This window comes from Pelobates fuscus, chromosome 10, assembly GCF_036172605.1.
Source record: "Pelobates fuscus isolate aPelFus1 chromosome 10, aPelFus1.pri, whole genome shotgun sequence".
Lineage (NCBI taxonomy): Eukaryota > Metazoa > Chordata > Amphibia > Anura > Pelobatidae > Pelobates > Pelobates fuscus.
Window position 1 is genome coordinate 40,965,962 of NC_086326.1, and position 1,153,433 is coordinate 42,119,394.

At 41.9% G+C, this 1,153,433-nt stretch overlaps 19 protein-coding genes across 23 annotated transcripts; 11 read left to right on the plus strand and 8 right to left on the minus strand.

Moving 5' to 3' along the window:
* Positions 1-1,541: 1,541 nt before the first annotated feature.
* On the minus strand, positions 1,542-12,864 carry ACRBP (acrosin binding protein). 2 transcript variants are annotated; one of them, XM_063434110.1, is made up of 8 exons: positions 12,803-12,864; positions 10,260-10,400; positions 8,793-9,020; positions 8,412-8,506; positions 6,385-6,442; positions 3,801-3,948; positions 3,639-3,679; positions 1,542-1,608 (listed from the first exon to the last, which is right to left on the minus strand). In XM_063434110.1, the coding sequence occupies exons 2-8, from the start codon at positions 10,294-10,296 to the stop codon at positions 1,586-1,588; spliced, it is 630 nt and encodes a 209-aa protein (XP_063290180.1). In that variant the 5' UTR covers positions 10,297-10,400; positions 12,803-12,864; the 3' UTR covers positions 1,542-1,585. The 2 variants fall into 2 exon arrangements, with proteins under 2 accessions (XP_063290180.1, XP_063290179.1); XM_063434109.1 differs by having other exon boundaries at positions 1,567-1,608; positions 3,639-3,948.
* Positions 12,865-15,620: 2,756 nt separating this feature from the next.
* MRPL51 (mitochondrial ribosomal protein L51) lies at positions 15,621-21,989 on the plus strand. Its single transcript, XM_063433995.1, has 4 exons — positions 15,621-15,731; positions 18,710-18,791; positions 19,680-19,787; positions 21,711-21,989. The coding sequence occupies exons 2-4, from the start codon at positions 18,710-18,712 to the stop codon at positions 21,905-21,907; spliced, it is 387 nt and encodes a 128-aa protein (XP_063290065.1). The 5' UTR covers positions 15,621-15,731; the 3' UTR covers positions 21,908-21,989.
* A 5,369-nt stretch (positions 21,990-27,358) lies between these two features.
* On the minus strand, positions 27,359-43,499 carry TAPBPL (TAP binding protein like). Its single transcript, XM_063433631.1, has 6 exons — positions 42,984-43,499; positions 41,144-41,383; positions 40,392-40,607; positions 35,500-35,811; positions 31,142-31,441; positions 27,359-28,967 (listed from the first exon to the last, which is right to left on the minus strand). Exons 1-6 carry the CDS (start codon positions 43,036-43,038, stop codon positions 28,822-28,824), a joined length of 1,269 nt encoding a protein of 422 aa, XP_063289701.1. The 5' UTR covers positions 43,039-43,499; the 3' UTR covers positions 27,359-28,821.
* Positions 43,500-54,884: 11,385 nt separating this feature from the next.
* On the minus strand, positions 54,885-90,525 carry LOC134575735 (uncharacterized). Its single transcript, XM_063435120.1, has 9 exons — positions 89,895-90,525; positions 84,473-84,548; positions 77,155-77,274; positions 73,279-73,434; positions 72,859-72,909; positions 70,232-70,327; positions 67,417-67,436; positions 60,001-60,238; positions 54,885-56,667 (listed from the first exon to the last, which is right to left on the minus strand). Exons 1-9 carry the CDS (start codon positions 89,985-89,987, stop codon positions 56,366-56,368), a joined length of 1,152 nt encoding a protein of 383 aa, XP_063291190.1. The 5' UTR covers positions 89,988-90,525; the 3' UTR covers positions 54,885-56,365.
* Positions 90,526-112,480: 21,955 nt separating this feature from the next.
* Positions 112,481-162,885, plus strand: SCNN1A (sodium channel epithelial 1 subunit alpha). Its single transcript, XM_063435336.1, has 13 exons — positions 112,481-112,799; positions 126,846-127,154; positions 132,148-132,412; positions 144,274-144,461; positions 145,237-145,346; positions 147,986-148,149; positions 149,069-149,167; positions 149,313-149,430; positions 150,150-150,228; positions 151,004-151,061; positions 152,717-152,766; positions 153,042-153,117; positions 161,368-162,885. Exons 2-13 carry the CDS (start codon positions 126,847-126,849, stop codon positions 161,809-161,811), a joined length of 1,959 nt encoding a protein of 652 aa, XP_063291406.1. The 5' UTR covers positions 112,481-112,799; position 126,846; the 3' UTR covers positions 161,812-162,885.
* Positions 162,886-201,193: 38,308 nt separating this feature from the next.
* On the plus strand, positions 201,194-687,609 carry LOC134575555 (tumor necrosis factor receptor superfamily member 1A-like). Of its 3 annotated transcripts, XR_010085691.1 has the most exons (12): positions 201,194-201,456; positions 205,035-205,230; positions 239,650-239,778; positions 240,505-240,651; positions 244,091-244,175; positions 245,828-245,895; positions 246,858-246,971; positions 247,346-247,375; positions 249,663-249,688; positions 250,169-250,337; positions 254,855-255,230; positions 687,595-687,609. XR_010085691.1 is itself a non-coding variant. In XM_063434852.1 (11 exons), the coding sequence occupies exons 1-11, from the start codon at positions 201,436-201,438 to the stop codon at positions 255,109-255,111; spliced, it is 1,242 nt and encodes a 413-aa protein (XP_063290922.1). In that variant the 5' UTR covers positions 201,194-201,435; the 3' UTR covers positions 255,112-256,017. The 3 variants fall into 3 exon arrangements, 2 of the variants coding, with proteins under 2 accessions (XP_063290922.1, XP_063290923.1); XM_063434852.1 differs by lacking the exon at positions 687,595-687,609 and having other exon boundaries at positions 254,855-256,017; XM_063434853.1 differs by lacking the exons at positions 247,346-247,375; positions 687,595-687,609 and having other exon boundaries at positions 254,855-256,017.
* PGAM1 (phosphoglycerate mutase 1) lies at positions 271,855-281,841 on the minus strand. Its single transcript, XM_063433605.1, has 4 exons — positions 281,634-281,841; positions 274,990-275,264; positions 274,046-274,226; positions 271,855-273,052 (listed from the first exon to the last, which is right to left on the minus strand). The coding sequence occupies exons 1-4, from the start codon at positions 281,770-281,772 to the stop codon at positions 272,883-272,885; spliced, it is 765 nt and encodes a 254-aa protein (XP_063289675.1). The 5' UTR covers positions 281,773-281,841; the 3' UTR covers positions 271,855-272,882.
* Positions 286,141-321,182, minus strand: LOC134574719 (M-phase inducer phosphatase 1-A-like). Its single transcript, XM_063433820.1, has 12 exons — positions 320,998-321,182; positions 318,358-318,467; positions 316,590-316,641; positions 314,682-314,715; positions 308,808-308,873; positions 307,154-307,300; positions 306,196-306,267; positions 299,896-299,958; positions 299,265-299,363; positions 298,401-298,525; positions 294,934-295,045; positions 286,141-286,513 (listed from the first exon to the last, which is right to left on the minus strand). Exons 1-12 carry the CDS (start codon positions 321,180-321,182, stop codon positions 286,340-286,342), a joined length of 1,239 nt encoding a protein of 412 aa, XP_063289890.1. The 3' UTR covers positions 286,141-286,339.
* Positions 329,005-378,220, plus strand: RRP12 (ribosomal RNA processing 12 homolog). Of its 2 annotated transcripts, XM_063434973.1 has the most exons (34): positions 329,005-329,203; positions 330,200-330,432; positions 333,023-333,106; positions 333,920-333,996; positions 335,107-335,212; positions 335,429-335,545; positions 340,500-340,638; positions 341,064-341,191; positions 341,324-341,422; positions 341,792-341,883; positions 342,369-342,480; positions 343,627-343,727; positions 346,142-346,256; positions 346,387-346,529; positions 347,241-347,362; positions 347,684-347,748; positions 348,473-348,635; positions 349,505-349,659; positions 358,497-358,564; positions 359,895-359,988; positions 360,076-360,234; positions 360,884-360,964; positions 363,354-363,459; positions 364,469-364,576; positions 365,075-365,232; positions 365,494-365,585; positions 366,375-366,530; positions 367,353-367,519; positions 368,097-368,204; positions 371,976-372,028; positions 372,396-372,477; positions 374,728-374,795; positions 376,451-376,533; positions 377,662-378,220. In XM_063434973.1, exons 1-34 carry the CDS (start codon positions 329,065-329,067, stop codon positions 377,759-377,761), a joined length of 3,873 nt encoding a protein of 1,290 aa, XP_063291043.1. In that variant the 5' UTR covers positions 329,005-329,064; the 3' UTR covers positions 377,762-378,220. The 2 variants fall into 2 exon arrangements, with proteins under 2 accessions (XP_063291043.1, XP_063291044.1); XM_063434974.1 differs by lacking the exons at positions 374,728-374,795; positions 376,451-376,533; positions 377,662-378,220 and having other exon boundaries at positions 371,976-372,039; positions 372,406-372,477.
* Positions 460,905-497,430, plus strand: LOC134575488 (neurotensin receptor type 1-like). The gene is made up of 3 exons (XM_063434800.1): positions 460,905-461,069; positions 483,485-484,411; positions 496,964-497,430. Exons 2-3 carry the CDS (start codon positions 483,508-483,510, stop codon positions 497,428-497,430), a joined length of 1,371 nt encoding a protein of 456 aa, XP_063290870.1. The 5' UTR covers positions 460,905-461,069; positions 483,485-483,507.
* A 76,758-nt stretch (positions 687,610-764,367) lies between the features above and the next one.
* Positions 764,368-765,174, plus strand: LOC134574720 (taste receptor type 2 member 7-like). Its single transcript, XM_063433821.1, has one exon. The coding sequence runs from the start codon at positions 764,368-764,370 to the stop codon at positions 765,172-765,174; it is 807 nt and encodes a 268-aa protein (XP_063289891.1).
* A 65,701-nt stretch (positions 765,175-830,875) lies between these two features.
* GSTK1 (glutathione S-transferase kappa 1) lies at positions 830,876-844,421 on the plus strand. Its single transcript, XM_063435139.1, has 8 exons — positions 830,876-830,980; positions 833,137-833,218; positions 837,378-837,506; positions 839,104-839,204; positions 840,507-840,542; positions 840,634-840,750; positions 842,109-842,202; positions 844,271-844,421. The coding sequence occupies exons 1-8, from the start codon at positions 830,912-830,914 to the stop codon at positions 844,312-844,314; spliced, it is 672 nt and encodes a 223-aa protein (XP_063291209.1). The 5' UTR covers positions 830,876-830,911; the 3' UTR covers positions 844,315-844,421.
* A 1,818-nt stretch (positions 844,422-846,239) lies between these two features.
* On the minus strand, positions 846,240-910,589 carry SYCE3 (synaptonemal complex central element protein 3). The gene is made up of 4 exons (XM_063434188.1): positions 910,550-910,589; positions 896,862-896,976; positions 894,967-895,125; positions 846,240-846,267 (listed from the first exon to the last, which is right to left on the minus strand). Exons 2-3 carry the CDS (start codon positions 896,965-896,967, stop codon positions 894,968-894,970), a joined length of 264 nt encoding a protein of 87 aa, XP_063290258.1. The 5' UTR covers positions 896,968-896,976; positions 910,550-910,589; the 3' UTR covers positions 846,240-846,267; position 894,967.
* Positions 854,399-877,483, plus strand: LOC134575049 (Y-box-binding protein 3-like). Its single transcript, XM_063434186.1, has 9 exons — positions 854,399-854,663; positions 858,528-858,591; positions 859,314-859,347; positions 861,262-861,351; positions 862,270-862,392; positions 871,954-872,045; positions 872,934-873,114; positions 873,729-873,813; positions 875,865-877,483. Exons 1-8 carry the CDS (start codon positions 854,564-854,566, stop codon positions 873,786-873,788), a joined length of 744 nt encoding a protein of 247 aa, XP_063290256.1. The 5' UTR covers positions 854,399-854,563; the 3' UTR covers positions 873,789-873,813; positions 875,865-877,483.
* LOC134575928 (uncharacterized) lies at positions 884,004-887,579 on the plus strand. Its single transcript, XM_063435385.1, has one exon. It carries the CDS (start codon positions 884,039-884,041, stop codon positions 886,937-886,939), a length of 2,901 nt encoding a protein of 966 aa, XP_063291455.1. The 5' UTR covers positions 884,004-884,038; the 3' UTR covers positions 886,940-887,579.
* A 23,829-nt stretch (positions 910,590-934,418) lies between the features above and the next one.
* Positions 934,419-977,571, plus strand: STYK1 (serine/threonine/tyrosine kinase 1). Its single transcript, XM_063434185.1, has 10 exons — positions 934,419-934,761; positions 952,956-953,056; positions 954,423-954,551; positions 965,209-965,448; positions 966,654-966,835; positions 969,198-969,281; positions 970,513-970,721; positions 973,561-973,601; positions 975,754-975,850; positions 976,516-977,571. The coding sequence occupies exons 2-10, from the start codon at positions 952,987-952,989 to the stop codon at positions 976,718-976,720; spliced, it is 1,257 nt and encodes a 418-aa protein (XP_063290255.1). The 5' UTR covers positions 934,419-934,761; positions 952,956-952,986; the 3' UTR covers positions 976,721-977,571.
* A 28,197-nt stretch (positions 977,572-1,005,768) lies between these two features.
* On the plus strand, positions 1,005,769-1,011,994 carry LOC134574618 (claudin-10-like). The gene is made up of 5 exons (XM_063433753.1): positions 1,005,769-1,006,139; positions 1,009,552-1,009,713; positions 1,010,245-1,010,326; positions 1,010,404-1,010,511; positions 1,011,556-1,011,994. The coding sequence occupies exons 1-5, from the start codon at positions 1,005,920-1,005,922 to the stop codon at positions 1,011,680-1,011,682; spliced, it is 699 nt and encodes a 232-aa protein (XP_063289823.1). The 5' UTR covers positions 1,005,769-1,005,919; the 3' UTR covers positions 1,011,683-1,011,994.
* Positions 1,011,995-1,015,113: 3,119 nt separating this feature from the next.
* GABARAPL1 (GABA type A receptor associated protein like 1) lies at positions 1,015,114-1,041,318 on the minus strand. The gene is made up of 4 exons (XM_063434187.1): positions 1,041,134-1,041,318; positions 1,023,678-1,023,756; positions 1,020,872-1,020,990; positions 1,015,114-1,016,286 (listed from the first exon to the last, which is right to left on the minus strand). The coding sequence occupies exons 1-4, from the start codon at positions 1,041,221-1,041,223 to the stop codon at positions 1,016,221-1,016,223; spliced, it is 354 nt and encodes a 117-aa protein (XP_063290257.1). The 5' UTR covers positions 1,041,224-1,041,318; the 3' UTR covers positions 1,015,114-1,016,220.
* Positions 1,041,319-1,074,961: 33,643 nt separating this feature from the next.
* TMEM52B (transmembrane protein 52B) lies at positions 1,074,962-1,098,344 on the minus strand. Its single transcript, XM_063435366.1, has 6 exons — positions 1,098,239-1,098,344; positions 1,085,308-1,085,372; positions 1,079,091-1,079,134; positions 1,078,261-1,078,299; positions 1,076,568-1,076,737; positions 1,074,962-1,075,280 (listed from the first exon to the last, which is right to left on the minus strand). The coding sequence occupies exons 2-6, from the start codon at positions 1,085,350-1,085,352 to the stop codon at positions 1,075,054-1,075,056; spliced, it is 525 nt and encodes a 174-aa protein (XP_063291436.1). The 5' UTR covers positions 1,085,353-1,085,372; positions 1,098,239-1,098,344; the 3' UTR covers positions 1,074,962-1,075,053.
* Between the last annotated feature and the right edge of the window lie 55,089 nt (positions 1,098,345-1,153,433).

The following is a 1,153,433-nucleotide window of genomic DNA, read 5'->3' on the forward strand; positions in this document are numbered from 1 at the left end:
GGTGTGCAGGAGGGTTGAACACCACCAACGTTAATCTCTTTAACACCATGAGCACCGTGAACCATAAGCACTGTGAAATTACATACAATACATTTGTTTACAGAGATAATCAAAAGGGGGTTACAACAGAATTACAAATGTGGAGTTACAAGGTGGAGTTCAGTTGTCTGCACACATATCTAAATTACATTAAACATCTAAGGAAACATGACTATATGTAGAAGGATTTGGATTACAATACTTAAAATACAAACATTTGGATTATCTACAGCATATCTTTTAACTGACAGCATGGACACAATTTATGCCTAAGAACATATATACTTTTAACCCCGTAAGGACCAAACTTCTGGAATAAAAGGGAATCATGACATGTCACACATGTCATGTGTCCTTAAGGGGTTAAAGACAACGCACTTTTACTGTGTACCTCGCTCCGCTTGCCAAGGGGTGCAACTTTAAACTTTAGAAAAAACCTTGATAACAATGGCCTTCCCACGAGGTGCTGCTGCCTTGCTTTGCATCTGAATGCTGACTCACAGAGAGCTTTTTGCCTCCAAAACTAGAGGAAGTAGGGGGGTCTGATGATTAAACATTTCCCAGGGAAACAAGAGGAAGGCAGAAAGGTGCTGAACAAGGATTTAAAAGGACACTATAGTCACCCAGACCACTTCAGCTCAATGAAGTGGTCTGGGTGCAATGTCTCTCAGGTTTTAACCCTTCACATGTAAACATAACAGTTTCAGAGAAACTGCTATTTTTACATTTGGGGTTAATCCAGCCTCTAGTGGCTGTCTTCCGGACAGCCACTAGAGACGCATCTGCGACGCTGGGGGCGAATTTCACCTCCATCGTGCAGAACGTCCATAGGAAAGCATTGAGCTCCAGTGACGTTGGACTGGGGAGCTGACGTTGGACGGGAAGGAGAGGTCACCAGCGCCGAGGGAGCCCTGCGCTGTATTAAGGTAAGTGGCTGAAGGGGTTTTAACCCCTTCAATGCCACGGGAGGGGGACCCTGACACTATAGTGACCCTTTCCTGACACTATAGTGATCCTTTCCTGACACTATAGTGACCCTTTAAAGTAATAGGTGGACAGTTACAAAGGTCCAGCAAGCTATTAACAGAGCAGGAGATAAATTCTAAATTAAACAGAATTTGCAATAAGGTAAGTTTAAATATTAGATGACTCTTTACAGGAAATGTATAGGGAGGCTGCGTAAGTCACATGCAGGGAGGTGTGACTAGGGCTGTATAAATAAAGTGACAACTACTAAATGGCAGAGAATTGAGCAGTGGTACTTCTGAGGAATTCTCTATACACCAAAACTGCTGCATTAATAAAGTTGTTTTGGTGACTATAGGGTCTCTTTAAATAGATATATTCAATATAGTCAACGGTATAGCGAGTTAACAGAAGCAAAAAACAATAAAAGTAAGATCTACCTATAAGAGGAAAAATAAGTAATCATCAGGCATTTACTAAGTTATTATTTATTTTATTTATTTATGCAGATAAAAGATCAAAACAGAAAATGTTAATGGAAATCTGTTCTTAACCTCCGCTGATATTATTTAGTAGGATCTTAGATGTTTGTTCGATTGTAATCTGGAAACAAACAAAAATAAAAAAAGTGAATTAATTTCATAACACATAGCCTGTTGAAGAAAAATATATTTATACATATCTCTATAAAACAAATTCTATATATCTTTCAAAAGTCACCACTAGGCAAAATTTCAATGCACAGGGAGGAATGTGCACACTTGTTAGGTGGTTATGCCTATCCCAAGGACACAGAAAATTTGTAGGTCATAGATTCCTACAAGCTCTGCTTTGTCCCTCTGTGATGCATACCCACCTAGCACATAGCACACACCTGGTGGTAGACCTGAGATACTGATCTACTTCAGAATGCCTCCAACAGAACTTAATAAAGGTTTTACAAGAAGACCACCGAGCAGCCTTTAAAATTATAGGAAGAGAAAGACCCCTCGTCGCTGCTTTGGAGGTAGCAGCGTCTAATAGAATAACCCCCAAAAATAGATGTTTCAATTTCTGCAGAACTCATGGCACAGAAAATTCATCCTCGAACAGAGTTAATTTAACCTTCACATGCTGATGAGGATTCCTGGAAGTGATAAAGGGCTTGGAAATAATCTACCTACACAAAGCTGATAACTCGAGATATGACTGAAGGGAGTGAACCCGGCATAAGCCTAGATCAGAACAGTAATGGACCAAATCAAGTTCTAATGGAGCATGATCAAGGTGTTACGTTTTTTTGCCTGCCTTTAAGAGTAACATGGAACATAATAGTATATAATATTATGCATTTCCTTTAGTATGCATTATATCTAGTATGTATGATAACGTTTTAAGGTTCCTTTTCTTTCCATAGAGTTTAGGCATACATTGTGACATTTTGATGTGCTTTATATCCTTTTTATGCAATTTATTTTATTTTTTATAATATTTTACTTCTTGTTTGTACTCTCTATTAGTGGTAAATTGTTTATGGAGGTATGTGGTATAATTTCTGACTATATATTGGTCCTTAGGAGTTTATTTTTATGTAGCCCGATTTAGTTAAAATACGAATTCCTCATACACATACACACTCACTGACAAACACCCACACACTTTGACAGACACACACACATTGAAAACTGTCAGGTCTGCTAATTCTATTTTTCCACGAGCTAAGGCTAGGTAAAGAGAATAATTTAAAACTCGGTTCACCTGGCCGATGACCCAGCGCGACTGGGATGGAAGCAGAGGCCTTGATCAGTAACCTTATTGGCTAAGAACTGAAGGTTTTTTTCACAACCTGCCTTACAAATCTGGTTGCAGCCATTGATAGCTTCCTGTTTTGCCATGTCCAGGTAATGTAAGCACTGTTCCTTCAACTTGCGAACTATGCTTTCAAAGGTGTATCTAGGAACATTCAGTGCCTTCACTATCTTTTTGTATCCTATTCCATGTTTGCGAAGGGTGACGATCTCTTCTCTTAACTTTGTGGACCATTCTTTTGACTTAGCCATATTTCCAACATTCAGTCAAACGTATCACTCAACAAAGCCAGTTCAGGTATTTCAAGTGTTCCAGCTCAAGCACAACTAGTGCACCTAATGAAGTCCTGTTTTGCATATATGTGCTTCTGTGAGTGATTCTGTTCAGGGGGTTGAATAATTTTGAGACTGGAGAAGTCATTATAGAAGTTGCATTTTTCTTTGAATTTGGGGAAACCACTTGAAGTATGTTGATCTATTTCAATTGCTTTTGTTTGATTTTAATTGCAGACAGCTAAAAGTCTGTAAATTGTGACAATAAACCTGATTTTCAGTGGGGTTTGAATAATTTTGATTACAGCTGTAGTGTCATTTTGTTAGAGAACAGCCCCGGATAGTGTCATTCTGTAAGAGTACAGTCTCGGTAAGTGTCATTCTGTTAGAGTACATCCTAAGACAGACTTTTTCCAATAAAGCGCAGCCATGGAGAGACTCAGATATTCACATAGCGTGCAGTCATGCAAGACATTCTGCTGTCTCATTAAACATCATTCTGATAGAGTGCAGCCTCAGATATCTCATTGTGATATAGAACAATGTTGAATGAATTTATCTACTATTACTTACCCACAAGATAAGGGCTCTTGACAGTAGTGATGTGCCCTCCGCTGAAGTTAGGATTTTGGTTTCTTTATAAGGTTGACAACTTTTAATGATGCCAGGGGACTCTTTCGCTGCTGGTCCTTGTAAAAGGTACTTTGAGGGACACTTGGCCAACTGGAAGGATACTTTGATACTGATCTCTTTGCCAAAGACCTATCTGCCTTGTTGGCGTCCTTCAAATATGTATCTTCGCCACTCAATTTAATACTGAGCTGGATCAGTTTGACAATATGAGCATGAATGAGACCTTCTTCATCGATAACATATGACTTTGCTGATGGAGACAGAAGCTGGAGTTACAAACAGATGGAAAGATTAGGCAAACAAATCTCTACATCTACAGTGCTAAGCTATTCTGTGTCATGGTCAACACAAACTCTGGAATTCCACCATAAATACATTAACGAACAGAATAATTCTGGCCAAAGCATTACTGTTTCTCGTGTGGTGCATTCAGGAAGGGGATCCCAAATTTGACTTATGTTAATACTAAGAGGGAAATTACTGTATTATCTGATATAATGCAGGCTTCACCAACTCCAGTGAATGCTGCCTCTTACTAACTGACCAAAATATATTAATATAGGTTGTATCTACCCCCAGTGCAGGCTGTCTGTTACTAACTGACCATGAGTATATTAATACAGGCAACATCTACCCCAGTGTATGCTGTCTGTTTCTAACTAACTGTAATTTTATTACTAGAGGCTGTATCTACCTTCATGTATGCTGTCTGTTCCTAACCTACCATGATTATATTAACATGGGCTGTACCTACCCACAGGGTATGTAGCATGTGCTGTGCTTTCACTTCACAGTCCTGGTTTATGAAACCCATGGTCCCCTCAAGTGATCTACATGGTCTAAGAATGTTGTTTTGATATAATCATAACTCCCAATAAAAGTAAAAATTACTGATAGTAGCAAAGGTAGAAATCAGGGCATGCTTAAAGCAAATCTGAGAGTTAGGGCAGTCTTTTAGCAGCATGGGGGTCAGGGGAGAGTTAGAGCAAGTGTGAGATCAGGGGACGGTCAGAGTGAGGGTGAGATCAGGGAAGGGTTAGAGCGAAAGTGAGATCAGGGAAGGGTTACGGCGAGATCAGGGAGGGTTATAGTGATAGTGAGATCATTGGAGGTTCAAAGTGAGGGTGAGATCAAGAAGGGTTAGAGCAAGATCAGGGGAGGGTCAGGGCAAGGGTTAGATCAGGAAGGGTAAGAGCGAGGGTGGGATCAGGGAGATTTAGATTGAGCGTGAGATCAGGGGAGGGTCAGAGCAAGGGTGAGATCAGGGAGGGTTAGAGCGAGGGTGAGATCATGGAGGATTAGAGTGAGGGTGAGATCAGGGGAGGGTAAGAGCGAGGGTGAGATCAGGGAGAATTAGAGTGAGGGTGAGATCAGGGGAGAGTAAGAGCTAAGGTGAGATCAGGGGAGGGTCAGAGTGAGGGTGAGATCAGGGAAGGGTTAGAGCGAAAGTGAGATCAGGGAAGGGTTACGGCGAGATCAGGGAGGGTTACAGTGATAGTGAGATCATTGGAGGTTCAAAGTGAGGGTAAAATCAAGAAGGGTTAGAGCAAGATCAGGGGAGGGTCAGGGCAAGGGTTAGATCAGGAAGGGTAAGAGCGAGGGTGGGATCAGGGAGATTTAGATTGAGCGTGAGATCAGGGGAGGGTCAGAGCAAGGGTGAGATCAGGGAGGGTTAGAGCGAGGGTAAGAGCGAGGGTGAGATCAGGGAGAATTAGAGTGAGGGTGAGATCAGGGGAGAGTAAGAGCTAAGGTGAGATCAGGGAGGGTTAGAGCGAGGGTGAGATCATGGAGGATATGAGTGAGGGTGAGATCAGGGGAGGGTAAGAGCGAGGGTGAGATCAGGGGAGGGTCAGAGCGGGGTGAGATCAGGGGAGGGTCAGAGTGAGGGTGAGATCAGGGAAGGGTTAGAGCGAAAGTGAGATCAGGGAAGGGTTACGGCGAGATCAGGGAGGGTTATAGTGATAGTGAGATCATTGGAGGTTCAAAGTGAAGGTGAGATCAAGAAGGGTTAGAGCAAGATCAGGGGAGGGTCAGAGCAAGGGTGAGATCAGGGAGGGTAAGAGCGAGGGTGGGATCAGGGAGATTTAGATTGAGCGTGAGATCAGGGGAGGGTCAGAGCAAGGGTGAGATCAGGGAGGGTTAGAGTGAGGGTGAGATCAGGGGAGGGTAAGAGCAAGGGTGAGATCAGGGAGAATTAGAGTGAGGGTGAGATCAGGGGAGAGTAAGAGCTAAGGTGAGATCAGGGGAGGGTCAGAGCGGGGTGAGATCAGGGGAGGGTCAGAGCGAGGATGAGATCAGGGGAGGGTTAGAGCGAGGGTGAGATCGGGGAGGATTAGAGCGAGGGTGAGATCGGGGAGGATTAGAGCGAGGGTGAGATCGGGGAGGATTAGAGTGAGGGTGAGATCAGGGGAGCGAGGGTGAGATCAATGGAGGGATAGGGTAAAGGTGAGATCAGGGAAGGATTAGAGTGAATGTAAGATAAGGGGAGGGTCAGAGCGGGGTGAGATCGCGGGAGAATCCAAGCGAATGTGGGATCAGGGGAGAGTTATAACGATGGGCTAAAGTCAGGACAGACAGTTTACAAGGACAAAAGTCAGGGCATGCTGATAGCAAATAACTTTTAATATTATTGTGGTAAACTGCAAGTCACTGGCTAAAACCTCACAGAGTTTTACAAAATATTTACCTCCAGGGGTCAAAGCATGAAAATCTTTTAAGGTCTGAGAATCTTGGCATGGGATCCTCTGCAAAATAAAAGGGATGGGGCAACAAGAGGGATATTATGATATAAGAGGGGAATTAAAAGGGTATTTAGCCCATGTATGACATCTGATCCTATATGAATCATAGCTGGTATAAGGGGATCTGACATTAGGTGCATTATCTTCTAAAACAAAAATAACAAATTTCAGCCCCCACCAATTATTGCTCTATCCTCTCACCCTTTCATCTTGTCATCCATGTTTTACACAATGACTCTCACAACCACCATTCTCCTAAATGCTCAACTATGTTATCATACAGATCCTTTATTATGTGTCTCTGTTCTTTAAACAGTTATAACTCTGTAACTAAGGTCTACAATACCCTATACCTTACAATATCTTTGCACGTCTCTCTTATAGCCTCCAATTATCTGGAGTTTTTATTTTCCATTTACACCACATCGGCCATTACCCTGCATTTCCATTATTTCAGCCACCATTTAAATTATTTACCCCATTTCTCTGTTCTCTCAGCTATCATGTACTCCATTTCTCTCAAACATAGTTTACACACAATTTATTACCCTTTATTAGACCTACAGTATACTCCTGTATTGTATCATATGTATTAATTTCTCCATTCTGTCACTTGCCGTTTTCTATGTATCTAAATTCTCTCACCTGCTTACCCCACTTCTCGGTATCTATCCACTAACTCGCCATTGTGTCTATGTCCCCTCCGCTACAATTTACGCTAGATCTCCTTTCTCTGAGATGCCATTTGCGATTTGTCCTCAGTTATATCCGCCACCATTAACTTTTGCGCCTTCTTTCACTTACTGAGTTATTCACTACTGTGAGAATTGTCAAGAATTCAAAGCAGGGTTAATTTCGGCTGCAAATTTCAATATAGTTTTAGTCATAGTCTTTTGACTAAAAAGCCATTTTAGTTTTAGTCGTATTTTAATCGTCTGAATTGTTTTAATTTTAGTCTAATAAATCTCCAGTAGATTTTAGCCGATATGACCAAGGTCTAACGGCTTTAGTTAAAGCCTCTATCTGTCTCTTTCGCCTCTTCCCCAGCCCCTCTGTGTCTCTTTGTGTCCTCTCAGCCCCTCTTGGTGTCTCTCTCCCAAGCCCTGGTCTGTCTCTTGTGCCCCTTCCACAGCCCCTCTGTGTCTCTTTGTGTCCTCTCAGCCCCTCTAGTTGTCTCTCTACCAAGTCCTGGTCTGTCTCTTGTGCCCCTTCAACAGCCACTCTGTGTCTCTTTGTGTCCTCTCAGCCCCTCTAGCTGTCTCTCTCCCAGCCCTGGTCTGTCTCTTGTGCCCCTTCCACAGCCCCTCTGTGTCTCTTTGATTCCTCTCAGTCCCTCTAGGTGTCTCTCTCCCAAGCCCGGTCTGTCTCTTTTGCCCCTTCCCCAGCCTCTCTGTGTCTCTTTGTGTCCTATCAGCCCCTCTAGGTGTCTCTCTCCCAAGCCCTGGTCTGTCTCTTTTGCCCCTTCCAAAGACCCCTCTGTGCAGTTTTAATTTTGGCGGCAAATTTCAATTCAGCTTTAGTCAAAGTCTTTTGACTAAAAAAACATTTTAGTTTTAGTTGTATTTTAGTAATTTGAATTGTTTTTGTTTAAGTCTAGTTTTAGTCGACTAAATCAAAAAAATTAGAGATAACTAAAATTTGACCAAAATTGTAAGTCGACAAAATGAACACTGAGTCAAAGTGATTTTCAAATTTAAGGCCAAAATTATAAAAAAATCTCCAGGTTAATTATGCTTCCAGTTATGCTACATTAGCTTTACATTTGAAATTCACCTTGAACTCAACTATTTTTACTATAGTGAATAGCCCTGAGGATCTCGATTTGCGTTTGGCAACATTCTCTAACCTGCCAGTTACACTATCACAAAACCTTTTCCAGTGACTTTTCCAGTGACTCCAGTGACTCCCATTCCACGTGTTTGACTTTTATCAATAAAAGTAACTTCTCTATCATGTCGTTAGATGCTTTTACCTTCAGAAAGAATTGTCTGTGAGCACATCGAAACTTGGCAAAACTGCAGAACGAATCAAAGGGTGGGATTGTGTCCAACTCTGTGCAAATCATTCCTAAAACGTATACACAGTGTATATTGTCAGAACAATATACCCATGTTATATAAAGCAGATATCTATTATACAGATGATATTGATGAATGCCAATGGTATATGCTGCAGCCAGATAACTGATATAGAGCAGAGCACACCGATATACCCACAGTATTGACAGCCATAAATCAAATCTACTAAGCACACCTGTATTCCTGAACATTAAAAGTTCAAGAATATAGATAATTTATAATGGTTCATATCATTCTCTTTCTCTCTTTCTATGTAATAGCATTTGAAAGCTTACCATCTGGGATTTGACCATGGTTCTCAAAAAGGTCGATGCGAAGGACCCGGGGTTCATTGCAACCAAAGTTCTCTCGAAATTCACACAGTTCCTCAGCTTTCCAGTCGGGGTTGAAAAGCTCCCAGAATTCCTTGTACTCGTTGTCGGAAAGAGGAGAGCCCAGTTTAGGATGCTGGTTTAAATCCACAGATTGCATACTCACCTCTGCTCTATGGAAGATCACACAAACTGTGGAAAATGAGAAAAAGTTAATATTTTCTAGAATATCTGAATTGAAAAAGGTTTCACATTCATCTATCTCCATATACTCATTGTTCTGATTTATCCTTATAAACCTCAATGTAATGTTTAGGTTGCATATAGTCCCTTGCTATGTCCAACAGCCGAAAGGGACACTCTAAACACCAGAACCACTACATCTTAATCTAGTTGTTCTAGAGCAAACAACCTATACTTGCAGTCTGCGAGTGGAGCATATGCACATAATCCCTTATAATGCTGCCCTATGGGTGAACATTGGATAAAGTCCTTATAGCAGCCAAAACGCGTTTTGCTCTTTTCCAGCGCTTCTTCAGTCAGTGAAGAAGCTCTGGAAAAGAGCAAAACGTGTTTTGGCTTCTATAAGGACCCTTTTTAATACATTTTATATATAGATTTACATGTTTTTAGATTGTTTTTATTATTTTTGTTACTAAATATAATAGTATTTTTAAGAGTCCTTTTGGAGCCTCTTCATTGGGAAAGTGCCATCCCCTATATATTGGCATCACACCTGTATACCCTAGAGCTGGGATTGTAAGGCTCTTTAAAAGGTGAGCCATATACCTTACAAATATCTTACAGTTTTTATATTGGACTTACTACACATTGGATGCTTTTTTTTTTTTTTCCACTGGAGGGAATATCCTTAAGAAAGTGGTGTGGTGCCGCTCTAAAAGCACAGCCGCCCTATATACGGAGCCCATTTATATAGGCTCCATTACATGTGAGTGACCCAATCTCAAAGCACTTTAGATTATTGTGATCCAATACCATCTGCACTATATCTAGTTCCTCCTGTTTTTTTCTGTTCTGTATGCAGTAGATATTACCTTCTGTATAACTTATATGTAGACGGGGTAAGTAATTTTTAATTTTTAAAATTCTTTATTTTTGCAATGTTAGGAATGCGGTAGTACGACAGTATAGACTTATGCAAAAGTCAATTCACAACACTCGTGCCATGTGATTTACAGAAAGACAGGATATGTTTTTTAGAGCATGTAACATTGCACACATTGGTATCTGACTTGTTCAGACTTTTACCTCTTTTTAAAATCAGTTTTATATTTAAACTATGAGATGACGCCATTGGACTCAAAGCAACATAACATCACATTTAGCTTTTAGTGTTCCTTTAAAAACCACTCCCCTAGACTGTGTGCTAAATGATTCCTTTTTATAAAATATTATTCTTAGTTTAATTACCATACAGAAAACATAGCCTTGTTTCTAAGCTTCTCATCTCGCTTCCAGGTCAGAAGTCTTTTCCACTGCTCATTCTGTGATGAAATCAATAACATTGCATCAGATCTTGCATGAAGTTCCGATAACATCAAATTAGAAGATCTAGAAGGACATGATATAAAATAGTTGTAAAATGTATAACAATAAAAACCGATAGCCTGTGTCTTTCCTAGGGGGCTACAAAAGGGTGATGATTATACACCATTGAGGAATGTTGGACCCGTATTTTAGGATCCTGAAGAAATATGACTGTAAGGAACCTTAAAAATACTTATGGATTCTGCATTCTGTGGTTGAGGGCTTCAAAGTGCTGCCTGGCTGTAAGTGCAATTCATATTGTACCAGTGTGATATCACACATATTTTAATTATAGTGAAAAAAAAATTGACATTAAATAGTGTAATTAAAACTGTGTTGTTTATTTACCTAACAGTGATATGTATCTGTAATACTTATTGGTTACATAAATAGCTATCTGTTCAAGTCACCTAAAATGTTCTAGTATAGTTCATTCCTGCAAGTGTCCCTTTTGGTCAGTGGAAATATTGGAGAGGTTAAAGAGAATAAACGTTTGTTTTTTTCATTGAACATATATTCTGCTAAATCCTCATCATGCTGAAAATCACTGTGATATATGTCATGTTTGCCTTTGGCTATGTTTAATGATTATTCAAAAAAAGCATTTGCATGGGCATAACAGTCAATGTAAATATTCTATAGTGCACTGTAGTGGTTATGTTGCTGGCAGACCTCTGGCACTGTCCTGTGATTTTCAAACAGTTTGACTCTTATCTGGGTCCACTGGTGCCCACAATCCAGACTTTCTTCCCAATGTTACCTTTCTGATTTAGTATATCAATTTTGTCCAACTTTGTACATAATTAATTGGCTGAGTAGGATCAGCTTACACACATGACCATTGAATTCAGTCTAAAGAAGGCTGGAATTGTTAAACTAGCGTAGAAATAGTAACTTACAATTTAGTGATATCTGTGAAGATGGGCTAACTGCTGGTGCCCAGGGGACCCAGGTAAGTATCAAACAATTAAAAAATGATTTGACACATAACTGTGTGACTGTACCAGGGACCTCTTGTCAACATAACCACTGTAGTGAGTTGTGGTTTTTGAGCTTAAAGTGTCCTTTTTAGGCAAAAAAAGAATTGCAATCAATGCGAGAACTATGAAATATATACTGCATAATTAAAAAAACAGGTTTTGAAGAAATGACAACAGTCACCTAAGCATGGATTACACTGGAAAGCAAACATTGTTAAAATTGAAGATAATTAACATAACCGAAATCACATTATGGATTTCCTGTGGAATAATTCAATAGCAGGCACTTACAAGCCAAATGATCGGATAAAAAACAAAAGAGCAAAAAACAAAACAAAACTAAAACAGAATGAAAAATGAAAATCCGTTGTTTATTACAAGATTACATCTATACTAAACAAACAATGGAATTTTTTAAAACGTGACCCTTATTTATTGAATTTTAGACAAAAGACCAAATGTATTTTTTTCAGGAACCAGAAACTTATAAAACGTCCTTGATCCTAGACACAGATTACAATTTCAGAAACTATTTTTGACGTCTCAGGATAAAGTACACAGAGGTTAATGGGAAGATCCTTACAAATGTTTACATAGAGGATGTTTATAAGAAACTAAATCCCAACAGCGTCCACTCAAGATGACTCAAAATTCAACAGCAAAATGTTTCCTAATGTTGCCATGTAGGTTTATGCTCTATGTTATTTTAGTACTCGTGTTGTCTATAATGTACTGTACAAACATCACGAAATCTTAGAGACAGGATTTAGTCATTTTAAAGAATTCCATTACAGTGGTAAAAGTCTAAAAGGTTTACAATTTATATCCACATAACAATTCTCAAACACAGATATTCTTTAACCCCTTAAGGACACATGACATGTGTGACATGTCATGATTCCCTTTTATTCCAGAAGTTTGGTCCTTAAGGGGTTAAACAATACATACAATGTTTTGTAGCTAAGGAAATGCGTTGGAATTATACAATTATTACCTAGAACTTTGGGGTATTTAATAAGGAATTGGCTTTATTCAGGGACAGATTAACATAGGGGATGGTGGAGCTGCCCCATGATAGTTCCATGGCTCCAGGCCATTAAACAAATAAAAAAAAAAAAAAAAAAAAAAACACTAGTAGGGACATGCTTGCCGGGTGGTGGCTTGGGAAGGAAGTGCTGATTATATTCTGAAGTGGGTTGGATGTCAGAGTTAATTTCCCAGTCACCACAATACTGCATAAGCACAGCTGGGAAAATCATTAGCACCCCTCAAGACGCCAGTGCAAGGAACATTACTGTTCTGTCAAAAATGCAGCTATCCTCAACCTTGTATATTCCACAGCCCCCCTCGTTCTTGTATCGAATCTTTTTCGCCTCCTCCCACTGTGATTATTTCTCTTTCTTATTTCTCTCAGTCTATTTTTAAGTGTCTTTCGGGTCTGACCACGCTGGACATGTCTCTCTTGTCTTGTTTTCTCTTTCCTGCTATTTCGCTTTTGGTTTCTGTTTGTGTTGCGCGTGTGGGTGTGCTGTGTGTGAGAGGCTGTGTATGCTTTGTGTATGGAGAGGATGTGTTTGTAGACTGGGTGTTGTGTGCTGGGTGGCTGTGTGTTATGTTTGGACTGTGATGCTTGTGTGAGTGTGAAGAGACTTTGTGTGTTGTGCGTGGGCTGTAAGTTGTGTATGGAGACTCAGTGTGTGAGCTATGAGTTGTGTGTATCTTGAAGCTGTGTGTGTTGTGCGCTGGTGATGTGTTCAGATTTTAGACAATAGACCAAACAAAAGAGTTGAGTTATGTGTGTTGAGTGAATATGGAGGCTGTGTGTTGAATGTATGGGGAGGCTGTATGGTGAGTGCATAGAGGGGATGTGTGGTGAGTGTATGGGGAGGCTGTATGGTGAGTGTATAGAGGGGATGTGTGGTGAGTGTATGGGGAGGCTCTGTGTAAGTTGTAAGTTGTGTGTGGGAAACCTGCTAATTTTAATGTGTATATATATATATATATATATATATATAAAATAAATGTTGCTTATTTATTTTTTGGTGAGGGGTGGAGGGTGCAGTAAGAATGCTACCTGTCAGTTGGAGGTGCTGTGATCTATGTGATCTAACCCTCGCCCTTTTGGCCCTGGTGGTCCAGTGGATGGAGCTTGTACTATCACTGCCGAGCCATTTATATAATTGCATGTATGCGTGTAAATGTGTATTTAAAGAAACATAAAATTATTCTCCAATTATAATGCATTGCTTAAGTGCAACTAGAAAAAGGGGACATTAAATACAGCCACATCTCTCCATTTACAATATCTGCAATCTCTAGCATCCCGGCTACTGAACACAATCTACTGTCAACCCCCCCTCAACCTCCCACATCTGTGTTTCTAACCTCAGGGTTACAGGCCGCAGTCACATTGCTCCTGGTCGACAGAGGCAGTTATTCTCCGGAACAGTGGCAGTTAGTCTGGCTGATAGTGGCAGTTACTCTGGCTGATAGTGCTGGCTAGTTTGGCTGATATCGGGGCTAGTTTGGCTGATAGTGCTGGCTAGTTTGGCTGATATCGTGGCTAGTTTGGCTGATAGTGCTGGCTAGTCTGGCTGATAGTGCTGGCTAGTTTGGCTGATATCGGGGCTAATCTGGCTGATAGTGCTGGCTAGTTTGGCTGATATCGTGGCTAGTCTGGCTGATAGTGCTGGCTAGTTTGGCTGATATCGTGGCTAGTTTGGCTGATAGTGCTGGCTAGTCTGGCTGATAGTGCTGGCTAGTTTGGCTGATATCATGGCTAGTTTGGCTGATAGTGGCTGTTAGCTGATTCTGGCTGTTAGCCTGATTGTGGCTGTTAGTCTGGTTGTGGCTGTTAGTCTGGTTGACAGTAAAGAAAAAAAGGCAATTGTGTGTGGAAGGGGGCACACCCAGAACATGCATTTCTCAGCAATGGTGCTGCCATAGAGACCAAAATCTATACAGAATACAGATTAAGGAACAGCACGTGTTGTCTCCCACATTGGAATTAGCATAGGACCCACCGATATTGGGGTACTGTGAAGCTATGGTGGGCTTAACACAATATGGCCATAGGGTGCAACTGAATCCCCATATTTGTTTGCTGAGATAGGCGATTTTAAGTTGCTGAATACAATTTAAAACTGTATTTTATAATGTGTCCTCTGTTCCTTAACCTGTAGTCATGCTGATAGTGGCTGTTATTCTGGTTGATAGTGCCAGTTGGTCTGGTTAATAGTGGCGGTTAGTTTGCCAGATAGTGTCTGTTAATTTGGTGGGTAGGGCTGTTAGTCTGATAGTGGCTGTTAGCCTTGCTGCTAGTGGCTGACTGACGGTTAGTCTGGATCAGCTGAGAGCTGGTCATACAGTAACGCGGAGCATGTTCTGCCAGCACTTTGAATTCAAAGAGCAATATCATCTTATTAGCACACACTGGAATTACATTTAACTGCAAGGTGTACGTGACTGTGGCAGAAGCGGATTAACCAGACTATTACAATAATGAGGATAGGACACACCAAAATTAGGGACTTCAAAGCAATGGCAGGCTTATGCGCTGTATGACCATATTTTGTGGCTAAATCAACATTTAAAAAAAAAAAAAAAAAAGATATGTGATTTAAAAAATGTATAAACTTTAATGCAAGTTTAGAATGGAATGTGCTGTATTTATATAGTGTATAAATTATTGTCCCAACACGCACCCTTTGATGTATACATGTTCACCTCGAGTGGTTCCTTTCTGCTTTCAACTCACCCACCCACCCACCCTGAGATGGTGCAGATGATGTTATTAAATAATGATTTTTTAATTTGTTAAACATATTATGTGGTGTTGGCAATGTATCAGTAATGACCACTGTATAATAACATTTTCCTATAATTAAAAGTTGTTTATTATTGTTATGTTGCTGGTGGCTATGTACATAGGACACTAAGGTACTGTATGAAAACCACACTGAATCCAGGGCAGACACATCCTTCCATAGGAACCAAAATGAGAATATTGTAATAAAAAAAACAAGGATGAGGAAAAGACAAGAACCCCTGTCCTCATAAAACTACAACTCCCATGACACTTTACAAGGTTTAACTTAGCAAAGCATGAAGGGAGCTGTAGTTTTACAGCACAGTGACCGATCCTGTTCTAGACCAATCACTGCGCCACTTTCAAGGCTGTCCAATAAGAGAGGGACTCTCAGAGTACGCTGCGCGTATTGGTCCGTAGTAGCGGCTCTGTGATTGGCTGAGACTCGAGCTTGTATTTACAGGAGGAACTGGCTGTCAGACGCGGTGCATTCTGGGAGGAAAGCATGGCAGCTTCAAGGGGATTCAGGGACTTGTGAGATTGTAGAGGAAACCTGCTTCTTCCAATGTAACTATAACATTATAATCTAACTATTTTATAATACATTATAACATTATAATCTAACTATTTTATAATACAATATAACATTATAATCTAACTATTTTATAATACATTATAACATTATAATCTAACTATCTCATAATACAATATAACATTATAATCTATCTCATAATAAAATATAGCATTATAATCTTATTATTTTATAACACGTGTCATCTATTAAACTTATAATATAACATGTATAATTATCCTCTAATTATATCATAATCTATGTGATTTATAATATAACATTTATTATCTAATTATATCATAATGTAACATGTATCATCTATTCATCTTATAATATAACATCTAATCATATCATAACATGTATCATCTATTTATCTTATAATATAATATTTATCATTCAATTATATCATAATATAGCATATATAATCTATTTATCGTAACAGTTATAATCTAATTACATCATAACATGTATCATCTAATTATATCATAATATAACATGTATTATCTATTTATCTTATAAAAGAAAACTCTGATAACATATACCATGTATAATCTATGTTTCTTATAATATACTATAAGCCTGACATAATATAACATGTATCATCTATTTCTGTTATACTATAAGACTCTGGTATAATACAACATTATAATCAATTTATTTTATATATGCACACTCTGATATAATATAACATTATAATCGGGGGGGCGGAGCCTGACCGCCAAGCCGTGCAGACACGCAAAGCACGAGCTCCTGCCTGGCGGGCCGAAACCGGGTTCAAAGCGACGGCAATTCTGCTAGAGGACCACTGAGGGTACACCACCCACGTCGGGGGTGTCCCACGGACCCGAACGAGACCACCCCGGAGCCTGTCAGAGCTACGGGAGCGGGAATCCAAGTGCGGCCTACTGGGACTAGGGTCGGGGAGAGGCGGCCGCTCTCCCCGACACCGGAACCCTCACGAGACCTCGCATCTCCCAACCTACTGGCACAGAGGGCAACTGAACAGTCCACACAACGGGCAAGGGCACCAAACTGCCAAGACGCATCCAAAATGGCCGCCCAGCGCCGACCTAACGAGCAGAGTACCTGCGTCCAGCCACCCACATACCTCCTGGGGGCCTTGGACCAGATCTGCACAAGCTTCTGGGCCATACTACACAGCCGCGGAATGACTCTCCGACGGGCAGTGAAAACTGTGGCATCATGGGTCCGACCCGCAACGAGACGCCGCTGCTACAGATACCTGCCTCAAGCTCCCAGAACAACCATCCGGCGACGCAGATACCTGCGATCCCCACGGCGGGGAAAAGTACCACGCTGTTCCCACTCCCAAATACACATAAGCGGAACAGCCCACCCTGCCGACCACACAAGCACTCCACCTCATCTTTGCATCAAGCGCAGCACGACCCAGCCCACTCTAACCAGCGCTGCACATCCTACAGGCTACTACAAGGGCAGACTCCCAACACAGAAACGCCGAAGACATGAGGAGCTGCCTAACAGAGCACCAGCGTTTCCCGGTGTCAGGGGTCGGCTGAACTTGCACTGGACTTACCCGTTCATGCCAGAGTCCTGCAAACGGCTATGTACTTTTACCTATGATTTATCCTGATCTTTTACTTGCCCGGAAGCCCTAGCTAGTAACCTTTATTTTAAATTCTCTATCCCTCTGCAAAATGTTTATCTACGTTTGTTCATGCATTACAAGTCAGACAATCAACAATACCGCAGATGTATTTCGCTAGCTACACATTTTATACCAGCATAAGTACTAATCGACGGGAGCTAGATTCGACTGGATAGCCAGTATAGGGGGCTAATTAACTACTCACTGTAATCTCACTGAAGTCTAACGGCTTCTTAACCTCAAGTCCTAGCATACTTAATACTTAATGCTTACTGTGAATGTCCTATAGCGTGTTAACACTATGTGCTAGCTACATTCATTCTTACTTTACAGTCCTAACGGCATGGTCTAGCTTGAACAATATATATAAAGTAGGGCCTCACAGTGAGAGTTTAAACTTGGTCCACCATACCAGAAAAGAAGGCGAATATGTCGTAGAGATTTTTTCCTTAATTGTCTAATTCACTTACTAGTAGCATTTACTCTGCTAAAATCACGCTTGATGAACGGCCAGCAAATGCTTAGACGATATGTTAATTATATCATATTACTGCATCCGTATGTCGACTAAATGGTTAACCTTTATACGCATCTAGACTAACGCATTGACAACATGCATGTTTCTATTACCTCGCTATGTTCAAGCTTTCTGCGAAAAGCTAGTTTTCTGTTATAAAAAAAAAAAATGTGCAGTACATCGTGACAAAGCTTGTATTCAACTCTGCACGTCAAAAATAAAGAATTAAAAAAAACAAAAACATTCTAATCTATTTATTTTATAATATACTATAAGTCTGATAAAATGTATCTGTAATCTATTTATCTTATTATATATGTGGACTCTGATATAATATGCAATCTACTTATCCTGGCGTACATAGACTTTATATAGCATCCTGTGATATATTGAGACTGTGTTGATATAAAATAACAGATTAATCTATACAAGGAGCATAGGTAAACTTTTAAACCCCTTTAAAACATGTTTCCAGAATATTTTAACATTCCATTGAATTCTTAAGTGAACAGTACAATTTCTGAAACACATACCTCCGGCATCCATTCGGTTAAAGGCTATGGTACACACACGTTTATTTTAAAGATTGGATGTATGTATTTTAAAATCGCTCAGCTTACCTCCTGTTCATCAAAGCCTCATGGATGTGGCGTGGAGCTCAATACTGACAACTGATTTACGGGGAAGAACCTTCCTACAGGTGGTTCTTCTACTCCGCTACTGTACATTCACTGTGGTTGTTACATGTGTGCCATGAACTAGTATTTTTGCACTTTAATATATGCATGTTTAAATTGTTTATGTATCTCCATTTGGTCTCTCTGCAGATGTGGGGAGTAAATAAGCTGTTTAGTGTGGGGCGTTCGTTATGTTCCCAGTTATTACCAGCTGCCCGCTCGTTTTCTCTTGGTAAGTTAAGATCTGGTGATGATTACATGCATGGTATCCTACCTAATGAAGACTGTTAGATTATGGACAGCATATTGCACAATTTCTAATGACAGAGTGTGAGGGGAGATTTGGAGTTTTACACTAGTGCTCTCTGGGATTAGTTTTAGAATGTGAGAACTGCAGTAGGCTGACCTCCTTTGTCAGATGTCATGATAGAGCAGGTCTGTAGTGTTGGGATCTCGTGTGTGTATAGGAGTAGTGAAGGTATGAGTACTGTGACAGAGATTAAGCTGCTTGATAGGATGTGGAAGTTTGTTGTACTTGTCGTGGTGTAAGAGGAGTGCTACAGGGTGATCATTTGATAGGAAATCACTGCCCAAGAGGGATACATGAAAATGATAGCTCTAGACTGCTGTAGTAGGGTGTATGAGTAGACTATTGGTGCGATGTGAGTATCGTGCCAGCGTGTGAATGGCTTTGTACAGTATGGAGTGTGACTAGGTCATCGACAGAGTGTGCACATCCTTATAGCATATGGGGGAACTCACTAGAGTGTGAGAGTAGTGTCAGTGGCGTAGTTTGTGTAGTGTGGGAGTGTTAAGTAGTACTGTTCATGGAGGCAGATGGGCTTGGTCAAGTAGTTTAATTATCTTTGACTGTGGTCTTGGCTTTTTAGGGGCTTGGAATGGGGAGAATAGTGGTGGTGGGTGGTGTGATGGATTTATTAGGAAATTAGAGCAGCGGTATGTGCGGTGAGGCACTCTAAGTGGTGTCATATGTAGTCCAGAGGTTGGAGTGGTGTGCGTGTAGTGCTGTTTTAGAGGGCAGGGTAGTTGGCAGATTGAAAGAGCTATATTGATATCTTAGTTCAGACCTGATGAATAGTAACTGTGCTTTGTTTTTCAGGACACCGGGATTTTCTGAAAAATCATTTTCGTCCACAGCTCAAACTAACAGACCGCTGGAACAATAAGCGGGTTATGTTTGGAGTTTATGACAATATAGGCATACTAGGTAAGCTCACTGTTAGTGTTTATGGTTGAGTTAGGATAGGGTATTCTGCCATGTAATGTTGTCTAAGTGGGTTTTGAAGGCATGCAGATACTACTAGGAGTAGAAACCAAATTCTGAGGGTTTTAAAAATACAATAAACATAACAAGGTAAATCATTTTTATTTTGACATGCATTCTTTTGATAGCTTTTGTTTTAATGTGATTTTCATTTTTAATTTTTTTTAAGTTGAAATGTTGAAGAAATGAGGGTTGTAGATTGTACAAAGTATCAAGTGCAGCAGATGAGAGAGGCTTTAGTCTAGACCATGGGTGTCCAGCCTTTTAACTTCCCTGGGCCGTATTGAGTGCAGAGGAATTGTCTTGGACTACACATCAAATATATAATATAGATTATAGATAATGTGTATATAAGTATTATATCTTTAAAAGCCCTATTCTTAATTTTGATATTCCAATTGTTTAGTAGATAACTCCCTTATTTGTTATGTTTGTGTGGGATTGGCATATTTAGGGATATCAAATTAGGGAGCTATCTACTAAACACATACACATGTGAATACGTATGTACACACAGTCTCAAATCTATACACTCATAATCACCGACACACATACAATCACAGACCTATACGAACAATCACAAATACACACACACACACAATATCACAGACCAATGCACACATACAATCACATACCTATACATACAGTCACATACATACACAATCAATCACAGACCCCCACACACACATACACAGATATACACACACACACAATCATATCTACAACACAATCAAATCTACACACAATCACATACATACACAAACATAATCACAGATCCACACACAATCACATATATACACACACAATCACAAACGTACACACACAATCACAGACATGTCCACAGATCCCCCCCCCCACACACACAGCCAATTACTTTGCTGCTGGGCTGGAGCCTGAGACCTCTGTGCTCTTCATGCACAGGTCCCTCACGGTGCTGAGCAGTGATGCCGGGATGACATCATATTCTGGCAGACAGCTCACTGCTGGGCGGTGAGGAAGCTGTGCAGGAGGAGCACAGAATGTAATGGGTGCAGGGGCATACCTAGTGCTTTTGGCACCCCTCTCCCCCAATTCAAATGTAAAAAAAAACACCCTTTTTTTTTTTCATTTCCTACTACACCCTGCCTGGTCCCCCTCTACAACCCCCCCCCCCCATCTTCTACAAATCCCCTGCCACATCCCCCCTTCTATAAATCCCTTGCCCCCCTCCCTCTACAAAATCCCCTGCCCAAAAAACCCTGCCCATCCCTTCTACAATAAACCCTGTCCACCCCCTCTGCAATAAACCCCTGCTCACCCCCTCTACAATACTTTTACCCACCCCTGCACCCCCATTCACAAAACCTCCTGCCCTCCCTCTACAAAGACCCCTGTCCCCCTACAAACCCATTCACAAAAATCCTTACTCCCTCTCAAGATCCTTGCACAAAAAAAAACAGCATTGGTAACCAATTGATATTTTTGGACTTTTAGCTGGTATCCCGAGATAGCTATAAAATCAATCACAATCTGAATTTCACAAATATTTCTTTCTATCGTAATGCCACTGACATCAGAAAATGTTATCATGAAAATAATCCTTAATTGGGATTTTATTTTTATTGGCGCTTTACTGGATATAAAAAGCTGTTTTTGTTCACAGTAATACGAGGAATAGGATTGACTGAGATATCTTCGTAATCTTTTTTTCTCTGTAGGTATTACAGGGAATCTGCAAATGTTAGTAATACTCTGGGGAATATTGATTTAATTTTGGTAGATATAATGCAAAGTGTGTTTGTACTTCATTATATAAAGTAGATTGAGCTTGATAGTGAGTCTTCATGCATTACCCTCTAATTTTCTGCACCATATGTATCTGTCTAGGTGAATTTCAGGCACACCCTCGGGACCTGATTGTGGGCCCTTCCTGGTTGAAAGGATGGAAAGGGAATGAGCTACAGAGGTGTATCAGAAAGCGTCAGATGGTTGGTACGAGAATGTTTTATCGTGATAGAGAAGATCTTAATAAGCGAATACGTTTCCTGTACAGAAGATTTAACCGTTATGGTAAACATCGCTGACATGTACAAATCCAGATACAGAGACTCTTAAATTCCATTTGTTCATTTCTCTATGTGTCCCCAATAAATGATTTCATATTAATTCTGTCCTGCTTATCATTTCCAGACATATCCTGTTCTGATTGATATCAACCTTCCGACCAAGTAGACCATGACAATCTTTGACACCCAGCAGTAGGACAGGCAGAAACTATTTGTTGTAATACATGAGTATTTGAACAGTTTATGGGCAAATATTAACAGTTCTCATGTGTGGCAGCAGCTATAACACCTTATACCTTCCGTAAATTGTTAGCTATGTTCTACATTCTGTTTTGTGTGTTTCTTAAATGAGTTCACTGTCCCTCAGACACTGTTGGGGGCCGGACTATAGTTTGAAAAAATATATGAATTCCTATACATACTGAAACAGACACAGACACATAAATACAGACACACACATGCATAAGGACATACAAACTGACAGACATATACATACACATACTGACATACATACAGATACGTATATACATACTGAAATACATATATTGACATACATACATGTACAAACAAATATACATACATACACACATACTGCAATGCATATAGATACATACTGACACACACACACACACAGCTAATTTTTCGTACTTTTTTTTTTTTTTTTGCAGGAGGGTGCGTGTGGCTGATGGGAGTTGGCGTGGCTCTCGCGACCTGTCTGCTGGGAGGAAGTGACCGGCCGTCACTTCCTCCTAGGACGACTTTGCAGCTGCAATTTTTTAGAAGGGCCCGGTCGTGCTATTGCACGGCCGCAGCACTAAACGGGCTCCTGAAGATATAGGATCCATCGGGTAGCCCTAAATGCTTGGACCACCCGATGGACCCTATAAGCATGCAGACCCTGGTGGCGGCCCTGGGCCCTGCTATTGTGGCTACACAGCGGCGGGTTCTGCAATTGCCGAGCGGGCCGGGCCCTGTAGTTTTAGGACTCATTGAGTACACTATCAGGAGAGCTTAATATGTCAAGTCCTATGCTGCAAGCCAGGCCTTGAAAACTACTGCAAACTTGGAAGTTGAATGCCACATTTGCTTGATGTGAATTTTTACTTGCCAGGGTACAATTTTCACTCGCCAATGGATAGTGGTAAGTGGAAATTTTGAATCCTGCTGTCAGATTAGAGTTTTCTTATCTCCCAGAATGGAAGTGTCTTATACTACAATATAATCTATTCAATTTAGTACCTGAAAGTCACCAGAACAACCACGGCTTATTGTATTTGTTCTAGTGAGTAGAATCATTCAGACTTTTTGCAGTAAACACTGTCTTTTCATTGAAAAGGCAGTGTTTACATTACAGGGATACCTCCACTGGCCAATCCTCAGATGGCTACTAGAGGTGCTTCCTGGGGCAGTGCTGCACTGTGTGACTCCCATTCAGTGTCTCCACCCTCTGCATGGAAACACTCCTTATAGAGATGCATTGATTCAATGCATCTCTATGAGAAGATGCTGATTGGCCAGGGATGTGTTTGGCTTCTGTTGGTTCTGCCCCTGATTTGCCTCCTTGACAAGCTCGGCCAATCCAATTCTTTCCTTTTTAAAAGCATTGTGATTGTCCCAGATCAACACACTTCTGATGATGTCAGCCAAGCAGGCAGATCAGGGGGCAGAGCCAGCAGCAGTGGACTGGAATAAAGGTAAGATTTTACTATATTAAGGGGGGGCTAGATGGTGTTTTTAACAGTATAGGGTATGGAAAACATGTTTGTGTTTTTGACCCTACAGTGTTTTTTTTTTTTTTAAAGTGAAATAATATGACATTGAGCTCCAGAACTATTTAGGGGTTATAGCTGGATATAGCTAGGATTTGCAAAAGGGGGACACAGACCAAGCAAATAAAGAAAATGAGCGGGAAAAGAGGAAATTTTCTGAAAACGTAACAATTGTTATCATCTGTGATAAAGGGAGGGAGAACTGAAATTGGGTTCAGTAAATAATGGACAGAAAAGAAAACACAAAAAGAGTATCAAACAGTCTCCACGATTAGGCAATATATAATGTGAGTTGTGGGGTCAATAGGAGGGCAGACAAAAATCAAGATACAACATCTTAGGTAAGAGTATCAGATCATGCAGGGGGTGGACCAAATCCTTGTCATAAGCCTACCACAGATGACAGAACTGAGGAACAGGGCAAGCAGGGAGAACAGTAAAGACGTTGAATGGGATGCTCCAACTCTATGTGTTGCCTGTCTGAGGGGGAGCTTGATTAGAGCTTTCCAGTTCTTCCTCTGTTGTAGGATGGAAGGACAAATGTCTTGTAAAAGCTGAGGACGATGGGTGCACTGTTAGTCCTGTTATGAGATCTGCAACCTTTTGAATGTGTGTAGGCTTACACGACTTTTCTTCTCCTGTTGTCTTTTTATCTTGTTTGTATTTTCCCCAGACTTCTTACGACCACCATCAAACTTCAAGTTCCCCGCAAATCACAATAAAAATTCAAGATCCAAATCATGTTGACTAACATTTTTTTTATTGCAAAGCACGCACAAAATTAGAAAACACAATAGAAAACGAAACAATTCTAAGCAAAGAATAAAAAAAATCGAAAAAGCTGCAGTATGGCGCACACTTCCCTGCAAAAGTGCAAATTGCAATATAATATAAATTAAACAATTTTCCAACACTAAACCTGTTAACTACCCGTTACAATATTCATAGGGGTACCAAATATCAAATATAAGTGGCCTATCTGTGTTCAGTATGAAATATAATGCAAATTAGGATCAGTCATTGAGAATATCCAGTTGAAATTTCTAAAAGATTCAGAAGAGTTAACCAGGAAAATTGAAGCATATGAGCACTGCATCAATATCCATATTTTCAGAAAATAAAAAATTAGGCCATTGAATACAACTGAACATTTATTGATAACTTGTGTTGATTTATCCTTTTTTACTCAATGCCCTGTTTTCTTTTTAATGTATATTAAAGGAAAAAGTTAGTGTTCAGGTGCCGTCCTGCCGTGAGTATCTAAAAAGTATGTTTTACTTGCCTTACTTTACTTTTCCCTAACGCAGCACTGGTCCGTCATCAGACGTTTTTCCTCGGTGATTGGTGATTTCATCCAGTCCAGTGCTTCCCCTTAAGGAAGCATTGGGATGCTAGTGCGCATGCACGTCAAATCGCCACACTGCACCAATCAAATGCTCTCTTGGAGCACCGTTTGATTGACAACCGAGTCTGACTTGGATCTTACAGGGGAAGCGTCTCTAGCGGATGTCAGGAAGACAGCCTTAGAGTTGTGTTTAAAACCCTGCAGTGTTTTACATTGCAGGTTTAAAACCTAATGGCTGCTGCACCCAGACCCTTTCATTGAAATGAAGTGGTTGGAATGCCTTCAGTGGTTCGTAAAAGAAAATAGCAAATTATGTCACAATGCAGTTAGGTTCAGGCACAGTCAGGGCACACTATGCATTAATTCTGTCTCTCCTCGTTCTCAGATGATGGACAGGTACCAAGGGCAGAGCTTCTAGCAATGATTGACAGGGAGCTAAGATCGAGACACTCCCTGCCAGGAATACCTCTCTGTGGACTACTACAATTCATTTTCAGATTTCCCAAGCCCATATTTGTTAGATAAGTAAACATAATATTGCAAATCCCGGGAGGTAATCTGTCAAATGGCAAAAAAGGGATTTCGTGTTTAATGGCGCCGATGTACTGAAACTAAAAACGTGTTAAAACTGTTAATATATTTTGAGTCTTATCTTAAAGGCCGAAAAGATTAGCGTCACATGAAACCGCTCTGATGGTAGGAAACACTTTATCTATATACTGCAGGCCAGATGAAAAGATTGGATTCTGTGACCAGTCACTGCTAAACTGTCTGAATAAATGCACAGATGTAGTCAAATCTGATAGCACGTTCAATCACTATTCATAGTGTAATATATTAAAAGGGCACTATAGGCACCCATACCACTTCATTCCATTGAAGTGGTCTTGGTGCAGTGTCCCTGTCACCTTAGCCCTGCAATGTAAAACATTGGAATTTTCATAGAAATTGCAATGTTTACATTGCAGGGCTAAAACTGCTTCTACTGACCATACAGAGGGCCACTAGAGGTGCTTCCAGCAGTTTCAGAGTTTAAAGTCGTTGATTCAATGCTTTTCACGAGAAAGGCCTTATACATGTGTGGCGCTCACCGCACGTGCTTACTAGAGTCTCTCCATTGCCAATGTCGGAGGAGACGGAGGTAAGTGTTAAAAGGTTTGGGGGCCAGACAATAAACTTAGGGCAGAGGGACGTTATTGCATAATGAATAATTTTTTGGGTGTATTTCTAACGCTATAGTATTTGCTTTACATCTTATTCGGAATACAGACAGGCCATTTTTATTTGATTTGATTTCTGTTGCGTCTAGATTTTTTATAACGGAGAGTTAACTCACTTACTGCTGACACATTGTTTCATTCATTATATGTTTGCTAACACAGAACAAAATCAATTTTCTTTCCCCATGCCACTAAGAGATTTACAGAGTTATTTACTGAAGTGAGATTTCAAAGTGAATTTCAAAATTTAAAGAGCATCTGACATGTCCAAAACTATGTTCGCTATTTTTTAAGAGCATCAAATTCGATCTATACATTGTGCTAGTACTTTTTCTATTAAGCTAATGTTACAGAGGTTTTTCTCCTACCTGTCTATTAATTCTTTGGTGTACACTCTATGCCAGGGAATTGATTGATAAAGGAGAGAAGAAGAGATCACCCACAGGCATTCCTTCGGCACACCACCCATTGCAACAACAGTGCATGCGCTGCTAGAGCTGGCTATGGAGTATAGGAACGGAGTGATGTCAGTGTGTAGACGTCATGGAAGAGGTATTCAAATTAGTGAAGAGACCGTGCAGACTAGAGGTGGGTGTTACAGAAGCGTAACACCCACCTCTGCAATGGGATCGCAGCAAGGGAGGGGGAAGGGTCAGGTAAGTGGTGAATGGTTCTCTTTAAGGCCAGAGTAGCTGACTTGGAGAATCCTTTTTAGTTTGGCTATTTTTCCCTTAAATTTGAAGTTCACTTTGAATTCCCATTTGAGTAAATAACTATTAAATTACCATTCCTTAATATTTATCAACACATTACAATCCTTTTTTTTTTTTTTATTTCCTCTTCACAATGTTTTATTTTACAAACTGGTTCCTGCAAAGAATGGTACAGTGCACCCGGTTCTGTTTACTAATGAACAATTATTTATTGTATTTAATTTTTATGATATCACAGGGCAAGGGGAGATATTGTTTATAATCTGTTTGTGAAAGAAGCCAGGGATCAACCACCTGATTGAGTTCTAAAAAAAACAAAAAACTCCACTGACTGTTTTGCATCAATCTGTATATACACAAACATTTTTTTAACTTTTTAAAAAATGATTATTTTAAAAAGTAAATGTTTTGCCCATAAAACATTTTTATTAAGAATAAAATCACGAATAATTCATTTACTGAATTGAGAACTTTCGGCAATTGAAATTGAGTTTTAAATTGTAGACCAAAATAGCCAGACTTAAAGTATAGCTGATTATTTTTTTTATCTTAAACTTTTTATCTTAAATTTGAAATTCACTATGAATTCCCAGTAATTCTCCAATTCTTGCTTTAGTAAATATTGTGCATTATGGGTTATTGGCTGTGCTTACAGTGCCCTCTACTGTTATAATTTATGTTTACAGTTACGTCTTCCTGAGCTGTAATAACTCCCAAGAACTATTTACAATTGACAAGGAAGTTGCTCATTTTGTACAAATCGAAAAAACCTTCTCCAAGTACGTTCCAACTTGGCTACTTTGCCTTAAAAATTCCAGTTTTCTTTTCAATACTCCTAATTCATTTTTGTGAATTACTCCAAGGCTGTTAACGGTAAAAGCCCAGTTCTTGCAAATTAGTAATGAAACCATTAATTATTTCATTGCACCATTAATTTATAAGGAGTTAAAAGGGAATTGTCAGGAGGTTTTCCAAGGAATTGCAAATTATGGGACACAATAGAGTGGTAGACTTTATCAATTTGCACTATATTGGCCTGAAATGTGAAATCTCTTTGTGAATTTCTGACAAGTCACAGTTTGGTAAATAACCCAGCTAAGTTATTGTTATTATTTAACAAGGTTATTGATCATTTGGTTCAAGTGTTGAAATCGGTGCGATTTTATTAATTTTTTCACTTTAATTTACCCAAATTGTAGACTTTCAAGTTACAACCCAGTGTATCATAGTCATATTAAAGGCAACCTATAGTGCTATAGCTCCCTATAGTGCCCTCCTACCTCGCGCCTCCCCCCCTTGTGGTGCAGAAGTGGTTAAACACCCCTTCTGTCATATGATTACACCGCTGATGTCACTCAGCGCTGGTTCCGTCTTCACTCCTCTGACGTTGGGGGAGACCTAATGCAATGGGCACGCTCGCATTAGTACTACACCGATAGGAAATCATTATACAATGCTTTCCTATGGGGTTTTCGGTGATGCAGGATGTCCTCATGGATAGCGACCAGAAGTCGCTTAATGACCTGTCCCTAAAGTGGCTGTCTGGTATACAGCCACTAGAGGTGGAGTGAACCCTCAAAGGTAATTATTGCAGTTTATTAAAAAACTGCAATAATTACTACTGCAGGGTTAAGGGACCTAGGATACTGCACCCAGACCACTTTGATGAGCTGAAGTGGTCTGGGTGCCTATAGTGTCCCTTTAATGAGCTATCTGGATTGAATCTGTTCACCCAGACAAAATCTAAAAATAAACCTATAGTGAAATATACACAGACTATAATAAATATGTTATATTGGAGGAAACTGTTCAAACCGAATATCTGCCCATTGGAATAAAGTAGGATTCAAGTCTGTATGTCTGTCTGTCTGTCTGTCTGTCGTTCTCACTCTGTCTGTGTCAGTCTCACTCTGTCTCTGCCATCACTGTGATCGCTGCCGTGAGCCCATCTTTTTTTCCACATAATGATTCCAAGGACGAATATCACAGACGAAATTAAGAAGCCAGAAATTCCCATCGATCTTTCCAAGTCTGTTCAAAGATGAGAACAAACAATATTAACTTCTAGAAGAGCAGGTGTCTGGAAAGTGGTCAATCATGGACTTAACTCTAGCATGCAAAGCTTAGAACCAGTAATATTGCATAAAGCAGAACTATAAACTAGAACCAATTCATTCATCCCACCCCCAAACTCACCTGTGCTACATAAACAAAATATACACAGTATACCTACTGCACGTACTGTACCTCCCTCTACTGTAAAGTACCAAGTACACCTGTTAGTGCTGTATAAATAAAATATACATACACTGTGTACCTACTTTCAGGGCCCTTGCGCCCTTGGCAAGACCAGCAACTTGCGCCACCCCCCCATAAGCCCCTGTGTCTCTCTTTGTCCCACTCAGTCCGTCTGTGTGTCTCTTTCTATCCTCAGCCCCTGTGTCTCTCTTTGTCCCACTCAGTCCGTCTGTGTGTCTCTTTGTATCCTCAGCCTCTGTGTCTCTCTTTGTCCCACTCAGTCCGTCTGTGTGTCTCTTTCTATCCTCAGCCCCTGTGTCTCTCTTTGTCCCACTCAGTCCGTCTGTGTGTCTCTTTGTATCCTCAGCCTCTGTGTCTCTCTTTGTCCCACTCAGTCCGTCTGTGTGTCTCTTTGTATCCTCAGCCCCTGTGTCTCTCTTTGTCCCACTCAGTCCATCTGTGTGTCTCTTTGTCCCATTCAGACTCTCTGTGTGCTTCTCCCAACCCCTCAGCCTTCTGGGGTGGAGAGAGACACACAGAGAGCTGAGGGGACGCTACATTTAGTGACTGGCAGGAGGGGTGCACTGTGCTGTGTGCCCCCCTTCTGCCAGTCACCCGGAGACTGCGCCGCCAAGGCTTGTGCGCCCTAGATGGTTGCCTAGTCAGCCTAGCGGTGGTGCCTGCCCTGCCTACTGTACTTACTGTACCTCCCTCTACTGTAATATAAACTGTAAAGTGCTCAGTACACCTGTTAGCACTATATAAAATATACATAGACTGTATACCTACTGCACTTACTGTACCTCCCTGTACCTCCCTCTACTGTAATGTAACCTGTAAAGTGCTGAGTACACCTGTTAGCGCTGTATAAATAAAATATACATACACTGTATACCTACTGCACTCACTGTACCTCCCTCTACTGTAATGTAACCTGTAAAGTGCTGAGTACACCTGTTAGCACAATATAAATAAAATATACATACACTGTATACCTACTGCACTTACTGTACCTGCCTCTATTGTAATGTACACCTGTTAGCGCTATATAAATAAAATATACATACACTGTATACCTACTGCACTCACTGTACCTCCCTCTACTGTAATGTAACCTGTAAAGTGCTGAGTACACCTGTTAGCACAATATAAATAAAATATACATACACTGTATACCTACTGCACTTACTGTACCTGCCTCTATTGTAATGTACACCTGTTAGCGCTATATAAATAAAATATACATACACTGTATACCTACTGCACTCACTGTACCTCCCTCTATTGTAATGTAACCTGTAAAGTGCTGAGTACACCTGTTAGCACAATATAAATAAAATATACATACACTGTATACCTACTGCACTTACTGTACCTGCCTCTATTGTAATGTACACCTGTTAGCGCTATATAAATAAAATATACATACACTGTATACCTACTGCACTCACTGTACCTCCCTCTACTGTAATGTAACCTGTAAAGTGCTGAGTACACCTGTTAGCACAATATAAATAAAATATACATACACTGTATACGTACTGCACTCACTGTACCTCCCTCTACTGTAACGTAACCTGTAAAGTGCTGAGTACACCTGTTAGCACAATATAAATAAAATATACATACACTGTATACCTACTGCACTTACTGTATCTCCCTCTACTGTAATGTAACCTGTAAAGTGCTGAGTACACCTGTTAGTGCTATATCAACAAAATATACATACACTGTACATCTACTGCAATTACTGAACCTCCCGCTGCTGTAATGTAACCTGTAAAGTGCTGAGTACACCTGTTAGCACAATATAAATAAAATATACATACACTGTATACTTATTGTATCCCCTTTAAAGTAATGTAACCTATCGTTAAGTGCTAAGTACACTTATATAATTTATATGCCTAATAAATATAAGGTCTTAATGAGCACACAATGTTCTTGTAACTTATCAGTAAATATACCTTTTGGGGGGACACTGGTATAGACCTCAATTGGATCACTGATAGAGATGTGTGACACAGAGCAGGTGTAGATGTCAGGTGGAGCGCCGGTGGGGGGAATGGGAACACTCAAGTAACTGGTCAGGTTGAACGTTCCATCAATGTTCATTCGATGGCTGGAGGTTACATGGGAGTCATGAGTAAACTGCTCCCCACCCCGCAGCCAGGAGATCTCAACGTCAAGGGGATAGTACCGGTCTGTGCGGCAGACCAGTCTAGGCTGGGGAGATCCAGTAAGAGATAATGTCACCAAAGGGGGATCTGGGAACAAACGGATATGTATCATTTAACAAAGTCTTAGACATATTGATCAACACTCCTAATCTGAAAAGGTTACAATGTGTCTAATATTAATTATTAGTATAATTTATTAGCATTGATAGATTATGTAAGCTTACATTGCTGACCTGTCACTTTCTGTATTTTTCTGTAATTCCTTCATTAAGCTTGTGACACAATGCTTTCTCTGACTGTCTCTGTACCTGTATGTCTAGCTGTCTTCCTGTCTGTTTGTATGTCTTTCTATCTTGTTGTAAAGACAAAAGAGAATTGGGGGTACACCCAGAACATGCATTTTGCAGCAATGGTACTGCCAGAGAGACCAAAATGTATACATAATACAGATTAAGGAACAGCGGACACATAATAATACATTTCTAAATTCTATAAGGCTACTTAACATCACCTATCGCAGCAAACAAATAAGGGGATTAAGTTCCATCATATTATTATTATCGCCATTTATATAGCGCCAACAGATTCCGTAGCGCTTTACAATATTATGAGAGGGGGATTTAACTATAAATAGGACAATTACAAGAAAACTTACAGGAACGATAGGTTGACGAGGACCCTGCTCAAACGAGCTTACAGTCTATAGGAGGTGGGGTGTAAAACACATTAGGACAGGGAATAGCAATCAAATAAGGTGGGAGCAGGGCCGGACTGGGAAAAAAATTCAGCCCGGGCAATTAAAGGCAGAGCAGCCCACTATTAGGGGCGGGGCCAGAAAGGGGGCATGTCATGTCACCACCATTGACACGCACACCCCCTTCCCCCCCACCAAATGAGTATGTTAATGTGACTGCTCCAGAGCATCCAGTGCTCCTGGCTAAAATAAATGCCAGGATTTTTTTGGGGGGGGAAGGGGGGGGTTGAGTTTGTGCTGCGTTTGCTGGCGATTTGTCTCTGGTGTCCTCAATAGTGGGATACCAGAGATCAAAACAGGAACCGGACTGTTAAAGAGTGTTGTGCATGTGTGGGGATGTTCCTTGTGTTGTTGTAAATGTTTGGACGTTGCATGTGTGTAGAGCAATTGTGTGTGTGAAGAGGTCTGTTTGTGGCGTACTACATGTGGCTAGTGGCTGTAGTGTGTGTGTCTCTGGGTTGTAAAGTATGTGTGTTTGTGTGTGTGTATTTATATAGGGCCTGTGGAGTGTGTGCATGTAAGGAGCTGTACTGTGTGTTTGTGAGTGTATCTAGGGGCTCTAGTGTGTGTATGCATATAGGAGCTGTAGAGCACATGTGTATAGGGGGGATAATGTATGCATAGGTGGTGTAGTGTGTACAAGGGGTGCACAATATGTATTTATAGGGGATATAAATTAGTGTGGGTGCATGCAGGGGGTGTGTGTGTGTTTATAGGGGTATAACGTATGAGAGGAGTGCAGGGAGTGTAGTGTAGGTTTATGGGGTATAGAGTGTGTTTAGTGTGTGTATGTGAGTGTCAGGGGAATAGTGTGTATATAAGGGGTATAGAGTGTGTGTAGTGTGTAAGTGCAGGAGGTGCAGTGTGGATATAGGGGTATAGAGTGTGTATTGTGTGTTAATGCAGGGGCTGTAGTGTGTATGTAGGGGTATAGAGTGTATGCAGTGTGTTAATGCAGGGGGTGTAGTGTGTGTAGTGTGTTAGTGCAGGGGAGCAGTATGTTTGTGTGTTAGTGCAGTGTGTGTTTGTGTGTTAGTGCAGTGTGTGTTAGTGCAGGGGAGCAGTATGTTTGTGAGTTAGTGCAGTGTGTGTTAGTGCAGTGTGTTTTAGTGCAGTGTGTGTTAGTGCAGGGGAGCAGTATGTTTGTGAGTTAGTGCAGTGTGTGTTAGTGCAGTGTGTTTTAGTGCAGTGTGTGTTTGTGTGTTACTGCAGTGCGTGTTAGTGCAGTGCGTGTTAGTGCAGTGTGTGTTACTGCAGTGTGTATTAGTGCAGTGTGTGTTTGTGTGTTACTGCAGTGTGTGTTAGTGCAGTGTGTGTTAGTGCAGGGGAGCAGAATGTGTGTGTGCTAGTGGTGCAGTGAGTGTTACTGCAGTGTGTGTTTGTGTGTTACTGCAGTGTGTGCGTTAGTGCAGTGTGTATTAATGCAGTGTGTGTTTGTGTGTTACTGCAGTGTGTGTGTTAGTGCAGTGTGTGTTAGTGCAGTGTGTGTTAGTGCAGTGTGTGTGTTAGTGCAGTGTGTGTTAGTGCAGTGTGTGTTAGTGCAGTGTGTGTTAGTGCAGTGCGTGTTTGTGCAGTGTGTATTAGTGCAGTGTGTGTTTGTGTGTTACTGCAGTGTGTGTTAGTGCAGGGGAGCAGAATGTGTCTGTGTTAGTGGTGCAGTGAGTGTTAGTGCAGGGTGTGTTTGTGTGTTAGTGCAGGGGAGCAGAATGTGTGTGTGTTAGTGGTGCAGTGAGTGTTAGTGCAGTGTGTGTTTGTGTGTTAATGCAGGGGAGCAGAATGTGTGTGTGTTAGTGGTGCAGTGAGTGTTAGTGCAGTGTGTGTGTGTGTGTTAATGCAGGGGAGCAGAATGTGTGTGTGTTAGTGGTGCAGTGAGTGTTAGTGCAGTGTGTGTTTGTGTGTTAGTGCAGTGTGTGTTTGTGTGTTAATGCAGGGGAGCAGAATGTGTGTGTGTTAGTGGTGCAGTGAGTGTTAGTGCAGGGGTGCAGTGTGTGTAGTGTGTTTGTATGTGTGTAATGTGTTTGTGTGTGTATATGGCCTTAAATTATTATTATTATTATTAAAAAGTAAAAAAAAAAAAATCAATTTATTCCCCCTTTTAACTTTTATGGGGGGGGGGAGGGAACATTCACATACCTGGTGGTCCAGTGAGGGGGGCTACGCCACACACACATCCCTGGCGGTCCAGCGGCAGGTAATTCCGTCTGTACCCCGCAGGGTACAGACCATCTCTCTCTCCCTCTCGCGAGCGCCGTTTTTTCAGAGCGTTGCCGCGGGTTACCATGGCAACGCTCTGATAATCTCGGAGCTCGCGAGACGAAGAGAACGGAAGCTGCTCGGCGTGCGTGGAGGGAGACCGGCTCACTTCCCGATCTCCCCTCCGGCCCATGATGGGATAGAACTCCATCTTGGGGCCGGTGCTGCTGTGCATGGGCCGGCAGGGGAGATCTCTTGATCTTTCCTGCCGGCCTCGGCCCATGGCCATCGCGGCCCACCGAGCATTTGCCCGGTTTGCCCGATGGCCAGTCCGGGCCTGGGTGGGGGTGAAGCAGAGCTGTAGGAGAAAGTAAAGTGCTGCCCTTTAGGAAAGAGCAAGGGACAGGTATGTGAGGTAGAGGTTACTCTGGGAGGCCATAAGCTTTCCTAAAGAGATGGGTTTTAAGGCATTTCTTAAATGATTGAAGACTAGGGGAGAGTCTGATGTTGGTAGGCAGGTAATTCTAAAGGAAGGGAGCCGCCCGCGAGAAGTCCTGCAAGCACGAGTTGGCCGGACAGGTGCGAGCTGCGGACAGGAGAAGGTCACGGGCAGAGCAGAGAGACTGAGAAGGGACATATTGTGGCCATATTGTGTTAAGCCCACCACTACTTCACAGTACCCCAATATCGGTGGGTCCTACACTAATTCCACCATGGGAGACAAATTAAATAGTGCTAGTGCTAAATAAACTGTAGTGTATTTAAATAATCTGTTGTAAGAGCATTGTATATTTATATATATATATATATATATATTGCAAAATGAATGTGGCTAATGCAAGACAAAAAAATGCAGTGCCAAAATCAAACAATTAAAGTGATAGTGCTTTGATGTATATGCTCACAATGCAAATTATGTACGGTGGAATTAGTATAGGACACACAGATTTGGATTACTGTGAAGTAGTGGTGGGCTTAAAACAATAGGACCATACGGTGGAACTGAATCCCCATATTTGTTTGCTGAGATAGGTGATTTTAAGTAGCCTTTTAGAGTATAGAAATATATATTAATATGTGCATTGTTCCCTAATTGGTATTTCTGTTTGGTTGCGCCTGTCTGTCTGCTTTTCTATCGGTCTGTCTGCTTATCTGTCTATCTATCTATTCATGTTTCCCCTCATTTCATTATCCTTACCTCTGACCTGTAGTTTAATTATCTGTTGCATCTGATGTCGCTTTGTGTTCACTGTACAGATATATGTCCCCTCGTCCTGTACACGAACTCCTTTTATGTTGAGAGACATTTCTTGGCTGTTTTGCGATGTTCCTGGCTCTATACTTATCCGAGTACCTTCTTCTGGTACAATCATTTGTCCTTTTCCTCCAGACTGCAGGTGCCACTCCACCTTTATCTCCTCAGAGCTTCCCCACAATTCACAGTTTAAGGATATGTCTTTTGAAGTTGAGGTTAAATGTGATGGAGGGAAGGAAGATAACAAGAGGTCCACTGGGAAAAGAAACACAGAACAAAATGAGTGAGAAGTTAGGATAGATGGCTGGTTGTTTTAAAAAATGGTAATTGGATGACACAGTGGTGGAGGGAATGGAGGCCGATACATGGGTGTGGAGGAAGGATGGTGACTAAGAGGTGAGATCAATGCAAGTCACAAAGTTGATGAATGGATGTCTGGGCCAAAGGTGGGAAGTAGAGATGTCCCGAACAGTTCGCCGGCGGACATAGCTTGTTCGCGGTCGCCGCGGTGGGCGAACATATGCAATGTTCGGTCCGCCCCCTATTCGTCATGGAGGTGGGAGGGTCTGGGAGGGAGGGTGTGCTGCTGATTGGCTGAAATGTGTCTGCTGACTGTGAGGTACAGGGTCAAAGTTTACTCAATGATGACGAATAGGGGGCGGACCGAACATCACATATGTTCGCCTGCCGCGGCGACCGCGAACAAGCTATGTTCGCCAGCGAACAGTTCCCGGCGAACTGTTCGGGACATCTCTAGTGGGAAGTATACATGGAGCTGAATAGATAAAATGTAGCGGTGTTTCTTAAACATTTAGTGGGTCTTTCTTTGTTACTAGAAGTTTTGGAGATGCCTGTACACAGGGGCGGACTGACAGGTCGGGCAGATCGGTCATGGACCGAGGGCCCGAGGCAGTCAGGGGCCCGGCATCACAGTCATGCTCTGGCTGAGGAGATCTCCTCAGCCAGAACAACATGATTTCTCATTTATTCCAGTGATATGCTGCAGGACCCCTGCAGCATATCACTCTGTAGTTAACCCCCCCATCACCCATTTCCCCTTTCTCAGGGAGACCTGGCAGTGAGTATTCAGTTCTTGCTGCCAGGTCTCCAGCCGTGCGGTGCTGTGTGAGGAGGAAGAGGCGGGGCCAGGAAGTGACATCACGTCCTGCCCTGCCTGAAGAGCAGCCGGAAGATATGGAGCTGCAGCAGCCTGGCAGACAGCACAGGTAAGCTAATTTTCATTCAGCTTAGCACCACCTGTCTCCCTGTACCCACCTCAGCCCCCCAGTACCCACCTCAGCCCCCAGTACCCACCTCAGCCCCCCAGTACCCACCTCAGCCCCCAGTACCCACCTCAGCCCCCCTGTACCCACCTCAGCCCCAGTACCCACCTCAGCCCCCCTGTACCCACCTCAGCCCCCCAGTACCCACCTCAGCCCCCCAGTGTCCACCTCAGCCCCCCACCTCAGCCCCCCAAGTACCCACCTCAGCCCCCCAAGTACCCACCTCAGCCCCCCAGTACCCACCTCAGCCCCCCTGTACCCACCTCAGCCCCCCTGTACCCACCTCAGCCCCCCTGTACCCACCTCAGCCCCCAGTACCCACCTCAGCCCCCAGTACCCACCTCAGCCCCCCAGTGTCCACCTCAGCCCCCCAGTGCCCACATCAGCGCCCTGTACCCACATCAGCCCCCCAGTGTCCACCTCAGCCCCCTGTACCCACCTCAGCCCCCTGTACCCACCTCTGCTCCCACCTCAGCCCCCCCAGTGCCCACCTCAGCCCCCAGTGCCCACCTCAGCCCCCCCAGTACCCCTATCAGCTCCCAGTGCCCACCTCGGCCTCCCTGTACCCACCTCAGCCCCCCTGTACCCACCTCAGCCCCAGTGTACACACCAGAGCCCCCAGTACCCACCTCTGTTCCCACCTCAGCCCCCCTGTACCCACCTCAGCCCCACTGTACCCACCTCTGCTCCCACCTCTACCCCCCTGTATCCACCTCTGCTCCCACCTCAGCCCCCTGTACCCACCTCTGCTTCCACCTTAGCTCCCCTGTACCCATCTCAGCCCCCAATATCCACCTCTGCTCCCACCTCAGCCCCCCAGTACCCACCTCAGCCCCCCAGTACCCACCTCGGCCCCTAGTACCCACCTCAGCCCCCCTATACCCACATCTGCTCCCACCTCAGTGCCCACATCAGCCCCCAGTACCCACCTCTGCTCCCACCTCAGCCCCCCTGTACCCACATCAACCCCCCTGTAACCACCTCAGTGCCCACATCAGCCCCCTGTACCCACCTCAGCCCCCAGTACCCACCTCTGCTCCCACCTCAGCCCCCCTGTACCCACATCAACCCCCCTGTACCCACATCAACCCCCCTGTACCCACCTCAGCCCCCTACCCACCTCAGCCCCCAGTACCCATCTCTGCTCCCATCTCAGCCACCATTTACCCACCTCAGCCCCCAGTACCCACTTCTGCTCCCACCTCAGCCCCCAGTACCCACCTCTGCTTCCACCTCAGCCCCCAAGTACCAACCTCAGCCCCCCAGTACCCACCTCAGCCCCCCAGTACCCACCTCGGCCCCCAGTACCCACCTCAGCCCCCCTATACCCACATCTGCTCCCACCTCAGTGCCCACATCAGCCCCCAGTACCCACCTCTGCTCCCACCTCAGCCCCCCTGTACCCACATCAACCCCCCTGTACCCACCTCAGTGCCCACATCAGCCCCCTGTACCCACCTCAGCCCCCAGTACCCACCTCTGCTCCCACCTCAGCCCCCCTGTACCCACATCAACCCCCCTGTACCCACATCAACCCCCCTGTACCCACCTCAGCCCCCTACCCACCTCAGCCCCCCTGCTCCTAGCTCAGCCCCCAGTACCCATCTCTGCTCCCACCTCAGCCACCATTTACCCACCTCAGCCCCCAGTACCCACTTCTGCTCCCACCTCAGCCCCCAGTACCCACCTCTGCTCCCACCTCAGCCCCCCTGTACCCACCTCAGCCCCCAAGTACCAACCTCAGCCCCCAATACCCACCTAAGCTCCTCCTCCACACACCACATCTCCCCTTGCACCCACCTCAGCCCCCTGTCTACCTGTACCCACCTCAGCCCTCCTGTACTAACCACAGCTCCACCTGCACCCACCTCAGCCCCCCTGTACTAACCACAGCTCCCCCTGCATCTGCCTCAGTTCCCCTGCACCTACCTCAGCCGCCATTCCTCCTTACACTCACCCCAGGATCTACCTATCCCTGTCCCCTCCTAATCCCCTATGCACCAACCACAGCCCCTATGCCACCTCCACCTACCATAGCTCCTATGCCTTCCAGTACCCACCACAGCCACTATGTCCCCTCCTGCGCTCACCACAACATCTATGTCCCACCTCATACTCTGTCCAGTCCCACCCCCACTTCAGTCCCTGTGCCTCCCCGTGCCCACCTCAGTCCCCGCGCCTCACAGTGCCCACCACAGCCCCTGTGCCTCCCTGCACCTATTTCAGCATTTATCCCCCTACACACACACTACAGTCACTATCCAACCTATACACAGTAGAGCCTCTATTATCCAAACACACACACACTACAGCCCCAATAACCACCAGATGCCTACTACAGATTCTATCCCACACACACTGCAACACAGCCAGCCCTCTCTACTCACATAATTCACTGCAAATAGCCCCATTCACACATACAAAAACTCACAAGGAGCCTCACTGTATAGACACACCACAAGCAGCATCCCCACACATACAAAATTACATGCAGCCTCCTTTCACATACACATCACAAACAGCATACTCACCATTGCAATACTGCACACAGCCTCCACACACACAACTTTTACAATCACTTATATAGCGCCAACATATTCTGCAGCGCTGTACACTCATACAGGGACATCACTAGCAACATCCCCACACACGCAACCCCACAAGTAGACTCTAAACACATGTGGCTACTTGTAAGGTTGTACATGTGGGGGATGCTGCTTGAGATGTCCTAAGCAAAATCAGTGGAAGTGTGTAATTAAATTTGCTTTATTTTAATTGCTGGGAGGCACGCCAGCAAGGTTACTCCATCTAAAAACAATGTTTATTAAAACACTGGTTTTGGTTGGATTAACCCCTTAAAAGTAAATCTGGCCATTTTGGGGGGCACTCAGGGATGTGGGAGTCAGGGATGTGTGGCTCTCACACATCCATTCTGTGTGCTGGGCAGCCTACACATAATATATGTGTAAAAGCAGCAGAAAGAAGGGGGAGAAGAATAGCAGGGGACCAGAAAACCTTGTACCAGGACCAGGAGGGCGGGCCCTTGATCACCCACTGCCCGAGGGCCCTGTGAGGTGTCAGTCCGCCCCTGCCTGTACAAACTATCTTGGATGGGTGGGGGTAGGATACAGCATTGGGTTCTGCACAATTACTGCTCAAAGCACCATATGCCACATGGCATGCAACTTATCACTGGGCAGAGAGCGATTCCATCAGCAGGCACCATATAATGTTAACTAACCTAGATAATCACAAAATGACCTGTTATTGCTCATTATGGCCTCGCTATAATATTTTTGGATAAGTTTTTTACAAATTATTTAGTATTTTGAAAATTATTGTAAGATTTTTCAATATTGATATGTTTTTGATATTTTAATACTTTGAAAAATGAAAAAAACATTTGAAAAGCTTATCCAAAAATATTAAATTAAGGCCTATGTTGGAGCTTGGATATATCCTGTGCTAGGTAAAGCTGTCCAGGGCCATATTTTTTTATCCAATGGAAATTTGTAAATCCTGTAAGAATGAAAAACGCAAAAGGAGTCTCACCTGTCACAGGAACGATGATCTTCTCCTCCTCTGAGATCTCTGTTAGGTCTCTGTCCTGTTGCTCTACTCTCAGCAATATGGACAGGCTGAGGTCAGGGAGGCGAAGGTGGACAACATAGAACTCAGTATAGAGATGGGACAGTTCACATGTCAACTCCTCCCCTTCGCATTCCGCATGTAACAAGCGCTTTGCAAACGGCAGTGGGGGGAAATTCACTGCAGGCCAAGGCAAATAAAAGAATGAAAGATAAACAGGGCAGGCTGAGACCATGCTGGAATAATATATCTAATGTAGGGGATCTTATTGCACATTATCTTTACAGGCTGAGATCTGGCTTTATTATCAGAGTCCCTCCTCTAAGCATTGCATATAAGACTGCTGCCAATGAGCCAGACAGTTATACGGATTGACTGATGTCTATGGAATACTGAGGGAACACAGCAGCTCACACTGGAGAGACCACAGCAGCTCACACTTGATGGAGAACACCTAGCCAGGACTAAGGAGCTTCCACTTTATATATCCCCATGTTAGATAGGAAATGAGAAAACAATATTGACTAGTTTAATTTCTCCAATTATTACAACTTCTATGTTTTTATATATTTTGCAAACTCTGTGGACAGTCGTAATCGGTGATATAAATAGATGTCCTGTGGATGTCACGTAAAGCAGAGTGAAGATACAAATATGCTGGAATCATGGATGGTGGGGTGGCTAGCATGATGGCATGATGGTGGCTAGCATGTTACCTGTAGCTTGGAAAGTGGTGGTTTCCACATCCTCTGGTGGCACATAGTCTGTTATTGGATCCTTCTCTTCGTCTCCTATAATCGTAACGTTCCGCAGCACCAGAGTGATGTCTCTTCGTTGAAACGATAGCCCACCCATACCTCTGCCCATACCTTCCTCCACCAGAACGTGTGAGCATGGCAGCACGACATCCACAGCATGTGGCTGTCCTGCCAAAAATGCACCCTGCAGCTCAGAGCCTAAAATAAAGAGCCATCACATTACATGATATGAATCCGGACTTCTCTTTCCCAACATCTCCATGACATCCCTAACTTGTCTCCTCTCACGTGTTAAGCACTCTGTCTGACCAAGTCTCCTCTGGTGTGTGTTCTGTGCTGTAATATGAATGTATGTCAACAGGCTGTTAATCCAATGAAGCATATGATTGCCATTATGGAATCAAGAAGAATTTTTTTTAATTCAACCTATTGCATCCCTGAAGCCATTATGTTTGTGGCACACTTTCACGTGGATTAAGGTACACCAATGAGCCACGTCACACTGCCCAAAAACCACTGATCTAGACGCTCTTGGGGATTCAAGTTACTGAAATATCCTTACCAGTGTATTATTTAACTGTTTTTTTTTTTTTAAACTCATCCCTGGTTTCGGCCTTCACTAACTCTGTTTTTATTAAATTTTTCCTCCTTTTCCATTGAATGTCTGCATTTCTCTGTAAAGCGGGTTGCGGCTGCTTATTGCCTAATTGTTTCTCAGCAAACTGAGTCAATCGGCCAGAAATTGTGGGCATTGCTGTCCCCAGTCTTACATGTTTAGAAAACTGCTAGATGTGGTTTTAATTGGCATGGTTCTATAACATCATGTGTAGGCATTCGGCTCTTTATTGACCACCTGTTATTAAAGCTGATTAATTACAGCTGCCATTAATCCGATCACGCAGTCTACTCAGCTCATCACTGTTTTTCATTACACTATATATTTTTTTCTTTTCCTCTTTTTTGGGGGGCATTAATGTATCACAGCTTGCTTCGTCTTTCTCTATAATTGTTTTATAGTGTGGCATGATAATTAATAAAGGTTTAATTTTAAACATATTCCTTATTGAGATAATTAGACTTTAGGCCCGAGATCTCAATTTATTTCGGTTTGCGTGAGCTAAGAGACAGGGTTAATTCCCTTCTACTAGGTGTAAGTAGATGCCCGCCTTTACAGGGACACTGTACCTTGTTATACCTGTCTTTCTGTTTTGTCGTTTAGATATGTTCCTGTCTCCCAAGCAGTGCTTGTTAATCAGGGGAACAAGGCCCAAACTGGGTCTACAGACCATTTACTTGAACACCCATTTTAAAAAAAAATTTAATTCAGATTTATCTCACCCCAGACTATTACTGTAGCAACAATCCCAGTGACAAACAAGCTTCATATTCCCTGAAAGAGTCTAATGAAGATAGGGTGTTCTGCAGAATTTATTTTTATATTTGTATATACGACAGTTAAAGAATTGGTCACCAAGGTAATTTTAGATTTGAAGTATTGGTTATTCAGCTAATTTTACAATTAAAGTATTTGTCATCCAGCTTTCATCACGTTTGGAATATTTGTCCCTGTCATCACAGTTCTACAGCTTTCTTCCGTCTCTGTGTCCTCCAAGTGTGTTTGTCCCTCGCCTTGGTTCTTGTAGTCCCATTCCCCCCTGACCTTTTCCCCATTTCACGACTGTCTGTCTGTATCTTCCTAGTGATTTTTGTTATTTCTCCCATTAACTCCCAGGCTGTTTCTTCCCCCGTCCTCCCCGTCTCTGTTCATATTTCCTGCCCCCTCTCTTGTGACTCTTACTGTGCAGAATCAGCATCAGACTCAGCAGACAGGAACTGATCCTCGTGGGGTCCATATCCACTTCACGAAAGTGATCTGGGCCTCTTTGTAATCATGCACCACACATTGTACAACGCAACAAAGTAACACAGACAGTGCACAGACAGGAGTCACACAAACAGCGCACTGTAACACAGTAACACACACTGTGCAGAATAACACAGTAACACAGACTCTGTACGGAATAACACAGTAACACAGACTCTGTACAGAATAACACAGTAGCACACCCACAACTTAAAATAACAAAATAACAAACACACACAGTACACAGTGACACACTTACACTCACAATATGACACACTGATACAAGTGTAGGACTCACAGACAATAACTGACAAACAACACAAAATAACTAACACAGACACGCAATGTAGCTTACAACACACACACTAACACACAATATATAACTAACACAAGTCACACTCACCCAAGCACTCCACACAGTTACCAACAATGCACAAAAACTGGCCAGTAATTCTCAGATCTGTGGCTGTAAAATTTACTTTCTCTTTCACTTTAGCTAGACATGTGATTTGTGGGAAGCATTGAAGGTACAGAGTGAATACATTCAGCATTACCAGATTCCCCCATTTGTTAATTAATTTACGGCCAAGAGAAATACATTAACTGATCCAACACGATCACCCCCAAAATGTATTCATTGTTTTCACTCTAATGTAATACGAATCTTGTTAATAGTCTTTAATAGCAGGTACTCTCCTATAAAACTGATCAAAATGATAGAATTAGCATATATCTCTTTATTCTGTATGTTTATTTTCCATTTATTTATTTACAACATTTGAAAATAAAGACTGTGGGGAAAACCATACATACCGTGGAAGCATGTTTCAATATCTGGCCAACATGTCATAGTAATGGTAGCTCTATAAATAAAATGGTGGACACCTAAAAAAAAAAAAAACACAAGTAATTACTTGTTTGCTGCTTTTATTTTATTGTTTCTAGGCTCCAGTGGTTATGGTAGATAGACATTTAGTCAATGTGCCCTCCCCCCCTTTTTTCTCTTTCTCTTTTCCATACCTAGGCTTTGGTTCTAACATATGCATATATGAGGGAAGCATGGACTTTTTGATTCCCATTCTCCTTACCTGCATTTAGATTATTTCTATAGGGAATTGTTCTCTCTCGATAATCCAGCTCTGTCCTATACCTAATGGTTTGGTGGATACCATCTATCTCTGAGTCTTTTCCTGTACCTTTACCTCTACTCTCGCCTTTTTCGGCCAGACCCCAGAGACGTTACACGTGTAGTGGATTTCTGTATTTCTTTTTGGTCTCAGTAATTATGATCTATGTATTAATAAGCATTAATTTTTTCTCTTTTAGATTGTATAGTCTGAACTCTCTATGCCACTACCCGCCCTCTGATCTCGGCAGATGAGTAGTTGGGATTATGTTGTTCTTTTGTTTTGTTATTGTAGGGTTATCCCATAGTTGAGAGCACAGCTTAGGTGACGTTCCCAGATCTAAGATGTTTGGATGAGTGGATTCTCCTACATGTGTCTAGGGCTCGGGGGGCCATCTTGCCTTCTCTCCTGTGATCTCATATAGTTTATGTATTCCAGACACTATAGTACTTGTGTATTTAGGTGGCTGGCCCCCTGTCAGAGCAGTGAAAAGGGGATTTTATTAAAGACACGGAGGCTCATATTATGCATAACTCTTTCTTTATTTCCTCAGCAGCAAAGATAGAGGAATATAAATATTGTCAAAAATGAAAGAAAAACTGTATAGGCATAACGGGTAGCCAATCACATGGTAGAGGAAGTGGCTATATAAGTCCTGTGTCTCCCACAATCCTCCTCTTTCTTTGCTGCTTCCTCAGACAGACAAGTGTTTTTTGCTTCTCTCTGACTCAAATTTGATGATCGTTTATTTGTATGATATTTCATTGTATACTATTTATGGTTGTACAGTTTTACCTGTTACCACTAGCGTTCCCCCTGGAATCCCTTAGCGCTTTTCCCCCTACCCGGGGATTTCTATAGCCTGCCTTTCTCTCCTCCTCGTGCTCCCGCACGACTCCCGGCTCTGTGCTTTTGCCGCAACCGCTGTTGTCGGCCGCGGCTGCGCACGCATCCCTCCCCGCTCGCGGACGGGCTCGGCGGATCGGGTGCACAAGCCCCTTCCCCCGCCGGGTGCCCGGTCGCGTGCGCCTTCCCTCACGTGCGGCGGCCATCTTGGGCGGACCTCGATCCTTCCCCTGTGCTGCCGTGCGGTCACCTTTGCTTTGCCGGGTCCCCTGGGAACGCTAGACGGTCTGTGTGTTTTGCTTTCTGTGGGTTACTCAACCCTTTGCTCTCCTTCATCCACCTTAGTGTCATTTAGCAGTTTATTTTCTTTAATTGCCCACTGCAGCTTTACATCATGCAGGATAGGGAGGATGGGCCTGCAGGTCCCCCTGGGGACTTCCACTCAGACAGTGCTGAGGGTGCTATGGCCTCCCAGGAGTTTCAGGCCATGCTGGAAGCCACTATGGCCTCCTCCATTCAGAAGGCTATTGCCTCGGCCATGGGAGCTGTTACTACTTCTTTTTCACAATCAATGCACTCCCTGGTTTTGCCTGCTCTGGCCTCCCCCGCCCCTACGGGCGTGGGGTCCCCCTCCCCTGCTCAGACTGTGCCTGGAGCCCGTAAGGCAAAGGCCAAGTCCAAACACATCGGCTCCCACTCCTCGATTCAGGTTCTACCTGCCATGACTGACACGCTTGAGGCGGTCACAGATGGCGCGCACCCCACGCGCAAAAGAGCCCCTGGCCGGGCTAAAAAGGCTAGATTATGGAAACGGGCTAGAGCCCTTGATGATGGGTCGGATACCGACCGGAGTGTGGAGGAGGAATCCGACTATATGGAGTATGACTCCTTTGGTGATGATGATGTATCTGGCGAGGATTTGCCCCTTACGGGCGTTAACCCATCAGAGTCCTCCGCCAAGGCCCGGGGTCCAGTTTTAGGCCCCTCCGGGGATGACAACACTATTCTTGATCCTCAGGATAACCCCCTGTTCGACCCAGACGACCTACGTCACCCCCGGTCCGCTGAATGGGTCCCCCCGGATCATATTGCCCAGTATGTGGCCAAACGTATCCGCACACCCCTTTCCAAAGAAGGCCGCAATAAGCTGCGGGCCGAATGCCCTCGCCCTTCTCTCCCGGGCGCTGCGGGTAAAACACCAGATATTGACCCACAGATTGCCCAGTTCCTGGGTAAGTCGGGCTGGAAGCCCAAAAAGGGTCTTGACAATTCCCTGAAGGGATGCCAGGACAAGATCCTGGACACACTGGGGCCCCTCTCGAAGCTCTATGAGCTCCTGGATACTGCTAAAACTGGGGATTCAGTTTTGGACGTGGACGTGGCCATTGGTTGGGTCCAACGGGCCATATGCTTGCTGGGGAACGCCAATACGGCGATATCTACGGAAAGACGTAAGGCGATATTATTAAAAATCGACCCTAAACTGGCCACTATGACTGTGGCGGAGCCTGACCCGACAGAAGAGGGTTTACTGTTTGGTACCTCCTTCGTTAAAGACATGGGGTCGTATGTCAAGACCTTCACGGCGATTGACAAGGCGCAAGCTAGCATGAAACGTGTGTTCGCGCCTAAGGTTTTTGGAGGGGCCGGGCGTAGCAGGAACCGTCCACCCGGCCGGGGTTTCCGAGGCGCATTTCGCGCTACCAGAGGTTCCTTTTTTCCCTCCCGGGGATTTCAAGACCAAAGAACCCCTCCCTTCTTCCCAGCCAGAGGTCGAGCTTGGGGCTCCAGATACCCCCGCAGCGGTGCCACCAGCAGACGTCCTTACGGTGAGTACCCTTTCTTTCCCTCCCGTTCAGGTAGCAGGGAGGCTGGCCTTATTCTACCGAGAGTGGGCGAAGCTCACCTCGGATGCTTGGGTTCTGCAGTGTGTAAGGGGGTATCGCCTAGATTTTGTTTCAGTGCCTGTCCAGCTTTATTCCCCCAGAGAACTGTCCCTTCCACGGGAACAAGACGAGATGATCTCCGCGGAGGTCGGAGAGATGCTCTCCAAGGGCGCTATAGAGGAACTGCCGTTCGCCGCCAAGGGCTTTACGAGCAATCTGTTCCTAGTGCCCAAGAAAGGAGGCGGAGTTCGCCCTGTAATAAATCTTCGTCCCCTCAACGCCTTCCTGCGTTACCAGCACTTCCAGATGGAAGGTATACACTGCCTCAGGGACCTTCTGCGCCAGTCGGACTGGCTCGCCAAACTAGACCTGAAGGACGCTTACTTCACGGTCCCCATTGCTCTAGAATTCAGAGATTATCTCCATTTCACATGGCACGGGCGGCGTTGGCGTTTCACCTGCCTGCCTTTCGGTCTCTCTTCGGCCCCCTGGTGCTTCACCAAGCTTCTGAAGCCGGTGGTGGCGTTCCTCCGTACCCGAGGGGTTCGCCTCATTGTTTACCTGGACGACATTCTGATTTTGTCCCAATCGAAGGAGGATCTCCTTCTACACCTGGAATGGACTACCGCCCTGCTACAGGAGTTGGGTTTTCTGATCAACTGGGACAAATCGGTCCTGGATCCCGCCCAGTCCATAGAGTTCCTGGGGTTCAGAGTGGACTCCGTCCAACAGTTCCTGTTTCTACCAAGTTCCAAAGTGAAAGCCATTCAGAAGGAGATTCGAAGAGCTCTGCGTGTCGCAGACTTGTCCATCAGACAGCTGGCGAGAGTAATTGGCCTTCTCGCGGCCTCTATTCAGGCGATCTTCCCGGGCCCACTACACTACCGGGCCCTCCAGCGACTCAAGGGGTCACACCTTCGGTCAGGTCACTCCTACGAGTCTCGGATACGCTTGGACGCAGAGTCCAGAGACGAGCTGGTGTGGTGGTTAGCACACATGGAGGCGTGGAATGGGAGAGCCATCTTCGGCTCCATCCCGGACGTGGTGATCGAATCAGATGCCAGCTTGCACGGCTGGGGTGCTCGTTGTGGCGACGTTTCCACAGGAGGCAGATGGTCCGACGTGGAGAAATCGTTGCACATCAACTGTCTGGAACTCCTGGCTGGGGCTTTCGCGATCCGCAGCCTTACCCCAGGTCGGGCGAATTGCTGCGTTCTCCTCAAGATGGACAACGTATCAGCGGTCCGCTACATAAACCACCTGGGGGGTACGAAGTCCAAGATGTTGGCAATTCTGGCGAAAGATTTCTGGCAATACTGCCTCTTCAACAACGTTTCGGTAACAGCGGAACACATCCCGGGACTAGACAATTCAGGAGCGGATTGGAATTCCAGACACTTAAGAGACTCTGGAGATTGGCGTCTACACACTTCGGTGTTCCAGAGCCTGGACATGTTGTGGGGAAAGTTCCAGATGGATCTGTTCGCATCTCGACTGAACACTCAGCTACCGAAGTTCTTCAGCTGGAGGCCGGATCCGGCAGCGGTGGCGACCGATGCCTTCCTTCAAGAATGGCCACGGGGTCTGCTATACGCTTTCCCTCCATTCAACATGATAGCGCGCACGATCTCGAAACTGGTTCGCCACGACTGTCGTGTAGCGCTAATCACCCCGCTTTGGAGATCTCGACCATGGTTTCCCCGCTTGATGGAGTTGTCGATCGATTATCCTCGGTTGATTCCAATCTTCCAGGACCTCCTTCTAGACCCGGATGGGAGCCCACACGAGCTAATATTACAACACCAGCTACCCCTGATAGCGTGGTTCCTTTCAGGGGACCTTGGATTGTCCCAGACGTTCCGCAGACAACTCTCCTACTCCTCGATAACGCTTGGGCCCCAGGCACACGAACTGCCTATCGAACTTCATGGAGATCTTGGTCTGGTTGGTGCTTGGAACGGGCAGTGGATCCCGTATCTGCCCCTTTGCCTTTGATCCTAGAATTCCTCACGTCCCTGTTTGACTCAGGCAAGGCATACCGCACGATTAACCTCTCCCGCTCGGCTATCTCGGCCGGACACAAGGGTTTGGATGGTTCCCCTGTCGGCAGGCATCCTTTTGTATGTCGTCTTCTCAAGGGTATCCGCCTTGCTCGTCCTCCTCGGCCTCGCTTCTCTGCCTTTTGGGACGTTAACATGATGTTGCAGTTCCTCTCCTCATGGTACCCTAATCAGGAGCTGACTTTGAAACGTCTGTCATCCAAGTTGGTGATGTTACTCTGTTTGATCTCTTGCAAGAGGGTCTCTGACGTCAGGGCCATGGATTGGGACGCCATTGCATTCACCCCAGAAGGTGTTACTTTTGATATATCCAGGAGGACTAAATCTGCATCCAAGTCTTTTTCGTATCCCAGGTTTCCTGGCTGTCCGGCGCTCTGTCCGGTGGATTGCCTCAGAGTTTATCTGGATGTCACGAGTTCCCTTCGCTCTGCCGATCTACACGATTTGTTCATATCTTTCAAGTCGCCTCATCGACCGGTTTCTACACCTACCCTGGCACGCTGGATACGTGAACTATTATCCTCTGCGGGTATAGACACCTCTGTGTTTACGCCCCATTCTGTACGAGGAGCGATGGCTTCTAAAGCCTCCTCAGTCGGGTGTCGTCTGGAGGATATCATGCGGGCGGCAGATTGGTCCAGAGAATCGACTTTTAGAGACTTCTATTTCAGACCTATTGAACACATCGCATCTCGAGTAGTTGCACAGCTTTGAACTTGCATAATATGAGCCTCCGTGTCTTTAATAAAATTCCCAGATTTTACTAGTAACATGACGTAAAGTCATGATTTTATTAAAGACACGGAGGCGAGTATTATTCCCTCCCGCCCTCCCGGTGTGGAATGGGGATACGAGATGCTTGAGACTCTACGGGTTTTTTACTGTTCAATTAGGTATGTATTGATTATATATGTTTATTTATATGATTGGATGGTTTGGTACGTCTTATTATGTTTACTAATTATTTATCTTTTGTATTTCAGAATCCAGTTTATTGTTTGTGACTCCTTACAATGCTGTTTGGTAAGTCTACAGTTTTGAGTCTGGAAATTACCATATTTCTCTGTCTTTTTTAGCTTGATGTTGTCGCATTGTTCCTGTTTCCTGTGCTGATCAAGTAGGACATCGTTCTTCTTACCTGGTCTTCGGTTTTCGCAAGAAAGAGGGGGATTGTGGGAGACACAGGACTTATATAGCCACTTCCTCTACCATGTGATTGGCTACCCGTTATGCCTATACAGTTTTTCTTTCATTTTTGACAATATTTATATTCCTCTATCTTTGCTGCTGAGGAAATAAAGAAAGAGTTATGCAAAATACTCGCCTCCGTGTCTTTAATAAAATCATGACTTTACGTCATGTTACTAGTAAAATCTGGGAATTTTGCTGCGTCTGGCCTTGCCTTGCTCCACCTCCATGGCTGAGATGATCAATCTTGATGATTTCAGCCAGCTATTCTGCATGCGCGGCAAAATGCTGGGCTGTGCCTATCAGTATCTCCTCATAGGCATGCATTGAATTAATGCATCTCTAAGGGGAACATTCAGCGCCTCCATGCAGAGTGTGGAGGCACTGAATGCCAGTGCTGCACACTGTGCAGCACTGACACAGGAAACCCCTCTATTGGTTGACTGCCACTAGAGGTGTTGTTAGGCAGCAATGTAAACACTGCCTTATTTCAGAAAAAGCAGCGTTTACATTGAAAAACCTGCAGGCACAGGCTGTAGACACCAGTCCAGAACAATTAAATTAAGCTGCAGTAGTTCTGACTATGGTGTCCGTTTAAGGAATATAATACAGGTCTGTACAAGGTTGTAGTGCATTCTCAAGCTCACTGAAACAGTGTATAGTCTCACTCACTGAGGGTATCCTTAGGCAAGTCTCTTTCCTGTGGGAATCCCCAATGATGTAATTTAAATGGGTTTAAATTTTGTGTAGCTCTTCATGAGTATTTAACTGAGCTATTTACCTTCCCATAGAATACTATCTGGAAATCCCCTGAATAATCACAGGACATACTTGACATTCCATATATATTTTTTTTATAATCTACAGAAATTTATTATAAGCTTTTTTTCCACAGTGAGCTTGTTGACTCTCGCGCAATTGCGAAAGTCAATGCGGAGGTCAATGTAAGCTGCCGGATACCCTGGGCATGCGCGTCATTTCACACACATGCACAGGAAAGGGCAAAATATATATTTGTCTTGTTTTATTTTTAAAATCTTGTTGTCTTGTTATATACTCACTTTCCATACATTTAATACCATGCAAGTAAATTGTCTTAATTCCTCTGCTGATATTATCCTTGACAAATGTATTGCATTTTGCATACACAATAGTCTATTTAAAAAATACAAAATAACAAAAAGACCCACATAAGATGCTTACATTGTCACAGATAAAGGTAAATAAAGGGTTAAGTCCTCCCGCGTCTGACAGGGTTAAAAGTTAAATTCTTCACTCCTGCTTCTGTCAGCAGTTTTTGCAGTACATTCTTCATGAAATTTTCCTTTTTGTTAAACTTGGTATTCCAACATAGCTTAGATAAGATGTTCCCAAGTAAGCCATTGTCCCTTGTTTTCACGCAGACATGCTCAGTAAAAAGTAACTGTTGCTTCTTTTTATGTACACATGCGCAGTAGACTAATGCTAAAATAAATATGCAATGCTCTTCCAATTAAAGATGAGATGATATTTGAACTACAACTGAGTAAGTCTGTGGTATTTATTGGTTCTGTCGAGCCCCCGAACACCTAATTAGGAGCCTCTGGTTTTCTCTTAGATGATTTATCCAACGTAAATTTCTATATCAACATTTGAAGTCACTGCACTAGTGACTAATCCACAGACTGTGCAGGGTCTGCCGGGAGCCCTCAGCAAACCAGGAAATGGCATGGTCTGTCTAATGCTCACTAATTTTCTGTCGCATTGCTGAGTCTATTTCATAAAGCATACAATATGGATGCAGCTATGATTTCTGGGAGTTGTAGTTACTATTGTCAGTGTTCAACCGTAGAAAACTAGCAGCTGGACCACAATATTTTTGGCTACACAAATAAAGATGCATTTTGAGCCCCCCGCCTCGCCAACCAAAAATATGTTTTCACCTGTGTGTCTTGTAACCCCACTTTTGAATATCTTACCTCCTTTAGTGTATTTTATTCACCCTTTAGTGTGTCTTACACCCCCTTGTGTGTCTCTTACAGCCCACCTTAGGTATCTTGATTTCTCCAGCCCTTTGTGTGTTTCTCTTCCCCCCAGCCCTTTTCTGTGGATCCACACCATCAGCCCTTGTTGTGTCCTCTCACTGGGCCCGAAGGCCCTTTTTATTTCCTCCCAAGACATATAGACATAGATATATGGCAACACACACAATCATATAGGCACAGTCACAGACATAATTATTCAGGCACACATTTACAGAGCTATGCAGACACACAATCAAACATGCACAGTCATATAGGCACACAGTTATACAATCTACACATACAGGTACACTGTCTTACATACACAGGAATATTAGTATACAGTCATGACACGCACAGACATACAGACACAGTCATACAGGGAAATACAGACATACAGTCAGAGAGATAGACGCAGGCATACAGTGACATACAGGCATGCAGAGACTTAAATACACAGACATATAGTTACACAGAGACATACAGAACAAGGCATACAGAGACATACAGACACAGGCATACAAAGACATACATACACATTTATACCCAGACATATATGTAGCCATACAGACACAGGCATGCAAAGCAGGGGTGGATCCAGAACCTAATCTCAGGAGGTGCACTGGTAGTGGGTTGTAGTGGGGTGATAGGGGCTGTAATTGAGGAGTTATGAGCAGAAGTAGAGGCTACAGGCTGTAGTGGGGAGGATATTGATCTGTAGTGGGGTTAAGGACTGTAGTAAAGGAATAGGCGCTGTAGAGGGGGGGACACTGTAGAGGGGTTAAGGGCTGTAGTAGGGGATAAAAGCTGCACATGGGGATAGAGAGAGGCTGTAGAGAAAGGCAAAGGGACTGTAGACAGGGACTTCTGTAAAAAGGGCACAAGGGCAGTAGAGGGAGGACAGAGGCACTATTAGGGACAGGAGCTGTAGAGGGGGGCACAGGGGCTCTGCAGGGGGGACAGAGGCTGTAATAAGGGGGGGCTATTATCCTCCCACATGACCCCCACCCCTGAGTGGCGGGTGGGGGCCCTAAAGTAAAATAATGGGGGGGACCTTTTGTCTTCCCCCCCGGCCCCCACCCCTGAATTGGGGTGGGGGCCATGGGGAGGACAATAGTTCCACCCCCTTATTCTAATTTAGGGCCCCCACCCTCTGCTCAGGAGTGGGGGCCAGAGGGGAGGACAATAGGTCCCCCCTTATTCTAATTTAGGGCCCCCACCCACCGCTCAGGAGTGGGGGCCAGGGGGGAGGACAATAGGTCCCCCCCTTATTGGTATTTAGGGCCCCCACCCGCCACTCAGGGGTAGGGACTGGGGGGAGGACTATAGGTCCCCCCCCTAATTCTAACTTAGGGCCTCCACCCACCACTCAGGGGTGGGGGCCAGGGGGGAGGACAATAGGTCCCCCCCCCTTATTCTAATTTAGGGCCCGCACCCAACGCTCAGGGGTTAGGGCCAGAGGGGAGGACAATAGGTTCCCCCCCCTTATTTTACTTAAGGGCCCTCACCCGACGTTCAGGGGTTGGGTCCGGATAGAGGACAATGGGGCCCCCACCCACCGCTCAGGGGTGGGGGCCATGGGGGAGGACAATAGGTCCCCCCTCCTTATTTTACTTTAGGGCCCACACCCACAGTTCAGGGGTGGCGGCCGGAGGGGAGGACAATAGGTCCCCCCCCCCACTTATTTTACTTTAGGGCCCTTACCCACCGTTCAGGGGTGGGGGCCGGGGGCAAGAGGTCCCCCCTTCAGGTTAGAAGCCCCCACTCGGGTGGCACGGGTGGGGGCTCAGGAGGGGGGACATGTGTTTTTTATTTTTTAACTAGACATGCCCCTACTCGCGGTATAGTAAGTAGGGGCATAATTTACTAATACTAAGTAATCTTTACTTAGTATTAGTAAATTTGGCTGAAAGACCAATTTAGGTCTTTCAGATTTTTAGTAGATAACTCCCTAATACCATGGGAATTAGGGAGTTATCTACTTATTCATTCCTGTCATTCCATTGACTGGCCAAGTAACTTACATTTTATATGAATGTATGTTACTTGATTGTTGTAAGTGTTGCAAATGCTTACAGCTGAATCCTGGCTATGTTTGTATACTTTTTATTTAAACTTGTATACAGTGTAACATTCTTCATTCTTCCACTGGGTAGGTATATTAGTACTTCGGCAATACTGTGCTTCGGAACTTCGGCACTTTGACACTTCGGAACTTCGACACTTCGGAAATTCTGCAATTCCAGAACTTCAGGACTTCGGCAATTCAGCACTTCGGCAATTCAGCTATTCGGACATTCTGAAGTATCCCTATGTCCGAATTGCCCGAAATTCGTCTGAATTGACATTCGGAACGAAACGAATTGCACATATCTAATAAAAACAAATAACAGTGGTACAATAAAATCTTACAGCCTAATTGACCCTTTCCCACAGTCCCCTTCATATAGGGCTAACCCCCAACAAGCCATTGGTAGAGTGGTGGTCGTCTTCTCCTTATATCTCCCAATAGGTTGGTGTCTATCTTCTCTCAGCTGTCTTTGTTTCCTATTACCGGTAATTCGATTCTTCTGGGTGTTTTAGAAAGTCCGTCTGTATTGCGTGACACACTTTCGTGAGTTGCACACCTAAACTTCCACAAAAATGGGCGTAATGTTGCATTTATTTTAAAACACCAAGACATTTTAATACATAAAACTGGGCATAAAAAATAATTGCATTTCTAGACTTTAAAACACATTGATAAACTTTATTAACACAAGGAGAAGTCAGGTAAAGCACACAATTTATAGCTTTTATTGAAAAACGTGACAGCTCTTAGAAAAGATTGTAGATCTTTCTTGGCAACACACAATGCATACACCAGGTTATTTACTAACGTGTGTATTACTGGGAATTCAATGTGTGCTCAAAATGAAATTAAACTTTAACATGACTTTTTCTATTCTTAACTATAATTTGAAATTCACGTGGCATTCCTGACAATGCACACATACTCAGTTACCCTGTAAGATTTGCATGACTGATAAAAGTGGTGCATAATTCCTGATTTACAGGGCTATTTACTAAACTGATAATTGCGTGGATCTGCAATGTGAATTTAAAGTGAATTTCAAAGTTTAGACTACAAAAAGCCAAACTGGAAGTATAGCCGGTATTTCAAATTCACCTACTTGACCATAACTTTAAAAATAACTTTGAATTCACTTGCAGGGTTTAATAAAGTGAGAATTTCTGGGAATTCAAAGTAAATTTCAAAATTCAGACCAGACTAGCCAAATTAGACAAAAAAAACCTCAAATTTTCGGTTGTGGCTATTTTGGCCTTAAATTTAAAATTTCACTCTGAATTCTCGATTTAGGGAATGACCCTGTTTGGATTCCCAAATTCTCAAACCCTGCCAGGGATTAACCATTTTCCTGACTTGTGTTTCCTTCAGTGCGGTAAAAAAAAAATTGATCTCTATTGTCAAATCTAAAACGGTTTTATTCTCCTTTGCTTTAAACATGTTGCTTCCTCTCTTTGTGTAGAAAATAGATACCAGTAATTTCTCATGAGAAGGTAAATACATTTTATGTCATGTTCTAAACGGTTACTAACTTACACAGGAAACCACCTGCATTCCTTTTCACGAAGCTCCGGAACTGTCGTATTTAATATTTTATTCTGTAGATATACCCAGCCCTTACTGATACAATAATACTTCCTTCAGTGCTGAGGATTCTGGGATGTTTCTTGGATCCACAATTAATACCCATAACACATTCATTGCCCTTTTTACGTGTTTACCATTGGACTGCATTACATATATTGTTTTAAAATATAACACACATGAGAATTACTGTGATGTAAAATTTCAACAATATAAACCATTGTCAGCTGACAGTTATAGAGGTAACACTGTGACAAGAAGCGCTTGGATGTTGTCATTGACTTTGACCATAGGTCCTGCTAGTAACTCAGACCGTTATCCCTATATCAGTTCTCCTGCAGACGGAGGGGTCAGATTATAACCCCGTGAAGGGAAGAGAGTGGCAAGCACCAAATCTGTGTAAGTGCGTGTCACACTTTTGGTGAGCTGTTGTGGCACTTCACATCATCTTTTCACTATGGACTTTGGATAGGCCCAGCCAGAGAGTTGCTCAGCATATAAACCCCTAAGTGTGGGTTTTGATTTTATGTGGGGAGAGCAATGTAAATACCACTCTGTCACTCCACAGGGGCAAGAGGACAGATACAGTTGTGTGTCTTCGCAAGAGCAGTATAATCAATAAATCCATGTACGTCACTAGGGGTAGGAGAGTAGACATGGCTTGGGGCTTCCAATGCCATGTGCACATCTTCTTCACCCTTCGGTTGTTGCGTTTCCTGGATTGGGAAGCTTAGATGAGTATCAACAACTTGCTTAGGGGTGCGGACACAAACTTTCGCAGCCTGGGGTAACACCAGCTCAGCTTTAGGGCTGGAATATATGTTGATAATGCTGTGTTCATCTGGGTTGTTTCTGATGCCTGCAGAGGAAGAACATGTTGAGAATAACATACACATTAATATATAAATTAGGATAACACCCTGTGTAGGTAGATATGTATTGTCCCTAACTATTCACTCACAATATATACATTAACCCAATACTCAGTGACATGAAAACACTACTCAATTCTCCTAAACATCTTCTCTTGTATACAGCCTTATATCTCTGCAGCCTAGATATTGGTAGCTCCACCTAGTGTTTAGAAGTGTCAGGCATAGGAAAAAATATCAAGACAAAGTAGTTCCTATGTTGTGTCTGTCAGAGGCATTATTAGAAACCACAGGGCCCCGGTGTGACAAATGCCCTGGGGACACCCAATATGTCTCACCCCCCCATGTGTAACGTTCAGGTCCCCCAGCCCCTCCATGTCTCTAATTCACGCCCCATAGGGTGAGTGTGGCATGGTTGGGGGGATGAATATGATGGAATTGGAGGGGCTAATGGAAAGGGGGCGAGTGTGACAGAGTGATAGAGAATGAGTGCACATTGTCACACAGGCGAGTGTGACAATGCTATAGAAGGTGAGTGTAATAGGGTGAATATGGCAGAGCGATGGGAGGTGAGTATGGCATGGGTGAGTGACAGGGTTGGGGGAATTATTGTATGTGGGGCAGGGTAAAGAGGGGTGACAATGTGTGTGGTGAGGTTACACAGACATACAGATGCATACACTGACACACATGCAGATAAAGAGACACACACTGACACACATGCTGATACACACCATATAACACATCCAGGTACATACTTGGACACTCATACAGATACAGACGCATAGATACACACACTGACATACATGCTGATACACACCATGTACCACATACAGGTCCATACTTGGACACACATGCTGATACACAGACACACATACAGAAACAGACGCACAGATACACACACTGACACACATGCTGGTACACACCATATACCACATACAGATACATACTTGGACACACAAACTAACACACAGATACACAAACACATATATACACACAGAAACACATGCAGATACACAGACACACAGAATGACATACATTGAGATACACAGAATGACACTCCTACAGGTACAAACACTGACACACGTGCAGATACACAGACACACACTGACACACAGATACACATACAGACAGATACACAGACATTTAAGGACAAACATTCATATACAGAAAATGACACTCATACAGATACAGTGACACACATACAGATACACATACAGACACACATGCAGACAAACAGATACACATACAGACACACACACACATACATACAGACACACATACATACAGACAGACACACATACATACAGAGACACAAACACACACATGCAAAATGTTTTTGTCCCCCTACTGTTTCCTACCTTTTAGGTGCAGAAGGTAGACTTCCCTGGGGTCCAGTGGCTAGCTCAGGCTGATGGGAGTCAGAGTTCCTACTTTGACTCCCTCCTCTCCTTCTTCTTCCTTGCGGCTCTGTGTAAGCTGGGAGGAAGTGACCGGGGCAGTCACTTCCTGCCAGCTCTTACTTCATCACAGGGGGGGTCCAGTCACGCTGTTAAAGCGCCGCAGCACTGACCGGTTTGGCTATTTTTGTATTACACTTTCAATTCACTTTGAATTCCCGACAATTCTCACTTTACTAAATAATTCTGTTTATTGATTTATCCTTATTTTTTATGATCTCTCCCTGGGGTGGTTTTATGTTGAGAAATCAGAATAAAGAACAATGAGACTAGACTGTCCAGGAAACAGCAGATTAATTAGCGATTCCGTGAAAGGAAGCTGCTGCCCATCTGAAACTGTATATTATTGCTAATTATAGTAACAGTGATGAAAAATCACTGTGTATGGAGGGAATAACCTGCTTATGCACTGAGTTACAGTTATATAGTCATTCCTGGTACGTATTTACCAATTTTTACCAAAGTTTTGGTGTATAGATCATCCCTTTTACGTTTCACTGCTCTATTCTCTGCAGCCCCAGCCACACCTCCCCTGACTGTGACTGACACAGACTGCATGAAAACAAAATGGTTTGATTTTCAATCCGATGTTAACTTACTTTAACAGTTTTTATCTCCTGCTCTGTAAATTGAACATTGTGATTACATACAGAAGGCTCCTGCAGGATTTTGCAAGCTATTAACATAGCAGGAGATAAGTAATTCTCAATTAAACAAGATTTGCAATAAAGGAAGAGTAAACATTAGATGGCTCTTTACAGGAAGTGTTTAGGAAAGCTGTGTCAGTCACATGCAGGGAGGTGTGACTAGGGCTGCATAAACAAAGTGATTTAACTCCTAAATGGCAAAGAACTGAGCAGAGAGACGGCAGGGGCATGATCTATACACCATTACTACTTCATTAAGCTAAAGTTGTTTTGTTGACTATAATGTCCTGTTAACTGGTCAGTGCTCTAATTGCAATCTCTACAAAAGAATGGCACTAAGAATGCAAAAGGTTGTTTTTACTATATAATTCTCTGACAGTTCAAATGTAACACGTGGCTCTGTTCTGGATCCACTTCTCTTTGATCCTACTTGAATCAAGTTTACTTGGCTTTCAACCTTGTTACAACCCCCTGGCTGTCAATCAGACAACCTGTCCTGTTACTTCCTGGTTGTTTAATTTCAGTGGAGTTAAATGCAAGAGGCAGCAATTACTCGGAACTTGCCTTGCAAATACTTCTCATTGCACTGGGAAGTCTGTGATTGGACAGCCACAGCCTGGGCTGGGAAAGAAAGTGTTTGCAAAGACTGCAGATAAGAGATCTGCCGACATTGACAGCTGTTTTCAGAAATAACCCCAATAAAAAAATGTACAATTAAAGGCATGCATGTTTTCATTGGTTGTATATCTAGTTAACAGTGATTTTTAATTTTATTTATTTAAATGTTTTAATTTGGGCAGTGGAAAGTCCCTTTAATCTATGTTACTAGAGAGTAGGTCCAGGCACACAAGATTTCTTCAAAAGGGCAGTTTTATTGAAAATTGAATGTGCAACGTTTCGATCTACACAAAGGCCTCTGTGTAGGTCGAAACGTTGCACATTCAGGTTTCCATAAATCTGCATTTTTGAAGAATCCTTGAGTGCCTGGACCTATTTTCTACTAATATCTACTAAATTGGGTTTTGCCAATCAGGTCTTTGATTTTGACTTGGTTTTCACTGTGAGATTATGGTACCCTAATCTTTGAATCAACACTGTCCTTAATCTATGTGACTGAAGTGATTTACCAAGGCCATTGTTATTGCTTAATATATAGACCTCCTTACGCGTTCTCCCGTTCCCTCTAACAAGTTTTTATTTTCTGTAAACTGACCTGTACACTGCAAGGGGTTTCGTAATTCTTCTTCTTGAGAGACAGTCTCTGGAATTCTGTCGATACACTGGCCTGTTTCTCTTTCAGGTGCACTGATAGTTATAGTCTGTGCTGCATCCATGTACTTCCCATCTGCTGTCTCATTCACTATTAGTTGCAGGAGGGGATTTGCATGGTGTCCATTTCTAATATCTCCCCCTGTATTAGTTCCTTTCTCATTTTGATAACCTGTTCCATTCTGTGCACAAAACAAGGATTACATCAGATAGGGAGATTTCCAGTAGTGTAAGAAGTCAAGCAGCTGTCTCATCGCCAAACACCCCCAATCACCCCATATCTACCATACAAACCTACAGAAGCATTAGGTTCGCCACCCCTAGTTGCCACCATGTACCTAACACTTAGCATACCATCTGCGGCCATAATAACTCATAACTAAAAAATAAACAACTTGACATCATGTAAATGAAGACCTATCCTACCAAACCGCATTGTATGCTCAGTCTGCTGTGTTAATTCCGTAATTGCATTGTCTTATGTGACTCAGTAGTATCGCAATATTGATATTTCTTGTAATGTTTTTCACGGCTTGCGCTCAAGCCCTGTCAACATCTCCTGTTATTACTTATTGTCAATCAAAAATAAAGAACTTTAAAAAAAAAAAAAAAAGGATTACATTAAATATTGCAAGAGAGGGAATTTGGTTATGGAATTCAACACTGTAGCGGAGAGCTGATATCCCACAGCTATTCTCCACTGACGATCCCAGGAAGGCTCAGGAACAAGGCAATAGTAGATCCATAGGCAGAGTTTCCAGCAGGCAAAGTAACACAGCGATATCCCCACAGCAATCCCAATAACTGGACGACACACAGTTTCAGGAACAGAACTCCTGGCTGGTACATCCAGCCTGCCTTTTATTACAACTGTACACAGACAAGCCACACCCAGGGGGAGGCATAAAACAACCAATGGTATCTTGGGTACAACCCACACATCCCCTCCCCTTAGTGTGACACATAATCCCATTATTGTACAGTTTCAAACATAACTTTTACACCATATTCATAACTTCTATAATATTCATCACATTCGCATAAAAATACATATTCACAATCAATCCATTCAGGGGAATAACATATAAAAAAATGGCATGAATCAGACCAGGGGTTTAAAAGTTAGTAAAAGTATCTTTTGTTCCCCCTGGCTGATTGTATTTTAATCTGGCTCAAACAGTAAAAGTAAAACCATCCCCACAATGCATCCTGGCTTCCTCCCTTCTGCCCTGGAGATAATTGGAGAAGGAATCCAATTATCTCCAAAGACAGAGCCAAACTCCATTACCCACATGGCAGACAAAAAGACAGTAAAAGACATAAAATTACATACTGATACATTTAGTACATAAAACACACATTTCTACATATCCCCAGATAGCTTTGATCTGACTGCACATTATTAGATGAATGGCACTCAGATCACACGAATAAGCCTTTCTGCAGGGAAAATAAACAGTTTAACCTGCAGGGCCATAGTCCAAAGGCAAGAGGCGGGCAAGCAGCCCCCTCCAAGGACACGTGGCGAGGTCGGTTTCGCCACACTTCTCCCCTTTGCCCCCAGACTAACAGGGTAGATGAGGGCAATCCATAATACAGGGAGGACAGCCACAATAGGGTTCCGCTACACTGCTCCCCCTTGCCCACAAGCCGGCATACACAGTCTGATCCAACACGGATCGGCTTGGGGATGTCCGGGGCTCACGGATCATTTTTCTAGGTCAGTTTGTCTGGACAACCCGTCAGCATTTCCATTCTGCTTACCCGGTCGGTACTGGATATTAAAGTCAAAGGGCTGCAGCGCCAAACTCCAGCGCAGCAGCCTGGCATTGTCCCCAGCCACCCGGTTCAGCCATACTAACGGGTTGTGATCCGTGAGCAAGGAAAAGGGCTGTCCGTACAGATAGGGCTGCAGTTTCTTTAGGGCCCACACCACAGCCAGGCATTCTTTTTCGATGGCGGCGTAGCTTACTTCTCTAGGTAACAGCTTACGACTGATGTAAGCCACGGGATGTTCTCCGCCATCGGCCCCGACTTGGCTCAGTACTGCTCCCAATCCAAACATAGAAGCGTCTGTGTGAACAAGAAATTGTTTAGTTGGATTGGGAGCTGCCAAGACAGGGGCATTTATCAGTGCATGTTTCAGTTGTTGGAATGCCTGCTCACACTCCGGGGTCCAGTTTACTTGGCGGGGAAGGTTCTTACGGGTCAGGTCTGTGAGGGGTTTGGCCAGGGCGCTATAATTGGGGACAAACTTCCTGTAATACCCCGCGGTCCCTAGAAATGCTAACACCTGGGTCTTAGTCCTAGGGGTGGGCCACTGAGCTACGGCCTCTACTTTGGCAGGTTCGGGCTTCTGTTTACCGCACCCTACTCTATGTCCCAGGTACTGCACCTCAGCCATTCCGATACTACACTTAGCCGGCTTCAGGGTCAAACCAGCTTCCCTTATCCTGTCTAGTACAGCTCCTATATGAGCCAAGTGTTCTTGCCACGTATTGCTAAAAATAGCAATATCGTCCAGGTAGGCACAGGTATAGTCCTGGAATCCATCCAGAAGTCGATCTACCATCCTCTGGAAGGTAGCTGGGGCGTTTTTCATCCCAAATGGCATGACCTTAAACTGATACAAGCCAAATGGGGTGACAAAGGCCGACTTCGGGATGGCGTCTGGGGCCAGGGGGATTTGCCAATATCCTTTACACAAGTCAATAGTGGTGAGGTATTGGCCCCTGGCCATTCTGTCTAGTAACTCGTCTATCCGGGGCATAGGATAGGCGTCTGACACGGTTTTCTCATTTAATCTCCTATAGTCCACGCAGAAGCGAGTCGTACCGTCTCGCTTCGGCACGAGGACTACCGGAGAGGCCCATGGGCTATCTGAGGGCTCTATCACCCCCAGTTGGAGCATCTCATCGATCTCCTTGCGCATGTTTTCTCTCACCGCTTCTGGGATGCGGTAGGGGGTCTGGCGCATGGGTAGTTGCCCTGGGGTCTCGACCCGGTGAGTTGCCAGAGGAGTGTACCCAGGTACATTAGAGAAAGTTTCTTGCTTCTCTCGCAACAGCTGCTGTACCTCGATACGCTCCTGTGGACTCAGCCGGTCTCCCAGTACAACTTCTCCTAAATCTCCAGACAGCTTCCCATCTTCCAGCAGATCTGGAAGGGGAAGGCTGTCACACTCGTCGGAGGTGGGTGCACAAATCGCTGTCACCTCCTCTGAACGTTCCCGGTAGGGCTTTAGCATGTTCACATGGAGCATGCGTCGCCCTCCAGTTCCTGTGCAGGGGCCAATTATGTAAGTGGTGTCACATCTCTGTTCCACGACTCTATAAGGGCCTTGCCATGCGGCCTGCAGCTTATCATGTCGGACAGGTTTTAAAATTAAAACTTTCTGTCCCACCTGGAAGCTACGGTCCCTGGCGCCCCGATCATACCATGTACGCTGACGCGTCTGGGCCGCCTGGAGGTTCTCTCCTACTGTCTTAGTTAGGGCCTCCAGTCGGTCCCGAAGTGCCAACACATAGGGTATGATGGGGGTACCGTCTGCACTCCGGTCTCCCTCCCAATGTTCTCGGATGAGATCTAGGGGTCCTCTTACCCTCCTCCCAAATAATAACTCAAATGGGGAAAATCCCGTTGATTCCTGAGGCACTTCCCTGTAAGCAAAGAGGAGGTGCGGCAGGAATCGCTCCCAGTCCTTATGGGTCTCAGCAAAGGTTCGGAGCATTTGCTTTAAGGTGCCATTGAACCTTTCACAGAGCCCGTTGGTCTGGGGGTGGTATGGGGCACTAATAATGGACTTAACATTGCACAGCCTCCAGAGTTGTTGGGTGATCTCGGCAGTAAACTGAGTACCCTGATCCGAGATGATCTCCCTAGGTAACCCTACCCGGGAGAAGATCTGCATCAGGGCCTCGGCCACTGTCTCAGCGTGGATATTTGTCAGGGCCACTGCCTCGGGGTATCGGGTAGCGTAGTCTACCACCGTGAGGATGTACCTCTTGCCGGAAGGGCTAGGTTTCTGGAGGGGGCCTATGATATCCACCGCTATTCGGTGGAAGGGTTCCTCAATTATCGGTAGCGGATGCAGTTTTGCTTTCCGCCGGTCTCCCCTCTTCCCCACCCTCTGGCACGTGTCACAGGTATTACAATACTTCCGTACTTCCTGGCTAACTCCCGGCCAAAAGAAATTTTGCGTCAGTCGGTATCTGGTCCGACTAACCCCTAAATGCCCGGATAGCGGAATGTCGTGTGCTATCCGCAGCAATTCGGCTCGGTACCTCTGTGGTACCACTAATTGCCTTAACACAATCGGGTCTGACCCCTCTACTTTCTTGTCGGACTCCCGGTATAACAGCTGTCCCTCCCATACAAATCTTTCCCCCTCTGCCCCAGGGTGATCAGAGGTGACTTTATCTCTATATACTTGCAAGGTAGGGTCAGTTATCACCTCTGCTGCAAATTCGTTAGGGGGGGACCAGGGGACCCAGTCTAGGGAAGGGGAAGGTTCTCTTACCTGGACCTCCGGCAGTGTGTTGTAGTCCTGGGTGCGGGCCTGTTGTCGGGTGACCACTGGGTGTGCTTCCTCAGTGATGGTGGGTTGTGGCTCAAAAGCAGATGTGAGCTTTCCCAAATCATTTCCCAGTACCACCTCTGTGGGTAACTGGGGCATCAACCCCACCTCCACCCTCCCTACCCCCGCTCCCCAATGCAAATGGACGTTGGCAGTGTCCAGCCGGTAGACGGCTCCCCCAGCAACTCTGACGGCTATAGTCCGGTTAGTCTTGGCCTTGTCAGCGACCAAGTGGCTTTTGACCAGGGTTATAGTGGCACCAGAGTCTCGGAGCCCCTGTACTGCTTTTCCCTCCAGGTATACCGTCTGTCTGTGGTGCTGGCAGTTATCGGCATGGGCTTGTAGTGGGTTAGCTTCGTGTAGTACCTCCCACTGTTCTATGGTGGTGACAGGAACCGCGGAGCCATAAGCAACTGGTGGCTCCTCCTGGTAGTGATGGGCAGTGGCTCTCGGGGGTGGTGGGGGCCCTGGTCGGATCCATGAGGATCGGTCTCGGAGTTGTGGGCACTCTCTTTTGTAATGCCCCCACTTCTGGCAGTGATGACAGGGCCCAGAGCTAGGTTGGCGGAAACGTGGTTGCACAGCCGGTGGTGGTGGTGGTAGCTGTCGGGGTGGTACAGGGGGGTAGTTTGTTCCCCCAAAGGTTTTCATTGTGACTTTTGGGGCTATCGGTTTCTGTGACCTGCGTGCATCTAGGTACTCATCCGCCTTCCTAGCCGCCTCTGTGAGGGATACAGGGTTGCGGTCTCTTACCCACTCCTGTACATCCGTTGTTACCCCATTATAGAATTGTTCCATGAGCAACATTTGTATCACATCTTCCATGGATCGTGCCTTGCTGGCTTGCACCCAGCCAAGGGCCGCCCGCTGCAACCTACAAGCCCACTCGGCATGTGAGTCTTTATCTGCCTTTTTCAACTCTCGAAACCGCCTTCGGTATGCCTCTGGTGTTATGGCATACCGGGCCAATATAATCTCTTTTACTCGGCTGTAGTTCCGGATCTCCTCATCTGGTACAGTTCTATAAGCTTCTGCTGCCCTCCCAGACAACCGCCCAGCCAAAATAGGTACCCAATCCTCAGTATTGATTTTATGCAAGGCACACAGTCTTTCAAAATCTTGGAGGAAAGCATCTATGTCTTCCTCCGCCTCCACATAGTTTTTAAACGCTTGGTAAGGAATTTTTATCTTACCCTCTGTATTGTTGGTATTTGCAGTGTCCCGTACTGTGGATGGTTGTGGCCTTTGGCGCCACATAAATTCTTGCACCTCGGTCATAGTCCTGGAAATAATGTCAAGCGTTTCTTTTCCTCCATAAAAGGCCAGTCTACATTTCACTTGTCTTTGAAATTCTTCTTGTTCTGACCCATCCGATGTGTTTTGCTGTTCAGGGATTGCCCTGTCCTCGGTTTGGTATTCTGCCATGACTTCTGCAATGAGAGTTGCTTTCTTTTTGTTGCTTGCTGCAATCCCTCTTGCTTCCAGTAAGTCCTTTAGCGTGGATCTTTTAAGCTTAGCATAGTTACTCTCCATCCGTATTCCATTAATCCTTGTTCCCTTGTGAGTCTGGATCCCAGCGCTGCCAACCAATGTAGCGGAGAGCTGATATCCCACAGCTATTCTCCACTGACGATCCCAGGAAGGCTCAGGAACAAGGCAATAGTAGATCCATAGGCAGAGTTTCCAGCAGGCAAAGTAACACAGCGATATCCCCACAGCAATCCCAATAACTGGACGACACACAGTTTCAGGAACAGAACTCCTGGCTGGTACATCCAGCCTGCCTTTTATTACAACTGTACACAGACAAGCCACACCCAGGGGGAGGCATAAAACAACCAATGGTATCTTGGGTACAACCCACACATCCCCTCCCCTTAGTGTGACACATAATCCCATTATTGTACAGTTTCAAACATAACTTTTACACCATATTCATAACTTCTATAATATTCATCACATTCACATAAAAATACATATTCACAATCAATCCATTCAGGGGAATAACATATAAAAAAATGGCATGAATCAGACCAGGGGTTTAAAAGTTAGTAAAAGTATCTTTTGTTCCCCCTGGCTGATTGTATTTTAATCTGGCTCAAACAGTAAAAGTAAAACCATCCCCACAATGCATCCTGGCTTCCTCCCTTCTGCCCTGGAGATAATTGGAGAAGGAATCCAATTATCTCCAAAGACAGAGCCAAACTCCATTACCCACATGGCAGACAAAAAGACAGTAAAAGACATAAAATTACATACTGATACATTTAGTACATAAAACACACATTTCTACATATCCCCAGATAGCTTTGATCTGACTGCACATTATTAGATGAATGGCACTCAGATCACACGAATAAGCCTTTCTGCAGGGAAAATAAACAGTTTAACCTGCAGGGCCATAGTCCAAAGGCAAGAGGCGGGCAAGCAGCCCCCTCCAAGGACACGTGGCGAGGTCGGTTTCGCCACACTTCTCCCCTTTGCCCCCAGACTAACAGGGTAGATGAGGGCAATCCATAATACAGGGAGGACAGCCACAATAGGGTTCCGCTACAAACACCTCTTGTACGTTCAATCAGCAGTTGAAACTTATAACAATAATAATAATAATAATAATAACAACAACCATACTAAGGAAAGTTCAAGTTAGTAAAGACCAGTCTCATGTTGTCAGGAACACCTCTTGTATTGTACTCTAGGTACAGTAAAACATACGTGTTAAGAATATATGCACAGTATAAGTGTATCTGTGTACAACGAAAGAAAAAAAAATCATAAACTCACCTTCTTTATGAGTATTTTTGCTGCAATAAAGAGAGAAGATTTTGTAAAACTTTGAATTGTCTCTTAAATGTCGTACATATTATATTCATATTTCAAAAGAATTGGAGCCGGTTCTATTTTTTTTACTTTTCACTACTTACTGAGAGAAATAAAATATAAGTACGGATAGATTATAATAATTTGCCAGAAGCTGGTGTAAAAAAGTACAAAATTATAGATGCTGAATTTAATTAGTGACTCAACTGGAAGATTTTTCTTCTGGGGTAATAAAGGACCACCCACAGTAGCCTAAATAACCTTTGTAAGAGAATGGTATTGAAAAATATTACATAATTTAAAATATTTTAAATGGGATATTGAGAAATTGGGCAACTGATCTGCACAGTTGAGACAAGCTAAGACTGTGGATGACTGGATTACTGATGGAATTTTAAGGATTATTCACACAAGCAATTGTTTAAATAAAGACTTCCTGTTTTTATATATATTCTATTTTATGAAGACTTTTAGTCCTCTCTTTCATTAATTTAGTATTGGAATACTATTGCACAGACCTTGTAAAGACCGTGATAACCATTGGTTTATGGCAAATAGGGTGAATTTATTGTTGTTTTAATATGTCAGGATAATATTTAGTAATATTTAATACTAGGTTAGGATAATATTTAATACAATATCAGGATAATATTTAATGATATTTAATACTAGATCAGGATAATATTTAGTGATAGGTCAGGATAATATTTAATAATATTTAATACTCAGTCAGGATAATATTTAATGATAGGTCAGGATAATATTTAGTAATATTTAATACTCAGTCAGGATAATATTTAATAATATCTAATAATTAATACTAGGTCAGGATAATATTTAGTCATATTTAATACTCAGTCAGGATAATATTTAATAATATCTAATATTTAATACTAGGTCAGGATAATATTTAATAATATCTAATACGGTATTTAATACTAGGTCAGGATAATATTTAGTAATATTTAATAGTACATCAGGATAATATTTAATACTAGGTCAGGATAATATTTAATAATATTTAATAGTACGTCAGGATAATATTTAATAATAGGTTAGGATAATATTTAGTAATATTTAATACTAGGTCAGGATAATATTTAGTAATATTTAATACTAGGTCAGGATAATATTTAATAATAGGTTAGGATAATATTTAATAATATTTAATACTAGGTCAGGATAATATTTAATAATGTTTAATACTAGGTCAGGATAATATTTAATAATATCTAATATTTAATACTAGGTCAGGATAATATTTAGTAATATTTAATACTAGGTCAGGATAATATTTAATAATAGGTTAGGATAATATTTAATAATATTTAATACTAGGTCAGGATAATATTTAATAATATCTAATATTTAATACTAGGTCAGGATAATATTTAGTAATATTTAATACTAGGTCAGGATAATATTTAATAATAGGTCAGGATAATATTTAATAATATTTAATACTAGGTCAGGATAATATTTAATAATATCTAATATTTAATACTAGGTCAGGATAATATTTAGTAATATTTAATAGTACGTCAGGATAATATTTAATACTAGGTCAGGATAATATTTAATAATATTTAATACTAGGTCAGGATAATATTTAATAATATCTAATATTTAATACTAGGTCAGGATAATATTTAGTAATATTTAATAGTACGTCAGGATAATATTTAATACTAGGTCAGGATAATATTTAATAATATTTAATACTAGGTCAGGATAATATTTAATAATATTTAATACTAGGTCAGGATAATATTTAATAATATTTAATACTAGGTCAGGATAATATTTAATACTAGGTCAGGATAATATTTAATAATATTTAATACTAGGTCAGGATAATATTTAGTAATATTTAATACTAGGTCAGGTAATATTTAATACTAGGTCAGGATAATATTTAATAATAGGTTAGGATAATATTTAATAATATTTAATACTAGGTTAGGATAATATTTAATAATATTTAATACTAGGTCAGGATAATATTTATTTTTAATACTAGGTCAGGATAATATTTAATAATAGGTTAGGATAATATTTAATAATATTTAATACTAGGTCAGGATAATATTTAATAATATTTAATACTAGGTCAGGATAATATTTAATAATAGGTTAGGATAATATTTAATAATATTTAATACTAGGTCAGGATAATATTTAGTAATATTTAATACTAGGTCAGGATAATATTTAATAATATTTAATACTAGGTCAGGATAATATTTAGTAATATTTAATACTAGGTCAGGATAATATTTAGTAATATTTAATACTAGGTTAGGATAATATTTAATAATAGGTCAGGATAATATTTAATAATATTTAATACTAGGCCAGGATAATATTTAGTAATATTTAATAGTACGTCAGGATAATATTTAATAATAGGTCAGGATAATATTTAATAATAGGTTAGGATAATATTTAATAATATTTAATACTAGGTCAGGATAATATTTAATAATATTTAATAATAGGTTAGGATAATATTTAATAATATTTAATAATAGGTCAGGATAATATTTAATAATAGGTTACGATAATATTTAATAATATTTAATAATAGGTCAGGATAATATTTAATAATATTTAATAATAGGTTAGGATAATATTTAATAATATTTAATACTAGGTCAGGATAATATTTAATATTATGTCAGGAAATTATTTAGTAATATTTAATATTACGTAGGTCAGGATAATATTTAATACTTGGTAAAGATAATATTTAATAGCATGCCCGGGTAATATTTCCTACCTATTTTTTTCAATAGGAAACATTTTTTGCACATGTAGAAAACCATTAGACCAAGAATGACCACCAGAATTAAAGTCACAATCAAGATAAAGGAACCTGAAAAAAGAGGGAGAGTATGATCAGATAAAATGTGGAAATGAGATGTGTTTATGTGAGGCGCGTAGATACAGCAGGCTACTATAAATATTCACATTTATTTGTACTTCTAGAAACTCCTCAGGCAGCCAGTATAGGAATGGTAAATGATAACATTCTTAAACTCTATTGAGTAAACCTGAGAGGATCGTCGACCAACATCGTCTGCAAGCTTCCACATCTCAGCATTGGCATAGTTATCGTGGTCAACAACGATTTCACTTGAAAGATCTTCCTTAATGTGCATTGCAGTTTAACATTGTGTTCTATCTGATCGGTTTGAAATGTTCATAGAGCTGTTACAAAAATGAATGTGAAACTGAAAATTGTTGGGACCAGGGACCTCCACTGTCAGCAGTTGATTGGCCAGCCTGTAATGTTGTTTGACACTTTGTTAAAGTTGATATCGTTATGGGCCTGAATCAGTAGTGCTCTTAAAGCAAATTAACAGCAGTTGTAAAAAAAAAATTAAAAAAAAAAATGTTTACAGGTCCACTAATACATCTACTACTACGCTGAGGGTAGATTTAAGGAAGTTAAGTATTGCAATATCCCAGAATGCATTTGGAACCAAGAACTTGCAGCTGGCACAGGACAATTCTGCAATTGCTATTCTCAGAACTGAGAACAAGGAACTGAGGAAAGATAATAGCTGCTGAATTTCACTCAACTATTCCAGCTTTGCATGCTTAGGCTGCGTAAAATGAGAGGGAGTCTGCTTAGCATAGTTAAAAAAAATTAACAGTTTTACCACATGTACAACTACAGCTTATTGTATTTGTTCTGGTGAATATAATCATTCCCTTCAGGCTTTTTGTTACAAACACTTTCTTTTCAGAGAAAATGCAGTGTTTACATTACAGCCTAGTGATAACTTCACTGGCCACTCCTCAGTGGTGCTTCCTGGGGCAGTGCTGCACAGTGTGACTGATTCAATATCTCCGCCCTCTGCATGGAGACACTGAACTTTCCTCAAAGAGATGCATTGATTCAATTCATCTCTATGAGGAGATATTGATTGGCCAGGGCTGTGTTTGGCATGTGCTGGCTCTGCCCCTGACCTGCGTCCTTGACAGTGTCAGCCAATCCAATTATTTCCTATGGGAAAGCATTGTGATCGGCTTTGATCAAGACTTCTGATGATGTCAGCCAAGCAGGCATATCAGGGTCAGACCCACTAGCAGCAGACTGGAGTTAAGGTAAGAATGTACTACATGTTCCAGAACCTATAGTGTTCCTTTAAGGATAAACTGCACTAATATTACATAATAGTCATGAATACACTGGAAAATGGATTTCCTCCCCAAAAACTTAAATTTCAAACTAAAATATTTAATAAAACTACAGATGGTTATTACCATCATAGTGTTCTGAATCCACTATAACTAGAGATGCACATGACACAACTCAGCATTGCCATTACTGCAGCTAATATTAACTAGAACATTTACAAAGTTCCTATTCCTATTGCTTTCTAAGTGGCTGGACCTGTCTGCCCAGTGTTCCCTGCTCTGATGTTTCTTATAAAGATCTGCCCTGGTCGCTCCCATTCCCAGAAGTGAATTAATGTATCACACATTTGTTACATTTATTTATAGCTAATATTTTGTGATGATGGCAACCCAGTTCTCAAAAGAATTCCAACAGGAGACATTTTATTTTATATTGCTGCTTTTTCCCTAACTGTATATCCTGGAGTCATTATAGATATTTCCAAGGTTGATCGGATATCCAACACTCGTTACAGAATTAAAAGAATGGCTTATAGGCCAGGCGGCTGGTTATTGTCAACAGTCATAATAGAAGGAAGTGAGAGGCTGAATTAGTGCAAAACAATATACCGTACTACATTAAACCTTCTTTATAAAAGACAGAATAGGAGATGTAGGCTTGGACACAGTATAACATGCACTATGATTATAGTGGGAACTGAGCGATCTATGGCTTTGGACACAGTAAGAACCAAACATTCACAATTAGTCTTACAGACAGTAAAGGGCCTATGGGTCAGGAGGCAGAAAAATACCTATGAATTCAGAGTCAGTATATTGCTTACTTTCAATAGATAAGAGATGGTTTATAGGCCACTGTGGTGCGTGCCCTTGTTATAACATGCAGTAAAGGTCCTATGGATATGGGGGAAGTATATTGGGTATCCTTGCTCTAACAGACAATAAAAAGGCCTATACGCTCCAATGCAGACTAGTTGTCTACCACTGTTATAGGAGGCAATAAAGAACCCTTAGAGGTACAATGCTATACTAGGCAGTAAAGAGTTAGTAAACCACAATGAAGTTTATTGTGCTTCTTGTTGTAGCAGGCAGTACAGTGCCTGTGAGCCAAATTGAGTATTTAACAAGCACACTTGTTTTGAGATACTGTGTGCAGGCAGTACTCGGCCTGTGGAATGGGAAGCAGGTTATTATGTATCCTCGTTATAGAGAACATGTAAACAAGAAACATATAGATATCTACATATCAAGGAAGTCTACCTGAAATGTAAACCGATTTATCCGGTGGTAATCCTGAAATCTGGTGAACACCTGGGAGAGAGAAGACACACAGATTTAATGGTGAGAGTCATCTGAATGAGAGAGCAGATATACAAGGTGTGGATATATGTTCAAGGGAGAGAAGACAGACAGGGTGTTGGAGATGGATATCTAAGAGAGCAGAAATACTGGGTTATTGGTGGTGGACAGATGGGTTGTTGGTAATGGGTGTCCAAGGTAGCAGACATGCAGGGTTGTTGGGTGAATTTCTGAGAGGGGACGGACAGGTTTACTTTACAACAAAAAAAAGTATACAATAATAACACCACTAACTATAGCCAGTGGCCTAAAGAGTTGCAGAGTGAAAGGTTGAGTTTAACGTTCTTAAACACAAGCAAGACAAGTGGAACCCTCATTTACCTGTGGTTTTTTCTGTCAGTGGCAGAGGTGTGATGGGAGAAGGGAGACAAGCCAAGCACCTCTGCTTGTTCCTTTCGTAACACTCAAACCCTTCTTGACATTCACAGATTGTTTCCTGGGTGGTCGAGCAGTTCAACTTTACTACAAAATCTAATCCTGTAGGATGATATAGAGGAGGAGACACGTCAATGAGAAGAAGCTGAGAAAGGATAAAATGTAGGCTGAAAAGTGGGGAGAACAGGGAGAAGGAGGATAACATGGGCAGGGAGTGTGGGTTAAACACATGCAAGAGAAGTGGGGATAACTGGAAGACCACTGATAACATGGACCAGAAACTGGAGGGAACTGGAGGAAGGATTATAACGGGACTAAAAACTGGGGAGTATTGGAAAAAGGATACTAACATGGACTAAAATCTGGGGAGTATTGAAGGAAGGATGATAACATGGACTAAAAACTGGGGGAGTATTAAAACAAGGATAATAGGCAGAAAACTGGAAGAATTGAAGGAAGGGTGATAGCATGAGCTAAAAACTGGAGGTAACTAGGTTATAGCTGGTAATAAGGGCTGGAAACATTCAGCTCAATTTACTGGAGCCAGGTGCACCTTTTTGTGGTTTCAAATAAAGTTACACCATAATTGCTATTTAATACCTGGAGTAACTTTGCTGAAACATCAGTTAGTATATGGCTCTGTCTGGGTATGGGAGTTCAGTAGGAAATCACAGAAACCAGAGTGTTCACTAAAGGGCATCATTGTTTCAAAGGCTTCTAAAAAAGGTTATTTTAATGATATCAATGATATGCCTAGTGAGGCCAGGTGTAAGGTCTTAATAGACAACCTACTCCAGTACAATTGAGACTTTCAGTGTCATTGCAGAGAGCAGAACACTGACATTGGAATAAATAATATTTGTGCTTTAAGAGATACAGTGGACTGGGGGCGGGGCCGGGCCGCCGAGCTGGTCGGTCGCAGGCCAGCAGAGCTCCTGCTACACCACTTAATTAATCGATTTAAAAACATGCCTATATACCGAAAAGCCGACCGACGGCTACGAAGCCTGAAGCAGGGGGACCGCTGGATCCAGGGAGAGGCTGGCTCTCCGAGCTACAGTCCCCTGGAGGGGAAATCCTCACGGACTTGCCTGAGGCCTACTCCGGTGGTGAGTGGGGCGGACGGCCGCTGCCCCACTAGCCTGCCACACAGCACCCAACCTGGAGCACAACGCTGGGCAGACTCGGCCTCGTTCCCCCCCCTATGGACCGGGGGGGTGATCCCGGTCCTCACCCCAAGGCCTTGATCGGGAAACCACGGCCGAAGCTGAGAGGTCTAACCGCTAGGCCCAAGATGGCGGGCGCCATGTGCGCAAGCGACGAAGTACAGACTAACACCTAACACTGGCGCCCAAGACTGACAAGGTGGCCCCAGCTCTCAGATGGGGCTGAGCCGAGAAGCGAGTTCACTTACCCCCGCAGTCACTTCACTCAACGAATGCAATGGCGGCATAGGAGGTAACTCGCAAACAGACGGAAAGTGCCTCTGACACGGAGACAAGCCGACCATCCGCCCCACTCCAAGCCTGTAACAGACTCACCCAGGGACCGAAAACCGGGCTCCCCTTCACGGCAGACGCCGACAATTTGATTATCGGAGAGACGAGCACACTCCCGCACAGCTACAGCCCTATGGGAACCAACGAACACTCGACAATGCAGCATGGGGGGACTGCGTCCTGATACCTGCCATGATGGACACTCACTTCTCGGCATGATCACAAGGCAGAGCGGATTTTTCAAGCTCATGGGACTCTCGCTGAGCGTGGGGTCTCTGGACCGCCAGGAAGACTGCCACCCGCAGAGGCAACAATGGTGGTCCCGGTCGGCGGGGGTGATATAAGCAATGAAGCGACTCACTTACTCATAATTATAATTTAGATGTTTATGCTGTACCAGCATTAGCTAACTTACTTATAGCTACTTATATATGTCTAAAGCTAAGTGTATGCTAACTTACTTATAACTACTTACATATGACTAAAGCTAAGTGTATGCTAACTTACTTATAACTACTTACATATGACTAAAGCTAAGTGTATGCTAACTTACTTATAACTACTCATATATGTCTAAAGCTAAGTGTATGCTAACTTACTTATAACTACTTATATATGTCTAGAGCTAAGTGTATGTTAACTTACTTATAACTACTTATATGTGTCTAAAGCTAAGTGTTTAAGTCTGTTAAAAAAAAAAAAATTGTGCCTGTCATTCTTGTGCCCCACATGTCAAGCGTGGGAAAGGCCAAAGGACTGCTTTTGGGGCACCTCTCGCCACTCTGTACAATTTGCGTGCACAGCAAAAATAAAGAATTTAAAAAAAAAAAAAAAAAAAAAAAAAGAGATACAGTGGACTAAGTGCAAGAGGTCAGTCTTTGGACCAAGATCATTGTGACGGACCGCCTGCACCCCGACTGGGTACCTCCGTCAATCTCTGCTTCCTAGTACTGACGAGTACCATAAGCACTTCCCTGGAACACCATAACTATCAGAGACCCCACGAACTGCCACAGCTTGGTTGGGGTCTCGCTGTCCTCCACCCACTCTGGACCTACGACTAGGCTCCAGCTTCCAGTGGGTGAACCTCTCCTTAGTCCAGAGAGCGTAGCAGGAACAGCTTTTAGAAGATCTAGTGATTATACTCAGGGGAGTATTGTGATATAGCAATGCCCTGAATGTGAAGGTAGTTCTCCAATCCCCCAAGCATGAGCCAAAACTTCATGAAGTGGTAAGACGTTCTCAGCTTTAATGGTTCACACTGGCTTTCATACACAATCCTCATACATAGGAACACCCCCTGGACCTGGTGGGGCACAGGATTACAGAATGCACAGACCAATAAAAACAGTGTAACAATGCCTGAAACTCCCATACACAAACAATACAATCCCTCCTCTGTGCTTGGGAGATAATTGAATCAGGAACTGTACTTACAAAATCCAATTATCTCCAAGCACAGAAAAAACATAAGTTTTTAAGAAATCCCAAAAAGTACCTTAAAACCATGTAAAACCCCATAATTACATCCCTCAATAGCCCTGATCTGGGGGAACAACATATCCAAAACATCACCCAGATCGGTTTAGGGGTTCAGGAATTTCCTGGAAGTCATTGTTTTGACCGACCGTGCACATGGTCCTTATGCCCAAAACAGTTCCAGGGAATTAGGGCCAACAGTCGGTCTCTATTTATGGAGTACAAAAGTACATATATCACATAAATGAAGCCTTTTAAAGACCATTGGGCAAGTTATATTGCAGGGCCCATAGTCACAGGGTAGCAAGCAGGCCTCTCCAAAAAACCCAGTGGCGAAAGTGCTTTTGTCACAATCATTATAAGTGATGACCCTTAAAAGACAAAGTCGGTTTTCTTCTATCTTGATACAGCCACGTGAGACGGAGGTGGGGGGAGGGACAATAATCAAATAGTAAAAAAGGAACAATCTAATGTTACTAATAAATATATTTAAAGAGAACAATGAAGCACACATTTTTCTGATTGTTATGCAACTTGTCTGGTGTGGTTTTAAGATGTTGCATAATACTATACAGTGACTACATTCAATGTGCACGAACAAATTTACTTTTCAGACACAAGTCAACAATTAAATCAAACCCTCCCAATCTGAAATGAAATGCTTGATTAAACGATAAGAATAACTCATACTGCCATACTGTTAATAAGGCAATACATCTTCAACCCAGGTGGAAATCTTTATGGAACCAAATAAATGCTCATAATGTTCTCTAAGGCTGGAGCCATAATATTTTATTGTGTGGTCAAGTGATACAATCGACTAAGTGTCAGAGGTCTGTCTTACCACATGGCCTGCACAGACTACATTTTTCAACATAGTTCCACTTTTTGGTGTATGATCCAGAAGTGCAGTTTTCACATTGTGTTGGTGTAGTAGAGTCACATTCTCGCTTTACATATTTGCCTGTGGGTTTAAAAAAAAAAAAAATAGTTAAACCAGCCATTTTATTTATCAATGATGTTAAGTGCTAACGGTATAGAGGTTCCTGTTGTTTGTTCTTGATTTTGTTTAACTTTCCTGTAGTAAAACGGACAAAAACTGTAAGTGTTATGGTATCCTGAGATAATTTAGCTTTCTCTGATCTGTTTTCCATAGGCAGAAATTGAGGGTCTTTTTTTAACATTGCTAGGGCATCTCGACTCCTTAACATGGAACTATCTCTCACTTCTCTGGAAATTACAAAAAAAAGATTTAAAATCACATATGTATCTTAAAGATTTAGCAATTGACACATCACAAACTAGATCAGTCGAAGCACACATTGCATTGAAGGAGCACAAACACAAACAATTATGGGTTTTTAACAAAGTGTTGCCAACACATTTATATCTAATTTTCAGAGAATGATAGACACAATTTATTAAATCTGAAGTCTTTGTTTTATTCCCTTCTTCTGTGCCCTGAACATATATTTTTTTTAATTTGCACAATTTCTTCAGTGAAGCAACAGATTTATCAATATTTATGTCACTTTTCCTGACACAAAAATTTTCTGTTTCACTTTTGTTTTGTCTTAGTCACTCTAAATTTGGTGGTGTGTCCTGCAATGGAAACTTTCTGTTAAAACTGGTGAATCTGTCACTTTTAGGACACTTTAATAAATACTTTCAAATTATGACAGAATTGAACTGTCATTTCTCACTTTGATAAATGTATCCCATTGTATCTGTTTCTCCTTGTCTTTCTATGCTCTCTCTAAGCTGACAATGATGCACATGAGCCAAAAGGGAGACACTCCAGGATAGAGATAACTATTTCTCACAAACACATATTTCTTAAATATTGGTGATGAATCAACATAATACTAAAAATCAGGGAAAGAGACAATTCCTCTATATTTACTTTGGGCCAGGTCACCTCGAAAACCTTAGCATAAACCAGGCAACTGGTGTTTGACGCAGGGCAACCCAAACCTACTGGTTTAAATATCGTCACTCTGATTACACAACCCATGGAATGTTCAAAGGAGTGAAAATGTTGAGAAACCTTTACCCAGCCATAATCATTTTTCTGGATCTAAGATGATTCTCTTGTTTCCTCATTGTCTAGGTAGTCACTTGTTTTTAATCTTCAAATACTCATCACCCTGTACATTGAGTAAGGCGAAGTAGGAGGATGAAATCCATGGTTTTACATCATCTTAATTTGTTGTAATAGAATAACATTCGTTTGCTATAACTGTGGTTTAAAGATAATTTGAAGTATTGCTTGGAATTGACTTGGAGTGTTACTTAAGGAAACCTGAGAAATTTTGTCCAACATGTTTTACTTTTAACAGATCCAATTTGGGATTTTTTTTCTTTGTTTTACTAATGAGGTGTAAGTAAATATACTACTTGGCCAACAAAAAGTGGACATCTACTGTTCAAACACCCCATACAAAAACCATGCATTAACATGGAGTAGGTCCACTTTTGCTTCTAAAAGAGCCACAGACTATTCTTCCACCACAGATCTTTACAGTTGTCACCATGCATTCAGGTAGACAACATATTCCTGGAGCAATTTGTCTGACTGGCAGATGGTTATGTATGATTCCTATCTTTAGGAAACAAATTTCCACTGCTTCATAGTCCAAGAGCAATACATTTTACTTGTAGTAATATTAGGTTTATGTTAGATCGCTTTGTTGTGAAACTCTTGACAAACAGTTCTAAGACTTGTGTTGTGTTCACAGCCTGTTTGAAGAATCAAGACGTACAAACTATGCACTTCAGTCCTTGGCGACACCAGTCTGTGAACTTGGGTGGTCCATTACTTCGCAGGTTATCTGTCGCTAGTTGAAAATATTTGCTTAGCTGAATTATTTTGAGTTTTGAAACATATCAAAGTTTGGTGGGAAAAAAAATAAATAAATTGCCAACCTGTGCAATTTAATTTAATCTCTACCTATTAGTTGTTGAAGAGTGCAGCACCTCCTAATATCTCTTTACACTAATAAAAATAATAGGCCAGTTTGTTTCAGCCAGTGGTAAGCAAATTGAAAGTAGTTTAGATAATACACAAAGGCCAAGCATGTAGACATCTCAGTGAAGACTTACCGACTGAAGAACACTCTATGACATAGTTCAGAAGATTCTAAGCTTCCTGCCCTCCCTTACTCACCACATAGCATTCTATACTGACTTCCCTACTCTACACAGAACAAAACATCCACTTATTCTATCACAGCTTGAGGCAACAGGACATTCTGGGATTCCTTCCAAAATCCACCCAACACAACAATGTTTTAAGCTTTCTGTCTGGCTAAACAAGCCCGACATGCACTAAATATAGCACATTCAAAAAATTCTAGATTTCCTGTACATTCAGTAAAAAGCATTCTAAATAACTCTCCATATCCAACAATTAATTCACATTTAGACTTCTTCATACCTTCACTCAACACACAGTGTGGCGAAAGTAACCTCGTCACTGTTTTGGAGGGGCCTGTTTGCCAGCCTCCTACCCTGTGACTATGGCCCATGTGATAAAACTTGGTTTAAATCACAGTCCGTGCCTTTTTGGATTTTTATGGCCACAGTTCGAACTTTCGAAGTGGCCCTTCAAGCTCCCGAACAGTCGAAGTGGCCGCCATCCAACATTTGAACACGTGGTAGAGCCATCTTGTTCGCATGGACCAAAACCACAAATAGACTTCAGATGGACTTAGCCGCGAATGCCCTGGAACTATTTTCTGCCTGAAAACCTCGCTGTTCCTGGTCGTTCCTCCAGCGGCACTTAGCCGCGATTCTATGGAACTGTTTTGGGCATGGGACCATGCCTGCACCTGGGCAAAAGTATGACTTCCATAACATTTCTGAACCCCTGATCTGATCTGGGTGATTTTTGGATATGTTGGTCACCCAGATCAGGGCTATCAGGGGATGTAAGATGTATGGGAATATGTTGTGTTTTGGGGTACTTTTGGGGTTTTGTAAAATATGTGTTTTTTTGTGCCTGGAGATAATTGGGTTAATACAGTATCTGATCCAATTATCTCACAGGCAGAGGGGAGGGATTGTATGTTTGTTGTGGGAGTGTCGTACATTTAATTATTGTTCTGATTGGTTTGTAAGCTTTGTGTCCCTGTCAGCAAGGTCCATGTGGGTGTACACCTTGCTTGGGGACTTGCATAAAAGGCCACTGTGGCACCATTAAAATTGAGTTCCTCTTCACCCTCAACTTGAGTCTTGTCTTTTGTGTGGAGGGGACAGCTGTATCACTACAAGGGATTTATATAATCATTATACTCTCTTGGATTCTCTGAGCTCTTGTAAGAGCTGTTCCTGCTTGACTCTCGGGACGAAGAGAGTTTCACCCACTGGAACCTGGAGCCTTGTCGTAGGTCTAAGGTGGGTAGGAGATGGCAAGACCCCAACCAAGCTGCAGCAGTTGTGGGGTCTGCAGTGCTTATGGTGTCAGGAGGAGTGCTCGGATTCCTCGGTGAGCACTAGGAGCATCCGTCGGCGGAGGTACCCAACCAGGGTACAGGAAGCTCTGTTACACACAGTGTTTTAATTTTCCTTCTCATGTGCATTCAAAGGAACACGCAAGTATTTCTGACCCTATAGTGTTAAAAAAAACAAAAACTATCTGATCTCCCTTGCCCCCTAAATATAGTAAAATCTTACCTTTAGTCCAGTCTGGTAGTGCTGATCCTGCCCCTAATCTGTCTCTTTGGCTGGCCGGGTGTGGAGTCAAATGCCACCCTGGCCAATCATCATCTTCTCATAGGGATGCATTGAATCAATGCATCTCTATGAAGAAAAGTTCAGTGTCTCCATGCAGAGCGTTCAGACACTGAATGTCAGTCACACTGTGCAGAACTGCCACAGGAAGCACCTCTAGTAGCCATCTGTGGTTACATTAAATTCCTGCAGGGACTGATTATACTCACCAGAACAACTACATTAAGCTGTAGTTGTTCTGGTGACTATAGTGTCTCTTTAACATAAAGCATTTTAGGCTGTATTTGTATTGTCAGTCATTACATTTGTTTCCATGTCTCTTTCTTATGTCTGCTTAAATAACAACATTCTAGATGTTCTTCTTAGCATCTAGCAGAACCATTGTATGGAAAAATGCTCAACAATTAATAGTAGATTTTACCATGGATCTGTGCTCACACCGACTGCTAATTAACCTGCTGGTAAGTCAGTAAAATCCTGTGTGTAAAAAAGAGAAGAGGTACAAAAGTAATAAATATCAGTTTCAATGAGTCATATTGAATTCTCTTAGGACAAGGCCTCTCTTTCCAGTCAAAAAATATAAACCTCAGCTAACCACACTGCTCTCAATAACTGCATGGGTTTTCGATTACATATTCCTCCCGCAACTACTAAACAGCTTCACAATCACTGCACAGTTTCCGTACCTTCTTCCATCCCTACAAAGATTTCTTTACTTTATTTATTCCAATACCCACACAACATTCTTTGCCTTTGACTACAATCACTACATAACTTTCCCTGTTTTCTCCTCTCCTCCAATCTCCAGTGCTTTATCTGAATTCTCTCCTCCAGTCTCTAATGCTATCTATGTGTTCTCTCCTCCATCTCCAGTTCTGTCTCTGTGTCCTCCTCTCTTCCAATCTCCAGTCTTGTCTCTGCGTTCTCCTCTCTTCCAATCTCCAGTGCTGTCTCTGCGTTCTCCTCTCTTCCAATCTCCAGTGCTGTCTCTTCGTTCTCCTCTCTTTCAGGCCCCAGTGCTGTCTCTTCGTTCTCCTCTCTTTTCAGGCCCCAGTGCTGTCTCTGCGTTCTCTCCTCCAATCTCCAGTGCTGTCTCTATGTTTTCTCCTTCATTCTCCAGTGCGATCTCTGCTTTTTTCCTCTCTTCCAATTCTCAGTGCTGTCTCTGCGTTCTCTCCTCCAATCCCAGTGCTGTCTCTGCGTTCTCTCCTCCAATCCCCAGTGCTGTCTCTGTGTTCTCTCCTCCAATCCCCAGTGCTGTCTCTGCATTCTCTCCTCCATCTCCAGTGCTGTCTCTATTTTCTCTCTTTCATATCCAGTGCTGTCTCTATGTTCTCTCTTTCATATCCAGTGCGGTCTCTGCGTTCTCCTCTCCTCCAACTCCCAATGCTGTCTTTGTGTTCTCTCTTCCAGTCTTTGGAGTTATTTCTGCTTTCTCTTCCCCTCCATTCTTCACTGCTTTTTCTGCTTAGTTTTCTTCTCCAATCTCTAGCTAGGTCTCAACTTGCTCCAAACCTTCAACCACAGCACAGGTTCCTTCCTCAGATTTGTGACCGTAACTGTAAATGATTCTCTAAGGCGTGATTTTCTCTAATCACTGCACAGATTTTCTTATTTTCTTCTCTCCTCCAATCATTGTAAAGCTGGTGCTTAGAATTAACGAGGGCAGCCACACACGAATGGTGTATGGTCGCCATATGTGCAGATGGTGATTACCCCAAAACTCCCATACCCACCACTGTTACCAGTCAAACGCAGACACTCTGAGGTATGGGTCAATACGTCCACAGGTTTATTGAATCCATCATATATGTATAATAACCTTTTACAAAATATGAACAGAAAACTTGTAAAGTCATTGCCCCACCCCTCCACCCCTTACATCACAAGACATATCTCATATGTCATAAATAGAGGCAATGACCCATATAGTAAACATTTACATAACGGTGTAACAACACATAAATAAAGTGCAACCTAATGATTAACTGCCTCCTGGACAGGGTATACCTGGATACCCCTACACCTCCAAGGTTTCGAGCCACCGACAGGCTCGAAACCCACCAACATTACACCTACATTGTAACCAACCAATTTTAACCAATCAACCAACTTTGTTAACTCTTCTTCATTTTTTGACCATAGACCATGTTTCTCCCTTTCCTTCCCCTCACCAACCTTGCTGTGACCAAGTAAGGCTGAAATCCTGGAACCAAAACAAGGGAGGGAGTGATCAACCCAGACTGGTGAGTAGATTGGTTGTAGCAAAATGAAGATGGGCGCCCTATATATACTAGGCCTGCCCCCATCCTAACCAACCAATCAATGCCATCCCCACCTAAGCCCACCTTGTAGCCCTGTCAAGGCCCCCATTCCACTTAAGCTATGCTTGCTCCATGGGGATACATATTGCCTTTATTCAGGCAATGATCTGTATTGTGTTAACCTTGCATTGCAGTGTACCTGAGGTTTCCACACATATTTGGCAGAATGTGTAGGCTAGGTTACAGTTAGTTATACTCGGTGTGTTCTTTTTTTTTTTTTTTTTAACTGTAATGTTATTTTAAAATAATTAAGTTCTCCCTTTCAGAAGATTATATTGGAGCTATACAGCAATGATAATATTACCATATACCGTGTTGTGCCCCAAAAGCACAGTTTATGAAATATGATTAGCACAGCTAGATAGATTAAAATGAGGACTATACTTGATCTACTCTTTTTATTATTTTTATTATTGATATATTTGTTTATTTGGCAATTAAAGGAATATTTTTGTATACTTCAACCATTCGGCTGAGAGTGAGTTCATCAAGCACACTGCACTTGGATCCTACGTTCTCCAGTGTCTGATCCTCCCAGAGCCTGATAGTTTGGAGTGGTACTTTAACAACTCCACAATTGTGAGTTTAATACATATACCCTGCAAAAGACTGTTTTACAATATTGCACTAGGTTCTTGATTTTATGTATTCTAGATTAAGCTGTTCCTGTGTACTAGTACAAGTGCAAGTATAAATTTGCTGAATACATTATATTGTATATATTTTGCCTGACCACTTGGTGTTTTATGCATGATTCCGCTGCTCACTGATCTTGTTTTTATTTCTGCATATACTTGTGTGTGTATATATTGGTATACCTCACATATTATCTGTTCAAGTATATTTCTCTGGTTTCTATTTTCTAAACAACTTTGCACACCTGCACCTTTTGGATTTTTATTGAGGATTGTGATTGGCTGAGTCAATTCTTTTTCTGTGCAAATTTTACTGTGGAAGCAGCACAGCTTGGGGATTTGCTGCCAATGCAAGGTTGTCAGTATTTTTTTTTTAAATTAATATACATTTTTGTTTTTGTATTTTTTTTTTAATGCATTAACTATAAAGATCTACGGTGTGTATTGTGTTAAGTATATAATATCATGTTACCTGGGGCACATCTGTCACAACACTTCTTAGCTTTTGGATTGTAATACTGATTGTCCCCATTGCAGTTTCGATTTGCCTGTGACAACAGAATATAAAAAAAACAGATATAATTATGTTAAACGGTGAGATTGTTCTATATCATATTTCCTTATCTCCCATCTAAGTAATAATACAGCATCTTCCAGTAAGAGTTTTGAATCCACCAAATACAGTAAAATATCGCCAAATCATAATACAGAAACAGAGTAGTATTGCGTTTTCTAGTTACAGCATAGAATCAAACAATAGAGAATCTTATGTAGCCGTACCTTAAAGGGGAACTATATTCCTAGCACTATAAAAGCTTTAGTGCCCCCATTCCGCAGTGTTGAAACGGTTAAAAACACTCTTGTCACTCACCTGATTCCAGCGCAAATATTCCTCGGCGATGGGTCAGGTACCACCTTCGCTCATCCTTTGCCAATGTAAGCTGGCTGGGGTTCCTAACACGTATGCACGGAGATCGCCGCAATCACGTTAGATCTACCCCATAGGAAGCAGAGTTAACCCTGCAAGTTAATTATTGCAGTTTCTCAATAACTGTAATAATTGCAATCCCAGGGTTAAGGGGACAGGGGCACTGCACCCAGACCACTTCAATGAGCTGAAGTGGTCTGGGTGCCTATAGTGTCCCTTTAACCTCTCATAATTTACTTTGCAAAACATTGTTCTTTTCTGTTACTGTGAGCAGAATGTTTCAAAGAGATGGAATGTGCTAAGTGCTGTGGTCATTACAAACATAGCAGAGCCGTTACAATGTTAAAGGGACTCTCCAGACACCACAAACACTAAAACTTATTGAAATGGTTAAAGCGCCTGGATCTTTCCCCTGAAATTTGACCTTTTAAATCCTGTCCATTTTCTTGAATTTCATTACATTTCCTGTGTCCGACTCAACACCCCTCTCTTTCTTAATCTCTCTCTTAGCTTACCTACACCACTGCAGTTGGATGGAGTGAGCACACTGAGAGGGTGGTTCACTGAACTAGTGTTTGTGGAACTGATTAAAATTTAAAGTGAACTTTAAATTTTAGGCCAGAACAGTTGAGCTGGGGAAATTACTAACATTTCAGAGTGAATGATACATCCAACTACTTGCGCAATAAAGAAGCTAGATTTCTCAATATGGCATCACCAGGAAGGGGTCGGGACTTAGGGTGCAGGAGATGAAGATGAATATCAAAATGGCGAGAGTTTAGCTGGTATATTTCCTGGGATAGCTTCTAAGCACCATAACCACAGAAATAAGGCATTGCACGCTGCGTGATGTGACACAGGTTTAGGGAGTTCTATCAGTAAACAGTATGAATACAAAAAATAATCAAAAATTTAAATTAAAAGAAAAAAGGATTAAAGGATTAAAGAATTTATCAGAATTTTTTCCACTTCGTTCTACTCTCTGACATCAGAGCTCGTAAAATCCCCTGCCATACGCTAGATTTTTCACCTACAAAAATTGTGTTGCTCTAAAGTCTCCAAAATAAATTCCCCCTGTGAAGTTATTGCTTGCTCCGGGCTGCTGAAAACACATTAAAGAGGCCCTAAGACAATTACTACGCATGCACAAACGTTCTACTACTGACTAAACTAACCCTTACAGTGCTGTTGCATCATGCAGCACAGCATAGCAATGCAGTACTTAAACAAACAACAATAAATAAATCAAGAAAGAACATGATGGGAGGGAAGGTTGTGCAGTGGCCCCTCATTGGTTGCTAAGTTATTCCAGGGACCCCTGATGAATTTTTTGGGTCTTGGGAGTTATGGCAATATTGATATGCTGCTCTCACTAGTTGCTAGGCATAATTCTGTAATAGACAAGTACAAACTCAGGATTCACTTTACAAATGTTGACTTTGAAATGTGATATCATCTTGCATTATAGTGCTGGGTGCACTGCTGTGCTCTGGACTGTACCTCTTATCATTCTTAGCCAGACTGTGTCTGGTAGAGAATCATGTGTGTTGCAGGCCACGACATCTTGTGATTCTTTTTATTTATTGCGCTTAGCATTTATTCAATATAAACAACTTTGGGCGTTGCTATTAATAGCAGATGGTAGTTGTAACGGTCACCAATTGCAACCAGGTTTACATCCTTTTGGCTACTTTTATATAGCCTATCCATATTAACGGCAAAAGTTACAGACACCAACTACTTGCATATCAGTGACAGAAACACACAGCTGAACTTGCGCACCTTCCATTGTGTGGCAAGTAGCGAAAGTCAGGTGGTAGTGGACCAGTAAAATGTAGTGACAGAAATGGAACAATACTTTTTTTTGTTTCAATAGGTTGTATAGGGATTTAGGTGTCAATAGAATCTATACACCAGGCCCGAGACCGGCCTGTTACATTTTGGTTAGCGGAATCCATTAATGAGTAGTGTGAGATTAGAAACCAGTTGCAAACCAGTCACTAAGCAGAGTGTAGTGGCACCCATTGATATAATGGGAGCTTTTAGCCTCTACCTAGCCACTGGCTTTTAGCACCAGCAGCCAGTAATTCCACATCACTACGGTCAAAATGTTGCATTCTGAGGCAGAAGAAGCAGGCACGGTAATATGTTGCACCTTGTCACAAAAAGCAGCAATAAGATTGTAAGTAAGCCCTTTGTAGTTACAATGCTGCAGAATATCATGGCTCTTTGTAAACTTAATCATCAAAGCAATAACAATAAAACAGTGACGCCATGCTGTGATTTACTAATGGGAAGTAGGTCAAAAATGAGAAAATGGCCTCCTCAGTGGAGTACGGATTGGACAAACACTGCAAAATAATACAGCTGCCATTTAAACTGTCCGTGTACATAGAAAAGCACACTAACAAACAAAATAAATATTTGAAATGGTTCAGTTGCTATGCCTGACAGATTGTATACACGTTGATATTTATGATGAATGCTTTGTTACATTGTACATTTACGAACAAATAAAGGATAATTAGAGATATTATATGTGTGTCTTATTAGCACACTAAACTTCAAACTGGATTTATGGGCACTAACGCTAGAATGGAGTGTAGTGCGCTGATTTTTATATGTTAGATTTTTGATAACAGAGCGATTCTTATGAAGTGTGCGTGTTCCAGTGAGAGCGGGACCCCTGTGAGATTTTCGCCTGCTCTTTTCCTATATTATATATTATATTAATTTACCACGTCTTGTACTTGCTATGGGACAGTAGGTATGGAGTGACTTATGACACTGCACTGACAATGAATCTAGAGTGTCAATGCCATGAAGAGAGGGACAATTGGGTATTATTATGAGCACTATTTATATGGCATCAACATATTCTGCTGTGCTTTAAACCATAGAATGGGGATGATTGACAACAAGTAGTTGATATACAAAATATTATCAGAGAGAAGAGGTAAAGAAGACCCTGCCCAAAGGAGCTCACAATCGATGTAACACCCGTGATGGTACTGTGATGAACGTTCCTAGAGCATTTGGAATATTTAATTTATAAAGAACAAAATAGTGGGGGTTGGAAGCTTTAAACTAAGAAACAAAAACCCTACCTCACTAAGGTTACCTCGAAAAGTAAAAATCAATATAAGATAATAAACTTTATTAAGCCAAAAAGAGCTCTTGAAAAAGGCTGAGTTACCACCGAAACGCGCGGGGGGCTTCCAATGCGTTAATTTTTTAACTTCACTTGTTTCTGGCTGCTGTACCTTCTATTAGTTAGCTATAAATAAGGGGGGACATTTTTCTTAGTAGTTTTATAGTAAGGGAGGGCTCCTCTAGCTTGCACGCAGAATTAGGAGTTTACTTCGGCACACTTTGACTACCCTCGGTTGATTTCAGCTACCTACTGCAGTGGATGACTCCCGGTTAGGGGTACTCCGTGCTAGTAGCTTGCCTGTGGTAATTCCATACCCTGCCTAATTTTGGGGCCTAGTTAAATTCATTATGTCCTATAGAATGTAAGTTCGATTGAGCAGGGTGCTCTTCAACCTATTGTTCCCGTAAGTTTTTTGTAATTGTCCTATTTATAGTTAAATCCCCCTCTCATAATATTGTAAAGCGCTACAGAATCTGTTGGCACTATATAAATGGCAATAATAATAATAATAATGTTTCTCTCCTTTTTTGCTACTTTATCGTTGGGAGGACTCCCTATTTAGGGTACTCCCCCACAGTAGCAGAGGAGGGATTGAGGCCAACACATCGTGTTTGTGTAATATTGGCCCTTCCTTTTGGTATATCTTCTCTAATGATTCTTAATTTAATTACCCGTTAATACTGCTATCTGTCTACTCGGAGTACTCTCTGTGTAAGTGTACCCCACGTTATTAGCAGGGGTTTGACTAAGCGAGCACTGGTGCCATATGTTCTGAACCCTTACTAACTATACATACTTATCCTCCTTAACCATTTTTATTACGGTTCTGATCTGAGGTTAGTGGGGGGTTATATTTAATATTAATCCTTATGTGCACCCGTCATTTGAGACTGATTCCCTTCTATATTATTCGTGTGTCCCCCGCAACTGGACCATTGTCCCGGTGTCATAGGTCTCTGCAAATCACACGATCTATACATGCTATCTTATCCTGTGCAGTCGAACTGACTGAGTGATTACTCCTATACACCACGATCTCAGGCTTTCTCTGTCCTGCACTTTAGACTACCATTTATTTAACCCCCTTAATGCTCATTTCTTTATGTTTCACACATTACATTTGAGCTATCTGGCATAATAACAAGCAACATGTTACTCTTACTATTTATGCAGAACTGCTACTTTTGTAGCCGGGGGAGCTCTTTAACCCCTTAAGGACCAAACTTCTGGAATAAAAGGGAATCATGACATGTCACACATGTCGTATGTCCTTAAGGGGTTAAAGCTACCAACCCCCACTATTTTTCTTTCTTTATTGTTTAATGTATAGGGTTATGCCCTTTCCTACCCCTGTAACCCTCATCTAACCCCTTGGTTGGGTATTCCTATCCTGGGGTTATTCTTTCATATCTTTGTGATAAATTATATATTTGGATTAGAAGCATTAATAGGTTAAGATACCATGGCAGGTCCCCATTAAGCCACTATAGCTGATTTGGAAAAATTCTCTAGGTCTGCTTTGTTTTCTGTTCGGTTATTTTAGCCGTAAATGTTAAAATCACTTTGATTTCCTGACAGTACACTTTATTGAATAGCCCTGAGCTGTGATTATACATACACATTCGCAATACACACACATTTGGTCACAGGCATTCTCTCTTCCAAATGCTTGCTTTCTTTTTTAAATCTGTCACACCCCATTCCCATATTATACGCTCTTCTTCTCTCCTTTTTTTTGAATTTCTTTGATCTGTCATTCCCTCTTTTCTTTCTGTCTGTTCCATGCCTTCTTTGCTCCCACAGACACCTTACCTGATTCGTTTCTCCCAAATCACTCAACAGAAATAGGAAGAAGAGGTGGAAGAGGGTCCGAGACCTCATAAGTCCATAAGTGCAGAGTTTCATATTGCGTAAGAGTTTCTCTTCTCAAAAGAATGTCAAGTGTAGTGTAATCTTTTATACACTATTGTCATTGTCACAACATAAATAGGACCTTCTTGCTTTTCCTGGACTGTCACTTATAGCTTCCCAAGTCCCTCTAGCTTGGAACTGTCAACCACAGCCCAAAAATACTACAGTCAGATTCATTCTACAGCCAAACTGCCTAGCAAACTCCCAGCCAGCTGTCAGACCGTTGCCACATAAAGTCACAAACTTCCAGTATCTTTGTTAATCCTTAATCTTTGACGGTTTCCGTTCCCTGACAGTCCCAAAGTCTCCCTTCTCTCAACGAACTTCTGTAAGTTCCTGGCAGATGGCGATACCGTCTCCCGGTCAGGATTTCACAGTTTAGCTGTCACATTCAGACTTCCCTGGCTCTTTAACAAGTGTGTTGAGCAAAGATCTTATGATTGCGCTGTGAATATGCTCACTGGCTCAGATATTAAACCTTCCTGTTTATCCAGTAGAGCACTTAAACTGCTGGGGAAGGAAGCAGCGCTGGTCGAGGAGGGAAGGGGGGGAGGCGATACTACAGTGTAATTTCAAGGAACAGGGAGAGGCCTCAGAGGGGAAGTGCTCCACTAGAAAAAAAAAAAAGGTTTAATGGCAAATCTAAAACTCAAATAACCATAATACAGTGATACAATGTTGACTGAGCTTTAGAATATAACATAGATCGGTTACACGGTTTATTTTTATTTCATTTATAAGACGTTTTACCAGGAAGAATACATTAATAAGTCACTCGTTACTTATAACAAATAAAAGTGTGCTGCTACAGAATAAACATTTATTGAGAAAAAGAACAATTAGTGAGAACAGAGAAAACGAGTGAACTAAGGTTTAAAAAAACAAACAAATATGTCCTAACTAATTATGTCATGACTTGGCAAACAGTAATGTAAGGAGCGGTGACAAGGTAATAGTAAAGTAAAGGTAAAGTAAACAATACTAAATACAGTAAATAAAGGCGGAGAGTGTTCAGATTATAATAATTTATGGGCGTCATTTTATTAGTTGCAATATTCTGTAATGTAATGGAGCTGATAACATTTTGGTTGTAGTACTATTTTCTTGAATTTTAAAAATGATTCATCGCATGCATTAACTAATTACAATCACGAAACAAATCAGTATTTAAAGCATCATCACCCACTTTAGTGTAGATTACTGTTATACTGTGCTGAAGTGGTTATTGTGCTACGAGTGACCTGGTGCCCCTCAATAGTCAAACCATTTACTAATGGATTGAATTCTTGTATAGGGTCCGCCCAGGGGTGGATTGAGAACCCTCAGGGCCCCGGGCAAAATAAATCAAGGGCCCCCTTACAGGCCCCACCCATACTCCACAGCAAACGCCAGCCTTGTCCCGCCTCCATGCACCGCCTCCAGCCACACCCTACACAATCTTTAGACACAAGGAACAAAAGTGCAATAATCCCTTCGAGGCCCCAGTAGAGACTACAATTGAGTGCTAATGGGCCATGGAGGGGGGTCTTTCTAGCAGAGGCTGTCTCAGTGTCCTTTAGAGAGTGTGTTAGAAAGAATCCCCTCCAGGCCCCATTAGAGACTACAATGGAGTCTAATAGGCTTGGAAGGGGGTCTTTCTAAAAGAGGCCATCTCAGTGTCCCTGCTGGAAACAGTCGCCTCCACGCCCCAGTAGAGACTACAATTGAGGGCTAATGGGCCATGGAGGGGGGATCATTCTAGCAGAAGCTATCTCAGTGTCCTTTAGAGAGTGTGTTAGAAAGAATTTCCTCCAGGTCCCATTAGAGACTACAATGGAGTCTAATGGGGCCTGGAGGGGGGTCTCTCCAACACTCTGGTTCCTATTCACAATATAGCAACACAACAAAGCTCGCTGATACCTAGGCCAAGTTGGCTCCTCTTACCTTAATTACTGTTGCTGGCTGGCAGTCTGTGGGCTTGCTGGAAGGCTGTGGGCTTACTGGCTGTGGCTGGCAGGCTGTGGGCTTGCTGGCAGGCTGTGGGCTTGCTGGCTACTGCCAGCATGCTGTGGGCTTGCTGGCTGTGGCAGGCAGGCTGTGGGCTTGCTGGCTGCGGCTGGCAGGCTGTGGGCTTGCTGGCTGGCAGGCTGTGGCTTGCTGGCTGGCAGGCTGTGGCTTGCTGGCTGCGGCTGGCAGGCTGTTGGCTTGCTGGCTTTAAGCCTGTGGCTTGCTGTAGGCCTGTTGGCTGGCTACTGGCCTGTGGGCTAACTGGTGGCCTGTGGGCTGGCTGGCTACTGGCCAGCCTGTGGGCTGGCTGGCCACTGGCCGGCCTGCGGGCTGGCAAGCTGGCCGGCCTGTGGGCTGGCTGGCTGGCCTGTGGGCTGGCTGGCTTGCTGGCTACTGGGGCACTTGTAGATTATTTAAATAAATAATCCATGCACAATAACCACTACTGCTCTGTGTAGTGGTTATGGTGCCAGGAGGGCCGGGCCCCCCACCCAGAGTAAGTAGTCAAACCATTTAAGAACAGTTTGACAACTTACCTGGGGTCTGCTGGGATATGAGGCTGTAGTAGGGTATAGGAGCAGTGGTGCAATGTGTGAGGGGTGCAGTGTGTGTGAAAGGTTCAGTGTGTGTGAGGGGGTGTAGTGTGTGAATGTGTAGGGTGTGTGGGGCAATGTGTGTATGAGGGGGCTGTGTATGTTTGTGGCAATGTTAGTATGGGGTGCTGTGTGTGTATGGGTGGGCAGTGTATGGGTGGGCAGTGTATGTTTGTGTGTGTGAGGCAACGTGTGTAAATGTGTATGGTGTGTGTGGGGGCAGTGTGTGTGTATGGGGGGCAGTGTGTGAATGTGTATGGTGTGTGGGGGCAGTGTGTGAATGTGTATGGTGTGTGTGTGTGTGTGGGGGCAGTGTGTATATGGGGCTAGAGTTCACTCTCACTACTGCGACCACCAGGAATCCCTGGTGGTCACAGTGTTGAGAGTGAACTCTAGCTGTAGCTCCAGGGCTAGAGTTTACTCTTGCAAGAGCCGTAACGTTACCGTGGTAACCGCGGCAACGCTCTGTGCTCGCGCAAGAAGGACCCAGAGGAGCTGCAGGCTGAGCTCCCAGGTCCTCTCTCCCCCCCTTACTCCCCCTCCCCCTCTTCTTACTCCCCCCTTCCCCTCTTCTTACCCCCCTCCCCCTCTTCTTACTCCCTTCTTACTCCCCCCTCTTCTTACTCCCCCCTCCCTCTCTTCTTACCCCCCTTCTTACTCCCCCCTCCCCCTCTTCTTACTCCCCCCTCCCTCTCTTCTTACTCCCCCCCTCTTCTTACTCCCCCTTCCTCTTTTTACTCCCCCTCCCCCTCTTCTTACTCCCCCTCTTCTTAACCCCCTCTTCTTACTCCCCCCTCCCTCTCTTCTTACTCCCCTTCCTCTTTTTACTCCCCCCTCTCCCTCTTCTTACTCCCCCCTCTTCTTACTCCCCCTTCCTCTTTTTACTCCACCCCTCCCCCTCTTCTTACCCCCTTCTTACTCCTCCCTCCCCCTCTTCTTACTCCCCCCTCTTCTTACTCCCCCTTCCTCTTTTTACTCCACCCCTCCCCCTCTTCTTACCCCCCTCTTCTTACTCCCCCCTCCCTCTCTTCTTAACCCCCTCCCCCTCTTCTTACTTCCCCCTCCCTCTCTTCTTACTCCCCCCTCCCCCTCTTCTTACCCCCTTCTTACTCCCCCCTCCCTCTCTTCTTATCCCCCTCCCCCTCTTCTTACTCCCCCCTCCCCTTACCCCCTTCTTACTCCCCCTCCCCCTCTTCTTACCCCCCTCCCCCTCTTCTTACTCCCCCTTCCCCTCCTTACTCCCCCCCTCCCCCTCTTCTTAACCCCCTCCTCCCTCTTTTTACTCCCCCCTCCCTCCTTCTTCTTACCCCCTCCCCTCCTTCTTACCCCCTCCCTTGTAGGAAGGAGTACACTCAGTGTGCACTTCCTGTCAGTCCGGCCAGGTACAGGAAACAGAAACTCTGCGCGGAACAGGAGTTTCTGTTTCCTGTACCTGGCCGGACTGACAGGAAGTGCACACTGAGTGTACTCCTTCCTATCACTCCGGCCGGGCACCGCGGACCGGAGAGCAGCTCGGCCACGCTACAGGGGAGGGGGTAAGAAGAAGCTGCAGCCGCCTGAGGCTCCTAACAGAGCGCTCAGGCGTCTGCAACATTTAAAGGGCCGGCCCCCTCAGAGTGTGCCACCCGGCCCCCTGATGGCGGCCCCCCCCTCCCAGCCGGGCCCTCGGACCATGTCCGAAGTGCCTGACCGGTCAGTCCGCCCCTGGGTCCGCCTGGCGCTGCTCCATGCCTCTTCCCATCCAATGCTAGGAGCCAGAAGCTGCTATTTGGTGCTTCAATTAGCTTTCCTGAGCTAAGCCCAGCAATGGAGGGCCAGCTCATTGGCTGAGATGCTCAGCTGATCGCTCTCCACCAATAATCTAAGGACTGCTCCTCTAGGCATAGCTCAGAACTCTCAGTGACATCGGGAATGACGCGGCACCCAGAGGACCAAGTTAAGAAGTCAAACTGTTACCGAACAGCTTATCTACTTACTTACATTAGGGGGCTACTGATGGACTGTAGTTGTCATGGTGTTTGGGGTATTCCTTTAAAGCAGATTCATTTGTGAGTTAATGGCTTTTCTGAAAAGCAGAGAAAATTATTTATCTGACACACTTTAACTGAGAATTTTGAAGACTGAATTCTGTTTCAAAAGATAATTTAAATGCCAATAAATGAGTAGCAGTCCTCTCATTTATATAAAATATTATATATATGGAAAAAATTGCTTTTCATGTAAGAGGTATGTGTTTCTGTCTCTTATAAAAAAAAACAACAACCCTTTATATTATTAATGTGCTTCCATAATATCTAAATACATGCGATGGTGAGGCTCCTAGCACTTGTTAGATCTGGATATGGCAGCTGATACTTCCCAAACCAGAGTCCGTAACTAGGTATAAGTCAGGAACGGGTACAGTGAAGCAGTGCCTTCTGGGTGTTCTCAAACTTGTATGGTGGTGAGTCAATATGGAAAATATGAGGACAGAAAACAGACTATAGTGTAATATATTCTATAGGTGGTGAGGTAAAATAAGAAAAATGACACTTACAATTTTCTGGAGGTTATGTTCAGCTCCAGATATATGCGCCCGGGGCGGTATAATTCCTGCCTGTGGATATGTCACTCAGCTTGGTTCCTTGAAGATGGTAGGTCAGGGTCAAAGGCCAGTTGAGGTGTCAAGCATTCACAGGTATTTCCCTCCAAATTGCAGTATTACCGATATTCACCAATGACATAAAATGAGAATAAAAATGGAAATTAGTGCTCTCTGTTTTGTTAATGGAAAAGCAAAATAATACTCACATAAAGAGAGCAAAAAATTGCTCAATCCTGTGTAGTGTAGGTGGTTTACTACCCACCAAGGTGGTTAAAAGTGTGGCTCTTCTGGATAAAATCTTGAGGGATAAAATCAGGTCCAGATAAGTTAAAATTTGTTCTATTTAAAACAAAGCTAATAAAACCAATTGCATAAAAACACTAACACGTTTCACCCAAAGGGGCTTTTACCCAAAGAGGTAACACTTTGTTTGAAAAATCTCCCAGGTAAAGTCTCACTCCTGCATGTGTATGGTCAGAAGTTATGAAGCTGAGATAGTAAATACTAAACACGGTATAAAGGTATTTCTAATTACTTCCAAAACGTAACTAATTTTTTTTTCAGGTACATGGGTTTTCACATTGACCTGTAAATGTTTACCCTGTGATTAAGATTTATTTGCTCAGCCACCATTATTGGTAGTTAATTATTAAGAATTACTATTGATTAAGACTTAGTTAATTAATTAAGAATGAAGAATTACTGTTACAGTGTCAGAATACATAATTTCCCTGCATGACTTGCACTTTCAACCTGTAGTTAACATAGATTCCACTGAGTAAAATGCCTGTCATATGCCTCTGATGAAGTAGGGATCTCCTACGATACACGTTAGGCTGATAGCTCCAGGATCTCCTGTGGAATGCATCATTGCGCTCCTGGCTGGAACGCATGCTGGAATCTGGTCCAGAGTTTATCGACTACAGGTTTCGATTGAAGCTGACATTCAATCTGTGAAGCACTGGAGGACCATATGTTCTGCTGCCATGAAGACTATTGGTTAAGGAATTTTATTCCTGATGTGTCGGTCGATATGTGGATTTTCTGTTCACTTTTACATACAATAAAGTATCTGTTTTTACGATAAGCACTATGTTTTGCTGTGCTTTTTTTCAGATCTCATACATTGTGCATACTCAAGTGGAACACTGTTGGAATATCCAATTTAGATTTATTTATGGACATTCATTCTAATAATCGTTTATAGCTCTGGTTTTATAGCTGTCTGCAAGGTGTGTCACTTTTAGTGAGCTTTTAGTAATATGTGTACCTTTGTCATATATTTGTGTTGATACACTTTTTTTTACCTTTTTGTTAGTGTTCATCTGCAGGAAATGATTGTAAGCTAACGGAATCTTAAAGGATAGATTTCCTATGGTCCCAATATGTAGCTAAACAACAAACAGCCAACCCAAACTCCACCCACCAAAAACTCCCTCCCCAACACACTCCCAGGAAGAATCAATGAGACAGGATGGAAAGGAAAGAACATCACTTGTTACAAAATTATCCAAAAATTGTAACCAAGAATAACAATGAATAATAAATAACTCTTAAATTAGGTAATGACAGTGAGGGCCTAACTACAAGCCCCTGAGGATATTGCTCCATCTAGACCTGCAGAGGAGCACCCATTGCTTCTGTTTAAGCGAAGGTATATTGGACAGTACTGAAGATCTTCATCGAGATGCTCTGGAAGAGCACACCAATAGGCAACTTTTTGAAGGCGGGAAGCAACCCAACTGCACAGCTGCCAACACTCTGTACTCAATCTCTGCATTACTCCCAGTAACCATACCCTATTGCTGGAGGAGGCATACAGATAAGCTCCTGCCTAGAAGAGCTGTGGTGCTCCCAGGTGAAACAGACCCACAGCAACCACAGGGGCCGCTAAATTACAAGGACAGGACTCAAAGGGCTCAACTGACAACATAGCCCGGCATGGGCAGCTAAGACAACTCACACTAAGGAGAAGCTAGAAACTTAGTGACATTCCTATTACCTAATCCCCAATACCACAACAATGGGAAGGGAAAGGCTGGAAACATGTAAACGGAAATAGTAGACAGAGAAACTAGCAAGCTACATGGTGTCACGGCTAGTAATGTGGTCCAGCACGCAGAAACTGTGTAAACATATACATAAGAAAGAAAAGGAAAATAACAGGATAGAGCGTAAACCGGACCTTAGAATGGCCGGACTAATACGCTAGAGACAGAGAATGGTCAAAGGGAAAGCCGAGGTCAAGGAAGCCAGAAAATACTCAATACCGATTAAACAAGCCAAGTCAGGGAAACCAGAGATCAGAATAACCAGGGAAACGCCAAGGATCAGGATACCAGGAAATCAGAAACACGAAAATAGCACTCTCAGGAAACCAGGAAACTGAAACCACGACAGGGCAAAGTACTGGGAAAAGCTAGGGGTTTAAATACCCCTCTCTAGGCTATGATTGGTCAGAGGGCGACCTCTGACCCCAAAACGTGCGTGTGCGTTGACGTCGTGACGTCACGCACACGCTGGTATAATTCTCGGGGGCGGAGCTACTCTTAGGCGCGACCACGTGGTCGGCGCCATGTTTGATTCGGGTGTGATGCCCGGAAGAACGGAAGGAGCGGTTCCCGGCTCGCCGACGAGCAGGTAAGCTCGTGTTGTCGGCGCGCCCGTGCCGGCCAGGCACGGCCGTGAGGCTCGGCGGGCCGGTGACCGCAACAGTACCCCCCACTCGAAGACCGCGCACCGGGCGGGAAGGACCCGGCTTAAGAGGAAAGCGGTTGTGAAATGACCGGATAAGACGGGGCGCATGGACCCGGTCAGCAGGAACCCAACAACGTTCCTCGGGACCATAACCCTTCCAGTCAACGAGATATGACAAGACACCTCTGGATAATTTGGAGTCCATGATAGAACGGACTTCATATTCTTCTTGATCACACACTACCAAGGGCGGAGGAGGAGTGGATAACCTGGTGTAGCGATTGCAAGTAAGGGGCTTGAGCAGAGACACATGGAAAGTATTCGCAATTCTCATATGAGCCGGAAGTGCCAAAGAATAGGTCACTGCATGAATACGTTGGGTAACTCGAAAGGGACCTATGTATCGAGGGGCAAATTTCATGGACGGGACCTTAAGCTTGATATGTTTTGTGGAGAGCCACACCCTGTCACCTGGAAGATAGACAGGATTAGCGCCCCGTTTTTTGTCAGCTTGGACCTTTGCTCGTAATGAGGCTTTTTGCAGAGCTGAATGGACGGAATCCCAGGTATCATGAATTGATTCTAAACGGGTGTTCAAAGCAGGAATTTCCGTGTCTGAGAATTCAGAAGGAAAAACAGCGGGGTGATAACCCTGATTTACAAAGAATGGACTATGATTAGAAGATTCATGAGTGGCGTTGTTCCTGGCGAACTCAGCCATGGGTAAGAGCTCATACCAGTTAGACTGATTGGCATTTATAAAGCAACGTAAATAGGCTTCTAAAGACTGATTCGCCCTCTCTGCTGCTCCATTTGTTTGAGGGTGATATGCTGACGAAAAGGAGAGTTCGATGCCCAATTGTTTACAAAAGGAACGCCAATACCTAGAAACAAACTGGGTACCTCTGTCAGATACTATGCTTTTGGGTACACCGTGCAACCGAAAGATCTCTCTCAAGAATATTTGAACTAGATCTTGAGCAGATGGTAATTTTTTAAGTGGGACAAAATGTGCCATCTTTGTGAATCTATCGATAACCATAAGGACTGTATTAAACCCGTTTGAACTGGGTAGATCCACAATGAAATCCATGGCTAAGTGGGTCCATGGAGCACTAGTGGTTGTAACAGTCCAGGAGGCGATCTAGGAGGAACTTTAGAAACGGCACATATTTGACATGCCCCAACATAATCTTTGATATCGTTTCTAAGAGCAGGCCACCAAAACCTCCTGGAGATGGCAGAGAGTTTTATGGACTCCAGGATGGCCCGCTGTGAGGTTGTCATGGAGCATATCTAGTACCTTTTTTCGGAACTGAGGTGACACATACAGTTTGTCCGGAGGTTTTCCCACAGGTGCCTGAGTTTGGTCTGCTATTATGGCACAGAAGAGTGGAGAAGACACTTCGGAAACTGTAGTGGCAATGAGGCATTCAGGAGGTATAATAGGATATATCTCCTGTTCCGGAACTTCCTCTGTCTCAAACTGCCTAGAAAGTGCATCTGCCTTGGTGTTTTTAGTACCAGGCCTATACGTAATTATGAAATTGAATCGGGAGAGGAACAATGACCATCTAGCCTGACGAGAGGACAGTCTCTTAGCGTCCCCAATATAAGCCAAATTCTTATGATCAGTAAAGATCAGAAGTGGCTCTTTGGAACCTTCCAAGAGATGCCTCCATTCTTTAAGGGCAAGTACAATGGCCAAAAGTTCCCTATTCCCTATGTCATAATTCTTCTCTGCAGGTGTGAGTTTGCGAGAGTAAAATCCACAGGGATGTAAAGGCGTATCAGGACTTTCTCTCTGAGACAGAATGGCTCCAACTCCTGTCTCTGACGCATCCACCTCTAGGATAAATGGTTTGGTTGGATCAGGATGGGTCAGGACAGGTGCTGAGGAAAATAAAGATTTTAACCGTTCAAATGCCTCTCTTGCTTCTTTGGGCCAAGATATACAATTTGCTCCTTTTTTTGTTAAATTGGTTATAGGGGAAATCACGGAGGAAAATCCCTTTATGAATTTGCGGTAGTAATTCGCAAAACCTATAAAGCGTTGAGTAGCTTTAACCCCTTAAGGACACATGACATGTGTGACATGTCATGATTCCCTTTTATTCCAGAAGTTTGGTGCTTAAGGGGTTAAGGCCCTTGGGCAATGGCCACTGTAAGACTGCCTCCAGTTTGCGGGGATCCATCTGGAAACCAGACGGAGATATAACGTATCCAAGGAATTGTATCTCCGTTTGGTCAAACTGGCATTTCTCCAGTTTACAGTAAAGACCGTTCTGTAACAGGGTTTTCAGTACAATTCTCACATGTTCGTGATGTGTCTCTAGGTCTGGGGAATAGATGAGAATGTCGTCCAGGTACACTAGAACGAACATGTGAAGGTACTCTCTTAGGACATCGTTAATAAAATCCTGGAATACCGCTGGAGCGTTACATAATCCAAACGGCATAACCAGGTATTCGTAATGTCCCATTCTGGTGTTAAATGTGGTCATCCATTCGTGACCGTCCTTAATCCTGACTAGATTGTATGCACTTCGGAGATCGAGCTTAGTAAAGACTCGAGCTCCCTTCAATCTGTCAAACAGCTCTGATATAAGGGGAATAGGGTAGGCATTTTTTATGGTAATCCTATTCAAACCCCTATAATCGATACAGGGGCGGAGGTCTCCTTCTTTTTTAGAGACAAAGAAGAACCCAGCCCCGGCTGGTGAGGAGGATCTACGGATATGACCCTTTCTGAGAGCATCCTTTATATATTCTTCCAAACAAAGATTTTCCTGGGGGGACAAGGCATAAACTCCTCCCTTGGGAGGCATAGTCCCTGGTAATATATTTATAGTACAGTCATAAGGTCTATGAGGAGGTAACCCTTCTGACTGGACCTTGTTAAATACCTCTTTTAAATCCATATACTGCGGCGGAATTTGTGTGGTCAAGGGAGGTGCAATAGGAACATTAATGGTACCAATAGGTTGTGGGATTTGCTTAAAGCAAACACCTTTGCATCTCTCACCCCAACTCACAATCTCTCCTTCAATCCAATCCAAACGTGGATTGTGTTTCAGGAGCCAAGGGAAACCGAGTATTATCGGACATGTAGGTGAAGATATGATTTGAAAGGTAATTTCTTCAGAGTGGAGAATACCCACTGAGACAGTGATTGGCAGAGTTTCGTGTGTGATGAAAGGCTGGGTAAGAGGCCTTCCATCAATGGCCTCGACCGCTATAGGTTTCTCTTTTTGTCTTAAGGGCAGGAGATGTTTTGCAGAGAACTCTTTGTCTTGGAAATTCTCCGCTGCCCCAGAGTCAATCATAGCCTCACACTGAACAGTAGTCTTCTTAAAAGACAAGGTAATTTTGACAAGGAAACGGTTCTTAGTCAATTTAGGGGACATATACATCACACCTAAGGTCGGTCCCCGTACGTGCCTTAGGTGTGCAAGTTTTCCGGCCGAACCGGGCATGACGATCTTAGATGTCCCTTCTTGCCACAATACATACATAACCCCTCGTTACGTCTGTGTTGTCTCTCTGCCTCAGTGAGTTTAGCGCTACCCAATTGCATGGGTTCAGGTTCTGGAAGAGGCGCTTGGCTACTCACCACTGGGTTAGAGAAACGAGGAGCTATGGACAAATTAGAACGTCTGTTACGTTGTTTGTTTTTCTCTCTCTCTCTGAGCCGGTTATCAATGTCTATCATGTAGGCAATAAACTCATTAAGATTAACCGGAAGGTCTCTAGCTGCGGTTTCATCTTGTATACTCTCAGCTAGACCTTCAGAGAAAGCAGCCACCAGACCACTATTGGTCCAATCAACCTCAGACGCCAATGTCCTGAACTCTATGGCATAATCGGCTACAGAACGACTGCCTTGCTTTATTCTCATAAGGGCTTTGGCAGCGTTCTTCTCCCTGCCTTTAGGTTCAAACGTAGCCTTAAAAGCTGTGAGAAAGGCACTGTAATCACGGGCTACTGCGTCACCACTTTCCCATAAGGGGTTAGCCCAGGTTAAGGCTTTTCCAGTTAATTGGTTCATCAGCCTATTTTTGATCTATCTGTTGGGAATGAACCTGGAGAAGCCTCAAAGTTGTATTCAATTTGGTTTAAAAAACCTCTGAATTCTTTAGAATCACCTCCATAACGAGGGGGAGGTGACAGGGTTATGGACGGTGGTTTGTGTGGTACGGGAACCACTACAGGTGGCGGAACCACAGGTGGTACAGGAGGGACCTCTAAATAGGCAGTCCTCTGGAGCAAGGTCTGAAATGCCTGGGCAAATTGGTCTAACCTGTGGTCCATATCCTCCACCCTATTTTCACAGGCGATCATATGTTTGCATAGTTCTGCAGGATCTATGGCCCTGTCGTAATGTCACGGCTAGTAATGTTGTCCAGCACGCAGAAACTATGTAAACATATACATAAGAAAGAAAAGGAAAATAACAGGATAGAGCGTAAACCGGACCTTAGAATGGCCGGACTAATACGCTAGAGACAGAGAATGGTCAAAGGGAAAGCCGAGGTCAAGGAAGCCAGAAAATACTCAATACCGATTAAACAAGCCAAGTCAGGGAAACCAGAGATCAGAATAACCAGGGAAACGCCAAGGATCAGGATACCAGGAAATCAGAAACACGAAAATAGCACTCTCAGGAAACCAGGAAACTGAAACCATGACAGGGCAAAGTACTGGGAAAAGCTAGGGGTTTAAATACCCCTCTCTAGGTTATAATTGGTCAGAGGGCGACCTCTGACCCCAAAACGTGCGTGTGCGTTGACGTCGTGACGTCACGCACACGTTGGTATAATTCTCGCGGGCGGAGCTACTCTTAGGCGCGACCACATGGTCGGCGCCATGTTTGATTCGGGCGTGATGCCCGGAAGAACGGAAGGAGCGGTTCCCGGCTCGCCGACGAGCAGGTAAGCTCGTGTTGTCGGCGCGGCTGTGCCGGTCGGGCACGGCCGTGAGGCTCGGCGGGCCGGTGACCGCAACACATGGCCCTCGTAAGGAAGGAGGAGACCCCTGCCACTGGCCAACAAATTAACAATTTAGCAACACTTCCCTTAAAGAAGACAACCCCTTAGTACATTAAGCACTCGGCTTGAGTCACAATATCCAGGTTTCATATTCCTTTAGTATCAGTTTGTCTGAATATATATTCCACTGTCTGTAAACAATACTTGCATTTATTTTCAAAATTGTAAAGCACTCTGGATGCATGTGCTATATAAGAAATGTAAAAAAAAACAATCATCTTTGGAACCTTGGTCTAGCATGTGGAGGTAATTTGTCATCTGTAAACAATAAACATTAGTATGGATAAGGTAACACGATTTATTTTGAATAGCTACATGTTGGGTTGCTGCATAGCCTGCAGGTTGACAAAGCGTGGAGCTATAGTCTAACTCCATGTCTTTTGTCAACTTTGTCATTGGCCGTCAACTTAATACTCACTTACCTACAGCAAAGTGTCCCTTAGAACATCATTGCATCATCACTTTATACAGCTCCAAGCAAACCGTCAGAGGTTCTCCACAGGAAGGGCAGAGGCAGAGATTTTTAGTACCCACCATCTTGGAAACACTAAAATGGTGGCGCCATAAATTTAGACTGGCACAACCTCAAACAAGGTAAACAGCACTAGCTCTTGGATCACTGTTTGTTTTTGGATATATTGAGGCAGACTTAGATAATATGCTGTGGCAAAGGGGGGGGGGGGGGGAGAGAGGAACTAAGTGACAATATCATACTGTTAATACATTATTGACTGTTAAAACATTGACAAAAATGTATACCTGTTATATTTATTATTATTTCTTAAAAAACAATAAAAAATCATTTGAGAAAAAAAAAACTATATACAAATCATCTGTACAGAACAGTGTTACCTCAAACAGTAGTAGGACTGGAGTTAAAATACCAAACCACCCAATGTTTCGGCCTTGTGGGCCTTTGTCAATGGTGAATGGTTCTTCACCTAAACGCTGTATATATATAGGATGTGTGGATGTATATAAGCGGTAAGCTGGCCTTAAACTAATAACAAGTGCAACAATCCTCTATAGAAACCATCTGTTTCATCCAGGGCCGGTGCAAGGATTTCTGCCGCCCTAGGCAAAGATACAATCTCACAGAGGTTTATTCACTAAACTCTGAATTGCAGTGAGTTGAAAAATAAATTGCATATTTTAAGCAAAAACAGGAGAAGTTTGACTGTAACCAAATAGGAGAATTCTTCTAGATCAGCTATTTTGGCCTAAATATAACCATATGGTTTCCATTTAAGTCTGCCCAATACACACACACTGCTTAATGCCTACATCCATAAACACACACTGCCTAATACATGCATCCATACACACATACTGCCTAATGCCGTCATCCATAAACACACACACACACCCTAATACATCCATCCATACACACATACTGCCTAATACCTACATCCATAAACACACACACACACACACCCTAATACATCCATCCATACACACATACTGCCTAATACCTACATCCATAAACACACACACACACACACACCCTAATACATACATCCATACCCACACACTACTTAATACATACATCCATAAACACACACACACACACACCCTAATACATCCATCCATACACACATACTGCCTAATACCTACATCCATAAACACACACACACACACACACCCTAATACATACATCCATACCCACACACTGCTTAATACATACATCCATACACACATACTGCTTAATGCGTACATCCATAAACACATACTGCTTAATGCATACATACTGCCAATACCTACATCCGTACATACATATTGCCTAATACCTACATCCATGTACACACACTGCCTAATACCTACATCCACACACACACACTGCCTATTGCATGCATCCATAAACACACACTGCCTAATACCTACATCCACACACACACTACCTAGTACATACATCCATACACACATACTGCCTAATATATGCATCCATAAACACACACTGTCTAATACCTAAATCCATACACACATACTGCCCAGTACATACATCCATATTCACACAATGCCTAATACCTGCATCCATACACACATACTGCCTTATACATGCATTCATATACACATACAGCTATAGATACGCATCCATACACACATACTGCCTTATACATGCATTCATATACACATACAGCTATAGATATGCATTCATACACACATACATCCATAAACACACATACTGTCTAATACCTACATCTAAAAACAGACACTGCCTAATATATGCATCCATACACACATCCTGCCTAATATATACATCCATACACCGATATGCCTAAGACATGCATCAATACACACACACATACTGTCATGGTACCTGCCACTCACACCTCCTTCATCTCCAGCAATTTCGGCACTTTGGACGCCGGACGCGATAGCCCCGCCCTCTTTTATGAAAGCGGTGCAACTCCGCCGACGTCATGACGTCAATGACGTCACGACCCGCGGGAAATGTCAAACCAGGACGTTCTGGGGGTGTGGATATCAATTAAAGAGACAGGGTATAAAAGGTACTCACTTACTGTGAGTCATTGCCCTGTCATGGTTTCAGCTTGCCTGTCCCTTCAGTTCGTTTATATTCTCTTAGTGTTCTACGGTTTTGACTTGGCTTGTTTCTTGACTTTGCTTCCCTCTCCTATCCTTATACTTGGCCCAGCTTACGCTTACCTGTCTTCTCGTTCCCTCGACCTAGGCTTGTCCCTGACCATTCCTTGTTTGCTTGACGTTAGTCCGGTCCGGTATACGTCTTTATAGTTTTAGTACACTGCGTGTTGGATCCCTGTCTTGATCCTGACACATACTGTCTAATAAATACATTGTACATTGAATACATAAATTATCAATGTATTCAATGCATTTGGTGAATTTAATTTATAATAAGACTAGCAAAGATGAGCACACACACTGACAGACACTCACTGACAGGCACACTCACAGACAGACAGATACACACACACACACACACACTCACTGTCAGACACATACTCAGTCACTGACAGACACACATATACTCACTGACACACACACAGACATACACTCACTCACTGACAGACATATGCTAACTCACAGACATTCACTCACTGACAGACATACGCTAACTCACTGACAGACATACACTCACTGACTGACAGACAGACACACACACACACTCACTGACACACATACTCACTCACTGACAGTCAAACACACACTCACTGATGCACAGACTCACACAATTATTTTTTTTTAGGCAAATTCAGCCTCCTTACCTCACTGGGGTCCAGTGTGTGGCAGCTTCTCACTATCAGCGTGCTGTTTAGTATGCCTGGGCTGGAATGATGTCATATTCCAGCTCCCGGCATCACAGAGGGCGTGCGAGGGAGGAGTGAGAAGCTGCAAGAACAGCCTCCCTCACCGCCCACAATACAGTAACCTGCCTCCTGTCCCCCTGTCCTCCAGCATTTCTCGGTTGAGCAGGCACCTGCCATCAAAGTAAGCAGGTAACTGCTCTGCCATATTGAAGAAGGACAGCATTGGGGGCTCCCTGTGACAGGACTCCTCTGGGCGCCCCTATTTTCGGGCGCCTTTGAGGATTGGCTCGGCGCTGGGGGTGCCTCAAGAGCCACTTGCCCAGCTCTGCGTCCCAAGACAGGGGCAGCCCACTAGGTAACATTCTGGTGGGCACCCCCAGCAGGCCGGCGCCCTAGGCGAATGCCTAGTTCGCCTAACGGTGGTGCCGGCCCTGATTTCATAGTAATGTTAGCCCATAAAATGGCTGATAGTAGCAAAATAGCTGACAGCAAAGCAATGGAAGGTTCCTCATGCTATCAACATGAAAAGCTGAAAATGCCATCACCATGGTAACAAGATGTTCGGTCGACAAGCGCATATCAAAGAGTGTGCCAGTTATATAAAAGAGTACCAGACCCAATTCCTTCAAAACAACGATAAATCAAAAGGGATTTAAAAAATACTTCTACATGTAGTGTATTTAGAAACGAGTTTACACACTCATCAATTCTTTACTAGGTGGTAAAGTGAAATGAGGCAACAGTCATTGAACTTAGGCATGCCGTGCCAAATTTGTTAATCCTGTTGCAAAAGCTTTGCAAACATTGCACCCCTATCAGCCAAAGTTAGAATTGCCGGAACATTTAGACAGAAAGTACATGGGACCAAACAGAGTCTTATTACCAGGCTATGGATATCTAAAAGTAGGACATATATTAGTGATAGGTTAATGTTACACTTAAAAAATGCTACATGGGGGCGGAGCCAAGCATCCGAGCTGAACAGCCGCATGACAAAAGAGCTGCGGCCCAAATCCTCTCTTGCACACAATTAACCCCGCTTTGGGCTCCCCTCAGGGTCCAAGGGTGATAACACAACAGTATGGAGCTCAAGACCAAGAAAATAAAACCCGAAAAACCGAGGCAGGGACCTAATATTGCGGATCTCCTGCAACAGACACGCGAGACCGCTAGGCCCAAGATGGCCGCCTACCCAGAAACCTATTCCAACTTATCAGACGATTTCTCTTCAGGGGACAAGCAGCGGACTTAACATCCATGCAAAGACCTACACTAGCCGCCCAAAAGACGGATGCCTCACCGGTAACTACAGAGGTACTGAAGGCACTCCTCGCGGACCTCCAAGAGAACATCCACGCAGACGTAGCCTCACTCCGCAACGACATACACGGCCTGACAGGCCGAATGGGAGCACTGGAGACTGCCTCCAACGTCTGCTCAGACCAACTTGCCTCACTACAACAAGAAGTCCAAGGATTGCAGAAACAGAACGAAGAACATGAACGCCGTTTCACGGCATTGGAGGATGCACGGCGGGCTAATAACATCAAGGTACGGGGCATCCCGGAGAATACTCCACAGGCCGAAATACCGCACCTCCTGAGGCGCCTACTAGTGGCCCTACTATCACCACGACAGGCAAAAGCACTCACCGTGGACGGTTTCTTCCGGGCACCAAAGCCGGCCTCGGCACCAGCGGCAGCGCCACAGGATCTGATCGTGCGGTTCCAGCAATATTCAGCCAAAACCGCTGTCCTGGCAGCGACCAGAAACTGCCCCCCCTACAAATTCGAAACAATGGAACTATCTTTTTACACAGACCTCACAGGGGGCACTTTGGCATGGAAAAGGTCGCTCAGACCACTCACTACACTTCTGCAGAAACGTGGACTAAAATATAAATGGCACCAGACCCGCAAATTGATGATCCTACACGAAGATACCACACACGAAGTACGAGACCTCCGGGAAGCCAAAGCACTACTGTCCACACTGGGATTCCCTCAGGACTCTCTGAATGGAGCTGAGACTCAGGGAACAACCAAGCCGGCACACAGGTGGAACCCCGAAAGAGTGACATCCTTCGTCCCTCGCGGACCCACGGCTGACCTGATCGGGACTGTGACTACCTGAAACATGTCGGACACTGAACCGTGATATGCTGGACTCAATTGTTCAATCGTAAATATACTTACCTGTTACACAGCCACGGTTAAGTTATTAGGCTGCTAAAGTTAATTGCCTGTTGGCCACAGGCCAAAAAAAAAAACAAAATACATGAAAAAAAAATATGCTACATATACTCTTAGAGTGATAATATATTATATATCCCGAGCCTATATAGTACATACTTTATATCAAAAGATACAAAAAGATACAGATTCAAAATTTAATCTAGATCTTGTACAAACATAACGAATGCATAGAAAATAAATTGAAAATAATAATAATAAAATAATAACAAATAGCTTTACCCAATAAAAAAAAAACACAATCTGACCAAAGGTCAAATCAAAATAACCATAGACAAGCCTTCATACAAAGCATTGATATTACTTTCATAAAGGAACAATCCTTCCCACATGATCATATGAGCTCATATTATAGAGTGGACATGTGCAATTGGTTTCATTCCAAATGGAATTTTTTTTCATATTCGGCCAAATTCAACAATTCGGAAGTGTGTGTCCATGTTTTCAAATTGTTTGATATTAAAATTAAACTAAACTGAAAGAATTTGAAATGAATCGTGACAAATTCTTTCTGATCCATTCGCTTTCCTAAGCATACCAAATTTGGTTCCCTTAATAATGGTAACCCTATGTAAGGATATCAAATTAGGGAGTTATCTAGCCTAGTAAAAAACTAAGAAAGCAAAATTGAGAAAAGGGCTTTTCTTAATTTAGATTTTTCTTTTTTTTTTTTTTTGTCAATCTTTCTTTTATTGAAGCATTTGTAGTGGGGTACAGAAGAGAAGAGGGAAACGTATAGTTTGGTTACATTCGAGGGTGTAGACAGTATCAGCGTTAAACTAGTACATTTCTGAATAACGATGCTTCGTTTTTTGTTTTTAAATTATGAACTTGTAACAACATGGTGTAGTTAAGAGCACTGCATGACGTGTTAGAAAGTCAAAGGAATAGCAAAATACATTAAAATCTCCTATACATGCAGTCAGTAAGTATAGCACGATTCAGGCTAGTTGTACTCCGAATTACAATAGCATAGGGGACATAAACACATGTGGATTATCGGTAGATTAAGCTAGGAGTAGGTAAAGACATCAGTCTAGCGTAACAAACGATAATATGAAGTTTTCAGGAGGGTCGCCATCTAAGTGTAGCATACAGTACATATTAAAACAAAAATGATTAGCAATGTAAGAGCATCCTTATTGTGGTAGCCTGTGATCATGAACTTGTGCTGCACAGTTTAAAACTGCAGTGTGTCACATAGATTTACGTTCCTACCCAGGTAGGCAATGATAGTTCAGGCTGTATGCTGTTCAAAGTTAAATCTTACACATTATAATACTAAGCAACTTTGTACTAGCTATCCTAAAGATTATAAGACACCTGTGTCCAGGTATTGAGGCATATGCAGAAATGAAAGACAAGTAACAAAAGAAAAGGGCATTTTAACTTGGAGGTGAAGTTGCAAAGAAAAGTCCAGCAAAGAGAGGTCGTGTGGCCGAGCAGGTAATGTCCCCACAGTTCATAGCCAAGTGTGGTGGTAGTGAGACTGTCTGCTGGGGAGGTTAGTTCAACCTATTCCTCTGCTGGGTAGTGCAGCCGCACACTTCTGAGGAGTGGGAGAGATGGCCCCTTCGGCTTGTAAGATCCATGGGGGTGCGGCTCGGTGTAGGCCGTTGGTAACCGACTGCCGGCCCCAGGCCTCTGTGAAGGCCCTCACCTGTGATCCACTGACGCGGGTACTCAAGGAGGCCGTGTCATCCCTTCTGCGGGCGTCTTGTGGGGCTCCGGTGTTCTGCCGCCGCCAGCGGCGGGTGAGCCTCCGACGGTGTGGTCGGTGATTTGGAGTGTAACTCCATGTGGTCTTCAGCCTGGGAAGGCGTCGTGGGCGGCCTACAGGGCTGCGTTTCTGTCGTTGGTCGAGCTTTGGGCCCTGAGGTACATCTTTGGGCCTGGTAGAAACTCCACCACCGTGGTGAGGTGGTTTAGAGTGCGTGGTTGGCTTCACCTGTCTTCTCTGCCACTTGTCAATGTGTGACTCGGGAGCTGTCCGGCAGAACAGGCTTGGTGCGTGGTGGGGAGAGTGCGAGTGCGGTGGGTCTGGTGATGGTTGCACTTTTCGTGTTTTATTCTCAAGCTTCGCCCAGAAGGCTGTGAACAGCTTGTCGATGCGAACCTCCAGCGGCTCCATTAGGTCCCATGTGGTGAGGATCCCTGTGGAGTCCGCCATCTTGGCAGCAGTTGCATAGCGTGGCTGTCGTTTTCGGGTTGCCCCGTCGTCGTTTGGCAGCAAGTAGTGGTGAGCTGGGACCGGGATAACCCCCACCGGTCCATAGGGGGGGGAACGTGTGTTCAGGCTCTGTCTGGAAGCCGTCGCCGACGACGGAGGAGCGGCCGCCTCCTCCCCGCCGGCCATGCTTGAAGGCCTCGAGTCGCTTCGCCGGGTATTCTGCAGTCGGTACCTGTTGTGTGGTACCAATGCGTAGCCCTCTTCAGCAGCCGTCTGTATGTGGCCCATTTGTCGGGTTTTGAGAGTGATTTTCGGCTTTTTACCGGACAGATTCGTAGTTGAGAGCCGGAGCAGCTTTGTCCTGCGCCCGCTCGGCTCTGCGTCCAGGCCACGCCCCCCTAATTTAGATTTTTCAGCTGTCTACTATATGGCTCCCTAATTTAGTATCCTTATTACTTGGGGTTAACATAATGAATTGTACCAAATTAAGTAGTTACCTACTAAACAACTGAAACAGCAAAATTAAGAAGAGATTTTTTTTTAAGTTTTCTATTCCAGCAGTTTAGCAGATAACTCCAAATTGGTCCTTACATGAAATTGACATATTTAAGGATATAATTAGGGCACTGTCTAGCAGATATCTGCCTTACTCTGTAAGTGGCGGTACCCCAGAGTTTGTATGATCTCCCCTGTCGACCTTGGCCAATGGCCATTGCAACCCACTGGGTAATTGCCTGATGACCAGTCAGCGTCTGGCCCCCCGTGAACAGAACCAGAGCGACAGGCTCAAACAGAGGCCCACCAGGCACTTTATAACTTCCTCCCAACAATGGGTTGACAGAGACATTCGGACAGATGTTCGGAAGTAATGTGCACAGGTGTTTGTCATATGGTTTGTAGACTTAACATCAACTATTTGGTTGAAAATATATAAGTGAATTGCAGTTATAAGTGATATGCTGATATACCTGTGTGTAGATAAACAGTGTACCTATCGTGTCTGCGTGTATACTGATATAGGTGAATGTGTATGTGCATACTCATATAGGTGAGTGTCTGTATGTACACGAACATAGGTGTCTGTGTGTATATTGACATATGTGTCTGTGTGTAAACTGATATGTGTGAGTGTGTGTATACTGATCTAGGTGGTTGACTGTTTGTGTGTAATCTTATATCTATGAGTGATATATATACAGGTAAAGGTGAGTGTCTGTGTGTATACAGATAAAGGTGAGTGTCTGTGTTTAGACAGATAAAGGTGAGTGTCTGAGTGTATACAGATAAAGGTGAGTGTCTGAGTGTATACAGATAAAGGTGAGTGTCTGTGTTTAGACAGATAAAGGTGGGTGGCTGTGTATAAAGATAAAGGTGAGTGTCTGTGTATACAGATAAAGGTGAGTGTCTGTGTATACAGATAAAGGTGAGTGTCTGTGTGTATACAGATAAAGGTGAGTGTCTGTGTGTATACAGATAAAGGTGAGTGTCTGTGTGTATACAGATAAAGGTGAGTGTCTGTGTATAACGATAAAGGTGAGTGTCTGTGTTTAGACAGATAAAGGTGGGTGGCTGTGTATAAAGATAAAGGTGAGTGTCTGTGTATACAGATAAAGGTGAGTGTCTGTGTATATAGCTAAAGGTGAGTGTCTGTGTATATAGCTAAAGGTGAGTGCCTGTGTGCATACAGATAAAGGTGAGTGTCTGTGTATCTAAGTGTGAGTGTGAATCCATTTGATAAGCAGGTTTTACTCCCAGATTTTGAGTGTTACCATAAGCAGTTTGCTCAGGTGTATTTTTGTGATGTAAATGAGGATGTAATTTCCAGGTGAGGGGGCGGAGCAGTGGAGCACAGCCATGGGAGGTATATGGACACCGATATGCCAGGCATAACTGGAAAAAAACCAGTTCAAACATTCCTAGGTCCAGTTCCACAATACCTGAGAATGAGATCAGAGAGGCAGATAGAGAGGTAGGAGGAGATCAAAGAGACTGCGAGAGCAACTGTGAGAGAGACTGTGAGAGAGGAGAGACACCTGGAATTAGTACTTCATGCAGATATTTGAGAGTTTTGTCCAGCTTGGATGGTGACTATAATCTATTACAGAGGGCACCTGGGAACAGGCTGCTGCTGAGAAGGCAGGACAAGAAAACAAGGTCCAGTAGGAGCAAAAGAACAAGCATCAAAGGTTTGTGTGAACATTAGGGTAACCTGTGTGATAGTCTCAATCCCTGCATGTGTACTGAGAACACCTCTGTAACATCCCCAACACCTGTGTACTGGGAATACCTGAGTAAAATCCCAAACACTTGTATACTGGGAATACCTTTGTAATGTTCCCATCACCTGTATACTGAGAATACCTGTCTAATATCCCCAACACATGTATACTGGGAATATGTGCAACGTTCACAACATCTGTATACTGGTAGCACAGATGCAAAGGTTTCAATACCTGTACAATAAAAATAAGTTTGTGACAGTCCCAACACCTATACGCTGGGAATATATATATGACGGTCCCTATACATGTACACACATTATACTATATTGACTCTCCAAGTACATGTACACTTGGAATAAGTGTGTCAAAGTTCCAACAACTGTACACTGAGAATGCCTGCGTGACAGTCTCAACACAAGTACATAGAGAATACCTGTTTGAGAGTTCCAGCACCTGTACCCTAAAAATACTTCTGTGAAGGCCCCCACACTGGTATATATTTGGAAAAGCTTTCTGATTGTCCCAATACCTATATACGGTTAATACTGATGGCCCCAGAAACTGTATATTGGAAATACATTTTTATTTTCTGGTATATGTACATTTGGTTTACCTGTGTGTTTGCCCTGTTAGCAGTATATTGTATTTACCTGTGTACCTGTGTGAGGGTACACTCACTCATATTCATATATACACAGACAGACACGCGCCTGAATAAATATATACACAGATGCTCACCTTATTACCACAGACACTCACCTATACCAGTAAACACACATACTAGCTCATTTATCATTATATAGTCATACGTTTGCCTGTACACCAGTATACACACAGAAACACAGGTATCTATCTAGACACTCACAGATATTAGTAAACACAGACACAGTACATAGTATGGTTGTACACACTGAAATGGGCCTAGTAAAGTAGGAGATATTAAAGGGTTAATCTAAATACCATAACAATGCTCTATGCGTGGGAAACTGATGGCGCAGAGAATAACCCACTCTCGCAAGTGAGAATGGCTCACAAATAAACTTGTTCATCGGAGGGTATTCAGTTTGTCTGAATCAGTTCATGTGAAATTTAAAAAAACTGGTTCATATTAACTTAATTTTCTGTTCTTGAAGGGATACTGTAGGCACTCAGACCACTTCAGCTTATTGAATTGGTCTGGGTGCAGTGTCCCTATTGTCCTTAATACTGCAATGTAAACATTGCCGATCCAGAGAAACTGCAGCACTATCTCAGCCTCTAGTGGCTGTCTACCAGACAGCCACTAGAGGGCTTCGTAGTTTAAAACAGACCTCTGGTCCAGTATCTGACGCTGGACGTCCTCACACTCTGCATGAGGACCTCCAGCATCATATTTTTCCCCATATGATTGCATTCATTCAATGCTTTCCTATGGGAAGGTCTAATGTGTGTGCAGAATTTGCAGTGCATGCGCATTAGAGCCCGCTCGTCACGGGATGGAGGAGGAGCTTTGACCCAGAGCTGAGGGATCTTGGCGCTGGCATAAGTAAGTAAATAAAGGGTTTTTAACCCTCTATTTACTTGGTAGAAGGGGTGTGTGCAAAGGAGGTGGGAGGCAGGGGGAGCAATAGTGTCAGGGATACAACTTTGTATTCTTGGCACTATAGTATCCCTTTAAACTGAGTTTGAGTCTATCCACATTTTGTAAAATAATTTCATCCACTAACAAACTTCCGATACACTGAAGGGTTAACAATGGAAGTGTCATGGAACACAGCTACCTGCTGCTTCTTACTCCCATTCCACAACACAGGGATGAGAGTATAGTTGGGGGTAAGTAACCAGGCCAATTGTCCCCCCACCCAATTGTCGTCCTCCCCCCCCCCCCCCCCCCCCCAAGGCAGCATATGCTCCCACTCATGTCCCATCAACAAACTACACCGAGATGGGGAATTCAAATTTTAGGAAAAAAATCTCGGGGAGGCATTGCGACACTTTACTGAAAACAAATGTTCACCTTCGTGTTAGTTGGCCTACTTTCTTCACTCCCAAATCATTTTCCCTAAGAAACATTTGTCAACAATTCCCTTCATCTTGCTGTAATTTCAACTTGACTCACTCCATGTCACGAACGCCAATTTCTCTCCCTTATATTATTTACTGTAGCAAGAATTGCTGGTAATTTAAAAGTGAAATAAAAGTGAATTGCAAATTTAAGGTAAAAAATAAAAAGCTGATTTGGAAAAATTAAGATATGATTCAGGTTTGACTATTTCGTTCTAAAATGTGAAATTTACTTCGGGAAATTTGACTTCATTCCTTACAATCTCCATTTCATTTGACATTCATTCTCCCTCCTCCTATCCTTGCAATGTTTTATGCCTTCAGTGAATTATTCTTTCTCTTGTAAAACCTATAATGCCAACGTCAAAGTACATTTAATCCTGATAACAGGAAATAGGACAGGTTGTACCTACGACAGTGGTAGACTCATATTTCAAGGAAGTGGAGAGATGGGCCCCTCATCATTCTGGTGTTCATACTGAACGGTTGTGGCTAGTTAACATAGTGCGTACCTAGTCAGGTTAATTCAATAAGTCGCTGCTTGTAAGTAGGCCAAAAATAGTTTTGAGTTGGAAAATATTAGCAGGAGTCATATGTTAAGTGTATACAACAGAACATCAATTGTATCTATTGTTTCTATTGTCAGTGATAGCAAGCGTGTGTGGCCAAATCAGACTATTGTAAAAAAAAAAAAAAGGGAGTGTGACTGAAAAACCTGTTGATTTCTTTATCTTATTTAAAAGACTACTAAGTTTGTTATTTAACCTTTGCCCCACTACATACAGAAACAAAACATTTTATGGATGATCTTACGGTTGTGTTCATCGCTCGGAGCCTGCATGTGTCTGTCTGAAGGAAATCTGTGAATTCTTTACTTTAAAAGAGGTTCATACACTAATTCAGTGGTTTCGGCAGGAACACATGCACCGGTTGTGAGTTATATATATATATATATATATATATCAAAATGTAGAAAGTTCTTGCACTCACGCTTTGATAGAATATTTGCCGGGTGCTTGAAATCCAGGAAAAATTTAAATATACGTAGATAGTGATCAGCACTCTCGGCCTTTGAAGATTAAAACATAAAGTTTTTTGATTATCCATTAAAAATATATAAGATCAACGTTTCAGTCCCAGCAGGGACTTTCATCAGGATCAGGCATCGCCTGATACCTTTTTTATTGAACTAACATAATATTTCAAAAATAATTCTGTATACATTCCACCCTCTTTAGACTTTTCATAATGTCTAGGGGTCTAGGGGGAAGGCAGGGCTGCTACACCAATTTTGTGCCTCAATTCAGGTGTTAAAGATCCGTTGTACTAAAATGCAAGCTGTAGTGGATTGAAAGTCAAAGATCAACTTCCTATTTTATTGGTTAATAATAAATGATTTGATTTATAAGTTAATAAATACGTCAATAAATAAATACTTACCTCTTCTCCAGTGCCAACAGCACCCTCATCGTGCAGGCTTTGTGGGTGTTATACAAATATGATATCTGTGCTAATGGTTCCATCTGCCTTGCTTGAAATATCTGCCTATATATTCGAAACACTTCCCTAGATAGAGTGCTCTTTCCCCGAAAAATCTTCATGCAGCTTTCTTTAAAATCTACACATTTGCTAGCAATTCTGCTGGTACAATGTATAGATGAAATTCCATGAACCTTAATCTAATTTTAAATCTCACTGTTGAACCAGAAAACTACGAGGTCCCATTAAACAGGAGTTTATGTTGACATTTTCATCTTATATAATAAACGACTTTATTGGAATAACCTGACAAACTTGTTACAAACATAGTTGAATGTTTAAGGGAGAAAATGATGCTTTTGAAACCTGCTGCAGTGTTTTGTAAGAGGCCTTTTAAAACATTGGGAGGAGGTACAAGTGGTTTGGGGTGAACGTGTGGCCAGGGAATAGGGCTGTGTCGGACAAATTTTAGATAACTTCTTGACATACTGATGACAATTTTTTTTTTCATTCAAAGTTTATTAAGTTGATAAGTACATACAATGAAAGGAATGCAATAAAACTGAGAATGCATAGTCATCAGAAAGCAATATAACCAAAGGGTGATACATGAAAAGAAAGATTACATAATCATCGAAGAGAGACATCCATATGGAGTATACTACACTTTTTGGATAACAGCATTGTCTAACAGAATAACACTAGGCTTGACAGTTAGGTAAAATAGTCGGCTTAGTATGTTAAGGTGAGGTGTGGATACCCAAGGGGCAAACAGGGTGGATGTGGTATTGCGCAGCTTAAGGCCGGCGTTTATGCCAGTAGTGTGTTGCACCCATGGGACAGTGCAAGGCTGCGTTATAAGACCTAGTTGGTTACCGTGTCCCTAAGCCTGTGATTTAGTAATTGAGAGGTACAGCAAGTATCCAGCTGGACAATTATGTAGCTATTGGAGACCCTTAGGTTAGTTGGTTATACATTTTGCTTGTAGGCAATCCCAGGTGCGAGTTTATGTGTAGTGGTGTTTAGTGGTCCACTCTCACTCGGGAGAGGGATAGTGTATGTGGATGCCTCAGAGAGTGTGTGGCGCCTTCGAGATATGTAGGTGTTGTATAAGGTAGAAAGAGGGACACACAGGTCCTCCAAGAAAGAGAGAGTGGTAAGAGGAGGAGTACAAGGTCAGAAAAAGGGGGTAGTTACGGAGGTGGGAAAAGAGGTATGGAAGGTATAGGTCAAGACGGAGAAGATGTAGGGCGAGGGGAGAAGAGGGGAAGCCACACTCCTTGGCCACCGGTCGGGCTATGTCCTTTCTGTCTGGTGAGAATCTCAATTTAAGGAATTTAAATCAGGACTAAACTATCTTGCTTACACGCATGCCTCCTAAACATTCTGCCTTTGTGACTTTTACTGTTCCAGGTTTGTTCCATGGTGTTCCGCTTTTGGTGGACATCACGGAAATGTCCCCAGGAAGTGTAGTGTAAGCGCATCCTTAGACACACTCAGGCTACACTCAGGACTAGGACCCTGCATAGGGCATTGAAACATTGATGCCTGCATGGTGTGCCCTCATTGGCCAACCTGCATTTACACCAGCCTGACTGGCCAGTGATTTGGGTGTATCTGCCCTCTTCCCGGGCTTGTCTGCCCCTTTGTGGTTGGCCAGTGACACAATTTGTGTTACATGCCCACCTCCTCTAACCCCTTCCAATGACGTCTTGAGTCAAAGGACACCAATTTTGGGACCTATGCTTAAATGTACTAATGTAAGGCACACTTGTAGTTTAAAGACCCATTACTATGAGGTTTATTTTTCCTGCAAAAATGTGTTATACACAGCATCAGAATATCAGCGGAACCCATTTCCTCATTTAGGCATTTCAATAAACACTGTTAAAACATTGGGGTAAGTATAAAACACACTTACCTCTTTAAATATGTTGCATTTATGCTCAGGTTTTTCTTCCAAAGAGCTGTATGTGCACACTCACATCATCCACGCACATGACCCATTACATTGATAAAGACATTTCTCCCTTTATGAACTCCTACCTTTATGAACTTTTTCCTGGATGCGCCGTCATTTTGTGTCCGTGGTTCATGGATCAGGTCCGTGGTTCATGGATCATGGATCAGTGCTTTGGAGCACAAACAATAAGAGAAGAAGAAGAATTTGTGGTTAGGAGTAGACAAGAAGAGAGATGAGGATCATGACAGGTGTATAGTCGCCATTTGGGCAGTCGGAATCCAGGACAAACCACCCCCATATCCTAACCCAATAACACACAGACACTAAGTAATATGGGGAAATTTGTCCACAGCTTTATTAACCAATAATTAATAATAATAATAATAATAATAACAATAATAAATTAACAGATAAACATGGGTCATTGCCCCCCATACTCCGCCCCCTCGCGTCCTGTTCCTTCGGCTACCATACAAAAGGCAATGACCCCCATATAATAACACATATACATATTTATAACATATTTATAACATACACCAACATTCCAAAGTGCCAACCATCCATTAACCACGGCAGGGGTATACCCGGATACCCCTGCCCCACCAGGTTCTGAGCCACCTCCAGGACTCGAAACCTCTCAACCACCGATGACCACAATCTGTTTATTCCACCTCACGTTCATCCAGGGGAGCCTATTTCCTCTCCTTCAGCTCCCCGTCCCGCCACAAGCTCAGACCTTGACCCCTTAAGCTGTCTGAGCTCCGCCACCCCGAAGAAACAGAGCCATCCGTATACCATCCTGCCAACCCAAGTTGAGCAGGTCCAAACCCACCTCCGAGAGGTGAACACCATCCGAGCGGTAGTATCCTGGCAACCCTTCCTCCAGCTCAAGGTGCCGTACCACCACACCCCCTACCTTCCGCACAAAGCTTGCCATCAAGCTATTCACTTTCTTTCTGCACCTATCCATAGCCACCGGATCCCGAGCGTGCCGCCACCGGCGCCTCGGGACAATCTCCGACCAAAACAACATGACCCCCGGAAGCAGGCCCCTCAACTTAATGATGTCCTGCTTCATCCACTTCACCAGCCGGCGTTGCGGCGTAAGGCCCAGGTCATTACCCCCAATATGTAGGACCAGTAAGTCTGGCGTGCATCCCGCCGCCAGCATCCCAAACAGTTTACCACAAACATCCCCCCAGCAAAAAACCCTGATACCCAAACCAGCGAACTGCCAACTGGCCTCTCGGAAAACCCAGCTGCTGGCCTTGCGCTCGAGCTGCGGCCCTCCTCTCGGCCCAGAAGACAAACGAATGGCCCACGATCCATGCCTCACGCCCTGGGGGGGAAAAAACAAATGATGAGGGAAGTCCGACAGAGACCCCCACCCCAGCCCAAACAACACAGTGAACCATTTCAGTACAGCCAGTTACAAGTCTATTATTCCCATTTTTTTATTTTTTTTTTGCATAAAACGGTCCCCAGTTCCATTACTCCAACAGACCCAACCGGACATAGGAACGGAATCTTACCGATTCCCACCTCCCGATCCGCTTCACCACCTCGTCCCCCAATCCCAACCGAGCCGCCTCCGTGGCCGCCCCAATACGGAACGAGTGCGTTCCAAATCGTTCAGCACGAAGCCCTAACTTGCCCAAGCCCAACCGAAAAACTTTCGTGAACTGGAACCGAGAGAGGGACGATCCGTCGGCATGCACCAACAAGGAACCCCCCATCGCTGGCCTCCGCGCCAGGTACTCTGCCGTAGCAGCCAACGGGCACAAAGCCGAGCCCGGCAAGGCCCCCAGTGCCACGTCCCGGCCCACGCCGCGGACGTCCGTTTTGGATCTGCCAAGGTGCACCACCACCTTCCCATCCAAGACACGAACCCCCGAAAATTGCAGGCCCCCCTGCACCATCTTATTAGCGCTCACCAATTCCCCAATTCGGAATGCCCCAAAAAACGCCAAAATAAACGCCACCCTGAACAGCGAAGCCTCGAACCCATCGAAACAGATAAAAGGCAATAAACCCACCAAATCCCCCAGTAGCCGAACCGACACCGGGCGCCTGGTATCCGGCGACCTGCGTCCCTTGCGATAACCCTTCAGGGCCTGCCTGATAACGAAGGTCTTGGTATAGTCCTCCTTCCCATGCCACCTAAACCAAAATGCCATCGCCGCCATGGACCTGTCTACCATGGTAGGCGACGCCCCTTTTGCCAGCAACTGACAGGTGTACCACAGGAAAGCATCCCGCAGGGCATCCCCGTTGTCCATGGCCAACCCGTCCAGCGACCGCTCCCACAAGCCCCAAACCTTACTGTATGAGGCCCAAGTGGCCGGTGCCAGGGAAGCCTTCACAAGTCCTCCAAGCAGGATGCTCCCAGCTGCCAAATCTCATCCGGGCAAGCCTGCCCTTCCTTCGATGCCCCCGGCGCCACCAGCCAGAATCGGGACCACTGAAAACGAGACAGAGCATCAGCCACCTCATTCAAATAACCGGGAACATGCCGCGCGCGAAAAACAACATTCCGAGACATACACAGCAATACCAGTCGCCTAAGCAGCCTAACCACCGGCCTTGAGGCCGCAGACTGACGATTCACCGCGTGAACCACTGCCATGTTATCCGAGAAAAAGACCACTTTCCGATCGCGCAGCCTGTCGCCCCACAGTGCCATCGCAACGACCAACGGGAACAACTCAAGGAAAGCCAAGTTGCGCATAAGAGGGCTCGAACCCCAAGAGTCCGGCCACCTCTCCGCACACCAGCAGCCACCAAAATATGCCCCAAAGCCCACGCTGCCCGATGCATCCGTGAAAAGCTCAAGCTCGGCCGACAACTGGCCCTCCTGCCGGAACAACACCGTCCCATTAAAGTCCCGCAAGAAGGCATCCCAAATGCCCAAGTCCACTTTCATGGCCGCCGACACCCGGATGAAATGGTGCGGGGACCGAACCCCCGCAGTAGCGTCCGACAAGCTGCGACTGAAGACCCTTCCCATCGGAATGACCCGACACGCAAAATTGAGCAGCCCAATCAAAGACTGGAGCTGCCGCAGAGTAACCTTGCGCGCCCCGGCCACAGCAGCCACCGCCCCTCGAAGCCTGTCCAGCTTATCCCGGGGCAGCCGACATTCGCCCAACCCAGAGTCAATCTCCAGACCCAGGAAACTCAGACACGTGGTCGGGCCATCAGTTTTATAAGCCGCCAGCGGAACCCCGAAGTGGCCCGCCACCCATTCAACCGTCCGCAGCGGGCGCAGGCAATCCAAGGAATCAGCCGGCCCCACACACAGAAAATCATCCAGATAATGCACAATAAAACGATTCCCCGCTTCCACCCGTACCACCCATTCGAGAAAAGTGCTAAATTTCCCCGGCTCCTTCTTGGGAACCACCCCAAGTGGGGAAATCCGCAGGCCTTCCAGCGGAGGCACTGCGAACGGGCCCGCCATGCGGCCCAGCCCGACTTCTTTGCCCAGCTTCTCCCTAACCACGTCCGGGAAGTCGGCCACAGACTTCAGGTTGCGCAGCCTCCCCGATCCCCCTTCCCGCTCCTGAAACGGAATAAAAAACCCCGTCGCAAAACCCGCCAGGAGCACAGCGGCATCCGCCCTGTTAACGTAGCAGCTTAGCCACGGCTCCATCGCGCTTAGCCTCACTGGGGTGAAGCCCAGGGGAAGCGGATGCACCCCCTCCCCCGGCCGCGACAGCCGCACCGGCGCCACCGGACTTACCCTTCGTGAAGCAGCGGTTGAGCCCATGAGCGCCTCCGCAGCCGGAGCACTCGTGCTTGAAACGACAGGTGGCCCCCCATTTGCATTGGCCCTCATTATAGAGCCAACATAAGCCCTTTGGTAAGGTGGCCGACGAGGCGGACTGCCCCCTAGCGCCGGCCGAGTTCTGAAAGGGCTGCGCCTTTTGCGCCATCATCAGCTTCATCCAGAGCGGCAGGTCCATTTGGTCCCACCGCATACCCGGGTTAGCCGCCAGCCGCTGCCTAAACTGCTCGTCATACCGCCACCACGCCAACCCCCCGTAAGTCCGGTACGCTTCCCAAATGCCATCCAAATAGCAAAACAGAGAGGAGCATAACCCCGGCGATTTCTCGCCGAGCACGCTAGCCAGCACACAAAAGGCCCTCAACCAATTCCCAAAGGATTTCGGAATCTTGCGATACCGCTTCCTCTTCTCCTCCTCCTCCTTCTTCTCGTCCTTCTTATCCTCCTCCTTGAGGTCTATAAAGTCCTCCAATGGGAGGAGGGAGAAGATCTCACAGAACTCACCCTTCCATATCTTATCCTTTACGTCCTGTTTCAAATGAACCCCCAGCGGGCCCGCAAAAGATACATACGCGTGCTGTCTAGCCGCGTCGGGGATACCCCCAGTCAACTCAGCCCGCTCACTCCCCGTCTCCCCTACTTCCTGCGGCACCACCATGTCCCCGCCCGAACTAGGCCCTGTGGAGTTCCCAACCCGAGAGCCCGTAGCCACAGCACCCGGAGCCCACACCTGACCAATGCCGCTAGTGTCACCCCCCGCCCCCAACGAGTGGAGTAGTGCCTGACGTGTGGTAACTAAAGCGCTAGAGTGTAGTGACCCACTGGACTCACCGGCCAAGCCCCCCGACACCGGAACGGTGGGGGCTGCAGTGCAGATCGCCCGACGTCCAGGAAGAGGAACTTCCGCTGCTGTCTCGCCGACCGGGGAGCCCACCCGGTGAACAGCCTGCGAGGAGGCAGAACGGCTCCGAGATCTAGGACAAGGAGAAGAAGTCCTGGGTAGGGTGTAACGGACATCAATACCCCTCCCGTCACGACCCCGGGAGCGCCTGCTCTGCACCGAAGCCTCCCGCTGACCTCTACCACCACGTGGCACCCGGGAACCCCTGGGGCTACGACTCCTCCCGTCTCTACCAGCAGGCCGCCCCTGCCGACCATACCTAGGGGCTGCCACACCTTCCCCTGCCGAGCTGTCCGAGGGGGAGCAGTGCCGACCCGACCTCCCCCGCGCATCCCGGGACCCCAGAGATCTAACGGGTGAGGGACTGCCGCTACTACTCCCAGAACCCGGGCCCCCCCGCCGCCCAACCACTACGGAGGATCCCAGTCCCCGGCCTCCCTTATTCCTCTGCCTAACTGCCTCCGGAACCCTCTTTCCCGCACCTACCGCCACTGCCCCCTTACCTTCTCCCCCATGCTTACCAGACCCCCTTGGCCCAGACCTACCCACCACCCCTTCGGGGGACCCGCTCTCTGACCTGGCCGCATCCCGAGAACCCCCCCGCCCTTGGAACGCACTCCCTTCGAACCGCATTTGCGCTTAGGGGCCCCAGGACCCTCCCCCCTTACGACTGTAGCCTGGGCGCCCCCCACCGGCCTACTCCCGCCCCCCTCCGTGGCAGAGCTCCCCCTAGCGACCTTCCCGCCAAGAGGGCCCCGGCCGGAGCCCTCTGCACTTGCCTGTTGCCTCCTAGGCCGGCCATGCGGTCTCCCGGATCCAGCCTCATCATCATCGTCACTCTCCGATGGGGGGGAAGCCCTCCCAGACCTCCCCTCCGTGGGTCCCGCACCACCAGGGGGCCGCCCGGCCACCTCCGACCCGAAAGCAGCAGCGCCCTCGTCCGCGACATCCTTCTGCCGCCGAGTGCTCATCCGAGGCTCCGTCCGCACGCGGGGAGGCAAGGCCTCGACCACGCGGCTCCCGGGCCTGCTGCCGGTCGCAACCGAAACTCCACTGCTTCCGGGGACAACTTCACCGGGCCCCGTGCCCGGGCTTAGCCTCCTCGGGGGCCTCCGGGCCCTGACCGGTCTCCCGCCATCACCGTCCCGATCCGCCGCCTCCGCCAGGGCAGGGCCTAGCTGTGCCCGTAGCCAGTCCACACCCTGATGCCGTGCTGCCGACCTGAACCCCTCCAGCAAACGCTCCACGTCGTCCATTGGCCCTGCAGAGGAGACAAAAGAAATCCGACCAAGCAAGTCCGCGCACACCGAGGTGAACACAAACTCAACCAGGTAGAAAGTTAGAATGACTCACCTAAAATGGCTGCTCATTTAAATAGCCAATCCTACTTACCCATAATTCCAACCCTTGCTTACTTCCTCCTAAGCCCGCCTCCTAACCCCTGTCAAGGCCTTTTTCCGCTTAGCTGCGCTCTAGCTACATGGGGCTACAGGAACACAGTTCCTGAAGATAAAGAGAAGCCTATAAACACTTTTAGATTGTACTGTATTCTTTTTGTGCTCTTATGGGCATACGTTACAGATCCTGTAATATTTTTGCACTGTGTGCTATTGAGTAGATATTTGACTTGATTTGTCTGTGTGTGTCTGACATAGCTGTCTGTGTGTATGTGTGTTTTCCATTGTGCCATGTTTTAGCAGGCAGCAATAGTAAGGAGCAGGAGGAGGGCTGAAAAGCCTGAAAAAGGGGAGAAGGAAGAAAGTTTGAGAGCTGTAAAAATAAAAGGAGTAACAGAAAAGTGATAAAGGACAGGGGGAAGCTGATAATGAAGAAAATTAAAGGACCACTCTAGGCACCCAGACCACTTCAGCTTTATGAAGTGGTCTGGGTGCCAGGTCCTTCTAGGGTTAACCCAATTTTTCATAAACATAGCAGTTTCAGAGAAACTGCTATGTTTGTGAATGGGTTAAGCCTTCCCCTATTTCCTCTAGTGGCTGTCTCACTGACAGCCGCTAGAGGCGCTTGCGTGATTCTCACTGTGAAAATCACAGTGAGAGCACGCAAGCGTCCATAGGAAAGCATTATGAATGCTTTCCTATGTGACCGGCTGAATGCGCGCGCAGCTCTTGCCGCGCGTGCGCATTCAGCCGACGGGGAGGAGAAGAGGAGGATCGGAGGAGGAGAGCTCTCCGCCCACCGCTGGAAAAAGGTAAGTTTTAAAGACTTTACCCTTTCCAGAGCCCGGCGGGAGGGGGTCCCTGAGGGTGGGGGCACCCTCAGGGCACTCTAGTGCCAGGAAAACGAGTATGTTTTCCTGGCACTAGAGTGGTCCTTTAATAAGTTGGAGGGCTTAAGAGAGGTTCCCCATTCAACAAGTGCAGCATGTCTCTTCATTGAATAGTATGAGGATTGATGATAATTTGATGAAGATTTCAATATGGTATGCATGCCTTTAATATTCCTACAACATACATGTATTTGCTATGCTTTCATGTTGTATTTGTACTTAATAATTTAGGTTTTCAATGGTAAAATGTGTTGGTCAGGAACGGAACCCGTGTTTATTACATTGTGATCTATGGGAAATTAGTTCTCACTTTATGAACTCTGCACTTTATGAACTACGCTTCGGAACCAATTAGTTCGTAAAGTCGGGAACTACCTGTACAGGAATACTTTAACGAAACCTCAACCTTGTGTGTAGCCCTTGACATTTCATTGATTACGATTCTTAGTAGAAAGTTTATGTTACCAAATGCTGTTACACACTTACTAGTGTCATTAGTGCAAGCAGGTAAGCATAAAATGCACCTAATCTAGTAGCACTTCTGAGTTGAGGATGACATCATTATTATTATTTTATTATTTATATAGCGCCATCAGATTCCGTGTTTCAACAGTGCTTCTTGGAATGCCTAAATGAGGAAAGAGGTTCCATTGATCATTGCCCCATGATATACATATGTATGGCACAGTTGGGGTTGAATTTATTTATACAACGTGCTCTGGCTGTGCAAAAACAGTCTGCATTCAAAATAAAAATAAAAAGGTTTGGAATAATAAAAAAAAAAGAAGTATATGTAAAAAAAAGATAAAAAGAAGAAATCCTCCCTACATTTAGAATATGACAGGTACCTTCAGCCATTTACGTGCACTTTGAATCCAACAGTTAATTGCTGTGGGTTTTCCTGCTTCACTGGCTGCACAGAAACAAAGAAGACTATATAAATAATAGGTGACAGTTGTTCTTTAATTATCAGGTTGTCCATAACTATCACATGTGACATTTCTCCTTTAACTTTATGAAATAACTTGGCGCTGTCATTATCATTGTAAGGCTTAGATTTAATATTTTACAATAAGGCTTTTTTGAATGACTACATTTTTTGGGATAAACTTTCAAGATATTTTTCAATAAAATATGGTATTAAAAATATATCAGACCAAAAAAAAATAATATATTAGCATATTAAAATAATTTTCAAAATGTTAAATCATTTAAAATGCTTATCCAAAAATATGAAATTGCGTCCAATATTTATGTTCTTTCTTCATGCTTGAAATGACACATTACATTCTATTCTTATGTACTGCTATAAAAATTTAAAGCATGATGGATCTTGAGTGCAACTTATGGAACCCTGGAGATGCCACGGTGGATTTGTTTAAAAATCGTGATCTGTTAAATGCATGTGATGGGTACTGATAGAAGGATGTGTAAATACGATTAATACTATGTTTATTCCGTTTGTCTATGGATTTTATTATGTTTATTGTAATGAAATATGTTTATACAATGCTTTAGATTTAGATGTTTATTCTGGTTGCACTTTGCAGGATGTCTGAAGAGGAGAAGCCCCCGAAGGAGGGGCTGATAGAGTTTTATTCCTCGTACAGAGAACTTTTTGAGTTCTTCTGTAATAACACCACCATCCATGGGGCCATCCGCCTTGTCTGCTCCAGGAACAACCGTATGAAGACTGCATTCTGGCTTGTTCTTTTTCTGGTCACTTTCGGGCTCATGTATTGGCAGTTTGGGCTACTCTTCGGACAGTACTTTAGCTATCCTGTTAATATTAACATCAACATCAACACAGACAAACTCAACTTCCCGGCTGTAACCGTGTGCACCTTAAATCCATACCGGTGGGTATAAAGGGGTGTCTTGTTAATTCTTTTGTCTGAGGTTCTCTCTGATTGCCTGGGTTTAAGCAAGTTAAGACTACTTCTTGAGTATTTTTTTAATTGTAAATGGTATGAACTAACACTGAATTGCTAAACTGAGACTAAAATAGCTAAGATGGGAAAAGAGCACTTGGAGAATTCAGTTGATTCACTGCAATGTGAATTCATTCTCAATATGTAATTAAAAAGAATAAATTAATTTTATTATTTGATAATATTCAAGTCCCAAATGTTCCAGCCCTTCAGAATTTGTTACAGTTATCATATAGCTAGATCTAACACAGTAATCAAATGCTGATGCTGTCATTGGATACTGCAATATCCAAAAGCAACCAAGTACCATAATAGAGAGGACGCTGTAGGCACACCTCCCTACATCTGACTTGCACAGCATTCCTAAACACTTCCTGTAAAGAAACATAGATATTCTAGGTTCCTTTGTTGCACAGTCTGTTTAGATTAGAATGTCTTAAATCCTGCTCTGTTAATAGCCTACTAGAACCTGCAATAGGCTCCTGTGTGTGATTACAGTTCAATTTCCAGGAAATAAAAACGTCTTTGACAGGGGTGACCCCAATGTTGGAGCTTGATCTTATGGGAGCCAAATATGCAATTATGGGTGCACAGGGCTCAGTAAAGCATCAGGTTAAGCCTCAGGTAAAGGCTCAGACTAAAACTTAGGTACAGACTCAGAGTAGGACTCAGGCACAGGCTCAGAGTAGCACTCAGATACAGGCTCAGAGTAGGACTCATGAACAAGGTTAGGTTAAGTCTCAGGTACAGGTTCAGGTACAGACTCAGGGTAGGCCTCAGATACAGGCTCAGAGTAGGACTCATGAACAAGGTTAGGTTAAGTCTCAGGTACAGGTTCAGGTACAGACTCAGGGTAGGCCTCAGGTACAGGCTTAGGGTAGGACTCATGAACAAGGTTAGGTTAAGTCTCAGGTACAGGTTCAGGTACAGACTCAGGGTAGGCCTCAGGTACAGGCTTAGGGTAGGACTCATGAACAAGGTTAGGTTAAGTCTCAGCTACAGGTTCAGGTACAGACTCAGGGTAGGCCTCAGGTACAGGCTTAGGGTAGGACTCATGAACAAGGTTAGGTTAAGTCTCAGGTACAGGTTCAGGTACAGACTCAGGGTAGGCCTCAGGTACAGGCTTAGGGTAGGACTCATGAACAAGGTTAGGTTAAGTCTCAGGTACAGGTTCAGGTACAGACTCAGGGAAGGCCTCAGGTACAGGCTTAGGGTCGGACTCTGGTACAGGCTCAGGGTAGGACTGTGGTACTGGCTGAGGGTAGGATTTGGGTACAGGCTCAGGGTAGGACTGTGGTACTGGCTGAGGGTAGGATTTGGGTACAGGCTCAGGGTACAGACTCAGGGTAGGCCTCAGGTACAGGCTTAGGGTAGGACTCATGAACAAGGTTAGGTTAAGTCTCAGGTACAGGTTCAGGTACAGACTCAGGGTAGGCCTCAGGTACAGGCTTAGGGTAGGACTCATGAACAAGGTTAGGTTAAGTCTCAGCTACAGGTTCAGGTACAGACTCAGGGTAGGCCTCAGGTACAGGCTTAGGGTAGGACTCATGAACAAGGTTAGGTTAAGTCTCAGGTACAGGTTCAGGTACAGACTCAGGGTAGGCCTCAGGTACAGGCTTAGGGTAGGACTCATGAACAAGGTTAGGTTAAGTCTCAGGTACAGGTTCAGGTACAGACTCAGGGAAGGCCTCAGGTACAGGCTTAGGGTAGGACTCTGGTACAGGCTCAGGGTAGGACTGTGGTACTGGCTGAGGGTAGGATTTGGGTACAGGCTCAGGGTAGGACTGTGGTACTGGCTGAGGGTAGGATTTGGGTACAGGCTCAGGGTAGGAACCAGAGACAAGCTCAGGGTGGGCCTCAGATACAGGGTCGGGTTAGAACTCGGTTATAGAGACTCTTTCTGAACTCATCAAACAGATCGCTATATTATAATACCTGTATAGCACAGGAATGGTTAATTTACTATATCCCTAAAATAGTTAAACTGGAGTCACCCTGTGGGTTGATCCAATGCCTGCTATTCCTGTAATTAATGAAATGGATATGTAATCATTTAGAATTATGGCTTATATGTTTGCGCAGCTTGTTAATATGTTTACATTAAAGAAACTAGTGATTCCAGTTTGACAATGAACTGCTTGTAGACATGTCCAGCACATTATAAATACTCGTTATGATGATGAATAGCTGTGGTTTAATAGGTGTGGCAAAGGCTGGCACATTAGTGTGGTGGAGTACACAAAGATTGGCAATGAGACCAGTTCCTGATATCCAAGTGAATTTCAAATTTAAGGTCAAAATATCCCAACTGGTAAGGTCAGCTATGCTTTCAGTTTGGCTGCTCTGGCCTTAAATTTGAAATTCACTTGGAATTCTCACTTTTATTTCTCGATTTAGTAAATCACTCTGACACTGTGAGTCATTACAAACACAAACATTCATACGCTGCCCTACTCCCAGTTATGTTTCTGCAACACGTCAGACAGCACAAGCTAGACAAAACAAACTTATTTAGTGGCCTTTAATTGTCGGAGTACTCAAAAACCCAAACTCTCCCATTTACGCACAACACAAACCTGTATTGGTGATCTGTTGGACCTCCTGATCAGCAGACGTAACCTATGATTAGTCTACTTTTGACAAAAGAAAAAAGTATTTGGGGTCCCAAGGCACCATAGTAAATAGGAAGAAACTATGCAATAATTCTTCCCTAAAATGAAAACAAATGAATAGGGCTCTCCTTGAACTGTCTCTTGGATGAGATTATAGTGAAATTTTGTTTTGCAGAAGATCCCAAAAGATCTCCCAGGCTCATTTAGTAAAGTAGTAGAGGTATTTATACACACAAAAAAATGGTATCCGGCTGAAAAAAGATCGACAAAAAAGAAAAACAATATATAGTGCAATATTGTGTATAACAATCATTTTTACGGTTTAAATGGTTGCACTCATAAGAAAGCAGAATGTAAATCATATAATGGGTGCCTCCCCTGATGCAGCTGGGGGGCAAAAAGCCTCTTTGTCGCTTTGGAATCGCCCAATGCAGGGGTGGACTCGGGAATTCAGATGAATAACATGAAAATGCTTTAATTATAGCAGCATACAACAAACATAGATAAAAAGTAAATATTTATGTTAAGTTCCAAGGTTCTACGCATGTGTTTGTGCATTAGGGTGCACACCCTAATGCAATAGGCTGCGCACGCCAATGGTTGGAAGCAATGAAGGCAAGTCACAGGTTGCTTCTCAGGAGCCAGGATCTGAAGTCTTTCAGTAAGAACATCAACTTCAATGTATAGGCCACTTGGTTTGTCGGGTGTAGCCTTTTATAGCATACTTGATTCATGTTATACAGGTATGAGACTGAGGTGGCTAGTGGCTAGGGGGGCCACTAGTGGTGGAGAACTGGAACTTCTTTTAAAGGAACAGAAATAAATGAAGATAAAACATAGTTGTCAGGATAGGATCCTGACAAAAATAAGCACACTCTGGAATACACAACATGTTTGTAACGGACCGTTTCACTTACAAGAGGATAAAACCCAGTTTAGGCGATAATCCCCTTTCCAGATGCACAGGCAGCTACTGCAAACACCATTCTCCCGACTGGAACCACACGAACACTGGAACAGCTGAACAACAAAAGCAGACATCGGCTTACACTCTTGGCAGTCAGCATACAATCCCATTCCCCCAAAGACCGAGACGACACATCGCTTTGAGGGTTAAGCAAGAACTCAGGACTTGGACACCCAGTCTGGCTTTTATTACAAACAAGTACATACAGGACACTCCCAGGGGGAGGATGAAATTAACCAATCACAGGGATGTACCTCCCACACATTTCCTCCCCTTAGATTAACACTTAACATAATTATACCGTACACCTTTTTCCCCAATTCCTGGATGTACCCCAAATACATATGCTACACCTCCAAAACAGGTATCCCCTGATAGCCCTTATTCAGGGGGACAACATATTCAAGAATCAGGTCATTCGGATGAATGGTTCGGGAGATATGAGGTTCCAAAGATTTGACCGACCGCATGGGTAAAGTATCCGAAAACAGTTCCATGCATTTTGGCCCTGCGGTCGGTCACAAACAAGTGAATGAAACAGACGAATTACTGGTGTTATAGAGACTAAGGGGGATTCGCATGAATCCCCTAGTTCGTACGTTTCTTTCTACAGAACGGCGGGCCGTTCGGTAGTTTCCCCACGAAATCCTGGAAGTCTGGAGGTCTCAGCGGTGTTTGCCTAGTCGAGTGTTCGATTTCAGTTCCAGACACTCGACGGCAAAACACAGCTGTTCGGTAGTTTAAGATGGCCGCCGCCACGTGTTTGTTTCCCGAATGGCGGCCACCCAGAGGACAAAGAATACAGTACATGGATTGCCAATTACCTGTTTGCAACATTGTTGCAAACGGTAATTGGAGGCACACTTATTCCTGGGTGGTCTGGTTGTTCGGTAGTTTCACTCAATATAATGAATGGAGTGATTCTACCGAACAATCAGATGAATGCTGCATACATATCACCCAGGTTAAACTTAACACATGAATACATATACAATATACAGGCAATACACTAGAATATGCTTCACAGTCTTAAAGGGACAGTAGTCCCAAAATGTCCATCGCTGATTTTAAAGGGCCAGTAGCAGCAATATAAATTATTACATGCCCAAATATAGTTTTTAAAGTGCAATATGTCCAGGGCCATAGTCAGCGGGCAGGAGGCTAGCAACCAGGCCTCTCCAGTTCACAGTGGCGAAGCTGGTTTCGCCACAATGTTGAACACAATTTAGTTCCAAAATATCAAGATGGGGTGGAGGACTGGAATAATACACGTAAGCCATGTTCTACATCTCCATATCAGAGGAGGAAACCAGTGTTTATCTTGTTTTGCTTTGTCCTTCAGATATCAAGCAATCCTCAAAGACCTGGAGGAACTAGATCAAGACACCCAACAAATATTATTTGATCTTTATCAATACAATGGGACTGGAATTCAGGGTCGAATTCCCGGTAGTAGGCGACGTCGTTCTACCTCACCGCTGCCGTACCCTCTAGAAAAGGTAGCTGTCGGTGATAGAAAATACAGGCAAGTTCGGAGCTTAAACAATGGGTCAACGGAAGACGAGATGCAAGTGAAACGCAGAGAGTGGAACATTGGGTTCAAGTTGGTGAGTGACAGCTGGTTAAATAAAAGAAGCTCAATGGATACAGCGTCCACCTTAAAGATTTCTTTGCTAATCTCCAAATCCTTTCTACATTCATTGTGTATACGTACTTCATTTAAGGTGAATGTAATAGGTTTGTTACGTTTGCATCTCAATGGAGATACATCATGACAATTCCAGGGTTCTCAATCTACAATACAGATTTGGATTGAAAACCCCAGAGGTGTGTGTGATGTCACGTAAAGTAAATTTTTTGTAGGCGTGTCTTACATAACTAAAGATATGCATTTTTGAATGATTTTTTTAAAGATATATTTTGACATACTTTCTCATTTTGCTCTGTGGTAATTGCATTTTGTTTACTTTGTGGAGGGAGATGTGTATTTTCCGACTTTACAACAACCCACACAGAGAACTGGATTTTGGAGGGAGGTAGGTGCACCTAAGAATTCTACATCCAGGGCCTGACTGGGAATGAAAAGCAGCCCTGGAAAATAATTCTATACCAGCCCCATAATGCCTTGCGCCAGCATAGTGTGCAGATATGGAAAACTATCACTTAAATGTGAAAGAAAGCACTCATAGGGCTTCAAAATAAACAAGAGCGGATTTATTGTAAGCAGACGTGCATTTGCATATAATCAATGTTTCAGTCCATCTTGATATATTAAGAAAAGTTTGGTCATTTGGACTGAATGGTGAATGTATGCTATTGCACAGCAGTAAGCAAAATGACGTTATCATTTAAAAAAAATTTTTTTTTTAACCCCTTAAGGACCGCTGACGGTTCAGGACCGTCAGCGGTAAAACGTGCGTTTGGACCGCTGTAAACTTGGATCCTGAACCGTCATAACGGTTTTGGGCTACTTACCTGATCGCCGTCGGTCCCACGGCGGCGATCAGCTCTCCTCCCGGTCCAGGGGGACTGCCTGTCTGCCCGGGCAGTCCCCCCTCGGCAGATCAGGACCCCACGGCCATGTGATCACTCGATCACATGACCGCAATAGGGGTCTGTGTATCTGCCTGCAGGAGGACTGTCTGTGCTGACAGGCAGTCTCCCTGCATCTGTAAAATCAAAAATAAAGTGTAAAAAAAAAATCTGTGTAAAAAAATTATAATATGTGTATATATATATGCTATATATACATGTATTATATCTATATATACCTATATATAATATATGTATATATATCATATATATAATGTCACACTAAGTGTATTTTTATATTTATATATACGTATATAATTATAAAAATACACTTATATTTAAATTACACACGAATATATACAATATATATAATAACTATATATATGGTATATATATATTGTTATAAAATACAAATAATATGTTAATAAAAATAAATAACAAAAAATAAAAATAATTTTTAATAATTAAAAAAAAATTATATATATATATTCAGTTTTATTCTAACAGTATTTTGATATTGATATATATATATATTTATATCAAAATACACTTAGAATGTAATGATATATATATCTATGTATAAATAAATAAATAAAAATAATACGAAATATACATATCTCCACATACATAATTACATAAATAATTTCATAAATATACACGTAGACGTCAAATATATAAATATGTATATATATTAAAATTCTACGTGCATATTTATGTAATATTTTTACCTAATTAAGTAATTTTAATGATTGCAATTTGAGGGACCTGCCTGCCAACCCAGGCCAAAAGTCCAGATAATTTAATTTGCTAGCACTGTGTTTAACCCTGTAACTTTCTATGACACCCTAAATCCTGTACATGGGGGTACTGTTTTACTCGGGAGACTTCGCTGAACACAAATATTAGTGTTTCAAAACAGTAAAAAATATCACAGCGATGATATTGTTAGTGAAAGTGAAGTTTTTTGAATTTTTCACACACAAACAGCTCTTTCACTGAGGATATTATTGCTGTGATATATTTTACTGTTCTGATACACTAATATTTGTGTTCAGCGAAGTCTCCTGAGTATAACAGTACCCCACATGTAGAGGTTTTATAGTGTTTGTGAAAGTTACAGGGTCAAATATAAGGCTTGATTTTACTTTTTTTTTTTTTATTGAAGTTTGTCAGATTGGTTAGGTTGCCTTTGAGAGCGTATGGTAACCAAGGAATGAGAATTAGCCCCATGATGGCATACCATTTGCAAAAGAAGACAACCCAAGGTATTGCAAATGGGGTATGTTCAGCTTTTTTTAGTAGCCACTTAGTCACAAACACCGGCCAAAGTTAGCGTTTTTTGCATTTTTAACACACAAACAAATATAAATGCTAACTTTGGCCAGTGTTTGTGACTAGGTGGCTACTAAAAAAGACTGGACATACCCCATTTTGAATACCCTGGGTTGTCTACTTTAAAAAATATGTACATGTTAGGTGTGTTTCGGGGATTTATGACAGATAACGGTGTAACAATGTCACTATTGATACATTTAAAATATATATATATTGAAACAGCAATTTCCTACTTGTATTTATAGGCCTATAACTTGCAAAAAAAAGCAATAAAGCATGTAAACACTGGGTGTTTTTAAACTCGGGACAAAATTTTGAATCTATTTAGCAGTTTTTTTCATTAGCTTTTGTAGATAAGTAAAAGATTTTTCAAGTAAAAGTCCAAAAACATGTTTTTTTTTTTATTTTTCACCATATTTTATTATTTTTTTTAAATACAATATATGACATAATATATATACTGGTATGTAAAGAAAGCCCTTCTTGTCGTGAAAAAAACAGTATATAACTTGTATGGGAACCGTAAATGAGAGAGCGGAAAATTACAGCTAAACACAAACACCACAAAAGTGTTAAAACTGCTCTGGTCCTTAACGTACAAACATCGCAAAAACAGGCCGGTCCTGAAGGGGTTAAGTAATAAGAGTGTGCTCCTCACTTTAGCTGACAACGGGATACATTTCAGCCAATGCCAATTCAATTCCCATAGGAAAGCAATGGAGGGCTATTGCACAAGTGTGGCAAAATGCTGCGCTTCACAGCACCAATCAGCATCTCCTCATAGAGATGCATTCCATCAATGCATCATTATGGGGAGCGTTCAGCAACACTGAACTAGGAAACATCTCTAGTGGCCGTCTGAGTGACTTGACATGCGCACAGTCGATTATTCGGCAGGTGCGCTGTGTACCCCAACCCCCCAATAACTTACAGACACCGTATTTCTGTTGGAATAAAAAAGTCCACAGCTTTATTTATTATTATAAACAAGGTAACAAATTGGGGTCATTGCCACAAATATAAATTTACCTCCACCCCCCACCGTACATAAATTACCCCCGGCAATGACCCCGCCCAATAACAATAAATAACATTATAAATAACAAATAACACATAACACATGGCCTACCAAAGAGGCCCCATATCCATAACTTTTTTAACTGTAGGGGTGTACCGAGACCCCCCTACACCACCTGGTTCGGAGCCACCGACGAGCTCGAACCCACAAACCATTTCACATTCCAGTCTAATCCAGCCTAACCAATTTATACTCCTCCTACCTTCCAATTACCCAAGCCCTATCCCGCCGCTGTGACCAAACGGGAACTACAAAACAACAGGGAGGGTGGGAGGGACAATTACCAGGTAAGTGTCAGTTTAGTTAAAATGTCCCTTACTCATAAAATGGCCGCTTAATATACTCCTATTATCCAGCCCCCATTTTCCAATGACCACGCCCCTTTAACTGGTTACTCCCTTGCCTACTCCTGGCTCTGTCAAGGCCCACTCCCCTGACTGCGCTGTTCCATGGGCTTCATGACATGCGCACAGTCGATTATTCGGCAGGTGCGCTGTGTACCCCAACCCCCCAATAACTTACAGACACCGTATTTCTGTTGGAATAAAAAAGTCCACAGCTTTATTTATTATTATAAACAAGGTAACAAATTGGGGTCATTGCCACAAATATAAATTTACCTCCACCCCCCACCGTACATAAATTACCCCCGGCAATGACCCCGCCCAATAACAATAAATAACATTATAAATAACAAATAACACATAACACATGGCCTACCAAAGAGGCCCCATATCCATAACTTTTTTAACTGTAGGGGTGTACCGAGACCCCCCTACACCACCTGGTTCGGAGCCACCGACGAGCTCGAACCCACAAACCATTTCACATTCCAGTCTAATCCAGCCTAACCAATTTATACTCCTCCTACCTTCCAATTACCCAAGCCCTATCCCGCCATAGCAAGAGACTTGAACCCTTAATGTCTCGAGCGACCCCCACCACACATAAATAGGGCTTTGGAAATGCCATCCTGGAAGCCTAAATTTAATAGGTCACACCCCACCTCAGACAGGTGCACACCATCCCGCCTATAATAACCGGGCAACCCGCCCTCCAACTCAAAGTGCCTCACTGGGACCCCCCCTATCCTCCTAATAAAGACAGACATGGCCTTGTTTACTTTACCCCGGCAACGTGCCACAGCCGCTGGATCCCTGGCATGCCTCCAGTTCAACCGCGGCACCATCTCAGACCACACTATTGTAACTCCAGGGACCAGTGCCCTCACCCTATCCATGTCCCTCTTCATTCTCCTGACCAACACCTTCTGGGGGACCAAACCTAAATCGTTGCCCCCACCGTGAATCAAAAGTATATCTGGGGCAAACCCCCTAGACAACATTCCAAAAATCTCCCCACTTATGCTCTGCCAGCTGAAACCCCGAAAACCAAACCACCGAAGGTCCACTGTGTCCAGAAGAAAACCCAGTTGTGTGCCTTGTCTCCGAACTGCGGCCCTCTTCTCCGCCCAGTAGACAAACGAGTGACCCACCAGCCAAGCGACCAAGCCTGAAAGGAAACAAATTCAGTTAACCGGCAGAGTACCCTTTTCCCACATCCACAACATTCCATTCACACCAACCTTTCCGGCCTTACATATGCACGGAACCTGATGGATTCCCATTTCCCAATCTGCTTTATCCGCTCCTCCCCTAGCCCGAGACGCGCCGCCTCAGTCGCAGCCCCGATACGGAAGGAGTGCGTACCAAATTGTCCGGGCTGTAAGCCCAATCTCGTCAACCCCATGCGGAAGACTCGCAAGAACTGAAAGCGCGACAGCGCTTTCCCATCCTCGTGAATCAGGAAGCAACCACCAACCTTCGGGCGAATCTGTAAAAACACGTCCCCACACGCTACCGGGCACACCGGGGACCCTGGTAGCGAGGACAGAACAATTTTCTTACCCTTTCCGAAGACGTCCGTCTTCGAGCGCCGGAGCCAAATCACGACCTTGTCCTGTTCGATAACCACATCCTCATACCGGAGGCCCGATGTCCCCGACCTATTGGCGCTTACCAATTCGCCAATACGAAAGGCCCCAAAGAAAGCCCATACGAAAGCCACAGAGAACAAATTTACCTCAAATGCCGAGCTGCACACTTCGCTCAACAACCCCACCAACCCTTGAAGGGTGGCAAAGGACACCGGCCTCCTCGTATCCACGGACCTCCTGCCCTTCTTGAAACCCTTCAAAGTTTGCTTCACCAAAAAATGTTTTGTCAAGTCTTCCCACCCGTGAAACTTGAACAGGAAAGCTAACGCAGACATGTAGCGCTCCACCCTAGAAGGGGACGACCCACCTGCCACCAACCTGCAAAGAAGCCACAACAGCGTATCCAACCTACCGGCTGCTGAACCGCCTGCTCCCGTCTGGGACATCATTTCCTCCCATTCACTCCAAACCTTTGTATAAGCGGCCCAAGTCCCCGGTGCCAGCGAGCTCCTTATGTATCGCCCAAGCACGACGTCCCGAGCCGCCACATCTCCTCCGGGCACGCCTGCCCCGTCGCTTGCGCGTCCGGTGCTGCTTCCCGGAACCGCTCCCACTGCGAACGAGACAGAGCGTCAGCGACCACATTCAGCAGACCCGGCACGTGCCGTGCCCTGAAAACAATGTTCCACGACATACACAAGAGCACTAGCTGACGCAACAACCTAACCACTGGAAGGGACGAAGCCGACAGACTATTAATTACCTGTACCACTGCCATATTATCAGAGTGGAAGATAACTTTCTTGTCCTTGAGCTCCCTGCCCCATAGTGATACCGCCACCACAACTGGAAAAAGCTCCAAAAAGGCGAGGTTCCGAATCAAGGGGCTCTCGGACCAAGCCGTAGGCCACACCTCGGCACACCACTTGCCCCCAAGGTAAGCCCCAAAGCCAACGCTCCCCGAGGCGTCCGTAAACAGCCCGGCGTCGCCAGATGCCTTCATCGCATCCCTGAAAAACACCCGCCCATTAAACTTAATGAGGAAGCGGTCCCATATGTCCAAGTCCTCTCTCATGCCTACAGACACCCTGATGTAATGACTCGGCAGTCGAACACCACAGGTAGCCCTAGCCAGTAACCTACAAAAAACCCTACCCATATGGATCACCTTACAGGCGAAGTTAAGGCTGCCGAGCAAGGACTGCAGACCCCGAAGCGTAACCTTTCTAGCGCCCTTTATCGCGTTCACCTGCTGGCGGAGCACCCTCAACTTCTCCTCCGGCAGCCTACATTCCCCCACGACCGAGTCGATTTCCAGCCCCAGAAAACTCAGGCACTCGGTCGGGCCCACTGTCTTGTCCTCAGCCAGAGGAATCCCAAACTGTTGCGCTATCCTCTGAAAAACCCGTAGTATTTGGGCACATCTGTCGGACCCAGCCGGGCCCACACACAGAAAGTCATCCAGGTAATGGACCACCGTACCCCTGCCCGTTTCCTTACGCACTACCCACTCCAAGAACGTGCTAAACTTTTCGAAATACGCACATGAGATGGAGCAACCCATGGGTAGGCACAGGTCCACGAAAAACTTACCCTCAAACAAGCACCCCAACAAATGGTGACAGTCTGGGTGGATAGGAAGGAGCCGAAATGCTGCCTCCACATCCACCTTCGCCATCAAGGCCCCTCGCCCTGCTCTCCGAACCAACTCGACAGCATGGTCGAATGATGCATACGATACGGAGCACAGGGCCTCATCGATATCATCATTTACCGACGCTCCTTTCGGGAATGATAAATGATGAATCAACCTAAACTTACCCGCCTCCTTCTTGGGGACTACCCCTAGCGGGGACACCCTCAAGTCAGGCAATGGCGGAGCCTCGAACGGCCCTGCCATCCTACCCAGTTGCACCTCCTTCAGCAACTTGTCCCGCACAACTCCCGGGTGTTCCCCCACCGACTTGAGGTTACCGCATAACCTCCCCACATCCCTACCCTGAAACGGTATTGAAAAACCTTCCGTAAAGCCTTGCCATAAGAATTCGGCGTCCTGATGGTTACCGTACTGTTTTAGCCACGGCAGCATCTCGCCTACTTTCACTGGGGTTGCCCCCCGCGGCAGCGGAGGGGGCCGCCGCTCCATTGGCTCCCCCTCCTGGTGCAGACTTACCTCGCTTAAAACACCTACTGGCTCCATGGGCCCCCCCACAACCGGAGCACTCGTGCTTAAACCGGCACGCCGTTCCCCACTTGCATTGGCCCTCGTTAAAGAGCCAACAGAAGCCTTTCTTTTGCCCGGCCGATGCAGGTCCCCCAGGGGCCGCACCGGCCGTCCCTTGAAAGGGCGCAGCCTTCTGCGCCATCATGAGCCGCATCCAGAGGGGGAGGTCCATTTGATCCCACCGCATGCTCGGATTCGCCGCTAACCTCTGGCGAAACTGTTCGTCGTACCGCCACCAGGCGACCCCGCCATAAGTACGGTACGCTTCCCCAATCCCGTCTAAGTAGCAGAACAGTTGGGAGCATTTATCCGGCGACTTTTCCCCTATCACACTGGCCAGGATACAAAAGGCCCGTAGCCAGTTCCCAAATGTTTTAGGAATCTTCCGATACCTACGCTTTTTCTCCTCCTCCTCCTTCTTCGCGTCTTTCTTGTCCTCCTCCTTCATGTCCAAAAACTCCTCCAGCGGGAGTAAGGAAAAAACCTCCACAAACTCACCTTTCCAAATTTTCTCCTTGATGTCCATCTTTAGATGACAACCTAATGGGCCTGAGAAAGACACGTGCACGTTCTGCCGCGCAGCGTCGGTAATTTCTCCCCCACTACCAACCGTCTCCCCCGACTCCTTAACAGATTCGGACACAGATAACCCCACCTCGCTATCCTGTGTGGGACCCACGGCCCTACCCGGCAACCCTTGGCCCTTCTCACACGTCCACACTCTCCCAAACTGAGGTGAAGCCATTTCCCCACCCGCCCATGAATCTAAGAAAGATTTTAAACAAGTCAATAGTGTTCCTGCGTGTGGTGCAACAGTTGACTCACCGCCTGAGCCCGAAGCCGCAGAAGGCCGTGGGTTCGTTCCCCTTCCGTCCGCCATGCTTGGCTCTGGAGCATCCGATTGGCGCCGACTCCTGTCAGCCTGGCCCTGCCTCAGGACCGCGGGTGTAGTGCTGCGAGACCTGCAAGGAGATCGACACCTGGGTAGTGTGTCCACATGATCACATACCCGCCCAACCTCCTTATGCTCCTGCCTGTAGTTCCGCACCATGTCCCGCTTCCCTGCCTGGCCCTCCCGGCCGTAAGCGCTGCGCCGCTGACCTGGCGAGCTCCTGCCTGATGACCCGGACGCACTGCGCCGCTGCCTCCACCTCCGTTCCCTTGAAACCGATCTCCTCCTGCTAAGCCTGCTTGATGACCTGCTCCTCTCTCTACCCCTCCACCCGTCAGCCCGCCTCCTGTCATGCCTGGCACTGACGCCGCGCTGCTCCCTGCTGCGATGCGGCCTAGGGCTCCGCGAGAGACCCCGCCGTCCCTGGGAGCCGTCCCTGTGGCCCTCCCGCTCTCTCCCAGCCCGTCCTGTCACCATGCCCTGGGCTGATTCCTGGGAGCTATCCCGACCCGCTGAACCTGGCCCCTGCTGGGCCGCCTTGCGAACTGGGGATGCCACCTGTCTGTCCTGGCGCCTCCGGTCCACCAAAGCCGCGGGCCCTGCCGGCCCCAAGGTACCTGGCTGAGCGGACCCGCCGTCTGCGTCCCTCGTGCTGCACCTGGCCCCACTAGAGGCCGCCCCCCTTGTGTCCCCTTGCACAGGGGCTCCCCCTGCCATCAGGGGGACCGCCTGTCCTCTAGAGGCCACCGTTCTGCCCCCCGCCCGCTGCCCGGCCCCAGCGCCATTTCCTGACTCACCGGGCCGCTCACTGCTTCCTCCATCCGATCCGCTCTGCTCCCTGGCTCCAGCCGCAACCGTCCCGCCTGCCGCCTCCCGGCGGGGCGCACACCGCGTGGTAGGCCGCGGCCTAGCTGCTGCCCGCGCCCGGCCAGCACCGCGTCGAACAGACGGTGCCGGCCGCGGTCTATCCACTCCGCTGGGGCCCGCTACCTCATCCAGGGCCCTAACAGACTCCGCCGACGGGCTCCTCCGTCTGCCGACTTCAGGCTCCATGCCTGGGCTCAGCCGCTGGGGCGGTCTCGCCCTCCTCATGGAACGCCGTGCAGCCGCCGCAGGGGCTGCAGGGGGGGGACCCTGAGCCCCCAGTTGCTCATGAAGCCAGGCCAGTCCTCTATCCCGCACAGCAGCTCTCACTCCCTCCAGGATTTCTTCCATTGATGCCATAATCTGAAAGACAAAGAAAAAACCAACCCAGACCTGCCAAAACAATTACCAGGTAAGTGTCAGTTTAGTTAAAATGTCCCTTACTCATAAAATGGCCGCTTAATATACTCCTATTATCCAGCCCCCATTTTCCAATGACCACGCCCCTTTAACTGGTTACTCCCCTGCCTACTCCTGGCTCTGTCAAGGCCCACTCCCCTGACTGCGCTGTTCCATGGGCTTCAATCTCTAGAGATGTGCCTAGGCAGCAATGTAAACACTGCCTTTTCTCTGAAAAGGTATCATTTATAGTGCTCAGCCTACAGGGACAGGCTATAGACACCAGAACCACTACATTAAACTGTAGTAATTCTGGTTACTATAGTGTCCCTTTAATACGGCGTCTTTCTCTTACCAGCCGAATCTGAGTTACAGGTAGGAGTAGGAGACACAAGTGAAGATGCATTTTATTTGTGTCTTTCTCCCCCAAGCCTCTTTCATGTGTCTCTTAGCCCCAGTCCCTTTGTCTCTTTCTCCCCTTCCCCAGCCCTTCTGTTAGTCTCTTTCCCCGGCCCCAGCACCTCTATGTGTATCTTTCCACACAGCTACTCTGTGTATCTCATTCTCTCCTTCCCCAGTCCCCACATGTGTCCTATTAGCCCTCCCTCCGTCCCTATAGCCCCCCAGCCCTCCATGTGTCCCACTAGCCCTCCCTCCCAGCCCTCTGTGTTCCTATAGCCCCCTCCCAACCCTCTATGAGTCCCTATGCCCCCTCCCAGGTCTTCATGTGTCTCATTAGCCCTCCCATGTGTCTCAGTAGCACCCCCATGTGTCCCATGAGCCCCTCCATGTGTCCCATGAGCCCCCAGCCCTCCATGTGTCCTATTAGCCCTCCCTCCCAGCCCTCCATGTGTCCCTATACCCCCTCCCAGCCCTCCATGTGTCCTTATACCCCCCTCCCAGCCCTCCATGTGTCCGATTAGCCCTCCCAGTGTCCCTATACCCCCTCCCAGCCCTCCATGTGTCCTTATACCCCCCTCCCAGCCCTCCATGTGTCCAATTAGTTCCCCCCAGTCCTCCATCTGTCTCTATACCCCCTCCCAGCCCTCCATGTGTCCTTATACCCCCTTCCCAGCCCCCCATGTGTCCAATTAGTTCCCCTACTAGCCCTCCCAGTTTCCCTATACCCCCTCCCAGCCCTCCATGTATCCTTATACATCCCTCCATGTGTCCCTATACGCCCCACCAACCCTCCATGTGTCCCATTAGTCCCCCCAGTCCTCCATGTGTCCTTATACATCCCTCCCAGCCCTCCATGTGTCCCTATACACCCCACCAAACCCTCTGTGTCCCATTAGTCCCCCCAGCCCTCCATGTTTCTCTATACACCCCTTTCCAGTCCTCCATGTTTCCCTATACACCCTCCCAGCCCTCCATGTGTCTTTATACCCCCTCCAAGTGTCCTTATACCCCCCCAGCTCTCAGACTCCAGGTGTCCTTATACTCCCCTTCCCAGTCCTCCATGTGTCTTTATACCCCCACCCAGCCCTCCATATGTCCTTATAACCCCCTCCCAGCCCTCCATTTGTCCCATTAGTCGTCGTCCCCCAGCTCTCCCTGTACCTTGCTGTAGCGTGTCTGAGCAGGCAGACCGTGGTGGAGGAGCTCCTGCTCACTGTACCCGGTCTGACAGGAAGTAGTTCTGTGCTCTCTGTGAGCACTACTTGTCAGACCGGGTAGGGGAACAGAAGCTTCTCTACCGCGGTCTTCCTGCTCGGCCATGCTAAATTCTGTGACCGGCAGGAGGGGAGCACATCCTCTCCTGCCGGTTACCCTGTAATTGCGCCGTGCGGCCCACCAAGAAATTTCCCGGTATCCCGGTGGTCCAGCCCTGCCATGTCTACGTCTAGGGCAGGGGTGCCCACAAGGTAAATCCCAAGATGTTTTAAAACTACAGCTTCCGTGATGCTATGTCATTCTAAAGGTATACAAAGCATCATGGGAGTTATTGTTCATCAACATCCAGGGCTCCACCTATTGGGCCCTCCTGATCCAGAGGATATAAAAACATGGTCCTGGACACCGTATATTGTTTCCTACTTCTATTGGGACAATGCCCCATTATACGTATTCCCAAAATGTGAGCAACCTATTATTATTATATAATTTCTAATGTTAGTTATAATGCACCAACACGTTCTGTAGTGCAGTACATTGGAATGCTATACAACCTCTCTAAACTGTTAACCCATTGTCCTCTCTCCGCAGTGTAATGAAACAGGAGGGGACTGTTTCTATCAGACGTACAGCTCTGGGGTGGATGCCATCATGGAATGGTATCGTTTCCACTATATCAACATCTTGTCCAGAGTACCCATAGAAAGTGAAATCGATGGAGAACAGTTAGAGAACTTTATCTTAGCGTGTAGATTCAATGAAGGCTCGTGTTCTGAAGGGTAAGCCGGTGACGGGAAAGGAAAAGTCATATCAGCCATGAGTCCTTAGTCTGAAAAGCGAAGGCGTGATACAGATTTTTACACATTTATATTAGTAGGGCCAAGTTAGGGCTGCAATCAGAAAAACAAAGAGAGAATTACCCTATACAGACCTGGGCTTGCTCTAGCAGGGCTACTGAGTAAATATTGATATATTTGTGCCAATCAGAAAACCTTAAATCTAGAGAGTCTTTGTCATTGTCTTTGGACAAGTGAAATATTGTTTCCCTCAGTATCTGCTACCAACGAGCAATAAGCTTTTTTGTCCTACAAATGCACACTTACAACTTCTGCTAGTTACAACACCACTTTAAACATAAAGTGAAAAATGGGTCTAATGCAAAATCATACCCTCCCCCAAAAATGGCAATTGTGGAAAGGGGGGTGAGGGGGTGGAAATCCACCCCCCAAAAAAGGCAGGTTGGCCTGGTAGGAATTAATAATTCTGACAACACAGAGTGAACTGGATGTTTTGCCTCTGCTGTCTTCACAGTGGCCAATTCATATACAGTTTCTTCACATTAGGTCTACTCACATCACCATGGACCCTTGTGGATTAGATCGGTTCGTTATGTTTCCAAAATCTCTACCCATAGAAGTACACTTTTTTTTTCATTTTATGCTCCTATAACTGCATTACTAAAGGTCTTTGTCATGCCAATGTTTTGAAACAAAAGTTTAATTAAAAAAAAAAAATCACGGGGAAAGCAAAATCAGTGTTATATTGTCTCTGCAGAGTTTATGCACATTTTCACCACGCAGTCTATGGAAACTGCTACACATTCAAGGAAAACAGCAGTTCTTCTAATAACAAGTGGAGTTCCTCGTTACCAGGAGTCAAAAATGGTATGTTATGTGAGCTGACTGTGTGAAGAATGGCTATTTTTGAAGGAATCACTAAACTGACAAGCTGTGTGTGAATGTTAAAACAAAATATGTGCACAATATGGAAGCAAGTGGATAAAAAAGCTCTAACACCTAAAAAGTGGTATCCCCTACACTACTTAAGAACACATAGTTATACATACATATAAAAGGTGGAGCTTCTGGGTAAAATTCAACAGATATTCTGAAAAATAGAATTGTACAAGAAATAGGGCAATACAGTATTACAAGATTTAAATAATAAAATGTAAGAGCGATGTCACTCACAAGCCTGGAGTCATACCCTCATATGACTCTGATAGTATGCGCCCTTGGACCATTTGAGGATGTCCAAATCCTTCTTTACCAATATCAATATCGCATCAATATCTGGGTAGGCTGTGTAGCCTATAACAGTAGTCCAAAACGACTTGAAAAAAGGCTTCCTCAGTTGGCTGTCGTGTCCTTTGCTTGTTCCTTCATCCTTTTAAATAGCCCGCTTGTAAGGTTCGGTCCTGATATCTTATACTTCCGGGTTGCGCCTGGGAGTAGTCCTGCTGTTCTTGCCAGCTCTCATGCACCAGCTGGACTACTCCCAGACGCAACCCGGAATAGAAGATATCAGGACCGAACCTTACGAGCGGGCTATTTAAAAGGAGGAAGAAACAAGCAAAGGACACGACAGCCAACTGAGGAAGCCTTTTTTCAAGGCAAAACGCGTTTTGGACTGCTGTTATAGACTACACAGCCTACCCAGATATTGATCTGGTATGATCTTATTGATTTTATGTTTTGATTTTATTTGGATGAATAAAGCAGTTTTTTTAAAAAAAGAAACTTCTTCAACCTGGCATCTTAATACTTTGGAACAAACTAAGAGAGCGAAGGAAAGCACTCAGCACTTTGGTAAAGAAGGATTTGGACATCCTCAAATGGTCCAAGGGCACATACTATCCGAGTCATATGAGGGTTTGACTCCAGGCTTGTGAGTGACATCGCTCTTACATTTTATTATTTAAATCCTGTAATACTGTATTGCACTATTTCTTGTACAATTCTATTTTTCAGAATATCTGTTGAATTTTACCCAGAAGCTCCACCTTTTATATGTGTGTGTGAATGTTAAACTGGCAAACTTTGTGGGTGTGTAAACTGTGAATGGTAAACTCTGTGTGAATGGTAAACTGGCAAGCTGTATGTGAATAGTAAACAGGTGTGAGAATGTTAAACTGAGAAGTTGTGTGTGAATGGTAAACTGGCAAGCTGTATGTGAATGGTAAGCTGGCAAATTGTGTGAATGTTAAACTGGCAAGCTGTTTGTGAATGGTAAATTGGACTGTTGTATGTGAATGATAAAATTGCGCACTGTGTGTGTGAATGCTAAACTGGCAAACTGCGTGTATGGTAAACTGGACTGCTGTATGTGAATGATAAAACTGCAAACTGTGTGTGAATGGTAAACTGGCAAACTGCGTGTATGGTAAACTGGACTGCTGTATGTGAATGATAAAACTGCAAACTGTGTGTGAATGGTAAACTGGCAAACTGTGTATATGGTAAACTGGACTGCTGTATGTGAATGATAAAACTGCAAACTGTGTGTGAATGGTAAACTGGCAAACTGCGTGTATGGTAAACTGGACTGCTGTATGTGAATGATAAAACTGCAAACTGTGTGTGAATGGTAAACTGGCAAACTGCGTGTATGGTAAACTGGACTGCTGTATGTGAATGATAAAACTGCAAACTGTGTGTGAATGGTAAACTGGCAAACTGTATATGGTAAACTGGACTGCTGTATGTGAATGATAAACTGGCAAACTGTGTGTATGGTAAAATTTGCAAGATGTGTTTAGGTAAATTATATATTGGCAAACATTGTTTGGGTGGATGGTGTACTGTCAGAATGTGTGTGAATGTTATACTGGCATACTGTGTGTGGTATTATGTTATATTTTGTGTAGGGGAATTTTATTATGGTATACTGTGTATAGGTGAATAATATGCTGGTAAACTAGTGCGAATGAATAATTAGTATACCTGCAAACTAAAGAATGATATACTGAATGAATGATATATAAATGAAATAATTATATACTGTCAAAATATATATGGGGAAATGAATGGCATTTTTGAAAACCTTGTAATCTAGGAATGCAATATTGACACAATATGTATGCTTGTGAATAAAGGTAATACATGCATGTTTGAGTGTATCATACCAGAATAAATCTTGTGACGTCCATAGAATATAAATATGCTATACCCAATGTATATTTGATGCCTACGATATAGAGGTTGAGCTGAGTCTCAAAGAAGTTGCTAAGTTAAGGGTGAGTTTGAGGACTAAGATGTTTTGTTGGTTTTATGTTCAGGAGGAAAATGTTAAACTGGGTGTATGTTCAAGGAGTATATGCTAAGTTTGATAGATATGTTTAAGGGCCCAATATGCTGAGCTGGGTGTATGTTCGAGGAGACGATATTAAAACGTGTGTAAGTTCATGAACAAGTTTTTGAGTTGTGCCCATGTTTATAGTTCCAACTGCTGAGTTGAATGTATATTAATTAGAAAATCTTGAGTTGGGTGTAAAAACCAGAACTGGATGTCTTTGATGTTTCAGGTTTAACTCTTATCCTTCGTACCGATCAACATGATTACATACCACTTTTTTCATCTGTGGCCGGAGCACGTATTCTTGTCCACGGACAAAATGACACAGCTTTCATGGATGACCGTGGCTTTAACATTCAGCCTGGTGTTGAGACCTCAATTGCCATGAAAAAGGTACGTAGTGTGTCATCTAAAAAGGGTTATTCACTAATGTGAGAATTCAAAGTGAATTCATAGTGAATTTCAAATTTAGAGTCAAATAGCCAAACTGGAAAAAATTATCTAAACCAACTAAGCTTTCAGTTTGGAAACTCGGGCCTTAAATTCGAAATTCACATTGAACTCTCTTTGGATTCTCACTTTATTGAATAACACCGCTTGATTATTAACCCCTTAAGGACCAAACTTCTGGAATAAAAGGGAATCATGACATGTAACACATGTCATGTGTCCTTAAGGTGTTAAAGAAAGAAAAAAACATGACGGAGACAAGTAGAAGGAGATATATTGATGATGTTCCTGATCAGATAATGACAACAAGCGATAATGGATTATTAGACTGGGACAGGCCTAACAATAGTCCAGGACACAAACCTCTTATTTCCATTATACCTGATACTCTCATACTTTAATTTTCACATTGAAATATCAGATAATTTTAATTGCAAACCTACAAATGGACAATAGGTACTGTAAAAAAAATATGTTACTATTGTCTTTAATTTCCTTTTCTGAAAAATGTTATGGCAATGATTTTGCCTGTGCTAAGATATTCCGGGAATCTTCACAGAAATAGAAAAAGGAGCTCCGGTGTGCTTGGCCATTCCTTCCATAGTGCTAGAGGTGTGTATGGCACTGTACATATTAAATCTGTTTGCATGGTATGCTCTTGACAGTCACAGGTCATCCAAGCACAACAATACAAAAATAAAGACATAACAGAATTCAGAAACAGCACAACTTTTGGTTAGCAATACTGTTGTGCAGAAACCTCAGATGTGACATATCCCCCTTAATGCTATACTTTAACATGGATTTTGGATGATACTTACATGGGGCTGCGATGATTTGTGATCTTTTTTTCTGTCTACAGGAGACAATCAGCCGCTTAGGAGACACATACAGTGACTGTACCGAGGATGGCAGCGATGTGGATGTGAAGAATATATATAAAAGTTCATACACGCAGCAAGTAAACCCCTTAAAATATCAATCCCCTCAGACTTTAATCCCTCCAGAATTTTGACTGCTATGATCAATTGGAATAACTTCTTATATATATAAAAAAACAAAGACCCTGTGTATCTCACTCTTGTACACCCTGTGTCCTCTTGTAGACATGCGTTCGCTCCTGTTTCCAAGCACACATGGTTAATCGTTGTGGCTGTGCCTACGCATTTTATCCACTTCCAGAAGGACAGGAATATTGTGATTACAAGAAATACAAAAGTTGGGGTAAGAAGTAAAAACAAATGGTAATGAATAATACATCAGTAGTTCGAGCATACAAACTGATCATCACGATAAAGCATAATATATACTAATAGAATTACTATATTACATAATTATAATGGAAACTGATTATCCAGTGGTAGTCTCTAGCAAAACTATCATTGGTTACAGCTGGTGGTTAGTCTTCATCATTCTTCCATTGCTTACAGCGAGTGGCCAAACCTCTATCAATCTTCTATTGGTTACAGCGAGTGACTGAACCTCTTTCATTCTTCCATTGGTTACAGCCAGTGGCCGAACCGTTATCAATTTTCTATTGGTTACGGCGAGTGGACAAACCTTTATCAATCGTCTATTGGTTACAGCAAGGGGCCGAACCCTTTATCAATCTTCTATTGGTTACAGTGAGTGGCCGAACCTCTATTAATCTTCCATTGGTTACAGCGAGTGGCCGAACCTCTATCAATCTTCCATTGGTTACAGCCAGCCTATAGTCCACTAGAAACAAACATTGTTGCAAGATAATTTAATACAATGAAACAGATGCTTGTAAAATGACATGCTAAAAAAAAAAAAAAAGGAAAGAAATACCAACAGTAAATTAAGTAATACGTGATGCGGGGTGATTGCACCAGTATTATTTTATAATATCTTTTGAATGACATAATAAGTGTATAAATAGAGTTGTCCACTCTCATATTAATACTGATCACCTCCCACAGGACATTGTTACTACAAACTCAGCAATGAGTTTGCTTCTGATGATTTGAAATGCTTCACGAAATGTCGTCAGCCATGTCTGTAAGTAAGGGGGCTTTGCATTCAATGTGTGCTTTTGGAGTAGGATGGTGTGTGAATGTACATTATATTCAAATGTTGTGAGATATGGTTTGAATGCATAGTATATTCTGATGTTGTGAGACAGTATGTGAATATATATTATATTCCAATGTTGTGAGATGGTGTGTGAATGTACATAATCAGCTGTTGTGAGATGGTATGTGAATGCATATTATATTCTGATGTTGTGAGATAGTGTGAGAATTAACATTATATTCTGATGTTGTGAGATGGTGTGTGACTGCATATTACATTCTGATGTTGTGAGATGGTGTGTGAATGTACATTATATTCTGATGTTTTGAGATGGTGTGTGAATACATATTATTATCAGATGTTGCAAGATGGTATGCGAATGCATATCATGTTCTGATGTTGTGGGATGGTGTGTGAATGCGTATAATATTCTGATGTTGTGGGATAATATGTGAATGTACATTACTTTCTGATGTGCTGGATGGTTTGTTAATGTACATTACCTTCTGATGTGCTTAAATTGTGTGTGATTGTACATTAACATCTGATGAGCTGGGATGGTGTGTGATTGTACTTAATATCGAGGCTGCTGAAGGATGATGTGAAAAAAAGTGCTAAGATTGTTGGGTGTTGTGGGATTGTGTGTAAATTCATTGCTTTTTCTGAGTTTCTGTATTCAAACTCAAACGCAAAAGAATCCCGTATTTTTCTCCCACTGGATGTGGCAAATGGCATAAATACGTTTTATTACATACAACAGATTTTCCGATTACAAACTGACTGCAGGATATTCCCGATGGCCAACAGCAGTGAGTGAGGTAAGTTGCTAAACGCGTAGGTACAGACAAAGGTATGGTCATACAACAGACGCGCAAAGATGGTAGAGGTTACATTTCAACATTGTGGGGCTTTTTGGTTGAGAAGAGGAGGTAAGAGGTAAGGAACGAAGAGTAATGATGGATAGCTCATTGAAGCAGAGGTGTAGGACGTTGAGATGTGATGGAGAGATGTAAACGGCATTTGAGTCATGAGGTTTTGAGGAACATATGTAAATGTATACTAGGTGAGGGAAGTAGGAAAGCACACGTGACTTTAACAGGAAAGAGAAAAGTAGGAGAAATGCTGGGAATTTGTAAACAAGGGTTTGGTTTGCTGCCCTCCAGTGTCTACACGAAATACCGCTGGAGTTTTGTAATGTATAAGTAGAGAGAGTTTTTAATGGTGTGCTTTATGGCAGAATTGTTTTTTGAGCATCATAATAAAGTAGATACTCTGAGCATTGACGTTGTTTCCATTAAGTGAAATAGAGGAATGGATCCAATAAACTTTGTATTCATGATTAGCCCTATATATAGCTGGGTGGTCCGACTCTGTGAAGCAGTTGTGACAAAGTTCAGAAGGACCAATCATGTTGACTGATACGCTTTAGACACTTGTATTCTTGCAAGGACCTACAGGAACAATTTAAGAGAATTATTGGCATGGATCTGCTATGTTAATACTCGATTACTGCACTCAGTACTTTATAGTGTTAGTAATAAACATAGTTGCTGAGACGTGCAAGTGATTTGAATGCCCGGGATTTGCATTTATCATCGCGGGTTTCAGCAGGAGTTTTAATAATATACCTAAAAGCACAGTCTGACATATAGCGTACCAAAGCGAATCTACTACTGGCTCCGGTAATAGGATTTGGTGCACTGCTGGTGGATGGACTCTTAAACTGGTACAGGGTTTGAGGCTTGCTGCTTATTATAAAGCGCTTTCTACGTTTTTACTGGTTTAGTCAATCTTACTTTGTCTGTGTTTTATGGCAATCCCCTCTCTCATTTTCTGTGTGTTTTTGTTTTTTTATGTATTTGTTGTGATATAATCAATAAACTGCATTGATTGTTAGTGCTACCATGATTTGTTTAAGTTTTTAACAGTGTAGTCAGTCACCCCCTCTTTAATGTTTAGTCGTTTTTCTAACAACGACATAGCCGCTTCTACAACATGGCCCCAGTTAACAAAACAGTGAGCTAAACAGTGATAGAGGCAGTATTGCTGATTTTAGTTTAAAGAACAGTTTGACATAATTTTCTACTCTAATTTGAACAGCTATTTGGGAATAAACTACCTCAAAGAAACCCCAAATCCAATAATCCACTGCTTGACAGGGAATTACGACACACGATATGCCACCGTATACCAACATGAAATGCTCATAACATTTATATGAATTTATCTGCCATCCAATTCATATAATGACAGAGAGAGAGGGAGAATGAGAGAGAAGAAAAATTTAAATCACATAAACAATTATTAGTCATTATTCCGAGGCTGTGTCAGAATGCTTTACTATTAATTTACAGTATTTATCGCTCTGGATATTTTTTATGTTAACCCATTGTCCTCTGTCAACCTTTTTTTTTTTTTTTTAAATTGTTACAGTACGGCTGAATATTTAATATTTTCTTATTTTAATTTATAGGGTTGGGTACTACATATGTTGGCCAAACAACAGACCAATGTTACAGAAAGGTAAAGTGCTATCTGTGCATCTCTGTGGATGTATCTGCGTGCATGCGGGTGTCTGTTTTAGGATTTCGGGGATACAAACTGACAATATCACCGTTAGTCTTACGTTATTCACTAAGTGGAGATTGTGGAAAAGTGGAAAGGGAACTGAACATTTTAGATGTTTGTATGCCTACAATTTCCCGAATTATTCAGTATTCCAAGCACGGCGAATATCCTTGTTTGTGTTTGGACATTTGCGTATTTCTCATACTGAAATCATGTTATTTGTGTTCCAGGAATGGGGTCGCCAAAGTCAATATTTACTATGAAAATCTTAATTATAAAACAATCCAGGAATCTCCAAATATCAATGTAAGTGACACATTTCTAGGGAATCATTTAATACAGGACATTTATGTCAAATATGTTGTTACAAGAATAAAATAAAAGATGTATCTCTTTACCTGTCAGATATTCTCACAAAGAACTAGCGTAATTAGCACATTTAAGTGAGATCTCATTACTAGTGCAACTAACTGTTATAATCAGTAATAGTTCCACGAGTACAACTATAAACTCTAACATATCCATAGATTAAAGATCGGGAAAAAAAAAATGTGTTTAAGTCTTTAAAGGGACACTTTAGTCACCGAGACCATTTAATTTCAATGAAATGGCCTTGGCGCAGAGACCCTGTTCTTTTAACTGTGCAATTTAAAATATTGCAGTTTTGTTTAGAAACTGCAATAATTACATTACAGGCTTGAATCCACCACTAGTGACTGTCATACTAACAACGACTAGATACGCTTCTGTTGCACAAATCAATTAAAACTCAGTCTTGTGATGCAGAAGCCAAAAGGAAATCGTATTGTATACAATGATTCTTAAGGGAAAGCTTGAATGCATGTGCGGCACTAACTAACTCACCAGTCCTCCGCTATGAGAGGCTTTGGATTGGACCACGCCGGAGGAGGCCATGTCTCCTTTGTGAGGTTTGCAAGAGGCGAAGAGGTGTGCAGCGCTGAGGGAGCCTCGGCACAGTCAAAAGCACATTAAAGAAGGTGACATACAAAAAACAGCAATGAAGAGTACAAAACCAAGAAAAAAAAAGGCTTTATACAAACCTGTTTTCCTAATGCTTTATAGACTTTGTCCCTTGATCGGGATGGAATGTCTGACTACTTGCATCTCCACAGGGCAACTGGAATCTACTAGTTATCTGGTGATATTTATTATTTATATGCTGATCATCCACAACATTGAAACCACCTGCCTAATATCCTGTAGGTCCCCCCTATAGCTGCCAAAACAGCTCCGATGTGTCAACGCATGGACTCCACAAGACCGCTGAATGTGTCCTGTGGTATCTGGCTCCAAGACATTAGCAGATTAGCAGAAGATTCTTTAAGTCCTGCTAGTTGCGAAATAGGGCATCCAGATTCTCAATCGGATTTAATTCTTGGGAATTTGTAGGCCAGTGCAACACTTTAAACTCTTTGTCATGTTCCTCAAACTATTTCTGAAATGTTTTTGGCAAAGTGTAGAATGGTGCATTATCCTGCTGAAGGAGGCCACTGCTATCAGGGAGCACTATAGCCATAAAGGTGGGTACGTGGCCTCCAATAATATCTCTGCAGGTAGTACATGTCAAAGTAACATCCTCGTGAATGCCAAGGCCCAAGTTTTTTCAGCAGAACATTGCCTAGAACATATGCACATCCCATAGTGCATCCTGCTGCCATCTCTTCTCCAGGTAAACGACACACACACACCTGGCCATCTGCATGATCTAAAAGATAATGCATTTCATTAGACAAGGTGACCTTCTTCCATTATTCCATAGTCCAGTTCTGACAATCAAGTCCCCATTGAAGGTGCTTTAAACAGTGGACAAGGGTCATCATGGGAACTCTGACAGGTCTGCAGCTATATAGCCCCATATACAGGAAACTGCAATGTACTATGGGTTCTGACACCTTTCTATCATGGCCAGCATTAGGTTTTTCAGCAATCTGAGCTACAGTAGCTCGTCTGTGTGATCTGACCAGATGGGCTAGCCTTTGCTCCCACATGCATCATGAGCCTCGGGCACCCATGACTCTGATACCGGTTCACTGGTTGTCCTTCCTTGCACCACAATTGGTAGGTACTAACCACTGCGTATCGAGACTATCCCACGAGACTACCCCACGAGACTTGCCAATTTGGAGATACTCTGACCCAGTCGTCTAGCCATAACTATTTGACCCTTGTCAAAGTCACTCAGACAATTTCGCTTGCCCATTTTTCCTGCTTCCAACACATGAAATTCAAGAACTGACTGTTCACTTGACATTTGCACAGACGTTATTCGGCATGTGCTCAACTTTTATATAAACCTTTGTACAGACGATATTCGTATGTACTATAACCTTAAACTGAATAAGACACGGACACAGTTAATTCTGTTGGAGTATAAAGTCCACAGCTTTTATTAATTAAATTATTAATTAAATTATCATAAATTAACATAATTTGGGGTCATTGTCCAACTATACATTAACTTACTATACCCCCCACACAGTACCCCTGACAATGACCCCACCAATTGAACAATATATAACAAATAACAATTCACTTGAAACACGGCCTACCAAAGAGGCCCCACATCATATTGTTAACTGTAGGGGTGTACCTCAGACACCCCTACACCCACAGGTTCGTCGCCACCGAAGAGCTAGAACCAACCAGTCCTTAATTCCATCAGGCCTACACCTCGGCCTGTCCAGTCCAAACTCTACGCCAAATTCCAATTTCTACTATGCCCTGTTCCGCCACAGCACATGGCTTGACCTCCTTAAGCGCATGTGCGACCCCCACCACACCTAAACAGGGCCTGCTCAATACCTTCGTGGAACCCAAGGTTCAACAAATCGTTCCCCACATCTGACAGGTGTACACCGTCCCTCCTGAAATACCCAGGTAACATGCCCTCCAACTCTCTGTGACGCACCACTACGCCCCCAGAACGTCTAATGAAAACTGACATCATCTTATTCACCTTACCCCTCGATCGAGCTATTGCAGCCGGGTCCCTGGCGTGCCGCCACGCAAAACGTGGCACCATTTCAGACCACACCACCACCACGCCAGGAACCAGCTCCCTCAGCCGATCTACATCCCTTTTCATCCTTCTCACCAATTCCCTTTGTGGAATCCCACCTAGGTCGTTCCCTCCTCCATGAATCAATACCACATCCGGGACCGACCCTCCAACCACTTTCTGAAACAAAAAATTACACAAACTCTGCCAACTTGCCCCCCTGAAACCAAACCAACATAGAGTCACTCGTTCCAAAGGAAAGCCCAGCTGTGATCCGCTTCTGCGAACTGCGGCCCTCTTCTCCGCCCAGTACACATACGAGTGGCCCAGCAACCAAACTTTCAAACCTGAAAAGAGACAAAGTTAGTGGCAGAAAAGGCAACGTCCCCATCCCCAGATACTTGCACCCTAGCAATTACACCAACATATCAGGCCTTACATACGAGCGGAATCGCACGGACTCCCACCTCCCAATTTGCTTGATCTTCTCGTCCCCCAGACCTAAACGCGCAGCTTCCGTCGCTGCCCCAATGCGAAAGGAGTGCGTCCCAAATTGCCTCGGCTCTAAACCCATTCTCTGCAGACCCATTCGAAAAATCCGCAGAAACTGAAATCTCGACAACGCTGAACCATCGGCGTGTAAAAAGAAACAACTCTTACCTTCTGGCCGCACCTCACAGTACCTTTTGCCACAAGCCACCGGGCAAGCCTCTGATCCTGGCAACTCATACAGTACCACCGCACGGCCCTTGCCGTACACGTCCGTTTTAGACCGGCGCAGCCATATCTGCACCTGATCAATACCCACGACCACGTCCTTGAACATTAAACCGCCGTTCCCCAACTTGTTGGCACTCACCAGCTCACTAATGCGAAAAGCCCCAAAAAACGCCCAGACAAACGCCCCGGAAAATAGTGTCACTTCGAAAGGGGAATTACACAAATCAATCAACACACTTAACAGGTTTTGCAAAACCGAAAACGACACCGGTCGCCTCGGGTCCGCGAGCTTCTTACCCTTCTTAAAGCCCTTCAAAGCCTGGCGTATTAGAAAATTCTTCGTAATGTCCTCCCACCCGTTGAACTTGAACAAAAACGCCATGGCGGACATGCACCTATCTATCACGGCCGGCGACGCTTGTTTAGCAAACAAGCGACACAGTACCCACAACAGCACGTCCACCCTCTGCCCTTGCGAACTGTCACCCCCTACCTGCTGTACCGCCTCGTCCCATTCTTTCCACACCTTGACATAGCCAGACCACGTGCTCGGCGCAAGAGAATTCTTTATACACTCCCCAAGCATGCGGTCCCGAGCTGCCACATCTCGCCAGGGCAAGCCTGCCCCTGTGCCAAAGCTTCCGGCGCCGCTTCCCGAAATCGTTCCCACTGAAAACGAGAAAGCGCATCAGCTACCACATTCAACATACCAGGGATGTGCCTAGCCCTAAACACCAAATTAGAAGACATACAAAGAAGGACAAAACGCCGCAGCAAACACAAAACAGGGGGGGACGACGCCGACAAACTATTGATCGCCTGTACGACCGCCATGTTATCTGAGTGAAATATAATATGCTTGTTGGATAACACCCGTCCCCACAAACTCACCGCTACCACTACCGGGAATAGCTCCAGAAACGCCAGATTTTTAATCAGCGAGCTTTGCCTCCAGGCCTCCGGCCATGGCTCAGCGCACCAGTGACCCCCCAGGTAAGCCCCAAAGCCTACGCTGCCAGAAGCGTCGGTGTATAAACCAACAACCTCCCCCGATGCCGCCGGCTCTCGAAAAATCACTGTTCCGTTAAAATCCTGCAAGAACCGGTCCCACACCATTAAATCTGCCTTCATATCCGCCGAAACCCTAATGTAGTGCGACGGCAGCCGCACCTTACTCGTAGCTCGCGCGAGGCGCCTACAGAAAACCCTCCCCATGGGTATGACCCGGCACGCGAAATTAAGGCTCCCCACCAGCGATTGGAGCCCTCGCAGTGTCACTTTCTTGGCCCTCCCTACCGTGGCCACTAGCTCCCGCAGCCGTGACAATTTGTCCCCCGGTAACCTGCATTCCCATTTACAGGAGTCAATTTCTAAGCCCAAAAAACTAAGGCACGTCGTAGGCCCCACCGTCTTGTCCTCCGCCAAGGGGACCCCTACTTTATGCGCCACCCACTGAAACACGTCCAATATCTGTTTACAGCGGTCCGAATCCCTCGGGCCCACGCAAAGAAAATCATCTAGGTAATGCACCACCGCACCCTCTGCCGATTCCGTCCGCACAACCCACTCCAAGAAGGTACTAAACTTCTCGAAATAGGCGCACGAGATCGAACACCCCATAGGCAGGCACAGATCAACAAAATATTCCCCTTCAAAACAACACCCGAGCAGATGATGGCAGTCCGGGTGTATCGGGAGCAGTCGAAATGCCGCTTCCACATCCACCTTTGCCATCAGTGCACCACGCCCCAGCCTCCGAACCAACTCGACTGCCTTGTCAAATGACGTATAAGAGACGGAGCTAAGAGCCGTGTCGATGTCATCATTCACCGAAGCCCCTTTTGGGTACGATAAATGGTGAATCAACCTGAATTTGCCTGCCTCCTTCTTGGGGACCACGCCCAACGGGGATATTCGCAAATCGGGCAATGGCGGTGCCGAGAACGGCCCCGCCATCCTCCCCAGTTGCACTTCCTTACTTAGCTTGTCCCTCACCACCTCAGGGTGTTCCCGCACTGACTTAAGATTCCCACATAACGTACCAGGTCCCCTAACTACGTAGGGAATAAAGAACCCTTCCCGAAAACCCCGCCACAAGAAAATAGCATCTTCCTTGTTAACGTATCGCCTTAGCCAAGGCAACATCGCGTCTATTTTCACCGGAGACGCTCCCAACGGGAGCTGCGGTGGCTGCCGCCCCTGCGGGCCCGCTTCCCCCGCCAGACTTACCCTTTTTGAAACAACGGTTGACACCGTGGGACCCCCCGCAGCCTGAGCATTCGTGCCGGAACCTGCAATTATTTCCCCATTTGCAATGTCCTTCGTTGAACATCCAACAGAAACCTTTCTTTTGCCCAGCCGACCCGGCCCCTGAGGCCGTGCCGGCTGCCCCAGGAAAGGGCGCCGCCTTCTGGGCCATCATAAGGCGCATCCATAACGGCAGGTCCATTTGGTCCCACCGCATGCTCGCATTCGCTGCCAGCCGCTGACGAAATTGTTCGTCGTACCTCCACCAAGCCAAACCTCCGTAGGTTCGGTACGCGTCACCTATCCCGTCCAAATAACAAAATAGTTCTGAGCAACGCCCCGGCGCCTTCTCCCCGATTACGCTAGCTAGAATGCAGAAGGCCCTCAACCAATTCCCAAAGGTCTTAGGTATCTTGCGATACCTCCGCCTTTTCTCCTCTTCCTCCTTTTTAGCATCCTTCTTATCCTCCTCCTTCAAGTCTAAAAACTCCTCTAGGGGAAGGAGGGAAAATATCTCCACAAACTCACCTTTCCATATCTTCTCCTTCACTTCTATTTTTAAATGACATCCGAGGGGGCCCGCGAAGGACACGTGCACATTCTGCCGCGCCGCATCCGGGACATCACCTACCTCCCGCTCTTCGCCCCCTCCTTCCAACCCAGACAAATCAGCCCCGGCTCCGGACTCACCTCCGCCATGCACGGACAGCTGTGTAACCCCGAGCCCTGTAGCTATGTCCCGGCTACTCTCACGTGCCCACACCTTCCCGAACTGCGCAGGCGACCCCTCTTTCCCAGACCAAGAATCTAAGAATGTTCTTAAATCATTTAACAACTGTCCTGGGTGTCGTGTGTGTGCGAACTCACCACTCGAACCTCTGGCCGTAACTGGCTGCAGAGGCGCTGTCCTTCCGTCCACCTTTTCAGGCACCGGAGAATCCCGTTGTCGCCGACTCCCATCTGCCTGGACTCGCCTCGAGACCGTAGGGGTATTGCTCCGAGACCTGTAGGGAGAAGGAAATCTGGGTAGTCTGTCCTGAACCTTCATTTTTTATATTTCAATATTTTTCCAAGGGGCCCCAAGTTAAAACAAATTTCCATGTAGTATATATGTACAGCGCTGCGGCATATACAGGGCCCTTGTTCAGCAGAAATGTTTCCCAGTCAGGGGAGGATCCAGAACCTAATCTTGGGAGCGGCACTGGTAGATTATTTAAGGAAAGTTTGGGGGGCTGAGTGTGTGGAGGGGGCATTGTGTGTGAGGGGTACAGTATGTTTGTGTATGGTGGTGCAGTGTGTGTGTGTATGGAGGAGCAGTGTGTGTGTGTGTGGAGGGGCAGTGTGTCTATCGGGGGCAGTGTGTATGTGTGTGTGTGTATGTGTGGGGGTGGAGGGGTAGTGTGTGTGGGGGCAGTATGTGTGTGGGGGATTTATGTGTGGGTGGGAGGACAGTTTAGTAAATATATATTTGTATTTTTTTTTTTATTAAAAAAAAACTAAACAATAATTTTCATTTCCCCACTACCTTTGCCTGGAAGGGGGGACAGTACTAATCCCTGGTGGTCCGGTGGAGAAGCCCTGGCGGTCCTAGTGGTGAGAGTGAACTCTAGTCTGCAGCTCAGGCTAGAGTTCACTCTTGCAAGATTCGGAGTGTTGCTGTGGTAACCGTGCCAACACTCTGAGCTTGCGAGAGGAGAACCCGGCGGAACTGCAGGTTAGAGCTCCCCCGGGTCCTCTTTCCCTCCCTCCCCTGCCGGCTGCCAGCATTACACTGCTAGTGGGCCGAAGAAGGAGATCTCTGATCTCCCCTCTAGTCCTGCAGAGCCAGCAGGGGAGAGGAAGGCACAGTTCCCTGGTGTTATGATCATATGTCATTTAGTTATCGAAAAGCCTGTGTAGACATTCTGCAACTGTGTACAAAATCTAGGGCAACCACCAGTAATGTTGCTTCGACTTTCTTTTGCTTCATACGCAACCAACATTCACGATGTTTTACCATGGCTTAATTTTGGAGATTTTGTAATTATTTAAATTTTTTTAAAATATTGTAACATTGTAATGTTTTTCAATATATATTTTTTTTTTATATCACATCGTTTTTGACAGTTTAATATTTTGAGAATATCATTTTAGAAGTTTATCCAAAAATATAAAATCATTTGAGAAGCTTTTTCAAAAATATTAAATCGCGTCCAAAGTGAATCATGTTCTCCTGTTCTTTCTCTTTATTTACAAATGATATCAGTGATTTTCCTGCATTCGTTTTTTTGTTTTCAGGAAATATCAGTGATTTTCATATTTTTTTTTCTTATTATGGCTTTCCAAATTATTTAACATTTTTTTATATGCATGTAAAATTGTTTAATATTATGAAAAGTATTTTATTTTGTAATATTTAGCTATTTTTGATCTATTGATTTGTTGTAATATATGATATATTTTGTGATATTTTAATATTTCAAAAAATATATATATTTTAAAAGCTTATCCAACAATATTAAATTGATTCAAATGTCAGGGCTTGTTGGTGTTCTTTCGAAAGATGTTTCATTCTCATTTTGCATTTACAGATGGTGATGCTTCTGTCTCTACTAGGAAGTCAATGGAGTCTCTGGTTTGGCTCTTCAGTTCTTTCGGTGGTAGAAATGGGGGAGTTGGTTTTTGATGTTGTAGCTATTGGGATAGTGTTTCTTCTTCACCGTTACCGCACTCGTAGAAATCAGGAAGTGGAAGAAACAAGCAGTGTTGCAGATTCTGTTCCATCATTTGAAAACATCTCAGAAAGAGGTTCGGAGATACCTCACAATGACCCTATACACACCCAATTGAGGGTGGTAGCTGATATCACCCCTCCACCAGCTTATGAAACCTTAGATCTCAGCTCTTTGGGTGGGGGATCTTCTCGCTCATCCAGCTTACGAAGCAATGTATCTCATCTATCCCGTCATGGAAACACTAGAAGGAGATCACAAGGAGCAATAAGGGCAATGAACGACGCTGAAAATGTGGAATAAAGTGTTTTGGAGAAGGGGTAAAATAGAAGGTCAAATAGCCAATTCTGGAATTGGTGAAGAATTGATGGGTAGTTTAAGCTATTGGTAAAGGGTAATGTAGAAGGATGAAATATATGAATACCATAGCAATATGCCTTAAAGTATAAAATCAGATGTTGCAAAGATTACTATGTAATGTATGCTACCATGCATTATGTATAAACTACTTTTACTTTATATTATGATCATTGTATGATTCTCTATGCAGTTCACTGCTTTGTAATCTACCATAACATTGACTACTTCTGCAAGTTGCTGCCAGTCAGTAACAGTGACTGGTCGATACTCAGTGATTTTGGGCACAGCTAGTTGCCAGTGGGTGGTGCTAGATACACCAAGTAACAGAAGAATAATGGGCACAGCAAGTTAAATGATCGAAGTGGGTACTTGTACGTACTGTTTGACACTGGATGGCAGTGAACATGATAGTTACAAAGTGGCAGTGGGCATTATCATATGCAAATTACCTAATGTTGGGGGTGTAACAATGGGGTGATGCTAATTCAAAATGTGGAAGTGGGCATAAGAGGCCATGTATTCTTACAGGGCTACTAGCTATAAGGAGATATTAATTTCCAGCGTGGTTGTGGGCTCAGCCAGTCATAGATTGGTAGAAGGCTCTATTAGTTATGGGGTTGAATGGGTGATTCTGATTTGCAGTGTGCTTGTGGGAATTTCGTAGAGGTCTCTATAGGGCATGAGGTGAAAGAGGTACTGCTTTTAACTGCAATGTAATTGAGTGCGGCTTGGGATAGTCGTTCTGTGGCTAGCCACATTTATACAATTTATAACAATTAGCAATTGTTCCAAACTTGTAGTGGCTTCTACAGGATAGTCACATAACGATAGGCAGTCCATCGAGCCTCTCTGATTAATATCACAAGTGAAATGTTTTCATGGTGTATAGATAACTTTGCACAGACATATATACAAATCCACAATTTATTGTTCTACATGCACTATAAATGATTAACACTGTCTTATACTGAAATAATAAGTTGGAACTGAGCTAAAATAAAGATGATTCTGACCCTGCTGATTCTTGTATGTTTCATGAATTAGATTGCCAGCTCTTTAGGGTACACCAGGTCGACATGGGTTGAAACTGACCTTTTGCTTTTCTGTTTTCTGTGACTCATTCTTATTTTTTTTCATTTATTTTTCCTTTGACCTATTTACCTCTTTGTTAAATATTAATTACGGTAAGTTGGGTTTGTGCATTTTGCTAGTGTTCCACAATCTCATGTTCTCCAGGTCCACTGTCGAAAAAACACTTTTTTTTCTTTTTCTTTCTTTTTTGTTTTTGTTTGGTGGCTCGCTGTGATGTTAATATTCATATAGAAAATAATTCTTCTGTGTGCCAGATATATCAACTCATTAGACTTACATTTTCTGTAGGTTTATTCTGCTTAGAATTACAAATTATATAATAAAATAACAAAGGATGTTACAAGATGGTGCATATTCAGCAGCAGATGCTAATTGCTGGATCCAGGAAGGGAGAGATAGGGTCTTCAAAGTCAGAGAGACAACAACCTTCGTGGTCCTTTGTCCACTATGTTATAATTTATGACAATAATAATTTTACAACTTTTAGCTAAAACTCTAAGGTCACATAAGATACTTTAACGTTTTGATATATTTGCACATTCCAGAAATCCCAGACAAAGAAAGCCATGTCACTTATTGATACCACCTGTCCCATCCTCACCCAGGTGACCATGTAATGCAGGCATAGCATATATATTATTCTACACCCAGTAGGATATTAATCTGTGCACTAGGGTATCTCATGTTAAGCAGGCTGACAGACTATGAAGAATATTCGTTATGTCACTAAAGCTGTTTACAAGTGACTGCAGCTTGAGGGGAGACTGTACTCATGACTTTATTCACAACACACACCACCAGCTCTTATTGGTAACAATTAATTTGAATTCGACCCATATAGCCACGTGATAAAAGCAACTGAGAAAACCACATACGGAACTTCAGAGAAAAAAAAATAGTTGATGTTATGCAATGATTAACATATGTTACTAAAAAAAAAAAAAAAACGTATACAAAATCCAACAGAGATATAAAAAAAACCTTCTTTATAGGCCCTATTCCAATGCTATAGATTTCTCTTTAAGCTATCGCAATCGTTTCAGTGCTGCAGCACAAACAGAAAGCATTATCTTACTGTTGCACCACCAAAGGAAGACCAAAAAAGAAATACAATTACAAATTCTGTTGGTGTCTCCTTCTAACACAAAATACAACCAGGGCGTGAAAGAGATCCATTAGCAAAATTAGCTAAGCTGGGTCTCCAAGATTAACATGTGAGGCGGGCAAGGGGGAGGTTGCATGATAATAATACTTATGCATAGGAAAAGGGTATCGTGTATGGGAATGACCCGTACCCAACCGTTAAACCCCTAACCACTGATTTGCTTGAAATAAACAAACCACAGACCTACTTGGAGAAAATAGGCCACAGCTTTATTAAATATATAAATATGTATAATTTTTTAAACTTCAACTTTATAACATAAAACATCCTCTATACATAATTTACTCAGTACATATATCCGTCACTGAGTACCACCTTGCAAACTAAAAACATTCACTTGGGCAGCTGCCCTCCCCCCTCGTTTCAACCAGCACAAGGCCTTTCCTGGGCCTTCCATTCTCGTGATGCTAACCACTAGCCGATTATTGGCTCAGTGGGCACGTCTGTTATCCATAACTGTACCTGAGGTTAAGGAAGGGACATCCTACCTATCCACTTTCCACGGACCGCTGGTCCAACCTCCAGTTGACAAGGGCCATATACCGCCACAAGACCTGCTGGTTTACCCCCTAAATCAGCGGAACCGTCCCAGCACCAAAGCCATGGCCTCCTCCAACGCATCCTGTAATGCCAAATTAAACAAATCAAGTCCCACCTCCGTAAGGTGGACTCCTTCACCCCTAAAATACATAGCTGAGTTTTGCTCGAAGATGCGGTGATGCACCATGAATGCATCACAAATTTAGATACACGCTTGTTCAGCTTGATACTGCTTCACTCAAGCGCCCTGGGGTCCCTCACACTCCTCCAATAACTCTGTGATAGCACCTCGGACCAGACGATACAAAGTCTCAGGAACTTAAACCATAACTCAGCCAAATCCTTCTGGATTGTTTCACCCATATCCCACACCGGAATAGTGCCAAGATCGTTTCTCCCCAAATGAATCAATAGCACACCAGGAACACTGAGTAAGCGAGCCGACCAGACCATTTCAGGCAACAGGTGCTCACACCGCATACCCTGGGAACCGAACCAACGGACCTTTGCCACCGCCAGTGACAGACCTAGTTGTAGCCCCCCGGGAAGAACTTAGCCCGCTGTTATGCCCAATAAATGTAGGAATGGGCGATGACCCACACTCACCTTCCGACACCTATGGTGGCAAAAGGGGAAATGGAATCAGACCTGCTGGACGAACATAAGAACGGAACCTCCTAGATTCCCACCTCCCAATCCGTTGGGTAACCTCCTCAGACAACTCCAGGCATGAGGCCTCAGTGGCAGCCCCTATCCGAAAGGAGTGCCCCCAAATTCTGCACTAGGTAACCCCAAGGTCTCCAATGCCATGCGGAAAACCCTGATAAATTGGAATTGGGATAAGAAGCTGGTGTCCCTGTGAACCAGCAAGAGACCCGCGCTCTCTGGGTGAACCTCGCAGAAAGCATGAAAACTGGCCACTGGACAAACCACTGAATCATGTGCCGTGATGTGACCCAAGTGCCCTGGTCAAGAACATCCGTCTTGGACTTACACAGAAAAAAACATACCGCCCCAACCTCACTAAAAATATCCGCAAACAACAATCCCCAGGGACTGTCTTGGATGGGTTAACAAGCTCCCCGACCCACATAGCCCTGAAAAAGACGAAAGCGACTGAACGGAGAAGAACAACCTGTGGCAGAACACTAAACAGGCCCACCATCATGCACCTGAAACTGGCCTCCGAGAATACGTAATCTTGGGCCCCTTATGTCAACCCCTCATAACCAATGAGACTAAAACATCCTTCGTGATATCCGTGGCCCTGGTGAGTTTGAACCAAAAATTGAGCCCAGACAACTTACCCAAAACAGCTGAGGAGGAACATCCCGACACCTCCCAGAACCAGATTAACAGTAACAGACCTTGCAAACGCTCTCCATCTGACTGGAAACCTTCGAACTGCCTCTCGAAATCCACCCACTCCCACCATGCCTTACCATAATGCTGCCATGTAGACTCCAAGACTGAACCCTGGATCCAGGACATTATTCGGTCAGCCTAAGGCCCCAGAGATCCATCGGGCATGAAAAGCCTACCCCATCCGCCCCCGGTGCCGCCGTCCTGAACTCCCACCACTGAAAACGAGAAAGAGCATCCGCTGTAATATTTGCAACCCCAGGGACATGCACAGCCCTACAGTATACATTCAAAATCAAGCAGCGCAGAACCAGGCACCTCAGCAGCCGAACCACGGGAGGGGAAGATGCTGACAAATTGTAAATGGTCAACACCACCCCCATATTATCACAGTGAAAGACCACCCTCCGATCCCGTAGGAGATCCCCCTAGAGCTCCACAACAACCACTATAGGGAAAAGTTCCAAGGAGGCCAATTTCCTTGTTAACCCCGCAGACTCTAGCCAGGAGTCCGCACAGCAGTGGGCCCCAAAGATGGCCCCAAAACCCGCATCAGTAAAGAGCTCGGCATTGGACACCTCAGACGCCTGCCAATAGAAACACCCATAAAAACCTTCCAAGAAGACCAAATCCCCAGGTACCCACGCAGGGGGAAGTGATCTGCACATAATGATGAGGGTGCTCCACCCCCAGAGGTCGCTGCTGGCAAGCAAAGTGCAAACACCATTCTCATGGAAATAATTTGGCATGCAGCTGATGCAATTGAATCTTCATGAGCAACCCAGCAGCTGAAACAAGGCCGCACAAATCGAAACCTTGTCCACCAGCAAATGACACTCCCCAGCACCCGAATCGATCTCAATCCCCAGGAAACTCAAACAAGCTGAAGGACCCACTGTCACGGTTCTCACCAGTTAGACAGACAGCCAGACGTGGTCGCTCCTGGAGTTCCCAACAGGGGACTTGAACCGGGGAACTTCTCAGTCCTGGTCCTGCTTGATGCCTCTGAGCCACAGCAGCTTTATACAGTGACTACTGATTCCGGTCCTGTTCATCCTGGCATGGCTACTACACTGGGGGCTGCACCTTGACTTGGCTGTGTTTCACCTGATCCTGATCAGTCATCAGCAGGGTATTTAAACCCAGCCTCGCCCTGTGTTCAGTGTCAAGTCTTTGATCTTGTGATCCTGTTTCGTACCTGTGTTCCAGTTTCATCTGCTTCGTATTATTGACTCCGGCTTCTGACTACGTTTATTCTGACCTCTGGCATCCCTTGACTTCGGCTACTCCTCGTTGTTCCTGACCTCTGGCATCCTTTGACCTCGGCTATCCCTCGACATTCCTGCTGGTTCAGTCCTTGCCTGTCCTGCGTATTTGGTACTGCATCCTGCACAGCCTCCGTGCACAGACCCACAGGCCAGGTGAATTCTTACCTGACCACCTTGGCCTGTGGCTATCTGCAAGGGTGAGCAACATATCTGCGCTACAGACTCCCAACTCAGGTAAGACCCTGACACCCACTGTCTTATCAGGGGCCAGAGGAACCCCGTAAAAACCTTGAGACTGACTCCAGGGTCCAAAGAAGGTGTGAACACACGTGCGAACGTAGTGTAGCAGCGAGTCACAAGCCACTTCCTCCCGCTGCTGTGAGAGGCTGAAGAGGAAGACTGGAAACAAGCACGGGCTGCAGCGGATCGGTAACAGGTAACAGGAGCCCACGGGGAGGTGAAGCAAGCCTCGCGGCCACAGACCAACAGATCCGCGAGGCCAGGCCTGCGCTCCTGAACCCAGGAGAGCCCGCAGCCTCCCCAGGAGGGGTGAAACGTTCAAGTGGCCGAGCTCGCCTCTGGGAGCCCTCACGAACAATAAAGGTAATGTCTTTGAACTTGTTTGGGTACTGCAGAAGTCTTTTCTAAATAGTGTTGTGAGTTTACATGCTCCATCAGCTGTTGGTTCCCCAGCCCTGGAATTAGCTGATCTCAAAGCTAATTAACATCAGAGCATCAGTATGAAGATCTCCTGGAGATGTCGGAAATTATGTCTGCAGTGACATCTTCACCCACACCTTAAATTTATAATCCATTATCCTTCAGTTCAGAGACAGGAGGAGGTCTGGTTATTACTGGAAATGCAGAGGTGTATATGCTTTGAGCCATCTTGTAGGGTGTTTCCTGCACTGCGATTGAGGCTGGAATACCTATTACAATGTAGCACTGACTCGACTGACCTCACTGGAACTCTGATGAATTCCTGAATATAATTGTAAACTCTAACTGGTGGTCGGTACCGGTGGAGACAGACATGCATAGAATACAGACATTAAAAGCAGGTCAAGACCAAGAATACATGTCTAGCCACAACAATTTAATATTGCATTTTATTTTTATCCTCAACCAGCAAAGAATTCCAAATGAATTAGAGTAATAATAATTATTATAATCTAGAAAATAAATATACACAGAGATAGAGAGAATGCCTGAAACTCGCAATCATTATTTTTGGAGAGATCAAATTCAGAAACTGAATACAAGAAACTGACAAACTACCTTGAGGTTAGACAGCAGGTAGTTAAAGTGACACTCTTAGCAGCAAAACCAATACATCATTATGTAGCGGTCTTGGTGTAAACACCCTGTCTATGCATTCTGAAAAAAATGTAAGAATTGTCATTTCTGAGAAACTTTTAATCACACATGTTAATAAATTTTTAACACATGTTAATAAATTCTAACTAATTTTAATACATCAGGTACTTTATACTTTTGCCATCTTTGATATAGATCTATAAAAGTTTATTTGCCTTATTAAAGGGGTTATTGATCCCTATGAATGTAGATATAGGTGATCTATATCCCTACGGTACTTTACTAGTTCCTGTATTTTTAATAATTTTTATGTGAACCTGATATCCGAGGAGAATTCTAAGTTGGCGCTCCACTACTGTATGTATATTTTGCGCTGTGGATAAATATTGAGTAGAGCAGAGTTTTACTTGACTTGCACACATGATGAACAGCTGTCTGTGGAGAGTTTGATCATGCAGAGCTAGCTTGTTTTCATTTTGGCCTTAAGGCTTCTCACACACAGCATTATTGAATAAAGACTGCTGACATCCAAGGCAAATGCCCCCACCTCTTCTCTAACCTATTGCAGAAAAGTGTTAGCTAGCAAACACCTACAAGAACCGAAGTCGAGCAGGAAACAGAAAATAGCAACGTTTTGCTGAGAGAATTAACCCTTTGATGAAAAGTGTTGGCAAATTCCCGATTGTGACAATCTTGTCGCTTGGTTCTGACGGGGTTAATGCCACTGAGAAAGAGAGAGAGAGGAGATGGAAACCTGACTCTGATTAACCCTTTGAGATAACCAGTGTGCCTCATTCGTTACAAAGCTTTGTGTTGGGCACAAATGCATTACACCACGGGTTATAATTATTACAGATTTTCTGACTAGCCTATATCTTTGCTAAGTTGCGAAAACACACTTCCCACTTGTGGAACATTGACTAAACCCTCAGTGAAGGTTTCCGCCACTAAAGTAACAGTAACCCTTTCAGTGCTGTGGCAGAGAATGTAAAAAACACCGCTCTCTGATGCAACCCTCAAACACACACAAACCATGTTCGGGGCTACAAGAAACCTCCTATATTACAAAAGGGGAACCAAGCCTTTTATCCAGTAAATCTAGCACAGTAACAAGGAAATAATTGTTGGGCTGTTATCCTGTATTGATAAGGCTGCATTAAACAGATCCTTATCTTACTGGTATGTCTTGGCTACAAATTGCGGTTTATGTGGTCAACCTCCCACAGTTTTTCAAAGTACAAGATATCAAGTGTTAAGTGTCTCTGCTATATTGTGGAAATCTGATTGTGTTAATTGTGCATTATTGCAGAGAAATAGAAGGTGATATGTGTCCCAGAATGTGTTTACCCAGCAGTGTATGGATGTATATATATTTATCAGTTATACATTCATGGGTGTTGAAAGCGGGGGCAGTTGGGTGACAAAATCCCCCAGAAAATCTAGAGGAGGGATGAGTGGGTATAGACAAAAATGGGATACAGCTGAATAACTAGAAAAAAAAAAGAATACATAGCACATAGTGAAGTACATTAACAATAATTGGATTTAACCCACAAAGATTGCACTCACGAGATGGTGTAGGGTAATGCGCCTTTAAGCCCACAATGGGCTGAAATGGTATTTGCCTTCCACGGATAGGTTGCTCTGTCTTTCACAGGAAATGGAAGAATGCCAATTGAAATGTAAAATTGTTTTTCTTTATTCAAAAGGCAGTGAATAGCCTTGAAGAATTCAATCGGTAAAATTTAAAAATAACTGCAATCTAACGCGTTTCGTCCATACAACTTGGACTTCATCAGAGAAAATTCTGCAGTTTAAACAATCACATAAAATACAAAGCATGCATAATCCCACCCCCAACAGAGTCCCTTAAATACAACCAGTCCGTGTGTTGATTGGAGAATTCTCTCCTGGAACCACTTCTCCCATCAGGGTATATTGCCTCCAGATGGCTCTCATTCTGTAATTTCGCGGCAAAAAACTTAGCCGTTTTTCGTCCGTCTGTGTAATCTAGATTTGCGTTCCAAATGTCCGTTTCCGGTTGCGTTCCATGCGCCTACTTCCGGTTGCGGACGGCAACGTACGTCATGACGCTAACGTTGCGTTCCAAATTGTCAGGATCGGGACAGGGATCCAACACGCAGAGTACAAACAGGTACAGGATACGTATACCGGACCTTAGAATGGCCGGACTAACGTGCGGAGAGTATAGAGAATGGTCAGAGACAAGCCGAGGTCGAGGGAACGAGAGGACAGGTAAGCGAGGAACAAGCCGGGTCAAGGATAACAGAGGTAAACAGAGTAAGTCAAACAAGCCGGGTCGGAACCAAAGGGATAACAGAAAATACCAGAGCACTGTGTGACTAGACAGGCTAGAACCACGACAGGGCAATGAGCAAATGGGAGAAGCAAGTTTAAATACCCCGGCTCGGAGAGAGAGACACGCCTCCGACGAGATCTGATTAGACTCTAAAGGATTGAGTGACAGGTCGTTCCGGGCTGGCGTCATGCCGTCGGTTTCCGGACGTCCTGCTACAAAAGGAAGTGACTCCCTCGCGGCCGGCGTTTACGTGACCGGTAGGACCGCAAGGAACAGAGGAAACAGCCCGTCCGGAGGGATAGACGTCTAAGTCTCTGCCTCTCTCGGAGGTAGAGACTTCAGGTACCCTGACAGTACCCCCCCTCTCAGATACGCCCACCGGGCGGAAGGAACCGGGACGAGATGGGAAGCGGGAGTGAAACGCCCTGCGGAGACGAGGAGCATGAACATCCTCTTGAGGTACCCAACTCCTCTCCTCAGGACCATATCCCTTCCAATCGACCAGATATTGTACTCTCCCCCGGGAGATTCGAGAATCGATAATAGAGTTAACCTCATACTCCTCCTGACCCTCCACCTGAACAGAGCGTGGAGAGGACGTAGTGGAGGAAAATCTGTTGCAGACTAGTGGTTTCAGCAATGAAACATGAAATGAGTTAGGGATGCGTAAGGCAGTTGGAAGAGCTAGACGATACGCAACTGGGTTAATCCGAGTCAGCACCCTGTAAGGTCCAATATAACGAGGGGCGAATTTCATGGAAGGTACTTCTAAACGGATGTTTCTAGTACTCAACCATACTCTATCACCTGGAACAAACACCGGAGCCACCCTTCTACGTTTATCGGCATGTTTCTTAACCAGCATAGAATTGTGCAGAAGAATTTGTCGAGTCTGATCCCACAACTTCCTCAAATTGGCAACATGAACATCAACCGACGGTATCCCTTGGGAAGGGGAGGCCGAGGGAAGAATAGATGGATGAAAGCCATAATTCATGAAGAAGGGGCTTGAATGAGTAGAATCACAAACGAGATTGTTGTGTGCAAACTCCGCCCAAGGAATCAAACCAACCCAATCGTCCTGGTGTTCCGAAACAAAACAACGTAAATATTGTTCAATTTTTTGGTTGGTGCGTTCAGCAGCTCCGTTAGACTGAGGATGATAGGCAGAAGAGAAATTCAATTTGATGCCCAGTTGAGAGCAGAAGGACCTCCAAAAACGGGAAACAAATTGGGAACCCCTGTCAGATACAATTTGGGAGGGTATCCCATGTAAACGAAAAATCTCCCTTGCGAATATCTCTGCCAATTCGGGTGAAGACGGGAGTTTAGGCAGAGGAACGAAGTGAGCCATCTTGGTGAATCTGTCAACCACGGTGAGGATGACAGTCTGTTTTTTAGAGATAGGCAAATCGACAATGAAGTCCATAGCTAAACAGGACCATGGTTTCTCTGGAACCTCTAAGGGATGCAGAAATCCACATGGAAGCGTATGAGGTTGCTTAGTCTTAGTACAGACCTCACAAGTATCGATGAAATCTTTAATATCCTTACGCAAAGCAGGCCACCAGAAATCTTTGGAGATTAAAGCATACGTCTTGCGAATGCCAGGATGCCCAGCTACCTTGCTGTTGTGGAAACACCGCAACACTTCCAGTTGGAGAGCAGGAGGAACGAAGTGTCTATCCCCAGGAGTCTGTTTAGGAGCTAGATGTTGTAACTTTAGGATCTCGGTAAGCAACGGAGAATGAATCCTGAGATTCGTGTTAGCGATGATATTACATTTAGGAACTATCGAGGAAAGAACTGGCTCAACTATAGTGGACGGTTCATATTGGTGAGATAAAGCATCGGCTTTGGAGTTCTTAGAACCAGGTCTATAAGTAAGCACATAATTGAAGTGAGTCAGGAATAGGGACCAACGAGCTTGCCTGGCGGATAGGCGTTTAGCCTCCCCAATATAGGACAAGTTCTTGTGGTCCGTTAAAATAGTAACAGGATGTAAGGTCCCCTCTAATAAATGCCTCCACTCCTTAAGAGCCATAATGACCGCTAACAGTTCCCTGTCACCGATGTCATATCTGCTTTCAGGACCAGATAGTTTCTTAGAGAAAAACCCACAAGGGTGTAGCGGTTTGTCCACACCTAACCTTTGTGACAGAACAGCCCCTACTCCCGTCTCAGAGGCATCGACCTCGAGTAGGAACGGCAGAGTCGTATCAGGATGAACCAAAATTGGAGCAGAAGCAAAAAGTTCCTTGAGCGTCTTGAAAGCGACAAGAGCCTCAGTAGACCAGGTCTTAGTATTAGCCCCTTGTTTGGTCATATTGGTAATAGGCGCAATAATAGAAGAGTATCCCTTAATAAAGCGCCTATAATAATTAGAGAAACCAATAAACCTCTGAATAGCCTTGAGTCCCTTAGGCAATGGCCAGTCTAAAATAGATTGGAGTTTGTCAGGATCCATCTTAAAGCCTTCCCCAGAAATCACGTACCCAAGAAAGTCTATCTGAGACTGGTCAAAACTGCCTTTCTCCAATTTACAGTATAGGCCATGTTGCAGAAGTTTGAGCAATACCTTTCTGACTTGTCTGTGGTGGGTCTCAATCTCCCTAGTGTGTATAAGTATGTCATCCAGGTATACAATGACACAATCATGTTGAAACTCCCTAAGAACTTCATTAATCAAATCCTGAAAGACTGCCGGAGTATTACAAAGACCAAATGGCATAACCGTGTATTCATAGTGACCATAACGGGTATTGAACGCTGTCATCCACTCCTGACCATCCTGGATTCTCACCAAGTTATACGCCCCTCTGAGATCTAACTTGGTGAAAATTTTAGAGCCCTTTAAACGATCAAACAGCTCGGTAATCAAAGGAATGGGATAGGCATTTCTGATGGTTATCTTATTCAACCCTCGGTAATCAATACAAGGTCTCAAAGTGCCATCCTTCTTTTTAACGAAAAAAAAAACAGCCCCGGCGGGGGAAGAGGATCTCCTAATGAATCCTTTTTCTAGATTCTCACGAATATATTCCTCTAGAACGGAGTTCTCTTGAGTGGATAGAGGATATACATTGCCCCTCGGAGGCATAGTACCAGGTAAAAGCTTAATTTTACAATCAAATGACCTGTGTGGAGGTAAGGTATCGGCATTCTTCTTGTCGAATACTGCTTTTAAGTCCTGGTAGATGAACGGTATCTGTCCCTCTGTAGACTGAGTGGAACTACCCGGTGTGTTTATTACAGCCAATGGGGAAACCCTGCGTAAACACTTCTCCTGGCAGCCCTGGCCCCATGAGAGTATCTCCCCTAACTCCCAATCGATAATAGGGTTATGTCTTTTTAACCATGGGTACCCCAGGACTATGGGGACCGAAGGGGACGAAATGAGCATAAGTGATAAGTTCTCCTCGTGTAAGATACCAACAGTTAAGTTAACGGGTATAGTCTCACGGGAAATAACAGGCTCAAGCAAAGGTCTACCATCTATGGCCTCAACGGCCAAGGGTGTATCCCTTAACTGGGATGGGACAGTGTGTTTAGTAGCAAAGGCTTGGTCGATAAAATTTTCAGCAGCTCCGGAATCTATCAAAGCCATAGTCTCGAGGGAACGAAGCCACAAGCCGAGGTCGAGGGAACGAGAGGACAGGTAAGCGAGGAACAAGCCGGGTCAAGGATAACAGAGGTAAACAGAGTAAGTCAAACAAGCCGGGTCGGAACCAAAGGGATAACAGAAAATACCAGAGCACTGTGTGACTAGACAGGCTAGAACCACGACAGGGCAATGAGCAAATGGGAGAAGCAAGTTTAAATACCCCGGCTCGGAGAGAGAGACACGCCTCCGACGAGATCTGATTAGACTCTAAAGGATTGAGTGACAGGTCGTTCCGGGCTGGCGTCATGCCGTCGGTTTCCGGACGTCCTGCTACAAAAGGAAGTGACTCCCTCGCGGCCGGCGTTTACGTGACCGGTAGGACCGCAAGGAACAGAGGAAACAGCCCGTCCGGAGGGATAGACGTCTAAGTCTCTGCCTCTCTCGGAGGTAGAGACTTCAGGTACCCTGACAGTACCCCCCCTCTCAGATACGCCCACCGGGCGGAAGGAACCGGGACGAGATGGGAAGCGGGAGTGAAACGCCCTGCGGAGACGAGGAGCATGAACATCCTCTTGAGGTACCCAACTCCTCTCCTCAGGACCATATCCCTTCCAATCGACCAGATATTGTACTCTCCCCCGGGAGATTCGAGAATCGATAATAGAGTTAACCTCATACTCCTCCTGACCCTCCACCTGAACAGAGCGAGGAGAGGACGTAGTGGAGGAAAATCTGTTGCAGACTAGTGGTTTCAGCAATGAAACATGAAATGAGTTAGGGATGCGTAAGGCAGTTGGAAGAGCTAGACGATACGCAACTGGGTTAATCCGAGTCAGCACCCTGTAAGGTCCAATATAACGAGGGGCGAATTTCATGGAAGGTACTTCTAAACGGATGTTTCTAGTACTCAACCATACTCTATCACCTGGAACAAACACCGGAGCCACCCTTCTACGTTTATCGGCATGTTTCTTAACCAGCATAGAATTGTGCAGAAGAATTTGTCGAGTCTGATCCCACAACTTCCTCAAATTGGCAACATGAACATCAACCGACGGTATCCCTTGGGAAGGGGAGGCCGAGGGAAGAATAGATGGATGAAAGCCATAATTCATGAAGAAGGGGCTTGAATGAGTAGAATCACAAACGAGATTGTTGTGTGCAAACTCCGCCCAAGGAATCAAACCAACCCAATCGTCCTGGTGTTCCGAAACAAAACAACGTAAATATTGTTCAATTTTTTGGTTGGTGCGTTCAGCAGCTCCGTTAGACTGAGGATGATAGGCAGAAGAGAAATTCAATTTGATGCCCAGTTGAGAGCAGAAGGACCTCCAAAAACGGGAAACAAATTGGGAACCCCTGTCAGATACAATTTGGGAGGGTATCCCATGTAAACGAAAAATCTCCCTTGCGAATATCTCTGCCAATTCGGGTGAAGACGGGAGTTTAGGCAGAGGAACGAAGTGAGCCATCTTGGTGAATCTGTCAACCACGGTGAGGATGACAGTCTGTTTTTTAGAGATAGGCAAATCGACAATGAAGTCCATAGCTAAACAGGACCATGGTTTCTCTGGAACCTCTAAGGGATGCAGAAATCCACATGGAAGCGTATGAGGTTGCTTAGTCTTAGTACAGACCTCACAAGTATCGATGAAATCTTTAATATCCTTACGCAAAGCAGGCCACCAGAAATCTTTGGAGATTAAAGCATACGTCTTGCGAATGCCAGGATGCCCAGCTACCTTGCTGTTGTGGAAACACCGCAACACTTCCAGTTGGAGAGCAGGAGGAACGAAGTGTCTATCCCCAGGAGTCTGTTTAGGAGCTAGATGTTGTAACTTTAGGATCTCGGTAAGCAACGGAGAATGAATCCTGAGATTCGTGTTAGCGATGATATTACATTTAGGAACTATCGAGGAAAGAACTGGCTCAACTATAGTGGACGGTTCATATTGGTGAGATAAAGCATCGGCTTTGGAGTTCTTAGAACCAGGTCTATAAGTAAGCACATAATTGAAGTGAGTCAGGAATAGGGACCAACGAGCTTGCCTGGCGGATAGGCGTTTAGCCTCCCCAATATAGGACAAGTTCTTGTGGTCCGTTAAAATAGTAACAGGATGTAAGGTCCCCTCTAATAAATGCCTCCACTCCTTAAGAGCCATAATGACCGCTAACAGTTCCCTGTCACCGATGTCATATCTGCTTTCAGGACCAGATAGTTTCTTAGAGAAAAACCCACAAGGGTGTAGCGGTTTGTCCACACCTAACCTTTGTGACAGAACAGCCCCTACTCCCGTCTCAGAGGCATCGACCTCGAGTAGGAACGGCAGAGTCGTATCAGGATGAACCAAAATTGGAGCAGAAGCAAAAAGTTCCTTGAGCGTCTTGAAAGCGACAAGAGCCTCAGTAGACCAGGTCTTAGTATTAGCCCCTTGTTTGGTCATATTGGTAATAGGCGCAATAATAGAAGAGTATCCCTTAATAAAGCGCCTATAATAATTAGAGAAACCAATAAACCTCTGAATAGCCTTGAGTCCCTTAGGCAATGGCCAGTCTAAAATAGATTGGAGTTTGTCAGGATCCATCTTAAAGCCTTCCCCAGAAATCACGTACCCAAGAAAGTCTATCTGAGACTGGTCAAAACTGCCTTTCTCCAATTTACAGTATAGGCCATGTTGCAGAAGTTTGAGCAATACCTTTCTGACTTGTCTGTGGTGGGTCTCAATCTCCCTAGTGTGTATAAGTATGTCATCCAGGTATACAATGACACAATCATGTTGAAACTCCCTAAGAACTTCATTAATCAAATCCTGAAAGACTGCCGGAGTATTACAAAGACCAAATGGCATAACCGTGTATTCATAGTGACCATAACGGGTATTGAACGCTGTCATCCACTCCTGACCATCCTGGATTCTCACCAAGTTATACGCCCCTCTGAGATCTAACTTGGTGAAAATTTTAGAGCCCTTTAAACGATCAAACAGCTCGGTAATCAAAGGAATGGGATAGGCATTTCTGATGGTTATCTTATTCAACCCTCGGTAATCAATACAAGGTCTCAAAGTGCCATCCTTCTTTTTAACGAAAAAAAAAACAGCCCCGGCGGGGGAAGAGGATCTCCTAATGAATCCTTTTTCTAGATTCTCACGAATATATTCCTCTAGAACGGAGTTCTCTTGAGTGGATAGAGGATATACATTGCCCCTCGGAGGCATAGTACCAGGTAAAAGCTTAATTTTACAATCAAATGACCTGTGTGGAGGTAAGGTATCGGCATTCTTCTTGTCGAATACTGCTTTTAAGTCCTGGTAGATGAACGGTATCTGTCCCTCTGTAGACTGAGTGGAACTACCCGGTGTGTTTATTACAGCCAATGGGGAAACCCTGCGTAAACACTTCTCCTGGCAGCCCTGGCCCCATGAGAGTATCTCCCCTAACTCCCAATCGATAATAGGGTTATGTCTTTTTAACCATGGGTACCCCAGGACTATGGGGACCGAAGGGGACGAAATGAGCATAAGTGATAAGTTCTCCTCGTGTAAGATACCAACAGTTAAGTTAACGGGTATAGTCTCACGGGAAATAACAGGCTCAAGCAAAGGTCTACCATCTATGGCCTCAACGGCCAAGGGTGTATCCCTTAACTGGGATGGGACAGTGTGTTTAGTAGCAAAGGCTTGGTCGATAAAATTTTCAGCAGCTCCGGAATCTATCAAAGCCATAGTCTTTAGTACTCCCTTCTCCCAAGTTAAAGAAACTGGTAGCAGAAGCCTGTGCTCTTTATAATTATGAGTAGAGGACAAAATAGAAACACCCAAGGCCTGTCCTCTAGAGAAACTTAGGTGCGAGCGTTTCCCGAACGATTAGGGCAATTCAGGCGTAAGTGACCTCTGACTCCACAATACATGCATAATCCCTCTCTTCTCCTGTACTGTCGCTCTTCTTCTGAGAGGCGAGTATTGCCTATCTGCATAGGTTCAGGAAACAGTGAGGTAGTGGAATCAGGACCTTGAAATGCGGGAGCTAATTTAAAGGAAGGTCTAAGGTTCCTCTCTCGAGTGTTTTGTCTCTCTCTTAAACGCTCATCAATACGAGAAATGAACGAAATTAAATCCTCCAAATTTTCAGGGAGTTCTCTAGTAGCAACCTCATCAAGGATTACGTCTGATAACCCGTTCAAAAATACATCTATATAAGCCTGCTCATTCCACTTAACTTCTGACGCCAGAGACCTGAACTCTAGTGCATAATCCACGAGAGTTCGGTTCTCCTGTCTCAGGCGCAACAGTAATCTGGCTGCATTGACCTTTCTACCAGGGGGGTCAAAAGTTCTTCTAAAGGCAGCTACAAAGGCATTATAGTTATATACTAACGGGTTATCGTTCTCCCATAGTGGGTTGGCCCATCTCAGAGCTTTCTCAATGAGTAAGGTAATAATAAATCCAACCTTTGCCCTATCAGTAGGATACGAGCGAGGTTGTAATTCAAAGTGGATACTGATCTGGTTAAGGAAACCACAACACTTCTCAGGTGAGCCACCATAACGTACTGGTGGTGTAATACGGGAAGAGGCACCTACAGTGGCTACCTCTAGGCCTGAGCTCACAGGAGAAATAGAAGTAGTACGCGTCTCCTCTGGCGGGTTATTAGCACGAGACAATAACGCCTGTAGTGCTAGCGTCATCTGATCCATTCTGTGCTCCATGGCTTCAAACCTAGGATCAGAAGGACCAAGCTGACTGTTTGTACTTGCAGGATCCATTGGCCCTGTCGTAATGTCAGGATCGGGACAGGGATCCAACACGCAGAGTACAAACAGGTACAGGATACGTATACCGGACCTTAGAATGGCCGGACTAACGTACGGAGAGTATAGAGAATGGTCAGAGACAAGCCGAGGTCGAGGGAACGAGAGGACAGGTAAGCGAGGAACAAGCCGGGTCAAGGATAACAGAGTAAGTCAAACAAGCCGGGTCGGAACCAAAGGGATAACAGAAAATACCAGAGCACTGTGTGACTAGACAGGCTAGAACCACGACAGGGCAATGAGCAAATGGGAGAAGCAAGTTTAAATACCCCGGCTCGGAGAGAGAGACACGCCTCCGACGAGATCTGATTAGACTCTAAAGGATTGAGTGACAGGTCGTTCCGGGCTGGCGTCATGCCGTCGGTTTCCGGACGTCCTGCTACAAAAGGAAGTGACTCCCTCGCGGCCGGCGTTTACGTGACCGGTAGGACCGCAAGGAACAGAGGAAACAGCCCGTCCGGAGGGATAGACGTCTAAGTCTCTGCCTCTCTCGGAGGTAGAGACTTCAGGTACCCTGACACAAATGCGGCATATGCGTTCCAGGCATGAAACAGCCACTCAAGTGGTTAAATGACTGAAAATAATCTCAAAATAATAGCAGTAATCAGTCATCAGACTTTCACATTAAAAGTAAGGACTTATGAACAACAAAGAAATATATCATCATCCAATAGAACTGTAGGACTTTCATCTTCTGCCAATTGCTATAGTATAAATATATACATGAACTACAAAAAATATATAATAGGGAAAAAAAATATATAATAGAATAAAAATGCATATAAAAATGTATATAAGTACTATATGTATAAAGTGGATGTAAAAATAAATAAAAATAAATATAAAATTAAATAAATAAATAAATAAATGAAAGATAAATCTAAATATGAAAATGGAAAAATAAAAAAATGAAAAATTATATTTAATTTAAAAAAAATATATAATAAATATAAAATAAAATTAAATGAAATGAAATGAACTAAAAATAAACTAAAAATAAATAAAATAAAAATAAAATTAAAAAATAAATAAAAATAAAAATAAATAAAAATAAAAATAAGGGGGGCGGGGCCTGACAGTGGAACGGAACGGACGCATGTAACTGCTGCTCCCGCATCTAACTTTGCCTAAAGCCGAATCCTGCTGAACAGAGGCGGTGACCCATTGTATAGAGGCTGTCGAGCGATAGAGCATACCGAGCCCTGCGAGATGATACCACACAAGTGGCCTTCTGCTCCGGTACCAACCTACACGATATTGCGGCCTACAAGCATGACGGCAGCGGGGGAGACGGCCGGTCTCCCGCGGCCTAAACAAACAGCGCTGCAAAGCTCGAGCCACCGTTCCCCCCCCTATGGACCGGCGGGGGTTATCCCGGTCCCCACCAGTCAGACACACATGCCTGCACAACCAGCGACCGCCCACTCAAGCCTGAGAGCCGGCGGCTCCAGGCCTAACCGCATGGAGAGAGAAACGCAACTCACAAGGCCTGCACTCGCACAATATCAATATACAAACCTGGACCTGATATTTGAACAGTTCTGGGTCAAACTGGAACGACTATTCACAAGTCCCTCCTCGGCTCACGGCGACTCAACACGGGGAGCGGGCAAGCAGTTGAATGGGCCTGTCCCGGGCAACACGCGCTCTCCTACCTTCACGGGGCGTGCTGAATGCCCACCCAGGCTGAGGGTCACAAGGAGAGTACCTCCACAGCATCGACCACACCGCCGGAGGCCTGACCGTCGCTGGCGACGGCAGAACACCAAGGCTCTCCGTGACGCCCATATAGGGAAAAACTCGGCCTCCACGAGTACCCGAGTTTGTGGCACCTGGATGCAGACCCCACACAAGGCCTGGGACCAGGGGGAGGCCTTGCCAATTTGGCAGCCCGCCGGAAATCTACACACCTTGCAAGCATCAGCTCCCTCAGAGCCACGAAGAGGAATAGGCTGAAGAAGCGGTCCGTGAACAGCACCCAAGCCAGGGAGTGAACATAACACCCAGACTGGCACCCAAGGGGTAACGCTGCAGGCTCAACCTTCAGAAGTAGACATGAATAGAGACCCTTAATGGACTGATATTGGCAATGCATAAGCCCGACTCAACCCCCCCCAAAACGGAACATGTGTGCCCTACGGTGGCGATAAGCCTGACATTTAACTATACAGTAAATCTATGTCTGTTTTTTTTTTTGTTTTGTTTTGTTTTTTTTCGTGCTTATATTCATGTATATACTATGAGTATAACTTTATATTATTATTTAACTTTAATCTTCTTTTTTTTACTTATTTCATTTTACATAACTTAACCCCTTAACGCCGTTACGGCGTGCTATGCCGTCACGGGTTAAGTGGGCTTTAACGCCGTTATGACGGCATAGCACGCCGTAACGGCTTGCAGCCCCAGGAGGTAAGTTATACTTACCTCCGCCGCGATCCGCTTCGGGAGGACTGCCTCACAGCCCAGGCAGCCCTCCCACGGCAAATGAGGCCCCCGGGGGCCATGTGATCGCTCTCAAAGAGCGATCACATGGCCCCCTATAGCTGGCTGTGGATATGCCAGCAGGGGGACTGTTTGAAATATCAGACAGTCCCCCTGCTGGTGGGAAGAATTAAAAAAAATAATTAGACATGTGTAAAAATAAAATAAATGCATTTTTATATATATATAATATGTATATATATTATATATATAATATATATACATATTATATATATGTAACGTCATACAAAGTGTATTTTAATATTCATTTAAGTATATATATTAATATTAAAATACACTTAGAATGACATTACATATATATAATATGTATATATATTATATATATAATAGATGTACATATATATATTATATATAAATACGTATAATTAAAATAATAAATAAATTAAATAATAAAATAAATAAATAAAATATTGAAACAAAATTTAATATAAATTATATATGCATATGTAATTTCATTCTAACTGTATTTTGTTATTAATATATATATATCGGTAACAAAATACACTTAGAATGACATTCTATATATATCTATCTATATATAAAATGCAAATAACCGCAAATATATATATATATAGATAAATACATATAATTACATAAAAGATTACATCAGTATACACGTAGAATTTAAATACCTATAAATGCATATATATTAAAATTCTACATGTATATTTAAATAATCTTTTAACGTAATTATGTGATTTGATTAATTAAAATTTGATTGACATGCATGACAACACAGGGAGAAAGTGCAGAGAATTTAATTTGCAAGCACTATATTTGACCCTGTAACTCTCCAAGACACCATAAAACCTGTACATAGGGGGTACTGTTTTACCCGGGAGACTTCGCTGAACTCAAATATTCGTGTTTCAAACTGGTAAATTGTATTACAACGATGATATTTTAAGTAAAAGTGACGTTTTTTGCATTTTTTACAAGCGAACTGCACTTTTATGGTCTATATTATTGTTGTAATATGTTTTACTGTTTTAAAACACTAATATTTGTGTTTAGTGAAGTCTCCCGAGAATAACAGTACCCCCCATGTACAGCTTTTATGGTGTTTTGGAACGTTAGAGAGTCACATATAAGGCTTGCATTTCATTTTTTTCACATTGAAATTTGCCAGATTGGTTATGTTGCCTTTGAGAGCGTATGGTAGCCCAGGAATGAGAATTACCCCCATGATGGCATACCATTTGCAAAAGTAGACAACCCGAGGTATTGCAAGTGGGGTATGTCCAGTCTTTCTTAGTAGCCACTTAGTCACAAACACTGGCCAAATATTCGTTTTTTGCTTTTTTCACACAAAAACAAATATGAACGCTAACTTTGGCCAGTGTTTGTGACTAAGTGGCTACTAAAAAAGACTAAACATACCCCACTTTCAATACCTTGGCTTGTCTACTTTTTCAAATGGTATGCCATTATGGGGGTAATTCTCATTCCTGGGCTACCACACCGTCTCAAAGGTAACATTACCAATCTGGCAAATTTCAATTTGAAAATTTAATGTTCTATATTTGACCCTGTAACTTTCCAAAACAACATAAAACCTGTTAATGGGGGGTACTGTTGTACTCGTGAGACATCGCTGATTACAAATATGTGCATTTTTTTTGCAGTAAAACCTAACAGTATTATGACATTCACAGTTAAAATGTCAGACGGAAATGCAAATTTAAAAAAAAATCTTATTTTCTCACATTTTTTTTACTTTTATTCATAATAAATGATGTTCCATATATGAATAGTTAATGATAGATTAAAGCCCTGTTTCTCCTGAACAAAATGATATATAATAAGTGTGGGTGCATATAATTTGAAAGAGGGGAACTACGGGTGAACAGACACATAGCGCAAATTCCAGTTTTTGTTTACGTTTTGTTTTGATCAGAACGTGCACTATTGACTCCGTCCTGAAGGGGTTAAACCGACATTGAGTTTTCCATGCCTGCACCACTATAATAAGGCTGTATCCTAATGTAAGCGTTTGCCGTAGCACCTACTACCACTGCACAGATGCAAGATAAGCTTGTCTATTATAAAATGCTCGGCTCCTTACTCAATCACATATAACTCAACTCATACTTTGTATATACTCTCTCTGGTAGAGCTTTGCCTTGCTTTGTCTTGATTAACACGACTGCTTTTGTTTAGCTCTAACAGATCAGCCTTAGCTCATGACACTCAGCCTATACGTTCCTGTATAACTGCTTATGTTGATAAGATAGCACCTGTCATATAGTACCTACTGTTAACCTGTTAAATTGCGTTCCTGTTTACCGACTCACAAAAATATAAAAATGAGGCAATACCATTATGGAAATGTAATTCATACTGTTTTCGCTGTACTAATCCAATTTGATGATTACCTACACATTTCCCTTTTTCTATTCTGTATCCCTCACAAATGCCTCAATAAAAGAAAGATTTACAAAAAAAATAAATAAAAATAAAAATAAAAATAATAAATATAAAAATAGATATAAAAATAAAAATGAAAATAAAATAAAAATAAAAATAAAATAATAAAAATAAAAATAATAAATATAAAAATAGATATAAAAATAAAAATGAAAGGGGGGCGGGGCCGGACCGCCGACGGGATCAGACGCTTCTGTCTGAGCTCCCGCTTCGGAGCCGAGAAAACGGCGCAAACTGGAGGCAGAACCTCCCCAGCCACCCACAACGGCGCCCACCTTGATCCCCAGATCCCGAGGTACGAGGGGATACTAATTAAGCTGCCATCCGTAACCCGACTAAGGCCCAAGGCATGAGGAGCTTGAGCCGGGATGAGACGGCCGCTCTCCCGGGTCTCCGGCCGGGGTCCGGCATCCCCCCCCCCCTCTGGACCGGGGGGGTTATCCCGGTCTGCACACGCACAAGCAGGGACCCCTATCAAGCCACAACACGCGGGTCGGTAAACGGCTACCCTGCTACAGGAAACTATCCCGCGGCGGTCCTCAAAATGGCCGCCACACGCCAGCCGCATGTGCACCTCACTGCAGGATAATAAAGCTCATCAGTCCAACTGTCGGATTAAGCACCAGCCGTCTAGCCTTACGGTAACTGAACTAAACAGCGTAAACACGACCACACCACAGCAGACTCACAGCTATACCAGTGATGTCGATATGGAGACGGTTTTGCAGCAACCTCATCCACTGGCTTACTAAACGGCAGCTCAAAGAAGGAACATCCTTTGGAAGGTGGCACTGAAATGGAAGTTGGCACGTCCCAAGTCAGACGGCAGCTGTGTGGAGGGAGCCAGGCTGCAGCTGAACAAATGACCTGCATGAACTGAGAGGTTTAACCCTCCATCACCTGTGTGTAGCCCCATGCGGTGCAATATCAGATTAATATTTATCCACTCACATGTGGCACAAATTTGTACTATTCTACTGCCACTGCCTAAAGTGTATCGGTTTTGCTGTTAGGCCCGTTAAGACGCAAGCGCTATGACAAACATCATTTTATTAACATTATAGCATTACTACATGTTTCAATCCTGAGGCACATAGCTTATTTACCTGCACCTCTAAGCGTAGTAACCCCACTCTTAAACTAAGCCTGTATTCGATAGCTATAGCTTAAACTAAGTTTAAATATATGTATTTGTGGCCTGCCTACCGCAGCGTGACACACTAGATTATATGCAATTCAAGCCTGTTAATTCTATGTTATAGCACGGTTACTACTAAGTGCAGTAAATCCACCAAGCAAAGTTAGAACTTAAATGACTTTATATTTAATGCTAACACCTGTTATTGCTGACTAAACTCATGTGAATTGTCTTTAGGCTTATGTTTGCTATACAATGCTCAACTGCTCTTGTTTATCTTCTTAAAATAAATGCATAGGCAACAAGCGAGATTTAACACTAATAACTCAATAGTTAGAATGCTCTTGTATGTACGTTCTCTGCACGAGCCATGTTTTTCCTCTTTTGTCCCTCTCCTACCTATTTCTGCATGGCATGTGCATTATGCTAACATCTTGAAAACTAAACGACTATAATAACTATAAAAATGTGCCTGTATAACGTATGCCATGACTTGTACTACCTATGTCTACCTATTTTACTGGATGTCGCTGTTGTGGCGCATGCCGGCTACCTGTTTATTCTGTGCACACCCAAAATAAAGAATAAAAAAAAAAAAAAAAAAAAAAAAAAAAATGAAAATAAAATAAAAATAAAATAATAAAAATAAAAATAATAAGTAAAAATAATATATCAATCTAAAGAAAAAACTATGTGGCAGAAGGTGGAAATCCCCCCTTGGATCCAAGAACATCTTTAGAAAAAACGAAAAATGATACCATTATACCATGAAACTGGCCAAATCAACATCTATATTTAAACCTTTGGGTATTAAGGTATCCAATTGGTATATCCAATAAGTCTCCCGTTGTGCTAATTTCAATTCCCTATTTCCTCCTCTCCAGTGGGAGGGTACATGTTCTATACCACAACCCTTAAAATCTCTCCAATTAAAGGCCTGGCATGTATTGCAGTGTACTGGCACTGAATGAGTTGTTATGCCTTTCCTTATATTATTAATGTGTTCCATGAGGCGTACTTTCAGAGGTCTTTCAGAGGTCTTTTTGTTTTTCCCACGTACTGTTTGCCACACGGACACTGCAATAAATAAATCACAAAATCCGTGTGGCATCCAATACTGGACTTCACTGGAAAAGAAATTCCAGAGGTATAGCTTGTAAATTGAAGAGTTAGACCTAGGTTCATTCTTGAGCAAGCCCGGCACATTTGGCATCCCTTAGATCCCTTTGTATGTGAGAACTTTCTTTTTAGGGATATCCTTTCTAGGGAAACTGGGAGCAACTAGATCTTTAAGATTTTGACCCTTCTTATAGATAATAGATGGACGGTCTGGAAGGATACCTCCAAGAACTGGATCCTGGAGTAGTATGGGCCAATGTTTTTTAAGGCACCTATTAATTTTCCAATGGTCTGTGTTGTATTTCGTTATAAATGAATGTCTAAAGTGTTCATTTGAATTATTTTTTGGATGTTTAGTCAGTAAATCACTTCTATCTTTATTCCTTAATATTCTAATTTCTTTTTCAATCGTGTTTTTATCATAACCTTTATTCACCAGTTTATTTTTTATATGTTTTGCCTGAGCTTCAAAATCTTGAGCGTTAGAACAATTTCTACGTACCCTTGTAAGTTGACTTTTGGCAATACCTCTCAGCCAAGGTTGGTGGTGACAACTTGACTTATGGACATAACTGTTCCCATCGGTTTTCTTAAAGAAACATCTGGACCTAATTTTATTTCCCTCCCAATATAAACTTAAGTCCAAAAAATGTATAGTGTCTTTGTGCCACTCCGGTGTAAATTTCAAATTAAAGGAATTAGAATTTAAATACTGTACAAACAATAAGAAATCCTCTTGAGTACCCTTCCAGATGACAATCACGTCATCGATAAATCTCCGCCATAGGACCAGGCTCGCCCGCCAGTCATGCCCGCACCAAACAAATAGGTCCTCCCATCTGCGCATATAGATGTTGGCATAACTGGGGGCGAACCTGGTTCCCATGGCGGTCCCAGTCAACTGTAGGTAAAATGTACCCTCATGAAAAAAATAATTATGTTCCAATATAAATTTAATTGCCATCAAAATAAAATTTTGAAGTGCATCATCAACCTCGGGATCATTTTCTATGAAAAAATGAACTGCCTCAATGCCTAGCTGGTGATGGATGACAGTATATAATGATGTCACATCCAATGTTGCCCAACTGTATTCCTCCTTCCAATCTATATCTTCAAACTCATGTAAAATGGCTGTAGTATCTTTGATGTATGAAGGAGCACCCTGGGCATATTTTTGGAGCTTTGAGTCAATAAAGGCTGACAGATTTGCTGTGATGGAATTGATGCCACTGATAATTGGGCGTCCAGGGGGAGAAAACAAATTTTTATGTAACTTTGGCAAAAAGTAGAAAATGGGGATGACGGGAAAATTATTAAACAAAAATTGGAAATTCTTTTGAGATATTACATTATTTTCTAAGGCTCTTAATAGCAGACTTTTTAATAGAGAGTTAAATGTTCCTGTCGGATCTCTACGGAGTTCTACATATGTTTCTGTTTGACCTAAGATGTTTAGGGATTCTTGATGGTAATACTCTGCAGACAGGATGACGATCCCCCCCCCTTTATCAGCCTCCCTTATAACTATATCCTCCCTTTTAGTTAATTTTTTTAAACACATGGTCTCTTCCTTTGTCATATTATAATTCTTTTGTTGGTTGCTATTTATCTTTTTGAAATCCTGGCAGACCATATTCTCAAAGGTTTCGAGATGGGAACCCTTGCTTTGGACAGGATAAAATTTGGATTTTGGCTTAAACTTCAAAAAACTATTATCCGTACTTGAATTAGATTTTAAACTAGTAGATGGATTGGATGTTAATGATGAAACAACATTATGGTTAGTTCTAAGATTAATGGAGGTATTAATCACTAATGATGGAGTGGTACTTTTTTCAAAATGTCGTTTAACTGTTAATGTTCTTATAAATTTCTTTAAATCTATAAATAGAGCGAATTCATCCGCTGTACGTGCAGGGGCAAACTTTAGGCCCCGTTCTAATACACGTATTTCCAATTCGGTTAATGGTATTGATGGAAGATCTCTCCTTTCTGTACTGGTTTAGGGGTTCTTCCTCCATTCTCATCCTTTTTAGGGGAGTTTGTGTTTGAAGGGGGGAGTAACGATTTGGATGTGCCCAAGTGGTTTTGCGTGGTAAAAAATAATCCGTTATCCGCTGATCTTTTTGTATATGGCTTCTCTCTAAAAAATTACTATTGCTAGGAGGAGTATTCTCTCTGTGATCAACTTTTTCCCTTGTTACATCTACATATGGCCTCCTACCTCTATGGTCAATTTTTTCCCTTGTTACATCTGCATATGACCTCCTATCAAAGGACTCCCTCTTTTCCTCATTTCTTTTCGGTGACCTTTTCTCACTATTCATTCTCCTATTAATAGGGGACTTATAGGAATATGAATTTCTTTCATTTGGCCCCACTTTGTTTGTTTGTGATACTCTCTGTGTTCTATATATCTCCCTATCGTCAACCTTTGGTCTCCATTTATATTGATTAGTACTGGTGGAGTTTCTGCTTGCTGTTTTCTGGGTTTCAAATCTATTATACGGAATTGCTTTTGTGGACCGTCTCCTACGGGACAATTTGTTGACTGTAGAAAAAACATTATTGTGTTTATCTTCTTTGTCTCTCCTATATTTTTTACTTTTTGTCTCCGCTATTCTTTCATCCAATGCCTTCAATTTATTATTTAGTTCCTCCTCATGTTTCACAAGTTCAGAACTATCTAAGTCAAATGATTGTTTTTTTATCCAATTCTTGTAGTTGTGTCTCTAGATTACTTTTCATTTCTTTAGAGAATTGGATAATAAGTTCCATGAGCTGGAAAGAACAATTATTTAAAATTTCATCCCATTTGTTCATGAAAGCATCATTTTCCATACCAAAAGCAGGTATTTTTTCCACCCTCAGGCCTCTCGGTATAAGGCCTTCTTTGATGTAATTTTCTAGGAAAGCTATTTCCCACCATTTTTTATTTTCATTAATTAACAATCTTTCTTTAGTTTTGAAATAGTCCTCTAGTTTCCTAATTGGCTCAGGTTTTTCCCATTCGTTAAATAAAGCCTCAAATTTTTGTGATCTAGCTCTCTGTATCCTCGACAGAAAATTCCCAGCAGTCGCCATATAATCACACAGTATCTTATATTAAGAGGCACAAGAATCAATATATAAAAAAGGAGCAGGGACAAAGCGCACAATACTGGGGGGAAACAGTATATGTATGAAAAAGAAAAAATACACAAAAAATATATATATACACAAGTACACCTAACCAACTCAATGGTAGGAATATGCAGAGGTACTTAACTGCGTATAAGATGGATACAGCTTCCCAAGAGGTTTCCCCCAAACGAACCTCAAATACAGATATGGGTATAGACAAAAATGGGATACAGCTGAATAACTAGAAAAAAAAGAATACATAGCACATAGTGAAGTACATTAACAATAATTGGATTTAACCAGGCCCGGACTGGCCATCGGGCACACCGGGCAAATGCCCGGTGGGCCGCGGTGGGCAGGGGCCGAGGCCGGCAGGGGAGGTCCCAGGATCTCCCCTGCCGGTCTATGCAGGGCCGGCACTATGCGAGCGCCGGCCCCGCTATTTGCCACGATGGGCCGGTGGGGAGATCAAAGATCTCCCTCACCGGCCCATTTAAATAGACCTGCGGCACATGCGGCTGGGGAGGGAGGGAGAGGACCCGGCGGAGCTCTATCTTGCAGCTCCGCCGGGTTCCTCTTGCGAGATCCGGTCGTTGCCATGGCAACGACCGGATCTCGCGAGAGTGAACTCTAGCCCGCAGGCTAGAGTTCACTCACCCACTGGACCACCGGGGATGATATCACCGTGCCGGTCCCCCCCTCCCACTCACCACCGTGCCGGACCCCCCCCTCCCCTCCCAGGTTAAAGGTAAGAAGGGAGAGGGGGGGGGGATATAATGCATGCTTCTTAGATTTTTTTCCCAACACAAAATCCCTTTTAACATCCACCCTCAGCACCCTCACACACATCACTCTCAGCACCCTCACACACATCACTCTCAGCACCCTCACACACATCACACACAGCACTCTCACACACATGACACTCTGCACCCTCACACTCAGCACCCTCACACACATCACACTCAGCACCCTCACACACATCACTCTCAGCACCCTCACACACATCACTCTCAGCACCCTCACACACATCACACTCAGCACCCTCACACACATCACACTCAGCACCCTCACACACATCACTCTCAGCACTCTCATCCACATCACACTCAGCACCCTCACACACATCACACTCAGTACTCACACACAGCACTCTCACACACAGCACTCTTACACAAATCACACACAGCACCCACACACACCTCACACACAGCACCCACACACACCTCACACACAGCACACTCTCACACAGCACCCACACACATAAATCACACACAGCACCCCCACAAATCACACAGCACCCTCACACACAAAACACACACACACACAGCACCCTTAAACACAACACCCTCACACACAGCACCCTTAAACACATCACACACAGCACCCCCACACACATAGCACCCTCAAACACAGCATCCATCACAAACACATACTGCACCCTTCACGTACACACCACACCCCTCACAGACACTCACTGCACCTCACACACATACACACAGAACCCCAACACACTGCACCAAACACACACACAATACTTTGAAACATATTTATATATATATATATATATACACACACACACACACTACAGCACCCCTCTCACACACTGAACCCCTAAACACATTACATTCCAGACACACACTAGATCCCTTACCCAACTCTGGATCATATACACACACTAGATCCCTATATACACTCTGATTCCGTTATATACACACACTCACTAGATCTCCTACACATTCTGGGTCCTACAAACACACACTAGACTCCTGTATACACACACACACACACTGCACCACCTACACACACACTACATTCCTAACATACACACTCTGGATCCCTTATACACACACTAGATTCCTTGTAAACAAACACATGCTACACCCCTAAACACACACTCTACAACCACTACATCACCTATATACACACACACACACACTATAGCCTGTATGTGCACACTTACTACATCCCCTATACACACATTCTCTACAGCCCCTAGCCACATATGCATTACATTACACCACAAACACAACACGACTAAAACCGACCTTATTACACAATACCACACCACAATCAACTCACTCTACACACACACAATCCCACAAGCAGGCTCCAAACACATGCACAATACTCTTTCCTGGCCCTTTTATCTCCTGGTATCCATTTATAGAGACACCAGAGACAAGTTGCAAGGAAACACAGTGCAAGCATTTACATTTACATTTGCTTGCACTGTGCAGAACAAATACAGTTTGTTTTTTTCTCGTGCTAGAGCTCTTTAGCAGAGCTCTGCCCTGGAAGATGATTGACCCAACGCTCACTTTGAGAGGGGGCGTGCTGGTCATTGGTGATGACGAAACACACCCTCTCTGCCCCGCCCCCTTCTTTGTGGGCCACTGTGCTAAAAAAATGCCCGGGCCTAATTTTTCTCCCAGTCCGGCCCTGGATTTAACCCACAAAGATTGCACTCACGAGATGGTGTAGGGTAATGCGCCTTTAAGCCCTCAATGAGTGGGGTAAGATCCCCCAATCATGATACTGTAGCTCTAAAATATGTTTTTCTGTTTTAAAAAAAATACAAATGCAAAATGTATTTAAATGGGTTTGTTGTCTTTCCAACAAAGCTTTTAAAACAATTACATCTCAACAAGATCATGAAAAATAAACGGAACAACCTATATTGATTAATTGATACTTTGTGTAAAATTGCATTTTTATATATTATTAAAAGGCCAGGTCAAGTAGGATAAATAGGCCTATATCCTACTGTATTAAAGGGATTCTCCAGTGCCAGGAAAACGAATATGTTTTCCTGGCACTGGAGAATCCCTTTAATACAGGACCCTGTAGTGCCCCTCTCCCTCCCCCATCCCAAGTTGCTGAAGGGGTTAAAACCCCTTCAGTGACTTACCGGAGTCCTGCGCCGATGTCCCTCGACGCCTGGTCAGGCTCCGCCTACTCTCCTCCCCGCCAACGTCAGCCGGCAGGTGAGACCTAATGCGCAACTTGCATTAGACCTCACCATAGGAAAGCATTATTCAATGCTTTCCTATGGGGATTTCAGCGACGCTGGAGGTCCATAATTAGGGTGAGGACGTCCAGTGTTGTATAACACACTTTTCGTTTTCTAAGAACACGGAAGTCCCTCTAGTGGTTGTCTGATAGACAGCCACGAGAGGAGGACTTAACCTTGCAAGGTAATTATTGCAGAATTAAACTTGCAGGGTTAAGGGTAGTGGGAGTTGGCACCCAGACCACTCCAATGGGCAGAAGTGGTCTGGGAGTATCCCTTTAATAACCCTCCCAGTGATGATATGTTGTTTTACCTATAGAAACGGCATGGTTAAGCATATACCCCCCCCCCCCCCCCCCCAAGGGAAATACATTTGCTATGAAAGAGAATCTGCGCTCAGAAGTAAAAAATGTTAAATTTTAAAAAATTTTGTAATATATTTTTAAAATAATGAGTAGGGCTCTATTTGCAAATATATATATTTAGTGATGTCCCGAACGGTTCGCTGGCGAATAGTTCCTGGCGAACATAGCGTGTTCGCGTTTGCCACGGGCAGCGAACATATGCGATGTTCGGTCCGCCCCTATTCGTTATCATTGAGTAAACTTTGACCCTGTACCTCACAGTCAGCAGACACATTCCAGCCAATCAGCAGCAGACCCTCCCTCCCAGACCCTCCCACCTCCTAGACAGCATACAATTTAGATTAATTCAGAAGCTGCATACATTTTTATTTTTTATTTTTTTTTATTATGTTTATTATACATTATCCTCCATAGCCAGTAACCTGTGTTTATTATACATTATCCCCCATAGCCAGTAACCTGTGTTTATTATACATTACCCCTGTGTGGTGGGTGGGGGCCCTAAACAAAAGTAAGGGGGGAGGACCTAATGTCCTCCCCCCTGGCCGCAACCCCTGAGCGGTGGGTGGGGGCCCTAAACACAAATTGGGGGGGGGACCTAATGTCCTCCCCCCTGGCCGCAACCCCTGAGCGGTGGGTGGGGGCCCTAAACACAAATTGGGGGGGACCTAATGTCCTCCCCCCTGGCCGCAACCCCTGAGCGGTGGGTGGGGGCCCTAAACAAAAGTAAGGGGGGGAGGACCTAATGTCCTCCCCCCCGGCCCCCACCCCTGAGCGGTGGGTGGGGGCCCTAAATACAAATTGGGGGGTGGACCTAATGTCCTCCCCCCTGGCCCCCACCCCTGAGCGGTGGGTGGGGGCCCTAAACAAAAGTAAGGGGGGGGAGGATCTAATGTCCACCCCCTGGCCCCCCACCCCTGAGTGGCGGGTGGGGGCCCTAAAACAAATGTCCCCCCAGGTGACTAGGGGTCCCCAAAACCTCTAGTCACCCCCTCCCCACCCCCCCAAAAAAGTATCCCCCTACCTACCCCCCTCACCCTAAAAATAATGAGGGGGGGACCTTTAACTAAGAACCTGTAAAGAAAAAGAAAAAAACTTACCAATGGATGTTTTCTTTCTTCTAAAATCTTCTTTCTTCAGCCCCAAAAAAGGCCAAATAAAAAAACATAATAACCGACGCAATAAAAAAAAAAAAAAATCCATCTTCACCCATAGAGGGCTCCGCGCAGACTGAGCTCTGCAGGGCGGGGGAAGGCTTATAAAGCCTTGCCCCGCCCTGCAATTAGGCTCAGAGCACTCTGATTGGTGGATTTAAGCCATCCAATCAGAGTGCTCTGACAGGTAAATGAAGAGACTGACAGGTAATATAGAGATACTGAGTGTAATACAGGGATACTGTGTGAAATACAGGGATACTGTGTGAAATACAGGGATACTGAGTGTAATACAGGGATACTGTGTGTAATACAGGGATACTGTGTGTAATACAGGGATACTGTGTGTAATACAGGGATACTGCGTGTAATACAGAGATACTGTGTGTAATATAGAGATACTGAGTGTAATACAGGGATACAGTGTGTAATACAGGGATACAGTGTGTAATACATAGATACTGAGTGTAATACAGGGATACTGAGTGTAATATAGAGATACTGAGTGTAATACAGGGATACTGTGTGTAATATAAAGATACTGAGTGTAATACAGGGATACGGTGTGTAATGCAGGGATACTGAGTGTAATACAGGGATACTGAGTGTAATATAGAGATACTGAGTGTAATACAGGGATACAGTGTGTAATACAGGGATACAGTGTGTAATACAGGGATACTGAGTGTAATATAGAGATACAGAGTGTAATACAGGGATACAGTGTGTAATACAGGGATACAGTGTGTAATACATAGATACTGAGTGTAATATAAAGATACTGAGTGTAATACAGGGATACAGTGTGTAATACAGGGATACAGTGTGTAATACATAGATACTGAGTGTAATACAGGGATACTGAGTGTAATATAGAGATACTGAGTGTAATACAGGGATACTGTGTGTAATATAAAGATACTGAGTGTAATACAGGGATACGGTGTGTAATGCAGGGATACTGAGTGTAATACAGGGATACTGAGTGTAATATAGAGATACTGAGTGTAATACAGGGATACAGTGTGTAATACAGGGATACAGTGTGTAATACAGGGATACTGAGTGTAATATAGAGATACAGAGTGTAATACAGGGATACAGTGTGTAATACAGGGATACAGTGTGTAATACATAGATACTGAGTGTAATATAAAGATACTGAGTGTAATACAGGGATACAGTGTGTAATACAGGGATACAGTGTGTAATACAGGGATACAGTGTGTAATACAGACATACTGAGTGTAATACAGGGATACTGTGTGTAATACAGGGATACTGTTTGTAATACAGGGATACTGTGTGTAATACAGGGATACTGTGTGTAATACAGGGATACTGTGTGTAATATAGGGATACTGTGTGTAATACAGGGATACTGCGTGTAATACAGGGATACTGTGTGTAATATAGAGATACTGAGTGTAATACAGGGATACAGTGTGTAATACAGGGATACAGTGTGTAATACATAGATACTGAGTGTAATATAGAGATACTGAGTGTAATACAGGGATACTGTGTGTTATATAAAGATACTGAGTGTAATACAGGGATACAGTGTGTAATACAGGGATACAGTGTGTAATACAGGGATACAGTGTGTAATACAGGGATACAGTGTGTAATACAGGGATACAGTGTGTAATACAGGGATACTGAGTGTAATACAGGGATACTGAGTGTAATACAGGGATACTGTGTGTAATACAGGGATACTGTGTGTAATACAGGGATACTGCGTGTAATACAGGGATACTGCGTGTAATACAGCGATACAGTGTGTAATACAGTGATACAGTGTGTAATACAGTGATACAGTGTGTAATACAGTGATACTGAGTATGATACAGGGATACTGAGTGTAATACAGGGATACGGAGTGTAATACAGGGATACTGAGTGTAATACAGGGATACTGAGTGTAATACAGGGATACTGAGTGTAATACAGAGATACTAAGTGTAATACAGAGATACTGAGTGTAATACAGAGATACATGCCACAGTCCAGGTGTTAGTCCCCTTGAAACAACTTTTCCATCACTATTGTGGCCAGAAAGAGTCCCTGTGGGTTTTAAAAATCGCCTGCCTATTGAAGTCTATGGCGGTTCGCCGGGTTCTCCCGTTCGCGAACATTTGCGGAAATTTGCGCTCGCCATTCGCGAACCAAAAATGTTATGTTTTCGACATCACTAAGTGTAAACCAATCCTCCCTGAAGAAACAAGTAAATCAGTATTATTTATTATAAAAATAAGATGAAGGGTGTCCAGGAGCTAAGTCAAATAAATTAAAATCCTCTAGTAGTATAGTATACCAAAATTGAAGTTCTTATATGCTCACAATGAGATTAAATATCAAGTCTTGAGTGAGTTCATGTGTAAAATCTCAATATAATGAAAACAAAAAGTATGTTGTCTAATAGTCCACAGGAATGTCGTGGAGCCCTATTGCAAAAGCAATATAATTCACTGAGGGTCAGTGAATACATAAAAAACTAAAAATGAAGAACACACTGGTAGTACATAGCAGTACAGTATCCAGGATCACTGCTTACTACAAGGCAAAATGAAAATGAAAAAGAGAGGGAAAAAATGCTTCTTTAAAAATCAATTAGTGGGGGGCAGGGCTTGGACTCTGAGCGGAGCAGCCGCATGCCGAGCGAGCTCCTGCACAAACCGACAATTTTCGGGGTAATACCCCCATCTCCAGCCTGTATCCTGACACCCACACTCATAATCCTGCCAGGGGACGAGTTGCTGCACATAGTGACTCCACTCTTAAGCTCCGGAGACGCAGAGGGCCCACGGAGAAGAATTGCGGCCTTCAAGTGACCAGGTGGGGGGGAAAGGCGGCCGATTTCCCCGCTCTCATGGTTGCTGAAAAGACCTGCTTCAAATCGCTCCCCCCCCCCCCCCTTTGGACCGGTGGGGGTTATCCCGGTCCCCACTGGACTGCTACAGCTAAACCCTGTGGTCCGATAAGAGAACCTACGCGACAGGAACCTCCAAAATGGCGGACACACATTCTCCAGCAGAACTGACTGAACTACCTACCAGCACTGGCCCCAGCTTCTCTGTCAAGCACTCCCTGGAGAGACTGGAGGCAATATTCACCAGCTTCTGGGCAAAATTGGAAGCACGTGCAGCAGCAGCAGCTTCAGCTTCTCAACAAAGGACTTCTATCCATCAAGCTGAACCACGTGGAATGAGCGGGTCCCCTACGAACACCGAGGGTAGGCAAGTGCACTTCCCTCCACCGCTATCCCAACCTGGGCCAAAAAACAACCAGGGCTCAACAAAGCCATTCCAGTGCCCGCCCGCCGTTACTCGGAAGGGGACCCATCATTACAACCCACACGGGAAGGACCTGGGCACTCTGCGCCATCAGGCGAGCGAAACGGAGGCACTAGACACCACATGGGCCCAGTTCCGGGTGGAGACCCCCTCACAACGCCGCCCCAGCGCTCCCTCTAGCAAAATCTCTGCCTACACCGTAGGCCACCCGGCGAGGGGAGTCGGGTGAAGCTATGAGGGATGGAATCGAGTGGGCTGTCCGAGACACGAGTGCCACGAGGACTGAGTAGCCGTTGTTCACACCCTGCACCACGCAACTGACACTTGCGGTACCCACAATATATGATGTCCTCCTGGCATACAAGGACGATCAGAGGAACAACTTATGCTTCATGTCTGATATATATGCTTTGACCACAATGCCATTATAGCAGCGTCCTTCACACTGCATCAGTTGACATCCCTGTCATTAAGCCCAACTCATCCTATAGTCTCATGGAGCTTCGCTCTTTAACCCTTGAGGGCCAAAACAGGTAGCACAGGGGCATAGATACTAGTCTTGCCATATATATTTTCCTTTTAATTTTCTTTTATTGCACCCCTTATCACAAGCCCTACAGGTTTCAAGGACTATGATTGCAGCTCCAGTAGGAATTTAACCCTGTTTGTCTACTGTTTCAGCATGATTAATACTCTTGGTAACGCTATTTAATTAAGCAAAGTAATACATAAGTTATAACGCATGTTTCGCTTAAGCTTTAACAAAAGCGCAAAATATGCATGAAAATATGCAGTAACATTTAATGTCTAGCAAACATAACACTATGTAAGAATGAATGCTCAACCAAGCTGTGTTAGTACCGCAAATCATATTAGCAACGTTTCAATCTCTAGAATTAGCCTCATGTCATTTCATGTTATATAGTTAGACCTAACCAGCGACAATAAGATATATAAAAATTGTGCAGTATCTTCTAATGCCTAACTGTTGTAACACTATGTCGGAATAACTGCTTACCCTAGCTGTTGTGGCATTGTACGCCTGATGTGTTAAAACCTTGCACAAATAAAATAAAGAATAAAAAAAAAAAAATCAATTAGTCTTTTTATAATAAAGTAGAGTAAAGTAGAGTAAAGTAGAGTAAATTCAAACACGTTGAATGGTAAAATCAAATAGAATAAAATTGATAGAATAATACCAACAGTGGCTCAATGTGGTATGTACAGATGCTGCATCAATAATTCTCCTGGTGGATGTAGTTAATGGGAGCTGCAGTCCTCGCTGTGTGGTATCAGCCGATCAGGTCGGCGTGCATTTCAACCAGCGTTCAACCCGAAGCCTCACTCCCAATTGTGATCTCGGAGAGAGCTGATCCTCAGTAGCTGTTAGTGCGAGGACCTCAATCGACTAGTGTACGTATGGCGTTGCTGTGGTAACGTCCAACAACAAAAGTGGTGAATCCAAGTTCTCAATAGAGTTTTGTGTGTCCATAGCCTTACGCGTTTCATGAGGGTAAGTCTCACTTCATCAGAGGATTCAATAATAGGCTATATTGGACCCAGTGATAATAGTTAAAGTGAAGCATTAATAAACGTGGCAAGATACAATAATGTGCAGTGATACATGAAAGTGTTAATTAGCTAAATCACAAGATAAGCAATCTTGTACATTGCAAGGAAGTCATGTACATAGTCTCTTCTTGTCTTGACCATCTTTTCTCAACCCCTCCCCCCCCCCATTCTAAGAAGACCCCACCTAGTAATGTAATCTAGATAAATATAAGAGCTATGGTTTGTTACATGCTTTCACCATGTTGTTTGCATGAGCTTGGCCATGATATTAGTTCATAATAATGTGCAATTACAAAACCTTTGTAAAAATGACTCCCTCGGATGTCTCTCAAGAGCAGGGGTCCTCAAACTCATGCACCCCAGAAGTTACTGAACTACAACTCCCATGATTCTTTGAATTACATAGATAGCCAGAGAATCATGGGAGTTGTAGTTTAGTAACATCTGGGGGGCCGGAGTTTGAGGACCCCTGCTCAAGAATGTCCCCAAGTACTTGAACAGCATGGCACGGTCTGGATAGAACTGTAAGACCAAGGCAGGTAATGTTGGTGATTACCAAGGACAGGACAGATGTTCAAACAATACATGAGCAATATACACTGTTAAAGGTAAACAGACCAACAAGAAGGCCTGTAGTAGACAAAGTAACCCAATGTCCTCCGAGGTTCCACCAATCGTCCAGATGCTTGTCCAAGCTTAGTGTCATGCCTGCAGATCCCGTTTTATAGCAGCAGATTTCAATAAGATTAATTAATTGATCCTGAAGCCACAATAAAGACAGTGGAGACTTTCTATACCGTAAAAAATTTGTATTCAACCTGCTACATTTTTGGGGTTTTACTTTTTTTAATGTGGTTACTTTTCATGCCTTTGTATAGCGCCGTGTTCTCTCTTTGTGTTTTTTTTTCTTTGTATCTCTGTTTTCCCGTCTGGTTTCTATCTCTTTCATCTTATTTCTCTGTCTTTCTCTCTCTTCCAGATTCTCAAACATGTTTCTTCCTCACTCTCTCTCTCTCTCTCTCTCTCTGTTTCTTCCGTTGGGTTCTACATATGTGGTTTCCCAGATCTTTTTATCTGCTTTTCACTCTCTATCTCATTGTCTCTTTTCTTTCTGAGTTTTTGTAGCATGTCAAGAGATCAAGCCCCACTTCTCTCTATCGTTCCAGTTCTCCGTCTGTCCATCTATCTCTCTCTTCCTCATTCTTCTTTATGTCCATCTGCTTCGCTTCCTCAGACTGTCCCATCTTTCTGCTTCTTTCAATATTACCCCTTGCTATCTTCTCTCTGCACCGACTGTTTTATCGCCCCCTCTTCTCTTTCTGCTATTTACATCTGGTTCTCTCCCTGTCTCTTTCCACCTGTATCATTCTCTCTTTCCGCCATCTTCATTTCTTCTTCTCTTTAATGACTCCCCGTATTTTTCACTTGTTCTCAGGGTTACTCGAAGTGAGAACCAGTCAATAAATTTAAGGCCAGAGTAGCTGAACTTGGAACAGAGGTGACTTGTACATATTTTCCAGTCTAGATATTTTGGCCTCAAATTTAAAATGTACTTTGTATTTCAGACAGATCTCACGTTAGTAAATAACCCTGTATGTGTCTCGTCTATTTTTATCACCATTGCTCTCTGCTGATACAAGGAAACAGCAACTAGTTACAGTTATAGAGTGACACTGTGTTTAGGTGCTCTCGGCATTTGCTTGAATGTTTCCAGGTACGGCCCTCCCTCTCCCTTCCCGGATCACACCCTGAGAGAGGCTCCACACGTCACTTCCTTAATCTTACACTTTACAGAGTAACTCCAACAGAGTCAAGGCAGACAGACAGACAGGGATTGATAACAGAGAGAGAGAGAGAGAGTGCTATTGACATAGAGAGCAAGAGAGAGACAGAAAAGAGTGATAGATATATAGGAAGAGAAGACTGAAGGGTAGATATAAAAAGAAAGATTGAGACAGAAAGAGACATAGAGAGGGAGAGGACAGAATTAAAAAACAGAAATACAGAGACAGTCAGAGGTATAAACAGTAAAAAGTTCACACAGTGGCAAAGTGACTGAGGGTGGGGTGGGAGGAGGAGAGTGATTGAGAGGGAGAGAGGGGGAGAGAGATTGAGAGGGAGAGAGGGAGAGAGGGAGAGAGGGAGAGAGGGAGAGAGGGGGAGAGGGGGAGAGAGGGGAAGATACATTAACATAGATGACATAGGAAGAGGAACTGAATAGGGAAAACGAAAGACCCAGGACTGAGAGTGCAGCGCTTGTAGACAGTTTGAGACACACACAGTGAGGCTGTAGGACGAGATCATGTCTTTAAGGTAGAGCGGAGATGCCTTATCCAGTCAATGAGACTGTGAAATACTGCGAAACGACATCATGAGGGCCTTACAGATAATGGTAAGTGAGGGGTTCAACTGACTGAACCCACAAACCCTATCTGCCTTTATCATAAATAATAAGAGCTATGCATTGAATATATATTGCAGGTGGTTTTATCCTTGTAACTGCTGTTCTTTGATATGCGGGAATCTAACATATTCAGTAGCGTTGTATAAAAAGAGAAAGCAGGATTCATTCCAACTAGCTGACAGACCAATACGTCAAGGCTTTCCACGCTACGGAGCTGTAGGTGTCGCTAAATTACTTTATTCGTTAAACACCGAATTGTAGTGAATTGAAATTTAAATGGTAAAATAGAAGCTAAAATGGCTGCTTTGAAAACATTTCCCATTTCAGTTATGGTGACAGCTAGGCTAGTGAAGACTCAGCTTTGACTTTTGGATTTTAATTTGTTACAATTCTGAGTTTATTAATATCCCTGTGGTAACATGTTAAAGCGATTCCCTGGAATGTCCAGCTTCATTTTCAAACTTCAGGCTGCCACAGAGTATCAGTGCTAATACTAGTGAATTGTTCTGTCGATTTATTCCGCTGGCAGACTTCAGCTATGTTGCAATATGAATTTGGAAAGTTCCTGTAACAGGAAATTGCTGGTTGTGTGAGGAATAGTCAGCTTACATTGAAGGCTGGTACGGCTGATCTCGGCGGGCAGGGAATTCAGCTGACTGTGCATTTAGTTCAAAGAAAATACATTCAATGTACATGTGGTGTGCAAAAAAATAGATAAATAAAAGGGATCATAGTGCATAACTTCTTTCGAGTTTTTTTTTTAAATAAAAAAAAGGATTCTGATCCATAATAATGTTTCAAATGATATAGTATATCAGTAGAAAACAGCTTCCAAATGTCTGGGTGTGATGAGATTAGATCCCCTTTTTCAGGTTGGAGAGTCACATTGCTACGGCTTTAAAACCCCTCTTATAATGGGTCATAAATAGTCAAGGAGGTGGATACGTTTTTTTTATGTGTGTATTATGCATTATTTAATAGCTGTTAGGAATGCAAACTTGCAAAGTATAGCCCAGACCCTATCAAAGAAAATAATACAGCAATGGAAACTAAATGACTGATTATTGCGGCTGCCCGACTTAACAAAATCCCCACAAAGAGGAAAAAATAACCTGTGAACTGGTAAAAGTGTGTTTTAAAGTGAGCAAGTAAAAAGATATTCTACATTCTGCTACAATGTATGGAACTGATTAATATATTCTGATATTAAATACGGCATAAGATATTGGCCTGGTGTCTATATACACAGTAATGATATTAAATATATATAAAAAAGCAGAATCACCTGCTAGGGTTCTTCATGATGAATCCAGTGGCTTGCCATGGATGGATGGATGGGTGGATAGATGGTTGAATGGTAGGATGGATGGTTGGATGGTTGAATGCATGGATGGATGGTTGGATGGAATAATGGATGGTTGAATGGATGGAATAATGGATGGTTGGATGGATGGATGGATGGAATAATGGATGGATGGATGGAATAATGGAATAATGGATGGTTGTTTGGTTGGATGGATGGGTGGAAAGCTGAATGGAATAATAGATAGATGGTTGGTTGGATGGATGGATGGATGGTTGGTTGGTTGGTTGGAAGGATGCATGAATGGATCATTGGATGGGTGGATGGTTAAATGGTAGGATGGATGAAATAATGCATTGTTGGATCGATTTATAAATGGATGGCTGGGTGGATTCATGAATGGGTGGATAGTTGGATGGATGAATGGTTAGTAGGATGGATGGACAGTTGATAATGATTAGTATATGTTATGGTTAAAGGGAAACTCCAGTGCCAGGAAAACAATCCATTTTCCTGGCACTGCAGGTCCCCCTCTCCCTCCCACTCCCCAATCCCCGGTTGCTGAAGGGGTGAAAACCCCTTCAGTCACTTACCTGAGGCAGCGACATGTCCCACATCGCTGCTTCTTCCTCCGCCGCCGCTCCTCCCTGTGATTGCGTCGGCCGGTGGGCGAGACTGATCCCACCCACCAGCCGGGGAGACCTAATGCGCATGCGCGGCAATGCCGCACATGCGCATTAGTGCTCCCCATAGGAAAGCATTGAAAAGCATTTTCAATGCTTTCCTATGGGGAAATGAGCGATGCTGGAGGTCCTCACACAGCGTGAAGATGTCCAGCGACGCTCTAGCACAGGTTTTCAGTGCTATAAACCCGGAAGTGCCCTCTAGTGGCTGTCTAGTAGACAGCCACTAGAGGTGGAGTTAACCCTGCAAGGTAATTATTGCAGTTTATAAAAAAAACTGCAATAATTACAGTTGCAGGATTAAGAGTAGGGGGAGTTGGCACCCAGACCACTCCAATGGGCCGAAGTGGTCTGGGTGCCTGGAGTGTCCCTTTAATTTGTAGGCCAATATGTCAATATATCAATAAAGTTGTAATGGTACTTAAAGGCCCTTAATGCTGTCTTAGCTTAAGGGATTAAACTATTTGCAAACATTTTAGCCCCAAAGCTGTGCAGGTATGTATATTTCCCATGTCGTTTGTTTAATGAGAAGCTAGGTATAGACTGAGGGTGTCTGCTGAAGCTCTCAACCTATTACTGGCACCCAGTCCAATGACTCTGCATAGAACCCTAAGACCTGGGAGGATGAAGAGGGACAGAGTGGACAGTTGCTGTCTACACAGCTTTGGGGTTATTACAATAGTTAACGGTTTAACCCTTTAAGGGGACAATGTTGTCATGGTGCCTGGAGTGTTCCTTAAACAGTTTTCGTTAAAGATACAAATTATGTGCATGGCATTAGCTTAATGACATACGGTAATAAGACTTTGATTAGAATGTTAACAAAATTACTAACTTCAACTGCAGTATAACTGATGATAAAAAAAAGCTACAAAAATTAAAGCAGTTTTTTCATCTTTAGAAGTCTTTCAATAGTGCTAATAAAACCCTAAAGGTGATAAACTGACTTGTATTGTGTTAGCTGAGGAGAGAAGTAAAGGTAGATATACTTACCCAAAGTTCTCCCTCGCAGGTGCCACCATCTTTGTTGTCGTAACTCCTAGCTCTGAATCAATGTAGAATTCTCATGCAAGTGCAAGAGTGCAACATATAGCTTATCAAAAATATAAAATTAAGGTCATAGTAACGACTGAACATTCATCCTAGGAACTACCTTTATCTAGAGATCGAGTTCTTGGGGTAATGATGGCCATTGGGGCTTTGATGATGGCCTACATGCTAAGCAAAGTGATAGCTGTTCAGGAACAAGACAGTAACTAGTTTAACCAGGACGGGAAAGGCCAGGACAGAAATAGATCAGAACAACAACTGAAACAATCATATAAAGGCACAGACAAAACAGTCATGAACAGGTGGAGACGTTAGTTTATACATAGACTTGAATGATTCAGCGTTGAAGACAGGTAGAAACTGGGGCAGCAAAATTGTGTCAGAACTTGATTGACATTGCTCTAAGTAAGAAACCGGCTGGCACCTCAACATATACACAGGCCAAGTCATATATGGCCAGGAGAATGCTGGGTTTAAGCAGGAAGGTTCATTGTGTATGCTTCTCATGCTTTATTATCTGTATATTGTAGGTTTTATTATGCTTCTCACTGGTCGTAGCCTCCCAAAGTACGGATATCCCTCTAGAAGCTGCTTTGCTGTTGCGTGGAGAACCAATGGGATTCAGGGCACACATCCGCAGTGAGAGATACGTGGAGGATGTCTTGTGTGCTGGGGATGAGTACAAACACCCCAGATCTCAGCACTGCTGCAAAAAATGTTTAAGTGGTGAGTGACCCAGTATTCCTGAATATTGTGTGATTGTTTGTTTGTTTGTTTTTTTGTTGTTGCTTAGCAAGACAAAAGCATGACATCATAAACAAGTCTCCTAGCAGATAATAATGGTAATTCTAGAACAGGTAATTCTTGAACTGGGGGGATCCCCCCAAGTGTTGGATCCCAGAACCATGGTACCATGTTGGCCACAAGTCAAAATAGCAGAGGAGAGCATTATGTAATTTAATATACAGGGCCAAGCAAACCATATCTCTGTATCGTATTCCAGGAGAGGTGATAGAAACATAGAAATAAATGAATGAAATTCTTCGAGCTGGCCTTCGATTGTGTCCCAATATCCACTGATCTCAGCCTTGAAAACACTTTAAATTTATGTTTGCTTCATACTTATTTCAAAAACATTTTATATTAATAATAGTAAACTTTTTTTAATGGGCTTAGTTTTTTTATTTTGAACACATCTTTTTTATGTTTTGCTTTTTCAATTTCAATAACTGTCATTTCATAACCATTTTCCACATATCTAACTATCTGTCTTGCTTCTTACCGTTAATACAACCAGCAATCTATCATCTCTTCTGGATACTGTCAGTATACCTTCAAATCTATTATAACCCATAGACCTGTATTAATTTAATGGGGAGCATCAGTACACAATTTAAGAACTGTTTGTAGGTTAATTATCGATAGCCTAGCATTTATTATTCTCGCACTATTACCTGGAACACCTGATTATTATTTATTATTTATTTATTATTGCCATTTATATAGCGCCAACAGATTCCGTAGCGCTTTACAATATTATGAGAGGGGGATTTAACTATAAATAGGACAATTACAAATAAACTTACAGGAACAATAGGTTGAAGAGGAGCCTGCTCAAACGAGCTTACATTCTATAGGAGGTGGGGTGTAAAACACATTAGGACAGGAATTTACAATCAAATAAGGTGGGCTGCCCTTTAGGAGAGGGCAAGAGACAGGTATGTGAGGTAAGGGTTAGTCTTGGAGGCCATAAGCTTTCCTAAAGAGATGGGTTTTAAGGCACTTCTTAAAAGATGCAAGACTAGGGGAGAGTCTGATGGCGGTAGGCAGGCTATTCCATAGGAAGGGAGCCGCCCGCGAGAAGTCCTGCAAGCGCGAGTTGGCCGTACGAGTGCGGACAACGGACAGGAGGTGGTCACGGGCAGAACGGAGAGACCGAGAAGGGACATACCTATGGATCTGTGAGGAGATATAAGAGGGGCTAGAGTTGTTCAGTGCTTTATAGGTGTGAGTTAGTACCTTGAATTGACTCCTATAGCATACAGGAAGCCAATGTAAGGACTGGCAGAGGGGTGAGGTGTGAGAGAAACGACTAGAGAGGAAAATCAATCTAGCAGCAGCATTCATTACGGACTGTAAGGGTGCAGTACGGCTATTGGGGAGACCAATCAGGAGAGGGTTACAATAATCCATGCGGGAAATTACTAGAGCATGGACAAGCTCCTTGGTAGTATCTGGTGCGAGAAAGGGGCGGATGCGGGCTATGTTTTTAAGATGGAATCTACAGGATTTGGCAACATGCTGGATGTGAGGCTCAAAGGTGAGACCAGAGTCAAGTATGACGCCAAGACAGCGCGCTTGCAAGGATGGACTTATGTTGGTACCACAAACTTGGAGGGAGAGCGAAAGAGGAGGATCAGTATTAGGAGGAGGAAAGACAAGGAGCTCAGTTTTTGAGAGATTGAGTTTCAGAAAGCGGGAGGACATCCAGTCAGAGATGGAAGAAAGGCAAGCAGTGACACGTTGCAGGACGGCAGGGGAGAGGTCCGGGGAGGAGAGATATAGTTGGGTGTCATCAGCATACAGGTGGTAGTGAAATCCAAAAGAGGTTATAAGTTTGCCAAGAGAGGCAGTATAAAGAGAAAATAGAAGGGGACCAAGGACGGAGCCTTGGGGAACTCCAACTGAGACAGGGCAAGGGGAGGAGGTATCATTAGAAAAGGAGACACTGAATGAGCGTTGGGAGAGATAAGAGGAAAACCATGAGAGGACAGAGTCACAGAGACCAAGCGATTGAAGAGTTTGAAGAAGGAGAGCATGATCAACGGTGTCAAAGGCCGCTGAGAGGTCAAGAAGAATTAGTATGGAGTAGTGGCCTTTGGATTTAGCTGCGATTAGGTCGTTAGTAACTTTGATAAGGGCAGTCTCTGTAGAGTGGAGAGGGCGGAAGCCAGATTGAAGAGGGTCAAGGAGAGAATTGGAATTGAGGAAATGAGACACACGGGTAAAGACAAGTCTTTCCAGAAGCTTTGAGGAAAAAGGGAGCAGGGATATGGGATGGTAGTTAGAGGGGGTGGATGGGTCGAGGGATGGTTTTTTTAGTATAGGTACTACAGTGGCATGTTTAAGGTCAGCAGGGACGATGCCAGAGGAGAGCGAGCAGTTGAAGATGTGTGTTAGAGAATTAATAAATCTCCAGAATTGATTGAGGGTTTTTTCCCCAGTTTTATTTACCCTCCAACCTCCTATTCACGACCAGCTTGTAAAATGTGTGTTGTATTTCCTTGCTCTGAGTGATGTGGAAACATTTGTGCTGTTAATTCTTATATTTTCATATACATCTCTTCCAAATAAACGTATAGTTACTTTTGTTTCTGACGTCTTAGTAGGGATAATTAAAGTTTGTAACCCTGCTTGTTTTACAAACTCCTGCATGTCAAAAATCTAAAAGCTATTAAAAATCAGATATATAGAGTGAAGGAACTTGTACATGAAATTTATATAAAAATATTTATAGATTTGCTGTTGATTCAAAAGAAAGCAAACACCCCAGTTTAAAGTGATTTCTGGGTGTAGTTTCTCAATGGGAATAAAAGTACACCGTGACTCCAAAATGACAATCCATTTTCTCCTCGGACTAACAAGCTGTTCCCACGCATGTTAGTGATAAATTGTTTGAATATTCTGTTATTTCAAAAAACATACAGCTCGTTTTCTAAAATATCTACAAAATATTTTAAAACGGCTTCAGGAGGCAGACAATTCTATTTTTGTTGTTTCTGTAAATAAAGATGGACTTTAGTATTTTTTTTCAGCCTGGACAACTATGTAACTATGTAACCCCAAATCTCCTATCTTCCAGTTTTAAAGTTTTAAAGGTCTATTGTACTTTGGACAGTTATTTAAAAAAATAACAGGTTACAGGAAATCTGTTTGTACTGGCCTCGTATAAATTTATATAAGTATATTTTAAACCAACTAAGATGTATCTTCTAAATTAAACAAACTCAGTGTCAGGGTGGTGGTCTGGTGCCCGGGACCCGGGACCCAGACACTGTCCGGGCGGCGGTGCAGAACCGGGACCCAGTATGCCTGATGTTCAGAGTAGGAGTCACAGCGTGGAGGTGGATTAGCAGGGTCTGGTGCAGGGTAACTGCACGCCCCCTGGTGTTGAGCACCAGCGTTCGTGCAGCCACACACCAAGACTCTGAATCAGCTTCAGCGGATACCAGGAACTAGGAACATGGAAATTAAGCAGACCTCCCAGGAGCTTAATAGGGAGGCTCTGCAGCAAGATTGTATCCAGTACTAGAAGCAAGGCAAGACTAGAGATAGGCACCAAACATGAAAACAAGACAAAACTAGGAGAACCCAGAACCAGAGAAGGATAGTAAGCTAGACCCAGAACATATACACAAGGCATGAGGAAAACATGAACATAACATGGGCATGACTGGACAGGACTGTACATGGGCTGGGTATACAAACTAAAACAAGACAAGATAACATAGGCAAAACAAGAGGAGAAATAACTAAGTACTACATATGGAAATCATGGGGATTTAGTCACACTATATGATCATACATTGCATAAGCCTGCCAACAACGCCAAATGTACCCTATATCTGGCAGGTCCTACACTGCCTAATGTATGCTAAAACAACCAAAAGACACATATAGCACTTACCTGCAAGAAAGGGCAGAAGCCTTGAGGAGCTGCCTGCAGGAACACTGAAACAGAGAGGAATGATGGGAAAACAAACGGGTGTGGCAAATAAAACAAACATTTAAATGAATCCAAGAGACTGGGAAATCCAGGAACGGACTATAGGAATGAACCCAAAAATCCCAGCATAAAGAAAACCAGACAGACTAGAAAACCAAAAAAACAAGAAAAACTAAACAAGAATTGTAACAAGAGTACTGGATACCAGAAGCCAAGGCCAGACATCTCCACAGAACAGAGCAGGACATGACACTCAGGTTTTCAAGCCCTTTCTTACATCTAAGTAGAGCAGTGACATGGGCTAGTGTTGGATGAAGCTCCAGGATCTGTAGAAGGAAGAGGGGGTCATATGTCCCTTCAACTCCATTCTTGGACCACCCTACACCAAGTGGGGCTTTCAACTTCAAAATATGCAAAGAACAAGAAAGATGTCGCAATAATGGGAGATTAAAAAATGTTAATATGTTAACATCTGATTGAAAATGAAACCATTTTGTTTTCACGCAGGCTGCCAGGCTGCCAGTAACAACCAGGGGAGGTGTAGCTAGGGCTGCATGAACAAAAAAACAAGTATGATTTAACTCCTAAATGACATTAAATTGAGCAGTGAAACTTCTGAGGCATGATCTATATACAAAAACTGCTTCATTAAGCTAAAGTTGATTTGGTGACTATAGTGTCTCTTTAAGGTGTATGTTGCTAAGGAATTCCTTATCCCATAATGGATACCTGCATTTATTTACATTTATTTGCATTTTGTATCATATGAATCTTACCCCAGTCTACCCAGTCTCCAAGCTTATCCAAATGCCTCTGTTGAGAAGTAATATTTTAAGTTACTCCATAAAATAACTTTTTCAAGCATAGAAATACTCCATTAACTAAGTTTCATGCACCCTTCTTCTAAGTCGCATTCAGCTCAAGAACAAATGGTTTCTTTTATCGAAAAAAGGTTTGATGTTTAAGATAACCTTTTGTATGGAATTGTAGTCTCTCCACTGCCACACCCTGAACTTTTTTCTACTAACTTCCTCGTAGAATGCAATTAACTTATACAGGCATGATCTCTCTTGCATAACGCAATTGTTCACAGCGATTTCCTTAATACCACAGATGCCAAATTCACAAATCGTTCATTTCTGGGCTGTGATTTAAATTTCTTTTTCAAGGTGACAGAAAAGGGTCCTGGCAGATTAAAACAAGTGATTTTGATATACACTAAGCTCCCTATGTATCCTGGGAGAATACCATCTGGCACTGGGGCCATTGAATTACATTACATTAAATGTATTTAGTTATTGTAGTACTTTATCCTGCATCATCCAATCACATTTTTCTTTGGAGTTTCTGCACAGCATTATGCTTATTTACAACCATATATTCTTAAAAAGCTTTTTTTAACTATCAGCAAACACAACTATTTATTTGAGACTAAAATACTTACTATTTGCTCTTCAATTTGAAATATTTGATATTTTTTCAAGTTCTTTCTTTTGTTTTGTTTATGTCTAGTTTCTTTTTTTTTTTATTATTATTATGCCATCGACCTTGTAATTTACAAACCTATGTTGGCTGCTAACTGATTTTACCAGCCCAAAATAAGTACATGTATTGTAACACTAGTTTAACAAACAACAAAACAGCAGAGATTTTAAAAAACAACAACATAGAAACATAGAATGTGACTGCAGATAACTTTCATTCCCTGGCCTTATCTTATAGTTAGAATGGCCTTATGCCTATCCTACGCATGCTTAAACTCCTTCACTGTGTTAACCTCTACCACTTCAGCTGCAAGGCTATTCCATGCATCCACTACCCTCTGAGCAGTGGCGTACACATGACCCATGGGGCCCCGGTGCGAAAATTGTTCTGTGGGCCCCCCCCCACGCTTACTCTGCACGGGCCGGGGCCGCAACACATGGCGGCGGGCACCTGGTCGCAGGGGTTGCAGGGCTGCGACCCCGGTATGTACGCCAGTGCATGCAGATGCACACACACTTAAAGGACCACTACAGACACCCAGATCACATCAGCTCAATTAAGTGGTCTGGGTGTCAGGTCCCTCTAGTTTTAAACCTGCAGCTGAAAACATAGCAGTTTCAGAGAAACTGCTATGTTTCACTGAGAGTTAATCCAGCCTCTAGTGGCTGTCTCACTGACAGCCGCTAGAGGCGCTTCCACGATTCTAAGACACTGAACGTCCATAGGAAAGCATTGAGTAAAGCTTTCCTATGGGTGGTTTGAATGCGTGCGCGGCTATTGCCGCACATGCGCATTCGGAGCTGAGAGGCGGAGGGATCCCCAGCGCCATGGGAGTCCGGCGCTGGAGAAAGGTAAGTGCTGAAGACACACACACACACTCTCACGAACAGACGCATACACACTAGCTAACAGACACACACATTTACTGACAGAGACACACTCAGCGACAGACATACATACACACTCACTTACAAAACATACACTCTCACTGACAAACACACACACCAACACTCACTCTAACACACACACCAACACTCACTCTAACACACACACTAACACTCACTCTAACACACACACTAACACACAACACACTCACTTTTTTGGGGGGTTTTTTTATCCCCCCAGCCTCCTTACCTTTTGGAGTGCTGAGGGGATTCCCTGGGATCCAGGGGTGCTGCTGGGCTCCTAGGCGGCCAGTCACCGGGCAGGCAGGCTGGCGGGCGCGCGAGGGAGCACTCTCCCCTGAGTGCTTCCTCTTCAGCTCCCTTGCGCGCCGCGTAGGGATGCCGGCGCCGGAAGATGACGTCATCTTCCAGCTCCGGTATCAGTACGCGGCACGCGAGGGAGCTGAAGAGGAAGCACTCAGGGGAGAGTGCTCCCTCGTGCGCCCGCAGGACTGCCCGTGGGGTTACACGAGGGACAGCCTCGGGGGGCCCTGAGGTGGCTGGCTCCTGGGCCCCCCAGGAGAAGAGGCTGGCCCAATGGGTACATACTGGGTGAAAGGGGCGGCCGGGCCCCCTGGTGGGCCGGGCCCGGTCGCAGCCGCGACCCCTGCGACCCTGGTATGTACGCAACTGCCTCTCAGTAAAGTAATACTTCCTGATATTATTTTTAAACCTTTGTCCCTCTAATTTAGTGCTCTTGTTGTGGTAGTTTTTCTTCTTTTAAATATAGTCTCCTCCTTTACTGTGTTGATTCCCTTTATGTATTTAAATGTTTCTATCATATCCCCCCTGTCTCGTCTTTCCTCCAAGCTATACATGTTAAGATCCTTTAACCTTTCCTGGTAAGTTTTATCCTGCAATCCATGAACCAGTTTAGTAGCCCTTATCTGAACTCTCACTAAAGTATCAATATTCTTCTGGAGATACGGTCTCCAGTACTGCGTACAATACTCCAAGTGAGGTCTCACCAGTGTTCTGTACAATGGCACGAGCACTTCCCTCTTTCTACTGCTAATACCACTCCCTATACAACTAGGTATTCTGCTAGCATTTCCTGCTGCTCTATTAGATTGGCTTATCCCTCCTTGAACATCAACCCTGTTACATATCTTAGTATCATCAGCAAACCCTGTTACCATCAAGACCTTCTGCAATATCACTAATAAAAATATTAAAGAGAATGGGTCCAAGTACAGATCCCTGAGGTACCCCACTGGTGACAAGCCCAAGCTTTGAATATACTCCATTGACTACAACCCTCTGTTGCCTGTCACTCGGCCACTGCCTTACCCATTCAACAATATTGGAATCCAAACTTAAAGATTGCAGATTACAAAACAAAGAAGCATAAAAAAAAAAATCCAACAACATTTATTCTTAGCCTTCAACTCAGTTTTTCATTTTCCAGTTTAGTCTGTTTAATTAACCTATTGCTTATTTATCATTTTAGGTATGATACCACTAATATATCTGATATAAATATTTGAAATGCCATCTTGATTTTATTTCTTGATTGACATTTCTACAAAGCCACAATGCTTTGGATTTCTTTGTTTTGATTTTCTTTCTTTGACTGTGTACTGAAAAATTTACTTTTTTATGCTCAATGCTTTTTATTTATTCCGAAAAATAGTTTCCACTGGAATTGTCATTTTTAGAATTAAATATTTCTGAACTGGCAATATATTATGGTCTCTCTTTCTTAAAGGGACACTTCTGGCACCACAACTACTTTATCAGCCGGCTTCCTTTTAGGAGTTAAACCATTGACAAAACAGTTTAAACCTAAAGGCTTCCATCCGGTGTTGGTCAGCTTTGCTCAAAAACTTTGGTTGCAGTTAGTGACACTGTTTGAAGCCTTGGGCTGTAACGGAAGTTGGGGGGCACTGGACTGAAGACTTTAGGGTGAAACCATTCATTAACAGTTTAACCCCTGAAAGTAAGCTCCGATAATGTTGTAATGTTCCAAAATATTTTTTCACTAGATAACTTTCTAGACTGTCTATCTCATAACCATTGTCTGGTTAATTAAAATCATCTATAATTACAGTTTTATCTAGATAGCAGCTTTTTCATTTCATGACCTGCTCTTCCTTCTTAGTTTTCATGTTTATGAGGTTTAATTTCTACAAATACTGTATTTCCCCTTTTATGCAATTTTCTACACACAAAACATTCGCCATTTTCGATGAAAGCATCAAAACTTTTTATTTTTTTTTATTTTTTTTTAAGCCTTTGATTCAGGTTTCACATGTATTAAGGCCTTTTGGCCTGTAATTGTGGGAGGGGCGTATGACTCACCTTCTCCCTACTTAAGGGACACCCCTTACCTGGCTCCATACCGTTCGAGGTCAGCGCTGCATCTGAATCCACTTCCGGTTCACGGACGGCGCCATCTTGCTTTTCAAAAAACCCCGCGGTTTCATTGGTGTAGCTGTGTCCAGGAGCCCTTACAGGTTTTCCGCCCGTCCAGCCACGCACAAACCGGGTCTTCGTCGCAGATTAAGTCCACAGGACTTCAAAATCATAAGTCCGTCGCCCGGATCACTTCCCACGGCGTCGCAATTTTAACAGCCTTACTTACTTACGGCCACACGCTTTACGGCCAAGTCACAGGCACATTAACCCTCTGGCTTCCGGCATAATCACGATATACCCTATGTACTGACCAACGTTTAAGCTCTTGTATTCAGCAATCTTATTCTGGTTTTATTTTCTCCCTCTCTCAATATCAGTACCTGTAGTTTGTTTTCAGGTTCTATTGGTATTATTATAAAAATTACGGAACCTTGCATATGACTGGAGCATATCCTTCCTATTAAATTTTCAAATAAGTTTTATTTAGGTTATGGTTTCAATCTATTATCAGATATTGCACTATTAGTGATATTAGAATGTTTTTCATGTTATACATATATATGGAGTTTTGCTTAAACAACTTTACATTATTCATATATATCTCACGCAGCACTTATGTTATAAATTATGTTTAAAAAATCAGTTAGAAGATTACGCTTCTATCACACCATGTACACACGTTTCTTACATGGCACGCATATATTCTGACTTTTTCTTTATGTACTCAAACTACATACACAAGAAAATAACAAGAAAAAGGAAACTCAAAAGGCTGGAAAGTGGGGGGGGGGGGGGAGGAAAAGACACTCCCGTATCCCATTGCCGAGCCTCCAGAGTATAGAGGTCACCTGGACTGGTTAAAAGGGGGTAACCCTGGAAATTGTAGAAAAAAGGAAGAAAAAAACCCAAAAAGGGATGTCTTATATAAAGACTGCCCAGAGGGTAAATACCCAGTCCAATCTCAACAGTAGTGTAGTTGCCAAAAAATAAAAAAGCCTTTATTGAAATCTATTAAAAACCTGGGTTATCAGTGATGGACAGAATAATATAGGGAGAAATATGTATGATAGGAACAGGGCTAGTCAAGAGCCTAATAGCGAAAAGGAACCCTCACAAAAAACGGAGAGGGGATAGAAGGCAAAATGTACCCCCATACATAACTCAGGTAACAAAGCAGTAGGAGAGAACAGGGAAAGGGAGAAACACACACTCCCAACCAAACAGTAGTGCTATGCTAATACCCTATCTCCTATAAAACACCTTCGTGGGTGTTCTAATCTAAATGCTGTCATGCTCATAGATAGATGTAGGGATGCACGATTAAATAGAAAGCTAACTATTCCAGAATTTGTATTGGCATTTGGCATTTATCGTGATGTGATTTGTACGGTATATCCCCACAGACGTGAGGAGTTTGACTTATATATGCACAGGCTGGTGGACCTGGGCAACAAATATGGTGGGTCAGCTTTCTATGACTACCATAGATCCTTTTCTGCCAAAGTGTCTGGCGCTTTCTCACAGTACGGGACAAGGTCCAACTGGAGCAAGATTGATACGGTCATTTTCTGCAGGCTCTTTGCAGGTCTGAGAGCACCGGCCTGTGCATACTGCTCCTCCATGGCCCATACTGCCAATTTTTGTCCAACCACTGCGAACGAACCTACTACCTCACAGGGCACTGGTTCCGCTGGTTCGGCAGAGAAAACACCCAAAGACAAACTGGGTCGTCCTATCAAGTTTTTGGGGAAATCCCAAATATGTAATAATTTCAATGTTGGTGCATGTAATTACAGTGGATGTCGGTTATTGCATATATGTTCAAAATGTTTTAGGGCACATGCGAAAACTATGTGTCCGAATAAAATGTACCCTAAGCAATACTTAACTGAGATAAATATTTCTGCACTCACGGCATTACTGTCACAACATCCATCTAGACATTTGGTAGACTTCATCATCACTGGTCTATCACAAGGATTCCATACTGGTCTCATACACATGCCTTCAGGAATCCTTGAATGCCCTAATTTACAATCTGCACAACAAAACCCTACAGCGGTTAGCGCACTTATAGCCAAAGAAGTGGCAGAGGGCTTCTTATTAGGACCCTTTCAGTCCCCTCCTTTTACCACATGGCGGACAAATCCCATCGGTATTGTCACGGGGAAATCTTCCCACAAACAAAGACTTATCATCGATCTGTCTGCACCTCACACCTCTGCCACACCGAGTCTGAACTCCCTTATCCCATCCGAGGAATTTTCACTTCAATACTCCACCATAGATCACGCCATTACGGCCATCATGCAGGCAGGGGTCGGAGCATGGCTCAGCAAGACTGACATAACAAATACTTTCAAAATATTGCCTATCCACCCTACACTATGGCACCTGCATGGCATTAAGTGGGCCGGGCACTACTACTTTTTCTCACGCTTAACGTTTGGTTCAAAAAGTAGTCCGGCCATTTTCGACGTATTCGCCGAAACACTATGCTGGTTATTGTTAAATGTAGCCAGATGCCCTACAGTTATACACTACCTGGATGATTTCTTACTGATTGAAGAGAATATTTCCCCTCCCAGTAGCCTCATAGAAACCATCAGTCTTTTTAAACAGGTGGGCGTTCCAGTTTCCCCCACCAAAACTGAAGGACCAGATACAGTCATCACCTTTCTGGGAATCATACTAGACTCAGCCACCATGCAAGCCAGCCTGCCACGCACCAAGATAGAGATCATTCTTACCAACATCAACCTCTACATACACCTCGGTACTTGCAACCGCAAAGAATTGCAATCTCTACTTGGGTCACTGAATTTTGCCATGCGCATTATACCTCAAGGCCGGGCTTTCATCTCACGGCTCCTATACATGTTCCCACTGTTTAGCCATGATGCACACATGTTACCCCTGGATACCCAGGCCACGGCAGACCTACTTTTTAACCACCTGGAATGGGAAAAGCATGTTCCTCCCTAAATTGTCTGACTCCTCACCTACCATCTGGTCAGACGCGGCGTCTACCACAGGTTTTGCAGCAATTTATGGGAATGAATGGCTTTGGGGTAGCTGGCCTCCAGGGGTTCAGGACCTGGAGAGTTTTTCCACTACCTCAGCTCTATTTGAGATATATCCCATTGTGGCAGCTGCCGTGACATGGGGGCATCTATGGGCAGGTTCGTCAGTACGTTGCTACTCAAGACAACCAAGCAACATGCCACATCATAAACAAAGGTCGATCCAAATCACTGACCATTATGAGGTTCTTGAGGAAACTCACCTGGCTGGCTGCGTGTCACAATTTCTTCTTGTTTTGTGTGCATGTCCCAGGTGTATGTAACACGGCGGCTGACCATTTGTCTCGTTTCAATTTACAGGCTTTTCGACAAATACTTTCGTCAGCTGCACGCACAGCCACGACCACTCCACCTTTCCATCAGCTAGTAATGGACTAGACGCTATCATGCAACATAGCAGGACATTGTCACAATTAGCGCTGTCCACCAATACCCGGAGAACCTATGACAGTGCTTTCCTTCTATTTAAAAGATTTATGTCGTTACACAACATCACACAACCTTTCATTATGACATCCTTGTTGGGTTTTGCTTCCTTTTGCCACCTCAAACTCAAGTTATCATACAACACAATCAAGCTATATCTAACAGGCGTACAACATCACATGCTAACATTACAACCAAACAACACAAGTTTTATGTCCTCCTACCAGATCAAGAACATCCTTAGGGGTATTCAGAGATCCGAACCCCCAAGTACTGCACAAAGGCTACCCATAGACTTCAATATTTTCAAAGATCTATCCAAACTACTAGATTTAAAACCCTTTGCCAACAACACAAACCTTGTTATGGATTTTTAAGACCAAGAGAATTTACCGCCATCAACACAACCCAGTCCACTCACATTCTGCTTCATTCACACTTAACAAAACACATGGATTACTATATCTTGGCTCTGCATCACTCCAAAACCAATCAACACGCACCTCCGGTAGAGGTTATATACTATCCTACCCATAACGAGTGGTGCCCCGTCACATTACTGGACACATATACCCAGCTTTTTAAAGCGTCACCATCTCAACCACTTTTCTGTCTACAAGGTTCGGTACTCACTACCACCACCTTCATGACTCACGTCAGGTCTTTACTTACACAACTAGGCCTAAAATCAACTAACTATTCTGGCCACTCCTTCCGCATAGGAGCGGCCTCCACAGCGTCCAGTGCAAACATTCCAGTACATGTTATCAAGTCACTAGGGCGCTGGAAGTCTTCTGCATACTCTAGATACATACCTAACCCGGTACAAGAAGTTAGAAATGCCTTTCAAGACATGTCTGGTTAAAGTATGTATATTGCTCGTTTTGTAATAAATTTGATTTTCTACTTTTGTCCTCTTTATTTACAGGCCTACCTCATCTTCGGTTCCGGCACACCACAACCGACTTGCTCTTTTAATACCATCCCACACCTATCAGTGTTTGTATCTTCTGTACTATCATGAGCCCTTAACACAAGTATTAAGGCCTTTTGGCCTGTAATTGTGGGAGGGGCGTATGACTCACCTTCTCCCTACTTAAGGGACACCCCTTACCTGGCTCCATACCGTTCGAGGTCAGCGCTGCATCACCCTCCCACCCACTCCTCATTATTAACTCATTTTTTCCTTACATTTCTTCTTGGTGGGCCCTCTTTATTTACAGGCCTACCTCATCGTCGGTTCCGGCACACCACAACCGACTTGCTCTTTTAATACCATCCCACACCTATCAGTGTTTGTATCTTCTGTGCTATCATGAGCCCTTAACACAAATATATATATATATATATATATATATATATATATATTTATCGTTCTAAACTCTGTATATCCATTTAAATGAACTGCCCAGTAATGTGATCCATGCCGTTATAGTATACTGCTTATCATATCCCAGTGACTCAAGCTTTCCCAGTTTGTCAATCAGATGGCTTGCATTAGCAAATAAGCATTTAATATTTCAAGAAAGCAGCCTCTGGTACTTTAATATATTTCTATATATATATATATATATATATATATATATCATATTATTCTACGCTCAAATCTTACAAATCCTCCCACCCCATACTCAGCTAACTCCTGTATCCTGCATCCCCCCATTCACAGTTTGCAATTTAGGCAGCAGAATGAACCTCTGACAGTAATAATATCATTGACGTCTCACTCTATTCACATTATTGTGAGAGTATTGGATTGGAATTTCTGAATTCTTAAAGGGACACTCTCAGCACCAAAACAACTTTACCTTAATGAATTAGTTTTAGTGTATATATCATGCAGTCCAACTGCTCAATCCTCTGCCATTTAGAATTAAAACCATTTTGCCATACATTCCCTCGCACAGTCTCCCTACACACCTTCTGAAAAAGAGTCTACATTTTGTAGCTCATTGCACAGGGTGTTTCATTTAGAATATATCTCCTGTTATGTTAATAGCTTGCTGGTGCCTGCAGGAGTTTATTTTGTGTGATTAAAGTTCAATTGACAGATATAAAAACTTCTAATCTAAAGTAAACACACTGTGTTATAAGTTCTGATAGAAAATAAAACCATTTTTTTTTCATGCAGGCTGAGTGAGTCACAGCCAGGGGAGGTGCGGCTAGGGCTGCAAAAAACATGACATTTGCACAGACGTTATTCGGCATGTGCTAAAAACCTTATATAAACCTTTGCACAGACGTTATTCGTCATGTACTATAACCTTATACTAAATAAGACACGGACACAGTTAATTCTGTTGGAGTACAAAGTCCACAGCTTTTATTAATTAAATTATTACTTAAATTATCATAAATTAACATAATTAACATAATTTAGGGTCATTGTCCAACTATACATTAAGTTACTATACCCCCCACACAGTACCCCTGACAATGACCCTACCAATTGAACAATAAATAACCAAATAACAATTCACTTGAAACACGGCCTACCAAAGAGGCCCCACATCATACTGTTAACTGTAGGGGTGTACCTCAGACACCCCTACACCCCCAGGTTCGTCGCCACCGAAGAGCTAGAACCAACCAGTCCTTAATTCCATCAGGCCTACACCTCGGCCTGTCCAGTTCAAACTCCACGCCAAATTCCAATTTTCACTACGCCCTGTTCTGCCGCTGTGACTAAACGGAACTGCTAAAATCAGGGAGGGTGGGTGGGACAATTTACAGGTAAGAGAGGCTCTGGTTAAAATGGCCCCTATTCTAATGGCTGCTCTTTATACTCCCTGTCTCCACCCCCAAGCACCATTACCCTAACCCAACCCCCAAACACTAGCACCTGCCCACTCCCTGGCTCTGTCAAGGCCCACTCCTCCCACTGCGTTGTTCCATGGGCTTCATGACATTTGCACAGACGTTATTCGGCATATGCTAAAAACCTTATATAAACCTTTGCACAGACGTTATTCGTCATGTACTATAACCTTATACTAAATAAGACACGGACACAGTTAATTCTGTTGGAGTACAAAGTCCACAGCTTTTATTAATTAAATTATTACTTAAATTATCATAAATTAACATAATTAACATAATTTAGGGTCATTGTCCAACTATACATTAAGTTACTATACCCCCCACACAGTACCCCTGACAATGACCCTACCAATTGAACAATAAATAACCAAATAACAATTCACTTGAAACACGGCCTACCAAAGAGGCCCCACATCATACTGTTAACTGTAGGGGTGTACCTCAGACACCCCTACACCCCCAGGTTCGTCGCCACCGAAGAGCTAGAACCAACCAGTCCTTAATTCCATCAGGCCTACACCTCGGCCTGTCCAGTTCAAACTCCACGCCAAATTCCAATTTTCACTACGCCCTGTTCCGCCACAGCACCTAGCTTGACCACCTTAAGCACAAGTGCGACCCCCACCACACCTAAACAGGGCCTGTTCTATACCTTCGTGAAAGCCTAGGTTCAACAAATCATTCCCCACGTCTGACAGGTGTACACCGTCCCTCCTAAAATACCCAGGCAACATGCCCTCCAACTCTCTGTGACGCACCACTACGCCCCCAGAACGTCTAATAAAAACTGCCATAATCTTATTAACTTTACCCCTTGATCGAGCTATTGCAGCCGGATCCCTGGCGTGTCTCCACGCAAAGCGCGGAACCATCTCGGACCACACCACCACCACGCCAGGAACCAGCTCCCTCAGCCGATCCACATCCCTTTTCATCCTCCTCACCAACTCCCTTTGGGGAATCCCACCTAAGTCGTTCCCCCCTCCGTGAACCAACACCACATCCGGGACCGACCCACCAACCACTTTTCGAAACAAGAAACTACATAAACTCTCCCAACTAGCGCCCCTAAAACCAAACCAATATAGAGTCACTCGTTCCAATGGAAAGCCCAGCTGTGATCCGCTTCTGCGAACTGCGGCTCTCTTCTCCGCCCAGTACACATACGAGTGGCCCAGCAACCAAACTTCCAAACCTGAAAAGAGACAAAATTAGTGGCAGAAAAAAGGCAACATCCCCTTCCCAAATTCCTGGACCCAGTCATTTACACCAACTTATCCGGCCTTACGTACGAGCGGAATCGCATGGATTCCCACCTCCCTATCCGTTTGATCCTCTCGTCCCCCAAACCTAAACGCGCAGCCTCCGTCGCTGCCCCAATGCGAAAAGAGTGCGTCCCAAATTGGCTTGGTTCCAGGCCCAGCTTCTGCAATCCCATCCGAAAGACCCGCAGAAACTGAAATCGTGACAACGCTGAGCCATCGGCGTGCAAAAAGAAACAACCCTTCCCTTCTGGCCGAACCTCACTATACCTTGCACGGCAAGCCACCGGGCAAGCCCCTGATCCTGGCAACTCATACAGCACCACCGCACATCCCTTGCCGCAAACGTCCGTTTTAGACCGGCGCAGCCATATCTGCACCCTGTCACTACCTATGACCACGTCCTCGAACATTAATCCGCCGTTCCCTAACTTGTTGGCACTCACCAGCTCGCTAATGCGAAAAGCACCAAAGAACGGCCAGACAAACGCCCCAGAAAATAGTGTTACTTCGAAAGGGGAATACACAGCTCTATCAACACCCCTAACAGTTTTAGTAAAACCGAGAACGACACTGGCCGCCTCGGGTCCGCGAGCTTCTTACCCCTCTTAAAACCCTTCAACGCCTGGCGTATTACGAAATTCTTCGTAATGTCCTCCCACCCGTTGAACTTGAACAAAAACTCTAGAGCAGACATGCACCTATCTATCACGGCCGGTGACGCCTGTTTAGCGAACAAGCGACACAGTACCCACAACAGCACGACCACCCTCTGCCCCTGCGAACTGTCGCCCCCTACCTGATGTACCGCCTCTTCCCATTCCTTCCAAACCTTGACGTAACCCGACCAAGTGCTCGGCGCCAGAGAATTCTTTATACACTCCCCAAGCATGCGGTCCCGAGCTGCCACATCTCGCCCGGGCAGGCCTGCCCCTGTTCCATAGCGTCCGGCGCCGCTTCCCGAAATCGTTCCCACTGAAAACGAGAAAGCGCATCAGCCACCACGTTCAACATACCAGGGATGTGTCTAGCCCTAAACACCAAGTTGAAAGACATGCAGAGAAGGACAAAACGCCGCAGCAAACATAAAACAGGGGGGGGACGACGCCGACAAACTATTGACTGCCTGTACCACTGCCATGTTATCTGAGTGAAATATAATTTGCTTGTTTGCCAACACCGGCCCCCACAAACTTACCGCCACCACCACCGGGAATAGCTCCAAAAACGCTAGGTTTTTAATCAGCGAGCTCTGCTTCCAAGCCTCAGGCCATGGCTCGGCGCACCAGTGACCCCACAAGTAAGCCCCAAACCCTATGCTACCAGAAGCGTCGGTATACAGTCCCACAACCTCCCCTGTCGCCGCCGGCTCTCTAAAAATCACCGTCCTATTAAAATCCTGTAAGAACCGGTCCCACACCATTAAGTCCGCCTTCATATCCGCCGAAACCCTGATGTAATGCGACGGCAGTCGCACTTTGCTCGTAGCTTGCGCAAGGCGCCTACAAAAAACCCTCCCCATGGGTATGACCCGGCACGCGAAATTAAGGCTCCCTACCAGCGATTGGAGCCCCCGCAGTGTCACCTTCTTGGCCCTCCCCACCGTGGCAACCAACTCCCGTAGCCGTGACAATTTGTCCCCCGGCAGCCGGCATTCCCATTTTTCAGAATCAACTTCTAAACCCAAAAAACTAAGGCACGTCGTGGGCCCAACCGTCTTGTCTTCTGCCAGGGGAACCCCGAATTTGTGCGCCACCCATTGAAACACGTCCAACACCTGTTTACAACGGTCCGAGTCCCGGGGGCCCACGCAGAGAAAATCGTCAAGGTAGTGCACCACAGCGCCCCCTGCCGATTCCGTCCGCACAACCCACTCCAAGAAAGTACTAAACTTCTCGAAATAGGCGCACGAGATCGAACACCCCATTGGTAGGCACAGGTCAACAAAAATTTCCCCTTCAAAACAGCATCCGAGCAGATGATGGCAATCCGGGTGTATCGGGAGCAGTCGAAACGCTGCTTCCACATCTACCTTCGCCATCAGCGCCCCATGCCCCAGCCTCCTGACCAACTCGACTGCCTTGTCAAATGACGTATAAGAGACGGAGCTAAGGGCCGTGTCGATGTCATCATTCACCAAAGCCCCTTTCGGGTAAGATAAATGATGAATCAACCTGAACTTGCCTACTTCTTTCTTGGGGACCACGCCCAGCGGGGATATTCGCAAATCGGGCAATGGCGGCGACAAGAACGGTCCCGCCATCCTCCCCAGTTGCACTTCTTTACCTAGCTTTTCCCGCACTACCTCCGGGTGCTCCCGAACGGACTTGAGATTCCCACATAACGTACCTGGTCCCCTAACTACATAGGGAATAAAGAACCCCTCCCGGAAACCCCGCCACAAGAAAATTGCATCCTCCCTATTAACGTATCGCCTTAGCCAAGGCAACATCACGTCTATTCTCACCGGAGACACTCCCAGCTGAAGCTGCGGGAGCTGCCGCCCCTGCGGACCCTCCTCCCCCACCAGTCTTGCCCTTTTTGAAACAACGGTTGACACCGTGAGTCCCCCCGCAGCCGGAACATTCGTGCCTGAACCTGCAAGTATTTCCCCATTTGCAATGTCCCTCGTTGTACATCCAGCAGAAACCTTTCTTTTGCCCAGCCGACCCAGCCCCTGTGGCCGCGCCGGCTGCCCCGGGAAAGGGCGCCGCCTTCTGGGCCATCATAAGGCGCATCCATAACGGCAGGTCCATTTGGTCCCACCGCATGCTCGCATTCGCCGCTAGCCGCTGACGAAACTGTTCGTCGTACCTCCACCACGCCAAGCCTCCGTAGGTTCGGTACGCGTCTCCTATCCCATCTAAATAACAAAAGAGTTCTGAGCAACGCCCCGGAGCCTTCTCCCCGATGACACTAGCTAGAATGCAGAAGGCCCTCAACCAATTCCCAAAAGTCTTTGGTATCTTGCGATACCTCCGCCTTTTTTCCTCCTCCTCTTTCTTGGCATCCTTCTTATCCTCCTCCTTCAAGTCCAAGAACTCCTCTAGGGGAAGGAGGGAAAATATCTCCACAAACTCACCTTTCCATATCTTATCCTTCACCTCCGCTTTTAAATGACATCCGAGGGGGCCCGCGAAGGACACGTGCACGTTTTGCCGCGCCGCATCCGGGACATCACCTACTTCACGCTCCTCGCCCCCTCCTTCTAACCCAGCCGCGGCGCCTGACTCACCTCCGCCAGGCGCGGACAATCGCGTCCCCCCGAACCCAGCCACCGAGTCCCGACTACTCTCTTGTGCCCACACCTTCCCGAATTGCGCAGGCGACCCCTCCGTCCCAGACCAAGACTCTAAAAATGGGGTGTCAGGGTGTCGTGTGTGTGGGAACTCACCGCTCAAACCTCTGGCCGCAGTTGGCTGCAGAGGCGCCGTCCTTCCGTCCACCTTTCCAGGCACCGGAGAAACCCGTTGTCGCCGACTCCCATCCGCCTGGACTCGCCTCGAGACCGTAGGTGTATTGCTCCGAGACCTGTAGGGAGAAGGAAACCTGGGTAGTCTGTCCTGAGCCGTCCTCACCCGCCTTTCCTCCCTACGTTCCTCCCAGTCATCCTTAGCAATGCTTCGTCTCGCAGGGCGACTGCCCTCGCGAGGTGGTCCCCTCCTCCGATCACTGGACCTCCCTCCTGGTGAACCTGATCTTCTACGCTGAGTCCTCCTTTCGCCATCCCTGGAATTGCGCCTCCTGCAACAGGAGCCTGCTACGCTGCACCCGCTCCGCGCTGGGGACCTTTCCCTGCTTCCTGAACTCCTTGTTCTGCTCCTCGTGCCGCTGCGCCTGACGCCAGATAAGCGCCGTTCTTCTCCCCACCCGCTCCCTGCGGCCTCCATGTCATGAAGCTGCCCCTGAGAGCGGCCAGATGGGCCCTCTCGCCTACCGCTGCCATCCTTAACTGACTTAAATGGAGGAGCACTCTGCCTCCCATCTGTCGGTGCTGAGCCTGGCCTCTCTTCGGCCGTCTGCCCCATCCCAGATTCAGCATCACTATCCTGGCAGATTGCCGTGAGCCCGGACCCACTTGCTTCCTGCGAAGTCCCCCTGTCCCTGCAGCTGTCTCCCTGTCCTGCCACTGGCTGAGACGTTCCTGCCATGACTCTGCTGTCCCAGCCTCCCCCTAACGCCTGAGGGGCCGTTACATACCCTCCATCAACATTACTCCCCTGCCCTCCAGCACTGTCACTAGTGGCTGACTGGAGCCGCCGCTCACATGACCTCCAGCCAGCCCGGCCTCCGTCCCGGCCGTCTTCCGAGATCCACCCGGACCGTTTCTCCTGCCAGCCGCGGAACCGCGTGGCTTGTATCCCTCCGCCATAGTGCGCTGCACGGCCGTCCTTGCCAGGCCGCCGCCGCGCCCGCCGGAGCGCCTGCCTGGCTCTGCTGACCGGGCCTCACCCGGACCGTCGGTCACTTCACGTCCCGCTGAAGGGCTCCTCCTCCGCCGTGCTGCGGGCCCAGTGCCCGGGCTCAAACGCTGGGGTGTTCTTGTCCTCCTCGTCGGTCGACGGGCCGGTACCGCGGGAGCAGGCCCGGTAGCCCCCAACTGCTGATGAAGCCAATCCAGCCCTCTGTCCTTCACAGCTGCCCGAACACCATCCAGGATCTCTTCTAACGACGCCATAATCCTGCAGAAACGAAAAAGAAAAAGAACCTCGCCGACCTGACACAATTTACAGGTAAGAGAGGCTCTGGTTAAAATGGCCCCTATTCTAATGGCTGCTCTTTATACTCCCTGTCTCCACCCCCAAGCACCATTACCCTAACCCAACCCCCAAACACTAGCACCTGCCCACTCCCTGGCTCTGTCAAGGCCCACTCCTCCCACTGCGTTGTTCCATGGGCTTCAGAAACAAAGTGATTATACTCATAAATGGCAGAGATTTGAACAGAGAGACTGCATGTGCATGAGCTAAAGTTAGTTAAGTAGTATTTTTTTTTTTTTTAATTCTTTATTTTTGATGTGCATGTATAACATTCGCTTGACTGTAATGCCAGTAGTATTTAGATTTTTTTTTTTTTTTGCTTTGTGTTTCTTTAGCCTTCATAATTTACATATTTGCAAATATTTGTATATTATGCTGCAGGCAGAATGCTTTTTATTTTAGTGTCTGTATTCTCTTCATTTCATCACCACTTTAGTGACTCATATTTAATTGTTGTCTTTTCATGTTGGATAAAGTTTAATTGTTTTGTCTGTGTCACTGTAAATTGAACGTGGAGCTGTTAAAGGGCTACTTTATTGCTTAAATACAAAAAAAATAATAAAAAATAAAAATAAAATTAGTAGCTATATTCTGAATTAATATAAAAAAGAGCTTGTATAATCTGCAGGCCTTTTGTCTGCAGCCTTTGCTAACCCTCCACCTCTGACCCCGCCCAGACTTTCTGTGGCTGTCCAATCACAGACTTCCCAATGCAGCTCAATGAGAAGGCTTTGCCAGGCAGGTGTTTTGGGCAATTGTATGGAAATTTTCTGGAAATAAGCTTATTTTTATAGTGTCAACGAATTTCTGCAGTGCTTTACAATCATAGAATGGGGATCACTGACAACGAGTAATTGACGTACAAAATATAAACAGAGACAAGATGGCCTGGCTCAAAAGGGCTTACAATCTATGTTGCACCATCCTTTTCCAAAAAATAGCATTTTCTTCCATTGTGCAAAGTCAGCCCTGTGGTCAAAAATCCCCTAATCCTCCCTCTTAGTTCACAACTTTGGCTACGCATTAATCATTTATTATCCCCCATGTGTTTTGTTAATAACGTTCCCATCTGACGCTGCAGCAAGAAGTAGATGTTCCCACTCTGGAGCACAGTTTCCAGTCTTTGTTTTATGCAATCTCCTTCTCCCCTCGTGACTTCCTTTGTCGCCTGCCTTGGCAGAAATTCGCATTTCTTCTTTTTAAAAAACCAGCCCACAGTTAAGAAATAATGCGGCACGCGCGTTTCCTGAGGGTTCCGGAGTTAACAATAGCATTTCCTGAAGCCATTGATCTTTGCTGGAGATAGTAGTGGGGTCAGCATTATGTCTTAGTACCCGGGCTTGATTTTCTTTACATGCGCTTGGACCTAGTACTAGGGAAGGCATGATATATTCAGCATTGTTTTTTTCTGTCACTGGTTTTAATTTCTTTTTTTTGGAACTACAGTGAGGGAAAAAAGTATTTGATCCCCTGCTGATTTTGAACGTTTGCTCACTGACAAAGAAATGATTAGTCTATAATTTTAATGGTAGATGCATTTTAACATGAGAGACAGAATAACAAAAAAAAATCCAGAAAAACTCATGTCAAAAAGTTATAAATCATAAGTATCAATCAGCAAGATTTCTAGTTCCCAGGTGTATTTCATACAGGTAACGAGCTGAGATTAGCAGCACTCTCTTAAAGGGAGTGCTCCTAAACTCAGCTCGTTACCTGTATATAAGACACCTGCCCACAGAAGCAATCAATCAGATTCCAAACTCTCCACCATGGCCAAGACCAAAGAGCTGTCCACGGATGTCAAGGACAAGATTGTAGACCTTCATAAGGCTGGAATAGGCTACAAGACCATCACTAAGTAGCTTGATGAGAAGGTGACAACACTTGGTGCAATTATTCACAAATGGAAGAAACACAAAATAACTGTCAGTCTCCCTCAGTCTGGTGCTCCATGCAAGATCTCACCTTGTGGGGTTTCAATGATCATGAGTACGGTGAGGAATCAGCCCAGAACTACACGGGAGGCTCTTGTTAATGATCTCAAGGCAGCTGGGACCATAGTCACCAAGAAAACAATTGGTAACACACTTGAAAATGGGTCATGGATGCAGTGGCGTACTAAGGGGGGGGGCGGGGGGGCGGTCCGCCCCGGGTGCCATCAGGCAGGGGGGTGCCACCAGGGCTGGCCAGGCTTGTAGTTCAGTGAGCTGTGTGGCTGCACCGGGTGCCGTAGCAGCAGGGCGCCGGGCAGCCGACACAGCTCACACGCAGGGGCTGGAAGCAGGAAACCTGCACGGAGATTTGGGGGCGGAGCTAAAACGGCCGTGGGGGCGGAGCCAAGCCGGATGCGGGGGCGGAGCTAAATGCAGCCTCATACTGCTGCACACAGAGAGAGGGGAAGCAGGAAGGAGTCCCTGCTTCCCCAACTACAGCACAGGAGGGACTGGATCCACTCCTCCTCCAGCCCAAGCTGACTGTAAGTGAGAGAGTGTGTGCTGTGTGTAACTGTGATTGTGACTGTCTTTGACTGTGTGTGCTGTGTGTAACTGTGATTGTGACTGTCTGACTGTGTGTGAGTGTGTAACTGTGATTGTGACTGTCTGACTGTGTGTGCTGTGTGTAACTGTGATTGTGACTGTCTGACTGTGTGTGAGTGTGTAACTGTGATTGTGACTGTGTAACTGTGATTGTGACTGTCTGACTGTGTGTGAGTGTGTAACTGTGATTGTGACTGTCTGACTGTGTGTGAGTGTGTAATTGTGACTGTCTGACTGTGTGTGCTGTGTGTAACTGTGATTGTGACTGTCTGACTGTGTGTGAGTGTGTAACTGTGATTGTGACTGTCTGACTGTGTGTGAGTGTGTAACTGTGATTGTGACTGTCTGACTGTGTGTGCTGTGTGTAACTGTGATTGTGACTGTCTGACTGTGTGTGCTGTGTGTAACTGTGATTGTGACTGTCTGACTGTGTGTGAGTGTGTAACTGTGATTGTGACTGTCTGACTGTGTGTGAGTGTGTAACTGTGATTGTGACTGTCTTTGACTGTGTGTGCTGTGTGTAACTGCGATTGTGACTGTCTTTGACTGTGTGTGCTGTGTGTAACTGCGATTGTGACTGTCTTTGACTGTGTGTGAGTGTGTAACTGTGATTGTGACTGTCTTTGACTGTGTGTGCTGTGTGTAACTGTGATTGTGACTGTCTTTGACTGTGTGTGCTGTGTGTAACTGTGATTGTGACTGTCTTTGACTGTGTGTGACTGTGATTGTGACTGTCTGACTGTGTGTGAGTGTGTAACTGTGATTGTGACTGTCTTTGACTGTGTGTGATTGTGACTGTCTTTGACTGTGTGTGAGTGTGTAATTGTGATTGTGACTGTCTTTGACTGTGTGTGAGTGTGTAACTGTGATTGTGACTAGGGATCGACCGATTATCGGTTTTACCGATATAATCGGCCGATATTCGTTATTTTCGGCAATATCGGTATCGGCCAATATAGCTACCGATATTGCCGATAATACCTCCTAGGACCGCCAGGCTCATTACAAGCCCGGCGATCCTGGGGGGGGCGGCAGCAAGCGCTGACTTACCCTCCCAGCAGCTCCTGCAGCTCCATGTCTAAATCTCGCGAGACCCGCGGCTGCAGAGCGTTGCCACGGGTTACCATGGCAACGCTCCGCGCGGCACTAAGGGACGCGAGATTTACACTGGGGAGCTGGAGGAGCTGCTGGGAGGGTAAATCAGCGCTTGCTGCCAGCCGCCCCACAGTACTTAACAAGCCACCGGACCACCAGGAAATACTATATCCCCCCCTCCCTGGTAAGAAGGGGGGGGACTAAAAGAAACAAAAACAATACAATTTAAATATTAAAAAAATTATAATAAACATAAAAAAGGGGCGGGGCCTGGACGCGAAGCCGAGCGGGCGCAGGTCAGAGCTGCTCCCGCTCTAAACGCCAATTCTGTCTGATAAAAAGCCTTAAATCGACTCCAAAACTCGTCAAATGGGCCATCGACAAAGAGCTGCTGACAAGGGCTACGAGTTGGTGCCAAATATCAGGCACCGACTACAGAACACCCAGCAACGCAACCTGAGGCCTACAAGCATGGCAGGCGTGGAGGAGGCGGCCGCTCCCCCGCCGCCAACGCCGGCTTACAGGAAGAGACTGGGCCCACGTTCCCCCCCCTATGGACCGGCGGGGGTTATCCCGGTCCCAGCTACCCATCACCTGCTGCCAAACGACAACGGGGCAACCCGAAAACGACTGACACCTTGTGCAGCTGGGGACAAGATGGCGGACCCCACACGGACCCCCATCACACGGGAGCTACTGGAGCCGCTAGAGGTCCGCCTTGACAGGCTACTCACAGCCTTCTGGAAGAGGCTCGAGAGCGGTCCGCGAACCGCGAAACTGCCACCTGACCCACCTCACCCTCCCCGCCAAGCACCAAGCTCGATCAGCCGGCAGGCTCATGAGACACACTCCGACGAGAGGCGGAGGAGACGGGTGAAACCCAGAGCACGCGGACCACACAAGCAAGGGAACAGGGGACTAGACGCAATCTTCGCCCGTTTCTGGGCACAACTGGAGGCTCGAAACAAGGCAGCAACCCGAAGCAGAGTGAAGGGACGGAGGAAGAGCGGCGAGGAGGTTCGTGCGCCACCCTCGGGCACAAACACCCAACAAGCGGCAACACACCCAGTATTGAGCCCACCTGGGCCGAGAGCCGCCGGGGTTAATCCCCCTACGCATCACCCACGGAGGCGGAAGACTCGCCGCAAGCAGCGACCCACCAAGCGTCATTGCCGTATCCCGCCAGAGACGGACCTGGCCTCAACTGTGAGTACCCAGGCCCGTGGGACACTGATGCAGGCCCTCCCCACAGCCCAGGGCTGGAGGGTTGTCACATTTAACCCCCTCCGGGAACTGTCCTCCGGATATGTCAGCGAGCCCCACTTTTGTCCTGCACCTGCCTCCAGCTACTCACCGGCTGGTCCCAGCAGCCTCCCTTTGCGGGGCATCGGATGAGGAGGACTATGGTGGACTCATGCCAGCCACCCAGGGAGACGTGTCCTTGGTGCACAGTGCTGGATACTCCACCAGAGGGTGCTTTTTACGTGTGCTGGGCTGTCTTGCACCCCTCTTTTTGGCCATACTACTTAAAGCGTGTTTGGCTCCCTAGATGATACTCGGTACTGGTGGTTACACTGTATTTGTCCTACCTGTTGCAGTCAGCTAGCCTAACAAAGTTATTTAAATTTGTATATCTTGTATTCTATGAAACACTTGTTTAATTTTCACCCGTCAAAGCCACATAATCAGATACCCTAGCCTGCATCTTATGTTTTCCTCTTTGTCCCTCTTCTGATTATATATCCTACATAAGAATAGGAAAGCATTAGACATACCTTAACAACTATACTTATTGTGCTGTTCCTTGCACGAACTCAGAATAGTTGACCAAGCACGTTATAATTCCTAAAACTCATTCCATGCTGTTTTCTAGACAACAATATTGTTTAATAAGAGAGTCTAGCATGTTTTCACTACCAATTAGCCTCAGGCTTTACTTACTTTCATAGCTTTAACAACATGTCTACGACCATGCAAAGCTTAGCCACTAATGATTCCAGACATATGCTGTTTAAAGCGACTTATGTTAAAGCGACTATTGTTAAAGCGACTATTGTTAAAGCGACTATTGTTAAAGCGACTAATGTTAAAGCGACTAATGTTAACTTGGACATAGGATATGTCATTTTTACTAACCCTTATTTGCTACGGTTTTGCATAAATTCACACTCATACTTTACTTTAAAAAAAAAAAAAGAGGCAATGCTAATTTGGAAATGTGACACAATACTGTTGTATTTATCCGAAGCTGTAACCTACTAGAACATTATCCTTGTTTTCTCTTCTGTAACCTATCCCATATGCCTTCAATAAAAAACAGATTGACAAAAAAAAATAAACATAAAAAATCCCCCCCTCCATTTTACACAAATTACATCACTACACAAACACACACACACACACACTCACTGCATGACATACATACACACTACACAAACACACACACACACTGCATTACATACATACACACTACACAAACACACACACTGCATTACATACATACACACTACACAAACACACAAACACTGCATTACATACATACACACTACACAAACACACACACACTGCATTACATACATACACACTACACAAACACACACACACTGCATTACATACATACACACTACACAAACACACACACACTGCATTACATACATACACACTACACAAACACACACACTGCATTACATACATACACACTACACAAACACACACAAACTGCATTACATACATACACACTACACAAACACACAGAAACTGCATTACATACATACCCACTACACAAACACACAGAAACTGCATTACATACATACCCACTACACAAACACACACACGCTGCATTACATACATACACACTACACAAACACACAAACACTGCATTACATACATACACAGTACAAAAAACATACACTGCATTACATACATACACACACACTGCATTACATACATACACACTACACAAACACACACACACTACATTACATACATACACAGTACAAAAAACATACACTGCATTACATACATACACTACACAAACACACACACTGCATTATATATACACACTACACAAACACACTGCATTACATACACACACACTACACAAACACACTCTATACAAACACACACTCTATACAAACACACACTGTATTACATACACACACTGCATTATATACACACACTGCATTATATACACACACTGCATTCACTTTACCCACACTACACACACTGCATTCACTATACACACACTACACAAACACACACTCTGCATTCACTATACACACACTACACAAACACACACTCTGCATTCACTATACACACACTACACAAACACACACTCTGCATTCACTATACACACACTACACAAACACACGCTCTGCATTCACTATACACACTCTGCATTCACTATATATATATATATATATATATATATATACACACACTACACAAACACTCACTGCATTCACTATACACTCTGCATACACTATATATACACACTACACAAATACACACTGCATCCACTACACACACAGCTCCCCTGTCTAAATACACTTCATCCACTACATGTGGCATGTATATTTTGTGCATTTACCGTTAGAAAGAGTTTATTTTTTCAAAATGGTAAATGTACAGAATATCGGCAAGTTATCGGCTATCGGCATGAAAGTTCACAGCTTATCGGTATCGGTATCGGCTCTAAAAAAAATCAATATCGGTCGATCCCTAATTGTGACCGTCTTTGATTGTGTGTGTGTGACTGTCTGTGATTATGTTGTGTGTATGTGTGACTGTCTGCCTGTGTGATTGTCTGCCTCTGATTGTGTGTGTGACTGTCTGTGACCGTGTGTGTGTGTGTGCCACTGTGTGTGTGACTGTCTGACTGTGATTGTCTGTGTGACTGTGTGTGACTGTCTGCCTGTGATTGTGTGTGTGTGCGTGCGTACGTGAGTGACTGTCTGTGACTGTGTGTGTGTGTGTGTGTGTGAGTGACTGTCTGTGTGTGTGTGTTAGTGACTGCCTGTGACTGTGTTGTGTGTATGTGTGACTGTCTGCCTGTGATTGTGGGTGTGACTGTCTGCCTGTGATTGTGGGTGTGACTGTCTGTGAATCTGTGTGTGTATGTGTGACTGTCTGCCTGTGTGATTGACTGCGTGTTTGACTGTCTGCCTGTAACTGTGTGTGAGTGACTGTGTCTGACGGTCTTCGCCCTGCAGTGAGCCGGCAGCCAGGATATGATGTCATCGCGGCCTCGGCATCATTACAGGGCGTGCGATGGAACTGTGCAGAAAGAGCACAGAGATCCCAGCAGCAACCACTGACCACCAGGGACTGAGGATCAACTCCAGCCCTTCTAGAGCAAGGTAGGGAGGCAGGGTGGACCTCTTAATGATTAAATGTGTGTATGTATGTAATATTTGTGTGTGTGTGTATGTGATTGTGGGTCAGTGATTGTGTTTGTGTAAATCTGTGATTATGTGTGATTGTGTGTATCTCTGCGTATGTGTTTAGTAGATAGCTCCCTTATTTCCTGTCCTTAAATATTGCAATCCCACATAAGGATAACAAATAAGGGATTTATCTGCTAAACTACTGAAAATAAGAAAAGGGCATTTTTTTTATCCTTTAGCTGTTTAGTAGATCATTCCCTGAATTGGTGCCCGTATGTGAGATTTCCATATTTAAAGATACTAAATGAGGGTGCTGTTTAGCAGATAGCACCTTATTTGGTGTCCTTAAATATGGCAATCCCACAAAGGATAGCAAATAGGAGTTATCTGCTAAACAAAGATTGAAATTAAGAGGTGTCAGCCAGCCCACAACAAGAAATCTGGGTGGCTAATGTGAATAATATGCAAATGTGTAGTCAGATGCCAGCATGCAGAACACAGCATGCTGGCATCAGACAGCCAATGGCAGCATATTACCCCATCCCCTAGTGAGAAGTTTTACTGCTCCCCCTCCTGTTTTGACTGTGGTATCTTATGTGCCCCCCCCCCCCCCCCCGCATATATATTGTTCCTAGAGTCGCCACGATGTCTGCATGTGTGTCAATGTGTATCTGTGTGTGACTGTGTTTGTGTGTATATGTATCTGCATGTGTGTATGTCCGTGTATGTGTATATGTGCAGACATCTAAAAATCTACACTCATGCATTTCAACGTCAACACTACATACACACCCCACCATTATATATAACCATACCACTGCATTCAAATACCACACAACACACAAATGCATGCTTGCATTCAAACGCCAACACTACATACAAACACACCGCTACATTCACTCACATATACTCCATACAAAAACATGCATACATTCAAACACACAAACACTGCTTAGTGCTAAATACATAAAAAAAATTGGTTGTTTTTATATTTAAATTTGAGGGGGGGGGGGGGGGGGACAGGGGGGTGCCAAAAATAGGACCCGCCCCGGGTGCCAAATGCTCTAGGTACGCCCCTGCATGGATGGGTATTCCAGCATGGCAATAACCCAAAACATACAGACAAGGCAACAAAGGAGTGGCTCAAAAATAAGCACATTAAGGTCTTGGAGTGGGCTAGCCAGTCTCCAAAGTATAATCAGATAGAAAATCTGTAGAGGGATCTGAAGGTTCGAGTTGCCAAACATCAGCCTTGAAACGTTAATGACTTGGAGAGAATCTGCAAAGAGGAATGGGACAAAATCCCTACTGAGATGTGTGCCAACCTGGTGGCCAATTACAAGAAGCGTCTGGCCTCTGTGATTGCCAACAAGGGTTTTGCCACCAAGTACTAAGTCGAAGGGGTCAAATACTTATTTCACTCATTGACATGCTAATCAATTCAGAACTTTTTTGACATGCGTTTTTATGGATTTTTTTTTTGTTATTCTGTCTCTCACTGATAAAATACTAGGTGTATTAATAGACTGATAATTTCTTTGTCAGTGGGCAAACGTTAAAAATACAGAAGTTAATTTTGTATTGTAATTTAAAGAAATTCAGTATGGTACATAAAGGATTGATGCCAAACGTTTAAATCTGATACTCTCCCAGCCTAGAGATATATTCATCCTCCTCCCCCACACCCAACATAAAGTGTAGTGTCAGGGGGATGCCTATATATATATAAAGAGGTGCTGCCCCAGAATATTACCTGTTTTAGGCTTTTATTAAATCTCCTTTGATATCGATTAACAGATACAAAGTAAAAGCAACATAGTTATAATGCTAATGAGAACTGTATGTAAGGTAACACAGAAAAGACTATTCACTAAAGTGACAATTAAAAGTGAATTTAAATGTTAAGGTTAAAGTAGCTGAAATTGAAGATTAGCTAATTTAGAGAATGTTTATTATGATTATTTTTACCTTGAATTTGACATTCACTTTCAGATCTCACATTAGTAAATAACCTTGTTGGAATGCTTTTAGAACATATCAGCATACAGTATGTTTCACAACATGCATCGCGTGATTTGACATTTTCACTCAAGTTTTGCTAGTGATTGAGTTTCTGGTAAGTGGGTGTTATTACACGAGAACCGGCTTCTCCAGCTGACTAGTGACGCATTGTGTTCTGTACTTTTGGTAAGGTCTCTTGTTCCTAACTCTTGCTTATTCATAAACCAGCTTAATCTCATGAATTCTGTTATTATGCTGTGCTCTGTGTGAAAGCTGGCTTTTTTATTTTATTTGGGATTTTCATTTGCTTGTTTACCATAATGGTGAACGTCATAGACGTGGCCAGTTTATTGCATTCGGATAAGCACCCAAAGAAACTGCTTTTGCACTTGTGAAAAATCCCTTGCATTCAAAGCAGAGTTGATACAATGATATAGGGAAAATATATCTTCTTTATTGCTACAAAAATATACATACAAAATAAATAGAAATATAACTGTTTCTCAACAGCCCTTCACATGTGAAACTCATTCAGCTGGTACAGGCATATGTCCCCGTCCCCGTCCCCATCCCCCCTGCTCCTTGGGTTAGTAACAGCAGCATTATACTTAATTTTCTAATTTTAATTCATGTTGTTATTTTTTTTTTTTTATTAACGCTAAAGAAGATATATATTTTCTATATCTTTGTAATAAGTGCAAGGAATTTTTCTTGTGTGCAATGTCAATTTGAAAATGACCCTCCAAATGCACAGTGCAAGGTTTCTGCAGGAACAGTAAGTACACATTTTTTGCCCACAAAGGAGCCTTGGCTGATGGATTCCTAAGGACCCCACTGTCTGGACCGAGACATACATTATGTTCCTTACTCATTCTCACCATCTGTAATATATATGAAACAATGTCTGCCTCATGTTCATTACCCCACATTGTGACTTTTTTGTTATCTTATTGTTTATGTTCATTCTGAAAAGTTCTAAGTAAAGAATTTTGAAAGAATTAACCAGATTCCAAATTTCAAAATATCTTACCCAATCACTAAAGTAAGCTTATAGAAAACACAGCTTTTAAAGGACACTATAATGTTAGGAACATATATATGCAAATACGTTTTCCTAATGTGTTCTACTCCCTAGGTAGATTCAGAGCCCTGTTAAAAAAAAAAAAAAAGAGTGCCGAGACTCACTTCGTACTGCCACCCACTCCTGGAGGCCTCACTCAGTAGCTTCTAATTCAATTAGGCATTGGGGAGGAGATGCACATGAGCACATCAAGTGAATGTAGCCAGTGCTTCCATATGAACTGCATTTGATGAGTAAAACTAGGTTGTTGCAGAGGAAGAGCCTCTAGTATCAGGAAGACAGTCACTAGAGGTGGATTTAACCAAGCAATTTAAGCATCGCGGTTTCTACAAAACTGCAATGTTACACATAGCAACGCTAAAATTACAGGCCACTGCGCCACAACCACATCACTGAGATGATATTGTCTGAGTGACTTTGTTTTTTTTTGTTTTTTTAAGGCTAGATGCCTCTCAAACATTGCTTATTATGCAAGTAGTACAATTCTGTATAATTCACTTTGCAACTTTCGAGATGGCACTACCCATGGCAGTAACATGGCTCTTTTACAATTCACACAGCAGATTAATTGGGCTCTTTCTCTTAAATATTCTGGGTACACAAAGGGGATTTTGTCACCGAAATAAAGTTACTTTAAGATCCAATCTAGTTTTTAGTCCGTACTATGTTGAATTAATACTTAAAGGGAAACTCCAGTGCCAGAAAAACGATCCGTTATTCTGGCACTGGAGGGTCCCTCTCCCTCCCATCCCCCAATCCCCGGTTACTGAAGGGGTGAAAACCCCTTCAGTGACTTACCTGGGACAGCGGCGATGTCCCTCGCCGCTGTCTCCGCCTCCGCGACGCTCCTCCTTGTGATTACTAATCTCGCCCACCGGCCGAGGAGACCTAAAGCGCATGAGCGGAAATGCCGCGCATGCGCATTACGTCTCCCCATAAGAAAGCATTGAAAAAGCATTTCAATGCTTTCCTATGGGGTTTTGAGCGACGCTGGAGGTCCTCACACAGCGTGAGGACGTCCAGCGACGCTCTAGCACAGGAAACCTGTGCTAAAAACTAGGAAGTGACCTCTAGTGGCTGTCTAATAGACAGCCACTAGAGGTGGAGTTAACCCTGCAATGTAATTATTGCAGTTTATGAAAAACTGCAATAATTACACTTGCAGGGTTAAGAGTAGTGGGAGTTGGCACCCAGACCACTCCAATGAGCAGAAGTGGTCTGGGTGCCTGGAGTGTCCCTTTAATTAAACACTCCAGGCACCATAACTAATAGTCTAAAATGGTTTGACTTCCTTCTTATAATGGGGGGTTCCAGGACACTCCTGACATCATAGCCACTACTGTGCGCTGCAGAGGTCATGGTGCTTGGGGTATTCCCTTAAAAATGTAGATATGACATTTAACAGAAATTGCCCTCAATAAGTTATTCACCCACATTCTTTCATGAGTGTAGTTTGATAAAAAAATATATTTGATAATCTTACATCGCTGCAGTAGAAGCCACAGATTTAGAGATCCTGTTCTTAATGTATTAATTTACTAAACTGTAATAAGAATATAATTCACAAGAGGATTAAAGATTTTATAAAAAGAATAGTTGAGATGGGAAATGTTTCCGATTTGACTGTTTTGGCGTAAACTTTGCAATCTTTTCAAGACGTGTTCACAATTCCCAGGAAATAAATGTTGTTAAATATTTCATTGCTCTTTGTGTCAGTGTTGTGGTTGGTTCTTTGTTATGTACTAATCCTGGTATTACTTATACTCGGTATTAAATTCCAGCCGTCCGCTCTGACTGTTTCTCCTGCTAATTAAAAGTATGGTAGTTTTTCATGTTCTACCTATTTACAGTAAGTTACACCACAAATCCTTTGTGCGGTTTATAGAACGCTACATGGCCAATCTAACAGATGGGTTTCTGGTAAGGAGGATAAAGAAAATCTGTAGTTATAATTCCCTTTCACTGTGCACTTTTTACATTGTAAGCTCGTTTGGGCAGTGCCCACTTTACCTGCTGATCCAGTATATCAATCATTTTTTGCAAGAATTTCCTGTTTGTCTTGTTTACCTATATTCCAACACTGCAGAATATATTGGCACTATATAAATTATTGTAATTATTGGCATTCATACCCAGTCCTTGTAGTGAATCACTGACGTGTTGTTTTAAAACTGTTTTACAGGATTCCGAAAGGTCTCTGATTGTCCTGAAAAGGAGAAAGTCACCGAATGTGCACCGTGCGCCGAAGGGCAATTTACAGACAACCCCAATTATGCCAAGAAGTGCAAACAATGCTCTCAGTGTGTACTATGTAAGTGTCCAATCTGCCAGCCAGGAGGTGCAAACTAGGTTCTTATCGCACTCACACTCATATTCAGTGCCAGTTTATACCAGGCAGTGCAGACAGAGCTCTCAGTGTATAACAATGGATGTGTCCACTCATATTGTGAATGACTGAAGCCAGGCAGTGTAGACAATGTTTTTAGTGTATGCAATGCATGTGTTCACTGATACTCACATTGTAAAATAATGTAAGCAACCTATGTAGGTCCACTCATGCTCACACTGATCATGACTGCAGTAGTTTTATTATATGAGATAGTAATGATTGTGTATTAATGGGGCCTTTAGCCTCCCAAGCGTCCTGATTTTTGGGTTTTGTTCCCTGCTGTCCCGCTTTTGGGTACAGTTATTGGAACTGTCTCCAATAAACATGGCGCAACACATCTCTAGACTCGCTCGCGCTATACTCAGGGCAATAGGACCATGCAGAGAGCATTGGAATAGTGCTCCTTGCAAGTCCTGAACTTCAGTGGACCGGCTTTTATGGTGGATAGGCAGCCAGGTATGCATTCACTCCAGGCTGACCTGCCAAACCTTTGGTGGGAACCGATTTTTTTGGGCAGTGACACAATCGCTTTACTGACTCCTTTCCCCCATCCTCCTGAGTGGAAGATAGGAGGTAAATAATACACCAAATTTACTGAAATTCAACTCGTTTCTTGATATGTGACATTTTTGGACATCTCTCTTTCAGCATACGGGCAAATATTGATATCCAACTGTACTCGGAATAGGAATACGGAGTGCGGTTGCCCACACGGCCAGTATCAGGTCAAAGTCGCAGACAATTTCATATGTCAAAACTGCAGCCAATGTGACAATGGAAAAGAAACTATCCCATGTAAGAAAACTCTGTTTAAATTTCATGTAATTGGGCAACATAGCCTCTTAGTCCCAGATTAAATGAATGCCATGTCTATCAATGGGTGTATTTATCAGGCCGATAGCCGCCAGGTTCCATATGTCTACAGTAGAGTTATTACAATTGTATATTTATAAGCAGACATATGCAGTTTAAACATACCACGGCAACGCTCCAAATCTTGCGAGAGTGAACTCTAGCCCAGGAGCTGCGGGCTAGAGTTCACTCTCCCCACTGGGCCACCAGGGAATCCCCACCGGACCACCAGGGATCAAGAAATGTCCCCCCTCCTCCCAGTAAAGGTAAGAAGGGAGGGGGGACATCAATATTTATTTTAATTAAATAAAAAAAATCTATATATATATTATAATAAAAAAGCCCCCCTATACTTATCACACACACTCTACACACATACACTGCCCCCCCATACACACACATTGCCCCCCATACTGCCCCCATACACACACACTGCCCCCCATACACATACTGTCCCCCATACACACATACTGCCCCCAATACACACACACTGCCCCCCATACTGCCCATCATACACACACACTGCCCCCATACTGCCCCCCATACACACATACTGCCCCTTATACACATACACTGCTCCCCATACACACACACTGCCCCATACACACACACTGCCCCCATACTGCCCCATACACACACACTGCCCCCCATACTGCCCCCATACACACACACACACTGCCCCCCATACACACACACTGCCCCCCATACACACACACTGCCCCATACACATACTGCCCCCACACACACATACTTCCCCCCATACACACACATTGCCCCCCATACACACACACTGCCCCCCATACTGCCCCCCATACACACATACTGCCCCTTATACACATACACTGCTCCCCATACACATACACTGCTCCCCATACACACACACTGCCCCCATACACACACTGCCCCCATACACACACTGCCCCCATACACACACTGCCCCCATACACACACACTGCCCCCCATACACACACTGCCCCCCATACTGCTCCCCATACACACATACTGCTCCCCATACACACACACTGCCCCCCATACACACACTGCCCCCATACACACACTGCCCCCATACACACATACTGCTCCCCCAAACACACACACTCTACACACACACTGCCCCATACACTGCCGCCCCATACACACACATTGCCCACACTGCAATACTCACACACACACACACTGCAACTGTTACACACACATACTGTCCCACATATACAGGGAGTGCAGAATTATTAGGCAAATTAGTATTTTGACCACATCATCCTCTTTATGCATGTTGTCTTACTCCAAGCTGTATAGGCTCGAAAGCCTACTACCAATTAAGCATATTAGGTGATGTGCATCTCTGTAATGAGAAGGGGTGTGGTCTAATGACATCAACACCTTATATCAGGTGTGCATAATTATTAGGCAACTTCCTTTCCTTTGGCAAAATGGGTCAAAAGAAGGACTTGACAGGCTCAGAAAAGTAAAAAATAGTGAGATATCTTGCAGAGGGATGCAGCACTCTTAAAATTGCAAAGCTTCTGAAGCGTGATCATCGAACAATCAAGCGTTTCATTCAAAATAGTCAACAGGGTCGCAAGAAGCGTGTGGAAAAACCAAGGCGCAAAATAACTGCCCATGAACTGAGAAAAGTCAAGCGTGCAGCTGCCAAGATGCCACTTGCCACCAGTTTGGCCATATTTCAGAGCTGCAACATCACTGGAGTGCCCAAAAGCACAAGGTGTGCAATACTCAGAGACAAGGCCAAGGTAAGAAAGGCTGAAAGACGACCACCACTGAACCAGACACACAAGCTGAAACGTCAAGACTGGGCCAAGAAATATCTCAAGACTGATTTTTCTAAGGTTTTATGGACTGATGAAATGAGAGTGAGTCTTGATGGGCCAGATGGATGGGCCCGTGGCTGGATTGATAAAGGGCAGAGAGCTCCAGTCCGACTCAGACGCCAGCAAGGTGGAGGTGGAGTACTGGTTTGGGCTGGTATCATCAAAGATGAGCTTGTGGGGCCTTTTCGGGTTGAGGATGGAGTCAAGCTCAACTCCCAGTCCTTTTGCCAGTTTCTGGAAGACACCTTCTTCAAGCAGTGGTACAGGAAGAAGTCTGCATCCTTCAAGAAAAACATGATTTTCATGCAGGACAATGCTCCATCACACGTGTCCAAGTACTCCACAGCGTGGCTGTCAAGAAAGGGTATAAAAGAAGAAAATCTAATGACATGGCCTCCTTGTTCACCTGATCTGAACCCCATTGAGAACCTGTGGTCCATCATCAAATGTGAGATTTACAAGGAGGGAAAACAGTACACCTCTCTGAACAGTGTCTGGGAGGCTGTGGTTGCTTCTGCATGCAATGTTGATGGTGAACAGATCAAAACACTGACAGAATCCATGGATGGCAGGCTTTTGAGTGTCCTTGCAAAGAAAGGTGGCTATATTGGTCACTGATTTGTTTTTGTTTTGTTTTTGAATGTCAGAAATGTATATTTGTGAATGTTGAGATGTTATATTGGTTTCACTGGTAAAAATAAATAATTGAAATGGGTATATATTTGTTTTTTGTTAAGTTGCCTAATAATTATGCACAGTAATAGTCACCTGCACACACAGATATCCCCCTAAAATAGCTAAAACTAAAAACAAACTAAAAACTACTTCCAAAAATATTCAGCTTTGATATTAATGAGTTTTTTGGGTTCATTGAGAACATGGTTGTTGTTCAATAATAAAATTAATCCTCAAAAATACAACTTGCCTAATAATTCTGCACTCCCTGTACACTGCATCCCTGACATACACTGCCGCCCTCACTCACACACTACAACCTTCACACACACACTGCTCACACACTGTCCCCCTCACACACACACACACACACACTGCACCCCTTACACATTGCACCACTCTCACACACACACACACCACTGCTCCTATACCCTACTACAGCCCCATTTCCCAGCAGACCTTAGGTAAGTTGTCAAACTGTTCCTAAACGGTTTGACTACTTACTCTGGGAGGGGGTCCCGGGAACTATTGACACCATAACCACTGCACTGAGCTGTAGTGGTTATTGTGTCTGGATTATTTCTTTAAATAATCTACAAGTGTCCCTCCCGAGATCAGGCTCTGGATCCGCCACTGCGTCCCGGAGGTAAGGGGTGTCTTGCAGTAGTAATCTCTTTGGACGCGTACCTGGGGTATAAATCCAACATTGATCTTATCCTTCTGATTTTGTCACTGAATGGAGAATTTTCTTTAGACAATTTCTACTGATGACCTCTGGAATGAGAAAAAATCAGCGTGATTATCTGTTGTATTAGGGGACTCTGGTAACCCTCTGTCTCTGACCACCACTGCTAAAAATACATCTTTGTCTGTTGCAGGCCGCGGATATAGCGATACTGTGTGCGCTTGCAAATTTGGCTTCTATATTGATCACTCAGAGAACAAATGCCAGCCGTGCAACATGTGAGTATAGATGTGTCTCGTCCACCATGGGGTGGGGGAGGATAATAAACTCTAATTGTTCTACTGTGTCTAATATCTGAAAATATCTGAGATCACAGCCAGCATCTATTGCCAAAATTATATTGAATTCAAGAAACTGCAACATAAACTGTTACCCGCAGTGGAATGGCGAGGGCAGGAATTGTTACAATATGTTTCTGATGCTGTAAATAAACTCCACAATACCAATAATCAACAGTTCAGCTATTCTGCAGTATAATGTCTGATTATATATTTTTTCCATGTGTGCATGTGTTGGATGTGTGTGTGTTTGTGTTCCTGTTTAAAAAGGAACTATCCCTTTCTGAAGATGGCAGTTCCTCTTTCCCACACCCCAATTAATGTTATGTAGCAATGCAATGAAGTGAAAGTCAGTGTAAAAAAATTAAATAAAAATAACAACCCCATGATCATTTTTAGTTGACTATAGGTTATGCAAAAACCCTATACATGACAGTTCCCCTTTAAAGATTAAATTGTCCTCTGTCTAACTGTCTCTAATCAGTTTGTCTCTAATTGGCGTGTCTCTGATGTACCAGTATGGCCGCCAATAGGTGGTGACGGCCAATACTCCATTATACGGCACGCACAGTGACGCTCCAGGGCCCGCTAGTGCTATGCAGTCAGGTTGGGAAGATAAATGTGTCTCTCCTAGCCGGTCCATTTCACATTTGAGGTGGATTGGGCCCCTTCAAGGTTGTATTGACAACCTCCATTACTCTCTTGCAGGGCAGCGCTGGGAGGAAGTGATGTCAGATCCCTAGTATATATATGTGTATGGCAATGTGTGTGTGTGTGGCATTGTGTATCATGGCATCGTAGCAGTGTTTATATGCCTGTGTATTTGTGTGTAAGTGTGTGTGTGTGTGTGTATGTGTATTTTTCAGTATGTATGTTTATTAGCAGTATGTACATGCTTGTGCAATTGTGTGTGTGTGTGTGTGTGTGTGTATATATATGGCAGTGTGTATATTTTTGTATCTGTGAGTGGCTATGTGCTCCTGTTTATGTATGTTATGGATGTGTGTGTATATCTGTGATGGGTGTGTGCAAGTACATTTGTGTTTGCTAATTGGAGAGGCCCAGCCAATAATTTTGCAAGAACTCGAGACTTGTGTACAGCGATTACACATTTTTTGGCTAAACAACTTCATCCAAAAAACACCTAATTTGAGACAGTTGATTTGTTATTGTGTGTTTGGTTTGGTTTGTGACTCAGCCACAGCTCAGCTTTGGGAATTTGGACAAGCAACTAATCAGCACACATTTGGACAAATTGCAGCTCAGAATAAAACAAATTCCTAAATCTGTTAAAGAGGTGTATTTCAATGCTGTTGTGCAAAATTATTTTATATTTTTTTTTATGAGTTTGTTGGGATAATAATTCTGATAACAAGAATTAATCAGTAATTTTTCTAAAGCATGATTTTTTTTCCCCCCCTTTTTTAATTTTGACTTTTTTTTCAGACACAGTTGTGGTTTCTTCTATCAGATTGTTTGAGATTCATTGACTGGGAAGGGTTTATACTCTGTCACTGGGTTTTTTCTCTCAGTGGTATTCACTTAGCAGAAATGAATATTTCCTTGTTCTCACATGGGGTATTTCATTTTAGGTGTACAACTACAGATTGTCAAGATCACTGCCCTCCAACCGAAACTATCAAGAATCCTGATGAGAACAGTAAGTCCTTACCTGAGTCTTGTTATCTACAAGGTTTGCGGAATGCCATGTTTACATGGGCAGTTTATGAATTCTGCCAGGTTTTACGCCAAGGCATCGAGTGCTCTTAGTGTGGGATTATTTGGTAAATCACATCCGGGATCCATAATTCTCTGTATTTCCAATTTGAGATTAACTGAGAATTCACGTTCAGAATCACAAATGACCCTCTCTCTCTCTCGTCAATACATTCTTCAGAACAAAAACAAAAGTGACAGTTTGATTATTAATGTATCTGTTCTGTCTAATAATCTCGGGAGAAATTAACCTTCAAATCGCCATTACGGCGTGCATTCACTCATATAATTGCTATTAATTAATTAATCTAAATCAATGAAACTGGTGGGACTCTGTTGCATTACACATACACAGGCAGCACGTATCTTTATTGTGGAGGTTATGAAATTCGGTCAGGAGAACACTCTATGGTTAAAACTAAATACAGACAGCTTTAACAGGGTTGTTTACAAAAGTGAGAATTCAAAGTGAATTCCAAATCTAAGACCTAAAGTAGCTCAAATTAAAGCACAGCGGAATGAGAGATTTTTTCCAGTTTGGCTATGTGGACCTTAAATTTGAAATCCACTTCGAATTCTCATTTTTTTGTGAATAGAACTGTTATTTTTACGGATTCAGTCAGCATTTAATATTGACTGAAGCTTTTCAGAGGCCTTTTTTGGGGGTTTGTTGTTGCTTGTGGTCCAAAAATTTTTTTTTATTAATCCAGGCACAAGAAATATGATTTGGTAGAAAGAGATTCTGTATTCAAGGAAGTTATCCAAATACAGTTCCAGTACCTCAAATAATATTTTTTTTCTCTTCCTTGTAACCAATATTTTTGTTAGATAAAATGTAAAACTTATTTTAAAATGTTTCAATTTTTTGATAACACGCAATTGAACCATAAATTAATGTATTTTCAGAGACTATTACACTCTATGTGGTTTCTGGAGCAGCATGCATGCTGCTTATCGCCTTTGTGTTGGGCGCCATTCACATGCACAAGAAACGCACTCAGTCCAGCCCATCACCCTGCGGTAAGGAGAGGCAGGAGGGGAAATATCTGTGTGATGCTGTGTTAGAGCTTTGTGTCTGGGATATGTGATGAAATATCATTGCTTATAGCTATAGTTATGTTAACTTCCCAAAGTGCATTGATGCTATTTTCACGGGTATTCGTATAAGTTGAAATTTTCGCAGATTATTTATTATTACGGTTAATTACTAATAATGAATTTTGAAACCTTTAAAAAAAATCCCTGAAATAAGGATAAATCAAATGGACATTCACTATTCTGTAAAGTTTTTTTATGTATTTTTCTTTGTTGTTTTGTGTTTTTCTGTTTTTTTTTTCGTTTACTGAATACTGGAGTTATATTAGTAATAAACTATTGGCTTGTTTTATTTAAAGGCGGACTTCCACTACTCAGGATCTTTGATGGTATGTTTACTTATCCCTGCTATTTAACAAAAATGTATTTGTGAGGCATGAAAAAATTAAATTAAATATAGAAATCCACACTGCACGTATCTTGGAACTGGGTGCCTCCATCGTAGGTTTCTGCTAATCTATGCCCTGCTGACTGTGCCAGGATTTAACTGAATTGTGATATCTAATGCTGCATCTTAATACACATATAAAAGAAATCAGTGCATCACATGAAAAGGGGTTAACACAAGTTGTCGGTGATGTTCGATGTTTTATTCAATGGTAAAATTTCCAGGGAAGTGACAGTTCTCCTTTAACCCCTTAAGGACCAAACTTCTGGAATAAAAGGGAATCATGACATGTCACACATGTCATGTGTCCTTAAGGGGTTAAAAGTCTAAAATTTCTTTGAAATTTAAATTTTTTATCTGAAAATTATTTTAAAACTTGTTTTTATCACAAGCAAAAAAAATAAAAAAAATGCACACAATCAGCGACACTGATCAACTTGCTTGTATTGATGCACATACTCAGTGCAAAGAAATACAAAATGAAGTAATTTAATTAAACTCGAGGCAAGGAGATTTCACCTACAGTAGCAGAAACACTGTCAGGGCTATTTACTAAAGTGAGAATTCAACGGGAATTTCAAATTAAAGGCCAGAATAGATAAGCTAAAAGCATAGCTAACTTAAAGACCGCTTCCTGTTTGCCTATTTTGACCTTAAAATTGAATATTACTTTGAATTTACCTTAAAATGTCCCCTTAGTGAATAACCCTGTTAATGACACTGAGATTAATAATGAAAGAGATTTTACTGCATTGAGAGATTGTGCTATGTAATTAAACAGATGAATTATGGACACTAGCAGTGGTTTAGTTGTTGACCATTGCTAGTAAACCACAAAAATGTACCACAAGATGGTGGTTTTATCACTATAATCACATAAACACCATAGACTGTTAGATAAAAGTTGCTCTAAACTTCACCTGGAGCCATTTACCATTTAGTTCCCATAGTCTGCTGGTAATTTTTTTTATATACTCTGACCAGCCCCAACATTAAAACCACCAGCCTAACATCGTGTAGGTCCCCTTTGTAATGCCAAAACAGCCCTGATGCTTTGAGGCATGGATACCACAAGATCTCTGAACGTTTCCTGTGGTATCTGGCAACAAGACAGCAGTAGATCCTTTAAGTCCTGCATGTTGCGAGGTGGGGCCTCCAGCACATCCCACAGATGCTCAATCGGATTGAGATCTGGAAAATGTGGTGATCAAGGCAACAACCTTGAACCTTTTGTCATGTTTAATCATGTTGTGGTTGATCATTATATAGCTGCTGTCCACATGGTGTCATCACTGTGTGACATCATTAGAAGCTAGCCACTCCAACATAAAGGGACACTTCACTGCACAAATACAAAACAAAATATATATTAAAAAAAACACTATTGAATTAATATACCCCACATTTTTTTTTAAAATGCACGCATTTAAGAATGCATTTTTTCATTGTGGGTATCTCTACAAATATAAGTTTTCCCCTGCCCAAACTTTATGTGACTGTATAATCAGTCTTCCAATTGCAACTCAGCTCAATGAGAAGTCTTAGCAAGGCAGATACTCTGGACAATTGCTCCTCTTGAGTTTAGCTCCACTAAGCTAAACAAACCAGGAAGTAAGAGGACCGGTTGTCTGATTGATAGCTATGGGGGGTGTAACAAGGTTAATTTCTAAAAGATGAAATTTCTAGTGTGTTAGGTGTTTAGGGTGTTCCTCTAACCCAATCGACCTACCTATCTTCATTGGGTGATATCCCTGATTACAGAAAATTCATGAGTGATTTATACACTTCTGAATAGCTGTTCTGCCTGTATGAAGCAATCAAGTTGCATACAGTGTTTGCATTAAGTAAAACTGAAGGCACAAGTTCCTGTACCTGCTGGCATGTTAATTATTTTAGACCACCTCAAAAATAGACAAAAACAAAAATAATTTTAAAATAAATTTTATGGGGTCCTCGGGACACTTGGGTATCCTAAACAGTACGCAGGTATCCCCTAATATAAAGGAATACCAAAGAATTTAGGTAATTTGAGCAACCATGTCAATTGGAGGGGTGGGTAATCAATTAATAGGATCCCTAACCTCCACATGTATTAATAAACTAAGGATTTAGCAAGAAAAATAAAATATAATACGATTAATGCAAACATACAAATTTAACAAAAATGTAATGGTTTCAAATATGAATATGGACGTAATTAATTTATGCAATAAATTCATATTTTACAGATTTGAAACCCCAGAAAAGCAGCATTGTGAGTAATATCACTCCTCCAACTGTGATGTACCTAACCTACGACTTGCACTTAATTAGAAAAGTCTAATTATTTATATCTACAATGGCAGCACCTTATACCCTAACCTACACATTATCAGACCTCACTTCATCTATGACTGTGTCCTGTACCCTAACTTGTACCTTATCAGACCTTACTTCATCCCTGACAGTGCCTTATACCCTAATCTGTATCATAAGACCTCTGACACTACCCTAACTCATACCCAGTTATCTTATGAAAACAATCCTAACTCATACTCTCTTTCCATATTGTTCTAAACATCCCAAAAAATAATACCCAATTAGTGACTTTCTTATTGATCAGAGATAGATCGACGGACGGATGGACAAAGAGACGGAAAACATAGATACAATGGGTAGATGGATAGATAGATTTTGTTTTATAATGTTAAGGTATCATATCATTTACTTAACCATTAAATTATTTTCTTAATAGACTGGTATGACCACTACACCGGAAACCTCGATTCACTCTATCACACAGGCACATGGAGAATATGGGTTGTCAACTGTACTGAACAGTCAGATTCTGGATACTCAAGTGACAATTCCGTTACTCGAGTTGCCGGACATCACACTATCAGCACGGGCTCAGCAGATCCAAAGTGAGTGCAAATGTTTGGTCTAGCATTGATATTTGAGAAAATGAACAACTAAGGAAACAAAGACAACTCTTAAAGGGATTATCCAAGTACCATAACCACTACAGCTTATTGTATATGGTTAAGGTGTTCAGAAGCTGTCCATCTTTCAAATCCTTATTCCTTTCTTTATTTTACATTAAATGGTGTAGGGAGTTTGTAGGAGGTGTGGGGAGCTGCAGTGAGCATGCTGCTCCGGTAGTGTGAGTTATAGGAGGTGTGTGGAGCTGCAGTAACCATGCTACTCAGTTAGTGTGGGATTTGGAGGTGTCAGGAGCTGGACTGAGCGTGGCCGCTCAGGTAGTGTGGGTTATTGGAGGTGTGGGGAACTGTAGTGAGTGTGTTGCTCAGGAAGTGTGGGTTATAGTAAGCGTGGGGAGCTGCAGTGAGTGTGCTGCTCAGGTAGTGTGGGTTATAGGAGGTGTGGGGAGCTGGAGTGTGCATGTAGCTCAGGTAGTGTGGGTTATAGGTGGTGTGGGGAGCTGCAGTGAGTGTGCTGCACAGGTAGTGTGGGTTATAGGAGGTGTGGGGAGCTGTAGTGAGTGTGCTGCTCAGGAAATGTGGGTTATAGGAGGTGTGGGGAGCTGCAGTGGGCCTGCTGCTCAGATAGTGTGGGTTATAGGAGGTGTGGGGAGCTGTAGTGAGTGTGTTGCTCAGCAATTGTGGGTTATAGTAAGCGTGGGGAGCTGCAGTAAGTGTGCTGCTCAGGTAGTGTGGGTTATAGGAGGTTTGGGGAGCTGGAGTGACTGTGCTGCTCAGGAAGTATGGGTTATAGTAAGCGTGGGGAGCTGCAGTGAGTGTGCTGCTCAGGTAGTGTGGGTTATAGGAGGTCTGGGGAGCTGGAGTGACTGTGCTGCTCAGGAAGTATGGGTTATAGTAAGCGTGGGGAGCTGCAGTAAGTGTGCTGCTCAGGTAGTGTGGGTTATAGGAGGTCTGGGGAGCTGGAGTAACTGTGCTGCTCAGGAAGTGTGTGTTATAGTAAGCGTGGGGAGCTGCAGTAAGTGTGCTGCTCAGGTAGTGTGGGTTATAGGAGGTCTGGGGAGCTGGAGTAACTGTGCTGCTCAGGAAGTGTGGGTTATAGTAAGCGTGGGGAGCTGCAGTAAGTGTGCTGCTCAGGTAGTGTGGGTTATAGGAGGTCTGGGGAGCTGGAGTAACTGTGCTGCTCAGGAAGTGTGGGTTATAGTAAGCGTGGGGAGCTGCAGTGAGTGTGCTGCTCAGGTAGTGTGGGTTATAGGAGGTCTGGGGAGCTGGAGTTAGTGTGCTGATCAGGTAGAGTGAGTTAGAGGACGTGTGTGATGCTCATCGTGCTGCTTAGGTAATGATGGTTGTAGAAGGTGTGAAGAGATGGGAGGAGCATACTGCCCAGATAATGCAGACACTTTCCAGAAAAATCAAAGAAAAGAAAATGTTACTTGCGCTTTCTCCTTAATCCCTATGTATATTTAGACAAATGGAGGTCATTTAGTTGCTCCAATGGCCATTGGAGGGATGCCCGCCTGCCAACGTCAAGGCAGACCCCCCTAAGCGGGTCCTAACACTGACCCTTCAGCCTGCTTCCTTGAGCTTCTGGCAAAGATATCTCTAATGAGACAGAAAGGGGTATTTTTTATATACACCCCTTTACTTATTAACCCTTAATAGGGAACACATGGGATGGGTAGCAGCATTGTAACCAGGCTGTGTGATACAAAGTAAATACAAATACAAAAAGAGAAGTCCTGCGCTTAAGCAGCAAGGACTACAACACACATCAGCCCCAATATATAGTAAAAACCAAAGAAAAGAAAATGTTACTTGCGCTTTCTCCTTAATCCCTATGTATATTTAGACAAATGGCCATTGGAGCAACTAAATGACCTCCATTTGTCTAAATATACATAGGGATTAAGGAGAAAGCGCAAGTAACATTTTCTTTTCTTTGGTTTTTACTATATATTGGGGCTGATGTGTGTTGTAGTCCTTGCTGCTTAAGCGCAGGACTTCTCTTTTTGTATTTGTATTTACTTTGTATCACACAGCCTGGTTACAATGCTGCTACCCATCCCATGTGTTCCCTATTAAGGGTTAATAAGTAAAGGGGTGTATATAAAAAATACCCCTTTCTGTCTCATTAGAGATATCTTTGCCAGAAGCTCAAGGAAGCAGGCTGAAGGGTCAGTGTTAGGACCCGCTTAGGGGGGTCTACCTTGACGTTGGCAGGCGGGCATCCCTCCAATGGCCATTGGAGCAACTAAATGACCTCCATTTGTCTAAATATACATAGGGATTAAGGAGAAAGCGCAAGTAACATTTTCTTTTCTTTGGTTTTTACTATATATTGGGGCTGATGTGTGTTGTAGTCCTTGCTGCTTAAGCGCAGGACTTCTCTTTTTGTATTTGTACTTTCCAGAAAAATACTTGTGAACTGTTTAAATAACGCCTGTTTGGCTATGTATGATAATTTATGGGTTTTGTAGTCACCTAGCAGGATCAAGCATAAAGAGTTACACAAGGTGTTGACTTTGTTAAAATGGATGTACACTGATCAGCCACAACATTAAAACCACCAAAGTAAATAATATTAATACAATTGTTACAATGGCACCTGTCAAGGGGTTGGACATATTAGGTAGCAAGTTAATTGTCAGTTCCTGAATTTTATGTATTGGAAGCAGGAAAAATGGTCTAGAGAAAAGATCCGAGTGATTTTGACAAGGGCCAAATTGTGAGGTTTAGACAACAGGGTCAGAGCATCTCCCAAACGGCAAGTCTTGCAGGGTGTTCCTGGTATGCAGTGATTAGCACCTTCCAAAAATGGTGTAAGAAGAACAACCAGTGAACCGACATCAGGGTCATGGGCGCCCAAGGCTCATTGATGTATGTGGGGAGTGAACGCTAGACCGCCTGATCATACAGAAGAACTACTGTAGCTAAAATTGCTGAAAAACTTAATACTAGCCATGATAGAAAGGTGTCAGAACATGCAGTACATTGCTTTTTGCTGTGTATGGGGCTGTATAGCCGAAGACTAGTCATCACAATGGTGTTTCTTAGTGGCAGGGGCTTCTTTCAGCACGACAATGCACCCTTCCATACTGCAAAAATTGTTCAGGAATGGTTTGAGGAACATAACAGAGTTCAAGGTGTTACCTTGGCCTCCAAATTCCCCAGATCTCAATCTGATTGAGCATCTATTGGGTGTGCAGGAACAGCAAATCTGATGCATGGAGGCCCCACCTCACAGTTTGCAGGACTTAGAGGATCTGCTGCTAGTGTATTGGTGCCAGATACCACAGGACACGTTCCATGGCTTTGTGGAGTCAATGCCTCTACACATTGTTTTGACAGCATGCGGGCGGACCTACATGATATTAGGCAGGTGATTAGGCAGAAATGGTAACTGAATAAACAAATAATAAATTAGGGTATGTGATATTACAGCTGCAGAGGAGATGTACGTGGTACATGTAACAAAGACGAGTTTTCTCCATGCTGCATGTCTTGAGCCATGAATGTTTAAGAAGAAAACAACCTCTCAGTGGGTTTGTTAACAGACTATCAGCCAGGGCTCCTTTCTGTGAAGAGAGCCTTGACCTCAGCTGGGGTCTAACAGAGAGGCTTCAGGTGGAGGTAGTAATGTCATCGATGGTGGTGTGTGGCAATACTGAAAGTAGAGCCACTCCAATGGTTGGACATGTACAACAAGAGCATGTAAATAGGACAAGAGACAGTGTTCTGTTCTAAGATGTGTAAGGGTCATAAAGAGGAAGGAAGCATATCTGTCACATACAGAAGAACAGTTAAACCTTAAGCAGTTAAATAGCTCTATTAAATCTGAATACCAAAAGAGTACTTTGAGCTATCAGAATTTGAAATATTTTCAATTCAAGGTAAAAGAGGGCATTCAATCATATAACTGGTGATAGCAAGTGATTTTTTGTTAGCCAAGGCTCACCATAGAGGGTGGAAAAACAACAAATTGCCACTAAGGCTTGTTACATTAGGCCTTTAGATATGCAGAGAGTGATGATAATCTCTGTCAAGTGGCATGGGAATGACCCAGATGTGGATGGTCCTCGAAATGTGTGGAGTTGTGTAGAAGGCCCATAAAGCATTGCGTGGGTCCTATATAGGCAGGTGATTTGAATTTTGTGGCTGATCAGTGTATATAGTCTAGCATAGGATCAGTTTTAGGATAAATTTGGATGATAGGTTATGAATATCTCAGTGAGAGGTCATAGTGTAGCCATATACCAAGACATTATAGCAGTAAACTAGGACAACTGTTAATTTTATATTGCATATTTATGAGTAGTTTTTGTAATATATAAAGGTCTATTTATAAAATTATCTTCTTTTCATTTCCACCAAATAATACTGTGCCCGAAAATAAATGTTATTTATTTTTCATTTCAGTAGTGAGTTTCTGCATTGATTAATATCAGTTGTATGCATCACTTGTCCATCATTTCATTTCTTTTAATTAATTGTTTTTAACCCAGGCACGGCAGAGTTTTACAGAGTCATTGATAGCGTGCCAGTATTACGCTGGAAGGAATTTGTTAGACGACTGGGCCTCAGCGACAATATCATAGACACTTGCGAACACGAGAACAAGCATCTTCGAGACGCACAGTATGCCATGCTCAGTAAATGGAGCCTACAGGTTGGGCCCTCAGGAGCCACTAAAGATGTTGTCATTGGAGTATTACGAGACATGGACCTCGCAGGGTCCATAGAAAGAATCCTGGAGGGATAATAATTGACTTATTGAAGTTTTTTGGTTTTTTTTAAATGTACATTGTGCTCACAAGTCATGTATTTCATTTTTGTATCTCTCAACTTCCCCATAGTCCAAAGGACAAAATAGAGAAGTATGTTTGTACAGGAACCAAAACCAACTAGGCATATCTCAGACTCTTGCATTGACTCTTATTAGGATTATAAATATTTATACTGTTTATACTGTATTTTCACTAAACACACCACAATGTATTGCCGTGTTGGCTGAAGGTCGCAGATCACCATCCAGTGATTCAATAAGAGGACTTCCTTCTCGTGTAGAATGAACATTTTCTCGGTTGTTAAAACAAAATGGCCAATTGCAAAATGTAAAAGTGCAAGTTTGTTTATATTGCTCAGGATAATCTACAGCACAGGGTTTTTACTGTATAAATTAAAAAGAATTACACAATGATTTATTCCCTGATATTAATCTGCGCTGTGGTGTAACTTGAAGAAATTACACTGTTGAGGATTAAGGATCTGTGAGTCTCGTTTGCGGCCAAATGTATATGTTTATGGATGTAATTTATTTAAAAAAAAAAAAAAGATTTTCAGGGTTGAGTAATGAGATCCATGCATTCCCTATATTTTAGAGAAAGTCATTTACAATACTTTAAGTTACAATGTAATATTTTATGTTTCTGAATCACAGTTGATAAGCTTGCCAATCATGCATCATTACTTTATTAGAAGATTTGTATATATAATGTACATAAAAAAATATAGGGAAAGGCAATTACATGTACGCAAATGCTTGTAAATAAAGAACTATAGTTTTACAGGATATATATATTTTTTTTACAAGATTCTTCTTTTAGGGTAGGCATTTCAGTGTAGCTAGAACAGTACATTTTGTGGGTCATTTGTTTGCCGTCTCAGAGACATAGAAAACAAAAAGGGCACCATTTATATTTAACACTAGGTAAAGATTGTATTTCCTGATATACTAATAAAATCTATTTTACTCATATCTCCATGGCAAGTACAATTCGTTCTAGAGATATCCTGGCAATGTATATAGTGGATAATAACTCAACAAATTCCAGTATTAAATTGTAGTCCAGGCACCATAACCACTTCAGACAGTTTTAGTAATTTGGGTTCCAAGAGTCCTCTAAAACCATCCTTTGGGTAATAGTAAAACCAGTTTGAAACAGTTTCACTGTTTCATGTTTGGTGCTTACCCGTGAAACGGTGCCAGGATACTCCTATAACTATAACCACTAGTGTGTGTATAGTGGTTTAAATGCCTAGACCATGGGCGCCCAAAAGCTAGATCCCCAGATGTTTTAAAACTACAGCTTCCATGATGCTTTGCCATTCTAAAGACATTCTAAAGGTATTCCAATGGTATACAAAGCATCATGGTAGTTGTACAACATCTGGGGATCTATCTTTTGGGCTAGAGTCGTTAGACTAAATCTTTAATTCACACTAATGAAATGTTTGGGGTCACTCAGGACCCACATGTTGTTCGCATGTTGTTATATATTGTTTTAACATTTGCTATAGGAATGGGGATCTGCCGGTGTTAGTGTACATAATAATGGATTTGTGTTTTGCATGTGAATGAGAACTGGAATTATTTATGGTTGATGGCCTTTTTGTCACTGGTGCTAATAAATGTGTGTCTTGCAAGATATCATATTATTATTATTATTATTATTTATTATCAAAGCTTAACCCCTTCAGGACCGCTGACGGTTCAGGACCGTCAGCGGTAAAACGTGCGTTTGGACCGCTGACGGTCCTGAACCGTCATAACGGTTTTGGGCTACTTACCTGATCGCCGTCGGTCCCACGGCGGCGATCAGCTCTCCTCCCGGTCCAGGGGGACTGCCTGTCTGCCCGGGCAGTCCCTCCTCGGCAGATCAGGACCCCACGGCCATGTGATCACTCGATCACATGACCGCAATAGGGGTCTTTGTATCTGCCTGCAGGGGGACTGTCTGTGCTGACAGGCAGTCTCCCTGCAAGTGTAAAATCATAAAATAAAGTAAAAAAAAAAAAACAATCAGTGTAAAAAAAATTATAATATGTGTATATATATATGATATATATACATGTATTATATCTATATATATAATATATGTATATGTATCATATATATAATGTCACACTAAGTGTATTTTTATATTTATATATACGTATATTAATATAAAAATACACTTATATTTAAATTACACACGAATATATACAATATATATAATAACTATATATATGGTATATATATTATTATAAAATACAAATAATATGTTAATAAAAATAAATAACAAAAAATAAAAATAATTTTTAATAATTAAAAAAAAATTATATATATATATTCAATTTTATTCTAACAGTATTTTGATATTGATATATATATATTTATATCAAAATACACTTAGAATGTAATGATATATATATCTATGTATAAATAAATAAATAAAAATAATACGAAATATACATATGTCCACATACAAAATTACATTAATAATTTCATAAATATACACGTAGACGTCAAATATATAAATATGTATATATATTAAAATTCTACGTGCATATTTATGTAATATTTTTACCTAATTAAGTAATTTTAATGATTGCAATTTGAGGGACCTGCCTGCCAACCCAGGCCAAAAGTCCAGATAATTTAATTTGCTAGCACTGTGCTTAACCCTGTAACTTTCTATGACACCCTAAATCCTGTACATGGGGGTACTGTTTTACTCGGGAGACTTCGCTGAACACAAATATTAGTGTTTCAAAACAGTAAAATATATCACAGCGATGATATTGTCAGTGAAAGTGAAGTTTTTTGCATTTTTCACACACAAACAGCTCTTTCACTGAGGATATTATTGCTGTGATATATTTTACTGTTCTGATACACTAATATTTGTGTTCAGCGAAGTCTCCTGAGTATAACAGTACCCCACATGTAGAGGTTTTATAGTGTTTGTGAAAGTTACAGGGTCAAATATAAGGCTTGATTTTACTTTTTTTTTTTTTATTGAAATTTGTCAGATTGGTTAGGTTGCCTTTGACAGCGTATGGTAGCCAAGGAATGAGAATTAGCCCCATGATGGCATACCATTTACAAAAGAAGACAACCCAAGGTATTGCAAATGGGGTATGTTCAGCCTTTTTTAGTAGCCACTTAGTCACAAACACCGGCCAAAGTTAGCGGTTTTTGCATTTTTAACACACAAACAAATATAAATGCTAACTTTGGCCAGTGTTTGTGACTAGGTGGCTACTAAAAAAGACTGGACATACCCCATTTTAAATACCCTGGGTTGTCTACTTTAAAAAATATGTACATGTTAGGTGTGTTTCGGGGATTTATGACAGATAACGGTGTAACAATGTCACTATTGATACATTTAAAATATATATATATGGAAACAGCAATTTCCTACTTGTATTTATAGGCCTATAACTTGCAAAAAAAAGCAATAAAGCATGTAAACACTGGGTGTTTTTAAACTCGGGACAAAATTTTGAATCTATTTAGCAGTTTTTTTCATTAGCTTTTGTAGATAAGTAAAAGATTTTTCAAGTAAAAGTCCAAAAACATGTTTTTTTTTTTATTTTTCACCATATTTCATTATTTTTTTTAAATACAATATATGACATAATATAAATACTGGTATGTAAAGAAAGCCCTTCTTGTCTTGAAAAAAAACAATATATAACTTGTATGGGAACCGTAAATGAGAGAGCGGAAAATTACAGCTAAACACAAACACCACAAAAGTGTTAAAACTGCTCTGGTCCTTAACGTACAAACATCGCAAAAACAGGCCGGTCCTGAAGGGGTTAAACATATTCTGCAGCATTTTATAATGGGTATACAAGGATATCAACAGCTAACAAGATCAAGCAATGTGAGGTGCACAGATACAAGAGGTGAGGGAGGCCTTGTACATGTGAGCTTACAATCTAGAGTAGGTAGAAAATAACTACACAAGAGTCACTGCTTGTGCCAGTGTAACAGAGAAGAGAGAAATTGGTTTGGTCCAGCTAAACAATAGTATACAATTTGTAAGATGTGCAAGGTAGTTGTGGTGTAGCAAGGTGACACAGGATTATAGACTATACAAGTGTAAACTGAGTGAGAAGGGACAGACTCAATAAACATATACTTATTTTGAAATTACCCTGCTAAATCACTGTTCAGTGGGTCTGTCAATACTGGGGGGGAAAAACTCCAATCAGGGCATCACTGACTATGGTGTCCGTTCTCATAAACCACTGTCCAGTAAACTGCTCAAAATCAGTTCTGAGAGTCTTACAGCTCTGAGAGTCTAATGCTCTGACAGCTCTGAGTCTTACGCCTGAAACTATTTGTTTTTTAAAATCATTGTGGTTTAAAACCACACTTAGAGCAATAGTGCAAAGTTGTGATGGTGCTTAGAGAGACACTTTAAAAATGTATCAATTAACGTCATAATCCAGTTTTGTTGTGACATAGACAGGCTACATATTGCATTTGAGTACGAGAAAAAGTTATGTTTTGCAATGAGCCTTATGCCAGAGTGCATTTTACATACCGTGTTTAAGTTTGGTGATTTGCTCGCAGTTGCTGAGGACAATTCCCTTGGGTCCTCAAGAAACAAACCCAAGACCACTGAACCGGAACTGCAGGAGCTATTGTAGGGGATAAATAAACATTATTGAAAATACTGGTAGGTTCCCGCTGTAATTGTGTTTTATTTTTATTTTTGTGTTAAGAAACGTCTTGTTTTCTATATACCACAATTATTAAACTTAATTCTTACACCAAAAATGCTGTCTGAAAGGCATAGACAAAGTATTCCACACACATGGCCAAACCAGTCCTCGTGGCCCACCAACAATCCAGAATTTATGTATTTCCCTTTCTTATTGCAATGGAGATACTGAGAAAACCTGGACTGTTGCTGGGTCGTGAAGACTGGTTCGGGAACCAGTGGCTTAGTAAAAAGGGAAATTATTGAGGGGGGGCAGGTCACACCCGAAATATGTCCAAAATATATACAAAATACAAATTAAGGAACTGCGCACACACAAAAATACAGTTTTAAACTTTATAAGGTGTAACAAAACTATATACTTTTATTCCCCAAGTTACTGTCCCTGCGTTCGGTAGATAAATCTACCGAACACTGACCAGCCCCCTGGCTCATTAAGTTCAAAGAAACCACAGAATTCAGTGCTCTCCCTGTGTGGCCGCCGTTCATATAACCGAACGCCACGTGCTGGAGAAAACGGCCATCTTGTCACACAAACGCAGGCAGCGGAACTTGGTCATCGAGTGTCTGGAACTCTAAGACAGACACTCTACAGGTAAAACCATACAAATGTCTGCTTCTTTCCGCGACAAGCCAGGAGAGCGCTGTTCGGTAGGTTTGTTCGTACGAATGAGGCGAACAAACGCTACCTTTGAGCCAGGTAAACCGTTCGTCTTTAACTCCCAAAATTGACCGACCATTACCACTGAAACTCCGAAACTGATTTGGGCAGAAGCCTCATGAGCAGTCGGTCAAAACTTTACCCCAGTGGCCATTCGGCTGTATTTGTGGGATCTAAGCACTATTTGGACAACTTGGGGCTCAGATCCAAGCTATCCAGGGATTTAATATGTGTGGGGGTTCCTCTATGTCTTATATGTGTTTTTATGTATTTTTAATATCTTATGTTTTATGCCAAGTCATGCTGACTCAGAAAATGTATGGGCGTGTTTAACGGTATCCCTGATGTGTATAAAAGCAGGCCATCTGGCCAGAATAAAACATTCCTGTTGTACCCTTCATCAAGTCTCGACTGATGTTTGGGTATGTGACTGATGAACTGCTGGATTTACTTTTATGCACTTTGGATTTCAGGAACGTACGAATCAGCGCTCCAGGCGAATGGGCTATAATCACTAAGTCTCTAGCCTTTCGGGAGCATACGAACGAATGGGTATACGAAATACCAAGCGTTCGTTACATAAGGTTATTTAAAATCAAACAAATATATGACCATATTGTGTTAAACCAACAACTACTTCACATTGCCACAATATTGGTGGGTCCCAAACTAATTTTAACATGGGAGATTTACATGCTAACAGCAATAGTTACTGCTTAAACTGCTTCAAGAGGCAATCCTCAATTTTATGCTTTTGTGTGGTCAACTCCAAAGGTGCAGGACTACCGCTAGTGCAGCTGGTGTACTGCACCAGGTCCCGCACACTGAGAGGGCCCATCGGGTGTCCCCAGGTGCATGGGCCACCCAATGGGTCTGCAGAACTGCACAGGGGCCCACAAGCTGAGGGGCCCCATGAGATGGCTTGTTGCACTTAGGGCCACCAGATGATAATGTGTCTTCAAGGGCCCGGTCAGGGCTGCAGCCCTTTAATAGCAAAAGCAGGTCCCTTTAATGATGTCAGTTCAGGAAGAACATTACAACCGGTACCTTCCTCCCAGCTAAAATTGAGCCACGGTGGAAAGGCAGACAGGAGGGGGGGGGGGGGGCTCTCTGTGTCTCTGTGTATCTGCGTTTGTATCTGTATGTGTATCTGTTTGTATCTGTGTATCTATCTGTTTGTCTATATGTGTATATGTGTAGAAGATAGCGCCTGTAGTGGTGTTTCCATGCTCAGAATGACATGGAGGAAGAAAGGAAAAGACGCAGATATAGTGTAGTATGTTAGACCTCTGTTGTTTTTGTTGTTAAATAAGCACAAATACATGCACTTACACTTTTCTGGAGCTTGTGCTCATCTCCAGATATATGCACCTGGACGGTACAATCCCCGTTTGTGGATATATTGTAGGTCCTTGTGTGTATTCAGGGGCGTTTTCAAAGGTAGTGGGGCTGTTCTTTTTCAATAGCAGTGGTCCAGCTATCGGATATTCTCAGTGTACAGGAAAAAAAGCACAAAATAGTGCATAGGTGGTATGATCCCCACCAAATCTATCACTTGCCGAGTCCTCCAGTTGTAGATAAAAAATTGTTAAAATATTAAAATGTTAAAAGGATAGGCTTTGAGGCTCCAAATAGCGTAAATTGGCTATTTTTATTGGAGACATATAAAATCAAATTGTAGCATAAAACAGCTTAAAAACACTAACGCGTTTCACCTGCAAAAGAGGCTTGATCAAAGACACTACATATAGACACACCTCTACATTCAAAGGTAAACACTACACACAAGTAAACCACTGTTTTCAAATGGCAACAGTATATAAAAACATACTACACACAAATATAACCCTACATTCACACACACATACTCCATACAAAACATGCTTACGTTCAAACAACAAACACTGCTCAGTGCTAAACACAACCCTGCAAAGATGGGCAAACAAATGATAGATCCCAAGTTGTCAAGGCATTGTGGAAGTTGTATGACAGATGGAGATATACCTTTAGGCCATCCTTGCAAAAGTGCGTGTGTATGTGTGAAGGGGAGAAGGACCAAGGACCCTTTCTACTTTAGTTTTGCCACTGCCCTGCATGTACTTGCAATGCCCATCTACCTGACTCTTAACTGCCCTGTCTGTACTCACAATGCCACCCTACCAAAACCTTAACTGCCCTACCTGTACTCACAATGTCCCTCTACCTCAATCTTAACTGCCCTGCCTGTACTCACAATGCCCCTCTACCAAACTTAACTACACTGCCTGTACTCACAGTGCCACCCTAACAGAACCTTAACAGCCCTGCCTGTACTCACAATGCCATCCTACCTGACCCTTAACTGCCCTGCCTGTACTCACAATGCCATCCTACCTGACCATTAACTGCCTTGCCTGTACTCACAATGCCATCCTACCTGACCATTAACTGCCCTGCCAGTACTCACAATGCCATCCTACCTGACCATTAACTGCCCTGCCTGTACTCACAATGCCATCCTACCTGACCATTAACTGCCCTGCCTGTACTCACAATGCCATCCTACCTGACCATTAACTGCCCTGCCTGTACTCACAATGCCATCCTACCTGACCATTAACCGCCCTGCCTGTACTCACAATGCCATCCTACCTGACCCTTAACTGCCCTGCCTGTACTCAAAATGCCCTCTACTAGAGTTCTAGAGGATACACATACCTCTATATTGTTTTACACTTTATGGAGTGTTTGATGTCTACTAACTATCATTTTGGTACATCAAATACTTTGATTCAATAAACTCTGGCACCACTTAGTAGACCTACACATCATACATTTATACTATATTTCTTTTGTTTTGTTTTTTTATTTTTTGTGTTTATCTTTTTGGTTTATGTAACTGTCTTTGTGGTGATACTTTCCCTCAGAATATTATTAAGGAATTCTCACGTTTTTAGCAACATTAGTATTAAAAGTTATGTTTTATTTTAAATTGATCAACTTACTCAGTCAATAGTTAACCATAGCAGGTATGCTTCCATTCTGACCTTAGTATCGATATTGGGTACCAACCGATCTCTACAATTTTACCTTTAGATACACAGGAATCCTCCTGCCTCTTCTTTGTTTGCCCTCTACCAGACCCTTAACTGCCCTGCCTGTACTCGCAATTCCATCCTACCAGACCCTTAACTGCCCTGCCTGTACTCGCAATTCCATCCTACCAGACCCTTAACTGCCCTGCCTGTACTCGCAATTCCATCCTACCAGACCCTTAACTGCCCTGCCTGTACTCGCAATTCCATCCTACCAGACCTTTAACTGCCCTGCCTGTACTCGCAATGCAGTCTGTTCTTTCTGTTCTGCTGCTTAACTTTCCAGGAGACCACAAACTACGGCCATTAATCAGAGAAGGAGGTGGCGTGTGAAAGGGAGTGGGCCTGGACTGGGGAGAAGCAGGTCGGGAATAAGAACATTACTGTGATAGTTTTGTAATATATACTGCACTTATCTCAGTTACCACAATAGCAAATCATTGCTTGACCAACATTCTGATCCATTCTTTTGTTTATCAGTGGCAAAGTCCTCTACTCAGTCTCAGCCTGCACTGGATTTAATGGTGCTCCCTTTTAAAACGAGTTTAATTAGAGGGTATCTGGCTATTTGTGATACAATGTAATCTGTGAGCAATGCTCTGGGTAATTCACTGTATTTGATCCCAGCAGATACAATTGGTTATACATTCATTGACCGAAATTAATCATCATTCAGTATATATTTATACATATATACATATGCACAATGTGGACTTCATAAAGAGAGAAGATGATTTTCAGTTGGGTACCAGTGATTAATGAGTAGAAGTATCTTTTAATGTCTGTGATGACACAGCCTTAGTCCAGTGATGGCCAAGAGTCATGGGCTATCAAATGACTGTTAAATGGAATTACCATTGGCTAGTTTTGGTACTCCAGTTGTATGTGTGTCAGGATGTGTCAGTGCATGTGCATACATGCTTAAACAACAACAACACTACATGCAAATACAAACACTTCTTGTGATGTTATGTCTGGTGACATCATGCCCAGTGACATCACACATATACAAATAATTATGCAGATTATTATGGCCGGTATTTTTTTACAAGAAAGGTGGCAACCCTACGGATTTCCCGCCCTGAGTCAATGTCGAAATTAACGAGGACGCGTAAGCTTATTTAAGTTACTGCTGGGTAAATGAGGAATTAAATGTTGGGAAAGTTATAAAAACGAGAAACATGCAGTCTGACAAGATCTCATAGTACATGTCACAGATGAAGTTTAATTGATTGCTTAATCATAAAAGAGTGTTCCGTTTTTTTATGAAATAATACACTTTTAAGTGTGATTTTCTTACAGCAGAAAAGGCAGGCATATTTCAGGCCATTTTTAAAATACTTTACTAACTATGAGCAGATTAGTCACCAAAAATAAAGGACAGTTTTTCAAGACACTTTGTTAAATCTCCTTTTATGTTCTCGTTCTCCTCATTTGCATTGCGTGCCTTGGTTGTGCCTGGACTGATGATGAATTGTGATGTAATTTTCTCATTCATGAATAAACATTTAAATGAAAACGAAGCATTACTTTAAAAAAGACTGTCATGTTATAGGAGACTTTTCAATGTTTTATTCAAAAGTGTAAAATCCAGATAAGTGACGGTTTCCCTTTAAATGAGCCCCATAGCTGTAAAGAAACTGTCAGTGCTGGTGGATAGCATGTAAAGCAGGCATCCCTAACACCCCTTCCCCCGCACAGCAAAGGTTCTCTTGCAAGAGCTGCTTACAGGAAGTAACTTACGAAATTCTTATTTATTTATTTGACTTCTTGCCTGAAAAATGACGTTGAAACCGTCCCCTGCAAAATACCAGCTTCTCCTTTAGCAAAGGCCACTATCATCTTTTTTGACCATTTTAAGTTGTTTTTAGTTTTTTATGTAAAAACTGATGACGCTAAAAAAAAAACAAGAAGAGGGGACACATTCAGAGAGAGTAAACATACAACCGGGGAAATATGGGAAAGTCCGTAACGCCTTCTCTTTTAAACCCGTCACGTGACGTCATTAATCATGCACTATTGCCAGGGTATACAGTCATAACCTGCAACTGTGTATACACAATTTTAACAATTGCAAATGAAATGAGTTTATTGCAAACTAATTTCGTTTGCAATGGCTGTGCAGAAAGCAGAGCCGGTGCTATCTACAGTTGTAATTAAAATTATCCAACCCCCATTGAAAATCAGGTTTATTGTCAAAATTTACAGGCTTTCAGCTGTTTGCAATGAACAAATCAAACAAAACCAATTGAAATAGCTCACCACAACAAATGTTTCAAGTGGTTTCCTCAAATTCAATGGAAAATGCAACTTATAATGACTTCTCCAGTCTCAAAATTATTTAACCCCTTCATCTTTAGAACTTAGTAGAGCACCCGTTTGCTGTTATGACCTGCTGTAAACGAGATGCATAGCCAGACACCTGCTGGCAGTGTTCCTGAGGAATCTTAGTCCATTACTCATGAGCAATGGCTTCTAGTTCAGGAATATTCTTGGGTTTGCATGCGGCGACTACCTTCTTGAAATCCTGCCAGAGATTTTCTATGGGGTTCAAGCCCAGATGACTGTGTTGGGCACGGTAGAATTTTCCAAGATTTCTTCTGCAACCAAGCCTTGGCTGAATTTGAAGTTTGCTCGGGATCATTGTCTTGTTGGAAGGTCCAATGACGTCCAAGCTTCAGCATCCTCACAGATGGCACAAGGTTTTCTTCAAGGATTTGCTGCCAGGGGGTGTAAAACAGCCCCAGAGCCTGACCGAACCACCACCATGCTTTAGTGTAGGCAGAGTGTTCTCTTCGGCGTATGCTTCATTCTTCTTCCTCAATACATACTGCTTTTCCATTGGACCAAAAGGTTCCAGTTCTGTTTCATCGCTCCATAGAACAGAATCTCAAAACGGTGGTAGTGTATTTATATGATTTTAAACATATTGGAGCTGACTTTTCAAGACTTTTCTTGCTTTTGGGTCAGTAGAGGTGGACATATTGGAGTTCTGGAATGGAAACATTCTGCGTTTAGTATACAGACACCTTACTGTGCTCACTGAAACCTCAGTGCTTAGTGCCACCAAGTCTTGCTGCAGGTCTTTTGCAGTTAATCAAGGGTTTTTCACAACCTGTCTTCTCAGAAGTCTGGTTGCAGCCATTGATAGCTTCCCTTTTCTGCCCTGTCCAGGTAGTGTAACCACTGTTCCTTCAACTTTGATCTTGCAAATTAAGCTTCCAATTGTGTCTCTAGGAACATTCAGTGCCTTCGCAATCTTTTTGTATCCTGCTCCTTGTTTGTGAAAGGTGATCTCTTCTCTTAACTTTGTGAACCATTTTTTTACAAGGCCAAAAGACCTGAAAAAGGAAGCATAGCTGATCTGGGGATTTTTTCCAGTTTGGCTATTTTGGTTTTAATTCTCACTTTAGTAGATAACGCTGACAGACATAAACGAACATGCATCATCACACACATCAGAGAAACAGAGTCTCATAAATATATATATATGGACGATTGGATCATATATATACAGTATCTCACAAAAGTCAGTACATCCCTCACATTTTTGTAAATATTTTACCATATAGAAATGACACCTTGCTTCAATGTAAAGTAGTAAGTGTACAGCCTGCAAAGGCGTGCGCACCGGGTGTGCCTGGGCACACCCTAATCCCCACGGCACGCCTATGGATTGAGACCGGCAGGGGAGATCTCAGGATCTCCCCTGTTGGCTCATGCAGAGCCGGCGCTATCTGAGTGCCGGCTCTGCTGTAAGCCTGCATGGGCTGATGGGGAGATCAAAGGGAGGCAGGAGAGGACCCGGGGAAACACACACACAGCACCCTCACACACAGCACACTAACAGCACCCTCACAAACACACGACACCCACACACAGCACACAAACAGTACATACATACATACATACAAATACACGCGGCGTGTGTTTGTGCTTTAGGGTGCACACCCTAATGCAATAGGCTGTGCACACCTATGACAGCCTGTATAACAATGTAAATTTACTGTCCCCTCAAAATAACAACACACAGCCATAAATGTCTAAACCGTTGGCAACAAAAGTGAGTACACCCCTAAGACATTCAAAGACTCACAATGTCACATTCATTCAAAGACTCATTAAAAACACCATGTCAGACATGAACTAACATGCATCATCACAGACACAGAGCATCATATATACACATCAAAAAACAGTCACAGATATAGACACAGATTAACGCACAGCCGCATTCATTCAAATACACATAAAATCACATACACAGACTCACAACATGTACAGTCACATACATACATCCACACATATTATCACACAGTCACATGCACAAAATCACACCCACAGTAACAGAGTCACACACATACACTAACTGTTTATGTATAGCAGGTTTACTGTATTGTTTTAAGTAAAATAAAGGAATTAACAGGTAACAAATCTCTGAGCCCCAGTATATTGGAGAGCTTGCCCTATTTGCTCACTGCAAGCAGCACCTATATGTGACAGAGTAGGTGGGTTGCAAGGTGAAAAATGTATGGGACATTACTGGGGGGGTATATGACAGCGTTCATAGGTGGGTTAATTGAATTGAGTTTCAGATGAGGGTATGTGACAAGGTAGGTGTGTGTTAATGAACGGGTGGTCAGGTGGGCGGTCTATGACAAGGTAGTTAAATAGGTGTTAATAAAATGGTTAGGTGGGGACTGCATGACAGGGTAGGGAAGTGGGTGTGAGGTCACTCTGCCAACCAGCACAGGCTGGATGAGTATGTGAGGTCGGGAATTTCTCAAAGCTGCATTTTAAAGCAGCCACTCATTTTGAAGACATTTTGGCCCCCACTCCTCTACTGAGCCTGACTGGGGACTTCACAGGAGAATTAATTATGGTCGGCTCCTCCTGTTGCACTGCATCGTTGGATCACCAGGGAATCACTTCTATTTATTAACTGTTATGGATGATCAGTAATAGCTTGCACTGTCATTATTTAAACCACATAAAACAGTTGTATATTAAATAAAACCTGCATTGCACTTCTCATGGGGTGTTTGCAACTTCGGATACTGCGCCCACTGTGGGCACACCCTAAGGTAGCTAGCTACCTGTGCTTTCCCTGGCTGTGTCCCTGTTAACTGCCTCTTTCTCTTCAGTTGAACATGCAAGCTCTGTTGGCAGCCTGGCGCCCTGGACAAACCAAGTCATTTTATTTTTAGAAATTTGTTAATGTGTGCCGGAGTGGGAAATATAAAGGGATTATTTAATTTCCTTTTCAGCACATTTTACTGGATATATATTTGTTTCAGGAATATCAGCTTCTACCTCATACAGAAAAGAACGTGAGATTTAGAATATCTGTTTTTAGCTATATAACACTGTATCTAATCACATTATGCATAATGCAAAACTATACCTTTATAAAAATGTGGAAATCATTATGGTTTATAGAGCACCAACACGTTCCGCAGCGCTGTACAATAGGGGGACAAACAAATCAGTAGTTTAAGCAAGACTAGGTGAATGTACAGAAACAAAAGGTGGGGAGGGCCCGGCTCAAATGAACGGACAGTCTAAAATGGGAAAAATACCTTTCAGGATTATTATACAAACTGTAGACGCAGATCGGAATTTCACTTACAGTATAATATCACAAATGTATTTCTGTGTCTTCAGTCTTCCTCGCAGTGAAAGGGCACGTCGTGAAACTATTGCTTTTGTGAATGTTGTTGGCCCAAAACGTGTCAAGGCTGCCGACTTGTGGAATGTTTTGTGTACTGCATATCATTGCTTTTGCACAGAGAATAACTTCCATTCCTTGTTGTCGATACCCATCACGTGGATACATTGTGAAACTGCAGTTCAAAATAAATAGGACTTGTATTCATATTCATTGACTGTACAAGCTGACAAAAAGTTACATTTTAAAACAGGATTATCTTTACTATACTCTAAATATCTGTCCTGAGATGTTTCTGTATAAAATTATGAAAATGACACAGAAACTAGTGTATCATTTTGCTTATTTTATTATGATGATGATTACAGGGCATAGTAGCTATCTGTAGTTGACTCAGTGAAGTGGCAGTAATTCTGCTTGTTAATGGGATGTCGGATTTGCGACACCAGGGACCAACATGCATAATGGCAAAAATAACAAAACGAGAAAAATACATTGATCTATATGTGATCTGCTACAGGTGCTTCCTGGGGCAGTGCTGCACACTGTGACTGACATGCAGTGTCTCTTCCTTCTGCATGGAGACACTGAACTATCCTCATAGAGATGCTGATTGTGTTTGGCTTGTGCTGACTGCCACAATCTGCCTCCTTGACAATCGCAGCCAATCTAATGCTTTTCTATGGGAAAGCATTGTAATTGGCTGAGATCACCACTTCTGATGATGTCAGCCAAGGAGGCATGATCAGGGGCAGAGGCAGCAGCAGACTGGTATAAAGGTAAGATTTTACTATATTTAGGGGGGCTAGATGTTGTTTTTAACACTATAAGGTCAGGAATACATGTTTGTTCTACACTTCGCAATCAAGTCCTACATTCAAATTGTTGGGATATAAGTAGAAAGATTTTTTTTGTGTATAAAATGTCTGCATCCCTGCATTAAACCACAGGTTTGTATTCCTAATGCTATACTGTTCCTTTAATGTTGTGGTGAATATTATGTTAAATAGCAATAAAACAAATCATAACATGATTGCCCTCAACTTCTCAACTTTGGCCTATTTAAAAAAAAAAACAAAAACAAAAAAAAAACTGGAATGCAGAAATTCGATTAGACTTGACTAGAAGACAGGAGGATCCGCATGTTGCTGGGGCTAGTAGCTGAAACAAATTCTTCTGTAAGACATTCTCAACAAGCCCTTCCAATGTGAAACATACATATGACACACAGAACATTACAAATCGAAATACGCAAACCAGTAAAATCACTTCCACCTTAACTGAATAAATGGTAACTCACATAATCAGGCACCAGCTCCTATACCATGTTTCTCAAACGCTCGCTGTGGTGAGCACGCCACTAGGTGCCGCAATTTAGTTTCTAACCTGCCCCTCTGTGACATTCTGATGTAGCATTACATTTAAATAGATTTTAGGGAATTCTTGAACACTAAACATGGCACTCAAATAACAAGGTTAATTTATAAAAGTGTCAATTTCTATTAAGATCTGCATTTCACACAAACTCTTTATCAAGTTGTAAGTGCTTTAGATGTCTGGAGTGTCCCTTTGAGAAATGTCAAATGTCTATGCAAAAAAACAAGTGCAGATATATATAGAAATTACTACAACATTTGTCTCGCACCTCAAAATAACTGAAATAGAACTAGTTTTTGCATACGCAGACTATTATGGTACCTGCAGCTTCCAAAATGAAAGAAACACTGTAAGCAGCATGACCATAACTTTCAGTAAAAGTAATATTGTCTACATTCTTAGAGTACTGTCCCCCACTTTCATGTTTGACGGTTTTGGGAAACCAGGAGTCAACACAGCATCCTGAAACAGCCCCACCTCTCATTTGTAAAGTGGAATAATGAATGAATAATAATTCATAATGTGAAATTAAGACAACCACATTGCTAAGGTCATTTAAAGGGAATCTCCAGACCCCTAATGCACTTTTCCTCTTTTTTTCATGTTACGAAAAGTGCAGATTTCAGTTGACACTTTTATAAATTATCTGGTTATACCCCTCCTGGCTTTCAAACAGAAAACTAGCTCCGGTAATTCTTGGTTTGGTGAGCTCAGTGGAAATAAGCTCAAGATGCAGTAATTACCCATATTACCTGCCTTGCAAATACTTCTTATTGAGGTGCTTTGGGAAGTCTGTGATTGGACAGCCACAGAAAGTCTGGGCGGGGTTAGAAGGGAAGAGCTTGCAAAGGCTGAAGACAAGAGATCTACATGTTTTGCAAGCTGTATTTAGATATAACCCCAATGAAAACAATGCTTAATTAAATACATGCAAGTTTTCATTTGAGGGTAGATCTTATTTTTTTAATATTTAATTTAAGCAGTGGGATGTTCCTTTAATGCCAACCTTGACAACAGGGATTTGTTAGCAGTACCAAGGCATGGTTAGTTCTTATATCCTTGGTATTTTGTGTACTCTGCATCAATACACGTAAAACTTTGAAACCCGAGTTCCTGTTTGTTTTCTTGTTTACACAAACAATACACCAATTGATGTTAGTTGGATAATTGAGTCCCACTAATACGACCTCTAGTTCTTAAATAAAGAGTTCAGAACATAACGTTTTGATTGCACATCACTCCTTTATTGAAATTAAATAATGACATCTCCATTGATGAAAGACAACTACAGTAAACATGTGCAAAGACTGGGATACACTTTCAGCAGAGCAGCGCCTTTATCATCTCCATGAGAACAGACTTAGACAGGAGAGGAACAAAACAACACAGCCATTACAATAAAATGCATGTGTTGCTAGCACTAGTGACAGGAAAGAGTTAACCGTGGTTCAGTGCTTCCATAGGATAACTAAAATACAGACCATGTGCACATGTAGCCAGGTAAAAATTCGAACCAGACATAATTTAAACAGATTTCATCATCACCTTTTAAATGTTCTTCCACGGATGCAGATTAGCCATCAGATAAGAAATCAGTCAATTGTCCAACGTGCAATAGTAGAGTCACCATGTGCGCAATGAACAACTTCATGAATCCCGGAACAGAGCGTTGAGTTAGTTTCTCTACATTTTAATAATTCACAATAATCACAAGTTACAGTATCTTGGCAAGAAGTTAAAATAAAAAAATATAGAATTAATAAATACTTGTTGGAATGTACTCATAAAATCTTGTTGACACTAACCAAGTATAAAGATAACCGTTATAAAGGGTTTGGTCTAAAAACTAGAATGCAAAAAAAAAAAAAAAAGAAAAAATTTCACCAAGTACATTTTCATAAATTTGGAATGTACAAGTGTCTTTCAGTCTGCATCAAAAAAAAAAAAAAATGAGTTCCACATGGAGCAATCTAAGCACACTGGTACCAGATTTTGATTCACTGACCTATGAACAAGCATTACAAAAGGACAGACAGCGCATTTTGTATTGCATTCACTTATACGGAGGGTTTACTGTGCATTTCACTGAAACGCATTGTATAGAACCCAGAATGGAAATGGGTCAGAGAGGCAACAATGAGTAATCTGTTATGCTGATCTCACATTAGGCTGTATTTCAGAATCCCTAGCTGCAAAGTGTTTGGGTAAAGTAAACTAAGTGATGACTGTTTCTTCTGTTCCACGGACTGATTACTTCTTTGCTTTTCCCTGGGCAGCGACGGCTTCCATTGCCTTCCGCACGGTTTCTTCATCTCCAAGAAACTGCATTGGCTTGATGGGTTTCAGGTTCTTGTCCAGCTCATAAACAATTGGGATGCCAGTAGGCAAGTTCAGCTCCATGATGGCCTCCTCAGACATCCCTGTACAAAGGAAATTAGGTATTAAAGTAATAATGATATCACATAAAGCTGCATCACTGGAGCAATACAGTTGAAGGCTGGTGGACACATAGGAGGCACTTTCAAAGAAGAAGGAAAAAAACAAAACAAAACACAACTAAGCAATACTGTAACCTAGCCACATGTGAATTTCTGGAGTATCTCTTTAACACGATTTGGTCCTACGTGAGAACTATACGTTTTAGTTTGCATGTGTGCATGGAGCAGATGAAATGTTAAACAAACATGCTTTTTCAGACGGTCTTAACTACATTTATTTCAGAGCGAGGTGCTAGGAAAATCACTTAGCTAAGCGTTTTACGGATTTGTCTAAACCAACTTGTCCACAAGCTCTCAAGGTTTGACCTTGAAGGGACACTGAAGGCAACATAACCGCTTCATTTCACTGAAGTTGTTTTAGTGTCTGAGGTCCCCTGTCACTTTCCTTCCATTTATCATGAAACTGTTTTTAGAAACATAGAATGTGGCGGCCCATCTAGTCTGCCCAATTTTCTAAATACTTTAATTAGTCACTGGCCTGATCTTAAGTCTAATATTGATTAATTAATGTTTTAAGGCTAAATGAGAGTCCCCAGCATCATATTCCTCTTTGTGCTGCCTGGGATAATGAAGAGGCATTAGCCTGAATAGCAATGGGCAGCTGTGATAGGCTGGATGCAGTCAGCTGACACTCTCAGCCAATCACAGGGCCAGTGCAGGTATAAATCGGTATAGATACAAGGAAGTGTGTAAATTCTGCCTTAGCCACACCTTAGGTGGGTGGCCGGGCTGTGGGTATTAAACTGCTTGAAAATGTATTAACACTGAATGGAAGGACATGAGATGAGACGAAGTGTGTCTTATTAATGATAGAATACAAAAGAATGGTCACCCACCACTGCAATATCTACCACAAGCTCAGTTAAGAATAAAGATAGACTATGTCTAAAACATTATGGTTGTCAGTCTACTTACCTTCAAGGTGCTTGACAATTCCTCTAAGGCTGTTGCCATGAGCAGCAATCAACACTCGTTTCCCTTCTTTGACCTGTGGGACAATTTCATCGTTCCAGAAAGGCAGGGCTCTGGCAATGGTGTCCTTTAGGCTCTCACAGCTCGGGAGCTGGTCTTCTGTCAAGTCTGCATAGCGACGGTCCTAGACACGAATAAAAATACGAGCGGACTTAAACAAACTACAAAATCTAACCACCATAGATTCCAAAATAAACCTGCTCATCTCTAAATATCTACATTAGTTTGGTCACAAATGATCACAGTAATCCAACTGCTTCATGGTTGATACCTGTTCAACTCTATCAGGGTTATTTACTAAAATGAGAATTCTAAATTTAAAATCAAAGTAGCCAAACTGGAACCATAGCTGAATTTTGCCAATTCAGTTATTTTCAATCACTCTGAATACTCACTTCAGTGAAAAACCCTATATGTTGTTCTCTAGATTCCTCTAAGATGGATAACTTTTTGCTGTTGAACTATAAGTCGCATGATGCTTAGCTAGTCAAAGGATGTCACGAAACCTGACCCTCTCCCATGATACTTTTGCAGGTACGGATTGTAGGTAAACCAGGAAAATTATTCAAAATATAGATAGCTTAAGGATCATGTATGTAATACTTTAATAATCACAATATGGTCGTAAAGACTAAGTCAGCTTGGAATGTCTGGCTTATTTTGCATCTGCAGCACTAAACAGCCACATACTCAAAATGAGTGGGTGCTCCATGTTGATATAGGATATTTTGCATAGTCCTTAATGTGTTAACATTAGCTACACCTTACTTATATAATGGCTATTTTGGCCTTGTTTTAAAATTCAAAATAAATTCCCTGCAATTCACATTTTAGTGAATATTTAAGTCAGTAAATCAGAGGCTTTGTTAAAATAATTGGTGATTTACCTTAGCGATGATATCATAATAAGGATGATCTGGATCCATGGAGGGAGGAGGAATGTCAAATGATCGCCTCCAAATCTTCACCTGCTCCTCTCCATGTTTGGCGGCTGTCTCTGATTTGTTCAGACCAGTTAGGCCTCCATAATGCCTTTCGTTAAGACGCCATGTTCTTATGACAGGTAGCCACATCTGGTCAATGCTCTCCAGTGCGATCCATAAGGTGCGAATTGCCCTCTTGAGTACAGATGTATAGCAAATATCAAACTCATAGCCAGCATCTACAATACACAAAATAAAATCATGTAAATACATACTGCACAGCGCTGTGAACCTTTCTCACAGTTATCTCAATGTGAAGACGCTGATGCTCTCAGTCTATCACCAGTACCCATTCTGAGGCTTCCTCATTGAATTTGAGGATTTTCCCGGAAGAGAGGCAGAGTCACAGGGCTATACAACTTTGAGGTGAAACTCTTCATAAATGGTTTGACCCTTTAAAGGGACACTATAGTCACAAGAACAACTACAGCTTATTTGTTTTGGTTGGTACAATCATTCTCTTCAGGATTTTTGCTCTAAACAATGTCTTTTCAGAGAAATGCAGTGTTTACATTACAGCCTAGTGATAACTACACTGGTGACTTCTCAGATGTCTGCTAGAGGTGCTTTCTGGGGCAGTGCTGCACAGTGTGCAGCACTGCCATGCAGTGTCTCCACCCTCTGCATGGAGACACTGAACTTTCCTCATAGAGATGCGTTGCTTCAATACATCTCTATGACGAGATGCTGATTGACCAGGGCTGTGTGTGTTTGACTTGTGCTGGCTCTGCCCCTTATCTGCCTTCTTGACAGTCTCAGTCAATCCTATGAGGAAGCATTGTGATTAGCTCAGAGATTCACCTCTAATTATGTCAGCCAAGCAGGCAAGTTTGTTTTCCTGACCCTATAATGTTCTTTTAATATAAGATACATACATGAACCATTACAACCTAACAGACTAAGGTGTTATGGTGCCAAGAGTATTTCATTAATGAAAATAAAAAAGGCACATATAAACTGTTAAAATGGAGTTTCACCACTTCCTGTATTACCAGAAGTTGTGTGGAACTTAAGATAATGAACACATTCTGAAGTGATGAAACTGCAGAAAACGAAAAGGAATCTGCACGTAAAGCTAAACTATAGAGATTATGAAATTATGCATTTTAACGAGCGAGCACTCACTCACTGTTGGCAGGTAAATATCAACTTATTTTTAAACTTCAAATGCCTTACAGAAAGCTTTGAGGTCTTCAGTAGCTCCTGAACGTACCATTGTTGCAATTAGCCAAGTGACGCACATCTATCGCACATCTTTGGAGGGTCCTGCGGTATCCTCTTTAGATAAAGCCAATTCCCTATAGACGTCACTGGTGATGGGTGGAAACATTGACGCTTCTAGATGGCGGCAGCTTCTCCCAATGTCTAGAAGTGTCAGGCGTAGGAGAAATACTGAGACCAAGAATTCCCTACTTTGTCTAAATATATCTATTATCTGGGTTGGAATTTCAGTGGAATGCCAACACAGTCAATATAAGTATTTCATTAAGATTGTATCTTTGAAATACTAATTTTTTCAGGGAAGGGTGACATTGCCTCTTTAAGGCAGATCTTATAGGGTTTCTCTAGAATAGGAGTGATAATGCCCAGGAAACATGGTGTATCAAGCAACCTTAATTGTGGCAGGAAACAGTTAGATGTACAGGTGATTTAAAGGCCACTTTTGTAGTTCGTTTACCTCAATGCAATAGGCATAGGTGTAAAACGTTAATATTAAATATGTGCACCGTATTTTCTTTACTTGCATTCTAACATGCCTGGTACACTGAACTTTAGGTGACTTTGAACTTTGACCCCCAGGACAGCAGACCATAGTTTTCCATGTCATTTATCTCATCTCCCTCAGGGTATGACAGGGATCATTGTACACATGAAATGCAGGTTCTCCTTGTTAGGCAATATGAGAAAATCTCGGATACGGACATACAGAAGACAGAGGGAAGAAATTAAAGGTCATTATTATTTATTATGTAAACAAAATTAAAATTATCATACAAGGAAATGAGAAAATGAGATGACCGTGTCAAAATGTATTTATTTATTTATTTTTAAAGCCTTCTTCTATATTTAAATAAACTGGCACATTTTAAGCCCAGATTCTGTTCCACTTTGATATTTTAAAATGTATGTAAATTACTCTTAAACTATAAAGGCTGCACATGTCTAGAGAGGATTCCCTTAGAACAAAGGTTGTACATGTATTTATATTAAGGTTCCTTTGCAGAGGGCAATTTTTTCACTATACTTCGTTGCGACACACACTGTCGGTGATTCATGTCAGTAAGGGTGGGGATGGCCCCTGAATGAGTAATATGAAGAAGGAAATGAAAGATTTCTCTACTACAAGCCCCTAAAACGTGCAAAATATCAGGCTATAATGCTCTGTACTGCTAATGGAAAATGTGATGTATGCACTTAACCACCATGTAAAATGACTAGCCACATAAAGGTTATCTCAGTGATTCTACATAGGGTCAAACCCAGATTTCTAGAATAATTAGTTACGGTTTCTTGAGAAATGTATGATTTTGAATGAGCATAGGGCCATCAGTTGGTTCTAGAATTATGTATTTCTGACTCACTGACCTCGTGCTGTCTTCTACTGATCAAATAAAAGATGAATCAGGCCTATTTTTCGCTCTCTAATATCTGAATAAATGGTATCCCCCTGGCTGTTCCACTAAGAAGACATGCTTTTACTTGAACAGCCCATAGGAGGATTCTATGTGGAAATAGAATTTTTCAGCCTCATGTTTGCATTTTGTACCCTATATCAATGTTATGGAAAATCACCAATAAACTTACAAGTGGAAAAAATAAATCTGCTGAAATTTGAATAGACTTTCTGTATGCCGCTGGACATAAATTAAAGACCACACATCAAGCACCTGGCAATGATCAATAAATCGATACGACTAAAATATACTGATGAGCAGAGTGAGATAGAGGACATTAAAGGTCAACCTCATCCAGGCAGATATGTCCTTTCTCACAGATTGATGTTTTAATATGGCTGCATTGGGAGTGTTAGAAAACACACAGAACATTCAGTTCTGCGTAGCAACACCTATTATTATATTAGTGTCATTAGACAGAGATCTACAAAATATGCAAAGACCCCTGAAGGGATAGATGGATAGATCTGCTTTAAATATTACACTTTAAAAACTGTAAAGTACTGTGGAAGATGTCTAAATAATAATAGTAATAATGATAATAGATGGGTTGTTTTCACTATGGTAACATAAATGAACATTGCCCTAATTTCTTAATTTTTAGTTTCTCCTACACAAATTGCTCTTTTTGATTATAGCCATGAGGAGGGAGTAATGTATTATGAGCAATTCTGATGGAAAATCTGAACATTCTGAGCAATTTGCACGACATTCCACTGGTTTCCATGGTGACTGCGCCCTATTTGGAGTTCTGTGGCATAATTGCTCTGTATCCACAGTTCACAGTGGGGGCTCTGGTGCCCTTCTACGGCCCACAGGAGGGCACTGCTCCCCCAAACCCCCGCAAGGTAACTTTCAGCGCCTGCCCCTCCAGTCCCTGCTATCTGCCCCTTGAAGGGTACCTTTCCGAGCCGGTCCCCGTCCAGTCCCCTGCTATCTGCCCCTTGCAGGGTACCTTTCCGAGCCGGTCCCCGTCCAGTCCCCTGCTATCTGCCCCTTGCAGGGTACCTTTCCGAGCCGGTCCCCGTCCAGTCCCCTGCTATCTGCCCCTTGCAGGGTACCTTTCCGAGCCGGTCCCCGTCCAGTCCCCTGCTATCTGCCCCTTGCAGGGTACCTTTCCGAGCCGGTCCCCGTCCAGTCCCCTGCTATCTGCCCCTTGCAGGGTACCTTTCCGAGCCGGTCCCCGTCCAGTCCCCTGCTATCTGCCCCTTGCAGGGTACCTTTCCGAGCCGGTCCCCGTCCAGTCCCCTGCTATCTGCCCCTTGCAGGGTACCTTTCCGAGCCGGTCCCCGTCCAGTCCCCTGCTATCTGCCCCTTGCAGGGTACCTTTCCGAGCCGGTCCCCGTCCAGTCCCCTGCTATCTGCCCCTTGCAGGGTACCTTTCCGAGCCGGTCCCCGTCCAGTCCCCTGCTATCTGCCCCTTGCAGGGTACCTTTCCGAGCCTGTCCCCCCCCCAGTCCCCTGCTATCTGCCCCTTGCAGGGTACCTTTCAGAGCCTGTCCCCCCCCCCCCCCAGTCCCCTGCTATCTGCCCCTTGAAGGGTACCTTTCAGAGCCTGTCCCCCCCAGTCCCCTGCTATCTGCCCCTTGCAGGGTACCTTTCAGAGCCTGTCCCCCCAGTCCCTGCTATCTGCCCCTTGCAGGCTACCTTTCCGAGCCGGTCCCCGTCCAGTGCCCTGCTATCTGCCCCTTGCAGGGTACCTTTCCGAGCCGGTCCCCGTCCAGTGCCCTGCTATCTGCCCCTTGCAGGGTACCTTTCCGAGCCGGTCCCCGTCCAGTGCCCTGCTATCTGCCCCTTGCAGGGTACCTTTCCGAGCCGGTCCCCGTCCAGTCCCCTGCTATCTGCCCCTTGCAGGGTACCTTTCCGAGCCGGTCCCCGTCCAGTCCCCTGCTATCTGCCCCTTGCAGGGTACCTTTCCGAGCCGGTCCCCGTCCAGTCCCCTGCTATCTGCCCCTTGCATGGAACCTTTCCGAGCCGGTCCCCGTCCAGTCCCCTGCTATCTGCCCCTTGCAGGGTACCTTTCCGAGCCGGTCCCCGTCCAGTCCCCTGCTATCTGCCCCTTGCAGGGTACCTTTCCGAGCCGGTCCCCGTCCAGTCCCCTGCTATCTGCCCCTTGCAGGGTACCTTTCCGAGCCGGTCCCCGTCCAGTCCCCTGCTATCTGCCACTTGCAGGGTACCTTTCCGAGCCGGTCCCCGTCCAGTCCCCTGCTATCTGCCCCTTGCAGGGTACCTTTCCGAGCCGGTCCCCGTCCAGTCCCCTGCTATCTGCCCCTTGCAGGGTACCTTTCCGAGCCGGTCCCCGTCCAGTCCCCTGCTATCTGCCCCTTGCAGGGTACCTTTCCGAGCCTGTCCCCGTCCAGTCCCCTGCTATCTGCCCCCCCAGTCCCTGCTATCTGCCCCTTGCAGGGTACCTTTCCGAGCCTGTCCCCGTCCAGTCCCCTGCTATCTGCCCCCCCAGTCCCCTGCTATCTGCCCCTTGCAGGGTACCTTTCCGAGCCTGTCCCCGTCCAGTCCCCTGCTATCTGCCCCCCCAGTCCCTGCTATCTGCCCCTTGCAGGGTACCTTTCCGAGGCCTGTCCCCGTCCAGTCCCCTGCTATCTGCCCCCCCAGTCCCTGCTATCTGCCCCTTGCAGGGTACCTTTCCGAGCCTGTCCCCGTCCAGTCCCCTGCTATCTGCCCCCCCAGTCCCTGCTATCTGCCCCTTGCAGGGTACCTTTCCGAGCCTGTCCCCGTCCAGTCCCCTGCTATCTGCCCCCCCAGTCCCTGCTATCTGCCCCTTGCAGGGTACCTTTCCGAGCCTGTCCCCGTCCAGTCCCCTGCTATCTGCCCCCCAGTCCCTGCTATCTGCCCCTTGCAGGGTACCTTTCCGAGCCTGTCCCCTGCTATCTGCCCCTTGCAGGGTACCATTCCGAGCCTGTCCCTGTCCAGTCCCCTGCTATCTGCCCCCCCAGTCCCTGCTATCTGCCCCTTGCAGGGTACCTTTCAGAGCCTGTCCCCCCAGTCCCTGCTATCTGCCCCTTGCAGGGTACCTTTCAGAGCCTGTCCCCCCAGTCCCTGCTATCTGCCCCTTGCAGGGTACCTTTCAGAGCCTGTCCCCCCAGTCCCTGCTATCTGCCCCTTGCAGGGTACCTTTCAGAGCCTGTCCCCCCCCAGTCCCTGCTATCTGCCCCTTGCAGGGTACCTTTCAGAGCCTGTCCTCCCCCCAGTCCCTGCTATCTGCCCCTTGCAGGGTACCTTTCAGAGCCTGTCCTCCCCCCAGTCCCTGCTATCTGCCCCTTGCAGGGTACCTTTCAGAGCCTGTCCTCCCCCCAGTCCCTGCTATCTGCCCCTTGCAGGGTACCTTTCAGAGCCTGTCCTCCCCCCAGTCCCTGCTATCTGCCCCTTGCAGGGTACCTTTCAGAGCCTGTCCTCCCCCCAGTCCCTGCTATCTGCCCTTTGCAGGGTACCTTTCAGAGCCTGTCCTCCCCCCAGTCCCTGCTATCTGCCCTTTGCAGGGTACCTTTCAGAGCCTGTCCTCCCCCCAGTCCCTGCTATCTGCCCCTTGCAGGGTACCTTTCCGAGCCTGTCCCCGTCCAGTCCCCTGCTATCTGCCCCCCAGTCCCTGCTATCTGCCCCTTGCAGGGTACCTTTCCGAGCCTGTCCGCGTCCAGTCCCCTGCTATCTGCCCCTTGCAGGGTACCATTCCGAGCCTGTCCCCGTCCAGTCCCCTGCTATCTGCCCCCCCAGTCCCTGCTATCTGCCCCTTGCAGGGTACCTTTCCGAGCCTGTCCCCGTCCAGTCCCCTGCTATCTGCCCCCCCAGTCCCTGCTATCTGCCCCCCCAGTCCCTGCTATCTGCCCCCCCAGTCCCTGCTATCTGCCCCTTGCAGGGTACCTTTCAGAGCCTGTCCCCCTCTCTTTGCCTCGTGCAGGCCGGTGGCGCTGAGATCCGCGTCGTACCAGCCGCTGAAGCGGTTCTCATTGTTCCAGGTGCTCTCTCCGTGGCGGATCAGGACTAACTTGTAAGCGGCCATGGCTTGCTCTGCTCCCCGGCTGTCACACTGCGGACTACAGTAAAGGCGGAGCCTGTGCGCATGCGCCAAAACGATCACCGAATGGGCGTGACGTGACGTCACGCTCCCTAGCAACCTAGTTACTGCCAAGGAACTGGCGTCTCTTACTGCGCATGCGCACGAGTGTCAGCGGTCGTGTAGGGATAGATCCGTTTCGGCCATGTTTGCTGCTGGCAAAGCAATGTCTTGAATAGTTAACTAATCGAATTTAAGTACCCCTCAAAATCTGCTAAAATAGAGCATAACCCTCACTTTCAAATTTTTCTGTAGAAAAAAAGACACCAGGAGGAAATTTACATCAATAACATTTATTTAGATAAATAAAATGTCTATGCTCAGGAAGAGCAATGGCTATTATTATTTTTATTGGTATTTATATAGCGCCAACTTATTCTGTAGCGTTTTACAATATTATGAAACAGGTAAATTTAACAATAAATGAGACAATTACAACATTTTACGGAAACAATAGGTTGATAAGGACCTTGCTCAAACGAGTTTACAGTCTAGAGCAGGGGTCCTCAAACTCTGGCTCCCCAGATGTTGCTGAACTACAACTCCCATGATTCTCCGGCTATCTATGTAATTCAAAGAATCATGGGAGTTGTAGTTCAACAACATCTGGGGGGCCGGAGTTTGAGGACCCCTGGTCTAGAGGCTATATACAGTTAACGTCTTCGCCAATAATGTTCACCCATTATAAATCTGCTTCAATGAGTTATAAATCTGCCTTAATTACTTAAATAGCTGGCTGCGAGCTGATATATTTGGTTTTTGTTTTTTGAATTTATTTTTGTTTTTTATGAATTGATTTATTTTATTGTAGCTTCTTGTTATACTTGGACTTTATAATACAGTGCATATACACACCTGTGCAGAGGTATATTGTAATTTAGCAATCTAGGTCCCTCGTGGAAATATTGCCCTATTCAAAGATGGCGATAGGAGCTCTTAGCAGAGTCCCTACCTGTGGCAAACTCCCTGGGAAGCTCTGCTTGTGGTCCCTCCCAGGCTCTGTGGACACGTGCTGCACGTAGCAGGATGAGGGCGACGTGACCTTCAGCATCTTTTCATAATATGTTGCAGAAAACTGTCATTATCCACTGTATGGTTAATTATAGTGAACTGAAATCCAAATTACATTATTAAGAAAATAAAACTGTGTTATCTATATATGTTTTTTTTTGCCTGGCCCTTTTGGTCTGTACTTTTTGCAATTCAGTTTTCAATCCACTGCTTAGTAAATAAGACCCTTAGTTTATTTAATTTCTGTAGTTTTTGGCAGGATTACTGCAGGAAAGTACCGCTTCCGTGGCTGTCTCCATGGCGATGTCTTACATTAGAAAGCAGACATTTGCTGGTGAGATAATCAGTGTAATTATTTAAATATACAGCATCCCCTTTCGTGTCACACCCATCAGAGAGCTGAGTTGGAAAGTGTTCCTAGTGAGAACATTGAGATTATAATAGTTATTGTTTTGTAGTCATAGAAACATAGAATGTGACGGCAGATAAGAACCATTCGGCCCATCTAGTCTGCCCAATTTTCTAAATACTTTCATTAGTCTCTTATATCTAAGATAGCCTTATGTCTATCCCACGCATGCTTAAACCCCTTCACTGTATTAACCTCTACCACTTCAGCTGGAAGGCTATTCCATGCATCCACTACCCTCTCAGTAAAGTAATACTTCCTGTTATTTTTTTTAAACCTTTGCCCCTCTAATTCAAGACTATGTCCTCTTATTGTGGTAGTTTTTCTTCTTTTAGTCTGCAGTTAAATCCTGTATTAGTTGCATTTATTGATTTAATATTATTTTTATATTTTTAGGTTGAAGTAGCCACAATAAAAAAAAAATCTCCACATCAGCTTTGTTTCCTGTCTGCAAATTATCAATATCAGGACCATATTGATTCTGTTAATGTAGAAGTGTAAACTCTTGAAGAGAGAGTGGATTCTGTGTGTCAGGGAGAGCCTTGCTCGTCAAACATCCAAAATGTTTGACAATAAAATGTAAAACTGCGTCCATAGAATTATTTCACCATATCCACTACACTGACCTTTATTGGTATTAGTATTGGACCTTTTAAGTTATCTCATTGCTTTTACAGTTATTGATTTAAATTAGAATGAAACAATACATAGACAGGTATATAATCAACCCAATTTAGATTCCAGCCCCTACTGGTCCCTTTAACCCCTTAAGGACACATGACATGTCTGACACGTCATAATTCCCTTTTATTCCAGGAGTTTGGTCCTTAAGGGGTTAAGCAGCTACCCACTTTGTCTATGAAATCAACATGTTCATCTTTACAATACTTTATATCAGAGCAATATTAACAGTAAGAATATTAACTGTAGGCGACCAGCTTAGGCCCAGGGGTTCGACAAGGGCCACAAAATCAGGAATTAGTTTTTTCCCATTCACCATCCCTATGCGGAGAATGAATGGGGGGTCCCAAGAAAGGTATCCTGCCTAGGGCCCTGTGAGATCCATCTTTGCTTAAAATTTGTTTTTTTTTTGTATTTAACCTCTACAGTACCAAAAGGATGAGAAACGTATAACTACCATAGCACTAAAAGGTTAAGTCTCCACATAACAGTACAAATGTACTACGTGTGTTTTGCTTTTGTAGCTATGTGAATTTCTCATGGCTTCTCTGACCTAATGGGAATTATCAAGGTTAATGGCTCATCAAACTTCCCAAAGGAATTCTGCAGGATATTTCCAGATACAATTTACCTTTCTCTATATCTTACAGTCTCTGATAGCATGGCAACATGTTAGAACACTGAATGTTTAATACATTTTATTAGATTAAAATATGTTGCATTTGAGACAATAATATCATAAAGGGACACTGTAGTCACCCAGACCACTTCAGCTAAATGAAGTGGTCTGGGTGCCAGGTCCCCCAGGTTTTAACCCTTCAGATGTAAACATAGCAGTTTCAGAGAAACTGTTATGTTTACATTGCACAGTTAATCCAGCCTCTAGTGGCTGCCTTCCTGACAGCCGCTAGAGGCGCTTCTGCGACGCTGGATGCGAAAATTGCATCAGGATAGGAAAAGTTACTCTGACCAAAAACAGTGTTTTCTTAAAACACATTTTTTTTGGTGGGAGTAACCCTTTAAATTCTTTGCATGCACTCAGATAACATTAGTAAATATCACCAGCTAACTAAGCATTAGTCATTCCATCTCATATTTTATTATACTCTTCCTCTCTTTTCACGTTTGTACGTTTGTGTCACCTTGAGAATATTTCTCGGTATTTGTCACTGAAGATACCACAAAAATTCTGATTCGCTTTTTCAGCCTTAAAAACCATCATTTGACTCAACTCAAATGACACACTGCTGCTACATCACTCTGCGTAAATACTAAATATACTTTGTACACAGACTAATAAATTCCACTTCAGCTCTGCTACGTCTTACATATCTGCATTCATGAATAATTTCTCCTCATACAGTGTTTCAGAAGATCTTTCACAAACTGCCCCACATCGCTCAATCTCACAGCCACAAAAACTTTGACTCTCTCTCTCTGTATTCAGCGTTCTCTCACAACTCTTTTCAAAGAGACTCATAAATCATACTAAAAACCACAACAGTTCTAGGCATATAATGACATTTCTCCTGTTTTCATGATTGATCTTTTCCAGTGCTACAGGTTTAGCTCTTCCTTTAGATTAAAGTTTTATTTCCACAGGCTGCCCTAAACATCTATTACTTTTAAAATAATGCCATCAGAACACCGAGTTTAAAATAGCATACATTATCATTATAGCACAGCAGCACCATCACAGTAACGCACATTTTATAGCATGGAGCCGTATTATAGGCCCGTAGCATACTTCGAATACACGGCTAACGGTCAGTAGCCAATATGGATAGTCCAATAAACTAATAAGGATACTGCAGACATTGTGGACTTGCTGAGAGTGGAGGGAGTTACCTCCCACAACATGCTCAGTGCAGGTGTATCCCATAACCAAGGAGGGTATTACCTTGAAAGTGGACAAAATGGTTAGGGGGACCCAAACTCCATGCACCCTCAAAAAGTAGCCGTTACCTTAAACCAAATCCACACAATGAAATCCCTAACAGCAAAATTAAAAAGGCTTTTAAACTAATAATTGCTGTAATGGTGATGTACTATTCACAGTTAAAATACTAAACAGTTATTTGTCAATCCATCAATTTTTTTTTACACTTTTAATATAATGTTTTTAGAGGTGTAGGACTTGTTGGTTCTATAAATAATAATAATAATAACAGTAATAAATAATAATCACTATCCTTCATATGCTGCCATGATTTCCAAAGTCTATGATGGTGAAGGAATGTATCCCAGCCATATACTGTATAGCAATACTGTGTCATTGTAACAGATCATAGAAGGGTGACATTCTATTCCAGCAAAATATGGCTTGAAGCATCTCTGTTATAAAAGTCTAGTAAAGGTCTTATCACATGACCAGTTTTCTTTTCCTTTTAAATGCAATTTTTTTAATCTTCTTTAAGATTTTAGAGATTTCACTTGGTTCATGATTTTGTTTGTGGACTGAGGTTTGAAAAGTTCTTTTCGGACCCGGTGCGGTGCAAATGAGTTTTTCTTGCGATGGTATTGCTTTAGGTGATCCTGGAAATCCCTGTGCAGCATGTTCACATAACCTTGTGGTTCACAAAGAACCTGTTAACAAAAAATTTACATTAAATTTGAATCAATATCAGATAGGATCAAATGGTTTTCTACTGTCAAATAACCTCTCGTTGATGGAATTCATTACATGTATAGATAATAACTTATACCAGCTGTACGATTGCCTATATAGGACTCAATTGAATACACTTTCCAAATTATTTGATATTGTTAGGACATTTTTACAAATAATTCATCTACAGAAGGCAATTTGTTGTAGGTAAATAATTTGCAGAAATATAATTGCATATCATGATGCCCTTTGCGATGGTAATGCCAGTCAGTTATCTGGGATAAACACTTTTTTTATGTTATTTATCACAAATATCCATTAAATGTTTAAAAATAAAGATAACCTATTTTTATAGCCAGCAGGATGCAGCTGAAATATCTGAAATCTGGAGTATATTTCCCTTGTTCAATTGACCTGCAGATGGCATAGCTCTTTAGAAAAGCATTATATTGTCTAGTTCAGGGATAGGCAACCTTCGGCTCTCCAGATGTTGTGGACTACATCCCCCATAATGCTCTTACACAGATAATGCTGGCAAAGCATCATAGGAGGTGTATTCCAAAACATTTGGAGAGCCGAAGGTTGCCTATCCCTGGTCTAGTTGGTATTCAAGTGACACTGCATCTCTTGTTGGCAGTTCATTTAAAGTACTTAATAATTGGGCTTCTTGCTGTCAGAAAATAGCATTCACATCAAATGGCTCAGTACAGAACCTCGGCTTTGTCTACAAATAGAGTGGTCTGTAGTTGCCATTTGATTGGAATTGTTTAGTGCACAGGTGCCCAAAAGGTAGATCCCCAGATGTTGTAGAACTACAACTCGCTTGATGCTTTGCATGCCTTTGGAATGCTTTTAGAATGACAAAGCATGATGGAAGCTGTAGTTTTAAAACATCTGGGGATCTACGTTCTTGGCACCCCTGGGTAAGTGAGTGTCCTACCCCCTGGCCCCCACCCCTGAGCGGTGGGTGGGGGCCAGGCCCGGACTGGCCATCGGGCACACCGGGCAAATGCCCGGTGTGGCGCGGTTGCCATGGGCCGAGGCCGGCAGGGGAGGTCCCAGGATCTCCCCTGCCGGTCTATGCAGGGCCGGCACTATCTGAGCGCCGGCCCCGCTGTGTGCCATGACGGGCCGGTGGGGAGATCAAAGATCTCCTTCACCGGCCCACTTAAATAGACCTGCGGCTGGGGAGGGAGGGAGAGGATCTATCTTGCAGCTCCGCCGGGTTCCTCTCGCGAGAGTGAACTCTAGCCCGCAGGCTAGAGTTCCCTCACCCACTGGACCACCAGGTATGGTGTGCGACTGCGAGTGCCGGTCCCCCCCGCCTCTCCTTGGTACCACTATGCCGCCCCCCCTCCCCCGCCCAGGCTAAAGGTAAGAAGGGAGGGGGGGACATAATGCCTGCTAATTAGTTTTTTTTTTTTTTACCCCCCCAACACACAATCCGTCACACACAGCACTCTCACACACATCACACACACATCACACACACAGCACTCTCACACACAGCACTCACACCCATCACACACAGAACTCACACCTGTATCACACACAGCACTCTCACACCCATCTCACACAGCGCTCTCACACCCGTCACACACAGCGCTCTCACACCCGTCACACACAGCACTCTCACACCCATCACACACAGCGCTCTCACACCCGTCACACACCCGTCACACACCCGTCACACACAGCGCCAGGGCCGGCGCGTCCATAAGGCGGCACAGGCGGCCGTCTTAGGGCGCACGGGCTCTGGGGGCGCAAGATTTCAGTGACCGGCAGGAGGGAAGCTCTCCCTCCTGCCGGGCCACCATCTCGGCCCCCGGTGCTGTGTGCGGCTGTGCTGAGATCAGACGCGGCGAGGGAGCTCTAACCTCTCTGCTCTGCTCCCTCGCGCGCTGCCTGTCTGCTGATACCGCGGGAGCCGGAATATGACGTCATATTCCGGCTCCCGCGATATCAGCAGACAGGCAGCGCGCGAGGGAGCAGAGCAGAGAGGTTAGAGCTCCCTCGCCGCGTCTGATCTCAGCACAGCCGCACGCCGCCCAGCAGCCCCACTGGACCCCAGGGAAGGATTCATCATCCACACCAGCTCTCCAGGTAGGGAGGCTGGGTGGCAAATATTTATTTATAAAATAATGTGTGTGTGTCTGTGTGTGTGTGTGTGTGAGTGTATGTGTCTGTGTGTGTGTGAGTGTATGTGTCTGTGTGTGTGTGTGTGTGTGTGTGAGTGTATGTGTCTGTGTGTGTGAGTGTATGTGTCTGTGTGTGTGAGTGTATGTGTCTGTGTGTGTGTGTGTGAGTGTCTGTGTGTGTGTGTGTGTGTGTGTGAGTGTATGTGTCTGTGTGAGTGTATGTGTCTGTGTGTGTGTGAGTGTATGTGTCTGTGTGTGAGTGTATGTGTCTGTGAGTGACAGAGTGTGTGTCTGTGAGTGACAGTGTGTGTGTCTGTGAGTGACAGAGTGTGCGTCTGTGAGTGACAGTGTGCGTCTGTGAGTGACAGTGTGCGTCTGTGAGTGACAGTGTGCGTCTGTGAGTGACAGAGTGTGTGCTTCTGTGAGTGACAGCGTGTGCGTCTGTGAGTGACAGTGTGTGCGTCTGTGAGTGACAGTGTGTGCGTCTGTGAGTGACAGTGTGTGTCTGTGAGTGACAGCGTGTGTGTGAGTGCGTCTGTGTGTGTGCATGTGAGTGTATGAGTGTGTCTGTCAGTGTATGATGAGTGTGTTTGTCAGTGTATGAGTGTGTGTCTGTCAAAGCAGTGAGAGTATGTTTGTCATTGAGTCTGTGTGTGACTATCAGTGTGTCTGTCAATGAGTGTCAATCAGTGTGGGTCTGTCAGTGTCAATGAATGAGTGTGTGTCAGATCAATGAGTCTGTGTCTGTCAGTGACGTCTGTGTGTTTGTCATTGAGTGTGTGACTGTCAGTGTGTACAGAGTGTAGCGGAGCGCGGTACAGGAGCTTCTGTTTCCTGTACCTGGCCAGACTGACAGGAGGTGCTCACAGAGAGAGCACTCCCTGTCAGTTCGGCCGGGTACAGAAAACTGAAGCTCCTGTACCGCGCTCCGCTCCGCTACACTCTGTACACACTGACACACCAGGAAGGGGAGTGTGACCACTAAAGGGGTGTGGGGTGCACCAAGGGACAGGGAGGGAATGGGAGAGAAACACCAAGAGACAGGGAAAAGAGGGGGTAGGGGAGAAGAACACTAAGGGACAGGGAAGGGATCATTAATGGGAGGGGAGGGGAGAGGGGCTGGTTAAGAGGCACATAGGTGAAGATGTTTTTTGGGGGGGAGGGGGGAGTGGAAAAATGCATCTTCGCCTATGTACCTAAAAATCCAAGCACCGGCCCTGCACAGCGCTCTCACACCCGTCACACACAGCGCTCTCACACCCTTCACACACATCACACACAGCACTCTCACACACATCACACTCAGCACTCTCACACATCACACTCAGCACTCTCACACACATCACACTCAGCATCCTCACACACAAATCACACACAATGCACCCTTAAACACAGCAGCCTCACACACAAATCACACACCCTTAAACACATCACACACAGCACCCTCACACACATGCACAGCATCCTAACACACATACACAGCACCCTCACACACATCACACACAGCACCCCTCAAACACAGCACCCCTCAAACACAGCATCCATCACACACAGAAACTGCACCCTTCACATACACACTACACCCCTCACAGACATCCACTGCACCCCTCACACATACACACAGAACCCCAACACACTGCACCAAACACACACACACACACACACACAATACTTCCAAACATATATATATATATATATAGATATATATATATACACATATACACACACACACACACACACTACAGCACCCCTCACCATACTGCACCCCTAAACACATTACATTCCAGACACACACTAGATCCCTTACCCAACTCTGGATCATATACACACACTAGATCCCTATATACACTCTGATTCCATTATATACACACACTCACTAGATCTCCTACACATTCTGGGTCCTTCAAACACACACTAGACTCCTGTACACACACACACACACACACACACACTACATTCCTAACATACACACTCTGGATCCCTTATACATACACTAGATTAATTGTACACAAACACATGCTACACCCCTAAACACACACTCTCTACAACCCCTACAAACACTACATCACCTATATACACACACACACACACACTATAGCCTGTATGCACACACTTACTACATCCCCTATACACACATTCTCTACAGCCCCTAGCCACATATGCATTACATCACAAACACAACACAACTAAAACCGACCTTATTACCCAATACCACACCACAATCAGCTCACTCTACACACATGCAATACCACAAGCAGGCTCCAAACACACGCACAATACTCTTTCCTGGCCCTTTTGTCTCCTGGTATCCATTTATTGCAAGGAAACACAGTGCAAGCATGTTATTAAATTTATAAACTACTCCCTTAACATTAAATAGTCACATAAGTATGGTAAAAAACCTTTTGACACTGGCTGGAATGAGGTGAAACATTCCATACAAAAATTCTGGCCTATCCTTTTAAAGGATATCCGTCTCAAAGATGTATTGAGTCCCCAAGCCACCATAACGGCCCGGAGAGGCAGGAACCTTAGGGACATTTTGGTCCCTAGCCATTTTACTTTTAAACAAAATACCAAACACACATGGCTGAGACAAAAGCCTCCGGTAGGCTCATATGCCTGTGGCAGATGTGTGGCATGTAGATTTATTCTCAGAGACTCAAAAAGAATAAGTGACAGTGAAGGCAAACAGACCTTCCAGATATCTCACTTTTTCAATTGCAATTCGACAGGGGTAGTATACCTCCTCACCTGTAGTTGCAAGATGTTGTATGTGGGTAAAACTTTTCGGGCGTTTAATGAACGCATCAAGGAACATGTCAGGTCCCCTAAAAACCGCCTAGACACCCCAATTTCTAGACATCTAAAAGAATGTCATGGTGGGTCCTCTAAGGATATACGGTTTTGTGGTCTGGAATTAGTGAAGCGTGAAAAAAGACGAGGGGACTTCGACAAAATCCTACGTCAAAAAGAATGTAGGTGGATCTATAAACTCAACACTTTGAACCCAAAAGGTCTAAATGAGGGGTTCTCTTTTTCGCCGTTCATCTGATCGACATAGCTTTCTATCCCACAAAAAATCTTTAAAAAATCTTTAATTTGTCCCTTTATTATTTGTTCTTTATTATTATTATTGTTTTTTGCATAAACCAAGCATTCTTTCCTGTTAGTTCTATATTTCCACATTCTCTATATTTACTGGCAATCACTATTTAGTGTCTCTACTATTTGTGATCATTTTTTTGTATACATTTTTTGGTAGCATTAACCTTTTAAATACCAGAATTTCGAATCATCGCTCTATATATCTATAAACTGTTATTAAGGGATCTCCTTTTCTCTTCCCCCCCCCCCCTGTATCAAATTGGGGAGTTACATCTATCCCCGACCTCTCTGTCACATTTTTTCATCGTGATAGAGATTTATACTTTAGTCAGCCTACAAACATGGGTAGGGAGCTTTATGCATATCTCCATATACGGGAGTCTCTACAATTATTTTTAAGTCATATCACGGTTAAGGGGTCTTGCTCCCCATATAAGAGCAACTGTGTATCCACTATAAATATATGACTGGATACACTTTATCTCTCTTGATTATTGTTTTCCCGTACTCAAGTATGGAGTGACATCTATGTAAAATCTAATATGAATAATGTGCAATTATCTACATTTCATCACCTGAAAATGTATTGCCTCTTAATGTGTCTTTTGTGACAGAGACTTATACACTCTACCCACATTTGTGGGTAACCTTTTCAGCTAAATCCTTAAACCTGAGTCACATTACTGACAAGAGACTGTGCTCTCTATATATATACGTGTGATCAAATACGTGCTGTTTCAGGATGATTAGTTAACCCTAAACCCTTTGCCTTTTTCTCTCTACGGCATACCCATATTTAACTAGAGTGATATATTCATCTAATACAGGACACGGCTTATTTATATCCATCCTACTATATCATAGACCCTTTTTCGTTTTATTTTGGGTCCTATGATATAAGTGTACGAGGTCCGTTTGGTTTAGTGAATGATTCCCTTCAAGCCACACCCCCTTGCCCCCCCCGGGGTTGGCTCGGCTTGGGAAGAGGGCGTTGAATTCCGTTCCGACCACCTTCAATCCTTAGAGGGAACGGATTGGAGGTTTACTAGGGGGAGGAGCTTTTAGATCCCTTTTTAAACAGAGTAGCGCCCTTTTGCTGGTTAGCTCTTGAGAAAGGCGTTTGGAAACGCCGAAACGCGTGTCGGGCTCATTTGCAGATGCACTCACTCTGATTTAATTATTTTTTATTTTACTTACCTGGGCTCCCACGATGTCTACTCTGGTTCAGCTATGTACTAAAGCTTGAGGGATATTATTAGGCTGCCTCGAAGCAGCAGTTTAGTTGGCTGTGGTCTAGATAGTTATTTAGGGCGTACACAGGCTTGGTGTTAATTTCTATCCTCCAGTCTGAACTGGGAGGAGTACTGTTTCCTTTGAGTCCTTCCTACTATATGGAGGGGTGATTCACTAGACCCTCAGTAGGTTCTGAAAGACTCCCTGGACGCCTGCATTAAGTGACTATTTATCCAGTTTTTCCACCCTACAGTTTACCTGCTGGTAGGCACCCTCCACCCCTACCCTTTTATTTATTTATTTATTTATACCTTGGTAGCTATTACCACTATTACTATTTTTTGCTAGTACCCGAGTAGACCGTACTTCCCACCTTTTTTAGCAATCTGGGGACACTACTTTGATCTCTCTTGAAGGTCTGTTTATATTTATCCCCCCCTTGTTTTGCTTTTTTCTCTTGATATACATGTGTAGGTGGATATACAGGAGCTTTATCCAGGTTTTTAATTGGTTTGGTTTGGGTTTTTTTCACTTTAAACACTAACACGGTGTATTTATCACCATATTTATAAATTTTTCTTTGCTTTTGGTAACTTTTGTTACCTACCATTACCCTTACTCGTTTCAATAAAGGTTTTTTACCATACTTATGTGACTATTTAATGTTAAGGGAGTAGTTTATAAATGGGAATAGATTCCATCCACTTTTAGTGGGCGGACCTCCTTTTCCCATTTTTCTAGCCTTTTTTGTACTCTACTTACCTGGGGTTAAGCCCCTACTACTCCCTGTAACCTTACGGGAGGTTTGGTAGTGACTTATCTCACTCCCTAAGCCTCTCCTCTCTTTTTTGAATGTTATTAAATTTGCTTGCACTGTGCAGAACAAATACAGGACATTTTTTCTCATGCTAGAGCTCTTTAGCAGAGCTCTGCCCTGGAAGAGCATTGACCCAACGCTCACTTTGAGAGGGGGCGTGTTTGTCATTGGTGATGACGAAACACACCCTCTCTGCCCCGCCCCCTTCTTAGTGGGCCGCTGTGCAAAAAAAATCCCTGGGCCGAATTTTTTTCCCAGTCCGGCCCTGGTGGGGGCCCTAAATACTAATAAGGGGGGACCTAATGTCCTCCCCCCTGGCCCCCACTCCTGAGCAGAGGGTGGGGACCCTAAATTGTAACAATAGGCCCCCCCCCCATTATTTTACATTAGGTCCCCCCCTATTAGTATTTAGGGCCCCCACCCGTCACTCAGGGGTGGGGGCCAGGGGGGAGGACATTAGGTCCCCCCCCTATTAGTATTTAGAGCCCCCACCCACCGCTCAGGGACCATTTTAGGTCTTTCAGCCTTTTAGTAGATAGCTCCCTAATACCGTGGGAATTAGGGAGTTATCTACTTATTCATTCTTGTCATTACATTGACTGGCTAAGTAACTTACATTTTATAAGAATGTATGTTAATTGATTGTTGTAATTGTTGCAAATGCTTACAGCTGAATCCTGGCTATGTTTGCATACTTTTTATTTAAAATTGTATACAATGTAACATTCTTCTTCTTTCACTGGGTAAGTATATTAGTACTTAGGCAATACTGTGCTCCGGCACTTCGGCACTTTGACACTTCAGAACTTCGGCAACTTCTGAACTTCGGCAATTCTGTAATTTCGGAACTTCGGAAGTACCCGAATGTCCGAATTGCCCGAAATTCGTCCAAATTCATATTCGGACCGAAACGAATTGCACATGTCTAATCCTAACATTTGCATAACAATACATTGAAATTGGACACAGAAGATGACCCCCTACACAGCATACAGACATAATCAAGATAATTTTTCATAAAGAAAATCAATGTAAGTTATAATGCCAGTGCTGCATGTTGCTACAGTTGTCATTTTGCACTTGGGAGGGAAAAATGACATACCTTAAATGTTTCATAAAAATCCTTATAGCCACCTTTTAAAACATACAGTTCAGGGTAATACAGCAGTGGATATACATTGGCTTTTCTGTCCATGTTTCTTAATAAGCGACACCTATAATGACAAAGTGTATATTAGTTGAAACTATCATTTGCCAGTCGCTTCGTATTTCTAAGTTTATACACTTCCATCCGATCATTATTTAACAATATAAGATACATCAATAGTATTACCTGAAAGGATTAATACATGACATCAAATTACAAACATGACAATTAAACTTTAATTTAGTATTTTTTAAATCCAGAATTTACCCAAAATACTTGCTTGGGCTAAAGGGTCTATTCATTACCCATCAGACTGTTTTCAATGCATAAAGTAACTAAATATTATTTGATGAACATCACTGCAACATGATTTGAAAATAGTCCTTTGCACATTGACTGTTTTCAGGGTTGTCTCTATTGTCACTGCTCTGGAGCTCAGTTCACATTCTTTGACTATGGATGGTGGTACTTAGTGATGGGTATTTAGTGAACAGGTAGCTCACTCTCTAAAAGAAACACTCTCTTAAAGAAACACTTGAAGCACCATAACTACTATATTGCATAGTAGGTGAGGTGCCCCCATTGTTGGTAGTGAAACCATTTTTGAATGGTTCGACTTCTTACCTGGGTCCCACGGGCACCCCAACTCCATTACTTCAGTCGAAGAGCTGTGAGCTCACTGGCTGAGAGTGATCAGCTGATGCAGGGCTAAGCGCAGAAGAGCTAAAGGAAGTTTCAGGGAGCAGTGCCCGGTGGACCATTCTAATACAGCTTGACTACTTACAATGGGACAAGGGGAAGTACTTGGACACTCTTGGCACCAAAATCACTTTAATGGCTATTAGACATGTGCAATTCGTTTCGGTCCGAATATGTATTCGGACGAATTTCGGACAATTCGGACATTCGGGTACTTCCGAAGTTCCGAAGTGCCGAAGTGCCCGAAGTGGCCGAGGTTCCGAAGTGTCGAAGTTCCGAAGTTCCAAAGTTGCCGAAGTTCCAAAGTTGCCGAAGTTCCGAAGTGCCGAAGTTCCGAAGCACAGTATTGCCCAAGTACTAATAAACTTACCCAGTGAAAGAAGAAGAATGTTTAATAATTGTAAATAAAAAGTATACAAACATAGCCAGGATTCAGCTGTAAGCATTTGCAACACTTACAACAATCAAGTAACACACATTCATATAAAATGTAAGTTACTTGGCCAGTCAATGTAATGACAGGAATGAATAAGTAGATAACTCCCTAATTCCCATGGTATTGGGGAGCTATCTACTAAAAGGCTGAAGGACCTAAATTGGTATTTCAGCCAAATTTACTAATGCTAAGTAAAGATTACTTAGTATTAGTAAATTATGCCCCTACTCGCTATACCGTGAGTAGGGGCATGTCTATTAAACAGTTCCCCCCTCCCGAGCCCCTGGCCCCCACCCCTGAGCGGTGGGTGGGGGCCCTAATGTAAACTAATGGGGGGAAGGACCTATTGTCCTCCCCCCGGGCCCCCACCCCTGAGAGGTGGGTGGGGGCCCTACAGTAACATAAGGGAGGGGGACCTAATGTCCTCCCCCCTGGCCCCCACCCCTGAGCGGTGGGTGGGGGCACTAAATTGAAATAAGGGGGGGGGGACCTAGTGTCCTCCCCCCTGGCCCCCACCCCTGAGCAGCGGGTGGGGGCCCTAAATTGAAATAAGAGGGGGGGGGACCTAGTGTCCTCCTCCATGGCCCCCACCCCTCAGCGGCGGGTGGGGGCCCTAAATACTAATAAGGGGGGGACCTAAGGTATATAAAATAATAAGTTCCCCCCTCCCGAGCCCCTGGCCCCCACCCCTGAGCGGTGGGTGGGGGCCCTAATGTAAAATAATGGGGGGGGACCTATTGTCCTCCCCCTGGGCCCCCACCCCTGAGCGGTGGGTGGGGGCCCTAAATCAGAATAAGGGGGGTAGACCTAAGGTCCTCCCCCCTGGCCCCCACCCCTGAGCGGCGGGTGGGGGCCCTAAAAAAAATCCCCCCCAGGTGACTAGGGGTCCCCAAACCCCTAGTCACCCCCTCCCCCTCCAATAAAAATTATCCCCCTACCTACGCCCCTCACCCTAAAAACTAATGAGGGGGGGACCCTCAACTAAGTACCTGTAAAAAAAAACAAAAAACTTACCATTCAATGTTTTCTTTCTTCTAAAATCTTCTTTTTTCAGCCCCAAAAAAGGCCAAATAATCAGGGCCAACTTGAGAGTTCATGACACTCCACCTACAAAGCCCACTCCTCAACAATACTACCACTGTACATAGTTACACTTTGCTTGCCAATGTAAAAGAAAAACTCTTGACGGCAATACACACAAAGTGCACAGTATGTGAATGATGCCTGTACTAACCATCCTACTCTGCATTCTGTAATATATGACAAAAAATTGTACGCTGTGTAATTTGACTCATAACTCTCTGATTGGTGGATTAAGTAACCAATCAGAGAGTTATGAGTCAAATTACACAGCGTGGGAAAATTCCAAAGAACTTTCCCACGCTGTGTAAAATGGCACAGAGCACTCTGATTGGTGGATTTCAAACCAACCAATCAGAGCCACAGGCTGCTCACTGTTTAATAGACATGCCCCTACTCGCGGTATAGCGAGTAGGGGCAAAATTTACTAATACCATGGGAATTAGGGAGTTATCTACCAAGCGGCTGCAAGAGAAGTCCCGAGGTGCCGAAGTCCCGAAATTCCAAAATGCCGAAGTGTCGAAGTGCTGAAGTTGCCGAATTTCATAAGTTCCGAAGTGCTGAAGTGCCGAAGTTGCAGAATTTCCGAAGTGTCGAAGTGCCGAAGTGCTGAAGTGCTGAAGTTGCCGAAGTGCCGAAGTTGCCGAAGTTCCGAAGTCCCAAATAGCGAAAATCCCGAATTTCGGAATGCAGAACCGAACCGAAAATTTTCCCCATGCACATGCCTAATGGCTATTGTTCTTGGAGTGTTCCTTTAAACTTGACATGTCCCCCATATTCCAATCTAATCTCATGTCCAATTATAAAAAAAATCCTCTCTTTCCTGTATCTTATCTTCCTTTGCGCTATTGCCGAGAACTCCTCCTATTCTAATTCTGCTTTCCATCATTATCTCCAGCCTTGTGCTTCTTCATACTACCTAAAACCAGACACCTTGCAGGAATTTTCTAGCAGATATGCTACCCAAGATTTGAGGACCTTCTTCTTCCATGATACAGGGACCCCAGCCAAAGGTTCTGAGACCCTTATATAAGTGCTGCAGAGCTTTCGTATGTTTAAAACCAGTATTCCTTCACATTTTCATATTAAAACATTAGTAACTTGAGTGCAAAATTTGGACAAGGCAGAATGTCATAATGAGTTGTTTTTAATGAACATTAAAAAAAAAAAAATTAAACACAGAATAATGTCAATTTATTTTACGTACAGTTTGGGAGCCCTCTCTGAGGAAAATTCACAATGAAAGACCAAGACGGTTCTGCTTTCGGGAAGAGATGGATGCTTCAGAAACTCTTCTGCAATGTGCTCTTCTCTGAATAAATTCTTGGCTCCCTGAGACAAAGACGAATTGATTGAAATTCTTTACAAACAATATCCGTTTATTTACTGAGAGGCGAACTATAATCAGTCTCTACATTTAATCAAAGAAGTTTCTTGTGTAGGTAATAAATTGTGTTCCTAAGTAATTGTGCAGAAAATGAAATATAATCGTTCAGATAATTAATGACTTGAATAGTTATTAAACAATGCAATTCATCATCTTACTATGTCAATTGTCCTTGGATAAGTCACTATTGATGAGTAAATGGTCAAATAAGAATTAAGGAGCAGCATCAGGTGTATCTGTAGGACCACACTAATAAAGCAGCTTATGTCAAACGTTGCTACATAGGAGCGGGTGCCTACGTCATTATGACAGTGGCAATCCTCTGGTAGAGATTTTGCCCATTTTGTAAAATTCAGTATAGAAATAAACAAGCACACCTTCGCAGAAGAACAAAATGTTGTACAACAAGACTGCAAAGTACAGGTGTTATCAAGATTATTTTCATAAACGATCATTATTGGTTGACTCTTTCAAAACTAGTTGGTTAGGGGGCACACTTTACGCTATTACTTAAATGGCTTAATGCAGTTATGCTACAACATTTCCTAATATTTCTTAAAGTTTCTTGATACAAATATTAAACATTAAAGTTATGAGGGGGTTAACACACACTGGTATAAATGCAGGAAAATGGAAATAATGATAAAATGATGTAGTATGACAAAGCGCCTGCGTGTTTTATACCTTAATATGTCCTCCAGCAAATTCATAAGGATACCGACAATCCACCACCCAATATTTCTGCACAATGTCCTTATAACTTCCCCGGAGAAGCTGTGCTAACTGGATATTTATCAGCAGAAACCAAGATATAGAATAAGAAATAAAGTTAGTTTAATATATTTTCTACTGAAACATATTACGGATGAAGAGTCAATATTTAATGTCTTTGGGGAGTATTCAATAAACGCCCAAATATAGCATAACTGAGGCTACATATTCAAGTATAGCGGAGCAGGACAGTTTTTCCAGAACAGCTATTTTTGACTGAATTTTGTCATTTGTATTTGAATTTGCTATAATTTGGATTAATTCTGATTGATATAATTTAAAAACACATCACATTACATTATAAACTGAGTTTTTGGTGACGAACCAGGGAGTTAGTCAATGTGGAAAGTGTTACTCCAACCCAAAACCGTGATTTAATAAAATGGAGGCAGGGCTGAGGGAGGACTTAGTGTGGCCTGGAGGGTGTGGAGTTCTGTCAATGATCGCCCACTGCAAGCATTCTCTGTGTTCTAATGATATATGCCTTTTATCACAGATTTAACATTAGCCAGCCCGAAACTTTGTGTGAAATTACCGTACTTACGGTTGTAGAGTTTATATATTTAAGGTCTTGGTGCTTTCCATTTTCAATTGGCAAACAGTAACACTGTAAACAATAAGACAATATGATATATTAGTGATATATTCATCTATACATAAATGAACATAAAATCAGACCGTCGTATATGAAACCATCCTATATTAGCTCTCACTTTATATAACAACAAGGTTTATTCCTTCTGCAGAACCATTTTTGTCCAGACAAACAGACAGCTCAATACTTTGGGGACTGGAGATCCCTAAACAAATTGCACTTGGTATCCCACTTTTTGTGCGTAAATACTATAAAATTAAAGGAACACTATACCTGACCCTGTAGTGTTAAAACCGCCATTTAAGTGGCTTGCCCCCTGGAAGGGGTTAAAACTCACCTTATTTCCTACGGGTCTGTGGGCGCTGGCCCCGCCTCTCAACTACCTCATTGGTGACATCATCAGAATTGCCGATTTTTAGCCAATCCAATGCTTTCCCATAGGATTGGCTTAAAATCAGCAAGGAGGCAGGATGGGGACGGGGATCAGATGCCATTTTTGCCAGTCAGCACTTCTTCATAGAGATGCATTGAATCAATGCATCTCTATGAGGAAAATTCAGCGTCTCCATGCAGAGCGTAGAGATGCTGAACGGCAGTGCTGCCTACTGTGCAGCACTGCCCCAGGAAGCCCCTCCAGTGGCCATCTGAAGAGTGGTCACAGGAGGTATCCCTAAGGCCAATGTAAACACTGCCTTTTCACTGAAAAGGCATCGTTTGCATGAAAATGCCTGAAAACAATAATTATACTCATCAGAACAACTACTTTAAGCTGTAGTTGTTCTAGTGCCTATAGTGTCCCTTTAAGTAAAAATGCACATAATTGTCATTCTGTTGGCTTTCTGACCATATATCTTATTCACAATACTCTTATAACAGTGAATTATGTTACTTCAGTTCCATTTTCACCTGTATTCAGCCAGGTCCCATTACTTTGCTCTGTAGTGCAGGGGTTATTCAACAAACAGAGGAGATTTTTTTTTACCGAATTACCTACTGTGGCTTAAATTGCGCAATTCAATTGCTGAACCTCTCAACCTCCACCAACAGAAACAAACTGTGTGTATTATCTGTAATATTGTTAAGCAAGCAAAGCAGGAAGGGGAATTGGATGTACTTGTCCATTTAGGGACAAATGACTTGGCTTGCAATGAGGTTTCAGAGGTTAAGGAAGTTTTTAGTGTTTTTGCCAATGATATACGGCAGGTTGCTTCCACACTGTCATTCTCTGAAGTTCTGCCTGTGCATAACACTCAGAATGACAGGCGGATGCGTATTAGGGACTTTAACTTGTGGCTTGGTGAATGGTGTCGGGAGCAAGGATTTGGCTTTATTGCTCATGGTAGCTCTGTTTGGAATGGAAATAAACTGTACAAAAAAGATGGTTTGCATCTTTCTCAAAAGGGAACAAATGTTCTCAGTGAGCAGTTCAGAGGTTTTGCTAAGATGTATTTAAACTAGGAGGGGGGGCAAAAGGGTGATAAAACATCAATCCAATTGTCCCCCAAAACAAGGACAGAAGGTGCCTGTAGAAAGTGTGTTAAAAAATGATAAGCTCAGTGGGAGCTTTATACGAATGTTTTCGGTTGCTCTCTCGCATATCGAGAAAGAGTTCATACTTATGTATATATCTTATATTTGTACTTTTGTTGTTTAAGATCAGGTAAACCTCCGGCCACATCCCTGCTGGGGCTGGACTCTTCCCGCACTCCCAATGTGGATCTGCAGTGCTCTTAATCGTTGCAATACTGGGTGATGCAATATACCGAATGGGGCACCTTGAACCTCTCGTCTTGCCCAATGTTGTTTACGGCAGATAGGTAGCTGGGGCGATAGCCCTATCCTTTAATTCAGAACGAATACAACAGTTTCAAGTAACCCCGCCACATCACCTGCCCTATGCAAACTGCATTTAATTATACCTAACTAGTTCTAAATTTTAGACCCTCACACCTACCCTAATGCAATATTTAGGCCGATATGTGGCATCGCGCCAAGCATTAATGACGGAATGTGAATACAATGATATGGTTGTTTGACCGCTCCACTTGGCTATTAGCCATACACCACACGAGAGCACTGCAGTACACTGCTCCATGAGGCGTTTAAAGCACAGCCCGAATACACGTGTATGAATGTCCTGTTAAAGCTCAGAACGTTTCATTTTTAGAAGCTGTCTTTAATATATAACTGTTGACAAATTTTGTTATTTTGCAAGTTTAACAATCCGAGTTACCACTATATATCCGTAGAACCATGACCTTGTTCTGCATCTTTGCTCATTGTACGATGTCTTTCCCAAGAGTCCCTTACAACAAAAAAAAATAAAATGTGCATTGTATTTCTATGTTATGCCACACAGCAATGTTGCTTACTGCTGTATAGCGGGTGCCTGCCGTTGGGGCAAGGCACACGCAAATGTGAATGTTACCCTTCTTTATGCACTCAAAAAAAAAAAAAAAATGATAAGCTTAGAGTCATGTCTACAAATGCTCGCAGTTTAGGGAATAAGATCCATGAACTTGTGGCAATAATGGCAACTGATAGTGTAGATTTAGTCGCTGTTACTGAGACATGGTATAATGAAAAAAATGACTGGGACATAGCAATACCAGGGTACTCTTTATATAGAAAAGACAGGGAAGGCAAGGAAGGGGGAGGGGTGGCCCTGTATGTGAAGGATAGCATAAAATCTAGCCTAATAAAGGTTAGTGAGACGAACATAGAGTCCATTTGGGTTACGTTAGAATTTGGTAATCACACAGTAATTCGTGTAGGTGTGATTTATAGGCCCCCAGGACAAATTGAAGAGTTAGATAATCTACTAGCTGAAGAAATAACTAAAATGACAATGAGGGGGAAAGTTATCACCATGGGTGACTTTAATCTTCCTGATGTGAATTGGAAAACAAAAATAGCTACTTGTGCCAGAAGCACACATATTCTAAACTCCCTACTGGGATTGTCTCTAAAACAAGTCGTTGAGGAGCCAACTCATAAAGAGGCCATACTAGATTTAGTGTTAACAAATGGAGATTTGGTATCAGATATTACTGTAGGTGAAAGTCTAGGATCCAGTGATCATCAGTCAGTGTGGTTTAATATAAGAACAGTGACTGAGTCACACCACACAAAAACAAAAGTTTTAGACTTTAGAAAAACAGACTTTTCTAAAATTAGAATATGTGTAAAGGAGTCATTATCAGACTGGAGCAACTTAAATGGAGTCCAAAAGAAATGGGATTATTTAAAAGCTGCACTACTGAAGGCAACAGAAAATTGCATTAGGCTTGTCAGTAAAAGCAAAAAATTCAAGAAACCACTGTGGTACTCCGCAGATGTGGCCAAAATAGTAAAAAACAAAAAGTTAGCATTTAGTAATTATAAAAAAAAACCCAGAGTGAGGAAGACAGAATGACCTATAAGATTAGGCAGAAAGAGGCTAAGCAAGTTATAAGAGCTTCCAAATCACACACAGAAGAGAAAATAGCACAGTCAGTAAAAAAGGGGGACAAAACTTTTTTTAGATACATAAATGAGAAAAGAAAAGTAAGACAAGGATTAGTTAGATTAAAAACAAAAGAAGGAAGGTATGTAGATGAGGAAAAAGGTCTAGCTGACTGCCTCAATGAATATTTTTGTTCGGTATTTACAGCTGAAAATGAAGGAAAGGGACCTCTGTTAAAAAAAAGGATAAATGAGTAATTTATTACACGTGAGTTTACAGAGGAAGAGGTTCTATTTCAACTGTCAAAAGTAAAGACAAATAAGTCAATGGGACCTGATGGAATACACCCAAAGCTATTAAAAGAGCTTAGTGGTGTACTAGCAAAACCATTAACAGATTTATTTAACCAATCATTGTTAACAGGAGTAGTCCCAGAAGATTGGAAGTTAGCGAATGTTGTGCCCATTCACAAGAAAGGTAATAGGGAGGAGTCGGGCAACTATAGGCCAGTAAGCCTTACTTCAGTAGTGGGGAAAATGATGGAAACCATGTTAAAGGATAGGATTGTTGAACATCTAAAAACACATGGATTTCAAGAACAGAGACAACATGGGTTTACTTCAGGGAGATCATGCCAAACTAATCTTATTGATTTTTTTGATTGGGTAACTAAAATTATAGATCAGGGTGGTGCAGTAGACATTGTTTACCTAGATTTCAGTAAGGCTTTTGACACTGTTGCACATAGAAGGCTTATCAATAAACTGCAATCTTTGAGTTTGGATTCCAATATTGTTGAATGGGTAAGGCAGTGGCTGAGTGACAGGCAACAGAGGGTTGTAGTCAATGGAGTATATTCGAAGCTTGGGCTTGTCACCAGTGGGGTACCTCAGGGATCTGTACTTGGACCCATTCTCTTTAATATTTTTATTAGTGATATTGCAGAAGGTCTTGATGGTAAGGTGTGTCTTTTTGCGGATGATACTAAGATATGTAACAGGGTTGATGTTCCAGGAGGGATAAGCCAAATGGCAAATGATTTAGGTAAACTAGAAAAATGGTCAGAGTTGTGGCAACTGACATTTAATGTGGATAAGTGCAAGACAATGCATCTTGGACGTAAAAACCCAAGGGCAGAGTACAGAATATTTGATAGAGTCCTAACCTCAACATCTGAGGAAAGGTATTTCGGGGTGATTATTTCTGAGGACTTAAAGGTAGGCAGACAATGTAATAGAGCAGCAGGAAATGCTAGCAGAATGCTTGGTTGTATAGGGAGAGGTATTAGCAGTAGAAAGAGGGAAGTGCTCATGCCATTGTACAGAACACTGGTGAGACCTCACTTGGAGTACTGTACACAGTACTGGAGACCATATCTTCAGAAGGATATAGATACCTTAGATAGAGTTCAAAGAAGGGCTGCTAAACTGGTTCATGGATTGCAGGATAAAACTTACCAGGAAAGGTTAAAGGATCTTAACATGTATAGCTTGGTGGAAAGACGAGACAGGGGGGATATGATAGAAACATTTAAATACATAAAGGGAATCAACACAGTAAAGGAGGAGACTATATTTAAAAGAAGAAAAACTACCACAACAAGAGGACATAGTCTAAAATTAGAGGGACAAAGGTTTAAAAATAATATCAGGAAGTATTACTTTACTGAGAGGGTAGTGGATGCATGGAATAGCCTTCCAGCTGAAGTGGTAGAGGTTAACACAGTAAAGGAGTTTAAGCATGCGTGGGATAGGCATAAGGCTATCCTAACTATAAGATAATGCCAGGGACTAATGAAAGTATTTAGAAAACTGGGCAGACTAGATGGGCCGAATGGTTCTTATCTGCCGTCACATTCTATGTTTCTATGTTTCTATAATGAGATATCAGCATCGTGTATGGCGGTGAGGGCCACACAAGAATTGTGATTGTAGCCTCAGTTCATTTGTGTTACCCCTGTAAACAGAGCTTATTTAAAAAGAAAAAAAAAAGTTTAAAGTCTATGTGGGGTAATAAAATCCATTAGGCCATAACGACCCTCTATCTGCCAGGTCACTAAATAATTAACGCTTTAGGCAACTATCTAATTTCACATATGTGAAAAACTTAGTCTGCTCATACAACAGGAATATGATTCATAAAACGATGCAGACTTCGCATAAAACATTCCTGTAATGTGTGTATAGTTGACACAAGTAAATTCTAAATAGTAAGACGGAAATCTAAAATCATTTTTAAAGCCTTACGTCTACAAGAATCCTAGTCTTGTCCTAAAGTTCCCCACTAGTGCAAATATACCATGATATAGTGAATCATTGATACTTTCACGGCAACCAAATTACATTTATAAATAGAGGTTTGCTTCTTCTGTGGTTAAACCCTTTCAAAGGGGATTGTCACTTCCCAGAATTCCAGATTATATTTCCCCCAAATATGTGTTTGTGAGGTCTGGAAAAATGAAATTACAAGTATAAATAAAGGCCTCTGTATTTAGCATTCTCCAGGAAGTGTAACTGAGTGCCTCCATCTTGGAATAGATATATGAAGATACAAACAGTGTTTCTTGTTATCTTCCCCCAACTCACTGTGTGCCATTGCTGTGCCAGGACAGAACTGGAATTGCAATGTGAGGTGCTAAACCTTTACTATACATCTAAAACAAAACAAACTATTGCATAAAGAAGGTTAAAAACATAATATAGGAGATTTGAAATGTCTAATGGTATAATTTCCAAAGAAGAGACAATTCCTTTCTAGGAAAAGCATGTAGATTGGCTTTTTGTTGGGTAACATGTTCGACTTACTTTAGAGAAATCCCCAATTAGTTCATCATCTTCACTGTCGGTAATATTGCATTTCGGACTGCTAATGCACATCTACACATTAAAAGAATAAATTAATTATTTGTCATACATTCTAAAATATTGGTGTTTCTCAGATTGTAAGCGTGGTCCTGCATCAGCCATGCTTTACTCTATGGAAACACCTTTTCTTCTGCTGGAGAAGACTCGAGGCAGAGCGGGCACAGTGGGTATCCAGGTAGGTTGTCAGATCATTCTAAAATGGTTTGACACCTTATCATGGGATGGCACCTGGGCACTCATAGCACCTGGGCACTCATAGCACCATGACGTTACAGCGGGTTGCACTTGTAATGGTGCTTTGAGTGTTCGCTTAACTTGTATAGGGAATGCGTACAGTGCCAGAGCAAGTGATAAAGTTACAAATTGTGAGTGTTTACATGTAGGAGTCATTTAGGGGGAGTAATTTACTTGTACGTTTTGTTTACCCACTGTACAGCAAATCTCCCAAGTGTCCCTATTTAGGAGGGACAGCCCCTGTTTTGGGACAAAATCCCTCGATATCTCGTATTTATCTTAATGCCCCTATTTTCTAGGACCTTCATATTGTTGGTGTGCCTGAGAGTATAACGGAGCTCCACAGCAATAATACTCCCATTACTGTGACTTTAAACAAAAGTAAATTTGTTTAGAATTCAGTCTGTGTAAATAAGATACATTGTTCTGGTTCTAAATTACATTTAGTTGTATTATTGTTATTAGTAAATTAATCAAAATTTCTCAGAACAGCCCTGCCCCTTGCCACACTTTTAAAATGAAAGTGTCCCTCTTAGTCTATATGACATGTTGGGAGGTATAGTACAGTACAAAAATTATAGTTATTAAAATGACTATAAATCCTAGATGTCCCCAGTGGACACATTTTGTACAGCAGCCTACCAAAACGTGCACATTTACTCACTGAGAGGTTGTGATCCCCATCTCCACTGCTGTCTTGTTTCTTGGCATCCTGCTGCTCTGGTGTTCCCTTTTCTAACCAGGCAGGCTGCGGTCTCGCAATACACTCTGGACTTTGGAAGAGTTCTAAAAGCTTCATGCGAGATGATTTCTTGAAAATAATGGAATACATATAATTATGAAAAGAAATCTAAAAAGGTATTTCAATTATGACAATATAGAGATTTTACTGAGCTGACCTGACTCTCAGCACTCTCAGCCAGTCAGTCATCACTGTCAAATTTGAACAATAGTGACCTGGACAATTCAGTAATATATATCGCACATTATCAATACCCCCTGGTTTGTAGGTGCTGGGAAAAGCCCCTATTAAATGCTCTGGCATAAAACCAGAGAACAGAACTCAGACTCGCAGGCGTAGGCAACCTTGGGCACTCCAGATGTTTTGGACTACAGCTACCATGATGCTTTGCAAGCATTATGCGTGTAAAAGCATTGTGGGGGATGTTGTCCAAAACATCTGGAGTGCCAAAGGTTGCCTATCCCTGTGACATTAGGTAACATAACTGCTACTTTGAGCTGTAGTGTTTATATTGCTTAGACTGCCTCTTTAAAGGACCACTATAGTGCCAGAAAAACATAATTGTTTTCCTGGCACTATAGTGCCCTGAGGGTGCCCCCACCCTCAGGGACCCCCTCCCGCCGGGCTGGATGGAGAGTAAAGGGTAAAAACTTACCTTTATTCCAGCGCCGGGCGGGGAGCTCTCCTCCTCCTCTCCCCCTCCTCTCCCCCTCCGATCCTCCCTTTTGGCTGAATGCGCATGCGCGGCAAGAGCTGCGCGCGCATTCAGCCGGTCGCATAGGAAAGCATTTACAATGCTTTCCTCTGGACGCTTGCGTGCTCTCACTGTGATTTTCACAGTGAGAATCACGCAAGCGCCTCTAGCGGCTGTCAGTGAGACAGCCACAAGAGGATTTGGAGGCTGGATTAACCCATTTATAAACATAGCAGTTTCTCTGAAACTGCTATGTTTATAAAAAAAAAAAAAAAAAAGGGTTAATCCTAGATGGCCCAGGCACCCAGACCACTTCATTATGCTGAAGTGGTCTGGGTGCCAAGAGTGGTCCTTTAAACGATTTTTAAACCAATGACTAGACTCTACTTAAACTTGTTACATCCCCCTCATTTTGTGTTCGAAGGGCACATTACCTGCTCATATGAGATAGTATGGACCAGATTGTGAGTATCATTGGCCTATAATGGCTTACACTTTTGGTTCCTTATATCATTGTCATTATATTCACTGAGAGAGATCCCATGCTTTCCCATGACAGTAACATTTCTTATCCCTATGAAAGTGTGTGCAATCTTAAGAAAGACTTTAACTGTGCCTTCTGTTGGTTACATGTCAAAACAAAGGTAAGTTATAATAGTTTGAGTGTGGCTTCGCCAGATTGACCTATCTCTTCCTATTGTAATGTCTGCTCCAGTCCTCCAAACAGTCCCGACTACAGCGAGACAGTCCCTATTTCAGGATCCTGTTCCGCTGTCCCAATTATGTCCTGAACCAGGGATCTGTACATGGGCAGCACATCATCAGACACTCTCGCGCAATTTTCCAGCCAGGTTCACCCGTTACGATGATGATTCCATTTACCTTTCTCGTATTTTGATGAAGGACGTTTTCATTTTCTCTTGCTTTATTTCTTCTTATTATTTTTTTCTTAAAAATAAAATATAGAAAAGCATTTGAAGAATTAGCGTATTTCCCAATCCAATAATTACAGGGTTATTCACTGAAGTGAACATTATCAGGAATTGGAAGTGCATTTCAAATTTAAGGGCAAAGTAGCTGAAATAGATACAATCTCAAAGTTTGCTATGCTTCCATTTCGGCTAATTTGGCTTCAAATTTAAAAATTCTCTTTGAATTACAGACAATTCTCACTTTAGTATATATTCCTGTAAATGTAACATTAGACTTTTTAACTCCAAATTTTAGCCAAAGCATTTCACTAAAAAGCGAGTTCTGTTGAAATAACAACTGAATTACAACATTCATGACAAAATGAGCAAATTGGGAAAATTCCTTGATTTTTGATTCTTGATTTTGCAAATAAACAATTTTGGCAAATTTTCATTTTTTTGTTACCAGTTTGTCCTTTATTTGCACAATTCTCTCTCTTTTTTTTTTTTTTACTCATTTATGGATTGAGATTATTTATGAATATGGGATGAAGTAAAGTCAATATATAAATATATATCTAGCATGTATCTATTAGAAAACAGAAAGGCCATGGGGGGAGATTTCAACGCTACCCCATGCCCAGCTGCTGACAGGAGCTCAAGAGACGGAGGACCACGCTCACAAGGCCGCGGCGGTCAGGATCGCCTCCTTAAAAAATTCATGGATAGTACCGGCTTAATTGACATATGGCGTGCCCATCACCCAGATACTAGGGACTACTCGTTCTATTCCGCTCCTCATGGGACCTATTCCCGGATAGATTTCTTCCTGACCAACGGGACTGGAATGGCACGCGTAGTCAAGTCGGAGGTGGGAGATATCTCGTGGTCTGACCACGTCGATGTGTCTATAAGCTTAGGGATCCTCTGTATAGCCTCACCATGGACGTGGAAACTGAATGCGTCCCTCCTACGGGACCCCCTAATAACAGAACAGATAAGGGAGGAGATAACGGCGTATTTTGCTATGAACGATACTCCGGACGTGAGCCCCAGTACGGTATGGGCAGCCCACAAGGCGGTAATTAGAGGAATACTAATCAAACTAGCCACGAGGAGGAAAAAGATGAAACACCAACGCTTGGAGGCACTCCTGAGCCAACTGCGCACACTGGAACAGAAACATCAATCTGCGCCTGATGGAGACTCACTTGCACAGCTTAATTCGGTGAGAAGGTCTATTCGAACGCTACTGCTCGACGACGCAGCTAAATCTATGACGTGGACCAGGCGCACATACTTTGAAAACGCGAACAAAATGGACACGTTCCTAGCCAGAACATTAAGGCCTCGGAACCGTAGGCCGCATATCACGTTGATTAAGCGCCCTGATGGCTTGACAATGTCCAAACCTAGTGAGATTGCACGAGTTTTCGAAGATTTCTATAAGCGACTATACAACCACACACCAGAGAGTACGCTGTCTGAGCTGGAGGAAGAACGAAACATTCTCACTTATCTCAACGGATTGGGGATGGCCAAACTGACTAGGGAGGCAGCATCTAGCCTGGCCATGGAAGTCACGGAGGTAGAGATAGACAAGGCCATTTTTAATCTGAAAGGCAATAAGGCACCGGGTCCTGATGGCTTCGATGGAGCCTACTACAAGGCCTTTAGGGAGGAACTGACCCCACATATGGTACGTCTCTTTGCGGACTTGCGAGAGGGGGGACAATTACAATCTGATATGACCTTGGCTACCATAATCTTACTGCCCAAACCGAACAAGGACCCCCTATATCCTGAGAATTTTAGACCCATATCTCTGATCAACCATGATCTGAAAATATTAGCTCGGATACAAGCGGATAGGTTAAACCCACTTCTGCCCTCGATTATCCACGCAGACCAGGTAGGCTTTATACGGGGCAGGCAGCTGTTTGAAAACACCAGGAGGAATATCGATTTAATATGGAAACAGACAGCTGTAGCTGCCCCAACGCTCGTGGTGTCTATTGACGCTGAGAAAGCCTTCGACAGGGTCAGATGGCGATTTCTGTTTACGATTATGAAGCACTTGGGCTTCCCTGGTGAATACATAGCGATGACACAAGCGATGTACCACAACGTGAGAGCCCAAATACAGATTACAGGTGCCCCATTGTCTCCTTTTCAACTCTTTAACGGGACAAGGCAGGGGTGCCCCTTATCTCCCCTACTTTTTACCTTGGCACTGGAACCTCTACTGCAGGCTATACGTCGTGACCCTGGGATCAGCGGGGTTGCGGTGGGGGGAGAAGAATTTACCGTTTCAGCATATGCGGATGATATTCTTTTGACGCTAACAAACCCAGAGGAATCGATTTCAACCTTGCGGAACGTAATAACAGAGTACGGGACCTACTCAGGCTATAAGGCCAATATGCAAAAGTCAAGCGCCTTACCGATAGGAATTCCAGAGGAAGCAGTGGGACGGATAAGGGAGGCCTATAAGATCAGGATCGAAACAGGGTCGCTGACCTATTTAGGGATTCATCTGACCGCGGACAGCGGACGCTTATACGCGGCTAATTATACTCCCATGCTCAGATCTTTGATCTCCGACCTGGAAAGATGGAACGACAAACCAATATCATGGATAGGACGGGTAAACGCGGTGAAAATGAACATACTACCGCGCATCCTGTTCCTGTTTCAGGCCCTGCCGATACAGGTCGCTAAATCACAGCTGGCTCCGCTACAAAAGGCAATAGGAGATTTCGTTTGGCACAACAAGAGGCACAGGATAGCCAGACAGGTGCTTTACAGACGCAAAGATAGAGGCGGGCTTGGCCTCCCAAACCTATACTTCTATTACCTGGCTGCTCAACTGACGCAGATTGCGATGTGGCACTCACCGACCGCCGAGAGGAGATGGGTGGACATAGAGTCCATGATGGTTGGATCCGACGTCCCCCAATTTGCCATGTGGGCCTCTAAAGACAGCAGACCTATCATACGGACGACGTGCCCGGCGGTTCTTAACTCTATCCACATTTGGGACCGTAGCAGATCCAGATACTCTCTCGCATCCACACCGTCCCCTCTCACTCCAATACTGCGGAACCGCGAGTTTCCTCCAGGAATGGCACCTCGGGAATTTAAACGAATAGAAAAAACTGGACTACAGAGGATTCACCAGCTATACCGGAACGGAACCATAATTCAATTCACAGACCTCCAACAGGACTCCCACATGACCCCCGCAGATTTCTTTAGGTATCTTCAAATCCGGGACTATGCAAGACAAGCACACATAAAAGCGGCAGCTATGAAACAGATGACATTTTATGAATCAATGTGCCTACAAGGAGTAACTCCCAAGGGATCGATTACGCTCTTATACGCCCACCTAAGCGAGAAGAACAAGGAATGGGGAAACTTACCGTACACAGATAAATGGGAATCTGAATTGGGAGAAGTGCTCGAAGGCATTGAATGGCAAGAAATCTGGGAGGCAAACTCTAAGGCCTCCATATGCACCACTTTTCAGGAACAATCCTGGAAGACCATGCTGCGATGGTATACCACCCCTATACAACTTTACCATATGCACAAAACGGAAACTGACAATTGTTGGAGAGGATGTGGCATGCGCGGCACTTATCTACATATGTGGTGGGAGTGCCCAAAAGTTCAGGCCTTTTGGACAGCAGTCAGAGATATACTGATACAGGTGTTTGGCAGGCCACTGCCCCTGAATCCATGGACCTATCTGCTTAACAGATCTGTTGAGGGCTGGTCCAAACGAGAACAGGCATTAATACACAAAGTGACCCTAAGTGCTCGCAGGGCAATAGCCACAGCGTGGCTGTCGCCGGAAGGCCCTGATACCCAAACCATAGTACCCAAAATAAAGGACTGCAGGCTTATGGATGACCTGACGTCCAGGGTGAAGGGATCTGTGGAGAGATTCCTGAAACTATGGGAACCTTGGGACAATTGCGCTCTGGCTGATCGAAGAGGCTAGTAAATAGGCCCGTGGCTATTTGACTGGGTGCGGACGAAGGTGGGGACCGTGTTTTTTTCATTTCTGATCATTGTTCAGTGGTATCCCCCTTCTCCCTCCTCCTCCTCCCCCCCATTCTTCTTTAAGCATCCTTTAAGGGACACTCTCCGACAGAGGTGGGTTCGCCCTTGTCTCGTACCTCTCAACTTCCTCATCTTTTCTCTGAGGGGGACTCCCCCCCCCCCACCCTCTTCCCCCCTTTTTTCTTCTTATCCTCTATCTGGACTTTTTCCTCTTTTCTCCTTTTTCTCGCATTCTCTTCTTTCTTTTTTTTTTCTCTCTTTTTTTTTTTTTCTCTTCTCGCTAGCCTGTTTGACGGATTGGACGGTACAGTGGAATCGTTTGGCTACCCTGACTGGGTGTCACAGAGCTTTGACAATCCTCATGCAGGGCTTGAATAAAAGTTTAAAAATGTTCTCGACAGGGAGGCAACCCATGAACGATCCGGGACCGGGTCGTGAGGGGGATTGCCATTAGGCCAGGCTTGGGTTGCGTACAAATTTATACAGACTACGCGCAGAAGAGCTGGCTGCTGCGTAAGTTAAATGGTTACAGTACATTCGCAATACCAAACGACTAGGCATAGAGAAATGATAACATGTGTTTTCTTATATTAAAAGTGGAGTAATAAAAGTCGACATAGGATGTGTACTGCCGCATAACGTTGTTACTTATGTATAAGTGATTGCCATGTCCTGAGTCTGGCTTCTGCGCAAGCCCCATTGTTGCTTGATTATTGCTATTGCCTTTCTCTGTCGAATTCAAAAAGAAAGAATTAAAAAAAAGAAAACAGAAATGCCATCCCTGCAGACGCTTATTGGAACATGAGCTGCACACACGCATCTTGTTTTATTATTTTATTATTTATATAGCGCCAGCAAATTCCGTAGCGCTGTACAATGGATACTTATTTAGCATAATAAGCCACAAGCAACAGACAGTACTAAAACAAAGCATTTGGAGTCTTCATAATGTTAGCTAAATACATTCAACAAAGAAAAGACATTTCCCATTTTTAAACACTTGAATTTTTTTTTTTGATTCATAGGAATATTTCCATTTGCTAAATAATAGCAAAGCTTATACTTTAAATAGCATATATACAGCCTGCTGGCCGAATTTACAAGTAAATTGTAAAGTAACATGAAAAGTTAAGTTGTACTTTGTGGAATTTGTCATTTTTTGAGGTTTTACTGCAATGCTACCAGCGTGCTGTCAGCAGGATTGTAAAAATCATGCTTAGCTATTACATGCCTCCCAACTGTCCTGATCCTGGCAGGACAGTCCCTATTTCCGGGTCCAGCTTTTAGGGACACCAGGGAATTGTGCCCAATTATTAGACATGTTTGCACTATGTTCATGACTCTGCAGAGTGCACTAGGCAGGTAACCTAGTGTGTATTCACGCCACACTAATCTGCCTGTAAAGTTCTGACCCACTCTAAACCTCTCCCACTAGACTCCCAATTCTATGGATGCTGGAGTTGGGAGGTATACTATTACAGTGTGAATTGTTACAAGTTCAAAGTAAATCCAAGGTGGATTTCCAATCTTAAGGTAAAGTAGTCAGCTTTGTATTTATTTTGGATATATTGTCCTAAAATTTGAAAGTCATGATGTTTTTTTTCGAACTCTATGAACAATTATGTTGACTTAATTTTTATTTTTCAGGTTTTTTTTAGTACATCCATTCACCGTACATAAAAAATTATTAGTAATAGTATATAATTAATGTATTTAGAATAATACAACCATAACTCTGACTAGTTGCTCCTGTAGGTTACAAAAGAACACTTACCGTTTTCCAGGCTCTTGTTTCAAAAGCGTAGTCACTACAGGTTAAACAAAAATGGAAAATTTGTTGCATTGTGTTACCAACATTTCTTCATATATTGGATTTATGAAAATGAATAAGTATACTGCACACAATATATAACAAAACATTTATTTAAAAAAAAGACTATTTATCAATATTTCAAAATGATTTCTATTTGTACTACATTTCTCCTACAGTGTATTAAATCCTTTAACCCCTTAAGGACACATGACATGTGTGACATGTCATGATTCCCTTTTATTCCAGAGGTTTGGTCCTTAAGGGGTTAAGCATCTGGACTTCCTAAATAATTGTGAAGAACTATGAGGGTAATTTTAAAGGAGCGGTGTTCATTTTGTAGACCAAAGGACATTTGGTAGAGGAGCAGCTAGTGAAAAGAACACATTTTGTCTGGGATACTGTGGTTCAAGTAAATCTGGCAGGATAATTCACTGAAGAAACAAATGCAAGTTTTTGGCCAAAATAGCTGAATTGGGTAACTTTTGTCAATTCAGCTTGTTTGGTCTAAAGTTTTAATTATGCATTAAATTCACTTAGATTTGCAAAAAAGTTGATTTGGTCTGCATGAGGGCTCCACCTCAGGCTCCATGGGAGTTAACTCCCGGCGCCCCTCGGGGCTTTGCAATGACACGTATTGCCAGACATTTTAAAATGTCAAAACAAAAACGAGAGAGAACAAAGCATGGATAAAGAAAATAAAAAATAAGAAATGCATTACACCGGCACTGCTGGCCACCATTTCGCAACACCACATCCCCCACAAGAAATGTAGGCATGTGTCCCTATGGTATTGAACCCCGTCCCCTCCCACCCAAACGGCTTCAAACCCCCCCCCCCCATCCTAAATAACGCAGCACAGTGGGCACTCAAAGGTCCTGCCAGTTCATAAACCCCCCCCCCCCCTTAAAGTACGACATCTGACTCCCTTCTGCACCTCCGCTGTGTCCACCGGTCTCCGGTGGGACAACATGAGTGGCTCCAGATGTCTCTCATCGCTGGCCATTGGGGACGAAAGGCGAGGAACCTCTCAGCTACCGGTCTGCTGGAGGCTCCCACATGTCAGCCCCCCTGGTCTCTCAGCAACAGGGACAATCCACTGTAGGCCACCCTCATCAAAGCCCGGATGCGGAGGCTCCACTCTGGTCGGCAAGCTGCAATCAGGTAGGAGCTGCGGTCACCCAGCACACCCAATGGGACTTTGTAAAGTGGCAAGGTGGGTTCTGCAGTGTGAAGCCAGAGAGTCAGCCGTGGCAGCCTTCAGGTGAATGTGTGAATGGTTGTGAGGTAAAGGTAGGTAGAGCAAGGTTCCACAGACGGAGAGGCCTCCATAACGTATTGGTAACTACTAACGTGCAAAATGCCACAGTGGACCGGGATAACCCCCCGGTCCAAGGGAGGGGGGAGCGGGGCCAGCCCAGCAAACCCGATGCTGATCAGCAGTAATTGCACCCTCATTCTGTGGGGTGATTTCCCCCTCTGTAGCGTAGGCGTATTGCAGACAGCGAACGGCTAGCTCTGGCATGTGGGCCGCCACATGTCAGGCTCTGATGTCAAGGTAGGCCGCAGGAGGTAATTTCACCTCAATCCTGGTGGTATCTACTGGATTTTGAGGTCTATTAGTTGCCGGGGAATTCATCGCCATAGATCTTTGCACCTCTAAGGCATACAAGCATTCGGTGTGCATTATTTCAGCATATTTTCAGACTCAAGGCCGGAGCTGTGTGAGATGGCTGCTAATCAGCTCGATGGCCCCCGGTCCTGCTGCCCCCCGTGATCACTAATTTGGAGCCAGTGAGAATGTACCTTGCTACAATGTATGGCCTGCAATGCATTGTGGTCTGTGCATATATTAATTTTTAGACAATGTACCTTGTGCTGCAGATTTCAGGGCTAACTTTCGGTGTTGACTCATTTGGAAACTCTGCAAAGATGTTAAACAAAATATTTACAATTAAACATATGTAATTATTTCAGACACACACAAGACATAGGGATCGATTGCTGTGAGTTGATAAGTGGCTAGCAGAATTTACATTAAACGTGATAAACTGGACAAATATCCAACTGGGATTTAATGAATAAACTCAAAAGTGAGATCCTTATCCTCATAAAATGGATTTCCTAGGCTTTTTTCCCCCCATTATCACTGGCATAATGACATCATAAGCTTGAAACCTCTGTCACTAAACAGCAAGTAATGAGAAGAAGGGAGATCTGGGACATGGACATTTATTTCCTACCTATTCTGTGTTCAATTTTGTTTATTTTGTGTATTAATATTGGTTTTGTATTTTACTGTACCATAATGTATCAATGCAATGTTTTGTGGACCCAGGACATACTTAAAAATTAGAGAAATCTCAATGTATCTTTCCTGTCAATCTAAACCCTAAGTCGGTAATTGGTTCCCGAATTCCAACTACAAAGGAGAAAATGGAATAGAGGCTTGACTTGAAGACCCAGCTTTCAAAAAATGATCTAAAAAACCCTCAATGGATATAACTAGTAGGTCTATTTCTTCTGCCACAACAGTAAATATATATTTGTTTAAATGTAAGAAAGATTGGTAAATAGGAGAAAAAAAAATTAAAAAAAATGCTAGCCTGCAAGTACCATAATCACAAAAACAAACATTAGTGGTTATGGTGGCCAGACTGCCCTCATCAAGCCATTTGCAAACAGTTTGACAGGTTACCTAGGGTTTGAAGAAGAGGCAGAAACGTTTGCACAGAGCTTCTGTGAGCTCCCCTGAGATAAGACCAGCTGTGCATGGCTAGCAACCTGGCTCAGATCTCCTGGAAGAGATGACTCTCTTTAAAAAGGATCTGTCAGTTCTCAGGGTTTTTAACGTTATGTTTAAGTATCCCTTTATTTAACAAATACGTGCTTGTTAGGTCTGTAAAATATAAACTAATTTAGAAATCCTCGCGTCTGTATTTATATTTATCCTGGAATCAAGCCCCTCCATCTTGCCTCTCTGTCAGTCATTGTTAAAAATCTCTGCCCTTTGTATGTGGGTCAGCATTGAGAGAGCATAACGATTCGAATAAACAAATATTTACAAGAATATACAGCATCACATGAGAAAGGTTAACATAACTTATAGGTAATTTCCAATGTTTTATTTAATGTTGTCATTTCCAGAGAAGTCAATGCCGGTTCCCCTTTTAGGAGTTTACGGTGACCCAGCCTTGTTAAAATAGACTATAAATAAGTTATAGGTCATTTGTTTTCAATATTTTACGCAAAAGTGTAAATTCTGGAGAAGTTACATCTCCCCTTTATAACATTTGCCAGTAACTAAATGACGAGAGGACCAGATCAGATACAAATATCACATTCATTAATAAAAATATATTTAAATCACTAATACAGATTTAATTGTCTCTACTCTGCTTGTGCAGACATTCCGCCAATTCATTTTACAAATGCAGGGAGAGGTGTGCTATATCTGGTACTCAAAAGATTAAACAGGTAAATTAGATCACAAGAAGCTCATAAAAACACTAATCCCGAAATAATATTCTCTGTCTAAAGTCCTCTCATTTTGAGACTATTACCTATCCCCAAACAGTGACTGGTGACATCATACGTCTGTTGTAACATGACCTGCAAGGACAGTGTGCTTTGTTCTCACCTGTGGCTGTTCCCATGGCAGGGTGAAGCTGACAAGTTGTGTCGGTAGGGCTAGGGTTTTGAGAGTCAGGGGACAGCTTTAATCGTCGCCTTGGTGTGATGCCAGATAACCTACAACAAAGGGTGCCCGTTATTGGTTATGTTTGGTTAACCCCTAGTTTGATGATACGTTCAGTGAATGCAAATACAGGTAATCACAGGTTAGAGGCAAGGGGCAGTGATGTCACTGAAAAAGTGGCAGTGGAAAAAGAGAAATTGGGGGCACACTCCGAACATGTATTTCTCAGCAGTTAGTAAAGACCAATATGTATACAAAATATAGATTAAGGAACAGCGCACACACACAAATACAGTTTCAAATGTTACAAAGATACACATGTGATTTTAAGTAGCCTTGTAAAATGTAAAACCCCTTAAGGACCAAACTTCTGGAATAAAAGGGAATCATGACATGTCACACATGTCATGTGTCCTTAAGGAATTAATCTGTATTTTTAAAAGGCGGCAATAACAGCTCAATGGTAAACATGGGGAGCAGCAGGGCACCCTGTTATTTAATCCTACAGCAATAACATCATTTCTGTATTTCTATTGAGATTTGGGTTAGGGTTGGTGTTATGGGGTACCTACTATTAAGATGGTCTGAACTTCTATTATGGCTGGGTGAGGGTGATTGGAATTGCATTGAGATGATCTGACTCTACACAAATTTGCCTGCCTGCCGTTTATAATTTGATTAATGCATACAATATATATATAATATATCCTGTCCATGTCAAACAATAAGATATTTTGAAGAAAAGAAGACATGCAAGCTAACTGAATAGAATAATTGATATACACATTTCATATTCTCATACAATATATTACACATTTACAGTGGAATGTCTTGTCGGTGCTATATGACTAAGGGTATGACTTCTTAGGATTACAGGGGGCTAGTGTTGGGGGTTCATAGTGTCCGGGGGTGTCTAGCGTTAGGAATACTGATGGCTATATTATATTTTTGTTAGGCTTGAGGGGATCTATGGGGCACGGATTGTTGCTCACTTGGTTGACAGTGATAGGAGTTACATTCACAGAATCACAAAGGCAGATACCCTTTAACCCTTGATACCAGTATCCCTAAACACCTCCTAACCCAACCCTATATACTCCCAAATCCTGCTTCAATAATGTAGAATTACTCTACTCTATATTATAACATCACCAGGTACCTCCAGAGCCAGATTATCATTATGCATTAATAGTCACATCATTAAATGCCAGTTATACCAGTGTACCTCACATCATTAAACACCAGTTATATCAGTGTACCCCACATCATTAAACGCCAGTTATACCAGTGTACCCCACATCATTAAATGCCAGTTCTATTAGTGTACCCCACATCATTAAATGCCAGTAATACCAGTGTACCCCACATCATTAAACACCAGTTATATCAGTGTACCCCACATCATTAAACGCCAGTTATACCAGTGTACCCCACATCATTAAATGCCAGTTCTATTAGTGTACCCCACATCATTAAACGCCAGTTATACCAGTGTACCCCACATCATTAAATGCCAGTTCTATTAGTGTACCCCACATCATTAAATGCCAGTAATACCAGTGTACCCCACATCATTAAACACCAGTTATACCAGTGTACCTCACATCATTAAATGCCAGTTATACCAGTGTACCCCACATCATTAAACACCAGTTATATCAGTGTACCCCACATCATTAAACGCCAGTTATACCAGTGTACTCCACATCATTAAACACCAGTTATATCAGTGTACCCCACATCATTAAACGCCAGTTATACCAGTGTACCCCACATCATTAAACGCCAGTTATACCAGTGTACCCCACATCATTAAACGCCAGTTATACCCGTGTACCTCACATCATTAAATGCCAGTTCTATTAGTGTACCCCACATCATTAAACACCAGTTATATCAATGTACCCCACATCATTAAGCGCCAGTTATATCAATGTACCCCACATCATTAAGCGCCAGTTATACCAGTGTACCTCACATCATTAAATGCCAGTTCTATTAGTGTACTCCACATCATTAAAACACCAGTTATACCAGTGTACCCCACATCATTAAAACACCAGTTATATCAGTTTACCCCACAACATTAAAACACCAGTTAAATAAATGTACCCCACATCATTAAAACACCAGTAATATCAGTGTACCCCACATAATTTAATAGCAGATACCAGGCACAGTGATAATTATTCTACATTTACAATAAAGAAAGCGGTCATGTTTTAGATCACTTTAATAAATGTGATCAAGATAAAACAGAATTTTCAGAACACTTTTATAAGGCAAGTCACATTCTAACAACCATATGGTTGCTTCTTCACTCCAAAAACTTTCATGTAGTCACTGCAAACGCTATGACATCACTACATCCAAAAATCAATCTATAGGACTAGCAGATTAGTGTTAGTACTCATTTTATTTTATTATAAAAAATTATCTATGCTTATCCCGAAGCTCAATATAAACAGGTTTCAAATTACTGGTAAAATAACCTGTTTAACATACGCGTTTACTGACATATATCCTTTAACTATAGGTTTTCCTAATAATTTTTCGATTTTCTCTCATTTCTTTTTACTTTACCTGTCTTTACATTTCAGATGTCCCATATTACCAGTCAATCCGGTGACAGGTGACAGTCCCAGATCTGGAGAAAATGTCAGAACTTCATCCAAGCTGCTGTTAGAGATCTCAAGTTCATTTTTGCTTCTAGAAAATATTAAAAAACTTGCATCGCCCAGTTTTTCATCATCTACAACACAAGACATTGCCATGAGAGCTCTCTAATCTGAATATAAATTCATAAATATATATTGGTTCTTAAAAATGCATCACAGCACAAAGTATTCTGTGTGCTTGTGTTTCCCAATCAAGAAAAGCCTTTGATCTCTTTCTTGTTTAAATGTCCCTCTCTGACAGCTCGTAAGCTGTGTGCCTTAGTGATGGTATCTACAACAGGCAGAGCTGGGCCCAGCTGATTGGTTGTCAGGGTAGCCTTTTTAATCCAAAGCTTATTGTTCATTCAGCTTGGCGAGGGATGGGGGGGGTCGTTACCTTGCACAGCAAGCTATAACGGTGAATTTATTGTCTGTGCTACATGTAATCAATACATTAATTCTGCTTCGTTTGCATATACTTGTAAAACAGAGACTGGTTTCTAGAATACCCGAATAAGGGGGAGTTTTGGAAAGGAAATCATTGATGAGTTCATTACAAAATATTGATTGTTATAAGTTATTTAAAATTTGACGTATTTGCGGTATGAGAATTGTTAAATAGATAAATTAATTTAATACGTGTACGATAGTATTCCGCAATCGTGTTGGACTCTGAAGTATTGTTTACGCCTGGGAACCTTAAAAATGTTAAAACTTAAACATGTAGGATATTCGAAAATAATAGCTATGTTTCTGTGCAGCCAAATTCATCAAAAGTGAAATAGGATATTTATTTTAATAGAGGCATGTGGGGTTTATTTAGTAAACTGTAAATTTGACTAAAGAAATTTAGTCTAAAATGGCAACGGTGAAAACAATTGGTATTTTAGATTTTTTTTGTCCAGTTCTGCTATTTTAGTCTAAAATTTGCAATTATTTTGTCAACTCGTCACAATTCTGGGCTTATTCACTAAACACCACATTGAAGTGAGCTGAATACCTAAATAATTATAATAAATAGACCTGTGCACAAATGTGTTTCAGCTGCCATCAATGAATCAGATTCCTTTTAATATACGCCTGAACGAACAAGTCTTATTCATTGATGCTCCACATGCTGATGTGAATTTGTGCACAAGTCTAATAAATACTGTAGTACAAATATTTTCCATTAGTGAGTTTATAATATGCTAAGGGAAAACTACTTTACAAAAAAAAAAACTCATGGAGAAAAAAAGTCTTACATTACATATTTTTTTTCAAGTTTATATATAGGGGATATTTTTTTTAAGCTACATTTAATTTCATGACAGTGCCATGGTATTTAATTATATGCACTTTGATCTGTTAATATATATGGCGACCCATTTTGTTTCCCCATCCCATTTTTGTTTATTTCGCAAATTAATTCATGGATTCCTAACCCTATAGTGCCTCTGTCCTTAGCTCTACACAGCCCAGAGCCCACTCAAAAAATATCCTTTAAAAATAAGGATTTACTCCCTTGGCGCTGCTTACCTCTCCTCCTCTCTGCCCCCTAGTCCAATCCAATCCTTCTAATTGAGGAACATCGGAGGCCGAATGCGCATGCAAAGCGAGCACCATGTGTGCATTCTAATGTTCCTATAGGAAAGCACTGAATCAATGCTTTCTTATGGGGGCTTCCGCATTATGTGAGTTTTACTTGGTTAGTGCAACGGTAGCGTCTCTAGTGGCTATCATACTGACAGCCACTAGAGCTCGATTTAACCTTGCTATGTAAACCAGGAATTTTCTAAATAAAAATAACAATATTTACATATGCAGGGTTAAAAGGATAGGGACACTGCACCAAGATTACTTGTTAACCTGAAGTGGTCTAGGTAACTATAGTGTCCCTTTAATTTTAACTTCCAGTCATAATTTTTGAATTAGTATATAAGAATATCTTAAGATGACAAGCAAATTCAGACATTTTATAAAGAAATGCCTTAACAGAAATGGATTTTATAAAAAATATGTATGCAGGATTTTTCATTTTTTATTTTTAAAGTTAATATTGATTTGGCACTTACTGATACTGACACTTTTTCAAAGAAGTATAGATCGCAGATCAAATGTAAACTTCTATAATTCTAAGATCAATAGAACACTGAGAAAGGGATTCTCAACTGTATCAGTCAATTGATCTGTTAAAGGAAGGCTGATGAAAGACTTCTAGTGGAGAGAGGGAAAGAGTAGTCATGTAGGCTCAAAGACATGAAAAGTAAATTACAAAGCAACAACTGTCAAAAAACCCGGATTACATGGAAACAGAGAGTTACATAACAGGTTCAATGTTGTTCAGTAAACAGCGAAATGTAGTGAAATCAAGCCCAAATACTAAAACAACCATAATTCATAATAAATGTGTCTGAATATCTATCCATTTACTAGCAATTCTGTTAGTACAATTTATATATGATTTTTAATGTTCTAGTGCTTTATCCTAAAGGGACACGCTAGACCCCTAAAGCACTTTAGTTCGCTGAAGAGCATTAGGTGTGAAGAGACTGTCCTCTTTTCTTTTCTTTTTCTTTTTTTAAAGTGTAGCTTTCAGTAGAAATCCCCACTTTTATAAATTAACTATGTTACACCTCCCTAGCTGTGAATCAGGCTATTTGTGCTTTTACTTCCTGGTTTGTTTAGCTCAATGGAGCTAGACTCAAGAGGCAGCAATTGCTCAGAGCACCTACTTTGCAAATACTTCTCATTGAGTTGCTTTGGGAATTCTGTGATTGGACAGCCACATAAAGGCCTGATAGAAAGCAGTTGTTGTTGGGGGATTCTTTCATTAGAGGTGTGGAGCTGTTCAATAGTGAGATGTCTTCCTGGAGCTACTGCTCACAGAGACAGGAGACGTACTAGTAATATTATTAAGCAAGCAAAGCGGGAAGGGGAATTTGATGAACTTGTCCATCTTGGGACAAATGACTTGTCTTGCAATGAGGTTTCAGAGGTAAAGGAAGTTTTTTGTGTTTTTGCCAATGATATATGGCAGGTTGCTTCCACGCTGTTATTCTCTGAAGTTCTGCCTGTGCATAACAGCAAATGCGTATTAGGGACTTTAACCTGTGTCTTAATGAATGGTGCTGCTAGCAAGTATTTGGCTTCATTTCTCATGGTAGCTCTGTTTGGAATGGAAATAAACTGTACAAAAAAGATAGTAGTTTGCATCTTTCTCAAAAGGGAACAAATGTTCTCAGCGAGCAGTTCAGAGGTTTTGCTAGGAAGTATTTAAACTTGGAGGGGGGGCAAAGGGGTGATAAAACATCAATCCAATTGCCCCCCAAAACAAGGACAGAAGGTGCCTTTAGCAAGTGTGTTAAAAAAGGATAAGCTTAGAGTCATGTCTACAAATGCTCGCAGTTTAGGGAATAAGATCCATGAATATGAGGCAATAATGGCATTTGATAATGTAGATTTAGTCGCAGTTACTGAGACATGGTATAATGAGAAAAATGACTGGGACAAAGCAATACCAGGGTATTCTTTATATAGAAAAGACAGGGAAGGCAGGGAAGGGGGAGGGGTGGCCCTGTAGGTGAAGGATAGCATAAAATCTAGCCTAATAAAAGTTAGTGAGGCGAACATAGAGTCCATTTGGGTTACGTTAGAATTTGGTAATCACACAGTAACTCGTGTAGGTGTGATTTATAGTCCCCCAGGACAAATAGAAGAGTTAGATAAGAGTTAGATAATCAACTAGTTGAGGAAATGGTTAAACTCACATGGTCATGAGCCACTTATGTAAGCTGGCTCAGACTAACAGCATATCACATCAGTATCTTGATTTTGATACTCCAAATTGGCTCCCTTCTGTGGTCCTTAGGTCTTTTCTGTTCCAATTACTCAGGATGCAAAAAGTAATGAAAACAAAACTTTCTTGGACACACTTCAGGTGCCTAAATACAAGTAAAATAAAAGTAAACACTTTTATAAAGAAAGTCCTCTGGACATAAATAGATAAAACTCGACGCGTCTCGGCACATAGCCTTTATCAAGAGTTCATCCTTCCTCATCTTTCTCGTTCTTTTAAATGCCGTCCTTTGGCGCCTTCTTCGTGCATCCAACTTCCGTGTTCCGGTTTCCGGTCGCATTTTTAGATGTAAAGTCCATTGAATATGACGTCACGACGTTCTCTCCATAATAGCGTTGTGACGTGTATAACAGGGGCGGACCATCTGCCGTCCGGGTATTGCCCGATTTAAAGATGGACTCTCAGGAGCTCGAAAAGGGCAAAAAGTATAACTTATAAGCTTAAACAGTCTCTTCATTAGTCCTGTATTCTCATACATTACTGTATACTTTTTGCCCTTTTCGATCTCCTGAGAGTCCATCTTTAAACCAGCTTACATAAGTGGCTCATGACCATGTGAGTTTAACCAGTTGCAGACTTCACATTTGTTTATTTGTTACGTTATTACCCTATATATGCTCTATTCTTATTTTCATATTTACAAGAGTGCTGGCTTTTATATGTGCTAAAAAGGGTAAAGTTGTATTGAGTGCTCTCACCATCCACATTTGCTGTTATATTGTACTATTTAATTTGTGTGAATAAGTGACTCACATTTGGTGAATGGAGCACCGTAATCTTTAAACCTTTTAACCTTAATTCCTTTTTATGACAATGAAGGGGGAAGTTATCATCATGGGTGACTTTAATCTTCCTGATGTGAACTGGAAAACCAAAATAGCTGCTTGTGCCAGGAGCACACATATTCTAAACTCCCTACTGGGATTGTCTCTAAAACAAGTGGTTGAGAAGCCAACTCGTAAAGAGGCCATACTAGATTTAGTGTTAACAAATGGAGATTTGGTATCAGATATTACTGTAGATGAATGTTTAAGATCCAGATGACTTAAAGGTAGGCAGACAATATAACTATGTTAGTTATTTATTCCTGATTGGCTACATACATTCAGAGTTGTAGAAATGTTTACATTTTGGCTGTTTTGACCTTCAACTTGCAATTCTCTGTCATTCTCACGTATTCACATTAATGTGTAATGCACGTGTTTAGTAAGTACAGTAGGCCTCTCAGTTATGATTAAGTATAAAACCATTGACACACACAGCATGGAGTCAGAAAATCAATAAGCTATTTCACTGAGAGCACACACTTTCTCCGCTGGTTGAAGTGCTATAAACTCTAAATAGGTCACAGCTCCTGCATTCATTGACAACTGAAGTACTTATAGACTTGTTAAACTAGTCAAGAAAGGAAGGTAGTTGATAAAGAGAACTTTTCTTATTTGGCTACTTGGCTTAAATTTTGCAGTTCTTTTGCCAGTTCTCCATAAAAAAAAAAACAACTGGCAGTATCACAGGAAAGAGAGTTTCTACAGAGGCACATTGGGATATACATGCGCTGTATAAAAAGTGCCTATTTTTCGGGACCAGCTTTCTGTGTAAAATTCATTTGGAACGTATTTTATAACTTTAGAATGATTAAAATATTACTCAATGGTCATTTTTTCCTGTCGCATACCTACCAAAATTTGAAATGGTCAAAGAGGGCCACTTTAATTTTAGGGGTACGAATGGGGGTGTGGCTTACTATTAACAATTTGTACAACTAAAATGTGATTTAGAACAATAACAATGTATCTTATTTACGCAGACAGATTTCTAAACACATTTATTGTAGTTTAAAGTCACATTTCTGTGAGAATTATTGCTGTGGAGCTCTACTATCAATATTCAGGCGCAGAAACAATATGGAGGTCCTACAAAAGAGGGACATTAGTCCAATGAAGAGGGATTTGGGTTACAAATAGGGACTGTCCCTACTAAATAGGGACACTTGGTAGGTATGGATTGTTTAAGATATCCTGATTTACTCTATGCATTATAGAATCATTATTAAGCAGTGCGTACAATAGGAAAATATCTCCAGTTGTGCTCTAAATACCAGCACGACTTTACACTTTGGATTTGGTTCACTAAATAAGGATTTGGGCAAAATTGGGAAGCAATTACACACACCTTATGTGAAAATAGGAAAATAGCTGAATTGGCCAATTTTTCCATTGTGGCTATTTTTGCCTTAAATGTTTTCTATTTAACATCTATGATGTAGTTTTTTTTTTTTTTGTTCTTTTTTAGGAAGCTACAAATTTCTATTGGCCAGACAAAAAAGAAATTACAAAAAAACCACAACACTTCATTATTTTGCATCTACACCTCTGGACAATTACAACAACTCAAATACATAACAACAAAAAACTAAAATCACTCATCTTACCAGCGGGATGATTCTTTGCTGACTTTAAAATCGACAATAACTAGTCTAAAATCCCACCAAACAGCTTATGCTGAATATTCAAAGTCCAGGTCATGTGTACAGAGCGGTAATAATGGCAGTCATCCCATAGATAAACAGAGTCAATATTTTGGCTGAGGATGTGTTACTTTGGATCAGTCAAAGTCTTTATCTGCTTGTGACACTTTACACGATGACAGCTATCAGATTCAGCAAACTGAGATATAAATAGCAGGTGTAAATTAACACTAAACCCCCGATTCTCCAACCTGCCCCCCCCCCCACCACACCCTTCAAAAAAAGCAAATAACAAAAACGCCTCCATCTAGCCAGATTGTCCTTGGCACAAAATGCAATGACTGGTTTAAATGTGTTCGCGGGGCCTGTTTGCAGTTCTTGACAATGGTTTTGTGTGTGCGCGTGGATGTCGGCCATATTGATTTTGAGGGCTTGCACACACAATTGATCCAAGCATTCTTAGAGATTCACAGTGACATCTGGGCAGTTCTGACCGTTTCGCCTAGACGGGGCAACAATTTACAGGGTAATCCCAGCAGGTTCGTTACCAAGCCTGGATATTTTGGTGCCCCTGTACGTAAATACCAGCCCGCCACAGCTGTCCTGTTGGACTATCCTGTAGTCCTTTTCTCATTACTCATACCTCCTGATCTTGTACTATTTACCGTTAATTGACCCCTGTCACATTTTCTGAACTGCAAACCTTCCCTGCCTTCCATAACCTACATATTGACTACGATCATACAAGATTGGTTACAGTACCCATAGCCTCTGATGCTTTGGATATCATTGCTTCCTGACCCCAATTCCAGGACTCTTGTTTTTCTATTCTGTTGTTGCGTTTTCCCAGGCGTTACCTGGGAGCCCATCACTTTAGGCCTGCTCTGATGGCGGATCTGCAAATATGTTTAACACCCTATGCACGAGTCCCAGAATACCGGCAACAGGGCTCCAGGCGGTCAGAACTCTCAATTTGTATTACTTTTGTGTGTTTTCTGGAATGAGTGTTCTCACCCCTAGCGTGAAAGACACCAGTCACAGGTCCTGGGCCACGACCTGTTAATCAGTGCACAAAACCCAACTCACTAAACCGTTTATGGGGCTAATTGTACATTTCTGAGAAAAATAACAGACAACATAAAACATACTCATCCCATAGGAAGAGTTGACCTGATACTAGTGGATACATTTATTAATTTACCCTATAAACTCCTGCAGGAGCAGAACCAGAGGCTCCTGGCTGATCTGTCTATAGCTGCAAACAGACCCACTTAACCAGGGGCCCTCAAACTCCGCCCCCCAGATGTTGCTGAACTACAACTCCCATGATTCTCTGGCTATCTATGTAATTCAAAGAATCATGGGAGTTGTAGTTCAGCAACATCTGGGGGGGGCGGATCTTGAGGACCCCACTAAACAGTGCATCTACAGGGACCTTTGTGGGATATTCCCCTCTCTCATAGCTTCTCCCTCTACAAACTGCAATCTAACATTGACTTACATCCATTTACATCCCTTGTTAAAGTGACTAATCAGTGTATGACAGGCGAACACCAGGTGGCAGTGCGCTCTGCCAGGTTCGACTGCTATACCATAGAGTCGGATTGTCGCCCTGCTGGGGGCGGAAGTTGCGTCAGTGTGTTTGAGGCCACACGTGGGTGCAGCGTGTCTGTCCAGCGGCTCCGGGAATGGGGAAATCAGGGAAGCTTCGCTCCGGTGCGGCCGGTAAAGTGAAACGGTGGAAGAAAGGACACAGCAGCCAGTCCAACCCCGAGGCTCGAAGACACCGAGAGGCCGCCAGGAGCCGCTTCTTCAGCCGCCCCTCAGGTAGGTCCACATCTGGGTGGGTAGGTAGGTGAATGGGGAATGCTGGGAGTTAAAAGTTTCACGTATTAGACCAAAGTAGCCGAACTGGGGATATAATGGGCTTGGGGATTGTTTCAGTATCGGCTATTTTGTTCTAAAAGTTCGACTATATCTTTAAAATCCCAACGTTTCGCACTTTAGTGAATAACAAGTAAATTGTGAGATTGATGTGATAAGCGACTGATAACTACCCTGCGACACTCCAGGTAGTCCTGGCTGCAAAACGCTTAAAGTGAAACTGTGACTGGGGAGGTTTATGCACAAGATGACCTATATAAAATGATACAAATTTACTTAGAATCATTGAAGGAGTCAAGAGATATACAGAGACAAAGTAGGAAATTCTTTGTCACTGTATTTTTCCTCCGCCTGACTTTCTTTGACTCATCTAAGAGTCAATCCCTGCTGCTGTCATTAGTGACGGCTGCAGGGATTAGGCTGTATTTATGGAGGTTCATGCAATCTTGTGGCATCCCCCATAGACCTTAATACTGTACTCTTGTGCATGCGCAGAAGAGGACCCTGCTAGATCAAGATGGCAACACATGCACGGGACAGGTTCAGGTAAATAAACTCACCTTTACCTGCCTCCCCCCAGTCACTGGGCCATGAGGAGCAATGTCACCGCTGTTGATTTTGTAAGATCGTCAAAGTCCCCAAACAGTGACAGTGCTGCTTCAAGTGTAATGGAGCTCATGAAGATGACATTGCCACTGGTGGTCCTGGGGTTGGGGCAGGTAAAAGTAAAATTACTTACCTAAACCTGTACAAGAGTACAGCATTGAGGTCACTAGCTGGAATTTCAGTGAAAAAATTGCCACTAATAAAAAATGATTACTATGCTAAACTTATTGGTATCTAAGTACTAGTCTGCTTACAATTGTTAGCTTTCCTTTACATGTAATACCTACACTGTCTTTACATTTCATTCATTACCTCATTGTGTATCAATTTCAGGAAAAAGTGACTTGACGGTAGATGCTCTGAAACTTCACAATGATCTCCAGTCAGGGTCACTGCCAATGCCCCAAAAACCCGGGGGCACACAAGAATACATGGAAGATGAGAATGAGATGGCGATAACTGAGAAATCTGGAGTTTCTTTCCTAAGTGGATTATCTGACTGCACTAATCTTACATTTGGCAAAGTACAACGATACTGGGAGTCCAACTCAGCGGCTCACAAAGAGGTAAGTTGCCTGATCTCTAGAACAGTGCTTTCCAAACTTTTCATGTTGGTGACACGTTTTAGACTTGCATCATTTTGTGACACAGTAAATCAGTTTTACTAATAAACTGGAGGTTAAACGACTACTAACGCCTTATAAGAAATACAGACACATACATAAATCGTAATGTACCGTATATACTCGAGTATAAGCCGAGTTTTTCAGCACATTTTTTGTGCTGAAAAACCCCAACTCGGCTTATACTTGAGTCAGAGTCTGTATTATGGCAATTTGCATTGCCATAATACAGACAATGGGGGCTGTGGGGGGCTGCAGAGAGATGTTACTTACCTTTCCTGCAGCTCCTGTCAGCTCTCTCCTCCTCCGCCGGTCCGTTCAGCTCTTCTGTCAGCTCACAGTGTAAATCTCGCGAGAGCCGCGGCTCTCGCGAGATTTACACTGGGAGCTGACCGAGGTGCTGAACGGACCGGCGGAGGAGGAGAGAGCTGACAGGAGCTGCAGGAAAGGTAAGTAACATCTCTTTGCAGCCCCCACAGCCCCCTCCTACACAGTGCCCATCCACTGGACCACCAGGGAAGGAGAGCCCCCCTCCCTGGCCAGCTAGCAAGCAGGGAGGGGGGACAAAAAATGTTTATATATATATATTAATAATAATAAAAAAATAATAAAAAAAAAAATAATAAAATAAAAATAATAAAATAAAAAATAATAATAATAAAAAAATGTAATGAAACAAAAAAAAATTAAAATAATAATTAAAAAATAAAAATGCCCACCCCCCACCAAGGCTCTGCATCACACTCTGCATTACACACACATACACACACTGCATTCATATACACACACTGCACTCATACACACACACTGCACTCATACACACACACTGCACTCATACACACACACTGCACTCATACACACACACTGCACTCATACACACACACTGCACTCATACACACACACTGCACTCACACACACACACTGCACTCACACACACACACACTGCACTCACACACACACACTGCACTCACACACACACACTGCACTCACACACACACACTGCACTCACACACACACACTGCACTCACACACACACTGCACTCACACACACACACTGCACTCACACACACACACTGCACTCACACACACACACTGCACTCACACACACACACTGCACTCACACACACACACTGCACTCACACACACACACTGCACTCACACACACACACTGCACTCACACACACACTGCACTCACACACACACACTGCACTCACACACACACACTGCACTCACACACACACACTGCACTCACACACACACACTGCACTCACACACACACACTGCACTCACACACACACACTGCACTCACACACACACACTGCACTCACACACACACACTGCACTCACACACACACACTGCACTCACACACACACTGCACTCACACACACACACTGCACACACACACACACACTGCACACACACACACACACACTGCACACACACACACACACACTGCACACACACACACACACACACACACACACTGCACTCACACACACACACACTGCACTCACACACACACACACTGCACGCACTCACACACACACACACTGCACTCACACACACACACACACACTGCACTCACACACACACACACACACACTGCACTCACACACACACACACACACACTGCACTCACACACACACACACACACTGCACTCACACACACACACACACACTGCACTCACACACACACACACACTGCACTCACACACACACACACACTGCACTCACACACACACACACACTGCACTCACACACACACACTGCACGCACTCACACACACACACTGCACTCACACACACACACTGCACTCACACACACACACTGCACTCACACACACACACTGCACTCACACACACACTGCACTCATACACACACACTGCATTCTCATACACACACACTGCATTCTCATACACACACACTGCATTCTCATACACACACACTGTAAATAAATATTCAATTAATATAATTTTTTTAGGATCTAATTTTATTTAGAAATTTACCAGCAGCTGCTGCATTTCCCACCCTAGTCTTATACTCGAGTCAATAAGTTTTCTCAGTTTTTTGGGGTAAAATTAGGGGCCTCGGCTTATACTCGAGTATATACGGTAATAATCAAAGGATTATGCACTCATTGAGATACTCATGGTTCTGGCTGTGTGTGATATTTGTGATGATTATTAATTCAGATTGAAAATTAAAAATGCATGTATGCCCATGTGTGAATGCAGATGCGTATTTTTGCAGTGTCATATGCACACAGTAATGGACATATACTGTCAAATACAGCCACATGAACAGTCCCAGTGCACTCAGGCAGGCAGAGAGATACACACACGCATGTTTACAGGCAGACACACAAACACACGCACGGTCACGGGCGGACAGCCTGCCCTTGACACTGTGTGTGTGTGTGACTGTCACACTCAAACATGCAGACAGTCACTCTAACACTACCAAACAAATCAATTTGATAGCTGACTGGCATTGAGTTGGTTAAAATATTTAGTTTTCTGATTGTTTTTCAGATCTGTGCCGTGCTGGCTGCTGTTACAGAAGTGATCCGGTCTCAGGGAGGGAAGGAGACAGAAACTGAATATTTTGCTGCTCTGGTAAGTGAATGTCTATGTAACATTTTTTTTTTCTCATACTTATTTAAACTCAATAAAACTTTTTCATGTAGGCGGTTTATTTGAAACCTTTAAATAATGCTGTCAGGACTTAAAATTTCAAAACCTATACTACTAGCCAGTCCTTAGAAGTTATACCTCTGTGCAAGACTGGAGGTTCCATGACACACACAACTAGGGGTGAATTTTGTACTTGAAGAACTAAATTTGCAATCACAATAGGAAATTCTGAGTCCTGATACTATGTGATTCATTGAATACATGGCATTAAAATAAATGGCATTAAATGGGCCGAGCATAGTACATGGAAGCCCTTAAATAAACAAATTCAGGACATCAAAATAATCATAGCATCAACCAATTGCAAATAAGTATTTACAGGCTGTCGCTACTGGCAAACAAACTGTTAAGTACAATCAAGATGTGGACGATAATATATACTGTATGTTTGCGTGATAGCTGGCAGTGTTACTGTATGCTGGACACAGATCTAGGTAAGGGATAAGGATTTTTCTTTAGTTGATGGAAGACCACCAGTATCCATAGTATTGGATCTGTTTTGTTCTCTTCCTGTTGGAGTTGCGTTGCCTATTTTCTGTAGGGTCTTGGTTTAAAAGACATAGCTTCTACACACTAGCAGAAATGATACAACATTTATGGTGCATCTTTCCTTATTAATTTTAGATGGTCCTACTGGGGATTTGGGTGTTATTTACTTGCACTGCATTCTCTGTTGTTAAAACATTCATGTGGCTAGTCAGCGTTTTTGATCTCATGGTGTGTTTTCACATTTAGATGACTACTCTAGAAGCAGTGGACACCCCAGAATCCTTGGCTGCTGTTGCTTATCTGCTTCACCTGGTTCTCAGGAGGTAAGCCATGATATTTTATTTATTTGTATCTGGGCTTCTCAAGAGACCACCAATGGGTCAGGATGGGCTGTGGTTGCTGTGCTGTTGAGAGCTGAAGGACTTCCTTTTGGAGATATTGTTTGCTCTCCCTTGTCAGTCAAAACTTTGACATAGAGTACATGCCAAATAATTAATTAACAGGTGGGGAAAATAACTGTTTTTAAATAAGGTTTTCTCCCTATGTATACATTTGCCAACAAATCTGCTAGCACAATGTATAGCTGGAATTTGATGTATTTTCAAAAGATCACAAGCAGTTCTGGACATGAAGAGGCCTTTTAAATGCCAAATGGGGTATGCTTCACCCACCTTGCTGCAGTGTGGGAGTCACTAACGATCCTCCATGTCTCACATTCCCTCCCATATGGGCACATGCCTTTTTTAATGTGATATAGCTTCTCCAGAATATCATCATAAATTAAGGCTTCCATCAAAACTGGGAACAAACAGGGGATACCTTGGATTCTGCTGATAGTAAAGCTGGTGAATTATATTATAGTCTCAGAAAAGCTAAAACCTCACTTCTTCTACTTAGAAATTAATTATTTTCAGAAAGACCTATTAGACAGAATTCTGGCCCTAGTAGAATTAAGGGAGTATATTCTCGCCTCATCTCTACAGAGAAACCAGGCATATTTTTCATCCTATGCTAAGAGGTTTGTATAAAAACTACCGCCAGTCACTCGCATTCTGCAAAGAGAAACCATAGACCTGAAGGCTACCTACATGTTCCCATGGCTGTCAAATCAAGTATTTCAATTCTTGTTGATTCCATTTGACCTCCAGGATAGCTAGAAATATACCAGCATAACTTGACCTGAAAGAGTAGACCGCAGTATCTACGATGTGAAACTCAGGTCAATTTCTCAAGGCACAATTGAAAGATTTGCAAGGAAGTGAAAACTCCTTTTTTTTTTTTTTTTCTTTTTTTTTCTTCTACAAGGTTTATTAGTATAGAAATGTGTCTTTGTCTGTTATTTTTTGCACCTTTTGCCATTGAATTTCCGAACTTCTTATCCTATCAACCTAGTGGTGCTCACACTGCTGCTGTTTTTATTTCCTGTCTATTAGGGTTCCTGGCCCGGTATTGATCAAGAAGTTTTCAGACACCTCTAAGGCATTAATGGATATCCTGGCCACGCAAGCCAATTCTGGAGGCAGCTCTGTGGGCCGCTGGGTATGTGTCATTGACTGTAATACTGTCTTGTGTTGCGCTGTATGCTGCCCATTTCTTAGACCAGGACCATGATCTGCCCAATGAACCATTAGATACAGTTTTAAGTGTATGGCTTACATGTATTGCTTGACATTTTTCCAATAGAAGAAAATTCCAAACTGATTCAAACTGGTTAAAACAAAATTATTTCAATATTTTCTTTCTTGCTCTCTCCAGATAGTGTCTTGCCTGTCTGTCCTGCTACGCAAGCAGGAGCTTTCTGCATGGAGCTACCCATCAACTCTGCAGGTGTATCACGGAGTACTCAGCTTCACTGTCCACGCAAAACCTAAAGTGAGTTTAACTTATTTCCGAAATTCCCACCGGGCACATTGTCATTTTACTTGGTCAGCAGTTTGTTAAAGTGCTTCTGTGATCCGTAAACAAATTTGTTATGTACAGCACCTATATAATCGTTTATTTGTTTTGAATATGTTTATTAGAGTCGCAAAGAGGCGTAGGCAGACTTTTTTTGAATTGCTAAAAATAACATTTGGTTGCCTGCGCAGAGGCATATAAATCAGATGAGACAAGCAATAAAGTAAATTGGACGTATATAGAGTTTGCAAGATTTGGTTTAACAAGGGCATTTAACAGGCATAATTATGCATTGTGCAGGCTGTTTAGTCATCTGAGCCATCCCTATGTCTAACTCTGCGTGCAATGGCGTTTTCCGCATGGGTAGCCTTTTACATAGTTAAATAAAAGGCTAAAGTATCGATTTAAAGGGGTTAATTCAGATTATCACCTGCGCAGAGGCGACTATGTCAACACAGACTGCACATAATGAACAGGTGTACCATGTTACGCTAGCTGCCTGTGGGCGTTAAGCTTCATGGTGATGTATCCCATAACCGCGTTTTGTGTGCTTAAACATATATATGCCTTAATAAAAAAGAAAATTTAAAGAAAGCTAATAAGGAAACCCCCCCCCCCCCCCAAAAAAAACACTATATGCATGGTATAGAAGCTTATATATCCGCTTAAACATGTGGTACAGTAATCGTATGTGGCAGAAGTATCACATCCGTTAAGTGTCTTAATGCAGTAATAAATCCTATCTATTAGCATTACAGCAGCGGCTAGTTACTCACAGATTAGGCATGCCTGAAATTGGATGTATAATCGACAGGGCTATTAACATATATATGTGTCTCAATGAGCACGGTCAATTCTATGCCTAGGTACAAGCGTATTAATAGTCGTCACCCTATGCAACGGCCTGACTGTATACGTAGGCAGTAATAAATGTTTGCTGGCTGGTAAATGCAGATTGTCGCCTGTGCAGAGGCGGATAAAACAACTTGCAGGATAGATGCAGACATTAAGAAATAGTCAAAAATACAGAAACCTAGAACGCAAACCCATAGGGAAACAGACAAAATAAATTGAGAACTGTCATCGCTGTCAACGATTGCAGGGCTGGTCTGTCCTTGAGATTAGTGCACTGAGGGCCACTCATTGCACAACTGCCTTGTCGTTCCTGGGGTGCCGAGCCTCTGTCTGTCTTCCCCGCAACAACCCCAGTCCGTCTCCAGGGTCCTCGGTAGCCCTGTGGGCACTCGGGAGCAGGGGCTATCCATTCGACTCCCACACCTAGAGTCCACGGGCCCCTCGCTCCCTGCACCTCCCCAACACCACCCAAGATCCCGGACTCAGAGGAGCGTGTTGCCCACTGTCTCACCCGGTGCCGGCCGCTGTCGTAGAGCCGGTGCGCACCCCCCCGGCCACCGGTCCGCCGGAGGGGCCGTGCAGGCCCGCCCCACCGGGCTCACGGCCTCGGGGACATGGCCCTCTGGGGGCCCCACATACCCAGGCGTTAGAGCATCCACTCCTCCAGCGGGCGGGCAGTCATCACGGGGGTTCCATCCAGCGCTCAGCAGTGCCCGAGTCCGCATAGGCCGTCCAGTACGGTCCTCCATAGTGATCGCTCTCCGGTCTTACCCCTCTGATTTTGTGGTGATGCCTTTAGGGAGTGTTCTCGCCGGTAATGGGGTTACCTCTGTGTGAGTCCAAGCCCTTTTGCTCCCAATCCGGGTGCTTCCTCGGGCGGGTGTTTCAGCCCCTCTGCGTGCACCTCCGATGTTGCTGGCTGGCTGAGTTACATGCAGCCGGTGCCAGTGCAGGCGGTCGGCATTCGAACCGCGCGGGTACTCCCGCTGCGATCCGCGCCGCCACCAGGGCGCCGGGATATCCCCCGCCGGTCAGTGGAGGGGGGGGGGGGGGCAGGGCCGTGCCCCGGTATCTCACTCTGTCGCGGGATGTCTCTGCTCCGCATTGCCGTGCTGCCTGTAATGGCCGCTGGTGTTCTGGCGCTCTGCCACGTGTAGGCCGGTCCCGGCCCTCTCAACTTGCCTGGCTTGCGGCGGGCATTAAGCAGGTATCTGGGGTAAGCTGGCACCGTTCTCCCTTCATAGGTGGCGTAGTATTGTATACTTGGGCGATTGGTTTAGTGCCTTTTTAGCAGCATTGTTCAGGAGCCCATGTTAATGGCGACCCGGCGTCCCGGCCCCGCCCCCTATAATCGTTTATTTGTATTTATTTTACTTTTTTTTTTTTTTTTTCCATATCCTGTCTTAATACATTTCCAATGTTTTCTTGGCTCTTGTAAAAATATATATTAACAGCATGCTGGTACAGCCTATCTGGCTTGCTCTGTGATTGGCTGTTCAGTTTCTATGTTTGTAAGTGTTTCAGATATGGTGTTTACGATTCATGCTGAAAAGAGGGTCTAAATCAGGGGTAGGCAACCTTCGGCACTCCAGACGTTGGGATTACATCCCCCATAATACTCTTACACCCATAATGCTGGCAAAGCATCATGGGAGGTGTAGTCCAAAACATCTGAAGTGCTGAAGGTTGCCTATACCTGGTCTAGATCAATGAGTTATTGGCTTGGCACTACACAAGTTTCTGAAGAACATTTCCGATGAGTCTTAAGGACATCATGGGAAATTTAGTGCAAAAACATCTGGTGTGCCAAAGTTGGACATCACTAATGTAGGAGGAGGAATGCATCAGTGACCAATCCAAATCAACCATGTGTTAAAACAACGTTACATATGCTTATATGTATGTACACTCATCAGTCACAACTTTAAAACCACCAAGAGATGAAGTGAATAACATCAATTATATTGTTACAATGGCACCCGTCAAAGGGTACAGTATATTAGGCAGCTAATGAACAGTCAGTTAATGAATTTCATGTGTTGCAAGCAGGAAAAATGGTCAAGCGAAAAGATCTGAGTGACTTTGACATTGGCCAAATCATGATGGCTAGAAGACTGGGTCATAGCTTCTAAAAAAATGACAAGTCTTGTGGGGTGTACTTGGCATTCTGTGGTTATTATCCACCAAAAATCGTACAAGTAACGACAAGGCTCATTGATGCATATAAGGAGCGAAGACTAGCCGTCTGGTACAGTCACACAGAAAAACTAATGTAGCTCAAATTGCTGAAGAACCTAATGCTCCCCATGAAGGAAAGGTGTCAGAAGACCCAGTGCATTGCGGTTATCTTCGTATGAGGCTGCATAGCCCATGGTGCAGTAAGCGTCAGAACTGGACCATGGAACAATAGTAGAAGGTTGCCTGATTTGATTATTCACATTTTCTTTTAGATCATGTGGATGACTGGGTGCATGTGATTCGTTTACCTGGGGGAGTGATGGCAGCATGATGCACTATGGGAAGAAGGCAGGATGGTGGAGACAGTGTTAAGCTCTGGGCAATGTCCTGCTGGAAAACCTTGGGTCCTGGCATTTATGTGGATGTTACTTTGATGCATGCCACCTTCCTAGATATTTTTGCAGAACATGTACACCCCTTCATGGCAATGGTGTTCCCTGATAGCAGTGGCTTCTTTTAGCAGAATAATGCACCCTGGCACACTGCAAAAATTGCTCAGGAATGGTTTGAGGAACATGACCGAGTTCAAAAGCTTCAAAGCTGTTCTGACCGCACAAGTGGGACCTACATGAAATTAGGCAGTTTTTTTTTTTTTTTTTTTTGGCTGTGGCTCATCAGTGTATATTGGGGCTTAACATTTCCATAGTGGAAATTCAACTCTAGTGAGTTTCCCATGGATTCCATACTAACTATGCCGATCTTGGTGCTGTTTGAAAACCACAGCTTATTGTAACAATGGCTGCACAGCTGATAATCTGTAGTCATCGTGAACGACTTTGAACTGTAGAGGAGGGCAATGGCCTTATACAGCTCTGTAGACACCTGCCCATTAGTCAAAAGTTCTCACCAAACTAAGTCACTGTGCAGGACTTAGACATCCTGCAATAAATAGTCTGGTCATCTCCTAGACAAGGGGAGAAAGATCATAAGTAAGCTCCTCTCTCCTCCTCATCATAGATGTGCCCTAGACTTTAACCCCTTAAGGACACATGACATGTCTGACATGTCATGATTCCCTTTTATTCCAGAAGTTTGGTCCTTAAGAGGTCAAAGGGGTAATCATTAATGTCAAAGAAATTGTTTGTTCCCATAACTTCATTGTGAATAACTTGTAAATGGTGTAGGATATGATTAGAATTGTATGTACATATTGATAAACCGATTTCCTTGCAAATGGATACCTGGAAAGTTTGTCTCATTTTTTTTTTTCGATTTCCTTAAAATTTTGCTGGTATGTCATTGCCATACAGGCAGAGAGTGAAAATGTAGAGTCTATTGGCAACTCCTCAAGACTGATATACAAGGAACATTCGTATTTCCAGGAAAATAAATCTCTATTCATACTGTCCTTCCTGGTATTTGTGGTTGGCAATATTGCAGGTGCTGTGATGTTTCACACTATGTATTTTCCCCCCTCCTTCAGCTGATAAATTATCACTCTTTACGATCTATTTCAGATCTGGAAGTCCATGTGTTCAGCTTTGTAAGCTGTTCCACAGCCAGTTGGATTTCCGAAATCACATGCAGGGTTTTTCAATCAATACCATATTCCAGCTAATTAAATCTAATTTGCTAAGTTGATAATAATATAGCTAATCTGAAAAAAAGCTTGGATTTTATTCCTGCAGTTTTGCCATTTACATTTATTTTTCTTATATTCGGTGTTTATTAAATAACGTTGAGGTGGTTTATATAAATAGCCTGCAGTGGGGATTGCTGACTGGCTTTTATCTCCTAAAAAAAAATAAAAAATCTTCACCTTACACCAAGGATAATGTTTTTGGGCAATGTAAAAATAATGAAATCCAACTAGGTATTTGATTTTTTTTATCTTCAGATCAGGAAGGCTGCCCAACTCGGTATCTGCTCTGTCCTAAAAGGCAGTGAGTTCATGTTTTCAGAATCCGCACCAAGCTACCACCCTGCGGCTCCATCCACCGCTAAATTCTGCATCCAAGAAATTGAAAAGTCTGGAGGTAAGTGTACCTGATACATTGTTTGCGTTACCTGAATGTTATGTGAGGTGTTCGGGTTAATCGCAGCAGATGCGCACTGTGGATATGATCTGCTAAATCGCGAAGCTGATCACTTAGAAGAGTAGTAGGGTACTCTTTCATGTGTTGGTTATAGAGTGGATGAAAAGTTTTGGTGACATCGAAGTGTAGCACATTAGTGCGTGTTCTTGTTTTGACATTTGTTTTGTTAATTTGATTCACAGAAGATTGTTAGGAATTCTATGGTCCGGGAGGCCGTTTAATTTCATTCTAAGATCAGCACCAAATTTGTATATAATAATCAGCTCAAATACTATGGCCATCCTTGGGAGGTAGTGTGCCATTTTATTACCCCATGCAGTATAGACATAGTTTGTTTCTAATATTTCCCTCCTCACTCTAATCAGGTAGTAAAGAAGCCACGACCACGTTGCACATGTTGGCCTTACTAAAAGACCTTCTACCCTGTTTCCCTGTCACTGTTACAAAGACTTGTTGCGAGACCCTGCTTAAGGTCATGACCTTAAACAACGTGGTAAGTACTTGTGAACGTTCCGTGTTGTATAGCCTTTACCACTCTCAGTACTGGTGGTTATCTGTTGCAAGTGGCAGGCACTGGATGTCCTCCGTTTTAACTGGTACATGTCTCTTTTTTTTTTTCCCCCAGTTAATCACAGCGTGTGCGATGCAGGCGTTCCATAGCCTTTTCAATTCGAATTCACTCCCATCTTCGTTGACTCCTGAGCTCAATGCTCAAATCATCACAGTGAGTGTGAATCATAAAAAAAAAAAAAAAAGACTCCAGTCCATTGAAACTAGATTCATGACAAATTAAAATATTTAAAATTTTCAACTTCCCCGTGGCAGGAAAACAATCCTTTCTTTTCATGCAAAACATATTTTTGTACACTTTAAACTACAATTATCCAGTCATCTCTTTTCCATGATCCTCATCCATCTTTTGGAAAATCTTGCCATCTGTAATCTACGCACTTTTGAACGGTCATTCTAAAAGTAGTTTGTTAGTAAAGTTTATTTTCTTATTAACATTTCTAGCTGTATGGTTTTGTTGGTTTGTTTTGAGATTGACTTTTCTGCGATATATGTATTTTTTTTTTCTCTTATTCCCATACAGGCTCTTTTTGACTACCTTCCAAACGAGAATGATTTGCAGCCTTTGTTGGCTTGGCTGGCTGTCATGGAGAAAGCTCATATAAATCTCTCTAGGTAAATTGGATCATTTAGTTATTTCTGTACAATTGAAACGCACTTGTGCACACTCTTCTATTTACCTTTCAGAGAAGGAACATTATACTTTAAAAGGACATTCTTAGTACCATAACCACTATAACTCATTGGAGTACCCAAGTGGCATGGGGCTGAGTGTGGCGGTCTAAACCAATCTTTCCATTCCTGCATCAGCATCCAGGATAAAGGTGCTAAGAGAGCCCTATTTTAAAAAATCATATTTGCAAATAATTCGGCATAAGCTAAATGGGGAGTTGTTGTGGTTATGGTGCTTAAAATGTCTATTTAAAAGGAGGTGATATTAAAGCATTAATCACAACAAAATCTTCTACTGGAAAAAATTTGGGGGGTATTTTGTCAAAATTAAAGACGATCTGTATATGAGCTACACTATGTGAGAGACATGTCCTCTTCTTACTTGGTTCTAACCCTTTCATCGCAAAATAAAATGGTTTATATTTAAGGTTGCACAGTGAGCTTTGCCTGGGTCACCTTCCTCGTCTCTTCTCGACGGCTATGAACTGCTTTTTGTCTCCTCACGGACAAGTTGTATCTGCAGCTGCTAAGTCATTAAAGGTATGACTTCAAATCTAAACTCTCACCCTTTGTAATGCAATAATTGACACTGTCGAGGAAGGACAGCGGTAAAAAAACAGAACCAATTAGCCTTTTCTTTCTCAGGGAATTAATGTTGCCTATGAGCCAGGCAGAGAGGGAGCTTTGCGACTTGCTGTGTAATTACCCAACCATGGGAAGCCTGTCCAAGGTGTTTGGGGTAGCATGCTGTTTGCACCCGATGCAAAAGTTACACAAACTGATATTGCCAGACAGGAAAAGCGTATACTAGCCAGTTAGACACATATATAAAATTTATTTATCTCCAGAATTAAGCATTATTATAAAGAAAGGATCTAGGAACATGGTCTTTGCACCCTAAACGTTTAAGTAAGATGATACCCTTTTACAATTCCGAGTAAATGGTACATACATGTTGCTTGAATTTGTATATGGAATACTTGCACTCCTAACAATATTATCTGCCCCAAGAAAGAAATATATAAAACCATTTTTAAAGGGACTCTAATACAACTTTAGCGTAATTAAGCTGTTTAAGTGTAGAGATCACGTCCCTGCAGTTTCATTGCTCAATTCTCCTCCAGTTGCCAGTAAAATCACTTTTGTTTCTGTTTATGCAGCCCTAGCCACACCTCCCCTGGCTGTGACTCACAAAGTATGCATGGAATGGAAAATAATTGGCTTCATTTTTAATCAGCTGTTAACTTGCTTTAGAAGTTTTTGATCACCTGCTCTGTAAATTGAACTTTAATCACACACAGGAGGCTCCTGCAGTATCTAACAGACTAAATAGAGCATGAGACTAGACATTCTAAATTAAATAGACTGTGTAATAAAAGAACTTTAAACATTGGATCTCTCTTTACAGGAAATGTTTAGTAAGGCTGTGTAAGTCACATGCAGGGAGGCGTGACTAGGGCTGCATAAACCAAGTGATTTAACACCTAAATGACAGATAATTAAGCAATTAGACTGCAGGGGCATGATTTATACACCAAAACTGCTTAATTAAGCCAAAGTTGTTTGTGACTATAGTGTCCCTTTTAAGTTATATCTGTGCACCTATGATATTTCTGCTGGAAAGTTTTTACGGTGCAGTTTGTAATTTGAGTACATCTGTAAAGGTTTTTTGTTTTTTTTTCTCAGTCTCTCCTTTCAGAATGCGTTGCTCCTAATTCATCCAGCATAGAGTCTGTCTCTTCCTCTCCAGCAACAGGTTCTGCTATGCACCTCTGTAAAATGTTCAAGTAAGTCATTTTACATTTTGTACTGGTTTTTGTTTTGTTTTGTTTCATTTTCTATAACAGATTTTTCCACATTCTGTGTAGAGATGCTTTTATAATCTGTTCCTCATTGCTGTGCAAAAATGGGCTGAGCTCTGGGCAGCAGTCACGGCCCTATTTTTTTTTTTTTTTAATTCTTTATTTTTGCACACGATAGGCAAGGCAAGAATAATACAGCTTGGAGGCTTGCGCAGAAGCCAAAATACAAAAGAGCGGTCTGATACATACAATAATTGACATCAGCCCCTGTGACAAGCCACTTTACAAATTCCATAAGACTTGCCCCCCATCGAGGGTTTTGTGGTTTTTATATAGCTACAGCTACATTATTTAGATTCCTTATGTTTGCACACAATAGGCATAGCAAGAGCAGTACAACTGTGAGGCTTGCGCAGAAGCCAGAATGCTAGAGATCAGACTTGAAAACACAAAATTCGACATTAGTCCATAAGACAAGCCTCTTAATGAATTCTAATCCACCTGCCGAGGATTTTGTATTTTTTAATCAGGCTATGCATCCTAAAAAGGAGCCCTAACTCTATCCATGTCAGGTTGTACTTTAGGCATCCTCAATTCTCCGTCAGTGTACTCATGCCTGAGTGAGGAAAGTAAATAACGACAATGTAAACTGAGACAATGAAAAATGTAAAGAGGTAAAAAAGAAATGGTACCCTTGTAAACCAAGGGTTTAGTAACAAGATGGAGAACGTAAAGAAGAAAAATAGGAAAGGAGAAGAAAAGATAAAGCGATTAAGAGGGCGAAAAAGATGCACGGCCCTATTCTTATTTGTACATTTACCAAATGTTTGTCTTCCTTTAAAGTGCTTTAAGTCCAAGAGTGAACACACAATGTAGGAAGTCCCAAAAAATGAAGCAGGAGACCAAATTGTAAAGGGCAAACGTATCCTTTAACTATGTTGCTGACTGTTTTAACAAACAGTCTAGGCATCAAAGCATTAAATACCTGTACACATACAAATTAAAATAAAGAGATGCCCTTTAAAGTATAAGGTGGTAGCTGCTTTCGAATATAAAGCCATCTCAATATAGAATCTTGACTTTGTCAATAGCATGCTTAAGAAGATAAGAAACTTTTGAGTTTCAGGGTGCGTTTCCCTCCGTTTTTTCAAAACGTTAAAAATGTAGAGTTGTTTGATTACAAAGATAAAGGTAGTGAAAGAAGAGAATATCCATTCAAAACTTTCTACCAGGAGTCGGGATGAATATAAAAGGTGTATTGACTAAACAGTGAAATGAAAAACATAATCGATAAAAAACACAGTCGAGATATCCAGTGTACCAATATACGCTGGTCTAAATAAGGTACTGAGGATATAATGTAAAATTAATTAGTCTCTAAAACCTTATATAGTCTAACAATGTTTCAGCTTCCGAATATTGTAACTAGGAATACTCCTGCTATGAAAAAGTCATGAGATTCCAAGTGGCTGTAATAATATAGTATATAATTAAATCTTGGATAAAGTATATACACACAAGTGCAGGATCTTATAGATGTTCGTGAGAATGTCTGTGGTGCGATGATCCGGTGGATCTGGAATACAGAGGACAGAGAAATAGTGCTCTCTACAATTTTATTAATATAAAATCAGAATAATAAAAACACTCACAGGACAATGTGCAAAGATGGTTCTCTGCAAGAAAGGCCGGCTAGGGAGAAGGTCAGGTTCTCGTGATGTGCAGCTGCTGTACATTGCTGGCGTGCGTTCCACTGCAGACTTGATTTGCATTCCACTTCGCTTCCTGTCTGTGTAAGCTGATGCTGCCTTACGCGTTACATGAAACAACCGTTCACTTCATGAGATACTTTATCTAGCTAAGATTTAGTTGTATACTATATTATTTCAGCCACTTGGAATCTCCTGAGTTTTTCATAGCGGGAGTATTCCAAGCTATACTATTACAAGCTGAAACATCTTTAGACTATACAAGGACAAAATCTTGCTTTACACCAATGTACTAAGGTTTTAGAGACTCATTGTACATTATATCCTCAGTACCTTATTGCTGTATTTAGACCAGCGTCTATTGGTACACTGGATATCTCGATTGTGTTTATCGATTATTTTTTTACATTTTTTTTTTGTTTCTCTGTTTAGTCGATACACCCTTTTTATATTCATACCGACTCCTGGTAGAAAGTTTTGAGTGGATATTCTCTTCTTTCACTACTTTTATCTTTGCATTTTCTAGCCTAGGGTTGGGTGTTTTATAAGTAGTAGTAGCCAATATTTATTTTAACCATTCTCTGTTTCCTTTCAGTAGCATCTGGAGGGTGGGATATACCGTGTTTAGTATTTGTTTGATTACAAGTCTTTATTGATCATGCACGTTTTTATTTCACTTATTATTTTTAGGGTTGTTGAGGACGGTTTATCATACAAGTTTCACGCGTCCTGGCCCTACGTCCTTCAGCTGTTGCAGACTTTCTTCGAGGCTGCTGGAAGGTCTTGCCATCCTTTCATGAAACAAGTAAGGGCCTTGTTGGAAATGCTGAGCAGAAGGTGGAACTTTTAATCTCTTGTCCCAGCCCTGACCTTGGTGTAGCATGCAGGCACGATATATCACATGTCCTGATTGATGGAATGTCCTTTTATTGTAGAGTTTGCAGACCCTTGCCGACTTGCGTGTTTCTGCGCACTTTCCTTACACGGCGGATCTGGACCGGGCTGTGGGAGCGGCAGTAGAAAGCATGGGGCCGGAAGTGGTCTTGAAAGCCATTCCATTACAGATAGATGGCACAGAGTAAGTATTTTGTTTTATTGCAAGGCTGAAAGTTGTTTCCTCTTTATTCTTCATGTACTTTTCGATTAGATTTATAAAATGCAATCTAAAATATTGCGATAACAGCATTTAGTGATTTCTGCACCTAAAACAAATTACTTAGAATTGATTTCAAGTTGAGCATTTACATTTTAGTGTAAAAGTAATATAAGGTTGGTATGATTTTTGCATTTTTATTTTGTGTGTGTGGGTGTAAAACAATCTTCTTTTGATTAGAAATCCATGATAGTATCAATAAACTAAAAAAAAATTATATATTCACAACACAATGCTTAATAGACAAAAAAGTTGGTTGGTCAAACCTGCAAATTGTATCTTCAACTTCCATTTCTAAAGTAAACGGAGTGAAATTCACAGATATTTAAATGCACAGGGGTGACTGCAATGAAATTGGGAAGTTTTTTTGCACATGCTTGTGATTTCACGTGTACCATGCAAATAAACTCATGCGGTGTCCGTGCTTCTTCCAAACTTTGTGTGAGAGGACACTAAGAAAGACTGTTGGCTCAAAGAAAAGAACCTGCAAAGGGCAAACTGCAAAAAGTTTTTGATGTGATTTAGTTTTCTATTATTTATATTTTTCCAAATTTTTAAATGTATAGTCAACCTGGGGACGACGAGCAACTTTTTTTTTTTACACTTTTATACTTACATTTGCTGTTCTATTATCAGGGACCTGAGTGACTTCCCTCGGAGCTGGCTCATCCCTGTGATTCGGGATCATGTTAAAAATACAGAACTTGGGTACTTCACCCGGTACTTCCTTCCTCTGGCTGTCAACGTTAAGAATCGAGGTAATTCTTGTTGGTTCTTACTTCAGACTCTCAAGGTTTATATTGCTGTCTGGGGTTATTGAGAAAAGATCTGATCTGCTCGCACACTTGTAGGGTTTTTGTTTATTCAATAATTCTTACCACTTCTTAGACTTTTCCTGGCACACAAGAAGTGAAGTGGTTTATCCTTCCTCTGCTGTGATAATAGTCTAATGTAACTTGTAATTCTGATACTGAAGAACAGTTTATTCAGTTATGACCGTATAAACTTGACAAACATTGGAAATTAAATTCTTAAAAAAAAAACATTTTCTTATGTGCTGTTCGGATTTTCTATTTTAGCCATTGAATTAAGCCAGGCTCAGAGAAATCTTGAAGCCAAAATCTGTGAGACTCTTCAGTGGCAGGTGAGCAATTATTACTTAATTCGACTTTTGTAATACATAACAAATAATCAGTCAAACAATTCTGAGACCCAATTTTGATTCTAAATTTGAAAATTGCCAATGAGGTCAGAATGCGCACCAGGCAGAGCACACAGGGTGATGGCTGATGACATCACTGCTCTGTGCAGGGAGTGAAGTGGTACCCTTTGGTCGTATTCTACCTCAGTTCCACCGAAGGTGTATGAATATGGCAGTGGGATCTAGTGTTCTGTAAAAGTAGTGCCTTTTTTTTTTTTTAGGTTTTTTTTACTTACACTTTATTTAAAAAAAATAAAATAAAAGCCAAACCATTGAAAAATAGCTTACTCCTTCTTACACTGCCTTTTAAAGGAAGTCTACAGCGTTCGTAGTATAGTGTCCCCTCTGTGTGCCATAAGAATGAATGAATAAATTCAAAGTTTTCCTGATCTTTAAAAATAATTGCATGGTTAAAAGGACAGGATCACTGCACCCAAACAACTTCATTGAGACTTTAGTGTCCCTTTAAATTAACGACAGCTTAAAATAATTCTCATTTATGGAATTTAACAAATATTATATATGTTGGATTTAATTTTAAACATGAGGAAATAAAGCCTTCATTGGCTGCTGAGGAAAGGGTAATGTGTGTGTCTGTTTTAAGCACTAATTTTTACACTTAATTTTTTTTTCTCCTGTTTTTTATTTTTTTGTTTATATATTTTAGATCTGGACAATGCTGCCTGGGTTCTGCACTAAGCCTACAGACATAACCACATCTTTCAAAGGCATTGCTCGTACTTTAGGGATGGCAATCAATGACAGACCAGACCTCCGTCTCACTGTGTGCCAAGCTGTGCGCACACTCATCAGCAAAGGCTGTGAGGAAGGTAAGGAAACAGGGCTTTTGTTTTACAGTGCCATTTAGAATATGGTGACACCATTTGCATTACTGTACCGCATGGCTTAGAATTTTCCATATAGTAATAATTTTTTATATATATATTTTTTACGCTGGCTGGTATTTTTGGTCTCCGCACCTTCATTACACCGAGTGATATAAAACGAATCTGTCATGGATAAAAATAAATAAATAATAATTTTAAAGAAAATTGTAGTAACACATTCGTACTACAATAACATGTTTTAGGAAAATTAGGTATACATCGAAGGCAGCAGTAGTGATTAACTGTTTACAATAATAAAAAACAGCAATGTACAGATCAAAGTTTGCCAGCAGTTATCCCTCTACCTAGTGATGAATAACCTTGGCTTGTTACATTGTACTTTAACTACTTTTCCCTTAATGCTTGGCTAGCCTTGAGGTGGCAAGGTACCCATGTCCTGATAAGAGCCAGTATGATTCGAAGCATAGTGGGAGTTTTAAGTGTTTATGCAAGTCCGTTCCATTGTGCTTTTCATAGTCTATTTTTTTACTTTTTTTATTTGACAAGGTCATGTGTTTCACATTTAAGTTGGCTTCATGTCCTTGAGACTTATACATGATGTTAAGAAGTGTGGCTGCAAAAGTGCATGTTTTTATTGTTTTCTTAATGATTTTAAAATGTTTTCCTTCTTTCATGCTTCCTTTCTGATAAACATGTTTACCTTTGCAGCGGAACATAATGTATAGAAATCCTCTACCGGCTGGTACAATTCTCAAGAGTTTTGCTTTGTGCAAAATAAGATGATGTGACATGTAGTTTAACTTTATCTCTTTGTCAATCACTTCTCCCTTCCTCCTCTTCCACTCCTGCAGAGGCTGACAAAGCTGAAGTGGGCCGATTCGCCAAGAACTTTCTCCCAATCTTGTTCAACGTGTACAGCCAGCCGCCTGGTGCAGGTGAAGGAGCAGCAACCAAGCTTCCAATATTGGACACGGTTAAAGCCTATCTCACTATTACAGACCAGCAGGTGAATGAGCATCAACTGAAATGTGTCTTCTCCAAGTCTGAAATTATAGCTGGGCACATGGTACTGATGTGTTACACTGGATATGCCATCCACGAAGTGTGTACATGACAAGTTCTGCTTCCGGAATGCAATAAAATCTTAACCAGGGCTGACAATCACCAGTAAATGTGTAGTTTTAAATACCAAACTGAAGGTTATATTCATGTCCCATCACACACAAAGTAGTTGCTTACAGCAATTTGTTAATATTAGGGCACTATGCTTTAAGTGGTTCGATTACGGGATCTTTTGCTATTGTTGTATGAATGGAAGATGGGACTGGTTTTAAGGTGTGTGCCTTAATAATTAATATAAAATCAGAATAAAAAAAACACTCACAGAACAATGTGCAAAGATGGTTCTCTGCAAGAAAGGCCGGCTAGGGAGAAGGTCAGGTTCTCGTGATGTGCAGCTGCTGTGTATTGCTGGCGTGCCTATATTAGTAGTAAAATACACTTAGAATGATGTTACATATATATTATATATATAATAGATATACATATATATTATACGTATAATTAAAATAATAAATAAATAAAATATATTGAAACTAAATTTAATATAAATTATATATTCATATGTAATTTTATTCTAACTGTATTTTGCTATTATATATATACACACATATATACACACACACATATATATATACACACATAATTACATAAAAGATTACATTAGTATACACGTAGAATTTAAATACATATATATGTATAAATATATTAAAATTCTACATGTATATTTAAGTAATCTTTTAACAAAATTATGTGATTTGATTAATTAAAATTTGATTGACATGCCTGACAACACAGGGAGAAAGTGCAGAGAATTTAATTTGCAAGCACTATATTGGACCCTGTAACTCTCCAAGACACCATAAAACCTGTACATAGGGGGTACTGTTTTACTCGGGAGACTTCGCTGACCTCAAATATTAGTGTTTCAGACTGGTAAATTGTATTACAACGATGATGTTTTAAAGGACCACTATAATGTCCTGAGGGTGCCTCCACCCTCAGGGTCCCCCTCCCGCCGGGCTGGATGGAGAGGAAGGGATTAAACTTACCTCTTTCTCTAGCACCGGGCGGGGAGCTCTCCGCCTCCTCTTCGGCTGAATGCGCATGTGCGGCAAGAGCCGCGCGCGCATTCAGCCAGTCTCATAGGAAAGCATTCACAATGCTTTCCTATGGACGCTGGCGTCTTCTCACTGTGATTTTCACAGTGAGAAGCACGCAAGCGCCTCTAGCGGCTGTCAATGAGACAGCCACTAGAGGCTGGATTAACCCAAATATAAACATAGCAGTTTCTCTAAAACTGCTATGTTTATAGAAAAAAGGGTTAACCCTAGATGGACCAGGCACCCAGACCACTTCATTAAAATTGAAGTGGTCTTGGGTGCCTATAGTGGTCCTTTAAGTAAAAGTGAAGTTTTTTGCATTTTTTACAAACGAACGGCACTTTTATGGACTATATTATTGTTGTAATATGTTTTACTGTTTTAAAACACTAATATTTGTGTTTAGTGAAGTCTCCCGAGAATAACAGTACCCCCCATGTACAGGTTTTATGGTGTTTTTGAAAGTTAGAGAGTCACATATAAGGCTTGCATTTCACTTTTTTGACATTGAAATTTGACAGATTGGTTATGTTGCCTTTTGAGAGCATATGTTAGCCCAGGAATGAGAATTACCCCCATGATGGCATACCATTTGCAAAAGTAGACAACCCAAGGTATTGCAGGTGGGGTATGTCCAGTCTTTCTTAGTAGCCACTTAGTCACAAACACTGGCCAAATATTCGTTTTTTGCTTTTTTTCACACAAAAACAAATATGAGCGCTAACTTTGGCCAGTGTTTGTGACTAAGTGGCTACTAAAAAAGACTAAACATACCCCACTTTCAATACCTTGGCTTGTCTACTTTTTCAAATGGTATGCCATTATGGGGGTAATTCTCATTCCTGGGCTACCACACCGTCTCAAAGGTAACATTACCAATCTGGCAAATTTCTATTTGAAAATGGAACGTTCTATATTTGACCCTGTAACTTTCCAAAACACCATAAAACCTGTTAATGGGGGATACTGTTGTACTCGTGAGACATCGCTGATTACAAATATGTGCATTTTTGTGCAGTAAAACCTAACAGTATTATGGCATTCACAACTAAAATGTCAGACGGAAATATAAATTTAAAAAAAAATCTTATTTTCTCACATTGTTTGAAATTTTATTCATAATAAATTATGTTCCATATATGAATAGTTAATGATAAATTAAACCCCTGTTTCTCCTGAACAAAATGATATATAATAAGTGTGGGTGCACTTAATGTGACAGCTGTGAATTACGGTTGAACAGACATATAGCGCAGTTTTTGTTTACGTTTTGTTTTGATCAGAACGTGCACTTTTGACTCCGTCCTGAAGGGGTTAAACTTCCTTTATTGCACAGGGTGTTTAATTTAGATTTTTTTTTTTTTTAACACTTGTCTGTTAATAGCCTGCAGGAGCCTCTCATGTGTGATTGAAATTTTTTTTTTTTTTTTTTTTAAATCAATTGTACTTTATTGAAGTTTTCAAAAATATGAATCCAGTACATAGTCACAACTCAGTAAACATACATTCTGTGTTACAATGAATTCCTAATGTAGTCCATTGATAGCTGAGCTGTATTTACAGCGTAACATTCGGGGATATTCACTATGTTTGAACCATAGTTGTGTAGAATTTATCGAACATAACAAAGGTATATACAAAAACAGGTGTGCAGGCGAGACCAAGAATGCAGTAGTTGACAGTTCCCTATACTCCCTTCCACAGTTGAAGTGGCATACCACCCCTCACATGGTTCTAGGCTTTTTACGAATCTCTCCCCTCTTCTCTGCTGTTTTGCTATCCAAGACAATTCCCCTCTTTGTACCATGCCTCCCATCCCTCCCATGTTTCCCTGAATTTTGCGGTGGCTTTAGTAGTATCTGTGGACAATTTCTCATATATGTAAAACTGCTGTATTTTGTCTTTCAGTTGTTGTGTGGATGGGCAACTATGTTTTTTTCCAGTTTAACGCTATCAGATTGCGTGCGGCCATTAAGATTAGCAGGAGCAGTTGTTTCTGGCTCTCGTGTGTCTCTTTGGGGAACAATAGGAGGAGACAGGTCTTAATGTTTAAGAGGAAGTCTCTGATTCCCAGGGCATCTAGTATATCTTTAACATCTCTCCACAAAGGCTGTATGCCACTACAATGCCACCAGACGTGTGGTAGCGTGCCTATTTCCGCAGCACACCTCCAGCATTCGGCCGGTACCGCAGGGTACATCTTATGCAGCCTATTGGGGGTCATATACCACCTATAGAACAGTTTCCGGTGTGCCTCTATATGGGAGTAGCATTTGGTTCATCTTTTGAGTCCATTTAGAGCTGATAACCAGTCCTCATCAGTTAGCTCAGTCTCCCCCTCTGCCTCCCAGTGATGTCTGCAAGTCGTTGGTTTGTGGGGTGCTAATTCTAACCAGGCTTTATAGCAAAGGGAAAGGGCCTTGGGTTTCAGTGGGGCTGTCCAGCAGCGGCGGGGTATCAGCCTCGCAGCTAGTGTATGTGCTGTTGATGGGGTTGGAGAGGTTTTTACATGTGAGTTGATTGTGTTTTTTAGTTGCAAATATGGGAAGATGTCTCTCTCTGGTACCCCCCATCTGCTTTTCATGTCTGGGAAATCCATTATAGTTTGTTCTTTGCACATCTGTTGAATCTGGGATGTACCCAGACGTGTCCACCTGGAGAAGGGGATTGTGGGGTTTACTATGTGAAATGCTTTTAGGGGGCTTCGGGGTGGAAGTGCTTCTTCCAACCTAGGGATGACATAAATTCGTCCCACACTTTAATCGTCGCTGTTGTAGTGGGATATAGCTGTACGTTGGGACCCATCAATACCCTCGGTGTCCATATGTGGTTGAGCAGTGTGGGGTAGTTAAGTTGGTCTTGTTCCATATCTACCCACTGTGTTGTGCCCCTTGGGGCATGTAGTTGTATACATGTGGCTAATAAAGAGGCTTTGTAGTAGAGACCTATGTTAGGTAAACCGATGCCGCCCGTGTGTGATGTCTTTTGTAAGAGGTGCAGAGGTAGCCTAGGTCTTTTGCCTCCCCAGATATATGTGCTGCATATTGTTTGCAATGACCTGTGGATTGCTGCCGGGACAGTTATAGTAAGCATTCTGAACTTATATAATAGTCTCGGTAGTAGCATCATCTTGTACGCATTTACTCGTCCTAACTATGAAAGGTTCCACGGTCTTCCATTTAAGTGTCTCAGTTTTGCATATTTGTATGAGAGGTTTATAATTAAGTTTCACTATGTTGTCAATGGAAGTGGCGATTTTTACTCCTAGATATGTTAGAGACGTCGTCCGCCAGTCGAGCTCAAATGTGGTCTTTAGGGCCGTCACAGTTAGCCTTGATAGGTTTATGGGTAGGGCCTGTGTTTTTTCTTGATTTAGGCGATAGTATGAGACTTTACCGTAATCTGTCAATAGTGTTAACAATGGGGGCAGGGAGCATTCTAGGTTCGACAACGCCACAAAGATATCATCTGCGAACAAGGCTAAACAATATTCTGTTTCCCTCAAGGTGATGCCGGTTATGTCTTTATGCTCTTGTATTTTCCAGGCTAGGGGTTCTAAGGAAAGGATGTAAAGCATGGGGGACAGCGGGCAACCCTGACGTGTCCCGTTTGTAATGTGAAAGGTTCTAGAAAGAAACCCACCATGTGAGAACCCAGCGCTGGGTTGTGCGTAGAGTGCTAGTATGCCTCTGATAGTTTCTTCGGGGAAGTTATATTTATTTAGTACTCTTGTCATATATTGCCAATTTAGTCTGTCGAAAGCCTTTTCGGCGTCCAGCGCCAGAAAAAGGCCTCAGAGTTTTCCCTTTTCCATCCCTGCCACTATATTCAGTACCTTCCTGGAGTTATCGGAGCCCTGTCGGCCCCTCACGAACCCCGATTGATCATTGTGTACCAGCTTGTACAGGAGCGGAGCTAATCTTTCACTAAATAGCTTTGCGTAGATTTTGGCGTCGCTGTTTAGCAGTGAAATGGTCCTTAGATTTTCCTGGCTTGGGCAGGGTGGAGACATGAGCCAGTAGCATCTCCGCTGGTAAGGAGCCCTCCCTCATGCAATGGTTAAACACTTCTTTAAGGGGTTGTGACAAGAAGTTAGAGTATGTGTGGTAGTATTTATTGGGTAGGCTATCAGGGCCTGGTGATTTATGCGGTGGGAATGATGAGATCACCGAGATCTCTTCTGTAGTGAAGGGGCTGCACAGGTGGTCTATGTCAGTGATTGATAAAGTCGGGAGATTGATTTCTGACAGGAAGGCATCAATATCGGACTTTGTGGGGCATATCGTCTGTGGGTCATTCTTTAGATTATATAGCTTTTCGTAGTATTGAGCAAACCCGTCTACAATCCCTTGTGGGTCTAATATCCTGGTACCCCCATTTCCCTTGAGGGAGGCAATTCTGGAGGTTGTTGTTCTCTCTTTCAATTGTGCGGCTAGTCTTGCCCTTGCTCTGTTGCCGGCGGCGAAGTAATTGTGTTTGAGCCTACGCGTGAGGAATGTAGTTTTGGCTAGTTCCATGTCTCTTAGCTGTGTTTGTAAGAGTAGTAATCTAGCGTGTGTGAACGCCGTTGGTGTGTGCTTGTTGGTATGGGTTAATGAGGCTAGCTCAGAAAGTATAGAGGTGTATTTCTCAAGGCGCTTCTTTTTGGCGTAGCTAGCGTGTTTAATGAAGCAACCCCTTATGAAGGCTTTGTGTGCTAGCCATATTTGGATTAGGGGTGAGTCTGGAGTTTTGTTCTCCCTAAAGTAGTGGTGCAGTTCCTGTTCTATCTGGCCGGCCACCTCCGGGTCGGATAATAGTTGCTCATTGAGTTTCCAGCTACCTCTCCCTTTGTTGGAGAATTGTTCTCTAATTGATATTGTGATAGGTGCGTGGTCTGACCACGAGATCAGACCAATGTCAGTGTGTTCTACTTTTGTGAGAGAGGAGGTGTGGAGTAAAAATCTGTCTATTCTAGAGTAGCTGTTATGTACTGCTGTGTGGTATGTATAGTCTCTCTCTGTGGGGTGTGTAACGCGCCAGGGATCCACAAGGTTGTGTGCCGCTAGTTTGCCGCATATGCGTGAGGTCAATTTGGACCTGTTCTTTATTGTTTGGTTGGCCAATTTTTGACCTCTGGAGGAATCCAGGTCGCTGTCTAATAGGACATTTGTATCGCCTCCAATGATTACTTCCCCCAATGCGTGTGCAGACATCAATCCCAACAACACATCCACGAATTCACATTGATTAGTGATAGGTCCATATACATTGATCAGAGTATACGCATTGTTATTCAAATAGCATTGCAAGATAATGTACCGCCCTTTTTTATCCCCTATTTTGCGTATTAAGGAAAACGCTACGTCCTTACTTATTAGGACGGATACCCCTCTTTTCTTAGTTGAGTAGCAGGAGTAATAGTCTATGGGAAACACTGGTGAGTTAAATTTAGGCCTATTGCCCCATTGAAAGTGTGTCTCTTGAAAAAACATTACGTGGGCACCTAGGGATTTCGCTTCACGTAGGGCTAAACAGCGTTTATTTGGGGAGTTTAGTCCTTTGGTGTTCAATGAGCAAATTTTAAGTACCATCTCGGGATTGGGTGGGGTTGTGGGCTAGTTGAGATATATGGAAATGACCACCGAGGGCCACTGGAGTCATAAAATTGCTCTTACTCCTGATGGGAGATATGTGCATGACTTTCTTAGTAGTGTTGTGAGACAAGAGGAGCACGGGACTTAGGGTCTCTAGGGTCTGCCTGTCAAAAAATGAGGAAATAATAAAATAACTAAACCAATAAGGCACTATGTACAACATTCCGTTCACCGCATCTTCGCGGTGCAGTATTAAGTATAACGGTTTAATTTGTGGCTCAGATGTAGTAGCCACTGTGGGGGTAGGTATTGGTACAAAGAGCAAGTTATAACAATACTACTATTAATTGTAGTGAAAGAGGGTCGTAGTGCCGCCCTTGCACAGTGCAAATAGGCTCTGAGTCCGGTTTGTTAATTTTGAAAAAATGGAAAAAAGAAAACAAAGAAAAATTGGCCACATTTAAGGTATACGACCTGTCCTTTTAGGGAACTGTGCTGTAATCCTTGGATTGTTAGGTTCTTGTTCTGTTTATGTGCGCCCCTGCATGTTGGCGGAGCGTAATTGTTTTTCCCAGTCGTTCTGGAGGTGTCTTGGAGGTTTTGCTGCTAGTATTTTGCGAGGGGTCTTCCTGTATCGGAATGTTCCATTCCATTAAAAGTTTCTTGCCCGTTTCGGGGTCAGAGATCTGGTTGTCCACTCTGTTGCGCTTGACCAAGAGTTTAGTTGGGAAGCCCTACTTGTATTGGACCTCTGCTGCTCTCAGTGCCGCCGTAATGTGTGCAAACGTGCGCCGTTTAAGCATTGTGGTGGAGGATAGGTCTATGAATAGTTTGACCTGTGAGAGTTGTTCTGGGAGCTGACCTTGGCTTCTGGAGGCCTGCATTACGCGAACTTTTATTGTGAAATAGTGTACTCGAGTGATAACATCCCTCGGTACAGATGTTGGTAGATGTTTGGGTTTGGGGAGGCGGTGCGTGCGGTCCAGGAGCAGTTCAGTTTCTGTCAGGGTTGGGATGTATGCCTTGAGGATATCTTGTACATAGTGGGTCAGACCCTGTGGACCAACCGATTCCGGGATCCCCCGGATTCTGATATTGTTGCGTCGGTCTCGATCTTCGTGGTCTGCCACTTTTGCTTCCAGAGTTAGCAGTCTTGTGAGTAGGGTTGAGTGTGCCTCTGTTATACTATTATGTGCTTCTGTAATTTCTTCCGTTCGTTACTCTAGGCGAGATGTTCTTTCTCCCAGGGATTGGATGTCTGTGGCAATCTGTTTTAATTCAGATTTAAATGTGTTTTTAAGGTCTAGGAGCATATTGTGTAAAGTTTCATTAGTGACAGGCGTTTGCATGATGCCTGTGGTGAGGGTAAGCTCACCTGCGTCGGCACATGAGGCTGGGGACTCAGGCCTGTCGGCGCCATCTTGGATTTCTGCTCCGGTTTTCGGCGTCGATGTCTGCATTTGGAGCGTTTTTTGCTTGTATTTCTTAGTGATTTTAGTGGACATCGCTGCTCTGAGGTGTTGCTTCGCTGTAGCCGTGCTTGCCAGTAAAAAAAAAACTCGCTGTTAGCCACGCTGTATGCACTTGCTGGCGGGAGAGCTCTGAGCTCAGGCAACCTCTCTCATTCGTCGCTAGGCCACGCCCCCGTGATTTATTGTGAAAAAAACAGGACAAAATCCTCCAAAATAAACACACTGCGTGTGAGTCCATGTCAGGGGAGATGTGATTAGAGCTACAGAAACAGAAGGGATTTAACTCCTAAATGGCAGATAATTGAGCAGTTAGACTGCAGGTGCATAATCTATACCCCAATAATGGGGAAATGGCACCCAGACTCTGTGGCTCCATAGCCTCCTCAATAATCTTCAGTGTTAATGGTTTTTAGTACCCTTTTAAACAAGCCATCATAGTGATTTTTTCACATCTTTATACTACAGATGAATTAAATATACTTCCTATCCCCCTTCAAATGTAGTGTTTCTTTAAGGACACAGTATCTTGCTAGTGTTGTGTGGGCCTTGCATTAAACAAAATAATTACTTTACAGAATGTCCGCTATATTTGTTTTCTTGTAATTAACTGTTTGTGATGTTAATCTTCTGCAGATGGTCCACAGCTTTCTGGACAAAGCATGTAGCAAACTGACCGAAGCAGAGACTACGGAGGCTATGAGGTATGGGTTACCCTCTTCATTGCCTTTTTGGTACACTATCGCTTCTTGAACACTCATTCACATTCTGTGCATCTGTAGTTCTCATGAACCCAGGAATAGCTTACTGTTTACAGCAGGCTTCCCCAAACGCCGGCCCTCCAGATGTTGCTGAACTATAACTCCCATGATTCTATGAATGAAATAGACTGAGAATCATGGGAGTTGTAGTTCCGCAACATCTGGAGGACTGGAATTTGGGGAAGCCTGGTTTAAAGCATCTAAAATTTCCTCTGCAACTGACTTCTTCAACAGCACATCATCACAGAGCTTGCATTGTCAGCAGACTGCCTTGTTACTCAATGCTTTGCTTAGTGGTTAGACAGATGCATGTTGCTGCACAGGTTCTCCTGTTTCTTTAATTAATGAACTGTTCTGGAAGATGATTGACAGACCTCGCCAGTTCCTTATGTAGCTCCATTACCATTGCTGTAAAGGCTGAAAAATAAGGTGTGTGTATTTTACCCAGAGGAGGTGTGACTAGAGCTGCATAAACAAATTGAGTTAATTCCTAAATTGCAGAGAATTGAGCAGTGACCCTACAGGTAATCTGTACACCACAACTGCTTTATCAAGCTAACATTGTTTTGGTAAATATAGTGTCCATTTTGGTTAGTTTCATCACATTTAAAAGTGTCTATTTTAATATTGCAAATAATCTGCAAGGATATTGCCTTATTGTACAGAGAAAAATATTTTTTGTCATTTTGTCACTGTATGTTACTTGTTAAATTTTTATAGTTTTTAGATTATTCTAATTCTGTCCCTGCATTTATTTGTTATTCATCAAACTTGACCGCAATTAGAGTAACACTTCAGGCACCATAACCACTATAGTACTATGTCAAAGTACTCCAGATGTTGTAGAACTGCAACTCCCATGATGCTTTGCATGCTTTTAGAATACCTTCAGAATGGCAAAGCGTCATGGAAGCTGTAGTTTTAAACCATCTGGGGACCTACTTTTTGGTCACCCTTGCTTTAGAGCAGGAATAGGCAACCTTTGGCACTCCAGATGTTGTGGACTACATCCCCCATAATGCTCTTACACCCAGAAGGCTGGCAAAGCATAAGGGGAGGTGTAGTCCAAAACATCTGGAATACCGAAGGTTGCCTATGCCTGCTTTAGAGTATCTATGTCCAGTACAGTACTTAGAATGTTATAGATTGTGGATGGATATATTTTAGTGTCCATCTTACACATTAAATCCTTTTTAAAATCTCCTAGATGTACACACACCTATCTTATTTTTTTATTGTACACAATCTTTTATAACTGACAAATCTTCTTCAGATTGTATATGTTGGACCTGATTGTTGCCATGGTCCCTTATGCTGAAGAGGCTTCCATGACAAATGTTTACCAAACTATTCTGCCTTATCTGGAGGTGAGTTGCAGTCACGTTGAATATGACATTTAACAGATTTACGATGTTACTAGTGTTAACTGCAAATTACTTTAATTGTGATGTCAGGAGAAAAACCACAGCGTGCAGAAGAAGGCTTACAGAGTCCTGGAGGAGATCTGTGCTGGAGAAAGACCTCCATGCAAAGATTTTGTGGATAAGAACCTGGAAGACCTGAAGAAAACACTGCTGGGTTCTCTTAAAAGTGCTTCATCACCAGCTAAAAGAGTGAGGAACTGTAGATATTATAGAAAATAAGCAATGTGGCATCTTGTCGGCCTTGCCAGACAGCATTTGTAAAAAATATATTGATCATTTTCCCCCGTTTTGTTTCCCCTCTTCATTTCCATATAGACTGTTTTGCCACTGATGGAATTTAGTTTTTATTTAAGCGTGTCCATTTGTATAAATCAGTCATCCTTTATTGGGGTTAGACCGTGCTATCATTGCATTCTGTTTTCCTGCTTAAGAAGTGGATTGGTGTTTCCAGTGGCCGTAATGTGTGACTGAGCATTTCTTCTCCTAGAAAAAGCCATTTTATATAAAAAATAACTATATGTCCATTGGAAATATATGAAGCCTTATATTTAATTAATGTATTTATTTTAATTAACTCTTTTGGTCGTTAAAAATTCTCCTCAAAAGCCAGTAGAAATATGACCTATCCACTTTAATTAACGTGCTTGGCACTTCTTAAATTTACAAAGTTTTTGTCTCAATTTCATATTCTGGAGAACAAACATTTCCAGCGAACTCTAAGAGTTGGGTGGTTTATGTATTTGTGTGTAAGGGTTTGGAATTTGATAAGCGAGCTGCACTCGGCATCTGGAATCATTCTTTTAAACCTGGCTTTTTCTCCCCAACCCCTTCCTGACAGCCGCGTTTGAAGTGCCTGATCCATATAGTGAAGCAGCTTGGGGTTGACCATGAAGAATTTATGACATCCATAATTCCTGAGGTGAGGAACGTTCTTCTTCTTCTTTTTTTAATATTGATTAAGCGAGAAATGTATGAAAGGTCATCCCACTCTCCCAGCTCCCAGGATACTGTCTTTGGTGCCTTTTGTTTTTGATCCTCTATAGTTACCTGTGAAATGGTAATGACCACTTGAGAGTTAAGTAATATCATGTTCATCTTGTTGAGCCCAATACTTAACCCTAGCTCTCCCCAAGTGGAGAACATTAAATGGACCTGTGAACGGCATAATGATCATACATTTTATATTTGTCTCTTTTATTTTTGTGGTTGTATTTAGGATGTAGAACTCTTGGTTCTGGTTAATGCCAAGTTTTGGCTGCAAAATGTAAATTAAGACAAAAGCATTTTATTGCTGGAATCTTTAGATACATGTGGTATAAATAACAGCTTGATTTATGCATGTGTACAGGAATCAAAATTTACGTTTGCCCATTAGCCACTGGTAAATATGAATTTAGTCATGGCAAGTAGAAAATCACACCTGGTAAACGTGCCATTCTCTATCTAGGCTTGCAGTCTCAAATAACTTTTTGATCTGTGTGGTATGTGGCTACAGAAATTTTGAGCTGTGTAAATGTGTGTATGTAAATATACAAAGCTCACAACTCAAAGTCCTACTCTGCTTGACAGGCTTAAATGTCACTCATCATTCCAGCCATAAGAATCCAGTGCACACTCAAGTGGTAATTGTGGGGAAATCACAAATACCGTATATACTCGAGTATAAGCCGACCCACCTAATTTTACCACAAAAAATAGGAACATTATTGACTTGAGTATAAGCAAAGGGTGGGAAATGCAGCAGCTACCGGTAAATTTCTAAATAAAATTAGATCCCAATAAAATTACATTATTTGAATATTTATTTACAGTGTATGTATATAATGAATATTATTTGAATATTTATTTACAGTGTGTATATAATGAATGTAGAGTGTGTGTTTGTGTAGTGTGTATATAATGAATGCAGTGTTTGTGTAGTGTGTGTAAACTGGGTGTGAGGAGGGCATTTTTTTTATTTTATTTTATTTTAATATAAGTATTTGCATTTTTAAAAAAATATTATTTTGATTATTTAATTTTGTGTAACTTTTTTTTTTGTCCCCCCTCCCTGCCTGTTACCTGGCCAGAAAGGGGGACTATATGATTCCCTGGTGGTCCAGTGGCATGGGCTGTGCAGTGGGGGACCGGCAGCAAGCATCTACTTACCTTTTGCAGCAGCTCCGTTCACCTCCGTTCTGTTCAGCTCTCAGTGTAAGTCTCGCAGTGTGCGTGCCGCGCGGAGCGTTGCCACGGTAACCCATGGCAACGTTTTGACGGCCACTGGTCTTGGGAGATATACTCTGGGAGGTGAACGGAACGGAGGTGAACGGAGCTGCTGCAAAGGTAAGTAAACACTTTCTGCCGGCCTCCAACAGGACCGCCAGGCTTGTAATGAGCCCGGCGGTCCTGGTCTGTATTATGGCAATGTAAGTTGCCATAATACAGACAGTGACTCGAGTATAAGCTAAGGGGGGCTTTTTCAGCACAAAAAATGTGCTGAAAAACTCTGCTGATACTCGAGTATATACGGTATATATACACACTAACATATGCAGTGCTAGAATTTTCCTCCTACAGTACAATTTTTAGAAATGCATAATCAACTTAATGCGAGAGATGTTATCAAAATGTTTTGTTTAAAAGTAGAGCAGTAACCATGGAAAACAGTAGAACCTGCAGTCATATTCCATATTCCACTTTTTTGAACAGAACACTTTAATAAATTTCCCCAAATGTTTATATCCTCACTGTGAAAGGTTTGGGTGCTTAGTAGTGTTATATATTAATTTCTATTTTTCCTTCAAATAGTTGATAACTACAGTTAATTTATAAATGAGAATAGATTAGGTCCCCTCTCTCCCCCTCCACTGCAGGCAGGCATTACAATAATTTATTTGGTAACCAGCTTTTTTTTTTTTTTTTTTTAACATCGCTCTGTAAATAGGCACATTAAATAGAGTTCCATTGGAAATATGCAAACAAAAAATAATCTTCTGGTCAGCCAAAAAGTTATTCAGAGTCTTGTCACCTGATGTATTTCAGACGTTTAAGGGTTGATTTTAGCCAACATTCTATGAAAGAGAAATTGTGTTCTTTTGTGATGAAAGTGCTATTCCCTTGTGCGCTTGCGTCATTACAAGTGACTGAAGATTGTGTGGATTGTAGGTCAATGCTGGAGAAGCAGAGAAAGCCCTTTTATTATTTCTCTGGATAAACACCCTCCAGACCTTTCCTTTCTAGCTCCTCCTAGACTCTCATGTGCCAGCCATCATATTGTGATGTTGCAAAGACGCATTACTTAACATAAATCTAATAATATTTTTCAGGTGATGATCTGTACCAGAGAAATGTCGGTGGGGGCACGAAAGAATGCTTACACACTCCTTGCAGAGATTGGTCATGCTTTCCTCCGATTCAGAGATGACCCCAGAGGTATCCCATGAACTATATGTCTGTGCAAAATATGAGCAAAGCCAGCATTGGTTTATTGCTGTTAAAAGTTAGAAGATGTAGGAGATCTTTTAAATGACGATCTAAGCACCATAAATGCTACAGATTTTTGCAAGTAGTCTTTGGATGCAGTTTCTCTGGTGCTCGACAAGAAGTGGGGTTTGCCTGGTACCTAAAGCCTGACCTTTCTGCTGCTGAGAAGTTTTTTTTTCTGCATTATTCATTTAAATCTGACCTAATTACACATGTTGTGCAAGCCATTCCAATCACTTCCAGCCTATCCTTGTCACCCAAGCCTTAGCAGCCTCTGTCACATATTGCAGTGAACATTCAGCGTTCTCCACATGTCTGCCGAGGGTGTAAGGATTAGTGGTGGAGGGAGCTCCCTTAATGTTTTTCTAACTTTTTAAAACCAGACAGAAAACTGTGAGACTGCACCCAATGACTCATTACACCATAACAACAACAGTGAGCTGTACTTGTAATGATGCTTAACTATGAGATCACGGCCAGTACTTATCTTTGAATGAGAGAGAGCTATACATTTTCCATAAACCCTCGTTCTGCTAAATTAACTTAAATTAAAAAAAAAGACACTTGCAGAAGTCATTGGAAGCCTACACTTGCCTCTAATTGCCACAGCAAGCCTTTTCATTCATTCATTCTTCATTAAAGGCAGCCCTGCAAGTCTTTACACATGCTGCAAAATGACTTCCTTTAAGTGGTGCAAATTGGTTCTTTTTTTATTTTATTTTTTTTATATGTAGTTTTAGCTAGGTTACAGAAACCGTTGTTTTATCAAATTAACCATTGGATTTTTAAATGTATGTTTTTTTTTTTTTTTTGCATGATACATACTTTGGTATGTTTATGGTGGTGTGTATGTGAAGATGTATAAATTCTGAAAATTGCTTTGTTGGCCATTCAGTTAGGACTTCAACCTCACATTGAATAGGTAAAGCGTTGTCTCTAATCAATACTTCTTTGACAGATGCTATGGAAAGTTACCTTGCTGTTGTGTACGCTGGATTGGCTGGCTCTGTGACCATGATCAGCTGTGCAGTTTTTACACTTACAAGGCTCCTCTTTGAATTCAAAGGTAACCCATAAATGCGGAGTCGCACTGAATTTCAAATGACTAATCTGCTTGCATTGATTGCCTTTTCTGGTTCTGATGCCGATATGGTGTGCTGTAAACTATTTCCTGTTTATTTATTGCAAAAATCTATCCCTACATTAGCATAATTGTTCAAATTTCCCAGTATGGAAACATACTTAGACTTTACAATATATGGAGATATTTAATACCGGTAATAAAACCACTTTTTTCCTTCTTTTTATTTGAGAAGGACATGTCTCGACCTAATAAAATTTTGGCCAAGCAGTTTCACGCTGTAGATGTAACTAAAGCATTGTCAATTTTACCTGCAGGGCTAATGGAAGTTTTGCAGCCTTATATGTTATCTGGGAATTGTTGCATTTGATGGATGCTTGATTTCATATTTTAGCTTTATCGATTATTCCCAGCACAAGCGATGCTGCGTTAGTTTGTTCCAGATCAGTAGCTAAGTTGTTCCTTCGCATACTTCTGTTACAGAACAGATGGGAGTGGATATCATCGAACATCTTTTACAGAATGTGTGTCTTCTTCTGATCTCCAAAACGCGTGAAATTGTGAAAGCAGCTCTGGGTTTCATTAAAGTAATCATCTTTATCATGGACATAAAAGTTCTCTCTAAACAGCTGCAGATGATGGTAAGAAAGTGTCACTTGTCAAGCTTTACAATTTTTTGTTTGTTCGTTATTTCAGTATGTGTTCTTACAAAAAAATAAGCATATGTTCCTTTTGAAAGTGTGAATACAACACGCAGCTTCCAAAATGACACTGAATGTAAAAAATGTCTGCATTTCGGCATAATGCATCTACCACGTGTGCGTACAGATTTCCACAGGCTGCAACTGTTGTTTGCATGTGATCACAGTTCTGCGCTCATTTTCCTCCCCCATCTTTTGTAGATAGAAGCAATTGGAAATATAAATAAAGACATGAGGCGTCATTTTCGTGTGAAACTTCGAAACATCTTCACCAAATTCATCCGAAAGTTTGGGTAGGTAATTATATACATTTATTTGTAATGTGACCGTTTGCAAGGCTTCATATTTCAAGTCCTGCAGTGCTAGCCAGGCATCAAATGTTACTTGCCACTATAAGCTTGAACAGTCCATGGTACACTCACTCGCTTGTGGGGGGTGGAAATAATGAGCCTGGAAAGTTTGAAATATTCACAGATTATAGGAGTCAGCCACAGTCTTTAAACATATGCCTGGAATTGCAGCAAAATATTCAGATTTTGTTTTAAAGATATTTAAATCTGTTTCTATGTAACCTGAATTTATACGGAAGCATTTCAATTACCAGCTGTAGCCGTCCAATAAATATTAAAATGTTTTCGATTTGATTCCATCTGTGTGGTGGTGTTGCTGTAGTGTCTGCAAGTGTAGTATTATAATGTATTCCTGCATGATATATTATACCGTTGTTACATTGACTGCTGATGATTATGATAAAATCCACCACACGCATGCTTTCACATATGTAACCTAAAATGTAGCCACTCACTGATACTCCCATAACAGCCCCATTCATTGTGGAATGCTGCAATGATTTTTGTTGGTGGATGATGAATGTACATTCACTGTGACTGGCGTTTTAACACTGCATGGAAGGATAGTGCCATGAGACACGAGACACTATAACCACTTCAATGAGATGCAGCAGTTATAGTACCAACAGTGTTGCTTTAGGTCTGTTTATTAGATAAAATGCTGTGTTTAGTATATGGAATATAACGCGGTTTAGTATTAATGACCATTGTTTTGATAATCTGCAAATCTAGGTTTGATGTGGTGAAAAATATGCTTCCTGAGGAGTATCATAAAGTTCTCGTAAACATCCGCAAGGCAGAGGCAAAGAACAAGAAACAGAAAGCCCTGAAACAGGACTCTTCTCAGGGTGAGGAGGATGACAAGGAAGCAAAGATCAAGGGAGACAGGTGAGAGAATTGTCCCAGCCCCTTCCCGAAGTAAGGCGACTAAAATGAAAAACGTTCTAGTTTGATTATTAAACAATGTTTTTATTCCCTGTCCCGATATTTCAGAGCTATCCAATAGTTTATCTGATGAGGTGATTTACTGGGCTGAGATTTCTCAGGAGCAGTTTAATGTAAAACAGAAAATCTAATTTTGGCTTTTCGTGTGTCTTATTTAAAAAAAAAAAATAGTTTTATGTTAAATGTGGTCATTAAGCTGTCGATTCACCCCAATTCCTACTAACAATTGGGGACTGTCTTGCTTTGAACAAACCAGCAAAAAGAAAGAGTAGGAGGATAAAGTATAACGTAAGCATATAAAGGTGGAATACTACCTATGGATAGACCGGTATAAATACAAAAACTTAACTTTTACTAAGTACTGCATAGAAGGTCCACATAATCCTGGACTCCAACAAGTAAACTACAAATAGTTTGACAAGAAAACACACGACAAAGACAACAAACAGTCAAATGGCTAATAGGGAAAGTCTGCTAAACGGTGATAACCTGATAGTCCAGATATCACCTTGTTATGGAATAAAGCAGACTGTCCACTACTGTACAACCAGTAGATTGAGCACCTATATAGGTAACTTACCCACTATCAGATCCACAGCTCTGGTTATAGGTCACAAATTGACTGAAGCCTCTTGTGTTTTATATTCTGTGTTTCCTTCGGACATACCTGCTTGTGGCATTACTTAAGTCAGTGACAACTCTTTATGTATCAAATAAGCCATATTATGCTCGATTTAATTTCCATCTCTCGTTTTCGATTTTTAGCATTGACGATCTGTTGGCAGATACCGACGATGAAGATGACGAGAAAGAGAGGCCCAGAAAGCAGCAGAAGAAGCAGACCAAGCAGAAGAGCCATGCCTGGCTAAAAGAAGGAGAGCAAGATGAACCACTGAACTTCCTCGATCCAAATGCAGCCCAGAGAGTCTTGGGTGAGACATTGCATTTCCTGTGAAGCCTTCATTAGATGCAGTCCGGTCATAATCACAATCGAATCATCTTCTTTCAAGGAGGTTTTAAATCATGTTTCAAGTCTTTAGTAATGTCCATGCCTTTCCTCATGATGGAATGGGCTATAAGAGACCACACAAGTGATGTTTGTCAATATTGAACCCCAAAATGTATTTTACATAATTGGGTCTAAATATGTCCTCCAGTCATGTCTGTCTGTCTGTGTGTATATCTAGTTAATGGGGGTTAGAAACTGGGTGGATCAGCTAGGCTGCAGAACTTGCAGAAAAGGTAGGATTTTAGGGCTTTAGATAATAACTTTTTTAAAAACTAATCACTGCCTATGTTTTATTTTAACTGATTATTTGCAGGTGCACTGAGACAATTAGTATTTTTAACTTAAACTATCCATTAAATAATGACAATAATAATGTGTAGAATAAAATTCTCAGATAGTGTTGATTAATTTATAGATATTTTCATCATCTCTTTAGAATGTTGTTAAATGACCTACATATAATGTTGGTTTAAACCTCCATCTTTATCCTTGTCACCCAGCCACAAGACCTGATGTAAAAGGTGCGAAGCTGAAGCACGACTTTAAAACCACATCGGATGGCCGTCTTATTATCCCGGATGATGAAGCAGAGGAAGAGAAATCAAAAGGTACGCGGTTTATTTTCAGCTTCAATTTCATCTGTTGCTGATTAGTTCTGTCTTCATCCTGTGCAGTTACATTCTGTATTGGAGACTTGATCTTAAGAGAGACCAAAGCACACACAGAACATAGAGCTACTAAACCTGGTTGGAGTCTCCATAATGTCTGTCTGAGCCGTAAACTCACACCGTTTGGAGAGTGGAATGGGAAGGGGGTAACAGGTTTATTGTCTTTTTTTTAATTTTTTTAATTCTTTATTTTTTCTGTGCAGAGCATAACATTACGCTTGTGAAAGCCACGACAGCTGTGACAAGCCAGACAGTGACAGTGTTAAACATCTTTGTGGCATACATTAGACAGCACAATTTTATAATAAAATGAAAATAACATGCTTCAACATTTTAGTGAGATATGCTAGCTTACATGTAACAGGAAATGCATCTCCCTATTGCTCATTACCAGTAGTGTAGCAGGCTATGCATCAAAGGTTATGTGTATAAAAGGAGGATAGGCTAGACATGTCTACAACAGCTGAAATAATATGTAAAACAACGAGATTGACCAACTTTCAGGTTTCAAGTCTGCCCTGGCAGTGCTATCAGTATTAGAGAAATAAATGGTGATACATCACTGTTAGTACATTTAGCCATCTATAGGTTTCGATCACAGGTTTAAACTATAGGGTTGCTTAAAATAAAACAGGCTTAGACGCGTCGGGTATAGGAATTCCAAGGAGGTCTAATTAGCAGGTAAAACAATATATGTTAGGCTTACTGACTACATTGCTATAATTGGCCTTAATAACACTGGATGCCGGTGGATTAAGCTATCCAGGAGACTTACAACAGTAGGGGTACATCAGTCCACTGGTACCTGCTTCACTCTATTGAGGCTGAGGTAAGTTAGGCTGGTATTTGAGGAGTCAGGTGAGGAGTACCTCAGTGAGTGAGTTAGGTTTTCAAAACAAAAAGTAAAGGGGAAAGGAAACTGAGTCCTCGGCAGTCCAGTGGTGCTCATGACCATCTTGCAGGTAGGAGCAGCAGGTATCCCTGCGAAATAACAGGTAGGTATGGGATACTTGCAGTTAGTCCGCCTTAGGCCCTCAGCCTATGCCAGTCCTTGAGGCTCGCCGCCCAGTAGCAGGAATCCGCTCGGCAATATGCTGTGGCCAAGCGGTCTCGATGGGGTGTCGCAGGGAGCATAATAGCCGGACAGATTTGATGGTGTGAGGCTGTGCCGTTCTCCGAGTTACTGTGCGGGTCTGCATATGCTGGGTTGCGCTTTGGTGGTCGGAGGGGTCAGGTTCCTCTGAGTGAGGAGTGCGTCGGGCGGAGTCGATTGTGTCGGTCCGGTAGACGCAGGGCCGTCTGCTATTTGCGGGGGGGGAAGATGTCGTCCGCACTCGCCGTTTCGATCCCCGGTTTCTTTTCTGACCTGAGACCGCTCCAGTGGCTGGGGGTAAGTATCTGCCTAGTCGGCGCCGGGTCACCGGTCGTATCCATACCGCCATTGCGCATATTGCTGCGTGGAGGGACCGGCCTCTGAAATGGAGTTTGGTCCATAAATGATTGCTGAGCCGTTCAAGGAATACCCCAATGCTTTCGGGTGGCTTATTAAGGGAGCGGTTTGGCGCCGTTCGTGCTTTGGCCGCCATCTTGATTGAACCTTTGTAGTTCTGGTTTGTCTCCTGTTTCGTCGCTTTTTGGGGCTGTGTAGGGGGGGTAATCGTCCCCTGCGAGGACCGGGATATCCCCCGCTGGTCCAGAGGGGGGGGCAGCGGGGCAGTCGTTTGGTTGCGCTTGGGAGCAGGTCCTAAGCCGGGGGATCGGCCGCCTCCCCCAGGCCTCGGGCTCCGCTCTAGTTTAGGCCGCATGGTCGGAACTTGTGCTCGCAGTGTGAAGCGGTGCAAGTCGGGTGTCAGTTTGTTCCCGGTAAGGTCCTGGACCTGTTTTTGGGTCCCGTGTGGTGCCGGCATCTTTAATGTAGCCGGGATTGCCAAGTTTCTGCCCGTTTTTGCTGGAGCTCTCATAGAGCACGTCCTGCCATGTTGGCTGTCAGGCCCCGCCCCCCGTTTATTGTCTTTTTAATGGAAAAGCAGAATTTACTGTAAAAGTAGGTAACAAGAGCAAGTGAGGAGTCAGTGGATGGTTTATCTGTAACAATTCCTCCCTTCCCCAGCAAGAGAAAGAGTTGGATACATGAAATGGCTATAGATAGAGGCTGTAATGCTATAGGAGTGTTTGCGCAGACTATTAGCAAACCTATTCCGTCACAAAACAAAATATCATGTGAGATGTAAATGTTCTAACAGCGCGTACATACAAAATAATAGAAACCGTTATTTACGTCCCTCCTTATGCTACATCTATGTAGTTAGTATCCCCATTACATATTCTCATACAGATGCGTAAAGGATGCATGTAAAATCTAATGTACTCTCTTGCTAGTTTTTGCATGTGCATTAAAGGTAGTTGAATTGATAAAGACGATTGACAGATTGGAGTAGCATTAAATATTGATTTTCAATTGTCTTTCAAAGTCTGCCTATTGTGTGTGTGTGTGTGTGTGTGTGTGTGTGTGTGTGTATATATATATGTGTGTATATAATATGTATAAATATATATATTATATATGTGGATATGGTTTAGTCTTTCTGACTAACGGTAGGAGCAGGAGATAAATTTAGGACAAGCGAGAATTTTTCTTCTCTTCTAATCCTTCACGTTGACGCTTCAGCTAATGAAAGTCTCTCGGCAGGAATTCCTGACTCACTGTCCATTTTCTTTCTTTTTTTTGTTTTGTTTCTGGACTCCTGTAGAACTTCTATCAGCTCTCCTGCAGTGCATATTGTATTAAATATAGCGTGACTCCATGGGATGTCCCCTACACACATACTGCAAGCCCAGTGCCTGTCAATTGTTTTTTGACATCACTTATTATAGAAACTCACATTTTTATTTTCTCTTCGTTGAGTTCTTGGGTTTGCATTTGGACAGGCAACCAAGCTGCAACATCCTTTGCAAACATGAAAAGTGAGACTAGGAGCCTTGTACTTGTGCAGTATATTGAATATCTGTGCTTGGCTCTCTTATGGCTCATTCTTCCAGAGCTGTGATTCTCTCCTAGATGGCAAAAGTACATGGTGCAACATAGACTCCCCCCAGAGATTCCGAACAGTCAGTTGTACCTTCATCATATATCCCAAATTTTGATACTAGTGTGCACTATTCTATGGCTTAGATTTGTTAAGCGTTTCCGTGACACGGCATTGAAAGGTCTGACAGCCATTAAACTTGACTGATTCCTGCTTATTCATCTAAATATTTGGAATCCTAATTAAGACATTTCTTTGTAAGACATCCCAGACTTAAGGGGCTGGCCTTTTTTCTTTTTTTTTTTTTTCTTTCTTTCTTTCTTTCAAATTGCTTAGTTTGATTTAAATAAAATAAACACTGTTTCAGAGGTGCGGCTTTTTGTGATTCTATAGGATTTGAGAGATTGCTTTCGTCTCTCTTAAGCTCATTGATCACAGTGGGCAGAGTACATGCCATAACCAGCATTTTCTCATCTCACATTCACTGACAAAAAACATCTTGTGGTTAAATTACACACAATCCACATACTTTTCTTTTGGCTGCTGTGTTCCTGAATGCACACCATACTGCATCATGGAAGCCACTTTCCTTGGGAGCTATGGACCTCATTGTGACTTGGCACCCTTTCAGAGGATATAATGGGAATGTATGCAATGTAATAATTCTCTCCTGTTTTCTTTTTAGTAAATGTGGATGAAGAGATGGCCGATCTAATGCAGGAGGTTGGACTTCGAACGGTAAGCTAAAACTTCAGAGATTCTCATTGCAGTGTGCTTTGCAGTGAAGCAGTCTTTTAAAAAAAAAAAAAAGAAATTACAAAAAATATTATACCCTGATTCACGCCTTCCTGTTTGTATTAGCAGTTTGTAAATGTCAGTGCTTGACCCTGAGAGTGAAACGTACACTGTTCCATTGAAATTGTGTGTACTGTTGTTAAACTGTGAGGACTACACTCACAAACAGGGGTTTGCTATAATATGCAAGTTAACCTTCATTCCATCATTCAAGGAATTTTCAGTTAGAGCTAAATGTGGAGAATACGTTTCTACGTAGTGCATTTCATGACAAACATTTTGAAAAAAACCCCCACTATATTCTTTGCAGAAAAAAGCACAAAAGAAGCGCTTCCGAGAAGTAGACTACGACGATGATGAATATGCAGTGGGCAGCTCGTCACAGTATAAAGGTAATTTTTCTGATGAAAGTTCATATTATGCAATAGCAAAGGAAAAAAGAATAGAATGACAAATGTGATCAGTCCAAAAGGTGTAAAACAAAATAAAAAAAAAAAAGAGCAGAAGGGAAATACGTCCGTGGTGGGGGGGGGAGTGTATTAATTCTGCCAACACAGATCATACGGGGCATAAACATATATTGGATGCAGGGCTAAAGGTTGGATTTGGGAAGGAATTTTAATATTCATTTTTTTTTTTTTACAAGGATTATTGGGTTCCCCACAAAATAAAAAATTTTAGACATGTTGGAATTACAGTCTAAGTTCTGTCAGAGGTTGAATGTGGTCCTTTGAACGTGTTACTTGTTATATAAAAAGTGATGGCCATGTATAGTGTAACAGAGATCTGGAGCAGCTTGTCCATCAGCCCCTATTTAAACCTGCAGAGGAGACAATTCTAAGTACCAGAAGCAATTTCTAGGTCACGGCGAACTTATCAAGCCTTGCTGTACAGAAAATAATTATTTGCTAATAAAAGTGACTGAATTAGAACAAGAATTAAAGGAAATGTATAGGTAACAAAAAATGCATATATTTGTGGTCGCCCCCCCCTTCCCGCCCAACTGTAAACTGTCACTAAATGCCTTTTTCCTTAAATAGTGTAAAAACTAGCTTTAGAATAGTTGGTTTTAATCCTCACTTTGATCAGATATCGTGCTCCTCCTCTGATTGCATGTCATTTGCTTGCCACATTAGGTATCATAAATAAATATAAAGAGACAAACTCACAAATACCTATAGAGCTTTAGAGCTTTGTGCTATCTCTCTCTCTAGCTATATCTCTCCATCTAGCTATATCTCTCCATCTAGCTATCTCTCTCTCTATCGAGATTGATTAACAGGAACAAGAGGGGAAGGGGTTAACAGTGGGTAGGGAGCTTGGCAGCCAAAGAAGGGGTTAACAGTGGGTAGGGAGGTTGGCTGACAGGTGCTGGAAGAGAATTTATTACTTGCATTACAGGGAGGGAAAGGCGCACATATGGGTTCTAGCATTGTCTCTGTAGTGCAGTGCATTCCCTTTAAAGCTAGCTATTGGTTGCGATCATTTATTTATATTTTGTTTAATTTACAAGTCTACATCAAGCTTTATAACAGTTTTGATCTTTATATTAAGAGAGGATTCCCGTCATTGATGCCAGGCTTGCGATCGAGGAGTGTTGCCCTCTTGTATACAAAGGTTCATAGCAAAATAGGCAAAGACAAGGTTGAGGGCAATAAAATAATTGTGCTTATTTTAAAAAATAGTGGTGTGGAAGCAGCACAAAATGTCTCATGAAGATGCTTAGGATTATAACCATAAAAGTCCAGAAAGATCTGTGAGTCTCCTCTGGAACACCAATCCTTCTGTGTCTTTCTTTGGACTTTGCGAATTCGTCCACAGACAGTGGCAAAGTCCCCCGATGGGTGTCCGGTGGCTAGAGTGAGGGAATGGGCGGGCAGGTAGAAGTGTGAGTAATTACCTGAACCTGTACCTCACGGGCGCTGCAATCTTTCTCGCAATACTCCTCTTCAACAGGAGCAGACATCACTGCCTAGAGTACAGCATTGAGGTCTATTTGGTATCACTGGTGATTGCTGGTACATTTGACTCTTAGACTACGCCTTGGGCCTAAGACAGTCAGGCGGAGGAGAAATAAAAAAAAAACAAAGTAGTCCCTACTTTGTGTCTGTATATCTTTTGAGTGGGTTGGAATTTCAGTGAAATTTTAACACCGTCAAAATGAGTGTTTCATAAAGATTCCAGTGCCGTTTTAAACCATTTGTCTCCTGTCCCCTGGACTTGAGTATCTGTGTGTATGCCTCATCCAATACCTTTTCCTTTTGTTCTGGTTATTTGAACCGTCCTTATTACCTTGCTGTCGGTTCAGTTACGGACATCACTGACAAACCTTCTCCCATATATATCACTTAATTCAAGACTCCTAAAAGAAGATACTGAGTGCATGGATAAAGATATCGTGGTATACTTAATATTCCAGCAGTCACTAAACCCATTTCATTTACAGAATAAGGAAGAAACTTTGTAGTGGAACTCACAAATAGCAACATATAGGTCTTATAGTTACACATTTTCAATTGATTAGAATAACCGGCAACTCAATAATAACATAAATATGTATTAGTTACATTTACGCAAGTATTGGATCTTTTCAAATCCTTAGACTCCACAAAAACAGTATTTTTTTTCTTTTATATTACTAGCTGGTGGCTCAGGGATTCACAGACCGTTCTCCAAAAAGCCAGAGATTGGAACGCATTACAAGTCAAAGGTATTGTATAGTTATTGTTTTGTATGAATTCTGAAACTCTGCACAAACTGTTTGTTTTCTATATAGCACATACAAATGGGTTTTGAATACGATTGCCGTGCATTCCTCTTACAATATGGCAGTGGCTTATTGTTATCATTGCGACAAAGACAGACTGTATTCCGTTTTGCACTTGAGGGCGATGCTTTTCTTTAAACATGTAAATCTTGAAAATACATACAATTGCTGTTTAGAATATGCCGGTATCTGGATATACATTGTATTTTATAATCTGTATTTTTCCCTCTTCTTCCTCCATAGTAAAACGAATATTTGGTTAGAATAAATGTTCAACAAAAAAAACGATACAGACATTTAGAATAAACCGATAACAATTCAACAGTATTTAAGACTGTTGGTGGGATCTATAAAGTTAATTTTATTCTTATGACTTTTTTTTTTTTATTATTATAATGGGTAAAAAGGCACAGGTGGTATAGAGGGACACTCAATGCTTTAGTTAATCCATTACTTTCATTATTTATATGGGTAGTCCTGTTACAAATATATACAAAAAGACTAAACGAAGCATGACAACAAATTAACATTATGTACATTTGCTGCAAATTCCCTGAGCCCACACCCTTAATAGTGAGCCCATATCAAACCAGAAAGTAACTCAGCCAGTTTTGATGTTAATTAACTTTTCATAGCAGTGGGGAGTTTCTTATAACCAACGACTTGGGATCACAGCCAAGGCATCATTCACATCTGTGTTATGGAGCAATAAAGTGAAGTATAGCAGGTTGGGTTAAAAAGTTATAAAGAGGGTGGCCTTTTTGCACAAAACTAAAACTAGTTATAGTTTTAAAAATAAAATGTTTTTAAAAAAACAAACAAATTTATGTATGTGTGTGTCTGAAATGCCCCTTTAACCCCTTAAGGACCAAACTTCTGGAATAAAAGGGAATCATGACATGTCACACATGTCATGTGTCCTTAAGGGGTTAAGGAAATTGATCCAATAAAGATATCAATAACTCAGTACATATATATGTGCGTATATATATCTGGTGTGTGCACTGTGCCGTTATTGTAAACATTTGATATATTTCCTTTGCTGTATGATTGTTCGCTCAAACCCAGTGTGAGAGTCGAATAGATTTTACCTTTTGACACAGAACATTTTCTGAGATTGTTAGTGCATTATTTTGTTTAAAATATGTAAATGCATATTGGTGGCAAAATAGCTCCAGCAATACTGCACTGTTTTGTAGCATGCACACTGGGTCTTGAGGAAAAAAAACAAAAACATTGCTTAGTAAATTAATTATGACGTTACAAGTAAATCTGGCAATATTCTGGTACTCCTATATCATAAATAATTCAGCCTCTCCAGAAAAGATGGTATGTTTTATTTTTGAATGATTGAAAATGAAGATCATAGGTGACTACGAGGCAGAATGCGTGTTCTGTGCACTTCGCTATAAAAAGTGAATCAGAATGCAGGTGGTTCTCTGCATTGATGAATGCCTTATAACATGTCGTCTGCGCACTGCACATGATTGTGAACTGCAATACCCATGACGCCCTGTTAGCTGTATTAAAGAATGTTTAAATAAATGTGTAACAGGTTGAAGAATAATTGTCTTTTTTGTGATTTCTTTATTTTTTAGAAAGGAAAAGGTGATGTAAAGCAGAAAGGCAAACATGATCCGTATGCCTACATCCCTCTTAACAAAGCCACATTAAATCGAAGGTACCAATCCTCACTACTCATAGTAATGTTTTCATTGTCTAGAAGACATGCCGCATAAATACCTTGTTAGCCTCTTATTTCCCCTGTACCTAAAAGTGCCCTTTCTAGATGTAAAAAAAATGTATAAGGAGTGGGGCAATATGTAAAAAGTGGGAGGTGGGCTACTGAAAACAGTCCCTCTAAAGTGTGTCGTCTTATCATATTTATCAATTACAAATTAATGTTAGGAAATTGTTTGGCTCATCACAAAAAAAATTAAAAGAAAAGCCAATAAGATGCATGCTGTGTAAGTATATTTTTACAAGAACATTCAATTGACAAAATTAATAAATACATGTAAATATCGCTATTTAGTAGATGTATCGCAAACATGCATGCATTTATTATACTGGTTTTTTTTTTTTTTGCATTTGAGATATATCTAACAGAAGGCTGCAGATCTCTTGTCTGTAGCCTTTTCAAGCCATCCCCTTTCAGTCATTGCTGGAGAAATGACCAATCAGGAGGTTTTCTTTGACGGCCAGGGAGATGTTTCTGCAATTATTTATGAAAGTGCAGATTGCAAATGAAATGTGGCACTTTTTTAAACTATTAAAATGAGTACTTCCTGGATTGTTCCTATGAGTCGAGGATTTAAATAATTGCACCAATTGACAACATGCCGATTTCTCGTGTTCACTGATATTATTGTAGTTAGTTATTGGACTAATTGTTTTCAATAATATCTGTTGTTCAGCAGCAAAATCCTATTCTCAACTTCCATTTCGTCCATCTTAAAATCTTGACATTTTCTAGTCTTTTTCTACAGATCTACTTTTAAGACACCTAAAGAATATTCTTAGAAATTAACTTATTTTCACTATTTAGGCCACTTCAAACCAACATTTTCTTTCACTCCATTATAGCTACTAAGTTACATTGAAAGGAAAGAGCAGAAACTAAAATGCATTAAACATAACCTTTTATTGAAAAGAGATGAAATTACTCCTTGTAATAAATTTGCAGTTGTACGATGAAAATGACAATACAAACGTGTATCGAGTTCGCACAATGCATAAAATCCTCTGCTTTAACGCAAACAATGACTAATGTTCTCATTCTACATTCTCGTTTCTCTCTAATGTGCAGGAAAAAGGCGAAGATTCAAGGCCAGTTTAAGGGTTTTGTAAAGGCTGCACAGAGAGGGGCACAGACCGGAAGAAAGAAAAGGAAAGAGCGAAAGGCTTGAGCGCTCCTTCGTTTTATCTCCCTGTTTGGACTTTGTTTGAATCCGATTTCTTTAATAAACAAACTTGTTTTTTTCTTTTTTTTTTTTCCCCCTTGCGCTGCTATGTGGACTGATGGAGGGCAATGCGCAATCACCAACTCCAGTTTTAATTATGGGAGTGGAGGACTCTGCTGTGTTTACAAATTATAAATCCAGTGTCAACAGAGGCGCATTTTTATTTTGTTTTTGCCCTGCATCTATTTCTAAACCATGTAGTGCCCTAGAATTGCTCATTGGAGCCATCAGGCTGATCCCTGTCCAACATTCTGACACAGATCGATCCTGGCTTATGTTTTAGGATTCATTTAGTCATAATGTGAATTGTGTTCTAAATTACGAAATACCCACAGTGTGTTCCTTATTGTGTGGATCAGCAAATATATATTGGATTACATCACAGCTACACAAGGCATCCTTGCTTCAGTTCTTCTTGTCTGATAATTGCACTTTGTGTCCAATCATTGAGTGTAATCTTCCCCTATTTATTGTATCTCTGCAAGGCTTTTAGCATTAAGCCTGGTTTTGAAAAGTACGGTAAACCACAATAACTAAATAAATAAAAAAAATCCCTTTTACTGCTGTGAAATGCCAGCAATTCCCTGTTCTAAACACAGAACATTTTACTTTGTGGGTGCAAATGAGGCACATCATTCCTCTGGGCTGAAATTCTAATATTTGCTTTTTCTTCCCTTGCCTAATTATCTAGTGGAAATACAACAGGTAAAATGTCAGGCCGTTTTAATAAATGGTTGGAAAGTGAGTTTAGATAAAAAAAAAAAACAACCAATTATTAATTCGAATAAAGTACTCCTTTTTCAGGGGATTGCAGAGAGGAAATAATTTGCTCTCCTGCTGTTTGATCAAATTCCTGCAGTCTTTTTTTTTTTTTTTCCTGCAGTCTTCTTCTTTTTTTCTGACAAGCTGAGCTAGAGTGCAATCCATTGACAGGAATCACTATAATTTAATGAGTTATCAAGCTCTGTCTGTCTGACCCCTGCTGTCAGATGAGGATCCAACCTTGTCTATCAAATCCAATATAAGATAGAAATGGATCCAGAGACAAGGTGCAAATAGATATAATCTATAGGTGAAAAGCTGCCACTCAAAATAGGCTCACCCCAGTGAAGCCTAAGAAACAAAGGATAAGAATAGAAGGGAGGGTGCAAGTCCCCCCTAGTGAGGGCGCTAATCAATACTGACAAGTACGTGAATATATAGAAGTATCAAAATTTATTACCATAAAAAGAATACAATTAAATAAAATACTGGGCAATATAAAACAGAGAGCCAACACCAACCACTGAGCTAGCAAATACAAAGGTGAAACAAACAACCCTGGGTCGCGACTCCTAGGGCTGAATATACTTGCGGCTCCTATTACAATAGTGGTGATGAAGTCTCTGGACTGCAATGTGAAGGCTCAACGCGTTTCGTCCTGTGTTTTTCGGGACTTCCTCAGGAGCTGTGGACGCTGTAATATCTTCTCCGGATCTCTCTCTTCTTATACCTTCTGAATCTTCAATCTTCGCGCTAAAAACCGCCGTAGCGCATGCGCATGCTGACATAGAGTTCCATGTAGCTACGGGTGCCTCTAAGGACCAGTAGCTATCAGGAAGTCGCCAGTGCGCATGCGTGGCCGGTTCAAAGCGCACAAAACTTTATCGGCACTGAGTGTAGACACTACACAGCACGATCTAAGCTGGAAGTGACCAAAACTCATTACATACATGCCCATAACGGTTTAAAAAAACCTTGAATTATACCACAAATGAAAGTCTATATATATTTGTTACATTTGTGGTATAATTCAAGGTTTTTTTAAACCGTTATGGGCATGTATGTAATGAGTTTTGGTCACTTCCAGCTTAGATCGTGCTGTGTAGTGTCTACACTCAGTGCCGATAAAGTTTTGTGCGCTTTGAACCGGCCACGCATGCGCACTGGCGACTTCCTGATAGCTACTGGTCCTTAGAGGCACCCGTAGCTACATGGAACTCTATGTCAGCATGCGCATGCGCTACAGCGGTTTTTAGCGCGAAGATTGAAGATTCAGAAGGTATAAGAAGAGAGAGATCCGGAGAAGATATTACAGCATCCACAGCTCCTGAGGAAGTCCCGAAAAACACAGGACGAAACGCGTTGAGCCTTCACATTGCAGTCCAGAGACTTCATCACCACTATTGTAATAGGAGCCGCAAGTATATTCAGCCCTAGGAGTCGCGACCCAGGGTTGTTTGTTTCACCTTTGTATTTGCTAGCTCAGTGGTTGGTGTTGGCTCTCTGTTTTATATTGCCCAGTATTTTATTTAATTGTATTCTTTTTATGGTAATAAATTTTGATACTTCTATATATTCACGTACTTGTCAGTATTGATTAGCGCCCTCACTAGGGGGGACTTGCACCCTCCCTTCTATTCTTATCCAACCTTGTCTGTCTGTCATGCAGATGGTTAGTGTCTATGGCAGACAATGTATTGTTTTATGATCCCCTCAACATTAAATTCTCAAACTCTATTTCTTTCTGTCACACGTGTGCCTGGCTTTTCTTCACAAGGTGCTGCTGTACAGACTGTTAGTTGGTTTGATCAGTTCTTTACATGACAGTGAAGATTGCTGCGAGAGGCTGACAGACACATTTAGTTGTCACTCCATATGGTACTATAACCTGTAGTAATTGCGTAGTCTGCAGTCAGAGCAAGCTATTTGGAAAGCTACAGAATGAAGAAAGCCCACCCACTGCTAAGTAACATGCCTTATTATTATTTAACACTTCCATGACAAGAAGTTAAGCATATCCAATTTGTTATAAAAAACAAAATCGTTGCTTGTGCACTTAATTTCCTATGCACATTTAAACAACTGGAGGTTTTTAGTATCACTCCAATGGCCATATAAGTGTAAGCTCACCTGCCACTAAAAGACAAATCTCTTAGGGTAGTCCTACACTAACAATTCACCTGGCTTCTTTCAACTTCAGGTAAAACCTCTGAGACAGAGAGGGCTATTTTTCTAAACCCCCTACATACTTCTTAACCCTTATTAGGGAACACATAGGGTGGGCGCCAGCATTGTAACATGGCTGTGTAATACAAAGGCAAATACACAAATCCAATTTACAAAGTAAATAGTTGTTGGGACATCCGCCCTCCCCATTTGATGGATATTTAAATGAAAGTTGTTTTTCTTTTTTCCTACCTTTCGCTCGAAAAAGCTCTGCTTAACAATAAAAACAATGATTTCTTGGCTAATCATGGCAGCATCACTTATGGGTAGCTCCTCCCATAGCAATCACAGGATAGGAATTAGACTGATAGGAATAAAGAGTCCCTCCACCACAGTGTTTTTCCTGTCCTTAGCTGGTTCTATAGGACCTAAAATACTTTTTTGGCTGCCTTCCTGGGTTTGTCGTGGGTTCTTTCCAAATGAAGTTCAGCCTCTCCATTTTATGGATCCAGTAAACAGCCTGCACGAGCAGGACTAACTGGGTTAGGTTCAGTGTAAGTACTGAACTGCTACGTGGGATATGTATGGTGTTCTGAGAGATACACGTTTGCAAGGTAAATGGTGGGGTTGGACCTCCTTAAAAATTCCCCCTATAAATCGGTGCCAAAAATCCCCCTTATAAGGCAGCTCTTTGGGATCTATACATGTATAAGGTGTCCTCCCTTGGAGGGAGCCCTCTGGGGACTCTGTTTCCTATGTTATGTTACCTGAGCAGTTGGTTTAGAGGGGGGTTGGTTTTGTCCGCTGGGGTTCCTTATTTTGAGCGCTGGAACACGTTATGCGTTTCAACGGGCGGAAGTGACATTTGCAGCTGCCTCAGCGTGACTGGAAATTATGTGTGGGTGGGGGGTTGCGTGAGTATGACAAATGGCTTGGAATGCATGGTGTGCGTTCGGCGCATGCGTAGAATCTGGGTTTCCCCGGCTCTATTTAAATTCAGCGTGGGCTGGGGTACGCTGTGTGCCTGCTAGCATCTGATGGTGTCCTTGGTACACTACTTCAATCACCTTATTTGAGAGCATTGATCCACCTTAAAGAATACGTTCACAAGGATATATCCTTACTCTGCCATTGACTGCAAAGTATGGAACTCCGTCCCAAAGAGAGATGCTTCCGTGATTCATATGGCTAAGAAAACTACGCTCCCCATTGACTCCATGGCCTACCTTAGAGAACCCACGTTAGAGGAACCTCCTTTGAACGTTATTACAACAGATGCAAGTTCTTTTGGATGGGGTGCCCACTTCCATGCCACATGGAAACAAGGGAAGTGGACCAGAGAAGAGAGTAGTCTACACTTAAATTTAAGGGAGCTAAGAGCCATTTCGAGAGCCATCTTGACAGGAAGGACTTATGTGGATACCACTAACTTAAAGAGAGCGAAAGATGAGGATCAGTATTAGGAGGAGGAAAGACAAGGAGCTCGGTTTTAGAGAAACTGAGTTTCAGAAAGCGGGAGGACATCCAGTCAGAGATGGAAGAAAGGCAAGCAGTGACACGTTGCAGGATGGCAGAGGAGAGGTCCGGGGAGGAGAGATATAGCTGGGTGTCATCAGCGTACAGGTGGTAGAGGAATCCAAATGAGGTAGGTTTGCCGAGAGAGGCAGTCTTAAGAGAAAATAGAAGGGGACTAAGGACAGAGCCTTGGGGGCCTCCAACCTTCCTAGCTTCTACTCTGTCTGTGGGAATCAAATGGCGAAAGATAAAGAATTCCTTTACAAAACAATTTCATGAAAGAGGGAAAATAAATCCTATAGCAAAAGAGACGAAGGGAAGAAGGCAGATTATTTTGTACAGTCTTGTGCAACTGAACACATTGCAAAAGCCTATATAGATGGTTTACAGGGAAATAATGTATAATACGTTTTAACAGATTGAGAATAATGTATTGAAGGGGCTAAAATATAAGTAACAAAAGCCTAGCAAAACACTAAATGCAAGGATGTTGATTAGCAATAGCTGATGTCCTTATCCTTAAATTATGTAGACATTTATAATTTCTTAAAGAATTTGAATTTCATGAAAGAAATGTTTTCCCCTCCTGAACATTGACTTTGTTTAAGCCCACAATGATATGATTAATGAATTTAAAGAAATACTGTCACAGGTATATTCTGTATACATATTTTGTAAAACCACTTTGAACATTTTTTTTGTTGCTAATTACGGCAGAGTGTATGAATTAAAAAATAACAATAAATAGCCTTTTCTAAATTACTGTACACATGGGTGTACCAAACTGAATATCAACTGCAAATTAGCCTTTGCCCAACAATGAAGGTCATTAGTTACATAGCTGGAAAAAAACAACCCATGTGTCCATCAAGTTCAGCCTTTCTCATATTAGACCATGGCTTTTAATCAGCCATTAGAATGGACACATGCTCTTTTTCAGCGAAGATCTCAATAGGGTGGATTTAGACCTAGGTGCTAAATGTACCCTACTCCAATGGCAATCATCAATCATACATAGTCTTTACCTATGAGAATACAAGGATACTATCGGATATTTATCAAGGCTTGGCGTTGTATATCAGCATTTTTTTGATAGTATAGGTGTTCTAAAATGTGACGGTTTTCCTAAGAGTCGATTTTCATCTCGGGCCGGCCAAATTTACAATAGCGGAAAAAATAAGTGAAACAGAACTCTTGCATCTAAAACAGATTTAAAAAAAAAAAAAAGCAGGATTTAGATAACTGCAGTTAATAATATGCACTTTACTTAATTTTATGTAATTAAGCTGGTGGGGTTGTAATTTTAAGACCCTTTTCACATTTCATTCCGTTGAATTTACCATTTCAATTATAGGTAAAATGCTGTTTTGACAAGTGCACAAAATAATAATCCTAAACAACTGTGTAAAACGTTGTTGACCATTTTCTAGTGCTTTTGATAGAAGCTTTTGACTAGATAATTATAAGTTAAGTACTCCAAAGGAACATTTTGGTAAAAAATCAAAACATCTGACCACCTAAATTTCAGAAGAAAATGTCAACTTCAATCTTATGGATGGCAAGGTGCAATTACTCAATATGCGAATATAGTACCGCTAGTCCATCCTTTCATGAAGACGTTTGTTTATATTCTGACGAGAAATGGCATAGACGGCCCTTAAAATAAAATGAAAAAAATTAAAAACTTAACCAGAAATGCATAGTTTGGATTGTTTTCTTTTTCGGATATATCAGAGATGCCAGACTCCTGATTGTATGTAATAGTGGGCTCTAAATCTGTAAATAGGATCTAGGGTTAAACAATGTGCAGTATATTCATTTCATCTGAATTTTAATGACTAGTTACAAATTCCAAAAAATTGCACTACTTTAAAGTGCTGATTGTGTGACTTTTTTATACATGTCTGTATTCTTTTTGCAATTGGCAACATTAACTGGGTATCTTGCTGATAGACCGAAAAACACCTGAAATATTACAGTTCTTGGCATCAGATTATGATTGGGTGAACCCCTCCCCCCCCCCTCCAAAAAAAAATGGTGTCCTTTCTCCAGTTAATCAACTTTGTAAAATTTGCATCAGTTTTAAGTACAGTAATCCTATATTGTACCGGTGCAGCATAAAAACGGATCCGAGTAACTAATAGACACAATTGCATCTGCTACACGATCAGATAAAAATCGTTTTAGTTTTCTTTCGTAAAAGACAACTGTCATAAAATTTTCACTTTTTATAAAAGTATTCATTTTAATGAAAGAATTTAAATATATATATGTAGTAATTTGTGGGAGGAGTAAGTCCCCTACTTAAACCACTAGCCCCTACTCACCTCTGACGTTCGAGTTCAAGTGTTCCCCACCCACCAGCACCCTTAGAACATACAATTCTCCTTGGTGGGCCCTCTTTTATTTACAGGCCCACTCGGACGTTGGTTTCGGCACACCACAACCAACTTTTCATATCAATCAAATATCCATTTCATATTAAATTCCGAGCACAAATATATATATATATATATATATATATATATATATATATATTTATATATACAATGATGTATTAACATTTAGCAATTTAAGTCTACTGTTTTCTAACTGCTGCTCAACCTAACTTGTCAATCACAGCAGAAGGCATGCAAGGTTGTGCAGCTGTTGGTCAGATAACACGGCAGCTTAACCATATTAAAAAAAAAAAAATCAATATACATCATTTAAATAAATAATATTACGAAAAAAAATGTGCAAGTCAAATGCAGGAAAGTGTGACGAGGGCTGTATAAACAAAGTGATTTAACACCTGAACGGCAGATAATTCAGCAGCGAGACTGCAGCGGCATGATCTCTATACCAAGACTGATTCATTAAGCTAAAGGTGCCTGTAGTGTCCCCTTAAGTAAGTTTTATTAAATGTGAAAGATGTCCTGTAATAATGACAGTCATACATCTTTTGTAATAAATAAAAAAAACCAAGACCTTTCTTTCCATTACTAGCTAGGCAAATTGCATCAATTATGTTCCCAGGTCCCTTTCTCTCCTCTGTTAGTTAATGGAAAATATACAACTCTCCTATAAGTGTTACGTGATCGAACTGTACAACTGTAAAACTGTACAACTGTGCTTGTATCCACTCATTGCTTCTTATGTGTTTAAAATAAATTGAACGAGAAGCAGGCTTCAATCAGGAATATACTCTGACATCAGAGAGTAGGAGGACCCAGCCATTACCCAAAGGCACACTCCAGATAACCAGTAAACATCGTTTTCACCATAGGGTTTTGTGCTTCAGAACATATTGTTCTGACAGAATGTAAAACATGACCTGGGGCTGCATGATGTGATTGTGATATAGTGATACGCTTGCTACTGTATTGATCCCACTGACCATTGCTGCACAGCGGCTGAATGAAGACCTACATCTCACTGAGAACAATGGTAGAGCCGGGATGAGCTGAGAGATCCTAGCCACTTCTCACTGCAGAAGCAGCAGATCCTGTGGATTTGCAGCAAGTGAGGAATATTGTGTGTGCACTTTACAATGTGTTCTAACCCCGCCCAGAATTTCTGTGTCTGTCCAATCAGAGACTTCCTAATGCTGCTCAATGAGAAGTCTTTACAAGGCAGGTGCTCTGGGCTTTTGCTGCCTCTGGAGTTTAACTCCAGTGAACTAAACCAGGAAGTAACAGGAACGTTTGTCTGTTTGATAGCCAGGGTGGGGTCTCCCAGTTAATTAACCCCTTCAGGACCGCTGACGGTTCAGGACCGTCAGCGGTAAAACGTGCGTTTGGACCGCTGATGGTCCTGAACCGTCATAACGGTCTGGGGCTACTTACCTGATCGCCGTCGGTCCCACGGCGGCGATCAGCTCTCCTCCCGGTCCAGGGGGACTGCCTGTCTGCCCGGGCAGTCTCCCCTCGGCAGATCAAGACCCCACGGCCACGTGATCACTCGATCAGATGACCGCGATAGGTGTCCATGTGTCTGCCTGCAGGGGGACTGTCTGTGCTGACAGGCAGTCTCCCTGCAAGTGGAAAATAAAAAATAAAGTTACAAAATAAAGCAATCAGTGTAAAAAAATAATATGTATATATATATATATATGATATATATACACATGTATATCTATATATAATATATGTATATGTATCATATATATAATGTCATACTAAGTGTATTTTTATATTTATATATACGTATACCAATATAAAAATACACTTATATTTAAATTACACACGAATATATACAATATATATAATTACTATATATATATATATTATAAAATACAAATAATATGTTAATAAAATAACAAAAAATACAAATAATTTTTAATAATTGAAAAAAATTATATATATATATGCAATTTTATTCTAACAGTATCAAATATATAAATATGTATATATATTAAAATTCTACGTGCGTATTTATGTAATATTTTTAGCTAGTTAAGTAATTTTAATGATTGCAATTTGAGGGACCTGCCTGCCAACCCAGGCCGAAAGTCCAGATAATTTAATTTGCTAGCACTGTGTTTAACCCTGTAACTTTCTATGACACCCTAAAACCTGTACATGGGGGTACTGTTTTACTCGGGAGACTTCGCTGAACACAAATATTAGTGTTTCAAAACAGTAAAACATATCACAGTGATGATATTGTCAGTGAAAGTGAAGTTTTTTGCATTTTTCACACACAAAAAGCACTTTCACTGAGGATATTATTGCTGTGATACATTTTACTGTTCTGATACACTAATATTTGTGTTCAGCGAAGTCTCCCGAGTATAACAGTACCCCACATGTAGAGGTTTTATAGTGTTTGTGAAAGTTACAGGGTCAAATATAAGGCTTGATTTTACTTTTTTTTTATTGAAATTTGTCAGATTGGTTAGGTTGCCTTTGAGAGCGTATGGTAGCCAGGGAATGAGAATTAGCCCCATGATGGCATACCATTTGCAAAAGAAGACAACCCAAGGTATTGCAAATGGGGTATGTTCCGCCTTTTTTAGTAGCCACTTAGTCACAAACACCGGCCAAAGTTAGCGTTTTTTGCATTTTTAACACACAAACAAATATAAATGCTAACTTTGGCCAGTGTTTGTGACTAGGTGGCTACTAAAAAAGACTGGACATACCCCATTTTGAATACCCTGGGATGTCTACTTTAAAAAATATGTACATGTTAGGTGTGTTTCGGGGATTTATGACAGATAACAGTGTTACAATGCCACTATTGATACATTTAAAATATATATATATTGAAACAGCAATTTCCTACTTGTATTTATAGGCCTATAACTTGCAAAAAAAAAGCAATAAAGCATGTAAACACTGGGTGTTTTCAAACTCGGGACAACATTTTGAATCTATTTAGCAGTTTTTTTCATTAGCTTTTGTAGATAAGTAAAAGATTTTTCAAGTAAAAGTCCAAAAACATGTATTTTTTTTAAATACAATATATGACATAATACAAATAATGGTATGTAAAGAAAGCCCTTCTTGTCCTGAAAAAAACAATATATAACTTGTATGGGAACTGTAAATGAGAAAGCGGAAAATTACAGCTAAACACAAACACCACAAAAGTGTTAAAACTGCTCTGGTCCTTAACGTACAAACATCGCAAAAACAGGCCGGTCCTTAAGGGGTTAAAAAAAAAACAAAAAAAACTGGGGGGCGTGGCCTGACAGCCGATGGAGTAGGACGCAGACGGCGAGAGCTCCTAGGCCCCAACCCGCTTAAACGTTAAACACGCTGCAAAAAAGCCGATTTTATGGGGAGAACAAAACGAGGGAATACCCCTAGACCTCCGCACACACCGGCCATCCAGACTCCGGGCCCGATGGACGACTTTCTGTCCTCCCCGCACCCGTTTGGGGGCCCGCGGGACCAAAGCAAGATGGCGCCCGCATCCCCGGGATCAAGCAGCCGGGTTGACTCCATGAGGAGCTCCCCAAGAGAGGATGCACTATCACAAATGTCCGCTGACCTTGCTGCAATTTCGGCCAACATGCTTACCCGCAGTGACAAAACGGAGCTCATAGCCGAGCTCAGGTCAGTTATCAGAGAGGAAGTGGCCGCAGTGAGGAGGGACCTCGCGGTCCTGGAAACGCGGGTGGATACCCTGGAAGAACACCGCCTGCATACTGAACACCACATGCAGGCGGCCGACCTGGCAGCCTCGAGGCAAGGCAATATTCTTTTAGACCTCAGGCGGCAGATGGAAGACCTCGATAATAGGGGACGCCGGAACAATATTCGCATACGAGGCTTCCCGGAATCAGAAGGGGAATCACCCCGTGAACAGCTAACGGGCCTGTTCACCCACATACTCGGGGCTGATGCACCTACGGATTTCGGCCTGGAAAGAGCACACAGAGCGCTACGGGCCCCGCGCAGGGACGGCCTACCAAGAGACTTGATATGCTGCATACAGTCGTTCCAGCTGAAAGAGTCCATAATGCGAGCAGCCAGAACGCAACGCACCATCAGATATAATGACGCCCAGATTTCCCTGTACCAGGACTTGTCTACACTTACACTGGATGCTCGGAGGGCCTTGAAACCTCTTACCAACCTCATGCGAGAGAAACGGATCCCTTACAAATGGGGGTTCCCGTTTAGCCTGCAAGCCAGAACGGACAACCAGTGGCACGTGCTGAGATGGCCTAACGATCTCCCCCGTTTCCTCCGGGCCGTGGGCCTCCCTCCCATGACAATCTCAAACTGGATCCTGGATTGCCCTCCGGCCAGACCCACTGGCCCCACTGTCCCAGCTGAGAACCTCACAGACAACACCCCGGGCCCGAGCCAGAGGCGCGGCGGACCAGTGGGCCCCGAAGAATAAGCGATTGTACCCCAAGCTACGACCCCGGACAGCGGTTGCATGGACTCCGGGCCCACGCGACATCAGCAGAACTGAGACTGACAAATACCCACCCCGCCTACGGGGGGATCCGGGAGCTCCCAAGTGGTAAGAACGGCCCAATCTGGTATGTACTGCACGCCCCCCCCCCCAGCACACCTTGCTTGAATTTTAGCCCGGGAACTACGCCCGCTTGGGTGGGGGAAGGGACCCGGGGATGGTGGGCCCACTGTGGATGCGAGACTCTGGCTTTCACCCCCGGCTACAACATTTATGGGGGACACATTACAAATTTGGGTTGTGGGGCTTGGGGATGGGGTGGGGAATCCCCTCCGGGGTCGCTGGTCCCCACCATGCCAAACACTTGTCAGGTCACGGGTTCGTCCCGGAACTCCCCGCCATGGGGACTTTGAAACTGCTAGCTAATACAGCCGAGACATGGACGCTTATACCAAGCGGGGCCTGGGATCCCCTGGGCTCCCGTAACTAGGCCGGCCGTTAATCTGTTATTGGGGGTCCTCTGAGCACCTGGGTTGGGCGGGAGGATGGGTATGGCAGGTCGTAGGGGCACGCCCGCCGCACCCCCGGAGCTTCATGGGCCCCCTCCTCGCTGGCCGAGTTGTGAGCGGGAGCAGGGCCCGGAGTCGGGGTCCGGCAGCCGAACACCCCGGGAAATCGGGTTTGGGGAATGTTGAAGGTACCTTACATGTTCACAAGTTACAATGTTTATTATCTTTTGCTTATTGTTATGGGTTACAGTATGTACTCTTTTGTGTATGATGCGACTATACAGTCGGGGCCCACGGGCGTAACTAACTGACCCGGGGATCTGGGTAGACCTGGATAGCACGCTCACGGTCCCACCCCCGTTAGACGACGCCAGGACAAGCGGACACGCTTTCTGTGTATCGACTGACGAGGACCCCGGACATAGACAGACGGACGCTGGATGGGGTGAGGCCCCTCCGGACTTATCTAATGACGCTCCCCATCCACATGGACCTACGGCCCACCCCCACATGATACCACCTTAGGCAGTTACCTAAGACCACTAGTTTCCACCACCAGCGGGTTGGGAGCCCAGAGAGACACTTGCTGACGGACTTAAGACAACCGAACGACTGACGACATCGGTTGCCTCCCTCGCACCTCAAGCAACGAACCTGTACTGTATATACCGGTCGGTGTTCGGAGGGACTACAGGATAGTACCCACCGACGGCTCTCCCCGACCGAGGTTCGAAGTTGCACTTACCCCTCATACCTACCCCCTCTTCTTTCTTTCCCGCCCCCCTGCCCTATCGCACTTGACCTATCCCTTCCTCTTAACCCACTCCGGGTCCCGGGGGGATCCCCGGCTCTCGTGGCCATGTCGGAGGTACGCCCAGCTCAGCTAAAGTTTTGGTCAAACAACACCCGCGGCTTGAATTCCCCTGAAAAACGCGCCCAACTGCTACGCTTACTGTGGGCCGAGAGAGTGTCAGTAGCATTCCTGCAGGAGACGCACTTCGTAAGCCAAACACAACCGAAACTAGGGAACAGCCGTTTTCCTCAGGGGTTCTTTGCGAACCACCCAGATGCTAAGAAAACAGGGGTGGCGATCTTAGTTGCACACTCGATCCCGTATCAACACACAGAAACACTTGCTGATCCCAACGGGAGGTACATTTTTATCAAAGGCACCATAGCTGACCACACATACACATTCGCTTGCATATACAGCCCAAACCGAGCGCAGCACACGTTCCTAGCCAAAACACTGTCCAAACTGGAACGCTTCAGGGACGGCCTCCTGATCCTGGCAGGGGATCTAAACCTACCACTAGACCCACACATAGACACCTCGAAAGGGACCAGCACAATCCCACCACACTGCCTACTCACCGCCAGGAAGGCCCTACACAAGGCGGGACTGGTGGACTGCTGGAGGACGGCCCACCCAGACGACAGGGACTTTACTTGCTACTCGTCGGTACACAAACGATATAGTCGCATCGATTACATCTTCATGCCACAGGAACACCTGACGCTCCTCCGAGACGCACACATAGGGATTGTCCACCAGTCAGATCACGCCCCGACATCAATACAGATAAACTCCCCCCTATATAAACCAGTAGAACGCCAGTGGAAACTCAATGAATCCTTACTGACCGACCATGTAGCCCGCACCGCAGCACAGCGCGCTATCACCCAGTACTTTGAAACAAACGAGACTCCCGACATGCCCCCCTTGACTTTATGGGAAGCCCATAAGTGTGTGATGCGTGGGCACTTTATCTCTGTGTGTACGCAACGCAAGAAAGAGAAGTCCCGACTCATTCGGGACCTAACGAGGAGGATAGCGGACTTGGAGAGTTCCCACAAACAGACACTGGACGATAACACCTATCTTCAACTGACAGAGGCTCGGAGGGAACTCAGGGAACACCTAGCTCAAGGCCACCTGCAAGTGCTGCGCAAATCCACGAGGTTCTTCTACGAACACTCCAACAAGAGTGGTAAACTCCTGGCGACAATGCTTCGTTCAAAGAGACGGTCTCAACATATCCATAAGATCCAGACGCGAACTGGCCACCACACTAATATGCCCAAGGGGATTATGGCAGCATTTGAGGCGTACTACACGGATCTCTATAACCAGAAACAGGCCACACAAGCCACAAGAGACGTGTCCCAACGCCGGAGGATCACGGACTACCTGTCACAACACGTTACACGCAAATTGTCATCGGAACACGCAGAAGACCTGGAGAGCCCCCTAACGCTCGAAGAGCTGGCCTTGGCACTAAAGAACTCTAAGCCACACCGAGCACCGGGACCAGATGGACTACCGCTAGCATACCTCCGCACGTTTCGAGACACGCTTATGCCAAAACTACTGGCGGGACTCAACTCCCTGGGGGACGGAGGACGCTTTCCCGTGGATACACTGGCGGCGACTGTCACGGTCATCCCCAAAGAGGGTAAGGACCCGACCGTCTGTGCGAACTACAGACCCATCTCCTTACTGAACGCAGACTTGAAGCTATACACCAAAGCACTATCCCTCAGACTGACCCATATACTACCAGATCTAGTCCACCCGGACCAAGTGGGATTTATCCCGGGTAGGGAAGCCAGGGATGATACGATACGTGCACTCAACGTTATCCATACAGCCAGATCATCCAACAGTGACACCGTACTTGTGTCGACTGATGCCGAAAAGGCGTTTGATCGGGTAGACTGGACGTTCATGGCCGAAACACTGCGACATATGGGCTTCGGACCACACATGCGCTCATGGATAGCTGCGCTATATACCACGCCGACAGCCAGGATCAGAGTCAACGGAACCCTGACGAACGCCTTCCCAATATGCAACGGCACTCGTCAGGGATGCCCGCTTTCGCCCCTCTTGTTTGCCCTCACCCTGGAACCCTTCTTGGAAGCGGTGAGACGAGATGGGGGCATCAGGGGGGTGAGAGTGGGAGGAGAGGAGCATCGTGTGGCGGCGTACGCCGACGACATGCTCTTCTTCCTAGAACAACCGTTGATTTCGGTCCCTAACCTCTTGCAGGCATTCGAGGTCTACGGACGACTGTCCAATCTGAAATTGAACATAGATAAGTCCGAAGCCATGCCCATAACTCGGAATGAGGACCTCGCCAAACACCTTAGCTCCCAATTCCGTTTCTCTTGGAATACTACCAAACTTCGCTATCTGGGTACCTGGTTGCCGAGCGACTTGACTCAGCTTTACCAATTGAACTTCCTTCCCATCCTCTCGACCATACAGAAAGACCTGACGAAGTGGACGGGACAATACATTACCTGGTTCGGCCGCATAAGTGCTGTCAAAATGAACATCTTGCCCCGCATCCTCTACCTGTTCGCAACCCTACCCACGAGGATCCCACAGGCATTCTTCAAATCGGTGACGACGGCCATCAGACGCTTCGTATGGAACCAGAAACCGACCCGCATCTGCAGGACCACCCTGGAACGCCCCAAAGCTGCCGGGGGTGTGGGACTCCCATCCCTACAGACCTACTACCAGGCCACACACCTACACAGAATAGTGGACTGGCACGCCCACCCCAGCCCCAAGCGGTGGATACAGATGGAGAAAAGACAGTCCCTGGGCACCATCCCATCCAAACTCTGGCTGGGACGGCTCACCTTCAGGGACCTGCAGACGGACAATCCAATCATCGATGCCACGCTCAGAGTGTGGTGCGGCCTCCGCTTCACCCGCCGCCTGACTACCTCCCCGAACCCTCTTACCCCCATTACTTATAACCCGGACCTCGCAGGAGGCCTCCACCCGGCCGCCCTCAAACGCATCCAAGAGGCAGACTGGATCTACCTACATCAATGGATCTCGGGGGGCGAGGTCAGGCGGCTGGCAGACTTGATGGGGGGGCCTCCCACTCAACTTGAAACATTCCACCACCACCAGGTAAAGGCATACCACGCACAAATAGCGGGTAGAGCCCACCTCCATAGACAGCTCACGGACTTCGAGCAGTTGTGCACTGACAGAAGACACATAGAACACGGTGTCTCCCACATGTATGAAATCCTCATGACTTCGATGGGAGGCAGCCCACTAGGCTTCACCGGTAAATGGGAAAAAGAGACGGGGACCCAACTAACAGATCAGGAATGGGGGAAAATCTTCCTCCTCACACACAAATGCTCAATAAGCTCAAAGTTCCAAGAAACCAGCTATAAACTCCTGACACAATGGTATCAGACGCCGGAGACCCTCAAACGCATGCAAGTAACGACCACAGGAGACTGCTGGAGATGCGGGTCCGGACCTGGCACGAACATACACATATGGTGGACGTGCCCACGCATCACACCATTTTGGCATATGATCAATACAAAGATCAGAGAGGTTACAGGTTCGGACATCCCCCTCCTACCCCTGACGATGCTACTTCACCACACGCCAATACCCATGCGAACATACAAAAACTCCCTCACCATACACTTACTCACTGCAGCGAAAGCCCTCATACCACTACACTGGAAACGCACCACAGTGCCCACATTCACACAATGGGTTGACAAGGTAGAAAACATCTATGATATGGAAATCATGACCGCCTCCCTGCAGGAGCGCTCTGACAAATGTGCCCTCAAATGGTATCCCTGGAAATCATACATCTCTAACAGTTCGGCATAGTTGGCTCCCATGGGCTAGATGCTTGATATCGGCCGAGTCGCGACCGTTAGCGACACGTTGGAAGTCCATTCGCGGGAAGTGCTTGTGGCATGGCCCCGGGTGCCGGAGTGGTCCCGTCCGGAACTCCCACCCACCCCCTCCCCCCTCCCCCCCTTACCCAACCCCTCCTGCATACCCCTTCTCCCTGACCCCTAGGGTATCAGGGATGATCGATGACTAACGACTTACCCCGAACAAGACAGGCACTGACCCTTAGGAGGCGATAACGCTGAACACTAGGACAACTAATGGGTCGGAGTCGCAAGACTCGAACTTAGAGGTGAGACTAACCACTGGGATAACCCCACATGACGCACTAGAGGGCACTAAGACTTGATACACAGGTTTACTGACATAGTGCCACACCGCTAACCTAATAGACGGCCCTTAGTTAACGAAATCAACCCAGCACAGCCGAAGCTACTAAGTACCCTATATAACAGGGGAAAGGAACTGATACTGAATACCCCCCAAGACACTGCCGCCCCCCTCTGTTCCCACGCTATATTTAGCCTGCTAATTACCCATAGGTTTATGCACATGGTTGAAAGAATCTTTATAGTTTAATAGTATTACTGTTTATTTGAAGCTTTTATACTAATTGATTGAAATTCATTGCATTACTTTTCTCTGTATCACAAAAAAAAAAAAAAAAAAAAAAAAAGAGGCATCATTATTTTGAAACTGTACTGTTATGACCACACTGATGTAACCACCCTGTGATGTAACTCGCTAGTAAGTTTCCCATGTTTTCTCTTCTGTACCCATTTGCATATGTCTTGAATAAAATAATGATTGACAAAAAAAAAAAAAAAAAAAAAACTGTGTCAGTTTGTATTGAAATCTACACTTTTTGTAAAAAAGAAAAAAAAGGACATCCACCTCCCATCTCATTTGACATGTTCACACTGACTTTGTTTATGGTGTCATTTTCTAAGATCTTTAATATACATTTAAAAAACGGGGTATCACATGTGCTATTCAATGGTGAATATTCCAGAGGAGTGTCAGTTCCCCTTTAATAAATATAGTAATCTCGGTGGAAAAAAAGACCAAAAAGACCAATGTCCATGAAGTTCATACTTTGAAACCCATCATTATTTTTCTTGTTCCAGTAAGTGCATAGATTCACTTAAAAAAACAAAAAAAACAACACTCTCTCTCTCCCCCTCCCCCCCCGAACATTATTGTCCCAGTCAAACACGCAAGCGACTACCCGTTATAACACCATGAATCATTTTTCCTTTCTATATAAAATGATTACAAGTTTGCTTTTATTAATGCCATGGTCAGTACTTACTCCCCACTATTATCCGAGTAATGCTTTTTAAGTAAATGGCAGATGGCAACAGCAATTAGTTCTATTTCTGGTCTTTTTAAAGATTTATTTATCACAAATGTCTCCACAATATATACAATGTATTTTTCTCTAAAGTGTGTTCCTCCGATTGTCTATTTTCAGCTCCCAGCATTCCGATCCAATGAGAATCTAATGATAGTGTTATTGGCCATTATCTAAAAGCAGAATATTCCGCTACCGCTCTGTAATTATCTCACAACCATTATTTCAGTTTTAGCCGTGTTACATAGAATCTGGAGCGTTTAATAGAATGCTAAATGACACAATGAAGGGGTGACCAAATGAATAAAACCATTGAGGATGGGGGTGTGATTGGTGGATAAGGAGCATTGGACAGACACGGCAATATCTATATCTTGCCCAATTGTTTTTAATTAATATATAATAATATTTTTTTTGTATTAGTGTACACCACACTAACTTTTTAATATGTCATACTTTTCCTCTCGGTCATTGCATTGCCGTGCCTGTCCAACGCTCCTGACTAGCGGTTCATGGGTTGCTATGGAAACCCGACTATCTCCAATCGCAATACGAGCAGCTGCCGACTCCGGAGCACAGGGGGGTTCGTTCCAGCGGTTTCCGAGGTAACTGACAAACGCAGACATCAAGCTAGTAGTACTGCCTTACCCCTGCCTGCTGTACATTTCCACTTGGAGCCCGCGTTTTTTGAAGGGCCAGCTGCAGACACGGCAATCAGAGACCAGGGGATGAGTAGTCTGGTTTAACTATTATCATGATTGTTTAGTTATTTAAACACTGCAGTCGCTGTTGTTTCTTCATCCTGAAGAAAGTTTGTGTGAGAACTGAAACGTCAGCATTATAGAGAAGGGGAGGGAGGAGGAGTGAGTGAGGTGTCATAAATAGCAGAAGATGTGCCTGAAAGTGAAAGATGCATGTTGGCTGAGAATAGCTAGAAAATGCAAGTAAACAGAGGAGAGTCAATTAGCTAATTAAAAAGAAAAAAATAACCAACCCCCCCCCCCCAAAAAAAAAAAAAACACACAGCAGAGCAGGGAATGCAAGTATATAGCTGCATATATGTATGTATATAAATTGATCCAATAAAGGTGAAGCCAGAATATTGAAAAAGAACTATATAAGACATTAAAATGTGTGTTTATAAAACGTTTTGGTACTACAGGAAATACTGGAAAACTAGAGAAATGTATATATGTATAGTATATATATATATATATACACACAAAGGCTCATGGCTTTTATATATAAATTTTATTAAAGGACACGGAGGCTCCTATTATGCTTATTCTCTTTCTTTATTCCTCAGCAGCAAAAGAGAGAAATACTGTAAATATTCAAAAAAAATTCAATAATAACATAATTTACCCCAAAGGGTTAACCATATATAACTACCGTAATTAACCAATGAGAGTGTTCCCAGCATAATAGAGTCCCATGTGACCTTAAGCCACTCCTCTTTCTTTTGCTGCTGCCTCCTCAGCTAAGTACAATTTTTTCTTCTCCTGTCATTGTTGAGAAATTGTATGTGTAATTTGCACTGTTTGGGCTAATTACCCTTTATTATCTGTTTACTTGTTACAGTTGTCACAATATCCTACAAGATCTTATATAATTTCTTTCATTTTTATTTTATATTGTTCCCTATTTGTGTTTTGTATTCCCCTCCTCCCTCTGTGGTCGGTTTGTTTATTTTCCGACCGGTTTCTCTCCTTTCTTGCATTATCTGATTGCCTCATACCTGAGGCTCCCCTCACGCCGGGTACCTTCCCTCTCCGTGGTCCCGGCGGGTCGCGGCGCCAGCCGCGGCTAGTGCCGCTCGCGCATGCGCACATCGCGAGTGCGGTCATCTTGCGATTGTCGATTTTGCCGCGCTTTTACTAGGGTGGCCAATAACGCTCGCCTGGGGGGGTGGGAGTAATCTACTGTTGCTAGGCAAGTCACCGGTGCTCCCCAGGACCTTATTCCTGAGGGAACACTCGGTGAGCTTGCTCTATTGATTTATTTGTGCTTAACTTTTTAGTACACTGGTGCCTGTCAAGCTGTTTTGCTTTATTTAGTTAGCTGCTGTTCTGTTCAGCTCCCTACTACAGCCAATAGTGCCCTATTTGAGCTTCTAATTTTCTGCCTGTCATTTAGCAATATTTCTAACCATGCAATCAAATAAAATGTCTGATGTTTCTGCCTCTGCCACCAATGCCACCATAATCCGTGACCCCCTTACTGAGTTCAAAACTCCGGCAGCCATTGCAGTGTCACAGGAGTGTGACAGGAGTGTCAACGGACTCTGAGGAGTTACACTCCCTCCTGGACGTTGCTATGACGAAATCCCTGACACAAGCCCTATTTAATGCTATGGGGGCCATGTCAGACAATATCTCACATTACATTACCATGGCGCTGAAATCCCCTGAGAATAAACCGGTGGCCCCTAGTGGGCGTAAAGCCGCAAAAAAGTCCCGCCACCTGGACGACAATGCCTCCAAAACATTACAGACGGACAGGGTACGTCCTGTCACAGATCATGTGGTTGCACCACAACTAAGAGCCCCCCACCGGGCAAAATCGGTGAGGAACATGGAAAAGGGCTAGAGCCCTCATTGAATCCTCCAAATCTGAGTTGGAGCAAGAGGAGGCACAGAGCGAGTCCGATGAGGAGGACTCTGATAATCCCAGCACTTATTTTCCAGAACACAGTTCCTTGACAGATGCTGGAACAGACCCCAAAGATGGAGGGGACGAGTCTGCCCTGGTTGACCCACAGGGCGAACCACTTTTTGACCCCGACACCTTACAACACCCGAGATCCTCGGAGTGGTATCCCCTGGAACATGTAGCGAAATATATCGCTGTTCGTATTAGAAAACCACTGGACAAGGTGGCACGGAGCAAACTCCGGGCAGAATGCCCACGGCCTACTATTCCCGATATGGCATGTGCCACCCCAGATGTAGACCCCAAGATTGTCGGGTTGGAAAGCCAAAAAAGGCCTGGATTTTGCCTGGTGGAATTGCCAGGATAAGGTCCTGGATGTTCTAGGATCGATTGCAAAAATGTTCGACATGGTCGAACTTGCACTGACAGGTGGTACACCATTGGATCTAGAAGCCCTCAGGGGGTGGATACAGCGAGTCGTATGTCTGCTGGGCAACGCCAATACGGCGGTAGCCACTGAAAGGCGCAAGGCAATTTTGATAAAAATAGAGCCCAAGCAACCTAGCTATTTCAGAGCCTGCACCCCAGGCAAAAGCCCTCCTGTTTGGAGATAGTTTTGTTAAGGAGCTAGGCACATATGTAGGCACCTTTACAGCACTGGATAAAGCTCAAACCAGCATGAAATGAGTGTTCCACCAGAGAGTTTTTGGCGGGGCTGGCAGATATCGGGGCCGTCTGCCCGGCCGATCACCCCGGGGTTCATACCGGGGCTATCGAGGCCCCATACAGTCCAAGCTTACACCACCTGAGCCCAGAACTACCACACTGTTCTTCCCAGTCCTGGGCAGACTATGGCAGTCTCGAGGACCCAGAGGTTCTTCCTATGGCCGACGACCTTATGGTAAGTCCAATGCCTTGGCATCTGGCCTCGTTATCTATGGTGGGGGGCAGACTGTGTCACTTTATCAACGCATGGCGCATTCTCACTGCAGATGCATGGGTCCTTCACACGGTTTAAGGTTACTCGATAGATTTTGTACAATACCCTGTTCAAAGGCAGCCCCCCAACCGCAGTTTTTCCCACCCACAACCAATACCAGATATCTCAAGAAGTCCAGGCCTTAGCCTCCAATGGTGCAATTTCAGAAGTTCACCCTCTGACACCAGGTTTCTTAAGCAACCTCTTCCTGGTCCCCAAAAAAGGCGGAGGCACCCGTCCAGTCATCAACCTACGACCCCTAAACATGTTTGTCACATACCATCACTTCAAGATGGAAGGGATACACTCTCTCAGAGATCTCCTACTTACAAGGGACTGGATGGTCAAACTCGACTTGAAAGACGCGTACCTCACGGTCCCAATGGCCGACGAATGCCAAAACTTACTACAGTTCCAATGGAAAGAGACCTTATGGCGTTTCAAATGCCTACCGTTCGGCCTATCATCTGCACCATGGTGCTTCACAAAGCTCCTGAAACCAGTGGTCGCCCTCTTACGCAGCAGAGGAGTTCGACTCATAATATACCTGGACGATATCCTCATAATGGCACAGAACCCTCATCTACTCCATGAACATTTTTCCTAGACAAAGACTCTACTAGAAAACCTGGGTTTTCTAATCAACTGGGAGAAGTCGGTCACCAAACCCTCTCAATCAATAGAATTCCTGGGATTCACCATAGATGCTGTGAACGGAGCACTCCTACTCCCAACAGCCAAAGTAAAATCCATCAAAAAGGAAATCAGGCGGACCTTAGCACGTCCTGTTCTTACCTTGACACAGCTGGTCAGGATTGTTGGCCTCCTCTCAGCGTCAATCCAAGCAATATTCCCCGGCCCTCTGCATTACAGGGCACTCCAACGATTGAAAGCCAAGTACCTTTGCTTGGGGCACACATACTCAGACTCTGTTCCTCTCGACTGCACCGCCAAAGAGGAACTCAAGTGGTGGCTATAACACATGACAGCATGGAACGGCCGAGCGATCTTCGGCACCACTCCAGACATCATAGTAGAATCTGATGCAAGTATGCTCGGCTGGGGTGCGCGCTGTGGAGCTACCTCCACTGGAGGAAAGTGGTCCCTAGAGGAACAGGGACTACACATGAACTGTCTCGAACTGCTAGCGGGATCATTTGCCCTATGGAGTCTTTTAAATATATCGACCAATTGCTCCATTCTGTTACGCATGGACAACATATCAGCGGTCCGCTATATCAACCACCTCGGGGGCACGAAGTCAACAATACTAGCGGAACTAGCGAAAGATTTCTGGCAATTCTGCCTGGACTGCAACATCTCGGTACAAGCAGAGTACATTCCGGGGATGTCCAACATAGTGGCGGATTGGAATTCCAGACACCTACGAGATGCCAGCGACTGGCAACTGAACTCTGTCGTCTTCAGCCATTTACAATCACTCTGGGGCCCCTTGGACATTGACCTGTTCGCATCACGCTTGAACACACAGTTGCCAACGTTTTTCAGCTGGAGACCGGATCCGGAAGCTCTAGCGACGGATGCTTTCCTCCAACCGTGGCCGAATACCCGCCACTACGCCTTTCCTCCTTTCTCCCTCATTGCACGAACTCTACTGCATCTCAGACGTCACCGAACCTCCTTGATCCTCATAGCCCCCTTTTGGACGTCTCAGTCCTGGTTCCCTACACTCATGGAAATGTCCATAGACCTCCCGAGACTACTGCCAGCGACATCCGACCTTGTACTGTATGCCGACGGGAACTTACACCCCCTTCTACTTCAGGGACACCTCAAGCTCTTGGCATGGCTCCTCTCTGGGGACCCTGCTACATCCCAAATGTTCCACAAGCAACTCTGGAACTCCTGGCAGGCATTGGGCCCCAGGAACGAGGAGGTCATACCTACATGCCTGGAACGCATGGAATAGTTGGTGCATGGAACAACACGTGGATCCCATATCTGCAAATGTGAGTCAGGTTCTCAGTTTCTTTACTTCACTCTTCGACCATGGCCTGGCATATCGTACAATCAACCTATATAGATCAGCTATTTCGGCAGGCCATCAAGGCTGGAATGGACTCCAGGCAGGAAAGCACCCAGTGGTATGTCGACTTCTACGTGGCATCAAGTTTGCACGCCCACCACGACCTAAGTATGCAGCCTTGTTGGATGTTAGCCTTGTTCTTCGATTGTTTGAAAATTGGCCAAAAAATTAGGACCTTTCGATCAAACAGCTCACGGCTAAATTGGTTACACTATTATGTTTAGTCTCAAGTAAGCGTGTCTCGGATGTCCGAGCACTGGATCTAACGGCACGCTCCTTCACACCAGAAGGCGTCTCCTTCGACATATCGAGACTTACAAAGACATCCATTACATCAGTCTTCTACCCAGCTTTTCCACATAACGTTAATCTATGTCCTCAAGGAATATGAAATAAGGACTGCTTCAATTCGTGATTCTTGGTATCCAGATCTGTTTCTGGCACTCCGACAACCGCACCATCCGGTTTCTACAGTTACCATAGCTCGCTGGGTTAAATGGATCATGGAGTCGGCTGGCATTGATACCTCCACGTACGGGGTGCACTCAGTGAGGGGCGCTATGGCATCAAAAGTCTTTTCTTTCGGTTGTAGACTAGAAGACCTCCTGATTGGTCCAACGAATCTACATTCCGGGAATTCTATTTCAAACCAATTACTCATTTTCCTCTTCAGTGATCACACAGCGTTGAACTAGCATAATAGGAGCCTCCGTGTCCTTTAATAAAATTACCAGATTTTACTAATGTCATGACATAAAGTCATGATTTTATAAAGGACACGGAGGCGAGTATTATCCTGCCCGATCCAGGTAAGTGGCGCCCTCCCTGTGAATAGCCTGTCATATAATGGGCACGAGTTGTGTAATAATGTGATTTTGTTTTCACCTGATAACTAGTACTGAACTGACAGATGGGTTTCTGGTAGCTAAGGTCGTAATATGATATGGAAACAATATCCAAGAACGTATTTTACCATTTCATTTCTTGTCTTACCGCCTCCTAATTGGGTTTGTCATTCTGGTCCATGTCTGCCCATGAAAGTTTCAATCAGAAGGTTGCCAGTTATATTTGGAGCTCCGTTGCCTGAATTTCCCTGGGACTCACGGTTCTGCACATCTTTTGGTTACATCGTTTCTGTTTGAGAAGTGTTCATCGACAACATCAAAAGAAAGAGGAGTGGCTTAAGGTCACATGGGACTCTATTATGCTGGGAACACTCTCATTGGTTAATAAGTTATATATGGTTAACCCTTTGGGGTAAATTATGTTATTATTTAAATTTTGTTGAAAATTTACAATATTTCTCTCTTTTGCTGCTGAGGAATAAAGAAAGAGAATAAGCATTATAGGAGCCTAATACTCACCTCCGTGTCCTTTATAAAATCATGACTTTAGGTCATGACATTAGTAAAATCTGGTAATTACATTCCCCAGTCACCTGTGTGCACTTACTAAGACAAGAAACAAGAACTAACTCGGTAGAGATTATCCATGCGAAAGAGTGAGAATTTAGGACAATTTAATTGTCATCAGAATCTTTTTGTGTCACAATTTGTAATTTGTTAACATATTGACATAGCACAGGTACACATCATTCTAACTTGGTAACCTACCTAGGCTTAGACAGAAGGTAAGAACATCATCTTTCTTCCCAAAGCCAGGATTATTCATTTATGACCACATAAGCCAAGCTGGAAAAATAAGAAAAAAAAAATAGTAGCCCACTTTTACCAACGCATGTATTTTCTGGAAGTACTGGGTACTCTCTGTGATGTGAATTCTGGTAGCGAAGACTCCTGTTTTACAAGAGCATAAATCATGGAAGAACGGTATGCTTAACGTATCAATACGGAAAAAACGTAAGAGACCTTTTCACCAAGAAAGTATATGGTAGATGACGACAACATTATATTTCAGAATTCATCCACCCAAATATTTCCGGTTCTTATTTATTTATGGCCTATAATGAGAAATTTGAAGACAGTATGATTTATTTTTTTATGTTTTATTACTGATTTTATAATGGCAAGATCCATTGTATAATGCTATGTATTTTAAGGATTTTTTTTTTTTTTTCAAAACAAATTTCATATTGCCCTTGCTCTGTCTGCTCGGACATGACCACTTACAGCCCCATCACAGAGTCCATCCATGCATATTCCTAAGATACACGGCAGAATTCCAATTGGACAAATAAATCCAGTTAAAAAAATCTTATCCCTTTTTAATATGCGTTTAACCCCTTAAGGACCAAACTTCTGGAATAAAAGGGAATCATGACATGTCACACACGTCATGTGTCCTTAAGGGATTAATAGTGGTCTTACTTGGCTGGTCTGTCAACAATAAGAAATTAATCCACCAAAACCTCTGGGGTTTTTATTCAGTGAAACAGTGACATCAGAGCAACACATAACATTTCAGTTTGCTCCTCCAAGCAGTTAGTCGTTTATATTTAATTTTCCCTAACCTGACAAAATTCTGCTCCTCTCAACATTGCTTCCTCTGCCTGCTACTTTTAATCCCGTGCCAAGCTGATACATGCTAACACTCTTTCCTCAAGGATTAAAGACTAAGCACACCAGCGTGAGCAGTAAAACCTAATTTTGTTACGTTGTAATACATTATATATTCAGAGTTTTGGAAGATTTTCTTGCAAACCCAAGTGGCAATTTGTACAATCCGAGAATGTTTATATTTATTGACATGCTAAGCCTGTCTAAAATCAGCTTGTCTGTGCAATTCAGAGGAGTTTCATTTTCCCTATTAATAAAACATTTGAGATCCGCATGTATGGCGCTCCTATAGAATGTTGTATTTATAAAAAAAAAAAAGTTAAATATATTCGCCAAACAATTCATAAAGCCACTACCTGGAAACTGAATATAATGGTATTTAAATAAAACATGCTCATGGTATTTTGTGTTCAAGAATACAAGTGAGGGGAGAATGTGAAAATCAAATTATCATATAAAATAATGTCTATTGTTATGCTGAAACACATTATTGTGCCGAAAATGCATTTACGTGGAGAGGCCAAGAAAGCACACAATACAATATAAGGATTGACGTACGTCAGAAAAACTTAGAGCTGTACTGTCACTTTAGAGACTTAGAAAACCAGACAGGGTTTATTAACTAAACTCAGAATTGTAGAAAGTTGATATATGAATGTTAGAATTTAGGCTAAAATAGCCAAAGTGTGACTATAACGGAATTGGACAATGGCACCTAAGTTTGAGGAAATTTTGACAGTTGAACTGACAGAAATTCAGAGCGATTCCAAAGTAAATTGAAAATGTAAGGCCTAAATAGACACCTTTCTCAGCTATTTTTGCCTTAAATTTGCAATTAATTTAGAATTTCCTGACAATTCTCACGTTAATCAATAACCCTGTCATGGTGCATTTCAATAAAATTCCTACACCATCAACAAGATAAGACACGTCAGGGACCACTCAGTGTTATATAGTTGCTACCATCTAACAAATTATGACAAATGTTGAAGCCTCAAGCAGCCTCTACCAGTCTCCCTATTTCTCATCTCTCCTAATAGCTGATGGAAGCGACGTTGTCTCTTACGGTATGAAATAGTGTGTTAGCAAGAAGATCTATGGAATACCAGACAAGTGCAGTGGCGTCTCTAGGATTCATTTTTAGGGGGGGCACATGGTGGGCCAGGGACAAAAGTAGGGGGGCACATTTAACCCCGCCCTCGCCGCAGTTTGACCCCGCCCCTGCCGCATGTTAAGCCCCGCCCCCGACACAATGTGTTTTTTTGTTTTTTTTTATAATCCCTGGTGGAGGATTCATTATTTTCCACCAGAGATTATTAAAAAAAAAAAACATTCCCTTGATATAGTGCCATAGTTGCCAACATTTGAGAAATTGGGACATTCAGCGCTCCCTGTACAGTGTTGCTCTCTGTATAATACATGGCTGTGTGTATAATATCCTGGGACAGTCAGTGCTCCCTGTATAGTGTTGCTCTCTGTATAATACATGGCTGTGTGTATAATATCCTGGGACAGTCAGTGCTCCCTGTATAGTGCTGCTCTCTGTAAATACAGATCTGTTTGTGTATAATATCCCAAGATAGAGAGCAGCACTATACAGGGAACAATGATTGTCCCAGGATATTATACAGACACAGACCTGTATTATACAGAGAACAGCACTATAGTATTATACAGATATCTGAGCATATATCCCATGTCACAATCTCTAGACTACAAGTACATGTCAACAGCAGCTCCCAGATGCGTGTAACAGGCTAAAGTGTGCGGCAGCTCACACAGATGATTCAGCGGTAAAGCGCACTGGCTGGCAGAGCCAAACTGGAAAGCAGCCCTGGAAAAAAAATGTATGCCATTCCTACAGGTCTAATATATATATATATATATATATATATATAGTACAGTGAGCACACAAGCTCACTGACATGCGCAAATAGGCTCACTGACAGACAAAAAACTCTCTGACTCGCACACAGGCTTACTACAGACAAACTCACTTGTATAAACACAAGGCTCACTGCAAAGAAGTTCAGGGACACACACATGCTCAATAAATAGAAGCTCACTGACACACACAAGCAGTACCATCTTAACAGCATTAAGGGCCCCCGGGCAAAGCAGTGCACTGGGGCCCTTCCTACACAACAACTCACAGGAATAAAAATTGTAATTATTGATAGACTGCTGAGTACATACACACAGTACACAAATACGAACACCGAGAAACTTCTAAATACACACACACAGATGTTGCTGAATGCACACAGACGTTGCTGAATGCACACAGGCTGATTTTTACACTTACACACAGACTGCTGAATCCAACACACATACAGATTGCTGAGTCCATACACACATACAGACTGCTGAGTCCATACACACACAGACTGATGAGTCCATACACACACACACACACTGCTGAGTCCATACACACACACAGATACACAGACTGCTAAATCCATACACACACACACAGACTGCTTAGTCCATACACACACACAGACTGCTGAGTCCATACACACACATTTACTGCTGAGTCCACACACACACACACACACACACACACAGACTGCTGAGCCCATACACACACACACACACACAGACTGCTGAGTCCATATATAAACACACACACACACACACACACACACACAAACACAGACTGCTGAGTCCATACACACACAGACTGCTAAATCCATACACACACACAGACTGCTTAGTCCATACACACACACAGACTGCTGAGTCCATACACACACATTTACTGCTGAGTCCATACACACACACAAACAAACACACAGACTGCTGAGTCCATACACACACACACACACACACACAGACTGCTGAGTCCATACACACACACATACACACAGACTGCCGAGTCCATACACACACACACACAGTGGGCTGAGTCCATACACACACACACACACACACACAGTGGGCTGAGTCCATACACACACAGACTGCTGAGTCCATATATACACACACACACACACACACACACACACACACACACACACACACACACACACACACAGGGAGTGCTGAGTCCATACACACACACACACAAACACAGACTGCTGAATCCATACACACAGACTGCTGAATCCATACACACAGACTGCTGAGTCCATACACACATACAGACTGCTAAGTCCATACACACAGACACACACACAGACTTCTGAGTCCATACACACACACATACTGCTGAGTCCATACACACACAGACACAAAGACACACAAACAGACTGCTGAATCCATATACACACACACAGACTGCTGAGTCCATACACACATACAGACTGCTAAGTCCATACACACAGACACACACACAGACTGCTGAGTCCATACACACACACACACATACTGCTGAGTCCATACACACACACAGACAGACTGCTGAGTCCATACACACACACAGACTGCTGAGCAGGGCTGCCATCAGAAATTTTAGGGCCCCTGACACAGCTCAAGATCTGGGCCTCCAGGGCCAGCCCCGAGCTGCCCACAAGGATGAAGGGTGTGTGTGTGTATAGTGGATGTAGAATGTGTGTCATGGATGCAGTGTGTATAGTGGATGTAGAATGTGTGTAGTGGATGCGGTATGTGTGTCATGGATGCAGTGTGTATAGTGGATGCAGATTGTACGTTTTGTGTAATGTATGTAATGTTTGTATGCATGCATTAGATGCAGAGTGTGTGTAGTGAATGTAGGTGTGTATAGTGAATGCAGAGTGTGTGTTTTTGTAGTGGATGTAGTGTGCATAGTAAATGTAGTGTGTATAGAGCATGTAGTGTGTTTGTAGTGAATGTAGTGTGTTTGTAGTGAGTGCAACGTGTGTAAAATGAATGCAGTGTGTGTGTGGTGCAAAGTGTGTTTAGTTAATGTAGTGTGTGTGTGTGTGTAGTGCAGAGCGTGTTTAGTAAATGTAGTGTGTAGTGAGTGCAACGTGTGTATAGTGAATGTAGTGTGTGTGTGTGTAGTGCAAAGTGTGTTTAGTACATGTAGTGTGTGTGTAGTGCAGAGTGTGTTTGTTTGTAGTGAGTGTAGAGAGTGTATAGTGAATGTAGTGTGAGTATGTGTAGTGCAGAGTGTGTTTAGTGAATGTAGTGTGTGTGTTTGTGTATGTGTAGTGCAAAGTGTGTATAGTGAATGTAGTGTGTGTGTGTAGAGCAAAGTGTGTTTAGTGAATGTAGTGTGTGTGTAGTGCAGAGTGTGTTTAGTGAATGTAGTGTGTGTGTAGTGCAGAGTGTGTTTAGTGAATGTAGTGTTTGTAGTGAGTGCAGAGTGTGTTTAGTGAATGTAGTGTGAGTATGTGTAGTGCAGAGTGTGTTTAGTGAATGTAGTGTGAGTATGTGTAGTGCAGAGTGTGTTTAGTGAATGTAGTGTGTGTGTAGTGCATAGTGTGTTTAGTGAATGTAGTGTGTGTGTAGTGCAGAGTGTGTTTAGTGAATGTAGTGTGTGTGTGTGTGTAGTGCAGAGTGTGTTTAGTGAATGTAGTGTGTGTAGTGCAGAGTGTGTACTTGTAAGGATGCAGTGTATGTGTAAAATAGGGGGGAGGGGAGTATTTTTTTTTATTTATTTGTGTATATTTCAAATTTCCCCCCCCTCCCTGGTTCTTTCTGTGCCAGGGAGGGGGGAGATCGCATTCCCTGGTGGTCCGGTGGCATGGTGGAGCGAGCCAGCTGCGTTACATTGAAGAGGGGGCCCAGCAGCACACACTGTCTTCCTTTCCAGCTCCTCTCTGACTAACTCTCGCAAGACAGGTCTGCGTGCTGTGCGGAGCGTTGCCATGGTAACCCATGGCAACGCGCTGGCGGCCGCAGGGCGTAGGGAAGTTAGACAGAGAGCAGCTGGAAAGGAGGACAGAGTGTACTGCTGGGCACCCTCTTCAATGTACAGGTAGCAGGGGGCCCTCTGTGTACATATATTTAGAAAAATTATATATAAGTGCACATAAGGAATGTGGGGCTCGGACTGCCAGAGTAGTTCGGGCCCCCCAGGACCGCCGGGCCCATGACAACCGTTATGGTTGTTATGCCCTGATGGCGGGCCTGCTGCTGAGTCCATACACACACACATAGACTGCTGAGTCTATACACACACAGAGTGCTGAGGAGGGTGAGGGGGGGGAGGGATGAGGGGGGTGAGGGATGAGGGGGTGAGGGATGAGGGTAAGGGATGAGGCTGAGGGGGGGATGAGGCTGAGGGGGGTGAGGGATGAGGCTGAGGGGGCTGAGGGATGAGGCTGAGGGGGGTGAGGGATAAGCTGAGGGGGGTGAGGGATGAGGCTGAGGGGGGTGGGGGTGAGGCTGAGGGTAGTGAGGAGTGAGGCTGAGGGGGGTGGGGGGTGATGCTGAGGATGGTGAGGGGGTGATGCTGCGGGTGGTTGGGGTGGGGGGGTGATGCTGAGGATGGTGAGGGGGGTTATGCTGAGGATAGTGAGGTGGTGATGCTGAGGGTGGTGAGGGAGGGTGATGCTGAGGGTGGTAAGGGAGGGTGATGCTGAGGGAGGGTGATGCTGAGGGTGATGCTGAGGGTGGTGAGGGAGGGTGATGCTGAGGGTGGTGAGGGAGGGTGATGCTGAGAGTGGTGAGGGAGGGTGATGCGGAGGGTGGTGGAGTGGTGAGGCTGAGGGTGCTGAGGCTGTGGGTGGTGGGGGGTGCTGAGGCTGAGGGTGGTGGGGGGTGCTGAGGCTGGTGGGGTGGTGAGGCTGAGGGTAGTGAGGGGGTGAGGCTGAGGGTGGTGGGGAGGGTGGTGAGGCTGAGGGTATTGGGGAGGGTGAGGAGGCTGAGGATATTGGGGAGGGTGGGGAGGCTGAGGTTATTGGGGAGGGTGGGGAGGCTGAGGTTATTGGGGAGGGTGGGGAGGCTGAGGGTGGTGTGGGGTGCTGAGGGTTGTGGGGTGCTGAGGGTGGTGGGGGTGGTGGGGAGGGTGGTGAGGCTGAGGGTGGTGGTGAGGGTGGTGAGGCTGAAGTTGGTAGGGAGGCTGAGGGTGGTGAGGCTGAGGGTGGTGGGGAGAGTGGTACATACATACAGACACACAAACTTCTTCCTCACTAGCAGGCAGACAGACAGACACACACACACACAAGCACATTAAGCAAGCCTACCTGTCACTGGAGGCTGTTGCTGGGGGTCAGGCAGCCATCTTTCATCCTTTCCAGCAGCAGCATGGGCTGCTGCTTAACGGCGGGGGCGGGGCTTGTGTGCGGGAGGCGGGCTTCGTTTGGGGGCGGGGCCTGTGCCGGGGAGCCTGTCAGTGCTCCCTCCAGCCACAGACAGCCAGCCCCCTGCACAGTTCCAGCTGCTCTGCCCTGAATTCCCTCGGGCTGTAACAGGCTGTTACAGCCCGAGGGAATATAATTTAAACACCTAGCCAGTAGGTTGCTGGCATTTGGGGGGGCACAAGGGGGGGCACAGCATGATGTAGGGGGGGCCATGGCCCCCTCTGGCCCCCCCCTAGCGACGCCACTGGACAAGTGACAGCACTGCTTTAATAGTTATATATGGACAGTGTATTACATTGCAACTAATGTCTAGATCAACTCAGGCACTTAAAGGGAAACGCCACTGCCCAAATAAATATAAATAAATGTCACAGTTTAGTAGATATACCCCTAATGAAAACATGCATGCCTTTCATTATACACATTTGGATAATATCTAAAAACCGCTTGCAAAAGCTAGCTCTCGTGACTGCACCCTTTGTAAGCCCTCCCCTTCTAACCCCGCCCAGACTTTCTGTGTGTGTCCAATCACAGACTTCCCAATGCAGCTCAATGAGAAGGCTTTGCAAGGCAGGTGTTCTGAGCAATTGCTGCCTCTCAAGTTTAGCTCCACTGAGCTAACCAAAACAGGAAGTAACAGGACCTGATGTCTGCTTGACAGCCAGGGAGGTTCTAATAAGGTTCCTGTACTCTGACTGCGTACCTCCACCAAGTCCGCTTCGTCTACACCTTCATCTCCACCTTCAGGGACCCTGGAAAGCTTCAGACACAGACGCCAAAGCTTGACTGGGGTCTCCCCGGAGCTCTTCAATCCGATCAGGTTGCAGCTCTTTCCTTCCAGGCAGGCATTGTCCCCTCTGCCTATTACTCTGCAGCATTCCTTTTGAGCTTTTTAGGTATTTTTACTCAATTGAAGACCAGTAAAGCTAATAAATAATTCAGCTCTGCTATTCTAATCTAGAATTTGCCAGTCAATAAAACCCTTCAAACAGAAAGAGCAGAATTGTGCAAGCATAATCAGGGTTGTTGGTTACAGAATGCAAACATATGACACTATAATGACTTTTTAATGCATTTCAATACGTACATTAGTGGTTGAGGATAATTTAGCTAAATGTAGCTAACCTCAAGTCCGGTTTATACAGAATACACTATAGTGATCACTATATATAGGGTGAAGTAGAGGCAAAAAAAATGCCTACAAAATTCAAAATCTAAACAAAGAAAAAATTAGACCTGTGCTGCAGATGCACCACACTGAAGTCCCAACAGTGTATATACAACCAAAAAACAAACACGAGTCCTGCGCATCCAGTATAGTTGTGCACACCCAGGTGCTACCACAAGTGATTTGAGGACAAAGTTAATGCAGCAAACGTTTCGAGCAGCAGCCCTTTCTCAATGCTAATAACAGGACAATCACAGCAGCAATTAAATTAGGTTGAGCAGCAGTTAGTCAGATAGAGGTAGTTATCTGTAAGCCCCTTTAGACAACATTTGACCTTCATTGTGACTTAGTTTTATTGTAGGAGAGGGAAGGGATGGATAGCAGTTGTGAATCAATGTCAGCCGACAGCTGCTGGAGGTCAATAGAGTTAAGGTTCCTCCTGAGCTGAGAGGCGTTGGGCTGAGGTTGTTGGGTGAGGGGGTCTGTCCCAATCGATAATAATAAAAACACCTTTATTATAGGGTATAAATTCCCCCAAATGATAAAGGAAACTTATATAAAATACTAACACATCTAATAGAACATATAGGGGAGATAGTAATTTATATATCTGGGATAGGAGTGAACAAATAGATTTAAAGATAGTGCATGGTTCAGTCCTCAGATGTATCCGTATAACATAAGGTTCCTGTTGAGAATCTATATAATATATATAAGGTGGATTGAAGCTCCTAATAATGAGAGAAACCAAGAACCCTATGAACAAAAGGATTATCTCTTCCAAGTAAAGCTACTACTTAATATGATACAAAGTAAAAGATAGATACAATTTAGACACTAAAGCCTTAATGAAGTATCCATTAAAGTATCCAGGAACGAGCAATATGTTGTTGCTTCCTAAAAAGATAGCATAGACTTGCTTTGCAGAGATATCTGAGCTGAAACGAACTATCTATTGTAAACAGATTGCTCAAAGATGCTATTGCATAGACCTCCGTCTATCCCATCTATCTCCCCCCACCCAGTGAGCACACAAACAGTGCTGGTGATCAAGTTTAAAAAAGCATAACCTAACGCACGTTTCGGCGCTATGCAAGCGCCTTTTTCAAAGGTAAATATGATACTGGCACTATTTGTTCACTCCTATCCCAGATATATAAATTACTATATCCCCTGTATGTTCTATTAGATGTGTTAGTATTTTATATAAGTTTCCTTTATTTTGGGGGGGAATTTATACCCTATAATAAAGGTGTTTTTATTATTATCGATTGGGACAGACTCCTAGAACCTTTCCTTGGTGCTCCCAGGCTTATTTAGGCTTGGGACCACCTTCAGTCTAAATATTTGTTATATATCCAAGGGTTAACCCCTATCTAAGGTTCTATGGACACACTATAGATCCCGTTTATCGGGAATCTTACCATTTTGTGTTTACATTACAGCCTAGGTGACAACTCCACTGGCCACTCCCTAGAAAGTTGCTAGAGGTGCTTCCTGGGGCAGTGCTGCACAGTGTGTCTGCATGGAGACACTAAACTGTCCTCATAGAGCTGCATTGATTCAATGCATCTCCATGAGGAGATGCTGATTGGCCAGGGCTGTGTTTGACTTGTGCTGGCTCTGCCCCTGCTCTGCCTCCATGACAGTTTCCGCCAATCCTATGGGAAAGCATTGTAATTGGATCAAATAATCATTTCTGATGATGTCAACAAAACAGGTAGAGGCAGCAGCTGCAGACTTGAATACAAGTAAGATTTTACTATATTTAGAGGGTCAAAGGGGGTTGGGGAGGGAGGGGCTAGATGGTGTTCTTAACACTATTGGGGCAGAAATTCAGGTTTGTGTTCCTGACCATATAAAGTTCATTTAAACTTTATTTAATGTGATTAATCAGCCACATTTTTTAAAATCTGCGTTTATTCAATTATGGAAGCATACCTTACTTCGCTCGAAAAAGCCTTTCCATTAAAGGTATTATTTCCTTAAGTGTACAAATGAGTCTGAAGAAGCCATCTAAGTTCTTATCAGAAGTGACCTTTTAATCAACCCTGAATAAATACAAGGGTAAAACCGGGCGTCCTAGCCTAGTTTCTGTCTTTCATTTGAAAACATGTCATAGGAAGCAGAAGAGTTAATTTTGGTCAATAATTAATTTAATTTGTCATTCTTTCATGCCGATTGCAAAATAAAGCCATTCAGGTTTTTTTTTCTTACTCTTCTCATTTTTACATATGATAGGAAGCAAGGTCAGACACAATAATTATGATTAAGGGCATATATATCGTAACCATAACAACAATCTCTTTCCACATCTTACTTTGCAGTTTTTCTTTGTGCAAGGCTGATTAATTACTAATCGAAATATGTAACCCTTCAAACAAAATTATTTTTTAAAGATCTTTGTAGCACATAACACTGCTTATGTTCCTGGCTGCATTACTTCCTCAGTTTATAGTTATTAGCTTTAAAAGCTTTAAAAAGAGAGATACATTGCTTAGAGATAAGAAGATGTAGATTTTATCAAGAGCAGATGATAAACTTGTGGAATAATTTAGTATATATTATTATTATTTTTTAATTTGTCAAAAGCAATGATAATTAGACTTTTGTACCAATTTGGTTTGCATTTGTTTTTAAATAAACTGAAATACTATATGGATGAATCATTTAATTTATTTTGTGATTCATGCTTCATGGAAAAAAAACATGATTACTGGGGAGTGGAGCCTGGCTTCTGTGCAGAGCAGATGTGCAGAATCAGAGCACTTACATTTTGAGCAGATTTTGGGCTGATAATCCCGGCAAACTATCAATAAAACTCATCAACGAGCGCTATTTGTGTCCAAGGTTCATGGTAGAATGATCAGAGGCTTCACATAAGTCTACAACCTGCCATAGACCCGAGAATCTCTGCAGCGGCCTACGAAGGACAGCACTGGGGAGTAGCGGCTGATCTCTTTGCTCTCAAGTCTCTGGTTTGGTCTCACTGCTATTCCATCTGCCCTCTGGACCGGTGTGGGTTATCCAGGTCCCCAATGGGCTTTCTTGGGCTACTCACTCTGCACTTACTTTGGGTTCCAGGTTGTTTACTAGCTGTTCTCCTATTGTGATGTGCATACAAAATGGTGGCTGCCTTTCCACCTGTAGACCAGGGCCTGAGCCCACATCAAAGGCTTCACTGCAGCTCCCAAAGATATACTCTGCAAAAAGCTTGATGCAGTCTTCCTGAGCTTTTGGGCAAAACTCCATGATTTTGCACAGGCTACCGTGATAGGGCAGCCTGAAGATATCACAGTAAGTATGAAGCCAGAGCAGAACGGGCCTCATTGGTGGATTCCTGTCTTGCCTGCGCCTACTCAACCTGATGTCTGCCCACCTGGGCCGAGAGCCCCTCGAGACACAGCCTCATTACAACTGTGGCAGATCATCTGCCGATAGCGTTTTTCACCATCCAGATCCTCCACTTACCCCAGCAGGAGCGGATCCAGAACCTAATCTCGGGAGGGGCACTGGTAAATTAAGAAACCATTGTGCCATTGTGCCCTCCCAGGGAATAGGAACAGTAGTTGGGAATAGGGGCAGTAGAGTGTGTGTGTGAGGGGTGCAGTGTGTGTGGAATGCGGTGTGTATGTGAGGGGTGCAGTGTGTGTGTATAGGGGAGTATTGTGTGTGTGAGGGGTGCAGTATGGTTATGGGGCAGGAGGGATGTATGGAGGGCAATGTGTGTGTGTGTGTGTGTATGGGGGTGCAGTGTGTGTATTGGGGTGCAGTGTGTGAGGGGGCAGTGTATATGTATTAGGGACAGTGCTGTGTGTGTATTGGGGCAGTGGTGTATGTGTATTGGGAGCAGTGTGTGTGTGAGTATTGGGGCAGTGTGTGTGTGTGTGTATTGGGGGGCAGTATGTGTGTGTATTTAGGGAGGGTGTGCGTGTATTTAGGGAGGGTGTTGTGTGTGTATTGGGGGCAGTGTGCGTGTGTGAGTATTGGGGGCAGTGTTGTGTGTGTATTGGGGAGCAGTGTGTGTGTATTGGGGAGCAGTGTGTGAGGGGTGCTGTGTGTGTGTGTGTATTGAGGGCAGTGTGTGTGTATTGGGGGCAGTGTGTGTGTGTGTTTAGGGAGGGTGTGTGTATATTGGGGGGCAGTGTGTTTGTGTATGTTGCGGAGCAGTGTGTGTGTATTGGGGGGCAGTTTGTGTGTGGGGAGTTATTGGGGGTTGGGGAGCAAATAAATAAATATATACGTTTTTTACATTTTTTTTAAAATAAATAATTGTTATATCTCCCCTCCCTTCTTACCTTTGCTGAGGGAGGGAGGGGGAGGGGAATATTTCCTGCAATTCCTGGTAGTCTGGTGGAAAATCCCTGGCGGTCCTAGTGGTGTGAGTGAACTCTAGCCTGCAACTTCTGAGGCTAGAGTTCATTCTAGCCTACAGCTCCTGAGGCTAGAGTTCACTCTGGCGAGAACTGGAGTGCTGCTGTGGTAACCACAGCAATGCTCTGTGCTCGCGATAGAAGGACCCGGGGGAGCTGCAGGGTGAGCTCCCAGGTCCTCTCTCCCTCCACTGCCGGCTGCCGGCAAAGTGCCTGCGGACCCTGGGAATACCTTAGTCTGTGGAGTTATGATGCTGACCCTCACAAAGGCCTTGGGCTGTAGAAGAGCCCTGCACATGCACAACCCTTCGGTTACTCACCTGGACTTTACTAGTCCCACACCAACTCAGCAGCCTGTTGGAATTGGCTGTAACCGGTACCGGTCTGCAGCATGAGAGGACAAAACCCAAATCGCCCATAACAAAAATATTGTACACACACACACACACACACACACACACAATCTCTGTTAAAGGAGAACTGCTATTTCTAGAATTTACACCATTGAATAACACATAGAAAAATATCTATAGCTTGTGTAAACAGCATTTTCATATGATGCTCCATTTTATTTTAAATGTAGATTATTATTATTTAGAAAATTACATCACATTCTGGTTAAGTCCTGGCACAGTCAAAGCACACATTGCATTGGAGGAGGAGAAATTTGTACACTAATCTGTATGCTTTCTCTGTGTTGACTGCCAGGTGCAAAGTAGCAAAACATCAAATGGGCAACCAGAGATGGTGCTATGTAAGGTATATAGTGCATATGAAATTGTTAGGAGGTAGCCAACCTCATGATATACAATGTAATTCATATTTACATTGTGTATCACAAGGTTTGCTACCTCCCATCCCATTCGACTCCTCACTTCACATACCATCTCGTATGGCCAGCTTGTCACTTTGCCTGTTGAATATTGAAGAGCTTTTAGTTTATGGAGCTCTGGTGGTGCTGAAATGACTCTCAACTTCTTTTTTTTTTTTCACGGTTTTTGGTGGAGGTGTAGACTGCCAGGTGCAAAGGACAGAGTTTACAACAAAGGCTGTTAGGGAGCTAGGGTGGAAGAACCCGGTAACAGGGTAACAAAATTGCAAATTTCTCAGTTTAATTTTTTTGTGCCTCATAAATACATATATTTTAATGTAGGTGTGATGGAGCTCCCGAACTCTGACTGAGTACCTCCGCCAGTTCTGCTTCCTAGCTGCTTTTAGAGACATTGAAACACTTCATCTGAGAAGTTATTTCACCCTGGGTCGCCGAGAACTTCTCCCACCCTGCACCAGGCTGCAGATCTTGCCTTCCAGGCAGTTATCATCCCCTCTGTCTTTGCCTCTTCAGCTTCTATCCAAGACAGGTATCCACACCTCTGCCTGCACTGTGACCAGCTGTTGCCTTTACATAGGCACTTGTGTTTCTCAGTCCTAGTGCTTCTAAACTTGCCCCAGGATCCAGAGACCATGCAGTCAGCCAACAGGTCAGAAGACTCTGTTACTGTGATCCCTGAATAACAAACCAAAACACGCAGTTCCAGATGGAACCAACACACTCAGCTCTATTTTTACTCAGGACTAACCCATATGCTCATTACATCAAACTTACGTGGACAAAATCAATCTAATAAAAATAACCAAATCACATGGAGAAACATTAAAATTAAAACATTAACATATTTATGTTCTGCCTGCAGAATTCAAAATATACAAATCTACCCAAATATGCAAATTAGCAAGCCTTGCTTTTCAGTAGTGCATATAGCTCATATAGCTGCAAAATCATTAAAACCAGGCTCCACAGCTAAATCCACCCGGTTAGTTGAGAACATCAGCAGGAAAGGAGAGCACACAAAACATTTAACAACAAACAATTTACATTATACACACCAGTGGATAGTCCCAAATAATCACCATTGATAAACACATCATTAGACATGCTTGTACTGTGCAAAGTGCTCTCAGGGCTTTGGCACTACGCACAAACAGTTCAATGGCCCTTTTCCCACTTTCGCTCTTTCTAGGGCTGATCCACCCTTGTTGTGTTACGGTACCCCCTATCCCCTCTCCTGAAATCATACCTCACAGTATTGGGAGGTATGTGCATGAATACATACAAGACTATTTGTGGGTAGGCATGCGTGTTTGCACAAGAGTTAGTGTGTGCAGTTGTGCATGTATGAGGATGAGTGTGAGTGTGCGTGAATGTAACTGTCAGAATGTGCATGTGTGTGCCACACTGCTAAAGAGAAGAGAAAGACAGGTGGCAGACAACAAGAGAAGACAAACTAAACAAAGCACTAAATATACATTTTAAAATATTTTATCACTGAGCAGACAAACTAGTTTAGTATAAAATGCTGTTTATGGAGCCCATACGTAAAGGCACTCTAGCGTCACACAGACCATTTCATCTCAATGAAGTGGTATGGGTACAGGGGTCCTGTCATTTTAATGTAAAATGTTGCATTTTTTTTAAACTCTAATGTTTACATTGCATGGTTAACACACCACTAGTGGCTGTGTTCCTGATTGCCACAAGATACGCTACCACGGCATTGACTAAATAGTATGTGGTCACGTGGTCCAGAAGTGAAATTGATGTCATGCCTACTAGATGAGGTAAAGGCACCAGGTGAGTGGTGTAGTGCAAAGCTATGTATACTTACAGTAGGTAAGCATTAAATACAATGTTTTCCTATACTGCTCATGCATATCAAGTCCCTAATGATCCTCAATGAGGAACGTTGAATTGGACCTCGCGGAGGAGGCCATGTCTCCTTAGTGATGTTGCTTGCGGCAGAAAGGTGAGCAGTGCTGAGGTAGTTTCCCCACTGGAAAAAGGTAAGTAAATAATTCTATTAATTGTTATGTCACACGACTGTGGGGTGGGGAGGACCTATATAGATATAGGGACAGGGGAACTATACAGTTAGAAACAAAGGTTTGCATTCCTAACGTTATATTCATTTAACAATAAAAAGCAAAACAAAATGTATTCAGATTTTTTATATTTTCCCACCGTATATAGTTATAGTATATTTACATGGAATTGCTGTCCCTTTAATTTCCAAGAATCGTCTAATTGCATTCCTCGATATGCCTAATGCACTTCCAATTACTTGTACTAGGCTGGCTTGATTCATTATACTGTGTTCATTGCTATTAAATGTAGGAATTTGTTCTTTTCCTTATATTTAATTAGCCAGCTTGTGCATATAAGGGTTTTATAATTAGGTATTGTGTAATATGTTGCTTTGGAATACAATGATCTTTCATGCACTCTTAGTTGGTTTTCAAGCAGTAGTATCTTTCTAAATAAATCCATATACCTTACCCTAGCACTAGGTACTGAATATTGGATGAGCAAGTTAGGTCAATGACAACAAATATACAGATTTTTATAAACAAAGTTGGATCTGGGACACATAACACACTAGACAAGGATGTCTCCAAAACCCATTAAGGCCAAAAAGGAAATAGAATTAACTATGAGAATGAATTGGAGTTGGGACTGAGACATTCAATGGTCTGTCTAGACTTAGCTCTGAAGTAGGATGCTTTAAATAGCAGGAGAATAAGAGATGTGAACCAGGATTGACCAAACAATTGGATGTTTTTCTTCTGAGAACTTAGCAAGGTAAGTATCAACAGAGCCTGTGAGTCAGAGGGCTAAGGAACGGAGTCTTTCTTTATACAGACTCAGAATCTAACTAGACTGTTACAATTAAATCAATCATTGTTATCACTAAATAGCAGATTCCTTTTACCATCTTTGTAGTGACCTACAAAAGGCCATCAATTTAACAGAGCTCTCTGATGGAAGATATAGTCTTTCATCTCTAAGTTCATTTTTCCCATGCTATTTCAAGGCTAATTTGTTGTTGGAATAATAACATAGTGAAGCTCATGCCTACAGTAGACCAAGTGGAAGGTTTTATTAAGACTTCTACACAAACCTTGACCTGTCTGCAAAAGGGATTGGTTCCCCATGTTTCCTGCACCGATTATCACTGAATGGTACAGCACATTCCATTTCTAAATGGAAAATAAAAGAATCTTTGTAACACAGCATAAAATACATATATTGCTCAAACCTGCATGATTAGGAAGAATGCTCAGAACATTTAAAGGCAGTAAATGTATATGTAACTGTGAATCTCATCCTGACCATCGCATACCACCGGTACATGAAACAAGGTTCTATGGGCATTATTGAAACTAGGTTTAAATAGCGCTTGAACCATATAATATAGAATTATTGGTATTACTTCCCGTTTCATTATATTGATTTGAATCCTGATAAACCTGATCTGATTCGTTTTTCTTTGGAAAGCGTTGGTGAGACAGCTCATAGGAACGGTAAGTTTGGTAACAATGTTATCCTCACATTTGATAGGACAGGACATATTTGTTATAAACATTAACATTTGTTGTTGGTTACCTTTTTCCCCCTTTCGTCTTCTACCCTTCACAACTCTCCTCTGTCCTTCATCTCTCGTCCAGTTTTTGGAAATGCTGTTTTTAGCTTGGGTAGCAGTTTCACTTATGATTTTTAAATAAACTGCTATAAGTACTAAAATACCCTGCAATATTTATGTGCCAAGACTACCAATTTCAGATTAAACCTGGAAATAAATGTTTTACTTTGTCTCAGAATTGGTCTGAGCAATACAACCAGTCAACTGCCATTTTGTTACAATACCAGTCCAGCCTGTGGCTTGTGGTGCTTCTTGTTGCTGCTCATTCATGCATGTGGGGAGCAAAAGCTAGAATGTTTGGTCCGATCACACAGGGCTATTGTAGCTCAAATGGCTGAAAAACTTAATGCTGGCCATGCTAGAAAATGTGTCAGAACACACAGTGAATCACAGTTTCCTGCATATGATGCTGCATAGATGCAAACCAGTCAGAGTGCCCATAATGAACCCTGTGCCCCACCGAAAGGGCCTTCAATTGGGACATGAACGTCACAACTGGATGATGGAGCAATGGAAGAACGTTGTCTGGTTTGTTGAATCAAATTTTCTTTTAGATCAGGTGGATAGCCGGGTGGGTGTTTGTCGTTTACTTGGGGAAGAGGTGGCAGCAGGGTGCATTATGGGAAGAAGGCAGGCCAGTGGAAGTAGTGTTATGCTCTGGGAAACCTTGGGGTCTGGCATTCATGTTGATGTTACTTTGACACGTGCCATCTACCTAGAGATTGTTGCAGAACATGTAGATCCCTTCATGGCAGTGGCTTCTTCAAGCAGGATAATGCCCCCTGCCAGATTGCAAAAACTGCCCAGAAAAGCTTTGAGAAACATGATAAAGAGTTCAAGGTATTGCCTTGGACTCCACATTCCCCGGATCTCAATCCGATTGAGCATCTGTGGGTTGTGCTGGAACAACAAATGCAATCCATGGGGGGTCCACCATGCAACATGCAAAATTTAAAGGATCTGCTGGTTCCAGATAAGATACTACAGGACACATTCTGAGGGCTTATGGAGTCCATGCCACAATGCAACAGAACTACTTTACCAGCTCGAGGAGGACATACAATGATATCAGGCAGGCAGTTTTAATGTTGTGGCTGATCAGTGTTAATATGTTTGTGCGCGATGGACAAATTCACTGTTCCATACTTGGCTGAAAATTTAATTGTGTTTGCTGTATGTTTTCATTAGTAAATGATCTTTAATAACTGTTACCTGAACTAAAGCAGTCACTCATTAACCTTAAAACTAATTTTTCTGGGAGTACTTTTATGACTAATGACATTTTTAATTACCTTGAAAAAAAATACATTGGTTGAAACTAGAAAAATAATGTATTGAATCCAGTTGCACTTTTTTTTATCATTTTGTTCCAACCGCTATTGAAAGCAAATGAATTCCTTAATAATGACATTGTTGCCATGAAAACCACTCATTTTGCATAAAAGAACTCAGAATACAGTCTGTCTAAATAACACATACATTAATACACTATTACGCTGGCTGAAATATAAAGTAATGAACGTGTTTGTGTGTGGGCGTGTGTGTGTCATCACACATAAAATCAGCCAACTGAAGTAGGTTGATCAGCCCTACCCAGAGACAGGTGTAGCAATGACAACTAATGACTAAAATGTGCTGATTATCTACTACGAAATGAAGAAATGGCTGTAGAACAAACGTTGATGATGTTAGTAAAGGTAATGAGGAAAATGTGGAAAATTATGATGAAGAAATAGCTTGGATGAAAGAAGGAGATATATTCAGAACTAAATCACATTTGCACAGTTCTGAGTTTTTCATTTTGTTGGCCTGTCATCGGCCAGGGTTTGAAATTGCTGCCCAACAGTGTAGCGCGCGCTATTCCTGACAAGGACTTTTCCTCTGCTGGATCCGTGAAGACAGGTGTAAGGAAACCTAGTATATCCAATACTCATTCGGTAGTTTCCTTCCGAACGGCCAGAGCATCAGTGATTATAACTCTCCGTTCGGCAGATGAAATAAACGAAATCCATACGAATGCAATAGCTTTACAAGATGATTCCCTTAATAAAGCATACAAATACCCAAACATCAGCCGGAGTCTAGAAGAAGGGTAAAACAGAACTGGCTTTTCATTATCACACACTTGCTTTTATGCAAGGGGACATCCCACAGGGAGGGACAAGGTACATCCAATCAGTTACAAGGAAAACATAAAACACTCCCAGCACAAACATACAATTCCCTCCCCTAGTCCTGGAGATAATCAAGTCTGATAAAGTAATAACTTAATTAAAAATTACAGTTTTATCCAATATTTAGAACACCCCTTTATGCATATGGTATCCCCACAAATAATATGTCCCCTGATAGCCCCGATCTGGGTGACCAACATATTCAAATTTCACCCAGATCGGTTCAGGGGTTGAAAAAGTGTGGAAGTCTTTTGTGACCGGCTAACTGGGAGGTTGCTGCCCAAAACTTTTACACGCATTTGGGTAGTTTTGCCGGTCCCTTTCGTAAAGTATCAAAAACCGAATAATTCCACGAACGGTTTCCCCTGGCTCTTAGCAGCGATTGTTCCCCTAAAAGTTCTGAACAGCGCTCTTCTAGCTGTTCGGGAAATAAAGATCCAGCGTTCGTATGTTGGGACCGGTGTTCAGGAAGTCGAGTGTCCGATTTTAGGTAAAGTTCTGAGAAATTAAGGTGGGTGCCAGTTAGCTTTCAGGGGTTCCTGTGTGAACCACGATGAACTATCCCCCCGGCTTTTAGGGAGCGAATGCTCCACCCAGTCGGTAGTTTATATTTCCTGAACGTCGTTCGTCTAGTTGGTCAGGAAGAAGACAGGGTAGCATTACGAACTCCACTTGTGTGGCCGGAACTAGTTCCAGGCGTTCGACTACCATGTACCACTGCCTGTGTTCGGGAGACAAAATGGCCACCATGCACTGGAACACGTGCGTTCGGTTACATGAATGGCGGCCACCTTGAGTTAATCACTTAATTTGTGGTTAACAGCCAAGGGAGGTTGGTGTTCGGGGAGGTATAAAAGGGGGACCACACACCATCCATTCGGGAGACAAATGAGGGGGTACAGACAACCGAACACAAGGGAATGAAGTCTGCTACAAACAGTATATTACAGTAATGTGTTTTCAGTGGTTATTGACTTATTTTACACTGGAAGCACAAATATACATTGTACCGGGTATTACCTTCCGGCTTTCTCTGACAAAAAAGTGGAATTCATAAACGGCAATATGACGACACTCAGGCAACCTTAGTCACAGGTGAACGAAAGTCTAGAAGTGGAGAACTCATTAGTTGAATAGTTGGCAGCTTTGCACCAATCCACTATAATTTCTAAATAATATGAAAAGAATATAATCTATCAGAGGAGCACAAGAAGGAGAAATTAGGAATCTGAAGCATTAAATCATTGGGAAAAAGGCAATTTAAAAAAAAAATCTAAATGAAACAGATGTTACTCTTGAATTATTTTCTAAACACGTGACACATTCTATTCGTTTTTTTCTTTTATTGTGATTCTACTCATTTAAAATGTTTCCCCAAAAATAGCAACAGTGTTGCCCTGATGGGCAACAATTTTACAGTTTATTGCCTTTGGAAATCAATTTCATGCATTAGAAATAAAACCCCTTTATAATGTTCAGTGAGGGTCCCTAAAGACCAAGACCACATACATGCACAAATAATTCATTGCAGCTGTTCTGGCTTTATTTGATGTGCTATAATTGTTCCTAATTTATGTGTTTTGGTAATACTGGACTCTCAAGGGTGCCATTGTCACATTGAATTGCATTGACAATAAGTGTAGAGTACAAATTCCAGATGCATTTTGTTTTTCTCTTTTAAAGGTACATTTATTCATTAACTGCCTAGAGTCCCCATCAGCCTTCACAATGTATTAAGCATTAATATGAAGTGTACAGATTGGTTCATTCAGATAGATTCGCAGGCCCTTGACAGGCTTTTAAATGCCAAAGGAAACTCTACTTCATATGTAATCGAAGACAAGTGTTTACATTTTCTACATTGCTTGCAAAATAATGACTTATTAAGAATCCAACAGGAGCTCATCATTAAAAATCTTTCTCTGTTTCATATTGCACTGTCGTGTCTCCTCAGCTTCCTTGTCTGATGTCCTTATCTGTTGGTACTTAAGCACGAACGATGATGGTTTCTAACATTCAGCCACTAATGACAAGCTAACTTCTTTAGTTTACATCTTTCGATTTGAAAGATGCCTCCTCCCCTTGTTAATACATAGAATTCTAATAAAAGCGGCACTGTCATGCCAAACTTACCTTTTCCAATTTGTACTTCATTTCTTCCTGTCTGCCCTAGTTTTTTTAAAACACAAGACAAATTATCGACTACTTTGTCTTATGTATTTTTCCTACGCCTGACCATCTTTGACTCAGGGGAGGAGCTTAAGTCTGCTCAATTTCCTGTGGTCAAAGAAATTTTCCCACAATACTCACCTCTCCTACATGTTCTCTCATTGCTTTATTCGCCATACGGAAATCCTGTCATGTAGACAAGGCATCAGCGAATCCACCGAATTCCATCCTAACAGAATGAGTACAGTTGGTCCATTCATGTTAGGATTAAATTTGTGCATTTTGTTTGGTTCAAAATTTAATTTGCGTTCTTGACGCGGCTGCATCTTGCAGAAGCTTAGTAGATTATTCCTTAATTCCTAAGGTACTAGGGTGCTATCTACTAAAAGGCTGAAAGAACAAAATTGGTCTTTTAGCCAATTTTACTAATACTAAGTAAAGATTGCTTAGTATTAGTAAATAAGATAGACATTCTGCCCCTACTCGCCATGCCTTACCTGCAAGTCTCCAAATTTACCTGTCTGAGCACTGTGATTGGTTGGCTTAAACCAACCAATCAGAGCGCTCAAAGTAAAATTGCAGGGCGTGGTAAGACTTTATAATCCTCACCCTGCAGAACTCAGTCTGTGCGGTGCCCTCGCTGGGTGAAGATAGATTTTTTTTTTAGCAGCATGATTTTAATTTTTTTGTTGTGTTTTTTTTTTTTTGCGTTCCGTTCTTTTTTATTTTGTAAGTTTGACAGATTTATGTATTTTTATTTAGCCGTTTTTGGGGCTTAAAAAATAAGGTTTTAGAAAAAAGAAGACATTTAATGGCAAGTATATATTTTTTGTCACTATTTTTAGGGTGAGGGGAGTTAGATAGGATTTTATTTTATTGGGGCAGCTGGGGTGAATAGGCACCTCCCTTCTTTTGCTAGTTAGGGCCCCCACCCATCGCTCATGGGTGGGATTTTAATCTCTCTTGTGCCGCTTTAAAGAACATTAAATGGATGTTCAAGGATGGATTTTACCCTCAAATGTAATACATTAAATAAGTAATACATATTAAGTCTGCTAAAAAGAAAAAGAAAGCTAGAAAATATCCTCTGCTTTGTGCAGAGCAGATTCCGTTACCTACACCACAAAGTGTCTCAAAACTCAAAAAACTTTGTTATGGGCAAATGCAAATATTACAAGTTTTAGAATGAAATGTTGTATTTCTTAAACTGTGTACTTTGTCTTTAAGAGATATTGCAAATTGACAAGGTGTTAGAAATGGAACATATTGTTTTTTCATAGATGTTTCTTTAAGCAATAACCTCAGTGCATATTATGTTCACGCCATTTTGTCCCAGACGAATTACAATAACAATAATGCATGAACAAGCTTCAAGGCTATGCTACGACTCTTTCAGTACACAATATACTGTGGTAACCCCAAGTTAATGGAACTTCCCCAAATCCGGGAATCTCCCACGACTGTGCACTTACGTCTTAGTATAAACAACAGATAAGCTATTCAGACTTTGGGAAGCCATCTTGTCCCAAGTTGATGGAAGTTCCCCAGGTCCGGGAGTTTTCCATGACGTGTGCACTTGCTTTTAGTTATGGACTTTTTCATATATGAACTATGGTGACCTTAAAATGAAGACACCTAAGGTATAAATAGGTGTACTTTTAAATGTTAAGACACAGAGGAGAGACTTGGAGACAGACGCTGCTCCATCTTAAAATGACTGAGAGGCTGACATGATGACATGTTCAGAAGGGTATGTTAACCTATTAATGATATTTGCAAGCATTTAATTTCATCTTATAAACTCTGCTATAATGGATTTTATATGTCTATATTTATATTTTTATATAATAAATATCTAAAAGACAAAACTATTGCTTCCAAGACAATCCTTATTTTATATTGTATTCTCAATTATTTACATATGTTAAATAGAGGATCTCTTACTAACTATATAACATTATGGCTAAGATATCTGTATGGTTAGCCCTGCTAAGTTCTATGCTTTAAGACATTATAGAGGTAAATAAGGGAACCGCCAGCGGTTACAATTGGCGACCACGAAGGGACTTGTACTTGGAAGCGTTAAATAAACAATAATAAATACCTAGGTAACCTCTTATACGTAAGAGAAGACACAATACTTTGTCATGGCACAAGTCTTGAAATATCAAGAATCTATTGAGCTATTTGCAGCCCAGACTCAGAGAGAGATCTTCATCATTAGAGATGATTTTAATGTGAACTTGTACAATGTGCTTTAAGTTCTGGTGACAGGTACATTGTAATTAGCATACAATGCTGAAATTGTGGATCTTAATATCATAAGAGAGCAAATATACATATTTGGTAAACTCCCTGATATGCCTAATACACCAGCACAGCATGGCCCATTAGTTCCAGGACAGTGGATTGCAGACAGAGGGATATGTTCTCTTTGTAGCTGCATAGTATGCATGCGCAGGAAAAAGATTAATGCAAAATGTTGTAAACAGAAAAGTGATAAGACAGAGCGATGAAATTTGAAGTCTAATTCCAAGAATGCAAAGAAAATTGCATTATGGCTTAATGAAAACATCCATGCAACAGACACAGTATTTTTTAATTATTGCATTACTGCGTTCTGGATTCTAATGTCCACTATAAAAGAAAAGTTTTAGAAAACAGTGATAATTTCCATATTGTCAGTTACGCTAGCTGTTGATTGAAAATCAGGAATTATAACAGCATAACTATTTTTGGAGTCTGGAGTTTCCAGCCAAGGTTGCGGAGATACAGAGACATGTAAACATTCCAAGGAATTGAGAAGTCGTTGTTTTATATTCCAAATTAGGAACAACATTATTACATACAGCCATAAAGAGCGAGACATGGCTTTTAAATACATTCAGTGCAGTACAATGCAGTACACTGCAGCATATATTTTATATAATATATGCTAACTAGCTCAGATTTTTTCCTTAACAGAGTTGAAATTATACTACCCTCCTAGAAAAAGGGCAACATGTGGTTATACACCACCCTTTGCTTCTCTAAATGCTCTGCAAAAATAAATATTTATAAAATGATTAAAAATAATATATATGTAAGATAAATCAGGGCAAAATAAAATTGTAACTATACAGGATCTCTGATAACTTTTAAACTGAAATTATTAAAGGCTTATTTAAATAAAATGTTATATACATTTACAGCTTTAAATGTGACCAAAAGATACTAAATGATGTGTTAAGCAGCCAGCCCAATTCACTAGAATAGCATAAGTATTCTACTATTTAAAGTGCACAATTCCTGCACATAATGACTTTGCTTACTCAGGTACAGTCTTTAGTCTATTGCAATGGCAGGATTAAAATCCACCAATTTTAAAAGGGAAAGCTTACTTAAATAAGTGGTACTATCACACTGTACCTGTATTGCTAGCAGTAAGGAAATTAGAACAATGATATTGTACTACTGACTGTAATCAGATCAGACACATGTATCTCAGTAAATTTCATAAACTAGGTTTTCATAAAATAAAATAAAATAAATACACCAATTGTGTAAATGTACATAGACCAGGCAATAAGAGCATTCAGCAGCCTGCTCTCTCAGAGCCAGAAACGGATTTATAAATTTATTAAAAAATAAATAGGTAGGTTTTTTAAAAGTCCACAGTCAACCACACATGATGGGTAAAATAATTGCTTCTTTAAAAGCTATATGCTGCCGCAATTATGTATATAAATACAGATTAAGGCACAGCGTAGAAAAAATACAGTTCAAATCTCATATATGGGGATTCAGTTCCACGACATATTGGTGTATCTTACACTAATTCCAGTGGTAGATAGTGCTAATGCTGAAAGAGGCCAATTTTAATAATAATAATAATAATATGTTGTAAGAGCATTGTGAATATATATAATGCAAAATTCATTTGATATTGCAAAGCCTGCAATATTCTAAACAGACATTAAAATCTAAGAAAAAAGAAAAATAATAATGCATAAAGAATAATGCATAAAAAAATGCAGTGTCAATTAAAGTGATAATACTCTGATATATTAAATCACATTGCATATCATATATCTGCTATATGAAAAGTATAATTAAGGTAACTTTACTGTCCAAAGCCCCCTCACATCTATTTTATAGAATCTATACTTTTCTGTGGTCACCTCCAAAGGGGCCTCTGAAACTGGGGGGCTAAGAAGGGTGCTCATCCCAAAAGGAAACAGATTTCACACTTAAAAAAATAAATTAAATTAAATAAAAAAAATATAATAATAGAAGAGGTATTGTGGGAACATCCAGAACATGCATTTTTGTATATAATCTTAATTTGCAGATATTTTATGCCTTAAAGACATATAAAGGATATTTAATGAAATATGCAGGTATCTTTTTAAAAAATTAAGCAATGTTAAAAAATAAAATAAATAATAATAATAAAAAATATATATATTTTTACCACAATATAAGTACAAGTACTTATGTCAAGAAATATACAGAATACGTTTACAACAGGCAGGTTTAGCATAAATGCAAATGCAAAGTTGTTGTTTTTTGGGACTTTATTATTGCCCAAGAAATCTCTGAACATATTCAGAATTTTTGAGAGCAGCAAGTAAGACAGCAGATTGCAATGGACACCATTACAATATTGCTTTGCCGATTGAGGTCAGAGCTTTAAAGAATAAATAAATAAATGTTCTATAGCTCGCTAGACCACTGGCTTTTATTGAACAGTTGGCAAAACATTTATAAAATAGTTTGTAATACTGCACATTATAGCTAAAAGGGTACAGGGTACAAATGCTATTTCACTGTTTAATAGACTTACCCAGTATTTAAAGACGACATGTTTCTTGCAAAGTCATCGGGACTTTGAGGGAGGTTCTAACTATGTTTAATTAATTAATTAATTTACAAAAGAAAAGAAAAAAGAAAAAAAGGTTTTGTTTTCTTTTCCCCTGCTAGTGAATTTTCAGCGCAAGGTCATTTTGTGTTCACAGACTATTCGGATTTAAAAAAAAGCTGTTCTTTATCTCACACTACGAACGGCCTTGTAATTCCTATGCACACTAAAAGTTGGCTTTTAAATGTTATTGTTTTAACTTTAATATTTCATAGTTAATACAGAGGATAAAGTAATTTAAATAAAGTATATTGAAAGTATATTAATTGATAGGATTTCATTTATCTATTTTGGTCCACTGTAAACTGATCTCTAGTCTCAGTCTGGTGTTCAAATAGTTTTTCTTACGATACGTCGTGTGTTTATATCCACAACTGCATGTTGCTTTGTGGAAACAAATTGAAAGCCTGGCATTGTAATACGTGTATGGACATGCTTATAACAAAGCATGGTCCCTCTCCTCATATAGTTGGTCATTACCAGGCACTTTGATGCAATGTGTCTACCAACACTTTTCTGTGGTCACTGGATCACATCGCATACCCTATCTCTCAGTCATGATGCAGAGTTTATGCTTGCAAGGATATCCAGACCTTATCCACCTGGTATCCACGTAAATACTCCTATCGTTTAGAGGGGTTAATTACATAATAACCATTGAAGGTAATATGTTGGTTGTTCTTCCTATAGAGGAAAGATAGACTTGCCCAAAAGCTTTTTCATGGCTAGGACAAGCTCTTATAGAGAGAGGTAATCTACTACTAACTCCTGGAAATGAATATTGATGGTCCAATATGGGATATACTGTAATTTATGTGTTTAGTAATCATAAGCATTTGCTTATTGCCACATTACTGATGTACTGTTTATTGAAATATTAATATCTAACGTACTTTTTGAATTACTATACATTGGAAGTTTGCCAACATCTCATGGTTATAAATATGTTTTTGTATGTGTTGATGCATGTACCAGGTTTACTTGGATATATCCTGTGCGAAGTGCAACCTCTGATACCACGTTTTCTAGTCTCACTTCCTTAGTATGCATTTGATAATCCCAGGACCATCCATTTGGATGGTGGTCCTGCAGTTACTGCAAAGGAAACCTAAAACTGGGCAACCACATTTGGGTTACTTTGGGATTTCAGTGCCCCAACCACCCCCAAAGTAGTGGGGTTGTGGTCTGGGAAAATGCTGAGGTTAAATGATTATTAACCAAGTTACTAGTTGCTTGCCCCACACAGTGGTATCTATTTATTCCTATGGTACATGTGAGCATTCACAACATACCTGATGATACAAATGGCGAGACACCATATGAAATGTTACATGTTTTTCACTGACAATTATATTTCTGCACCAGGGAGACCTTAGCACCATTGGTTCTATTGGAGAAATTTAGGGAATTTTTTTTTTGCACCACCAACTTTTTCTTACTGTTGGCCAGCTTGTCCTGGAGAGGGTGACCCCGAGAACTTTTACTACAGAGAACAATCAGAGCCAACAGAGAACAGTAAGTTTTGATATTTTACTAACAGGACGTTCACAGAACCACTGACTGACACAGTGAATGCTGTTAAAGATGACAAGATAAAACAAACAGAGGATGGAAGAAATGCCACCAGAACACATCCACCAGAATCATAGCCACATAAACTGAATCATGATCTGACATCTGAACCTGCAAATGTGAAGGAGAAAGGATGAACAGACAGGCGTGATACATTCACAGTTAACATGGAATGTATGAAAAATGAATCATCAACATCATTATAAGAAAGACTGAACCTGAATTATCTTATACAGTAAGAAAGAAATCCAAAGATGGAAGCAAAAGGATGCTAGAAAATTGGTTATGGTGTTTCCTTCTTACAATCTGCAGCATTATCATAACATCAACCCTAGCTGTCGTTTTAAAACTGCATTGGGATTATGTTAACAAGCAGGAAGCGCCTGAACTGAATTTGACTGCACACTATACAAGTTCTTTGATCGTGAGGACTACCTCCAAGAACCATCTCAAAAGGAGAGACACAGCTCACAGTGAAATGAATACACTGGTATTTCACAAGGAACCTATTGAGATCATTCCAAAAACCGATTATACATGAGAGAGATGTGATTGGTCTATTTCAAATCCTAATAATGGACTCAACGATGATGGCAAAGCATGCTGAAAACAGAAAAAGACGAGACAGATGCTTGTGAAAGACTTTGGATTCACCTATGGAGGTGATGCAAGAAAATACTTTGCCATATAGTTTATCATTGAATGACTACCGCAAACAGCCTTCTTATGCTGAAAAGAAGTGCTATGTTAATTCTGGACATTGCTATTATCCAGACAGAAAATGACCGGAAAAAGAAATAAAGGCTGATAATTGTCAACACCCAGCTGTTTCTCAAGATGGAACATGGTACTGAGAAAACCTGATTGACTATCAAAGCGCCTCACAGTACAAGACACAGATTGTTGCCTACAACTCTGAAAACGTGGTTAATAGGAAGGAGCAGAAGAAGAGGAATATAGATTTCCTACTGGAGTGAAAAACCATGCTGGAACAATATTCTGTAACAATGAACTTTACAATGACATTTGGTGGCATATGAATTTAAATTCGGCAGAAACATATCAATTAACGAAAGAAACCTTGATGAAATTAATCAATAATAACAACACAGGCCTACTAAGAGCAGAAGCACTGCCAAGAGAATGGAATATAAAAGATCAGCAAAATCTATCAGAAACCTGACATCATGGGACACTTGTACTAAAGCACGACTTGCAGCTTTTCTTAAACTCTACATATTATCTACATACCTGCAAAGCAAGGAACTCCTGTAAACATAAACACAGAGAAACATTGATACAACAAGGAATCTGTAACGGTTCTGTTGCAGATGTGATCTGCCAATGTACTCCTTGCTCTTTTGGTATAACTATACCAATCAAAACGTTAAATGGCTCCATAGAATCAAACGACAAAGGATTCTGCTATATTCTGGACTTTCAGAAATGTGGTGCATGGACAGAAAAATTATAATTACTAAAGCAATAATGCTATTTTTTTTCCCTGTATCAGAAATGTGTCAGTGACGATGTGTAATATAATAGAGATACTATAATTAATAGTATAAAATAAACACATAATGTGTTAATTACAAAGGTGGATAGACTTTGCGAATATCTGAAACGCAATTGAATATGCAGCTGCAGTCTGGCCTACAAACAAATATATTAGACATAAAGTATAAGAGCATAACAACTGATTACCCAGATGAATAATTGAATCATTATAGTTAAAGATCATATGATTGCAATAATGAATAATGTTTCAACTTTAGAAGAAAGTGTAAAATGTTTTTATTAAATCAGAAACTACTCGATATTCGTTTAAGTTTGCAGAGTGGTATAATTAATATAATCTAATTAATGTAAGTTAAGTACTTCAACAGTTAAAATTTAACTGAAAGACAGGCAGAAACTTTACTTCAACTACCATAAAGTTTATTTATAATGATAAACATATTCAGTCTGCCATAGCTAAGGCCAGTCAATGGAAAGTCAAAGAGTATTATGGATTAACCCGTCCAGGTGATATACATGATGATTTTGGAAATTGATCATTTAGGTCACCAATTGCAAACTGGTGAAAAGATGTCAAAGATATAAATTCCACATCCATACCACTCTATGTATATATATTAAAATACACGTACAAATATTTTATCGGTTTTTCAAATACCAGGGAAATGTTAATTGGTTTTGTTGGTTAAAGGTACATAAAGCCACCTATAAAAAGGTAGAGATAAAATATAAATACCTTCAATATTGTATCCGAGTGCTTTCTTAACTCACTTTTAGAAATAATAAAAACATTCAAATCATCTTAAGCCACACCCAACAGCCACTGAAAAATATACTTAAACAATTAAGATTCACATTGTTAAGCATCCAATCTCACAAACGTAACTTTCCACAATGGCTGTCAGATCTTGGTAAAAAAAAAAAAAAGTTTTTTAATTCAATTTTTGGGTGTTTCTGGTATTTTAAGCCACTAATAACTGTAGTTATTATATTATCTAACCGTAACTTAGGGAATAAGTTGTCTTCTCCCTAACAGGACAAAGAAAAATGAATAATGTCATATTTCCAATTATCATCTATTCTAAATATATTGACATTTTGAATAAAAGAGTATTTTTATCATTTAAAGAGAATGTAGTTTTACATACCATTGTGAACAAAGGCGGTAAATACTTTGCTGCCTTGAATTATCCTTATATCTCTAAATCATATACAAGGGTGTTTATCTTTAAAACAAAACACTAGAAAGATTAACTATGTTACTATTTCATCTATCATTATTATACAAAGTATAACAAATGTAAAGATTTTTCCACAGATTTTACCTGTTAACATTTTTAGCACAACAGCACCTGATGTCATTGAGATGTCTATCACTGAGATGTTACAAAGATTCCAATACAGCACAAAGAGGCGTTCTTGAGAATCCACTTCGATTGCTGTATCAACAGAACATTTACTATAATGGGATCCATATCACTTAAGACAATGTCTTGGAAATGCTGTCAATTAATTTATTCCGTAAAAGAATATCGGAGAGTATCCAATCTATACACATCATAAATGGTATAATAATGTTTCATGAAAAAAACTAAATAAAAAACAAAAGACAAAGACAAATACCAACACCATCACCACGGTGATAACAGATGATGCCGATTCAATATCTGCAACCAATTCTAGCCAAATATTTGGAAAGCTGGACTCTTCAACCTATACTCTACAACAAATACCCGGGTATTCTACAAACACAACCTCCAGCAATGTATCTAAGGAATGTAAACTTCTACAGGCCTTTAAAGACTTTGGATTACAAATACAATTACTACTTTTAACTTTGAATTACAATTCGTATCTGGATCCATCCAAGAATATCTTACTCTGGAACTTGGCGTTCTTTTCAATTCTTTCCCAGACAAAAGCTTTGCTCATTTTAACCCCTTAAGGACCAAACTTCTGGAATAAAAGGGAATCATGACATGTCACACATGTCATGTGTCCTTAAGGGGTTAATCAACCACCTTTACAGGAAAAAGATCACACTACGGATATTTTACTGTTACAACAATGATCAAAGATGCTGGGAGCAAAAAAAAAACAAACCTAGACTGTTGGAGAACTTTGGTTCACTAATTTGAGGAAGAAATTGTCTACAATGCCCACAGTTTAATGGAGAGGGTGTTATGGGCAAATGCAAATATTACAAGTTTTAGAATGAAATGTTGTATTTCTTAAACTGTGTACTTTGTCTTTAAGAGATATTGCAAATTGACAAGGTGTTAGAAATGGAACATATTGTTTTTTCATAGATGTTTCTTTAAGCAATAACCTCAGTGCATATTATGTTCACGCCATTTTGTCCCAGACGAATTACAATAACAATAATGCATAAACAAGCTTCAAGGCTATGCTACGACTCTTTCAGTACACAATATACTGTGGTAACCCCAAGTTAATGGAACTTCCCCAAATCCGGGAATCTCCCACGACTGTGCACTTACGTCTTAGTATAAACAACAGATAAGCTATTCAGACTTTGGGAAGCCATCTTGTCCCAAGTTGATGGAAGTTCCCCAGGTCCGGGAGTTTTCCATGACGTGTGCACTTGCTTTTAGTTATGGACTTTTTCATATATGAACTATGGTGACCTTAAAATGAAGACACCTAAGGTATAAATAGGTGTACTTTTAAATGTTAAGACACAGAGGAGAGACTTGGAGACAGACGCTGCTCCATCTTAAAATGACTGAGAGGCTGACATGATGACATGTTCAGAAGGGTATGTTAACCTATTAATGATATTTGCAAGCATTTAATTTCATCTTATAAACTCTGCTATAATGGATTTTATATGTCTATATTTATATTTTTATATAATAAATATCTAAAAGACAAAACTATTGCTTCCAAGACAATCCTTATTTTATATTGTATTCTCAATTATTTACATATGTTAAATAGAGGATCTCTTACTAACTATATAACATTATGGCTAAGATATCTGTATGGTTAGCCCTGCTAAGTTCTATGCTTTAAGACATTATAGAGGTAAATAAGGGAACCGCCAGCGGTTACAACTTCACTATATGATTTTATGGAATATATATAGATTGTTACTAGTCTCACATGAGAAAACCTTCCAGATGAGGTGGGGACCTCATGTGCCATCTTTAAGGAGTTAAAGAGGATTGTCAATTTTATGAAAATTACACCATAAAATAAAACATTGAAATCACCTACAGCATCTATTTGTGACATGTAACTTATTATAAATTTATATTGAAGATTTAGCAAATTACATCACAATCCCGTTCACGTAAGGCAGGGCTAGAGCAAACATTGCAAATCATGCGGAGAAATATTGTTTAATTTCTCCTTTTCTCTATATGCTTCCTCTATGCTGATGACTAGATCCCTTCATCTCCCATTAGAGAGACAAGTAAACCCTGGTCAATGCTCATCGGCACAGGATCCACAGAGCATTTTGAGACTGAGGAGAAAACTCTTCTTAGCTGACTGGCTCTGAAAGTTTGGAGTTGCCTTTATTTAGATTCTAAGACATTTCATTTAAAAAATGACACAACAAAACTGTTGTTCCTTTGTTTGTTTTTTCATTTTATAGGAAAAACCTAAAATAAGTGGTGAACAATTCTGTGTCTCAGCTATGTAGAACTAAAATCAGAAAGAAAAAATAACACAGATGCGTTTCTTATTAAGTGACTTGACCCACTAACAATGATGAAATTACAAAGTAAGGAAAGTGGAGGACAAGTGAGAACTTCCAGGATACATTTGTCACACATAAGCTGACACAGAATCTGGCTCTTAGCTGAGGATCGCCAAGTGCCCTCAACAGAGAGTATTTACTCCATCAGGATCTTAAACTCAGTCACCTACAATGGTCATCAGTCCAAAGGACCTTCATCAGAAGACCTCACTGAATGATCCAGGAAAGTAGAGGACTCCACATGTTACTGATAGGGTACATGCAAGGGTACATGCAAAACCTCCAAGGGATCATTGTCAACCCCATGACTACTTTGTTCAACACCTGAGCCATACAGGTCTAAGCAGGGGAATAGGTGTCCCTTGATAGTGAACAAATCTTCAACTTCAGGCCAGTAAACTTTTTACTTTGACAAATCCACCTACCTAAAGGGAGGAAAAAAGAACTGAGGATCTTAGAGGAAAGGCTAGAGAAAGTGGACCTTGCTATAGTGGTGCATTATTGGTCATATTACCCCATACGATTTGCAGAAACTTTTCCTATTTAAGATGACCATTTATGAGCTCTCACCATCCAGGGAAAAAAAATTAAGATTTTCTTAAATTGTCTGGAAGACCCTGCAAAAACTTTGAGGTCTTTAAACATCTATAGAATCTGTAGCAGAGACTCTCTGGCTGTCCAGTGAGTTCTTGGAGGGGGCTGCTTGCCTGCCTCCTGCCCAGCGATTATGGTCCCGGGAAGATGTAGCCTTTAGGGGAGTTGGTAGAGAGGGAGAAGCATTAGAGATATGAGTGTTTTGAGTGTAAACTATGTCAGAAAGCACTTAGCGTTCAAACCTTAATATACGGATCAGAATGTTTGGTGAGGAGACAGGAGAGGGAATGAGAAAAGGTAGGGGAGAAAGGGAAAGAAAAAAAAAAGGAACCACATACGTCAGCAAAACATATCCTGGAAAGTTATAAATATGTCTGAGTCAAGTACTCTAAGCCCTATTTCTCTCTCTTGAAATGAAGTCCAGCCAGGGTGTCCAGGTCATGGTACATATGTATGAAAAATCCTTGAGGGCAGCTGTCAGTGACTACATGTTATAAATCTCCTCAACCCTAGAAACCCGTTGTTGGATGGATGGCGCTCCTGTTTGCTTCAAATAAGCTGGAATCAGGGACTTTGCAGCAGTGAGCAAATGTTTGGTCAAAGACCGTATTCAGGGGTATCTTGGTATGATGTAGGAGCATAGTGTTATCTCTTTAATATTAGAGTTCACCATCTCCCAGAATGGAGAGATACCAGGACAGGACCACCAGATATGGAGCATATTGCCTGCACCAGAGCATCACCACCAGCATTCCTCATGGATTGTAGCATTCATGTGGTGATTTACATCTGGGATTCTGTACCAGTTGGTCAGTACTTTATAGCTAATCTCTTTGATAACATACAATAAAAAACAGGTTATACCCTTAACCTCTAACTTCAGTCTCTATTACTGCAGTAAAATGAATAAACCTATCTCTCCTGGATAGTCAAACAGTAATATACCACAAATGACAATTAAAAAGAGTCAATATCAGATCTTATATACTGAATGCAACAGACTAAATAATAAAGTCCAGTATTAGTCTGTGCAAGTCTCCTTTATCCCAGGTATTTTCTTGGATAGTAGCACTCCACAATAGAGGTGAATATATGAAAAAGATACAGAGAAAAATGAATTATGCCTCGTTTCCACTGAGCGGATCGGTTCGGGTTGGTACACTTTGGAAGGTTTAGAATGGACCAGCCCATTCTGGTGAGCGTTTCCACTGCAAGTCAGACCTTCAGGGCCATGCGGGGTTTAGAAAAAAATGCTCTTCCTGTCCACCAATCAATGGATTGTATAGTAGCTCCACCCTAACCGAACCGTTCCTTTTCCTATGGCCCTACATCTGAAGCAGGACCCTGAATGGATTGGTACGGTTCGCTTGTATGGACCACTTTCATAATGGAAACACCCAAAATAGCGAACCGTACCGAACTGAACCGAACCGATCCGCTCAGTGGAAACGAGGCATTAGTGACTCTCTGTATTAATACAATACATGAGAAGCAGTCCAGATTAATTAAAAATAAAACTTGCTTTATTAGAGTCTTAGCTCTCAGCTAAAATCAGTATGTAAAAGCTCAGATAATTTTCTTTTCATAAAATAACAATCAGACTTCATTAACATTTATCTATAAGCTGATATGCAAAGTGCATGTTAGGTGCAGACCTTGTATTGCTCACGGCGTCCACTTTCCGAACATTTTGTACAATAATCTCTTTGATACTTAGCACTCTTAGAACACTCATGGGTAAAAGTGAAGATTTTGTCCCATTCCTGATCTGTGAGTGTCACTCCAGCCTCCCTATCCCATCTAGTCGTGAATCAAGGTGGCAATCTGCCTCCCCCCCCACCAGCAGCATGGCATATAGAGACCTCTAGAAATGTCCTCCCTAGAGGAGCAAATCGACCCAAAATGAAGTTTGCTGTAATTCTCAATCCCAGGAAAAAAAAAACTTTAGCAAAAAATATTTAAATGGACCGTAGGTTGGAAACCAAAGTTCAGTACACATCATAAGATCAGATGTGGGGATTGACACTTGGAATTTAGATCTCGTAAATGAGCTAAACAGATCCATGCACAGGGCAGTGGACGGGAAAGCATGAACATTTTGCCTCATAGATGCAGATTATCCAGATATCCTGGGATCGTTCACTTAACACCTTACACAATTAATTAGAAAGCAGAGAGTAAAAAGCTGGGGAAATGTAAACATTAATTGTGTCAATATAATTGTAGATTATGCTAACGTAGTGTACCTATAATCTTAATTTTAATAATGACAGGAGGCGAGTATTTTGCATAACTTTCTTTACTTTATGCCTCCAGCAGCACAAGTCAATCAGAAAACTTTAAACCAATCAGTAACCAGCATCACATCCATATATAAAGCCCTGACAGTCACATGATTTCCTCTTTCTTTGATGCGAAAAACAGTCCATTATAACGTCAGGGAATTCAAATAACAGTCTTGATTAACGTGTAGAACATGACTTGGAACACGACTTGAAAAAACCTTCCAGCTTTATCTTGATCTTTATCTTTATGATGGTTACTCTGAAAAGAACAGAAATACGTGAAAGGTGATGGAACCCAACTGGTGTCCGCATTAAATCTCGTACTATCTGCATCTATATTTATATTACGTTAATATACTGAAACATTAAACAACCGTAGTATCTTTAATAATCGCCACGGCTGTAACACCCGTCAACCAGATAAGCATCCCATAAATATACTGAAATATCCAAAATCTTATAATTAGACTGTGAAAATGGCAACCAGAAAATTAGAATTTCCCAGAGTATAGGGGGGGGAAACAGGGAGGGAAAATACTTTTCAGTCGATGTCTGGCCCGGTAGTGAAGTGGTCCTGGGAAATAATCAAGGTACTATGGAGCCTTTCCGCCATATCCGTCGAATTTCCTTACGAAAGTCGCTATCGCTGATGCGGGAAAGGTGCAATCCGCAATCCGTCTAGGGTGGAATCTATTCCGAAGTAGAGGTACGTAGTTACTCGGAACTGGAACCGAACCGACTCCTCTCTGTTCACTATGAATCCCAACAATTCCAGAAACTGTAACAATAAACCTCGTTTGTATACGTAGTTTGGAATTGGGCTTGCAAAGGGCCAGCAAGTCGTCTAGGTATGCTACAGCGGATACCTTTTGCTCTTCAGTGCGTCCTGACCAGCTTCCAAAACTTCTTGAGGTACTATGTGAACCAATAGGTAAGTGTCCTTTCAAATCTAACTTTCCAAAATCCTTTTGAGGAGTAGGTCTCCTAATAGATGTATACCTTCCTTCTTGAGATGTCGGTACGCCCCAAAACCATTGGGTTGGCCTATGTTGATGATTGGGGGAGAGTCTCCTGTCTTCTTCTTTACTACTATAACGTGGACCTCGGTCTGATCGGGACATAGATATCCCTGCAGTGACACCGAGCTCCCTGTTGAGAACTATCTTGTTCGTTCCTAGATGACCTGGGCATTCCATCCTGAGCTTGTTTCGTACTTCTTTTCCCCTAAGCCGGAGGTTGGCAAGGTGTGCCCGGTGCTCCGGCAAACCCCTTTCGGATGATCCTGGGTGTCTGGTGGTACGCGAGTCGACCAAGGTTGTCCAGTGTGCCAAAGGAAACTTTCTTGCTAGGCGGGTTCTGACGCTTTTCCTCTTCCGATGGAGACTCTCCATTTTCTTATGATCTCCAGAGAAGGGGGGGAATGGAGTCCTCGTCCCCTGATGATGGAGTCTGAGATGTTCAATGCGCAGGACGTTCTGAGAGACGGTTCCGCTAAGTCGGGGTGTTCTCTTTCCCCTTTGGGGAAGCCGCGTTGGGCCCTTCCAATGGTGTTTAGGTGGTAAGGCGCCCGACTTGTTAGCCAGCCTCTTGGAGAGGACTTCTTCCCCCGGAGTTGCCCTGGCGGCTTAATCTTCTCCTGGAAATCGGTCGGTGAATTGAGGGAAATCCGACCTGTTGGTTCATACCCTTTCGGTCTGTGGAGTCAGGATCGTACGACAGTACGCTTATTGTCACTCAGTGTGCCTCTGGTTATAACCGGGGTTACCCAGTACTTCGATTAATCGGTACCGCTTTCGCAGTATCCGGGTAGTGGCCTGAGAATGAGGACACCCTCCGTAGGACCAGGACGTACCCGGGTATGGGAGACGTGAAAGCCTCCCTATGTATAATCTAATGGTTCATCCTTATATGTCCTAGAATTGTGGAGTTTGGCGGTATAGTGAGTTCTCCTTCTCGGTTAAGGGAAGGGCGTACGGATCCTCCAATTGAAACATAGAGGTGTCGGAACACATGCCTGTAGTGTGCCCTGGTCTGTGCATACCATGCCAGAACATACTCTGAAGGTAGAAGCCCTAGACAAGGGCGCGGGGTATCACCCCTTCGTACCTATGCCACTAGCACCGGAGTAAGGCTAGCCTGGGGTCACCCAGCGTAGGGGGTCACCCCTGTATGTATGTCTCTTATGGCCTGTTGGGACTCTCTTCCGGTCTGTGGGGTACCTAAACAGGTGTCAGGTACGGTAAAACATTTATTGCCACTAGTGGGTCTCCACGTACAACTGGGGTTCCCCCAGAATTGTTTTCATCAGTACCACTTAGAGATTTCCTGTGAGTGGTCTGAGGAGGGGGTCGCCCTCAATAAGACCGGGATGAACGGTCAGAAATGTCGGGACGTAAGCCCGTGTATGGGGAGGTATGGTAGTCTCCCAATTATCCAAGGGGTCACCCTTATTGGATATAGTACTGTGGAGCTTTGGCAGCACCGTAAGCTCTCCTTCTTGGTGCTGTCGACATACATGTATCCATTGTGTTCCGGTCTGGCATACCGCAACAGATCGTACTCCGTGGTTATCAGCCCGTCCTAGGGCGTGTGGATTAGACCCCAATATCTATAAGTCCTTAGCCATTCCGGGTCTTGGTTGGGTTCTCCGACTTTTTGAGGTATGTCTTGCTAGTCCTCCTCCTCCGAGGGCGAGTCCTCTGCCCTCCATTCGTCTATGATTTCTAATGACGGTGGGGATAATGGTTCCTCATCCTCTGATGAGGGTCTTGTGGAGGGTAGCGGTCCATGCCTTGGACTGGTGGCTCCGCTTCCGCAGTATATTCCCTTCACCTCTTGGAAGGGTTGTGTTGGAGCCCATCCATTGGTGTTTGGACGCCCCTGTCTCCTGCCTAAGTTGTGTAGGTTCCTTATCCTCTGTTCTTGATGGAGGCATGGTGTCCACCATCTCCGGCGGTGTCTGCGTCATCCTTTTGACTAAAGCCTTTTTCCCGAAGCCGACCCCGCGGCAGTGATCATGGCCTGGAAATCCACCGTTGATAATGGAGGAGTGTCTGACACCATGGTAGCGTGATTTTTTCCCTTCTGTGGGGAGACAGCGTATACGTCAGTGCGTATGTAGCTACACAGTGGCTTCCACATACAACTGGGGGACACCCAGGTACCATGTACTCAGTACCACTAGGAATTTGACTAGTGGTCTGTGGAGGGGTCACCCTCCTATCGACCGGGGTGAACGGTCATAAATGTTGGGACGTAGCCCGGTAATGGTCGGGACAGAGCCCGGTAATGGTCGGGACGGAGCCCGGTAATGGTCGGGACGGAGCCCGGTAATGGTCGGGACGGAGCCCGGTAATGGTCGGGACGGAGCCCGGTAATGGTCGGGACGGAGCCCGGTAATGGTCGGGACGTAAGCCCGGTAATGGGAGGTATCGAAGACCTCAGTACGCTTTTGTAAGGAGTCATCCTTGTGCATGTAATTTTGTGGAATTTTTCGCCACTGTGGATTGTGCGTACTTCGTTATAAGCCCCTGGTTGGGCGTGGTGGTCACCCTTTGTAAACAAATTTGTAATGGTTTCTGGATAGTTCTGTGGTGTTTTCACCCGTGTGGATCAATCATCATTGCCTTCTGGGAGTGATCATCCAATTGGCCAGTGCAGCCTGAGCCTGATGGGAGTTGTTCTTGGTTTGGTGTAGTACAATCCCAATGGTAAGTTACCTGCAATGGCCCCTGAGCATAGAGTTGCAGGGGTTACTGCAGTGAGAAGTGTGCTTAGCCTGATGGGAGTTGTACCTGGTTTGGTGCAATACAATCCCAATGATAAGTTACCCGCAGTGGACCTTTAGCACAGAGTTGCGGGGGTTAACTGCAGTGAGAAGTGTGCTCAGCCTGATGGGAGTTGTTCCTGGTTTGGTGCAATACAATTCTAATGGTAAGTTACCTGCAGTGGCCCTTAGCACAGAGTTGCAGGGGTTAACTGCAGTGACAAGTGTGTTTAGTTTTACACATTTATATTATGTGGCAAAAACTTTATTTCCAACAGTATCCATAATTTAACACTTTACCTTTAAAAAAAAAAAAAAAAAACCTAGTGCCAGTTCGTGGGAATCACGAACTGGCGAAATTAAGGTGGCCGCCGAGGATCTCGCGATATTGCGAGATCCAAGATGGCCGCCATTCGCGCGCAAATTTGCCGCTCGGTCCGCGATCGCGGCCCGCGATCGCGGCTCGACGGTACCGGTCGGCACCCCCTCATGTCCCCCCATCCACCCCCCAGCACCCTGGACCCTAATCAACCCGGTTGGTCCCGCGCGATCGCGGTAAAATGCCGCGAATCGCGAGGGTCCTCAGGCAAGCAGCCTGACAGAACAAAGCCCTGAAGGGAAAAAACACAGGGCAGTGTGGAGGAAAAACGGACCGTCCAGGGAGAAGGGTAGATTGAGTGGAAGCAGGGATAATAGAGGGACAGATTAAAGCCCCAAACAGGGGGTTAAATACACAGTGTACAGTAGAATTTAAATGTATAAATACAAGTTAAGATTTCACTATAAACAGAAAACAGTTGAGAGCATAATACTCTGACCTGTGCCTTGGCTGGAAGCAGCAAAGAAAGAGGAAATCATGTGACTGTCAGGGCTTTATATATGGATGTGATGCTGGTTACTGATTGGTTTAAAGTTTTCTGATTGACTTGTGCTGCTGGAGGCATAAAGTAAAGAAAGTTATGCAAAATACGAAGCCTCCTGTCATGTGATAAAATTAAGTTTTTTTTCTTTTTAAGTATTTAAAATGTAAAATTCCTTATCGTTTAGAAGCCTCATAGAATTATGTTTAATTAAAGAATCATCGTTTAAACCCGTGTTGCTTTTTCTTTTCCATATGACAAACTCATCATTCTGGGATAAGTACACTGTAAGGTACACAGATTAATTAACCAGTTGGATAATCTCATTACACATTAAAAAAAAATATGTATTTCTGTTTTAATTAATTTGCCCAGGAACTAATTAGCTTATAACTATATGAATACACACACACACACCCGTATGACATTAAATCAATCACTCCAACACTCTGTGCCCCTTTAATAGTTTCTTGCAACTTAAAAGTGTATCTGCTGTACTCAAATGCATATCATTTTTATAAACTGCTAGAAAATATATAGTATATATTTTAGGTATATGCTTATTTTACAGGCATCACAGATGCCAAATTGGAAAAAAAATCTTCCAACTTTCAGTTTGGCTTTCTTTTACCTAAAATTTTGATATTAAAAAATAAACAACGATTCAACCTTTACTGAAAAACCCAAAGAGGCTAAGACAGACTTCAGTGGCTGACTTGTCTTGAATCAATTCCTAAATTAGAATATGAAGGGCACTACTCACTGAGCTATCTCACCGAAGGCTTTACGATAACCCAGAGGGCCCCCTTTCATCTTCTAATATAATTAATTTCAACTGTACCAGAGAAAAAGATACAAAGTCACATGCTAGTAAAAAAAAAATAGTATTCTATTTTAATATATCTTACCTAAAAATTGTTACTTTTGTAATATACTTTATATAATAGTATTTCCATTACACAGTACAAATTAAATTATTCGAACTACAACAAATTAACCTAATATAAATACTATATACTTTAAAGAATTTGCAAAGACGTTGAAGAGCCAAATTTATCTGCACTTATTAAAAATCATGATTGAATGCTTTTAAAATACATCTAAAGGCTATAGCTAGTGGAGATATACCCCATGGAGGTGGGGTTCATTCCCTTTTATACGAATCTTATAATTTAATCCTTTGAATATTTGTCTGTGTTAATACATTCTTTTGCATAGTAATGTATTAATTCTTTATGAAAACGTATGGCTATTTTGAAAAGATTCTGTTAGTAAAATGATATAATTTAACGAGGCAATTAGTATTGCAGTTTGCTAACCTCACTTGATTTGTTCTGTGAATTAAAATAGTTAAAAATAGTTATAAAAGCATGACCGACAAAAACGGCAAGTTTATGAAACAAAACAAAACCCTGTTTGAAATGTTTGGGCCACTTATGCAGCTCCAGATCACCTGAGTTCCCCCCACAAGAATGCAGTGTGTGTGTATAGTGGATGCAGTGTGTGTAATGGATGCAGCGTGTGCATGTACAGTGGATGCAGTGTGTGTGTTTGTATATCGTGGATGCAGAGTGTGTGTGTAGTGGATGCAGTGTTTGTAATGGATGCAGAGTGTGTGCGTGTACAGTGGATGCAGTGTGTGTGTTTTTATATAGTGGATGCAGAGTGTGTGTGTAGTGGATGCAGTGTTTGTAGTGGATGCAGAGTGTGTATGTGTATAGTGGAAGAAGTGAAGTGGCTGAAGTGAAGCACTGATTCTAACTGTCAGCATCTAGTTTTTATGACGTGGAGCTGCGTAATTCTTTGTGTACTGATCCTGACTAACTGTAAGCAATTATTTTACAACCCAGAGCTGTGCTCTGTACATTCTGGGTGTAATGGATTACTAAAGCAGAACTCTGAAAAATGAATGTAGCATTGTGATGTATCTATGTGAAAAATAATTGTTGATTCAATTCTAGAGGAATTATTTGTAATTTTTGCATATAACTCCTTTGGAAATTAAGTTAACTTGAAGTTGCTGATAAAGGTTGCTATTGATTATTCATGTATTGAGATCTGTGCTAATATTTGACAAGTTGTCTGACCCTACTGGTGGATAATTTCTATAAGTGATTTAGGAGGTTATCTTTGTTTTGCTTATTGTTGCCTTATTTTATACTAGTATTATAACTAAATATTCACTGACTATTACATATTATCATTGATTACTTGTCACAATAAATGATATATTTATAATTGGTTGTGATTAATGTGTTTAATTTAAATCTCTAATAAACATTATCCAGGGTCTATAAGAGTTAAAATAGTGGGTAACGCTTTGCTTTAAATCAATCAAGGGGAAACAGTGCCAAAATATTGATTTTTGATATTAGTAAAAATAAATAAAATTTGATAATTTTTATAAAATACTATTTTTAATATTTATTACCTCATAAATATCCTCACAATACCGACACATACAAATACATACTGACACACACACATACACTGACAACATACTAACAAACACCACGCACACACATGCACATACATACACTGACACACATACTAACACACGCAGGCATATACATTGACAGACATTCTGACACACACACTGACAGACATACTGACCCACACATGCACATACAGTGACAGATATACTGACACACAAAGGTACATACAGTGACAGTCATACTGACACAAACACTGATGTCTTACTGAAACACACACACACACACATACACTGACAGTTGTACTGACACACACAGGCACACACATTGATAGGCATACTAAAACACACACACAGGCACACTAACCGACATATTGACAAACACAGATACATACATTGAAAGACATAACGACACAAACACACACAGACACATACACTGACAGACATACTGACACACACAGACAGCCATACTGACTGACACACAGATACATACAGTGACCGACATACTTACACACAGACTGACATACTGACACACACAGACATACTGACACACACACAGATACACATACACTGACAGGCAAACTGGCACACACTGACAGACCTACTGACACACATGCAGACACACATGCTAATTTTACATTTTTAAATCTAGTTCCCTACCTTATGCTTTCGATGGGCCTGGCTGCACCTTTGGGCCCACAGGGAAAAATAATAATTGATTAGGGCAGCAGGGCCCACAGGGCAGCTGCTTTGGGCCTCTGAGGAATAACTGAGCCCGACAGCTGCCCGCATTAAAGACTGCCATGGGTGTAGAGTATGCAGAATGTGTGTATAGTGAACGCAGTGTATGTAGTGGATTCAGAGTTTGTGTGTAGTAGATTCAGTGTACGTGTATTGGAGGAATTGTGTAAACTGCACTTTGCCACCAGAACACCAGGGAATGTAATCTCCCCCCATCCAGGCCACAGGCAAGAGGCTGGATGGAGAAATTAAATAAAATTTTCATTTAAAAAAAATAATAAAAAATGATTTTTTGCGCTCAGAACAGCCTCTATTATACCCCACAAAATTACACACACATACTCTGCATCACACTTATTACACAAAAATCCACACTTATCAACTACTTCTACTCCACAAAATTACACACACATACTCTGCATCACACTTATCCACACTTGTAGTGTGATGCAGAGTATGTGTGTGTAATTTTGTAGGGTAGAAGTAGTTGATAAGTGAGGATTTTTGTGTAATAAGTGTGATGCAGAGTATGTGTGTGTAATTTTCTGAGTGCAAAAAATCATTTTTTATTATTTTTTTTAAAATGAAAATTGTATTTAATTTCTCCATCCAGCCTCTTGCCTGTGGCCAGGGAGGGGGAACATTACATTCCCTGGTGTTCTGGTGGCATAGTGCAGTTTACAGCAACGTACACATCTGGCAGGATCTCTCCCTCTCTTGCGAGCCCAGGTATGCGTGCCACATTGAAACATATTCACAATAATTAACGTTGTGCCTAATTTTTCCTTAAAAAAAAATAATTAAAAAATAAATAAATAAATAAAAATATATATAAATAAATATATTTATATTAAAACCAATATAGCAAAACAATAGCACCACTGTTATGAATAACACATACATATGCAAATGGTTAATATCACTTGCACAAATTATTATATTTAAAGAACACAATTGTATTTTTAACATGTGTTCAGTCAACGTTCTAAAATAATTTTAATCTGAGGATATAGTTTGTACAGTTGAGTAAATCCAGTAATTATATTCAACGTATTTTTTTCTTCAGTAGTAGATGTCTCCCAAAGTGTTAAAAAAGTACTCTTTTTTTTAAATTTTGTATCATAATTTTTTTCCAGATTTGTTTGTGTTCTTTTCTTTTAATAAATTATAGAATGAGTTCAAAGGATTTGTTTTCATATGCAAGTCGAAACTTGCATAAAAAAAGTTTATATAAATATTGCTCATTAGACCTTGACATTCTACATTCTTACAACAGTGCAATGTATTGAGACTGAATGGCTTTTCTTATGGAGTGGCAAAAAAAATTAATTGATCAACATAATAAACAGCAAGTAATAAAAATTATGTTCAATAAGTCACAACAATTATATAAAATATAATGCATTGTAAGTTAATTCAGGTCAAACAAAATGTTAGATGGGATAACCTCCTAAAAGTATTGTGTGCATTTATATATTTTAAATTGTCATTAAAGCAGCTCTGTCATCCCCCCTCCAAAAATTAAGTTTTTCATAAATCTTAAATCTTAATATACCTCAACGCACATCAAGTGACAATGTCCTAATCTGGCATCTTTGCAATATATGTAAAGATCCCAGACGGTGACAAAACTACTTTAATCCATGACAAACAATTTTGTTATATTTCCTTTATTGTTCCAGCGTTTATTTAAATGTTATATAACCATGCTGTGTAAATTGTATGCAACCACGCTGCACCCCAAGGATGCTCTAAAGCATATAGCTGTGTGCCACAGCAACTTGAACTTTGCTATTTAAAAAAAAAAAAAAAATAAAGATCGCTCAAATTGCACTATAAAATATAACAGGGTTATGAAAAAGACGACACATACATAATGTGTGCAGTACATTAAATTAGAGTGTGTCCCCAGAATAACATTAAGGGATACTTTCAAAACACACCTTTTTTGCACTTGTGGCCAGGTATATGCAGATAAAGTTATGATTTTTATTTCTTTAAAAACAGAAAAAACTAACATGGACCCAATAAATGCCAAGATGGTAAACAGCTAAAACAAACACACAGCCAGTGCACACCTTACACCCACTTGTAGACACATAAAAGTCATTACATGCTCTTTTACACACACATGGGCACATATTGGCAAAGAACGACTATGGCTTTGCGTATGTGGACTTACAGTCTATCAGAAGGTGGGGTAGTACAAACTGGACATAGTGGGACGGCATGGGAGGAGAATCAGATTGTAAAAACAGATCCAACACAGATACATACTGATAAGGTGGAACTTTGATGAACTAATTGTTTGATGATGCTTAAATATCATCTGTATGGGGGATTGGAAGGGCATAAATGCTAAGTGACCCTGAATAGTTGGGTTAAAAGAGCTATGGACATGGGTGGAAAATGTAAATTAAGGAGTTGTAGAAGAGAGGTGCAATGGGGGGGGGGGGATGGGGTGGCCAGGAGACGAGAGTCTTGAAAGAACATAAAGGGCATACTGAAAAAAATGTTCAAGCAATGATGGATCGACATTCAAGTTTCATTGCATCTAAAGGGCTATATTATTGCCGTCTGCTAAGACTCAAGGGAAAAGCCTTATGAATTTCAAATTTTTTTCCCCTTAATACTTACTTTATTATGATAGAGAGTTATTCGGCTTCTGTTCAAAGCTACAGATTGCATGCTGCAAAAAATAAAAAATAAAAAAAAAAACTTATAAAAACCTTGTAATTGGGTTGCATCTGCTGTATCAGCACTTATATCAGTATTAATGATTTCCTGGTATATCATGACAGCAGTCAAACTATAGTTCACACGCATTGACTGAGGCCAGTATTTGTTAATAAAAAAAATGTCAGAATTATATTCACATTGTCAACTACTGATAATATGAAATCACAGAAAGAATGAGCGTATTTGAAAGAAACAGATTGCAAGATGTGACGCCTTTGAAGAATTTTTTATCTGACAAAGCATTGCATCCTTCTAGGGAAGAGATTAATGGTGGACGTTGGATAGAGCCAATAATACATAATCTGGCCAGATTTGCATGCAATAGATTTTTGGCACAGAAGAGAAGCTTTCAATTAACTCCTTCCCTACCAAGTTGTTTTTGTTGGCATATTCAGTAGTATAACAATTATTGGAAACGTGAGATGCATAGATACCAAATAAACATAGAACGTTTCAGCATTGTTGCGTATAGATAGTAGTTCAAGAATCATCACCTAAAAATAGATATTATGTAAATTACATAATTCTTCCATTTGATTGTTTATCTTATAATAGTTCATCAGGGGTCTTAATTTTTTATTTTTTTTAAAATCACATAAAATGCAGAAATGACAGCGTTAAATTAACGAAAACAGATGCCCACATCAGGCCCATTGTAAGGTTAAAAGCAAGAAGGGCATTAACTGCAGTGAGTGTCCCCCACCCCTTCCTCTCACGCAATTTACTTGGTATTGCAGCTGGAGATGGCGTGAATAGAGAACGAATGTATATAAAAACAGGCACAATTAATGTGCCAAGATGGGTGCCCTTTGAGATTGACACTTGTAGATGTTTACTTTGCTTACTATAAAATATGGGCACTCGTCAGCTGAATTTGAAACCCTTGCTCAAATCATTTTGTGATTGCAAACCTTTTTATATACATATTTAGAAAAGCTTGAGATGACTAAGAGTTAGCAGTATTGTGTGTTTGTTTGCATGTACAGAAGCCTTCCTGAATGATGAACCACTGTAGTGTACCCCAATAGTGGTAGGAGTATCCTGGCACAATTCTTATTTTACAATAGTTTACCCTCTTACCTGGTCCTGCCAGGTGGTGAAGGTCACATGACCCCACCACTCATTCATTGGCTGATTGTGCCAGTTGGGTACTCTTACGTTGATTTGGTCTGTTTAATTTTTTTATTCAGTACATAATATGCATAGAAGGTAATTAAAAAGTTATCGGAATTACTGTCCCATCACCGACCTTACGGTGAACACTTTGTTTTACCTAACCCAGTGGCCTTCATACGTGCACTGTTAAAGGCACAGGTTCCAATCCTGATAGATGTATTTAAGAAATTAAAACAGTAATACAGTGTTGTAACGTACATTCTTAGGCCAAATATACTAATAACAGAAACAAGAAAACATATTACCATTTTTTTTCAAACCAACCTAGCAACTGAGTTCGCAATGGGTTGTGTTTTTTTTTAAATTATCATTCACTTTTCAATTTGCGTTTCACGCTCGTTGTCCTGTACACCCAGAGCATGCTACATAAATTAATGTAACCTCTGCTGTGCCACAGCTGGCTGTGCGATACTTTGGGAGGAATGCCTGAGCTGTCCAGCATTTGTCTGGGGTGAGAAAATGAGGATCTATCACTTCTAGAGAATACAATTTACATTTTAAACAAATCCATAAACTCATTCTAGAAAAAAGAACATAGTTTCTAATTATCATTAAAAGTGGGTTTAAAGTCTTTATATTACATGCACTATTCTTGATAAAAGTTTTTCCATTCATGCCAAAATACCTGGTGACAGTGTCAATTTTCCTGAGTTGCTGGGCATCAAAACCCATCCAAAATCATCATCAGTCAATCAAGTCCCAGGGCATGACAAACACATATCTAGTTAGACGAGTGTAGCTCCTGGCTGTGCTACTGCATGATAGGAGACAGGCAAGTAAAATAAAAGCCTACTGAGACTTGAGTCATCCATAACTTGATGTACGCGTTCTCACAATTGAAATCAACTGGTTTTCCTGTATTGTTTTATCAGGAGCATCGCCTTGTTTGATATATCTTAACTTACCGATAGATATAAAGCTACAATACAAGACTGGTGAATTGATGCTTGGTACAGAATGAAAAGTTAAAAAACATAAACAAAAGAAATTCCATGTTTCTAATAAAGCAAATAAACGTTGAGAAACACACATGCAAAAGTTTCTATGCCCTAAAAAGCTATCAGGAATCTGTCCATTTGGACTCAAATTTAAAGGGCATTCGGCACTTTTACACCAAGAAAACATTGCAAATCCCTTATAAATAGTTTGAACCTTTTTCCGCTTTTAATGCTCTTTCTCCAACCCATAATTATATAAAAGATTTAGCAATTGGTATCACAATCCAGTTCTATCCTGTCACAGCCAGAACTGAAAACACCAAAATGTTTTTTTAAAGATCTGTAATTTAGTATTTATATCAAAAGTACCCAGAACATACAATATTTGGACATGAAGATTAATTCATATCGACTACGGAGAACTGGAAACAATGTTCTAACATCACTTCTGCTCTCCATCATTTTACCATTGAAGGAAGGAAAACATAGACTGTAAGCTCGTTTGAGCAGGATCTTCTTCAACCTATCGTTTCTGTAAGTTTTCTTGTAATTGTCCTATTTATAGTTCAATCCCCGCTCTCATAATATTGTAAAGCGCTACGGAATCTGTTGGCGCTATATAAATGACAATAATAATAATAATATCATAGCAAATCATTACATGTGAGCCGAGCTGGGAGAGCTTGCTGAGAGTTTTCACTATGAGGTATTGATCAAAACAAAACCAAAGAGCTTTTTGTAAGTAGCTTATTGCAAGTAAAGGCAGGAAAACAAAACCAACTTCTTTGTTTTTTTTTATTAGGTGGAAATTCAGACAGTAAAAAAAAAATTACTTTTTATTACCATTTTTTTTCTGAAGAGAATCCTTTGTCTCCTCTTTTTATTCCATTTCTTTTGTGTAATACGGGTAAATAATTCCTTACACTGAGAATGAATGTGGGTGCAGTTTGCATCCTGCCAGCCAAGCTCCATACTTTGATTATTGTTTAAAGGGAGACAGTTACTTTTTGGGGGGTTTTAATATTATTTTTACTTATACCCTATATTTAACAAATCTCTATGTGTGAGGTCTGAGAAATAGCATTAATATTTAGAAATTCATAAAATCCTGGAACTGAGTACCTCCATCTTGGCAGCCATTATTTTAAGCCCCGTCCTTTTCGGTTATTGAATATCGTAAATGTACTTGAAACAAACTTCTATCATAAAGACATTTTATTGACTGAAATACAGGGAGCAACGTTTCAGCCACAGCCGTAAACATACACTATATGGACAAAAGTATCACCATTACACCAACATGGACTTTTAATACAATGCATTCTAAATGCATAGACATTAATATGCAGTTGGTCCCTCCTTTGCATCTATAACAGCTTCCACCTTTCTGGGAAGGCTTTCACAAATATTGTGCAGTGTTTCTGTGGGAATATTTGCCCATTCATCCAGGAGAGCATTTGTGATGTTGGACGAGAAGGCCTGGTTTAGAATCTCCATTTCAGTTCATCCCAAAGTTGTGCCATGCGGTTGAGGTCAGGGCTCTGTGCGGGTCAGTCAAGTTATTCCACACCAGACTCACCAAACCAGGTCTTCATTGACCTTGCTTTGTGTGCTGGGCCACATTCATGCTGGAATAGAAAAGAGCCTTACTGAAACTGTTCCCACAAAGTTGGAAGCATAGCATTGTCCAAAATGTATTGGTATGCTGAAGCATTAAGATTTCCCTTCACGAGGGGTGTGGCCTAGACTCCAAAGCGGATGGCAGCTTGAGTGCAGAGCTCCGCTCAGAACTGGGTTTAATCCTCAACACCCAGCATTTTTTATAACAATGGCATCAATGGCATCCCCCCATATGGGGAGCAACCCAGCCTCCAACTCCGGGAACTCCAAACCCTCCCTAAGGAGGTTTTTCTCAGAGCAAACAGTGCTGGAATCGCGAGATGGCACAGATTCAGAGCGCACCAGGCAGTCCGCCATCAAGCCGCCATCAAGTCTGTCATGGTCTGAGTGCTCAGCGGAGGACACAGACCTCAGATCTCTGTTGGTCCAACTACCATAAAAAACAGACTTGTTCACTAAACTTGAGGAGAGCTTCAGTGATAAGCTCTAAACACTCAGTGAGGACGTTCAGCAAATAGGGGCCCTGGAAAAAGACGAAGAGGCAGCGGTGCAGCAATGGGCAAAGTGCCAGACCACACAACGTATGCACTCAGATACCTTAATGTTTCTCCAAAGAAAACTGGAGGACGTGGACAACCACGGCAGGCACAATAACCTCAGGGTTAGGGGACTACAGGAATGCCCCGAGGGAGGACAGCAGTATCCCATATAGGTACTTACCTTACTGTTTACCAGATCCTCACCAGACCACCTGATACAGCAATAAAGTTTGACCGGGCTCACAGAGCATTAAGACCTAGATCTTTACGCCAAGATAAGCCACAGGATATTATTTGCTGCATATCAGCCAACTCACCTCACATTATACCAGGAGATGTAATAGATCAACTAGAAACACATTTTACAGCTACAGAGCTGTCTGTAGTCATTAAAACCCTACCAAAAGGGAAAAGCCCAGGCCAAGATGGCCTAACGGGAAGATACTTCAAACTCTTCGAACCTACCCTGGGACCACAGCTATTATAAACCATTAATGGATTAGCACTGGGATCCCTTCTACGGCCACTGATACTGCAAGCATTTTTAACAGTGATTCCCAAACTGGGGAAAGATCCGACCTCCTGCAGTAGTTACAGACCCATATCCTTAAAAAACCTGGACCTGAAAATGTTTGCAAAAACTCATAGCTGATTGACTCAAGCCCCTCTTGCCTGGGCTAGTTCATCCTGACCAGGCTGGGTTTGTCCCAGGCTGAGAGGCCAGGGACAACCCAACTAAAGTCCTGAATGTAATCCATGGAGCACCAGTGGCTAAATTATCAACTCGCTATCAATTGACGCAGAGAAGGCATTTGACAGGTTGGACTACAACTTTGGAGGCATTGGGACTTAGGCCAAGACTTAGGAATTGGATCCAGGCACTCTACAGAGGGCCAGCAGCCAGCGTATGAGTCAATGGACTTCTTTCAGCCCCATTTGACATAAATAACGGCACACGACAGGGATGTCCCCTGTCCCCCCTACTGTTTGTACTCGCCATGCAGCCATTTTTGACTGCTATTAGAAAAAATAGGAACATTCAGGGTTATAAAAATCTGGGGAGGGGGAAGCAAAGGTCTCCGCTTTTACGGACGATGTTCTCCTCACGATTACCAACCCCCAACGCTTATTACCTCACATCGCAGCCGAAATCTAAAAATAAAGCTCCATGTCTAATTTTAAAATAAACGCAGATAAATGTGACATTTTAGGAATCTCCACGCCACCTAAGTTAAAAACACACCTCCAAAAAATACATGCCTATAATTGGACAGGCAACGGGCTCTCCTATTTAGGAATCCGCCTAACTCAGAAAACAAATGACCGGTATAAACTACTTGCCTCTCTTGGAGGAGGTACGGAAATATCTTAAAAAGTGGGATCTTCCAAACTTCTCCCTTTCTATATCTTGAAAATTATGGTTTTACCTAGATGGCTCTACCTGGTCCAGGCTCTTGTATTGAGTCCCACAAGGGGAAACTAACATCAGAAGATAAAAAGCCTCAAAGAAAAACAAATATCTCAATTCACCCTAAGAGTTACCTCAACACCGTGGTCTGACTACTAGTGTCTACCGGAATAAACTCACACTACTAAAGTTATAAATAAATAAAGAAACCCCTAAAAATCAATAACCATAGTGGTAACAAAAATAAAAAAGTGCTACCAAGTGCAGTGAGTAAAGAAAAATAAAACGCTTGACGCGCATTTCGGCAGGAGCGGCTTGTTGTTTCATTTAAATACCTATTGCTGATGAGACATAGGCATCATCTGTTCAAAGAAAAATGTTTTGGCCAATACTCACTTCGGATCCCTATATTAAAAAGGTTATTACACCTTTCCCCTCAGTGACAGCACGCATGGACAGAAATTTGAAAGAGATGCTAGTCCCTAGCTATTTGGCCCCCTTAAATAAACCCCTCAAACAATATCTACCCAGGGGTACATACAAATGTGGCCACTGTAGTGCATGTCCCCATATTGCTAAACAGACCAAGTCTTTTACAGACAGCAGTGATTCTGAGGAATTCTTAACAAAATCTTTCTTTAACTGCCGTACTGAAGAGCTAGTGTACCTCCTGGTATATTCATGTGGTTTGAAGTACGTAGGCAAAATGTTTCGCCCCTTCAAGCTTCGCATAAGCCCTGCACATGTCATACGTATAATGGCCTTGTATTCCTCCTCCCCCCCCCACTACATACCTCTTTTTCCTTTTGTATCCCCCTTTATCCTTTGTGTTTTGAAACTATAAAAAAATAATAATGATTTCCTAACCCCTGAAAAACAGCCCCACACCATTATCCCTCCTCCACCAAACTTTACAGCTGGCACAATGCAATCAGGCAGGTACATCTACCAAACCCAGACTCACCCATCATACTGTTAAACAGAGAAACATGATTAATCACTCCACAGAACACATTTCCACTGCTCCAGAGTCAAGTGGCGGGGTGCTTTACACCACTTGATCCAACACTTGGCATTGTACCTGGTGATATGAGGCCTGCATGCAGCTGCTTGGCTTAGCCTTTGTGCTCATATTAATGCCAGTGGGAGTTTGGTATTGGAATCAGCAGATCAGTTGCGACTTTTATGCATAATGCGCCTCAGCACACTGTGACCCCACTCTGTGACGTTATGTGATTTTCTGTTTTGTAGTTGAGTTGCGGCTGTTCATAAACCCTTCTACTTTCCAATAATACCTCTTACTGTTGGCCGTGGAATATCTAGCAGGGATGAAATTACACAAATTAACTTATTGTAAAGGTGGCATCCTATCACAGTACCACGCTTGAATTCACTGAGTTCTTCAGAATTATTAAAAAAAAATTCACAGATGTTTGTAAATGCAGACTGCATGGCTAGCTGTCTGATTCTATACACCCATTGTAATGGGTCTGAATAAAACAACCTAATTCAATATTTAAGAGGCTTGTTCCAATACGTTTGTCCATATAGTGTACATAGTGCATGTAGACAATAAGGTGTAATTTATAGAACAAATAATGACTGAGATATACAAAATTCAATTATTAAGATATACAAAAATGTATAAAACATGGGGAGTATTAATCATAGCATATAACAGACATTATAACGAGGACAAATCTACATTTCTAAACAGCAAATCTAATATTGTCTTTAGAGCAGCATTTCCCAATTGGTGTTCTGCAAAACCCTAGGGTTCTGCGAGAACAAAATCGGAGTTCAGTGACGATTTTCCCATTGGGTAGCCCAAGCATTCGGGGGGATGGGGGAGGGGGGAGGAGAGGGTGAAGGGTTATCTACGATGTTGATACACCCGGTCAAAGGGTTCCACAGAAAAAAATTAATTGGGAACCACTGCTTTAGGGCAATGGATAATGGAATCACTTTAAAAAAGAGATGCGTTATGAGTGACATGTTACAGTTGAAGTAAAAGCTGCAATTTAAGCAAGTAATAGCAAATGTAGCTTATTATAAAGCTTGGTCAATATAGGTTACCATGGTATCCTATCTCCTTAAAGCGGCACTGTGACCTCCCTCCCCCCCTCCTGCAAAATGAGATAAAATCCTTATGAAACACTCCTATTGACTGTGTTGGACTATCACTAAAATTCAAACCCAGTCAAAATTTATACTTGGACAAAATAGGGACTACTTTGTCTCAGTATATTTCCTACACCTGACATTAGGCAGAGCTACTGCCATCTGGAAATATCAATCTCCCAGCTGTCACCAGTGACGGCTGAAGGCATATTAGCTGTATCTAGAGAAGACCCTGCAGGATCCTCCATAGACCTCAATGCTGTACTCTCACGCATGCACAAGAGTACAGCAGTGGCCACCTTAGTCTAGGCCACATCAGTAAGGCACTAATGAAATAATCCAAAAATGTTAAAAACCTGTAATCCTTTATTTCACTAGATCTGCTAATTCTAAAGGAAACTAAATAATGGTGGCTCCTACAAAAATCAGACGCAGAATCACTCCTATTACCATCGGCGTGGGCAGGGGGTGTGCACGGTAAGCCCAGGTACGTGCCCATGCATACCCTAATGCAAGGCCAATATGTCCTCCATGCAGGGCCAGATTAAGAGCCCAGTGGGCCTGGTGCCGACAATTATGATGGGCCTAATTACAAAATCTTATTGACCAAAAACATTAAAACAGTCTTACCACCCAAGCGTCATGTATCTGATGGAGATGGTGCTGGAGGGAAACTCATAGGATGCAGTTATGAGAAAACACATACCCTATGCTAATCTCACGCTTTAATCTTTCAAGTAAATCCATACCTCCTGACAGCAGTGTACAGTAAAGCAGGAAGTCTATGGACGGGGTGAAAGGGTGGTCCACTGATGCAAATCACCCAGAACTGCCAAAAAGGGGGCATGTCTGTGTTCCATGCCTCCCAGTCCCTTAGTGCCTGTGTCCACGTGTCTCCCAGGGTCCCCATGTCACTAGAACACTAGAGGACATTGAAAGACATTGGGACACTGGAAGACATGGGGACACTGAGATACTAGGGAACACTGGGAGACCTGGGGACACTGAGGCACTTGAGGACACTGGGAGACATGGGGACACTGGGTGACTTTGAGACACGAAGGGACACTGGGAGACATAGGGGGCACTGGAGACTTGATAAAGACCTGGGTACAGGTCAAAACGTTGTGGTGTCCAATAAGCCTGCTTAAATCAATCAACGTGAGTGCATGAGATTTTTTTCTATTATACTAGAGGACACTAAGACACTGGGAGACATGGGGACACTGGGAGCCATTGGGACACTGAGACACTGGGAGACTAGGGGACTTTGGGAGACTAGGAAACACCGAGACACTAGGGACACTGGCACACTACGGACACTGAGAGACACCAGGGACACTGGGAGACATGGAGACACTAAGATACTAGGGACACTGGCTGGGAGACATGGGGACACCAGGTCTCAAAGTCACCCAGTGTCCTCATGTCTCCCTGTATCCCCCAGTGTCCCCATGTATCTCAGTGTCCCCTAGTGTCTCAGTGTCTCCATGTTGCCCAGTGCCCCCCGGTGTTTGTATCCCCAGGTCTCCCAGTGTCCCTTAGAGTCTGGGGACACTGAGACACTAGGGGACACTGAGAGACATCAGGTACACTAGGAGACATAGGGACACTGAGAGACACCAGGGACACTGGGAAACGTGGGGACACTAAGACACAAGGGACACTGGCTGGGAGATATGGGGACACTGAGAGACTAGGGGCCACTAGGAGACATAGGGCCACCGTGTCCCTAGTGTCTCAGGGTCCCCAGTATCTTAGTGTCCTCATGTCTCCCAGTGTCCCAATGTCTCAGTGTTCCCAAGTCGCTCACCGTCCCCATGTCTCCAAGTTTTCCCTAGTGTCTCAGTGTCCCCAGATCTCCAAGTGCCTCCGAGCGTCTCAGTGTCACTGAGTGTCCCTATGTCTCCCAGTGTCCCCAAGTCTCTCACTGTCCCCATCTCTCACAGTTTTCCCTAGTGTCTGTGTCCCAAGGTCTCCCTGTATCACCAGGTCTCCCAGTATTCCCAAGTGTCCTTATGTCTCCCAGTGTCCACTAGTGTCTCAGTGCCCCCTAGTGTCTCAGTGTCCCCATGTCTTCCATTGTCCCTAGTGTCTCCCAGTGTCCGTATCCCCATGTCTCCCTGCAGCCTTTCCCCCATCCCTCACTTCCCTGAGCTGTTGGCTGTCTCTGCAGGCTCGGAGCTGCTGTCTGAACTCTCTGTGCAGAGCTGCTCCCCCACGTATCAGTGAGTAGAGAGAGGCAGGAAGGTAGATGCTGTAACTTCTTATCCCTGCCTCTCTCCACACACACAGCGACCCCCACTGGCCAGCACTGGTATTGCGGAATAATCTATGTTTATACTGAGACAGACATTTGTATTGCCGGTAATAGTGCAATACCAGGACCGGCTAGGCAACCTCAAATACCTGAGAAATACTTCTGAGAAATACCTGGCAACCCTAAGAAATAAATTAGAAATACCTGGCAACCCTAAGAGTAGTGTGTAAAAAAACTAAACAAAAAAAAAACAACTTTTTTTTTTTAAATCAATGGGCCTATTCCATGGGTTTAGGCCTGGAGCTACAGCTCCACAAGCCCCTATGTTAATCCGGCCCTGCCTCCATGTCCCCAGTTTTGCTCTCTGTGGGTACTTTTGTATGAATTTGAGTTAGCTTGCTAAGTTTTTGGTGAGAATGCTTATATCCACCTTTTTTTCCCTAAAACAAAAAGGTATATAAAAAAAAAGTATAAAAATATATATTTTTTAATTAGTATACTCTAAATAAAGTTGATATGGTCATTTGCTCTGGGCACAAACCCTAATCAATGTAAAGTGGGGCACAGTGTAAATACTGCTATAACATTGGTTATTAAATCTCCCGCCATCAGGAAATCATGTAGTAAGATGTAGGTACATAGCCATCAAATTCATGTAAAGGCAGCAAGTTTGATATAATTCTACATTAATTGTGTGTAATTTGTGGTCATTTCAGTAATTTTAGTAAACTCCAGTTCAGGACAATATATACTGCAATTATAGCTAATCTGTCTCTACTATCTCTTTCTCTCTCTCCCCCTAAATATTCTCTCATTTTCGTTATCTGTTACTGTTTTCATATCCTGCTACAAAACAATTCAGAAAGAAATTCCTCCTTTTGATGTTGTTTGCCATTATCGATTCCATCAGTTCATTGATTTCCTGAATTCCTTGCAGTAAAGTCCACCTTGGACTGCAGTTATGTGCACAATTCCATTTCTGTGCTTTTAGATTCCTGGACATTACTTCTGCAACAGCAGCCTGATTGACATTGGTTTATATCATTTAAAGGGGGAGCATGCACCTCTGTCTGAGCTGTCACCTGTAGAACTGATACAGGTGCAAAGGGACCACAGAGGAACAGTCTGCTTACAGGATACATCATGTGATACTAAGAACTGGTCTTAATTGATCTCTCAGCTTTCATATGTCCTACACACACTGCCATGATCACTCCCCAGCAGGCAGCACAGGTGAAGGTTTTTTTCTACTGAAAGGGTAGTGAAGAATCCTATTATTGGAATGTGACATCCCTCTAGGTTGTGAAATCACTTGTCCACCCTCAAGACTCACATTAGAAAACAGCAACTCAAATCCCAGCTGCAGCCAGGCATCAGAACAGACAGGAATTGGACTCTGCTGCTAATCCAGAAGTAAGTAACCAATTAATTGACTTAATCAATTATTAACTGGACCATTCCTATTGGCATTAAATCCCATCTCTCCCCCCAGGGGAATAGAATTTACATTATGCAAATACAGAATAAAATTTAAACTACAATTCATTAAATTCTATGATTTTTTTATGTGAAGATATTTAATTCAACACTTTGGTGTTGGGCTGTAAGTATTATAATTTACTCGTATCTGGCAGTTAGTGTTAATGTCAGATTAATGTAAAGTACATTTAAAAGATTTATTTGTAGATCTAATTTGTAAATTAGGGTTCTCTAGAAATTAGGAATAGAAGAAAGAATTATGAACACATTGTTAAAAAATGCACATATACAAATATATTTCTTTAAATAGCACAATATTGCATGTTGTCATGATAGACCATTTCATTAACCCCTTAAGGACCAAACTTCTGGAATAAAAGGGAATCATGACATGTCACACATGTCATGTGTCCTTAAGGGGTTAATCTTGCCTTTAGATACATTTTGTAATTTCTGTCATTTATATCATCTAGAATTTACAATTCAGGTGATCATTTCTAAAACTTAAAACCACTCAGTAACTCTGTGAAATGAGCATATGATTATGTGTAGGGCATTCTATGTAATTCTCCCTTCTTGCATAGAAATGTTAGCATACAATATATGAAATGATGATATAATGTTATATACATGTTGGAGATCTGTCCTGAGTACTACCAAGTTCAATGCTATTCAGTTTATCAGTCTATGAAGGAAGGAAAGCTGAACTGATTCTGCTGGGAATAAGACCTGTGAACTTAAGGTTTGAATGTGTTTTAAATAGATTAATTTTAGTGAAGATGAGAGTATGTGTGTTTGTTTTTAAGGATGATCTGCAATATTCTGTTAAGGCATTTGTTTTCAAACAATGTATTAATTACATGACCGGTTATGTTTTTACCTGCTAATCAAATATGGTGAATTCAAATGAATGTGTCATATTGGAATATACATATATCAAAAAATATATGAAATATCAGAAAATGAAATCTGTACATCAAATACGGAAATTAGAAACTGATAAAAAAAAATTTTTGTGTAAGAAATTTAAAATGTTGTAATCAAAACTGTTAAATTACATGGAGATATTTACTAAGATTGTATCTATAGCTTCAAATTTGGATAAAAACAAGGTCAATTCAGTTTGTTCCGATCCTTTGAAATTCACTATACTTGTAATCCGCTTACATCAGGAGGAAAACAGATCAATTTATATCAAGCAGAATGATCCTCAAGTAGATCTAAAAATTGACCAAATTAGTATAAAAGCTGAGTAATTAACCCCTGAGAAGCACAGTGTTTATTTTTTGTTTGGCGAGTGAAAGGTTAATGCAAATCAACAGAAGTCCCCGGGTCACTTAAAAACCAGATGAAAACTGCATTTAAAAAACAAAAAATAATAATTCTGCAGAATGCTGCACTTAAAGCCTGCCTCTTTAGCCACACCCCCTCACTCCAGAAAAAACACTTCCTTATCAGTGTATGCACACAGTATCGGCCAATGACACTACTGAATGATCCGAATTACAAAACAACCTTTAGAAGTAGAGGATATCCAGGGAGGCGTATAGTAAGGATATCACTGTCTGTTTGTAGTTTATCTGACTGTCTGCAGCCAGATTGTGGTTTAAAAGCTGCTTACTCAGTCAAGTTGGGGCTTTCTGATATGTAGAGGCATGACTAAGGAGACAGGCTTATGGTGCAGAATTCCTCAAAACATAATTTTTATTTTGTTGTGTGCAAAAACTATAAAGATTTGAGCATGTAAAAAATAGAGCATATTAATGAGGCCAACATCTATCACATGCATTAAAGTAGTATTGGTACACGGAGTGTCCCTTTCAGCATTAATGATAAATTAAGGATAAAGCTTTGTTTTGTTGTCCTAGGACCACCTATAAGTTATGAGGGAGTTGGGGTTGACCCAGTAATCTTCCTTCACCCCACGTGCAATAGAGCAGAGCAGAATCTTCCTAGTACCTGGGACCCACGTAACAGACTGCATGAAGAGGGACTCTTGATATTCTTGTAGTGAACTTTTAAAAAAAATTTTGTACTAATCTGTTTTCACAACAATTTCTTGTGGCATCGCTCAAATACTGGACATACGGCAAGAAAAAACTTACACTGAATTGGCGAGCTACAGTTCATGTTTCACAGGTGTATTCACTTAGTGCTAGTCTGACACCGTAATCTGAAACTGAAAATGTTAATTTTTGTTGAAAGTAACCAGTTTAGTAAGAAAAGCAGCTCTGTAGCCTCAAACGTAACTTTGCTCATTTAATTCCTCTTGTCTTCCTGTCTATTAATCCATTTTTCTTTCTTCACATGATCATATCTGTTTTTTTTGAGAATCACTTTGACGTTGTGCATTCCTAACTTTATAGTGTCTTGTTAGCATTTTAGCTTGCCTCCCTCCCCCTTTCTGAAGGAAAAAAGCTCTTTTACTTACCCTTTCTCCCTCACAGCTCCATTCTCCATCCTGCCTTCATGGCTGAGATCATCAAGTCATATGAAAGCACTTCGAGGGTAGTGTGCATGCGCAGCAAACACTACACTGCACTAATCAGATGGTCTCTATTTTGGAGGAAGCACTTTTAGTGGCTCTCGAGTGAGTGCAAGTAGAAGCATTGCCTTAAACATTGCCATTTCTGCAGTACATCGATGTTTTACTTTACAGGGTAAACAGAAAGAAACATGGCAACAAGACCACTTTATTGAGATGATGTGGTCTGGGCACCCATAGTGTCCCTTCAAAATACATAAGGAAAAAATAGTGAATACTTTTTTTTTTAATATAATTTCTTCCGCTTGACAAATCTTGACAAATGGAGAATCTCAAGTCAACCTTCCCCTCCTTTGTCAAAACACATTTTCCCATAATAGATACCCGTCTGTCAAGTCTCTCGGTCGCATATTGCAAGTCACTTGTGTCTGCGCACACCCGGTATAATTTCCTATCTTCGCACAGTAGCATGCGCAATGTCTGACTTGTATAAGGACGAAGCGCAGAGAAAGGTGCTGCCAGGCAGAAAAAATAGCACTGGTAGGAAAAAAATAGATATAACGCTGAAATAATTTAATAATTTATTTAAAAAAAAAAAAAGGGGGGGGGGGGCGAGGGGGAGACAAAAATACATTGGTAGGACAGATAGGCACATTTTGTCGGGCGAGGATGAAAATAAATAAATAATATAGCCCATGACAGAACCGCTGTACACTGTTTTTGTTTGTTTGTTTCTTCGTTTGTTTTGAACACTTGGTTTTCATTTCACTGCTGTCTACTGTGTAGTGTATGAAGTGTCATATAATTAGTGAAATGGCCTCAGTCTGTGTGCTATTAAAGTGAGCTAGGGAATTATATCATCCAGAGACATATGTCAAATAGTGAGAGACCCAGTGGTGCAGACCAGGAGAAATGTAGCAGAAAATCTCTAACCTTCTGATTAGATCTTTTAACGATACGACAGGCATCAAGGAGATCAAAAAGGTCATCTTACTGGAAAACAAAACCAAACTGTGCTGCTGGAACAGCAGAAGTTAAGAAGACAAACGTGCGCAATGAAATTCTTATCTCAAACATTTCACAATGGGTGAGATTATAGAATAAATGTATGTAGCGGAAAACTGTTCCATACCTCTCAAATCCCCTTTTCGCTGTTACTGCAATGTTCCTCTTTTCTAGGCACTCAGAATTTTATGGGAGTATTGCTATGTAACGAGTCTTTGCAGTCATAAAAAGTACAATATTGGTAAGTCCGAAAAAAACTGTTTTATCTGATAGTGGGGACCCTGTTTTTTTGTTTTGTAGGGTATAGAAACATAGAATGTGATGGCAGATAAGAACCATTCAGCCCATCTAGTCTGCCCAGGTATAGACTTGGTATATCTGTGTACCTACTTTATCCCTTTTATTCCCTGTCAGTTTTTTGTTTATCTTACCATTTATTACAGTACATAATACTGATTTCATTATTAGAGGGTGAACCCCTCTCATAAACCCAATGCTGATATTTATACTGCTTCCTGTCAGATTTGTTTTGTTTTGTTTGTTTATCTTACAATGTATGTCAGTACAAGATACTGATTTAATTATTGGAGGGTGAGCCCCTCTTTCAAACACAGCCCACTGCTGATATTGATACTATTTTCATTATTAGAGGGTGGGCCCCTCTCATAAAATGTTCTCCTTGTGGCTACGCTCGCCACTCCACCAGCACTCTCCCACCGCCACATGCTCTCCTCAGGGAGAGCGTGGGGCGCTGTGGAGATTTCCGCCTGTCAGGCTTCTGCGTTCACATGCTTTTAACATGAGCTTGGGTTCGTCTCTTCTCTCCTTTTCAATCTACCAAACGCGTATATCTATGTGCGTTCATCGGTTTGTATTTTCTATCAGGTGTTTGCACGGGTTAGTGCGTTCGCGTATGCCTGTTTTTTGTCCTTCAATCTACCAAACACACATTCAAACCAATGCGCATTTGGTGGTTTGTATTCCTTTCTTGTCGACCCTTTGGACCGTTCTACTCCTGAATGCACATCCTCAGCGTTTGGTAGTTTCCCTTGGGGTTGTTCGTTTCGCGAACGTACCCGTTCACAAATTTTCTGTGTTAATTTTTTTCCCCTCCGTTCAGTTTTTTCCTGTATTACTGTTCTGTCTCTCTTCATTTATTTCAAGCGACCATTCGACTGATTTCCCACGAAATGCCGCTAAGGGTAAGGCTCCCCTAAAGAAGGGAAAACGTTCACGGCCTGTAAACCCTCCAACTTATGACGCTTTCTCGGACGAGGAGGTCCCACCATCACTATCGTTTCTCAACGAGTGGCAAGCATAAGATTCCCATTCTGATGATGGAACTTGGGGTCCCAACTCCTTTGTGAAGGAGACCTTTCTGGATGAGCCCCAGCATGTAAGTCATGTGGAGGAAGAGCTGGTTTTGGCGCAGCCGGATGGTGAGCTCTTTTTTTTTTTTTTTTTTTTAATTCTTTATTTTTGTGTGCAAGTAATAACAATGCATCTTACACTGCCACGACAGCATATGCAAGCATAGTTTTGACATAGTTGTACATTTGTATGACAGTTTGGTCTCTGCACATTTTTAAAATCTAAAGATAAACAAGCTGTTATAACACGTTTGCTGCAGGTCTCAACAATTTCTAGCATTCAACGTTTCACAAAGAAAAGAGGTAATAGATGCGACCTGCATAAAGTAATGATTAGCCCTCTATTTAAACATTGCTAAAGCATTGACATTACGGGTTAATAGGTCTGCTCATAGGTCTGGATAAAGTTACTCAGTTTCAGGTTAAAGTATTAGAGACACGGGAGCATTAGTCTGGCGTTTAAGCTTAAAATGCAATGACATGTTTCTATTATATGAGAAAGGAAGCCAAGTTATACCAAAGAGTTAACATTATTCAGGGTCTGTTCCCCAAGATTATATAAGCAAAAGTAAAAGTATGCCAGGGCTGATTAGCTAAACAGTGAAATGTCTTACGTGTCTGCCCAAGCGGTGAGTGTAAAGGTACTTGTGTGTCGATTGGGTTGTTCGGTTGGGTTGCAGGTTTTGGTTGCCACGGGCATCGGGCGAGGGCTCAAGCTTATTGCTCCCCATGGCGGGTCTGTTAGCCAGTGTAACAGGTGTGGGGGCCTAGTGATATTTGTGCCAGGTGAGTGTTGCGGCTTGCTTTATGTTTGGTGTTTATAGCGTTATGGGGGTGGTCGTGTAGGATTTTGTGTGTGTGTAGCCATATGTGCTAGCCGCTATCCCTGTGGGTGCGGGTGTCAGCCAGCACCACAGGTGTAGGTGTAGAGTCTCCAGCTAGCCGATTCCCTGGTTAGGTGATAGGCTTGGGGGTAGCAAAAGATTTAGAGGCAGTCCCAGCAAGTCCTCCCCATAGCCCCAAGCCGTCCTGTAGACCTGCATCCGTGTTCCGCGAACTAGGAATGTCCCGTAGGAGGCTGCAGTCTTCCCTGGTCGGGCTCTGCCGTGGGATCCATTGGAGTGTTGCCGGTTGTGGCGCTGAATCCTCGGCTCTGGTGTGCGATGCTTGGGGTTTAATCCCCAGGAGGTCTTCAGCCCGAGTGGGCCTATCTGGTGAGGCTGTGTGCATGTTACGTCTTGAGTGCCCAGGGGGGGACTTACGCTTTTCCCGCCTGTCTTCTCCTTGCTTGTTTCTTGCTGCTGATAGTTTTTCTGCCCTGGGGTATCAGTTAGCCCTTCTTGGGGGCCATCACGGTTTGCGAGACGGTACTGTGTGGTAGACTGGCTCGTTTTGCGTGTCGGCTCTGTCCTTGCCCTCACACGTGGCCATGGGTGCTCCGCCATCTTGTGGTGAACCTTTTTGTCCGCACTTTGCAGCTTGGTTGATGCCCGCTGTTTGGGCCTGGCGGACTTTGATCGTGTTTGCCCGTGTGGACCGGGATAACCCCCACCGGTCTGGGGGGGCGGCAACCAAACACCGTTCGGAGACCTGGTAGAGCCGTCTCTTCCCAGCTCAAGCCCGGTAGGCCTCAAACCTCGATCGGGTTACTCCGGTACCGTGCTGGGTCGATGCTGGTACCTTCGTGTTCGCCTGTAGCTTGTGGGTGGTTTGGGCACCTTTGTGGAATAGTGGGTGCAGTTGGTACAGAGTTGGCTCCAAAAAATTAGTTTAGGCGCTGGAGCTCAGACTAGATGCGTCTGATCCGTTTGGTGGTTGGCTCCGCTCCCCCGGTGAGCTCTTTTTTGACACCATGGGCCAACGCTGTTTGACCTGAGAAACATTCGCCACCCACCCATAGGAGATTGGACACCACCTTAAACTATGCACTTCTTGCTACGGAAGGCACAGAGGTCCGCAAGCGGCTGAGATCAGAGTGCCCCAGAACTTCACTCCGGATAAGTTAGCCTATACCCCAGAATTTGACCAGATGATGCTGGCTTTCATGGCTCGAGGGGGTAGAGACCCAAGGAAAGTGGTTGAGAAAGGGTTTTTGAGGGAGCCCAGGATAAGCTGTTTGGCCGCTCGCCCGGGTTCTGACCCTAATGGATGAGGCATACACCCAGGCTGACTCCTATCAGCAAACAATGCGCGACGGGGCGCACGATGTTCAGGAGTGGACCCAGAAGTGATGGATTGAATTGATAGCAAATTGATAAACCTCGGGGCTAAGAAATTGGACCCACAGGCACGAGGAAAATTATTCGGTGAGCCTTTCATGAAAGGCTAATACTTAGTCAGAAGAATCTGTTTAACCCTCAGGGGTCACAGGTTCAATTCCCCAGCAGGGTTGACTCAGCCCTTCAATGGTTAAACATTTTTACATACCACCATTTCAAAAAGAAAGGTATCCATCAATTGCAGCACCCCCGGCAAGGAGGGGACTGATTTACCCACCTAGACTTAAAGGTGCCTACTTGTGTGTACTAGTGACAACGGCAGACATCCCTCCTTTTGGTTCCTCTGGAACGGGACACCATGGCAATTCACCTGCCTCCCCTTCGGGCGCAGTTTGGCACCATGGTGCTTTACGAAGGTTTCTGAAGCCAGAGATGACTCACTTACGGGGTCAAGGCATACGACGCCTGGCTTTCCCAGACGACATTCTACTCTCCGACCAGAATTGCAACCACCTTCTTTCAACCACAGATTACAGGGTGACCGTGTCAGAATCCCTTGGCTTCCTGGTCAATCGAGAAAAGTCAACACTGACTCCAACTCAATATGTGCAAGTCCTGGGGTTCGACATCGACTCCCTGTCATGTACACTCAGACTTCCAACTACCACAGTCGTGGCAATACGGAAGATACTATGTTGGGATTCGATCCCACTCAGACTGCTGGCATGGATCGTAAGACTACTATCCTCCTCCATCCAGGCGATCTTCCCAGGTCCCCGACACTCTCTGGCCATGTAACGCCTAACAGCCTGTTTCCTCAGGAAAAACCACACTTACGACTAACTGGTACCCATGACGAAAGAAATCCGACAAGAACTTTGATGGTGGCTTGATGGTATGCAGGTGTGAAATGGCAGAGCCACCTTCCACACAATCGACTTTTCCATCTTGCACCAACCGCAAACTCCCAATTTTCTACTGCTGATTACCAGACCCAGAGAGTGCATCGATAGACGCATTCCTGCAGGCATGGCCGACCAAAGGGACTTACACATTTCCACCCTTTGCAATGATCGCGAGAGTGGTTCATCACATCAGAATGCTGGATGTGGCAATCCAACTGGTGACGCCATGGTGGCAGAGTCAACCTTGGGTCCCAGATCTCCTTGCACTGTCATACCAGGACCCTCCGCTATTAACAGATGATCTGATGATACTCACGAATTTCATGGGGAATCCTCATCTCTCTTCAGTGGCCTGGAGTCTTTCAGGGGTGTTTGATGCACCGATGACTTTTCGCCAACGGCTAGAGATATACTCTGGGACTCATGGGCCCCTGGAACGAGGAAGTGTTATCGCTCAGTTTGGAATTTATGGGTAATTGGTGTATGGCACAGAACCTGGATCCTTTTACGGCCTCTGTATCCTCCATATTGAACTTTCTCACTTCCCTGTTCTCGGAATGTAAGTCCTACCGGTCCATCAATACCGTGCGTTCTGCAATTTCAGCGGCTCACGTTCCATTACAAGGAAAGCCAATAGGTCGGAATCCCTTGGTTTGTAGACCACTTAGGGACATTCGTTACATAGACCCCTGCACCGAATACTCCTCCATTTCGGATGTGGCCCAAGTTCTTTGTTTCATAAAGGAGTGATCTATTGACAGTGAAGTTTACCCTCTTTTTTATGAATGGTATCTTTCCATCAGATTTTGGACATTCTAGCATTCCACGTGGATGCCTCATTTTCCCTGGAAGGGTGTCTCGACGTACTAGACGGACTCTACGTTGTTTTTTTTTTTACCCATTTTTTTTTCATCGGAACCCAACTTTGCGTGGTCTAGACACTGCACGCCTATGTACGCTACGATTACCTCATCCCGACAATTATTAGTGTCCTACGTTAAGCCACATGGGCCAGTCTCAGTTACCACCTTGACCGGCTGGGTACGATAGCTTTTATCTCTCGCCGGGATTGGCCCTTCCTTCAGCGAGCACTCGGTTGTCATGCTGTCATCCCTATTGAATATCTAATTTATGCATCACAGAAAACACTCAATTATAAATGTAGAAAGTAATCCAGGCACTCCAACGAATTCCAAATAAATAGGCAATTTTATTAGAACCAGGAACTACACAGCAATGTTTCAACCCCTTAGGGTCTTTGTCAACCCTAAGGGGTTGAAACGTTGCTGTGTAGTTCCTGGTTCTAATAAAATTGCCTATTTATTTGGAATTTGTTGGAGTGCCTGGATTACTTTCTACATTTATATTTCATATTTGGTCCATCTGGTACTGGGACTTTTCCATTGGAGCACCCTGGATTCCAAGACAGATGGGTTGAGTGCACTTCCATCTTCTATTGTATAACACTCAATTATAGACATAATAGCTCCAGAACCACTGCAATGAGCTTTAGTGTGTTACCGCACAATATCACAGCAAAGCTACACTGCTTACATCCAGAGGAGGTACAGAACAGATGCACTGGACCACCAGGGAAAGGTATAACAGTGTGTAACATTGTGAGTGTTTGAGTGTGTATATATGTAATGTTGTGTGCTTATATAAGACTCTTTAGGTAAATCTCAGACAGATTGTTTTGTTCATATATGGATTAAAAGGCATTTCAATCATCCGAGCCACCAGGAACAAAGAGTCGCACCTGCCTAATATACAATTAAAAGTTAACTCAATTATGTATTAAAAATCTGCCATATCCGCCTATCAGGAAATGGTCCCAGGATCTTTTCCAAATTAATAAAATCAACAGAATATTAGCAGAACATTAACCCTTCAAACCAAATTGTAAAGATTATATGCAGTGATCATCTACATATACCCCATTTACTATAAAACAAAGTCAAGAAAATCACAATTAATTTGGTTTCGTTGTGTGGAGAGTTTAAATTGCTTCTGAATTGGACGGATTGTCCTCACATTGGTTATGGTGCATCATGTGCCCATTTTAAGTACAGCAAATTTGTTCTCCCACACACTAATCGTATCGACCAAACTAAATACACTGAAATTGTTGTATTCATGTAGGGAAGTTACTGTAGGATTTTGTAAGCAGAAATGCAAAATTCAATATTAGCAAGGCGCTCAGCCTTCTGATTCTCATCAGAAGCAGGTAGTGTTTATGGTTACTTAATATGAATGTGAATGACTCATGGCGCAGTGAACAAATGAACATTTCTCTGGATAAAAAAATATACTTCGAATTTCTTTCAGTCTTAAATGTTTGCAACAAATTTCTTTGTTTATTCACCTTGAAGAAATATCATATGTATCTAGCAGATTTCAAAGTGTTTTTTCAAACAAATAATTGGGCATTATGACGATACAGCCAATTTACATATATTATGCAAAAAAAACAAGCTTTATTTAAGATGGAAAAAATCTAAATAGGTATCAGAGTGTCATGTAAATATTATACTAGTACTAAAGAACTATCAGCAGCTAAAACAATGTTTCTTACTTTATGCCTCAAGATATTTATTTTCTAAAACAGATAATAGCTAAGAGGTCAGTCTAAGCACCATCACAACTTGATTACAAAGGTTATTGTATAGAGAGTACCCTTTGTCGGAGCTAAATTTCAAGTCCTAAGTTTCAAGCAAGTCTTAAAAGTTATTTGCCACTGCAAGCCTGGAGAGTTTATGGCATGGATAGGCAATCTTTGGCACTCCAGATGCTGTGGACCTCATCTCCCATAAGACATTTTGAGCCCTGTCCTAAACCCTCATTGCTGAAATTGACTTATAACTTTGTAAAATTACTATAAACATCTATAAACTTGCCCCCTGGCTGAGATACGGCAAGGGTGGAGTTTTGACTTCTCTTTTAGCTGTGTTGTCTTGGTCCAGCTTGTCCATACAATACATGAATGAGATATGCACTAATCTGATGTAATTAATGGAACCAATTGTGCGAATAAACTACTTATTGATTAAACTCAAATCAGATCCCACAGACCAAAAGTAGATGCTAGTGATCTATTACAATAATTTTTAGTAAAAACACAGTTTATAGCTGCCCAGTTACTAGTATGTTTACATTTGTTTAGGCGACATGCCCCAGTGGCTGCTCGCTATTTAGGCGGCATGCGGGAGGATTTATTATTATTATTATTATTATTATTATTATTATTATTATTATGTTATTATTTATATAGGGCCAACAAATTCTGCAGCACTTTACAGTGGGTGGACGAACAGACATGTAATTGTAACCAGACAAGTTGGACACACAGGAACAGAGGGGTTGAGGGCACTACTCAATGAGCTTACATGCTAGAGGGAGTGGGGTAAAGTGACACAAAAAGTAAGGATAGTATTAGACTAATGACAGTTGCAAGAGAGAAATTCAGGATTGACAAATGAAATTTTTATTTAGTACAAAATTATTTGTATGAAATTAAAATTTCACTTGTGCACATGTCTACTACTTAGTACCTCTGTTTGTGGGATTTGCCATTTTCTGTAATTTGGGATACGACCCTGGAAATGTAGCCAGTGGTGTATTTAGGGTTTGTGCTGCCTTAGGCAGGACGGTGCTCGGGCACCCTCTCTAATTTAAATTTTCCCAACCCCTTCCTGTCAAGGTCGCACTTTGACTGACAGGCGCTCACTCACTGATAGACGCACACTCACTGATAGATGCATACACTCATTGACAGACACACACTCTCATATACACTGACAAACAATGACATACACACACTCACTGATTTGACACACTGATAGACAGACATACACTTACTCGGACACACTGACACACTCACTGACAGACTTACTGACAGACGCACACTCTTGCTGACGGATGCACGCACTCACTGACCGACACATATACACTGACTGACAGACACACACTGACTGACAGACACACACACTCACTCAAATTCACTGACACACACACTCACATTCACTGACACACACACTCACATTCACTGTCAGACACACACACTCACTTACATTCACTGACACACAGACTCACATTCACTAACACACACTGACTCACATTCACTGACACACACTCACATTCACTGACACACACTCACTCACATTCACTGACAAACACTCACATGAACTGACACTCACATTCACTGACAGACACACTCACTCACTCACATTCACTGACACACTCACTCACATTCACTGACACACACTCACATTCACTAACACACACTCACATACACTGACACTCACTCACATTCACTGACAAACACTCACTTACTCACATTCACTGACACTCACTCACATTCACTGACACACACATACACACATTTCCCCCACTCATAATTATCATTATTATTATTATTTTTAAATTGAGATCCACCCAACCTCCCTACTTCTGGGATAGCTGTGTGAATATTTCACCTGGGGTCAAATGGGGCTGCAGGGCAGGGAGGTGGCCAGACGTGCAGGCGGGCGGTGAGGGAGCACTTTCCCCTGAGCTCTCTCTGCTCAGCTCCCTCGTGCGCTGCAGAGTGACTTCATATTCCGGCTCCCGGCATTACTGCTAAGGAGCTGAGCAGAGAGAGCTCAGGGGAAAGTGCTCCCTCCTAGCCCGGGGGAGCCCAAAGTTGGCCAGCCGGCCAGCTCTTGGGCTCCCATAAAATGAGGCAAACAAGGTATTTGCCTGGGCATTTGGGGGCACTGGAAATTGCCGCCCAAGGCAAATGCCTTGTTAGCCTCGCGGTAGAAACATCCCTGACTGTAGCACCATGTTTCATCTCTGTGAATACACATATTATACATTGTATTTCTACTCAATAATTTGTTTATGTTGACTGAGGTAACATTTGAAATAGCAGTTAAATGTCAGTAGATATTGTTCTCTGAATCTATTTCAGTGACATTACTAGTGTGGAAACTGATTGTTGAAAAATTCAATATAACATTCAACTTTTGTTTTCAATCTTTAGATATAGAAATGTTCAAAATCTATGTTCACATCCTAGCTAATCACCCAAAATGTATTCTATTACCACAAACCTCATGCCTGATCCTTAGAAAAAGACATAATTTTCTAAAATAACAATTTCCAGGTGTATTAAATAATAACTAACTTCAAGCATTCAGAGGTAGGATTTCAGATGCATTCTTAGGAGCAGCTATCTAGAGAACATGAAGACAATGTTGAGTGTATTTTATAGAATCAAGAAAACCCTTAATGTGGCACAAAAAAAAGATAAAAAAAGTAAACATAAACTAAAAAGTTATAAAAAAAAAATGTGGAACCTGTGAATACAAGATTAGGGATGCTAAAGATGTACAGCATAAATTTAAAAACCTATGTATCCTTTTGCGGCTTATAATAAGGGTTCCTGGAAGTGTAATACATTTAGTCTATCTTCAGGCAATGTGAATGTAATTCAAAGCATATATCTAACTGGTGAGTGGCTGGTGGGCAGGAGGATTATCTAGTATATAGTGTAGGTCCTTAACTAAGGATCCTTCCCTAAGTATCACTGAATGACAAATGTACATGTCATGCGGAGATCTCTGGGATAATCTTGAAAAAAGCCCAACTTGAGATATGCAGGGGGTAATAACAGTACATTTTCTGTTTGCACTGTTGCTAATTTTACTGTGTTTGGTCTCACCACAAACTTTTTGGTACACAGCTATATGCTCTCAGAGAGACTTCAACTTCCAGGCCACAACCGATGCCATGCTGATGAGCCCCACAAGGTCAAAACTAACCCTCTTTAACTTAGTCAAAATGTTGTTCCAGGACATGAAATAAGCACTTCACTCCAAATAACCCAAAAATATGATGAGCTTTAAGCTGTTCTTTAAAGAAAAATATAATGGTATAAAATATTAGTGGGTAAGTAATTGACAATTGTAGGAACTTTTAAGTCATTGTAGCTATGAATATAAAGATCAGACCACATCAAAACAGTGTTGTATTGCTGGTAATTTTGAAAGGATTTACGAATGTTCCCTCACTGCAGGATAATACTTATTTAAATACCTTGTAGAACATTGCTAGATTTACTATAGTACACAATATTACCAACATTTCATGAATTGTTAGTTATATTTTCCATTATAAAGTCATCAGGAAAATTGTTCATTTTAGACATTTTATCTTCTGTGATTGTGGCTGTCAATTAATAGCACACTGGTGATTTACAGGCCCGCTGGGAATCTTTCTTACAGATCATATCAGCGAGAGACGTGTACTGACTGAAATATATGGAACTCACTCATTTTAATCAGCACAGATTGTTGAAAAATATTTTATAAGAACATGCTAAAAAGGAAATTAATTGCAGCCAACCTCTCTATCTGGCTTAGCTTTCCCATATGTTTCTTTATCTTAATGCTTTACAGCTTTTCTATAGCCTTTCTTGATATTATTGTTTGTAGCATATGTTTTTTTTTGTTTTATTCCTTCCATTTTCATTTAGATTTTAACATAGAAAAAGTGGAGATCTTCCCTAAGTAAAATTGTGAAGAGGGTTAAGGGTTCTCTGAGCCACCTGGCCCATATAATATAGGATCATGGAATGTGCCTTTTTGTGCAATAGAAATTTGGACTATATCAAATGTTCTAAACATCTTGGCATATGGCAAGAAACTGTCCTCGTATTGGAACTTCGAATTATCATTTAAATTCTAGACTAGAATTCGCTTCTGTTCTGCGTAACACTCTAAGCCACGAAGCACGGTCCTACATGGTCTTGTTTAGTTCTCTATAGCTGACCAGATTGTCCTAAATTAGAGAAACGTTATTAGGAATTGTGGCCATGGCTTCCTAGTGGGATCTAGTTAAATTGTGCTAACATTGTTCATGTTCCAGGAGGGATAATCCAAATGGCAAATGATTTAGGTAAACTAGAAAAATGGTCCGAGTTGTGGCAGCTGACTATTAATGTGGATAAGTGCAAGATAATGCATCTTGGACGTAAAAACCCAAGGGCAGGGTATAGAATATTTGATAGAGTTCTAACCTCAACATCTGAGGAATGGGATTTAGGGGTAATTATTTCTGATGACTTAAAGGTAGGCAGACAATGTAATAGAGCAGCAGGAAATGCTGGCAGAATGCTTGGTTGTATAAGGAGCGGTATTAGCAGGGCCGCCACCAGAAATTTTGGGGCCCCTAACTCAGCTCAGGGTCTGGGCCCCCTGGGGCCCGCCTCCAATCCCGCCCACAGGGTCCGCCTCCAAATCCCGCCCACAGGAATACACACAGACACAAAAACACACACTGATACAAAAGGACACAGACACACACACACACACACAAATACATACTAACAGACACACATACTGAAACAGAAATACACGCATATAGACATACATACTGACACACACATACTGAGACATACACACATATACAGACACACAGGCATACATAGTGACAGATAGACACATACTAACATACATACAGACACACATGCATGAGGACTTACACATACATACACCGACATTACATACATACACACAGACATACATTAATTCATACTGGCATACATACATATATACATACATACAGACATACTGACATACACACACAGACAGTCACAGACATTCTGACATACACACAGACATTCTGACATACACACGGATATTCTAACATACACACAGACATACTGACATACATACAGACATACTGACATACACACAGACATTCTAACATACATACAGACATTCTAACATACACACAGACATTCTAACATACATACAGACATTCTAACATACACACAGACATTCTAACATACACACAGACATTCTAACATACACACAGACATACTGACATACACACAGACATTCTAACATACATACAGACATTCTAACATACACTCAGACATTCTAACATACACTCAGACATTCTAACATACACACAGACATTCTGACATACACACAGACATTCTGACATACACAAAGACATTCTAACATACACACAGACATTCTAACATACACACAGACATTCTAACATACACATAGACATTCTGACATACACACAGACATTCTAACATACACACAGACATTCTAACATACACACAGACATACTGACATACACAGACATTCTAGCATACACAAACATTCTAACATACACACAGACATTCTAACATACACACAGACATTCTAACATACACACAGACATACTGACATACACACAGACATACTGACATACACACAGACATTCTAACATACACACAGCCATTCTAACATACACACATACATTCTGACATATATACGGACATACTGACATACACACAGACATTCTGACATACATACAGACATACTGACATACATACAGACATACATGATACAGACATACTGACATACACACAGACATACTAACATACACACAGACATACTGACATACACAGACATTCTAGCATACACAAACATTCTAACATACACACAGACATTCTAACATACACACAGACATTCTAACATACACACAGACATTCTGACATACATACGGACATACTGACATACACACAGACATTCTGACATACATACAGACATACTGACATACATACAGACATACATGATACAGACATACTGACATACACACAGACATACTAACATACACACAGACATACTGACATACACACAGACATTCTGACATACACACAGACATACTGACATACACACAGACATACTGACATACACACAGACATACTAACATACACACTAGGGATCGACCGATATTGATTTTTTAAAGCCGATACCGATACCGATATTCTGTGAACTTTTAGGCTGATAGCCGATATAATTTGCCGATATTCTGTACATTTACCATTTTGGAAAATAAAAACTATTTCTAAAGGTAAATGCACAAAATATACATGCCACGTGTAGTGGATGCAGTGTGTGTGTAGTGGATGCAGTGTTTGTGTAGTGTGTGTGTAGTGGATGCAGTGTGAGTGTAGTGGATGCAGTGTGTATTTGTCTAGTGTGTATATAATGAAAGCAGAGTGTTTGTGTAGTGTGTGTAAAGTGAATGCTGTATATTCTAAATGCAAAGTGTGCGTGTTTGTGTAGTGTGTGTGTATATAAGGAATGCAGAGTGTGTGTGTTTATATAATGCAGAGTGTGTGTTTGTATAGTGTATGTATATAATGCAGAGTGTGTGTGTAGTGTGCATTATATAAACACACTACACAAACACACACTGAATTATATAAACACACTACACAAACACACACTGAATTATATAAACACACTACACAAACACAGTGTATATAATGCAGTGTGTGTTTGTGCAGTGTGTGTTTGTATAGTGTGTGTGTGTATAATAATGCAGTGTGTTTGTATAGTGTGTGTGTGTGTATATAATGCAGTGTGTTTGTATAGTGTGTGTGTATATTGCAGTGTGTTTGTATAGTGTGTATATAATGCACACACTATACAAACACACTGCATTATATACACACACTATACAAACACACACTGCATTATTATTCACACACTATACAAACACACACTGCATTATATATACACACACACACACTGCATTATATACACACACACTATACAAACACACACTGCATTATATACACACACACTATACAAACACACACTGCATTATTATACACACACACTATATAAACACACACTGCATTATTATACACACACACACACTATACAAACACACATTGCATTATTATACACACACACTATACAAACACACACTGCATTACATACACACACACACTATACAAACACACTGCATTATATACACACACACTATACAAACACACACTGCATTATTATACACACACACACACTATACAAACACACACTGCATTATTATACACACACACACACACTATACAAACACACACTGCATTATTATACACACACACTATACAAACACACACTGCATTATATACACACACACTATACAAACACACACTGCATTATTATACACACACACACACACTATACAAACACACACTGCATTATTATACACACACACACACACTATACAAACACACTGCATTATTATACACACACACACACTATACAAACACACACTGCATTATTATACACACACACACACTATACAAACACACTGCATTATTATACACACACACTATACAAACACACACTGCATTATTATACACACACACACTATACAAACACACTGCATTATTATACACACACACACACACACACACACACTATACAAACACACACTGCATTATTATACACACACACACACACACACACACACTATACAAACACACTGCATTATTATACACACACACTATACAAACACACACTGCATTATTATACACACACACACTATACAAACACACACTGCATTATTATACACACACACACACACACTATACAAACACACACTGCATTATTATACACACACACACTATACAAACACACTTAATTATATACACAGTGTGTTTGTGTAGTGTATCTGTGAGGGGGCATTTTTTTTATTAAATATTTTTTTTTTATTTTATATTAAAAAATGTTTTTATATATATATATATATATATATATATATATATATATATATTTATATTTAATTATTATTATTTGTTTTTTGTTGTCCCCCCTCCCTGCTTGTTGCCTTGTATGTTAATCCCTGGTGGTCCAGTGGCATTGGCTGAGCTGTGGGAGGGGGGGCAGGAAGCGTTTACTCACCTCCCAGCAGCTTCTCCAGCTCCCCAGTGTAAATCTCGCGAGACCCGCGGCCGTCAGAGCTGGCCGCGGGTCTCGCGAGATTTACACTGGGAAGCTGGAGGAGCTGCTGGGAGGTGAGTAAACGCTTGCTGCCTGCTCTCCCCAGGACCGCCGGGCTTGTAATGAGCTTGGCGGTCCTGGGAGGTATTATCGGCAATATCGGTATCCCTATTGGCCGATACCGATATTGCCGAAAATACCGAATATCGGCCGATTATATCGGTAAAACCGATAATCGGTCGATCCCTAATACACACAGACATACTAACATACACACAGACATACTGGCATACACACAGACATTCTGATATACACACAGACATTCTAACATACACACAGACATTCTAACATACACACAGACATTTTAACATACACACAGACATACTGACATTCACACAGACATTCTAACATACACACAGACACACTGACATACACACAGACATACTGACATACACACAGCCATTCTAACATACACACAGACATACTGACATACACACAGCCATTCTAACATACACACAGGCATTTTAACATACACACAGACATACTGACATACACACAGACATACTGACATACATACTGACATACACACAGACATTCTAACATACACACAGACATACTGACATACACACAGACATTCTAACATACACACAGACATTTTAACATACACACAGACATACTGACATACACACAGACATTCTAACATACACAGACATTCTAACATACATTCTGACATACACACAGACATACATACACAAATACAGCAAATTTTTCTTACCTTTTTTTGCAGGTGGAAGGCTTTGGCTGATGGGAGTCGGCATGGCTCTTGCGGGCTGCGGCCTGTCTTTCTTGCCTCCCGCGCGGCACTGAGGGGAGGGGAGGGAGCTGGGAGGAAGTGACGGCCACTTCCTCCCAGCAGTACTTTGCGGTTGGGATTTTTTTTAAAGGGGCCCGGGGGGACCGGGCCCCTGAAGATACAGGGCCCATCGGGTGGCCCTAAGTGAGTGGGACACCCGATGGACCCCATCAGCATGCGCTACCGTTATGGTTGTCACCCCCTGATGGCGGCCCTGGGTATTAGCAGTAGAAAGAGGGAAGTGTTCATGCCATTGTACAGAACCCTGGTGAGACCTCACTTGGAGTATTGTACGCAGTACTGGAGACTGTATCTCCAGAAGGATATTGATACTTTAGAGAGAGTTCAGAGAAGGGCTACTAAACTGGTTCATGGATTGCAGGATAAAACTTACCAGGAAAGGTTAAAGGATCTTAACATGTATAGCTTGGAGGAAAGACGAGATAGGGGGATATGATAGAAACATTTAAATACATAAAGGCAATCAACACAGTAAAGGAGGAGACTATATTCAAAAGAAGAAAAACTACCACAACAAGAAGACATAGTCTTAAATTAGAGGGGCAAGGTTTTACAAATAATATTAGGAAGTATGCATGGAATAGCCAATAAGCTGAGGTGGTAGAGATTAACACAGTGAAGTCTAAGAATGTATTTAAAAAATTGGGCAGACTATATGGGCCAAATGGTTCTTATCTGTCGTCACATTCTATGTTTCTATATTTCTATGCTAAGATGGTCTGACTAATTATCGTGGGAATGAGTTCAATGGTTATGGTGCTTGGACTGTTCCTTTAAACTATTTGAACTGACCCACCAATTCAGTATCTAGAAACAAATCAAAACCATAACCAGGGGGTAGGGCTGGACAGACATGCTGTTCAGAAGCTTTCTCTCCAAACTCTTGCTCTGATGCCCTGAATCTGAGCCATCCTGTTTAATAGAGTTACTTTTGGCTGGAGTTTGGGGCACATCGGATATCAGTACACATCTCTCTACCAGATGGACTGGTTATTTTCTAATGTACAGCCCCACAGAGGTCTAACACCCATGTGCAGCATACACCTGCTACGCTTCTGTTTGAAGGATATATTTAAATTGTCATCTACAATATGTTTGGCACTGGAGGTGTTCGATGAAATTTTCAGAATATGCATCGTTCCTATGCCATGTTGCAGAGCTGATCCTGGGTACTGGGTGGGTACAAAGAGGCGGATTGGCAGGGTGTACAGTGCTAGGCTTCACCCCTCACATTAAGATCTGCCCCCTCTCATTAGGCCTGGCCCACTCGCAATAGGCAAGACATGTCCTCAGTTTGTAGCAAGAGCGATGCAAGCTCTTGTGGAACCTAACATGAGGGGGCAGAGCCTAGCACACCACATCCCGCTGATCCGCCTCTTTGTACCCAACCAAAATCGTCTCTGCCCTGCGGTTAAAGGACATGCTTCTGTGGTGATTGGCGGTCCACTCACCTTAGGCTCGGTTCTGTTCTTCTTCATGCTGGCCCCCTTCCCACCTCATTTGTGTGGCAACTTTGAGCTCTCTGGAAAGTTAGCCTTTTGCCTGAGTCTTTTGAATGCCTGTGGCATGACACCTCTAAGAAGTCTGGGTGCTGATTTAGGGTTCTGCTACCTATCCACAGTACAAAAAATCTGGAGTGTGGCAAGGATGGCTTTCAAGTGAAGCCTTTTGGATGTGGCTCCGAGGATATGCTGCCAAATATATCTGCCCAGACATTTTTGTTTTATATATATATATATATATATATTTCTTTTAATTTTTATTCACATCATGTTACTTATTTATTTTATTATTTTTAATTATTAATATTTTTATTTGTACCTTGAGTTTCTAATTACCATTGCTTGGTGGAGGGCCAGACAATCTCTTGCAAATGAGCTGGGCACGATTCCATCAGCTCTATGCTGGATTATTTTGATGCTAGCTTTCTTTCTAAGTTTTATTCACACTAATATTACTTAAATGTCGCTATCTACGTTAAAAATGTGGATGGAGAAATTAATAAAAATAATAATGTAAAAAATAAATAAAATAAAAATAAATATATATATAATTTTCAGGTTTAACAAATGTAATAGTTTAAAAAAAAAAGATAAGTAATGGGTTGATGACAGTTGTAATTTAATGCCCTTTAATAATAAAAAAAAAACATTCAATATAGAAAACGTTATCAACCACTGGTGATGAATTACTACATTCAACAAACCTGACAGTTATCCAATTTGGTGGTCTGATCTGTATATAAAATACTCCTTTACATTCATATATACACATATCCTGATATTTTAATATAATGCATAAATCACAAAAGAGAATATGTTGTGTTGATTCATCCATTCATTTTGAGACATATGTTTGTAGAAAATGTATACAGTGATTACGATTCATGAATAATTGATAACGGTTTCAATGACAGAGTTAGACTGCTCTGACTGATAAGTCTTGTATCATTTGTGTGGGGGGAACAGAGTGTGTAATGTACGTGTGGATTTAGAATTTAGCAAGAACAGCTTGATCATTTCAGAAAAGGTTGCAGTTTAATCGAAACATCCATACGTCCTTGTTCTGCATTTTAAACTGTAACTTTTCTGATTTGAGTATTTTCTATTTAACCACAGTGTTTATTAAAAAAAAAAAAAAATCGTCTGTTGCAATGTCTATATATAATCATACATTCCTTATTTTTATTTTTTATTTTTTATGTTTTGCTGTTTAGATTCAAATTTGATAAAAGTAGACATGAATGAATCTAAACCTCAAATTTTTAACGAATGCATGAAGCACATCAGTTTTGGCAATGAATCGATATGGCATGAAAGTGAACAATCCAACTTGACTCATGGAACCCTCCATCGACTCTTCATTGGTGCCCAACGCCAGGAACCCAGTCATGTCGCCATACCAGCCACCATCTTTTACAGCCTCCTCTTTATATTTGGCATCCTGGCTAATGGTCTCAGCATCCTAACGCTCTTAAAAAATGGAAAAATTAAAGTGAGCTCTGTTCGTTTTTACCTCCTCAGTTTGGCTCTGGCAGATGTTTTGTTGCTTCTAACAATCCCGGTCACACTTTACCGGTACTTCTGGCAGTATTACCCTTGGGCTCTTTCTGACGCTGTATGTAAGCTTTACTTTATGATAAGGCAGGTTTACTGTGCTACAACCAGCTGGACCATTATTTCATTTACTTTAGAGAGATATATTGCAATTTGCCACCCGATGTGGTCCGTTACTGGCCTTCGTAAATCTCGCATGGTCTATCTGTTGGCTTTCATCTGGCTTTTGGCTTTACTTACCACCATCCCAGTAGCTATAGTGTATGGTGAATCATCAGCCTGTATCTTAGACTACACAGCCACGTCCCAGGAGGAAGCTGTACTCGATTCTACTGTATGTGAAATGCTGGAACAAAAGCCTTTTATTGTCTACAAGAGCATTCTGCAGACACGCAGTATTTTGTTTTTTGTCATGCCATTGTTGGTCATTATTATTTTCCACGTACTGATTTTCCATCACTTGAAGCTGAACCATCGTCAGAGGAAGAATATCAGCCTTACCGGGACACATTTGCATTTTGCATCCACTCATGTGAAACATCCTCGAAGTCAACCGTTTTCTGAAAAAAAGGCACGACAACTTATGGGTGAGTAGTTTATTAAAATTACTATAGCAAAGCTAGTCATTAACTATCTAAACCTAAACAGTAAAGAAGCAGGAATCAAAATGTCAAATTAAATAGAAAATTGTGGTTTTCTTATTAATTGGACATTGCTGCCTGCCTCATTATTATTTTCATTGTTATTCTCAATTGTTTTTGTTTAATAAATTGCTCTGGACTTTCAGCAGTTTGCCACGAACAGATCAAATAAAAGCAATTGGAATAGCTCAACACAACCAATGCTTTAAGTGGTTTCCCCAAATTCAGAATTAGTGTGTCCGTATAGATGGACATTGCAATGGAAGGTCAATCTCATCCCACTCCCCGGGGGTAAACAGGGAAAGTAGCATTTAATGGGCGTGGATGGGCTGGTTTGGGTTGAAGAGGCTAGTATGTGAGGATGCCATATGCAGGTACTGCTGTTTGGATATCAGCTTCAAATTTAGCATCACACAATAAAAATCCAAAAAGAGAAATAAGCACGACACTTCAGCAGGTCACAGTGAAATATTTCTTACTGAAAATATTTTGGTGTGTTACCTAATTATTGTAAATATTAATGGTCTATAAATTACATTTAAAGTGTATAATATAATTGATCACACATGTATATATTTTTTGAAAAGTCAGTTTAAAAAATATCCCCCTCTTTCACCTGTCAATCAACACTTAGCATAAACCACTAGGCTGACAGTTGAGTGACCGAGAAGAGCAGAAGAAACGTCTTAAGATGTTTATTTAGCTTGACATCACAGCAACTACAAACACTGTAGCTGCACTTATATTTTTATTGCAAGTATGTCTCCTAATTGCTGGGGGGGGGGGGGGGAGGTACAGGATTGAAGTGACCGATATAATTGCATTCTGATGCCATTGCAATGGCCATCATGCTCTAGTCATTAGGGAGAATTGTCCGATTTCAGGAAAGGTCTCCAGTCTGAACCAATCATGAAAGAGAGGGGTGAGCAGGATGGAGGTTTAACATCCACATTCTTCCATCCATGGTGGAGCTGGCAAACTGATACAAGATATCTTCATTGGTTTAAGAGCTGCTATTTGGCCATTTAACATATTCCTGCTTACCCGTAAAAGATATAGTCCTCCTTGCATCTTCCATAAGAATTTTAAATCCCATCTCTGCATCTCTCAGCATTAATGCATCACCTCTCACATTCCTGTCTTAACTGGCCATAGAAAGTGGCATTGTCTATTGAAATCTAGCCAACATGTCTATAATTTACCCCCTGAGGAAGATAATCCAGGTGGCGAAACTCATAATTAAACCTGTTCCCATTCTACACTCCACAAGGCTACGTTGGTAGGAGCGTGTTTCGGTCAGATTTATTTATCTGTTTTAAAAGCACAACAGGTGGTACTTAGTCACCATTCCTAATTTAATATTTACAGCAAACTCCAAAACACACATTCTCACTGTTCTTTGACAAACCTTGTTTCAGTTGTTTAAAATAGACGTTTAGGGATCACATTTATTTTTTTTGCTCTTCGTTGTATCAAACCACCAATTATTAGGCTTTTTATGTGATAGATGCCACATATCTCTTCTATGCAGTGTAAAGTGAGAAGTTAATTTGAATTCACATCACAGTTTGTGTGCGTTTTTTTAATTCACCGATGAGGAAGTAAGTAGTGTTTCGTTTTCACTCATATCCTATAATAGGTTACGCTCTTTTCTTTCTGTGGAACATCAGCGTTTGATTAAGCCAATCTCGCACCAGTCAGAGCCTGAATGCCAAAATGTTTGCTGTTGTTACTTTAACATGATTCAAAAGCTTTCGCCATAGAGAGAGGAAATAATAGGGAGACTGTGTCAAACTGCTGGAATTGACTGGGGGATAACCCCTACTGAATAATAACTGGAGAAAAACAAGAGGATTACTAGTATACCTAGAGGGTACAGACAAAGTAGAACAGTACACCTACTAGATACTATTATATAGAACAGCAGTCCATAAAGTAAAATTTAACTTTTAATAATCAATTTAAAAGTGATAAATATAAAACAAAAAAAATTCCTAGGGACAGAGTTCATAAAGAAGACAGGGCTAGTAGAAAAGAGGAGAAACATAGAACTAATCGTAATGTAATTTGTCTAACGAAAAAATGCCACATACGTAGATTAGTAGCTGGCTGCACTGTTAACGGGGTGGGGGAGAGGGGTGAGGAAGAAATCCGTACGCTAGAATTCCCCAGCGTCCCCAAAACAACCCTAGACCTAAATACTGTCTAAGTAAACGAAAATACTGTGTCCTCTAATTCTATCTTTAGTATTCAGTCCTATCTTCTATATCACTGTCCCTGCTAAAATCCAATAGAGTAATGGTTCGAGAGGAGGGTACAGAGGTATAAAGTCCTGCAACTAACTGCATCAATGTTGCACGTATCTTCCCTGTCTGTCTCCTCCCCCCTCCTTTCTAAAAAGTCCCGACGCGCGTTTCGCCGACTCGCGGCTCTACCAGGGGAACCGAGTGTACGTTTGGTCATCGTTTAAATATCCCGCCCTCTACTCGGATTGGCTTCAGATTTTGCCAACGTAAGAGAGGGGGTGGAGACAGGCCATCACCGCAATTAACCCTGCCGGGTCCAAAATATTGTACGAGCGGATAGGCACTGAATATATGTAAATCAAAGTATATTTATGAAGTAATATTCATTTACATAAGAAAATTCAGCTAGAAAAAGGATAACACTTAAAGAACTCATGGAGGATGTGCGAAAAACTCAAAGTGTAAATCGTCCTTCAACTGGTTAGCAAAATTAGCACCTCCATGGTTATAAGTGTCTCACATGTAGTGTGTCAAAATTTAGCAACAATGTTGCTTCCAATCATTCCAACTCCTTGTTAGAGAATATTACAGTAAGAATAAACACGGTTTTGGTTCTCTCTATTTCTTTTCCCCCTTATTTCTTGTATATAATATGTGCTGTCAGAAAAGGAAAACACAAAATGATTTATCCTTTGAGTCACTATTGTACAATGTCACATGCTCAAAGAAGTGACAGAGACAAAGACAAGAAGGGGGGGAGGGGGGGGGGGGAAGGAGAGGGAAGGGGACAGTAAAAAAAGGAGAAAGAAAACAAAAGGAAATTAAGTAAAATTAAGATTAAAATACCACTCAAATATAGAGAGTATAAAATTAATGTCCTAGATATAGATCAAAACTTTCATGTAATATATAGAGCGTTAAGTTTAACCTTATTTTTTAAAGGATAAGCAAATGATTGATATAGGCATATGTTTTCTATAGTTCCTCAATGGGGTATGGAGATACAATAGTCACAAACAGTGATTCCATTACAGGGAAGTTACATAACACTTCTTCCTTTTTATGAATGAATAAACAGAGTGAAGTTGAATTCCTCATTTAATCCCTTAGGATACAATGTTTGGAATCCAGCTTTTAATAAGGAGACATTAATGTCCCCTTTTCTGTGATTCTGAAATATTTTCTGAATCACCTGGAATTTTAACACACTAGGTTTTGAAGCATGATTCAGTCTTACATGTTTGGCTATATGTGTTTCAATGTGTACATTCATAACTGAATTGACATGTTGTAAAATCCGTTGACGCAGTTGTTGATATGTCTTGCCGATGTACTGTAAACCACAGACACATGTTACAAGGTATATTACGTTTGTAGAACTGCAATTAATAAAAGTATTGACCACTACGTCTTTGGATGTTCTTTTATTGTGCACCGTTTTAGAGGGTAAAATGAAATCACAGGCCTTACAGTGGCCGCATTTAAAAAGACCCTTTGTTTGAAGCCATGTTGGTGTAATTTGTACTGGTTTTAAATGGCTATGAGTTAAGTGATCCGCCAGATTTTTGGCTCTCCGAAATGTCATAGAGGGCTGATTAGAAATTGCATCCTTAAGGCATGTGTCATATTGTAATACCGGCCAATTTTTGGATAGCACCTGTAATGCCTGGTTCCAATTCCTATCGTATGTCCCTATAAACCTAGTTGTGCCTGGGGTGGTGGAGGTATTTTTGGGAGGTCTGTGTAGACTTTCTGATCTGTCCACAGTCTTAGTCCTTTGAGAGGCTTTCTTTAAAATCCTGTTGGGATAGCCTAAATTTTTAAATCTTGATCGGAATTCTTTGGCTTCCTTTTCAAAGTCTTCCAGGTTGGAGCAGTTCCTTTTTGCTCTTAAATATTGGCCATAAGGTATATTGGCCTTGACGTGATGGGGGTGGAAACTTTGCCAGTGCAACAAACTATTTGTTGCCGTGGGTTTCCTGAAGAGTACTGTAGTGATTTGCCCATCATCCTGGATGTTAATCGTTAAATCAAGGAAGACTAGTTGGTTCTCATGAATGACATGAGTCAACTGGAGATTGATTTGATTGTCATTCAAGATATCCACCATCTCTTTGAACAGTTGAAAAGAACCCAACCAGAAGATTAACACATCATCTATGTAGCGATACCATTTAAAAATAAATGAGGTGTAAATTTAATTTGAGTTTGTAAACACCATGGTTTCCTCCCACCACCCCAAATACAGGTTTGCATAGCTGGGTGCACACGACGAACCCATGGCAGTGCCCCTCAGTTGTAAAAAATATTTGCCATTGAAGGTAAAATAGTTATGTGTTAATAAAAATTTTAACAGTGCCAAATTGAACCGTTGTTCTGGTTCGCTGAAAGTTTCAGACTTCTCAAGGAAATAAGCCACCCCCATCAGCCCCTTATCATGTGGGATGTTGTTATACAATGCTACCACGTCTAGGCTTGCCACGGACGTATAGGGTGGCACAGTAAGATTTTCCAAGACCAAAAGTGTTTGTTTAGTGTCTCGTATGTGGGATTTGAGGCCCTGGACTAAAGGCTGTAGCAGCTTGTCTAAAAATTGGCTTGCTCTCTCTGTTAAGCTATGGTTACCTGAAACGATAGGTCTCCCTGGGGGGTTACTCAAATCCTTGTGCACCTTAGGGAGACAATAGAAGGTGGCTATGGTGATGTTAGACTGAGATACTAAGTATCTATATTCATTTTGAGTGATTATCTTATCTGTTAGTGCTCCTTGTACCAATATCCTTCCCGTTAACAGTGCAGCCAGCTACTAATCTACGTATGTGGCATTTTTTCGTTAGACAAATTACATTACGATTAGTTCTATGTTTCTCCTCTTTTCTACTAGCCCTGTCTTCTTTATGAGCTCTGTCCCTAGGAATTGTTTTTTGTTTTATATTTATCACTTTTAAATTGATTATTAAAAGTTAAATTTTACTTTATGGACTGCTGTTCTATATACTAGTATCTAGTAGGTATACTGTTCTACTTTGTCTGTACCCTCTAGGTATACTAGTAATCCTCTTGTTTTTCTCCAGTTTGCATTCAAAAGCTGCTGCATATATCATTGTCACAATAGGGTCTGGGTTCAGTATAATATGCGGTACAATAAGCAATAGAGGTATTCTAACAGAACACGTAGCTTTTTTTGCTACTAGCCATTTTGACCTGTGACTCACTGATTGCTGTGATGATAAAGCCATATTGATGATTCACAAGATATACATAAAATATTAATCTTTGGCTTTGTAAGGTGCATGAACTATATTTCAACACTACACACAACAAGCCTTCATGTGTACCATTTATTTGTGTTAATAAGGGCATACAGCAGTCCAAATGACCCGAGACATACTTAGGTTGCTTGGCACCTGGGAGAAAATGCATTTTGCCCCCTTCCCAAATTGTCTCTTATGACTCTCTGTATCGCTTATGCTCCTCTTATGTCTCTTACACCCCCTTGTGTCTCTTACACCCATCTGTGTGTCTCTTATGCCTTCCTCATGTCTCAAACTTCCCCACTATCAGCCACTTCTGGTCCTTACCATCTTGTGTCTCTCCCCCCTTTGTTTCTTTCACCCTTCTCTTGTGTCTGATTTCTTCCCGACCTCTATATGGCTAGCCCATTCATATGGAATCTTCCCTATTCTCCAGTTCTTTATACATATTCTTAAAGGAATACTCTAAGCACCAACACCACTACATCATTGGTGCATAAATGCTATCCCTTTTTCTGGACAATGTTAAACTTTGCTGTTTCAACCAGACATAACGACTGCATCTTCCTTCACATTCTTTGATTTTCAAAGGTTTTCATGATTGGCATTATCAAACCCAGCATGGTGATGCCAATCGCGTATTTAGGATATTGCAGACCTAGCGTCTGCTTGTTGTAAATAATAGCATACTGAGCTGTCAGTCGGTTTACCCATTGAAATGTTTACACTGCGTAAATGCACAGTGCAGTCCTCTGTAAATGCTTCCCTGTGAGATACATTGGATAAGCCGAACATCATAAAGCTTGATGAATTCAAAGTAGATGGATTAGCTGTGGTGGAGTGTCGGTGCTAGAAGAAAATTCTGTTTAACTTTCTTTTTCTATAAAAGAGGTGGGGGAGGGCTAAATCAAAATATACACAGACACAGTGGGTTTCTTTTAAAAAAAATAAAATACTATTTTATTAAAGAACCGCTGGGACGGTTATTTAGAGACATGTTCTTTAACAGAATAACAAATCTCCAAAAACAATCCAATGCTATCGGACGTTACATGCCTTGCTTTCCAGTGTCTGCTCTAACCTTCATTTCACCATTTTCTTATACACCTACCTACCATATGTAGCAGAGATCTAGCTGTTTTTTAGACCATTTAAATGATGCATACTATTTTCGGAGATGGTTAAGCCTTAATATACCGTGTTTCTCCGAAAATAAGACCGGGTCTTAAATTAATTTTAATCACAAAAAACACACTAGGGCTTATTTTCAGGGTAGGGCTTAGAGCCAGTCTGTCAGCCGGTGTCCGCGCTGTGTAACCCCCCCAGAGACCCTCACCTCCCCCTCCCTGTAATATTCCCCCCCCTCCCTCCCTGTAATATTATCCCCCCTCCCTCCCTGTAATACTCCCCTCTCCCTCCCTGTAATACTCCCCCCTCCCTCCCTGTAATACTCTCCCCCTCCCTCCCTGTAATACTCCCCCTTCCCTCCCTGTAATACTCTCCCCCTCCCTCCCTGTAATACTCTCCCCCCTCCCTCCTTGTAATATTCTCCCCCCTCCCTCCCTCCCTGTAATATTCTCCCCCCTTCCTGTAATATTATCCCCCCTCCCTCCCTCCCTGTAATATTCCCCCCTCCCTCCCTCCCTGTAATATTCTCCCCCCTCCCTCCCTGTAATATTATCCCCCCTCCCTCCCTCCCTGTAATACTCTCCCCCCTCCCTCCCTCCCTGTAATACTCCCCCCCTCCCTCCTTGTAATACTCCCCCTCCCTCCCTGTAATACTCTCCCTCCCTCCTTGTAATACTCCCCCCTCCCTCCCTGTAATACTCCCCCTCCCTCCCTGTAATACTCCCCCCCTCCCTCCCTCCTCCCTCCCTGTAATACTCCCCCCTCCCCCCCCTCCATCTTCTCCTCACCTCCCCTGTAGCGTGGCCGAGCTCCTCTCCGGTCTGCGACCTGGCCGGACTGACCTGGAAGTGCACACTCAGTGTGCACTTCCTGTCAGTCCGGGCGGGTCGCGGACCGGAGAGGAGCTCGGCCACGCTACAGGGAAGGGGAGGTGAGGCAGTGCGGAGCTCGGCCACGCTACAGGGAAGCGGGCGCCGGCCCTGCCTAGGTCTTATTTTCGGGGTAGGGCTTATATTGCAGCCCACCCCGAAAATTCAGCTAGGGCTTATTTTCGGGGTAGGGCGTATTTTCGGGGAAACACGGTATATATATATTGTATAGTAACCAGATCCACCATGTTTTCAGGGACACACACATAGGCAGCCAAGAAAAGGGTTTCCCTTTATATATATATATTGATGGGCAGCCAAGAAAAGGGTTACCCTTTTTATATATATATTGATGGGCAGCCAAGAAAAGGGTTACCCTTTTTATATATATTGATGGGCAGCCAAGAAAAGGGTTGCCCTCTAGTATGTAGAATTCAGAATGAGTATAAGATTAAGTACCGGTAAGTAGGCAATGAAAAAGTCTGCAGGGCAACCCTTTACATGCCTTTTTCATAAATATTATTATATGCAACCCTGAAATGAAAACATGGTGGATCTGGTAACTATGTGTGTATATAAATATATATTCTTTACACAAGATATCAGTGCCTTTGTCAGCACAGACCTAGAGCAGTGAGTGGTTCAAACAGTGTGGTATGGTCTCATTGACTTCATGTAATAGGTTGAATGCAGTCCTTAAAAGTGTTATTTTTAATTTGTAAAAAATTGTCTTTTTTTATGTGTCAACAAAATAAGGATTCGCATCAGACAATTAATTAAAACTAAGTCAGTTTCAATGGAAATATGCACATTTCTCCAGTAAATTTTACATTTAAAAAAAGCTGATGTTGAGGGTGAGAATTGACACATTTTGACTTTTTTTTTTTAACCTTTCGAAGTGCGTTTTGGTCCAAAAAAACTGTAATCCCCATCCATTGTCCCTTTATACACCGCCTAGAACCTAAGTTTTCAGGTAGGATGATTTCTGAGCGAGAGACACAGCTCTCTTGCTGTTTTTCTGTCAACATTTAGTTTGTTTAACTAATCCCTGGGAATTAAAGGATTATTGAGTTAAAGAGGCTTAGTGATTTGAAGTGGTCATGGTGCCCAGAGTCAGTATGTGCAGAGTATTGCTGCACACATAGAATTTAACCCCTGTGCTGCTAGAAGTGTAACTCATCTTCATTAGGGTGTCAGTAGCTAGCCCAGAACAAGAGTCCCAGTGACTAATTAAAATTGACGTCTGACGCCAGACAGTGAATGTCAGCACGGCCTCTCCCTCCATGCCATTTCTGTCCTCCCCTGAATCAGCAGAAGAAGATCGACTGCTGGGAATAGGAGTATGTTTAGTACATAATTATTATGGGCGCACACCCTAATGCAGTATGCTGTGCATGCCTATGGCTGTATATATCATTAAACCTCTTCTTCCTCATTTTCCTTATAAGAAAAAAAAATCAGTTAAAGGGTTACTGACCACTTGACTGATTTGAAGTGGTTATGGTGCTTGGAGTGGCCATGGTGCTTGGAGCATTTCAGTATAAAGACATTTAACGTTGCTGCCAGAGGTGTGTCTCCACCTCTCATTAGCCATCCTGGAACAAGTGTTAAATTATGTGCCTATTTCTATAGAAGGCAATCATTGGCTGAGAGTGATCAGTTGATGATGTTAACTATTACACGACCAGCAAGAATGGCAATCGGCTATGTCCCATTACCAAGGAAAATTGCTTGGATACTCATGGCATCATAAATGCAGCAGGCTATGGTGGCTATAGTGCTTGGGATAACCCTTTAATGAGTTCAGACAGTGAAGTGGTTTTAGGTTTAATTGCAGTGTTGGCATTTTAAGATAAGTTGGTTTCATGTTCAAAAGGGCTCAAAAAGGTTTGCCATCACTGTTCTAGTGCATGTCCTTTAATGCTATCTACCTTTGACATTCTTCATGTTGGCTGTCACTGTGTTATTTGCTACGATTTCTTTTCCGCAGCTCAAAATATATTTCTATAATTAACTAACCAGCTACCGTTTTACTACATTCCACCGAATACAGGATTCTAGAAATTGTATCTTAGCAACATGAAGAGCTTAAAGCGGCACTGTCATGCTAAACTTACCTTTCCCTAATCGCTTCATCTTCTCTTCCTCTCTCAAGATCTCTTCTATTTGATCTAGTTTTCTTTAAAACATACAACAAAATAGAGACTACTTTGTCTTATGTATTTTTCCTATGCTTGACCAGCTTTGACCCACTTCCTGCGGTCAAAGATCCCACAATACTCTCCTCTCCTCCATGATCTCGATGCCTCCTGTCATTATTTCCGAACATCCTTTCATCTAGATAGGATGCCGGCGAAACTACCGAATTGCGTCCTAACAGAATGAGTATAGTTTGTTCATTTATGTTAGCACGACATTCGGTACTATCTGTTCGGATCGGAATTATATTCAAATTAATTAAATGCAGATCATGGGTGGGGGCCTGGGGGAGACAATAGGTCCTCCCCCTTCCATTACTTTTGGCCCCCACCTGACGCTCATTGGTGGGTTCCGTGGGGGTGTTCACAATAGGTTCCCCCTTTTTGTTACTTTTGGCCCCCAACCGCCCCTTGGGGGTCTTTTTTTTTAACAGTGATCAGCCACTGGATGCTCACTTGTTAGTAGACATGCCCCTACCCGTATAATAGTGAGTAGGGGCATTCAGGAGATTTTAATCTCCCTTATGCTAATATGGGAGTCATATTGACCCTCATAGAATAACAGGGGCACGGAGGGAGTTAGGAACTGTCATGGAGCACTGCTCCCCACCACTTCTAATTTCACATATTACAAGGAGGGAGCTATGAGCCGGTAGCTCCCTGCTTGTTATAAACTAAACGAATGAATGATGAGGTCTTCGTTAATTTGTTTACAATTTCTATTCTATTCTATTCTTACGAATGAATAAATAGACAACATTTCCGTCCAAATTTCGGACAATAGTGAATGCGCAAATGTTTAACTTGGCATGTTCGGGAATTTCATAGTGCTATCTAGTGGCGGCGCCCAGATGGTGGCACCCAGGACCTAGGTCCGGGCATAAAAATAAAGTTACTAAAAATGATAAAATGGCGTCTTAGGGGCATTTGGGGTTGACTAGGGGGACAATAAAATGCATTGCACTCAGGAGGGGGGTTAAAAGAACAAAAACCAGATGAGGCTATGACAGTCCCATTTTGAAGACTGTGCACCCCATTTAATAGTTTGGGAAAACATAAAGTGTTCCAAAATATCTTGACATCTGGAATATCTGGAAGTTCCATTTTCCCTGCTCCTGTTGTAGGTACTAGACAATAGCTATTTTAATGCCGCTGACAGTTGTTCTAAATAGCATATTTAATATGTTTTTCTGAAAATTCTTCTAACCTCTTAAGGATACAACTTCTGGAATAAAAGGCAATCACGATGGAATATTTCCGTCATGTGTCCTTAAGGGGTTAATCCATGGAAATGTCTATTGGTTAGACTTGAATACTCTCCAGGTGACTTCACTAAATTGACATTTTTTACAGCTCATTTAATTTGTCCTACATTTTGAAGTCTGCTGTGAATTCACCATAACAACGTTTTTAATGACTACATTCTAATAGAATTTAGAGTGCTGTTTTGTCAGGAATGATGATTTCCTACAGACATTTTAGACTTCTAAATAGTGAATAATTTACTTATTTCCAGGAAATGTGTTATTAAGTGTCAGCTCCCCTGTCATCTTATCAATGCTTGTACCTTTTAGTTAAGGATGTTTTGTTTCCATTTATTTATCATTTCTGTTTATAAAGGTTGTAGATGTGGCTCTCTCTTCTAGATCCCAAAATGTACTGATAATATTAAGCTTGTGTGCCACTCAAATTATTGTTTTTCTTTGTGTGACTTTTCGTCCAGGTTCAGAAATGTCATAAAATGTGTTCTATAAATAGTGCTACTAAACTCACAAGAAATTGCAAATTTTTTGTTATGAGTAAGTTGAATGGTCTATACTTTTGGTGTGAACATGTATGTCATTGCCGTATCCCATTTATGGTATTATTGGAGGGGACTGGTGTTCATGCATCTATGGAAGGTCACAACAAGGATGTAATAATGTGTGATCTACTGTTTTTGCAAACAGTTTCAAATTAGTTGTAATACTCCTGAATTGGACCTTTGTCCCGCTATCCCATATATCTTCCCATATGGTGTTCCATAGAAGTGGAAAAGTGCAAAGTACAAATATGTTTAAAAGACAACTGTCCTCAAATTTTCACTTTTCCTTTTTTTCCAAAGTTTATTACAATTAATGAAGCTTTGTAATAATTTTTTATTTGATATATTGATTTTTGTTTTTGAAAAAAATGTTCCTGGCTGAGCTACCATGTTGGGTCAGACTCAATTATTATCCAACTAGCCTGCTGCAGTTTCATATAGAACAATCACAGCCACAGGCAAGTTGGGTTGAGCAGCAGTTGGTCAGATAACAGTAGTGTCTGACCCAACATGTCTGCAAAGCAAGATAAAAAGTGAAATTTTATCAAAAGATTCAAGAGACCACTGGAGTCACTGGAGTAGACGACTACAGAAATATGTTAATTTTATAATCCATACAGGATTCTGGAAACATGTTGGAAGAATTGTCCAACTCCACTCTAGTCACAGTTGGATGATTTCAGAAGTAAATTTGAAATTTGGCTTTCACTTCACTTTTATTCTGTATTAATTGTATAAACCCTTAAGATATATTTGCCCACATATTGATTGTAATTTCTTGCCAAAACATCGAACTTGATGTTACATTTTTGGATGAGCTTTTCAAGTTACTTAATATTTTTGGACAAACTTTACATTAGATTACAACTTTTTAAAAAGTTTATCTAAATATATTAAAATAATTTGCAAAGCCTATCATAAAATGCAAATTCTAGGCCTTAGTTGGTTAATTGTGGCAGAGGTCAAGCATATTAACAAGTGATATAACTTTTCTTGTAGGGGCTGTGGTGGCTGCTTTCTTTCTCTGCAACTTCCCTGATACAGCGTCATCCCTCATGCAAATTTATATCGAAAATTGGAATGCGCATGTCTACACTGTATACACCTGGTTGAAGACCTACCTGTCTCTCCCACTTTGGTATCTCAACAGTGCACTCGACCCAATACTCTTCTGCATCTCCTCTACATCCTTTCGTAGAGCTTGTTGGAAGAGCCTCACTACATTGCTTCCGTGGCAAGGAAAAGCCACAGATCATGGACCGAGCCACAAATACCAAGCGTCCTGCATAAGATCTGGTGGAGGTTCATCTCTTGTGTCAGCACCAAGTACGCATTCAACATGCACCCTGAATTCAAATGAAGGGGAACAAAGGGAAAATTTGGCTATGTACCGAACCACCAAACCAAAACTTGTGTATTTCCGGCACATTGCAGTGACGGAGAGAGGAGACTACTCAATTCCTTAGGAAAACCACGATTCCCATAATGCACACTAGGAAGGTGCTTGGAGGTTTGTTTTTCAGTGGTTTTACCATGGGAAAAGGATAGAGGCTGAATGTTGGACTCTTTCAATGTATGTGATGAAGTTCTATTTTGAGTCTATTCCACCCATTGACACAGCACTAGAGATTGTGGAGAGCAGCTGCAATTAAGCCCCTATTCCAAGAGGACCAGATGTCCTATGACTGTATCTATGGAAGTCTATCATGGCTAGGTTTTCTGTTCATTGGGCAGCACCACCCTTACTACTCTGCTCGCTACCTGGTTAATCGCCTCTCTCCGATTATAGGTAGAAGGCTCGAACACATAAGGGTTGCTAGGAGTCTCTCCATCAAGTTTTTTTTTTCCTTTTAGTTTTCTTTTCCATAGTTATTGATTATACTCCCTTCTTTGCCATTTGCCTTTATTTATATTTATTATGTTCTCTTTCTTGATTCCGATATTGGTATATTGCTTTCTGCGGGAATCTTTTAAAAGACAGATTGTGGGTAAATTAGCTCAGAATCTGAAATGGAACTTTGCTTAAGTTCTGTTCATTGCCAAAATTTGCCAAATATCACGATCCCCATGAGAAAAAGTTGTCCTTGCTTGTTCTTATGTAGAACTACAAAACTAAGGTTCATTTAAAAATAAACAAATACAATTGAGAAATAGACAGACAAAAAGGGATTAATTTAAAAGCAAAACCTGAAAAGTGACATAGTTGCTTTGAAGGACACATGCCATTCCCCAAATAACTTATGCTCTATAGATTGAGATGTATAGATTAGGAGAAAAACCTACTTATACTTAAAAATATGTCTTTCTTAAAGCTGTCAATCAATGCCTCCAACAGGAGCTCCCTCTACTCTCCTCTAATAGCAAACGTAGCGCATATGCTTTGGTTGCTACGGAAACTCCCTAGCCAGCATGATGGCACTCCATTCCGACATCAGAACGCAGGCAACAAAGCTAGCATCCTATGCAGGGCAAATAAAAGAAAAGCAGAGGTGGAGCACAGGCGAGAGGAGGACAGCCAGAAGGTAGTACAAAATGTTTCACGAAGAGATGCTGGAACAGAGGAAAAGTGAGTCAGTCTTTATATCTCACATTGAATACACCATATGTCTATATGATTATATGGTATATCCAATGTATATGGAAGTGATTTAAGGTAAGTTATTATTTCCATTACATGTACACTTTAAGTGCTAAAAGCTCAGATGTGGGCAATTTCATCCACAAATCGTTTCATGAAGTCATTAAAGGGTAGAAGGATGTACACTTATCTGGATAAATTATTCCACTCTCAAATGTATTCAGTCCTGCTTTACTAAAATGCTACTTATGGGTTAGCAGTGGCAATCTGCAGCCGGCGGCAATGTGGCGAGGGTGGCAGCAGCCGTCAGAACATAAATCTCAAGCCTGGAGGCTTACTCACTAAACTGTAATAAATGTGGAACAAAACGGAAAAATGTAGGCCATGTTTCCAAAGGGCTAAAAAAACTGAATGTGAGAATTTTTCCAGCTATTTTGTCCTGAAATTTGCAATTCTGTTTTCAATGCACACCAATTCACTACTTAGTAAATAATCTATATATATATATCTATACACACACACACACACACACACACACACTATTATTGTTAGCATTTATATAGCGCCAACATATTATGTAATATTTTACAATTATAGAATGGGGATATATGACAACAAGTAATTTACATACAGAATAAGATGAGAGGTAAAGAAGGAAGAAGGCCATGCTCAAACGAGCATACAATTTAATAGATGTATATACATAGGAAAGAGCACGTCTAATGAAGTACCGTATTTTTCGCTCCATAAGACGCACTTTTTTTCCCCTCAAAAGTGAGGGGAAATGTCTGTGCGTCTTATGGAGCGAATATGAAGCTTCACTTACCTGTCTTGCAGCGTTGGCCGGCAGCACAGGGCGCACCGCGGTAGTGGAACTTGAATTTCATGTTCCGGTTTCCGGCGGGACTGAAAGGAAGTGTGCACAAGCTGAGTGCGCACTTCCTTTCAGTCCCGCCGGAAACCGGAACATGAAATTCAAGTTCCACTACCGCGGTGCGCCCTGTGCTGCCGGCCAACGCTGCAAGACAGGTAAGTAATTATGGGACAAGGGGAGGGGGACAGTATGGGAGAGAAGAATATAGGGGGGGATGAAGTCTATGGGGGGAGGGGGAGGGGCATGAAGTCTATGGGGGAGGGAGGGCATGAAGTCTATGGGGGGAGGGGGGGTGATGAAGTCTATGGGGGGGAGGGGGGGGATGAAGTCTATGGGGGAGGGGGGGGATGAAGTCTATGGGGGGAGGGGGGAGGATGAAGTCTAGGGGGGGAGGGGGGAGGATGAAGTCTATGGGAGGGGGGAGGGGGGGAGGATGGAGTCTATGGGGGGGAGGGGGGAAGATGAAGTCTATGGGGGAGGGGGGGGATGAAGTCTATGGGGAGGGGGGGATGAAGTCTATGGGGAGGGGGGGATGAAGTCTATGGGGAGGGGGGAGATGAAGTCTATGGGGAGGGGGGGAGATGAAGTCTATGGGGAGGGGGGAGATGAAGTCTATGGGGAGGGGGTGGATGAAGTCTATGGGGAGGGGGTGGATGAAGACTATGGGGAGGGGGTGGATGAAGTCTATGGGGAGGGGGTGGATGAAGTCTATGGGGAGGGGGTGGATGAAGTCTATGGGGAGGGGGTGGGTGAAGACTATGGGGAGGGGGTGAGTGAAGACTGGGAGAGAGGAGAAGACTATGGGAGGGGGGGACACTACGGGACAGGGGAGAAAAAAATATTCTGTATAAACTGTCCCATAGTAAGAAACACTATGGGACAGTTTGTTCAGAATATTTTTTTTCTGGGTTTCTTCCTCTAAAAACTAGGTGCGTCTTATGGTGAGGTGCGTCTTATGGAGCGAAAAATACGGTATATATGTGTGAGATGTATGAGTGGGTTAATTATAATTATCTCACGACAGATGTCACAGAGGGAGGCACAGTTGGTGACATACAGTTGTAGTCAAAATTATTCAACCCCCATTGACAATCAGGTTTATTGCCAAACTTTACAGACTTCCAGCTGTTTGCAATGAACAAATCAAACTAAAGCAATTGAAATAGCTCAACACAACGAATCCTTCAAGTGGTTTCCCCAAATGTAACTGTAAATGCAACTTATAATGACTTCTCCAGTCTCAAAACTATTCAACCCCATCACGGTAAGCATCTTTAGTACTTAGTAGAGCACCCGTTTGCTGTTATGACCTGCTGGAAATGAAATGCAAAGTCAGACACCAGCTTATAGCAGCGTTTCATAGGAAACTGACCAACGGACTCAGGTTTAGTAATTTTCTTGGGTTTGTGAGCTGCAACCGCCTTTTTCAAATCCCACCAAAGATTTTCTATGGAGTCCAAGCCAGGTGCATGGGGGGCTGATATTACAGGAAAAGCAGATAGTGAATCTGGGTTGGGGTCATGGACATAGTCACAACAAGAGGACATAGTCTTTAATTTGAGGGGCAAAGGTTTAAAAACAACATCAGGAAGTATTACTTTACTGATAGGGTAGTGGATGCATGGAAATGCCTTCTAGCTGAAGTGGTAGAGGTTAACACCGTAAAGGAATTTAAGCATGCGTGGGATAGGCATAAGGCTATCCTAACTAAAAGATAAGGCCAGGGACTAATGAAAGTATTTAGAAAATTGGGCAGACTAGATGGGCCGAATGGTTCCTATCTGCCATCACATTGGGACACTGGCATGGGTAGATGGTGACCATAGGATAGGTTGATGGATCTCATATGATGACCGAGGCACGGCGAGGTGAAGCTCAACCTTTCTTCTCTGTGAGAGTGGGGATTTTCTTACAGTGAGTGTCCTGAGCAGTGAACGTTTCTTTAAGCCCTTTGAATTCAGTCTTGTGGTTGACTTGTACTGACATGGGGCACTTTCTGTTCTTTATAGAAAAAACATACAGAGTTATTAACTAACAATGTTATTTATAAAAATGCCAATTACTATTGAAATTCAAAATTTTTGTAAAATGGAAAAAAAAAAAAGAGGACACATTCTTGACATATAAATTACCTCAGCAAGGTAAACGCTTTAGGGCGTCTAGAGCAGTGTTCCCCAACCCCCGGGCCGCGGACCGGTACCGGTCCGTGGATCAAACGGTACCGGGCCGCCCAGGGGTGTGCGAGTCTGCCGGCTAATGCAGGGCTGGCATTGCCCAAGTGCCAGCCCTGCAATGTGCCTGCGGACCGGAGGGGAGATCAGAGATCTCCCTCCCCGGTCTGCAGGCACTGTGCTGACAGCCGGCAGGGGAGGGAGTGAGAGAGGACCCGGGAGCTCTTACCTGCAGCTCCTCCGGGTCCACCTCTCGCGAGATTTGGAGCGTTGCCGCGGTAACCACGGCAACACTCCAAATCTCGCGAGAGTGAACTCTAGCCCTGTAACTGGGCTAGAGTTCATCTCACCACCGCTGGGACCACCAGGGATTCCCCACCGGACCACCAGGGACTAAGAAATGTCCCCCCTCCTCCCAGTAAAGGTAAGAAGGGAGGGGGGACATTAATATATTAATTTTAATTAAATAAAAAATATATAAAAAAGCCTCCCTACCCTCCTTACCCCCCATACACACACTGCCCCCATGCACACACTACACACATTGCCCCACAAACACTGCCCCCATGCACACACTACACACATTGCCCTACACACATTGCCCCACAAACACTGCCCCCATGCACACACTACAAACACTGCCCCATACACACACTACACACACTGCCCCACAAACACTGCCCCCATGCACACACTACACACACTGCCCCACAATCACTGCCCCCATGCACACACTACACACATTGCCCCACAATCACTGCCCCCATACACACACTACACACACTGCCCCACAAACACTGCCCCTATACACACACTACACACACTGCCCCACAAACACTGCCCCCATGCACACACTACTGGCGCCATAACAGAGGGCAGAGGAGACTTGTGATCGGGCACCAGAGAGAAGGGGCACTGCATGGAAGCAGAGGCAGCTTGGGACAAGGTAGGTAGGAGACTGAAATACAGCCTTGAGTTCCCAGCCACAGAAACTCCCCCAGTCTGTGACTGGGAAAGAAGCTGCTGAGTATAGGTGGTGTTACATCAGCATTAGTCTGCTGGTGTAACACTACCTACCTATCCTGTCTGTCACATACCCTCATATGTACCCCATTTTTATTAACTCTCACATGAACATGCTATATACATTCAGTCTGAGTATGTGTGGGACCCTGAACCAACAATTTTGAGTCTATGTCTTTATGTGACTGTGTTTGTGATTTTCTATGTATGTGTCTGTGTGTTTTTTTTAATATATGTGCTCTTTTTTTTTTTGTCTTATTAAATCAAAACAAGTGGGCCACCGAAAAATTATCAAACGTTTACCGGTCCGCGGCGATAAAAAGGTTGGGGAGCACTGGTCTAGAGTATCCCTTTAAATTTTAAATTCACTTTGAAATCTCACTTTACTAAATTACCCAACTATATTTATCATTGCATTGTATAATTATAAATACAATTGTGGGAAATAAATATTAAATGAATTTGTGCTTCTTTTTATGTGTTGTTTCGTATTTTTACCTTATAAGTATCTCTGGTAATGTTTTTTTTATTTAATTGGAAGTTAACTCATGAGGTGAAAAACAATTTCTTTTTCTGTTTTTTCTTTTTTTTTTTACAATTTGTTAAAGAAAAAAGCAAAAATAAAGTTTTGTTTCTGTACAGAACTGTTTTGTATCCTTGATTAGTTTTGTGCAATAAAAATATTTTTTTTGTTTATACATCACACTCTTTGCCCAGTAATTAATCATGTGAGCTCTATGTATGGTCACAGTCCATTTCTCCTTCCTTTTTAAATCTGCTCCCCATTTTAACCTCTTAATGACCAGACCACTTTTCAATTTTCTTACCGCTTGGGACCAGGGCTGTTTTTACATTTCTGCGGTGTTTGTGTTTAGCTGTAATTTTCCTCTTACTCATTTACTGCACCCACACATATTACATACCGTTGTTCTAACCATGAAATGGTCTTTCGAAATATAGCATTGTTTTCATCATATCATATACTTTACAATACATTTTTTTTAAATATAATGAAAAAGTGTAACTTTGACCCCCAAAATTTGTTACACATCTACAACTGCCAAAAAACACCCACACTAAATAGTTTCTAAATTTTGTCCTGAGTTTAGAAATACCCAATGTTAACATGTTCTTAGCTTTTTTTTGGAAAGTTATAGGGAAATAAGTACAAGTAGCACTTTGCTGTTTTCAAACCATTTTTTTTCAAAATTAATGAAAGTTACATTGTAACACTGATATCCGTCAGGAATCCCTGAATAACCCTTCACATGTATATATTTTTTAAAAGAAGACAACTTAAGGTATTAAACTTGGGGTATTTTGACTCTTTTAATGCAACTGCTTTATCACCAATCTATGACAAATTATTATTATTTTTTTTTTAATTGGTGATTTCTTTGACACACATAGCAATTTAAAAATCCATGTACTGAAAACTTTAAGGATTACTGCCAAAGAACACCCCAATATGTGTTCAGCAACATCTCCTGAGTACATCTCCTGAGCCCATGTATAGGTGTGTTGAGTTCTCTGGGGACTGAAAGACCTTATTTGGCCAACTTGAATTTTCACAACTGGTCATCATGCACCAATGTCCTATTTGGGACATTTTTGAAGCCGGTCAATGTAATTTACACCCTAGGGTATTTCAAATGATGGTATTTTAACACTTTCTATGCACCAATTCTACCACCAGTCTTTGTCAAACTTTTGGGTAGTCATTATTTTGTTAATTTTCTCTCACATTGTACTTTAGGCATGGATTCTTAGTTCTTGTTATGTGTTACTGACAGAGAACACCTCAGCAACATCGCCTGAGTACAACAGTGCCCCCAATGTACAGGTTTTATGTTTTTTTGCAAACTTACAGGGGTCAAATGTAGGGCTTTCCCCTTTTCCATGTTTGCACATTGAAATTTGCCAGATTGATTTGCTGGGCCTATGTTCCGTTTGAGACCGTATAGCATCCCAGGAATGAAAATTATCCCACCATGAGATACCATTTGAAAAAGTAGACAACCCAGGGTATTCAAAATGGGGTATGTCCAGTATTTTGTAGTAGCCACTTAGCCACAAACGCTTGCCAAATTTAGCGTTCATATATTTTTTTGCATTTTTTTTTACACAAAAACTGCACTTTTACTGGTGATTTCATCGTCATGATAAATGTTACTGTTTTAAACACTCATATTCGCGTTCAGTGAAGTCTCCCGAGTATAACAATACTCCCCATGTAAAGGTTTTATGGTGTTTTAGAAAGTTATGGGGTTAAATATAGGACTTGCAAATTAAATTATCTGGACTGTCTGCCTGGGTTGTCAGACAGGCCCCTTAACCCCTTAAGGACACATGACATGTGTGACATGTCATGATTCCATTTTATTCTAGAAGTTTGGTCCTTAAGGGGTTAAATTATAATGAATAAAATCAAATAAATATGTAGTTAATAGTTAAATATATATGTACAGTGTGTGTGTATGTATGTGTGCTTGTATATATGTATAATATTTTATAATCAAAGCAAATTTATAATATATTATTATTATTATTATTATTATTATTATGTTATTATTTATATAGCGCCAACAAATCCCACAGCGCTTTGTGCTGGACAGTGCGTGGACAAACAAACATGTAGTTGTAACCAGACAAGTTGGACACACAGGAACAGAGGGGTTGAAGGCCCTGCTCAATGAGCTTACATGCTAGAGGGAGTGGGGTAAAGTGGTAAGGATAGTATTAGACTAATGACCGTTGCAAGAGAGGAATCAGTCAGGAGCTATTAACAGTTTGATTGATACGTTTTTATGATACCTTTTATATATAATGCATATATATGATTTCATGTGTATATATCTCAAAGTACACTTATAATGAAATCATATATGCATTATATATGTATAATATATTATAAATATATTATAAAATGCTTTAATTATTTTATAATATTTTACTGGTCCAGGTAAGTCCAGGGCTCCTATTTGCCGCGGACATATGACTGTTTTTTTTTTAAAATTCTTTATTTTTGTTGTGCACATATATAACACAGGCAGATAAGAGGTGCCCCAAAAGCAATCCTCCAACGTATCCCACGCTCAACATGCGGGGCACAAGATAAACAGGCACATTTTATAATATAATATTAACAAGTAAAGACAGTCGTTTGTGTAGGTAGCTAGGTAGTTAATTCAAGTTAAGTCATTGCGGTGGCTATGCTTTGATATCTAAACGTTATTTTATGTGAGTAGAGTAACACGTTAGGAGTAGGCACTAAGCATTCATCGATTAGCAGTAGGATACAGTTAAGTACTATGCTTTAAATTACTAAGCCACGTTGGCACGTAAGATGTAACATGAAAGAAAAGAGAGAAAAATAAAAAAGTAAAACAAAGCCTTGTAAGTAAGCAGTAAGCATGGATTTGTTAGCAACAGGCTAAATTCTGTTAATATGGCTGGAGCGTGCGGTAAAGCCATCGCTGACTTTTTGGAAGCATGCCTACTGAATGCTGTATAAATTTTAAAGCGCATAAGATTAAAACATAGAATAATGGTTTGTGCGTAGGAGACATGCTAGGCAAAAAGTAATTAACATTCTTCATGTGTGAAACAACTGGTATGTTAAAGTCCTCTGGGGTCCCCCAGGCAAAAGTCTCTCACCGAGCAGGCTGGCAGGTAGGTCAACAGTAAGTGTCATAGCTGTGAGGTGAAATGTGTTTGATGTTGCTTGGACCAGCTGCAGGAGAGTCGCCTGTTCTGTGTCCGTGGAGCTGCCAGTCTTTTGAAATAAGGCGTTCAGCCGATGCCTTGGCTGGGCGTCTTGTGAGCAGTGTCTCTGAGTCCTGGGGGGTAAGCAGGGTACGTAGCGTAGGAAGGGCAGGTCGGGACGGTGGTCTTGCCCCTTGCTTGTTGTGGGCCCAGTGCCTTGCAGGTGTGCGCTCGCTGAGCGGAGTAGGTCCCCTGCCCTCTGTACATTCTGGGGGTTACATGGCGTTTCGGTGAGTGGCGGTCCCCTCTGCCCCGGGATTGTGCTGGAGCGTGCGCCCTCTGACCACTGACCTGGGATCCAGTGAGGGCCACGGTCGTCCCTATCGGGATATTGCGGTGAGTCGTGCATCTTCGCTTGGGTCGGCGTTTGGTAGCTCTCCGCCCGTGTGGTCGGCGCTTGCAGGGCTTTCCCCTGGTTTCCCGGGAGGGTCAAAATCGCGTGGGTTCGCAGTTTGAGGCTTCTTTGTGCCCTGGGGTGAAGGCCCTGGTCTCCTCCCGCCATAGGTTCTGGTCTGTGAGGGCGGCTGGGGACATTTCGTCGCTAAGTGCAATCGCTTCATCAATTTGGCCCAGAAGCGGTCAAAGATCGCATTGATGGGGTCAACAGCAGGGTCACAGGCACCTGGTGTGGCATCTGGTCGTTGTGGGTCTCGCTTGGCTGAGTCTGTCAGCGCCGCCATCTTGGAGGCCCTCGCCACCACGTTGATAGTGGGGTTCGTGGGGTCTGTCGCTTGGTGTGGCGTGTGGCATCTCCCGTCTGGCGGGGACCGGGATATCCCCCACCGGTCCATAGGGGGGGGGGGGGAGGGCTCTCTGTTTGCTTGAGGACCGTGGAGTCGGGCGGGAAGGCGGCCGTCCTTCCCCCTTTCCTCCTCCGGTAGGCCCAATCCGGCCATAGCGGTTCCCGGGCATGCAGAGTGTTGGTCTTGGTACCGCCGGGTGCATAAGCGTTGTGGCAGTCCGATTAGCTTGGTTTCTCACTAGTCGTGTCGCTGTGTCCCGATTTATCGGCTTATTTGAGCCCATGTAGCTGGAGCTCATGTGAAGTGCGACCAGTCGGCTCGCTGGCTCGGCTCCGCCCCCATATGACTGTTTTTTGTCTGACTTACCTCGTACGTCCGCGGTCGTTAAGGGCATATATGTATTTCAAACGGAATTCTAAATGTATTATGATTTCAATATATATGTATATTAATATCAAAATACAGTTAGAACAAATTTGAACCGCTTTATAATTTTTTCAAAATCTAGTTTTATAAAAAAAAATTATTTAATTTTTTTAATATTTTTTAATATTTTTATTTTTTATTATATATATATATATATATAAAATATAAAAAGCAACGGATTGTGACTGCCAAGTTTTCAAAGAACATCATGCTTGAGAAAGCCCCGAAAGCGGGGCAAAACGCGTAGTACATGCCGGAACCCGGAAGTAGCTGTACTGACAAGGAGAGTCCGTGACAAGTGAGGATACGAAGTGAGAGAGAACTTTTCAGGTTTATCCACAACCTATCTGGACTAAGTGGACTCTATCTTATACAGCAGCAGTGACTTATTTTATACTTATTTTATACTTCTTTTCTTCAAATAAAGCTACAAATTTTTACTTCCACATTCTCAGCTAAGAGTGAGTGCATACAGCAGACCACAGTCTGGATCCAACGCTCTCAAGGGGCTGATCCTCCTGGAGTCCGATAGTTTGGAGTGGTACTTCAACCTCTACACAATTGTGAGTTTAAACTTTTCCTGGTTATATTTATAATTTTTGCCAACATTATTGCACTAGGTCTGTGTCTTTATATATTTTAGATTGGACTGCCTTGGAAAAGATCTTTGCAAGTATATGCTTACTGACTTTAATTTCTATCTGCCTACCTGGTAATGTAGTACACCTGCTGATAATCCACTGGTTACATTTGTATCATTGCACACTACTGCATCTATTTGGGTGGTATTTTGCATGGTCTATACACTCTATACCTTTAAATGTTATTCCACATATTGATCTGCGCACCTACACTGTTTGCTTTTTGTTTTGATTCTGTGGAGATTGTGTATATCAGAACTCCCTGTAAGTTGCTGTATCATTCCAATATTTATTTAATCTCTACTCTAGTTACGCCAACTTATTCTGTTTAACATTACAATATATATATATATATATATATATATATATATATATATATATATATATGTATATATATATATGTATATATATATATATATATATAAAATTAATATTAAAATACACTTTTAATAATGGTGTATGTGTGTTTATGTGCATGTAAAAGTACTTAGATCATATATATTTATATATATATATATATATGATCTAAGTACTTTTTATGTACTTTATAAACTTTTATTTAACTTTTTTATTAACTTTTACAAACTTGTTTTTCAGGCACTAGGGGGAGAACTCAGGCAGGCCCCCTGCAGGCACTGCACAAACCAGCTATTCCAGTTATGTGATCGCGAGGACCCTGCGATCACATGGCCCGGGTGAGCCAGATCGGGCAGTGGGGGTCTGCCTGAGCTTCCAGGCAGCCTGAGCTTCCAGGCAGACCCCAGGATTGCGATCGTTGGTGGGGGAACCCCAGGGTTCAGGTAAGTGGCAATTTACTAAGTGAAGTACCAGGTACGTCCGCAGTCATTAACAACCTTTTTTTGGTGGACCTACCTGGTACGTCACTGGTCAGGGAGGGGTTAAAAATGCTCCCATCAGGGGTGTAACTAGGAACCACAGGACACGGGTTCCAGAATAAAATAAGGGCCCAACGCCCAACTCGTTTCTTACCCCCAAGCAATGCATCTAAGTATGATTGTGATGTTTGTCTGAGTTTGATATGCATGTGTGGCATTGGCAGAGTAAGATTGTGTACAGGGTTTGGCTAAGTGTCATTTTGTGTGGAGGACTGACTGAGTATGCTTCTGAGTGAAATTGTCTAAATATGTATGAGTGTGGATTTAGCTGAGTATGACTCAGGCTGAGTGTGATTGCGTGTAAGGTTGGCTGAGTGTAATTGTTCGAGTGTGAGGATTGTGAATATGTTTTACAGGGAGGGAGTGTGATCACTGGGGATCCCGTGGTGCTGCTGGCTAGACAAATGTTTTGACTAGTTATAATTGCTGACTAGCAAAAATGTATTAGGAGTGGTTCGTCCAAATCAAATTTTGATCAAATCATCCATCCAAGAATTTCCTGTTGAGTCTTATTCAATGGATAACACTCGACAGGTAAATAGAAGATAAATCAATTTGTTTGAATGTGGATTAAAAGGAATTTAATTTGATGAACTGCTTTAACCTCCTGGGAACCAAGGAAAATATTGTCTTCCAATATTCCATCCATTTTTGATAAAAAGGAAGAGAGAGTTCCCAGCATCCTAGCCTATCACATGACAGATCACTGGTAAGCCCAGGATGTCCACTTTACAATATAGCAGAGATTGATAGAGTAGCTTCAAAGAATAAAAGGAGATGCATGTGAACGAAATGTCAAGTACAGAGGACACAAATTAATGGGCCGGGTCTAAGGAGGCTAAACAAGTTTTTGAACAAGTTTACTGCTGACTGCATCTCTAGGGATATTTGTGGGGAGTTTGTCGTCTGCACCTCCAGTGCATGGTAACAATATGCCACCCCTACACATACTGATGCAGTCAAAGATGTGAGTTCCAAGACAAGATGACTTTAGTATAGGTTTATCACCCTTTACCCTGGATACTGCTAGACAAAGAAGTTATGGTGGTACTTTTGGTCCAGGGGAGCTGCAGCAAAGGGAGCGATGTTGCTATAATCTTTTTGTATCTCATTCTATGTAATCTCTCTCTGACTGTTCATTGCAGTCTCTGTCTATCTCTGTGTTTTGTCCATCACAATCCATTTCTGTATCTCATATCTGGCCAGTGCAGTCTTTGTCTGTATGTTTATTGCATTCTCTGTCTCTCAGTATCTGTCCATCTTCAGACTATCTCCGTCTCTGTATCTGTCCATCACTGACTCTCTTTGTCTCTCAGTGTACACACACACGCACGCACACAGACAGACTGCTACACACACAGACTCCTAAATACACATACACATACACAGACTAATAAATACATACACACATACTGCTGAATACACACACAGATGGCTAAATAAACAAACTGCTAAATACACTAGACAGACTGCTGAATACACACAGACTGACTCCTGATTACACACAAACTGATAAATATATACACACAAATACAGACTGTTGAATACACACTGTGATAGAAGCTCCCATGCCATGGCCTTTTGGACAGGTTTGAAGGCCAGCTTCATACCCACAGAGTATGGAGTCCCTGAAAGAGGTGTGTGACAGCAGCAATCAATGTAAAAACTATACATTGATAATTTGATAACTCTGTATTCAGCAGTCTGTGTGTGTGTGTATGTAGCAGTCTGTTTGTATTCAGCAGTATGTATGTGTGTGTGTGTGTATTCAGCAGCCTGTGTGTATGTATTTAGCAGTATGTGTGTGTTTGCAGCAATCTGTGTGTGTGCGTACTCAGCAGTATTCACCAGTCTGTGTGTATTCAACATTCTCTGTGTGTATGTATTTAGCAGTGTCTGTGTGTTTATTCAGCAATTTGTGTATGTATTCAGCAGTCTGCGTGTGTGTGTGTATTTAGCATTCTATGTGTGTATTCAGCGGTCTGTGTGTGTGTGTGACAGAGCTCCCGTATTAGGACATAGTACCTCCACCAAGTCTGCTTCCTCACTGTCGCAGGGGATCCTGACTGGGGTCTCTCCGGAACTCTTCCACCCGACTAGCTGCAGCAGTCAGGTATAATCCCCTCTGCCTATTCTTCTTCCAAAGCAGATATCAACACCTCTGCTTATAGTTTTTAGCTCTTGTCTTTCCAAAGATATTTGCAACTCTAAGACCTAGCTACTTTTTTTTTTTTCTGGGATACAAGGATCGTGGAGCCAGCCAACAGGTCTGAAGACTCTGTTACTGGCATCCATAGAAATCCACACATTTTCCAAAGGATCTAACATAATATTCTTTATTTTGGACAAGGACTAGTCTCTGGGGGCTTCGGAACTTTGGAATTTCGGAACTTCTCTTGCAGCCGCTTAATAGATAACTCCCTAATTCCCACGGTATTAGGGAGTTATCTACCAAAAGGCTGAAAGACCTAAATTTGTCTTTCAGCCAAATTGACTAATACTAAGTAAAAATTACTTAGTATTAGTAAATTTTGCCCCTACTCGCTATACCGCGAGTAGGGGCATGTCTATTATACAGTGAGCAGCCTAAAGGGGGGACCTAATGTCCTCCCCCTGGCCCCCACCCCTGAGCGGCGGGTGGGGGCCCTAAATAAAAAAATAACCCCCCCTCCTCCAGGTGACTAGGTGTCCCCAAACCCCTAGTCACCCCCCTCCCCAAAAAAACTAACAACTAAACCACTACCTACCCCCCTCACCCTAAAAATAATGAGGGGGGGGACCTTTAACTAAGTACCTGTAAAAAATAAAAATGAATAAAACTTACCATTTGATGTTTTCTTTCTTCTAAAATCTTCTTTTTTCAGCCCCAATAAAGGCTAAATAAAAAGCCATAATAACCGACGCACATTGAAACCCCCCCCCAAAAAAACTAGCTAAAAAAATAATAATCCTTCTTCACTCATGAAGGGCTCCGCGCAGACTGAGCTCTGCAGGGCGGGGGAAGGCTTATAAAGCCTTGCCCCGCCCTGCAATTAGGCTCAGAGCACTCTGATTGGTGAGTTTAAGCCAACCAATCAGAGTGCTCTGACAGGTAAATGAAGAGACTGACAGGTAAGTCTCTACATTTACCTGTCACAACACTCTGATTGGTTGGCTTGAAATCCACCAATCAGAGTGCTCTGTGTCATTTTACACAGCGTGGGAACGTTCTTTGGAATTTTCCCACGCTGTGTAATTTGACTCATAACACTCTGATAGGTGGGTCATTTTACTTAAGGGTCCCCACCCGCCGCTCAGGGGAGGGGCCAGAGGGGAGGACATTAGGTCCCCCCCTTATTCTAATTTAGGGCCCCCATCCACCACTCAGGGATGGGGGCCAGGGGAGAGGACATTAGGTCCCCCCCTTATTATAAATTAGGGCCTCCACCCACCGCTCAGGGGTGGGGGCCAGGGGGGAGGACATTAGGTCCACCCCCTTATTCTGGTTTAGGGCCCCCACCCGCCGCTCAGGAGTGGGGACTGGGGGGAGGACAATAGGTCCCCGCCCATTATTTTACCTTAGGACCCCCACCCGCCGCTCAGGGGTGGGGACCGGGGGGGGGGGAGCAATAGGTCTTTTTTTTTTTTAACAATGAGCAGCCACAGGCTGCTCACTGTTTAATAGACATGCCCCTACTCGCGGTATAGCGAGTAGGGGCATAATTTACTATTACTAAGTAATGTTTACTTAGTATTAGTAAATTTGTCTGAAAGACCAAGTTAGGTCTTTCAGCCTTTTAGTAGATAGCTCCCTAATACTGTGGGAATTAGGGAGTTATCTACTTATTCATTCCTGTCATTCCATTGACTGGCCAAGTAACTTACATTTTATATGAATGTATGTTACTTGATTGTTGTAAGTGTTGCAAATGCTTACAGCTGAATCCTGGCTATGTTTGTATACTTTTTATTTAAAATTGTATACAGTGTAACATTCTTCATTCTTCCACTGGGTGAGTATATAGGTTCTTCTTGACTTCGGCACTTCAGCACTTCGGAACTTTTTCTGAAACTGCTATGTTTATAAAAAAAGGGTTAATCCTAGAGGGACCTGGCACCCAAACCAATTCATTAAGCTGAAGTGCTCTGGGTGCCTAGAGTGGTCCTTTAAGGCGATTAGAAAAAGAATCTTCGGAAGAACCGAAGAAAAGAAAAAAAGCAATGTTAACACTAAAGCAAGGATGGTACTATGGAAATAATAAAACAGGTAGGGATCTTGCAAACAAACAAAAAAAAAAGAACAAACTCCAATTTATTAAGAAAATCGTAACCCATAATAAATAGCCAGGAATAGAAAATGACTATAAGTATTATTTACATTTTCCTTAGTTTAACATGTTGGTGTGTTGTTGCCATCCTTTGTAATATAGACATGCTACAGCAATGTCATAAAAGGAATTGTAACAAATGGATTTTAAAGTGAAACCATTTCCAATGGTTGGACACTAACCAGTGTCCAATGGATACCTACAGTCTGGCCTCTCTTTACATATCACTGAAGAGTAAGTTCTGATAGCAAAAAAAAGGGAGGGATCTGCACTCTTATCACCTGTAGACCTCTGTGCACTGTACCTAGGGCTGGCAAACCCCTAATCCATATAGTAACAGCAAAGTAGTCCAGGCACTCAAGGTCTTCATACATCAGCAGATTTATTGGAAAAACAGGACAGATACAGGAATGTTTTGATCCCTGCAGGGATCTTAATCAAGCTTGATAAAGATCCCTGAAGGGATCGAAACGTTGCTGTATCTGTCCTGTTTTTCCAATAAATCTGCTGATGTATGAAGACCTTAAGTGCCAGGACTACTTTGCTGTTACACTATGAAGAGTAAGTTCTATCTTCCATTTGGATAGAATTAATTGGCAAAGAGTGCTGTCCATACAAAAACCGTGGGAATGGATATTGTTAATGCAGAAGTAGGAACTTTCACTTTACCAGTGTCTATGAAGAAGGGCCAAACTGATGGACCCAGGTAAGCAGCAAAATGTTTAAAAACTATTTAAATGTGAGTATGGCAAAAGGTGACTCCTGGCGCCAAAAGCATTACAACAAGTGGTAATGGGTATGGTGCTTAGAGTGCTCCTGCATACATTTACGATATACTTACCCGACGATTTATTCCCTTTTTCAAAATGGCAGATGTAACATCAGGGGACTGCTGCATGTACCAGGCAGCTGGGGTCTTTGTTATTTAAAAGCAGTGAGAATTTAATGAAATCAGGCTTGCACTGTGTATAAATGGAATTCCATTCTCTATACTCGACCACCATGACACATATTAATGACTGATGTATTTGTGTCTTCAAACCATAAAAAGTGCATTCAGCATCAAAATAGACTGCTTTGTGTTTGTTTTAATTCTTAGAACAGGTGAATATTTAACTTCTTTACAAAGCCACTTAGAAACAAGCCTCTACAGGGAGTGCAGAATTATTAGGCAAGTTGTATTTTTGAGGATTAATTTTATTATTGAACAACAACCATGTTCTCAATGAACCCAAAAAACTCATTAATATCAAAGCTGAATATTTTTGGAAGTAGTTTTTAGTTTGTTTTTAGTTATAGCTATTTTAGGGGGATATCTGTGTGTGCAGGTGACTATTACTGTGCATAATTATTAGGCAACTTAACAAAAAACAAATATATACCCATTTCAATTATTTATTTTTACCAGTGAAACCAATATAACATCTCAACATTCACAAATATACATTTCTGACATTCAAAAACATAACAAAAACAAATCAGTGACCAATATAGCCACCTTTCTTTGCAAGGACACTCAAAAGCCTGCCATCCATGGATTCTGTCAGTGTTTTGATCTGTTCACCATCAACATTGCGTGCAGCAGCAACCACAGCCTCCCAGACACTGTTCAGAGAGGTGTACTGTTTTCCCTCCTTGTAAATCTCACATTTGATGATGGACCACAGGTTCTCAATGGGGTTCAGATCAGGTGAACAAGGAGGCCATGTCATTAGATGTTCTTCTTTTATACCCTTTCTTGCCAGCCACGCTGTGGAGTACTTGGACGCGTGTGATGGAGCATTGTCCTGCATGAAAATCATGTTTTTCTTGAAGGATGCAGACTTCTTCCTGTACCACTGCTTGAAGAAGGTGTCTTCCAGAAACTGGGAGTTGAGCTTGACTCCATCCTCAACCCGAAAAGGCCCCACAAGCTCATCTTTGATGATACCAGCCCAAACGAGTACTCCACCTCCACCTTGCTGGCGTCTGAGTCGGACTGGAGCTCTCTGCCCTTTACCAATCCATCCATCTGGCCCATCAAGACTCACTCTCATTTCATCAGTCCATAAAACCTTAGAAAAATCAGTCTTGAGATATTTCTTGGCCAGTCTTGACGTTTCAGCTTGTGTGTCTTGTTCAGTGGTGGTCGTCTTTCAGCCTTTCTTACCTTGGCCATGTCTCTGAGTATTGCACACCTTGTGCTTTCGGGCACTCCAGTGATGTTGCAGCTCTGAAATATGGCCAAACTGGTGGCAAGTGGCATCTTGGCAGCTGCACGCTTGACTTTTCTCAGTTCATGGGCAGTTATTTTGCGCCTTGGTTTCTCCACACGCTTCTTGCGACCCTGTTGACTATTTTGAATGAAACGCTTGAATGTTCGATGATCACGCTTCAGAAGCTTTGCAATTTTAAGAGTGCTGCATCTCTCTGCAAGATATCTCACTATTTTTGACTTTTCTGAGCCTGTCAAGTCCTTCTTTTCACCCATTTTGCCAAAGGAAAGGAAGTTGCCTAATAATTATGCACACCTGATATAGGGTGTTGATGTCATTAGACCACACCCCTTCTCATTACAGAGATGCACATCACCTAATATTCTTAATTGGTAGTAGGCTTTCGAGCCTATACAGCTTGGAGTAAGACAACATGCATAAAGAGGATGATGTGGTCAAAATACTCATTTGCCTAATAATTCTGCACACAGTGTATATAACAATATTTATATGTAAACTACAGATATTCACTAGAATCATAGATGTTGTTGTCAAACTAATTAAATACCTCTTTGAAGTTCCATCTCATTAATGAATAGCATTGTTTTCCTCTTTTGATTCATTATTGTTTGTTGTCCTGGTTATTTGCCATGTGGTATGTGTTTAAGACCTCTGATCTGTGTTCATTCCATCTCTATAACCTCTACCAGCATATAGAACCAGGAGTCTTTTCTGTAGTTGTCATGACAACATATACACTTCTCCCCTTATCAGATGGGAAGATAATTCATATGACATTTACGAATGTAATGAATTTTCTTTATGGTGTCTTTTGTATATTTCTCTTTTGATGTGTCATAGACCGTGAAAGCATGTGTTCGGATACCTTTATTCTACCCACTCAGGGCCACCTTTCAGCTCCAACAAGCTTTGAGAAAGGCTAGTCTGATCCAAAAACCACCACCTTGAGTAGAAGTACCCCAACACACTCATTGAGTTCTTTGTGTTCTATATGCACTTGGTTGATGGTAGTGCTCTGGACTGTGCAGCACTGGGTTAACACTGAAGCAGTGTTTGACATTTCGTTTTTGAATTCTAGACTCTAAGTGGTTGACATACTTCCATAGTTTAATACGATTTGTGCCTTTTCTTTTAAACAGGGTATTATTTTACTAATTTCTGTGTTACTTTGATACAATGATGGAATGTGGTGCAAGACTTGTGTTTATTTGGAAGACCGTATGTGGGAGTGTTGGATTGGTAAAGGCACATGGTTTCAATAGGTATGTCTCAGTGGTACCTCGAGCAGTAGCCAATTTAATACGGAATACAACGATTTTATGAATATGTAATGTGCCTTGTATATGATGACTTTATTTCAGGAATATCATCAAGTTAAGTGTGTTTCTGTTGAGAAAATATTGTATCAATATCTATAACTGCTGCATGCTTCAGTAAAGGGGTACTCTAAGCAATCTCATCACTGCACTTATCGTTAGTCGCTATGTTTCCTATAATTAACATTTCTACATTATCCATGTCAAATTCATCCAGCCTGGATGACAATGATTGTCTGTGAGTGATGTGGCAGGTTAGCGTAGGATAAGTTCCATGTTCTAGCATGGCATTCTGGGTTCAAGATGAAGGCCACTTTATGGGTGACCTGACAGCAGCTATCTCTAGTACCATTCCCTGACTATTCATTAGACAAGAGCGAGACAGTTTAAGTAATTCTAGCTTTCGCTGCAAGGAAGAGATGTGACCTACATGATGCATGGTCTCCTTTGCGTCTTGTTTCGAGAGTTACAGCCAAACACAAGTATGACCTCTACTGTGTCGATTCTTAGTGCGTTTTTGTTCTCTCCTTGAAAACTATAGGATACAGCTTCAAAATTATATAGCAGTCACTTGGCAGCAACTAAAATAACATAAAATGTATTTTATTTTTGTCAATTAAAGTGCTTGTGGCATTACATGTCAGGGTTGGCAGAGAAGTCTGTAAAACAGTAGTAGGAATGGGCTTTGGTGAGAAGATTGTTGGGATTTGCAGCAAGCGCTGGATTTAAAAGTGCAAATTTGTATTACTTTTTAATGCATTTGCTCTCTAATACATTTAAAATAAGAGTGGAGCTTAAGCTTTCATACAGGGTGTTTTTATCTGTTTTGTTTTAGAACGTCCTGAGGATACATGGTGGATTTGAACCTTTTTTTTTTTTAGCACGCCATCTGCTGCATGGCTTGTTTGAATTTGCAAGTTATTCTAGATTGTTCCGCTCCAATGAATGTAATGGCACTTTAATAACGGCTACTAACAAGCTTCTATTTTTTTCTGCTTAAATAATTAAAAACAAGAAAACTGGAGAAAGGATGCGTTGTAGTTATCTTATCCGTAGAAAATAGGATTATCAGCCAATAGTTTTTCAGCCATGAAACAGAAATAATAATTAAAAAAAAAATAGACTATAATTACAGTGATTACATTTATACAAACTACTGAAAAGCTGATAGTCTTCTATTACACACAGATTTATTTGACTTTGATGTGTTTTGTTACAGGCTCCTCCATATATCAGAGAATGCAACCTACTGTACTTTACTGGGGACAAAGCACCAATGTTAAAGGTAGCATGTGTGTATGTATGTATGTATGTATGAATGTGTGTTTGTGTGTATATACAGTGCCTAGCAAAATTATTCACCACCTTGACTTTCTAACTATTTTGTTACATTACAGCCTTAAGTTCTATGTTTTATTAATCTGAATTTTATGTGATGGATCAGAACACAATAGTCTAAGTTGGTGAAGTGAAATGAGAAAAATATATACATAAAACCATTTTTTTAGAAATAGGAAACAGAAATTGGCATGTGCGTATGTATCCACCCCCTTTGGGGTGGGTGGTGGTGAATACTTTTGCAAGGCACTGTATTTGTGTATTAGTGTTTATATGTGTTCATGTATTAGTGTGTGTGTGTGTCTGTCTGCAATGTGATTGTCGGATGATATGGGCAATGCAAAGATAAAGTTGCAAGCAACAATACAATACATGGGGAAACACATATATGATAATATACATGTAAGGGAATTTAGAATATGTGTGGAAAGGTCTATGACATTGTTTTTTTATCTGTTACTTATTTATTTGGTACATTATTTTTTAAAAGCCCAAGCAAAATGTTCATTTTTGTTTCAAATAACCCCTTCACACTGGTACTTATGTATACATGACTGCAAGGCGTTGCAACCATACCCAGCAATCTTTTATAAATAATTAGCATAATTGCAAATTATGCCATAACTACATTCAAAGTGCTCACAATGCAGCGGCATAGGGAGCTGTGACAATGCAAGCCTCTGAAGATGAATACAGAGACTACCTCTCTGCATCCAACGCTGCAAGCTCGTCATTCAATATAGGTACAGCTCCTTATGCACACACAAGGCAACCCCTATTTTTTTCACTAATGGTGTTAGTGTGGGGGCGGGGCTTCATGTCTGAGTTTTGCCTAAGGCCTCACAAAGTCTAGAGCCGGCCCTGCATGAAGGCAACAGGATCTCCTCCACCCTCCCTGACCTAGCTCAAAACTGCCCCCAGTCCAAAAATTGAGGTGTCTGTGTAAAATAAATAAAACATTTGTTCGGCTCTTGGGCTGCCAAGACAGGGACATTAATCAGGGCTTGTTTTATAGACTGGAAAGCTGTTTCACATTTGGGAGACCACATGGCCTAGGGAGGTTCTTCTTAATCAGGTCTTTTAGGGGCTTAGCAGTAGCACTGTAGTCTGGGACAAATCATCATTAGTAGCCCGCTCTCTCCCATGACTTTAAAATTTTGTTGTAAAAATAGTGGTATATAACTCCTTTTGCAAGCAATCTGAATGTTATTCTTCCAGAGAACCGCTAGAGGTCACTATGGCTCCTCACTCAGTCACCCTTATAGAAATATAGTGACAAGCTATTACTGTGGTGAATCAATAGAGATCACTGCAGAGCAATCTTTCAGCAGCCTAAATATAACTCTCTCTAAATGTGTTGAAACCCTGTAAAGCAAAAGAAAAAAACTAAAAAAACTGCAGATGTGAAAGGCTCAGTCAAATGGGTGCAACTTCCCCTACTGCTATAATTCGATGGGAGACTGTATTAATGGTGCAGCAAACCGAAAATGGTATATTTATTATTATTGTATATATACAGTACAATAATTATATACATAAATACAACTATAAATAGTGAAACTGTGTATCGAGATTCCCAGAGTATCAAGCAGAAAAAGAACAAAATCAACATTTACTGGAAGTCCCCTAACCAATCATCATCTTTTTTTTTACCTCCTTTTTTCTGGTGCCATGAACAACATTCTGAAGCAAACTATTTTTTAAATGCGCTTGCTCAAGTTGGTTCCTCCAAGGTTCTGGCATGCGATAACTTGGAAATCAGATTTTTGGTTCATCACCTATTCAGCCCAAATTCTTCTGAATTGCAGTTCAGTCCGAAATGAATCTCCAAGTCTAGTATATACGGAGTATGAGAATTTGACAGCAGCTGGATTTTGCATGGTATCCTTTGTCAGTGCGTATATCCAAATAACATGAAACATATCAGTTTTCCTATACAGCAGAAACAAAGAGCAGAGGTGCATCGAAAGGATTCTGTTAAAGAGAGACAGTAGATAGAATTGCAGATTGTGAGGAAAACTCTTCAAGTACTCGGACAACTGGCAATTTAATAGACAGAATGGAGAAGTACTACAATCAAGATATTTTAACTCGTCAGTCTGTTTGTATTGTCATTGGAACATTAGACAATATTTACATCATAGCATCAAGTTTAAAAGAATGGGCCAAAGTAAGAAGCCTGTCACCAGGAGACAAGTTGATTATTAGCATCAGTTCTACTAATCTCCTTATCCAGATCTATATGATCGCCAACATGTTGTGCAGTTATTTATGGACAAATTATATGTCATTCATCTTTTATCAAAAACTATTCAGTTTCCTTGGTTTGGTTTTAGTGTCCTCCAGCGTGTTGTGCAATACATTGTACTCTGTCTACTGCAGCATGAAGATCACAAACCTCCAACACAGAGCCACTAAGTGGCTGCGTCAGAAAATGGATAAACAGGTGACTAAGATTCTTATTGGTTCAATGTTTCTCTCAGTGCTACAAAGTATCCTGTTTACAACCGATATAAACTTTCTTGAGAAAACAGAGATCAGAGATAATGTGACCTCCTTCAAATTAATTCCTGTCAGTTACTGTTCATATTGTGGCATGGGGATATATCTTGCATTTTCCTCTATAGCGTTTGCCATTTTTTTTATTGCAACGATCTCCATCCTCTACTCCCTCTTGAGACACGTAGGAAATATGAAAAGAAATGACAACATTAACAGGAAGTCGCAACTTCAAAAGTTATTCACTGCAGCTAGAACGGTTACTTTACTCCTAATACTATGCACTATTTTCTATCTGTCTCAATCTATACTATTCACAACTGTGATTAGGTTTGAAACCTTTTCTTTTACCATATCAATAGTGTTTGTCTCCATTTTTCCATCACTGAATGCAGCAGTCCTAATAATGGGAAATCAAAAACTAAAGCAGCCTGTGGTAGATGTGTTCAAACATATTTTTAGGAAATATAACACTCAATAATTCCCAGTTACATATGTCTTTTGGATATTATTGTTTTAGGTATCCGGTTACTAAATCAATTTAGCTATTAGTTCATAGTTTATGTCTTAATGCTCATTTATGCATATCGAAGCTCACTAATGCTTTTGTCCTAACATCAAAGTCACAGCCAATATATGCAAAATTAACAATGATTATTCCTGCACAAAAAACCCCACATATTTTGAAACCTTTCATATTGACACCTATCACAATCACCTGTTCATAATATGTCTTTTGATAACTAAAAGTAAAATTTTGGCAATATTATTTCTAACAAATTCAAAACAAAGTCCAGTGGTTTAGTAGGTATGTTCTAATTTCCCAAAGCCTTCTGTACCACTTTTAGACCTTTGCTATGTGTAATTGTAGTTTAAAGATTAGATACATCAAGTATCCAACCTAATCTTGAGGTTCAATTTTAACCCCTTAAGGACACATGACGTGTGTGACACGTCATGATTCCCTTTTATTCCAGAAGTTTGGTCCTTAAGGGGTTAAAGTCTAAGGTTTTAACCAGGAAGCCCTTTGTATACTCAATATATGAAAAACTAGCAGGGGCCAGAGGTTTAAAAAAACCTGTCAAATAAAATTATCAGAGCTAGAGCCTGTGGCGGACCTACCCCCAATTTTGTACGTTTTGGTCCCTTTTGTGTGTTTTTTCCCTTTTCCATTCGGGAGTTGTTATATACAAACTCACTTCATTCCTCTACCAAACAAGGAGAACCCCTGTAGTCCTATTAGAATTTTTACACCAGCAACTTAAGTGTGAAACCACAAGGGAAGTAATAAATGCTTCCCTTGGGTGGCCACCATTTCGTATAACCGAACACATGTGGTCAACAAAAGAATGGCGGCCATCTTGTCTCCTGAACGTGGGCATAGAGTGCCTGGAACTCTTTTCGGCTCAGCACTCACATGAATCCCGGTAAAGATTGGACCACTACCCATTCTATTTCCTAACCAGCTATGCGAACGATGTTCAAGAGATATGAACTACCGAACAGGGAGAGCATTCATACCCTAAAACTCAGAGAATCCCTTGAATGGTGTTCGCACAGGAACCCCCGAACAGAGACCGGCCAGGACACCTATTTCCTTGGAACTGTTTTGGGTTAGTGCCTCGTGTCCGGTCGGTCAAAACTTTACCCCGGTGGCATTCCCGTTTCACCAAACCGATCTGAGTGATGTTTGGATATGTTATATACTCATATCAGGGCTATCCAGGGATATAACGTTTGTGGGGTTCCTAGTTATGGTGGGGGCACTTTTGGAGTACTGTATATTTTGTATGCAATTTCTGTACTTGAGAGATAATTGAATTATATGTTTTTCCTCATGCAATTATCTCTCAGGAACAGAGGATCTTGGGATTGATACCCCTGTGTTATTGTATTGGAGATGTAGGGGTCTGTGCATAACAGTTGTGTGTGGTCAAAAATAAATCAGAATTGAAAAATTTACAATAGGTGTGGAATATGTGGCGCTGAATAATAAATGTGAACAATAAATTGTAGCTGCTGTATACACTCTATGGGTACTCCTCACAACCCACCATAAAAAGATAATCACCAAGATACAGAAAAAGACTTCAGGCCCAATGGGTGTCTTCTATCTTTAAGAGTGCAGCGCTGTATTGAATGTGAGAACACAGTGAATTACCTGTGATTCAAAGACAATTATCCTTTATATTCTCCAATGTAGTGTACATACAAAAGAAAACAGAAATATATACAGATAATTGTGCAGTATATTAGATACTGTAGTGAAGACTTAAGTGAGTAACAGATATATCTACACTCACATTTTTTAGAGCCTTTTCAAGTAAATAAGGCTCTAAACTTCCGCATGTCTGTCTCTTTAAAGGTAGATCACACGACCCCTCTCTCCAAGGTAAAGTGTGTATTTTCCTCTCCACAGCGTATATAAAAGACACAGAATTATCGAACTAAGTGTAGCATCCTTTGTAATATCTCCGTATATTCAGATAATAGGTTAAAGTGCTCACCTTGTTTAGAGCCTTTTGGTAACTGGCTCTAAGTATGTAGGCCTAGTGTCAATTTGTGGGGTGGCACTGCCCCTTCCCTGGAATCACTGGTGCTGGATACAGTGGATTGTATAAAATAAAGGAATTTATTACAGAATATATAAAATCAGTATAAAAGTATGTTTCTAGAAAATAAAAAATAAATAAGAACAAAGTATTTGCAAGTATTAGTGGTTTAAGAAAAAATAGTGAGTCCACTTTAAAAGCCAAAACGCGTTTCGCCGGTAAAAATGGCTTCCTCAGTCAGCTTGTGAATGTCCTCTTGGTATTCTGTGTTTTAAGCGTCCAAAATCCCGCCTAAAATGTCTTCCTCCAATCGGAAGGGTCCTTTGTGTCACGTGACGCGGCTAGAAAGCCGTTGCGTCACTTCCGGGTTTTCGGCACTACAAGGTCCATAGTGCTTTGCGCTCAGCGCGTCACTTCCGGTTTTCGTCCGGTTGTTTGTGGGAAATATAGTCCTCAATAGGGGATTATCAAGTTCATATTGGAGCCTACTTAGGCTCATATACAGTTACAATGGAAATAAAAGAAAGAAATGTATAGTTAAATGTTATTTTATGTGGCTTATATTTTAAAATATGCATCTTTATATAATCCTGCTTATACATTCATATTTCTCCACACATATTCTAATTTTCTGGTAAAAAACAACTTCAATTTTGTTCAAACCAATAAATATTATTAATTATGCAATTGATCTCTATTTAAAGCAATAGTGTCTCTTATATAGAAAACATGCAGATCTTGGATACAGTGGGAAAAAAGGGTGGCTTGTATTTAGCTCGTGCAGAATACAGTAAAGAAAGTGTCAATTTTTTAGATTTAACTATTTTTATAGAAGACAACAATATCAAAATCAAAACCCGGAAGTGACCCGACGGCTTTCTAGCCGCGTCACGTGACACAAAGGACCCTTCCGATTGGAGGAAGACATTTTAGGCGGGATTTTGGACGCTTAAAACACAGAATACCAAGAGGACATTCACAAGCTGACTGAGGAAGACGTTTTTTACCGGCGAAACGCGTTTTGGCTTTTAAAGTGGACTCACTATTTTTTCTTAAACCACTAATACTTGCAAATACTTTGTTCTTATTTATTTTTTATTTTCTAGAAACATACTTTTATACTGATTTTATATATTCTGTAATAAATTCCTTTATTTTATACAATCCACTGTATCCAGCACCAGTGATTCCAGGGAAGGGGCAGTGCCACCCCACAAATTGACACTAGGCCTACATACTTAGAGCCAGTTACCAAAAGGCTCTAAACAAGGTGAGCACTTTAACCTATTATCTGAATATACGGAGATATTACAAAGGATGCTACACTTAGTTCGATAATTCTGTGTCTTTTATATACGCTGTGGAGAGGAAAATACACACTTTACCTTGGAGAGAGGGGTCGTGTGATCTACCTTTAAAGAGACAGACATGCGGAAGTTTAGAGCCTTATTTACTTGAAAAGGCTCTAAAAAATGTGAGTGTAGATATATCTGTTACTCACTTAAGTCTTCACTACAGTATCTAATATACTGCACAATTATCTGTATATATTTCTGTTTTCTTTTGTATGTACACTACATTGGAGAATATAAAGGATAATTGTCTTTGAATCACAGGTAATTCACTGTGTTCTCACATTCAATACAGCGCTGCACTCTTAAAGATAGAAGACCCAAGGGGTGGCAACACCCATTGGGCCTGAAGTATTTTTCTGTATCTTGGTGATTATCAAAAATAAATCAGTTTACTCCCAGAACTATGTTTCATCTGGTTACTGGGGGGAATGTATGTCTGCATGTTTTATTGGTTCCAGATTGGCTGAGTGAAGGAATTAGCTGAGGTAACCAGTAGGGTTGCCCGTGGTCTGCTACAGAGCCCATGCCAACAACAATGGGACATCCATGTGGATGACAGGAACCATTCTGCATCTTTAGGAAGATTTAGGAAACAGCAATTACAAAGAATGAGAATTTATTAATAAGAAAATCCTTCTGTGAATGAGTAATAACATTATTAATCAATTGTCTATTTACTAAAATCACAATAATCTTAACCACATATGAGATTTATCTTCAGAATTTTATAATTGGATCTATAATTAGATCTATCATGAAGCTGTCCCATTGTCTCTTTATAGTAATCTGATATTTTCTGTATCACTATCAGCCCCCCTTATACACAGACTTGGTAACAATATTCCTGTTACTTCCTAATTCCTGCAAGACTTTCTTCTCATTCAACTTTAGATTGAATTTCTTGAAGAGCCTATCCCAAGGTGAATATTATCTTAACCACTGAACTATTGGAAGTAAGAGGGGGGAAAAAAGAACCTCTTTGACTTACACAGATCCAGATTAACCCTCTGAATATAAGGTAATGTGGCATCTGCTAAGGGATCACTGTCTGTCTCTTGGAGCTTTCATTGATCTCGGAGTGAGATCTGCAAAAAATATTTTAAGATTACTATGTAAAACATTTGGAAATCTATTTAAGTATGAAATGTATCACTCCTATTATTAGGTACACAGTTTAGTCCTTCAGATAAAGCCCTTAAATTAATATTAGTAAGTGCAACATATGATGAGTTCAATAATCCTGTCTGTCTTGCTCCTGATGGTAAGTTTCTCTAATGAGGCCGCTGCTGCTACTGCTGGTCTTGGATATTTATAAAGTCATAGTCAAGGCTAACTATACCATCATTACACATACTGTATTCAGAACTTCTGGATAGCTGTATAAAGAAATTGCAGGTATAAAAAGAATTTCTAGATAATAAAAAATAATATGCTCATCAGGTTATTAGCTCCTGCATAAACACTAAAACTTGCCTGCTTAATATTCTCCAGACAAATTATTGAGCTACTGTTGACATGGAGAAACTCAGTAGATCTTTTGACTTTTGAGACATATGCTCACCTGTCCATTGAAGACTCTTTCTATGGAGAGATGGGACAAAGGCGTACTGACTTGTGTCATCATCCATAGCTGTGTACACCTGCAGAACAATCAATCTAATTGGATATCTCTCATCTGAGCCATACATCAAACTAAGGCAGAAGACATCTGCTGGAATAGTGTAAATAGGAGATCTTTTTGGTGGAAGACTTGCAAATCTATCTTTCATTACATTCTATGACTTTAGTGCATATGAAGATTCTTACAAAAATAAATACTAGACTTGTGCATTTTCCAAAGCACTTCAACAGAAAAAAAAACAAAAAAATTCAGGTTGACAAAATGTATTTCATGATACTTTATTCATGATTTTGTTTTGTTAACTTTTTTTGAGAAAGAAAATCAAAAAACTAAAATTTGGGGTAGCATTGTTCAATAACAAAATATTAAAAAAAATGTCCTAGCTTGGGTCATTGATTCTAGTGTGAAACTATGTATGAAAGAAAGAATGAGCAATCCAAAGCTCAAGAGGCTCTTTAGGGGAGCACCTCACTTAGGCAACATTGCGGTCTCTATCTGTGACTTTTAACAAGTCATGATATACATAGACAAAAACAGAGTTTAAACACCATTGTATTTATTAGCAACAATTCAAATTATCTGAAAATAATACCTGACAGGAGAACATGCTAATACAAATGTCCACATGCCTCTCAGGAGAATGGCTGCTGCCACACCGCAACAAAGAGGCCACCAAAAACCAGAGTGCTTTGTCATGGAATCTATTATGAGACTAGGTTACCAATATACAGTTAAGAAAAAAAATTGTTACATTTCTAAGAATGAAAAATTCTCCTTTTGAGGGAGTGTGGTTCAATAAAAACAAAAAATGTAAGTTCCTCTTGCCTAGCATAGGTCATTTATTCTAGCGTGAAACTAGACTTGGTTTGCTGCTGTATTAAGTTATTAGTTTCTGCCAGATGCGCTTGAAACAACCTTGAGTGAGAGGTAAGATATTGCCATTTTACAATTGTTTCTAATATAAGACCAATTTTTTTTTTTTTAACGGTTTGAAGAACGAAAATCCTTTTGGGAAATATCTGCTATGGCAAAATGCTTTATACAACTGCAGGATTCCGATCGCGATGAAAGCGATCTCTGAGTATAGCGAATTTTCAAATCTTAAACTAAACATTACTAAGGCCCAGATCTTGACATTCGGGTTATCTGCTCTAGATAAGGTCCATCTTAAGTTTATGTATAAGTTTACTGGGAGCTTAAGTTTATAGAATATCTAGGAATAAAGATTCCATATTTCATCTAAGAATTGATTGAATGTAATTATTTAAATCTACAGGAACATTTTAGGACCTCCCTTATAAAATGGAAAACAAATGAACTATCTTGGATAGGGAAAATAGAATCTACTAGCTAGATCTTACCTACTCCCAGAGCACACTTATCTGTTCAGAACAATCCCAGTTAGAGTAAGTAACAAAATCTTGAGCTCTTTTCAATCCAGTATTTCCAAGTATATTTGGGCATTTAATAAACCTAGAATTTCACAGAGAATTCTGAAGAGATGAAGAAGGAATAGAGGTCTACAGTTTTCAGACATCTTCGCATTAAACAAAGCCTGTATGCTAATCCATTTTTTAGCTTGGGATTCAAGTAATATCAGTATAAATCTATGGAAGAAAACGGAAGCTCAGGAGTTTAAAACAGATATACTTTATGATTGTTTTTGGATAGATAGTAAATGTCCCTTAGAGAAAATCACTGTAAATCCAATCACCAGAGCAATTCTAAATACTGCAAAATTCATAAGGAAAAATTGATCAAACGAATAGAATAGAGATATGGATCTGAGGAATTGGAGGAACTGTGGAATCCACCAGGTATCAAACATATACTTTAATGGCAAATTACTGCCATTCCAACAACTTAAATGTAATTACTCTCTTGCTTCAAGCGACCTATTTATGTACTTGAGAGTCAAATATTATTTAGCTATAAAACAAATAGAATATAATGAGACTACTGAATACTTGGGAAACCACAATCCTTCAAAAATAATTTCTCGATCACTTAAATTTGTCTGCTTCTGAGACCTTTGTTAAAGAGCCCCCAATGATAAAATGGGAACTCAACTTTAAGAAATCGTTTGAAATAACATTTTGGAAACAGAGTATAAAGAGGCTCTAACAGAATACCCATTGTGTCAGTTTGGTAGAGTTTTTTTTTTTACAAAATTCTATATAGATGGTATTTGGTTCCAACAAAGCTAAACAAAATTTATAGTGATTAATCCGATCAATGCTGGAGATGTAAGAACGGATCTCACTACCATATTTGGTGGGAATGCTCAAAGTTAGACGTTATAAAACTGAATCTTGGAGACCTCTTAAAAGAGCTTACAGGGAAGGATGCCCCTTTGACCCCACAGTTCCTCCTCCTCCATTTAGACCTTCACAATGTGATAAACCCTGCTCCTTTTTAACGATCCATATTATGCTAGCAGTTAACATTTGCATGGTGAGAAACTTGAAAATGCAAGATCATTAAAATTGGTACTAAATATTAAACCAAATAAACTACCAGTGCACAGTGGAGAATAGATTTTATCTTAAGAACAATCAGATGAACATATATGCTAAAATATGGGCAAAATGGCAAACATCTACCTATGCAAGAGCTGGGCTCTCACAACAGGTTAACCATTGAGGAGCGCCAAAATAAAAAGATTATTAGTTGTGTATAAATACCAAATAAAACTGTGAAAAGTGCACTTTAATAATTATACAAACAGTATATAAGTGACAGCCACTTCACACTCTAGCGGGAATCTCTCTTACCCACTAGTATGAATGTATGTAGAAGAAGATTATATAGATCAAGGTTTGAAAAATAGTCGCACCTTTGCCCTATATTTAAGTGGAGCGCTATAGATAGCGTAAGAAAAAAATAGGAGAGTGGTATTCACTTACTTCAAATGCCACGTTGTATATTAGATGAACATTATTGTGGGGAAAAAAAGGAAACACAACATAGCATAAATCTGTGTTATATACGTACAATATAACATAAACTATGAGGTGTAAACTCACATTGATTAGAGCCTCTAAAAGGACAGACTCAAATCACAACAGCTTCTGTGTCGCCTGATGGTACTTAACCCTTTTGTTGTGTCAACTAATGTCCTCAGGGGATAAAAGATAAAAATAGAGACCTCTATGGTAAAGTACGGGATTTGCATGGACCAATAGGAAAACCCGGCGGGGATATTTAAAGACAAGAGGAAGCAGCTGTGACCACACACTGATTGAGAAAGCCCAGTGATCTGGGAGAAACGTGTCTCGGCATGAGATGCCTTTTTGGGACACTTTTTAATGTTTGATTATTATTTATTTTGTTTAATTTATGTGTTTTAATATACAATACACTCTTATTTTAGACCTATTCCGGCTTCCTCCACTTCTGCTTCCTAAAAGAAGGGTGGTGCCATCTTTACAGGCACTTAAGCGATTGTACCCAGAGCCAGGTTCCATTGACTCTGAGAAAAGGGAGAAGCAACTTGCACTTTATAGTTTAACCCCTTCAGGACGGAGTCAATAGTGCACGTTCTGATCAAAACAAAATGTAAACAAAAACTGGAATTTGCGCTATATGTCTGTTCACCCGTAGTTCCCCTCTTTCATATTATATGCACCCACACTTATTATATATCATTTTGTTCAGGAGAAACAGGGCTTTAATTTATCATTAACTATTCATATATGGAACATAATTTATTATGAATAAAATGTTAAAAAAAATTGAGAAAATAAGATTTTTTTTAAAATTTGCATTTCCGTCTGACATTTTAGCTGTGAATGTCATAATACTGTTAGGTTTTACTGCACAAAAATGCACATATTTGTAATCAGCGATGTCTCACGAGTACAACAGTACCCCCCATTAACAGGTTTTATGGTGTTTTGGAAAGTTACAGGGTCAAATATAGAACGTTCCATTTTCAAATAGAAATTTGCCAGATTGGCAATGTTACCTTTAAGACGGTGTGGTAGCCCAGCAATGAGAATTACCCCCATAATGGCATACCATTTGAAAAAGTAGACAACCAAAGGTATTGAAAGGTGGGTATGTTTAGTCTTTTTAGTAGCCACTTATTCACAAACACTGGCCAAAGTTAGCGTTCATATTTGTTTTTGTGTTAAAAAAGCAAAAAACGAATATTTGCCCAGTGTTTGTGACTAAGTGGCTACTAAGAAAGACTGGACATACCCCACTTGCAATACCTTGGGTTGCCTACTTTTGCAAATGGTATGCCATCATGGGGGTAATTCTCATTCCTGGGCTACCATATGCTCTCAAAGGCAACATAACCAATCTGGCAAATTTCAATGTCAAAAAAATGAAATGCAAGCCTTATATGTGACTCTCTAACTTTCCAAAACACCATGAAACCTGTACATGGGGGGTACTGTTATTCTCGGGAGACTTCACTAAACACAAATATTAGTGTTTTAAAACAGTAAAACATATTACAACAATAATATAGTCCATAAAAGTGCCGTTCGTTTGTAAAAAATGCAAAAAAAACGTCACTTTTACTTAAAATATCATTGTTGTAATACAATTTACCAATTTGAAACACTAATATTTGAGTTCAGCGAAGTCTCCCGAGTAAAACAGGACCCCCCATGTACAGGTTTTATGTTGTCTTGGAGAGTTACAGGGTCAAATATAGTGCTTGCGAATTAAATTCTCAGCACTTTCTCCCTGTGTTGTCAGGTATGTCAATCAAATTTTAATTAATCAAATCACCTAATTATGTTAAAAGATTACTTAAATATACACGTAGAATTTTAATATATATGCATTTATAGGTATTTAAATTCTACGTATATACTAATGTAATTATATGTATTTATCTATATATATATATTTGCGGTTATTTGCATTTTATATATAGATAGATATATATAGAATGTCATTCTAAGTGTATTTTGTTACCAATATATATATATATATATATATATTAATAACAAAATACAGTTAGAATGAAATTACATATGTATATATAATTTATATTAAATTTTGTTTCAATATTTTATTTATTAATTTTATTATTGTATTTATTTATTATTGTAATTATACGTATTTATATATAATATATGTGTATATATCTATTATATATAATATATGTATATTATATATATGTAACGTCATTCTAAGTGTATTTTAATACTAATATATGTACTTATATTAGTATTAAAATACACTATGTATGACGTTAAATATATATAATATACATATATATTATATATATATACACATATATTATATATATAAAAATGCATTTAATTTATTTTATAACCGGTCTATTTTTTTTTTACACCTCCTACCAGCAATATTTTAGACAGTCCCCCTGCTGGCAGATCCACAGCCAGCTATAGGGGGCCATGTGATCGCTCTTTGAGAGCGATCACATGGCCCCTGGGGGCCTGATTTGCCGTGGGAGGGCTGCCTGGGCTGTGAGGCAGTCCTCCCGAAGCGGAGCGCCGGGAAGGTGAGTATACCGGGCGCTCCAAGGGCTTCAGCCGTTACGGCGTGCTATGCCGTCACAACGGCTTTAAAGCCCACTTAATCCGTGACGGCATAGCACGTCGTAACGGAGTTAAGGGGTTAAGCACCTTTTGTCATAACAAACATCACCATAGAGGTCTCTATTCTTATCTTTTATCCCTTGAGGACATTCATTGACACAAATAGAAGGGTTAAGTGCCACCAGACGGCACAGAAGCTGTTGTGATTTGGCCTGTCCTTTTAGAGGCTCTAATCAATGTGAGTTTGCACCTCATAGTTTATGTTATATTGCAAGTATATAACAAAGATTTATTTATTTTCTCTCCCAGAATAATGTTCATCTAAAATACAACGTGGAGTAAGGGAATGCCTCTCTCCTATTTTTTCTTACTCTATCTATAACACTCCACTTAAATATATGGCAAAGGTGCGAATATTTTTCAAACCTTGACGTATATAATCTTCTTCTAGATAAAGATTATCAGGCTGACTATTAGGAAACTGGTACAGCCTCCCCTTCCTGCCGTGTCAGAATGAATGAAGTATGGAGTATGAATGTTGTATTTAAAGTATGTATGTAGTTATACATTTTAATGCACATTGGTGATAAAATATATTTAATATAAAGTATTAAAATTTGCAATATTGAAACTTAGAATAAAGTAAGAGTTAGAGAAAGTGAAAAGAGAAATACATTATGGAAAAGGTATACCCTCGAACAAGTCTTTTTATACCAATCTGATTATTTAAAAAAAAATATATATATATATATTTTGCTTAGCCTGGGTAATTGATTTTACTCTGAAATTAGGTTTGTTTGTTCGTTCATTTGTCTTGTTGCTGTATCTAATTATTGGACATTATCCCTTATTTATTATATTAAGAAAAACAAACCAACCATCATCAAATGTCATTTTTCCTAATAGGAAAAATAAATTAAGGAAGGGTAGGGGGAAAGGAAGGATTGTGTTAGTCAACCGACCATCAGTAGTAGTGCTATGGCCTCTGAGAGTCACAACACCTCTTCCTTGGCCATGAGCACTGCTGATAAGTCTATCACCACTGCCTCCACCACCACCATTACCACAATCAGTAGTATTCACCCTCGGTATAATGGAATTAAAAGCATGTTTGATACATCCAATTCACAACATGGAAGGCCTCATAATAAGCATCAAAGGGAGCAGAGACTTTGTCAGTGACATCAGTATCACTCATTACTGAAGAGATAGAGCAGAGTAGACATCTGCAGGGTAAAAATATTTGGTTCTTCTGAACCACTTTGGTAAAAAATTAATAATTTTCAAATTGGCAGAATTGAATTCATGGTGCTGTTCATGGTGCTGAATTTGTTACTGGAAAAAATTGAGGAAGGTGATTCGGACAGCCAAAACAGCAGCAAAAATGTTGACTATGATTAAAGGGATTTATCCCAAAATTGAAAGAAAGAGTTAGTGGGCAATTTACCACCCTCTCTCCGTTCCACCCGTACAAGAACAAAGCTTATTCGCATATCCAGTGGTGTCCGTAACCAATGTGGGAAAAAACACGGTGAAGCTTCTCCCAACTGCTACTAAGTGCGTCTGCGTAAGTAGCAGGCATTGCAATACGCAGTCAAGCAGGGAAAACTGCGACATTGAAAAAGTATTTAAAAAATCCACAGCATCAGCAGCAGGAAATGTATTTTTTTTTTTTTTTATTAATCTCCAGATTTTAGAATACTTTTATAAATTTAGAAACAACTTTAAAGGGAAATATGAGAGACTAATTCGATTTCAGCTAGCCTTAATTATCAAAGTGAAGAGCAGGTTAAACCAGGGTTAACATATGTTGAGGAGATTGAACTTGAGGAAGGTTATTTTCACATCAGTTACTGGGAAAAGATTACCATCAATCAAGTTCTCACATGGTTTTTCCCCCCAGATGTTTAATAACCTAATTAGACTGAAAATGTGTAGCCATTAGGCCTGGCAATATTTATGCCATTTTGCATTTCAGCACAGTCTGGTCACCTTTTTTCCTGCTGTTCATGCTGACTAAATGGTTTTCCCAAATGTTCTGGTACAGAATTACCAAGTTTGTTCGGTTACAAACAGCAGCATGACCTATATTCTGCTGACCAGAAGAAAAATAATTCTCCTGCAGTGGTTTAGATAAACATTTTTTTTTTGTCCTGCACAAGCTTTACTGTTTATCAATTCTTGTGTCTTTGTATATGTCCGTGTGTGTATATGTATATTTGTGGTCGGCTAATATCGTATAGTGAAATACCTTGTGATTGGAATTACCGTATATACTCGAGTATAAGCTGAGTTTTTTAGCACATTTTTTGTGCTAAAAAACCCCAACTCGGCTTATACTCGAGTCAATAGTCTGTATTATGGCAATTTGCATTGCCATAATACAGACCGGGGGAGAGGGGTGCTGGCAGAGCTGTAACTTACCTGTCCTGCAGCTCTCTCCTCCTCCGCGCCGTCCGTTCAGCACCTCGGTCAGCTCCCAGTGTAAATCTCGCGAGAGCCGCGGCTCTCGCGAGACTTACACTGTGAGCTGACAGAGGGAGCTGCACGGACGGCGCGGAGGAGGAGAGAGCTGACAGGAGCTGCAGGACAGGTAAGTTACAGCTCTGCCAGCCCCCCCTTCCCCCCACTGAACTGCCAATGCTGGACCACCAGGGAAGGAGAGCCCCCCTCCCTGCCATATATCAAGCAGGGAGGGGGGACGAAAAAAAAAAAAATGAATAATAATAATAAAAAATAATAATTAAATAATAAAAAATACAATAATAATAATAATTAAATAAATACAAATAATAATTAATAATAAATTTTTTTAAATAATAAAAAAAAACCCACCCCCCACCAAGGCTCTGCAACACTCACACACTCACACACTCACACACACACGCTGCACTCATACACACACGCTGCACTCATACACACGCTGCACTCATACACACACGCTGCACTCATACACACACGCTGCACTCATACACTCACGCTGCATTCATACACTCACGCTGCATTCATACACTCACACTGCATTCATACACTCACACTGCATTCATACACACACTGCATTCATACACACACACTGCATTCATACACACACACTGCATTCATACACACACACTGCATTCATACACACACACTGCATTCATTATACACACACTGTAAATAAATATTCAATTAATATATTTTTTTTAGGATCTAATTTTATTTAGAAATTTACCAGTAGCTGCTGCATTTCTCACCCTAGTCTTATACTCGAGTCAATAAGCTTTCCCAGTTTTTTGGGGTAAAATTAGGGGCCTCGGCTTATATTCGGGTCGGCTTATACTCGAGTATATACGGTAAGTCGGCGTGGTGTGCAAGAACCGACGTAGGGGGTAGGCCTGTAAAAGAGGGCCTCCCCAAATGAATTGTATAAGAGGGAGAGGTGGGTGGGGTGAACAGCGTGCGTACGGCAAGGTAGGAAGGGGGGAGTAGCGTTTATATAGGAACGCTTAACTCCTCCCACAAATACAGGCCTACGGCCTTAAACTTGTGGTTGGCTAATATCGTATAGTGAAATACCTTGTGATTGGAATTAAGTCGGCGTGGTGTGCCGGAACCGACGTAGGGGGTAGGCCTGTAAAGGAGGGCAAAAGGAAAAGCAAGAAAAACCACACTTATAGCACTATAATTATCACATAAAATCCGTTCGCCTTACTTCTTAACTGTTAGGAATGTCCTGTATAATGTAGCTGACTTTTAGTGACTAATATGTGTACTGGCATACTGCTACTGGATGCCGTGCTTATTGAAAGGACATGCTAAATAGGAGCCGGTGGCCCCAATCTACTCTAAAGCCGGGACTATAAATGTAGAACCGTATTTAGAAGTGGTTAGGGAATGATTAGTATGTCAAGTGTCTTGATTGCCTGCTTTGAATGTTGGCGTGACATGATGTAGTGTTGGTACCTTCTTAAATCTTCCTTGAGGAGACATGATTTGCCAGTCTGATTAGTTGTGATCGTGGAATTGTAGGGTTCCGGAACCCTTGTACGGATGCAGGCACGTAGATTTAAGACCTGGTTGTGTGGTGACCGGAACCTTTGGAAGGTTGAGGCCCAGAGGTTTGAAACTAGGTTTGTATGTTACGGATGCTGTTAGGGAGTCTGATACTGCCCGGAATTCTCATCTGCGGATGTATGTTATTGAAGTTTGATGCACCAACTATTTATTCCTTGATATTTATGGAGTATTTAAGAAGACGGGTGTGGTTTGAAAGGCTTGACATAAGGTGTTATTGTAGGTCAGATTGGTATAGTGCGATAGTGTTGTATGAAGGGCTGAATGAAAGGTGGCAAAAATGGTAGAATAGACTACAATTGAACGGTGTGCCTGCGAATGTTGTGTCACCACTGAGTCAAGGACGAACGTCATGTTCCTGTTGTGTGTATTTTTTTAAGTGCGCTCGAACAACGCTATCGGTGAAAATTGTTGTCGAGTCCCAACAGCTGGGCGACTGAATGAGGATGTTGAAATGCGGACTATGAAGCGTGTATTGTAACCGGTGAATCGGGTGTTGTACAAGGCCAAACGACTCTTGGTCGGTAATCCCTAATAGTTATGTGGATGCGCCACCCAGGATAGTGGTTCTACTGTACAATTTTGGGAGTAGGTCGGAACCAGGCGGGAAGAACTCGTAACCAAATACGGAGCACAAATTATTTCCCCTACCTGAACAGGAATGACTTGCCGAAGGACCTTCTCACACTGTCTCCGTCAAACGGTCTGTGAACCATCTACCCAAAAGGACAAAGAGGATGAACGATTGTATAGAATATGTTGCAGACCGCTATGCAGTCGGCCTAACCTTCAACTGGCCTGCTTGACCAGGGTTCTGTCCGTAAATGTTGCTGCCCCTATCGGTAAGTTTGACTAGGCCGGTGTTGCAATAGGTGGGAAGACTGAGCGTCACTTAATCGGCAACCTCAACCAATAGTTGTAGGGATGAGTGGTAACGTGGAAGAGTTAGAGATGTCCGTTCCGCTAGGCCAAGTGGTTACACCTGCCCGCAATATAACTACAATCCTTAGTGATATGGTATCGAGAGAAATTGGGTAAAGATATTTAAGGCAGAGGATGCGACTGAAAGTGGAGCAGACAGAACAATGCTGAGACAGTGTTTAATAGTATGCCGGTGGTCCACATTAGATAACACGAGTGACCCCCCCTAGTGAAGCACCCGTGTAACGACTACCACCAAGTGCAGGACAGACTTGACAGCCAAAGAGCTTTAAAGCTCAGACCTCATGATCTTTGATACAACATATACGGGCAGACGGTCTTACCATGAGCCCCGAGACATAAGGCACATACGTGAAGTAACCCACAGTTGGCAGAACTACATATGCCCGAGTTAAAATTGTTGCAAATAAGCGGGTGAGTACCCAGACCGTGAGTGCAGCGTGTGTGTATGAGTGCAGTGTGTGTGTATGAGTGCAGTGTGTGTGTGTATGAGTGAAGTGTGTGTGTGTATGAGTGAAGTGTGTGTGTATGAGTGAAGTGTGTGTGTATGAGTGCAGTGTGTGTGTATGAGTGCAGTGTGTGTGTATGAGAATGCAGTGTGTATGAGAATGCAGTGTGTATGAGAATGCAGTGTGTATATGAATGAAACATTTTTTTTACAAAAATCTTTGTAACAAATACTTGGTTTTAATTAGATATAATATATGTGCAAGTGCAAATAAGCTCAATAATAAGTAACTGGATAGACTGGTAACAGTAATGTACATTAAATATTGGGGGGGGGAGCTAACAGTGCAATCTGTGTAATAAATTTATATATTTTTAATTAGTTTAAAATTATGTTTAAGTGCAAACAATTACAATAATAAATAATTGGATAGACTGGTAACAATAATGTACATTATATATAGAAAAAAAACAGCTAACAGAGATTAGAGATTATTTATGTGCAAACACATTAAAAACACTGGTAAAAATAAAATACACCTTCTAACAAGTAATATTAATCTGAAGCTCAAAATACAACTTCATGTGCTTTTGCCTTTCTCCAGTAGTGGTCTGCAGTTTCTTTTGATATTACCCTGCATACGTCTTCATCCATAACATTGTCATGTTTTCCTAAAAGTTCCATATGACCTAAAACATTTCCATTATTGGATGTAAAAAGTCGATCTGAAGATCCTCTGAAGGCCATATTACGCTCTTTTAAAAACTGGTCAACGTTTAACAACCTCTCCATCACTGATCTCCAGTGTTGCTTTTCACGGCTCATGAGGTTATGGTAGGTTTGATCAATTGCATGTTTTGATTTTAGTCTCAGTTGTGTTTCAATCCACATCTGCTGGGCTGAAGAATGACTGCTGGTGGTTTCATGCAATTTCTAAATATTTCACATTTGTGTCCAGTCATCTGATCCTCCTAGGGCAAGTGATGTTCTTGGGTTCTTATCAAATAATATACAGGAGAAACACAACACTTTATTAGCAGATGACGAATATACCAACCATCGCTGTCTTTGTTCTTCACCACTGTCTAATTTTCTTTTGTAGAATGCTGAATAAAAATGTTGACTATAGGCATCATTTTTTTTTAAATCAACATATAAAATACGATCAATATCCTTAGAAATCAACTGTAGCCACAAAGCAGAATTTGTTAAGCTTACTTTTTCCCATATGTTTATTGTTTCATCAAAAGGCAAAGGGTCAGAAGGTGTATTAGAATCCTCATCTTCCAAATATGATCTAGATGAAGGTTCACTGAGCTGAAGATGTACATCACTTTGACTACTGCAGCTTTCTTCATCTTTTTCTTCTTTGGTTTGCTCCAGGGAAGGCATCGTTCAACTAGATCTGCAGAAATGTCACGGTCGGGGGTCTTTATGAATTCGGCAAAGTTCCCAGAAGGTGACAGTGCCGCTTTAATAGTATAACTCAAAAAATGTAGTAAAATCAGAGCACCATACCCTAATTACTCAGATAATGTCATTGTCAGGCATACATAAACTGGCTTTTGGTAGTAAAATTCACATTTAAAAATATGAATCTGACCACCCAAAACAAGTTTAGATATTGTAGAAACAAGAGCAATGTTGTCAGCACACTACATTCAACCATTTCACAATACTGAGCATGCATAACCTCTCCCTCATTTCTTCACCCCACATGTCACCCCTCCCCCTGTCTCTGTTTTGCCCCTTCTAGAAACTTTCAGGCACGTTCACAATATGCTGCCTCCATCTACTTCTACACCCCCCCCCCCCTTCACCAAAGCTCCTGCCCCCTACAGCAAAACCCCTGCCGACCCTCACCGAAACCTCTGACCCCCCCCCCCCACCGTCACCAAAACATTATTAAACAATATATTTATTTATTTTTTTAAAAAAAGCAAAAGATGATAAGAACAAGCAGACTCACTTTAAAGCCTGCTGCTAACGTGCAAGATCAGCCTTGACAGCAATGTATCTTATTTTAAACTCCTGAGCATTTGTCATGTACGGAATTATATTAGGACCTTGACCCATATTGCAGCATCTATATTGCTGGCATATAGAAAGAATGGGAATTTCAACCGGGGAGAATCACAGTTTCCTAGGGAACTGCAAACAATATATACAGGAGGATAATAAAAGGATTATATTAAAATGAGAGGGTAGTATATAAAGCTGTGCTATCCAGGCAAAAGAAAAATAAACTGATTTGGAAAAATTCTCCAACTGAGCTATAATCATGGATCTATATTTTAGCCTCAATATACTGGTTCAGATGGGGATTTATAGAATTATTGTAAAAACACACATCCATCATATTTATATAATGTAGAAATAATGATAGAATAACACAGCAGCTACCGCGTTTCAACTAAAAATGAAAAAGAAAAAATCAAATTTGTCTCATTTAGTACTTTTACATCTATGCCCACACTTGGATAATCATTACAATATATATATATTGCAAACTGGATATAATAATTCATCTCTACAATGACTTATTATACAATGTAAAATTAATTTAAAGGGTAGATCATGCATCTAAAAAAAGATGAAGTTTATTTTACAACCACTGATTGAATCTCACTTCATCTGCCTCTGCGTTTTATGATATGCAACCTTTACAGTAGAAATATCCTCCAAAACATTTTGTTTTGCTAAATGGAATGCATCTCTATATGCTTCTCTGCTTCTCACCAACAATTTAGATGCATTCATATCAAAGAGTAGAGTAGATTTATTGCCACTATCAATTACATTTCAAAACATGATTGTTCTTATACCTAAAGTTCCCTTTTGTCAGACTCACTATTCCAGGCATGAGTGATTCCACTCCCAATGTGCCACATTTTTATGTATAAATATTTTACCTTAACCTTTATGCATCTTGGCTTCCTTTCAGAATGCACAAAGATTGTCTGATAGGAAAAGAGGCAGAGTGATGATTCTTTTTTAAAACATAGCAAGTTTCATGATTTTGATCTGAAAATTAGATTAAAAAAAAGTTACATGAGCAGGTGGGCCTGACCACTATGCTGGACCGATGACTTGCAGTACATCTCTTGAGACTTCTTCAAGTTTTAGCTATTCAAATCAGCTCAAAAGGTATCGCCAGCCTCGGGTTCTCAACTATAAGAAGTGCTGGTGTCATTTCTGAACATTTCTCCCCTTGGTTTTGGCCCATCTCTGTGGCGACGGCAGCTGTCACGATCATGCCCTAGCTCGAGTAGCAGGTGGGGGAGAAAGCCATTCCCTGACATAGTAGCACACAAGTCTGCTGAAGTATTGTCCTAAAAGTTCCATCCCTCCAATTTGGACCAGAGAAGGTTGTCTAGGTCTTCTCTGGAGCAGCTCTTATCTTAGTTTACTGAGGCGCTTATCTATTCTGACCTCACCTGCACAGCCGCAAGCAAACAAGGAAGCCACTGACTCTCTGCCAGAGCGCCCACAGACAAGGGACATATTACATCCACAAGTAAACCACACCTTTGGTTCCAGGCTCAACTAGAACAGAGGGTTTTGAGCAAGTTATGTTCTCGGCCTCGTGTGGTGTATCTCAGACAGGAGATTTGGGCTTTGGCACCTAAAGTCCCCAATATTCTCCTCTACTTACCCAAGTCACAAGCCTATCAGAATCTCTCTGCTCTGTCTTTCCTGAAATGTCAGAGGTTCTCTTGCAGACTTTGCCGTTATATTTCTGGATGCATTACAAGCCTTCGCCAGAAATAAAAATAATCGCCCGAGATGTAAGCGAACACATGTTCAATGAGATGGGGCTCCTGTCCAGGAAAAAAAATGTCTGGAATCTCTTCCTACTCATACTGGATTGCAGAGCCCCAGTGTCTAAATTAGCATGTTTTTCTAGTACATGGGAATCTGCTGATTGTCATATAAGTGACAAAATATATAATAAATACACGTACACTCCTCAAAGCAACATAGACAGAATACCCGAAGGTAGTCTACAATACAAAAATAACAGAGAGAGACATAGGGCAATATTGTAGGGAAAAACAGTGTGAGTGAAAAGATATAATTGATCACACTCACAAACCCATATTGATTGTAGGCATATCATCGATGGTATTATGCTGGCTTCAGGACTTTTGGAACATATTTTTGTGTATATATATATATATATATATAGAAGGCTTGGCCTGTAATTGTGGGAGGCACAACTTGCCCTATATAACGTACTACAGTCCAGCTACCTGTCAGCGACGATCCCGGAAGTGCATCGTTCTACTTCCGGTTCACGTAAGCCAGACGCGGCGGCAACGAGACAGGGTCAGCATCTCGAGTTCGGGCCGGTAAACGAAAGCCTAACCACTGTTCAAGGCTGTCCCACCGGTAAAACAGTGAGTTACTGCACGGGCGCATCCAACGCCACGAGTAGCTTTAGTTAGGGAACCCCTTAGTCCCTCAGGCTGTTATATCAGTCTGTCTTCTCACTGGCTTACAGGTCGATGGATCATGTCAGCCCCTGGTGTCACTCACAGCATATCGTTATCAGAGCAGCTGCCGTCAGATTCATTACTGTCGCGCTGCTGGCTCCTCTTACATGACATAGGACACAGGGGGTGACACTCCTACGCTCGTTTAGCAAAACAGCGACCGAAAATATAACCTTGGGTAAATGGAAACACACAAATGGTTATTCACTAAACTCCGAGTTGGAGTGGAATGGAAACCAGATTGCAAAGTCCAACTGGCTAAGTAGCAGAACTGTGCCGAACCCCGGCAACATGTTAGGCTCAAAGGGACCCCCCACGTACTCACAGGGGGCACAGCACTTAAAGGGTGCATACTTGCTTTCATGCCGCGTACCGGCTTTGTTTTCCCTTCAGACGCTGCAATACATTACCTCCCTATACCTACGTGCGCTCCTTGTTCGAGGTAACATCTTCCTAGTCGGGGCTGCTTTCGGTAAAACCAAAAGTTAACTCTGAGAACAATGTTTTATTTATACAGGAATGTGAATGTAAAAAATCAACCATTTTATTGAGAAATGTGTTTTAAATGCTGTGTGAATCGTTTGCCTTTTGGTAAGTTCAAACACTGTAAACTGTGTTATAGCTAAGTGTAACCAGATAAAGGTCAAATTGTAAGGCATGACTACTTAATACAATCAGGGTTTAAGGTATACAGTAGTGCAGTGATATGTCTTATGGTGAATAGAGTGGTGTAGTCAACCGTCTACACAATGATGTTTAGTTTTAAACTATTTTCTTTCATAGCTTTTCCTTGCGTATAGGCTAGTTTTAACTGTCAGAATGTCATGTACTCAGTATGTGGGGCTAAATATCGCCACCTTGTGGCTATGGTCAATATATAGTGGTGTTATTCATGTAAATGTTGTAGTACTTTCATTGTACCTTTTCAAATGGTACACTATATCATAAATGAATTTAATTATCAGTTGGGCTATAAACTGACTTTCGTTTTAACCTGCTCCTCTTTTTCACTCGCACGCCAGTATTAGACAAGTCACTATTAAAAATTCTGTAGTTTAGTTTATTGGTTGTTATATAGCTTATTTTTAGGTTCATCTCTGTCTTATCTTTTGTTTCCCGCCAGCTAGGTCTCGCAAGTAATGCGGTCTACTTCCGGTCACGTGTTCCTGACCTCATTTTCCCATCCGCCGGCAGTGCATTGTGTTTTCATTTCAGGGTTAATACAGAGTAAGAAGTTCACTACACAAGGTACTGCTGGTGTCAGGTGCCTAGTGGCTCCACTAGGCTATCTCCCCAGTAAACCGTGAGTTGACAGTCGGGTGCTTCAAACACGCCATGGGTTCCATTAACTGGGGAACCTTACGACTTTCCGGGGTCCCCAGCAACGTGTTACAAGCATATTAGCCCCCCACGTACTCACAGGGTACGCGGCGTGTAAAGGTTCCTCTTTCATAATTGCCACCTACCGGCCTCGTTTAGCCGATTATACGTTTTAGATTAACCCCTCTACTTACGTGCGGGCCTTTTCATGGACATCTCCGTATTTTCGTGCTGCAATCAGCAAGTTCATTCATAGCAATGCTATTCCCCTCATTTAGGCTTGGTTCCGCTTTTCGTATACCAGGTAGATTGTTTTGGCTAAATATTCTTCATTTGGGCGGCAATAAGGTTTTGTACTATTGTCATCTACTGTGTTTTCTTAGTAGAGTTATATGTATACACCCTTTTATGTACACTAATCCGTCTGGGGAGTATGACTAAAACAGCCAGCAAGCGTACGGCTACACCATTAGTTATACTGTCATTCGCACGTTTCCCTGTACTTATCGTCATTTCACATCTTCGTCTAAGCTGTCATTTCATGCTATGACACTCACGTTAATCGGTCATTATGTACCACGGCAAATTCGTGTAGTCTGGCTTTCGGTTAGCTGTCGTCAGCAGAGTACCATTTGTGAATGTTTAGTTGTCCGTTTGCCTAAATTTCTATGCATACTATTCCTACACATAGGAGTCTTTCTTTAAAATCAGCCTTTCCATTGTATTTATGTCTTTATTATAAAACGAACAGCAATATCCTAATCAGGATGTTTTAAGGCAGTTAAGGTCATACATTCACGGGGTATTATTTTCTTGAACAGTAGCTAAGGTGTTTTTGGTATATGTAAGCATCTTAAATAAGATTATTTTACGCCCACTTCTGTCTCCTGCATCTCATGTACCTAGTTACACTAGGCTGTATTTAAATTAGATGTCAATTTAGTTAACTTGTCTTCCCTCTGGTCATAGTTCATACAATTACTGTCAATTTACATGTATAATGGATGGGTCATTAATTTAATATAGTTTTTCCTTAAAGCAATCGTGTGTTTTGAGTATTTAAGCATGTTAAACTATGGTTAATTTCGTGCTCAGCTTCTGTCTGGTCTGGGGCATTACTTTATTGCAAACTAAGCTACGCCGTGTAGAGATTACAGTTATTTATGTTTTATTTTCTCCTGTTATAAGATATTCCTTCCTTCTTGGTTAAACACAAAGGCGACAGTTAGAGTTTCTAGTTATCGCCCTACCAGGACAAGTCAATCGTTCTTGACATTAGTCTACATATACGAGTCATGTAGGTTCATTTTCAACTACAGTATACGTCGCTCAGGACAATCAGCAGGTGCGGTAACCAATAAAACCAGGTGGGATCAGGAGTAAGTTTAAACCCTCGCCATATTAGGTATGGTCCCGTAGGCCTCTCTGCCTATTAGTCAGTGGTCCCGCAAGGCATACTGTCAGCCCTTCCGTTCAGAGGTTCGTGCCCAATCGGCCCAACGCATAGTTATAGCCTTGCATCAACTCATAGTTAGGGCCTCACCCGTCACGGCCAATCGATATTACATTCTGTTACGGTCACTGAGAGGCCAACACCCCGCCACCCACCTCAGTGGCACAAAGGCCCCACGAGCCAAATCATAGGTAGAGCCTCTCAAAGCCGCTTGGCAAGTAGTCAGGGCGTCACCTGTCACCAACATAAGCTACTTAATACAATTTCGCCTGTAGGCACTACTCTAGTAAGCTGGGTCACTGCAGGTCTATATGGTACTGTACTAACCAAGCATCTGCTTCACTTCCTTAGCATGTCTAATGCTTCTATACTAGGAGATGTTCTGTCAGTTACTAGCGCCCATCTCAGGTCAGGCTCGGAGAGAATACAATACATACGTCGTCTGAGGTCAGTTATACACAGAACTGTTTCTAACTAAAGAAACGAGGAAAGCCTACTCTAGAGCTTACAAATTGTTTAAAGATTTTGTTCGTGATTAGCACATAATAAATGTTTTCTGTTGAAACTGTTGTTGCATTCACATCTTTTGCCATATTTTCCCTTAAATTAGCATACAACACTATCAAACTCTACTTATTAGGCATACAACACTACATGTTAACCAGCCATCCCAACAAAACTCCGTCTCTAACGTCTTACCCAGGTAAAAGCATATTAAGAGGTGTTCACAGATTATCAGCACACAATCCCATCAAAAGACTTCCCATAGACAGTAAACTATTTTTAAAAGTATCTCCGATATTTTTCGACACAACCCTTTGAACACACCACAAACCTTATCATAAAATCGTCAGCTTACCTGTCTTTCTACGGCTTTTGAGACTTAGAGAGTTCTGGAAAGCTGCCGATTCTAAGCTTTGCCTCCAAAAGAAACACCTACACAAGAACAAACTACTATATCGTATCCATTTCCCGTACCAAATCAAGCCAAACAGGTCCTCCGGTAGGAATTAAATACTATCCTGCTTTTACCAAATGGTGTCCTGTACCACTTTTAGTTAGACTAGTGATGTCCCAAATCACTTCCAACCAGCGAGTCCACTGTTGACCGTTCAAGGGAAGCCTAACAACCAAACAATTTTATGTTTTACTTTCATACTCTTTTACTCAGGCTTGGACATAACCCACATGCATTCACGTGTCATTCCTTTCGCGTTGGTGCAGTTTCAGCTACCTCAGGTAACTAAGTACCCACACACTTCATTAAAACATGGGAAGATGGGAATCATCAGCATGCAATTCCTAAACCTGAAATGAAATAAGAATGGCTTTCCATATTATGTCTAAATAATGTTTGTATTTATATAAACTTGTATGAATTATCAGAAATCGCTTCTAATCAATTTTTGCCCTCTTTTACAGGCCTAACCTCACGTCAGTTTCGGCACACCTCAACTGACTTGCTATTACTAATACTGCTTCTTTTTATTATCATTGCCTAACGTCCTCGTATGTGCCGTACACAAATAGAAGGCTTGGCCTGTAATTGTGGGAGGCACAACTTGCCCTATATAACGTACTACAGTCCAGCTACCTGTCAGCGACGATCCCGGAAGTGCCCCTCCCACCGCACCCTCAATTTATTATTTCTCCTAGGTGGGCCCTCTTTTACAGGCCTAACCTCACGTCAGTTTCGGCACACCTCAACTGACTTGCTATTACTAATACTGCTTCTTTTTATTATCATTGCCTAACGTCCTCGTATGTGCCGTACACAAATATATATATATATATATATATATATATATATATATATATATATATATATATATTTTTTTTTTTACATTTATTTTAACATCAGATTCAGGGAAGGTGCGTTTTCATCAATCATCAGAAACTAATATCATCATTTGTTTTCTAATTTCCTTTCAGTTTTTAATCTTAACATCTTTATCCATTCTCTTAGTTTTATAATACTAAGAACCTTAACTTTATTTGTGCTAATAGTAATGCTTTATCCTTATCAGCAAACCTTTGTTTTTAAAACATATTGTGAGACAAACATTTACAGAGTGCTAAACTGACTATCGACAATTAAAATTGGGACTTTAATTATTATCTCAATTATTATTAGGCATAATATAATCAGTTTACCTCAACTTTTATACCATTCATTCAAATTAGACATACAGAACATAAAGATAAGACATAATTTAGGGTATGGGCATATTGTTGATATGCCAGAAAATCTTATGGAATATGATAGACAAAGAGTTTCGGGAGAGTTATTGATCTTTAATTGTGTAATATATTCAATGCTCAGGGGAAAAAGAAGCCTATCTCCGATTTAAAATTGGTTTCGGTTTTACCAAATATCAATAATATCAAAAGTATCAATTATCAAATTACTCTGTGCAAGGATATATATCCTACAACGTTATTCATTAAAAAATCAATACTATTTGCTGGATACATTTTATTCTAGTTCAACCATATAGCTCTAAAGAGAGAGAACTTATCTGCCATTGTATAGAACCCTTTTACCAAAAAAATATATATATTTTTCATTGTATTTAAAAACAAAGATAAACTATCGATAATGAGGGACTACCACTTTGAGCACTAGGTAATAGAAAAAAAAAAATAATATTCATGTACAAGCTATGTGAACGATTTATTGGCATGAATAGGAGACTGGTAGTCTGCTAGTTGTCAGTATATTTATACTGGCAGACATTTTTGTGTTAGGAGAGAAATTAAAAGTGTATACTGTAAGTCACCATCAGAACAGAGGTGACTCCATTTTGTAACAGAATGTAAAGACATTTTTTACTTATAAGGCATGATGTCTACAGCGGGGGGGGGGGGGGGGGGGGGTTGAGTAACAACCCAAAGACAAATAAATATATATATATAGAAGGCTTGGCCTGTAATTGTGGGAGGCACTTAATTTCCCTATTTAAACCCAGTAAGCCCCTGCTTACCTGTCTTCGACGATCTCGGAAGTGCTTCAGTGTACTTCCGGTTTACAGATCCGTGACGTCAGTTTCCCGCCCGCCGGCAGCCCGGTTCAAACGCCCTGCGGCTGTATTCGTGAGTATAACGCTTTTGCCTTACACGGACAGCATCGAAATCGTAAGTTTAGCCCTGTCGCTCACGGGCTCGGCTTCACTCCGCTCCTGCATTTTCTCGGTCAGTGTAACACGTTCAGTTACACTTACACCTCGTAGTCTCGTTTAGCCGCACCGGGTTGCCATACGTTTTTCGTTCAGTTGGTGCAATACCTTCATTCTGTTCCGTTTTCTGGATATTGTGCACATTTTAAGCAATAATTTAGTAGTTACGTTTTATAAAAGGGGTTTAGGCGGTTTGTAGTATTGCCCAGTATTCTAAACTTCTGTATTTAAAGTAGTTTATATGGTCCCCTTAAAGTCATAAATAGCTAAGTAGATTAAATAGGGGGTATGTTGTTCCATTGTTTTAAATGGCTGTTCATGTCCTATTTTTTGTTGTAGTCCTTACTAGTACTGACACTTCTCGCAAGTGGCCCTTCGCGGGTATACGTGTTCGCAGTAGGTAGGCCTCTGTGTCACCCAGTTCATTTGTGTGTATATTGTAGTTAAATAGTACGTTTCATAAATAGGTCACGTTTCTTTTCCTTTAGTTCCGTTGGTTCCCTTCAGGATAATACTCCTTTATTAGCTCAAGTAAAGTTTTCCTTCCTCTGCAGGTATGTTATTGGTGTGTCCTGGGGGGGGGGGGGGGGGGTTCGAGGACTAGTTGTAATTCTTCCGCCAACTTAGGTATGTTCCCATAGGCCTCTTTGCCTATAAGTTTAGAGGTCCCGCAAGGCATAGGTCAGCCCTTACGTTCGGAGGTTCAGGCCAATCGTCCCAACGCATAGCTATAGCCTTGCTTCAAAACTTAGTTAGGGCCTCACCAGTCACGGCCAAACGTTTTGCTTCTTTTTCATGTCACCGAGAGGCCAACACCCCGCCACCCACCTCAGTGGCACCAAGGCCCCACGAGCCAAATCATAGTTAGTGCCTCTCATAGCCACTTGGCAAGTAGTTAGGGCCTCATCTGCCACCAACGAAAGCTAAGCTAATACAATTTCGCCTATGGGCACTAGCCTAGTAAGTGGGGTCCCTCCAGCTATTTATTTTTCAGTACTAAACTCACCCTCTCTGCCCCCCTTAGAATGTCCAACGCTTCGGTGTTAGAAGACAATCTGTCGGTTACCAGCACCCCTCTCAGGTCGGGCACGCAGAGAAGGCAACCAACCCCTCCAAGTCCAGCTTCCAGCTATCGCTCCTGGACTATCCCTAAGATTACCGCTGAACTTAAAAAGAGGAATATCCCTTATCCGGCTTCAGCTAGGAAGAATGAACTTTTTCGTTTATTAAACTCTACTGAGGATAACGAAAGGCCTGGCCCTAGTTCACAGGTTAATGTACTTAATAGCCTGGCTGAATTACACGCCATGATGGCCTCCCTAGTGTCCTCAGTTGCCACCATCAATAACAGATTGGATAACCTGGAAGCTAATAATGTTCCTACAGTCCCCGAGATTCCCGGGCCGGTTGTCCAACCCACACCCGCCCTAGGAGGTAACAGTAACCCTCCACCGGCTAGGAAAGTTACTAACGTTATTAATCCTATTCACCTAATACCGCAGTCTCTCAGACGTGACATCATAGAGGGAAAGGATGTTAACTTGGCCTCGCTACTGATAGCGGCTCAAGACGTGGTAGAAAACAGGGCGTACACGTTTGAGGATCTATCAGTAGTAATGAGGGCCAGAGATCCTAGGTTGAATAGGAAACTTAACATTCCTGAGTTTGTCTTGGCATTTGGCCTATACAGAGACGTTATCTGTACTGCTTTTCCCCTCCGCAGAGAGGAGCTAGATTTGTACCTACACAAGGTGATAGAGCTAGCTTATAAGTACGGGGGCTTTGCCTTTTACGACTATCACAAGTCATTCTCCTCTAGGTCAGCCGCTTCATTGTCTCAATATAATGCAGTCACGGACTGGGGTCAGCTAGACACAGAGTTGTTTCTTATGCATTTTGCAGGTCTCAAAACCCCTTCCTGTGCCATATGCTCGTCTGCAGCTCACTCTATTAATTTCTGTCCTGAAAATGTAGCTATCCCCTCTACCAGTAACGCCAACTCCGATTTTCAGTCAACTTCCAACCAGAAGGAGATTAGAGACAAATTAGGCAGGCCAATAGTGTTCTTGGGCAAAGCTCAGGTCTGCAATAATTTTAATGCTGGGGGTTGTAGTTACAGTGCTTGTAGACTGCTGCATGTGTGCTCGCTTTGTTTCAGGGCACATGCCAAGACAATGTGCCCTAACAAATTGTACCCTAAAAAGGCATCCACTCCAATAAACATACCGAGTTTGCAACGTTACCTGGCTGATCATCCTTCTTTACATCTGGTGGAATTTCTCACGTCAGGGTTCACTCACGGGTTTCACACAGGCTTTGTCTCTCTCCCCTCAGGCATCTTGGAGTGCCCCAACCTTCAGTCAGCTCTCACAGACCCCGACACCCTACAAGTACTCTTACAGAAAGAAGTAGATAACGGCTTCATGATAGGCCCTTTCACTACTCCTCCTTTCTCCTCATGGAGAACTAACCCTCTAGGTATCGCCACTGGGAAGTTTAACAACAAAAAGAGACTTATTATTGACTTTTCTGCACCACACGCCTCTCCCACACCTAGCCTGAATGCACTAATCCCGTCAGAAGATTTTTCTCTTCAGTACGCTAGAATCGTTGATGCCATTCAAGCGATTATTAACTCCGGGAAGGCAGCCTGGTTAAGTAAGTCAGATATTACTAACGCCTTTAAGTTACTTCCCATTCATCAATCACTCTGGCATCTGCACGGAGTTAAGTGGCAAGACAACTACTATTTCGCTACCAGGCTTACTTTCGGCTCCAAAAGTAGCCCCAAGTTGTTCGACCTGTTCGCCGAAACCTTAACATGGCTTCTCCTGAACTTCTGCAGATGCCCAGTTGTCATTCATTATTTAGATGACTTCCTCACCATTGAACCTCACCACTGCACTCCACGCAGCCTTAATCACTTGCTCACGCTCTTCAAAGATTTAGGTGTCCCCGTAGCCCAGGACAAAACTGAAGGTCCCAAAACCGAAATTACTTTTCTGGGGATTACACTCAATTCTGTCACCATGCACGCCAGCCTGCCCCAGGAGAAAGTAGACCGAATTCTGTCTTACATTAGCACCTGCATGTCACTAGGCACTTGCACCAGGAAACAGCTACAGTCACTTTTAGGCTCACTTAATTTCGCCATGAGAATAATTCCACAGGGTAGGTCTTTCATTTCCAGAATCCTTTCACTTTTGCACGGTCTCCCTGGCGATGACTCCACTACACCCTTAGACGAGTCAGCTACAGCTGACCTGAGAATGTGGCAGCTGTTCCTTTCCTCGTGGAATGGCAGGTCACTGTTTGTTCCCCCCGTTTCCGACGATTCCCCAGTACTCTGGACTGACGCTTCAGGTACCTTAGGCTATGCGGCCATATTTGGAGACGAGTGGCTGTACGACTCCTGGCCGGTCGAAACCACGTCACTCGAGAGTTTCAGTACCACCTCCTCTCTTTTTGAGATCTACCCTATCGTAGCAGCAGCTTACACATGGGGGGTAGAGTGGAGGGGGCAGTCAGTCAGGTGTTTTTGTGACAACTTACCTACCTGTAACATCATCAACAAGGGCCGCTCTCAGTCCCTCACGATCATGAACCTAGTCAGGAGACTCACTTGGCTAGCAGCTAATCTCCAGTTCTGCATATCCTGTGTTCACGTCCCAGGTATACAAAATACTGCCGCTGATGCTCTGTCACGCTTCAATTTGCAGGAGTTCTTCAGACTACATCCTACAGCTTCCCAGCAACCCAGGGTACCTCCAAAATTCAAAGACCTGGTAATGCGTTAAGCTCTCTCTTACAACTAAGCGGCACGCTTGCTCAGGCGGGTCTATCCCTTAACACGAGGAAAGCCTATTACAGAGCATATGAACTGTTTATGTGTTTCGTTCGTAATTACTGTGTAATAAATGTTTTTTCTGTTGAAACCATGGTTGCTTTCACAACTTTTTGCCACTTTTCTCTTAATCTAGCTTACAACACAATCAAACTCTACTTAACGGGAATCCAACACTACATGTTAACCTCCTTTCCCAACAAGTCTCCTTTCCTATCTTCCTACCCTCTTAAAAGTATCCTCAAAGGCATTCATAACTTGTCAGTACACATACCCACTAAACGCCTTCCCATAGATAGTAAGCTGTTTAAGAATTTGTCCGATGTACTCGACACGTCCCCTTTCGAACATATCACAAACCTCGTTATCAAATCAGCGGCTTATCTAGCCTTTTATGGTTTCTTGAGACCCAAAGAGTTCACTGTAGAGAGAGCTTCTGATTTCAGCTCGTGCCTCCAAAAGAAACACTTAATTAAAAATCTAGATCACTACACTTTGTCCGTTACCCGTACCAAAACAAGCCAAACAGGCCCACCAGTGGAAATTAACTTTTATCCCACTTCAACCAAATGGTGTCCCGTCCGTGTGTTGGATAAGCTAGTAGCAGCCCAAGCTAATTCCGCTCCTGATAGCCCACTTCTAGCTATACTAGGGAAACCCCTGACCACAAAAATGTTCATGCTTTACATACGCACCCTTTTACTCCGCTTGGGACAAAACCCACGTTCATTCTCGGGCCATTCTTTTCGCATTGGAGCAGCCACAGCTGCCTCAGGTAATCATGTACCGACACACATAATTAAAAACATGGGGAGGTGGAAATCATCCGCATACAACAGATACATTCCCAATCCAGAGAAAGAGATAAGGCTGGCTTTCTGTGATATGACTAAATGATGTACCGCTTAATAAACGCATTTTGTTTTTAATGGTTATTATTTTTGCCCTCTTTTACAGGCCTAACCTTACGTCAGTTTCGGCACACCTCAACTGACTTGCTATTAAGGAACTACTTATTTTAAACCCTGTTTTCCTTACGTCCTCGGAATGTGCCGTACACAAATAGAAGGCTTGGCCTGTAATTGTGGGAGGCACTTAATTTCCCTATTTAAACCCAGTAAGCCCCTGCTTACCTGTCTTCGACGATCTCGGAAGTGCCCCTCCCACCGCACCCTCAATTTTATCATTTTCCTAGGTGGGCCCTCTTTTACAGGCCTAACCTTACGTCAGTTTCGGCACACCTCAACTGACTTGCTATTAAGGAACTACTTATTTTAAACCCTGTTTTCCTTACGTCCTCGGAATGTGCCGTACACAAATATATATATATATATATATATATATATATATATATATAAAAACTATCCATATATAACTTACTATTAAACATATATAATTAGTACTATGTTAATAGTATAGAATATTCATGGATATAATATCAATGAAGAAATGTCATGTTATTTACTAACGTTAGTGGAATATGTGTAATAGACAGGTATAAATAATCTTAACAACAGTTTCACACAAGAAAACTAGACAGGATCACCAATGACAGATAACACTAAGTAATTAATTTCACTTTCTAAAAACGGAATCTTACAAAGTTCCATTGTAAGGAAGGGTGAAATTAAGTCTACATGTGTCAGAAATCTAAAATGTGAAGGTATACGACAGACACCAAGTCTGGGTAAAAAACAACCAAAGCTTTTGAAGATGACTCTATGATGTAGAGTAGCCATAAAAGATAACCAAGATGACGTCAAACGCATCACGAAAATCAGTTAACCCATTATACAAAAAGGTAAATGGACTCCCTGACAAGAATTTTCGGTGATGTAATTGCGCCGTCTACTGACCAAAATCTAGATGATAGTCTGTAGGGAAGACCCGCCCACAGTTCGCTATTGGTTACTATTAACTAGTGACGAAAAGGGAACTGGTCCTTTAAAAATTAAGGACAAAGGAGAAAGGGATTACTCTTGGACTCTCACTCTTAGACACTTACAAAACAACTCACATCTAACATCTAAAATCTGACATCTGGAGCCAAAGCTGGACACACCGAATTCTTTATATATTTTTTCCATACAATTCTCTCATCATACTTGTATTCAAAATTCCTGGGACTTATCTACACATCTGATATAAAATCTACAACCAAACTGGTAATTATGCTGGTTTTATTTAATTAAATAAATTAAACTAGAAGTCATCACGAAAACAAACACAGCCGTTATCTGGAGTGTGTATGAACATTACCACCCGTCCAAAGCCAGTACTGTTTGCTACAAGGGACCCGGTGATATCTGCTTCATAGCATTTTAATTTGTTTCAATAAACGCTGTTCACCTATTTATACTGGCTACAGTGGAAGTCTATGTATTTGGGCTATCATAGAGCAGACTCATCTGCTCTATGCTTGTGAGTTTATTTCCTATCTCACCCAGATTTTTAATTACAATATCGCACTATATATGCATTTTGTTCCTTTTATGTTCTTATATTTGGAGCTGTGGCTCTTCTGAACATTGCTGATAGTGTAAGTTGCCATTTTCTATGCACAATATCACTTTAAGTGGTTCTTGCGGCTTGCAGTACTGGATATTTTTATACATAATAGTTGATTATTTATACAAATTGTATCACATGTGAGTGAGAGTTTATTGCACTTTATATTGCACTTTATGCTGCTTAATGACATTGCACTGTACATTTGCACTTTATGCTGTTTAATGATTTTGCACTTTCAATTTTAGCGCACCTTTTTTTGCTTTTAGTAACTATTGGAGTGTTTTTGGGCTAATACACTATATAGGTGCTGCTCCATTTTAAAGAATTTCATTTCTATAACTGATATTTTTAATTGGAATCGCCAATTTTCACTTGTTTTATTGTATTTCTACTAAGAAATATATTGTTATAAAAATTCCATTCCTGCAGGTGGAATAAAGATAATGATATATTAATGGATAATTTGCCAAATGTTAGCATACCAAATTTTTATCCAGAGGTATTCACTTGTTCTGAAATTAAGGATAGTGAATCTTAATTAGGAAAGTTAAAATTCTGCAAACGTAAAATCTCATTAGAATTATTCTTATTGGATGGACATAGGAATGGTAAATGATTTGATATGAGAAATATTGTATTTGTAAAATGGTAATCTAATAGGATATCTTGCCTATGGGGATTGTATCCAGCAGTGAAAGAGTTAATTCAGTGTGATTTGACTGTCAGACAAAGTTTTTATTGCTTTACGCTGTGCTGCTGTGAGATGCTGTGTTCAGTTGATTTCAAAGTGAAGTGTCCTATCGTAAATCTTGTTAGAAAACTGCATACAACTGTTGCATATAACTGTTGCTATTTAGCTGTTTATATTATGTTAAAACCACTGCCATATTGTATACGTATGTTATACCTAAATATTCCCTGATTGTCCCACGTTACATATTATTATTATTTTTTTATTATTATTATTATTATTATTATTATTATTATTATTATTATTATTGTCACAATAAATTATATTTTTATAATTAATTTGTGATTAATGTGTGAAATAAAATCATCTAATGAAACTTATTCCAGGATCTAGGAGAATTAAAATAGTGGGTAATTCTCAGCTTTAAATCAGTAATCAGGGAAACAGTGCCAAGATATCAATTTTAATATAATAAAAATGATTAATTTGATAGATTTTATGAAAATATTATTTTAATATTTATCACCCCATAAATATCCTCAAACAGTATCTCTTGATGTGTGACAGGCATCCATGATGAATTAACTATAAAGATAGTGAATTGTTATGTAATTATCATCATGGATTTCAATTAACCCCTTAGGCAAAGTGGTAACTGGAATCAGTAAAAAAATAATAATTATAATATATATATATATATATATATATATATATATTGTAATGCAGTGACTCCATCTTCTGGCTATAATCTGTATAATCTGTAAATTGGTCATTAGAATAAAGAATACTATTTTACAACACTGCTCTTGCTAATTTCCTACAAAATTCTCTCTTTTTTTTGCAGGTAAAACGGCACATTTTATATATTTATGAGAGGTAACCGACGATACAGGAGTAAACTACAGTAGTGTAGCCGGTCTACATAAGTATGCTTAAGTAGTAGTTGTGTGTTCATAGAGTATACCAGCTATGCAGACTAACAAACTTAAATTTGTGTAACCATGAGAAATCCTACTGTACGCAAGATTATCCAGTTGGAAGGAGATTAAAGCTAGTGAGAAATAAAAGTATAACAGACAGGGTCATATCAGGCGCGTAGGGTGAGTGACAGAAAGCAAAGGCTAAGAGGATAAGGGAAATCAAGAGTTAAAGCACTTAACAGTTTGCACAATCAGGTAAGGTGGCTGCTATTGGTGTATAGCGGTCTGGTAACTTAGGCATGGAAGGGCATGTTAAGTCCACGTTCAACCGATTCCTGCTATTGGGAAGCGCAGAAAATCTGCCAGGCAGTCCCTCAGAGCCTTGAGCACATGTGGAGGCCAGTGAAGCCGAGTGGTCAAAGGGAGTCCAGGTTTGGTCCATTTCGGTACCTTTCTCTGGGTCAGTTTGCATGTCGCTGCACCTTGCCACCTGCATGAGCGCCCCTGCGGGAGTCTCCCCTCCATTAGCGCTGTACGCTCTATATGGCGGCTTCTAGATGTGGGTAGTGTGCTCCGCTTGCGTGGTCGCTGCCGGCGGGCCGCTCTCTTGGCGACTCTCGGGCCGGGGGGTGGTTTCCGCTTGAGGTGGGTGCCGGACGCCTCCGGATGCCGTTGTTCGATCTGCGACCATTTTGTGCATTCCGCCTCTGGTCTTGTGCCTGGGGGTCCCCTTCGGGGCTTGCCGCCAGCTTCGCCCAGAAGGCCTCCAGATTAGCGTCCAGTTTTGCCGTTAGGCTCTCCTGGGACTCTGGTCGGCTTTGGGTGGTTTGTCGCTTTGCTTGGCTGTGGCAGGTGAGTGGGTCCGCCATATTGTGCGTTGGGTTACATTCTGTGATTCCGATGCGCTGTGTGTTAGGGGCCATCCACACCTTAGGTAGTGAAGTGTGGACCGGGATATCCCCCCTGGCCCGGGGGGGGGGGGACACTCTGTGGTCCTGCTGGGGGAAGAGACAAGGGGTGGGAGATCGTCCGTCTCTCCTGCCCGTAGCCCTCGCTAGGCCGCAACCGCTCTCCAAAGCTTTTGGCGGTCGGCATCCCGGTTTGCCAGACCGGGGCACTCCAGCCACCAACTGTGACAGTTATGTCCCATTTTGGATCGGGTCACGAGCCGCAGGAGTCTCTATGCATCGCTTGGGCCTTCAGCTTGTTGGGAAGCTCCAGCAAGTTGCGACCGTCCACCATGCTGGTCAGGCCCCGCCCCCAAAATTCTCTATCTTTAAACACTCTTACTTGCATTCACCATCCATTGGATTATATCTCCAGGATACCTAAGAATATTTTACAAATTGGTAAATATGCTGGTTTCATTTAATTTAATCAACATTTACTAAATGCAGAAATATACATGGATAATACAGATCAGATTTTAAAACTCTTGAAGTCATATTTAGCTGAGACATATATAATTATTTATTCCATACTGCAGCTTGGATAAAATAATCATATATTTACTAGTAATTTGCCAAGTTTTGCATTTCAAACTATTATCCAGAGATCAAGATATTAGCCATATATATTGACTTATATCTGAAATTTAAAGTTAAAGATACCTGCAGCAAAACAATTAAAAAGTTGGATTTTTTGGGGGGTTACTGGATGGTAGAGAATAATTAAGGTGACTATTTGTGAGATGAAACATTGTATATTTTGTTTGCAAAGCTTAAGTGTATGCTTTTTTAAAAATTGTATCCAGCAGTGTGTGAGTAATTCTCTGTGTACTGATTCTAACAGTTTTTTTACCCAGAGCTCTGTTTTGTGTCAGGATTACAAGTTGATCCAGCACACAGAACTGTGTCACACCTAGGACTAAGGATAACGTATAACCAGACCTCAGAGTTGCCGGACTTAACGTATCCAAGAATAGTCAAAATACTTGCCGAGGTCAGGCACAACGATGAGGGAAAGTTAAAAGTCAAGGATACCAGAATTCAGGGAAGTCAAAACTAAGCCAAAGTAAAATACCAGAAAATCAAGATCAGGAACGCACTCTCGGATTACAATCAGGATGAAACCACGACAGGGCAATGAGCAAAAGGAGAATTGGGTTTAAATACCCCTCCTGTGGATCCGATTGGCTGTAACCGGCCTTTGACCCCAAAAGCAATTACCAGGTTTCCATGTGTCTGATTGCAGCTCAGCACAAACACTCCTGTGGATTTGATTAGCCATGACCAGCCTTTGACCCCAAAAGTAGTTACCAGGTTTCCATGTGCATGATTGCTGCTTGGCACAACTTTTCCTGTCAGGACTATAAATGCCATTAACCACATTTTTTGTGCGGATGAATATGTGACACTTTGTACATTCTGTGTAATGGACTCTAAAGTAGAACTCTGAAAGATTTCTATTGCAGTGTTATGTATCTATGTTAAAAATAATTGTTGATTAAATTCGAGGAATTCTGTAATTTTTGCACGTAACTCCTTTGGAAATTAAGTTCACTTTATGTTGCTGAAACCTAATTGATTATTCATGAGATCTGTACTTACATTTGCTAAGGATACTGGCCCCTCTACTGGTGGATACAGTCTCACCTTAAAGCAAGTGATTTAGAAATTTTTGTCAGGGCGGGGCCTGACCGCAGAGCTGAGAGGACGCTTGCCTAAACCGCTCCGGGTGAAGGGACCATATTAAGTGAAATTAATCGAAGAAAATGGCCACAAAGCAGCAAACAAAGGTCACCCGGCGCACAGGTACATCAGGGAGCACGCACAGATACCTTTCAAGCGACACTGGGAGACACACACCTGACACCCTGGAACGGCCTCCTAGCATGGCACACGCGGGAGAGACGGCCGCTCTCCTGCCGCCAAAAAACTACTGGACACCCGACCGGGAGTCCTCGGTTCCCCCACCCCATATGGCGGGCGGGGGTTATCCCGGGCCACCCCACTTGAACACCTGGTCAAGCTATCCCCAAGTGGAACAAATACGAAGCCCCGGAGGATGCCTCTAAGGTCCACAAAATGGCGGACGCCTCATGCACCACAGTCACATGCGATGCCAATAGAGAAACAGAGCTACGACTCAATCATATCTTCGGCCCATTTTGGGAAAAACTGGAGGCACTTATGAGGCCCCCAAAAAGGTGACACAGCCCGATAGCACAATACAGGACATGGGAGGTCAAAGAGAGGGGCATGGAGGTCCCCCCAGACTCCACTCCCAAGACGGGCAGGCAACAGAAAGGGGCCGCCCCCAAAAGCCATAACACAGAAACACACCGGGGGCAAATACAGCCCGGGAACATCCATCCAAAACATGGTGACGCCTGCCAGCAACCATCAAAGGCCACATCACCTACTAGCAATGATACAACAAAGGCCCCGGAAAGGCACAGCTCAAAGAGAAAGACATAAGGCAGCAGCTCCTGAGCATTTGCAGCGGATCAACAGCAGCCCGCAACCACAACCAAAAGAAAGACCCACGACCGGGACTATAACTTACCCAATGAGTGAGCCAGATCTCCTCACCGGAGCTACATTCCCTGCACTCCTGGATCACCAAGAGCAGGACATGGATCACCACAACAGGGTGCCACCGAGATCCCACAAGGCGTCAGCTGACGGCACCGATATTCAGGCAGCCGCACGGATACTGAGACTGCACCCTCTGCCAAATGCGCTTGCCAGCCACAACCTCAGGAGAACTTGACAAACACTGTTCCTGCTTCGAGCCCACGCAGGGAGAGTGACTATATTCCCATGGAGGCTGTCATTTCCCTCTATAACAAATACGACCTAGCCCCAATAGCAGCTGATTACTTTACTCTGGTATAATGCATGGTTTCTTTCATATGTTATATGTCCATGTATTGTGCCCCAGACTAAAGCACAACAAAAGTTTCAGCTTAGTCTATTTTGCATAATAGTTTATTTCCTACTTAACCATAGCTGTCAAGGTGCAGTATTAAGCACCGTGTCCTAGCTCAAGCACTTACCTGCAAGCTTAAAATGCCTTAGCCTGTCACACAGTCTCGTAGAGACTCTGCCAGTGTTAAACTATACCCAAACCTGTACATAAAGAATCGTTATTTTTTTCATTTGCCTAGCATGTCCTATCCTCATAACACTTAACCTCACATTACTGTCACAGAAGGTTAGAAAAGCCAGAGTCAGGGCCGGATTAAGAGCCCAGTGGGCCTGGAGCTGACAATTATGATGGGCCTAATTACGGAATTGACCAAAAACACTAAAACAGTCATACCTCCCAAGCATTATGTATCTGATGGACATGGTGCTGGAGGGAAACTCAAAGGATGCAGCAATAAGAAAACACATACTCTATGCTAATCTCCCTCTAATTTATGCGTTCATCTTATAAGTAAATCCATACCCCCTAACAGCAGTGTCCAGTGAAGCAGGAAATCAATGGGCGCGGTAAAAGGGTGTGCCACTGGCGCGAATCACGTGACTAGACCTGCCAAAAGGGGTGAACATGCCCAGAAAGGGGCATGTTTGTCCAAAGAATTGGAAGGTCAGCCTGGCATGAATGCATGTCAGGCTGCCCGCCAATCCTGCAGGCTGTCCAACTAAGGGCATACTATGCAGGCAGCACACCTGAGCTTGACATAAATGTGTCTAATGATGCGCTCACTCCATGCTTTCTAAGGACTGTACCCTAGCACTCGCTGGTCCACTAGTCTCCTTACCTTCTTACTAGCAGGCAGAAGTTCCTGGTATATAGTCTGAGACAGAGAAAAGGTGAGTGTAGAATAAAGGGGACATGCCACAGTGTTAGAGAGACCAACGTCTGCATTACCTAAACTAATTTTATTGTCAGCCAGTCCACACAAGTTTTGTTCCCATACATCCCTCTCAAGCTTCCAAACATAAAGGGACACTATAGTCACCAGAACTACTACAGCTTATTGTATTTGTTCTGGTAAGTAGAATCATTCCATTCAAGCTTTTTGCAGTAAACACTGTCTTTTCAGAGAAAATAACTCCACTGGTCGCTCTTTAGATGACTGCTAGAGGTGCTTCCTGGGGCAGTACTGCCTAGTGTGCAGCACTGTCATTCAGTGTCTCCACCCTCTGCATGCAAACACTGAACTTTCCTCATAGAGATGCATTGATTCAATTTATCTTTATAAGGATATGCTGATTGGCCAGGGCTATGTTGGACTTGTGCTAGCTCTGCCCCTGATCTGCCTAGTTGACAGCCTCAGCCAATCCTATGGGGAAGTATTGTAATTTGCTCAGACCACCACTTCTGATGATGTCAGCAGACAGTCTGTTCACAGGCAGAGCCAGCAGCTGCAGACTTGAATACAAGTAATATTTTATTATATTTAGGGAGGCAAGAAGAGGCCAGGTTGGTGGTTTTAACATAATAGGGTCAGAAATACATGATTGTGTTCCTGACCCTATAGTGCTCCTTTAAGCAAGAGTATGGTAAGAGTAGTTAAGGTTGCCACCTTTCTTGGAAAAATATACCAGCCTTAATCATTTGTATAATTAATTAGTTAAGCGTGACATCACATGATGTAAATCACAAGGAGTGACATCAGAGAAAATTCTGTAAAATCACCAACAAACTACTCACAGTTTGATTCTGCTGTATAGATGGATTGCTCCCAGTGTCTCCCTGTCTCTCAGTGTCTCAGTCTCGCAAGTCACCCACTGTCTGTGTCCCTATGTATCACAGTGTCAGAGTCCCCATGTCGCCCAGTTCCCTAGTTTCCCAGTGTCTGTGTCCCCATTTCTCCCAATGTCTCAGTGTGTCCCCATGTCACTAGGATACTGGGGACACAGTGAGACCCGGGAACACTGAGAGACCCGGGGACACTAGAGACATGGGGACGGGGACACTAGAGACATGGGGACACTGAGAGAACCGGAGAAACTGGGAGACATGGGGACACTGGGAGACAGGGGGACACGGAGAAATTTAGGGAAACTGGGAGAAATGGGGACACTGACACTAGGGACACAGACACTGGTAGACATGGGGACACTGAAACATTTGGGGACACTAAGACACTAGGCACACCGAGACATGGAAACACAGACACTGGGAGACTAGGGGACACTGGGAGACTAGGGCACACTGGCTGGGAGACAGACACTTGGGGACAATGGGAGACATGGGGACAGTTGGGACATAGACATGGGGACACTGGGACATATAGGGACACTGGGAGACATGGGGACACTAGGAACACAGACACTGGGAGACATGGGGACACTGAAACATTTGGGGACACTAAGACACTAGGGACACAGAGATATGGGAACACAGACACTGGGAGACTAGGGGACACTGGGAGACTAGGGAACACTGGGGACACTGGCTGGGAGACAGACACTTGGGGACACTGGGAGACATGGGGACAGTTGGGACATAGACATGGGGACAGTGGGACATTGGGAGACATGGGGACACAAGGCACACTGAGACACTAGGAACACAGACACTGGGAGACATGGGGACACTGAAACATTCGGGGACACTAAGACACTAGGGACACAGAGACATGGGAACACAGACACTGGGAGACTAGGGGACACTGGCTGGGAGACAGACACTTGGGGACAGTTGTGGACATAGACATGAGGACACTGGGACATATAGGGACACATGGGGTCACTAGGTACACTGAGAGACATGGGACACAGACACTGGGAGACTTGGGGACACACACTAGGGACACTGGCTGGAGGACATGGGGACACTGGGAGACATGGGGACATAGTGTCTCTGTGTCCCAATGTCTCAGTGTCTCCCAATGTCCCTATGTCTTACAGCATCCCCATGTGTCACAGCATCCCCATGTGTCTCAGCATCCCCATGTGTCTCAGCATCCCCATGTGTCTCAGCATCCCCATGTGTCTCAGTGTCACCATGTTTTCCAGTGTCCCCAAGTGTCTGTGTTCCCAGGTCTCCCAGTGTCTGTGTCCTAGTGTCTCAGTGTCCTCTTGTGTCTGTGTCACCATGTGTCCCCTAGTGTCCCCATATGTCCCCTAGTGTCTCAGTGTCCCCTAGTGTCAGTGTCCCCCTGTTTTCCAGTGTCCCCAAGTGTCTCAGTGTTCCCAGGTCTGCCAGTGTCTGTGTCCCCTATTGTGTGTCCCTGTGTCCCCTAGTGTCTCAGTGTCCCCACATGTCCCCTAGTGTCTCAGTGTCCCCATGTGTCCCTGCTGCCTTTCCCCCCATCAGTCACTTACCTGAGCTGCAGAGCTGCTGTCTGGACTCTGTGCTGTGTTGCTGCTCCCCCACGGATCAATGAGTAGTAGAGAGAGGCAGGGATATGCTGTAACTTCCTATCCCTGCCTCTCTCCACACACAGTGACCCCTACTGGCCGGTGCTGGTATTGCAGAGTCATCTATTTATTTTCTAATTTACTCTGAGAAAAATACATGCATTTGTATTGCTGGTATTACTGCAATACCGGCACAGCCAGGCAACCTCAAATACTGGCGGTGCCAGTAAAATACCAGTCAGGTGGCAAACCTAAGAGTAGTGTGTAAAAAAAAAAAAAAAAATATTTTTTTTTTTTTTTTTTTAAATGGGCCTATTCCATGGGCCTGGGCCTGGAGCTGCAGCTCCATCAGCCCCTATGTTAATCCGGCCCTGGCCAGAGTCATACAACATGATCTTTTCACATCCCATGCCTGAAGTACTAAGCCTGTGAATTCTAAACTTACTTAAAATTGCTATGTCAGAGGTATTTCAGTTGCATGCTAGCTTACACTATGAACACTAGACAGCCTTCTGAAACCTTAAGGTAAACTAAGGGTTAACCAGTTATTATCAAACACATAAGTCATTATGATACAGCATCGCAGAATGGTGCAGATGTTTACACCATGTCACTGTTTTTTTTCTTATGTTCAAAAAAGGTGCACATTTTCCACTCCACCGTTTAACCTGTCTATGTTTAAATATAAATGTACGCTGCTGTGGTGTATGACTATGCTTTGTACTCACCTGCACAACAAAAATAAAGAATTAAAAAAAAAAAAAAGAAATGATTTTTGTCGTAGTTATTGTTGCCATAATGGTCGTCATATTTTATACCTATTGTTATGCCTAAATATTCACTGATTATTGTCATGCATGTTACATATTAAATACTTATCACAATAAATTATATTTTTATAATCTGTTGTGATGAATGTGTGAAATACAAATCCTCTAATAAACATACCCCAGGATCTACAAGAGTTAAAATACTGATAAACTCTTCGCTTATAATCAATCAAGGGGAATCAGTGCATAACTATAGTTTTTTTATATTAATAAAAACTGTTTATTATTTTTGTTATTTTTTATTAAATATTCAATTGCAATAATAAAGTGCACAGTTGCGGGTATGTAATGTGAATGCTCTGAGAACACCACTCTAACAAAGTCATAAATATACATACAATAGGTGGAGCATCCATAATATACCTCTGTAGAGAAATACAAAAAATAGTGCAATACAGTTGCAAGAAAAAGTATGTTAACCCTTGATGTCATTTCAGACAGTCCCCCTGCTGGCAGATCCACAGCCAGCTATAGGGGGCCTCATTTGCCGGGAAAGGGCTGCCTAGGCTGTCAGGATGGCGGCGAAGAAGAGGATCGCAGTACACAGTACCTCCAGGGGCTGCAAGCCATTACGGCGTTCTATGCCGTAAAACATGTCTAATATATTTTTTTTTACTCTCACCAGACATGTTTTAAAATAAATTAAACGTATTCATATACATATATATAATATAATATAAGTATATATATTATATAATATATATACACACATATATATATATATATATATATATATATATACACACACACACACACACACACACACGTGGACCGCACTCCAAGGACTTTTTCAGTAAAATTTAACTTTTAATGCTCCAAGTCAAAAAGTTTCAACGTTTCAGTCTAAAGATTTTAGACTTTCATCAGGACAAGGTTAGCTCACACAAAAAATACCTATATATACCCACGCCATAAAATCACAATCAATAGACTTACCCCACCTGGGTCTGGACCTCCCATCCCGAGAGACCCGGTTCATTTTCGCGTCAAAAATGTCGGTCGCACTCCGGTGACGTCATCATGCGTCATCACGCATGCGTCAACCTCGTATCCGGCCGCTCGTTATGAGTTACTATGGAGACCAGACGCCAGTGGGGCTTGTCGCTCGAAATTCAAAATATATTGTGTTTGTGACTAAGTGGCTACTAAAAAAAGACTAGACATCCCACTTTCAATACCTTGGCTTGTCTACTTTTTCAAATGGTATGCCATTATGGGGTAATTCTCATTCCTGGGCTACCACACCGTCTCAAAGGTAACATTACTAATCTGGCAAATTTCAATTTGAAAAGGGAACGTTCTATATTTGACCCTGTAACTTTCCAAAACACCATAAAACCTGTTAATGGGGGGGTACTGTTGTACTCGTGAGAAATCGTTAATTAAAAATATGTGCATTTTTGTGCAGTAAAACCTAACAGTATTAAGACATTAACAGCTAAAATGTCAGACGGAAATATAAATTAAAGAAAAAAAAAATCTTATTTTTTCCTATTTTTTTAAATTGTATTCATAATAAATTATGTTCTATATATGAATAGTTAATGATAAATTAAAGCCCTGTTCTCCTGAACAAAATTATATATAATAAGTGTAGGTGCAGCACCTGGATGTTCCACAGCAGTACTGGCAAAATATTCTGTGGACAGATGAAACCAAAGTTGAGTTGTTTGGAAGAAACACAACACTATGTGTGGCGAAAAAGAGGCACAGCACACTAACATCAAAACCTCATCCTAACTGAAGTATGGTGGTGGGGGCATCATGATTTGGGGCTGCTTTGCTGCGTCCGGGCCTGGACGGATTGCTATCATCGAAGGAAAAATGAATTCCCAAGTTTATCAAGACATTTTGCAGGAGAACTTAAGGCCATCTGTCTACCAGCTGAAGCTCAACAGAAGATAGGTGTTGCAACAGGACAATGACCCAAAGCATAGAAGTAAATCAACAACAGAATGGCTTAAACAGAAGAAAATACGCCTTCTGGAGTGGCCCAGTCAGAGTCCTGACCTCAACCCAATTGAGATGCTGTGGCATGACCTCAAGAAAGCAATTCACACCAGACATCCCAAGAATATTGCTGAACTGAAACAGTTCTGTAAAGAGGAATGGTCAAGAATTACTCCTGACCGTTGTGCACGTCTGATCTGCAACTACAGGAAATGTTTGGTTGAAGTTATTGCTGCCAAAGGAGGTACAACCAGTTATTAAATCCAAGGGTTCACATACTTTTCCCACCTGCAGTGTGAATGTTTACATGGTTTGTTCAATAAAAACATGGCAACATTTCATTCTTTGTGTGTTATTAGTTTAAGCAGACTGTGATTGTCTATTGTTGTGACTTAGATGATGATCAGATCACATTTTATGATCAATTTGTGCAGAAATCCTTATCATTCCAAAGGGTTCAAATACTTTTTCTTGCAACTGTATAATCTGAACAGTCTTGTATATTGCTGGTGTCAATAATGGTACTCACAAACATGGAGTCAGATCCTAACATATGGCTCACATGTGAAGCCCAGCTTTTTCTGTTCCTTTTAGGTCTTGTAGGAACTTTGACAGACAATACACATGAAGGCTTCTTTCCAAAAAAGATCCTTTATTATTTAAAAAAGTGCAATTAAAACGTAATAAAATCATTATAAAATTTCCATCAGTCCAAGGCTTATGCCTTAAGTGTCCTTTGATAATCCGAAACATGTTTCGCCCTATAAGAGCTTCCTCAGTCGGTAAAGTCTCTATAGTTCCTCGGCATCTTTTTAAAAGGCCACTGGCTTTCCTCTTCTGGATCAGTTTTTTTCTCCATGGAACGCTTTGTGCCGTATCTGGTCGCACCTCCCACGTCACTGGAACACATGACATGTGCTCGTGCATTCCAATGTTGAGATGCACAATCATGGTGCTGTTCCCTATATTTTGGGCCGGACTGGCCCATCGGGATACCGGGAAATCTCCAGGTGGGCCGTCGGCTGATGTCATATTCCTGCCTCGGTCTCATTAAGCTGCGTGCTGGGGAGCAGAGACAGCACAGCTTCCCCTGCGGCCGCCATTCCAGCTCCCCCAGCTGCTGCCATCACAGCTCCACCTGCGGCCGCCAGCACACCCAGCTGTCTGCCCTGCACAAGCCCCTGGCCGGTCACCCACAGGTAATATGTGTCATTCTGTCAGTGTGTTTGTGTGTGTGTGTCATGATGTTTGTGTCTGTGTCATGGCGTGTGTGTGTGTCTGTCTGTCTTTCATGGTGTGTGTGTGTCTGTCTGTGTCATGGTATGTGTGTGTCATGGTATGTATCTGTCTGTCATGGTGTGTGTGTGTCTGTCTGTGTCATGGTATGTGTGTTTTTCTGTCTGTCATGGTGTGTGTGTGTCTGTATCATGGTGTGTGTGTCTGTGTCATGGTGTGTGTCTGTATGACTGTCATGGTGGGTGTGTCTGTGTGTCTGTCATGGTGTGTGTGTAACAGGTGTTATATCCTGTATGTTTCTGTCTGTCAGCCTTATTTCCTGTTTTTGTTCCTTTGATCATAACTGCATAGTAATGTGTCAATTAGAACTGGAGTAGTAAATATCTTTAATTCTTAGTGCACATGCATATTACTTTGGAGTGCATGGTTATAGTGAAATTTACCTTTGAGCAAGGCCGAACATGAAGATACACCTGCAAGCTTGCTATAGGTTAAGATATTAAGATATGATTTTATTAAGATCGGATAATGCTTGTAACGACCACCCCTGTTTCCTGCTGTATTTAACTTGTTACATGGCTCATTAAATGCTCATAAGTCACTTTGACCCTTACTTTGTCTTATCTTGTTCATTGGGGCTTCTCAAAGCCATGTGGTTTGGGGACAAGGAGAAATACAGAGAACCGCAAATTGATACAAAAGGCCATGGTGTAACGAATATATACCACAACACGCAGGATTTAACTTAACAAAAGACAACACAGAGGAGAGATACGTTTACCGGACCTTAGAATGGCCACACTCAACGTAAATGAGAGGAGACAGAGTCAGGAACGATCCGAGGTCAAGGGCACAGAGAGACAGCGTAAACTAGGACTAGCCGGAGTCTGGTACACAGTAAACAGCAAGCCGGAAAACAGAACAGATAAGGATAAAGAGATAACGTAGTCAGAAACAAAGCCAAGGTCAATACAAAGGAACACAACTGAACACAACAAGCGCTAAAGGGAACTGAAACCATGATAGGGCAGGGAGTAAAGGGAGAGGTAAGTTTAAATAGCTTCTAAACTACTTTGATTGGCTCCTGTCATATCCACACCCCCAAAAGGTAAGTGTATGGGGAGTGTGGCATGACAGGAGCCTTTTGTCAATTTAGGCTCCCACTGTCTCTTTAAGAGCGCGCCCGATACCCGCGGCGCGCTCTTAGATCCAGGCAGGACACGTGACTGCTTTTCACGGTCACTGCCCGCCCTCCTTGTGAAGCCGTCGGATGAGCCGTGCGCAGCTCGTGCAGCAGGACCGCGCACGGCTCGAAGAGAGGACCGCGACCGGCCCCTGGATAAGGTAAGTAACGCTACAGTACCCCCCCCCCGAGGACATGCCCTCCGGGCGGGTAGGGCCAGGCCTGGCAGGAAAACGAGAATGGTAAGAACGCACAAGGCGGGGAGCGTGAACAGCATCAGCTGAAATCCAACTGCGCTCCTCAGGCCCATAGCCCTTCCAATGCACCAAGTACTGAAGCCGACTCCTAAGAAAACGAGAGTCAAGAACAGCAGAAACCTCAAATTCCTCATGACCCTCCACCGAGACAGGAGGGGGAGGGGGAGTATGCCGGGTATAGCGGTTGCGTACGTAAGGCTTCAACAACGAGGTATGAAAGACATTAGGAATACGCAAATTCTTAGGCAGACCCAAGGCATATGAAACAGGATTAACTTTATGTAGAATATGATAAGGACCAATGAAGCGGGGAGCCAATTTCATAGAAGGCACCCAGAGGCGAATATTCCGCGTGTAAAGCAAAACCCAGTCCCTCACAACAGAAGGAGCCGCTCTGCGATGCTCGTCAGCCTGAGCCTTCTGGCGAGCAGCAGAGTCCACCAAAGAACGCAGAACCTGCTCCCAAGTATCACGCAAACCAGCCAAATGCTTATCCAGAACTGGCATGCCCTGTGAGGAGAATGCAGCCGGAAGAACAACGGGATGCTGGCCATAGACAACGTAAAAAGGGCTTTTGCCGGAAGAATCATGAGTGGCGTTATTCCGAGCAAACTCAGCCCAAGGAAGCAGGTCAGACCAATTGTCCTGATGGTGAGATACAAAACAACGAAGGTACTGCTCCAGAGACTGGTTGGCACGTTCAGCAGCTCCATTAGACTGGGAATGGTAAGCGGAAGAAAATGAGAGAGAAATACCCATTTCCGATCAAAAGGCTTTCCAGAACCTGGAAATAAATTGGCTACCCCTATCGGACACAATACTACGGGAATACCATGTAACTGAAATACTTCTCTAGCAAAGATAAGAGCCAGTTCCTTGGCTGTGGGCAACTTGTGAAGAGACACAAAGTGAGCCTTCTTGGAAAACCGATCTACTATCATCAGGATAACTGTGTTACCATTCGAAGGGGGTAATTCAACAATAAAATCCATGGATAGGTTAGACCAAGGTCTCTCGGGAACGGGTAACGGGTGCAAAAGCCCACAAGGAACTCTACGAGAAGATTTCATACATGCACAAGTAGTACAAGCACCTATATAGTCAGTGACATCCTTGCGTAAGGAACCCCACCAAAAATATCGAGAAACAGTTGACATCGTTTTGGTAATACCAGGATGTCCAGCAGTCTTAGTATCATGATATAATGACAGTATCTCCCGTCTCTCGGGAACGTCAACAAACAACTTATCAATAGGCCTCTTGCTAGGTGCCATGCTTTGTTTCGCCTGTATGGTCTGCAAGAGGGATGAAGAAAAGACAACATAGTAGTAGATATTATCCTGTCTGGGGGAATGACAGGAGAAACATCTACCTACTGTTTGTCAGCAGTTTCGAACTGTCTGGACAGAGCACCTGCTTTAATGTTACGATCACCTGGTCTATAAGTGATAATATAATTGAAACGGGACAAAAATAGTGACCACCTAGCCTGCCTAGAAGATAATCTTTTAGCTTCACCAAGGTAGGATAGATTCTTGTGATCCGTAAAAATGAGGATAGGATCCTTAGTTCCCTCTAACAAGTGTCTCCATTCTTTAAGAGCTAAGATAATAGCAAGGAGTTCACGATTACCCACATCATAATTCCTTTCAGCTTTGGACATTTGTCTAGAAAAGAAGCCACAAGGATGCAATGGCTTTTCAGGCGACTCTTTGGGACGAAACAGCACCTACCCCGATATCAGAAGCATCAACTTCAAGAATATAAGGCAGTGAGGGGATAGGATGCTGTAAAATAGGTGCAGAGGCAAATGTACTTTTAAGAAAGTCGAAAGCCTGAAGTGCCTCGGGAGACCAGACACGAGTATTACCACCCTTTTTTGTCATACGGGTGATAGGAGCAACAATAGAAGAAAAACCCTTAATAAAGCGTCTGTTAAAGTTAGAGAAACCAAGAAAACGCTGAATTGCTTTTAAACCTTGTGGTAGGGGCCACTCTAGGACAGCAGAAAGCTTCTGGGGATCCATACGAAAACCTTTGGCGGCAATCAAATACCCCAAAAACTGGACTTCGGATTGGTCGAATAAACATTTTTCTAGTTTACAATAAAGACCATTAGCAAGAAGGGTCTTCAGGACCGTAGTAACATGTTTGTGATGAGTGTGTAAATCTGTTGAATAAATTAGTATGTCGTCCAAATATATGATTACAAATGTGTGAATAAAGTTTCTTAAGACGTCATTAATGAATTCTTGAAATATAGCTGGGGCATTGCAAAGACCAAATGGCATAACAGTATATTCATAATGACCGGATCTAGTGTTGAATGCAGTCTTCCATTCGTGACCTTTCTTAATACGTATTAAATTGTATGCACCTCTAAGGTCCAATTTGGTGAATACAGTAGCATGCTTCAGCCTGTCAAACAATTCTGTAATTAAAGGTATAGGGTATGCATTTTTGATAGTAATTTTGTTTAGACCTCTGTAATCGATACGCGGTCTTAAATCACCCTCTTTCTTAGATACGAAGAAAAACCCCGCTCCAGCCGGAGAAGAGGATCTCCTAATGAACCCCTTTTCTAGTGACTCCTTAACATATTCCTCCATGATATGGTTTTCTTGAATAGATAAAGGGTACACCCTGCCCTTTGGAGTTATAGTGCCAGGCAATAATTCGATAGCACAATCATAGGGTCTGTGAGGCGGTAATTTATCAGCCTCCCTTTTATCGAATACAGTCTTGAGAAACAAGTACTGAGGAGGTATAACAGTAGACAAAGGAGGAGTAGTAGGAACATTAATAGAATTTAAAGGGGTGACCTTAATCATACAAGATTCGTGGCAGGTTTTGCTCCATGATTTTAATTGTTCCAACTCCCAGTCGAAAATGGGATTGTGAGAACATAAGCATGGTTACCCTACCACGATATGAGAAGAGGGAGAGGTGATAACCTGGAACTGAATGGTCTCAAAGTGTAAAACCCCTGTGTACATGAATAATGGTACAGTTTCATGGGTAACGACTGGAGTACTTAAAGGTCTACCATCTATGGCCAAGGGTATCTCCCTCTCTCTGATGGAATTGTTGTATTTCGTAACAAACCCAGAGTCTATAAAGTTCTCAGCAGCCCCGGAATCAACCAAGGCTAGTATGCTTTCAGCTATACAACTCTCTCCCGTATGAAGAGAAACAGGGAGAAGCAAACGGTTAGGAGGCATTTTAGGAGACTTAGATATCACACCCAAGGCCAGTCCCCTATAAGGTCTTAGGTGCGGGAGTTTTCCGGAAGCAAAGGACATTCCTTTACCATATGGTCTCTCCTACCACAGTATAGGCAGAGTCCGTCCCTTCTTCTAAGTAATTTTTCACTTTACTTTAACACTCTCAGGTCTATCAACTCTGGGGTTAATAGGCGTAACCAAACGTCTATTCCTATTTTTAGTATAGAGCCTGTCACGAATCCTATTATCTATATCAATTAGATAGTCAATAAGGTCCTCTAATGGTATAGGAAGCTCCCTTGCCGCTACCTCATCCAATATGGTGTCAGATAACCCTTCCATGAACGCAGTAGTTAACCCATTATTGGTCCAATCTACCTGTGAAGCAAGGGTACGAAACTGAATAGCATAATCGGCCACAGACCTAAAACCCTGTTTAATTCTCATCAATGCCCTTGCGGCATTCTTTGACCTTTTTGTTGTGTCAAAAGTTCTACGAAAAGCCGTAAGAAAACTATTGAAATCATGCACCATAGGTCCATTGGCCTCCCAAATAGGATTAGCCCACTCAAGTGCTTTGTCAGTTAGTTGATGCATCAAAAACCCCACTTTAGACCTATCAGTGGGAAAGGAACGTGGATACATCTCAAAGTGAAATTCTATTTGATTAATGAAACCTCTGCATGTCTTAGCTTCCCCTCCATACCTGGGAGGGGGTGTTAAATGAGGTGAAGTATTAGGTAAATTAGATACCTTGGGAATAAGAGGTGTAGGAGGGTTAGGTGCGGTTGCAGGAATAGTTCTAGACAAGAGCGTCTGGAGAGCCTGAGCTATCTCATCCATACGGTGATCCTGCTCTACAAAGCCTCATGAGAAGCCATTTGCTGAGCCAAATCTGCGGGGTCGGGCGGAGCTTAACAGCCGAGACAAACAGTCGCACTACTCTAGAGCTCCGAGGCCCAAGCGAGAAAAACGGGCAAACAACCAGCCATCCTGCTACCAAACCACGGCAAAAGCCCTCGACACACACCCCAACACCATGGGGTGCAAAACCGGCAAAATAAATCCGGGGAAAACCAACCCGGGACTCACCATAGGAGACATGTGGCGGCAGGCCCGAGGCACAAATGAAGCCAACATGGCGGCACTCCACAGAGGCTGTTCGGACTTTTCTGATGACCTCTCAGGTGAGGAATAACTACCGACCCACACTACAGGACGTCCCTCACCACCGACCAACGCCCCACAAGACTCCATGCCAGTGACAGTGGCGATCCTTCAGCAAATGCTAACTGACCACCACAAGGACTTCCACAAGGAGATCACTGCACTGAGGGGAGACCTAAAGGGGGTGACAAACCGCCTAACCACCATAGAGAACCGAACCGAAACGCACACTGAGGACATAAGGGAACTCAAACGTACTGTGCAGGAGCTGCAGCTGCGGCTACGCTCTCACGACCACCGCATGGCCGAGAATGAGGATGCCAGGCGGCGTAATAACCTGAAACTCAGGGAGCTCCCAGAGGACGCCGCAGATGCGGACCTACCACAAACCGTCAAACGCCTGCTCGCAAGGATACTGCCACCGGCACAGGCTGAGCACATCCGCCCAGAGCGCATTTTCCGGGTCCCCAAGTCACCAAAGGCGCCCACTGGATCAACCAGGGACACCATAATTGCATTCCGGAACAGCTCCAACAAGATGGCGATATTGGACGCCCAGCGGGGTAAGCCGCCTCCACAACATGAGGGCAAGGATCTGCATTTCTACGCAGACCTCTCCAGCAACACCCTAGCCTGGAGACGGTCCCTCCAGCCACTCACTGCCATCCTCCGCCAAAAAGGCCTCAGCTACCGCTGGCGGCCGTCTCACACCCTCGCGGTCCAACAGGGACCTGAATTACATCACATACGAGACTTAAGTGACGCGGCGCCACTCCTGCACTCCCTAGGCCTAACCATGGACTCCCTCAAACCACCAGGCCAGCAGAGCCAATCCTCCCCGCAACATCGATGGGACCCAACCAGGACTGTCCCGTTTGTCCCACAAGGCCTAACTCCGGACTCTTACGCTACCATCACCACTTGAACGGAGACGGGTGACCGCATGGACTGCCGGTCCCAACAACCAGCACGCATATGGAGGTTGAATTCTAACAGCTCAATCCAGCACTCACGACCACTGAAAGCCAACTTCAACACAATCACCACCCCAGAGCTTTATCCAGGGTTGGCACACAAGGAACAGACACCTGGACTGAGCGGTACTGCACCCATGGTGTGCTACCCCAATCATAGACCCAATTATTGTTATGTTTTTGTTCTTTATATTGCATGGTATCAATTATGCCTCACTTAGCAAATTGTACCCACTTATAGTTCTAATTGTTTTTGTTACTTGATAACCGCATGTACCCAACTATGACCACCCATAATCCATAATTAGGTTTTCACGGTCGACCCCATTGCCCTTACCTTCCGCATACTGGTCACTATGATGGTTACATATCATCTGACCTAACTTAGGGCGGACTGATTAGATATAACAATGTGAATTCATTCCACCATCAGCACATCACCTACATGCCTCAAGGACATGGGTCTCCATCCCGCAATAGGTATTGAGATGCTCTATTATGTCCTTCCACACCAAGATGCACATTTATGTTACAACCTTAAGTTATTTTTGACGTTTTCTCTTTTCGTTTCATATCGAGGGCCAAAAGAGCCTTAGACTTCTTCTTAGTTGCTGACAAGAGGCAAGGTGCATAGTACTCTACACAGGGGCAACCTAGAGATTAACCGAAAAAGCAACGATACTCAACCAGGCTTACATAGATAGTGCACTTTAGAACACGTTAACCTTACATACACCCCACTTACAAGCTGACTGACTAGCCTGTTACAAGTGTACTAGACCAGCTCACACTAAAGAAAAGCCATGAATGTCGCTATAAAAAGTAGCCGGTACCGAAACTAGCCTGAATACTCTGTGCTCTGTAATATCAGCGTAATTTTGTAACGAGTATATACCCCTACACGCAGGATCCAGCCAAACAGAAGACAGCACAGAGGAGAGATACGTCTACCGGACCTTAGAGTGGCCGGACTCGACATAATAGGAGAAGTACAGAGTCAGGAACGATCCGAGGTCAAGGGCACAAAGAGACAGCGTAAACGAGAACTAGCCGGGGTCTGGTACACAGGAATCAGCAAGCCGGCAAACAGTACAGACAAGGATAAAGCGAAAACGAAGTCAGAATACAAAGCCAAGGTCAAATACGGAGAAACACAACTGAACACAACAAGCACTAAAGGGAACTGTAGTAGAAACCACGATAGGGCAAGGAACTAAGGGAAAAGGGTGAGTATAAGTAGCCTTCAAACTAATGTGATTGGCTCCTGTCACTTCCACACCCCCAACAGGTAAGTGTATGGGGTGATTGGCATGACAGGAGCCAATGGGAGCCTTTTTGCAATTTAGGCTCCCACTGTCTCTTTAAGAGCGCGCCCGAGACTCGCGGCGCGCTCTTAGCTACAGGCGGGACACGTGACCGCATCTCGCGGTCACTGCCCGTCTTCCTGTTAGGAGAGTCGGATGAGCCGCGCGCGGCTCGTGCAGCCGCAGGACCGCGCGGCTTGAAGAGAGGATCACGGCCGGCCCCCGGATAAGGTAAGTACCGCTACAATTTACAAACGGCTTTCCTTTTGGCAATGTACAGTTAAGCCAGGATATAAGTCTTAAATAGATTACTCATGTACCTGTAACGTTAAGCTTGATTATATATGTTAAAATGTGCATAATCAGAAGAAGCATGCTACCAACGCTATCTCCAGCTCATGTTGAATACCTAATTAGTTTTCTCTCTAACACAGACATAATCGACTAGCCTGTAAAGTTACTACCTAACAAAAATGTGTGCAGTGATCGCATATGCCTCGAATCTGTTAATATGTGTATCTTGCAAATCTTGTTACTGCTGTTGGGGCATTACAAGAAAATGTGTTAATCTTTGCACCACAAAAATAAAGAATTAAAAAAAATCTGCGGGGTCCATGGCCCTATCGTAATGTAACGAATATATACCCCAACACGCAGGATTTAACTTAACAAAAGACAACACAGAGGAGAGATACGTCTACCGGACCTTAGAATGGCCGGACTCGACGTAAATGAGAGGAGACATAGTCAGGAACGATCCGAGGTCAAGGGCACAGAGAGACAGCGTAAACTAGGACTAGCCAGGGTCTGGTACACAGTAAACAGCAAGCCGGCAAACAGAACAGATAAGGATAAAGAGATAACGTAGTCAGAAACAAGGCCAAGGTCAGTACGAAGGAACACAACAAGCGCTAAAGGGAACTGAAACTGAAACCACGATAGGGCAGGGAGTAAAGGGAGAGGTAAGTTTAAATAGCTTCTAAACTACTTTGATTGGCTCCTGTCATATCCACACCCCCAAAAGGTAAGTGTATGGGGAGTGTGGCATGACAGGGGCCAATGGGAGCTTTTTGACAATTTAGGCTCCCACTGTCTCTTTAAGAGCGCATCCGATACCCGCGGCGCGCTCTTAGATCCAGGCGGGACACGTGACCGCTTTTCGCGGTCACTGCTTGCCTTCCTAGTGAAGCCGTCGGATGAGCCGTGCGCGGCTCGTGCAGCAGGACCGCGCACGGCTCGAAGAGAGGACCGCGACCGGCCCCTGGATAAGGTAAGTAATGCTACAGTACCCCCCCGAGGACACGCCCTCCGGGCGGGTAGGGCCAGGCCTGGCAGGAAAACGAGAATGGTAAGAACGCACAAGGCGGGGAGCGTGAACAGCATCAGCTGAAATCCAACTGCGCTCCTCAGGCCCATAGCCCTTCCAATGCACCAAGTACTGAAGCCGACTCCTAAGAAAACGAGAGTCAAGAACAGCAGAAACCTCAAATTCCTCATGACCCTCCACCGAGACAGGAGGGGGAGGGGGAGTATGCCGGGTATAGCGGTTGCGTACGTAAGGCTTCAACAACGAGGTATGAAAGACATTAGGAATACGCAAATTCTTAGGCAGACCCAAGGCATATGAAACAGGATTAACTTTATGTAGAATATGATAATGTCAGGATCGGGACAGGGATCCAACACGCAGAGTACAAAGAGTGGAAAGATACGTATACCGGGCCTTAGAATGGCCGGACTAACGTACCGAGAGTAAAGAATAGTCAGAGACAAGCCGAGGTCGAGGGAACGAGAAGACAGATAAGCGAGAGACAAGCCGGGTCAAGGGATAACAGAGAAGCAGGGTAGTACAACGAGCCGAATCAAAACCAATAGAGCAAACTAGAATACCAGAGCACTGAGTGACTAGACAAGCTAGAACCACGACAGGGCAATGAGCTGAAGTAAGGAGTAAGCTTAAATACCCTGGCTCTGGATGGAAATCACGCCTCTGACAAGTACCGATTGGATATCGGACACTTGAGTGACAGATTGCTCGTGATAGCGTCATGACGTCACGTATTGAGCGTCCTGCTAGAAAAGGACGTGGATTCCTCGCGGCCGGTGTTTAAGTGACTGGATGAACCGCGAGGAACGGAGGAAACAGTTCGCCTGGACGGATACACCACCAAGTCTCTACCTCCCTTAGAGGTAGAGGCCTCAGGTACCCTGACAGTACCCCCCCTCTCAGATACGCCCACCGGGCGGAATGAACCGGGGCGAGATGGGAAGCGGAGGTGAAATGCTCTGCGAAGGCGAGAAGCATGGACGTCCTCCTGAGGTACCCAACTCCTCTCCTCAGGACCATATCCCCTCCAGTTGACCAGATATTGCAATTTTCCCCTTGAAATTCTGGAGTCAATGATGGAGCTGACCTCGTACTCCTCCCGACCCTCCACCTGAACAGGACGAGGCGAGGGGACCTTAGAGGAGAATTTGTTGCAAATGAGGGGTTTCAACAAGGAGACATGAAAAGAGTTAGGAATGCGTAAGGCAGGTGGCAGAGCAAGGCGATACGCAACCGGATTGATACGAGAGAGAACCCTGTAAGGGCCTATGTAGCGAGGAGCAAATTTCATGGACGGAACTTTTAGGCGAATATTCTTAGTACTCAACCATACCCTATCCCCAGGAACAAAAACAGGAGCCGCTCTTCTATGTTTGTCAGCGTGTTTCTTGAACAGCGAGGAACTATGTAATAGAATTTGCCGAGTTTGATCCCATAATTTCTTCAGGTTGGCGACATGATCATCAACCGACGGTATCCCCTGAGAAGAGGAAACCGAAGGAAAAATCGAAGGATGAAAGCCATAATTCATGAAGAAAGGGCTAGAGCGAGTTGAATCGCAAACAAGGTTATTGTGTGCGAACTCCGCCCAAGGAATCAGACCGACCCAATCGTCCTGGTGTTCGGAAACAAAGCAACGCAGATACTGTTCGATCTTTTGATTAGTACGTTCAGCAGCTCCGTTAGACTGAGGGTGATAGGCAGAGGAGAAGTTCAATTTGATGCCCATTTGAGAACAAAAGGATCTCCAGAAACGTGAGACAAATTGAGAACCTCTATCAGAAACAATCTCTGAAGGAATCCCATGTAGGCGAAAAACTTCTCTCGCAAAAATCTCCGCCAATTCAGGAGAAGTCGGAAGTTTAGGTAATGGCACGAAATGGGCCATCTTAGTAAATCTATCCACCACCGTGAGAATAACAGTCTGTCTTTTGGAAGCAGGCAAATCAACGATAAAGTCTATGGACAAACAGGACCAAGGTTTCTCAGGAATGTCCAAGGGATGTAACAGGCCACATGGGGATGCATGAGGTAGTTTAGTCTTGGCACAAGTCTCACAAGCTGCGACGAACTCCTCAATATCTTTTCGAAGTGAAGGCCACCAGAAATCCTTGGATATCAGAGAGTATGTCTTGCGAATACCAGGATGACCAGCTATTTTACTTTCATGAAAACATTGTAAGAGCTCCAGTTGAAGTTCAGGGGGAACAAAGTTTCTTCCCTCAGGAGTGTTTCCGGGAGCTAGATGTTGTGACTTCAAGATCTGGTCAAGTAGCGGAGAATGAATTTTGAGACTGGTATTAGCAATAATATTGCATTTGGGTACAATGGAAGACAAAAGTGGTTCAACTGAAGCAGAGGGTTCATATTGGCGAGATAGCGCATCGGCTTTAGAATTCTTTGACCCAGGTCTGTAAGTCAGAACGTAATTGAAATGGGTAAGAAACAACGACCAACGAGCCTGCCTGGAGGACAGACGCTTGGCCTCTCCGATATAGGACAAGTTCTTGTGGTCTGTCAGAATGGTAACAGGATGTAATGTACCTTCCAATAAATGTCTCCATTCTTTCAAAGCCTTGATAACCGCTAGTAATTCTCTGTCACCAATGTCATACCTGCTTTCAGTACCGGTCAATTTTTTAGAGAAAAATCCACATGGATGTAATGGTTTATCAACACCCAACCTTTGAGATAGAACAGCACCTAAACCAGTCTCTGATGCGTCTACCTCGAGCAAAAAAGGCAGAGAAGTATCAGGGTGAACTAAAATTGGAGCGGAAGCGAAAAGCTCCTTGAGAGTCTTGAACGCAAGGAGAGCTTCAGTAGTCCAATTCTTAGTATCAGCCCCCTGTTTGGTCATGTTAGTGATAGGTGCAATAATGGAGGAATAGCCCTTAATAAAGCGCCTATAATAATTGGAAAAACCAATAAATCTCTGTATGGCTTTAAGACCTGTGGGTAAAGGCCACTCTAGAATGGATTGGAGCTTATCCGGATCCATCTTAAATCCCTCCCCAGAGATCACATAGCCGAGAAAGGTTACCTGGGTTTGATCAAAGCTACATTTCTCCAACTTGCAGTACAAGCCATGCTGGAGAAGTTTGTGCAAAACCCTCCTGACTTGCTTGTGATGAATCTCAATCTCACTAGAATGAATGAGTATATCATCTAGGTATACAATGACGCACTCTTGCTGAAATTCCCTAAGAACCTCATTTATCAGATCTTGGAATACCGCTGGCGCATTGCATAACCCAAAAGGCATAACAGTATATTCATAGTGGCCATATCGAGTATTGAATGCCGTCATCCACTCATGTCCCTGCTGGATTCTCACCAAGTTATATGCCCCTCTGAGGTCTAACTTGGTGAAAATTGTAGAGCCCTTCAAACGATCGAAGAGTTCGGTGATCAAGGGAATCGGGTAGGCATTTTTAATGGTTATTTTATTCAAGCCTCGATAATCAATACAAGGTCTCAAAGAACCATCTTTCTTTTTAACAAAAAAAAATCCAGCCCCGGCAGGGGAGGAGGACCTCCTGATGAATCCCTTGTCTAAATTCTCGTGAATATATTCCTCTAGGACTGAGTTCTCCTTTATAGATAATGGGTATACATGACCTCTGGGAGGCATGGTACCAGGGAGTAGGTTAATTTTGCAGTCAAAGGACCTGTGTGGGGGTAAGGTATCGGCTTTCTTTTTGTCAAATACTGCCTTTAAATCTAGATACTGAGGCGGAATTTGTGTCTCTGTAGGATTGTCAGAGGTATTCGATGTATTAGTTAATCCAAGAGGTAAGACCTTCCGCAAGCATTTTTCTTGACAATTCTCTCCCCACGAAACTATCTCCCCTGATTCCCAATTAATAATAGGGTTGTGTCTCCTCAGCCAGGAGTACCCCAGAACTATGGGAATAGACGGAGAAGAAATGAGCATTAAGGATATATCCTCTTTATGCAGGATGCCAACAGTCAAGTTAATCGGTATGGTCTCATGGAAAATAACAGGCTCAAGTAACGGTCTACCATCGATGGCCTCGACAGCCAGAGGTGTCTCTTTTAACTGGGATGGAATAGCATGCTTGGCAGCAAAACCCTGATCTATAAAGCTCTCAGCAGCTCCAGAATCGATTAGTGCCATAGTCTTAACTACTCCCTTCTCCCACTTTAAAGAAACGGGTAACACAAGCCTGAGCTCCTTGTAGTTGTGAATAGAGGACAAAGTAGAAACACCCAAGGCCTGTCCTCTAGAGGAACTTAGGTGCGAGCGTTTCCCGAACGATTGGGACAATTTAGGCGTAAATGACCCCTGACTCCACAATACATACATAAACCCTCCCTTCTCCTGTACTGTCTCTCCCTTTCAGTGAGATGAGTACTGCCTATCTGCATAGGTTCAGGAATACGTAAGTCTTCGAACTCAGAGATTTGAAAGGTAGGCGCTAGTTTAAAGGAGGGTCTACGGGTCCTATCTCGAGTGTTCTGCCTCTCTCTTAAGCGTTCATCAATACGAGATATAAAAGAAATTAAATCCTCCAAATTTTCAGGGAGTTCTCTAGTAGCGACCTCGTCAAGAATTACATCTGATAACCCATTCAGAAACACATCTATATAAGCCTGTTCGTTCCACTTAACTTCTGCCGCCAAGGATCTGAACTCTAGTGCATAATCCACAAGTGTTCGATTGTCCTGTTTAAGGCGCAACATTAATCTAGCTGCATTGACCTTTCTGCCAGGAGGGTCAAAAGTTCTTCTAAACGCAGCTACAAAGGCATTATAATTATAGACTAGTGGATTATCATTCTCCCATAAAGGATTGGCCCATCTCAAAGCTTTTTCAATGAGCAGAGTAATAATAAATCCAACCTTTGCTCTATCTGTAGGATAAGAGCGGGGTTGTAATTCGAAATGGATGCTAATCTGGTTTAGAAAGCCACGACACTTCTCCGGTGACCCGCCATAACGTACTGGTGGGGTAATACGGGAAGAAGCACCTACAGTGGCTACCTCTAGACCTGAGACTGCAGGAGAGATAGAAGGAGTACGTGTCTCCTCAGGTGGATTACTAGCACGAGACAAAAGTGCCTGTAGTGCCAAAGCCATCTGATCCATCCTATGTTCCATGGCGTCAAACCTGGGATCCGAAGAACCAAGCTGACTGTTTGTACCTGCAGGATCCATTGGCCCTGTCGTAATGTCAGGATCGGGACAGGGATCCAACACGCAGAGTACAAAGAGTGGAAAGATACGTATACCGGGCCTTAGAATGGCCGGACTAACGTACCGAGAGTAAAGAATAGTCAGAGACAAGCCGAGGTCGAGGGAACGAGAAGACAGATAAGCGAGAGACAAGCCGGGTCAAGGGATAACAGAGAAGCAGGGTAGTACAACGAGCCGAATCAAAACCAATAGAGCAAACTAGAATACCAGAGCACTGAGTGACTAGACAAGCTAGAACCACGACAGGGCAATGAGCTGAAGTAAGGAGTAAGCTTAAATACCCTGGCTCTGGATGGAAATCACGCCTCTGACAAGTACCGATTGGATATCGGACACTTGAGTGACAGATTGCTCGTGATAGCGTCATGACGTCACGTATTGAGCGTCCTGCTAGAAAAGGACGTGGATTCCTCGCGGCCGGTGTTTAAGTGACTGGATGAACCGCGAGGAACGGAGGAAACAGTTCGCCTGGACGGATACACCACCAAGTCTCTACCTCCCTTAGAGGTAGAGGCCTCAGGTACCCTGACAGATAAGGACCAATGAAGCGGGGAGCCGATTTCATAGAAGGCACCCAGAGGCGAATATTCCGCGTGTAAAGCAAAACCCAGTCCCTCACAACAGAAGGAGCCGCTCTGCGATGCTTGTCAGCCTGAGCCTTCTGGCGAGCAGCAGAGTCCACCAAAGAACGCAGAACGCAGAACCTGTAATGCTACACATGGCAAGGGAAAAGGCCTGACAGAGAAAATTCCTCACTATCAAGTGTTATCCACATATATGCAATTTTAACAATTGTGACAAACTTACTTTCCTGTGTGTGTTTGTCCATGATCTTTTGGAAACTGCACAGCCCTCTAGGGTAAGAAAACCAGGTCAAGACAAAGTCCAGCTTCAAAAAGGCCTCGAGCCTGTTTATTTTCTGTTGTTAAAAAGTAACAGCATACAACAAGCAGCAAATCTTCTTTCTCCACAAAACACTTTCTTTCTCCTCCAAGCACTTCCCTCACTCCACCCTGCTTTAACTGCAGTTATATAGCTGCTCACAGCCCCTACAGGTGAGGCTAATGACCTCGTTAGGCAGTGAGCCAGAACTCCTTGGAAAACCTGGGCTGGACTCAGGCACAGCCACTCTGACAGTGGGTGGAGAATCGGCCCACCCTGCTCTTCCGAATACTCCACCCCAGGGACCCAAATAACAACAGAGGGGAAAAAAACTACATTTAAACTTAACTTTCCCTGGGGCTGCATGTGCTTACCCACATGTCAGGATAGTGGCTGTGCAAAAGTCTGGGCGCCAGGTATACACCCCTGACCATCATCCCCAACACTCTGTCACATATCCTCCCCCCCAGCTCAGACCTAGTGGGGTGAGTGACCACAGAAAACAAATTTTCTCGTGAAAAACTGTCAGCATTACCATGTTTAGAACCCGGCCTATGTTCAACTGTAAAATTAAATGGTGTACCCTGATCTGTCAAAATTTCTTTTGGTATGCCCACCCGGCTAAACATGAGCATGAGTTCTCTCGCTATTGTCTTTGCAGACGTGTTACGTAGGGGTACAGCTTCTGGGTACTTGGTAGCATAATCCAAAATCACCAATATATACTGATGCCCCCTTGCAGACTTTACCAGAGGACCTACCAAGTCCATTGCAATCCTCTCAAAAGGTATTTCTATTATAGGCAATGGTACCAGAGGACTGCGGAATGCCTTAAAAGGGCCAGTTTGTTGGCATTCAGGATAAGAAGAACAATAATTTGCAACTGAAGCAAATACCACAGGCCAATAAAACCTCTGTAAGACTCTTTCTTTTGTCTTTTCTATGCCTACATGTCCCCCCAGAATATGGCTGTGTGCAAGATTTAGGACTGTATGTCTGAAGGGCTTAGGAACAAGTAGTTGCTTTACAACATCCATACCCTTTTTCTCTACTCTATAAATTAAATCATTCTGTACCTGAAAGTAAGGATAAGATGGGTCTCTATCTAGTTGTACTGGATCATCAGTAGAAACCTGGATATTTTTACGGGCCTCTGCAAGAGTGGGGTCTTCCCATTGTGCTTTCCTGAAGTTAACAGGACTGACTTCTAATTCAGGGAAGTTACTGCCTTGATCCTGATCATTATCGGACTCCTGACTATCGTGGCCCGGGTCATCTCCTACTAAAGCTGGCCTGTGACGTGAGGCTTCAGCCTTCTCTGTTCTTATGCCTAGTCCTTCCCATTCTATGTCAGAAAAAGGGAACACATTTCCAGAATCATCATCATTTGCTATACAATCAGGGGCTACTTTTCCTGTAGACCCCCATAAGTCTAAAAATTGGGGAAAATCCCTTCCCAACACCACATCATAAGCCGATTTATCCACCACCCCCACTCTATGATTAACAGTACCAAAAAGGCTTTCAAATTTTAGCAAAACTGTAGGATATTCCCGTTTGTCACCATGAACACAAATTATACAAATTTTCTGAAATGCATCAACATCGGCTTCAGGTACAAGGCATTTTGTTATCAATGTCGCCATAGTTCCAGAGTCTAATAGAGCTCTAACCTCTTTCCCATTCACCCTTATGGAACATATCTGCGGATTGTGACTAGAGTTGGCAACAGCAGATTCCATATAATTCAGCAAACAAGACAATTGTACATCCTGTTTAATCATATTGCATTGCATAGGTTCCTCAATCAAGGGACAGTCTCTAGCTTTATGTCCAAGTTCATTACACCGGGAACATTTAATATTATCAACTGTCCCCCACCTAGACCCTTTTTCAGGATTAACATTTCTAGGCAAAAGTGTATGGGGTCTCTGAGAATATGTCTCTTGTTCCTCTGTGTCTCTGAAACCTTGAAAAATCTTACCAGGTCTTACCTTACTCCAAGCCCCTTGACCATTTCAGTGTTTTGACGTGGTTATGGTACTTGGAATCTATATGTGCAGCGTTCCAGTATGAAACTCTGCCCGTACTGAAATATTTAACTTTGCGACTGGAGGTGTCACTCCACCCCAGCAGCATCATCAATCAGTCTAGAACGAGAACTTCAGAGCCAGATGAAGTGGTAGTAGTCAGCAGTGTACTGCAGGTAAGTTCTCAAACTGTTCTTTAATTGTTTAAAGCGACACTATAGGCACCCAAATCACTTTATCTCATTGAAGTTGTCTTTGTGCAATGCCCCCCTACCTTAACCCAGCAATGTAAAACATTGCAGTTTCTACCAGACAGCCACTAGAGGTACTTCCTGCATTTTCCCTAAATTTAACTCAAACGACGCTTGACGTCCTCACGCTTTGCAACATTGATTCAAAGCATTGATTCAAAATGTTCCTATGGTGGAAGGCCTAATGTGCGCTCGTTAGGTCTCCACCGTTGCCGATTCCAGAATACGCCGAGAAAGTGCCAGTGCCGAAGAAATCATGTAAGTGTTTAAAGGGTATTTCACCCTTTACTTTGTAGGCGGGACCCGGACAATAACTTTAGGGAAGAAGGACACTAAAACATAGAGAATACAGAATAACATAAAGAATACAGTTATAGCATTTTCCTAACGCTATAGTGTTCCTTTAACGACTTGCTCTATGCAGTTGCCAAGACACTCCTGACACCAAAAACTGTAGTGACAGTGCATACTGGTAATGAGAATTTGATAGTAGCTGTAATTTGCATGGTATCCTTTGTCAGTGCATGTATTCAAATAACATGAAACCGTTTTCTCATACAGCATAAGCAATGAGCAGGGATGTATTGAAATGATGCTGTTAAAATGAGAGAGATCAGATTGTTTCAGAACCGGGTTGTGGAGAAACACTTTAAATACCTTGACAACTGACAATTTAATAGAAGAATGGAGGAGTACTACAATCAAGATCTGTTAATTTGTCAATCTGTTTTTACTGTCATTGGAATATTGGACAATTTCTACATCATAGCATCACTTTTAAAAGAATTGGTCCAAGTAAGAAGTCTGTCATCAGGAGACAAGCTGATAATTAGCATCAGTTCTACTAATCTCCTTGCCCAGATCTATATGATAGCTGAAACTTTGTGCAGTATCTTATGGCCAACATTTTTCTCATCAAAGTTAGTTAAAAAAACATTCACATTTTTGAGTTCGGTTCTGCTGTTCTCCAGCGTGTTGTGCAGTACATGGTATTCTGTCTATTGCAGCACGAAGATCATAAACTTCCAACACAGAGCCGCTAAGTGGTTGCGTCAGAAAATGGCTACAAATATGACTGAGATTCTTATTGGATCAATGCTTCTACCAGTGCTACCAAGTATTCTGATTACAACCGATATAAACTTTCCAATGAAAATAGAGAGCAAAGATAATGTGACCTCCTTCAAATTAATAACTTTTGGTTACTATTTATATTGTGGCATGTGTATATATCTTGCATTTTCCTTTATAGCGTTTGTGGTTTTTTTTATTGCAACAATCTCCATCCTCTACTCCCTCTGGAGACACGTAAGAAATATGGAGAAGAATTCCAATATTAGCAGCAACCCACAACTTAATAAGATATTCACTGCTGCTAGAACAGTGACTTTACTCCTAATACTATGCACTGTCTTCTATATGTCTCAGTCTATAGTATTCACAACTATAATTTTTGAAACAAATCCCTCTATCATATTAGTGATGTTTTTAACCATATTTCCATCACTGAATGCAACAGTCTTAATAATGGGAAATCAAAAACTAAAGCAGCCTTTGGTTAAATTATTCAAACAGATTTTTAAGAAAGAGAATACTCGAGAATTTTAGTTACTTATGTCTTCTTTCTACTCTTGTAGATGAAAGATATAGGATTTGGGTATCCAAACGAGAATATTCCAGTTATTGTAATATAGAAACTACACTTCACAGTACTGATTTCTGCCTTTGCATGCATTTAGTAATCATTTGTATAATGTAAACACATGACAATTATCATAGGAGATTCATATTTAAAGCCCTGTATCCATAACTAGGGCCAGACTGGGAAATCAAATTTGGCATGTTTATTTAGAGGAAGAGTAGTCCAATAGGTGGGAATGAGGACAAAGATAAATCTTGGTGCTTCTGTGGGCTGAGTGCAATCGCCGGCTGTTGCAAATCATATTTCTCCCATGGCCTGCGATATTAATGAGAGCATTGCCATGGTAACCCTTGGTAACTCTTTCAAATATCAACTTAGTCACCCCAGATGCAAGCGAACACTTGTTCAATGAGATGGGGATCTGGCTCCTGCCCGGACTCGACAGAGAAACCTTTCTGACAACTTTTCCCACTCATATTGGTCTGCAGAGCCCCAGTGTCTAAATGAGCACTTTGTTCTAGTAGAAGGGAATCTGCTGATTATCATATAAGGCCAGTGCAGGTGGATTTCCAGCACGTGTTCTCGTATGTTAGTTTGTCTATTGTTATTTTAAGCAATCTTTTAGAATATTTTATTTTATTTGTGGCTATTCTACAATGGTAAACTCAAAACTCTTCCAGTGGTTTAGTACCAGCCTGTTTCAGCTAGTCTACATGCTGTCTTACACTTAAAAAAAACAAACAAAAAAAAATCTTGTTTTAGTTATCTCATATTACTGCTTTGTAATGTATGGTACCTACTTGACTTTTTGCCATACGGTTTTAGTTATTGATATATGCATATATGACAAAAAAAACTTTTCTGCCCAGATTTAATAATAAAATAATTAATAACGATCACGTTTTTATTAAATGTTCCAATTAGAAAAGAAAAAAATGTTGCACAACCATGGACAAAAAGACATATAAGTTCCAACAAGTATTGTGGCATTGGACAGTCACTACTAATTAAGACAGAAACACCGGAAGAAAATTCACACAAAGCAATAAATAATGGGGAGAGTAAATAGCAAGAATAAGCTAAGGAGTATATGATTTAAAAAAAAAAATAACAAAATCATATCTGAGAGCATGGAAATTAGCATATACCAATGAGGAATACATAATAATCAGCGGTGGAATTGACTCTGCAAGAATGAGCAAATAGTAGATCTCCAGCTGACATAGCATTATGGGAGAAGTACGAACGCTGGGGATCTATCTTTTGGCCATTCTTGAGATAGAGGGGGACCCAAAAAAATTCTTGCACCAGAGATCTCTCTACATTAGAGGCACAAGAGCATCTATTGATGTGCTTGCATGCCACAGGACAGTTCCCTGTTGCCCCACATGTGGTATACCAAGGTACAATAAAGAAACGGTGGGACCGAACCCTGAAATAGGGAATGTGCTGCTGAAATCCGGATTGTTGGGAACATGTCGACTTCACTGAAGAGGTCTATCCTGCTTGGTGAAGAGCTCCCTAGGGGAGCAAATGAAAGGACCAACAACTGACTGGAAGTGGTTGTTACATGAACATGAAGCTCTGAAAATGATGGCACTGGAGCAGAGGTGAGGTGATTATTTCCCCCACTGCTAATAATATAACACGGAAAAAATACTCTGAAACTGATGGCACTAGAGGGAAGGTGACGTGTGTGAGGGTATTTATGGGGTGATAAATATTAAAATAATATTTTATTAAAATTATCAAAAATTTATTTAATAATGTTTATTAATATCAAAAATGTATATATTGGCACTGTTTCCCCTTGATTTACTTAAAGCGAAGAGTTACACTCTATTTTATCTCTTATAGACCCTGGAGTATGTTTATTAGAGTATCTGTATTTCACACAATCCCAACTAATTATAAAAATATAATTTATTGTGACAAATAATTAATAATAATAATATGTAACATGTGTGACAATATCAGTGAATATTTAGGTATAAATAACATAAGTACATACAATATGGCAACAGTTATGACATAATTAAAGATAGATTAATAGCAACATATGTTAATTTAACTTCTAAAGAAGTTACATTGTGAGGATATTTATGGGGTGATAAAATATTAAAAATAATATTTTATAAAAATTATCAGAAAATGTAATAATTTTTATTATAACTAATATATATATATATATATATATATATATATATATATATATATATATATATATAAAGGAAAATGTATTCCTACTTACCGTAATTTTCTTTTCCTGGTCATAAGCCATGGCAGCACAACAATGGGTAGCTCTTCCCTATCCCTAACCAGACAGGAACCTAATTAAAACAGAAGGTATAAGTAACCCCTCCTACCCCTCCCACCCTCAGTCTTGTTTCCAGCAATATCCCAGGGAGGGATCTTTGTGCTGCCATGGCCTATGACCAGGAAAAGAAAATTACAGTAAGTAGAAATACATTTTCCTTTTTCCTGGCCATATCCATGGCAGCACAACAATGGGTAATACTTAAGCAATAACCAAGGGAGGGAAAGAAGTACACAAGACTTCCAAAATATAAATGTAAATTGACAACACACACCTCATAAGGACATTGTAAATGAAAAACTGATTGCTCAGAGATGGCACATTAACAACTTGGCAAATTGACCAACTCAAATGTATCCAAAAAAAAATGTTAGATTGAGGACCAAGCAAGTTCCATGGAAACTTGGCCACCGATGCTCAAGAGGGAGAAATGGTTGTAGAGAGCAAAATACCTTTAAGTACTGTAACCCCTAGGGCTTAGTAGCCTAAAAACAGCCAAGACTATCTATCTGCTGATGGCTTTTATAGAGGCTTGAAGATCTTTATGGTCTATTAGTAAAGATAAACAGACTATCAGAAGAAATCCAGAAAGCGGATCTATAGAAAAATATCTTAAGACATCTATCTAGGACAGGAGGAGAAAGTTTTATTACTGACTCTACATTCTAATCAATAGGCTTTATAAATATTGTGGAAGGCAGTAAAGGGTTCTATGCAAAATATTGCTTGAGGATCTAATATCCTTCAGTCCATGCTAAGGTCACCGATAGAGTTAACTTAATATTAAGCAGTTGTGAGCTATACTCTCATGGTTGAAAGGGGTAAAGATTTCAGAGCCCTAAAAAAAGAACAGGGAAGAATTCCGCAGCTGACAGAAATTTAGATACTTCCATATCAAAGCCCTTCCACGAAAAGAGAGATCAAAGAGTGCGGAGACATATATCTCTGAGGTGATGTGGCTAATGCCTAGATGAGTCCTGGATTGAAGAACTTAGAACCTCCTTGGTAGAGTGAATGATCACTAATTAGAAAAAGACCAGGAAAAAAGGCATCTCAACTCTGTAAGGTAGCCATGGATATACGTTTTCCATGGCCTTCAGAAGGGTATTAATTACTGTAGTTCAAAAACTCTTATATTTATGCCCTTCTTACAATATCAAAACCTTCAGAATGAGGAAAGTAGCACTGGACCTGATGGAAGAGGGAAGAACTCTTTTGGGAGATCCCATGGAGGTACTGAAGAAGATAAGTAGAAGTGGAAACCATGGACGGGGTACCAATATGGAACAATCAGGATGATTGATATTGGCTCTTGCAACCTATGCAGAAGAGAAGTGTTGGATGTTAAGGATGTCCCTTTCCTGAACGTATTTGATTTTGGAGAAAAGTTCCTCAACCTCAGTGGATGGTATTCATAGTTATCACTGTCCAAAGGATTTCCATAGGAAAGTTAACCTCCACCCTTGTGATATCTTATCAGATCTATGGTGGAGAACCTGGATCAAAACTCTCTCTGCTGAGGAAATATGATAGTCTGAAGAGAGCTGACCATGTCGAACTGTGTTCCCAGCCATACCCTGAACTGGGAGGGAGAGAGGAGACTACAGAAGACATTCATCTTTCACCATGAAGATGTAAAAATAAAAGTGTAATTCTACTGCAATCTGAGAAACATCTGGTGATGTAAGGCAAAGGATACATGGCAATAAGCATCCTGCAATCTATAGACATCATCCAATGTACTAGGAATACTACCTTTATAAATAAGAATATTCAAGAATACTGTAAACTAAAATCTCCAGCACCTGTTAGAAACAGATTATTTGTGTTATAGTTGCTTTAAAAAAAATTCTCACAATAGCTTCCTCTAATTGAAGGGAAGCCATGAGATTTACAAAGCATCTCTTTTTACCTTTTCTCTTCATCTGGTAGAATAATGGTTGAGATCTACCATACTCTCTTCCTGGTGTGAAATACGTTGGTCCGAGAAGGAAGGTAATGAGCGTCTTTGGATCGAAAGGGTCTCCTGAACCTTAGGTCTTGAAGTTAGAGATGTCCCGAATAGTCCACCTGGCGAATAGTTCCTGGCGAACATAGCTTGTTCGCGTTCGCCACGGCTGGCGAACATATGCGATGTTCGGTCCGCCCCCTATTCGTAATCATTGAGTAAACTTTGACCCTGTACCTCACAGTCAGCAGACACATTCCACCCAATCAGCAGCAGACCCTCCCTCCCAGACCCTCCCACCTCCTGGACAGCATCCATTTTAGATTCATTCGGAAGCTGCATTCTAAGTGAGAGGAGGGACAGTGTAGCTGCTGCTGGTTTAATAGGGAAATCAATAGCTAGGCTAGTGTATTCAGTGTCCACTACAGTCCTGAAGGACTCATCTGATCTCTGCTGTAAAAACAGCACCCCAAAAAAAATTTTCAGGGCTAGAACATCAGTCTTTTTTTTTTCCTGTGTAATCTAGTTGCAGTTGCCTGCCTGCCAGCATGTGTGTCAGGCTCACAGCGTATACTGTGCCCACTTGCCAAGTGCCACCACTCATATCTGGTGTCACAATAGCTTGCATTTTAAAAAAAACAAAAAACTTCTTTGACTGTAATATAATAGCAGTCAGTTTCCTTCACACGTGTGCGTTTCAGGGCCTGCCAGGGCACAGTGTAACACCAGTGCAACTCATATCTGGTGTAACAGTAGTGTACATTTAAAAAAAAAACCTAGAAATTTGACTGTGAAATAATAGCAGTCAGTTTCCTCCACACATGTGCGTTTCAGGGCCTGCCAGGGCACAGTGCCACACCAGTGCAACTCATATCTGGTGTAACAGTAGTGTACATTTAAAAAATAAATAAAATTTTGACTGTAATAGATTGAATAGCAGTTAGTTGTCTGCAAGCGTGTGTGTCAGGCCTACAGCGTCTACTCTGCCAACTTCTGCCAGTGCACAGTGCCACTCATATCTGTTGTCACAGTAGCTTGCACGCATAGTACAACTAATCGGAAAAAAAATGACAGGCAGAGGCAGGCCACCCCGCAGGGGCCGTCGTGGTCGTTGTGCTGTGATTCCCTTTGGTCCTAGAATAATGCCCAGTGTTCAGAGGCCACGTACCCTGAACTCGAAAAGTTATGAGGACATAGTTGACTGGCTAACACAGGACACCCAATCTTCTACAGCTTCTGCTCGGAACCTTGACGCACCATCCTCCTCCAGCTTAGCTTCGGGCACCTCTCAAGTTACCACTCGCCCGCCTGCCGCCACCACCAACACTAGCACCACAGACGCTTCCCTTGATCTGTCAGAGGAGCTATTTACACATCAGTTGGAAGAAATGAGTGATGCGCAACCATTATTGCCAGAGGATGTAGATAACAGGGATATGTCTCAGGCAGGCAGGCAGCATTACACAAATGGACGTACGGTGTGATGATGATGATGTTGTACCTGCTGCTGCTTCCTTTGCTGAGTTGTCAGATACAAGTGCAGCGGTTGATGATGACGATGCGTCCATGGATGTCACGTGGGTGCCCGCTCGGCAAGAAGAAGAACAGGGCGAAAGTTCAGATGGGGAGACAGAGAGGAGGAGGAGGAGACGTGTTGGAAGCAGGGGGAGGTCGTCGCAAGGAGCTAGTGGCACAGTCAGACAGCATGCATCGGCACCCGGGGTCAGCCCGACAGCACGCCAATCAACACATGCTGTGTCCACCACCAGAATGCCGTCATTGCAGAGTTCAGCAGTGTGGAATTTTTTTTGTGTGTCTGCCTCTGACAACAGCGATGCCATTTGCAACCTGTGCCAAAAGAAAAGTTGTGGGAAGTCCAACACCCACCTAGGTACATCTGCTTTGCGTAGGTACATGATCTCGCATCACAAAAGCCTATGGGATCAACACATGAGTACGAGCAGCACGCCTACTCTAAGCCGCCATCCTCCTCCTGGTCCAGCATCTTCAGCCAAGTCAACCACTGCTGTCCTCCTTGCCCCCTCTCAACCATCCGCCACTCCGTCTCTCGCCTTGAGCAGTTCCCGCTCATCAGCCCAGTCTTGTGTCTGTCAAGGACATGTTTGAGCGTTAGAAGCCAATGTCACAAAGTCACCCCCTTGCCCAGCATCTGACAGCTGGCTTGTCCGAACTATTAGCCCGCCAGCTTTTACCATACAAGCTGGTGGAGTCTGAGGCGTTCAAAAAATTTGTAGCTATTGGGACACCGCAGGGGAAGGTACCCGGCAGAAATTTCTTTTCACAAAAGGCAATCCCCAACCTGTACTCGATTGTGCAAAAGGAAGTAATGGCATGTCTGGCACACTGTGTTGGGGCAAGGGTCCATCTGACCACTGATACCTGGTCTGCAAAGCATGGTCAGGGCAGGTATATCACCTACACTGCGCATTGGGTAAACCTGCTGACTGCTGCCAAGCATGGAATGCATGGCTCTGCAGAGGAGTTGGTGACACTGCCACGACTTGCAGGCAGTCCTGCTGTCACCTCCTCTACCCCTCCTACTCCATCCTCTTCCATAACCTCCTCGGCTGAGTCCTCTTCTGCTACTGCGTCTTGCTCCACATCAACGGCACCCCCCCAGCTCCCCAGGTACTATTCCACATCCCGGATACGGCAGTGTCACGCCGTCTTGGGTTTGACTTGCTTGAAAGCAGAGAGTCACACCGCACAAGCACTCCTGTCCGCCCTGAACGCACAGGTGGAAAAGTGGCTGACTCCGCAGCAACTGGATATCGGCAAAGTGGTTTGTGACAACGGAAAAAATTTGTTAGCGGCATTAAAGTTTGGCAAGTTGACACATGTGCCGTGCATGGCACATGTGTGTAATCTGATCGTACAACGCTTTGTGCATAAGTACACAGGCTTACAGGACGTCCTGAAGCAGGCCAGGAAGGTGTGTGGCCATTTCAGGCGTTCCTACACGGCCATGGCTCACTTTGCCGATATCCAGCGGCGAAACAACATGCCAGTGAGGTGCTTGATTTGCGACAGCCCGACACGTTGGAATTCAACACTCCTAATGTTCGACCGCCTGCTCCAACAAGAAAAAGCTGTTAATGAATATTTGTATGACCGGGGTGCTAGGACAGCCTCTGGGGAGCTGGGAATTTTTTTGCCACGTTACTGGACGCTCATGCGCAATGCCTGCAGGCTCATGCGTCCTTTTGAGGAGGTGACAAACCTAGTCAGTCGCACCGAAGGCACCATCAGCGACATCATACCATTTGTCTTCTTCCTGGAGCGTGCCCTGCGAAGAGTGCTGGATCAGGCCGTAGATGAGCGTGAAGAGGAAGAGGAAGAGTTGTGGTCACCATCACCACCAAAAACAGCCTTATCAGCATCGCTTGCTGGACCTGCGGCAACACTGGAAGAGGATTGTGAGGAAGAGGAGTCAGAGGAGGAATGTGGCTTTGAGGAGGAGGAGGAAGACCAACCACAACAGGCATCCCAGGGTGCTCGTTGTCATCTATCTGGTACCCGTGGTGTTGTACGTGGCTAGGGGGAAGAACATACCTTCATTGACATCAGTGAGGAGGAGGAACGAGAAATGAGTAGCTCGGCATCCAACCTTGTGCAAATGGGGTCTTTCATGCTGTCGTGCCTGTTGAGGGACCCTCATATAAAAAGGCTGAAGGAGAACGACCTGTACTGGTTGTCCACGCTACTAGACCCCCAGTATAAGCAGAAAGTGGCGGAAATGTTACCGAATTACAACAAGTCGGAAAGGATGCAGCATTTGCAAAATAAATTAAAAAGTATGCTTTACACAGCGTATAAGGGTGATGTCACAGCACAACGGGAATCTAACAGGGGGAGAGGTGGAAGTCATCCTCCTCCTCCCACGACCATGCCGGCAAGGACAGGACGCTTTAAAGACGTGTTGTTGATGGAGGACATGCGGACCTTTTTAAGTCCTACGCATCGCCACAGCCCTTCGGGTGCAGCGACTCGACCGACAGGTAGCAGACTACCTCGCCTTCACTGCAGATATCGACACTCTGAGGAGCGATGAACCCCTTGACTACTGGGTGTGCAGGCTTGACCTGTGGCCTGAGCTATCCCAATTTGCGATAGAACTTCTGGCCTGCCCCGCTTCAAGTGTCCTGTCAGAAAGGACCTTCAGTGCAGCAGGAGGTATTGTCACTGAGAAGAGAAGTCGCCTAGGTCAAAAAAGTCTAGATTACCTCACCTTTATTAAGATGAATGAGGGATGGATCCCGAAGGGACTGACACTGGGCGATACATTCAATTAAAAAAGGCCTGATGAGATTAGCTGCCTTGGGCTAAAAATGGTCCACACGCTGCTGTATTTTAGCTCTGAATGCCAGTTGACTTGCGTGACTTATCCGCCACCAACTAGGGTTCAAGCCGCCATGTTTTAGGGCACTTTCTGCCTGTGAAACAAACATCAATTTTTCTGGCCGCTGCTACACCAGCGGCTGCAACAATACCAAATTTTTCAGGCATGTGTACGTGCCTAATTTTTAGGCCCTCTGGTGCTGCACTGTGGCTTCAAAAACCAAAACAACAAAAAAAAGGCACATAGTGACCCTATGTAGGGGGAACTGTCCCTATTCTGCTCTGTGTCAGTTAGTATCAGGGATTTGACTATCTTTATTCAGATTCAAAAATTACAATTCCAGGAAAAAAATTAACAAACATTTACAAGAACATGTTATGCACATCATAGAAACAACGTGAACCTCTTTAAAGCCACAAACTTAAGACAAAAAAATACGTACACACAATGTGTAAGGGTTTGAAAGAAATTTCTGAATCCTTACATGTTTACTTTATCGTTTGTTTGATTTTTGGGAACCATATCTAAACTACAAGCAGCGTGAAAACGCATCCAACCTTGTGCAAATGGGGTCTTTTATGCTGTCGTGCCTGTTGAGGGACCCTCGTATAAAAAGGCTAAAGGAGAACGACCTGTGCTGGGTGTCCACGCTACTAGACCCCCGGTCTCTATTCTGCTCTGTGTCAGTGTGTATCTGGGGCTTTGAGGACAGGTGTCAATCCATATCTGCCAAGTGACCCTATGTAGGGGTAACAGTCTCTATTCTGCTCTGTGTCAGTGTGTATCCGGGGCTTTGAGGACAGGTGTCAATCCATACCTGCCAAGTGACCCTATGTAGGGGGAACAGTCCCTATTCTGCTCTGTGTCAGTGTGTATCATGGGCTCTGAGGACGGGGAACAGTCTCTATTCTGCTCTGTGTCAGTGTTAATCAGGGGCTTTGAGGACAGGTGTCAATCCATACCTGCCAAGTGACCCTATGTAGGAGAAACAGCCTCTATTCTGCTCTGTGACAGTGTGTATCATGGGCTCTGAGGACGGGGAACAGTCTCTATTCTGCTCTGTGTCAGTGTGTATCTGGGGCTTTGAGGACAGGTGTCAATCCATATCTGCCAAGTGACCCTATGTAAGGGTAACAGTCTCTATTCTGCTCTTTGTCAGTGTGTATCAGGGGCTTTGAGGACAGGTGTCAATCCATGTTAGGTGATTTATGCCCTTTATGGATTAAAACCAGACTGTGCATCAACTGTGTAATTTTCCATGGCAGTTTTGCCATGGATCCCCCTCCGGCATGCCACAGTCAAGGTGTTAGTCCCCTTGAAACAACTTTTCCATCACTTTTGTGGCCAGAAACAGTCCCTGTGGGTTTTAAAATTCGCCTGCCCATTGAAGTCAAAGGCGGTTCACCCGGTTCGCCGGTTCGCGAACGTTTGCGGAAGTTCCCGTTCGCCAACCGAAAATTTCGTGTTTGCGACATCACTACTTCTCACCAACAATTTAGATGCTTTCAGATGTATTCATATCAAAGAGTAGAGGAGATTTATTGCCACTATTAATTACATTTCAAAACATGATTGTTCTTATACCTAAAGTTCCCTTTTGTCAGACTCACTATTCCAGGCATGAGTGATTCCACTCCCAATGTGCCACATTTTTATGTTTAAATATTTTACCTTAACCTTTATGCATCTTGGCTTCCTTTCAGAATGCACAAAGATTGTCTGACAGGAAAAGAGACAGAGTGATGATTCTTTTTTTAAAACATAGCAAGTTTCATGATTTTGATCTGAAAATTAGATTAAAAAAAAGTTACATGAGCAGGTGGGCCTGACCACTATGCTGGACCGATGACTTGCAGTACATCTCTTGAGACTTCTTCAAGTTTTAGCTATTCAAATCAGCTCAAAAGGTATCGCCAGCTTCGGGTTCTCAACTATAAGAAGGGCTGGTGCCATTTCTGAACATTTCTCCCCTTGGTTTTGGCCCATCTCTGTGGCGACGGCAGCTGTCACGATCATGCCCTAGCTCGGGTAGCAGGTGGGGGAGAAAGCCATTCCCTGACATAGTAGCACACTAGTCTGCTGAAGTATTGTCCTAAAAGTTCCATCCCTCCAATTTGGACCAGAGAAGGTTGTCTAGGTCTTCTCTGGAGAAGCTATTATCTTAGTTTACTGAGGCGCTTATATATTCTGACCTCACCTGCACAGCCGCAAGCAAACAAGGAAGCCACCGACTCTCTGCCAGAGCGCCCACAGACAAGGGACATATTACATCCACAAGTAAACCACACCTTTGGTTCCAGGCTCAACTAGAGCAGAGGGTTTTGAGCAAGTTATGTTCTCGGCCTCGTGCGGTGTATCTCAGACAGGAGATTTGGGCTTTGGCACCTAAAGTCCCCAATATTCTCCTCTACTTACCCAAGTCACAAGCCTATCAGACTCTCTCTGCTCTGTCTTTCCTAAAATGTCAGAGGTTCTCTTGCAGACTTTGCCGTTATATTTCTGGATGCATTACAAGCCTACTCCAGAAATAAAAATAATCGCCCGAGATGTAAGCGAACACATGTTCAATGAGATGGGGCTCCTGTCCAGACTCAAAGAAAAAAAAAATGTCTGGAATCTCTTCCCACTCATACTGTATTGCAGAGCCCCAGTGTCTAAATTAGCATGTTTTTCTAGTACATGGGAATCTGCTGATTGTCATATAAGTGACAAAATATATAATAAATACACGTACACTCCTCGTAGTCCTCAAAGCAACATAGACAGAATACCCGAAGGTAGTCTACAATACAAAAATAACAGAGAGAGACGTAGGGCAATATTATAGGGAAAAACAGTGTGAGTGAAAAGATATAATTGATCACACTCACAAACCCATATTGATTGTAGGCATATCATCGATGGTATTATGCTGGCTTCAGGACTTTTGGAACATCATAGCATGTATATGCCTGCATGTGAAGGATATCCTTCTATATGCCCCTAAGGAAGTTCAATAGAACGAAATGCGTAGGGCTTGTCCTTATGTACAGAGTATATTTTATTATTTTCTTTTCTTTCTTTCATTTATTTATTTATTCATTTAATGTTTCCTGGTTTCCTGCCTTCTGGACCTTTGTTCAGAACACTTGTTCAACAAACTTTGATGTGCCTGTTTACCACTTCCATCTTGTAAGTGTGTTTTTATTAAAGAAGTGTCATTTTATATAGATACTCTGCACTGTTATTTATTTATTTTCTTCCAATACGTGCTATGATGTTCCGCAAGTCCTGATGCCAGCATAATACCATCTATGATATGCCTCCAATCAATATGGGTTTGTGAGTGTGATCAATTATATATTTTCACTCACACTCTTTTTCCCTACAATGTTGCCCTATGTCTCGCTCTGTTATTTTTGTATTGTAGACTACCTTCGGTTATTCTCTCTATGATTGTCATAAAAGGCCAGTGCAGGGGGGTCTTCCCACACAAGTTCTGTAAGAACAACATTTAGATCTCTTAAAACCATTTATACTTATTTGCCATGGATTTCTATGTATTAATTTCTGATTTTGTCTGTAACTAGACATGTGCATTCGTTTTCATACGAATACGATTTCGTCCAAAAATTCAGTTTTTTTCGTGTTCGTTTACTGAAACATAAACGAAAGCCCTACAAATGAAATATAAACTAAACGAAAGAGTAAATGCCTAATGCATTACCTTTTTGTTTCGTTTCATTTGTTTAATAGACTCCTATGACCCTCATATTTAAAAAAGGGAGGTTAAATCCTCCCGCATGCCCCTACTTGCAGCATACAGCAAGTAAGGGCATGTTGCCTAATCAGCGAGCAGCCTCCTTACCTTTGGGATTCCCTGGGGTCCAGTGGTGCTGTACTGATGCCGGAGCCGGAATGACGTCATATTCTAGCCCCAGCATCACTGCGGTGCGCAAGGGAGCTGGGCAGAGAGCGCTCAGAGGAGAGTGCTCCCTCGTGCGCCAAACAGCCCGTCCGGTGACACCAGAGCCAGCCTCGGGGGGCCCTGAGTTGGCCAACTCCTGTGCCCCCCAGGAGAAGAGGCTGGCCACACTGGCGTACATACCGGGTCACAGGGCGGCCGGGCCTCCTGGTGGGCCGGGCCCGGTCGCACCCGCGACCCCTGCGACCGGGGTATGTATGCCAGTGGTGTCAGTGTATGTGCATACATTCCAGCAAACACTAAAACATGCAATGAAACACAAACATTACATTTGAACACACCTGTGTAGTCAAACTCCAAAATCACATACACACCTTCATTCAAAACACTAATACTACACACAAATGTACACCTGCATTTAAATGACAACACTACATAAAAACACACCCCTGTATTACAATGCTTAAATTATATAAAATGCAGCTTCACCCAACATGCTGTCCTGGATGCTCTCCCTGTACACTAGTCCCACGGCGAGGATCCGCATTAACGGGGCTCTGTCCGCCCCTTTCCAAATCAGGAATGGCACCCGACAGGGATGCCCGCTATCCCCCCTCCTGTTTGCCCTCTCCCTGGAACCATTCCTGGGGGCGGTCAGACGGAACGGGGGAATCTCCGGCTTGCTCCATGGTCACCATGAATACAGAGTAGCGGCATATGCAGATGATATGCTGTTTTTTCTCACTCAACCACTGGTCTCACTACCAAATCTTCTCACAGCGTTTCGGGAGTTCGGAGCGCTTTCAAACCTTAAGCTCAATACGGACAAATCAGAGGCCCTCCACCTCCCGCCCCCAACCGGCCCCCCACCCCATCTGTACTCCCAATACCGATTCAAATGGTGTGACACCAAACTGAAATACTTGGGAATTTGGCTGCCCAAAGACCCATCCCAACTATACCTTCATAACTACCACCCACTACTACACTCATTGTTAGCAGACTTTAAGAAATGGTCCCCGTACTATATATCCTGGTTTGGGCGAATCAATGCGGTCAAAATGAACGTGTTGCCCAGGCTACTTTACTTATTCCAGACAGTACCGATCACCGTGCCCAGGGCCTTTATTAGCTCCGTATCGACCGCTATACGCCAATTCGTTTGGAAATCCCGCCAAACCCGGACAAAAAAATCCACCCTGGAACTGCCAAAGCGGATGGGAGGCACAGGTTTGCCCTCCATAGAGACATACTACCGCGCCTCACATCTACACAGACTGACGGACTGGCACGTACAACACCCCTCAAAGCAATGGGTGGCGCTAGAGCTGGGACAAACGGACAGGAGAATTCCCTCCAGGCTATGGTTGCACACCTCCACATATTCAGACTTACACACCAACAACCCTCTAATCGACGCTTCGATCAGAGTGTGGACAGCTGTGCGCTACAAACTTAGGCTCACCACCTCTCCTAGCCCTTTAATCCCCATCACTCATAACCCGGACCTGGCGGGCGCCTTATCCCAACGGGACATGGCTGGTCTCCGACAGGCAGACTGGATGTACCTACACCAATGGATCGGCACGAGAGGACTTAAACCACTCGCCGAGATATGCCCCGATAGACCACCAACGATACTCGAACGATTCAGGTATCACCAAATAAAGTCATACTTTCTTTACCGGGCCGGGGGCATCTACTCAGACCCCTAACCAGCTTTGAACACCTATGCGTACACAGAATACATGTACACAGGGGTATCTCTACCATATACACCATACTCATGGCCCAGACCAGTGGAGACGTAGTGCTCAAATTTAAGGACCACTGGGAGACAGATACGGGGGAAGCTCTCACCCCACAGGACTGGGACAAAATCTACACCCTCACTCATAAATGCTCCATCAGCTCAAAGTACCTAGAGCTAAATTACAAAATTTTAACCCGCTGGTATAGAACCCCGGACATATTACATCGCATGAGCGACAACATCCCGGACACCTGTTGGAGATGCGGCACACATAGAGGCACCTTCATTCACATATGGTGGACATGTCCACAGATCACCACATATTGGGAGAGGGTCAAGGTAGAAATAAACAGAATCACAGGGGCAGGGATTCTCCTAGACCCCCTAACGATGCTGTTACACCACACTCCCACACCCATTAAGATTTATAAGAAATCCTTAACGTTGCCACTACTTAACGCAGCTAAGGCCCTTATCCCAGCATTGTGGAAACAGAGGGGAGCGCCTACTCTCCAGCAGTGGGTGACAAAGGTAGAAGAAATCCACTCAATGGAATCTCTAACTGCAGACCTCTATGGTAGACAAGAGCAGTGTGCACTGACCTGGTATCCATGGGAGGCATATCTAGCCAACGGGACCACCAATCCCCAAGGGACTCCTCAGAGGGCCATAGCGAGCCACCACGTACAAAGCTAAACTAGCTGGATACCCCCCACCCCAACACCTCCCACCCCACACCCCCCCCAGGACTGGACGACGGACGATACTCCCCAATGACTGACTCGGACAGACCCGTAATAGGGACTTATTGACCTGTACACATTTAAGACGTAAAAGACCAGACAGGGCAATGAGATCAGAAGACATCAGGTCACCTGTATAGCACAGCCCCACCTGACTACCTGGACCGGTAACCAACGGGTTCACGCCTCAGACTGACAGGATGGTATGACAGGCAAACAGGTCTCCAGTTATATGCTCACCCACAGTACTTATTGACAGTGCAGGCATTAGCACACCGGGCTCTTACCCGCGTAAACAGGCGGCCTGCCTAAAAAAGAACTATGGACTAACATTAACCCTACTTACCCGAGAAGTGTTCCCAGCAATGGCTGCTAAGATAAGTGCTCGATAATATTCAGGTTGAGGGTTACACGGATGATAAGGAAAATCCAGCAATCATCTAGGGTAAACAGGGAGTCAATGCACGACAAAATAAGACAACACGCTGTATACACACACATATGGGACTCTAAGTTGCCTGAAAACCGTTAGATATCCCCGATTGGGACCCGGCAGGTTCATGCAGGTGAAGAGACACATTCATGCACTACCTATCACAGCAATATATACTGTTTTACCTTCAAGAATCGTTGACTCTGTTTGAATACACATGTTTATTATTGCTAACCAAAATGACAAGCAGCCTGTTTATAACCAATTGTTTAATGATAACTGAGTTCTACATTTGTAAACATGCTTACCGACTTTGCTGTTCTGTACACAGCTATTGATCACATGTATCTAACTTCACATGAAAAATAAAAAATAAAGATTGTCTAAAAAAAAAAAAAAAAAATGCAGCTTCATTCAAAACACAAACACAAACACAACATACAAACACTACACACAAGCACACCACTGCATCCCAATGGCAATAGTACATACAAATAACCCCTACATGTGCATATATTATCTATATGAAAACATTCTTAAATTCAAATGCACAAACACTGCTCACAAATTCAACCCAGCAAGGATGAGCAAGTGGTAGATCTCCAGTTGGCATAGCATCGCGAGAGTAGTATGACAGCTGGGGATCTACCTTTTAGGCTATTCTTGCATTATTTCCCCCACTGCTAATAATATATAAAGGGAAAAAATATTCATATTTGAAGAAATACCTGCACAACCAAAATAAAAAATAAATCTTATTTCAATACAAGATTAATAATAAATACAAAACATCTACGCATGCCTATAATACTGGCACATAAACCCTAATTAATCTGCCCAATATGCAAATATAAATCAATATCAATGAACATAATACAAAAAATGTATCCGAAATTAATACACAGAAAAAAATTCATGAAAAAAGTATAATTGCTGTACAATATTACCTGACAAGTGGACAGAACTACACACCTGATGTTTCGGCTATAGAGCCTTTTTCAAGGGTAGATTAATTTCGGTATATGTGCCAGTATTATAGGTATGCATAGATGTATTTGTATTTATTATTACTCTTGTATTGAAATAAAATTTATTTTTTTATTTATTTTGGTTGTGTGGGTATTTATTTAATTATATGAATGTTTATGTACCACAAGAGGAGGTGATTTCAATACTTTGATTGCATGCTGTACATTTGTTGGTTACCCCTACTTATTTTATTTAAAAACACACACACACACACCATATTTTCTACATACATGACTTGTGTTACTAACACCTGGTAAAATATATAGACACCTCACCTTCATTATTTTTGTTGTGGTGATCTCCATATATCCAGTATTGAAAGCTACAAAATTAAGTAATGCCAATCACAAATGGGAATGGGTGGGCCCTGATGGTCATTAACAGTGATGCCCAGGAAATACCCAGGCTGATAGGCTTCCTCCAGGTCAGCCTACTCTAAACAGGACATGAAGAAAGCTCTATGAAGCACTTTCTGCATGGACCTAGTGCCCACCCAGCACCGCAAGCGCTTCAAATGACGTGCTTGCATCCCACAGGACAGTTAACGTTTGCCCCAGATGTGGTACAATAAGATGAAAAAAAATGAAGATTATATTAGCTTTAGTGTACTAATAATCTTAATTTTAGTAATGACAGGAGGAAAATATTTGCATATCTTTCTTTACTCAAAACTCCAGCAGCATAGAAACATAACAACCAATCAGAAAAAAGATATGGTGCCCATAAAAGGCCCTGTCTATGACATCACTTCCTTTTTCTTTGAAGCAAAATTTTTAAATAACAATAAACATAAACATATTATTTCAACATTTCTCATCGTCCCGATGAGAAGACGTTCATGCTGCAAGAAAAAGAAAAAGGTGAAAGGTTTCTGGCTTGACAACTTGTCCGCATACCATAAACAATAAGAACCTGACATACCAATGAACAGTAGAATGTGTAACATATTAATATAAAAAACAGTTCTAAAGCCATGACATAAAACGCAATTTAATTCAGGTACATGACTAATTACTCTATCTATACCAATCTTACAAGATACACGTTCAAGTAGCAAACATACAACCATAACGTACATGTCTTCCTGAACATAAACAACATATACCGTACCCATAGGAAAACAAGGGAGGGATCTTACAGGGTGGGAAATATTCGCCTCCTGTCATTACTAAAATTAAGATTATTAGTACACTAAAGCTAATATAATCTTCAATTTTACCACATGACAGGAGGCTTCATATTTGCATTTTTAAAGCTTAGAGTTGCCCAGAGTGAAGGAAGCATGAGAAGTTTGGCGGAAATAAAACGTCCTGAATGTACTCTCCCATGTCCAGTCTGCGCAACGCATAATGTCGGTAAGGGAGGCGCCCGCCATTAAGGCTTGCGATGCTGCCGCACCTCTGACCGAATGCGCTCCAAAGCTAGAGTCAACGCCCGCCAAAGTTAGTAGCCAGCGAACCCATCTAGCCAGAGTTGTCGTAGACACCGGTCCATGAGGCTTTACGTAAGAAATCAGGAGTTGACCCGTCGGAATATTCCGAAGGGAGGCTGTGATTTCTGTATACCTCATTAGCGTCCTGACAACGCATAGTTTGGGGTCTGACCCAAAGTATGGGTATGACACCGAAGACAAATCTGATTTTGTTCGTCGTGAAATGGAAAAAGTAACTCCCTCCGGAGTGAGAGAGAAACCGTCCACATCGAACACCCTAACGTCTGACACCCGTCGAAATGAGACAAGGCATAACAAAAGGGCCAACTTGGCTGACAGTTGTTTCAGTGACAGGTAGGGGTTGTCCGGCCATCCCCGAAGGAAAGCCAGCACCGCGGCCACCTGCCAAAGGCTAGAGTATTTGGGCGCTGGGGGTCTCGATAGTTTGGCACCCCGTAGTAAACGACATACCAGCGGGTCTTGGCCTTGCACTGGAACGTGTGCTGCCGAAATAGCACATCTGATCACGTTGAGGGATCGATACGATCATCCCATCGAGAACAGATGGGCTAGGTAGTTGAGGATCATGGGAACAAAGGCAGTAAAGGGATCGGAATCCCTTTCCATACACCATCACTCCAGGCTGACCAGGCGGACATATAGCATCTCCTGGTGCCTGGAGCCCATGAGTCCCAGAGGAGGTCTTTAGTAGATTGCGATAGACCGTGGACTGACCAGGAACCCCTGAAATCGTCCAGGCCACCAGTTCCAGTTGTCCTTCCAGGCTGGTGGCTCGGTTCCGCTGTCGACCAGCCCTTCCAAAAACACTTCTCGTAGTCGGGGTGTGGAACACTTGTTTGAGGGACGTTTGGGCCTTATTCAGGGTGGTGAATAGGTTCACGTGTCTTTTAAGTTCAGTGATGAAGGCATCGCCAAATGACAGACCTTGGGCTTTTGGTCCGAATTCTTTAGCCCCGAGATCCAGGAGCTTGCTATCAATGCGAATCAGAGCCGACCTGTGTCTTTCGATGCACAGTGCGGCATTCGCGTTGCCCAGCAGGCACACCGCTCGTTGAGCCCATTCCCGCATGATGTGAGGGTCCAGTTGGGAATCCTGCTTCAGTGCTAGGTCCGCGAAGTACAGCATCTTAGCGATGGGGCCGAGTAAGTCTAGCACTTTGTCCTGTGCCGCCTTCATGCCTTTCTCGACCCCTTTACGAGGGTCTCGGCCCGAGCGTGACATGAAGACCACCATTGTCTCGTCGAATTCGGGCGTCAGTGCCACCTTGTCGGGAAGTAGCGGTCTGGGGCATTCGGCCCTGAGGCGTGTCCGTATCTCTTTTTCTAGTGGTTTGCGCAGCCAGTAGTGTATGAATTTTGCCAGATGTTCCGGCAGAGACCATTCTGAGGACCGTGAGTGTCGGATGGTGCGCGGGTCGAAGAGCAGAGTCCCCTGATCATCCAGAAACACCCTGTCCTCAGTCTGACCAGTGGGTAAATCGTCACTGCTTGCCTTGTCTCGGTTGCTGAGGAAAGTCTCTTTAACGTATTTCAAAGAGGTGGGCGGTAGGTCTTGCCACTCTTCGTCATCAGAAGGTGAGCCATCCCCGTGCCACTCGTCAACTACTGCCAAGGCATGTGGTACATAGGAGTCTTCCTCGTCCGAGGATTGGAGTGGGAGGGGTGCAGGTTGTCGTCGCTCCGCGTTCTTAATTCGTTTGACGGGCAGCCTGCCCTTAGACTTAGCAAAATGGGGGCTCGAACCCTTTCGTTGTTCGTTCTGGGGGGCTCGTGTTGCCTTGGCTGAGGGGTAGAGCCCTCAAGAGGGCCTTTTCCACAGATGCCGCTATGGTGGCATTGATCATAGCCTGAAAGTCTTGGGTGTCTTCCATGACTCTCAGTGATTTTTTGTCTTGTTGGGCGAAAATAAAAATCAGTGGGGGAGAGTCATGCACATAGAGATAGACTCTTAGTACAACTGGGGTTCGTCCAGTTGGTATATTGTATATAGAAGGCGTTTGTATGCACATAAATAATAAATAGGCAGAGAGTATGGAGACCGGAGTGATAAAGGGTCAATAAGGTGATATAAAGTTAAATGTATCACAGACACACAGCCACCCTTTCTCTTAGCTAGTTTCCAGAAATGCTGGATAGGTAGAAGGGCTATAAAGACTCAGAGAGGTCTAAGAAGAATTCTCTAAACTAGCCCTAATCTCCTTAAACACCTTCAAGGGTGTTCTAAGCTAAAGCTCAATCTAAACGTTTAGATGACTGCCTGATTTCCCATCACAGATGCTGGCTAGGAATAACTGTGCAAGACAAAGAATGGGTCTAAGTGCCCATAGTGCAGTAAAGTGTCCCTAGTGAAGTGAAAAAGAGAATAACGAGCTGGCGCTCTATCAGGAGACGTGTATATGGCATCGATTTTAGGAACCGGGAGATGGAAAAAGATGCTTGGTCGGTCCTCCTACTTCAAATTTGGGGCACTGCGCGTGCAATTTAATGTGCCACCAGATAGGAGTGGTGTGTTAAGTAGAACTATTCCTATCAGTTTAATCCCTGTTATGTGCCTTTTTTTGTGTTTGGTTTTTGAAGCCACAGTGCAGCACCAGAGGGCCGAAAAATTAGGCATTGTTGCAGCCGCTGCTGTAGCAGCGGCCATAAAAATTGATGTTTATTTCCCAGGCAGAAAGTGCCCTAAAACATTGCGGCTTGAACCCTAGTTGATGGCGGATAAGTCACGCAAGTCAACCGGCATTCAGAGTTAAAATACAGCAGTGTGTGGACCATTTTTAGCCCAAGGCAGCTCATCTCATCAGGCCTTTTTTAGTCGAATGTATCACCCACTGTCAGTCCCTTCGGGATACATCCCTCATTCATCTTAATAAAGGTGAGGTAATCTAGACTTTTTTGACCTAGGCGACTTCTCTTCTCAGTGACAATACCTCCTGCTGCACTGAAGGTCCTTTCTGACAGGACACTTGAAGCGGGGCAGGCCAGAAGTTCTATCGCAAATTGGGATAGCTCAGGCCACAGGTCAAGCCTCCACACCCAGTAGTCAAGGGGTTCATCGCTCCTCAGAGTGTCGATCTCTGCAGTTAAGGCGAGGTAGTCTGCTACCTGTCGGTCAAGTCGTTCTCTGAGGGTGGATCCCGAAGGGCTGTGGCGATGCATAGGACTTAAAAAGCTCCGCATGTCCTCCATCAACAACACGTCTTTAAAGCGTCCTGTCCTTGCCGGCGTGGTCGTGGGAGGAGGAAGATTGCTTTCACCTCTTCCCCTGTTAGATTCCCGTTGTGCTGTGACATCACCCTTATACGCTGTGTAAAGCATACTTTTTAATTTATTTTGCAAATGCTGCATCCTTTCCGACTTGTAATTTGGTAACATTTCCGCCACTTTCTGCTTATACCTGGGGTCTAGTAGCATGGACACCCAGTACAGGTCGTTCTCCTTCAGCCTTTTTATACGAGCGTCCCTCAACAGGCACGACAGCATGAAAGACCCCATTTGCACAAGGTTGGATGCCGAGCTACTCATTTCCCTTTCCTCCTCCGTGATCTCAATGAAGGTATGTTCTTCCCCCCAGCCACGTACAACACCACGGGTACCAGATAGGTGACAATGAGCACCCTGGGATGCCTGTTGTGGTTGGTCTTCCTCCTCCTCCAAGACACATTCCTCCTCTGACTCCTCTTCCTCACAATCCTCTTCCAGCGTTGCCGCAGGTCCAGCAAGCGATGCTGATAAGACTGTTTCTGGTGGTGATGGTGACCACAACTCTTTCTCTTCCTCTTCATGCTGATCTACGGCCTGATCCAGCACTCTTCGCAGGGCACGCTCCAGGAAGAAAACAAATGGTATGATGTCGCTGATGGTGCCTTCGGTGTGACTGACTAGGTTTGTCACCTCCTCAAAAGGACGCATGAGTCTGCAGGCATTGCGCATGAGCGTCCAGTAACGTGGCAAAAAAATTCCCAGCTCCCCAGAGGCTGTCCTAGCACCCCGGTCATACAAATATTCATTAACTGCTTTTTCTTGTTGGAGCAGGCGGTCGAACATTAGGATTGTTGAATTCCAACGTGTCGGTCTGTCGCAAATCAAGCGCCTCACTGGCATGTTGTTTCGCCACTGGATATCTGCAAAGTGCGCCATGGCCATGTAGGAACGCCTGAAATGGCCACACACCTTCCTGGTCTGCTTCAGGACATCCTGTAAGCCTGTGTACTTATGCACAAAGCGTTGTACGATCAGATTACACACATGTGCCATGCACGGCACATTTGTTAACTTGCCCAAGTTCAATGCCGCCAACAAATTTTTTCCGTTGTCACAAACCACTTTGCCGATATCCAGTTGCTGCGGAGTCAGCCACTTTTCCACCTGTGCGTTCAGGGCGGACAGGAGTGCTTGTGCGGTGTGACTCTCTGCTTTCAAGCAAGTCAAACCCAAGACGGCGTGACACTGCCGTATCCGGGATGTGGAATAGTACCTGGGGAGCTGGGGGGGTGCCGTTGATGTGGAGCAAGATGCAGCAGCAGAAGAGGACTCAGCCGAGGAGGTTATGGAAGAGGATGGAGTAGGAGCATTCCATGCTTGGCAGCCGTCAGCAGGTTTACCCAATGCGCAGTGTAGGTGATATGCCTGCCCTGACCATGCTTTGCAGACCAGGTATCAGTGGTCAGATGGACCCTTGCCCCAACACTGTGTGCCAGACATGCCATTACTTCCTTTTGCACAATCACAGGTTGGGGATTGCCTTTTGTGAAAAGAAATTTTGTCCGGGTACCTTCCACTGCGGTGTCCCAATAGCTAAAAAATTTTTGAACGCCTCAGACTCCACCAGCTTGTATGGTAAAAGCTGGCGGGCTAATAGTTCAGACCAGCCAGCTGTCAGACGGTGGGCAAGGGGGTGACTTTGTGACATTGGCTTCTTACGCTCAAACATGTCCTTGACAGACACCTGACTGGGCAGATGAGCGGGAACTGCTCAAGGCGAGAGACGGAGTGGCGGATGGTTGAGAGGGGGCAAGGAGGACAGCAGTGGTTGATGTGGCTGAAGATGCTGGACCAGGAGGAGGATGGCGGCTTTGAGTTTGTGTGCTGCTTGTACTCATGTGTTGATCCCATAGGCGTTTGTGATGTGTGATCATGTGCCTACGCAAAGCAGTTGTACCTAGGAGGGTGTTGGACTTCCCACGACTCAGTTTCTTTTGGCACAGGTTGCAAGTGGCCTCGCTGTTGTCGCTGACTGTGCCACAAGCTCCTTGCGACGACCTCCCCCTGCTTCAAACTCGTCTCCACCTCCTCTCTGTCTCCCCATCTGAACTTTCGTCCTGTTCTTCTTCTTGCCGAGCGGGCACCCACGTGATATCCATGGACGCATCGTCATCATCAACCGCTTCACTTGTATCTGACAACTCAGCAAAGGAAGCAGCAGCGGGTACAACATCATCATCACACCGTACGTCCATGTGTGTAATGCTTCCTGCTTGATATATATCCCTGTTATCTACATCCTCTGGCAATAATGGTTGCGCATCACTCATTTCTTCAAACGGATGTGTAAATAACTCCTCTGACATACCAAGTGAAGCGGCTGTGGTGCTAGTGTTGGTTGTGGCGGCAGGCGGGTAAGTGGTATCTTGAGAGGTGCCCGAAGCCAAGCTGGAGGAGGATGGTGCGTCAAGGTTCCGAGCGGAAGCTGTAGAAGATTGGGTGTCCTGTGTTAGCCAGTCAACTATGTCCTCAGAACTTTTCAAGTTCAGGGTACGTGGCCTCTGAAAACTGGGCATGATTCTAGGGCAAAAGGGAATCACAGCACCACGACCACGATCGCCCCTGCATGGTGGCCTGCCTCTGCCTGTCATTTTTTTTGGATTAGTGGTACTATGCGTGCAAGCTACTGTGCGACCAGATATGAGTGGCACTGTGCAGTGGCAGAGGTTGGCAGAGTACACGCTGTAGGCCTGACACACCCGCTTGAAGACAACTAACTGCTATTCAATGTATAACAGTGAAAAAAAATAATTTTGTTTTTAAATCAACGCTATTGTCACACCATATATGAGTGGCAAAGTGCACTTGCAGAGTTTGGCAGAGCACACGCTGAAGGCCTGACACCCGCTTTAAGGACACTGGCTGCTATTAGCTTATATTAGCTATTAGCTTTTTTTCTTTTTAAAAGGCACGCTAAAGAGACACCAGATATGAGTGGCAAAGTACACTGGCAGAGGTTGGCAGAGTACACCCTGAAGGCCTGACTCCCAGACGCTTGCCGACAACTAACTGCTATTCAATCTATTACAGTGAAAAAAATGTTTTTTCTTTTTAAATGCAAGCTTAAGCTATTGTGACACCAGATATGAGTGGTGGCACTGGGCAAGTGGGCACAGTATCCACTGTGAGCCTGCCACAGAAGCTGGCAGGCAGGCAACTGCAATTACATTACATAGAAAAAAAAAAAGCAGACTGATGTTCTAGCCCTAAAAAATTGCTTTTTGGGGTGCTGTCCTTACAGCAGAGATCAGATGAGTCCTTCAGGACTTTAGTGGACACTGAATACCCTAGCCTAGCTATCAATTTCCCTATCAAATGAGCAGCAGCTACACTTTCCCTCCTCTATCTAAGAATGCAGCTTCAGAATGAATCTAAAATGGATGCTGTACAGGAGGTGGGAGGGTCTGGAAGGGAGGGTCTGCTGCTAATTTACTGGAATGTGTCTGCTGACCGTGAGGCACAGGGTCAAAGTTTACTCAATGATGACGAATAGGGGGCGGATCGAACCGCGCATGTGTTCGCCCGCCGTGGTGAACGCGCTATGTTCGCCGGGAACTATTCGCCAGCGAACAGTTCGGTACATCACTAAATAGTAATAGAGTGCATGCTCAATACATGTAGTCCTCCAGTATCAAGCATCCTTTGTGAGAGAAAAACGGTTGAATACAAAATTTAAAGGCAAGTATGCTAAAATGTGCCTGGAGGGGGGGAACAGCAAAGAAAGAGGAAGTGATGTCATAGACAGGGCCTTTTATGGGCACCATATCTTTTTTCTGATTGGTTGTTATGTTTCTATGCTGCTGGAGTTTTGAGTAAAGAAAGCTATGCAAATATGAAGCCTCCTGTCATGTGGTAAAATTAAAATAAATGGTGGAACAAGACCCTAAAATAAGGAATGTGCTGCTAAAAACAGGACTGTTGGAGACATGTCAACTTCCCTGAGGAGATCGATCTTTCTCGGGGAAGAACTACCAAGGTGGGCAAATGAAAGGATCATGGACTGACTAGAGGTGGATGACGCATGAAGCTCTAAAGCTGATGGCACTGGAGCCATCAGTTATACTCACCACATTATCAGTGGTGAGTATAACTTGAAAATGTTCAGTGAGTTCATAGTTCTAGCAGTTAAAGGGTCACTCCTCCCCTAAACGACCTTAGCTTTGCTGCAAAGCTTTGTGTGAGTAGAGTATGTGTGCTTGGTGTCGTTTTGCACAAAATTCAGATTTCAATAAAACATTTACACTTTTATAAATGAAACAAATAAAATAAATAAATTACCTGATTTTACCCCTTTGGCTTTCAAGCAGACAACAGGTAATGATGCTTCCTGGTTTCATTAGCTCAATGCAGCATTTGCATCAGGCAAGATTTTGAGTCACATATCTTGCAATAACCACAGTCTTTCAGGATAATCAAGTCCAAGACACATACAGCTCAGTTCCCGTATGTATTCAGTACAAAATAGGTGATATAAATAAAAACAAACAAACAAAAGTCCTAGCTCCTTCTTGAGCACTTCCTAGACATAGCAACACTGTCTATGATTGGGTGGCTTTTCCACTTACCAAAATTTCAAAGACAAATTCCAAAATAAACATTCCTCGGCTTGTCAGCTCTCCTAGCTGGCTTCTCCTGCTATGCAGCAGGCTGATACCTTTCTTTTACCATAGTCGCTGCAAATTGATAACTCTCAGGTGAACATGACTTAGTTAACACCTATAGAACCCCAGGGTAGACTACAGGTTCTGGCCTGGATTTTAACCAGCTAGGGTTATTGGAGCATTGGCCCACCCTCCTCTCCAAATGCTCTGTCGCAGCCACCCTTACCATGTTTTGCAAGTTACCGTCAGTCAATGCATTTGCAAACACAACACATTTCCCAACACAACACATTTCCCTGGGACATTTATAGAAACAAAATAAGCTGCCATTTACTAATGCAGGCCTGATATTCATCACATCAACCACTGCACCACTCTTCATCTCACAACTGGCAATGAGAATTTGATAGCAGCTGTAATTTGCATGGTATCCTCTGGAAGTGAGAATATCCAAATAACATGAAGCAAATCAGTTTTCCCACATGGCATAAACAATGAGCAGGAGTGTATTAAAAGGATACTGTTAAAATGAGAGAGATTAGATAGTTTCAGAACCGGGCTGTGGAGAAACACTTCAAATACCTTGACAAACTACTATCTAATAGACAGAATGGAGGAGTACTACAATCAAGATATGTTAATTTGTCAGTCTGTTTTTGTTGTCATTGGAACATTAGACAATATTTACATCATAGCATCACGTTTAAAAGAATTGGCCAAAGTAAGAAGTCTGTCATCAAGAGACAAGCTGATAATTAGCATCAGTTCTACTAATCTCCTTGTCCAGATCTATATGATAGCTGAAACATTGTGCAGTTATTTATGGCCAACTTTTTTCCGATTAAACTGTGTTCAAAAAACATGCATATTTTTTAGTTCGGTTCTGCCGTCCTCCAGCTTGTGGTGCAATACATGGTACTCTGTCTATTGCAGCATGAAGATCATAAACCTCCAACACAGAGCCGCTAAGTGGTTGCGTCAGAAAATGGCTAAAAATATGACTGAGATTCTTATTGGGTCAATGCTTCTATCAGTGCTACCAAGTATTCTGCTTGCAATCGAAGTAAACTTTCTCGTGAAAACAGAGATCAAAGATAATGTGACCTCCTTCAAATTAATATCTCTCAGTTACTGTTCAGATTGTGGCACGTGGATATATCTTGCATCTTCCTCTGTAGAGTTTGCCATTTTTTTTATTGCAACAATCTCCATCCTCTACTCCCTCTGGAGACACGTAAGGAATATGGAGAAGAATTCCAATATTGCCAGCAACCCACAACTTAATAAGATATTCACTGCTGCTAGAACAGTGACTTTACTCCTAACACTGTCCTTTACACTGTCTTCTTTGTGTCTCAGTTTTAATATTCACACCTTTGTTTGAAAAATATCTATTTATCATATGTGTGATTTTTATAACCATATTTCCATCACTGAATGCAACAGTCTTAATAATGGGAAATCAAAAACTAAAGCAGCCTTTGGTTAAATTATTCAAACAGATTTTTAAGAAAGATAATACTCAGGATTATTACCGTAGTTACTTATATCTTCTAATAAATTTAATAATTGTATCTATTAGTTGAGTATAGGTGGATGAATATTAGCAATTATTCTATTTTCTTACCATTGTAGATTAAATATATATAATTTTGCTATACAAACAACATACTAGTTATACTAATATAGAAACTATGTTTCACAGTACTGATTTCTGCCTTTGCATGCATTTATTAATCATTTGTATAATGTAAACACATGAAAATGATCATCTCTACTTTTTCTATTTACAACATGAAGGTTTACTAATATTAAAAGAAAGTGAGCATTTTACTATGATTTTGCATTGATGGGGGAGATTTGTGCAACCTTGTTTTTAAACTTTGACTAAAGTTTTGGGAGATGAGAACATTCTATATGAAAGTGTCTGTTTAATTCTACCGAGGCCGTGGATAATTCTACACCTTCTTCTCCATACCTCAATTTCATTCTGGAGTGCAAAGTATTATTTAATTGCGATAAACTAATTTTTGAGAAAGTTGGAGCAGAACATTGCGGGAATTATTTGTGTTGTGTATTCCACACTCTGTGCCCCGTAATTTTGGAAGCAATAAAATCAAGAATAAAAATGTCTCCCTCCTATGAGAAGGCATTACAGAGGCACTGGGGGTTTCAGGAGGGTTCCTTAAATTCCTTGGGCAATATGAAGCGTAATAGATGTCAGGAAGAATAGGTGGTAACTTAAGGCAAACTTAACTTGCCAATGGCTTGATAAAGACACGCATCATGTTGAAGTGTTGCCTGTCATTTCGGATGGCTAAATAAAACACTCATTGCATCTAAAATTACCAGTGCTGGAGCTTTTTTTTCTTTAAATTAGGTCAGTTTACATTAAATTAATCATAAATCATTTTCTTTGAATTACATATGGATCCTTGGAGCAGGAATCTTTACTCATGGCACAGGTACTAAAAATCTTGGAGCTTTAGCACCCCTCCTATGTACCTAGTTTTTATAAAGTGACCTAGTTCAAAATATGTACCTAATTGCCAGTCAAAAGAGATATATATATAATTTTATTTTTTTTACATTTATTTTAACATTAGATTCAGGGAAGGTGCGTTTTCATCAATCGTCAGAAACTAATATCATCATTTGTTTCCTAATTTCCTTTTAGTTTTTAATCTTAACATCTTTATCCATTCTCTTAGTTTTATAATACTAAGAACCTTAACTTTATTTGTGCTAATAGTAATGCTTTATCCTTATCAGCAAACCTTTGTTTTTAAAACATATTGTGAGACAAACATTTACAGAGTGCTAAACTGACTATCGACAATTACAATTGGGACTTTAATTATTATCTCAATTATTATTAGGCATAATATAATCAGTTTACCTCAACTTTTATACCATTCATTCAAATTAGACATACAGAACACAAAGATAAGACATAATTTAGGGTATGGGCATATTGTTGATATGCCAGAAAATCTTATAGAATATGATAGACAAAGAGCTTCGGGAGAGATATTGATCTTTAATTGTGTAATATATTCAATGCTCCGGGAAAAAAGAAGCCTATCTCCGATTTAAAATCACAAAATATCAATAATATCAAAAGTATCAATTATCAAATTACTCTGTGCAAGGATATATATCCTACAATGTTATTCATTAAATATCAATACTATTTGCTGGATACATTTTATTCTAATTCAACCATATAGCTCTAAAGAGAGAGAACTTATCTGCCATTCTATAGAACCCTTTTACCAAAAAAAAAGTAACAACCCAAAGACAAAATGAAAAATGAAAGTAAAATTTAAGTATGTTTAGGTGAGTGCAGCCAAACCCTTGTTTTCTCCTATATGTATTTAATTAGGAGTCTAGCCAGCTCCTTGGTTTTGCACCCCTCCCTGTTACAGGTGTACTTTGCCACTCATATCTGGTGTCTCTATAGCGTGCCTTTAAAAAGAAAAAAAGATTTTCCCTGTAAGCTAATAGCAGTCAGTGTCCTTAAAGCGGGTGTCAGGCCTTCAGCGTGTGCTCTGCCAACCTCAGCAAGTGTACTTTGCCACTCATATCTGATGTCTCTATAGCGTGCCTTTACAAAGAAAAAACTTTTTTCACTGTTATAGATTGAATAGCAGTTAGTTGTCTTCAAGCGGGTGTGTCAGGCCTACAGCGTGTACTCTGCCAACCTCTGCCACTGCACAGTGCCACTCATATCTGGTCGCACAGTAGCTTGCACGCATAGTACCACTAATCCAAAAAAAATGACAGGCAGAGGCAGGCCACCATGCAGGGGCGATCGTGGTCGTGGTGCTGTGATTCCCTTTTGCCCTAGAATCATGCCCAGTTTTCAGAGGCCACGTACCCTGAACTTGAAAAGTTCTGAGGACATAGTTGACTGGCTAACACAGGACACCCAATCTTCTACAGCTTCCGCTCGGAACCTTGACGCACCAACCTCCTCCAGCTTGCCTTCGGGCACCTCTCAAGATACCACTTACCCGCCTGCCGCCACAACCAACACTAGCACCACAGCCGCTTCACTTGGTATGTCAGAGGAGTTATTTACACATCCGTTTGAAGAAATGAGTGATGCGCAACCATTATTGCCAGAGGATGTAGATAACAGGGATATTTCTCAAGCAGGCAGCATTACACACATGGACGTACGATGTGATGATGATGTTGTACCCGCTGCTGCTTCCTTTGCTGAGTTGTCAGATACAAGTGAAGCGGTTGATGATGACGATGCGTCCATGGATATCACGTGGGTGCCCGCTCGGCAAGAAGAAGAACAGGACGAAAGTTCAGATGGGGAGACAGAGAGGAGGTGGAGACGAGTTTGAAGCAGGGGGAGGTCGTCGCAAGGAGCTAGTGGCACAGTCAGACAGCATGCATCGGCACCCGGGGTCAGCCCGACAGCACGCCAATCAACGCATGCTGTGTCCACCACCAGAATGCCTTCATTGCAGAGCTCAGCAGCGTGGAATTTTTTTTGTGTGTCTGCCTCTGACAACAGCGATGCCATTTGCAACCTGTGCCAAAAGAAACTGAGTTGTGGGAAGTCCAACACCCACCTAGGTACAACTGCTTTGCGTAGGCACATGATCGCAAATCACAAATGCCTATGGGATCTACACATGAGTACAAGCAGCACGCAAACTCTAAGCCGCCATCCTCCTCCTGGTCGAGCATCTTCAGCCACGTCAACCACTGCTGTCCTCCTTGCCCCCTCTCAACCATCCGCCAATCCGTCTCCCGCCTTGAGCAGTTCCCGCTCATCTGCCCAGTCAGGTGTCTGTCAAGGACATGTTTGAGCGTAAGAAGCCAATGTCACAAAGTCACCCCCTTGCCCAGCGTCTGACAGCTGGCTTGTCCGAACTTTTAGCCCACCAGCTTTTACCATACAAGCTGGTGGAGTCTGAGGCGTTCAAAAAATTTGTAGCTATTGGGACACCGCAGTGGAAGGTACCCAGCCGAAATTTCTTTTCACAAAAGGCAATCCCCAACCTGTACTCGATTGTGCAAAAGGAAGTAATGGCATGTCTGGCACACAGTGTTGGGGCAAGGGTCCATCTGACCACTGATACCTGGTCTGCAAAGCATGGTGAGGGCAGGTATATCACCTACACTGCGCATTGGGTAAACCTGCTGACGGCTGCCAAGCATTGAATGCATGGCTCTGCAGAGGAGTTGGTGACACTGCCACGACTTGCAGGCAGGCCTGCTGCCACCTCCTCTTCTCCTCCTACTCCATCCTCTTCCATAACCTCCTCGGCTGAGTCCTCTTCTGCTGCTGCGTCTTGCTCCACATCAACGGCACCCCCCCAGCTCCCCAGGTACTATTCCACATCCCGGATACGGCAGTGTCACGCCGTCTTGGATTTGACTTACTTAAAAGCAGAGAGTCACACCGGACAAGCACTCCTGTCCACCCTGAACGCAGAGGTGGAAAAGTGGCTGACTCCGCAGCAACTGGATATCGGCAAAGTGGTTTGTGACAACGGAAAAAATTTGTTGGCGGCATTGAAGTTGGGCAAGTTGACACATGTGCCGTGCATGGCACATGTGTGTAATCTGATCGTACAACGCTTTGTGCATAAGTACACAGGTTTACAGGACGTCCTGAAGCATGCCAGGAAGGTGTGTGGCCATTTCAGGCGTTCCTACACAGCCATGGTGCACTTTGCCGATATCCACCGGCGAAACAACATGCCAGTGAGGCGCTTGATTTGCGACAGCCCGACACGTTGGAATTCAACACTCCTAATGTTCGACCGCCTGCTCCTACAAGAAAAAGCCGTTAATGAATATTTGTATGACCGGGGTGCTAGGACAGCCTCTGGGGAGCTGGGAATTTTTTTGCCACGTTACTGGACGCTCATGCGCAATGCCTGTAGGCTCATGCGTCCTTTTGAGGAGGTGACAAACCTAGTCAGTCGCACTAAAGGCACCATCAGTGACATCATACCATTTGTTTTCTTCCTGGAGCGTGCCCTGCAAAGTGTGCTAGATCAAGCCGTAGATGAGCGTGAAGAGGAAGAGGAAGAGTTGTGGTCACCATCACCACCAGAAACAGCCTTATCAGCATCGCTTGCTGGACCTGCGGCAACGCTGGAAGAGGATTGTGAGGAAGAGGAGTCAGAGGAGGAATGTGGCTTTGTGGAGGAGGAGGAAGACCAACCACAACAGGCATCCCAGGGTGCTCGTTGTCACCTATCTGGTACCCGTGGTGTTGTACGTGGCTGGGGGGAAGAACATACCTTCAGTGAGATCACTGAGGACGAGGAACGGGACATGAGTAGCTCGGCATCCAACCTTGTGCAAATGGCGTCTTTCATGCTGTCGTGCCTGTTGAGGGACCCTCGTATAAAAAGGCTGAAGGAGAATGACCTGTACTGGGTGTCCACGCTACTAGACCCCCGGTATAAGCAGAAAATGCCTGAAATGTTACCGAATCACCGCAAGTCGGAAAGGATGCAGCAGTTCCAAAATAAAGTAAAAAGTATACTTTACACAGCGTATAAGGGTGATGTCACAGCACAACGGGAATCTAACAGGGGAAGAGGTGAAAGTAATCCTCCTCCTCCCACGACCACGCCGGCAAGGACAGGACGCTTTACAGACGTGTTTTTGATGGAGGACATGCGGAGCTTTTTAAGTCCTACGCATCGCCACAGCCCTTCGGGGTCCACCCTCAGAGAACGACTCGACCGACAGGTAGCAGACTACCTCGACTACCTAGCAGATATCGACACTCTGAGGAGCGATAAACCCCTTGACTACTGGTTGTGCAGGCTTGACCTGTGGCCTGAGCTATCCCAATTTGCGTTAGCACTTCTGGCCTGCCCCGCTTCAAGTGTCCTGTCAGAAAGGACCCTCAGTGCAGCAGGAGGTATTGTCACTGAGAAGAGAAGTTGCCTAGGTCAAAAAAGTCTAGATTACCTCACCTTTATTTATTTTTTTTTATTTTTTTTTTCAGCTCTAGGTGGTCTAGTTTATTTATTTTTTTCATTCTTTATTTTTGAAGTGCAATTGGTTACAAGTAGTGATGTCGCGAACTGTCCGCAGAACCGTTCGCGAACATTTCGCCGGCGAACAATAGCGTGTTCGCGGCGAAACGAACATACGCAATTTCCGGTCCGCCCCCTATACGTCATCATTGAGTGAACTTTGGCCCGGAACCTCACAGTCAGCAGACACATTCCAGCCAATCAGCAGCAGACCCTCCCTCCCAGGAAGTGTCTGCTGACTGTGAGGTTCCGGGCCAAAGTTCACTCAATGATGACGTATAGGGGGCGGACCGGAAATTGCGTATGTTCGTTTCGCCACGAACACGCTATTGTTCGCTGGCGAAATGTTCGCGAACGGTTCGGCGGACAGTTCGCGACATCACTAGTTACAAGATGTTATCATACGCCACAACAGAGTATTAGAGGATGCATTAAGGTTTGACAGTGGCATGAAAGCTGGCACAATTTTTGGTTATATTGGTTTTAACTAAACATTGACATCGGTCGCATATATTAAGATTAGTCTCGTATATCATTGCTAGGGTAGTTTGTCTGAGGTACCGCGTATCTAGGGTAGTCAGCCTTATAAGTCGGTATCACCACCCTGGCTTGGCAGTGATGTGTGTAGGTGTGTTTTAAATAGAGTGTGGTACCTGCGTGAGTTAGGTCGGTCCGTGCCCGTATGTGCTTTTCGTGTGGGAGTTCCTCTGTCGGGACTTCATCAGGGTTCCCCTTATTTTTACATTGTTGCGGCGCCTAAGATCTTCCAGGGCCGTGAATCGTAGGTTGGTGGCCTCTTGTTGCTGTTTAAGGGCCTGTACCTCCGTCCGGAGTTCCAGTAAGGCCTGGGCCTGTTTGTCGGATGAGGCCTCAAGTGTTCGATACGGTTCACCATGCCAGTTAAGTCAGTTCTTAGTTGGGCCGTGTTGGCTTGCAGTACTTTCTGCAGCTCCCCCAGCATAGTGTGCAGCGTCTCCGTGGTTACCGGGTCGGGTGGCCCTTTTTTTGAGGCAGGCGGTGTTAACGGGGCGAACATGCCACCCGGGTATTCCTCCAGGCCCATGTCGTCTGAGGAGTCTGTGTAGTCAGCGAAGTCCGCGGCCATTTTGGGCCCATGCTCCCTCTGCGCCTGTCGGAATAAATCTCCGATATCTGGTCCAGTTTTCGGTTTGTCTGACTTTTGCTTCTTGGTCTTTCTCCCCATATCTTCTGTGAAGCAGTGGGGTGTCTTTGCTGCGCTTTTTATAGGCGTTATAACGGGTGTTTGGATCGATTTGTACCGGGAGCTCATCTGTGTGCATCTATCACGGTCGCTTGCTTGGCCCCGCCTCTACCTCACCTTTATTAAGATGAATGAAGGGATGGATCCCGAAGGGACTGACAGTGGGCGATACATTCGACTAAAAAAGGCCTGATGAGGGGGACGTAACAGGGATTAAACTAATAAGAATAGTACTACTTAACACACCACTCCTATCTGGTGGCACATTAGATTGCACGCGCAGTGCCCCAAATTTGAAGTAGGACCACCGACTAAGCATCTTTTTCCATCTCCCGGTTCCTAAAATCGATGCCATATACACGTCCCCTGATAGGGGACGTAACAGGGATTAAACTGATAGGAATAGTACTACTTAGCACACCTTATAATAACGCAGAGAGAGGCAATGCAGAGAGAGGAGTCTGAAGAAGAGGAGTCAGAGGAGGAAGGTGGCTTTGAGGAGGTGGAAGACCAAACACAGCAGGCGTCCCAGGGGGCTTGTTGTCACCTTTCGGGGACTCTTGGCGTGGCTGGGTGGAGGAAGAGACCTTCAATGACATCAGTGAGGACAAGGAACGGGACATGGCTAGCTTGGTATCCAACCTTGTGCAAATGGGGAGTTTGCGGTTGTGCAAATGGACTGTTTGCGGTTGTTTGCTGTGCGTTAAACGGGGAGTTTGGTCTGTCACTGTGAAGCGGGCGGAACCCTTACACTACCTGATCGATACAACATCATACCTGATGTTTTAAAGCACGTTATTCCAAACAATTTAGGAATGTTCGGTGATTTATGCCCTTTATGGATTAAAACCAGACTCTGCATCAACTATGTAATTTTCCATGGGAGTTTTGCCATGGATTTCCATCACTATTGTGGCCAGAAAGAGTCCCTGTGGGTTTTAAAATTCGCCTACCTATTGAAGTCTATGGCGGTTCGCCCGGTTCGCCCGTTCGTGAACATTGGCGGAAATTTGCATTCGCCGTTCGCGAACAGAAAATGTTATGTTCGCGACATCTCTACTTGAAGTAGATAAGCTTTCCTGCCCTCTGCAATTCTCTTGATCCATTAATATAGGAGGATGTATCTGTGGGCCAGGAACTAAGCCAAAGAGCCCAGCTAATAGACACAACGAAAGTCATATTTCTGATTAGAATATAATGCAAACTACGTAGGCTTCTTAGCTAAAGACTGTTTCTGGATTAATTACTTATAAATTATCAACAGACAAAGGCAATTATCTCTGATATGCTCCTCCAAATTATCCATACCAATCTTAGATCCTTAGAGATTGAGGTAAGACCTTACAGTAGCAGGACCATGTAAACTACAGGTAGAGAGGAACATTTTGCCAGTCTAAGGACTGCATCGTCTACTTAGGAGCAGAGTCCCAGGTACTAGTGTCTGAAATTCCAATGGATGAAGATGGAGATACTCCCTTGTGTTGAAAACTTCTCTCAGTGTAGAACCATTCCTCCATTAAGGATCTTAAGGGGGACCGGGAACTGGAAAAGATACTCTACACCCTCTGACATCCGAAAAGAAAGGCTTGAGGTAAAAGGACTCTGGAAATCAAATGGTCCACGTGAGCAGATTCTGGAACTACTAAAATAGGCTGAATATCCTCATCTGATGATTCCATATCTCTGAATGTATCCATCTCCAAAGATTCTTCAGAGTATTCATTCTGGGAATTGTCCAGAGGATCCAAGCTGTAACACCTACTATGACGTCTTGAGATACCTCCTGTTTAATATTACATAATACACGGGACATGGGTAGATGGGCCTGTAGTAACTTTCAGACAGTCTGTGCAGAGACTTTACTTTTACAAGGCTCTCTTATCATATGCCTCACAAACAGTTCTTTAGTGTGACTTCCCTTTTATTATCCGGATTATTTTCTTCCCGTAGAGCTATCATCATAGGGAATTCCAATTATTAATAGGCACTCTTTTGTTTAGTAATGACAGAACAAATAGAATGGCTTACCTATGTCTCTTAGAGTGTGGCCTTTTTTTCCAGCAGCAGAGGGATCTCTGGCCTCTGCTAAACAGGTAGAGAATGATAGATACATAAAAATATGTAATATACCTTCAATAAAGAAAAACTTACCAAGAAGGAGAATTCAAATTAAGATAAAAACTGCACACAAATCTACTTACTTAATATAGTAAAAAAAACAAAAAACTATAAGAAAACATTGTGTATAAAAGGGGAAGCCAATATGACCCTGCAATAACTGCAACTGGACTTATATTTTAGAATATGCACAAGCAAATCAGATATCTGTGCATGCACGGAAACTGCATGGCGTGACAATTAGACTAGCCCCTGCGTATTCGCAGAGGAAAAATCCTGAATGGGCCCAAAAGAATGGAAACTTAGGGACTTATAATAAAACAGGTTGATGAAGGGTAGAAGGGGTTATATCCATATATTTGCTCTGTATGTGCCTGCCCAGCCTGCTACCCCTTGGTCACTGCAGAAAATAGGATGATGGCAAAATCTTGCTACCCCTAGGGTCACAGCAAGTAAATCCATGGGAAAGTACAAGATAGTGAGTTGTACTTTAACCCTTTCAGTGAAGGAATGCTAGTCCATCTTACATTAACTCCTTCATGGATGAAATGTTAGTTAATCTCATAGAATTCTTGCAATCCACGTGGTCTGTATGTGCATGTCCGGCCTGCTACCCCTTGTTCACTGCAGGAAATATGATGATGGCATAATCTTGCTACCTCTAGGTTCACAGCACCTAAATCCATGGGAAATTACAGGATAACAGAGTTGTACTTTAACCCTTTCAGCGATGGAATGCTAGTCTGTCTCACATTAACTCTTTCAGTGATGGAATGTTAGTCAATGTCATATTAATCCTTGCAATCCATGTGCTCTGTATGTGCATGTCCGGCCTGCTACCCCTTGGTCACTGCAGGAGACAGGATGATGGCATAATCTTGCTACCCCTAGGGTCAACACAAGTAACTCCATATGCTCTGTATGTGCATGCCCAACCTGCTACCCCTTGGTCACTGCAGGAATTATGGTGATGGCATGATCTTGCTACCCCTAGGGTCACAGCAAGTTAGAACCCCCGGTCACTAAAGGGGTTTCTCCAGGGGGTTATCTTTGCACAGGGCCACGTACTGAAGACTTCCCAAGGGAGAGAGGCTGAACTCCTTTGACGCAGAAGATAACAACCCTCAGGTAAGCCAAAAAGGAAAATCTCTAGTCTTAGAATGACTAAGTCTGTCCTAGGGATAGGACAGGAACAAAAAGACTGAGGGTGGGAGGGGTAGGAGGGGTTACTTATACCTTCTGTTTTAATTAGGTTCCTGTCTGGTTAGGGATAGGGAGGGGCTACCCATTGTTGTGCTGCCATGGATATGGCCAGGAAATATATATTGGCACTGTTCCCCTTGATTGATTTAAAGCGAAGAGTTACCCACTATTTTAACTCTTATTGACTCTGGAGTATGTTATCAGATGATTTGTATTCCACACATTAATCACAACCAATTATAAAAATATAATTTATTGTGACACATAATTAATAATATTAATACGCAGCATATGTGACAATATCAATTAATATTTATTATTTAGGTATAACATAAGTATACAATATGATTGCAGCAGTTATGACACAATTACAGATAGCTCAATAGCAACATATTGTAAGAAATTGATATGCCAAACTGCAATATTGTATCTAACTTTCTGTGTATGTGACTGGTTTCACAAGTTGGGGTCATTTACATGATAAAAGTGTGATAAGGATCAAAGCTTTCAATTGTATCTACAACATCCAGCTACAACAAAAGCTTACATCCCTCCAGTATTCCATGTATGTTATTAGAAGACCAAAGTAATTAACATCTAGGTGTAACCATGGAATTGTGTGTGTTTTCCCAAGCTGTCTAACCTACCCAGAAACCAACCCTAACTTCTTTCAGAACGTTACAGTATAGCTGGAGGGAAGAGATCAAAAGACTTGTGTAAAGACAGAACTCTCTGGAGAAAGAGGGCGGGATAAACCACTTTTGGGAGGGAAAAGGAATTCTGGGACTTGTAGTTTATTACTCCAAGAATCAGGCTTTAAAAGGACAACATCCAAGGAAGGCTCTCTCTTCTCTCTTTGTCTCTTTGGAGAGGACAGCACAGCAAGCAGGGCCATGGTGAACTGATAGTCTGTCCCAGATTATCCAAGATGAAGGCGCAAGGGGAAGACCTCCATTGAAATGTTTAAGTATTGCCCTTTTATTATGTATCTTTTGGTTTTGGACTGACTATGGTTATAATGTGTAATGTGTATATCTTTTTAAAATCTAACAGTATCCTTAAATTAATATTAACAATACATTTTATTATACACTTGTGTTTGTGTCTTATTTGTCACACATTCCCTAAAAGAATATCCTTGTAAGAGGGTCATAATTTCTTACATAATTGGCGAGCCTAGGTAGGAGGGATTTAGTGTGATTTATAAGCATATTCATAAGTGTATAGATTGTAAATTGACTTTTGGATACTGTTCAGATATTGTGTATAGACATTTCAGTGAATTGTGCGTTGTCAATGATGGAGAATTTATTGAAAAAGATTGCTAAGGTGTCTAATCCAGAAGCAATAATTAAATGTATGGATGGTGCATTAGATCCGTGGCTTAATGCTCAGGATTATGTGGCCAGGGCAATTATTGAAAAGAAATTGTCCAAATCTAATGGTAAAATTGCTTTGATTTATGCTGCCCGTTGGATTGCGGAGAAGTATAAATCTTTAAATAGGCAGAAAGAGAAATTAGAGGCAGATGTTTTAAATTTAAAGAATGATGTGGAAGCATTTAAACTGACTGCGCAAAATGCTGCTGCTTTGTGTGTAGGTAATCAGCAAATGCGTCTGGAAAATGAGGAATTGCGCAGTAGTAATGTGCAGCTTGTAGAAAGGCTGAAGGATGCAGAGGGTGCTATTAGAATCCTTGCTTCCAGTAGCCAGAAAGAGGCTGATCATTCTGCCTGCCTTGAATATATTGATGATTTAAAACATAAACTTAATAATAATGAAAGAGATTTTGAGTGCAGTATTCCTGCAAAAATGGCACCTGTCTCTACAGAGCACATGGTGGATGCACAGGGACTTGTACTACAGGAAACTAATGTGACCCATTCCTTAAAACGTACAGAGGTTATTGCACTGAGCAAAGAACTGGGATGTATAAGCTTGGATGATGATCCAGTAGATGTAATGATAAAAATTGATCAATTTGAAAAAATCCACAGAAACTTAAATGAATTGGATATTTTTGATGTGATAATTGCTAGTACAGACCAGTCACTAAGAGCAAGTCTGCCACATGAGATATTTATAGAACCTAGAACCAAGCAACTACTTATTAAAGAGTTATTAAACGTTCTTGGTCTAGAGGAAATAAATCATCATTTTGCTTTTGGTAATTGTGCTCAGAAGAGAGGGGAGTCTGTTCAAGGGTTTGTAAATAGATTATTTGTGTTTTTCAAACTGACTGTTCCACCTGGAGCACATGCTGATCAGAATGAATATGCATATAAGAAAGCATTACTTAACAGGACACTGCCAGATATTCGAGAGTTAATTGGTTTAACTGTGTCCCCACAGGACACCTTTGTAAATATACTGAATTGTTTAAAAAGGGCTGAAGCAATTCTACTAAATCAAGAAAAAGTAAATAAAAGACAAGTGTCATTGTTACACCGTCCCCAACCTCACAGATATATCAATCAGAGAAAGTCCCCACATATAAAAACCATTAAATGCTTTAGGTGTGGTAGGATGGGACATATTGAAAAATTCTGTAAATCCGATGTGCATATTCATCATGAAAGGCCCATGTGTGATAGATGGACTCAGGGAAATACAAATAATCAAATTAATACTAGATGGAGATCACAGAGAAGAGATAACAACAGTAAACCCCCCACAGACCCTTGGGTTCCCTACAATGTGCTTAAAGCACACAATAGACAATTAAAGGCAGAAAATCTTGCTCTAACATGTGAACGAAATGAGTTCCTTGTAAAACTGGATTGTCTCAAGGCACAATTAAGTACATTGGAGGAGATGGTTAACATAAAGAATCTGATAAGAGATACAGTCTCTCTTGAATGACCTATTCTAGTTGTGTGTTATTAACTTTCTCTTAAAGTTTGTTTTTTAGAAAAATATGAAGATGAGGCCAATTGTGAAGGAAGAAAAATATAGACCTGTGAGAAGACCAATCATATAACATGTTTATTTCTTTCAGGAAAAATACAGTTCCAGTTTATAGAGGACCTTAATATGTATTTTTATATATTTTTTCATATTAAGGATAAGCCTCTAAACTCATTCATTACAGTCAGGTGGTCCAAATTCCAAATTATTTTTGTTTTTATTAGTTTAGCACGCCTGCACTGCCAGCTATGTTTTATTTTTGTATTTTCATGCTGGATTACTAATTTTATATATCTCTAGATCAGGTGAATTGTTGCCAAGGTGAGGCTTATACGTTGATCACACTGGAGAGATGTGATAGTGTAACTGTCTGTTGGTTCACAACAGTAAATATTTTTGTTTTTGTCTTTTTTCATTTGGTTACCAACAAAAATAGCCTCAAGCTGATTTTTGATTTTTTATCTTTGAAAGGCAACAGACTATTGTCAGTTTTCTTTAGATTGCACGCTGCCAAACTTTGTATACAGTTCAATGACTTACGGTGATGGTAGCATTCAATCTACTTTTTTCTCTCTCTCCATTTCCTTTGATTTTGTTGTTTTATTATGCTTTTTAATTGTATTTTCAACTCTAAAGGGTATATGGTAGATTGCCTTGAGTCAAGGTGGGGTGAACAATGGAATGATAGTGGTTATGCTTTGTTTGTTTGTTTTTTTGTTTGTTTTTGTTTAATTTATACTCTCAAGGTGGGGTATAGAATATGGGCAAGTTAGACAATTTTGTGTATTTTGTATTGTCTTGGGTCAAAGTGGGGTGAGTGACAATATATGATTTTGCATTGTCTATTTGCTCTATTTGGTTATCCACAAAGGGTTAAATATTTGTTTTAGTAAGGTTATAGTAAATAATGTTATACTGTTATGAGGATGTATTACTTAGTACACATTAATACTCGTGGCATTTTACTCACATTTATGTTTACAATGTTTTAGATAACCACTTGTGAATCCAGACCGTAATACTGAGACAAGGATGATAATCAAACCACTAGTGATTTGCATAACGTAACACTGCGCACTTTCTGTGCTAATTATCTTTTAATTTCCGGAAGCCAAGGGCCTAATGACAAAATATTAAACGTCCTCAAAGGCTCAAACACAAACCCACTCCAGCAATACAACTTTCAATAAACGTGCACAAACACCTTCACTCAGATCCCCACTCCAAACAATAAACTGTTTCTCCCTTGTGTGGTCTCTTTAATATACTGTGTAAGTAAACAGCAAATTAACTGCTGTTGGTGTGAAAATACACCTGGAGTCATGGTGGACAGAGGTCAGAGGCCTAATAGCCCAAAGTAAGCAGGGCCAGGATTAAAGGAACAGTGTGGTGGAAGCAGTGCTGGTGGCACAGGTAACTGAGCGTGATGGGAGTGAAATCTAATGGTTGCAGTGATGCTGAGCCTATGAGGGTAATGGAAGGTTAAGAATATGGCTGAAGGAGTACAAATTATTGGTAAAATATGATAACTGTGAGTGCCTCAATGATTCGGCTAAATTATGCCTCGCAGTACCCTAAATTATAAATATATGTGGTTGTCAAGTCATTTGTGTCTCAGTAAAACACAATCATTTAAAAAAAACACATAATACAAATACTGTATTTCTTTGAGAGGGCTCGTTTTCTTTTTGAGTCATTCGCCCTCTAGGTGGGGACTGTAAGAAATTGATATGCCAAACTGCAATATTGTATCTAACTTTCTGTGTATGTGACTGGTTTCACAAGTTGGGGTCATTTACATGATAAAAGTGTGATAAGGATCAAAGCTTTCAATTGTATCTACAACATCCAGCTACAACAAAAGCTTACATCCCTCCAGTATTCCATGTATGTTATTAGAAGACCAAAGTAATTAACATCTAGGTGTAACCATGGAATTGTGTGTGTTTTCCCAAGCTGTCTAACCTACCCAGAAACCAACCCTAACTTCTTTCAGAACGTTACAGTATAGCTGGAGGGAAGAGATCAAAAGACTTGTGTAAAGACAGAACTCTCTGGAGAAAGAGGGCGGGATAAACCACTTTTGGGAGGGAAAAGGAATTCTGGGACTTGTAGTTTATTACTCCAAGAATCAGGCTTTAAAAGGACAACATCCAAGGAAGGCTCTCTCTTCTCTCTTTGTCTCTTTGGAGAGGACAGCACAGCAAGCAGGGCCATGGTGAACTGATAGTCTGTCCCAGATTATCCAAGATGAAGGCGCAAGGGGAAGACCTCCATTGAAATGTTTAAGTATTGCCCTTTTATTATGTATCTTTTGGTTTTGGACTGACTATGGTTATAATGTGTAATGTGTATATCTTTTTAAAATCTAACAGTATCCTTAAATTAATATTAACAATACATTTTATTATACACTTGTGTTTGTGTCTTATTTGTCACACATTCCCTAAAAGAATATCCTTGTAAGAGGGTCATAATTTCTTACAATATGTTAATTTAACTTCTAAAGGAGTTACATGCAGAATTACAAATAATTCCTCCAGAATGTAATCAACTGTTATATCCACATCAATGCAATTTTAGCAAGATTATAGGAATCCTTAACACAGAACACAGAAAACAGAACACAGAACATGCAGCACAGCTTAAAGTCGTAAAAACCTTTGCTGTCAGTTTGAATCACACTGAGTTAACTCACTCACTGCTGGCTACAATTCTCACAGGATAAACACCTTTAATATTGCAACTAATAAGATACAATATTTCTCCAGCAAATAAGTTAATTTAACTATTTTTATCCACTCAGTAAGTCAAAAGAATAATGTTACCAGATTTTTACACTGCAGATGATTAACTTTTCTGATTAAAGATTAACTATCCCTAAATTCAGATAGGTCAATATCTCTGGATAAGAGCTTGATATGCTAAACTTGGCAAATTACCAGTAAATATATTGTTAATTTATTCCACCTGCAGGAATGGAATGTGAAACCAAATATTTCATTAGCTAATTGTGATTTCAAAGGTTTGAAATCTGACCAGCTTTATCCAGGTATATTTCTGCATTTAGTGAAAATGTATTAATTTAAATTAAATGAAACCAGCATATTTACCAGCTTTCTTGGTAGGAATTCTTTAGGCTTGGACATATATTCCATGAATGGTGGTGTTAGTATGAGTATGTTTAAATGTAGATTGTACATTTTAGAAAGTTCTAATAAATAAATGATTTTAATTAAGACTTAGTTGGAAAAGACAGAGTGTTAGAATAAGTTTTCTAAGTCTCAGAGTCTAGTTGGAAACGACAGAGTTAGATGAGTGCAGCTTTTGGTTAATGGTCATTGATCTCTTGTCTCTGGTTATCCTCAATTGTTAATGAAAAGCGTATCTTAACCTTCTTTACATCACTAATTTAAAGCGACCAGGAACCAGGTGGGTGTATCTTCTTCTATTGATTGTCATGTAGATTTTGATCAATAGGTGGCATTATAATACCACAAGAAATTCTCATTACAAATTCCAACTACCACTTTGTATAAGGGATTAATCGAATTTCATAATGCTTTGACATCACAAGTCTTATCTTTTACGGGTAGCCTTTATCAAATAGTCGTAAGTCTTCAAATGGATTTCTCAGACATAGAGACTACGTTTTAGGCCATAAAGTATGAGTTTGACGCATCTGGCATTCGTTTCAACTTTGTCTTACAATGTATCCTTGTAGCATCCATTAAACTAAAAAAAAAAAAAAATAATTACTTAGGTAAATCTCTCTCTGCTAATCATGTGTCTGTTTTTTTTTAGTTACACTGTCTCATTATGTGAAACTGTGTTTATCAGTAATGTGACAGCGTGAGATACATACATGTCTTTTACACACATTGAGCTAATATTAGTTCAATAATAATGACATTTATTCATTGGGATTCTATCTATGAATATTCAATATTATTAACATAGGTGCTATTTGTATATGATTAAACATAATTCTGGTTAGTATATATGAATATGTATGTTTATGTTGTGTGTGAGTGTGTGAGTGACTGTCTGTGTGTCTGTGAGTGACTGTGTGTGAGTGTATGTGTGTCTGTGTGTCTGTGAGTGACTGTGTGTCTGTGTGTCTGTGAGTGACTGTCTGTGAGTGACTGTGTGTCTGTGAGTCTGTGAGTGACTGTCTGTGTGTCTGAGTGACTGTCTGTGTGTCTGAGTGACTGTCTGTGTGTCTGTGAGTGACTGTCTGTGTGTGCGTGAGTGAGTGTATGTGTGTCTTTGAGTGACTGTCTGTGAGTGAGTGTATGTGTGTATGTCTGTGAGTGATTGTATGAGTGTTGCATGTGGGTGTATGAGTGTGTGTTTGTGAGTGTCTGTCAAATCAGTGAGAGTATCTTTGTCAATGAGTCTGTGTGTGACTATCAGTGTGTCTGTCAATGAGTGTCAGTATGTGTGTGTCAATGAATGAGTGTGTGTCAGATCAGTGAGTCTGTGTGTTTGTCAATGAGGGTGTGTGACTGTCAGTGTGTATACACCACTGAGTGTAGCATGGCGGAGCGCATTACAGGAGCTTCTGTTTCCTGTACCCGGCCAGACTGACCGGAGGTGCTCACTTAGAGAGCACTCCCTGTCAGTCCGGCCAGGTACAGAAAATTGAAGCTCCTGTAGGGGATATCCTCCACTTGGCAACGCTACAAGAGAGGTAGGAGGCACACCAGGAAGGGTAGTGAGACCACGAAGGGGGTGCGGGGTGCACCAAGGGACAGGGAGGGGAGAGAAACACCAAGGGACAGGGAAAAGAGGGCAGAGGTTTGAAGAACACTAAGGGACAGGGAAGGGAGGGGACCAATAATGGACGGGGAGAGGAGCTGGTTAAGAGGCACATAGGTGAAGATGTTATTTTGTGGGAGGGGGGCGGAAAAATACATCTTCGCCTATGTACCCAAAAATCCTTGCACCGGACCTGACTACAATCAAGATATGTTCATTTGTCAATCTGTTTTTACTGTCATTGGAATATTGGACAATATCTTCATCATAGCATCACTTTTAAAAGAATTGGCCAAAGTAAGAAGCCTGTCATCAGGAGACAAACTGATTATTAGCCTCAGTTCTACTAATCTCCTTATCCAGATCTTTATGATAGCTGTAATATTGTGCAGTATTTTTTGGCCAACTTTATTTTTATTAAACTATGTTCAAAAAACATGTATATTTTTTAATTTAGTTCTGCTGTCCTCCATCTTGTTGTGCAATACATGGTACTCTGTCTATTGCAGCATGAAGATCACAAACCTCCAACACAGAGCCGCCAAGTGGTTGTGTCAGAAAATGGCTAAAAATATGACTGAGATTCTTATTGGGTCAATGCTTCTATCAGTGCTACCAAGAATTCTGTTTGCAGCCGATATAAACATTCTTGTGAAAACAGAGATCAAAGATAATGTGACCTCCTTCAAAATCACAACTCTCAGTTACTGGTCATATTGTAGCGCGTGGATATATCTTGCATTTACCTCAGTAGCATTTGCAATTTTTTTTATTGCAACAATCTCCATCCTCTACTCCCTCTGGAGACACGTGAGAAATATGGAGAAGAACATACAGTTTAATAAGATATTCACTGCAGTGTCCCCCTACCTTAACCCAGCAATGTAAAACATTGCAGTTTCTACTAGACAGCCACTAGAGGCATTTCATGCATTTTCACAGATTTTAACTCAGCCAAACGACGCTAGACATCCTCATACTTTGCAGCATTGATTCAAAGCATTGATTCAAAACGTTCCTTTGGGGAAGGTCTAATGCGTGCTCGTTAGGTCTCCACCATTGCCGATTCAGGAAGACGCAGAAACAGTGCCAGTATTGAAGAAAACATGTAAGTGTTTAAAGGGTTTTTCACCCTTTACTTTGTAAGGGGGACCCAGACAATAACATTAGTGAATAGGGACACAAAAACATAGAGAATACAGAATAACGTAAAGAATACAGTTATTGCGTTTCCCTCATGCTATAGTGTTCCTTTAGCTACAGCGGACTGTATTAACACTTGTACATACTGGTAATGATAGTAGCTGCAATTTGAATGGTATCATTTGTCAGTGCGTATATCCAAATAACATGAAACATATCAGTTTTCCCATATGACATAAACAATGAGCAGGGGTGTATTAAAAGGATGTGTTTAAAGTGAGAGAGATCAGATTGTTTCAGAACCAGGTTGTGGAGAAACACTTCAAATACCTTAACAACTGACAATTTAATAGGCAGAATGGAGGAGTTATACAATCAAGTTCTGTTAATTTGTCAATCTGTTTTTACTGTCATTGGAATATTGGACAATATCTACATCATAGCATCACTTTTAAAAGAATTGGCCAAAGTAAGAAGCCTGTCATCAGGAGACAAGTTGATAATTAGCATCAGTTCTACTAATCTTCTTGCCCAGATCTATATGATAGCTGAAAAATTGTTCATTGTTTTATGGCCAACTTTATTTTTATTAAACTATGTTCAAAAATCAAGCATATTTTTTAGTTCGGTTCTGCCGTCCTCCATCTTGTTGTGCAATACATGGTACTCTGTCTATTGCAGCATGAAGATCACAAACCTCCAACACAGAGCTGCTAAGAGGTTGCGTCAGAAAATGGCTAAAAATATGACTGAGATTCTTATTGGGTCAATGCTTCTATCAGTGCTACCAAGTATTCTGTTTGCAGCCAATTTTGACATTCTTGTGAAAACACAGATCAAAGATAATGTGACCTCCTTCAAATTCATAACTTTCAGTTACTGGACATATTGTAGCGCGTGGATATATCTTGCATTTACCTCAGTAGCATTTGCAATTTTTTTTATTGCAACAATCTCCATCCTCTACTCCCTCTGGAGACACGTAAGAAATATGGAGAAGAACATACAGTTTAATAAGATATTCACTGCAGCTAGAACAGTAACTTCACTCCTAATACTATGCACTGCCTTCTTTGTGTCTCAGTCTATATTATTCTCACCTTTAATGAGTGCAGAAAATCCCTCTATCATATATGTGATGTTTATCTATATCTTTCCATTACTGAATGCAGCAGTTTTAATAATGGGAAATCCAAAACTGAAGCAGCCTGTGGTTGAGTTATTCAAAAAGATTTTTAAGAAAGATGATAATATTTAAGAATTTTAGTTACTTATGTCTTCTAATTATGATTATTTTAGTTATTCCGTTAGTTAATAATTGTATCTATTAGTTGAGTATAGGTGGATGAATATTAGCAATTATTCTATTTTCTTACCATTGTAGATTAAATATATATAATTTTGCTATACAAACAAGAACATACTAGTTATACTAATATAGAAACTATGTTTCACAGTACTGATTTCTGCCTTTGCATGCATTTAGTAATCATTTGTATAATGTAAACACATGAAAATGATCATCTCTACTTTTTCTATTTACAAAATGAAGGTTTACTAATATTAAAAGAAAGTGAGCATTTTTTACTATGATTTTGCATTGATGGGGGAGATTTTTGTAACCTGGTTTTGAAACTGACATTCAATCTTAGACTAAAGATTTGGGAGATGAGAACATTCTATATGAAAGTGTCTGTTTGATTCTACCGAGGCCGTGGATGATTCTACACCTCCTTTTCCACACCTCAATTCCATTCAGGAGTGCGAAGTATTATTTCATTGATATAAACTAATTTTTGAGAAAGTTGGAGAAGAGTATTTGTGTTTTATTCCACACCCATATTATTGGAAGCAATACAATCTAGAATAAAATATTCTCCCTCCATACATTAATGTGTTCTGGCCTATTTTATGACTTTGTAAGTTCTATTACAAACTCATACTTGTACTATTACTCATACTCTCACTATTACTCATACTCTCACATTCTATGTGTGCTGAAAAACCTGGCCCTTTTGAACAGAGTTCTTGCCTATAAGTAGGCATTACAGAGGTACTGGGGGTCTCAGGAGGGTTCCTTTAATGCCTTGGCATAATATGGAGTGTAGAAAAAATACAGCCTATGTGATAAAATGTACGTTTCACGACTAGTTGTAGTTGTGGAGCGCTAAGCAAAATAAACACTTACCCCTAAGGGGTAAAGCCTGAAATGTTTGAGTTTTAGGGGCAGGGCTAAATTTTTTTTAATACTGCTTGCAAACGTTATCCCATATATGTGTCCAAATCTTAATCTGACAGCAATTACAGTGATTACATTTATACAAACTACTGAAAACGGCATGGTGTGACCATTAGACTAGCCCCTGCGTATTCACGGGGATTAAACGCAGAGGAAAAATCCTGAATGGGCCCAAAAGAATGGAAACTTAGGGACTTATAATAAAACAGGTCGATGAAGGGTAGAAGGGGTTATATCCATATATTTGCTCTGTATGTGCCTGCCCAGCCTGCTACCCCTTGGTCACTGCAGAAAATAGGATGATGGAAAAATCTTGCTACCCCTAGGGTCACAGCAAGTAAATCCATGGGAAGGTACAAGATAGTGAGTTGTACTTTAACCCTTTCAGTGAAGGAATGCTAGTCTGTCTCACATTAACTCTTTCAGTGATGGAATGTTAGTCAATGTCATATTAATCCTTGCAATCCACGTGCTCTGTATGTGCATGCCCAACCTGCTACCCCTTGGTCACTGCAGGAATTATGGTGATGGCATGATCTTGCTACCCCTAGGGTCACAGCAAGTTAGAACCCCCGGTCACTAAAGGGGTTTCTCCATGGGGTTACCTTTTTTTTTTTGTATTTAATATTTTTGCAGTGCATAGTTAAACAAACACGCTTGTATTGCCACAACAGCAGATGCAAGCAAAAATAAGTACATATTTTAAACATTTTGTGGCATGCAGTATCAGCACATTTTTTGGTTTGAAAGTCTCGGGTATATACTGTCGATACATTAGCTTGCTAGTTGGCTATTAGTTATTGCATTTAAGAGATAGGTAGCATAGGTGGCAACAAGCCTAAAAGAAAATAAAACAAAACAAATTAACCCCTTAACACCGCAGCCAAATGTACAAGTTGTGAACAGAACAAAACGTAAACAAAACCTGGCATTTACGCTATATGTCTGTCCAACCGTAATTCACCTCTTTCATATTAAATGCACCCCCCCTTATTATATATCATTTTATTCAGGGGAAACAGGGCTTTCATTTAACATCAAATATTTAGGTATTGAACATAATTTAATATAAAAAATTTATAAAAAAATGGGAGAAAAAAAGATTTTTTTTATTTTTTTTTGTTCTATGTGACATTTTAACTGTGAATGTCATAATACTGTTTGCTTTTACTGCAATACAATACACATATTTGTATTCAGCGATGTCTCACGTGTAAAACAGTACCCCCTATGTACAGGTTTTATGGTGTTTTGGGAAGTTACAGGGTCAAATATAGCACGTTATATTTGAAATTGAAATTCGCCAGATTGGTTACGTTGCCTTTGAGACTGTATAGTAGCCCAGGAATTAAATTTACACCCATAATGGCATACCATTTGCAATAGTAGACAACCCAAGGTATTGCAAATGGGGTATGTCCAGTCTTTTTTAGTAGCCATTTGGTCACAAACACTGGCCAAAGTTAGCGTTAGTATTTGTTTGTGTGTGAAAAATGCAAAAAACGCCAATTTTGGCCAGTGTTTGTGACTAAGTGGCTACTAAAAAAGTCTGGACAAACCCCATTTGCAATACCTTGGGTTGTCTACTATTGCAAATGGTATGCCATCATAGGGGTAATTTTCATTCTTGGGCTACCATAGGGTCACAAAGGCAACGTAAGCAATCTGGCGAATTTTAATGTGAAAAAAATGAAACACAAGCCTTATATTTGACGCTGTAACTTTTGAAAACACCATAAAACCTGTACATGTGGGGTACTGTTGTACTCGGGAGACTTCGCTCAACACAAATATTTGTATTTCAAAACAGTAAAAAGTATTGCAGCAATAATATCGTCCGTGTAAGTGCTGTTTGTGCGTGAAAAATGCAGAAAACGTCACTTTTACTGGCGATATCATCGTTGTAATACATTTTACTGTTTTGAAACACTAATATCTGTGTTCAGCAAAGTCTCCCGAGTAAAACAGTACCCCCCATGTACAGGTTTTATGGTGTCTTGGAAAGTTATAGGGTTAAATATAGTGCTAGCAAATTAAATTCCCTATACTTTCGGCATGGGTTGTCAGGCAGGTCCCGCTAATTGTAATTAATTAGGATACCTAATTATGTAAAATTATTACATAAATATATGTGTAGAATTAATATATGTATATATATACATATGTGTATATATACGTATATATATATATAATTTTTTTTTAATATTTTTATTTATATATAGGTATATATATAGTGATATATACGTATATATTTATGTATATAGATATATATATATTATGATATATATATTATTTTGTTCTAGGTGTATTTTGATATAAATATATATTAATATCACAATACAGTTAGAACGAAATAACACATCTATATATTTTGTAATTATTTATTTTTAAATATTTTTTTAATTTTATTTTTTTACGTATTTACATATATTTTTTTATATTATATATAAATATATATATAACAATAATTATATATATATTTAATCAGTATCAGTCTACGTGTAATTTGATATTAATATATATATATATATATATTTATTAATATTTAAATACACGTCGTGTATGTGTAAATGTGTGTGTGTGTGTGTGTGTGTGTGTGTGTGTGTATGTGTATATATATATACTTAGATCATATATATATAATATATATGATCTAAGTATATTTTATTTGTAACTGTAATTTTTTTAATTTATTTTTTGAACTAATATTTTATTTTTTTTACAGGACAGGGGTCAGAGACAGTGTCAGCCAGTGATTTCACATCACTGGCTGACACACAGGATCAGTGATCACAGTGACTGCCTGTCACTGTGATCACCTCCTGCAGATTGGGTAATTGACCACAGGGGGGAGTGCCTGGGTGGTACAAGCACTCCCCCCTTCCAATCTGCAGGGGGATCACTGTGCCAGTTACATGTGTCAGCCAATAGGCTGACACATGTAACACTGATCGCAGTGACAGGCTGTCACTGCGATCAGAGTGCTTTGAGATCGCAGTGACAGCCTGTCACTGCGATCAGACTTCGCAGATCGCGGTCACTGACCCCAGGGGGACTGCCTGGGGGGCCAGGTAAGTCCCCCGACCGCGATCTGCAGAAGGGGAAAGCCGCCGGCCGCATGTGTCAGCCGATTTGAAATCGGCTGACACATGCTTAATACTGGTCGCAGTGACAGCCTGTCACTGCGATCAGAGACTGCAGATCGCGGTCACCGGCCACAGGGGGGGTTGCCTGGGGGGCCAGGCATCCCCCCCGACCGCGATCTGCAGCGGGCGATTAGCGCCGGCCACGTGGGCGGCCATTATGGCGAGGACGTAATATTACGCCCGCCGGCGTTTAGAGCCGGTTCCTGCAGGACGTAATAATACGTCCTCCGGACTTAAGGGGTTAAAACATATACGCTGTTATACGCTTTGATACGCTTTGATACCGCTGGGTTAGCAGTCTTGAGTCAGAGTCCCTGTCCGGTGACTGATCTCGGCCTGCAGCCATCTCCCAGAGTCATGAGGCTAGCCGATTCCCTGGTTGGGCACCTGTTTTACATACGTGCAATGTCCCCTGCAGCAAGCCACGCTGTTGGTTGAGAGCGAGGTACTCCCCAGGCCCCAGGCCTGTTCCAGAGCCTGCACCTTGTTGCCACTAACTTGGGTCTTCTTTGAGTCCAAGTTGTTCCCAGCCGGGAAGTTACAGGGAGCTGTACCACGTTGTCTTCGGCTCGTTGTTCTCTCCTGCATGTGTGGTGTGAAAACTTTTTTGCTTTGTAAAAGCACGCTACAGAGACACCAGATATGAGTGGCAACTGTCAAAGTACACTGGCAGGGGTCTGCAGGGCACACGCTGAAGGAAGGCCTTACACACCTGCTTTAAGGACACTGACTGCTATGAGCTTACACTGGAAAACTTTTTTGCGTTCTAAAAGCATGCTATAGAGACACCAGATATGAGTGGCAACTGTCAAAGTACACTGGCAGGGGTCTGCAGGGCACACGCTGAAGGCCTGAAACACCCACTTTAAGGACACTGACTGCTATTAGCTTACACTGGAAAACTTTTTTGCTTTGTAAAAGCACGCTACAGAGACACCAGATATGAGTGGCAACTGTCAAAGTACACTGGCAGGGGTCTGCAGGGCACACACTGAAGGCCTCAAACACCCGCTTTAAGGACACTGACTGCTATTAGCTTACACTGGAAAACTTTTTTGCTTTGTAAAAGCATGCTACAGAGACACCAGATATGAGTGGCAACTGTCAAAGTGCACTGGCAGGGGTCTGCAGGGCACACGCTGAAGGAAGGCCTGAAACACCCGCTTTAAGGACACTGACTGCTATTAGCTTACACTGTAAAACTTTTTTTGTTTGTAAAAGCACGCTACAGAGACACAGATATGAGTGGCAACTGTCAAAGTACACTGGCAGGGGTCTGCAGGGCACACGCTGAAGGCCTGAAACACCCACTTTAAGGACACTGACTGCTATTAGCTTACACTGGAAAACTTTTTTGCTTTGTAAAAGCATGCTACAGAGACACCAGATATGAGTGGCATCTGTCAAAGTACACTGGCAGGGGTCTGCAGGGCACACGCTGAAGAAAGGCCTGAAACACCCGCTTTAAGGACACTGACTGCTATAAGCTTACACTGGAAAACTTTTTTTCTTTGTAAAAGCACGCTACAGAGACACAGATATGAGTGGCAACTGTCAAAGTACACTGGCAGGGGACTGCAGGGCACACGCTGAAGGCCTGAAACACCCACTTTAAGGACACTGACTGCTATTAGCTTACACTGGAAAACTTTTTTGCTTTGTAAAAGCATGCTACAGAGACACCAGATATGAGTGGCATCTGTCAAAGTACACTGGCAGGGGTCTGCAGGGCACACGCTGAAGAAAGGCCTGAAACACCCGCTTTAAGGACACTGACTGCTATAAGCTTACACTGGAAAACTTTTTTTCTTTGTAAAAGCACGCTACAGAGACACAGATATGAGTGGCAACTGTCAAAGTACACTGGCAGGGGTCTGCAGGGCACACGCTGAAGGCCTGAAACACCCACTTTAAGGACACTGACTGCTATTAGCTTACACTGGAAAACTTTTTTGCTTTGTAAAAGCATGCTACAGAGACACCAGATATGAGTGGCATCTGTCAAAGTACACTGGCAGGGGTCTGCAGGGCACACGCTGAAGAAAGGCCTGAAACACCCGCTTTAAGGACACTGACTGCTATAAGCTTACACTGGAAAACTTTTTTTCTTTGTAAAAGCACGCTATAGAGACACAGATATGAGTGGCAACTGTCAAAGTACACTAACATGGGTCTGCAGGGCACACGCTGAAGGAAGGCCTGACACACCCGCTTTAAGGACACTGACTGCTATTAGCTTACACTGGAAAACTTTTATTCTTTGTAAAAGCACGCTACAGAGACACCAGATATGAGTGGCAACTGTCAAAGTCCACTGGCAGGGGTCTGCAGGGCACACGCTGAAGGCCTGAAACACCCGCTTTAAGGACACTGACTGCTATTAGCTTACACTGGAAAACTTTTTTGCTTTGTAAAAGCACGCTACAGAGACACCAGATATGAGTGGCAACTGTCAAAGTACACTGGCAGGGGTCTGCAGGGCACACGCTGAAGGCCTGAAACACCCGCTTTAAGGACACTGACTGCTATTAGCTTACACTGGAAAACTTTTTTGCTTTGTAAAAGCATGCTACAGAGACACCAGATATGAGTGGCAACTGTCAAAGTACACTGGCAGGGGTCTGCAGGGCACACGCTGAAGGAAGGCCTGAAACACCCGCTTTAAGGACACTGACTGCTATTAGCTTACACTGTAAAACTTTTTTTCTTTGTAAAAGCATGCTATAGAGACACAGATATGAGTGGCAACTGTCAAAGTACACTAACAGGGGTCTGCAGGGCACACGCTGAAGGCCTGAAACACCCGCTTTAAGGACACTGACTGCTATTAGCTTACACTGGAAAATGTTTTTGCTTTGTAAAAGCACGCTACAGAGACACCAGATATGAGTGGCAACTGTCAAAGTACACTGGCAGGGGTCTGCAGGGCACACGCTGAAGGCCTGACACACCCGCTTTAAGGACACTGACTGCTATTAGCTAACACTGGAAAACGTTTTTGCTTTGTAAAAGCACGCTACAGAGACACCAGATATGAGTGGCAACTGTCAAAGTACACTGGCAGGGGTCTGCAGGGCACACGCTGAAGGAAGGCCTGAAACACCCGCTTTAAGGACACTGACTGCTATTAGCTTACACTGGAAAACTTTTTTTATTTGTAAAAGCACGCTATAGAGACACCAGATATGAGTGGTGGCACTGACTGGGCAAATGGGCACAGTATCCACTGTGAGCCTGACACAGAAGCTGGCAGGCAACTAACTGCTATTCAATCTATTACAGTGAAAAAAAATGTTTTCTTTTTAAATGTCAAGCATAATCTATTGTGAAAACAGATATGAGTGGTGGCACTGGGCATATGGGCACAGTATCCACTGAGCCTGACACAGAAGCTGGCAGACAACTAACTGCTCTTCTTCAGTCTATTACAGTGAAAAACTTTTTTTGGTTTTAAATGCAAGCTTAAGCTATTGTGACACCAGCAGTGAGTGAGTGGTGGCACTGGGTAAATGGGCACAGTATGCACTGTGAGCCTGACACAGAAGCTGGCAGGCAGGCAACTGCAATTACATTACACAAAAAAAAAAAAAAAGCAGACTGATGTTCTAGCCCTAAAAATGGCTTTTTGGGGTGCTGTTCTTACAGCAGAGATCAGATGAGTCCTTCAGGATTGTAGTGGACACTGAATACCCTAGCCTAGCTATCAATTTCCCTATCTAATCAGCAGCAGCTACACTTTCCCTCCTCTCACTAAGCATGCAGCTTCAGGATTATTCTAAAATGGATGCTGGGAGGGAGGTGGGAGGGTGTGAAAGGGAGGGTCTGCTGCTGATTTGCTGGAATGTGTCTGCGGACCGTGAGGCACAGGGTCAAAGTTTGCTCAATGATGACGAATAGGGGGCGGATCGAACCACCCATGTGTTCGCCCGCGGTGGCAAATGCGAACACGCTATGTTCGCCGGGAACTATTCGCCAGCGAACCGTTCGGTACATCACTACTGCAGATGATTAACTTTTCTGATTAAAGATTAACTATCCCTAAATTCAGATAGGTCAATATCTCTGGATAAGAGCTTGATATGCTAAACTTGGCAAATTACCAGTAAATATATTGTTCATTTATTCCACCTGCAGGAATGGAATGTGGAACCAAATATTTCATCAGCTAATTGTGATTTCAAAGGTTTGAAATCTGACCAGCCTTATCCAGGTATATTTCTGCATTTAGTGAAAATGTATTAATTTAAATTAAATGAAACCAGCATATTTACCAGCTTTCTTGGTATGAATTCTTTAGGCTTGGACATATATTTCATGAATGGTGGTATAAGTATGAGTATGTTTAAATGTAGATTGTACATTTTAGAAAGTTCTAATAAGTAAATGATTTTAATTAAGACTCAGTTGGAAAAGACAGAGTGTTAGAATAAGTTTTCTAAGTCTCAGAATCTAGTTGGAAACGACAGAGTTAGATGAGTGCAGCTTTTGGTTAATGGTCATTGATCTCTTGTCTCTGGCTATCCTCAATTGTTAATGAAAAGCGTATCTTAACCTTCTTTACATCACTAATTTAAAGCGACCAGGAACCAGGTGGGTGTATCTTCTTCTATTGATTGTCATGTAGATTTTGATCAATAGGTGGCATTATAACACCACAAGAAATTCTCATTACAAATTCCAACTACCACTTTGTATAAGGGGTTAATCGAATTTCATAATGCTTTGACGTCACAAGTCTTATCTTTTACGGGTAGCCTTTATCAAATAGTCGTCAGTCTTCAAATGGATTTCTCAGACATAGAGACTGTGTTTTAGGCCATAAAGTATGCTTTTGACGCATCTGGCATTCGTTTCAACTTTGTCTTACAATGTATCCTTGTAGCATCCATTAAACTAAAAAAAATAAAATTAATTACTTAGGTAAATCTCTTTCTGCTAATCATGTGTCTGTTTTTTTTAGTTACACTGTCTCATTATGTGAAACTGTGTTTATTAGTAATGTGACAGCGAGAGATACATACATGTCTTTTACACACATTCAGCTAATATTAGTTCAATAATAATGACATTTATTCATTGGGATTCTATCTATGAATATTCAATATTATTAACATAGGTGCTATTTGTATATGATTAAACATAATTATGGTTAGTATATATGAATATATATTTCTGATATATATATATATATATATATATATATATATATATATATATATATGTATTTGTGTATCTGGGCTGGGCCTTTTCAACCCTCCTTTGTTGCAAACACATTTAGGTTTCTTGTAAGAAGAAACCTTATCTCTAATTATTGTTTATGTTAGTCACATTACTTTGGGCATTGAATAAAAAGTGTGAGAGAAGCAAAATGTGCCTGTCTTTGAATTTTGTTACAAAATTGAGTCACATCTGCTAAGTGGTTACTTACAATATACATTTTTAATTTTTATCTTTACACAAAATGTCTGCCAATAAAAATATCTTACAGGTGAGTATAACTTAAAAATTATCATTGAGTATGTCATTCTGGCTGTTAACACATACCTGATGCATGAATACTTATTAACATATTCATGTAATTGCTTTATAGAAATTCACAAAAGTCACAGATACTTAAAGTGTTACTCCAAGCCCCTTGACCATTTCAGTGTTTTGACGTGGTTATGGTGCTTGGAATCTATATGTGCAGCATTCCAGTATGAAATTCTGCCCATACTGAAATATTTAACTTTGCTTCCGGAGGTGTCACTCCACTCCAGCTGCATCATCAATCAGTCTAGAACGAGAATTTCAGAGCCAGCAGAAGTGGTGGTAGTCAGCAGTGTACTGCAGGAAAGTTCTCAAACCATTCTTAAATTGTTTACAGTGACACTATAGGCACCCAGATCACTTCATCTCATTGAAGTTGTCTTTGTGCAGTGTCCCCCTACCTTAACCCAGCAGTGCAAAACATTGCAGTTTCTACCAGACAGCCACTAGAGGCACTTCATGCATTTTCACAGATTTCAAAGCATTGATTCAAAACGTTCCTTTGGGGAAGGTCTAATGCGTGCTCTTTAGGTCTCCACCATTGCCGATTCAGGAAGACGCGGAAACAGTGCCAGTATCGAATAAATCATGTAAGTGTTTAAAGGGTTTTTCACCCTTTACTTTGTAAGGGGGACCCAGACAATAACTTTAGTGAAGAGGGACACTCAAACATAGAGAATACAGAATAACGTAAAGAATACAGTTATAGCGTTTCCCTCATGCTATAGTGTTCCTTTAGCTACAGCGGACTGTATTAACACTTGAACATACTGGTAATGATAGTAGCTGCAATTTGCATGGTATCCTTTGTCAGTGCGTATATCCAAATAACATGAAACATATCAGTTTTCCCATATGACATAAACAATGAGCAGGGGTGTATTATTAAAAGGATGCTGTTAAAGTGAGAGAGATCAGATTGTTTCAGAACCAGGTTGTGGAGAAACACTTCAAATACCTTGACAACTGACAATTTAATAGACAGAATGGAGGAGTACTACAATCAAGACATGTTGTTAATTTGTCAATCTGTTTTTACTGTCATTGGAATGTTGGACAATATCTACATCATAGCATCACTTTTAAAAGAATTGGCCAAAGTAAGAAGTCTGTCATCAGGAGACAAGCTGATAATTAGCATCAGTTCTACTAATCTCCTTTTCCAGATCTATAGGATAGCTGAAACATTGTGCAGTGTTTTATGGCCAACTTCATTTTTATTAAACTATGTTCAAAAAACATGTATATTTTTTAATTCGGTTCTGCTGTCCTCCATCTTGTTGTGCAATACATGGTACTCTGTCTATTGCAGCATGAAGATCACAAACCTCCAACACAGAGCCGCTAAGTGGTTGCGTCAGAAAATGGCTACAAATATGACTGAGATTCTTATTGGGTCAATGCTTCTATCAGTGCTACCAAGTATTCTGTTTGCAGCCGATATAAACATTCTTGTGAAAACACAGATCAAAGATAATGTGACCTCCTTCAAATTAATTCCTGTCAGTTACTGTTCATATTGTGGCATCTGGATATATCTTGCATTTTCCTCTATAGCGTTTGCAATTTTTCTTATTGCAACAATCTCCATCCTCTACTCCCTCTGGAGACACGTAAGAAATATGGAGAAGAAAATACAGTTTAATAAGATATTGACTGCAGCTAGAACAGTAACTTCACTCCTAATACTATGCACTGTCTTCTTTGTGTCTCAGTCTATATTATTACCTTTAATGCGTGGAGAAAATCCCTCTATCATATATGTGATGTTTATCTTTATCTTTCCATTACTGAATGCAGCAGTTTTAATAATGGGAAATCAAAAACTAAAGCAGCCTGTGGATGAGTTATTCAAAAAGATTTTTAAGAAAGATGATAATATTTAAGAATTTTAGTTACTTATGTCTTCTAATCATGATTATTTTAGTTATTTCGTTATTTAATAATTGTATCTATTAGTTGAGTATAGGTGGATGAATATTAGCAATTATTCTATTTTCTTACCATTGTAGATTAAATATATATAATTTTGCTATACAAACAAGAACATACTAGTTATACTAATATAGAAACTATGTTTCACAGTACTGATTTCTGCCTTTTTATGCATTTATTAATCATTTGTATAATGTAAACACATGAAAATGATCATCTCTACTTTTTCTATTTACAAAATGAAGGTTTACTAATATTAAAAGAAAGTGAGCATTTTTTACTATGATTTTGCATTGATGGGGGAGATTTTTGTAACCTGGTTTTGAAACTGACATTCAATCTTAGACTAAAGATTTGGGAGATGAGAACATTCTATATGAAAGTGTCTGTTTGATTCTACCGAGGCCGTGGATGATTCTACACCTCCTTTTCCACACCTCAATTTCATTCTGAAGTGCAAAGTATTATTTCATTGATATAAACGCATTTTTGAGAAAGTTGGAGAAGAGTATTTGTGTTTTATTCCACACCCATATTATTGGAAGCAATACAATCTAGAATAAAATATTCTCCCTCCATACATTAATGTTTTCTGGCCTATTTTATGACTTTGTAAGTTCCATTACAAACTCAAACTTGTACTATTACTCATACTCTCATTAGTACTCATACTCTCACATTCTGTGTGTGCTGAAAAACCTGGCCCTTTTGAACAGAGTTCTTGCCTATGAGAAGGCATTACAGAGGTACTGGGGGTCTCAGGAGGGTTCCTTTAATGCCTTGGGCATAATATGGAGTGTAGAAAATATACAGCCTATGTGATAAAATGTACGTTTCACGAGTAGTTGTAGTTGTGGAGCGCTAAGCAAAATAAACACTTACCCCTAAGGGTTAAAGTTTTCAGGGGAAAACAATAGATGTTTTCAAGAATAAGTGGCAAGTTAAGGCAAACTTAACTTGCCAATGGCTTGATAAAGACACACATCATGTTGCAATGTTGCCTGTCATTTGGGATGGCTGAAATTACCAATGCTGGAGCTTTATTTCTTTGAATTAGCTCAGTTTACATTAATCATAAATTCATTTTTAATTAATTTTTTATTATTTTTTTATTATTTTTTTAATGCATTTGCTCTCTAATGCATTTAAAATAAGAGTGGAGCTTAAGCTTTCACACGGGGTGTTTCTATCTATTTTGTTTTAGAACGTCCTGAGGATACATGGTGGATTTGAAACTTCTTCTTCTTTTTTTTTAGCACGCCATCTGCTGCATGGCTTGTTTGAATTTGCAAGTTATTCTAGATTGTTCCGCTCCAATGAATGTACTGGCACTTTAAAAACGGCTACTAACAAGCTTCTATTTTTTCTGCTTAAACAATTAAAAACAAGAAAATTGGAAAAAGGATGCGTTGTAGTTATCCGTAGAAAATAGGATTATCAGCCAATAGTTGTTCAGCCATGAAACAGAAATAATAGTTTTTAAAAATAGACTATAATTATGCTTAATTCCTTTACTAACCATGCCAATTCAATTCCCATTTCTAAAGGAGTAGGCATTTGTTTACCAAGATAAAAAGAAACCATTTTATTTAATTACAATTAAATTTCGCTTTAAAGCCTGAAATGTTTGAGTTTCAGGGCTACATTTTTTTTAATACTGCTTGCAAACGTTATCCCATATATGTGTACAAATCTTAATCTGACAGCAATTACAGTGATTACATTTATACAAACTACTGAAAACGGCATGGCGTGACCATTAGACTAGCCCCTGCGTATTCGCGGGGATTAAACGCAGAAGAAAAATCCTGAATGGGCCGAAAAGAATGGAAACTTAGGGACTTATAATAAAACAGGTCGATGAAGGGTAGAAGGGGTTATATCCATATATTTGCTCTGTATGTGCCTGCCCAGCCTGCTACCCCTTGGTCACTGCAGAAAATAGGATGATGGCAAAATCTTGCTACCCCTAGGGTCACAGCAAGTAAATCCATGGGAAGGTACAAGATAGTGAGTTGTACTTTAACCCTTTCAGTGAAGGAATGCTAGTCTGTCTCACATTAACTCTTTCAGTGATGGAATGTTAGTCAATGTCATATTAATCCTTGCAATCCATGTGCTCTGTATGTGCATGTCCGGCCTGCTACCCCTTGGTCACTGCAGGAGACAGGATGATGGCATAATCTTGCTACCCCTAGGGTCACCGCAAGTTAATCCATATGCTCTGTATGTGCATGCCCAACCTGCTACCCCTTGGTCACTGCAGGAATTATGGTGATGGCATGATCTTGCTACCCCTAGGGTCACAGCAAGTTAGAACCCCCGGTCACTAAAGGGGTTTCTCCAGGGGGTTACCTTTTTTTTAAAAATATTTTTGCAGTGCATAGTTAAACAAACACGCTTGTATTGCCACAACAGCAGATGCAAGCAAAAATAAGTACATATTTTAAACATTTTGTGGCATGCAGTATCAGCACATTTTTTGGTTTGAAAGTCTCGGGTATATACTGTCGATACATTAGCTTGCTAGTTGGCTATTAGTTATTGCATTTAAGAGATAGGTAGCATAGGTGGCAACAAGCCTAAAAGAAAATAAAACAAAACAAATTAAAACATATACGCTGTTATACACTTTGATACGCTTTGATACCGCTGGGTTAGCAGTCTTGAGTCAGAGTCCCTGTCCGGTGACTGATCTCGGCCTGCAGCCATCTCCCAGAGTCATGAGGCTAGCCGATTCCCTGGTTGGGCACCTGTTTTACATACGTGCAATGTCCCCTGCAGCAAGCCACGCTGTTGTTGAGAGCGAGGTACTCCCCAGGCCCCAGGCCTGTTCCAGAGCCTGCACTTTGTTGCCACTAACTTGGGTCTTCTTTGAGTCCAAGTTGTTCCCAGCCAGGAAGTTACAGGGAGCTGTACCACGTTGGCTTCGGCTCGTTGTTCTCTCCTGCATGCGTGGTGTGTGCTTTGGGGGTATTCCCCGGGTGATTCTAGGCCCAGGAAGGCATAATGTAGCGTGGTGTGTCTTTAGTGCGGTCAGGATGCCTTTGGGGGTCTCTCTTGCCTCTTCTCATTTAGTGTTGACCAGAAACAAATAAAATTCGGGATATGGCTATATAAATCTACAGAGAAAACATAAAACAAAACATAGTGTGATATTGTTATAAAACACAATAGTTCATGCGCAGCAATCTTTGCACTCACAGAATGTAAACGATAAAAGCGCTCTTAGGGTGCCTCTCCCGATGGGATGGGGGGCTAGCCGGTATTTCTGATCACCTCTGGATCCTTGTTTCACCAAAAGACATCCACAGGTCAGGGTTCAGTAGTAAAAAATATTTTTTTATTCAAATAAAAAGTGTAGTCACCATTTCAGCATAGGATATAAGTAACAAAAAAGTTTTCCTACGCGTTTCGTTCTATAAGAACTTCCTCAGGGACCACAATTAAAAACAATAACCATGTATCAATATACAATACATAAATGAACATATCCTATACAAATCCCCCCTCCCTGTGTCCTTAAATAGGGCTAATCCCTAAAGTCCATTGGTGGGTGTGTAAAACCTCCTTGTTCCAGATTGGAGGAATAGTTTTCCTGTGGCAGCTGTTTTCCGTTTGTCAATTCTCCATAATTTGTAGTTCGCGCCCTTTTCGACAGGAACCGGAAGTGATCGAATTTTCCCGAAACCGGAAGTGGCGTCACATGCGTTCCACCGGAAACCGGAAGTGACGTCACATGCGTTCCACCAATATCATCTCCATAGCAACCGGACGCAATGAGATCATTCAGAGATCATATGAAACCAGGATAAATAAAAAGCCCCATTCTGCTAGAGAAAAGACTGTTAGACATGCACAATATATTCAACTATTATTTATATATATATATATATATATATATTATAAGCAAAAGGCTTCATGTTATAAAGTCATTATAATTATTATAAAGTGTTTTTTTTTTTATATAACTTTATACCATCTTAGTGAGAATGGACACCAAAGTCAATCCATCAAAATCTCAAATAATCGTCAATATATCACATTATTATTTTAGGGATTAGCCCTATTTAAGGACACAGGGAGGGGGGATTTGTATAGGATATGTTCATTTATGTATTGTATATTGATATATGGTTATTGTTTTTAATTGTGGTCCCTGAGGAAGTTTTTATAGAACGAAACGCGTAGGACAACTTTTTTGTTACTTATATCCTATGCTGAAATGGTGACTACACCTTTTATTTGAATAAAACATTTCTTTTTACTACTGAACCCTGACCTGTGGATGTCTTTTGGTGAAACAAGGATCCAGAGGTGATCAGAAATACCGGCTAGCCCCCCATCACATCGGGAGAGGCACCCTAAGAGCGCTTTTATCGTTTACATTCTGTGAGTGCAAAGATTGCTGCGCATGAAATATTGTGTTTTATAACAATATCACACTATGTTTTGTTTTATGTTTTCTCTGTAGATTTATATAGCCATATCCCGAATTTTCTTTGTTTCTGGTCAACACTATATATGATATAGGTTGCTTGTTTGTGTAGCGACCTAGGGAGGCTGTCATACATCTTTATAAGCTAAGTACCATTGCTTTTTATATTATTAATTTTCTGTGTATTGTTTGAGATATACTTGTGAGCTATTCTTCTCATTTAGTGTCTGCTTTCTCACCCGTGGCGGCGCCGCAGGAGGCGCTCGGTTCATCAGCTCCATTAGGTTGGCCCAGAATTTTCCAAAGGTTGCATCCAGTCTTGCTTCAAATTGACCTAGTGCTTCAGTAAGGTCGGCTGGATTTTGCACCCACGTTTGTGTCATAGGCGCATCCGCCATCTTAGGTGTCCCTGCACAGTATTTTGTTTGTCGTGTAGGCAGCTCACAGCGACCTGGGAGGACCTTAGCATGTGGCCCAGCGGGGACCGGGATGACCCCCATCGGCCCAAAGGGGGGGAAAGCGAGACCCAAGCTGCCTGCGAGTCGAGTAGTGGACAGGAGACCGGCCGCGTCTCATGCCCGGTGTCTATTAGTAGGCCGCAAGGTGCCCTCTTCACCGCGGGTGTGTTTCGCCATTGGGTTTTCACACCAATGCTGCCTGTTTGCTTCTGAGTCAAGGTAGATCCATGCTGGGTGAGGTTGTGGGGCAGATTACCGTTTTTTTTAGCATATATATGCTTTAACGTTGAGGAGCTCCCTCACCCTGCGTCCTGTTCAGGCAGCAGCCAGGCCCGCCCCCCAGGGGGTTTCCTTTGCACAGGGCCACGTACTGAAGACTTCCCAAGGGAGAGAGGCTGAACTCCCTTAAGGCAGAAGGTAACAACCCTCAGGTAAGCCAAAAAGAAAAATATCTAGTCTTAGAATGACTAAGTCTGTCCTAGGGATAGGACAGGAACAAAAAGACTGAGGGTGGGAGGGGTAGGAGGGGTTACTTATACCTTCTGTTTTAATTAGGTTCCTATCTGGTTAGGGATAGGGAGGAGCTACCCATTGTTGTGCTGCCATGGATATGGCCAGGAAATATATATTGGCACTGTTCCCCTTGATGGATTTAAAGCGAAGAGTTACCCACTATTTTAACTCTTATTGACTCTGGAGTATGTTATCAGAGGATTTGTATTCCACACATTAATCACAACCAATTATAAAAATATAATTTATTGTGACACATAATTAATAATATTAATACGCAGCATGTGTGACAATATCAATTAATATTTATTATTTAGGTATAACATAAGTATACAATATGATGGCAGCAGTTATGACACAATTACAGATAGCTCAATAGCAACATATGTTAATTTAACTTCTAAAGGAGTTACATGCAGAATTACAAATAATTCCTCCAGAATGTAATCAACGGTTATATCCACATTAATGCAATTTTAGCAAGATTATAGGAATCCTTAACACAGAACACAGAACACAGAACATGCAGCACAGCTTAAAGTCGTAAACACCTTTGCTGTCAGTTTGAATCACACTGAGTTAACTCACTCACTGCTGGCTACAATTCTCACAGGATAAACACCTTTAATATTGCAACATATAAGATACAATATTTCTCCAGCAAATAAGTTAATTTAACTATTTTTATCCACTCAGTAAGTCAAAAGAATAATGTTACCAGATTTTTACACTGCAGATGATTAACTTTTCTGACTAAAGATTAACTATCCCTAAATTCAGATAGGTCAATATCTCTGGATAAGAGCTTGATATGCTAAACTTGGCAAATTACCAGTAAATATATTGTTCTTTTATTCTACCTGCAGGAATGGAATGTGGAACCAAATATTTCATCAGCTAATTGTGATTTCAAAGGTTTGAAATCTGACCAGCCTTATCCAGGTATATTTCTGCATTTAGTGAAAATGTATTAATTTAAATTAAATGAAACCAGCATATTTACCAGCTTTCTTGGTAGGAATTCTTTAGGCTTGGACATATATTCCACAAATGGTGGTGTAAGTATGAGTATGTTTAAATGTAGATTGTACATTTTAGAAAGTTCTAATAAGTAAATGATTTTAATTAAGACTCAGTTGGAAAAGACAGAGTGTTAGAATAAGTTTTCTAAGTCTCAGAATCTAGTTGGAAACGACAGAGTTAGATGAGTGCAGCTTTTGGTTAATGGTCATTGATCTCTTGTCTCTGGCTATCCTCAATTGTTAATGAAAAGCATATCTTAACCTTCTTTACATCACTAATTTAAAGCGACCAGGAACCAGGTGGGTGTATCTTCTTCTATTGATTGTCATGTAGATTTTGATCAATAGGTGGCATTATAACACCACAAGAAATTCTCATTACAAATTCCAACTACCACTTTGTATAAGGGGTTAATCGAATTTCATAATGCTTTGACGTCACAAGTCTTATCTTTTACGGGTAGCCTTTATCAAATAGTCGTCAGTCTTCAAATGGATTTCTCAGACATAGAGACTATGTTTTAGGCCATAAAGTATGATTTTGACGCATCTGGCATTCGTTTCAACTTTGTCTTACAATGTATCCTTGTAGCATCCATTAGACTAAAAAAAATAAAATGAATTACTTAGGTAAATCTCTTTCTGGTAATCATATGTCTGTTTTTTTTTAGTTACACTGTCTCATTGTGTGAAACTGTGTTTATTAGTAATGTGACAGCGTGAGATACATACATGTCTTTTACACACATTCAGCTAATATTAGTTCAATAATAATGACATTTATTCATTGGGATTATATCTATGAATATTCAATATTATTAACATAGGTGCTATTTGTATATGATTAAACATAATTATGGTTAGTATATATGAATATATATTTCTGATATATATATATATATATATATATATATATGGAACATGGGGGGGTGGTTGCACTCACCTGAACATGCTTAAATAGGGTGCTGCTGGGGGCCATATTATAAAATAAACAATACACAAGATCCAGCGCACTCTCCTATCTACTAAACAGCAACTTCAATGTTGACAGATTCTATTAGCTTTTAAAATATATATTTGTGTATCTGGGCTGGGCCTTTTCAACCCTCCTTTGTTGCAAACACATTTAGGTTTCTTGTAAGAAGAAACCTTATCTCTAATTATTGTTTATGTTATCCATATTCCTTTGGGCATCGAATAAAAAGTGTGAGAGAAGCAAAATGTGCCTGTCTTTGAATTTTATTGCAAAATTGAGTCACATATGCCAAGTGGTTACTTACAATATACATTTTTAATTTTTATCTTTACACAAAATGTCTGCCAATAAAAATATCTTACAGGTGAGTATAACTTAAAAATTATCATTGAGTATGTCATTCTGGCTGTTATCACATACCTCATGCATGAATACTTATTAACATATTCATGTAATTGCTTTATAGAAATTCACAAAAGTCACAGATACTTAAAGTGTTACTCCAAGCCCCTTGACCATTTCAGTGTTTTGACGTGGTTATGGTGCTTGGAATCTATATGTGCAGCATTCCAGTATGAAATTCTGCCCATACTGAAATATTTAACTTTGCTTCTGGAGGTGTCACTCCACTCCAGCAGCATCATCAATCAGTCTAGAACGAGAATTTCAGAGCCAGCAGAAGTGGTGGTAGTCAGCAGTGTACTGCAGGAAAGTTCTCAAACCATTCTTAAATTGTTTACAGTGACACTATAGGCACCCAGATCACTTCATCTCATTGAAGTTGTCTTTGTGCAGTGTCCCCCTACCTTAACCCAGCAGTGCAAAACATTGCAGTTTCTACCAGACAGCCACTAGAGGCACTTCATGCATTTTCCCAGATTTTAACTCTGCCAAACGACGCTGGACATCCTCACACTTTGCAGCATTGATTCAAAGCATTGATTCAAAACGTTCCTTTGGGGAAGGCCTAATGCGTGCTCGTTAGGTCTCCACCATTGCCGATTCAGGAAGACGCGGAAACAGTGCCAGTATCGAAGAAATCATGTAAGTGTTTAAAGGGTTTTTCACCCTTTACTTTGTAAGGGGGACCAGACAATAACTTTAGTGAAGAGGGACACTAAAACATAGAGAATACAGAATAACGTAAAGAATACAGTTATTGCGTTTCCCTCATGCTATAGTGTTCCTTTAGCTACAGCGGACTGTATTAACACTTGTACATACTGGTAGTAGCTGTAATTTGCATGGTATCCTTCGTCAGTGCGTATATCCAAATAACATGAAACATATCAGTTTTCCCATATGACATAAACAATGAGCAAAAGTGTAGTAAAATGATGTTGTTAAAGTGAGAGAGATCAGATTGTTTCAGAACCAGGTTGTGGAGAAACACTTCAAATACCTTAACAACTGACAATTTAATAGACAGAATGGAGGAGTACTACAATCAAGACATGATAATTTGTCAATCTGTTTTTACTGTCATTGGAATATTGGACAATATCTACATCATAGCATCACTTTTAAAAGAATTGGCCAAAGTAAGAAGTCTGTCATCAGGAGACAAGTTGATAATTAGCATCAGTTCTACTAATCTCCTTGCCCAGATCTATAGGATGGCTGAAACATTGTGGAGTGTTTTATGGCCAACTTTATTTTTATTAAACTATGTTCAAAAAACATGTATATTTTTTAATTCGGTTCTGCTGTCCTCCATCTTGTTGTGCAATACATGGTACTCTGTCTATTGCAGCATGAAGATCACAAACCTCCAACACAGAGCCGCTAAGTGGTTGCGTCAGAAAATGGCTACAAATATGACTGAGATTCTTATTGGGTCAATGATTCTATCAGTGCTACCAAGTATTCTGTTTGTAGCCAATATAAACATTCTTGTGAAAACACAGATCAAAGATAATGTGACCTCCTTCAAATTAATTCCTGTCAGTTACTGTTCATATTGTGGCATCTGGATATATCTTGCATTTTCCTCTATAGCATTTGCAATTTTTTTTATTGCAACAATCTCCATCCTCTACTCCCTCTGGAGACACGTAAGAAATATGGAGAAGAAAATACAGTTTAATAAGATATTGACTGCAGCTAGAACAGTAACTTCACTCCTAATACTATGCACTGTCTTCTTTGTGTCTCAGTCTATATTATCCTCACCTTTAACGAGTGGAGAAAATCCCTCTATCATATATGTGATGTTTATCTATATCTTTCCATTACTGAATGCAGCAAGTTTAATAATGGGAAATCCAAAACTAAAGCAGCCTGTGATTGAGTTATTCAAAAAGATTTTTAAGAAAGATGATAATATTTAAGAATTTTAGTTACTTATGTCTTCTAATTATGATTATTTTAGTTATTCCGTTAGTTAATAATTGTATCTATTAGTTGAGTATAGGTGGATGAATATTAGCAATTATTCTATTTTCTTACCATTGTAGATTAAATATATATAATTTTGCTATACAAACAAGAACATACTAGTTATACTAATATAAAAAATTAAGCTTCACAGTACTGATTTCTGCCTTTTTATGCATTTATTAATCATTTGTATAATGTAAAGACATGAAAATGATCATCTCTACTTTTTCTATTTACAAAATGAAGGTTTACTAATATTAAAAGAAAGTGAGCATTTTTACTATGATTTTGCATTGATGGGGGAGATTTTTGTAACCTGGTTTGGAAACTTTGACATTCAATCTTATACTAAAGATTTGGGAGATGAGAACATTCTATATGAAAGTGTCTGTTTGATTCTACCGAGGCCGTGGATGATTCTACACCTCCTTTTCCACACCTCAATTCCATTCAGGAGTGCAAAGTATTATTTCATTGATATAAACTAATTTGTTGAGAAAGTTGGAGAAGAGTATTTGTGTTTTATTCCACACCCATATTATTGGAAGCAATACAATCTAGAATAAAAGATTCTCCCTCCATACATTAATGTTTTCTGGCCTATTTTATGACTTTGTAAGTTCCATTACAAACTCAAACTTGTACTATTACTCATACTCTCACTATTACTCGCACATTCTGTGTGTGCTGAAAAACCTGGCCCTTTTGAACAGAGTTCTTGCCTATGAGAAGGCATTACAGAGGTACTGGGGGTCTCAGGAGGGTTCCTTTAATGCCTTGGGCATAATATGGAGTGTAGAAAAAATACAGCCTATGTGATAAAATGTACGTTTCACGACTAGTTGTAGTTGTGGAGCGCTAAGCAAAATAAACACTTACCCCTAAGGGTTAAAGTTTTCAGGGGGAAACGGTAGATGTTTTCAAGAATAAGTGGTAAGTTAAGGCAAGCTTAACTTGCCAATGGCTTGATAAAGACACACACCATGTTGCAATGCTGCCTGTCATTTGGGATGGCTGAAATTACCAATGCTGGAGCTTTATTTCTTTCAATTAGCTCGGTTTACATTAATCATAAATTAATTTTTAATTCATTTTTTATTATTTTTTAAATTATTTTTTAATGCATTTGCTCTCTAATGCATTTAAAATAAGAGTGGAGCTTAAGCTTTCATACGGGGTGTTTCTATCTATTTTGTTTTAGAACGTCCTGAGGATACATGGTGGATTTGAAACTTCTTCTTCTTTTTTTTTAGCACGCCATCTGCTGCATGGCTTGTTTGAATTTGCAAGTTATTCTAGATTGTTCCGCTCCAATGAATGTACTGGCACTTTAAAAACGGCTACTAACAAGCTTCTATTTTTTCTGCTTAAACAATTAAAAACAAGAAAATTGGAAAAAGGATGCGTTGTAGTTATCCGTAGAAAATAGGATTATCAGCAAATAGTTGTTCAGCCATGAAACAGAAATAATAGTTTTACAAAATAGACTATAATTATGCTTAATTCCTTTACTAACCATGTCAATTCAATTCCCATTTCTAAAGGAGTAGGCATTTGTTTACCAAGATAAAAAGAAACCATTTTATTTAATTACAATTAAATTTCACTTTAAAGCCTGAAATGTTTGAGTTTCAGAGCTACATTTTTTTAATACTCTTTGCAAAAGTTATCCCATATATGTGTCCAAATCTTAATCTGACAGCAATTACAGTGATTACATTTATACAAACTACTGAAAACGGCATGGTGTGACCATTAGACTAGCCCCTGCGTAATAAAACAGGTCGATGAAGGGTAGAAGGGGTTATATCCATATATTTGCTCTGTATGTGCCTGCCCAGCCTGCTATCCCTTGGTCACTGCAGAAAATAGGATGATGGCAAAATCTTGCTACCCCTAGGGTCACAGCAAGTAAATCCATGGGAAGGTACAAGATAGTGAGTTGTACTTTAACCCTTTCAGTGAAGGAATGCTAGTCTGTCTCACATTAACTCTTTCAGTGATGGAATGTTAGTCAATGTCATATTAATCCTTGCAATCCATGTGCTCTGTATGTGCATGTCCGGCATGCTACCCCTTGGTCACTGCAGGAGACAGGATGATGGCATAATCTTGCTACCCCTAGGGTCACCGCAAGTAAATCCATATGCTCTGTATGTGCATGCCCAACCTGCTACCCCTTGGTCACTGCAGGAATCATGGTGTTGGCATGATCTTACTACCCCTAAGGTCACAGCAAGTTAGAACCCCTGGTCACTAAAGGGGTTTCTCCAGGGGGTTACCTTTAATATTTTTGCAGTGCATAGTTAAACAAACACGCTTGTATTGCCACAACAGCAGATGCAAGCAAAAATAAGTACATATTTTAAACATTTTGTGGCATGCAGTATCTGCACATTTTTTGGTTTGAAAGTCTCGGGTATATACTGTCGATACATTAGCTTGCTAGTTGGCTATTAGTTATTGCATTTAAGAGATAGGTAGCATAGGTGGCAACAAGCCTAAAAGAAAATAAAACAAAACAAATTAAAACATATACGCTGTTATACGCTTTGATACGCTTTGATACCGCTGGGTTAGCAGTCTTGAGTCAGAGTCCCTGTCCAGTGACTGATCTCGGCCTGCAGCCATCTCCCAGAGTCATGAGGCTAGCCGATTCCCTGGTTGGGCACCTGTTTTACATACGTGCAATGACCCGTGCAGCAAGCCACTCTGTTGGTTGAGAGCGAGGTACTCCCCAGGCCCCAGGCCTGTTCCAGAGCCTGCACTTTGTTGCCACTAAGTTGGGTCTTCTTTGAGTCCAAGTTGTTCCCAGCCGGGAAGTTACAGGGAGCTGTACCACGTTGGCTTCGGCTCGTTGTTCTCTCCTGCATGCGTGGTGTGTGCTTTGGGGGTATTCCCCGGGTGACTCTAGGCTCAGGAAGGCATAATGTAGCGTGGTGTGTCTTTAGTGCGGTCGGGATGCCTTTGGGGGGTCTCTCTTGCCTCTTCTCATTTAGTGTCTGCTTTCTCACCCGTGGCAGCGCCGCAGGAGGCGCTCGGTTCATCAGCTCCATTAGGTTGGCCCAGAATTTTCCAAAGGTTGCATCCAGTCGTGCTTCAAATTGACCTAATGCTTCAGTAAGGTCGGCTGGATTTTGCACCCACGTTTGAGTCATAGGCGCATCCGCCATCTTAGGTGTCTCTGCACAGTATTTTTTTTTGTCGTGTAGGCAGCTCACAGTGACCCGGGAGGACCTTAGCATGTGGACAGGAACAAAAAGACTGAGGGTGGGAGGGGTAGGAGGGGATACTTATACCTTCTGTTTTAATTAGGTTCCTGTCTGGTTAGGGATAGGGAGGAGCTACCCATTGTTGTGCTGCCATGGATATGGCTAGGAAATATATATTGGCACTGTTCTCCTTGATTGATTTAAAGCGAAGAGTTACCCACTATTTTAACTCTTATTGACTCTGGAGTATGTTATCAGAGGATTTGTATTCCACACATTAATCACAACCAATTATAAAAATATAATTTATTGTGACACATAATTAATAATATTCATACGCAGCATGTGTGACAATATCAATTAATATTTATTATTTAGGTATAACATAAGTATACAATATGATGGCAGCAGTTATGACACAATTACAGATAGCTCAATAGCAACATATGTTAATTTAACTTCTAAAGGAGTTACATGCAGAATTACAAATAATTCCTCCAGAATTTAATCAACGGTTATATCCACATTAATGTAATTTTAGCAAGATTATAGGAATCCTTAACACAGAACACAGAAAACAGAACACAGAACATGCAGCACAGCTTAAAGTCGTAAAAACTTTTGCTGTCCGTTTGAATCACACTGAGTTAACTCACTCACTGCTGGCTACAATTCTCACAGGATAAACACCTTTAATATTGCAACTAATAAGATAAAATATTTCTCCGGCAAATACGTTAATTTAACTATTTTTCTCCATCCATTAAGTCAAAAGAATAATGTTACCAGATTTTTACACTGCAGATGATTAACTTTTCTGATTAAAGATGAACTATCCCTAAATTCAGATAGGTCAATATCTCTGGATATGAGCTTGATTTGCTAAACTTGGCAAATTACCAGTAAATATATTGTTAATTTATTCCACCTGCAGGAATGGAATGTGGAACCAAATATTTCATCAGCTAATTGTGATTTCAAAGGTTTGAAATCTGACCAGCCTTATCCAGGTATATTTCTGCATTTAGTGAAAATGTATTAATTTAAATTAAATGAAACCAGCATATTTACCAGCTTTCTTGGTAGGAATTCTTTAGGCTTGGACATATATTCCACAAATGGTGGTGTAAGTATGAGTATGTTTAAATGTAGATTGTACATTATAGAAAGTTCTAATAAGTAAATGATTTTAATTAAGACTCAGTTGGAAAAGACAGAGTGTTAGAATTAGTTTTCTAAGTCTCAGAAACTAGTTGGAAACGACAGAGTTAGATGAGTGCAGCTTTTGGTTAATGGTCATTGATCTCTTGTCTCTGGCTATCCTCAATTGTTAATGAAAAGCATATCTTAACCTTCTTTACATCACTAATTTAAAGCGACCAGGAACCAGGTGGGTGTATCTTCTTCTATTGATTGTCATGTAGATTTTGATCAATAGGTGGCATTATAACACCACAAGAAATTCTCATTACAAATTCCAACTACCACTTTGTATAAGGGGTTAATCAAATTTCATAATGCTTTGACGTCACAAGTCTTATCTTTTACGGGTAGCCTTTATCAAATAGTCGTCAGTCTTCAAATGGATTTCTCAGACATAGAGACTATGTTTTTGGCCATAAAGTATGATTTTGACGCATCTGGCATTCGTTTCAACTTTGTCTTACAATGTATCCTTGTAGCATCCATTAAACTAAAAAAATAAAATGAATTACTTAGGTAAATCTCTTTCTGGTAATCACGTGTCTGTTTTTTTTAGTTACACTGTCTCATTGTGTGAAACTGTGTTTATTAGTAATGTGACAGCGTGAGATACATACATGTCTTTTACACACATTCAGCTAATATTAGTTCAATAATAATGACATTTATTCATTGGGATTCTATCTATGAATATTCAATATTATTAACATAGGTGCTATTTGTATGTGATTAAACATAATTATGGTTAGTATATATGAATATATATTTCTGATATATATATATTTGTGTATCTGGGCTGGGCCTTTTCAACCCTCCTTTGTTGCAAACACATTTAGGTTTCTTGTAAGAAGAAACCTTATCTCTAATTATTGTTTATGTTAGCCACATTCCTTTGGGCATCGAATAAAAAGTGTGAGAGAAGCAAAATGTGCCTGTCTTTGAATTTTGTTGCAAAATTGAGTCACATCTGCCAAGTGGTTACTTACAATATACATTTTTAATTTTTATCTTTACACAAAATGTCTGCCAATAAAAATATCTTACAGGTGAGTATAACTTAAAAATTATCATTGAGTATGTCATTCTGGCTGTTAACACATACCTGATGCATGAATACTTATTAACATATTCATGTAATTGCTTTATAGAAATTCACAAAAGTCACAGATACTTAAAGTGTTACTCCAAGCCCCTTGACCATTTCAGTGTTTTGACGTGGTTATGGTGCTTGGAATCTATATGTGCAGCATTCCAGTATGAAATTCTGCCCGTACTGAAATATTTAACTTTGCTTCCGGAGGTGTCACTCCACTCCAGCAGCATCATCAATCAGTCTAGAACGAGATTTTCAGAGCCAGCAGAAGTGGTGGTAGTCAGCAGTGTACTGCAGGAACGTTCTCAAACCATTCTTAAATTGTTTACAGTGACACTATAGGCACCCAGATCACTTCACCTCATTGAAGTTGTCTTTGTGCAGTGTCCCCCTACCTTAACCCAGCAATGCAAAACATTGCAGTGTCTACCAGACAGTTTTCACAGATTTTAACTCAGCCAAACGACGCTGGACATCCTCACACATTGCAGCATTGATTCAAAGCATTGATTCAAAACGTTCCTTTGGGGAAGGCCTAATGCGTGCTCGTTAGATCTCCACCATTGCCGATTCAGGAAGACGCGGAAACAGTGCCAGTATCGAAGAAATCATGTAAGTGTTTAAAGGGTTTTTCACCCTTTACTTTGTAAGGGGGACCCAGACAATAACTTTAGTGAAGAGGGACACAAAAACATAAAGAATACAGAATAACGTAAAGAATACAGTTATAGCGTTTCCCTCATGCTATAGTGTTCCTTTAGCTACAGCGGACTGTATTAACACTTGTACATACTGGTAATGATAGTAGCTGCAATTTGCATGGTATCCTTTGTCAGTGCGTATATCCAAATAACATGAAACATATCAGTTTTCCCATATGACATAAACAATGAGCAGGGGTGTATTAAAAGGATGTTGTTAAAGTGAGAGAGATCAGATTGTTTCAGAACCAGGTTGTGGAGAAACACTTCAAATACCTTGACAACTGACAATTTAATAGAAGAATGGAGGAGTACTACAATCAAGACATGATAATTTGTCAATCTGTTTTTACTGTCATTGGAATATTGGACAATATCTACATCATAGCATCACTTTTAAAAGAATTGGCCAAAGTAAGACGCCTGTCATCAGGAGACAAGCTGATAATTAGCATCAGTTCTACTAATCTCCTTGTCCAGATCTATATGATAGCTGAAACATTGTGCAGTGTTTTAAGGCCAACTTTATTTTTATTAAACTATGTTCAAAAGACATGTATATTTTTTAATTCGGTTCTGCTGTCCTCCATCTTGTTGTGCAATACATGGTACTCTGTCTATTGCAGCATGAAGATCACAAACCTCCAACACAGAGCCGCTAAGTGGTTGCGTCAAAAAATGGCTAAAAATATTACTGAGATTCTTATTGGGTCAATGCTTCTATCAGTGCTACCAAGTATTCTGATTACAACCGATATAAACATTCTTGTGGGAATACAGAGCAAAAGTAATGAGACCTCCTTCAATTTCATAACTCTTACTTACTGTTCATTTTGTAGCACGTGGATATATCTTGCATTTTCCTCTATAGCGTTTGCAATTTTTTTTATTGCAACAATCTCCATCCTCTACTCCCTCTGGAGACACGTAAGAAATATGGAGAAGAACATACAGCTTAATAAGATATTAACTGCAGCTAGAACAGTAACTTCACTCCTAATACTATGCACTGCCTTCTTTGTGTCTCAGTCTATATTATTACCTTTAATGCGTGGAGAAATTCCCTCTATCAAATATGTGATGTTTATTTATATCTTTCCATTACTGAATGCAGCAGTTTTAATAATGGGAAATCAAAAACTAAAGCAGCCTGTGATTGAGTTATTCAAAAAGATTTTTAAGAAAGATGATAATATTTAAGAATTTTAGGTACTTATGTCTTCTAATCATGATTATTTTAGTTATTCCGTTAGTTAATAATTGTATCTATTAGTTGAGTATAGGTGGATGAATATTAGCAATTATTCTATTTTCTTACCATTGTAGATTAAATATATATAATTTTGCTATACAAACAAGAACATACTAGTTATACTAATATAGAAACTATGTTTCACAGTACTGATTTCTGCCTTTGCATGCATTTAGTAATCATTTGTAGAATGTAAACACATGAAAATGATCATCTCTACTTTTTCTATTTACAAAATGAAGGTTTACTAATATTAAAAGAAAGTGAGCATTTTTACTATGATTTTGCATTGATGGGGGAGATTTGTGTAACCTGGTTTTGAAACTTTGACATTCAATCTTAGACTAAAGATTTGGGAGATGAGAACATTCTATATGAAAGTGTCTGTTTGATTCTACCGAGGCCGTGGATGATTCTACACCTCCTTTTCCACACCTCAATTCCATTGAGGAGTGCGAAGTATTATTTCATTGATATAAACGAATTTTTGAGAAAGTTGGAGAAGAGTATTTGTGTTTTATTCCACACCCATATTATTGGAAGCAATACAATCTAGAATAAAAGATTCTCCCTCCATACATTAATGTTTTCTGGCCTATTTTATGACTTTGTAAGTTCCATTACAAACTCAAACTTGTACTATTACTCATACTCTCATTAGTACTCATACTCGCACATTCTGTGTGTGCTGAAAAACCTGGCCCTTTTGAACAGAGTTCTTGCCTATGAGAAGGCATTATAGATCCACTGGGGGTCTCAGGAGGGTTCCTTTAATGCCTTGGGTATAATATGGATTGTAGAAAAAATACAGCCTATGTGATAAAATGTACGTTTCACGACTAGTTGTAGTTGTGGAGCGCTAAGCAAAATAAACACTTACCCCTAAGGGTTAATGTTTTCAGGGGGAAACGGTAGATGTTTTCAAGAATAAGTGGCAAGTTAAGGCAAACTTAACTTTCCAATGGCTTGATAAAGACACACACCATGTTGCAATGTTGCCTGTCATTTGGGATGGCTGAAATTACCAATGCTGGAGCTTTATTTCTTTGAATTAGCTCAGTTTACATTAATCCTAAATCAATTTTCTTGGCAGTGGCATACTAACTGGGGGAGGGAGGGGTGGCCTGCCCGGGTGCAACTCACTAGGGGGTGCCATGACTGCCAGTGTCATGAGTCACACCCCATCCAATCTTATAGTGCGGGCTGCAGCCAGCCAAGCCCGCACAAAATTGCAGTATTATGGAGGAGTAGGGGAGGAGTGTTGCGGCGCGCAATGTGACGCCGATGTAACACCACTGCCGCCGCCTGTCCTCCTTCATGGATTCCAGGAGCGGAAGGATCCGACCTGACATGAGGGCAGTGGCGGATCCGGGGGGGGGGCAACGGGGCAATTGCCTCCCCCACCCCCCCAGATTCTCCCCTGCCGGCTAATGCAGGGCTGGCATTGTCCAAGTGCCAGCTCTGCAATGTGCCTGCGGACCGGGGAGGGAGATCAGTGATCTCCCTCCCCGGTCCGCAGGCACCGTGGTGACAGTCGGCAGGGAGGGAGAGAGGACCCGGGAGCTCTTCCCTGCAGCTCCTCCGGGTCCTCCTCTCGCGAGCATGGAGCGTTGCCGCAGTTACTATGGCAACGCTCCAAATCTCGTGAGAGTAAACTCTAGCCCTGGAGCTATGGGCTATAGTTCACTGTAACCACTGGAACCACCAGGGATTCCCCACCGGACCACCAGGGATCCAGAAATGTCCCCCTCCTCCCCGTAGGTAAGAACGGGAGGGGGGACATAAAGTATATATTTTTTTATTAAATAAAAAAAATTAAAAAGCCTCCCTACCCTCCCCCCCCCCATGCACACACTGACTACACACACTGCCCTGCCCCCCATACACACACACTGCACACCCATACACACACTACACACACTGCCCCGCAAACACTGCCCCCATGCACACACTGCCCCACAAACACTGCCCCCATACACACTCTGCCCCACATACACTGCCCCCATACACACACTGCACACACTGCCCCCATACACACACTGCACACACTGCCCCACAAACACTGCCCCATACACACACTTCCCCACAAACACTGTCCCACAAACACTGCCCCCCCATACACACACTGCACACCCATACACACACTGCCCCACAAACACTGTCCCACAAACACTGCCCCCAATACACACACTGCCCCACAAACACTGTCCCACGTACACACACTGCACACACTGCCCCACAAACACTGCCCCCCATACACACACTGCACACTCTGCCCCACAGACACTGCCCCATACACACACTGCACACACTGCCCCATACACACACTGCACACACTGCCCCACAAACACTGCCCCCATACACACACTAAACACACTGCCCCACAAACACTGCCCCATACACACACTGCCCCAAACACACACACACTGCAACTCACACACGCTGCCACCCTCACATACACATTGCACTGCTCACACACACACACACACACATACTGCCCCACACGTACACTTCCCCCTAACACACACACTGCAACCCTGACATACACTGCCGCCCTCATGCACTCGCGCACACACTTCACCGCTCACACACAAACACACTGCACCTTTCACACACACACTTCACCCCTAACACATACCACTGCTCCTATGCCCTATATCCCAGCAGACCCCAGGTAAGTTGTCAAACTGTTCTTAAACGGTTTGACTACTTACTCTGGGATGGGATCCTGGCACTACTGGCGCCATAACTACTACACTGAGCTGTAGTGGTTATTGTGCCTGGATTATTTCTTTAAATTATCTACAAGTGCCCCTCCCGAGATCAGGCTCTGGATCCGCCACTGCATGAGGATGGCACCACGGCGACAGTAGTGTTTGGAGCAGAGCATTCTCCACAATTTGAGTCATCATCCATTATGATTAGAGAAGGCAAAGGGTGTATGAAGGGGCTGGGGGTGCAGGTTTTTTTTTTTTTTTAAATGAAGGGGGTGTAGGACTTTGTGTGAAGGAGGATGCAGGGTTTTTATATGAAGGGGGTGTATGAACTTTATGCAAAGGAGCCGGGGATGCAGGTCTTTTTTTAATGTGAACTTTATGTGAAGGGGGGTATAACGGATCGACGGGCACCCCAACTGGGTACCTCCATTGAAGGATGCTCCTAGCACTTCCTGAGGACTCCAAGTACTGCAGCAGACACCACAACCACCGAACCAGAGAAGCATACGAATGCTTTCAAGCATTTGAATGCTGTAAACAGCTGAACAGGAAAAGCATACAATCAGCTTACACTCCTGGCAATCAGCATACAATCCAATTCCCCCAATAACGAGACGACACTTCGTTTTGAGGTCAAGCAGAACTGACTGTACTGGCACATACAGCCTCTTTTATTCACAATCCACAAACATAGTACTGCCCACAGGGTTTGAAATACAACCAATCAATCCATACAATACACACAGACACTCCCACACAAAATCCTCCCCTCTGCCTGTGATATGATTACTGAACACAATGGGTAATATAATTATCACAGTCAGAGAAATACAGTTTTTACAAAATATTAATAACTTCCAAAATATACATGCCATACACATAAAACATACATTTTCAGAATCAGCATGCTTGAAATATACACATACTCAAAAATAAGGGCAATCGGTTCAGGAATTAAAAAGTTAAGGGAAAGTCCTATTTGACCAAATGAAGCATGGCTTTTCTGCCCAAAACCAGTTCCACAGAGTCTTATATCCTGAAGATAATTGGGAAGTAATCCAATTATCTCCAAGGACAGAGGCAACACTCCATTAGCCACATGGTAGCAAAATACAATAAAATACATAAAAATATATAACTGTGCAGCTATTGCATAAAACAGGTACATTTAACATATCCCCAGATAACTTAGATGTGAGCGCACATTATGACTGAATGGCACTCAGATCAAATACATACAGTTCAATTGCCATGGAGCCAAAGTCTTTCACATAGTATTTCGTTATACGAATGGGCTCCATGGCATAGCTATCTGGGGTAACACTGCTCACACACTGAAAGTACAGAATGACCCGGCTTTCGAGTCTTTGCAGGGGAAAATCAAGCATTTTAACATGGGGCCATAGTTACAGGGCAGGAGGCTGGCAATCAGTCTTCTCCAATGCCCAGTGGCGAGGCTGGTTCCGCCACAGGGGGTGCAGGGTTTTTATGTGTAGGGGGGTGCAAGGTTTTTTAATGAAGGGGGTGTATGAACTTTATGTGAAGGGGGTGCAGGGTTTTTATATGAAGAGGTGTATGAACTTTATATGTATGGGGGTTCAGGGTTTTTATGTGTAGGGGGTTGCAGGGTTGGGCGACCCACCCCGGATGCCAATCACTAGGGGGTTCCATGACTACCAATGTCATGAGTCACACACCATCCATTCTTATAGTGCGTACCGCGACCTGCCTGGAACCCACTATACTGCAATATTATGGAGGATCAGGGGGAGGAGTGTGGAGGCACTCAAGGTGACGCCGATGTAGGGGAGTGCAGGGTTTTTATGTGTATTGGGGGTGCAGGGTTTTTATGTGTAGAGGGTGCAGGGTTTTATATGAAAAGGGTGCATGAACTTTATGTGAAGGGGTGCAGGGTATTTATGTGTAGGGGGTGCAGGGTTTTTTATGTGTAGGGGTACAGGGTTATTTTGTGTAGCCGGGCGCAGGGTTTTTATGTGTAGGGGGTGCAGGGTTTTTATATGAAGGGGTGTATGAACTTTATGTGTAGGGGGGTGCAGGGTGGGGCGGCACACCCCAGGTGCCACTCACTAGGGGGTTGCCATGACTGCCATGTCATGAGTCACACACCATCCATTCTTAAAGTGCATACCGCAGCCTGCCTGGAATCTCATAAGAGCAGCCATTAGACTGTGAGAGTAGGACCTGCCAAAGATGGGGTACATTGACGTTGTGGCAGGCTTATGCAATGTATGATCATATAATGTAACTAAATCCCCATTATTTTTTTGCCTAGATTAGGTGTTTTTAAAAAAACTTAAAAACTAATAAAATCTGTCAACATTGAAGTTGCTGTTTAGTAGATAGGAGAGTGCACTGGATCTTGTGTATTACTCACTAGGGGGTGCCATGACTGCCGTGTCATGAGTCACACACCATCCATTCTTAAAGTGCGGGCCGTTGCCGGCCTGGAACCCACTATATTGCAATATTATGAAGGAGCAGGGGGAGGAGTGTTGCGGATGCCGACGTAGGGGGCTGCAGGGTTTTTATGTGTAGGGGGTGTAGGGATTCTGCATGAAGGGGGTATATGAATTTTCTGTGTAGGGGTGCAGGGTTTTTATGTGTAGGGGTGCAGGGTTTTTATATGTAGGGGTGCAGGGTTTTTATTTTAAGGGGGTGTGGGGATTTTATGTGTAGGGGGTGCAGGGATTTTTAAAATGTATTTCTAAGTTAATAATTTAATTTCCATAGTTCCAGTTTTTTCAAATACAGTTTACAAATTTGTGCAATAAATATTTGTGAAAAACATTTTAAAACATTTTGGGTGTTTTTTACATTTTAAAGAGAGGGTGCCACACACAGGGTCTGCCCCGGGTGCCAAATGCTCTAGGTACGCCTCTGTTCCTAGGATATGTTTTCTGCAGTTTTTTTTCTTTGAATTACATGTGGATCCTTGGAGCAGGAACCTTTACTAATGACACAGCTACCAAAAATCTTGGAGCTTTAGTGCCCCTCCTATGTACCTAGTTTTTGTAAAGTGACTCAAATCGTAAATATGTATCTAATTTCCAGTTAAAAGATATTTTTCATTGTATTTAAAAACAAAGCTAAATTATCGATAATGAGGAACTAGGTAATAGAAAGAAAAAAAATATATTCCTGTCAAGCTATGTGAATAATTTAAAAATAAAAAAATCTGTCACACAGTGGTGTAAATGTATAACTCAATACATGGAATGGGACATAGAATGCAAAATATACATGGGTAAAATGCCTTTTTTTCTGCTGTGAAACTTGAGACCATCATTTTTGCATGAAATTTGCCCTTTCAGTCTAAAGAAGGTATCTGCGCATAATTATTTTCATGTTAAAGTGAGTCCACGCAAAATTCCAGTACGCTGACGGGAGAGGCACATTTTGATAAGTCCAAGCTCCAAAGAAGAACGTTTCGGCTCCCAAAGATCCTTTATCAAATTAGTCTTTAGTTACCAGCAGGGGCTTAACTGATGCATTCAAAGGGTCTTTCCTCTGCTAAAAAAAAAAAAGGTATCAATGTATATCTTGTGTCTTAGGCTCAAAAATAAAAGTGGTACTGAATAGTGCAACCACACAACACAACCTCAATGTGAAAGGTATATATGTAAATAAATCTGTTACCTGGAGTAGGTGTATTTGGAAACAAGTTTCTGGGTACAAAATACTCCGCAATATGGTAACATACAGAGGAAATTAAAGAAAAAAGGGAAGGAAAAAACTTATAGTGTAGTTTATATTACAATGTATAAGTAAACATAAAAAAACCTCACAATTTAAAATGGCACAAAGCCGCTGCTTCCTTTGCTGAGTTGTCAGATACAAGTGAAGCAGTTGATGATGACAATGCATCCGTGGATGTCACGTGGGTGCCTTCTAGAAGAGAAGAAGAACAGGGAGAAAGTTCAGATGGGGAGACAGAGAGGAGGAGGAGACGAGTTGGAAGCAGGGGGAGGTCGTCGCAAGGAGCTAGTGGCACAGTCAGACAGCATGCATCGGCACCCGGGGTCAGCCAGACAGCACGCCAATCAACGCATGCTGTGTCCACCACCAGAATGCCGTCATTTTCAGAGCTCAGCAGTGTGGCATTTTTTTTGTGTGTCTGCCTCTGACAACAGCGATGCCATTTGCAACCTGTGCCAAAAGAAACTGAGTCGTGGGAAGTCCAACACCCACCTAGGTACAACTGCTTTGCGAAGGCACATGATTGCACATCACAAATGCCTATCGGATCAACACATGAGTACAAGCAGCACACAAACTCAAAGCCGCCATCCTCCTCCTGGTCCAGCATCTTCAGCCACGTCAACCACTGCTGTCCTCCTTGCCCCCTCTCAACCATCCGCCACTCCGTCTCTCGCCTTGAGCAGTTCCTGCTCATCTGCCCACAGTCAGGTGTCTGTCAAGGACATGTTTGAGCGTAAAAAGTCAATGTCACAAAGTCACCCCCTTGCCCGGCATCTGACAGCTGACTTGTCTGAACTCTTAGCCTGCCAGCTTTTACCATACAAGCTGGTGGAGTCTGAGGCGTTCCAAAAATTTGTAGCTACTGGGACACTGCAGTGGAAGGTAGCCGGCTGAAATTTCTTTGCACAAAAGGCAATCCCCAACCTGTACTCGATTGTGCAAAAGGAAGTAATGGCATGTCTGGCACACAGTGTTGGGGCAAGGGTCCATCTGACCACTGATACCTGGTCTGCAAAGCATGGTCAGGGCAGGTATATCACCTACACTGCGCATTGGGTAAACCTGCTGACGTCTGCCAAGCATGGAATGCGTGGCTCTGCAGAGGAGTTGGTGACACCGCCACGACTTGTAGGCAGGCCTGCTGCCACCTCCTCTACTCCTCCTACTCCATCCTCTTCCATAACCTGCTTGGCTGAGTCCTCTTCTGCTGCTGCGTCTTGCTCCACATCAACGGCACCCCCCCCAGCTCCCCAGGTCCTATTCCACATCCCGGATACGGCAGTGTCACGCCGTCTTGGGGTTGACTTGCCTGAAAGCAGAGAGTCACACTGGACCAGCACTCCTGTCCGCCCTTAACGCACAGGTGGATCAGTGGCTGACTCTGCACCAACTGGAGATCGGCAAAGTGGTTTGTGACAACGGAAGAAATTTGTTGGCGGCATTGAATTTGGGCAAGTTGACACATGTGTCGTGCATGGCACATGTGTGTAATCTGATCGTACAACGCTTTGTGCATAAGTACCCAGGCTTGCAGGACGTCCTGAAGCAGGCCAGGAAGGTGTGTGGCCATTTCAGGCGTTCCTACACGGCCATGGCGCACTTTGCAGATATCCAGCGGCGAAACAACATGCCAGTGAGGCGCTTGATTTGCGACAGCCCGACACGTTGGAATTCAACACTCCTAATGTTCGACCACCTGCTCCAACAAGAAAAAGCCGTTAATGACTATTTGTATGACCGGGGTGCTAGGACAGCCTCTGCGGAGCTGGGAATTTTTTTGCCACGTTACTGGACGCTCATGCGCAATGCCTGTAGGCTCATGCGTCCTTTTGAGGAGGTGACAAACCTAGTCAGTCGCACCGAAGGCACCATCAGCGACATCATACCATTTGTTTTCTTCCTGGAGCGTGCCCTGCGAAGAGTGCTGGATCAGGCCGTAGATGAGCGTGAAGAGGAAGAGTTGTGGTCACCATCACCACCAGAAACAGCCTTATCAGCATCGCTTGCTGGACCTGTGGCAACACTGGAAGAGGATTGTGAGAAAGAGGAGACAGAGGAGGAGGAATGTGGCTTTGAGGAGGAGGAGGAATACCAACCACAACAGGCATCCCAGGGTGCTCGTTGTCATCTATCTGGTACCCGTGGTGTTGTACGTGGCTGGGGGGAAGAACAGACCTTCAGTGAGATCACTGAGGACGAGGAACGGGACATGAGTAGCTCGGCATCCAACCTTGTGCAAATGGGGTCTTTCATGCTGTCGTGCCTGTTGAGGGACCCTCGTATAAAAAGGCTGAAGGAGAACGACCTGTACTGGGTGTCCATGCTACTAGACCCCCGGTATAAACAGAAAGTGGCGGAGATGTTACCGAATTACAACAAGTCGGAAAGTATGCAGCATTTGCAAAATAAATTCAACCTCAGATCCACCCTCAGAGAACGACTCGACCGACAGGTAGCAGACTACCTCGCCTTAACTGCAGATATCGACACTCGTGGAGCGATGAACCCCTTGACTACTGGGTGTGCAGGCTTGACCTGTGGCCTGAGCTATCCCAATTTGCGATAGAACTTCTGGCCTGCCCCGCTTCAAGTGTCCTGTCAGAAAGGACCTTCAGTGCAGCAGGAGGTATTGTCACTGAGAAGAGAAGTCGCCTAGGTCAAAAAAGTCTAGATTACCTCACCTTTATTAAGATGAATGAGGGATGGATCCCGAAGGGACTGACAGTGGGCGATACATTCAACTAAAAAAGGCCTGATCAGGGGGACGTAACAGGGATTAAACTGATAAGAATAGTACTACTTAACACACCACTCCTATCTGGTGGCACATTAGATTACACGCGCAGTGCCCCAAATTTGAAGTAGGAAGACCAACCAAGCATCTTTTTCCATCTCCTGGTTCCTAAAATCGATGCCATATATACGTCCCCTGATAGGGGATGTAACAGGGATTAAACTGATAAGAATAGTACTACTTAACACACCTTATAATAACGCAGAGAGAGGCAACGCAGAGAGAGGAGTCTGAAGAAGAGGAGTCAGAGGAGGAAGGTGGCTTTGAGCAGGTGGAAGACCAAACACAGCAGGCGTCCCAGGGGGCTTGTTGTCACCTTTCGGGGACCCTTGGTGTTGTACTTGACTGGGTGGAGGAAGAGACCTTCAATGACATCAGTGAGGACAAGGAACAGGACATGGCTAGCTTGGTATCCAACCTTGTGCAAATGGACTGTTTGCGGTTGTTTGCGGTGCGTTAAACGGGGAGTTTGGTCTGTCACCATGAAGCGGGCGTAACCCTTACACTACCTGATCGATACAACATCATACCTGATGTTTTAAAGCACGTTATTCCAAACAATTTAGGAATGTTAAGTGATTTATGCCCTTTATGGATTAAAACCAGACTCTGCATCAACTATGTAATTTTCCATGGGAGTTTTGCCATGGATCCCCCTCCGGCATGCCACAGTCCAGGTGTTAGTCCCCTTGAAACAACTTTTCCATCACTATTGTGGCCAGAAAGAGCCCCTGTGGGTTTTAAAATTCGCCTGCCTATTGAAGTCTATGGCGGTTCGCCCGGTTCGCCCGTTCGCGAACATTTGCGGAAATTCGCGTTCGCCGTTCGCGAACGGAACATTTTATGTTTGCGACATCTCTAATCTCCCCCTCTCCAATGTGGTTCTATAACATTTATGCCTATACAGGTAAAAGTTTGAAAGTTAAAATCTTTACCGTTTTTTAGCAGTGTCTGGGTACGCTGTGTATAAGATTATTTATTCTAATGTTTTAAAAATGTTCTAAAAGTCTTTCATGTAATGTTCTCTCTGTTTTGCCAACATACTGTATCCCACACTTAAATAAATTAAGTTTTTAGTTTTGCAGTTTATAAAATGTTTAATGGGGAAAATTTCCTCTCTTGTAAAACGTTTGAATTTTTCTGTTTTTCTATTTTGATGCTTACAGGTCGAACAATTACCGCAACTAAAACATCCTTTGGGTTTTTCAAATATTTCATTTATAGAGTTTTCTGAATGATTTGTTTTGGAGACTCTGAGTAAAGCGCTGGGGGCCAGTTGGTTAAGTAAAATATTGGCTCGTTTAAAAATAGTAACAGGTTTTTCGGGGAGAATTTTGCCTAAAATCTGGTCTCACAGCAAAATGGGCCAGTGTTTATTCATTATTTTCTTAATCTTTGAGGCTTGGTTTCAATCTTAAGTGATTAGGGAGAATTAAAATTCTCCTAAGCTGCCTTTTATTTTTTATTTTGGCACCACTAAATCTTTTCCTTCTATTTCTGAGACCTCGTTCTTCGCCTTAGCTCTTTAGGATATATTTTCTTTACAAATTTCTCCTCTAATTTTTTATTTTTTTTACATTTTTCCTCTCCTCTGCTAGCTGAGTTTAAATTTAGTGGCTTCACACTTTATGATTAGTTAGGTCATGCACGGGATTCAGCACTGCCAAACATCCCCCCTTTAATCACATAAAAATACATTAACTGTTCCCATCTTCATGCACCTCTGCAGCACGATAGCACAGTGCAGGGTGTTATGAAGTGCTCATGAGGCAAAAAAATGCATTAGCATTATTGTGATGGTGTCTTTCCCTCTACTGCTGGCCCCAGGCACGATTTTAACTATGAAGCCATAAAGGTACTTTTATTTTTTAAACTTAAGTTTGCACTGGTTGGGCTTTTTTTTCTTCCAATAGTTTTGACTGAATTACATATGCTGTGCCATTGGCTATGGGCTTAATAATAATAATCATCATAAAAAAAGAACAATATGTCTCGTCTGAGATCCAGCCGGTGGGCTTGTCCGTCCACTCCCCCATATCGACACGCATCAAATCCCCTATATTCAAACCCAGAGATCACCAAAGGAGGATGAATGAATCGGTCCTTAATGACACACCCATTGTGACTGAACTCCGCTCGGCCTTAAGCACTTAATTAAGTGCTTAATCTCCAGACATGCCGTCCTTAACTGTCTGGGAAGCGCATAAATGCGTTATTTGGGGACAGCTTATTAAGCTCTGTACACAAAGGAAGAAGGAACAGTGTAGACGTATGGCTGAACTGACCCTACGGATCTCGTAACTAGAAGGAGCGCATAACTCCACACAGTCTGACTCCTACAAAGCACTTCTGAACACTCAAAGGACTCTGAGAGATATTTTGTCCCCAGAAACTGCAACACACTATCCCGTCGCTTTTTTTATAAGTACTCTGGCAAGTGTGGCCGCCTCTTAGCTAAGACACTCCAAAAGAGGCAATGCATGTGCCCTATCACCAAAATTAAAACTAAGGACCAGACGATAACACAATTACCGGACAAGATTATCAAAGCTTTTCAAGGTTATTACAATGACCTATACAAGACACGGCTCAGCGCAGGGACATCATCGAATATTTGAAACAGCGTGTCACCAAAGCTTTGAGACGGGAAGCAGCTGAAGAATTGGAGGTCCCCATTACGCTGTAGGAACTCCAAGCAGCATGGAATGACTCCAAACGTAACAAAGCGCCAGGACCGGATGGTCTGCAGGTGAGATACCTCAAAGAGTTCAGAGACGTGCTTCTACCATGACTCCTAAACGGTATTAACTCCTTACTGGAGGGAGGAGCTCTCTCTCTCGAGATTCTCTATCAGTGACAATTGCCGTCATCCCTAAAGAAGGAAAGGACCCGTCCAGCTATGCAAGCTATAGGCCAATATCACTCCTGAATGCGGACCTGAAGCTCTTTATGAAGATAATAGCAATGCGCGTCAGTGGAGTCCTCCCAGAACTGGTGGATCCTGACCAGGTTGGATTTATACCCGGAAGAGAAGTGAGAGATAACACCATCCGTGCACTAAACGTCATCCATGCAGCCAGACACTCGACACAGAAGATATTCCTTCTCTCCACTGACGTGGAGAAAGCTTTTGACCGTGTGGATTGGCAATATATGAAAGCGACGCTGGTGGACCACACCTGATGACTTGGATACCCTTGTTGTATACAATTTCGAGTGCTAGGTTACAAATAAATGGGGCTCTCCCAGCACCTGTTCCAATAAGCAACGGGACACAACAGGGATGCCCGCTCTTCCCCCTCCTGTTTACCCTTTCCTTGGAACCATTCCTTGGGGCGGTCAAACGGGAAGGGTGAATAGAGAGATTTACCTTGAAAGGATCGACACATAAGGTTGATCTCCCTCCCGCATCTGCTGATGGCTTTTACAGAATACGGCCAGATCTCAAACATGAAGCTGAACACGGACAAATTGGAAGCCTTGCTCATTTTAAATGAGGAAGTAACTGCCACCTACCTACAAACTCAGTTTGCGTTCACTTGGTGCCATGCCAAACTTAAATATCTCGGTAGTTGGCTCAACGCAGACCTGTCCCAGCTATACGCCCACAACTTCACACCACTATTTCACACACTGAAGACTGACATGGCTCGCTCGTCCAGTCTTGTGGTTCAGTAGAATGAATGCCATCAAGATGAACCTCCTCCTTCGCCTTCTATTCCTTTTCCAAACCACCTCGATATGCTTACCTACGACCTTTTTCCAATCCATGGATACAGCCATCTTTCGGTTTATTTGGCAATCCACGGCACCCAAGCTGAGGAGAGCTCAACTGCACCTATCGAAGGCACGGGGGGAGTGGGACTTCCCTTCATACAAAAGTACCATAGAGCAACACACCTACTCTGTGTGGTGGAATGGCATGTACCTAAGACTACCAAGATATGGATACACATGGAAAGGACTCAGATGGAAGGGATGCTTCTGGCTGCAGTGTGGCTGCATGGCCCCCTGAGGAACTTGCAGACAACCTTGAGGGTATGGTGCTCGATTAGGACCAGACTTATGTTATCCACAACCCCGGGACTGCTGACCCCGGTTATATATAACCCTGAGGTGGCGGGGGGCCATACACAGTGGCGTACCTACCACAGTCGCAGGGGTCGCAGCTGTGACCGGATCCCTCACTGCAGGCGGGCTGGCCGCAGCCACGACCCCTGTGAACATGGGCCGCCTAGATGCAGCCCCCTCCGTGTTCCCCCTGTCATAGAGGGGCCCAAGAGGTGGCCCGTTGGCCACCTAATTGACCCCCCCGTGGACGGCAGAGTTCCTGTCAGATGCGGTGAGGGAGCTGTGTTCTCTATGCTCTGCTCCCTTGCGCACGGTTTGCTGATGCCGGGAGTCGGAATACCCGGCATCAGTAGACAGCCCGCGAGGGAGCAGAGCAGAGAGATCACAGCTCCCTTGCTGCGTCTAATAGGAACTCTGCCGCCCGCCGCACTGAAGCCCCACTGGACCTCAGGGACAGATCCACACCAGCTCTCCAGGTAGGGAGGTTGGGTGGACATTTAATATTAATAATTTGTGTGTGTGTATGTGTCTGTAATTGTATGTGTGTATGTGTGTGTGTCTCTTCATGTGTCTGTATGTATGTCTGTATGTATGGGTCTCTGTGAGTATGTGTGTGTGTGTCTGTCTGTATGTATGTGTCTGCATCTGTATTTGTTTGTCTGCATGTGTGGGGGCGGGGACTTGTGGGGTAGGAGTAAATGTAAAAGGGAAACCTTCTCACCAGGGCCCCGTGGTTTCTAGTTACGCTTCTGGCCTTACACCTAAGGACATCAGAGCATTTAGTGAATCGGACTGGACATACATGTGCCAGTGGTGCACATTGGACGCACTAAAGCAGCTACTGGACCTAATGCCAAACAGGACTTCCGACAGGCCTGGACAGATTTCGCTAGTTCCAAGTTAAGACATACTACACGTCCCAGTTTGGACGACACCTTTCCACAGGACTCTGTGCAGGGCACGAGTGCACCTATACAAGGGCTTTTCAGTTCTTTACACACTGCTCCAGTCTTCGACCCGACCTGAGCCTGCGAAACATATAGTGCACTGGGAAAGGGCCACCGGTGTCACGCTCTCAGATACTCAGTGGATGAAAATACACATTTTGACCCACCAGAGCTCTATGTGCTCCAAACAACAGGAACTCAATTACAAATTATTGACCGGATGGTACAGAACGCCAGAGAGGATACATAGGATGCTTCCTGAGGCCCCTGAGACCTGCTGGAGATGCAAAGATGATGTGGGCACAGATCTCCACATTTGGTGGTCCTGCAGAAAAATAACCCCCATACTGGACTGACGTCCACACAAAGATCAAAGACATACTGGATACAGATCTCCCGTTTCAACCACTCCAGATGCTCCTTCATCGCACCGCCGTGCCTCTCTTGAGGTACAAGAAATCGCTTACCAAACACCTTTTAAATGCAGCCAAACTGCTAACCCCCAGCTAGATGATGTTCCACACAGGTGCCCACCCTCCAACAACAGATGGGCAAGGTTGAAAAGATTCATGGTATGGACATGCTCACAGCCTCCCTGAAAGGAACCACGGAACGCTGCTTGCAATGGTGGACCCCAAGGATTGACTTCATATCCGTACGGCCGATCTAGAAATACAAACCCATGCCTTCACCATGGGAATGGAAGAGAGATGGACAGGACGGGAGGATATCACCTCCAGGCCCTATGGACAAGAATCATGGTCGAATGTTCTCACGTCTCAACGACCTGGGGAGGTGTGGGGGACGCAGCTTCCGCCCGTGGGAGGGACATCAAGATGGCCGATACCATCCCCCCACCACTCCCACTCTTCCCCTGCCTTTTTTTTCTCTTCTTCTTAATCTCTCTCTCCCCCACTTTAACCATTCCCTGTTCTACATACATTCCAGCATACAATCTGTATACCCATGTTTCAAACCGGACTCCTCGGGCCTCTGAACCCTACTGAACCCAAAGTAGCCTCCCGGACCAACCTGTCAATCAACTCGGGTTCACTAGAGGAGAACAAGAGGCATAACTGGTCCTAATGTCCAACCGGCCACCGCATAGCTGACTGACACGACCAACTCAACCCACATAGGGTCTGCTGCCTACTTGGGACAATACAACAAAGTCTCCAAGGAAGCTATGGGTTGGGACTAATGCTCCGACAGCAGATAAAATATGTCAACAATCAATGCACGACTCACAGGAACGGTGGACATCCATGACTACGTTACCAGGACATGGGAAACAGTTTACTATGCTTACATATAGAATGACAAACCCTGACAAGGACATATTAATAACTATTCAACCACTATATAATCACGGAATGTCAGGATCTCAACCTTTTAGACAGTAATATTAACAATAGTATGCTTAAACAGGCTGTAGCATAATTTTGAAGGGTTTAACCTGTAAGACTTATTGTGGTAGCGCCACTCAAGAGGTGGACAAATATCGACCATGTTGTTTAACCCAAACTGACTGCGATAGGCACAATATTGAGCATACCCACTACGTGTCCTATGTTTCAAACTCTAAACTGCACAAATAGTTTTAACACAAGCTTCTCTGTCATGTGAATAACCTGTCTTCTCCTTTTATGTATTCACTGCAAAAGTCAAAATAATGATTGTCAAAAAAAAAAAGAACAATAACCTCTTTGAAATAAAATTATATCTAACGGTAGATGAAATATGAGTCTTTCGCCATTACAAAAGTTGACATCTATGCTATCTGATACTGAGTGATTACACATCATTAACTAAACTTTACCCTAAGACCTTAAAGGTCATCGAATAAAAGAGTGAAATCTAAATACAAAGTATAACAATTATGTCGTCGCCTAACCTTTGGAAAAAAAGGTAGAATGTCTATTAAATTCATTGATTAATACGATTAAACTCTGAATGGTGACCTTTGGAACAAAACTTGGGCAGTTTATACTTATAATAAAGCTAGGGGATTTGTTCTATATCCTATCCTGTTGCTTTGTATGGAAAAGCAATATATAGTCGAGCTAACTAATCTGGTTTCCAAACGTTGTCTCTACTGCTAAAGCACGATGGCCATCCTACAAATTGCTACTTTCTTCACGGTTCTAGTCCTGACTGGGATGCAGCAAGGTTTGTCTTTTTTTTTTGCAAAGTAGATGAAATATGTTGATTTGTTTTAAAAATGTTGGGATAAAAATATTAACTTTAGAGTTCTTCATGTATTCTATAATATTATACTGTAATATTATATTATAATGTCAATACTTTGAAAAGGCTAGACCTTGAACATTCTTTGGATTGTAACTCCTGTTATTTACATACAGGGAAAGGTTCCTGATAACTCCAAATCCCCTTAAATCACAGCCACCCAACCATAAACAGTCACCTAACAACTAACCTTAAAGTGAACCTGTCATGACAGATATAATTTGAAGTTTTCTAACCATCTGGCTTAACTCATGTTAGGAAATTAAGTGTTTTTTCCCTTAACACTATTAAAAACTCATGTTTTGAACACTTAAAAACTCATGTTTTGATTTTTGTTTTTACATTACTCCTGTCTTTTGCTAAGAGCATAAATTATTGTTTTCAGTGGGTGTTAAACTTGCTGTAAGATACACTTCACCTGCATACTGCTGTTTGGGAAGCGTAGACCTGTTTTATTACAACAAGTTAAATGTTCCCAACACTTTATGTTGTTTTTTTGTAAATAAATGTCCTCTCACGATTCTCAGATTGCCTGTCCAAAACTGATGTAATAAAGCATTCCAGCTTTTTCTCTCCCTTCTCTATGCTGCTGCTGTTCTCACACAGAGCCTGGACCCTCCTACCTACTTACCCTTGCAGGCATTGCTTTCTCTTAGGTTAAATTCAAACTGGAGAGATATCCAGAGAAGGGTTTATCTGCTAGCAGACATGCAGAGCCCAGCTTTCTTGTATCTGTGCCAATTGGCACAAACTGAACTGACTTAAAATAGGGGGAAATTGTTGATTAGAGAAATCTAGGCATTTGCTAGCAATTCTGCTAGATTCAATTTGATTCTTTATCATTTAGGATTAGTTTGTATTTTTTATGAAAGGTACCCTTTGAGCTCCCAACTCTAAACCTGACTATCCTTGACTGTAAATACTTATAACACTAAGCTCTAATAACTCCCAACCCACATATCCTTTGCCACAACCATCACTGTGCTAAATGGTGCTGATGTAAATCACTCTTAACTGTTTGAGTGCCAGAGCAATTTTTAATCATGTGTACTGAAGCTCACCCAATTTCGCACATTTGGCTACCTCTTATATTAAGGTACATACTTAAAAACTGTGTACAGTTCACATTGAGAAAGAAAGATAGATAGATTGTTTTTAGGAGACATATTGGGCTTTCATGTGATGCCACCCAGACATACTTCTCATCTTATAGTGTATAAAAATACAAATATGGAAAAAAAAGTTTTCTGTTAGAATTAACTTTCTAGTGGGTATAGTTAGGCATAAGGAGTAGGATTAGTTAGAAATAAGTGTATTATTAGTTAGTTAGCCATAGATTTAGGGGTTTAAAGGAAGGTTTGGGTTTAGAGTTTAGGTGGGCCTTACACTAATTTTAACATGGGAGACAAATGAAATAGTGCTGGTGCTAAACTAACTTTTATTAAACTAATCTGTTGTAAGAGCATTGTGTATATATATCATGAAAATAATGCGATAAACTATAGTGTCATAACTAAATAATCACAGTGATAGTGCTTATATGTATTTACTTGCAATGCATATCATGTATCAGTTCTAATCATATATTACATAAAAATTATTATTAAATTGACATTGCTTTACAAAACCTCTTCAAACGTATGCTTTCCTATGGTCACTGCAAAGGGGCATCTGAAGCAGATTTGGGGGATGCTCAATGCAAAAGGAATCTGGTCTGGACTCCAAACATCAGGGGAGGGCTGGCAGCCTTAGGCCTGGGGGGCAAAACCAGTCAAGTGGCCCATTGCGCCACCAAATCAGTTCACCATCCATGCCCACCTTTTTCTGGTTTTATAACGGATGTTATTGATGTTATGCTAATCAGTAGCTCTTTGCCATACCCGCTCCTTCACGGCTCTGACTTTCAATGTTGTCAGAGCACAGGCTGAGAATCTCTGAGCCTGTGCTCTGACTCACTAACTGAGCGCCGGAACCACGAGGGAGAGGATTTGATCTGACTGCACCTACTGCTGGTGCGCACCAGTGGACCACCAGCGAATCGTTTAAATTAAATATGCTGGTGTACCCAACTTGTGAGCTGTGTTGGCCGCCGGGCGCCTCTGTTGTCATGGCACCCTGCGTGACCGCACAGCTTGCCCACCCTAACGGCTGGCCCTGCTGACACACAGTGATGTTACTACTTAGACATCCCTCAATATTAATACAGAGATGAGAGTAAGCACCAATAAACTGTGGAAACAGAGCTGATCCCCCCAAATTTATAAAGGTTTGCTTAGAGGATTTATTCAAGATTAAATCATGCCTCCTCCTCTCTGTAGGCTGGGAGGAAGTGAAGAGTAATCACAGTCTCCCAGCACAACGCCACCTGTGGCTGCATGGGGAACAGCTGTTTAATGTAATGCTTGCAGGACGGCCAGCTGCCGCAGAACCTCTTTGTTTCCGTCTCTGCAAAGGGCTCTAGGCACTGCTTGTTGTGAGTGTGAGCCACTGTAAATTAGGGGCAGAGGGCACTTGCACTGCGGTCAAGACGGGTCTGGGCAGGAGGAGAGTGCAGTGCAATCAGTGCACTCCCCTCCTGTGGGTCACCAGTAGACTGGTGCACCTGCCCAGGATCAGAGCCGGTGCAAGTATTTTTGCCGCCCTAGACAAAATATAAATTTGCCGCCCCCCCATGTGACATCACAATGCCCCACCCATATGATCTGCCATATGAACTAACGCCAGTGCTGCACACAGTGTGTGTTTACATTAAAAAGCCTGCAGGGACCAGCTATAGACACCAGAACCACTTCATTAAGCTATAGTGTCCCTTTAATGTGAGGTAAATTATAGATTAGTGTCACTAATAATATACTAGATTGCCTACTTACAATTAGATGAGGATGATGATGGGCTGCAGTTTGGCTCCACTGGTCTGGTGTAGAACAGGACCTCTGGAGGCTGTTTGCAACTGTGGTCACAACATTCAACGTTCTGGGAGAATTGGAAGCAGCTCCATTTTTTGGGGGCCTCTTACACAGCTCAAGGTCTGGGCCCCAGTGCCTGACGGTGAGTATGCCCATAAGGCCCACTCATAAGTCCACTTATATGTTCCACCCACCCATGAGCTCGCTCACAGGGAGTGGAGTGTGTAGGGGATGTGTTATGTGATCTCATATGTGTGCTTATGGTATGTAGTGTATAGGGATACCAGTTTGTGCAGGTGATGCAGTGTGTTTGTGTGTAGTGGAAGCAGTGTGTATTTGTGTATAAGGGATGTATTATGTGTTTCTGGTTGTGTGTGAGGGATGCATTGTGTGAATCTGTGTTTGTATGCATAAGGGATGCAAGGTGTGTGTCTGTATGTGTGTGCATTGAGTGTAAGAGATGCATTGTGTTTCTGTGTGTATGTAAGAAAAACAGTGTGTGTGTTTGCATGTGTGTGTAAGGGTTTGCATTGTATGTTTCTGTGTATGTGTGCAAATGATGCATTGTCTTTGTGTGTAAGGGTTGCATTGTGTGTGTGTGTAATGGATGCATTGTGTGTTTCTCTGTGTGTAAGTGAAGCATGTTCTGTTTCTGTGTATGTATAGGGATGCATTGTGTGTTTCTGTGTATGTATAGGGGTGCATTGTGTTTCTGTGTATGTATAGGGATGCATTGTGTGTGTGTGTGCGCGTAGTGTTAAAGAGCTCCCTGTCTTGCCCCCTGTCCTATAGAGCTGTCCCTTCTGTCCCTTAGAGCTCTCCCCTGCCCCTTAGTGGTCTCTCCTCTCCCCCATACCTCCCCTAGCGGTCTCTTCTCACACTCACCCACCCTCCCTGTGCTCTTCTCATCCCCCCTCCACCCTCCCTGTGTTCTTCTCACTCCTCCCTCTGTGTGTTCTCACCCCCCCTGTGTTCTTCTTACCCCCCCCTCCTCCCTGTGTTCTTCTTACTCCCCCCCTTGTTCTTCTTATTACTCCCCCCTTCTTCTTACCCCCCTTCTTCTTCTTAACCCTCCTACTTCTTCTTACCCCCTCCTTCTTCTTCTTACCCCTTCCTTCTTCTTACCCCCTTCTTCTTCTTACCCCCTTCTTCTTCTTACTCCCCCTCTTCTTCTTACCCCCTTCTTCTTCTTACCCCCCTCTTTTTCTTATCTCCCCTCCTTCTTACTTCCCCCTTCTCTTACTCTCCCCCCTCCCCTCTTTTTACTCTCCCCCTCCCCTCTTTTTACTCTCCCCCCTCCCCTCTTTTTACTCTCCCCCTCCCCTCTTCTTACTCTCCCCCTTCCCCTCTTCTTACTCTCCCCCTCCCCTCTTCTTACTCTCCCCCCTCTTTTTACTCTCCCCCTCCCCTCTTTTTACTCTCCCCCCTCCCCTCTTCTTACTCTCCCCCCCTCCCCTCTTCTTACTCTCCCCCCCTCCCCTCTTTTTACTCTCCCCCCTCCCCTCTTTTTACTCTCCCCCCTCCCCTTTTCTTACTCTCCCCCCCTCCCCTCTTTTTACTCTCCTCCCCTCCGCCCCCCTTCTTCTTACCACCTCCCCTGTAGGTGGCCGAGCTGCACTCCTGTCCGCGGTCCCGGCCGGAGTGATAGGAAGGTGCTCAGTGTGCACCTTCCTGTCAGTCCGGCCGGGTACAGGAAACAGAAACTCCTGTTCCGCGCGGAACAGGAGTTTCTGTTTCCTGTACCCGGCCGGACTGACAGGAAGTGCACACTCAGTGTGCACCTTCCCATCACTCCGGCCGGGACCGCGGACCGGAGACCGGCTCGGCCCCGCTACAGGGGAGGGGAGGGAGGGGAGAAGCTGCTGCAGCCGTCTGAGCGCTCTTTACAGAGCGCTCGGCAGCTGCAGCATTTAAAGGGCCGGCCCGCCGCGGCCGGTCCTAAAAGAATTTCGGGCGGCCTGGGGGGCAATTGCCTCCCTGCCCCCCGGCCCAGCCCGCCCCTGCCAAACATACATAGACAAATGAGGAAATTGGGGGAGGATGGGCACACCCACAACTTGCATTTCTCAGCAGTGGTGTGGTCATAGATATTAAAATGTTTACAAAGTATAGATTAAGGAACAGCGCGCACCCAAAAATCCTGTTTCAAATTTTACCCGGCTACTTAAAATTTCCTACGTTAGCAAACAAACATTCAGTTCCCCCATGTGGCCAGCATATTAGCACTTGTGGCAGGCTTATGCATTGTATGAACATATATTGTAACTAAACCCCCATTATTTTTGTCTAGGCTAGGGGTTTTCATAAAACTATTTCATTCTGTGAGCTTTGAAAATAAACTATTACAACTCTGTGAGCTTTGAAATTGCTGTTTAGCGAATGAGTGAGTGCACTGGACAATGTTTGCTTTATCAATTGACCCCAACAGCACCCTTAAACTCTATATGCATGTTCAGGTGACTGCAACCTTCTTGTTTTCATATTAAACTAGCCAATCACTAGTTACATACAAGAGGGGCCTGGTACATCAGTGGACTTTGGGGAGAGAGGGGGGGGGGGAAGGTGTTACATTAAAAATTGGGGTCTGGACAGATCACTCTAGTTCATCTTTAGATGGACTGTAGAAGCAGAGGGATTAATCTCTATAGGTGAAGGCATTTCATAGCGAAATGCTGCATTTACAGACTCCATGGACCATGATCAGTTCAAATAACTAAAGTGGTCATGGTGGCAGTAGTAACCGTTTAAAGGAACAGTCCAAACTCCATGCAGCCTACTTAACTTTTAGTAGGCGAAAAGTTTGTTTTGAAATATACTTTAATCAAGATAAAATTACAAGAGAGCAACACACTTACTGATACATGAAGATTAAATGAACATAGTAAGTGTCTCCTGTAATTTGTGTGTGCTGAAAAAGTAACAGGTCATGTCTATGAATGTGAATGTATGTCCCCCCTGTGGCTGGCGCACATAACCATGGAATTTAATCCGGTCAACTGCGATAGAAGAAGTCCTTGGCATACCATCTTTTTGTTGTATATGCAATTTAACCAGCTAAAGCATCGGGACATTATAGATAATTTCCATCCAGCGTTCCATGTTATGTCTTAAACTACTGTATGATTATATTTCATTTGTAATGTCATTCACAGTCTGCTCCTCTTCAAATGATGGTAACAATAAAGGTCTTTTATCGCATCAACGTGAAGTCCTGTCCCTGATGGACAAGGTGACGTCAGCTGTTAGGCAATTACTTGACAGCAAACAGCATCTAGAGATCCTTAAAAAAGTTGAAGATAGCATGAAGGATGTTATCCGTAACAATCAAATCAGTGCACAAGCTAGTTCTGAAATCGCAAAGTTCCTAAGTGGTGTCCTGGACTCAATAAATAATGGAAAATTTGACAAGAATACAATGATCAAGTACCTGGAGAAGGACCCTATGAAATGTGTACAGAAATTCAAAGACAAGTTTCTTAACAAAGCTTAAAATTCAAGGTACTGGTAAGGAATATAAGTGATATATTGAATTATATTTTTATTACAAATGGGGAGAATGTTATGCCTATTTGACAAAATCTGTTTTGTAGCCATATGTAAAAAAATAATCTGGTATTTGCCCCTGCAGTCTCACTGCTTAATTCTCTGACATTCCGGAGTTAAATAACTTTTGTTTCTGTTTATGCAGCCCTAGCTAAATCTCCCCTGCCTGTGACACACACAGCCTACATGAGTTTATCTCCTTCTATGTTAATTGAAGTTTAATCCCACACAGGAGGCTTCTGCAGGCTCTTGCATGGTATTAACAGAGCAGAAGATAAGAAATTCAAAATGGAACAGAATATGCAATAAATCAAATTTAAACATTAAACCTCTCTTTACAGGAAGTTTTAAGGAGGTCTGTATAAGTCACATGCAGGGGAGGTGTGGCTAGGGCTAGATAAAGTGATTTAACTCCTACATGGCAGAGAACTGACCAGTTAGACTACAGGAGTATAATCTATACACCAAAATTCTGTCATTAAGCTAAAGTTGTTTGGTATTTATGACATATTTAATGGTGCTTGTTGCATGCAAATGTATATGTATGAGTGTGCATGTATCTGTATGTGACTGGGGGCATTGTTGGTGGAATGGTTAGAAGTAGGTGAAACGTGGTGCTATGCAATGTGTAAGTGACTAAATGGCTATATTTACTGGGTTGGAGTATCCAAATGTATTGGAGAAAGTGATTAGATTACAGTTTGGGAATTTGGTGACTGAATGTGTTAATGCAACCTTATTGGGAATTACATGACCAGATGTATAAATATTTATGGTGGGATGGGTGTAGAAGACTGGAAGGTGAGGAAGGGTATATTATGGAATGGGTTTGTTGATGACTAGAAGGTAAGGTGATTGAAGAATATCAAAAGAAAGACCGCTGTCAGTAAATTCAAACAGATTCAAGGTCAGTCCTAATATATCTGTGTTTATAAATCAAATAGACAATGTTACAAATGTGACAAAAAGGGATAAAGTGGAGCACTTAAAAAGTGCTAGTGCTTTTATATTTACCCTTAGTACATTGTTATATCATGGGTATGAAGCGAATATATAAAAGAAGGAGACAAAAACAAACATATATAGTGCAGATGGTAAAATATATGGAATTGGAGATAATTAATGCTAACATCCACTCACGTGGACCAGAGCCTGTAGTTACTGGCTCTGAAATCAATGCCTTTATGCCTTTGGGGTAGCATACCGCCATCCACCGAGTGGATCTCCAGTTTAAAGGTATATGAAACAAAAAAAGAAAGAGAAAACTCCAATGTTACAGTATATTGTGTCTTCTTATATACCCTGGCTTAAAAATGTCTTAAGCTCACCTTATTCAGAGCCCATAAATCCTGGCTCTGGAATTGAATGCCTGTACTCTAATTCAGGGTTGTCAAAACCTCAAATGGATCTCTTCTGAAGCTGGGAATCATATATGACCGAAACTGTGTGAAGTTGATTATACAAATTTATTGCCAAAATATTGGTAAAACAAATAAATAAAACAAGTATAAAAATACTAAGTGCTTATGTTCCAATGCCAATTCGCATTTCACTCGACTTGAGCTTCCTGTGTGTGTTGCTCCAGAACTGTGGAGTGTGTGTTACTCCAGAAGGTATCCATTTTTAAATGCTGCTCTCAAACGAAATCTCCGGTCACATGATGGTGTTGCAGCCAATCATCTTGCCGGCTGGTACACTCATGTGTTGTAGACATTTAGGCTTGTTTAGGAGTATCCACCCCTTTCTTTCTTATACTTTCCAACAGAGAACGTCATTTTGGCGAGCCCCCCAGTCCCTGTTAAGGCTCGTTCTGCATGACACTTCACTTCTGGTTGGCAAGCAAGCCCATCTCTTGCACACTTCCGCCTGGTCCACATCGTCTCATGTAACCCTGCTGATGAACGGACTTCGGGCGGTGTGTGTGTGCTTCTAGCGGGCTCCATATTGTTTGTGGGCAAGGAAGGGCACAATAGAGAAAAGGATAAAAAAAAATAGTTACTATGCATGAGGTGGGCTTGCTTGCGAATCGGAAGTGACGTGTCGTGAATGACGCAACGCTGATTCTGTGTTTGAGCTGGACGCAGAACGAGCCTTAACAGGGACTGGTGGGCTCGCCAAAAGGACGTTCTCTATTGGATAGTATGAGAAAGAAAGTGGTGGATACCCCTAATCAAGTCTAAATGTCTACAACACAGGAATGGGCCGGCCGACAAGATGATTGGCTGCAACACCATCATGTTTGAGAGCAGCATTTAAAATGGATACCTTCTGGAGCAACACACACAGCCAACTGAGGAAGCTCAAGTTGAGTGAAACGCCACCACTGGGCAGTGGTGTGTCCCTTTAAGTGGGTTGGTGGGTAGAGATAAGTACCAAAAGCCCTGGCCAGTGTCATTTCTAGTCCAGTCAGACTTAATAGCAGAGCTGCAGTAACAGTTACAGAGGGTTTGAAAACTTGTTGGTGTCCTTGCTCCTCCAGCATTTGTGTGTGAGGCTGGGCAGGAAGCGGATGGGATAATTTCCAATCTGCCCACTTACAGCCTCTCACACAGGAAATGCTTGCAAGAGGAGCAGAGGATGCCCCCCCCAACCCACCCCACTCCATTCTACCAGTAGTAAATAACCATGTGTTTTCCTGCAGCACTGCTATCAATCATTGGAGAGTGATTAATTTTCAAATAACCATTCAAACTCTAGAAGCCTATACCCTAAACATCCCTTCTCACCTAGCTCTGAATGTAATACCTTCCGAAACCTACAGAAACCCTTTCCTTTCCTTTAGTCCTAAATTTAAAGTCTAAACCTGATCAAACATACCTGAATGTTAGGTTTGCGAAATGTGCCACAGCTCTAACAATAAACTCAATAATCCTTAACACACTCTGCACCGGGGGGCGGGGCCTAACCATCATGGCGGCAAGACGTGTCTCTCAGGAGCTCCCGCTCAGCGAAACCCTAACAAGCGACCTAAGGCAGTGTCTCAAGGCAAAAACGAAGACAAAATATACCCACATGCTCCCTGCAACTGAGGGCATGCAGGGTGAGGGTGAGAGACCCACTCGAGACCCGCCGACACGACAACTGACAGTGCGGCCTAGCAAACAACGGGCGGGAGAGACGGCCGCTCTCCCGACCCAGAAACACTCAGATGACAGGATGAGCAAGCCCCGTTACCCCCCCCCTCTGGACCGGCGGGGGAGATCCCGGTCCACCCAGCGGAGACAAATCAAACCAGACCTCCCAAGCGAAAGGCGAGTGCAGAGCTTTGCCCAAGATGGAGGACACTGCAGGCGCTGAGAGCCCCACAGACGCTGTATCTGACGTCCTAGCAAGGATCAACAGACACTTTGAACGGTTCTGGAAGCAGCTGGAGCGCAGGCTACGCCAACCTGCACCGCCACGCAGCACTGACCCGTTCACACAGAACCCGCAGCCGAACAGGTGGCCGGTGGCCCTGCACCAGGACACTCGTGCAACACCACGGAAGGCGAGTAAGCCTCACGTGCAGCAGAGTCACTCACACGCAAGCTTCAGGCAAGCCATCCAAACTAAGCACAGCAGAAGGGGTCCCTTGGTGGCAACGTCAAGCCCCAGAAAGAAAATATACATGACACACCACCCTGACCCTCATCTACGGGGAGAAAGGCTGCAACATGGAGGAGGCCCTGAGTGGAACCCAGAAAGCAACCCCCTAGACATCAGCACGGCCCAGATGGTGAGAATAAGCGGCTATCACCGAGCGGAGCCCAGCCAGGGCATTGGGTGAAGACACCATGATAAGGGGACTGCCTAACACCGGGTGGCCAGCAGATGAAACGAGCTTAACATGCCTACCACTGCATACTGAACAAGGAGCACCGCACCTGCCTACTCATGGGACTTTACTTAGGTTTTACATTAATTCTTAAGCACTTGCTTTCCTTTTATTTTCTTCTATTTTATTAAGCATGCCTTACTTAGCCGAATGTGATCCCCTATAGATATCCGGTCTCAGGCTAGATTGTTCTGGGTAACATGCATAGCCTGCCTATACTCCTGCTGTACCTAGGCTAACCTCTCTTGTCCATACCACTTTCAGTCCATGTAAGCTCTTTAGAAAATATTCCTGATTTTTACACTTCCAACACCCTTATAAAGATTGTTTCACTATATTGAACCTACTCTGATATTGCTAAAACTCGTGCTGTTAACTATTGCTATGTAAATGCTTAATATGTAGTAAAAACATAACATGGTGTACGTGTAGCATAGGCGACCTAGCTGAGCGACCAGCATCATTACTTAATTTTATCTTACTTGGACGAATCAACTGTTTAGTTAATCTGTTTAATATAAAATTTGTGCAAATTATCATGCCACTATCTACCTTGAAAGAAACTTGAATTACGCTGTTGTGGCGCTTGTTTGAAATACTGTGTTTATCTGCACTACAAAAATAAAGAATTTAAAAAAAAAAAAACACACTCTGCACCCAATACTAAATTTAACCCGACTCTAACCCATCCTACCAAAACTGAAACCTCTCTAAATCTTTAAGTCCTCATGGGGTTTAAGCTTTAAGTCATCATGGGGTTCATAGCACACACCAGGTGTTATTGTAGCAGTGAGGTTAGTAGCATGCATGGTATCTCTGAGGCATGAGCAGATGTGAATGTTCTTCCATATTGCACAGCTCATACTGGTTGAGGTTGCAGGGAGGTGGTTTCCCTCTCCGTCCAACTCAAGTAGTCTATTTATATTACATGTTCCTTCTGATTAACATTCAACACTCTGTGTCCAAAAAAAAAAGGACTCTCAGGCCAAAAGTTGCCAAATGTCCTTGAGCAATTGGCAAACATACTTTAAGTGAGAGTCAATAAAACAATGGACACTATGCATAATTTCAGATCAGTCTATTGGTAAATTATATTATATAAGGTTACAGAAGCCATTGCAAAAAAAAGAAAAAAATCTGTAATACAAATATATAGAAAAATATATGTTAGCACTACTAATTCTGTATTTTTTTCCCTCCCTTTTTCAGTTCCAATGACCATGATGATTATAATGGAAGATTTGGCATTTCATCTGATCTACAGACCTACAGAAACAATATTACTAAATTACCTTGCCAACGATCCATTTAAATAATATAAAATAAAAACATGCATAGCACAATTTTGTCAGTGTCATCCTTATAGGATATTGTTGTTGTTGATATAGTTAATGACTATAATTACATTATTATTATTATTATTATTATTATTATTATTACTTGTATTATTATTACTGATACAATATTATCAAAGGAGGAGATTTAACAATAAAAGAGTCAATTACAAAAACTTACAGGAACAATAGGTTGAAGAGGGCCCTGCTCAAATGAGCTTAAAGTCTATAGGACATGGGGCATAAAACCCACCAGGACAGGAGGTAGCAATCAAACAAGAAGGGAGTGAAGCAGAGCTGAAGGGAGAAAATAGAGTGCTGCCCTTTAGGAGAGAGCAAGGGACAGGTATGTGAGATAGAGGTTACTCTGGGAGTCCATTAGCTTTCCTAAAGAGATGGGTTTTGAGGCACTTTTTAAATGATTGAAGACTAGGGAGAGCTTGATGGTCATAGGCAGGCCATTCCAACGGAAAGGAGCCACCCGTGAGAAGTCCTGCAAGTGTGAGTTGGCTGTACGGGTGCGAGCAGCAGACAAGAGAAAGTCAGACTATATCAGCACATCTCCCATACAGACAAAATTGAATAAAATTGAATTGAAATTAATTTATCACAGGTTCACTTTTCATTGGATGAATTATCCCTTCTCAAAAAAGGAATTAAATTTGCCCCTACAACAAATCTTAATAGTTTAAATTTATATTTGGATAATCAAAAATTTCTGAAAAAATTAACTATTTAAAGATTTTTTCAAAATAAAGATATAAATAATTCTCAAGAGATTGTACCATCCCAAGATGAACTAAGAAATTATTCAAATTCTGTACATAATATTCTACATACTCCATTCAAACCAAATTCCCATTTTTATCCTTGGTCTGCAAAGAGCAAATATTTAGACATTTTTAACTGGTTCAAGCAGACCTAGATAAATTAGCTAATAATAGATATCAACCTAATTTAAACAAAAAAGAAAGACTGGCTTTAAAAATGCTAACTAATAACCCTGATGCAATTATAAAAGAGGCAGACAAGGGGGGAGGCACTGTAATTATGGATAGATCTTATTATATGGTAGAGGCATATAACATCCTAAATGATATCAATGCTTATGAGATTTTACAAGACAATCCTACTTCTATGTTCTTACAAGATATAAAAGTTGTTAGATTTTGGTTTAGAAAAGGAAATTTTAAACAAAAAAGAATATGACTTCATTTTCAATCCCAATTGCAAAACAGCAACTTTTTTATTTTCTGCCAAAGATCCATAAAAATCTGCAAAAACCCCCTGGTCGTCCCATTGTCAGTGGCATCAATTCTCTGTCTTGTAATCTTTCCGAGTATATAGATTTTTTTCTTCAACCTTATGTTCCCCTCAGTGATACGTATATTAGAGATACTAGACATATCTTACAAGGTTTACCTTCAGTCCAATGGAAATCTACATATATTCTTGCTACTGCAGATATAGCAGCCCTATATTCCAATATTCCTCACCAAAAGGGCATTTTAGCTATAAAAGATATACTTAATGACCATCAACTTCTTTTATCAATTCAAATAGATTTTTTGATACAATGTATGTCATTTGTACTGACAAAAAACTTTTTTTGGTTCGACGGACAATATTTTTTACAGAAGTGTGGCGTCGCCATGGGTACCAAATTTGCCCCCAGTTTTGCCAATATGTACGTCTCCCATTGGAAACAACGTCATGTAAGGCTAGGTGATCAATCTGGGGGCAGTTTGGTCCTATGGTGGTGGCGCTACATAGATGATGTATTAATCATATGGGAAGGTTCCACTGAAAGTCTAAATCTCTTTTTTGAATATATTAATTTAAATAATTATAACCTTAAATTTACTTTCAACACCAGTCCAGTATCTTTAGATTTTCTAGCTCTTACTATCTATATAGATCAAAATCAACTAAAAACTAAAACATTCTTCAAACCAACTGACTGTAATACAGCTATAGATCTATCTAGTGCCCATCATCCTCCTTGGCTTTCGAATGTTCCAAGAAGTCAAGTTATTCGCCTTAGGAGAAATTGTTCAGATGATACAATATTTTTACAACAAGCACAAGTAATTAAAACAAGTTACTTAGCCCATATTCAGTTAAAGTCAGACAGCCAGTTATATAAGCAATCAAAAAATTTGTCTAAATTATGTGCCATGTATGGTCTGTATGATGCTTGGTGGGTAACACATTCAGATTCTCGGGACTATACTCATCTGTCTAAAGTCCATAATTCATATTCACGAATAGACTTATGTTTAGTAAAAGCTAACGCATTGAAAGAAATTAATACAATTAAAATTAAAGATAATACTTGGTCTGACCATAGTTTTGTAATATTGGAAATGGGTAAGGTCTTGCAGATATCTGTGGATTCCTGGAGAATGGACGACTCTCTCTTTAAATCTAAAATAAATCAAGATTCCATAATTGAACTTTCATGTTTTTTTTTGGCTGGAAAATTCCACTCCTGAAATATCTCATTCCACCTTGTGGTCCACCTATAAGGTGGTTACCAGAGGTTATCTTATTAAAATAGAAAAACAAACTAAAACTATGATAAATAGAGATTTAACAAATTTAAATATTCAATATTCTAATCTGTCCAAAATGAATAAAGATCTCCCATCCAATCAATTAAGATCGACACTTTTAGAACTACAAAAACAAATTAACCTAAAGATAGAAGAAAAAATTAGAAGAAAAATTAACAAACTGAGATTAAATACTTACCATCAAAGTAAGAAAGCAAATACAAAGTTAACTAAAAGATTAAAAAAGCAAAACTCAAACAATAGGGTTAATAAATTGGTTGAAAAGCAAAATACATACTCTTCACCGGAAAAAATTGGACAATTGTTCAATGAATTTTATAGTAAATTATATAATCTGGATACATCATCAGATAACCAAGATATGAAAAAATATTTGGATAATACCGATATTCCAAAAATCAACAAACAAGATTTAGCTCAACTCAATTATGAGTTTACGGTGAATGAAGTGGAAAGAGAGATGGATAGACTTTAATTAAATAAGACCCCTGGACCAGACGGATTCAGCAATTTCTTTTATAAAATAATAAAAAAAGAAATAACTGTTCCTTTAACGGCTCTTTTTAATGAAATGGCCAAAAAAGCTAAAACCCCAAAGGAGTTGTTACAAGCCAATATCCTTCCAATACCAAAACCAAATAAAGATCCAACAGATGTCAAGAATTACAGACCAATTTCTTTAATTAATACAGATATGAAAATATATGCAGCAATATTAACATGTAGATTAAAATAATTTATCGAGTCGTTCATTCTGATCAGGTTGGTTTTTTGCCAGGTAGATCGTCTGATACTTGTACCAGAAGAATAGTTAACATTCTGGATGGGGCACTCCGTCGGGGGATTCCGCTGCTGACCCTGTCCTTGGATGGCGAGAAGGCCTTCGACAGGGTCAGTTGGGGCTTCCTCGGCGAGGTATTGACTTCCTTTGGATTCACTGGTTGGATTCACGATGCCATTATGGCACTTTACTCCGAACCAATAGCTAGAACTGTAGGAGTAAATATTCAATCAAGCTGGTTTAATTTACACAATGGCACACGGCAGGGCTGTCCCCTGTCCCCTCTTCTTTATATTTTAATTTTAGAACCCCTAGCAATTAACATAAGAACTAATATGAATATCAGAGGCTTTCTAACTAATAACTTAGAAGAAAAAAATATCACTTTATGCCGATGATATATTATTGACCCTTACTTCTCCACATTCCTCTTTCCCTCAAGTCTTATCTGCCATAAATAGTTATTCTAAGGTATCCAATTACAAACTTAACATATCTAAATCAATTGCCGTAACCACTAACATCAATACTCATAGTCTAAAAGACCTGCGAGACAATTATGATTTCGTATGGTCTAACAATGTTTTTAATTACTTGGGCGTGACAATTTCATCTCAAGTCAATGATATTATGGAAATAAATGTATTGAATCTCCTGAAATATACAAATATAAAATTAAAAGAATGGCGCCTGACCGAATCCTCCTGGATCGGCAGGATTATTATAATCAACGCTTATATTATGCCCAAATGGGCATTCCCCTCCAAATTTCCGATATTTGACTAACTATGATACAATCTAGCTTTCAAAAGTTTATTTGGAAAACGTCAAGTCCCAGAATAAGCTCTAAAGTTCTCTCTAGGAAACCCCAAAATGGAGGGGTAAATTATCCAAATATTAGAAATTGTTACTATGCTAACATCATTGGTCACATATATAAACTTCAGGTTGAATCGTTTAAAACAGACGCATGGTACCAAATTGAATCAGAGGCGGCTGGAAAAGATAGATTAGAAATATATTTATGGCATAAAAACAACAAAAAAACGACAGAATTTTTACATAGTAAATCATTAATCCTGTCACAAATTATTACTGCTTGGGAGATGATAAAAAAACAAGAAAATTTCTAATAAAATAATTAAGTCATCACATTTGATTGTTTTAGAAGATAATATTGAGGATATCTCTTTAAATAATTGGTCCAAATTTCAATGGACGATTGAAGACATCCTCCAGGAGGATCAAATCCTACCCTTTGCTGATATTCAAGCCAAACTCTTTCTTCCCAATAAAGAACTCTTTTCTTATTTAAGAATTAAAAATGTCTTGGGAGGCGGAGCTTAACTGGTGAAGAGAACGGTCGCATGTCTACTGAGCTCCGGGCCTCAGCAAGAGAAAAGCCAGATTTACACTTTCAAAAACGGGGAAAACCCACTACAGAGAGACCCCAACACCCAAACGAGCCTAATGGGAGGAAAAAATAAAAAACTAAAACCAGACAAGCCCACGAAGGGCATGGACATCAGGGAGTTATGGCGGCAGGCACATGGCAACTCGCGCTCCAATATGGAGTCTACACATGGCGGGTTCTCCGACTTCTACGAGGAGACGTCGGATGAAGGTGAAAGTATATTCTCCCCAGACTGGCCTCAGCCACCGCCAGCCCGATCGCAACCACCGCCACTCACCTCAGCCTTCACGCCGGTGAGCATGGAGGCCATCAGAGAACTAATGGCGGAGCATCACCGGAAAATCTCAGAGGATATCGCAAAGATCAAGACCTCACTGCAGGGCCTGTCTGGGCGGGTTGGAACAGTCGAAAACACTGTGCACACCCAATCCAGCCAAATACAAAGGCTGCAACAGGAGGTACAAGAGCTGAAGCTGATAGCTGGGCAGACTGATCTGCGATTCGCTGGGCTTGAATACAAACGCCGCCTGAAGCACCTTAAGATTAGGGGCATCTCCGACAACATACCAGAGGCTGAACTGCCCCATGTCGCTAGGAGGCTCCTTGTGGCCCTATTAACCCCGAGAGTAGCCAAAGCGGTGCTGATAGAAGGCATTTTTCGAATTCCCAAACCCCCTAGGGCCCCAGCCACAGCGATGAGAGACGTCATCCTGCAGTTCCAGTCCTATAAAGACAAAACCGCAGTCCTAGCAGCTATTAGGGATCAAGCAACGTACTCTTTCGAAGATATGAATTTAACCTTCTACGCTCTCCTCTCTGGAACGACACTGGCCTGGAGGAGGTCTCTGCAAAGACTGACATCCCTCCGGCGAGCGCAAAGCATCAGGTACCGCTGGGGTCCGGCTCACACCCTACTGATCATCAAGGGCGATACTACACACACAGTACGCAGCATGCAGGAGGCACCGACAGTACTGGAGCAGCTGAACCTCCCATTAGACTCGATGAATCTACCGGCACCAGCGGATAGTCCTGCAAACCCACCGAACTGGGGCAACGCCAGCGCTGAAGAATTCGTCCCCAGAAGACCGACCGGCGCACCTACCACCTGAAAATACTGGGACTGGAATTCACCTTGTCGGGACAATCTCCCAACACAGTATTCACCCTAGACAGCCACTTTTCAATGAACTCACACCATGGCTAGTGGTTGGCAGTCCTCCCTTTCACATACCGATGGACACACGCTCCAAATTGGTACAGGGCACCACTATAGGCGACCCCCTGATGCAGCTGCCAATCTTAAAGCTATAGCTCCAGAACTTTTGGCTTTACCCAGATGCCAAGTTGACGGTAGCAAAATTAATATTTTTAAAAATGTCAGTTAACATAGTGTGATATATTCCCTGTTTTCCTTTAACCCCCCATTACCTGTTCCCTATCATGCTTAAAATGTCGTCTTTACCTATATGTTTTTAACTCTCCTCACCAGTCAAGATCTATTCGATGTGCTAATCTAACTACTTTACTAGGGCATACCAACACACTCTGTCAGCTTCAGCCCTTTACCCTTCCTAAAACTCTTGACTGCTACTTTACTGTCATGGTGACCAAGCAGGTTTTAGTGTGAATCTCACTCCTTAGCATTTAGTGCTTATGATAGTTCTATATATATATAATGCAATCCCGTGGCTTTTACCATCTACACCACCTGCTCGTATAAGCCTGTGATACCACAAAGGGTAATAGATATACCTATGTTGCTAGCTGTACTTCCCAGAGATACAGTTCACCGTAATTCTTTGCAACTTACCTGGTCTGGCCTGTCTCACTAATGTTCGTAAACACACAGTCCCTTCACTGCATTTTGGCTAGCTAGAGGAGACCAGCCACGTTCCTACCCCTGCCATATCATGAGCCAAGCTACTGTTCCCTCTTTTGTTATTTCTATTTTTGCTGTTGTTATTTTGATGTTAAAATGAAGCTCCTGAAAGAATTCTGTCTAGCTATATACCTCGGAAAAAAAAAAAGTGCACTGTTTTATTATTGCCATGTGTTCATATGTGACTATTAACCTGGATACACCAGCTGTTGTGGCAGTGTACATCCTCCTGTTACCTATATGCACGAATAAAAATAAAGAACTAAAAAAAAAAAGAATTAAAAATTTCTTGAATAAGTTCTTACTAAAAACGTCGCCAAAAATCGATATTCTTATTCAATCAATCTTTAGATATACTAAGGTTAACAAAATTGTTTCAAAAGCTACTAATTTGTTATCCAACTTGGATCAACAACCTTTAAAGATACTCGATAAATGGAAAAAGATCCTAAATATTGATATAGCTGAGAAATAATACTGAGAACAAGCAGAAAAAAAGAGCTGCAAGGAGAAGAATTCAAAAATATACAAATCTTCCCAGACCTGTCTTTCTTTACTCGAGCACAAAGAAAAAAATATGGACCAGCAACAGCTATATTAAGGCAACATAATATAAAATATACGTGGAGTTTTCCAACAGCTATAAAAGTGTTTATGGAAGATCACTCAGAGGTTTTTGACTCGTTGGATAAAATACTATCCTGGATAAAAGAGAAACAATTAACATAAAATAATTTGGCAGCATGAATAAGTGCGGAGAGAGAGAGAGGGGAGAAATTAATGTAATTTTTTTTTTTTTCCCACTATGGTTTATAGAAGATTTTATAAAAACAATAGTTATAGATTCACGGAGTATAATGTAATAACACAACATTCTGTATGAATTTTCACTAGTAGTAACCACAATGAAGAACAAAATATATACACGGAATACGTAAGAAATGATAAGAGTCAGACACAGGATGGTAATAAGGGGAAATAGAATAAATATACATTCACCTTTCTCTTAATAAATATAAAGAATAAAATAATCAGAGGAGAAATACGGCTAGGGATAATAGAGGTATCATATAAAAGAATAAAACAGAGAACACTGGCACTAAAAGCACAATATTTTGAAAGAAGCAATAGAAGGAAAACACTCAGAGTAGATTACAATACGAGGATCAAAGTAGAGAAGTGTAGATCACAGGGAAATAATAGGTGTGATAGTTTTTTGTTTTTTTCTCTCTTCTCTCTTCCTCTCTCTCTCTTCCTCTCTCTCCCTCTCTCATCCCCTTAAGTGCAGGGGGGAGGGGGCGAGAGAGGAGGAGAGGGAGGTACACAAAGAATCCGAATATGTGTGAATTAAACAATAATCATAGATTCGGAAAATAAATCTGTACCGCCACAACGCCCAAATTACTTCGCCCATGAGTTCTTAATAGGACTTAGAGATTGCCTAAAAGAAGGCAACTTAAGCTAATGAAAGTATAGATCTCTAAACAATATAGAGATTTTAGCAGAAGACGCTAAAATGGAAGAATGTATGTGTAGTATGAATGAATTAGGTACAGTGGTGAATGACATTGTGATTAGAGATAATCGACGAGGAAGTAAGAGAGGATGGTTAATCAGTCATTAACCCCTTAAGGACCAACCTTCTGGAATAAAATGGAATCATGACATGTCACACACGTCATGTGTCCTTAAGGGGTTAAATGTTGAAATTAATCTCAATTAATATTCAGGGCTTAAATACACCTAAAAAAAAAAAAATGGGCTTTTAATGATTATTTAGTATCTGAAAATATCCAAGTGGCACTAATACAGGAGACACATTGGACCCTTAAAGAGAAAAATAGTTGGTGTAAGAAATTTTTTCCATTGGTGTTCACTTCTTCTCAAAAAGAGGAAAAAAGGGCAGGGGTGGCAATTATGTTTTCAAAATACATACAAGTAGAAATACAACATCAGGATAGTGACATAGAAGGAAGGTTCCTAATTTTAGTTTGTACAATTAATGGTGATCTATATACATTGGTAAATGTATACTTACCTAATATCAACCCAATGAAATTACTTTCTCAAATCCTAGAGCGTGTAGACAAAATTGCTATGGGTTGTATATTATTGGGGGGAGATTTCAATTGTGTTCTGGACACAGAAATGGACACACACACAGAAAATAATATAAACATAGATAAAACTAAACTTAGGAACACTAAAAAGAACAACCTATACGATATTTGGAGAATAAGAAACCCAATAATCAAAGAATATTCCTTTTACTCATGGCCCCACAACTCATATTCAAGGATTGATTTTTTCATAGGTGATACAAGAATAATAGAAAAAGTGGAACAGATAGAGATAAAAACCATGATATGGTCTGACCATAACAGTATTATAATGACATTAAAAGAAGGGAAGATCAACTATCCAAGGACAACCTGGAAATTAGATGAGTCAATCTTATACAATAAAGAAAATCAAGAACTTCTGAGAGAGGTCTCAAAATATTTTTTTATAGAAAATAGATCGTTCTAAAACGTACTAATAAAGATTTAAAGGAATGGCGCCAACTAGAATTATCATGGTGGGGCAGAATTAACACCTTAAGGTCCTATGTTCTCCCCAAATGGATATATATGTTCAGAATGTTGCCGCTAACAATCCCTCCCCCATGGATAAAAATGCTAAAATCAACTTTTTCCAATTTTGTATGGAGAGGCAAAAAACACAGAATAAAAATAGACACTTTATGCAATCACACAAGCAAAGGTGGACTAAGTTACCCAAATATAGAAAAATATTATGAGGCGGGGATAATTCATCATATAACACTATTGCAGAAAGAATCCATATTCAAGGAGGGCTGGTTCTGGTTAGAGTCTGAAATGTGTCAAACCAAGAAGTTAGCTAATATAATATGGAATGACAAAATATGTGATTATTCTACTTCCTATGTGCTGAGACACTTACTTCCCATGTGGGAAAAGTTAAAAAAGAAATTAGATATAAAAAACAAAATTTTTGGTTTCCAAAATATTGAGCATCTAGAAAGAGAAATACCTAATATTTCTCTAAAAAAATGGAAAGAAGGAAATATTACCACAGTAGAAAATATTTATAAAGATGACAAGGTGAAACCATTTAAAATATTGAAAAATGAAGCGTCTCTTCCGCCACAAGAAGTTTTTTCATATCTAAGAATAAATAGCTACCTAAAAAAATACAAATTTATGAATCAAGGGAATATGTACAATGCAATTAAAGCAACATTTGATAATGACGAAACAAGAAAACTATTTTCAAAAAGTATTAGAATACTAGATACTAAGGTGACAGAACATTATCCAACAGCAATAAAAAGCTGGGAGAAACTTCTACATATAAATATAGACATAGAAATATGGTATGGGGTGTTAGCTAAGGTGAACAAATATGTGCATAGTATACATTTATTAGAAACCCATTACAAGGTGATAAATAAATGGTACTTGGTACCTACAAGACTGTTTAGAATTTCAACAGATAATGACCACCTATGTTGGAGATGTGGCGAATCAAGAGGAGATTATCTTCACATATGGTGGAAATGTAAAAAAGTAACCCCCTTGTGGAGCTGGGTGAGCACTCTGTTACTCAAATTGGATAATATCAGAATAGAGACCAGCCCAGATATGATGTTGCTTCACTTTAGATGGCCTGTTTTAATTAAAAGAAAACAGATATTGACAACTCATTGTTTGATAGCGTCAAAAATAATTATAGCTAGAAACTGGAAAAAGACACAAGAATTCTCTAAAGCAAAGCTTATACAACAAGTAAAATTTCAGATAAGAATGGAAATAGGAGTAAACAAAAGTCGAAGTAACAGCAAAGAGAATAATTTCTGGTTTACCTGGTTAGAATTGTTGGAACAAGAGGGAAAAAAAAAATCGTCATAGAAATAGTTAATTATACAATGCATACTTCCATAAGTTAGAGATGATAAAAATGAAATTCACCACTGTACCAAGATAATGTATGAGTGATAGATGAAAGAATGTAGAAAGAGATTTTTCTCCCCAGTCTCTACCCCCCACCACCCTCGGCCACTGCCTTCCATAAATGGAGACATTGAATATTTGATGGATATGGAAGCCGACTCTCATAGGATTGAAAAGTAGAACCCTAATACAAAAATGGATGGGAACTCGGGGAAGAGAAGAGGAGAGCAAGAGAGGAGAGAGAGCAGAGGGAGAGGGAGAGGAGAGAGGAGGGGAAGGGAGGATGGGGTAGGGAGAGATAGGAGGAGAGATAGGGGTTACGGAAAGTAGTCAAATGAGATAAGAAGAGAAAATACTATATTGATGATGACTTTTTACCAAAGCCCTATACAATGATGTATTAGAAAAATCTCTTGGCTGGTAATGTCTGAAATAAAAGAAACAAAAAGGAAAAAAAAAAAAAAGGCAAACTTGACCACAGTGTACCTAGACACTGCAGTACATGTCCCCTTTTTTGTTGGGACAATTTCCAAGCTTTCGGTATAGAACGTATTGTATTAGGCTGTAGAGGAGGAGATAAACTCCAAGATTTAATTCGTCAAGAAGCCTTTTGGATATATAACCTTAAAACGTCACATCATGGTCTTAATGCCGAAATAGATTTACAAGGTTTGATATGAAATAAAAATTTGGAGTTTTGGATTTGTTTTTTGATTTTCTTGTGTACTAGCTCTTTTTCCTCTGATTTCTATATATGCCATTAAGGGGTATTATATTGTAACCTGTTTTATATGTATATAGTGGCATTAAGATTCTGACGATATATATATATATATATATAGAAAAAATGATAATTTAGGCACTCACCCCTGCAAGTTATTCCAGTGTATCTTGCCTTTGGTGCATCCAGCGTCCAAATATATATCAAGCGATAAAGTGGAGCACTCAAAAGGACTTTTCAATAGTGGATTTATTGGTACGAAAAAACGCTTACATTAAATCATCTGTTTCGACGTTTCGACCCCTCAGGGTCTTTATCAAGAACAATTTACAAGTGACCAGAACAAAGTTTATATACAAGTGAAAATAATTAACTCACCAATCTCGTGTGTGTGCGGCCGCCCGTTCAATCCCGGAAGTGTCACGGAGACCCACGTGGTTTCCCTAACGTGCGTCAGTGCGTACAGCGTGGTTGCTATGCGATGGTCTATACACAATGCGATCATGTGACCTTCGTAACCACACTGATCAAAATAACAATCTGAATAGTGTTTTAGATATGTGATCTATAGAAGGGAGATCTACATAGTGATATAGTGCTGGAGTATGTACCAGAATATAGAGGTACGCAAAAGTATGCCAAAGGGGGAAACCTCAGGGTTAATACAGTGAATCATTATAAGACATAAGACCCGAATGGGTATGAGTGCAAAAAGTGCTGTGTGTGCCAAATAACACCCTAAACGTATAGTGGAAAATAACAGCAAACCGAGTGAATGCATAAAATAACCTACATCTCATGATTTACATTTAAAAACAAAGTAGAAGGAACTAATTCTTAAATAGAAAAATATGAAAAAAATGAAAAAAATATCTATGTTTCAAGAATATATTATCGTAAATTAATGACTATTCTATATCATTCAAAATACTAAGCAGCGGGAGCATTTCTTAGAAGATCAAAACGAACTCTTATATAAATAGCTTGGTTTGGATCACGTACGACTTCTATCTCCTAAATTCAACAGAACATGGAGAATGTAATGTACTCATTCAGTCCCTTGGGAGTGACTGTATCCAGCCGGTGTATCCAGTAGGTTTCACGTTGGAGTAGTGTTTTGGATCTATCTCCTCCTCTGGGTCTTGGTGGAACATGATCTATAGCTATAAATCGTAGGGTAGGGAGTCTATGGTTAGCTTGAAGAAAATGTTTAGCGACAGGTTTGTCTGATTTCTGGTCCCTGAAGGCCGTATTTATGGTGGATCTGTGGCCTCTAATCCGATCTCGGAGGGTTAGGTCCGTTTTCCCCACATATGAGAGACCACAGGGACAGGTGATTAAATAGATCACATGGTCCGTAGTGCAGGTGATGTATTGGGTGATAGGGATCCGAATTCCACTGTGTGGATGAGAAAATGAGGTACTGGTGTTCATGTGGCTGCACGTCACGCAGCCACTGCATCTGTAGCAACCTTTCTTGGTAGGTCCTTTGATCTTCTGGTAACATAAACTCGGATCACTTTTCACTAGTAGGTCTCTTAAGTTTTTGTTTCTTTTTAAACTAATAATTGGTTGCTGCTGAAAGATGGGTGGCAAATTCTTATCGGACCGTAATATGCCCCAGTATTTATTCATAGCTTTTTGAATTTGTGAAGTGCCTGTGTGGAAAGTTAGGGGTAAGTACATTCTGGTTGCTTGTGAGGTCTTCTTCGTGGTCCCCATGGGGTCCCTTGTGTGTCTCATGGCTTTGTCTTTTGCTTGTAATAGTACATCAGGGTTATATCCTCTATGCAAAAATCTCTCAGTCATTTCTTGGAGTTGTTGCTCTCTTTTCACTGGATCACTATTGTATCTCAATACCCTCATGTATTGGGATACCGGGAGAGATTCTTTGAGTTTCTGAGGGTGATAGCTCGTGGCCTGGAGTAACGTATTCCTTGCCGTATCCTTACGATATAGGGTATACCCTAACCTGCCAATTTCTTTATAGATGGACACATCTAAAAATTGAATCTCGTGAGAGTTAAATGATAATGTCAATTTTACTGGGCATTCAGCTGCATTCAGATCTGAGACCATTTGTTCCAGGTCGCTGCTGGTTCCCGTCCAAATTAAAAAAATATCATCCACGAAACGATGGTATATAAGTATGTGTTCTCGATATTTCTCCAAGATATACTGGGTTTCGAACACAAACATATAAGCATTGGCATATGAAGGTGCCATTGCCGCCCCCATGTAAGTACCCGTCCGTTGTAAGTAAAAGTGCTCTTCGAACTTAAAATAGTTACATGTCAGAACTATCTGTAATAGCTCCATTAGAAATTCAATAGGTGGTCCACAGTATTTAGAAGAGCTGCTGAGAATCCGTCGGAGTGATTGTATACCCTCAGTATGTGGTATAATGGTGTATAAATTCTTGACGTCCAGTGTTACCAGAACATATCCTTCTTCTACCGATGTTAGATTCTTTATGTTCTCCAGAAAGTCATTTGTATCTCGCAGACAAGTGGGAAGCTCCATCACTGTGGTCTTGATGTAATAATCAATATATTTCGCAATTGGTTCAAGCAGGCTATCCCTAGCGGAGACAATTGGTCTTCCTGGTGGGTGTTGCATATCTTTGTGAATCTTCGGCAGTGTGTATAACACTGGATGCTTCGGGTATTCCACAAGTAGGTATTTAGCCATGTTGGTATCAACACACCCCATCTGTACACCAATGGTGATGATATTTTTAATCTGAGCTTGGAATTTATTGACCGTGTCGTAAGTTAATCTCTGATAAGTACTTGTATCAGACAATTGGTTGTATATTTCTTCTTTGTAATTCGCATAGGTCATTACTACAATCGCTCCCCCCTTGTCCGCGGGTCGAATAATGATATTGGGATCTGTCATGAGATCTCTTAAGGCTGTCTTCTCTGCTGGGGATAGATTCTGTCGATTGTCTTGAGGATTTTTCAGCTTCTGGTATATTTCAGTTTTCACCGACTGCATAAAGGTTTTTATGGACGTATTGGAGGTTTTTTGATCTCCTGTGTTCTTTATTCTTAATGGATTTTTAGGTTTGTTCATAGTGTCCGGCATTGAGGGTTTGTCTTTCCATCGTTCGTATTTAGTCAAAATCTGTTGTATTTTGTGAAATTCGATATCCGTTCGGAGAGGTGCTGGTTTGGATACTGGGACGAATGTGAGCCCTTTGGATAGCACAGATATATGATGTTCTGTTTGGTTTTTTTGAGATAAGTTAAATACTAGCATCTCTTCCCCCTTGGGGGTTTTCCTTTTGTTCCAGTGCTTCTGGTGTCTCTTCTTTCCTCTCCTGGTGATTGGGTTCTTTTTCCTCCTCTTGTTTGCGTATATGAAGTCCCTGGAGATTCGTAAGGTCGAATATTGGCCTCTAAAAAAGGGCGTTTCTCCTGTGTGTCTCTCTCTTCCTTGTTGTCCGCATCAGAGGCTGATTCGCCCGAACTGGTGTCTATGGTTTGGAATATAGGCTTTTTTTATCCGATATTTATATTTGGGAAACAATTCTCTGTTGGTTGTTTGAGTGCCACTCAACCATCTGTACACCTGATGGCATTTGTAGTCGTAATTGACTTTATCTAATTTCTGTTTCTTAAAACGAATGAGTTCGTTCTTGTACTTATTGATGTCGTCCTGTAGCTTTAAGATGTGTTCTGTGGCCGCTGAGGAGTGTAATAAATCTGTGTTGGTATTTTCTACCTCTTGGATAGATTGCTTCACCCCAATGAGTTCCTTGCCCACTTCCTCCACGTGACATGCAGCCACATGAACACCAGTACCTCATTTTCTCATCCACACAGTGGAATTCGGATCCCTATCACCCAATACATCACCTGCACTACGGACCATGTGATCTATTTAATCACCTGTCCCTGTGGTCTCTCATATGTGGGGAAAACGGACCTAACCCTCCGAGATCGGATTAGAGGCCACAGATCCACCATAAATACGGCCTTCAGGGACCAGAAATCAGACAAACCTGTCGCTAAACATTTTCTTCAAGCTAACCATAGACTCCCTACCCTACGATTTATAGCTATAGATCATGTTCCACCAAGACCCAGAGGAGGAGATAGATCCAAAACACTACTCCAACGTGAAACCTACTGGATACACCGGCTGGATACAGTCACTCCCAAGGGACTGAATGAGTACATTACATTCTCCATGTTCTGTTGAATTTAGGAGATAGAAGTCGTACGTGATCCAAACCAAGCTATTTATATAAGAGTTCGTTTTGATCTTCTAAGAAATGCTCCCGCTGCTTAGTATTTTGAATGATATAGAATAGTCATTAATTTACGATAATATATTCTTGAAACATAGATATTTTTTTCATTTTTTTCATATTTTTCTATTTAAGAATTAGTTCCTTCTACTTTGTTTTTAAATGTAAATCATGAGATGTAGGTTATTTTATGCATTCACTCGGTTTGCTGTTATTTTCCACTATACGTTTAGTTATTTGGCACACACAGCACTTTTTGCACTCATACCCATTCGGGTCTTATGTCTTATAATGATTCACTGTATTAACCCTGAGGTTTCCCCCTTTGGCATACTTTTGCGTACCTCTATATTCTGGTACATACTCCAGCACTATATCACTATGTAGATCTCCCTTCTATAGATCACATATCTAAAACACTATTCAGATTGTTATTTTGATCAGTGTGGTTACGAAGGTCACATGATCGCATTGTGTATAGACCATCGCATAGCAACCACGCTGTACGCACTGACGCACGTTAGGGAAACCACGTGGGTCTCCGTGACACTTCCGGGTTTGAACGGGCGGCCGCACACACACGAGATTGGTGAGTTAATTATTTTCACTTGTATATAAACTTTGTTCTGGTCACTTGTAAATTGTTCTTGATAAAGACCCTGAGGGGTCGAAACGTCGAAACAGATGATTTAATGTAAGCGTTTTTTCTTACCAATAAATCCACTATTGAAAAGTCCTTTTGAGTGCTCCACTTTATCGCTTGATATATATATATATATATATTTATATATATATTTATGTCATGTATTAATTGTTTATTTTTAGTTCATGGTTTTCTCATTTTTATTTTTTCATTATATATTTTTTTATTATTTTTTATTTTTATTTTTATTTTTATTGTAATTTAATTTAATTTTTATATTTATTTTTACTGTTATTCTTTATTTTTAATTTTTATTTTTAATTTTAATTCTTTATTTTTGTAGAGCTTTGCAAATTTTACAGTTTAACAGAGACATTGCAATTGACATCAGAAAATGTTAACTGGTAGCACACATTACATGTCTGATTGACTGCACTTTTTCTAAGATTAAACTATAACATCAAGATATTCATGCTTGTGAAATGTATGGTAGGTGAAGGTGGGTTGCTAAACACAGGCTAAGCATGCTGAGAGATTATGAGGCTGGTCAAACATGACTAACTGTTTAGGCAGAAAACAAGGCCAGCTTGACTTGTAAGGTATAGGTATACATGAGACTTCAAAGTGCAAGTTACAGGCTAATTAAAGGGTGGGACATCATCTGTAGTATTACTATTTAACTTGCCGGGAAATTACTAAAGAGAGTGGACCACTGGTAATGATTCTGGACAGTATGGGCTTACATCTCAGTGTATGAGTGAAGTATGAGGTACCTAAATTAAATAAAAATAATTGTATGCGTGTCCACCTAGAATAAGTAAACTAAGCTTAACAGACAAGTAAAATAAAATAAAATAAAGTAAACCAGCTTTAACGAGCTATTTAGAGTCACTGATTGCTGAGAGCCAGGGTATCGTGTCTCCGTGAGAGAGGGTGGCATGCGGCTGTTTTGTGACGAGTCGTCGGCATGCCTCTCTCCCTTCTCTGGCTGGTGTTCACCCAATACCTGTGCTGACAATATGAGTCAAGTATATATACAGTTCCCGGGCAGTCCCAGCTTGTTCGCTCCGCCGGCCCCAAGCCATCTCAGGAGCCTCAGTGCGGATCCCACTGCTACCGTAAGCAAAGACTCGGTAAGGTGCTTTTGCTGCTCGTGCTCGAGGTCGCTCATGCACCCAGGTTGTCCTCCTGTGGGCTCTCGGTCCTGAAAGGCTGTAGCGAATGCTGGACAACTCGAGGTAGGACACTGCTTTAAAGCTGGCCCTCTTCTCCCCCGGTTTCCGTGGTCTGCGGGCTGGTCGATTGCTCTGAGGCCTACTAGCCTCTTGGGGCAGATGGTCGGGAGGCAGGTTCCGTCGCTTCATGGTTTGATTCCGCTTCTCCTTAGCTGGTACCCCTCTGCTCCACAGCTTCTGCCAGAATTTGCTGAAGATTGCATCCAGCCGCTGGTCGAAGTTTTCTAGCAGGCCGTGTGTCGTCTTAGTCGGCACCACAGTCGCCATCTTGGTTTTGTTACAGTGCGTTATCTGGAGCAGGTAAGTGGTCTGGTTCCTCTTGACGTTTCGAGACACAGCCCAGTAGCTTATTGAGTGTGCCGGGATATCCCTCACCGGCAGGGGGGGGGAAACGGGGTTCCGAAAGCTCAACGTTTTCCAGCAAGATATTTTGCAGGGAGGTCGGCCGCCTCTCCCACGCTTGCATCCGCTGGTAGGCCGCAACTTGCAGTCGGTTTTAGAGTGCCCCTCCGAGCACGGCAATCCACCCACTTGAGTCTCGGGGTAACACCGAGGCTCTGCTGCTCTAATTTGCGAGGTTGTGGCGTGTTATGTCCTGTATATCTGTATATGTCGCTTATTTGCAGGTTTCTGCTTGGAGCACTCGTTTAGTGCGACCACTCCGCTCAGTGGTCAGGCCCCGCCCCCCTATTTTTAATTTTAATTTTAATTTAATTTTTTTATTACTTTTTGGTTCATTCTCATTTTTTATTATTATTTGTATTTTACATTTTATTTTAATTTTATTTTTATTAGTATTTGGATATATTCAGTTTTTGAAATTGTTATTTTATTATCATTCTTTCCTTTTTTATGTCTGTATGGCGACAGATCGCCTGTATTGTGCATTTCTCTTTAATATATAGATCTCTCCTGCGTGCGTTATAGCACGCTTGATGATGACTATGCTCTAGTGTTTGGGACTTTAGTTCAATTCACGCATGCGCCTACGACCGGATGGACGTCACAGGAAGTGTGTCATTGCGTTCCAAGCTGGAACGCACGCCGCCGGTGAACGATATTAAGAAGAATTACCACGGGTATAAGAAGCTCTTCTACAACAATACCACATATATCCATGAAGAAGTTTCTGATACAATTTTCGGACGAAACGCGTTGGATATCGGACTCTCTATTTGTTTTATTTATATTTTATGTATTTCTTCTCCTTTTTTCTGCGGCCCAAGTTGGAATTTTCTTCAGTTGTCTATTTCCATCACATTGCTGCTCAGTTCCACTTGGAGTGGAGATATGCTTCTTAACATCTTTATGTCTGTAAGTGCAATCTAATAAATATATTTTGCATTTTTCTTACATACTTCACCATGTATGGTTCTTTTTATCCATTCCTTTGAAGACATCCATGTTGCTTGAATCTACTATCAAGTTTACTATACCCCAAGGGGGTTAGAGGCCTGATCTCTACTTTTTGTTTCTCACTATTCTAGTACTGTATTACGCTATGTTTTGTATTTTTTATTATTTTAGATTCAATATTATTCTCATATAGAATACTCCAGCTCTGGTTTTTATTCTCCAGGTTGTATCTTAATATTGTATGCTTATTGGATGTGGTTTCCACTTTCTTGTTTCAATAGAAAGTCATGGGCAGAGCGGAGAGACCGAGAAGGTGCATACCTGCGGATAAGTGAAGAGGTATACGAGGGGCTAGAATTGGTCAGTGCTTTATAGGTGTGGATTAGTACCTTGAACTGACTCCTATAGGATATAGGAAGGCAATGTTAGGACTGACAGAGGGGAGAGATGTGAGAGGAGCGACAGGAGAGGAAGATCAGTCTAGCTGCAGCATTCATTACAGACTGTAGCGGGACAATACGAATTGTGGGAAGACCTATTAGGAGAGAGTTACAATAATCCATGCAAGAGATTACTAGAGCATGGACAAGCTCTTTAGTAGCATCTTGTGTAAGAAAGGGGCGGATGCAGGCTATGTTTTCAAGGTGAAATCTACAGGATTTGGTAACAGACTGGATGTGAGGCTCAAATGTGAGGCCAGAATCAAGTATAAGACCAAGACCAAGTACCACTCACTTGAAGGGAGAGTGAAAGAGGGGGATCAGTATTAGGAGGAGGAAAGACAAGGAGTTTAGTTTTAGAGAGATTACGTTTCAAAAAGCGGGAGGACATCCAGTCAGAGATGGAAGAAAGGCAAGCAGTGACACGTTTCAGGACGGCAGGAGAGAGGTCCGGGGAGGAGAGGTATATCTGAGTGTCATCAGCGCACAGGTGGAATTGGAATCCAAATAAGATAATAAGTTTGCCAAGAGAGGCAATATAAAGAGGAAATAGAAAGGGACCATGTACAGAGCATTGGGGGACTCCAACAGAGACAGGACAAAGGGAGGAGGTATCATTATAAAAGGAGACACCGAATGAGCGTTGGGAGAGATAGGTGGAAAACCAAAAGAGGACAGTGTTACAGAGACCGAGTGATTGAAGAGTTTGGAAAAGGAGAACATGGTCAACAATGTCAAAGGCAGCAGAGAGGTCCAGAAGAATTAGTATAGAGTAGTGCCCTTTGGATTTAGCTGTGATTAGGTCGTTAGTGACTTTAATAAGAGCAGTCGTGTAGAGTGGAGGGGGCGGAAGCCAGACTGAAGAAGGTCAAGGAGAGAGTTGGAATTGAGGAGGCAAGTCAGACGGGTAAAGACAAGTCTTTCCAGAAGCTTTGAGGAAAAAGGCAGCAGGGATATGGGACGATAGTTAGAAGGGGTCTAGTCTGAAAGTTGAAGCCTCTATGTGATTTTGTACCTTGATGTAAAAAAAATTGTGGTATCGGGTATATATGCATTTGATGGAGATTGACAATTCATATAGGGAAAGTTTCACAAAACAATAATTTTTTTAAAGTCAAGCAGACATGCAGGGTTCAGAACAATAGTTCAGTACTATTCTATACTGCCCATTGATACACTGTTAATAGTTTTACATCTGGGTAATTATAAAAAAATAACAAAACCCATACAGATATACTACAAATAGACAAATTTTGACAATATATTCTCTATTTAATTGCGTAAGACATAGCAGTATTCTTGAGTGGAACTGCCCTGGGTGTATGTACACACTCACTAGCAACCATATATAAGTACTATCAAAGACACAGTGGGCCAGTGACCACATATAACAAAACAGAGGGCAGGGTACGGCAGTATCCAAACAGAAAAACCCAGAGACCAATCACTGTGAAGCCAGCACCCAACACAGTGTTGCTCATGCAGTGGTAATAACACAATGAAATACAGAAAAACGAGGACAGCGATATCAGATGCAAACGTTTCACAGAAATATTGTATTAAAAGACGAAACAAGAATAAAGATTTTCCCCTTTATCAATACATAATGACCTTAGTTTTAAAAAAAACGTATTTCACAGAAAGTAACTTTGAAAAGTAGCATTCCCCTTCCCCCCCCCCCCCCCCCACAATTTCTCACCTCACTCAACCCTTCTAATGTGATAATTATCAGTGTAGCTTAAGTTATTCTATCTGTTATTAGGCAGCAACCTAAATTATGAAGCAATAACTAAGCCAACACAGAAATGTAACTGATATTTAACATTTACAGATGTTGGAATGAAAACAGAGAAGCTATTATTTCTAAAGATGAAGTAGAAATAATAGAAAAGTGCAAGTCTAGAATCCCACGAAACAAAGCCTTGCACAGAGCTTCAAAGACGGGGGTAACCCTGAATATAGCACAAACAGAAAAGAGGAAATCCTTGAAACAAGGGGGTCCTTAGGTGAAGCTCTGATAAAACAGAGATATCCCTATCTAGATAAACTCTACAAATGGGGGAATGAACAGTAACCAGGTACTAGGAATAGAGGGGGAAGGTAGGGATAGGGTATATGCACGAGTAAGGGGTAGAGGTTGGTAATAATTATGTAAACACATATATAGAGAGTAACTCCACACCAAACCTCTAAAAAGACAGGAGAAGGTAGGCAAAATAGGTAAAAAAAAAAAATACCAAGAAATACCAGGAAAAAGGCGTACTAGACGTAATCCAAATGTCAAAAAAAATTGCTCTAATGATACCTCGGTATCATGGAAACTCCACTAGTACCTACCTAAACTGAAAACTCCCCCTGCCTGGCAAAAACGTATAAAGCTAAATAAATTAAATTAATAAAGCATGGTGAGAACTGGTGCTACCAAGCTCAGTGAGCACTTCCTTTTAGTCTGGCCGGGTACAGGAAACAGAAGCTCCTGTATGCAGACCGGGGAGGAGCTCGGCCATGCTACATTAGAGAGCGGTAGGAGGACCACCTGGGCAGGGAGGGGGGGAGAGAGAGGGAAGGAGAGACCACCTGGGGGAGGAGGGAGGGTGAGAGGGGGTGTGAGGAACTGACTCTGCTGGGTTTCAAACCCTGGTTTACATGCTGCTAAACCTCTGCCTGCCTTTTGCAAATTTACCTGAGATCTGATACCATTGCTTGTAGAGTCAAGATTATCACTGACAACTCTCTTCAGCTGTGTCTGGTCAGGTGTCTGGTTCTTGGCCTATAAAAGCCACTTCCTGTCTCTGTACCTTTGCCAGATTATTGTAGTTCCTGTACTCTCTAATCAAGCTTGTTCCTGTTTCTCCTACCTGTTGCTGAATTTGGACTGTTTTGACTTTGCTGCTTCTCCTTCCCACTGACCTCGGCTTGCCTCACTACGATTATCATCTTTCTGTTCCAGTCTCCCATCTCTGCTTAAGACCAGATGGCCACTCAAGGCTCAGGGGCTCAACCACCTGGGTAACGAGTGGCTACCTCTGGCAGAAAACATTGCTGATCTGGTTACTGGACTCCAAATCTTTGTAACATCAATATCATTACAGGGGAGGAGGAAGGGGGGGAGATAGAGGGAAAGAGAGACCATCTGGGGGAGAGAGGGGAGGAGAGGGAAAGAGAGACCATCTGGGGAGAGAGGGGAGGAGAGGGAAAGAGAGACCATCTGGGGGAGAGAGGGGAGGAGAGGGAAAGAGAGACCATCTGGGGGAGAGAGGGGAGGAGAGGGAAAGAGAGACCATCTGGGGGAGAGAGGGGAGGAGAGGGAAAGAGAGACCATCTGGGGGAGAGAGGGGAGGAGAGGGAAAGAGAGACCATCTGGGGGAGAGAGGGGAGGAGAGGGAAAGAGAGACCATCTGGGGGAGAGAGGGGAGGAGAGGGAAAGAGAGACCATCTGGGGAGAGAGGGGAGGAGAGGGAAAGAGAGACCATCTGGGGGAGAGAGGGGAGGAGAGGGAAAGAGAGACCATCTGGGGGAGAGAGGGGAGGAGAGGGAAAGAGAGACCATCTGGGGGAGAGAGGGTAGGAGAGGGAAAGAGAGACCATCTGGGGGAGAGAGGGGAGGAGAGGGAAAGAGAGACCATCTGGGGGAGAGAGGGGAGGAGAGGGAAAGAGAGACCGCCTGGGGGAGAGAGGGGAGGAGAGGGAAAGAGAGACCACCTGGGGGAGAGAGGGGAGGAGAGGGAAAGAGAGACCACCTGGGGGAGAGAGGGGAGGAGAGGGAAAGAGAGACCACCTGGGGGAGAGAGGGGAGGAGAGGGAAAGAGAGACCACCTGGGGGAGAGAGGGGAGGAGAGGGAAAGAGAGACCACCTGGGGGAGAGAGGGGAGGAGAGGGAAAGAGAGACCACCTGGGGGAGAGAGGGGAGGAGAGGGAAAGAGAGACCACCTGGGGGAGAGAGGGGAGGAGAGGGAAAGAGAGACCACCTGGGGGAGAGAGGGGAGGAGAGGGAAAGAGAGACCACCTGGGGGAGAGAGGGGAGGAGAGGGAAAGAGAGACCACCTGGGGGAGAGAGGGGAGGAGAGGGAAAGAGAGACCACCTGGGGGAGAGAGGGGAGGAGAGGGAAAGAGAGACCACCTGGGGGAGAGAGGGGAGGAGAGGGAAAGAGAGACCATCTGGGGGAGAGAGGGGAGGAGAGGGAAAGAGAGACCGCCTGGGGGAGAGAGGGGAGGAGAGGGAAAGAGAGACCACCTGGGGGAGAGAGGGGAGGAGAGGGAAGGAGAGACCACCTGGGGGAGAGAGGGGAGGAGAGGGAAGGAGAGACCACCTGGGGGAGAGAGGGGAGGAGAGGGAAGGAGAGACCACCTGGGGGAGAGAGGGGAGGAGAGGGAAGGAGAGACCACCTGGGGGAGAGAGGGGAGGAGAGGGAAGGAGAGACCACCTGGGGGAGAGAGGGGAGGAGAGGGAAGGAGAGACCACCTGGGGGAGAGAGGGGAGGAGAGGGAAGGAGAGACCACCTGGGGGAGAGAGGGGAGGAGAGGGAAGGAGAGACCACCTGGGGGAGAGAGGGGAGGAGAGGGGAGGAGAGGGAAGGAGAGACCACCTGGGGGAGAGAGGGGAGGAGAGGGAAGGAGAGACCACCTGGGGGAGAGAGGGGAGGAGAGGGAAGGAGAGACCACCTGGGGGAGAGAGGGGGGGAGAGAGGGAAGGAGAGACCACCTCGGGAGGGGAGGGAGAGGAGAGAGCACTAGGGCTGGTGCTTCCTATAGGTGACTTAGGCAGTCGCCTAGGGCGCCCCTTAGGAAGGGGCGCTGCCAGGAGTGCCACCCCCCCATTCAAACAATGCATCCCTTACACACACACTGCATCCCTTACACACAGAAACACACAATGCATCCCTTACACTCACACACACTTGCAGTCTAGTGTCTCCAAAATCCCTCTCTCTTTCTTCTACTCATTCTTCCCTTTATTTCTTTAGGTTGTCTTGATTAGTTGAAGGGCAATAAAATGCATGTTTTTGACACATTACACTCTAATATGTCTTTTGACACATTATACTCATAAGTATTGGTTTGTATATTTTGATCCAATTCATCTGTTTGTTGGGCATGCATGGATTGCATATATTGAATTATCAATATGCTGAGACTTTCCAATCCCTTCTGGGAACGATATAATGCATGGTTGTTTCATCTGTTGACTTAACACCCTGTATGTGGTGATTTTATATGTTTTCATATGCTAGATGATATTGTAAATATAGTGTGTATATTAAACCACTAATGTGCTTTTGTATGTTTTCGTTCTATTATTTTGCAATTGAGGAGGACTTATACATTTAATCCCACAAAAGAGAAACGAAGTGGAAAGCATATGCGTTCCAGACACAAGTCATTTCCGACATCAGCATAGGAAGGCAGAACACTTCCTAATCAGTAGAACACACATGTGTTCCAGTGACATCCGCCGGAACACCATATAAAGAAGAAAAACAAGCTAATTGAGACAAGCGGATTGGCTAAGTGGATTTCAACACCTGTAGTAGGGACATTTAAATACAGCTATGGTCCTCAGAGTAAATTTAGGCACTTGACTTGCATTTTACCTTATTTTTTACTCCTGAAGTCTAATTAATTAGACGAAACGCGTAGAGTTTATTTGTATTTTATATATTGTTTATTTGCCTTCTACTTCTGTGGAGAACCCTCTGTTTGAACATCAACGGGTTGGGACGCAGAATTATACTGATGGGCTTTTTAACCATTTGTACACTGTAAGTGCATTTCATTAAAGCGTGTGATTTTAATACATAGCAGTGCTGTACTATGTTTATTTATGTTTTCCATGCATCACTGGATATCCAAACGAAGATGAATTTGTGAGAGTCTACCAAATATTGATGAGCCTGAATATATCTTACATTTTGTGAGTGCAACATTTAATAAGGGGCCAACTGTTAGACTGATGTTACTCCTCTATGCGTTTTTTCTTTCTCTGTTTATATGTTTAGGTATATCCTATTTTTTCCATATACATTGAGGATTAAGAGGAATCCTTTGCTATACCAAACTAAAAAGGAAGTAATTATCTTTTTTTAAATCACTGTCGATATGCTGCACCTGGGTGGTCTATTTCTGTCTTTTTAATGTAAACACACACTGTGTGCAGCACTGGTTGGTTCATTTGACAGATCATATGGGTGGGGCATTGTGATGTCACATGGTGGGCAGCACATATGGGGGGGCAACAAAATTTGCTTTTGCCTAGGGTGGCAAAAATCCTTGCACCGGCCCTGTGTGTATATATTATTAGCATTTAATACATTTTAATAGGTGTATAAATAAGAATAGGACGGCGTTGCCCCATAAATCATACAAGCCTAGAAGGAATTGTAAGCATAGGTGCACAAAAAGTCATTTGATAAAATCTATATTTACTTTAGTTTTTACTTTTAGTTTTCACTTACATATATGTATTGGTTGATGCTGTTTTTGGGGGGGATTTAAAGGCTAGAAGTTTCAAGGTTTGACAAATATCAAGCAATAGGACTCTGAAAAGACAAGGAACAACAACAGAGGCAGCAAGGCGCTGACTACATTTGGTCTGGAGGGCAACTATAAACAAGTAGCCCAAGTTGAGGAAAAACCATCACATTGTCACATCATATTGCATTCTCTTTATTACTCTGATATAAAACATTTTATACTAATTATGCAATAAGTGGACTACAATAATAATAAAGAATATAATAACATAATATATTTAGCAGTGCCCACAAACCACTGTATACTATTGGCCTTGGGGAGGGGGTCCCCTCTTGCCAGCCCCCGCCACACCCGAATGGAGAAAGCATTTAATCTATATAAAGAAGTAATATAATATGTAAGCAAAATACATACATTATGGAAGGATATGTATAGGGGGTATATAGATGTATAGCACATTATCCTGAATGAAATATAGGCAAGAAGAACTAATTGAAATGTAACAGATATCTTCTTTAAAAGAGATGTTCGCAATGCACCATTTACTTTAAAAGAGATGTTCGCAATGTACCATTTACATACTGTCCTGAGGAAAGCAAAAGAACTGTAGTGCTCGAAGAGGTGTAGGTAAACCAATAAGAAATTAATGAAATGAGATATGAGTAATAGTTTATTTACTTTTTTTTTTATCCAAGTTGCTGTGTTCAGCCAAGGGGGACGTGCCATGCAGAGATCAGGTTCCATCAGACAGAACACAGTGATCTCAGAGCACTGTAAGCAAACAAAAATACAGCCTCCAATATTGATTATGCCGGTAAAATACCGGCCAGATAGCAACTCTAGACTCTCCGGGCAACCAAAGCTATCTTTGCTGCCAGTTCATTTTCAGCTCTAGTAAGGGATTCCTGGGTTTAGAAAGAAGCTCTAGTAAGGGATTGCTGGGTCTAGTAAGGGATTCCTGGGTTTTAAAAGAGGCTCTAGTAAGGAATTGCTGGGTCTAGTAAGGCATTCCTGGGTTTAGAAAGAAGCTCTAGTAAGGAATTCCTGGGTCTAGTATGGGATTCCTGGGTTTAGAAAGAAGCTCTAGTAAGGGATTGCTGGGTCTAGTAAGGGATTCCTGGGTTTAGAAATAAGCTCTAGTAAGGGATTGCTGGGTCTAGTAAGGGATTCCTGGGTTTAGAAAGAAGCTCTAGTAAGGGATTGCTGGGTCTAGTAAGGGGTAAGGGGTGAGGTGCCAACATAAAAAAAACTTTGTAATCTTGTTCTTTGTGCATGACACATATGGCTAAGGATACTTTCCATATATCTTGTTTGAAGGGTCAACAAGTAACCATAAAACTGTTCCCCATGCTTCTTTATATGGTAAGGTAAGAGTAACCGGCATGGACTGGGGTTTATCTTATGGTTAATCCTACTATACACATAATGAATGCTTGTTTATATATTTGTGGAATTTTTGTGACTAAGAATAAAGTAAGATATTATCAAAGTTTGAATCTTTGCAATTCAAAGGTTATCAGGTCCATGTTACTGCATTTTCGCATGTGGAGGGTATAGATACTGCACTATATTTACTATTAATAGTATACAGAACCTGATAGTAACTATCGTTTGCATAGTATCACTTGTGCATGAATATTTATGAATAATATGATGCATCGTGTTGTTCTAGAGCAAAGAAAACAGACAGTGGTTTAAGGAAAAAGGATTTTGTTAAACAGAGAGAGAGAGGCAGAGAGGACTGTATTAGACAACGTGCAGGCTGTGTTTAAACATACAAAGCACTTTATTAGAAGTGAGAATGGAGACAAGTGCCCCAAAAGCTGTATTGTTTTTTCAAGCTGGTTTTTCCATCATTGGTTTATTAGACAACATCTACATTATAGTCCTAAGTGTAAAAGATTTGGGCAAAGTGAGAAGCCTCTTGCCACGGGACAAACTTGTAATAAATCTTGGTTCAACTAACCTCATTCTTCAGCTCTTTATGACATATAATATTTTTTCCAGTGTTCTTTTCCCAGAAATATTCAGTAACAACAACATCATTAAATTAACCCTTTTCCTTGGATTTTTTTTTGTAGCCATGAACTTGTGGGACTCTACCTGGTTCTGTGTCTACTGTAGCTTGAAGATCACAAACAGTCAACATAAAGTTGCCAACTGGCTTATTCAGAACATGGCTGAAAAGGTGACGTACCTACTTATTGGGTCATTGCTTGTATCCTTAATACAAAGTATCCCAATAGCAATTGATCTATACTTTGTGGTTTTGATATCAAAATCTAAAGAAGATAATGGGACAAACATTATTCCATATTTCAAGAGTGATTGCTCTAATTGTGGCACATGGATATATATTGGGTTTTCGTCAATAGCATTTGCCTTGTTTTTCATTGCAACCATGACAATCCTGCTTATTCTTTGGAGACACGGGAGGACTATGGAGAAGAATGCCAATATAAACGGGAACTCACAATTTAATAAATTATCTACTCCCGCTAGAACAGTGACATTACTCCTGATACTATGCATTGTCTTCTATATAACACAGTACCAACTATTGTTTGTCACTGTACATACTAAATTTAGTGATGCCTACACAATTTACATGGTTTTGGTGACATTATTTCCATCATTGAATGCTGCTGTCTTAATAATGGGAAACAAAAACCTAAAACAGCCTTTGGAAAATATATTCAAGCAACTCCGAAGAAAATAATATGCTTTAGATAATATGACAAATATTAGATGCCATTTTTTAAACATGTAACATTTTCTTAAGTTGTTGTTAAGTTTGTTAGTCAACTCTAAATCAAACATAGGTATCCTTGACAGGTATACATGAATGGCATGAGTACATAGTCATGCATCGAAATTAGGTCTGTAAACATTTTAACTATTTGTTATTGGTTTTTTTTTTTATATATATATAGATTACTGTGATTTGTTGTGAATGGAATAATATATACGTTAACCCTAAAACCATGGTATTTGGTATGTAATTCCCTCCATGCATGCACCAAGTCAGCATCTGTTTCTATGGAAGATGCATGCATTGTACTGTGCTCCCCTTTACATGCTACTCTTTAAAAATGATGTTTAAGTATCAGCAAATTACATACTTTTACATACTGCCACCTTGCAACTACTGTTACGGTTCTGTACAGAGTTTTGTGATTGTGACTTTATTCTAACACAGTGTAAATACTATATTGTTATCCATTGTTCATATATTAATGCTTAATGAAATTAAAGAAATTGAAAAAAAAAACGTAGTTAGTTTGATTAATGCGTGTATCGTGATATACAAATGCACATATATAATGCATGTTATTCTGGCTATATATATGATCCGGGAACTGGAACACTGGATGATCTTTTTGGAAATATCACTCATGTTGAAATCAATATGTTGAAGAAAACAACAACAACAACATTATAGGTAGACAGTGGAAAAAAATATTTTATTTAGATGTTTACAATCGATTCATTTTAGGCTTAGCTAAGCACATTCATGATTACATCAAAAACATACAACCATTATCACGACAAGCTTTACATTTGAAAATGGTTCACCTTGTCTTGTGGATGTAGCAATAAATAGGGTGTACTAAGAAAGAATTCAAATTTAAAGTGAATTTTAAATTTGAAGGGTAACTCCAACCACCATGACCACTTCAGTGATTTGAAGTGGTCATGGTGGTAGGAGTATGTATGTGCAGTGTTTCACTCACAACACTCACAAACAGGGAGCTGCTATGTACTACTCAGAACAACGGAGCTTCTCTGTGGTAGTATAAGTATTAGGTGCACATACACGATTTGTAGGAGTAACCTTAATTACAACTTTTAAAACCTGTTTTTACCTGTTTTTATCTGCAGTTTAGTAGATAGGAGAGTGCGCTGGATATTGTGTATTGTTTATTGTATAATATGGCCCCAAGCAGCACCCCATTTAAGCATGTTCAGGTGAGTGCAACCACCCCCCCATGTTCCATATATATATATATATATATATTTGGGAGTCTAGCCAACTCCTTGGTTTTGCACCCCTCCCTGTTACAGGTGCCTCATCTCAGGTCCCTATTTAGCCGTGTACTGCAGAGAGCCTCAGATGGAATTTTTCCCCCAAGTAAGTGGGTTAATCTCATAAGAGCAGACATTAGACTGTGAGAGTAGGACCTGCCAAAGATGGGGTACATTGACGTTGTGGCAGGCTTATGCAATGTATGATCATATAATGTAACTAAATCCCCATTATTTTTTGCCTAGATAAGGTGTTTTTAAATAAAACCTTTTAAAAACGAATAAAATCTGTCAACATTGAAGTTGCTGTTTAGTAGATAGGAGAGTGCGCTGGATCTTGTGTATTGTTTATTGTATAATATGGCCCCCAGCAGCACCTCATTTAAGCATGTTCAGGTGAGTGCAACCACCCCCCATGTTCCATATATATATTATTTGAAAACATGATGATGCACAAAAAAATTATCCAAGCAAGCCCATTGCTTCTCCACCTTGACTGCACCAACTGATGATTTCTGCCCTTTATGGATTAAAACCAGACTCTGCATCAACTATGTAATTTTCCATGGGAGTTTTGCCACGAATCCCCCTCCAGCATGCCACAGTCCAGGTGTTAGTCCCCTTGAAACAACTTTTCCATCACTTTTGTGGCCAGAAAGAGTCCCTGTGGGTTTTAAAATTCGCCTGCCCATTGAAGTCAATGGTGGTTCACCCGGTTCGCCGGTTCGCGGAAGTTCCCGTTAGCCGTTCGCGAACCGAAAATGTCATGTTCGCGACATCACTAGTTCTGACAGCTATTAGTGATAGTTTACAGTTTACCCAACTTAAATCTGGTCTTGTGTAGGTGATTACATATAGTAAACGGACTATTATTCAATATTTCTTTGTTTCCACAGGATTATTGTGATCATCACGATTTAATCTTCAGATTTACATGGTGTTGATCTGAATTTACATTTGTCATGCCAAACTTCTCCAGAATTTTTAATATGTATCTCTTTTGGTTCACCTTTATTAGACCGATACTTTGTTCTAAGTCAATACCTAGAAAAAGTTTTACCCGTCAGAGGTCTTTCATTTTGTATTTGTTTTACACCCTTTTGTATTGTTTCACGCTGGTACCTATGATGAGATCATCTACACATATTATTAGTATCGGTTTTTCTTCTTCATTCTGCTTTGTATGCATGCAGTGGTGGCAGGATTACGTTAATTTTCTCTTAAACGGTCATGTAGTATTTTGTTCCAATTTCTACATGACTGCTTTCAACTGTATAACAACTGAACTTGAGAAATAGGTTTTCATTCTGTTTGGACTTGCCCTATCAAGAATTTAAAAGCAGCTGGGATTGTGACCATTGGACTGTGAATATTGGACTTTATATGTTTATTTATTATTTATTCCATATATATTTCTTTACTTATTTTATCTTTATATCCATTCATTGGCGCAACCAGTTTTTATTTTATTTTATGTTGTTCATTTGTTAGGGTTTGAGAGAATGCCCTGTATCCAGAGTTTGCTGATTGTATTTTGTCAGTTGTACTTCTAGTGCTTATCCCTACCTGTGTTTTTTGTATTTATCCACTTGCTGTTTAACCCCTTAAGGACACAGCTTCAGAAGCTTATATATAAATTCTTATTTATTAAAAAAAATACAGAAACATGCCAAAAAAAAGAGAATTTTTGTGTTTTTTGTACAGTTTTTGCAATAATAATGTGTGCCTAATTAGTGCAGGTTAAAGAAAGTAATTAAAAATAAATTCATTTAGTTGTTCTAATTTACAGAATATATAATGTGTCTGGGATTTTCAGTTTTTTTTGGTAGTTACAGGCAGGGCCGGACTGGGGAAAAAATTCGGCCCGGGCATTTTTTATTCACAGCGGCCCACTGAAAAGGCGGCGGGGCCAGGTAGGGTGTGTTTTATCATCTGTGAGGCTAGAGTTCACTCTCGCGAGACCGGGACCGTTGCCATGGCAACGGTCCGGATCTTGCGAGAGAAACCCGGCGGAGCTGCAAGTTAGAGCTCCGCCGGGTCCTCCTCTGCTGGCTGGCTGTCTGCCTCCTTCTCTCCCCGCCGGCGGCCGTGTTTGATTGCATGTGGGCCGGTGAGGGAGATCTTTGGTCTCCCCACCGGCCCTTCATGGAATACAGCGGGGCCGGCGCTCGGATAGCGCCGGCTCTGCATGGATCTCGCCGGCCTCGGCCCGTGGCCATCGTGGCCCACCGTGAATTTGCCTGGTTTGCCCGATGGCCAGTCCGGGCCTGGTTACAGGTCACAAAGCAAAAGGAGTAAAACAAACTTTTAATGTGGAGCGATTTTAGAACTTGGTATGTTTGTCTTGTAAGCTTAATAGCCATAAAAGAAAACAAAATTGCCACACAAGTATATATTTATATAAAGTAGACATCACAGGCTATTGTCTTAAGGTTGTTTTGACACTTTCTAAGTAGCCATTTCACCGCCAATCTCTGCTAAATATTGGAGTAAAATTTAGTTTTTGGGGGTTTTTGGCACACAAATTTATAACAAAGAACTTCTCATGTGTATTTTGTAAAGTTGTTGTGTGCTATTCCTGTACAAGGTTTTATTATGTGTTCAGTTACTTCTGCTGAGTACAACGGTACCCCCATTGTATGTCTTTGGCACTATTTCGTGAAGCTACAGTGCCATATAGGAGACCTGTCCGTTTCAACATTTAGAGTAGAATTTTGAGAGGCGGATTAATGGGCCAATGCTTCAATTTGGGGTATTATAGCAGTTTGACTGTTCAAAAAAAACTCACAAAGGCCTACCATTTGTAAAAGTAGACACCTCAGGGTATCTCATATGGTGCATATTGTGTTTTAACATGCCCCCATTTATTCACCAATATATGCCAAAGTATGTGGTAAAATATAATTTTGGGCATTTTTACATTTGGATTACACTTTTGCTGGGCATTTTGTACATTTCATATGTGCCACTAAGTTCAAACCCCCCAAATTATGCTCAGCTAAGCCTTCTGAGTAAAACAATATGCCCAATGTATGACCTAGACACTATTTTGTGAAGTTACACTGCTGTAAAAGAGACGTAACAAGTTAAGTTTTTTAAGTGTGAATTTTCATGGAGGGTTTTGATGCGTCAGTGTCCCACTTTGGAGCACTTGAGCAGGCTACATATTACAACTACACTATAAAGGCATACCATTTCTTAAAGAAGACATCCCAGGGCAATTCAAAAGGCATATTTTGAACCTTAGCGTGGGATCATTTTTCCGCTAGCTTGTACCAAGTATAGTGGTAATGAGCATTTTTTTTTATGTATTTTTTTACTTTGTAAATCTTTTTTTACTTTGTAAATCTTTTTTTACTTTGTAAAACCCGTTTTTAAACTTTTTTTTTTACTTATTAAATGTTTTACATTTTCTTAACTTTTTTTACACTTTTACATTTTTTTCTAAACTTTTCTTTTACCATTAACCCCTAACTAGCAGTAAGCAGCACTAACAGTAAATTCCCCATTTTCCCATAACTCCCACCCACCCCAGCTAGCAAAATATATAATTATAAAATATTTAAATGAATTAATTAACTAAATTGAACCCCTGAGGGTTAAAAAAATAAATAAAAGTTAATCCTCAGGGGTTAAAAAAAATTAGATCACAGTATAATACTGCGATCTGTATGTTGATCACTGTAGGCAGTGATCAACTGGCAGGACAGGGGTTAATTTTTATTTAGACTGGGTAAAGGGAGGTGGTATTTTTTTTTTTACTTAAACGTTACTAAAATATTTAAAAAAAAAATTTTTTTTACCTTTTTAAAGCTTATTTTTTAAAAATTTTAACGTTAACCCCTAGTTAGCCTAACACCAAATTCCCCAATTCCCCACTAACTTCCACCCATCCCAGCTAGCTAAATATATAATTTTTAAATATTTAAATTAATTAATAAAATAAATTTAACCCCTGAGGGTTAAAAAAAATAATAATTATCCCTCAGGGGTTAAAAATAAATAAATCAGATGACATTAAAATGTATACTCTGCCAATTGATCACTGTAGTCAGTGATCAATTGGCAGGGAAGGGGTTAATTTTATTAAAGCAGGGGAAAGGGGGGGTGGGATTTAACTTTATTTTATTTTTTTTACACAGGGAGAAGAGGATCATCACTGATCCATTTCCCTGCACTTCACACAGAACCCGGAAGTGCAGGGAGGCGGAAGGTAAATACATGCAGCACATGTGCTCACTCTGACAGCCTGTCAGAGCGAGCATCGGTGCAGGGGCAGCGCGATCCGGTGCTCCCGGTCTGCCTCTAGGCAGACTGGAGCACCGTTAACCCCGCGATCGCCGCGATTGCGGCGATCTGGGGTTAACTTTAGTAAATGATGGAAATTTTCCGTCAACGGTCCTTAACTGAAGGACAAGGTTGACGGAAAATTTCCGTCCGCGGTCGGGAAGGGGTTAAACATTTGTATAGACTCTGTTAAAACCACCTCTTCAGGCAGAGAATCCCACATCATTATTGTTCTTACTGTAAAAAAAAAACAACCTTTCCTTTGCCTTAGATTGGATCTCCTTTCTTCCAGTCTAAATGTGTGACCTCATTTCCTATGTATAGTCATGTTTATGAATCGATTTCCAGACAATTTATTGATATGTTAAATAGAAGCAGTCTCAGAACAGAAGAGAGGGACACCACTTACCACTTTTGTCCAGTTTGAAAATGTACCATTAATGACAATGCTTTGTACTTTATCTTTAAGTCAATGGTTTTTTTTTCTTTTTAATTCTTTATTTTTTCTGTGCATGAATAACATCCGCTTGTCAGCAATGCCACAACAGCATTTTCCGACATTTTGAACATACAGATTTGTGAACTGTTTTACAGCATTTAGATGGATCGTACACATTTTTTTATGTTAATAAGGCAGGTTAAGTACACGTTGGTTAGTCGCATTAGTTATGAGTTACATCTTCGCTTGGTTACAGTAGTTTGAAGTTAACATTTCCGTTGCATGTCATCGCTTAGTGTCAAGCATTATTATAGGTATGCTTAGCTTGGCTTAAATGAGGGATATGCATTCCATACAATATCAGTCTGTCTAAACAATACTCAGTACGGAGTGTTACCCTCAAAGGTGTTGCTTATAAGTATTTTGTATGCTGAGTTATGCTTTTCTAAGTGTTAAACTGATGTGTCAGGAAAGGTTACAAATGCAAGTGTATATACAGATTGGTTTACTGACATAAAATGAAATAAAATAATAAGGTAACAAGTACTATGCATACTACCATAAGGCATCACAAAGTGGATTAAACATGTAAAGCATTGGTCTTGTGAGGCTCTGCAATGGCTGCTTCATTTCGTGCTCCGTGTTGAAAAGTCTCAGTTGGTTCCTCTGCGGGGCCTAAACTGCGGGCCTCTGGGTGCACCTGTCGGGATTGCGTTTTGGTGCTCATTTGATTGCCCATTTTGGTGGCTTGTCTTGCGTGGCAGGGTGGGTGCTACACCGGGGTTCAACAACCTCGCTGCACCCTGGGCGTCATCGCTGTGTGCTTTGTGGTTTTCCACATGCGGGGCTGCTCTCTGTCCGTCGAGGGTTGCTGGGGACGCTGGATGGCAGGCAGGTCGGGTGCGCTGGTTGGACTACCCTGTAGCAGTATCACTTTCAGTAAAAGAGCACCAAGGGAGGTCCTGCTCTTCCCCCGCTCTCCCCCTGTCTCCACATTCCCCTCCTTCGTGTAGCAGGCGTTGTGAGGCGTGCTGGCATAGGGGTTTTTGCGGGAGCCGCTGAGTGTCGTGCACAGGATGGGTATTGGTCGGCCATCTTGGGATTCTATGTACGGACCTCATTGCTCGGTGTGGCCGGAATGAAGGCGGTACGTTTTGCGATGGCTGCTGCCCATGGATACCGGGATGACCCCCCCCGGTCCAGAGGGGGGGGGAGCAGCAGACCGCCGGCTAGCGAACCGGGAGAGCGGACGTCTCTCTCGGCTCAAGCTCGTAGGCCTCAGGCCTCAGCCGGGTTACTTTGGCGCCGCAGACGGTTCTGTTGGGTATCCCCTGGGTCACGGTCGTCTTGGTGGTGCAGTGAGCACAGTTTCTTGTTTGTGGCCCGCAGTTGGCTCCGGTATTCCAGCTCAGAGGCCGACGCTCAGACAAAGCGTGTCTGATCCGACCGGCGGTCAGGCCCCGCCCTCTTTATTCTTTAAGCCAATGTTTTACCCAAGAACAAGAATTTTCATTTAGACCAATTTCTTTAGTTTCAACACTAACCTATTGTGAGGAACCATATGAAACGCTTTGGCAAAATCCAAGTAGATCACATTGACTGCATCACCCTGATTTTTATTTTTTACTTCTTTGTAGAACGCAATTAGGTTTCTTTGACATGATCAATGTTTCATAAAACCATGCTGATTATTGCTAATAACAATGTTCTTCCCAAGGAATCTCTGTATATTATCCCTTAATAACCCTTCAAATACTTTCCCAATCACATAAGTTAAGCTCACAGGTCTTTAATTCTCAGGCAAAGATTTTGGACTCTTTTTAAGTATTGAAACCACATCTGCATTCCTCCAATTATCTGGTACAATTCCTGAAATAAAATAATCTTGAAAGATTATAAACAGAGCTACACTTACTTCCAAACTTAGCTTCTTGAATTTTCCTGGCACTATAGGGTCATTAGGTCCCCCCACTCTCAGGGCCCCCCATCCGCTTGGCTGAATGGGTTAAAACTCCTTCAGCCACTTACCTTTCTCCAGCACCGGGCTCCCTCTGTGCTGGGGAACTCTCCACCCCTGCCGACGTCAGATCCGAATGCGCATGCAAGGCAAGAGTCGAGCACGCATTCAGACCAGCGATAGGAAAGGATTACTCAATGCTTTCCTATGGACGTCCAGCATCTTCTCACTGTGATTTTCAAAGTGAGAACCGCGGAAGTGCCTCTAGCGGCTGTCAGTGAGACAGCCACTAGAGGCTGCATCAACCCTCAGTGAAACATAGCAGTTTCTCTGAAACTGCTATGTTTTCAGCTGCAGGGTTAAAAATAGAGGGACCTGGCACCCAAACCACTTAGTTTGAGCTGAAGTGATCTGGGGGCCTATAGTAGTCATTTAGGTACTCATTGGTGAATACCATCAGTTGATGTACTTAAACATTTTTTGGGGTTGGTTTTGCTCTCCTTGGCTACCAATTTCTCATTTTCTAGTTTAGCCACTGGTTTTAAGGTTTAGGCGTCATATATAAAGTTATATATATTGATTAGAGACTTATAAGCTATCTCACTAAATTATCTTAAAATGCTTATGTTAGGGGTCTCTCCATGCCTGTAAAGCACATTTTAAACCGCATCCTGGGATTATGCTGTTCAAGCTTGCTTATCTGCTCCTAACAGGTTGTCTAATGGGAAGTGTTAGAACTGCTTGTTTTGCAAAGTCCACTGTGCCATCTACGATTGGCTAAATAATGCGTCCCACCCTAGACCAATATGTCTACATATTCTTTTTGCTGTGTGTGATACATTGGGAGTCTTGTTTGCAATGCATTATGTTGTCTTGTGTGCGTTATTCTAATGGGCTTTTTTCCAGCGCTACCGAGAGATAAGAGAAAAGCAGAAATCTGTTGACAAGTCCATTGCAGTTTGAGGTCTCTGGGACACTGAGCAATATCCAGCCTTACAGTTTTGGGGACTTGTCTGGGATCTGGAAGAAACACCTACTGGTGAGTAGATGTCGTAGTTGACAAATGTTATGCCTTTTCTGTTCCTGCTACTGGAGCGATGTGACTCCAGAACTTGAACCTTGTTGAAGCTGTAAATTGTGATTAAGAGGTTGTAAATGGAAGCAGTGGTTGGCCTCTAGAACAGACTCAATACAGACTTAATAGTTCTAAGTATTGATTTATTGTCTTTTTAGTTAGGTAGAAGAGTGATTGGGAAGGTTGGTGTCCTTTGTCTCTGAATAAGTGGAGAAGTTGCTCCTATGTAATTTTAATATTTCCTTCTGTTTTCCATACTCTCTCTCTTTCTCTCTCTCTTTCTCTCTCTCTTTCTCTCTTTCTCTCTTTCTCTCTTTCTCTCTTTCTCTCTTTCTCTCTTTCTCTCTTTCTCTCTTTCTCTCTTTCTCTCTTTCTCTCTTTCTCTCTTTCTCTCTTTCTCTCTTTCTCTCTTTCTCTCTTTCTCTCTTTCTCTCTTTCTCTCTTTCTCTCTTCTTTCTCTCTTTCTCTCTTTCTCTCTCGAGATAAGGCTCAAATTGATACAATCAGGGATAGTTCTGTTCATCTCCCCCTTGTGGATAGAGTGATTCTATCAAAACACACTTTACACCATGACCCTTGAATGAATGTGCGTTGGAGGAGACTCATACTGTGCTAACCTCTATTTGAGACACTTTTAGCGGCACACCCCATATTTTTGTCTTTTGAGGCTGTAGCTAACTGACTTTGCTTGCACCAGATTCTAGGACTGACTATATGTATTGTGACATTATTTTCATAGTAGTATCAATATTAATTGCAATTATTTCATACTTAACTGGACTATTCTAAGATGGGTCAAGATAGTTCTAATACTATTTACAAGATTAAGCATATGTTGTTGGTGGTGAATTCATTAACTAAGTTTCCTACGCCCTCCCTAAATATACATAAAGTATAATGCAACTGTTAATGTGTCACCCACCTCCCTTCCTGGGGCGGTGGGAGGAAGAAAGACCCCTAATGAAATAGGGAATAAAATGGATAAGAAATAATTTTCTTAAATATTTAAGGGCATGAAATTAGAAAGTGCCCTTAAATTTTTAAGAAAATGCTTATGTGCAGCAAACGCCATATGTGTTGGCAAGAGATAGGGTGGTCCTTAACCCCTTCATGACACAACTTCTGGAATAAAAGTGAATCATGACGGAATATTTCCGTCATGTGTCCTTAAGGGGTTAAGGCCCCTGATTCTCAGTATTTTCATCTTTAGCCAAGGAAAAACAACCTCTTGGATTGAAAAGGGTTACCACCACCAGAATCTGCATTTGCATAGCCGTTGGACATTCAACTTGACCAGTCATCTCAAAGGTTATCCATACCATTATAACATGACACTAGTGTAATTTGTTGTGTGTCTAAAAGGTGTGGGAGAATGCGGCCGAAACCAGTTCTGCATTATCTGATTTAAGTACTTAATCAATGTGTATATAATAAGCTTTGACTAACTGTAACATCATTTGAGAGGATTTTTGTTTGATGCACAGGCAAAACGACAAGTAAGTCTGTGATCCCACCATCTCTCAAAGGGTGATACACTAATCTAGTTATTTGTAAAAGATATGGGCAAAAATTCACAAGGAACAATTTAAATCTATGACCAAGAAAACGGATCCTTTAACATCTTAAGTCTGACTATTTAAAGAGAATGTTTTTTGACAGTGTACAGTGTGTGAGCTGAGTGGCCTGCATATATGCAATTTGTAAAAAAAAAAAAATCTAGGGAAAAGTCTACTATGTAAAAGGATTCTTTCTTACTATAACACAAGAAGATGTATAAAGTATAATATGTATATAGTATAATAAGATGATTGAGAAAATACAAATAAACAGAAGAAGAAAATGATATAGAAATTAAAATGGTATACCATACAAAAATATCTAATAAATACTATAGGTGGTAAAAATATGTATGGATGCAGTGACTATTCGTTGTATGCATGTATAATAAAGTCTGCAGCCTAACTGGCAAGGAAAATAGTTGATATGGAGAATTTGGAGAATTACTATTATTGTGGTGTTTTAAAGCATGTAATTAATCAGTTCATTGTAGTTTATAGATATAGACATATATTCCAGCCTAATTACCTATTAAATAACTGTTCTATGTATTTGGGCTATTGAATACGAGTAGTGGGAGTTGGAGTACAGAGCTTAATTATGTGTTTAATACTGTATTGTGATAAGGAATTTTGCATTACCCAGGCACATGTTTGCTATGTTTTTGGTTCAGTTTTTATCAGTTTTATTTACAGTGTGTAGAGTAGATAATGTTACCAGTAGTTGAAGAAAGTGTTGGTGGTATTGTTTATAACAGTTTAAGCTTTAATGTTGCTAGAAAACAGGCTAAATGTTTGTGAAGGTTAAAAATATGTTGTTTGGATTAGTGGGTTAAGCATTGGCATATTAGAGAATCATGTTTTAGAGATTTCTATGGCATTGAGTTGAGTTATGCAATGTGAACAGCAAAACTCAGTAACTTTGGTTCCAGTATATATACAGAATATGCATACGTATATTAGTCACTAAAAGTCAAATGTGTTTCACTTCAACTAATTAAAAAATTACTGTCTAATCCTACTATGGGTCGATAGTGTTAAGTAGCACTGGTATGCGAAATCAATTGGTACATTGGTATATTAATATGGATAATATGGTGGCAGTTCATGTAGTTAATCATTCCATGTCAGGAACTCCCCCATTGCTGGCCCTGTTTAGGTGTCTTATTTTGCTGTGTCTATAATTTAACATCTGGGTAAAGACTAGGCATGTTCCAGGAGTGCAGAATGTAATTGCAGACGCCTTGTCTTGTTTTCAGGGGGGTTGTTTTTGGGAAACTGTCCCAGGAGTGCCCCGAGACGGGATTTCCATACCCAGAAAACATACAGAGTCAAGTAAACATATGCAGTTTTCAAGCCTTTGTGGGCTGCTGGCTGTTCCTTTCTTTCCATTTCCCCTGGGTTTGACGTCCTGTCTTCATCTTTGGCTGAATACCGCGGTCTTTTTTGAAAATACCGACCGCGGTTTCTATCTGCTGGTTGCTGTCTGGGCGGTTGCTGTACCACTCTGCACCTACTTTGTCCATCTTCACGGCTTCACCTCCACTGTGGTCTTTTTTGAAGATCCCGACCGCAGTGTGAGAGTTGGAGTTCCCATAACGAGGGTTTATCTGGTTGCTCTTTGATCCGCCCAACATCACCTTTATTCTGCCTACCCAGGGAGGACTTCCGGACAATTACTGTTTTTTTCATTTTATTTTATTTCACTTAGTATTATTGTTTCTTGTCTTTTGTCTTTTTTTATATATCTCATTTATTCATCTTCTGGTTATATCTACCTCATGTGGGGGCCCACACCGAGGACAGATATATATTTTTTCCCATTTATTATTACTATTGTGTTTATTGGTATATAATTTTTTTGCCCTTTTTTTTGTATCCACCCTACCTTCACTTAGTGATCGGACCTCTATATACATATTCTTTATATTGAGGTTATTCCATCTTTTCGGCCATTCAGTGCAGTTAGTTTGTGGATACATTTGGTGTCATTTAATTTATTTTTTTTTTTTTTGTTATTCTGTTTTATGATATTTTTGTATTTAATTGTCCGGTTAAGGTATAACAGTGGTGATCGGAATTAGTCCTTTGCTGATTTATTTTTTACTTAATTAATAAATTATTTTTGATAATTTTTATACTATTTATCTAGTTTTATAATCTTAAGCGCACACACCCTATTTTCCATTTCTGAGTATATAACTCATCAAGTCGCTAGAGTGGGTGTGTAGCTGCTACTCTTCTTTTTTATTCATTTACTGATTTATTTGTGTTGTTATCACTGCATGTACCGTTTTCTACAAGCCTTTGTTTATAATTAAAATCTTCCATTCCCCTTATTAATTTTGTAGCCCACCTTCAGATTTTTTTCAGCTCCATAAAATCCTTGTTTAAAACTGGCGCCCAAACAAATAAAATTATAGTAAGTAAACTATATCTAATAAAGACCACCAATGAGCAGAGCAGCTTTTATCATATCATATAACAAGATCACATATTTTGTATGCCCATCCCATCATCATAAAGTTTGTTTAAAATTGATGGGACAGGTGTAGTTTGCAGTTTGTTTACGCAAAACACTCAAAGAAAACAGAAAATGACTTGATAAATGATTTTAGAAATTTGTTAGAAATTTGTTTAGTAAATGTTATTGGTTATTTATAGAAAAATAGCAATTGTAGTACTATGAACTAAGTCTTGCTGGGACATATTCTATTACCAATGTTTAGTTAAACCTAAACATTCAAATCAAAGAGTGGAGCATACAACAATACAGCAATTAACCAGTAAGGTTCTACAATACACAAGTCTATGATTCACAAAGAAGTAACATAAACCATATTAAAATATGTACAGTGTGTACTCTATACACCAAAATAATATACAAAATATTAAAATATTTTAGTACATAAATAACTGAATCATTTTTGCACATTCAAACAGTGGTTGCAATAAACAGCACTTTCACTTTTATTTTGAGCAAATAATAATATATAATGAAAAAATAATTGACACTTGTAGGGATTATATAGTGTGATGGACCGCCTGGCACCCCGACCGGGTGCCTCCGCCAATTGATGCTCCTAGTGCTCACTGAGGACTCCAAGCACTCCACCAGACACCATCAGCACCGTAGTCCCCACGTCCAGTGTTACAGCTTGGCTGGGAACTCCCCGTCCTCCACCCACCCTGGACCCAAGACCAGGATCCAGCTTTCAGTGGGTGAAACTCTCCTACTCCAGAGAGTATAGCAGGAACAGCTCTTATAAGAGCTAGTGATTATAATCCCAGGGTAGTGTAGTGATATAGCAATCCCCAGGGTAGATGCAGCTGTTTCCCCCACACATGAGATGAGGCAGATGAGGCTCTATGTTGAGGGTAAGCAGGAACTGATTTTAATGGTGCCACACTTGGCCTAATATGACAATCCCCATGCAAGGGGTACGCCCACATGGGCCTGATGGTCGACTGATTTACAACATCACAGACCAATAACAATAAGGTTACAGGGCACAACACTCCCACACACAGCACACAATACCTCCCCTCTGCCTGGGACATAATTGAGTCACATACTGTATTAACTCCATTATCTCCAGGCAGAAAAAAACACATATTTCTATAAAACCCCAAAAGTACCCCAAAAACACATAATATCGCCACAAATGTTACAACCCCTGATAGCTTTGATCTGGGTGACCAACATATCCAAAACTCACCCAAATCAGTTCAGGTGTTCAGGAATTTCCTGGAAGTCCCATTTTGACCGACCGCAGGCATGGTTGACAACTTACCTGAGGTCTGCTGGGAAATGGGGCTGTAGTAGGGCATAGGAGCAGTGGTGTGTGTGAGTGGTGCAATGTGTGAGGGGTGCAGTGTGTGTGTGTATGTGTGTGTGTGTGTGAGGGGGACAGTGTGTGAGCAGTGTGTGTGTGTGTGAAGGTTGCAGTGTGAGAGTGAGGGGTGGCAGTGTATGTCAGGGGTGCAGTGTGTGCGTGTTAGGGAGCAGTGTATGTGTTGGTCAGTATGTGTGTGTGACAGGTGCAGTGTGTGTGTGACAGGTGCAGTGTGTGTGTGACAGGTGCAGTGTGTGTGTGACAGGTGCAGTGTGTGTGTGTGGATTGCAGTGTGTGTGTGTGGATTGCAGTGTGTGTGTGTGGATTGCAGTGTGTGTGTGTGGATTGCAGTGTGTGTGTGGATTGCAGTGTATGTGTGTATGGGGGGCAGTGTATGTGTAGGGTAATGTGTGTATGGGGCAATGTGTGTGTGTGTGGGGGCAGTGTGTGTGGGGGCAGTGTGTGTGGGGGCAGTGTGTGGGGGGGCAGTGTGTGTGGGGGGGCAGTGTGTGTGGGGGGGCAGTGTGTGTGGAGGGGCAGTGTGTGTGAGGGGCAGTGTATGTGGGGGGGCAGTGTATGTGGGGGGGCAGTGTATGTGGGGGGGCAGTGTATGTGTGTATGGGGCAGTGTATGTGTATGGTGGGCAGTGTATGTGTTTCGGGGGGCAGTGTGTATATGGTGGGCAATGTATGTGTGTGGGGGGGCAGTGTGTGTATGGTGGGCAGTGAAAAGGAAAATATGAAGGTAGTATACCAGTATGGGGTACTAGAAACACATAGGAAGTGCTATGAGTCATAATACCAATGGGAGGTTAAAGATACCAATCAAAAATAAAAAATTGCCGGAAAATTGGCAATCACTCAGAGTGTAACACACTAACTAAATATAGTGGGAAAAAAACTAAAATAAATGATTTAAATGAAAAAATGGCTTAATAACCAAAGATTAAAAAGTTCTAAATTTGCACTCTATTTGTTGTCCGTTGGAGCACACGTCTGTGCTTCACAAGAATTATAAGCGTGAAATATTGGAGGGGGAAGGGATGGGATACCCTAGGAGTGTAGAGGATATAAGTCCTGTGTGTGGGGGGCAGTGTGTGTATGGGGGCAGTGTATGTGTGTGGGGGGCAGTGTGTGTATGGGGGCAGTGTGTGTATGGGGGCAGTGTGTGTATGGGGGCAGTGTGTGTATGGGGGCAGTGTGTGTATGGGGCCAGTGTGTGTATGGGGGCAGTGTGTGTATGGGGGCAGTGTGTGTATGGGGGCAGTGTGTGTGTGGGGGCAGTGTGTGTGTGGGAGGGCAGTGTATGTGTGTGGGAGGGCAGTGTGTGTGGGAGGGCAGTGTGTGTGGGAGGGCAGTGTGTGTGGGAGGGCAGTGTGTGTGGGGGGCAGTGTGTGTATGGGAGAAGTGTATGTGTATGAGTGGGAGGGGCAATGTGTGTGTGTGTGTAGGGTGTGAGTGAGTGTGTGTGATAAAAAGGGTAGGGGGGCTTTTTTAAAAATATCTTTTTTTTTTTTCCTTTTATTTAATAAAAATAAAAATTCATTATGCCCCCCCCCCCTCCCTTCTTACCTTTATTGAGGAGGAGGGGGAACAGTTCTCCATCCCTGGTGGTCCCAGTGGTATTCCCTGGTGGCCCATGGTGATGAGAGTGAACTCTAGCCTGCGCTCCTGGGCTAGAGTTCACTCTCGCGAGATTTGGAGCATTGCCGTGGTAACTGCGGCAATGCTCCATGCTCGCGAGAGTAGGACCCGGAGGAGCTGCAGGCTGAGCTCCCGGGTCCTCTCTCCCTCCCCTGCCAGCACAGTGCCTGCGGACCGGGGAGGAAAATTTCTGATCTCCCTCCCCGGTCCAGGTCCGTGAAGGCACATTATAGGGCTGGCAGGGGAGAGGGATGCTCGGTTTTCTCAGGAGGGTGGGGGGGGGGGCAATTGCCCTGTTGCCCGCCCCCTGGATCCGCCAGTGATTGGGGTACTGTCACGTAGTGGTTGGCTTAACACAATATGGCCATATTGTGGAACTGAATCCCATGTTTGTTTGCTGAGATAGGTGAATTTAAGTAGCCTTATAAAATGTAAAAATGTATTTTTAATCTGTATAATATTTATTTCAAGCATTTGCACTTTGAGGGACATTGCATCCTATCATTGTAGCCTGTAACAAATCCCTGCAGGATATTCAATCTGCTCAAAATCCCAATTTCTATCCTTTCCATGATTCCTGTGATACAGCTATGAAATTTGAGATTTGCTGTGATATGATCTTTGACCTACAAAGGTGTCACGTATTCATCCGCTTATAAAAATGTGGTTAATGACATTTACTGTCCACATAGGAAAAGTTGTGCCGAGCAGCAGCCTAATCCACAGAAGGGTTAATGCTGAGCAGCAATTATGCAAATGGAAACCTAGTAACTGACTTTGGGGTCAAAGGCCGGTTACAGCCTATCAGAACTAAAGGAGGGGTATTTAGGCCCAGTTCTCATCCTGCTCAGGGCCCTGTTGTGGTTTCCCTTGTGGTTGTCTGAGAGCGCGTTTCTGTTTATAGTTTTCTACCTGTTTTTTTACTTTGGCTTTGTTTATTGACTTCTCTATATTCTGGTATCCTGACTCCTGGCTTTCCTCATCACTGCGTCCCTTTCTGTGTTCCCTGACCTCGGCTAGTATTTTGACTATTCTTTGTACGTTAAATCCGGCCATTCTAAGGACCGGTAATACGTTACTTATTTGTCATCCGTGCTATACAGTTCTACGTGCTGGATCATACAGTAATCCTGACAAAAGGTTACTGTAGGATGTGAGAAGAGGTCTGTCATTTATAGTCTCTCTGCAGAGATGCAGACGGTCAGAATGTAACTTGACAGAAAGAAAAAATTAGATAAATTATGGCTCTAGAGCAAATGGGTAAATAAATCGGGCTTTATTGGATAAATTTACATTTTCTTTGCCTTATATGTACTTTGAGAGAGAACAAATGCAAACTAACCTTCCCGAAATCAGTATGTCCATAAACTAAATGAACAGGAGGTGACTATCAAATATCTATATAAATATTGTTTTTTACTTAATACTTAATAACTCACAAATCATTGTAAGTTGTATAGTTTGTTTCATAGCATATGGTGCCAGTTATGAATTTCTTATATTTTGACTGTTGTCCATTCAGTGGTTGTTTGTGAATTGGTTAAGCAATTATTATTAATAGCAATCAAATTATAACTGTACAGAATTTCTACGTTCACTAGTTGATGGTTTGTTGCTGAATATTGTAATACTATAGACAAATAACAGAAGATTAAAATAATCCCCCACACAAATTAGTTTTCATTTTGTTTTATTCACGTGCCATTAAACTTAAAATCAGTATCTCAGATTCTGTCATTGTTGTCCTATAAAACCTGTAGCTAGAATTAAAGTTGAAAATCACTGGCTTTGAAATCATTACAAAGTGGAAAACCTATTGTTATCTCACATCTCTGATTTACATAAAACTACAAAAAAAAAATCTAAACAAAATGCAAATGTAATGCTTCTATATAAACAGAAGGGAATGCCTCAAAATGCTAAAACTGTCTCAGTAGGTCTTCCTTACAGGGCTCCAAGTGGTCTATTTTGGAATATGATGCAAATATATACTATTCCACTTATGCTGATTTATTCCTTGCTTTTAACGGCTGGAATAGTTGGAAATCTGTTTATTTTTGTGCTAAACATGATGGAATGGAAGAAGAAACAAAGCCTCAGTTCCTGTGACATTTTGGTGTCAAGTATTGCAATTTCTAATATTCTCTTCCAGTGTTTAACAGCTGTGTTTTGCTTCTTCGCACTTCTTTGGGTTGACTTCTACACCAGTTATGGAGTCTATGATGTTTTACTGGTCATTTGTTTATTTCTGCTTTCGTCCAGCCTTTGGTTTTCCGCTTTGCTTTGTGCAGACTACTGTGTGAAAATCATTAATAATAACAAGACATATTTCCTCTGGCTCAAAGTAACACTCCCAAAACTTCATCCTTGGGTAGGTTGTGGTTCAGTGGTGATTTCTCTAGTTACTAGCCTGAATGCACCATATGATCTGCATTTTCTGCCAAAACACAGAGATTCAGGAAACTCGTCCACTGCTGACAATAGTACACAATTACAATGTCACTGTTTTATACAATATTACGCTGCATCAGTATCATTGGCTTTTGTGATCTGTTTCATTGCAGTTGCATTCATCCTAGTATCTCTCTACAAACATGTTAAACAAATGAAGAGAAGCTCAGGAAATGTTGGAAGTCACCAAATGGTAGCCCTTTTTAATGCAGCCAGAACTGTAACCCTGCTCCTTCTTCTCTATATTTCTTTTTACACTACTCAATTCCTGGTTTTCAACTTGGCTTCACCGGGAAAACAAGGATTTTGGGTCTGTTCAATAGTACTTTTCAGCTTTCCAACCCTGAACTCTGTTATCCTAATTAAAGGGAACGTACGTCTCAAGAAAGCTTTCGAAAATATTTCTAAGAAGATGCATCGATGCTTGGGACTGAGATTGTTTTTTGAAACATAAATTAGGAAATTTCAATGAATTGCATGAGGTCAACGTTTCTCAACGATACTATTTTAATAGAGAATGTCCTAATATGGTTGCACATACAAAATAAACAAAACCTGTGATCTCTAGATCAGTGTGTCCCCAGCCAGTCCTCAAGACCCACCAACAGGCCAGATTTTGTCAGTATCCCCATTGTAATAAAACAGGGAAATACATAAATCCTGGATTGTTGGTGGGCCATGAGTACTGGTTTGGGAACCACTGCGTCTAGAGCAGGGGTTCTCAACCCAGTCTTCAGGACCCCCTACCAGTCCAGGGTTTAGGGATTACCTGGGTGTGTCTAAGGTGTTTAAAAAAGGGGGGGGGGGAAACACCTTAGACTCTAAGGTGTTTTTTTTTTTCTAAACACCTTAGACACACCCAGGTAATCCCTAAACCCTGGACTGGTAGGGGGTCCTTGAGGACAAGGTTGAGAACCCCTGGTCTAGAGGGTTTAACGTCTGTTACTATTTAATTACTTTAAAAAAAAAATCTGTTTAACATCTATTACTATCAGTTTAAAGTCTTACTATCTAATTACTATAAAAGAATTTCTGACTTTGGTTTTATTTTGTATTTTATTTTCACATCTTTTTTCTGGACATTGGTCATTTTGATGTTCCTGATTCCAGGGATCCCGAGATTGGATTTATTGATGTGCCTGTTTTCCACTTCAATTTTGTAAGTGTGTTTGTATATTAAAGTGTTCATTTTTATCAAAGATACTCTGCACTATTATTTTTATATATTTTTTCTCCTTTATATCTGCCATGATGCTTCGCAAGTCCTGAGGTTTATGATAACGCCTACAATCAATTTTTGTTTGTGAGTGTGACAATTTTGCATTTACTCACCATTTTAAAGTGTTATAGCATTATTGCACTATGTTTTTCTGTTGTTATTGTATTGTAGATTTTCTATTTTCCATGTTAATCTGAGGACTGTGAGGAGTCCTTATCTACAATACTTCAGTACAAGGGTAATTGTTTTTAGAGTTTTTTCTCTATCTATTTACCCACTAAGTGTGTGTCTTTTCTTATCCACGCTTTGGTGTATCTGGACATTTCTGTATTTAGCTGGGTATAAAGCCAAAACAATAGCCAAAACAGGGCATACGGGCCTAAAAACCCTGTATTTTATCCTGATCAATTTTGCAATGCATGCAAAACAAATATAGTACATAACGAAAGAAAAAAAAAAGAAAAAACAGTACATATACATTACAAACTACACAATACAGAAATACATATATACTAACAAACATAAGACAAAAAAACAAAGTTGACCGCCCTGTCCTGTTCATTCAGCTCTATCCTCAAATTACATAAGATTAGATTAGATCATTCTGATCAATTAATGTGACTGTCATATAGTACCTGCCCAGATCCAAAAATAAGGCCTCCCATCTCTTTACTTATCCCCATTAAATACAAAACCCCTGTGACACTGCATGAACAAAATCTTTTGTTTGTCTTTTTTTCTGTATTATTCCTCATTTTCTCTATAATTTTCATTATTTCTGTCATCTTTTAATGGTCCAACTTTTTTTTTTTCTTGATCTTCTATTTATTTGTACATCGATTTAGTTTCACCTTGTTGGTTTTTACATGCATGCTTTTGTTACAACTTCATCATCAACGTCTTTCATTCGTGTTTAATTTGTTTTATCAATACTTTGTATTTTGAATTGAATTGTAGTTGCAGTTCATCATTCATTTATATTGTAACTTCTTTACAACTGAGTAATTTTTGAGAAAAAGAGCAACATTTATTTAAAATATTAAATGCATATTCCAATAATTTACCGTGAAGAATATTATACAAATATACTCATGAAATAAAATAAAAAAAACTGTAACTAATTTTATTTATATGCAGAGAAATAGTGGAGAAGAGAATAAAGAATAAAGATTATATGGAAGCCCTTGTCTTGCAATTCTTCTCATACGAGAATTAGCATGAAATAATAAATATACATTTTATTACATTCATGTCACCGCTACCTGACTTTTCAATTACCTATGCTCTGTTGTCTTCATGTTTTCCACGGGTGCTGGTGGCCATCTCACTGCATGGTGGACTTATTAACAATGAGTCTGTAATGAGTTTGGATATGTTACTGGTGAGTAGTAAATTACAGATCTCTGTATGTGCAGGGTATGAAAACATTTTAGAGCTCCAGAGTAATAAGCACAATGTTTGAGTATTACAGAGTTCAGAGCATGTGTAGTATGCATGAGTGTATAAAAGATTTTAAAAATAATGCACAGAATGTTTGAGAAGTATTGTGCAGTGTGTATGATTGTATTACAGAGTTCCATAGTAATTATGCAGCATTACAGAGCTCCAGAACATAAGCTCAATGTAACAAGCTGTATCTCTCCGAAGGTTGGCCTGTGGATCTGTCTCTGAGTAAACCAGTTGAATAATTTGAAATGTATTTACTCAGTGGCTGTCTCAGGCCAGTTTCCTCAAATCACCCTCCCTGTCACCCATCCAGAGGCGGTGCGTCCTCTAGGCCGATTAAGTGCCGTCTAGTGCGGTTCTTAAGGTGGGGGGGGCCCATAAGAAGCATCCCCATTATGTGGGACAAATTCGCTTAGGCTGGAAATCACCACAGGGTCTTGGAACCAATATGCTGCCATGGACTTGTGCACCAACAAAGAAGTTTCTGCTTACCTTTATCTCTGTAATCAGCGCTGGGAATACTCAGATGGATTATCAAAAGACATTCAAAAGGTTTTAATGTGTAGTACATCATATATATAAAACACAGTTTGTCTAGGTGTTTACATCAACAGCAACATTAACCAATCATGGGATTCTCTGAACCGAAAGTATAATTTTTCATATAACATTTTGTAATGCTATTAGTTAGTCTCCTGTTCACTGATGCAAGTGACCATCTTAGATTTAGGAAGCTGGTGTCAGGCGCAAGAACACAAGAACAGAAAAATATTGTATGTTTTAAAAATGCGAGTTTAATCCTTTCACAGTATGAGTAGCTTATATTACGGGTGATACTCAAAAAATTAGAATATCGTGCAAAAGTTAATTTATTTCAGTAATGCAACGTAAAAGGGGAAACTAATATATGAGATAGACACATTACATGCAAAGCAAGATATGACAAATCACGTCTTGAACTAAGTGCGATGATTATGGCTTACAGCTCATGAAAACCCCAAATCCACAATCTCAGTAAATTAGAATATTACATGCAATCGATAAAACAAGGAGTGTACATAGAACAATATCGGACCTCTGAAAAGTATAAGTATGCATATGGACTCAGTACTTGGTTTGGGCTTCTTTTGCAGCAATTTCTGCCTCAATGCAGCATGGCAGGGAAGCTATCAGCCTATGGCACTGCTGAGGTGTTATGGAAGACCAGGATGCTTCAATAGCGGCCTTCAGCTCTTCTGTATTGTTAGCTCTTGGCAGTGCACCATAGATTCTCTACGGGGTTCAGGTCAGGCGAATTTGCTGGCCAATCAAGCACAGTAATCCCACAGTCATTGAACCAGGCTTTGGTGCTTTTGGCAGTGTGGGCAGGTACCAAGTCCTGCTGGAAAATGAAGTCAGCATCCCCATAAAGCTCGTCTGCGGAAGGAAGCATGAAGTGCTCCAAAATCTCCTGGTAGATGGCTGCGTTCACCCTGGACTTAATGAAGCACAGTGGACCAACACCAGCAGATGACATGGCTCCCCAAATCAACACAGACTGTGGAATCTTCACACTGGACTTCAAGCATCTTGCACTGTGTGCCTCTGCAAAGTTGCTCTCATCAGAAAAGACCAGGTCTGTTTTTGTTTAGCCCCGGTAAGACGCTTCTGACGTTGTTTGTTGTTCAGGAGCGGCTTGACAAGAGGAACACGACATCTGAAGCCCATGTCCAGGATCCATCTGTGTGTTGTGGCTCTTGATGCACTGACTCCAGCCTCAGTCCACTCCTTGTGAAAGTCCGTAACACTTTTGAATGGCCGTTTCCTGACAATCCTCTCCAGGCTGCGGTCATCCCTGCTGCTTGTGCACCTTTTTCTTCCACACTTTTCCCTTCCACATAACTTTCTATTAATGTGCTTTGATACAGCACTTTGGGAACATCCAACTTCCTTCGCAATTACCTTTTGAGGCTTTCCCTCCTTATGGAGGGTGTCAATGATGGTTTTCTGCACAACTGTCAGGTCAGCAGTCTTCCCCATGATTGTGATTCCTACTGGTGTTTGCAGGTGTTATGGCTTACTTAGCTGATTAGAGTGGGACACTGTGAGCCTAGAATATTGCAACTTTTATTATTATTATTTTTTTAAAGGGTGGGGGGGGAGAGGTTACTTAAATTTACATCTGCACTGCTTGCCTCCTTGCCTCGCTCAATGTCACTGATGGGGACAAGGTGGTCAAATCCAATGTTCCTCGTACAGGAGCATTGGGGACTTGATGCACATAAGTGGCAATCCCTATGTATTTTCAATGCTTCATGTAGTTAAACATGACATTGTAGTGGAGGTGTCTCTAGTGGCCGTCAGTGTGACAGCTACTAGAGGCTAGTTTGACCCTTCAATGTTTAACGTGGAGTTAAACCTACAAGATTAGTGCGGAAAAAATCCTTGCTCCGACCCTGCCCCCATCTCTTCATGTTTTAAAACTTGTATCTTATAGTTATCTTTGACTATAAATTATATTCTTCTTATAATATATTTACAATACATATAAAAATGTTTTTCCATTTTTATTGATTTTACAAGATAAATACACAGTTATATACATGTTGCGGTGTATATCAAGAGTATATTACAATGAAAACATTTTAAATTAAGTCACTGTTACACAGTGATTGCTTTTTCTGTTTTATTTTTTGCAGTTTAAAATAATATGTAGGCAACATCACAAGGAGCTTGTATTACATTAACAAAACAGAACTAAACTACCGGTAAATCATACCATATTTGAATCGTGGTTGAATTTTAAAAAAGTTACTTTCTCAAGAAAGAGGTTATGGGAAGATCGAAAGATGGTAAGATTGCTAGATGGTTTAGCATATATTTGAGGATTTATACTTTTACACTGGTGTTTGTGGTTTCTTGTTATTGATATTTAAAGTTTTGGGTTGGGTACCTCAATTTGTATTGTTAGAGTTAAGGAACGTATTCCACATCTCACAGACACATCTCACAGACACATCTCACAGAGGATGCTTGGGTGTTTACACCCAGTCTTAAACATGACATCGTAGGAACAGTTTAAGGATACTTGCTTTCGCAGCTCTTGATCTTGAGGGACATGACTTGAGGACCAATTCATATATATGAGTGCACTTGTTGCTATCAAGATGTGGAATGTCAATCTTGTGTGTGACTTAACCACATCAGGCGACAATATACACAAGAAATATATTTCCGTTTTTAAAGATAACTTAGTTTGTGTAAGTTTAGTTGTAGTTTAGCTTTCAAAACTTCAGTTTTATTGGTATAGATATTGTGATTCCACAATGGAGAGGGGACACTAAACAAATATTAGCTAGAAAGGAGACGGAGAGGATTTATAAATAATGAACATTGATGATATTGACATTCTGGCTATTATAGATTGATATTTTTATATATATATTTTTTTAATGTACTAACATCTTAATTGTTCTCGTTTTAGATTTTTTGAAGAACGCAAATTCTGAAATCACTTCCCATTATGTTATTCTTTTTATGTTCTTCTTGACCAACCATTTTATTAATGATTATATATGATTTTTTTTTAGTAATTTATTTGATATATCTAAATATTGTGATATGTAGACATTGAATTTAATATATTTAGAAATCATTCATTTTATGATATTCTCCTTTGAGTGATATATGTTGACTAATTATGTATAGCTATTGAAATTTTAATCGGTGTGTCAAACTTTTGTATTATTGTATTCATATTTGTAATAAATATTAATTTACTGGGGATAGATTCACAAATGGCTTTTTACATACATACATTTTCATATAATTTTTTCCCCCATTTTCCACGTAATTTTTTTGACAGTTCGCATATTTTTTTTTTATATATATATGGTACTTTCAAGACGTTCAGATGTTACATTCAAAGAAAAACAATAAAGTTTATTTGCGTTCCAGGGTGGATACTGGCGCATGTGCCGGACGCGCCAATAAACGTATTTAAACACTGAACATTTGGGGGAGTATCTAGCTCCTCAAGAAGTCACTCTTTGGGGTGGCGGTGCCAACTGCGGAACAGAGTGGACGCGTTTTCCCCGACCTCCGAGCCTAGCTCGCCTAAACGCCTAAAAATACCGGGAAAACTGAAATCTCCTAACCCAATACCCCTCGTCAGTGGTGGGGAAAGGAGAATGGGGCGCAAAAATTAAAAATCCAAGAGTGATCGAGCCCCGACAAGCCGTGATATCGGTGAACTCCTGCGGGGTGCCCAAAGAGCCGCATGCGACAAAATGGCGCTGGAGGGAGATGACTCCTCTTACTCCTCGGGTGATAATCCACTTGACCTGGGAGATGAGCTACCCCACGCTGTATTCAAAGAACCCACAGCCAAACTTCCAACCCCAGCCGAGCCGGTAACAGCCGCCCAGCTAAAAGACATGCTTGCTGAACTCAGGGCGAATATAGCAGCAGACATGGCCCACTTCAAAACGGCTGTCGAAAGTGCCACCTCACGGATCACGCTTTTAGAGGCTGCAATGAGTACCCAAGACTCATAGGCTAAACGTGGTGGAAAATCAAATTGAAGAAATACAAAAGACGCAGTCAATTACCACCGACAGAGTGGATGCCATAGAGGACCAGAAAAGGCGCTACAACATTAAAATCCGCGGAATCCTGGACTCGATCGATCTGACCGACTTACCTCATTATGTCCGCAGGCTGCTTAATACAGTGCTGCCACCCAAGCAGGCCAAAGCGGCGGAACTGGATGGTCTATTCCGCCTGCCAAAGCCACCCACAGCGCCGACGACAGCTTCCGACGACCTCATCATCCGCTTTCAATCGATGTCCGACAAGGCCCTTCTGCTCACGGCTACAAGGGGGAAGACCCCACTATACTTTGAGGGCTCAACTCTGACGCTGTTCCCAGATCTCACCCGCAACACTATCACATGGCGCAGGGCTCTGAGACCGCTACTGCAGCTCCTTCAAGCAAAAGACATCTCATACTGCTGGGGCATACCCAAGCAGCTTTTGTTTACCCACATGAACATCGCCTACAAGGCACGGAGGTTCGAGGAACTGGAAACCCACCTGCGCAAGATAGGGATCATGGGACCGCAGAGAGGGACCGGCACGGGACTGACACACATAGACCCATCTGCCAATGAAGACTTCATCCCTCGCACGGCAAGGCACCCAGGACCAGGAAGACCGACCTGAGAGCTCCACGCTGACAAACCACCCTCATTTTTTCTATAACACCACCACCAGTGAAACCCCGGACATATGACTTACGAGCCTGGTTTGAACTTTACCTCTGTTCCCAAAACGCTTACGTTTAAACTGTTGTTTTCTCTTTTGTTCCTAGTTCATTTTAATATTGTTTCCATGATGTTTCACACACCCTGACTGATAGGGCTAACCCCTCTAGTATAGTCGCCCTTAGAAATTCTAGACAGGGGAATAATGTGCACTCAGCGATTCTTTCCCCCCCCCCCCCCCTCCTCCTGCTCTCGATAACTCAGAGAGCCACAGCTCGCGATTTACTGCCTGTATCAGGAGGAGGGTAACTCCCGACAGGGTCATCCACGACAAACTGGACTAACAACACACATGCACCCTGGGGATCACACTAGTAGAACCATATTCTTAACTTGTCCTCCCCTACGTAACTCATTCCCATCCAGCCTGCCTTCAACTCACGTGCCCAACGTGTACATTTCAGCTTGCCTCGACAACCCACAAGACATCTTTCTCACCAACTCTTAGGACCAAACACCTAATATATATGACAGGGACTGATTAGGGCTGTTGAGCAGGCTGGGATATAATTGACATTTGACCTATCTGATTTGTATGAGATATATTTGATTTGTTTGAGTTGTTATGTTTTCTTTGCCTTTCACAAAAAAAACAGTGCAGTATAAGTGACTTTATATGTTAACTAATTGCATATCATCGAACATATCTGTATAAGCCACCACAATTTGTGTACTCCCTATTGCACTGTCACAAATAAAGAATTTTAAAAAAAGTCACTCTTTCCTTCACACTCAATGACTCCCTCACACTTACTCACTCTCAATGGCCCACACACTAACACAAACTCATTGATCCATGCAGGCACACTCACACTGACCCATGCAGACACATACACACTGACAAATGCAGATGCAAACACACTGATAAATGCAGATGCACACACCCTGACCCGTGCAGACTCACATTCCCTGACCCATGCAGAAACACTCACACTGAGCCATTGCAAATCATTGTTGGAGTTTTAGTACCACAGCAGCGGCACTGGTGGTGCCCAGATGTGAAGACAGAGAGGGGTATGCAGAGCAGGTCCTGTGCCAATGGAGCTGCAGGAGGCACCAAAGCAATCACAGCGGAGGATTCAAAGCAGCGGTGGAACTACCATACACTTTGGACTTCTGATGGGTAATTTTCTGAAAAGGGATCCCTATTATATCTGTGATGCTAGGAGGAAGCCAGAGCTCGCAACTCCATCCCAGCTAGAGGGAGAGCTTGCATGGGAGTGTGAGGATGGGGTAGCATTAACTTAAGGAGAGAGCCTGCTCCAGCCCTACACTCCCATAAGCCTCAGCCAGCAGCAGGACCCCAGGGAAGCCACTCTCCAGCACACAATTTAAATAATGACAAATGGTAAAGAGAAGAGTATTATCATTAAAGGGATACTGTAGTGCTAGAACTACAAATCTGTATTCCTAACACTATAGTGCCCTCAGGTCCACCCCTCCCTGGCAGCCCTCCCCCAAAATGGAAAGGGTTAAAAACCCTTTAATCACTTACTTGCTGGCAGCGCTGGGTCGTTGCTCACCTCCTCAGACGTCAACGGAGGGGCAAATGCACAAGCATTGATTCAATGCTTTCCTAAAGGGATTTCGATGACACTGGATGTCCTCATGCACAGTGGCAGGACATCCTGTGTCATTTAGGCAACCTAGAGTCTATTATGATACAGGATCTGAATTACAGCCACTAGAGGCAGTCTTAGTCCTGCAAGGTAATCATTGCAGTTTCTCTAAAACCGTAATGATTTACATTGCAAGACTAAGTGGGTCAGGGATGCTGAAGTGGTCTGGGTGCCTATGGTGTCCCTTTAAGAAACAAGGGGCACAAGGTAAGGAAAACTGAAAAAAGAAGGGGCCTGGTAACGGACCTTCCTGTACCTCGGTTGGGTACCTCCGCCGACAGATGCTCCTAGTGCTCACCGAGGCCTCCAAGCACTCCACCAGACACCATCAGCACCGCAGTCCCCACAACCAGCCTTACAGCTTGGCTGGGACTCGCCGTCTTCTACTCACCCTGGACCCAAGACCAGAATCCAGTTTCCAGTGGGTGAACCTCTCCTCCAAGAGAGAGTAGCAGGAACAACTCTTAAAAAAGCTTAGTGATTATACTTCCTGGGGAGTATAGTGATATAGCAATCCCCAGGGTAGATGCAGCCTTCCCCCCCCCCCCCCCCCCCCCCTCCAACACACACATGAGATGAGACTGTATGTTGAGGGTAAAACTGGAACTCAATTTTAATGGAGGCACACTGGCCTTTTATGCAGGTTTCACAACAAAGGTGACGTCCAGGTGGACCTTGTTGGGCACAGGGACACAACGTGTACAAGCCAATAAAAACAATGTGACAATGAATGACACTCCCACATACAGTACACAAACCCTCCCCTCTGCCTATTATATAATTAAGGCAGATAATGTATTAACGTAATTATCCCCAAGCATAAAAAACACATATTTAACAAGGTCTCATAAGTACCCCAAAATACAACATATCCCCATGATAGCCCTGATCTTTGTGAACAACATATCCAAAATTTACCCAGATCAGAGCAGGGGTTCATGCCCAAAACAGTTCCAGAGAATTAGGCTGTGCAGTCGGTCTATTTCAAACCATCGAAGTACCGCTCGAATTACCAAACGGAATGGTGAATGAGCATAGTCAATGTGTGTCCCTTGTTCGTGGGCCTCAACTCACCGAACGCCATTCGACTCCCGTTCTAATTGTCGAAGTTTCCTGGAAGGTAACTTTTCAGCGGTGTTTGTGCCGTCATGTGTCCAATTTGAGTTCCATGAACTCTACGACAAAACACAGCTGAACACTTCGACCAAATAAGAATGCCGCCACCACGTGTTCGAATGTCGAATGGTGGCCACTTCGACACATTTCGATTGTAGTTGAAGTGCCATTTTGAAAGTTCGAATCTGTTCCAATATAAGTACAAGAGGCAGAAACAGTATCTTTAACCCCCAGTTCACCACATGGCCATAGTCACAGGGAAGGAGGCTGGCAAACAGGCCCCTCCAAAAACCAGTGGCAAGGTCACTTTCGCCACAGAGCCCAAAAATTATTCTGCCAGGATCTCTCTGCATTAGTTCCGCCACTGAAGCCAAGCAGGAACTGCAGGTCACTCAACTACGCAAGTATGAAATAACCCACTCTCTTCATGCACAGTTTTTGTCTCCCACTACTGAAGAATGGGCTTTTAAATAATGAACAAATTTTATTGAACAAAAAAATGTTTAGCAAAATTCTGACTTACTGAACACAATTTAGTTTGCTTTCAGTACAGGATTTTTACCACTTAAAAAAAAAAAATAAGACTTTTGCAAGCATCACTATACATACAAATATGCCATACAAACAGGAGTTTTTTTTTTAACAACTGTATCAGACAGAATTATTTTTTAAGCCTTTTAAAAGACTAGTTATATTTCTAAACTATATTTTTGTAAAACAATGAGGATACATATAAAGAATAAAATCATATAATCTATATAAAGAAGTACAATATAGTTGTTGGTGTTATATACAAGGACAAAATAAATATAAAAAAACAAATCTAAATAAGTATGTTCAGGCCCTTAATTATTGCACGCTTAGTGCTCCAAGTGACTCTTTTGTGATTTCCTGTTATTGATCTTTATTTTGACTTTAAGAACTTCTGGTATCGTAACCTGGTTTATATATTGACCAGTGTATTTTTATTATCCTGACCTGGCTTGCTTTTCATGTTTCCATATTTCTGTATTCCTGACCTTGGCTATTCCTTACTTTGATTTCATCTTTTAATACGTTCTAAATCTCAAAAAGGTCATGCAGTCAGCTCACTACGGGACTAGTCTTTCTGAGACAGCTATGAATTCTTGCATTACAGTGACCTCTGGTGGGATCTTTTAGTGTTGATAGTAGTAGCGATCTACCGATGAGCAGAAACCACATAATAACAAAAGGAAAAAAAGATAATGCATATATAAATGAACTAAAATAAAATAAATGTTAAACAAGAAGTGTTTCTCTTTTTCAGCCCAGAAATCGATCCGAGAATTAGAGCAATTCTGTCACTTTGCAGGTTTGACTAAATGAATCCTTCTTGGTTCCTACATTTCTCTTTATTTTTATATATTTGAAATACCCTTTAGATTTTAGTTACACAAAGTAGGGATTACTTTTTCTCAGGGTGAACATGATCTTTGGTCATTTTTGGCAAAGAAAGAGCTTAAGCAAAGTTTGATTTCATTTGTTAATAGGTTTAAGTGTCAAACCTGCTTTCCTAATGCGTTCTAATGCAGCCCCTACATGGGTCAGGTGTTCTTGCAAGGTGTTGCTGCAAATGGCAATATCGTCCAGGCAGTGGCGTACATACCAGGGTCGCAGGGGTCGCGGCTGCGACCGGGCCCGGACCACCAGGGGGCCCGGCCGCCCTGTGACCCAGGTATGTATGTCACTGGGCCAGCCTCTTCTCCTGGGGGGCCCAGGAGCCGGCCACCTCAGGGCCCCCCGAGGCTGGCCCTGCTGTCACCCGGCTGGCGGGCGCGCGAGGGAGCACTCTCCCTGGCTGAGTGCTTCCTCTTCAGCTCCCTCGCGCACCGCACTGAAACCGGAGCCGGAAGATGACGTAATCTTCCGGCTCCGGCATCAGTACGCGGCGCACGAGGGAGCTGAAGAGGAAGCACTCAGCCAGGGAGAGTGCTCCCTCGCGCGCCCGCAGGACCAGCAACACCACTGGACCCCAGGGAATCCCCTCAGCTCTCCCACAGGTAAGGAGGCTGGGGGGATTAAATTTAAAAAAACAAAAAACATGTGTGAGTGTGTGTTAGTGTGTGTGTTAGTGTTAGAGTGTGTGTGTTAGTGTGTGTGTTAGAGTTAGAGTGTGTTAGTGTTAGAGTGAGTGTTAGTGTTAGAGTGTGTGTTAGTGTTAGAATGTGTGTTAGTGTGTGTGTGTGTGTTAGTGTTAGAGTGTGTGTTAGTGTGTGTGTTAGAGTTAGAGTGTGTGTTAGTGTTAGAGTGTGTGTTAGTGTTAGAGTGTGTGTTAGTGTTATAGTGTGTGTTAGTGTGTGTGTGTGTCTGTTAGTGTTAGAGTATGTGTTAGTGTGTGTTAGTTAGAGTGTGTGTTAGTGTTAGAGTGTGTGTTAGTGTTAGAGTGTGTTAGTGTTAGAGTGTGCGTGTTAGTGTGTGTTAGTGTGTGTTAGTGTTAGTTAGAGTGTGTGTTAGTGTTAGAGTGTGTGTGTTAGTGTGTGTTAGAGTTAGAGTGTGTGTTATTGTTAGAGTGTGTGTTAGTGTTCTCGCGGTCACTGCCCGCCTTCCTGTGTGAGCAGTCGGATGAGCCGCGCGCGGCTCGTGCAGCAGCATGACCGAGCGTGGCTTGAAGAGAGGACCGCGGCCGGCCCCTGCAAAAGGTGAGTAATGCTACAGGTTTCTACTCGGTGGGTGGCCAAAGGAGTGTACACAGGCAGGTTAGAGAAAGTGGCCCTCTTGGCCGTGATCAATTGCTTTACTTGGGTACGCTCCTGAGGACTCAACCGATCTCCTAACTACCTCCTCTAGGGCCCCTGTCTGATCCCTATCCCCAAAGAGGTCAGGTAGGATAGGTTCTCAAAATCTTCTGAGGCTGGGGTGCAGATCGCTGTCACATCCTCCACTTGCACGTGATAGTATTTGAGCATGTTCACATGAAACATTTGTCTCCCCCATGTACCAGAGCAAGGGCCAATCACATAGGTGGTGTCACACTTCTGTTCAACCACCCTGCATGGGCCCTGCCCGCCTGCAGCTTGTCATTGCAGACAGGTTTTTAAATCAACACCTTTTTTCTGACTTGAAACCTGCGGTCCCTGACTCCCCTATTGTACCAAGTGTGTTCTCATTTCTGAGCCGCCTGGAGATTATGCCGCACTGCTTGTGTTAACTCCTCCAGGCGGTCTCTAAACTCCAACACATGGGAGTACCGTCTGTGCTGATATCCCCCTCCCTGTGTTCTCTAATCAGATCTAACGGCCCTCCCACCCGCCTCCCAAACAGCAGTTCAAATGGGGAGAAACCGGTAGATTCCTGAGGCACATCCCGGTACACAAATAGGAGGTGAGGCAAGAATCTCTCCCAGTCCCTGCTAGTGGCCACAAATTAGGGGAGCATGTGTTTTAACATTCCGTTAAACCAGTCGCATAGGCCATTGGACTGTCGGTGGTATTGTCAGGGTACCTGTAGTCTCTACCTCAGAGGAGGTGAGAGACTTAGACATTTATCCTCCCAGAGGGGTTGTTTCTTCCGTTCCTCGCGGTTCTCTCGGCCATTTACAAGCCGACCGCGAGGGATCCACTTCCTTATATGACGCGACGCTCAGTAGTCGACGTCATGACGCCAACCCGGGTCGACCTGTCAGTCAAGTCCCGAGCACTAATCAGGACTCGTCGGGGGCGTGATTACCCTCTAGAATCAAGGTATAAAGTAAGGCTTTCGGCATCTGCTCATTGCCCTGTCGTGGTTCTAGCCTGTCTAGTCACTCAGTGCTCTTGTATTCTAGTTGTCTCTTTGGTTCTGACCCGGCTTGTTTGTACTACCCTGTTTATCTCTGTTACCCTTTGACTCGGCTTGTCTCTCGCTTACCTGTCCTCTCGTTCCCTCGACCTCGGCTTGTTCCTAGACCATTCTCTACTTACTCCTTACGTTAAGTCCGGCCACTCTAAGGTCCGGTATACGTACCTACCACCTGTTTGTACTCTGCGTGTTGGATCCCTGTCCCGATCCTGACATTACGACAGGGCCAATGGATCCTGCAGGTACAAACACTCAGGTTGGTCCTTCTGACTCTAGGTTCGACGCCATGGATCACAGAATGGACCAGATGGCTCTAGCACTACAGGCGTTACTATCTCGTTCCGGTAATCAACCAGAGGAGATGCGTAATACTTCTATCTCTCCTGTGAGTTCAGGTCTAGAGGTAGCCACTGTAGGTGCTTCTTCCCGTATCACTCCACCTGTACGTTATGGTGGTTCTCCAGAGAAGTGTCGTGGTTTCTTAAACCAAATAGGTATCCATTTCGAATTACAACCCCGCTCCTATCCTACAGATAGGGCGAAGGTTGGATTTATTATCACATTACTTGTTGAGAAAGCTTTGAGATGGGCCAATCCATTGTGGGAAAATGATAATCCGTTAGTATATAATTATAATGCCTTTGTAGCTGCTTTCAGAAGAACTTTTGACCCTCCAGGTAGAAAGGTCAATGCAGCTAGATTACTGTTGCGCCTTAGACAAGAAAACCGAACACTTGTGGAGTATGCACTAGAGTTCAGGTCCTTGGCGGCAGAGGTTAAGTGGAATGAACAGGCTTATATAGATGTATTTTTAAACGGGTTATCAGACATAATCCTTGACGAGGTTGCTACTAGAGAGCTTCCTGAAAATTTGGAGGATTTAATTTCTTTTATTTCTCGCATTGACGAACGTTTAAGAGAGAGGCAGAACACTCGAGAGAGAAACCGTAGACCTTCCTTTAAACTAGCTCCTTCATTTCAAAGTTCTGAATCCACAACCTCACTTTTTCCAGAACCTATGCAGATAGGCAATACTCGCCTCTCAGAAGAGGAGAGACAGTACAGGAGAAGGGAGGGGTTGTGTATGTACTGTGGAGTCAGAGGTCATTTACGCCTAAATTGTCCTAATCGCTCGGGAAACGCTCGCACTTAAGTTTCTCTAGAGGACAGGCCTTGGGTGTTTCTATTTTGTCCTCTAATCTTAATTATAAAGATCACAGGCTTCTGCTACCCGTTTCTTTAACTTGGGAGAAGGGAGTACTAGAAACTATGGCATTGATAGATTCCGGAGCTGCTGAGAGCTTTATCGACCAAGTGTTTGTTACCAAACACGCTATCCCATCCCAGTTAAGGGAGACACCCTTGGCCGTTGAGGCCATAGATGGTAGACCTTTAGTTGAGCCTGTTATTTTCCGTGAAACCATACCCGTTAAATTAACTGTTGGTATCTTACGAGGAAGACATATCTTTATTGCTTATTTCTTCTCCTTCTGTTCCCATAGTCCTGGGGTACCCTTGGTTAAAAAAACATAACCCTATTATTGATTGGGAATTAGGGGAGATAATCTCATGGGGTCAGGGTTGTCAGGACAGGTGCTTACGGACAGTGTCACCGCTTTGCGCAGTTAACACACCGATTAATTCTACCTACTCTACAGAGGTACAAATACCGCCCCTGTACCTGGATTTAAAGGCAGTATTTGACAAAAAGAATGCTGATACTTTACCTCCACACAGGTCTTTTGATTGTAAGATTAATCTACTACCTGATACTATGCCCCCCAGGGGTAATGTATATCCTTTGTCCACTAAAGAGAACTTAGTCTTAGAGGAGTATATTCGTGAGAACCTTGAAAAAGGATTCATTAGGAGATCCTCCTCTCCTGCCGGGGCTGGGTTTTCTTTTTGTTAAAAAGAAGGATGGTACACTAAGACCTTGCATTGATTATCGAGGTTTGAACAAAATAACCATTAGAAATGCCTACCCAATTCCTTTGATTACCGAGCTCTTTGATAGTCTAAAAGGCTCCAAGATTTTCACCAAGTTAGATCTCAGAGGGGCGTATAACTTGGTGAGAATTCAGCAGGGACACGAGTGGATGACGGCGTTCAATACCCGTTATGGGCACTATGAATACACAGTAATGCCTTTTGGCCTCTGTAATGCACCGGCAGTATTTCAGGACCTGATCAATGAAGTTCTTAGGGAATTTCAACATGACTGCGTTATTGTATATCTGGATGATATACTTATACACTCTAGAGAGATTGAGACTCACCACAGACAAGTCAGAAGGGTATTGCGCAAGCTTCTTCAACATGGCCTGTACTGCAAATTGGAGAAATGCAGCTTTGACCAATCCCAGATAAACTTTCTTGGTTATGTGATTTCTGGGGAAGGGTTTAAGATGGACCCGGATAAGCTCCAGTCCATTTTGGATTGGCCTTTACCCAGGGGCCTCAAGGCCATTCAGAGGTTTATTGGATTCTCCAACTATTATAGGCGCTTCATTAAGGGTTACTCTTCAATTATAGCTCCTATTACCAATATGACCAGACAGGGGGCTGACACTAAGAACTGGTCTACTGAAGCCCTTCTTGCCTTCAAAACACTCAAGGAACTGTTTGCTTCTGCACCAATTTTAGTTCACCCTGATACGACTCTGCCTTTCCTACTCGAGGTAGACGCCTCAGAGACAGGTATAGGTGCTATCCTGTCCCAAAGGTTAGGTGTGGATAAGCCCTTACATCCATGTGGTTTTTTTTCCAAGAAACTATCAGGTCCTGAGAGCAGATATGACATTGGTGACAGGGAACTACTAGCAGTTATCATGGCTTTAAAGGAGTGGAGACATTTATTGGAGGGCACCTTACATCCTGTTACTATTTTGACAGACCACAAGAACCTGTCCTATATTGGGGAGGCCAAGCGCTTGTCCTCCAGGCAAGCTTGTTGGTCTTTATTCCTCACGCATTTCAATTACGTGCTCACTTATAGACCTGGTTCTAAGAATTCTAAAGCCGATGCTTTGTCTCGACAATATGAACCTTCTGCGATATCTGAGCCGGTTTTGTCTTCTATAGTACCCAGGTGCAATATTATCGCCAACACGAGTCTTAAGATTCACTCTCCGTTGCTTGGTCAGATCATGAAGTTGCAGCATCTGGCGCCTAGACAGACTCCTGAGGCAAGGCATTTCGTTCCTCCTGAACTCCAACTGGAACTCTTACAGTGTTTTCACAACAGTAAGGCGGCTGGGCATCTGGGTATTCGCAAGACATGTTCCTTGATCTCTAAAGATTTCTGGTGGCCTTCTTTACGGAAGGATATTAGGGATTTCATCGGAGCATGTGAGGTCTGTATGAAGACTAAGCAACCTCATACGCTTCCATGTGGGTTGTTACATCCCTTGAACATTCCAGAGAGACCATGGTCCTGTTTGGCTATGGACTTCATTGTAGATTTGCCTGTTTCTAAAAAACAGACTGTGATCCTCACGGTGGTTGATAGGTTTACTAAGATGGCTCATTTCGTGCCCTTAACTAAACTCCCGACTTCTCCTGAATTGGCGGAGATATTCGCGAGAGAGATTTTTCGCTTACATGGGATACCTTCCGAAATTGTTTCCGATAGAGGTTCCCAATTTGTTTCACGTTTTTGGAGATCCTTCTGTTCTCAACTAGGCATCAAGTTGAATTTTTCTTCTGCCTATCACCCTCAGTCTAACGGAGCTGCTGAACGTACCAATCAAAAGATTGAACAATATTTGCGTTGTTTTGTTTCTGAACACCAGGACGATTGGGTCGGTTTGATTCCTTGGGCGGAGTTTGCACACAATAATCTCGTTTGTGATTCTACTCGTTCCAGTCCCTTCTTCATGAATTATGGCTTTCATCCTTCCATTCTTCCCTCGTTTTCTCCTTCCCAAGGGGTACCGTCGGTTGATGTTCATGTTGCCAATTTGAGGAAGTTGTGGGATCAGACTCGACAAATTCTCCTACATAATTCCATGTTGTTCAAGAAACACGCTGATAAGCACAGAAGGGCGGCTCCGGTTTTTGTTCCAGGTGATAGGGTATGGTTGAGTACTAGAAACATTCGTTTGAAGGTTCCTTCTATGAAATTCGCTCCTCGTTACATTGGCCCTTACAGGGTTCTGACTCGAATTAACCCAGTTGCGTATCGCCTAGCTCTTCCAGCTGCCTTACGCATTCCTAACTCCTTTCATGTTTCTTTATTGAAACCGCTAGTCTGTAACAGATTTTCCTCCACTATATCCTCCCCTCGCTCTGTTCAGGTTGAGGGTCAGGAGGAATATGAAATCAACTCCATCATCGATTCTCGAATCTCCCGGGGGAAGTTACAATATCTTATTGACTGGAAGGGATATGGTCCTGAGGAGAGGACTTGGGTACCTCAGGAGGATGTACATGCTCCTCGCCTCCGCAGGGCTTTTCACTCCCGTTTTCCATCTCGTCCCGGTTCCTTCCGCCCGGTGGGCGTTTCTGAGAGGGGGGGTACTGTCAGGGTACCTGTAGTCTCTACCTCAGAAGAGGTGAGAGACTTAGACGTTTATCCTCCCAGAGGGGTTGTTTCTTCCGTTCCTCGCGGTTCTCTCGGCCATTTACAAGCCGACCGCGAGGGATCCACTTCCTTATATGACGCGACGCTCAGTAGTCGACGTCATGACGCCAACCCGGGTCGACCTGTCAGTCAAGTCCCGAGCACTAATCAGGACTCGTCGGGGGCGTGATTACCCTCTAGAATCAAGGTATAAAGTAAGGCTTTCGGCATCTGCTCATTGCCCTGTCGTGGTTCTAGCCTGTCTAGTCACTCAGTGCTCTTGTATTCTAGTTGTCTCTTTGGTTCTGACCCGGCTTGTTTGTACTACCCTGTTTATCTCTGTTACCCTTTGACTCGGCTTGTCTCTCGCTTACCTGTCCTCTCGTTCCCTCGACCTCGGCTTGTTCCTAGACCATTCTCTACTTACTCCTTACGTTAAGTCCGGCCATTCTAAGGTCCGGTATACGTACCTACCACCTGTTTGTACTCTGCGTGTTGGATCCCTGTCCCGATCCTGACAGGTATGGGGGTTCATGATTGTCTTAATGCCGCATAGCCTCCAGAGTTGTTGCGTGACTTCTACAATAAATTGGGTGCCCTTATCCTAAATAATCCCTCAGGGGAAAACCCATGCAAGAGAAAATCCGCATCATAGTCAACGCCACCGCCTCTGGGTATCTAGTGGTATAGTCCACCACGGTAAATATATATTTTTTGCCGCAGGGACTGGACTTTGCTAAGGGACCTATAAGATCCAGGGCCACCCTGCTAAAGTGTTCTTCAACAATGGGGACAGGGTGAAGCTTCGCCTTGCGGCAGTCTCCCCTCTTTCCTACTCTCTGGCACGTGTCACAAATCTGGCAATATTGGCGGATATCTTTTGAAATTCCTGGACAGAAAAAGTTTTGCGTCAGCCGGTATTTGGTTCAGCTAATGCCTAGGTGTCTGGATAGCGGAATATCATGAGCTATCCGGAGTAGCTCATGTCTATACTTTTGGGGCACTACCAATTGCTTAGTGGGGATCGGTAGAGACCCAGCCACTACCCTTTCTGAGATCCTGTACAGTAATCTCTTGTCCCAGTAGTATCCCTCTCACTCAAATCCTGCCTGACTGGAGGTAACCCGACCCTTACATACCTGGAGTGTGTGGTCTTGGGCTACTTCCCTCTCAAACTCAGCAGGGGCATCCTAGGTCTCTATAGGTGGGGAGGTGACTCTTACCTGAGTCTTAGAGTGTGAGCGTTGGTCCGCGGGGTACGAGGCTGCTGGTCAAATGGTAGGACTCTTCTGGTGAGGTTTGAGGGAACAAAGGCCAAAGTTAGTTTGCCTGGTGTTCGTCTGCCAGCCGGGCTTCATCTGTGAGGGTAAGGGGGTTATGGTACCTTGCTCATTCCTAAACTTCAGGAACCAGTCCATTGTAAAACTGCTCCATTAGTATAAGCTGAAGCAGTTCCTCTTCCTCCATGGTAGTAGCTTGGTGTGCTTGTATCCATCTGCCTGTGGCTTGATGTAGCCGGCATGCCCACTCTGCATGAGAGTCTTTCTCCAGCTTCTTTAGGTCTGGAAACCTCTGGCGGTATGCTAAGGATGTAATGGCATACCAGGCCAGGATAACTTGTTATCCCTAGTGTAATTCCTGATGTCCTCATCAGGGACTGCCGTGTACGCCTCTGCTGTGTTGCCTGATAATTTGCCAGCCAAGAGTGGTGCCCAATCTTCAGGGTCGATGTCATGTAGGTGGCAACCTCCAATATCTTCCTCCGTGTCTACAAAGTTTTAAAAAGCATTTTATAGAATCTTGGGCTTACTTGGCTAGCGTACGTTGCTGGGGATCCTTCCCTGGATTGCCAGTCTGCCAGACATAACTAACTTGCTTGTTCTCCCTGAGTCAGAATGTAGGTCTGTACCTTCGACATTAATCTGATCACTGTCTCTTCTGAGAGGGTACTGCTGTAGAAAGCCAGCCTCATCTGCACTTCCCTCTGAAATTCTGTTTCCTGCATAGATGGTAGAGGTGTATGGCTGCTGGATTGGTGTCACGGTTTACCTTGGTTGGAGTCTGTAGTGCAGATATGTTCGCTGACCCTTGCAGATAGACACAATCCAAGGTGACCAGAAAAGAAGCCACCTGGACTGTGAATCTGTGCACGGGGGCTGTGCAGGAAAGGTTATTCCAATGCAGTACTGACAAGAACACAAACAGCAGGATAGTCGAGGGATAACCGAAGTCAAAGGATGCCAGAGATCAGGATAAACAAAGTGTAGTCGAAGTCAAGGTAAGCCAGAGGGAAACTAAGACAGAATCCGGGGTCAATATGGAGTACAAGTTCAGGAGACTTGAAAACAGAAACTGGACACATAAACCAGGATCAATGACTTGATAAAGTTCTAAGGGTGAGGCAGTGCTTATATACCCAGCTGATTACTGATCTGTCTCAGGTGAAGCACAGGCAATGACCACAGAAGAAGTTCATCCCCCAGTGCTGCAGACATAGCCAGGTAGAACAGGGGTAGAAATACTCCAAGGAATAGGAACTGCTGTGGCTTAAAGGCAGTAAAGCAGGGCCAGGACAGCAAAAGACCTAGGTTCACTTCTGGGGTGACCACGTCTGGCCATCTGGAAATCACAGCAAAACCGTGATAATCGGTCCCCTTCCTTTAGCTTTTCGATAAGGGTAGCTTTTGACTGGTTGCTAGATACCTTACTCCTCGCTTCCAGAATTTCTTTTAAAGTGGTTCGCTTTAGAACGGAGTAGTTAATCTCCATTAGTTTTCCAATATCTCTGCTGGAATCCTCTGGAGCTGGAAGGGAAGCCCTGTTTAGTGAGTATAGCCCATTCCCCCAGTAACTGGCACACATGGCTTTTATACATTGCACCTATTATGGGGTTTCCAAAGCAAGAACACAGGGTCTCTTTCCCAAGAGCCTTTGTGTTTGAGAGATAATTGAGCTCAAATTAGGATAACTTAATTATTTCTCAAATACAGAAACTTACATATATTTTTAACATACCCCATACGTACATAAAAGAATACAGAAACCCCACAAAAAATTATATTCCCAAATAGCACCAATCTGAGCCCACAACATATCCAAAAAAGCGCTCTGATTGGTTTGGTAGAACGAAATTTTAATGGAAGGCACCTTGACCCCAGGCTCAAGCTGCAGATGACCGGATGTCCAGTCTGTTTTTACTTTCATGTTATGCTTTGAACTTTTAGTCTAGTTTCAGTGTCTGACAAGTAAGCATAAATTCATGACTTGTGACATTCTGTGGTTTCTGAGGAGACGATTGCAGCTTCTCCCTCAGCCCCCCTTCTTATGTCCTAAGGTTTTTTTTTTTTAATGTATAACCATTGAAATATGCTTAGGTCTGTAAATTCCTTTTATGGTACACAGTAACTTCAAGCATCCTGTTTTTGTTGCGCAAGTCACAAAGCTGTTTTACAAAGTACTATATAGTCTAAAGCAAACCAATAAAAAGAGGAAGTAATCTTTGAAACACAAATTGTATGGTGTGCCTGAATGCTTTACCAAGCGCGCTTGAACTAACAATTTGGTTTCACTTGAACATATCTTTGGATTATTTATATCCATGACAAAAGTTATGTTCAAACAAAGTTTTGACTGACTGGCCACAAGGTGATAGCCCAAAACAGTTCCAGAGGATTGGGCAGGATGGCCGGTCGGCTTTCGGAGGTTCCTGTGCGAACACCGACGAACGCTCCCCCGGGCTGCTGTGGGGCCAATGCTCCCTGAGTTCGGTAGATCCTATCTCCCTAACGCTGTTAGTCTAGTTGGTCGGGAAATGGGACAGTAGCGGTACCATCTTTGTCCGGGTTCGGAGAGACGTGAAGCTGAAAACAGTTCCAGGCGTTCGATGACCAGGTATCGCTGCCTACATTCGGGAGACAAAATGGTTGCCTGGACCGTGCACTGGATCACGTGCGTTCGGTTATACGATTGGCAGCCACCCAGGGAAAGCACTCAAGGTAATCCTTTAATTGAGGTTAACAGCCAGGGGTGGTCTGTGTTCTGGGTCAATAAAGGGGAGGACCACACACGTTCCATTCGGTTCACGAACGGGGGATACGACTTTGTTCGGTAAACTTCAATATTAGTTTGGGCAGCCCGAGGAAATTGTACTAGGTCCATCACAATATACATTTTGCTAGCAATCCTGTTAACACAATGCACAGATAGAAGTTGTAATTGATGTGATTCTGCCAGTAATACATATATGTTAAGGCTGTGGCCTGTAGTTGTGAGAAGGGTTAGCTGGCCTATATAAACACAGGCAACCCTCTTACCTGGGACACTGACGATCATTTGGTTTCCTAGGTTACCTTGTTATTTCCGGTCAGGCCCAGGACAGAAAGACAGGGAAAATCCTCTGTCGTTTTGTCAAAACTATTCCACGGAAGTCTGGGCTGTGATATCCATGTAATCCCTGATCGAGCAACTGGAGCACCTACCCTGCCTCTCCTCGGTCTCCTCGGAGACCCGCATGCAGCACCTCCCCATGCCTCTCCTGCAGCTCAGGCTCCTGCTACTGCCTGGCCCTAAGTAAAGCTGGGTCGCCCCTCTCGGTTGCTTTGTTACGAACACCATCTATCAAGCCCTGCTCAACCACAATAATTTCCTGGACAGGCATGCCTCTATGTTTATACACAGCTGCTTCACAAATTTCAGGTGTTAGAATTACAGCTAAATTCGTTGTTAGTATGTTACACAGCCACATTCGCCATTCACATTTTGAATGCATCCTTTCAGCAGTCATTCGGCATTTTTATAGATGCATGCATACATTGCTATTTCTCACTGGGGCAATCGGCGGTCATTCGACCATTCTATTCATGTAGCCACATTCACAATTTTCTGTTTGTGTTCTGGGCAATTGCAACCGAATATGCAAATTAAAGTATAGTATGTATGATACATGTTTAAGAGTAATGTACAAGTCCGGTACTCATTTGGCCATACAGTATATTTGGCCTGCTCAGGCCATATATTGTGTTTAATTTAAGCATATTCAGGGAAAGGTATATTTTGTATCTATTATATTCTGATCTTATTATGTTTCATGTATTTTCCAATTCAGCCCTCATTTGGCTATACCTTCGTAGGTATGACTATAATTACATCCAGCCCTCAGTTTCAGCTTCACTGCTGGTACTTTATTTAGGTATGCACTGGCCCACACTCAGCCACACGACATGCTTACAGGGTGTCTATTAGGCCCTAATTTGGCCAACTTGTACACATACAAACATTTAGTCTCCCATCAAGCAAGCCACATGTAATACTTTAGGAAAACTTAATTTGAAACTCAACCACAGATGAATTTATGAATTTTATACTGTCACTTCAAGAAAATTGAATTTATTGAAATGAAGTAAATTAACTTGCCAATCTTCTGCAGCAATGAAACTAATAATGCATAAGCAATGGCAATCTTGCTTAGCATAAGTTCAAAGAAAATAGCGTTTAGCAGAAATAAATAATCAACGTACTTTTGTTGCCAACCGTTTAGACATTAACGGCTATGTGTTAAGTTATTTTGAAGGGACAGCAAATTTACACTATTATATAGGCTGTACACTTACTTCTTTACATTGTAGTGTTGTCACATGAAAAGATACAATAAAATATTTACAAAAATGTGAGGGGTGTACTCACTTTTGTGAGATACTGTATATATATAAAATATTTTTTTTAGATAGATATATAAATTCTACATATATATTTAAATATTAATGTTACATAATTATTTGATTTTAGTAATTATAATTTGAGGGACCTGCCTAACAACCCAGGCAGACAGTCCAGAGAATTTAATTGGCAAGCTCTGTATTTAACCATGTAACTTTCTAAAACACCCTAAAACCTGTACATGGTGGGTATTGTTATACTCGAGAGACTTCGCTGAACACAAATATGAGTGTTTTGAAACAGTAAAACCGACAATGATATCACCAGTAAAAGTGCATTTTTTGCGTAAAAAAGTTTTAAAAAAATAAGAATGCTAACTTTGGCTAGCGTTTGTGACTAAGTGGCTACTATGAAGACTGTACATACCCCATTTTGAATACCCTGGATTGTCTACATTTGCAAATGGTATGCCATGATCGGGGTTAATTTTCATTCCTGGGCTACAATACATTCTCAAAGGAAACATAGGCCCAGCAAACCAATCTGGCAAATTTCAATGTGCAAACATGGAAAAGGGGAAATCCCTACATTTGACCCCTGTAAGTTTCTAAAAACCCATAAAACCTGTTTGGAACAGGGTGACCCACACATAGTTGGTTCGGTAAACTAACAGGGGGTGTATGGACAGCCGAACAATAGGGAAGAAAAGTGCAGCTAAAGCATCCATTCTGCTACGCCTTGGACCTTTGAGATTGGCAGCAATGGACCAAGGGGTTGATGATAAATTATACATTTTGCGATTTAGGAGCAGTTAGAGCTTTCAGTGAATCTGGCACTACATAATGACTTTAAATAAATGTTTGATCCACTATTTAAGATTTAAGATACAGGACTAGATACTTTTATTATAATTTCTTGATTGACTGTATTCTTAGATTAATTTGTTGCAAAATACCTGTTCAAAGTGCTGACAATAATTGCTTGAGATACCAAAAAAAGATAGAAAAACATTTCCTTAAATGTTACATAGTTACATAGCTGAAAAGGGACTTGCGTCCATCAAGTTCAGCCTTCCTCACATTTCACCAAATGTAAAAGAGATTTTGTGAATAAGCTCTGTATACATCGTGTATGAGGTTTCCTGTGTGTGTATAGACACTATTCAACATTTGCAAACAGTTCAATGGGGGAGTAGAAGTATTTGCATCTGTCAAATGCAATCTATGAAGGCTGATGGTCTAGCTTGCAAATGAATGCTGACAGATCTCACCAATGATATACAGACTTTTCAGACTGTATCAAAGCAACGAAAAAGTCAGAATGGGGGTGGTATGAGTGTGTTTATATAAATATGTATGCATTCCTCCATGGATGTACACACAAATGTGAATACATCCTGTGATGAAACAAGAGCCGATAATATTATTATTAAAATTAGTAGTTCTCTAGGACAGCAACATTTGGATATTACTACACTTAATGTAAAAGGAAAGAAAAACATCTCTTTAAGGCACAATTCTGTCTGTTTAATATAAGTTGTGGACTATTTTTTTAAAGATTCACCAAACCATCTTTTTACACATTTTAATATTGTGCTTTTGGTAGCTGGTAAGGTGTTTTGAGAACATTAAGTGCAGAGTGGCAAGAAGGTCACCTTCATCGTCGACCAGGATGTTCGAAAACATTTTAATCTTCACTTTACACTGTATCTTATTTCTCTTTGGAGTGCCTGGAAACCTTTTTATTTTGATAACGAGTTTCGTAGACTGGAAAAAGACTCGAGACTTCAATCCATGTACCGTGATTGTGGACACACTTGGCTTCTCTAACATCATTCTCCAGGCAACCATGGTGGCCAATGAACTTTGCATCATCTTCTTCCAGGATTTTTACAGCCAAACCACAGTGGTTAACACATTCATAGCCATACTATCATCTCTCTTCTTCTCCAGTTTATTATTTTCTGTATGCCTTTGCTTTTATTATTTTGTGAAAATCCTCCAGCTTAACCATCCATTCTTCTTGCAGCTGAAGACAAAGATTACTACGATAACGTACTGGCTACTTGTAGGATCCCTTTTTGTATCTGTTGCGATTGGTCTTCCTTCCTACTGGGATCTTTATAGAGAGCCACCTGAAGTTACTAGCTTATCAAAAAATGGAACTGGCTCATTTAATTACCATTTGCTAAGCCATTGTCATTGCCTTATTTATGTGTACTTGCTGTTTGCCTTCATAGCTTTTATCTTGTTTATCTTACTAACACTTAGCATTATAATTTCCCTTTGCTGGCACATGAGAGCAATACAGATGAATACAGAGGGTAACGGCGGCACTAACATTCATGCTCACTTAACTGCTGCCAAAACACTAATTTCTCTTTTACTCCTCTACATAATCTTCTTTCTATCTGTGAGTTGTGTATTCAACATTGCAGCTGTTGGAGGCAGTGTGATCTTCTCACTTTCCTTACTAATGATCTCGAGTTTTCCATTTCTGAACTCTGTTATTCTAATCTTGGGAAACTCAAAAATGAGAACATCTATGAAAAAGTTACTATTGACTTTAACCAAGCACTGCTGGGATGACAGAAACATAACTGGAGATAGTAATGTGACCGATACATTGGCATCAAAGTATGAACACACAATGTAACGAAATTCCATAGATTATAATTAAATGTAGTATTGGGTGTATGAGTGCCCCAATTCCAGGATATAGATTGAAATAGTTAGAAATAGCATATGCAGAAAAATTATAGAATTTTTGGGAATTTGCAAATTTACTAAAATATAGCTAAAAACAATTGTGTTCTAAGTTTCAACTACTATTTTACAATATGATAGAAGGAAATAACAGTTGCTAGTGATATACATGTGTTTGTAAAATTCTGTAATGATGGTTTTTAAGATTTTTTTTATTATTATTATTTAAATGCGTATATCCACAGTAAATATTGTTACATATTAAAACCATGGAAAATATTAGATTTCATATTTATAGACTTGACGACCCGGGGTTCATAGATGTATAACACTTGGCTGATAAAGTATAATATATTCCATGATATTATTTGAGTATATAAATTTAATTCACATCATTCCTACATATATACATATTTGTATAGTGTATGATATTATTAAATTGTTCTAAAAACAAAATGACACAATGTTTCTTTATGACACAAACTGCTAAATCAATAATCTGTTATTTGTTAATGATAGAATTTTAATTACACATTTAAGCAACATAAATTGCACATGCTTAGCTAAAATTGGACATCCTTTCATAGAAGCTATAATGGTCTAAAATATAAATAATGAAAAGGTTATTCTATAGTACTATTCATTACTAGAGAAGTCCCGAACAGTTCGCCAGGAACTATTCGCTTGCGATGTATGCGATGTTCGGTCTGCCCCTATTCGTCATCATTGAGTAAACTTTGACCCTGTACCTCACAGTCAGCAGACACATTCCAGCCAATCAGCAGCAGACCCTCCCTCCCAGACCCTCCCACCTCCATGACGAATAGGGGGCGGACCGAACATCGCATATGTTCGCCCGCCGCGGCGACCGCGAACAAGCTATGTTCGCCGGCGAACAGTTCTCGGCGAACTGTTCGGGATATCTCTATACAGTTTAGCGAAGTGTAATCTAGTTTATAGAAACAATCCCAGATACTTGATACTGTGGGATCTGCCGGGAAGAGCTTTTTTTTTCAAGACTTATGAGAGAAACTTTGATGAGATGTAAATTAAACATTTAATGAGAACAAGAGGAGTGATCAACGCACCTTACCTTTGAGTAAGCCAATCAGTGCAACAAGTCAGTGATGGTGAAATTAGGGTTTCATTTAACCCTTTGACTTTTTCATAACAGCATATAACTCTTTAACAGGCAGTTCTCTGTGCCCATGAAAAAAACATTGCTGACATCCCACGCATGCTGATAAACTACAGAGGAGAAACAACTATAAACTGGATTTATTTGATTTATCCAAAACATGGTGCACCATGTGCTTTTGCTCTTTTTTTTATTGACCATATATCAGTGACATGGCATGGGCTGCCAGTGCCAGGGGCAAAGGAATAATTGCGGCACCTAACCAGTGGACCGTTAGCACTCCCCGAGTCCCTTAACGGACGCCTAGATAGAATGTTTGAACATTGGGAGATTTTCTGTGTAAGAGAGAGGGTGTGCTTTTTAAAAAATTAATTATTATTACTATTTGTTTTCATTTATTTTTTAATTTTACCATACATCAATGGTCCTATCAAAATATAAGTGGGTGCATGCATTGCTTTCCAAATTACATAAAATAAGTCAATTATTTGTGCAAACACCTTTTTAACTATTTTCATGCTAAAGGAGAGTTAAGACAATGTGTGCACCCCAGGGGTAAAGTCCTCGGGAATAACGTGTGGGAACTCACCCCCAAGATCAACCCCCTCGCCCCCAAAAAATAATATACACTTGTATGCATATATAAATGCGTACACACACACACTGACAGGTGCACACATACACACTCACAGACACACACATACACTCACAGACACACACACACACAGATACACACTCATACACACACTCACACACAGACACACACTCACATACACACAGACACGCACACACACATACTCAGACACACACATACACTCACAGGCACACACTCACACACACATACTCACACACACATTCGCAGACACACACACACACATACACTCACAGAAACACATAAATTATTCATATTTTTTTTTTAATTGAAAAATGTCCACCCAGCCTTCCTACCTGGAGAGCTGGCGTGGACCTGTCCCTAGGGTCCAGTGGGGCGGGCGGCTGTCTCCCTGGCAGCCGTGGCGAGGGAGCTGTGTTCTCTCTGATCTTCTCCCTGTCGCCGCGTGGGCTGTCTATTGATGCCGGGAGCCAGAATATGACATCATATTCTGGCTCCCGGCATCAGCAAACGGCGCGCGAGAGAGCAGAGCAGAGAGAACACAGCTCCCTTTGCCGCATCTGACAGGGAGGCAGCCACCAGCCGGGGGGTCCATCAGGCCACCTCTTGGGCCCCCCATGACAGGGGTGCACGGGGGGGCATCTGGGAGCAGCATTTTTTGCTGCTGTAAAAAAGTGCAGGAACGCCCTTCCCACGCATTCCTGCAGGACTTGAGCCCTGGTGCATCCCCAATGCAATGAAACACAGATACAGACAGTTTAACTATCACTGTAATTATATGCATACAATGTTATTTGATAAAGAAGATCCATGTGTATAAGAAATGCCTCATATATCTTATTAAATTTTTTGAGGCACAAATGGCAAATAAACATTACCCTGCATGTATCTCTTTAATTATTACTTACTCTTTAATAAAAAATTAATACAACTCTGTTGTTTGGCACTAAATTTTAATGTTTTCATTGTGATACCTGCTAATAAAAATAATAATACCAGTAATAAATATTATCCAGTTGTTTTACCTGAAATACTATATTTCTTGTCTTTTCATACTTGTCCATGGGAATAGATTTGTTCGGGGGGGGGGGGGGGGGAGTTAACTCTACACAGTCGTTCTTAGTAATGTTCTTTAAATATTTTTCCACCCAAAATATTTACTAATGTGTGTATTAGCAGGAATTTAATGTGAATCCAAATCAAATTTCAAATCTTAGGCCATGATATTCAAACTAGAAAGAAAATCTACAAATCAGCTATTTATCATCGCATTGGTTGTGATTAAAGACCTCAGCACATTTTTATTAAAATATTACAAACTCATGGCCCAGTATTGAGTATAAGGGAATTAAACTAAACACCTTACACGTATGTACATAGGGAGGAAGGATAATAATGTTCAAAGGAATAGTTTATATAGATCCTGAGGATATTGATGTGTAGTAACTCACAAATGTAATTGAAATTATTAAATAACAGTTTGCAGAATTGTGTAGATTACTCACACTCATCACTATCCCTAAGGGGATATAGCAAAGGATTCTGTTTTAAAAAGTGTTACAAAAATATACAATGGGATATGTCACCATAGAATGTGTCTGCAGGTTCCAATGGGTTTCCCAGTGATTGCTCCAATTTTAGTACGTTAAACCACTTTTTACAGAACAGAATGCTTTGCTAAATCTTCCCAAGTGTTACAGATAACTAGTTCATGATGCTGGCAATGGATGTTTGAGATATCAAGAAAGGATATCAAACTATAACACGATTCTTAAGACGTAAACATGATTTGGTGAATATCATTATCCTACAGTAATTAAAAAATCCTGTAAGTGGTTTTATGTGTGAGTTTGGAAATTATTCAACTTTTGCCAACAGGACAGTAAAAGGGTAGGGGTATTTGCATCTGTCAAATGCAATCAGTGAAGATTGATGTCTTGATTTGCAAATGTTCACAATGTTGAGGGATCTAACCAATGATGCATTGCCTTTTTGAGATTGAATTAAAGCAAAGAAAAAGCCAGAATGATGAATATAAACATGAACATATATACACCAATTCCTCCATGGATATTCACACAAATGTGAACACACCCTGTTGTAGAACAAGAGCTGTTAACACTGAATTATTCAAATGAGAAAGTCATTTAGTGGAAATTACTACACTTTATACCAATGGACTGAAAAACAAAGACGATTTTCATTTGCAAAGAGTTACTAAAATCTATTTGTTTAATATATGCTCTGGACTATTTTTCAAGGATTTCTCAAACCAGCTTTTTACACATTTTAACATTGTTGTCCTCGTGGTTGACAAGGTGTCAAGGGTTGACATTAAGCACAGAGTGGGAACCAGGATGTTTAAAGACATTTTAATCTTCACTTTACACTGTGTCTTATCTCTTATTGGAGTGCCTGGAAACCTTATTATTTTGATAATGAGTTTTACAGACTGGAAAAAGACTCGAGACTTCAACCCACGCATCATGATTGTGGACACACTTGGCTTCTCCAACATCATTCTCCAGTTAAGCATGATGGTCAACGAACTTTGCTATGTCTTCTTCCAACAGCTTTACTTCCAAAGCACAATGGTTAACTCATTCATAGTCATACTATCCTCTCTCTTCTTCTCCAGTTTATTATTTTCTGTATGTCTTTGCTTTTATTATTTTGTGAAAATTCTCCAATTCAACCATCTATTCTTCCTTCAGCTGAAGACAAAGATTGGTACGATAACACGATGGCTGCTTGTAGGATCCCTTTTTGTATCTTTTACTATTGGTGTTCCTTCCAACTGGGATTTATATGTGAAGCCAACTGAAGTTGTTGATTTACCAGGAAATGGAACACACTCATTCTACCAATTACAAAGCCGGTGTCATTGCCTTGTTTTTGTGTATATGTCGGTTTCTTCAATAGCTTTTATCATATTTATCTTCCTAACCCTTAGCATTATCACCTCTCTTTGCAAGCACATGAAGAAGATACGGAAGAATAAAGTGGGCACTGGCAATACTAGCATACACGCTCATCTAACTGCTGCCAAAACACTAACTTCCCTTTTATTCCTCTATGTCTTTTTCTTTCTGGCGGTGAATTATATATTCAATACAACAAGTATTGGAGAGTTTTGGATGTATGATCTTTGCTTACTAATGATATCGAGCTTCCCATCACTGAACTCCTTCATTCTAATCATGGGGAACTCAAAAATGAGAGTGTCCTTTAAAAAGTTACTTAAATGTAACACAAATGTAGACCATGATGTGTCATCGCAATATGAAGAAACAATGTAAGAAACATCTTTGGAAATCATCAAATGAATATGGGTGTATGGGTGCTCTGATATCAGGAGATGGAAGGAAATAAGTAGAACTAGTATATGTAACAATATCATGGACATGTATGTTAGTTTAATGTGTCCTGATCTATTATCAACTTAAAATATATAGCTGAAAATATGACTGTATTATAATTATCAACTGCTGCTTAACAATGTGATTGGAGGAAAAATATTGGCTGATAATATACCTTTGTAATTGTATCCAATAAGATGATCTGTATGAATCTGTGTACACAGTGAATGACATTACATTAATATACAATGGGAAATGTAACACATGATAATTATTGATTTGATGGCTTGGGGTTCATCACTGCATAATATTCACTGACAATATATATATATGTATATCAATATAATGTATTCCAGCTTATTAATTAAATATATACATTTAAATACCTCCTCCTTTAATATATGTTCCATGTGATATTAAGACATTGTTATTGGAAGTAATTATACAATGATTCTCTATTTAGTGTTAATACAAAATACGTATTACTTTTACAACAAATTTCCACAACATGAATGCCGCATATTTTTTTGCTGAAACAGTGCATTATTCTTTTTTAGGATCTTATTATGATACAAAAGTTAAATAGAAAAAAAAGACTCATGAGCCCTTTCAATGACATGTGACTTGAACAAGTGAGGACAAGAGGGCCAGAAGGGTGCCCTATGCCAGTGATCACTAAGGAAGCCAGTCAATGAAGATGTAAGAGGAATCAAAGCTTTCAACTTCTATTTAATGGTGTAATCTGGAAAACTATGGCAGTCACTATCTTTCTCTCACTATTGCACTATGTTTCTGAAACTCAAGGTAAATATTGTTGATTTGTTATCATAGTCAGACATAACAGTTATGCTATCTCCGTCAGTGTTATAGCTTCCCCCCCCCCATACATTAGTCGAGACTAATTTATTCAAGCACAACACATATAATTTATACACAGACCCCCAGCATGGGGTCTTCATGCAAAAGAACGCAAACCCCTCCCAGATGTCCCTGTGTCTGGGAGATAATTTAGTCAAGGACTTGTAACTCAATTATCTCTCAGTTACAGGGAATCAAACAGAAAATAAACACAAAACACCCCAAAACAACATTAATATGACACAGGAATCCCACATGTATAATATCCCCGAATAGCCTGGATCTTATTGCCCAAGTTGTCCAAATAGCGTTCAGATACGTTCGGGGTAAGGGAATCTCCATCGGGGTAAAGTTCTGGCTGGCCACGAGGTTGTAGTCCAAAACAGTTCCAGCAAGTAAGAGGCAGCAAGTGGTCAACTTTTGGGAGTTCCTGTGTAAATAAAATGGAGTGCTGCCCCTGGCTCTTGGGGAGCGAATGCTCCCCTCAGACAAACACGTCTTTTCCCCGAAAAGCGCTCTCCTGGCTTGTCTGTGAGAGGAGCAGGCGGCGATACAATTTCACCGAGGTTCGTGAGTTGGACAATCCAGAATCAATTCCAGGTGTTCAATGACTAAGTACCGCTGCCTGCGTTCGGGAAACAAAATTGCCACCATTCCATAAAGCCCAGACAGTCTCCCAATGGCGGTTTAGGACCCCTGGGGCCATGTGATCGCCCAACAGGGCGACCATATGGTCACAATAGGTGTCCTAGTCTCTGCCTGCAGGGGGACTGTCTGTGCTGACAGGCATTCTCCCTGCAACTGTAAAATAAAAAAAAATTTAAGTGAAAAAAAAATATTATTATATATGTGTATATATATGATATATAGACATATATTATACGTATATAATATATGTCTATATATCATATATATAATGTCATGCAAAGTGTATTTTTATATTAATATGTACATATATTAATAAAAAAATACACTTATAATTAATTTACACACGTATATATATATAATATATATAATAACTATATATATTGTATATATATTATTATAAAATACGAATAATACATAATTTAAATTAAATTAAAAAAATGAAAAATAATAATAAAAATTAAAAAAAATTATATATCTATACGAAATTTTATTCTAACTGTATTTTGATATTAATATATATATATTTATATCAAAATACACTTAGAATGAAATTGTATATATCTATGTATATAGAAATAAATAAAAATAATGCAAACTATTCATATGTCCATATACAAAATTACATAAATAATTATATAAATATACACGTAGACTTCAAATATATAAATATGCATATAGGGGGGGCGTGGCCTGGACGAGCATGGTGCAGGACGCACACTGAAAGAGCTCCGCACCCCTGGCCGCCTAAACAGCGAAAATTAGCCACAAAAACGGGAGAAAATGGTCCGCAATAAGAGACAGCTAACAGCAGAGACAGCGGGAACAGACTCACCGAGAAGACACACGGGCCCGATGGACGATTTCGTCGCTACACCGCCCGACACGCGAAAACAGCATGGTGAGCACAAAATGGCGCCCGCCTCTCCAACCACGGAGAACGAGGGAGAGCCCCGCACAGAAGTCGCACAGGGTAGTGAGCTAGCCCAGATCAGGGCTGAACTGGCACACATCTCTGCCAGCATGCTCACCAAGGCAGACACTGGCACCCTAGTGCAGGAAATCCGAGCCGCAATGCGTGGCGAGCTCGCCGAAATGCGCTCTGACCTGACTGCGCTCGAGCAAAGAGTAGATGAAATAGAGACAGCAGCCCAGGGCTGCGATGAACACCACAGGGCAACAGAGGTGGCGGTTACAAGACAGGGCAACATGCTCCTAACGCTCCGCAGGCAAGTGGAAGATCTGGAGAATAGGAACCGGCGTAATAATATCCGGATTAGGGGCCTGCCAGAAGCGGACGCAGCTCAGCTCCAGGCAACGCTAATTGCCTTATTTCAACAGATACTGCGGGACCAGGCCCCTGAAACACTCCGTGTAGAGAGGGCACACAGAGCACTGGGCCCTCTACGACAGGATGGCAACCCCAGAGATGTAATATGCTGCCTAACCTCTCAAGGCGTGAAAGAACAAATAATGGCCGCTGCACGAGAGCAGACCCCCATCAGATTCCGCGGGGTCGAAGTTTCACTCTTTCAGGACTTATCCGGCCTCACACTAGACGCTAGGAGGGCCCTGAGACCGGTGACAAGTACCCTCCGTGATAAACGCATACCGTACCGATGGGGCTTCCCATTCAGCCTCCAAGTGAAACACGGTAATACCTGGCTCACGGCCCGCTGGCCGGAAGATATCCCACGTATGCTACGGACTTTAGGCCTACCACCCGTTAGAGTAAGGAACTGGATACTGGAAGAAGCTGTGGCAACACGACGAGACCCTCTGGCACCGCTGCTCCCACAGGCACCTATACCCGGCAACAATCCTCCACCACGTCGGCGAGGGGGCCCGGAGGGCCCGGAAGAGTAGGCCCCAAGGAGAGGTCGATTGGTCGGGGAGTTGGTGAGTCCTGAACACACCTGGGGACATATACACTCATAGACAATGGGGATCACAAGGCAACGGGGGGGGGGACTGGACACTTGGGGAGGGAGAGGGACGAGGGTATCTAATGCCGCTGATAGCTCCCCCATCTCCGGAAGGGACACTGGGAACCAGGAGACTGGCGGGTTCCTAACCTGAACTGTCATCACAGGGCACGGTGGACACAAGTTGGGTGGCCAACACATGCAACCCCTAGATGGGGGATTTGGGTGGGGGGACGAAGGGATAATATTGCCTGGGGAGGGCACCTCTGCTGACCTACTACAACCCCGATAGCGAAACAGCAGCTTAATATGTTCTCTGGTATAGGCCCGAGCGGGGCCCCTATTGTCAATGTGACTGATGTGCCGCCACTCCTCTCATAAGGCATAGCATCGATACAGTTCAGGGGGAAGGGACTGCCCCAAGATGGCTCCTAGAGACATATGCCCCAGAAGGGTCCGAAAAAAGAAAAATGTGTATGCACTGTCAGAAATGTTATGTGATATTATGATGTACAGGAGAGTGGGGAGGGAATGTATACTGATCATTGAGGACCTAATGCATGATATTTGTCAATACGACTTGCTGTCCTAGACCGGGAGACCCACACATGGGACGAATAACTGTTACCAGAAAGGGCCATAGAGCAGGAGGGGGACCCGACGGGCCACAGTAGACACACATATGTATTTGGGGACGGGAGACTATGTAGTGAGAATCAGGGATCTATAGTCACTAGCTGAGAGACAATGTCCCGTACACCCAGGCCCCCTAGGACCCACCACAACTACGTGATGCAGAAGGCATGCGCCTCCCCTTACCCCAACGGAGTAGCCCAGGGACAAGATGCATACGTGCCTAGAATATTCCAGACGCGCCCGACCCCACCCGGTGAACTTACCTCCCCCCCCGAGATCGATAGATGCCCCCGGGAGTCTAGGGACCCAACCCCATGCCAACCGCTCACATTCACTCACCGCTAACATACAAAACAGCACCTCTCTGTTCGGAACCTTATGCCTCCCGTTAAGCCAAGCCACCGCGATAGTTGGTTTACATTTCTACTTATTACTGTAACCCCGCAGACAGGGGAATTGTGAATAGCACTTGCTAATAGTTTTTGACCACGCTCTTTTTGTATAGTGTCTATTGCCTGCAACTGTGCTCCAAGGGACCGGATCCCCATAGACAGGCGCCACTCAAAGGTTGACGGGGGGGGCGTGGGACGCACCTCTTGGGCGTCGCACGCGACACCCCCGCCACAGGTGCCGAATCATACAGGTCTGTTTTGGGCCTGACATACCTCCCCCCTCCTCCCCCCCCTGCATCTATCCCTAACCCACTCCCCTTCCTAAGTAGGCTCGGGACCATGGGGTCGGGGTTTACGCCCGCCCCTCTGCACGTCTGGACGTGTAACGCCCGGGGCCTGAACGCTCCCGAGCGGAGATCCCATCTGCTGCGAACCCTGTGGGCCGACAGGGTGTCAGTCGCCTTTCTCCAGGAGACTCATTTCAAAGACACGGAAAACCCAACGCTAAGAGACTCGCGATACCCGGTGGGTTTTTTCGCGAACCACCAGACAGCCAAGAAGGCAGGAGTAGCAATTCTGTTTGCAAACACGATACCATTTGACTGTGCAGACACCCTTGCCGACAACATGGGACGCTATCTATTCGTAAAAGGCACAATAGCTGGCTGCTCGTATACCTTCGCAAGCGTATATGCCCCGAACACCCGCCAAGGCAGGTTCGTCCGACAGACACTGGCTAAGTTGGAGAGATTCAGAGAGGGATTCCTGGTGGTTGCAGGGGATCTGAATGTGGCTCTGGAACCGAGGAGCGACACCTCCAGAGGCGTTAGCTCCCTCACACGCCAAAGTCTGCAGACCATTCGAAGAGCCCTCGGGGGCTCCGGACTCGTGGATTGCTGGAGAGTGATGCACCCTGCAGACAAGGACTTTACCTATTTTTCCACGGTGCATCGCTCGTATAGCAGACTGGACTACATACTGGTATCCCAGGAGTTTCTGCCTAAGCTGATAACAGCAGAGATTATGCCAATGACCTGGTCCGACCACTCGCCTGTCTCGGCTACACTCGAGTCCCCACTATTTCGAGCGAGGGACCGTCAATGGAGGTTGAACGAATCGATCCTCAATGACGCACCGGTAGTCGCGGAACTCCGAACGGCCCTAACAACCTTCTTTGGAGAAAATGAAACCCCAGAGACATCAGCCATGACGGTGTGGGAAACACACAAATGTGTCAGCCGGGGACACCTCATCAAATTATGCACCCACAGACCAAAACAACAACGCCTGCGAGTGGCCGAGTTAACGGCACAGATAGCGACCCTGGAAGCCACACATAAGGCCTCCCAGACCGACGCGGACTACAAATCCCTCCTAGATGCGAGAAGGGCACTGAGGGACATTCTCCAACGCAAACTTCAGTACACGATACGCAAGTCCCAGCGCTTTTTCTACGAGTATTCGAACAAATGCGGCCGTTTACTTGCTAGAGTACTACAGAAGAGGCGCAGAATGTGCCAGATCACAAAAATTAAGAATAGAGACCAGACGACCACCCAAATACCGGATAAAATTCTGAGCGCCTTCCAAGGGTTCTACAACGACCTGTACAACCTACCGGGGGTTGACACCCCTGACGCCCGATGTGTCCAGGACACACGCATAGCGGAATACCTACAACGACATGTAGAGAGGACCCTCACCCGAGAAGAAACAGCCACACTGGAAACCCCCATCACAATAGAGGAACTCCAGGCAGCGCTGAAAGGCTCCAAGACGAATAAGGCACCGGGACCCGATGGCCTACCGGTGCGGTATTTTAAAGTGCTCGGAGACATACTCATGCCCAAGCTCCTGACGGGTCTCAACTCCCTCTTGGAGGGGGGTACGCTCCCTAGGGATACCCTAGCGGCCACGATTACGGTAATCCCAAAGGAAGGCAAGGACCCGACCAACTGTGCCAGCTACAGGCCGATATCACTACTGAACGCTGACCTGAAACTATTCACGAAGGTCATAGCAACGCGCATAAGCTGGGTTCTGCCGGAGCTGATATGTCCAGACCAGGTTGGGTTTGTCCCAGGTCGAGAGGCCAGGGACAACACCATCCGAGCCTTGAATATCATACACGCCTCAAAACAGTCGTCACAGAAGGTCCTTCTCCTCTCAACAGACGCGGAGAAGGCCTTTGACCGAGTAGACTGGCACTATATGCTAGCGACACTACAGACAATGGGCTTCGGCCCTCACATCCTGGCGTGGGTCTCCGCCTTATACACGATACCATCTGCTAGGATCAGGGTGAACGGCGCACTCTCAGACCCAGTGCACATACGCAACGGAACGAGACAGGGATGCCCGCTGTCCCCCCTTCTGTTTGCCCTCTCCCTGGAACCCTTCCTGGGGGCGGTCAGACGGGATGGGGGCATACGGGGGTTTGCACTGCAAGGGCAGGAACACAAAGTGGCGGCATATGCTGATGATATGCTGTTCTTTATTAGCGAACCACTGGTCTCCCTGCCAAGTCTCCTGAGGGCCTTTGAGGAATATGGACAAATATCGAATCTAAAATTAAACACGGACAAATCGGAGGCTCTTCCCATAACAACGGGCGATACGATGACTACCCAACTTAAATCACAATATGCCTTCACATGGTGTCAGGAAAAGCTGTCATACCTTGGCATCTGGCTACCTGCAGACCTCTCACGGCTATTCACTCACAATTTCGCCCCTATACAGCAGAAACTGGGCTCGGATTTAGCCAGATGGGCTGGTTTATGCGTATCGTGGTTCGGGAGAATGAACGCGATAAAAATGAACCTCCTGCCCCGTCTGTTATATCTATTTCAGACTATACCCATCTCTATACCACGGACCTACTTCAGGACCTTGGACACGGCCATCTCCAAGTTTGTCTGGCTCTCCAAGGCACCAAGACTGAAAAGATCGCAACTGCGACTACCAAAAGCGCAGGGCGGAGTGGGACTCCCATCACTCCTGGACTACTATAGAGCAACACACATCCATAGAATTGTTGATTGGCACGCCACCCGCACACGGAAACAATGGATACACATGGAACGGCTCCAGATGGGAGGCTCACTGCCAGCGGCAATATGGCTGAGTGGCCCATTAACCTCGGTAAGAACCCGCAAGCACCCACTTATCGGTGCGACCTTGCGAGTATGGTACTCGATAAGGACTAAACTGGCGTGGACAACGACCCCGGGACCGCTGACACCGATCACACACAATCCGGACTTGGCAGGGGGACTATCTCCACGCGACGTAGAGGCTTTTGGGGACGCGGAATGGGCATACATGCAGCAGTGGTGCACGACCGACGCGCTAAAACAACTGCCGGACCTGATCACCGATAGGGCACCAACGGGGATTGAAAGATTCAGATACTTCCAAGTTAAATCGTTCTATCAGGCCCTCCCAGGGAAACGCCTTCTCCATAGACCCCTCACAGAGTTTGAGAAACTATGCACGAAGCGGCAACACCTATGCAGAGGGATCTCGACCATATATGCGATGCTGATATCCTCCACACAACATGCACCTTTGAAACACATCGTACGCTGGGAGGAAACCACAGGGGTAACATTGACGACCCCCCAGTGGACGAACATTCACATCTTGACTCATCAAAGCTCTATTAGCTCCAAACAACAGGAACTCAACTATAAACTATTAACCAACTGGTATAGAACCCCAGCGAGAATACAACGGATGATCCCGGACTCATCGCCGACCTGTTGGCGATGCAACAAGGAAGTAGGCACAGCTCTCCACATATGGTGGACGTGCCAAAAGATAACCCCGTACTGGCAACAGGTACACACCCAGATCGAACATATTACGGGCACAGTTATCCCCCTGCAACCACTTCAGATGCTGCTTCACCATACACCGCTACCCATCTCGATATATAAAAAGACTCTAACCAAACACCTCCTGAACGCTGCCAAGACGCTCATCCCGACACGATGGCGCACCACACAGATTCCCACCCTGCAACACTGGATGGACAGGGTTGAAGAAATACATGCTATGGAACAGCTAACCGCCGCTCTCAATGGCACCACAGAAAGATACATGCATGTTTGGATGCCCTGGATAACGTATATATCAAATAGACCACAATAAACATCAACACAGACTCCCGGAGTGAGATCGGAGCAGGGAACGTGACGGGGGGTCAAACCTTGGGGAGCCTTTTCGGGCCCCGGAGGGGTGCCCGGCTGGATGGTCCGGAGGAATGCGGGGGGACCCGACCTAGTCGGCGAACGAGCCTTCCCCTCCCTCCCCTTCCCCCTCTCTGCCACACCACCACCCTCCCACCCTGACCACCTCGACCCCTCCCTTCTCCTTTCCCCCTGAACACACCGTTCCCTCGAGCAAAGTACAGGCTTAAGGCATACTAAGTCGAGGCTGTCGCCTCTTACATGTCACCTCGCAAAAGTTAGGGCTGGGCCGCACTTAGGCCCTACAGATCAGCTCCGAACCATGGACAAACACCATGATCCGGGGAGAACAATTAATAGAGGACAACAGGGACTAGAGGCTATCTGTATGAGGGACACGAGGGCCATTGGCACTGGCAGTGAGGCATAAGGAATCCTAGACCCTTACAAGTCACAGACTGTCTGGTGACCACCACCGACTACCCAAGCCGCCAAGACTGACGCATCCCACAGGCGACTAACAAGCTCAGACCCTACAGTCCACACCACTGGCAACGAAGGGGGGAAGGTTGACTGAGAACCCAAACGGAACACATGTTCCAATGCTGCTGACTAATGCTTGCTACCCAAAGGTGCACTTAGCAAACACAATGAGGTCACACCAATTACGGACTGACTACTACCCCCCCTCAGTAGAGGAAATAAATAAAGAAGGAGGACAGAAGGGTGTAATTCAGGGATGACGGATGGGAAGACAGATGAATGGGTAACTTGGAGAGACACCTACACTGCTGTCCGTAGTCCCAAGCTGACACTCCCACCCGACACCTCTGCTAACTCACTTGGTTATGCTGCCTTGTTTAGGACATATACTAACCATGTAAATGTAAGGACGATGTAATGGCGACTGGGGTCACCCCCCACAATTGTACTATATATTGGAATAGGCCCTACCGGGAAACGAGGGTGTATCCTAAACTATGTTCTCGATGTTTGTGTAAAACGTATCCCTTGAACCTTACTTTATGTCTTGTTTGTTTCTGAAAAACTTAAAATAAAGATTGACTAAAAAAAAATAAAAATAAATATGCATATATATTTAAATTCTACGTGCGTATTTATGTAATATTTTTACATAATTAAGTTATTTTATTGATTGCAATTTAAGGGACCTGCCTGCCAACCCAGGCCGAAAGTCCAGAGAATGTAATTTGCTATCACTGTATTTTACCCTGTAACGTTCTACGACACCCTAAAACCTGTACATGGGGGGTACTGTTTTACTCGGGAGACTTCGCTGAACACAAATATTAGTGATTCAAAACAGTAAAACATATCACAGCGATTATATTGTCAGTGAAAGTGACTTTTTTTGCATTTTTCACACACAAACAGCACGTTTACTGATGATATAATTGTTGTGATACATTTTCCAGTTTTGAAACACTAATATTTGTGTTCAGCAAAGTCTACTGAGTAGAACAGGACCCCCCATGTACAGGTTTTATAGCGTTTTTGAAAGTTACAGGGTCAAATATATGGGTCAAATATTTTTACATTGAAAATGGCCAGGTTGGTTACGTTGCTTTTGAGAGCGTATGGTAGCCCAGGAATGAGAATTACCCCCATGATGGCATACCATTTGCAAAAGAAGACACCCCATTTGCAATACCTTGGGTTATGTCCAGTCTTTTTTAGTAACCACTTAGTCACAAACACTGGCCAAAATTAGCGTTCAATTTAGTTTTTTACTTTTTTCACACACAAACAAATATGAACGCTAACTTTGGCCAGTGTTTGCGACTAAGTGGCTACTAAAAAAGTCTGGACATACCCCATATTGAATACCCTGGGTTGTCTACTTTTAAAAAAATATGTACATGTGGGGTGTTATTTAGCAATTTATGACAGATAATAGTGTTACAATGTCACTATTGATACATTTTAAAAATGTATGTTTTGAAACCGCAATATCCTACGTGTACTTATAGCCCTATAACATGCAAAAAATAGCAAAAAGCATGTAAACACTGGGTATTTTTGAACTCAGGACAACATTTTGAATCTATTTAGCAGTTTTTTTCATTCGCTTTTGTAGATGAGTAAAAGATTTTTCACATAAAATTCAAAAAACGTATATTTTTTACAATTTTTCATCATATTTTTTCATTTTTTTAAAATTAAATTACATGAGATTATATAAATAATGGTATGTAAAGAAAGCCCCTTTTGTCCTGAAAAAAACAATATATAATTTGTATGGGAACAGTAAATGAGAGAGCGGAAAATTACAGCTAAACACAAACACCACAAAAGTGTCAAAAAGATGCCTGGTCGCAAATGTACAACATCGCAAAAAAAGTCCGGTCCTTAAGGGGTTAAGGACCAGACTTTTTTTGCGATGTTGTACATTTGCGACCAGGCATCTTTTTGACACTTTTGTGGTGTTTGTGTTTAGCTGTAATTTTCTGCTCTCTCATTTACTGTTCCCATACAAATTATATATTGTTTTTTTCAGGACAAAAGGGGCTTTCTTTACATACCATTATTTATATAATCTCATGTAATTTCATTTTAAAAAAAATGAAAAAATATGATGAAAAATTTTAAAAAAATACACGTTTTTTGAATTTTAGGTGAAAAATCTTTTACTCATCTACAAAAGCGAATGAAAAAAACTGCTAAATAGATTCAAAATGTTGTCCTGAGTTAAAAAATACCCAGTGTTTACATGCTTTTTGCTATTTTTTTGCATGTTATAGGGCTATAAGTGCAAGTAGGATATTGCGGTTTCAAAACATACATTTTTAAAATGTATCAATAGTGACATTGTAACACTATTATCTGTCATAAATTGCTAAATAACACCACACATGTACATATTTTTTTAAAAGTAGACAACCCAGGGTATTCAATATGGGGTATGTCCAGACTTTTTTAGTAGCCACTTAGTCGCAAACACTGGCCAAAGTTAGCGTTCAGATTTGTTTGTGTGTGAAAAAAGTAAAAAACTAAATTGAACGCTAATTTTGGCCAGTGTTTGTGACTAAGTGGTTACTAAAAAAGACTGGACATACCCCATTTGCAATACCTTGGGTTGTCTTCTTTTGCAAATGGTATGCCATCATGGGGGTAATTCTCATTCCTGTGCTACCATACGCTCTCAAAGGCAACCTAACCAACCTGGCCATTTTCAATGTAAAAATATTTGACCCATATATTTGACCCTGTAACTTTCAAAAACGCTATAAAACCTGTACATGGGGGGTCCTGTTCTACTCAGGAGACTTTGCTGAACACAAATATTAGTGTTTCAAAACTGGAAAATGTATCACAACAATTATATCATCAGTAAAAGTGCTGTTTGTGTGTGAAAAATGCAAAAAAAGTCACTTTCACTGACAATATAATCGCTGTGATATGTTTTACTGTTTTGAATCACTAATATTTGTGTTCAGCGAAGTCTCCCGAGTAAAACAGTACCCCCCATGTACAGGTTTTAGGGTGTCGTAGAACGTTACAGGGTAAAATACAGTGATAGCAAATTAAATTCTCTGGACTTTCGGCCTGGGTTGGCAGGCAGGTCCCTTAAATTGCAATCAATAAAATAACTTAATTATGTAAAAATATTACATAAATACGCACGTAGAATTTAAATATATATGCATATTTATATATTTGAAGTCTACGTGTATATTTATATAATTATTTATGTAATTTTGTATATGGACATATGAATAGTTCACATTCTTTTTATTTATTTATATATACATAGATATATATACAATTTCATTCTAAGTGTATTTTGATATAAATATATATATATTAATATCAAAATACAGTTAGAATAAAATTTCGTATAGATATATAATTTTTTTTATTTTTATTATTATTTTTAATTTTTTTAATTTAATTTAAATTATTTATTATTTGTATTTTATATTAATATATATATACAATATATATAGTTATTATATATATTATATATATACGTGTGTAAATTAATTATAAGTGTATTTTTATATTAATATATGTACATATTAATATAAAAATACACTTAGCATGACATTATATATATGATATATAGACATATATTATATAGGTATAATATATGTCTATATATCATATATATACACATATATAATAATATTTTTTTTTATTTACTTTCACTTTAATTTTTTTTAATGATTTTACAGTTGCAGGGAGACTGCCTGTCAGCACAGACAGTCCCCCTGCAGGCAGATACTTGGACACCTATTGTGACCATGTGGTCGCCCTGTTGGGCGATCACATGGCCACAGGGGTCCTAAACCGCCATGGGGAGACTGTCCCGGCTGCAGGCAGTCTCCCCACACCGGGACCAACGCCGATCGCCGCCGGGGGAACGACGGCGATCGGGTAAGTACATTGGACGGTTAGGACGGTTCAGGACCGTCACCGGTCGGCAACGCAAAAATGCCGATGACGGTCCTGAACCGTCCTCCGTCCTTAAGGGGTTAAGGGGTTAAAACTACCTGCCTAATATCTTGTACCAGCCCCATGTGCTGCCAAAACAGCTCTGATGTGCTGAGGCATGGACTCCACAAGACCTCTAAAGCGGCACTGTCAAATGACTCAGCTCAAACACACCTGGTGCAACTAATGAAGTCCCTGGCTAGTTGCATCAGTTGTGCTTGAGACAACACCTGTTTTGCATGTCTATGTTATTGTAAGGGATTCTATTCGAGGGGTTGAATAATTTTGAGACTGGAGAAGTCATTATAAGTTGATATTAGTTGAATTGGGGGAAACCACTTGTAGGATTTGTTGTGTTGATCCATTTAATTGCTTTTGTTTGGTTTGTTTATTGCAGACAGCTGAAAGGACGTACATTTTGACAATAAACCTGCTTTTTAATGGGGTTTGAATGATTTTGATTACAAAGAGAGAGGAATAGAAGAGGAAGCGATTGGGAAAAGGTAAAGTTCCAATTTTATATCTGCACTTTTTGAAAATTGGAAATAAAGATTACACACTCTTCACACTTACAACACTCCAGCTTAAGTCCTTTAGGGTTCTGGAGTTCTTTGAATATAACAGATTAATTAACATATTGTCAAAAGCCGAGAGAGTCACCACTCTGCTTTAAAACCCTACTGGACGGGGATGTATAGGAAAAAAATAGCACCCATTGACTAAAATGAGATGAATATTGACTGGTGAGAAAGGAATCTCCAGGCAAATTGTAGCAGAACCGCCAAACTTTGTTTCATACTTGTCCACAGGAATAGATTTCTTGTTTACTCTGCACAGTCGTTCTCGGTAATGTTTATTAAATATTTTGACACCCAAAAGATTAGTAGCTAATGTTTACATTGTCAGGAATTTAACCCCTTAACCCCTTCAGGACGGAGTCAATAGTGCACGTTCTGATCAAAACAAAATGTAAACAAAAACTGGAATTTGCGCTATATGTCTGTTCAACCGTAGTTCCCCTCTTTCAAATTATATGCACCCACACTTATTATATATCATTTTGTTCAGGAGAAACAGGGCTTTAATCTATCATTAACTATTCATATATGGAACATAATTTATTATGAATAAAATAAAAAAAAAGGTGAGAAAATAAGATTTTTTTTTTAATTTGTATTTCCGTCTGCCATTTTAGCTGTGAATGTCATAATACTGTTAGGTTTTACTGCAAAAAAATGTGCATATTTGTAATCAGCGATGTCTCACGAGTACAACAGTACCCCCCATTAACAGGTTTTATGGTGTTTTGGAAAGTTACAGGGTCAAATATAGAACGTTCCATTTTCAAATTGAAATTTGCCAGATTAGTAATGTTACCTTTGAGACAGTGTGGTAGCCCAGGAAAGAGAATTACCCCCATAATGGCATACCATTTGAAAAATTAGACAAGCCAAGGTATTGAAAGTGGGGTATGTTTAGTCTTTTTTAGTAGCCACTTAGTCACAAACACTGGCCAAAATTAGCGTTCATATTTGTTTTTGTGTGAAAAAAGCAAAAAACTAATATTTGGCCAGTGTTTGTGACTAAGTGGCTACTAAGAAAGACTGGACATACCCCGCTTGCAATACCTCGGGTTGTCTACTTTTGCAAATGGTATGCCATCATGGGGGTAATTCTCATTCCTGGGCTACCATACGCTCTCAAAGGCAACATAACCAATCTGGCAAATTTCAATGTGAAAAAAATGAAATGCAAGCCTTATATGTGACTCTCTAACTTTCCAAAACACCATAAAACCTGTACATGGGGGGTACTGTTATTCTCGGGAGACTTCACTAAACACAAATATTAGTGTTTTAAAACCGTAAAACATATTACAACAATAATATAGACCATAAAAGTGCCGTTCGCTTGTAAAAAATGCAAAAAACTTCACTTTTACTTAAAATATCATTGTTGTAATACAATTTACCAGTTTGAAACACTAATATTTGAGTTCAGTGAAGTCTCCCGAGTAAAACAGTACCCCCTATGTACAGGTTTTATGGTGTCTTGGAGAGTTACAGGGTCAAATATAGTGCTTGCGAATTAAATTCTCTGCACTTTCTCCCTGTGTTGTCAGGCATGTCAATCAAATTTTAATTAATCAAATCACATAATTACGTTAAAAGATTATTTAAATATACACGTAGAATTTTAATATATATGCATTTATAGGTATTTAAATTATACGTGTATACTAATGTAATCTTTTCTGTAATTATATGTATTTATCTATATATATATTTGCGGTTATTTGTATTTTATACAACGATAGATATATATAGAATGTCATTCTAAGTGTATTTTGTTACCGATATATATATATTAATAACAAAATACAGTTAGAATGAAATTACATAAGTATATATAATTTATATTAAATTTTGTTTCAATATTTTATTTATTTATTTTATTATTTTATTTATTTATTATTTTAATTATACGTATTTATATATAATATATATATATGTACATCTATTATATATATAATATATATACATATTATATATATGTAACGTCATTCTAAGTGTATTTTAATATTAATTTATATACTTATATTAATATTAAAATACACGTTGCATGACGTTACATATATATAATATGTATATATATTAAATATATAATATATATACATATTATATATATATTAAAATATATTTAATTTATTTTTAAACATGTTTATTTTATTTTTTTTACACCTCCTACCAGCAGGGGGACTGTCTGATATTTCAAACAGTCCCCCTGCTGGCATATCCATAGCCAGCTATAGGGGGCCATGTGATCGCTCTTTGAGAGCGATCACATGGCCCCCGGGGGCCTCATTTGCCGGAGGGGGGCTGCCTGGGCTCTCAGGCAGCCCCCCAGAAGAGGATCGCGGCGGAGGTGAGTAGTTGCTGGCTCCTGGGGGCTTAAACCGTTACGGCGTTCCATGCCGCCGCAACGGCTTTAAAGCCCATTTAAAGCGCGACGGCATGGAACGCCGTAACGGCGTTAAGGGGTTAAGGACCAAACTTCTGGAATAAAAGGGAATCATGACATGTCACACATGTCATGTGTCCTTAAGGGGTTAAAGGGAATCCAGATCAAATTAAAAATTTTAGGACATGATAATCATTTTAGAAATAAATCTACAAATCAGCTATCAGACATTGTTGGTGTTGTGATTGACAACCTCCTAACATTTTAATTAAAATATCACAAACTCATGGCACAGTGTAGAGCAGGGATAGTCAACCTTTTACTACCTACCGTCCATTTTTGTATAATTTTTTTATGGTACATTTCCTTACTGTCCACCATAGCCGTAAAGAAATTTGTACCGCAAGTGCAAACATTTTTTTTTTTTTTTTTAGAAAGGAGGGTTTTTAAAAAAAAAAAAAAATGTACCTAAGTTTATTTTTTTATTTCTACTTTATGCAAATTAAACAGAAAAGAAGGAATATCTATATATCAGGAGTTTCTTTTTTCTTTCTTTTTAGTCTCTCCTTCTCCTCCCTTTACTACTTTTTCTTTTCCTGCTTTCTTTGATATTATGTTAAGTAAACCAAGTAAACAGAAAATAACAGAACTTAGCTTGCCAAAGTTCGATACCAGCCACTCTAAACGCTTTTTCTTTTTTCCCTTTTATTGCAAACACCAACAACAATGCTGTATTAGGTGGACATTTTTGGGTTTTTTTTCTTTCTTTTCCTTTTTTTTTTTCTTCTTCTCTTTTACTTTCCTTACTGAGTTTACCAGCAGGAAAACTGAACTAGGTAGCCCCTGTTATTATTAGCCAACAACAAAAAATAAAGCAAAAATAAAAAAAGATTATCAATATTTCTTTTTATTTTCTCTATTTTCTCTTTATTCTCTCCTTCTCCTTCCGTTACTTCTTTATCTTTTCATTCTTGCTCCTATTTTACAAGTAAACAGAAGTTGCCAAAACATAAGTAAACAGAGCTTTGCCAACGCATTAACCACTCTAAAATGCTACGCTCCTGCCTGTCCCATTGCTGTGATTGCGAATGCTATCACATTCATGCATCAGCTTCCCTCCTCTCCCTCCTCTTTCAGGGTGGTACATCATCACACCCCCGATCAGGCGTGCTGCCGCACGCGCGCTTTTTTTTTAGGGATTGTGAGAGATTAACCAAACAGAGGCATTCATCTCTCTCGATGGCTGGCTGGAGGAAAGCACGCGCCTGGGCAGAGTATGTAGTTGTGCCACAGAACTGCCCACCATGAAAGCCTGAATCGTCCACTAGTGGGCCGAAGGTACCAGGTTGACGACCATTGGTGTGGATAACAAGGGAATACAATTTAACACCTTACACTTGTTTACATATGAGGGAGGATAAAAGGGTTCAAGGATTGGTTTATATAGATCCTGAGTATATTGATGTGTAATAACTGGGAGCAAATTTCATAGAAATTATTAAATAACAGTTTGCAGAATTGTGTAGATTACCCATACTCATCCTTAAGGGGATATAGCAAAGTGTTCTGTTCTAAACAGTGGTGCAAAAATGTATCAGGGGATAAGTCACCATAGAATCTGTCTGCAGGATCAAGTGGATTCCATAGGGATTGCTCCACATTTGGCACTTTGGACTTTTTGGAACAGAACACTTTGCTAAATCTTCCCTCTATGTGAATGTTAGATAACACTGTCATCTTGTACTCCCGTGTGTCACCATGCCAGATATCAATTGGATGTGTTACTATAACAATGAGGATGTTCTGTGCAAGGAGTTGCTTTATTTTGTCCCCACGTCCGCTCTTCTTTTCTGTATCCCAATTTTAAAACCAATAAAAATTGTCAAATTTAAAAAAATAAAATCTTCCCTAGTGTTACAAATAACCGAATCATGATGCTGGCAATAGATGTTTGGGATATAAAAAAGGATATTAAACTGTAGCATGATTCTTAAAAAGTAAAGGGGATTTGGTGAATATGACTATGTTGCAATCATTAAAAAATCCTGTAAGTGGTTCCATGTGGTTTAGAAATTGTTCACCATTTGCAAACAGTACATTAGAAGAGTAGGGGTATTTGCATCTGTCAAATGCAATCAGTGAAGGTTCATGGTCTTGACTTGCAAACATTCACAATGCCGAGGGATCTAACCAATGATGTATTGAATTTTTGAGTATGGATCAAAGTAAAAAAATTAATGAGGATGCTGAACGAAAGCACACGTATGTATATATACACCAATTCCTCCATGGATATGCACACAAATGTCAACACATCCTGTTGTAGAACCAGAGCTGTTAATACTGAATTAGAAAGTCCTTTAGGACAGAAACATTTGTGTATATTACTACACTTTATACCAATGGACTGAAAAACAAAGAAGATTTCCATTTGCAAAGAGTTACTAAAATCTATTTGTTTAATATATGCTCTGGACTATTTTTCAAGGATTTGTCAGCTTTTTACACATTTTAACATTGTTGTCCTCGTGGTTGACAAGGTCTCAAAGAACATTAAGCACAGAGTGGGAACCAGGATGTTTAAATACATTTTAATCTTCACTTTACACTGTGTCTTATCTCTCATTGGAGTGCCTGGAAACCTTTTTATTTTGATAACGAGTTTCACAGACTGGAAAAAGACTCGAGACTTCAACCCACACATCATGATTGTGGACACACTTGGCTTCTCCAACATCATTCTCCAGTTAAGCATGGTGGCCAACGAACTTTGCTATGTCTTCTTCCAACAGTTTTACATCCAAAGCACAATGGTTAACGTATTCACAGTCATACAATCCTCTCTCTTCTTCTCCAGCTTATTATTTTCTGTATGTCTTTGCTTTTATTATTTTGTGAAAATTCTCCAATTCAACCATCTATTCTTCCTTCAGCTGAAGACAAAGATAGGTACGATAACCCGATGGTTACTTGTAGGATCCCTTTTTGTATCTTTTACTATTGGTCTTCCTTCCTACTGGGATTTATATGAGGAGCCAACTGAAATGGTTGATTTATCAGGAAATGAAACGCGCTTGCTTTATTACCAATTTCAAAGTCGGTGCCATTGCCTTATTTTTGTGTATATGTTTCTCTCCTCAATAGCTTTCATTATATTTATCTTCCTAACCCTCAGCATCATCATCTCTCTTTGCAAGCACATGAAGAAGATACGGAAGAATACAGTGGGCATTGGTAATACTAGCATACACGCTCATCTAACTGCTGCCAAAACACCAACTTCCCTTTTATTCCTCTATATCTTTTTCTTTCTGGCGGTGAGTTATATATTCAATATGACAGATATTGCAGGGCCTTGGATGTATGATCTTTGCTTACTAATGATCTCTAGCTTCCCATCACTGAACTCCTTCATTCTAATCAAGGGGAACTCAAAAATGAGAACGTCCCTCAAAAAGTTACTTAAATGTAACAAAAATGTAGACCATGACGTGTCATATGAAGAAACAATGTAAGAAACGTCTTTGGAAATCATCAAATGAATATGGGTGTATGGGTGCTTTTATATGAGGAGATGGATTTAAATAGGTAGAACTAGTATAAGTACCAAAATCATGGACACGCATGTTAGTTTCAATGTGTCCTGATCTATTATCAACTTGAAATATGTAGCTGAAAATATGATTGTATTATAGTTATCAACTGCTGCTTCACAATGTGATAGGAGTAAAAATATTGGCTGATAATATGTCTTTGTAATGGTGTCCAGTGAGATGATCTGTATGTATCTGTGTACACAGTGCATAACGTTACATTAATATACAATGGGAAATGTAACACATGATAATTATTGATTTGATGGCTTGGGTTCATCACTGCATAACATCCAGTTTATTAATTAAATATATAAATTAAAATACCTCCTCCTTTAATTTGTTGCATGTGATATTAAGACATTGTTATTGGAAATAATTATACAATGATTCTCTATTTAGTCTTAATACAAAATGTTTACTACTTTTACTACACATTTGCACAGCATTTTTTTACTGAAATGGTGCATTATCCATTTTTAGTAAAAAAAAAAAAAAAGACTTATGCAATGACATTTGACTTGACCAAATGAGGACAAGAGGGTAAGAAGGGTGTCTGTAACGGATCGACGGGCACCCCGACTGGGTACCTCCGTTCAAGGATGCTCCTAGCGTTTCCTGAGGACTCCAAGCACTCTGGCAGACACCACAATCACCGAATCTGAGAAGCATATAAATCCTCTCAAGCCTCTGAATGCTGTAGACAGTTGACTAGGAACCATACGAATAGGTTTGCACTCCTAGCAGTCAAACTGAAACAGCATGCAATAAATCCTCCCCCAAGAATGAGACGACACTTCACTTTGAGGGTTAAAACAGGAACTCCAGATTTATTCACACACTGTCTTATAAAGGATTCTCCCATGCAAGGGAGGGATTTACAATACACCAATCACACAATGGTTACATCCCACAGATTCCCTCCCCTTAGCCTGGGAGGTAATCCAATTATACATACATTTTAAAACATACTTTTTAACCAACATTCATAACTCTAAAACCATACATCCAATCACGTAAAATTACATATTCACAATCAATCCATTCAGGGGAACAACATATCAAAAAAAGGCATGAATCAGACCAGGGGTTCAGAAGTTAGTAAAATATCTTTTGGGCCCTGGCTGGCACATGGCCATCTGGACCAGACCGGTTTCAGAGTCTTCTATCCTGGAGATGATTGAGAAGTAATTCAATTATCTCCCAGGACAGAGACAAGACTCCATTATGCACATGGTGAGCACAAAGCATTAAAATACTATAAAATACACAAAGTCACATTTTATACATAAAACACAGACATGTCACATATCCCCAGATAGCTGGGATCTGAGCGCACAAAACTACCGAATAGCGCTCAGATCCTATTCACACAGTTCAATTGCCATGGAGCCGAAGTCTTTAACTACACGAATGGCCTCCATGGCATAGCTATCTGGGTTAACACATTCACATAAAGTCGGGTCCATAGTCCAAAGGCAAGAGGCGGGCAAGCAGCCCCCTCCAAGGACACGTGGCGAGGTCGGTTTCGCCACAGTGTCCTATTCCAATGATCCCTAAGGAAGCCAGCCAGTGAAGATGTAAGAGGCATCAAAGCTTCAATTCTGCTTTCAATGCCAATTTAATGGTGTAATCTGTTACACTATGACAGTCATTTCCTTTCTCTCACTATTGCATTGTTCCAAAACTCAAGGTTAATATTGTTGATCTGCTATCAGAGTCAGACGTTACAGTTATGCTAATGTTTTTCATGTTCTATTAATGTATTGATAGCATATCAGTTATCATATCAAACGATAAGTGGGTGTAGATCTTTTTTTAACATACACACAATTATTTGTGCAGATACCTTGATCCCTTTCCACAATTGTGTCTGTCTCTGTGTTAAATGAGATTAAATTGAAATCCTCACTGATATTTTGGTTTTCACAATCACTTATTATATGTATGAAATGTTATATATTAAGACAATTAAACATTACACTGCGTTTACATTTACTGTTTACTTGTGAATACAATATTAATACAACTCTGTTATTTAACACTGAAGTTCAAGATGGATGTTGGTTGATGATGATGATGTTGATGATACAGGAAGAATATATTGATAATTCTCTTGTTTGCAGGGCGTGAGTGTGTGTTTGTATGTGGTGTTGGCGTTTGAATGCAAGCATGCATTTATATGTAGTGTTTGTTTGTGAATGCGGAGGTGTGTTTATATATATTTTTGGTGTTTAACACAAAGCTGTGTTTGTATGTAATGTTGATGTTTTAATACAGGGCTGTGTTTGTATGTAGTGTTGAAGTTTGAATGCAGGGGTGTACTTGTGTGTAATGTTGGCGATTTGAATGATGAGATGTATGTGTAACGTTCACTAGGGAACACGCAGACAGGACATAGGAGAGAGAATTGCAATACCGATCTTTAGAATGGTCGGGTTATGCAAAAAGGGATAGTCAAAACACGAGCCGAGGTCAAGGGAAACAGAGAGACGAAATAACGAGAGACAAAGCCAAATATCAGTAACCAGGAAATCCAAATAACAAGTGCAACGCTCAATGGTAAACCAAAGACCACAACAGAGCACTGAGGCAAGGTGGGGGGTGGGGGGGGTTAGCTTATATACAGACAGGGTGTGTCTGATTGGTTAATCTCCAATTAGTGTCAACCACAAGTGGGAGGAGTTTATTGAGGTCATCACTGTGTGTCAGGTCACATGACCGGGTGCAGCACTCATATGAGGAAGCTGCTCTAGAGCGTGCAGCGTCAGACACACTGCCAGTCTAGAGACAGGAATGACGCCACTCGCAATGATGAGGTAAGCAAGGTGGGGGCAGGGGACCTGACACATACACTGCCACACACATACTGTGATACACATACACACAGATGCACACACACTGAAACACATGCAGATACACAGATACAAACACTGACACACATGCAGATACAGACTGACACAAATACACACACTAACACATACAGACACACAGATACACAACCTGACACACATGCAGACACATATATACAATGCATATATACATGCATTTTATTGCAAGACCAATGCAACCTCACCCACCTCCCACAACCCCAAAAGCCATGGACCGCCCATATTGTGCACTCCAGTATCTCCCTGGAAATCTTAAGGAAGGGAGGACATGACTGCTGGCAGGGAAAAGGGGTTGGGTCATGGGGGATACATTGTGGCACATGGGGGACATTAAGATGGTGAAAAAGGGGAGGGTACTCACCAGTACCCGGGCAGAGGTGTAGTGTTGCTAGCTTCCCGCCCACCCATCCACCCCAAAAAAAAAAAAAAAAGTGTTTATGATGGTGTTGTTTGGTTGTGTGCTGTTGTTTCTTTGTTTTGTCACAGCTCGCGGTAGTCCTGGCCAGCGAAGAGGTTTGGAAGAAAGTGCCCAAGCAGCTTGGGGAGTCGCAGCCTGCTGAGAGCTGATGGCGGGGGCAGGCTGCATCGGACTCGTGGGATTCATTTGATAGAGCTGTCTGTTGGTAATCCCCCAACAGCTGACAGGTTGTGGACGCTGGTGATTTATGTTAATGCTGTTAATAAAGCTGTGGCCGTTGCCCTTACCCATACAAAAGCTGTTGTGTATTTATTGGGCAACGGGTGGTGGGAATTTGGTCCGGGGTCAGCAGTCATGTTCCTGTTTCCAGTATTGATCCTTGGTGCCCCATCTCCAGGGACATTAGAGAACTGTCCACAACAAACATAAGTGCATCATAAGATGTGCTAGTGCTATGTTGAGAGATCTAGCACTTTTCCGAGAGTGCTTCAGTGATGCTCTGTCCAAGGTGTGCCCTTAGTGGGGACAGCCAGAAATGCTGTCAATCAGCCTGGTGTTCTATGGACAGATAGAGACGCAAATGGTTATCACTAGATAGCCTTGTTAGGGCATCCACCCCCATGTCCCAAGTTCATACTACCCAATGTTGGGAGGTGTATGTATGACTTTTTGATTGTGCACCATTGGTCCAATAAAATTACCTCATTAAGCCACGTAAGGCAACATCTCAGACTGCAGATCACTATGGAGCAATAATTTAAATTATCACCCGCTTATTCTCAGGTTGCTCTCGTACCATACTGATATTGGAATAGACCACGTCTTATGCCCTTATACAACAGTTTGAAACACCTACTCTGCCTTCTCAGACCTTGAATGGAAATGTTCTATACCCCGAATAATGTTACCTATTACAACTGACCACGCATATTTCCAAAGTTTTTCACTGTTTTAATTAGCATTGTAATATTTTTGATGTAATATTTTTGACGCTATATTGTTTATCGCTTCATAGATTGAGCGCACTCTTTGTACAGTACTTTGTTAACGCACAGAAAACTATGTAATCTTTATGTATCTGTATTTTGACACGTCATATTGTACTTCTTTCTGATTACAAAACAATAAAAATTTACTAACAACAGAAAATAATCAAACGGACAATAAAACAATAAATAAAAAAAGCACACTAACAGGAGGGTGGCTGCAAATATAAAACTCATGACATGCATGTGTGTGTCAGTTTGTGTGTAACTGCGTGTCAGTGTGTATATGTCAGTGTGTGTGTGTGTGCTTGTCTTTGTATCAGTGTGTGTTTCTGTGTCATGTGTATCTATGTTTCAAGGTATGTGAATGTATCAGTGTGTGTATTTGTGTGGCAGGGTGTGTTTATGTGTCAGTATATGTATCTAAGTGTGTGTGTGTGTGTGTGTATGTTTCAGTGTGTATGACTATGTGTATGTATGTGTAAGTGAGTATCTGAATGTGTATGTATGTGTGTTTATATGAGTGCATCTATGTGTGCTAAGGTGTTTGTATTTCTGTGTAAGTATCTATGTGTGTGCATATGTGCATATATCCCAGAAAACAAGGTATGTATGTGTAGCGGAATTGGACCTTGCTACGGTACCCTTAAGCCTGCTCTAGGCTGTCCGTTCCAGTTTTCCCCCTCCCCATTATCCCTAATGTCTGGGGCTTACAGTCCATGTGTGAGGCATATTCCCCTTTTATTGAAAACCCCTGATTTTTCCCCTGTCTCTCCTGGCCGTTTGTTCAATTCCGTTCCCTTATGTTGCTCTCACAGTTCTGGTCGACAACCGAACCAACTACCAAACGGCAGGCCACCCAGATGTGGAGTGTGCAGCTCATTACCACCAATAACAATGTTCACACCTCCACAAACCGCAACAACATGAACATTCCAAGCGATCGGCTGAGTGGTCGCCGTTCGTATGTGCGAACACGTGGCAGCTGTCATCTTGGAACACGAACAGAGACAGCGGTGTTTGGTCGTCGAGTGCATGTAACTAAAATCGTACACTCGTCAACGCGAACAACGCTGGGACTTCCACCTCCTGTTACCTTCGTGGAAAATCATACAAACAGAGCAGCATTCAGGGAGCGCAACCTACCGAACTAGATATATATGCGAACGGACGCACAAACAGTTGCTATGCTATTTTGTATGTATTTTGTACTCCCGAAAGAGACGGACCGCACAGCCAATTTTTATGGAACTGTTTTGGGCAAGCGCCTCGTGTGCTGTCGGACTAAACTTTACCCCGGTGACATTTCAGCTACGTTTGTGGGATCTGATCGCTTTTCGGATACCTTGGGCGCTCAGACCCAAGCTATCCAGGGATATAGTACTTGAGGGGGCAACGTATGGTGAAATGCATTGTAACGGCACCCCGGGTATAGAAGGGGTTAATGCCGCCAAGCTGTTCCTTTTCCCGAATGCCAAGTCAGCTACCAAATATTCCTAAGCGCCGAACAGGAACCACATGAATAATCCCCCCAAGTACGAGACGAGGCTCTGTATTGAGGGTCAAGCAGGATCTGTTTAATGTGGGCTACATGACAGCCTTTTATGCAGGTCTACCAGCAAGGGACACTCCCATAGGGACCTTGTGGAAGACTGAGACAGTTTTGTACAGCAACCAATCACATACATTTACAGTATAAAACACTCCCACATGAACATTACAACTCCTCCTCTCTATCCTGGAGATAATTGGGTTAAGTGCTAGAAGTAACTCAATTACCTCCAGGGATAGGGAATATCCTCCATTTTATAAGAACAGTAAAACCACATAAAAATATATATTTCAAAATGTACCAAACAGAATCCCCACATTCAACGTATCCCCAGATAGCTTAGATCTGAGCGCTCAATATAACCGAACAGCGCTCAGATCCCATACATGTAGTTCAATCGCCATGGAGTTAAAGTCTTGTACAGGGTGCTTTTGATGAAACAAATGAGCTCCATGGCATGGCTATCTGGGTAGTTCTGTTCGTGCATTGTCAATTTATCGAATGGCACGGCGTTCATATGAACCTTAAACAGAACGATGAAGGGTTGGTGATTTCAGCGGTGTTCGTGGGAAGTAGTATCCGAAATTAGTTCCACGAGTTTGTCGACGAACACCGCAGGGCATTCGACTGTCCAAGATGGCCACCGCCACGTGTTCATTCATACGAACGACGACCACCCAGTCGACCGTTCGGGAGTTGGAAGAGTCTGCGGTTAACCACAATGTTAATGAGGGCAGAAAGGTTAACGAGCAGCACACTTCCCTGCTGGGTGGCCTGCCATTCGGTAGTTCATTCGTATTTAGGTGAACGAAAGCAGAACCATACGAAAAACCGGCAAATACCGAACAAACAGACGAAACAGTAATAATCCAAAATCAGAGAGGTCTGCCACATGCATATTTTGGGGTGTTAAGATTTTACATGTCCTGGACTTGAGAAGTAATGTAATTATATTGTGTACTTCAGTCTACTCTCAGGTCCAGTGGGGAATGCCCCTGGAATATGTATTTGGAACCCCTTTGCATGGGGATTCTCATAAAAGGCCAGCTGTGGCTCCATTAAAATCAGTTATACCCCCAGAGCTGAGTGTCGTCCAGTTGCTGGGGAGGTGTTGGGAGAATCTGGGATTACTTTGCTGTATTTGGCTGTTCCTGAGTACATCTTGGAGTAACCAGCGGAGGAAAGTCCCTGATAGGACTAGCGCTCCGTTACATATGTGTGTGCATATGTGCATATATCCCAGCAAACACCTTCACTCCATACAAACATAACCCTGTATTAAAACACTAAAATTATATACCCACACCCCTGGATTTAAACATCACACTAAATACAAACAAACCTATCTACACACAAGTACACCACTGCATTCCAGTGGCAACAGTACATACAAATATGCCCATAAATGCACATGCATGCTCTATACAAAAAATATTCTTACATTCAAGCACTGCTCACAAATACAACCCTGCAAGGATAGGCAGATGGTAGATCTCCATCTGACATAGCATTTTGGGAGTTGTACAACAGATGGGGATCTACCTTTTGACCACACTTGCGCTAGAGGGGTGGCCGAAAATAATTTCTTCCACCAGGCCCTCTCTACATTAGTTCCACCACTGCAGCCGGAACACTTTAGGTTGCATTATACCAGTTTTTACAAATCTCAAGAACAATAGTGGAAGCTCTCTGCTCCAGATTCTTGGTACTATCGTCTGCAAAGCACAGACTGTCTCACTAAATAGTTCACAAGGCTACATACACAGAACAGCCATCGATTAAAACTACCTGTCTAATATTGTGTAGGTCCCCCCACGCCATGTGCTGCCAAAACATCTCTGATGCATTGAGGCATGGACTCCACAAGACCTCTAAATGTGTCCTGTGGTATCTGACATCAAGACATTAGCAGCAGATCCTTCAAGCCCTGCAAGTTACGAGGTGGGGCCTCCATGGATCAGATTTGTTGTTCAAGCACACAGATGCTCAATAGTATTGAGATTTGGGGAATTTGGTGGCCAAGGCAACACCTTAAACTCTTTGACATGTTCATCAAGCCATTTCTGAACAATTCTTGCAGTGTGGCAGGGTGCATTATCCTGTTGAAAGTGTCCACTGCCATCAAGGGGGGCAAGTGGTTTGCAACAATCTCAGGTAGTCTGGTCAAAATAACATCCATATGAATGCCAGGACCCAAGGTTTCCAAGCATAACATTGCCCAAAAGGCAATGCCAGCCTGCCTTCTTCCCATAAGTCATCTTGTTGCTATATTTTGCCCAGGTGAACCACACAACCACACCTGGCCATTCACCAGATCTAAAAGAAAACATGATTCATCAGACAAGGCAACTTTATCCCTTGCTCCATGATCCAGTTCTGTCGCTCACATGTCCATTGAAAGCACTTTTCACTGTTGACAGGGATCATCATGGTCACTCTTATCAGTCTGCGGTTACGCAGCCCCTTGTGCAGTACACTGCAATGCACTGTCTCTTCTGACACCTTTCTATCATGACCAGCATTATATTTCAGCAGATTGAGCTACAGCAGCTCTTCCGTGTCTGACCAGATGGGCTAGCCTTCATGTCCCACGTGCATCAATGAGCCTTGGGCTTCCATGAACCTAAGGTCAAGTCACACATAGTCCTTCCTTTCAGTGTGAATGTGGGGAAACCACTTGAAGCATTAATTGTGTTGAGCTATTTCAATTGCTTTTGTTTGATTTGCTCATTTCAAATAGCTGAAAGTCTGCGAACCATTACAATAAACCTGATTTTCAATGAGGGTTGAATCATTTTGATTACAACTGTATGTTTAAAAGAAAACTAGATCAGAAATGAAGAAAAAAAAGATAGCGATTGGGAAAAGGTAAGTTTGGCGTGACAGAACTGCTTAATTTATAAAGTGACAATTTTATATCCGCACTAAAGTGCTTTAGGGTTCAGGAGTGTCCCTTTAGTTATACCAGATAAATTAACATATTGTCAAAACCCTGGAAAGGGACAGTTCTTCTTTAAACTCCTACTGGACATGGATTTATGGAAAAAGATTAATATCCATTGACTAAAATGAGATGCTATTGACTGAAGCATTTCTAACTGGTGTAAAAGGAGTCTCCCTGCCGATTCTAACAGAATGGCTAACGGTGCATGCCATTGATCTTTACGTGTAGGTTATTATGAGTATTGTTGTATTTTTTGCACTAGTTTTTAAGTATAGTGCATTAAATATATGGGACCGTTTTTGACCTACAGATTCCGAAGAGGATAATGTTATCTCTGTGTACTGCGATTTTAAAACATGATCTTGTTTTGTTAAAATAATAAGAAGATATTGTAATGCACACAAATAATTTTTTACATGTATTATTTTGGTTTGTGTTTATTTGGTTTGACTTGTATACATTTATATGCTTTGTTAGCTGTGGAGTTTAGGACATGATTCATGTTGTTGGATATGAGAGGGACGCTGACTGTTTAAATTTGATTATTAAAATAAAGTGAGTTTTTCATAAAGGCATTCATTAATTTTAATTTTAATTTGTATGTGCAGCCAAGTAGAAATATGCAAAATGTACAGAGCTCCTGGCTAGCACTATATACAGCTGTGAGAAAATCAGTATTGACCGCGAAGACCACTATTTTAACATTTGCCTAACTCCAGAAAACACTGATCAATCACTCTATAACTGAGGTCTACCCACGTTGACGTAAACCTGCCCAGATTTTAACCAGTGTTTAGACATTTAATCCCAAACAGTCAAAAACATTGTCTTCATTTGCGTTGTATTAAAATTATGGTAGCATGCAAATTCACGTGGTTACATAAACCATCTCGTAGCTCCACTTACAATACTCTGGTTGGATATTTCTAAGCTGCCAGAGATACAAACGTGTCTATTATCTATTTTTACAGAATGTTCTTGGATTTAATAATTCCAGCAACAGTGTTCCTGTTATCTAAGTTAATGATTAGTTCATTTAAGTTAATGGTACTTACTGGTAATGGAACTATGGTTGGAGAGCAGAGGAACCTCCTGTCCTCCCACTTTCTCTTCTGCGCTCCCTGGCTCTCAATTCCTCGGCAGACACTCAATTAAGAGACAGATGGGAGAAAAAAAAACTATTTTCAAATAGATATTTCTCCAAATATATACAAATGTATATAAAACTGCTAGCACAATGTATATATGGATTTTGAAGCTATTTTTTTTCATGACAGTTTCCCTGTAAATAATTCTGCCACATTCTCTGTATCTATCTGCATCACAGATATTGGGTTAAAATCTCAGTTTTTCTAACCTATTCATCTTGTTGACATTCTTCTCAGTCTATTTGTTTGTTTGGCCTGCGTTTCTGGAGTGTGGAGGCAGCTACTGGCATGATTTATAATACTCACAGCTTGCAGTGTTTCAATACCAGTATTTAAAACAAGTGTCCCAGCTTTTCTAAAAGCCAGCCATTTTAAGCGGCTCTGTCAATATTCAATATTTCGTAAAGATATAACCTTGATGGGATACTGATCAAGACTGTGTTTGAATTTCGCTGAAAAAAAATATTAAGACGAAGTAGGGACTACTTTGTCTTATGATTAATCTGAGGTTGGCAAAAGTTGACAAACAGCTTAGCTCTGCTGCCAACATTTGTCCAATCCCAGCAGCCATGTGGGAATCAAATATCAACCTATGGAGGCTGCCGCGATCTTGCAAGATCCTCCACAGACCTTAGTGCTGGACTCTCATGCTTGTGCGAAAGTGGCAAATAAAGCTCAAGAGCCGAAAAGAACAGAGGGAGATGGCGTCAGCCACGAGAGACAGCTTGAGATCAGTAAAACTTACCTCTCCTGTACCCCTGTATCCTGGGGCCACTGGATACTGGAAACTTATAGTGCCAGGAAAACGGCTTCATTTTCCTGGCACTATAGGAGTCCTTTAAGTATAGCAAATAGCAGCTGTTTGATGACAGCAAAATGTCACAAGTAGCAACAGGGAATTACCGGCTTCTGCTACTAAAAGCCAGTCGTTAGGTAGCAGCTAACAACTCCCATTATTATCTATCGGAGCTGCAAATCCCTGTTTAGCAACTGGAGTCCAATCTTGTCGCTACTATTATTGATTGGTTAGCCAGTAAAAAGAAGTGACATGGTTGAAACATGTCAATAAACAGCAGTCGCTACTGAATGATAACTATTTATCAACAAAGGGCTTGATTTAATAAGCTTTCTAAATGACCCAATACTGTTAAAAAAAAGCTTTCCAATTGATTTATCTACAAACATTCTCATAGACTTTAATGGAAAATTCTGTAGATAAATAATTTGCAAAGTTTTTCTGACGGTATTGAATCATTTGGAAAGCGTGTTAAATCGAGGCCAGATTTGGAAACAATATCTATGTTTTACCTAGCCAAGCCACAATGAACCTAATATAGCAATAAGCATATATTTTTCCCTCGACTTGCAGTATTTCATCCATACACATACCTGTATTGTCATTCCGGATCAATTAATTCAGTCCATTGTTCCTGCCTTTAGTCTTTCAAGTCTAATCTAGCACCATTATGGTCTATGGCTGTGCTCCTCATTAGTTCTGTTTGTTTTCATTTTGCTGCACATGGGTCATGTGCATCATACAATACCTCTACCTACCCCAAACCGGATCCAAATATATCCATATAGAACATCATGCACCATTCATGTCAAGATTGTGATTCTGAGGTCCCAGTTATTAAACACTAACCAAAACTAGAGACCAGCGAACTTAACAGTAAAAAATAAGAATGGCGTTCAGTTAAAAGACCACTCGAGACACAGAAATACTTCAACTTACTGAAGTGCTTTGTTGGTGAGGAGTAGCCCCTAATAATGACAGTTTATAAGAAATCTGCACTTTTATAAATAATTAACACTGACGCTGGCTGTCAATCAGACAACTAGGAAGGATTCTTCCTGTTTCTGTTAACTTTCCTGAGCTAACAGAAGTGGCAGGCATGCCTACCTCCCCTGCACACCTCAGACCAGTGTCTAGAACTCAGATCAGTATGCGCGGGGGGTGATGACGTGATGCGCAGGGAGACGTAGCGTGGCGCGCACGCACGCTGTCGGGTGGAGCTGAGCTGGAGTCCCATGTGAGGGGAGAGAGAGAGGAGAGAGAGGCAACGGATGCCGGATACACGCCGGAAAACACGCCGAGTTATCTGAGTTATCTGAGCATGTCCCAACGGAGGCGATAAAGGGAGATTAAGGTCGGCAGTACGGAAGGGATCAACTGGCGGAACAATCAGGTTTCTAAAAAAAAAGATACATTACCTTGTCCACCGAGGCACTGCAAGCAAACTACAGTTAGCTTGGGCAGACGGTGTATAAATGCATTGGAACCCGTAGCGCATGTTAATTTACAAAATTGTAATCTGCCCTGGAAATGAGTGGTAAAATAAATATGGCAGAGGGAGATATTCGTATGAAGTAGAGCGGAGCACTATGGTTATTTTGTGCAATCAATCTACAATCAATTGTTGTGTGAAATGGTAAAAAAGTTTTGACTCATTTGATTTTTTTTCTACAATCTACAATCAATTAAGTTATAAGCCATAAAACACTACAAATGAACCTGAGGCAACCGGCAGAGAATTGGGAAACAAAGTGTTAGTTGGAAGCACACTCTCACTGTCATTGCCACTGTTAATCTATCAAGACTTGAGTGAGGTAATTTAATAACTAATTAATAACTAACTCACAGACTTATAATTGTACTGATTGTCACAGACAAAAGCACCCCTAAAAGTGTGGGGGGGGGGGGGGGAGCAAGCTGTTAATATTAGAAAAGGATTTTAAAAAAAAAAAGGGGGGGGGGGGGAAAGCCTCTGTGTATTGGTTTAATCCTGCCAGAAGAAAAAAACAAGGAGAGAAGGGGGAAGCCGAATTTTCTGCTGTGTGTTTTATACAATCCCCCCCTTAAAGAGATAGACGATAAACGTCCTTTGTATTCTGTATTCCTCTGTTAAGCAGTGTTTTGCCTAACAGGGCTCCCGGGGGAAAAATATACATAAATAGAAAAAAAACATAAAAAAAAAAAAAAGAACTTTTAAAAATAGAGGCATAACAAAGATCAAATACATCACAATGACAACAAGGAAAACAGCGGATCAGAGACAAGACTTGAAGTCTCTCCCAAAAAAAGACGGGGAAAAGAAAGAAAAACAAGAAAAGAGACTTTCAAATTTTTTTAATGCCCCAGCAGATAAAAGTATTTCTGAAACATCCTTGACTCTAACGCCAAGTAAAATGGTTCAAAGTAAACGCACAGGAGAATTAATAGATGCAGCATCACAGGAAATTCAAGAAAATCCAGAGGAACCAATGATTACCCAAGCATATTTAAAACAGTGCTTAAATCAACAACTGGAACAGATAAAAGTAGAAATGCAGGGGAGCTTCGCCAATTTAAAGAAAGAAATAATGACAATTGGACAAAAAGTGGTAATGAACGAACAGAAAATAGAAAATTTGGAATTCCTCCTTCAGAAGCAAAATGACATCATTGAGAGACAACAAATGAAGATCAATGATCTGGAGGAGAGATCAACAAGTATAGAAGACAGAGAAAGAAGAAATAACTTAAGAATAAGAAACATTCCTGAATCTATCTCTCAAGAAAATCTAGCTAATTTTCTTGCGGAATTTTTTAAGGCTCTCAAAATCAATATTGATGACAAAGTGGATTTTTTGGAAAGAACTCACCGCCTACATAAACCAAGAACACTCCCAGACGACCTTCCAAGAGACATAATTATAGCCTGTCATTCTTATTCTTTTAGAGAAAAAATCTTAAAAGCAGCAAGACAAACGGAAAGAGAACAAGGCAAATATAAAAGTCTTCCCGGATTTGTCTTTTCAGACAAGAAGTGCGAGGAAACAATTTTTTCCAGCTACCCTGCGCTTGAGGGAAAAAAATCTAAAATACCGCTGGGGTTTCCCAACCAAATTAATAGTCTCTAAGGAGGGGACTGTGTACACATTTGACTCTCTGGTTAAGGCCATGAACTGGCTGGATAATATGGGGTAATAGAGGGAAGAATAGGAACCAGTAAGATGCAGTTATGGACCTTATTAAGATTGAACCAGTATTATAACTAAGGAGTTTGGTAATTTAATCGGTACTATCCCGGGGACATAGTTATGTGTCAGGATATAGAATCAGTGCGTTAAATGTTTAAAATAAGTCACTATAACACAATACTTGAGGTAATAGGTCTATACTGGTATGTGTCACAATAAACAATCAGTGTGTTAAAGGTTCACAATAAGTTACCAGAACACTAAACATTTTGAGGTTTACAAGACAAGATTGGCACTATTTGGGTATATAGGTATCTGTCACGATATATAATTAGCAGGTTTAGGATTATAATAAGTAAAGATAATATAAAATATTTTGAGATATACAAATAGAATTAAGGGCAGTCACATTTTTTTTATCAATAGACAAATTGTTGCCAATAGGATCGTACACCACTTGGATAAGGATTATCATAAAAAAAAAAATATATATATATATATATATATATAGGGGGAATGTAAAAAGAGGATAATAGATTAAGAGGATATCGAAATAAATTGAGTATATTATTGTGATAGGTAAAACACCAAGAGGGTTATAAAGAAATAGAGTGGTAGTGATATATATGGCTCACTGGATTCAATTAGACTAAGAATAGGTAATTATGGTTAGATTTTGTTACAATGGCACATGGAAGAAAATATAAATTGATTAAGTCACAGTGATAGGTAAAACACCAAGAGGGTTATAAAGAAATAGAGTTGTAGTGATGTATATGTTTCACTGGATTTAATTAGACTAAGAATAGGTAGTCCTGTGTAAACTTTGTTATAATGGTAGTTTGTGAATGTGGAAGAAAATATTAGCACTGGAGAAGAATTTCGAAGTACACGCTAATTGATTTGAAATATCTCCATAAAATGTCCCAGGGTGGTAGAAGGGGAATTAAAGGGACGGAACCCCAAACAGCGTGGAGAAGATAGAGTTGGATAGAATCCCACAAAAACAGGGTTGAATTAATAGTTAAAATCTGGTAATTAATGCTTAGATTGGGGGAGGCAAATTAAGGTTTATATTTTGGTATGCTTAGGGACGTTCCTAGCTCAGCTTTTAACATCCTTATCTTGGAGAATCCTAGATGAGGACAAGATTCAATTTAGGAGATTTCTTCCTTATGGATCTACACTCAGAAGTTTATATTCTGGGTTGTTTGATTGTTTGCCTCTGGCATATGAGAGGATGTGGTATGACTGATGTGTTTGGTGTAGTTGGGGCGGGGGCCCACTTCCAGAATAGAAAGGAATTTAATATTAGGCTTAATGAGGTCATAGAGGCTGGTAAATGGAGTTACCATAACTTTAAGAAGAGCTTAATAAATACTAATGGTTAAAATAATATCGATAAATACTCAAGGTTTAAATTCCCCTAGTAAACGAGCGATTCTGTTTGATTATATTAAAAAAGAAAGAGCACATATCATTTTTCTACAGGAGACACATTGGAAAAGAAATGATAAGTTGAGATTCATCCCTCAAAGTTTTTCAATAGTAGTAACGGCCTCTTTAGAGCAACAGAGGAAAAGAGGGGTAGCTATTATGATAAGCGAAGATTTAGACGCAAAAATTATCTATCAAGAAACAGACGAGGAAGCCAGATTTATCATAGTGATAATTAAAATTCAAACAGAAATATACACGCTGGTAAATGTGTATGCGCCAAATAATCCCTCAAATAAGTATTTCTACGATCTTTTTGATAAAGTTGAAAAAATAAAACAGGGTAATTTACTTATATCGGGCGATTTTAATCGCATACTGGATGCAAACCTGGAGAGGAAAACCTTAAACCCTGCCGGGCTAAATAAAGTAGTAACTTCACAGGCAGTACAATTCCACAGGATACTTAAGAAATATGGCTTTTTGGATATATGGCGCGTGTTCCACCCACTGGAGAGGGATTTTACATGTTTCTCAAGAACTTTTTTCTCATACTCAAGAATTGATTTATTCTTGGGCTCTGTCGGCCTTACTAACAGTACTAAAAAAGTTTTTATAGACGAAGTCACATGGTCGGATCATAACGCCCTAATTTTGGTTTTAGATATAGGCAATCATAGGGCAAATAGGACCAATTGGAGACTAAATGATAATATTCTCTCGACTAAAGAAAATAGAGAACACATTGGGGACATGACAGACAGGTTTTTTGAGGAAAATGAGACTGGAGATGTTTCGCTCCCAGTGGTCTGGACCACATATAAATGCGTCATCAGAGGCTATTTAATTAAGCTGGGTACTAATGAAAAAAAAAAGAAGGGTCAATCCCTGAAAGATCTTTACGTTGATTATTATAAGCTATCCAATGAAAATAAATTCTCACCAACTCAGGAGAAAAGCAAAAAAATGCTACTAATACAAGATCGTATAAATGACTTATTACTAGAAGAGAAAAAGAGTAATCTACTATCTCTAAAGATTAATTGGTATTATAAAGGAAACAGGGCAGATAGGTTGCTTACTAATAAATTGAAAAATAAAAAACAAATGAGGAGGATTCAAAAAATCGAAACAGAAAAGGAAACGTTATTATGCCCGAAAAAAATTGGGGCAGCTTTTAATGATTATTACAGTCGATTATATAATTTAGACACTGTAGGACAACAAACTTCCTCAGCAGAATTTTTAAAAAATAATAAAATGCCTAAATTAACAAGAGAACAACGGAATGAGATTAATAAACCAATAACTTCAGAAGAAGTCAAAGTAGCCATAAATAAGTTACAGATAAATAAAGCGCCTGGTCCAGATGGTTATTCAAATAAATTTTATAAGATATACAGAGACACCCTTTCGGCACGATTAGCCAGGATATTCAATAAAATAGTGGAAAAAGCTGTCTTCCCAAGGGAGATGCTTCAGGCGAACATAGTTCCAATTTTGAAGCCGGGTAAAGACCCAGCTAAACTAGCGAATTATCGTCCAATATCTCTCCTCAATGGAGACATTAAGATCTATGCCTCGATTATAGCAAATCGGTTAAAAATTTATATCCCTGCTTTAATACATCAAGATCAGACCGGATTTATTCATGGTAGAGTAGCTGCGGGAGGCCTTAGAAGAATATTGGACATACATGATGTTGCGATTAGGAGAAAGGCACCCCTTCTGACCCTGTCACTGGATGCTGAAAAAGCGTTTGACAGGGTCAGATGGGACTTTTTGGGAAACGCTCTGAAGTCGTTTGGCTTAGTAGGAGCGGTCTGGGATGCCATTATGGCATTATATACCGTTCCCTCTGCCAGGACCATAGGCCCAGGGATAGAAGCAGACTGGTTTAGTATCAGAAACGGCACAAGGCAAGGATGCCCTCTTTCCCCGATGCTTTACGTTTTAACTATTGAGTTTCTTGCAGAGACTATAAGGCAAAATGGGAAAGGGCTTCCTGTTTAATAATTTTGAGCATAAGATTAATTTATATGCTGACGACGTAATACTTATGTTGCAGAATCCAAGATCATCATTGCCGGAACTGATGAGAATATTGAGCTATTATAGTGAACTCTCAAACTATAAAATAAATACCAACAAAACCACAATAATGACAACTAACTTATCTAGGGAAGAAAGAGACTTCATTAAAAGGTCCTATGATTTTGTTTGGGCAAAGGAATACATTTTGTTCCTTGGCATTAAAATACCAAGAGACATAAAACAAATTATTGAGGTTAATTTTCTTCCTCTCATAAAAGAAACGAACAAGATTCTAAAAGAATGGGCAGGCAGAGAGATCTCCTGGACAGGTCGCATAAATACCATCCGTTCATATATTCTGCCTAAATGGAATTATCTTTTTAGAATGATCCCTATACAAGTCCCAAACCCATGGTTAAAAATGATACAGGCAGCCTTCTCCAAATTTATTTGGAAGGGTAAGAAACCGAGAATAAGTTTACAATTACTATCCAAGAAAAGAAAGGATGGGGGCCTCGCTGCACCAAATATAATAGAGTATCACAATGCATGTATGTTGGCACACACTGTGAATACGTTAAGCACGGACCAAAAAGATCAAGCTTGGTATCAAATAGAGCAAGCAATGGTAGAGATACACAGCTTATCCGCTTTGTTCTGGACAACAAGGAAGAAAGATAATAAAAATAGTTTAGTCTATCCAGAAAACTCGACAGTGATTGACAGCCTATGGAGATACTGGAATAAAATTAAGAAAAATTATAAAATAGAATACAGACTATTTCCCTTTATATCTATAGAGGTGATTAATAATAATATTGACTATATCAATATTAGTGGCTGGACACATAAGGGTATCGCGTATATTCAACAGATTATCGACACAGAGGGAATTAAGCCATTTAACCAATTACAGTTAGAGTTTGGGATTGACAATAGGGAGATATTTACCTATTTGAGAATTAAGTCTTATTTGATGAAATTTCTGGATACCCAACTTAATAAAAATATAAGTATTCTTAAGAAAATTATTGAAACATACAGACTCAATGGCCATATTTCCAGATGCTACGAGTTTTTAAAGACCCCCCAGAAGTCCCCTCTTTGGAGATCTAAGCTTAAGTGGGAAAAAGATCTACAAACTATAATCTCTGAGCAAGATCTGATAAATGCGATAGTTAAAGTAAATAAATCGATTCATTGCTTAAACATAGTAGAAAATTTTTATAAACTCCTAAACAGATGGTACATGGTCCCAGATAAATTGGCAAAAATATATTCAGATCAGAACCCCGTCTGTTGGAGATGTGGAGAAGAGATAGGAGACTATCTCCACATTTGGCGGCATTGCAGATACCTAAAAAACATATGGCAGAATGTATATAGGCAGATCCACAATGTGTGTCAGCTATATATACCTTTCACACCACAAAGTTTTCTGTTACATTTGGGGTGGTCTCCCATGCCAGCTGAGAAAGGCATGATGATAATTCACATTTTAATGGCAGTTAAGATGGTTTTGGCTAGACACTGGAAGAGTAATAAAACATTAGAGTGGAGTGAAATTAAAAAACAAGTAATTTATCAATGTAGAATGGAAATGGGAATAATTTTAGGTAACTCGGTTGGTTTAAAGAAACTCAGCAGATGGGAAACCATTGTTGACAACTTCATTGCCAATAAAGATGACAATTTGTGAATATGGAGTGTCTGGGTTCCCCCGCAGTGTGCTTGCTTCTGCATGTATACCAATAAAACTGTTCCTACTTTGCAGGAATAGGCAGAATGGATCATCCGGAAGGTATGTTTCTGTGAATGGAAGTAACATGGTTTTAATATACCACTATGGTAATACATGGAACAAATGGGGTATATGGATATGCTCATCTAAACGTGAAAGACAGTTGTAATATTGTTTTGATGCATGTCCCTAGCTGAACTGGTATTACAGTGGTAATGTATGTAATTGCATGTAATTATATGTGAAATTCGAAGAAATAAAATAAAGGGAAAAAAAAAGAACTCAGATCAGTATGCTGCTCCTGTGCGCATGCACAGAGGGAGCACTTGAGTGGCTTCTCAATGCGAAGCCTCTGATAGGCTTTTTCCCCATGAAGAGACTTAAAGACATAAAGTCTCTTCTTCGTGTAATTTCTTCATAAGAACGGCAGCTTTTGCAAACTGTTAAGATATACCCCCAATGAATACAAGCATGAAAATGCATGCATCTATTCATTGGGACTGCATCTACGAAACAGTAATTCCTATTTTGTTTTCTAATTTGGCAGTGGACTGTTTCTTTATGATACAATTGGAATGTCATTCAATGTCCCACTCGGCTCTTAATCTACCCACTGTGTATAGATGGGATTATTTAAATGTAGCTTTTTTTTCTAAAAACTGAATAATTGTTTTAATATTTACGTAAATATCCTCTGCCCAAATGACTCATTTGTTTTCTATTTACATCAAAGACAAAGAGACAAATATACTTTTGGCTGATCTTTCAACTAGCAGTTATTTGTGTATTTATGAGTTGTAGTCAAATATATATTTCCTTTTAGGTATATTCATTTTCAAGTGGCAGTGTGAACAACAGTGTCATATGACATGTTTATTGACCCGGTACATGGAAAAATATTGAAACCTTTGTCTATTTTTCCTATATTTTCTGGGCAAATATATTGTCAATGCACTGAAAATCCAAAGATATATATCAGAGGGAATGATATTTTGCCTGTTCTGTGTTTATATAAACACACGCAACTCTCAAAACATTGTTTCCAAAATTTCCATGTTAACCATTTTATTTACTTGACAACAAACAGCCTCTCATATCTACAAGGGCCTTACATAGATTTGTTGTGTAAAAAACTTTATTCAGACCAAGGCCATTGACAAACAAAAACAAATGTTGTAATTTTATGGACAGACAAATATAAAACAGCTAGGGAACAATACTTGTCCTGCTTCTGACAACTGCTGTCCAAACTATGGTCTGATGTTCCACTACTGCCTATATTCTCCTTAACTTTAATTAATTTTGACTTTACCATGCTGAGTGAATAGTTAATTTGTCCTATTCACATCACCACTATTCAACATAACTGCCTACCGTATACTTATAGATATTACCACATTAACATACTTTACTGGCCCAGCGCATTTCATCTATTTATTGCTCAACCCCACACACAATTTGCTTCTACATAACTACTGGGGTGTAACGCAAAACATAGAGATGCAGTACCCTATTCATTTTGATACCTGAATAAACTTTGCCATGTAACAGTTTCCTGTGTGCGTATATTAGCCATGACATCAAACTGGCTCGGAACTAAAACCAATGTATGCCCTATTTGCGGTTGTTTGGTATTTTCATTGATACATACAGTAGGGGTCAAGGTTGAGTTTAATTTTAAACCATAAAAAAAAAGGAAATATTTAACCACACTATCAAATGAGTGAAAGAAAAATAAATAAAGAAATGATCTTATGTTAACACCTGCTCAAATATGTGATAAAATATATTTGTTTCTTTGCTGTGTGTTATTCATTATACTGTTTTGATTAATGTTAGCATCTTCAACCTAATTAGAGGACATATGAAATGTGTTTAAATAGGAAGTGATCTTATATTGCCATTATACTGCTCCCTGTAAAATCAGCTATAACATGTATTGTATTTATTAGAAATTAGATTTCAAGGTGATGGGTATCTGTCATCTTATGAAAAGAATGAATCATTTTTATATGTTGCTGCTCTCATTAAAATTTTTAGTCATTTTTACATTTAGACAGAATTAGTTCCTTTGTAAGATGATTCATTTTCAAGATGAAGCATTAGAATCTGTCACAATACCTGTCTTTTCTGTGTTCTGGCACATGTCCACATATCCCTAAATTCCTGGTTTCTCACTATGACATCATATATGACATGAAACCCTCCCACTGGTCTCCTTTTATAATGTCTGTCTTTGTGATGATGCGTACACTTGTGACACTTGTGACATCATGGCCCTCTGTAACCAATCACAGCCCAGTACAGGGTATGTATTCTTCCATGTTGTCCTTGTTTCTTTTGCCCTGCCACGGTTTCTGCTTACCCAAGAGTGTTTTACATATTACTTATTACTTTGTCTTAGCTCGTCTGACTATTCTTAATCTCTGTAACCATGACCTTGACTGTTTCATGTTTCAGTTAACCTCTGTAATCCATGACCTTGACTTGTTCACATTTATTCTGTGTCTGCTTGTAGACTTTCTGACTATAATCTCAGTGCTAGCTCAGCCACCCCAAGGACCTGCACGCATAACTTCCTTGCATATAGCTAGGTTTGTGTGTTAGGGTCCGTGAGTATTCACTATTTTCTATAAGATTATGAGAGTTATCAAGCAAAAAGATGAAAAATATGAATCTTAAACATTGCTGTGGCAATTTTGGTGAGTATAAACAATTAAAGCTTTCTGTGGCCCCTAGCCTTCTAGATTCAGTGATCCATTAAATAATTATTCATTGTTTTAGCTATGTTCAATTTATATAAACATAATTTTAAATATCTACATCTAGTCAAATCACAAAGATGACAAGCACTTATCTAGTGTTTTTGAAGGCTTGCAAAGCTTCTGATAACTAGAATAATTCTAAATGGTTCAATCATTACATAAATAAAAAAAGAACAGTAATAAAGATTGAGATTGCTTTTCTCAGACTTTATTTGTAGCCAGGTGAAGTAGAAAAATAAGGGATATGTCCAGGAAATCACCTGATTTGTATTTGTCAACAGCAACAGTGAAAGTAAATTAGCAAGTATGGTGTTGACTTGCAAATATTATTCTTGTAGCCATGATATCCGATCCAAGCAATAGTAAAAGTAGAGGATTTAGAGCTTTGTCTAAAGTAGGGATGAACAAGTTAAAAGTAGGGAAGGTTTAGCAGAGGAAGAAGAAACACATATCTCCATTGCCGTTTACAGAAGATTTCTACAGGTGTTTTCGTTTTTTTAATATTTAAGAAAAAAAGATCGTAATGTGACGAAAGAAAACCTTGACTTTTTCTTGGGCGCACTGGACTATTTGGTGTTATTGACACAAATCTACCATGAAACATTTCAGCAAGTATGACATCAAGAAAAAATGAACACCAGTCTCTTAAGTATTTTCCAGACAAGAAACTGAACAATATATATCTCTGCTTCTTATTTTATATTTACATTTTAAAGTCTAATCGTCTTGACAAATTTCTGCCTTAAGAATTTACCCTACTTTAAACACCATCAGTAACAACGTTGATGTAATACATTATAAATGTACATAGTTGTTTTTTTAATTTAAAGTCCAGGAAGAAAATTGTCATCTTTGATTGCAATGATTGAACTTTACTCTATTATTTTATTGACTCTGCACAGCACATTTTTTGTTATAGGTTTGATTGGAAATATTTTCATTCTGATGGTACACTCTCTGGACTGGTTGAAGACACATGACATTAATCCATGTGATCTCATCATCAACAGCATTGTGTTTTCCAATATCTTTCTTCAAGGAACAGTGGTCATCAACCAGTTCCTCTTCGAGCTGTTCAAAAAATTCTATGCCCAAGCCTGGATCGTCAAATCATTTATCGTTATGATGACTTCTCTTGCTTTCTCCAGTCTCTGGTGCTCTACTTGTCTGTGCTTTTATTACTGTGTAAAAATAGTGAACCTCAAGGGGACATGCTTCTACAGACTAAAGGCAAACATTCCCCAAATGGTACCATTGCTTCTTGTGGGATCGATTTCCATGTCTTGGGCAGCCGGACTTCCATCTTATTGGGACTTGTACATTGATATGCCTTCATTAACCAATTTTTCAATGTATAATGTATCAACAATAAGTTTTAATGTTGAAAGCAGATGTAGATGTCTCTTCCAGTCGTACATATTGGTTTCTTCGATGGCATTCATTATCATTTCTTTTTCAGCTGTGGCTATCATAGCCTCTCTCTGTAAGCATATGAGGAAGATGGCGCGCAATAATGAAGGACACGGCAGTGGAAAAATTAATTCCCACTTAACAGCAGGTAGAACAGTGACCGCTCTCTTGATACTTTACTTAGCATTCTACGGAGCTCTTAATGTAATATTTAATGAGCCAGCCGCGGCAGGAAACCTATTTTTTTCTCTTTGTTTCTTGGCAGTGTCCGTCTTTCCGACAATAAATGCCATAGTTTTAATCTCAGGCAACAGAAAACTAATGAATGCTTTAAAACAACTGTTGGGTATGAAAAATATTGCTGGAAACAATGAAGTCACTGTAACTAGCCAATAGTTGTTACTAATTGTTTGATAAGCTTCCCACGCCTTCTACTTACTTATCTATTTTTGAAATTATGACGGGTAAGGTTTATGTTTCCAGATTGCTAATAATTACACTTTCTGGTTCAAGTTAACTCAAACTGTTGTTATTTGATCAGTCCTTCTCACTAGTGGGATGTCCACTCTCAAATAATAAAAAAGTGGTTTTGCTAAACATAAACCTGTAGTTGTTGAATGTTTTAATGTTTTAAAACAAAGGGAAAATGGCATTAGGGTAAACAATTGCTTTAAGCAAAAAGTCTAAACCTTTCGAAAACTTTTTAATATGTTTCCATTATTACTGCTCCTTATTCACTGCTTTGACCTAGAATAGATTTTACCTTTAAAATCTTCCCTTTCTACTTCAAGTGGAGTTTACTGAATTAAAGTATCTCATTATTGGCTGACAGTGGTAACAAACTGTACTTTAAATTCCAAGCAGACCACCTCACGAGTAAGTGTCCTTGGCCAAGACACCTAAAGTTATATTAACCTACCTCAAATCCTCGTAGATTGTAATCTTGTGAGTAGGGCCTTCTTTACTCCTAATATCCCTTTCTATTGGAGGATTATTATAAATATAAAAATAAAAACTTATTTCGATAAGAATCAAATCTTATTGCTGTCTGTTGTATTCCCATGCTGACGTGATATGTTCATACTAGTTCTGCTACAGTTACTATCGCTATTTTATTATTTCAAATGAAAATTTTTACAAAAAAATACAAAAGGTGCTCATACAAAAGACAGACAAAAATATCAGTATGCTATCTGCAAATGTTTAATATTGGGCTAGGAGAACACAGAATCACAAGCTTCCAAGGAGGTAAAGACCTTTTTTTAGTTGCTACCTTATTTGACATTCTGCTTCTTCATGCAAAGTAATTAACAGTGCTAACCCAGTAAAAATACTGTTAAATAGTATGTCTGTCAATGACTGATTGTGAAATAACAGAAAATAACACTAACCAAAATATTGTTTATTTCTACCATAAAAAGACTTGTGTGCAAACATTTAGGTGCTGCAAGTATGCTACATAATCTAAACCTAGTTTGGTTATAAATCCAATATTATTTTTACTATCACCCAACTTGATGGTTTTCATTGTATCAATTTCAGAAAGATGAAAGTCTGAGTTATTATGCCAGGTATTTCACCTCCCACCATTAGGTTTGAACATGTGCTGCAGACAGCATATTTAACTAGTGGGTTTATAAATATAGATTGCATGAAAAAAATAGAGAAGACAAATTCAGTTGTCCATCTTTAAGTAGGTTGTGAGGGCTGTATCTTGGGTTTAGGCCATGACAATAAAAATCTATGTTTATATTATTTGAAAACTCTGGGTGCAGAGTTAGTGTAATGCCTCTGACATGCAAACATTGTTCAGACATGACTCAGGGCAAGGGGTATTTTTTTATTTTTTTTTTATTTTTATATTTATTTTATTTATTCATGTTATAACATTCACAGAAATAAATCGACATAGCTTCTTTATACAAAAGACATAGTACTATTATATAACATTAAAAATCCAAGATATCCACACGTAATATAATATTCAGTGAAAACCATCGATTATGTATAAATAATATATCTTACGGTCACACATTATATTTACTTTAATGGCCAGACGTTATTGCGAGACTAATATAAAGTTCTTCAATCATATAGCTGTCCCATTTGTGTACAAGAACATTATTCCAATGCTCCTTCAGCCATATAGTTGTTACATTTTTATACATAATATTTTTTCCAATAAAGCAAACTAAAAGGTCTATCCTAAGCTTCTATTTAGTGGTGTGTGTAGGGCTTTAGCTTTTTCGCCCATACCGGACCGCTTAGAAACAAGATACTTACCATAGCCAGCACAGGCGTCACACACTTATATGCCTATTAGACCTTTGGGATTGTGATTGGGTTTATAAAGGACCATAGCCCTCCCTACAATTCTATGACCATTCTGATATGCTAAGCAGCTTTGATTCCTTATGTGTGCGTCTAATTCTCCAATAATTTGCTGCACTTGCTGTATACTTAGCTACCTCTGCTATTGAGGCCCCTTCAGCGACATTCAGGGACTTCCAAGCCCTAGCTCCTAGTCTACCCTCCTGAACCACTCTCCGACCAAGAGGAGACTTATAGGGTTAATTCTTAGGGGATATATTATACTACCCCTTTTGTTTCTTCCCTTACCTGTACACCAATACTCTGGTGTCTGTTTTTTCTCCCCTAGTGGACATACATACTTTTTCTTTTTTATGTTTGTATATATTTGCACATTTTTTACATTTAGCTCATCAGGTATTCAATTATCACATATCTGTATTATCTTAACGCTACAGTTTTAAAGTCCGCTTTAGTGCCCGACCTGTGTTCATTATATATGCGGAAATCCAATGAGTAAACACATGAATTCCCAGCAATATTCTCTTTAGTGAATAACCCTGATGGACACGCAAATTCCATTCCAGATAAAGTCTGTCAATACCATGGTACTAACTGGATGACATATCTGTTGGCCACATCACATTTTCAATGGTTGTCCTTGGTTAAGGACTTTGTTTGGCATTGAGCAAGCACCAATTACTGGACTTAAAATATAAGCTTATACCTTATTCTATGGAAAATTACAGTTTCTTATTAAAGAATGAGAGTGATCTTCTAATAGGTCAGAAGAGATTGTTCTACAGCAGCAGTGATCCAAAATATAACGGAGAACAGACCATTATTACAATACAGAATTGAAAACAGAATTATAATACGTCATCCAAGGTTGCAGTACATTCAACAAGTACTGATCGAGGTCAGTGAACTATTACCAAGCTTTGATTACACTAATATTGTTACTTATTCCATCAAAAAGAAGAGCATTCATGAATAGAATACAAGATTGTCACTCGTATAACTTTATAACGTACAGGTGGCAATAAAGGAAATGGTCATATAACACCTAAGCTGTCTTTGTGAAACACAAGCAAGGGAAGGAAATGATTGGTGTTGACTTGCAAATATTTTCATGCTGTCACAAAGCATGATTCAAGCGATACTACAAGTAGAGGATTAGTGCTTCAACTTAGTCTAAAACAGAGGCTTCCTTGATGCTGTAGAAAAATACACATGAAGACAAGACAATATTTTAGAGAAGAAATCTTCTGAATTCTCTTTTGTCGTGGACAAGTGTTCTTCAATAGATGGTCTCTTCTACAAATTTAATGGAAAAGATTGCATTACTTCCAGAATGGACTTTTAATTATTTATTCTAAAAAAGATCTACATATTAAAAAAAATCAACAATCGTACAATCTACAATTAGAGATGGAAGAATACATTTTTAAAAAATCATTAACCAATATTTTTCAAGCAGGCTACTGGACACTGGATAACATTATTTAAATAAAATACTAGTCTATCTTCAACAATACTGGTTGTTTAATTTGCCTATAAGCTGAAGAAGAATATTGCTGTTTTTTGTGGGGGTTTTTTTGCAATGGCAGATGTAACCACTATTATTCTTTTAGTATTTCACAGAATATTTTTTGTGACTGGTTTAACTTCTAATATTTTTATATTGATGGTACACTTTCTGGACTGGTTGAAGACAAACAACATTAATCCTTGCAATCTCATCATCAACAGCATTGGATTTTCTAACATTTTCCTCCAAGGAACAGTGGTCGCAAACCATTTTTGCTTTGAACTGTTTCCAAATGTCTACTTACAAGAGTGGGTGTTCAAACCATTTTTAGTCATCGTAAATTCACTTTCTTTTTCCAGTCTCTGGTGTTCTACTTGTTTGTGCTTTTACTACGGCGTAAAAATTTTAAATCTCAAAGGGGATTTTTTCTACAGACTAAAGACAAACATTCCAAAAATGGTCCCTTGGCTTCTAATTGGATGTGTTGTCATGTCATGGGCATTAGGTCTGCCAATGTGTTGGGATTTGTATATCAGCATCATTATAGTTGCAACTTACTTCCCAGTGAATAACACGGCTGGTTTGCCATTGAGTGCAGATTTATACAAAGACGCCCTTTTTCTTACAACTGCTCTACCAATGAATAAAACCATTGGACACTCATTGCATTTAGATTCGTACAGTGATGCTACCGTTGTGACAAATAATATTTCAGCAACTAATATTGCTGGTCTGCCACTGAATTGGGATTTGTACAGAAATGCTTCTTTCGTCCCTAACAATTTATCAATGGATTATACAGTAACGGTTGAAATTTCTTTTAAAAGCAAATGTGGATTCCTCTTCCAATTGTACATGCTAATATCTGCTGTAGCTTTCCTGATAATCTCTGCTACTGCTATAGCAATCATCACGTCCCTCTGTAAGCATATGCGAAAGATGGCAAACAACAATGGCAGCACAAATATTAATTCTCACTTAACAGCAGCTAAAACAGTAACTGCCCTTTTGCTATTTTATTTTATTTTTTATGTTGCTCTTAATTTAATATTTAATTATCCAAGAGCAGGTACCATTCTCGTTCCCATTTGTTTCACTGTGATTTCAGCCTTTCCAACAATAAATGCCATTACGTTAATTTTGGGCAACAGAAAACTGATAAATAATTTTAAAAGACTCTTAGGTATAAAATCTACAGCTGGAAATGATGCCACTGTTACTAGTTAATAGTTCTCATAATTTTTTTTTAATATATCTTATTAAATAGTTTAGATGATCAATAACAGTAGGGAACACATTTAGTCAACGACGCAGTGCAATATATTTTGAAAGATGTGACTAACCAACCAACATATATAAAATGATTTTTAAAAAATCATAGGAATTTACAGAATACACAAAATATCACTTGGACGGACAAAAAAAAACTACCAATTTCTAAGAAATCATACTGAGTTAAGTTCATTGCATGGACACCTGTGGTTTGCTATCTGACAATGTGGTCCAACTAAATGGTTGGTAAACTGGGTGGTGTAAAAACTGTTTTTTAAAAATATTGAAAAGATGCAACTATTCCAGAATATTCACCAAAACGTTACTATTAGCCTAACTATTTTCTAAGAATTCAAATTTCTAAGACTCAAAGCTAAAACTCTTGCATTGTATAGATTTTTGTTATTATACAATTCTGTACATCAGGGGTTCCCAAACAGAAGATCCACCGATGTTGTAGAACTACAAATTCCATGATGCTTTGTAATCCTTTAGAATGGCAAAGTATCATGGAAGCTGTTGTTTTAAAACATCTGGGGATCTACCTTTTGGGCATCCCTGCTGTACATTTATCCACTATGTTTGTTTCTTCATCGGAACTTTCTGTTCACTCACCATAAAGCTACTTCTTTTCCCAATACAGCTCCCCAGTGCTAATTCAATGTCCCTTGTGGCCATTTCAGGAATGTTGACAATGCTTTATCTGTTTGCAGTTTTTTAATTTTTACTAATAGGGAGATTATTCAACAGATAATTTCGTTGATATCCAACCCATGATCATATTATTATAACAGAGCTAATAAAATGCTGCTATAAGTATAAATCATTCAGATTAGCTCATGAAATCTCATTGTTGTATAAAACTTGAGTACTGAAGATGTTAATAGTTGGACATTTAACAGGGTTGGGCTTGGCCCATTTACTTTACTGAGACATGGAGACATGGACGATAGTTTTGGTACTTGTCTATTAAATCCTCAACAACGTGTTCTTGTCTCTGTTGCCCACCGTACTGTTGATGTAATGAACCATTGAGGAGGACTCTAGCCTGGACATTCGCCTAACCAGCACTTTTTCAACAGCTTCCTGTGGACGTGTTTGATGCTATTGTGGTGGTGTATGGATCTTTCCCACTAAATGCTCAGTTTATGTAAGTAGTGGTAGCCTGGAATCTCAATTTTCTCCAGGTTATTACCCAGTGGACTGCAATATCTGGGATCGACTAGGTGGTCACATTACGAAGCCTAACATGTTACAGTGCTCATCAAAATTTTTAAGATACTCTGGCTGTCATTGGTGGCAATTGAGATAAACGAGACACAGTCTGTGTCTCTTAGACACACTGCATGCTCAGTCATGCTCTGCATGTCATACTTTTAAGGTTAAAAGTATATATCATTTCATACCTTACATCTCCAAAAACCTTAATGTATCAAATCTATCTATTGAATGCTCCAATTATCCACACGAAGATCTGTGAGATTTGTGTGCAGAAAATAGATTAATTTGTACTTGTCCCCAGGCCAAATGTTACTGGTCTTACCTTATTCTAAGGTGTAGCTCAACCTCCAAAAACAACTCTTCCCCTGCCTGGTTTAATATGTGTAATTAGTTTATGCACAGTACCTGCTGCTGTAACTACAGAGAGTTTATAGCACTGTCAAACTGTTCAGCAGAGTTTAGAGAACTGTCAATGATGTTCAACAGAGTGGTGTTGGAAGTATCCAGTGCCTATCATGGGCTTTAATCGCAGTGGTGATGTTGGTGACACTGTTGCTCTTCACTCCAGGTCCATTTGTGTATCTTGTTTAGAACCTTCCTCCAGCATGTTGGGTAACTGGTGGAGGTTTGATAAACATGTACCATGGATTTTATATATGAAAGACTTAGCTCATATATACATAACTATAGGACTGGATATATTATTGTAACCTGACATTTACATGGGTATTTTTATTATGAATGAGTGCCTGTAATACATTTAAAAAAAAATGACATCTCCTTCCTTAACAAAAACTAGAAATAGATTATGTGTGTTGATATATATATTTAGAAAATAATCATGACATTGTTCTTCCCCAAGTTGTAAATATGTCCTTGTTCAAAATAATTTGGTGATTTGAAGTTGTAGTGATGTAGTAACTTTCTTAGTAAATGATATGCATGAAAATTAATTAATAAATCATCTGCTTATATTTGATAATGCCAGTAGTGAGCTCTTATTTACTCTATGTATCCATTTGCCATGATATTTAGAGATGTCCCGAACAGTTCGCCGGGAACTATTCGCCGGCGAACATAGCTTGTTCGCAGTCGCCGTGGCGGGCAAACATATGCGATGTTCGGTCCGCCCCCTATTCGTCATCATTGAGTAAACTTTGACCCTGTACCTCACAGTCAGCAGACACATTCCAGCCAATCAGCAGCAGACCCTCCCTCCCAGACCCTCCCACTTTCATGACGAATAGGGGGCGGACCGAACATGGCATATGTTCGCCCGCCGCGGCGACCGCGAACAAGCTATGTTCGCCGGCGAACAGTTCCCAGCGAACTGTTAGGGACATCTCTAATGAAATTGTGTGTGAGTATATGATCTGAAAAATGAAAAGTGAAAAATGAAAGTTGTTAAAGTAGAGTAAGTGAAATGTGATAAAACAGGGAATAAACAATTTGATCAATACTGTAACTCAGGCTTCCCCAAACTCCGGCCCTCCAGATGTTGCTGAAATACAACTCCCATGATTCTGAGCCTATTTCATTTATAGAATCATGGGAGTTATAGTTCAGCAACATCTGGAGGGTTGGAGTTTGGGGAAGCCTGCTGTATCTTACAACTCCTGATTCCATTGTTTTCCTTGGTGATTGCCTGCTTTTAGAAGTTGTAACCACTTATTTTGATTATGATACATGTATAAATCTCCACAATGTATTGATGATAACTTGAAAGAAAATGTTCACACAATTGTAAATTGTATATAAACAGCATCTTTACTGTGTGACTTATTTTGTATTAGTTGTGATTCTAGCTGCATGAAAAAGCTACAGTTTGTTTTATATGTTTTGTTACGAAGACTGGTAAACAGATTGCCTAACCCCCGGAGTACGGAGGCAAATGTACATGATAACAAAATACAGATGGTACCTGACCCTAGACTTATGATTAATTAATCCATCCAGTAACTAAATTATTGCAGATTTAGTTAAAACAATTCTTATCTGATATATATTTCCTAGATTTGTTATCTGATTAATATTATTCTGGCTAACTCTTGATATTCTATCTTTATTTCATGATATCAATCTGTCTCCCAGTCTGCAGTTTGAGATACAAATTTTTAATCATGAGCTATCATGAAATCCAACCTGGACGATTCAGATCAGCTTTAACCCAGAAAAATACTAACTTTTAGTTATATCATTTTATAATTGATATAATTGTCTTATGTTTACCGATATATGTTCTGGATGTCTCTGGAGCTGATTGATTCAGATTTAGTGAATTATAGTTAAAAGTTCTGGACTTGGAAGTGTTTCCAAGAATAGAGTATAGATAGAAATTCTAAGACCTCCTCCCTGGTAGAGATAGGTTAGATTTGCAGATAAGTAAAGAGTAAGAAGCAGTTATTCGTGTTTTATTTTTAAGATTGTTTCAAGATGTCTGCTAGATTGTCAGTTGTCAAGGGATTTCAAGAGATCATCCGAGTCCTCCTCTTATCTCCTTTTCTTTTCTTTTTTTTTAAATCCCCTATCCCTATGTCATGGGGTTATACAGCTGCAAGAAAAAGTATGTGAACCCTTTGGAATGATATGGATTTCTGCACAAATTGGTCATAAAATGTGATCTGATCATCATCTAAGTCACAACAATAGACAATCACAGTCTGCTTCAACCAATAACACACAAAGAATGAAATGTTGCCATGTTTTTATTGAACACACCATGTAAACATTCACAGTGCAGGTGGAAAAAGTATGTGAACCCTTGGATTTAATAACTGGTTGTACCTCCTTTGGCAGCAATAACTTCAACCAAACATTTCCTGTAGTTGCAGATCAGACGTGCACAACGGTCAGGAGTAATTCTTGACCATTCCTCTTTACAGAACGGTTTCAGTTCAGCAATATTCTTGGGATGTCTGGTGTGAATTGCTTTCTTGAGGTCATGCCACAGCATCTCAATCGGGTTGAGGTCAGGACTCTGACTGGGCCACTTCAGAAGGCGTATTTTCTTCTGTTTAAGCCATTCTGTTGTTGATTTACTTCTATGCTTTGGGTCATTGTCCTGTTGCAACACCCATCTTCTGTTGAGCTTCAGCTGGTAGACAGATGGCCTTAAGTTCTCCTGCAAAATGTCTTGATAAACTTGGAAATTCATTTTTCCTTCGATGATAGCAATCCGTCCAGGCCCTGACGCAGCAAAGCAGCCCCAAACCATGATGCCCCCACCACCATACTTCACAGTTGGGATGAGGTTTTGATGTTGGTGTGCTATGCCTCTTTTTCGCCACACATAGTGTTGTGTGTTTCTTCCAAACAACTCAACTTTGGTTTCATCTGTCCACAGAATATTTTGCCAGTACTGCTGTGGAACATCCAGGTGCTCTTGTGCAAACTGTAAACGTGCAGCAATGTTTTGTTTGGACAGCAGTGGCTTCCTCTGTGGTATCCTCCCATGAAATCCATTCCTGTTTAGTGTTTTACGTATTGTAGATTCGCTAACAGGGATGTTAGGATTTGCCAGTGACTTTTGTAAGTATTTAGCTGGCACTCTAGGATTCTTCTTCACCTCATTGAGCAGTCTGCGCTGTGCTCTTGCAGTCATCTTTACAGGACGGCCACTCCTAGGGAGAGTAGCATCAGTGCTGAACTTTCTCCATTTATAAACAATTTGTCTTACCGTGGACTGATGAACAGCAAGGCTTTTGGAGATACTTTTATAACCCTTTCCAGCTTTATGCAAGTCAACAATTCTTAATTGTAGGTCTTCTGAGCGCTCTTTTGTGTGAGGCATCATTCACAGCAGGCAATGCTTCTTGTGAAAAGCATAGCCAGAACTGGTGTGTGTTTTTTATGGGGCAGGGCAGCTGTAATCAACACCTCCAATCTCATTTCATTGATTGGACTCCAGTTGGCTGACATCTCACTCCAATTAACTCTTGGAGATGTCATTAGTCTAGGGGTTCACATACTTTTTCCACCTGCACTGTGAATGTTTACATGGTGTGTTCAATAAAAACATGGCAACATTTCCTTCTTTGTGTGTTATTGGTTGAAGCAGACTGTGATTGTCTATTGTTGTGACTTAGATGATGATCAAATCACATTTTATGACCAATTTGTGCAGAAATCCATATCATTCCAAAGGGTTCACATACTTTTTCTTGACAACTGTATGTCATTCCTTATCTGTTAACCTTCTGACCTGGTGCAATAGAAATCTTGGGGCAAGTCTTATGTTAATGGCTGTTGACGTCATTTTGACATATATTTCTATATGTTTCAAACAGCAGGTGGAACTGTTGGCTTATATCAGGAATATTACCAGCTATTATCATTTATAAGATTAACTTTTTGTTCAGGACAATTTAAAAATCTTTAATTTCAAGACATCTTAGTCAGCGTTTCTCCTTTCTCAATTTGGACTTTGGTTGTACAAACCAATATGTCCTTGCTTACCTAAGCGTTATTGCATTTCAAGATTTTAGGTTGGCAAACTTAATCTATTTATAAGTAATTATATATATATATATATATATATATATATATATGTGTGTGTGTGTGTGTGTGTGTGTTTCTATATATGTATATGTTGCTAACTAGGAATATGTGACATTATATTACTATTTTTGTATATAACTAAACTTAGTTATATACCCTATAGCAATATGTATGTGTGTTTGCTTAATAAATACTTTTTAATTAACAAATACTTGTCTTATCTTTGTTGACACAAATGTATTTACTCACTGTCTGGCTCTTAAGCTGACAAGGCAAAACTTTGAGAAACACATCTTGTCTTTCTTCATTTAAGCACTTCATGGCATATTAGCTAAATTGCGTTTTTGCCATTATGCAAGTATTAGTTTTATCCCACAATATATATGTATTTCCTTTTCCTACACAATATCTCTGACAGAGTAGGAACTTTGGGAACGAGATGTCAAGAATCAATAAAAAATTCCAACTTATAACTTCACGTAACCAGATAACCAATACTGACTATACAGAAAAAAAACAATTATTACATATTATATCGGATGATATGTGTAAATTTTATTTGGGGTTTTTTTTTCTGGTTTTTTTTTGGGGGGTTGTGTATGTTATTTACATATATATTTATAGTATATCATTATTCTTACTATTATGGAATTACATGTATCTATAATAAAAAAAATGAAAAAAATATAATACATCATCCCAGGTTATAGTCCATTTAACAAGTACTGATCAAAATCACTGAACTTTTACCAAGCTTTTGATTACATAAATATTTTTAACTTATTCCATAAAGAAGATGAGCATTCATGAATAGAGTACAACATTACAACATACAGGTGACAATAATGGAAATAGTCATATAACACCTATTCTGTCTTTGCAAAACACAAACAAGGAAAGGAAATGATTGGTGTTGACTTGCAAATATTTTCACTCTGTCACGAAGCATGATTCAAACAATAGTACAAGTAGAGGATTAGTGTTCCAACTTTGTCTAAAACAGAGGCTTACTTGTTCCAAGTAGTTGCTGTAGAAAAATTCACAAGAAGACAAAACAATATTTTTGAAAAGAAATCTGCTTAATTCTCTGATGTCATGGACACATATTCTTCAATAGAGGTTCTGTTCAACATATCTAAGGAAAAAGATTGCATTACTTCCAGAGTGGGCTTTTAATTATTTATTCTAAGAACAATCAATGTATTTTTTTTTTTACAATTGACTTTTCAGACCACATGAGCATATAATTTTAAAATTAAGGAGGCAAGGAAAATATAATGAAAAGTCATTAGCCGATATTTTTCAAACAGGAGACAGGACACGGAAAACCATTACTTAAAAAAAAATACTAGTTTATCTTCAGCAATACTGGTTGTCTGAGTTGCCTATAAGCTGAAGAAGAATATTGTTGGGTTTTTTTCACAATGGCAGATGTAGCCACTATTATTTTCTTAGCATTTCACAGCGTGTTTTTTGTGACTGGTTTAACTTCTAATATTTTTATATTGATGGTACACTTCCTGGACTGGTTGAAGACGCATGACATTAATCCTTGCAATCTCATCATTAACAGCATTGGATTTTCTAACATTTTCCTCCAAGGAACAGTGGTGGCCAATCAATTTTGCTTTGAACTGTTTCCAAATGTCTACTTACAAGAGTGGGTGTTCAAACCATTTTTAGTCATCGTAAATTCACTTTCTTTTTCCAGTCTCTGGTGTTCTACTTGTTTGTGCTTTTACTACGGCGTAAAAATTTTAAATCTCAAAGGGAATATTTTCTACAGACTAAAGACAAACATTCCAAAAATGGTCCCTTGGCTTCTAATTGGATGTATTGTCATGTCATGGGCATTAGGTCTGCCAATGTGTTGGGATTTGTATATCAGCATCATTATAGTTGCAATTTACTTCCCAGTGAATAACACGGCTGGTTTGCCATTGAGTGCAGATTTATACAAAGACGCCCTTTTTCTTACAACTGCTCTACCAATGAATAAAACCATTGGACACTCATTGCATTTAGATTCGTACAGTAATGCTACCATTGTGACAAATATTATTTCAGCGACTAATATTGCTGATCTGCCATTGAATTGGGATGTGTACAGAAATGCTTCTTTCGTCCCTAACAATTTATCAATGGATTATACAGTAACGGTTGAAATTTCTTTTAAAAGCAAATGTGGATTCCTCTTTCAATTGTACATGCTAATATCTGCTGTAGCTTTCCTGATAATCTCTGCTACTGCTATAGCAATCATCACGTCCCTCTGTAAGCATATGCGAAAGATGGCAAACAACAATGGCAGCACAAATATTAATTCCCACTTAGCAGCAGCTCAAACAGTAACTGCCCTTTTGATACTTTATCTAACTTTTTATGTTGCTCTTAATTTAATACTTAATTATCCAAGAGCAGGTACCATTCTCGTTCCCATTTGTTTCACTGTGATTTCAGCCTTTCCAACAATAAATGCCATTACGTTAATTTTGGGCAACAGAAAACTGATAAATAATTTTAAAAGACTCTTGGGTATAAAATCTACAGCTGGAAATGATGCCACTGTTACTAGTTAATAGTTCTCATTATTCTTTAATATGTCTTATTAAATAGTTTAGATGATAAATAACATCAGGGAACAAATTTAGTCAAAGACACAATGCGATATATGTTGAAAGATGTGACTAACCAACCAATATATATAAAATTATGAAAAAATTGAAAGAATTGTTACATGAAATGTACTCAAAATATTGATTAAATAAAAAAAAAGCCCTACTAATTTCAAAGAAATCACATTAGATTATTTTCATTGCATCGATGCCTGTGATTTGCTATCTAACAATGTGGTCCAACCAATTGGCAAACTGGGTCGTGTAAAAAATGTTTTTTAAAAATTTTGCAACTATTCCAAGAAATTTGCCAAAATGTTACAGTTAGTCTAAATATTTTCCAATACATCAAAATTTCTAAGAAGAGGAGCCTAAACTCTTGCCTTACCTAGACTCTTGTTATTACACAATCCTGTACATCAGGGATTCCCAAATGGTAGATCCCCAGATGTTGTAGAACTACAATTACCATGATGCTATTCATGCCTTTAGAATGGCAAAGCATCATGGAAGCTTTAGTTTTAAAACATCTGTGGGGCTACCCTTTGGGCACCCCTGCTGTACATGTATCCACTATGTTTGTTTCTTCAAACTTTCTGTTCACCCACCATAAAGCTACTTCTTTCTCCATTGCAGCTCCCGCAGTGCTAATTCAATGCTCCTTATGGCCATTTCAGGTAATTCAAGCACCCAAAGCCAAATACAGTTTTGGCTATTTTTGTTACTATTACAAAATGTAAAAACTTTATTCCCACTTAACTAGAAAGCTGTCATGCTGGGTTTTCTGGAATGCTGACAATGCTTTATCTGCTTGCAGTTTTTTTTGTTTTTCCAACAGATAATATCATTGATATTCAACCTGTGGTCTTATTATTATAACATAGCTAATAAAATGCTATCAGTCATTCAGATTAACCTTTGCAATCTCATCGTTCTATACAAGCTGGGCACTGAAGATGTTAATGGATGGACATTTAACAGGGTTGGGCTTGGCCCATTAACTTTACTGAGACATGGAGACATGGACAATAGTTTTGGAACTTGTCTACTAAATCCTCAATACTCTCTGTTGCCCACCGTTCTGTTGATGAAATGAACCATTAAGGAGCACTCTAGCCTGGACATTCGTCCCAACCAACACTTTTTCTACAGCTTCCTGCGGACATGTTCGATGCTATGGTCGATAAAGTACAGTCGATGGTGTATGAAGCTTACCCACTAAATGCTCAGTTTGTAGTAGTCTATATATTATTTGTAAAGCAGCAACAGTGCTGTACAATGGGTGGACTAACAGACACGTATTTGTAACCAGACGAGTTAGACACACAGGGACAGAGGGATTGAGGCCACTGCTCAATGAGCTTACTTGCTAGAGAGAGTGGAGTATAGTGACACATAATGTAAGGGTATGGTAGAAAAGTAGGTTGCTAGGATAGTATTCACTGAGGGCTTAGTGTTTTGTTTTGATGACAGTTGCAGGAGAAGAATCAGGGTGCGGGTAGAGAACAGTTTAATTGATGGAGTGGAGACTGGGTGAAAGTCTAATAGAGAGGGCAAGTGCAGCCCTAGAGAAGCCTTTAAGGCAAGCTTCAGAGGTAGGAGTACGAACAGAGGTTAGCTGTAGGTCTCCGGCAAAGCGTAGGGGCCTAGACGGGACATATTTGTTTATTAGAACTGGATTTATTATTATTATTATTATTATTATAACCTGATATTTTTACGGGTATTTTTTTAAAATTCAGTGCCTGTATCAAAAAAGGGACATTTTCTTCTTAAACAGGAACTAGAAATAGAATATGTGTGTTGATTTACATTCAGAAGACTATCATGATATTTTACTTCCTCAAGTTGTAAATATGTACTTGACAAAATGTTTTGGTGTTTTGAAGTTATAGCGATGCAGTAGCATTATTATTCATGAAAATTAATTAATAATCTACTTATATTTAATATTGCCTCTTATTTACTTGGTGTACCCATTTGTCATGATATTGTGGGTGCGTTTGTGTGACCTGAGAAAAGACTGAAAGTTGTTAAACTAGAGTAATCACCAGTGGAATGTAATAAAACAGGAAATAAACAATGTGATCGATACTGTAACTTATAACTCCAAAAACCATTGTGTGCGCTGTTTCCATGGGTTTCCTTGGTGATTGCCCGCTTTTAGAAGTTTTTACCACTTATTTTAAAAATTATACTTGTATGAATCTTCATAATGTATTGATTATAACTTGTAAGAAAATGTTCACATAAATGTAAATTGTATATAAACAATTGCTGTACTGTGTGACTTATTGTGTATTAGTGGTGATTCTAGCTGCATGAAAAAAGCGACAGTCTGTTTCATATGTTTTGTTATGAAGGCTGTTAAACAGATTGTGGAAAACAATAAAGTGTCTGTAGAAGCATTGCAGTTCTCCATTAAATCATACAGTGTTATTCACTATAGTGAGGAAATTGCAAATGTTAGGCCAAAGTCGCTGAATTTGATAAAACCCTAAACTGCTATAATTTGGGCTAAAATCTACAACTGTTCCTTTGGCATTTCTTAACAAAATCTAATTAAGTAAATACCATGAGACGGACTGGGTGTACATTGTATATTTTATTGTGGTCTTTAAAAGAAATACGTTTATTTTTTAAAGTTTGCACGTCCACACATATGCGTGGATTGTGCCTTGCACTCTCCCACGTGCCCTCCTCACTGATCTTCATGACTGGAGGGGATATCAAAGATCTGCCTCAATGACAAGGCTGACCCGATACTGTCGGGAACGTTCTACTGTTTCAGAGTGTTCCTACACATTACTGTGTGCTATACATGTATGGGTGTCCCTGCACGGCTGGAAACAGCTGTCTCCACCCAGCAGGTGCAGACAAGATTGTTATAACACCGGACTAATAGGAATAAGGATTCTACCCTCCCTGGCCAAAGGTAAACACTTTTTTTGTATTTTAGTGTGTGTATATACATATATAACTCTCCCAATTCTCTCACTAATGCCCCAGTCCAGCTACTACCCCCAACATCTGCCCATACCCCATCTCCCTTTACCCGCTTATTATTCCATTCACCCACTACAGCCCCTATTATCCATGCACACACTACGGCCCCTTTATCCCCTCTAAAATTACCCCCTTCACCTGCTACAGCTTCTATCACTCACTTGCACCCCACTAAAGCCCCTAGTAACCTTGCACCAACTACAACCTCTATAACCCACTGTCTGCACCAACTACAACCTCTATAACCCACTGACTGCACCAACTACAACCTCTATAACCCACTGACTGCACCAACTACAACCTCTATAACCCACTGACTGCACCAACTACAACCTCTATAACCCACTGACTGCACCAACTACAACCTCTATAACCCACTGACTGCACCAACTACGACCTCTATAACCCACTGACTGCACCAACTACAACCTCTATAACCCACTGACTGCACCAACTGCAACCTCTATAGCCCACTGACTGCACCAACTACAACCTCTATAACCCACTGACTGCACCAACTACAACCTCTATAACCCACTGACTGCACCAACTGCAACCTCTATAACCCACTGACTGCACCAACTACAACCTCTATAACCCACTGACTGCACCAACTGCAACCTCTATAACCCACTGACTGCACCAACTGCAACCTCTATAACCCACTGACTCCACCAACTACAACCTCTATATCCCACTGACTGCACCAACTACAACCTCTATAACCCACTGACTGCACCAACTACAACCTCTATGCCCTCTGCGATCACTACTAATATGATTAAGCGGTGGAAAGTATCCCCCTCCACTCCCACCCCCGTTTTGACTGTGGTATATTTTGTGTCCCTCCTGTTTACTGCTAGTCACCACAGTGTACACACATAAGAAACAAATTAGACACAGAAAATGTGTGCTTGGAGACTAAATATTTCAGGTGTACTTTATGAAACCATATGGCTAAATAAGTTTTATTATACTAAAATAAGTATTTTTTTCATATACAAGGCATTTTACTTGTGTTTAACGTCATTTTTTGTCACAAATGCAATTACCAAATATGAACACTAGATGGCACTAAAATCCACACAACAAACTTGCAACGAGAGTCACATGGAGGAATAAACTTTGCCCTTTTCCCACAATGCTTCGGGGTTTGGATCAAGGACATAGGAAGCAAAATGTCCCAGAAGAAAGTGCTTGAGTTGTTCTTTGATGTGATTTCCCCCTATTCCTGGCTGGGGTTTGAGGTGAGAGAATGAATAGCATTTCATATTGCTGTCAGTGAAACTTTTACAAAGGTGGGTCAGACTTTACATGGTGAACACAGAGCCTGGGGCAGTGATAGCTCCTTTGTACAAAGCTTTATATTTATTTATATACACTGTTACTGCTGTAAGCTAAGCAGATGGTTCTCATTGTTGATTTCAGCAGACAAATGGATTGTTTAGGCTGAAACATTGAATGCATTATAGATAAAAAAAAATGTTAAATAAAAAAACTTTTTTTTTTTTTTTAAATTTAAATATATATTTTCTTCTTCGAATCCAGGGGCTGCCCACATGCGCAATCCAAAATGTATTTTTGCACACCTGTACATGTATTGATTGGCAGCACAGGAAAAGTGTTTACCTGCAATATGTACAGGTACAAATCCTGCCAGTAGGAAACCGTGATATTAAAATTAAATGCTGCATACTATATTTTCAAAGTGCTATTTGGATAACCGTGTAGAGGCTGAGATCTAATGATGTCACGTCACATTTTTTTGTACTTGTCTATTGAATATTTACCATTCCATCCTGAACACAGGTGTAGGCGTTCTATCTTGTAGAACGTTGCACAGTTGAAGCATTTTAATAAACGTGTTTTGGGGCTTTGTTTAGGAAATTATTCTGTTAGGCTGGGCTTAAATCTGCTGCCCAGCAGTATGTGGCTTATTTATGCTCCCAACGTGTTATATATTAACGTAACGCTTCACCATAACCACTATAGCATGCTGTGCCCTGGCAATCCATCATTGTACCTATTTAAACTGTTCTTTTTTTGGAATAGTTTGACTTCTTACTTGGGATCTGCCCATGCACCACTCTCCACCTCCTCTCAGCCTTCAGGAGAGCCGTGAGCTCCTGCTTATGAGTTTCCATTAGCCCTCCTGACCTAAGCCGTGCAGTGCAAGGCATGTTCAATGGCATAGCCAGACAGAAAACCTCTGGCTTGAGAGGAGGCTACAGTGGAGGCAGGGAGCGGGATCCTGAGGACCCCAGGTAAGAAGTCAACTTGTTTTTAAACGGTTTGACTATTTACAGTGAAGGGGGTTGCCAAGGCACATATGAAACCATAACCACTACAACACACTGTAGTAGTTATGGTGGTTGGAGTATTCCTTTAATTGACTGTGGCTGGCGATCTTAAGGGAACAACTCTGCTTAATTGATGGATGATGGTGGGTCAGGGGGGGCTAGATGGTGGTTTTAACCCTATAGGGTCAGGAATACATGTATGATTTCCTGACCCTATAGTGTTCCTTTAAACTAGCCATATATTGCAGTGCCTATCCTATAGATAAAAGAAAAGTCAAGCACATCTAAAAATGACAAACTGTGATCCCATCATGTTCATTTAGCACCAGGTGAGAATGCTGGGTACTCTAAGAAGTGCAGCCTATCTGGTAGAAGTGACACAAGAAGTGCAGTATCCTACCCCCTTCTCTCCCCCCTCTGCTATGAAATACAATTGCAACACCCATTGCAAACTTTTGAAAAGCAAGATGGAGTAGGTTAAGGATCAAGCTAAAGTGCTTTATGGGTGAGGACTATTCAATAATAATAATAATGTAAGTGTATTAAAGTGCCGATTTCTAATAGACGCCTGCCTCCCCCCTTCACATCGTAGACCAGCGACCAGACCTCAGATCAGTATGCTGTTCGGGTCTGTTCTGCAGAACAAGGGGAACTGCAGCTTTTGCAAACCGTTTTAAGATATACCCCCCGTGAATACATGCATGAAAAAACAAGTATTTATTGGGGGTGTATCTACTCAACAGTGATGTTTAGTTTAGTAATATGGGCAGTGGAATGTTCCTTTTAAGTGATAGAAATTTGACAGTCACTGGATTATTTACTAAAGTGAGAATTATAGTCAATTTAAGGCAATACAACACGTGTATGTAAGCATTAAACACACATTTTGCAGGTTTTATGGGGTATGTGACACTCCGTCATAGCCATACTATACAGCGGCTGCACAAATGTGTGGCAGACCCAGCTGTGTGTAGCTTCATTCATGAAAAAAGTATGAATGAAGCTACTTGAACAAGGTGATAGAAACCTGCCCATTCTCCGTCTCTACATTCTGCTTTTATATTAACTGCAGGTTTTTTCTTTTTTTTTCCTTTTTGGACCAGGTTCTCTGCCGGTATAAAAATATATGGAATGTAGATCTTCGTCTTCGCCCTGGGCTGCTAGGGGGAATAATGCATGCTACTGGTAAGTAACTACAATATAATGAAATAGTCTCATTTAAATTGTCCCTAACATTCCATGGTTTTACTTCATAGAGAATAACATTTCATCTGTACATTGAACTAGCTGATTTGCAAATGTCTAGATAGGAAGAGTGATTTCACTGTACATACATACAGTAGACTTTACAGCAACAGACGCACCTCTCAGTAATGTGGTATGTTAGGTTACAGACCAAAAGTCTACCGAGTATATGTTTTTATCTTTGCATATAAGCTGTTGCTTTCACAAGCTCAAAGTATACATTAAAGGGACAGTATAGTCAGCAAAACAACTGTAGCTTAATGAAACAGTTTTGGTGTATAGATCATGTCCCTGCAGTCTCACCGATCAATCCTCTGCCATTTAGGAGTTAAACCCTTTGTTTATGAACCCTAGTCACACCTCCCTGCATGTGACGTGCACAGCCTTCCTAAACACTTCCTGTAAAGAGTCATCTAAAGTGTATCCTTCCTTTATTGCAAGTTCTGTTTAATTTAGATTTTCTTATACCCTGTTATGTTAAAAGCTTGCTAGACCCTGCAATAGCCTCCTGTATGTGATTAAAGTTAAATTTACAGAGAAGGAGATACAATTGTTTAAGGTAAATTACATCTGATTAAAAGTAAAACCAGGTTTTTTTTGTATTTTTCCATGCAGGCTGTGTCAATCAGAGTCAGGGGAGGTGTGCCATGGGCTGCATAAACATAATCAAAGTGATTTAACTCCTAAATGGCAGTCCATTGAGCAGTGAAACCTGAGAAGCATGATCTAAATACACTAAAACTGCTTCATCGAGCTAAAGTTGTTTAGGTGACTATTGTGTTCCTTTAACCCCTTAAGGACACATGACATGTGTGACATGTCATGATTCCCTTTTATTCCAGAAGTTTGGTCCTTAAGGGGTTAAGGGTATATCTACCTGAATCTGAACCTAATCAGTGCTTCACGGACAGGTTCATTTTAAACATGTACTTTGATTTGAAAACACAGTTCACCATGGCATGAACCTTGATAGCAAGAATAGCATCAATGCTCACTCAGTTTATTTATTAACTGTACAGCTATAGCTTGTATACTTGACTTTTGCGGATAAGATTAATTCTGGGTTTTTCATCTCGCTCATGAGCACACTGTACTTTGATTAAACAGACGAGTAATTACTCTAGTTTTGAGAGTTTTCCTAGTGCGGCTTTTTACTTTGCAATGTGACTGTCCATTCACTGCATACACATATTAAAGTTCGCCTATCATAATTGATAGATAACAGTTTGGGAGCATCTGTCATGGTAGCGCCAGTGCTAAGGGCGAGTATTAACATAACAGCTTCTAATAATGAATATATAATTTTGTTATAAAGATATATGTCAATATAGGTCAGTATTCAACTTTTCATGCTGCAATCACAGATGCATCTCGTCCCATTTTTTTTGCCAGCAGGCAAATAGTTCGGACATCTAAAATGTTCACCCGAGATTTTAAAGGGACTCTCTCGGCACCATAACCACTTCAACAGATTGAAGTGCTTATTGTGCATGGAGTCTGTGGGCACCAGGTCCCACATTACTACTAAACGGTTTACTTACCATTTTGTAGTTATTCTGCTTCCCTAGCAGCATGGCCTCCAACGACAAAATGGAGGCATGAATTGGTATGGCATGAGACAGAAGCATAGCTCTGCCTGCACCATAGCATCGTTGTACGTCTAGCTTAAGACTGACGGGGATTGAGAATCTCTACTAAATGGTGAGTAAACCGTTTAATAGTGATGCAAATTCCGGACCCATGGACTCCAGACACAATAATCACTATAATACATTGAAGTGCCTGCAGTGTTCCTTTTAGCAATATTTAGACAGACTGAAATTGGACACAAAAGCCCTGCAACGTCCCTATTACGTTAGACAGAAGGGTAGAATTGTGGATCAGTGACATCATACATTCTGTTTGGGGTATAGGATGGAGATTAGTGCAAAACATTTATTTTTGAAAATAGCTAATTATTTAGGAAAATTAATGTGTGTTAATTATGTTGGTGTTGGGGATGTCTTTGTTTACAAAACAATGGTGTCTGCTTGAATTAATGTATTTCTCATAGCAATGCAATAAATGACAGAGTATGGCACTTCATACACGAATAGGGCATTAATCCCTTTTACTTTACTGCAGTGCCCATATTAGGATTTTTGTCTGCTATCTCTACTTATTGTCTGATTATTTGGTTTTCCTGCTGAGCAAAGACCATTAACTCCCAGAATAACAGCAGTAACAACCACTTCCAGTTTATATACTCTCTTGTTACGCATATTTTTTATTTTTGGTGGAAATAAAAGAATGCTTCATATTGTTTATATAAAAACAAAACATTCTTCTGTTGTTGAAAGCTGAAATTTGTTTTGGTCACATAAAACCATTTTTACAAATTTTTAAGGTTTTTGTTATCTTTAAAAGGAAAGCATGAAGAGAAAATGTCTTAGAAATTCTAAGTCATTCTAACAATGGAGTGTCCTGCTTAAAGTAGACATATCATTCATTTTTAAAGAACCCATGTAAAATTGCTTATAACAAAATACAAAGAACCTTGATTTCTTACCAGGAAAGAGGGAATGTAATCCTAAAAACATGCTTTTTGATCTGCTTCCTTTTACTATTAAATTCCATCCAACAATTCTGGTTCTACTTTTGTTGCAGTCGGTGTTTTCCTTTTCCTAAATCCCTGCCCCCCCCCCCCCCCCCCCTTTAAAGGAAAGAATGCAAAAAAAATGGAAAAGTACATGCCTTTAAAGTTTCCTTGTTAAATGGGGCTGTTGCAGTTATAGGCAGACCTGTCTCCATTTTTGTTAAATAAACCATTGTACAGCAGAAATTTATGGTATAAGTAGTTCATCTCCCAACCAGAAATGTGGAAATTACATTTAAAAAACAAAACAAAAAAAAACTACTTGTCCAAAGGACTGAAGTGATAGTCCAATATACTTGTCTGTCATGACAATCTACCTGTCCTGACACACAAAATTATTTCAATTATAAAGACTTGTGCCCCCTGTCTAGTGTCTCACCAAGTGCCGCCCTCCCACAATCTCTCCCTCTTTTCCCTCTAGTGTGCTTGTGTGGTGCGTGCTGCCTGTATGCAAAGTGTGGCTTTAAGTTTGTGCTTGCTGGGTATAGTGTGCGTGTGTGGCAGAGGTCTGTGGTTTCATGCCCTCCTTTTTACTTTCTGTATGGTGAGGGACTATGTTCCCTGGTGCAGCAGAGTCCCAGGTGGCCCAGTGAACAGCATGTGGTCTTTATCTCTAGCAGGTGCAGACCCCAGTAATTGCTCCCTCCAGTCCCCGTTCTCAGTAATATAGAGGACAAGCTGGGGTACTCGTACCTGCTCTATAAGCTATTAGTAGGATCTAGTCCCGCAAGGGAGTGATCTCTGGTCTGCCTCTGCAGGATTACCTCCCTGTCCTGACCAAAGCCCCCCTTGTAGCATATCTGCTGCTTGCCTGTGGCAAGGTAAAATTAAGAAAAGTAAATCTGATAGAAATTCCACATCTCTGCCCCCAAGACCAAGTCCACTCACCACACAGGATGATTCAAACTGCTGTAAGTATATAGAAGCCACACTACTGTTGCTGTCATTCCAAGTTGTGCATGCAATGTACTCGCAGCAAAACTGGGAAAAATTGACATCAGGTAGCCGAAATTTCCTGGCCCTAGCCACATCTCCCCTGGCTGTGACTCAAAAAAAATGGTTTTAAATTTTTAAATCAAAATTTACAGCATGGTGTGTTTACTTTAGAAGTTATCTCCTGCTTTGTTAATTGAACTTTCATCACACGCATGGACTCTTGCAGGCTATTATTAAAGCAGGGGGATGAGACATTCTATATTAAACACACTGTGTAATAAATGGAGCAAAATTTTTGTCATTTTCAGAAATGGCAGAGAATTAAGCAGTGACATGACAGGGGCATGATACACATACCAAAACAACTTCATTAAGCTAAAGTTGTTTGTGCTTGCCACTACTTTGTATTTTGCCAGCTGGTAAAAACATATTTTAACCAGAAAAACACTCTGGGTTATGGTATAAGGATTAAATGTGGAATAAAGTAAATATATATATTTTTAAATGTATTTATGTATTTTTACTCAGGTAACCGTCCACCGGCAATGGTCCCAACTAAAGGTGCTTACATGGCAAAGGACATGCAGAGACTGTCTGAATATTATCAAGTCCCCATACGGCAGCCAAGTGATTTTTTCCATGTTATTCTTAAGAAAGGTCTGTAATGTACTAAACTTATATGGAATTGAAATGTGTGCAAAACAAATAGTTATCCATTAAAAATAAAGATAGAACATTTAGCTTTTTACATTCTGTAGTACAGGGCTTGACAAATTTGCTTTGAATCTAGGAGCTAAAAAAGTTGAAAGTCATTTTTATTTTTTTTTATTTTATTTTTTTTCTTTCAACAACAACTAATAACAGATCTTAAAGGGACACTAGAGTCACCAGACCCACTACAGCTTAATGTAGTGGTTCTGGTGTCTATAGCATGTCTATGCAGGCTTTTCAATGTAAACACAGCCTTTTCAGAGAAAAGGTAGTGTTTACATTGCTGCCTAGTAACACCTCTAATAGCAGTCACACAGACTGACAATAGAGGTGCTTTCTACCTATGTTTAGCATAGGTGCTGAACATTCCCCATAGAGATGCATTAATTCAGTGCATCTCTATGAGGAGGCGCGAATTGGCACAACACAGCATTTTGCCGCACATGCGCAATATCCTCCCAATGGTTTCCTATGGAAAAGCTTTGGATTGGCTGAGATTATCAAGATTAATGATCTTTGCCATGGAGGTGGGGTTAGCCACGGGGAGACAGAAGTGGCTTGAGCAAAAAAGGTGAGTAAGGGAGGAGGTCCAGTCACTTAAATGGTTAGTGTTACACTATAGTGTCGGGAATACAAGTTCGTATTCCTGACGCTATAGTGCTTCTTTAAATTTACACATAAAGAACATACACACTCACCCACACACACACATTCACCGACACACACATTCACCGACACACACATTCACCGACACACACATTCTCACCGACACACACATTCTCACCGACACACACATTCTCACCGACACACACATTCTCTCACACACTCACAAATGATTCATTTTAATTTAATTCCACCCAGCCTACCCACCTACCTACCCACCTATTTTCCTGGGATCCAGTGGGGCCCAAAATAAAGAGAGGGGGGGGACCTACTGTCCTTCCGGCCCCCACCACTGTGTGGCGGGTGGGGGCCATAATGATAATGAGGGGGGGAACCTACTGTCCTCCCCCCCCTGGCCCCCACACCTGCGCGGTGGGTGGGGGCCCTAATAAAACAATAAGGGTGGGGGACCTACTGTCCTCCCCCGCCTGGCCCCCACCCCTGCATTGATGTGGTAGCATTTTTATTCTTATTTTATTTTAACTTCAATTTATTTGATCTTACTGTATGTGGCGCAGCCCTTTCCTGTCTATTTTCTTTGTATTATTCTAAAGGGTTGAGTGGGATCCCCTTTTAGGGTTGCTGCCTTTGTCGTTTACCTTTTGTGTTACTAAGCGCTGACCCATCTGTGTATTTTTATCTTAATTTGCACTTATATACAAATAAAGATATTTTTTTTTTTTTTTTTTTTTGTGTGAGGATGATGAGAGCATATACAGGAAGTTCCCAATCATTGGTGATGTAGGGATAAAAATGCAGGGAACATTGACAGTGATGTATTTATGATGTATTGCCTATTATTGTTCACTAGAGTAGACAATAAACCTAGTCCTTCCTTGTCGTATTGCTGATCTTTTTAGTAACCATGTTCACTTTACAGGCAGTCTTGCAGCTATGCGTTTCGTCACAGCAGTTAACTTGTCTCATCCAGAATTTGTGGAGCCAGTATCACGTGAGCTGTGGGTACGCATCTGGTCTGAGGTCAGTGCAACAATATAGACAAAAATGCATGTTAACCAGCTGTTTTGTTGTCTACGTGTGATATGTATTATAGGTATAATAAATAATGCTAAAGAAAAGGATTGTAGAGGCCCTCAAGGTTGAATAATAAACAGATTTATTGTAGAAACCCCCACAACGTTTATACCTCAACAGAGGTCTTTGTCGGCATGACAAAGATCACTGAGGTTGAAACGTTGCAATGTTTCTCCAATAAATCTGTTTATTATTCAACATTGAGTGCCTCTACCATCCATTTATTTTGCATATTGCTACACTGAGTATGTGCCAACCTCAGGTCCAATTAAGCACCAGGGATTGTAGTTAAAAAAAAAAAAAAGGTTTTTTTTTTCTACTCTGGATACCACTAATAAATAATGGAGGCTAGATTTGCATATTACACTGTTGTTGGTAATCTTTGCAAACTAAACAAAAACCAATTCAGTCTTTGTCTGTGGGATTACTTTAGCAACTTTGGTCTTGATTTAATATTTTTGTTTAAGCTTTCCAAATAGATTTACTATTATTGGATAAACTTTAAAATTATTTTTCGAACTTATCAAAATATAAATAATGTCATATTAACATATCAAAATATTACAAAATTACAGCTCAGGTGAGAAATACCACCAACACGTTCCGGAAAGTCTGGGCAACATGGGAACAATACGACATCTAAGACAAATAGAAATGACAGAACCGGCATAGCGAAATCTCACTCGTGCTTTTGAACTACTTAGTTTTATTTTATTTTATTTTAATATGGTTTATTATGTAATGAAATGTTACACTGTATGTGAAAAGAGAAAAAAGGAATATGCTGACAGATACTGCAGCAATAGACACCTTAACCGGCCTCTGCGCAGGTCACAGGCTACAAAACTCAAAAAGGTACCAATAACACTGGTGCATTCATACCTACCGTTGAATCACAAAATAGGCTTCTGCGCAAGCCACTCATGTTCCTTTGAAACCGGTCAGCACGAAAAATAAAGGATATATATATATATATATATATATATATATATATATATATATATATATATAAAAAAAAAGATTACAAAATTACACTGCTTTTTATAATCTTAAATAACTTTAAAAGTCCAAAAATATTAAATTATTTGGAAAGCTTATCAAATAACATTACATTGAGGCCTTTATTAGAAAAGTGTAACTATATTGGTCTATTTTGTGTATGATTGAAATGGAATTTTCATCTGCAAATGTTTTCATATAGAAAAAAAAATCTTTGCTTTAGTTCGACTTTTTTCTGAATTCTTTCAGGACAAGGATATTACAGAACCAGAAAGTATATTAGAGGTAAGCACCTTACGTGATTTTTTTTCCATGAAAATTAATTGAATTGCTTTCCTGTGTTTACATCTGTGCCAACAATGTAATCTTTCCATAGGCTGCCAAGAAAGCAGGGATGTCTGTAGAACTAGCAACTAAGCTTCTACAAGCCACGGACCAGCCTGAGGTGAAGAATGCACTTAAGGAAACCACCGATGAAGCTCTGAAGCATGGGGTAAGCTGTGATAAACAAAGGAAAACTGCTCTTCATTAATGTTTATCACATTTCATGAAACCAAGACCAATACAATAAACTGTTCACCTTCCTCTTCAAGGGTCACAGTGGTCACAGTATGCCCACCCTCCCCTCATTGTGATATGCCTCTGAAATACATTAAATAGACACTACTATAACCAATTTTTTCTTATTAAATTGCGTATAGTACCTGGAGTCCTTTGGCACTTTTCCGACATTCAGTGTTAAAGGGAAACTATAGTGCCCCCTCTCTCGCACCTACCTCCCACTGCTGTCACTTATTGATTCCAGCGCCGATGTCTCTCTGCGCTCCAATCAAAAACTGCAATAATTACCATTACAGGGTTAAGGTATCTGAGACACTGTACCCAGACCACTTTAATAAGCTGAAGTGGTCTGGGTTCCATAGTGTCCATTTAAACCATTTTCACGCAGTTTAGCACTGAATAAGGGACCCTGACCTCCTATACGCCAGCCCCCACTGGAGGTATGGCTGAATGAATGAGAGATTACACTCTTCCATACTCCTACCAATACACATCAACAATGGGCATTTTGTTAGGCCAAAAAACAGCCAGGTGACACTCGGCCAATTACCACAGCCCATTGCTGCTTTGTTTGCCCTGCAGAAAGCTAAATATGGACCTTGGTACTAATGCTGTGCCCAGGTAGGTGTCAAACTGACAGACTAGAAAACATACACACAAGGTTATTCGGTAAAGTCAATAATGGCCCTACACCGAACGAGTCAAAATCATTCGGTTGTGTACGGGGCTAATTTGACTGCTAAATACGGACATTATTTATAAGATTTAAAGGAATGCTATAGTTAGAATTAGGAATACTAAGATGTATTCCTAACACTATAGTGTTGTACTAGCTATCTAGGTCCCTGGCCCCAGGCACCCCTCAGAGTGGAGTAAAAAAAGTTCTTGTACTTGCCTTTACTCCATTTCTCAGTCGGTCCCCCTTTAGTAAGTCACTGGGCTAACCACTTTGAGCATGTCACAGCGCCCATTGCCATTATGAATTAGTATTTATTTTATTAATATATATTCTAACAGTGGTTTGGTTTTCCTGCATTGTCTCAGCCAATTCAATACTACAAGGGAAGCATTTAGGAGCCTACTACTGCACATGTGCACCAATTGCCACTCTGCACCAATTAGCATCTCTTAAACACCACTACAGTAGCTTGTAGTGGTTTTGGTGTTTAGTGTCCCATTAACCATAAAACAATAAAAGAAGTGATGCATATGAGAATTTTCCTTTAGATTTGTATCGGTTTATCTGTATAATACCTTTCTCCTCTCATTTCCCTTTTTGTTTTAAAACAGGTTTTTGGTATGCCCAGTATTGTGGCCTATATCAATGGAGAGCCTCAACTTTACTTTGGATCAGATCGTTTTGAGCTTCTAGCTCATCAACTTGGTTAGTTTCTGTCTATACAGAATTTTATTCTAAACTCTTTTACAATCAACAGAACGGCTCATCGGCATTCTTAAAGTGGATATGATAGTATTTCATTTGCTAATCCCGAAAAACACTATAGCAGTATTTACCTGTGTGATCAATGCCGTGGCAGTATAAAGAAAAAGGGAAAGAAAAAAAAAATCTTGAATGCCTTGCATGCACACTTCTTGTGTTGCCATAAACATGTACATCTAACTGTGTGTATATTTAAAAAAAAAAAAAAAAATTGCGCGATTTAATAAGAAAAATCACTATTCAGATGTGCAAAAAAAGGGTCCATTTTAAAGAGCCACTACGCTATACAAAAACACATTTTGTTTATATAAAAAAAAAAAAACAGAGGTAAATTTCCTAGCCCCCAAAGCACCCCCTTCATTTGTCAAATGATACAATGGAATTTTACAAAACCAAATAAAAAGAAAAGCAATAACTATTAAAACGTAACTTTTACGTGGGGGAACTTAATATTAACTGTAAATCATATTGGAGTCACTTGCTAAAGTATTGCAGGAGAATTCCTTATTTCTTAACATTAGTTAAAACTGAATGTATATCTGAGTATCCATGATGATAACCAAATTCCCTGTTGATGATCTATTTTGGTAGTCTGGAGAGGATATCTAATAGTGAGGCCTGAGATCCCTTACTACCATATAGATAGTACCTTGAGGTCACTTGGAGTAACCGTACTGTCAATACAATGTTATGCAAATACACTAACCATGCATAAAGGACAGGGGAACATGTGGAAAAAAAAAAAGGAAAAATAATTATACCACATTAGCAACACAATCTGTGCGTCAATGTATAGTAAGCCAAATGCAGACAACCAAGAATGATAATGATATTGTAGTACTTGTCTAAAGAGGTCCCCAATCCCAAATTTTGTTCCAATTAGTGTTTTTCATGTATTACACTCTGTCAGTCACTAGGGGTCACTGCACATAATATACACTCTAGGATCAATGTTATAATGGCCCAACAAAAAAAATCAAAATGTAAACAAATAGCAAGAGAAAAAAATATGACCGTCCCCCAAATATATTTCCAAAATTAACAAAATGACAATTCACTCAGTAAACCTGTACACCAACAATATTTTGTGCTTCATTGCTGTTATGGCTGTTCCCTCATTATTCCTACTAGTAAAGTGAGGAAGATCTAAATGCCCCTACCTATTTGCCAGCCAAACAGAACTAAATCACAGATTGACCAAATTAGCAAAGAATACAAAGCAATGGGAATGGCTAATTAGTCATACATTTTAGGATTCTTTTTTCTTTATGCAACGGGGTTTTACTTTTACACTTCCAAAATATTTGCACAGGTAAGAAGATGTGGCCTGAAATGGTTTGAAAAAATAAATAGAAGATACAGTATTTGGAGTGTAGTTTCAGATTTGTGGGAGCACTGTGAGAATTAAATAAAGCCACTTAACTGACCTTCAATCTCCCCACGGCCGCTGCTCCTCCCCTGGCTGAGATCATCATTGCCAATATCTCAGCCTATCATGTGCTTACCAATTCCCATAAGGAAAGTGTGTTTGATTCTGACTGCCTCTATGTATGACTGTGTATGTGTGTGTATATGTATTTCAGTCTCAAACATCATTATATGTCACCATTAACCCCTTAAGGACACATGACATGTCATGATTCCCTTTTATTCCAGAAGTTTAGTCCTTAAGGGGTTAAACAAACAATGGAGACAGAATAGGCATCTCAATAGTGGTGGGACATTTTAAAAAACAAACATGGAATTAAAATGAATTTGAAAAACATTTAGTTAGTTATTACATTACTTACCGGTATTATCATCCATTTTGTATTTACCATTGTTTAGAAGGTGTGTACATTCCTCTTCGACATTTGTTTTGTTGGGCTAAAATCAAGTTTTCCTCAGCATTCCAGGCATTTTGAGCTGTAAGCACTACGTTCATAAAATCATTGTGTGTTTACTCTAAGCTCTTGCTCTGCTGATGTTACAGAGTGTTTGAATTACAGTTTTCATTTTGTTTCATTTTCAGGTGAGAAATGGCTGGGACCTGTGCCTTCAAAACCACGATTGTAATTTTTCTTTATTTTTTTCTTGCTGCAACTAATTCTTAGACCAACCAGTGTACACCGCTTTATAGATTCCAATAATAAAACACTACTGACATTGCCAAGTCTAATATATGTCTCGCGTTGCTATTTTCCTTTTGCAAGAAGATTCTCTAGAGACAAGCTAAACGTGCATGTCACTCGTATGACGAAAATGCATTAGAACCGTTTATTATCGTATATACTCGAGTATAAGCCGACCCGAATATAAGCCGAGGCCCCTAATTTTACCCCAAAGAACTGGGAAAACTTATTGACTCGAGTATAAGACTAGGGTGGGAAATGCAGCAGCTACTGGTAAATTTCTAAATAAAATTCGATCCTAAAAAATTATATTAATTGAATATTTATTTACAGTGTGTGTATATAATGAATGCAGTGTGTGTATATAATGAATGCAGTGTGAGTGCAGTGTGTGAGTGCAGTGTGTGTGTGAATGTGTTGCAGAGCCTTGGTGGGGGGTGGGCATTTTTTTTTTTTAATTATTATTTTAATTTTTTTGTTCTATTATTGTATTATTATTTTTAATATTATAATATTTTATTATTTTTATTTTTTTCGTCCCCCCTCCCTGCTTGATACATGGCAGGGAGTGGGGCTCTTACTTCCTGGTGGTCCAGTGGCATTGGCAGTTCAGTGGAGGGGGCTGGCAGGAAGCACTTACCTCTCCTGCAGCTCCTGTCAGCTCACTTCTCCTCCGTGCCAGTCTGGTCAGCTCCCTCTGCAATTCCCAGTGTAAGTCTCGCGAGAGCCGCACTATGACCCCGCGGCTCTCGCGGGACTTACACTGCGAACTGACAGGGGGGCTGACCGGACCGGCGCGGAGGAGAAGGGAGCTGACAGGAGCTGCAGGAGAGGTAAGTGCTTCCTGCCAGCCCCCTCCACTGAACTGCCAATGCCACTGGACCACCAGGAAGTGAGAGCCCCACTCCCTGCCATGTATCAAGCAGGGAGGGGGGACGAAAAAAATACAAATAATAAAATAATATTAAAAATAAAATAATATTAAAAATAATACAATAATATAACAAAAAAATTAAAACAATAATTAAAAAAAAAAAAATTTTTTTTTTTACTGTAAGCATCAAATCTATTTTGTGTTTGTAAGTGGCTGGTAGAAAAATTAAGTCAATTACAGACTCTTTATTCATTTTATTTTTTTTAATATTTAAAGGCACCCTCCAAGCACCATTCAATGCAGGCAGTTCCCTGGCTCCCACATTGAAAGCAGTCAAACCCTTGTAGAACAGTTTGACTCTTTACAGTGGCCTACCAGGCGTGCTTCCCACCTCCACTACAGCTACAGGAGAATTGAAAGCTCCTGCTTCAGACTGTCCATTATTTCTCCTGAATTTAGCTTTGAAGTGCAGGGTGTCTGTTAACTGCTCTGAGCCAATCTGCTAAGCCCTGCACTCCCGGACTTAGCTGAGACAGACAGTATCCGGCTTTTCTAATGGTGTAGTGTAGGCAGGGAGTGATGCCCAGCTGACCTCAGGTAAGAGTTTTAAAACAGTTTGATGAATTACAGTGGAAATGGCAACTAGGCCGGTCCTGGTACCATCACCCCTAACCATACTTGAGGTAAGTTTAATGGAAGCTTGCAACCTTGGGTACTCTGAGGAAAATGTAGAAAAAAGTTTTTAGTTATGCTTTTTTTTTTTTTTTATATATATACATTTCCAAGCTAAACTTTTAAAGCAAATATCTCTAAATTGAAAACCAAAATCGCTGTAACTTTAATAAATACATTTAATAAAACAAACAAGCTGACATATTTCTAAATTGTAACACTAGAAAATATACCTAATTAAGTATATTTCTAAATTTGATCAACTCTGTGTGTCAGTTACACCGTACTCTTCTAAATATGGGTAAACCATCCTTTTTCAAGTGGTCGGCACATCCCAACACCAAACAGAAGCTGTTAAGAAAGAGGAGAAAAGACAAATTAAATATGCGACCAGTGGAAACATATTAAATAATATGTAAATCATGTCGATACAGTAATCCACTTGTAAGAACTTCAAATACTTTTACTAGCTTTCCCAGTTTATAATCTGAAAATCAAGCGTAGTCTATAATTAGGGATTATTCTAGCTTCAAAGACAGGAGACGAATATTTGCTTTACTTCCTTTACTGAATCCTCCAGCAGCAAAGAAATAGTTAAACAATTGAACAAAAAAGAACAACCAATCAGAACACATCTAGTCAATAATATATGGCTATGAGACTCCTCCCAACTCCTATTCTTGATAAAGCCTGAGTGTGGTATCAACCGTTTAAAGCAGAAATGAGAGAATTCTTCAGAAAAACAAAGTCAACTGTGTAACCGATCCAGTAGAGCAAGAACTTGAGTAAGTCGTGAAGAAGACGAAAACGGCTTCACACTAGAAAGAGAAGAGAATTCGTGAAAGTATGGTGTGACTTGTAGATTGTCAATCATACAAACGTCTAGCACTAGAACTAATCATACAACAACAACCTGTGATGCTAACTAGATTTCTAAAAATACACAGATGTAAAAACGTCATGTAAATTTTAACTGAGTTAGTTCAAATGTAATGCATAAGACCCTGGAGTGTGAACGTATGAGGCACGTAAACAAACCTGAATACTTTACCTGAGTATCCCTTAGTGGATGGAAGTTGAATACACTATCTGAGTTACCCTTAGTGGATGGAACTGGGGGGGAGGAGTGAGGGGCCACAGGGTTGGAAAATATTTGCCTCCTGTCTTTAATAAAATTTAGATTATTCGGTCACTGAAGCTATAATCCCTAATTGTATGGCAAGACAGGTGGCTTCATATTTGCTGTTTTACCGCCCAGAAAGTAAATGAAAACCCTGATGGAATTGAGACCGTAAATAGAAGGTATGGAAAGTAGATTCCTGTGACCAATCAGCAGAGGCTAAAATGTCCGAAAGGGAACCTCCCGTGATAAAGGCAGAGGATGCAGCCGCGCCCCGCACCAAGGAAGCTTCAACTCCTGCAATCGGAGAACCCATCGGATCCAATGAGCAATTGTGGGGCAGGACACCGGATTATGAGGACAAACATAGGACACAAAAAGAGGTCCCGATGGAGCCCAAAGGGGAGTGGTAAAGATGACATACCACTGTAAACAATGGGCAACACAAAGAGATGGTCTGTCAAGGACATAAGGGTAAAAAAACGGAAGTGGAAGGAACCTTATTGCGTCGAACAATAGAGAAACGTACGCCTTCAAGAGTGAATGCAATAGTGTGAAGGTTGACGTAAGGAATGCTCAGAGTTAGGAGGCTATGCTTCCAGGAAAGACTACATCCATGTGCAACATCCTAAAATTGCGTGTATCGAGGGACCAGAGGTCAGGAAAGATGAATACCCTGTAGTAGCCTGCAGACGGATGGATGTTTTCCGACGGGAAAGGCATCTATTGGGCAATGAGCCGCTGAAATAGCTGAATGAAAAACGAATCTTGTACGGTAACACTTGCCATTGTCACCAGAGTCGTTAAAAAGGGATCAATATCCCTTTCCAGACACCAGCGAACCCAGAACCACCATGCAGAAAGGCATGATCTATGAGTTCCTGGGGTCCATGAGTCCCAGAGGAGACTTCTAGCTAAGCCCAAAAGTTCAGAGACATACCAGGATCCCCTGAAACAGTCCAGGCCACTAGCAAAAGATATCCCTGGATGGTGAGAGGATGGTAGTCCCTGGTGGGATCTCGGAGGAGATCTTGAGGCAGAAGCAGAGAATAATCTGCGAAGATTTCTAGAAGGTTGGGATACCACGGTTGGGTCCTCCGGACAGGAGTTAACAGGATCCGGGCTCCCAGAACCTTGAGAAGTGAAGAGTTTGAGGAATCATTGAAAAAGATGGGAACGCATAAGCTCCCGTCTACTGCTAAGGTTGCAGGAAGGCGTAGACGGCTTAGGACATCGGATCCGGTAGAAAGTGTTTGCCTGACTATTCAGTCTGGAGGCAAAAAGTTCTAGCGTGATGGGCCCACAAAGCAGATGCAGCTGATGGAAGACACCCAGGTCTAGGTGCCAATCGCTGGCATGCCTCCAGTGACGAGAGAACCAGTCTGCCACGTGGTTGTCTGATCCTGGCAGATATTCTGCTCGAAGAGAGGGGTTCCTTCCCAGATAGAACTGGTAGAGCTATTTTGTAAGGTCCGACAGGAGCTTCGAACGAGAACCCCCTAGACGATTGACATAACGGACAGTGGAAACGTTGTCCATCCTGAGAATCAGAGCAGTTCTAAGCGTCTTTGGCGAAACTGCGAATCGCAAAGACGCCTGCCATCAGCTCGAAGCAATTGATGTGCATCGAGCGTTCTGACTGTGTCCAGAGACTGTCCGTGGAGAAGCCAGAGCAAGGGGCTCCCCACCCTAGAAGGCTGGCATCGGATTCGAGGACAAAATCGGGTTGGCACCCGAATATAGCTTACCCATTCCAGGCTTCCATGTTTTGGAGCCACCATTCTAATTCCAGACGGATTTAGTCTGTAAGGAAAATTGATTGGTCGTAAGATCGGGACCTGTGAAAATACCACGTCTTGATGCGTTACATCGCCCTGTAATGGAAGGGACTGGGTAAAATTGCTTGAATGGAGGCTAACAGGTGCCCTATTATACGTGCTAAATCGCGAAGGATAATATATTGAGAGGACAGTATACTCCGAAAGTATCTTTTGATGGATTTTATCGTTGACAACAGAAGTTGAAGGACTGAAAGGACAGAGTCGATCTGAAAACCCAGGAAAAGGACAATCTGCGATGGGACCAGTTCGGATTTGTCAAAATTGATTTAAAAAAACTAGGTCTTCTAGGAGCAATTTGGTCATATCTGTATGTTCTTGAAGAGTGTGTGGGTCTTGCACCATGATTAAGATGTCGTCTAGGTAGACTATGGATCTGATACCTTGGGCCCGGAGAAGAGCCATAACTGGTTTCATCAACTTGGTAAAACACCAAGGGGCGGAAAAGAGACCAAAAGGGAGGCAGGTGAACTGCCAGAGATTTTGTTGTCGTATGAATTGTAGGAAGGGATGGTGGGATGACCTTACCGGTACTGTAAGGTAAGCATCCTTTAGATCAAAACTGGAGAACCAATGCAAAGAAGGTCCCGGAGCATGTGTATGCCTTCCATTTTAATACGCTATGAACTGATTCCAATTTATTAAGTTGATGATTGGGCGAAAGTCATTTGATTTCTTCCGGGCCAGGAAGATGTTGCTGATAAACCTGGGTGGAAATGGAGAGGGTTCGATTGCACCCTTGTCTCTGAGCTTGCAGTATTCCATATGTAGTACGGGGTGTCCGATTGGGACATCATTAGAAGAGGGGGAGGAAACTCCTGTATTGGGTCGGAGGTGAAATCTATGAGGAACCCTGAAACGGTCTGAAGGATCCTGAGTGAGGAGAGACCACTGTGGAGAAAAAAAGGGTTAAGCGGCCTGCAATAGGTACTAGAGAAAGAGGTAGGTGTATTACCTTGAGCAGAGCACCCCGGAGAGTAGCAGACCCACGTCCTCTGATCGATTCTCTGTTGTTGAAGAGTTATCTTTGATAGGGGAGGGTATAACCTGAGTTCCAAGGCTCAGAGGGGCGAGGCCTGTAGCCTGTGAAGGCAGATCTGCCGGTAGCTCTGCCTCTATGGTGACTGGTTCTAACAGAAATACGGTTGGAACTAAACACTCTGCGGAGAGAGGTCTGTGCTTTATTTAGCGAGGTGAAAACAGAGACATGCCTGTTGAGATCTTGCATAGAGTGATTAACAAACAAGAGGCCATTAGCCTCCGGACCGAGTTCTTTAGAAGTCAAATCTGCCAATTTTGCATCGATTTGATATAGGACAGCCTTCAGTCTTTCAGTGGACATAGCCACATTAGCATTTCCAAGTAAACATAGGGCTCTTTGTGCCCATTCACATACCAAGTGTGGGTCCAAGGTACCTTCTGTGATGGCTTCGTCTGCCATGATGAAAATCTGAATAATGGGATCAGCAATGTCCAATAACTTGTCTTGGACTGTTTTAAGGCCCTGTTCAAGACCTTTTCGGGGATCTTTACCCGACTTGCTGAGGAAAGTATCTAGGAGAGGATCAAATTCAGGCGTAAGAGCCACCTTATCTGGTATCATTGAACACTCCGCCCTCAGTTTATTCCAAATTTCTTTTTCAAGGGGTTTTCGGAGCCACATTCTGCAAAATTGGGATATATGGTCCGGTGGTGCCCACTCAGCCGAGTGGTGATGCTTGATGATCCTAGGATCAAACAAGGGTTGGCCACTAGCATCCAAAAGGATGTCTGATTGATCTTTGGTTTGTAAGGCGTTAACAGGGGTAGAAACTTGGACCAGAGGCTTATTAACAAAGGACTCCTTGATATAGGGAGTATTGGTTTGGTCTTCAACATCAGAGTACCCAGCACAGTACTCATCCACAATTTGTAGGTCATAATGTGAAGTAGAACCCTCCATGAGATCGATTATTTGGTGGCTCGTGGAAGACAGAAACAATCTGGAGTTTTTGGGCAGTGCCTTGCCTTTACCGGCTGAAGCACTGTTGCCCTTCCAGGGACACTTGCGCAGAGCCCCTTTGTGGTCAGACTTGTTATGAGACTCCTCTGAATCACAGATATTTATAGTAACATGTAGTTTGGGAACCAGGTTACCCTGTTCTTGATAAGCTGCTATAGGTTTGGGCATAGCTTCTGCTATGGCAGGAGAAGAGACAAGATTTAAGCTCAGCAGAAATTGCAAGGTCTGGTTGTTCAGACATGTTGGCTGATTTGAAATTGATTTATAAAAATGAAAATTAAAGGTGAGGAAAACAGGGGTCACCCTGTGATAACTGGGGGTTACCCTTTGAGATCAAGGTTGGGGGTCACCGAACTGGGGCATATGGGGGGTTACCCAAGATGCAATAATAAATGGGGGTTACCTGCAGTGTATTTTAAGATAAGACGCAGTGGCTATCAAGCGGAAATAAACTACCGCTATAGCAAAACAGGGATATTTGGATTTGAATATTGAAATAATTGATCTTGCAGAAAATATATTCCAACAAACAAGCTGTGTGAACCTGATTAGGGGAACAGAAAAAGGGGAATGTTCAGAACGTGTAGAAAATAAAAGTATAAGAGTACAATTGGAGAAGGGTATAAAACTTAACTAGTAGGTTAATAAATAACCACAGAAACTAAGCTGTTTGAAGGAGAAGCAGGTTTGAACAGACGGATCGCCAAACTGCCGCACTAAGATGACCGCTGGCACTAATACGGAGGCGGGGACCACACGCGTCAGAGAAAAGCACGGGAAACGGAATATGAAGCCGCAAGATGTTTGCGGCAGTATGGCTCCGTAAGAGCTCGATGTAAAAACGAGCAATTAAGCCATGGTCAGATCGCGGACGGAGAATTCAGACAACACAGGGAACAGTTCTGGGGTCTAAAGGTGGAGACAAAGGACGCCCCTGAGGTAAAACATTGTACATAAGGATTTAATATCGAAAGAAAATGTACATAAAATATATGAATAAAAGTAAGGAAACACGTTTAATGATGGAAAAAGTACAAAAAAAACCCAAATATATATAAACTAATAGTCCAAGGCCAGTATAATCGGAATTCACTTACCTGGGAGGCAAGCAGCAAAGAAAGATGAGTTGGGAGGTTGTTCTTTTTTGTTCAATAGTTTAACTATTTCTTTGCTGCTGGCAGGGTTCAGTAAAGCAAATATGAAGCCTCCGTCTTGCCATAAAATTGATTTTATTATAAACTACACGCTCACTGCATCAAATATCTAAATCATTTTGCATAATCTAGTATATTATACAGTGGTGTGTGGCCCTGAGAATTATCACTATGTCTTCATCATTTTGATCTGAAATGTTTTGTGGTGTCCCTATAAGTCTTTGTAATATCACAAAATATATGCATTGCATGCCTCTTTATTGAAAACATACATCCAACAATTAATATTTTTATTGACAATGTTATGTGAACCCTTTTCCTCATAATAGCATAGTTAAAATTGTCCCTCGATTTATTGATGCCATTTATAAATAATACATTTATTATACACAAACAAGCACTTGTTAGTAGCTGTGGACCCCTCTTATTATGGACTATGGGGGTCTGATTATTCCATGACCTTCAATCCAGCAGTTATGTGATAAGTAGTTATCGAGCAGCAGTTCCAATTACAAAAAGAGAAGTCCTGCGCTTAAGCAGCAAGGACTACAACACACATCAGCCCCAATATATAGTAAAAACCAAAGAAAAGAAAAACGTTGCCTGCGCTTTCTCCTTAATCCCTATGTATATTTAGACAAATGGAGGTCATTTAGTTGCTCCAATGGCCATTGGAGGGAATGCCCGCCTACCAACGTCAAGGCAGTTCCAATTAGTGTGAGTGGGACTGCTATATAAACATAGAAGCCATACCGATGAATTTACACATAGGGAGAAGAGAGAGCTCAGTTCATGTTAGTGCAGTGTTTGCATGCTGCATGTAAGACATGGACAAAGTTGATATAAGCTGCTTAATTTACAGCTTTGTTGGGCTGGCTTACAACTGCAACAATTTATTACACATTGCTGTATTTGTGAGCAGGGTCGCCATCAGGTGGTGACAACCATGCCGGTTGTCATGGGCTGGGGGGCCCGGCCGCCCGGGCCCCTCATGTAGCGGCGGAACTGCCACGGTGCAGTTGCACGCTGATAGGGTCCACGCACTTGGGGCCACCCGATGAGCCCTATATCTTCAGGGGCCCGGTCAGCGTTGTGGCTGTGTAATAGCGCGACTGGGCCCGTTTAAAAAAAAAATAAAAAATGCAGCCGCAACACAAGTGCTGCTGGGAGGAAAATGTAACTTCTTCCCAGCTCACTCCGCGCGGGAGGAGAGCCAGTGAAGAGGGAGAGCCACGCTGACTCCCATCAGCTCCAACCACCCTCCTGCAAAGAAAAGGTAAGAAACAGGAGGGTGGCTGAATAATGAGCTCTGTGTGTGTATGTCTGTATGCATATATGTCTGTCAGTATTTATGCCAGTATCAATGTATGTCTGTATGTCATTATGAATGTATGTATGTATGTCTGTATATATGTTTACCAGTATCAATGTATGTATGGAGAACAGAAACCGAGGTGTTACACAGAACTGATAAACTGTCGAGCATTTGGATAAAGTAAAACTGATGGTTATAGATTATGATTTCCCTGAAGGGGTGATTCCTAAAAATGTTTTAAAAGTGAACACTTGAAGCACCATAACTACTACAGTGTAATGTAGTGGTTATGGTACCATTCCACCCTCAAAGAGTACACAGTCAAACCATTTAAGAACAGTTTTACAGCGTACCTGGGTCTTCCTTTATGCCCTGAGTCTGGGTTCACGGCGCTGAGCAGATCTTCTTTGACTAGATGAGAGCATCAGCTAAGCGCTTTTAGACAATGAGTGCTGCCCTGTATCTGATTTAATGGAAAATCAATGAAGTACCCCTTACCAATGGTGAGTCGTATGGCAAAAGGCACTGAAACTGGCAATGAGTACAGATATCTAGAAGGGGTAGACGGGTCTAAAGTGTGCAGAAGTAAGCAGTGTGGTATGAAATAAATTTAACTACAGCACATAGCACAAGGAATAAAACCATAAGATGTGCCTTAAACAAGGTGATTATCACTAGTAATAAAATAGTAGTGCCAGTATCTGTACTAGAATGATCATTACAAGTAGATTGAACTTCATACTACGTATACAAAATCTCTCTCTTCAATGTAGATTTTGTTATTTTTGCTTCTATGCCTCTTCTGTATATATAAATAAAACAAATCTAGTGGCTTTAAAAGTTGGTGTACGACAAAGCACTGAGAGGCATGGCATATACCAGTTATCTGTAGATAGTAAAAATGATTCACGGGACATCATGTGCACTATAATTAGCAAAAGTCAGTTGTTCCTAGAATGTCTCCAGCTAGGAAAAATAGGAATTCAAACACTCTGTCTCTTTAAGAGGGTAAAGGGGAGGAGGGAGTGGTGGTCACCATACATATAAAAGGTTTTGCAAAGCAATTTTAAGTCAGTAAGATCAGTGACAAAACCAAGAACAAGAACGATCGAGGCTTGAGATCCCTCGAAATACCATCTGCAGCCCTTGCTGCCTCTCCCCCCTTCTCTCCCAAAATATTTTAGCAGGGAAAAGGAGAAATAAACCAATATCTCAGTCATGAGTGACGCAACAGCTGAGGAACCAAAGCCCAAAACTCCTGGAACCGATCCAAGCTCTGCTCCCCCTGTTCCAAGTGAAGTAGAGAGAAAAGTACTGGGTGAGTTAAAAGCACGTGGAGCGCAACCCATCTCAAACGAAAACTGCATTTTCTAAAACATTTGTCAATTTCATGCTGACTAACTGTTCTTTTTTTTTTTTTGGTGTCGTATCATCCTGCTCAGGAATCTAGTCATGTTCTATTTTAGTTTCTGCTGATTTCAACATGTGTTCTTCTACTCACTGTCTTCGTTTTTAATTCCAAACGTGTATCTTAATGTGTTTAACAATTGCCACAATGATTGTGGCAGTTGCTTTTCCTGATGTTCTATTTTTCTTCACTGGGGTTTATTCTCCAAACAGTGAGTTGTGATTGTGTGACAACAAATTGTTCAATTTTGAATACTATCTAAATACTGGAACAAAAATACTCCAAGTAAGCTTATGTCTCCCTTTGGAAGTTTTTTTTGTTTGCCAACCAGTAAACGAGTAACTCCTACAGTTTAGATTTTTAGGGACGTTTGAGTGTCTGAGTTTGTCCGGAAGAATTCCCTTTGCACTAAAATTCAAATTGTTAATTCTATCTTGACCAGGAGTTAGGCAAACACCCTTATATCACAACTGTAAAGGTAAGTAATTTGATTTAAAGAGCTAATGATCTATGTTCTTTAAAAACCACCAGTAACCTATGGGGATTTTTTTTTTTAATTATATCATAATTCTAAAAATAAAAGCTATAAAGGATTTTAAATGGACCTAATATACAATATTTTAAAATAAAATATTGAATTAATGGGAAACTATAGTGCCAGGAAAACAACATTATTGTGCTGGCATTATAGCTCACTATAGTGCCCCCCTTGGTGCAGAAGGGGTTAAAAACCCCATCTGTCACTTACCTGAGTCCAGCACCGACGGGCGAGACCTAATGCGCATGTGCGGCATCCAGCGTCACCCAGAACCCTATAGGAAAGCATTGTATAATGATTTCCTATTAGGGAGGTCGCATTGAAGATGAAATCTAAAGACTAGTTTGTCTTCTGGTAAATCTGGGGTTGACAAAAGGCCTAGCCACTCTGCTGTTTACTTTTGTTTTAATCTCAGCAGCTGTCACAATTAATGTCTGAATTCAGTCATTGATCTATGGAGGTTGACCAGGGATCCTCCATAAACCTCAGTGATGTACTCTAGTGCATGCGTAATAGTACATCATTGGCACTGCTCCTGAAAATAAAGCCAGGAGATGAGGAGGATGCACAAAGTGAAGATGGTTGCGATCATGAGTGACAACTTCAGGCCAGTACAACTAAGTTCCCCTGTATCCCGAGGCCACCAGGCCATCACTGGATATGTTACTTTTGGGAGTCTTTCCAAAATATCTAAATAAATACAAATCCGCTTTAAACTCTGTATACAGGCTCCAGGCACCATGACCACTCCAAATCAGTGAAGTTTAAAAGACACTTCCCTGGTAGAATCCTCCACCCCCTTCTCCCCCCCCTCTCTACACATTATTGCCCTTACTGCCCATCTCTACCTGGCCTATGCATGTCTGAATATTTTAAAGTGTTCCATACAGAGGTAAACTATTAATTCAGAACACTCTGTATGTGACTCTTTATTGTATTCTGGATTACTGACCTCAGCTTGTCCTGATTACTCTTTGTCAGATGTCTGATCCAACATATTGGCTTGTTTTACCAACTACTCTGATTTCTGAATCCTCTGACCTTAGCCTGTCCCAATGTATGTTACATTTAGCCATTACAAAGTGGCTACACCAAACAACTCAAAATACCCCATTTGGAATGCCTTCTTTTAAAAAATAATAGGGGTCATAGGGGTACATTTTCTTTTCTGAGCTGCCATACTGTTTCAAAAGGTGACATAGGCTCAGAAAATAATATTGTAAAATTTCCAAGTTGAAAATAGCATCTAATATTTTTGGCCCTGACTTACCAAAAAAAAACCAACAACCTGGAAATCCAGTACAAGGGGGCAAAATTTTATTGTGAGAAAATGTGAAATAAAAATACTGAGACTTTATTGCACTAACTTATATCAGGATTATGAAATGTCCTGTGAAAATGGAATTCCTGTTTGCGAAAAAAAACACAAAAGAAAAGTAAATGGGGCCAGCATTTGTGATTTAGATGTTAGACCAAACAATTAAAATTATGCAATTTTGAAAAGCCTGGGTTGCCAACCTTTGCAAATTGTATGCCATGATGGGGGTAATTTGTAATCCTGGGCTGCCACATGGTCTCAAATGCAACATAAGCCAAGCAAACCAACCTGGCAAAGTTCCATGTGTAAAACATGAAATGGGCAGGCACTATATTTGACCCTGTAACTTTCCAAAACCCCATAAAAAATGTACATGGGGGCATCGTTGTTACTTATTGGACAGGACTTTGTAAATAAACTTTCTTAATTTCTCACAATTTTTTTTAAATTTTACTCATTAAATTATGTTTATTATGTAAATATTTGATGTGAAATAAAAGCCCTATTTCTGCTAAACAAATGATATATAATAAATGTGGATGCACTTAAAGTGATACTTTAGTTCCAGGAACACAAAGCTGCATTCCTGGCACTATCGCTCCTCCTCCTCCCCCCAGTAAATAAAGGGTTGAAAACCATTTATTTATTTACTTACCTTTTCCCAGTGCTGATGTCCGTCCCCTCTGATGTCCTGCAACTAGCACATTTCCCACGCGTGCGCATTAGACCTCCACATCGGACGAAAAATCAGACTGTGTAAATAAGATACATTGTTCTTGTTCTAAAGTGCATTTTAGTTACATAACATCCTATTGTTAAGTCACCTAAAATTTCTAATAACACTGTAGGCAAATATAGCTACCTAGGAAATATTGTCACAAACATGGCACCAGCAATGAGACAATGGATTCTCAGAACAGCAGAAAATTAAATACGGGCTCACTGTGTTGAAAGCAGGACACGCCAAATAGCAGCATGGGAACACAATATACTCTGGGGATTTGGAGGCTGATCACAAGGTATGTCTGAGGCTATAACTCAGTGGTACACGAGACAGGCTAGATAACCAGCCTCTTCTTCCTCAGTCTTACAAAGCTATAGTAACGTGCCGTGTTCACACACTTTCTCCACCTGTTGGATTATATCAAGCATGAATGATATTCAGAGGCTGCTTTTCATGCAGGGGGAGAGCACAGCAAAGACATTGCTTCTCCTGTAGCCATCCCTCTCACTTGGTGCATTTCCTTTTATAAGGCACCCTATATAAAGCGCTACGGAATCTGTTGGCGCTATATAAATGGCAATAATAATAATACCAGCTATTTCTTGCTGTTCATTCTCCCTCCAGGGAAAGTAGCAAAGGGCAGTCTACCTTAACACTCCAGCTGCCATAGGAACCACAATGTTACCTGTCAGTTAAAGGAACACTACAGTGTCAGGAACACAAAATAATCCCCGGCCCCCTCTTTGTCGTAAAAATGTGAGTTTACTCGCCTTTTCTCCCACTCTATGCCAGCCTGGCCCTACCTTCCTCCGCCTCCATGGCTAACATCATTAAACGATGATCTCAGCCAATCCAATGCTATAGGAAAGCATTGTGAGGCTATTACGCATAACGCCGCACTGCTCCAATCAGCATCTCCTCATAGAGATGTATTGAATCAACGCATAACTATGAAGAATGTTCAGTGTCTTCTTGCAGAACTGTAGTTGCTCTGTTGCTAGTGTCCCTTTAAAGGTGGTTTAGTAAAAAATGAATGACCCTGCATAACAGTTGTAATATTTCTTGTCACAGCATGGCATTACTAGGGTTATTTTCGTGGTATCAATGCTGTATTTTATCTTTAATGTTATTTCACTTTAAGCGTTGGGTATGACAAGATATGATTGTAAGCAGTTCTACTTATTTTGCCTCTAGCTACCAAAGTCCAAGGAACTGTGAAATGGTTCAACGTGAGAAATGGCTATGGATTCATAAACCGGTAAGCCTTTATATGGCTATACTTTGCAAGCTGCACATTTAATTTTATGGTTTTCTAAGCCTTTTTATATTTGATCTAAATCTATACCTTCTCTCTTGTTAAAACATCACAAATCGAATGTATGATTTTATTTAATTTTTTTGCCTTCCTACCTCTTAGGCACCACAATTGATCCTCTTTAAGGGGCACTATAGGCCCTCAAAATACTCCATCTCAATTCAATGAAGTGGTGTGGGTGCCATGTCCCTGTAATTTTAACCGTTCAGGAGATCATCTTTTGCAGTGGTTCATAAGGGTTAGATATTGGGCAATATCTCTTGACAATCCCTTTAATTCCGTACAAGTTTTAACACACTTCATAACATCGCACACCATTTTTGTAACATATAGCAGAGGTGAAAATAAAATAAAAATAGTCACATAGCTACTTCTAAGTGTTTGCACGAAGTCTGCTTTTATGCTTTTTTGACTATGTTGTGCATACAGTGCACATACAGTAAACACTGTTTCCTGCCAGAAATTATATATCTGTATATCATGCCCAGATTTGTGTTTCAGGCACTCCCTATATCATCCAGGCCTTTCAAATTATATTCAGGGATTAGTAATTGAGTTAATAATTCTTCATTAACAGCAAAACAAGCCTATTAATTTTACAATGTGTTGGTCTGACTATTCTATTTCTTTGTTTGTCTCCATGCACCCTCTCGTAATCATTTAAGGAATGACACCAAAGAAGATGTGTTTGTACACCAGGTGAGTGAACGAACAGGGTTGCAAGTTGCTCCATTGCAAGGACATATTTATTTTAATGTTTAATAATATATATACATAGAACTCCTTCAGGTATTCAGTATTGTTTTATCGTTAAGATTTTACAACATGATAAATTTGGGATACACTTGCAATGTATCTGTAAAACAAAGCAAACCATCAATCAAAAATAAATAAATTATGCAACCTATTAAAAAAAAAAAAACAGTATAACAACTACAAGCACCAGGTGCACTATGGTTAAGGAAATGATTGATTTATCATTCCTGGCATAAAATATTCCCTGCCCCTTCTTGCTGCACATCCAAAGGTATTAGAAACGATCAACTAAAATAGAAAACTCATCACTAGCCAGATCTGTCGGACTGTAACTTGAGAGGGGAACTTACACTGACCCGTGAAAGAAGTAATTTTTGGGGTTAACGTAACACACGGGTTATGCTTGCATAGTAAAAGCATGTTTCCTGAAGAGTGAGGAAACACAAAACACTCTTCAGTCACAGTTCATTCTAATAAAGGAATATTAGAATACAAACTGCCTACTACAGGGGAATATTAGCTGGAAAGTTTACATATTCTGCTGTATGGAGTGGAGTGAAAAGAAACATAGAGCTGTTGGATAAACTCCAGAGTGTGTTTAGCATTCTGTGCCTTGAATGGCATAGTGCCTGCCTACCACTGCTGCTGTCCTATGATCATGTTCGACACCTGTCCCCATCTCACACACTGTCTAACAGGGCGGATTTGCTGATGAAGTGAAGCTTGTGGTTTAACTGAAGTGAGGCTATAGCATTGCAGTACTGATAACATGTAATGAATGCCAGTATAACATAAGTAATACGCAGAGGTTATAGCCATTTTATAATCAATTATTTTTTCAATACTTTTATTGATTTTCGTGGTATAATTAAAAAAATAAAAAATAAAAATACAGTGAATCTGCATAATTACCCACGCAGGTGTAGCATACAACATAATAAGAGCATGAGGTCATAAATAAAAATCCAAAAAGGAAAGTGAAACAGGTGGAGGGAAAAAGAAGCCTTAATAGCCTAATTTTGAGGATATTATTTATGGAGTAAAATAGCAATTGCTTTAAATGTACTGATATTTGTAACAGTGCATTAAAAGCTCCTGCTGGTTGAATGGAAGCTGGATGACATTCATCTTCTACAGAGCACACAAGACAGGTCGATGTTACCATTCATTCATTCAATGCTTTTAGACAATGAATGAGCACCTGTGCAAAAAATATGGACACAGGTTGCCTTTCTCTGCTCTCGGTGCTGTCATGCATTTTTTTACATTGCTGTATTTCTCATTTGCCGTATAATTTCTGTAAATCTTCTATGTGTCAATAAGAGTAGAACCATCATTGTTTTGTTTACATTCAGCTTTATGACATTCTGGGGTGATTTATGAAAGTGTTCTGTTCTAAAAATGTGATCTTAAAGGCAGACAGATCATTTCATCTCATTGAAATGGTCTGGGTGCAGTGTCCCTGTCCACCCTAGCCATGCAATGTAAAACAATGCAGTGCTTTGCATGAGGACTTTCAGCATCTTCAAATCCTCCATAGGAAAGCATTGAGTCAATGCTTTCCAAGGTGGCAGGCCTGAGCGTGCAGCTCGCTAAGCATGCGCACGCACTAGGTTGCCTATCATTGCTGACGTCAGAGGAGGTAAAGTCAGAGCTAGGGAGGGACTTCAGTGCTGGATAAAGGTGAGTGAAAAAAAAAGGTTTATTTAACCCTTTCAGTGCTGCAGGGGTGGGATGGGGGACTGCGAAGGAGGGGAGGCATAGAAATAATTTTGTGTTAGGAATACAGTTTTGTAGTCTTACAACTAAATATTAACATGCTTTGTATTTGCCATGCTGTGATCTTTTTATTGGCAGACAGCGATAAAAAAGAACAATCCACGCAAATACCTGCGGAGCGTAGGGGATGGAGAGGTGGTGGAGTTTGACGTAGTTGCTGGGGAAAAGGTAAGAAGCCATATCACCATTTGCTACCTAATTATATCAATTTTGATCTACTTTCGAAATATTATGGTTCCAAACAGGAAGTTCATATTACAGTAATTAGGGAGATGAATCTCTTAAATGAACACTCGAGGCACTATAAGAAATTTAAACCGTTTTTGAACGGTAAGACTCCAAACCTAGGTTCTTACTCCCCATTCACAAAGTAGAGTAAAAAAAGAATGTATATATTTGTCTCACTCCATTTTGTCAATGGAGAGCTAATGATAGATTGAAAGTATCTGCTGATGTTTTCAAACTATCAGTGATTTCCACTCAAGGCTTCAGACAGAAGTCGCTGGGCAGAGCTGACAGGCATCGGACTTTGGTGCCTGGAGTGATCCCTCAAGCCAAAATGAAAATAATGCTAACTCAGTTCAGCTATAGATCTTTTTTACAATTTTAATTTTGGTCTAAAGTTTTTAAGACTCATCTCAGCTTTCGATTTAGTGAATGAAGAGAATTAAACCTGGTTTGTTAAGTGTGGAAGAAAGATGTACTTAAATTTGTTATGTTGCTCTAATGAAAACATCCCATTCTGTTATGGGTGTAACATTATCATTAATAAGATATTATTAATGTAAGGTAATCAGACCATATTCTCTTTCAAACGTGACTTATGTTTACAATATTACTATTGGCACATGTGGATGATGAATAGTATGTCATTTTTTTCACAAGAGGCTTATCAAGATTATTTACTAAAGTGAAAATTGTGGGTAATTGAAATTGCAGAACTGGAATAATAGCGGACTTGGAGAATTCAGCAATTTTGGCCTTTAATTTTAAATTTAATTTTGAAATCTCACAATTCCCACTTCAATATAGAACCCTGTATAAGCATGAATAAGTAATCTTCTTAACTAAAACCTTTGTTTTCAGGGTGCTGAAGCGGCTAATGTGACTGGCCCAAAAGGGGCACCAGTAGAAGGTAGTCGTTATGCTGCAGACCGTCGCAGATATCGCCGTGGTTACTATGGGCGCAGGAGAGGACTACCAAGGGAGGTAAGTAAGAGTCAGTGAATTCCAGCACATATTTTATCTTACCTGGAGCTCAATAGCAGTTCATGCTTCTAATTTTGACGTAAAGTCATAAATAAGACTTTGTCATCTACACTTGTTTGTAATTTTTTTTTTTCGTAATCAATGATTTAGATGAAGTGGATGAAGTGGATTCTTACTAAGTTGCACAGAATCTTCATAGGCCCACGTTATAAATATACTGACACATGCATACACTTAAAAAAAAGTTAAAAAGGATATCTAAGAAAAGTCTCATGACATTTTTTTCAGTGTGTGAAAGACACTGGGGTTAGGATGGATCTCGCAGAGCAATACTTGGGGGAAATGACTATAGTTGACCACTTGGGATATCGGCAAATCTATTGTAGAGAAATCAGCCAAAAAATAGACTTGTGCAGTTTGTTTTGGAATAAGTCAAATTTAATCTGAGATTCGGTTGATTCTTAAGCATCTGAATTTCCATTTGTTTTGATAAAGATAGCAAATTAAGGAGTTATCTACTAAACATGGAGAGTGCAAAATAAAGGAAAAGGGTTTCTTCATTTTGATCTTTCCATTGTTTAGCAGACAGCTCATTATTTTTGGTTCCTTAAATCTCGCTTTCCCACATCAGGTAAGAAAATTAGGGAGCTCTCTATTAAACTGCTGAAAGATCAAAATTAAGAATAGGGCTTTTCTTAAGATTGATCTCTCAGTAGTTTAGCAGATAACTCCCTAAATTGGTACCTTGCAATTTTGTAACTGTCACCTTCATTTATTCCATACAGACAACAACAAGAGTCCGAATTTCAAAAATGAACAATATTTTCAGATGAATATCAGTTCATCAAAAAAATATTTTCCAAATTTTGGAGAAACCAAAATTAAAAAAATCAACGAATGGATACGATGGCCCTACAAAAATATGACTCCTTAGGGGTTTCTTGGGGGGGGGGGGGGGAATATTTTTTGCTACATTTCTTTTCAGAATAGTTTTAACGAACAAAAAGGAATTAAAAAATAAATTTTACATTAAAAGGAAAGAACACTCAGAATTACCATACAATGACAATGGGATATCTGAATACATGTTCTAGTTTGACATAAAGGAACAACTACCATCAATCAAGAAAAACTATGTATGTGTGATAGTGACAATTCCACTATTTTAACTCTCTCCAGTCTTGCCTTGTTAGTTAAGTGTAGGAGGAGACTAGACCAGAACAGCTGCTCCTGTTCAAAGTCTAAATTTGGCTTCAGAATTTCATACTCTGTGAGAGAGAGACAGATGCCGGGGATTATAAGAAAAAAGGAGGAGACTTCAAGTAAGATGAACAGCTCAAATGACAAGATCACATAAAGTAGACCAAGATCTAATAATGACTCGTCAAGTTTTAAAGACTGGACAGTATAAGCTGATGCATTAAACATTTCCATAAACAGTTTTATATCTGTTTTTTTTCTTACATACAAATGGAGAGCCTGCGTATTGCATGATAACATTTGTAAAGAAATACTGTTTAAAAATAGCATCACAAAACACATATTTACATATATAAGAAATGCCTAAGGATCCAAAACAAAATAAATTAACCAGAGAATGGCCAGTGACTAGTCATGTCCCGAACGGTTCGCTGGCGAATAGTTGGCGAACATATGCGATGTTCGGTCTGCCCCCTATTCGTCATCATTGAGTAAACTTTGACCCTGTACCTCACAGTCAGCAGACAGATTCCAGCCAATCAGCAGCAGACCCTCCCTCCCAGACCCTCCCACCTCCTAGACAGCATACAATTTAGATTAATTCTGAAGCTGCATTCTTTTTTTTTTTTGTATTTTTTTTGTGTGTTTGTGTTTATTATACATTATCCTCCATAGCCAGTAACCTGTGTTTATTATACATTATCCCCCCACAACCAGTAACCTGTGTTTATTATACATTATTCCCCCACAACCAGTAACCTGTGTTTATTATACATTATCCCCCCACAACCAGTAACCTGTGTTTGTTATACATTATCCCCCCATAGACAGTAACCAGTGTGTATTATACATTATCCCTCCCATAGCCAGTAACCTGTGTTTATTATACATTATCCTCCCATAGCCAGTAACCTGTGCTTATTATACATTATCCCCCCCATAGCCAGTAACCTGTGTTTATTATACATTATCCCCCATAGTCATTTATCGTTGGACCTAGGCAGCATGATGTCTTAGGCCGGCCCAGAGAGTGAGTGAATAATATAATATATATGTTCAGAAACATATTAGTAATATATGTAAATCGGGTTCATGCAAAGAGGGTGAAAAGGTATTAAAGAAAAACACACTTATTGCATCAAATTTACAAAGCCAAACTTTTAAAAGCTTTCCTCATTTCTTTCTCGGGATGAGGAATATATCAGTTGTAGACTGAGGATTTCCATCTGCCCAATCTTTTAATAATATGCACTGGAGTGTCAGTGTTGAAGGAGTGTTCTAAATGAAAGACCCGAGACATGGATACAACCCAATCTTAGGAGTAGTGTTCTGATGTAGAAGATGAATTTAGCCATAGTCAGAGGGATTCAGTGAGAGTAGTGGTGAAATGTGTGTGGCATGACTTTCTGTGTGTGGGTACTTACTGTGTGTGGGTAAGTAAGAGTCAAGTATTTTAACTGGCCACTAGTTCTAAGTGGGATAAAGTGGTCTAGCGGATGGATGAGTCGTTTGGTTCGTTTTAGAGGTTTGTAGAGAAAGTATATAGTGATCATGATTTTTAGCGATATCCAATATTTTTAAGGTAGTCTCAAACAAACATAAAATGCTATATAAAAATTTGTAGGAATATCGAATAGTCGTGTACAGTAAATCAGAGAGGGCTCAGAATATCGAACCATCGATCGGTAACCTGGATGAAGTAGGGGGTCTATCTGTTTTATTAAATACACGGTAATATGCTTTTAATGGGATAGGACGTTAGGAAAGGTGTGTGATTGGGATAAGTGGTTGTGGCTGTATTTACCTTATCCTGGGACCGACCTGGCTCCTAAGCTTGAGCCGCGTGTGGCTGGATCACTCCTGCCTCCACACGAGCCGCATGCAGCTTGATCTCCTCTTCTGACTTAGCCGCGTGCACTGACCGCAGTTATCGGTCACGTGGCCCGCCTGGCACTAGGCGCACGGCTCGAGTCACGAGCTCACCCTTAAAGGGGCAGTGGGAGCCAAAAGTTGATTCAGGCTCCCATTGGCCCACGTCATTCCAGCACCCCCACACACTAACGTTTTGGGGGTATAGGCATGACGTGGGCCAATCAAATGTTAAAGGATATTTAAACTTCCCTAGCCCTATCCACTTTGTCCTATCGTGGTTTCTGTGTCAGTACCCTTTAGTGCGTTCCTTTATCTATTTTGTTTATTTTGGTATTGACCATGGCTTTGTTCTTGACTCTGAATTTATCTTTAACCCTTTCCTGTCTTGTTTGCCCGTGTGACTGATTACCATCTACCTGACTCTGGCTTGTTCTCATTTTCGTAGTCTCTCTGTTACCATGACCTCGTCTCGTTTCTGATTACGCTTTATCTCTGTCTGACGTTTAGTCTGGCCATTCTAAGTCCAGGTAATAAGTTATATCCTAGTCTTGTCCCTTGCTATCCTAAACTCTGCATGTTGGTGTATTACATCATGACATTATGATAGGACCATGGGCCCTGCAGGTTTAGGACAGCAAATGGCCTCCTATGAGGCAAGATTTTAAGAACAGGATCACCGTATGGACCAGATTGCCCAGGCCCATCAGACACTTTTGTCCAGAAATGCTTATTTGGCCCCTGAGACACTGGTACATCTCAACCCGTACCTCCCATTCCAGAGGCATCTATCCTGATTAGAGATGTCCCGAATAGTTAGCTGGTGAATAGTTCCCGGCGAACATAGCTTGTTCGCCACGGATGGTTCGGCTGTTCGGTCCGCCCCCTATTCGTCATCATTGAGTAAACTTTGACCTTGTACCTCACAGTCAGCAGACACATTCCAGCCAATCAGCAGCAGACCCTCCCTCCCAGACCCTCCCACCTCCTGGACAGCATCCATTTTAGATTCATTCGGAAGCTGCATTCTTTTTTTTTTTTTTTTTTTTAGACAGAAGTGTGCTTATTTGAGCATGCTAGGCTGAACGTGCGTATATCATGGCTAGTTGCACTGAGGGTATGAGTATATAGCAGTACATTGTATTGAAAGATGGCTGTCATGTTTAGGGTGTAGCTTGCACGTTATCAACTGTGTATTTATATCAGCAGCTCCACCACTAGTTATAAATCAAGTGTGAGTCGCCCCATGAGATGAGACTAGTGAATAACATAATACATGAACGGTTAAGGTAAAGGCATGTAAGGAACTACGACAATAAACTCTTTAGGAGGTGAAATAATGACATGTTTAAACGCTTGCTACTTTACGATTAGTTAATGTGCAGAGAGCAGTTCATGTGATCAAAGGCATGGTGTGAAGGATCGGCTATAGTGGGACATGCTTGGCAGGCTGCTGTTTACTGCTTGTGCTCATCCGATCCTTTCTGGGCGCCAGGTGCAGACCCTGGGAGTCCCTCATACCTGGACCAACAAAGGCAAGTCTCTGGCTGAGTGCCGGGTTCGCGGCTTGAGGTGGTGGAAGCTTGTTTTGTCGGGTGGTCGGATCTGTCCCGGTGGTGCTTCACGTTTGGTGCGGGATTGTGGTGGCTTAAGGTGGAGGCGAGTGATTGACGTGGGGCAGGCTCTGCATTTCTGTTTGTGCCTCCGGTCCCGTCTTCGATGCCTTTTGCGTTGGTGGATTTTAATGGGGACTGCTTCGCTTAGCTGTGGTGGAGCTTGTTGGGGCTTCCTGCTTGTTATTTGCTTCCAAAATTGATTAAAGAGTCTGTCCAGCTTAGACTCAATATCCTGCCATGCTTTGCTGGTACCAGGAGGACACGCGGCTGCCGCCATATTGGGAGAGTCGCAGATGAGTATGTCAACCTGGGCGGCTGTGCTCTGTGCGTCCATTAGCTCCAGACAGCCCCTCAGGGGTGGACCGGGATAACCCCCACCGGTCCGAGGGGGGGGGGTAACGAAGCTCCTGCCAGGAAGTAGCTGCTCCTGGGCATCCCAGGATCGGGAGATCGGCCGCCTTTCCCGCCCGGTGATCACCAGGCCACACTTGCCACTTGGAGGTAAGACTCTGTCGAGTTGCTGACCGCTATTAAGCATGTCGGGTCGGTCAGGTAGGAGCAACATTGCTGGTTCATCCCCTGCTGGGGTGAAATTCGCTTGTTGATAGCTGCTTAAAGTGAGATATTGAGGGAGCTCACACGAAGTGCGTCTTTCCTCCATGACAGCTAGGTCCCGCCCCCCGGAAGCTGCATTCTTAGTGAGAGGAGGGACAGTGTAGCTGCTGCTGATTTAATAGGGAAATCGATAGCTAGGCTAGTGTATTCAGTGTCCACTACAGTCCTGAAGGACTCATCTGATCTCTGCTGTAAGGACAGCACCCCAAAAAGCCCTTTTTAGGGCTAGAACATCAGTCTGCTTTTATTTATTTTTTTTTTTACTGTGTAATCTAATTGCAGTTGCCTGCCTGCTTGCCTGCCAGCGTGTGTGTCAGGCTCACAGCGTATACTGTGCCCACTTGCCCAGTGCCACCACTCATATCTGGTGTCACAATAGCTTGCATTTAAAAAAAAAAAAAAAACTTTTTTGACTGTAATATAATAGCAGTCAGTTTCCTTCACACGTGTGCGTTTCAGGGCCTGCCAGGGCACAGTGTCACACCAGTGCAACTCATTTCAGGTGTAACAGTAGTGTACATTTAAAAAAAAAAATACAGGGGGCTTGTTGTCACCTTTTCGGGGACCCTTGGTGTTGTACGTGGCTGGGTGGAGGAAGAGACTTCAATGACATCAGTGAGCAGTGGCGTACATACCGGGGTCGCAGGGGTCGCGGCTGCGACTGGGCCCGGCCCACCAGGGGGCCCGGCCGCCCTGCGACCCCGGTATGTATGTCACTGGGCCAGCCTCTTCTCCTGGGGGGCCCAAGAGCCGGCCACCTCAGGGCCCCCCGAGGCTGGCCCTGCTGTCACCCGGCTGGCCGGTCCTGCAGGCGCGCGAGGGAGCACTGTCTCCTAGGTGCTTCCTCTTCAGCTCCCTCGCGCACCGCACTGATACCGGAGCCGGAAGATGACGTCATCTTCCGGCTCCGGTATCAGTGCGGCGCGCGAGGGAGCTGAAGAGGAAGCACACAGGAGACAGTGCTCCCTCGCGCGCCCGCCTGACTGCTCGCCGGGTGACCGCCCCCCCAGGAGCCCAGCAGCACCACTGGACCCCAGGGAATCCCCTCAGCTCTCCCACAGGTAAGGAGGCTGGGGGGATTTAAAAAAAAATGTGTTTGTGAGTGTTAGTGTATGTTAGTGTTAGTGAGTGTGTGTGTATGTTAGTGTGTGTTTGTGAGTGTATGTTAGTGTGTGTGAGTGTATGTTAGTGTGTGTGAGTGTGTGTTAGAGTGTGTGTGAGTGTGTGTTAGAGTGTGTGTTAGTGTGTGTTTGTGAGTGTGAGTGTGTGTGAGTGTGTGTTAGTGAGTGTGAGTGTATGTTAGCGTGTGTTTGTGAGTGTGAGTGTATGTTTGTGAGTGTGAGTGTATGTTAGTGTGTGTTTGTATGTTAGTGTGTGTTTGTGAGTGTTAGTGTGTGTGAGTGTATGTTAGTGTGTGTGAGTGTGTTATAGTGTGAGTGTGTTAGTGTGTGAGTGTATGTTAGTGTGTGTTTGTGAGTGTGTGTTAGTGTTAGATTGTGTGTGTTAGTGTGTGTGTTAGTGTGTTAGTCTTAGAGTGTGTGTGTGAGTGTATGTTAATGTGTGTGTGTGTGTTAGAGTGTGTGTTAGTGTGTGTGTCTGTTACTGAGTATGTTTGTGTGCATCTGTTAGTGAGTGTGTATGTATGTCTGTCACTGAGTGTGTGTCTGTCAGTAAATGTGTGCGTCTGTTCATGAGAGTGTGTGTGTCTTAAGCACTTACCTTTCTCCAGCGCCGGACTCCCTTGGCGCTGGGAATCTCTCCGCCCCGATCCGCCTCTCAGCTCCGAATGCGCATGCGTGGCAAGAGCCACGCGTGCATTCAAACCGCCCATAGGAAAGCATTATTCAATGCTTTCCTATGGACGTTCAGCGTCTTCTCACTGTGATTTTCACAGTGAGAATCGCAGAAAAATCCTCTAGCGGCTGTCAATGAGACAGCCGCTAGAGGCTGGATTAACCCTCAGTGAAACATAGCCGTTTCTCTGAAACGGCTATGTTTTCAGCTGCAGGGTTAAAACTAGAGACCTGGCACCCAGACCACTTCATTGAGCTGATGTGATCTGGGTGTCTGTAGTGGTCCTTTAAGTGTATGTGTTTATGCATGCACTTGCGTACATACCGCGGTCACACAGGTCGCAGCCCTGCGACCCGGTGCCCGCCGCCATGTGTTGCGGCCCCAGCCCGCACAGAGTAAGCGCGCGGGGGGGCCCACGGATCAGTTTTCGCACCGGGGCCCCATGGGTTGTGTGTACGCCACTGTCAGTGAGGACAAGGAACGGGACATGGCTAGCTTGGTATCCAACCTTGTGCAAATGGGGAGTTTGCGGTTGTGCAAATGGACTGTTTGCGGTTGTTTGCAGTGCGTTAAATGGGGAGTTTGGTCTGTCACTGTGAAGCGGGCGTAACCCTTACACTACCTGATTGATACAACATCATACCTGATGTTTTAAAGCACGTTATTCCAAACAATTTAGGAATGTTACGTGATTTATGCCCTTTATGGATTAAAACCAGACTCTGCATCAACTATGTAATTTTCCATGGGAGTTTTGCCATGGATCCCCCTCCGGCATGCCACAGTTCAGGTGTTAGTCCCCTTGAAACAACTTTTCGATCACTATTGTGGCCAGAAAGAGTCCCTGCGGGTTTTAAAGTTCGCCTGCCTATTGAAGTCTATGGCGGTTTGCCTGGTTCGCCCGTTCGCAAACATTTGCGGAAGTTCGCGTTCGCCGTTCGCGAACGGAAAATTTCATGTTCGCGACATCACTACCAGTGACCCATTTACTTCCCCTAAATAAAAGTGATGGTCTAGAGAGAGTACAAAGTATTTGTTATTTGTGGCATCTCATTTCCCCCCGGCATTGGCGAACGTGATAAATGTTTTGTGATTTTGTTCCTCCCCACAAATCTACATATTTAAATTTATCAAAATTCTGCAGTTTGTTACTATGAAGGTGCTTTATTAGAACTATTTCATGACTCTTGTTTGATGAAAATACCATATTATACAAATGTTAGACATGTTGTACTACTTTATGAAGATACACAACAATTGAAATTATAACAGGTTCACTTTGATATTTTTTAAAGGGACACTATAGTCACCAGAACAACTACAGATTATTGAATTTGTTCTGGTGAGTAGAACCTTCAGGCTTTTTGCTGTAAACACTGTCTTTTCAGAGAAAATGCAGTGTTTACATTACAGCCTAGTGATAACTTCACTGGCCACTCCTCGGATGGCTGTTAGAGATCCTTCCTGGGTCATGGATGCCTAAAATGCATCCAAACATTCAATATCTCCTCCCTCTGCATGCAGACACTGAACTTTCCTCATAGGGATTCATTAATTCAATTCATCTCTATGAGGAGATGCTGATTGGCCAGGGCTGTGTTTGAATCATGCTGGCTCTGCCCCTGATCTGCCTCCTTGTCAGTCTCAGCCAATCCTATGGGGAAGCATTGTGATTGGATCAGGCCACCACTTCTGATGATGTCAGAGGTCAGAGGAAGTTCACAGGCAGAGGCAGCAGCTTTAGACTTGAATACAAGTAAGATTGTACTATCTTTAGGGAGGCAAAGGGGGCCAAGGGGCTAGATAGTGGTTTTAACACTATAGGATCAGGAATACATGTTTGTGTTCCTGACTCTACAGTGCTCCTTTAAAAATGGCTACATTAAAGGAACACTATAGGGTCAGGAACACAAACATGTATTCCTGATCCTATACTGTTAAAATCTTTATCTAGCCCCCCCTGGCCCACCCTTACCACCCTAAATATAATAACATTGTACCTTTATTCTAGTCTGCTGGTGCTGACTCTGCCCCTGATTTGCCTCCTTGGCTGGCATCATAGGAAATTATGATTTCAGCCAATATCAATGCTTTCCCAGAGGAAAGCATTGGATTGTCTGAGATTGTCAATTCTGATGATCTCAGCCAAGGAGTTGGGCTGGGGACAGAGCCAAATGCCATCCTGGCCAATCAGCATCTCCCCAAAGAGATGCATTGAACCAATGCATCTCTATGAGGAAAGTTCAGTGTCTTCATACGATTTGTTAATTAAAGTAATATTTAGCCACTAAACCTAATAAGAGCACCTGCTAACTACATGTAATTAATACCAGCTGCCAAAATACACTAAAATGCAAGACTGGGCAGCTTGCAAGCACACTAAAATGCAGTTTAACATATAGTGTACACTATCAATTTGTTTGTGGATCTAAAAAGTGTTAATTTCTGAAATTATATTTTTCTACAGAGAGAAGGTGAAGTGAAAGAAGGATTACCCGAAGCTGTTCAAACCCAGCAACCCATGCGTCAGTCGGCTAACTACCGTCCAAGATACCGCCGGTAGGTGTCTGTCAGTAGAAAATCCAAAGCACATGAGCATGTCATTATATAGGTCCCTGCCCACAATATAATTTCATAATCATCATATAAATTGTTTCCCTATTCAAAATGTGTTTATTACCCATACTTTATTGTTTAATATAGATTTTTATGGTATTCTATTTTTTTTTAGTATAAATTAAACAGAACTTGCACTAAAAAAGCCTAAATAGGGCTCTCTTTACAGGAAGTGTTTATGGAAGGCTGTGCAAGTCACATGCAGGGAGGTGTGACTAGGTTTCATAAACAAAGGGATTTAACTCCTAAATGGCAGAGGATTGAGCAGTGAGGCTGCAGGGGCATGTTCTATACACCAAAGCTGCTTCATTAAGCTAAAGTTGTTCAGGTGACTATAGTGTCCCTTTAATTATTATTTTTTAGTTTCAGCTCACTTTTTGTATCACATACATCAGTGTTGTCCAGCATTTTACCATAGATGGCCACATACCGTTCTAAACTTTAGGTTAGGAGTTTGCAAAATAGTCAGGACCTAAATGAAGTCCTCATTAATATCAAACTGCAGAAAGCCTTCTTTAGTGCAAATGAGACCCTACAGACACTAGGAAGAGTAGAATTATTATTATTATTTTGTTTTATACATGTTGTATATATTTCATAATATTAGCAGAATGGGCCACAGATGTAATTTTTGAATGAGTTGGCAATCTAATGACTTTCACAAAATTTGGCCACTATAAAAAACAGGTTATTTTAATGCAGATTGGTAAAAAGATATGGACCACAAGTCACACCTAATAAAAACAATGCCATTATAGAGAGGATACTGAATGTAAAAAAAAACATATGTATAGTATCATAATACTTATTTTGTACTCCTTCTTGGGGTAGACCTATGAATCAAACCAGACCACTTCCACCAACTGGTGAGATTGAAAACAAGGAAAACCAGTTTGAGTCAGTGGCTCCAGACCAGCAACAAAATCGCCGTGGCTTCAGAAGACCATACAACTACCGGCGTCGACCCAACCAACCAAGTGGTCCACCACAGGGGAACAAGGAGTCAACCAAGGTAATGTGTGCACACATTATGAGTAACTATTAGTAGTAGTAACATAGTTTTTGAACAACTTTAGCATAACTGGCACACAGTCCCATATTGTTTGTGAGCAGTACGAACTAAATATGAATATAGTAAACACAAATAGGCAGCAATAACAGCTTCAATTTGTACAGCTGTTAGAAGCACACATATTGAGAGAAAGATAAAACAGACTCACTTGAAACCAAGAACATAAGAAAACCAAGAACAATACAAAGTTATTATAAAAGGAAAGTAAAACACAATGCAAATAAATGAAAATAAACTAGGCAGATACAGTGAAAAGCACAAGCCAGCTGTATTATTATTATTGTTATTGGCATTTATGTAGCGCCAACAAATCCCATAGTGCTTTACAATAGTACAAGAGGGGGAGGTTTAACAATAAATGAGACAATGACAAAAACTTACAGGAACAATAGATTGAAGAGGACCCTGCTCAAACGAGCTTACAGTCTAGAGTTCTATGAAAAAGAAAGCTTTTTTTTTACTGAAAATATATTAACGTTTACCTCAAAGCTACATGTGTAACTTGTATATTAGTTATTCGAGTTGGAATAACATGGCTTTTCTATGCCGTGTAGTTGGCTGAAACCCCTGCAGAGAAGCCTGTGCCAGTGGGTGAGAAAAGCAATGCTGTGTAATCTGAGTGACCTGATCTTCCATCATGTAAGTGAGACAGTCGGCTACAATTACAAAAACTGAAGTTGTTCTGTGCCTTTGTCCAATTAATTTCAGGACCAGACAGTTCAGGGACTGCTAAACAACTGAGATGATGATCAATCGCTTAACCAGAACACAATAGCTTGGAAACTGAGAGTAGTTAAAAATGTCTGGCCACCGATTTTAACGTATTACTAATCTTTATATCTGTCCCTATGTTTTCAGAATCTCTATATAATATATTTTGTATCTGTTATTTACATAGCAGCCATTTATTCAGTAGTGCTGTACAATAGAGGGAATACAGACAAATAGTAAACATATACTGATACAAAGGGAACAAAGGATATTGCATGTGAGCTCACACTGTAGCAAAAACAGTAACTTTGATACAAAATGCTTAGCAAGATCATTTGTGAGCTTACATTCTGACGCATATAGGTCAAATTGAAGAGGTTTCTATTAGCCCGTTAAATTTTTATTATAAATGTAATATGCTCCTTCCACAGCCTTTCCATAATATATATATATATATATATATATATATATATATATATATATATATATATATATATATATATATATATATATATATAAAATAGATACAGATATTTACCCCCACATATGTAGTTTCAAGTATAGTACATATTATTAAGTGACACCAGTTCATTAACGTCATACGAGTTATAAGAAGAGCTATAATTCTATAGAGGGGCAAAGGTTTAAAATTAATATCAGGAAGTATTACTTTACTGAGAGGGCAGTGGATGTAATTTTTGAATGAGTTGGCAATCTAATGACTTTCACAAAATTTGGCCACTATAAAAAACAGGTTATTTTAATGCAGATTGGTAAAAAGATATGGACCACAAGTCACACCTAATAAAAACAATGCCATTATAGAGAGGATACTGAATGTAAAAAAAAACATATGTATAGTATCATAATACTTATTTTGTACTCCTTCTTGGGGTAGACCTATGAATCAAACCAGACCACTTCCACCAACTGGTGAGATTGAAAACAAGGAAAACCAGTTTGAGTCAGTGGCTCCAGACCAGCAACAAAATCCAGCTGAAGTGGTAGAGGTTAACACAGTAAAGGAGTTTAAGCATGCGTGGGATAGGCATAAGGCTATCCTAGCTATAAGATAAGGCCAGGGACTAATGAAAGTATTTAGAAAATTGGGCAGACTAGATGGGTCGAATGGTTCTTATCTGCCGTCACATTCTATGTTTCTATGTTTATCTTATTATTTTTGTATATTTCATTTAAAAAAAAATCTGTATATTTATGGCCTCTGTAAGAAGTATTGCTACATAGGGTTTTTAAATAGCAAGCAGAATAGTATATACAACCACATTGTTTTCATTCCATTTATGAATAAAGTAGTGTTTAAAATGTCTTACTGTTAGATTGATTAAACTCATCTTGGGGCTTGCATTAGAATGTCACAGTAGAAGAGAGGTATCATGGTAAAAGTAGATTTGCCTTGGCTGTAATTTTTCACAAGGCAGGAACACATAAATTCTGCATTCCGTCAGGCAAAACATAAATGCAGCCTATAAAGATTCAGCATAGATCCCTCATAAAGAGGCAACATTTCAATCAAGATCAAGCCATACGCTCGTTTGAAACGTTGCTATTTAATGATGTTATAATAAAGGCATCACAGCTTCGCTAAGATAAGGTGTGCTGGATCTTTTGACGTTAGTATCTGTGATATTGCCAGTCATTTGAGTGGGAGTGGAGATCTGTGGATCCAAATTTGAATTGAGGTGGGTGTTATTAGTTACATTAAAGTATTAATTATTTATATTAAAATGCAATGTGACATGTTGCCATGGTGACATTAATTAGTTGGAGTTGAATACTTGCCACAAGGAATTCGCTGATTTAACAAAACCCCAGACAGCACTTCCAACCCCTGCTGCCAGAATGCAGAACTCATAAACATTCTTCAAAAACAATGACAGAACCATCATAATTCAAAACCATTTAAAATGAGGTTCATGCTAATTATTATCAACGTGCTGATATTATTGTTTCCTTTGCAGGCATAATGTGAGCTGAGAAAGGATGGACATCAAGACAGGGCCACAAACTTTTACTACTTTTTGAAAATGCTACAGTTGCCAATTAATTGGGAGAGATGACATATACATCTCCTATGCTCCTCAGTTTGGATTTCACAACAAAAGTACACTCATATTTTGTGTCCATGCATGCAAATACCAAGGGCAAATTTGGGTATGTATTAAAACTGAATCTATGCATTGTGCTAGTGAAGTTGCTAGCGAAATGATAGATTTAAAATGTTACTTACCTGAAGTCTGCTTCCTCTTAGGCATGCTGTATTTGTGTACTCATGGTATGGTATGAGAGACATTGTCCAATACTGATAATTATATTTAATAAATACATTTCTGCACTAAAACAGTAAGGGAGAGACCACCTATATAATGCTCTAATACAGCAGAAACCAACCAGACAATACTTTTGAAAAATTAAGTTAAAAAAAAAAAAAAAAGAACAATAACAAATATAACAGCATGATGATAACCGGAGTCAATAGATGAAGACTAAATTGCTAAATATTATTTAGTGTATCCAGTAGCACTGAAAACACATTGCAGCAGAAGTGATGTGTCCAGATGCCAAAACATAATCAAGACAGACCACAAAACACCGGTCTGGTGATTGTAGTTTCTCCACTTGTAGATAAAGCAGACGAGAGGTGATTCCATTTGACCTATAAAAACAATATAGGTACCATAGTACACTGCTCACTGTATATTATTTGTTTTTGCATGCAATGAATTAAAAACTTACAGGATCAATGGTAGAGCTCATATCAGGAGACACATTCATTTAATTAATTGCATGCAAAAAAGGTTATAAACAGTGAGCACTATGGCACCTCATTTGTTTTTATAGATCAAGTGGAATCACCTCTCATCTGTTTTATGTATACAATTGGAGAAAGTACAATCACCACATCTGTGCTTTGTGGTCTCTGTTCATTATGTATTGCCGTCTGCACACATTAATGCTGCTGCTTTCAGTATAACCGGATACACTATAGAATATGTAGCCATTATGTCTTAATATTTTGACTCCAGGTCTTCACCATATAATGTTTTTAAGTCATTGGTGTTTTTTTTTTTTAAAATCCTGCACTCACCCATGTGAGGATGCACAGATACATGCACACTGGCTGCAAGTGTCATGGAATGATATGAACATAAAGATTCCAAAGAAATTAACAACACAGCAACCATCAAAATGCAAAGTGTAATAAATATATTGCATTGCAGTCATGTCCAGTAACATGTCCACATTGATTCTTTGCATTGTAAAATAGCACATGTATACGATAAATATCATAATTTTGTAAAAAAAAAACTAAAAAGTTATTTCTTGCTACTGGAACATGAGTCAGTCGCCCTTAAAGCAGATTGTTATATGCGTTCTTTTTTTACATCAGTAAATTTCACCAGAGGGAAAAAACTCTCCCCTTTTTGCTGTTGCATATCTGATGACATCATGGCCCAATTACCGACCCTGGTTCACAGATACAATATTGTCATGTTTGCTTTTTTCATAAATATAATCCACAGATGCTTTTGGGAAAAAAAAACAATAGATGTGAAAGAACATAAACGTCTGAAACAAAGGTTATGTGTTTGTGTTTCATTTACAAGTGTGCAACACCTATATATCCGCCACAGCACCCAACAGTCATATACCAGACTATAAATGCTCCATATAGCATCTGAGAAAGCCATCACGAAGTGAACATATATCCCAACATTTCAAATGGACAAATATGGACACTTTAATTTTAGGTTTGTGGCCAGGGGCGGTGCTGTTCTGAGAAACATTTACTAAACTGGTCACTCAGCAATTTTTCCATACCAGAGTTTCTTGTCCTTCTTCATTTAAAACAAATATTCTACACTCAGTCTTCCTTTCAGTCAAAGATGCTGTTATCAAATTTACACAAAGGCTTGCAACTTTGATGTTCTCAATCACAACTTTCACTCCTCTTATCCAGTCAATCACCAACATGTCAGTTCCAGAAAGATACCTCACATCTACCTCTAACACCAGATGCAGCCAAGCGTATCCATACCCTAATTATCTTCCACCTCAACATCTGCAACCTCCTTCACCATCTTTCTCATTCCTGGTTGTGAACTTGTAATTCATTATATAAACAATGATGTACCTGTACTACTTTTAGTTCAGGTTTTTATAAATCTGTATAGACAACAAAATAGAATGAGCTGCTATAACACTGTGGTTTATCTTTTAACATACAGATAGTTAAGGAAGAGGAGTGTTTCGGTGAAGCGCTATAAAAGTGATAATCAATGGAAACAGTCTATAGTGATATATATAGTGACACCCCTAAGAAAGAAAACTATTTTAAAGGTATATTCCTTTATATTGGGTATTTAACAATATCACTATAGACTGTTTCCATTGATTATCACTTTTATAGCGCTTCACCGAGGCACTCCTCTTCCTTAATTATAATTCATAATGAACATTAAAGGACCACTATAGTGCCAAGAAAACATACTCATTTTCCTGGCTCTATAGAGTCTCTAGGTCCCCCCCACCCTCATGGCCCCCCTCCCACCAGGCTCTAGGGTGAGGAAGGGCTTAATCCCTTATCTTTTCTCCAGTGCCGGGCTCCCTCGGCGCTGGGGACTCTCTTCCTCCTTTCCCCGTCATTGGCTGAATGCGCATGCGTGGCACGAGCCGCGCACGCATTCAGCCAGTCCACAGGAAAGCATTCTCAATGCTTTTCCTATGGACGCTGGCGTCTTCTCACTGTGAAAATCTAAAGACAATTCTCACATACCTGCTATACCTCAATCCTCTGCCAGTCTTTAATTTACACTGGCTTGCTCTAAGATTTAGGGTTAATTTTTAAATTCTATTGCTTACTTATAAAGTGCTTCATAAAATTCCCCTTCTCTACTTATCCTCACCAACAAACACCTTAAGTATATCCCGTCCAGGACCTTCCACTCTGTAAAAGCCTTGGGCCTTTCCTCTGCTCATATTTGCACCTTTGTCTCTCACCTTCAAGACACCATTCCTATAAATCTCCATACCATGCTCCACTAGACTACCCAAAGTAACCATTCTCTTATCTAGAAGGTATATCACATTAACAGTTAAGGACCTTCCTTCCCTCTCCTCTCTCCCCACACTTCACTAACCCACTTTCCTTATTTCCTCCAGTTGCGTTATTTAACCCCTTAAGGACCAAACTTCTGGAATAAAAGGGAATCATGACATGTCACACATGTCATGTGTCCTTAAGGGGTTAAAGATACACTATATCGCTAGGAAGTACAAGGAAAGAGCTCTTTGCAGCCAGCCCTCCTCCAAGGCTGTGATCATCAAGACTGACAAAACCTAACCAAAAGCATTCGGGAAGGAAAACAACTGGATAGGGATAGGGAATATATAGGGTGAAGGGGATGGGTCGGTGAAAATTGAGATTGACTGGTTTGGTATATATATCACCCAGGAACTTAAATGTGATCATATTTTAATCCATTTATATCATTCCACTCGTTACTCTACACCATAGAATATCAGGAAGTATATTTGCATCTTTTGTGCTTTCAAGAGCTTCTATTAAATTATAGGGAGGCAGGAAAACTGCAAGGAAAACACTATATTATTTAAAATGTATTCATCTATAAAGTTAAAAAGTGCATGGCTATCTCCTATAAATTCCAGCAGGTCAACTATACTGCTATGTTTGCCTTCGTGATAGTTGCGCTTCTGCCTCTTGATGATTGTATTTGTGATATAAACAATGGTAACATGAGACACAGAAGCCTGTAGCACAGGTAATGATATACCTCTGTACATCAGTTTGCATGTGAAGGTGCTGCTGCTTAAGGTAGACTGAATGTTCAGCGGTGAATGATTCATGCTTGAACATATCAGCCTAATTTTATTTAACCCCTTAAGGACCAAACTTCTGGAATAAAAGGGTATCATGACATGTCACACATGTCATGTGTCCTTAAGGGGTTAAATTTACTTCCGCTAGAATTCCGCTTGAAATTAGTAATTTAACAGGTTAGGTTGTTTCAATTATCATCGTGATAACGGTGGAACGCTCATTAAAGTTATTCTAGTATTTTCTTGTAGACTGCTAACTGCAGGACTTGATTTATAGCAGGCGATCTGGATTATTTATTTATTAGTATATTTGATATGACTGTGAAATAGGTAAGCCCTATTGCCAAATTCTCCAACAGTAACTATCTTTTTGGGAGGTGCAAATAAATTGGTCACCCTCAGCCCTCTGTAAAGAGCGATTGAAGGTGTATTAGTACAGATGGGAAAGCTTTGGGAGCAAAATACTTCTATTACGCTTTCTATACCACTGTTCTTCTTTCTAAGGAGCTCATAAGAGGTCTAAATAAATCACTAAATATGATGAAAAGTAATTGGAAAGGTGACATCATTAGCATGTTGAGAAAAATAATGTAATTCTGAAAAAAAATTGTTTTTATTTACTTTTTTTTCACTTAACTCTCAACAGTAGCTAAATCGAGATCTGAATGGCAGCCATTTAGAAAAAAAAATGCCAAGCTGGAAAATGATTTCACTCATCTGTAGTTACAGATTGACTATTTTACTCGCTACAGAATGCTTTACTGGTTATGATGCCCTTCCCTCCCTTCCACCCAATGTAAGTAGTCAAACAATTCTAGAACAGTTTAACTTCTTACCTGAAGTCCGCCAAATGCAGGGCCTAGCTTATTGGTTAGGAGCTAGCCCTGCACTGCAGGTTTTAACTAAGGGGAGCTAATAGAGGCTCCTAAGCAAAATATTTCAGCTCTCTGCTGGCTGTAGAGGAGGCAGGGATCTGCACCTAGTGGACCCAACATATAAAGTTAAACTAATAAATATGTTTGACTACTTCCAACGGGGGAGTGCTAGTGCAGTACTGGTATCACAAGAGTGTGTTGTAAAGGTTATAGTGTTTAGAGTGTTCCTCTAAAATCCTCCAATAATGATAATAGCTCTGCTTTCAAAAACATTACATTTTAACTAGAATACAGTTACATAGTTACATAGTTACATAGCTGAAAAGAGACTTGCGTCCATCAAGTTCAGCCTTCCTCACATTTGTTTTTTGCTGTTGATCCAAAAGAAGGCAAAAAACCCAGTTTGAAGCACAATTTTGCAACAAGCTAGGAAAAGATTCCTTCTTGACCCCAGAATGGCAGTCAGATTTATCCTTGGATCAAGCAGTTATTACCCTACATTGAAAGATTATATCCTTGAATATTCTGTTTTTGCAAGTATGCATCTAGTAGCTGTTTGAACATCTGTATGGACTCTGATAAAACCACTTCTTCAGGCAGAGAATTCCACATCCTGATTGTTCTTACAGTAAAAAAACTTTCCTTTGCCTTAGACGAAATCTTCTTTCTTCCAGTCTAAACGCAGTTGTTAATATTTTTTCTACCTTGATGCCAGATGCTTCAAAAAAACATTTTTTCCATTGATCAAATATACAATTAATCTTAAAATAGTATTCTTTCATACTAACCAGGCCAGCGTACATACTGCATTTACTTTAGAACATGTTCTCGCTTTAGACCACATCCTTTTTTATCTAAATAGCTCCAAACCTATGGAAGAAGGGCTGGCCATGTTTATGTGCTATATAATTCTAGATAAATTGTGTGAGATGGAAAGCTTGCCACTAAAATGGTTAAAAAGCATATTCTTGGTTGAAAATCAAAAACAAAACAAAAATTTTTTTTTGCAACAAATAAAAGCAAAGTTTATTTTGTATATATTAAAATGATTATAAAACTGCAAATAATACACAAAAAATACAGGATAGAAATCAGTACAGTAAATAAAACCCGCGTTGCATCTCCACAGTAGCACAAGTGCTTTGTCTCTAATAAAAGACTGTACTGCTTTCCTGTAATTATCTGAAAACATTGCCTACACTTTGTCCCTGGATTTAAATAAGAGATCTACCTTAACAATGTGACTGTGCCTTGATCACATTACCACTGGCACAGGGCCAGCTAAGAGAGAAAAAAAAAAAGGAAGAGACTGTTCATGCAATATATTAACAGAGATACGCAAGAAGAAGCAACAGTTTTCAGGATTCCAAAGACTGTAATGTTTCTTTCTGTTACTTGATCTTTAAAAGGTTCATTTGTTCTATGATTTATCCCATTCTGGAACCTTGTGCTTCCTCCAACTATCTGCAGAAATGAGTGAAAAAGACTCTCTAGCGAACCAGGAGATTCCAGCTGTTATTCGTGCCCTTGGGACATTGGCACTGGCTGCTGCCACTGCGGTGGTCATCAAGTGGTTTACGTCACATGAAAATAACGAGGAAAAGCTACTAGGAGATTGTGATCCCAATTTGCAAACACAGCTTGAAGCAATACCCCAGGAGGACCAGTGCAATAGCAATGGACCTAACTTTCTCGATGCTACAACTGCAAAAGACATCTCAGTACTGAAGGTCAGTGACGAGGTTGAGGGCATTAGCTCAAGCTGTCCTAACGACAACGAGCATGGGCTAAAGATAAAACTTTTCGGGAACAATTGCCATTGTCAAGAAAGTTCTCTAGACACAAGCAATGCCGAAGAGAAAGATGGGCGGGTAGCAAAGAACAATTGTGCAGATGCTTCATCAGGTACATGTGAGCATATGTGCATTAATAAAAACAATATTGCTGCTTGTCAGTGTGACTTTGTTGCTAACAATGAATATGTCCGAAAGACAGAACTGCCTGCATTATTCAAAGGTGTTAATATAAATGATACATGGGATTTGACTAGTTGCTGCATACAAGAACCGAATAATGAATCACCTTGTGAAAGATCACGCAGGTTAGGTGAACATGGCAACAGCTTGGGAACAGGAAAGTCAAGTAACATAGACGAGCAGATATATGATGTAACCTGCAAATCTAAAGGGAGTAAAGTACAAAGTCATGGCAACGTTTTCCCTGTGCAGATTCAACAACAGAGAAGCATGGGACTGCGGCAAGAGATGTTTGCTTTTGATTCAGACAGAACAGCAGATGGAGTGTTAACATGTTTTTTCACACTTAAAAAAAATGATTCAGAGTCTGAAACAGAGAAACTAGTTGATACTTTGCAACTGGAAAACGCATGCAATGACCAAGATTGCAGTAGAATGGAGTTTAGTGGTCAGGACTCAGTCTGTTATTGTGCGGAAACCGAGAATTCAAATGTGTCAAAACTTGAGAACCACCAGAGTAATGATGGAATATTAATTAATTCTAAAGAATTGAGAGATGACCTGTCAACAACTGCTGTGGCCTCATTGGTGGTAGAAACCATGGCAAATGACAACTGCATCAGTAATACAGATTGTTTTCAAAATAGCATTACAAATGATCAGATGCCGTATTCAATAAACGAAGATTCAATGTTGTCTAATGACACTGATAGCTATAAAGACATTTTGAAAACTGAAAGCTATGGCACCCAAGATAAAAAGTCTTTAGAATACACGGCACATAATGTCCTAGAATATGAAATACAGGAACAAGCACAAGCAATATTTCAAAATGAAAGTTCTGTGAGTGCTCCTCATCAACAACTGGCCAATCAGGGAAACAATATTGAAAAGACAAATAGTGGAACACCACTGGAAATTAATTGTACAGAGCCAATCACAAAATGTATCAGAAATAAAGAAGATAACTGCATAGAAATTGCCCAAATAATGCCATTGTACAGTTCCTGCACAGCCCAGTCTGTGGGCCCTGCATCTAACACTACTATACAGAACATCAAAACAAGCCTAAGAATCAATGATACTTGCCGTCATAACAGCAAACATGTAGCACATTCATCAGTAGAATACAGTGCTACCACAACATACCATGTTAAATACAGTGATAACCTTGACATGGAACCAACTTCTATTTTAGAGATGACATATGCTGAAATTTGCTCCACAGAATCCAGAAGTATGGATTATTCTGTACACATGGATAAAGATATAATTATAAATCCTAGCCGTGAAGCGGAAAGCAAAAATTATGCTTCTAATGTGCAAATGATTGAGGAAAAGCATGAAGTCAATGATTCTGTCTGTAGAAAACTACTGGATGAAAAAGAAAAATTAAATCTCAACTTTGAAACTGGATGCAGAGATGATGCTCCTGATGCGGAAATGGAAGATATAAAAAATTTAGATAATGCTATGTTACTTGCAGAAGAGGTCAAATTTAAGCCAAGGTCTGAAACAGAAGATAGAAATGATGCTTCTGATGCAGAAATAATTGAAGTAAGACACAAATATAATGAAACACTATTTGATGAAGATGAAACATATAATCACGACGTTGAAAGAGAATGCAGAAACGATGCCTCTGACGAGGAAATTCTTGATCTAAAACGCAATATCAATCATATACTGCTTAATGAAGATGAACATTATAATTCAAGTCTTAAAACAGAAGGCAGATTCATAAATGATCGTTGTAATGCGGAAACAGTTGAGGTAAAACATGACGTCAATGATATAGCATTTGATGGAGATGAAAAATATAATCCCGACCCTGAAATAGAATCCAGAAATGATACGTACGATGTGGAAATGGTTGAGGTAAACCAGGAAGTCAATAATATACCACTTGATGAAGATGAAAAATATAATCCTAACCCTGACACAAAATTCAGAAATTATAGTTGTAATGCGGAAATGGTTGCGGTAAAACATGACGTCAATGATATACCATTTGATGGAGATGAAATATATAATCCCGGCCCTGACAAAGAATTCAGAAATGATGCATACAATGTGGAAAAGATTGTGGTAAACCAGGAAGTTAATGATATACCACTTGATGAAGATATTAATTACAAATTAAACATAGATCCTAGCAAACTAGAAAATGACACACACTCTCATAAGGAGATATTGCATCTAAAATGTCCCTCTCTTATGGAGTTATTTTCCAATGAGAGCACCTCATCAACTATAAGAACAAACAGCCAAGATACTGATACAAATTCTAGGGGGCATCAAATGAATGAAAACAAATACCATCAAGAATATCCATTCAGTGGTTTTAGAGATTTGCCATCTCCCATTAAAAAAGGGACCTCAACAGCTTTTTCAATGCATAGCCATAATTCGATAAATGACACTGAACAACCTGTAGAGTTTTCATTTACTGCGTCATCCTGCCAAGAACCTGCTGCACTAAAAAAAACAAATCTCAATGCTGTTTTAACAGCACCTAAAACCAGAGAAGATAATGTAGAAGTAAAAAAGAATTCTCAAAACCTACACAGTGAAAACAATAATTTATTAGTTTATATGCCTGGCACATTCTTAAGTCAACAAAGTCAACAAACAGTAAAGGAGGAAATCTATAAGAATAAAAAAGATTTTCCTTTGGAGCTGACTAAGGAAATGCTAGGGTGTAATCCGGATGTCGTACGTTTGATACCAACAGAGAAGACAACACTAAATGATGAATGCAGCCTAACAATGAACCTGTGCAGACCACAAACTGCAACTCCTGGCTTCGAACAAGAAAAACAATCAGACTCTGCTAGCAACTCTAATGTGACTTGCGAAAACCCCCAAAATACCCCTCTATCATTTAGTGAATTAAAAAGATTATACTCAAACATTCCGCAAAGCTTTTTCCATCCCACGAAAAAGTTGTCGGCTATTGAAGAAAAACATGAGCAAAAAGCATCAGAAGACAATTATGTCTTCACTCCAGATGGTAAATTGCCCTTGGTTACAAAGAGCTGTGAAAATATCCATGATCGAGTCTCAATCCAGAGACCCAAACTGAAAAACAAAACACAAAGCATGTTGTGCTTATTAACAGAGTATTATTCATCAACACTTCACAGCTCTGAAAATGGGCCAATTGAAGAAGTGTCCAGAGGAAGCTTTATTCGCATACCCAGGGGTCTTCAGGATATAGGAGAAGCCGTGAGGTTTCATCTGACATTAGGAAACTGTTTAGAGTTGCTCAAGTTCGCAAGAAAAAACAGTGTACCCGAACTTCTGAAAGCAGTTTATACTGTAATTAGTGATAACTATCTTCATGTGCTAAAGAACTCTGCCATTTATGGCCAACTTAGTGGCTTGGACAGGGAAAGGATCCTGCAGTTACGTATGAGGAGGAAGCCTTCTCTTTGTGTTGTTGAAATAAAGAGCATCTTTGGTTGGAATAAAACTTGTCAGACCGTTGAAGAGACTGATACAATTCAATCAAAAACTCAAATTTACACACTGGATATGGAACTAAATCAATGGGACACTATAACCAGTATTCCAGAAGAAGCATGTCTTAAAGGGTGCAGCATCTGTTCAATGCACAACTATCTGTTCATTGCAGGAGGCATTCAAAATTCAAGTGGAGTTTCAACCTGTTCAGACAAATTATTTTGTTATAACCCTCTTACAGACATCTGGAGCCAACTCACATCGATGAACCAAGCACGGTCTCAGCTGAAGCTAATTCCAGTTGATGGTCACCTTTATGCTATTGGTGGACAGTGCTTACAAACAGTGGAAAGGTATGATCCTAGGTTGAACAAATGGACCTTCAGGTCCCCACTTCCCAAAGGTTCTTTTGCAGTGGCCCATGAAGCTACAGAATGTGGAGGAGAAATCTACATTTCAGGAGGTCATTTATTTTATCGCCTTCTAAAGTACAGCCCCAATAACGACAACTGGGAAGAATGTCCTTTTAATGCCAGCAGGGGACGCTCTTGTGATATGGTGGCTGTTAAGAATCACCTTTATAGATTTGACATGCAAAGAGACTCAACAGTCAACATCTTCAAATACAATACTACAGCAAAGATCTGGACCGAATATTCAGCAATCTTTCCAGCGAGTAAGATGCCTTTCAGATGTGTAGTACTGAATAATACAATCTACTGTTTAAATAGAGAGACAACTACACAGTTTGCAGATGGAGATGGCAAAGCGGTGTTTGAGCCAGTTGTCTTAAGTAATTTTCCCACCAGAGGCCTGGTGGGAACTCCCTACCCTTTTGTGTTAAGTCTGCCTGGCCCAATATCACAGACATCAGTGTAACATGTTGTTCTTAACAGCAGGTATACAAATATATTGTGCACCACATATATACATATACTCTAAGGAATATTTGCACTAGATAAGTGCCTTCTGTGCTTTTTATGAAATATTTTAAAACCAGTGCAGTATTAAGGTGAACCTGCCATGAGAGGTTCATTTTTCTCACTCCTATTTACGTATATCTTAAAAATAAATAATATATTATGATACAATGGTTTTTGGGTTTTACACTAGTAGTACCACCGACACCAGGTTCCTCCTACCTTCCATGACCAGCAATCCATTGGAAAGCAGAACACCACTTCACAAAAAAGTGCCTCTTTAATACTCACACACAGGCTTTATTGTCAATGCATAGACGTATGAACAGAATGACGTCTGTCATTCCATTCACATGTTCCTCTGACAAAGCACAAGACAAAGTGGTTTTCCTTGTGAGTCAATCCTTGCAAACACACTATGTCCTCAGCACAGGAGTGTATGCAGATAACTGAATGACTGGTGAGGGAAGGTGACAATTAAAAGAACACTACAGACACCATAAATACCAGAATTCTCTATAGTGGTTATGTTGCCAGGAGTGCCCTGGCTTCCCCCCTTTTAATGGAAGCTCCGGCTTAGGAGCTTCTGACATCTCCAGAGCAAAGAGGTGCCCAGGGGATCCCAGGTAAGAAATCAAACTACACAGTGCAAACTGAAGTGATCATGTTGCTCAGAGTGTTTTATTTTATTTAATCTATACATTTACTAGCATTTCTGATTGCACAGTGTATAGATAAAACGGTGTATGGCAACCATTGTGTGTACTACAAAGGATACATTTAAGAATAATTAAATAAACAGCTGAAATTAAATTCACTTCGCCTTAACCATGATATTAATTTATATATAAAAGATATTCCAGCACTCCATTGCAGTAGAATTCTCTCTTTTTTTTATTTGAGGCAGTGAAAAAAATATGACAATGTTTCGGCCACACGCATGTCAAGATTCTTAGTACCCTTTCGAGTCATAAGTGGTGACTGAACACCATATAAACAATCAGATTATCCGGTGATGAGTTATCTGTGCTTCATGTAAACAACAGGGAGATTTACAAACAACATTTTTGTATTCTGATAAAATGTTTTTATGCAAATGGAGTGAATAATAACTTCTCAACCATTCTAACGGTTCTATTTTAAGATTTCAAAATTAAAATATGCATATTGTGTACTTGTGTAAATGCACTAAATAGTACTAATGAGAAATATTTTTTTCACTAACAAAATTAATTTGACTTACATTTGTTAAATTACCTCAACTTACTACTTAGCAAATAGGTTCCCACATTTACCAAGAATGGTAAGATAGACATAGAAGTATAGAGGAGGTGCAGAGCAGGTAAGAAGTCAAACCGTTCTAAAATTGTGTGACTACTTACAATGGATAGGGGGGTGCAAAGGCACTCCTTGCACCATAATCACTTTAGCGCACTGTAGGTTTTATACTTATTGGAGTGTTACTTGCTTCATGGTGTTAAATCATATTTAAAAAGTTTAACACCAAAGTTCTGTCCCTAGGTACCCATCCCACTGCCTCCTCACAATTACAATGTTTTAACGAAAATATTCATAAACGAGCTTTCAAAAAGAAAAGACATATCATTGTAATTTCTCTTTGTGGATATTTAATTTAATTTATGAAAGACCCAGTGCATTAAGGGTTGTGCTCTTGCTGTGGCTGTTCATTACAGTAATTCTGGGATATAAAGCAAACATACCTGTCATAAATACTTTTAGAATATAGAAAATGCAGACTTAAATAACTTGAAAAGATAAAAAGCCTTAAAATATCCATAAAAATGATAACTTTGACATAAAAAATTACAATAAAAAAACAAACCTTTTCTCAATGTACTGAATAAAGTAGCATGTTTATCTTGTTCTGAATAATGTTTTTATAGCTAAACGGGTGTTCTCCTTTATTTCATGTGCAATAGACTGTAAGCTTGTCTGAACAGGGTCCTCATCTACCTATTGTTCCTGGAACATTTTGTAATTGTCTCATTTATTGTTAAATTTCCCCATTTCATAATATTGTAAAGCGCTGAGGAATATGTTGGCGCTATATAAATACTACTACTACTATTAATAATAATTTAGCATCTTCCTATGACAGTAGCTACTAAATCTCTATTTTGCTGCATTGCTCTTCATAATTTCGATTGTACACTGCTAGCACCATCACATACAGAAGCAGTTTACTGTCCGTGGCGCATTATGCATTTGAGCATTTTTGTTTCACTTTATTATTTTCTTGCATAAAATTTCAACCTTTTTCTGCATAGCTAACTAAATAAAATAAAATAAAATCTGAGTTATGATTTGGTTAATTAAATGTTCTTATGTCTTTTACTTGGCAATTTCTTGATGTCTAGATATATAATCAAGAATGCATTGACAAGGGAATTGAGCTAGGCCCAGGGTGATGACATACTGCCGCCTACTGTCATTAGTACAAATAGCAATAAAGCAAATAAATGAATGTTTTGTTATATGTATTTTATTCTACATTGTGGGTAATATGTCTATTTTAAAAGACAAATCTGTAGAAATATTAATAAAATATTTGCACCTGTCGTCTGTCACAAGACGTTTGAGCATCATGTGAACTTGCAGTCACTCTATATTAAATTTCTTTCTGCTAGAAAACTCTAAGAGATGTTGCAAGTGTCCTCAGCAGTCTTACATTTTTATCCAAAAAGCTCAAATGTATATTAAGAAGGGTTAGCTTAAAGGGTCACTCTGAGCACCATAGCCACTACAGCTTGGTGTAAAGAAATCGTAAGCGTTGTCCACCTGGTTTGTGTCCAAATGTTTACAAGTGGTATGACAAAACTCAGGCTCTGCCACCACCTCCAACCTGGACCCTCATGTCTTGAGACAGCATACAATAAACAAAACCCATAGACTTTGATATATTTGCTGTGAAAAAGCCATCCCTGAAAAAAGTACCCCCCATTATTCTTTCCCACCATGCTTAGCAGTGTGCAGGTTTAATAAAAGTGTCCTATCTGGTAGGAACAGATTGTCACTTCTCTCCCTTCGCTAGTTAACAGCGGGTGCAAAGTATTGTTCTTACATTTATTTATTCCTGTTGCCTACTGACAAATGTAGTTTTTTTTTGTTTTTTTTTTGCTCTTAATTTTGCTACAGCAGCTTTTTTTTTTGCTCTTAATTTTGCTACAGCAGCTTTTTGTTAGAGCCGTACAATCCAGCAGACAAATATAGCATAACCATAACTCAAAAGAACAGAAAAAGAAAACGTTAAGGAGGTCAAGCTAATAAGAATACCACCAAAGAACTGGCGCAACATTGGAGCTTTAAAAATGGACTTATAACGCAACTAAATAACTCACCTGTTCCCCAAAATATTTCTAGGCATGGAACCTCTAACAGGCTACTTGTATATTAAACAGCATACTAACAATGTAACTTGCACATGGCAAACAAAACGGCATTTTTATAAGGTTAATATGTGATAAACTATCACATGCCTTACCTACATCTCTCCCATTAAAGGAACACTATAGCATAGACAAACATGTATTACTAATGCTATAGTCTCCTAGTCCCTATTTATATTCTGGGTGGTCCTTTTAATCTAAAAAAAAAGTTATACTTACCTTTCTTCCAAAATAGAGAAAACTACCTCAATAAAGAGATAGAAAGTGTTTCTTTACAGTGCCCAAAATGTAAAAGCTGCTCAACACTAAAAGTGGAATACCCCTTACCCACAATAAAAAACAAATATACAGAAATAAGGTATACAAATTATACCAAACAAGTGGAGCGCTCTAAACAGTAGAGGGGTTTACTCACCCCTTTGGTACAGTGACAGTCTTGAAAAACTTGAATGTACATATAAAAGGAAACAAGAGAAACAAAAATATAGTGCAGATGTTCCAAAATGGATAATTGGTAGTAAGTAATGACTGAAACCACTCACATGGACAGGAGCCTATATGGTATTGGCTCCGTAAAAGGATCCTTTATGCTTTTAGGGCAGCAACACACCCCTTTATCCCAGGTAGTGTCCCTCCAGGAGTATACAACGAGAAGAAAAGCAGAAAAACAACTGTGTAGAATTGCACATACTATAATGGTATTTTGAAATATAAATAGTTGTGCTCACCTTCTGCAGAGCCCTGAAATCCCGGCTCTGAGGTTGATAAACAATGTGCTACTTTAGAGGGGGAATAGCACTCTCCCCAATGGAGTTCCTGATGGCTATAAAGGACTTTGGACTAAAGTATAAAATAGTAAATAACATTTATTGTTAATACATTAAAAACAAAATAAATGGGTACTTAGAAAGTAAAAAGATCCAATAAAAGTCCAATAAAAAGTCCAGAATAATCAGCTAAACACGTTTCACTCTATGAGCTTCCTCAGTAGCTCTATGAGGAAGCTCATAGAGTGAAACGCGTTTAGCTGATTATTCTGGACTTTTTATTGGACTTTTATTGGATCTTTTTACTTTCTAAGTACCCATTTATTTTGTTTTTAATGTATTAACAATAAATGTTATTTACTATTTTATACTTTAGTCCAAAGTCCTTTATAGCCATCAGGAACTCCATTGGGGAGAGTGCTATTCCCCCTCTAAAGTAGCACATTGTTTATCAACCTCAGAGCCGGGATTTCAGGGCTCTGCAGAAGGTGAGCACAACTATTTATATTTCAAAATACCATTATAGTATGTGCAATTCTACACAGTTGTTTTTCTGCTTTTCTTCTCGTTGTATACTCCTGGAGGGACACTACCTGGGATAAAGGGGTGTGTTGCTGCCCTAAAAGCATAAAGGATCCTTTTACGGAGCCAATACCATATAGGCTCCTGTCCATGTGAGTGGTTTCAGTCATTACTTACTACCAATTATCCATTTTGGAACATCTACACTATATTTTTGTTTCTCTTGTTTCCTTTTATATGTACATTCAAGTTTTTCAAGACTGTCACTGTACCAAAGGGGTGAGTAAACCCCTCTACTGTTTAGAGCGCTCCACTTGTTTGGTATAATTTGTATACCTTATTTCTGTATATTACCTTTCTTCCAGCTCGGAGACTCACTCGGTGCTGCCACCCGCTCCGTAACATCATCCTGGAGGCATTCTTCCACAATGATTGTCCAGTAGAGAAGCACTGGGGGATGAGATGTGCATGTGTGTTGAGCTCCACTCACTTCCTAATGGTTTTAATTTTCAATTCAATCCATCCCTATGAGTTGCATTTGATGATGTTTGACATCCTTGTGGACATTCATGGACATTGTATGTCATATGACCGAGTGTCATTGCAGAAAGACAACCACAGGAGACATATTTAGCCCTTCAATCAAAGCATTGCCATATAGATACTAAATACAAATACTAAAACAACAGGCCAAAGTACCCACACCACCTCATTGAGATGAAGTAGGCGTTTAAATGACCATCTGCATTCCCAGAAGAGCAGGATGTCAAAACAAAACAAAACAAAACAGCATCTGTAGAGTTTCTGTTTTTTAGGGAAACTTCGCTGCTTGTAAATCCATTGCTGATGTGCATTGTATGTTTTATTCTGAAACCAAGTCTACATGTAACTGTTACATTTGTAATGCATATTGTGATGTCATAACACTGAAATCACTGTACAAACATGAAAGATAGCAATCCACCATCTGCAGTAGAATAACATGACTACTCTATACAGAAAGGATTGTATATGTTTTGCAAGCTTGTCACTTGAAAACTAATATTTAGCTTTCTCTGGTTCTAAAAAAAAAAAAAAAAACATTCATCATGCAAATGTAAAATATTTTATTTCTGAAAGCTAAGAAAAAATGTTGTGAAATAAATGCTTCTTGTAGCCATAGTTTAAGAACACACAAAAATTAAAAAATATTTTTTTTTTTCCCAAAGGAAAACTCCAACCCCCATAATAATTTAAATAAACACCATAGGTTCAGGATCACAAACGTTCCTAATCTTATAGTATTAAAAACACTAATAAAAGAAAAGGCAGTGTTTACATGAGAATTCCTGCAGGAACTGACTTTATTCACCAGAACAACTTCATTAGGTGTAGTTGCTCTGGTGACTATAGTGTCCCTTTAATGTAATTTATTTATGGGGGCAGGATTGTATGTCTTACCTTCAGGGGTTAACATGTTGAATTCAATGTTTGGGCTCATACTATTTATTTCACTGGAGGCACAGTGATAGGCTGAGAATAACAGCAGGCCCCCCAGATCAGAGCGTACAAGGACAAAGGCAGAGCGACAAAAACGAGGCTCACCGTTGCAGGATTTGTCGACTGCTACATGCAACTTTTTTTTTTTCACACCTCACATATTTGTTCTATACATGCATAAGTAAACATAATATTAAAAATCCTGGGGAGTGACAGTTCTATTTTAATACATTTATTAAATAACTGAATTATTCTAAAATATAGGAATATAAATGTTGTATTTGTTTAAAACCAGATTTCCCTGTTCTCTACATAATCAAGGCTCCTTAAGCAGCCCTCTCTCTGTGAAAACCTAGCGTTTGGTGAATAGAACTGTGCTACAAACTATTATATACAATCAACATATTAGTGAACACTTTAAAAAAGCCTATATTTATGGTGAAACGCGTTAGTGTGTTACCCTTTGTAAGTTTTATATTTTATTTCTAAGTACTGTTTTTTTACCCTTCCCTGGACCTTCCTGATTTATCCAAAATATTTAATCTAGAAGATCCTCACATCAAATTCCTTGGTGGGAAATATACCACCCAAGCTATACAGATTGAACAAAACCTATTTTTGCTCTCTACCTGTGAGTACCTCTTCTTTTATTATTTTTACCGATTTTAAATAGAGTGCACTATATTCTGTTGTATTTCTATTTTATATACTTTTACCGGTGAACGTCTGCTACTGCACACGGAAGTGGGTACTCCCAAAGCCTAACAAGGTCCGCATCCATACATACCGGTTATTGGAAGTTAAATACTGGCCTTCTTCATAAGATCAAGACTGCAAGTATATCCACAGATGGGGATTATAGTGCCCAGGTGCATACACTTGGAGCTGATTTTAATCTCCAAAATACTGTAAATGTATTTATTTTTCTCACCTCACTGATAATATCAATATCCTTCACTATATTCTGTTTCATGTCCTCTTATTTTTCTATTGACCTTCGCTCCGGTCCGGATCTGAACACATCCATAAGGCGCTGCCTCCCTCTACCTTTTTGCACAATTAACATATTATGTCTTAATTAAATAATAAAAAAGTTCCTTTAGTCCAGGATCTTTGGTAACAATTTAAACATTTACAACAATTATGAAAAGTATCTCTGCTGCTTGATTTTTCCTCCACACTCCAAGATAGACATTTTGTTAATATGTTTACAACAAAAGCCAATCAGAAATGTCCATTATGCAGAATTTATTGAAAAGATTTTAAAATCATAACGTCAACAAATAACTTTCACATTGTTAGGTAATCACAAACTTAGTGCACTCAGTCTGACACTAAGTTTAAGCATATAAGGGGCACCTGCAAAGTAAATATCCATCCTGTATATCAGGCTCAGTTTGTACAAATCAGGACTCCATACTATAAACGACTGAACCGGCTGTATTATGCCACTGGACACAGGATTGTGGAGATGCGAACAGGGAGCTTGTTATACACAACGGATATTTACTTTGCTGGAGTTTTTATATGTTTAAAATCAGTGCCAGATTGAGGGAACTAACTTTGAAAATTCCCCTACATTGAAGTTGTACTTACCGATTTACTGTTTTTAGAATAATCTTTTTAATAAAAACTACACAATGGATTTTTCTCATGCACTTTTTTGTTTTAAAACAAAACATATATCTGCTATTTACACAAGTATTTTAAACATTTTTTATACTAAATATATAATAATTGTTTTCAGAACACTCCGACAAACTGCCAACTTTTAATTATCATTTTTTTTTAGAAAAATTCTTACAAAATACCTTATGCGTCTCCTTTGGGTTTGTCTAACATTTCTAGCCATTTCTTTTCTATGTCTTCTTTGCATTTCAGAAAGGTCTCCTCCAGTCTTTTCTGGGAATCAGCCAGGTCAGGTTTGGTGCGTATAACTACCATGTCATACGTCATCCACATTGCCTGAGCTAATGGAACACAGAACATACAGGTAAATAAACGTGTAGGAAGCTTAAAAGGGACTCTTTAACCTTACTGTACCATTGCAAAGAGGCCATGGGTACACCCCTCTGATTTGCATCAAATCATTATCAAAAACAAACATTTTGGAATTATAATGGAAAAAACTATAAATGTGTGTACACATACAGCCTATCCTTCTATTGCCACTATTCTCATTAATATTGCATCATTGGAATGAGGAGGTAGGATCAGGGGGTTATACCTTCTCATGGATCTGTATGTGATCATGTGCATGTCAAGCTGCAAACTCAGGGATGAAAATACGAATTCTCAAGTTTTTGTGCCAAATAAGGGATTCTCAAAGTTCTATTTGAGATATGCAAGTGATACATAACAGTTGTTTTCCTCCTAGATAGGTACTTGGCAGGATTCTACTTAAAGTGGCACTGTCATGCCGAACTTACCTTTCTTTTATCGATTCCACTTCTCTCCCTCTCTCAGGATCTGTTCTTCATTTCTTCCTATCTGCTCTAGTTTTCTTTAAAACATAAGACAAAGTACTACTTTGTCTTATGGAGGTTTCCTATGCTTGACAATCTTTGACTAGTGGAGGAGCAAAGTGTGCTTCGTTTCAAAGCAATTTCCCCACAATTCTCACCTTTGATCCGTGATCTCACGATGCTTCCTGTCAGTATACCCGAACGTCCTGTCACTTAGACAGAATGCAGGCAATACTACCGAATTGCGTCCTAACAGAATGAGAACAGTTTGTTCATTCATGTTTGGATGCATTTCGGGACTTGGTTTGTATCGGAATTTCATTTATATGAATGAAACTCCGATCCTATTCATGCCTCGGCTGCATCTTGCAGCTGCTTAAAAAAAAATAGCTGAAGATTAAATTAGGTATTTCATAAATCACCTCTAGGGGCACCGTTAGAGTGAGATACTACACATATTCTACATTGCCTAACTGCTTTTAACACCTTATCCAGACAGCCAACTCAATCTGTACAGTGGTGGAGAAACGTGAGAGTACATGGGGCTACAGTACTGTAGCCCCATGTAGCCAAAGCGCAGCTAAGCGAAAAAAGGCCTTGACAGGGGTTAGGAGGCGGGCATAGGATGAAGCAAGGAAGGAATGGAGTTATGGGTAAGTAGGCTTGGCTATTTAAATAGGCAGCCATTTTAAATCATTCACTTTTAATTACTACCTTGCCTTGTGTGTTATTTATATGGGGGTCATTGCCTTTTATATCAACAGAAGGATTCGGATGCGAGGGCGGAGTATGGGGGGCAATGACCCATGTTTATTGTTAAATTATTATTATGGTTATTAATATTGTAATTAATACATTGTTATTATTCAGGATTGTTTTAAATAAAGCTGTGGACAAATTTTCCCATATACCTGTGTGTCAGTGAGTTATTGGGTTAGGTATGTGGGGGGTTGTCCTGGAATCCGACTGCCCATATGGCGACTATACACTGGTCATGCAGTAGATCATGATGTATGTTCAACATTTATAACAGGAATTTGAAAATTAACCTTTTCTGCCAATGAAACATTTCAGCGGTTTATTAACTTACCACTGCCAATAGACTTTATTTTTTAATCATGACAACACTCATCTTGTTTTGTGCTTCCTTAAGTGCGCCAATGGAGGAGCCAACACTGTGTATCAATCCAACACATGTTTATGTTATCCTGAAACAAAATGTAATAATGAGAGTATTCTACCTGATATTTTTTCCATCTCCTCCTGCATCTTCTCCAAGTCCTTGTTCATGTTTTTCAACATATTGGAAGCATCACTGTAGCTGACAATTGCTGCATCTGACTCCATATTGAAGAACTTGCGTGTAAAATTCCAAAAGTTATAAAAACATAAAAAAAAAAAAAAAAAAAAAAGAATACAGGCAAAAAAGATTTAGTGTTAGTTTTATACTCAGGACTCAAAACAAAATGTCAAGTCCTAGAAGTCTAGCACAAAAGATTAAACCACAAATATTATTATTATTTATAAAGTCAACAAGTTCCATAGCGCTGTGCAATGGGTGGACTAACAGACGAGTTGGACACACAAGAACAGAGGGATTGAGGGCCCTGCTCCTTACAGCTTACCGTACATGCTAGAGGGAGTGGGGTAATGTGACACAGAAGGTAAGGGTAGGGTAGAGAAGTAGGTTGCTAAGATAGTGTTCATTGAGGGCTTAGTGTTTTGTTTTGATGACAGTTTCAGGAGAGGAATCAGGGTGCGTGGAGGGAAAGCTGTTCACAGCTTAATTGATATGCTTTCCTAAAGAAGTAAGTTTTCAAAGATTTTTTGAAGGAGTGGAGATTCGGTGAAAGTCTAACAGAGAGGGGAAGGGCGTTCCATAGGAACTGTGCAGCCCCAGATATGTCTATAAGGTGAGCTTCAGAGGTAGGAGTACGAACAGAGGTTAGGCGTAGGTCTCCGGCAGAGCGCAGGGGCCTAGATGGGACATATTTGTGTAATAGTGAGGATAAGTAGGGCAGAGCAGCATTGTGTAGAGATTTGTAAGCAGTATCAGGATATTAAATTGAGACCTATATCTTATGGGAAGCCAATGTAGGGACTGACAGAGGGGGGAAGCATGTGAGGTGTGGGCGGACAGGAAGATGAGCTTCGCCGCCGCATTCATTATACACTGTAACAGTTGGGAACACGTAAGACCACTGAGAAGCGGATTGCAGTAGTCAAGGCAAGAGAGGACAGTGGCATGGACCAGCACCTTAGCTGCATCTGGCGTTAAATAGGGTCAGATGTGCACAATATGTTTGAGATGGAAGCGGCAGGATTTGGACATGAGAGGTGAAGGAGAGGTCGGAGTCAAAGACAACACCTAGGCAGCGAGCCTTAGAAGTAGAGCGGATGGTAGCGCCATTGACTTGGAGGGACAGAGACAAGGGAGGAAAGAACAGAAGTTATGTTTTGGACAGGTTCAGTTTAAGGAAATGAGCAGCCATCCAGTTGGAAATAGCAGAGAGGCAGTCAGGGACACGAGTCAAGAAGGGGGGTTAGAAATCAGGGGAGGACAGATAAATTTGCATGTCATCTGCATAGAAATGATACTGGAAGACGAAGGATGTGATGATTTTACCAAGGGAGGCAGTGTAAATTGAGAACAAGAGGGGACCAAGGACAGACCCATGGGCAACACCAACAGAGAGGGGTTGTGGAGAAGAGGCAGAGCCCGAGAAACACTGAAGAGAGGTGAGAAGAGCACCAGGAGAGAGCAGGTTCTCGTAAACCGAGATTAAGGAGGATGAGAAGAAGCTGTTGATGATCAACAGTGTCAAAAGCAGCAAAAAGGTCGAGGAGAATTAGGATAGAGTAGTGGCCATGGGATTTTGCAGTGAAAGATTATTGGATACTTTGGACACAGCTGTTTCAACAGAGTGGTGAGTGCAGAATCCAGATTGAAGCGGGTCAAGCAGAGAGTTGGATTCGAGGAAGTCTGTCAGTCTCGCATACACAACTCTCTCAAGGATCTTAAAGACAAACAGCAGTAGCGAGGTAGGGCGGTAGTTGGACGGGGAATTAGGTTCAAGGTTGTTTTTTTTCAGAATCGGGGTTACGGTTGCATGTTTGAAGGGTAAAGGAAATGTGCCAGAAGAGAGGGAGAGATTGAAAATTTTAGTGAGACGCAGAGCAAGAGAAGGAGACAAAGTACGGATGAGATACGAGGGAATAGAAACGAGGGAACAGGTGGTGGGGAGTAACGGAGCAGAGCAGAAACCTCTTCTGCTGTAGCAGGTGCAAATGAGCATAGGACAGCTGAGGGAGTGTGGTTAGGGGAAAGGTTGGTAGTGGATGGAGAGAGATGAGAGATCTTTTTTCTGTTTGTAGATATGAGTTTATGATGAAGGGTGAGCGTGTGTAAATGAAGGGGTGTATTTGTGTGGAGTGCTAAAGGTGTGAATGTAGGAGTGTAATTCTCTGCAGTGTTAGATTTTTGGAATATACGGATGTATTTTGTGTCAATCTGTTTGTGAAAGATGGGTTGCATTTCTCTGGAGTGCCGGCATGTGTACATTTAGGGGTGTATTTATGTAGAGTTTCAGTGTGAGTGAATGCAGAGGGGTCTTTTGCCCCCTTCTCACGCCCTCCTTGTCACTTACCCTTTTCCTCACACATTACTGAAAAGGGAGTGAAAATTAAAGAGTATTATTACAAAGGGTAACGAAATATTAATACATCCTTTCCTTCACACATCAGTGTAGGAACCAAAGAAAATCTGTGGGGATAGCTTTTCATAACAAATATGCACCCCAAGGGAAGCATACTTTAAACCATGTATTGCTATAGGGAAAAGTATATCTTTAATTGAGAAGGCTATTCATAGAATATGATATAGGCCTAAATTAGCTACATGATCTCACCATTTAATATATATATAAATACACTAATATACTATTTTTCACACAAAATAAAAATTTCTTATCTTCTTTGCATTTCTAAGCGGCGGAAATAAGCAACTCCCCCCCCCTCCCCCCCCCTCCCGCCCCAGTCCTATTGCAGTAAAACCTGCTGAGGAAAAAAAATGGTTTTGCTTTTTACTTACCTTAAATCCAGTGCCAGGAGCTTTGTGACTTTCTCGCCCTGTCCTCACATAGCCCTACCTGTGGTTCCCACAAACTGGTGTAATGACTCTGTTAATCAATACATTTTGATTTAAAGCACTGTATGAGCTCTCTATACTGGGGTTGGCCAGAGCAGCTGAGGTCAACCTAGAAAGCAGACCATCCAACATATCAAATGGACAAAGGGGATGCAGTCAGGCAGTTTTCAGAAATTGTACGTGGCTTACTAATAATTTATGCAACTAAAATTTAACCCCTTAAGGACAGAGCTTCGGAAGCTTGTCTTTCACTTTATGACAACGGCATTTTTTTGCATTTTTTGCTGTTTGCGTTATACTGCAATTTGCATTTGACTAATTTATTGCAACAACGCATATTATATACCGTTTTTTAAAGGACAGAAAGGGCTTTCATTTGATGTAACATATATATACATGCTTATTTATTATTAAAAAAAATACAGAAAAATGCAAAAAAAAATGAATAATTTTGATTTTTTTTACAGTTTTTGCAATAATAATGTGTGCCTAATTAGTGCAGGTTAAGGAAAGTAATTGTAGATTATGCTAACGTAGTGTACTTATAATCTTAATTTTAATAATGACAGGAGGCGAGTATTTTGCATGACTTTCTTTACTCATGCTTCCAGCAGCACAAGTCAATCATCAAACTTTAAACCAATCATAACAGTCTGCATAACCATATATAAAGCCTTGTATGTCACATGACTTCCTCTTTCTTTGGTGAGAGACTAGTCCATGTATTGTCCCGAAATAACAAAAAAGTTCGTAAACATAAAACAGTCCAAACTTGTTCCATGGTAGTTTCAAACTGATAACTCATAACGGTATTGGAACTTGATTCGAGAACTTCCACAGCCGATGTGTCTTATCCGGAACCCATAACTGTCATCATGCTGCAAAAAACAGAAACGAGTGTAAGAGGATGGAAGTAGACTTATGTCCACATGATATCATCGTTACCATGTCTATCCATACATAGTATCATAAATGTTAATCTATCTGATATACTATATTGAATACCATAATACAGTCTATCCTCATCTATTAACCATTAACTATAATATCAGACAATATTCAGCTATTACCTCAAAACTTTTATCCCTATTCTCCTGATAAAACTCTAATAGTTATAGCTGATCTAAAAAACGTTGACAGAAGACAACCCGTATAAGCGGGAGTGGAGGGTGGGAAAATACTCGCCTCCTGTCATTATTAAAATTAAGATTATAAGTACACTACGTTAGCATAATCTACAATTTTATTACATGACAGGAGGCTTCATATTTTGCAATTTTAAAGCTGAGGTAATAGTGAGAAAGATGCGTGTGTGGTTTGACAAAAATAAAATAACCGGAAAGTATCTTCCCGTGTCCAGTCCGCGGAACGTAATATATCCGCTAGGGATGCTCCCGCCGAGAACGCTCGCGATGCGGCTGCGCCCCTGACCGAGTGAGCTCCGAAACACGTTTCTACACCTGCTAAGGATAGGAGCCAACGTACCCATCGCGCCAGTGTAGTGGTGGTAACCGGTTTATAAGGTTTGGTGTATGACACCAACAGTTGACCTCTATTAAAAGCACGAAGGTTTGCTGTAACCTCCACGTAACGAGTAAGTGTGGAAACTACACATAAACGGGGAACCGTAGGAAAAAAGGGGTAAAATATAGATGTCGAATTCGTTTTAGTTCTTCTAGACACCGTGAAGGTAACCCCTTCTGGTGCTATAGAGAAACCGTCCACGTCGAACGCTCGTACATCCGAAACTCGTCGAAAAGAGACCAAACATAGCAGTAAAGTGAGTTTGGCCGACAGCTGACGTAGGGATAAGTCTGCATTGTCTGGCCAATTCCTAAGTAAACTGAGGACCACCTCTACGTCCCACATATGATTATACTTAGGTTCCGGTGGTCTGAACAGTTTGATGCCTCGCAGAAGGCGACATACCAAAGGATCCTGACCCACCGGGGAACCCTGTATTGGCACGTGTGCCGCTGAAATTGCTGATCGTGCCACATTGATGGAACGATAGGATTTTCCCTCCGTGAAGAGGTTTGACAAATAATTCACTACTGTGGGAATAGATGCTGTAAAGGGATCACAGTCTCTTCCCACACACCAGCGGGTCCATGTATTCCATGCTGATATGTAACTGCGTCGGGTACCTGGTGCCCAGGAGTCCCATAAAAGGTCTTTAGCTGGTTGCGATAGACCTTCGACGGACCAGGTTCCCCTGAAAGACTCCAGGCTACCAGTTCCAGATCCTCTTGTATCATTAGTGGATGTGGTTCCCCTTGCGGGTCTGTCAATAGAAAGGGGAACGATGGTAGAAGCAGGGGATGGTCCTGTGTTAGGGCTAATAATTCCGGAAACCACGCCTGACTCCTCCACAATGGTGTGATGAGTATCATCGAGATCTTGGTCACTCTGATGCGATGGATCACTCTCGCTATCATCGCAAATGGTGGGAATGCGTACGCTCCCTTCGGGGGCCACTGCTGTAGGAAAGCATCTACCGCTTCGCATTGAGGGTCCGGCAGCCAGCTGTAATATCTCGGTAGCTGTGTATTCGTCCGGGACGCGAACAGGTCCACGACCAGTGGTCCCCTGATGTCTTTCACTGCTGAAAATATCGACGTGTCCAGTCGCCAGTCGCTGCCGTCTCTCCAGTGTCGAGAGAACCAATCTGCCGTGATATTGTTGATTCCCGGTAGGTATTCCGCCTTGATTGAAATGTTGCGGGGAATACAAAATTGGTATATCTCTTTCGTCGCCTCTGTCAGGTTTTTTGACCGTGCTCCCCCCAGGCGATTTATGTATTGGACCGCTGAAATGTTGTCCATACGCAGTAAGATGCAGCAGTTCGTCATCTCCTTGGCCAGACTGCGAATCGCAAATGATCCCGCGATCAGTTCCAGACAGTTGATGTGGAGACCCTGTTCCTCTTGGGACCATGGACCTCCTGTGGATGTGTGGGCGCAGTGGGCTCCCCAGCCCCAAAGGCTCGCGTCCGACTCCAATACAAAGTCCGGGTTCTTCCCGAAGATGGCTTTGCCGTTCCAGGCTTCCATGTGGAGTAGCCACCATCGAAGTTCCGTCCGAGCTTCTGTGGAGACGGGAATCCAGTGATCGTATGTGAGTCCTGCTCGTAGTTAGTGAGCCTTCAGTCTCTGCATGGCCCGATAATGGAGCGGGCCCGGGAATATCGCCTGTATTGACGAGGATAGTAGGCCTACTATCCTCGCTAGTAGTCTGAGAGGTATGGTGTCCCTCCTGAGTATGCGTCGAATTTCCTTGCGAATGGCCGCTATCTTGGATGCGGGGAGGCGTAGAACTCCCGATTTGGAGTCTATCTCGAACCCGAGGAACTGGACTATCTGTGATGGTGTCAATGCTGATTTTTCTCTGTTCACTACAAATCCTAGCGATTCCAGAAAATGCATGGTAAATCTCGTCTGAGATTGAATTCTGGATTTTGATTCGCAGAAGATCAACAGATCGTCCAGGTAGATGAGGCAACGTATGCCCCTTCCTCTCAGATGTGCCATGACTGGTTTGAGGAGTTTCGTAAAACACCATGGAGCCGAGCTGAGTCCGAATGGGAGACATGTGAATTGACACGGGCGGCCCTTCCAGATGAACCGGAGGAAGGGACGACTCTCTCTTGCCATGGGGACCGACAGGTATGCGTCTTTTAAGTCTAGACCTGTGAACCAGTCGTGTTCGTTCAATAGGTCCCTCAGGAGATGAATACCCTCCATTTTGAAATGGCGATAAGCCACAAATCCATTGAGTTCTCGTAGGTTGATAACTGGAAGATAGTCTCCCGTCTTTTTCCTGACTACGAACATGTTGCTGAAGTAACCTTGGTCGTCTGCGGCGAATTCCACCGCTCCTTTCGCGAACAGGGCTCTTATCTCTGTGTCTATGATGCGTATCTGATTCTCGGACGCCCGTATGGGTCGTGGTCGTCTGGTCTGGTATGATGTCTGGGTGAATTCTATCACATATCCTCGTACGGTCTGAAGGATCCATGCGTCTGTGGAGATGTGTTCCCATTCCTGTGGAAAAAGGGACAGCCTGCCAGCAGTTAAACCAGAATGACATAACGGAAGACAGTTCGTGCTCACCTGAGTTGAATCGTCCCCGTCCTCTGCTCCGAGTGCCTCTGGTACGGAAGGATCCCCGTGTGAATGTGGCTCTTGTCGATGGGAAGAACTGTTGAGCTGCGTATGGTTGGCTGGGGCCTGATGGCCAGAAGCGGCTGGTGGCCCGACCCCTCTACCGACCAGCCCTGCCAAAAACACTCCGATTTGTTCGAGGGGTCCGAAAGACCTGTCTGATGGAGGATTGGGCCTTATTTAATGTAGTAAATAGGCCGACGTGCTTCTTTAGTTCCGCCAGGAAAGGTTCTCCAAAGAGTAGTCCGTCTGCCCGAGGACCTAGCTCCTTCTTTCCCAGATCCAAGAGTTTGGTGTCTATCTTCAACAGAGCCGCCTTACGTCTTTCTGCGCACATGGCGGCGTTTGAATTTCCCAGGAGACAGATCGCTCGCTGCGCCCATTCTCTGATATCGTGCGCTTCGAGGGGTGTCCCCTGAGTAAGTGCCAGGTCAGCGAAGTATAGGATCTTCGCCAGCGGGCCTATCATGTCTAGCATTTTGTCTTGGACCGACTTCATGCCTTTTTCAACTCCCTTCCGTGGGTCTCTGCCCGACCGGGACATAAACACCCCTACTGTGGTGTCAAACTCTGGTGTGATGGCAATTTTGTCAGGCAGAACGGGGCGTGGGCATTCTGCTTTAAGTTTAGCCCGGACTTCCTTGTCCATCGGCTTCCGTAGCCAGAAATGTATAAATTGGGTCAGATGGTCCGGCAGGTTCCATTCGGACGATCTGGGGTGTCGTATCTGGCGAGGGTCGAACATGGGGTTGCCCGTCTCGTCCAGGAACACCCCGTCTTCGTCTATGTTTGGTTTGTGGGAACCCATGTTGCCGGAGTGGCTTGCCCATTCTTGACTCTGGCTGAACTCTCCGCTTTCCTGCGGTATGTCCTGCCAATCCTCCTCCTCATCCGAGGGTGAGTTCTCTGCCCTCCATTCGTCCATTATTTCCAACAACGGAGGTGATGATGGTCCCTCATCCCCTGATGAGGGGTCTTGTGTAGGGGAGCGATCCAGGTGTCTTGACTGGCGGCTCCGCTTATGTAGAATTCCTCCCTCGTATCTTGGGAGATTCATACTGGAGCCCTTCCAGTGGCGTTTGGACGCCGCTGCCTACGGCTTACGTTGTGTCGGATCTTTATCCTCCCTTTTTGATGGAGGTCTGGTGTCCGCCGACTCCGGCGGTGACTGTGTTATCATCTTGGCCAGCGCCTTTTCCACCGATGCTGACACTGCGGCATTGATCATTGCCTGGAAGTCTACTGCTGATGGTGTGGTAGTGTCCGACATTATGTCTGCTTGTTCTTTACCGTCTGTGGGGAGACAGAGTATACGTCAGTGCGTATATGGCTACACAGTGGCTTCCACGTACAACTGGGGCTCACCCAGGTACCCAGTCTTAACTGCCACTAGGAGCGTGACTAGTGGTTTGTAGAGGGGGTCAGCCTCTTAGCAACCGGGGTGTACGGTCATTAATGTTGGGACGGAGCCCGGGTAATGGTCGGGACGGAGCCCGGGTAATGGTCGGGACGGAGCCCGGGTAATGGTCGGGACGGAGCCCGGTAATGGTCGGGACGGAGCCCGGTAATGTGAGGTATCAAAGACCTCAGTACACTTGTAATGAGTTCACCCTTGTAAGTAACTTTGTGGAAGGTATTGCCACTGTGAGTTGCGAGGATCACCCCAGTTGTACTATGGAGGTGCCGCATACAATAAAGCGTACTTGTATTTATTTATTTATTATTATTTCTTATATTTATTGATTTATGTGATCAGTGTTTCCACATGTCAATCAGACACTCCTGTGATCATCCAATTCATTTAGTACTGTAGCCTGAGCCTGATGGGAGTTATCCTGCTGGCTAAGAGTTTGTCAGCATATAGATCCACAGTGCAGTCTTTCCAGCCCAGCACTGTGACCACTTCTATGAGCCCACATACAATCCATTATCATGTTTTAATCCATTTAACAAGATACACTTTAACCTGGCAAAAAACTTTAATAAATTGTGTGCCAGTTCGTGGGAATCACGAACTGGCGAAACCAAGATGGCCGCCGAGGATCTCGCGATATCCAAGATGGCCGCCGTTCGCACGCAAATTTGCCGCGCGGTCCGCGATCGCGGTCCGCGATCGTGGACCGACGGTATCGGATGGCACCCCCTCGTGCCCCCCCACCCACCCCTCAGTACCCTGGGACTAATAAGAGACCTGGCGGTCCCGCGCGATCGCGCTAAAAATGCCGCGAACCGCGCGAGACCAACAGGCAGAAATACCAGAGAAAACTGAATTCAGATAGGGGAGAACAGCGGAATGACAAAAAAGCATATAAACTATATTAGGTTTAGAGGGAAAGGGTAAGGGGAAAGCAGAATAAAAGGGGGGCAAAATACACAGTATAGTGGCCAAATAAATTAAAGGGGCCACAAGATAAATAGCATTGCATAAATCGAAATTAGTAGAGAGCTAATACTCTGACCTGTGTCTTGGCTGGAAGCAGCAAAGAAAGAGGAAGTCATGTGACATACAAGGCTTTATATATGGTTATGCAGACTGTTATGATTGGTTTAAAGTTTGATGATTGACTTGTGCTGCTGGAAGCATGAGTAAAGAAAGTCATGCAAAATCTTCTATGCTCTTCTCTCCCTCCCTCCTCCATTAAACGACCACTATAGGCACCCAGACCACTTCAGCTCAATGAAGTGGTCTGGGTGCCAGGTCCATCTAGGATTAACCCTGCCTGCTGTAAACATAGCAGTTTCTTACATATTTCTTTACATATGGGTTAATCCAGCCTCTAGTGGCTGTCTCATTGATAAATAAACCAGAAGAGCATACAATTTCCAAGCATCTTCGCAGGTTTTAAATTCAAACTACCCCACAAAGGCCTACCATTTCATAAAGTAGACACCCCAGGGTATTTCAAAAGGCATATTTTGAACCTTAGCGTGGGATCATTTTTCCGCTAGCGTGTACCAGGTGTAGTGGTAATAAGCGTTTTTTTCTGCCTTTTTGACACACAAAGTGTGTTTGCACAGTATATTTTGCAAACCATATGTGTACTACCACTGTATAATACTTCATATGTTGCTCAGCTATGTCTGCTGAGTACAAAAATACCCCCGTATGTACCTTTGCCAGGTATATGTGGACATCGGAGGGGCACATTTGGGACACAGCCATTCCATTTTTTTTTCCAACTTTAAATTTTTACGCTGTGCCCATGTCCCATTTTTGAGTATTTTACCAGGCTATATAATCCAAATACCCCATAAAGCCATACCATTTCTTAAAGAAGACATCCCAGGGTATTTCAAAAGGCATATTTTGAACCTTAGCGTGGGATCATTTTTCCGCTAGCTTGTACCAGGTGTAGTGGTAATGAGCGTTATTAAATGTATTTTTTTACTTTTTAAAACTTTTTTTACTTTTTAAAACTATTTTTTTAACTTTTGTTTTGCTTATTAATTTTTTTAAAGTTTCCTAAACTTTCGTAAAACCTTTTTTTACAGATTTAACATTTTTCCAAGCTTTTTTTTTTACGTTAACCCCTAACTAACAGTAAGCAGCACTAACAGTAAATTCCCAATTTTCCCATAACTCCCACCCACCCCAGCTAGAAAAATATTTAATTATACAATATTTAAATTAGTTAATTAAATAAATTTAACCCCTGAGGGTTAAAAAATAAATAAAAGTTCATCGTCAGGGGTTAAAAAAAAATTAGATCATAGTATAATACTGTGATCTGTATTTTGATCACTGTAGGCAGTGATCGACTGGCAGGGAAGGGGTTAATTTTTATTTGGACTGGGTAAAGGGTTTATTTGTTTTAATTTTTTACTTAAACGTTATTAAAACTTTTTTTAACTTATTTTTTTTTAACTTTTTAAAGCTTATTTTTAAACTTTTTTTAACGTTAACCCCTAGTTAGCCTAATACTAAATCCCCCAATTCCCCACTAACTTCCACCCTCCCCAGCTAGCTAAATTTATAAATTTAAAATATTTAAATTAATTAATAAAATAAATTTAACCCCTGAGGGTTAAAAAAAATAATAATTAACCCTCAGGGGGTTAAAAAAAAAATCAGATCATAGTAAAATGTAATCCCTGCCAATTGATCACTGTAGTCAGTGATCAATTGGCAGGGAAGGGGTTAATTTTTTTATTAAAATGGGTAAAGGGGGGGTGAAGGGGGTGGGATTTGAAATAAACTTTATTTTTTTTACACCAGGGGGCAGGATCAACACTGATCCGTCTCCCTGCACTTCACACTGAACCCGGAAGTGCAGGGAGGCGGAGGTGAGTATACAGAGCACATGTGCCCGCTCAGACATGCTGTCAGAGCGGGCACATGTACTGGGGCAGCCGGATCCGGTGCTCCCGGTCTGCCTCTAATGCAGAGGCAGACCGGAGCACCATTAACCCCACGATCGCCGCAATTGCGGCGATCTGGGGTTAATTTTAACGGGTGACGGACGAGGTCCGTCACTCGTCATTAACGCATTCCCCTGAGTGACGTACCTCGTCCGTCACTCGTCGTTAAGGGGTTAAGTTAGAACAATGTATTTTATTTACATAGGCTGATCTCTAAACACATTTATTGTAGTTTAAAGACACATTACTGTGAGTATTATTACTGTGGAGCTCTGTTATACATTCAGACACACCAACAATATGGAGCTCCTAGAAAAGAGGGAAATTAGGATAGACAAAAAGGACAGAGGGATGTAGGCGCAACATAGAGACTGACCCCCCTAAATCTTAATTTTGGGACATATTTGTTACTGGTGAGAAGATTACGAGATCTGCAGCATTCTGTTCTTTCTGTATAGAGGAGCGCTCTCTGTCATTGCATGCGGAGGTAGAAGAGAGATCTTAGCGTTCTCTTGCTTAGCATCTTTATTCACTAGATATCATGTTTTCACATTAGTAAAATAAAGCCCCGTTTCTCTGTTGCTGCAGAATGCAGTAAAAGCAGGCTCCCTTTCAGATCATGTGAGTAAAACACGGCTACATGTAAAATACTGACCTGCAACGAAGGAAAAAAAGTGCAAAATTCCTTGAAACGTTTAAGCCAAAAATCTGACTTGGAAAAAACTTCAGCTTTGCTGAACTGAAGACATCAAGTTGGCCTTTCAATATTTAGTGAACTAAAGGGTTTCTCCAACTCTTTTTGATACTTAAAGGAACACTATAGGCACCCAGACCACTTCAGCTCATTGAAGTGATCTGGGTGCAGTGTCCCTATTGCACTTAGGGACAGAGAAACTCCAGAGAAACTGCAATGTTTACATTGCAGCACTAAGTCTGCAACAGTGACTGTCTCCCACACAGCCATTGGAGGTACTTCATGGATTGAAACAGAACTTTCGTCCGATAACTAATTTTTCCCCATAGGAAATCATTGATTTAATGCTTTCCTATGAGGAGGTCTAATTCGTGCATGGCATTTGCCACGCATGCACATTAGCACCTGCTCGTTGCAGGACGTCAGAGAAGGCAAAGCCGTGACCCAGCGCAGAGGGACATCAGTGCTGGTATCAGATAAGTAAATTAATGTTTTTTTAACACTTTATTCACTGGGGTGGGAGGCGGGTTGTGCGAGGGAGCTATAGTGCCAGGAATACAGCGTTATATCTCTTTAACAGAATAATGCCATATTGGCATAATTCTATTTGTCCCTTTTTAAGGAAAGTAAAGTTTATCTTACCTTAATCCAAGGCTCTAACGCACCGAGGTCCAATCAAAGCCTTCTCATAGGGAAGCCTTTGATTGGACCATTTTTCCGGCTGAGGGTGCGTGCACACGATCTGAGTCTGCAAAGAGAGGGGGAGTGGGAGGGAGGGAAAGGAGGGATGGGTTATTAAAAATTAAAGGACCACTATAGTGCCAGGAAAACAAACTCGTTTTCCAGGCACTATAGTGCCATGAGGGTGCCCCTACCTTCAGGGTCCCCCTCCCGCTGGGCTGAAAGGGGAGGAAGGGAGTTAAACACTCACCTTTCTCCAGCGCCGGGCTCCCTCGGTGCTGGGGACTCTCCTCCCTCTTCTGACGTCACCGGCTGAATGCGCATGCGTGGCAAGAGCCGCGCACATTCAGCCAGTCCATAGGAAAGCATTCTCAATGCTTTCCTATGGACGCTGGCGGCTTCTCACTGTGAAAATCACAGTGGGAAGCGCCTCTAGCGGCTGTCAATGAGACAGCCACTAGAGGCTGGATTAACCCATATGTAAAGAAATATGTAAGAAACTGCTATGTTTACAGCAGGCAGGGTTAATCCTAGATGGACCTGGCACCCAGACCACTTCATTGAGCTGAAGTGGTCTGGGTGCCTATAGTGGTCGTTTAATGGAGGAGGGAGGGAGAGAAGAGCATACATACACAGTTCACCTCCTGACATCACTCAGTAAGATGGAAGCCAAGCAACCAGCATTAGATGGCGAGGACACTCAAATTGACAGATTCAGGTGGATTTCACATGTTAGCCAAAAATAAACCAAAATTAAAATATAGATTACTTTTTAACTTTGACAACTAAAATATGAAACAGCATCATTGGTCAAACATTATACCCCAAGGATGGTTAACTGCATATAACAGTGTGGGGAAGGTTGTATAAAGACTCTCTGCATACCTTTTTAGAACGTTTATTTCCTTCAGACTGTCTGCTATTTGCAACAGTGCCAAGTCAAAACTCTCCCACAAGGAACAGGTCAAATAGCAGTAACCCTGGGATTCCCTCCCAATCTGTTTCATTTGTTAACCACCCATGGGGGTGTAATGTTTGGCCCTTGTGCCTGCTCCCTTGTCATAGGCAATTAAGCTGCTTCATTCAGACTGCAGACTGTCAGGTAAACAGCAAGTATATAATGTATGGGGGGGGGGATTGTGTAATACAAACTGCTTTGCTTATACTTTGCTCTCCCCTAAAAGAGAGAGAGAGAAAGTGAAAGTGTGTGTGTGTTCCAGCAGAGTGAGGGAATGAGGACCCAGGAGGCTAAATGTTCCTCCCACCACAGGCAGCTCAATGGCCACAGTTACCATGGGAACGCTCTGAGGAGCTTGCAAAAGGGGTGTACTCAGCCTACAGTTCACTCACACGCTGCACCCATCACGCATACCCACACACACGCACTTCACCCCCTCACTCACACTGCACCCCTCATACACGCTGCAGCCCTCACACAAACTTCACACCTACACACACACACTGCTCCACTCACACAGTGATCCTCTGCACCAGGGGTTCTTAATTAATTTTCCCCGTGGAACACTTTGACATAATGTGCTAACAACATGGAATCCCAAAAATGTTTTCACGGCGTAGCGCTAGTAAACAGACAGTAGTACTTAGGAGCAGATGTGCTTTTGTGTGTACCATTTGGGTTTGTATATAATGTTAGCATTTTGATACAGGGGTGTGTTTGTATGTAATGTTTGCAATTGCGTGTAGGGGTGTGTTTGTATGTAATGTTTGCATTTGCGTGTAGGGGTATTTTTGTATGTAATGTTTGCATTTGCGTGCAGGGGTGTGCTTGGGTGTAGTGTTAGCTTTTAAATGCGGATGTACATTTGTGTGTAGTATTCGTGTTTGAGTGTTTATATATTAATCTTAAATTTTAATCCAGGGTTTTTTGTATGTAATGTTTGTGTTTGCAGGAGTGTGTTTGCATGTTGTGTTGGTGTCTGATTGCTGGGATGTATGCACATATACGTGTTTGATTGCTGTGATGGTGTTTAATTGCTGGGATGTATGCACGTATGTACATACATACACAAACAAATTAGCACACAGACACACACATAAAAACATTGACACATACAAACACTGACATACACACACAGACACAACGATACAGACCTTGACACACAGATACACACACACCAATATACACAGACTGACATACAAACACACTCAGATACACACAGTGACACATACACAAACCTTGACACACAGATACACACACTGACACACACATACTCTTTGACAGACACACATACGAACACATACATTCTCACTGACAAACACACATACACACACTCTCACTGACAAGCACACATACACTCTCACTGACAAACACACATACACACACTCTCACTGACAAACACACATACACTCCAAATACTCTCAGTGACAAACACACATACACTCTCACTGACAAACACATACTTTTTGACAGACACACATACAAACACATATACACTTAAACTGACAAGCAGACATACATTCTCACTGACAAACACACATACACAAGCATGCATACACTCTCACTGACAAACACACTTACACACTCACTGACAAACACACATACACTCTCAGTGACAAACACACATACACACACACTCACTGACAAACACACATACAAACTCCTTCATTTATAAACTCCTTCATTTTCCTGTTGTCCAGTGGGGCTGCTGGGCTGAGCGGATGGTGTGGGGTCCAGTGGGGCTGGTGGGCTGTGCGGGTGGTGTGCAGTCCCTGGGGTCCAGTGGGGCTACTGGGCTGAGCGACTGGCGTGCGGGAGTACAGTGCTCAGCTCCTTCGCGCACCTCTTAGTGATGCAGGGGCCGGAATGACATCATATTTCCCGGCATCACTGCGGTGTGCACGAGGGAGCTGAGCAGGGGAGAGTGCTCCCACGCCGCCCACCTCAATTATCAGCGGCACCGGACCGGGCCAAATCGCGGCTGCCATTTTGTTTGCCCAAATTGCGGCGGAACCCCATTTGTGTTCTCGCAGAACACCAATTGGGAAACCCTGCTCTACACACACTACATCACTGCACACACCTGTAGCGGTACTTACCCTTTCCAAGGGCCGGCAGGGGTCCTCTGTTCAAGCCACGCGCGGTCCTGCTGCTGCACGAGCCGCGCGCGGCTCATCCGACGGCTGCAACAGGAAGGCGGGCAGTGACCACGAGAAGTGGTCACGTGTCCCGCCTGACTCTAAGAGCGCGCCGCGGGTCTCGGGCGCGCTCTTAAAGGGACAGTGGGAGCCTAAATTGGCAAAGGCCTCCCATTGGTCCCTGTCATGCCACACTCCCCATACACTTACCTTTTGGGGGCGTGGATGTGACAGGGGCCAATCAAAATAGATGTTAAGGTATTTATACTCACCTTTTTACCTTAGTTCCTTGCCCTATCGTGGTTTCTGTTTCAGTTCCCTTTAGCGCTTGTTGTGTTCAGTTGTGTTCCTTCGTACTTGAACTTGGCTTTGTTTCTGACTACGTTTTCTCTTTACCCTTATTTGTTCTGTTTGCCGGCTTACTGTTTACCGTGTACCAGACCCCGACTAGTCCTAGTTTACGCTGCCGCTTTGTGCCCTTGACCTCGGATCGCTCATGACTCTGTACTCCTCTCATATACGTCGAGTCCGTCCATTCTAAGGTCCGGTAGACGTGTCTCCCCTCTGTGTTGTCTTCTGTTGAGTTGAATCCTGCGTGTTGGGATATTTTCGTTACAACACCTCACCCGTCACACACACCCACTGCGGAACAGTGGCGTATGTACCGCGGTCGCAGGGGTCGCAGGGGTCGCAGCTGCGACCGGGCCCGGCCCTCCAGGGGGCCTGGCCGCCCTGCGGCAAACCACCGGGGCCGCATGTTAAGGGGTCAATCGGGTGGCCCATGCTGTCAGGGCCACCCGATGGACATGGATTGTCCATTTAAATTTAACTTTAATTACATACAGGAGACACCTGCATGTTCTATAAGGCTATTAACCGAGCAGAAGATGGGAAATTTTTAATTAAACAGAATTTGCAATAAAGAAAGTGTAAACATTAGATGTCTCTTTACAGGAAATGTTTAGGAAACCTGTGTAAGTCATGCAGGGAGGTGTGACTAGGGCTGCATAAACAAAATGATTTAACTCCTAAATGGCAGAGAATTGAGCAGTGAGACTGTATTGGGCATAATCTATACACCAAAACTGCTTCATTAAGCTTAAGTTGTTTTGGTGACTATAGTGTCCCTTTAACTTTTCTTCATAGCTAAAATGTTCCATTCCTTTTATTAATTTTATAGCCTGCCTCTGCATTCTTTCTAGTGCCATAATATCCTTTTTTAGAACAGGTGCCCAAAATTGCACAGCATATTTTGATCTTACAATCGATCTTATATGCACACAGTGCCTTCTATATACACACTATGGTCCCTATACTCTCTACAGTCCCTAGCCACGCATATTATACAACTAACAAAACACAACTGAAACACAAAAACACCACAATCCGCACACTCTACTCACACAATTACACAAGCAGCCTCCAAACACATGCACAGTACTCTTTCCTGGCCCTTTTGCTCTCTGGAATCTCACTTATGGAGACACCAGAGACAAGTCACGAACAATTTGCTTGTACTTTGCAGAACAAATGCAGGGTCTTTTTCTCATGCAAGAGCTCTTCGACATGGATCTGCATATGTACCGCCCTGGAAGAGCATTGAACCAACATTGTCATTGGAAGATCATTGAACCAACAAGAGCATTGTCATTGGTGATGACACAAACCACCTGTCAGGATTGGAAATATGGAACCCAAAATGCATAACTTGTACTTGCAAAAATAACAAACAAACGTGCAAGGCAAACAAATCCAATAGGGCAAGGCAAAGTCAGGCAATTCAAAGGTCAGGTAACAGGTATTCAGGAAAACAGATAACACAGGTAACAGCAGGAAGTAGCACTAAACAACTGAGCAATGAAGGCTCAGCTGTTTTTAGATTTAAATTGGGTGCCAGACTGAAGGCACACCTACTTTGACAAGTCTCCATAACACCCTTTTGCTGTCGGAGCAGCAAGAAGTGAAGGTAAGTCGTGACACCCCCTTTTGACCCACTTTTTCTCCCTGTTCAGCCCTGGTGTGCCCACTTACATTCTGAATGAGCATGTCGATTTATGGGTGACATCAATAACCTGCTTTGTGTCACTGTAGCGGTACTTACCTTATCCGGGGGCCGGACGCGGTCCTCTCTTCAAGCCGCGCGCGGTCCTGCGGCTGCACGAGCCGCGCGCGGCTCGTCCGACTGTTCAGACAGGAAGGCGGGCAGTGACCGCGAGAAGCGGTCACGTGTCCCGCCTGCAGCTAAGAGCGCGCCGCGAATCTCGGGCGCGCTCTTAAAGAGACAGTGGGAGCCTAAATTGCAAAAAGGCTCCCATTGGCTCCTGTCATGCCAATCACCCCATACACTTACCTGTTGGGGGAGTGGAAGTGACAGGAGCCAATCACATTAGTTTGAAGGCTACTTATACTTACCCTTTTCCCTTAGTTCCTTGCCCTATCGTGGTTTCTGCTACAGTTCCCTTTAGTGCTTGTTGTGTTCAGTTGTGTTTCTCCGTATTTGACCTTGGCTTTGTATTCTGACTTCGTTTTCGCTTTATCCTATTCTGTACTGTTTGCCGGCTTGCTGATTCCTGTGTACCAGTCCCCGGCTAGTTTTCGTTTACGCTGTCTCTTTGTGCCCTTGACCTCGGATCGTTCCTGACTCTGTCTTATCCTATTACGTCGAGTCCGGCCACTCTAAGGTCCGGTAGACGCATCTCTCCTCTGTACTGTCTTCTGTTAGGCTGGATCCTGCGTGTAGGGGTATATACTCGTTACATTACGATAGGGCCATGGACCCCGCAGATTTAGCTCAACAGATGGCGACCCATGAGGCTAGATTTGTAGAGCAGGATCACCGTATGGATCAAATAGCTCAGGCTCTCCAGACGCTCTTAACTAGAACCATTCCAGCAACCGCACCTAACCCTCCTGCACCCCTGCTTCCTGAAGTATCGACTATGCCTAACGCTACAGCACATTTAACGCCTCCTCCTAGGTACGGAGGGGATTCTAAGACATGCAGAGGGTTCATTAACCAAATAGAGTTTCATTTTGAAATGTATCCACGTTCATTTCCCACAGAGAGGTCTAAAGTTGGATTCTTTATGCACCAACTTACCGACAAAGCACTTGAATGGGCAAACCCTATTTGGGAGGCTAATGGACCTATGGTGCATAACTTTCACAGTTTCCTAACAGCTTTTCGCAGAACTTTTGATACTATGAAAAGGTCTAAGAATGCCGCTAGAGCATTAATGAGGGTTAAACAGGGTTCTAGGTCTGTGGCTGATTACGCTATACAGTTTTGTACCCTTGCCTCACAGGTCGATTGGACCAATAATGGGTTAACTACGGCCTTCATGGAAGGTTTATCAGACTCTATATTGGATGAGGTAGCAGCTAAGGAGCTTCCTATTGCCTTAGAGGACCTTATTGACTACCTCATCGATATAGATAATAGGATTCGTGACAGGCTCTATACTAAGAACAGGAATAGACGTTTTGTTACACCTATTCAACCCAGAGTTAATATACCGGAGAGTGTTAAAGTACCTGAAGAGGAACCTATGCAATTAGGGGTTGCCAAACTCTCAGATACTGAGAAATTACATAGGAGAAGGGAGGGACTCTGCCTATATTGTGGTAAGAGAGACCATATGGTAAAGGAGTGTCCTCTGCTCCCGGAAAACTCTCGCACCTAAGACCTTATAGGGGACTGGCCTTGGGTGTGATTTCTAAGTCTCCTACATTGCCTCCTAACCGATTGCTTCTCCCTGTTTCTTTACATATGGGAGAGAGTTGTATAGTTGAAAACATAGACGCCCTGGTTGATTCTGGGGCAGCCGAGAACTTTATAGACTCTGGTTTTGTAAAGAGAAACAATATTCCCATCAGAGAGAAGGAGATACCCTTGGCCGTTGAGGCCATAGATGGTAGACCATTGATATCTCCTGTTGTTACTCACGAGACTGCACCGCTACACATGTACACAGGGGTTCTACACTATGAAACCATTCGGTTCCAGGTCATCACCTCTCCCTCTTCACAGTTGGTGTTAGGGTATCCATGGTTACGTGCCCACAATCCCATTTTTGACTGGGAGACAGGGCAGATAAAATCATGGAGTGAAGCCTGCCATGAGTCATGTACTATTGAAGTCACGCCTGTGAATTCTATTAACGTTCCTACTGTTCCTCCTTTATCTACGACAATACCCTCTCAGTATTTAACTTTAAAGACTGTCTTTGATAAAAGAGAAGCTGACAAATTACCGCCTCACAGACCCTACGATTGTGCTATTGATTTGTTGCCTGGTACTATACCTCCTAAGGGCAGGGTGTACCCCCTATCGGTTCAAGAAAACCGTGTCATGGAGGAATACATTAAAGAGTCATTAGACAAGGGATTTATTAGAAGATCCTCTTCTCCGGCTGGAGCGGGGTTCTTCTTTGTATCAAAGAAAGAAGGTGATTTAAGACCTTGCATTGATTATAGAGGTCTTAACAAGATCACCATCAAAAATGCTTACCCTATACCTCTAATAACAGAATTGTTTGACAGGCTCAAACATGCTACGGTATTCACCAAATTAGATCTTAGGGGAGCATACAATTTGATACGTATTAAAAAGGACCACGAATGGAAGACAGCCTTTAACACTCGGTCAGGTCATTATGAGTATACCGTCATGCCATTTGGGCTTTGCAATGCCCCAGCAGTGTTCCAAGAATTTATTAATGATGTCTTAAGGGACTTTATTCATTCATTTGTTATTGTGTACTTGGATGACATTTTAATATATTCTACAGACATTCACACTCATCACAGACATGTTACGACAGTTCTGAAGACCCTTCTTGCTAATGGTCTTTATTGCAAATTAGAAAAATGTCTATTCGACCAGTCCGAGGTCCAGTTTCTAGGGTATTTGATTTCCGCCGAGGGTTTTCGGATGGATCCCCAGAAGCTCGCTGCAGTCATAGAATGGCCTCTGCCGCAAGGTCTGAAAGCCATCCAGCGTTTTCTGGGTTTCTCTAATTATTATAGACGTTTTATCAAAGGTTTTTCGTCTATAGTAGCGCCTATTACTCGTATGACTAAAAAGGATGGCAATACACGTGTCTGGTCTACTGAGGCACTTCAGGCTTTTGACTTTCTTAAAACTACGTTCGCCTCTGCCCCTATTTTACAGCATCCTGTCCCCTCATTGCCATATATACTTGAGGTTGATGCTTCCGATATAGGGGTAGGTGCTGTCTTATCCCAAAGAGAGTCTCCTGACAAGCCATTGCATCCTTGTGGCTTCTTTTCTAAACAAATGTCCAAGGCAGAGAGGAATTATGATGTGGGTAATCGCGAACTCCTTGCTATCATTTTAGCACTCAAAGAATGGAGACATTTGCTAGAAGGAACTAAGGATCCTATTCTCATATTTACAGATCATAAGAACCTATCCTACCTTAGCGAAGCTAAAAGATTGTCTTCACGGCAGGCTAGGTGGTCACTGTTCTTGTCTCATTTTAATTATATAATCACCTATAGGCCAGGTGACCGGAACACCAAAGCGGACGCTCTGTCCAGACAATTCGAGACTATTGACAAACAGGAGATTGAGGTCACTCCTGTCATTCCCCCAGACAGGATAATAGCAACTACTATATTGTCTATTTCCTCGTCCCTCTTGCAGGCCATACAAGCGAAACAAGGCATGGCACCCAGCGAGAGGCCTAATGATAAATTGTTCGTTGACATTCCCGAGAGACGGGATATTCTGTCACTTTATCACGATACTAAGACTGCTGGACATCCTGGTATTTCCAAAACAGTGTCAGCCGTTTCTCGGTATTTCTGGTGGGATACCTTACGTAAGGATGTTACTGACTATATAAGTGCTTGTACTACTTGTGCATGTATGAAAACTTCTCGTAGAGTTCCTTGTGGGCTGTTGCACCCGTTGCCCGTTCCCGAGAGACCTTGGTCTAATCTATCAATGGATTTTATTGTTGAATTACCCCCTTCGAATGGTAACACAGTCATCCTAATGATAGTAGATCGGTTTTCCAAAATGGCTCACTTTGTGTCTCTTCGCAAGTTGCCCACTTCCAAGGAATTGGCTCTTATCTTCGCTAGAGAAGTGTTTCGATTACATGGTATTCCCTTATCTATTGTATCCGATAGGGGTAGCCAATTTGTTTCCAGGTTCTGGAAAGCCTTTTGTTCGGAGATGGGTATTTCCCTCTCATTTTCTTCCGCTTACCATCCCCAGTCTAATGGAGCTGCTGAACGTGCCAACCAGTCTCTTGAGCAGTACCTCCGTTGTTTTGTGTCTCACCATCAGGACAATTGGTCTGACCTGCTTCCTTGGGCTGAATTTGCTCGGAATAATGCCACTCATGATTCTTCCGGCAAAAGCCCTTTTTACGTTGTCTATGGCCAGCATCCCGTTGTTCTTCCGGCTGCATTCTCCTCACAGGGCATGCCAGTTCTGGATGAGCATTTGGCTGGTTTGCGTAATACTTGGGAGCAGGTTCAGCGTTCTTTGGTGGACTCTGCTGCCCGCCAGAAGGCTCAGGCTGACAAGCATCGCAGAGCGGCTCCTTCCTATGTTGTGGGGGACAGGGTTTTGCTTTCCACACGGAATATTCGCCTCCGGGTGCCTTCTATGAAATTGGCTCCCCGCTTCATTGGTCCTTATCGCATTATACATAAGGTTAATCCCGTTTCTTATGCCTTGGGTCTGCCTAAGAATCTGCGTAGACCCAATGTATTTCACACCTCTTTGTTGAAGCCTTACGTACGCAACCGCTATACCCGGCATACTCCCCCTCCCCCTCCTGTCTCTGTGGAGGGTCATGAGGAGTTCGAAGTATCTGCTGTTATTGACTCTCGTTTTCTCAGGGGTCGGCTTCAGTACTTGGTACATTGGAAGGGTTATGGGCCTGAGGAGCGCAGTTGGATTTCTGCGGATGCTGTTCATGCTCCCCGCCTTGTACGTTCTTTCCATTCGCGTTTTCCTGCCAGGCCTGGTCCTGCCCGCCCGGAGGGCGTGTCCTCAGGGGGGGGTACTGTAGCGGTACTTACCTTATCCGGGGGCCGGACGCGGTCCTCTCTTCAAGCCGCGCGCGGTCCTGCGGCTGCACGAGCCGCGCGCGGCTCGTCCGACTGTTCAGACAGGAAGGCGGGCAGTGACCGCGAGAAGCGGTCACGTGTCCCGCCTGCAGCTAAGAGCGCGCCGCGAATCTCGGGCGCGCTCTTAAAGAGACAGTGGGAGCCTAAATTGCAAAAAGGCTCCCATTGGCTCCTGTCATGCCAATCACCCCATACACTTACCTGTTGGGGGAGTGGAAGTGACAGGAGCCAATCACATTAGTTTGAAGGCTACTTATACTTACCCTTTTCCCTTAGTTCCTTGCCCTATCGTGGTTTCTGCTACAGTTCCCTTTAGTGCTTGTTGTGTTCAGTTGTGTTTCTCCGTATTTGACCTTGGCTTTGTATTCTGACTTCGTTTTCGCTTTATCCTATTCTGTACTGTTTGCCGGCTTGCTGATTCCTGTGTACCAGTCCCCGGCTAGTTTTCGTTTACGCTGTCTCTTTGTGCCCTTGACCTCGGATCGTTCCTGACTCTGTCTTATCCTATTACGTCGAGTCCGGCCACTCTAAGGTCCGGTAGACGCATCTCTCCTCTGTACTGTCTTCTGTTAGGCTGGATCCTGCGTGTAGGGGTATATACTCGTTACAGTCACTGGTTATGCCCCCTCAGATAGACTCTCTGTCCCGATTCCAGATGGAGCAATGTTGGGAGGTATAGGTAATGCTGACTTCATGGAACTGGGAGGAAGAATAAGTGCAGGGTAGAAGAAGAGAACCATCCTACAGGCATTGTCCATGTAACATTTTATGTTCTCCCTGTTTACCTGTAGCAATCATTCACAGAAAAACATAAGGACTCAGCAGTGCAGAGTGGTTAAAATATATTTTCTTGGCTTTATCTGTGTAAGAATATAAAGCTATATGTATAAATATATACAGGCTTATTTACCAAAGTGTGAATTGCAAATTAAGGCCAAAACACAAGTCATCTATGAAATGTTCCGTAAAATGCGTTGATGTTCCTGATATCGTGCACAAATGTTTCTGTTTAACCAAGCACTCACTTTATTAATATAAATACATGTTCCTTATACTGCTGCCTTATTACACAGGGTTTCTGCAGCCACCATTTCAAATTCATAGAATATCCCACCAATTGCCAACAGGCAGCAACAGTAAGTGGGGAACCAAAAGAAAGGAAGTGCATCATCTACAGCCAACAACAGCCCAACCTCCCATACATCACAATATACAAAATCATACACACACCATACACAGCCCAACACTCCATACATCACAATCTATACTTTCTGTTTGTCTAATTTTGCCTTCAATTTCGAGTTCCCTGTGAATTCCCAATGATTCACACTTTAGTAAATAACCCTGATAGAGTTTAACGCTCTGAAGGTGCCATTATTTATTTATCCTCTAGATGGAACCATAACGCGCTCTGTATTATTTTCTGCAGTACAAGGTAAAACAAGTCATTGATCTGTTTTAGAAGCCTTTTGCCTGTGCTTGGCAGGGAATTACAGCAATGCTTCCATTGCATCCCTAAAGATAAATAAGCTGTAACCTACTAACCATTGGTAAGATCTACACTGTTTTTACAGAATATAGTAAAAAAAAATTATAAAGAAAATTAATATTGCAGCCAAAAAGTCAATGTAAACGGCACTCCATATGACACTTTTTCCATTTTCTCCCTGTGTGGCAATGTTTATTTTCAGGGAGTGCACCTGGCTCACCTTTTCATGGTTCTTTTAACTAGTTTATAGAATGTGTATTTCTCCAAAGTAAAGATATGATAAAGCTTTGCTTTCGTGTTCCAAGTGAGACTTACCCATTGTAGACTTTTTGTTTCTTTTTTTTTTTTTTTACTGCTTTTAGAAATGTCAACATTCAAACCTGTTTAGACTTATTAACTGTAACAGACACTGTACCTTAGAACAGTGTCTTATTTCACTGTACAATAGTGTACACCTTTAACATGTTTGGGAAACAATTGTTACAGTATTTTACATATATACATATATATTTTATTTTCTCTTTTATTGGTAATGTTATACCAGTTTCTTCTTGGTTTTTTTCTGTGTATCTTTTTCTTTATAGCGATTACCTAATGTATGTAGTTACCTAGTGTATGATAAATCATCTGTGTCACTTATGAGTTTTTTGCTTTGAATGTAAATAAAACACACAAAAGAGCTCACAATAATACTATACTTCACTTATAGCGCTACGGAATCTGTTGGCGCTATATAAATGGCAATAATAATAATAATAATCAATTTAAATAAAATTATGATAGGGCCATGGACCCTGCAGGTTTAGGACAGCAAATGGCTACCTATGAGGCAAGGATTGAAGAGCAGGGTCACCAGATGGCCCAGGCTCTTCAGTCACTCTTGTCCAGTGTCAAGCTATACTCATTGAGAACATTCCCTAATTCTGGATAGATAAAATCCAAACATACAAGTGTAAACCCTCAGTAAATAATCCCCTGAATAAGTAATTAGGAGTAGCACTGCTCTTGTTATTTGTTGTATTAATTTGTTGTATTAAGAGTTCACCATGCTTCATCCTTCTTCCCAGTGGTGGTCTGTAGAATAGGGGAGCCAATTATTTAGTATCCGCTATCAACATTTCAATGTATCTAACTAGCAGAGTTCTTGCTGTATCCAATCAAGTGCCTTGACAAATAGATATAGTGTATTACTGTCAATTTATTAAATTCCCGAAATCCCTTACCCTCCATGGAACTCTTACACAATATCACTGTCGTTGTTGTCTACAAAAATAAAAAGCGCACAGAACAGAACAGCAGTGTTCAAGGCTCTGCACCGCTGATACGCTCCAGTACAGCAGTCTCCTGTGCAGTAGCCGGGATGAGTGATTCCATAGTCAGAAGAACGCAGCAGCCACACACCCTGCTGGATACCTTTTACTCACTTATATGTACGTGGGACACTCTCCACATCAACGCATGCCGCTTGCTAACTGCGGGTTTATCAAGATGTATTTCTTATTTCCTCTTATATTGGTAATGTTTTACCAGTTTGTGCTAGTTTGGTTTGTTATTGTGTAACTTTTTTCACAGTACCTAATGTATGTAGTTACCTAATGTATGATACATTATTTGTGTCACTTATGAGTGTTTCTCTTTGAATGTGTTTGATGATTGCACTTGTTTATGTATAAAATATGTGTAAACAACTGGGTACGACATTTTTTATTTTTTTACGATTATATTTTAGTATAATATTTTTCACATATTTTGTATTCTTTATGACCATTCTGTCATGTATATGATAATCTTAATAAGGTCTAGTGGGATGACTTGAGAGAGGGCATCATCTACCAGGAGTAGTACCTTAACCAATGGTCCGCAAGTCATGACCAATCCTTATCAGGAAGACTGACACTGTAGAGTTGAACTCGAAGAAGTGGATGAACTGTGTCAGGTGATCAGGGAGTGACCACTCTTTTTTCTTTAGATAGTGGTGGGAGATGTACCACCACTGCAGCATTAATCATAGCCTGCAAATTTTGGTCTTGAGGTGGTGAATCATCCATGATCGTGTGGTTAAAAGGAAGTAGCCATATAAGGAGGAGAGGCACTGGGTGAGGACAACAAACCACAGCCCGGCAATAACAAGTAATAACAGTTAGGGGCAGTAGTAGCTCAATGCAAGTGTAACTGGAGCTCACCCAGAATATGTGGGTATGCAGGGAATTCTTTAGCTTCATCCAGGCAGTAGGACATAATGGGTACAGACAGAGCAAATACCAGTGATAGGTGGCAAGCAGCAGTTGTGGGAGGCTCACCCCAAAAGCTTGTAATGCATTCCCAGGCAAGGGATATATGTTATAATAATATTTAGCTATAGGGAACAGTGGAGTCTCACCCCAATCAGAGTGTGTAAATATTGCACCTAACTAAATACATGAAAATCCAGTGCAATGGTATTTTAAACTTAAACCATATATAGAGCATGTGTGGTCTCATGCCGGACAATACCCAGTGTAACACCACAGTAATGAATGCAGAAATGCTGGTTCACCCTTAGGGAATATATATTATTAGTATGGGGCTCACCCATCAGTAAAACACGTTAGGGTTGCATTAACCATGTAATAATGTCACCTGCAAAATTACCTGTATGGAGGCAAAAAATGTCAGCTCAGAAGTGGGAATCCGACACTCAGAAGCACTAGTGTGGAGCTGGATGATCAAAGAAGGCCGCTGTGAATCTCGCAATAGTGCAGGAAACATCCTCCCACGGGTCTGGAGAAGGTGCAGAGCGATTAGCGATCCCCAAAGGACCACGCAATGCAAAATGTAAGGGGGAGAGATAAAAAGCGCTCCTTGGCAATGCAGATAAGGGAAGAAACTGCTAAATTAAAATAGAAGAACGGGTAACATGTAGGGCGACTGGGCCTACAGTGATAGCAAAGGGGTATGTAGTGTACAGGCTTGAATGAAGTACACTCAATACATGGTAAGCAGCCACTATCAGGATTATTCACTGCTCATAACTAAATGCGCATTTCTATTTAATTTAGTTTTTGTGCAAAATCCAATAGGATAATTCACAAATTATTGTTGACTTGGCTTTTGCAGGCAAATAGTTAAAAAAAAAAAAAACTATACGTAGGATAAAACTGGGCTATTGCTAATTAGTCCTTAAAAAAATCCCAATGGACAATGATTGCCCCCCCCCCCCTTTCCCCCCGCACCCTATGCCCCTACCTGTGGGCATCACGTGGGGGCTACATTTTATTAGAGAAGGGTTGCAGGTTTTTTTAATTTTAGAGACATCCAACCATGGCCAGCAAGGGTTGTGGCTCTAAAACAAAAAAGGGGGGGGAGGGGGAACTGAATGGGTAACATGCCTTTCTCAGTAGTGGTGCTGGCGTAAAGACCAAAATATATCCAAAATATACAGATTAAGAAACAGTGAATTCCAGACATTGTTAAATATAATGAATAATGTCCAGATTTTGCAGTCCTTTGGTACACAACCAAGTGGTTTTGCCACATCCTATACTACAGGGACATTCAGATTTTTGTTAATAACACTGTTGTGTAATGTTTCCTTTAGTTTACCATTCACGGATTAATAGTTGTGTATATTTGGAATCCAGAACAGATTCCTTTTGGGTTGATCGCCCCACCCATCCGTACACTACCAAATGGTTTTTCCACATTTTATATGTGGCCATTCATACATTTGTTAACAGTGTTTTGTTATGTTTCCTTTAGTTTAATATTCACAGATTAGTAAATGGCAAGTTATCTATATTCAATTTGGATACCTTTGGCAGTGACACGTTGTCCTGTATCGGCATACATCATGTGCCATAGCATTTAGAAAGGAAATACCTTTTGTTTTAGGAAGCCTAAATGTAAATAACTTGCTTGACAAAACACAGATTACTTTTACGTCAGTACATTAGTAATTATTTTTGCACAGCAATCCTGTCAGACTTGTCCCTAGGAATGAGGAACAATGCCTCACCCAATTAACCATTGCAGTGTTACCTGTCTGTTGTTTTGTGAACCTTACTGATGTCTCTTAGTTATTTGGGTGCCTGAAGTTTCCTTCTGTAATTCCTTGGCTTGTTTTATTTACCTGTCCGAGTTCCCCATTTGTCAGTAATTGATCGTTTCTATCACAGTTTTATAGTCTAGGTTAGCCTTAACGTGCTGTATTTGTCTTTCCAAGTTTCCCATATGTAACTAGTTTATGGGGTCTGTACCAGTTATAGCCCAGATTTTATGGATAACTATTCTTGAAAACAGATGGATTAGTTATACACACATAAAAAGAAAGTAATATATTTAAATGAACATTCTCAGCGCACCATAACGTTATGATACCAGGAGTGCCCCGGTCCCAGTCCCCCACTGTAAATAGTCAAATCATTTGCACTTCATCCATTGAGAGCCGGAAACTCCTGCACAGAGCTTCTGTTCTCCTGGAGACGTTAATTGACAGACTTAAGATATACTTTAGTGTTAGGAATACAAAGTTGTATTCCTAAACCTATAGTGCCCCCCCCCCCCCCCCACCCCACCCCACCCCACCATGTAAAGGGTTAAAAATCATTTATTTACGGACTTGATTCAAGCCCCGATCACCCTTGGTGCTGGGTTGGCCCCCGCCTCCTCCGACATCATTGCACTTAGTCCTGCAATGTAAATCATTGCAGTTTTGGAGAAACTGCAAAGATGACTTTGCAGGACTAAGACTGCCTCTGGTGGTTGTCAATCAGACAGCCACTAAAGGCACTAACTGGATCCTAACGGACTCCAGGGGGGCTAATGTGTATACGCGGCGAGATAGGAAAACATTGCCTAAATGCTTTCCTGTGGGGATTTTACAGACGCTGGAGGACTTCCAGCATCATTTAGGTGACCTGGAGTCCGTTAAAGGAACACTATAGTCACCTTAATTACTTTAGCTAAATAAAGCAGTTTTAGTGCATAGATCATTCCCCTGCAATTTCACTGCTCAATTCACTGTCATTTAGGAGTTAAATCACTTTGTTTCTGTTAATGCAGCCCTAGCCACACCTCCCCTGGCTATGATTGACAGAGCCTGCATAAAAAAAACTGGTTTAACTTTCAAACAGATGTAATTTGCCTTAAATAATTGTATCTCAATCTCTAAATTGAACTTTAATCACATACAGGAGGCTCTTCCAGGCTCCAGCAAGCTATTAACATAGCAGGGGATTAGAAAATCTTAATTAAACAGAATTTGCAATAAAGAAAGCCTAAATAGGGCTCTCTTTACAGGAAGTGTTTATGGAAGGCTGTGCAAGTCACATGCAGGGAGGTGTGACTAGGGTTCATAAACAAAGAGATTTAACTTCTAAATGGCAAAGAATTGAGCAGTGAGGCTGCAGGGGCATATTCTAAAAAACTGCTTCATTAAAGCGACACTATATTCACCTGAACAACTTCAGCTTAATTTAGCAGTTTTGGCCTTCCATAAACACTTCCTGTAAAGAGAGCCCTAGTTAGGCCTTCTTTATTGCAAGTTCTGTTTAATTAAGATTTTCTTATCCCCTGCTATGTTAATAGCTTGCTAGACCCTGCAAGAGCCTCCTGTATGTGATTAAAGTTCAATTTAGAGATTGAGATACAATTATTTAAGGTAAATTACATCTGTTTGAAAGTGAAACCAGGTTTTTTTTTTTCATGCAGGCTCTATCAATCATAGCCAGGGGAGGTGTGGCTAGGGCTGCATAAACAGAAACAAAGTGATTTAACTCCTAAATGACAGTGAATTGAGCAGAGAAATTGCAGGGGAATGATCTATACACTAAAACTGGTTTATTTAGCTAAAGTAATTTTGGTTGACTATAGTGTTCCTTTAAGCTAAAGTTGTTCAGGTGACTATAGTGTCCCTTTAAGATCCAGGAAGTGTCTGTAGTGGCTGTCTGACAGTGCTGCAAGGTAATCTTTCCAGTTTCTCTAAAACTGCAATGATTTACATTGTAGGAGTAAGTGGAACATGGACACTGCACCCAGACCACTGCAATGAGCAAAGTGGTGTAGGTGACTATTGTGTCCCTTTAGTGATTGCTTAGGGCTGAGAGAATCCCTGTTTTGTAATCATCGGTATGTGTAAAGGTTAGCGCAGGCTCAGGGCTGCTGTAGTTTTAAAACAGCTATCAGATTACACAGAACTCAGTTAACTGTTTAGTGAATCAATCTCTGTTTTACTGTCCTTTAGCCAGGCATGTGCAGTCCACGGTTCAGCTCTTGCTCTGGGGAGGGAAAAGAGCCATCCTTATTGTGAATGCAGCATGTCACATGCATAATAAGGACGGAATTGACAGTTGCATTCCAGAATGAATATTTTTTCTCTCTGAACTGAGAGTGAACTCAAGGTTCTCTAAGCAGTGCGCACTTATACACAATAACGCAAAGTGCTTGTGGTGCTTAGACTGACCCTTTAACTCATGTAGTTCTGGGTTTAAAGGAACACTATATGGTCAGGAACACAAATGTATTTCTTACCCTATAGTGCAAAACCCACCATTAAGGTGGCTCCCCTTACCACCCTTAAAAGCATAAAAAACTCACCTTATTTCCAGCGCCATGCAAGTCTGCCGGTGCTGGCTCCACCCCCTTGGTGACCTAATCAGAATTGCCGATCCAATGCTTTCCAGTAGGAAATGGGGAATGCCATTTTGGCTAATCAGCACCTCCTAATAGAGATGTATTGAATCAATGCATCTCTATGAGTAAAATTCAGCGTCCCCATGCAGAGTGTGTAAGGCAATGATTAGACCAGAAAAACTACATTAAGCTGTAGTTGTTCTGATGACTATAGTGTCCCTTTAAACATAGCTAACAGTTAGGATTCCCTTGACCAAACTAAAGAATTCTGATTGGCCAAGCTACTTCCTGGAGTGGACAAAGCTGAAGCTTGGTGATGCAATGCCAGGCGATTAGTACAAAAAAACTTTTAGTAACTTTGGGTTAGTTGCTTTTTTCAATTTATTTATTTATTTTGTGGCTCTGTAAACTTTTGAAGTCTTTGTATATTATGCAAAGCTCCTCCCGATGGTGGCATCATCGCTTGGTATGCGGTTGTGGTGGTGCGTGGGAAAGTTTTGCATTCCAAAAGCTGTTCGTCGCAGGCATCGCCATCTAAATCTGCCGGGAGCACCCATCAGTTCTGTACTCGCTCTCTTAGTAGATATGCAGACGCAAACACTGACACACCTACAGTTGCACAGACAGCGGTTCCCACATGTTGGGAACCGCTGCTGTAGAGCATCTTTCACAATACTTGAAAATTAGCAGAGAGCAGATTTTAAATTAACCAATGATTTTAGTACCCTTTGTATTTGAAAAGCCATTATGTGCTCTATCCATATGCGAATAAACAACAGTTTACACACTAATTGCGCAAGATTTAGATGGATTATAATTAATCCGTTAACAAGAGCTGTACATGGTGATATTTTTCTAGGAAGGTTTTAGGTTTCCAAAAGTCACATAGCTTATAGAATTAAATAAAATAGAACACCTTAGCTATTCACTGTCTCTCCCCACCATATATTTTTAGATTTGTACTAATCTATAATCTATTATTCTGGGAGGGCACCAGGGCACCCCTGGCACACTAATGCAGATTTCTGTCGTGGTTATGGTGCATTGAGCGTTCCTTTTAAGCTTGTCTCACATGCATTTAAAGGGACACTACAGGCACCAAGACCACTTCTTCTCATGAAGTGGTGTGGGTACCATGTCTGTCTCTCCCCATCATTTTTAACCCTGCAAGTAAAAATAATGCAGTCATGCAGAATGACAATGTTTAAATAGCAGGTTTAATTGCTTCTAGTGGCTGTCACTGCAACAGTCAGTAGAGGTGATTTCTCTGAAATAGCAGAGTAAAACCAGAGACTTTTGGTTAAAATGACATCGCAATGAAATGGTCTTGGTGCCAGGTTGCTGTAGTTTTAACCCTACAACTGGAAACATTGCCATTTTGCAAGAACAGCAATGGGTTAACATATCTCTAGTAGCTGGCACAATGAGGCGCTCCCCCTCACCAATAGCAGAGTTAAACTCATAAAGACCATTTGATTGGTGCAGTGCTTTGTTTATGCACCCCTAGGCACACCTCCCTGCATGTGACTTGCACTGCCTTCTTAAACACTTCCTGTAAAGAGTCATCTAATGTTTACACTTTTTTAATTGCAAATTCTTTTTAATTTAGAATGTCATATCTCCTGCACGGTTAATAGCTTCATATACCCTGCAGGAGCTTCCTGTGTGTGATTAAAGTTCCATTTACAGAGCAGGAGATAAAAACTTGTAAAGTAAGTTAACATCGGATTGAAAATGAAGGCATTTTGATTTTATGCAGGCTGTGTAAGACAGCCTTATTTTTGTGTTATGCTTCTATTGTATTCACTTTAAGTTTAACATTATTTGGATTTTAATAATGTGGGTGAAATGTTATTTATTGTACAAGTAAAACCATCCATCGTAAAGAAAATATTGCAACAATATTATTATTTCCTTTGCTTAAATTAAGTGCAATGTGTAAGTAACAATTAGAAACATGGCAGTTTGTTTTTGTGTGTGGGTGTTTTTTTTTTCCTTTACCTATAATTGTATCGGTCCAGCTTTATACCCCTCCCTTCTAACCTGTAGTGTTTTCCTTTATTGCTCCAGTAATTTGTTTTCTTTGTGATGTATTCAGGCTGCACAGCAAAGAAAGCTGACAACTGAACTACAACTCCTTGAAACCTATGCTGTATCGATAAAAACATTTTTGTCCTGGATTTGATGGGATAAACTGAGCAAACGCACAAAAATCTGAGGTAGAACCCTGATTGGTTAAAGGAATGTGCTAGTGTAGTAAGCAGATTAGAGTGTTCCTCTGGTTTGTTTTTGTTTTGTTTTGTTTAATCATTAAGCACCCATAGAAAAAAGAAAAAAAAAAGTTAAACATTTCTTAATTTAGATCATCTGATGAATGTTTTTGTACTAGTCCAAAGCTTTCCATAGAGAAAACATTATATTCCTTGTCAGCATGCACAACATTTCTTAAATAGGAGTGGATTTAAAGTCTTTAAATGTTATAAGGTCTTTACAGGTAAGTGTCTCTGTCTGACAGCCACAGAAGGCATTCTTTGTGACAAATATAAACATAGTTGTTTCTTACAAAAGGCAATGTTTAGATTTGTCAGACTGCAAGGACAGGGTCTATGCACCAAATCCACTACATTAATATGTAGTTGTTTTTGGTAGAAGAAGAGCACACTACATGCGATAAAAAGCCTGAGGAATGTCAATTGTATCTGATATGTAATAAAATTAATGTTTTTAAATGTTATTTTTTTGTAGATTTTTTTTAATGCCATAAAAAGAATGGAATGTCTGGTTGCTTTATGCTTTTGTCTTTTGTTTTCTCACTTTTGGGGAAGTGTGTAGATAGATAGATGGGTAGACAGTCAGATAGGTATATAGGCAGGTAGATAGATAGATAGGTAGGTAGGTAGGTAGGTAGGTAGGTAGACAGTCAGGTAGGCAGACAGACAAACAAAGAGATTTAAATGCACACTGATGTTGAAAAACAATGAATACAAGTCAATACAAATCTCTTTTGATACCATTGTCCATTCAACAAGCTTCAAGAAAGGACTCTCAGGTCAAATTCTTATTGTAGCAAATGTGCATTTGTAATAATAATAAAGCAGTCCTTTGATCAGTCGAAGTGGGATTCCATGTATCAATGTTTTAACATGAGTCCTGTTCATGAGACACTTCTTTGTTAATCACTTGGAGTAGCAGTACTGTTTCTAGTTTGTGTTCCCAGCTTTATCCATTAACAGGGTTTTTCACAAAATTTTAATATAATTTCAGTAATTTCAAAATGAATTTCAATTTCAAGATAAAAAAAAAAAAAAAAAAAGCTCTACTGGAATTTGCAAACAAGGTGGCTTTAGTATTGGGGGTGAAAGGATACCACGAAGCTGCGCCAATAGCATCAGCATTCTGTATTCGGAAGGCCCCGACCACCCCTGCAGAAACACCCAGGGGCATTATAGCCATTACCCCAGATGTTTCTATTAAAACAGCCATCCTGGCTTGCTCCAGAAATCGTCCCACCATCAAGGTGAAGGATACACCATTAGGATCTATGACGACTTACCATTCTCGGCCCTGTTGGACAGATGGAGATTTCTACCAGTCACCAAACTGCTAAGGGAACACAGTGTCAGATACTGATGGGGAACATTGGGAACTTTGCTAGTACCCCATGGAGATACCGTACTGACTCTATCAGCGGAGGAAGATCCAGCAGCCCTTCTGAGTACCATGGGCCTGCCACTTACGTCACCCGTTAGGTCCAGGGAGCTGTAGTCCCAACAAAGGGAACACCCGGTTTGGAGACAGAAATCCAGGGCAGGGTCCAGGAACCCCCATAGAATGCCCCATCCAGCTGAGAATGCCTCAGGAAACCAAAGGGTTTATACGAAGCCGACATTCTACCTGTTTAATTACATACTGCCTGCACAATTGTTGAATAATGTTTTGGTTGACTGTTATTTTTGTTGACTATTTTCTTTTCTTTTCTTTTTTTTATCCATGATGGCTAACTACCTAACCAGGCGGGGGGCATACGCAGGAAAAAGAGTGGGTACAGAGGAGCATATGGGGGTATGACAGCGGAGTTGTTGGTGAGTGCCTTCTGGGTATAAAAGTCTTTACCATAGGACCGCAGACAGCCAAATCCTCAGCCTCCCTATAGTGAGACACCTTACAGAGGAGGGATAGTTCCACTGGATCCCTTGGACACATTAGGCTAACAGGGACCCCAACGCCCCACATGTCTGAGGCTGCCAAAGGAATTACAAATAGACAATATGCTTGGGCTGCTGGCCTATATGTTCCCCTCATTACTGTAGATTGTTCTTTTCATCGACTATCTTTTTTGTGGAATATAATTTTGTATACGTGGGCCAAAAACCTATCCTGACAGGGAACATGGATGGGTAGGTGAGAGAGTATGAGGGCGAATGGGAGTATTAGAGGCAGTCTTGTCTGTGTGAGCCCCGTGTGCATATACGCCCTTGCCAAAGAGCCCCAGATAGATGAGCATTAAGTCTCCCTGCATTTCGACACCTTAAAGGACCACTATAGTGCCAGGAAAACATACTCGTTTTCCTGGCACTATAGTGCCCTGAGGGTGTCCCCTGGAGAGAGGAAGGGGTTAAACACTTACCTTTCTCCAGGGCCGGGCGGGGAGCTTTCCTCCTCCTCTCCTCCTTCCTCGCGACGTCATCGGCTGAATGCGCATGTAGGAGCCGCGCGCGCATTCAGCCGGTCGCATAGGAAAGCATTTATAATGCTTTCCTATGGACGCTGGCGTCTTCTCACTGTGATTTTCACAGTGAGAAGCACGCAAGCGCCTCTAGCGGCTGTCAATGAGACAGCCACTAGAGGCACTGGAGGCTGGATTAACCCTCAGTATAAACATAGCAGTTTCTCTGAAACTGCTATGTTTATTAAAAAAAAGGGTTAATCCTAGAGGGACCAGGCACCCAGACCACTTCATTAAGCTGAAGTGGTCTGGGTGCCTAGAGTGATCCGTTAACCCCTTAAGGACACATGCCATGTGTGACATGTCATGATTCCCTTTTATTCCAGAAGTTTGGTCCTTAAGGGATTAAAGAGATGGGATTTCCCGGGCGCAGTAGTCTAACAGAGACGAGGGGAATGCTGAATACGGCCCAGCCTCCGCTTCAAGCACCAGCAGCAGGTAACTGCTCCTAGAATTACAACTAACCTTTCATGGAGTCCCCCTGGGAGGGCGCACTGGGTTCCAACAAGATGCACGAGACAGTATACCAGGGCAGAGTGCAGTGGGATGGTAACATGAAAGGCGACGTGATAGAGGAGTGGGCTTTGGATTACCCTTAAGGGCTCTGTTTTTTTTTGGGGGGGGGGGAAGGGGGGGGTTCACCTCGAATTTAGTTTTTTTGTGTCATGTACCTGTTTTTATGCTATAATCAGCTGTATTACTACATGCAATCAATGTCTGTTATATTTCTGCAATACCAAAATGTGTGGAAGCAATCCACATAATAAATAAAGAATATAAAAAAAAAAAGCCAAACTACACTGTATCAATGACTAGAACGTCTCCTACATTATATCTGGAGTGACTGGAGTTAGGCAAAGCTCTCACCCCCACTGCGCCACACAAGTTGTTCCTCTGACATGGTACTGGGCATTGTAGTGATAATACTAACCATTCCTTATGCATGACACTGTTAGACTGAACAAGTATCTGTTTTGTTTTCTTTGTGTTATACTCGGAAAACAAAAACTGTGAACGTCATTGTTAGTGCTGCACTTTGACACTGTCATTGTAATATCCCCGATTACTCACTGTCAATATCATACTTAACAAGTCATATGTATCCTGTGTTCACAATAACTTGACAATCTTTGAAAAAAAAGAAAAGCCGAACAGGTCAGCTTTGCTTGAACTTTAACTACTTTTACCTTAAATTTAAAATTCACTTTAAATTCTCCCTTTAGTGAATAACCCTGTAAGTAAGTTCATTCACTAAACTGTTAATTATTATTATTATTATTATTATTATCTATAAAGTGCCAACAATGCTAAATGAGCCAAGAGTTAAATAAACCTTTGAATTTTCAAGTTCAGCTTTTTTTTCCATCACTATTCAGTGTTTATCAGATAAATAAATGAGATGTGACCAGTTGACAACAGAGTTAGAAAAATTGGTACCAAACACCCAATTACAAAGGTTCTGACTTTTATAGATTTATCATTTGTTTGGCCTAAACATCTGACTTTGCAGCAGAGCTCACTGTTTTTAGCAAATTATTCGCTAAAATTCATATTGATTAAGGAGAAACCTAATCCACATCAGTTCAAATTTGAAGTATAAATAGAATTAATTCTACGTACTTTGTGTATCATATTTATAAATATATTGTAAAAAGTATGTGTTACTGCAAAATAAGGGAGTTCTGCTATATATAATTGTGTATTTTCTTTTTCATGCATTTTTGTAAACTGCAGTTGCCCTCCAGCTGTACCTTGGACAAGGAAACAGAAAGGTGGTTATCCTGTATGCAGAGAAGGGGTGTGGAGTCAGTACACATTAAAGCCAGAAAGACCCGTCTGACAGGTGTGAAGTCAGTGGAAATCTGATCACAGACGTGTATCATGGGACCTTCCTGTCTGTCTGAGAAGCTCTAACGAAGCCAGAGACAGAAGCAACCACACAGGCAAAAGGAAGATGAGGCGCTCATTACATATCTCTTCCAAAGACAAAGGGGAAGTTGAACTGTGCTAACTAAGGAGGTGCAGGACAAAGCATGGTAACCAGCAAAGGACAGACGCTGACGAAAGGTAAGGACATGTGGAGATATACTGGACAGGGACAGGAACTGTGTCAAAGCACAAACAGAGTCACGAAGTAACTACATAAAATATATTGAGTTATAGGAACAAGAAATACAAATAATAGACAGAAGGGGCCAAAACGTGTTTACTGGAAATCGACAGATTTGTTCATTGACAAGGTGTTGGCAATGGCAAACACAAGGATCAAATTTGGGTACTCAGCTTAACTCTTTAGTTCTGTTGCCCATCTGTTACAAACAAGCAATCGCAAGGCACTGGGATATTTTTTTTCCAGTAAAGGCTGTATTTGATACATTCTCTCAGCAGCTGGATGGGACTTGGGTCCTGGTTCAGATCAGCTGATTGTGGGAAACGTGGAGCTCTTTTTCGGATATCAACTTAAAACAGCCTTTTACAGTTTTACATTTGCAATGTACTCTGTGAATAATGAATGTTATGGTTACTCACAACAGAGCAAATCTATATTATCCTGTGTGTTTGCATTGTAAGGCTGTCACAGCTATTTACTAAGTTGTGAGATGTCAGGATTTTACCAGGGAATTTCAAATTTTATGATAAAACCATAGCTTGAAAAAACAAAATTATTTTGGCGGCACAAAATTTAAATTTCCTGACGAATTCCTGATTAACCCTGTGTATCTATCGCTCTGGATCCCATCGAAAGCTGTGTGGTCTGCAGACAAGCAATCTGTCGCTATGAATATGTGTGACAATATGTCTGTTTCATTAGTGCTATTCGACAATACAATTACAGACGTTCTGCAGCATGTGGTTTGAAGCTACGTTCTGTATTTATTGGAGACGAAATGTTTTAAAGACTGCGTGAGATCAAGACAGTCGTTAAAAAAAAAAAAGAGGTCAGGTCACACAAGGTAAAGTAAAAAAAGAGAGAGAGAGAGAGAGAGAGAGAACATAGGGATAGCAGGTATCCAATACCACAAGACTGAAAGTCTGTTTTCTCTCTAACATGCTACACCATTATATATATATTTAATGTTACATGATTTTTTGAAGTACATGGTTTTTATTTGCCGATATATATTAGCTGTATTTATATGACAGCTATTTGTTTAGGTATGTGTCATTGGTAACTGTAGTACATGTAGACATATCTGTACCTGCCAAAGTGAAGTGAGTTGAATATTGACATATAAATTGTATTGGCAGTGTGGAATACAGGGCATTTTGCATCTATTACTGGTTTGCAGGTGGAATGTATTGATAAAGTTTGCCATTTAAACTTTATGCTGTATATAAATGTATTAATATTTTGTGTAATGAAAGTTTAGTGTAATAGAAGCAGAATGATTGTCTAATTCTCTTTAGATAATGTGGTTAGATTCTATCCACTCAAATGGCATGATCCAGGTTATCAACAACATTGTATTCTGGGCTGAAATTCTGTCTTCATAGCCCTGTTAAAATACACCTACCATTAAAATTATACACTGATCATTTCTTTGTCAGTTGGCAAACGTTCAAAATCGGCAGGGGAACAAATACTTTTTTCCCTCACTGTAAGTAGTCAAACCATTTTTAAGAATAGATTGACTTGTTACCTGGGTTTAGCTCATTGGCTGAGAGTGATCTATCGATGCGAGAATGGGATTAGTGGAGGTAGGGAATGGTGCCGGTTGAAGCCAGGTAGGAGTCAAACTGTTCTGAAATAGTTTGACTACCTACTATGAGGGAGGTGCCATGGCACTCCTATTCAGTAGTAGCAGTAGTGATGATGCTTGGAGTGTTACTTTAAAATATTTTTGAAAGCTTTACCCCTTAATAGTGCCTAGAACTGACTGTTTTCCAGCATGCACTTGTCCTTCTGACGGGCTGCTCTGCATCCTTGTAACTTGTTTTATAGAATAATTGATGTGTTAAAGTGGAACTTTCACCATCTGTGGACTTTACATAATTTGCAAAGACTCCCAAAGGTGACATTGCAGCTTAAGGTCCATTGGCCGTGGGAGACAGGTAAAGGTGAGTTCTACTTACCTGAACCTGTCCCTCACATATGCCGCCATCCTCTTTTGGCGGGTATTTTTCTGCTCCTGACACTTCATTTTCAGGAACCATAATCACTGCTGTACTCTCACGCATAAGTGTAAGTACAGTATTGAGGTCTATGGAGGATTACGCAAGACCGTGACAGCCTCCAAATATAGAGCCGCCATCACTGGTGACAACTGGGGTACTGACACTTCTTGACGGTACCGTCAGGTGTAGGAAAAATACATAGGACAAAATAACCCCTGCTTTGTCTTATGTATTTGGATAGAAAAATAGATCGAGAAGGAAAAGAAAGAGATAAGGAAGCGATTTTAAAAAAGTAAATATGACATGGCAGTGCTACTTTGATAGGTGTTGGCTCTCCTTTAAAATGGTAGATAGAAATCTATAATTGAAATATCTTAAAATATACAAACGCCCAATCCTTTTATTCATATAGCATTGAGAATAGAATATACATGTTTGCCAAATACAGCATATAGAAATTGTCTTTACATTTCCATTAGACTTTAGAACCGGATACATGATCTGTTTACATTGTAACAGGAACCTGTTTTCTGCATATTACATGAGACTTCATTCGCTTACACACACATATATATATATGTTACACATATGTTATATATATATATATATATATATATATATACGAAAGAAACACAAACATAATATATATATATATGCATTGACTGTGATATAAGTGGCAACTTTTATGTTTTCTTTTGCTTATACTTTACTGTATTTATAAAAATAATATAAATATCTTAAAATACCTAAAAGCTATATGGATTTAAAAAAAAAAAAAAGCTGGGATAACTGGGAAATTAGATAATCCTATATATTTTTCAACTATTAGCTACTTAACTTAGTTAACTTAACTTACTTAACTTAACTACGAGTTCACTTCCAGTTATTTAGTAGATATTGTGGAGTCACTGTACAAATTGTTAAAATACAAGTAAATCCGTTTTCCAAGATGTTGCTGCTGGTTTAAGCCAAAAAACAGGTGCTGTTGGTTTTTTGGGTTGTTGTTTTTTTTTTTTTTTTGCATAGTTCAAAGCCACATTGTAACATTTAAATGGACCAGTCACCTGCCGAAACAAAACAATTTCCTTAATCTTGTATAAACCATAAATTGTCTGCACGTGAATAGCTTTTTAACTCCGGTTCTGCAAAGGACTCCCACAACAGGCCAGGGCCATTGTAATCCTCACCTTTGGGCCTGTCTGGCTCTGCCGTCCAGGGGACATGCTGGACCGTGGACCACCATAGCACCTGGTACGCGTCGTCCAGCCACAGTTCCTCCCATACCAGGCTCTCGAGCTCCGTCACCCACTCATCCAGGGGCTATTCTCCAGGAGAGGCAACTGCAGCGCCACCCGATTCTGCACTCTCTGCTCTGGGCTTGGAAGCCTGCTCCCCTGTTGAACTTGAGCTCTCTCCAGGGCCTCGTGACAGACGTCTTTGTGGACTGCATGCCTCCTGTCTGGATCATACTCCTCCTCGTATGCGAACGCTGTCCGGGGACTAGCCTGTTCCATACTGCTGAGTTATAGTAGTCAGGGACGCTGCATGGGTGCTAGCTTTATCCCTCTATTTGTACTGCATACGGTGTCTCCAGGATGCTTCTCCACTCGATAGGAAGCCATCCCACCACTGTCACCAGATGTGGCGGTTGCCTGGCACCATGACTGGGTACCTTCGCCAATCACGCTTCCTAGTATCACTGAGTACTATGAGCACTGCACCAGACACCATAACCACCGTAGCCCCCCTTAGCCGCTGCAGCTTGGCTCAGGTCTCGCCGTCCCTTCCACCCTGGACCAACACCTGGCATCAGCTCCCAGTGAGAAGACATCTCCCCCATGAGAGTATAACAATCCAAAGCGCAGTATAGCAATTCCTTTTACACATGAGCCAAGGCTTAATGCTGGGAAGTAGTCTGTTTAATGGAAGCACAGTCACATAATTTATACAAGTTACAAACTCCTCCTCTGTGCTTGAGAGATAATTGAGTCAGGAACTGTACTAACTCAATTATCTCCAAGTAAAGAAAAACACACATTTTTCAGACACCCCAAAAGTACCCCCCAAAACCCATGAAAACCTCACAAAAGGTTACATCCCCTGATAGCCCCGATCTGCATGACCAACATATCCAAAAATCACCCAGATCGGTTCAGGGGTTTCGGGATTTCTATGGAAGTCATCATTTGACCCACCGTGCACATGGTCCTATGCCCAAAACAGTTCCATGAATTCAGTGCTAACGGTCCGTCAAGTTCGGTAGTTTAAAAATGAACAAACTACTAAACGTAGGCAATAGTCCTACCATGGAGCTTGTTCCCCTCATCCAGGCAAACGATTCCACCGAACAGTGCCCTTCTAGGTGGTGTAGAATCCGAACGCAGGCGATAATGGAAGTACAGCGGTGTTGAGGAGTTTCTGTGTCCGATTTGACTTCCATGAACTCGACGACCAAACACTGCTGTCTGCGTTCTTGCAAACAAGATGGCCACCACCTCGTGGTCGTTCAGACGAACAATTAGAACACTGCGGTTAGAATCGTTAAGGGGTGATGATAAGGCCTAACAAGCTCCCGGGTGGTCCATAGTTTGTGCGCCTGTTTGGTTCCCGAACAGCATAGGAAAATAGCACAAACTAAGTCAGGCTTTTGAGAGGCTTTTTGCCAAGAAACCCGTGGCAGAGGCATTTCTTTTTGATGGTGCTAGTCCTAAACATAACTGATATTGCCCTATTTTACTCAGAGCCTTCATGTTTGGCATTCAGGCTCCGGGTGAACTACTATATTGTTGTATTGTTAAACTGTATTGTAAGTATTGTTAAAGAGACACTATACTCTCCAAAACAACTTTAGCTTAAAGGACCACTATAGTGCCAGGAAAACAAACTCTTTGGGTCCCCCCCACCCTCTGGATCCCCCTCCCTTCGGGCTCTAGGAGGAGGAAGGGGATAAACACTTACCTTTCTCCAGCGCCGGGCTCCCTCGGCACTGGGGACTCTCCTCCTTTTTCCGCGCATGCATTCAATCAGTCCATAGGAAAGCATTTCGCAATGCTTTCCTATGGACGGCAGCGTCTTCTCACTGTAAAAATCACAGTGAGGCCACCGAGGTTATGCTTATTTCGAAAATATGACCCTGCCTACTTACGCACACATCCTAGAGACACAGCTGTACTTTATATGATTTTTCTAGCCAGACAGCGTAGCTTGACGGGCACCCTACCCACAGTGATTCCCAACATGAATAATGCTGCCTGCCTAGCATATTAACACTGTTTCTTGTATTGAGGTCTCTTAACGTATAGCTAATCATACTGTTATCTTTTGTCGAAGACTCTGCTACGATCTTATAACTTAACTACTTACAGCATGTATAATTTACTGCACATAGCGTGTTTAAAACGTAACATATAAAAATGTGCCGATATTCTTGTCACAAATGTATAACCACTGTGTCAATATCTTTTGAATATGCTGTTGTGGCATTGACAAACGGTTTGTTACTCCCTGCACAAAGAAAAATAAAGAATTTAAAAAAAAAAAAAAATCACAGTGAGAAGCGCGGAAGCGCCTCTAGCGGCTGTCAATGAGACAGCCACTAGAGGCTGGATTAACCCTAGTATAAACATAGCAGTTTCTCTGAAACTGCTATCTTTACAGCTACAGGGTTAAAGGACCACTCTAGGCACCCAGACCACTTCAGCTTAATGAAGTGGTCTGGGTGCCAGGTCCTTCTAGGGTTAACCCATTTTTTCAGAAACATAGCAGTTTCAGAGAAACTGCTATGTTTATGAATGGGTTAAGCCTTCCCCCTATGTCCTCTAGTGGCTGTCTCATTGACAGCCGCTAGAGGCGCTTGCGTGCTTCTCACTGTGATTTTCACAGTGAGAGCACGCCAGCGTCCATAGGAAAGCATTGTGAATGCTTTCCTATGTGACCGGCTGAATGCGCGCGCAGCTCTTGCCGCGCGTGCGCATTCAGCCGACGGGGAGGAGAAGAGGAGGATCGGAGGAGGAGAGCAGGAGGAGATCTCTCCGCCCAGCGCTGGAAAAAGGTAAGTTTTTACCCCTTTCCCCTTTCCAGAGCCGGGCGGGAGGGGGTCCCTGAGGGTGGGGGCACCCTCAGGGCACTCTAGTGCCAGGAAAACGAGTATGCTTTCCTGGCACTAGAGTGGTCCTTTAACCATAGATGAACCCAGGTTCATTGAGCTGAAGTGGTCTGGGTGCCTATAGTGGTCCTTTAATGAAGCAGTTTTGGTGTATAGATCATGCCCCTGCAGTCTCCACTATTAGCAGTTTAAGCAATACGTTTTGCAGTCAGTATGTTAATCTGCCATGTTTAAATTTGTGTAGAACTCAACCGTATTGGGGTACTGTGAAATAGTGGTGGGCTTAACACAATATGGCAATTTGATGTAACTGAATCCCCATATTTGTTTACTAAAATAAGTGTTTTTAAGTTGCCTCATAAAATTTTAAACTGTATTTTTTTTTGTTTGTGCGCTGTTTCTTAATCTGTATTTTGTATATTTAGGTCTTTACGCAGCACCATTACTGAGAAGTGCATGTAATAGGTGTGCTCCCAATTCCCCTTTTATCTATTTTTACTGCACGTGGTAAACTGATAGTCCACTCTAATTTATTTAAAATGCAGAGGTCCATCAAATTTTAAGTAAGTCTACTGCTTTTGCCTGAAACACACCTTGTAGTGGACAGATGACAATAGAATAAGACAACTCAGCCAGATAAAAAAAAAAACAGTAACATTTTCTCCAAAAAAAAAAAAAAATATATCTTTAGAAAATATATAGCTTGAGTGAAGATTTGTCCTTTAAATGCAATCTTGTACAGGAATGAAATACAGCCCCGTCCATTTTCATGCCAAGATAGATAGGTTAATTCCAGCCAGAACTTTGAAAAGCACCTGGTCAATTCCTGACTATTATTTTACTGAATATAATCAAATCTGTTTGTGAAAAACAAAATGTAATTAGAATTTATCAGAAAGGTAATTTGTGTGTTTGCATTTTTTAGAAGTGTGCGTTTTTTTGTTATTTGTTGTTTTTAGATCCGTCGAGATCAATTTAAGAGTTTTATCCACAAAATATCCATATTTAAAGAGACACCCCACTGCCCAAAACAAAACAAATGCTGTTTAGTAAATATACCCCAAATTAAAATATATATGCACTTAATTATGGTGTGTTTTTTTTCTCGCTTGGGGTATATCTAAACACAGCTTCCAAAAGCTGCAGAACTTCTGTCTTCTGCCTTTGCAAGCCCTCCCCTTCTTCCCAAACCCAGACGTTGCAAGGCAAGGCTGTTGCTGCCTCTTCAGTTTAGCTCCACTGAGCTAAACAAACCAGGAAGTAACATGACCTGTTGTCTGATTGACAGCCAGCATTTCAGCAAGCTAAAGTACTTAAGGAGTACAGAGTGTCCCTTTAATATAAGACCAAGCATATTTTTGAAGCTATGCTATCTGTTTTTTGAAATATGTTGGGAACTAGATTTTATTATTATGTATTATTGCATTATTATTACTTAAAATTGTATTCATGTCCTGTTGTTGGACTGTATGCAAACCCAAAATGCTGTCATTATGCCTACGTGCATATTGTGCAATTAACTGTCACACTCCTTTAAATTGCATAATACCAATCCCACTGCATTCTTCACCTTAGCATTTAGGTGAGGTTGAACCACCGCAAGCATTTGCTAAATACGGTTTGTGTGTGAAAAATGCAAAAAAACTTCACTTTTACTGAAAATATAATCGTTGTAATACCATTTACCATTTTAAAACACTAATATTTGTGTTCAGCGAAGTCTCCCGAGTAAAACAGTACCCCCCCCCCCCCCCCCCCCCCCATGTACAGGTTTTATGGTGTCTTGGAAAGTTATAGGGTCAAATATAGTGCTTGTGAATTAAGTTCTCTGCACTTTCTGCCTGGGTTGTAAGGCACGTCAATCAAATTTTAATTAATAAAATCACATACTTAAATATACACGTAGAATTTTAATATATATACATATATATGTATTTAAATTCTACGTGTATACTTATGTAATTATATATATTTATCTACATATATATATATTTGCGATTATTTGTATTTTGTATATAGATATATATAGAATGTCATTCTAAGTGTATTTTGTTACCTATATACATATATATATATAACAAAATACAGTTAGAATGAAATTACATGTAAATTCAATTTATTTTAATTTAAAAAAAATATTGTATTTATTTTATTATTTTATTTATTATTGTAATTATAAGTAAATAATGGAAAATTTATTCATACTTACCGTAATTTTCTTTTCCTGGTTATATGCCATGGCAGCACAACATTGGGTAGCTCCTCCCTATCCCCATTGGACAGGAATAATAATTAAGCCGTATAAGTACCACCTCCTGCTCCTCCTTCCCCAGTCACGTGTTCCAGCAATAGCCCCGGGTGGGACCCTTGTGCTGCCATGGCATATAACCAGGTAAAGAAAATTACGGTAAGTATGAATAAATTTTCCATTTTCCTGGCCATATCCATGGCAGCACAACATTGGGTAATACCCAAGCAATAAACCAGGGAGGGAAAGAGACACAGACTAAAAAATTTTTAAATGCAAAGTGTATTAACACCACAACAAGTGAAAGACACAGAAATCAGGTATTGGATACAGACAGGACTGACTTAGCAAATTGATCAGACAACCCTGCTCTGACATCAATTTGGTAGCTCCTAATGAAAGTGTTAGAGGAAGACCATGTAGCTGCTTTACAAATGAGTTCAGGAGAGACATTAGCTGCGGCTGCCCAGGAAGAAGAGAGAGCCCTAGTGGAATGGGCTTTAAGACCCACAGGGACCGGATATCCGGTGGACTGATAAGCCAGAATGATAGCCGCTACTATCCATCTGCTAATGGCAGATTTAGGAGCTTGTGAGCCCTTTTTACAGCCGCTATGAAGGACGAAAAGACAGTCAGAAGAACGCCAAGCAGAAGTCCTATCAATATACATCCGGAGGCATCTCACTAGATCCAGAGAGGACAGGTCAGCAGAATTCCCCATTTCATGGGAGTCCGACCTCAGAGATGGAAGAACAATATCCTCATTGATGTGAAAGGAGGAGGTGACTTTAGGTCGAAATACAGGAACCGTACGGAGGACCACTCTGTCCTTGTGAAAGATAGTAAAAGGCTCCTTGATGGATAGGGCATTGAGCTCAGAAACTCTCCTGCCAGAGGCCAGGGCAACCAGCAAGGCAGTCTTAATAGAGAGAACCTGTAGGGAAACTGAATCAAATGGTTCAAAAGGTTTCAGCTTCATGGCATCCAGAACCAGAGGGAGATTCCAGGATGGGACAAAAGGTTTAATAGGAGGTTTCATCTGAAGGACACCTTTGATGAATCTGATGACATCAGAGTCCAGTGCCCATCTACGACTGGTCAGGGCGGACAAGGCTGAAACGTGTACCTTGAGAGTGTTATAGCTCAGCCCTTTAGCAAGGCCAGATTGCAGGAAATCCAAAATATTAGAGGAGGAAGGATCTTGAACATCCACATTTCTGTGAAGGGCCCAGTCGGAGAAAACCTCCCACACTCTATAATAAGTGGCTGAAGTGGAATGCTTACGTGCCCTCAGCATAGTATCTTTGGGGAGCGGGAGAGGAGGTTCCACCGAAAGACTCAGAAGCAGAGGAAACCAAGGTCTCCGAGGCCAATAAGGCGCAATCAGGATGAGAGACACCTGCTCCGTTCTCAACTTCCTCAGGAGTGGTAGAATTAATGGAAACGGGGGGAACGCATAGCCCAGTCTGAACCTCCAGGGGCTTGATAAGGCATCCCTTCCCAGTGCCCGGTGGTCTTCTTCCTTCGTGAAGAAAAGGGCTACCTTCCTGTTGGCCCGAGTGGCTAGAAGGTCTACTTGAGGGAGACCCCACATGCCCACAATCATGCGGAATACCCTGTGAGATAGGCACCATTCCCCTGGATCTATTCTGGATCTGCTGAGGAAATCCGCCAGTTGATTCCGTTTCCCTGGGAGATGGATGGCTATAATGCCCGCCAGGTTTCTCTGAACCCACCACATCAGGTGACTCATTATTTCCATCATCTTGCAGCTCCTGGTACCCCCTTGGTGATTGACATAGGATACTACGGTGGAGTTGTCCGTCCTTATCTTCACCCATTGACCCTTGAGATGGATCGAGAAGTGCTTCAAAGCTTTGAGGACAGCCAGAAGTTCTAGCAGATTGGAATGAACATTGCTCATCTTGAAATTCCATTCTTCCTGCGCAAAGTCGTGGAGATAATGAGCGCCCCAACCCCACTGGCTGGCATCCGTTGTCACAGTCCTCCATGCGATGTCCCCTAATGGAAAACCTTTGGATAGGTGTTTTCTGTTTAGCCACCAGATTAGAGAATGGCGTACATTCAGGGGAAGCTTGATGGGCTGGAACAGGTTTCCGGACGAGAATTGACTCAGGAAGTTGGCTTGGAATGGTCTCATTCTCCACTGAGCCCATCTGGTCAGACCTATTGTGGAGGACATGGAACCAAGGAGGCTCATTACAGCCTTTGCAGGGGCAACCGAGGATTTCAGCATTCTTCTTAATAACCTCTTGAGTTTCAGTATTCTTACTGATGAGAGCTGGACAGTGCCCTTCAGAGTGTCGAAGTGGGCACCTAAGTAAACCATAGATTGCGTTGGGTGGAGGTGGCTCTTCTTGGTGTTGATCTTCCAGCCGTGAGCTTGCAGAAACCGAATGCTGGTAATAGCCTGGGATGTCACTGAATCCACGTTGTTTCCTAAGATCAAGACGTCGTCCAAATAATGGTAAATAGCAATGTTCTGCTTTCTGAGTTCTGCGATGAGAACAATCAGGACCTTTGTAAACGTTCTACAGCAAACCTCAGAAACTTCTGATGGATTTGGGCAATGGGAACGTGAAAATATGCGTCTAATAGATCTATAGACAGCATCCATTGGTTGGGCGACACAACCTTTATTATAGATTGCAGAGATTCCATTTTGAATCTGCGAATGTGCAGATGCTTGTTCAGCCTGTGTAGATCCAGAATGGGTCTCCATCCCCTTGAGGATTTCCTTGTTAAGAAGATGTGGGAGTAAAACCCCTGAGTTCTTTCGCCCGCTGGCACTTTGACGATGACCTTCTCCTTCTGCAAGGAAAGGATGAAGTTTTGTAGGGCCATGCACTTTTCCTTGTCTCCTGGCCACTTTGTGAGGTGAAAGGACCTGTTGGGGGGATGCTTGAAGAATTCTAACAGGTAACCTCTCCGAATAATATCCAGCACCCAAACGTCGCTTGTGGAATCGGTCCATCTCGGAAGATACTGGAGAAGACAAGCCCCGACACCTTCGGTTTTGGGCAGTACGTAGTCATAGATTCCTCGGATTTTTAGAGGAAGATGAACCGCGTGACCTGCCTCCTCTGTTTCCAGAAGGGGCTCCTCTCCCCGGTTGAAATCTGGAATATTCCCTACCAGGCTTGTAGGACCTACTGTCACGAAAGGAATGGTACTCTTTCCGGGCACAAAAGGATCCTTTATACTTCCTCTCTTGGGGTAGAAAGGCTTTATTTCCTTCAGCCGCCCTCTTAATGCATTCATCCAAATTCTTGCCAAATAACATATTCCCGTGAAATGGCAGAGAACACAAACTATTCTTGGAGGAAGCATCGGCCGCCCAAGATCTGAGCCAGAGTGCCCGCCTGGAGGAAACCGAGAAGGACATATTTCTAGCAAGGTTTCTCACCAGATCCACTGCGGCCTCCGAAGAGAAATCAATCGCTAGACGCATATCCTTTAGGGCATCAACAATAGAGGAACGGCTTCTGCCACTCTTGATGTCCCCTTCCAGCTCCTGCAGCCAAACCTTCATAGCTCTTGAAACAGACGTGAGAGCAACGGCAGGGTGGAGACTTGTGCCTGAGGCTACATAGGATTTAGACAGGTAGTATTCCATCTTACGATCCATTGGATCCCTGAAGGAGCCAGCATCATCCACCGGCAGGGTAGTGCGCTTGGCTAGCCTAACCACCGCAGCATCAACTTTGTGTGGAAGATCCCATGTTTCAGCATCTTTGGAATCAAACGGGTAGAACCTGGAGAACTTCCCTTTTGCAGATGATCTCCTATCAGACCTGGACCATTCTTCTTTAATAAGGTCACTAATAGTGGTATGCACAGGGAAAGCCGCTCTTTTCCTTCTAAGATCTGAGAAATAGCGGTTAGACGTAGAGGGTTCCACCTCTGAGGGTTCTTTCAAGGTAAGGGTTTCTCTGACCCGAGCAATCAAATGATCCACCTCCGCAGGTACCAGGAAGTCAGGATCAGGCATAGCATCCTCCTCCGAGGAAAAAGCCAAGTCTCTCAGCGAAGCTGTATCCATAAACTCATCCTCCGAGTTATCAGGAGACCAATCTGACGGCTCAGAATATCTAGGTCGCTTGTGGGTCTTACCAACCTCTCTGATGCCCCGAGCAACTGCATGCTTGATAAGCTGCCTAAAGTCCGGTGTTGACTGAGAAGGTCCAGCAGCTGCTGAGAGACAATTCGAACAGAGACGTTTCCCTTCTATGGCTCTGTTATCACAGGATATACACAGCGTCCCTTTGGGCGACTTCCCTTTGGACGATCCTGAAGTCTTTGTACTTTTATCACTGTAATACACCAAACGTGAACATTAGTACATTACCACTCTTTTATTTATTTATAATATCAATATAATTTTTTGTCCAAAAAGGATGGCTTACCTATATCGCTTAGATTGTGACCTATTATGATGTGAGGAATCCGATTCCCTGGATCTTGAGCGCGAAGCCATCTATAAATAATAGATGGAACAGCGAAACTAAAACCAAGAAGAAATACTACAAGAAACCAAACAAAAAATGGGAAAAAACTTACTTTTAGAAGAAAAAGGAACCCGAAAAGGCGAAGAACCAACAATCCCTAGATCTCCACGGTGCCAGAAACTCTCCAGGAAGCTGAAAATTCAAACTGACCAAAAAAGGAGGCCTGGTGCTTTAAAAGGGCGTCTGACGTCATCGCGCATGCGCAAATGACCGAAAAGACGCGCGAACGGCCTAATTAGAATCAAACGAACAGATTTTGCGCGCGGACGCTCTAATCCGTACAATGGCGTTCGCGCGCTTATGCGAATGAAGCCACGCGAACGCCAGAAAATACCGAATGGCGCGCATGCGTCCCAGAGTCCCCAAAAACCGCGCAGGCGCCCAGGAGACCCCAGAACGCCGCGCAGGCGCACAAGGAACTCCCGAACGCCGTGCAGGGAACCATGTATCCAGGGGAACCCAGAACGCTTCCACAGCAAACCATACAGAGAAAGTGTGTACCTATATCGCTTCCAGAAAACCAAACCACTCCTGGAAGAAAAAAACAGCAGGTAAATATCAAACCATATTACCTTGATCCTGGTGGGGAAATACCAAACCGGAACCCAGACAAATTCCATGTTCCTTCCCATGTTACCACTGGGAAATTGGAAGGAAAAAACCCCCGGTCATTAAAGGGTTTCTCTCCAGGGGGACACCTTTGCACAGGGCCGTATACTGGAGACTTCCCAGGGGAGAGAGGGTGAACTCCCCAGGGGCCAGAGGAACTAATCCTCAGGTAAGCCATAAAAGAAAATTTAGCAGTCTGAAAAGACCGACATGTCCTAGGGATAGGACAGGAAAAAAAGACTGGGGAAGGAGGAGCAGGAGGTGGTACTTATACGGCTTAATTATTATTCCTGTCCAATGGGGATAGGGAGGAGCTACCCAATGTTGTGCTGCCATGGATATGGCCAGGAAATATAAATATAAAAATATGTATGTATTATATATATATATATATATATATATATATGTAACTTAATTCTAAGTGTATTTTAATACTAATATATGTAATTATATTAAAGGGACACTATAGTCACCAGTGCAACTACATGTATTCCTAACCCTATAGTGTTAACACTACCATCTAGGCCCCCTGGGCCCCTCATGCCTCCATAAATATAGTAAAATCTTACTGTATTCAAGCCAGAAGCTGTAAATCTGCATGCTGAGACTCAGGAAATCAAGCAGTCTGCTGACATGTGATAGCCTGATCCAATCATAGTGCTTCCCCATAGGATTGGTTGAGACTGACAAGGAGGCAGATCAGGGGCAGAGCCAGCATGATTTAAACACAGCCCTGGCCAATCAGCATCTCCTCATAGAGATGAATTGAATCAATGAATCTCTATGAGGAAAGTTCAGTGTCTGCATGCAGTGGGAGGAGATACTGAATCACAGGATGCTCGTGCACAGCAGATCTGAGTGGATGGAGGCATATTATGCCTCCATCAACTCAGAAGTCCCTCTGGTTCACTCTGAGTGACTGCAACTGGAGGTGTTCCTAGCTTTCAATGTAAACACTGTATTTTCTTAGAAAATACAGTGTTTACATGAGAAAGGCTGCAGGGAGCTATAGTTCTCACCTGAACAACCTAATTAAGCTGAAGTTGTTAAGGTGACTATAGTGTCCCTTTAACATTAAAATACACTAGTATGACTTTACATATATATATATATATATATATATATATATATATATATATATATGATGTGTGTGTGTGTGTGTGTATGTATATATATATATATATATATATATATATATATATATATACACATACATACATTCATTTTATTTTAAACATGTTTAATTATTTTTTTTATACTTCCCACCAGCAGGAGAACTGTCTGACAGCCCAGACAGTCCCCCTGCTGGCAGATCCACAGCCAGCTATAGGGGGCCATGTGATCGTTCTTTGAGAGCGGTGACATGGCCCCCGGGGGACTGGTTTGCCGTGGGAGAACTGCCTGGGCTGTCAGGCAGTCTTCCCGAAGAGGATTGCGGCGGAGGTAAGTACCGCGGACCTCCAGGGGCTGAAAGCCGTTACGGCGTTCTATGCCGCCGCAACGGCTTTAAAGCCCATTATAATGGGGTTATAATGGGGTTTCAGACTTCTTTGGGCCTCATCAGCAAGGTGATACCCCTCTAGACACTGGGAGCACAGGGTCCATGTCTGGATTACCTTTTTAACTTGGGGAGAGCCAAATAAGTGCATAAAAAACAAACCAAAGAATATGAGAACACTGTGAATAGACAAAAGCTTAAAAAGACTCAGTAGCTAGCCCTTTTGTAAATCTTCACTTAGGTCTCAAAAAATGTTTTTACTCACTTTTGCCATTACAGAGAAAACAAGTTCCAAGGCATATCAGACTGATCCCATTAATAAGGGCAGTCCAGAACTGAAATGCCAGCAACGTCAACGTCTGAGATAGCGCAACCCCGGACGATCGATTCACAGGGTCCCCCATCTGTAATACCCTTTTAACTTGGGGAGAGCAAAGCTAGTGCAACAAAAACAAACAATATGAGAACTCTGAGAATGGATAACAGCTTAGAGAAACCTAGTAGCTTACCCTTCGTTAAATCCTCCACTCAGGTCTCAAAAAGGTCTTTGCTTCCTTGTGCCATTACAGAGAGAATCAGTTCTAAGGCATATCAGATCGTCTATAAGGGCAGTCCAGAAACCGAAATGCCAGCAAGTTCTGTCTGCACGAGATATTCAGCAACCTCGGACGATTGTTTTGGCCTTCTATGGGCCTTGTCAATACTTAAATGTTGTTGCTTTCTGTTATTTATTAAAAAAAAAAAAAAAAAAAAAAAGTAAACCATTGTCTTAAAATGTCACTGTCAATGTATCCTTTTAAGAACCCTTCAGCAAAAATGATACATTTGAAAAATAAATAAATTAAACTCTATGTTTGTTGGTTCTGATTGGTTTCTGTAACAACTGATGACTGACTGCAGTACTTTGTTAAATCAGGATTTGTGATGAGTGGCGCTAAACATTTAGTACCATGTAGCAGGTAGGAAGTATTGACTGCAGATTTCGCTATGTTTGCCCAAAATGTTGCAATTCGTTCCATGTTGAAATATTTTAGTAGTGAAAATAGATAAAGATGGAAATCATATCAATGCATTTTTTTAAGGCTAACTTGAGGCATTGCTGATTCATTACTTTAAAAACATATTTTACAAATATGTGCTTATCCCATTTAAACCTGTTTTTTATGCAGTGTTTATCACTGAATCTGCAATACATTATTAAATACTAAACTTGTTTTTTTTCTTTAAATTCTTTATTTATGCTGTGCATGAAGTACAGAATATGCCTACAACACGACAACAGCATGCATAGGCACAGTAAATTCAAACAATTAGATACATGTGTGGCATAAGGAACAATTGCACATGTTTGAGTTGTAACAGTGGTCTGGTTAAGTTAGTCAGTCATGTCTAAGAGCATAATAATACAAAGGCTGCGTCAAAGTTGGGAAGAAATTAGACGTGATGATTGTTAGTTATAGTCAGAGGTCAGAGATATGTCAGCAGTTGGGTGACTTTACAATAGAGATTCATCAGGCTATGCATGCTGACACTATGGGTGATCAAAATAATATGGTCAAGATTGGCATGCTAAAAATATGTCAAAAGATTATTGTAAATACAAAAATAAAACACAATTTATGAATTGCTAGGTAGTCAGGCCTTTGGGACCCAAATTCAGTTTGCGGGTACGGTATTATCCCTACCACGCATGGCCTATGGCTTAAAAAATGCTTATGTGGTCAACCCACAAGCATGGCTGGTAGTACAGAGTCCCACATCTGGAACTGAGGCTTTAGAGCTGCCAACACACGATCCAGCAGGTCAACATGCTTCCTCCCACCTCAATGCCTGGACTGAACCAGTTTCTCAGGATTTGTGAATCTCTAAAGCTGTGCGCCTTGTGTTCTTGTGCGGCGTCTGGCCCGGTGAGTTAGTTTGGGATGCCGTTTTTGAGAAGCTCGGATCCTCTGAAAAGAGGGGACGTTGTCACTGGATCTTTTTGGTCTCCGACATGCTGGTGGCTCCGCTCTCTTGCTCTCTCGTGTGACACCGCCTTGTAATCGCTGTGATATGTCTCCTGGTGTCTCAGCTTGCGTGGAGTTTTGCATTCTGTATGCCAATTTGGCCCAGAAGGCTTCAAAGATTTTGTCAAGCCCCGACAGAGTGTGGTGTTGGTGAGCCGGTGAACATTTGACAGCCGCCATTTTAAGTGGCATTCTCCACCAACTGTCGATTCAGTAAGATTGCTGCCGGTCCCAAGGCAGATATGTGCCAAGATAACCCTCTCCGGCCAGTGGAGGATGGGGGAGCAATGGGTCACACCCGTCCTTATCCTGCATTCAGTTGGTCAGAGCCCAAGAGACCGCCTGCGTCTCAGTGCTTCCACTACCAGATAGGCTGGGGGTAGGCCGCGGAGCCTTCACTGCAGGCAGTCTGGTCCTCGATAGAGGAAAGCAGCCTCTTCAAGCTTGGGGAGTCCTGCCGTGTTGTCAGGCTGAAGAATCAGGGTTCAAGATTCTGTAAAGTAGGCAATAATTCCGATTTTGCACGGAGCTCTTGCCGTGTGCGGCTGCTCGGCTAGGCAGTCAGGCCCCTCCTCCCCACTAAACTTATTTTAAAGGAAAACTTTAACGTTAAAAATATATTTGTTTTAGAATCAGGACCCGTAATTGTCACGATCTTCCAATCCAATGCTTGTCTAAGAATTATTAGCTGCATTTGGTGTCTTCATTAACAGTAGCCAGTGAAGTAGTCATTAACATTTACTAACCTTACAAAACTACCAACACTAAAATGATCCGTTAATGTTATGTTAGTAAACACATTAAAACTATCATGGGATACAAGATGAAAATCAGAAAATGTTATTGATCTACTATTGACAGAGGATTGTAATAAACCCTTGTTTTTGAATTATTACAGTTCTTAACTATGGACCATTATACAAATACAAGTGAATATTATGTATTATTATTTTTTGTTATAATTTTCTTGTAGATGGCTTTTTTTTTTTTTTCTGACAGGGGTTACAAAAAAAAAGACAGTGATATAAACATGTATGCTATTGGTATGTGGGAATATAACAGGCATGTATGCAATAGTCCCATTTTTCTGTGGTGAAGTAATTCCACCTCGTGTATATTTTAAAACTCCCTTTTCCATAACTATTTCCAGGTGCTGGAGCTGTTGACTCAAGAGGTGAGAAATGGAAGGAGGACATTTCCGTGGACCCTCTCGTACCTTGCTGAATTGCTCTAGTGATGACCAGCTTTGCCGTAAGCATATTAATTGTGCTCAGTTTAGAAACCTGTTAATAAAGCAAGCATTTTGTTAAGTTTTATAGGTTTAATTATTTTTCACGGGCCTGATCACATTTGAGCATACAGTATACTCACTGCCCTTCTTGCAAGATCTCCATACATGAGCTTAAAAGAACCTTGGGTTGTTATTTCATTACAAGGGAATGAAGACACTGGCCTGCTAAAAGCCATTGTAGTCTAGATATCTGAATATTACAAGATCATTTTTTAATAGGTGGCTGTTGCCTGTTTATTGACAGTTTATATTTTAAGTACCGTACATGCAATAACAATTATTTAGGCACAATTAAACATACCTTATTGATTTTAAAGGAATTTGGGCATTATAACAACTTCTTCTTCTCATTGAAGTTGTTATGGTGCCCAGAGTCCCACAGCACAGTCTTCCCTTTGAGTGTTGAACCCTTCTCAAACTGTTCGATACTAAACATGAGTGCCTAGGCACAAGTCTCTCCCTCTGACATGCTCAGTCTATCACAGGCTGGCAATTATGAGAAAAAGGACAGAATTGCTTGTTTATTTGCTCACCATGTATGGATACTGATCAGCTGACATTCTTAGCCAATCACTGCCACCTCCTCACTAATTATGCACTAGCCTGTGCAACGAAAGATATCGGCACCTGAAGGCACATATTTGTGTTAACCTGTTTGAGATTGGTTTACCATTTAAAACTAGGGGACTCCAGGCACCATTACAATGTAATTGTGATGAAGTTGTTATGGTGCCTGAAGGATTTAAAACCTCAAATCCTCTTCCACATTTTCTTATAGCGACACAATCTAAATTATTAAAAAATATTTATTATTAAATAATAAAATTCTCTTCTATGTTTTGAAGATTAAAGGAGCATTATAGTGCCAGGAAAACAAACTAATTTTCCTGGCACTATAGGGTCATTAGGTCCCCCCCACCCTCAGGGCCCCCCTCCCACTTACCTTTCTCCAGCACCAGGCTCCCTCTGTGATTTTCATGGGATTCTGAATAAATTGTTACACTCCAGTAAAAAACAAAATTACCTACTTAATTGCTGGTCTAATGAATAACCATATTTGTTATAGTGCATGTCCATTTGAATCCTGTCAATAGGAGATTGCTACTCTTATTGGGGATTAGTGCCTTTATTAAATAGAATCTGAGCAATTTGAGTGTTTACAATTTTATTTTCTTCTGTAGTACTATGTGTTTGTAAATATCAATATATTTTTTCCAAAACACAACTATTCTAAACCATGAATGCCAACAGTAGTACGAAGATATTTTTATAACTGAACAAGCTAGCTTATTGTAGCAAAGTAAAATCATTTTTTCATGTCTGCAGGTGTCCAAACATATGAGCCTGAGATCATTATTGTTCCTGTGTTATTTGTTGGAATCAGTGTGATTCTGTTAGCAGCTATATTTTGTCTACAGTACCGAGCACGGAAACAAAGAGATCAGGAGAAACAAGGTACGTTCTTTAATTATCCATTTACCTCCCATGAAACCAATTCCACATGTGAGAATTTTCCCTTATAATTGACAGAGGTGCAATCCAATTAAAGTGTGTTTGACATACCAAATGCATGCTTTTCACTAGTATCCAAATAATACAGAAGGTTTGTATGTGCCAGTGAACATTGATTGACTTGTTATGTCACAGAGCCTGTCTACATCTGTGCACTCAATAAACTATATAAGAATGAATGGGAATGGCTTACATATAAAAAATGCAGGTGTCATTGTCTTTAACTGGAGTCAGTGAAGGGTTGTATGGCTGTACTGCGCATGCATTAGTGTATATCATTAACCTGTATGGGGAGACAATACACAGCTTACATGTGAATATTTATCAAGGCCTGTGTCTAAGCCGAGATCAGTGGTCACTGTATGTGCAGTAAAATGTGTGTACAGTATATGGTCAAGTGCCTACATGACTCATATTAATTAGGAAAAAGTACCAACCAACCTCTTCATTTAAACATGTGAAATGAGGTATGATTTAATAGGTGAGCTTGTGCTTAACATCTTCTCTGACTAAGTAGGACTCCCTCCCCCTACCTCCCATTAAAGGGACACTATAGGCATTTAGACCACTTCAGCTGATTGAAGTGGTCTGGGTGCATAGACCCAGGTCCCTTAATACTGGAAAGATAATTATTGCAGTTTTTAATAAAATGCAATAATTACCTTTGAGGGTTAACTCCACCACTAGTGGGACTTCCAGTTGACTAGGCGACTTTTGGTCGGCTATGTGTCGCTAGACATCTTCACGCTATGCAGGAGGACATCCAGCATCATGTAAAACCCTATAGGAAAGCATTATACATGCTTGCCTATAGGGAAAATACTAATACAAGCGCAGCCATTGCCGCACATGCGCATTAGATCTCCCCCGCTGGCTGACGTTGCTGGGGAAGGAGTGGAGGCAGAGCCAGAGGGACATTGGCGCTGGACTCAGTTAAGTGACAGAAGGGGTTTTGCACTATAGTTTCCCTTTAACTACAATGTAAAGGGGTGCCCAAAAACAATCTAGTGACATGGAGAGTCCTGTAATAAAATACATCAAAATCTTTATGGTTCTTCTATACATGTTCTATCTATATTTTGGCTTGGGGGGTATATATCGTCCAAAAACAGAAAATATATTTTCCTACTAATTAAATTCAGCTTCACCTCCAGCCATTTAAACCAGGCATCCGTGAAAGATTAAAAATACATTAAAAAAAATATGCAATGCAGCTTTCAAACAATTAACATAAACTATCTGCAATCACGGATTTGTGAGAAATTAAAGTTCAGCTTTAACACTAAGCTTCACATCGGCTTTCTGTAAAGACAGCAGGTAAATTCATGTCTTTGTTCGTGACTCAATATCACATTGAAATCCCAGAATTTCCCCCTAAACTGACAAATGTTGTGTTAATTCACATGCCATTCAGAGTTTCCTAAATGTCAAAATGTTTAAGTGAAGGGTTTTGGAGATTTACGGATATATTTTTAGGTGGGGATTATAGTGTTCACACCCTCTATTATGAGCTCAGAATAGTAAGCTCTCTATATAGTTTGACCATTGCATTCCCTTTATATCTTTGTGTTTTTACTTATACAGTAACACTGTGACATGCATGTCTGATTGTTCCAGAGCCTCCATGAAACTATACTATCCTATTCTGAACTATTACTTTGATGTTTATTTTTTCCATATGACACGTTTTTAATACGTAGACATAGCTTCACCTCCCTTTTGTATGAAACAGTTAACAATATAATCTTTTTAAAATCTAATTCATTTTTATGTTCCCGCAGTAATTTAAGCAAATGTTTTACCTCCAGTCTAGAATGCCCACCTCTTTTTCTCTTCCTCCAAAAAAAATTATGTGTTACCTTCAGTAATCATATATGAAATAAAAAATAAAATAAAAACGTGTATCAACATATGTTGCAAAATAAGTCTTACAGTCATATTGCTTTTGAAACACATCATTCCCCATAGGTATATGGTGGTTTTGCAATAATATTTTGTTTGTGAAAAAATTTAAAATCCAGACGGTCATTATTTCTTTTACAAATCGTTGAACGCCGATAATAAAAGAAATACTACTTTAATTTTAACTTTGTACGATGGCACTCAAAATCTCGTCTTTAATTGGTTAACTCCTGACACCTAATATTTATAAGACTATGCACCTGTATCTGATGAAAGGCTGTTGGATGCACATATGTTCCAATTAGCAGAGACAGAAAGTAAAAAGCAAACTGAAAATCCTTAGTGACAATGTGTTTATTTTAATATCAGGATGGTTGCCCTGGTAATCTTTTGACCCTCAATGGAGTCTCTCTGGGTTTTTGATATGTTTATGAAGTCAGCCCTCTACTCCATGCTACTTGCTACACAACTGATCTAATTCTTAAATATATGGAAATAGCGCCTGTGCAATTCTAATTGACTATAAAATATACCTGTGTTTTAATTTCAGTTTTGATAATATTCTGTGAAATATGTTTTTCTCTACAATTACTTATTTGTAAAGTAATTTCCCCTTACCTTTCTGCATGTGTGGTCATCACCGGAATTGTAAGTAGTTGCCACTCTAGTCAATAATCGACAGGTGTCAGACTGCAGCCTTTCAATCACAAACCGTTTCAGATGGGGCCTACAACTGCAGGTTAACTAGAATCCTGACACTGCATATAATTTGCACGATATCATTGTAGGACAGTGATGAATAATCTTGGTAGTCATTATTTTGTAAATAGAATATATGGAACCTGGCTAACAGAATCAGTTATACTACTGAGAAAATGATCAAAGAGCATGAATTCTAAAACATAACAGGTAATGGGAGGAAAAAGTCCCACTTACCCATTTGAAAAACGAGACAAGAGGCGCAGGAACCCCCAATCCTGGAAACATCTGGGGGAAAAACAAACTAAGTAAGTTAGATTAGTTAGGTTGGCTAGTTTCGGATCCCCAGGTCCTTACTCAGAGGTCATTAGGAAGTTTAGTTTGACCTTTTCCTTCTGTTTGTCTTTTTTTTCTATTTGTGTCAAATAAACTTTGTTTGGCCTTCTGAGCGCATTTGTTTGTTTTTCCTCAGTCCCTAATTTGTTTCCGTTGCTATTTCAGTAAAATTACATCAAAACCAATATGAATATTTCATGAAGACTTTATGACATACTAAGTGACAGAGCTACTGTGAAGTAGCCAAGTTGGGAAAATGTCTATTCAGCTGATTTAGTAGCTATATTTTCAATTTCAGCCTTGCCTCAACTCAATACAAAGACACTGTTGTACTCTCTGTATTTCTTTTTTTTAACCCCTTAAGGACCAAACTTCTGGAATAAAAGGGAATCCTGACATGTCACACATGTCATGTGTCCTTAAGGGGTTAAACTTGAACAAAAAATCTGTTTCTTATACAGGCAGCTAAGATCTTGTTTGTTTTTTCACCCTCATTCTCAAATATTATACTTGTTTAGATGATAGATGCCATGTCTGTTGTATATACAGGGTGTATGTAAACCCTGTGAATATGTTGGTTCTCAGAGCCTTTTCATTTTAACTATATGCATCAATTAAAGGCAGAGATCCTGTTGAATAAACATTGTTAAAGGGACACTATAGTCACCTGAACAACTTTAGCTTAATGAAGCCGTTTTGGTGTATAGAACATGCCCCTGCAGCCTCACTGCTTAATCCTCTGCCATTTAGGAGTTAAATCCCTTTGTTTATGAACCCTAGTCACACCTCCCTGCATGTGACTTGCACAGCCTTCCAGAAACACTTCCTGTAAAGAGAGCCCTATTTAGGCTTTCTTTATTGCAAGTTCTGTTTAATTAAGATTTTCTTATCCCCTGCTATGTAATAGCTTGCTAGACCCTGCAAGAGCCTCCTGTATGTGATTAAAGTTCAATTTAGAGATTGAGATACAATTATTTAAGGTAAATTACATCTGTTTGAAAGTGAAACCAGTTTTTTTTTTCATGCAGGCTCTGTCAATCATAGCCAGTGGAGGTGTGGCTAGGGCTGCATAAACAGAAACAAAATGATTTAACTCCTAAATGACAGTGAATTGAGCAATGACATTGCAGGGGAATGATCTATACACTAAAACTGCTTTATTTATCTAAAGTAATTTAGGTGACTATAGTGTTCCTTTAAACAAAACTGCTTGCATTGTAATTCAGAAAATTCAAAGCAGGGGAAACCTGCCTTACAGATTCCATTATTTTTTTCAAAGTTGTGTAAACAGGGTGCAGTCACAGTGGTGCACTTTGCACTCAGCGTCTCCAAATGCATAGAGGGACATCCTGTTCTGAGTGTAGCAATGTGTATACACTTTACATTGGTTCCATTCCTAGATGCCTCCTATTTAAAAAAAAAAAAATGAATAGGGGTGTTCAGTATGCATAAAAATAACATTACATACTACTTTTTTGGGGGGTTATTGTGTAGCTTTTAAGATATTTTTCATAGTAATCCGTCATGAAAGTAAGGGCATGTCTAAATAAGCCCTTTAAAAAAAAAAATTAAAACAAATGCTGTATTGGTTACACAATTAAAATCACAACATATACAGTAAGGGGAAAAAGTATTTGATCCCCTGCTGATTTTGTACGTTTAGCCACTGACAAAGAAATGATTAGTCTATAATTTTAATGATAGGTGTATTTTAACAGTGAGAGAAAGAATAACAAAAAAAAAAAAATTCCGCATGTCAAAAAAGTTATAGATTGAATTGTATGTCAATGAGTGAAATAAGTATTTGATCCCCTATCAATCAGCAAGATTTCTGGCTCCCAGGTTTATTTTAAACAGGTAACGAGCTGAGATTAGGAACACTCTCTTAAAGGGAGTGCTCTTATTCTCAGCTCGTTACCTGTATAAAAGACATCTGTCCACAGAAGCAACCAATCTATCAGATTCCAAACTCTCCACCATGGCCAAGACCAAAGAGCAAACGACTTATTCAGGGAGCCGCGTGCAGCCGACCGGCGAGAGGAGGGTGCACATGCTCACAGCCCCTCCTCCAGACTCGGTGGTCGGACCGCAAGTGTTCTCCTCGCTGGCATTCTGGCTCTGTAACATGATGCATACAGAGCCAGTCTGCCAGTGAGCTCAGGGATAAGCAGATTTTAGGTTTCTGCTACCAGTTGATTTTGTCATGCACCTAGTAGGTGATAACTTTATATTGCTCTAATATCTAGTGTTCATTGGTGCATATGTTTATACTTCAGTAGATATGTGCCTGATCCATCCCTGTAGTTAGAGCTGAGACTACTCTAGCATGATATTCACTGTCCATGACAAATATACTAAGCTAAGCAGACCTGGCTATGGCTCAAACTGGTATGGGAGACCAGTCTATGCTGACACTGATTCAATTCCATCCGATTCTGTGACTTGTAGAATTGGAAGGTGGTCCCTTCCAAGCTCTATAAGAGGGTGCATTGAGTTGACTCTTGTTTTTGCCCTATTCCTGGAATGATACCATGGGTACGATAACCTTCTGGCGGCATGCTGATGATGCATACTATGGATGAAGAAATCTGACTGGTCTGCATGCCCATGTGCATATCCTATTCTCAGTTAATATGTATTGCTCACTATATCACGTTTTAATGGACGCGGTTATCACTGGAACATTTTCAGTTTATACCTATTACAACTGGGATACCATTTTGCCTGCTGGGCATTTAGGGACTACTAGTCCCAGTTATATGTTATTAACACAGTATTATACTGTCTAAAAGGGTTGGAGTCTGGGGGCCCTATGTCACAGGATGCTCTGAGGATCTACCCAACTCAGGGGTCCCCATTACTCATTCAATACCCATTGTAAAGCACTGCGGAATTGGATTGCGCTATATAAATAACATAATAATAATATAATAATAATAATACACAACCAGGATTGGCCTGCTATGTCTGTGCCCCATTGATTGGCCTGCTATGTCTGTGCCCCATTGATTGGCCTGCTATGTCTGTGCCCATTAAATCGGCCTGCTATGTCTGTGCCCATTAGAACGGCCTGCTATGTCTGTGCCCATTAGAACGGCCTGCTATGTCTGTGCCCATTGAAACGGCCTGCTATGTCTGTGCCCCATTGATTGGCCTGCTATGTCTGTGCCCCATCGATTGGCCTGCTACGTCTGTGCCCCATCGATTGGCCTGCTACGTCTGTGCCCCATCGATTGGCCTGCTAGGTCTGTGCCCCATTGATTGGCCTGCTAGGTCTGTGCCCCATCGATTGGCCTGCTATGTCTGTGCCCCATTTATTGGCCTGCTATGTCTGTGCCTATTTGAAAGGCCTGCTATGTCTGTGCCTATTTGCTTGGCCAACTATTCTGTGTCCATTCGTTTGGCCTGCTGGGCCTGTGCCCTTCTGGGAATATCACTGAGGAAAACACAGTACCCACCAGTGACATGGAGATAGGCAGGTGTCCAGGCACGCACCATTGCCATACTGCTTAAGAGGACACCAGTATACGACCATCTGAGTGTGGTGGGAAGGGTGAAGGCCCTAAACCTCATGCCTGAAGGGCAAGGTTTCTTATGAAGACCCCGGGCACACATCCACGGTTTACACCAGACCGGCGACGGCCCGTCTCCAAGGAGAACTTCGCACAGACAAGGACCGGTACTCAGACACCTACAGGGGAACGCGGTGTTTCCTTGTCTTTAACAACTAACTCTCTATCTGCCTCCAGGTATCGGTAGTTATTCCTGTGTAAGGTTAGCTCCTGGCCCTGTTCAGTGGGGCTTGCTTGTTTTGCCTTCCGGCCTGCTATTTGCCTTCTATCCGAGATAGAATTTTCGTATTTACTCTTATCTACGTTTATTTTTGTTTTTGTTTTCGTCACTTCCTTTTCCTTTCGCTCGGGTCGTCGAGATGCCTGACTTGACCTCCTCCGACCTCCCAGGCACTCGTGGATTGCGGAGAACGTCTCCAGCTTTCCTCAGGCTACCAATGGTCATCCTGGACCCCATGCGCGCACGGGATCCGGACGGTCAGTTGGTAGTTTTCCATCTTTGTTTCCGTAGGTTGCCCTCAGCCTTATGCTGATATTAGTAATTGGTGTACCCTGCAGTTGGTCACCCTGAGTCTCTAGGGACTCTAGTTTGGATCACAAGAGGGTGCGGCCCTCCATCACCTCGATCCGAGGATATTTTATTTTCAGGAACAGAGAGCGAACCCCTCTCATATACAGAACAGGACACTGATTTGTTATTAGAGGGCGCAGCCCTCCCTCAACCTCAGCCAGATACTGAGCTGGATACAGAGGACATGTTTGGAGTGACACTTTCCCATAGAGAGAACCGGTCACGGATGTAGACTCTACTGTGTGGTTATTCACAGGTGCGGCCCGTTCAGGCTAGCAGCCGGACGCTATCACGGAGTTCGATCACATTATTAGAGGGCACGGCTCTCTCATACGCTCAACGCTCTACGGTGCCGTCCTTTTTGTTCATCACTTAGGCTTGTACCTGAACAAGACATCGATGACTGCATAGAGGGGCGTCCCTCCGGCATTCAATTAGATCTGTCATCCGTGCTACTGATTTCGTTATGGAGGACTGCCTGGTCATGCAAGGTATACATATTTAGACTGGATCCCTCTATTTTATCTCCGGTAATGAATCGACTGGATCCAGACCACTGTACCACATGCGAGAAATACCCAGAGGTATAGAGGGGGAGACTCCCACTTATTTACACACACTCCTGGAGATGGTATGGCTAACGGATGAGCCTCAGGTAGTACGAGAGTACAGGTTTTGGTATATTCTGCACCATGTAAAACTGAGAATTGCTTTCAGTTTTGGATATCCAGACCATTGCGAACAAACTGCGCAGACAGTTTCTCCCATGGCAAGATGACAGGAGATACGGAGACCTTCATGGAGCAGACGGGCACTGCCTTGCTCGGGTAACAAGACTAGAGAAGGCCTACTACCCGGTCTGAAGGTAAACCGTATGCATGGATCGCATGGTGAGACCGGAAACCCCGGTTGTCTTGAGTTCCCCGGTCATTACGATCTTGGGATAAGATGGCAGTACTGCCCCATCTCCTCGGAGCACATACCTGGTGAACAGGGTTCGGAGATGGTGGGCCTTCCATCTATACTCTATATATCCCTCACGGGAGCCGTTTTGTTTTGGATTCGCACTAACCCACTTTTTCAACTACCGTCAAGGAGACCTACGAGTCTCTATGGACGTACCTGGTGTGCCCCGACTCCTACACAGACACCAAAGTCGGGTCACGTCCTACCACTGGAGTACGGCTCAGGATGGTAGCAGACTCAGACAGGGCTGCCGACATTCTCTAACAGGACATCACAGGTTTCAGACGGCTGAAGCTGGACCCTTCTTTTTTCACTATATCTGCTCTCTGGAGTCGCCTGTCATGAGTGAAGGGACTTTATGCCTTGCCTGCGCATTGGAGAACGCTATGTGTTCGCGAGACTCCAAGCTAAGAAGGGAGGTACCCCTCTATAGGGAGACTTTGACTTCAATTATCAAACTCACATTCCTGGGTCCCTTGTCCTAGGGTCTACTCTGGGAGTTATGTGCCTGGACAGTCAGTGGTACAGGGACCTAAGGGTCTCGCTATATTATACCCCATCTTGTAGGTGGCGTGTATACCAGGAACCCCTACACAAATTTTGACAGGTCGGGCATGGAACAGGATCGTACTACGGGTAATCGGATTATTTCACTCTCTCACTACAGCACGTGAGGACTCTTCGTGGTTTCCAGGTCCCAATCACCATTGGATCCGTACATCTTTCACTCTTAGACGATGACATATCTGGATGGAAATCTCCACTCCGGTTTACGCTTCCCATCCCAGAATAGTCAATCACAGTTCATCCACACAAGTTCAGTTCGGAACCCTGAATGGACGTCCTTTTGGAGTATTTTCTCTACCGCAGCTGAGGATTACACAGTCCATTTGGAATATTGGAATCACTTAGGATACGGCTGGTTTGACCACACTCTTGCCTGCATACTAATTTATTCTCGGATGAAACATCTCACCAGGTAGGTCAGGAGGGAACGAAAGATCCTACTCGGTTCTATTGTGATATTGGTGGTGGACTTAGGCGCATTCCTTGAGATTGGAGATCTACCTGCAAGGCCACATCGCCGGATGACCCTGGCACGATCGGAGGAGCCACCTTACAGATCAAGAGTTGAGACATGGTGGCAGTTTCTTCTCGCGGCCCTAAGTCCGCAAATGACCTTCGATATTTTACAACTACAGGAAAATGGCTGAAAAGTCAGATTGCCAGCTCATGGACCGACTGCTAGGAAACAGGTCGCAACACCACGTACAATGGATCTATCGGCGGATGGTGTTTTTTTCCGTGTTTGAGATGCTTCGTCGGCTGGCATCTTCATTGATCCGTCTTCTGTCGTTTATCGCAGTTGTTAAGTCCAATAAGGATTACTCTGATATCTCCTGGAATAGGTACCAGCGACACAAACAGCGTTGGATTGGTGAATTGAGCGTTGAAACAGCAACTACGAATCCTCCTGTCATGTTATAAAATTGTAGATTATGCTAGCTTTAGTGTACCTATAATCTTAATTTTATTAATGACAGGAGGCGAGTATTTCCCACCCATTCTTATCCCTCCCTTGTTTAATGTTAATAGTTTAGATTAATCAGGTACGTATGCAACTCTGCTTGTTGTCTCTGCTACCTGTCACTTGTTTCTTATGTCTGTTTTTCATATGTAGGGTTGGGATATCTACATATTAAGGTAAATTTGGTTGTTACACTGGGTGCCTACATGTTTTGTTCAGAGTACATTTCATTGGCTAACCAACCCTTTCGATTCTGTTTTTTCTCTCGTTTCAGTTTACAGTCCATCAACGCTATCTGGTTTGACAGTTCTTCTGGGATGGTGGACATTGTTGTATTCATTGTATCTAGGACTTCGTTTCTTCCCCATTATTTTTTCTGCTTTTTGTTCTGTTTTGTCGCAGCTTGAAAGAGGAAATGATGCATGGGGAGGGGAGTTTTATAGTACCTAACTTTTTTCTGATTGGTTGTTTTTCTGTGCTGCTGTGGAGTTCTCGTAAAGAGAGACTTAAGCAAATACTCGCCTCCTGTCATTAATACAATTAAGATTATAGGTACACTAAAGCTAGCATAATCTACAATCAATGTATAACTTTTTTGACATGCATTTTTCTGGATTTTTTGTTTTGTTATTGTGTCTCTCACTGATAAAATACACCTACCATTACAATTATAGACTGATGATTTCTTTGTAAGTGGGCAAACGTTAAAAAATACTATTTTCCCTCACTGTAATAAATAAGGAATACCAGGTTTTTAAAAATGTTGTTTTATGAAAAACTCAAACTTTAAGTGAGATGAAGCAGTTACATGGCCCATGTTTGAGGGGCATGATAGCAACATCTATAGCCACTACTCTATGTTTGGCATGGAAGAAAACAAAGGTTAGATTATAAAGTTTACAATGTTGTTGTAGAATTACTGACTAGTTTACATTTTCATTGTATTATTATTATTGATTATTTTATTTAACTCAGCAGAAACATTTACTGATTTGTATCCTGTCCTGATTTTGACATTATCTGCAGATGCACAATCGCAACAAAGAATAGGTCATCAGACCTCAACAATATCTCTGGAGGATTTGTCCTTGGAGTCTGTTTTGAGAACAAAAGATGCCTCTCTCCAGACTGTGGAGATGCCAAGGGAAAATATCAGGAAACCTCTCCAGCTGGTTGGAGAAGGAAGGTTTGGTCCTATCTACAGAACTGTGCTAAAAGACCCAGAAGGAGGACGAGAAAGAAACATAATCATCAAGCAGTTAAGAGGTAAGGTCAATTTTAGAAAAAAAGTTTTAAAGTGTTAGCCGTTATATTTATATTGTATTTTACTAATTTATTGTTAAAATGTTTTAAAAAAAATAACTTCTTCTGATCCTGATCCACGTCACGGATCCTGAGTGCAGAACCTTTCAATGTCTTATATTGATATAGCTAAATTGCTTTTTGCTTATCACATCTTCTTTCCCTCTCCCTTTACATGTCGGCTCCTTTTATATGCCTCATCCCTTTCATTATAGTCATAAGAAACATACCGTAGCTTGAGTTAATATTTTTAGGATAAGCTTTTCAAATAAATTATTTTCAAAATATAAAAATATAGCAATTATCAGAAAATAGAACAATATATAAAAAATATTAAAATACCTTTTAAAGTATCCAATCATTTTAAAAGTTTTTAGTTTTTTTAAAAAAAAAATGAAATCATTTGAAAAACGTATCCAAAAATAAATAATTGAGACCATAGTTCTTAAAAGTCTAGGGAAATGTGGTTACTAGGAATGACGATTAACTATAACACTGCAGATGGTGATGGAACACACTTACCATTCCCAACATTCTAAACTAGTTTTTTATGTATATGTGTCTGCATATAGAATGTGTATACTTCTGTATAATGTGTGTATGATGACCTGCATATATGATGTTGTGTGCAGAGAGCTATGGGGCTGTAAGGGTATGGAAAGAGCGAGATTGGTAAGATATGACGGGGTGGGTTAGTGTGGCAATAGGGAGACATGTGTCTGGGTAGTAATAAAGGCTCAGAGAGGAGCAAAAACATGCCACCACTTTCTGGTTTCAAATAAAAAGCCTTTTAGAAGAAAACTCAAGTGTGCCTGGATATTTATTTTCTTCTATTTGATATCTTCAGGGATTGGCCCTCCCTTTCTGGAGCACCCTGCAGGAAGTATTCCTCCTTTTTAGTGTGTGCATTATATTACATACAACTGTGGGTGGGTGAATATGACTGAGCTGGTTAATATATGTAATTCAGCAGTGAGTGGGGTGAATAAAATAATCTATGGGAATTGCAGACACAGTAAACCTGCCTTGAGAGAAGAGGCATCTGATTGCTTGTCCACCCCTTTCCCCGCCAGCATACCCATGGTGTACATGTACTATGATCTGTGATTCTACGACCAGAATTCTCTTTGTGCTCGTCTCACTTTCTTTTTTTATGTGCTTCCCTTTAGCAACTGCTGAACCTCGTGAGGTTCGTTATTTCCTAAATAGGGCAGCATTTCAGCCTTGGTTGGGCCAGCACGCACATCTTGTTGATATGCTTGGATGCTGTTCTTTACAAGAGCCATTTTATATTATACAAGAGAACTTGGAGCCAGGATCCCTTCTGAACTTCTTATGGGATTGCCGCAGGGTAAGAAGTAGTAATAGAGGCAAACAGATCTGTATTTGAACTAAAACAAAGGTTTATTTTATTTATTTTTTTATGGCAACGCTTATTTATTTGTAAACTGGGACTGCCATATCCATTAATTCACTAGATACCTATTGTAGATGTGCCATTGTTTTGTGTGTCCCGTATTTGAACCTCTTAGCAGAGTGCTGCTTAAGAATGGCTTTACAGAGTTTATCCTTATGCTGTTTCCACGTTAAATAAGATATCATTTGGGGGGGCGGGGCCTGACCACTGAGCGGAGTGGTCGCACTAAACGAGAGCTCCAAGCAGAAACCTGCAAATAAGCGACATATACAGGACATAACACGCCACAACCTCGCAAATTAGAGCAGCAGAGCCTCGGTGTTACCCCGAGACTCAAGTGGGTGGATTGCCGTGTTCGGAGGGGCACTCTAAAACCGACTGCAAGTTGCGGCCTACCAGCAGATGCAAGCGTGGGAGAGGCGGCCGACCTCCCTGCAAAATATCTTGCTGGAAAACGTTGAGCTTTCGGAACCCCGTTTCCCCCCCCTGCCGGTGAGGGATATCCCGGCACACTCAATAAGCTACTGGGCTGTGTCTCGAAACGCCAAGAGGAACCAGACCACTTACTCGCTCCAGATAACACACTGTAACATAGTCAAAACCAAGATGGCGACTGTGGTGCCGACTAAGACGACACACGGCCTGCTAGAAAACTTCGACCAGCGGCTGGATGCAATCTTCAGCGAATTCTGGCAGAAGTTGTGGAGCAGAGGGGTACCAGCTAAGGAGAAGCGGAATCAAACCATGAAGCGACGGAACCTGCCTCCCGACCATCTGCCCCAAGAGGCTAGTAGGCCTCAGAGCAATCGACCAGCCCGCAGACCACGGAAACCGGGGGAGAAGAGGGCCAGCTTTAAAGCAGTGTCTTATCCCGAGTCGTCCAGCATTCGATACAGCCTTTCAGGACCGAGAGCCCACAGGAGGACAACCTGGGTGCATGAGCGACCACGAGCAGCAAAAGCACCTTACCGAGTCTTTGCTTACGGTAGCAGTGGGATCCGCACTGAGGCTCCTGAGATGGCTTGGGGCCGGCGGAGAGAACAAGCTGGGACTGCCCGGGAACTGTATATATACTTGACTCATATTGTCAGCACAGGTATTGGGTGAACACCAGCCAGAGAAGGGAGAGAGGCATGCCGACGACTCGTCACAAAACAGCCGCATGCCACCCTCTCTCACGGAGACACATTACCCTGGCTCTCAGCAATCAGTGACTCTAAATAGCTAGTTAAAGCTGGTTTACTTTATTTTATTTTATTTTACCTGTCTGTTAAGCTTAGTTTAATTATTCTAGGTGGACACGCATACAATAGTGATATGTTAAAACTAAACTAATTTCCAGGCCAATACCCTTACATGCCATTCGAATATTGGCCTAGACCTGCACGTTTAGTTTAGCTCTGCCTGTCTAATTAGCGACAATCTGATCTAGACATCCACGGGAATATGTTGCGCCTGGCATTGAGCCTATCGCTTGCACAATGTAGTCACCTGCACAGGCGGAAAACGCACTACTTTCTTCTCATATGTTTTCGCAAACAATTATTTTTATTTAATTTAGGTTCCTCATACTTCACTCATACACTGAGATGCAAGCCCATACTGTCCAGACTCATTACCAGTGGTCCACTCTCTTTAGTAATTTCCCAGCAAGTTAAATAGTAATACTACAGATGATGTCTCACCCTTTAATTAGCCTGTAACTTGCACTTTGAAGTCTCATGTATACCTATACCTTACAAGTCAAGCTGGCCTTGTTTTCTGCCTAAACAGTTAGTCATGTTTGACCAGCCTCATATTTTCTCAGCATGCTTAGCCTGTGTTCAGCAACCCACCTTCACCTACCATACGTTTCACAAGCATGAATATCTTGATGTTATAATTTAATCTTAGAAAAAGTGCAGTCAATCAGACATGTAATGTGTGCTACCAGTTAACATTCTGATACCAATTGCAATGTCTCTGTTAAACTGTAAAATTTGCAAAGCACTACAAAAATAAAGAATTATAAAAAAAAAATAAGATATCATTTGTGTAAATGGACTCAGCACCAGATTTAAACATTTCTGACAATAGTGATTGAAAACCCTAAAAGGAAGACTTATAAAATTGTGACCCGTAGAAAACTGGACCATTCACCAGACAAATCAATGTAAGTTGTCTAAAGATTCCATTATTTTCCATGGTGATTGTCCCATGTTTAAAACTTTACCCCATTTTTTCTGTTTGCAACATATTATAAAGTTCATTTAATGAAACTGTTATATGTTTTAAATGTAATAATTTTATCCTTCAGGATGTGATGTCCATGGATGGAATTCTGTATGATATCACAGAGTGTCAAGTGTACAGCATAGCCCTTCAGATCCTTTCAGCACTGGTACGTGGTCCTGACCAAGTGTTATGTGCTTTCCATGTATTCCTTTCTGTTTACTTCGAACTCCCACATCTGTCACAATCTCAATTAGCTTTTGTAACATGTGTGATATTTAAAATGCTCTTCATGTTATTGGATCATAACAAAAAAAACAAAATATATGATTGATTGCATAGTTTAAATATCAGACGTTAGAGTAAGTAAGGAAGGAAGGAAGGAAGGAAGGTGCAAATGCACTAAATAAAACTCACAAAAATGTACGCAAAGAAATTGTGCCACATTACAGTTCCAAATAAAACAATTTCATCCTTGAACACAGAAATGAGAATAGAAAAAAAACTAATTAAAAGGACAACATAGGCACAAAAAAATCACTTCCTCCTAATGAAGTAATTATTTTTGGTTATATTTTTCTCAAAGAGTCATTTCGAGGACTGTATAATCATTGGATAGGTTATGGTACAAGAAGGTCCTTTGTCCTTGCATCTAATTATTTTAGGCATTTATAAAGCGCCAACCTATGCCGCAGCGCTTTAACAATAGATTAGAGAGTTGCAAATAAAATAAAATAAAAGTTATTCTGGGAGTTCGTAAGCTATTCTGATGAGATGAGTCTTGAGGGACTTCTTAAATGATTGAAGACTAATGGGGGTAGGCAGGCTGTTCCAAAGGAAAGGAGCTGCCCGCGAGAAGTCCTCCCTTATAAGGGAGCGAGCAGCGGACAGAAGAAGGTCACTGGCTGAGTGGAGTGACTGAGAAGGGGCGTACCTACAAATTAGTGAAGAAATGTAGTGGTGGCTAGAGTTGTTTAGCGCGTTATAGGTACATTTTGGCATTTCAAATTGACTCCTTTAGGGTACAGGAAAAAAGTGTAAGGATTGACAGAGGGGTGAGGTGTGAGCATTCATTATGAACTGAAGTGAGGCAGTATGGTTTCTGGGGAGACCAATTAGGAGAGAGTTACAGTAGTCAGTGCATGATATTACTAGAGTATGAACAAGCTCCTTGGCAACATCTGGCGTAAGAAAGGGGTGGACACTGCAATGCTTCTAGGGGGAATTATATAGTTGTTTGTAACAGCAGTGATTTGAAAATATTGATACAGCAGATCTGATAAGAGGTCTGTACCGCATATCCCATAAATCCCCCTGGATTTCTTTATTTGGGATCTTTTATGATAATGCTGAGTACATGTAACTGAGAATAATTCCCATTTGAATGTTTTCTTCTCCAGGAGTTCTTGCACCAGCGCAATCTACTACATGGCGACGTGGCAGCACGTAATGTCCTAATCCAAAGTAATTTTACTGCAAAACTAGGTGGATTAGGTGGAGCCTGTGATATGCGGCTTAGAGGGACATTTCCATCTCGACGCCCTGCACCACTTAAATGGATGGCCCCAGAGCGTCTTCTTCACTTACCTCTACCTGTAAAATCTGATATGTGAGTTCTCTCTCTTTGTCTGTCAATTAAACCAATGTTTGATTAGTAGATAGTATTTAATAAACATAAAAGCTCAGTTTTATATCGGGTTAGGTGTTTAAAAAAAAAAATCATACTCCTAACTTTTGGAGTTATATGAAGAATAGGAGGGGGGCTGTGTTGGTGATGTAATGCGCAGTAGCGGCGGACAGGTTTTTTTGGAAAAGCGTTTCAGTCTGGCTTGCAAGTTCTAGAATTAACAGCCGGAAAGAGGATGTCATGGAAATATATGTTAAGCACACAGAACAGGCAGTGAAAGTGGAAAAAACGATTTTAAAATATCATAATTACAGCAGAGCAATTTTAAAGTAAAAAAATGTAATATATACATATACAGTACTTCACAAAAGTGAGTACACCCCTCACATTTTTGTAAATATTTTATTATATCTTTTCATGTGACAACACTGAAGAAATTACACTATGCTACAATGTAAAGTAGTAAGTGTACAATGTACAACCTGTATAACAGTGTAAATTTGCGGTCCCCTCAAAATAACTTGACACACAGCCATTAATGTCTAAACCATTGGTAACAAAAGTGAGTACACCCCCTAAGTGGAAATGTCCAAACTGGGCCCAAAATGTAAATATTTTGTGTGGCTACCATTATTTTCCAGCACTGCTTTAACCCTCATGGGCATGGAGTTCACCAGAGTTTCACAGTTGTCACTGGCGTCCTCTGCCTCTCCTCCATGACAACATCACAGAGCTGGTGAGTGTTAGAGACCTTGCACTCTCCCACCTTCCATTTGAAGATGCCCCACAGATGCTCAATAGGGTTTAGGTCTGGAGACATGCTTGGCCAGTCCATCACCTTTACCATCAGCTTCTTTAGTAAGGCGGTGGTCGTCTTGGAGGTATGTTTGGGGTCGTTATCATGTTGGAATACTGGCCTGCGGCCCAGTCTCCGAAGGCATCTGTAGGCAAGACACCTGGTTGCCGCCACACATGCTTGACACCATCTGAACCAAATAGGTTTATCTTGGTCTCATCGGACCACAGGACATGGTTCCAGTAATCCATGTCCTTAGTCTGCTTGTCTTCAGCAAACTGTAGGCTTTCTTGTGCATCATCTTTAGAAGAGGCTTCCTTCTGGGACGACAGACACTCACAATTTGATGCAGTGTGTGGTGTATGGTCTGATCTATTTGCATAAGCTTACACTTGAAATCTGTATTTTGTTTATGAGCACTGTCAGGCTGATCCCCGACCCCCTTTAACCCGTACAGCAATGCTGGCAGCACTCATACGTCTATTTCCCAAAGACAACTTCTGGATATGACGCGGAGCATGTGCACTCAACTTCTTTGGTCAACCATGGCGAGGCCTATTCTTAGTGGAACCTGTCCTGTGAAACTGCTGTATGGTCTTGCCCACCATGCTGCAGCTCAGTTTCAGGGTCTTGGCAATCTTCTTATAGCCTAGGCCATCTTTATGTAGAGCAACAATTCTTTTTTCTCAGATCCTCAGAGAGTTCTTTGCCATGAGGTGCCATGTTGAACTTCCAGTGACCAGTATGAGAGAGTGTGAGAACGATAACACCAAATTTAACACACCTGCTCCCCATTCACACCTGAGACCTTGTAACACTGACAAGTCACATGACACCGGTGAGGGAAAATGGCTAATTGGGCCCAATCACTTTTGTTGCCAACAGTTTGTACACGTACTACTTTACACTGTAGCCGAGTGTCATTTCTTCAGTGTTGTAACATGAAAAGATATAATAAAATATTTACACTTTTGTGAGATACTGTATGTATATATGTATATATATATATACTTATTGATTAAAAGCCTGTATGGAAATTTTGCTGCATTTAGGGAGAATGGTTTAAAATATGAAGTTGTAAACTTAGTACTTTAGAACTTTGATGTTTCCCTAAGAGACAATAATAATATTATATTGCAATAAATGCATGGACACCCCAACCATTCTTGCTGGAGATGTGTTTCCTGGGTGTTTTTTTCCCTGTGACATCAAAGAAAATCAATAACAAGTAAATTGTGGAACTGCACATGAACATTAAAGGAACATTATAGCATTAGGAATACAAATATGGTTAATTAACCATTTACTTGCTTACCTTAATCCAGCACTGGGCTCCCTCGGCACTTGTGACCTTTCCTCCTCCATCGACATTAGCTCCCGAGTGAAGCCGGCCATTCAAATCCGCCCATAGGAGAGCATTACTTAATGCTTTCCTATGCGGATCTTATTTGACGCTCGATTCCATGGGGACGTCCAGCGTCAAATGAGTACGATTTACTCCATGTAAATCATGGAAGCAGCCTGTAGCGGCTGTCAGGGAGACAGCCACTAGAGGCCGGATTAACCCTGCAGTGTAAACATAGCAGTTTCTATGAAAATGCTATGTTTTCAGGTGCAGGGTTAAAACTAGGGGGACCTGGCACCCAAACCACTTGATTGAGCTGAAGTGGTCTGGGTGCCTATAGTGGTCATTTAAGCTGAAGTGGTCTGGGTGCCTATAGTGGTCCTTTAAGATACTTGAAGTATATTTGCTTGCAAGTCAGCAGTGTGCATGTTCCGTAAGTTGACATATAACTACAGCACATGCAAAAGCAATGTATTGTATGAATTACAGTAAAGCTTTTTACATATGTACAAACATGCTACGCTAAGGGGCTTATTTACTTATTTACTAAACTGTAAATTAAGGCCAACTAGCAGCCTTGCATGGCCTACATTTTGGCATTTCACCTCAATTCAATATTTACTGAGTAAACCCTAAATTGAAGTGAAGCCCTTCTAATCTTTATTGCTTTATTTTTTCAGATGGTCTTTTGGAATTTTTATGTACGAGATTATAACTTTGGGTAAGAAGTACAACAGAAAATATATTTGCATTTTAATTTAACAAATAGTATCTTTTTTTCCCCCTCTAAATTTTAATTTTGCTTAACTAAATAAAAAATGTAAAATAAGGTTTAAATATATTTATTTAACCCCTTAAGGACACATGACAGTGTGACATGTCATGCTTCCCTTTTATTCCAGAAGTTTGGTCATTAAGGGGTTAAAGGACACTGGAGTATTGAATTCCATCTATATGTTTTAAGTTTTAGTAAATTACAAGTTTTGGTAGGACAATGTATAGATTAGGAGAAAAACCTTTTAAATAATAGGCTTTTCTCACACCTTCCAATTAATTCCTCAGCAGACACATGCCGAGGAATTAATTGATAAAAAGAGAGCAGAAGGGTGGTAGGTCCTTCTGCTCTCCACCCATAGTTTGTGCTGCTAGTGCTGGCTAGGGAGTAAAGGAACAGAGTGACATCATGCCAGCTTGTCAGCGTCACTGAGAAGGTTTGCCCTGCTTGAGGAAGTGGCCATAAGCAGGGTAAATCAGTTAATAACAGAGAAGGTTTGTGGGCGGACTGAAGAGCAGCAGGGGAGAACCCGTCTAATGTGATCACTGTGGGGAAGCAGAGGCCAAGATAAGTGGCAAGGCCGGATTAACATAGGGGCTGATGGAGCTGCAGCTCCAGGCCCATACCCATGGAATAGGCCCGGTGCCGGTATTGCAGTAATAGCAGCAATACAAATGTCAATCTCGGTATAAACAGAAATTATTCTGCTATACCGGCGCTGGCCAGTAGGGGTCGCTGTGTGTGGAGAGAGGCAGGGATAGGGAGTTACAGCTTCTCCCTCCCTGCCTCTCTCTACCCACTGATCCACGGGGGAGCAGCTTTGCACAGAGACTCCAGACAGCAGTTCGGAGCCTGCAGAGGCAGCCTACAGCTCAGGTAAGTGAGGGATGGGGGGAAAGGCTGCAGGGAGACATGGGGGCACAGACACTAGGGGGCACTGGGAGACACAAGGGGAAACTGAGACATGGGGACGGTGAGGGACTTGGGGACACTGAGACACATGTGGACACTGAGACACTGGGGGACATGGCGACCCTGAGACACTATGGACACAGTGGCCACTAGTCTCTCAGTGTCCCCATGTCTCCCAGCCAGTGTCATTAGTGTCTCAGTGTCACCATGTCTCCCAGTGTACATGTCACTGCTAGGGGACAGTCATTAGACGCATTTATGCCAAGCTCAGGGTGCTGTCTGCATAGTATGCCCTTAGTTGACCAGCCTGCATGACTCTCAGGCAGTCTGACATGCATTCATGCCAGGCTGTCCTTCAAATTCTTTGGGCAGACATGGTTTTGGCAGTCCTGGTTACGTGATTCGCGTCAGTGGGCCACCCTTTTACCCCGTCCTCAGACTTCCTGCTTCACTGGACACTGCTGTTAGGGGGTTTGGATTGACTTGAAAGGTGAAAGCGTGAGATTAGCATAGGGTATGTGTTTTCTCATAGCTGCATCCTATGAGTTTCCCTCCAGTACCATCTCCATTAGATACATGACACTCAGGAGGTAGGACTGTTTTAGTGTTTTTGGTCGATAAGATTCTGTAATTAGGCCCATCATAATTGTCAGCACCAGGCTGACTGTGCTCTTAATCTTGCCCTGATAAGTGGCTACAGGTTCCTTTTAAAAGCCAAACATTATATTGTATAAACTTTTTAATGGGATTTTATCATGCATCATTAATATGACGTATTTTTTTAGCTAAATATGCGTTTTTGTTTTTACTCTATATTGTGTTGCCAAATGTGTAGATTAAAAAGACATGCAATCTAAAGATTCGACACTGGTCGAAGTGGATGCAACTGTGGCTAGCAGAAAGCATACGTGAAGTTATTTTGAGATACTACTCCTGTGTTAGAGAAAAATGTAACACTGTCGTGTTTGACAAATTCTCTAAAAATTAACAGAAACATCTGCACTTTAATATTTGTTTCTGATACCCAACCAAACGGTACTCATTTTATTAACTCATTTTTTAAATGGTAAAATGAAGTAAATATTGATCTATTTTAAACACCTGGGCACACTTAGCCATTATTATCAGTTTATGTTTTCTTTGATATCGGAAAGTCTAAAAGTCTCTTAATCTTATTTTATTGTAGGTGCACCTCCTTACCCCGAGATTCCTCCCTCAAATATACTTCAGCATTTACAAAGAGGAAACATCTTAACGAGACCTTCTAACTGCAATCCATCTATGTAAGAACTTTGTCTCATTACCAAATTATCTTTGACTTTGTTATCAGTCCTTCTTCCTCTACGCTTTTCAGATTTGTTGTTTCAAATTCCTCTTAAAATTTTTCCTACAGGTTGAAAGTTGTTTAAACAACATTTTTATTTTATTTTTTTGCAGTATCATAGACACATATTTTTTACTTTGCTGGTTTCTTTAGATTACAATATTATTTAAAGCAGCTTGTACTTTGTGCAACGAGACACAATGGTGGCATGCCCAATGTCACTCATGGGTGTCTACATCTTCATTGTTTGGTCCTTTTTCATCTTCTGGCACTTCATCTGCCAAAAGCCTGCTTCACTGTTGCACTCTTGTGGATGCAAGAAAGTCTAGCACAGAGTTCTATGGAAGATCCCATTACATTGTGGGATTCTCTATAAAACATTAATGGATTGTGCGGGAAGATGCCATTTCCCACAGTTGTCAGTAGCAATGGCTGCTGGAAGTTGCCTGAAGCTGACAGTGGAATCTCCACCTCTTGTCTGCTATTGTCAACTTGGGCTTTGCCCATAAAATAAAGAATTCAGTGAAAATCCAATGCAATTAATATGAATATATCATACAGATTTTATCTTAACAAAATACTCAGAAGTGTCAGAGCATTTAATAATACCTTCCTCTCTCATAGGTACAGTATCATGAAGTCCTGCTGGGCATGGAAGGCATCGGACCGCGTTTCCCTATCAAACCTGCGTAAACGCCTGGAAGTTGGGAAGAAAAACTCCAATGACAAGACAGTACTGCAGGTTCCAGAGTTAGTGGTTCCTGAACTCTATGCAGTGGTTGCTGGGACAGAGATTCTAAAAATGGAGATTGATTACACTGTTCTTTAAATTTTAGAAAAAAATAGACCTTAAATGGTACATTTGGGCTCACAAATTCACACTTAGACTCCACGCGGAGAGGAGTCAGTATTTGTGACCTAAATGTGAGACTCTGAAAACTCTTTCCTCTCGGTTTACATTGTGAAAGGGAATCCGACTTGCTGATAATTGTTCACAGTTGAAGAAAGAATAAAGAAGAAACCGGTCAAGATATTCCTGCAGGGATTTCCTGAGGCATAATCATTTTCGTCAAACATGTTTACTGAAATATGACTGAAGCGTTTAGAATATTCCATCCTTTGCTCCGATTTTACATAGACCTGATGTCAATTGATGAACTCTATCATCCATGCATCAATTGTCACAGAGTTTTTTGTTAATTTTTTATTTTTTATTTATCTCTGTTTAGCTGTGAAATGTTTTTGGACTTGCAGATATTGCAAGCCAACGCATTTGTATTCTTCAAAGAAGTTGTGCTCCTGTGATTTAATTTGTTACATAGAATTATAAGATCTCTGACTACATATCATTGGATACAGGGTCCATAGACTTGCCATTAAACAATGCCCATCAAAAAAATTCTACAACCTTGTTCTCAGTCCCATACCCTTCTTCTAAAACCCACCCATCTCCAGAAATTGTCTTCTAAAGACTACTGTGTCCTTCCTTCTCACATTATGTTCTCCACTTTAAGCCTTGCCATCTTATACGTTAGAAGAGCAAGAACAGGTCACATAGACTGTTACAGATGTAAAATAATCATCAAATCCTATTAGATTTATTCATATATTGAGACTCTTAGTATAGCAGCTAGGTACAGTGCTAGATCGTTTACTGCGGTCTTCAGGTAGTGCTATTTACTTAAAGGACCACTCTAGGCACCCAGACGACTTCAGCTTAATGAAGTGGTCTGGGTGCCAGGTACCTCTAGGATTAACCCTTTTTTTTATAAACATAGCAGTTTCAGAGAAACTGCTATGTTTATAATGAGGGTTAATCCAGCCTCCAAATCCTCTAGTGGCTGTCTCATTGGCAGCCGCTAGAGGCGCTTGCGTGCTTCTCACTGTGAGAGCACGCATGCGTCCATAGGAAAGCATTGTAAATGCTTTCCTATGCGACCGGCTGAATGCGAGCGCGGCTCCTGCCGCGCATGCGCATTCAGCCGATGACGTCGCGATCAAGATGGAGAGGAGGAGGAAAGCTCCCCGCCCGGCGCTGAAAAAAGAGGTAAGTTTAACCCCTTCCTCTCTCCAGAGCCCGGCGGGAGGGGGTCCCTGAGGGTGGGGGCACCCTCAGGGTACTCTAGTGCCAGGAAAACGAGTATGTTTTCCTGGCACTAGAGTGGTCCTTTAAACCAAGAAACTGTTAAATATCTTCCAACTTTCTGAACAACAAATGTTATTCAGTTTACCTGGTCCTGATTGTTCTAGAAACTGCAGGTTTAAGAAAGAAATGTAAACAGTAGGTTTAATTATGCTAATTTGGATCTGAATGTTAAAAAGAAATGGAAGTTACCTTTTTGATTCTTGATGTGTCAAACAATTTTATCAGGTCAGTTCTTTTCTTTCTGTATATAATGCCGTGCAGCAATTACACAGCAAGCAGTTTTTTTTTGTTTTGTTTTTTATTTATTTTATTTTTATTTCGTTTTTGTTTTCATGTAACGTCTTCAGCGAGTTACAAAACGTGTATAATAGCTTAAGACAGAGGCAAGCAGTTTTTAATGATTTGCAAGGAACATAACTCATAAAGCTCTTTAACTCGCAGAAGTGTGAGGAGCATGCCTTTTTAATTTTTTTAAAAAAGTGTTAATTTCAATAGAAATTGAAACTTTTCAAAAGGAAGCTTGTTACATCTCCCAGCTGTCAATCAGACAGCCTGTCCTGTCACTTCCTGGTAGTTTTGCTTTTTGGAACTAAACTTAAGAGGCGGCTACTGCCCAGAGCAAAAGCCTTGCAAAGACTGTAATACAGATGACTGAGAAGTCTGTGATTGGATAGCCACAGAAAGTCTGTGCTGGGGAAGAAGGGAAAGGCTTGCGGTAGCTGCAGGTATTGTATCTGCAGCTATCAGAAGCCAAGATTTTTATATACCCCCAAAGGAAGCATGCAAAACAGATAACATGCATATTTTCTATAGGTGTATATCTATTAATTTGTAATTTATTTTTTATTAAGTATTCTTTTAACAACATTTTTTTTAGGTAAGTGACATGTCAAAACAATATTGCATATGATATTCACAGCTTTTTCTAAAAATCTTACTGTCACAGGGGCACAGTACTCCAAGCGTGTTTTCACTACTTGGTTTTGAGGGTGAAAGGTTTCAAAACGACAATTTCCACTAGAACTAGAATAAGGATAAAAAAAAAAGTCCCTCTTAACTCACACTTAACCTTAATAGCAAAAAGCTGCCAATATAAATAATAACATAATAATAATAATAATAATAATAATAACAAAAAGGCAATGTATTAACTAGGAAGCCTTGTCAAAGATTAAAGATTAAATCCACAAACACTATTTTAGCACAATATCTACACAACTTGCAAAATACTATTAAATGAATCTCTTCAGGTTTGTGAATCCAGATACTAGAGCTTAAATACAGAATTAGCTTATTAAAGGAACACTGTATTGCCCGAAATACAAATATGTATTCTTGACAATATAGTGCTGGCGTGGCTGTTAAGGTGGCCGGCTCCACTCTGATCGACCCTGAAAGGTGAATTTACTCACCTTTTTTGCCATTCCAGTCTTGCCGTGCCGGGCCCTGCCTCATTGGATGAGATCATCAGTCTTGATGCTCTCAACCAATCCAGAGCTGGAAACTATTCCTCATGAGCTACAAAACGGTGCGCTGCACCAATCAGCATCTCCTCATATTGATGCATTAAATCAATACATCTCTATGGGGAACGTTCAGAGCCTCTATGCAGAGCGTGGAGATGGTGCTGCACACTGTTCAACGCTGACACAGGGAGCAGCTCAAGTGGCCATCAAAGTGACTGCTACTAGAGGTGTTCTTAGGCAGCAGTGTAAACACTGACTTTTCTCTGAAAATGCAGCATTTATACAATGCTCAGCCTACAGGGACTGGCTATAGACACCAGAACATTAAGCTGTGGTAGTTCTAGTGACGATAACGTCCCTTTAATATTTTAATAACAAGACAAAATAATGTTATACATTAAATAAATGTTATACAGTGCCAAAAATGACACAAAGCAAAAAGGACATACAAAACAAACAAACAAAAAGAAAATCAGTTCTGGAAATAAAATTGTGTTTAACCCCTTAAGGACACATGACATGTGTGACATGTCATGATTGCCTTTTATTCCAGAAGTTTGGTCCTTAAGGGGTTAAACAAAACACAGAGCCTTCACTAGAGCAAATATCCCTGCAAATTTACAGTAGGCCAAATAAAATCCAAGAGAAGTTTTGTTTCATGTGGGCTAGCACTCATTTATATGTGAGTCTTCCTCTCTGTTCCCAGAAAACCCAGCCAGCCTGAATGACAAGCTTATGATAATTGCTGATGTGCACACAACTCTTTGAACCCTGTATATTCATGGTAGAATCCTGGCAAAGCAGAGGGATTGTCTTTGTGGAGATTTCAATGAATGTGATCAAAAGGTTTCATTTCTGCAAGAGACAACCTGATTATTTCTGCAAGTGATAACCAGGTTAATCCCTAATACTGGCACAGAATCATGCCTGTTGTCCATGACAGTCACGACTGAATTACCTCCGGTTTTAGGTGAAGGGAATTTGATGTACTACCAGTAGATATTCTACTAGTAGAGTACTCGTCTACTAATATACCCTGTTTGCCGTTTCACAGGGCCTGGTGAGTAGACGAGTAGACTGATAAAATGCACCTTCTTATATAGTTATAAATGTTTTATATTTAATAAAAAAAGTATTTTATTTTAAGTTTTTTTAATACTTTCTGTTTCTTTATACTGTCACGGTCCTGGTATTTCTAAAACATGTTATATTTTAAAGTAAATTTAAAAAATAAATAAAGAAATATATATATATATATATATATATAATATTATTATACATTATTTTCTAGTACATACTATGCACTGGATGGATGTTTGCACAATTCAAAGTAGTTGAGTTTGTAAACAACACCTGAAAGGAACCTAAGCATTCCCTTCTAGCAGTGGGATCACTGTCCAGCTACCTTTGCTTTGTTAATTTATCAGCAGCTTTTGATTGAAGCATTGTGTTTGAGTCTGTTCTGGAGGAGGAAGCACCTCTAATGGCTACAAGTAAGAGAGTCACAAGAGGTATTTTAAGCCCTTCAATGTAAACATTGTCTTTGTACAAAACAGCAAAGTTATACATTAGGGGTTAAAACTACAGGAACACTACACCCAGACAAATTCATTGAGATGAAGTAGCCTGGATGACTTTAGAGGTCCTTTAACCCCTTAAGGACCAAACTTCTGGAACAAAAGGGAATCATGACGTGTCACACATGTCATGTGTCCTTAAGGGGTTTAAGCAACTGAGAAAGTTTGATGATTCACCCACCCTTTAAATCTTACACCTAAATGTTTTCAACATGTTTGTTTAATTATTAATGTTTGCTTTTGAGTGTGAAGATGGAATAAATGTGTACTTTTTGTTACCTGTTGACGCTCTTTACTTTCCCTTTTATCACAGAAGATCAACATGATAGTAGTACAGTTATTTTACTATAAGTTCTTCGTCACAAATATATATATATATATATTGTAGAATTATGGCAACTTATTTTTTTCTAATAAATAATTCCTTAAAAATAAATCCGCTACCTACCTTTATTCCAGCGCCGTGAGCAGCCCCCTCACGGCACTCTGCTCAGCTGGCATTCCGCTCCGATCCTCTGAGGTCATGAGGTCACCGGCCAATGGTCTAATTCTCATTTAGAAGCATTGTAGACTCTGAGCACATGTAGACTCGCCGCGGTCCACCAATGAAAATTTCTGCTTGTCAGGATCGGGACAGGGATCCAACACGCAGAGTACAAACAGTAGCCAGATACGTATACCGGACCTTAGAATGGCCGGACTAACGTAAGTAGTACAGTATAGAATGGTCAAAGACAAGCCGAGGTCGAGGGTAACAGAAGACAGGTAAGCGAGAGACAAGCCGAATCAAGGGTAACAGAGATAAGCAGAGTAAGGTAAACAAGCCGGGTCAAAACCAAAAGGGATAATAGAATACACAAGCACTGAGTGACTAGAACAAGCTAGAACCACAACAGGGCAATGAGCTAATGAAAGAAGCTCTGTTAAATACCCTGTTCAGAGCAGTAACCACGCCTCCGAGGCTTCCTGATTGGTCCTGCAGCAATTGAGTGACAGGTCGTTCCGGAGGAGTGTCCTGATGACAACTTCCTGCCTAGATGCTGTAAAAGGCAGTCACTCCCTCGCGGCCGGCCTTGCATGACCGGATAGACCGTGTGGAAGGGAGCCATCAGGCCGTCTGGATGGAGGAACAGCTAAGTCTCTACCTCTTTCGGAGGTAGAGACCACAGGTACCCTGACAGTACCCCCCCCTCTCAGATACGCCCACCGGGCGGAATACACCAGGGCGAGAAGGGAATCGAGAGTGAAACGCCCTGCGGAGACGGGGAGCATGCACCTCCTCCTGAGGTACCCAACTTCTCTCCTCAGGACCATAACCCTTCCAATCGACCAGATATTGCAGTTTCCCCCGGGAGATTCGAGAATCAACGATGGAATTGACCTCATACTCCTCCTGACCCTCCACCTGAACTGAGCGGGGAGGGGCGATCGTGGAGGAGAACCTGTTACATATTAATGGTTTTAGCAAGGAAACATGAAATGAATTAGGAATGCGTAAGGCATTAGGCAACGCTAAACGATACGCAACTGGGTTAATTTGAGACAGTACCCTGTAAGGTCCAATATATCGAGGAGCAAACTTCATGGACGGCACTTTTAACCGAATGTTTCTAGTACTTAACCATACTCTATCGCCTGGAACAAACACCGGTGCTGCCCTTCTACGTTTGTCAGCGTGTTTTTTAACCAGCGTAGAATTGTGCAGAAGGATTTGTCGAGTTTGATCCCACAACTCTCTTAAATTGGCAACATGAACATCCACCGACGGTATCCCTTGAGAAGAAGACTCCGAAGGAAGGATGGAAGGATGAAAGCCATAATTCAAGAAAAAAGGGCTAGAATGCGTAGAATCACAAATGAGATTGTTATGTGCAAACTCCGCCCAAGGAATCAAACCGACCCAATCGTCCTGGTGTTCTGAAACGAAACAACGTAAATATTGTTCAACTTTTTGGTTAGTGCGTTCAGCAGCTCCATTGGACTGAGGATGATAGGCAGAGGAGAAATTCAATTTGATGCCTAGTTGGGAGCAGAATGATCTCCAAAAACGGGAAACAAATTGGGAGCCTCTGTCAGAGACAATCTGGGAAGGTATCCCATGCAAACGGAAAATCTCCCTGGCGAATATCTCCGCTAATTCGGGCGAAGATGGGAGTTTAGGTAAGGGAATGAAGTGAGCCATTTTAGTAAATCTGTCTACCACAGTGAGGATGACAGTCTGCTTTTTAGAGATAGGCAAATCAACAATGAAGTCCATTGCCAGGCAGGACCAAGGCTTTTCAGGAACCTCTAAAGGGTGTAGAAATCTGCATGGAAGCGAATGGGGTAGCTTGGTCTTGGTACAAACTTCACATGCCCCGATGAATTCTTTAATATCCTTGTGTAAGTCAGGCCACCAAAAATCTTTAGAGACCAGCGCATAAGTCTTGCGGATGCCAGGATGCCCAGCCACCTTACTGTTATGGAGACAGCGTAGCACCTCCAGTTGGAGAGCGGCAGGAACGAAGTGTCGATCCCCAGGGGTCTGTTTGGGTGCCAAATGCTGAAACTTCATGATCTCAGAAAGCAATGGAGAGTGAATCCTGAGATTCGTGTTCGCGATGATATTCCCCTTAGGAACTATGGATGACAGAAGTGGTTCAGTTATAGTGGATGGTTCATATTGACGAGACAATGCATCGGCTTTAGAGTTCTTAGAACCAGGTCTATACGTAAGTACATAATTAAAGTGAGTGAGGAACAAGGCCCAGCGAGCCTGCCTGGCGGACAAGCGCTTCGCCTCCCCAATATAAGACAAGTTCTTATGATCCGTTAGAATAGTAACAGGGTGTAGTGTCCCTTCCAGTAAATGTCTCCACTCCTTTAAAGCCTTAATGACCGCTAACAATTCCCTCTCCCCGATGTCATATCTGCTCTCAGGCCCAGAAATTTTTTTAGAGAAGAAACCACAAGGGTGTAACGGTTTATCCACCCCTAACCTTTGAGACAGAACAGCCCCAACTCCTGTCTCAGAAGCATCGACCTCGAGCAAGAAAGGCAGAGTCGTATCAGGATGAACTAGAATGGGAGCTGAGGCAAAAAGTTCCTTGAGAGTCTTAAAAGCACCAAGAGCTTCCTCAGACCAGAACTTAGTATCAGCCCCTTGTTTGGTCATATTGGTAATAGGCGCAATGATAGAGGAGTAACCCTTAATGAAGCGCCTATAGTAGTTGGAAAATCCAATAAACCTTTGGATAGCCTTGAGTCCTTTGGGCAAAGGCCAGTCTAAAATAGATTGGAGTTTACCAGGATCCATTTTAAAACCTTCCCCAGAAATCACGTACCCAAGAAAGTCTACCTGAGCCTGATCAAAACTGCACTTCTCCAATTTGCAGTATAGACCATGTTGCAGAAGTTTGTGTAACACCTTTCTGACCTGTCTATGGTGAGTCTCAATCTCCTTAGAGTGTATTAGTATGTCGTCCAGGTAAACAATAACACAATCATGCTGAAACTCCCTAAGTACCTCATTAATCAAATCTTGAAATACTGCAGGAGCATTGCATAGTCCAAATGGCATAACAGTGTATTCGTAATGGCCATACCGGGTATTGAATGCCGTCATCCACTCGTGACCTTGCTGGATTCTCACCAAATTGTAAGCCCCTCTGAGATCTAACTTGGTGAAGATTTTGGAGCCCTTAAGACGATCAAATAACTCGGTAATCAGTGGGATAGGATAGGCATTTCTGACAGTTATTTTATTCAAGCCTCGGTAATCGATACAAGGTCTCAGCGTGCCATCCTTCTTCTTAATGAAAAAGAACCCCGCCCCGGCCGGAGAAGAAGACCTCCTGATAAATCCCTTTTCTAAATTCTCCTGAATATACTCCTCTAGAACCAAGTTTTCCTGAACAGACAAAGGATATACATGGCCCCTCGGAGGCATAGTCCCGGGTAGAAGCTTAATTTTACAGTCAAATTACCTGTGTGGCGGCAAAGAATCGTCATTCTTCTTGTCAAACACTGCCCTTAAGTCTAGGTAAAGGTCTGGTATTTGTCTCTCTGTGGACTGAGTAGGATTCTCCTGTATGTTAATATTAGCTAATGGAGAAACCTTGCACAGACACCGATCCTGGCAGCCCTGGCCCCACGAGAGTATCTCCCCTAACTCCCAATCGATAATAGGGTTATGTTCTTTCAACCATGGGTACCCCAGAACTATGGGAACGGAAGGAGACGAAATGAGCAGAAGAGATAAATTCTCCACGTGTAGGACACCAACACCTAACTCAATGGGTATGGTCTCACGAAAGATAACAGGGTCTAGTAGTGGTCTACCATCTATGGCCTCAACGGCCAAGGGTGTCTCCCTTAGCTGGGATGGGAAATTGTTTTTACTAGCAAAGGCTTGGTCGATAAAATTCTCAGCAGCACCGGAATCTATCAAAGCCATAGCCCTTACTACTTCCCTCCCGCAAGTTAAGGAAACTGGTAGCAGAAGCCTGTGATCTTTATAATTAGGAGTAGAGGACAAAATAGAAACACCCAAGGCCTGTCCTCTAGAGAGACTTAGGTGCGAGCGTTTCCCGGGCGGTTAGAACAGTTCGAGAGTAAATGACCCTTAACTCCACAATACATACACAAACCCTCTTTTCTCCTGTACTGTCTTTCCTCCTCAGAGAGGCGGGTATACCCTATCTGCATAGGTTCAGGAAGCAAAGATACCGTGGAGTCAGGACTTGGAAAAGCGGCGCTAACCTAAAAGAAGGTCTCCGGTTCCTCTCTCGAGTGTTCTGTCTCTCTCTTAAACGTTCATCTATACGAGAGATGAACGAAATTAAATCCTCTAAATTCTCAGGGAGTTCTCTGGTAGCAACCTCATCAAGGATTACTTCAGATAAGCCATTCAAAAATACATCCATATACGCCTGCTCATTCCACTTGACCTCCGACGCCAGAGACCTGAACTCTAGTGCATAATCCACCAGTGTTTGGTTCTCCTGTTTCAGACGCAACAGTAATCTGGCGGCATTAACCTTTCTACCTGGAGGGTCAAATGTTCTTCTAAAAGCAGTTACAAAGGCGTTATAGTTATAAACTAATGGGTTATCGTTCTCCCATAATGGGTTGGCCCATCTCAGAGCTTTCTCAATAAGTAGGGTGATAATAAATCCTACCTTTGCCCTATCTGTAGGATAAGAGCGAGGTTGCAATTCAAAGTGGATACTAATTTGGTTTAAGAAACCACGACACTTCTCAGGAGCCCCACCATAGCGTACTGGGGGGGTAATGCGAGAAGAAGCACCCACTGTGGCTACCTCTAGACCTGAACCGACAGGAGAAACAGGGGTATTACGTATCTCCTCTGGTGGGTTATTGGCACGAGATAATAGAGCCTGTAGCGCAAGCGCCATCTGATCCATTCTGTGATCCATGGCTTCAAACCTAGGATCAGGAGAAGCCAGCTGACTGTTTGTACTTGCAGGATCCATTGGCCCTGTCGTAATGTCAGGATCGGGACAGGGATCCAACACGCAGAGTACAAACAGTAGCCAGATACGTATACCGGACCTTAGAATGGCCGGACTAACGTAAGTAGTACAGTATAGAATGGTCAAAGACAAGCCGAGGTCGAGGGTAACAGAAGACAGGTAAGCGAGAGACAAGCCGAATCAAGGGTAACAGAGATAAGCAGAGTAAGGTAAACAAGCCGGGTCAAAACCAAAAGGGATAATAGAATACACAAGCACTGAGTGACTAGAACAAGCTAGAACCACGACAGGGCAATGAGCTAATGAAAGAAGCTCTGTTAAATACCCTGTTCAGAGCAGTAACCACGCCTCCGAGGCTTCCTGATTGGTCCTGCAGCAATTGAGTGACAGGTCGTTCCGGAGGAGTGTCCTGATGACAACTTCCTGCCTAGATGCTGTAAAAGGCAGTCACTCCCTCGCGGCCGGCCTTGCATGACCGGATAGACCGTGGGGAAGGGAGCCATCAGGCCGTCTGGATGGAGGAACAGCTAAGTCTCTACCTCTTTCGGAGGTAGAGACCACAGGTACCCTGACACTGCTATAGAGACTCATTTAAGCAATGATTTTCTGTGAGAAGCCCTGAATGCAACACCACATATGTGCATAGTGTAAGCATTCGCGCGGGTGATGGCACCCCTCTACCATCATCCTGTGGGGAGTTTGGCACAGATTGTTAAGATACACTTGTTGGAATAGTAATCGCAGGTGAGGTATGCCAGGTGGGGTATTTTTTTATATATATTACCTGAGGGGGCAGGCTGTGGAATGGAGGCCTGTCGCAAAGCTCTGGCTAAGACAGCATGTGTACCAAGAGCATGAGAGCATACACCACAGGATATAAACATTCTCGAACAGCATGTGTACCAAGAGCATGAGCGCATACACCACAGTATATAAACATTCTCAACTTGCATCAGACCAATTCCGTCTACAATAACATGCTAGGTATTCTGACATCACAGTATGATTGGGGCCTGGGAGATGTTGCTAGAAGCTGCTCTTTCAAACCCTATAACAAGATAACTAAGTTCATGTTTTCTTTTTACATAAATTTAATTAATGACTAAATAATAACAACTTCAATCAGATCATTATTTAAGTGAATACAGTGTTCCTTGATTTTATAATACATTGCTTTTAGAGATGTCGCAAACATAACATTTTCCGTTCGCGGATGGCGAACGCGAATTTCCGCAAATGTTCGCGAACGGGCAAACCCGGCGAACCACCATAGACTTCAATAGGCAGGCGAATTTTAAAAACCACAGGGACTCTTTCTGGCCACAATAGTGATGAAAAAGTTGTTTCAAGGGGACTAATACCTGGACTGTGGCATGCCATGGGGGATCCATGGCAAAACTCCCATGGAAAATTACACAGTTGATGCAGAGTCTGGTTTTAATCCATAACGGGCATAAATCACCTATCATTTCTAAATTGTTTGGATTAACATGCTTTAAAACATCAGGTATGATGTATCGATCAGGTAGTGTAAGGGCTACGTCCGCTTCACATTGACAGACCATTTGCACAACCGCAAACTCCCCATTTGCACAAGGTTGGATACCAAGCTAGCCATGTCCCGTTCCTTGTCCTCACTGATGTCATTGAAGGTCTCTAACTCCACCCAGCCACGTACAACACCAAGGTTCCCCGAAAGGTGACAACAAGCCCCCTGGGACACCTGCTGTTTTTTGTCTTCCTCTTCCAGCGTTGCCGCAGGTCCAGCAAGCGATGCTGATAAGGCTGTTTCTGGTGGTGATGGTGACCACAACTATTCCTCTTCCTCTTCACGCTCATCTACGGCCTGATCCAGCACTCTTCGAAGGGCACGCTCCAGGAAGAAAACAAATGGTATGATGTCGCTGATGGTGCCTTCGGTGCGACTGACTAGGTTTGTCACCTCCTCAAAAGGACGCATGAGCCTACAGGCCTTGCGCATGAGCGTCCAGTAACGTGGCAAACAACTTCCCAGCTCCGCAGAGGCTGTCCTAGCACCCCAGTCATACAAATAGTCGTTAACGGCTTTTTCTTGTTGGAGCAGGCGGTCGAACATTAGGAGTGTTGAATTCCAACGTGTCGGGCTGTTGCAAATCAAGCGCCTCACTGGCATGTTGTTTCGCCGCTGGATATCTGAAAAGTGCGCCATGGCCGTGTAGGAACGCCTGAAATGGCCACACACCTTCCTGGCCTGCTTCAGGATATCCTGTAAGCCTGGGTACTTATGCACAAAGCGTTGTACGGTCAGATTACACACATGTGCCATGCACGGCACATGTGTCAACTTGCCCAAATTCAATGCCGCCAACAAATTTCTTCAGTTGGTGCGGAGTCAGCCACCGATCCACCTGTGCGTTCAGGGCGGACAGGAGTGCTGGTCCGGTGTGACTCTCTGCAAGTCAACCCCAAGACGGCGTGACACTGCCGTATCCGGGATGTGGAATAGTACCTGGGGAGCTGGGGGGGTGCCGTTGATGTGGAGCAAGACGCAGCAGCAGAAGAGGACTCAGCCGAGGAGATTATGGAAGAGGATGGAGTAGGAGGAGTAGAGGAGGTGGCAGCAGGCCTGCCTGCAAGTCGTGACGGTGTCACCAACTCCTCTGCAGAGCCACGCATTCCATGCTTGGCAGCCGTCAGCAGGTTTACCCAATGCGCAGTGTAGGTGATATACCTGCCCTGACCATGCTTTGCAGACCAGGTATCAGTGGTCAGATGGACCCTTGCCCCAACACTGTGTGCCAGACATGCCATTACTTCCTTTTGCACAATCGAGTACAGGTTGGGGATTGCCTTTTGTGCAAAGAAATTTCGGCCAGGTACCTTCCACTGCAGTGTCCCAATAGCTACAACTTTTTGGAACGCCTCAGACTCCACCAGCTTGTATGGTAAAAGCTGGTGGGCTAAGAGTTCAGACAAGCCAGCTGTCAGATGCCGGGCAAGGGGGTGACTTTGTGACATTGGCTTCTTACGCTCAAACATGTCTTGACAGACACCTGACTGTGGGCAGATGAGCAGGAGCTGCTCAGGGCGAGAGACGGAGTGGCGGATGGTTGAGAGGGGGCAAGGAGGACAGCAGTGGTTGACGTGGCTGAAGATGCTGGACCAGGAGGAGGATGGCGGCTTTGAGTTTGGGTGCTGCTTGTACTCATGTGTAGATTCCATAGGTGTTTGTGATGTGTGATCATGTGCCTTCGCAAAGCATTTGTACCTAGGTGGGTGTTGGACTTCCCACGACTCAGTTTCTTTTGGCACAGGTTGCAAATGGCATCGCTGTTGTCAGAGGCAGACACACAAAAAAATGCCATACTGCTGAGCTCTGCAATTATGGCATTCTGGTGGTGGCAACAGCATGCGTTGATTGGCGTGCTGTCTGGCCGACCCCGGGTGCCGATGCATGCTGTCTGACTGTGCCACTAGCTCCTTGCGATGACCTCCCCCTGCTTCCAACTCGTCTCCTCCTCCCTGTCTCCCCATCTGAACTTTCCCCCTGTTCTTCTTCTCTTCTAGCGAGCACCCACGTGACATCCACGGACGCATCGTCATCATCAACCACTTCACTTGTATCTGACAACTCAGCAAAGGAAGCAGCAGCGGGTACAACATCATCATCACACCGTACGTCCATGTGTGTAATGCTGCCTGACTGAGACATATCCCTGTTATCTACATCCTCTGGCAATAATGGTTGCGCATCACTCATTTCTTCCAACTGATGTGTAAATAACTCCTCTGACAGATCAAGTGAAGCGGCTGTGGTGCTAGTGTTGGTGGTCGCGGCAGGTGGATGAGTGGTAACTTGAGAGGTGCCCGAAGCTAAGCTGGAGGAGGATGGTGCGTCAAGGTTCCGAGCGGAAGCTGTAGAAGATTGGGTGTCCTGTGTTAGCCAGTCAACTATGTTCTCATAACTTTTCGAGTTCAGGGTACGTGGCCTCTGAACAGTGGGCATTATTCTAGGGCCAAAGGGAATCACAGCACCACAACCACGACGGCCCCTGCAAGGTGGCCTGCCTCTGCCTGTCATTTTTTTCGATTAGTGGTACTATGCGTGCAAGCTACTGTGACAACAGATATGAGTGACACTGTGCACTGGCAGAAGTTGGCAGAGTAGATGCTGTAGGCCTGACACACACGCTTGCAGACAATTTTTTTTTTTACACTAGATGTTACACCAGATATGAGTTGCACTGGTGTGACACTGTGCCCTGGCAGGCCCTGAAACGCACACGTGTGAAGGAAACTGACTGCTATTATTTCACAGTCAAATTTCTAGTTTTTCTTTTAATGTACACTACTGTTACACCAGATATGAGTTGCACTGGTGTGAAACTGTGCCCTGGCAGTGTAGCGTTACTTACCTTATCCAGGGGCCGGCCGCGGTCCTCTCTTCGAGCCTCGCGCAGTCATGCTGCTGCACGAGCCGCACGCGGCTCATCCGACGGCTGCAACAGGAAGACGGGCAGTGACTGCGAGAAGCGGTCACGTGTCCCGTCTGAATCTAAGAGCGCGCCGCAGGTCTCGGGCGCACTCTTAAAGAAACAGTGGGAGCCTAAATTGGCAAAAGGCTCCCATTGGCCCCTGTCATGCCACACTCCCCATACACTTACCTTTTGGGGGGTGGATATGACAGGAGCCAATCACATTAATTTAGAAGGTATTTATACTCACCTTTTTCCCTTAGTCCTTGCCCTGTTGCAGTTCACTTTAGCGCTTGTTGTGTTCAGTTGTGTTCCTTCGTATTGACCTTTGCTTTGTTTCTGACTACGTTATCTCTTTATCCTTATCTGTTCTGTTTGCCGGCTTGCTGTTTACTGTGTACCAGAACCCGGCTCGTCCTAGTTTACGCTGTCTCTTTGTGCCCTTGACCTCGGATCGTTCCTGACTCTCTCTCCTCTCATATACGTCGAGTCCGGCCATTCTAAGGTCCGGTAGACTTATCTCTCCTCTGTGTTGTCTTTTGTTGAGTTGAATCCTGCGAGTTGGGGTATATTTTCGTTACATTACGATAGGGCCATGGACCCCGCAGAGTTAGCTCAGCAAATGGCTTCTCATGAGGCTAGGTTTGTAGAGCAGGACCACCGTATAGATCAGATAGCTCAGGCTCTCCAGACGCTCTTGTCTAGAACTATTCCTGCAACCGCACCTAACCCTCCTACACCTCTTCTTCCCGAAGTATCCACTATGCCTAATACTTCGCCCCATTTAACACCCCCTCCCAGGTATGGAGGGGAGGCTAAGACATGCAGAGGTTTCAATAATCAAATAGAATTCCACTTTGAGATGTATCCACGTTCCTTTCCCACTGATAGGTCTAAAGTGGGGTTTTTGATGCATCAACTTACTGACAAAGCACTTGAGTGGGCAAATCCTATTTGGGAAGCCAATGGACCTATGGTGCATAATTTCAATAGTTTCCTTACGGCTTTCCGTAGAACTTTTGACACCACTAAGAGGTCAAAGAATGCCGCCAGAACATTAATGAGAATCAAACAGGGCTCTAGGTCTGTGGTTGACTATGCCATTCAGTTTCGTACCCTTGCTTCACAGGTAGATTGGACCAACAATGGGTTAACTACTGCATTTATGGAAGGTTTATCTGACACTATATTGGATGAGGTAGCAGCTAGGGAGCTTCCTATTGCATTAGAGGACCTTATTGACTACCTCATTGATATAGATAACAGAATTCGTGACAGGCTCTTACCAAGAACAGGAATAGACGTTTAGTTACACCTAATAACCCCAAAGATGATAAACCTGAGAATTTCAGAGTATCTGAGGAGGAACCCATGCAATTAGGGGTTGCCAAACTCTGTGATACTGAAAAATTGCATAGAAGAAGGGACGAACTCTGCCTATACTGTGGTAGGAGAGACCATATGATAAAAGAATGTCCTGTGCTTCCGGAAAACTCTCGCACCTAAGACCTTATAGGGGACTGGCCTTGGGTGTGATATCCAAGTCTCCTAAATTGCCTCCTAACCGTTTGCTTCTCCCTGTTTCTCGTCATATGGGAGAGAGTTGTATAGCTGAAAGCATACTAGCCTTGGTTGATTCCGGGGCTGCTGAGAACTTCATAGACTCTGGTTTTGTTACGAAAAACAACATTCCCATCAGAGAGAGGGAGATACCCTTGGCCATTGAGGCCATAGATGGTAGACCTTTATGTACTCCAGTTGTTACCCATGAAACTGTACCATTATTCATGTATACAGGGGTTTTACACTTTGAGACTGTTCAGTTCCAGGTTATCACCTCTCCCTCTTCTCATATCGTGTTAGGGTACCCATGGCTACGTTCTCACAATTCCATTTTCGACTGGGAGTCGGGACAATTAAAATCATGGAGCAAAGCCTGCCACGAATCTTGTATGATTTAAAGCCCTTTAAATTCTATTAATGTTCCTACTACTCCTCCTTTGTCTACTGTTATACCTCCTCAGTACTTGTTTCAATACTGTATTCGATAAAAGGGAGGCTGATAAATTACCGCCTCGCAGACCCTATGATTGCGCTATCGATTTATTGCGTGGCACTATACCTCCAAAGGGCAGGGTATACCCTTTATCTATTCAAGAAAACCGTATCATGGAGGAGTATGTTAAGGAATCACTAGAAAAGGGGTTCATTAGGAGATCCTCTTCTCCGTCTGGAGCGGCGTTCTTCTTCGTATCTAAGAAAGAAGGTGATTTAAGACCGGGTATCGATTATAGAGGCCTAAATAAAATCACTATCAAAAATGCATACCCTATACCTTTAATCACAGAATTGTTTGACAGGCTGAAACATGCTACTGTATTCACTAAATGGGACCTTAGAGGTGCATACAATTTAATACGTATTAAGAAAGACCACGAATGGAAGACGGCATTCAACACTAGATCCGGTCATTACGAGTATACTGTTATGCCATTTGGTCTTTGCAATGCCCCAGCAGTATTTCAAGAATTTATTAATGACATCTTAAGAGACTTTATTCACACATTTGTAATTGTGTACTTAGATGACATATTAATATATTCTACAGATTTACACATTCATCACAGACATGTTACAACAGTCCTGAATACCCTTCTTGCTAATGGTCTTTATTGTAAACTAGAAAAAATTTTATTTGACCAATCTGAAGTCCAGTTTTTGGGGTATTTAATTCCGCTAAAGGTTTTCGTATGGATCTCCAGAAGCTTTCTGCTGTCATAGAGTGGCCTCTACCACAAGGTTTGAAAGCCATTCAGCGTTTTCTTGGTTTCTCTAACTATTATAGATGCTTTATTAAGGGTTTTTCTTCTATTGCAGCGCCTATCACCCGTATGACAAAAAAGCGTGGTAATACTCGTGTCTGGTCTCCCGAGGCACTTCAGGCTTTTGAATTACTTAAAACTACATTCGCCTCTGCACCTATTTTACAGCATCCTATCCCCTCACTGCCTTATATTCTTGAAGTTGATGCTTCTGATATCTGGGGTAGGTGCTGTTTTGTCCCAAAGAAAGTCGCCTGAAAAGCCATTGCATCCTTTTGGCTTCTTTTCTAGACAAATGTCCAAAGCTGAAAAGAATTATGATGTGGGTAATCGCGAACTCCTTGCTATTATCTTAGCTCTTAAAGAATGGATACACTTGTTAGAAGGAACTAAGGATCCTATCCTCATTTTTACGGATCACAAGAACCTATCCTACCTTGGTGAAGCTAAAAGATTATCTTCTAGGCAGGCTAGGTGGTCACTGTTTTTGTCCCGTTTCAATTATATTATCACTTATAGACCAGGTGATCGTAACATTAAAGCAGGTGCTCTGTCCAGACAGTTCGAAACTGCTGACAAACAGGAGATTGATGTTACTCCTGTCATTCCCACAGACAGGATAATAGCTACTACTATTTTGTCTATTTCTTCTTTCCTCTTGCAGGCCATACAGGCGAAACAAAGCATGGCACCTAGCGAGAGGCCTATTGATAAATTGTTCGTTGATGTTCCCGAGAGACGGGATATTCTGTCGTTATATCATGATACTAAGACTGCTGGACATCCTGGTATTTTCAAAACAATGTCAGCTGTTTCTCTGTATTTTTGGTGGGATTCCTTACGCAAGGATGTCACTGACTTTATAGGTGCTTGTACTACTTGTGCCTGTATGAAATCTTCTCGTAGAGTTCCTTGTGGGCTTCTGTATCCGTTACCCGTTCCCGAGAGACCTTGGTCTAACCTATCCATGGATTTTATTGTTGAATTACCCCCTTCGAATGGTTACACAGTTAGCCTGATGATAGTAGATCGGTTTTCCAAAATGGCTCACTTTGTGCCTCTTCACAAGTTGCCCACATCCAGGGAACTAGCTCTTATCTTCGCTAGAGAGGTCTTCCGGTTATATGGTATTCCCGTATCTATTGTGTCCGATAGGGGTAGCCAATTTATTTTCAGGTTCTGGAAAGCCTTTTGTTCAGAAATGGGTATTTCTCTCTCATTTTCCTCTGCTTACCATCCCCAGTCTAATGGAGCTGCAGAACGTGCCAACCAGTCTCTGGAGCAGTACCTTCGTTGTTTTGTGTCCCACCATCAGAACAATTGGTCTGACCTTCTTCCTTGGGCTGAGTTTGCTCGGAATAACACCACTCATGATTCTTCCGGCAAAAGCCCTTTTTACGTTGTCTATGGCCAGCATCCCGTTGTTCTTCCGGCTGCATTCTCCTCACAGGGCATGCCAGTTCTGGATGAGCATTTGGCTGGTTTGCGTAATACTTGGGAGCAGGTTCAGCGTTCTTTGGTGGATTCCGCTGCTCGCCAGAAGGCTCAGGCTGACAAGCATCGCAGTGCGGCTCCTTCTTATGTTGTGGGGGACAGGGTTTTGCTTTCCACGCTGAATATTCGCCTCCGGGTGCCTTCAATGAAATTGGCTCCCCGCTTCATTGGTCCTTATCGTATTCTGCATAAGGTTAATCCTGTTTCATATGCCTAGGGTCTTCCTAAGAATCTAGTATTCCTAATGTCTTTCACACCTCATTGTTGAAGCCTTACGTACGCAACCGCTATACCCGGCATACTCCCCCTCCCCCTCCTGTCTCTGTGGAGGGTCATGAGGAATTCAAAGTTTCTGCTGTTCTTGACTCTCGTTTCCTTAGGGGTCGACTTCAGTACTTGGTGCATTGGAAGGGCTATGGGCCTGAGGAGCGCAGTTGGATTTCAGCTGATGCTGTTCACACTCCCCGCCTTGTGCGCTCTTTCCATTCTCGTTTTCCTGCCAGACCTGGCCCTACCCGCCCGGAGGGCGTGTCCTCAGGGGGGGGGGGTACTGTAGCATTACTTACCTTATCCAGGGGCCGGCCGCGGTCCTCTCTTCGAGCCATGCGCGGCCCTGCTGCTGCACGAGCCGCACGCGGCTCATCCGACGGCTGCAACTGGAAGGCGGGCAGTGACCTCGAGAAGCGGTCATGTGTCCCGCCTGAATCTAAGAGCGCGCCGCGGGTCTCGGGCGTGCTCTTAAAGAAACAGTGGGAGCCTAAATTGGCAAAAGGCTCCCATTGGCCCCTGTCATGCCACACTCCCCATACACTTACCTTTTGGGGGTGTGGATATGACAGGAGCCAATCACATTAATTTAGAAGGTGTTTATACTCACCCTTTTCCCTTAGTCCTTGCCCTATAGTGGTTTCTGTTGCAGTTCCCTTTAGCGCTTGTTGTGTTCAGTTGTGTTCCTTCGTATTGACCTTGGCTTTGTTTCTGACTACGTTATCTCTTTATCCTTATCTGTTCTGTTTGCCAGCTTGCTGTTTACTGTGTACCAGACCCCGGCTAGTCCTAGTTTACGCTGTCTCTCTGTGCCATTGACCTCGGATCGTTCCTGACTCTGTCTCCTGTCATATACGTCGAGTCCGGCCATTCTAAGGTCTGGTAGACGTATCTCTCCTCTGTGTTGTCTTTTGTTGAGTTGAATCCTGCGAGTTGGGGTATATTTTCGTTACAGGCAGGCCCTGAAACGCACACGTGTGAAGGAAACTGACTGCTATTATTTCACAGTCAAATTTCTAGGTTTTTTTTTAATGTACACTACTGTTACACCAGATATGAGTTGCACTGGTGTGACACTGTGCCCTGGCAGACCCTGAAACGCACACGTGTGAAGGAAACTGACTGCTATTATATTACAGTCAAAAAAGTTTTTTGTTTTTTTTTAAATGCAAGCTATTGTGACACCAGATATGAGTGGTGGCACTGGGAAAGTGGGCACAGTATACGCTGTGAGCCTGACACACGCTGGCAGGCAGGCAACTGCAATTAGATTACACAGGAAAAAAAAAAAAGCAGACTGATGTTCTAGCCCTAAAAAGGGCTTTTGGGGTGCTGTCCTTACAGCAGAGATCAGATTAGTCCTTCAGGATTGTAGTGGACACTGAATACACTAGCCTAGCTATCGATTTCCCTATTAAATCAGCAGCAGCTACACTGTCCCTCCTCTCACTAAGAATGCAGCTTCCGAATGAATCTAAAATGGATGCTGTCCAGGAGGTGGGAGGGTCTGGGAGGGAGGGTCTGCTGCTGATTGGCTGGAATGTGTCTGCTGACTGTGAGGTACAGGGTCAAAGTTTACTCAATGATGACGAATAGGGGGCGGACCGAACATCGCATATGTACATCCGCCATGGCGAACGCGAACAAGCTATGTTCGCCAGGAACCTATTCGCCAGCGAACTATTCGGGACATCTGTAAATGCTTTCTTTGCACTAACAATTTTGGTATGAAGAACTTACGTCAGATCCTCCCTTTATCAAGTATAACACTAAGGGCTTGTTAGTACAATAATAAAAGTATTACGAAATACTGTGTGTGTGTCTATATATAATAAATATACACACAGAAAAGCTGGAACATAAATAACAATTACATAGACTTATGTGATTCACTTCTGCAGGCTAAAGAAATCACAAGATATATGCACAACAGATCAGTAAATATTCAAATCCCAAACATACATAATTGTGAATCAAGAGATCATTACAGAAACACTCCAAGCACCATAACCCCTACAACGTGCTTTACAGGGGTCAAGTCCTGGGGGAAAAAGTGTCGGAACTCACCCAAGATTCCCCCCCACAAAAAAAATGATACACTTGTTAAAAAAAAGCATGCACACACACACTGACAGGTGCACACAGACACACACATACACTTACATACACACACACTCACAGATACTCACTCACACACACACACACACACACAGAAACACACAAATTATTCATATTTTTTACATTTACAAATGTCCACCCAGTCTCCCTACCTGGAGAGCTGGAGTGGGCCTGTCCATGGGGTCCAGTAGGCCACCTCTTCACCCCCCCCCCCCCCCCCATGACAGGGGGAACACGGGGGGCATTTGGAGGCGGCACCAGGACATGTCACACGCAAACACAAACGTGTTGCTTCCATTGAGCAGCATACATGGCATTTTTCATAATAAAATATCCTTTTTTTTTTAATATTCTTTATTTTTGCGAGTATTCGCCAAAAGATAACAAGACATATGAAACTTATAGGTACACATCCATATGTATATATATCAAGAACTGGGGGTTTCATAGCAGTAGTCAACTCTATTTTAATTTATGTTGCCAGGGGTTTCCTCTGTTTGGACAGTGTGTGTTAGGTCGGTGTGGTTTCATGAGGGGAGCTAGCTTGGGATCTTGTAGCGCCTTATCGCTTATCGATCTCTCTATGTGCTTTGTGCTCTGCTAAGGCGTTTGGTGGGCAGGGGTGGTTAGCTGGTTAGCCTCTGCTGGCAACTTTATTTGCTTGTAGAATATAGCCTGGGGTGAGGCTTAGGGTGTGGACCGTAGGGTGTGCATAGGGCTTGTAGGTGGGTGAGTGACGGCTGCCGTTCGTTGCACACAATGTGAAGGGGGGGGTGATAAAACATAACGGTGGGCTAATCTTATAGCTCGCAGAGCCAGTGAAGTCCTGTATTAGGGTAAGGTTCTCTCTGCGACTGACAGTCATGTGGGCCACGCTAAGTGCGGGCCAGTTGTAGATGTGTCGGCAGGTGCGGTCTTCAAGTAGGTTGCTCACGTCCCCCTTTCCTGGGTACGAAGGGAGTGATGCCCTCGACTGTCCATTTCGGGTGGTCCATCCTTGGCACCTTCTCTGCTGGTATTCCCAGGAGCCGGAGGAATGCTGGTGCTTCCAGGAGGGATGTCAGCTTATGCAGTGTGCCGGCCTTGTCAACCAGGATCCGACGTGTGCCCCACCAGTAGGGGATCGCGTGCTCTTGCAGTAGCTGGGTGACTGGCTTGAGGTTTCTTCGCCAGAGGAGCGTATGTCTGGATAAATCCCGGTAGAATATCAGTTGTGCCCCCTCAAAGGGCACAGTTGCGGAGTCCCTCACCGCTGCCATGATTGCTCCACGGTCAGAGTCTCTGGACATTTTCAGCAGGACGTCCTTAGGTGCTTCGCGGACTGCGCTGGGAGCCTTGGGAAGGCAAAAGCAGGAGTCCACCGCAACCTGCTTAGCCTGTTTGGGCAGCAGCAGTGTGGCGATGAGCCTCCGGCAGTAGTGGGGGAGCTCCGCTCCGGCAACTGTTTCCGGTATCCCCCAGATTCTGAGGTTGCGGGCTCTAGCTCTGTCCTCCAGTGAAGCGATTTGCCCTTGCCGGTCTGCGCATTGCTGTTGTAGGGTGCTAATGGCGGCGTCAGTGGCCGATTGAGCCAGTTTGGTGCCTTCCAAGTCCTCTTCCACTGCCTTCACTTTGTCAGTGAGTTTGGCCACCGCCTCCCTGATCGGGGCCATGTCTGCCTGGAACATGGCTTTGATTTCGACCATTAAGGCCTTGATGTCAGACTTGGTTGCTGGTGCAGAGTCTGCCAGAACGACAGTTGGTGACCCTGTGTGTGGCCCTGTGTGTGGCCGGGATGGCGGATAAAAATCAGGGCGTCGTCATCATCCGATGATGTTGGTGTGCAGGCCTCAGCCGCCGCCATTTTGGCTGTGCCGAACCGCGGTGCCGTGTGGAGGAAGTCTCCGATATTGCGGGAGCCCGATCCCAGGTCCGCCCGGAGTTTCTTCGCTTTCTTCCCCATAACTGGGGCAACGTGCAGGTACTTTTGGGAATCCGCTAATTGTCGGTTTGACAGATTTAGTGCCCGGAGCTGTTCCGATGTGCATCCAGCTCGTGCAGGCACTGGCTCCGCCCCCATAATAAAATATCCTAATGAAATATCTTCAACAGGGCTCTGCGCATGGTCTGCCCTGGAAGAGCATTGAACCAGCATGCTCACTTTGAGCCCCCCTTCTCACTGTGATCAAAAAATGCCCGGGCCAAATTTATTTCCCAGTCCATGCCTAAATGTAACATTCTCCAAGTCAGCTATATTTTTGTTCAGCCTAAAATTTTAAATTAATTTTCACACTTTATTAAGTAATCCTGATGGGACATTGTGTTATAAAGAAATTTTTGAAAAGTCCAATCCTAATTGACAATGTCACACAGTACCTCGATTTATAGACTCCTGTTTTCATTCTGCCCTGTGCAAATCATTTGCCTTCATGCTAGCTGAATCCAATAGGTTTTTCATTTGCAGAAAAGTTTGTAAGGTAGAACACCTTCATTTATAATTCTGACAGGTATGATATAAGTCTTTTTTAGTCGTTAATTAACTCATTTAATTGACTTCAGGGCTCATTAGCCTTCAGGAATCTATAACCACACTTATATGACAAACCACTCTTGAAAAAGTTTAACTCTGCTCAAGTTATCTCCTACCTTCTTTTAAAGCCCAGTACCTTTTATGAGCAGGTCCGTACATGGTACGTCTAGTACATTATTGTTTCTATTATGTCTAGACTACCTGTATATTCTGTATTGAATTAATTTTACTGTAATACCTGACTCTTTGTACTTGAAACCAGATGGTGGATTTACTGCTGATTTAGCAATACTACTGAGCCATATGTCTGGGGGACATATATTTTATTGAGTTTGTTATAAAAATGTATAGTTTGGGGTAGTATTGGATAAAATACAAATAGAACACTGCAATATACTTTTTACTTAATAAGGCACAGAATAATGCGTTTTTATAAACAATCTACTAATTAGCCCATGACGTAGTGAACGAAGAGTGGTTTTCCCTCTGAGCACATTTTCTAAAAATGGTGGCTTTGTTGTGAAAACAAGTTTTCTAGTATTTGACCCATAGGTACATACTGTCTGGCTGCTGTACTACTAATCGTACGTCCCGCAGCTGTCAGACCATACCGCTCTGTCACTCTCTACAGTGTCTTCTTGTTTCATTTAGGATTTAGTTCAAGGCTCGTATGCTTACTTATAACTTCTTCTGTTACTATTCTGATCTCTTACCTGCACCCCAGATTCACACCTGCAGGACTTCTCCATGGCTGCCTCTTCCTTTTGGAATGCCCTCAAAAACCACATTTGTCTCTCCTCGCTATTGCAGTCCTTCAAAAAATCCTTAAAAACACACTTCTTAAGAGAAGCCTTTCAGCTCAACTCCTCATTCCTTACAAACTTCCTTTGCTGTCCCCCATCTACTCCCAAACATACATCTCATCCTTTCATATGTATCCAGATCATTTGGTTACCTCACTTCTCTTTCTGAATGTGTCCCTCATCCTTTGAGATTAAAAAAACTTGTTTAAGCAGGGCCTTCTTCACCTACTGTTAGTAAAAATGGTACTGTAAGTAAAATGTGTTTTGTTAGAAGTTTCCATCTTGCTTTGCCTATTATATACCGTATATACTCGAGTATAAGCCGACCCGAATATAAGCCGAGGCCCCTAATTTTATCCCAAAAAACTGGGAAAACTTATTGACTCGAGTATAAGACTAGGGTGGGAAATGCAGCAGCTACTGGTAAATTTCTAAATAAAATTAGATCCTAAAAAAAATATATTAATTGAATATTTATTTACAGTGTGTGTATAATGAATGCAGTGTGTGCGTATGTGTGTATGAGTGCAGCGTGTGTGTATGAGTGCAGCGTGTGTGTATGAGTGCAGCGTGTGTGTGCATGAATGCAGTGTGTGTGTGCATGAATGCAGTGTGTGTGTGTATGAATGCAGTGTGTGAATGCAGTGTGTGCAGGGCCGGTGCAAGGATATTTGCCGCCATAGGCAAAAAAAATGTGCCGCCCCCTCCCCCCCCCATATGTCCTGACTTCCCCTCCTCCTCCCTTAGTGGTCCTTACCTCCCCACCCCCGTGTTCCTTCACCCCCCCCCAGTGGTCCTGACTCACCCCTCCCCTAGTGGTCCTTACCCTCCCCTCCCCTAGTGGTCCTTACTTCCCCCTCCCCTCCCCTAGTGGTCCTTACCCTCCCCTCCCCTAGTGGTCCTTACTTCCCCCTCCCCTCCCATAGTGGTCCTTATCCCACCCCCTCCCTCTCATAGTGGTCCTTATCCCCCTTCTCCCTCCCATAGTGTTCCTTATCCCCCCCATCCCTCCCATAGTGGTCCATATACCCCCCCTCCCTTCCATAGTGGTCCTTATACCCCCCTCCCTCCCATAGTGGTCCTTATCCCACCCCCTCCCTCCCATAGTGGTCCTTATCCCACCCCCTCCCTCCCATAGTGGTCCTTATCCCCCCCTCCCTCCAATAGTGGTCCTTATCCCCCCCCTCCCTCCCATAGTGGTCCTTATCCCCCCCCTCCCTCCAATAGTGGTCCTTATCCCCCCCCTCCCTCCCATAGTGGTCCTTATCCCCCCCTCCCTCCCATAGTGGTCCTTATCCCCCCCTCCCTCCCATAGTGGTCCTTATACCCCCCTCCCTCCCATAGTGGTCCTTATACCCCCCCTCCCTCCAATAGCGGTCCTTATACCCCCCTCCCTCCCATAGTGGTCCTTAACCCACCCCCTCCCTCCCATAGTGGTCCTTAACCCACCCCCTCCCTCCCATAGTGGCCCTTATACCCCCCCCCCCCCCCCCATATTATTTCTTTTTATTTATATTTTTTTTTTTTCGTCCCCCCTCCCTGCTTGATATATGGCAGGGAGGGGGGCTCTCCTTCCCTGGTGGTCCAGTGGCAGTTCAGTGGATGGGAGAGGGGGGCTGGCAGAGCTGTAACTTACCTGTTCTGCAGCTCCTGTCAGCTCTCTCCTCCTCTGCGCCGTCCGTTCTGCTCTTCTGTCAGCTTACACTGTAAGTCTCGCGAGAGCCGCGGCTCTCGCGAGACTTCCAGTGTAAGCTGACAGAAGAGCAGAACGGACGGCGCAGAGGAGGAGAGAGCTGACAGGAGCTGCAGAACAGGTAAGTTACAGCTCTGCCAGCCCCCCTCTCCCCCCAGTCTGTATTATGGCAATGCAAATTGCCATAATACAGACCTTGACTCGAGTATAAGCCGAGTTGGGGTTTTTCAGCCCAAAAAATGGGCTGAAAAACTCGGCTTATACTCGAGTATATACGGTATGATATATAAATAATTGTATTTGAACTGAACTCCTCTCAGATGGTCCTTTCATGCTAAAAACACTTGATATTGGAATTGTAACATTAGCATGTAGCAAGAGATAACTATTTTTCCCCCTCCAACTTTCACTATCCTTATTGGCTAGAGCAGTGGATCCCAATCCAGTCCTCAAGTACCCCCCTAACAGTCCAGGATTTAAGGATAACCCAGTTGTGTCTTAGGTGTTTTTAGAAAGAAAAAAAAAACACTTTAGACACAGGGTAATGCCTAGACCCTGTAGGGGGGTACTTGAGGACTGGGTTGGGAACCCCTGGTCTAGAGCATTGTTTCCCTGCTCTCAACTGTCCAGGTTTTGTCAGTATCGCCATTGGGACGGAATTTGTAAATAACTAAATCTTGAACCTATTGGTGGGATTTGAGACCTTGGATGAGAACCACTAGTCTAGATTACATCTAGATGCTTTGTATGGTACAGTCTGTAGAGGTTCATCTGAACTATTTTTTTTTTTTTTAGGGTTTTGTTTTAGAACCCGACAATATTACAGAAACACGTATAGAACGTGTAGAGTGATGGAACATGGAGAAGCAGTAGTCTAATCTAGTCTGTCACTCTTACAAGCCACCTAAAGCTTTACACCTGCAAATGGTTTTTAATTTCACTGGAAACCTACTCCATGTGAATGATTTAAAAATGAGCTTTGAATGAAGAAAAAAAAACTCCAGTTGGTGAATCATCAGGACAACTTAGTAATGGGGGAGAACCAGAAGCAGTGCCCTTCCACCAGCAACATGAATGAACAGGTTAACCAGGATTTCAAGTTAATGAAAGGGGGATGGAATACTTGGTGAGAACTTCCTATCTCTCAACCCCATGTGCTGAGGGGTAATTAGAACAAGCAATTGCTTAGCGATCAGCCCCAATTCTATCCTCCACTCTATGTATGATTGGATGGAAGTTAATGTGCATATGGTGACAAAGTGAGTCCCCAAGACCAGTGGTGTATTCTGGTTTTGTGCTGCCCTAGGCAGGACAAAACTCAGACGCCCCCCCCCCCCCCCTAATCCTTCCCTGCATTCTAAATACACACACACATTCACTGACAGAAACACATACTCGCTAACAGACACTCACACTCACTAACAGGCAAATACACTCACACTCACTAACAGACACACACACACTAACAGACACACTAACAGACACACACACTAACAGACACACACACACACTAACAGACACTGACAGACACACACACTAACAGACAGTAACACTAACAGACACACACTAACAGACAGTAACACTAACAGACAGACACACACTCACTCACATTAACACTCACTTCTTTTTATTTATTTAACCCCCCCCCCAGCCTCCTTACCTTAAGGAATGCTGGGGGGGGGGGGGGTTCTCCCTCTCCCTGGGGCTGCTGGGCTGGCTGCTAGGCGCGGGCAGGCGGCGCTGGCGAGGGAGCACTTTCCCCTGAGCTCTCTGCTCAGCTCCCTCGCACGCCGCCCGCAGAGTGAGGCTGGGAGGCGGAGCCAGAATATGATGTCATATTCCGGCTCCCAGCCTCACTCTGCGGGTGGCAGAGAGCTCAGGGGAAAGTGCTCCCTCGCCAGCGCCGCCCGCCCGCGCCTAGCAGCCAGCTCATCTGGCATGTCAGTTAGCCGCGAGGCTAACAAGACATTTGCCCTGGGCGTTTGGGGGGCGGCTTTTTTTGCCGCCCCCTGGAAAATGCCACCCAAGGCAAATGCCTTGTTTGCCTCGCGGCTAATACGTCCCTGCCCAAGACCCTTTAGTTTACATATGAAAGGACAAGGACCAGGAGTGCCTAAGCACTTGTCTAATACAGTACTACGGGATGCAGAGTCCAACACCCTCCCGTTATGGACAAGGGTCATCATTTGCTTGCTCAACAACTCAACATACTCGTCCAATTCCCACCCAATTAGTCCCTCGTAGAAATAATGAGCATTGCTACCCCACCCAACAAAACTAGGACTGATTGAAGTGGGTCACACCAACCCACCGCCCCCCAACAGACATTCATATGTACTATTGTACAGCACTGAGGAATTTGTTGGCACTTTATAAATACAAATAATAATAAAATGTAAAATAGCACTACCAGTCCAGTATTATTCAATAAACCGTTTCTCCACAAATTGCACAACAAATAATTATCTTTATGTTAATTTAATAATAAGGTTCTGAAAGAATGTGACTATAGAGGTGTCATGTACACGGTCATCTAAAGGAAGTGCATGATGTCACTCTTACATGGTGACATCACTCTTGGATTTGTGTTATAAATCAAGTTAATATCTTTGGACAATAAATGAGTCACGTGGACATTTAATTTAGAATCCATTAGAATCAATTAGTTTAACGAATAGTAAACTAGAATCAATTAGTTTCATTTTGGGGTGTAAATTCTAATTTTGTGTAATTCAAAATAATACGAATTTTGATGGATAAGCAATAATCTTTACTTTTGTATGTGTTATGTCACTCTTATGTCATGCATTAAAAATTATTATTGTTTACAAATGTACTCCGTACAACCTTTAAACATGACTGATATATTGCACAGACAGAGACAGATAGTAAAGACAACTCTGCTCTCTAGACCAATTAGATCCTAATAGTAGTTGAGAAAACGTATGTCTTGCAGCAGAATTCATTATGTTAAGGTCTTGTGAACACTGCATTTGAATAATTTGAATACGTTAGGGGAGGGAGACCTGACTCGTGGGGAGGGCTTCTGTTGACCTTGACAGGTGTGATAAACTGAGATTGAACACTAGTTTCTCAGTTACTCCAGATTGATTTTGGTCTCACGTTTTTTTTTCGTCCTCTCTCTTTGGCCACCTAGCCTTCTTTCCTATTGCTGGGTGAGAACTCTGTCTGTCCTGCTTTAGAAATGTCTCACATGGCATCTGAGATCATTGCATTTGTGCTAGCAGTGTCAGGATGGGTGTTGGTTAGTTCTACTCTACCCACAGACTATTGGAAGGTCTCAACAATCGATGGTACTGTGATCACCACTGCAACATTCTGGTCCAATCTCTGGAAGACCTGTGTCACTGACTCAACTGGAGTATCCAACTGTAAGGACTTTCCATCAATGCTAGCCCTGGAAGGTAGGAAACTCAATAGGAATCGTGAGATAAGAATAAAAGTACGATACATTTTTTTTTGCTTTGTATTTATTTACAAAACTTACAGGGTTATTTACTAACGTGAGAATTGCCAGGAATTCAACGTGAATTTTAAACCTATGGCCAATATAGCCAAACCAAAAACAAAGCCAACTCAGAATTCGGCACTCCAGAAATAGTGGACTACATCGCCAAATCTTAGGCACTCCAGATATAGTGGACTACATCTCCCATACTGTTCTTACAGCCATAATGCTCGCAACGCATCAAGGGATATGTTGTTTACAACATCTGGAGTGCCAAAGGTTGTCTACACTGATTTAAAGTTTTCTGTTGACCAAATAAGCTAAAGCACTTATTGACGTAACATCAGGGTATTTGCAATTCACAGTGATAAGCAATGTTATACGATTGTCACCTAAAAATGTCCTATTGCTATGATGCCTGTTCTAAGGCTTAACCTATCTTGGCCATATCTTATAGAGGTTTATTCACCAAAATGGGATTTCAGAGCGAGTCTCACATTTATGACCCCATAAAATTTCAAATTCGTGTTAATGTCTTTCGTCTTTGAAAAGCTTTCAGATTTGAAATTCTCTTTAAATCTATGTTAAATCCCTAACAAATCAAACATTAGTGAATAATGATTCCAGGGTTTTGAACATTGTAAGAATGAGTGCGCGGGCTCTCTTGTCCTAAATCTTCACTTAAATTTTTTATATCTGTTCCTAGGAGTAGACATGACCAATTTTTAATTATTTAGTGCATTAGTGCAATCGATTCTCTCATTGTGTTCTTCTAGAAGCACTACTGTTATAGACCTGGTAGATTTCCTAAGAATCTGCATTATTCACTAAAGTGAGAATTCCAAATTTACAGATTGAGTAGTCAAACTAAAGGCATAGCTGCAGTTCGGCTATTTTGATCATGAATTTTGGGATACCGTTGAGTTCTCACTTTAGCACATAACCACGATTGTCTTCTAACAGCAAACAGGCATTGAAGCAAAGAATATTGGACAGGTTAATTGCCTGCATTTTATCAGTGGCTGTTTAGGCATAATAATATTTAGAAAATCGGCTCTTTAAAGTTATATTTGTGAAATAATATTTGCTGATTTTACAGCACAGCATTGCCTTCTTTTTGATAAATGTAAATGAAAAAATAGCAACAAATAAGAAATCATTCAAAAATGTAAGCTGCCAACATCCCAATAAATCTCTTTTTTAACATATTCTCTGGAGTTAATGAGCTGTATAATAAGTTGGTTAATAACTAACATTTACAAACATTCTTGGTTTTTACTTGACTACCGTTTTACCCTTTTGACCACAGAAGTTCACAACAGGAACCAATATATCAATCTTGTACAAAGCAGGAAGAAAAATAAACATTTTAGTTCCACTAGACTGGAACAGAGAGTTGGGTTCCTAATATGAAAATATTGCTAAATATTACATTTTATGGGGTCCAGATTATAGTTTGAGATTTCTTCTAGGCTCACTTTTAGAGCTATGTATGCCAAGTTTGCGTAGAATTGCTTGATAAAAAGTGACAGTTATCAATATAATTGTTCAGTGGAATCAAAAGCTATTTTCACAAACTTGCAAGTTTGCTTAGCATATTAGAACATGCTGGCAGTAAAGTAATGGGGCCCGTTGGTGCACCTGCCATGGAGGTAAAATAGTAAAGTAGTTGCGTGTGCAATTTTCTTTAGCGGAGCCTAAAGATGGTTGATAAGACCCACTGTTGCAGTTAACAATAAATACGGTCTTTTGTTTGTTTTAATTAGTTTAAATCACCTGTGACACAGACAATGGCAGTAATTTCCAGGGCCAATAACGCTATTGATAATTAATACTATAATCATATATATTCTTTATTATATTATAATAATCAAATATATAATAAAAATAGGAAAATAGCTACTGTCTCAAAGTGTTTGATATTGAATTAGTGTCAACAGTCACTTGCATGTATCTGGTCATTTGCTTATTTTTAATGTCTTTATTTAAAGTCACTCTTCCCAGTGGATAATGTATAATAAACACAGGTTACTGGCTATGGGGGGGATAATGTATAATAAACACAGGTTACTGGCTATGGGGAGGATAATGTATAATAAACACAGGTTACTGGCTATGGGGGGGATAATGTATAATAAACACAGGTTACTGGCTATGGGGATAATGTATAATAAACACAGGTTACTGGCTATGGGAGGATAATGTATAATAAACACAGGTTACTGGCTATGGGGGGATACTGTATAATAAACACAGGTTACTGGCTATGGGGGAGATAATGTATAATAAACACAGGTTACTGGCTATGGGGGGATAATGTATAATAAACACAGGTTACTGGCTATGGGGGATAATGTATAATAAACACAGGTTACTGGCTATGGGAGGGATAATGTATAATAAACACAGGTTACTGGCTATGGGGGATAATGTATAATAGACACAGTTTACTGGCTATGGGAGGATAATGTATAATAAACACAGGTTACTGGCTATGGGAGGATAATGTATAATAAACACAAACACAAAAAAAAGAGAATGCAGCTTCAGAATTAATCTAAATAGTATGCTGTCTAGGAGGTGGGCGGGTCTGGGGGGGAGGGTCTGCTGCTGATTGGCTGGAATGCGTCTGCTGACTGTGAGGTACAGGGTCAAAGTTTACTCAATGATGACGAATAGGGGGCGGACCGAACATCGCATATGTTCGCCCGCCGTGGCGAATGCGAACAAGCTATGTTCGCCAGGAACTATTCGCCAGCGAACCGTTCGGGACATCTCTAATGGCCACATAAATACATACTTACACAGATATACATACACATTTAAATACACAGATACACAGAAACATACACCCTGACACACAGATAAACACGCTAACAAATGCATACACCTTGACACACAGATACACACACTTACATATACACATACATGTCAACATTTTTAGCCACCCTTCTGTTAACATACCTTTTATGTGCAGCAGGGTGGCTGGCAGTCTGATGGAAGTGTGGGTCTGAAACTGGGTCTTTGCTTCTCTCCATCCTTCTGTTCCTCTTCTGTCTCCTCCTCCTGAGCCTCTCGTGCAGCTCCTCCTGTAGCTGGGAGGAAGCGATCTGTACTCACTTCCTAACAACATGGGCAAAACTAAAGGAGTCCAGTCATGATGTTAAAGGACCACTGAGCCTGACCAGGCAACTGTTCACCATTACCAAGTGTTCTTAAGTGCATCAGCCCCCACCTCAGCATATGGGCCCCCATTTCTGCCACAGAAAGCTCAAAGCCATTTTCTTTTTTAGACAAAGTTATACTAATGCCCAAAATTCCAAACACTGCTACTTTAGTTCCTAATTTCTTTTAACTTGTGTTTTTAGGTTTTATCCAGGCCTGCCGTGGTTTACTAATTGCTGCAGTTAGTCTAGGCTTCTTTGGTTCAATCTTTGCACTTGTTGGCATGAAGTGCACCAAGATTGGAGGAACAGACAATCAAAAAATGAAGATCACAGCCTTTTCTGGTCTTCTCTACGTTTTGAGTGGTGAGTGTTCTATAGTTTATACCACAACCTATAATGATCACCTTGAAGCTACCTGTGCAATACATTTCTTGCCTGGCTACAGAATATATGATGTCACAAACTATGTGATTGGCAAATTAGTCAAGTTCCTTCAGTACTTGTCTTAGCGATATCTTTCCTCTCTGTATGACATCAAACATTCCGGTAATGGGATTTACAGAAGATATGATACATATCAGCTCAGCACATATAACTACAGCTCAGTGTGGGAAGATGTATATTGCAGATTGAGATTTTGCCATCCATTCTAGCCAGGAAGACAGCAACTGTGTAAGAAAGCACTTTGATAGAAAAGCATTTCTCCAGACAGTAGAGATATGTACCTCTAAAATACACTTTCATCATGTACTTTGTACATCTAGTAATCTAGATTTATAATAAACAGGGATGTAACATGGTATTTTATATATGTTTTGTATATCATAGAATGTTTCTCTCCACCTATAGAGAACAAGACTTAGACACAGTCACATCTTTTTTTTTTTTCTCTAGGTCTTTGTGCAATGACTGGGATATCACTATATGCACATAATATAACATCACAATTCTTTGATCCAACAGTTCTGGAACAAAAGTAAGTGGGTCATGGTGAAGGTCACCAAAGTATAAATTTGTGTTATTCAGTAGAGATTTATTGTTGCTATCTCTCAGGTATGAACTGGGGGCCGCCCTTTTTATTGGATGGGGTGGATCATCTCTAACCGTCATCGGAGGCGCTATTCTTTGTTTCTCTTTGAATGACAGTTTAAAAGACTCCAGGTAACCATAAAAATGTATAATTACCACCCAAACACTTTAAATGAAGAATGGGTAAAAACTTTAGAGTTATAGTTATTTTAACTTATTCCATTTTGCATACCTAGCACACATTAGGATGTAGCTGCACTGGTCGGAGTTTTGCCATCCGTCCCTCAACACCTTATATGGGGGACAAATTGCACGCATTCTTGGTCAAATATATGTACACAGAATATCCCTGTACTAAAAATTGAAGAAGGCCAAATCACAGGATCATGGGTGATTACATGTCATTATTTAGTGACATGTGAATAGGGATAACACGATATTCAAACACCAGTAATATGCTATTGACTATAGATTATCTATAGTATAGATCTATGACAATTTAATTTTAGGGCAGTGGTGAACTTATTTTTAGACTCTCCAAGAATTATTAATATGTCAGAGAAAAAAATCTCAACATGAAATGTATTTCAACATCTCCATACACCCCATGTCCCAAATCTAATCAGTTTAAAGGACCATTATAGGCACCCAGACCACTTCAGCTCAATGAAGTGGTCTGGGTGCCAGGTCCCACTAGTGTTAACCCTGCAGCTGTAAAGCTGAAAATCACAGTAAGAAGACGCTGGGCGTCCATAGGAAAGCATTGAGAAATGCTTTCCTATGGGCGGTTTGAATGCGCGCGCGGCGCTGACGTCGAGGTCACCAGCACCGAGGGAGCCCGGTGCTGGGGAAAGGTAAGTGTTTTAACCCCTTCAGCCCAGCGGGAGTGGGGGACCTAAAGACCCTATAATGCCAGGAAACAGTTTGTTTTCCTGGCACTATAGTGGTCCTTTAAGATCATATTTATTCTGAGCACTGGTTAAGTGAAAAATTAGTTATTGATCTTGAAAACATTTTTTTGAAACAAATTGAATATTTTTGAGATTGGTGGTAAAAGTAGCACTTTGCATCTTAAATGCACGTTTTACCTTGATAAATAAAATAAAAATGTTTTATTTGACATAATTAATCTTTGTATATGCAATAACCTAAAGTTTTTTTTGTTACATCTTTTAGAATACATTATTCTTATAACGGGGTCACTTCTGTGAGATCAGCACGGACACGCCTTCCTGATGAAAGTAATAGTCGCAATGCGCCGAGGGATCTTCCCAGACACTTTGATAAGAATGCCTATGTGTGATGAGAACATTCAGAAGGAAAATGACAATCTAGTGTACGACTCAAAGAAAGGAGCGTGCTTGACCAATGTGACACTCTAACTTGGTTTCCTCTACATTCCTGTATTGTCCTGTTTGCTGCAACTTTTATTCCCCTCTTCTTATTCTACCACAAAAGTCCTTCGGAATTGGCTTCAGCTATGACTCAAAACATGCTTTATACTCAAGTCTGTCACCAAGAAAGGCATTTTAGATACGACAACCAATTTAGAAAATATACAACTAATCACGATGAAATGGATTAATGGCAGGATTCTCTGTCTCCAAAAGCAGACTTACTGACTGGACTAGATAAGGTCACTCTAAAGAACATGTTAATAAAATAGGGGGTAGTTAAAATTTTCTAACTATATGGACCAGCCGGCTGACTATACTAATGCAATTTAACAAGGTAACAAATAGAACAAGATTACTTCATAATGTGTATCTGGTTGTATACAGGGCCTGTAATTATAAAACAAACATCCACACTTCCAAAATGCACAAACTGCCATTAAAACCCATACTGGTTTACAAGGATGAGAAATGTATATACACAAAACAATAGCAGCCTTTAATACCTACCCCAAGAAAAACAAATAAAAAGTACACTGTCTTAATGTGGAGCTATTATTATTGCCATTTATATAGCGCCAACAGATTCCATAGCGCTTCACAATATTATAAGAGGAGGGATTTAACTATAAATAGGACAATTATAAGAAAACTTACAGGAACGACAGGTTAAAGAGAACCCTGCTCAAACACACTTACAGTCTATAGGATTACACAAATTATTCCCCATGAGGATTCATGGAGAAAATGTGTTTATACTGTATGCCTGCAATCAATACATTTATAATGTAGAAATCAACCATAAAGTTACAGTTTATAATAAACTATCCAGATAGAGGTCATTACATACTAAAAATATATGCATAAAAAAAAATAGAAAAAAAAAAAAGGATTTTTTAAAAAATGCAGCAGTAGTGTCACAGGAAATGATTATTATTATTTTTTTTAAATCAATAGTGCATGTTTGTTTTGCTTTTTCGTGGTGTAACATGATAAAAAATATTTTTTAAAACAACAACCCCACTTTGGATATGTTTCCAGCTTTATTGAAACATGTGAATGTGATGGAAATTGTAGAATAATTAAACAAAACAGATTAACAGAATATATCAACAAAATTATTTTTCAAACTTAATATATAATTCCTTTTCCATTACAAAAAAACAAAAAACAAAACAAACCAAAACTAAACTGAAACATACATAAACTTTTCAGAGAATGCACTGAATTTACTTATCATAAAATTATTACTGGTTTAGCTGAACAACAATGAAAAAAAAAAATATATATATCTGCAGTGCCAAAGTCAGTCATCCAGTTCTTTCTTTTCAAACAAAAATCACAAAGAAAAAACACAAACATGGAACTGGTAACTTTGTAGTTTTAAATAAAGATGAATTATTTTTCAAAAGCAGCCTATGGTTTCCCAATGAATTTTGATTACTTGTGTGATTTAAAACAAGCTTGAGACTATTTTGTCTTCATGTAATAGGTTCCACTGGTACAGAAGGATTTAACCCTCTAACAGCTGTCATTGATAACAGTCACATCGGCATCTTGTCATGCATTGCTCCAAAAGCCTGTACAGGAAGATTCCACTTAAATTGTCAATATTGTAAGATCTTTCATAGAGACCGGTTTTCTATTCTTGCACACCAAGGCTGCCAGGAGTCCCATACAGATGATTAGGTTGCCAACATGGACTCTTCCAAGATCAACTTGTCCCTAAAATTAACCTAAATCCCAAACTAGTGGTTTAAAATTGTATGCAGCCATGCCACATAGGTGGTATATTTTTGAAAATGAAAAAAAAAATGTAATGTTGTGGTCCAAGGTCCCAGAATTAAGGGTTGAGATGAAAAGGGTTTACTGCTTTACAAAAAACAATAGCAGCCTTTAACAATTTCCTGGACATCATAAGACGTTCTGTGTTGGGACCCATATGAAATAGCAGAGTATATTCAGCAATGAAAAGGATGAGGCGTTCACTAAATATAAACCGTGAAAAATCCAGTTTTAGCCCACTACCTATGGAATGGTATGAAAAAAGAAAAAAAAAGCCATTTGGAGGTAATTCCAGTGTCCTCCTCTATCTCTGCATGACCACCCAAGCTGGAATTCTCCTACAAGACTGACAGTCCCCCTGGACCTTGCTTCCATATCAAGTCAGGAGGAACAGCAAAGAGAGTGCAAGGTATAACCGAATTGAGTCAATAAGATGCCTTAACTTCCAGATCACAAAAATAACTGTATGTGGCAATGAGAAACAGGAAAGAGGCAGCTTTTTATATAGAAAACGGTCAGGTGGGACAGCAGGATTACAGCTCACATATTGTTAGATTGATTCTGTAAATTATGTGCGTCAAGATAAAATAAAACCGGATGGCAAAAAGTCAGAGAATATAATCCATCACTCAAAGAGTAGAGTGGTGGATTATTGGATTCACCCTGTCAATAGGTTCCGGGATTGTCTAAGCTTTCCCCACTGCTAAAGATAGCCAAAGATATAATCCCCATATGAAAAAGTAGTCTTTGTTTTATCATGAACATAAAAATGGAGTTTAAGAAAAAAAAAAAAAAAAATATGGAGGGGGATACAGATGAAGCCTAAATGAGTAAGAAGATAGAAAACCCACCAAAGTGACAGAGCTGCTTTAAAATGTAGACTGTTGCCAATCTTTGTCACTGCAAATAAAATAAAAAAATAAAACCCCCACAAAAAATCCACAACAAAACCATTTACTATAATTGAAGGCTGGGATCCTACGGTATTTAACATGCTTAAGTGACTTAATGACAGGTTTCAGGAATTGCGAAAGTTGGTTCCCTGTCGAGATCCGCACACATTGGCTGCAGAAGGCTGCTCAACAAGGGAATAAAGTTAAGGTTTCAGAGAGGTTTAGGGCTAGGGACTGCATTGCAGCAGAGCAAGTTAGGAAATTTAGGGTTAAGGTTAGGAGCATGCAGGTTCTTGAAAAAGATCAGCAAACAATCTCGACAGGGAACCCACATTTGCAAGACACAGGCAATATGCTTCTGAGCAATTGCAGCTACGGGTCTTACGCTCATAAATTTTTATCTTCAAAGTGCAATACTTCATATAAATGCAATAGTCGTAAACAAACAAACAAACAAAAAAAAAGATTAAAATAAAGATTAAACTAAAATGCAGGCACAGAGTTTTAGCATTTGTTGAATCAGGATTTTGAACATCACTCAGTCTTTCCCAGTATAAAATGGCATTATTATCTCTACACCGCCAGCTAGTGGACACTTGCAATAAGCGACGCAGTATATACACTTCTAAGGAAATAACAGATTAACGGTTAAAACACACACATCATATTTAAGACATGTTTAATTTAAGCACAAAACAATGAAAAGTAACGTCTGCAAAAATGTATTTTTTTTTTTTTATATAAGAATACCAACAGACTACGATGAATAAATATTACAATATTGTCCTTAATCATGTGTCTTTAGTGCATGTACATGTTTGATTCAATGTGCTTCTTTTGCCTTTGGAATTCTGAAGCCTAGTTTGCAACAAAGCATAGGTTTACTAAAGTAGAGAAATTCATGCTTGCGATGATTTCTAGGCTATTTTGAAGGATAAACAAATGAAATTCATAGAATATATTTCATAATGTGTTGAGCAAATACTTCATTTAAGTTTTACTTACCTTCACAGTTCCCCTCTCTCTGCACTGTGTTCCTCAAACTAACTAGATCTTATTTTTAAATACTATGTGAATAAAATCAGATCAGTGGTCGATTATGGATCACTTTAAAGGGTTCTAGAAGGATTTAGACTTATTGTTAAGAAAAGGATTATTGTCTGTGGATCTAAATTTCTAAAAAGGTGCATTTTTTTCTTTCTATCTCTCGCAAAAAATAGTTAAACATTCATAAATCGGCCAATTAAAGGCGTTTATCTCCCTGTATAATATATCATGGGATGGATGTATATTACATCACAGATGGGGAAGGTATAAATGATGTGTATGATTGAGCCAGTAAGGAATGTACGTGAGGGATTAGTGAAGGATGTGTGTACACGCAAATTGGAAAGGGACAAAGCTAAACGTGGAGAGCTCAGCCAATGGAACCACCCAGCCAACTCTACAAACACATTTACCCCAAGTTCTCGGCCCTTACTGACCCCAATACCCACTGAAATGTTACGATTCTCTCAGTCACGACATCCTCTTACATTGTGTCAATCCACTTCTGCATCTTCATAAGCCAATCCCTTGACAAAAATTAAAATAAGCTATCCCAACCCCCCTCCCCCCCCCCCCCCCTCCCCCCGACTCCCAAAATAACCAGCCTCTGAGCTGGTAGGTTCCATAAACTGTGTAGTCCTAGAGGTTGGGTGTTCTCTTATGTGGTTGATGATGGTAGTGGTAGATGGTGTAGAGTTTGGAAGGATTCTCCATCTGTGCAATCACTTTCCATACACACTCTCATCACTGTAAGCCACATACAGGAAGAAATCCTCCTCATGGTTATCCTGGAAGACAACAGAAAAAAAGTTGATCGTTTCCTGGTACACATATTAAAAATCTGTTTTCCTGGCACTGCAGAATCCTGCAGTGCCCCTCTCCCTCCCATGTTGCTGAAGGTGTTAACACCCCTTCAAGTGACTTACCTGAATCCAGCGCCGATGTCCTTCAGCGCTGGGTCATGCTCCACTCACGCTCCTCCCCCGCTGACGGGGGAGATCTAATGCGCATGTGCGGCAATGGCTACGCGCATTAGACTTTCCCATAGGAAAGCATTATACAATGCTTTCCTATGGGGATTCCGGCGACGCTGGAGGTCCTCATGCATAGCATGAGGATGTCCAGCGTCGTTTCAAAACACTTTTCGGGTTTTAAAAACACGGAAGTCCAACTATTGGCTGTCTAGAGGAGGACTTAACCCTGCAAGGTAATTATTGCAGTTTAGTAAAACTGAAATAATTACACTTGCAGGGTTAAGGGTGATGGGAGTTGGCACCCAGACCACTCTAATGGGCAGAAGGGGTCTGTGTGCCTGGAGTGTCCCTTTAAGAATAATAAGCAGCATGACAACAGTTATTCTTCATTAATCTAGACAGTGGTAGTCTGTCACCAACAGCTGGTGAGTCAAAGGTTAATTTGCTTCTAAATAAAGAACACCTAATGCATGTGCATTTGAAGTTGAAAACTGAATGGAAGAATATTAATTTCCCAGATCAGTGCAGGTATAGGATTTGAAAAAGGCATATATACATGTAAAGTAGTTTAAAGGATTTTTGTTTAATTTTATGTAGAAAAATTAAAAAAAAAAAAATTAAGTGGTCTTTCTTTGAATGAAAGCTGCTAGCTGAACTATAGCTCTATAATTGCTGTGTTTACCTACAACATATACAAAACTGTTACTGAAAGAACACTGCCAATTAGAAGGTAGAGAAAAAAGGATTGGTTATGAAGCTGACAAAAAAAAACAACAAAAAAAAACACACACCTAAAACTTGTGTTGGTGCCTGGAGTTTGCTTTTAACATTCTAGGAATGCAGTAGTGTTGGTGCCTGGAGTTTGCCTTTAACATTCTAGGAATGCAGTAGTGTTGGTGCCTGGAGTTTGCTTTTAACATTCTAGGAATGCAGTAGTGTTGGTGCCTGGAGTTTGCCTTTAACATTCTAGGAATGCAGTAGTGTTGGTGCCTGGAGTTTGCTTTTAACATTCTAGGAATGCAGTAGTGTTGGTGCCTGGAGTTTGCTTTTAACATTCTAGGAATGCAGTAGTGTTGGTGCCTGGAGTTTGCCTTTAACATTCTAGGAATGCAGTAGTGTTGGTGCCTGGAGTTTGCTTTTAACATTCTAGGAATGCAGTAGTGTTGGTGCCTGGTTTATGCTTTTAACATTCTAGGAATGCAATAGTGTTGGTGCCTGGAGTTTGCTTTTAACATTCTAGGAATGCAATAGTGTTGGTGCCTGGAGTTTGCTTTTAACATTCTAGGAATGCAGTAGTGTTGGTGCCTGGAGTTTGCCTTTAACATTCTAGGAATGCAGTAGTGTTGGTGCCTGGAGTTTGCTTTTAACATTCTAGGAATGCAGTAGTGTTGGTGCCTGGTTTATGCTTTTAACATTCTAGGAATGCAGTAGTGTTGGTGCCTGGAGTTTGCTTTTAACATTCTAGGAATGCAGTAGTGTTGGTGCCTGGAGTTTGCCTTTAACATTCTAGGAATGCAGTAGTGTTGGTGCCTGGAGTTTGCCTTTAACATTCTAGGAATGCAGTAGTGTTGGTGCCTGGAGTTTGCTTTTAACATTCTAGGAATGCAGTAGTGTTGGTGCCTGGAGTTTGCTTTTAACATTCTAGGAATGCAGTAGTGTTGGTGCCTGGAGTTTGCTTTTAACATTCTAGGAATGCAGTAGTGTTGGTGCCTGGAGTTTGCCTTTAACATTCTAGGAATGCAGTAGTGTTGGTGCCTGGTTTATGCCTTTAACATTCTAGGAATGCAGTAGTGTTGGTGCCTGGAGTTTGCTTTTAACATTCTAGGAATGCAGTAGTGTTTGTGCCTGGAGTTTGCTTTTAACATTCTAGGAATGCAGTAGTGTTGGTGCCTGGAGTTTGCCTTTAACATTCTAGGAATGCAGTAGTGTTGGTGCCTGGAGTTTGCTTTTAACATTCTAGGAATGCAGTAGTGTTGGTGCCTGGAGTTTGCTTTTAACATTCTAGGAATGCAGTAGTGTTGGTGCCTGGAGTTTGCTTTTAACATTCTAGGAATGCAGTAGTGTTGGTGCCTGGTTTATGCTTTTAACATTCTAGGAATGCAGTAGTGTTGGTGCCTGGAGTTTGCTTTTAACATTCTAGGAATGCAGTAGTGTTGGTGCCTGGAGTTTGCCTTTAACATTCTAGGAATGCAGTAGTGTTGGTGCCTGGTTTATGCCTTTAACATTCTAGGAATGCAGTAGTGTTTGTGCCTGGAGTTTGCTTTTAACATTCTAGGAATGCAGTAGTGTTTGTGCCTGGAGTTTGCTTTTAACATTCTAGGAATGCAGTAGTGTTGGTGCCTGGAGTTTGCCTTTAACATTCTAGGAATGCAGTAGTGTTGGTGCCTGGAGTTTGCCTTTAACATTCTAGGAATGCAGTAGTGTTGGTGCCTGGAGTTTGCTTTTAACATTCTAGGAATGCAGTAGTGTTGGTGCCTGGAGTTTGCTTTTAACATTCTAGGAATGCAGTAATGTTGGTGCCTGGAGTTTGCTTTTAACATTCTAGGAATGCAGTAATGTTGGTGCCTGGAGTTTGCTTTTAACATTCTAGGAATGCAGTAATGTTGGTGCCTGGAGTTTGCTTTTAACATTCTAGGAATGCAGTAATGTTGGTGCCTGGAGTTTGCCTTTAACATTCTAGGAATGCAGTAATGTTGGTGCCTGGAGTTTGCTTTTAACATTCTAGGAATGCAGTAGTGTTGGTGCCTGGAGTTTGCCTTTAACATTCTAGGAATGCAGTAATGTTGGTGCCTGGAGTTTGCTTTTAACATTCTAGGAATGCAGTAGTGTTGGTGCCTGGAGTTTGCTTTTAACATTCTAGGAATGCAGTAGTGTTGGTGCCTGGAGTTTGCCTTTAACATTCTAGGAATGCAGTAATGTTGGTGCCTGGAGTTTGCTTTTAACATTCTAGGAATGCAGTAGTGTTGGTGCCTGGAGTTTGCTTTTAACATTCTAGGAATGCAGTAGTGTTGGTGCCTGGAGTTTGCTTTTAACATTCTAGGAATGCAGTAATGTTGGTGCCTGGAGTTTGCTTTTAACATTCTAGGAATGCAGTAGTGTTGGTGCCTGGAGTTTGCTTTTAACATTCTAGGAATGCAGTAGTGTTGGTGCCTGGAGTTTGCTTTTAACATTCTAGGAATGCAGTAGTGTTGGTGCCTGGAGTTTGCCTTTAACATTCTAGGAATGCAGTAGTGTTGGTGCCTGGAGTTTGCTTTTAACATTCTAGGAATGCAGTAGTGTTGGTGCCTGGAGTTTGCTTTTAACATTCTAGGAATGCAGTAGTGTTGGTGCCTGGAGTTTGCTTTTAACATTCTAGGAATGCAGTAGTGTTGGTGCCTGGAGTTTGCCTTTAACATTCTAGGAATGCAGTAGTGTTGGTGCCTGGAGTTTGCTTTTAACATTCTAGGAATGCAGTAGTGTTGGTGCCTGGAGTTTGCTTTTAACATTCTAGGAATGCAGTAGTGTTGGTGCCTGGAGTTTGCCTTTAACATTCTAGGAATGCAGTAGTGTTGGTGCCTGGAGTTTGCTTTTAACATTCTAGGAATGCAGTAGTGTTGGTGCCTGGAGTTTGCTTTTAACATTCTAGGAATGCAGTAGTGTTGGTGCCTGGAGTTTGCTTTTAACATTCTAGGAATGCAGTAGTGTTGGTGCCTGGAGTTTGCCTTTAACATTCTAGGAATGCAGTAGTGTTGGTGCCTGGAGTTTGCTTTTAACATTCTAGGAATGCAGTAGTGTTGGTGCCTGGAGTTTGCTTTTAACATTCTAGGAATGCAGTAGTGTTGGTGCCTGGAGTTTGCTTTTAACATTCTAGGAATGCAGTAGTGTTGGTGCCTGGAGTTTGCCTTTAACATTCTAGGAATGCAGTAGTGTTGGTGCCTGGAGTTTGCTTTTAACATTCTAGGAATGCAGTAGTGTTGGTGCCTGGAGTTTGCTTTTAACATTCTAGGAATGCAGTAGTGTTGGTGCCTGGAGTTTGCCTTTAACATTCTAGGAATGCAGTAGTGTTGGTGCCTGGTTTATGCTTTTAACATTCTAGGAATGCAGTAGTGTTGGTGCCTGGAGTTTGCTTTTAACATTCTAGGAATGCAGTAGTGTTGGTGCCTGGAGTTTGCTTTTAACATTCTAGGAATGCAGTAGTGTTGGTGCCTGGAGTTTGCTTTTAACATTCTAGGAATGCAGTAGTGTTGGTGCCTGGAGTTTGCTTTTAACATTCTAGGAATGCAGTAGTGTTGGTGCCTGGAGTTTGCTTTTAACATTCTAGGAATGCAGTAGTGTTGGTGCCTGGAGTTTGCTTTTAACATTCTAGGAATGCAGTAATGTTTACGGTAAAGGAAATGGATACTTGCTCAGGCATCCTTACCTCATATAACTGACCCATGGTGGCACTGGTGGGAGGAATGGTGTTGTTGACGAAGAAAAATAGTGCGTCTTCTGGGCGAAGGTGAATCCGTTTTCTAATGAGGAAGTAAAACTGCCCAACTAAACGGAAAGAGAAAATAGGAAATGGCCACTGTGAAAAACTCAGGAAAAAAAAAAAAAATTATGGAAAAAAGAAGGTTCAGATTCAAGAACGCAGCTTTTTTTTTTTTTTTAAATATAAATTTTCTTACCATTTACCAAGACAGCAATAGAAAGATGTGAAGACTTTAAGAAACCACAAACAAAAGAAAGACAAACTAATCAACAAAGGTAAACGATCTGCCTAAACAGTAACTATTAATCCAGACTTTATAACAGACTCTGGGATAGTTGGTTAAGCCAACAGGAGAAATTCTGTATTAAAAAAGGACACTACAGTCACCAAAACAGCTTTAGCTTAATGAAGCAGTTATAGTGTGTTGATCGTGCACCTGCAGTCTCACTGCTCAATTCTCTGCCATTTACAAGTTGTATCACTTTTGGTTCTGCTTATGCAGCCATAGCCACACCTCCTCTGGCTCTGACACAGCCTGCATGAAAACTAAATAGTTTAACACATGTAATTTACGTTAACAGTTTGTATCTCCTGCTCTTTAAATGTAAATTTACTTACTTTTAATAGGCTTTTGCAGGGTCTAGCAAGCTATTAACAGAGCGGGAGATAAGACATACCAAATTAAACAGAATTTACAATAAAGGAAGTATAAACATTAGATGACTCTTTACAGGAAGTATTTAGGAAGGCTGTGCAAGTCACATGCAGGGAGGTGTGCCAAGGGCTGCATAAACAAAGGGATAGAACTCCTAAATGGCAGTGAATTGAGCAGTGAAACTGCAGGGGCATGATCTATACACCAAAACTGATTCATTAAACTAAAGTGGTTTAAGTGACTATAGTATCTCTTTAATATTATTTTACTCTTTGATACAAAAACAAAAATAAATTATTATGGTTTTTTTTTGGTATTTCCATCATGTTTTCTCTTGTTCTGATATGTCAAAGCTTTACTTGCTCTAATGTGTTTGATTGTGTTGTGCATACCCTAAAAAAAAAATAACAAACAGAAATTATATTTCTTCATTGTAATCTGATGTAGAAAGTGGCACTACTGCTCTACTGCTTTTGACTGAAAAAAAAAAAAAAAAAAAAAGCTGGGAACTCTCAATTCGTGACCAAGTAACTGGGAAGTTTGTCTTCATGAACCTGGCTATCTGTGCTTCTCCATGGAAATATTCGAGCATATCCTTTAGTGCATCTGGAGGCACCCTAATGGATTTGGGATACAGAAGCCTTTTTCCAGGAGAAAGGCTTTCACTTTTGTTGGTGGAATTAACTTAGATATTAGAATTCAGATATTGGGCATCTCTTCTGCTGTTTCGTTAGCTTGCACACCATGAACCCATAATCTGTCACTTGCTCGAGGGATATCAGCTCAAATATTCAGAAGGAGGCTGGTTAAAATTAAATATCCTCAAGAAGGCAAGGCTGTCATTTTGACTGTAGTTGACATTGACACGAAGTGCCACCCCAAAAAAATTATAATAATAATTTTGCTAAATTTTGTCCTATAGGCCTGTCCCCTTAGCGACACCCCTTACGATTCCCTTATAAAATGTATGCACACAGTCTCAGCAACAACAGCACTGAACGAGTGGTTTTTAATTCACAACCACAAATGGTAGTGATATCCTTATTATATGCTTCACTGGGTGCACTCTCTTTCTAAAGTAGGGTGTTCTATAGTTTAGATCATCCAGTACTGTGAGTTCAGCTGTGTGATAAGGTGCAGTATTTTGCAAGACATTTACTTGTTTTATGCAAAAAAAAAAAAAAAAAAAAAAAAATTTATATATATATATATATATATATATATATATATATATATATATATATATATATATATATATATATATATATATATATATATATATATATATATATATATATATATATATATTATATATAAAAAAGGGGGGGGGAGCATAGGCCGCAGGCCAAAATCTAAGCATTTCCCTCCTTCATTTTGTCTAAATGCACACTATTAAACATTGTTAATAAAAAAGTGCTACGAATGTCTGGTACAGGTAATAGGCCAAAAGTATGAGAGTCTGCTCATTTTTCAACAATATTTTTAAATTACATCTCTATCTAGAACACGAACTATGATAGCTGGAATTTGTAACATGCTTTGATTTGGAGAGCTATACAAGAACTGTGAACAACAACAACACATAACCTATCCCAGTACATCATCATCATCTCTTTTATTGCCTCATGTTTATGGAAAATAATATCAGTAGGTCTAATACTCTAACTAAATCCAACTAGAAACACGGTCTACGTTATACGAAATTGCTTCATGTGTTGCTTTGGTACATACATTATATCTTGTGGATTTTACCTGCTACTGTCCTATTAGTTACCAGCTACTTCATTATACTGCCTATGCAAAAAAAAAAAAAATGCCACCAACATGATACAGGTTTTAGCGACCCTTACTAAGTTTTTCCTCAAATTGGCTTCCGTCTTCACTCTAGAGTAGTTGTGAGAATTCGCCAAGTGATGGATGCATTAGGTCGTGAGTATGGGGCAAACAAGACAGTGGAAACCATGTGATCGTACATATGAGATACTAGAATGGAACAAATCAATTGCTTCATTTAACGAAGGAATATGTGAGTCACTCTTCTCATTGGGAATAGAGCAGAGAATTGCCTCTCATAAGCATGATATAATGGCTACATACCAGTTAGATCTGAGGGCACCAGATATTTCCTCTTGTCCAGATCTGGAACCCTGGCCTTCGGAGCCTTTTCTACAATAACCTTAAAAGAAAAAGAGCACAATGTTATAAACAGGACAGTAAGAGTAAAAAAAGAAAACCTAATCTATTAGAACATTTGTGCATGGGGAATCAGAGCTATATTTGATGCATTCTAAACATAGATGGCCCAGATATGTGCAAATTCTAGGACACAGCTTCTCTGCCTATGCCTCAGGTTTTTCCAACTATGCCAAGGTTACTGCAAATAACAGGCCAGAATTAAAGCAAAATAAATAAATAAACAGCAAAATATAATGGCCTTCTTTGACAGCCATTAGATACGACAGAAAAATAGATAGGCATGTGTTATATAAAGGACAGTCCAACTCAAATTTCTTGTCTCTTCCTGTAGTGCCACAGAAAGAAAAAATAGCTACCTATCCCTGTTAAAATAGGTTTATCTCGTTTCTTGTTACACAGCTTTGGAAGCTGAAAAGACCTGTGTCAATTGAGGGACTGTTTATGTCTCCTTCCTTTACCACTGAGTAGGTACCGCAGCAACCATCTGGAAGAATATTAGAAAAAACAAAACAAAAAAACCCACGTTAGAAACTGGTTTGCTCCATTAACAGGTTTCTGGTTTACCAAACAAGTATGACCAAAAAGAAAAATGAGGATAGGATACCACAGCACCTATAGGGATAAACAAACAAAAAAAACTACAACTTGAATTCGGTACTGCTTTACACTTCTCACCACTGTTTTTCTATCAGTGGTACGCAATATGTTAACTAACTGAGCTTCTCGTCTTTCCTCCTCTTAATGCTGATCCTCCTCTTTCGCTCTTCCTTCAAGTTAGTGGTATCCTCATCAGTCCATCCTTGCAAGTGTCTTGGCGTCATACTGGTTTCTGGCCTCACCTCTGAGCCTCACATCCAGCATGTTACCAAATCCTGTAGATTCCATCTTAAAAACATAGCCCGCATCCGCCCCTTTCTTACTCAAGATGCTACCAACGAGCTTGTCCATGTTCTAGTAATTTCCCGCATGGATTATTGCAACCCTCTCCTGATTGGTCTTCCCAAAAGCCGTATTGCCCCGTTACAGTCTGTAATGAATGCTGTCCTCTCACACCTCACCCCTCTGTCAGTCCTTACATTGGCTTCCTGTATCCTACAGGATTCAATTCAAAGTACTAACACATACCAATAAAGCATAGAACAATTCTAGCCCCTCATATCTCTTCACAGATCCATAGGTATGCCCCTTCTCGGTCTCTCTGCTCTGCCCATGTCTGCTGCTTGCACCCGTACGGCCAACTCACGCTTGCAGGACTTCTCGCGGGCGGCTCCCTTCCTATGGAATAGCCTGTCTACACCCATCAGACTCTCCCCTAGTCTTGCATCTTTTAAGAAGTGCCTTAAAATCCATCTCTTTAGGAAAGCTTATGGCCTCCCAAAGTAACCTCTACCTCACATACCTGTCTCTTGCTCTCTCCTCTCTTCTCCAGCTCTGCTATTAAAACAAAAGCAAACTAGAATGCAAAGTGCTATATGGATTTATTAAAGGACATGTGTTAATGTAGACATTTTGGGACCATACTCTTTCTCACACAACACAAAGCAAAGGCCTAGAACCCAAATTATTAACATTCAATAAATCAATGTTGCACCTTGGTACACTTTGCTTTCTAGCTCGGCACTATTCCTCTTTTGATTTGTTTTGTCACCTACCAAGTAAGGAACTTGGTCAGAAAGTAGTATTTGAGGTCTGCTGGTCCCAAACAGTCTGAACTATTTTAGGAAACAATTTTCAGAAGATCTTAGTGAGTCTGCACTCCCTCCTTATGTGAGGATGTATCTTAATATCTTACTGCCAATGCGCAGTAATGAAGAAGAGTACCTGCTGGTGAACAAAATCTAAAGCCAGATTCCGTTTTCTCAAAATGTGGTGTGGTGGTGCCCTATCCGTTTCCAGCAAAAACAGACATAGAATGGATATGTTGTGGGTAACTTGTATCTCAGAAAATGCAGTTGTCCCGCTCCCCTCAAAATAAGTGCATGGATGCAGCACATTAAATTGGCCAGCCTTCCTGAATGGATTACTAAAAAATCCCCAGAGAATTAGAGTTCATCTGGCCTACACTCTTCCCCTGTCCTACAAAGACATAGGTGACTCGGAACCACATCTTAAAAGGTCGACCCAGCCTGTACAAAGACAGTAAAGAAATGTTATGCTGATATGCTACGCATGCAACCACGAGGCATGACCAGACTTTAAATGGACTACTGTCTGCTGGATTTACGTGCTTATCACAGAATCCTTCAGTGTATCTTCTCTCTTCAGAAAAGCTATCGAGAAGAGAAGTGTGAGGTATCTATTATACCAAATATACAGGATGGTTATGTGACATATCACATTTTTACTAACTGCTAGCATAGACCCAAATGTCTGAAGACTATTTACAATTCTAGGAGAAAGTTCTAGATTCTGCCTTATGATTCTTTTACAGTGCCTTCCTGTTTTTGGTAGACCAGAGTCCTGAAAAATGGGGTAGCAGGGAAAAAAGTTAGCATCACCTAATAATCAACATTCTTTGTAGATGCTCCAGTGGTACAGACCCATTAAATTGCCAGGGACATTTTTACAATTTTTATTAGTGAATATTGTATTTATAAACTACTGAGCTGTCAAATGATGGTGTTCTTTTTATAGTTTTCATTCTGTCCTACCTAGGAACTGGAGAAGACATCCCTCAGTTTTATTGTTGTATCTAGAGAGGAAATGTATTCTCAGGAAAAGATAATTACCGTATTTATCGGCGTATAACACGCACTTTTTTCCCCTGAAAATAGGGGAAAAATCGTGGGTGCGTGTTATACGCCGATATCCCATAATTACTTACCTGTCCTGAAGCGTGGGCCGGCTTCACAGCTTGCACCGCGGTACAGGAACTTTAATTTCATGTTCCGGTTTCCGGCGGGACTGAAAGGAAGTGTGCACAATAGTGTGCACACTTCCTTTCAGTCCCGCCGGAAACCGGAACATGAAATTAAAGTTCCTGTACCGCGGTGCAAGCTGTGAAGCCGGCCCACGCTTCAGGACAGGTAAGCAATTATGGGAGGGGAAGTACACTATGGGAGGGGAGGGGAGGGGGGGGGGGAAGTACACTATGGGAGGGGAGGGGGGGGAAGTACACTATGGGAGGGGAGGGAGTACACTATGGGAGGGGGGGAAGTACACTATGGGAGGGGGGGAAGTACACTATGGGAGGGGAGGGGGAGAATACTATGGGAGGGGGAGAATACTATGGGAGGGGAGGGGGGGAGAATACTATGGGAGGGGGGGGAGAATACTATGGGAGGGGGGGGGAGAATACTATGGGAGGGGGGGAGAATACTATGGGAGGGGAGGGGGGGAGAATACTATGGGAGGGGAGGGGGGGGGGAGAATACTATGGGAGGGGAGGGGGGGGGAGAATACTATGGGAGGGGAGGGGGGGGGAGAATACTATGGGAGGGGAGGGGGGGGAGAATACTATGGGAGGGGAGGGGGGGGAGAATACTATGGGAGGGGAGGGGGGGAGAATACTATGGGAGGGGAGGGGGGAATACTATGGAAAGGGGGGGGACACTATGGGATGAGGGGGGGAATACTATGGGATGAGGGGGGGGAAATTTCCTGGAATTTCTTTCTAAAAATGAGGTGCGTGTTATACGCCGATAAATACGGTAAGTAAAATCACCACATAATCATGTGCTCAATGCACAGAAAAAGAAAGTATTTTCATGCAATCTAGCCTTTGGATGTTAGAAAAAACAAAAACAAAAAAACATTATTGTGCGTTGCTAGGTTCAAAAACACCTGGGCTTGAGCCAAAATCAAAACTCAATAACCTCCACACTTTACAGAGAGGTGGCACTGTATCATGACATCATACCCACAACATTGGTGTCCTGTAAAGTGGGAAGCTGGAGGGCTGTGTAAAAGGAGATGGACCAGTGGGGCAAATCACGCCACCGACTCCGCCCAAAATGGCAGACCTGCCCATAAAGGGGACAGGTCCAAACAAATAATTGGCAGATCAGTCTGGTGTGAATGCACCATAAAAAAAAATATAATTATATATATATATATATATATATATATATATATATATATATAACAAAAACGACAAACACAACTAACAGATCCTCCTGCCCCCTCTACTACCAGAGTCCCACATCCGGGGCTTCAGCTGCCAAAACCCCCACCCCCAGCAATACCTACAACCCTCGGCTTCTCCACGTACACAACTGGAAAAAGTTAAATTGTCCCAGTTCGGTATATACGGACACATAGGCCAGTGGTAGGCAACCTTCGGCACTCCAGATGTTGTGGACTACATCTTCCCTGGTTATTTGCCAGCATTATGACTTTAAGAGCATTATGGGAGATGTGGTCCACAACATCTGGAGTGACCTACTCCTGGTCCAAGCTTTAAAGTTACTTAATCTTAAAAGGGACACTAAAGGCACCACACCACTTCATCTCAATAAAGTGGTCTAGGTGCAATACACCTGTTATTATTTATATAGTGCCAACAAATTCCGTAGCTCTGTACAAAGGGATATCTCTGCAATCTAAACCATTGCCGTTTAGTACATAGGATGATGTTTTAGCACAGTTCTAGTGGCTGATTATATGAGAAGCATTTCATTGGACGAGCACTGCGCATGAGCATCTCGTCCCCAATTCTTCTTCATGGAGAACCATTGGATTGGACAAGAAGCCAAGGATACGATGCCTGTTGGATGACACCTCCGGAGGAGGGCTCTGCACTGGGAAAAAAAAAAAAGTAAGCCCCCCCCAATCATCTCTTTATTTTAAGTTAATTTAGAAGAGCCCAAACATCTAATTAATTAGGAGAACACTGCAGTGTTAGGAATACGTTTGTATTTCTAATGCTATAGTGTTCCTTTACGTTAAGATTTGTGTTTGTTCTTGTTGTTATAAACAGAGCCATTTCTAAAAATCAGAACGGTTTACGTTTTGCAGTTCCCAAGGCAGTGGATTACTGCCATTCCCTGCATTCACTAAACTAGACATGTATGTTATTTACAACCCGCACATTTTCTATTTACTAGTCTGCCCTCTGCAAAACCAACTGCGACAGACAGGGTTAAGCTAATCACATGCAGCATTGACGTCCCTCCCCTCCCGTTGCAGTGCAGCTCAAGGAAGGACAAATGTCTCAATAGCACTCTCCCCTGTGTACACACAATGGTAAAGGTGTATACAAGTCAGCGCAGGGCCCTATATTTGTTAGGTCTATTTATACCATAGATAGCAGTATATTCCCATTATAGCATATTTGAATTGCTATTATCCTGCCTAATTGTGTTTTGTTTTTATTAACTCATGAACCATTTATATGCATAGCATTATCAATGTATACACAATGCTGTAAAATGTACATGAATTAGCAAACAAACAAGACTTGTGCGTTGCTCAATCTACATCTTGAAACGCTGTGACTTCAGTGGTTATGGAGGATATAGTGCTATGCTCCTAAGGTAACAATAACAGACCTTAGATCTTCGACATAGCATGTGGGTGTGGGATATTTGCATGTAAGAGGCGGTATAATAAATAGCTCAGGTACAGTGCAGGATTGACAAGAGAATACCAAATTATAGGTAAAAAAAATAAAATAAAAAATCGTTTACAATTTGGCCTAAAGTTTACAAGGCTCTTGTGAATCCCCGGCCAGTTTGCGGTTTGGTGAATAACATTACACCCTGTTTGATAAGTATATACTGGGAATTATTTTAATAGAAAACGTGGGATCCCTGCAAAACAACTCTCCTTAGTCCATGATCTAACCATATTGCAAAGTACTTTTCTAGCAGGTGTTATATGTGCTCATTTAATGAGGCACTCTTATGTACCACAACAACTACAGCCAATAGTAGTTGTTTTGGTGCCAGTGCATGTCATCCCCTGGTATGTTAGTGATACCGGAGAAACTGACGGAAGCCAAGCACAGAGAGATGGACACAGGTTTCTTCAGGAAGGAAGAGATTCTTTATTGGATCACCGATCGGGACTCAGAGGGACTAGCGTCACCAAAATACAGCAAAGTCTGAGTACTGAATACATAGAGTACATTCCTTATATAGCACTGTAGCTCCTCCCACAATTAACTACACCCACACATACCCTTAACCTATTTAATGAATAGAGTCTAAACTCATCCATCCGGTCTAACCACGTGGCTCATCTGATACAAAGGAGAGGGACGCGTAATTCCAGTTCTTACATTCCTGCACCTGGTCAGTACAGTGATGACAGTATCTTAGCTACGTGTAATTAACTAACTGATACTACAAACACATATACATACATATGCCTTGTGGCAATCTTAGCCTGCTAAACTTGTATTTTACTGGGATTACATCACATTCCCCCCTTTGATGCCTCTGATATTTCACAATTACTTGAGGCATCACTTAACCTTGGTTTGCATATACCTCAGGTTACCATGAACCAGACCAGACTTATCTTATGATGTGAATCTTTTCAACACTCATCTTCCTGCATAGTTTCTCCCTGATCTAAAGCCTTATACTTATATATGGCCATTATCTGTGCAGCAGCCTTCCTCTCTGCTATAGTTCCTATCAGGCTTTGCACAGACCTAACTACTAAGGGTATAAGACACGGCAGGAGTAGACACAACAGTAAAATCAGTAGGACTCCACCTACCACTGCCTTAAGCCCTCCAAACCACTCATACCAGCTACCAAACCAACTACTTGGATTGTACCCTTTCCATACCTGAGTAGGCACATGCGCTAGTTTAACCATATGGCTAGTAAGCTCAGCTATTGCTTGCCCTTCGTCATCTATTTGAAGACAGCAATTGCTTAGGTTAAACTTCCCACATACACCTCCCTCTACTGCCAAAAGGTAATCCAAGGCTAATCTATTTTGGTAGACTGCTGTCCTCATCCTGGTGTTATGCTTCGCTAGAAGATTGAGCGCTTGTGATGTCTCATTTGTGATAATCTCAACCACCGCCTGTAATCTTATAATACGGTTGAGCATATAAATAGGGGTTCTATAACCAAAGGTACCATCCTCAGCCCACGTGGCTGGCCCATAGTAATCTATGATACGCTGGGGAGGCCATTCATCATCTTCCCAGGCGCCTATCTCTATGGGTCCCCTTTTCTTCCTATGATTCACATCATACACTTTAACACCTAAAGTCTCACCTGTTTCAATCGGTAACAAGAAGAAGGATGGTTTGAGCATACCCAACACACATGCCCCTTCCCAGTCCTGTGGCAGCTCCGAATAGGCTTTCTTACCACAGATCCAGTACAAATTTGCTGGGGCTCTCCAAGTAGATGTGATGGATAGATCAAACCACACATCCTTTAAATTGGCATATCTAGCAAACGGGTTAGATGGTTCTGAGACATTTGAAGCCGACCACCAAGTTGTATTCTTTGTATCATCATCATAAGCTTTTTGCCCTAGACAAGTTAATTCTCCTACAGAAGTATTATACATTATTCCTTTCCTTGCTATGCAAACATAACCTATGATGTAGGTCTTTAATCTCCACTCAGATTTACCTCTAACACTCATATGATAATCGGCTTGTGTAGATATTAATTGGTCAACTGCCTCAGAACCGGACATTACCTCCTTTGCTTCCTAAGGCCATTGGTCTCCCATGTTAGTACCTCCACACACATAGCAGTTGGTAACATTAAGACTACCGGCAATACTTTCAGCTAAATCGATGAACAGGTTTTTAGCATTATGGGGGATCTTATTATCTATACTCATCTCTTCGTAAAAGGAATGGTATACTTGATGAGTCTGGGAGGATACCGTATCAGTCTCTATTCCTATAAACAATAATGTCCCAGGATCTAAACCCGTCCCGTATATTTGAAACCCAAATAAATTTCCATACTTATCTAAGAACTTGTCGGGGTTATTAATGAGTATATGGACTGGGTTGCATTCCATAGACTTACAATAAGGGCTAGTCGGCAACTTAGTCACTATCATGTCTTTGTCTACTGTCTGTCCCCAAGTTGCCCACCCCACACAAGACCAATATGGGCAAAAGTTATAATCTCTATTTGGGCATCTAGGACTTACATATTTATTTTTGCTACTGGGACAAATATATTTATCGTTAGACCCATACGTCCTCTCCCATCTAAGATCCCCACATACATTCCACGGCTTTCTACCACTCGATATCGCTTTACACGCATCAAATAGCAGAACACCCGAAGAATGTACGGATTCTAACACCGTTTTATTAATTAGGGTCCCCTGAGGATCTCCATTCCTGAGAGTCAACCAAATTGTACGAGGCTGATACTCCGGACTGAAGCACTTAGGTTCTCCTACTCCTAAATGGCACACACTATAATCTATATTTAAGTATCTACATCTCGATACATCTCCTTTACATTCGTATTGTGAATGCCAAATTAGGGTTTGGGAAATATGGTTACCTGTTCTCGTAGTCTTAATGCATACCTCACAGCTAGGAGTGTCGGTACCTCTACCTTCCTGAATATAAAAACACATATAAATAAACACTATCAAAAGCACATCTTTCGCCGTCATCCTCAGTCTTCGTCCGTGCGATGGCGCCTCAGCTTCCAGGATGTGAGGGGCTGCAGGGAATGGAGTTCTGCTCATCTTCACAGGTGTCCCTTCGAGACTTTCCTGGCTTATACACTATGTGATGGTAAGCGGACAGGCTTTATTATGGCCTTCTCACTCACACCTGTAACAATAAAATTTGTAATCCACAATAATTCCTCGTTACTCCGACTGAGTAGTGCGTTTTAACCGGATCTTGCAGGGATTCTCTGGATCTGCTGTAACTTGCCAAGAATCGACTGCTGCTGGTTTAACCCTGGAGTGATGTATCCACGGAGTCACTTCTGCTACTTTTATTGCTGTAGGGGTAGACAAAAGAACAACATAAGGACCTCTCCACTTGGGCCCTAACGGTACATTATTCCACTCTTTAATCCACACTTGATCTCCTGGATGATAACTATGAACAGGGGGATAAATATTCACAGGTAATCTATCTTGTACCCATTTCTGTACCTCCTCCATAGTTTTACCCAACTCTACAACCTGCTGCCGAGTAATTCCTTCTCCCAACTGACTCAAGTCCCCCCTTAAGTTACCAAGTACGGGAGGTGGTCGCCCATACATGATTTCAAAAGGAGAGAGGCCCATCCTTCTGGTAGGGGTACTGCGGATTCGCAATAAGGCTATAGGTAAGAGAACGTTCCACTTAAGTTGGGTTTCCTGACACATTTTAGCCAACTGGTTCTTTATAGTTCTATTCATTCTCTCTACCTTACCAGAACTCTGGGGTCTATATGCAGTATGAAGCCTCCACTTTATACCAAGCATATGAGTCAGTTGTTGTAGGCACTGGTGAACAAAAGCTGGACCATTGTCCGATCCTATAGAACAGGGTAGTCCATATCGGGGTATTATTTCTCGTAGCAGGAATCTCACAACTTCTCCTGCTTTCTCTGTACGAGTAGGACATGCTTCTACCCAGCCTGAATAGGTGCACACAATTACCAGCAGGTAACGATGTCCACCCGATTTAGGCATCACTGTAAAGTCTATTTGTAGATCGGACATGGGGAGTCCCCCCATAAACTGAACTCCTGGTGGCTTTACTGGTCCTTGTCTTGCATTATTCTTAGCACACGTTACACATCTACGTACAATGGCCTGAGTCAAGTTGGACAATCTTGGTATGTAGAAATGTTTTCTAAGAGATTCTTCAGTACTGTCTCTCCCAGAATGTGTCCCGTTGTGATAATTTTGGACAATTTCTACCGCTAGCGATGCTGGTATAACTATTCTTCCATCTTCTAGCTGATACCACTTGTTCTCCAGATACTTTCCCGGTTCAGTCTTTAACCATTCCTCTTCTTGAGCTGTATAAACTGGAGTCCATTGGGACAGTGGAGTTGGTATAAGAGCAGCTATATGCCCTACATACTCCTGTCTTCCTGATTCAGCAGCACGCTTAGCTGCACTATCTGCCATCCGATTTCCCTTGGTTACATCACCATCTCCTCTCAGATGCGCTCGACAATGTATGATACCGACTTCTTTCGGCTCCCACACTGCTTCCAATAGTTGTAGGATTTCAGCTGCGTACTTGATTTCTTTGCCTTCTGAATTCAGTAGTCCTCTTTCTTTATACAAAGCTCCGTGGGCATGAGTGGTTAAAAACGCATACTTAGAGTCCGTATAGATATTTACTCTTAAACCTTCAGCCAATTGTAACGCTCGTGTTAGTGCTATTAATTCTGCCTTTTGTGCTGATGTTCCTTTCGCCAGTGGCCGAGCTTCTATCACCTTGTCTATTGTTGTCACTGCATATCCTGCATAGCGGATCCCTTCTTTCACATAACTACTGCCGTCGGTGTAATATTGAACATCGGGGTTCTGGATGGGAAAATCACGAAGATCTGGTCTACTTGAGAATACTTCATCCATTACTTCCAAACAATCATGTTGACTTTCAGTAGGTTGTGGCAAAAGGGTAGCTGGATTTAAGGTGTTTACAGTCTCTAAATGCACTCTTGGGTTTTCACACAACATTGCTTGATACTTGGTCATACGGCTATTACTAAACCAATGATTTCCTTTGTAATCCAACAACGTCTGTACTGCATGTGGGACTCGTACATAAAGTTCTTGACCCAGAGTGAGTTTATCGGCTTCAGCTACTAGCAGGGCGGCTGCAGCTACGGCTCTTAGACAAGGTGGAAGTCCGCTGGCCACTGCATCCAATTGTTTAGACATGTAGGCAACAGGTCTTTGCCATGATCCCAAGTACTGTGTCAATACTCCCACAGCCATTCTTCTTTGCTCGTGTACATACAGGTAGAATGGTCGTGTGTGATCAGGTAGACCTAATGCTGGGGCACTCATCAAAGCCTTCTTCACATCTTCAAATGCCGTTTGCTGTTCTTGGGTCCATAGGAAGGGGTCGTGCTCTGTACCTTTGATAGCTGCGTACAGAGGTTTTGCTAGTATCGCATAACTGGGAATCCATATCCTACAGAAGCCTGCTGCCCCCAAGAATTCTCGCACTTGTCTTCTATTCTTGGGTATTGGTATTTGGCAGACAGCTTCTTTTCTCTCTGGCCCCATAATTCTTTGACCTTCAGAGATATGGAATCCTAGATACTTGACAGTTGGCAAACACAACTGAGCCTTCTTTCTAGACACCTTGTATCCTGCCTTCCAGAGAATGTGTAGTAGATCGTGCGTTGCTTGCTGACAGATTTCTTTTGTAACTGCTGCTATCAACAAGTCATCTACATATTGTAACAATACACACTCTCCTGGGATGGACTCGAAATCCAATAGATCTTGACTTAGGGCTGAACCAAATAGGGTAGGTGAATTTTTAAACCCTTGGGGCAGTCTTGTCCAAGTCATTTGGCGTTTTGAGCCCGTTACAGCGTTCTCCCATTGGAAAGCGAAAATACATTGACTTTCTGCGGCAATTCGGAGGCAAAAGAAGGCATCTTTGAGATCTAAGACTGTGAAGTAAGTAGCCCCGCCCGGAATTAAAGCAAGCAGGTTATATGGATTGGGTACAACTGGATGTATACTAACAACCGCATCATTGACTGCTCTTAAGTCCTGCACAGGTCGATACTCATCTGTGCCGGGCTTTTGAACAGGCAGCAATGGGGTGTTCCAGGGGGAAGTACAGAATTTTAGGATACCATACCGTATGAACTTATCCAGATAGGATTGGATGTTCTTCTTAGCCTTCTGCGGAATGTGATATTGTCTTAGGCTCACTGGATAAACCCCATGTTTCAGTTCAATTTTTATTGGTGGAATATTGCGGGCCAGTCCTGGTGGGTTGTTCTCTGCCCAAACTCCTGGTATGTTAAACAATGTCTCATCACTCCTAGGGTTTTGGCTAGTCAACACTGTATAAAGTCGCCACTCTTCTTCCTTTGGTACGGATAAAGTCATAATACCTGAAGGTCCATTAAACTTTAAAGATGTTGTTCCATCTGGTAGGAACGTAATCTGCGCTTGTAATTTGGATAGCATATCACGTCCCAGCAATTGGACTGGACATTCAGGCATATAAAGGAATTGGTGTTTTACTACGTGGCCTCCCAATGTACAGAGTCGACTTTTAAGAACCGGTTTTTCAGCACTTCTTCCAGTTGCTCCTATCACAGTAATAGTCCTTCCAGATGGAGGAGCAACTAGATTAGTCACCACTGAATGTTCAGCACCAGTGTCGATCATGAACGCACTCCTTTTCCCCCCTATTGATACATCGACCATAGGCTCCGCTCGACCAAGGGGGATGGAGCCCGGTCGGTATCAATAGTCCTCCATGACCGTGTCAGCCAATCCTACAAAGTCCCTACCTTCTCTATCGCGAGACCTTTGCGCTGCTGGAATATACCTGTCTTCCCTAACACTTCCTCTGTTCCCATTACTCCCTCTATAACCATTACTCCCTCCGGGACCTCCTCTACCTCTCGCTCTGCCTCTAAAGTTTCCGTAGCCTGCCCTGGGTTGGTCTCTCTCGTACTGCTCTCTTTGCGGACATTCGTTCCTCCAATGCCCTTCTTCCTTGCAATACGCACACTGATCCCTACTCAAAGGCTCCCTACTCCATCTATTATTGCCTCTATCTGGGCCCCGTTTATCTACGCCTGCGATCGCTACCGCTAGCATATCAGCCTTTTTACGCATCTTGCGCTCCTCCTCTTTCTTGCTTTCTGTTTCCCTATTCATATACACCTTATTAGCTACCTCCATTAGTTGGGTGATTGACATACCTGCAAACCCTTCTAGCTTTTGTAGCTTGCGCTTAATATCTCCGTAAGCTTGGCTGACAAAGGCGGAGTTAACCATTCGGGAATTGTCTGCGTCTTCCGGATTAAAGGGGGTGTACAAGCGGTACGCCTCCAATAATCGGTCATAAAAGACACTGGGCGCTTCATCGCTTTTCTGGATCACCTCAACTGTCTTCGACATGTTAATGGCTTTCTTTCCTCCGGCTTTCATGCCAGCAATTATAGCGTCTCTATAGGCTCTGAGTTGAACCATATCAGCACCATTTACGTTCCAATCGGGATCAGTGTTGGGATAATGTGTTGCGGCCCATGCTGCTGGATTAGCTTGGTTCAAAGCACGGGCTCTATCCTCTAATGCTTTAATGGCTGCTTGATTTATTCTTGTCCTTTCCTCATTGTTAAATAAAGTCATTAATAACTGCTGGCAATCAGCCCATGTCGGATTATGTGTCTGTACTATTGAGGTGAACAGATCAGTCATGGCTTGTGGTTTCTCAGTATACGAGGAATTATGGGTCTTCCAGTTTAAAAGGTCGGTAGTGGTGAAAGGGACATATACGAAGACAGGGTCAGCGTGTGCCATTTGACCTGCGGCATCGATATAAGCTGACCCGGGATTCAGACGAAGAGGCATCTGATAGTGCTTTAATTGTTGGGCACCAGTCAACTGTCGGGTTTGGATGGGGCTACGTAGAGAGGCGTCAGTCATGGGTTCCGGTCGGGGAGAGATAGGGTATGGGGATGTGGGAGGTCGGTTTTGGGAAAAGGTAGTGAATAGAACACTTCGGGCCGAGCTAGATGAAGCTTGACCGGAAGTCTGAAGTGGCGCCAAATCAGGATATTCGTTTCTAATGGGGGTGGGTTCTGGTTCCGGAAGGGGAGATTTAGTACGAGGGGGGGTGGATCCTGTACTGGAGGAGGAAGCGGAAGTGGATGAGGGTAATGAGGGAAGGGTTACAGGACTTCCTGTATTTGCGTCACTTCCTCTTACCGGAAAGTAAGGGGGCGGCAAAGGGATCTCGGACTCAGGGGGCGTGTCCAAAATGGGCCTAACACCAGCCCTAGTGGACGAACAAGTCCTAGCTACCATGAGGCGACACTGTTCCTCGTGGCATGTCCGGAGCCATTTTGGCGAGTCATTTACGGCCTGTCTCCAACAATCAATATAAGGAAACTGGCCGTAAAGTTCAGGCCTACCTGATACAGCCACGTGTAAGCGCTGTACCAGAGTTGGATCCAAACTGCCACGTGGCGGCCATGCCGCAACCAAAGTAGGCCACTCCCTAGTGCACAAAGTGACCAAACGTACAGGGGACATCTTAACCCCAAAATCACAAACTTTGAATCCCTTTTTAAAATTCTTAACCATACATCCTAAGGGATCCGGAATCGTTGACTGCGACGCACCCATATTTAACAGTGGAACGTCGTTGACAACGATTACTATACACGCGTACTATTCAACAGTCACACCCGTTTCCTCTGGCAACAGCACCACGTGGTACGGTTACCAAGTGAAACGTACACAATAACAATAAACACTCAGGGAATTCCCGTACACACACAGCTGCTACACCAGTCACTATATAATCAATATTATGCCCTTTGGCGTAACTACACAGTCACCCACGCTATAATTCTCTATATACGAATTACCCGTCTATAACACACCCCAGTAACATCGTCTTTTACAAATAGCGGTTACAGTACGGTTAGCATAGGTCAAAGCACAAGTTAAGGTCACAATACAATTATTAGTGGTTATGGTGTTAAACATGCAATGGACGACAATGATTAGTACTTATTATATAATGTCAGTAAATATACAGGGTTATGGTACCGTGCACTATAATACAGCAACACACTATTAACACTCTCGCTAGACGGCTGAGCTCGCGCTATCTAACAAGATATACACTTTACTAAAACAATCGTTAACACATTTACAATTCCCAACTAAACTATTGGCCAGTACCTTGAATGGACTACCTAAAACTATATACACCCGTTTTGGTTAGCCACACTGCCCAATCACCACATATATAGCGAGCTAGAGAACCGAATTTACACAGACGCCTCTTAGTCGCACTATACAACGAGCTAGAGAACCGAATTTACACAGGCGCCTCTTAGTCGTACTATCAAAAGTCTAGTGGGTTCCAAATTTACACGCCTTCCCACTTAGCCCAGATAGGATGAGAACTAGCGAACCGAATTTACACAGGCGCCGCTTAGTCTCCCGGTCCCTCCGACCTAGCGAACGTAATATACACCCTAGAACGCTAGTCTAGACAAGACACCGGTGTCCGGCTAGGGCTATTTACACCAGGACCCCGCCTGACTAACCAAATCAAACGGTCTGACTAAAGAGCGTTCGATCGAGCGGTGCGCCTTCGCTCCTTCCCTCCGACAGAGGGGGCAGATACACAGATTCAAAACCCCTTTGGGCCTACCGCACAATCGGTATACCCCTAGTGGGTCCTGCCGTCTAAAACAGCAGTTGTCTTACCTCCTCGTTCCTGAACCTGAGTTCACACTCATCGACGGGGACACCCCAGCACTTCTCACGTAGAGGCCGATGATCTCCTGGACAACAGACCAGTGGCGCCGAGACGAAGGGAGGTCCACGCAGAAGTTCAGGGGTGCAGCCGTAGAGAACGTGGGCAAAGATAGACCGTCTCACGCCTCTGCCTCTCAGCTACCGTTGAACGATGAGCTTCCCGGCCAATGCACCAAATGATACCGGAGAAACTGACGGAAGCCAAGCACAGAGAGATGGACACAGGTTTCTTCAGGAAGGAAGAGATTCTTTATTGGATCACCGATCGGGACTCAGAGGGACTAGCGTCACCAAAATACAGCAAAGTCTGAGTACTGAATACATAGAGTACATTCCTTATATAGCACTGTAGCTCCTCCCACAATTAACTACACCCACACATACCCTTAACCTATTTAATGAATAGAGTCTAAACTCATCCATCCGGTCTAACCACGTGGCTCATCTGATACAAAGGAGAGGGACGCGTAATTCCAGTTCTTACATTCCTGCACCTGGTCAGTACAGTGATGACAGTATCTTAGCTACGTGTAATTAACTAACTGATACTACAAACACATATACATACATATGCCTTGTGGCAATCTTAGCCTGCTAAACTTGTATTTTACTGGGATTACATCACATTAGTCCGTACAAAATTGGTCTGGGTTATTATACTGAAGCTCGCTTCCATCTTGGAAGACAGGCAAATGAGGGCCAAAGCTGCAGGCCCTGGGATTGCCCTAGATTTTGCCCAACTGTTCTAAAAATAATTAAAAAAAAAAAAAAATTCATAAACAGCGTGCACCACATAGACTGCACCATAACCACTGCAATGAGCTGTAGTGTTTATGGTTGCTTAGAGTTCCCTTTTATTTATTTGTAGGATAACTGGCATCTCGCCTTCTATGACTGAAATAGAGATCTGAGGCCCACAAGGATGACAGTAATTATTATTTATAGAAGGCCATTATACTGTACAATAAGTGTGCGTGTTAACATACAAAAAAGTGCTGACTAAAAGTAAACAGAAACGAAAAGACCTTGTGTGACTGCTTCCTGTAGATTATTATTATTATTATAACCTCACTGGAACAAAATGGTAAAAGTGTGCCCAGGAGGGAACACGGATTGCCAAGATTTACTTCACCAGATGAGTGCTGCTTGAGGATGATGGGAATTGTAGTTTTGAGAATGGGTGACAAAAACTATTTTATGTTGTTGTCAATGTCCAAGAAACTCCCCCCACTTACCCATGGCATTCATAACAGAACTCTGCCATGGGGCCCTGTACTTAGGGGGTTAAACAAACTGCATTTCCTGCACACATTAAGATGTATGTTAAAATGCAGTATACCAGCTACTGAAGGTAAAATGGTGGGTAAGCATCAAAGGAAATGCAGTCCACAACAAATGTAGACCCACAAGTCAGCCACCATTATCCTCCATGGCTGCCCTTAGTACAATAACACTGCAGATTGCCATTAAGTCAATCATCTCAGACCTTTGGACAGTATAATGAAATTATATAAACACTTACTGTGTCCACACAAACTGCTGATTTAAATGTACATTACAGCTACAGTTCTATATCATACAGAACCCTATGGCTAAATGGGCCTATCTTTACCCCCATCCATAACACAGTGTTTATGGTATTTCTCTATAGCCCAAATACAACTGCTCAGTGATCCTAACTCTCTAGAAGTGGGGGGAAAAAAAAAATGATTAAACACAGCCATTCTCAGCATAGAATTATACACTGGCCATCTCCTCCCAGCTATTACACAATGCCAAGCAAAGGGTTATTAATAAATATAATATACTGTATAATCATTGTACACAACAACACAATTACAGCATGTGATGCTAGGGGTTAATAATGCAGAGAAAACACTATTACCAGTGAGGTTAATGCAAACTCAAAGTGCTTTGTCTTTTATTTTATTTTTCTTGAGATGGAAGGCAGCAAACAGCATACTTACAGGGACCCTGTCTGGATATTTCTTTCGGATTTTCTCCCCCTCTTTCTTCCTGTACTCGAAAGGATGATCCTCTTTGTATTGAAATTTCATGGCTGTCCTGGAGTAGAGAGCCCTGGTGTAGCTTGTCAACAGCTGGCCAAAACAGTCCCTCTAAATCTGTCTGTATCACAAAGAGCAGTGCAGAGCCATTGTGACGTCATAGGTAACCACCCACTGGGCTGCACCATCTCATCCAACAAACACTGCCTTAACCAGTGCACTGCCAATGAGGGAGCCACATGCTGGATACAGTATATATATATATCTTAGGCCCATAATATATGTAGAGTTTGGGATTTAAAGAAGCCACTTACATTATAAATGCTGGCTGATTTAACCCCAGGAAGGACCAGTCAGGGCAATGGCATTAGCCTGATAGTTAAAGGGTTAATTTATATTCTGGCTTTGCTCCTATATACACAATTCAAGCTGTATTTTGATTTTTTTTCAATGGTTTAGTAAATATTTTACTTGAGGAGGAAATAAAACAGAAAACAGCTGATGCATATTATCTAGCTCTTTGTCCAGGCTTGGCTCTGCATTAGGTAGAGGTTTATTTACTAAACAGAGAGTTGGTTAAGCTGAACTAGTTGAGAATATTGGCTACAATAGTTGAGTTGGTGAATAATTCTCAGTCAGGGCTTTGGGATTTGTTTATTTTGTCAGTTCTGCTACATTGCTGTGTTATATTATTATATTTATTTTGTTTTATGGCACCTGATGCCGATGGCATGCTTGCCCACACCTTTATAGACTGCAGACAGAGGGATATGAAGTTTTATATATAAAGCAGAGCCCCCCTAGAAGAGTAGGAGAGGGTAGCAACAATCTACAGTTTCCCTGTAACTACACTAGACCACTAGGGGTGCTGTCCCTCTCACCCTTATTCCCCAACTCTCACTAATTACTAACAGGTGAGGAGGGATGGTCACAAATGAGCTAAAAGGAGAGATCAGCAGAGGTGAGTGGAGGCAGAAAAATGTTAATGAAAATTAATTTATGTTTTATTATAATTTTTTATATAGCGCCATCAGATTCTGTAGCGCTGTACAATGGGTCTTATCTAGCTATCCCATAATACGCCTGGTTTATATAACTACCACTGTTTAGTGAATACAGCCATCTTTGGTGAATTTTTAGACTATGTTTGCATTTCCTGTTAATTTATTTTCACTGTTTTTGTTTTTTGTTTTGTTTTTTTTGCAATTAGTCTGCTTCTACAATTTTCAGGGTTAGACTCTGGATTGTAGCAAATGGACATCCAAATGTAAAAATATAGGCCACAATAGCTAGACTGTTACTATAGGTGAGTTGGAAAAATATGCCCGATAAGCTATTTCGGTCTAAAAAAAAAATGCCGTTTGGGTTTCAATTTACTACAATGTGGAGTTTAGTGAATAAATCCCTATATGAATATTTAAAGGGACAATCCTAGCACCATTATAACTACTGATTACTGTAGTGGTTATGGTGCTAGAAAGTGAAGTATATGGTCCCTGTGTAGTTTTGTCAGTCTATTTTAAAATGACTTGTCAAAAAGCAGGGGATTTCCTTGCTCCATAGGCCAGCCCATGAGTCTGACATGTCTTAATGGGTAAGTGTCAGGGTTTTGATGCCACTAATCACTTGCCACTGGTATTCGCTTTGGCACCCATTATGATATCTCAGACCAAAAGGGTGTGCTTTGAAATCCACAGGGAACAGGGAAATCCCCCGTTGTTGTTGTTGTTGTTGTTTTTTTCCTTTTTCTTTCTTGTGAAACCAGGAAGGACTATTGCATGGAATTTTCAGTACATTTAGAGAAATTGCAACTGTTATTAAGAAGCTCAACATGAAGAGTTGTGAGCGTTATTCATTAAAGAGTGAATTGTGGGAAAATTGAAAATGTATTTGCAAAATTCATCCTAAAGTGTGAAAAAGAGATCTGTTTTTTTTTTTGTTTTCTTTATAGAAAAGCAGTTTTGGCCTTACTTTTTAATTATTGTTTGCTTAGTTATTTTTTTTAATTATTGTTTCATTGCTTATTGAATAAACCCCTTTTTGGTGTTTATCAGCCGATCCTCTATTCGTAATCCCTTAAGGACTGAGGCAGTTGTACAAGTTGTGAACAAAACGTAAACAAAACCTTGAATTTGCGCTATATGTCTGTTCAGGCGTAGTTCACCGCTGTCATATTATGTGCACCCACACTTATCATATATCATTTTGTTCAGGAGAAACAGGGCTTTCATGTCACATCAAATATTTGTTTATTAAACATAATTTTATATGAAAAAATATATAACAAATTGAGAAATTAAGAATCTTTTTAGTTCTGCATGGCATTTTAACTGTGAATGTCACAATACTGTTAGCTGTTACTGCAATAAAGTACACATATGTATTCAGCGATGTCTCACAAGTAAAACAGTACCCCCTATGTACACGTTTTATGGTGTTTTGGGAAGTTACAGGGTCAAATACATACACATTGAAATTCGCCAGGTTGGTTATGTTGCCTTTGAGACGAAATGGTAGCCCAGGAATGAGAATTACCGCCATGATGGCATACCATTTGCAAAAGTAGACAATCCAAGGTATTGCAAATGGGGTATGTCCAGTTTTTTTTAGTAGCCACTTAGTCACAAACACAGGCCAAAGTTAACGTTCATATTTGTTTTGTGTGTGAAAAATGCAAAAAACTAAATTGAACGCTAATTTTAGCCAGTGTTTGTGACGCCCGCCGTCCTTAAGGAGTTAAAGGGTTACGCCAACCAATAAACAGTGTTTTAGGAAAACAGTTTTTGGTTAGAGTAACTCTTCCTATCCTCGTACACCCTCATAAAACATTGAAATTAGCTAGCTCAGAACTCTTGTTCCGGGCTGGAACGTCTAATGACGCCGTAGTGATTTTGCCGGAGGTGGAGTTACACCTCCGGTAACAGAGGGGTTACATTTTGCAAGTGCAGCGTTTCATAGCAAAGGGCTGTACGTCCAGACTCGAGGCAGGTTGACCACCTCAAATAAGTGAAGTGATCATGAGGTTTGGCGTAACCCTTTAAAAACTCCAAAAGTCATGTATCTGAACTGCAGTAAGTATACATGTAAATAAAACCCTTAGTTCTTGTAAATTACTTAACACATTTACAGACAGCTTTCTAAAGTTATTAAGCCACATAAAATTCAACACTAACCCTGTCTTATACATTATCCAATATAACATCCATCACTCGTCCAACCAAGTGGCCCCCCATCCCCCCTTTGGAATATTGGAATGTATGTATCATGCAATGATCTGCAAGTGCTTGGTTGTGCGATGCTCTGCAATGTTTTGTTGTTGCGTGAGCCAGTCTTGTGACAGAGCACATGATTTCACAGAAGGTAAACAGGTGACTCAGCCAGTAAAGGAGCAGGTGTGTCTCTGAGTATCCACAGTCTGTGGCCTGGGGAGACATGTGGTATAAATACTTGTCACAGCCATTGCTGTCTAATAATAGAAGATACTCGTTTAACCTCTTCAGAACAAGCAGTTAGTCAACTATATTTTGTGATGACTTCGTAATTTGTCCTGAAGGTTTTGCTCAGATGATTAATTAGTATATATATATATATTTTTTTTTTTAGTAAAGCCTACACCAGCTTTGTGTAAATGAAAATCCATCCGTAAATGGGGCCCGTTCACTAAACGGTTGTGTTGAGATGAGAATTATTTTGTTTTAAACGTTGGCTGAAATAGGAGATACAGTATATTTTAAGAATTGTGTTTTAAGAATGCGTATGAATGTACAAGCTAGGAAATATGCACTGGAAACAAAAGTTTTGAGATCTCTACATCTCAGAGCTAGTTAAGGGTCATAGAAATTGGAGTATATCAGCAATCAGAGCGACATACAGGGTTATTCGCCAATGTGAGAATGCTTTTTAATTTTTTTCCAGGACCGAAACTTCCTCAGGGCTGCTTCCCATGTCCCCTCCCACTACATCATTAAGGTCTTTTGCCTGTGGTCATAGAGGAGCCTTGGAGACTGGTGTGCATGCGTTGCATGTTTTGCGACCATCCAAATGCTTATCATAGGAAAGCATTGAATGTAATTAGGCATTATTCTTGTGCTAATGACCGAATAATCTAAATTTTTTTTTTTTTTTTTTTTTTTTGTCAATCTTTCTTTTATTGAGGCATATGGTTATGGTGGTACAGAATAAAGAGAGGGAGACTTGCAGGGGTTACACATGCTTATATCATCACAACAAATTACAAAATCTCCTAGAGTTATCCGCCTCATTTTATATTTTTTATAACATGAAGAAACACAGCGTTTCAGTTGAAGGTAAGTGTCACTAAGTAAGACAACAGGGTTGACTGCTAGCCCACAATGATGCATACGTTGAATTACAGGCTTTAGACATACACTTCTAGAAACGATATATACATTAACTTTGATAGCAGGCAATTAGTGAGTAACAGTATGATTAACAGTTAGGCGTAATTTTGCGTACAGGACATGTATGGTGTACTGTATTATTCGAAAATCAATTGCGTCTTTAGGCAAGTTGAGTTACGTGGCTAGTATGTAAGTGTGATAGTACATCGTTGGTTAGAACGTAGTGAACCCGCTTTTCTGAGTGTAGGCTGAAGGTAGTCACGTAGCTGCCGGTCGTTTGGTGTGGACATGTCTGTCGTACGATTCTTGGCTATCGTCCTTTATGTTTGGTGAGGGACTTGCCCTTTCCTAGTTGGGTTGTCTTAAGCCACAAGGGAGTGGAGTAGGAGGTCGGTGTGAGGTCAGTAGGACCCTTTCCCTCTGGGTGCACAGTAATGAGCTAGCCAGTAGTGGTTTACTTTTTAGTGCGGGTGTCCCGCCTAGGTTCGGTCTCTTATGTTGATGTCCCCTATCCCGGGGGGGGGGGGGGGGGGGGGTAGTTCCCCGTGTAGTGAGAGCCTGCGCTAGGGCCCAGGGGTGCCCCTATGCGGGGTCCTTGTGCCTAGCAGCCCTATGTCTAGTGTGTGTAGATTTAGAGCCCTTGGTGTATTTTCAATAACAATTAAACTAGAGCATTCAAATTATAAAACATTTCAACAAAATTATAGAAATTATAGAAAACACAGTGGTCATAACGGTAGAGCACGTGGAACATGAGAAGGTAGAGGCCCAGCTCGATAGACAGTTCATGTCGGGGCTCCCATCCGCTCCGCGCCCCTGGGGGCGAAAGGTACTGTTCTACTCGGGTCCCAGGAATGAGTCGCGGTAAAAGTTGCCTGTTGCCTAGATTGTGTGGGAATCCCTAGGTTCTGCAGGAATAGTTCGGCATTTTGTAACGAGGTGAGGCTGGTTGTGGCGCCGTCTTTAGTTACCATTAGGGATCTTGGTAATGTCCATCTATAGGCGATGTTGGCTGCGCGCAGTTGGCTAGTGACGTGGCTTAAGGACTTGCGCCATAATAAGGTGTTCTTTGTCACATCTTGATAAAAGGTGAGGTTGGAGGATTCGAAGGAGAGTGGGGTTTTACCCCGGACTGCAGTAAGAAGCCTGATTTTATCCGTTGTAGAACGGCATCGTATGATGACATCTTGTGAGGTTTCAGAGGGTGCTGTTCTAGGCTTTCGGATACGAAAGAAGCCATCCAGTACCATGTTTTTCGCTTGGGAGTGCGGTAGGATCGTGGCTATGAGGCGCCTAAGGTAGTGGGGTAGCTCAGTAGAGTCTATGGTGTCGGGGATCCCCCTGAGTTTGATGTTAACACGTCTGTTGTGATCCTCTGACACATCCACTCTTGTATTGTGGGAGGTTTGGAGTTGTTGGATTTGTTCTGCAAGCCCCTGTACCTCTTGTCGCAGGTCTTGTATGTTTTCCTCCGAGGCCTGCGTGCGCGCCGTCACTGCCTGTATTTCGGTCTGGAGGAGGTTAAAGTCCGCGGCATGTAGTTGCCTCATTTCCTGCAGCAGGTCGGCAATGTCTTGTCTGGTGGCCGGGCCCTGTATGTCTCTGCCCGCTGGTGTTACCGCGGCCAGTTGCGTCCCAGAGGGCTCCGGTTGTTCTGCGGGGGGTTCCTCCGTGTCTGGGGGGTTCCGCTCGCGGTCCGGTGTGGTCGCCATCTTGTGCAGCGTCGGGCGTTGTAGCAAGGCCCCGATGTCTTGGGTATCCCTGCCGGTGGCCGAGGTAGGTTTCTGGGACCTCCTCCCCATGTTGTGGGTGTCTGGTGTAGTGGGACCGTACTGCAGATTGGTGTCGTAGGAGATTCCTGCCACTCTTGCAATTAGACCTTGTGCGGCCTTCGCGGCTTGCGCCTCGAGGTAGGCCCCGGACCTCCTCCGGGTTTTCCTGCCCGTGTGTGGGAACAGGAAAGGCATCGGTATGTGGCTCTACCTTAATGTGTGCTTGTTGGAGTGATTGTGCCCATCGATGGCACTTTGGGATTGGCGATTAGTGTGGATTTCTCGTCGATTGTCAGGAGCTCTGTAAAAGTGCGGCCATTCAGGTCTAGCGTTAGGCCCCGCCCCCCATAATCTAAATTTTATTAAAGACAGGAGGCGAATATTTGCTTTACTTTCTTGATTCAAACCTCCCAGTAGAAAATAAATGGTTAACAGAGTAAAATGAAAAAACAACCAATCATATAGACGGTATCAGTAACGAGGAATAATGAAGCTCCTCCCTCTTTCTAAGAGGCATGACTAGAAACCACGGGGCCCCGGTGCAAAAATTACCCTGGGTCCCCCCCCCATAGATCTACCCCCTGCCAACCTCCCCCATATGTCTACCCTCCCCCTCCCATACGTTATAGACACACACATACACAGACAGACACACATACATACACGTGCGCACACACACACACAGAGAAACTCTCCTGAGGGGCCTTGGAGAAGGTCGTAAGTCCGAGGAAGGAGAAGAGGAAAGTCTGCAGACAGTTCCAACAGACTGGGATCAGTGAAAATGAAGAGCCCCTGAGCTCGGCCACGGTTGTAGGAATGCATTGACTGTTTGACAGGATGGGTCTGGCAGCCAGCTGAAAAAGGCCTCGGTCTGACAATTCAGGCAGGAGACGAAGAGGTCTAGATGTAGAGGGCCACGAGATAGGTGAAGGAGGTGGAAGATTTGTGGGTCCAATTGCCAATCGCTGGCGTCTCAACAGTGATGAGAACCAGTCTGGCAACAGGTTGTCCGGACCTAGTAAGTACTCCACTTGAAGGGAGATGTTCCTGGCCAGGCAGAATTGGTAGAGTTTCGGGGGGCGGAGCCAACTGTGCAACAGAGCGGACGCATCTCCTCGGAGCTCCGTCTCTGACTTGAGGAAAATCGATAATATATGGTGGAAATCGAGCTTAAAACCATACCACTTACTACCCTAACACGGGCTAAAAGAACATGGGCAGGAAATCCAAAAAGGCAAAAGCCGAGAAAAGCCCCCACGGGAGGGACATTGGGGAGATGCTTCGGCTCTCGCAACAGGCCGCGTGGCCCAAAATGGCGCAGCACGACGACCTTTCCTCATACTCATCGGAGGATTTCACCTCTGACATCGTAGAAGGGGCATCCTACAGGCCCCCGCCAGAAGCCAGACAGGTACCCCCAAAACCCGGAGACCCGGTCACCGCAGAGCAAATCAAAATTATGCTGGCGGAACTCCGCAAAGACTTGGCGGCCGATATGGCCCATTATAGGAAGGCCGTTGAGGGTGCCACGGAAAAAATTATCCAGTTGGAGGCCAGCTCAAGCTCCCAGGATGCGAGGCTACAGGCACTCGAACAGACAACCACAGGCCTAGTCAAATGGCAAACTGCCACTAACAACAGGCTTGACACCATGGAGGATCAAAGAAGGCGGTGCAACCTGAAGCTGAGGGGGATACCGGAGTCGGTAGGCCTGGATGACTTACCTCACTACATTCGGCGCCTGCTCGAAGCACTGTTACCGCCGAAAAAGGTGAAAGCTATGAAAATCGACGGCATGTTTCGACTGCCGAAATCACCTCGAGCTCCGACAGCGGCATCGGCGGACCTCATACTGCGGTTCCAAACTCTGGCGGACAAGACCACGCTTGCGACTGCGCTGCGGGGCAAAACCCCTCTCAAGTTTGAAGGGACAATGTTGACGGCGTTCCCAGATCTGACCAGAAACACAATTGCCTGGCGAAAAGACCTACAACCCCTCTTGCACCTTCTTCGAGCTAAGGACATCCCATATAAGTGGGGCACTCCTCGTGCTGTATCTTTCACTCTCAATGGGAATATATACAAGGCGCAAGACAAGCTGGAGCTGGAAACCCACCTACGAGCAACAGGTATTTTTCAAGAAGCACCGGAGCCCAGACGGAGTATGGCCCACCTGAACCCAGACACCATCCGGGACTTTATCCCACGGAACCCCTCCAGGGCCTCCCCAGGCGGATCCCCCACCTGAGGTACCTCCGATGGCCATCCAACAGGGACTTTTCTTCCCTTTCCACTCCACCATTTACACAGATGGACCACCTCATACAGTCAGAGACTAACCACCCAGGAGAACTACCAACTTCATTTAATGGTTTTTATATTGTTTATTCTAAGTTTATCTTGACTGGTCCCTCTTACTATTTTCTTTAATGTTTCATTTCTTTTGTGTTACCATATGGAGACCCAACAATGCTAACAATGCATAACCTGCAGCGCCTAGTGACTAACAAACCTAGACTAGACAAACCGTCATGAACACACCAAGAATATTCACACAGGGCTGCAGCAGCCTACCCAATAGTGCCATCATTTAACCCGCATTACACTAGACACCCCTACCCCCCCCCCCCCCTGCTGACACAATGCGGACCACTGAGAGAACGAACCCCTCGAATATAGGCAAGGGGGATGCCCTACAGGGCAGACACATAGAGAGCAACATCGTGCACACCTCACCCTCATTAAGGGCATTATTGTTACCTACATAGGCCTCCCCCTAGATAGAGTTAACTCTACATTATAAAATTGTGCTATGATATGTAAGCCATACAAGTTTTTTACTGTTGACATGTTAAATATGTGCCGCTGTGGCCAAGAATGCATCACTGTTATTTTATTGCACGCAAAAATAAAGAATTCAAAAAAAAAAAAAGAATTGGTAGAGTTTCATTGTCAAATCCGAAAGGAATTTGGAGCAGGAACCGCCTAAACAGTTGACGTAACAAACAAGATATTGTCCATCCTCAGAGTGAGTGAGCACTTGTATGCGTCTTTTGCAAAGCTGCGGACCGCAAAGGAGCCGCAATTTATGTGTAAGGCACATTCTGAGGGTGTCCAAAGTCCTCCAGTGGAGAGATCCGAGCAGGTGGCGCCCCAAACTGAGAGACTGGCATCTGATTTCAGGACGAAAACCAGCTTTTAGTTCCATGCCTCCATATTGTGAAGCCACCAATCGATTTCCAAGCGGACTTCCTCTGTCGGAGCGATCAGTTGATCGTATGAAGCAGATCTGCGCAGGTAGAAGGCCTTGGGGAATTGTATTACTCTCTAATGTAATGGGCCCAGGAAAATGGCCTGAATGGAGGCTGACAGGAGGCAAATGACTCTTGCTAGATCGTGAAGGTAGATGCAAGGGGAGCCAATTCGTTTTCAAATGTCCTTCCTGATAGTCTTTATTTTGGAGGACGGGAGTTGTGGAATAGCTTGAATGGAGTCTATTTGGAAGCCCAGAAACTGTACAGTTGGTGAATGAACCAGAGAAGATTTTTTGAAATGTATCACAAAACCGAGGTTTTGGAGGAGAGAGGTTGTCATCTCCATGTAAAGTTGAAGGGTGAGAGGGTCTTGAGCCATAATCAGGATGTCGTCGAGGTAGACAATGGATTCGACGCCTTGAGAGGAGAGCCATAACCACTTTCATCAGTTTTGTGTAACACCACTGAGCTGAGGAGAGGTCGAACGGAAAGCAGATGAATTGCCAGAGATCGTGGTGCCAAATAAATTGGAGATAGCACAGATGGGAAGGTGCTATTGGGACCGTTGGGTAAGTATCCTTGAGTTCGAAGTAGGATAACTAATCTCCCTTGCAGAGAAGGTTGCGTAAAACCATCTTGAAGTGACGGTAAGTGACCACAACTTTTAGTTCCTTTAGGTTGATAACAGGACGTAACTCTTGAAGTGTTCTGGGTGACTTTATTGGTCCTCTTAAAATGAATTTAAAATGTAAAACCCACGTAACTGAACTGGAAGCATACCTGACTTGGATAATTTTTCCCTTGTAGCTATTTTGGCCTTAAATTTGAACTTCAATTTGAATTAATCTTGAATTCCTGGCAATTCTCACTTTAGTACTTCTAAACAGTACCAGATTCAGTTGGTCAGTCCTGATTTTAACCTACCATCCTGCATTTGTTCTTATACGCTTATTGTGGACATTGTCCCCAAATGCACACTTCTCTGGTGTCCTGCATTTGGGGACAATGTCCACAATAAGCACATTAAAACGTGCCTCATGGCATTTGGCACGTGCAAGAGCACCTTAATAGCATTCTGCACATAAGTGGGACTAGCCAGCTGGACCTCTGGGTTTGATTGAGAACTCCACTATAACCTCATCAACACAACCCAATGATGAATGGTTTGCAAATAGTGATGTCCCGAACGGTTCGCTGGCGAATAGTTCCTGGCGAACATAGCATGTTCGCGTTCGCCACGGATGGCGAACATATGTGATGTTCGGTCCGCCCCCTATTCGTCATCATTGAGTAAACTTTGATCTTGTACCTCACAGTCAGCAGACACATTCCAGCCAATCAGCAGCAGACCCTCCATCCCAGACCCTCCCACCTCCTAGACAGCATACAATTTAGATTAATTCTGAAGCTGCATTCTTTTTTTTTTTTTTGTATTATTATTTTTTACGCCGTGTTTATTATACATTATCCCCCCATAGCCAGTAACCTGTGTTTATTATACATTATCCTCCATAGCCAGTAACCTGTGTTTATTATACATTATCCCCCATAGCCAGTAACCTGTGTTTATTATACATTGTCCCCCCATAGCCAGTAACCTGTGTTTATTATACATTATCTCCCCATAGCCAGTAACCTGTGTTTATTATACATTATCCTCCCATAGCCAGTAACCTGTGTTTATTATACACTATCCCTCCCATAGCCAGTAACCTGTGTTTATTATACATTATCCCCCCATAGCCAGTAACCTGTGTTTATTATACATTATCCTCCCATAGCCAGTAACCTGTGTTTATTATACATTGTCCCCCCATAGCCAGTAACCTGTGTTTATTATACATTATCTCCCCATAGCCAGTAACCTGTGTTTATTATACATTATCCTCCCATAGCCAGTAACCTGTGTTTATTATACACTATCCCTCCCATAGCCAGTAACCTGTGTTTATTATACATTATCCCCCCATAGCCAGTAACCTGTGTTTATTATACATTATCCTCCCATAGCCAGTAACCTGTGCTTATTATACATTATCCTCCCATAGCCAGTAACCTGTGTTTATTATACATTATCCTCCCATAGCCAGTAACCTGTGTTTATTATACATTATCCCCTCATAGCCAGTAACCTGTGCTTATTATACATTATCCTCCCATAGCCAGTAACCTGTATTTATTATACATTATCTCTCCCATAGCCAGTAACATGTGTTTATTATACATTATCCCCCATAGTCATTTATCGTTGGACCTAGGCAGCATGATGTCTTAGGCCGGCCCAGAGAGTGAGTGAATAATATAATATATATGTTCAGAAACATATTAGTAATATATGTAAATCGGGTTCATGCAAAGAGGGTGAAAAGGTATTAAAGAAAAACACACTTATTGCATCAAATTTACAAAGCCAAACTTTTAAAAGCTTTCCTCATTTCTTTCTCCGGATGAGGAATATATCGGTTGAAGACTGAGGATTTCCATCTGCCCAATCTTTTAATAATATGCACTGGAGTGTCAGTGTTGAAGGAGACCGAAGCTGCCCCTATTCTAAATGAAAGACCCGAGACATGGGTACAACCCAATCTTAGGAGTAGTGTTCTGATGTAGAAGATGAATTTAGCCGTAGTCAGAGGGATTCAGTGAGAGTAGTGGTGAAATGTGTGTGGCATGACTGAGTGTGGGTAAGTAAGAGTCAAGTATTTTAACTGGGCACTAGTTCTAGGTGGGATAAAGTGGTATAGCGGATGGATGAGTAGTTTGGTTCGTTTTAGAGGTTTGTAGAGAAAGTATATAGTGATCATGATTTTTAGCGATATCCAATATTTTTAAGGTGGTCTCAAACAAACATAAAATGCTATATAAAATTTGTGGGAATATCGAATAGTCGTGTACAGTAAATCCAGAGAGGGCTCAGAATATCAAACCATCGATCGATAACCTGGATGAAGTAGGGGGTCTATCTGTTTTATTAAATATGCAGTAATTTGCTTTTAATGGGATAGGACGTTAGGAAAGGTGTGTGATTGGGATAAGTGGTTGTGGCTGTATTTACCTTATCCTGGGACCAACCTGGCTCCTAAGCTTGAGCCGCGCGTGGCTGGATCACTCCTGTCTCCACACGAGCCGCATGCGGCTTGATCTCCTCTTCTGACTTAGCCGCGTGCACTGACCGCAGTGATCGGTCACGTGGCCCGCCTGGCACTAGGAGCACGGCTCGAGTCACAAGCTCGCTCTTAAAGGGGCAGTGGGAGCCAAAAGTTGATTCAGGCTCCCATTGGCCCACGTCATTCCAGCACCCCCACACACAAACGTTTTGGGGGCGCAGGCATGACGTGGGCCAATCAAATGTTAAAGGATATTTAAACTTCCCTAGCCCTATCCACTCTGTCCTATCGTGGTTTCTGTGTCAGTACCCTTTAGTGCGTTCCTTTATCTATTTTGTTTATTTTGGTATTGACCATGGCTTTGTTCTTGACTCTGAATTTATCTTTTACCCTTTCCTGTCTTGTTTGCCCATGTGACTGATTACCATCTACCTGACTCTGGCTTGTTCTCGTTTTCGTAGTCTCTCTGTTACCATGACCTCGTCTCATTTCTGATTACGCTTTATCTCTGTCTGACGTTTAGTCTGGCCATTCTAAGTCCAGGTAATAAGTTATATCCTAGTCTTGTCCCTTGCTATCCTAAACTCTGCTTGTTGCGGTATTACATCATGACATTATGATAGGACCATGGGCCCTGCAGGTTTAGGACAGCAAAGGGCCTCCTACGAGGCAAGATTTTAAGAACAGGATCACCGTATGGACCAGATTGCCCAGGCCCATCAGACACTTTTGTCCAGAAATGCTTATTTGGCCCCTGAGACACTGGTATGCGTACCATCTCAACCCGTACCTCCCATTCCAGAGGCATCTATCCTGACTAGAGATGTTCCGAATAGTTCGCTGGCGAATAGTTCCTGGCGAACATAGCTTGTTCGCATTTGCCACGGATGGCGAACATATGCGATGTTCGGTCCACCCCCTATTCGTCATCATTGAGTAAACTTTGACCCTTTACCTCACAGTCAGCAGACACATTCCAGCCAATCAGCAGCAGACCCTCCCTCCCAGACCCTCCCACCTCCTGGACAGCATCCATTTTAGATTCATTCGGAAGCTGCATTCTTAGTGAGAGGAGGGACAGTGTAGCTGCTGCTGATTTAATAGGGAAATCGATAGCTAGGCTAGTGTATTCAGTGTCCACTGCAGTCCTGACTCATCTGATCTCTGCTGTAAGGACAGCACCCCAAAAAGCCCTTTTTAGGGCTAGAACATCAGTCTGCTTTTTTTTTTTTCCTGTGTAATCTAATTGCAGTTGCCTGCCTGCCAGCGTGTGTATCAGGCTCACAGCATATACTGTGCCCACTTGCCCAGTGCCACCACTCATATCTGGTGTCACAATAGCTTGCATTTAAAAAAAAAAAAACTCTTTTGACTGTAATATAATAGCAGTCAGTTTCCTTCACACGTGTGCATTTCAGGACCTGCCAGGGCACAGTGTCACACCAGTGCAACTCATATCTGGTGTAACAGTAGTGTACATTAAAAAAAACTAGAAATTTGACTGTGAAATAATAGCAGTCAGTTTCCTTCACACGTGTGCGTTTCAGGGCCTGCCAGGGCACAGTGTCACACCAGTGCAACTCATATCTGGTGTAACAGTAGTGTACATTTAAAAAAAAAAAAAAAATACAGGGGGCTTGTTGTCACCTTTCGGGGACCCTTGGTGTTGTACGTGGCTGGGTGGAGGAAGAGACCTTCAATGACATCAGTGAGGACAAGGAACGGGACATGGCTAGCTTGGTATCCAACCTTGTGCAAATGGGGAGTTTGCGGTTGTGCAAATGGACTGTTTGCGGTGGTTTGCGGTGCGTTAAATGGGGAGTTTGGTCTGTCACTGTGAAGCGGGCGTAACCCTTACACTACCTGATTGATACAACATCATACCTGATGTTTTAAAGCACGTTATTCCAAACAATTTAGGAATGTTAGGTGATTTATGCCCTTTATGGATTAAAACCAGACTCTGCATCAACTGTGTAATTTTCCATGGGAGTTTTTCCATGGATCCCCCTCCGGCATGCCACAGTCCAGGTGTTAGTCCCCTTGAAACAACTTTTCTATCACTATTGTGGCCAGAAAGATTCCCTGTGGGTTTTAAAATTCGCCTGCCTATTGACGTCTATGGCGGTTCGCCCGGTTCGCCTGTTCGCGAACATTTGCGGAAGTTCGCGTTCGCCGTTTGCGAACGGAAAATGTTATGTTCGCGACATCACTATTTGCAAATAGATTGGAATTGTTTCACATAACAGCAGATCTCAAAATAGATCAGATGAAACTACTTCAGACTCGTTTTAAAAGCTGCAGACTTCTAGAACTTCGCAATCAAAAAGGACATTTACCTATAGTATCCATACTGATATAGACACACTGGTGGATCAGCGCAGTAACTATACATTATCGTTATAATGTATAAAAGAGCTTCTATGGCTAAATCAGAGCTCATGGGCCTTTTGTATTTGTCTCTGTATATTGTATTGTCTTTTTCACCAAACTGTACAGCCGTGCAGAATTTGTTGGCATGTTATAAATGTCAGTAGTATTAATAATAATCATCAAAGTGTGGTGTATTCACTTACCTAAATGTATAATCTTCTAATGTGGGCAATGATGAGCTATTGACATTAGCATCTTGAGAGCAAGTGTAACAAATGGGACAAAAAACAACAACCTCAACGAATCCTATGTTTGGGCTCTGAAGTTAAAGGGAAATGCATCACTTGATAATTATTTTTTAAACCAGCAAGCAAACTCTTTTAAACAAATGTACAAACTAAGATAAAGCAAGAAAAACTTGGAAAAGTATGTTATCAAAGTTAATAAACTTAAAGGGACACTATAGGCACCCAGAGCACTCCATCTCATTGAAGTGGTCTGGGTGCAGTGTCCCTGTCCCCTTAAACCAACAATGTAAACCAGGTATCAATTCACAGAAATTTTACTCCGTGAATTGATACCGAATGTCTTCACACATTGTGCAGTGAGTCAATGCTTTACTATGGGGTAGGCCTAATGTGCTTGCTGCGCATGCACATTAGGTCCCTAATCGCTCTGACATCGTCAGCGGAGGCCGAGCCTCAGCACTGGAATTGGGTAAGTATTTAAAGTGGGTTTTTGTTTAACCCTTCCATGACCATGGGTTGGGGGAGTTCCATGGAAGCAAAGGGACGCTGTAGTGTTAGAAATACAGCTTTCTATTCCTAACACTATAGTGTTACTTTTAATAGAAATTTGGTCAGATTGCAGTATTGGGCACACCTATGAGGTAGGAGAGTTTTTTCTGCCTTTTATCTTATCCACCTCTATCAGGCTAGTCCAATAATAACCAGAACGGGACATCATTGTACAGCAGCAAGAGAGAGAAACCTGACACTAAAGCTTGCTATGCATGATCACACTGATCAGACTCCCTCTCTTCTCCCCATGTCAGGATGTTGCAATGTGAAGAGATATTGCAACTGTAGATGTACAAATCTGTCAGGCATGCCCAACGCACTTTTTCAGCATTCCTATGGATAGGACACTTGTTAAAGTAGTGCCACCACCTGCAGTGGGTGTGTAAAGAATAAGAAAAAAAACAAAAAACAATTTGCCTATTTTTTCAGTTTGCAGAGTGAGGCAACTGTCTCATTCAAAGCTAAAACGTTTGAATAAGACAGTTGTCTCAAAGTAATAAATGCATCTTTAACAGTCACACTAGCTCCTAACCCTGTGCACGCTTAACTCTATCCCTTATTCCTTTAAGAGAAAACTTTCCAGCATTATAAGCACAACAGCAAGCTTAGAAAATTAAATTTGTTCTCCTGAGCTAAGCCCAGAGTTCGATTACTTGGCTAATTGGAAGAGAGTAATTGATCTTAAACTGAGCTCCTCTGCACCTCTGGGCTCTACTCCAACAGAATGTTTCCGGCTCTCCTGCAGGCTGTAGTGTAGGCAGGGAGCAGCAGCCAGCAAAAGAAGTCTAACTGTTATACAGGTTTTACTACTTACTTTGGGGTGCTGCACAATAACCACTACAGTGCACATTTAAAAAGAAATCAAAAAACATGCATTTCTTGCAAGGTTATTTACTAAACTGAGAATTGGCAGGAATTTAAAGTGAATTCTATCAGGACTACAAACTAAACGAAGAGTACCCTGCAATTCTCATTTTAGCGAATTACCTTGTGGCGTATGTATAGTTGACTCACTCTTACAAAACCTGTAAAATTGCAGTGGTGCGGGGACCTGTACAATGTGGTACATGGGTGGGGGGGAGTTGATGAGTAAAAACAGTTTTTTTTTTGTTTTTTTAAAAGTGATAATTAATGGAATTTGCCGTTTGAACCAATAGAACATCTCTCAACATATAGCAATTCACACCCAGAATAGTACCTGCTTTACATTGATCAATTTTCTCCTGTTGTTTTAATATAGTTATAGATAAAGTAGAAGAATAACCCCCAATACAAAGGACTGTTATTTTTTTTTTTTATCATAGATTTATCGTAGATTTTATGACCATGAAAAGAACCTGTGCACATGGCACCGTGAATGGCTTCCCTGCTTTTCCTCTGAGTCATCTTGTGATTTCATCAGGCACTTATATTACATAAGTACAAGTCACAGGATACAGTGGATTGTTTGTCACCTTTCCTATCGAAATGGGCATGAGAAGAATGAAATGTACTAGTCGAAGTCTCTGTGTACCAGAGTGATCTGACACACAGAGGGTACGACAAGAAATAAATGTGCTAGTTTAACTCTCAGTGTACCAGAATGATCTGACACACAGTGGTGGAATTAATGTAAAGTGCCCTAGTGCAAGAAATTGTTTTGGGCCCCCTCTAGCACAAGGGTGGCCAAATGTTAGATCCCAATCTGTCAAACTCCCACAGTACTATGCCAGCTGGGGATTTGCCATTTGCCCATCCTTGCAGGGTTTTATTTGTGAGAAGAGCTTGAACGTAAGCATGTTTTTGTGTAGAGCATGTGTGGACATTTAGGGGTAAATTTGTATGTACCATTGCCATTGGAATGCAGTGCTGTATTTGTGAGAAGTGTTTGCGTTTGAATGCAGGGGTATGTTTGTATGTAGTGTTGGCTATTATTGCAGGTCTGCTTTTGTGTGTAGTGTTGGTGTCGGTGACCCATTCAGCGACTCTGCAGTCATGGCAGACGCCACGTGTCTTCCCCATTTTCACAATGTACAAGCTGATGTCCAGACCAGACGCTTTGCTTACTTCTGACAAACACTAGAAAGCCGGGCATCTCAACCTACCCTAAGGATTCTAGGATGGTATTCACTGAGGGCTTTGTGTTTTGTTTTGATGACCGTTGCAGAAGAGGAATCAGGGTGGGGGGAGGTAAAGTTGTTGACCATTTAATTGATGTGCTTTGCTGAAGAAGTAGGTTTTGGAGACTGGGTTAATATCTAAAAGAGAGGGGAAGGGCGTTACATAGCAATGATGCAGCCCTACAGAAGTCTTTAAGGCGAGCATCAGAGGTAGGAGTACGAACAGAGGTTATATGTAGGTCATTGGCAAAGCGTAGGGGCCTAGATGGAACATATTTGTGTATTAGTGAGGATAGGAAGGTTGGCGCATCATAGTGTAGAGGTTTGAAAGCAAGTATCAGGATCTTAAATTGATCCCTGTATATTACGGGAAGCAATTGTAGGGACTGACATGGGGGCAGGGGGGACATGGGAGGTGCGGGCAGACCGGAAGATGAGCCTTGCCGCCGCATTCATTATAGACTGTAACGGGGCAAGTTGGTAACATGTAAGACCACTGAAAAACAGATTGCAGTTGTCAAGGCAATAGAGGACAGCGGCATGAACAAGCACCTTAGCCGCATCAGGCTTTAAATAGTGGCGGATGCATGCTATGTGTTTGAAATGGATGCGGCAGGATTTGGCGATAGACTAGACATGAGGAGTGAAGGAGAGGTTGGAGTCAAAGAGAACACCTAGGCAGTGAGTCTGCGAGATGGCAGTGCCATTGACTTGGAGGGAAACAGACAAGGGAGTAGCAATATTTAAGTGAGGTAAGAAAATAAGTTCTGGTTTGGACAGGTTAAGTTTAAGGAAATGAGCAGCCATCCAGTTGGAAATAGCAGAGTGGCAGCCAGAGACACGAGTCAACAGGGGTGGTGAGAAATCTGGGGAGGACAGGTAGTTTTCGGTGTTATCCGCATAGAAATTATACTGGATGCCGAGGGAGCTGATGCGTTTACCAAGGGAGGCAGTATAGATTGAGAACAATAGAGGACCAAGGACAGACTCTTAGGGAACACAAACAGAGAGGGATTGGGGAAAAGAGGCAGAGCCAGAGTAAGAGCTGGGAGAGAGGAACTCATAGACTGAGATTACGGAGGATGAGAAGAAGCTGTTGATGATCAACAGTGTCAAAAGCAGCAGAATGGTCAAAGAGAATCAGGATGGAGTAGTGGCCACGGGATTTTGCAGTGACAAGATCATTGGATACTTTGGTAACAGCTGTTTCAACAGAGTAATGAGCGTGGAATCCAGATTAAAGCAGGTCAAGAAGAGAGTTGTATTCGAGGAAGTCTGTCAATCTCGCATATGCAACTCTTTCAAGGATCTTGGGCACCAAAGGCAGTAGCGAGATAGGACGGTAGTTGGACAGGGAATTAGGGTCAAGGTTGGGCCTTTTCAGAATAAGGGCTACGTTTGCATGTTTTTAGGGTAGAGGAAATATTCCAGAGGAGAGGGAGAGATTGAAAATGTTAGTGAGACGCAGAGGAAGAGAAGAAGACAAAGTGCAGATGAGATTTGAGGGAACAGGTGGTGGGGCGGGAGGACTAGAGCAGAGCTGAAACCTTTTCTGATGTAGCAGGTGCAAATGAGCATAAGACAGCGGATGGAGTGTGGTTGGGGGGAAATTTGGTAGGGGATGGAGAGAGATAAGAGATCTCTTCCCTGATTGTCTAAATGGTTTCAGTGAAATGAGTTGCATAGTTTGTGGCAGATAAGTTTGTAGGAGAAGGAGGTGCAACAGGGCGAAGAAGAGTTAAAAGCATATACTAGCCATAGTTCTGCATTATATACTTGCTCTCGGTGGAAAATGTATCAGCATTTACTTTAGTTACATGTTACTCTACTTTGTTCTCTATTATTTACAAAATGCGAATACTCCATATGTTAGCCATACTTATACTTACGCAATGTTTCCCTCGATCTTGAGCCTCACTTATTTTTATTTTTAAAAAATGTGCTGTTTAACGCACATATGTTTTGATGGAAATTTTATTTTTTACTGTTTAGTATCTTGTACATGTGCATTATCCATGTCGTATCTATGCACGCCATAAATGATGAATTAAAAGAAGAGGCTCCCCCCAACCCCACTATTCCTAAAGTGCATACATGTACAAGATACATACTTCAAAAGAACCCCTGTCCTGTCACTATACATGGGGATAGAGCATATTGTTATCTTTTAAGTTTCAAGCTGACAAAAACATTCTTGTAGTACACATTTACTGCTATTTCACTTTAAATATATTTGTATCAGTTCACAAATTCACGGTGTTCTTGGTTTTTAAAACCTATTGAAAGACATCCATTTCGGACAATGAGCAAGTGCACTTTGGTATACATTGCGCAACTTTTAGCTACTGTGTGAAATCTGTCAACAACACCTTTCCACCCCTGCAATTTATAAAAACAGCTACTTTTGATTACACAACAGCAACCTTGTGTCATGTAATGTTTACGTGGAACCTTAAGCAGAGTACATTACTGGTGTCTGATAACCGGTAGATGAAGTGATTTGCTGACATTCCTTTGTTGCTGTGCTGTGATCTATGTCTGTACAGTATGCTGCTATTCCTGTTATTGGCGGCAAAAATAAAATGTATCAGTTCTGTACGTAGGATCGCCAAGTTTTTTGGGGGAAAAAAATACCTGCCATGCAAATTCGCATAATTAATTATATATACATGACATCACAGGACACAACCGCACCTGATATAACAACATTTCTGGGAGTGATATAAGAGGGGGAAAAAAATTGGAAGGGGAAAATTCCTTAAATCACTAATAAACTACTTACAATGTGTGTACTATGTCTGTCTGCACGTGCAGCTTTGTGTATGTGTAGCAGTGTGTGTATAGTATAGTAGGACATGTACAATATTAATCACCCAAAAAAACATACATTTCCCCACGAGGTACCCTTTTAAGTCATATATCCCCAGATAGCCTGGGTCTGAGCGCCCCAAATATACGAAAAGCACTCAGATCCCACGAACGCAGCCGAAACACCACCGGGATATAGTTTAGACCGACCGCACGCGAGGCGCCTGCCCAAAAAGGCTCCATGAAATTAGGCTGTGCGGTCGGTCTATTTCGAGATTATTAAATATACGAAACACCAGGCATGAACTTGTTCATGCAAACATTATTCTGGGTATCTGTTTCGGGAGTTTGCTCCCCCCTAACACCACTCTGTTCTTTCTGAATCCCCACAAACATAACGGAGGATGGAAGTCCCAGCAGTGTTCGCGCCGTCGAGTGTCCTACTTTAATTCCATGCACTCGCCGACCAAACACAGCTGTCTCTGATCGTAATTAAAGATGGCCGCCGCCATGCAAACCGTGGCCGCCCAGCCGACCGCTAGGAATGTTCAGGTTATTGGGGTTAGTGGAGGTGTGAACAGAGGTTACTGGGGTTAACGAGCGACACACTCCACATATGGGTGGTCTGGCTGTTCGGTAATTTGTTCGGTTGTTAATAGACGAAGGGGCTGCTATTTTACCCAACAGCCAGACGAACACGGGAAAGAACAAGATGATCCCGGGAAATAACGGGGGGACAAGCGACGAACAGTGCAAGGTTCAATCCGCTACAATGACAGCATCAGGGGGGTTAATGTGTTAGGGTGAGTGTAGCAGAGCGAGGGGAGATGCGTGTGGTTTGGTTGGAGGGGGTGAGTGTGACAGTGTTAGAAGGGGTTAATGTGAGTGTGGCAGGGTTAAGGAAGGTGACAGTGTGTGTGTTCGTGGAGGGAATTACGTAGTATGAAAGGGGATGACACAGTGTGTGGAGGAGGCTGACAGTGTGTGAAAGGGGGTGAGAGAGTGTGGAGGGGGACAGGTGGCAGAGTGAGGCAGGGGGTGACAGGTGGCAGAATGAGGAAGGGGATGACAGGTGACAGAATGTGGGAAGGGGTGAGCGTGTTGAAGTGGGTGACACATGTCAGAGTGAGGGGGTGAGAAGTGGTGGCAGAGTGAGGGAAGGAGGAAGTGACAGGTGGCAGTGTTGGAGGGGGTGACAGAGGGCAGGGTTAGGGAGTGACAGGTGGCAGAAGGTGACATAGTTGGGGGGAGGGACATGGGGCAGAGTGTGGGATGGGGTGACATTGGGCAGAGTGAGGGGGTGTTAGGAGGCAGAGTGTGGGAGGGGATGACTGGGCAGAGTGAAGGAAGGAGGAGGTGACAAGTGGCAAAGTATGGGAGGAGGTGACGGGGCAGGGTGTGAGAGGGGGTGACAGGGGGCAGAGTGTGAGAGGGGGTGACAGGGGGCAGAGTGTGAGAGGGGGTGACAGGTGGCAGAGCTAGGGGTGGGTGTCAGGTGGCAGAGTTACGGGAGGTGGCAGAGTTTTGGGGGGTGACAGGTGGCAGAGTTAGAGGGGGTGGCAGGTGGCAGAGTTATGGGAGGTGACAGAGTTAGGGGGGTGGCAGAGTTAGGGGGACTGGTAGGTGGCAAAGTTACATGAGGTGACAGGTGGCAGAGTTGGGGGGACTGGTAGGTGGCAAAGTTACATGCGGTGACAGGTGGCAGAGTTGGGGGGTGGCAGTTATGTGAGGTGACAGAGTTAGGGGGGTTGGCAGAGTTGGGGGGTGAAAGCTGGCAGAGTTTGGGGGGGGGCTGGCAGGTGGCAGAGTTAAGGGGATGTGTGACAGGTGGCAGTGTGGGCGGGGGTGACAGGGTGCAGAGTGGGGGAGAGAAATACCTTGCTCCCTGGTGGTCCAGTGTCTTGGCTCTCTATTCAGTCTGGAGTCCACGTGATAGAGTCTCGCGATCTCCAGAAATCAGAGCGGCAATGCTCTGATTTGCTGGGGGTCGCGAGACACTTCAGTCTGCATCTCACACCCGGCAGAGCTGGAGACTTAAGGCTGGCTCTCTGGGCAGACTGGAGGGGCCTTGTACACGGCAGCATGAAGAGCAATGTCTTGGACCGAGGACCCAACAAATCACTCTGCCCTTAGGTGATTCAGGTAGCCGCCTAAATCGCCTAATTAGAGAGACACCTCTGATTTTTCTGTAATTAGTGGACTGGTCTGAAACAAAGTTTGGTGGGTAAGAGAGAGAGGGGACTGAAGAAAATTCTATAGCTGAGAGGCATGCCTAATATTGCAATCTGACTAAATTTAAATTAAGTTTTAAAATGTTTATTACATCATTTTTAAAGTTATTTTTGCCTTATTTTGGTTTGCTTATTTGTTTAAAAGTATTTACTTGCTGGATGAAAAACAAATAATTGTCATGTGATGCAGGTCCCTTTAATAGATGTATACAAAGGGTAGAAGGGAAATCGCTGTCTATACCTATAAAAAAGAAATTAACAATACATAGTGAAGATTGTTATGAGCATGTATAAAGACACGCTAACAGGTACACTCACAAGATGTCAGGAGTTTTGCGCATTCAGAACATCACCCCTTGGTAGCAGAGGGGGAATATGCAACACTGGGACTGTTAGATGTTATCGGTCCACAGATCCGGAAACCACAGAAGAGCAGGAACAAGTAGTATGATTAGAAAATTTATTTGGTAAAATAAGGCACTGGTCCAACGCGTTTCGTTCGGTTAGAACTTCATCAGGGACCTCTTAGTAAAAAATATAAATAATCTTCATACAAAACAAATTCCCGCTATACCCTCCCTCTCCCCACAGTCTCACTTTATAGGAGAACCCTTCTTCCTATTGGTGGTGTAGTGGGTGTGTTCCGGATCAATCCTGCCGTGTATCAGCTGTTCGTTCTTGAATTTCCCGCTTTCAGGTGCTGTCAACGTCGCCCGGAAGTGATGTAAGCGCTTCACCCGGCACTTCCGTGCGTTCCAGCATACCCGGAAGTGATGTCGACGTTTCACACAGCGCTTGCGTGCGTTCCAACAGGGTCCTTGCGTCTAGGGGGTATCGGTTTCCGTAAATACATATAGTCTGTTTGCGCATGCGTGGTATACGGATCTCAATACTTATGGAAATTCTCAAAAACGTAAAACCATTAGTATGCATCACTAGAAACAAAACATAGCGTCAGTTAAAAGACATAAATAGGTCAGTACAAGAGACCTTATACCGGATCCCATAACATGGAATCATCAAAACCTCAGATGTGATTTATTCATCAAAACTCTTCACTTTTGAATCAATTCATAATTAATATCATACAGCAATTCATATATACAAAATATAAAAACTCCATATTCTCCAATATTCAACAGTATCTGTATTATCAAAATATATATACACACAATATCAGAGAAAGCAAACTAAATCTATGTCTACATTTAAACCTTTCGGTTCCAATGTTTGTAGACGGTGAATCCAATAAGTCTCTTTTTGACATAATTTCTTGAGCCTGTCACCCCCTCTCCAATGGGGGGGAACATACTCAATACCCCTACATATGAATTTTTTAAAATCAAACAGGGGACATGATTGGCAGTGTATTGGGACTGAGTGAGTAGTGAGACCCTTTTTTATATTATTAAGATGTTCCATAATTCTCACTTTTAATAATCTTTTGGTACGTCCCACGTATTGCTTACCGCACGGGCACTGTAGTAAATAAACCACAAAGTCCGTGCGGCAGCCGACATATGATTTGATAGAAAAAGATTCTCCCGTTACATTACTATAAAAAGTACTTGAATCTAATAAAGAAGCTGTCCTACACGCCACACAGCTCCTACAGCTCCTAAAGCCTTTAATCGTGACCCCAGGGGTTGTTTGTTCAATTGGTTTAATGTAGCTTGGTGCTAACATGTTCTTGAGGTTCTTATTTTTTCTAAAGATCATAGTTGGATTCTTAGGTAGTACTTGTCCCATCACAGGATCACATTGTAAAATCGACCAATATTTACGAAATATCTTTGTGATCTCGTTGTGGTGGGTATTAAATCTTGTTTTAAAAGAAAACTCAAACTTATTTACAGTGTTATTATTTGATTTCCTGGTATCCGAAAGTAAATCAGCTCTTTCGCCTATGTCCACAAGTCTCATCTCCTTCTCTATACTGTTCTTATTATAACCCCGTTGAATCAATTTATGTTTAATATGATCTGCTTGGGTCTTAAATTCCTGGGGTTTGGAGCAGTTACGTTTCACCCTTGTGAATTGGCTTTTGGCTATCCCTTTCAACCACGGCTTATAATGGCAACTAGTTTGATGTACATAACTATTGCCATCTGTAGGCTTGAAAAAACATCTTGTAGGTCCCTTTAATAGTCATTAAGCACACCGTGAGTTATTTGAAGGAAGATCCTTTGATAAGTACTAAGAAAATTGGACATGCAATATATTAATCATTAGAAAGTACAGAGTTAAAATTCTTGGAATTATTCCAGGTTGCATAATGTCACAAGTGTCATGTTTCATTTGAGGCATTATAAAAGACCAATTACAAAAGACTTATTCAAATTAGTTGTGACTTAACATGTAGACACAGGTACACATGCTATCTAAAATTCTCGGAGCCTTGGACCATTAAACTACAGGTGAAAGGGTCATACATGCAGTAACCAAACAATGCACCTTACTGCTGTATCCACAAAATGTTTTCATTTTCAAAGGTTCTCAAAGTCTACAAAATTGTATTAAACTTGTAGTGGATCACTGTGTTTGACTACATACTACAAGGCTTTCTTGACTCTGATGAGTTGACATCAGTGACGTAACTACCACGGTCGCAAGTAACGTAACTACCACAGTAGCTGTGACAATGGGTTGCTGGCATACCTTCGGGGAGGGCCTGGGGGGAGGGAATTGAGACACCAGTAGGGACTTGGGGTGAAACACATGGAGGTAGGATGACACATGGAGGGTAATCGGGGGAGGGAATATGGGGGTGCTGGGGGGGATAAGACACATGGTGGAACTTTGGGGGTAGTGAATAGGACACATGGAGGGGCTTGGGGGGATGAGACACATGGAGGGAGGATAAGACATATGGAGGGGCTTGGGGGGAGGGGATGAGACACATGGAGGGGCTTGGAGGGAGGTAATGAGACACATGGAGGGACTTTGGGGGAGGTAATGAGACACATGGAGGCGATTGTGGGGAGGTAATGGGACACATGGAGTGGCTGGGGGGAATGAGACCCATGGAGAGGCTGAGGGAGAGAATGAGGGCATTTTTCACGCTAGGGCTTGGTGGTTTCTAGTTAGGCCTCTGGTTGACAGCCATATTACAGGATGTAGGCCAAAGCAGCAGATGGTTAACTGTTTCTGTAAGCAAGTCCCTTGCTTACTCACAACAATCTGCCCAAGTTGCCATGGTCAGATTTTATCTAGCATCTGATTGACAAGCTTACATTTGCCATTTGGTACTTGTAAGAGAGACTTTGCAGGCAAACTGACAAATTACATTTTGAATGTGCTGATTTTTTTTTCCTAATCTTATAGTGGCATATATATATATATATATATATATATATATATATATATATATATATACACACACACTGAACAAAATTATAAACACAACACTCTTGCTTTTGCCCCCATTTTTCATGAGCTGAACTCAAAGTGCTAAGACTGTTTCTATGTACACAAAAGGCCTATTTCTCTTAAATATTGTTTACAAATCTGTGTTAATGAGCACTTCTCTTTTGCCGAGATAATCCATCCACCTCACAGGTGTGGCATATCAAGATGCTGATGATTAAACCGCATGATTATTGCAAAGGTGTTCCTTAGGCTGGCCTCAATAAAAGGCCACTCTAAAATGTGCAGTTTTATCACACAGCACAATGCCACAAATGTCGCAAGTTTTGAGGGAACGTGCAATTGGCATGCTGACTGCAGGAATGTCCACCAGAGCTGTTGCCTGTGAATCGAATGTTTATTTTTCTACCATAAGCCATCTCCAAAGACGTTTCTGAGAATTTGGCAGTACATCCAACCAGCTTCACAACCGCAGACCACGAGTAACCACACCTGCCCAGGACTTCCACATCCAGCATCTTCACCTCCAAGATCGTCCGAGACTAGCTACCCGGACAGCTGCTGCAACAATCGGTTTGCATAACCAAAGAATTTCTGCACAAACTGTCAGAAACCATCTATGGAAAGCTCATCTGCATGCTCGTCGTCCTCATCGGGGTCTCTACCTTACTGCAGTTCGTTGTCGTAACCGACTTGAGTGGGCAAATGCTTGCATTCAATGGTGTCTGGCACTTTGGAGAGGTGTTCTCTTCATGGATGAATCCCAGTTTTCATTGTACAGGGTAGATCGCAAACATCATGTATGGCGTCGTGTGGGTAAGCGGTTTGCTGATGTCAACGTTGTTGATCGAGTGGCCCAAGGTGGCGGTGGGGTTATGAAATGGGCAGGCGTATGTTATGGACAATGAACACAGGTGCATTTTATTCATGGCATTTTGAATGCACAGAGATACCTGGATGAGATCCTGAGGCCCATTGTTGTGCCATTCATCCACGACCATCACCTCATGCTGCAGCATGATAATGCACTGCCCCATGTTGTAAGGATCTGTACACAATTCCTGGAAGCTGAAAACATCCCAGTTCTTGCATGGCCAGCATACTCACCGGACATGTCACCCATTGAGCCTGGATCGGCGTATGCTCTGGATCGGTGTATACAACAGCTTGTTCCAGGTCCTGCCAATATCCAGCAACTTCGCACAGCCATTGAAGAGGAGTGGGCCAACATTACCAGGCTACAATAAACAACCTAATCAACTCTATGCGAAGGAGATGTTTTGCACTGTGTGAGGCAAATGGTGGTCTCACCAGACACTGACTGGTTTTCGGATTCCCCTAATACAGTAAAACTGCACATTTGAGAGTGGCCTTTTATTGTGGCCAGCCTAAGGCACACCTGTGCTATAATCATGCTGTCTAATCAGCATCTTGATGTGAGGTGGGTGGATTATCTCGGCAAAGGAGAAGTGCTCACTAACACAGATTTAGACAGATTATTGAGAGAACAATATTTGAGAGAAATAGGCCTTTTTGTGTACATCGAAAAATGGGGGCAAAAACAAGTGTTGCGTTTATAATTTTGTTCAGTGTATATAGCTTTTTCTGACCTCTAAACTATTTTTTTTTCTAGACAACTAGTAATTTGGTTTAAACAGTTGTACATTTTATTGAATATAGTAGTAGACTGTTGCATTGAAAGATCTAGAGTTCCACCTAGTGGTTCAAACGTTTTCTGTAATTATTGCTGACCAAACCACCACATACTCCTTCTCAGTTACTTTTTTATGGATTCTGTGATGGTTATATTTATGTGTATATATTTAGGCAGAATGAGAGCTCTGTAGAAAAAAAAAAAAAGAAAAGTCAGCTCTGGTCTTTCTATCACATGTTTAATTTCCTGCAAAGTCAAATAAGACCTCACCCTCTTGTGGTGGATAAAAACAATTATTAAAGGAACACTATAGTGTCGAGAACACAAACCTGTATTCCTGACACTATAGTGTTAAAGGAACTATTTAGGTGGCTGCCCAAACCCCCTCTGTGCAGTAAAAATGGTGTTTAAACTCTTTTTCCAGTGCCGTGATGGCCTTGCCTGGCTCCAACTCCATGGCTGAGATCAGCAAATGTGATGTTCCAAGTCTAGTTCCTCTGCCAATATCGAAATGGCCGCTCACCCAATGTTGAAAGAGTTAAACACCCTTTTCTCACTTATCTCTTTCAAACACCGAGGTTCCTCAGCGCTGGCTCCATCTCCTCCTCCGGCCTTTCAGTGATGGGGGGATCTAAAGCACATTACACCTTCCCCATTAGAAAGCACTGAATCATGCTTTACTATATGGATTTCAAAACTCTGGATGTCCTCATGCAAACCATTTCTTGTAGACCGCCACTAGAGGTTGTTTTAATCCTGCAATGTAAATATTGTAGTTTCTCTAAAACTGCAATGTTTTACATTGCAGGGTTAAGGGGTCAAGGACACTGCACCCAGACCACTTCAATGAGATGAAATAACAACTGGAGACATATCTGTGGGATATGTCCAAATTACTACAAGCCGCTTATGCAATTTCAGTCAATAACAATCAAATTAGGTAAATTACACGTCATTTTATTTTTATTCACAGTGATACATTGTCACAATACATCCAGAATGGATCTGATTATAGTTTCTCATTTTATGTGAGTACTTTTAAACCAATCCTAACATTTACAAATGATTGATGTCAGTGTTTGATTTTTAATGAACTTTTTTTTAAAATCAATATAAAAATATCTTTATAATTAAAATGTAAAATTTACTATACTGATACTACCAAATAGGAATATTTTTGATTTCGATTCTGAATTTCTATTACATTTTGTTTAGCTAGTACAGTCTTTTTTTTACATTTAAAGGTTTACAAAATAATTGAGTTCTCTTATATATTTTAGTAATTTAATTCAAGTGATTTACTTAATAAAACTCACAAACTGTTTTATTAAGACTTGCAAAATACTCATATATGTTTCAAAGAATGAGATTCCCAGAGTTTCATTGTTTATAGACAGAATTATAAAATATAGATATTCAGTGATGCATAATAATATATTTTATATCGTTATATATGTGATTCCAGTGTCTGGACAGCATATATTTTCCTTATTCTTCAGAAAAGTGGTTGTATAAGAATTATTATAAGCTTGTTCTTGGGTTTTCTTAAAGCTCATTAGACATTTGGGGGGCCGCGGTGTGCACACAGGGGTGCTGCGGAATATTTCCCAGGTGCTACGATTATAGCACCAGTGCAAACATTACTGCTAAACAGGAACCGGGTCAAGTGCCGCGGTCCTTTAAGACCGTGACTGGGCCCCTGTAATGTCGGTGGCTGGAAGGAAGTGACAATTCCTCCCAGCATCCTGCAGGGAGGCAGCGCGGGAGTAAGGGACAGGAGGCAGCCGCAACGTGAGGGGAGAGGAGCATGAAGAGCTCCAGACCTCTCACTCCCACAGCAGCAGGACTCCAAGCCACCCTCCTGGCACATAAGGTAAGCTAACAGGAGGGTGGCTTGAGATATATATATATATATATAAAAAAAATCTCTTGTGAGTGTGTGTTTTTGTGTGAGTATGTGTGTATGGGTGTTTTTGTATGTGTATGAGTTTGTGTGTATGTATGAGTGTGTGTATGTCAGGGTGTGCATCTGTGTGTGTATATATGCCAGTGTGCTTCTGTGTGTATGTGCATCTGTGTGTCAGGGTGTGTATCTGTGGCATGGTGTGGGCATGTATCAATGTTTGTGTGTGTTAGGTTGCACGTGTGTATATGTCAGTGTGTATCTATATGTGTGTATGTGTCAGTGTATTTATATGCATCTGTGTGTTAATGTGTATGAATATTTGTGTATGTGCATACATCCAAGCAGTCAAACGCCAGCACAATCTAACAGAAATATTACATACAAACACACCCCTGTACTCAAACTAAAAAAAAATATACAAACACACCGCTTCAGTTAAACACACATACTTCACACAAATGTACATCCACATTTAAAAGTGAACATTACGAGGGGCGTGGCTAGCTGAGCACCTAAGCAGACGTGTTTACATGGAGCTCCTGTTAAACACACAAAAATGCCACGAAAAAAAAGCAACCTACCTCTACAACTGGGATATTGGTGAAACTAAACCCCCCTCCCCTCCCCAAAAAGAGAGATGGGGCACAGACATAAAAAATTGATGGCTTTTGAGGCTTCTAAACTGTTCGAAATTAGGTGGTCATTTGATAGGCCGCAATAGCTAACAGCCTAAGATGGCACTTGGCAGGCCTCGAGGCTCCAGTGAGTCAGCGGTATCTCTAGATGAAGAGGGGCCGGCGACAACACAACTCCCCAGTGGGGTATACCAGAAAGATGACTCCGACTCTGACACATCACCCTCTACCAAAGGGGATATTACAAGACTCCGGCTTGAGCTCCGAGGGGTTTGGAAGAAGGACCTGGACAGAGTGCGCAAATAAATGAGCTGCATCATATCTCGCATGGGAGCTATTGAGACCCGAGAGGAGGAAAGAGACATCCTCACAGAGACCCAAGCCAACGTAGAGGATCTCTCCTAGCAGCTCCAGTGACTCACCCGCACTGTCACAACCATAGAAGCCCGGCACTGAAAGAAAAACATACGCATATGCGGGGTGCCCAAAACGGTGGGTCCTGAGACTGTGCTGGAGGTCGCCAACAAAATGGCCGCTGAGATGGAGGTGAGTGGAGAAGGAGGGCTGCCTCCCATAGCCTCTGCATTTTGGATTCGAAAAGCAGTGGTGAAAGCAGCAATTCTGACCCGCTCATGGAGCACACCCTTTACCACAGTGGATAATTGTCAAGTGAGAATCTACGATGACCTACCATTCGTGGTCCTGCTAGAGAGACGCAGATTCATGCTGGTAACTAAACTAATCAGAGACCACGGAGTCAAGTACTGGTGGGGCGTGTCAGGTACCCTGGTGGCACCACGTGGAGACGTGGTGTTGTAGCTATCTGCAATGGAACCCAGCGGACTTTTCACGAAAGTTCAAATTTCCACAGCTGATGCCCGCTACACTCGGAGCGAGGCGGGCTCTAAACACAGAGAAACACACCCCAGAGAGGGAAGAAAACTCCTGGCACTGCGGCGCGGAGCGGAGACCATCACAACAGTACCCTCCTTAGGTCCGATAGCCCCAAGGGGAGATGACCGCTAGGATACCTGGCAGGACTAAGTAGAAGCCAAAATGATGCATAAGCCCATGGTTGTTTGCAAAAGTCTGTTTCTTTTAATGTTTACTCTTTATTTTGATCCTTCAGTTGATATTTTTACAGCTGTGACTACTGTTGACTCTCATAGCTGCCACTTATAGAGTCTACTTTTACTCCACACGAGTTGCTAGAGTGTTATACCAAGTTTGTGAACGTGTTATTCTTTAAATCAGAAAGAGGGGGACCACGGTGGAGATACACGAGTGGGGGTGGAAGAAATAGACCTGAGACAGATGATTACATCTCATGCCTACACTAGATGACATAAAGAGACCAGACCCAAGCTTTGGCACTAAAGCCACCAAAGACTTTCGGAGACCCCTTTTTCTTTAAACACGACCACCCGGGGGATGCCCAAACAGTTATAACCCGCTGACTGAGGCCCAAACATAAGGGGGACACATAAGGGAATGGAGGCGAGTGGGGAGTGACGCATGGGAGTGGTTTGGACGCTGCGCACATATGAACAACACATAGATTAAGAGAGACATAAAGTGAGAAGCTGGCAAGAGATGGCAAATGCGACTAAAGAGCGGGAAAGTGAGAGACCCCCCGGGGACATGTAAGGGGATCTAAACAGAAGCCTAAAGGTACCCACAGATATCTGTTGTGTTATAATTAACTAATGTATATCCTCAACCATTGTTTTTTTTTTTTTTTTTAAAGTTTTTTGCACTTGACGAATGTATGTTATCACCAAAACATGTGGACATTTTTCCACAACAAAAATAAAGAATTAAAAAAAAAAAAAGTGATTATATTCAGACACACCCCTGCAATCAATCACAAACATTACATACAAACACACCCCTGTATTAAAACACAATAAATGTATGCAAGCACTCCTTCAAACACCGACACTATACATTACACTATAGCGCCAGTAAATGCGGCAGCGCTGTACAGATACGCAACCTAGAAATTGTGACTGTGGGTGCCTTGGAAAAATACTGAAATATTAAGGGCGACTTGAACCTTAAAAGTTTGGGAACCACTGAGCTATAATATAATTATTGTAATAATTGGGAATGTGTTGTGAATACTTCGCCACCTAGTGACAGAATTGTAAAATGCAGAGTATATTCTAATTTGTGCTGCCATTAGTTCATATATATATACATATATATATATATATATAATCAGCTTTGTTGTTGGCCTTTGAGTTACCGAGTAAGATTTATGTGTGCAAGATTCAAAGTTTCCAGACATTTTTATAAAAAATATGTACATGCAGTGACTTGTAATATATTGTTTCAATATTGTCTTGTTTCTCAAGTCTCACTCGGTAGAGTAGGTGTCCAGGATATATCCACTGGTAAATTAGTAATTGGTCAAATGGTAAATTGTTCGATGGCTTTCCAAGACAGTCCTCCTTGAGTACGTAGTGTCCATATGAACCTACCTAATGATTCTTTTCACCATTGGTGTGTTGGCAGCCAATTACCATAATTATCAGATCAGGCAATATTGTCTGTTTGTTGTTCTGTTGATAGACATTTTGCAAGTTTGTCGTCAACTCACTAAAGGTTATTTGAATTAATAAACACCCAGGGGACAAGATGAGTAGATTCAAGGACAGAGGGGATGCTTATAATCCAGCCTATTACTAGCATTTGGGACCTAAGTAAGAAAACCTTGATATATTATTAGATCACCAACTAAATATATCTAATTCACAGCATTAGTTGTGATGTTATGTAGGAGTATAATGCTGTGGCATGAGTAATGACAATATGAGCAGTATGATGCTGTAGTATTGGAGGTTTTTGTTGTACTGCCATTGGCATGAATTGTATCGTCAGGTGTTCCTCTGGGGATGCTTTAAGGAGTGTTCTTTACCTATGGAGAGATCTGGAATGAATGTTCTATCCTATATGTGACCATTTTCTCTCTCTCAACAGATGCTGATTATCTGAAGCGGGATGTCTGCTTTACTGTATGAGAGCCAAACATTTCCAAGGAAAGGTTCCAGGTAAGAACACAAGTCATCTATTGTAGTGAATCTATGTTAATCAGTCGCTGAGCTTGAGAATTACTCATTATGAACAGAGTGTAGCTACCTTTATTGTTCATATCTCACATGGCCTCCTGGTGGATACTTCTTTGATAGGCACCTGAGTACATTATCAGGGAAATATTGTGTATAAGGAACTCTTCTCCCTCTTTGTTTCAACATTAATAAGGCTTCGACCATTGGGGTTCTTTGTTCATTGACTTTGAGTTGCATCTTCTAAGTAAAAGCTACTTAGAAACAAAGTTTCAAATAATTTAGCATGATTATTATTAATAAAAGCATGTTTAATTTGTATTGTCTTCATGTTGGGTTGGGGGCAATCATGCATTACACTGGGATGTCCAGATAAATAGAAAATCCTCACTTGCAGTGTTTTCCATGAATAATTTCCAATGACCATAAATTGATTTCTTACTTTCTCTACTTTGGAGTTTGCTTTGGTAGAGGAATTTCATTTTTCTCCTCCAAGACTGGAGTGAGATGACATCCCAGGTGGTTACTGCGAGCAACGGTAAAACGACTCATTCTCAAGGCTTCATCATAGCATGGTGGGGTCTCCAGTCCAGGAGTGAACTGGGGTGGTGGGACATGGGTGTGAGACACAGCAAATATTCTACGGGCAGCTGGGCCAAACACAGATTGCAGAGCTAAAGTGAAAAAAAACGAACAAAAACACAACAACAAATATAAATGTGACACAGAGCCAGCACGAACTACAGTAACAGTTATGAGATGTCGTCAAGGCAGAAGCTAATATGTAGTTGGTGTAGAAATAGTTCATGTTGGGGCTATATATTAAACTGGGAATTGTAAAGAATGACATATCAGAATCTCATATCGTAAGCCAGGATAGATGAGCCTTAAAATAGAATTTGGTGGAAAAATTATTCTTAATAACTTTTGCATAACTTGCAATTTTAGGTTTAGTAAAAAAAAAAGCAGTTTATTTTTTTAATTTAGTTTTTTCCTTGAGGCTACAATGACATCACTACATGACATCATCCCTTCCTAACATAATTATGTTAAACAAATATAATTATGAAATTACTTGGATAATGAGCGTAAAGTACTTCAATATTTAAATAATTAACATGGTTTTATACCTAATTTAATACAGGAAGATTATAAATGATATAGAGCAGGAATGTTGTTAAACTTAAATTGATTTATAGGCAAATGACTAGCAATGACTTTGGATAACTGGATTTCTCAACTGTCCTATTTTTTTTATTTATTTATTTTAAATCCTTTTTGGAGAACGTACAATCTCATATATAAAACAGGTGCTTTATAAGGTAATAGTGTATCAGTCAAAAAATGTATTTTTGTGGAGTCAGAGAATGCCATAATTTCACAGGACTTTTGATATACTAATGTAATTTTCGTGCACTTTGAATAGCATGTAAATTGAATGTTTTGGTGGCATTTTGTGCGGGTGCTGAGGTCAGTAAAGCCATTAATCAAAAGCACCCCAAATCATTTTGCAGTATGGAGGATTTTGTGCCAGCTGTATGCATACATTCCATTTTTAAACTAGACCAAGCACTGTACCATGCAGAAACATTATTAATGAACATAACACTGATGATGAATCATCGCAGTGCAAGTCATTCTTGTTTTGCCAATTGCTCTTCATGATAATGTAGTTCAGGGATCCTAACCTCTACTAGCATATTTAATAATTAAATACACTTTGATAGCTTTCTGCTTTTCTCCCTTAGAGATTAGACACGTATGTGTTAATACACTAACCAGAGATTCTATATTATTATTATTATTGGGTATTCCAAGTGTAGCAGACATTACAAACCAGTCCCTTTAAAATATGCTTGATGCATTTAGTATAACGGACATGTGATACAGAAGGGAGGCTGCAGCAGTTGTTATGGAATAACTCTCCGATAAGAAATTAATACGAAAGCTTGCAAACATACATGTAATAGTGCTTTGAATTGTGCTGTCGTGGTCGATTGCTATAACTGTGACTTCACATGGCCTCTCTCCTCCTCCCTCTGGGCAGGACTGCTGTCGCAAGTAGTAGCAGCGCAGGCAGGCACAGGTAATTCCAAAAATCAGGAGCAGAATCCCTGCAGTGACTACCAGCCTATAATAAGGTAAATAAGGTGTTGGCAGGAGAACAAATAGAATCTAGAACGCTAGTGATCTCTGTGCAGAATTAGAGTGATGCATAGTACCAACCAAAAGGTGGATTCCAAAATATATTGTAATGCCTAATAACTGAAAATAATCACAAAATATGTTTTATAAAATCAGCTGTTGTGGTGTTGGTAGTAGGAACGTTTTTAGCATGTATTAAATTGTAACCCCTGTGTGGTAAAGACATACATAGCTAGCTCTACAGGTCTGAGAGCAGCCTTGGCCAACTCCTACAAGACTCTAATCAAGACTCCCGCTTGCCTGAGGATATACCAAGGATCATTTTCAAACTTTGAAGTGATTACATGCTTCAGATGTTCCGGCCTGGAATCTGGTGGCACCTTCTTCTGTTTCTCTCTCATTATGTCCCTTTATATTTGTCTCTGATCCCCAATGTGTTTGATCCCCTGTCTCTCAGCTCTCTCCTAAAGGAACACTATGGTGTTAGGAATACAAATCTGTTTTACGTACCTCTCCACATCTTGTGACATCATGGAGGAGGCATGGCCTCCCTCGTCAATATCCAATCCAATGTTTCTCATAGAGGAGCATTGGGGGCCTAGTGTGCCTTCAAATGTACATTCAAAGTGCACGGTGCATTCAAACTTCCCCATAGTAAGTCGAATCAGTGATTTCCTATGGAGGCTTCTGTGTCTTGTGGTCGAGTTGTACTCGTTCAGTGAGCCCTTAATGGCTGTCATACTAACAGCGAGTAGAGGTGGGCTTAACCTGCAATGTAAACATTGCACTTTCTAAAAAAAAAATTTTAAGTGGTCTGGGTGACTATAGTTTCCCTTTAATATCTGTGTTTCTGGATCCCCACGTTGTCTGTCTACTTCTAACTCTGAGATTGCAGTTATAAAATTGCTCATATCCCTGTGCCATCGAGCGCACTCACAGATCACCTGGGAGGAGAGAAAGAAGTGAATTGGAAAATGTCCAGTTTTATCGTTCCCTCTGCAGCTATGTGGTGTCGGTAATCCAGGTCTGTGAAGAGCAGAAAGTCCAGCAGAGCAATATGGGAGTGTTACAAAGACCTGCAAGTTGGCAAAAAACCTCACTAATGTCACTAATGCAAAACAGGGTAGGTTGGAAGTAAAGAAGAGTGACCACGGCTGTAAACATAAATATAAATGGAAGCCACAAGCAGCCAGAAAGCACACACGGTGCGACAGTGGAGGCACAAGAACTAAAACCACAAATAACATGCCATAGTCTAGATTAGGGGTACCCAAAAGATAGATCCCCAGATGTTGTAGAACTCCCTTGATGCATTGCATGCCTTTAGAATCCTTTTACAATGACAAAGCATCGAGGAAACTAAAATATCTGGGGATCTACCTTTTGGGCACCCCTGCTCTAGAGCAATGTGGATCTATCTCACGGTGTACTCCACTTCACATAGAACCAAATAGAACATCATGGATCACCTTGTTGCTCCCACATTACTGGAGACTCTCGGTTACTTACCATATGTACCACTGGTTTACCCACTCTGTCTTGGAGCAGCTGCAGGAGAAAGGAGAAATAATGATCTCTAGATATTTGTTTAGGCATATTTCCTTTTCTGAGACCATGACTCTACAAATTATATATTATAATCATGTTTATTGTATCATATGTAAATTACTATGTTATTGATATTTTTAACCAAATCAAATGATGACTGGGTGTGGGCCACTGAAGATTCCCTCATTTGTTATTTTAAATATGTTTTTACCCACTTAATTTGCAAAGACTCTGCATGATGATTTCGCCATTCGGGGTCCGGTGGCCATGGGGGAGGGCCGTTCTCTTCAGCTACATCAGTGCTGTACTCTCACGCATGATTGAGAGTACAATATTTATGGAGAATCCTGCGGGACCACAGGATCCTCAATAGAAAGTGTTTTTTCCCCCTACATCTGTCGCTGTGACGGCTGGTAGAAATGACAAGCTCAATAAAAGGTAACTCCCCATTTTGTCAAGCGTTGGGAAAAATACTGAATAAAGGAATCCTTATTTTTTTCTCTGTAAATCTTTTGACTGGGTTGGAATTTCAGAGAATCTCTAACTCCGCTAACATGAGTATTTCATAACGATTTTATTCATATATTCATTTTATTTTACTCATTTTGGGTACGGGGGTTACAGAGCCGCTTTAAGTATATGGGTTGTGCATTGCCATAGAATGTCAGCTGTTGGTCTGGCAGCAGCCAAGATGCCTTCAGAATCATGTGTTCTGGTTTAACAGTGTCCTCATTTGCTATTTATTATAAATCTAAGTTGAATCATTGCAGCTATAGAGACTGGTTACTCACTGTTTGGGATGGTCACAGTCGGATTCGCACCTTCCCCTGCAAACCTGCAATATAATAGCAGATGTTGAATGCAACACACAAGGTAAACATGCAGAAACGCATCTCAGTAGAAGTACATCGATAATTAGAAGATTTGTATCCTCACTTTAATGAATAATCCTGTAACGAGATACTTCAATGTAATTGTACAGACTTATAGGACCACTGGAGTCACCCAGACCACTTCATCTCCATGAAGTAGTCTGGATACAGTGCTCCTATCATTTTAAAGGGACACTCCAGGCCCCCAGACCACTTCTGCCCATTGGAGTGGTCTGGGTGCAAACTCCCACTACTCTTAACCCTGCAACTGTAATTATTGCAGTTTTCATAAACTGCAATAATTACCTTGCAGGGTTAAGTCCTCCCCTAGTGGCTGTCTACTAGACAGCCACTAGAGGGCACTTCCGGGATCATAGCACAGATTATCTGTGCTATAGCGTCGCTGGACGTCCTCACGCTGTGTGAAGAACCTCCAGCGTCGCTAAAATCCCCATAGGAAAGCATTGAAAAGCATTTTCAATGCTTTCCTATGGAGAGGTCTAATGCGCATGCGAGGAAGAAGCAGCGACGTGGGACATGTTGCTGCCTCTGGTAAGTGACTGAAGGGGAAAACCCCTTCAGCAACCGGAGATGAGAGGTGGGAGGGAGAGGGGACCTGCAGTGCCAGGAAAACAGATTGTTTTCCTGCCACTGGAGAGTCCCTTTAACCCTGCAATGTAAATCATTGCAGTTTTGTAGAAACTGCAATCTTTACCTTGCAGGGATAAATACACCTCTTGTGGCTGCGGTTTTCCTGACAGCCATTAGAGGGCACTTCCTTCTCCAGATCTGAGTAAAACTTAATTCTACAATCAAATGCTGCTCATAGCTCCTGGGGTCGTTGAATATTTTGCCAAGACCCGTGATGGTGACGTCACCACTTGGTGTGCAGTGGCACGGGCAAGGCTGGAGCTCTGCCTTTTGTCAAGTGGAGGAAAGTACACAAGACTAAGTAGTCCCTTCTTTGTTTAATGCTATCTTTTGACTACTTTAAAACTGCAATTACATTCCAACACAGCCTTTATGAGCATCTAATTTTTTTTTTTAAATTTGTATTTTATTGGAGTTTCCAATTCCAAAGAAAATATCTGCATCAAGGTATGAGGTTACAGAAGGTAAGTGACACATTTGCATAGAGCATATATAACAGAGCGTAATTAACATATAAATCAACTTATATATATAAAGCATATTTAAAGCATATTTAAAGTATATTTAGGCCTCGGCTTTTGGTGTACGTTGTGGACTATGAGTGATTGACTCTTGAACCCTATTCAGTGGTTGGTATATACGAGAGGAGACTGTCATTAACACAGTATTACATACGCATTGAGGCATATAAATCGGGCATGTGTGGGCCCGTTACAGAGGATCTAAGGAAAAGATCTGTAGTTTTATATGTGGTCTCTGCGAAGTCTTATTGGGTGTGGCATGCGGTGGAGTATGGTAAAATACATGTTAAAGTGTAGGCAGTACAGTTAGATATAAGGCAATAAGCTTAGATATGTACCATACACAACATATAGTATAGCTAACCTGTATATTATTACATAAGTAGGCATCGACATATTAATGTGCAGTGTGATCTATACAAGTTCGCCTCTAGGTTTCAGCTAGCATAGAGTATAAAACATTTAACTGAGGAATATTCAGTAACTCAAAGCCAAGTAAATATTCACTGGTTGGGGGCTAGTATGTGGTCCATATGTTTTATGGCTGTATTTGCCGTTGACTTGTTATGAGTTCACAATTATGGACGGTGTAGTGGTGGGTAGGTATTGTGTCCCAATGTCAAGTAGTTGGCAGTTTTAGAAGACCGCTGTGGGCGATGTGTATCTAAATGAGACGTGGTTTAGCCAGGGGTCGAGCTCTTGTGTTTAACGGTTGGATTCTGTTAAGTCCTTGTGCACCTATCTTCGGCTTCTGGGTCGTCGCAGGCAGTTTCGAGGTAGCTGTCAGTTGTTACATAGAAACATAGAAACATAGAATGTGACGGCAGATAAGAACCATTCGGCCCATCTAGTCTGCCCAGTTTTCTAAATACTTTCATTAGTCCCTGGCATTATCTTATAGTTAGGATAGCCTTATGCCTATCCCACGCATGATTAAACTCCTTTACTGTGTTAACCTCTACCACTTCAGCTGGAAGGCTATTCCATGCATCCACTACCCTCTCAGTAAAGTAATACTTCCTGATATTATTTTTAAACCTTTGTCCCTCTAATTTAAGACTATGTCCTCTGGTTGTGGTAGTTTTTCTTCTTTTAAATATAGTCTCCTCCTTTACTGTGTTGATTCCCTTTATGTATTTAAATGTTTCTATCATATCCCCCCTGTCTCGTCTTTCCTCCAAGCTATACATGTTAAGATCCTTTAACCTTTCCTGGTAAGTTTTATCCTGCAATCCATGAACCAGTTTAGTAGCCCTTCTTTGAATTCTCTCTAAGGTATCAATATCCTTCTGAAGATATGGTCTCCAGTACTGTGTACAGTACTCCAAGTGAGGTCTCACCAGTGTTCTGTACAATGGCATGAGCACTTCCCTCTTTCTACTGCTAATACCTCTCCCTATACAACCAAGCATTCTGCTAGCATTTCCTGCTGCTCTATTACATTGTCTGCCTACCTTTAAGTCCTCAGAAATAATCACCCCTAAATCCCTTTCCTCAGATGTTGAGGTTAGGACTCTATCAAATATTCTGTACTCGGCCCTTGGGTTTTTACGTCCAAGATGCATTATCTTGCACTTATCCACATTAAATGTCAGTTGCCACAACTCTGACCATTTTTCTAGTTTACCTAAATCATTTGCCATTTGGCTTATCCCTCCTGGAACATCAACCCTGTTACATATCTTAGTATCATCCGCAAAAAGACACACCTTACCATCAAGACCTTCTGCAATATCACTAATAAAAATATTAAAGAGAATGGGTCCAAGTACAGATCCCTGAGGTACCCCACTGGTGACAAGCCCAAGCTTCGAATATACTCCATTGACTACAACCCTCTGTTGCCTGTCACTCAGCCACTGCCTTACCCATTCAACAATATTGGAATCCAAACTCAAAGATTGCAGTTTATTGATAAGCCTTCTATGTGCAACAGTGTCAAAAGCCTTACTGAAATCTAGGTAAGCAATGTCTACTGCACCACCCTGATCTATAATTTTAGTTACCCAATCAAAAAAATCAATAAGATTAGTTTGGCATGATCTCCCTGAAGTAAACCCATGTTGTCTCTGATCTTGAAATCCATGTGTTTTTAGATGTTCAACAATCCTATCCTTTAACATGGTTTCCATCACTTTCCCCACTACTGAAGTAAGGCTTACTGGCCTATAGTTGCCCGACTCCTCCTTATTACCTTTCTTGTGAATGGGCACAACATTCGCTAACTTCCAATCTTCTGGGACTACTCCTGTTAACAATGATTGGTTAAATAAATCTGTTAATGGTTTTGCTAGTACACCACTAAGCTCTTTTAATAGCTTTGGGTGTATTCCATCAGGTCCCATTGACTTATTTGTCTTTACTTTTGACAGTTGCAATATAACCTCTTCCTCTGTAAACTCACATGTAATAAATGACTCATTTATCCTTTTTTTTAACAGAGGTCCCTTTCCTTCATTTTCAGCTGTAAATACCGAGCAAAAATATTCATTGAGGCAGTCAGCTAGACCTTTATCCTCATCTACATACCTTCCTTCTTTTGTTTTTAATCTAACTAATCCTTGTTTTACTTTTCTTTTCTCATTTATGTATCTAAAAAAAGTTTTGTCCCCCTTTTTTACTGACTGTGCTATTTTCTCTTCTGTGTGTGATTTGGAAGCTCTTATAACTTGCTTAGCCTCTCTCTGCCTAATCTTATAGGTCATTCTGTCTTCCTCACTCTGGGTTTTTTTATAATTACTAAATGCTAACTTTTTGTTTTTTACTATTTTGGCCACATCTGCGGAGTACCACAGTGGTTTCTTGAATTTTTTGCTTTTACTGACAAGCCTAATGCAATTTTCTGTTGCCTTCAGTAGTGCAGCTTTTAAATAATCCCATTTATTTTGGACTCCATTTAAGTTGCTCCAGTCTGATAATGACTCCTTTACACATATTCTAATTTTAGAAAAGTCTGTTTTTCTAAAGTCTAAAACTTTTGTTTTTGTGTGGTGTGACTAAGTCACTGTTCTTATATTAAACCACACTGACTGATGATCACTGGATCCTAAACTTTCACCTACAGTAATATCTGATACCAAATCTCCATTTGTTAACACTAAATCTAGTATGGCCTCTTTACGAGTTGGCTCCTCAACGACTTGTTTTAGAGACAATCCCAGTAGGGAGTTTAGAATATGCGTGCTTCTGGCACAAGTAGCTATTTTTGTTTTCCAATTCACATCAGGAAGATTAAAGTCACCCATGGTGATAACTTCCCCCTTCATTGTCATTTTAGCTATTTCTTCAACTAGTAGATTATCTAACTCTTCAATTTGTCCTGGGGGCCTATAAATCACACCTATACGAACTACTGTGTGATTACCAAATTCTAACGTAACCCAAATGGACTGTTGTTGGAGGAAAGTTTCTTTTTTCTCAGAAGATGAGAGGGTAAGTAGGTCGGTCCCCTGTGCTACTAGTAGAGAGCCGTCCGCTCCCCATCGGTATCTAATCCGCGCGTCTCTCAGCTGTCTTGCCACCTGTATCAGCTGTCTTTTGACTGCGAGGACGGCAAAAGGGAGGTCTCCGTATATGGCTATCTCGCATCCTTCAAATTGAAAGGAGCCCAGCTCTCTCGATTTAGCCATGATTGTGGATCGGGTAATAATGTCTCTAGTCGCGGCAATTACGTCTCTTGGGGCGTCCGCAGGGGCAGCTGCCGCTTTACGGACCCGGAACGCTGATGTCAATGTTTCTGCGCTCGTATTGCTTCCTATGCCTAGCGAGGCCATGAAGCGTCGAAGAAAAGGCATTACCGCTTCTCCCTCAATACTCTCCGGAATGCCGCGGAGGCGGATGTTCCTCCTTCTGTGTCTATACTCCATCACTACCAATGACCTGGTAAGTTTCTGTACTTGGTCTGTTAGTGCTTGCAGATTGTTGTGGGACTCTTGCACACTCTTGATTGTATTTGATTCCTTAGTTTCGAGTGCTGCGACCCGCTGTTTGAGGGCACCTATTTCCGTGTGAGTGTCTAGGAGGTCAGCCTTCCACACCCGCCGCATATCCAGCAGGAGATTTTTAATATCCCTCTTTGTAGCCGGTGAGGAGTCCTCCTCTGATTCCGACTCGTTATACGGGGTCTCCTCCGACTGTGTGGTCTGGGCGTCTTCCTCCTCTTGGAAGTTATCCAAGGCCTCATCTTCACTACGTGGGTCGGGCGCCATTTTGGCTTGGGCCCGCGGTGTAGGCCTCTCAAAAGATAATCGTATATCCTGCGATTTTGGAGCCTCTGGATGGCGAGGTTTTTAGTTTTTTCGCCCCATAGTACCTTCCGTGTGGGGGTAGTTGGCTTTCAGCTTATTTAGGTTTTTAATTTCGGTGTTTAAAGCGGCTTTTTCTGCTATCTGGGACAGAGCTCTGTGCAAACACGTCTTCTCTGCTGCTCGGCTGGCCACGCCCCCGAGCATCTAATTTTTAACTCTCTACAATTTAATGTTTAATCAACCAAGCCCACGCGATACAGCCCGACAGATGCACTTACATATGTTTCGCGCAATAATGTAATGGTTTATAAGACATGAATATTTCATTGATATGCTGTAGTTTAAAACAAGGATTTTCTAAAGAACATATATCGCCATTAGTCTTGTAGTTTGTGTTTCAGGCTGTGTTTTGTTACAGTGTCCTCATCATCATACTGTGTCATTTAAATTCCTAATTATCACATTGCCTGTGCTTCTGGGTGACTTGTTAAAATTATTAGGCATTATGCAGATTTGTGTCGGTGTGGGTTATTAATAAAGAGTAATTCTGAGGGAAAAGTTCTATAGGTGGCACCATCAGACGAAATGTTGCGTTAGTTTCCAACCTTCCAAAGCAATTATTCCACGTATAGAATTTATATCTGAATTGCGCTTTATAAATAACCTTCCCTCCCCTCTCCCCCCTATCATCTTTCTTAATTGTATACCTCACATTACCAGATAGAGTCCAATGACGACAGATAATGTAATCTGGCCTCGCATATTAATGATCCACAGTTAACCTGATGAAGAAAAAAGAAATAAAATTAATATTAATATCTACATAGCTTACCATATTTCATAGATCGACTAATAATGTGTCTCTAAATGTTATTATGCTTGTAATTAAAAAAAAAATGCATATCGATTTATCAAGCATGTGCTATCTCCAGAATTCTAATCACAGTATTTATGATGCTCCCCTTTCCCCACGCAGTAATGTTGTGTTAATTTATATCGATATATCAAGCTTGCGCTACCTCCAGAATTCTAATTGCAGTATTTGCAATGCTCCCCTTCCTTTACACAGTAATATTGTGTTCCTATCACTGGATAAATCTGATGACCTTTCATCCACACCTCGGCTGTGCTTTGGCAGAATTTTTGAAACACAATGTGCATAAAACAATGCCAGATTAATCCAGTGTCTATATACTTTTATTGGAAGCAATGGGTTTGAATTAATAGAAAGCATTTTGGCCAGTAGACAGAAGGTGTGCAAAAGTCAAAACAAGTACAAGGAAACATAGAAACATAGAATGTGACAGCAGATAAGAACCATTCGGCCCATCTAGTTAGCCCAATTTTCTATATACTTTCATTAGTCCCTGCCTTATCTTATAGTTAGGATGGCCTTATGCCTATCCCACGCATGCTTAAACTCCTTTATTGTGTTAGCCTCTACCACTTCAGCTGAAGGCTATTCCATGCATCCACTACCCTCTCAGTAAAGTAATACTTCCTGATATCATTTTTAAACCTTTGCCCCTCTAATTTAAGACACTGTCCTCTTGTTGTGGTAGTTTTTCTTCTTTTAAATATGGTCTCCTCCTTTACTGTGTTGATTCCCTTTATGTATTTAAATGTTTCTATCATATCCTCCCTGTCTCGTCTTTCCTCCAAGCTATACATGTTAAGATCCTTTAACCTTTCCTGGTAAGTTTTATCCTGCAATCCATGAACCAGTTTAGTAGCCCTTCTCTGAACCCTCTCTAAAGTATCAATATCCTTCTGAAGATACGGTCTCCAGTACTGCGTACAATACTCCAAGTGAGGTCTCACCAGTGTTCTGTACAATGGCATGAGCACTTCCCTTTTTCTACTGCTAATACCTCTCCCTATACAACCAAGCATTCTGCTAGCATTTCCTGCTGCTCTATTACATTGTCTGCCTACCTTTAAGTCATCTGAAATAATCACCCCTAAATCCCTTTCCTCAGATGTTGAGGTTAGGACTCTATCAAATATTCTGTACTCTGCCCTTGGGTTTTTACGTCCAAGATGCATTATCTTGCACTTATCAACATTAAATGTCAGTTGCCACAACACTGACCATTTTTCTAGTTTACCTAAATCATTAGCCATTTGGCTTATCCCTCCTGGAACATCAACCCTGTTACATATCTTAGTATCATCAGCAAAAATACATAACTTACCATCAAGACCTTCTGCAATATCACTAATAAAAATATTAAAGAGAATGGGTCCAAGTACAGATCCCTGAGGTACACCACTGGTGACCAGCCCAAGCTTCGAATATACTCCATTGACTACAACCCTCAGCCACTGCCTTACCCATTCAACAATATTGGAATCCAAACTTAAATATTGCAGTTTATTGATAAGCCTTCTATGTGCAACAGTGTCAAAAGCCTTACTGAAATCTAGGTAAGCAATGTCTACTGCACCACCCTGATCTATAATTTTAGTTACCCAATCAAAAAAATCAATAAGATTAGTTTGGCATGATCTCCCTGAAGTAAACCCATGTTGTCTCTGATCTTGTAATCCATGTGTTTTTAGATGTTCAACAATCCTATCCTTTAACATGGTTTCCATCACTTTCCCCACTACTGAAGGAACTCTGCAAGCACCATAACCACTACAAAATATTGTAGTGGTTATAGTGCAAAGAATACATAGGTGAGAAAATTAGTTTTGAATAGATATTTTCCTGTCACCCAAAAAAACAGGTCAAATGTAGGCTGTAAATGAATGAATTCAAAACACATTCTTCAGTCACCATTCGTGCAAATCATTCTGGGCTTTTATTTTTTAGTTATGTTTTGATTACGCTTGTGCTAATAGTTGCTTTAAAATATGTGGTTCACTGCCTGATATATGTATTTCTCTAAAGAATTTTCTTGTTTGTGCTGGTGATGAAGAGTTAACCATTTTTACTGCTCACACCATCTGCAGGCAAGTACTTTATTGCTGTGTAACTAGTTTGTCTGGAAATAGACTTGTTATCTGATGGAATAAGTAGCGTTTAGGGCATGAAAGCAGTTTCTTTATTAACAAACTGTGCCAGAGATCAGTCCGCCCAAGGCTCTCCTGTGATTATCTGCGAATCATGGATTTCAGGCTGAATACATAATGCCTATACACGTGCGGACGACAATTCAAGAAAATGAATCAATTCAACATGTAAAGGAAAACAAAGTGGCAAATAACTACATATCTTGCATTTGGTATTAGTCTATTAGATTTAAAAAGTGCCTTATTTTTAAAAAAGTTTCACGGGGAGATGATACAAAAACAAATGACAAGGATAATGTAGTATGACATTGAGGGAATAAAGCTAAGCATCTAAGAGCGGCTATAAGGGACAAATGGCGGGGGTTTCGTATGGCAGATTTTAAGCTATAATAAAGGCAACTAAAAGATGATTGGGGGGGGGGGGGGGGGAGGATGATAGCCAAGAAAGGGATAAATGGAATGTGGGTACAACATTGGCAGAACTACGGACATAAGAAGGAGCTGAAGCAGCCATGAAGGGACAAACATAAGCCAGAAGGCTATGTATAGGCAGAGGGCTTTGTGCACATTTGGACAGATATGCATTTATGTTTCTGAGTGTTTTTATTGCCTTTAGTGTGTTTTCTATTCTAATGAATTTATGGTGCCATGATATTTTTGTTCTTTTTCCTCATATATTGATCCTCTGATTTTTCTGTGGTGTGTGTGTGTATATATATATATATATATATATATATATATATATATATATATATATATATATATATATATATATATATGATACCGGTACTTGGCTCCCTCCCTCTGATATATTTATTTGGACTCCTCTCAAATAAAACTAGCTAGTCCAAATTATAAGAATCTTTAATTAAAGAATATCTAATAGGAACCAAAACACAAGTTATAGCCGTTTTAGATGCAGAATAGAAACCGAACGTATAAATATTTCAGATCTGTTTTAACATTCATCAGATCATTTATATGAATGCACGCAGCGGTAAGACTTTCAGACATTATTCCAACAAGAACATTCTGACTCACGCTGCGTGCGTGGAAGGAAACACATTATTTCAAGCATTTATACGGTCATCAAATAGTACTGCCAGGGCCGGATTAACATAGGGGCTGATGGAGCTGCAGCTCCAAGCCCAGGCCCATGGAATAGGCCCATTTAAAAAAAAAAAAATTCACAATACTCTTAGGTTTGCCACCTGACTGGTATTTTACTGGCAAGGCCAATATTTGAGGCTGCTGGGCCGTGCCAGTATTGCAGTAATACCGGCAATACAAATGCAGGTATTTTTCTCCGAATAAATGGAAATTACTCTGCAATACCAGCACCGGCCATTAGGGGTCACTGTGTGTGGAGAGAGGCAGGGATAGGAAGTTACAGCATATCCCTGCCTCTCTCTACTACTTACTGATCTGTGGGGGAGCAGCAACACAGCACATAGTCCAGACAGCAGTTCTACAGCTCAGGTAAGTGAGGGATAGGGGGAAAGGCAGCAGGGACACATGGGGACACTGAGACACTAGGGGACACTGGGACACATGGGGATGCCGAGACACATGGGGACACTGTGAGACATAGGGACATTGGGAGACACTGAGACATTGGGACATGGAGACACTATGTCCCCATTTCTCCCAGTGTTCCACATCCAGTGTCGCTAGTGTCTGTATCCCCAAGTCTCCCAGTGTCTGTGTTCCTAGTGTCTCAGTGTGCCTAGTGTCACCATGTCTCCCAGTGTCCCTATATGTCCCAGTGTCCCCATGTGTCTGTTTCCCAGCCAGTGTCCCCTAGTCTCCCAGTGTCCCCTAGTCTCCCCGTGTCTGTGTTCCCATGTCTCTGTGTCCCTAGTGTCTTGGTGTCCCCCAAATGTTTCAGTGTCCCCATGTCTCCCAGTGTCTGTGTCCCTAATGTCTTAGTGTCCCCATTTCTCTCAGTTTCCCTAAATGTCTCAGTGTCCCCATGTCTCCGTGTCCCCATGTCTCCGTGTCCCCATGTCTCAGTGTCCCCATGTCTCAGTGTCCCCGGGTCTCTCAGTGTCCCCGGGTCTCTCAGTGTCCCCGGGTCTCTCAGTGTCCCCGGGTCTCTGTGTCCCCATGTCTCTGTGTCCCCATGTCTCTGTGTCCCCATGTCTCTGTGTCCCCGGGTCTCTCAGTGTCCCGGGTCTCTCAGTGTCCCCGGGTCTCTCTGTCCCCATGTCTCTGTGTCCCCGGGTCTCTCAGTGCCCCCGGGTCTCTCAGTGCCACCGGGTCTCTCAGTGCCCCCGGGTCTCTCAGTGCCCCCGGGTCTCTCAGTGCCCCCGGGTCTCTCAGTGCCCCCGGGTCTCTCAGTGTCCCCATGTCTCACTGTGTCCCCAGTATCCTAGTGACATGGGGACACACTGAGACATTGGGACACATGGGGACACTGAGAGACTAGGGGACTGGGCTACATGGGGACACTGACACTGTAATGCATAGGGACACTGAGACACTGGGTGACTTGCGAGACTGAGACACTGTGAGCAATCCATCTATACAGCAGAATCAAACTGTGAGTAGTTTGTTGGTGATTTTACAGAATTTTCTCTGATGTCACTCCTTGTGATTATACAAATGATTAAGGCTGGTATTTTTTTTCCAAGAAAGGTGGCAACCCTAACTACTCTTCACATACTCTTGCTTAACCCCTTAAGGACACATGACATGTCTGACACGTCATGATTCCATTTTATTCCAGAAGTTTGGTCCTTAAGGGGTTAAAGGAGCACTATAGGGTCAGGAACACAATCATGTATTTCTGACCCGATTATGTTAAAACCATCTGGTCCCTTCTTGCCTCCCTAAGTATAGTAAAATATAACTAGTATTCAAGTCTGCAGCTGCTGGCTCTGCCTCTGAACTGACTGTCTGCTGACATCATCAGAAGTGGTGGTCTGAGCAAATTACAATACTTCCCCATAGGATTGGCTGAGACTGTCAACTAGGCAGATCAGGGGCAGAGCCAGCACAAGTCCAACATAGCCCTGGCCAATCAGCATCTCCTCATAAAGATACATTGAATCAATGCATCTCTATGAGGAAAGTTCAGTGTCTGCATGCAGAGGGTGGAGACACTGAATGGCAGTGCTGCACACTAGGAAGAACTGCCCCATCTAAGGAGTGGCCAGTGGAGTTATTTTCTCTGAAAAGACAATGTTTACTGCAAAAGGCCTGAACAAATACAATATGCTGTAGTTGTTCTGGTGACTATAGTGTCCCTTTAAGTTTGGAAGCTTAAGAGGGATGTATGTGAACAAAACTTGTGTGGACTGGCTGACAATAAAATTAGTTTAGGTAATGCAGACGTTGGTCTCTTTAACACTGTGGCATGTACCCTTTCTTCTACACTCACTACATACACCTTTTCTCTGTCTCAGACTATATACCAGGAACTTCTGCCTGCTAGTAAGAAGGTATGGAGACAAGTGGACCAGTGAGTGCTAGGGGACAGTCCTTAGAAAGCATGGAGTGAGCGCATCATTAGACGCATTTATGTCAAACTCAGGGTGCTGCCTGCATAATATGCCCTTAATTGGACAGCCTGCAGGATTGGTGGGCAGCCTGACATGCATTCATGCCAGGCTGTCCTTTAAATTCTTTGGACAGACATGCCCCCTTTTTGGGCATGTTCTCCCCTTTTGGCAGGTCTGGTCACGTGATTCGCAGCAGTGGCCCACCCTTTTACCCCGCCCATTGACTTCCTGCTTCACTGCTGTTAGTGGGTATGGATTTACTTGAAAGATGAAAGCATAAATTAGAGAGATATTAGCATAGAGTATGTGTTTTCGTATAGCTGCATCCTATGAGTTTCCCTCCAGCACCATCTCCATCAGATACATGACGCTTGGGAGGTATGACTGTTTTAGTGTTTTTGGTCGATAAGATTCCGTAATTAGGCCCATAATGATTGTCAGCACCAGGCCCAGTGTGCTCTTAATCCGGCCCTGAGTACTGCGTGCAATTCTAGTCACCTTATTATTCCAAAATCTATTTGAGCAGGTCCCCTCCAAGCCCTTCTACATTTTTAAAAAAAACATTTGAGAAGCTGGTTCCCATGTTGGACTTCGTTTGGTGTAGAAAGTCTTGACATGCTTAAAGCTGATACTTTAAACAAAATTTCCAAGACAGAAAAATGTAGAGGTTTTGTTGCTTTGACTGTTGTGGTGCCATCCCACAGCATAATGATAAACAATTTAGGAACAGTTAGACGTACAGTGTGTGCTTCCTAGGGCTGCCCCTCCTCGTCGGCATTGATAATGGAGAATTTGAACTTTCACAATGTCAAATGTGTCCACCCAGGATGGTTTTATTTGGCTGTGAGAGCTGGGGGTGGGTTAACTGCACATTCAGATATGGCTCAGCAGGTCTCCAGGCCACTGCTGTAGTGGTAGTTTTGCCTGTGCAGTATGTCCATTGCTTACAAAACACAGCCCCTATCCTACCCCATATATTTACACACACTGACCTCTACACAAACACACTGCATGCACTACACACGCACTGCATCCACTACATACATACAGACACACGCACACTGCATCAACTACACATACATACAGTGGCGTACATACCAGGGTCGCTGCGACCCGGTATGTACCCACTGTGGCCAGCCTCTTCTCCTGGGGGGCCCAGGAGCCGGCCACCTCCGGGCCCCCCGAGGCTGGCCCTGCTGTCACCCCACAACCGCTCCTGCGGGCGCGCAAGGGAGCACTCTCCCCTGAGTGCTTCCTCTTCAGCTCCCTCGCGCACCGCGTAGGGATGCCGGCGCCGGAAGATGACACATATTTGTATTCAGCAAAGTCTCACGTGTAAAACAGTACCCCCTATGTACAGGTTTTATGGTGTTTTGGGAAGTTACAGGGTCAAATATAGCACGTTACATTTAAAAATTGAAATTCGCCAGATTGGTTACGTTGCCTTTGAGACTGTATAGTAGCCCAGGAATTAAATTTACACCCATAATGACATACCATTTGCAATAGAAGACAACCCAAGGTATTGCAAATGGGGTATGTCCAGTCTTTTTTAGTAGCCATTTGGTCACAAACACTGGCCAAAGTTAGTGTTAGTATTTGTTTGTGTGTGAAAAATGCAAAAAACGCCAATTTTGGCCAGTGTTTGTGACTAAGTGGCTACTAAAAAAGACTGGACATACCCTATTTGCAATACCTTGGGTTGTCTACTATTGCAAATAGTATGCCATTATAGGGGTAATTTTCATTCTTGGGCTACCATAGGGTCACAAAGGCATCGTAAGCAATCTGGCGAATTTTAATGTGAAAAAAATGAAACACAAGCCTTATATTTGACGCTGTAACTTTTGAAAACACCATAAAACCTGTACATGAGGGGTACTGTTGTACTCGGGAGACTTAGCTGAACACAAATATTTGTGTTTCAAAACAGTAAAAAGTATCACAGCAATAATATTGTCCTTGTAAGTGCTGTTTGTATATGAAAAATTCAAAAAACGTCACTTTTACTGGCAATATCATCGTTGTAATACATTTTACTGTTTTGAAACACTAATATTTGTGTTCAGCGAAGTCTCCCGAGTAAAACAGTACCCCCCATGTACAGGTTTTATGGTGTCTTGGAAAGTTATAGGGTTAAATATAGTGCTAGCAAATTAAATTCCCTATACTTTCGGCATGGGCTGTCAGGCAGGTCCCGCTAATTGTAATTAATTAGGATACCTAATTATGTAAAAATATTACATAAATATATGTGTAGAATTAATATATGTATATATATATACATATGTGTATATATACGTATATATATATATAATTTTATTTATATTTTTAATTATATATAGGTGTATATATATAGTGATATATACGTATATATTTATGTATATAGATATATATATTATTTCGTTCTACGTGTATTTTGATATAAATATATATATATATTAATATCACAATACAGTTAGAACGAAATAACACACATCTATATATTTTTTAATTATTTATTTTTAATTTTTTAATTTTATTTTTTTACGTATTTACATATTTTTTTATATTATATTTGAATATATATATAACAATAATTATATATATATTTAACCAGTATCAGTCTACGTGTAATTTGATATTAATATATATATATATATCATTATATATATATATTAATAGTAAAATACACCTAGACAGTGTATGTGTGTGTATGTATATGTGTATATATACTTAGATCATATATATATATATATATATATATATATATATATATAATCTAAGTATTGCCAAAGTTTGCTATGCAAGAACACTTAATAATAATAATAATAAAATGTATGTGAGATAACATTAAGTGGTCTTGCTATGCAAGAACACTTAATAACACTCTGCTACAATGTAAAGTAGTAAGTGTAAATCCTGTATAACAGTGTAAATTTACTGTCCCCTCAAAATAACTCCACACACAGCCATTATTGTCTTAACTGTTGGCAACAAAAGTGAGTACGCATTTACAAAAATGTGAGATACTGTATATATAATATATATATATATATATATATATATATATATATATATCTATGTTAAAGACATCCTTTTTCTCAATGGCATAGCATGCCCTAATGGCCCTAAGTGTATCTGATATAAGTGGTTATAGTGCCTGGAATCCACAACTGGAGCCATTCTCAAGGTGTACAAAATTCACATGTATACATATAAGTAATCAAAATCTCACATTGGGTTAACCCCTTAACGCCGTTACGACGTGCTATGCCGTCACGGGTTAAGTGGGCTTTAAAGCCGTTATGACGGCATAGCACGCCGTAACGGCTTCCAGCCCCTGGAGGTAAGATGTACTTACCTCCGCCGCGATCCGCTTCGGGAGGACTGCCTCACAGCCCAGGCAGCCCAACCACGGCAAATCAGGCCCCCGGGGGCCATGTGATCGCTCTCAAAGAGCGATCACATGGCCCCCTATAGCTGGCTGTGGATCTGCCAGCAGGGGGACTGTTTGAAATATCAGACAGTCCCCCTGCTGGTGGGAAGTATAAAAAAAAAAATAAAAGACAAGTGTAAAAATAAATTAAATATATTTATATATATATATATATATATATATATATAATATGTATATATATATATACATATTATATATATGTAACGTCATACAAAGTGTATTTTAATATTAATATAAGTATATATATTAATATTAAAATACACTTAGAATGGCGTTACATATATATAATATGTATATATATTATATATATAATAGATGTACATATATATTATATATAAATACGTATAATTAAAATAATAAATAAATAAAATAAATAAATAAAATATTGAAACAAAATTTAATATAAATTATATATGCATATGTAATTTAATTCTAACTGTATTTTGTTATTAATATATATATATCGGTAACAAAATACACTTAGAATGACATTCTATATATAAAATACAAATAACCGCAAATATATATATATAGATAAATACATATAATTACATAAAAGATTACATTAGTATACACGTAGAATTTAAATACCTATAAATGCATATATATTAAAATTCTACGTGTATATTTAAGTAATCTTTTAACATAATTATGTGATTTGATTAATTAAAATTTGATTGACATGCCTGACAACACAGGGAGAGAGTGCAGAGAATTTAATTCGCAAGCACTATATTTGACCCTGTACCTCTCCAAGACACCATAAAACCTGTACATAGGGGGTACTGTTTTACTCGGGAGACTTCGCTGAACTCAAATATTCGTGTTTCAAACTGGTAAATTGTATTACAACGATGATATTTTAAGTAAAAGTGACGTTTTTTGCATTTTTTACAAGCGAACTGCACTTTTATGGTCTATATTATTGTTGTAATATGTTTTACTGTTTTAAAACACTAATATTTGTGTTTAGTGAAGTCTCCCGAGAATAACAGTACCCCCCATGTACAGGTTTTATGGTGTTTTGGAAAGTTAGAGAGTCACATACAAGGCTTGCATTTCATTTTTTTCACATTGAAATTTGCCAGATTGGTTATGTTGCCTTTGAGAGCGTATGGTAGCCCAGGAATGAGAATTACCCCCATGATGGCATACCATTTGTAAAAGTAGACAACCCGAGGTATTGCAAGTGGGGTATGTCCAGTCTTTCTTAGTAGCCACTTAGTCACAAACACTGGCCAAATATTCGTTTTTTGCTTTTTTCACACAAAAACAAATATGAACGCTAACTTTGGCCAGTGTTTGTGACTAAGTGGCTACTAAAAAAGACTAAACATACCCCACTTTCAATATCTTGGCTTGTCTACTTTTTCAAATGGTATGCCATTATGGGGGTAATTCTCATTCCTGGGCTACCACACCGTCTCAAAGGTAACATTACCAATCTGGCAAATTTCAATTTGAAAATGGAATGTTCTATATTTGACCCTGTAACTTTCCAAAACAACATAAAACCTGTTAAAGGGGGGGTACTGTTGTATTCGTGAGACATCGCTGATTACAAATATGTGCATTTTTTTTGCAGTAAAACCTAACAGTATTATGACATTCACAGTTAAAATGTCAGACGGAAATGCAAATTTAAAAAAAAAATCTTATTTTCTCACATTTTTTTTACTTTTATTCATAATAAATTATGTTCCATATATGAATAGTTAATGATAGATTAAAGCCCTGTTTCTCCTGAACAAAATGATATATAATAAGTGTGGGTGCATATAATTTGAAAGAGGGGAACTACGGGTGAACAGACATATAGCGCAAATTCCAGTTTTTGTTTACGTTTTGTTTTGATCAGAACGTGCACTATTGACTCCGTCCTGAAGGGGTTAAAGAAGACATCATTACAAGTCTTTTAACCCTTAAGTGTCTAAAGAGATCCAAAAAAAGATGTATAAGCTAACTATATATTCTTAGAGTTATAAGAAGCTTACATTACACCGTATTTTATTAAGTGTTTTCTCTTGAAACCTGACTGATTCAATGAAATACAGATTCAAAGAGAATTGTCTTTGCAGTAACATTTTATACTGACTACCATATTTTGGGTGATTGAACAATGAAAGTTGGTGACTGATGAAGATTCACCACAATGAAGGCGAGCTAATGGCGGCACTGTGTCCATTGGGTAGAAGGTGAGTATGCCAAAAACTTGATTAAGCTCCATAGAAGGTGGGTGAAAAAAAACTAATTTCAGATGGTAAATGGAAACAAATTACAGAAAGTGAACAGTATAACAGGGTCACGTTAAAGGGCACTCCAAACCCAATAAAGCACTTCAGTTCCTAATCTTCCAACAGTTACTTAGTACACTTAGTAATGATTCTTAGAGGCTATAATAATTTCATATGCTGGTGTGGCACCTCACCTGTCAGGACCTACCTTACTTACCACACCGGAAGAGGTATAATATTGAGTGATTTAAAAACGTGCACTTAATCTGCGTGGTCCTGATTTAATTTACATAACGATGTAGGTGAGAAGAATGTATGAATGTTACAGGAAGGTACTAGAGTTGTATTCTAGCTATTGGATGTTATTCTGTGGACATAACGTGGTATATTATGCTGCAAATCCTTAGTTGGTCATCCCTGAAATGCCCCACGTTTCTACGTTATTTGAGAGAAATCATGTAGGGCAAAGGTTAACATTTTTTTTGTCAAGGATGAAAATTATATACATGAATTATGAGTTAGTTGGCTACCCATTGTTCAATTGAAAAATTACTCAGTGACCCCTTATTTAATTGTGACGTACTATATAATGGCACGAATTCTAAAAAAAACCTCATTAGACTCTTCACAATGTAAAAGATTTTAGACTTTAGGAGGCCATGACGCTGCAGCAAATAATTTACTGAAGACGTTCCGTGAGTGCTATCCATTGGGAACACATGGAAAATACATGGGGATTCAAGTTTGGCATTTGACCCAAGGTTTAAATGGGCACCACCATCACTCAGACCATTTAATGTCAAATAAGTGATCAGGGCGCAATGTCCCTGTGCCTGGATGAGAGTAGGGACAATAACAATATATAACGTTAAGAAAACAGATTTGTATTCCTAAAATGTTCCTTTTGGAACCACTGATTTAGAATTATAGATGGTGGTTTGGTATAGGAATGAGAACTATGTATTAAGATTAAAAGTTACTGGTTAAGGTTCATAAAGAGTAGACACTGTTAACCGATGTGTGCTATGCACCAAAATTATGATTATTTCATAATAAATTGACCGTACACAGAAATGTATCTCTATGGCAAAATGCAAATTGTGGTGTGTAAGTCATACTTCGTGTACTATTGGAAGAGCAAACATAAATATTCATGTGAATATCACAGAACTGTGTGAATGACAGGTATGCAAATGACATCTAACATGTTTAGTAAGGGCACAAATATTTTTTTTATCACAAAATACTAAATCATAGTGAATTGAAAATAGTATTGCAAAATTTAGATAGAAATATTCAAACTTTGACAATACAGGAGTTGGATAATAGAATAAAATTACAAAAATACAAGAAAAAAAAAAACAACAAAACATCCCGAATCATGTTTTTCCTTGATATTTTCGAGGAATTTTATGAATAATAAAAACAAAAAAAGAATAATTTAGTTTTCTTACCTCACGTTAAGAGGTCTTCTTTGTTTTTTGTTTTTATTTTTGCTTTTACCAAGATAATCCTGTTTCCGACATTTCGGTCAGTAGGCAATATGGTCCGAACCTGCACTCTCCTTTACACTTTCATACCTTTTATGTCCTTGCCAACTTTTAAGGGGGGAGGTTTATGGGAGGGACAGATTTTGGTCTGCCAGAAGAATGGTGGAATTAACCCTTCGAGTAGTATACGAATGCTCTGGTCATCTGAATTTTATCGTATGTACTTTCAGTTCTTTTCCCTTATCTTTCTGTACAATGATCAATAGGTCTCCCAGGTTAATACATTTTAGTCCAGTATGTTTATTGCAAACATTCTGGAAACATTGTGGAGTATTTAAAAAGCAGTTTCAAATTGGAGAGTAAAACACCAATATGGAAAACACCAGGGTTCGAGTGATTTTCCGTTTGATAAACCTAACCTAAAATTAGCAGTTTTCTAGTACGGTAAGTTCTCTGCACATTAATATTGTATTATTTTATAAACTTGTGTTTAAAATAAAACTGTCATTTTTCCGGGGGGTTGGGGTTGGGTTAGAATTAATCATGCAATACAAAAACAGTTAATTGTTTGTTCTCCTCCTTGATTAGACATGCAAATGTATGTCCTACAAGTTCTCTAATGTAATTACTCCTGTGAGGGGGAGGAAGGTGAATGGAGGGGTCACAGTCATAGAACAGAACTTTTAATCACAGCTGTTAATATTAACAGAAAAAGCATAAAGTGAAGCTATGTGGAACCTCGGTAAAAATGAGGAAAGAATATGAATAGCTGAACCTGCAAAGGTCAAAGCTGGCCAGGGAGAAGGTCAGCATATTAACCCACTCACTAGCAGTGTACACACTGCTTCATCTGTGCTGTATAAACATAGTGGCTCTCGACTCAGAGTTTTGTTGTATTTTATGCAAACGTGATTGGTCATGTTGTTTGTTCTCACCCAAATTGTGTGTATTATCACATCCTTTTTAGTATCGGCAGTTAGAGAGGATAAGTCTCATGACGCACATATTATGAAAAGGTTTATGACTGCTATAAGCCAGCGAAAAAACACAAACTAATGGTTCCTAATTTGTTTTTGTTTTTTTTTGGACCACAAGCTTAATTTTGTACATTGTATGTCTTGGTGGCCCTTTCCTCAATTGTAAAATAAACTAATTGACCCATTCTTCGAGTGTTATAAAATTAACGTTAAGGGCTTAGTCCTTGGGGGGCGGAGCCTAACCGCAGAGGGAAGCAGTCGCACCAAACTGGAGCTCCGAGACCCACAAGGGAAAAACGAAGAAAAAACCCAAAAAGGCATAACCCCCAAAACAAAACTAAGACCCCCTACGTGTCCCCAACGATATGGGACGAAAAACCAAGAAAATTACTGCAGAAAAACCCACCACCGGACTTACAATAGGGGACATGTGGCGGCAAGCGCGTGGAGCCAGCGGGTCCAACATGGCGGCTCTCCACGGAGGCTGCTCGGACTTCTCCGATGACATGTCGGGAGAAGATTACCCACCTGCTCCAGCACCGAGAATGCCCTCACAGCCCGACAAACCCGCACCGGACTCCTCCCCGGTAACTACGCTAATCCTGAAACAACTACTTGCAGACCTACAGACTAGCCTGCAGAAAGACATCATGGCGCTGAGAGGAGACCTGAGGGGTCTGACAACTCGCATAGACACCCTCGAAAACGCCTCCACAAACCACTCCAAAGATATGGTGGAGCTCCAAAAGACCGTAAGTGACCTGCAGCTACAACAAAGGAACACGGCACACCGCATGGCGGAACAGGAGGACGCCAGGAGGCGCAACAACCTCAAGCTGAGGGGGATATCGGAGGCGATACCTGATGCGGCATTACCACAGCTCATCAAACGCCTACTCACGAGTGTATTGCCGCCTACCCAAGCCGACAAGATTAGCCCGGAGCACCTCTTTAGGGTCCCCATCCCGCCCAAAGCGCCAAACACAGCCACCAGGGATGTGATTGTAACCTTCCGTACCAGACAAGACAAGACGGCAACCCTCACTGCCCTGCGGGGGAAAACGCCGCTCCAATTCGAGGACATGTCACTGCACTTTTTTGCGGACCTCTCTGGCGATACCCTGGCGTGGCGGCGTTCCCTTAGACCGCTCACCGCACTCCTACGACAACACGACCTCCGATATCGCTGGCGGACCAACCACACACTGGCTGTTCACCAGGGGACGAACTCCCACCAGATCCGAGACATAAGCGAAGCAACACAGCTGCTGCAGGCCTTGGGCTTACCGCGAGAATCTCTTCCACCGTTGAACCAGCAGAACGCGTCGCCCCCACACCACTCCTGGGATCCGTCTCGAATAACCCCCTTTGTGCCACAGGTACTAACACCCGACCCCTATGTCACAGTCACCACATGAACGACGACTGGAAGATATTTCCCCAACCGGGATGCAATGACTGCTACCACATGGATAGGCAGACCACCTACCAAAGACCCTATTTTTGCCTACTGACTTCTTATCTTGTTTTTACTTTTCGTTCCTTTTTGTAAACACTCAGTTATATTGCTTAGTCAGGTTACTGCTGGGAATGTTGTGCGCTATATAGAAGTCCGAAATATGTCTGGCCTATGTTCCCGACTAGCTTCTTGGTTTTTCTTTTTGTTTGCTTTTATTTTTCTTATAGCAGAGTCTACAATTTATGTTTAACTCACTTTACACTTATGTGTCTCACAAATGCCTAAGCAACCATTTTAAGCGCAGCACACTCCCTCGCCTTCATATTCTAAAACAAAATGGACGACTAACTCGAAGACCCAGCATATTGCCAACCATATATTGGCCTCATATATTAGCCTAATTTTAGCTTACTTCTCTTATAGCAGAGTCTACAATTTACGTTTAAATCACTTTGCAATACAGCGGCCCGCAATTGCCTAAGCAACCACATTACGCGCAGCACACTCCCATGCCCTCATGTTTTAAAACTAAATGTACGACTACCTCAAAGACCCAACGTGATGCCAACCATATATTAGCTTAATCGCGTGTACTGCCTAGCGGGTCATCCCGCTTTTAATTGTTATATAATCAAGCATATGCATATGCTACCTAGTCCCCATATGAAACAAAAGGCACCGAAGACCAGCCACTCGCCTGAACACCCATGGGCAGACAGGCCATTACTCTAACCTGGCTGCACATATGTAACTTGCGTGTTTCCTTTCCTTTTATGGTTTCTTTTATTGTTCCTCTTCAAATACTGCTGCTTGGAATGTCATGGGTACTTAACACCCCACAAAATACGCAACATTTAGCAATATTTTCTACTACCCACCGTAATCTAACCTTTGCTCACGCAGTATGACCAGTTTGTGCACCACATATTAACTAGTTACTACTGTAAAGCAAAACAGGTCACTACATAAGTACACACCAGTCACTCTACTGCTATTACCAACATGTGTACCTCTTTTTATAGCTGATTTGATTACTGTTAGCCTGTTTTATCTCATAATTACAAAATGTGCAACTATTTGACTAAGCAGAATATAATTTGTTAACACAGTGCTTAAACCTATCAGCATATTATATCGTCTAACATGTATATATATAGGCCTGCTGTTACTCAACATTCACTTAAAGCAAGTTTGCTAACATAATCTACCATTTTGAGAAAAAGCCTTATTCTCCTGACATACACCCACACGATTATATTGCTTTATTCTCTTAACAAACATGCTTGTGTAGACGCTTACCAATGTTACCTTTTGCATATATATTTAAAATGTGCAGCACTATCTAATGCCACTGTTATACTAAATGTGTTTATGCTCTTGCTCCTGCTGTTGTGGCAGCGCAAGTCTGATTGTTATTTGAGCACAACAAAAATAAAGAATTTACAAAAATTAACGTTAAGATGGAGTTTACTTACATGACTCATCAACAATTCTACAACATTTGGTCATCCTGGATACAATATCTTCTTCTCCCTTAGGGTGTGGGTTATTGTCCCCTAGGTGGAATTGCTCCCCCCCTCCACTCCTTTTTCACTCCATTTCACATATTCATAGTTTGATGTAGAGTTCCATGATTGTGGCAGGTAATTTTTTAATTTTTTTAATTGGGCTCCCACCAAGAGTTGATGAGAGTTAAGCGATTAGACCAGAGAAACAAAGGAAAGTAGATAGGAAATAATAAAACTATTAAGAAGACGAGAGGTGGGTAACCTTTCGGGACTTAGTGTGGTATGATATCTTGAAGGTTTTACTGCCATCGTTGGGGTTAAGGGGATCTGCCTGGAATTCCTCTCCAGTTCTAGTCTTACTATCATTTTCAACTCACAAAGAATTGCAGAGATATATGCTGGGATCCCAACCGGTGTCCTAAATGGGATGCAGGGGTTCTCCCAACACCTACCCAACACTTTCTTCAAGACTACATTATTGATTCTGTCTCTCTTTTTTTCTTTTTTAATAATATTGAAATTGTGCATAGGTGCAAAGGTGTTGTCTTGCTTCCATAGTTCTTCGATTTCTATTCTAGCTAGCATATGCAGTTTTCTCATACGATGCGTTCAATATGACTTGTATTATTACCTCTTCCATACTAGGAGTGCGGGTGGAGTTCTATTTTCTTGTAAGTAACAAATTCATTGCTATTAATATATGGAAATCTGATTACTTGTGTAACTTGGGCAGACTTGTCAAGAACATAAATAATAAACAAGATTTCACTGTTAGCATTGCTTTGTCACTTGTAACTTTAGAAACGATCATTTGGAAATATCGCCGAATAAGGATGAATTAGCCGGCATTGTCACCACACGTGGAGCATAGTTCCCCTTCCTATTAAGCACCTCCAACATCTATCTGAATAGGAGGCCCCAAGATGGGCCAAGCATGCTGGTACCTTTTTTTTTTTTTTTTTTTTTTTATCTCATCAATGCAAGGTAGGAGTTGCAAAAGGTTAGCCCAATATGTACTCTGAATACTTTTTAGCAAAGTCCTGTGGCAAGCTTATATCCCAGATCTTTTTCCCATTCTATGGTAAAGTTGGGGAGAGGATGAACCCCATCCCTATTATACACATCATAGCATAGTGATATCAATTTACGTTTGAGGGACGCATTGAAACACATATTTGGATAATTGGGCGGCACCCATGGACAGAACATCAGTCATAAGGAACGCTAGCAGATTGACTGTAAATATGAGAAAAATTAAACTTCGAGGTATATCATAGTCTTTGGTCCAGGGACTTTAATTTTGTTCCAGTTCAGATTTGATGAAGGCACTTGAGATCCAATGTCTGATATAGAGAACTTGTAGTTCTACTGTGGATATTGTCACTATCCTCAGCGACTGTTACTTTTTGAAACTGTTGCATTTTAGTTACAATTATTTATTTAGTGTTTATGTATACATTTTATCCAGTTTGAGTATGGGTCTATCAATCTTGCCCATTGTTTTGTTGTGTCTTTATTTATTTTTGTTTAAATAAAATATATATTATATAGCCGTTCTAATTAATTTTTAGGAGCGCTCTTACTACAGTTATGTTTTTTGATGTCACAAACATGTCTAGTACTGTTCGATATTTCGAACAGAGTCAACAGAAATTCTGAACAGGCTATCCTCGCTGTTGGAGTCTTATACAAAGCCTTAACTGAGGAAATAAAGGTATCTGGAAAATCTAATTTCATTAGGACATCATTCAAAAACGACTAGCTCAGGCAGCCAAAAGCTTTGTCTGCATCGAGTGGACGCAACATCCCCCACTCTGTCCCTCTGCAGAGATTATATTATATCTAACATGTTTTGAATGTGTCATTTCCTTGTCTGCTTCTTACAAAGCCTGGTTGGTCCAGATGGATCAGACTGGGCAAGACTGATTTCATATTATTGGCCCATATTGTTTTGCAAATATTTTGGTATCCAAATTTAAAAGCCATATAGGCCTAAGTGTTTTTACAGCTGGTTGGGGGTTTACTGGGATGGTGACTACTGTAGCCGATAGTAATTTTGTGGGCAACCCAGATAATAGAAGTCCATCTGGCCCAGGAGATTTATTCCATTGGAGTTTCTCTATAGTTTGTAGAATTTCCTCTATCGTAATGGGCTTTTGATCCCTGGTAAGGATCAGAGTTTCTATGGGCTCAAGGAATTTGGATGGTTAGGGAATGGATTTATCTAGTTTTTCAATTATAGAGGATAGAGCATAGAGTAGGTTTGAGCAACTTTTCACTTTTCTCTGAGGTGAAATACTATATTTTTGCTTGGGTTTGTTTGAGTTTTAATCTCCCTTTCATTTAGTGTGATATTTTAAGTTTTTGCAGACAGACTGGTTTTACGAAGTTAGCTTAATTAAAGGGAAACTATAGTGCCAGGAAAACAAACTTGTTTTCCTGGCACTATAGTTTCCCCCTGTGTCGAGGCCCCTCCACCCCCTTCCCGCGTCGTAGAAGGGGTTAATAACCCCTTAGGTCACTTTCCTGGGTCCAGCTCCAATGTCCCTCGGTGCTGACTTGGGCCCGCCTTCACTCCTCCCCTGCCAACGTCAACCAGCGGAGGAGATCTAATGTGCATGCGCAGCAATGGCAGCGCTCGCATTAGGATTTCTCCATAGGAAAGCATTATTCAATTTCGGTGACGCTGGAAGTTCTCATGCCTAACGTGAGGACGTCCAGCATCATTTAGGTGACCAAAAGTCGCCTAAAGACTCGGAAGTCCCTCTAGTGGCTGTTTTGTAGACAGCCACTAGAGGAGGAATTAACCCTAGCAGGTAATTATTGCAGTTTAATAAAAACTGCAATAATTGTATGCTCAGGGTTAAGGGTGATGGGACACTGCACCCAGACCACTTCAATGAGCTGAAGTGGCCTGGGTGCCTACAGTGTCCCTTTAATATTGGTTTGTAGGGCTGATACAGTGGGCAGCTGTCCTGTGGGTGCCGTTTTGGTTGGCACCGTAAATGTTCTCTACTAAGTTAGCCACTCATTCATTTGGGCTTGGGACAGTTTTTTCAGTAATGATGTAAGAAAAGGCCACGGGATGAAGCTTTTTGAGCCTACTGCACTGTTGCGGAGTCAACTCCTTGGTTGTCATTCTCCCAAAAGTACAAAATAATGCTCTCCTTCATGGAATCTGCAAATATTTGGTAGTGAAGAAATTACTTGTTTAGTCTCCATGGTTGTCTCCCTTTATAATAAAAAGAGTCCCTGATAAATATGGTCACTGGGGCATGATCGAACCAGACTATGTCGCCCAAAGAGCAGCTTTCTATTTGAGCAATGAAGAAACCTGAAACACAACCATGTTGTACCTGCAGTGTGGAGGGCCTTAGTCGGTTTGGGTAAGCGGAACATCCCCTCAATCTCCACCGCTTTCGCTTGCTTGGGCGGTAGGAGCGCTTGGAGCATTCTGCGTACCAGGTGAGGTAGCTCTGCCTCCGTTGTATCTTCAGGGATCCCCCTGACCTTGAGCTTTAGGCTTCTCCTGTGGTCCTCTGCCGCCGAGAGCCTCAGATCCGTTTTTGCTTGTTGCTGTGTCAGCTCACATACTGTTTGTTGCAATAGTGATAGTTGCTTCGCATTTTGGTAGGTGTCTTGTTCCAGTGTGGCCATACGGCCTGTCAGGCCTCTCAGGTCTTGTCGGATTTGGGCCACGTCAGCAGAGGTGTATCCTGGTTTTGTGCTGCCCTAAGCAGGACAAAACTCAGGCACCCCTCCCCATCCCCCTCCCCGCACCACCCCCACCCAACCCTTCCCCCAGCCTTCTAAATATACACACATTCACTGACAGATACGCATACACTAGCTAACAGACACACTCACACACACACACACGCTAACAGACACACACACACTAACAGATACACATACACACACTAACAGACATACACACACTAACACACACACACTCACTAACACACACACACACACTCACTAACAGACACACACACACACTAACAGACACACACTAACAGACACACACACTCACTAACAGGCAAACACACACACACTAACAGACACACACACTCACTAACAGGCAAGCACACACACAGTCACACACTCACACACTCACTAACAGACACACTCACTAACAGGCAAACACACACACAGTCAGACACACACTAACAGACACACACACACACACACATACACACACACACTAACAGACACACATACTCACTAACAGACACACACTCACTAACAGGCAAACAAACACACAGTCAGACACAGTGAGGCTGGGAGCCGGAAGATGATGTCATATTACGGCTCCCAGCCTCACTCTGCGGGTGGCGCGCGAGGGAGCTGAGCAGACAGCTCAGAGGAAGGTGCTCCCTCGCCAGCCGCCCGACCGCCAGCCAGCCCGATTGAAATGTCTGTTAGCCACAAGGCTAACAAGGCATTTGCCCTGGGCATTTGGGGGCAGCTTTTTTTGCCGCCCCCAGGAAAATACCGCCCAAGGCAAATGCCTTGTTTGCCTCGCGGCTAAAATGTCCCTGCACGTCGGTCTGTAGCGTGTGTTGTAGGCCCGCGAGCAGGTCTTTCAGGACTGCTGTTGTGACTGGGGCCGAGTCTGGTGGTGCGGGTGGTGGCTTGGGGGCCGGTAGTGATAGTACATGCTCCTCCGCTGCCCCGTCCGAGAAATCATCCGATATGTTGGAGGCGAAGTCTGCGAAGGCGGCCATCTTGGCTTCCCCCGCTCTTTGGGCCTGGCGCCAGAAGGCCCCTATGTTTTTGCTTGTGCTGGGCTTGTCTGGCTTAGATTTCTTAGTCTTGCGACCCATTGTGTCTTTGCCTTCCTGATGCTCCGTTTTGGGCTTGTGTCTGAAGGGTGTACAGCCCTTTTTTCACAGTTATAGTGACTTGTTGGTGCCGAGCTGTTCCAACATGCGGCCATTCAGTTCAGCAGCTTGGCTCTGCCCGCCCGGAAATCGCTTTTTAAGTGAATCTCCTGGAGGCAAATCACATCACCTCTATGCTTTTGTATTTCTCTACAGAGTGCATGTCTTTAAATGTTTTTATTTTTTTTTGTACATTCCAATATTGCAGCCATATGTTTATGCTAGTGGGCTTAACTCTTTACTACTCAATAGTACCCTCTAGGAAGTGCAACACAAAACATTGTGTTTAGTTGGCTACTATAACCGGCTCGGAGCCTCTTTTCCCACGTTATATCAAAAAAACAGGTCCAAGAAAGAAAAAAAAGTTGGTACTAATCCCACCCTCTCACATCTTCACACTCAGCTCCCCCCCCCCCCCCCCACCCCAATCTGCTCAATCGTAACTAATTTACAACTGAGCGTTAGAGAGAGGGAAAGAGAAAAATAAATGCACATTAAAATATGCTATTGTGATACTCTGGGGTCCTCCTGCTTTCGGCCGACAATCAAACCAGCTTAGCAGATTGGTCAGAGACAATTAACAGTTGGTTCACCAAGGGATTGCTCGCCGTCCAATCCTGTACCATTTTACACTTGCTAACTAGTCACTTAGTTTTAAAAGAAATGGCACACTTACAGTAATGCCATTCCGTCCTATTCCCCATGGTTTAGAGTCCCTTGTTCAGTGGCATGCTGATGCTGTACAAGCATTTCGAAAGTTAAACATAAACAATGGGTACAGTCCGGCACCCATAGCTTCCTAGCTCTATAGCCACTACAATAAACCATGGTGGTAATGGAGTCTGGAGCCATGAATTCGTACATATTTAGTGTCCTAGAATCCATACTTATTTAGTCTTGCCTATTTATGAAAGGGCTTTATTGTGACAAAGGGCAGATGATACAATGAGTAAGAATTTATTTGTGTTCTTCTAGTATTTTTTATTTTATTTTTTTTTTATTTTAAATCTATCACAGATTGATAATCACTTATTTTTGTGCTTTCTGCTTTTGTAAACTCACACCAACCATCTTTTTTATACCCTTTGTGTCTCTCCTAATGCAATGCTTAAAATCATAATCCGTATTTGCATGTCTTGATACAATCCTTTTCTACCAGTGCTCTACATGAGTTCCCTGACATGATGCTTTCTGGGAGGAATTATCTAGAATTAAAAGGGTTTTAATTTAGTTTCGCATATAATGTATGCTTTAATGGCATCCTCTAAAATGCCCCATAGCATCCATCATAACTTTGTAGCTACCAGTACTGCTTTTTGAACAAATACAAAAATGTATACCGTGCTCTGTCAGTCAATGTTAGAATGTTTGTATCTTTTTCCAAAGAATATTTAAGTTTTACTTTGAATGTGATGGTTTTTGTTTGCATGTCTGTTTTGTTAAAGAAAAAAAAAAATTATCCGATATATTGGGAAAAAAATAACGAAATATATAACGATATTTCCTGTTTTGTGGTTTGTAATCTGACATTCTGGTGTCCTTACAGATTCCACAATTTAAAATGGAGTTTGGAAGGGGGCGGAGCAAACCACCGAGCTGATCAGACGCCATTGCTGACAGCTCCGGCTCTAATCTTTACTATCTCACCTCAATCTGGAGAATCACCTTAGATCCCACCATTCTAGACCCATACACCAACTTGGGACAGCGAACTGCATCGATAGATGCCCTTCTTTTTAAAAAAGACGCCCCCGAAATGGCAACGTAGGGCCGGGGCCTACTCCACGCAGCCACTGCCCGACCTGAAGGCACTCCTCGGGGGAGTTTACCAAGGCCTTGCACCTACCTTGACTAACGAACCCCATCCGAGTATGGTGGACCACATGCCTGCCATGGGACAATGTTCCCAGAAAGCCAGCACCCAGACAGAAGGGAGAGACATAGGGGCTATGCTACAACGGCCCGCTAGGCCCAAGCCAGCCCCAGAAGAAAGCCAGACAGCTACCGCACAAATGGACCACGCTGATCCTCCAGGGAGCACCGACTTCGGCACCATACCACCAGCTCCCCCAGAGGGATCGCCACCAGCGACCAAACATGACCTGCAGATACTCCTGCATGATTTACACAAAATGTTGGGGAAGGAGCTTGCAGGACTCAGAGCTGACTTACAAAGCACAATGACCAGGTGCGTGCCACAGAGGCTGATATGACAGAAGTCACAACAAATTTAACAAACATACAGGCCTGGGTACAACAGCTCCAAAAGTCCCAACACAATCTGACCCTGCACATGAATGCCCTCGAGAACAGCCATAGACGCAATAATATCAAAATCCGAGGCATTCCAACGAGTGTCACATCAGAAGAGCTGCCATATTACATAATAAGGCTAATAGCAATAATATTACCTCCAGCGATGGCAAGAAAACTGGTAACCGATGGAATATACCGGGTCGCAGGCCCCCTAAGAGCTCCCTCACAAACAGCACGTGACTTCATCTTATGCTGTATGTCCTCACAGGACAAGGGACAGATAATGGCGGCACTGCGGGAAAGACCCCACTATCATTTGAGAACTCCAACCTTCTATCAAGATCTAACGAGGGCCACCCTCCAATGGCGCCGATCACTTAACCCAGTGACCCAACAACTGCGAGCAGCCAACATGAGCTACAGGTGGGGAGCACCAGGATCGCTGCTGGTCATGCACGACTACCCATATACTTACCTCTCTTGCAGAAGCCCCGACCTTTCTTGAAACTCTGGGACTGAAAGCGTCGGACGCACAAACCCTAGAGGGAACCTGGGACCTGGATAACAGCACCCCCTTCATCCCACGCACCGCCCCAGCACACCACCAGTCCACATGAATGCAGCTGAAAGAAACAATGCCAAGGACACTGCATAGAGCTTATGAATAACCGGGCTCTACGGACACGAACAATAAGAATGTTTATTTACCTGTTTATGTTACTCAGCATAGCGCAGCTCAAATTAGGGCATGAGCGATAGAGACTTATACCTATACTTATGATAAGATTGTTTATACATCAGTTCATCAGTTCCCAAGTTGCACAGCATAGCGCAGTTCAAATCCTGGCATGAATGGGTTTCCTACCTACACCTACCTGACACACAGGGACCCCCCTTAAGAACCCCTAATCCACCACAGACACCTACCACTGTGCCAACACGCACACATCCAATAGACAAGATGACAACCCCCCCCCCCTGCTGGCCCCCTTGGTTAGGGGTATCAAACAGTCAAACAGTACACACCTAACACTGAGCACCACACTGAGATGGAAACGCAACCGAAGGGATGGCAAACACACACACGATCAATAAGATATCTAAGCATAGATAAGCAACACCCCACACCGGAATTAATCCTAATCATAGGACCTACACGGTACTGTTTGCTAAGAACACGGTTCTGAGCTACTAATGACACCTACCTACAACCAAAGCATCTTCTCTGCACACATAGCCTCAGAACCACGAATCCAACCTCAATTTCAAGCTTGATATTACTCATGAGCATTGACATGTCTTGTACACCTTAGGAAGATCTCATTTAACCTCTGGCATGCCCTATCAAACGCAGTAGATTCACAAAAAAGTGCTGTATAATTGTTAATAACTCTTTGTCACATGAATGTATACCTGTTTATAACCTATCTCTGCTGTTGTGGCAGAATAGGTACTTATGTACCATTTACGCACGACAAGTCGTCGAGTCGTCTCTTTAATAATGGGCTCCCAATAATACATCCCTGGGTGCTGAAGGTGGGGCTACTTTTGACTTTTCCACTCTTTGTATATGAATAAGGAAAAACACATGATTTGGTATGTCCAGATTCAGGGCCTTGAACAGCCCAGCTGCTAAAGTCTGTAGATCCAATGTGGTAACCGACTCTGGAATCCCTCTGAGCCGCAAATTGTTCCTCCTGGACCGGTCCTCAAGATTAGTAAGCTTGCTTTCACATGCCGTGAGTTGTGTCTCCAGCATTTGGACCTCGTCAGCCAGAGAATTATGCGCGCCTCTGAAATCGTCCATTTTGTTTTCCAAGCTTTCAAATAGTTGTCAGGGCGATATTGTGGTCCACCACGCAGAATTAAGTAAAACACGGTGAATAGACCGTAACAAGCCAAGGTCAGGGACACAGACAAAAGCATAAACGAATAGAAAAAAACAGAAAAGGTCAAAGATACCAGAAATACAGATAGTCAGGACAGAGGCGTAGGGTGGGGGGTGCAGGGGGGGCCGGCCGCACCGGGCGCAACATCTGGGGGGGCGCCAGGGGCGTATTAGCCGCGAGGCAAACAAGGCATTTGCCTTGGGCGGCATTTTCCAGGGGGCGGCAAAAAAAGCCGCCCGCAAATGCCCAAGGCAAATGTCTTGTTAGCCTTGCGGCTAACAGACATGCCAGCGGGCTGCTAGGCTGGGCGGGCGGCTTTGGTGGGCGGCCGGCGAGGGAGCACTTCCTCTGAGCTGTCTGCTCAGCTCCCTTGCGCGCCACAGAGTGAGGCTGGGAGCCAGAATATGACGTCATTTTCCGGCTCCCAGCCTCACTCTGCGATGCGCGAGGGAGCTGAGCAGACAGCTCAGGGGAAGTGCTCCCTCGCCAGCCTGCCGCCCGCCCAGCAGCCACTGGACCACCAGGGAGGAAGAGAACTCCCCCCCCCCCCCCCAGCATTTCCAAAGGTAAGGATTCTGGGGGAGGGGGTACATTTAAAAAAAAATATGTGTTTAAAAATGTGAGTGTGTGTGTATGTCTGTTAGTGTGTGTGTGTATGTCTGTTAGTGTGTGTATGTATGTCTGTTAGTGTGTGTGTCTGTTAGTGTGCATGTCTGTTAGTGTGTGTATGTATGTCTGTTAGTGTGTGTGTGTCAGGGTGTGTGTGTGTGTCTGTTAGGGAGTGTGTGTGTGTGTGTCTGTTAGTGAGTGTGTGTGTCTGTTAGTGTGTGTGTGTCTGTTAGTGTGTGTGTGTGTCTGTTAGTGTGTGTGTGTGTCTGTTAGTGTATGTGTGTGTGTGTGTGTGTGTGTGTGTTAGTGTGTGTGTGTGTGTCTGTTAGTGTGTGTGTGTCTAAAAATCCACGGGTTAGGGGGCGCAAATTACTTGCCTCACCCCGGGTGCTGACAACCCACGCTACACCACTGAGTCAGGAACAAGCCAAGATCAAATAACCAGAAGAAAAACTCTGCTGGGGAACTTGGCTAGGTTACTCCTGTCATAATAAACACTACAGCAGCCTTGGAGTAACCTGCATCGTCTGCAACTAAAACATGTGAAAATCAGTTACAGGTTTAACTTTCAGAAGCCCCTGTTTAACTTTGCACAATGATAAAAGTCATTAAGTTCTTGTTAACTTCAGTGGTAATTCTGTTTTTCAGCAAACCTAGCTAGGTATTCACTGCTAACTTAATAGCTCTGTGTTCCTCCAATGCCCTGAGTAAGTCAGCAGATAAGCAATTAACTCAGCAGGGTCCAAAGTGAAAAAGAACCTGGTGGGTTTATCTTCTGATCCCATATAATTCCATCTGAGACCATATCAGATACCAAAATTAACCACATTTTCTTCTGGCTGTTACAATCTCAGGCATACCACCTACATTTATTCTAATTAGATGAACCTAAATATAATCAGCACCTTATAAATATAGATAAAGAGGGTTGTTGTGTTTTGTTTTGTTTTTTCTTCTTGAAACCTCACATCTTCCGTTAGATCACATTTCAGTCATGAGTACACAAGAGTCAAGGCATGAGTACACAAGAGTCAACTTGAGCTAATGTCATCCAAGCACAAACTATCTAACACAACAAAAACAAGATAAAATGACAAAAGCCAACTGTGGGTTTTCAAACCGCTATCATTCCAAGATCATATAACTCGGAAAATCTGGATTACACACCTGATTCAGATACTCTTTAGTACACATACTACCTACACACTGATTGACATTAGCATTGAACAATATTGCACGATTTATTCACTTAAAGCGGCACTGTCATGCCGAACTTACCTTTCCTCAATCTCTTCCTCTTCTCCCCCTCTCTCAGGATCTGTTATTCTTTTCTTCCTGTCTTCTTTAGTTTTCTTTAAAACCATAAGACAAAGTAGGGACTCTTTGTCTTATGGGATTCCTCCGCTTGACCAGCTCTGACCAGCGGAGGAGCAAAGTGTGCTTCATTTCCGCTGGTCAGAGCAATTTTCCCATGATCCCTAGCTTTCCTCCCTGTTCCCACAATACTTCCTGTCAGTATTGCCGAAAGTCCTGTCACTTAGACAGAACGCCGGCAAAACTGCCGAATTGCATCCTAACAGAATGAGCACCGTTTCTCCATTGGTGTTAGGATGCAATTCGGTACTTTGTTCGGATCGGAATTTCATTCAAATGAATGAAACTCCGATCCTATTCATTGCTGTGGCTGCATCTTGCAGCCGCTTAGTAGATAACTCCCTAATTCCCACGGTATCAGGGAGCTATCTACTAAAAGGCTGAAATACCTGAATTGGTCTTTCAACCAAATTTACTAACACCAAGTAAAAATGACTTGGTATTAGTAAATAATATGCCCCTACTCGCTATACCGCGAGTAGGGGCATGTCTAGTAAGCAGTGAGCAGCCTGTGGCTGCTCACTGTAGAAAAAAAATAAAAAAAATATTGCCCCCCACCCCTAAATGACGGGTGGGGGCCGTAAAGTAAAATAAGGGAGGGAGACCTATTGTCCCCCCCCCCCCCCCCCGGCCCCCACCCCTGAGCGGTGGGTGGGGGCCATAAAGATAATGAGGGGGGGGGAACCTACTGTCCTCCCCCCCGGCCCCCACCCCTGGGCGGCGGGTGGGGGCCATAATAGTAGTAGGGGGGGGGGGACCTACTGTCCTCCCCCCCGGCCCCCACCCCTGGCCGGCGGGTGGGGACCATAATAGTAATAAAGGGGGGGGGGGGACCTACTGTCCTCCCCCCCGGCCCCCACCCCTGGGCGGCGGGTGGGGGCCATAATAGTAATAAGGGGGGGGGACCTACTGTCCTCCAGCCCCCGGCCCCCACCCCTGGGCGGCGGGTGGGGGCCCTAATGGAAAAAAGGGGGGGGGGGACCTACTGTCCTCCCCCCCGGCCCCCACCCCTGGGCGGCGGGTGGGGGCCATAATAGTAATAAGGGGGGGGGGGGGAATCTACTGTCCTCCCCCCCCCCGGCCCCCACCCCTGGGCGGCGGGTGGGGGCCATAACGATAATGGGGGGGGACCTACTGTCCTCCCCCCGCCCCCACCCCTGGGCGGCGGGTGGGGGCACTAAGTAAATTCCCCCCCCCCCCATCAAGGTGACTAGGGGTGCCCAAGCCCCTAGTCACCCACCCCCCACCCAAATAAAAAATGCCCCTACCTACCCCCCTCACCCTAAAAAATAGTGAGGGGGGAATAAAATTGCTAACCTGTAAAGTAAAATTAAACTTACCATTCGACGTCTTCTTTTTTCTAAAATCTTCATTTTTCAGCCCCAAAAAAGGCCAAATAAAAAACCATCATAGCCGTCGAACTAAAAATAAAATAAAAAACCCGAGCGCAAAAAAAAAAACCCGACGAAAAAGAAAAAACCCGAGCGCACAAAAAAATAATCCATCTTCACCCATGGAGGGCTCCGCGCAGACTGAGCTCCGCAGGGCGGGGCAAGGCTTATAAAGCCTTGCCCCGCCCTGCAATTAGCCTAAGAACACTCTGATTGGTGGGTTTAAGCCAATCAGAGTGCTCTTTGTCATTTTACAAGCGTGGGAAAGTTCTTTGGAATTTTCCCACGCTTGTAAAATGTCACAGAGCACTGTGATTGGATGGCTTGAAATCCATCCAATCACAGTGCTCTGTGTCATTTTACAAGCGTGGGAAAATTCCAAAGAACTTTCCCACGCTTGTAAAATGACACAGAGCACTGTGATTGGATGGATTTCAAGCCATCCAATCACAGTGCTCTGTGTCATTTTACAAGCGTGGGAAAATTCCAAAGAACTTTCCCACGCTTGTAAAATGACACAGAGCACTGTGATTGGATGGCTTGAAATCCATCCAATCACAGTGCTCTGTGTCATTTTACAAGCGTGGGAAAATTCCAAAGAACTTTCCCACGCTTGTAAAATGACACAGAGCACTGTGATTGGATGGATTTCAAGCCATCCAATCACAGTGCTCTGTGACATTTTACAAGCGTGGGAAAATTCCAAAGAACTTTCCCACGCTTGTAAAATGACAAAGAGCACTTTGATTGGCTTAAACCCACCAATCAGAGTGTTCTTAGGCTAATTGCAGGGCGGGGCAAGGCTTTATAAGCCTTGCCCCGCCCTGCGGAGCTCAGTCTGCGCGGAGCCCTCCATGGGTGAAGATGGATTATTTTTTTGTGCGCTCGGGTTTTTTCTTTTTCGTCGGGTTTTTTTTTTTGCGCTCGGGTTTTTTATTTTATTTTTAGTTCGACGGCTATGATGGTTTTTTATTTGGCCTTTTTTGGGGCTGAAAAATGAAGATTTTAGAAAAAAGAAGACGTCGAATGGTAAGTTTAATTTTACTTTACAGGTTAGCAATTTTATTCCCCCCTCACTATTTTTTAGGGTGAGGGGGGTAGGTAGGGGCATTTTTTATTTGGGTGGGGGGTGGGTGACTAGGGGCTTGGGCACCCCTAGTCACCTTGATGGGGGGGGGGGAATTTACTTAGTGCCCCCACCCGCCGCCCAGGGGTGGGGGCGGGGGGAGGACAGTAGGTCCCCCCCCATTATCGTTATGGCCCCCACCCGCCGCCCAGGGGTGGGGGCCGGGGGGGGGGGGGGGGAAGGACAGTAGATTCCCCCCCCCCTTATTACTATTATGGCCCCCACCCGCCGCCCAGGGGTGGGGGCCGGGGGGAGGACAGTAGGTCCCCCCCCCCTTTTTTCCATTAGGGCCCCCACCCGCCGCCCAGGGGTGGGGGCCGGGGGCTGGAGGACAGTAGGTCCCCCCCCCTTATTACTATTATGGCCCCCACCCGCCGCCCAGGGGTGGGGGCCGGGGGGGAGGACAGTAGGTCCCCCCCCCCCTTTTTTCCATTAGGGCCCCCACCCGCCGCCCAGGGGTGGGGGCCGGGGGCTGGAGGACAGTAGGTCCCCCCCCCTTATTACTATTATGGCCCCCACCCGCCGCCCAGGGGTGGGGGCCGGGGGGTGGAGGACAGTAGGTCCCCCCCCCCGCTATTACTATTATGGCCCCCACCCGCCGCCCAGGGGTGGGGGCCGGGGGGTGGAGGACAGTAGGTCCCCCCTCATTCCCATTATGGCCCCCACCCGCCGTCCAGGGGTGGGGGCCGGCGGGGGAGGACAGTAGGCCCCCTGCCCCCCCCTTATTACCCTTTTTTTTTTTTTTTTTTACAGTGAGCAGCCACAGGCTGCTCACTGTTTAGTGGACATGCCCCTACTCGCGATATAGCGAGTAGGGGCATTGGGGAGATTTTAATCTCCCTTGTGCTATTATGGGGGTCATATTGACCCCCATAGAGTGAGGGGGGACATGGGGGGCTTAGGAAGTGGCGAGGAGCACTGCTCCCTGCCGCTTCTATAGTTACATATTACAAGGAGGGAGCTGCACGCCGGTAGCTCCCTCCTTGTAATAAACTGAACGAACAAACTAACACTGATACACAGTGTTAGTTTGTTCGTCTGATTTTTTCTATTCATTCATTCGTCTGTCTGATGAATGAATGAATAGGTGAAATTCCCGTTCGCATGTCCAGATGTTTCACTGGGCATGTGCGGGAATCTCACAGTCTATCTAGTGTGGGCAGATGACGTGTCCCACAGGGACTTCACCTACCCACACAAAGATGGCGGCGCCCTGAATAAAGATCGGGCAGAAAATAAAGAATAAAAAATAGGTAATGTGGGGGGCATAGGGGCATTTGGGGATGACTAGGGGGTCGATTGGATGTAGTTGAGGCGGGAGGGGGGTTAAAAAAAAAACGGAATCGGCATGACAGTGCCGCTTTAACCCCTTAAGGACCAAACTTCTGGAATAAAAGGGAATCATGACATGTCACACATGTCATGTGTCCTTAAGGGGTTAAAAAAAAAGTGCTTAGTAAGTATATAATTTTAAAATTCTACAACAGCGTATGCTGTTATGATGTCATTGTGATGATGTCCCTTTGGTGCTGCATTTGTAATATTTTGTCATGACCAAGAGTTATTTTAAGAAAAATGATTTCTGTATTCCAGAATACAGTGTGTATATATTGGTTTTAGACATAATGCATTGACATTACATGTAAATATTTGTACTCCGAGTATATTATTGGTTAGTAATTCACTCAACACCGAATGGGTAAATCCGGTGAAAATGGCTAATTCTGATCGCAATCGTCATTTTAACTAAATCTAATTCTTGTCAGAATTTGGGCCACATAGTATCTTAGTATAAAAAAAGTATTGTATGCTGTATTTTGGTGGTTATAAACAAAAACATAGAAAATAAGACATATTATAAATAAAAGGCAAAATAAATAGACACAAAAAGTTTCCAATACAAATACATCATATAGTAATCTAAAAAGGTAAGTACGGTAACACCAAGCTCCCTTCTTCTAACTTCTTAAATAGAAACTCATATTGGGCCGATCACCTAAACCTCTAACAGAGAGACAATATAAATACCTTGTTTGGTTCTAAGTTACTATGTGGACTTTGAAATCGGACTGTTCAAGAACGTTCATCCCTCTTCGGGGTGGAAGAGGGGAGTGCAACACATTGCATCAGGACACTGGTCTCACAGGAATGAGAAAAAAGTGGAGATGTGCAGCGGTGTTTGTGTAACAGTGGGGAAACCCAAAAAACAGGCTTTAAAGTTTGAACCTTGCTTTTGTTTTACATTCAAAATTATATCGGCATAAATTCCTTAATAAATGTTGTTGCATGGATTGCCCGTTTTAATGGCCTCGTTCCCACTGAAGGCGCTTTTGGTGGTGGTCAAGGGTTCTCATAGGCACTCTGACCGGTCTGTAGCTACACAGGCCCAAATGCAGGAAACTGTGATGCACTGTGGGTTCTCACAACTTTACTATGATGGCCAGCATTACTATTTATTTTATTTGTAAAATGTTATTTTTAGCAATTTGAGCTACAGAAGCTCTTCTATGTGATTGGACCAGACAAGCTAGCCTTCGTCCCCCCACATGCATCAATGAGCCTTGGGCACTCATGATCCTAACACTGGTTTATCGTTTGTCCTTCCTTGCACTACTTTTCGTAGGTACTAAACACTGCATACCAGGAACACCCCACAACACTTGCCATTTTGAAGATTCAACACTTGCAATTTTGAAGATGGTCCGGCACAGTCATTTAGACAACTCTGTTAAGTCACTCAGATCTTTTCACTTGCTAATTTTTCCTGTTTCCAAAACATGAAATTCATGAACCGACCGTTCACTTGCTGCCTAATATGTCCGACCCCTTAGCAGGTGCCATTTTAACAATCTAATCAATGTTATTCACTTTATCTGTAAGCGGTTTTAATGTTGTGGCTGATCAGTGTATGATGCGTGCCAATAAGTAATACCTTTCTATGGTGTTTCTTCCTTCCCGGCAGAAAAAGTGCCAAATAATGTAGGAAGTATCGGCATATAGCTGGGTTTATATGCGAAACACAAGCATTCGTTAATATAGCCACCTGCCATGGTTTTAATTACACCGAGTGTTGGCAGAAGAGTTTGATATGCTAAACATCGTTTGACACAAAAAGGGTTAAATGTCACCAGTGGTGATACCTTCCTCTGAGCACTGCTCCCATCCTTTACAATTGGTGTTCCCCATGTTTCATGCTGGAGTGTTGCCTTTAGGAATAGTCATTTTGCAAGATTTATTATCATAGAATTTGCTTTTTTACAGCAAGAGGGGTAACTGAATCTGTTTGATTTGCATTGGCAGTGTCTAGTTCAGACACAAGAAAAAGAAAACATTGCTGACTTGTATGGAAAGTTGGAAACGATTTTGAGAAAAGCTATACATTTATTTTACATGAATGCAAATCTAAGCTGTAGATGTCATCCTTTATTGATGATCGTGATTTGATGTGCATTTTCCAGTGCACCTGGGGAACTCTGCTTTCTTCTTTATTTCCATTTAACTAGTCGCAATCATATTTAGGATCCATAACCTGAGCATCCATTTGTACTTGGCACATGAAATTTAGTACATGTCATCAGTATAGACCTCATTCTCTGATGTCTATTAAATAAATATATTGTGGGATAATGAATGAAGCAACCGTTAAGCATGTCTATCTCATGCCCTCAATCCATTCCATCTTTGATGGAAATGTTCCTAACCTCTAATGTCTTAGAAGTGACTTAGCCATGTTTAAATGATCCCATAGTATGAACTTTTTATAATTTGAGATAGGCAAGCCAGGGTGATGCAAGCAGGTTAGATAGAACCAGTCCACACCTTCCATGTGACCAAATGTATCCCAATCCAGAAGGTTGTGGCATTACTTACATTGTCCTTGTGCCAGTTGGAGTCCTCTGTCCAACTAAGGTGTGCTCCGTGTGCGGCCTGTGCAGTTCGGGACCCTCCGAAAGGGGGGCGCACACACCAAATGTGACAGCTATTAGAACAGCCAAAATTGCAAAGTAAAGAATGCTGCTTGCAGTGTGCTTTCTTAAAAGGGCAATGGGGGCGTCACGTCACTTTCGGTTTAAATTTGTCATCAGTCCGGTGCCCCCATTTACGTACATTTTGGAGTCGCTGTCATGATGTGGACCAATCAAAACATACCTAATCGTATTTAACCCCTTAAGACCGCAGCCAAATGTACAAGTTGTGATAAAAAAAAAAACGTAAACAAAACCTGGCATTTGCGCTACATGTCTGTCCAACCGTAATTCACCTCTTTCATATTAAATGGACCCACACTTATTATATATCATTTTATTCAGGGGAAACAGGGCTTTCGTTTAACATCAAATATTTAGGTATGGAACATAATTTAATATGAAAAAAATATTACAAAAATGAGAGAAAATAAGATTTTTTAATTTTTTTTTAGTTCTACGTGACATTCTAACTGTGAATGTCATAATACTGTTTGCTTTTACTGCAATACAATACACATATTTGTATTCAGCGATGTCTCACATGTAAAACAGTACCCCCATGTACAGGTTTTATGGTGCTTTGGGAAGTTACAGGGTCAAATATAGCATGTTACATATTTCAGTTTTTTCACATTGAAATTCGCCAGATTGGTTACGTTGCCTTTGAGACCATATGGTAGCCCAGAAATAAGAATTACCCCCATGATGGCATACCATTTGCAAAAGTAGACAACCCAAGGTATTGCAAATGGAGTATGTCCAGTCTTTTTTAGTAGCCACTTGGTCACAAACACTGGCCAAAGTTAGTGTTAATATTTGAAAATGCAAAAAACTAATTTGAATGCAAATTTTGGCCAGTGTTTGTGACTAAGTGGCTACTAAAAAAAAAAAATACCCTATTTGCAATACCCTGGGTTGTCTACTATTGCAAATGGTATGCCATCATGGAGATAATTTTCATTCCTGGGCTACCATACGGTCTCAAAGGCAACCTGGCGAATTTTAATGTGAAAAAACTGAAACGCAAACCTTATATTTGACTCTGTAACTTTTGAAAACACCATAAAACCTGTACATGAGGGGTACTGTTATACTCAGGAGACTTCGCTGAACACAAATATTAGTGTTTCAAAACAGTAAAACGTATCACAACAATTATATCGTCAGTGTAAGTGCCATTTGTGTGTGAAAAATGCAAAAAATGTCACTGTCACTGACGATATCGTCGTTGTAATATATTTTACTGTTTTGAAACACTAATATTTGTGTTCAGCGAAGTCTTCCGAGTAAAACAGTACCCCCCATGTACAGGTTTTATGGTGTCTTGGAAAGTTACAGGGCTAAATATAGTGCTAGCAAATTAAATTCCCTATAGTTTCAGCATGGGTTGTCAGGCAGGTCCCGCTAATTGTAATTAATAAAATGACCTAATTATGTAAAATTATTACATAAATATATGCGTAGAATTATTATATATATAGGTGTGTATATATATATGTGTGCATATATATGTATATAATTTTTTTATTATTTTTATTTATATATAGGTATATATTTAGTGATATATACGTATATACTTATGTATATAGATACATATATTATTTCGTTCTACATGTATTTTGATATCAATATATATATATATTAATTTTAAAAATTACAGTTAGAACGAAATTTTGCATGTTTATATTTTTTTTATCTATTTATTTTGTATTATTTTTTTTATTTTATTTTTTAACGTATTTATATATTTAGTTATTTTTTATTATATATAAATATATATATAATAAAAATTATATATATTTAATCAATATCATTGTACGTGTATTTTGATATTAATATATATATATATAATTATGTATATATTAATATTAAAATACATGTAGACAGTGTATGTATATTTATGTGTATATGTGTATATATATACTTAGATCATATATATAATAAATATATATATGATCTAAGTATATATAATCTTATTTTTACACTGTTTTAACGGATTTTATTTGAATTTCAGACAGCAGGGGGAGTACCTGTCAGTACCTGTGGGATCGCCGGCGACCGGGTAAGTACATAAGACCGCAGGACGTTCTATGCCGCCCTGCGGATTTTAGAGCCATCTAAATAAGGACGGCATAGAATGTCCTGCGGTCTTAAGGGGTTAAGCTTCTCTGGCCCTATTTGCTATGCCCTATCATGGTTTCTGTTCTCAGTACACTTTTGTGCATTCCTTACTACATAGTGCTATTTCTGGTATGGACCATGCCTTTGTTCTTGACCCTGAGTTTCTCTGTAACCCTTTCCTGTCTTGTTTACCTGTGATTGATTTACTGTGAACCTGATTTTAGCTAGTTCACGTTTTCGCTGGCTCTCTGTTATCTTGACCTAGGCTTGTATTTGACCATGTTTCCGCTATATATTAATTTAAATCGGGCCATTCTAAGGCCACTTTTATAGATTAATTCCATTCCACGTTTATTACCTCATGACAAAGGATCAAATGGAGTCATACCCTAGCCATAGATGCAGGAATGTATCTATCTCAAATGACACCTCTGGCACTTCAATTGGAACATTGTTAAACATACATGCATATCAATGTTGATTTGGAATATAACATAGTAATGACATCCATGACATTAAGTATAAAATGTATAAAAGTTGCAATCCATATTTTCATGTACCCCCAAAATATACAGACTCTGGAAACAAATATATATTGTATGTGAATTTGGTTTAGATCCATTCTTTTTTAACATTTCCCATATTGTGACCTCTGGGTCTACTCTCTTGAAGTCATGCGCTGGACATAAGTTGTAGACTACAGTTAAGGCCATAAAACCCATACACTACCTCATATTCTCTATTTCTGCACGATGGGTTCACTTTTCTTCTAGGACAAGGATATTACAATTATCACAATTATATATTTGTTTTTTCTCTTAATTTTTTTGTCTTTGTCTTCTCTTACAAAATATATGCCTTTGAACTATTGATGAATGGTGCTGTCAGATCTGATCAGTCTATAAAACGTTTTTTTGGTCCTTAAGCACACACTGAAATCTTCATTGTAATATTTGTCAATTACTGAAGAATTTTAACTGCATTTTAATTATGTTGCAAGCTGTGTATGCAGTATGTCAAGAAAATGATTGGATTGCCCAATCACTCTTTAAATTTGCATACCAGGTAGTCACACATTAATATTAATGAGAAGCCACTGTAAAAATGTGCTCTGGGTTGATATTTCGTACATACAAAGATTTGAATGCAAAATGTGAACTTGACAGAAAAGAAAAATCTCAGAGCAGGTTGTATACAGCACTTCCCTGAAAGATACAGAACCGGTACAAAAGGAAAAAAAAAGAAAAGGCAAGAAACTAAATATTTTAATTAATAATAAACACGATAAAAAGACACAAAGGGAAGAAACTAAAGAAGAAGGGAAATAGTGCAAGAAAAAAAATGAGGATAAGCAACAACACAAACACGAGTAATGAAGAAACGTCATTGAACATATATGACTACGTTACCTTGACTATGATAATATTGGAATTGATCATTGGTATCCTTGCAAATGGTTTCATTGTGACCGTAAATTTGTGTGAGCTTGTGCGCCATGGGAATCTGAATTCATATGACTCCATATTAATTTGCCTCGGAATTTCACGCTTTTGCTTCCAGTGTCTGGTCTTAACAACTTACATCTTTAATATCTTTAATAACTCGGATGTCTCATCGAACATTACTGACAGCCTCCAGTATGCCTGGCTGTTCTTCAGTAACAGCAGCCTGTGGTATGCATCATTTCTTTGTACATTCTACTGTGTTCGGGTTGTGAACACCCAGAACTACATTTTTCTGCTTTTGAAAAAACATTTTGATAGACTGATTCCCTGGTTCCTGTTTGCCAGTGTTGCAACATCAGCTATTTTCAGTACTCCATATGCCTATGATTGGATTGACTCTGTTATCAGCTCAAGCAATGTAAACAGTAATGATAAACCATTTTTTTTAGGTAACAAAAACTTTGATGCCTTCACCTTGCTATCTGTTGTGGGTTCTATGCCACAATTTATCATCTTCTGTACATCGGCTTGGTTGGTGGTAGCCTCTCTTTTGAAACATGTACAGAAGATGAAAATGCAAGAAAGGTCAGGCTTCCGAGAGCCGTCACTAAAAGTCCATTATAGTGCAGTTACATCCATAGGCATATTCTTCTTCTTTTATTTGCTTTACATGTTGTCCTTCAATCTATATATGTCTAACAACTTAGAAAGTCCTGTATTGGAATGTTATGGTGCAGTAACAATGAGTGCTTACCCATCCATACATTCCATGTTCCTTGTCAATGGTAATAACAAGCTTAGACACATTGTAATTAAATTTCTGCAGCAAGCTGGGTGTTATGGTGTAGCTACTGTCCAGGTAGAGACAATCACTATCTAAAAATATTTACCACATTTCCACTTTTGCAGTTCCAAAACGTTCTGTAAAATCCAAATTAGCAAAAATGCTATTTGGCTCTCATGTGAACTGCTTTTGGGAAAGGCACGATAAAGCGTAATGTAAGTTTGTTTGGTTACATCCCGAGATTTAACAAAGCAAACCTATTCAAAGTTCTTTGGGGATAAGATTAGCAAATTGTATCTATTAGAAACTATTTCAAAACAACATGTTTTAATTTATGGGTCAAATTAAGTAGTCATCTCCAGTCACAATCTCTCACAGCTACAAATCTATGTATATTTAACTAGTATATAGAGCACAGTAGTAAATTAACTGTATAATAGCTATACATTGATTATTTTGTTTAGTTTTTTTTTCTGTCTGCAATTACCATTGACATTGTACTGTTCTCATATATCATCTAGTTGCTATCATATTATTTTAAATGGTTTTTTTCTGTCTCTCAGTATGTACATAATTCATTCAAATGTAGAGGTTATTTCAAGGATAGTTTGTCTTTTCAAGCGGTCATGTGTTTCAGATTGCAACTCTGTTCTATAACAACATAACCAATATGTGTGTTGTGATACAGGGACATGCCCCAACGTAAAAATACAGAATTTTCTAATTCTGGTTATTGTGTGCATATGTGCAACATACACTATTGAGTCACCATACCGGAATCCTCAGTTACCTTGGTTCTTGAAGAGAATTTCAAGTCAGCCTCCTCCCCACTGACTGTGGGCCCTGGCCTGCAATGCAGTTCTGTTTGGAGGAGGCTGGTACATGGTGGTTATTTGGACTGCTTTTTCCCCTGGTTTGGGTTTGCCACTGTTGCAAGGTTGGGATACCCTTGTTTTAAAAGGAGATTTATATTTTCAGATTTGTGATGACTCTCCATTAGCCTCTGTTGGTAAAACCGAAAAATGCATTGTTGGCATAATTACAAGATGCAAATTAGGATATTGTAAAAATGCACAAGTTGCATCTATATATATATCTGTTTTCCTTAGTTTGGAAAGTTGTAATTGTTATATATTTGAGGCATTATGATGTTGCTTGTTCTTCATATGTATGTATGTTTATATTTTTATGGTTTTCACCACATGCTTAAGGACTAGTTGGTAAAGGTTAGTCCTACTTTAAAATAAAGTGTGCTATGCTAGTTCTTATTGGAACTGTGTGTCCTGTGTCTAATTTGTTCAGGGATCATGGTTTCAGAGTTTTGGACCTGTTAATTGGCTGCATGGTCCCTCTAGCATGGGACAAAATCAAATGAGCTAGGCCTGAGAGCCACACGTGCCTTTATAAGAGGAGCTATTCATACTGCAAGCTGTGGATACCATACCTGCCTGGAATGAGAGAGCTGTAGCCTGGTCAGGTGGAAGAGCTCCGGACAGACCCCAGTCAAACTTCAGAGTAAGGGGGCCTGTCACAGTTGCTCTTTCATAACATGGATATGACCCAAATCATCGCAGCACTTTTACACCTTATCTCACATACTCTAGTGACACAAACTCTTCTCCCATGCACATTGATCTTGCATTAAAAGACAAACTTTAGTATGAAAATATAAATATGCTTATAGGCAGACGTATGACTTAAACTGCACTTAAAGGGACACTATAGTCACCTCAACAACTTTAGCTTGATGAAGCAGGTTTGGTGTATAGAACATGCCCCTGCAGCCTCACTGCTCAATCCTCTGCCATTTAGGAGTTAAATCCCTTTGTTTATGAACCCTAGTCACACCTCCCTGCATGTGACTTGTACAGCCTTCCATAAACACTTCCTGTAGAGAGAGCCCTATTTAGGCTTTCTTTATTGCAAGTTCTGTTTAATTAAGATTTTCTTATCCCCTGCTATGTTAATAGCTTGCTAGACCCTGCAATAGCCTCCTGTATTGTCTTCCCTAAGGGAGTGTCCCTTGCTGGAAGACCTGCATAAAAGGCTGACATGTAGCACCCATTAAACAGATCCTGCTTGACCCTCAATACAGAGCCTCATCTCGTACTTGGGGGGGATAATTCACATGTTTCCTGTTCGGCATTTAGGAGTGTTCGGTAGCTGAATTCACGTTCGGGAAAAGGAACAGCTTTGGCGGCGTTAACCCCTTCCCTGCTCGGGTTGCCTTTACACACTCATACCCCAATAAACCTATTCCCAACAAGGCAAACCACTCATAAATGTATTAAAAAAGCAGGGGAGTACACCAATAATTTCAATTACATAGGATATATATTACATGTATTGAAAAAACAAATGAGTGGGGGGCGGAGCCTGGCAGAGTACCGGAGCAGACACGCTTTCTCCAAGCTCCGCAATAATCTAAGATATTCACAAGTTTTATAGGTGATAGCGGGCAAATAGAAGGTCCACAAACCCTACCTACCACAAGGCAACCGACATGGGCCGCAAAAATAAGAAGCCGAAAGCTGATAAAGACTTTCCAAGCCGGGACATCGGGGAACTGTTCCGCAATAAGCAGCAGGCCGCGTGGGACAAGATGGCGGCCCTGGAAGAGGGTTCCTCTTGTTCCTCGGAGGAATACTCCGCTGACCCGGAGGAAGGGGCTACCGCCAATCTAAGTGCAGGCCCCAGGCACAAGAAGCTGGACGACAGGGAGCCTGTTACTGCAACTATGCTGAGTGCGATGCTTGCAGAGCTGCGCGCCAATATCGCTGGAGACATGGCCCTTCCAAAAGGCAGTGGACACCGCGACGACTAAAATTGCCCAACTGGAGGCAGCGCACAGCACCCACGACTCCAGACTGTCTGCAGTGGAGAAGAGGGTGGGAGAGCTCGAAAAGCTACACGCCACTACAACAGGCAGATTGGACACGCTTGAAGACGTGAGGAGACGGTACAACCTCAAGCTCAGAGGTGTGCCGGAATCAGTGGGGGATCCGGACTTACCTCACTTTCTCCAAAGGTTCATTGCGGCCTACATGCCTCCCAAACAAGCAAAGGCGGTAAAACTCGATGGTATGTTCCGGATCCCGGTACCAAAAAGTGCACCCCCTTCTACAACTCCGGACCTCATAGTTTGCTTCCAGTCACTGCAGGACAGGGCCCTGCTCCTCGCAGCAGTAAGGGGGAAGAATCCGATACTATTTGAAGAAGCCACGCTACAGATCTTCCCGGACCTCACCAGGAACACACTAGCTTGGCGCCGCTCCCTGCGCCATCACCTGCAGCTCATGCGGGCAAAGGACATTGCTTACCGCTGGGGAATGCCGAAGACTCTCCTATTCCAGGTACAGGGGGAATCATACCGGGTGAGCACCCTACAAGAACTCGAAGATCACCTGAACAGGCTTGGCTTTCCCTCCCCGAACACTGCTTCTGGGTCTGGACTGGCTCGTATTGACCCGGCTGGAATCCGGGAGTTTGTACCCCGCACTGCTCGGGCCTCCCCAAAACCCTTACCTGCGACCTGGATGCACAATCTGAGGCCGTCCCAACAGCAGTCAGCTTGGGCTTTACAGCCCCTCACTATACCAGGACATGCCTAATGATACCACCTCAATGGACTTTCCTGCCTATTATTGCCATCGTATTGCTTTTTCATTTTCTTTCCTCTTTGCTTATTTTAATTTTCACCTACTATGCTCTGTCCCATGTACATACATACAATAACGACGACACATAGTCACATACCGGGGAGAGCCTCACCCCCCCTTCTTCACCCTACAAAGCTGCTTATCCAGCTCGGCGAACAGACCAAACCAGCCCCCAACACGCAGATACTCTGTATAATGCATGACACATAACGAACCACCCCCCCCCTCTCACTTATCTCAACCCACAGGGACCCTGGAATACCCCTAATCCTGCCCCAACAGGGGAGAGAGGGAGACCCCATAGGTGGTGGCACCTCTTAGCTCTCATCTTGATTCGCCTTACCACCACTGTAATGCCTTTCAGACAATAACTTTCTGTTACCATAAAAAATGTGCAATGCCCATAATGTCACGTATATGTATTATTAAGCGATTGTGAAGCTTGCATCCGCTGTTGTGGCAATGTAAGTTTTCTTGTTATTTCTTGCACAACCAAAATAAAGAATAAAAAAAATAAAAATAAAAAATGAAATAAAACTGAAAAAAATATTGCGTATACAGCAGTTCAAGTTCAACGAGTATTAAATGCAATTAATGTATAGGCCTTATAAATAAGATGGCAAAAACAAACACTCCCCCACACCCCTCCCCCCGAAAAAAAAAATACAAAAGAAAAAAAATACACAATAGTGACCACACTAAATGGAAATGGTGAGTGGAGGACTGGCAAATACCTGTCCCCAACGTCAGTGAAAACACTAACAAATCAGCAGATAGCTTTAGTCAAGAAGGAATAAAAGACAATTGAAAAAATTATCTACAAACACACCCCTTCATTCAAACACCTAAACTACACACAAATGTACACCCTAGTTAACCCCTTAACCCCTTAAAACCGGAGGGTGTACTATTACGCCCTATTCTAAGCGGCTCTAGACGCTGCAGGGCGTAATAGTACGCCCTCCGTTTTTTTGTTACTTACCCAGCGATCGCGGTTGGGGAGACTCACCTGGGATCCCAGGGAGTCCCCCGCGGCGGATCCTTCCTCCTGTGGCCCCCCCCCCCGGCCATGTGAGAGTGAGGTCCTTGCGAGGATCTCACAATCACATGGCCGGGTAAGCTGGCTGCTGCATTGCCAGCAGGAAGACTGCCTGTAATGACAGTTAGTCCCCCTGCTGGCTGGAAATAAAATAAAATGAAAATCAGTGTAAAAAAAAATAATTATATACTTAGATCATACATATATCTATATATATATATCTATATATATATATATATATATATATAGATATATGTATGATCTAAGTATATAATTATTTTTTTTTATATTAATAGTAATATACACCTAGACAGTGTATGTATATGTGTTTATATTTATATACTTAGATCATATATATATAATACATATATATATATATATCTATATATATATATATATATATATGTATTATATATATATGATCTAAGTATATAAATATAAACACATATACATACACTGTCTAGGTGTATATTACTATTAATATATATATAATATAAAAAAATAAATATGTAAATACGTAAAAAAATAAAATAAATAATAAAAAACAAATAGATGTGTGTTATTTCATTCTAACTGTATTGTGATATTAATTCAAAACAGTAAAATGTATTACAATGATGATATCGTCAGTAAAAGTGAAGTTTTTTGCATTTTTCACGCACAAACAGCACTTACACGGACGATATTATTGCTGTGATACTTTTTACTGTTTTGAAACACAAATATTTGTGTTCAGCGAAGTCTCCCGAGTACAACAGTACCCCTCATTTACAGGTTTTATGGTGTTTTCAAGAGTTACAGCATCAAATATAAGGCTTGTGTTTCATTTTTTTCACATTAAAATTTGCCAGATTAGTTACGTTGCCTTTGAGACCCTATGGTCAGGGGCGGGCTGGGCCGGGGGGGCAGGGCGGCAATTGCCCCCCAGGCCGCCCTAAATTCTTTTAAGAGCGGCCACTGCAGGGCCGGCCCTTTAAATGCTGCAGCCGCCTGAGCGCTCTGTTAAGAGCCTCAGGCGGCTGCAGCTGCTTCTCCCCTACCCTCCCCTGTAGCGTGGCCGAGCTCTTCTCCGGTCCGCGGTGCCCGGCTGGAGTGATAGGAAGGTGCACACTGAGTGTGCACTTCCTGTGAGTCCGTCCGGGTACAGGAAACAGAAACTCCACGCGGAACAGGAGTTTCTGTTTCCTGTACCCGGCTGGACTGACAGGAAGTGCACACTCAGTGTGCACCTTCCTATCACTCCGGACGGGTACCGCGGACCGGAGAGGAGCTCGGCCACGCTACAGGGAAGGGGAGGTTAGAGGTAAGAAGAAGAAGAATAGGGGGAGGGGGGAGTAAAAAGAAGAAGAGGGGGTAAGAAGAAGAGGAGGGGGTAAGAAGAAGAGGTGGGGGTAAGAAGAAGAGGGGGTAAGAAGAAGAGGGGGTAAGAAGAAGAGGGGGTAAGAAGAAGAGGGGGTAAGAAGAAGAGGGGGGGTAAGAAGAAGAAGAGGGGGGTAAGAAGAAAAAGGGGGGGTAAGAAGAAGAAGAGCGGGGGTAAGAAGAAGAAGAGCGGGGGTAAGAAGAAGAAGAGGGGGGTAAGAAGAAGAAGAGGGGGGTAAGAAGAAGAAGAGGGGGGTAAGAAGAAGAAGAGGGGGGTAAGAAGAAGAAGAGGGGGTAAGAAGAAGAAGAGGGGGTAAGAAGAAGAAGAGGGGGGTAAGAAGAAGAAGAGGGGGGTAAGAAGAAGAAGAAGAGGGGGGTAAGAAGAAGAAGAGGGGGGTAAGAAGAAGAAGAGGGGGGTAAGAAGAAGAGGGGGGTAAGAAGAAGAAGAGGGGGTAAGAAGAAGAAGAGGGGGGGAAGAAGAAGAGGGGGGTAAGAAGAAGAGGGGTAAGAAGAAGAAGGGGGGTAAGAAGAAGAAGAGGGGGGGTAGGAAGAAGAAGAAGAGGGGGGGTAGGAAGAAGAAGAAGAGGGGGGGTAGGAAGAAGAAGAAGAGGGGGGGTAGGAAGAAGAAGAAGAGGGGGGTAGGAAGAAGAAGAAGAGGGGGGGTAGGAAGAAGAAGAAGAGGGGGGGTAGGAAGAAGAAGAAGAGGGGGGGTAAGAAGAAGAAGAGGGGGGGTAAGAAGAAGAAGAGGGGGGGTAAGAAGAAGAAGAGGGGGGTAAGAAGAAGAAGAGGGGGGTAAGAAGAAGAAGAGGGGGGTAAGAAGAAGAAGAGGGGGGTAAGAAGAAGAAGAGGGGGGTAAGAAGAAGAAGAGGGGGGTAAGAAGAAGAAGAGGGGGGTAAGAAGAAGAAGAGGGGGGGTAAGAAGAAGAAGAGGGGGGGTAAGAAGAAGAAGAGGGGGTAAGAAGAAGAAGAGGGGGGTAAGAAGAAGAAGGGGGGAGCAATAAGAAGAAGAAGAAGGGGGGAGCAATAAGAATAAGGGGGGGAGTAAGAAGAACACAGGGAGGAGGGGGTGAGGAGAACACAGGGAGGGTAGGGGGGGGGGATGAGAAGAGACCGCTAGGGGAGGGTGGGGGAGAGGAGAGACCACTAAGGGGCAGGGGAGAGCTCTAAGGGACAGCTCTATAGGACATGGGGCAAGCCAGGGAGCTCTTTCACACTACGCGCACACACACACACAATGCATCCCTACACACAGAAACACAACATGCTTCCCTTACACACAGAGAAAAACACAAAGCATCCATTACACGCACACACAATGCAACCCTTACATACAAAGAAAATGCATCCTTTGCACACATACACAGAAACACACAATGCAAACCCTTACACACACACTGCTTTTCTTACATACACACAGAAACACAATGCATCTCTTACACTCAATGCACACACATACAGACACACCTTGCATCCCTTATGCATACAAATACAGGTTCACACAATGCATCCCTTACACACAACCAGAAACACATAATACATCCCTTATACACAAATACACACTGCTTCCACTACACACAAACACACTGCATCACCTACACAAACTGGTATCCCTATACACTACATACCATAAGCACACATATTAGATCCTCTACAATAACACATAACACATCCCCTACACACTCCACTCCCTGTGAGCGAGCTCATGGGTGGGTGGAACATATAAGTGGACTTATGAGTGGGTCTTATGGGCATACTCACCGTCAGGCCCTGGGGCCCAGACCTTGAGCTGTGTAAGGGTCCCCCAAAAATGGAGCTGCTTCCAATTCTCCCAGAACATTGAATTTTGTGACCACAGTTGCAAACAGCCTCCATATATCCTGTTCTACACCAGATCAGTGGAGCCAAACTGCAGCCCATCATCATCCTCATCTGGTTGTAAGTAGGCAATCTAGTATATTATTAGTGACACTAATCTATAATTTACCTCAAATTAAAGGGACACTATAGCTTAATGAAGTGGTTCTGGTGTCTATAGCCGGTCCCTGCAGGCTTTTTAATGTAAACACACACTGTGTGCAGCACTGGCGTTAGTTCATATGGCAGATCATATGGGTGGGGCATTGTGATGTCACATGGGGGGGCGGCAATTTTTTCTTTTGTCTAGGGCGGCAAAAATCCTTGCACCGGCTCTGATCCTGGGCAGGTGCACCAGTCTACTGGTGACCCACAGGAGGGGAGTGCACTGATTGCACCACACTCTCCTCCTGCCCAGATCCGTCTTTACTGCAGTGCAAGTGCCCTCTGCCCCTAATTTACAGTGGCTCACACTCACAGCAAGCAGTGCCTGGAGCCCTTTGCAGAGATGGGAACAAAGAGGTTCTGCGTCAGCTGGCCGTCCTGAAAGCATTACATTAAACAGCTGTTCCCCATGCAGCCACAGGTGGCGCTGTGCTGGGAGAATGTGATTACTCTTCACTTCCTCCCAGCCTACAGAGCAGCGCATGGGAGAGAGAGAGGAGGAGGCATGATTTAATCTTACAACAAATCCACTAAGCAAATCTTTATAAATTTGGGGGGACCAGCTCTGTTTCCACAGTTTATTGGTGTTTACTCTGATGTCTGTATTAATATTGAGGGATTTCTAAGAAGTAACATCAGTGTGTGTCAGCAGGGCCAGCCGTTGGGGTGGGCAAGCTGTGCGGTCACGCAGGGTGCTATGACAACAGAGGCGCCCGGCGGCCAACACAGCTCACAAGTTGGGGACACCAGCATATTCAATTTAAACGATTCGCTGGTGGTCCACTGGTGCGCACCAGCAGTAGGTGCAGTCAGATTATATCCTCTCCCTCTGTCAGGGTACCTGTGGTCTCTACCTCCGAAAGAGGTAGAGACTTAGCTGTTCCTCCATCCAGACGGTCTGATGGCTCCCTTCCCCGCGGTCTATCCGGTCATGCTAGGCCGGCCGCGAGGGAGTGACTGCCTTTTACAGCATCTAGGCAGGAAGTAGTCATCAGGACACTCCCCCGGAACGACCTGTCAGTCAATTGCTGCAGAACCAATCAGGACGCCTCGGAGGCGTGGTTACTGCTCTGAACAGGGTATTTAACAGAGCTTCTTTCATTAGCTCATTGCCCTGTCGTGGTTCTAGCTTGTTCTAGTCACTCAGTGCTTGTGTATTCTATTATCCCTTTTGGTTTTGACCCGGCTTGTTTACCTTACTCTGCTTATCTCTGTTACCCTCGATTCGGCTTGTCTCTCGCTTACCTGTCTTCTGTTACCCTCGACCTCGGCTTGTCTTTGACCATTCTATACTGTACTACTTACGTTAGTCCGGCCATTCTAAGGTCCGGTATACGTATCTGGCTACTGTTTGTACTCTGCGTGTTGGATCCCTGTCCCGATCCTGAGATTACGACAGGGCCAATGGATCCTGCAAGTACAAACAGTCAGCTGGCTGCTCCTGATCCTAGGTTTGAAGCCATGGATCACAGAATGGATCAGATGGCACTTGCGCTACAGGCTCTATTAGCTTGTGCCAATAACCCACCAGAGGAGATACGTAATACCCCTGTTTCTCCTGTCGGTTCAGGTCTAGAGGTAGCCACAGTGGGTGCTTCTTCTTGCATTACCCCCCCAGTACGCTATGGTGGGGCTCCTGAGAAGTGTTGTGGTTTTTTAAACCAAATTAGTATCCACTTTGAATTGCAACCTCGCTCTTATCCTACCGATAGGGCAAAAGTAGGATTTATTATCACCCTACTCATTGAGAAAGCTCTGAGATGGGCCAACCCACTATGGGAGAACGATAACCCATTAGTTTATAACTATAACGCATTTGTAGCTGCTTTTAGAAGAACATTTGACCCTCCAGGTAGAAAGGTTAATGCAGCCAGATTACTGTTGCGCCTGAGACAGGAGAACCGAACACTGGTGGATTATGCACTAGAGTTCAGGTCTCTGGCGGCAGAAATCAAGTGGAATGAGCAGGCGTATATGGATGTATTTTTGAATGGCCTATCTGATGTAATCCTTGATGAGGTTGCTACCAGAGAACTCCCTGAGAATTTAGAGGATTTAATTTCGTTCATCTCTCGTATAGATGAACGTCTAAGAGAGAGACAGAACACTCGAGAGAGGAACCAGAGACCTTCTTTTAGGTTAGCTCCCGCTTTTCCAAGTCCTGACTCCACGATATCTTTGCTTACTGAACCTATGCAGATAGGGTATACCCGCCTCTCTGAGGAGGAAAGACAGCACAGGAGAAGAGAGGGTTTGTGTATGTATTGTGGAGCCAAGGGTCATTTACTCTCGAACTGTTCTAACCGCCCGGGAAACGCTCGCACCTAAGTCTCTCTAGAGGACAGGCCTTGGGTGTTTCTATTTTGTCCTTTACTCCTAATTATAAAGATCACAGGCTTCTGCTACCAGTTTCCTTAACTTGGGGGAGGGAAGTAGTAAGGGCTATGGCATTAATAGATTCCGGTGCTGCTGAGAATTTTATCGACCAAGCCTTTGCTAGTAAGAACAATTTCCCATCCCAGCTAAGGGAGACACCTTTGGCCGTTGAGGCCATAGATGGTAGACCACTACTAGACCCTGTTATCTTTCGTGAGACCATACCCATTGATTTAAATGTTGGTATCCTACACGTGGAGAATTTATCTCTTATGCTCATTTCGTCTCCTTCCGTTCCCATAGTTCTGGGGTACCCATGGTTGAAAAAACATAACCCTATTATCGATTGGGAGTTAGGAGAGATACTCTCGTGGGGCCAAGGCTGCCAGGATCGGTGTTTGTGCAAGGTTTCTCCATTAGCTAATATTAACATACCGGAGAATCCTACTCAGTCCACAGAAAGACAAATACCAGACCTTTACCTAGACTTAAGGGCAGTGTTTGACAAGAAGAATGCCGATTCTTTGCCTCCACACAGGTCATTTGACTGTAAGATTAAGCTTCTACCCGGCACTATGCCTCCGAGGGGCCATGTATATCCTTTGTCTGTTCAGGAAAACTCGGTTCTAGAGGAGTATATTCGTTAGAATTTAGAAAAAGGATTCATCAGGAGGTCTTCTTCTCCGGCCGGGGCTGGGTTCTTTTTCATTAAGAAGAAGGATGGCACGCTGAGACCTTGTATCGATTACCGAGGCTTGAATAAAATAACTGTCAGAAATGCCTATCCTATCCCACTGATTACCGAGTTATTTGATCGTCTTAAGGGCTCCAAAATCTTCACCAAGTTAGATCTCAGAGGGGCTTACAATTTGGTGAGAATCCAGCAAGGTCACGAGTGGATGACGGCATTCAATACCCGGTATGGCCATTACGAATACACTGTTATGCCATTTGGACTATGCAATGCTCCTGCAGTATTTCAAGATTTGATTAATGAGGTACTTAGGGAGTTTCAGCATGATTGTGTTATTGTTTACCTGGACGACATACTAATACACTCTAAGGAGATTGAGACTCACCATAGACAGGTCAGAAAGGTATTACACAAACTTCTGCAACATGGTATATACTGCAAATTGGAGAAGTGCAGTTTTGATCAGTCTCAGGTAGACTTTCTTGGATACGTGATTTCTGGGGAAGGTTTTAAAATGGATCCTGTAAAACTCCAATCTATTTTAGACTGGCCCTTGCCCAAAGGACTCAAGGCTATCCAAAGGTTTATTGGTTTTTCCAACTACTATAGGCGCTTCATTAAAGGATACTCCTCTATCATTGCGCCTATTACCAATATGACCAAACAAGGGGCTGACACTAAGTTCTGGTCTAAGGAAGCTCTTGGTGCTTTCAAGACTCTCAAGGAACTTTTTGCCTCGGCTCCCATTCTAGTCCATCCTGATACGACTCTGCCTTTCTTGCTCGAGGTCGATGCCTCTGAGACAGCAGTTGGGGCTGTTCTGTCTCAAAGGTTAGGGGTGGATAAACCGTTACACCCTTGTGGTTTCTTCTCTAAGAAATTTTCTGGGCCTGAGAGCAGATATGACATCGGGGAAAGGGAACTGTTAGCAGTCATTAAAGCCTTAAAGGAGTGGAGACATTTGTTGGAGGGGACCCTACACCCTATTACGATTTTGACGGACCACAAAAACTTGTCCTATATTGGGGAGGCTAAGCGCTTATCCTCTAGACAAGCTCGTTGGTCCTTATTCCTGACTCACTTCAATTATGTACTGACTTACAGACCTGGTTCTAAAAACTCTAAAGCCGATGCATTATCTCGCCAATATGAACCTTCTACTGTACCTGAACCAGTTCTTTCTTCTATAGTTCCGAAATGCAATATCATTGCTAATACGAATCTCAGGATTCATTCTCCATTACTGGCCGAGATCATTAAGTTGCAACATCTAGCACCTAAACAGACTCCTGCGGGCCGTCATTTCGTTCCTCCTGCTCTTCAACTGGAACTTTTACAGTGTTTACATAATAGCAAGATGGCGGGACATCCTGGTATTCGCAAAACTTACGCGTTGATCTCTAAGGACTTCTGGTGGCCTGCTTTACGGAGGGATATTGAGGAGTTCATCGCTGCATGTGAAGTTTGTACTAAAACCAAACAACTCCATACGCTTCCATGTGGATTCCTGCACCCCTTGGAGGTTCCAGAAAAACCATGGTCCTGTTTGGCCATGGACTTTATTGTCGATCTACCTATCTCTAAAAGACAGACTGTTATCCTCACCGTGGTTGACAGGTTTACTAAGATGGCACACTTCATTCCCCTGCCTAAACTCCCGTCTTCTCCCGAATTGGCAGAGATATTCGCTAAGGAGATTTTTCGCCTACATGGGATACCCTCTCAAATTGTATCGGACAGAGGCTCCCAATTTGTTTCCCGCTTTTGGAGGTCCTTCTGCTCTCAACTTGGTATTAAATTAAACTTTTCTTCTGCCTATCATCCTCAGTCTAACGGAGCTGCTGAACGTACCAACCAGAAAATTGAACAATATTTACGATGCTTTGTTTCTGAACACCAGGATGATTGGGTCGGTTTGATTCCTTGGGCGGAGTTTGCACACAACAATCTCGTTTGCGATTCTACTCATTCAAGCCCCTTCTTCATGAATTATGGTTTTCATCCGTCTATTCTTCCTTCGGATTCTCCTTCCCAGGGGGTGCCGTCGGTTGATGTTCATGTTGCCAATTTGAGGAAGTTGTGGGATCAAACTCGACAAATCCTTGTGCATAACTCTATGTTGGTCAAGAAACACGCTGATAAATGTAGAAGGGCGGCTCCGGTCTTTGTTCCAGGTGATAGGGTATGGCTGAGCACGAGGAACATCCGTTTAAAAGTGCCCTCCATGAAGTTCGCTCCTCGTTATATTGGACCCTACAGGGTGCTGACCCGTATCAATCCAGTTGCGTATCGTTTAGCGTTTCCTAATACCTTACGCATCCCGAACTCGTTTCACGTTTCATTGCTGAAACCACTCATATGTAACAGATTTTCCTCCACAATAGCCCCTCCTCACTCCGTTCAGGTGGAGGGTCAGGAGGAGTATGAGGTTAACTCTATTATTGATTCTCGAATCTCCCGGGGGAGAGTACAATATCTGGTTGATTGGAAGGGATATGGTCCTGAGGAGAGGAGTTGGGTACCTCAGGAGGATGTTCATGCTCCCCGTCTCCGCAGGGCGTATCACTCTTGCTTCCCATCTCGTCCCGGTTCATTCCGCCCGGTGGGCGTATCTGAGAGGGGGGGTACTGTCAGGGTACCTGTGGTCTCTACCTCCGAAAGAGGTAGAGACTTAGCTGTTCCTCCATCCAGACGGTCTGATGGCTCCCTTCCCCGCGGTCTATCCGGTCATGCTAGGCCGGCCGCGAGGGAGTGACTGCCTTTTACAGCATCTAGGCAGGAAGTAGTCATCAGGACACTCCCCCGGAAAGACCTGTCAGTCAATTGCTGCAGGACCAATCAGGACGCCTCGGAGGCGTGGTTACTGCTCTGAACAGGGTATTTAACAGAGCTTCTTTCATTAGCTCATTGCCCTGTCGTGGTTCTTGCTTGTTCTAGTCACTCAGTGCTTGTGTATTCTATTATCCCTTTTGGTTTTGACCCGGCTTGTTTACCTTACTCTGCTTATCTCTGTTACCCTCGATTCGGCTTGTCTCTCGCTTACCTGTCTTCTGTTACCCTCGACCTCGGCTTGTCTTTGACCATTCTATACTGTACTACTTACGTTAGTCCGGCCATTCTAAGGTCCGGTATACGTATCTGGCTACTGTTTGTACTCTGCGTGTTGGATCCCTGTCCCGATCCTGACACCCTCGTGGTTCCGGCGCTCAGTTAGTGAGTCAGAGCACAGGCTCAGAGATTCTCAGCCTGCGCTCTGACAACATTGAAAGTCAGAGCCGTGAAGGAGCGGGTATGGCAAAGAGCTACTGATTAGCATAACATCAATATCCGTTATAAAATCAGGAAAAGGTGGGCATGAGTGGTGCAATGGGCCACTTGACTGATTTTGCCCCCCAGGCCTAAGGCTGCCAGCCCTCCCCTGCCTCTGGTAGCCCAAGAATGAAAATTACCCCTATGATGGCATACCATTTGCAATAGTAGACAACCCAAGGTATTGCAAATGGGGTATGTCCAGTCTTTTTTAGTACCCCTTAGTCACAAACAAAGGCCAAAATCGGCAGGGTTTTTTGCATTTTTCACTCCCAAACAAATACTTACGATAACTTTGGCCAGTGTTTGTGACCAAATGGCTACTAAAAAAGACTGGACATACCCCATTTGCAATACCTTGGGTTGTCTACTATTGCAAATGGTAAGCCATTATGGGTGTAAATTTAATTCCTGGGCTACTATACAGTCTCAAAGGTAACGTAACCAATCTGGCGAATTTCAATTTCAAATGAAACGTGCTATATTTGACCCTGTAACTTCCCAAAACACCATAAAACCTGTACATAGGGGGTACTGTTTTACACGTGAGACTTTGCTGAATACAAATATGTGTATTTTATTGCAGTAAAAGCAAACAGTATTATGACATTGACAGTTAAAATGTCACGTAGAACTAAAAAAAAATAACAAAATTTCTTATTTTCTCCCATTTTTTTTCATATTAAATTACGTTTCATAGCTAAATATTTGATATTAAATTAAAGCCCTGTTTACCCTGAATAAAATTATATATAATAAGGGTGGGTGCATTGTAGCGGAGCGGCAGGGGTTAATCCAAGGGCTCTCCACTGGTAATCAGGATTCCACATACAGAAGGCAGGACACACAGCATAATTCCCATTCCCAAGGACCAGACGACACATAGCTTGGGAGTCAACTGACAATGTTTATTCACGGCTCCAGGAGTTAACTGTCAACTGTCAACTTTATTCACGGCTCCAGGAGTTAACTGTCAACTGTCAACTTTATTCACGGCTCCAGGAGTTAACTGTCAACTTTTAAATGTTCTACAATATGACCTAAAGTGGCTAGGTTTGCCACAATGCTCCTTTTATGACATTCTCCCATGCAAGGGAGGTACAATCGGTTCTCAAACAGAATGGTGATTACTGTTCGAGAACCGATTACCTTGTTCACATACAGCAAAATAACGAATCGTTCATAGTAAAAGTCCTGAATACCGTTCTTTTACATAGGAAAAAGTATTTTTTACAGTCTTTTGTGGCTACTTCTGCCACATGCGTTTAATATGAAAGAGGTGAATTACGGTTGGACAGACATATAGCACAAATGCCAGGTTTTGTTTAAGTTTTGACTGCGTTGGACGACTATGCCGTCCATGTGATTGCGAGGTCCTTGCGATCACATGGCCCAGGGGGTCAAAACAGATGGAGGGGGTAAGTACATAGTATGTGCTATGCCGCCCCCCTGGCGTTTAGAGCGGTGTCCCTAAGGACAGCGTAGCACACCCGCCGTCCTTAAGGCGGGCGTGCTATGCAGTGTCAAATATAGCATGTTACATTTTTCACTACTGTGATCCTTGTCTGTAGATAGCACGGTCCTCTAGGGCAAAAACATGCACAGTCCTTTAATTTTTATATAATCCAGGCAACTTTATTGTAAATCCACACATGAGGCAGCAGCAAATGTAACCATAAATGAAATAATGTAACACAAATCCCTATAACAAAAAGCCTAGCTCGTCTGAGCACTAACTCACATCAGATTCCCTATCTATCAGGGGTTAAACTAAACAAAACAATATTGGATTCACCAACCTAGTGTATTTGTCTGCTCTCAGCACTCCAGTGCTCTAAGCCAGCCTTGACTGCTTCTTCTCAGCACTCCTAGTGCTCCAAGCCAGCACTCCCAGTGCCTGGTCCCCTTTTATTCTCTTACTGGAGAGAACACCCTCTCTCCTACCTGCTTCCTGAGAGGAAGCCAGCAATCCCCCTCTACCTGCCTAGCAGGGAGTGGTTTATTCCCACTGCTACAGCTGATCATCTCCAGCTGAGCAGTGGGCTGGAGACAGTCCAAAAACCCTGGCCTGGATCTATGTCTCCCATGAAAACCACTAAACTGTGGAGTGGAGCATTGGCCCACCCTTCTCCAAATACTCCACCCCAGGGGCCCATAACTAAACAAAGCTTTGTGTTGTGCAACACAAAAACTACACATACTTCCCCTGGGGTTAAAAGGCCTCTCTGCCTTCACTTTATCACACTACATACAAACACACCTCTGCATATAAATGGAAATCTTACATACTCACCCCTGTATTAAAATGCCAAAAATATATACAAACGCCCCTTAATTCAAACACCAACACTACACACAAAAGTACATTTGCATTTAAAAGTAAACACTACATACAAACACACTTCTGCATTCAAATGCAAAACATTGCATAGAAGTACACCACTGCATTCTAATGGAAACAGTACATATAAATACACCCCTACATATTCCATACAAAAACATGATTACATTCAAACACACAAGCACTGCTCACAAATACAACCCTCGAAGGATGGGCAAATGGTAGATCCCCAGCATTGTGTTATATCATTGTGAAAGTTGTACAACAGATGAGCATCTACCTTTTGGCTACGGTTGCGCTAGAGGGGAGGCCCAAAAAAGGTCTTGCACCACTTCATTAGTTCCACCACTGTATCCAACTCAAGCTTAAAACAGATGAGCTGTTTAGATCCCAGCCGTTAGCTATGCTTGGAATCATAGGCGTGCGCATGGGGTGTGCCGGGTGTGCCTGGGCACACCCTAATCCCTGCGGAATGCCTATGGTGTGAGACCGGCAGGGGAGATCTCAGGATCCCCTCTGTCGGCTCATGCAGAGCCGGCGCAATCCGAGTGCCGGCTCTGCTCTAAGCCTCCCCTCACCGGACCACAGGCAGTGGGGGAGGCAGGAGAGGACCCGGGGAGCAGCTCCGCCGGGTTCCTCTCGAGAGGTCGGAGCTTTGCCAGTTGTCACTCTCCACTGGACCACCAGGGATGGATGGCAGCAGCAGCAGGATCCCCCTCCCAGGCATAAGGTAAGAAGGGAGGGGGGATATTTACTAAATTTCCCCCACACAATACACCCAAACATACAACACACACACAGCATCTACACACATACAGCACACACACAGCATCTACACACATACAGCACACACACAGCATCTACACACATACAGCACCCTCACACATACATCACCCTTACACACACAGCACCCTCACACACACATCACCCTTACACACACACACACACACACTAACAGCACCCTTACACACACAGCACCCTCACACCACCCACACACTAACAGCACCCTTACACACACAGCACCCTTACACACACACACACACACACACACACTAACAGCACCCTCACACACAGCACCCTTACACATACACACACAGCACACACTAACAGCACCCTTACACACACAGCACCCTCACACCACCCACACACTTACAGGACCCTCACACTAACAGCACCCTTACACACACATCACCCTTACATACACACACTAACATCACCCACACACATACAGCACTCTTACACACATACAGCACTCTTACACACATACAGCACCCTTACACACACATACAGCACTCTTACACACATACAGCACTCTTACACACATACAGCACCCTTACACACACATACAGCACCCTTACACACACATACAGCACCCTTACACACACATACAGCGCCCTTACACACACATAAAGCGCCCTCACACACACACACACAGCAATATATGTGTGTGTATATGTATGTATGTGTATATATATATATATACACGTGGTGTGTGTGTTTGTGCTTTAGGGTGCACATCCTTATACAATAGGCTGCGCCTGCTTATGCTTGGAATAGTAAATGGTTTTTTGATCTGTATGTGCACGAGTGCCATAAGTGACCCCAGGCTAGCCATAAATATTTTATTCTATTATAATTGAAAACCTGTTGATCAGATTATAAAAACATCAGCACAAGATGTAGGCAATTCCTATAATACTATATGAAATTATGAAGACATTTCCTGGCACTATTAACCCTTTAGGTTTGCTTTCAGCATTCAGAAAAGTTACAGCATATTTACAAACTGTCTCGATTCAGGCAGGACTATGTCATTTTTGGGACCCCCTCCCTTTTGAAGACACCATTGAAAACATCCCAATATTGACATTTCTAGTGCATTTTAATACAAGAGAGCTTCACCATGGACTTTGCTTGACAAAGAAGGAAGCTGGAACGAAGGGGAAGGCAAATGGGGATGTATTTATTAAATACCACCTCTCCTATGTTGTACAGAAGCAGGGGTCAAGTCCTGGGGAATAAAGTGTGGGAACTCACCCAAGATCACCTCCCCCCCCCCAAAAAAAAAATAATATACACCTGGGGTCCAGTGGGGCTTCAGTGAGGCGGGCGCCTGTCTCCCTGTCAGAGTTCTCTGTGCTCCCTCTCGCCGCACGGGTTGTCTACTGATTACTGATGCCGGGAGCCGGAAAATGACGTCATATTCCGGCTCCCGGCATCGGCAAACGGCACGCGAGTGAGCAGAGCAGAGAGAACACAGCTCCTTTGACGCGTCTGACAGGGAGAAAGGCGCCCGCCGGGGGGGTCCATCAGGTGGCCATCAGGCCACCACTTGGGCATCCCCATGACAGGGGGAATACAGGGGGCATTTGGTGGCAGCGTGTTTTGCTGTCCCCTGAGAGCATGCAGGAGCAACGGGAACTGCGTTCCTTCTGTGAAAAATGTGCAGGAACACCGTTCCTACGCGTTCCTGCAGGACTCCAGCCCTATACAGAAGCCTTTGTATATCAAAGCCAAAGTATATGGCTTTGATATAATAGTCAGGGAGGGATGAGAAGAAAGTCCACTGAATGTACTATAGGGCTTATTTACATGCGGATGATGGCCAGGAAACTGGAATTATTGTATGTGAGCATTTAACCTACATGCAAACATGTACATTTAAGTATAAATATTGGAAAATAAGGGAAACTGTATAAACTCCTTAAGGTTTTATTAAAACTAATGTTTCTGTAACAGATGAATACATTTAATATTCAGATTTTATATACCTGCATAATAAATCTATTTTTGTAGGTATCGTATCGTTAAAAAGCGATCATGATTATAACAATATTGTCCTATGTTTACATACCAATCTGCTATGTATCCCATGCTTCAATGAAATGCTATATTTAATTTATTTTAAATAAATTTAAAAAAATCATCAAGTTAACAAGTAATAAAATATTTTAACATAGTATCACATTAAATATTTTTTAAGTAGCCTTAAGATGTAAAGAGTTCTGGACGGGAGTTCTGTGCAGTTACCTTTTTGTTTTAATTTGTGACTTTAATTCATGGTTTTTGAAACACAGATTTTATGTTCAAAAATGCTAAGTGCTGATGTTGTTTCTTTCTATAAAATATAATCTCCCTCAAATTAATTTTAGATCTAGAATCTTTAAAACACTAGCGTTCACTCATAAAATTAAGCAAATTCAGGCAGCTGCTTATGTTAGGAACACATATGCTTAGAATTCTACGACAAGAAGTACATAAAGTACTACCATGATATTGATTTAATAGGATACTGTAGGCACCATAACCAATTCAAATGATACATATCCTATTTTTTTCTTCTTCTCAGGATATGCAGCATGGAATGGGTACATACCTTGCAAGATTGTTTAGAGCAAGACAGTTAGTTGTTTACTTGCTGATCTTTAAATACATGTGGTAGACTTATTTCAAGGTGAAATATATTGCTAAGATGAGCAAGCTGTGTGGTAAGATGGGAGCTAAACAGCAGAACTGGAAAATAAAGCTTCTTGCAAAGATAACAAAAGGCAAAGTTCAGAATCCTACTTGCTTTATAAGGGTGTTTGAAACAGGCAGGATGTAATGGTTATGAGAAATAATTTATAAATAATTGATCAGTAGGAAGCTCATACTTTCATTGTCACTATTTATAAAACTGAAGAATTTCTCCAATCACTATACCCACGACAGCATGCTGGAGTGGTTATAGTGCAAAGAGAATGCTCAAGCCCATTGCAGAGTATATACTCAAACAATTTGCGAAGAGTTTTTCAACTAACCTGTGGTTCGTCCTGGGATATTGTTACGGCACTCTTCGGACCATAACCACTGCAGCGGTTCCTTTAAACCTAGGGTCACATTTCCCTTTTATAGGTTCCAGTTTATTTATTATGCTACTCTCTTAATTAGATATTACCAAATAGGTTTTGCAGTTTGGCAAAATATTCAGAAAGCATGTAGTGGTAGAACGTTGTAGTGCTGCAACATCTGAGGATCTACCTTTTGGGCACCCCTGAGCTAGAGTGATTATAGCTCATACAGGGGCCCTAAAAGTCTGTGGTGGGTAGCTGGACCAAAGGCTCCCTTATCTACCGTAAAGTACTTGCACAACATGGTGATAAAAGCTTACTTGTAGGCCAGTGAGCATTTTCTGCCATCCTTCCCAACCTGACTTAGAATGGCACCCAGTCCAAACATTGAGACATCACTGTGGACGATAAAGTGCCTAGTTGGATCAGGAGCCTCTAGTACTGGAGCATTAACTAGAGCAATTTTGCACTGTTAGAAGGCCTAGTCTCAAATATTGGCTTCAAGTCCTTGGAGTTACTGGGTGCCTCCTCACTTCCCTGGCCTCTCCTCCAGATAGCACTCGGGTTGGTGGTCCTGTGTCCGAGTGATACACACTTGTTTCACCAGATCGCTGTGTACTTCTAATCCGGTGTACAGGCCCCCGAGTTTTCTAGGTACCTCCCTATTGAGCACTATGCTCCATTCAGCACATTCAGTGTGTCCTCAGCCTGTGGGGGCTGGCTGGGCCAAAGGCTAGGCTCACTTATGTCTTGGAAAGTCCTGGTACAGCATGGAGGGGCATATATGGTGATATAAGCTCTTGTGGACGAGGTCGTCCAGAACCAGTTGTTAAAGTGACCGGGTCAATCCGTCACACCATGAAAACTCTGAATCACAAAATGTAGAAAAAGAGCTATAAATCATTAGGCAAATATATCTATATTCAATATTACATTGTATGGTGGGACACTGTTGTCTTGTTGTGTATCTTGTTGTGTATCAAAACTAATCAATTACAGTTCCAAATTAACAAAATAGTTTATCAGTTCTTTATCAGTTCTTAACTGAAACACAATAACACTTTGGCCCAATACTTGAACACGTAGAAATGCACCAGGTGTAGTGAGGTAGTAATCCATAACGTTATTTGTGTTACATGTTTAAGCAACAATTGGCACCAGACATTGGTGTAATGTTTCCGCAATCCTATATGAATTCATACTACAATAATGAATTTACTAAACGGGTGGTCCATGCACTCCAAGTCTCCCTACAGGCAGAGTTTGTCAAGCTGGCTAGGGATGTGAGAACAGAAATCAAAGAAATTGGTGAGCACATGGCCCTACTCGAGACCAAGGCCGAAGAGATCATAGCGGCCCATAAAACCCTGGCCAAAGCACATGAGGGCATTGAAAAGCGCCTAGCCTCCTTAATTGAGAAAGTGGCAGACCACGAGGTGCAATAACATCTGCCTGCGCGGCATCTCTGAGAACATAAAGCCACAAGAGCTAGATGCCTATGCTACAGCACTGTTTCATGCTCTGGCCCCACCGCCTGCCAAGACCTAGGCACTTACCTCCGTCCACACCACGGGACGTAATAATTCAAATGCAATCCTGAAAGCATCCAGACACCCAGGCGAACTACCACCTAAGTTTACAGGCGTTAAACTATTTATAGACCTGTCATCTGCTACCCTTATGAAACGCAAGGAGTTTGCTAAGATCAAACTGGCATTAAGAGTAGCGAACATACAGTAAAGGTGGGGATTCCCGGCACGACTTGTAGTCGAGAGGAACGGCGCAGACCGACACATCCTATCTCCAGAAGACAGTATCAAGCTGTTAAAGGAATGTAACATCCCCGTCATCACACAGCAACGCCCGGAGGGCCCTACACCAAAGCAACAATCACCCACTAAAGTCACCAGCGAATGTACTCTGTTCTCGACCTAGTCATGCACGAACTGCACTCCTGGAGAGACAATCTTGGCACTGACTATTACCGCAAATCTGTTATTCTAGGTGCACGTGAGCATATCAAACAAAGCTTTTAAAATCTTTAGGTTGTACGTGATGTGACTGTTGTATGATTAAGCACGATCTGTTACGACATTTCTTACAACACCATGTTAAATGTCAAACCACACTGTTCTAAATGAGGCGCGATGACCTCACCCCTACCACCCACCCTGCAAAAATTAGAAAAGGGGACAAACACCATAACTGTCACAGGGTGCCCCAGCTAATATCTGCCGTGTCTTTCACCCCCTCTCCACCCCCCATATGGGCGCAAGGGTGACGCATACATTTCTATTTTCACCAGGCACATTCTGCCTGCAATGTTCATTGTCTATAGTTTACTTGTTAATTTACTCAATCCACCTCCCTTTCATGTCTCGTCCCTTCTATACTAAGCTGCTTCGACAGTACTATCAAGTTTCCTATAGACCAACAACCTTCAGCCCAACGCACACCACCTCTCAGACACAAACAGAGAGTCTTGCTAACATGTCCTAACTGCAGGCCCACAAAGGCTAGGAGAAGGCCACAAGCACACGCATGTACAATTTTTTTCATAGACACCATTTTTATGTACCTTTGTATTATGAAGTGTATATGTATGGTAACAAGTGAAACCTGCTTTCAAGACAACTCGGTGCTATGGCTATGCCGTGCTTTGCCCGTACTCTTCACCAGAGTAATAAGCCCCATTAGGGAACAGCTTACAACAACAGACCTTGTGATGTTGCCATGGCTCTAAATACAATTTCTCTCAATGTTAAAGGCCTCAACTCACCAAATAAAAATCGCTTAGCACTAGCAGAGGCAAAAAAAAACAATGCTGCAGTGGCTCTCTTCCAAGAAATCCACTTCCAAAGGGGACTCCAGCTGAAATTTTACTCCAAAGCCTTCCCCATTGGATTACATGCAGGTTAAAAAACAAACAAATAAAAAAAAGTACAAAGACTTGTCATTAGCAAAGACGTGTCATTTACCCTGGTGAGGAAAAAATGCGACAAAGATGGAAGACATTTAATTGTACAATGTGATGTAAATAATACTCCTTATACTTTCATTAATGTGCATGGACCGCATGATGGCCGAAAAGATTTTATAGAGAAAATAGTGACACTATCCACCACGAACAAATATGGGGACATGATCATAGGTGGTGGCACTAACTTCCTACTGGACAGCTCACTAGACACATACGCTCAGACAAATATTAGCTCTGCCACCTCCAAAAGACGCACCATCACATCCACGTCCGTATGCTCGTCCATACTCCAACACGACTACGAAGTGGACTACACATACCATTCACTGGTACATAATACATACACAAGGATCAATAGATTTCTCACTCACACTTCTCTTATATCAAAGGTACAGTCAGCCCATATAGGCATAATCAGGTGGTCTGACCACGCACCTATAACACTATCACTCTCAGAACAATTCCCTGGCAGAGGCATAGGTATATGGTCAGTGGCGTACACACAACCCATGGGGCCCCGGTGCAAAAACTGATCCGTGGGCCTCCCCCGCCCCGCGCGCGTGCTTACTCTGCGACCACGGTATGTACACCAGTGCATGCATAAACACATACACTTAAAGGACCACTACAGACACCCAGATCACATCAGCTCAATGAAGTGGTCTGGGTGCCAGGTCTCTCTAGTTTTAACCCTGCAGCTGAAAACATAGCAGTTTCAGAGAAACTGCTATGTTTCACTGAGGGTTAATCCAGCCTCTAGTGGCTATCTCATTGACAGCCGCTAGAGGATTTTCTGCGATTCTCAATGTGAAAATCACAGTGAGAAGACGCTGAACGTCCATAGGAAAGCATTGAGTAATGCTTTCCTATGGGCGGTTTGAATACGCGCGTGGCTCTTGCTGAGAGGCGGATCGGGGCGGAGAGATCCCCAGCGCCAAGGGAGTCCGGCGCTGGAGAAAGGTAAGTGCTTAAGACACACACGCACACATTAACTGACAGACACACACTCAGTGACAGACATACATACACACTCAGTGACAAACATACATACACACTCACTAACAGACGTACACAGACACACTAACACACACACACACACTTACACTAACACACACACACTAACACTAACACACACACTCTAACACTAACACACACACTAACACTAACACACACTAGCACACACACACTCACTAACATACACTCATTCACACACACACACACTAACACACACTCACTAACATACACTCACACACACACACACTAACACACACACTCACTAACATACACACACACACACACACACACACACACACACTAACTAACATACACACACACTCACACACTCACTAACATACACACACACTCACACACTAACTAACATACACACACACACTAACTAACATACACACACACACACTAACTAACATACACACACACTAACACACACTCACTAACATACACTCACACTAAGATACACTCACACTAACACACACTCACTAACATACACTCACACTAAGATACACTCACACTAACACACACTCACTAACATACACTCACTAACATACACACACACACACACACACACACACACTAACTAACATACACACACACTCACACACTCACTAACATACACTTACACACACTCACTAACATACACTTACACACACACACTAACACACACTCACTAACATACACTTACACACACACACTAACACACACTCACTAACATACACTCACTAACATACACTCACACTAACACACACTCACTAACATACACTCACTAACATACACTTACACACACACACACTCACACTAAGATACACTCACACTTACACACACTCACTAACATACACTTACACACACACACACTAACATACACTCACACTAAGATACACTCACACTTACACACACTCACTAACATACACATGTTTATTTATGTTTTTTTAATCCCCCCAGCCTCCTTACCTGTGGGAGAGCTGAGGGGATTCCCTGGGGTCCAGTGGTGTCACCCGGCTGGCTGGTCCTGCGGGCACACGAGGGAGCACTGTCCCCTGAGTGCTCCCTCGCGCGCCGCGTACTGATACCGGAGCCGGAAGATGACGTCATCTTCCGGCTCCGGTATCAGTATGGTGCGCGAGGGAGCTGAAGAGGGAGCACTCAGGGGACAGTGCTCCCTCGCGCGCCCGCCAGCCTGGTGACAGCAGGGCCAGCCTCGGGGGGCCCTGAGGTGACCGGCTCTCGGGCCCCCCAGGAGAAGAGGCTGGCCCTGTGGGTACATACCTAGGTCGCAGGGCGGCCGGGCCCCCTGGTGGGCCGGGCCCGGTCGCAGTCGCGACCCCTGCGACCCCGGTATGTACGCTACTGTATATGGTAAATAAATGACACTATCCTCAGGGGCACATATTACCACTCAGATAAAAGACAGGCTTTCCCACTATTTCACCCTAAACAAACCTCCAACTTCTCCCATTGAAGATGTCTGGCAAACGCACAAGGCGGTTATCCGGGGTCAGTTTATTAATGTCACGGGCCCCGGCTCGCCGCGAGGTGCGATCGCGCCCCAACCGGCACGACTGCGCCGAAAGACTGAGCTTACTTGCTCAGCGGCGAGTCAGGAGTCACTCCGGGCAACTGGGTCCTCCGGGCAACCTTCCGAATCAAAGATGGCGCCGACCATGCGGTCACGACCATCAATAACTCCGACCCCCAGAGTTACACGAACGTGCGTGTGACATCACGACGCCGACGCACACGCACGTTCTGGGGTCAGAGGTCACCCTCTGACCAATTACAGTCTAAGGAGGGATATTTAAATCCCTGAAGCTTCCCAGTTCTTTGTCCTGTTGTGGTTTCCTGTCCTGGTTCCCGAGAGTGCGTTTTCTATTCCTGCTATTGCTATTCCCGGTATTTTAACCTTGGCTATTCCTGACTACTCTGATTTCTAGCTTCCCTGACTTGGCTTGTTTTACGGTATTGTGTATTTCTGAATTCCTTGACCTCTGTCATCCCTTGACCATGCTCTGCCATTCTAAGGACCGGTTTACGTTCTATCCTTTCTGTTCTGTCTATGAACATGTTACATAGTTGTGCGTGCTGGACCACACTAACATATTTGTCGTGACAAATAAATACTCTAGCTTTGCCAAGAAACAACAGACAGCTACATATGCCAAATTATTCAAAGACATCACAGCACTGACACACACTAAAAAACTTCACCATCCCCAACTCTCCAGGAACAACTGCAAGAATTACAAACACAACTCAGGGGACTGGAACTAGCTAAGACGACGCACATTCTCCAACGGTTCAAACATAAGTTCTTTGTCCATGTAATAGAGCAGGAGCCGGATCAGCATCCAGGTTTAAATCTCGATTGGGCCCTCGAAAACGTCGTACTTGAGAGCTGAAGGCCAGAGTAGAATCTTAAACCCACAAACAATAGTGGACACATTTGCCAAGTACTACAGCTCTCTATATAATCTCACTGATGACCCGCACATCTCAGACCTTACCACCGACCAAATACAGCGCTTCTTAAATAAAGTTACTCTCCCTAGCCTAACCACTAAAGCAGGGGTTCTCAACCTAGTCCTCAAGGACCCCCTACCAGTCCAGGACTTAGGGATTAACTGAGTGTGTCTAAGAGAGAGTCTAAGGTGTTTTTTTTTTTCCTAAACACCTTAGACAAACCCAGGTAATCCCTAAATCCTGGACTGGTAGCGGGTCATGAGGACTGGGTTGAGAACCCCTGCGCTAAAGAAACAGCCTTTTACAACCGTTCACCACTACGGATGTAGCAACCGCGATACACCAGCTACCTGCCCACAAATCACCTGGGCTGGATTGGTTTAACGAACCTTTACTGTCAGACATTCACAGATGTTCTCACTCCCCATCTTACTGAACTATTTAATGTTTTCAGAAAGGTGCTCTACCCAAGGAGATGCTCCAAGCACACACAACCACCCTACCCAAGCAGGTAAATCACCCACCACCTGTCCAAACTTTCGCCCAATTTCCCTCTTCAATAGTGACACTAAACTACGCAAAATTGATAGCCAACAGAATGTCCACCACCCTAACCAGAATCATTCATAATGATCAATCAGGCTTTGTGAAAACCAAACAAGAGTCAGATAACACCAGGAAAATTCAGAACCTGATAAACCACATAGACACTATAGACACGCCTAGTCTATTCCTGTCACTTGACGTAGAAATGGCGTTTGATCTTCTGAATTGGACCTACATGGAGCAAGTTCTCTTCAAATTTGGATTTCCCCTGACCTTCCTGAAAGGGGTTACCAATTCAGGATTTATCTCAAAACCTTTTAAAATCTCAAATGGTATCCGCCAGGGGTGTCCTCTTTGCCCACTCCTTTTCATACTTTCACTCGAACCATTAGCTTACCTAATTTGAATGCACACACACATCTCACGAATACAGATGCACCAGATTGAGAGCAATCTCTGTTTGCAGACGACATTCTGATGTCACTTTCTAACCCTGAAGTCTCCCTACCATATGTCATGTCAATACTTAAAGACTATAGCGTTGTTTCATACTATAAACTGAATAACTCGAAAACACAGGCCCTACCCATTCCAATGTTACCACCGAGCTTACAATCATTGACCACCATATACGCGTTTGACTAGCGACACACACATCATTTACCTAGGAGTTAAAATAACTAGCTCATTTCAAGACCTGATCAAAACAACTACACCCTACTACTCCAAATGTGCAAATTAGAATTCCAGAAATGGAAACGGATCCCTCTCCCTTTTTTTTTTTTTTTTTTTTTTTAATTCTTTATTTTATTTGTGCTTGGAATAACAATAAACGTGCAAGGCCACAACAGCCCTTGCAAGCATAGCATTAGCATTTCAAATTGAGGCAGATTAGACAGCACAGTTTTATATATATAATGTGAGATTAACAAGCTATATGACATCCGTAGCGGTTAATAATATGCTAGAACATGAGGTTATCAAGTTATGAGACTTCAGTAAATTGTAAGAAGTAATAAACGTGCCAAGACATGTAGTGAACGAGCTATGAGACCTTAATAGATTATCGTTGGTGATGGCTATGCTAGGCTAGATATGCATGCACTCTAGTGTTATACGCTTCAGGTGACGCTCATAAGAGAATACGTAGTACAAGTAGTAGGTCGTCAGACACACAAACTAGTCGGCATGGAAGAGGCCAGTGGCAGGCTGTTTAGGAGCACAGCACGGTTAACGAATGGAACATATCGCCATATGTAAGGGGGATAAGTGCTAGTCGTGAGCCCTCTCACCTTGCCACACGGCCAAGCCCAACCCTAAACTCTATAGTGATGGCATGTACGCCAAACTGCGCACCTTATCTTATATAGGGGTCATGAGTGGTAGACATGTAGGACTTAAGTGCATTACGAATAAAGAACATAACAAAATAGTTGCCACTTTTAACGAGGGAGCATATGGCAATCGTTATGAGGGCATAGCGTGTCACAGACGGCATCCAGCGTATCCTCAGATAAAACAGTAATAGTATGCATCAGATAAGCAAGTGAGAGACCTAGCTGGCTCAGAGTGCAGGCGAGGCAGGAGGCAACAATGGGTAGTGAGACAATATTTACATTTCTAGCCCAGTGGTGCGAATGGGAACCCCAGTAGCACTTTGTAAATCACTAAGCATAGCATTACTATCATATACCAGTGCCTGAACAGGTTAAGATTTCCATGCCTGATAGCTAATAAAGAGAGAAAT

What these genes read in the sequence shown, in the direction of transcription:
- ACRBP (XM_063434109.1), bottom strand. Translation starts at nt 10,296, where the DNA reads ATGAGAAGCTTAGAAACAAGGCTATGTTTTCTGTATG. An exon ending in CCATGGTCAAATCCCAGATG is followed by an intron (nt 8,507 to 8,792) that starts GTAAGCTTTCAA and finishes TATACGTTTTAG; the next exon opens with GAATGATTTGCACAGAGTTG. An exon ending in ACAGACAATTCTTTCTGAAG is followed by an intron (nt 6,443 to 8,411) that starts GTAAAAGCATCT and finishes TTTATTTTGCAG; the next exon opens with AGGATCCCATGCCAAGATTC.
- MRPL51 (XM_063433995.1), top strand. Translation starts at nt 18,710, where the DNA reads ATGTGGGGAGTAAATAAGCTGTTTAGTGTGGGGCGTTCGTTATGTTCC. An exon ending in TGCCCGCTCGTTTTCTCTTG is followed by an intron (nt 18,792 to 19,679) that starts GTAAGTTAAGAT and finishes TTTGTTTTTCAG; the next exon opens with GACACCGGGATTTTCTGAAA. An exon ending in TGACAATATAGGCATACTAG is followed by an intron (nt 19,788 to 21,710) that starts GTAAGCTCACTG and finishes GTATCTGTCTAG; the next exon opens with GTGAATTTCAGGCACACCCT.
- TAPBPL (XM_063433631.1), bottom strand. Translation starts at nt 43,038, where the DNA reads ATGGACCCCACGAGGATCAGTTCCTGTCTGCTGAGTCTGATGCTGATT. An exon ending in CACCACTTTCCAAGCTACAG is followed by an intron (nt 40,608 to 41,143) that starts GTAACATGCTAG and finishes CTTGGCCTGCAG; the next exon opens with TGAATTTCCCCCCACTGCCG. An exon ending in TACCAGTGTCCCCCCAAAAG is followed by an intron (nt 28,968 to 31,141) that starts GTATATTTACTG and finishes ATCTTTGAACAG; the next exon opens with ACTTGGAAAGATCGATGGGA.
- LOC134575735 (XM_063435120.1), bottom strand. Translation starts at nt 89,987, where the DNA reads ATGAAACTCTGCACTTATGGACTTATGAGGTCTCGGACCCTCTTCCAC. An exon ending in TAGTCTGTGCAGGCCATGTG is followed by an intron (nt 73,435 to 77,154) that starts GTAAGACAGACC and finishes ATCATCCTACAG; the next exon opens with GATTAGATTTTGTAGTAAAG. An exon ending in ACTGACAGAAAAAACCACAG is followed by an intron (nt 72,910 to 73,278) that starts GTAAATGAGGGT and finishes TCTCTCTCCCAG; the next exon opens with GTGTTCACCAGATTTCAGGA.
- SCNN1A (XM_063435336.1), top strand. Translation starts at nt 126,847, where the DNA reads ATGTCTGAAGAGGAGAAGCCCCCGAAGGAGGGGCTGATAGAGTTTTAT. An exon ending in AAAGTTCATACACGCAGCAA is followed by an intron (nt 149,168 to 149,312) that starts GTAAACCCCTTA and finishes GTCCTCTTGTAG; the next exon opens with ACATGCGTTCGCTCCTGTTT. An exon ending in CAAGAAATACAAAAGTTGGG is followed by an intron (nt 149,431 to 150,149) that starts GTAAGAAGTAAA and finishes CACCTCCCACAG; the next exon opens with GACATTGTTACTACAAACTC.
- LOC134575555 (XM_063434852.1), top strand. Translation starts at nt 201,436, where the DNA reads ATGAGGGCCTTACAGATAATG. An exon ending in AACCCCAGAAAAGCAGCATT is followed by an intron (nt 249,689 to 250,168) that starts GTGAGTAATATC and finishes TTTTCTTAATAG; the next exon opens with ACTGGTATGACCACTACACC. An exon ending in ACGGGCTCAGCAGATCCAAA is followed by an intron (nt 250,338 to 254,854) that starts GTGAGTGCAAAT and finishes TTTTTAACCCAG; the next exon opens with GCACGGCAGAGTTTTACAGA.
- PGAM1 (XM_063433605.1), bottom strand. Translation starts at nt 281,772, where the DNA reads ATGGCCGCTTACAAGTTAGTCCTGATCCGCCACGGAGAGAGCACCTGG. An exon ending in AGGGGGACAGGCTCTGAAAG is followed by an intron (nt 275,265 to 281,633) that starts GTACCCTGCAAG and finishes TGTGTATTGTAG; the next exon opens with ATGCTGGCTATGAGTTTGAT. An exon ending in ATTATGATATCATCGCTAAG is followed by an intron (nt 274,227 to 274,989) that starts GTAAATCACCAA and finishes ATTCGTGTCTAG; the next exon opens with GACCGTCGCTATGCAGACTT.
- LOC134574719 (XM_063433820.1), bottom strand. Translation starts at nt 321,182, where the DNA reads ATGTCTTGTGTTGTAGATGATGAAAAACTGGGCGATGCAAGTTTTTTA. An exon ending in TTCATCAAAATACGAGAAAG is followed by an intron (nt 307,301 to 308,807) that starts GTAAATGGAATC and finishes ATTATTTTCAAG; the next exon opens with AAATCATCTCGCATGAAGCT. An exon ending in TCAGAGAGGGCTCCCAAACT is followed by an intron (nt 295,046 to 298,400) that starts GTACGTAAAATA and finishes TTGTCATTATAG; the next exon opens with GTGTCGCTTATTAAGAAACA.
- RRP12 (XM_063434973.1), top strand. Translation starts at nt 329,065, where the DNA reads ATGGGGAAATCAGGGAAGCTTCGCTCCGGTGCGGCCGGTAAAGTGAAA. An exon ending in CTTCACCTGGTTCTCAGGAG is followed by an intron (nt 333,997 to 335,106) that starts GTAAGCCATGAT and finishes CCTGTCTATTAG; the next exon opens with GGTTCCTGGCCCGGTATTGA. An exon ending in GCTCATATAAATCTCTCTAG is followed by an intron (nt 341,884 to 342,368) that starts GTAAATTGGATC and finishes TTTATATTTAAG; the next exon opens with GTTGCACAGTGAGCTTTGCC.
- LOC134575488 (XM_063434800.1), top strand. Translation starts at nt 483,508, where the DNA reads ATGAATGAATCTAAACCTCAAATTTTTAACGAATGCATGAAGCACATC. An exon ending in AAAGGCACGACAACTTATGG is followed by an intron (nt 484,412 to 496,963) that starts GTGAGTAGTTTA and finishes CTTTTCTTGTAG; the next exon opens with GGGCTGTGGTGGCTGCTTTC.
- LOC134574720 (XM_063433821.1), top strand. Translation starts at nt 764,368, where the DNA reads ATGGTGGCCAATGAACTTTGCATCATCTTCTTCCAGGATTTTTACAGC.
- GSTK1 (XM_063435139.1), top strand. Translation starts at nt 830,912, where the DNA reads ATGTCCCAGAAGAAAGTGCTTGAGTTGTTCTTTGATGTGATTTCCCCC. An exon ending in GGGAATAATGCATGCTACTG is followed by an intron (nt 833,219 to 837,377) that starts GTAAGTAACTAC and finishes ATTTTTACTCAG; the next exon opens with GTAACCGTCCACCGGCAATG. An exon ending in CCATGTTATTCTTAAGAAAG is followed by an intron (nt 837,507 to 839,103) that starts GTCTGTAATGTA and finishes TTCACTTTACAG; the next exon opens with GCAGTCTTGCAGCTATGCGT.
- LOC134575049 (XM_063434186.1), top strand. Translation starts at nt 854,564, where the DNA reads ATGAGTGACGCAACAGCTGAGGAACCAAAGCCCAAAACTCCTGGAACC. An exon ending in GGCTATGGATTCATAAACCG is followed by an intron (nt 858,592 to 859,313) that starts GTAAGCCTTTAT and finishes TAATCATTTAAG; the next exon opens with GAATGACACCAAAGAAGATG. An exon ending in ACGTAGTTGCTGGGGAAAAG is followed by an intron (nt 861,352 to 862,269) that starts GTAAGAAGCCAT and finishes CTTTGTTTTCAG; the next exon opens with GGTGCTGAAGCGGCTAATGT.
- LOC134575928 (XM_063435385.1), top strand. Translation starts at nt 884,039, where the DNA reads ATGGAAGATATAAAAAATTTAGATAATGCTATGTTACTTGCAGAAGAG.
- SYCE3 (XM_063434188.1), bottom strand. Translation starts at nt 896,967, where the DNA reads ATGGAGTCAGATGCAGCAATTGTCAGCTACAGTGATGCTTCCAATATG. An exon ending in GGAGATGGAAAAAATATCAG is followed by an intron (nt 895,126 to 896,861) that starts GTAGAATACTCT and finishes GTGTTCCATTAG; the next exon opens with CTCAGGCAATGTGGATGACG.
- STYK1 (XM_063434185.1), top strand. Translation starts at nt 952,987, where the DNA reads ATGGAAGGAGGACATTTCCGTGGACCCTCTCGTACCTTGCTGAATTGC. An exon ending in TAGTGATGACCAGCTTTGCC is followed by an intron (nt 953,057 to 954,422) that starts GTAAGCATATTA and finishes TCATGTCTGCAG; the next exon opens with GTGTCCAAACATATGAGCCT. An exon ending in TCTTATGGGATTGCCGCAGG is followed by an intron (nt 966,836 to 969,197) that starts GTAAGAAGTAGT and finishes TTTATCCTTCAG; the next exon opens with GATGTGATGTCCATGGATGG.
- LOC134574618 (XM_063433753.1), top strand. Translation starts at nt 1,005,920, where the DNA reads ATGTCTCACATGGCATCTGAGATCATTGCATTTGTGCTAGCAGTGTCA. An exon ending in CCAACAGTTCTGGAACAAAA is followed by an intron (nt 1,010,327 to 1,010,403) that starts GTAAGTGGGTCA and finishes GCTATCTCTCAG; the next exon opens with GTATGAACTGGGGGCCGCCC. An exon ending in GACAGTTTAAAAGACTCCAG is followed by an intron (nt 1,010,512 to 1,011,555) that starts GTAACCATAAAA and finishes TACATCTTTTAG; the next exon opens with AATACATTATTCTTATAACG.
- GABARAPL1 (XM_063434187.1), bottom strand. Translation starts at nt 1,041,223, where the DNA reads ATGAAATTTCAATACAAAGAGGATCATCCTTTCGAGTACAGGAAGAAA. An exon ending in GGTGCCCTCAGATCTAACTG is followed by an intron (nt 1,020,991 to 1,023,677) that starts GTATGTAGCCAT and finishes CTTTCCGTTTAG; the next exon opens with TTGGGCAGTTTTACTTCCTC. An exon ending in CCATGGGTCAGTTATATGAG is followed by an intron (nt 1,016,287 to 1,020,871) that starts GTAAGGATGCCT and finishes GTTGTCTTCCAG; the next exon opens with GATAACCATGAGGAGGATTT.
- TMEM52B (XM_063435366.1), bottom strand. Translation starts at nt 1,085,352, where the DNA reads ATGCGAGGCCAGATTACATTATCTGTCGTCATTGGACTCTATCTG. An exon ending in TCGTCATTGGACTCTATCTG is followed by an intron (nt 1,079,135 to 1,085,307) that starts GTAATGTGAGGT and finishes ATTATATTGCAG; the next exon opens with GTTTGCAGGGGAAGGTGCGA. An exon ending in GACTGTGACCATCCCAAACA is followed by an intron (nt 1,078,300 to 1,079,090) that starts GTGAGTAACCAG and finishes TTTCTCCTGCAG; the next exon opens with CTGCTCCAAGACAGAGTGGG.